At 46.8% G+C, this 1,064,643-nt stretch overlaps 1 protein-coding gene across 1 annotated transcript; it reads left to right on the plus strand.

The window, feature by feature from the left end:
* The first annotated feature begins 228,432 nt into the window (after nucleotides 1–228,432).
* Nucleotides 228,433–919,240, plus strand: dpp6a (dipeptidyl-peptidase 6a). Its single transcript, XM_085987517.1, has 25 exons — nucleotides 228,433–228,547; nucleotides 277,951–278,049; nucleotides 441,031–441,125; nucleotides 495,662–495,736; nucleotides 565,269–565,321; nucleotides 587,591–587,672; nucleotides 646,009–646,129; nucleotides 721,463–721,617; nucleotides 722,868–722,965; nucleotides 731,455–731,578; nucleotides 732,966–733,004; nucleotides 744,327–744,434; nucleotides 747,739–747,830; nucleotides 753,434–753,481; nucleotides 761,730–761,848; nucleotides 813,612–813,659; nucleotides 844,530–844,628; nucleotides 862,319–862,388; nucleotides 870,964–871,158; nucleotides 892,627–892,681; nucleotides 894,527–894,644; nucleotides 901,367–901,425; nucleotides 907,559–907,631; nucleotides 910,905–910,978; nucleotides 914,980–919,240. Exons 3-25 carry the CDS (start codon nucleotides 441,096–441,098, stop codon nucleotides 915,124–915,126), a joined length of 2,082 nt encoding a protein of 693 aa, XP_085843643.1. The 5' UTR covers nucleotides 228,433–228,547; nucleotides 277,951–278,049; nucleotides 441,031–441,095; the 3' UTR covers nucleotides 915,127–919,240.
* The last annotated feature ends 145,403 nt before the right edge of the window (nucleotides 919,241–1,064,643 follow it).

A 1,064,643-nucleotide genomic window follows, 5' to 3' on the forward strand; every position in this document is an offset into this window, starting at 1 on the left:
CCTGTAACCAGGAATGTTGAGCTGCCATACCTGCCCCTCTTTCAGCCACGTCTCTGTAATAGCTATAATATCATAGTCCCAAGTATCTACTTGTGCCCTCAGCTCCTCTGCCTTGTTCGCTATACGCTTTGCATTGAAGTATATACCATTAGCCACTGGCGCTAATTATCGCCTCTGACTGCAAACTTGGCCTCTATCGCCCCTGGAGGTGATTGGAGCGCTAAATCAGGTGCTACACATCTCTCTTAAGGCGCTAACGCTGAGGAGCGAGGCGTTACCTCAGAGCGCTGGCGAAGCTCATGTGATGTCAGTTAGCAACGGAACACAGACATACTGGTGCCAGCCAGTTCTTAAAGGGGAGGGTCGATCTTGCTCTCCATCCACACCCTGCTCATTGCAGCCTTGAATCTTGGCCTGGAGAGACCTGTACATCAATTCTGCTGGAAAGAGGAATGGAGAGGCCCAGGGAAAGAGCTCAGAGTGCAGCCCCCATAGTCTCTTCTAAATCGATGCAAGGAAGCTCAAATCAAAATTAACCTGCAAAGTGCTGCTCAGTACCCAAAACTCCTTCACACAGTGTTGAATCTCTCCAGAAGTCTCTCTCTCAGAATATGTGGTGCAAAAATGTTGCCGACAAAAAAAGGCAGGAAGCGGCCGCCTTTAAATAGCGCTCCCCCAGTCCCTTCCCAACTGCAAAACGTTCCCCTCTACCTGTCGTTGCTAGCAGCAGGTGGAAAGGCAGGGGCCGCCAGTCAATATCTGGTCTGAGGCACTACCGGGGCGTTGTGCGCTCGACTGATGTCACGTTCTGCGAGCGCAGGAGATCGTGGCGGTAGATTTTAGCGCCGCCACAAAATGTCTGGTCAATTTTGTGGGCGGCACAAACATCGCCTCGCCCGGACGCTAGCTGCTTTGTGTCCTGTTAGCGCCCTCTTAGGAAAAATTTAGGGCGATAGCGGGAGGCACTAATCAACCAAATTTTTCCCCCATACTCTTGCGTAGGATACTCTTGTGTGCTCTCTATGTCAGCAATTCATAATGCTAAAAAAAATATAATTAAGCCCTAGAAGAACTAAAGCAATTAATTATAAATAGTGGATTAGAGGATTAGTCATGCTTTTGTAGTGTATTACAGAACAGAAATAGCTACAGTAAGAATTATACGGTAACAGCTGAATGAATCTAATTATTGGTAATTTATGGTTAATACCTGAGGGAATATTGAGCATCATTTACTCATGGTACAAACCATAATGTAAAAGATACACAAACTGGTGAAGAAATCTCTTTTGTTTCCCTAAATTCCCTTAAAATTATTTGATAATTGCCTGAAAGACATTCCCTCCCATTCCTAAAGTGTTGATGTGAAAGTGGTGAGAAGAGAAAAAAAAATTCACAGATAATTAATGTCAGGATTGTGCTTGTTCACATTTTTTTTGTATAGATGGTGCATTCCTCGACTTAGGAAAAATTTGAAGAGGCTGATATTCTCATCATCAACAGCAACAGCTTGCATTTATATGGCGCCTTTAACGTAGTAAAACGTCCCAAGGCGCTGCTTAAGAGCGAAATCAGACAAAAATTGACACTGAACCAAGAAGGAGATATTAGGACAGGTGACCAAAAGCCTAGTCTAAGAGATAGGGTTTCAAGGAACGTCTTAAAGGAGGTGAGGTGGAGAGGTTAAGGGAGGCAATTCCAGAGTTTAAGGCTTAGACAGCTAAAGATACGACGGCCAATAGTGGAGCGAAGGGAGTGGGGGAATGCACAAGAGGCCAAAGTTGGAAGAACACAGAGTTGGAGGAGGGTTGTAGGGCAGGAGGTGGTTACAAAAATAGGGAGAAGTGAACCCGTGGAGGGATTTGAACATGAGGATGAGAATTTTAAAATCGAGGCGTTGCTGGACCGGGAGCCAATGTAGGTCAGCGAGCACAGGGGTGATGGGTGAACGGGAGTTGGTGCGAGTTAGGATAGCGAGCACAGGGGTGATGGGTGAACGGGAGTTGGTGCGAGTTAGGATAGCGAGCACAGGGTGATGGGTGAACGGGAGTTGGTGCGAGTTAGGATAGTGAGCACAGGGGTGATGGGTGAACGGGACTTGGTGCGAGTTAGGATAGCGAGCACAGGGGTGATGGGTGAACGGGAGTTGGTGCGAGTTAGGATAGTGAGCACAGGGGTGATGGGTGAACGGGAGTTGGTGCGAGTTAGGATAGCGAGCACAGGGGTGATGGGTGAACGGGAGTTGGTGCGAGTTAGGATAGCGAGCACAGGGGTGATGGGTGAACGGGAGTTGGTGCGAGTTAGGATAGCGAGCACAGGGGTGATGGGTGAACGGGAGTTGGTGCGAGTTAGGATAGCGAGCACAGGGGTGATGGGTGAACGGGAGTTGGTGCGAGTTAGGATAGCGAGCACAGGGGTGATGGGTGAACGGGAGTTGGTGCGAGTTAGGATAGCGAGCACAGGGGTGATGGGTGAACGGGAGTTGGTGCGAGTTAGGATAGCGAGCACAGGGGTGATGGGTGAACAGGAGTTGGTGCGAGTTAGGATAGCGAGCACAGGGGTGATGGGTGAACGGGAGTTGGTGCGAGTTAGGATAGCGAGCACAGGGGTGATGGGTGAACGGGAGTTGGTGCGAGTTAGGATAGCGAGCACAGGGGTGATGGGTGAACGGGAGTTGGTGCGAGTTAGGATAGCGAGCACAGGGGTGATGGGTGAACGGGAGTTGGTGCGAGTTAGGATAGCGAGCACAGGGGTGATGGGTGAACGGGAGTTGGTGCGAGTTAGGATAGCGAGCACAGGGGTGATGGGTGAACGGGAGTTGGTGCGAGTTAGGATAGCGAGCACAGGGGTGATGGGTGAACAGGACTTGGTGCGAGTTAGGACGCGGGCAGCAGAGCTTTTGTTGAGCTCAAGTTTACGGAGGGTGGAAAATGGGAAACTGGCCTGGAGAGCATTGGAATAGTCGAGTCTGGAGGTAATCTGATGCTAATTCTGTCCCAGGGTTGTATTTTCCTGCATGTGTAAATTCTCAGTCCCAAAATCAGTTCCTGACCTCGCCCCTCCCTATCTCTTTAACCACCTGACTCCTACAATCCTCCGAGATGTCTCCGCTCCTCCACTTCTGGCGTCAGGCTGAATTAAGAAAGTTCAGAGGGGAAGTGAAAAAGGAAATAAGAGGGGCAAAGAGAGTGTATATGAGAATAGATTGGCAGCTAACATAAAAGGGAATCCAAAAGTCTTCTGGAGGCATATAAATAGTAAACGGGTAGTAAGAGGAGGGGTGGGGCCGATTAGGGACCAAAAAGGAGACCTACGCATGGAGGCTGAGGACATGGCTAAGGTACTAAATGAGTACTTTGCATCTGTCTTCACCAAGGAAGAAGATGCTGCCAAAGTCATAGTGAAAGAGGAGGTAGTGGAGATACTGGATGGGATAAAAATTGATAAAGAGGAGGTACTAGAAAGGCTGGCTCTACTTAAAGTAAATATGTCACCAGGACCGGATGGAGTACATCCTTGGATGCTAAGGAAAGTAAAGGTGGAAATTGCAGAGGTACTGGCCATAATCTCCCAATCCTTCTTAGATACGAGGCTGGTGCCAGAGGACTGAAGTATTGCAAAAAAAGGGTGTAAGGATAAACCCAGCAGCTACAGGCCAGGCAGTTTAACGTCGGTAGCGGGAAACCTTTTAGAAACAATAATCCGGGACAAAATTAATAGTCACTTGGATAAGCGTGGATTAATTAAGGAAAGTCAGCATGGATTTGTTAAAGGCAAATTATGTTTAACCAACTTGATTTTTGATGAGGTAACAGAGAGGGTTGATGAGGACAATGCGGTTGACGTGGTGTACATGGACTTCCAAAAGGCATTTGATAAAGTGCCAGCAAATTCGAAGCCCATGGAATAAAAGGGACAGTGGCAGCATGGATACGAAATTGGCTAAGAGACAGAAAACAGAGAGTAGTGGTGAAATTTTGTTCTTGAAACTGGAGGATGGTATACAGTGGGATTCCCCAGGGGTCACTACTAGGACCACTGCTTTTCTTGATATATATGAAGACTTGGACGTGGGTGTACAGGGCACAATTTCAAAATTTGCAGATGATACAAAACTTAGAAGTATAGTGAACAGTGAGGAGGATAGGGATGGACTTCAGGAGGATATAGACAGGCTGGTGGAATGGGTGGACACGTGGTGGATGAAATTTACTGCAGAAAAGTGCGAAGTGATACATTTTGGTGGGAAGAACGAGGAGAGGCAATATAAACTAAAGGGTACAATCCTAACGGGGGTGCATGAACAGAGAGACCTGGGGGTATATGTGCATAACTCGTTGAAGGTGGCAGGGCAGGTTGAGAAAGTGGTTAAAAAAGCATACGGGATCCTGGGCTTCATAAATAGAGGCAGAGAATACAAAAGCAAGGAGGTTATGACGAACCTTTATAAAACAATGATCCAGCTTCAACTGGAGTACTGTGTCCAATTCTGGGCACTGCACTTTAGGAAGGATGTGAAGTCCTTAGAGAGGGTGCAGTAAAGATTTACAAGAATGGTTCCAGGAATGAGGGATATCAGTTATGTGGATAGACTGGAGAAGCTGGGGTTGTTCTCCTTAGAGCAGAGATGGTTGAGAGGAGATTTGATAGAGGTGTTCAAAATCATGAGGGGTCTGGACAGAGTAGATAGAGAGAAACTGTTCCTAAACAGGCTGGGGTTGTTTTCCTTGGAGCAAAGAAGGCTGAGGGGGGACCTGATTGAGGTGTACAAAATGATGAGGGGCATAGATAGGGTAGATAAAGAGGAACTTTTCCCCTTAGTAGGGGGGTCAATAACAAGGGGGCATAGATTCAAGGTAAGGGGCAGGAGGTTTAGAGGGGATTTGAGGAGGAACTTTTTCACCCAGAGGGTGGTTGGAGTCTGGAACTCACTGCCTGAAAGGGTGGTAGAGGCAGGAACCCTCACAACATTCAAGAAGCATTTGGATGAGCACTTGAAATGCCATTGCATACAAGGCTATGGACTAAATGCTGGAAAATGGGATTAGACTGGACAGGGATTGATGGACGGCGCAGACACGATGGGCCGAAGGGCCTCTTTCTGTGCTGTATAACTCTATAACTCTATTGGCGGAAGGGTCAAAAACAGAGGACACAGATTTAAGGTGATTTTCAGAAGAACCAAAGGTCACATGAGGAAATACTTTTTTACGCAGCAAGTGGTTAGGACCTGGAGTGCACTGCCTGAAAGGGTGTTGGAGGCAGGTTCACTTGTGGCTTTCAAAAGGGATTGGATAAGTACCTGAAGGAGAAAAATTTGCCGGGCTACGGGGAAAGGGCGAGGGAGTGGGACTAGCTGAAGTGCTCTTGCAGAGAGCCGGCACGGGCTTGACAGGCCGAATGGCCTTCTTCTCTGCTATAACGATTCTATAATTCTTGCGCATCCCCTAATTTAATCGCTCCACCATTGGCAGCCGTGCCTTCAGCTGCCTGGGCCCCAAAATCTGGAGTTCCCTCCCTACACCTCTCCGCCTCGCAACCACTCCTCTCTCATTCTTTAAGATGCTCCTTAAAGCCTATCTCTTTGTCCTAATAGCTCCTCTTGTGGCTTGGTGTCAAATTCTGTTTGATAACGCTCCTGTGAAGCGCCTTGGGACGTTTTGCTACGTGAAAGGTGCTATATAAATGCAAGTTTTTGTTGTTGTATGAACCAGTGGCAGTACAGATGTTGGTGAGAAGAATAAAACCGAAAACTTTTAGCTGCGATGCCAGTAAATGATGTCAGGCAGATAACTGAGAATAGCTTCTGCCGCAAACAAGACAAATTCTAAATGGTCATTATTGAGTATTCTGCATCGGGCCTAAAGCTCGACATGGGGCATTCCACACAAGACTTTCTAGTCATTGCTTGCCAAAGCTGCTTAGTGTCCTGTTTTGTCACTATTGCAAGTGACTTGGATCCTCTGATTCAGTTTTCTGGGAAAATTAACTCATTATTTTCAAATCTGTTTGGGTCAAGGTTCTTCTCCCTGTTAGCAACCCAGTTTGAGGAAATGGTGCTGCTGCATAATTTAGCCATCCCATCTAGTCGCTGCTTTGATGTGGACACTGTCAACAGAGGCAATCATGCTTATTTGCCACCGCACCCCCCCCGCACCTCTATGGTGACTCTCTAGGTACAGCTGGCTCTAGATAGATGGATAATTCAGACCCAAAACATAAATTTCCTATGTACCCAATCAAGGCCCATTCAGTCTTGCTCAGAATCCAAAGATAATGACAAAGCTCAAAATCCTGCTGCACGTCATCAGTTATCCATCTTTTAATTCTCAGTGCATTAAACATCGGCAATCCGCTGATGGAGAAAGCAGCGTATTACATAGTATTTACAGCACAGAATCAGGTCCATGCCGGATTGTACAAGTCTAAGGGCTAAAAATTCAGTTTGGGGCACCCAGCTCGCCTGGGCGCCAGAATTACCGCTGCGCGCGGAGCCACTTGCGCCAGCGGGATATTCAGTTTCAGCGACCCAAGTGGAAGCCGGCCGCTAAACAAGGGTCTCGGCGCCCCGCTTGGGGCGCTGAAACTGAATTTCGGCGCGCAAAGTGCCGCAGCGCCACCCGCTGCGGCACGGCAGGCTGCGGTACTGCAGGCCTTCCTCCCACTGTTAAGGGGGAGGTGCCTGCAACAGCGCGATCCCCGCTCGCGAGTGCCGGCAAATGAGCCCGGCACCAAGGAGAAGTGCCGGGCTCTCGGGAAACAGCCGGCAATGCCGCGGGGGGGGGTGTAGGGGGTGTAGGAGGCCGGGGACGGAGGTGCGGGCAGGCGGCCGCCGAAAAAGCGGCCGGCCGCACCTCCACCTTAACTCGCCCCACTACCGCCACAGGTAGGCCCCTGTGTACCGGTCGCTGTTTGCGGCCGGCGCGGAGGAGGTGGGCGCGACCAAATATGGACAGTGGGGCGATAGCGGGGCGCTGCGCACACCGATGACGTCATCGGTGGTGGCGCAGCGCTACAGGCTAACGCCGCCATTAGCGCCCCGCTAAATATCGCAGTAGGTGTGGCCAGTGGCGCAAAAGCCCTCTTTGGGCGCAAACTGGTGGCGCAGGCCACTGAATTTCTAGGCCTAACCGTTTTGTGTAAATCTTAGGCTTCTGTGAAAGGGATGCCAAAGTCACACTGGGAGGTTTGTGGTGAGGCTCCAGTCTCAGTAAAACCTTAAACTGCATGTTACATAAGAACATAAGGAATAAGAGCAGGAGTAGATCATATGGCCCCTCGAGCCTGCTCCGCCATTCAATAAGATCATGGCTGACCTTCGACCTCAACTCCACTTTCCCGCCTGATCTCCATATCCCTCGATTCCCCTAGAGTCCAAAAATCTATCTAACTGAGCCTTGATTTTACTCAAAGACTCTGCATTCGCAGCCCTCTGGGGCAGAGAATTCCAAAGATTCACAACCCTCTGAGTGAAGAAATTCCTCCTCATCTCAGTCTTAAAAGGCCGACCCCTTATCCTGAGACTATGCCCCCTAGTTCTAGACACTCCAGCCAGGGGAAACAACCTCTCAGCATCTACCCTGCCAATCCCCTTCAGAATCTTGTATGTTCTGACATTTGACTCAAATGCTACCATATTGGCCAATCAGGAATGTACTCCAGCCATTTCAAAACTGCAACCTATTCTAAACAAAGATTAAAAGCGAAATAAAAACAGAAAATGCTGGAAATGCAGGCAGCGTGGGTGGAGAGAGAAACAGAGTCAACGTTTCAGGTCGATGACCTTTCATCGGGACTTTTTTTTTCCAGTTTTGTCCCTTTCTCTCCTGAAGGCGGTTGCTAATACTGGGCATTGCTCCACAGGCATGTGCTCAAGTGGCCATTCTTCATGTGTAAATCCAAGGTCAGTGAAGGTCAGCAGTGGCATTCAGCTGTGGCATGCGACATAGCTAAGCCTACCCTGCTCCCGTGCACTTTGCATCAGAGGCCACTGGATAGTCATCAGGAGTGGGGAACCCTGGCGGACTTTCTCCTCCTCTGCCCGGGCGGGGAGGGGGAGTGTGGTCACCCACTGCCCCAGCTGAGATCAATTAGCTCAGCATACATACGATAGCAAAATACTGCGGATGCTGGAAATCTGAAATAACAACAGAAAATGCTGGAAATACTCAGCAGGCCAGGCAGCTTCCGTGGAGAGAGAAACAGAGTTAACGTTTCAGGTCTGGGACCCTTCATCAGAACTGGAAAAAGCTGGAGATGTAACAGATATTAAGCAGGTGCAGAGACAGGGGGGTGGTTTAGGAGGGGAAGAAGGAATTGAAAGAAGATACTGGCCCAGAAATTGGTGTCGGGGGCTTCCCGCGCGTGCAAGCCCCCGACCTACACTTACATAGCGCGCCGACAGTTGAAGCCTGACCCTGCGTGGATTTCCGGTCTGTGGCCCGGTTCAGCTCCCGGCGTGCTGTGCTTGCGTGATCCAGTGGCGTAGTTAGTTCGATGAGCCAGCTGGGATCACGTGAGCACTGGGCAACCAATCGGAGGTTGCAAAAGTTCATTCATGAGTTTGATAGTAAGAACTGTCAAACTCATGAAAACTCAGGGCGCCCAAAACAGTACTTAAACTTCAAATAAAAGTTTAAAAAAATCCCACTAAATAAATGAACTATGAATAACTGTAAAAAACTATTTTAAACAATCAAATTTTTGAAAAAAATAATTTTTTAACAAATCGGGTCTAAAAATACACTTACCTTATTGTAAATTCTTTAAAAATAATAAACCTGTGGAAAAAAAATTCTAAATTTTATTAATAGACCACTTACCTTTTAAAACTAAGTACTTAAGTCTGCTTTTTGCACGCGTAAAAACCGGAGTCCTTTACGCACGGGCAACTCTATATAAAAAAAAAGGAATTTCAGCCCGCACACGCTGCCTGAAACGTCACACGCGTTCCGCCTCTTAACCCCTTGCTTCAGAGGACAGGAAATGCCGGTTTTCAGTGCATGCGCTGTGCATCCTGAAAACCGGCACTTCCATCGGGCCCACGCGTGAGTACCCCGTCCGTCCTCACGCGTTGGGACCCGAATTACTGGGCCACTGTGCTTATGTAAGAGGCAGGAAAGATAAAATGTTGCAAACGGGAATGGCAAAATCATACAGCATGAAAAATGGGGGCAGGGGTTATTGTCTGAAATTGTTGAACTCGATGTTAAGTCCGGAAGGCTGTAAAGTGCCTAATCGAAAGATGAGGAGCTATTCCTCGAGCTTACGTTGAGCTTCATTGGAACAGTGCAATAGGCCGAGGACAGAGAGATCAGAGTGGGAGTGAAGTGGAGAATTAAAGTGACAAGCGACCGGAAGCTCAGGGTCACCCTTACGGACTGAACGGAGGTGTTCCGCAAAGCGCTCGCCCAATCTGCGTTTGGTCTCCTCAATGTAGAGGAGACCGCATCGTGAGCAGCGAATACAGTATATTAAATTGCAAGAAGTACAAGTAAATTGCTGTTTCACCTGGAAGGGGTGTTAGCTCAGCACACACCAAGGCTCGGACTGAGAAGCTACCTGGCTGGTTTGACTCCGTGCCCACTATACAGCACGTCTATCCACTGAGCTTTCGGACAGTCCTTGGTGAGGGCTTTTGCTTCTTGCATAAAACAGCTCTAAAATTACAGGGGTTTTCTCGCATGTACTGCCTGCCGGCTATCATTTAATTGCACCTTCCTCTGCATACAATCCTGGCATGATGCCGAAATCACAGTGCCTCTTTAAGTAGGACTCGAACTTAGTAATTTTGATCTCATGCTCTTTGAGCAAATGCACAGCAAGTTTTGCAAGCTTGAATAAATCTCGCTTACCTGCTTGAATACCATTGTCTATTTAAATCCCGGCATTTTTTTTTTATTCATGGGATGTGGGCGTCGCTGGCAAGGCCAGCATTTATTGCCCATCCCTAATTGCCCTTGTGAAGGCGGTGGTTAGCCTCCTTCTTGAACCGCTGCAGTCCGTGCGGTGAAGGTACTCCTACGGTGCTGTTAGGGAGGGAGTTCCAGGATTTTGACCCAGCGACGATGAAGGATCGGCGATATACTTCCAAGTCAGGATGGTGTGTGACTTGGAGGGGAACTTGGAGCTGGTGGTGTTCCCATGCGCCTGCTGCCCTTGTCCTTCTAGGTGGTAGAGGTCGCGGGTTTGGGAGGTGCTGCCGAAGAAGCCTTGGCAAGTTGCTGCAGTGCACCTTGTAGATGGTACACACTGCAGCCACGGTGCGCCGGTGGTGGAGAGATTTTGAATCATTATTATGTCCGCCTCGCACATGATTTGTATTCTGATTCCCCACCCCAATTATGTTTCTGCCTCTAATACCTTTATGCACTGTATGTAATGGAAATGACACCAATCCGCAGATACCTTTTAATCGTGCGTTTGAGAAGGATGTGATTTCTGATATGGGAAGCGTAGAAAGGCAAGTTTAACATTTATCCAGAAGCAGTTACCTCAGGATAGTCAAACCAATCACTGACATTCAAACTGGTAGACCAGGCAGTGAGTACTCGAGCCCCTCAAATGTTCTATCTGCTACTTTCAATAAAAATGTGTAAGTGTCAGAGGATAACTGGTGCTGGAAGACACACTGGGCTGGATTTTCCTAAGCCCCTGGAGTCGGGTTGGAGGCGTGCGGGCGATAAAAATCGGAGATCTGGGGGTCCCGACCCCATCCCGCCTCCATGTCAATTTCATAGGAGTCGGGTTGCCGACAAGTGCTGGAACCCGACTCCCAGAGGCGGGAAGGGATTAAAGGCAATTAAACTGCCTGTTAACAGGTAGTTTTTTGCCTATTCGCGATTTTTATTGCTGGTTTGTGGGCTTCCCGACAGCTCCAAACCACGAAAAGTTTTCGAGGCGGGACGTGGGTCTGAGGTCTTGGAGGGGTCGAGATGCCCAGTGTTCAGGTGAGTGAGGGGTGCAGGAGTGCAAAGGTAAGTGTTTTGCAAGTGTTTAAATAAGTTTAACTTACTTTTACTTACCTTTACAGGAGTCCTGCATTCCGGTGTCGGGAGTCGGCTGCAAGAACCACAGAAGCTCTGATTTAAAAAAAAAATCAGCTTCTTGGTCTCTGCAGCAAAATGATTTTAAAGTTATCCTGAGAAAGGACTGAGGCTGAATTAGCAGTTTTTCAGTGCTTGACAGCTTCAAACAGCTGTTAAACACTGATATTTCATCTGCCAAAAGCTTTTGACAGATGAAATGTCAATCTCTGACGTCACCTGTTGCCGGGTGGCCCTTAATTGGCCTGCTGAGCCCACAGGGCGGGCTCAACAAGGTCAATCAGAGGAAAATCCAGTGGGTTGGCCACATCTCCATGGAGGCGGGACAACAAGCCCGAATGTGGGTTTCCCACCTCCAACCCGCCCCCGTAGCAAAATCCAGCCCACTGTATTTGTAAAATTACTATCATGTGTCCAATGGCACTGCCTGCTGTAAGTCACTGTTTTATAAGGACAGGAATATTGGCCCAGAATTTGCTGGAGTGGGGCATCTCGCAGTGTGCTCTGTTAGTTAGACTTGTCCCTGCACAAGTCCAGCTCCAAAAAGGTTTACCCGCAAAGTTGCTGGAAGGGTGAGCTGATAACGGCGCGGCGAAGTCAACAGGGTATCTGGGACCTTGGTGAATGATGGGACCAACAATGTATCTCCTTCACCAATGTGACTTAAGGATTGAGAAATAAACCGAAGAAGGACTGAACAGGAAGGTGAACTAGAGTGAGTGAACTCAATGTCAAAATCAGGCATAGCAAGAGAATTAAAGAGAGGGAGATAAAGAATTGATTAAGAGAGAGAGAGAGAAAAAGAGACAGAAAGGAAAAGTAAGAAGACAAATTCAAAAATTGTTTGACATTTTTAAAATCCCCAACAACAATGAAAGAATGAAACTTCACACTTTTAATTATCCACTTTGGGCCAGAGAGGTTGATTGACAGTTATTAACAATGATCACGTCGTTAAAGGGTAATTATGCTATTAATTACTGGGCTTAATTTTCTGTGGCGAGTTTAATGGGTGATTAATGTGCAAATGCAGCAAATTTATGAAAATCACGGGGAGGTTAAGTGCGAGAGATGCGGTTTTCGGGAAGCTAACAGAGGAGCGGCATAAACCGACCCGCAACTTGGGAATCGTTCACACGCCATTATTTTTTCAGCAAATTCTGGGCCATTATGCCAACACAAAAAAATGATTCTTCTGCCAAATTATAGGCATGTGAGTCCCTTTCAGGCTGCACTGAATCCGATTGATCTTAAGTAAACAGTGGATTGAGTTCATTCAAAGGTTAATTGTCAGTCAGGCTGGAGATCAAAACTCTGACTTGGTTGGAAAATCGATGAAGACGGGGAAGGCATCTTGACTCTGACATATTTTTGTTTCTACCGAGTGTTGGTGTAGATTTTGAACGGTTGTCTTTTTTCTTCAGACTCTTTCCCCCCCCCCCAGTGTGACGCAGAGATTTACATTCAGCAGTGTGTAACGTCTGAACTGCAGGCATGGGTGATGAAGACAGGGAGACAAATTCTGATCCTCAGCAGTCCCTGCACGGTGACTCACATGCTGGGAGAATGTAGGCATATGTCCCGATTTCAGCTATGTGTTCCTGGTGAGCCAGATTCTGGCAGCAGGTGACACCATGGCGTTACACATAAAAGACTGGTTTAAGCTGCCTAAATCCTGATCAGTAGGTGTGAACCAGAGCTCCGAGTGTTCCTTTCAGATTGAAGCGAAGCACAAACAGAACTCAAGGAACGAAGTGAAATCATAAATAACAACAGAAAACGCTGGAAAAACTCAGCAGGCCCGGCAGCATCCGTGGAGAGAGAAACAGAGTTAACGTTTCAGGTCGATGACCCTTTATCAGAACTGGAAAAAAGCAGGAAAGGGTATAGATTTTAAAGCAAGCTTAGGGACTGGGAAAAGGGGGAGGGGATGAAAGAACAAAAGGGAAGGTCAGTGATAGGATAGAAAGCAGGAGAGATTAAGAGACATTAAGAGATATTGGGGGGAAAATTCAGTTGGTAGCGCCACCCGTTAGCGCCTTAAGAGGGCGCTAAGTGGGGCGCAAAGCAACTAGCGCCCGGGCGCGGCGATATTTGCGCCACTCGCAAAATTAACTAGACATTTTGCGGCGGCGCTAAACACTACCGCCACGATCTCCTGCGCCGGCAGATTGTGACTCAGTCGCGTGCGCAACGCCCTGGTAGCGCCCCGGACTGGATATTGAGTGGCGCCCCCTGCCTTACCCCCTGCCGCTAGCAACGACAGGTTGAGGGGAGCGTTTTGCAGTCGGGAAGGGACTGACCGAGCGCTATTTAAAGGCGACCGCTTCCTGCCTTTTTTTGCTGGTGACATTTTTGCACCACGCATTCTGAGAGAGAGAGAGAGAGAGAGAGAGACTTCTGGAGAGATTCTACACTGTGTGAAGGAGTTTTGCATACTGAGCAGCACTTTGCAGGTTCATTTTGATTTGCCCTTCCTTGTATCGATTTAGAAGAGACTGTGGGGGCTGCACTCTGAGCTCTTTCCCTGGGCCTCTCCATTGTTCTTTCCAGCAGATTTGATGTACAGGTCTCTCCAGGCCAAGATTCAAGGCTGCAATGAGCAGGATGTGGATGGAGACCAAGATCAACCCTCCCCTTTAAGATAAAAACAGAAAATGCTGGAGAAACTCAGCCGGTCAAGCAGCATCTGTGAAGAGAGAAACAGAGTTAACGTTTCAGGTCGATGACCTTTCGTCAGAACTCCCCTTTAAGAATTGGCCGGTGCCAGTGTTCCATTGCTGACTGACATCGCATGAGCTTCGTCAGCGCTGTGTGTTAGCGCTCGCTCCTTGGCCTTTGCGCCTTAAGACAGATGTGAAGCGCCTGATTTAGCGCTCCAATCACCTCCAGGGGCGATAAAAGCCAAGTTTGCTGTCGGAGGCGATAATTAGCACCAGGCGCTAAACTTTGCGCACGGCCGATAATGGCGCCCCAAACAGGGCGATACTGAATTTTTCCCCCATTTAAATGCCAGAGGAGGTGGTGATGGGACAGGTAAAGGAACAAAGGATGGCTCAAGATGAAGTGTGAATTGCGCTGGCAGAATGATGGGAGGGAAGAAAAACGGCCAGACGAAAGTGTGGATTAAAAAAAAATTATTATACTGTATAATATATATGTGATAGGGGCCGAGGATATCATCTGAAATTGTTGAACTCTGTGTTGAGTCCAGAGGGCTGTAGAGTGCCTAATCGAAAGATGAGGTGCTGTTCCTCGAGCTTACACTGAGCTTCCATGGAACAGTGCAGGGCGCCATTGACTGCACGCATGTGGCTTTGCGGGCGCCACAAGAGAATGCCGAGGATTTCCGCAACCGAAAGGGCTTCCATTCCTTAAACGTCCAGTTGGTCTGTGACCACAGACAGTTGATACTCGCTGTCAATGCCCACTTTGCAGGCAGCAGCCACGATGCCTTCATCCTGCGCCAGACTTCTGTGGCAGACCTTTTCCAGGCACCGCATCACCCAGGAGGTTGGCTTCTCAGGGACAAGGGATATCCTCTGTGCACCTGGCTGATGACACCGCTCCGTTCGCCCAGCACCCCTGCTAAGCTACGATACAACGAGAGCCATCAAGCTACCAGGAACATCGTTGAGCACACAATCCGCATGCTCAAGCAACGGTTCCGCTGTCTGGACCATTCTGGAGGAGCCCTGCAGTACTCGCCTGAGCGAGTCTCCCACTTCGTTGTTGTGTGCTGCATGCTGCATAACCTTGCAATCCTCAGGACCCAGCCAATGCCACCAGACATTGGAGCACCACCAGAGGAGGAGGAGGAGGAGGAGGAGGAAGATGAGGAGGATGATCATCAGCAGCACCAAGGCGGGAGGGAGGCACAAAGTGGAAGGGCCGTCTGTCAAAGGCTCATAGCAAGTCGCTTCTAGGCCCCCTCTGAGGGACTGGCTTCTGCCATTCAAACAACCTGAATGAAAGCATCCCGCAACCCCTAAGCTGGTCAAGGCAACAATGATTGCAAAGACCAAACATGTACATTTTGAATGCAGACACTTCTTTATTTCACAAACTCTGTGTGTCTCATTTACACATGACAAAGTAATAGAAAGAAACACATAAAAAAGCAGTCATTCACATAACTGGCTCTCACAACCTGGAGACAATGTCCAAAACAGTAACAAAAATTTGACCACGCATCTCGGCCTTCAATAAAACAATGAAAAACATTTTGCCACACCTACTTTTTGCCCTTCGAGGGTGATCTGCTTCCCTTGCGAAATCCCCCCCTTCCCACCCTGAAGCTCCTTCGTAATGGCACCCCAGTGGCTGGAGCAAGGCTGGGGGAAGGCTGCTGAGTGTCAGAAACTGAGACTGCAGATGCCCTTGAGGGACGGCCTGAACCAGCTCTGGGCCTGGAGGGCCCGGCTGCTGACTGCACCAACTCTGCATGAGCGGCAGCAGTCTGTCCTACAGGTGGTGGCAACTGCAGTGGAGAAGTGCCAGTGGTGGCAGCAGGAATGCTGTCATCTTGAGAGAGGACAGCAACTCCCTGCTCGACCGACACACTGGCACTCCCACGGGGCAGCACTTCAGCATCCGGAGCAATCTGATGGAGCACAGATTGCTGGCCTGCTGCAGCGCGGTGAGAGCCCCGGGGAAATCTGCCCGATCCAGCGAGGGTGGCAGCAGTCAGTGCTCGCGTGGCCTCAATCTGCGTCTGCATGAGACCAGCCACTGACTGCATTGCAGCACTTAGCATTTGCGTGGCAGCCGCCTGTGCTACAGCAAAGTGCTCCACACTCCTTGCCAGTGCTTCAGTGGTTGCAGGCAACCTTACCACTGCAGCCATGAGCTCAGCATGCCTTTGCTCCGCCTGGGCGCTCATTTCAGCAAGGACCCACTCCTCATCTGCGTCCAGTGCAGCAGGACTCGAGGCCATACTCTCCCTCCGGGGAGAAGGCCCCCGAGCTTCCCTACCCCCATCGCATTGCTGCAGCCCGCTGGGTCCTGGAGCTTCACCCTCATCAGACCATTCCCCCCTGCTCCCCTCCAGGGAAGGCGTGTCCCCAGTATGGGCATAGGCTGCCTCGGTAGAAGGTGGTGCTGATGCTCCGGCTTCCTCTTCCTCCTCGCCATCAGCTTCACTCTCACTGGCAGCTTGAGGGCCCGTCTCCTCACCTGGTGAATCATCATCTGAAAGCAGGGAGGTACAAGAGTGGCTTTAGCGTGAGGACAGGGTGGCAGCAAGGGAGGCATGAGTGCAGCGATTTAGTGATTTGGATTGAAAGTGTTAAAGGCTGCTGCTGTGAGGAACAAGTGGAAGGAGAGAGGACAAAAAGGTGATGACCTTACCATTGCTCTCCAGAAAGGGGTCAGCGTCTCCAGTGGCGACGGGACCAATCAGCCAGCTTGCCACAATCCTGTGGACGCGCTCCTCAAGATCGCAGAGGGGTTGAAGCTGAGGCCGCCCACCACCGGTCCATTGCTGCTGACTCCTATTATGAGACAGCTTGGCCTGCAAGAAAAAGGACAGCGTCTGAGTAAATATACAGCCATGGTCTTGCCTGATGTGCCTCCCATAGTTGAATAGCCCTTACTGTATGCAAAGTGTGGAATGTGCATGTTTGTTTGATGAAAGGGCCATAGGTGCTGGATGAGTGTTGGGCATTGGGGTTTTCAAGACCCTCTGGCCATAAAGTGAGGTTGAGATGGAGGGATGAAGAGGTTTTGAAAAAAAGGCACTCACCCTGACGACCCGAGTGAGGTCGTTGAACTTTTTCCTACATTGCACATGGGTCCTAGGCACTGTAGTGTATGTAACGTTCCACCTTTAAGAGAACTATTTTAAGGGTTGCACTACTTTGTCTTGGCTACTGTATACTGTAATACCGGTGGTGACCACACCGGTATATAAGTGCTGTGTAAGGATTGATTGGGCAGATTCGCCCTGACCTTCGAATAGTAAAGTCCTGTTAAAGTTACTCTTGTAGTCTGTGTATTAATTCACCATATAACCCACAGACTTTACAGGCACCATGCTGCTTGAGGAAGCGCTTTGAGCCACCTCCCTCCACACTCTTCTGTACTCACGTGGCAAAGGCCTCCTGCCACTCTCTGGGTACAGAATGGATCTTCTGCGCTCCACCCCACGAACCAGAGCCTCCAAAGCCCGCTCGCAGAAGCGCTGTGCTCGCTCCCTGGCCCTTTCCATAGTGTCTGGCTGCTAGATTTAGCCACAGGTCTGCCCAGGCCGAGATTCAAGGCTCCAGTGAGCAGGGTGTGGCTACAGAGCAAGATCGACCCTCCCCTTTAAGAACTGACTGGCGCCAGTGTGTCTGTGTTCAATCGCTAACTGACAGCACCTGCGCTGCGCCTGACCTCTGAGGTAGCGCCTCGCTCCTCGGGCTTAGCGCCTTAAGAGAGTTGTTTAGCGGCTGATTTAGCGCTCCAATCAGCTCCAGGGGTGATAAAAGCCAAGTTTGCTGTCGGAGGCGATAATTAGCGCCAGGCGCTAAACTTTGCGCACCGCCAGTAATGGCGCCCCATATGGGGCGATACCGAATTTTTCCCCCCAGTGTCAGTAATGGTTCACTAATGTCCTTTAGGGAAGGAAATCTGCCGTCCTTACTCGGTCTGGCCTACATTTGACTCCAGACCCACAGCAATGTGGTTGACTCTTGAGTGCCCTCTGAAATGGCCTCGTAAGCCACTCAGCTGTAACAAACCGCTACGAAAAGCAATAAGCACCACAAGGACTGCAGCGGTTCAAGAAGGCAGCTCACCACCACCTTCTCGAGGGCAATTAGGGATCGGCAATAAATACTGGCCTTGCCAGCGACGCCCACCTCCCATGAATGAATTTTAAAAAATTATCAATGACAGCAGGTTATCCACCTGCTGCAGGAGGGGCAGGACGAGGAAAACAGGCAGATAATTAGGTGAAAAAAATCAGGGTAAGATACTTACTGAAAATAACTCCGAGTGGCTGAAGCCCCGCTTTTGCATGTCCTTGATATGACCTCACCAATGACAGTGAAGGTAACAGGAGATCTGCATTTTTGACAGAACTCCAGACCAAAAACCCTAGCAGCCAGCTTTAGGCAGACATACAGACAGACAACTGTGAAGTGCCATGATATCATCATAATTGCCTGAAGGAAAGTTATACAATTGAAATGTCAATATGGTGTCTATATTTGTACTGCACCAACATAAGTCTCCTACAAAACCATATGTGACAATGTAAGCAGGTTTGCAATAACGATCCTCTCCAGTTAACTCCCAGATTCAGTCTGGAATTAAATTTGACAGTATAAACAGGCACTAATGGAGACAGTGGTGACTACCAACTCAAAGATAGACAGCGGGGACTGAATTACAATGCTGGCTTTGCAGCAGTTGCAGTTCCAATGATGTTCAGGCAGAATGAGACTATCTTCCTCGTGAGGTGGCCTCACACTGTTCACCAAAATTCAGATTGGTTTCAGATAAGCAACTTGAAGCCACAGTCGAACCGCAAATTGTGCATCAATGTGACATGAAAAGCTTGCTTCATCAATGCAGAAATGGCACTTTAACTGATCCATTTAAATTACTGCATTTTAGTAGGTATTGTAGTAATGTTTTACCATTAGTTACTTTAAGATGTCTGGCCTTAGAGACTCTGTGGATTTTCAACATCAGACAGGTTGAACACACGTGCGTTCTGATGCGCCTCAATAACTTCAAGGCTCAAAGTTAACTGGAAAAAACAAGGCTTTTATTAGCAAAGAAAGATGCCTGTGTCTTCACCTAGCGTTCTGCTGCAAGACAAGCCTGGGCTTGTCTTAAGTAGGGCCAGGTATGGGCGGGGCCAACACACCCAATGGGGAGAAAGGGGGCGGTGCACTATATACAATACAAGGTAAAAACACAGGAGCAGGCAATACAATATATGTAGTTAAATACAGAGTCTGATGAATGACATATTTCATCACACATTCACCCCTAAAAAACCAGCAAGGTTCTAGATTAGGGTGACCATATTTTCTAAATTGAATCCGGGGACACACTGGGTGGGAGACGACCAAAGTAGCCAGGAGGGAAAATGTAGGATGCACGGCGTAACGAGGCAAACATTTTTAGTAGCCTATATTTTAACAGTTGCACATATAGACTACAAATGCAATACAAATGTGCATATAATTACTGCGGATGTGACATCACACGATTGAAGCGCATTCAGACACTTGACCTCCCCGCCCCCCCCACCCCACATGACTGTGTTCTCACTTGACCCCCCTCCCCCAGTGACTGAGGTCACACCTGACCCCCCTCCAGTGACTGAGGTCACACCTGACCCCCCTCCAGTGACTGAGGTCACACCTGACCCCTCCCCCAGTGACTGAGGTCACACCTGACCACCCCCCCAGTGACTGAGGTCACATCTGACCCCCCCCCACACCATAGTGTCTAGGATTTGCCGGCCCGCCTTCGCCCGCCCCCCAGTGTCTGTGACCGGGCCCTCCTTCACGGTCTGTCCTTCACCCACCCCAGTTGCCGTGCTCTCAGGCACTTCCGACGCCAACAATCCAGCAGCACGAGGTCAGCCGGAAAATCAGAAACAACAACCACTTCATGCGCAGAAAGATCACAAACCGACAGCTCAGGGGGACATACTCACTGCCCAGGGTGTACACTCACTGCACAGGGGGTACACTCACTGCCCAGGGGGTACACTCACTGCCCAGGGGGACACTCACTGCCCAGGGGGACACTCACTGCCCAGGGGGACACTCACTGCCCAGGGGGACACTCACTGCCCAGGGGGGACACTCACTGCCCAGGGGTACACTCACTGCCCAGGGGTACACTCACTGCCCAGGGGGAACACTCACTGCCCAGGGGGAACACTCACTGCCCAGGGGGAACACTCACTGCCCAGGGGGTGCACTCACTGCCCAGGGGAACACTCACTGCCCAGGGGGTGCACTCACTGCCCATGGGTTACACGCACTGTCCAGGGGGTACACTCACTGCCCAGGGGGTACACTCACTGCCCAGGGGTACACTCACTGCCCAGGGGTACACTCACTGCCCAGGGGGGGACACTCACTGCCCAGGAGGGTACACTCACTGCCCAGGGGGTACACTCACTGCCCAGGGGGTACACTCACTGCCCAGGGGGGACACTCACTGCCCAGGGGGTACACTCACTCCCCAGAGGGTAGACTCACTCCCCAGAGGGTAGACTCACTGCCCAGCGGGTACACTCACTGCCCAGCGGGTACACTCACTGCCCAGGGGGTTACACTCACTGCCCAGGGGGTACACTCACTGCTCAGGGGGCTACCCTCACTGCCCAGGGGTTACACTCACTCCCCAGAGGGTAGACTCACTGCCCAGGGGGTGCACTCACTGCCCAGCGGGTACACTCACTGCCCAGGGGGGTACACTCACTGCCCAGGGTGTACACTCACTGCCCAGGGTGTACACTCACTGCCCAGGGGGTACACTCACTGCCCAGGGGGTACACTCACTGCCCAGGGGGTACACTCACTGCCCAGGGGGTACACTCACTGCCCGAGGGGGTACACTCACTGCCCAGGGGGTACACTCACTGCCCAGGGGGTACAGTCACTACCCAGGGGGTACACTCACTGCCCAGGGGGTACACTCACTGCTCAGGGGGTACATTCACTGCCCAGGGGGGGCACTCACTGCCCAGGGGGACACTCACTGCCCAGGAGTACACTCACTGCCCAGGGGGTACACTCACTGCCCAGGGGGGACACTCACTGCCCAGGGGGACACTCACTGCCCAGGAGTACACTCACTGCCCAGGGGGTACACTCACTGCCCAGGGGGGGCATTCACTGCCCAGGGGGTACACTCACTGCTCAGGGGGTACATTCACTGCCCAGGGGGTACACTCACTGCCCAGGGGGGACACTCACTGCCCAGGGGGACACTCACTGCCCAGGAGTACACTCACTGCCCAGGGGGGACACTCACTGCCCAGGGGGACACTCACTGCCGAGGAGTACACTTCGGGGATGAGCTTTATGAACCAGGGACTCTTGTGGGGACATTGTTTGCCTGGGGACACAGTACCTCACCCGTGGACTGCCCGCAGAAAACAGGGACGTATTCTAGATGATCTTTTCATTTAGAACTTTTTATTTTACAATGCTTTATAAAGTATTTACAGCACAGAAACGTTCAGCCCAACTGGGCTATGCCGGTGTTTATGCTCCACACGAGCCTCCTCCCACCCCTCTTCATCTAAATCTATCAGCATATCCTTCTATTCCTTTCTCCCTCACGTGCTTATCTAGCTTCCACGAAATGGATCTGTGCGATTCATCTCAACTACGCCTTGTGGTAACGAGTTCCACATTCTAACCACTCTCTGGATAAAGAAGTTTCTCCTGTGTTCCCTATTGGATTTATTAGTGACTACCTTATATTTATGGCCCCTAGTTCTGGTCTCCCTTGCTAGTGGAAAAATCTTCTCATGCCTACCCTATCAAACCCTTTCATAATCTTAAAGACCGCCATCATTTGCAGTTTCTGCATTCTATATATATCACAGTAAAATATAAACCCAGACCAAGATTGAGAGTTAAAAGCCATGTTAAGGGTTTTTACACAGGATTACATAGGACATACGGCACAGAAACAGGCCATTCGGCCCAACCAGTCCATGCCGGCATTTATGCTCCACTCGAGCCTCCTCCCGTCTTTCCTCATCTAACTGTTTCAGCATAACCCTCTATTCCCTTCTCCCTCATATGCTTGTCTAGCCTCCCCTTAAATGCATCTATACTATTCGCTTCAACCACTCCCTGTGGCAGCGAGTTCCACATTCTCACCACTCTCTGGGTAAAGAAGTTTCTTCTGAATTCCCTATTTGATTCTTGGTGACTATCTTATATTGATGGCCTCTAGTTTTGCTCTTCCCCACAAGTAGAAACACTCTCTCTGAATCTACTCTATCAAAACCTTTCATAATTTTAAAGACCTCTATTAGGTTTGCTGGGCAAAAATAAATACAGATCTGTCAGTCCTCTTTTGGAAGGAATATATCATTCACCACAGCAGCATTTTGCAAGACCTTTTCTAACACAGTGATGCATTATTCAGTGCTCAAGGTTTTCTGACAGTATGAGACTGTAAGGACATATGGAACAGGAACAGGTCATTCAGCCCATTGTGCTGGTGCCTGCCAACAGACTGTGCAAAAACATGCATGTTCATCAACTGATCTCGTGAGGGTGACAAGCAACTCCTGGTACAGGGATGCAGAAAAACCCAGTGGATCTTCTTCCTGCCCGACAGAGAGAGAAAGGACCAAGATACCAATCTACAGGTGTCGTTCTGGTGGGCCAGGCATTTGTCTGCATGTCCGATGCATGACTTCTGAAAACGATATTCTGCAGATTTTTTTTTTTGAAAGGGAAAAAATTATATATATATATACTGGAAATCTGAACTAAAAATAGAATGTGGTGGAAATACACCAGGGCGAAGGGGAGTGACACTCCCTAGAGGAAAGAACCTGACTCCACTTCAGTTCAGACTCAGTTGGGATCTTCACACCTGAATTTATGCCTCACAAGATTAGTGTTGGCGTAAGGCCCAAACTGCTTTGCACCGATACTGAGCTATTCATGCGAAAGGACCATTAGGCTGTCTTGAGACTTGCCAATTTTTTCCCCTGAGCTCCTCAAGTTTTTGGCCATTTAAGTTAAATTTATTTGCCCAAATCATTTGAATGCAGTTTTCAAACAAGTGATTCATCTTTACTACTACAGTTTCAGAACCTCGACATTAACCTCTGCACGAAACCCTTCAAATGGCTGCTAATTTTATTAATCTTATTTGGATTTGTCATCATTGTTCCTGCAACCTACTCATGTTAGGCCGTAAAGTATTCTAGTTATCACTTGAACCATTGAATTATACAGAGATCAACTGTATTTTTGAAGAGAATTTATCTTTCTCTCCCTCCCCCTTTCCAATTTTCTTCCCTAAGGATCCTGACTCCTGCTGGGGGACAGTTCTGTGGGAGTTGGCTGCCTTATGATGCCTCACCTGTGTGGCGATGCTTCATGGGTCATCCGAAACCGTGAATGTTGGCATGTTGCTCAAACAAGCGAAGGATCAGAGCTGAGCCTGATCTTATTCTACCCCAGCATCTGTAAACGTCTGCTTTCTAAATGAGTTGGTTATCACCATTCACTAGCCATGGGCGCTGAGGCAAGGTGTGGTGTCCCTCTTAGCACCCAGGTTCAAATCAGCTAACTCATCGCAGACCAAACACCCGCCCTGGAAACTTCCCAGTCTGTATTGTTCAGTGTCAGTTCTGCATTGACTTACCAATTAAACCATCTGGGGAGCCAGGTCAGCGGTTTTTATATCAGCCTTTCCTGCCCTCGGGTTTGCAGGTAATGGATTTTAAGACTAAAACTTTGATGCTTCAGCCGAACTGCTCCTCATTAATGTGTGAATGTGTTTTTCAGTCCGGTGCTGTCGTAGATTTTCTCTCACAGTAACATTCTCACCACGCTCCTCCTCATTCTCTCACCCTCGCCGTGTCACTCCTTTTTGGGGGGTGGGGGGAGAGAGGTAAATAGGGTCTCTTTGGGGTCGAGTTGCCTGCAAGGTGACACTCCCGGTGATGGGATACTGTAACTGAGTCAATGCACTGCGGCAGACTTGGCAATATGATACCTAATCCAGGCAAGACCATGGTACTCCAGGGCACTGGAGCACTCTGGACTTGGGTAAGTGGGTGTATGTCTCTACTGGGAGCGTGCACTCCATGTCAGGCATTCAATAACTCTACTTTTATGGATTTCTCCTAAATTTGATTTGGGGACTCTTAAACTGGAAGGATATGCTGATAGGGTGAGATGAAAGGATATACTTGCCATAGAGGGAGTGCAGCAAAGGTTCACCAGACTGATTCCTGGGGTGGCAGGACTCTGGTATGAGGAGAGATTGGGTCGATTAGGCCTGTATTCACTAGAGTTTAGAAGAATGAGAGGGGATCTCATTGAAATGTATAAAATTCTGACAGGGCTAGACAGACTGGATGCAGGGAGGATGTTTCCCCTGGCGGGGGGTCTAGAACGAGGGGTCACAGTCTCAGGATACGGGGTAGGACATTTAGGGCTGAGATGAGGAGAAATTTCTTCACTCAGAGGGCGGTGAACCTGTGGAATTCTCTACCACAGAAGGCTGTGGAGGCCAAGTCACTGAATATATTTAAGAAGGAGATGGATAGATTTCTAGACACAAAGGGCATCAAGGGGTATGGGGAGAGAGCGGGAATATGGTATTGAGATAGAGGATCAGCCATGATCATATTGAATGGCGGATCAGGGCCGAATGGCCGACTCCTGCTCCTATTTTTCTATGTTTCTATGTTTCTAAGTAGGGTGGGAGGAGGCTCATGTGGAGCATAAACACCAGCCTGGACCACTTGGGTGGAATGGCCTGTTTCTGTGTTGTAAAATCTATGTATTTCTATGTAAGAAGTTGCGCAGTGACTTTTGAACCTGGCTTCCAGTGACAAATGGGCCCCTCTTGAGACAGCAAAATAGGCTCTTTATTGAAGCTCGCACATGACGCTATTGGCTTTGGAGTGTTTCCTTGGAATGGGAACCACCGATGGAAGCTGCTCGCTGGCCCTGACAGCAGAAGCTGCTGCATTGGACCAGCAGCAAGCGAGGCACTGAGGCCCACCTGTCACACAGCAGCTGCATTCTGCAGTTTCACACAGGCTGCCTTTTAAAGCCTATCCTGTCAGATTTGGAGGGATGCTGTTCTGTTTTCTTTGAGCTGGACAGGCACATATTATTCTTTCAGATTCTAATTTCACTGATTGGACACCTGCCAATTAGAAATATTTTAAGCCCTGACATGTGCCAAACTGACAGGTTTGGAAGGCTGTCAAATATTATTTCATGAGCGGCGAAACTATAGAGCTGCAAAATGATGGGATGGAACTGCCGTATCAGTCTCAGAAATACATGGATGTCTTTGAGAGATGATGCTGTTAATAGGACGCTTGTGTCCAGTGCAAGGTACATGCTGCTCTAACTTATAGATATTTCGGTGTAAGTGACCATTTCCCATCCTGGATGTGCACCATAAATGATTGGAGTTATCAGGCTAGATTTTCTGCTGTGTTTCTGTCCAGGGGGGCACAGTGGCATAGTGGTTAGCACTGTTGCCTCACAGCGCCAGGGACCCGGGTTCAAATCTGGCCTCGGGCGACTGTCTGTGTGGAGTTTGCACGTTCTCCCTGTGTCTGCGTGGGTTTCCTCTGGGTGCTCCGGTTTCCTCCCACAGTCCAAAGATGTGCGGGTTAGGTTGATTTGGCTATGGTAAATTGACCCTTAGTGTTAGGGGATTACATACGTGGGGTTACGGGGATAGGGTGGGATATGTGTCGGTGCAGGCTCGATGGGCCGAAATGGCCTCTATCTGCACTGTGGGGATTCTGTGATTGTGAGTTTCGGATCGATCAGGGGGTGGGGGTGGGCGTGAAGTCAGCCAGTGAATGTTCCCTTGCGTTGATCGCTGTTACTTCTGGTAATCACCATGAGAATTGAAATCCGAGTGGACGTGTTCAACGTGGGTGGTAGCAATGGAGTGATCGCATATGTCACATTGTCATTGCTGCCATAGCAATGCTGGATGCGAGAAATGCCAGCATGCCCACTGATTTTTATGGCATCCAGGAGAGGATTTAACTTTTAAGGTGTGCATTTGAAGGACGAGGGCAGCAGGCGCGTGGGAACACCGTCACCACCAAGCACCCCCTCCAAGTCACACACCGTCCTGACCTAGACGTATATCACCGGTCCTTCATCGTTGCTGGGTTAAAATACTGGAACTCCCTACCTAGCAACATTGTGGGAGTACCCTCACCACACGGACTGCAGCGGTTCAAGAAGAAAGCCCACCACCACCTTCTCGAGGGCAACTAGGGGTGGGCAATAAATGCCGGCCTTGTTAGCGATGTCCATATCCCGAGGATTCATTTTTTTTAAATTGCGTGCAAAATATTGATTACACTCCTGCAGCCCACATATTACTTCACATTTATAGAAAGACTTGCATTTATATAGCGCATTTCACAACCTCGGGACATCCCAAAGTGCTTTACAGCCAATGAAGTACCTTTTGAAGTGTCGTCACTGTTGTAATGTAGAAACCGCGGCAGCCAATTTGCGCACAGCAAGCTCCCACAAAGAGCAATGAGATAATGACCAGATCATCTGTTTTTCGTGCTATTTGTTGAGGGATAAATTATACCAGGGATAATCCCACTGTTCTTATCTGTGATTGATTGCTTTCTTATTCTTTTGATTCCTATTCATCTGCATGTGCCACCAATCTGCCCAATCCATTAACTTGCTTATGGCCTCCTGCAGTTTGGCTCATTGTTCCTCGCAGTTAGCTCCTGATGTAAAAAAAATAATTTTTTGTCTGTCCATCTGAATTTTATCTTACCCCGAGACCCTGAAGCTTTGTAAGTATATAAGTGCATCTAGTTTAACTTAGGACACCATCTCCAGTTAGGGGCAGGGAAGGCCCTTACCAACTACCTTTGGGCAAATTACAGGAAACTCTTTTTTATCTGGCACAGACGGGACCGGCATGGTGCCGGTTTATCAAAAAGTCCGGATTACAGAGAGTTATAGTTAAAAGGTACGAGAGCTCGTACACAGCAACAAATCCAAGCTTCCCTGTTGCTTAGCAACAGCTGCAAGAAGCCCGACCACAGACCAAGCGTCCCTGTTGCTTAGCAACAAGTGCAGAAACCCCGATTACACAGCCAAGAATCAAGAAACGGCCACTAACATGAAGAAAAACTTAACTGAACCTACTCCTGAATTTTGCCGGTTAACCGAGATTTCCGGTTGTTTGGGTGCCGGTAAATCGAGAGTTTCCTGTAGTTTCCGGCTGCGGTGATTTGAGAAACAAAATTGATCACTGTTTTGCACAATATACCGTGCATTTATTTCCTTCGTCATGCTGTCTTTCTGTTCTTTTGCTGTTCCATATTTTTGGCGGCCAGCTGCAGCTCTTTATCCTGGTTGAAGGTCGTTCAGCCCATCAAGATCACGTCTTCCAGACTGAATACAATCCACTTACCCCCCCCTTAACCATTGGTTCTTGTTTTTTCTGCCCCGTTCCCAGCAGTTATATAAAGCAGAGACTAGGAGAACATCTGCCCAGCCTTACATTCTGTAGTGTTCATCCCTGCTCATTCCCCAGCCTTTCATTTCTACACTCGCAGTAGTTCAGCAGCTATCATTGTTCCACACAGTAGTCACTTATCCGTATCCATAGTTATGCTTATCACTCTCAAATCCCTCGATTGCAACTGTTGGTTCGACACACCTGGCTGGATTAGAAGGAGGTTATTTTTCTCTCCATTGCCTGCAAAAAAATGTTTTTGCTCACAGTGAGAATGAATTCACAACATGACTCCATGCTAACAATGAGATATTCTCTCTTCCCAACAACCTCTAACAATGCAGCAGAAACTGAAGTCAGTAAATAAGGAGAATATGAGTGGGATGGAGTTGGATGGAAGAATCCTGAAATAATAATTAATTACCAGAAATGTGTCTGAAGATTGTACGTCAGTCTCCTTCTTGAGAAAGCTGGTTTTGGTTTATGCAAATCTTCCACTTGTTTGCTTTGGTGCCAAAGCAGAGAAGTGTTCAAACAACCACGGGCTAGTTATGAATTGCAATTATTTATGATAATCAATAACGGCTCAAATTGCAACTTGTGTGGAATAGAGTGACGGTACGGACTGACTATCGGGGGTAATGTTAACCTAATTCGTCAGGCAGGAAACCCACAGGATCGGGAGGAATGCCGGTTTTACATCCACCCAATATTACTCTCCACTGACCTCCAATGGGCGGGGTGTAAATCCAGCATTGCACCTGATCCTGTCAGTTTCCCAACAGGTGAGTTGGTTAAAATTGCCCCGATCATCATGTCTATACATTGATAAATGCTGTGAATGTCTTTCAGTGAGGATTAAAGAAAGAAATAAATGCATTTATATAGCACTTTTCACGACCCCAGGACGTCCCAAAGTGCTTTATAGCCAATGACGTCCTTTCTATTATAATGTAGGAAACGTGACAGCCAATTTACGCACAGCAAGCTCCCACAAACAGCAATGTGATAATAACCAGGTAATCTGTTTTTAAGTGATGTTGATTGAGGGATAAACATTGGCCAGGGCACTGGGGAGAACACTCCTGCTATTCTTCGAAATAGTGCCATGGGATCTTTTATGTCCACCTGAGAGAGCAGACGTCTCATCTGAAAGACGGCACCTCCGACAGTGCAGGACTCCCTCAGCACTGCACTGGAGTGTCAGCCGAGATTTTTGTGCTCAAGTCTCTGGAGTGGGGCTTGAACCCATGACCTTCTGACTCAGAGGTGAGAGTGCAACCAAATGAGCCAAAGCTGCTTATTTAGCTGTTAATGGCCCGGCCTGGAATGGGCTTGCGGAGGCAGCTCACTGGCTTCGGGCCTACAAAGGTCAGGCGACCTGGAGGCCAGCAGAGCGGCAGTAAGGTAGGTCGTGGGGGTGAGGTGGTCCAGAAGGGTTTTGCAGGGGGGGGGGGGGGGGGGGGGATTGGGGGGAGGGGTGGGGGTGGAAAGGGCCAGGGCATCAGTGGCCCAAACTTGATGATCCTCCGGGGCCCCACAAAGATAAGTTTGGAGCGCACCCGTCAGGACTTCAGCTGGGTGTCTGCCAGGTTTGCCTGAGCGGCTCGTCCTGGGCACACGCTCTGCTCAATAAGTGGTTAAAATTGCATTGGGGTCCTATTGACATCATAGGACCCTGCTGTACCTTTGTTCGTGAGGCTCCTGCCTGAGTCAGGTGGGTGCCTCAACGACCAAGGAAACAGCAGCGTTGAAATAACTGCGGGGACGGTAGACGAGTGGTAACCGCTGGAATTCTAGCTCCCTTCCACCTAGTTTACGCTGGAGTTAAAATCCCCCTATAATTGCAACCACTCATGCATCTGACTCCCACCCACAGGAAACTGCAGGTAAACCCCTCTGAACAGAACTGACACTGGTGACAGGTGACTGTGAAGAGAACCAAAACACGTTTCCACGGCCATGAATTTAAAAGTATATTGTGACAGGCAACTTATAGGATGGGAGCCGTTCTGCAGAACTGAGTGAAGATCCCACCCTTTAAAACATCAATCCGACTTTTCATCTTTTTAAATGCTGATTGCAGTGTTGTGCACTTCCATTATTTTATGGATTAAATTCAGGTGTTCAGGGTTTTGCTTGTAATACTTTAATGCTATTACTATCTCTCAAGTACAGACGTTCCTTTTTTAAAAAATTCGTGATGATAGAAATAGAGTGCTGGGTGGGTAGCTGTACAGCATTATTTTTATTCTAATTGTCAGTTGGTTATAGCAATCATTTTCATGTGTGGGGGAAGCAGTGATAGTCCATTGTTACTCACCGAGGCTATACCATCTATTCTAAAACACGAGCCTAACTTTGTATTGTAATTGCTCCCAGGAGCGGAGGGCGCACTGGGCTGATAAACATCAGCTGTGCATTTATATTGCATGTTCCTCTGTCATTTTTGCCCCTTACTTTTATCAGAAAAGCACAAAGGAATATTGTTGTAGACGAAAGATGTCACGCATCTTCCGATTAGGCACTTTACAGTCTCCCGGACTCAATATCGAGTTCAACAATTTCAGATCATAACCTCGGCCCCCATTACATTTTTACTTATTTTTTATCCACACCTTTGTTTTGGCCCTTCCCCCCCTTTTTTTTCTCTCCCACATGGCAGCTGTCTCCCATTCTGCCAGCACATTTCACACCTAATCTAGAGCCGTCTTTTGTCTCCACTAGTCCTATCACCATCTCGTCTCGTTTTGAATACCTCTTAATGTCTCTTCACTTCTCTTTTGTTCTCTCCCAGCCTGGCCTCTTAATCTATTTCATTCCCTGTGCTTTTCCAGTCTTGACAAAGGGTTTGACCCGAAACGTTGACTCTATTTTCTCTCCACGGATGTTGCCTGGCCTGCTGAGTTTTTCCAGCATTTTCTGTTGTTATTTAGAGATGTCACAGTTTGATCGTTTTTCGGTGGTCCAGCCTACAGTCAGGGGCCGAGCTGTGCGATGGGGTGGCAGACTTATTGTCATTATCGACAATTGGCCGTGGCCCCAGTTTCTGATGTCGGCCTTGCTGACAGTAGGAGGCATTGGTCGAAGGCACAACCCTTTGCTCAAGGGCAGAAAAGGAAGATTAGAGGGCCAGTCAATCCCGGGTTCACCCGTCAGCCCTGTGTTCGCTGACCTCCATTGGCTCCTGGTTCGGCAACGCCTCGATTTAAAAATTCTCATCCTTCTGTTCAGATCACTCCCATGGCCTCGCCCCTCCCTATCTCGTAACCTCCTCCAGCCCTACACCCCTCTGAGATCTCTGCTCTCCTCCAATTCTGGCCACTTGCGCATCCCCGATTTTAATCGCTCCACCATTGGCGGTGACGCCGTCAGCTGTCTCTGCCCAAAGCTCTGGTATTCCCTGCCTAAACCTCTCTGCCTCTCTACCTCTCTTTCCTCCTTTAAGACGCTCCTTAATTGCTATCTCTTTGACCAAGCTTTTGGTCACTTGTCCTAATATCTTCTTATGTTTCCTCTGGCTGGGGGGGTCGAGAACGAGGGGTCATTGTCTCAGGATACCGGGTAGGACATTTAGGACTGAGATGAGGAGAAATTTCTTCACTCGGAGGGTGGTGAACCTGTGGAATTCTCTACCACAGAAGGCTGTGGAGGCCAAGTCACTGAATATATTTAAGAAGGAGATAGATAGATTTCTAGACACAAAAGGCATCAAGGGGTATGGGGAGAGAGCGGGAATATGGTATTGAGCTAGAGGATCAGCCATGATCATATTGAATGGCGGAGCAGGCTGGAAGGGCCGAATGGCCTTCTCCTGCCCCTATTTCTCTATGTTTCTATGTGGCTCGATGTCAAATCTTGTTTGATATCATGCCTGTGAAGCACCTTGGGATGTTTTACTATATTAAAGGTGCTATATAAATGCAAGTTGTTGCTATAATTTCATTCCCCTCCCGACAACAGTTCGGCAAACATTTTTAGTCAAGGCCAGGGAGCAGGGTGCTGGCCAGCATTCAGTTTGGGGAACAGCCTGAGGCTGGGAGATGTAAACAAAAGGAGCGGGGGAGAGTGGGGAGAGAAAGCCCGTTCGGGTTAGAAACCGGGTGAGGCTGGGAGACCTAAAGGAAGAAGAGAGTGGGGGGAAAAATTCCATTCAGGTTGGGGAAGAGAAATTTTTAAACAGGAATTCATTGTTGCTCTAACAGTTTTAGAGTCATAGAGTCATAGAGTTTTACAGCACAGAAAGAGGCCCTTCAGCCCATCGTGCCTGCGCCGCCCATCCATCCCTGTCCAGTCTAATCCCATTTTCCAGCATTTGGTCCACAGCCTTGTATGCAATGGCATTTCAAGTGCTCATCCAAATGCTTCTTGAATGTTGTGAGGGTTCCTGCCTCTACCACCCTTTCAGGCATTGAGTTCCACATTCCAACCACCCTCTGGGTGAAGAAGTTCCTCCTCAAATCCCCTCTAAATCTCCTGCCCCTTACCCTGAATCTATGCCCCCTTGTTATTGACCCCCCCTACTAAGGGGAAAAGTTCCTCTTTATCTACCCTATCTATGCCCCTCATCATTTTGTACACCTCAATCAGGTCCCCCCTCAGCCTTCTTTGCTCCAAGGAAAACAACCCCAGCCTGTCCAGCCTCTCTTCATAGCTGAGGCGCTCCATCCCAGGTAACATCCTGGTGAATCTTCTCTGCACCCTCTCCAAAGCAATCACATCCTTCCTATAGTGAGGCGACCAGAACTGCACACAGTACTCCAGCTGTGGCCTCACCAGCGTTTTGTACAGCTCCATCATAACCTCCCTGCTCTTATATTCTATGCCTCGGCTAATGAAGGCAAGTATCCCATATGCCTTTTTAACCACCTTATCTACCTGTTCCGCTGCCTTCAGGGATCTATGTACATGTACACCAAGGTCCCTCTGACCCTCTGTATTTCCTAGGGTCCTACCACTCATTGTGTATTCCCTTGCCTTATTTGTAAGTCCAAAATGCATCACCTCGCACTTTTCAGGGTTAAATTCCATTTGCCACTTTTCCGCCCATCTGACCAACCCGTTTATATCGTCCTGTAGCCTGAGGCTTTCCTCCTCGCAATTTACCACCCCACCAATTTTCGTGTCATCTGCGAACTTACTGATCATACCTTTTACATTCTCATCCAAATCATTTATGTAGATCACAAACAACAAGGGACCCAGCACCGATCCCTGAGGTACCCCACTGGACACAGGCTTCCAGTCACAAAAGCAACCTTCGCCCATCACCCTCTGCCTCCTGCCACTCAGCCAGTTGAGGATCCAACGTGCCAAGGCACCCTGGATCCCATGGGCTCTTACCTTCTTGACCAGTCTCCTATGTGGGACTTTGTCAAAAGCTTTACTGAAGTCCATGTAAACCACATCCACAGCATTTCCCTCATCCACCCCCCTAGTCACCCCCTCGAAAAATTCAATCAGATTTGTCAGACATGATTTACCCTTGACAAAGCCATGCTGACTATCCCCGATTAATCCTTGCCTCTCCAAGTGGAGACTAATTTTGAGCAATAAAATGCTGGCCTCGCCAGCGACGTCCACATCCCATGAACGAATTAAAAGAAAAAGTTTTTCTCGTTGATTTTCATGTGTGTGCACCTATTCATAACCAAAGGAGTTACTGAAAAATATCAGCCATCAAAAATATCCAACAGCAGGGAGCTGCCTCGATGAGATTTGTCCCATGTACCTGTCCTACTGCTTTGCTGCGAGCAGGTGCTGACGGTATTTCTCAGACCCCTTTCCATTCTCGGAGAATGCAGTGGAGCTCGTCTGCATCGCGTCTCCAACAAAGAACAGATTTCTCAGTTCCCATTTGTGTCAGACTATCCTATAAATAGCAGCCTCTTCCCTGTGTCTGTGCTGTGCTCTAATTGTGTTCCACACTGTTCAGCAGTTTCAAGCTTAGGAAAGAAAAAAGTGATAGAAGACCTGTCAGATTCGCAGGAACGCAGCCATGTAGTCCTTAAAGGGTTAAATTGAGCATCGGTGACAAATGTCACAGAACAATGACGTTGTCGCCTAGATTTGTCCAATTGGTGATATTTAACGCTGATGTTAACTCATTCATTTTAAATGTGTTAATGATGGTGTTAAAATAATGCCAATTGGAAAATCCATGGCATCCAAATTAAATGTGTACATTAAAAAAAAAATCATCACAAGGGAAGGTTTCTTCCTTGAACGATGTTTAGAAGAATCATTGTAAGTGGGTTTACAATTTCAGTAAAGCCGGACTGCAAAGGAACAACATGTTGGCACCTCTGCTGGAAAGAAAGCAAGACTTGCATTTATATAGCACCTTTCACAAGCTCCGGATGTCCCAAAGCGCTTTACAGCCAATGAAGTGCTGTTGTAGTGTAGTCACCAATGTAATGTAAGAAATGCGGCAGCCAATTTGCACACAGCAAGAAGTGCCACAAGCAAGAAATCTTCACGATCGTACTTACAATGTAGCAGCGGTGAGAGTTTCGCTGGTCGCTGCGTGTCGCAGCGTCCTAAAGAAAGAAAGAGCTTGCATTTACATAGCGCCTTTCATGACCTCAGGACGTCCCAAAGCGCTTTACAGCCAAATGAAGTCATTTGGAAGTGTTGTCACTGTTGTAAATGCAGGAACTATTACAAATCCTAAATACGTTTGTGAAGGTTTCTTCTGTTCAGTAAAGCCATGGACATTTTTTCCTTAAGTAGTTTGTTCGCCCTTCGACAGCGAAGAAGACAAATATCACCTCGTTTTCTGCAGTGAGTTATTTGATGATTGATGAGACCGATTTTTTTGTTTTACTCGGAATGAGCGTCTACTGAGGATCCCGGATACACCAGATTGGGGGGTGGGGTCTTGATGTTTCAGGCGAGAACTCCTCAGCTGACATGAACATTAGTAGCAAAGAAAATCTTCACTAGTGTGTTCATAATGTAGACCACAAAAACACGGTGGCATAGTGGTTAGCACTGTTGCCTCACAGCGCCAGAGACCCGGGTTCGAATCCGGCCTCGGGCGACTGTCTGTGTGGAGTTTGCACATTCTCCCCGTGTTTGCGTGGGTTTTCTCCGGGTGCTCCGGTTTCCTCCCACAGTCCAAAGATGTGCGGGTTAGGTTGATTGGCTATGATAAATTGACCCTTAGTGTTAGGGGGATTAAATACGTGGGGTTACGGGGATAGGGTGGGATATGTGTTGGTGTAGGGGTTACGGGGATCGGGTGGGATATGTGTCGGTGCAGGCTCGATGGGCCGAAATGGCTTCTATCTGCACTGTGGGGTTTCTGTGATTCTGTGTATTTTCAAAGCACCTTTAACATAAAGAGCTCCCAAAGTGCTTCTCAGCTAGGTATAAGGGAACCTGATCCTGAGCCAGGCAGCAAGAGTTTAGGAGGGATCTCTGAAGAGCTGAGTTTTAGGAAGGGTTTTAAAGGAGAAGCGGTAGGTAGAGAGGGAGGCTGAAGACGATGACTTCAGTCTTCCTGATGTTGAGCTGGAGAAAGTTGTGACAGCACAGAAGGCAAGTGAGCGATCGAGGGAGGTGGTTGGCCAGGTAGAGCTGGGTGCCATCAGCGTACCTGTGAAAGCTGATCACATCTGCGGAATGATCTCACCGGGGGCGGCATATGGATGAGGACGTGTCAAGGATGGACCATGAGGAGGCTCTGGAGGTGACGGTGCGGACGAGGGAAGAGATGCGCTGGTCATGCTCGGGTAAGTAGCAATGGGATCCTGCGGGGACAGTCCTGTGAAGCTAGAGATAGAGGAGCAGAATTGGAGGAGGATGGCATGGTCCACTGTGTCAATGCTGCAGAGAGGCCAAGGAGGCCCAAAGGGATTCTTCGCCCCTCCCCACTCCACCTCACCCCACTCTGTATGGAGTTTTGGCGATCTTGCTGCTAATGAAGATAAGAGGGGACCCTCACCATGAAGATTGAAAAGTGAAGACCAGATAAATCAGGAAGTAGGTGATGCTAAGCTTGCGTTTTAAAAGCCTGAAGACTGTAGAGAGAGACTGCGAGAGGAAAGGAATTTCATAATTTATAGGTCCTGGGAATGAATGACTGCGGAGAAGGTAGTGCGATGAGTGTATTTTAAGGTTGACCTTTCCTTTGAGTCACACCTATTTCTAAGTTGCACCAAAATGGTTTGATTGCATAAAGTAAGCATGGCGATGTGATTTATGCACCAGATTTTACAATGTTTAGTTTAAGGAGTGGATGGGGTGCGGGTGTGGGGTGGGGGGGGGGGTGGTGGTGGGTGAGGGTGTGGAGTGGTTGATGTCATATATTGGGGAATTTTTCCAGAACACATGGTCCATGAACAGCAGTGGGTCACTATGGAAACTGCTGAAATCCCACTGGGACAGGCTCATGAACTGCCTGCTGCAGCATGAACTTTCACAGTGCGAGTTTTAAATATCTTTGAATGAAAGTTTAAAAAATGATTGGTGTGTGTGTGAGTGCAGTTGATGACTTTGTGAAGTAGCCGTGTCACCGATTGTGCCATCGTCACACTTCTGGTAAAGAGCCTCGCAAGAAACTTCCAACAAATGGCAGTGCCCTATAACTGCTTCGACCTAATTTACAACCATGAATATCACTGCTGAAATGTTGGCTATTACCAACCAGTCTGACAAAAGTACAAACAAGCTGCGAACTCTGCCTTGGGTTATTTTTGGCAGTCCTTCGAAATAATACGGAGAGGAAGGACGCCTCTTCTCCTGAGGATGAGGAAGTTGGCTCCCCTCAGATCGTCGTGGTTATTGCCGCTGTTCTCCAGTGTCTCTCGCGGGGTCAGGGGATGGTCGGGGTCAGCCAGCTTGTAGGCCTCAGACCAGACTCTGCGGGGGGCCTTGGGTTGCCAACTCTGGTTAGACATGTTCCTGGAGGTTTGATCACCTGACCTCCAACCGCCCCACTCGGTCAAACTGCCTCTTTCCTCTCCCCGCCCCCCATCTCCAACATTTTTATAACTAATGAACAAAAATGTTCAAAGAAAATTAAAACAAAAAACACTTTTTTTTAAAGCTCCTGTGATTATTCTCCCAGATTGCTCACAGCGGTGTCCAGGACAACCTTGGAGGGGCAGCAACCCGACAGTGACCAGACCAGAGAAGTGCTGGGAATATTACATTTAAGCAGCATAGCATGAAAATGCTAACAACCTATTGAAATCTTTAACTAGATGACCAATTACTTGTGAAAGGAGTGCGGCGGGGTGGGGGTGGGGCGGTGGAATCTGTGGAACACATTGAGGTCAAAGAGCCCTGAACAGGAAATATTCTGAAATTTATGTTAAGAAAAAACTTGCATTTATGTCGCACCTTTCACATCCTCAGAATGCCCTCGAGTGGTTTTTAGCCAGTCGAGTAGTTTTGAAGTGTAGTCGCTATTGTAATACAGGCAAATGTAATGTAATGTAATAACATTCAGTCTTATCCGAGCACACAGTACCTTAAGGCTCAAACAGGAGTTCTCCTCCCTACCCTGCGAAAGCACAACACAATATTCCTCCCATTCAGATTATTTCTTTTTACTGTATGTCAGTAGTACATAAGATCAAAATGTAGTCGAGATCTGTATCCGTGGCTAAAAGTTTACTTAGTTTTAATATTATTTGGCCGAATAAAAAGCATATATTTTTAATTCTAATTTTTCTCTCTTAAGCACACATACATGCAGACATACACACTTAGACATGCATGCAGACACACACGCCGATACAGACAAACACACAAACACACACAGACACACAAACACACACAGACACACACATAGATACACACACAGCCACCCACACACACACAGACACATAAACAGACACACACACATGCACAAACACATAAATACACGCACAGACACCCACACACATGTAGACTCACACAAACAGACACACAGACAAACAGACACACATGTAGACACACACACACACACATAGACACACAGACAAACAGACACACACACACAAACAGACACACACACAGACAAACAGACACACACACACATAGACACACAGACAGACACACACACACATAGACACACAGACAAACAGACACACACACCGACAAACAGACACATCTCATGGACACACACACAGACACACACACAGACACACACACATAGACACACAGACAGAGGGACACACACACATGGACGCACACATACACATAGACAAACAGACACACACACATGGACGCACACACACATAGACAAACAGACATACACACACACACACACACACATAGACACACAAACAGACACACACACATGGATGCACACACACACATAGACAAACAGACACACACACACAGATAGACACACAGACAAACAGACACACACACACACACTGAGCCTCCTGCACTTAAGAAGCTATATTGAGTTTGACATGTGAGCTTCTTCTGCTACATTAATTACCTGGAGCACGGACCTTAGGGAGGTCCCACCTGCCACGGCTCCTTCCATCACTTACACAAAATTGCATCACACGTGAGTGGAGGCAGTGTCTTATGAGTGCCGACAAAGCTCCTTTCTCCCTCCTGCCAGTGCTGGTGCATGCTCAGTGTGACGGGGACAAACCTCAGTCAGTTGTCTCTAAAGCCTTGGCTACCCAGTGTCGGTTGCCAGGCAGTTATCAGTTGCTGTGACGACTGCAGTGGTTGTAGCTCATTCAGGAGCAGAGGATTCTTAACCTTCCGATCTGCATCACCCTGTCCTCACAGAAGACTGGTTTTGCTTCTCTATTTCTTTCTCTCTCTTTGTTTTCTGTCAGTGCTTTCACTGTGTATGGTGTTTTTTTTTAAATGCTCAAGACTGCTGAGAGAACAGGGATTCCTCTTTGCTTAAGCACTCACATCCTGCTACCTCTGCGGTGGGTGCGAGTAGGTGAACATGACTACAGCAAAGGAAGGGACTGCTTCAGGGAAAGGGATCCAGCAACAGGAACAGGTATTTCTGTATTCAGTTCAGACTTTTTTTTTATTTCATTATTAATTTATCCACTGGCATCAGTTTTTATTTCTTGCGCATGTGATGAATGATAACACTCAGCACTGACTGGAGCATGTTTTATCTATCAGCTCAAATAAGCAAATCAATAAGCAAGCTGATGGACCATGGGGTGGCGGGGCGGGGGGGGCGGGGTGGCGAGGGGTGGGGGGGGGGGAGGAAGAGGAGGTTATTTCATTTGTATCATAACGGGAAATATTCTCCATGTCAAGCTTAACCTTTGCTGGTCAGGTACCAGATTTATTAGAGCTGTGAGGAAGGTGACATATTATCAGTGATTTCCGAGCGACTGTGTTTAAACGGTGACAAAGTATCGCCGGGGGTTACCTTAGCAGGGGAGATGGAGATATGTGTTTTTTTGAGAGGCTGAGCAGTCTTTGGATGTCATCTGTGACTTTCTACACAGCCTAGTTGCAGCTTGCATCAATTTTTCATACCAGCTGTGCATCACCAGTCAAGTGAAATGAGCAACTTGTTCCTCTACCCAATTGCACCGTTCCTGCACGGCCACATGTTCTGTCACTGACTCGCCACAAATTCTAACTCTGTGGCTCATCTGTTTCCTTCTCTCGTGTCTTCCTCTCTTCCCTGCTTCCTGCTTGAGGAGAATTTTTTTTTAAATTAACGCAGCGAGTTGTTACGGCGCCAGAAATGCGCTGCCCGAAAGGGCGCAGATTCAGTAGTAACTTTCAAAAGGGGAATTGGATAAATACTTGAAGGGAAACCATTGGCAGGGCTATGGGGAAAGGGCAGGGGGAGCAGGACTAATTGGACAGCTCTTTCAAAGGGCCAGCACAGGCACGATGGGCTGAATGGCCTCCTATGTTGTATCATTTTATGAGTCGTTCCCTTCCTCCTTCATTAATCCCTTCCCTCACTCTGTTCCCCCCCCCCCCCCCCGCTCTCTCCTCCTTCCTTTCCGAACTCAAAACACGCAAAGACATTTTACATTTTGCTCCAAGCTGGTAGGGGCCAAGGAGGCGGGGTGGGGGCGGTGGGCAGGGTCACAGTGAGTTGACTGAGTGTGAAATGAGATGGAAAATTAGGCTTAATGTTGTCCACCTGTCTCTGCCTTAAACAGACGTGTCTAATAACAAAGCAAGGTTTTCAGCAAGAAGTCCTGAAAATAGGTACTCCGTTGCTGAATAAACGGACGTAACAAGTAATCTGTACCAGTCCCAGCAAGAACAAAGCTGCTCTAAAACAGATCGTAGTACACAAGCTTAACACAATGGACGTATCTCTGTGTGAAACTATCAGGAGGGGAAACAAATAAAATTAATTTTGAAGGTTAAAGGGACAGTTCGAATATCATAAAGGTGGGTAACTTGATCTTTGTACACTTATAAAGTGAGTCTCTTACCATATATTTTCATGTGCCATGCCTTCATATATTCAAGACGCTCTGTCTCAGCCTTGTAGGCATAGTAACGTTTAACCTACACTTTCACTATCCGTGGTTCAGTCGGTAGCATTCTCGGCACTGAGTCGGAAGGCGGTGGGCTCAAGCCCCTTTCCAGAGACTTCGAGGCTGACACTTCAGTGCAGTACTGAGGGAGCGCTGCACTGTTGGAGGTGCTGTTTTTCAGATAAGACGTCAAACCGAGGTTCCGTCTACCCTCTCAGACGGACGTAAAAGATCCCTTGGTGTTATTTCGAAGAAGAGCAGGGGAGTTCTCCTCAGTGTCTTGGTAAACTATTGACCTCTCAACCAACATCACTAAAACAGATTATCTGCGAATTATCTCGTTGCTGTTTGTGGGGCTCTTGCTGTGCGCAAATTGGCTGCCACGTTTCCTACATTACAACAGTGATTACACTTCTAAAAGAAGTACTTCATTGGCTGTAAAGCGCTTTGGGACGTCCTGAGGTCGTGAAAGGCGCTATATAAATGTAAGTCTGTTTTTTCTTATTAATAATCTTCCAAAGTGTGGGTAAGGTCAACTCCGCTCCATCTGCAGGTGGTGAAGGTCAGAGTTGAGCTAGCAGAATGAGTTACCCATGAATGACAAGCCCTGAGGTTTAAAACGCCTGTGTAGCTCAGTGACCGTCATACCTGGCTGTTTCCAAGACCACCCCAAAGGTGCTGTAGGTGCTTTCAGGAGATCGTTGATAACAGAAGGGGTAGCAGTGGCCAGCAGGAGGGTCGTGATAGGGAGGGAGCTGCACCGGCTGGGATCGTACAAAGGTCTGGCCAGATTAAGGCTGGTCACTTTTTAGTTATTAAGCTCAAATCATGCGCATGAGAAAGGAAGAGGAGGAAAATTCCTTTTGTAAGCAAAGTCTTCCCTGGTTCGATTTGCAGAAATTGCACATTTCAAAGCTCTGGACTCCTTTAATTTCATTAGTAGGTGGGGTAAATAAAACATTCTCCTATTTCTCCGTCCTGTACTGAAGGTACAAGCTTCTCCCATGAACCGTCTGTACTAGTGAACCATCGACGAGCTTGATACAGAAGGTGCTGGAAATCCTTTGATGAGGTTCTAATGAGATCACGTTTGTTGTTTTCTTTGAGTGCTCCTTCCCTTCTGGAAGTTTTCCCCAAGAGAATCATAGAATAACACAGGAGGTCATTCGGTCCATCGTGCCTGCGCCGGCTCTTTGAAAGTGCGATGCAATGAGTCCCACTCCCCAATCTTTCCCCATAGCCCAGCCAATGTTTCCTTTTCAAGTCTATATCCAATTGCCTTTTGAAAGTTACTCTTGAATCTGCTTCCTCCACCCTTGCAGGCAATGCATTCCAGATCATAACAACTCACAGCGTAAACAAAAAAGAAAAGTTGAACAGCAATCTTCTGCAGGGTCTCTCTGTCAATGCCATTTTTGCAGCTGGATGTTTGGTGATGTGCAGTGGTGGCTCTGGGTAACTCTCTTATCGACCCATTCTCTGTACCTTCTCTGAACCAGGAACCTCTCCTGAATAGGATCTTGTCCACCCATTATATCACCAACAGACAGCGCCCTCATACAGTCTTAGATACACCCAGAGCTGCTTACCCACTCAAGTGTAGTATAGCTGGCTGATGGTTTATTCATTGTTATTGGGCTTTCAAAGAGCTGGCACAGGCACGAGGGGCCGAATGGCCTCCTCCTCTGCTGTAAGATTCTATGGTTCTATCCTTCCAAGCAGAGTTTACGTGGATTACAGTGTCAGCTGTAGCACTCTCGCCTCTGAGTCATGAAGGTTGTGGGTTCAAGTCCCACTCCAGAGACTTGAGCACATAAATCTAGCCTGACATTCCAGTGCAGTGCTGAGGGAGTGCTGCACTGTTGGAGGTGCCGTCTTTCAGATGAGGCGTTAAACTGAGGCCCCGTCTGCGCTCTCAGGTGGACGTAAAAGATCCCATGGCACTATTTTGAAGAAGAGCAGGGGAGTTATCCCCGGTGTCCTGGCCAATATTTATCCCTCAATCAACATAACAAAAACAGATTATCTGGTCATTATCGCATTACTGTTTGTGGGAGCTTGCTGTGCGCAAATTGGCTGCTGCGTTTCCCACAATACAACAGTGACTACACTTCAAAAAAAGTACTTCATTGGCTGTAAAACGCTTTAAGACGTCTGGTGGTCGTGAAAGGTGCTATATAAATGCAAGTCTTTCATTCTATTTGAGTCCTATGAAGGTCAAAGTTCATGCAGCTCCATTACTCTTGTGTATATTGCCTTGTATAACATTAAAAAAATACACTGCTAGTTTTTGCTGCTTACAAGTTACAGTCTTTTCTATAATTAAAGATACAGTAGTATTGAATCCATAGAGCTGATACGCCACTGAGTGAGTTGTCCTTTCTACACCGACTTCAGAATAGTGTTAGCTCAATCTACATGTCATGCTGCTTTGTTTCTTTACTGTTAATGCTCCATCTCACTAACCAGAAATGAGACTGTCGGAGAACGTGCAACGTTCTCGCAGGTAGTTAACAGTAAGATTTTCGTCGTTCGTTCCCTCCCTCACTGGTGGTTGGGTTTGATCGGGCAGGGACAGGGCACAGAGCAGTCTAGCTCCACTCAACTCTGATTTCCAGAAAGACAAAAAAACCCGACTTTGTCTGTTCCTTGAGAAAGACAAAACCCTGTTTGATAACATCTTGGGCGTGAGCCAGGGCTTTTTGCCTGTGACATTGGTTCATTAAATGCAATGGTTCTGAGCTAAGGTCGAGTTCAGTGTGCAATGGCAGAGCAGACTCAAAAATCAGAAATTAGGCCATTTTGTTCAACCTCGGTAATGTATTGTATAGTTGTGAAAATGGCAGGCAACCAATCATACTATTTCCTTTTTAATATTCTTAAAAGATATTTCCTTTGGAGTTCTTCAGCAGCCAATTTGTCGGATACTATGCATAATTAATGTTCAATATTTTTAACAGTGCCACAAGAAATAGTGTTTGCTTGATGCCCGTACCAGGATTCCTTGCGGGCCTGTGTGTGACTGTGGCCTAGAAATTAGGCCCGTTACAGGACCCCGGACTCGGCCCTGCGCAGCCAGCACGTGCCTGAACCGCAAGGCTCGAGGATCGATGGAAACTGGTCCGCGAACCTCGTCAGCCTAATCAGGCGTCCACAGGCAGCTTGCCCGAGCGGAGGGATTAATATCAGGCCTCCTGCCTCGCTGGCAGCAGCCCTCAGGTAAATTCTGCGAGGGGGATTGGAGTGGGGTTGGAGGGGGCGGGGTGTGGAGGGCTGATCGGGATGGAATCGGAGGGAACACTGCAGTTCCTCCTGGTTCCATAGGAAGGGGTTAAAAAAATGTTTTTTAAATTTTTTACACTTACCTGTTGTTGGTGGGGTGGGGGCTGCTGAGGAATCCCTGAGCGGGCAGGCCCGACACCTACCCCGTTCATCAGCGCCAAATTTTGGAAAGGGGTCCTGTAACATGCGTTAGGCCCCTCGTTTACATATATAAGGGGTCCAGCGCCCATTTTAGACATCGGCCTGGGGCACCTAAAAAAATGACTAACGAATTTAGCAGTGGGACCAATGCCTGCTCAGATTGGGTACAGACTGTCCCACTGCTAAATTGGTACCCTTTGCACCCATTCAATGCCCAAAAAACGGGAACAACACATACCAATCTCTACCCATGTGTGTGTCTATCTATAGATATAGTTACTGACATGAATCTTGTCATTCATGTGGAAATGACTTATGAAATGATACTGGGCGCCCTGCTGGTGGCGCTGTCCAGGGAGAGTATAAATACTCGGGCATGGGCCCAGCTTGCTCAGGACATTCTTTAACAGGAACTAGTGAAGGACACAACTAGATCTCCATGTTGTAAAACAGTTGCTTATAGCCTTGTTTAATACTCAGACCAAGTGCCTAGTAGTTTTCTTACATCAGTTACTATATACAGGAAACTTTTTGGTATCCAGCACCGACGGGACCGGCATGTTGCCGGTTGATCAAAAATTCTGGATGACGGAGAGGGTTATCTACCGAGGCTATTTTTAACAAAGAAAAATTGAAAAAATCAAGAAATGTGCAGTATACAGTAATTGGGTACTCGCCTACAGAATGTTGTGTTAAATGGATTGTGGAAGATGCTTGATTAAGTACAGTACTGCCAGTTGAGGGTAATGCAATGCAATGACTACCAGCAGCGTGGGAGACACACAGTACCCCTGTAAAATGGCGGATCAGAAGAGACTACCGGCAGCGCGGGAGAGTCAGACTCCTGTTACAGGGGTGTTGAGGTGTTCCGACTCCCGACAGCGCCAAGAAGCCGAGTAGGGGCAGTTTGGAGAACTACCCCCACTGACTAACTCGGCCACTGTGGGAGACTCGGACTCGGACTCGGCAACATTGCCGGTTATTGAGGTGTTGTTTTCGGAGTGAGAATTTTGCCGGTTAATAGAGAATTCCGGATATTGAGGTGCCGTTTAAACGAGAGTTTCCTGTATGTGTAAGTTGCTTGTGACATTATCCACGGTCAGTTGATCAATGTGTTTGTTTATATATACACACACACACACACACACACACACACACACACACACACACACACACACAAGATGTGGAGTTGAGAGAGCCTTCAGAAATTTGCTCCACAGAGCCACCCTGTGGTCAGATCAGAGCCTAAAACTACAGTGTGGCACAGCAAAAAGTATGGGAAATGTCAACATAGCAATTTAAAATTGGAAAATGTCACCAGCAAAGCACGACCAAAAATCAACAGGAGTAAGGTTTATGGACAGGAAGTGAACTCCCTGCAGAATGATTGTAATTATATATAGATCAATGCACAGAAATGTGTTTGTATCCGTTTATTTCCCATGGCATTGATCGCTATAACAAAGACATTCTGTACGGCTCTCTCTATATTCTTACTGTTTTCTATTCTTCCTGTGCCCCTCTCTTTCTCTTTGCATGGCTTCATCAACTCTTGGACACCAACGCCCCTCCGGAACCTTCTTCCCCTTCACTTTCCTCTGACCCCCCTTCTCCCAATCTCACCCCCTGCCGCGTTTTCACCATCCCCACTGACCTTCCACTCTCTGACCACGAACGATCAGTCCTCAGCAAAGGCCTGAGCATCATCCCCTTACGCCACCACCTCAATGAATTTTGAGCTCGGCACGATGTTGAGCTCTTTTTCCGCCGCCTTCGTCTCCGTGCCCACTTCTTTGGCCAGGAGTCTTCCCCCCGCACGACTGACCCTTTCTCCCGCTTGCAGAATTCCCGTTCTACCTGGACCCCTCCCCCTGGCCTCTTACCCTCTAGATCTTTTCATCGCTAACTGCCGCCGTGACATCGGCCATCTCCATTTCTCTGCTCCCCTCACTCACTCCAACCTACCTCCCTCTGAACTCGCAGCACTCCATTCTCTTAGATCCAACCCTGACATTGTCATTAAACCCGCTGACAAGGGTGGTGCTGTTGTTGTTTGGCGTACTGACCTCTACCTAGCGGAAGCTGAATGCCAACTCTCCGACACCTCCTCCTACCTCCACCTGGACCATGACCCCACTACCAAACATCAAACCACCATTTCCAAGACTGTCACTGACCTCATCTCCTCTGGAGATCTCCCCCTCGCTGCCACCAACCTCGTAGTTCCCCAACCCCGCACAGCCCGCTTCTACCTCCTTCCCAAGATCCACAAACAGGACTGCCCTGGTAGACCCATCGTTTCAGCCTGTTCTTGCCCCACGGAACTCATCTCTTCCTATCTCGACTCTATCTTTTCTCCCCTTGTCCAGTCTCTTCCCATCTACATCCGCGACTCTTCGGACGCCCTCTGCCGCTTTAACAGTTTCCAGTTTCCTGGCCCCAACCGCTTCCTTTTCACCATGGACGTACAATCCCGCTACACCTCCATCCCCCACCAGGATGGCCTGAGGGCGCTCCGCTTCTTCCTTGAACAGAGGCCAGTCCAGTCCCCATCCACCACCACCCTCCTCCGCCTGGCTGAACTTGTTCTCACATTGAACAACTTCTCCTTTAACTCCACTCATTTCCTCCAAATTAAAGGTGTTGCTATGGGTACCCGCATGGGTCCTGGCTATGCCTGCCTTTTCGTGGGCTATGTGGAACAATCTTTGTTCCAGTCCTACTCAGGTCCCCTCCCTCACCTCTTTTTCCGATACATTGATGACTGTATTGGTGCCGTTTCCTGCTCTCGCCCCGAACTAGACAATTTCATTCACTTTGCCTCCAATTTCCACCCTTCCCTCACCTTCACATGGTCCATCTCTGACTCTTCCCTTCCCTTCCTCGACTTCTCCGTCTCAATCTCTGGGGATAGATTATCGACCAATATTCACTACAAGCCCACCGACTCCCACAGCTACCTGGACTACACTTCCTCCCACCCTGCCTCCTGTAAGGACTGTATTCCATTCTCCCAGTTTCTCCACCTCCGCCGTATCTGCTCTGACGATGCCACCTTCCACACCAGTGCTTCCGACATGTCTTCCTTTTCCCGCAACCGAGGATTCCCCTCTACCGTGGTCGACACGGCCCTCGACCGTGTCCGTTCTATCTCCCGCACTTCTGCCCTCACCCCTGCCCCTCCCTCCCGGAACCACGATAGGGTTCCCCTTGTCCTCACCTTTCACCCCACCAGCCTCCACATTCAACGGATCATCCTCCGCCATTTCCGCTACCTCCAAAGTGATCCCACCACCAAACACATCTTCCCCTCCCCTCCCCTTTCAGCATTCCGCAGGGACCGCTCCCTCCGAGACACCCTAGTCCACTCCTCTAACACCCCCAACAGCCCTTCCCCTTCGCCTGGCACCTTCCCGTGCAAGCGCAGGAGATGTAACACCTGCCCCTATACCTCCCCCCTTCCCACTGTCCAGGGCCCCAAACACCCCTTCCAGGTATACTGTATTCGCTGCTCACGATGCGGTCTCCTCTACATTGGGGAGACCAAATGCAGATTGGGTGACCGCTTTGCGGAACACCTCCGTTCAGTCCGTAAGGGTGACCCCGAGCTTCCGGTCGCCTGTCATTTTAATTCACCGCTCCATTCCCACTCGGACCTCACCGTCCTTGGCCTCTTGTATTGTTCCACGGAAGCTCAACGTAAACTCGAGGAACAGCAAATCATCTTCCGATTAGGCACTTTGCAGCCTTCCGGACTCAATATCGAGTTCAACAATTTCAGATCATAACCTCGGCCTCTATTACTTTTTTCCTTTTAATTTTTTCCACCCCTTTGTTTTCGGTCCTCCTTTCTCCACCCCCCCCCTCCTTTCCTTTTGTTTCTCTCTCTCACCTGGCAGCTGTCCTTATCCTGCCAGTACACTTCACACCTAATCTCAGCTGCCTTTTGTCTCCACGGGCCCATTACCATCTCATCTGGCTTCTAATACCTTTTATTGTCTCCTTTTCTTCTTTTGTTCGATCGCAGCTTTGCCTTCGATCTTTTTATTTTCTTTCCAGTTTTGAAGAAGGGTTTCAACCCGAAACGTCAACTCAAATTTCTCTCCACGGATGTTGCCTGTCCTGCTGAGTTTTTCCAGCATTCTCTGTTGTTATTCGGAAATACTTTCCTTTGTTGCTCTGTCTTTCTCGCTCTTTCTGACCTTTCTTCTATCATCTCTCTCTTCTGTACATCTCCCATTCTCTGTGTATGTGTGTCTCTCTATCTGTCTGTATGTCCCTTTCTCTGTCTGTAGGTATGATTCTGTGGCCCTGCACCCCCAGTTGATCAGAGAATGGGGGCTGCAATGTTGTGGCCCTAACTCCGACCCACATTCACTGAGGGTGGGATACAGAAATTACCCCTGATATCTGCTGGGAAATGGGAACGATAGAAATATTTAACAATACTTGATTTTTTTTCCCCCCTTGGGGAAGGAAATTAATATTCCCTTATGTAGGAGTTCAATGGGTAGTACGAGAGGGAGGTTCATGACAGAATAATCGTGCTTGGCCTCGATTCAGAGTGGCCCTGCTGGGCCCTCATTTTTGTGTATTTCTATATTTCTTAAGGCTAAAGGGAATCAAGGGATATGGGGAGAAAGCAGGGACAAGGTACTGAATTTGGATGATCAGCCATGATCGCATTGAATGGCGGAGCAGGCTTGAGGGGCCGAATGGCCTACTCCTGCTCCTATCTTCTATGTTTCTACGTTTCTATGTATCTTATATTCTTCTTCTCTTTCTGAATGTCAGCCAGTCTGTATGCCCATCACATACCTTCTTCATTCGCCTTTGTCATCTTATTATTCATTAACCTTTTTTGAACTTGATTTGCTTCTACTTCTCTTCTCATCTTCTCTTGCCCCGATGACACTCACTCTATATTTTCTTGTAAATTGGCTTCCCTTCATTTGCTGGTTTAAATTCACTCTCCTTATGGTTAAATGATCAGTCCCGGATCTGGGGCTGTGCTCGGTCGGGTGGTTTGGGTTCGGAGGGTGAAGAGGGCCCAGGATCTTCCCGGATGATCACCTTGCGTGGCGAGGTTCACGTCAGACGAGAGGGAAAGAAGCCGGATGGACATGGCCTCAGCGTGTGGGCACACTTAGCGGAAAAAGGGAGGTTTGGGACGGGCCGACCCGAGAGAGCATGGCCACGAGGAGATCATTTGTTTTTGAAAAGTGAAGGACGCAAAAAAAAATTGAATACTAAAAGGTTTTTTTTTAATCTAGAAGAGGGAACTGGAGGGAAATAAATGGGAAATGTAGACATATACTGTAAAAAAAAATCACTGCCTTTTGTGTTCTTGTGGGATTGAGTGTCAGTTCGGGTTGCCAACACTCCAGCATTGCCCTGGAGTCTCCAGGAATTGAAGATTAATCTCCTGGACACTGCTGCCAGCAACCCGGGAGAAAAAAAATCATACCGCTATTTTATTAATTGCTTTGAACACTTTCATTCATTATTGAGAAAAATATTGGAGATGGGGGGGGGGGGAAAGGCTGAGTGGGCAGGGCGGTTGGAGGCAGGAAGTCATGTGATGAAATCTCCAGGACTACGTCCAACCAGAGTTGGCAACACGAGTGTTAGTATGTACTTGAAAGAAAGAAAGACTTACATTTATATAGCGCCTTTCACGACCACCGGACGTCTCAAAGCGCTTTACAGCCAATGAATTACTATTTGAAGCGTAGTCACTGTTGTAATGTGGGAAATGCGGCAGCCAATTTGTGCTCAGCAAGGTCCCCCAAACAGCAATGCGATAATTTACCAGATAATCTGTTTTTGTTATGTTGGGGAATCTTGTTATTTGGGGAAGAGCAAAACTAAAGGCCAGCAATATAAGATAGTCACCAAGAAATCAAATCGGGAATTCAGAAGAAAATTCATTACCTAGAGAGTGTTGAGAATGTGGAACTCGCTACTCTAGGGAGTGGTTGAGGCGAATAGTATAGCTGCATTTGAAGGGAGGCTAGATAAGCATTTGAGGGAGAAGGGAATAGAGGGTTACGCTGATAGGGTCAGATGAGGCATACTGTGCCAGAATCAAAAATCAGCTCTTTATAAGTGAGTTTAACCATTTAGTTATACACAGCACACAGAGGGGATCTTCCCTAGCGATCAGCAATCAGATCACTTGGAGGACTCCGCAATATTGTAATAAGGTTGCTATTGATGTATCAGAGAGAGCTGTGCAATAAAAATTTCATCCTGCGAATAGGTTAGATTGATGACCCAAGACGGGTAAAGCTTTCAGTGAGTTTTACGGAGCACCACAGGTAGGATATAGCTTGCGTTGAGAAATATAAAAGGTATTTCATGGCCACAACATCATGTCTGATGTAAAAACACAGGGGGTAATTTTACAAGCTAGTGCCGCTGGCCTGGACCATCCACAGTGAAAATCAGGCACGCAGTGCCGCGATTGTCCATTCAGAAATGGTTGAGAAATTGTGGACTTTGAATTTTCCAATTTCCACCTTCTGTTGGACGAGGCTCCTCACCGGCAGTGAGGACTCGTGACGCTAACGTCCATACCACACGACTGTTGTATTTCCCAGTAGGATTGAGCAGGCGTCAGTATCGTAGGGTCCACTCAAAGGTGGTCCTCACTCCCGCAATAGTATCGCGGCTACAGGCTACCCCTCGGCATAGTTCTCAGCCATGCGGACCAGAAGGTGCCAGTTTGGGTTTCTGGCCTATGCCGGGCTGGCTGATCTTGCTGGGGAAGCAGATGGAGTTCTACCGTTGGCATCCTTGTCCCTGGGCTGGACAGAGAACTAAAAAAAAAACTCAAATCACTTGGGAGTTCCAGGTCCGGTTCTCTATCCAATGGTTGCTGCACAAGGTGCAGGTTTGTGGCCAAGGTTCGGTGCAGATAGGTGTGTGAGGCCCAACATGGTGACTAGCTGCTGAGGCTCACTGTCTCGGCCCCCATTTGATAACTGATTATGAGAGTAAGGTACTGAAAGGCTGCTGTCACTTCTGGAACTGCATTGCAGCAAGAATCAGAGCCTTTAGCAGAGCAGGGGAGGATAAAAAGATATTCCAGAATATTTATGTTGCATTTGGAACACTTCCCCCTTTTTGTGCATTCATGAATTATGAATAAGTATTTTTTTTTCCTGTATGTACGTGATCTTTTAGGAGATGCTTTAGCTTCAGTAACAATTATTCATGATTAACAGCAGGGAAATTGGCCAGGGAGGAAATGTGAGGGGTAATTATGTGACTTTGTGCTTCTGGAGGTCACTTTCCAGCCAGTTTCCTTGATCATAGAATCATAGAATAGTCCAGCACAGAAATAACAACAGAAAATGCTGGAAAAACTCAGCAGGTCAGGCAACATCCGTGGAGAGAAATTTGAGTTGACGTTTTGGGTTGGACCCTTCTTCAAAACTGGAAAGAAAAGTCCAGCACAGAAGGTGGCCATTCGGCCCATTGAGTCTGCGCCGGCTCTTTCGAAGAGCAATCCAGTTAGTCCCACTACCCCGCTCTTTTTCCATGTCCCGGCAATTTTTTTCTCCTTCGAGTATTTATCCAATTCCCTTCTGAAGGCTACAATTGAATCTGTACCCACCACCCTATCAGGCAGTGTATTCCCAATCCTAACCACTCGTTGTGTAAAAAAGTTTTTCCTCATGTCACGTCTGGTTCTTTTGCCAATCGCCTTAAATCGGTGCCTTCACATTATCGACCCTTCAGCCACTGGAAACAGTTTTTGTAATTTACTCTATCTAAACATTGTTTATAGTCGGGAAATCGTGCACAGAATCGCCGCAAATTTCTGATGTACATCCCCAGCCCACATCCCGTGAGTGCAAAGTTATGTATCACATCTGTGAGGGACCTGAGAAGGAATTATAATTTTTTATTATGCGAGCATCAGAGAGTTGGGGAAGGATCTAATGTGTTACTATGTGTGTGAGGGAGCTGGGAGGAGTTGTGAGGTGTTATTCTAGGTGTGAGGGAGCTGGGGACGAGTTGTGAGGTGTTATTCTGGGTGTGAGGGAGCTGGGAGGAATTGTGATGTATTATTCTGGGTTTGAGGGAGCTGGGAGGAGTTGTGATGTATTATTCTGGGTGTGAGGGAGCTGGGATGAGTTGTGAGGTGTTATTCTGGGTGTGAGGGAGCTGGGAGCAGTTGTGAGGTGTTATTCTGGGTGTGAGGGAGCTGGGAGGAGTTGTGAGGTGTTATTCTGGGTGTGAGGGAGCTGGGGACAGTTGTGATGTGTTATTCTGGGTGTGAGGGAGCTGGGGAGGAGTTGTGAGGTGTTATTCTGGGTGTGAGGGAGCTGGGGGCAGTTGTGATGTGTTATTCTGAGTGTGAGGGAGCTGGGGAGGAGTTGTGAGGTGTTATTCTGGGTGTAAGGGAGCTGGGAGGAGTTGTGAGGTGTTATTCTGGGTGTGAGGGAGCTGGGAGGAGTTGTGAGGTGTTATTCTGGGTGTGAGGGAGCTGGGGAGGAGTTGTGATGTGTTATTCTGGATGTGAGGAAGCTGGGAGGAGTTGTGAGGTGTTATTCTGGGTGTGAGGGAGCTGGGGAGGAGTTGTGAGGTGTTATTCTGGGTGTGAGGGAGCTGGGATGAGTTGTGATGTGTTATTCTGGGTGTGAGGGAGCTGGGAGGAGTTGTGAGGTGTTATTCTGGGTGTGAGGGAGCTGGGAGGAGTTGTGAGGTGTTATTCTGGGTGTGAGGGAGCTGGAAGCAGTTCTGATGTTATTCCGGATGTGAGGGAGCTCGGAGGAGTTGTGAGGTGTTATTCTGGGCGTGAGGGAGCTGGGGGCAGTTGTGATGTGTTATTCTGGGTGTGAGGGAGCTGGGAGAAATTGTGAGGTGTTATTCTGGGTGTGAGGGAGCTGGGAGGAGTTGTGATGTGTTATTCTGGGTGTGAGGGAGCTGGAGGCAGTTGTGAGGTGTTATTCTGGGTGTGAGGGAGCTGGGAGGAGTTGTGATGTGTTATTCTGGGTGTGAGGGAGCTGGGAGGAGTTGTGAGGTGTTATTCTGGGTGTGAGGGAGCTGGAGGCAGTTGTGAGGTGTTATTCTGGGTGTGAGGGAGCTGGGAGGAGTTGTGATGTGTTATTCTGGGTGTGAGGGAGCCAGAGGCAGTTGTGAGGTGTTATTCTGGGAGTGAGGGAGCTGTGGACGAGTTGTGAGGTGTTATTCTGGGTGTGAGGGAGATGGGAGGAGTTGTGAGGTGTTATTCTGGGTGTGAGGGAGCTGGGGAGGGATTGTGAGGTGTTATTCTGGGTGTGACAGAGCTGGAGGCAGTTGTGAGGTGTTATTCTGGGTGTGAGGGAGCTGGGGAGGAGTTGTGATGTGTTATTTCGGGTGTGAGGGAGCTCGGAGGAGTTGTGAGGTGTTATTCTGGGTGTGAGGGAACTGGGGATGAGTTGTGAGGTGTTATTCTGGGCGTGAGGGAGCTGGGACGAGTTGTGATGTGTTATTCTGGGTGTGAGGGAGCTGGGAGGAGTTATGAGGTGTTATTCTGGGTGTGAGGGAGCTGAGATGTGTTGTGAGGTGTTATTCTGGGTGTGAGGGAGCTGGGAGGAATTGTGATATGTTATTCTGGGTGTGAGGGAGCTGGGAGGAGTTGTGAGGTGTTATTCTGGGTGTGAGGGAGCTGGGAGGAGTTGTGATGTGTTATTCTGGGCGTGAGGGAGCTGGGGACGAGTTGTGAGGTGTTATTCTGGGTGTGAGGGAGCTGGGAGGAGATGTGAGGTGTTATTCTGGGTGTGAGGGAGCTGGGGAGGAGTTGTGAGGTCTTATTCTGGGTGTGAGGGAGCTGGGACGAGTTGTGATGTGTTACTCTGGGTGTGAGGGAGCTGGGGAGGAGTTGTGAGGTGTTATTCTGGGTTTGAGGGAGCTGGGGAGGAGTTGTGAGGTGTTATTCTGGGTGTGAGGGAGCTGGGGGAGTTGTGAGGTGTTATTCTGGGTGTGAGGGAGCTGGGAGGAATTGTGAGGTGTTATTCTGCGTGTGAGGGAGCTGGGGAGGAGTTGTGAGGTGTTATTCTGGGTGTGAGGGAGCTGGGACGAGTTGTGATGTGTTACTTTGGGTGTGACGGAGCTGGGGAGGAGTTGTGAGGTCTTATTCTGGGTGTGAGGGAGCTGGGAGGAGTTGTGAGGTGTTATTCTGGATGTGAGGAAGCTGGGAGGAGTTGTGAGGTGTTATTCTGGGTGTGAGGGAGCTGGGAGGAGTTGTGATGTGTTACTCTGGGTGTGAGGGATCTGGGGAGGAGTTGTGATGTGTTACTCTGGGTGTGAGGGATCTGGGGAGGAGTTGTGATGTGTTACTCTGGGTGTGATGGAGCTGGGACGAGTTGTGATGTGTTACTCTGGGTGTGAGGGATCTGGGGAGGAGTTGTGAGGTGTTATTCTGGGTGTGATGGAGCTGGGGAGGAGTTGTGAGGTGTTATTCTGGATGTGAGGAAGCTGGGAGGAGTTGTGAGGTGTTATTCTGGGTGTGAGGGAGCTGGGAGGAGTTGTGATGTGTTACTCTGGGTGTGAGGGATCTGGGGAGGAGTTGTGATGTGTTACTCTGGGTGTGAGGGATCTGGGGAGGAGTTGTGATGTGTTACTCTGGGTGTGATGGAGCTGGGACGAGTTGTGATGTGTTACTCTGGGTGTGAGGGATCTGGGGAGGAGTTGTGAGGTGTTATTCTGGATGTGAGGGAGCTGGGGATGAGTTGTAATGTGTTATTCTGGGTGTGAGGGATCTGAGGGGGGAATTGTGATGTTTTTATATGTGTCAGGCAGCTGAAGAACTCAAGCAGAGCAGCACATTGGGATGGCTTGCAACCAATATCATGTTGAAATTATAAGCTAACTTATACGTGCTGGGTTAATGACTGTGGTTGTCAGAATATTAAGGGAATGGTGCAGGTTAGGACTGCACTCTGACCTATCTGACAGTTGCCATAATTGTAGAGCAAGTCTCAGTCTCGGGATGCTGTTGAGAATCAGTCATGAAGAATGGTAAGTGACGCAAACTTCCTTTTGTTTTATTCTCTCCATTTCAGTCTTTTTTTAAATTATATTTAATTAAGCAGTGAGTGCTGATGATGTCATCTTGGAGTCTGGCCTGGCTGGCGTAAAGGGCTTGATACTGTGAGGGAGCTCGATTAACATCCGCACTTGGAGCTGGATCACCCCTGGGCTACTGGATCTCTGCTGATGATAATATAGTTCCCTCACAGTAAGGCTAAGTGATGCTTTGAAGCCAGTACCTCAAATTAGATCTTCAGCACTCATGGTTTAAACAAAATTACTTAAGACATGAGAAAAACAAAATAGGAACACAGGAACGGGAGGAGGCCATTCAGCCCCTTGAGCCCGTTCTGCCATTCAATGAGATCATGGCTGATCTGCGACCTAACTCCATATACCTGCCTTTGCCCCATATCCCTTGGTTAACAAACAGCTATCAATCTCAGATTGAAAATTAACAATTGATCTAGCATCAATTGCCATTTGCAGAAGAGCGTTCCAAACTTCTACCATCTGGTTCTTTCTGGTTGGGGATTTTTAAAAGATGCCCTGATGGTAAGACTTTGCCCCTGCTTGTTTGTCACATCACATTGTGCGATATTACACATCTGAAATACCATGACCATCTTAACCTGGACATAGATTGTCGTCCCTTCACCATCGCTGGATCAAAATCCTGGAACTTCCCATCTAACAGCACTGTGGGAGCACCTTCACCACACGGACTGCAGTGGTTCAAGAAGGCGGCTCACCACCACCTTCTCAAGGGCAACTAGGGATGGGCAATAACTGCCGGCCTTGCCAGTGACACTCAAATCCTGAGAATGAATATTAAAAAAAAGCCTACAAAATAAACAGAGCATCGCCTCTGTTAAAATGGCAGACAAAGACATTTTGTACTCTAATAGAAAGAAGAAAGACTTGCATTTCTATAGTGCTTTTCCCAACCTCATGACGTCCCAAAGTGCTTTATAGCCAATGAAGTGTAGTCACTGTTGTAATGTAGGCAACACGGCAGCCATTTTGCACACAGCAAGCTCCCACAAACAGCAATTAAATAAATGACCAGATAATTTGTTTTAGGTAGCAAAATACTGTGGATGCTGGAAATCCGAAATAACAGCAGAAAACGCTGGAAAAATTCAGCAGGCCAGGCAACATCCGTGGAGAGAGAAACAGAGTTAACGTTTCAGGTCGAAGACTCTTCGTCAGGACTGACGAAGGCTCTTCGACCCGAAACGTTTACTCTGTTTCTCTCTCCATGGATGTTGCCTGGCTTGCTGAGTTTTTCCAGCATTTTCTGTTGTAATTTGTTTTAGGTGTTGGTTGAGGGATAGATATTTGCCAGAACACTGGGAGATCTCCCCTGCTCTTCTTTGAATCGTGCCGTGGGATCTCCACGTGAGAAGGCAAATGGGTTTTTTGGTGGAACATCTCATTCACAGGACGGCCCCTCCAACAGCACTGCGCTGAAGTGCGTACCAACCTCGATTGTGTGCTCCAGTCTCTGCAGTAGGAGATGAACCCACGACCTTCTGACTCACAAGGTGAGAGGTGCTACCCACTGAGCCAGGTCTGACTCTTGTCACACAGTGCGGTTCAATCCATAAGTCACTGAACTAAACCTTTTGACGCTGTTGAAATTCTGTCCTGCTGTAGTTTTCCTCCTGCTGGGAGGTGCTATTTAACTGTGATTACCAGCTTCTTTGGAGACTGACGAAATAAGCCTTGATACCCCAGTTTCTCGTTTGCACTTCCAGCTTCTCCCACACCATACTGTTTATGCAGTGCCTCTTGGCCAATAAGTGGGTGTTCAGAGCAGGTAAGCTTTAAAAATATGGAGCTTACACTTGTTTTAAAAACTTGGACAGATTCCCAAAGCTGGCGATTTAAACCGGAAAGTCAGATTTAAACAGTAAACAGCCTCCACGGTGGCTCATATTCACAAGATTGCCTCCACCTTCTCCCTTACAGAACCTAAGATCAAAGACATACAAGGCACCACCTACGCTGTGCCCACTAGACGACCAGGGACTGGATGCACACCATGAGATCTTGTACACGAGACCTATAGATGACAGATTTCCACCACTGGATTAGAATGATGATGCGCCATCAATTACTCAAAAGACTGAGGTTGAGCGAGTAACAATCAGGCTTTTATTAACTAAAGAATGAAGGTCTTGTCTCGAGTGGTCGACCCGTCCAGAATACTAAGGGACTGGGAGGTAGTCACTTATATACCTGGAATAGTGGGAGGAGTCAGCCGAGGCATGTCCAGACCTGTACCTAGTGGAATACACATACAGACACAGACCGGTATAACAGTGGTTTACCACAAATGAATACAGTAAAAACTCGAGGAACAGCACCTCATCTTCCGATTAGGCACTTTACAGCCTTCCGGACTCAATATCGAGTTCAACAATTTCAGATCATAACCTCGGCCCCTATTATATTTTTATATTTTTTATCCACACTTTTGGTTTGTGCCTTTTCCTTTTTTTTTCTCTCTCCCACACGGCAGCTGTCTCTCACTCTGCCAGCGCATTTCACACTTCATCTCGAGCCATTGTCTGTTTCTTTACCTGTCCTATTACCATCTCGTCTCACCTTGAATATCTCTTAATGTCTCCTCTTTCATCCCCTCCCCCATTTCCCAGCCCCCAAACTGCCTTTTAATCGGTTTCATTTCCTGCCTTTTTTTCTCAGGACTGACGAAGGGTCTTCGACCCGAAACGTTGACTCTATTTCTCTCTCCACGAATGTTGCCTGGCCTGCTGAGTTTTTCCAGCGTTTTCTGTTGTTATTTCGGATTTCCAGCATCCGCAGTATTTTGCTATCGCATTAAAAATAAAGTTGAGTTCCTTCAATACCACCAGTACACATTAATTAGGAACTTAGGAACAGGACTAGGCCATTCAGCCTCTCAAGCCTGTTCTGCAAAATTGAGAGCCGCTTCTAACCCACTCACAGAGACTGGCATGTATGTGGCCACCTCACCACGCTGGGTTATTAACTATCTTCGAATAATATTTTGGAGAAAACAAATCTTGCAAAACAGTTAACAGAAACGAAATTGACTCTATTACTGCCTGATGACTGTTAACTGGAATAAAGCACAGTTGATTGAATCATGTCGTTAAGTCCATCAGGCCTGTGCTGGACAGAGCTGTCCATTCCCTTGCTCTTCCCCCACACCCTTTTCTACTTCACATATTTATCCACTTCCGGTTTAAAAGCTGTTATGGACTCTATTTCCCATCGCCATTTCTGGTAGGGCAATTCTGCTCCTTTAACAAAGCTCTCTGTAAAAAAAAAAAAAATCTCCACCAGCATTTCGCATCATTCTTCCGGTGTTGATATTAAATTGATGACCTCTAGTTACCCACTCAACAACCAATAGCTTTTCCCGATTAACCTTATCTAGGCCTCTCATTATTTTGAACACCTCTATCAGATCTCCTGGTAATCTTTGTTCTGATGAAAAGAGCCCCAGTTTCTTTATTCTCTCCTCAGAGCGACAGCCTGATCAACATGAATTGAAACATCCACATTTTGGTGAAATTCAGAAACCTACACATTAACCTGAACTGATCTCTTTCGCATCATTTCACTTTTGAAGTGGTAACATTTGGGAATTGTGATGCAAATAAATAAAGAGATTCTGCGATCAGTCGTCACTGGAGGTTTCTTCTTCAGCGCCACAGAACGGTTTTTAGAAATGTCAGTTATCATGAAGAACAAGTCTTGGGAACATTGATACCCACCCATTATAGGTATGGGTGAATACATCAGTGAATCAGAGCCCCAATTTTAACACCGGTTGGGGGGGGAGGAGGGGGGAGGTGTTAGGCGGGTGGGTGGAGGTGTGAGTTAGAAATTCACCTGCAGCTCCAGAAATAAGGCCGGGGCTATTTGAACTCCCGGGCTATCATTTAAATATCACTGGCCAACTCCCCAGCTGTTCCAGGCAGGAAGTCAGCAGGAAGCAGCGTAAAATCGTCAGACCTAGAGGCCTCCCGCCAACGCCAGGTAGGCGGCAGATGCGGCTGCCAGGGACGGCTCGTGAGGGCGGGGGGGGGGGGGCGGGGGCGGGGATCTCGTGATCAGGAATGAAGGGGGCAAATCTGCCGCACGGTTGGTCTAAGCTTTCCTTGTGGGGCCTGCTCCTGCTCCTCCTGGCCCCACAAGGAAAGCAAAACACAAAATATGCCCCTTTGGGCCTCTTCTGGCCTCGATCCTTTTTGAAATGCATTGAGAAAACACAGCGTTGTAGCGGTACCACCGAGTGTCCCTTACTTACCGGTCATAATTCCCTTTAACGATATATAGATACAGTTTGCCGGTACGGGGCGTTTCCCATTTGGGAGCGCGGGCGAACGCGATGACACGGGTAAACACGATGACGCGGGCGAACGCGATGACGCAGGTAAACGCGATGACGCGGGTGAACGCGATGATGTCACGTCGCGGATCACGTGACCACCCAAGCACGGGCAAAAGCGATGACGTCACGTCGCGGATCACGTGACCACCCAAGCACGGGCAAAAGCGATGACGTCACATCGCTAATCACGTGACCGCCCAAGCGCGGGAAAACGCGATGATGTCACGATGCAATCCACGGGACTGCCCAGTCAGTCCTCGTGGTGTCTCCGTCTGGTTAAGACCTACGTAATGGCTCTCCTGTACCGATCTCAGCCAGCTGTTGGAATTCGATTATTCTTGCATTAAAGAACTATTTGATTGTTCTCCTGGAGTCGACCTCGATTATTTGATAGGCATTCGTCCAACACCTACAATTGGTGAACCCGAATACCTACAGCGTCACCCTTGACAATCAGTAGCGGTGGTTGCCAGCAGATTTTTAAATTATCAATGCCCTACACCTGAGCCCATACTCAACAAAAGACACATATGGCCTCAGTAATAATGCTTGCATGTTCTACTGCATAGCAACCGGTAAAGGCTGTGCCAATAATCGGGGGTTCAAAATGGTCACCTTCTTGTTGTTATTCCCTGACCTATCTAGAAGGCTGCTGTAAAAGATTCTTGTATTGTTAGGATATTGCTGGATTGGGAATCCTCATGCTTGAGAGCAGAAATTGGAAAAAAAAGGTTTTCGGAGCTTGTAGTCTCTCAGACCCCTCATGAGATGCTTGGCCGGTGCCTCCCAGTTCTCTTGGGGTGCTTTCAACTTTCGACAAAGAATATAAAATCAGAATATATTTTTAACCAGTAAAGTGGGTTTTCTTTTAAACCCAGCCTTCATATCCATTCTGTAAAATACTATTTGCAATGATGATCAGATTTGATGTAACACTGTTCGACAGAATGTCAAATAAAAGAATGTATGAAGTGAGTGAATAGCTGAAGGTTACTATAGTGGTTGTGTGAAATCAAAGCAAAGGGACACAGCAGGCTGGTGTACAGGGAGTAGATTGTAGTGCTCTCCAACTCTAATACTGCTATTGAAGGCAATTGTAGTTTGATTCTTTGTCTCACTGTGACACTTTCCTGACCCCAAATATTTTGTGATTCTTGGTTGGGGTATTCATTCTATCTTTTACTAATTGTTGCATAGACTAGGCTTGTGTTCCCTTGAGTATATAAGATTAAGGGATGAATTAACTGATGTGTTTAAGATGATTAAAGCATTCGATAGGATAGATAGAGAGAAACTATTTCCTCTGGTGGGGGGAGTCCAGAACAAGTGGGCAAAACCTTAAAATTAGAGCTCGGCCGTTCAAGGGTGGTGTCAGGAAGCACTTCTTCACACAAAGGGTGGCCAGGTCAGCAGAGCAGCTATGGAAAGGCATCTAGAGGTGCAGGCAGTCACCAGAATAACTACCAACCATACTAAAGAAAAATTGATATAGTTATAGGAAATCTGGAACTCTCTCCCCCAAAAAGCTGTTGAGGCTGGGAGTCAATTAAAAATTTCCAAACTGAGATTGATAGATTTTTGGTAGGCACGGGTGTTAAGGGATATGGAGCCAAGGTGGGTCGATGGAGGTAAGATACAGATCAGCCATGATCTAACTGAATGGCGGAACAGGCCCGAGGGACTGAATGGCCTCCTCCTGTTCCTATGTTCCTATTCTTGTGTCGGGCAACCCTTTGTTGTGCTGGTTCTCGGGGAAAGGCTACCAGCACTGATGTAGAAAGATTACTCAGCGCTTGGTTTGAGTATAAAACAAGGCTTTAATCAACTGTTTCAAAACCATGAGATTTCTAGTTACATCACTAGTTCCTGGTTACAGAAACATCCTGAGCAAGCTGGGCCCATGCCCGAGTATTTATACTCCTCGGACGGCGCCACCAGCTGGCCGCCCAGTGTTACTTCATGAGTCATGATAAGATTCATGACAAGCACATTACAGTAACACCTTCTAAAGAAATGCCACTGATTTCCTAGTAATCAATAATCCATTAGTTCCTGATAAATGTGCAGAGTGTGGGCTAGATTCCCACTCATTCATATTCAATAGGTGGAAAGTCTAACTTATATTACAATCATTGATCTTCTTATGTGGACATTATCATACATCAAGGACACACAGTGCACCAGCCATGAATGACCCCACTGACAATTGATGCTGCTGAAACCACTCACAATGGAACAAAAGCATTTCCTTAACATTCATCTTGTGTATTTCTTTTTTTTATAAAGCTAACAATAGACACCCTGCAGTGATCTTAAAATCTGTAATCTCATCCTGGGGGATATAGATAACAGTTAAAAAAAAAAACTGCTCCAGATTTGTCCTCATGATATCTGAACCCCTCGGTTGAGATTACTGCCCAGGAATCGCTGCCTCGTATACATTGCTGTATGTAATATATACCATATATATAAATGGGCAATATTGCACGTTCGATCTCGTGTGTCAACAAACTTCAGGCCCTACCTTCTCCTCTTCCTCGTTGATGCCTTTGTCATCCACTGGGCAGCGTTACTTTCAAACTCAGACAAGATCATGCAGCCGCACTGCGATCGGGTTGCCAACCCTGGTTGGACCTATTTCCTGGAGGTTGCATCACACGACCTCCTGCCTCCAACTGCTCCGTCCAGTCGAACAGCCTTTTTATCTGGTCTCCAACATTTTTTTAGAACTAGTAAAGTGTTCAAAGAAAATGTAAAAAGAAAACCGCACCGTTCTTTTTAACGCCTCTATAATTTATCTCTCGGGTTGCTCGCAGCAGTGTCCAGGAGAGTAATCATTCATTCTTGGAGCCCCCACAACAATCTGCTAGGTTGGCAACCAATGTTCCCTCTTATTTCTTTCCCCCCCTGCACAGGCCCTTTAAATTTGCTTAGAATGGAGCACTGGACGAGCACTGTCCTCCCTCCCGCAATTGTAATATTTTGACGCATCTGTCTATTTATATACAGTAAACTCTTGTTTAAATGGCACTTAATCATCCGGAATACTTGGATAACCGGCAAAATAGATAACTGGTAATCTTGCCGAATCCATCCAACACTCGTTTTGCCGAGTCCGAGGCTCCCGCGGTGGCCGAGTTAGTCAGTGGTTTTTATTTTTGTTTGTGTTAAAAATTGCCTTGGTAGGCAGACCTCTCTGTTATCCAGAATTTTTCATCAACCGGCACCATCCTGGTCCCATAGGTGCTGGATAAGAAAGAGCTTACTGCACTAGAAATGTTTTAATTGCTTCCACAACAACTTACATTTATATAGCGCCTTTAAAACATCCCAAGGCACTTCACAGTATTGCAGTCAGACAATAATTGACACACATACTTTGTTTGTGGTCCAGTGCATTGACACAAAGTTCCGTCGCAACTGTAACAATTTTATTGCGGTTGCTGTGAAGGCTGCGCTCACTCTGCTCGTACACCTGGTCTCCAAAGGATGCAAAACAGGACTAATGCTGCCGAGCTCAGCTCTTCTTGATCAGAAAATATCAACTATTTAACCTCGCACAAAAGAGGTAGCAGTGCTCATTGGCTGCCCAGTAAAGTACAATTTAGATTAAACTCCTTCACCCAGACAGTGGAGTGGGCCTTTGGCGTAGCGGTAGCATCCCCGCCACTGGGCTAGAAGGCATAGGGTTTCGAACCCCGCTCCAGACAGTCCCGGCAAGTGGAGTCGGAGCTCCGGCTCTAAATTCTGGGTTGACATCCAGCGGGATACTTGCGTCCGTGGGTGTGGGTGGCCCCCCCCCCCCTCGTATGGGTTGTGGGAGCCTATAAAACCCTCCCGCCATAGGACTTACCACCCTAATGGCTGGTACGAAGATGGTTACGGTCACGGAAGGAGCGTTAATCGCGGCCAGAAATCCTTCCACCACTTCATACAGTTCCCCAAAGGGAACAGTATGAAGACACGTACAACGACGACCCAGACAGTGCTGAGAATGTGGAACTTGTTGCCACAGGGAGTAGTTGAGGCGAAGAGCATGGATGCATTTAAGGGGCAACTGGATCAACACATGGGAGAAAGGAATAGAAGGAGATGCTGATAGGGTGAGATGAACAGAGATGGGAGGAGGCTCGTGCGGAGCATAAACACCGCACGGACCAGTTGGGCCGATTGGCCTGTTTCTGTGCTGTACAATCTATGTAATTCTGTGTAAGCTGAGGACTCATTCTACAGTTCCTCACGTAGCACATGCTTGATCTTGAGTATGCCATTGTGGGAAGCACAGAATGGAAGCTAAGATTAAAGTTCTTTTCAAATTTGTTCTTGGGATGTGGGTGACACTGACCAGGCAGCAATTATTGCCCATCCCGAGTTGCCCTGAGGACATCGTGTGGGACTGGAGTCACATGACCAGGAATGGGTGGCAGGTGAAGGGCATTCATGAACCCACTGGCTTTTATTACCAGATTATCAAATTCAATTTGATATCCTGCCAAGGTGGGATTTGAACTCTCAACCTCTGGGTTACCAATCCAGTACTGTAACCACACGGTTACATTCCCACATTACAACAGTGACTACATTTCAAAACACCAGGTTATAGTCCAACAGCTTTATTTGAGATCACAAGCTTTCGGAGCGCTGCTCCTTCGTCACCTGACGAAGGAGCAGCGCTCCAAAAGCTTGTGATCTCAAATAAAGCTGTTGGACTATAACCTGGTGTTGTGTGACTTCTCACATTTGTCCACCCCAGTCCAACACCGGCATCTCCACATCATGGCTACATTTCAAAAGTACTTCATTGGCTGTAAAGCGCTTTGGGGCGTGCGGTGGTCGTGAAAAGCGCTATATAAATGCAAGTCTTTCTTTCATGGATCCTATACTGGCTCATTGGTAGCACTCTCGCCCCCTGAAGGTTGTGGGTTCAAGTCCCATTCCAGAGACATGAGCAAAAATCTAGCTGGCACGTCAGTGCAGACCAGAAGGAGTGCTGCACTATTGGAGGTGCCGTCGTTTGAATGAGATGTTAAACGGAGTATGTAAAAGATCCCATGTCACTATTTGATGAAGAGCAGGGGCGTTCTCCTGCCCAATATTTATTCCTCAACCAACTCCTAAAACAGATTACCTGGCCATTTATTTAATTGCTGTGGGACCTTATTGTGTGCAAATTGGCTGCCGCGTTTCCTACATTACAACTGTGCCTACACTTCAAAAGGACTGTAAAGTGCTTTGGGACATCCTGAGGTCATGAAAGGTGCTATATAAATGCAAGTTCTAATCTGTTTAATAATCTAATGTGACTGTAGTGCGCTAACCTGCTTAATAAGCTGTTTTGCGCAGCAGCTTAATTCCTGATAATGCTTCTTTAACAGTCAATGACACTGGGCCAGTACGCCCATTGCCACTGAAGATGAAAGATATTAAAGTCTGAACAAATAATAATGGAGATGCACAACAATAAAAAAAATGCTGGTTAGCAGCTAAGTGTCCTGGAAGTGAAGTGCTCTAAAGGATTAGAAAAAAATAAATGAGGATCAATACACTACTGTTGGGGTTAAGTTCAGCCACTCTTGTTGGTGATGCACACAGGTGCACCAGCCCATTTAACTGCGGAGTGGTAGGAAGTCGCCTCGGTTCTGTCTGAGCTCCTTCAGTGTAGACAGGTACCTGGGATGGCAGGAATGACGTATGAGGAGAGATTGGGTCGATTGGGCTTATATTCACTGGAGTTTGGAAGAATGAGAGGGGATCTCATTGAAACTTATAAAATTCTAACAGGACTAGACAGACTAGACGCAGGAAGGATGTTCCTGATGGCGGGGGAGTCCAGAACCAGGGGTCACAGTCTAAGGATAAGGGGTAAGCCATTTAGGACTGAGATGAGGAGGAATTTCTTCACCCAGAGAGTGATGAACCTATGGAATTCTCTACCACAGAAGGCAGTTGAGGCCAATTCATTAAATATATTCAAGAAGGAGTTAGATATATTCCTTAAGGCTAAAGGGATCAAGGGATATGGGGAGAAAGCAGGGACAGGGTACTGAATTTGGATGATCAGCCATGATCTCATTAAATGGTGGAGCAGGCTCGAGGGGCCAAATGGCCTACTCCTGCTCCTATCTTCTGTGTTTCTATGTATCTCTGGGTGAGTATTCATTGGGCTATCTCACATGCATCCCAGCAAGCAACCAAGAGCAGCACTGACGACGGCTTGGAATGCATGTCTTAAATGCATTTTGGGACTCCAAACTTGTTGCCTTTGTAATGCCTCTTATGGTCTATCTTTTATATGGACATATTAATAAAGAAACTACAACTGGGGATTGCTACATAATTTCTGCCCTCCTTGCGTAAGTGATTTCAACCTGTTCTCAAACATCTTAGATTCCTACATAATAGGTAGACAGTGTGTAACATTCTTAAAACCGTAACAATAATACACTGGACATTACACCCTGAAGTTGCAGGAGATAGGTGGTCATGGAGACCCTTCTTCTTCTTCTTAGGCAGCCCCTCGGAACCGAGGATGACTTGCTTCCACATTAAAAATGAGTTCTCATGTGACTGATGAGTTCAGTGCGGGACCTACAGTCTCTGTCACAGGTGGGGCAGACGATGGTTGAAGGGGCGGGTGGGTGGGGTGCTTGGGTTGACGTGCGCTCCTTGCGCTGCCTGCGCTTGGCTTCCGGTTGCTCCCGGCGAAGAGACTCGAGGTGTTCGGCGCCTTCCCGGATGCTTCTCCTCCACTTTGTGCGGTCTTGGGCCAGGGATTCCCAGGTGTCGGTGGGGATGTTACACTTTTTCAAGGAGGCTTTGAGGGTGTCCTTGAAGCATTTCCTCTGCCCACCTGGGGCTCTCTTGCCGTGCCGGAGCTCCGAGTAGTGCGCTTGTTTTGGGAGTCTCATATTGGCAATGGGGACCCTAGAAAGGAGAGAAAAGCAGAGAAGAATCGCCTCGCACTGTTTCATTCTTCTTGGCTGTTTCAGGCACTGAGCAGAGCTGAAATGTCCTCAGAACGACAAACAAGCAATCAGACCATGCTGAGGTTTCTGCAAAAGTTTACATTTTTCTTGCACGAACTCTTGCAGAGTCTGCTTAATGAAGAGAATGACCTGTCACTGCAGCTCGATTCATATAGCTTGCTTCATTTGTGAACCGCAGCAACATTTCTAAACCATAACACTCAAACACCGACTGTGGCGGAGGTTAATAGCAGTAAGCTATTGACCACTGGGTTATCGGGATTGATTTTCTCTCTTTTGGCTGTAAAGCACTTTAAGACAGCTCTCAGTGTGAAAAGTGTGAGAGAGATGTAAGCAGATGTTCTCGTTGTTGAAGTGACTAGCAACGTGAAATTCCTTTGTACACCAATTTTAGCACACCAGTTAATGCCTTCCTGTATGTGGTATATATTAGCAAAGCCATTAACCTGTTTAAATAAGAAATGTCACAGAGGAGTTTCAATCCCCATGAGTTGTCTGGTGTCATAAACTTTGGGAAGATCGATGCCATTGTCTTTGGCCCCTCCCATTAACTCCTTATCCTTGCCACCGACTACATTGCCCTCCTTGGCCGCTGTGATACTGAACCTGAGCTGGAGCCTTTGACTCCATATTCTCTCCATCCGAACAACTGCTTTCTTCCACCTCTGTAATGTCACCCACGTCCACCCCTACCTTAGCCAATCTGTCGCTGAAACCCTCATCCCACGGACTCAAATGTTCCAATGTTCTCCCCGCCAGCCTCTTATTCGCCATTCTCATAGAGTCATAGAGTTATACAGCACATAAAGAGGCCCTTCGCGTCCGCGCCGGCCATCAATCCTTGTCGAATCTAATCCCATTTTCCAGCATTTGGTCCGTAGCCTTGTATGGCATTTCAAGTGCTCATCCAAATGCTTCTTGAATGTTGTGAAGGTTCCTGCCTCTACCATCCTTTCAGGCAGTGAGTTCCAGATTCCAACCACCCTCTGGGTGAAAAAGTTTTTCCTCAAATCCCCTCTAAACCTCTTGCCCCTTACCTTGAATCTATGCCCCCTTGTTATTGACCCCTCTACTAAGTGAAAAAGTTCCTTTCTATCTACCCTATCTATGCCCCTCATAATTTTGTACACTTCAATCAGGTCCCCCCTCAGCCTTCTCTGCTCCAAGGAAAACAACCCCAGCCTGTCCAGTCTTTCTTCATAGCTGAAGCGCTCCAGCCCAGGTAACGTCCTGGTGAATCTCCTCTGCACCCTCTCTGAAGCAATCACATCCTTCCTATAGTGTGGCAACCAGAACTGCACACAGTATTCCAGCTGTGGCCTAACCAGCGTTTTGTACAGCTCCATCATAACCTCCCTGCTCTTATATTCTATGCCTCGGCTAATGAAGGCAAGTATCCCATGTGCCTTTTTAACCACCTTATCCACCTGTTCTGCTGCCTTCAGGGATCTATGTACATGCACACCAAGGTCCCTCTGATCCTCTGTCTTTCCTAGGGTCCTACCATTCATTGTGTATTCCCTTGCCTTGTTAGTCCCTCCAAAATGCATCACCTCACACTTTTCAGGGTTAAATTCCATTTGCCACTGTTCCGCCCATCTGACCAACCCATCTATATCGTCCTGCAGACTGAGGCTACCCTCCTCGCTATTTACCACCCCACCAATTTTCGTGTCATCTGCGAACTTACTGATCATACCTTTTACATTCACATCCAAATCATTAATGTAGACCACAAACAGCAAGGGACCCAGCAACGATCCCTGCGTTACCCCACTGGACACAGGCTTCCAGTCACAAAAACAACCTTCGACCATCACCCTCTGCCTTCTGCCACTAAGCCAGTTTTGGATCCAATGTGCCAAGGCACCCTGGATCCCATGGGCTCTTACCTTCTTGATCAGTCTCCTATGCGGGACTTTATCGAAAGCCTTACTGAAATCCATGTATACCACATCCACTGCACTACCCTCATCCACACACCTAGTCACCCCCTCGAAAAATTCAATCAAATTGGTCAGACATGATCTTCCCATGACAAAGCCATGCTGACTATCCCTGATTAATCCCTGCCTCTCCAAATGGAGACTAATTCTGTCCCTCAGAATTTTTTCCAATAATTTCCCTACCACTGATGTTAGGCTCACTGGCCTGTAATTCCCTGGTTTATCCCTACTACCCTTCTTGAATAATGGTACTACGTTAGCTGTTCTCCAGTCCTCTGGCACATCCCCTGTGGCCAGAGAGGTTCTGAAAATTTGTGTCAGAGCCCCTGCAATCTCCTCCTTTGCCTCACACAGCAGCCTGGGATACATCTCGTCTGGGCCTGGGGATTTATCCGCTTTTAAGCCTGCTAAAACCGCTAGTACCTCCTCCCTCTCGATGCTAATATGTTCAAGTATATCACAGTCCCCCTGCCTGATTTCTATGTCTACATCGTCCTTCTCCATAGTGAACACAGATGCAAAAAATTCATTTAAAACCCCACACAGTTTGGCTCCACACAGAGATTGCCACTTTGGTCCCTAATGGGCCCTACTCTTGCCCTTAATATACTTATAAAACACCTTAGGATTTTCCTTTATTTTGCTCGCCAGTGTTATTTCATGGTCCCTCCTCGCTCTCCTAATTTCTTTTTTAAGTATCCCCCTGCACTTTTTATACTCCTCTGGGGCTTCCTCTGTCTTTAGTCCCTTGTATCTGCCAAAAGCCCCCCTTTTTTTCCTAATCCAGTCTCGTATATCCCTTGACATCCAAGGTTCCCTGGGCTTGTTGGACCCACCCTTGACCTTTACGGGAACATGTTGCCATTGTACTCTCTCAATTTCCTTTCTGAAAGACTCCCATTGCTCCGATGTGGATTTTCCTACAAGTAGCTGATCCCAGTCCACTTTGGCCAGATCCTGCCTTATCATAGTAAAATCGGCCTTCCCCCAATTTAGAACCTTTATTTCCGGTCCATCTCTGTCCTTTTCCATGACTACCTTAAATCTCACTGAATTATTGTCACTGTCACCAAAGTGCTCACCTACTAACACTTCTACCACTTGCCCGGCCACATTCCCTAGAATTAGGTCCAGTACCGCCACCTCTCTTGTAGGACTTTCTACATGCTGGCTCAAAAAGCCTTCCTGGATGCACTTTAAGAATTCTGCACCCTCTAAGCCTTTCACACTCTGACTATCCCAGTTAATATTGGGGAAGTTGAAATCCCCCACTATTATTACCCTATTATTTGCACACTTCTCTGAGATTTGCCTACATATCTGTTCCTCTATCTCCCCCTGACTGTTTGGGGGCCTATAGTACACTCCCAGCAAAGTGCTTGCCCCCTTTTTGTTTTTAAGTTCTACCCATATGGCCTCATTAGAGGAACCTGTTAATATATCATTCCTCCTTACAGCAGTAATTGACTCCTTAATTAATATTGCGACACCCCCTCCTCTTTTACCCCCCCCCGTCTCACCTGAAGATTCTATACCCCGGAATATTGAGCTGCCAGTCTTGCCCCTCCCTCAACCATGTCTCCGTGATAGCAACAATATCATACTCCCATGTGTTCATCAGCACCTTCAGTTCATCCACCTTATCGCAAGACTCCTTGCATTAAAATAAATGCCATCCAGCCTTGCCCTACTCCCTTGTGCCGCTACATATTTGCTCTGCCTTCCAAACTGACTTGTTTTTTCCTCTATATTTGGCTGTACATCACCCCCTATTATAGCTCCACTCTGTATCCCATCCCCCTGCCAAGTTAGTTTAAACCCCCCCCCCAACAGTGCTAGCAAACCTCCCCGCAAGGATATTTGTCCCGTTCTGGTTCAGGTGCAACCCGTCCGACTTGTACAAGTCCCACCTTCCCCAGAAGCAGGCCCAGTGATCCAGGAAACTAAAACCCTCCCTCCTGCACCAACTCTTTAGCCACGCATTCATCTGCTCTATCCTCCTATTCCTATACTCACTAGCACGTGGCACCGGGAGTAATCCAGAGATTACAACCTTTGAGGTCCTGCTCTTTAATCTGCTACCTAGCTCCCTAAATTCTTGCTGCAGGACCTCATTCCTCTTCCTACCCATGTCGTTGATCCCAATGTGAACCACGACCTCTGACTGTTCACCCTCCCCCTTCAGAATGCCCTGCAGCCGTTCAGTGACATCCTTGACCCTGGCACCAGGGAGGCAACAAACCATCCTGGAGTCATGTCTACGGCCACAGAAACGCCTATCTGTTCCCCTTACGATAGAATCCCCTACCACTATTGCTCTCCCACTCTTTTTCCTCCCTTCCTGAGCAGCAGATGCACCCCCGGTGCCAGGAAGTTGGCTGCTGCTGCCTTCCCCTGGTAAGTCATCCCCCTCAACAGTATCCAAATCGTTATACCTGTTTGAGAGGGGGATGGCCACAGGGGACCCCTGCACTACCTGCCTGCTTCTACTGCTCCGCCTGATGGTCACCCATTTCCCTTCTGCCTGTGCAGCCCTTACCTGCAGTGTGACCAACTCACTAAACATGTTATTCACGACCCTCTCAGCATCGCGAATGCTCCAAAACTCATCTATCCGCAGCTCCAGTGCCTCAATGCAGTCTGCCAGTAGCTGCAGCTGGTTACATTTCTGACACACATGGTCGTCAGGGACACCGGCAGCGTCCATGATTTCCCATATAGCGCAGGAGGAGCATAACACGGGGCTGGGCTGTCCTGACATGACTTACCCTTTAATTAATTGCAATTAAATTAAATGAATGAATCCCACCAATTTCACTACAGCTAAATGATATAATTAAGGGCCCTGGTTTACAAACATTCTCCGTAAACTTCAGCTTGGCTGCCTATATCCTACCAGGCACCAAGTCCTACTCACCCATCACCCCCGTCTGCGCTGATCAGCATTGGCACCTGGTGCCCCAACGCTTCAAATTTAACATTCTCATCGTGTTTAAATCCCTTCATGGCTTTTCCCTTTGCTATCTCTTTAACTTCCTCCAGCCCTAAACCTCCAAGCTCCCCGGACCTCTGACTCTGACCTCTTGTGTACCCACCGCTCCATTTGCCCCACCCTTGGCGGCTGTGCCTTTAGCTGCACTCTGGAATTCCACCTCTACACCTTGCTCTCCTCCCTGAAGACCCTCTTTTTTTATTCGTTTATGGGATGTGGGCATCGCTGGTAAGGCCAGCATTTATTGCCCATCCCTAGTTGCCCTTGAGAAGGTGGTGGTGAGCTGCCTTCTTGAACCGCTGCAGTCCGTGTGGTGAAGCTACTCCCACAGTGCTGTTAGGGAGGGAGTTCCAGGATTTTGACCCAGCGACGATGAAGGATCGGCGATATACTTCTAAGTCAGGATGGTGTGTAACTTGGAGGGGAACTTGGAGGTGGTGGTGTTCCCATGCGCCTGCTGCCCTCTCTAAAGCCCACAGGGTAGAATTTCCATGGTGTTTCCCCACTCTCCCACCATAACCAGCAGAAAATTGGCCACAACTGTTAAAATGGCCATTTTCTGGGTTATCTGCCAATCTCCCGCTGAATTTATGGCTCCAAGTCAGAAGAATCCCCATGGAAATTCCAGATGCTCCTCTTTTGGCTAGCCTCCTTCTTTGGCTCCACATTCATTTTTTGCTGATGAACTGTGACACACTTTGGGACACTTTTCCACATTAAACAACAGCAACAACAACAGTTTGCATTTATATAATGCCTTCAATGTAGTAAAATGCCCCAGAGGTGCTGTATAAATACAATTTGTTGATATCACATGCTCTCCGTCAGTTGTGTAGCTAAAATGGCCAAAGTTTATATTTTACCTTTAAAATCAGTCAATATTTTTTTATTGGCCCCTTTCCAAAAAACCAGTCTGAGCAGTATCAAACCTAGGATCTACAACAGTTTCTGTCCTAATGCCAGCTGACATCACTGACTGGACACTATTCCCATCGATGGCAATTAGTGACCAACATTGAAAATTGTTTTCTCCTGTGACGCTTGAAACAATCAAGATTACGGATTCAGTTAAAGGGCACCATGATGAATATTCAACAGCAGTGTTTGAATCTGGCAATGTCTAGAATGAGGTAAGACTCGGGGGGCGAGAATTGGGAGGTGCAGGTGGCGAACCGTCTGGCCTTGTGGATCGTGAGGCCTGGGAGATTTTAACTTCCGGACTTCGTTCCCATGCCCTGACTCTGACTCCTGCCCGAAGCCGGCGGCAATAACATCACCACTGGTGGGCGCGAGTTGAAATTAGTGGGGGGGATCAGAAACAGTTAAAAAAAACACATATTTAAAAGAGCACTTACCTAGGCCTGAATCTTTGCTATTAGGGCCAAAGGCCACGCGGGCTTTAGTTGGGATGCACCACAGCCATTTAAATTAAGTGTGGGGGAGTGGGGTAAAATCGGCTCTTGCGTCTGTCAAGCCCACGCCTTTGAATGGAATGGGCAGAATATAAGAACATAAGAAATAGGAGCAGGAGTAGGCCAATCGGCCCCTCGAGCCTGCTCCGCCATTCAATAAGATCATGGCTGATCTGATCCTAACCGCCAATCCACTATCACAGAACCATCTCCTGAATCTAACAGAATTAGACACACGAAATAGGAGCAGGATCAGGCTACACGGCCCCTGGGCCCGCTCCGCTACCCACAGGGCCATGACCGATCCGAACCTAGACTCATATCCAAATTCCTGCCCGCTCCCCATAACCCTTAATTCCCTTTACTTCTAGGAAACTGTCTATTTCTGTTTTAAATTTATGTAATGATGTAGCTTCTACAGCTTTTTGGGGCAGCATATTCCATGGACCTACCACCCTCTGAGTGAAGTAGTTCCTCCTCATCTCAGTTTTGAAAGAGCAGCCCCTTATTCTAAGACTATGCCCCCTAGTTCTAGTTTCACCCATCATCGGGAACATCTTCCCCGCATCCACCCGATCCAACCCCTTCACAATCTTATATGTTTCAATAAGATTGCCTCTCATTCTTCTGAACTCCAATGAGTAGAGTCCCAATCTACTCAACCTCTCCTCATATGTCCATCCCCTCATCCCCGGGATTAACCGAGTGAACCTTCTTTGTACTGACTCGAGAGCAAGTATGTCCTTTCTTAAGTATGGACACCAAAACTGTATGCAGTATTCCAGGTGCGGTCTCACCAATACCTTGTACAACTGAAGCAATACCTCCCTATTTTTATATTCTATCCCCCTAGCAATGAAAGCCAACATTCCATTGGCCTTCTTAATCACTTGCTGCACCTGCATACTAACCTTTTGAGTTTCGTGCACCAGGACCCCCAGATCCCTTTGTACTTCAGTACTTTCCATCGTCATGAACTCTCTGCCAACTGATTAAATGTGAGGCAAGTGAATAACTGCAGCAAAAAAAATTCCCATCAGGTTAAAGCTGTGTTGAATTTTTTTTCCTGACCCTCCACCAAAGGTCAGCTCCACCAAGCTGTCAGTCTCGTATTAGAATCTGCATTACCCAATCTTGGCCAGTTGCATTGCACAGATGTCATTCCCCTGGATCCAGCAGAGGTACCATACTGTCCCATGGAATGTAGCCATAGACAATGTAATAGCTATACATAACCCTTCCATCTTGTTCAAAGTAGATCATGCTAATTTACTTGAACGTTAAACACTCAAAGCTGATTGAGGACGGGGTGGCCCAATTGAGGGTATTCTCATGTGACGTATAATAGAATGTTAACCGATCCCCCTCTTTCATGTGTTTCAGTCTGGGCAGGGATTTATGAAAGCTACAAAGAACCAGAAAGACAAGGTGCTGGTTTGAAGAGTAGAGAAAACAAGGATAATTTCAAGACTTTGGGAGCTAGGTTGTGAGCAGAGAGTTACTGAACTGGAATCATAGATTTAAACAGCACAGAGGAGCCGGCTCTTTGAAAAGAGCTGTCCAATTATTCCGATTACCCTGCTCGTTCCCCGTAGCCCTGCAATTTCTTTGCCTTTGCAAGCATATATCCAACTCCCTTTTGAAAGTTACTATTGAATCTGCTTCCACCACCTTTTCAGGCAGCGCATACCAGATCATAACAACTCGCTGCATTAAAAAAAAATTCTCCTCATCTCCCCCTGGCACTTTGCCAATTATCTTAAAATCTGTGACCTCTGTTTACTGACCCACCTGCAGTGGAAGCAGTTACTCCTTATTTACTCTTATTATCAAAACCCCTCATCATTTTGAACACTCATATTAAATCTCTGCTTAACCTTCTCTGCTCCAAGAACAATCCCAACTTCTCCAGTCTCTCCACATAACTGAAGTCCCTCATCCCCGGTACCATCCTAGTAAATCTCTTCTACACTCTTTCCATGGCCTTAACATCCTTTCTGAAGTGTGGTGCTCAGAATTGGACACAATTCTCCAGCTGAGGCCCAACTAGTGATTTATAAAGGTTTACCATAATTTCCTTGCTTTTGTACTCTATGGCCGCGATTGTATCTGAGGAGGCGCGTTGGGGGCGGGACTGCTGGTTTCCGGGTTCTAGTCCCGTCCCCAGCAACGTCTGACGAACAAACGCTATTTTCCCTTGATTGGCCTTGTTAAGCCCCGCCCTGCGGGCTTGCCGGCCAATTAAGGGAAAGCCGGTGTCAGATGATGTCAGCGCATGACGCTTCATCTGCCGGTTTTGTTAAAGTGACAGGCACCATAATTTTTTGACAGATGAATTGTCAGTGTTTGACAGCATTGAGGTGCTGTCAAACACTGACAATCACTGTCCAAAGCTGAGCCCTTGCACCCAGGCTCTCCAATGACTCTCTCCTTAGGAGAAAACAGATGGCAGCTGCATGTGAGATTGCAGAAGCCATCTGTCAATTCTCCCAATCAGATGAGGCTTCACAGAAACATCAACTCTTGTCACCTGCAGATACATCTAAGCAGAATAAAAATATTTCTCGCTACATTCTCTCACCTGTCATACTTACCTGTGCACCATTGCACCTATCACACTACCTCTGCAGCTGTCATTTGCACACTTACACTGCAGCAGACCCACAGCTCGCCTCACTGACCCTGGCGGGGTTTCCCGCCGTCGGGAAGGCCGCATCAGTAGGCTGAAAATGGGGAAAAGCCTCTTAACTACCTGTTAACTGCCTGTTAACAGGCAGTTAATTGGCTTTAAAACCCCTCCCCGCCGCTAGGAGACGGGTCCCTGCGCAAGTCGGGGACCCGCCTCCCGGGAAGATGGTTTGGAGGCGGGTTGGGAGCGGGGTTGGGACCTGCTCCCAATTTTTCCCATTTTCCCAGCAGTCCCGCCTCCAAACCCACTTCCTCAGGGCTGGTAAAATCCAACCCATTGCCTCTGTTCATAAAGCCAAGGATTGCATATGCTTTTTTTTAATCAACCTTATCAACTTGTCCTGCCACCTTAAAAGGTACATGAACCCTCAGTTCTCTCTGTTGCTGCACTGCCTTTACAATGATACAATTTACCAGCCCTTTTAAACTTGTATTTAGTGGTGAGATGAAGATCAAGAGGGCCTATGATCTTTAAATCGTTTGAATGCTGACAGGCAAGGATAACATTGATATAAGCAGAGTATTTAACTTGGAGATTGAATAGCAAAACCAGAGGACATGTGTACAAAGTTAATAAGCCTCGAGGCAGACCAGAGATTAGTAGAATTATTTTTCCCACAGAGTAGCAGTCACATGGAGCAGCCTCGTAGAATTAATACTGTGTTGAACAACACCTTTTTGAAAGAGCTGGGAAAAGATCTGGTGAAGACCAGGCTTCAGGGTTCTAAGCTGTGGCTCAGTGGGTGGCACTCTTGCCTCTGAGTCATGAAGGTTGTGGGTTCAAGTCCCACTCCAGGGACTTGAGGACATAAATCTAGGCTGACCCTCCAGGGCAGTGCTGAGGGAGCGCTGCACTGTCGGAGGTGCCGTCTTTTGGATGAGATGTTAAACCGAGACCCCGTCTGCTCTCTCAGGTGGACGTAAACGATCCAATGACACTATTTCGAAGAAGAGCAGGGAATTATCCCCGGTGTCCTGGCCAATATTTATCCCTCAACCAATATAACAAAAACAGATTATCTGGTAAATTATCGCATTGCTGTTTGGGGGACCTTGCTGAGCGCAAATTGGCTGCCGCGTTTCCCACATTACAACAGTGACTACGTTTCAAAAGTACTTCATTGGCTGTAAAGCGCTTTGAGACGTCTGGTGGTCGTGAAAGGCACTATATAAATGCAAGTCTTTCTTTATATTATATCCAGATAGAGATGATCAAATATTCTGTGATATATCATGAGTTGTGAGCTGTTAGGCTCATGGATATATCGTGGAATGGAAAGCAACCAGTCAAGGGTGAATAATGTAGGTGGTGAGATTAGAAAGATATTCTGGAGCTTCACTTGATTACCTCGGGGAGTCAGTACTGACTTTGCTGAATAATTCACCAGAGACAAACAAGTTGGGTCGATTCCATGAGAGGGCAGATTGTACATGATCTATGGAAAGGATAGCCTTGTTGGGCTGGATGCTCTTTTTTATTTTGTCCAGTGCTTTCTTCTGTTTCAGTGTTCATATTGTTCTAATGTTCTGTGTTTCTTGATCAAGGCTGTTCCCTCAATCAACACCACAGTAACAGACGTTAGTGGGCCCCTAATGTGTGTTAAATGGCCCGCATATTAATGCGCCCACATAATTCGTTTAATGTGAAGTGCTTGCGACACTTCTGTGAAGCAGTTAGGTACGATATAAAGGCAGGCTTCTCTCTGTTTTGTTTAGCCAAATAGTAAGGAATCTACAATTGGAAATGAAAAAAATCCCAGAAACTGTTTCCGCTAACCCTAACCAGAGGACGCAGATTTAAGATAATTGGCAAAAAATCCAGCGAGGGAAAATGAGGAGAAATCTTTTTCCGCAGCAAGTTGGAGCGCACTTCCTGAAAGGGTGGTAGAAGCAGATTTTTTAAAAATTTGTTCATGGGAGGTGGGCGTCGCTGGCAAGGCCGGCATTTATTGCCCATCCCTAATTGCCCTTGAGCCGCCTTCTTGAACCGCAGAGGGCAGTTAATAGTCAGTCACATTGCTGTGTGTCTGGAGTCACATATAGGTCAGACTGGGTAAGGACAGCAGATTTCCTTCCCTAAAGGACATTAGTGAACCAGATGGGTTTTTACGACAATCCATTTCATGTTCATGGTCACCATTACTGACACTAGCTTTTCATTCCAGATTTATTTAATTGAATTTAAATTCCCCAGCTGCCTGTGAACTCATGTCTCCAGATCACTAATCCAGGCCTTTGGATTACTAGTCCAGTAACATAACCACTAAGCTACCATATCCATCGAAAGTTATTCAATAATAACTTTCAAAATGGAATTGGATAAATAACTTAAAAATAAAATAAAATTGCAGAGCTATGGGGAAAGAAGAAGGGGAGTGGGACTGATTGGATAGCTCTTTCAAAGGGCCGGCACAGACATGATGGGCCGAATTGGCAGGGTATTAAACATTAAATGATTACAACTGCCTACAGAAGGTCAAGGTGTTGCAGACAGCTGAATTCTATCTTACACTAATGGCAGACAGTATCCAGCAAGTATCTCACATATTAACAGGGTTTATAAGTGGCAAAGAAGAAGCAAATTGTGAGGCGCATTTAGGGTTGGATATCTCGATTACCATTCCATTGGATCTGGCCAAGTAATGTGGGGTGGGGTGGTGACGTCCCACAACAAATGCCGCAGCACAAATTGCTGCCAAGGTACCACAGCTTTTTGCATAAAATAATCCAGGCGGTGATGAAAATAAAAAAATGGTGTCGTTCAACGGAGCATTGACTCTGCAAGTCTGTTCCCGGTCAAACATGGCTGAGGACAAATCAATTGCCCACCTCAAGACCAACTGCATGGACTCTTTTGTTAGCCTGACAGGATTGACTATGGGCAGACAGAATGACTTGCCTGATGGCTGTTGTGGGCTCATCGCTAAGTGTTTTAATACCATTAGAGGGTGGGAGGTTTACAAGCAAAGTATTTTCATCCTGGCAACCACTATTGGGACTGATTTTTCTCCATCTGCTCCTTTTGGACTTTTAACGGCGAGCTGGTGAAATTGGATGTCACAGTACTTGATATCCCGCTGTGGAGACTGTGGCATGTTTTAATTTTCTGCGGTACACTGTGAGGAGAAAATAGAAAAAAAGCAGGTGGTGGTGAATTTGTGCTCGGTATTTTTGCCAATAAACCTACGGCCACCCAGTAACGTTAATTTGGCTTTTAATTTTGTATCCTCTTTGGTTGTGTTTTAAAAAAAAAAATCCTGGATCCAACACAACAACGACTTAAAATTTACATAGCATTCCTAACAGGAAAGAACCTTTGAGGTGTAAGCCTTTCTCTTACTATTGTTCGGACCTCAAGAATTACGAATAAGCGTAAAAATGACAGACAAGTACGTGATCAATAAAATTGGTCTTTATTCACACTACAGTTCAAAATTCAAGTGTACATCGCAATTTCCATGCACTCGATTTACCCGTACATAAAAGTGCTCCCCAGCAATTTATAGCTAAAAGTACATAAAAGCATCCCTGCAATTTATGCTAATTCCTGGCAATTCATATCCCAAGACAACTGACGTAATAAAACTCACTACACACTTGGTTTGAGCATAAAACAAGGCTTTAATCAACTTGTTTCAGAACGTGGAAGTCTAGTTGTATCCACTAGCTCCTTATCTTTACAAAATGTCCCTGGAAAGCTGGGGCCAACGCCCGAGTATTTATACTCCTTGGACGGCGCCACCAGCTGGCCGTCCAGTGTTATTTCATAGGTAGTTTCTCGATGATGAGATTTATGACAACAACCGTACATAAAAGTACCCTTTAACAATATCTAAACTCTATGTCCGACTTTCATGCATACTCCTTTATCTCTGGGTGATCGGCCCAGAAAAGTCGTAAGTCACAAACATAGACTGGCCAGCTTTCTTTGTTTCTCTTTTTTTCCTTCTTTCCGGCCTCTAGGTTATCTCTTTATAGTGCCTTTCTGCTGGCCTCCCTTGTATATCACCATCTGCCTCCCTCTGATAGGTCAGTTTCACTTCAAACCTTCCCTGATTGGAGTTCCTTCTGCATGACACGTTTATGTTCCTGTGATGTGTGTGGGGGGCGGGACTTCCTTGTCAGTCATGTACCTCCTTCCTGTCCATGTGGCCTTACAAACAAAGGACCGTGCTGACCACCAGGCAAAGGACCCCCTGCTGACTTCCGCCAGTTTGTGTCGTCACAAACAAAGAACACATGCTGACTTCCTACATTTTGAACCATTTCACAATTCATTCTGAACTTCAATCTCCACATGGTAGCAGCGGTTTTATTACAGTTTTTAGAATCTTAGAGGTGGAGAATTGGGCGGGCAGGTAGTAAGGCTCAGAGCGACTGTGTTCAGGAAATCGTGATCTACATCGGGCCGAACTAATGGTCCTTAGAGGGACTGCTTCAGCCCCCATCAAAAAGGTGAGTTAAAAAATAATTACCTGAATGTGGAGCCGAGAGGTGCAGGAGAGTTCCTCCCAGCTCCACTGCAGTGCTGAAGGCCGTAGCCTACCCCCGCTTGCCCCCCAACCCGACTCCCTCCCCATCACCCCCCCTCTCCCAGACACCGCACACCCCCTCCGATCGGCTCCCCCACTCCTTCCTTCTCGGTCACACCCCTACCCCCGTCCCAGACACCACCCCCCCCTCCAATCGGCTCCCCCACTCCTTCCCTCTCAGTCACACCACCCCCCCCACTCCGATCGGCTCCCCCACTCCTTCCCTCCTGATCACCCCCTCTTCCAGACACTGCCCCCCCTCTCCCAGACACCACCCCCCCTCTGATCGGCTCCCCCACTCCTTCCCTCTGGGTCACCGCCCCCCCCCCCCGTCCCAGACACCACCCCCCCTCTCCCAGACACCGTCCCCCCCTCCGATCAGCTCCCCCACTCCTTCCCTCCCCGTCACCCCCCTCTCCCAGACACTGCCCCCCTCCGATCGGCTCCCCCACTCCTTCCCTCTCGGTCACCCCCCACACCCCGTTCCAGACACCACCCCCCCCTCCAATCGGCTCCCCCACTCCTTCCCTCTCAGTCACACCACCCCCCCCCATTCCAGACACCGCCCCCCCCCACTCCGATCGGCTCCCCCACTCCTTCCCTCCTGATCACCCCCTCTTCCAGACACTGCCCCCCCTCTCCCAGACACCACCCCCCCTCTCCCAGACACCGACTCCCCTCCGATCGGCTCCCCCACTCCTTCCCTCCCGGTCACCCCTCCTCCGATCGGCTCCCCCACTCCTTCCCTCCCTGTCACCCCCCCTCTCCCAGACACCACCCCCCCTCTGATCAGCCCCCCCACTCCTTCCCTCCCCATCACCCCTCCCAGACACTGCCCCCCTCCGATCAGCTCCCCCACTCCTTCCCTCCCGGTCACCCACCTTCCCTGTCACCCACCCCCCCCACCACCAATTGCCTTCCCCCCTCCCCGCCCTGCCTTGCAATCGCCTCCCCCTCTCGCCTGCCCCCCTCCTGCTCACTCCCTCCCCGCTCGCCCCCCCTTCCTGATCCCCACCCTGCCTCCTGATCCCCACCCCCTTCCCAATCACAGCCCCCTCCCTCCCGATCACTTCCACCGCCCCCTCCTCCTGGTCGACCCCCTTCCCTCCACATCACCCCCCTCCCCCACCACCGCACCTACCTGAGGGTGAAACCGTCTTGGCTGGCGAGCTGTCTGGGGTCGGCCAGCGGGCGCCTGCAGCTTGCCAGCCTCGTGTAAATGAGGCACAAGGCCCAATATCGGGTGGGCCTCGGGCCAGCCTGTCCCGGTGCAGGGATTGTTCCCTGCACCCATTTCACCGGGCAGGACCACCACCAGCCTATGACTAGGCCCTCGTGTTCTGTGATATGATGGGTTGATCAGTGAGGGTGCTCTAGAAAACTCAACAAAAATGAAGGATGAATTTGCAGAAAATCAACACGCTGCAAATTGCCAGTTAGAGGACATTTTGCCGAACTGAATCTTGTCTGCCGTACAAAAATAGTATCACAGATTTGCCCAAAATAAATCTTCTTCCCTAATTCATTTAAAACTGTTATTAATAATTCAGTAATGTGCGGCACATGGCACTTCGATATTTCAGCATGCTTCTGAGGAATGGTACATGAAACATTAATGGGATGTGTGCCACATGACTCAGTTGGTAAGTGCACTGCCTAGTGTGAGACTAAGCACACAGACCTGAAAGATTCCAGGTTGAAACTTTGTGAAGTAAATGAAGTTGATAAAGAGACCCATATTGTCTGTTTACTTGAGTAGTAATGAAAATAGTCATTGCTTCAGGTTCAATCCCTTTATTTCTTCCTTCAGCGTACAAAGCAATTTACAGGAGGAGTAGATTCACAGATAGGGTACAATAGATGTAAACATGCATCCTCACATTGTACTAAACTTTAAGGCACAATGGGGGTGATTTTCATTCAGAAGTCAGGAAGAAGGCGGGACTACAACTTTTGGGGCTGTAGTCCCGCCTCCATCGAGATGCGGCCAATCCACGTGATTTTAACTTGATTGACCTTGTTGAGCCCGCCCAGCAGGCTCAGCAGGCCAATTAAGGGCCACCCGGCAACAGGTGACGTCACAGACTGAAATTTCATCTGTCAAGACGTTTTGACAGATGAAATATCAGTGTTTCACAGTTGTTTGAAGCTGTCAAACACTGACCGTCTTACTTCTAACCTGAGTCCTTCTATACAGACTCAGTTAGAAATCCCACCGGCACAGAAAGCTGCAGGCTGTCACTTTTGACAGCCTGCGGCCATTCTGCTTTCTGTGCCGGTTAGATGATGGACTCCCGAAACCTAGAGGAAGGAAGGCTAAAAAGGTAAGTACAGGTAATTTAAACTTCTTTACACACTTTAGACACACCAAACACACTTACCTTTGCACTCATGCACCCATCACTCACCTGAACACTGACATCTCGACCCCAAGTCCTTCAACCCGATGGCCCGACGACTCTAACTTGGCGTGGTTTGGAGCCGTTGGGAATCCCACACTTCAAGCTTTAAAATAGGGATTAGGCTAAAAACTGCCTGTTAACTGGCAGTCAATTGGCACTAATCCCTTCCCGCCTCGTGTAGGCGGGTCACAGTGCGGGGCAGGTACCCGCCTCCTTTGAAACTTACATGGAGACGGGTTGGGGGACGGGATGGTGTCGGGACCCCCGAATTCGGGACTTTAACCCCCCCGCACGCCTCCAAGCCCGCCTCCACGGCTCAGTTAAAATCGAGGCCATTATCTCTGGATTATTATGATGGTGCACCATTGTGACTAGCCCTATTCTAATTAGACAGAGACAAGGCTTTGGCTCCCTTTATCTTTGTTTTTAGCTTCCTACAAACTTTCTTTATTCAACAGTTAATTGGAGACCCTGAAACTAATGACTAAGCTAACTGTAAGGAAATACTAATTTAAACACCAAGCTCGTTCATTTGCCTCATAAGCTAATGCTAGGCTAGCCTTAATTTCCCATCAACCTCTCTGCCTCTTCCTTCTCCATGTTCCAACTCTTCAATGATCTCGGTAATGGTGAGAATTGGCCTCAGCGCCCTAGACTTAAGGTGGAGAAAAATCAGACAAGATGCCCGCTCCAGATCAATGTCTAGTCACCCTTCCTGGTGATGACTTGGTCAGGCTCAGCTGTGGTGCGTCCAATGCTTAACCGGCCTGCTGACACTGTCTCAACTCATTGTCTGGATTCACACATGAAAACGGGTCAAAGGGCAACCAGCACTGGCCAGAGCAGAAGTTACCACACGCAAAGAGGCCATTCGGACCAAACGTGGCGACATTTGCCCTTCACAAAAACAAATAGTTTGAATCATATTTAACCGCCCTGTTCCCATATCCCTTCAACCACCTATACAATCTAGTCTTGAATGTTGACACAGATTCTGTCTGAACCACTAACCCTGCAAGTGAACTCCACAGCCTCACAACTCCCTGTGTAAAGACATTTCTCCTGCCCTCCGTTCTAAATCTCTTACATTTAATCTTGTATCTATGGCCCCTCTTGATGGCTCAACTAGTAGAAACAGCCTGCTTCTATCTACCCTGTCCTGTTCTTTCATAACTTGAAACACTGCTATCATATCACACCATAATTCTCATCCTTACATTCAAAAGGGGGGGCACGGTGGCATAGTGGTTAGCACTGTTGCCTCACAGCGCCAGGGACCCGGGTTCAAATCTGGCCTCGGGCGACTGTCTGTGTGGAGTTTGCACATTCTCCCTGTGTCTGCGTGGGTTTCCTCCGGGTGCTCCGGTTTCCTCCCACAGTCCAAAGATGTGCAGGTTAGGTTGATTTGGCTATGATAAATTGACCCTTAGTGTTAGGGGATTAAATACGTGGGGTTACGGAGATAGGGTGGGATATGTGTCGGTGCAGGCTCGATGGGCCGAAATGGCCTCTATCTGCACTGTAGATTCTGTGATTCTGTGATTCTGTGAAATCTCTCCATGGCTTCACCCCTCCCTACCTCTGTAACCTCCTGCAGCCCTACAAACTCCGAGATAGCTGTGCTCCTCCAATTCTGGCCTCTTACGCATTCCCGATTCCCTTCGCTGCACCATTGGCGGCCGTGCCTTCAGCTGATTAAGCCGTAAGCTTTGAAACTCCCTCCCTAAACCTCTCTGCCTCTCTACCTATCTCTCATCCTTTAAGTCACTCCTTAAAACCTACCTCTTTGACCAAGCTTTTGGTCAGCTATCCTGATATCTCTTTATGTGGCTCGGTGTCAAATTATGTTTGATAACGCTCCTGTGAAGCGCCTTGGGACGTTTTACTACGTTAAAGGCGCTATATAAATGCAAGTTGTTGTTGTTCTAACAAAAGGCCCAATATTTTTACGACTTTTTTCACATTTGTATTTCCTCATACCAGGAATAATCCTCGTGAATCTGCATTGCACTCTCTTTAAAATCTCAATATTCCTTCCGATAGTGTGGAGCCCAATACTGCGCACAGTACTCCACAATTGCGGTCTTATTAAAGCTTTTATACAGGCTTATCATTACCTCTTGGCTTTTACATTCTATACCTCTTGTGATAAAACCTATTATTTTGCAGCCTTGACATCCTGAGGTGTTGCCTTTAATGTCCCGTGAACTTGTACCCCTAAATCTCTCTCTTCTTCCACAGCACCGAGCTGACTTCCAATCAGAGTTTAAGTGCTGCAGTAATACTGTTTTTTTTAACCGAAATGCAGCAGTTTCAGGAAAGGATAGAAAGAAAAAAATATGTATTAAAATTCAATCTTAATTGCTGTTTGCTCCGACACCGATATTATGAAGATAATAACAATGGCATTACAACATAACCAGAGCCGTCAACACTAGGGAAATGTTAGGAGTGGCATTGAGGATAATTTAGAGTGACAACAATTGCAAACACATTAAATCGTAGGGAGCGGTGTTCATTAAAGGAATGTGTATCAAAATAGGTGGCATTTTAAATCTAAACGAGTGACTGACATTTTGAACGACTGATGCTCAGCAGACCTGCCGGGACTTACAGAGAATGGACTTCTGAACGATCATTACTTTCATTTACAGAAAGGCAATAGGAGCAAATTCATCCATTTGGGATGCGTACAATTTGGTCAGCATGTGAGGAACAAACTAGTGCTACGCAGTTAGATTTGCGGGGTGTCCTGCAGTCTTGTTTTAACCAATATTCATATTCAAAATCGTTGAGAATTTTATAATTCTTGCGCACTGTACTTTGATATCTGCAGTTAAAACTGAGTTATTGATTATTTTGCCATTAAAGAAAAGTAGTCTTGTATTTTCCCCCACAGGTCTGCTGTGTTTGATTTGGGTGGGATTCTTTTTCCCCACAGGTCTGCTGTGTTTGATTTGGGTGGGATTCTTTTTCCCCACAGGTCTGCTGTGTTTGATTTGGCTGGGATTCGTTTCCCCCACAGGTCTGCTGTGTTTGATTTGGGTGGGATTCTTTTTCCCCACAGGTCTGCTGTGTTTGATTTGGGTGGGATTCTTTTTCCCCACAGGTCTGCTGTGTTTGATTTGGGTGGGCTGTCGGGGGGAGGGTGAACGGCGGAGTTCTGTTTTCCAGGTGGGATGTTGGGAGTGTGGGGTGGGGAGAAGCGGCAGGAAAACCCTGCGTCACGGAGGTTGCCGGCTGATAGTAAGCAAGTGGCTCGGCTGGGCTAGACTGTCCTGTCGGGGGCTGCGGTGGTGAGGGCTGGAGTTGGCGGCAGGGGGGGCCGAGGCCTAATCATTTGCTCGTGGGGCCCAGAGGAGATGCAAAAAAAAACTTACATATATTTATAATATAAAACTGACCTCTTCTGACTCCGATCCTGTTCGTCGCAGGGTTGCCCTGGCAACGGACTCAGGGCCCCTTCCCGCTGAGTTAAAATCGCACCCTCGGGCCCCACTGCAGTCGTCAGGACGCGGTATGCAAACGCTAAAAAGGACCCTGTTTGGGTTTAAGCAGCTGTTGTTTCTGCCCGCACAGGAGAGTCGGTGAAAATCCCCAAAACCTGGTCAACTGCGATGGTGCCAGGTCAGGTAAGTAACTTGGGCCCCTTCTAGTATCCATGATGTGCCTCAATAATTCTGAGACTCGATGTTAGCGAAACAAAACAAGGCTTTTATTAACTTAGAAGGTAACACGCAGTGGAGAGAGGTATCTTCCATCTGGAGGTCTGCAGTACTGGATATGAGGCCAGACTGAGCTTGCTTACATAGGGGCCAGGTATGGGCGGAGCCCTACACACAATACATTACAATATACAATGCAATGGTGAGGAGACGGAACTGAGGTAAGGGAACTGAAACCTGAAACCAACCACAGTCACAGGCAGTGATGAATGGAATATTTCATCACATTCACCCCTTCTATAGATTTAGTCTGCTCGGGGGTTTGATAGTCCTCTGCGACCGACGTGGCTGTAGTGGTGTCGCGGGTGTCGGCTGGGTGTCCCCGGTGGCCTCCTGGGTCTCTGCCGGGGGTGCCGCCAGGGTTGTTGAAGGGGTAGTTGGTGGGGGTGCCGTTGGTCGATGTTCTTCCGGGGGTGATGAAAGAGTAGTGGGTGGGTAAGAGTTGCTGTGATCGTTGTTGTTGCTATTGCCGTGGTTGTTGTCGTTACCGGCTGGGGCGACGTCTTTTATGGACACGGTGTCCTCCCTTCCGTCGGCGTGCCGGACATACGCGTATTGGGGGTTGGCGTGGAGTAGGTGCACTGGCTCCACGAGAGGGTCTGTCTTGTGGCCCCTCACATGCCTTCGCACGAATACCGGACCTGGGGTGGAGAGCCATGACGGCATGGGTACGCCTGAGGTGGATTTTCGGGGAAAGACAAACATTCGTTCATGAGGCGTGGCATTAGTGGCAGTACACAATAGCGACCGTATCGAATGGAGCACATCTGAGAGGACTTCCTGCCAGCGGGAGATAGGGAGGCCCTTGGTCCTTAGAGCTAGAGTGACTGCTTTCCATACTGTCCCGTTCTCTCGCTCCACTTGACCGTTACCCCGGGGGTTGTAGCTGGTGGTACAGCTCGTGGCGATCCCCCTGGACAGCATGTACTGGCGTAGCTCTTCACTCATGAAGGACGCCCCCCTATCCGTATGGATGTAGCTCGGCATACCGAACAGGCAGAACAGGCTGTTGAGGCATTTAATGACCGTGGCGCTGGTCATGTCTGGGCAGGGGAAGGCGAATGGGAAACGGGAGTATTCGTCCACAATTTTCAGGAAGTAAACATTGCGGTCGACTGACAGGAGGGGGCCCTTGAAATCTAAGCTGAGCCGCTCAAAGGGCCGTGTAGCTTTGATTAAGTGGGCTCTATCTGGGCGGTAGAACCGAGGCTTGCACTCAGCGCAAGTGCGGCAGTTCCTGGTCAGAGACCGAACTTCCTCAATCGAGTAGGGTAAGTTACGGGACTTTATGAAGTGGAACAGCCGCGTGACCCCTGGGTGACAGAGGTCGTTGTGGAGGGTCTGTAGCCGATCCCCGGTGGCGCTGGCACACATCCCTCGTGAGAGGGCGTCAGGGGATTCGTTAAGGGCCCCTGGCCGGTAAATGATGTCATACTCGAAGGTGGAGAGCTCGATCCGCCACCTAAGAATCTTATCATTTTTAATCTTCCCCCTCTGTTTATTATTGAACATAAACGCTACCGACCGCTGGTCGGTAAGTAGGGTGAAGCGTTTGCCGGCTAGGTAGTGGCGCCAGTGGCACACTGCCTCCACGATGGCTTGGGCCTCCTTTTCTACGGAGTAGTGTCTGATCTCGGGCCCTTGGAGGGTCCTCGAGAAGAAAGCTACGGGCCGCCCCGCCTGGTTGAGGGTGGCCGCCAAGGCAAAGTCAGACGCATCACTTTCCACTTGAAAGGGAGTGTTCTCGTCCACTGCCTGTAGCGTGGCCCGCTCAATATCCTGCTTAATGCTTTTGAAGGCGGCGTGGGCCTCAGCAGAGAGCGGAAAAGAGGATGCTTTCAAGAGGGGGCGGGCTTTGTCGGAGTAGTTGGGGACCCATTGGGAATAATAAGAAAATAACCCCAGGCACCTTTTCAGGGCTTTGGGAGTGTTGGGCAGGAGCAGCTCCCGTAGGGGGCGCAATCGGTCGGGGTCTGGTCCGATTTCCCCATTCTCCACCACGCTGCCTAGTATGCAGAGACGCGTGGTGTTGAAAACGCACTTGTCCTCGTTGTAGGTGAGGTTGAGTTTTTGTGCGGTTTTCAGGAACCTCTCGAGGTTCGAGTCGTGATCCTGCTGGTTGTGACCGCAGATGGTGACGTTGTCGAGGTAGGGGAAGGTTGCCTGCAAGTGGTGGTCATCGACCATGCGGTCCATCTCCCTCTGGAAGACCGAGACCCCATTCGTCACCCCAAAGGGGACTCTGAGGAATTGGTAGAGGCGTCCGTTCGCCTCGAAGGCGGTGTACGGGCGGTCCTCTGGTCTGATAGGGAGCTGGTGGTACGCTGACTTGAGGTCGATGGTGGAGAACACCCGGTATTGGGCGATTTGGTTCACCATTTCTGATATGCGGGGTAGCGGGTAGGCGTCTAGTTGGGTGTACCTGTTGATCGTTTGGCTATAGTCGATCACCATCCGTTTCTTCTCACTACCCCTTACCACTACCACTTGGGCGCGCCACGGGCTGTTGCTGCGTTCAATAATGCGCTCTTTCAGGAGCCTGTCTACCTCGGTCGCGATAAACCGCCTGTCCTCCCAGCTGTACCTCCTGCTTTTGGTCGCTATTGGCCGGCAGTTAGGGGTAAGGTTCGCGAATAGCGAAGGCGGCTTTACCTTCAGGGTAGCCAGACCGCACACTGTGAGGGGCGGCTGGGACCCACCGTACTTGAGCGTGATGCTTTGGTGGTTGCACTGGAAATCCAGGCCCAAGATCACGCTCGCACATAGATTCTTCATGATTAATACTTTAAAATGATCGTATACAGTTCCGTTAACGGACAATTGTACCGTGCAGTAACCCAGAATGGTCGATGTCTGGGTTTTATCAGCCATAGAGATGGTACCCTGAGTAGGGACCACCTTTAGGGAGAGTTGTTGTGCCAGTTCAGGGTGGATAAAACTCTCCGTGCTTCCACTGTCAATTAAACATTTAACCCGGCACCCGTTTACCTCGATGTCCACCATTGATTTGGATAGCGGGTGCGGCCTGGTCTGGTCCACTGTGACCGATGCCACTGTCGGGCCCTGATCGAGACAAGATGGCGTCCACGCTGTCTGCTCATGAGATGGCGGACCCCACGAGGTCGGGCAAGATGGCGTCCAAGATGGCCGCTCCCACGGCGCACATGCGGCGGTGGCGGGTTTTCCAGCGGGGTTCCCTCTGCACACCTTCCCGAAGTGCCCCTTCTTACCGCACTTAAAGCAGGTGGTGCCTTTCGCCGGGCACAGGTTTCTGGTGTGCTTTGGCTGCCCGCAGAAGTAGCAGTTGGGTCCCCGACGCGTCGCGGCTGTCGTAGGGCTTCTGGGGGGAGAGCGGGGCCCCGACGGTGTCGGGCTGCCGGGCGGGGAAGATGCCTTCCAAGATGGCGGCGCCCTTGGTGCACACGTAGCGGCGTGGACGGCGCGGGCTGAAGAGTAGGCGTCCGAGTTTCTCTGGGCCACATCCAGGGATCGCGCGGTGTCCGCAGCCTGTTTCAGGTCCAATCCCGTTTTTTCCAGCAGTCTCTGCCGGATGTAAGTGGAGCTGAGGCCTGTGATAAAGGCATCGCGAACAAGCTCGTCAGTGTACACTGCGGCTTTTACATCTTGGCACTTGCAGTCTTTGCCAAGCATTTTCAGGGTGCCTAGGAACTCCTCCACCGATTCCCCAGGTCGCTGTGCGCGAGTAGCGAGCAGATGCCTAGCATACACCTCATTCGTAGGCTGCTGGTAATGCGCCTTTAAGATGTCGCAGGCGGCCAGGTACGTGTCGGCGTCTTGGATGAGGGGGTAAACCCGGTGGCTTACCCAATTCCGCAGAATTCCGAGTTTCATACTCGCAGCGTCCGTAGCATCTTTGACGGCTGCGGAATTGTCCAGGAAGAATTCCATACACATAAACCAGTGTCCGAAGCGTGCCGATGCGTCCGAAGCATGCTGGTCCAAATCCAAACGTTCGGGTTTTAGGAGTTGATCCATTGTGTTGAAAAATAAGTTAATAAAATTGATGTGCCTCAATAATTCCGAGACTCGATGTTAGCGAAACAAAACAAGGCTTTTATTAACTTAGAAGGTAACACGCAGTGGAGAGAGGTATCTTCCATCTGGAGGTCTGCAGTACTGGATATGAGGCCAGACTGAGCTTGCTTACATAGGGGCCAGGTATGGGCGGAGCCCTACACACAATACATTACAATATACAATACAATGGTGAGGAGACGGAACTGAGGTAAGGGAACTGAAACCTGAAACCAACCACAGTCACAGGCAGTGATGAATGGAATATTTCATCACATTCCACTTAGAATATTCACTGGCTTTTAAGATTAAAAAAAAACCTTGCCTGCATCAGTTCCCTATTCTGAAACCACTGACACCAAAGAAGAAGAAGAAGAAGAAAAAAGAACTGGCATTTCTATAGCGCCTTTCACCACTTCGGGATGTCTCAGTAGTGCTTTACAGCCAATCAAGTAGTGTTGAAGTGTAGTCACTGTTGTAATGTAGGGAAATGCGGCAGCCAATTTGCGCACAGCAAGCTCCCACAAACAGCCATGACGTAATGATCAGGTATTTTAAAGTGATGTTCGGCTAAGGGATAGATACTGGCCAGGACAGCGAGGGGAACTCCCCTACTCTCCCGAGATCTTTTACATCCACCCAAGAGGTCAGACGGAGCCTCGAATTCGTCTGACAGTTCGTCTGATAGTGCAGCACTCCCTTAGTGCTCATCCATGGGTTGAAGTGAGAAACCCTGAAATTAGGAGGTAAACAGCAGCAAAAGCCCCCATTTTACTTTCCCAGTTAGTTGCATGGCTCAAAGAACCGCAGCTAAAATGAAATGAAGCCTGAGCTGCAGTGTTGCTCCTGCCACGTGTCAGCCGTGGTTCAGTGGGTAGCGCTCTCGCCTCTGTAGTTCATGAAGGTTGTGGGTTCAAATCCCACCTCAGAGACTTGAGCACAAAATGTAGGCCGCCTGAGGGAGTGCTGCACCGTCTAAGGTGGCTTCTTTCAAATGAGTCATTAAACTGAGGCAGCATCTGCCCTTCCAGGTGGACATAAAGGTCCCATGGCACTATTTGAAGAAGAGCAGGGGAGTTCCACTCCCTGTCCCGGCCAATGCTTACCCCTCAGCCAACTTCATTAAAAACAGAAATACTAGACCCATATTTTGTTTCTTAACTTGTCCCATTAGCATCTCCTTTTGCCTTGCACCATCAGCCTGTTTGTCATTTAATCACTCCGGCCTTCCACTCTATCACAGACCTTCCCTTTTGCTCTTTCCTCCCCACCCCCTTTTCCCTGTCTCTGTACTTGCTTAAAAACTGGCAAAGAAAGAAAGTTCTTTCTTTTAAAAACTGGTACATCGCTCACCTTTTCCAGTCCTGACGAAAGGCAACCTGAAACGTTAACTTTGCTTCGCTCTTCACAGATGCTGCCTGACCTGCTGAGTGTTTCCAGCATTTTCTCTTTTTATCAGTAAAAAACAGATTATCTGGTCGTTATCACATTGCTGTTTGTGGGAGCTTGCCGTGCGCAAATTGGCTGCCGCGTTTCCTGCATTACAACAGTGACTACACTTCAAAAGGAAGTACGTCATTGGCTGCGGAGCTGAGGTCACGAAAGGTGCTTTAGAAACGCAATTTCCTTTCTTTCTCGCTGGAGACCACCTTACTGTCCTCACTTACTGGTCCGCAGTTGCTGAAGAGTTGCACGAAGGACAGAAAGTGCAGGGGGAAGCTGTCCGCTTGGTGGGGAAAATATAGAAACAGAAAAATAGGAGCAGGAGTAGGCCATTCGGCTCTTCGAGTCTGCTCCGCCATTCAATATGATCATGGCTGATCCTCTATCTCAATACCATATTCCCGCTTTATCCCCATACCCCTTGACGCCTTTTGCATCTAGAAGTCTATCTATTTCCTTCTTAAATATATCCAGTGACTTGGCCTCCACAGCCTTCTGTGGCAGAGAGTTCCACAGATTCACCACCCTCTGAGTGAAGAAATTTCGCCTCATCTCAGTCCTAAATGTCCCACCCCATATCCTGAGACTGTGACCCCTGGTTCTAGACCCCCCCCCCAGCCAGGGGAACCATCCTCCCTGCATCCAGTCTGTCTAGCCCTGTCAGAATTTTATACATTTCCACGAGATCCCCTCTCATTCTTCTAAACTCTAGTGAATACAGGCCTAGTCGACCCACTCTCTCCTCATACGACAGTCCTGCCATCCCAGGAATCAGTCTGGTGAACCTTTGTTGCACTCCCTCTATGGCAAGTATATCCATTCTTAGGTAAGGAGACCAAAACTGCACACAGTACTCCAGGTGTGGTCTCACCAAGGCCCTGTACAACTGTAGTAAGACATCCTTGCTCCTGTACTCAAATCCTCTTGCAATGAAGGCCAACAATGAAGCAGAAGTATGTCAGCATCGCGAAACTTCAGCCTCCGTCAAACACTTGTCACTTTTTTTTCTCCCCCTGACGATCGGCCCAAAATAAAAATTGCCTGTATTTTAACGCAGCAAATCTACAATTAGGTTTGAAATGTATTCAAACATCTGGCCAGGTAGTCAGAGAGGTTTGTACAGAGAGAAAGCGATATGTCAGGACAATCCTCGAGTAACAGCCGTATCACACAACGAGCTAAGGATTGTGTTTCTGAAGGTCAATCTTCCACAGACTTTTTGATCCAATGCTGCTAATGGAATACTTCGTTCCGTTCCTCTTAAGGCTTTAATAGATGGCTGCTCATGGGATTAGATATAGTACTTTTGCTGCATATTAACTACTTGAAAAATGATAGCTGTTATATAAAACATTATCAGTTTAACATTTCACTAAAATCAGACATGAGTTCAGTCTGTAGCCAAATTCGCCGAGGCCCTAAAGGAGGAATCTACGCTTTTGTGGCATAAAATCAGTAATAAATTCTTTCTCTTAGGTAGTCCCTCGGAACCGAGGATGACTTGCTTCCACACTAAAAATGAGTTCTCAGGTGACTGATGAGTCCAATGCAGGACCTACAGTCTCTGTCACAGGTGGGGCAGACGGTGGTTGAAGGGGTGGGTGGGGTGCTTGGGTTGACGTGCGCTCCTTCCATTGTTTGCGCTTGGCTTCCGCTTGTTCCCGGCGAAGAGACTTGAGGTGTTCGGCGCCTTCCCGGATGCTTCTCCTCCACTTTTGTGCGGTCTTGGCCCAGGTGTCGGTGGGGATGTTACACTTTTTCAAGGGGGCTTTGAGGGTGTCCTTGAAGCATTTCCTCTGCTCACCTGGGGCTCTCTTGCCGTGTCGGAGCTCCGAGTAGAGCGTTTGTTTTGGGAGTCTCGTATCGGGCATGCGGACGATGTGGCCCGTCCATTGAAGGTGATCGAGCGTGGTCAAAGCTTCGATGCTGGGGATGTTGGCCTGAGCAAGAACACTGACGTTGGTGCGCCTATCCTGCCAATGGATTTGCAGGATCTCGCGGAGGCAGTGTTGATGGTACCTCTCCAGTGCTTTGAGGTGCCTGCTGTACATGGCATAAAATCAGTAATAAATTACCCATAAACTGTAGGGCAGAGTGCAATATTGGGCTGGATCTTGCTGGAGCCGGGCATCTCGCGGCGTAACCCGTTAGTTAGACTTTTTTCTGTGCCCTTCAGTTCAAAAAATGCTTGCACCGTAACTTGCTGGGCATGCGAGCTGATAACGGAGGCAACGGGGTATCTGGGACCTCAGTGAACGGTGGGACCAACAGGCTATCTCCTCAACCAATGAGGTATGGAAAGAAATAAAAGAAAGATGGATCAAGAGAGAAAGGAAAAGTAAGAAAAGCATTTTTAAATTGACATTTTAAAAATCTCTAACAACAATTGACTACATGCAGGAATGAGATTGAACACTTTAACTTGTTCCCATTCTGTGCCAGAGCAATTGATTGACATTGCATTAACAATTATCACATTGTTAAAGAGGTACTTGCGTTCTTAATTACCAGACTTAACGTTCTGTTAGCGAGTTTAAATTGCAAATCCAGCAAGTCCTTAAAAGTAACGGGGAGACGAACAACGAGATGCCGTTTGTGCGAGGCGTAAATCAAGCAGCAAGTTCTGGAGATTCGCAACTACCGGCAGATCACTTAATCACCTGAACCTGCTGGCCGATTTCCACTTTAATAACGGCATGCGCCGTTAACAGGCTGTTAGTTTTCCAGCAAATTCCGGCCCAATGCTTTGTTGTTTTTTTTAATTGTTTTTTTTTGTGCTCATCACCTATGGTTGGTGGCACCTGACAATATTATGCAAGGGATTAGACGACCTTTCCACTGTTAGCACACGGCAGCCTGCAATTTACTGCTGGTGAAACAGAGAAACATTTACCTCGGTCATGTGCCATTCCTTTGGCTACTATTTTAGCAGAGTTGCTAACACATTTACCTGCATTTATCGCCTGTATTAAGAAAGCCGATATAGGAACCTCGTACGATAGTAAATGTTTTTTTTTATTCGCTTATGGGAGGTGGGCGTCGCTGGCAAGGTCAGCATTTATTGCCCATCCCCAGTTGCCCTCGAGAAGGTGGTGGTGAGCCGCCTTCTTGAACTGCTGCAGTCCGTGTGGTGAAGGTACTCCCACAGTGCTGTTAGGGAGTTCGTTCCAGGATTTTGACCCAGCGACGCTGAAGGATCGGCGATATACTTCCAAGTCAGGATGGTGTGTGACTTGGAGGGGAACTTGGAGGTGGTGGTGTTCCCATGCGCCTGCTGCCCTTGTCCTTCTAGGTGGAAGAGGTCGCGGGTTTGGGAGGTGCTGCCGAAGAAGCCTTGGCGAGTTGCTGCAGTGCATCTTGTAGATGGTTGCTGATGTCACCAATAGACATTTCTGGGCTAGTTTTCCTGTGATCAGGCACAGCCTAGGAGAAGATAAACAGCATTCGACATAGATTCACCAGGATGCCACCAGAGATGGGAAGCTATAGTTATGACCATAGATTGAAGATACTGGGAGCCGAGAAGGCTAGGAGGTGGTTTGTAAAAATGATAGAGATTTGTTAGATTGAATGGGGAAAGACTATTTCCTCAGGTTGGGGTAGAGACGCTAACTCTGGTTGGACATGTTCCTGGAGGCCTCATCATATGACCTGCCACCTCCAACCGCCCCACCCGGTCAAACAACCTTTTTACGGTATTTTTAAAGCTAATAAATTACATAAGAACATAAGAAATATGAACAGGGGTAGGCCATACGGCCCCTCGGGCCTGCTCCGCCATTCAATAGGATCATGGCTGATCTGAATCTAGACTCACGTCCACTTCCCTGCCCTCTCCCCGTAACCCCTAATTCCCTTATCTGCTAGGAAAATGTCTATATCCATTTTAAATTTATTTAATGTTGCAGCTTCCACAGCTCTCTGGGGTAGCAAATTCCATAGATTTACTACCCTCTGAGTGAAGAAGTTTCTCCTCTTCTCAGTTTTGAAAGGGCAGCCTATTATTCTAAGATTATGCCCCCTAGTTCTAGTCTCACCCATCAGTGGAAACATCCTCACCGCATCCACCCGATCAAGCCCCCTCACAACCTTATACGTTTCGATAAGATCGCCTCTCATTCTTCTGAACTCCAATGAGTAGAGTCCCAACCTACTCAACCTTTCCTCATACGTCAACCCCCTCATCTCTGGAATCAACCGAGTGAACCTTCTCTGAACCGCCTCGAGAGCAAGTATATCTTTTCTTAAATATGGAAACCAAAACTGCACGCAGTATTCCAGGTGTGGCCTCACCAATACCCTGTATAACTGCAGCAAGATTTCCCTGTTTTTATACTCCATCCCCCTTGCAATAAAAGCCAAGATTCCATTGGCCTTCCTGATCACCTGCTGCACCTGCATACTAACTTTTTGTGTTTCATGCACCAGGACCCCCAGATCCCTTTGTACTGTAGCACTTTGCAGTTTCTCTCCATTTAGATAATAACTTGCTCTTTGATTTTTTTCTGCCAAAGTGCATAACCTCACACTTTCCAACATTATATTGCATCTGCCAAATCTCTGCCCACTCACTTAGCCTGTCTATGTCCTTTTGCAGGTTTTTTATGTCCTCCTCACTCACTGCTTTCCCTCCCATCTTTGTATCGTCGGCAAACTTGGATATGTTGCACTCGGTCCCTTCCTCCAAATCGTTAATATAGATTGTAAAGAGTTGGGGTCCCAGCACTGACCCCTGCGGAACACCACTAGTTACTGATTGCCAGCCCGAGAACGAACCATTTATCCCAACTCTTTGTTTTCTGTTAAATAGCCAATCTTCCACCCATGCCAGAATATTACCCCCAATCCCGTGATTTTTTATCTTGATCAGTAATCTTTTGTGTGGAACCTTGTCAAATGCCTTTTGGAAGTCCAAATACACTACATCCACTGGTTCCCCTTTATCCACCCTGTATGTTACATCCTCAAAGAATTCGAGCAAATTTGTCAAACATGACTTCCCCTTCGTAAAACCATGCTGACTCTGTCCTATTAAATTATGTTTATCCAAATGCTCTGTTACTGTTTCCTTAATAATGGACTCCAACATTTTGCCAACCACAGATGTTAGGCTAACTGGTCTATAGTTTCCAGCTTTTTGTCTACTTCCCTTCTTAAATAAGGGTGTTACATTAGCAGTTTTCCAATCTGCCGGGACTTTTCCTGAGTCCAGGGAGTTCTGGAAAATGATCGCCAATGCATCCACAATCCCTACTGCCACTTCTCTCAAGACCCTAGGATGTAGGCCATCAGGCCCGGGGGATTTATCCGCCTTAAGTCCCATTATTTTACTGAGTACCATCTCCTTAGTGATTTTAATCGTGTTTAGCTCCTCCCCCCCCCCATTGCCCCCTGTTTGTCCAGTGTTGGGATATTTTTAGTGTCCTCTACTGTAAAGACTGATACAAAATATTTGTTCAGCGTCTTTGCCATCTCCATGTTCCCCACCACTAGCTTCCCGGTCCCATCCTCTAAGGGACCAACATTCACTTTAGCCACCCTTTTTCTATTGATATAGCTGTAGAAACTCTTGCTATCTGTTTTTATATTGTTTGCTAGTTTACTTTCATAATCTATCTTCCCTTTCTTAATTAATCTTTTAGTTATTGTTTGCTGGCTTTTAAATGCTTCCCAATCTTCTATCCTCCCACTAGATTTGGCTACTTTATATGCCCTTGTTTTCAGTCGGATACTATCCTTTATTACTTTACTAAGCCAAGGATGGCTGTCTTCTTTTACTCCCCTTTTTCCTCAGTGGAATATATTTATCTTGAAAGATGTGAAATATCTCCTTGAATGTAGACCACTGCTCTTGTACCGTCTTACACTTTAACCTGTTTTCCCAGTCCACTTTAGTCAATTCTACTCTCATACCTTCATAGTCTCCTTTATTTAAGCTCAGTACGCTGGTTTGAGATCCAACTCTCTCAGCCTCAAACTGAATTTGGAATTCAACCATGTTATGGTCACTCATTCCAAGGGGATCCTTTACCAGGACGTTTTTTATTAATCCTGTCTCATTACACAGGACCAGATCTAAGATTGCCTGCCCCCTGGTTGGTTCAGTTACATACTGCTCAAGGAACCCATCCCTAATACACTCTATGAACTCTTCCTCAATGCTGCCATGCCCAATTTCATTAGTCCAGTCAATATGAAAGTTAAAATCCCCCATTATTATAGCTGTTCCCTTATTACAAGCCCCAACTATTTCCTGATTTATACTCCGATCAACAGAGTTGCAACTGTTAGGAGGCCTATAGACTACGCCCACTACTGACTTTTTCCCCTTATTATTCCATATCTCCACCCAAACTGTTTCACTATCCTGATCCTTTGACCCAATATAATTTCTGACTATTGCAGTGATTCCATCCTTGATTAACATAGCAACCCCACCTCCTTTTCCTTCCTGTCTGTCCTTCCTAATTGTCAAATACCCTTGTATGTTTAGTTCCCAGTCATGATTATCTTGCAGCCATGTTTCCGTAATGGCCACCAGATCATACCCATGTGTAGTTATTTGCACCGTCAACTCGTCAATTTTGTTACGAATGCTGCGTGCATTCAGATAAAGAACTTTCAAATATGTTTTCTGACAATTTATTCCTACTTTTACCCCTTTTACTACTTTACCTTTACCATTATACATTCTGTCCCTTCCTGACACGCTCTGGTTTTTAATTCCCCCACTGCTACCTTGCTCTATTGCCTTCTCCGCTGTCATTTTTATTTTTCGCTCTCTTAAAACCTCCCCCCCACTAATTAGTTTAAAGCCCTCTCTACAGCCCTAGTTATTCAATTCACCAGGATTCTAGTCCCAGCACTGGCTAAGTGAAGTCCGTCCCAACGGAACAGCTCTCTCCTGTCCCAGTACTGATGCCAGTGTCCCAGGAAGCAAAACCCATTTCTCCCACACCAGTCTTTGAGCCACGCATTTAACTCTAATTTTATTTACCCTAGCCAAATTTGCACGTGGCTCAATAATCCAGAGATTATTACCCTTGTGGTTCTGCTTTTTAATTTGGCCCCTAGCTGCTCAAACTCCCTCAGCAGAACCTCCTTCCTTGTCCTATCTATGTCGTTGGTACCAACATGGACCACGACAACTGGATCCTCCCCCTCCCACTCCAAGTTTCTCTCCAGTCCAGAGGAGATGTCCTTAACCCTGGCACCGGGCAGGCAACACAGCCTTCGGGACTCTCGCTCTCGGCTGCAGAGAATTCTATCTATCCCCCTAACGATACTATCCCCTACCACTACAAATTTTCTTTGAACTCCCCCCACTTGAATGGCCTCCCGCTCCACGGTGCTGTGGCCAGGTTGCTCATCCTCCCCGCAGTCCCTGTTCCCATCCTCACAGGGAGTAAGAGCCTCAAACCTGTTGGACAAGAGCAAGGGCTGCGGCTCCTCCAACACTACCTCCTGGATCCCCGTACCTGCCTCACTTCTAGTCACACCATCCTGGTCACGGACGACATCTGAATTAATTAATCTAATTGGTGTGACTACCTCCTGATACACAGAGTCCAAGTAACTCTCCCCCTCCCTGATGTGTCTCAGTGTTTGAAGCTCGGACTCCAGCTCTTCAACACGGAGCCGGAATTCCTCGAGCAGCCAACACTTACTGCAAATGTGATCACTGTGAGCATCAATGCTGTCCACCAGCTCCCACATATTGCAGCAGCAACACATCACCTGATCCCCCATTCTATGTAATTAATTAAATTTATTAATATTTTTAAATACCCTCTGCTCCGATTCTAGATGATGAATATCGCACCTTAGAAACTATAAACCATAGAGTTTAAGCTTAAAAAAGAGAGAAATACTTACCAACCAATCACTTACCCGCTTTCTGGTGACGTCACACTTGGATTACTTTTTACCTCTCTCCTTCCCTCCGAGTTCCGAGTTCGGAGACTGGTAGGCCTTACTTGGGTCTCTTGGGGCCTTTTATAGCCCCGCTCTGCCACTCGAGTTTCCCGCCGACGCTGTGAGGCCTTACCTGGTCTCTGGGGCCTTTTATAGCCCCGCTCTGCCACTCGAGTTTCCCGCCGACGCTGTGAGGCCTTACCTGGTCTCTGGGGCCTTTTATAGCCCCGCTCTGCCGCTCGAGTTTCCCGCCGACGCTGAAGTGTTCAAAGAAAATGAGAAAAGAAAATGCAATTTTTTTTTTAATGCCCCTGTGATTTTTCTCCCGGGTTGCTCACAGCAGTGTCCAGGAGATTAATCTAACATCCCCACCGACACCTGGGAATCCCTGGCCCAAGACCGCACAAAGTGGAGGAGAAGCATCCGGGAAGGCGCCAAACACCTTGAGTCTCTTCGCCGGGAGCAACCGGAAGCCAAGCGCAGGCAGCGCAAGGAGCACACGTCAACCCAAGCACCCCACCCACCCGCCCCTTCAACCACCGTCTGCCCCACCTGTGACAGAGACTGTAGGTCCCGCATTGGACTCATCAGTCACCTGCGAACTCATTTTTAATGTGGAAGCAATTCATCCTCGGTTCCGAGGGACTGCCTAAGAATCTTTAATTCCTGAAGACTCCAGGAGGGTTGGCAACCCCTAGGTTGGGGAGTCAGTGACGAGGGGGGGTCGTCAATTTAATACGATCAGTAAGAGAGTGAGGAGCGAGGTTAGGAGAAATGTGTTAATATAGAGGGTTGTTGGAGCATGGAGTGCTTTGCCACAGGGAGTGGCTGAGACAGCGACCATGGCATCTTTTAAGAGAAAGTTGGGTAGATATTTGAAGCAAAGATAGATACAGGGCTATGGGGAGAAGGAGAGCACGGAACAGTGCGATTAGTTTAAAAAAAAATAGCTGTAGTAAAGAGACACACTGAGATCAATATGCCTCCTTCTGTGTTCTGTATTTTTCTATGGTTCTACATTAGATGCAGAATTAAATTTGCTTTTCTCTTAACCCAAGCTTCAGAAGAGCAACCCAGTTCTACTTTTCACTCCCGCCACCTTTGTGGCAGTTCTCAGTGAAGGTGCTTTTAGCTTACCTCTTTCTGTTCACGTTACAAGAGAGTGACCTCCACGTGCGGCCCTCTCTCTTCCACATTCGTGCCAGTGTCCAGAGGCCTAGAGGGCTTCACTCTCGCTGAAATGGAGGCCTGATCACTGGGCACTGTAAACGCACCAGAGCAGGTCCCTGCATTTACTTTTCTGCAATGCTGCAGATCCACATTTTCGAGGGCTCTTGAGACCACCACCTACCTCCAGAAGGCGGGCGGACTGACAGCAAGAGAACCATGCAGTTGCCATTGGCTGCACAACCCAGTCTAAAAGCACTTGACACTGCCAATTAATGCTGCTCCGTGGATAGTTTTGGACTTCAGGCTACTAGAAACGTGATTCGCGCTGTCGAAGCATATTCTGCTTCGAACTTCGAGCCTTTAAAGTCAGTATAGATAAAGAGAGAGAGCTGTCATCCCACCTGTCCAAGCTGAACTCAGAGATGTCAATGCCTGATTTTTCTTTTCTTCCCTTGCCCCCCACCCTCAACCGTTAAGAACGGCCGGGCCTCCACATTCCCAGACTCCCTGGGTTTCCCGTCCGCTACAGGGGATCCCCCATTCCTGTTCCTGTCCCCACTTTAAAATCGGGGCCACATGTGATTCCACAATTTTCTCTTTACTGATACTGACTGACCTGCTACTGTGTGTTTCCTGCATTTTCTGCTTTTATAAAAGACCGGGGTAGGCACGAGTCTTAATTTGTACAACATGCTTAAAATACTTGGGGATTAATTACCTATTTTTGCATCTTGCTCTTGCTGGAGATGATTTCTTTGTCACGTTAAGAGGCAGTTATGGGGATAAGCTGCTGGGTAAAAGTATGATGCTTTTCCATTCATTGCCGCTGCTGCATTATGTACAATGGACGGTACATTAGCAAGGCGTTCATGGTGTAGGCTATATTGTGAGATTGCTTGAAGGCCACACGAAAGAAAAACGCGCTTTGGCTCATCAAGAACACACATCTGGAAGTTACCAACCATTTCAATGCTGACTTCCTGAAGGAACATAGGAATGGGAGGAGGCCATTTACCCCCTCGAGCCTGTTCCGCCATTCCATGAGATTATGGCTGATCAGTGATCTAACTCCATATACCCGCCTTTGCCCCATCTCTCTTAATACCTTTGGGTAACAAAAATTTAGCAATCTCAGATTTAAAATTAACGATTGACCCAGCATCAGCTGCTGTTTGCGGAAGAGAATTCCAAATTTCTACAACCCATTGTGTGTCGAAGGGTTTCCTAACTTCACTCCTGAAAGGCCTGGCTCTAATTTTTAGACTATGCCCCCTAGTCCTAGAATCCCTAACCAGCGGAAATAGTTTCTCTCTATCCACCCTATCAGTTCCCCTTAATTTCCTGAAAACTTCGACCAGATCACCCCTTAACCTTCTAAATTCCAGATAATGATGTGTTATGAGGCCATTAGAAGTTCTTTGCTTGGTGGATGCTGATCTGCTCAATACTGTACACGTCAATAGATAACAGAAGCAAGGACCACTTTCTACATGGTCTGAGAACCCTGTGTGCGGAGGGATTACTCTAATGTTAGGGGAGAAGATGTAGATTCTGACATACCTCCTGGGAGGTAGAGGTATTTAAAGGACAGCAGTATGTGGCGAACTAAGTACAACAAAAGCCAGACTTTGGAGTGCACAGTGGTCTTCGAATGTGCATTAGTTTCCCATTAAGCCATGTGTAGCACTCTGCAAAATAGTATATTGCCTGCAGAGGAAGCCTGTGGTGTATTGGACAGAAAGCAATTTACCTGCTGGGCCATGTACTTGTGATAATACCTTTAGTTCCCTTGTCTGTACTTTATGCTATTCATTGGAACCTGAGAAAAGGATGGAGCCAAACATGTAGAGTGAGTCTATCTTACCCCCCATTGAGATTGGGTTCAGCTCCAAAATAGGTAGGAGTAAAATAGCAGTTTTAGCACAACAATAATTTATGTATACGTATATGTATATATTTATATATATATATACATTTATAAATATATTAAAACAAATTAGCAAATGGACTCACCTACACAGTATTCACTACACCAGAAAGCCAGCTCCCTGTTTAAAGTGCTTTGAGATATTTGGATGACATGATAAGCTGTTATATGCATGTAATTATTTCTTCGAGTAGAAGGACTTTGTGGTGCAGCAGCTTAAAATGGTGTTTGCTTACTTCTGGATCCTAGGGTTGAATTTGCTTTTCTCTAGCACCTTGGGGGTGATTTTGCCAATGGGGGCGCGTTGGAGGCAGGACTGCTGCTTGTCAGGTTTTAGTCCCGCCTCCATCGACCTGTGGCCAACCCACGCTATTTTCCCTTGATTGACCTAGTTAAGCCCGCCCAGCGGGCTTAGCAGGCCAATTAAGCGGAAGCCGGTTGCAGAGAACGTCAGCGTATGACGTTTCATTTGTCAAAAATTTTTGACAGATGAATCGTCATCGTTCAACAGCTCTGTGAATGTGTCAAACACTGACATTCTATGTTGTTTGGTGAGTTCTTGTATTCAAGACGCATCAAACCTCTTTGTTTAGCAGAAATTAGATGGTTGTTGCATCAGAGAATGCAGCAGCCATTTGTCATCTCTGCCGGTGAGATGCGAGACTCTCCGCATCCCCAACTGTTGAAGCCTGCAGGAAGAAACAAAGGTAAGTAAACTTTTTCTATCACTTTCCACTCACCTCACATACGTACCTCTCCACACTTGCACCCATCACTTACCTTCACAGTGCACTTTTGCACCCCGCAGACCCCCGCAGACCCTCTGCTCGCCTCGGTGACCCTGGTGGGGTTTCCCGAAGTCGGGAAGCCCGCGTCTCTGGTGGAAAAATAGAGATAATCCTCTTAACTGCCCGATAACTACCAGTTAACAGGCAGTTAAGTGGCTGTAATCCCCTTCCCGCCTCCAGGAGACGGGACCCGGCGCGGGTCGGCTACCCGCCTCCTGGGAAGATGGCACGGAGGCGGGATGGGCAAGGGATGGGTGCCCGCCCCCAGACTCTGCCATTTTCCCGGCAGTCCCGCCTCCAAACCCACCTCCCCAGGGCTGGCAAGATCGCACCCCTTACCTTTAGAATGTCCCAAAGCACTTCACAAGCAATGAATTACTTTGTGAAGTGTGGCATTGTTGTTGTGTAGATAAATGCAACAGCAAGAATTCCGCAAACAGCGAATGAGATGAATGCCCGGTTAATCTGTCTATGGTGGTGCTGGTTGAGGGGGCAATGGTGGCCGGGACTACTGCTCTTCTTCGAGTACTGCCATGGGATCTTTTACTTCCACACGAATGGGCAGACAGGACTTTGGCCTAACATCTTCCAACAATGCAGCTCTACCTCAGCACTGCATGGGGCGTACTGCAATCAAGGGCCTTAACTTCCCCTGGTAGCAGACTGTGTAAAATTCCCTCGTATATGATTTTGAGGCAGTTAGTAATCGATTTATTTTTAACTAGCATCAGACTAGCACGCAGAGGAATTTTAAGCCGACGTGTTCAGGAGTGCACTGCCAGAGGGAATTAAGCTCCGTGGAATCTAATTGGTCAATTAAGGCACCTTCACTCACATGCCTTAAAAAAAAAGAACAACAAATTGAGATCAGAAATGGAAGAATTCGAGGTGTGAAGTGGCCACTTCTTCTCTTGACTGTTCGTAGGAAAGGTGAACATTTGAGGAGATTTCACGTTGGAACAGGAGCTCTCGAACTAAATCAAGAGACTGCAGCTTGTACTTTTAATCAGCTACCTTGCTCCTTTTTCAACAAAAAAAACCCACACTGGAGCATTCAGTATAGCAATCAGAATATGTAAGAGCTGTAGAAATTAAATCTGTCATCTCAGTGCTTCTGCTGGCTTGCAAATGGTGTCTTGAAGTAACAGGAACATCACCAAAATATCTATGCTTAAATGTCAAGTAAAACCCAAATGAATGGAATGGTTAAGTTGGATGACTACCAGAAAAATAAGACTAATTAATCCTAGAAATAGTGTGACATTTTGACCAACTGCAGACAAACTGTCTTATTTATGGGACTACAGGGAGGCAATATAGCAGAGATTTTTATTCATTCATTATGTAACCCTGCATCCACTTTCAGATCAAAGCACATGTGTTACAGGGAGATCACCTGGAAACATCAGTCCCAAGTTCAGAAGCCTTACAGTAAGGTTTTAAACACTTCAATTGAATGACAATAATTTGCCTGTTTTAAAATTAAATAAATTGCATGGTGGAGGAAAGGACTGGTACATATTCAGTCCCTTCCATGTTTACAACAACAAATGTTATTTCTATAACGCCTTTAACCTAGAAAAACGCCTCAGGGCGCTTCCCAGTGAGGGTGATGGACCTTCTTCGATGGCCAGGACTGGGAGTCCCAAATGGTGTGTTTGCCTCCCAGGTGCCATTTGTAAGGGACATAACCGGGTGAGTTGAAAAGAGTTTGGAAAGGGAGGGTTGATCAGCCAGAAGTCGTGGTTCATATCGGGACCAACAATGTAGTAAAAGAGTACAATAGAGGTCATGCAGAGGGAGTTTGAGAAGCTAGAACCAAAGCTAAGCAGCAAGGTCTTGAGGGTAGTAATCTCAGCGCCACGTGTACTATTTGGGAAGAGGAAGATCAGAGGCATAGTCATAGAGTCATAGAGTAATACAGCACGGATAGAGGCCCTTCGGCCCATCGTGTCCGCGCCGGCCATCAAGCCCTGTCTAATCTAATCCCATATTCCAGCATTTGGCCCGTAGCCTTGTATGCTATGGCATTTCAAGTGCACATCCAAATGCTTCTTAAATGTTGTGAGGGTTTCTGCCTCCACAACCCTTTCAGGCAGTGAGTTCCAGACTCCAACCACCCTCTGGGTGAAAAAGTTCTTTCTCAAATCCCCTCTAAACCTCCCGCCCTTTACCTTGAATCTATGCCCCCTAGTTATTGACCCCTCTACTAAGGGAAAAAGCTCCTCAGCATCCATCCTATCTATGCCCCTCATAATTTTGTACACCTCAATCATGTCCCCCCTCAGCCTCCTCTGCTCCAAGGAAAACAAACCCAATCTGCCCAGTCTCTCCTCATAGCCGAAGCGCTCCAGCCCTGGTAACATCCTGGTGAACCTCCTCTGCACCCTCTCTAACGCGATCACATCCTTCCTGTAGTGTGGCGACCAGAACTGCACACAGTATTCCAGCTGTGGCCTAACCAGTGTTTTATACAGCTCCATCATAACCTCCTTGCTCTTATATTCAATGCCTCGGCTAATGAAGGCAAGTATCCCATATGCCTTTTTTACCACCTTATCCACCTGTTCCGCCGCCTTCAGGGATCTGTGTACTTGCACACCCAGATCCCTCTGACCCTCCGTCTTGCCTAGGGTCTTTCCATTCATTGTGTATTCCTTTGCCTTGTTAGTCCCCCCAAAGTGCATCACCTCGCACTTTTCCGGGTTAAATTCCATTTGCCACTGTTCCGCCCATCTGACCAACCCATCTATATCGTCCTGCAGACTGAGGCTACCCTCCTCGCTATTTACCACCCTACCAATTTTTGTATCATCCGCGAACTTACTGATCATACCCTTTACATTCATATCCAAGTCATTAATGTAGACCACAAACAGCAAGGGACCCAGCACCGATCCCTGTGGTACCCCATTGGCCACAGGCTTCCAGTCACAAAAACAACCTTCGACCATCACCCTCTGCCTTCTGCCACTAAGCCAGTTTTGTATCCAATGTGCCAAGGCACCCTGGATTCCATGGGCTCTTACCTTCTTGACCAGTCTCCTGTGCGGGACTTTATCGAAGGCCTTACTGAAATCCATGTATACCACATCCACTGCGTTACCCTCATCCACACACCTAGTCACCCCCTCAAAAAATTCAATCAAATTAGTCAGACATGATCTTCCCTTGACAAAGCCATGTTGACTATCCCTGATTAATCCTTGCCTCTCCAAGTGGAGACAAATTTTGTCCCTCAGGAGTTTTTCCAATAATTTTCCTACCACTGATGTTAGGCTCACTGGCCTGTAGTTCCCCGGTTTTTCCCTACTACCCTTCTTGAATAATGGTACTACATTAGCGGTTCTCCAGTCCTCTGGCACATCCCCTGTGGCCAGAGAGGTCCTGAATATATGTGTTAGAGCCCCCGCAATCTCCTCCTTTGCCTCACACAGCAGCCTGGGATACATTTCATCCGGGCCTGGGGATTTATCCATTTTTAGGCCAGCTAAAACCGCCAATACCTCCTCCCTCTCGATGTTAATATGTTCGAGCATATCACAGTCCCCCTGCCCTATTTCTATGTCTACATCGTCCTTCTCCATAGTGAAAACAGATGCAAAAAACTCATTTAGAACCCTTCCTACATCTTCCAGCTCCACACACAGATTGCCACTTTTGTCCCTAATGGGCCCTATTTTTTCCCTAGTTATCCTCTTACCCTTAATATACTTATAAAACATGAATGTGCAGCTTATGAAATGGCACAAAATGGAAGGTTTCAGGCATCTGGGGTCCTTGTTGCAAATTCTAGAAGAGGCGGAAGCTGTACAGAAGGAGTAGTCTTTACCACAGCTGAAATGGCACCAATGTGAAAAGGATTCATTGACTAGCTGTGATTGATTTAAATTTATACGACCAGGGAGTGGAACAGGCAAAGCAAGATGTTAACTATAAATGAAGCAGGTTTCAAGAATAGCAAAGAGGGGAAAGTAACACAAACCACGTACTCTAAAGAAGTTGGGATGGAGGTAACAAGATCCAAACTCAAAGAGGAATTAAACAAAAAGTCGAATGTCTGAGAAATGGAGTAGAGGCCGGGTCCAGGAAGTGGAGCAGAGGTGGGCCAAGGAAGTGGAGCAGAGGGTGAGTCCAGGAAATTGAGCAGATGTGGGCCACGGCAGTGAAGCAGGGGTTGGCAAGAGAAGAAGGAGGAAAGTTTACTAATAGCAACAAAGAACAAGAGCTAAATGATATGCACAATAATGCAAGCAGCATTAGGAACAAAATTGGGGAACTAGAATCATTGCAATAGAAAAATATGACATGATGCCTTTAACTGAAATTGGGCTTCACCTGGGCACAATGGGAACTAGCAATCCAATTGACAACAAACTTAGGAGAGATAGGCAATGCAAAAAGGGAGAGGGCATTACATTCCTAATTCAGGGAGGTGATTATTCGGGAACTGGAACACCAAAAATATTCCCCCTCATCCATTTTGTTTTTAACCATTTCCTTCCCCTTAACAGCAACCCCTCTTGCACACACGACCTACCCTCTCAGATGGAGATGATTGTGTGTGCCCGGGGAGGATAAGTGGAGGGAAGATAGGAACATAAGAAATAGGAGCAGGAATAGGCCACTTGGCCCCTCGAGCCTGCTCTGCCATTCAATAAGACCATGACTGATCTAGGGCTCAAAGCCACTTCCCTGCCCGCTCCCCATAACCTTTCACTCCCTTATCTTGCAAAAAGTTGTCTATCTCCACCTTAAATGTATTTAATGACCCAGCCTCCACAGCTCTCTGGGGCAGAGAATTCCACAGATTTACAGCTCTCTGAGGAAGAAGTTCCGCCTCATCTCAGTTCTAAAAGGGCGACCCTTTATTCTAAAACTGTGTCCCCAAGTTCTAGATTTCCCCATGAGGGGAAACATCCTCTCTGCATCTACCTTGTCGAGACCCCTCAGTATCTTATATGTTTCGATAAGATCACCTCTCATTCTTCTAAATTCCAATGAGTATAGGCCCAGCCTGCTCAACCTTTCCTCATAAGTCAACCCTCTCATCTCTGGAATTAACCTAGTGAATCGTCTCTGAACTGCCTCCAATGCAAGTATATCCTTCCTTAAATAAGGAGACCAAAACTGTACGCAGTACTCAAGGTGTGGTCTCACCAATACCCTGTACAGTTGTAGCAGGACTTCCCAGCTTTTATACTCCAACCCTTTTTTGAAATAAAGGCCAACATTCCATTTGCCTTTTTGATTACTTGCTGTACCTGCATGCTAACTTTTTATGTTTCATGCACAAGGACCCCCAGGTCCCCTCTGAACTGTAACATTTTGTAATCTCTCTCCATTTAAATAATAATTTGCTTTATTTTTCCTGCCAAAGTGTATAACCTCGCATTTTCCCACATTATACTCCATCTGCCAAATGTTTGCCCACTCACTTAGCCTGTCTATATCCCTTTGCAGGATCTTTGAGTCCTCTGCACAACTTGCTTTCCCACCCATCTTTGTATCATCGGCAAACTTGGCTACATTACACTCGGTCCCTTCGTCTAAGTCATTAATGTAGATTGTAAATAGTTGGGGCCCCAGCACCGATCCCTGTGGCACCCCACTAGTTACCTTTTGCCAACTGGAAAATGACCCATTTATCCCGACTCTCTGCTTTCTGTTAGTTAGCCAAATGATTGCAAATAAAATGGATTTGTGACATTCCAGTGGCTGTTAAACTTTGAAGCTAAATCCTCAAAATTATTTTTTTAATAGTATAGGATCCCACTTTAAAAACCTTTCAATGCAGAAGTGTTGATAGATATATTTCCCTGAAATAAATAGAAGCTACCGCCCTGTGCTTTCATCATTGCAAATCACAGCACGTGTATCAGCCAGATGTTCATGGTTTTAGGTCATAATTAATTTGGAAATAATATCACCATAAGGCACTACTGGATGCATTATTATGTAGATTAAAAGCACGGATTTCTATCCATGGCTTATTCAGCCAGAATAATGGACTTTCCAGAATACTCACGGACATGGGAAAGTTTCTTTATTGATCTGGTTTTGTACCCACTGCCCCCCCAGAGAAGCTGAAACGGGTGTTATTGTGGGGTTGATGCATATAGTGTTAATCTGGCCTACCCTAAATTCCTAATGGTAGAAACAGCTGCACTGTTGAGCCATCTGTTTCTGTATTAACCTTCATCACAGAGGCAGAACGTCAGTGATCACTACAAGTACCAGCAGAGCTGAAAATAGCTTAATTTTAATAAACGACCTAACACAACAGCAGTGAGAAATGCAGTCCTTTCTGGGATAGAATTAAAATTAAACGGCGGGGGGCGGAGAGGGAGGAAATAATTGAACGTTTAGTGACAACAGTGAATATTTCGACAAAATGGCCACCCTATCCCCCTTCCCCGGATCGCCGCCCGCCCCCAACCTTCTCCTCCGGCAAAGAACAACAGAGGAGTAATAATTCGACAACCGTTGTGTAACCTCTGGCACAGTGCCCTGGCAAAGCTTCTGGTGCTAACAATTACATTCCTTATGTAAATGAGCCTTGCAGTAAATTGGGCTTAAGCAGTTTTAACTGACAGCTCCCTGGGACTGCCATATATAGCCGTGTCAAAGTTCTTGCTGTAACCTTGTAGCTGGCTGGCTGCGACCCGGAACGCGGAACAGTTGTAGCCCTTCAGCAGATGCTGCGACTTATTGACTGCTGTTGGTGTGTTTATTGGGGTTGAGGAACAAGATCTATCGCAGCACGTTCAAGGTCATGGGAGATTACAACAGTCAATACTCATTTTAGAATCTATCTCTATCGGCCAAAGTGAAGTTTTGTTCAGAAAAAAAAATACGTGTTTTTCCTTAATTGCGTGCCATGCATGATGGCGTGAAAATTCTATTAGGTGTCGCATTACCAACTTGGCCCGTGAAGTAGTCCACTTAAAAGCTGTGTGATGTTAGTAACAAAATCTTAAATGTCTCTGTATGAAATCGCTTTGCTCATGATTATAGCAAAAGTCTTAATTCATTTATTCTAAGGAACAACAACAATTTGCATTTATATAGCACCTTTAACGTAGTAAAACGACCCAAGGCGCTTCACAGAAACATAATCAGACAAAGAAACCGAGCCAAAAAAGGAGACATTAGGACAGGTGACCAAAAAGCTTGGTCAAAGAGGTAGGTTTTAAGCTGCCTCATAATGGAGGAGACGTGGAGAGGTTTAGGGAGGGAATTCCAGAGCTTCGGACCCAGGCAGCTGAATGCACGGCCGTCGATGGTGGAGCGGAAAAAAATCGGGGAGGTGCAAGAAGCAAGAATTGGAGGGGGCGCAGAGATCTCGGAGGGTTGTAGGACTGGAGGACGTTACAGAGATAGGGAGGGGCGAGGCCATGGAGGGATTTGAACACAGAGATGAGAATTTTTAAATCGAGGTTTTCGGAGACCAGGAGCCATTGTAGGTCGGCGAGCACAGGGGTGATGGTGAATGGGACTTGGTGCGGGATAGGCAGGTTAACGCCTATTTAGAATAGAGTACAGAAGAATTTCATATGGGACACTTTAATGTGTTCATTACTAATGTCACACAGCTGGATTTCAACCAGTGGGCCTACTTTCACATTTGTTTCTCTGTTCTGTTTGGATCTTTTGTTCCTGCGATAACTTTGTATGTCCTTGCATGTTGATCTCATTGATTTGAATTGCAAAGACCTGTCTTACTGATCTATTTACATTAACTCAAGGAAATGATGCATCAGTTAATTCTCAGCCATCAGGCAGTAATTTGGATTCCAAAATGACCAGCTCTCCATAGTAAGTAGCACCATTTGTGATATTGAGCTTTGATAACTCACATCGAAAATGCATTGCTCCCCAAAGGATTCTACCTTGCGAGTAATATTTTATTGTCATGGCTTGCCAATATGTGAAAACTTAGGATACGTAATAATTGTTACATTAGTGTAACCATCAGATCATATTATGCCTTAACTTCACTAAAGAGATGCCATCATTTCAATCCAGCTGACCCAATGCAGCCATCTTTAATCACCAGGACACGTCTTCGCCATTTAAATTAGGCCCCCGCTCCTCTGGGACGAGCAGCCTTCCCGTGGCCTGAGTTCAGGCAAATTAAGATAGGGAGGTGGGGACGTGTCGGGTACACAGCACGAACACCCCACCCCCCACTATCTTAACCCTCAACCCCTGTCTGCAACGTTCCTGTTGGCCAAGGGAGGGGAGAAGGTGGGGTGGTGGGGGGGGGGTGGAGGTGGAAATATCAGGCCTTAAGTTCTCTTAAAAGCCTAGAAAGTGGATGGATATGCATTTCATATTTGCAGAACCTCTTTATACTTTATTCGGGCATCTTGTGTTTCACGCTATTACACTTAAAAATGTTTTAACCAGCTATTGTTTTTCTTAAACCGCTGCAATTTCCATTACCCTACCCTCAAAAGGATACCACGGACTGTGTACAATCCAGAACCTCTTAAGCTATTTGAAAAAATCTTTCTCTGTAATAGTGCCCAGAGAAGAGCACAGATGTACTGTGGAAAATGATATTCATAAATATAGGAAACCTTCCAAGTGCATCTGTCCTGAGAGCATTGCAATGTATCCAGCCCTACAGGCTGGAGTACAGATTAATGGCTCAAAATTCAAATGTACAATCTTCATTCACTTGCAGCCAATAAAATGTACCTCTGCTAATTAATCTAATTTTCCTAGCAAGCGTTTTAGCGGACTAGGCCATATGACGGGTGATGAAGGAGGAGGGGGGTGGTTAAGAATTTAAAAATCTGAAACCCAACCCAACCCGCCTCCTACTTCCTGTTTTAATGGAGGTGGGTAAGGGGCGGGTGCCTAACCTGCTCTCGAGAGGCGGGTCGGTTATTGAAATCTTTTAATGAGGCTTCGTGCCTCAAAAGTAACCACAGTTTTACTTTTAACGCCTGTGGGCCGGTTTTCTCGGGCCTCGGGAAACCCTGCAGCTGAAGGGATGTGAGAAGGGCCGGATCAATCAGCTAAGTGCCTTTACAGCACTGCTTGTGGACCAGGAGGAGCAGAAGTGCTTCCCCCCCCCCCGCCTCACCAAACTTAACTGCTTCCCCTCCGCCCCCCACCCCGTGATCCGCCTCCTCCCTCCACCCTGCGATTGGACACTCCTCCCCACGTTACGATGCCCCCCCCCGCCCTGCCCAGATGCTCTCCATGATCCACTATCTTCTCCCTGGCACCCCCCACCCATGCCCCCCCGATCCCCGATGTCCTGACCCTTCCCCAGCTACGATCTCTTCCTCCCTCGTCTCCGCTCCCTGACTGTGGCCTGGTGCCGCAGGCCTTTCTGCCCGACAGCCAACCAGCCTCTCAATCTGGCCGGCTGCCGGCCGGGAAACGGAGACAAAAAATGTAAATTCGGCAAGACCTCCGGTTTACCTACTTTTCCGGGTATCCCAGCTGCTACCCTCCCACCCCACTCCCTCCCGGCTCTTTGTAAATACCAGGGCCCATGTGTTTGAGAGTGGTCATCTACCAGAGTGCTCTTTCCGTCTGTTGACTGCGTGAGCGCTATTTATTTTCTTATGATGGGCATCACCTTTAACTCATTCAGTATTGCCAGTGGGATATTGGTAAGGCAGGGCAAAAAATTACATATATTAATGATCATTGGATTAAGTTAGATACTAGTTGGATCACTATTTCCATTCTTGCAATAAGATCTGTAAATACTCTCCATTATAGTGTCCTGTCTGAGTTATCAATAGGAACATGGGAAGGAACGCAGGAACAGGAGTAGGTCCTTCAGACTTTCGAGCCTGTTCTGCCATTCAATTAGATCATGACTGATCTGTATCTTAACTCCATCTACCCACCTTGGATTCATAACCCTTAATACCCTTGCCTAACATAATATCAATCTGAGTTTCAAAATATTCAGTTGACTCCCAGCCTGAACAGCTTTTTGGGGGAGAGAGTACCAGATTTCCACCGTCCTTTGTGTGAAGAAGTGCTTCCTGACATCACCCCCTGAATGGCCGAGCTCTATTTTTAAGGTTATGCCCCCTTGTTCTGGACTTTCCCCACCAGAGGAAATAGTTCCCTTCTAGGTACGCTATCAAATATGTCTGTAACTGTTGGCGTTCATAATATCTAACTTGCAAACGTCAAGTCTGATGAATTTGTTGGACGGCTACCATTAAAAACCTATGTTTAAGAATTTCAGAGAGCTCAGCGCCCAATATTACTAATTGTGAAGATTTACTGACTGCAGCGATGGATGGCAGGATAGCAATTGTCACAATAAAGTCATCGCGACAAGTTGTAACACCACAAGATATGCTCTCCCCTTTCATAATAACAGATGCATGTTCAGGCAGGGCCATCAACCTTGGCATGAATGCTCAGTATACCTGCGCGCAGAAATGTAATCTCGGCCTTGTGTGCATTGTGCACGGCTAATGAGGCCGTTTAAATGTCAGAATGAATTTATTCCCCAGTTTGGCAGCAGTTGATGTGAGCACTAGATTTTGCTTATGTATATTCGGGGAGTGGGTGTGGGGGGGGGAGAAAAAAAACCCACAGTTGTTTTGGAATCCATGATTTCGAACCCTGGTCAGTCGCTGAGGAAATGGGAAATGTCCCCCTTTCCAATCAGAGTACTGCGTCTCGGATGTGGATGAGGGACCAAGGGGCTGATTTTCAACTGTCACGCACATCAGGCAATCGGTGGGGTGGGCGAGGGGGGTTTGGGTGGAGGGGTGGAAAGAGAGCTGATAGACAGCTTGCCAATCGGGGTGGGGTGGAGGGGGGCAGGAAATCCAGAAGCTCTTGCGCAGAGTCGAGCCAGGATTTAAACATTATGGCCTAGAAATTTGTCTCGGGCGGTATTGGATCAGCCGCCCGTTATACGAAGCGCGGTTCCATTGACTGCAATGGGAACTGAATATCGGGCGCTGCCCATAACGGGCGGCCGATCCGATTCCGCCCATTTCGCGCCTCCGCCCGAGACGGATTTCTAGGCCTATAAGTTGGGGCGGATAGCCTAGATGCATTTAAGGGGACGCTAGATAGGTACGTGAGGGAGAAAGGAATCGAAGGGTATGCTGACAGGGTGGGAGGAGGCTCGTGTGGAGCACAAACAGAGATCAGTTGGGCCGAATGGCTGCCTCTGACAATGAGCTGTAAATTCTGTTGGCACTTTTCATCCCATTACTGCTCCGCTGCGCAGTTGGGAGGAGATACCGTGGCGGTGGGATGGCCTTGTGCTAACTTTCCATGGGCTTTAACCTCACCAACCTGGCATTGGGAGCACAAAAAAATAGTACCATAGATCGCACCGGCATATCTATTATTAATATTATTATTATGCCTTCTAAATGTAGGGGAATAATGTTTCTAATGCATTTGTTGTGTCTTTTAAACCAAACTCCTTTCCCACGGAATGAGAAAAATGATTTATATACAATACAATTTTCACTCTGGTTTTCAATGTAGTAATTAACTTGGTAAATAAGCTACAGTGTTGGATGCATCAGGACAAAAACTCAGCAAATGCAAAACAAGCATCTTATGTGCAGCATTACCCGAGAGCACACACTAATTTGAATTGTTAACGCACATTAATATTCAGTGTTCTCACTGGAGCAGAGCAGCGAACCGCATCAGACGCAGGACATTTCTAATTAATAAATCCAAGTGGAATCATAGAATGATACAGCAACGCAGGAGGCCATTCGGCCCATCGTGCCTGTACCGGCTCTTTGAAAGAGCTGTCCAATTAATCCCACTTCCCCCCCCCCCCCCCCCCCGTTTCTTTCCCCACAGCCCGGCACATTTTTCCCCTTCAAGGTTTTACCCAATTCCTGTTTGAAAGTCAGCGTTTGAATCTGCTTCCACCTTCCTTTCAGGCAGTGCATTCCAGATTGTTACAACTCGCTGAGTGTTAAAAAAAAACTGCCCCTCATCTCCCCTCTGGTTCTCTCGCCAGTTATCTTATTTTTACCTGATATCAGCTCCAGTATCATGTGGTGCGAATGACGTCGGCAGAGTGCTGACTGGTAGCAAAGTGACGCTGGGTAGAGTTCTTGAGATTGTGATGCATTTTCTCAGCAACAAAACTTTCTCAATGATGTCCTTCTCACGACCTTTATCAGTCGGTGCTGTAGTCGTTATAAGTGCAGACTTGAGATGGCAAAGCTCGGCAATCTTCTAGAACGTATCAGGGAGACATATTTTTAATTATCACTCTTATCCCAGATGAATCTTTTGGTTGCTTTTATCTACAACCGCGGTAATCAAGGAAATAAGAGGAATCGCTATTGCTGAATTAACAAATCTCCCGGCAGCATTTGAGCATGCTTTTTCGAGTAACTATGACAGCAGCAGTAGGAACATAGCCAGAAAAATCAAAAATTACACATTCCAATAAAACAAAACCTGGACGAGCTCCCAGTGCTTCAATTTCTTGTCGACGAATGGGATTCAAAATTATTAGAATTGTGTCAAGGGAATACCGTGGTCAGGTGGGCTAGATGGACCCAAGGTCTTCTCCTGCCCACTGTTACTATAGATTGATTGATTTCATAGAAACATAGAAGATAGGAGCAGGAGTAGGCCATTCGGCCCCTCGAGCCTGCTCCGCCATTCAATGCGATCATGGCTGATCATCCAAATTCAGTACCCTGTCCCTGCTTTCTCCCCATATCCCTTGATCCCTTTAGCCTTAAGAAATATATCCAACTCCTTGAATATATTTAATGAATTGGCCTCTACTGCCTTCTGTGGTAGAGAATTCCACAGGTTCACCACTCTCTGGGTGAAGAAATTCCTCCTCATCTCTGTCCTAAATGGCTTACCCTTTATCCTTAGACTGTGACCCCCTGGTTCTGGACTCCCCCACCATTGGGAACATCCTTCCTGCATCTAGTCTGTCCAGTCCTGTCAGAATTTTATAAGTTTCAATGAGATTTCTCCCCCACCTTCTCCCAACACATACTTAGTCTGCCTTTTGTTGTGCTGGATTCCCCCTTACAAAATCAACCCTGAACTTCTCCAAGGACTTTCTTGGTAGCATGAATGTTTAAAAGGAAGGTCTGGAGTTGAGACAAGGACACACATTTTGTGATTACAGATGGAGTGGAAATGCTGTTGCGGCTCTTCTGGCCATGGTTTGAACACACCAACAACCACAGTAGTGATTCCTTGGGGGAAAAATTCAGTATCGCCCCGTTTGGGGCACCATTATCGGCCGTGCGCCAAGTTTAGCGCCTGGTGCTAATTATCACCTCCGACGGCAAACTTGGCTTTTATCGCCCCTGGAGGTGATTGGAGCGCTAAATCAGGCGCTTCACACCTGTCTTAAGGCGCAAAGGCCGAGGAGCGAGGCGCTACCTCAGAGCGCGGGCGAAGCAAGGAAGGGCAAATCAAAATGAACCTGCAAAGTGCTGCTCAGTACCCAAAACTCCTTCACACAGCATTGAATCTCTCCAGAAGCCTGTCTCTCCCTCTCAGAATGCGTGGTGCAAAAATGTCACCAACAAAAAAAGGCAGGAAGCGGTCGCCTTTAAATAGCGCTCCCCCAGCCCCTTCCAGACTGCAAAATATTCCCCTCAACCTGTCGTTGCTAGCAGCAGGCGGTAAGGCAGGGGGCGCCACTCAATATCCGGTCCGGGATGCTACCGGGGCGTTGCGCACTTGACTGACGTCATGACCTACCGGCGCAAGAGATCATGGCGGTAGTGTTTAGCGCCCCCGCAAAATGTCTAGTTAATTTCGCGAGGGGCGCAAACATCGCCGTGCCCGGGCGCTAGTTCCTTTGCGCCCCATCATCGCCCTCTTAAGGCGCTAACGGGAGGCGCAAACAACTGAATTTTCCCCCCCTTGGAGTATGCATGCCACTGGCATGACTTAGCTACGAGATGGCTCCTTTCAACTTTTTCACCAACATCTCAGTTACATATCAGTGTACACTTGACAATGGGCCTCTTAGGTCTTGGACTATGGGTATTAAATGCAAGACTGGTTGTGCTCCAGCAGGGAAAAGGTTTGCTACATCTTCAATGAGATTGTGCTTACGCCAACAGTGTCCTCACTGAAAGTGAACAATTTCTTTCATAGCATTAACAGGGCGATGAGTGTCCTCACAGATGTTGCAAATCGATTGATGATTGTCATTGAGGCTGCACACCATCAAAATGAGGGGAGTGGGAGGCAGAGTTCATACAGTCATAACCTCCATTCCTTATGACTTTGATGATATGGTCCCAGTTGACAAGTAGCAGTGATCCTGGTTGACAAATTCCTGAGGTAAACTGTGTTGTCTGAAACATAGAAGATAGGAGCAGGAGTAGGCCATTCGGCCCCTCAAGCTTGTTCCACCATTTAATGAGATCATGGCTGATCATCCAAATTCAGTACCCGGTCCCTGCTTTTTCCCCATAACCCTTGATCCCTTTAGCCCTAAGAAATATATCTAACTCCTTCTTGAATATATTTAATGAATTGGCCTCAACTGCCTTCTGTGGCAGAGAATTCCACATGTTCACCACTCTCTGGGTGAAGAAATTCCTCCTCATCTCAGTCCTAAATGGCTTACCCCTTATCCTTAGACTATGACCCCTGGTTCTGGACTCCCCCACCATCGGGAACATCCTTCTTGCATCTAGTCTGTCTAGTCCTGTTAGAATTTTATAAGTTTCAATGAGATCCCCTCTCGTTCTTCTAAACTCTAGCGAATATAAGCCTAATCGACCCAATTTCTCCTCATACGTCATTCCTGCCATCCCAGGTATCAGTCTGGTGAATCTTCGCTGCACTCTCTCCATGGCAAGAACATCCTTCCTCAGATAAGGTGACCAAAACTGCACACAATACTCAAGGTGTGGTCTCACCAAGGCCCTGTACAACTGCAGCAAGACATCCTTGCTCCTGTACTCGAACCCTCTTGCTACGAAGGCCAACATACCATTTGCCTTCTTAACCGCCTGCTGCACCTGCATGCTTACCTTCAGCGACTGGTGCACAAGGACACCCAGGTCTCGTTGCACTTCCCCTTCTCCCAATCTATTGCCATTCAGATAATAATCTGTCTTCCTGTTTTTGCCACCAAAGTGGATAACCTCGCATTTATCCACATTATACTGCATTTGCCATGCATCTACCCAATCACCCAACCTGTCCAAATCATACTGGAGTTTTTCTGCATCCTCCTCACAGCACTCATGCCCACCCAGCTTTGTGTCGTCTGCAAACTTGGAGATATTACATCTAGTTCCCTCGTCTAGATCATTTATATATATTGTGAATATGTTCTATGTTCACAGAAATATGCTAACTTTAGAACAGGGCAGCATGTAAGAGTGCAGCAATATGGAATCAACTGCTGCCTGGTCTCTGTCATCCTGATACAAATCTCCCCTAGTGCTGTCAGGAAGGAGTGACTGCTCAAAGCACCGGTGCTGATCCATATACTGGGAACGGAATGCTCCGTCTGTTTGATGTGGAGTTTAGCCTGTACATGGTAGGAGCAGCGGTACAACTACACTTAAACCAGGAGGGAATTCTACACCTCGACTATCAGTAAACATAACAGCCACCTAGGATTCTTGATCGTTAAGTATGGTTGCTGGTCCAAGGCAATCTTTTCTCAAATTAAAATGTAATTTTCTCTGCAGCAGCCTGAATTCTAGAAAAAGGAGCTTTGGCTTTCGAGAGCGCCTGTGCTTTGTTTTGTTCTTAGCCTGGGTGTATTGGTTAGTCTGAAGGACATAAGAATATAGCAGTATCGGACCTTGTAGAAGGCACGGAGATGTTTGGGCTGCCAGCACCACTCTGTCCACCTCTGCTGTCTCCAACACCTATAACTTATAGATGTTTATAAGGGGAAAGTGAATGTGAGGGTAAACCAGGTCTCTTTGTATATTAAATATTTTTTTTGCTTCCGAACACATCACAGTTCAAACCGCAACTATATAGTAGCATAGGCTGCGATTTTACAAACTTCGGTGGGTCGGTGGCGGGTCCCGACCCCGCTGCTGGCTCCATCCCGCTGTCTGAAATGATTTTCCCCTGATTGGGTTTGTTAAGCCCGTCCAGCGCGTTTGCCAGCCAATTAGAGGAAGCGGGTCTGATGACGTCATTTGATGACACGTCATCAGCCGGTTTCCTTAAAGGGACCATGGCCAACTTTATTTTGACAGTTGTGCTGTCAGTGTTCTACAGCATTGAGGTGCTTCAAACACTGACAAGCACTGCACAGAGGTGCAGGGCTGCACCCAGGCTCTCCCACGACTCCCTCCATATGCTTATGGAAGGAGTTGCAGCACACAGGGAGGTCCTTTTCCCTTCCCATGAGCGGAAGAGACCTCCCCAGGAAATCAACGCAGCCTGGTTGCACATTGTACAGGAGGACACAAGCAGGGATGTGGTCAAGAGGACCTGGCTGTAGTGGCGCAAACCTTTCAACGATCTCAGTAGATCACGAAACGTTACTGCCAAGCCACACTCAACCTCATCCTGCTGTGCCACTCATAAGAACATAAGAAATAGGAGCAGGAGTAGGCCAATTGGCCCCTCAAACCTGCTCCGCCATTCAATAAGATCATGGCTGATCTGATCCTAACCGCCAATCCACTATGACAGGACTATCTCCTGAATCTAACAGAATTAGACACACAAAACAGGAGCAGGATCAGGCTACACGGCCCCTGGGCCTGCTCCGCTACCCACAGGGCCATGACCGATCCGAACCTAGACTCATGTCCAAATTCCTGCCCGCTCCCCGTAACCCTTAATTCCCTTTTCTTCTAGGAAACTGTCTATTTCTGTTTTAAATTTATGTAATGATGTAGCTTCGACAGCTTTTTGGGGCAGCATATTCCATGGACCTACCACCCTCTGAGTGAAGTAGTTCCTCCTCATCTCAGTTTTGAAAGAGCAGCCCCTTATTCTAAGACTATGCCCCCTAGTTCTAGTTTCATCCATCATCTGGAACATCCTCCCTGCATCCACCCGATCCAACCCCTTCACAATCTTATATGTTTCAATAAGATCGCCTCTCATTCTTCTGAACTCCAATGAGTAGAGTCCCAATCTACTCAACCTCCCCTCATATGTCCATCCCCTCATCGTCGGGATTAACCGAGTGAACCTTCTTTGTACTGACTCGAGAGCAAGTATGTCTTTTCTTAAGTATGGACACCAAAACTGTATGCAGTATTCCAGGTGCGGTCTCACCAATACCTTGTACAACTGAAGCAATACCTCCCTATTTTTATATTCTATCCCCCTAGCAATGAAAGCCAACATTCCATTGGCCTTCTTAATCACTTCCTGCACCTGCATACTAACCTTTTGAGTTTCGTGCACCAGGACCCCCAGATCCCTTTGTACTTCAGTACTTTCCAGTTTCTTGCCATTAAGATAATAACTTGCTCTACGATTTTTTCCTGCCAAAGTGCATAACCTCACACTTTCCAGTATTGTATTCCATCTGCCAAATCTCTGCCCACTTACTTAGCCTGTCTATGTCCCGTTGCAGGTTTTTTATGTCCTCCTCACTCACTACTTTCCCTCCCATCTTAGTATCATCTGCAAACTATGATATGTTACACTCGGTCCCCTCCTCCAAATCATTAATATAGATTGTAAAGAGTTGGGGACCCAGCACTGACCCCTGTGGAACACCACTGGTTACTGATTGCCAGTCTGAGAATGAACCATTTATCCCAACTCTCTGCCTTCTGTTAGATAGCCAATCCTCTATCCATGCCAGAATATTACCCCCAATCCCGTGATTTTTTATCTTAAGCAATAATCTTTTGTGTGGCACCTTGTCAAATGCCTTTTGGAAGTCTAAATACACTACGTCCACTGGTTCACCTTTATCCACCCTATATGTTACTTCCTCAAAGAACTCCAGCAAATTTGTCAAACATGACTTCCCCTTCATAAAACCATGCTGACTTTGTCCTATTAAATTATGATTATCCAAATGTCCTGTTACTGTCTCCTTAATAATGGACTCCAAAATTTTACCTACCACAGATGTTAGGCTAACCGGTCTATAGTTTCCAGCCTTCTGTCTACTGCCCTCTTTAAATAAGGGTGTTACATTAGCAGTTTTCCAGTCTGCCGGGACCTTTGCTGAGTCCAGGGAGTTTTGGAAGATTATTACCAATGCATCCACAATCCCTACCGCCACTTCCCTCAAGACCCTAGGATGTAAGCCATCAGGTCCAGGCGATTTATCCGCCTTGAGTCCCATTATTTTACCGAGTACCACTTCCTTAGTGATTTTGATCGTGTTTATCTCCTCCCCCCCTATAGCCCCCTGCTTGTCCAGTGTTGGGATATTCTTGGTGTCCTCTACTGTAAAGACTGATACAAAATATTCATTCAGTGTTTTTGCCATCTCCATATTTCCCACCATTAATTTCCCGGTCTCATCCTCTAAGGGACCAACATTTACTTTAGCCACCCTTTTTCTTTTTATATAACTATAAAAACTCTTACTATCTGTTTTTATATTTTTTGCTAATTTACTTTCATAATCTATCTTCCCTTTCTTAATCAATCTTTTTGTTATTTTTTGCTGTCTTTTAAAGTTTTCCCAATCCTCTATCCTCCCACTAGATTTGGCTACCTTATATGCCCTTATTTTTAGTCGAATACTATCCTTAATTTCTTTACTTAGCCATGGATGGCTGTCTTTTCTTTTACACCCTTTTTTTCTCAGTGGAATATACTTTTTTTGGAAGTTGTAAAATAACTCCTTAAATGTACACCACTGATCATGTATCGTCTTACCCTTTAATCTATTTTCCCAATCCACTTTACTCAATTCCGCTCTCATACCTTCATAGTCTCCTTTATTCAAGCTTAGCATGCTTGTTTGAGATACAACCTCCTCACCCTCTAATTGAATATGGAATTCAACCATGTTATGGTCACTCATTCCAAGGGGATCCTTTACTAGGACATTTTTAATTTATCCTGTCTCGTTACACAGGACCAGATCTAAGGTTGCTTGCCCTCTGGTCGGTTCAGTTACATACTGCTCAAGAAACCCATCCCTAATACACTCAATGAACTCATCCTCAAGGCAGCCCTGCCCAATTTGATTTGTCCAATTAATATGATAGTTAAATTCCCCCATAATTATAGATGTTCCCTTATTACATCATCACATCCCCATCACTCTGCCTTCCCTACCCTACTCCTGCACATCTTTACTCACACCAACTTACCTTGCACCTCCACCTATCCCTCTCTATCTACATTATCACTTCCCCATCTCACTAGCCACCCCTCACACTCACCCTCATCCTAGTCCAATCATACCAACTAACAATACACAAGGGTAGGCACTTGTGTGTTTTATTCAATGTTCATGTAAAGTTTCTGTTAATGTGGTGTCAAACATTGAAACCTTTATTTTCAACACTTTGCGTTCTTGGACAGATTTGTGTGCACCTTTGGAAGTGGCTTAGTGAGTTGCAGTGAATGGTGAGACATAACGGTACCTCCGCAATGGTGATGAGTGTGAAAGGAATGGCTTGGGCATTGTAGGGATACTTTATGGTGTTCATGTGGGGTGGTGCCAACCTGGTGCATCATGTGGCAGCTAGAGTGCACAGCGTCAAGTGCAGCAAATCTGGCCATGGTGAGACCATCCCTGGTGTCCCAGGCAGCAATGTGGTCGGATGCTGATGCCTTGTGTCCTGTGCAGCATCAGGTGATTGCGGAGAAGGTTGGTGTTGTTGTTGGTGCTGCTGGTGTGCCTGGTGCTGCTGGTGTTGGGGCTGATCGTGGTGGGATTCTGAGGACCAAGGTGAGAGAGTATAAAGGGCACCCGTGCTGAAGGAATAGATGGCAGGTGAAGTAAAGGTGACAGAAGCAATCTGTCAATGGTGGGAGAGGTAATGAAGTCAGACTGGATGGAGACTTGTGTAAAGACTTGCAGCAACCTGAATCTGTAGTGGGAATGCAATTTAGAAGTTGTTGGTTAAGGGAACATATCTCAATTGACTGGGAGCTTTGACTTGACATTTGAAGCTGTCAACTCATCAGCTGATTCAATGGCAAGTGACCTCCCGCCTCAGCTTCACAGACGAGGTCTTGGCATAGCGGGAAACTGGTGGATGACCTGTCAAATCTAAAAAGCTGGGGAAAAAAACATTGATAAGTGGCTGTAAACAAGCCACTAATAATTTTCGTTATCTCCCCCGCTGTTGCCTTTCAGGTCTGCTCAGTGCTGACAGTCCCAACAGCGGGGAAAGGCTTGTGGCGGTGGGTTCACCTGCCACCGATCGCTCCCGCTGATGCCCCTGCAAAATCCAGCCTGTAGAATTTCCCGTATCAGGGTGATTTTAACCCTACTCGCGCAACAGAAACCTGGCGGGTGGGCAGTTAAAATCGCCCTGGTTCTTACCTGCCCAAAAGCCACCATGATCAGAACATCTGCAATTTTAACCTGCTTTCCTAAGCAAACAGCAAGGACCTGCACCCGGAGCCAACAGGGTCCTTCTTTACATATGCATGTTGTGGCCCAATGACATCATTGAGACCCGACTGTCATTTTAACTGAGGCCTGAGCGGGGAATCCACCTGGAGTTAATATCGGGGCCAATATGTCTGTGCCAGTTTACTTGGTCCTAATTTCATGCCCTTTCTCCATACACTTTAAATTTTTGCCCCAAATATTTACAATTTCCCTTTAATAAAGCTATTATGAATTCTGCTCCCACCCCTCTTTCTGGTAGGGCATTCAATGTCCTGACAACCTTCTGTGTAAAACATAAAACATCTCCTAACTTCTCCCTTCATTCTTTTTATTATCACCTTGCTTATGCTGCCTCGCGACCTGCTCTTCAACCAGTGGAAGCAGTTTTTCCTCTATTTACCTTAAACAAACCCCTCTTAATTTTGAACATTATGCACATGCGAGTCATAGAGTCATAACGGCACAGAAAGAGGCCATTCGGCCCATCGAGTCCGTGCCAGCTCTCTGTAGAGCAATCCAGTCAGTCCCATTCCCCCGCTCTATCCCTGTAGCCCTGCAAGTTTATTTCCCTCAAGTGCCTATCCAGTCTCCCCTTGAAAACATTGAGTGTCTCCGCTTCCACCACTTCCGTCGGCAGCGAGTTCCAGGTCCTCACCACTCGCTGCGTAAAAAAGTTGTTCCTCACGTCCCCCCCCCCCACCCCCGCCGTATCTCTTGCCCAAAATCTTAAATCTGTGTCCCCTCGTCCTTGTACCATCAACTAGTGGGAACAGCCTTTCCCCGTCTAGCCTATCCGAACCCGTCATGATCTTGTACACCTCTTATCAAACCACCCCTCAACCTCCTTTGCTCTAATGAAAACAAATCCAGCTTCTCCAACCTGTCCTTGTATGCAAAGTATGCAAAACAAGAGCAAATATATGGCTACATGTAGAGACACTTCATTTGGAAATGAAAATCGGACAGGTTCTATAATGGGTGGGTGATTTGCTCTGCCAGTTTACCAGCCAAGTGGTGAAGGTGGTGAAGACCCCATTGTCACTAAGCCCTTTACACACTTTCCTGCAGGTGATGGAAAATGTGCCCCCCAAAGGTTAAGATGGTAGCAGCTCCACCATTTCAACACAAGTTGAATATTTCCTACATTACAACAGTGACTATACTTCAAAAGTACTTAATTGGCTGTAAAGTGCTTTGGGATATCCTGAGGTTGCGAAAGGTACCATATAAATGCAAGCCTTTCTTTCTTTAGATAGCAAGAAATACGGAGGTACGGTGAACAATAACCAGTTTAATCGACACCCTATCTCTTTCACCAGTCTTGGCAAGAAAAGTGACAGATGCAGTCAAGTAGAATCTCCCCCTTCCCCCACCACTCGCCTCCGACCCCCTCAAAAGAAAAACATATTAATCTCAACAATATTTTAATGACCTGCTGGAATCACTAAACATTCCATAGTTGAAAAAAACCTCACTGCTCATCATTTTAAAACGGAGATGAGGAGGAATTTCTTCTCTGAGGGTCGTGAATCTTTGGAATTCTTCACCCCAGAGAGCTGTGGAGGCTGGGTCATTGAATATATTTAAGGTGGAGATAGACCGATTTTTGAACTATAGGGGAGTCAAGGGGTATGCGAAGCGGGCAGGGAAGAGGAGTTGAGGCCAAGATCAGATCAGCCATGATCTTATTGAATGGCGGAGCAGGCTCGAGGGGCCGAATGGCCTACTCCTGCTCCTATTTCTTTTCTTCTTATGTTTTCGTTGGGCCCTCAACCACCTTCAGATTGCAGTCCCTTTCAAGTAACATGTATTGTCCTTGTGTATTTTAAATTGAGCACTCGCGAGCCCCCTGTTGGAAGTCAGCATACTGGAGCAATTACAAGCCAGGGTCTTCTCTTACACTGGAATCTTATACCTTTGAGGGAATGTGCAGGAGTGTCTGAAATAAAAGCAGCCTTTGCGTTACCAAACCAACTTTAGTGTTTATTCAGACATAACATCAAGGAAAGAGAGGGGAAAAAAGCACAAACACTAACAGAGCTCCCAGCAACCCACAGATGTGCAAGTTGGCAAGTTAAGCAATCCTCCTAGTGGAAAGAACACATTAAAAATGGATTTCTACAGTTAGGTTCCAAGAGAATTGTTTGAAGCTAAGGTTCTCCTTTCTTATTTTCTTTCTTTTACTGTCTTTTTAATCTACATGTTTAACTCCTTGTCACACTGTGACGGCAGCAGGCAGCACACACTGAATATGTACATCTCCCAGCCAGGCTCCTTCACAAATATCAAAATGCTCATTGTCGCATCTTCTAAGCCTATCCAGAAACCACGTAAAGGCCCCACCAGACTGAATCTATCCATCCGCGTGTTTCTACTATCCCCTTCCTCCTCCCCGCCGGTGATTTCACTTTCATTTTTGTGAAAGATGAAAACTTTAGGTTGGAAATTAAAATAAAGACTCGTCCTTTGTTTGTAATTGAGAAATGCAGTGGAAGGACCACAGTGTGGGACGCCAACAGGGAAGATATATTGAGAAGCGTTGGCTGGATGATGGCAAGCTTGGTTTGTTCAGAATGCAGTTGGCTGCCTCGGGTGGAGTGCTTAGAGCAGTGAGATTCGAGGGGCCCATTCGCCTATTCTCGTTCTGCACTTTCCCACATTGTTTCCTGCTCAATATTCATGTCACCGTCCTGTGAAGCTCTCCGTTCTTCCACACGGGCGTTACACCAATGCAAGTCGTTTTTGTTAGAGTTTGAAAGTCTCATATTTCGTTTGGGGAGGAGGCGGGGGGGAGGGGGGACATCGAGGGAGCTGAAACGTTGCACAGTTTGCGGAGGGGGGCGGACATCGAGGGAGCTGAAACGTTGCACAGTTTGGGGAGGGGGGACATCGAGGGAGCTGAAACGTTGCACAGTTTGGGGAGGGGGAACATCGAGGGAGCTGAAACATTGCACAGTTTGAGGACGGGGACATCGAGGGAGCTGAAACGTTGCACAGTTTGGGGAGGGGGGACATCGAGGGAGCTGAAACGTTGTACAGCTTGGAGAGGGGGACATCGAGGGAGCTGAAACATTGCACAGTTTGAGGAGGGGGGGAACATCGAGGGAGCTGAAACGTTGCACAGTTTGGGGAGGGGGGACATCGAGGGAGCTGAAACGTTGCACAGTTTGGGGACGGGGGGGAGACATCGAGAGAGCTGAAACGTTGCACAGTTTGGGGAGGGGGGAACATCGAGGGAGCTGAAACGTTGCACAGTTTGGGGAGGAGGGACATCGAGGGAGCTGAAACGGTGCACAGTTTGGGGAGGGGGGACATCGAGGGAGCTGAAACGTTGCACAGTTTGGGGAGGAGGGACATCGAGGGAGCTGAAACGTTGCACAGTTTGGGGAGGGGGGGACATCGAGGGAGTTGAAATGTTGCACAGTTTGGGGAGGGGGACATCGAGGGAGCTGAAACATTGTACAGTTTGGGGAGGGGGACATCGAGGGAGCTGAAACGTTGCACAGTTTGAGGAGGGGAGACATCGAGGGAGCTGAAACGTTGCACAGTTTGGGGAGGAGGGACATCGAGGGAGCTGAAACGTTGCACAGTTTGGGGAGGAGGGACATCGAGGGAGCTGAAACGTTGCACAGTTTGGAGAGGGGGAACATCGAGGGAGCTGAAACGTTGCACAGTTTGGGGAGGGGGGACATCGAGGGAGCTGAAACGTTGCACAGTTTGGGGAGGAGGGACATCGAGGGAGCTGAAACGTTGCACAGTTTGGGGAGGAGGGACATCGAGGGAGCTGAAACGTTGCACAGTTTGGGGAGGGGGAACATCGAGGGAGCTGAAACGTTGCACAGTTTGGAGAGGGGGAACATCGAGGGAGCTGAAACGTTGCCCAGTTTGGGGAGGGGGACATCGAGGGAGCTGAAACGTTGCACAGTTTGGGGAGGGGGAACATCGAGGGAGCTGAAACGTTGCACAGTTTGGGGAGGAGGGACATCGAGGGAGCAGAAACGTTGCACAGTTTGGGGAGGGGGACATCGAGGGAGCTGAAACGTTGCACAGTTTGGGGAGGAGGGACATTGAGGGAGCTGAAACGTTGCACAGTTTGGGGAGGGGGGGACATCGAGGGAGCTGAAACGTTGCACAGTTTGGGGAGGGGGAACATCGACGGAGCTGAAACGTTGCACAGTTTGGCGAGGGGGGACATCGACGGAGCTGAAATGTTGCACAGTTTGGGGAGGGGGGACATCGAGGGAGCTGAAACGGTGCACAGTTTGGGGAGGAGGGACATCGAGGGAGCTGAAACGTTGCACAGTTTGGGGAGGAGGGACATCGAGGGAGCTGAAACGTTGCACAGTTTGGGGAGGGGGAACATCGAGGGAGCTGAAACGTTGCACAGTTTGGAGAGGGGGAACATCGAGGGAGCTGAAACGTTGCCCAGTTTGGGGAGGAGGGACATCGAGGGAGCTGAAACGTTGCACAGTTTGGGGAGGGGGAACATCGAGGGAGCTGAAACGTTGCCCAGTTTGGGGAGGAGGGACATCGAGGGAGCTGAAACGTTGCACAGTTTGGGGAGGGGGAACATCGAGGGAGCTGAAACGTTGCACAGTTTGGGGAGGGGTGACATCGAGGGAGCTGAAACTTTGCACAGGTTGGGGAGGGGGACATCGAGGGAGCTGAAACGTTGCACAGTTTGGGGAGGGGGGGGACATCGAGGGAGCTGAAACGTTGCACATTTTGGGGAGGGGGACATCGAGGGAGCTATAACGTTGCACAGTTTGGGGAGGGGGACATCGAGGGAGCTGAAACGTTGCACAGTTTGGGGAGGAGGGACATCGAGGGAGCTGAAACGTTGCACAGTTTGGGGAGGAGAGACATCGAGGGAGCTGAAACGTTGCACAGTTTGGGGAGGGGGACATCGAGGGAGCTGAAACGTTGCCCAGTTTGGGGAGGAGGGGGGACATCGAGGGAGCTGAAACATTGCACAGTTTGGGGAGGAGAGGGGACATCGAGGGAGCTGAAACGTTGCACAGTTTGGGGAGGAGGGGGACATCGAGGGAGCTGAAACGTTGCACAGTTTGGGGAGTGGGGACATCGAGGGAGCTGAAACGTTGCACAGTTTGGGGAGGGGGACATCGAGGGAGCTGAAACGTTGCACAGTTTGGGGAGGGGGACATCGAGGGAGATGAAACGTTGCACAGTTTGGGGAGGGGGGGACATCGACTGAGCTGAAACGTTGCACAGTTTGGGGAGGGGGACATCGAGGGAGCTGAAACGTTGCACAGTTTGGGGAGGAGGGACATCGAGGGAGCTGAAACGTTGCACAGTTTGGGGAGGGGGGGACATCGAGGGAGTTGAAATGTTGCACAGTTTGGGGAGGGGGACATCGAGGGAGCTGAAACGTTGTACAGTTTGGGGAGGGGGACATCGAGGGAGCTGAAACGTTGCACAGTTTGAGGAGGGGAGACATCGAGGGAGCTGAAACGTTGCACAGTTTGGGGAGGAGGGACATCGAGGGAGCTGAAACGTTGCACAGTTTGGGGAGGAGGGACATCGAGGGAGCTGAAACGTTGCACAGTTTGGAGAGGGGGAACATCGAGGGAGCTGAAACGTTGCACAGTTTGGGGAGGGGGGACATCGAGGGAGCTGAAACGTTGCACAGTTTGGGGAGGAGGGACATCGAGGGAGCTGAAACGTTGCACAGTTTGGGGAGGAGGCACATCGAGGGAGCTGAAACGTTGCACAGTTTGGGGAGGGGGAACATCGAGGGAGCTGAAACGTTGCACAGTTTGGAGAGGGGGAACATCGAGGGAGCTGAAACGTTGCACAGTTTGGGGAGGAGGGACATCGAGGGAGCAGAAACGTTGCACAGTTTGGGGAGGGGGACATCGAGGGAGCTGAAACGTTGCACAGTTTGGGGAGGAGGGACATCGAGGGAGCTGAAACGTTGCACAGTTTGGGGAGGAGGGACATTGAGGGAGCTGAAACGTTGCACAGTTTGGGGAGGGGGGGACATCGAGGGAGCTGAAACGTTGCACAGTTTGGGGAGGGGGAACATCGACGGAGCTGAAACGTTGCACAGTTTGGCGAGGGGGGACATCGACGGAGCTGAAATGTTGCACAGTTTGGGGAGGGGGGACATCGAGGGAGCTGAAACGGTGCACAGTTTGGGGAGGAGGGACATCGAGGGAGCTGAAACGTTGCACAGTTTGGGGAGGGGGAACATCGAGGGAGCTGAAACGTTGCACAGTTTGGAGAGGGGGAACATCGAGGGAGCTGAAACGTTGCCCAGTTTGGGGAGGAGGGACATCGAGGGAGCTGAAACGTTGCACAGTTTGGGGAGGGGGAACATCGAGGGAGCTGAAACGTTGCCCAGTTTGGGGAGGAGGGACATCGAGGGAGCTGAAACGTTGCACAGTTTGGGGAGGGGGAACATCGAGGGAGCTGAAACGTTGCACAGTTTGGGGAGGGGTGACATCGAGGGAGCTGAAACGTTGCACAGTTTGGGGAGGGGGACATCGAGGGAGCTGAAACGTTGCACAGTTTGGGGAGGGGGGGGACATCGAGGGAGCTGAAACGTTGCACAGTTTGGGGAGGGGGGGGACATCGAGGGAGCTGAAACATTGCACAGTTTGGGGAGGGGGACATCGAGGGAGCTGAAACGTTGCACAGTTTGGGGAGGAGGGACATCGAGGGAGCTGAAACGTTGCACAGTTTGGGGAGGAGAGACATCGAGGGAGCTGAAACGTTGCACAGTTTGGGGAGGGGGACATCGAGGGAGCTGAAACGTTGCCCAGTTTGGGGAGGAGGGGGGACATCGAGGGAGCTGAAACATTGCACAGTTTGGGGAGGAGAGGGGACATCGAGGGAGCTGAAACGTTGCACAGTTTGGGGAGGAGGGGGACATCGAGGGAGCTGAAACGTTGCACAGTTTGGGGAGTGGGGACATCGAGGGAGCTGAAACGTTGCACAGTTTGGGGAGGGGGACATCGAGGGAGCTGAAACGTTGCACAGTTTGGGGAGGGGGACATCAAGGGAGATGAAACATTGCACAGTTTGGGGAGGGGGGGACATCGACTGAGCTGAAACGTTGCACAGTTTGGGGAGGGGGGACATCGAGGGAGCTGAAACGTTGCACAGTTTGGGGAGGAGGGACATCGAGGGAGCTGAAACGTTGCACAGTTTGGGGAGGGGGGGACATCGAGGGAGTTGAAATGTTTCACAGTTTGGGGAGGGGGACATCGAGGGAGCTGAAACGTTGTACAGTTTGGGGAGGGGGACATCGAGGGAGCTGAAACGTTGCACAGTTTGAGGAGGGGAGACATCGAGGGAGCTGAAACGTTGCACAGTTTGGGGAGGAGGGACATCGAGGGAGCTGAAACGTTGCACAGTTTGGGGAGGAGGGACATCGAGGGAGCTGAAACGTTGCACAGTTTGGAGAGGGGGAACATCGAGGGAGCTGAAACGTTGCACAGTTTGGGGAGGGGGGACATCGAGGGAGCTGAAACGTTGCACAGTTTGGGGAGGAGGGACATCGAGGGAGCTGAAACGTTGCACAGTTTGGGGAGGAGGGACATCGAGGGAGCTGAAACGTTGCACAGTTTGGGGAGGGGGAACATCGAGGGAGCTGAAACGTTGCACAGTTTGGAGAGGGGGAACATCGAGGGAGCTGAAACGTTGCCCAGTTTGGGGAGGGGGACATCGAGGGAGCTGAAACGTTGCACAGTTTGGGGAGGGGGAACATCGAGGGAGCTGAAACGTTGCACAGTTTGGGGAGGAGGGACATCGAGGGAGCAGAAACGTTGCACAGTTTGGGGAGGGGGACATCGAGGGAGCTGAAACGTTGCACAGTTTGGGGAGGAGGGACATCGAGGGAGCTGAAACGTTGCACAGTTTGGGGAGGAGAGACATCGAGGGAGCAGAAACGTTGCACAGTTTGGGGAGGAGGGACATCGAGGGAGCAGAAACGTTGCACAGTTTGGGGAGGGGGACATTGAGGGAGCTGAAACGTTGCACAGTTTGGGGAGGAGGGACATTGAGGGAGCTGAAACGTTGCACAGTTTGGGGAGGGGGAACATCGACGGAGCTGAAATGTTGCACAGTTTGGGGAGGGGGGACATCGAGGGAGCTGAAACGGTGCACAGTTTGGGGAGGAGGGACATCGAGGGAGCTGAAACGTTGCACAGTTTGGGGAGGAGGGACATCGAGGGAGCTGAAACGTTGCACAGTTTGGGGAGGGGGAACATCGAGGGAGCTGAAACGTTGCACAGTTTGGGGAGGAGGGACATCGAGGGAGCTGAAACGTTGCACAGTTTGGGGAGGGGGAACATCGAGGGAGCTGAAACGTTGCCCAGTTTGGGGAGGAGGGACATCGAGGGAGCTGAAACGTTGCACAGTTTGGGGAGGGGGAACATCGAGGGAGCTGAAACGTTGCACAGTTTGGGGAGGGGTGACATCGAGGGAGCTGAAACGTTGCACAGTTTGGGGAGGGGGACATCGAGGGAGCTGAAACGTTGCACAGTTTGGGGAGGAGGGACATCGAGGGAGCTGAAACGTTGCACAGTTTGGGGAGGAGAGACATCGAGGGAGCAGAAACGTTGCACAGTTTGGGGAGGAGGGACATCGAGGGAGCAGAAACGTTGCACAGTTTGGGGAGGGGGACATTGAGGGAGCTGAAACGTTGCACAGTTTGGGGAGGAGGGACATTGAGGGAGCTGAAACGTTGCACAGTTTGGGGAGGGGGAACATCGACGGAGCTGAAATGTTGCACAGTTTGGGGAGGGGGGACATCGAGGGAGCTGAAACGGTGCACAGTTTGGGGAGGAGGGACATCGAGGGAGCTGAAACGTTGCACAGTTTGGGGAGGAGGGACATCGAGGGAGCTGAAACGTTGCACAGTTTGGGGAGGGGGAACATCGAGGGAGCTGAAACGTTGCACAGTTTGGGGAGGAGGGACATCGAGGGAGCTGAAACGTTGCACAGTTTGGGGAGGGGGAACATCGAGGGAGCTGAAACGTTGCCCAGTTTGGGGAGGAGGGACATCGAGGGAGCTGAAACGTTGCACAGTTTGGGGAGGGGGAACATCGAGGGAGCTGAAACGTTGCACAGTTTGGGGAGGGGTGACATCGAGGGAGCTGAAACGTTGCACAGTTTGGGGAGGGGGACATCGAGGGAGCTGAAACGTTGCACAGTTTGGGGAGGGGGGGGACATCGAGGGAGCTGAAACGTTGCACAGTTTGGGGAGGGGGGGGACATCGAGGGAGCTGAAACATTGCACAGTTTGGGGAGGGGGACATCGAGGGAGCTGAAACGTTGCACAGTTTGGGGAGGGGGACATCGAGGGAGCTGAAACGTTGCACAGTTTGGGGAGGAGGGACATCGAGGGAGCTGAAACGTTGCACAGTTTGGGGAGGAGGGACATCGAGGGAGCTGAAACGTTGCACAGTTTGGGGAGGAGAGACATCGAGGGAGCTGAAACGTTGCACAGTTTGGGGAGGGGGACATCGAGGGAGCTGAAACGTTGCCCAGTTTGGGGAGGAGGGGGGACATCGAGGGAGCTGAAACATTGCACAGTTTGGGGAGGAGAGGGGACATCGAGGGAGCTGAAACGTTGCACAGTTTGGGGAGGAGGGGGACATCGAGGGAGCTGAAACGTTGCACAGTTTGGGGAGTGGGGACATCGAGGGAGCTGAAACGTTGCACAGTTTGGGGAGGGGGACATCGAGGGAGCTGAAACGTTGCACAGTTTGGGGAGGGGGACATCGAGGGAGATGAAACGTTGCACAGTTTGGGGAGGGGGGACATCGACGGAGCTGAAACGTTGCACAGTTTGGGGAGGAGGGGGGACATCGAGGGAGCTGAAACGTTGCACAGTTTGGGGAGGGGGGACATCGAGGGAGCTGAAACGTTGCACCGTTTGGGGAGGGGGGGTCATCGAGGGAGCTGAAACATTGCACAGTTTGGGGAGGGGGCATCGAGGGAGCTATAACGTTGCACAGTTTGGGGAGGGGGACATCGAGGGAGCTATAACGTTGCACAGTTTGGGGAGGGGGACATCGAGGGAGATGAAACGTTGCACAGTTTGGGGAGGGGGGTAACATCGAGGGAGCTGAAACGTTGCACAGTTTGGGGAGGGGGGACATCGAGGGAGCTGAAACGTTGCACAGTTTGGGGAGGGGGACATCGAGGGAGATGAAACGTTGCACAATTTGGGGAGGGGGACATCGAGGGAGATGAAACGTTGCACAGTTTGGGGAGGGGGACATCGAGGGAGCTGAAACGTTACACAGCTTGGGGAAGGGGGACATCGAGGGAGCCGAAACGTTGCACAGTTTGGGGAGGGGGGACATCGAGGGAGCTGAAACTTTGCACAGTTTGGATGGGATCCAAAGCTGAAGGTTTATGAATTACACAGTGAGGACTTGAAGAGATGAAATTCGAAATACATCATTAAACTTATTCAGTTTAGCCTTTGGTCCTTATATATGTGTGCGGAAGTAATAATTCCCCATTATCGAGTGCCTGAGGCAATGTACATCTCACAGACTGATTATTCAAAAACTATGAAACCAACTCCTAAATTAGCTTTCTTTTGTGAGACAATTTTAGGTTTGAAAATCTAACCTTATCAGTGTCATCTTCTGTTTGAAAAAAATTATTCCGTTCTGCTCTGTCAACTTGAGCTCATCCAAAACTCTGCTTCTCGTATCCTAATTCGTACCAAGTCCTGTTCCCCTATCAGCCCTTTGCTCGCTGACCTACATTGGCTCCCGGTACGGCAACGCCTCGATTTTAAAATTCTCATCTTTGTTTTCAAACCCCGCCATGGCCTCGCCCCTCCCTATAAATGTAACCTTCTTCAGCCCCACAACCCTCCAAGATATCTGCGCTCTTCCAATTCTGGCCTTTTGCGCATTCCTGATTTTAATCGCTCCACCATTGGCGGCCGTGCCTTCAGCTGCCGTGGCCCTAAGCTCTGGAATTCCCTCCATAAACCTCTCTACCTCTCTCTCCTCCTTTAAGACGCTCCTTAAAACCTACCTCTTTGACCAAGCTTTTGGTCACCAGTCCTAATATCTCCTTATGTGGCTCGGAGTCAAATTTTGTTTGATAATCGCTCCTGCGAAGCACCTTGGAATGTTTTACTACGTTAAAGGCGCTATCTAAATATAAGTTGTTGTTGCTCATCTGTCATTTTTTGTCTTGACAGTGTTTACTTGTGTGACGACAGACGGACACATTTGCATATCGTTCCCATTTTTGTCAGTCGTGTGACAAGATTCACCTTTGACCCAAGTCGAGTACAGGGTGAACTGGGGCTGAAAGCCGAACTGAATTAGTGAAATAAAGTTGAGTCTTTACAGAGAAATGCGAAATTTTGTTACTCGGACAAATTATGGTGTTTAGGCAGCTAGTGCGTATTCACTGGCAGACTACAGTCACTAACTACCAATCAGCGTTGTCATTAGGCTGCAATTACATCATGTAACATAATCCTGAGCATGCTCCAAAAATACTTATTGGATATTCGGTGGTTGAGATTGTACTGCGTAAAAAAATGTCAGTTCCAATATATTAAACTCTTTTGCTGCTTTAAGAAAATTTCAAATGGCCATTAGTGGAATCAAATAACTGTTACGTCTTGATATTCATAATAAAAGATTCAGTGACTCCATTAGTACAAAATACACAGCCAAATGTGATCATGTGACATGTTACTACCTTCATATGAATACCTGGATGCTACCTTAATGAGTAAGTGTTTTTAAAAAAAATAGCAACAGCCACTTGTATTTATATAGCGCCTTTAACGTAGTAAAACGTCCCTAGGCGCTGCACAGAGTATTAGAAGACAAAAAAATTTGACACCGAGCCACATGAGGAGAAATTAGGGCAGGTGACCAAAAGCTTGGTCAAAAAGGTAGGTTTTAAGGAGCGTTTTGAAGAGGAAAGAGAGGTAGAGAGGCGGAGAGGTTTAGGGAGGGAATTCCAGAGCATTGGGCCTAGGCAACAGAAGGAACGGCCACCAAAGGTTGAGCGATTATAATCAGGGATCCTCAAGAGGGCAGAATTAGAGGAGCGCAGATATCTCAGGGAGTTGTGGGGCCGGAGGAGATTACGGAGACAGGGAGGGGCACTAAGAGGTTTCATAGATATGTGTAGATGAGTTTGTTACTGATACCACACAAAGCAAATTCAATCCACTTGTCTAGTGTAATATTCATTTGTATGTTTACTGCATTCTACAACAACTTGCATTAAAACAGCACCTTTAAAGTAGAAAAATGTCCCAACGCGGTTCACAGAGGGTAATCAAGAGATGGGCAATGAGTATAAAGGAGATATAAGGAGAAGTAGCTGAAAGCTTAGTCAAAGAGGTGGGTTTAAAGAGGGTCTTAAACATTGCAAACAGTCCGGTTCAACCTGAGACAATGGCTGGGGAGAGAGATGGAATTGCTGTTTGTGGCGGGGGCTGAAGACGATGGCTTCGGCCTTCCCAAGTTTAGCTGGAGGAGGTTGTGGCTCATCCAAGACTGGATGTCAGACAAAAGTAGTCTCACAAGACAAAGGTCGTGGAAGGGTCGAGGGGACTATGCAAGGCCAGTCCCCCTGAGCTGGACAGTGGAGGAGAGGCATTGGAGGATGTTGTGGTCAGCAATGTCAAATGTTGCAGAGATATTGAGGAGGAAGAGGAGAGATAATGCACCATGGCCAGAGTCACAGAGGATGTAATTTGCGTCTTTGGTTAGGGCTGTTCCAGTACTGTGGCATGGGTGAAATCTGATTGGAAAAATTCAAAGATGGACCAGTAATTGGGAGGCGACAATAAGTTCAAGAACTTTGGAAAGGAAAGGCAGGTTGGATATTGGGCGGTAGTTTGCAAGGACATAGGGTGGGGTTCTTGAAGAGGGTGATGACAGCAGTGTTGAAACAGCTGGGGACACTACCCGAGTAGAGAAAACCATTTACTATATTAGCCAGCATGGGGGCCAAGAAGGTAAGTTGGGTGGTCAGCAGTTTAGTGGGAATGTGGTCAAGGGAGCAGGAGGTGAGTCTCATGGATGAAATGAGCTTGAAGCAGGCATTTTTTTTTTTATAGCACTCCCAATCCTCTGGATTTCCACTTTTCCTTGCATTTGTGTAAGCCTTTTCTCTTCGTTTAATACTGTCTTTGGGTTTAATACTGTATTTGATTTTGTTTGTTGACCATGATTGCTTAACTGCACAAGTGGAGCTTTTGCCTTTTAGGGGTATGTACTGGTTTTGTACTGTTCCAAATAACTCTTTGAATTGTTTGTCTGTCGGTTTACCCATTAACAGCTCAGCCTAGTTTACTGAAGTCAATTTATTTCTCATCCCTTCAAAATTTACCTTACTTAAATTTAAAATCTTGGATTGTGACTCTTCTCCCTCTCAAACTTAATACCAAATTCAGTCATATTATGGTCACTATTGGCAAGATGCTTCCTTACTATTGGTAACTAGTTCTAGTTTGTTACTCATCCCCTAAATCCAGTGTGGCCTTACCCCTTGTCGGTTCGAATGCATACTGTTCTAGAAAGCTGTCCCCATATACATTCCCGAAATTCATTGGCATTACTACTTGAGCTGCTCTACATCTTCCAGTCTAAGCGAAAATTAAAATCTCACATTATAACCACATTGTTTCTGCTACATGCTTCCCTGATCGCCACATTTATACGTTCCCCCAGCTGCATCACTACTGTTCAGAGGTCATTAGACAACTCCCACCAGAGTCTTGCATCCTTTACTGTTCCTTAGTTCTACCCATAATGTTCCCACTGCCTGTTCACCCTTACTGGTGTCCTTTCTTTCCACTGCTGTGATTGTGTCTTCTAATGGGCACGCAGCCCATGATTGCTCACCATTAAAATGACTGGATTGAAAAGCAGCGCATCAGCAGAAACATCTTAATAACCTATCTCTTCCATTGTACATTGGTTCCTTCCCTTCATTTTCCTTTTTGGCATTTTCCTTCCCCCTTTGTAAAGAAGGTGCCTCTTCCACGTGAGAGACAGCATAGAAATGTATTGTTGTTTGGAGCAAAACACAAGGCAGCAATATACAGTCTATCGTTTTCACCGTGAAATCAATACTGAACCAACCATCAGTGAAGAAGTATGAAATTGTGATGGGCCTGTAGGTAAAGGCCCTGACCTTAAGGAACTAAAACCATATAGAGCCAGTTTTCAGCTTACCCCTTGTTGGTTCGAATGCATACTGTTCTGGAAAGCTGTCCCCATATACATTCCCGAAATTCATTGACTTTACTACTTGAGCTGTTCCACTTCCACCAGTCTAAGTGAAAATTAAAATCTCACATTATAACCACATTGTTGAACTAGCTGAGCTCAGCTGTAACGTCAGAAGAGACGCTATCATTGGCCTCAGGCTCCACGGGCTAGAGCTCCTGATTCTGACTGGTGGCCTGTTACCCATGTGGGGGGGGTGGGCGAGGACAGCATCAGGATCAGCCGTGATATTCCCCACAGTCGAACAGCTGGCACTCTCCAGAGTGGGCTCAAAACACGAAGAATCGTCACTTGGGCAAGGTAGCAGGGTGCAGATGGTGTGCATGCAATTGTGCATGGTGATCTCATTGAAACATACAAGATTCTGAAGGGTAGATGCTGAGAGGGTGTTTCCCCTGGCTGGAGTGTCTAGAACTAGGGGGGGCATAGTCTCAGGATAAGGGGTCGGCCATTTAGGACTGAGATGAGGAGGAATTTCTTCACTCAGAGGGTTGTGAATCTTTGGAATTCTCTGTCCCAGAGGGCTGTGAATACTGAGTCTTTGAGTATATTCAAGGCTGGGATCAATAGATTTTTGGACTCTAGGGGAATCAAGGGATATGGAGATCGGGCGGGAAAGTGGAGTTGTGGTCGAAGATCAGCCATGATCTTATTGAATGGTGGAGCAGGCTCGAGGGGCCGTATGGCCTACTCCTGCTCCTAATTCTTATGTTCTTATGCAACTGTAGATCAGAGAAAGAGGGAGGAAATGTAGGTGTTTAAATACAGAAATGGTGATGCTCTCATGTACTTAAGCTGAATAGCATGCTCAGGAGTGCTTGTTCTCACGGTTTATCATGTTGTCTCAACCCATTAATGTGCTACAACCTCATAACACACTCCAGATTGTGCACTGCATTATATTTATTGCGGTGCAAAATTGAATTAACTGATAAATCTAGTTCTCAGATATTTAGTGGCCAATTATAACTTGCAAAGGCAGGACTAATTAGCCAACCTTCCATTTAACAGTCATTGGTTGCTGAGATATACAGGGGACCGAATGCAGGCTCCATGTCACTGCAATCTGCCAGCATCAAGCATCGCAATTAGTAACTCAACAAAATATGAGCAGTAAAACCTATTAATAAAACTTCAACATAACTGGCTTTTCGGGTAAAAACATTGTTTGGCTTGGAGAATGATGTGATTGCAGTGTACCTCACAGGGCACACAATAGAAAGCCTCTCAATATTTCCACACAAAATGTAATACATATTATTTAGCATAAACAGTAGTGTAGCTTCAAGCTACTGTAGCCCATAATCAGCAGTAATATCTTCAGTCATATTTTTGACTTGAGTTTTGGCATTTTTGCCCCTCTTCCCCCCCACCTAAAATTTTTAGAGGGCTTGACAGAGTAGATGCTGGGAGGATGTTCCCCCTGGCTGGAGAGTATTGAACCAGGGGTCACAGTTTCAGAATAAGGGGTCGGCCATTTAGGACTGAGATGAGGAGAGATTTCTTCATTCAGAGGCTTGTGAATCTTTTGGAATTCTCTACCCCAGAGAGCTGTGGAGGCTCAGTCGTTGAGTATATTCAAGACAGAGAGCGATAGATTTTTGGACATTAAGGGATATGGGGATAGTGCGGGAAGGTGGAGTTGAGGTTGAAGATCAGCCATGATCTTATTGAATGGCGGAGCAGGCTCTAGGGGCTGTAGGGCCATCTCCTGCTCCTACTTCTTATGTTCTTATGAAACAACGCCTTTCCATTATTTACATCCCCTCTCCATTATTTACAATCACCACAGTCCACTCTGAACATGAGTTCAAGTCCAGCTCCATCCAATGCGATGATAATCTCCTCAATCAATGTGAAGTGAGTTTGGGAACTTTCAATCCAGTTTTGAGTCAGTATGACTGACCCTAATTCAGCGCAAATTGGGTATTCTGCCCTTGCAGCGCGTTCCTATGCAAAGCTAGACAGTTAGCTAACAATTTGCTATCTTCCCATAAAAATCACAAGGCTTGACTTTTCTTGTAAACTTTACTGAAAGATTCTTATTGTGAAACTGAAATACAATACAGAAATGGAAGCACACATTAGTATACAAGCACATAACTGATATGTATACACAAATTTAGGTACGCCTGAGCAACACAGTACATTTGGCATGTAACTTACCAAACACGTGGAAACACAGCTTACTGTGAATATACATTTAGCAAACTGAAAGGCATTCTTTTACATTCACTTTAAATTAGCCCTGTACATAGTGCATCAAAATACAGCTACAAGTTAACCAGCTAGACAGAGAGCGAGCACTTCACGGCTAGCTGTGTAAGTTTGCTTACAGAGAAAAGTTACAAACTAAACATTTTCTGCAAAATATAGTGTACACTAATCATCTATAACATTCTCAAGTACTTACAGACAAATAGTGTCCAAGGCCAGAGCGTAACAAGAAAATAACTTCCCAGACCATGTGTCGAGCTGCAGGTCTGTGATATACAGTTTACTTTACCGCACTTCACTGCACTTTACTGCACTTGCTAGGTACCAAATATCCACTAGGTGGCGGCACACAATGGAAATCGACCCAAATTACTCAAACCCCTGCATTAACTGGAAAACTAACATAAATTCCTAAAGGAAGACAGCACATTGGGATTCATTTAGCAATCACACACGAGAGTTGGCGAGTGTGTAAAATGGAGTAATGTCTCACGGGTGCTTTTCGGAGGTTGGAGCTGAGACACTTTGGGGCAGAGTAGAGGGAGCTTGGGTCTGCGTCTTGTCATTGTGCCTGTGTACGTGCACTGGGGGTGTCCAAAATGGAAAATGTTCCATTCCCCGTGCATTAATGTCCCTCACCTCAAAGAGCACAAAGAGTATTGCCCCTGTTCAGCTTGATTAGATGAATGAATCCCAGGTAGAAGCATCTTTGTAGTCACAGAGATATATCATCTGTAGTTGTTCATTAGGAACATTCAGCCCCACAAGCCTGCTCCGCCATTCAGTTAGATCATGACTGATCTGTACCTCAATTGCAATTACCTGCCTTAGCTCCATCTCCCTTGACAACCTTGCCTAACAAAAATCTATCAAATCTCAGCTTTGAAAGCGCCAATTGCTCCAGCATCCAAATCCAAATCCCATACTTCTACTACCCTTTGTGCAAAAAAGATGCCTCCTGATTTACCTCCTAACTGGCCTAGCTCTAATTCTAAGATTATGCTCCCTCGTTTTTGATTCCTCCACCAGAGGAAATAGTTTCTCTGTATCTACCCCCATCCAATCCTTTTAACATTTTAAGCACCTCGAGCAGATCACCCCTCAATCTTCTATACTCAAAGAAATACTTTGCCTGGCAGTTAAAACAAGTTAGGTCCATTGGTGGGAGTATGTTCTTTGTAAGTATGTTGCAAGGGGTAATTTATGTAAAAACTTTTAAATTTTACAGAGAAAAATTGATTGGCTTGATTGGCACCACCTTAAACATTCAATCCCTCCACCGGCGTACCGTGGCTGCAGTGTGTACCATCTACAAGATGCACTGCAGCAACTCACCAAGGCTTCTTCGGCAGCACCTCCCAAACCCGCGACCTCTACCACCTAGAAGGACAAAGGTAGCAGGTGCATGGGAACACCACCTCCTCAAGGTTCCCCTCCAAGTCACACACCATTTGGAAATATATCGTCGAGCCTTCATCGTCGCTGGGTCAAAATCCTGGAACTCCCTCCCTAACAGCACTGTGGGAGTACCTTCACCACACAGACTGCAGCGGTTCAAGAAGGCGGCTCACCACCACCTTCTCGAGGGCAATTAGTGATGGGCAATAAATGCTGGCCTTGCCAGTGAAGCCCACATCCCATGAACAAATTAAAAAAAATAATCAATGTTTTTTGCCATTCATTTTGTTTTCCAAAATTGCCAACATTGCTATGAACCCTGCTGAGGGCGGGGTGGGGGGGGGGGCGGGGGCGGTTGGCGTGGGGAGGGGAATCTTTTAAGATGCTTCTAATGTCTTCTGTTGATTAATTGGTAGACTTGCAAGCGCACCAAACAATTTCTGTATTTTTCACGTGCTGCCTGTAGCCCTCAAACACTCAGGCAAAGTGGATCGATTCGAAACCTCTGTCAAACATTAGCCATACTGTCACAGTGGCATTTCAAATCAATAAAAAGTAATTTTAACTGCTTGTAAACAAACAGCCCATTGCAATTTTGGTCTTTATTGCTTAATAAAATGGGAGCGTGCCTTGCGACATGACATCTTTCCAACCATGGGAGGAAAGCAAGCTTGATTTTGATACACTTCAAGCTTTAATTAGAGCATTGGTTCCCGAGGGTTTTTGTCCCCCATACAAATGGCGATTGATGAATGACCTGGGAGGAATGCTTGTGAAGTGAAGTCACAGTCATAAATTTAACAAAAATGATTCGCTGCGTGATTCGGGGCTGTCTGAGAAAGACTCACTGCCTTCATCAAAATCTAATGTCCCGCTTCATTTCCGCCAACATGTTCTACTTTTTGTAAGACCTGCGGAATTACCCCTCATTCAGTTTTCTGTTCTGGAGAGATTTCTAACTGAGTCTGTGGAGAAGGACTCAAGTTAGAAGTCAGGTTGTCAGTGTTTGACAGCTTCAAAGAGCTGTCAAACGCTGATACTTCATCTGTCGAAAGCTCTTGACAAATGAAATGTCAACCTGTGATGTCACCTGATGCCGGGTGGCCCTTAATTGGCCTGCTGAGCCCACTGGGCGGGCTCAACAAGGTCAATCAAGGGAAAATCGAGTGGGTTGGCCACAACTCGATGGAGGCGGGACTACAACCCCAAAAGTGGGAGTCCCGCCTCCTACTCGCCTCCATTGATAAAATCCAGCCCACCATGTCTGCAAAACTAAGGGGATTTGTTTATCTCTGTTGTCTATCAAAGCAAATTCCGTCCCTTATCAGTGACAACTTTATTTCACTTTGAAAAAAACCTTTTGGGCTGGCAAAGCATTTCAATATATATCAAAATTAAGAATTAAGGGTATGCCTACATTTTCTGTGTCTAATTTAACGATATCATGCATAACACCTGCAGGAATTGAGGAGGACCGTAGGTCTGAGAGAACTGTAGACTTTTGCGGAGCAGTGGGACAGCTGAGCGGAATGGTCTTACTTATCGCTGTCAAAAGCAAAATACTGCGGATGCTGTGAATCTGAAACAAAAACAGTAAATGCTGAAAACACTCAGCAGGTCAGGTAGCATCTGTCGAGAGAGAATCAGAGTTGACGTTTCGGATTGATAAATTAAAGCACTGTAGGAATTGACGAATTCCTAACTAATAACTGAGGTCGACTCAGGAGATCAATCAAACAGGTCTTTAATGTAAAACTAAACGAGTTCAAACAGTTTGATGAGATCGATACAGGAGAACCACGAAACAGGTCTTAACAAGATGGAGCTTCCACGAGGACTGCCTGGGCAGTCACGTGGTTTGCGACATAACGTCATCGCGTTTGCCCAAGTTTTCCCGTGCTCTTAAAGGGTCCATGCCCCGTGCATACAAACACTATATACAAAACGAAGTAATGTCTAACACAATGGTACCGGCTTAGGCTGGTGTTAGAACATCGTTAAAGGGAATTATGTACAGTTGCCCAGAGTCATTCAGTGGCTCCACCACATGCGCCCCCCCAGAATTCGCTTTAACAGACAAAGTCAAACGGCGAGGGGGTCTGATGAGCCTGTCGGAATGACTCCTTTACTCCTGAGGTGGAGGCTGCTGGGTGGCTGGCGGTCTGGCGGGCAGTTGCGCTTGGTCTGCCGGAACGGCGATGGGTGGCCAACCTCGTCTCGGCGGGAGTGCTGTCTCGACGGGGCGGTCGAGGTCCAGATGTGCCGGCTTCAATCGATCGACTGAAATGTGGCCCGGCTTACCACCGACATCTACGGTGAAGGTTTTGTCCCCTGCCTCCAACATGCGGAAGGGACCAGTATATGGGGCCTTGAGTGGATTCCTGTGAGCATCGTGGCGGATAAAGACGTATTCTGCCTTGTGAAGCCTCATTGGAACGTGCAAACTCTGCAGCCCGTGGTGCGAAGTGGGCACCGGCGCGAAACAGCTGGCCGCCTCCCGGTGACTAGTAAGCTGGTCAGACGCGGACCAAGGCTTCGTCAATTCTGGTAGGAATTCTCCTGGGACTCGCAACGGTTGTCCGTACACCAGCTCCGTGGATGAAGATGTTCTTTGGGGGCCGTGCGAAGGCCCAACAGGACCCACGGTAGCCCATCCAGCTGGCCCTCAGAGACCATTCGCCTGTGGGTGGTAGGCTGTGGTGTGGTGTAATTTGACACTGAGTCCTTGGGCCACTGCATTCTAGAGTTCGGAGGAAAACTGTGGTCCCCTGTCTGAAGAAATATCAGCGTGCACTCCGAAACGAGCGACCCAGGTGCAAATGAACGCCCTGGCCACGTCCGCCGAAGTAGTGGACGATAGGGGAACCGCCTCCGGCCATCTGGTGGTGCGGTCAACCATGGTCAGGATGTGTGAAAAACCATGGGAGTGTGGGAGTGGACCCACCAGGTCCACATTGACATGGTCAAACTGTCGCTCCGGCACTGTGAAGGTGGCCAATGGAGCTTTGATGTGACGCTGCACTTTGGCCTTTTGGCAGACCACGCAGGTGATGGTCCAGTCGTGGACATCCTTGTGCATGCTGTACCATATGAATTTTGCTGCAGCGGGTAGTCAAAACTGCCCAACGCATTACCGGCACCCGGCTACCGACCATTGAGAACATCTACCAGAAACGCTGTTTACGGAGGTCACTGACCATCATCAAAGACCCTACCCACCCCAGCCACAGTTTGTTCGCCCCCCTGCCATCTGGGAGACGCTACAGATGCATTCGCACCCGAACGACCAGATTTAGGAACAGCTTCTTTCCCAGGGCTGTCATCCTATTGAACTCTGCAAATAAACTCTAAAGCCTGTACATCTACCAATGCACTTTATTATGTTTATGTTCATGTTACAAGTCAAATGAATGTTAAATGTCTTCAAAATGTACACTCTCGGGAGCTGCAAGCTTACATTTCGTTGTACTGCACTTGTGCACTAACAATGACAATAAAGTTGATTATTATTATTATTCTGGGAGGCCTTCATTCCCGGGTGTGACAACCCATGTATGGCGTCGAACACTTTGCGGTGCCAGCCGGCCGGTACGACAGGGCGAGGGTCCCGTACGGAGACGTCACACAAGAGCGTGGTACCTGCCGCATGGAGCTTGACGTCGGCCAACTGGAGGCCAGTGACGCTGGTTCTGTAGGCTTGGACTTCTGGGTCCGAGGCTTGATCCGCTGCCATGAGGGCATAATCGATGCCTAAATGAACCGTATTGACGGTCGCGCAGGAGAGGCAGTCGGCCACCAGGTTTTCCTTACCGGCCACGTGCTGTATATCCGTGGTGAACTCGGATATATAGGTCAGTTGACGTTGCTGTTGGGCTGACCACGGTTCGGCTGTCTTGGCCATGGCGAAGGTGAGCGGTTTACGGTCCACGAAGGCGGTGAAGGGACGTCCTTCGAGGAGGAAACGAAAATGGTGGATGGCCAGAAAAAGAGCGAGCAACTCCCGGTCGAAAGTGCTATACTCTCTCTCGTTCCGCCATAGTTGACGGTTGAAGAATGCCAACGGCTGCCACGTCCCGTTCACCCACTGCTCTTGCATGGCGCCGATTGTGTAATCTGACACATCGGTGGTGAGGGCGATGGTGGCTTCTGGCAGCGGGTGCACCAGCATAGTCGCATTGGCCAAGGCACTTTTGGTGTCAGCGAACGCCCGGGCCATGTCATCCGTCCAGTCTACACTATCTTTGCCAGTCTTGCCTTTGAGGGCCTCGTACAGGGGCTGCATAAGTAGTGCTGCCTTAAGCACGAAACGGTGGTAAAAGTTTACCATGCCTAGGAATTCCTGCAGGGTCCTAATGGTTTGCGGGTGTGGAAAAGATGTCACCGCCTCTACCTTCGCTTGTAAAGGAACCGCTCCCTCTGAAGTGATGCGATGCCCCAGGAAACCAATTTGTTGCAGGCCAAACTGACACTTGGCCGGGTTGATAATCAGGCCATGTTGGCTGAGACGTCGAAAGAGGGTTCGTAGGTGACAGATGTGTTCTTCTTTATTGGGACTGGCAATGAGAATATCGTCCAGGTAGATGAAGAGGAACTTGAGGTCCCGCAGCACGGAGTCCATCAGGCGTTGGAAAGCCTGGGCAGCGTTCTTCAACCCAAACGGCATTCTTAAAAACTTGAAAAGGCCGAATGGGGTGATGACTGCGGTCTTCTGGACGTCTTGGGGATGAACGGGGACCTGGTGGTAGCCCAGGACGAGGTCGACTTTCGAGAAGACAGTGTTCCCTGCCAAATGGGTGGAGAAATCCTGGATGTGGGGGATCGGGTACCGATCAGGAGTGGTGGCATCGTTTATGCGTCGATAGTCGCCGCATGGCAGCCATCCACCGCCAGGCTTCGGGACGATGTGGAGGGGTGAAGACCAGGGACTATTCAACTGGCGAATAATCCCTAACCGTTCCATGGTCGCGAATTCCGCTTTTGCGACCGCCAGCTTGCCAGGTTCCAGGTGCTGGGCCCGCGCGTAGACCAGGGGGGCCGTTGGTGGTGATGTGGTGTTCCACACCATGTTTCGTGGCTGTGGAGGAGAACGTGGGTCTGGTCAGGTCGGGGAATTCGCCTAGCAGGCGAGCGAACTCATCCGGAGCCGGAAAAGCACAGGCGACGGTGCGCGATGTAGTGTTACTGCGGTAACAAGGGATAGAATGAAAAGTTGCCGCGTTGACCAACCGCCGGTTCCGCACATTGACCAGGAGGCTGTTGGTGCACAGGAAATCCGCGCCGAGAATGGGTTGCGAAACCTTGGCCGTAACAAAGTCCCAGTAAAAGCGTTGACCCCCGAAACACAACTGCACCCGCTGTCTGCCGAAGGTCCGAATTGCTCCGCCATTGGCCGCTTCAAGGGCGAGGCCGCGAATCCCTGTCTGCACATCGAGGGCGAACGTGGGTAATATGCTGCACTGCGCTCCGGTGTCACACAGAAAACGACGACCGGAGAGAGTATCGGGGCGCCCGTTAGACCCGTTCCTCAGTGGTCGCAGTTATATTTTTTTGGGGGGAAGCTACAGGGAGGGCGGCAACGTCTCACTTTCACGCCGAACTGCGCGTGGTAGAAACACAGCCCAGCAGGCTGACGAGCTGGGGCGGCGTCTGTGGGGGATGGGCGCCTCGTGGCGGTGCAGTAGTGCTGAGTAACCACGAAAATTTTGTCCGCCTCTGCCGCGAGTGCTGCGCAGTCCTCAACTTCGGATCTGGCCAGGGCGGCTTGCACCTGCTCCGGTAGCTGGCTGAGGAACATTTCCCGGAATAGGAAGCATTCTGGTTCGGAGCCAAGGAGTGTGAGCATTTGGCTCATTAACTCCGAAGGCTTGGAGTCCCCGAGCCCGGGCATAGCGAGCAATCGACGGGCGCGCTCTGCCTTAGTGAGCCCGAAAACTTGCAGCAACTGCGCCTTGAGGGTTTCATACTTGCGCTCCGCCGGAGGGTTCTCATGGAGGCTGACGATCCGCGAGGCGGTAGAGCCATCGAGGGCGGAGACCACATAGAGATATTTGGTCTGATCCGCAACGATGTCCCTCAGGGCAAATTGGGCCTCGACCTGAATGAACCACGAGGTCGCTTGCTGCTCCCAGAACTGCGGTAGCTTCAGCGAAACGGCGTTGGCCTCCATGCTGTGTCCTTTTTGTGAAAAACGTTCACAAAAGACGGGGTCACCAATGTAGGAATCGTCGAATTCCTAACTAATAACTGAGGTCGACTCAGGAGATCAAATCAAACAGGTCTTTAATGTAAAACTAAACAAGTTCAAACAGTTTGATGAGATCGATACAGGAGAACCACGAAAACAGGTCTTAACAAGATGGAGCTTCCACGAGGACTGCCTGGGCAGTCACGTGGTTTGCGACATGACGTCATCGCGTTTGTCCGCGTTTTCCCGCACTCTTAAAGGGGCCACGCCCCGTGCATACAAACACTATATACAAAACGAAGTAATGTCTAACACAATGGTACCGGCTTAGGCTGGTGTTAGAACATCGTTAAAGGGAATTTTATACAGTTGCCCAGAGTCATTCAGTGGCTCCGCCACAGCACTATATTTAGAGCACATACTCCAAAGATGGGTGGGAAAGCAAGTTGTGCAGAGAACTCAAAGAACCTGCAACGGGATATAGACAGGCTAAGTGAGTGGGCAAACATTTGGCAGATGGAGCATAATGTGGGAAAGTGCGAGGTTATCCACTTTGGCAGGAAAATTAAAAAAGAAAATTATTATTTAAATGGAGAGAGATTACAAAATGCTATAGTTCAGAGGGACCTGGGGGTCCTTGTGCATGAAACACAAAAAGTTAGCATGCAGGTACAGCAAGTAATCAAAAAGGCAAATGGAATGTTGGCCTTTATTTCAAGGGGGTTGGAGTATAAAAGCAGGGAAGTCCTGCTACAACTGTACAGGGTATTGGTGAGACCACACCTTGAGTATTGTGTACAGTTTTGGTCTCCTTATTTAAGGAAGGATATATGTGCATTGTAGGCAGTTCAGAGATGATTCGCGAGGTTAATTCCAGAGATGAGGGGGTTGACTTATGAGGAAAGGTTGAGCAGGCTGGACCTATACTCATTGGAATTTAGAAGAATGAGAGGTGATCTTATCGAAACATATAAGATACTGAGGGGGCTCGACAAGGTAGACGCAGAGGGGATGTTTCCCCTCATGAGGAAATCTAGAACGCGGGGGCACAGTTTTAGAATAAAGGGTCGCCCTTTTAGAACTGAGATGAGGAGAAATTTCTCTCTCAGAGGGTCATAAATCTGTGGAATTCTCTGCCCCAGAGAGCTGTGGAGGCTGGGTCATTAAATACATTTAAGGTGGAGATAGACAGATTTTTGCAAGATAAGGGAGTGAAGGGTTATGGGGAGCAGGCGGGGAAGTGGCTTTGAGCCCAAGATCAGATCTATTGAATGGCGGAGCAGGCTCGAGGAGGCCAAGTGGCCTATTCCTGCTCCTATTTCTTATGTTCTTATGTACTTTTAATAGAATAAGACAGCACAGAAGGAAGCCATTCAGCCCATCGTGCCTGTTCCGACTCTTTGAAGGAGCTGTCCAATTAGTCCCCACGCACTCGCTCTTTCCCTGCAGCCATTTTATGGCTGACTGTTTCATTAAAAATAGCACCTAAAACCTGGGGTAAGGAGAAGGGAAATTAGATCGCTGAGTATATTTCTGACAGGAACGTGATCTGAAACTTATTTGGGAACTGCTTACTGTCGTTTCAAAAGTATGCATATCAAAAGTGATGATTTAAACACGAATGAAAGAGACAGCGTGTTTTATTATTATGTGCACAGCGGGGAAAACAGATAAAGCAAACGTGAGGCTGGAATCAATTATTTTAAAAGATCACGCACCTCGTGTTCATGACCTTTTATCAAAGTACGCATAAGAACGAATGTACATTGTTAAAATACGACTAATAAGCATTTTTGGAGGTGTGACATTTGCGAGCTCTGTTGCTATCCATGCACAGATAAGCATACTGTCTTTTCATCAGGTGTGAAATTGCCTGCGGCGTAATTTAACATTGCTCTGGAGCAGCAATTCTCACAGATAACATGGCTTCGGCTTGTTGTGCAGGATTATCTGGATTTACACAGTTTGCCGACCCCTTAGCTTGTGCGTGGCAAGTTGCTGCTCGCTAAGAACCACTGCAGTGTTCAGCTGTCACATTCACTTTGCCCAGCAAAGTGTTTCAGATAGAGGGATATTAAATAAATCCACTGTTCCAATAGTGCAGACATATAGTTTTGCAATGATGAATGCAGCCTGAGAATGCTTTAATTACCTTTTTTTCCCCGTGTTTTCATTGATCCGTTTATACAACAGGAACATGACCATCTCTTTAGGTTTTGTAAAGTATATAACATAGGAACAGGAGTCGGCCATTCGATTCCCTTGGGCCAGCTCTGCCATTCAATTAGATCATGGCTGATCTGTTCCTCAACTCCATTTCCCCACCTTTGCTCCATATCCCTCGATACCCTTACCGTACAAAAATCGATCTATCTCAGTCTTGAAAGCGCCAGTTGTCCCGGCATCTACAGCCTTTTGCTGGAGAGAGTTCTTCATTTCTACCACCCTTTGTGCGATCAACCTCCCTCAACAATCACCACCACATTTAATGACTGTAGGAAATGCTGACGTACTGTGAAAGTATTAGTGGTCCTTCAGCTGTTTCTTCATGCGTTATAAGAGGGTAGAAATTTATAGAAGCCTATTTTTCTTCTTAATTGAGAAACCTGGGGGAAATACAAGGGCCCATTGGACAATATGTCAGTAGAGTTGAAAGGAATGGGGAAAAGGTGAGATGAATCAAGAAGTAGTGGTTAGGGGATGTCAAGCTTGGATTTATAAAGCCAATTAATTTTAAGAAGAAGGTAAGACTGAGGATTGTAAGACGCTCTGTGCTTTCAGCCACCTAAGTCCCATCCACTAGAATTCTTTTCTTAAACTCCTCTGCCTCTCCACCTCCCTCTCTTCCTTAAAGATCCTCCTTAAAACTCATCTCTTGACCACCTTCCTCATCTCCACTTCTTTGGCTTGCTGTCCCTTTTCCTCACACCTCTGTGAACCACCTGGAGACATTGTACTACATTAAAATATCTGGAGGACTAGAATACAAGGGGGTAGAAGTTATGCTGCAGCTGTACAAAACCCTGGTTAGACCACACCTGAAGTACTGTGAGCAGTTCTGGGCACTACACCTTAGGAAGGATATATTGGCCTTGGAGCGAGTGCAGCGTAGGTTTACCAGAATGATACCTGGACTTCAAGGGTTAAGTTACGAGGAGAGATTACACAAATTAGGGTTGTATTCCCTAGAATTTAGAAGGTTAAGGGGTGATCTGATTGAAGTTTTCAGGATATTAAGAGTAACAGCTAGGGTAGATAGAGAGAAACTATTTCTGCTGGTTGGGGAGTCTAGGACTAGGGGGCATAGTCTAAAAATTAGAGCCAGACCTTTCAGGAGTGTAATTAGGAAACACTTTGACACACAAAGGGTGGTAGAAGATTGGAACTCTCTTCCGCAAATGGCAATTGATGCTAGATCAATTGTTAATTTTAAATCGGAGACTGATGGCTTTTTGTTAACCAAAGGTATTAAGGGATGTGGGGCAAAGGCGGGTATATGGAGTTAGGTGGCAGATCAGCCATGATCTCATTGAATGGGGGAAACAGGCTCAAGGGGCTGAATGGCCTCCTCCTGCTCCTATGTTGCTGTAAAAGTGCTGTATAAATACAAGCTGTTATTGTGCTAATGTTCAGAGCACTTGAGAAGGGGAAGGAGCCTACTAAATAGTCCAAGTGCAAGTCTGGCTCATCGGTTTTTCCCGAAAGCAGATGCTTAGATTCCTGTCAAGTAAGTTGCAGTTATTGTTTAAATACTATATATATTTAACTTGCTTGCTAGACTTTGTGGCCAGCTACAATGGTCCCTGTAACTTGCGGTCTAAGTGCACGCGGCCACATCTCTTACAGCGGCCAGTGAGTGGCCCGCCTGGGACCTCACAGGGGGGAACATTGGTCAGTTACATTGCAAATGGAAGGTATAACCGAGGCTACCAACTCATTTCTTTCCTCTGTGAATGGCAGCTTGAGGAGCTACCACTGTGCATGGGATAGAGGGTGGTTGATAGGCTTGGTTACACCTTCCATTTACAATCAAAATTAATTTGTGTGCTTTGAACAAAATTAAAGTTTGCCCCCCCGCCGCCCCCACCCCCGCCCCTCCAAAAAAAAACAGAGTCATAGAGTTATACAGCACAGAAAGAGGCCCTTCAGCCCATCGTGTCCGCGCCGGCCATCAAGCCCTGTCTAATCTAATCCCATTTTCCAGCATTTGGTCCATAACCATGTATGCTATGGCATTTCAAGTGCTCATCCAAATGCTTCTTGAATGTTGTGAGGGTTCCTGCCTCTACCACCCTTTCAGGCAGTGAGTTCCAGATTCCAACCACCCTCTGGGTGAAAAGGTTTTTCCTCAAATCCCCTCTAAACCTCCTGCCCCCTACCTTGAATCTATGCCCCCTTGTTATTGACCCCTCTACTAAGGGGAAAAGTTCCTTTCTATCCACCCTGTCTATGCCCCTCATAATTTTGTATACCTCAATCAGGTCCCCCCTCAGCCTTCTCTGCTCCAAGGAAAACAACACCAGCCTGTCCAGTCTTTCTTCATAGCTGAAGCGCTCCAGCCCAGGTAACATCCTGGTAAATCTCCTCTGCACCCTCTCCAAAGCAATCACATCCTTCCTATAGTGTGGCGACCAGAACTGCACACAGTACTCCAGCTGTGGCCTTACCAGCGTTTTGTACAGCTCCATCATAACCTCCCTGCTCTTATATTCTATGCCTCAGCTAATGAAGGCAAGTATCCCATATGCCTTTTTAACCACCTTATCCACCTGTTCTGCTGCCTTCAGGGATCTATGTACATGCACACCAAGGTCCCTCTGATCCTCTGTCTTTCCTCGGGTCCTACCATTCATTGTGTATTCCCTTGCCTTGTTAGTCCATCCAAAATGCATCACCTCACACTTTTCAGAGTTAAATTCCATTTGCCACTGTTCCGCCCATCTGACCAACCCATCTATATCGTCCTGTAGCCTGAGGCTTCCCGCCTCGCTATTTACCACCCCACCAATTTTCGTGTCATCTGCGAACTTACTGATCATACCTTTTACATTCACATCCAAATCATTAATGTCAACCACAAACAGCAAGGGACCCAGCACCGATCCCTGCGGTACCCCACTGGACACAGGCTTCCAGTCACAAAAACAACCTTCCACCATCACCCTCTGCCTTCTGCCACTAAGCCAGTTTTGGATCCAATGTGCCAAGGCACCCTGGATCCCATGGGCTCTTACCTTCCTGACCAGTCTCCTATGCGGGACTTTATCAAAAGCCTTACTGAAATCCATGTAAACCACATCCACTGCTCTACCCTCATCCACACACCTCGTCACCCCCTCGAAAAAATTCAATCAAATTGGTCAGACATGATCTTCCCTTGACAAAGCCATGCTGGCTATCCCTAATTAATCCCTGCCTCTCCAAGTGGAGACTAATTCTGTCCCTCAGAATGTTTTCCAATAATTTCCCTACCACTGATATTAGACTCACTGGCCTGTAATTCCCTGGTTTATCCCTACTACCCTTCTTGAATAATGGTACTACGTTAGCTGTTCTCCAGTCCTCTGGCACATCCCCTGTGGCCAGAGAGGTTCTGAAAATTTGTGTCAGAGCCCCTGCAATCTCCTCCTTTGCCTCACATAGTAGCCTGGGATGCATCTCGTCCGGGCCTGCGGATTTATCCACTTTTAAGCCTGCTAAAACCGCTAGTACCTCCTCTCTCTTGATGCTAATATGTTCAAGTATATCACAGTCCCCCTGTCCAATTTCTATGTCCACATCGTCCTTCTCCATAGTGAACACAGATGCAAAAAATTCATTTAAAACCCCACCTACATCCTCTGGCTCTACACACAGTTTGCCACTTTGGTCCCTAATGGGTCCTACTGTTTCCCTAGTTATCCTCTTGCCCTTAATATACTTATAAAACACCTTAGGATTTTCCTTTATTTTGCTCGCCAGTGTTATTTCATGGCCCCTCCTCGCTCTCCTAATTTCTTTTTTAAGTATCCCCCTGCACTTTTTATACTCCTCTAGGGCTTCCTCTGTCTTTAGTCCTTTGTATCTGCCAAAAAAAAAACTTTTTTACCTAATCCATTCTCGTATATCCCTTGACATCCAAGGTTCCCTGGGCTTGTTGGTCCCACCCTTGACCTTTACAGGAACATGTTGCCATTGTACTCTCTCAATCTCCTTTCTGAAAGACTCCCATTGCTCCGATGTGGATTTTCCTTCAAGTAGCTGATCCCAGTCCACATTGGCCAGATCCTGCCTTATCATATTAAAATCGGCCTTCCCCCAATTTAGAACCTTTATTTCCGGTCCATCCTTGTACTTTTCCATGACTCCCTTAACTCTCACCGAATTATGGTCACTGTCACCAAAGTGCTCACCTACTAACACTTCTACCACTTGTCCGGCCACATTCCCTAGAATTAGGTCCAGTACCGCCCCCTCTCTTGTAGGACTTTCTACATGCTGGCTCAAAAAGCTCTCCTGGATGCACTTTAAGAATTCTGCACCCTCTAAGCCTTTCACACTCTGACTAGCCCAGTTAATATTGGGGAAGTTGAAATCCCCCACTATAATTACCCTGTTATTTGCATACTTCTCTGAGATTTGCTGACATATCTGTTCCTCTATCTCTCCCTGGCTGTTTGGGGGCCTATAGTACACTCCCAGCAAAGTGCTAGCCCCCTTTTTGTTTTTAAGTTCTACCAATATGGCCTCATTAGAGGAACCTGTTAATATATCATTCCTCCTTACAGCAGTAATTGTCTCCTTAATTAATATTACGACACCCACTCCTCTTTTACCCCCCCCCTCTGTCTCGCCTGAAGATTCTATACCCCGGAATATTGAGCTGCCAGTCTTGTCCCTCCCTCAACCATGTCTCCGTGATAGCAACAATATCATACTCCCATGTGTTCATCAACAACTTCAGTTCATCCACCTTATTCGTAAGACTCCTTGCATTAAAATAAATGCCATTTAGCCTTGCCCTACTCACTTGTGCCATTACATATTTGCTCTGCCTTCCAGTCTGACTTATTTTTTCCTCTATATTTGGCTGTACATCACCCCCTATTATAGCTCCACTCTGTATCCCATTCCCCTGCCAAGTTAGTTTAAATCCCCCCGAACAGTGCTAGCTAACCTCCCCGCAAGGATATTTGTCCCGTTCTGGTTCAGGTGCAACCTGTCCAACTTGTACAAGACCCACCTTCCCCAGAAGCAGGCCCAGTGATCCAGGAAACTAAAGCTCTCCCTCCTGCACCAACTCTTTAGCCACGCATTCATCTGCTCTATCCTCCTATTCCTATACTCACTAGCACGTGGCACCGGGAGTAATCCAGAGATTACAACCTTTGAGGTCCTGCTCTTCAGTCTGCTACCTAGCTCCCTAAATTCTTGCTGCAGGACCTCATCCCTCTTCCTACCCATGTCATTGGTCCCAATGTGAACCACGACCTCTGACTGTTCACCCTCCCCCTTCAGAATGCCCTGCAGCCGTTCAGTGACATCCTTGACCCTGGCACCAGGGAGGCAACAAACCATCCTGGAGTCACGTCTACGGCCACAGAAACGCCTATCTGTTCCCCTTACGATAGAATCCCCTACCACTATTGCTCTCCCACTCTTTTTTCTCCCTTCCTGAGCAGCAGAAGCACCCCTGGTGCCAGGAAGTTGGCTGCTGCTGCCTTCCTCTGGTAAGTCATCCCCCTCAACAGTATCCAAATCGGTATACCAGTTTGAGAGGGGGATGTCCACAGGGGACCCCTGCACTACCTGCCTGCTTCTACTGCTCCGCCTGATGGTCACCCATTTCCCTTCTGCCTGTGCAGCCCTTACCTGCCGTGTGACCAACTCACTAAACGTGTTACTCACGACCCTCTCAGCATCGTGAATGCTCCAAAACTCATCCATCCACAGCTCCAGCGCCGCAATGTGGTCTACTAGTAGCTGCAGCTGGATACATTTCTGGCACACATGGTCATCAGGGACACAGGCAGCGTCCATGATTTCCCACATAGCGCAGGAGGAGCATAACACGGGGCTGGGCTGTCCTGACATGACTTACCCTTTAATTAATTTAAATTAATTCATTACTACCAATGAAAGATATAGGCCTAGAAATTCAGTATAGCCACGTTTGGGGCGCTACAGCCGGGCGGCCGCTAAAGTTTGCGCCCGGTGCAACTTCGCGCCACCTTCGCCGATATTCAGTGGCATCGCCCCAAGAGGTTGCTGCTGCGCTAAAACAGGCGATGCACGACTATCATTAGGTGCTAAGCCGGCAGCCCAGGGCGAAACCCCCGAGGGCGGGCGCAGCGCAGGTGCGGCGAGCTGCTGATTGACGGCAGACACTCTGGCGCCGGTGAGCTCTTAAAGGGGGAGGGTGGATTTGTTTTTTTGAAAGGCCGAGACTGGTGTATTTGTGTTTTTTGAAAGGCCGAGACTGCTCGATTTGTGTTTTTGTGGGGGGGCTTCTCTCCATTAGTTTGTTATGTGGGAAGGGCACAGAGGTATCAAAGTAATAAATGTTCTTAAATCGCACTGTCCATGCTTTCTTTTGGAAGTCCTGGTTGCCCTGCTCGGCTGAGGGCTTGTGGAGTGGCTACATTCATCTTGTGCCGCCATTCCCTGAGAGGGGGCCTAGAACCGACGTTCAATAAGCCGCCGACGGGCGGCCCTTGCACTTTCTGCCTCCCTCCTGTGCTGGTCCTCCTCCTCCTCCTCCTCCTCTGGTGGTCCTCCAGTGTCTGGTGGCAGTGGCTGAGTCCTGCGGATAGCCAGGTTGTGCAGCATGCAGCACATGACCACGAAATGGGAGACTCGCTCAGGCGAGTACTGTAGGGCTCCTCCGGAACGATCCAGACAGCGGAACCGTTGCTTCAGGACGCCGATTGTTTGCTCAGTGAGGTTCCTGGTCGCTTGATGGCTGTCATTGTATCCCTCTTCAGCAGGGGTGCTGGGCGCACGGAGCGGGGTCATCAACCAGGTGCACAAAGGATAGCCTTTGTCCCCGAGAAGCCATCCTCGTGGGTGAGGCTTGGCCTGGAACATGTCTGCCACAGAAGTCTGGCGCAGGATGACGGCATCGTGGCTGCTGCCTGGAAAGCGGGCATTGACAGCTAGGATGATCTGCCTGTGGTCACACACCAACTGCACGTTGAGCGAATGGTAGCCCTTCCGGTTGCGGTAATCCTCGGCATGCTCTAGAGGTGCCCGCAAAGCCACATGCGTGCAGTCAATGGCGCCCTGCACCATGGGGAAGCCCGCTAATGCTGCAAAGTCCATTGCACGCTGTTGCTGCTTGACAAGGGCCATGGAGAAGGAGATGAACTGACGTCTCCTTCTGAAAAGGGCATTGGTCACCTGGCGGATGCAGCAATGTACGGCAAACTGGGAGATGTTGGAAATGTCCCCAGCAGCGGATTGGAAGGAGCCGGTGGCATAGAAGTTGAGAGACACCGTCACCTTCACTGCCACCGACAGAGACGTCCTGCTCCTCAGCTGTGGCTGCAGATCTCCGCGAAGCAGGTAGCAGATCTCAGTGACCACCGCCCTTCGGAATCGCAGCCTCCGAACACACTGCTCGTCAGACATGTTCAGATATGAGAACTGCTGGCGGTATACCCTGGGTGGGTAAGGCCTCCTTAGCCGACGCCTGTTGCCCCTTCTCCCTCTGGCCATGACTGCCACTCTCTCACGGCGTCTCTGAGCCCTTTGAATGCAATGGAGAAGGCCAACGTTTGCACCCATTGCAGCCCCCATTATATGTTTCCAATCAATGCTATGGCTCTGAAGTTAAAGACAAGTGCAAAGCTGTGGCCTGAAGCCACAAGTACCTGTGCGAGTGTTGAGCCAAACCAGAAAGCTCTCTACCATTGTCTCTCTGCAAAGATCCGTCTCTCACAAAGAAGGAGTGTTGCGAAATGGCTGCCATTTCTACTGCAGGAGGAGTGCCCTTCAATTCGCGCCCCCACAGCGACTGGGAACCGTTCCCCTCTACCAGTCGCTAGGGGCGCCAGGCACGCAATAGGCCGGCGCCACTGAATTTCCGGTTTGGGGCGCACAAAGGGCGTTGCACGATGAAATGACGTCAGGATCTGCGCGCGCAGCTGAGCGCGCGCAAAGGCTTTGCACCGCCGCTAAATCTTTACTGAAGTTGGGGAGAGGCGCAGATCGCGCAGCGCCCGGCCGCTAGCCGCCTAGCGCCCCACATGTCCTCCTCCTAAGGCGCTAGCGGCTGGCGCAAACAACTGAATTTCTAGGCCATACACTAGGGCACTTGTATGGTTTACCAACAGCCCCTGCTACACCAGAAAGACCTTAGCAACTATAAACCAGAGTTAAAGTTTAAAAAAGAGAGAAATACTCACCAACCAATCACTTACCTGCTCCCTGGTGACGTCACACTCTGATTACTTTTTACCTCTCTCCCGGCTGCTGAGTTGGTCGGGCCTCGCTGCTGCTGCCACTTTTAACAGCCGCCAGTCGCTGCTCTCCCCCAGGTCCAGCCGCTGTGGTCGGGCCTCGCTGCTGCCGCCGCTTTTAGCTGCCGTCGGTCGCTGCTCTCCCCCAGGTCCAGCCGCTGTGGTCAGGCCTCACTGCTGCCGCCGCTTTTAACTTCCGCCGGTCGCTGCTCTCCCCCAGGTCCAGCCGCTGTGGTCGGGCCTCGCTGCTGCCGCCACTTTTAACAGCCGCCAGTCGCTGCTCTCCCCCAGGTCCAGCCGCTGTGGTCGGGCCTCGCTGCTGCCGCCGCTTTTAACTTCCGCCGGTCGCTGCTCTCCCCCAGGTCCAGCCGCTGTGGTCGGGCCTCGCTGCTGCCGCCGCTTTTAACTGCCGCCGGTCGCTGCTCTCCCCCAGGTCCAGCTGCTGTGGTCGGGCCTCGCTGCTGCCGCCGCTTTTTACTGCCGCCGGTCGCTGCTCTCCCCCAGGTCCAGCCGCTGTGGTCGGGCCTCGCTGCTGCCGCTGCTTTTAACTGCCACCAGTCGCTGCTCTAATGATACTGGTTTTCAGGTTTTACATAGAAACATAGAAGATAGGAGCAGGAGTAGGCCATTCGGCCCCTCGAGCCTGCTCCGCCATTCAGTGAGATCATGGCTGATCATCCAAATTCAGTTCCCTGTCCCTGCTTTCTCCCCATACCCCTTGATCCCCTTACCCTTAAGAAATATATCTAACTCCGTCTTGAATATATTTAATGAATTGGCCTCAACTGCCTTCTGTGGTAGAGAATTCCACAGGTTCACCACTCTCTGGGTGAAGAAATTCCTCCTCATCTCTGTCCTAAATGGCTTACCCCTTATCCTCAGACTGTGACCCCTGGTTCTGGACTCCCCCGCCATCGGGAACATCCTTCTATTGTGCTCCAGCATTGGCCTTGGGTTTACGAAAAACATTTTGAACCTTTTAAAGTGACACTAATTAAACCATCTACTTTTTCACAAAACACCATTTATTATTCCAATAGGAATATATTTAATTTGTTAATAGGCTATGAATACTAATATTGACCTTCTCATACATTTGATTAGGCACACCATGGGTTAGTGCCCGTACAGGATAAGTGCTTTACAACTCAAAGTAATGCAGATACTGATTTAAATACATTTGCAAATACATTTACATAAACTATTAATTGTATAATGAATAAATTACTACAAATGATTTAGCTACTCAAGTCAAATTAAACAATTCAATGTTTGCTGAGAATTTATTCCTTAGTCTACGTCTGAATATCACTTTTCCAGTAGACTTTGCAGTAAATGCAAAAAAATCGCATTGGGGTAGAAACTATTCATGAGCGTTTGCGCAAAATGGGCCGTATCGAATCGGTCACCCGTTATACTCTCCCACCCGACACTCAGTTCCATTCAGAGAAAGACTTGCATTTATGTAACGCCTTTCATAACCTCAGGGCATCCCAAAGCATCTTACAGCCAATGAAGTACTTTTGAAGTGTAGTCACTGTTGTAATGTCGGAAATGCGTCAGGCAATTTGCGCACAGCAAGGCCCCACAAACAGCAATGTGATAATGACCAGATAATCCGCTTTTTAGTGATGTTGGTCGAGGGACAAATCATAGAATCACGGAAAGTTACAGCACAGAAGGAGGCCATTTCGGCCCATCGTGTCCGCGCCGGCCAACAAAGAGCTATCCAGCCTAATCCTACTTCCCAGCTCTTGGTCCGTAGCCCTGCAGGTTAGAGCAACCCAAGTGCACATCCAAGTACTTTTTAAATGTGGTTAGGGTTCCTGCCTCTACCACCCTTTCAGACAGCGAGTTCCAGACCCCCACAACCCATTGGGTGAAGAAATTTCCCCTCAAATCCCCTCTAAACCTTCCACCAATTACTTTAAATCTGTGCCCCCTGGTTTTTGACCCCTCTGCTAAGGGAAATTGGTCCTTTCTATCCACTTTATCTATGCCCCTCATAATTTTATACACCTCAATAAGGTCTCCCCTCAGCCTCCTCTGTTCCAAGGAAAACAGACCCAGCCTATCCAGTCTTTCCTCATAGCTAAGATCCTCTACTCCCGGCAACATCCTTGTAAATCTCCTCTGTACCCTCTCTAGTGCAATCACATCTTTGCTGTAATGTGGTGACCAGAACTGCACGCAGTATTTTAGCTGAGGCCTAACTAGCGTTTTATACAGTTGAAGCATAACCTCCCTGCTCTTGTATAGAAGCATAGCATAGAAGCATAGAAGATAGGAGCAGGAGTAGGCCATTCGGCCCCTCGAGCCTGCTCCGCCATTCAATGCGATCATGGCTGATCATCCAAATTCAGTACCTGGTCCCTGCTTTCTCCCCATACCTCTTGATCCCTTTAGCCTTAAGAAATATATCCAACTCCTTCTTGAATATATTTAATGAATTGGCCTCTACTGCCTTCTGTGGTAGAGAATTCCACAGGTTCACCACTCTCTGGGTGAAGAAATTCCTCTTCATTTCTGCCCTAAATGGCTTTCCCCTTATCCTTAGACTGTGACCCCTGGTTCTGGACTCCCCGACCATCAGGAACATCCTTCCTGCATCTAGTCTGTCCAGTCCTGTCAGAATTTTATAAGTTTCAATGAGTCTCATTCTTCTAAACTCCAGCGAGTACAAGCCCAATCGACCCAATCTCTCCTCATACGTCATTCCTGCCATACAGGTATCAGCCTGGTGAATCTTCATTGCACTCCCTCCATGGCAAGAACATCCTTCCTCAGATAAGATGACCAAAACTGCACACAATACTCAAGATGTGGTCTCACCAAGGCCCTGTACAACTGGAGCAAGACATCCTTGTTCCTGTACTCAAACCCTCTTGCTATGAAGGCCAACATACCATTTGCCTTCTTAACCGCCTGCTGCACCTGCATGCTTACCTTCAGCGACTGGTGCACAAGGACGCCCAGGTCTCGTTGCACTTCCCCTTCTCCCAATCTGTTGCCATTCAGATAATAATCTGCCTTCCTGTTTTTGACACTAAAGTGGATAACCTCACATTTATCCACGTTATATTGCATCTGCCATGCTTCTGCCCAATCACCCAACCTGGCCAAATCATCCTGGAGTTTCTCGGCATCCTCCTCACAGCACACATGACCACCCAGCGTTGTGTCGTCTGCAAATTTGGAGATATTACATCTAGTTCCCTTGTCTAGATCATTAATATATATTGTGAATAGCTGGGGTCCAAGGACCGATCCCTGCGGTACCCCAGTAGTCACTGCCTGCCACTCGGAAAAAGACCCGTTTATTCCAACTCTTTGCTTTCTGTCTGCCAACCAGTTCTCTATCCAAGTCAATACCTTGCCCCCAATCCCATGTGCTTTAACTTTACACGCTAATCTCTTATGCGAGACCTTATCGAAAGGCTTCTGAAGTCCAAATACACCACATCCACTGGTTCTCCCTTATCTATTTTACCAGTTACAGGAAACTTTGGTTTATCCGGAGGTTGTATGTCCGGAAACCTCGATCTACCGGCAGAAATCAGGAGCCGTTTTGTTAGGTTTTTTTTCTTTTCGTGGCTTTGTTTTCAACAGTCGGGCTCTGGAAAGTCTCTCTGAAGCTGTTGCTAAGCTACTGAGATGCTTCCAAGGTACGGGCCGACTGTTTACATTTCTTTGTTCCCCATTATAAATTCCCCTGATTCTGACTGCAAGGGACCTACGCTTGACTTCACCAATCTTTTTCTCTTCACATATCCATAAAAGCTTTTACAGTCACTTTTTATGTTCCCTGCTAGCATACTCTCATATTCTATTTTCCCCTTCTTAATTAATCCCTTTGTCCTCCTTTGTTGAATCCTAAACTGCTCCCAATCCTCAGGTTTACTGCTTTTTCTGGCCAATTTATTCTATGCCACGGCTAATAAAGGCAAGCATTCCGTATGCCTTCTTAACCATCTTATCTACCTGGCCTGCTACTTTCAGGGATCTGTGGACCAGCACTCCAAGGTCCCTTTGTTCCTCTACACTACTCAGTGTCCTACCATTTAATGTGTATTCCCTTTCCTTGTTAGCTCTCCCCAAATGCATTACCTCACACTTCTCCGGATTGAATTCCATTTGCCACTGTTCTGGCCACATTCCTGCAGTCTACAGCTTCCTTCTTCAGTATCAACCACAGCTGATTTTAGTATTATCTGCAAACATCTTAATCATACCCGCTATATTCAAGTCTAGATCATTGAATTATACCACAAAAAGCAAGGGACCTAGTACTGAGCCCTGCAGAACCCCACTGGAAACAGCCTTCCAGTCACAAAAACACCCATCAACCATTACCCTCTGTTTCCTGTCTCCAAGCCAGTTTTGAACCCAACTTGACATAGATACATAGATACATAGAAGATAGGAGCAGGAGTAGGCCATTCGGCCCTTCGAGCCTGCTCCGCCATTCAATGAGATCATGGCTGATCATCCAAATTCAGTACCCGGTCTCTGCCTTCTCCCCATATCCCTTGATCCCTTTAGCCTTAAGAAATATATCCAACTCTTTCTTGAATATACTTAATGAACTGGCCTCCACCGCCCTCTGTGGCAGAGAATTCCACAGGTTCACCACTCTCTGGGTGAAGAAATTCCTCCTCATTTCAGTCCTAAATGGCTTACCCCTTATCCTTAGACTATGACCCCTGGTTCTGGACTCCCCGGCCATCAGAAACATCCTTCCTGTATCTAGTCTGTCCAGGCCTGACAGAATTTTATAGGTTTCGATGAGATCCCCTCTCAATCTTCTAAACTCCAGTGAGTATAAGCCCAATCGACACAATCTCTCCTTTGCCCTGGATCCCATGGGCTTTTAACTTCGTGACCAGTCTGCTATGTGGAACCTTATCAAAAGCCTTGCTAAAGTCCATATAAACTACATCAAACATACTAACCTCATCTATCCTCCTTGTTACCTCATCAAAAAATTCAATCAAGTTTGTCAGACATGACCTTCCCTTAACAAATCCGTGCTGACTATCCTTGATTAATCCGTGTCTTTCTAAATGAAGATTTATCCTGTCCTTCAGAATTCTTTCCAATAATTTTCCCACCACTGAAGTTAGGCTGACTGGCCTGTAATTACTCGATCTATCCTTTTCTCCCTTTTTAAACAAGGGTACCACATTAGCAGTCCTCCAGTCCTCTGGCACCACACCTGAAGCCAGAGAGGATTGAAAAATGATGGTCAGGGCCTCTGCTATTTCCTCTTTTGCTTCGCTTAACAGCCTGGGATACATTTCATCCGGGCCTGGAGATTTAGGAATTTTAAAGCTGCTAAACACCTTAATACTTCCTCTCTCACTATGTTTATTTCATCTAATATTTCACACTCCTCCCCCCGATAGCAATGTCTGCTTCGCCCCTCACCTTTGTGAAAACAGACGCAAAGTATTCATTAAGAACCCTACCGACGTCTCCCGCCTCCACACACAGATTATCCTCATGATCTCTAATAGGCCCTACCCTTTCTTTAGTTATCCTCTTACTCTTAATATATTTATAAAACATCTTTGGGTTTTCCTTGATTTTACTTGCCAAGAATTTTTCATGCTCTCTCTTTGCTTTCCTAATATCATTTTTAATTGCACACCTGCACTTTCTGTACTCCTCTAAAGATTCTGGAGTATTTAGTCCTCGGTATCTATCATACAGCTCCCTTTTTTTCTTTATCCTACCCTGTATGTCTCTAGACATCCAGGGGGCTCTAGATTTGTGAGTCCCACCTTTTTTCTTTAAGGGCACATATTTGGTCTGAACCCTCCGGATCGCTTCCTTGAATGCCTCCCACTGCTTTGACACTGATTTACCTTCAAGTAGCTGTTTCCAGTCCACTATGGTGAAATCCCCTCTGAGCTTAGCAAAATTTGCTTTTCCCCAATTTAGAATTTTTATTCCTGGTCTATCCTTGTCCTTTTCTATAACTACCTTAAATCTAACAGAATTATGGTCACCAGCACCAAAATGCTCCCCCACTGATACGCCTTCTACCTGCCCAGCTTCATTCCCTAAAACTAAGTCCAGAACCGCCCCCTCCCTTGTTGGGCTTAGAAGATAAGAGAAGGAGTAGGCCATTCAGCTCTTCGAGCCTGCTCCGCCATTCAATGAGATCATGGACGATCATCCAAATTCAGTACCCTGTCCCTGCCTTCTCCCCATATCCCTTGATCCCTTTAGCCTTAAGAAATATATCCAACTCTTTCTTGAATATATTTAATGGACTGGCCTCCACTGCCCTCTGTGGCAGAGAATTCCACAGGTTCACCACTCTCTGGGTGAAGAAATTCCTCCTCATTTCAGTCCTAAATGGCTTACCCCTTATCCTTAGACTATGACCCCTGGTTCTGGACTCCCTGACCATCGGAAACATCCTTCCTGCATCTAGTCTGTCCAGGCCTGACAGAATTTTATAGGTTTCGATGAGATTCCCTCTCGATCTTCTAAACTCCAGTGAGTATAAGCCCAATCGACACAATCTCTCCTCATATGTCATTCCTGCCATCCCAGGTATCAGCCTGGTGAATCTTCGCTGCACTCCTTCCATGGCAAGAACGTCCTTCATCAGGTAAGGCGACCAAAACTGCACACAATACTCAAGGTGCGGTCTCACCAAGGCCCTGTACAACTGTAGCAAGACATCCTTGTTCCTGTACTCGAACCCTCTTGCTACGAAGGCCAACATACCATTTGCCTTCTTAACCGCCTGCTGCACCTGCATGCTTACCTTCAGCGACTGGTGCACAATAACACCCAGGTCTCTTTGCACTTCCCCTTGTCCCAACCTATTGCCATTCAAATAATAATCTGCCTTCCTGTTTTTGCCACCAAAGTGGATAACCTCACATTTATCCACATTATAGTGCATTTGCCATGTTTCTGCCCAATCACCCAACCTGTCCAAATCGTACTGGAGTTTCACGACATCCTCCTCACAGCATACCCTCCCACCCAGCTTTTTGTCGTCTGCAAATTTGGAGATATTACATCCAATTCCCTCGTCCAGATCATTAATATATATTGTGAACAGCTGGGGTCCTAGGACCGATCCTTGCGGTGCCCCACTAGTCACTGCCTGCCACTCGGAAAACGACCCGTTTATTCCAACTCTTTGCTTTCTGTCCGCCAACCAGTTCTCTATCCAAGTCAATACCTTGCCCCCAATCCCATGTGCCTTAATTTGCACGCTAATCTCTTATGTGGGACCTTATCGAAAGCCTTCTGAAAGTCCAAATACACCACATCCACTGGTTCTCCCTTATCTATTTTACCAGTTACATCCTCAAAAAATTCCAGTAGATTAGTCAATCATGATTTACCTTTTGTAAATCGATGTTGACTTTGTCCGATCCTGTCACTGCTTTCCAAGTGCTCTGCTATTACATCTTTTATAATGGACACTAGCATTTTCCCCACTACCGATGTCAGGCTTACCGGTCTATAATTCCCCGCTTTTTCTCTACCACCTTTTTTGAATAGTGGGGTAACATTAGCTACCCTCCAATCCATGGGTACTGTTCCAGAGTCTATCGAGTTCTGAAAGATGACCAGCAATGCATCTACTATTTCTAGGGCCACTTCCTTAAGTACCCTGGGATGTAGATTATCAGGCCCTGGGTATTTATCGGCCTTCAGTCCCATCAATTTTCCTAACACCATTTCCCTACAAATACTGATTTCTTTCAGTTCCACCCTTTCATCAGACCCTATGTTCCCCGGCATCTCTGGGAGGTTATTTGTGTCCTCCTTTGTGAAGACAGAACCAAAATATGTATTTAGTTGGTCTGCCATTTCTTTGTTCCCCATTATAAATTCCCCTGATTCTGACTGCAAGGGACCTACGCTTGACTTCACCAATCTTTTTCTCTTCACATATCTATAAAAGCTTTTACAGTCAGTTTTTATGTTCCCTGCAAGCTTACTCTCATATTCTATTTTCCCTTTCTTAATTAATCCCTTTGTCCTCCTTTGTTGAATCCTAAACTGCTCCCAATCCTCAGGATTATTGCTTTTTCTGGCCAATTTATATGTCCTCTCCTTGGATCTTATGCTATCCCTAATTTCCCTTGTTAGCCACGGTTGAGTCACCTTTTTTGTTTTATTTTTATGCCAAACTGTGATGAACAAATTCTGTAGCTCATCAATTCGGTCTTTGAATGTTTGCCATTGTCTATCCACCGTCAACCCTTTGAGTGCCATTCCCCAATCAATCCTACCCAACTCGCTCTTCAGACCATCGTAGTTTCCTTTATTTAAATTGAGGACCCTAGTCTCTGAGTCAACCACTTCATTCTCCATTTTAATGTAGAATTCGATCATATTATGATCGCTCCGACCCAAGGGGCCTCGTACAACAAGATTGCTAATTAATGCTTTCTCGTTACATAATACCCAGTCTAAGATGGCCTGATCTCTGGTTGGTTCCTCGACATATTGGTCCAGGAAACCATCCCGTAAACACTCCAGGAATTCCTCCTCCACAGTATTGTTACTAATTTGGTTGGCCCAATCTATATGTAGATTAAAGTCACCCATGATGGCTGCTGTGCCCTTATTGCACGCTTCTTTAATTTCGCTTTTAATGCCATCCCCAACCTCCGCCTTATTGTTTGGAGGTCTATATACCACTCCCACTAACGTTTTTTTCCCCTTAGTATTTCTCAATTCTACCCATACAGATTCCACATCATCAGAGCTAATATCCTTCATTACAATTGTGTTAATCCCTTCTTTAACCAGTAATGCTACCCCACCTCCCTTTCGTTTTTGCCTATCTTTCCAGTCTTGGCCATCCTTGAGCCACATTTCCATAATCCCAACCAAATCGTATTCGTTTACCTCTATTTGCGCAGCCAATTCATCCACCTTATTACAAATGCTCCTCGCATTAAGACACAAAGCCTTCAGGCTTGTTTTTTTAACGCTCTTAGACCTATTAGAATTATTATTTACTGTGGCCATGTTTGATTTAAACCGTTGATTTCTCTGACTGCATCTTTTGTTTTTCTCCTGCCTATCTTTTGATTTTATCCTTGTTTCCCTTTCCTCTGTCTCCCTGCTCAGGTTCCCAACCCCCTGCCATTTTAGTTTAAACCCTCCCCCACAGCACTAGCAAACACTCCCCCTAGGACATCGGTTCCAGCCCTGCCCAGGTGCAAACCGTCCGGTTTGAACTGGTCCCACCTCCCCCAGAACCGGTTCCAATGTCCCAGGAAGTTGAATCCCTCCCCCTGGCACCATTCCTCTAACCACGTATTCATCCGAAGTATCCTTCTATTTCTACTCTGACTAGCACGTGGCACTGGTAGCAATCCTGAGATTACTACCTTTGAAGTCCTGTTTTTTAATTTATCTCCTAACTCCCTATATTCTGCTTTTAGGACCTCATCCCGCTTTTTACCGATATCGTTGGTGCCTATATGCAGCATGACAACTGGCTGTTCACCCTCCCCTTCCAAGATTTTCTGCAGCCGCTCAGAGACATCCTTGACCCTTGCACCAGGGAGGCAACACACCATCCTGGAGTCTCGTTTGCGGCCGCAGAAACACCTATCTATTCCCCTTACAATAGAATCCCCTATTACTATAGCTCTACCCCTCTTTTTCCTCCCATTCTGTGCAGGTGCCAGGAAGTTGGCTGCTGCTGCCTTCCTCTGATAAGCCATCCCCCCCAACAGTACCCAAAGTGGTGTATCTGTTGGAGAGGGGGATGGCCACAGGGGACCCCTGCACTACCTGCCTGCGCCTAGTACTCTGCCTGTTGGTCACCCGTTCCCTTTCTTCCTGTCCAACCTCTACCTGCGATGTGTCCAACTTCGTAAACGTGCTATTCACGATGTCCTGAGCATCGTGAACACTCCAGTATGCATCCAATCGCAGCTCCAGTGCCGCAATGCGGTCTGTCAGTAGCTGCAGCTGGATGCACTTCTTGCACGCGTAGTTGTCAGGGACACAGGAAGTGTCCCTGATTTCCCACATATCGCAGGAGGAGCATATCACGTGGCCCGGCTGTCCTGCCATGACTTACCCTTTAATTAATTGAATTTAAATTAAATCAATCAATCCCACAAATTACACTACAGTTCACTGGTTTACCAACAGTCCCCGCTACACCAGAGAGACCTTAGTAACTATAAACCACAGAATTAAAGTTTAAAAAAGAAATACTCACCAACCAATCACTTACCTGCTTCCTGGTGATGTCACACTTTGATTACTTTTTACCTCTCTCCCCCGCTGTGGAATTGGTATGCCTCACCTTGCTGATGCCGCCGGTTTTAAGCTCCGCCGCTGTTCGCTGTTCCCCACACAGGTCTGCTCTGGTCAGGCCTCACCTCGCTGATGCCGCTGGTTTTAAGCTCCGCCGCTGCTCGCTGTTCCCCACACAGGTCCACTCTGGTTGGGCCTCACCTCGCTGATGCCGCCGGTTTTAAGCACCGCCTCTGCTCGCTGTTCCCCACACAGGTCCGCTCTGGTCGGGCCTCACCTCGCTGATGCCGCTGGTTTTAAGCTCCGCCGCTACTCGCTGTTCCCCACACAGGCCCGCTCTGGTCGTGTCTCACCTCACTGATGCCGCCGGTTTTAAGCTCCGCCGCTGCTCGCTGTTCCCCACACAGGTCCGCTCTGGTCGGGCCTCACCTTGCTGATGCCGCCGGTTTTAAGCTCCACCGCTGCTCGCTGTATGATCGAATTCTTCATTAAGATGGAGAATGAAGTAGTTGACTCAGAGACAAGGGTCCTCAATTTAAATAAAGGAAACGACGATGGTCTGAGGAGTGAGTTGGGTAGGATTGATTGGGGAATGGCACTCAAAGGGTTGACGGTGGATAGGCAATGGCAAACATTCAAAGACCGAATGGATGAGCTGCAGAATTTGTTCATCCCAGTTTGGCATAAAAATAAAACAAAAAAGGTGACTCAACCGTGGCTAACAAGGGAAATTAGGGATAGCATAAGATCCAAGGAAAGGACATATAAATTGGGTAGAAAAAGCAATAATCCTGAGGATTGGGAGCAGTTTAGGTGTCAACAAAGGGACAAAGGGATTAATTAAGAAAGGGAAAATAGAATATGAGAGTAAGCTAGCAAGGAACATAAAAACTGACTGTAAAAGCTTTTATAGATATGTGAAGAGAAAAAGATTGGTGAAGTCAAGCGTAGGTCCCTTACAGTCAGAATCAGGGGAATTTATAATGGGAATCAAGGAAATGGCAGACCAACTAAATACATACTTTGGTTCTGTCTTCACAAAGGAGGACACAAATAACCTCCCAGAGATGCCGGGGAACATAGGGTCTAATGAGTGGGAGGAACTGAAAGAAATCAGTATTTGTAGGGAAATGGTGTTAGGAAAATTGATGGGACTGAAGGCGATAAATCCCCAGGGCCTGATGGTCTACATGCCAGGGTATTTAAGGAAGTGGCCCTAGAGATAGTAGAGGAATTGCTGGTCATCTTCCAGAACTCGATAGACTCTGGAACAGTACCCATGGATTGGAGGGTAGCTAATGTTACCCCACTATTCAAAAAAGGTGGTAGAGAAAAAGCGGGGAATTATAGACCAGTAAGCGTGACATCGGTAGTGGGGAAAATGCTAGAGTCTATTGTAAAAGATGTAATAGCAGAGCACTTGGAAAGCAGTGACAGAATCGGACAAAGTCAACATGGATTTACAAAAGGTAAATCATGCTTGACTAATCTACTGGAATTTTTTGAGGATGTAACTGGTAAAATAGGTAAGGGAGAACCAGTGGATGTGGTGTATTTGGACTTTCAGAAGGCTTTCGATAAGGTCCCACATAAGAGATTAGCGTGCAAAATTAAGGCACATGGGATTGGGGGCAAGGTATTGACTTGGATGGAGAACTGGTTGGCGGACAGAAAGCAAAGAGTTGGAATAAACGGGTCATTTTCCGAGTGGCAGGCAGTGACTAGTGGGGTACTGCAAGGATCGGTCCTAGGACCCCAGCTGTTCACAATATATATTAATGATCTGGACGAGGGAATTGGATGTAATACCTCCAAATTTGCAGATGACACAAAGCTGGGTGGGAGGGTAAGCTGTGAGGAGGATGTCGTGAAACTCCAGTACGATTTGGACAGGTTGGGTGATTGGGCAGAAACATGGCAAATGCACTATAATGTGGATAAATGTGAGGTTATCCACTTTGGTGGCAAAAACAGGAAGGCAGATTATTATTTGAATGGCAATAGATTGGGACAAGGGGAAGTGCAAAGAGACCTGGGTGTTATTGTGCACCAGTCGCTGAAGGTAAGCATGCAGGTGCAGCAGGCGGTTCAGAAGGCAAATGGTATGTTGGCCTTCGTAGCAAGAGGGTTCGAGTACAAGAACAAGGATGTCTTGCTGCAGTTGTACAGGACCTTGGTGAGACCACACCTTGAGTATTGTGTGCCGTTTTGGTAACCTTACCTGAGGAAGGACGTTCTTGCCATGGAAGGAGTGCAGCGAAGATTCACCAGGCTGATACCTGGGATGGCAGGAATGACGTACGAGGAGAGATTGTGTCGATTGGGCTTATACTCACTGGAGTTTAGAAGATTGAGAGGGGATCTCATTGAAACCTATAAAATTCTGTCAGGTCTGGACAGACTAGATGCAGAAAGGATGTTTCTGATGGCGGGGGAGTCCAGAACCAGGGGTCATAGTCTAAGGATAAGAGGTAAGCCATTTAGGACTGAAATGAGGAGGAATTTCTTCACCCAGAGAGTGGTGATCCTGTGGAATTCTCTGCCAGAGAGGGCGGTGGAGGCCAGTTCATTAAATATATTCAAGAAAGAGTTGGATATATTTCTTGAGGCTAAAGGGATCAAGGGATATGGGGAGAAGGCAGGGACAGGGTACTGAATTTGGATGACCAGCCATGATCTCATTGAATGGCGGAGCAGGCTCGAGGGGCCGAATGGCCTACTCCTGCTCCTATCTTCTGTGTTTCTATGTTTCACACTAATTTTATCCCAGTTAATATTGGGGTAGTTGATATCCCCTACTATTACTGCCCTTTGTTTTTGCACTTCTCAGAAATTTGTCTACATATTTGTTCTTCTATCTCCCTCTCACTGTTTGGGGGTCTGTAGTACACTCCCTGCAGTTTGATCGCCCAAATATTGGCCGGGACACCAAATATTGACTTCAGTAGAATATCTAGCGGGACGTATAATGGACAGCGATGCGATACTGCCCAAGCCGAGTTTCTACCCTATTGTACATCGTTTTTGTTGCAATAAGAGCACAATGTGGTAACCTGCAGAATGCCACAGTGAATCATGATGCTTCCTATTTTAGACCGACGCACAAGCAACATTTCCTTTATCTTGGGTTTACCTCTGAGAAATATTGACGTTATGGAAACTGCAGAGGTTGGCAGATGCCTCCAAAAAGATTTTCTTCATTCCCGAAGAAGGGATTATAGGCAATCTTAGGTTTGTGTAGCTTTCCTACTAACTCATTACAGATGGCCTAGGAGGACTTAGTGTTGCTAAGAGAAACAAAGTGTTACTGAGATACATTTCACAATGTTGTCGATCTTCATTTAAGGAACACTTTGAAACAGTTACCGTAACATTTAAGCCATTGAAAACCCTTAACTTGCAAAGGGAATGACTTAAATCAATGATGGCTTCAAATGGTGGTCATTTGTTATTGCCTTTGCAGTAGAACCTATGTTGTCCACCTTAATGGAAAGGACAATCTCGGGATGTGGGTGACACTGGCAAGCCCACATTTATTGCCACAACCTACTTGCCCTGAGAACCTGCTAGTGGGCCTTCCTCTTGAAGCAATTATGTTCGAGCTGAGTGGTTTCACTTCACAGAGCATTAATATTCAACTGCGTAGTCCTGTGTAGGTGGCAGTGTTTATTCCCTGAAGGAGATTAGCGAACCATCTGAATTTTCATGATAAAATGGCAGCTTTCATTTTAGCCCACACTTACCAGATTTATTGATTTCAATTTCATAATTTAAAATAGCGGGATTTGAACTCATGATCACAGGGAGGAGGTCCAGCATCTCGTGAAGTGGTGCGCCGATAGCAACCTGGCCCTTAACATCAAGAAAACCAAAGAAATCATTGTGGACTTCAGGAAGTCTAAAGGCGGAAGTCACACCCCCATCCACATCCATGGGGCTGTGGTGGAAAGGGTGGACAGCTTTAAGTTCCTCGGAGTCCACATCACGGATGACCTCTCCTGGTCCCTCAATACCTCCTCTCTGGTGAAGAAGGCCCAGCAGCACCTATTTCCTAAGGAGGCTGAAGGGATGTAACCTGTCACCCCTGATCCTCTCTAACTTTTACCGCTGCACAATAGAGAGCATCCTGACAAACTGTATCACAGTATGGTATGGCAGCTGTAGCTACTATGACCGGAAAGCCCTGCAGCGGGTAGTCAAAACTGCCCAACGCATTACCGGCACCCGGCTACCAACCATAGAGCACATATACCAGAAACGCTGTTTACGGAGGTCACGGACCATCATCAAAGACCCTACCCACCCCAGCCACAGTCTGTTTGCCGTCCTGCCATCTGGGAGATGCTACAGATGCATTCGCACCCGAACGACCAGATTTAGGAACAGCTTCTTTCCCAGGGCTGTCATCCTACTGAACTCCACAAATAAACTCTAAAGCCTGCACATCTGCCAATGCACTTTATTATGGTTATGTTTATGTTAATGTATTACAAGCCAAATGAATGTTGAATGTTTAAATGTCTTAATCTAAATGTACACTCTCGTGAGCCGCAAGCCTACATTTCGTTGTACTGCACTTGTGCACTAACAATGACAATAAAGTTGATTATTATGATCAGTTGCTAGTCCAGGACCATAATTACTATACACAGATGCTAAAGTGCCCAAATTTTGCTCTTAAGTTTAAGGGCAGCAATACCCTAAGGACAGTAATGGAGACAAGAACAGTCTGAATAACATATATTGAATGTAATACAATAAAACATAGAAACATAAAAGATATTGAACTCAATACAAATAACAGATACTGAATTTAATATTTCTTGGACTGTGAAATTCATTTATATCAGCAGGAAGAGATTGGTGTTGGCGCCTGAACAATGAGGTGACTTCTTGTGTAAACTTTTCCTCGGAAGATTTTCATGAAGCCTAATAATTGGGGTGCCACTATACACTGAACCATAGATAGTCCCATACTTTGTCATTGGCAGATCTTGAGAAGGACCAGCCATATTGGAATGAATATGAAAAATGTCACTCAGGAAGAATGAAAGCCTCAATAGTTTTAGTAACTAGCCGTGGCCACCTGGTTCCTAATGTGACAAATTTGCCACGAGGAAGAAATTACTTTTGCATAACCTATTTATTACCCTGTCTTGTACTCCTACATATTAGGTTCAACCTCTACAAAGTATTTGCCAAAAGCTTGTTCTGTCAGTGCAAACAACTTTGCACAATCACCAGGAGACTGGAATCTGACTGAAGGTATTCAGCAACTGGTACATTTAAGTATATGCTAATTAATCTTCAGGGCAGTCTATTGCCTGAAGAGACACTAATGAGAAAATGTAGTTTTTACTAAAGCATAACTTCAGAACAATTCCATTGAAATAACTGCATTGATGAGAGCAAGCTTATGATTGATAAGTGAGATTTCTTTTCTCTCACCTTTTAAAATTTGTAGATACTTGGCCCACATGCTTTGAACATGAAGTCTGAATAAAACATCATCTGGGTGCAACAGTAGAGTTGAGACAAGTTGGAGTTGGACTCCTCCGTGCTCCACAACATTGTGCACAAGCTCTCACGCAGGCTGGCCTAGCATTTCCTGGTAGATGCCAATGAGCCTTGTTCGATAGCCTGGGCCTTCGGAGTCAGCATCTGCGTCCGCTGCAGCAAAACTAGTATGCAACCACGCCCTCCGGCAAGCTGGCACCTGTGGCACCCTGTCCCTCCACCCTGGGCTCCTGCGCACTTGTGCCCAGTGAGTCACCATATGCGGACACCTAACCTAGCCTCTAAATACACGTAGTGCCAGTATCTCTGCTGGTGCTTGCGGGAGTGAGATCGAGTGATGGTGGATCGTCTTGAAGGCTGGCCTCCTCTTCCTCAGCTGCCACAGGAGCTTGCACATTCTCAGCACCAGAAATAACAGAAACCCCTTCAGTAGGAAGAATAGAAAAACAGAATATTTTTTAAATGGTGAGAAACTTTCAAATGTTGGTGTTCAGAGAGATTTGGATGTCCTTGTGCAAGAAACACAGAAAGCTAGCATGCTGGTACAGCAAGCAATAAGGAAGGCAAATGGCATGTTGGCCTTTATTGCGAGGGGATTGGAGTATAAGAGTAAGGAAGTCTTGCTACAACTGTACAGGGCCTTGGTGAGACCACACCTGGAGTACTGCGCACAGTTCTGGTCTCCTTATCTAAGGAAGGATATACTTGCCTTGGAGGCGGTGCAACGAAGGTTCACTAGATTGATTCCTGGGATGAGAGGGTTGTCCTATGAGGAGAGATTGTGTAGAATGGGCCTATACTCTCTGGAGTTTAGAAGAATGAGAGGTGATCTCATTGAAACATACAAGATTCTGAAGGGGATTGACAGGGTAGATGCTGAGAGGTTGTTTCCCCTGGCTGGTGTGTCTAGAACTAAGGGGGCATAGTCTTACGATAAGGGGTCGGCCAGTTAAGACTGAGGTGAGGAGGAATTTCTTCACTCAGAGGGTTGTGAATCTTTGGAATTCTCTGCCCCAGAGGGCTGTGAATGCTGAGTCTTTGAATATATTCAAGGCTGAGATGGATAGATTTTTGGACTCTAGCAGAATCAAGGGATATGTAGGTCAGGCGGGAAAGTGGAGTTGAGGTCGAAGATCAGCCATGATCTTATTGAATGGCGGAGCAGGCTCGAGGGGCCGTATGGCCTACTCTTATTTCTTATGTTCTTATGTTCTAACAGAGAGGGACAAGGGTTAGATTGCAATGTGATGGGAGAGAAGAGAGAGAGAGAGAAGTGGGATGGTGAAAGCATCTGTAGCTTGTCGGGTAGAGTGCGTGGGGTGAGATAGAAGTCAGAAGAGATAAAGAGGGTCAGGTATGAATAAACCGTGAACGATATCTCCTCCAGCATTGCCAGTCGCCAAGGCCTCAACTCTGCCCCTGCCCAGGATAGCAAGCATGCTTTCTTCGAGGGGGGGAGAGGGTGTGCAAATGGGCTGTTCCTCCTGCAATGGCAGCCTGTTACCTACTGTTGTGTGCGATCTTCTCCTACAGGAAAGAAGGGAGTGTGAGAGTCTTGTGCAGTGTTTGGAGAATGTGCCTGTCATGGTGGAAAAGCTGATAGTGTGTGTAAGATGTGAGTTGTGGGTAAGTGAGGGGTGTAATAGTGGTGTGTGTGTGTGTGAGTATGAGGAAAAGGAGGTGATGTGATGCAGTGATTGTAGGAGAGTGAAGCGAAGCGAGGGAGGGGAGTCTTCAGTGCTGTGAATCTTGTAATTAGTGAGGCTATAAGTTGTGGGGGTGTGAGCGGAGTGTAAGAGAGCAGTATGCTTACCTTACCAGCTCTTGTGAGATCATTGAACTTCTTCTGGCATTTCAGCCAAGTCCTGGGTGCTAGGCTCCTGGCATTCACGTATTCTGCAATCTCTTCCCATTGCAGGTGCAGTTGATGCCTGGAAGGCTTTCTGTCCCTCTGAGGGAGGGAGAGGGGGAGGGGGGGAAGGGCAGTGGATGTCCCTCCTGCTGTCCACTGTCTGCACCAGGGTGGCTAAGCCAGAAATCGAGAACCTTGGTGCTCTCTTAACGCTTGCTTCAGCCATATATCTCCTTCCAGACATATTTCCCTGGAGTCTCCAGCCAATATGCATCTCCCCTTTAAGAGGTGCTGGCTGCTTTTAAATGGCGTCATAGACCACTGATATCACACCCCCTCCCCCCTTTGCAGGCATGCAGCCAATGAGTAGCGCGGGTAGCGGTGGCTATACGCCTGCATGATTAAAATGATCAGGCAGCACGAGTATTGCACGTGTAGCAGGCGCGGGCAGGGTACCATCGGATTTTACCGAGAATTTACAGCACAGAAACAGGCCATTCGGCCCAACTGGTCTATGCCACCATTTATGCTCCACACGAGCCTCCTCCCACCCTACTTGATCTCACCCTATCTGCATATCTTTCCATTCATTTCTCCCTCATGTGTTTGTCCAGCTTCCTCTTAAATACATCTATGCTATTCGCCTTAACCACTCCCTGTGGTAGCGAGTTCCACATTCTCACCACTTTCCGAATAAAGAAGTATCTCCTGAATTCCCTATTGGATTTATTAATAACTATCTTATATTTATCACCCCTAGTCCTGGTCTCCCCCACAAGTGGAAATGTCTTCTCTACGTCTACCCTATCAAACCCCTTCATATTTTTATTCAAGGCCATTACCTTCCAGTGTCACAAGGCTGAGGGGAGACTTGATTGAGGTGCATGAAATTATGAGCTGCTTAAATAGAGTGGACAGGAAGGACCTATTTCCCTTAGCAGATGGGTCAATAACCTGGGGACATAGATTTAAAGTAATTGGTAGAAGGATTAGAGGGGTGTTGAGAACTATTTTCACCCAGAGGGTTTAAAAAATTTTTTTTTTAATTCATTGATGGGATGTGGGCGTCGCTGGCTGGCTAGGCCTGCATTTAGTGCCCATCCCTAATTGCCCTTGAGAAGATGGTGGTGAGCCGCCTTCTTGAACCGCTGCAGTCCATATGGTGTAGTTACACCCACAATGCTGTTAGGAAGTGAGTTCCAGGATTTTGGCCCAGCGACAGTGAAGGAACGGCGATACAGGTCCAAGTCAGGATGGTGTGTGGCTTGGAGGGGAACTTGTAGGTGGTGATGTTCCCATGCGTCTGCTGCCCTTGTCCTTCTATGTGGTAGAGGTCGCGGGTTTGGAAGGTGCTGTTGAAGGAGCTTTGGCGAGTTGCTGCAGTGCATCTTGTAGATGGTACACACTGCAGCCACAGTGCGCCGGTGGTGGAGGGAGTGAATGTTGAAGGTGGATGGATGGAGTGCCAACCAAGCAGGCTGCTTTATCCTGAATGGTGTCGAGCTTCTTGAGTGTTGTTGGAGCTGCACTCATCCAGGCAAGTGGAGAGTATTCCATCACACTCCTGACTTGTGCCTTGTAGATGGTGGAAAGGCTTTGGGAAGTCAGGAGGTGAGACACTCGCCGCAGAATTCCCAGCCTCTGGCCTGCTCTTGTAGCCACAGTATTTATATGGCTGGTCCAGTTCAGTTTCTGATCAATGGTAACCCCCAGGATGTTGATAGTGGGGGATTCAGTGATGGTAATGCCATTGAATGTCAAGGGGTGATGGTTAGAGTCTCGCTTGTTGGAGATGGTCATTGCCTGGCACTTGTGTGGTGCAAATGTTACTTGCCACTTGTCAGCCCAAGTCTGAATGTTGTCCAGGTCTTGCTGCACATGGACACGGACTACGTCAGTATCTGACGAGTCTCGAATGGTGCTGAACAGTGTGCAATCATCAGCGAACATCCCCACTTCTGACCTTATGATGGAGGGAAGGTCATTGATGAAACAGCTGAAGATGGTTGGGCCTAGGACACTGCCCTGAGGAACTCCTGCAGTGATGTCATGTGATTGAGTGTAACATATCAAAGTTTGCAGATGATACTAAGATGGGAGGGAAAGTAGTGAGTGAGGAGGACATAAAAAACCTGCAAGGGGACATAGACAGGCTAAGTAAGTGGGCAGAGATTTGGCAGATGGAATACAATACTGGAAAGTGTGAGGTTATGCACTTTGGCAGGAAAAATCGTAGAGCAAGTTATTATCTTAATGGCAAGAAACTGGAAAGTACTGAAGTACAAAGGGATCTGGGGGTCCTGGTGCACGAAACTCAAAAGGTTAGTATGCAGGTGCAGCAAGTGATTAAGAAGGCCAATGGAATGTTGGCTTTCATTGCTAGGGGGATAGAATATAAAAATAGGGAGGTATTGCTTCAGTTGTACAAGGTATTGGTGAGACCGCACCTGGAATATTGCGTACAGTTTTGGTGTCCATACTTAAGAAAGGACATACTTGCTCTCGAGTCAGTACAAAGAAGGTTCACTCGGTTAATCCCGGGGATGAGGGGATGGACATATGAGGTGAGGAGGAACTACTTCGCTCAGAGGGTGGTAGGTCCATGGAATATGCTGCCCCAAAAAGCTGTAGAAGCTACATCATTACATAAATTTAAAACAGAAATAGACAGTTTCCTAGAAGTAAAGGGAATTAAGGGTTACGGGGAGCGGGCAGGAATTTGGACATGAGTCTAGGTTCGGATCGGTCATGGTCCTGTGGGTAGCGGAGCGGGCCCAGGGGCTGTGTAGCCTGATCCTGCTCCTATTTCGTGTGTCTAATTCTGTTAGATTCAGGAGATAGTTCTGTGATAGTGGATTGGCAGTTAGGATCAGATCAGCCATGATCTTATTGAATGGCGGAGCAGGCTCGAGGGGCCGATTGGCCTACTCCTGCTCCTATTTCTTATGTTCTTATGTTCTTATGAATGACCTCCAACAACCACAGCCAACTTTCCTTGTGCTAGGTATGATTCCAACCAATGGAGAGTTTTCCCCTTGATTCCCATTGACTTCAGTTTTGCTAGGGCTCCTTGATGCCACACTCGATCAAATGCTGCCTTGATGTCAAGGGCAGTCACTCTCACCTTACCTCTTGAGTTCAGCTCTTTTGTCCATGTTTGGACAAAGGCTGTAATGAGGTCAGGAGCCGAGTGGCCCTGGCGGAACCCAAACTGGGCGTCAGTTAGCAGGTTATTGCTGAGTAAGTGCCGCTTGATAGCACTGTCGACGACACCTTCCATCACTTTGCTGATGATTGAGAGTAGACTGATGGGACGGTAATTGGCCGGGTCGGATTTGTCCTGCTTTTTGTAGACAGGACATACTTGGGCAATTTTCCACATTGCCGGGTAGATGCCAGTGTTGTAGCTGTACTGGAACAGCTTGGCTAGGGCTCACTGCCCGAAAGGGTGGTAGAGGCAGGAACCCCCATCTTATTTAAAAAGTACTTGGATATGCACTTGAAGTGCTGTAACCTACAAGCCTACGGACCAAGAGCTGGAAAGTGGGATTAGGCTGGATAGCTCTTTTTCGGCCGGCACGGACACGTTAGGCCGAATGGCCTCCTTCTGTACCGTGAACGTCGATGATTTCTATGTCACAAAACACAAGCCTTCTTCAGTACTCACAGAAATTGGTGAAACATTCGCTTATTTTCTTCAACTCATGTTACCTTAACGGGCAGAATCTCCAAGTTTTGAGCATTTCTCGACTTACATTCCAGGATTTAGGGTTGAGGTGGTAGCCTTGCAGTCTTGGAAACACAAAGTTTTCTTTTGATTGGTTTTTCCCCAGACACCTTATTACTGACACCCTTACAACAACTACTTGCATTGATATAGTGCCTTTAATGTAGTAAAAGGTCCCAAGGCACATCACAGAAGCGTTATCAGGCAAAATTTAACACCGAACCAAAGAAGGAGACATGAGGACAAGTGACCAAAAGCTTGGTCAAGTAAGTAGGTTTTAAGCAGTCTCTTATAGGAGGAAAGAGAGGGCGGAGAGGCAAAGCGGTTTGGGGAGGGAATTCCAGAGCATAGGGCCTAGACGGGTGACTGCCCGGCCGCCAATGGTGGGGCATAGAAGAATCTGTTTTCTCGGTAACACTCTTGCCTGCGCATTTTTACAGAAGCTTTGTGGATGGATTTCCATTACCGCGATTCACGCTACAACCATCACTGCCCTTTACCCCACAGGCGACATTGTTCAACTCTTCAGATACAGGCAGGATACACTGAACGATCAAACACCAACAGCTCTTTCCTCTTTCATCCGCTTGCTGCAGAAAATCCCGCCTGATACAATCATTCTCTTAGCAATTATACTGGCACCATTGAGCAGAAGACCTAAACCAACCAATTAAATGCTCCCTGCAGTCACAACCATGGCAACCAGACTACTTGTAATTATTTGCTTGGACATGTCTGTTGCATGTAGCTCATACCCAACAAGGCCCTGCTGTGAACTCTCCATCCCACACCACCACCCCCGCCTCCCCCTAGTTCCACACCACGATGAGGATGATGCTGAGTTGACAGATCTTTTTAGGTATATGTAATGTCAAAATTGAATCCATGGAAGTTGATGCAAGACAAGTCCTTGTGAAGATTGGGACTGTTAAGAAAAATGGGGCTGCTCGCCCTGTTGGTATTCACCCCAGACTACCTAGGGAAATGGGGGCTGCATTATTCCAGCTACTGGCTCACATATTTACCAGTTTGTTGTGATCTGGGAAAGTGTCCATGGACTGGAGATGGTGCCTGTATTTTTAATATAAGGAGCAAGTCAAAACCTAGAAATTATAGAGATCAATAGATTCTTGTTGGGTAAGGGTAGCAAGGGATATGGAGCTAAGGCATTAAATGGAGTTGAGATACAGATCAGCCATGATCTAATTGAATGGTGGTGTGGAGATGCCGGTGTTGGACTGGGGTGGACAAATGTAAGAAGTCACACATCAGGTTATAGTCCAACAGTTTTATTTGAAATCACAAGCTTTTGGAGCACTGCTCCTTCGTCAGGTGAAGTGGAGAAATGCATAAAGACACAGCTTATATAGTCAGAGAATAATGTCAGATGTTTACAGGTAATCTTTCCAACTGCCATTTATCACACCTCGGCAGAGAGATAATCACAGCAATCAAAGGTGTGAATGGTGTCCAAACAGGTCAGTCAGGAAAACATTACATCAAAGAACAATGAGGTGGGGTCACAAGGGGTCAAACGTTGCAGATGCTGGGGTCTGTATGAAAAACAAAAAAACACAAAAAACATTTTTTTTTGCTGGAAATCACAGCAGGTCCAGCCGCATTGTGTAGAGAGAACAAGCCAACGACGACTCAAGTCTGGATGACCCTACGTCAGGTGGGGTTACATGTAGCGTGACATGAACCCAAGATCCCGGTTGAGGCCGTCCTCATGGGTGCGGAACTTGGCTATCAGTTTCTGCTCGACGATTTTGCGTTGTCGTGTGTCTCGAAGGCCGCCTCGGAGAATGCTTACCCGAAGATCGGAGGCTGAATGTCCTTGACTGCTGAAGTGTTCCCCGACTGGGAGGGAACACTCCTGCCTGGCGATTGTTGCGCGGTGTCCGTTCATCCATTGTCGCAGTGTCTGCATGGTCTCGCCGATGTACCATGCTCCGGGGCATCCTTTCCTGTAACGTATGAGGTAGACAATGTTGGCCGAGTCACATGAGTATGTACCATGTACCTGGTGGGTGGTGTCCTCACGTGTGATGATGGTATCTGTGTTGATGATCTGGCATGTCTTGCAGAGGTTGCTGTGGCAGGGTTGTGTGGTGTCGTGGTCGCTGTTCTCCTGAAAGCTGGGTAATTTGCTGCGAACGATGGTCTGTTTGAGGTTAGGCGGCTGTTTGAAGGTGAGTAGTGGAGGTGTGGGGATGGCCTTAGCGAGGTGTTCGTCGTCATCGATGACATGCTGAAGGCTGCGAAGAACATGGCGTAGTTTCTCCGCTCCGGGGAAGTACTGGACGATGAAGGGTACTCTGTTGGTTGTGTCCTGTGTTTGTCTTCTGAGGAGGTCTGTGCGATTTTTCGCTGTGGCCCGTCAGAACTGTCGATCGATGAGTCGAGCGTCATATCCCGTTCTTACGAGGGCGTCTTTCAGCGTCTGTAGGTGTCCATCGCGTTCCTCCTCGTCTGAGCAGATCCTGTGTATTCGCAGGGCTTGTCCATAGGGGATGGCTTCTTTAACGTGGTTAGGATGGAAGCTGGAGAAGTGGAGCACGGTGGAACAGTTTTGAGGGGCTGAATGGCCTACTCCTCTTCCTATGTTCCTATAGGCCAGTTAGTTTGACATCAGCTATAAACAAATTGCCTGAAGGAATTTCCTGCTTTTTTTCCAGTTCTGACGAAGGGTCTTCGACCTGAAACGTTAACTCCGTTTCTCTCTCCACGGATGCTGCCCTGGCCTGCTGAGTTTTTATTGCTTTTTCTGTTGTTATGCCTGAAGGAATTGTTGGGGATACACTCTACTATTATTTGGACAAAGAAGTTTGGGATTCCCAATGTGGCTTTTGGAAACGCGGGTCCTATCTCACCAACTTAGTTGAATTTTGGATGCCTGGTGATGTTAACCTAGTAGATATTGCGTATCTGGATTTTCAAAGTGCCACACAAATGGCTGTTAAGTAAAGTTGAGTACAGTGGCATTGACAATCACATTTTAAACTGCTTAGGCCTCCCTAAGCCTCTCCACCTCTCTTTCTTCCTTTAAGAAGCTCCATAAAACCTACCTCTTTGACCAAGCTTTTGGTCAGCTGTCCTAATATCTCCTTATGTGGCTCGGTGTCAAATTTTGTTTGATACTGGCTCCTGTGAAGCGCGTGTCCCGATGTTAATGGCGCTATATAAATGCAAGTTGTTGCATTGCAAATTGGTGTACCCACGGAAGCAGCAGGTGGTGATTGGTGGTAGCAGCTTTGCGTACGGTTCAGTCACTTGCGAGGAGAGGCGCATCAATACAAAATTTTTTAAAAATCATAAGAGATAGGTTAGACGCTAAGAAGTACCACAGTAGATTGCCCAAATGTGCGATGGGTAGGGATTTACTACAGGCCTTCAAATAGGAGCTGGAGGAATTATGGAAGGAGGGTGGACCTAGCAGTGATTGGTGTATCAGTTCCAGCCATCTCCTGGAGCTTGCTCGATTGCCTTCACCGGTTGGAGAGGAATTTTCCAAAGTTTTTTTTTCTCTAAATCAGTCTAAGGATATTTTTGTCTCTCCCAGACAGTAGGGTGAAGAGGGGCTTGGTGAAGAGGGGTTTGGTGAAGAGGGGTTTGGTGAAGAGGGGTTTGGGGTTGGGTAGACGGCACACATAGGCTGCACCAGTCTTTTATTGTCCCTCTTTTTCATATGACTTAGTTCACCACTTTCACACAGCATACAGCTAGGCACACGTTAGTCTCATTTGCGACCTTTGCCAATATGCGCCAGTGGATTCCAGTGTTCTTAATCCTATAAGCCACAGGACAGATAGAAAGATGTTGGATTCCTATATCGCCCTCCATGACCTCAAGATGTCCCATAGCGTTTCACAGCCAATGAAGTACTTTTGAAGTGCAGTCACTGTTGTAATGTAGCGAAACATGGGAGCCAATTTTCACACAGCAAGGTCCTCCAAACAGCAATGAGATAAATGACCAGATAAGCTGTTTTAGTGATGTTGGTTGAGGGATAAATATTGGGAAGAATGCTGGGAGAACTCTCCTGCTCTTCTTCAAATAGTGTCACAGAATAATTTATGTCCACCTGAGAGGGCAAATGGGGCCTCAGTTTAACATCTCATCCGAAAGACGGCACCTCCAACAGTGCAGCACTCCCTCAGCACTGCACTGGAGTGTCAGCCTAGATTAAGTGCTCAAATCCTGGAGTGGGGTTTGAACCCAAAACCTACTGATTGAGATGAGAGTGCTACCACTGAGCCAAGGCTGAGACTTGGCTACACGAGTGATGGAATAATTGACGATGAACTGGATGGATTATAATTTTCATACTATTATAGCTAATCTATCACCCTTTTGGTTACAGAAGTGACCTCAATGGTGCAATGTGTCCTCAGTATTTGGATTCAGGCTTATAATCGGTTTATAATTGCTTTTGGAGCCCGCAGAAGAACATTTTCCTGCTGGAGTCAATATTTGTACTGGTTCAATTATTGTAGCACACTGAAATCCACTTTGTGTTCATCAGTAAAGTGGCTTGTGACAGGCAAGAGGAAAAGGTTTTTTTTTGTCCCACATCCATTTTATTGCAGTGAATTAAGAACTTACCAAACTTTAAGAACAGGAAAAGGCATTTGGTCCTAACAAGTCTGACCCTTTTTCAACAACCACCGCCCCCCCCACCCAACTTCTCCCCATATACCTTAATTACTTCTAGTTGTCTCTGGATCTATTTATACAGTCCACCTTAATGTTATACCTTGATAAGTAAAACAAACATCTGGACCAAAACATCATCTAAATTTGATCATAGTTTAACTTCTTTGCATGTTTGATTAGGGAATCTGAGTTTGTTAGCAATAGATATTTAACACTTATTGGGTACGTTTATGTTACCGGACTAGTAATCCAGAGGCCTGGACTAGTAATCCAGAGAACGCGAGTTCATGTCCCACCATGGCAGTTTGTGAATTTCAATTCAGTCTGGTAATAAAAAGCTGGTCTCAGTAAAAGTGACCATGAAGCTGTTGGATTGTCATAATAACCCAACTGGTTCACTAAAGTCCTATATAATGTCCTATATGTGACTCCAGTCCCACAGCAACGTGCTTCAACGCTTAACTGCCCTCCGAAGTGGCCCAGCAAACTGCTGCAAAGAAGACGGCCCACCACCACCACCTTCTCGAGGGCAGCTCAGGATGGGCGATAAATTCCGGCCTTGCTAGCGACGCCCACATCCCAAAAACGAATGAACTAAAAAAAATCACCACGATCTGCTGGATGTAAGACAAGATGATACTCCAGTGGAATCAAATATCTTGCTGTAGACAGACAGCAGCGGAAATAATGGGTTGCATTATGTGTCACGAGGCACAGGACACTCTAACTAACAAACTAACTAACTGCAACTCCTGATTAAATCTAATTAAATATTTCTCAGTTTGTACACTGAAGCGTTTTGCAAGCATGGCTTTGCTGCTGCTTTCAAAGTCGTTTCTATATTTTGAAATGGGAATTTAAACTGAATACAACGGCCCGAAGAAGAATGTGGGTGGGCTGAATCTTCATAGATAGGCTAAAATTGTCCACAAAGAAATCTATTCCCACCTGTGTGTCATAAGTTCTGTGGTGAATTTAACTTGGCATTCAAAGTATCAGAGTGGGGAGTGGTGGGAAAAGAGGAGGTTGACAGACCAGACCGCACGCACATCCCACAATTAACCAGGCAGAAAGTAAGTGCTTACCGTCTGCTTTTGGCTATTTTTTGGGGCCATGCTCTGTGTGCATGATTTTTGAGCTGATAGCCTTAAAGAGACAGTTTAATGAATAGCCAGCTGCTTGAAAACACCAAGATACCGGCTCAGCAACTGGTCTCGGATGATCTGCTCTTCCCTGTCCTGACTAGATAAGGACTTTACCAGCTGATATACCTATCAATTCATCCAATGAAAAGAGACGAGTTACGATAGTAACTATAGGTTTTTATTGGCTAAATAACAGAGCCCACCCTCGTGGGTGATCGGGTCCAACAAGGAGGAATACCAGCCAGTCGACCACCTTTATACCTGGGCAAGCAGGCGGAGTCATGGGCGGAGTCAGCTGTGGCCAGCCCAGGTATAACAGCGTGACAAGAGGTGACCTTGTGTAGTGATACAACAGTGTAAACAGTGATAACTATAGTGTAACGATATAAACAGTGATAACCATAGTGTAACGATAGTGAACGATAAAAGTGGTTTACCACATTCACCCCTTGTTTAGATTTGAGTCCGGCGGGGTGAAGTGTACTACCAGTTCGGGTATGTCAGTCTGTCCGGAGGCCTCGTAAGTCTCTCTGATCGGCGCAGCAGCGGCGGCGGTGATGCAGTATCCGATGTTAATGCTGGTGTCTGCGTGGTCGGCGAAGGCTCGTGGGGTTCCGGCATGCCGTCTACCTGGGGTGGATTTGGGGGGGTGGTGGGGGGTAACGGTGGTGTCTCAGGGGTGCCCGAGGGTGCAAAGTCTCGTAAGGAGACTGTGTCCTCCCGCCCGTCTGGGTATGCCACATAGGCGTACTGGGGGTTGGCGTGCAGGAGGTCCACCCTCTCGACAAGGGGGTCCGTTTTATGGGCCCTCACGTGCTTTCGCAGCAAGACGGGCCCCGGAGAAGTCAGCCATGTTGGTAGCGAGGTTCCCGTAGTCGACTTCCTGGGGAAAACAAACATTCGTTCATGGGGGGTGGCGTTAATGGCCGTGCAAAGCAGTGACCGATGGAATGCAGCGCTGCCGGGAGGACTTCCTGCCAGCGAGAGGTTGGCAGGCCCTTAGACTTCAAGGCTAAGAGAACAGCCTTCCAGACAGTCGCGTTCTCTCTTTCCACCTGGCCGTTCCCTCGGGGGTTGTAGCTGGTGGTCCTGCTTGCAGCAATGCCTCTCGCTAGTAGGAACTGGCGAAGTTCCTCGCTCATGAAGGATGAGCCCCGGTCGCTATGTATATAGTTCGGGAGCCCGAACAAGGCGAAGAGGTCGTTCAGGCATTTGATGACCGTGGTACTGGTCATGTCTGGGCAGGGGAAGGCAAAGGGGAAACGGGAGTACTCATCAATGATGTTGAGGAAGTACACATTACGGTCAGAGGACGGGAGGGGCCCCTTAAAATCGATGCTCAAGCGCTCGAAGGGGCGGGTGGCCTTGATCAGGCTTGCTCTGTCCGGCCTAAAGAAATGCGGTTTGCATTCGGCGCAGGTTTGGCAGTTCCTGGTCATGGTCCTGACCTCCTCGATGGAGTAGGGCAGGTTGCGGGCCTTAATGAAGTGGTAAAGTCTGGTGACCCCGGGGTGGCAGAGGTCGTTGTGGAGGGTCTGCAGTCTATCAATTTGCGCGTTGGCGCATGTACTTCGTGATAGAGCATCTGGGGGTTCGTTCAGTTTACCAGGCTGGTACAAGATATCATAATCATAGGTGGAGAGCTCGATTCTCCACCTCAAGATCTTGTCGTTCTTGATTTTGCCCCTCAGCTTGTTATTAAACATAAAAGCGACCGAACGCTGGTCGGTGAGGAGGGTAAATCGTTTGCCTGCCAGGTAATGCCTCCAGCGTCGTACTGCCTCCACGATCGCCTGGGCCTCCTTCTCGACCGAAGAGTGTCGTATCTCAGGGCCCTGGAGGGTCCTTGAGAAGAAGGCCACAGGTCTCCCCGCCTGGTTAAGGGTTGCTGCTAGGGCGAAGTCAGATGCATCGCTCTCCACTTGGAAAGGGATAGACTCATCCACCGCGTGCATCGTGGCCTTAGCAATGTCTCCCTTTATGAGGGAGAAGGCTGCGCACGCTTCTGCCGTCAGGGGGAAGGAGTTGGACTTCATGAGGGGTCTGGCTTTGTCCGCATAATTCGGCACCCATTGGGCATAGTAGGCGAAGAGCCCCAGGGTTCTCTTCAGCGCCTTTGGACAGTGGGGGAGGGGTAACTCCATGAGGGGGCGCATTCTTTCGGGGTCAGGGCCGATGACCCCGTTCTCTACTACGCAGCCGAGGATGGCGAGACACGAGGTGTTAAACACACATTTCTCCTTATTGTAAGTGAGGTTCAGCCGTTCGGCCGTACGGAGGAATTTCTCCAGATTAACATCGTGGTCCTGCCGGTCGCGGCCGCAGATGGTGACGTTATCTAGATAAGGGAACGTGGCCTGCAGCCCGTCCTGGTCAACCATCCGGTCCATCTCCCTTTGGAAGACCGAAACCCCGTTGGTGACGCCGAAGGGAACCCTAAGGAAGTGGTAGAGGCGGCCATTCGCCTCAAAGGCGGTATACTGGCGGTCCTCAGGGCGGATAGGGAGTTGGTGATAGGCCGACTTAAGGTCGATGGTGGAGAATACCCGGTACTGTGCAATCTGATTGACCATATCAGATATGCGGGGAAGGGGGTATGCGTCCAGCTGGGTGTACCGGTTTATGGTTTGGCTGTAGTCGATGACCAGGCGGTTTTTATTGCCGGTCTTAACGACTACGACCTGGGCACGCCAGGGGCTGTTGCTCCTCTCGATGATGCCCTCCTTCAGGAGACGCTGCACCTCAGAGCTAATAAAAGCTCTGTCCCCGGCGCTGTACCGCCTGCTCTTGGTGGCGACGGGTTTACAGTCGCAGGTGAGGTTAGCGAACGGGGAGGGGGGCGGGACCTTGAGGGTGGATAGGCCGCAGGTGGTATGCGGTGGGCGGTTTAAAGGCTGCTGGTTGTCGACTGTGAGTGGGGGGAGGGGTCCACCGTATGCCAAAGTGACACTTTGAAGGTGGGATTGGAAGTCCAGCCCTAGTAGGACGGCAGCGCAGAGCTGGGGCAGGACGAGGAGTTTAAAATTTTTATACTCCGTGCCCCTAACCGACAGGGTCACAACACAGTAGCCGCTGATGTCTGTAGAATGGGACCTCGACGCCATCGAGATCCGGTTGAGCGTTGGCCGGACAGTGAGGGAGTAGTGGCTCACCATGTCTGGATGGATGAAACTCTCCGTGCTTCCGCTGTCGAACAGGCAGGTCATGGCGTGGCCGTTTACTTTGATGTCCATCATGGACTTGGACAGGTGATGCGGGTGAGCTTGGTCCAGTGTGACGGAGGCTAGTGTATGGCTGAGCGAGCTGCTGTAGTCTGCGGGTGAGGCGGTGGTCGGGTCTGGAGACAAGGTGGCGATCGGGTGTGGTGGACAAAATGGCGGCGCCCACGAGGTTGAATAAAATGGCGGAGGAGATGGCCGCCCCCACAACTCACATGAGGCACTGCTGGCGTCGGTGGCCTTGATCAAAGATGGCCGCCCCCACGACTCACACGAGGGGATACTGGCATCTGTGGCCTTGATGAAAGATGGCCGCCCCCACAACTCGCATGAGGCACTGCTGGCGTCTGTGGCTCTCCCCCTGCAGGCCTTAGCAAAGTGGCCTTTCTTGTGGCAATCTGAGCAAGTCGCGTTTCTTGCAGGGCAGCGCGTCCTCGGGTGTTTCGCCTGGCCACAGAAGAAGCAGCCGGCGGCCCGATCGCGGGGCTCCGATGTTGCAGCCGGTACCGGGGGTGGCGGTCCCGATCGGTTCTGGGACGCCGACGTTGAGGTAGGTCCCAGAGGCGGCGGTGCGAGGGGTATTGCGGCCGGGGTCGGGCCGGAGTCCCAGGGTCGCGCAGCACAGTACCTGGAATACGCCTCGAGGTCCCGATGGGCCACTTCCAGAGAGCGAGCGAGGGCTGCAGTTGTATTCAGGTCGAGGTCCTTTGATTCGAGCAGTCTTTGCCGTGAGTAGTCGGACCGAAGGCCTTTCACGAAGGCATCGCGGATATTCCCTTCAGTATTTTCTGCAGCCGTTACAGCTTTAAAGTCACAGTCCCTGCCGAGTGTTTGTAGCGCCCGTAAAAATTCATCTACAGACTCTCCTGGCTGTTGCGAGCGGGATCTTAGGAGATGTCTGGCATACATAGAGTTTACCGGGCTCCGGTACTGCTCTTTCAGCAGGTTGAGGGCGTCCTCGTATGTAGTAAGGTCCTGGATGAGTGCAAATACTTTAGGGCTCACTTGGGCGGTCAGAACTCTTAGTTTGGATCCCGGAGGCACGCCGGATTCTCCCAGGTAGGATTTGAAACAGCTCAGCCAGTGTTTGAAGTCGAGGGCTGAGTTCGCTGCCTGTGGGTTTAGATCCAGGTACAGCGGTCGGAGGGCTCGCAGCCAGGCCGGCTGCTGTGGCTGTTGTAGCTGGCCGTTTGGCTGGTCGTTTGGCTGCTCCAATCCACTCATTTCAAAAGTTAGCCAATAAAATTGATATACCTATCAATTCATCCAATGAAAAGCGACGAGTTAAGATAGTAACTATAGGTTTTTATTGGCTAAATAACAGAGCCCACCCTCGTGGGTGATCGGGTCCAACAAGGAGGAATACCAGCCAGTCGACCACCTTTATACCTGGGCAAGCAGGCGGAGTCATGGGCGGAGTCAGCTGTGGTCTGCCCAGGTATAACAGCGTGACAAGAGGTGACCTTGTGTAGTGATACAACAGTGTAAACAGTGATAACCATAGTGTAACGATATAAACAGTGATAACCATAGTGTAACGATAGTGAACAATAAAAGTGGTTTACCACACCAGCCGATATCTGCGCGGGGATTTATCTTCTCGGATGAAATAAATCTTTAGACTGCTAATTTATCTATCGGGTTATGACTGACTTCACTGAGCACGCAGACAGGGTGGCATCTTAGCACTTCCAGCGATAAGAAAATAAAAATAAAATATGTCCAACAGCACAATTACACTGAATTACATAGAATGTACAGCACAGAAACAGGCCATTTGGCCCAACTGGTCTATACCGATGTTTATGTTCCACATAAGAACATAAGAAATAGGAGCAGGAGTTGGCCATTTGACCCCTCGAGCCTGCTCCGCCATTCAATAAGATCATGGCTGATCTTCTACCTCAACTTCACTTTCCTGCACTATCCCTATATCCCTTGATTCACTTAATATTCAAAAATCTATTGCTCTCTGTCTTGAATATACTCAACGACTGAGCCTCCACAACCCTCTGGGGTAGAGAATTCCAAAGATTCACCACCCTCTGAGTGAAGACATTTCTGAGACTGTGACCCCTGGTTCTAGACTCCCTGCATCTACCCTGTCAAGCCCTGTAAGAATTTTGTATGTTTCAATGAGATCACCTCTCATTCTTCTAAACTCTAGAGAATATAAGCCTAGTCTACTCAATCTCTCCTCATAGGACAATCCCCCCATCCCAGGAATCAGTCTGGTGAACCGTCGTTGCACTCCCTCTATGGCAAGTATATCCTTCCTTAGGTAAGGAGACCAAAACTGTACACAATACTCCAGGTGTGGTCTCACCAGGGCCCTATATAATTGCAGTTAGACATCTTTACTCTTACACTCAAATCCTCTTGTAATAAAGGCCAACATACTAGTTGCTTGCTGAGCCTGCCTATTAACTTTCAGTGATTCGTGTACAAGGACACCCAGGTCCCTCTGAACACCAACATTTCCCAATCTCTCACCATTTAAAAAATACTATGCTTTTCTATTTTTCCTACCAAAGTGGATAACTTCACATTTCTCCACATTATATTCCATTTGCCATGTTCTTGCCCACTCACTTAGCCTGTTTATATCCCCTTGAAGCCTCTTTGCATCCTCCTCACAACTTACATTCCCACCAAGCTTTGTATCATCAGCAAATTTGGATATATTACATTTGGTCCCCTCATCTAAATCATTGATGTAGATTGTGAATAGCTGAGGCCCAAGTACTGATCTTTGCGGTACCCCGCTAGTTACATTCTGACAACCTGAAAATGACACTCTCTGTTTTCTGTCCATTAACCAATCCTCAATCCATGCTCGTATATTACCCCCAATCCCATGAGCCCTAATATTGTTTATAACCTCTTGTGTGGCACCTTATCGAATGTCTTCTGAAAATCCAAATACACCACATCCATTGGTTCCCACTTATCTATTCTGCTAGTTACAACCTCAAAAAACTCTAACAGATTTGTCAAACACGATTTCCCTTTCATAAATCCGTGTCGACTCTGCCCAATCCTATTATTATTTTCTAAGTGCCCTGTTACCACGTCCCTAATAATAGATTCTAGCATTTTCCCTACTACTGATGTCAGGCTAACTGGTCTGTAGTTCCCCATTTTCTCTTTCCCTCCTTTCTTAAACAGTGGGGTTACATTTGCTACTTTCCAATCCACGGGAGCCGTTCTAGAATATGTGGAATTTTGGAAGATGACAACATTGCATCCATTATCTCTATAACCACCTCTTTTAAAACCCTAGGATGTAGGCCATCAGGTCCAGGGGATTTATCGGCTTTCAGTCCCATTAATTTATCCAGTACTATCTTTTTACTAATACTAATATCTTTCAGTTCCTCATTCTCGCTAGACCCTTGGTTCTCCACTATTTTTTTTGCATCTTCTTCCGTGAAGACAGACGCAAAGTGCTTGTTTACTTTCCCTGTCATTTCCTTATTCCCCATTATAATTTCTCCTGTTTCAGCCTGTAAGGGACCCACGTTTACTTTTGCTAATTTTTTCCTTTTTACATGCCTATACAAGCTTTTACAATCTGTTTTTATGTCTCTCACTAGTTTACTCTCATATTCTATTTTCCCTTTATCAATTTCTTGGTCCGCCTTTGCTGAATTTTAAAATCCTCCCAATCCTCAGGCTTACTACTTTTTTTGGCAACATTATAAGCCTCTTCCTTTAATCTAATACTATCTTTAATTTCTGTTCGCCACGGTTGGACCATTTTTCCCGTGGTGTTTTTATTCCTTAAGGGAATGTATATTCGTTGTGAATTATGAATTATTTCTTTAAATGTTTGCCATTGCTTTCCTACTGTCGTATCTTTGAATCTAATTTCCCAACCTACCTTAGCCAACTCGCCTCTCATACCTACGTAGTTTGCTTTGTTCAGGTGAGCCTCCTCCCACCCTACTCCATCCAGCCCTGTCTAATCAGATGGATGCAGATAAGTAAGTGACAACTGCTTCTTCTGACTGAATCTAGTTTTATTTTGATGGACCAAAGCAGATGCCGATCAAAAGGAATCTGAGGCTTCAGATGCTGTAGCTCCAAAACACCTCTCTGTGAGATGTTTGTGTAAGTCAATGCGTACAGCACTTTCTGATTAGAGCTGTCTGAGATAATGACAACTAATCTCAATTGATCTGTATGTTTATGCATCTTGCGTTAGTGATTGGGGAATTGAACACTTTCCATTTCAGGCCTCTATTTATTTATCAAGGACTCCCAGGTCAGGTTGGATGTATCACATTTCTGGATTGAAGTTTAGCTCCTTCAATTTACCCAGATATTTGACCAGTCCCACACTAATCTGCCAGTGGCTTCACTGAGCGAGTTCGCCAATCAGTGCCAATTTGCAGGCAATTTGTGCTCTGCTATGGGCTCATGTCCACCAGGACCTGGATTGAGACTATCCAAAGACATTTCATGTAGGACCCTAAGGAATATCAATTGATGCGTCAAACCAGAATGTGCTGCACCTTATGGATTCACCTGGAATAAATCCTAAGCATTTCTCCAGTCTCCTTAGGAAGTGTTACCTCATTGCTTGATGGGCGTGGTGTCAAGCCACACAGGCCAGGAAGGATCTCGGCTCTGTTAGGGCGGCAGTAGGGACACTGCAAGTGGCTGTAGCACCACTGAACTAGGGAAGGGACAACACGGCCAACTTTCCTGCACCTGATCACTATCCAGTGGTCTGCGACTAAACATAAGAGAACATAAGAAACAGGAGCAGGAGAATTCGCTCTTCAAGCCTGCTCCGCCATTAAATAAGATCATGGCTGATCCAATCTTGGTCTCAACACCACTTTCCCGCTCTCTCCCCATACCCCTTGACTCCCTTGTAGTTCAAATGTCTGTCAATCTCCGCCTTGAATATATTCAATGACTCCGCCTCCACAGCTCTCTAGGGTAGAGAATTCCAAAGATTCACGGCCCTCTGAGAGAAGAAATTCCTCCTCATCTCCGTCTTAAATGGGCGACCCCTTATTCTGAAACTATGCCCCCTCGTTCTAGATACCCCCACGAGGGGAAACATCCTCTCAGCATCCACCCTGTCGAGCCCCCTCAGAATCTTATATGTTTCAATAAGATCACCTCTCATTCTTCTAAACTCCAATGAGTATATCACAGAATCACAGAAACCCCACAGTGCAGATAGAGGCCATTTCGGCCCATCGAGCCTGCACCGACACATATCCCACCTGATCCCTGTAACCCCACGTATTTAATCCCCCTAACACTAAGGGTCAATTTTTATCATAGCCAATCATCCTAACCCGCACATCTTTGGACTGTGGGAGGAAACCAGAGCACCTGGAGAAAACCCACGCAAACACGGGGAGAATGTGCAAACTCCTCACAGACAGTCACCCGAGGCCGGATTCGAACCCGGGTCCCTGGTGCTGTGAGGCAACAGTGCTAACCACTATGCCACCGTGCTGCCCTCTCATGGTTCTAGTATAGGCCCAACCTGCTCAACCTTTCGTCAGAAGGCAACCCCTTCATCCCAGGAATCAACCTAGTGAACCTTCTCTGCACTGCCTCCAATGCAAGTATATCCTTCCTTAAATATGGAGACCATGAAAGTGCGCACGCGCAGACATCGGGTAAAGACCGAATCGGGCTCAGCTGTGAGGCCTCTCGCAGTCAAATGACCTGCTGACGGATATAGTGGAATGCTCATATGAGTCATATCAAAGTTCTAGTCAGATGAGGATGCTCCACCGTGCATATCCAGCAACCAGCTGGCTGAGCCATCCTCCAAAGATGGAGGAGTAGGGAACAAAAGAGCTGCAATCCATTTGGTATTGTGCTAAAGTAAAGCCCTTCCTGCTGTGTGCTTCTAATTGGCTCCCCTCTGATGTAATTGCCCTTAAGCCAGCGATCTGTACGAACGAACTAACTAACTTGCATTCATATAGCGCCTTTCACAACTTCAGGACGTCCCAAAGCGCTTCACAGCCAGTGAAGTACTTTTGAAGTGTAGTCACTGTTGTAACGTGGGGTATACTTAGATTCTTGGCTCGTGTTGGTTGCAAAGCAGTGGAAAGGGTTTTAATAGTGGACAAAGGGCTTGGTTAATGTGGAAGTAGGGCTTTCTGCTCTTGAGAACCTGGTGGGATAATTCGCTAATGGACACGGCGAATGTTGAAAGCTGGCAGATAACACCAGAGGGAGACAGCAGGGTGATCTGAGGGTGTGTGGCATGAGACAGTTAGATTCAATCAGGTACACGATAGCATGCTCCCTGGGAATGAAAAGACTTGCATTTATATAGCGCCTTTCATGACCATTGGATGTCTCAAGGCGCTTTACAGCCAATGAAAAACCTTTGAAGTGTAGTCACTGTTGTAATGTGGGAAACGCGGCAGCCAATTTGCGCACAGCAAGCTCCCACAACCAGCAATATGTGATGATGACCAGATAATCTGTTTTTGTTACGTGGATTGAGGGATAACTATTGGAGAGGAATGCCAGGGATAATTCCCCTGCTTTTCTGTGAAATAGTGCCGTTGGGATCTTTTACATCCACCTGAGAGAGCAGACGGGGCCTCGGTTTAACGTCTTATCTGAAAGACGGCACCTCTGACAGTGCAGCATTCCCTCAGCACTGCACTGGAGTGTCAGCCTGGATTTATGTGCTCAAGCCCCTAGAGTAGGACTTGAACCTACAACCATTCTGTTGTCAGAGGCAAGTGTGCTACCAACTGAGCCATGGCTGACAATGTGGAGAGATATTTCAACCATCCAAGTTATGGGTGGGAGCGGGGTAGGGTGGGCAGGTGAGTGGTCTTATGTTTGTGGGAGTGCATGGAAATTTTCTTTTTTAACTATTGAAACGCCGGGTTTGACTGAACAACTGTATCCCTGCATCAAATGAAATGGATGTTTTTGCATGTGCAGCCGAGAACAAGCGGCCACGATTCAGTGTGTCTAGGTGTGCTTTCACAGTGGCAAGCGGGTTCAGCGGAAACGAAGCAGGTAAGGTACGAACTGATGCAGAGCAGCGCCCCTGTAAACTGCATCGATTTGAGGGGACTGACTGAACACTCAACCGCTGCCAAGTTCAGGCCTTCTTAACCTTTAAATAGCGACTTTATGTTACACAATCAATAATTCAGTTGATCACAGAGAGCTGATGCAAGCAGCCCTGACTTAAAGGACATGACTTTGAAGACAAAAAAATGCTGCAGTCAAAAGGACTTGTGTCTTGTTTACCAGCAAAGGGTTATGCAGTAAACGTGGCCTATAGATTTTCAGCTGGTTCCCCATATAAAATATAGTGCTAACTAGTACAGGACGAGGGGAACGGTAGTAATTACGACAAGATTGACTGCACAAAGAAAGCTTTAAATCATCAAATCCGCAATGTTGTATCAAAATTGTAAACATTTTTTGTTGTTGATTAAAACGATTTAGGACATAAACAATGACTTCTCTTTGGAGAGACCGTCTTCTATTTAACAGCAATAACAACAGAAAATGCTGGAAAAACACAGCAGGCCAGGCAACATCCGTGGAGAGAGAAATAGAGTCAACGTTTCAGGTCTGTTTCTCTCTCCACAGATGTTGCCTGGCCTGCTGAGTTTTTCCAGCATTTTCTGTTGTTATTTCGGATATCCAGCATCCGCAGTATTTTGCTATTGTTCTATTTAACAGCGTTTGTTCTGTGCAGGAGCTTATATTTTCACACATAGGCTGTCAAAACAAACAGTGCTGCTTTTACCCTCACCATACACAGAAACAGATTTCCACCGGGGTTAATTTTTTTATCCAGGGTGAGGAAAACTTTTCAGCTGAAAGGAAATTAAATAATTCCGGCAACGCTTCAAATTTAAAAATTCTCATCCTTGTGTTCAAATCCCTCCATGGCCTCAGCCCTCCCTATCTCCGTAACCTCCGCCAGCCCTACAACTCCCCCATCCCCCTTCCCCCGAGATCCCTGTGCTCCTCCAATACTGGTCTCTTGTGCATCTCTGATTTTAATCGCTCCACCATTGGCGGCCGTGTCTTCATCTGCCGAGGTCCTAAGCTCTGGAATTCCCTCCCTAAACCTCTCCGCCTTCCTATCTCTTTCTCCTCCTTTAAGACGCTCCTTAAATCCTACCTCATTGGCTAAGCTTTTGCTCACCTGTCCTAATAAAGCTTTTGCTCACCTGTCCTAATATCTCTTTATGTGGCTCAGTGTCAAATTTTTTCTGATTACGCTCCTGTGAAGTGCCTTGGGACATTTTACTACGTTGAAGGCACTATATTAATGCAAGGTGTTGTTGTTATTGACTGTGTGATTAAAAAGTTAAATGTCAGTGCACATCAACTAATCTAAATGTGGCTATCCAGTGGATTAGTTAAATTCTTCACTTCGAGTCACTGACACCAATTGTCATTCACGTACTTCCAAGACAAGGTAGGCATGCTTCAGTCGGCTTTGGGAATAGGCGGAGATCCGGCCTGTAGACTGTCGTTGGGTTTTGTAGCTCAGCTACTCCCAGCCTTAACCAGCTGAACTATTGGCATAGCCTTTCTGAGAATTCCAACTGAATCTTGAAATATTTGAAAGCTTACAGCAACAACTTGCATTTATTTAGGTGGTTCACAGGAGCGTTATCAAACAAAATTTGACATTGAGCCACATAAGGAGCTATTAGAACAAGTGACCAAAAGCTTGGTCAAAGAGGTAGGTTTTAAGGAGCATCTTAAAGGAGGAAAGAGAGGTAGCGAGGCGGGGAGATTTAGCGAGGGAATTCCAGAGCTTAGAGGCCTAGGCAGTTGAAGTCACGGCCGCCAATAATGGAGCGATTAAAAGCGGGGATGTGCAAGAGACCAGAATTGGAGGAGCGCAGAGATCTTGGAGGGTTGTAGAGCTAGAGGAGGTTACAGAGATTGGGAAGGGGAGGTCATGGAGGGATTTGAACACAAGGATGAGAATTTTAAAATCGAGGCTGATGTAAGAAAACTACTAGGCACTTGGTCTAAGCGTTAAACAAAGCTTTAATCAGCTGTTTTACAACATGGAGGTCTAGTTGTGTCCTTCACTAGTTCCTGTTAAGAATGTCCTGCGCAAGCTGGGCCCGTGCCCGAGTATTTATACCCTCCCTGGACAGCGCGACCCGTAGGCCGCTCAGTATTATTTCATAAGTCTTTCTTTCATGAATGACTGATTCATGTCAGAGGCATTGCCTTGAAATCTTAGAGGCGTTTGGCGATGTAATGAAGCCATGGTGTAACACACCAGTAATCTAAGATACCCTGAGAGAGCTTCACCAGATGGGAATGTTCATTTTAATCATCATGCTTTCTAATCTATCTTTTAGCAGACAGGAATCCCAGTCACCACCTGCGATGCCCTATATGCAGTGTTCCAAGTCTCACTGATGTTGCATGGATGTGGGGAGGAGGGCTGTGTGGAGACCAAGTGAAGTAATGGAACAAAGACTTGCATTTATGAAGCGCCTTTGATGACTTTAGGACATCTAAAATTGCTTTATAACCAATGAAGTACTTTTCAAGTGTAGTCACTGTTGTAATGTTGGAAACGCAGCAGCCAATTTGCGCACAACAAGCTCCCACATACAACAATGAAATAAATGACCAGATCATCTGTTTTAGGTGTTGGTTGAGTGATAAATGTTGGCCACGACATGGGAGAACTCCCCCGCTTGCGGGAAAATCAGAGAAAGTATCATCATCAGGCCTTCATTTCATTCACCAATGGCCAGTATCAAATCTCCATTGACAGGCACCTGACAGCAGTCCATCCTCCTGATGGTGGCATAAAGAGACCAAGGTGGTGGGGGGAGCATGGAAGCAGAGAAAAGACCAATGAATAAGTGAGGCAAGAATCCAAAATCAAAACTGGTTCACCCAAGAGAAATGAGGGGTTTGAATGAGGAAGAGGAGAACTATGTTAACCATACTTGCCTTAGAGGCAGTGCAACGAAGGTTCACTAGATTGATCCCTGAGGAGAGATTGAGTAGAATGGGCCTATACTCTCTGGAGTTTAGAAGAATGAGAGGTAATCTCATTGAAACATATAAGATACTGAGGGGGGTTGACAGGGTAGACGCTGAGAGGTTGTTTCCCCTGGCTGGAGAGTCTAGAACTTGGAGGGCAAAGTCTCAGGATAAGGGTAGGCCATTTAAGACCGAGATGAGGAGGAATTTCTTCACTCAGAGGGTTGTGAATCTTTGGAATTCTCTGCCCCAGAGGGTTGTGAATGCTGAATCATTGAGCACATTCAAGGCTGAGATCGATAGATTTTTGGACTCTAGGGGAATCAAGGGATATGGAGATGGGGCGGGAAAGTGGAGTTGAGGTCGATGATCAGCCATGATCTTATTGAATGGTGGAGCAGGCTCGAGGGGCCGTATGGCCGACTCCTGCTCTTATTTCTTATGTTCTTATGTTGACAATAGTTGAGAACATGTCCAAAAACAAACCGCGAAGAGCCAAAAAGCGGGTGAGAGGAAGAATAGAAACCTGGTGTGACACGACTTCAGTAACCCCGCTGCCTTCCCTGCTGATGTTCAGCCATTTGAATATTTATGAGCCTCTTCCAAAAGTGCTGAAAGTACGTTTTTATTTCTTCCAGAAGATACGCAGCAAAAATACAACACGAGACGTGGACATGCTTGTTTCTCTATTCTCCGTTTGAGTGAATAATCACTGACCTAGAAAAAGAAAACACTATTCACCCCTCAAGAGTAAATCACCAAAGCAGAGTGCGCAGATATTGCCGTCTAAAGCTAGGAATAGATTGTTCTATAAAAATGAACTAAATATACCAGGAAATACATCTCCTCATACATTTAAAGTGGAAATAAACCCAAATTTAAGTTATCTATTTTTTATTCGTTCACAGGATGTGGGCGTTGCTGGCAAGGCCAGCATTTATTGCCCATGGATAATCATAATTTAATCGGGCAAAGTCAGCATGGTTTTATGAAGGGGAAGTCATGTTTGACAAATTTGCTGGAGTTCTTTGAGGAAGTAACGTATAGGGTGGATAAAGGGGAACCAGTGGACGTAGTGTATTTAGACTTCCAAAAGGCATTTGACAAGGTGCCACACAAAAGATTATTGCTTAAGATAAAAAATCACGGGATTTGGGGGTAATATTCTGGCATGGATAGAGGATTGGCTATCTAACAGAAGGCAGAGAGTTGGGATAAATGGTTCATTCTCAGACTGGCAATCAGTAACTAGTGGTGTTCCACACGGGTCAGTGCTGGGTCCCCAACTCTTTACAATCTATATTAACGATTTGGAGGAGGGGACCGAGTGTAACATATCAAAGTTTGCAGATGATACTAAGATGGGAGGGAAAGTAGTGAGTGAGGAGGACATAAAAAACCTGCAAGGGGACATCGACAGGCTAAGTAAGTGGGCAGAGATTTGGCAGATGGAATACAATACTGGAAAGTGTGAGGTTATGCACTTTGGCAGGAAAAATCGTAGAGCAAGTTATTATCTTAATGGCAAGAAACTGGAAAGTATTGAAGTACAAAGAGATCTGGGGGTCCTGGTGCACGAAACTCAAAAGGTTAGTATGCAGGTGCAGCAAGTGATTAAGAAGGCCAATGGAATGTTGGCTTTCATTGCTAGGGGGATAGAATATAAAAATAGGGAGGTATTGCTTCAGTTGTACAAGGTATTGGTGAGACCGCACCTGGAATACTGTGTACAGTTTTGGTGTCCATACTTAAGAAAGGACATACTTGCTCTCGAGCCAGTACAAAGAAGGTTCACTCGGTTAATCCCGGGGATGAGGGGATGGACATATGAGGAGAGGTTGAGTAGATTGGGACTCATTGGAGTTCAGAAGAATGAGAGGCGATCTTATTGAAACATATAAGATTGTGAAGGGGTTGGATCGGGTGGATGCGGGGAAGATGTTTCCGATGATGGGTGAAACTAGAACTAGGGGGCATAGTCTTAGAATAAGGGGCTGCTCTTTCAAAACTGAGATGAGGAGGAACTACTTCACTCAGAGGGTGGTAGGTCCATGGAATATGCTGCCCCAAAAAGCTGTAGAAGCTACATCATTACATAAATTTAAAACAGAAATAGACAGTTTCCTAGAAGTAAAGGGAATTAAGGGTTACGGGGAGCGGGCAGGAATTTGGACATGAGTCTAGGTTCGGATCGGTCATGGCCCTGTGGGTAGCGGAGCGGGCCCAGGGGCCGTGTAGCCTGATCCTGCTCCTATTTCGTGTGTCTAATTCTGTTAGATTCAGGAGATGGTTCTGTGATAGTGGATTGGCGGTTAGGATCAGATCAGCCATGATCTTATTGAATGGCGGAGCAAGGCTCGAGGGGCCGATTGGCCTACTCCTGCTCCTATTTCTTATGTTCTTATGTTCTTATCCCTAATTGCCCTTTTGAGTGGCTTGTTGGGCCATTTCAGGGGGCAGTTAAGAATCAACCACATTGTTGTGGGTCTGGAGTCACATATAGACCAGACCGGGTAAGGACAGCAGATTTCCTTCCCTAAAGGACATTAGTGAACCAGATGGGTTTTATACAACAATCCTGTAGTTTCATGGTCATCATTACTGATACTAGCTTTTTATTCCAGATTGATTTAATTAACTTAATTTAAATTCCCCAGCTGCCATGGTAGGATTTGAACTTTTGTCTCAGGATTATGAATCCAGGCCTAGCTGGTATTATTAGTCCAGTAACATTACCACTATGCTACTGTCACATCATTGACATTGGTATTGGCCGGCGTACAGGTGTAGGAGCCACAATGACTGATACGTGGAGCAGTCTGAGAGATATATAACATTCGTTTACTCCAATAACATTGCCGGGGGCTGGCTGTGCTCTGAGCAGCCTGTCCCTATCACCGGCAGAGTGTACACCCTTGTTTCACAATGAACCCGTGTCAGTCGCCAGTGACGCGCTATTTTTAGAAGTCAGCAGTGTCAGGGTTCGCCTTCCCTTGGGGGAGTTTGAACGTCAGTCCTGCTCAAGGAGAGGCCGAAGAGGAGACAGGGTAAAGTCAGCCCCGAGAGTAGACGTGAGTTGCAGAGAGACTCTTGACACGTCCAGGAATCTTGCCGGAGTCAGAAAGCCACACTGTCCATCATGGTCACTGCTCCGCAGAACAAAAAAGCCTTATGTAATGAGTTTAGTCCCAAGCAGCTTATCTGAGGCAAAGCAGAGAAGGATGAGTGCAGCAGTATCAGTAATCATGAAGTGTGGAAATATATGTGTGTAGCTGCACAGCATCGAAAAAGTGTAAGGCAACCTGTAAATCTTACTCATGAGGGAAGCGTTCCTATCTCCCCGAGCTGAGAGCATGGGCAGTTTGTTTTACCTCTGGTTCTTTAATTCAATTAGAGGAGATGTTGGGATATATTTCAAACCAGAACAGTTGATTTGCAAGATGAGGGACCACTGCTTACTGCTCCCATTTAGGTGAAAAGCCAAGGCCCTTGGTGCAGAACGCTACCAAGCTTGAAAATGTCAGGTTCCATGTGAACGGTGACGACACCCAGCTCTACCGCACGACCGCCTCTCTCGAACCCTCCACTGCCTCTGATTTGTCACGCTGCTTGTCCGACATCCAGTATTGGATGAGCAGAAATTTCCTCCAATTAAACATGTGCCAGACCGAAATCCTGGAACTCCCCACCTAACAGCACTGTGGGAGTACCTTCACCACACGGACTGCAGCGGTTCAAGAAGGTGGCTCACCACCACCTTCTCAAGGGCAACTAGGGATGGGCAATAAATGCTGGCCTTGCCAGCGACGCCCACATCCCGCGAATGAATTAAAAAAAAAGACTACAGAGAGCTTGGAGGTTTGAGATGAGAGAGGATATCACCTATGATAAGACAAGCTTTTTTCTGTGCTATGCCCTATCTAGGAATTAAAAAGCTATGCTTGAAGATCTCCCTATAGAAACACGAATATGTCAATACAAGTCATTACTTGGTCTGTACATGAGATGGTTCTGTACATAGAGTCAACATCTAAGCTAGCTATTGTTGCTTCAGTCTCTCAATTCAGTGTGATACAGGAATAGTCTGGTCTCATAGAGTCATAGAGTTATGCAGCACAGAAAGAGGCACTTCGGCCCATCGTGTCCGCGCCGACCATCAAGCCCTGTCTATTCTAATCCCATTTTCCAGCACTTGGGCCGTAGCTATGGCGTTTCAAGTGCTCATTTAAATGCTTCTTGAATGTTGTGAGGGTTCCTGCCTCTGCCACCCTTTCAGGCATTGAGTTCCAGATTCCAACCACCCTCTGGGTGAAAAAGCTTTTCCTCAAATCCCCTCTAAACCTCCTGCCCCTTACCTTGAAACTATGCCCCCTGGTTATTGACCCCTCTACTAAGGGGAAAAGTTCCTTTCTATCTACCCTATCTATGCCCCTCATAATTTTGTACACCTCAATCAGGTCCCCCCTCAGCCTTCTCAGCTGTAAGGAAAACAACCCCAGCCTGTCTAGTCTCTCTTCATAGCTGAAGCGCTCCAGCCCAGGTAACATCCTGGTGAATCTCCTCTGCACCCTTTCCAATGCAATCACATCCTTCCGATAGTGTGGCGACCAGAACTGCACACAGTATTCCAGCTGTGGCCTAACTAGCGTTTTGTACAGCTCCATCATAACCTCCCTGCTCTTATATTCTATGCCTCGGCTAATGAAGGCAAGTGTCCCATATGCCTTTTTAACCACCTTATCTACCTGTCCTGCTGCCTTCAGGGATCTATGTACATGCACACCAAGGTCCCTCTGATCCTCTGTCCTTCCTAGGGTCCTACCATTCATTGTGTATTCCCTTGCCTTGTTAGTCCTCCCAAAATGCATCACCTCACACTTTTCGGGGTTAAACTCCATTTGCCACGGTTCTGTCCATCTGACCAACCCATCTATATCGTCTTGTAGCCTGAGGCTTCCCTCCTCGCTATTTACCACTCCACCAATTTTCGTGTCATCTGCAAACTTACTGACCATACCTCCTGCATTCATATCTAAATCATTAATGTCTCAGGACTGTCAATGTTGTTCTCAAATTGAGTAGCCCAGTGGTGAGTTTCCCCTCCCTCCCTACGGTGAGGTTTTGGCTTGAAATCTCCCAGATACGCATGGCTGGGCTGAGATCAAGAACTCAGCTTGTGCAGCATTATCAGAGGCTTCCAAAGTAAAAAAATATCCCATTTGACCATTCTGGTGGTTCAGTGAGCATTAAAGGTCACATGGCATGATTCAAAGTAGAGCCAGGAGTTCTTCCAGTGTCCTTGGCAACGTGCATTTCTCAAGAAAACCAGATTAATTGGCCATTCCTCTCAAGTCGCTGTATTTCAAAGTAATTCATTGTCTGTGAGGCGCTTTGGAATGTTTCTGGGATATGTGATATGGTGTTACAGAAATGCAAGTTTCTCTCTTACCAGTTCATGCACAAAAATACTCACAGTTTACAATTCACCACAGAAAAGAAATATAGAAACTCTTAGCCTTCACCTTGATATTATACTGATAGACCTCTATTACTGGGAACTGAGTTCCTGTCAGCTCAATCTGAGATCCTTTCGAGAGGAACAAGGCTCTTGCAAAGTGCTTTTAATCTAAAGTGTTTCCGCAAAAATACCACAAACAAAAGCTGTTACTGAGAACGCTTCTCCCAAAGAAGGAGCATTCTCCATTTTATTATTCAAAAAGCCATTCCATGGAGACATGAACCCTGGCTGGTGCTGAATGTAGCGGTTATGTTTGAGCTACAGGATGGGGAGGTGTTCCAAAAAAAAGAAAAGAAATAACTTGCATTTATATAGTGCCTTTCACAACCTCAGGATGTCCCAAAGCACTTTACAGCCAATGCAGTACTTTTGAAGTGTAGTCACTGTTGTAATGAAGGAAACGTGGCAATCAATTTGTGCACAGCAAGCTCCCATAAACAGCAATGTGATAATGATCAGATAATCTGTTTTTAGTGATGTTGATTTGAGGGATTAAATATTGGCCGGAACGCAGGGCAATTGGGGTCGGGGGTGGGGGCACGGCAGTGGGTATGGTGCGTGCGAATCCTGAATTGGGCAGCCTTGCCGGGGAGCCCCAGGACATGGAGCGGTGGCCGATCTTAACGGCCCGGCCTAATTCCCATGATTTTCATCGGAGCCCTGCCTGGACCCGGCTAGAGGCACGACGTGGCCAGTGGGCGGGAGTGGGAAATCGCAGGCAGGATTCCGCAACCGGAGACCCGCGAGATTGATTCCCAGGTGTCAGGTAAGTGGTAAGGAAGGGGCGGGGGGGCAGGTGGCGGTGCAAGGGCGATCGGGAAGCCTAGGGGAAGGGAGGCCCAAGGCTTCCTTTGGAGGCCCCGTGAAGCACTCCTGCTCATCTTGGCCAACAAGGAAACCGAGAAAAAAAATGTTTCAACTTTACCTGCCTGGGCCTCTCCTGGCTCACGATCCCCCTTCTGCCAGGTTCGGCCTGACAGGGAAACGGCCATTGTTTCCCTGCTCTGGCCACGGAATACAATTGACATAATCCGGCCTGTTTCTGCATATTTAAAGCAGGACCACGCTGCCTTCTTGCGGGTATCTTGTTCGCTTGTTCAAAAGTGCAGGTTGACATCGGGACATGGCAGGAAGGCAGCAGGATGACGGTGGGTAACACCCTGCCCTTATTTTAACGGCCACCCCACCCCTCCCCCCCACTTTCCCAGCCCTGTTTCTGCCAGGGTCGTTAAAATCGGAGCTGTGGAATAAGCTACCAGGGAAGACAATTGAAGCAAATAACATAAGTGAATGCAAGAGACAAGTCGATTTGTTTCTTGAGAAAGAGGGGATTCTGAGACTATGAGAATTTAGGACTGAGATCAAACCAAACAGATGGGCCTGTTAGGGCGAATTACCCTGTCTGTTTCTAAAATTTGTTGTGAAGGCTGATGTTCACTCCGTTTAATGGCAGGTCTACTAGATATGTCATCCCAACAAGTCTCTTCCAACCAGAAACAGACGTGTTTAGAGTATTAGGGCCCAATTTTAAGCCCCCCCCCTCTACACCTGACAAGAAACGGGGCGTGCAGGGCATTATAATCGGAGCAGCTTCGTACTCGCCACCTCTGCGCCACGCTCGACACCATTTTAACTGGGCCTTTTGAGCAGTGTCATCGGCCCCCACCCCAAGCAGGCGAGGGAGGGCCTCATGAAAAATCCAAAAGTTGGGGCCCTATGAAGCAGTTGGCACCTGACGCCATTTTGACGTTGCATCGTGCGTTTTGTGCTATGCCTCAAGCCCGCCAGCAAAACCTGGCGCCAAGCCAGAGCGGTGCCAGTGTTTTTGAGTGAACATAGACTGTTAACTGTTTGAGGCTGAACCACACTGTTCGTAACTGTTGTGTTTGTACCGCTATACACAACCACATAAAATAATAAAGCAGCAGAGACTGAGAGTAACTTCAAGTGATCTTTACTGGTTAACTGAAACTTCGGCACTGACTATACAAATCGATACGCGTCTGTTATATACGCTCGTAACTAAGGATGTACATCCGCAAAACAAAGTAGTCCCTTCAATGTTGTATACATTACAGTAACCTTGGTGTCAAGTTTGACCCTGAAATGAGCTTCCAACCACATATCCGCAGCATAACTAAGATCGCCTACTTCCAGCTCTGTAACATCTCCCGTCTCCGCCCTTGCCTCAGCTCATCCACTGCTGAACCCTCATCCATGCCTTTGTCACCTCTAGACTTGACTATTCCAACGCACTCCTGGCTGGCCTCCCACATTCCACCCTCCGTAAACTTGAGGTGATCCAAAACTCGGCTGCCTGTGTCCTGACTCGCACCGAGTCCCGTTCGCCCATCACCCCTGTGCTCACTGACCTCCACTGACTCCCGGTTAAGCAATTCCTCGATTTCAAAATTCTCCTGTTTTCAAATCCCTCCATGGCAGTCGTGCTTAGTCCCACACCCCTTGCTTTTTGTATGGAAGAAAAAATTCCAAAAGATGAATGAACCATCTCTTCTCCACCAGAAAACTCTTTACAGAAGGTTAGCCTACATTCTGTAGGATGTTAGTTCGGTCACTTATGGGATGCTTTTAAACGGCGAGGTGGCTGTTGATATAAAGGTGGAAGTGGTGGCCATTTTGCAAAAATCGAGACCATACAGAAAGCAAACTTTTCTGTTTTTGGTGATGTTGAGAGATGAATGGTGATCAGGACACTGGGAAAACTCTGTTCTTCTGCAAGCGGATATTTTTAACGTCCACCTAAACCACCAAAAACACATCCAATTCATAAGACAGCATCTTTGACGGTGCAGCACTCCATCAGAATTGTATTGCAATGGCAGGCTGGTTTAAGGGACTGAATGTTGGAATGGGGCTGGAACCCACGGCTTTGTGACTCGGGCGAGAGCGCGACCACCTGAGCCAAGCTGATACAGTTGTCTTGCCATCAAGACGTGATGCCGCTACATCATGACCAGCCAGCTCTCACAGGTGCAGGAAAATGGGTCTACATTTTATGAGTGGGCATCTAAGGCCTCCTCGGCCTACAGGAAGAGGCGGAGCAGGTCACAATATAAACGAGGGTGAGCAGAGCGCAGAAGTCACAGGTCTCCATTTGAACCTAGGACCTGAACACTAAGGTAAAAAGCACCTAAAATTGCTTTAAAGTTTGAGTGTGAAGTAAAAAAAAATCAATTCAGCTTCAAAGCACCTTTCCTCAACCACTTCTACTTGATCCCAAGTGTAGAAGGAATAAGTTATGAGGAAAGATTAGAGAAGCTCAAGTTCACACTCTAGAGAGAAGACGGGATCTCAGTGAAATACATGAAATACTAAAAGCTACTAGCAGGTAATTCAGAGGATACACTATTTTACAGTGACAGGAATGTTATGCCATGATGCACAGAATGTATTGTATTTAAGAAGGAAAAGAAAGAAGGACTTGCATTTATATAGCACCTTGCATGACGTCAGGACGTCCCAATGCGCTTTCCAGTTAATAAGTACTTTGTGAAGTGTAGTCACTGTTGTAATGTCAGAAACGCAGCAGCCAACTTGCACACAGCAAAGCCCCACAAACAGCAATGAGATAATGCCCAGATAATCTGTATTAGGCAAGTGATTGGACTGTAATTTCTTGTGACACTTTGTCGACATCTCAGTACTTTCATTTTAATCAGCAGCAAATTTTAAAATGTTCTGTGTTTTTAGCTTCCTAAGAGTGAAGACAGCTACTTACCGTTACAACTGGCATGCTCTCTGTTTAATGCCAATTTAATCCGAAGTGTAATATTAATCAGTGTAGCTAAACAGATTGCTTGCTGACTGCACATCCAGCTGTTATAGTGACCTTCTGGGAAAGTTCATTCATTGTTGGACAGGCTAAGAGTGTCAGCTGTGGCTCAGTGGGTAGCACACTCGTGCTTGTGAGTCAGAAGGTTGTGGGGGTCAAGTCCCACTCCAGTTAGTACTTGAACACATAAAATCTAGGCTGATGCTCCAGTGCAGTGCTGAGGGAATGCTGTACTGTCTTTCAGATGAGATGTAAAACTGAGGCCCTGTCTGCTCTCTCAGGTGGGCATAAAAGATCCCATGGCACTATTTCGAAGAAGAGTCGGGGAGTTATCCCTGATGTCCTGGCCAATATTTATCCCTCAAATCAACAGAACAGAAACAGATTATCTGGTCATTATCACATTGCTGTTTGTGGGAGCTTGCTGTGCGCAAATTGGCTGCCGCGTTTCCCACGTGGGAGATCAACTATAATTACAGGAGGGACTTGGTGGAGCCAACATTGCCAAAATTAATGGGACTCACTTTTCCGGCACTCCAGCATTTTACTTATAGTCTCCATCATGTCTTAAAATGTTCTGAAAAGAAAAGGAAAGACTTGCATTTCTATAGCGCCTTTCACAACCTCAAGACGTCCCAAAGCGCTTTGCAGCCAATGAAGCACTTTTTGAAGTGTCGTCACTGTTGTAATGTGGGAAACGCGGCAGCCAATTTGCGCACAGCAAGCTCCCACAAACAGCAATGTGATAATGACCAGACAATCAGTTTTAATGATGTTGACACCATTGCCGACTGAGTCTTGATTGGTAGTTGATGATATTCCTGATTGGTGGTCTCATTCTTACTTGCAACCTGCTCACTGCTCAGTACTGAATCTTTTCACTTTTTTCATGACTATGATATTTAAGCTGATCAGGTGCCAGCGAGACACAGAAATTTGCACATATACAGGAGTGGCGCTACATTTATATCCTATTCTATAATCTGTGATATTATATGCCCTGGCGTCCAAAGCTGCTCCCTGGTGCTGTGAAGTTCCAGAGTAATCACATCCTCGATGGGCTGCTATACCATTGGAAATCCTGCTTCCCCCCCCCACCCGCCCCCCACTTCTGTAGAACTCAAGGTCCTCGCCCCAGTGCTGCCAATCCCATAGGCCCATGTTGCACTGCTCCCAAAGCGGAGTACTGCCACAACTCAGGGTCTTCTCCACTGCCGCAAAACACCAGGATCCTCAATTCATTGCAACCAAACCCCAGGTTCTGACCAAAGTTCTGCCAAATCCAAGGACCACCCCAATTGGTACCAAAGGTCAAGGTAGCTACCAGATACCGACCTCCAACTTGATATACCTTGCCTGTGTTTCCTCCACTTTAAAAAAAAAAAGAAAGCAATCAAATGGAAAGAAATAACAAAACTTACAATGATTATCACTACTCATGGCAAAACGCAGAGTAGTGGAATTCAGTCCCCAAAACAGTGGTAAAATTCCCAGAATACCATGCAGGAAAGATTCAATTTAACTTATTCAATCGCCATAAGTTGTTGTTCTGATACATGATATGTGGCATAGCAGCCCTATTGTTATAAGACCAGACACAATCAAACTCTTTGGGAGTAGGACATTGAGAGGTTTGCTCATATATATGAAAATGGTGTGTCCAGCACGCGTTTAGTCCATGATAGTCAAGGCGTCACACACCAGATGACCTATGTTGTTACAGATACAATGCTCGTGAATTAATCAAAATTAGAGAAAGAAAGTGGGTCCTTTCATAGTGGGCATTTCTGATCTTGAGCAAGCATTTCCAATTTACAGAGTTTCCTCAGCAGACAGTAATTCAATTCTGATTGACCTGATGCTGTACTTAACAAAGGGAAATAACTTTGTGTTCTTAAAGAGACACAGTAGAATGATGCATTGTGCATATGTGGTATTGCACATCTGTCCTTATAGAACAGCGCATCATCCAATTTACCATGACCAATGCTTAACATATATCTGTAAACTTGCATTTTATCTTTTTATCTCTGCCCCTATTCTGCAAAAGTTCATGCAGGGGAATGGGACTAATTGGATAGCTCTTTATGGAAAGAGCCAGCACAGGCATGATGGGATGAGTGGCCGCCTTCTGTGCTGTTAGATTCTATGGCCTAGAAATTGGGTTGGGGTGCCAAAGGGGCGCAAAAGTCGCCTGAGCGCAGGATTTAGCGCAGCGTTCGAGGCTTCAGCGATCGTCAGATATTCAGTTTCATTGCCCCTTGAGGGACACGGGGCGAAGCTCGAGGCGCTCCGCGACCCTCTTAGGGCGCTGAAACTGAATATCGCAGCGCAACGTCCCGCAGCGCCATATGCTGCGACACGGCATGCTGCGGTACTGCAGGCCTTCCTCCTACTGTTAAGGGGGAGGTGCCTGCAACAGCGCGAGCCCCGATCGCGAGTGCCGGCAAAAGAGCCCGGCACCAAGGAGAAGTGCCGGGCTCTCGGGAAACAGCCGGCAATGCCGCGGGGGGCTGGTTAGGAGGCTGGGGATGGAGGTGCTGGCAGGCAGCCGCCGAAAAAGGCGGCCGCCCTGCACCTCCACCTTAACTTGCGCCGCTGCTGGCACAGTAAGGCCCCGTGAACCGGGCGCGGGTAGCGAACGGCGCAACTGCGGCGTTCGCTACCAAATATCGCGAACGGGGCGCGAATGGGGCGCTGTGCACACCGATGACGTCATCGGTGGCGGCGCAGCGCAAAAGGCTAATGCCACCATTATCGCCCCAACTCAATATCGCGGGAGGCGCAGCCAGTGGCGCTACAGCCACTGCCTGCCTCTTTAGGCGCTAACAAGTGGCGCTACTCACCCAATTTCTCCCCCTATGATTTTATGAAACGTCGCACTGCAATTTGTGCCACATTTATATCCATAAAAGGTATAATGAAAAATCAAACACTCCAGCAATGCAAATGCTAGAACCAAAATGTCTACAGTCTCCCAACTGACTGCTGTATGAACTATCAGGGGTACAAATTGGTTATGACCCGTTTTTTTGGGTGCACGACCAGTTACACGCCATCAGTGTGTGTCCAAAGTGGGAAACCCAAGGCTGGCCCAAACTTGGGCCTCCGGCCTCGTTCACGTTTTCTGGGCGAGCTGCCAACTCCCCCTGTGCCTCCACAGGCCGCTCGCCCGTTTTAAAGTGACGAATGTCGGGCGGCTTGCCACTCCGGGGGGCGGCAACCGGGGAAGGGACGATCGCACGTACTGTGGAGTTGGGGCCTCAGTCCTGCTCCTCCTGGCCCCACAACAACGGGTTTTGAACATTTTTTCTTACAAGGAAATTTACCTTTTGTCGGCGGCCGTTGCTTAGGCCGCAGTGGCCGCTGAAGAATCCTGAGCAGAGCAGGCCCAGCTCCTGCTCGGCTCATCACAATCCAGTTTCTGCACAGGGGCATAAAACGGGCGTTAAGCACCTCATTTACGCATGTAAAGGGCCTAATGCCTGTTTTAGGTGGCCACCAGGGGTGACTGAAGTATGGCTTGACCTAATGTCAGGGGTCCTTGAGGTGCAGAGCGTTGGTCCTCAAAATCGGCCCTCGTTGTGCCGGCTGGTAAAATGGGGGCAGTGAAGTCCCAATTTCTACCCCACTAGTGTGGTAGCAGTTAAACTTTGTAGTTTTAAAGAGATATGCATCTACACTTTAACAACAGAACTTCGGGTCCCCACGGGTGAGTATGCGCTGGGTACTCAGCGTAGGGCCAACGAAAGTGCCGGTTTTGTGCATGCACTGCGCATGCGCGGGAAACCGGAACTTCCGTTCCCTTAAAGGAAGGGGTTCACAGGTCGAACGCGTGCGCCGGAGAGGCAGCGCGTACGCCTGGAACCTCCGTCTTTTTTGCAGGTTTCTCCGGGAGGGTAAGTCTCCAGGAGCTACGCTTTTAAAAAGCAGTCGCAAGGCCTGCTTTTAACAAGGTAAGTGGTGAATTAAGTAAAATTAAAACATTTTTTCCACAGGTTTATTATTTTTAAATACTTTAAAGAAAGGTAAGTTTATTTTTAGCCCCGTTAGAAAATGTAATTAATTTTTTCAAAAAAATTAATTATTGTTTAAAATAGTTATTTTATGTAATTTAGAGTTATTTTAAAAATGTGATTAAAAAAAAAATTATTTGAAGTTTTAGTGATGTTTTTGGGCTGAATTGTATTCATAGATTTGACAGGTCTTCCTGTCAAATCTATGAATACAGATTCCCTGCTACCATTGGCTCTCCATGGCCCACGTGATCCCAGGGGACGCTTCGAACTAACTGCGCCCCTGGGATACGCAAGCACTGCGCGCCGGAAGTTGGAGCAGGCCCAGGATCGGAATCCCACGCGGGCCCACAGCACAACGGCTGGCGCGCAAGGTAAGTGCAGGTCGGAGGCTTGCACCCGCGGGAAGCTGGGTGGGCGTGTGTGCTGTGAGGAGGATGCCGAGAAACTCCAATATGATTTGGACAGGTTGGGTGATTGGGCAGAACCATGGCAGATGCAACATAACGTGGATAAATGCGACGTTATCCACTTTGGTGGCAAAAACAGGAAGGCAGATTATTATCTGAATGGCAATAGATTGGGAGAAGGGAAAGTGCAACGAGACCTGGGTGTCCTTGTGCACCAGTCGCTGAAGGTAAGCATGCAGGTGCAGCAGGCGGTTAAGAAGGCAAATGGTATGTTGGCCTTCGTAGCGAGAGGGTTTGAGTACAGGAACAAGGATGTCTTGCTGCAGCTGTACAGGGCCTTGGTGAGACCACATCTTGAGTATTGTGTGCAGTTTTTGTCGCCTTATCTGAGGAAGGATGTTCTTGCCATGGAGGGAGTGCAGCGAAGATTCACCAGACTGATACCTGGGATGGCAGGAATGACGTATGAGGAGAGATTGGGTCGATTGGGCTTATACTCGCTGGAGTTTAGAAGAATGAGAGGGGATCTCATTGAAACTTATAAAATTCTGACAGGACTGGACAGACTAGATGCAGGAAGGATGTTCCCGATGGCGGTGGAGTCCAGAACCAGGGGTCACAGTCTAAGGATGATGGGTAAGCCATTTAGGACAGAAATGAGGAGGAATTTCTTCACCCAGAGAGTGGTGAACCTGTGGAATTCTCTACCACGGAAGGCAGTAGAGGCCAATTCATTAAATATATTCAAGAAGGAGTTAGATATATTTCTTAAGGCTAAAGGGATCAAGTGGTATGGGGAGAAAGCAGGGACCGGGTACTGAATTTGGATGATCAGCCATGATCGCATTGAATGGCGGAGCGGGCTCGAGGGGCCGAATGGCCTACTCCTGCTCCTATCTTCTATATTTCTATGGCTGATCATCGACCTCAACTCCACTATCCCGCCCGATCTCCATATCCCTTGATTCCCCTAGGGTCCAAAAATCTATTGACCCCAGCCTTGAATATACTCAAAGACTCAGCATTCACAGCCCTCTGGGGCAGAGAATTCCAAAGATTCACTCCTGCTCCTATCTTCTATGTTTCTATGTTTCTATAAGCCTCCGACCCGAATTTCTGGGCCATTGTGTTTTACATGTTATAATATTCCTGTCCTTCTAAAACACCACATACTTTAACTTACCTTGAGCGGTGTCATGGGAGAGTTGCTAGTATGTAGCAATGAAGATTGATTCCTGGGATGAGAGGAGAGAGTGTGTAGAATGGGCCTACACTCTGTGGAGTTTAGAAGAATGAGAGGTGATCTCATTGAAACATGTCAGAGCCTGAGAGGGCTTGACAAGGTAGCTGCTGAGCGGATGTTGCCCCTGGCTGGAGACTCTAGAACCAGTCTCAGAATAAGGGGTCGGCCATTTAACACTGAGATGAGGAGAAATTTCTTCACTCAGAGGGTGGTGAATCTTTGGAATTCTCTACCCCAGAGGGCCGTTGAGTATATTCAAGGCTGAGACAAGATAGATTTTTCGGCTCTAAAGGAATCAAGGGATATGGGGATCAGGTGGGAAAGTGGAGATGAGGTAAAAGATCAGCCATGATCTTATTGAATGGGGGAGCAGGCTAAGGGACTGTATAGCCTACTCCTGCTCCTATTTCGTAAGTTCTTATATATATATATAATAAAAATATGGATTCTAGTACACAGTGTTTGTCCTTCACACTTATAGGTGTCAATTCTGTATATGTTAATTTCTGTTTCACACTTATTCTTGAGCGGCTAAAATTACATGTGCATAAAACAGCAACAAATCATGGTATCCAGATGGTCAAAACGGAAAATGTAGTGAACAAAATCTACTTGTAAGGGTGTACGAAATTAACCATCATGAAATCAATCAAGAATGAGCAGGCAGGTAACGACCAATAAAAGGAGTAGTGGAATCAATGAAATTGCTCTAAGTACTGAGCTGAGGACTTACTGCTAGAAATAGTGCTTGTAACATAAAACATTAGATATGACAACGTTGATAAGAACCTTTTTAAACGCGCCTATAAAATAGTATTTTGTGGGTATGAAATGCAATTTAAAATGTTTTCCATTAAAGTCTATGTGAGGAGCCGGTGCCTCACCTTAATGTAGTTTGGTTCTCAGACGTGTCACTGTAGGAGCAAAATAATCAATAAGGCTGCAGTGGCAATTTAGCAGCATCCAATTATGAAAAATGATTCACAGAACTGATGTTGTTTTCATTGCAGAAATTAAAGTCGAGACACGGCCTAATCCAGGCTTGTAAAGTGCTGAGAGGCATGGATAATGTAGATGTAAGCAGGCTATTTAACTAGAACTGTGAACAATGAACTAGAGGAGAAGCAGGTTAAAATTAACAACTCTTGCACAGGACGAGATTAAAAGGAAATATTCTCTTCACAGAGCAGTGGCTGTTTGAATTGATTCCCAACGAAAGCACTGAGTGTTGAGTTGAGCACGTTCCTGAGCCGTTTGGACTGTAGAAACAGCACGCCAAAGAAAGCAACTGGTCAACAATGCCTAATGTAATTTAGCGATGGGGCATTGCTTGACTTAGAAAAGGAATACAGTTATGAAAGAATTTACTAAGGATAGCAGTTTCAGTAGACATAAGTTCGAAATAATTGAATTTGCTTCTGCAGAGAGACGCAATGGAGGGATTTGGTGAGAAGGTGGTTTATGTGGACCAATTATTTTACAATTACAAATAATGCAAGGGTAGAATTAGATTGGATGCTGGGCAGTTCTTCTTTTCCCAGCGAATAGTCGACGTGCCTAACAGGTTGCTGGCTCATGTGGTGAATGCTTATTCGCTGAATCCCTGTTTCTGGCTGAGCCGGAGATCACCTTGTACAAGAGGTAGGTATCCTGTAACATAAAGCAAGGACAATGTGATCCCCTGCAGTAGTTTCAATCATCTAAGGGGGTCGGAGAGGAATATTCCACTTTGTTTTCGCCCCTAATTGGCCCGTGTCAGCCGTGGCTCAGTTGGTAGCACCTTTGTCTTTGAGTCAGAAGGTTGTGGGTTCATAGTCCCATGCCAGAGACTTGAGCACGAAAATCCAGGCTGATACTCCAGTGCAGTGCTGAGGGAGTGCTGCACTGTCAGAGGTGCCGTCTTTGGTGTGAAACGTTAAACCGAGGCCCCGTCTGCTCTCTCAGGTGGACATAAAAGATCCCATGGCACTATTTTGAAGAAGAGCAGGGGAGTTATCCCTCAATCAACATCACTAAAAAAAAAACAGATTATCTGGTCATTATCACATTACTGTTTGTGGGAGCTTGCTGTGCGCAAACTGGCTACGGCGTTTCCCACATTATAACAGTGACTACACTTAAAAAAAAAAAGTACTTCATGGGCTATAAAACAATTTGGACGTCCGGTGGTCGTGAAACGTGCAAGCCTTTCTAATCGATCTGTTTTTTAAAAAAATGTGGATTTTTGCATCTCCCAAGGGATCACATGACTGCGGGTGGATGTGAAGTGTATGGATTGTGATGTATAATGCATCACAACTGTGTGGAGCAGGCTGGATGGACCACTGGTTCTTTTCCTGTCCACCCTTTTTCATATGCTCGTATGTAATGGAATGGAGACGGGACTGAGATCTGTTTCGAAATGGCAAGCTTGTTTTGGTTAATGGCCTATTCCTGTTCCTAAAACTTCATGTTACCACACCGCGTTTCCTTCTTAGCACAATGTTGGTTCCAAAGTATGAACCAGAGCATCAACATTTTATTTCTCCTCAGATAAAGCTTTGTTACCAAAATGGGGCATTCCTTTAGTCCTATTGTCTCCAGGAGGAAGTGTTTTGCAGGGTACTGAACTTGGATGATCAGGCCATGATCGCATTGAATGGCGGAGCAGGCTCGATGGGCCGAATGGCCTACTCCTGCTCCTAACTTCTATGTTTCTATGTTTTAAGCCTTTCTCTCAGTTGATGACCGTGTCTTAAATTATGATGACCTGCATATGATAGAGTAATGATGCGTTGTTTTTCTGCCTCTTCTGCATTGCATGTGGTTACAAAACATAAGGACAATCGTCCTTTAAAAGTTTTCAATAGACACATATGGCTAAAAAATACTATTGTCAGTATTAGTGAGCAAACATCTAATGTGTTTGTATTGTATTTATTTATCCACTTTTTTCAAAGTGATGGTAACCCAACTATGTTAAATAGGTTAAATAAGAACATAACATCAGAACATAAACAGGTCCACTTAATAGCAGACAGGGGAATGTCATCCGAGTATGTTAAATGTTTGTCCGCTAACTGTACCCACAGTAACTACTAGCCCATATCTTTTTTTTAAAAAACTTGCACGTAAACAATGCCATTGCTTGACTACAAAATTTCATTTCACATTTTCTTAATGATTTTGTTAGCCCTAATGGATACCTAAAGTAGCAAATAATCTATTGTTAATAGCAGCATTTATTTTCACTCTAGAAAAATCTAGCTGGTGACCTGCATTGCACTAAACCCAATTGATCCTCGCATTTACAGAAAGGGATGATGCAGCAATTGCTCGCATGTCTTTCTCAAAGTAACACGCAGGCATGAACTCACTCTACTTACAATATATCATTTAATTCTGCTGGAATTGGAGGTTATTGCTAAGATTAAAATAAAATAATAGCTGTGAAATGTCTCAATTTTCAGAGCAAACCTGTCACGTCTCATACATTGAAGTGACTTGAATTTTTATTTTTAACTCAATTTACCAGATACCCAATCTCGTCTTTACAGAGTCCCCCGAGTGCCCTACAATGGATCAAAGGCTCTTTTAATTTCTTTCCTTCACAGTTCTTACCTTTGGTATCGAGTTGAATTTGTCAAGCCTGTGGAAATGGTCAACTAGCCTTCCATTCTAATCAACTCTCAGCTATCCTTTGATGTTACGTTTCTATAAAATAGAATTTCATACTTTCAAAAGGACATTCTTTCCTAAAAGCTCGCAGTGCCTAAAGTGCTGCTGTCATATTGTGAACGTGTTTTCTTGAGACCATGCCACTCCTGCTGTGGCAACTGTTTCAGGTTTATAAAACTGTTTGCCAAAATTATATTGCTACAGTCTGATGCCAGTACTGCTATTATAATCTCTTTTCCTCACAAGATTAAATGGGTTGGGTGAAGTCCAAGGTAGACCAGATTGTGTGTCATCTGTGGAAGGAATAGGTTGCATAATCCTCACTTATTCCATGCCGCCTTATATTTTGAGATGACCTCACTGTAGGTTTTAAGGTTGTCAAGGGAGTTGAGAAAATGTATCCAGGAGTTTTCCATACAAGGCAGTAGAGTTATAGAATAGGTTTGTAGGGAAGCCCACTGAAACACACAGTATTAATGAGTTCAAAAATGATCTAGATGTGTTTTTGGATAGAGAAATAATTGAGGGATACGGTGAATAAAAAGATAGATGGGGTAGGGTAGTGTTTCGAAGGAATGTCCTGCTTGTTGGTAGAGTTTGCGGGGAGGGAGAGGCTGTCAATGTAACCTTCATGAGTTGTTGCAGAGTATATTGTATATACATCAGCCATAATATGCCGATGATGGAGGGGATGGATATTGAGTCCATGGCATGGGCAACAAGCAAGTGAAGTGCTCTGCCCAGGATGGTGCTGAACTTCTTGAGCGTTGTTGAGGCTGCTCCCATCTTGGTGAATGGTAAGTATCCTATCACACTCCTGACTTGAGCCTTGTAGATGGTGGAAAAGCTTTGAGGAGTCAGGAGGTGGGCCAGTCATCGCAGCAAACTCTGTCTCTGCCCTGAAACCCTCAACCATGCTTTTGTCACCTCGACGCTCGGCTATTTCAATAATCTCCATTCTGTCTTTCAGAATTCCCCGAAGCATAAACTGTAACTTGACCAAAACTCAGCTGCCTGAATCCAATCTCTCATCCCCCTCCTCCTCTATCAACCCATCTTTATCAATATCCATTGGCTATGTGTCCCCACAAACATCAAATTTATTCTAATCCACCAGTTGCTCCACAGCCTCATCTTGTTTCACCTTAGCAACTGCCCCAGCTCACGTGCAAGCTGCGCCTTCCACCCTTTTAGTTCTGACTTCCTTTACATCTCCTCCTCCTTCTTTCCACTCCACATTCAGTCCTTTTCCCTGACTGCCTCCGCTTTGTACCCTGTTCACTCCTTCTAAAGCTTCCTCAAAACTTACCCCTTTTACAATGCTTTGATCACTTTCCCCATACTCCTCTCTTCACTGCATGGTGTCCATTTTCACCTCTGTGGAGTATTGTGGGATATTGTATTATATTAAGAATGCTATATAAATGCAGGTTGCTATGTACTCGAACGTACTCCTATTCATAAGGTAACATAGCAAAGTGTTGTAAAGCCTTGTATCCTCATCCATGCCTTTGTTGCCACGAGACTCGACTATTCCAACACTCTCCTGGCCGGCCTCCCATCTTGTACCCTCCGTAAACTTGAGGTGATCCAAAACTCTGCTGCCCGTGTCCTAACTCGTACCAAGTCCCCTTCACCCATCACCCCTGTGCTCACTGACCTACATTGGCTCCCGGTCTGGCAACACCTCGATTTTAAAATTCTCATCCTTGTTTTCAAATGCCTCCACGGCCTTGCCCCTCCCTATCTCTGTAACCTCCTCCAGCCCCACAACCCTTCAAATTCTCTGCACTCCTCCAATTCTGGCCTCTTGCGCATCTCCGATTTTCATCGATCCACCATTGGTGACTGTGCCTTCAGCTGCCTCGGCCCTAACCTCAGGAATTCCCATCCTTAAACCGCTCTGCCTCTCTACCTCTCTCCTGCTTTACTACGCTCCTTAAGACCTACCTCTCCTGGTATCTCCTTACGTGGCTCGGTGTCGAATTTTGTTTGGTAACGCTCCTTGCAACGTTTTACTACATTAAAGGTGCTATATAAATGCAAGCTGTTATTGTATCTTAAAGGGCCCTTGACTTTTCATGGATTGAATGCAGGACTAGATCTAGAGCTAATTCTAAAATGCAGAGCTGGTACAAATGAAAAGAACTCTATGGCCTATTATAGTTCTGCTCATCTCATTAGAGCTTCACTTTATACTTAGTTGACAGAATTCCTGTTCTGATTGGTTGAAGCTTTTCTTGGCTCCACTACCTCAGCAAACCCAGTGTCCTTAGTATTGTAAAGCTTCGCTTCACAGAGGACCACCAGCAGCTGTGTTCTGAGCAGGACAGACTCTATTTATTAGGTCCCTCTCTTGCTGCCATTGATGCGATGGCCTCTCATCCAGAGTATTACTCAATAATCAGACTGGAGTCTAGAACCAGGGGTCGCAGTCTCAGAATAAGGGGTCAGCCATTTAGGACTGAGATGGGGAGAAATTTCATCACTCAGAGGGTGGTGAGTCTTTGGAATTCTCTACCCTAGAGGGCTGTGGATGCTCAGTCGTTGAGTATATTCAAGACAGAGAGCGATAGATTTTCGGACTCTAAGGGAATCGAGGGATATGGGGATAGTGCGGGAAGGTGGAGTTGAGGTAGAAGATCAGCCATGATCATATTGAATGGTGGAGCAGGCTCGAAGGGCTGAATGGCCTACCCCTGCTCCTATTTCTTAGGTTCTTATCACGCACAGCTGTTGAATCGATTATCACCCTGCTTCCTCCGAGTATGATAAAGATGGAACAAGATAGAGTCAAGTAGAAACCTCAGGCCTAGCAAGTTAATAATTTGGTCACTGGTTCGACCGTTGGTTCTATCGATGCATGGCAAAGTATTTGAGCAGACTGGTATCAACCTACGTTGGTGTGGTCTATGGAACGCCGCCGGCATATTCTAGGACTCTGGAATATATTCCCCTCCATTCTCTGATGTTACCAAAAAGTAGTTGGCACATGTACAGAGAGGTGAAACTTTAGGAAACAGAAAAATACACCCACCTGTGTCTTCCTGTGGCCCTGATTTCTCGTTCTTGATTCCTGCTCTTTTGTTGCTGGTTCCTCGCGAGGATAACCAAAAAATTAATCTTCACTGGCAACACATGACTTAGTGTGTGTTGTTCCTAGTCTGTCAACTTCTATCACCCAATTTAGCTAGAGATAATTTAAGGGCCTAAGTCCCTGTCTTCAGTAATTATCGAGAAAAAGTGGTGTTATGTTGGAAGAAAGTGCTAGCAGACTTTTCATCCATGAGGACTTGGAACTCGTTGCCGACGGAAGTGGTGGAAGCGGAGACACTCAATGTTTTCAAGGGGAGACTGGATAGGCACTTGAGGGAAATAAACTTGCAGGGCTACGGGGATAGAGCGGGGGAATGGGGCTGACTGGATTGCTCTGCAGAGAGCCGTCACGGAGACGATGGGCTGAATGGCCTCCTTCGGTGCCGTTTTGACTCTATGCTGCTGTGAGGAATCCTAACCCCCCCATTCATGGATTAATGAACATTAGTAAAAAGTTTTTTTTTAATTAAAAGGGGATTTTTGCTTGCGGAGGTCAACAATGGGGAGCTTGTGTGGCATTTAGTGTGCGTTCAGGATTATACTCCAGCTCAATCCAGGCATTAGTTGGTGTATCAAAGGGTGGGATTTTGAGGTATCACATGACAGAGACAGAATTGAATGTTACAGAGAAGTTTCTACCTAAGAGAATTGGTCGATAGCAGTTCAGTATATCGAAAATGCAACAAGGGAGGAGGGAGTGCACTAAGGATTGTGTCCCAATATTTCAGACTGAAGAAACAGATATTGGTATAATGGTGCTACATGTATCTTCATTGCAACTTTTCTTGTCTTTCTCTAGCTTATCAATACTAATAAGAAAGAAAGAAAGACTTGCATTTCTATCGTGCCTTTTATGACCTCAGGAAGTCCCAAAGCACTTGACAATCGATGAAGTACTTTTTGAAGTGTAGTCACTGTTGTAATGTAGGAAGCGTGTAGTATGGACAGTGCTCCTCTGAGATGTCCTCTCTTGTTCCTCCCAAGCTGCAAATATGCCCTCTTCTATTTAATTCTTCCTCTCTGCATCCTCACTTGGTTGGCCTCCAGGTCGGCCTCCCACGTTCTACCCTCCGTAAACTTGAGCTCATCCAAAACTTGGCTGCCCCGTGTCCAAACTCACAACAAGTCCCGTTCACCCATCACCCCTGTGCTCACTGACCTACACTGGCTCCCAGTCCAGCAACGGCTCGATTTTAAAAATCTCATCCTTGTTTTCAAATCCCTCCATAGCCTCGCCCCTCCCTACCTCTGTAATCTCCTCCAGCCCCACAACCCTCCGAGATCTCTGCGCTCCTCTAATTCTAGTCTCTTGAGCATCCCCAATTTTAATCACTACACCGCTGGTTATCGTGCCTTCAGCTGCCAAAGCTCTAAGCTCTGGAATTCCCTCCCTAACCTCTCCGCCTGTCTAGCTCGCTCTCCTCCTTTAAGACGCTCCTTAAAACCTACCTCCACCTGTCCTAATATCTCCTTATGCGACTTGGTGTCAAATTTTGTTTTATAACGCTCCTGTGAAGCTATGTTAATGGCACTATATAAATACAAGTTGTTGTTGTTGTTGAATCAATACTCATCGTGCAGCCTCCAAACTCATTCCTTTCCTGGGCCTCAAAACCGTGGAACTCATTGCTTCCCTGAGCCTTTTCTTTCACCTACAACCTGTAAGCCTTTAAAACAGAAGCTTAGCATTGTCTAACCACTGCTCTGATTCACCTCGTTATTGTATTATTTTCAGACTGAGCACATCCTCCATTTGGGGCCTTTGCCTTACTTTCTCAATAGTAATTAAAAATAAGATACATAACAATAAAACATGCTTCAATTAGCTTTAATTAGATTGCATGTTAATAGTTTTGTACTAAAATTCCTCCACTCAGTGTAAGTGCAGGAAAAAGATGACTGCAGCCACTTATATGCCTCAGTTTTATTCCTTGTTGTACTTTCATTTACTTCAAAAGCTTAATTGCTCAACAAGAAAAAAAATCCATTTTGATAATGAGCTGAAGGAACGGCCATTTCACACTGTAAGTGCGATGCCCCTGTATTTCAGACACAAGAAACAGACATTTGTGTAATGACAGTATGCACAAGGGGATCATCAACCTATCAGTCAACCAGTGAAAATGGTCTCCAAACCACCATAAATTACCTCGCATGACAACCATTATTGGAGAATAAGGTTAAAGTTCAATTAAGAGGACGATTGACTAGAAACAATGCCATTTCTCTGCAGTGCTTGGGTTAAGTCAGAAACAATTCAGACTGTATTCTTTTTATTTCATTCACAATTTGTTTCTGCTTCCAACAGTGGTTTAAATATATATATAAATATATAGAGATATATATAGATATATCCTAGGTCCTAGGCCCAACCATCTTTAACTGCTTCATCAGTGACCTTCCCGCCAACATAAGGTCAGAAATGGGGATGTTCGCTGATGACTGCACAGTGTTCAGTGTCATTTGCAACTCCTCAGATAATGAAGCAGTCCATGCCCGCATGCAACAAGACCTGGGCGATGTTCGGGCTTAGGCTGATAAGTGGCAGGTAACATTCGCGCCACACAAGTGCCAGGCAATCACTATCTCCAACAAGCGAACGTCTAACCACCGCCCCTTGACATTCAATGCTTTTACCATGGCCGAATCCCCCACCATCAACATTCTGGGGGTCACTATTGACCAGAAACTTAACTGGACCAGCCATATAAATACTGTGGCAACAACAGCAGGTCAGAGACTAGGTATTCTGCGGCAAGTGTCTCACCGCCTGACTCCCCAAAGCCTTTCCACCATCTACAAGGCACAAGTCAGGAGTGTGATGGAATACTCTCCACCTGCCTGAATGAATGCAGCTCCAACAACACTCAAGAAGCTCCACACCATCCAGGACAAAGCAGCCCATTTGATTGGCACCCCATCCACCACCGTAAACATTTACACCCTCCACCACCGGCGTACCGTGGCTGCAGTGTGTACCATCTACAAGATGCACTGCAGCAACTCGCCAAGGCTTCTTCGGCAGCACCTCCCAAACCCGCGACCTCTTCTACCTAGAAGGACAAGGGCAGCAGGAGCATGGGAACACCACCACCTCCAAGTTCCCCTCCAAGTCATACACCATCCTGACTTAGAAGTATATCGTCGATCCTTCATCGTCGCTGGGTCAAAATCCTGGAACTCCCTCCCTAACTGCACTGTGGGAGTACCTTCACCACACGGACTGCAGCGGTTCAATAAGTCAGCTCACCACCACCTTCTCAAGGGCAATTAGGGATGGGCAATAAATGCTGGCCTTGCCAGCGACGCCCACATCCCATAAACAAATAAAAAATATATAGATATATAGGTAGAGATATATGGGTAGATATAGGATGGTATCATTATTTCATGCTAAGTACTGTAATCATTTGCATTGTTTTGTGTCAGTGGGTTTTTAGTAAAAAAAAAATTTGTATCTATTTTTCCATGTCCACTCAATTTGAGTTCCGGGGGATGAGAATTTCCTTGGAGCTGCTCCCGCTCTGCCGGTGTGACTTTGCCGAAAGTGCGGTGAAAATCCCATTTATGCACGTAAAGAGTTTTTCTGCCTTTTGATTGAATTAAAAATGAGAGATGTAAAACAGGCGGATGATTCACACGAAGTCACGGTCTACCCCACAGTGTTTTACTCATCTTATTCTTATGCTGCAGTGTTGTTACCACGCAAGCAATGAACATTTGTTCATAATCCAAGGATGAACTCTTCATTTTTCACATCATTTTGTACTTGGTAAAAGACACTTGTATTGATCGGTTTTAAAACCCGCTAAATACAATACATTGCTTCCACAGTTTTTTGACAGTCTAAGAAACTGTCGAGGTTATTTAACAAATTAGACCTCCCAGTGCAGGTCCTTGCCTGCTATTCAGTCACGTCCCCCCCCCCCCCCCATGATTTCTGGTTCATTAGTTAATAAGCTCAAGTGGAAAAATAAGTAACTCAGGACTACAGCAAATTGGACACTGGCCTTTTCCCACTGGGACCTGGGTTCAAATACATCCCTGCACTGATCGGAAGAACTTCGGGAAGGGCATCGGAGCCCAACCTGCATTTTTAAAGAGGACCCCGCCGGCTAAAGGCTTGTTGCCTGCAATTTAAAATGGCATGTTGGTCAGATCGGGGCGGGAAAGGAGGGGGTAAATCCACCACTCCATTTTAATTACCCCCATGCTTGGTTTCCTCCAGGCAGTGGGAGTTAAAATAGAAGCCAGTGCATCTAGAATGGCAGATTTTCTGACACATCTCCCTTGTGTCCATTGATTCTATTGGTTCCCGTCTGAACTTAACTGGTTTTATTTAATTACATGGTTGACTCTTAACTGTCCTCTGAAGTGGCCAATCAAGCCATTCAGTTGCAACAAACTGTACCACCACTTTCTCAAGGCATGAGTACACCATCACCTCCAAGACTTCTTCGGCAGCACCTCCCAAACCCGCGACCTCTTCCACCTAGAAGGACAAGGGCAGCAGGCACATGGGAACACCACCACCTCCAAGTTCCCCTCCAAGTCACACACCATCCTGACTTAGAAGTATATCGCCGATCCTTCATCGTCGCTGGGTCAAAATCCTGGAACTCCCTCCCTAACAGCACTGTGGGAGCACCTTCACCACATGGACTGCAGCGATTCAACCTTCACCAGGGCAATTAGGGAGGGGCAATATATGCCGGCCCTGACAGCAAACCCGGCCTCCCAGGCTTCCCGACCGCCTCGGAGCCCCCCGCCCCCTGCCCCCACCCCCCGCCCCCAACCCACCTTCCTGCTCAAAATTCCGGCTTAAGTGTCCAAATGCGGTAATGGAGCAGAGGGCTCTAGGGGTACCGATGCAAAAAATCACTAAAAGTAGCAACGCAGGTTAATAAGGCCATGAAAATACAAACCGAGCACTGGGGGTCATTTCTTGAGGGATTGAATTGAAAAGCAGAGAAGTTACGTTAAACTTGTATAGAACCTTGGCTAGACCACACTGCATAATATAAAAAGGATGTAGAGGCACTGGGGAAGCTGCCAAAAAGATTTACTAAAATGATACCAGAACTGAGAGGTTATACCCACCAGGAAAGATTGAACAGGCTGGGGCCCTTTTCTCTAGAAAAGAGAAGTCTGAGGGGTGACCTGATCGAGGCAGTTCAGAGACGATTCACTAGGTTAATTCCAGAGATGAGGGGGTTGACTTATGAGGAAAGGGTGAGCAGGTTGGGCCTATACTCATTGGAATTTAGAAGAATGAGAGGTGATCTTATTGCAACATATAAGATACTGAGGGGGCTCGACAAGGTAGATGCAGAGAGAATGTTTCCCCCTAGTGGGGAAATCTAGAACTCGGGGGCACAGTTTCAGAATAAAGGGTCGCCCTTTTAGAACTGAGATGAGGAGGAATTTCTTCTCTCCGAGGGTCGTAAATCTGTGGAATTCTCTGCCGCAGAGCGCTGTGGAGGCTGGGTCATTAAATACATTTAAAGCGGAGATAGACAGATTTTTGCAAGATAAGGGAGTGAAGGGTTATGGGGACAGTGTGGGAAGTGGCTTTGAGCCCAAGATCAGCCATGATCTTATTGAATGTGGAGAAGGCTCGAGGGGCCAAGTGGCCTATCCCTGCTCCTATTTCTTATGTTCTTATGTTCATATGTTAAGATTCTGAAATGGATTGATAGGGTAAACGTAGAGAAGATGTTTCCATTTGTAGGCGAGACCAGAACTCAGAGCCATAAATATAAAATAGTCACTAATAAATCCAATAAGGAATTCAGGAGAAGCCTCCTTACCCAGAGAGTGGTGAGAATACGGAACTCGCTACCACAGGGAGTAGTTGAGGTGACTAGTATGGTTGCATTTAAGGCAAAGCAAGATTAGCACATGAGGGAGAAAGGAATAGAAGGATATGTTGATGGGGTTAGATGAAGAAGGGTGGGAGGAGGCTCGTGTGGAGCATAAACACCGGTTATGGACCTGTTGGGCAGAATGGCCTGTTTCTGTGTTATAAATACTATTTAATACTATGTAACTGTCAAAAATTAATACTCTACATATAAGAGAATGAGTCACTAATAAACCTAAGATATCAGAGCACTAACCACCCTCTAGTGAGCTTGTGATTCATGTCCTACCTCCCCTTAAGTGGTCTGAGAAATAGTTTTCCATCTGAAGCAGTAATGCATTATGGTTCCCTCTCCCTGAATAAATCATCACTCTTAAAACGATTCAGCACCTGGCTCTGTTTTTTATTTGAAATGCCAAAAGCTTCAGTAAGTAGGGCGTGAGTTAGCACAGCACCACCAGTTGTACAAACGACTACGTTTATCGCACATTCTGTCATTTGGTGCCCAAGTTGTGCAATTTTACATTTTAAAAAACTCAGAGGTAGTGAAAATTATTGTGTCTGAGCCGATATGAGAGATGACAACTGAGTTGCCCTGGCTATTAGTTCCTCCGATCCAATCCCAGATACAAGCAGTGGGCTTGATTTAATGTAAGGGGAGATCTTAAAAGTTTCTCAAGACTCGAATCAGCTGCAACATTCTTTAATGGGATGGAGATGAAGATGCAAAAATAAACAGGGCTTGACAGGGTAGATGCAGGGAGGATGTTTCCCCTGGCTGGGGAGCCTAGAACTAGAGGTCACAGTCTCAGAATAAGGGGTCGAACATTTAGGACTGAGATGAGAAATTTCTTCACTCAGAGGATTATGAATCTTTGGAATTCTCTTCCCTAGAGGGCTGTGGAGGCCCTTGAGTATATTCAAGACAGAGATTGATAGATTTTTGGATATTGAGGGGATCAAGGGATATGGGGACAGTGTGGGAAGTGGAGTTGAGGTAGAAGATCAGCCATAATCTTATTGAATGGCGGAGCAGGCTCGAGGGGCCGTATGGTCTACTCCTGCTCCTATTTCTTATGTTCTTATGTTTTTATGTTCTTAAAATCAGACTTATAATATACTTTTATAGCTTGTAAGGAAGACATATTGTGCATACAGTATATAATAACTGTGCCAAAATGATGGTAAATGTATTACTGGTACAATTTAGAGGTTATTTCACTCATTGTACTTCCCATTAAACTCTACCAGCTAGGTTAACTACAATAGTGTCTTGGGACGCTGGAGACAACTGAGACAGGTGGTGTATTCTGCTGAGTTCAGTGAAGGTCAGGAACAAAGCAGTAGTACAATTAGACCATTTAATTTTGACTGCTAAAATAGGACTGTTTTACATTGAATACTAAGACAGGCTGCAGAGAAATGATTGCTTGAGGTGCAATTTGATAAAGCTGTTCTGAATCACTGGAGCAAGGGACACCTTTGGCAACCTTGGGCAAGGAAAAGGTCATTAATGGTGATTCCTGCATGTGCGCGCGTGTGTGTGTAGATATTGGATGAGGAAAGGATCAGGCTTATCCCCACTTCCTCCACTGTTGAATCCCCTGCCGTTAATCTCCGCCGAGGCTCACACATGAAAAATGGTCATCTGAGTGAGGTGCTAGAGGGCAGCTAGTGCCTGGGAAACCATACGGTAGCATGAGCCAACACCTCCAGTGGAGGAGGAGAAATTAGAGGGCGCGGGAAGGAAAGCTTGAACAGATAAAACGGCACGTTTTGCTGACGCCAGGGGGTTGGAAACGTTGATCTGTTGCAGTGGGGCAGATTCGGGAGCCTGGACTCGGCACTGCGCGATCAGCACGCGCCCGAATCGATAGGCCCGAGTAGCGCAGGAAATTGGTCCTCGGGCTTCATTAACATACTCGATGTGAACTGCCAGCCTCCACGGGTAGCTCTCCCGAGCGAAGAGATCAATGACCCTCTGCCTGCCTCACTGGCTGCGGTCCTTAGCAAAGTCCTGGGATGGTGGGGGAAGGCGGGGATGGGGTGATGGCAACTCCAGGAACATTCCTGCTCATCCTGGCTCCATAGGAACGTGTTTTTTTAATAACTTTTTTTTTTAACTTACCTTTCGTTGGTGACCACGGGGAGCTGCTGAAGAATCCCTAGCAGTTTCCTTCAACAGGTGTCACGCCCCTAATTTATTTAGACATACCTGGGATGGCAGGAATGACGTATGGGGAGAGATTGGGTCGATTGGGCTTATATTCGCTGGAGTTTAGAAGAATGAGAGGGGATCTCATTGAAACGTATAAAATTCTAACAGGACTAAACAGACTAGATGCAGGAAGGATGTTCCCAATGGTGGGGGCGTCCAGAACCAGGGGTCACAGTCTAAAGATAAGGGGTAAGCCATTTAGGACAGAGATGAGGAGGAATTTCTTCACCCAGAGAGTGGTGAACCTGTGGAATTCTCTACCACAAAAGGCAGTTGAGGCCGATTCATTAAATATATTCAAGGAGGAGTTAGATATATTTCTTAAGGCTAAAAGGATCAAGGGATATGGGGAGAAAGCAGGGACAGGGTACTGAATTTGGATGATCAGCCATGATCGCATTAAATGGCGGAGCAGGCTCGAGGGGCCGAATGGCCTACTCCTGCTCCTATCTTCTATGTTTCTATATGCTTAAGGAGACTAACGCGTGTTTTGGCTTCTGCCCGGCGCACCTAAAATAAAAAGAAAGTTCCCCACGAATTTAGTAGTGGGATCAACACCTACGTAACCCGTCCCACTGTTAAATCGGTGTGGTTCCCATCGGTTTTACACCCAAATTAATGTCTACCCCGTTGTCTCTGTGTTTTTAAGTACAGTTGTATATAGAGTGTGCACTTTTTAATCATGTCCTAATCTGGTCCAAATATAAGATGCGTGTAATGAGTCGACTGTTGGTTATTAATTGGTGCCGCTGTTTCCTTCTACAGGAGCTGGTGGGGAGCAACCCTCCACAGAGAAACTGGAAAGGGATAGCAATCGCGCTCCTCGTCATCCTGGTCATCTGCTCGCTGATTGTAACCTCGGTTATCCTCCTTACCCCAGGTAGGCAACGTCATTATTTAATTTCTCTGCAAGGAGCGCAGTTGGAAATCGGAATGTCGGGTCACCTGGACCTTGTTGTTCAAATGAGGTCAGGTGCCCAATTTGGGAGAAGTACGCATGTCATCATTAGGCACCAAGCTACGACTGGATTTTACGCTTGCCAGGTGGTGCCCAGTCCCGGATGCCCCAGGAACCTAAAAGCAAAAAAAACGAACTTGTGGATTTATATAGACGACTTTTTACATACAGTGCAATGATCTACCTTTCAGTGCAGTGACTGTTGTTATGTAGGCAAGTGCAGAAGGCAAATTGCACACATAAACAGCAGAGATAAATGACCGGAAAGAAGAATTGTTCTGGTTGCGATGTGTAAAGAAGAAAAAAATAACTTGCGTTGATGCAGCAGCTTTCACATCCTCAGGACATCCCAGAGCGCTTCCCGGCCAAGGAATCACTTTTTGAAGTGTAGTCACTGTCCTTATGCAGGCAAATACGGCAGATCATTTGCATACAGCAATGTCCCACCCACAGCAGTGAGATAAATGACCAGTTAGTCCGGCTGAGGGACGTCAGGAGGACTCCCCTGCTCTTTTTTGAATAGTGCCATGGGATCCTGAACAAGCAGACAGGGTACTGGTTTCACGTCTCATCTGAAAAGCACTCCCTCAGTCCTTGCACTGACCTGTCCAGCTAAATTATCTGTTCAAGTCCTGGAGCAGGGTCGGAACCCATGATATTCTGCGAGTGTTACTCCTGAGCCAAGCTGATACTTGAATTGCAAACAAAGAAAAAAAAAATGGGGAAAAAAAGAATAGGGGCAGAGGTTATGGTCTGAAATTGTTGAACTCTATGTTGAGTCCAGAAGGCTGCAAATTTCAGACCATAACCTCTGCCCCTATTCTTTTTTTTTCCATTTATTTTTATTTTTTTCTCTCTCCTACATGGCAACTGTCATTCATTCTGCCAGTGCCATTTACACTTCATCTAGAGCCATCTTTTGTTTCTTAACTTTTCCCATTGCCATCTCCTTTTGCCTTGCACCATCTCTTAATGTCTCTTAATCTCTCCTGCCTTCCACCCTATCACAGACCTTCCCCTTTGTTCTTTCCTCCCCTCCCCCCTTTCCCTGCCCTTGCACTTGCTTAAAAACCTGTTCGATCTCCAGCTTTTTCCAGTTCTGACGAAGGGTCGTCGACCTGAAACGTTAACTCTGTTTCTCTCTCCACAGATGCTGCCTGACCTGCTGAGTATTTCCAGCATTTTCTGTTTTTATTTCAGATTTCCAGCATCTGCAGTATTTTGCCTTTTCTCTTATTAATTTGTTCTTGTTTGACTGGCAGGGCTCGAGGACAGCCCCCTCCTCCTCTCCAAATAGTGCTGTGGGATCTTGAACAATCACCAGTACCCACCAGAGCATGCAGATAGGGTCTTGGTTTACCATTTTATCAAAAGAACAGCTCCTTCTGAGAATGCAGGACTCCTGCAGGGATCTCAGCAGTCAGTTTGCGCACAGCAAAGTCCCACAAACAGCAGTGAGATAATGACCAGTTTTATTGATGGTTAATTGTCGGTCAGGGCACCAGGAGGACTCCCAAATAGTGCCGTGGGATCTTTTACGTCCACTTGAGAAGGCAGACAGGGTTTAAACGGGGTCTCCATTTAACGTCTCATCCGAAAGACGGCACCTCCAGCACTCCCTCAGTACTGCACTGAGGTGTCAGCCTGGATTATGTGCTCAAATCTCTGGAGTGGGGCTCGAACCCACAACCTTTAAACTCAGAGGCAAGGGTGCTACCACTGAGCCAAGGCTGACACTTTACACAGATTGCTACCAACTTCTTCTTTCGTACAGTAGTAGCAAAGCAAATCAAATGTCAGTATCTAAGTCAGATATCCAGGCCAAATCTTCCGGTGTAACAGCGTAGATATCTTGTAGGCTGCCTGTGAATTTCCTCTGAGGGCAGTGCTCAATGATGGGCTCCAGGGTCTGATCAGGAGCTCCAGTTGCACGATGGAGCTGCTTTAATCTTCCATCTATGGAGAAGGTGGCAGCATCTACCATGACCGGTTCTGAGGTGGGTGATGGTTGTCCACTGTTTGCGAGGAAGGTTTGATCCTTCAGGTTGTACTGTGGGGTCCTCTATAAGGAATCCATTCCGTATATCACAGTTCTTCCAAGCATTTCGCCATCGATCATCAAGGCTACCAACTAAGTAAAGCTGAAATAACAACCGAAAATGCTGGAAAAACTCAGCAGGCCAGGCAACATCCGTGGAGAGAGAAATAGAGTCAACGTTTCAGGTTGAAACCCTTTGTCAAGACTGAAAAGGCACAGGAAATGAAACAGATTAAAAGGCCAGGCTGGGAGAGAACAAAAGAGAAGTGAAGAGACATTAAGAAGTAAAGCTGACACTCAATGTAGGTTGAGGGGAATGGGAAAGGAGTGTAATGTTTAATCTTTGACATTTCTGCTAGTAAACCCTTACTGTGATATCTGTTTGAAAAAACTTAAAATGTGTTTTTGATGTTCTGAAAGCTCATTCCGATACTGAGGCAGCGTTCTCCGCAACTTCAGACAGCAACATAACACAGATTAGCAATACAATGAAAAAGATGCTCAGTTCACAGCATATTTACACATTCGGCAATATTGAATAATTAATGGATCGTTTTATTGCAGTGTTACCAAAACAAAAAAGACAGGGAAGCCAGTGTGAGGCTCAAATTGCTTTGCATTGAGAATTGGTTTCAGAAGCACTAAAGTGAACAGTGGCTGAGAGAGAGAGAGAGAAACGTGATTTTAGTGCATACAAAAAAATCTTCACACTTGATTTTCAGCAATAGATGGCATCACCATGATCCTGTATCCCCCTTGTCACGCTCCTGCTGTCCAGCTAAAAACATGCAGTCTTTACTAACACATAGTACTGGTAATCATGACCGAATTAAATGACAGCATTCGGATGACCTGCTCCAGATATTTGAAAATATATATAAGGTAAAGCATCAAGGACAACATAAGAGTGACAGATCTTTGGGAAAGTATCTGTTTCAAAATCTTTCCTACCCCTTTAAACCAATCGTCTTTTTTTCTCAATTAAAATTAATTCATCGTTATTACATTAGAGCAGTTTTGCAGCTGTGTGCTGATTGGTTCTCAGTGTTTGCTAAATGTGTGTTTGCATATCGCAAGGAACTCCTACGCATTTGATGGTACCATCTGCATTTTCCTTCTGTCCCTATCTTCCATGCAAATTTTCAGAACTGGTACCATTGATGGCAGATTGGAAAGCAATGGAAATCCAAGAATTATTAACAGCATTTTTTTCCTCAAATAGTAAAAAATGCAATTGGTTATTCAAAACTAGAATTTTTCTTTGTATTTTAGAGACTTTTGCTTTGGTTGAGCTGGGAGTCTGATACATTCAGAAACCAAATCCCAGCTACTGAGAAATTCACACAGGTAGGGTTTCCTTTGGTCTATTACAGAGCGCACATTCCCTCTCACTGTGGACACACCACACTCAACTAAGCCCAGAGAACTTAGGTACAGGCTGGAAAGAGCCAACATTCATGGATCCCACAAGTGTGTCAAGGCCACTGCCTCAGCAAGATACGTGTGGATCAATAAGGTCATCTTAATTTATCCATGAAGAACAACTCTACATTCCTCCCATTGCTGCACCTGATTGTCTCTTAAATAATTCCAGGGTTTTCACTTCCACTACTCTTCCCCTAAGTCCATCCCAAGTGTTGATCATTCTCTGCGTGAAGAGGCACTTCCTGACATCAGTCCTGACGTTAATTTTTAAGTATGAACCTGTATCTCCCCTTGTCTTGCTCCTGCTGTCCAGCTGAAAACGTGCAGTCTTTACGAACACATAGTACTGGTAATCATGTCCAGCCAGGACCACCCTGCTCAGTAAGGCATTGGGCTTGCAAGGTTGTGGCGAGCTGAGTGAGGAAAAAAATGCCTGCAACTGGATCGACCTTATTAAAGGTTGGATCAATGAGCTGGTACTGGCTGCTTATTAACAGTGCCCTGGAGTCCCGTAGACCTTCCTGGCTTAGGTATCAAATTATCTCATCAGTGGAACTCAGAGCAAGTCACCCCTGATTTGGTGCTTTGATTCTGGTTTGCAAGAACAATTTATCTTGGCACCTCCAAAATTTATCTGAGTTAATAGCTTGGTAACGCCATGGCAATGCAACACAAGCACACCGGCAGTTTACAGTGCTTAAAAATACTATTTTATCCCCAGGAGGGACAACTGATTTGGGGAACCATTTGAGTTAATATTTGTCATTTTACCTCCTCCCTTCCCACTCTCCAGGGCCCCAAACACTCCTTCCAGGTGAAACAGCGATTTACTTGTACTTCTTACAATTTAGTATACTGTATTCGCTGCTCACGATGCGGTCTTCTCTACATTGGATAGACCAAATGCAGATTGGGCGACCGCTTTGCGGAACACCTCCGTTCAGTCCGTAAGGGTGACCCCGAGCTTCCGGTCGCCCGTCACTTTAATTCTCTGCTCCATTCATAGAAACATAGAAGATAGGAGCAGGAGTAGGCCATTCGGCCCCTCAAGCCTGCTCCGCCATTCAATGAGATCATGGCTGATCGTCCAAATTCAGTACCCTGTCCCTGCCTTCTCCCCATATCCCTTGATCCCTTTAGCCTTAAGAAATATATCCAACTCCTTCTTGAATATATTTAATGAATTGGCCTCTACTGCTTTCTTTGGTAGAGAATTCCACAGGTTCGCCACTCTCTGGGTGAAGAAATTCCTGCTCATCTCTGTCCTAAATGGCTTACCCCTTATCCTTAGACTGTGACCCCTGGTTCTGGACTCCCCGACCATCGGGAACATCCTTCCAGCATCTAGTCTGTCTAGTCCTGTTAGAATTTTATAAGTTTCGATGAGATCCCCTCTCATTCTTCTAAACTCCAGCAAGTACAAGCCCAATCGACCCAATCTCTCCTCATACGTCATTCCTGCCATCCCAGGTATCAGACTGGTGAATCTTCGCTGCACCCCCTCCATGGCAAGAACATCCCTCCTCAGATAAGGCGACCAAAACTGCACACAATACTCAAGATGTGGTCTCACCAAGGCCCTGTACAACTGCAGCAAGACATCCTTGTTCCTGTACTCAAACCCGCTTTGCCTTCTTAACCGCCTGCTGCACCTGCATGCTTATTTTCAACGACTGGTGCACAAGGATGCCCAGGTCTCGTTGCACTTCCCCTTTTCCCAATCTATTGCCATTCAGATAATAATCTTAATAATCTGCTTTCCTGTTTTTGACACCAAAGTGGATAACCTCGCATTTATCCACATTATATTGCATCTGCCATGCTTCTGCCCAATCACCCAACCTGTCCAAATCATACTGGAGTTTCTCGGTATCCTCCTCACAGCACACACGTCCACCCAGCTTTGTGTCGTCTGCAAACTTGGAGATATTACATCTAGTTCCCTCGTCCAGATCATTAATATATATTGTGAATAGCTGGGGTCCAAGGACCGATCCCTGCAGTACCCCACTAGTCACTGCCTGCCACTCGGAAAAAGACCCGTTTATTCCAACTCTTTGCTTTCTGTCTGCCAACCAGTTCTCTATCCAAGTCAATACCTTGCCCCCAATCCCATGTGCCTTAATTTTACACGCTAATCTCTTATGCGGGACCTTATCGAAAGCTTTTTAAAAATCCAAATACACCACATCCACTGGTTCTCCCTTATCTATTTTACCAGTTACATCCTCAAAAAATTCCAGTAGATTAGTCAAGCATGATTTACCTTTTGTAAATCCATGTTGACTTTGTCCGATCCGGTCACTTTTTTCCAAGTGCTCTGCTATTACATCCTTTATAATGGACTCTAGCATTTTCCCCACTACCGATGTCAGGCTTTCCGGTCTGTAATTCCCCGTTTTCTCTCTACCACCCTTTTTGAACAGTGGGGTAACATTAGCTACCCTCCAATCCATGGGTACTGTTCCAGAGTCTATCGAATTTTGGAAGATGAACCGCAATGCATCTACTATTTCTAGGGCCACTTCCTTAAGTACCCTAGGATATAGATTATCAGGCCCTGGGGATTTATCGGCCCTCAATCCCATCAATTTCCCTAACACCATTTCCCTACAAATACTGATTTCTATCAGTTCCTCCCTGTCATTAGACCCTATGTTCCCCGACATCTTTGGGATGTTATTTGTGTCCTCCTTTTGAAGACAGAACCAAAGTATGTATTTAATTGGTCTGCCATTTCTTTGTTCCCCATTATAAATTCCCCTGATTCTGACTGCAAGGGACCTATGCTTGACTTCACCAATCTTTTTCTCTTCACATATCTATAAAAGCTTTTATAGTCAGTTTTTATGTTCCCTGCAAGCTTACTCTCATACTCTATTTCCCCCCTCTTAATTAATCCCTTTGTCCTCCTTTGTTGAATCCTAAACTGCTCCCAATCCTCAGGTTTACTGCTTTTTCTGGCCAATTTATATGTCTTCTCCTTGGATCTTATGCTATCCCTAATTTCCCTTGTTAGCCACGGTTGCGTCACCTTTTTTGTTTTATTTTTATGCCAAATTGGGATGAACAAATTCTGTAGTTCATCCATACGATCTTTGAATGTTTGCCATTGCCCATCCACTGTCAACCCTTTGAGTGTCATTCCCCAATCAATCCTACCCAACTCGCACCTCATACCATCGTAGTCCCCCTTATTTAAATTCAGGACCCTAGTCTCTGAGTCAACTATTTCACTCTCCATCTTAATGAAGATTCCCACTCAGATCTTTCCGTCCTCAGCCTCTCACACTGTTCCAATGAAGCTCAATGTAAGCTCGAGGAACAGCACCTCATCTTTCAATTAGGCACTTTACAACCTTCTGGACTCAACATCGAGTTCAACAATTTCAGACCATAACCTCGGCCCCTATTTTTTTTCCCCCTTTTCTCTCACATGGCAGCTGTTGATGATTCTGCCATCGCCATTTACACTTCATCTAGAGTTGGCTTTTGTTTCTTAACTTGTCCCATTACCTTCTCTTTTTGCCTCGCACCATCCTCCCTTTTGTCAGTCAATCTCTCCTGCCTTCCAGCCTATCACAGTCCTTCCCTTTGTTCTTTCCTCCCCTCCTCCCTGTCCCTGCCCCCTGCACTTGCTTAAAAGTCTCTCTTCTCTAACCTTTTCCAGTTCTGACGAAGGGTCCTCGACCCGAAACGATAATTCTGTTTCTCTCTCATCGATGCTGCCTGACCTGCTGAGTGTTTCCAGCATTTTCTGCTGTGAGTTATTATTTAATTTACTTCCACCCTAAACCCTGCTGAACTTTGCCCTTTGGGGCATGAGTTACAAACAATTTGTGTTTGCACACTGCAGTCTGAAATCTACAGTTCAGGCCTGAAACCACCGGGAGCTGGGTATTCCACAGTCAGGCCTGGAGGTTCAAACAAGCTGCTGTTGACCCTGTTTTCACAGCATCCTCAGCACAAAGTGGCAGCTGCTGCGCAGTGACACTGACGATGCTGTTTGAACACACCCTGGGTCTGTCACAGGAGATTACCTTGGTTAAAGCCTCCCATTCTCCGATATGTCACCTTGAAAGAAAGAAAGAAAGAATTGCATTTATATAGCGCCTTTCACGACCACCGGATGTCTCAAAGCGCTTTACAGCCAATGAAGTACTTTTTTGGAGTGTAGTCACTGTTGAAATGTGGGAAACGCAGCAGCCAATTTGCGCACAGCAAGCTCCCACAAACAGCAATGTGAAAATGACCAGATAATCTGTTTTTTTGTTATGTTGGTTGAGGGATAAATATTGACCAGGACTCCAAGGATAACTCCCCTGTTCTTCTTCGAAATAGTGCCATGGGATCTTTTACGTCCACCTGAGAGAGCAGACGGGGCCTCGGTTTAACGTCTCATCCGAAAGACGGCACCTCCAACAGTGCGGCACTCCCTCGGCACTGCACTGGAGTGTCAGCCTAGCTTTATGTGCTCAAGTCTCTGGAGTGGGACTTGAACCCACAACCTTCTGACTCAGATAAGAGAGTGTGCTGCCCACTCAGCTGCAGCTGACATTTCAGTGTCATTTCTCTTCCCTCCTTCCAAGGGGTTAATGACCTAGCTGGTTGTTAGAGAGCGGACGGTCACAGGTTTGAGCCTTCACTAGTTGGACAAGGAGTGGCAGACAACCCTTGCACATGGCCTGGTGAGCAGCACAACTCACTACAAAAGCTGAGCGTGCATTACCACCATCCTACTGACCACAGATTGGATAAACACCACACCCAATGATATCATTCATTTATGCTAATAAGCCGTCACACCTCATCACCACTGTGAAGATATTTCCCCAATATACAGAAACACAATAAGGAAGCTTTGACTAAAATATTCTTCCTGTTACAGTCTGTCACTAAGAGATTCATGTATATGGCAGGAATGACGTGTGAGGAGAGATTGGGTCGATTGGGCTTATATTCGCTGGAGTTTAGAAGAATGAGAGGGGATCTCATTGAAACTTATAAAATTCTAACAGGACTAGACAGACTAGATGCAGGAAGGATGTTCCCGATGGCGGGGGAGTCCAGAACCAGGGGTCACAGTCTAAGGATAAGGGGTAAGCCATTTAGGACAGAGATGAGGAGAAATTTCTTCACCCAGAGAATGGTGAACCTGTGGAATTCTCTACCACAAAAGGCAGTTGAGGCCAATTCATTAAATATATTCAAGAAGGAATTAGATATATTTCTTGAGGCTAAAGGGATCAAGGGATATGGGGAGAAAGCAGGGACAGGGTACTGAATTTGGATGATCAGCCATGATCTCATTAAATGGCGCAGCAGGCTCGAGGGGCCGAATGGCCTACTCCTGCTCCTATCTTCTATGTCTATGTTTCTGTTCAGTAGCCCGTTTCACATCTGCATGGAGTGAGTACTAGTGTCTCCGGTCCGTGGGATTCATTCCTGAACCACAGGGTCAACGCAGACGGAAACTGATTCCCAAAGCAAATCATTGGAAAATCCTCATTACGGGAGGTAGAGCTTTTCACAGTGAGGCAGTATCTTAAGCTGCTGTCCACGTGCCAGAGTCTTTTTTTCCCCCCCCCCGTTTCTTTTTGGCAGCACTAAGTAAGGACGCTTGTCTCAAGTTCAGTGTGAACTGTGGCAATTCTTGCGAGTCGATGTCTCGAATAATTTACTCTGTAATTTGAGTTACAAAAGAGGCGAATAAATGGTCCAACAGCTCGGCTGAGGGCTTTTCCACCAATTGCAGTTCACAGTATCATTGTAAGCGGCCCAGATGTTTTGTTGTATCTTGGGCTACTTTACATATATTTGAAGAAACCTTTAAGGCGAAATCTTGGTTATCCCCACACTCGGGGTATGGTAGCATAATGGTTATGTTACTAGACTAGTTATGCAATCTGGTCCTAATGATCTGGAGATATGAGTTCTAATCCCACCATAGCAGTTGGGGAATTTAAGTTCAGTTAATTAAATCAATCTGGTATGAAAAGTTACTATCAGTAATGATGACCATTAAACAACCTGATTGTTGTAAAAAAACATCTGGTTCATTAATGTCCTTTAGGGAAGGAATTGTGTTGTCCTTACCCAGTCTGGCTTACATATGATTCCAGACCCACAGCAATGTGGTTGACTTTTAATGGCCTAGCAAGCCACTCAAGAAGGTGCCTCGCCACCACCTTCTCAAGGGCAATTGGGGATTTTTTTAAAAACTCCATTATCCCCACACTCCATTATCCCCACACTTGACTTCCGCTGATTTGGCCATATACGTCAATATTCTCATTGCTTTGTTGATAGCTGCTTGGTGGAGGTTGGACATGTCTCCCAAGAACATTCTTCAGCCTGCCTCCTTTTTAACTTCCAACCCCTGCCTGCCTTCAATCAACAGTTTTTTAAGAGTGCCGACCTGAGACACAGTGGGGAAAAGACAACATTTCTATTTTAAGAGCTTGCTTAGCTCTTTTTCTGTGTGCTCTTGTCACTTTAAGGTAAGTGATGGAATCCTTGACATCTTTAAAATGAAATTCAAGGACAGGACAACTTTGCTTTGTTCACAATGCAGTTTCTACATGCAGTACATACAACAGTAATTAGTCGATGCTGTTCTTACAACTGTGCCAACAATCTCAACCTTTAGTTGTCATTTTGTGTATTTTTTTTTCTATCTGGTTCTATTATAACCAATGCACCAAAGATTGATTTTTTGTTGCAACTGTAATTTCATTCAAACCATATAATCTGTGTTCCACAACATGATGGTATGACCTTTTTTTCTTTTCATGAGAAAAATCTTCAATCCTACATTTCAATCCAGTAAAAGGCATATATTTCTCAACTACAAGTGAACATATAAGAAAAGCAGGACTAGCAAAACAACATATAAGGCTAGGAACTTCTGTTGGCAGTAATAACGGACAATTATTTAACGTGATCCTATGATATTCCTGTGTCCACTATTTTAGCAAAAATATTAACCCATTTCATTCCTCTGCTAAAGAAGTGGACAGAAGGATATCATACAAACATATTTGTCCACTCTTATAAAGAAAAGAAAGACTTGCATTTATATAGCGTCTTTCACGACCACCGGACGTGAATTAGTAATTACTAGCAATAATAATACAGGAAACTTTCGATTTACCGGCACCTAAATAACCGGAAATCTCGGTTAACCGGCAAAATTCAGCAGTAGGTTCAGGTAAGTTTTACTTCATATTGTACTTGCCTTCCTCGATCTGTTGCTGTGCAAGGGTGTGGCTGCAGCTGTTGCTAAGCTACAGAGACGCTTGGAACTTGTGGCCATTGTTCTGCACCTGTTGCTAAGCAACAGGGTTTGTTGCTTTATACGGAGCTCTCAGCTCTCCGTATCTTTTACTATAGCTCTCGGTTATCCGGAATTTTTGATGAACCGGCACCACGTCGGTCCCGTCAGTGACAGATAAAAAAAAGTTTCCTGTACAACACTACAACAACAATTACTAGCCGATATTCTTTAACATAGAACTCTAACATTTTTTTTTTGTTTACAATATAGTATAATATGGTCTCCATATTATAAAAATGATGTAGAGGTACTGGAGCAGGTACAAAAAAATTTGCAAGGATGATACTAGAACTGAGAGCTTATGCCTATCGGGAATGATTGAACAGGCTGGGGAGAAGGCTGAGGAGTGACCTAATAGAGGTCTTTAAGATTATGGAAGGGTTTGATAGAGTAGATGTAGAGAAGATGTTTTCACTTGTGGGGAGACCAAACTTGGGGTCATAAATATAAGATAGTCACTAAATCCAATTGCAATTCAGGAGAAACTTCTTGACCCAGAGAGTGGTTAGAATGTGGAACTCACTACCACGAGGAGTAGTTGAGGTGAATAGCACAGATGAATTTAAGGGGAAGCTAGATAAACATGTGAGGGAGAAAGGAATAGAAGGTTATGCTGATAGGGTGATGCTGATAAGACGCTACAGACGCATTCGCACCCGTATGACCAGATTTAGGAACAGCTTCTTTCCCAGGGCTGTCATCCTACTGAACTCCACAAATAAACTCTAAAGCCTGCACATCTGCCAATGCACTTTATTATGGTCATATTTATGTTAATATACTACAAGCCAAATGTATGTTGAATGTTTAAATGTCTTAATCCAAATGTACACTCTCGGGAGCCGCAAGCCTACATTTCGTTGTACTGCACTTGTGCACTAACAATGACAATAAAAGTTGATTTGATTTGATTTGAGATGAAGAGGGATGGAGGATCGGGTGAGATGAAGAGGGGTGGGAGGATCGGGTGAGATGAAGAGGAATGGGAGGATCGGGTGAGATGAAGAGGGGTGGGAGGATAGGGTGAGATGAAGAGGAGTGGGAGGATAGGGTGAGATGAAGAGGGATGGGAGGATAGGGTTAGGTGAAGAGGGATGGGAGGATAGGGTGAGATGAAGAGGGGTGGGAGGATAGGGTGAGATGAAGAGGGATGGGAGGATAGGGTGAGATGAAGAGGGATGGGAGGATAGGGTGAGATGAAGAGGGATGGAGGATAGGGTGAGATGAAGAGGGATGGGAGGATAGGGTGAGATGAAGAGGGGTGGGAGGATAGGGTGAGATGAAGAGGGATGGGAGGATAGGGTGAGATGAAGAGGGATGGGAGGATAGGGTGAGATGAAGAGGGATGGGAGGATAGGGTGAGATGAAGAGGGATGGGAGGATAGGGTGAGATGAAGAGGGATGGGAGGATAGGGTGAGATGAAGAGGAGTGGGAGGATAGGGTTAGGTGAAGAGGGATGGGAGGATAGGGTGAGATGAAGAGGGATGGGAGGATAGGGTGAGATGAAGAGGAGTGGGAGGATCGGGTGAGATGAAGAGGGGTGGGAGGATAGGGTGAGATGAAGAGGAGTGGGAGGATAGGGTGAGATGAAGAGGGATGGGAGGATAGGGTGAGATGAAGAGGGATGGGAGGATAGGGTGAGATGAAGAGGGATGGGAGGATAGGGTTAGGTGAAGAGGGATGGGAGGATAGGGTGAGATGAAGAGGGATGGGAGGATAGGGTGAGATGAAGAGGGATGGGAGGATAGGGTGAGATGAAGAGGGGTGGGAGGATAGGGTGAGATGAAGAGGGATGGGAGGATAGGGTGAGATGAAGAGGGATGGGAGGATAGGGTGAGATGAAGAGGGATGGGAGGATAGGGTGAGATGAAGAGGGATGGGAGGATAGGGTGAGATGAAGAGGGATGGGAGGATAGGGTGAGATGAAGAGGGATGGGAGGATAGGGTGAGATGAAGAGGGATGGGAGGATAGGGTGAGATGAAGAGGGATGGGAGGATAGGGTGAGATGAAGAGGAATGGGAGGATCGGGTGAGATGAAGAGGGGTGGGAGGATAGGGAGAGATGAAGAGGGGTGGGAGGATAGGGTGAGATGAAGAGGGATGGGAGGATAGGGTGAGATGAAGAGGGGTGGGAGGATAGGGTGAGATGAAGAGGGATGGGAGGATAGGGTGAGATGAAGAGGGATGGGAGGATAGGGTGAGATGAAGAGGAATGGGAGGATCGGGTGAGATGAAGAGGGATGGGAGGATAGGGTGAGATGAAGAGGGGTGGGAGGATAGGGTGAGATGAAGAGGAATGGGAGGATCGGGTGAGATGAAGAGGGATGGGAGGATAGGGTGAGATGAAGAGGGATGGGAGGATAGGGTGAGATGAAGAGGGGTGGGAGGATGGGGTGAGATGAAAAGGGGTGGGAGGATAGGGTGAGATGAAGAGGGGTGGGGGGTAGGGTGTATTGAAGAGGGATGGGAGGATAGGGTTAGGTGAAGAGGGATGGGAGGATAGGGTGAGATGAAGAGGGATGGGAGGATAGGGTGAGATGAAGAGGGATGGGAGGATAGGGTGAGATGAAGAGGGATGGGAGGGTAGGGTGAGATGAAGAGGGGTGGGAGGATAGGGTGAGATGAAGAGGGGTGGGAGGATAGGGTGAGATGAAGAGGGATGGGAGGATAGGGTGAGATGAAGAGGAGTGCGAGGATAGGGTGAGATGAAGAGGGATGGGAGGATAGGGTGAGATGAAGAGGGGTGGGAGGATAGGGTGAGATGAAGAGGGGTGGGAGGATAGGGTGAGATGAAGAGGGATGGGAGGATAGGGTGAGATGAAGAGGGATGGGAGGATAGGGTGAGATGAAGAGGGATGGGAGGATAGGGTGAGATGAAGAGGGATGGGAGGATAGGGTTAGATGAAGAGGGGTGGGAGGATAGGGTGAGATGAAGAGGGATGGGAGGATAGGGTGAGATGAAGAGGGGTGGGAGGATAGGGTTAGATGAAGAGGGGTGGGAGGATAGGGTTAGATGAAGAGGGATGGGAGGATAGGGTGAGATGAAGAGGAGTGGGAGGATAGGGTTAGATGAAGAGGGGTGGGAGGATACTTGTGTGGAGCATAAACACCGACATGGACCAGTTTGGTCGAATGGCCTGTTTCTATGCTGTACATTCTATGTAATTCTATGTCGAAGCTTTCAAATGTTCCTTCTGAAAGAGTGAGACAGGCACAACATTGATTATAATATGTGTGATATGGTGTAAAAATTCCATCATTGTATACATAATATGAGGTAGAAGGGTAATCTGTCATTTCTTATTATTTGTCTTATTAATAGACATGCATAGAAACTAAATAGCAGAGACAAGCACCAGATGACATTATCGAAAACCAGTGTGAATGTTAAAAGTAATAGGGAAATGCAGAGTATTGTTTAACATTCAATAAGTGTGACTGAGTTCAAATGTGTCAAGAACAGGTTTAAGCGCTTCAGAGTAAACGCAAGGATGGAAATCAAATGATTTTAGATCCACGGAGCCCAGCATAGGAAAAATACAGCTTGTCCAGAGAAATTCCCTCTGAAGCAAGCAATCTCACCAGACAGAACGATATCTACTTGTGATTTTCTCTTGAGTGCTTCCAGTTCGAGTTAAGCCACTACCTCGATGGCATGGTGATTTAATCCAGTCAGTAACTAAGCTGAAAGGTCCCAGGTTTGGTCTAAGGCAGGTGCTGTGTTAGCTACCTGCAACTCGCTTAGTGGTAGAAATGCAGCCTTAAGCTTCAGCATCCCCAGGTTACGGAGGTTGATTAAGGTTCCCACTTCTGATTGCTGAGCCTGGGCCTTGCTTGAAGTGCGCCTGTGTGGATGTAATGTTAGGACAAGAGCTTGTGGATTCAAGTTCTGCTCCTTTGAGCACATAACCCAGGCTGACACTCCAGTGCAATGCTGGCGGAGCGCTGCAATGTTGGAGGTGGCATCTTTTGGATGAGGTGTTAAACCAAGTCTGCTCTCTCAGGTGAACGTGAAAGATCTCACTGCACTATTCGAAGAAGAGCAGGGGAGTTATCCCCGGTGTCCTGGCCAATATTTATCCCTCAACCAACATCACGAAAACAGATTATCTGGTCATTATCACATTGCTGTTTGTGGCACCTTGTTGTGTGAAAATTGGCTGCTGCCTTTCCCACATTATAAGAGTGACTACGCTTCAAAAGTATTTCATTGGCTGTAAAGCACTTTGGGACGTCCTGAAAGAAATACAAGTTCTTTCTTCTTGTCAAGGCTCACACGTGAATGATAACCATTTGGGTAAGGTAGTGGCGGGTGAGCGATGCTTGTGGAACCGTATCCCAGCAAAGACTCAACACCAAAGAGGAGGAGAGGGGAGAAAATTAATGAAGAATACTGGATTTAAGAAAAATAATAACTAAAAGAAAGACTGCGCTGCTTCCCCCAACAACTTGAATGATTCTTTTAAATAGCAAGAAGCAGAGCTGAATGTTATGTGCTTTCTTCTGCAGTGTAGTAAGAGGTTCTTGACCAGCTTCTTAAAGGGTTTATTTCTTTTTTCATAAAATGTTTAAGCTCTTTTCATTTGTTTAGAAACACATGACACAACATAGGAACATAGGAACAGGAGGAGGCCATTGAGCCCCTCGAGCCTGTTCCGCCATTCAGTGCGATCATGGCTGATCTGCGACCTAGCTCCATATACCCGCCTTTGGCCCATATCCCTTAATACCTTTAGTTAACAGAAAGCTATCAATCTCCGATTTAAAATTAACAATTGATCTAGCGTCAATTGCCGTTTGCGGAAGAGAGTTCCAAACTTCTACCCCACCCTTTGTGTGTAGAAGTGTTTCCTCATTTCACTCCTGAAAGGTCTGGCTCTAATTTTTAGACTCTGCCCCCCAGTCCTAGAATCCCCAGCCAGTGGAAATAGTTTCTCTCTGTCTACCCTATCTGTTCCCCTTAATATCCTGAAAACTTGGATCAGATCACCCCTTAACCTTCTAAATTCCAGGGAATACAACCCTGATTTGTGTAACCCCTCCTTGTAACTTAACCCTTGAAGTCCAGATATAATTCTGGTAAATCTACGCTGCACCCCCTCCAAGGCCAATATACCCTTCCGAAGGTGTGGTGCCCAGAACTGCTCCCAGTACTCCAGGTGTGGTCTAACCAGGGCTTTGTACAGCTGCAGCGTAACTTCTACCCCTTGTGTTCTAGTCCTCTAGATATAAAGGCCAGCATTCCATTAGCCTTTGTGATTATGGATTTGACGTGAATTATATAATCGGACTACTTCCAGATGGCCTCACTGTGACTAATAATGCAGAGCTGGTCAGCTTAGTCAAAAATAAAGTTTACCAAACACATGAAAACAGCACTTTGAGAGTGGAGGAAAAATGTAATGAGTCACAAACAGCAGGTTAATCAGGACTGGGGGAGAGAGGAAGGGTGGGAATGGGGTGGGGGCAGGTATGATGGAGGCGGTGTGCCTATTTAATCACGTACACCATAGATACCTAAAGCAGTTCTCTAGCCAGGGGTGCTAAGTTCCTTCTTCTTCTTAGGCAGTCCCTCGGAACCGAGGATACCTTGCTTCCACATTAAAAATGAGTTCACAGGTGACTGATGAGTCCAATGCGGGACCTACAGCCTCTGTCACAGGTGGGGCAGACGGTGGTTGAAGGGGCGGGTGGGTGGGGTGCTTGGGTTGACGTGCGCTCCTTTCGCTGTTTGCGCTTGGCTTCCACTTGCTCCCGGCGAAGAGACTCGAGGTGTTCGGCGCCTTCCCGGATGCTTCTCCTCCACTTTGTGCGGTCTTGGGCCAGGGATTCCTAGGTGTCAGTGGGGATGTTACACTTTTTCAAGGAGGTGTGAGGGTGTCCTTGAAGCGTTTCCTCTGCCCACCTGGGGCTCTCTTGCCGTGCCGGAGCTCCGAGTAGAGCGCTTGTTTTGGGAGTCTCATATCGGGCATGTGGACAATGTGACCCATCCATTGGAGCTGATCGAGCGTGGTCAAAGCTTCGATGCTGGGGATGTTGGCCTGAGCAAGAACACGGACGTTGGTGCGTCTATCCTGCCACTGGATTTGCGGGATCCAGCGTTGGTGGTACCTCTCCAGTGCTTTGAGGTGCCTGCTGTACATGGCAGAGCAGCAGTTCTGTGAAAAAGCCACCAGAGCAAAGGACTGGAACTTGTATGTCCATTGTACCACTTAACATTTGGGAGACAACAACGACAACAACCTGCATTTATATAGCGCCTTTAATGCTGTAAAACATCACAAGGTGCTTCACAGGAGTATTATCAAACAAAATTGAGGACAGATTGAGTAGACTAGGCCTATATTCCCTAGCGTTTAGAAGAATGAGAGGTGATCTCATTGAAACATACAAAATTCTTACAGGGCTTGACAGGGTAGATGCCGGGAGGATGTTTCCCCTGGCTGGGGAGTCTAGAACCAGGGGCCACAGTCTCAGAATAAGGGGTCGGCCATTTAGGACTGAGATGAGGAGAAATTTCTTCACTCAGAGGGTGGTGAATCTTTAGAATTCTTTACCCCAGAGGGCTGTGGATACTCAGTCGTTGAGTATATTCAAGACAGAGATCGATAGATTTTTGAATATTAAGGGAATCAAGGGATATGGGGATAGTTCAGGAAAGTGGAGATGAGGTAGAAGATCAGCCATGATCTTATTGAATGGCGGAGCAGGCTTGAAGGGCCAAATGGCCTACTCCTGCTCCTATTTCTTATGTTCTTAAGTAAAATTTGACACCGAGCCACATAACGAGATATTAGGACAGATGACTATAGAGATAGGTTTTAAGGAGTGTCTTAAAGGAGGAGAGAGAGGCGGAGAGCTGTAGGGAGGGAATTCCAGTACTACAGATTCCCATCTAAGGTAGATTTATCCTTGGTTTTTTACTGCCTCATAGGCACGTCTTGATTAGTACATCTTCCTAAGTAAAAACATATTCTGTAGACAGGAGCAAGGAAGGCCGTATATAATTTACTTTGGAAAATGTATTAATTTTAAATAATTTAATGTTCCACACAAGAAGATTTTCATTGTACTCCATCTCTCTACATGGAGTAGACTTAGATTTTGTGCGATAGTGTAATACGGGAAATAGCGAATCGGCAGCCTGGTTTAAATCTCTCCTGATGTTTATTCCCATTGACTTCAGGCCCACAGGTTTGAGGCCCTGAGAAGGGCTAGTTCAGTATTGAAGACAGTCGGAGGAGCATGAAAGGTCCAGTCACACAGGTTCTGCGGTTTTAATTAAATTAGTTCTTGCTGTGTCGAGAGCAGTCAACAAAGTCTTTGATGTTAATAGGAACTCTACCCATAACTGGAACCCACGCAGAGCTGAGGAAAAACATACGTTTTACTAATACAAAAGCAAAATACCGTGGATGCTGGAAATCTGAAATAAAAACAGAAAATGCTGGAAATACTCAGCAGGTCAGGCAGCATCTGTGGAGAGAAATAGAGTTAACATTTCAGGTCGATGACCCTTCGTCAGAACTGCAGTCTGGCTCATCGACCTGAAACGTTAACTCTGTTTCTCTCTCCACAGATGCTGCCTGACCTGCTGAGTATTTCCAGCATTTTCTGTTTTCATTTCATAATTTTTACTGATAGGCTATAACTGATCTCTCCCGTCAAACCTTTAAGGGCAGTAATGTGAGTATGATCGTTCGCAAACAAATCAGCTATACCATCATGAACCTAAATCCAATTCATGTTCCAATCATATCACCAACCCCAAGGCAAAGCCACAAAACCAGAATATTGATTCAGACATCAGTTTTGCTGGAGACTCAGGGCGCGATTTTGCCAGCCCTAGGGAGGCGGGTTTGGAGGCGGGACTGCTGGGAAAATGGCAGAATCTGGGGGCGGGTACCCATCCCGCACCCAACCCGCCTCCGTGCCATCTTCCCAGGAGGCGGGTAGCCGACCCGCACCGGGTCCCGTCTCCTGGAGGTGCGAAGGGGATTACAGCCACTTAACTGCCTGTTAACAGGTAGTTAACTGGCAGATAAGAGGATTATCCCCATTTTGCCCACACAAGTGCAGGCTTCCCGAAGGCTGCGAACCCCGGCAGGGTCACCGAGGCGAGCAGTGGGTCTGCGGGGGTCGGAGGGGTGCAAAAGTGCGCTGTGAAGGTAAGTGATGGCTGCAAGTGTGGAGAGGTGAGTATGTGAGGTAAGTGGAAAGTGTTAGAAAAAGTTTACTTACCTTTGTTTCTTCCTGCAGGCTTCAAGAGTTGGGGATGCGGAGAGTCTCGCATCTCCGCGGCAGAGATGACAGATGGCTGCTGCATTCTCCAATGCAACAAACATCTAATTTCTGCACACAAAAGAGGTTTGATGAGTTTTGAATACAAGAACTCATCAAACTACAGAGAATGTCAGTGTTTGACAGCTTCACAGAGCTGTCAAACGATGACAAATCATCTGTCAAAAATTTTTGACAGATGAAACGTCATACGCTGATGTTCTCTGTAACCGGCTTCCCCTTAATTGGCCGGCTAAGCCCGCTGGGCGGGCTTAACAAGGTCAATCGAGGGAAAATAGTGTGGGTTGGGCAGAAGTCAATGGAGGCGGGACTAAAACCGAGTGGGAGTCCCGCCTCCAAAAGCTCCCCATTGGCAAAATCCAGCCCTTAGTACATGTATGGATGCCTTCTGCGATGTAGTGCCTAGTCTCTACCAGAACTTGCAACCATTTATAAGCTGCACTCTTCACCTTGACATTGTCTGCAGTACCTGATGGGGAACCCTTTCTAAATTGCACCGCAACCCCCTCCTAAAGTGATCAAAAGAGCAAACAACCGTACTCCGCCAGCCCTCTTTGAAGGGGAATCCTCAAAACCTGCATCACCCACCAGAATTATGTCCACATCAGGTATGACACTGGACTAGCAACCCACTGCCATAACCAAACATCTACTGTACCCTTAAGTTAATGTCCTTCAGGGAAGGGAGCCTGACATCCTGACCTGGCCTAACCTACATATGACTCTGGCTCCACAGTATTGGGTTGCTTTTTAATGTCCTCAGAGCAACAAGAGATAGGCGATAAATACTGACTTGCCAGCATCACCCACATCGTGTGAATAAATGAAAAGGATGCTGGCACAAATGGCCCAGTCTCCTCGGAAGGTCCTATTAAGGAAACAGCAGACAAATATTTGAAGTAGAGGAACATATGGACCTTTTGGGGAGAGAGCAACAACAACAACAACTTATATTTATATAGCGCCTTTAAGGTAGTAAAATGTCCCAAGGCGCTGCACAGGAGTATTTTAAGACAACAAATTTGACACCGAGCCACATAAGGATAAATTAGGGCAAGTGACCAAAAGCTTGGTCAAAGAGGTAGGTTTTAAGGAGCGTCTTAAAGGAAGAAAGAGAGGTAGAGAGGTTTAGGGAGGGAATTCCAGAGCTTAGGGCCCAGGCAACAGAAGGCAACAGAAGGCAAAAGCAGGGCAAGGAATTAGTTTGGATTGTTCCAGAAAAGGATCTGTGCTGGCGCGATGGGCCAAATGGCCTTCATCTGAGCTGGATGGTTCTACAGTTCTGGGAAAAGCAATGTTGGAATGAAAGAATGCAGTAAGTCAAGTGTAGGTCAAGCGCACAGCTCTGTGAAAAGTCAGAACTGCGACCTTATGGTTGAAACTTGCTTCTTCAGTTCTTGTTCCGTCTTCTAGCTTGAGCTCCCGTCGATTACCACACATCTGTGAATCACTTTGTTCAATTCACCCAGTTGGATAATCTGAGTATCTGCGGCATTATTGTCTGGAGTACTAGGCCTAACGAATTTATGTTGTCAGTTTGGCTCAGTTGGTAGCATTCTTACCTTTGAATCAGAAGATTGTAGGTTCAAACCTCATTCCAGGACTATTTGATGAAGAGTGGAAGTTCTTCTGCTGTCCTGGCCACTAAAAAAGCAGATCAGCTGATTATTCTGCTCCTTGTGGGATCTTGCTGCATGCAAAACTAGCTGCCACTTTTGATGACAAAGCGATCCCTACACCATAGAAGTAATTAATTTTATCTGAAGTGTTCGCTCTGTGAAGTCCACAGCATATGCTATGGTACGATATAAAATTTCCTCCTGCCTTTCTTCTGTTGTTGCTTTGGCATTGGAGTATTGAAATCTTAAAGACATGCTCCCCCGTGTGTTTCATTTACACTGTGATACATTCCCTGGAGAGTTTGACTCACCAACGTACCTTAGATGTGTCATTAATTCATCAACTTTTGCAGCAAGTATTGCTGATCAGTTCAGTGAACTAGTTGTTTCTGAAGTGAAGAACTCATTTGAACATAAAACACACCAGAGTTAGAAAACACTGCTGTGGCATCTCACAACAATGGCAGTTTGAGGTATCTGACAGGGAGAAGTAGAAACAGAAGGAAGATCACCCTGAAAGCTTATCTCAAGTGAATATGACTCTAACACCTTCCAAGCGTTTGGAATTTCATAAAGATTGAGGTTTACAGCCCGCTGAAGAGCAAAGGCTGTGACAACGGCAAACTACCCTACAGTAAGACATGGCAAGAAGGCCTCATTAGTAACAGAGGGGGCTGAATAAGCTGCTACTGAAATAGCAATCATATTTAGTTGTCAGAATGTTTGTGTTATCCATCACAGTACTTTGTGCTCTTGCTAGAATTCATGCACCTCAACCTTAATGATAGAATCATAGAATGGTTACAGCATGGAAGAAGGCCGTTCGGCCCATCGAGCCTGTGCCGGCTCTCTGCAAGAGCACTTCAGCTAGTCCCACTCCCCTGCCCTTTCCCCGTAGCCCTGCAAAATGTTTTCCTTCAGGCGCTTATCCAACTCTCTTTTGAAAGCTGTGATTGAGTCTGCTGCCACCATCCTTTCAGGCAGTACATTCCAGATCCTAACCACTTGCTGAGTAAAAAAGTTTTTCCTCCTGTCACCTTTGGTTCTTCTGCCAATCACCTTAAATCTGTGTCCTCTGGTTTTCGACCCTTCCACCAATGGGAACAATCTCTATCTACTCTGTCCAGACCTCTCATGATTTTGAACTCCTCTATCAAATCTCCTCTCAATCTTCTCTGCTCTAAGGAGAACAATCCTAACTTCTTCAGTCTATCCACGTAACTGAAGTCCCTCATCCCTGGAATCATTCTTGTAAATCTTGTCTGCACCCTCTCTAAGGCCTTCACAGCCTTCCTAAAGTGTGGTGCCCAGAATTGGACACAATACTCCAGTTGAGGCCAAACCAGTGTTTTATATAGGTTCATCATAACTTCCACGCTTTTGTACTCTATGGGCAGGATTTTCATTGGGCCATGGAGGTGGGATTGGAGGTGTGTGGGGGGTTAAAATTCCAAAATCGGGGGTCCTGACACTATCCCGCCCCCAACCCGCCTCCATGCCAGTTTCAAAGGAGGCAGATACCCGACCTGTGCTGGGACCCGCCTCCCCGAGGCGGGAAGGGGATTAGTGCCAATTAACTGCCTGTTAACAGGCAGTTTTTAGCCTAATCCCTATTTCTAATGTTGAAGTGTGGGATTCCCGACGGCTCCAAACCACGCCAAGTTAGAGGAGGTGGACCGTCGGGATGAAGGGCTTGGAGGGTTCGAGATGTCCGGTGTTCAGGTGAGTGATGGGTGCATAAGTGCAAAGGTAAGTGTGTTTGGTGTGTGTAATGTGTTTAAAGAAGTTTTACATACCTTTACATACTTTTACAGCCATCCTTCCTTCAGGTCTCGGGAGTCCCTCATCTCACCGGCACAGAAAGCAGAATGGCTGCGAGCTGTCAAAAATTGCAGCATTTAGCTTTCTGTTCCGGGGAGATCTCTAAATCATCCTGACAGGAAGGAATTAACTTGGAGTACAGATTGTCAGTATTTGACAACTTCAAACAGCTGTGCAACGCTGATATTTCATCTGTCAAAAGGTCTTGACAGATGAAATTTCAATCTGTGACGTCACCTGTTGCCGGGTGGCCCTTAATTGGCCTGCTGAGCCCGCTGGGCGGGCTCAACAAGTTCAATCAAATCAAAACCGCGTGGGTTGGCTAGAACTCGATGGAGGCGGGACTACAACCCCGAAAGTTGTAGTCCTGCCTCCTACCCGCCTCCTCAATGAAAATCCAGCCCATACCTCTATTTATGAAGCCCAGGATTCCGTAAGCTTTTTTAACTGCTTTCTCAAGCTGCCCTGCCACCTTCAACAATTTGTGCACATATACCCCTAGGTCTCTCTGTTCATGCACTCCCTTTAGGATTGTACCCTTTAGTTTATATTTCCTCTCTTCATTCTTTCTACCAAAATGTATCACTTCGCACTTTTCTGTGTTAAATTTCATCTGCCACATGTCCTGTCTATGTACTCTTGAAGTTTATCACTATCCTTCTCCCTGTTCACTATACTTCCACGTTTTGTGTCATCTGCAGATTTTGAAATTTTGCCCTGTACACCCACATCCAAGTTATTAATATATATCAAGAAAGGCAGTGGTCCTAGAACCGACCCCTGGGGAACACCACAGTATATCTTCCTCCAGCCCGAAAAACAACTGTTCACCATTACTGTTTCCTGTCACTTAATCAATTTCGTACCCATGCTGCCACTGTCCCTTTTATTCCATGGGCTTCAACATTGCTGGCAAGCCTATTATGTGGCACTTTATCAAACGTCTTTTGGAAGTCCATATACACCACGTCAACCGCATTGCCCTCATGAACCCTCTCTGTTATCTCATCAAAAAACTCGATCAAGTTGGTTAAACACGATTTGCCTTTAACAAATCCATGCTGGCTTTCCTTAATGGATCCACACTTGTCCAAGTGACTGTTAATTTTGTCTGTGATTATTGTTTCTAAAAGCTTCTCCACTACCAAGGTATAACTGACTGGCCTGTAGTTACTGAGTTTATCTTTACACCCTTTTTTCAACAAGGATGTAACATTTGCAATTCTCCAATCCTCTGGCACCACCCCCATTTCTAAGGAGGATTGGAAGATTATGGCCAGTACCTCCGCAATTTCCACCATTACTTCTCTCAGCATCCTAGGATGCATCCCATCTGGTCCTGGTGACTTATCAACTTTAAGTACAGCCCGCCTTTCTCGTACCTCCTCTTTATCAATTTTTATCCCATCCAGTATCTCCTCTACCTCCTCCTTCACTATGTCTGTGGCAGCATCTTCTTCCTTGTTCAGGACAGATGCAAAGTACTCATCTAGCAGCTCAGCCATACCCTCTGCCGCTGCGCGTCGGTCTCCTTTTTGGTCCCTAATCGGCCTCATCCCTCCTCTTACTACCTGTTTACTATTTATATGTCTATAGATGACTTTTGGATTACCTTTTATGTTAACTGTCATTCCATTCTCATACCCTCTCTTTGCCCCTCTTATTTCCTTTTTCACTTCCCCTCTGAACTTTCTATATTCAGCCTGATTCCCCGATGTATTCTCGACTTGACATCTGTCATACGCGCTCTTTTTCTGCTTCATCTTACTCTCTATCTCTTTCGTCATCCAGGGAACTCTGACTTTAGTTGCACTACCTTTCCCCCTAGTGGGAATGTACCTCAACTGTACCCAAACTATTTCCTCTTTAAAGGCAGCCCATTGTTCGATTACAGTTTTGCCTGCCAATCTTTGATTCCAGTTTACCCGGGCCAGATCTGTTTTCATCCCTCTGAAATTGGCCTTCCTCCAATTAAGTATTTTTACTCTAGATTGTTCCCTGTCCTTTTCCATAGCTAATCTAAACCCTATGATACTATGATCACTGTTTCCTAAATGTTCACCTACTGACACTTGCTCCACCTGACCTACCTCATTCCCCAGAACCAGATCCAGCAATTCCTCCTCCCTCGTTGGGCCGGAAACGTACTGATAAAGAAAGTTCTCCGGAACACACTTCAGAAATTCTTCCCACTCTCTGCCCTTTACACTATTACTATCCCAGTCTATATTAGGAGAGTTGAAGTCCCCCATTATTATTAAGCTATAATTCTTGCATCCCTCTGTAACTTCTCTGCAAAATTAATTCTCAAGTTCAAATTAAACTCATCAGATTGACTCAGAGGTGGAGCAACATTTTGAAGTGAGGTCAATGTAAAGAGTTACTGATGAAAAATTACTTTATAGAAATTTAGGCAATTCTGTCTTAAAACCCTTCACTTAAAATCAATAACAGAGCATATATATTGCTACATTAACTGATTGAACTATATTTGCAGACAGAGGACTATGGAATAAATTGAGATCTAAATACTTTATGTGTAAGACAAAATGGAGTGTGGTAAGCTCCCCGATGCCCGTTGGGCAACAATATTAACGCACACATAGCAAAAGGTATAAAAAGAAAAAAAAACTGCACATGTTGGAAACTTGAATAAAAGTATTAAAAAAAAGTACTAGCAATAAACACAGGCAGGTCTTCGTCAGAACCAGGAAATGGAAAATAAGTAAGGCCCTTTTTAGAATGGACAAAAATGGGATTGGGGAGTGTAAGAACATGGGGTTGACATCTTTACAAGAATATTCATCAAGGGCACTGACGTAAGAAAACTACTAGGCACTTGGTCTGAGTATTAAACAAGGCTTTAATCAACTGTTTTTCAACATGGAGATCTAGTTGTGTCCTTCACTAGTTCCTGTTAAAGAATGTCCTGAGCAAGCTGGGCCCATGCCCGAATATTTATACTCTCCCTGGACAGCGCCACCAGCAAGCTGCCCAGTATTATTTCATAAGTCATTTCCACATGAATGACAAGATTCACGTCAGGCACCAGATGAATCCTTAATCTCCTGGCATTAATTCCTCGTCAAAGAACCATCTGAGATGTACCAGTCTATGCCTGGTAGTAAATTTGGCTCCTCAAATTGTCTTACTCCAACCAGTTCAGACTCTATTACTATTCATCCTTCCAACTTCCCAGCAGCAGCCGTACAAGCTACTGAGTAAATGGCAATTATCAAAGCAGAAGTCAGACAACAAAATCATCAACCAGTAACTGTTTATTAACCATAGAATCATAATTAGTAGGGCTAAAATGTTAATATTTAATCATTAGTAGATACGGTATAATTGGCAAAATAAATGCAAAAGGCCGCTCAGTTACGTCACAGTAGTTCAGCATTAACTACATGTTGATTATAAATTCACAGTTGAGGTCACAGTCTGAGATTGATATCAATTTATTTTACAAAAGATGAACAGGTGAATAATGCAATAATATGCTATAAATGTACAGTAAAATCCTTCTATCCAGCTGTTGGAAAAGAAAACAATAAAGGGTTGCAATCAAATGCTCCGCTATAGTTTTGCAGAATATGTTTATACAGGAAACTTTGTGCTATCCGGAGGTGAGCTATCCGGCAATCTGGAGCCACCAGCAAAAATCAGCAGCCGTTTTTTATTCTTTTTGTTTGTTTTTTTTGCTTTGTTTGAACAGTCAAGCTGTGCAAGGTCTGTAGCTATAACAACAGCTTCAGCTACAGAGCTTGCAGGCCACACCCGAGTGTTTAGAAGCTGTTGCTAAGCAACAGTGTTTGTTGTCAAATACGGAGATAAGAATCTCCATATCTCTCAACATTAACTCTGGAGAGTACGGCAGTTTTGAGGCAACGGCAGCAGCTCGGTCCCGTGGGTGCCGGATAGCACAAAGTTCCCTGTATATATATATAATTCTTTTTGCCCAATCTTTACCACTTTGAGAGCTGATGCTGGCTGTTCCGATTTCCTGAGCATTCCAAACTGACTCAAAGGTTCGAAGACCTACAGCTCTAGAAATATTGCTAAACTGTTACTGGGGCTTCCTGGATTTGAAGAACTGTCAACCACATTCAAAAATAACAAACTGTCATTCATAAATCATCCAGTCTGTGTTTAGTCAAAGGTCGCTTGGCCCCACCCTCAAGCTTTGCAGACAACTGAAGTAGCTTGAAATATTTGCGTAGCATTAAGCTTGGTACAAGATGCTAGCTCCAGCTGGCTTTTAAAGTCCTCGGCCCGGATTATGCGGCCAGCGGCCAAGGGACGGTGCTCGCTGTTCACCTTGAAAAAAGCTGCCCACAAAGTTTTAGCGGGCTCCAGAGCGCAGACTTCCTCTTTTCTGATGTGAGTTTGAATTTGCCGCCTTCTACAGGGGATCTGAACAGGGCAGGCAGCTGAGAGACGGATCAACCAATCAGATTGAAGAATTCTCACAGACGGCAAAGCAGGAAGTAAAAAGCAGGGAATATTAATTACATTTAAATCATTGCACAGAAAGCAAAATAAGGATTGGGACGTACACATGGGATTAAGGGAGAAACCTAAATAGGAAAACACAAACTTTAAAATTTTTAAAAACATTTTTATTGGTTTAAAAATCTGCAACATTTAAAATTTCTTCTGTGGGAATGAAACTCCACACTTGTAAAATTAATTTTTCAGCACCAGAGAGGTTGTTCAGCAGTAATTATGACTTAGTATGCCGTTAAAAACTCAGTTACTCCTGATTGGACAAGGCTTAAATTTTTCAAAGATCTTCACAGCGACAATAGTGGGTAATTAGTTTAAGTTCACGCCTTAACAGTGATTTCTGTGTTGATTCCATCAGTGAAGACTGCGACAGCGCAGCCTATGGAGGAGCAGGGTATCACTGACAGAAACCTCTGGATTTCTGCTTTAACTGCGCATGTGCGGATGCCAGAAGTTGCTGTCAGTTTTACCCAGTAATAAGGGCGAGCGCTGACAGCCTCGCCGTTATTACTACCGCAAATTCCGGGCCCTTTTGTTTAAGCCAAAACTAGACAAACAGAATAGTTCATTTTTTTATCGCAGAGGCAATTTTGCCCATCACACACTAGTTGACTGAAAGAGCTAGTCACTTAGCGCCATTCCCCTACCCTTTATCTGTACCTTTCACTTTTTTTTTTCAATTAGCAAGCATCAGGCAAAAATGTGTTAATCACTATCCCACTTGCCAGCTGAAAAATGGTTTAAGCTGACAGTCAGCATGCGTCAGTGCATCACCATTTCGCAAGGAAAGTAAGCTTTTTTCCCACTGGGATTGGAGGTTGTCACTGTAACCTATTTAGATCATTTGGATAGCAGGACAGGAGGCTGTTCGGATCAATCAGATCAGTATCAGGGTGGGACTGGAGTTCAACAAGAACCGATAACTTGGAGGGCAGTGTTGTTGGAGCCAATCAAATTGGTTGGATGGTGGTACTGTAACTAATCAATCAGCTCTTACTTTCTCCCAATTATTAGTTGCATGTAAACTTGAGGCAGAAAAACATTTAATAAGCCGCAGTTGCAGGTCTGTTTATTCAGTGTTTTTGTCTCCAATTAAATTATTTACAACAAATAAAATGGCTAAAAGGATGTTTTGAAGGTATGCCTTCTGTTGTGTTTACGTGAAGGTTGATATTCTTTGAGACTGGTTGAGGTGATAAGGATGTTTTCTGGTGAGAATGCATTAACCGGCTTTATTTGAGCATTCCTGTCACTTGCAGAATTGCCACAATTTGGAAGTAAATTCGGAAGTGAGGTTGGATTGTTGACAAGTTTTACTCACATAGAATAATTATTAGAATTTACAGCACAGGAACAAGCCAACTGGTCTACACCATTGTTCATGTTCCACACAAGCTTCCTCCCACCTTACTTCATCTCACCCTAGCAACATAGGGCTGGATTTTCTCAATGGGGAGCTTTTGGAGGCGAGACTCCCACTTGTCGGGTTTCAATCCCGCCTCCATCAACTTCTGGCCAACCCACGCTATTTTCCCTTGATTAATCTTGTTAAGCCCGCCCGGGCTTAGCAGGAACGTCAACGTATGACGTTTCATCTGTCAATTTGACAGATGAATTGTCATCATTGGACAGCTCTGTGAAGCTGTCAAACACTGGCATTCTCTGTAGTTTGTTGAGCTCTTGAACACAAGAACTCATCAAATCTCTTTTGTGAGCAGAAATTAGATGGATGTTGCATTGGAGAATGCAACGGCCATCTGTCATCTCTGCCGAGGAGGTGCAAGACTCTCTGCAAACCCACCGATTGAAACCTGCAGGAAGAAACAAAGGTAAGTACACTTTTTCTAACACTTTGCACTTACCTCAGATACTCACCTGTCCACACTTGCACCCATCACTTACCTCCACACCACACTTTTGCACCCCTCCAACCCCCGCAGACCCAGCACTCGCCTCGGTGACCCTGGCGGGGTTCGGAGCCTTCGGGAAGCCCGCACTTGGGTGGGCAAAATGGGGATAATCCTATTTTCTGCCTGTTAACTACCTGTTAACAGGCAGACAAGTGGCTGTAATCCCCTTCCCACCTCCAAGGAGACGGGACCCGGTGCGGGACGGCTACCCGCCTCCTGGCAAGATGGCATGGAGGTGGGTTGGGGGGCGGGTTGGGCACCCACCCCCAAATTCTGCCATTTTCCCGGCAGTCCCCCTCCAAACCCGCCTCCCCAGGGCTGGCAAGATCACGCCCATAATCTTCTATTCCTTGCTCCCTCGTGTACTTATCCAGCTTCCCCTTCAAGGCATCTATGCTGTTCGCCTCATCTACTCCTTGTGGTAGCGAGTTCCACATTCAAACCACTCTCTGGGTAAAGAGGTTCCTCCTGAATTCCCTATTGGGTTTATTAGTGACTATCTATTATTTATGATCTTTAAAAAAAATTATACTATGATCTTGACTCAGAATTACATTAGGCTGGAAAAACATACCAGATCAGGTGTCAAGAAACAAAAGTTTCAGGGGAAGGGAGCTGTAATATAAATCCTGTGTCTTCAGCTCTAAGAACTGCCTTTGCATCTGTCACATCTGTAAACCTTTCTTTTGTGTACTTCAATAAAAATGATCTAAGTCATAAGTAATGTTCCCATTCATTTTGTCTTGGATGCGCGGCCCCTTCAAAATACCGCATATGCTCGGTTTTTCTCATTGAAAAGCCGGCGAGCCAGCTGTGTGGGAGGGCCAGAGAGGGATCATTGGTCATAAGGGTAACTGCGGCTTGAGCTATGACATGGAGTGGTTGAAGCGAATATTATAGATGCATTTAAGGGGAGGCTGGACAAGCATATGAGGGAGAAGGGAATAGAGGGTTATGCTGATAGAGTTAGATGAGGAAAGACGGGAGGAGGCTCGAGTGGAGCATAAACGCCGGCATGGACTGGTTGGGCCGAATGGCCTGTTTCTGTGCCGTATATCCTATGTAACCCTGTGCTCCACTGCACTGAAAGATGGGAGGAGGCTCGAGTGGAGTAAATTTTTCCCCTACAAGTATTTATCCAATTCCCTTTCCCTGGTTCTTTTGCCAATTGCCTTAAATCTGTGTCCTCTGGTTACCGATCCTTCAGCCACTGGAGACAGTTTCTCCTAATTTACTCTATCGAAACTCTTTCATGATTTTGAACACCTCTGTTAAATCTCCCTTAACCTTCATTGTTCTGAGGAGAACAATCCCAGCTTTTCTAGTCTCTCCACGTAACTGAACTTCCACGTCCCTGGTACCATTCTAATCAATCTTCTCTGCACCCTCTCTAAGGCATTGCCATCCTTCCTAAGGTATGGTGCTCTGAGCTGGGCACTGTACTCCAACTGGGCCCTAACCAGTCGTTTATAAAGGTTTAGTATCATTTCCTTGTTTTTGTACTCCATGCCTCTGTTTATAAAGCCAAGGGTCCAAATGCTTTTTCTTAACAGCGTTCTCCACTTGTCCTGCCACCTTCAAAGATGTGTATATGAACCCACGGGTTTCTCTGTTCCTGCACCCCCATATAAAATGGTACCATTTAGTTTATATTGCCTCTCCTCATTCTTCCGACCACAGTTCACACTTCTCTGCATTAAATTTCATCTGCCATGTCTCTGCCCCTTTCATCAATCTGTCAATGATGCCTGTTACTATCCTCCTCAGCATTTACAGGAAACTTTGTGCTATCCGGCACCGACGGGACCGAGCTGTTGCCGTCCCATCAAAAACTGCCTGACAAACCAGCGCTAATGTTAAACCATACGGAAGCTTTTGAGCTCCGTATCTAGCAACAAACCCTGTTGCTTAATAGCTCCTAAACAGTCAGCCGTAGCTTGCAAGCATCTCTGTAGCTAAGCAACAGCTTTAGCTAGACCTTGCAGAGCCTGACTGGTGAAAAAAAAGCAACGGAAAAAAAACAAACATACTGAACCGACTCCTGAATTTTGCCGGTGGCTCGAGCATTCCGGACAGTTAACCTCCGGATAAACCAAAGTTTCCTGTACTACATTCCCGAGTTTTGTGCCATCTGCAAACTTTGAAATTATACCCAAGGCAAGGTCATTAATATATATATCAAATAAAGCAGTGGTCCTGATGCCTACCCTGGGGGGGACACCACTGTCTACTTCCCTCCAGCCTGAAGAACAACCGTTCGCCACTACTCTCAGCTGTCTGTAATTTTGTATCCACACTGTCATTGCCCCTTTAATCCCGAGGGCTTCAATTTTTCTAACAAGTCTATTGTGTGATATTTTATCAGATGCCTTTTGAAAGTCCATATACTCAACATCAACCACGTCACCTTCATCAACCCTCTCTGTTGTTTCATCAAAGAACTCAATCAAGTTAGTCAAACGTGATTTTCCTTTAACAAATCGGTGCTGCCTTTTATTTATTAACCCATCTTTATCCAAGTGACAATTACTTTGTCTCGGATTATTGGCTCTAAAAGTAAGTTTCCCCACTTCCGACGTTAGTCTGGCTGGCCTGTACTTGCCAAGTTTATCCCTCTCTCCTTTTTTGAATAGGGATGTAACATTTGCAGTCCTCCCATATCTAAGGAGGATTGGATGATTGTGGCCAGAGTCTCCATTATCTCCACCTTTACTTCCCTCAGCAACCTAGGCTGCACCCCATCTGGACAGGGTGACTTTTCTACTTTGAGGGCTGCCAACCTTTTAAGTACCTCCTCTTTATTTTTAATCCTGTCCAATTTTGCTACTACCTCCTACTTTCTTCTTCTTAGGCAGTCCCTGAGAACCGAGGATGACTTGCTTCCACATTAAAAACGAGTTCTCAGGTGACTGATGAGTCCAATGCGGGACCTACAGTCTCTGTCACAGGTGGGGCAGACGGTGGTTGAAGGGTCGGGTGGGTGGGGTGCTTGGGTTGACGTGTGCTCCTTGCGCTGCAGGCACTTGGCTTCCGCCTGCTCCCGGCGAAGAAACTCGAGGTGTTCGGTGCCTTCCCGGATGCTTCTCCTCCACTTTGTGCGGTCTTGGGCCAGGGATTCCCAGGCGTCAGTGGGGACTTTGCATTTTTTCAAGGAGACTTTGAGGGTGTCCTTGAAGCGTTTCCTCTGCCCAACTGGGGCTCTCTTGCCGTGTCGGAGCTCCGAGTAGAGCGCTTGTTTTGGGAGTCTCGTATCGGGCATGCGGACGATGTGGCCCGTCCATCGGAGCTGATCGAGCGTGGTCAAAGCTTCGATGCTGGGGATGTTGGCCTGAGCAAGAACACTGACGTTGGTGCGCCTATCCTGCCAATGGATTTGCAGGATCTTGTGGAGGCAGCGTTGGTGGTACCTCTCCAGTGCTTAGAGGTGCTTGCTGTACATGGTCCATGTCTCTGAGGCATACAAGAGGGTGCTGCTCTGCAGACCATGAGCTTACCATGACCACTACCTCCTACTTTACTGTGACATTGGCAGCAGTCTCTTCTTTAGTGGAGACAGAGGCAAAGTACTTTAGTACCTCAGCCATGCCCTCTGTCTCCACAAGAAGATCTCCTTTTTGGTCTCTAATCAGCCCCAGCCTTCCTTTGACCACCCTTTTACTATTTATATGTTTATAAAAGACTTTTGGATTCTTTTTGATGTTATCAGTTAATCTATTGTCATACACTCTCTTTGCCCCTCCTATTTCCTTTTTTTTTCTCCTCTGTACTTTCTGTATTCAGCCTGGCTCTCTACTGTATTATGAGCCTGATATTTATCATAAGCCTCTTTTTTCTGTTTCATTTTAATCTCGGTATCTTTAGTTATCCATGGAGCTCTAGCTTTGGATGCCTTTTCTTTCCCTCCATGGGAATGTGTCTAATCTGTACTCAGACTATTTCCTCTTTGAAAGTCTCTGTGGTAAATCCATGTAGTGAGACAAGGAACTCGAAGAGGCGAGGTATTAGGATTAATACGAGTACTTTATTAAACGACTGCGAAACAACCAGGCAGGCCTGCATCCAGGCATTGCACCTTTGCTGACCTTAGCAGGAAGCTAACCCGTGACCTTGACAGGAAGCATTGGCTACAGCACCACCTGGTGGATAACCTTAATCATAACATCCCAGATTACAATAGTCTCCCATTGCTCATTTACTGTTTTACCTGTGAATCTTTGCTTCCAATCCACCTGGGCCAGGTCCCCTTTCAACCCAATGAAATTACCTTTCCTCCAGTTGAGTATTTTCACATTTAATTGTTCCTTGTCTTTTTCCATAACTACTCTAAATCTAATGCTTTTGGAGGGAATTTTTCGGGGGCGGTGGGGGGGGGTGGTCAGCGGGTGCGTTCAGTGGCGGGTCAAGTGGAAAAACATTTTTTTGGCAGCAGGTCGGGACCCCGCTATCAACCCGCCGCCACATGACTTTCCCAGATGTCGAGTCTGTCAGGGCTGAACAGACCCGACACGCAGCGGTGGGGGAGGCAATTCAGGTCATTATGATCTTGTTAACAACCCATTAAAAAGTATTTTGAGCTCACCTTTACATTTTACGGGGTCCACACTGCTCGGGGATCACGTCAGGCAAGCAGGTCGGGAGTTGTATGACCATGGAATCATCTCATTACTTGACAGCTGCAAATGTGCTATAAAAGCTCCCATCTCACAGCTGTTCACTTTCCAAGTTCAGAAGCTGTTGCTTACTGCATTTGGAAGACAGATTGAGCTTTATGCAGGTTGCAAGTGTTTGGAGTAAACTCCCTATCCAGTATCACCACATTGGAACAACCTCTCTCACCATTAGAGTCATAGAGTCATAGAGTTTTACAGCACAGAAAGAGGCCCTTCGGCCCATCGTGTCCGCGCCGCCCATCCATCCCTGTCCTGTCTAATCCCATTTTCCAGCATTTGGTCCATAGCCTTGTATGCAATGGCATTTCAAGTGCTCATCCAAATGCTTCTTGAATGTTGTGAGGGTTCCTGCCTCTACCACCCTTTCAGGCAGTGAGTTCCAGATTCCAACCACCCGATTGACAGATCGCTTCTGTCATCTCTACTTCACCTGCCATCTATTCCATCAGCATCGATGCCCTTGAAATTATCTCACCTTGGTCCTCAGAATCCCACCACAATCAGCCCCAACACCAGCAGCACCAACAACAACACCAACCTTCTCCGCAATCACCTGATGCTGTACAGGGCACAGGGCATCAGCACCCGACCACATTGCTGCCCGGGACACCAGGGATGGCCTCACCATGGCCAGATTTACTGCACTTGATGCTGTGCACTCTAGCTGCCACATGATGCACCAGGTTGGCACCACCCCACACCAGCACCATAAAGCATCCCTACAATGCCCAAGCCATTCCTTTCACACTCATCACCATTGCTGGGGGTACCGTTATGTCTCGCCATTCACTGCAACTCACTAAGCCACTTCCAAAGGTGCACACACATCTGTCCAAGAACGCAAAGTGTTGAAAATAAAGGTTTCAATGTTTGACACTACATTAACAGAAACTTTACATGAACATTGCATAAAACACCCAAGTGCCTACCCATGTGTGCTGTTAGTTGGTATGATTGGCCTAAGATGAGGATGAGTGTGGCTCGTGAGATGGGGAAGTGATAATGTTGATAGAGAGGGATGGGTGGAAGTGCAAGGTAAGTTGGTGTGAGTAAGGATGTGCAGGAGTAGGGTAGGGAAGGTAGAGTGATGGGGATGTGACGAGTGGCACAGCAGGATGAGATTGAGTGTGGCTTTGCAGTATGTTTTGCGATCTACTGAGATCATTAAAAGGTTTGCGCCACTGCAGCCTGGTCCTCCTGATGATATCCCTGCTTGTGCCCTCCTCTATAATGTGCAACCAGGCAGTGTTGATCTCCTGGGGAGGTCTCTTCTGCCCATGGGAAGGGAAGAGAACCTCTCTGTGTGCTGTGACTCCTTCCATAAGCATATGAAGGGAGTCATGGGAAAGCCTGGGTGCAGCCGTGTACCTCTGTGCAGTGCTTGGCAGTGTTTGCAGCACCTCAATGCTGTAGAACATTGACAGCACAACTGTCAAAATAAATTTGCACATGGTCCCTTTAAGGAAACTGGCTGATGACGCGTCATCAAATGACGTCATCAGACCCGCTTCCTTCAATTAGCCGGGAAATGCACTGGGCGGGCTTAATAAGCCCAATCATTCTACAGAGCGGGCTGGAGCCAGCAGTGGGGTCACTGGTCACTGTTCTCCAAATGCTCTCCCACTGAAACATGATCCACTTGCCCCACTTCATTCCCCAGAGCTAGATCCAGCACAGCTTCCTCTCTTGTTGGACTGTAAACACACTAATCAAAAAGGTTCTCTTGCACACATTTCATGAATTCCTCCCCCTCTTTGCCCTTTTCTCTATTATTTTCCCAGTCTGTATTAGGATAATTGAAGTCCCCCATTATCACTACTCTCTAGTTCTTGCATCTTTCTGCAATTTGCCTGCAAATTTGCTCTTCTATTTCCTTCCCACTATTTGGTGGCCTATGTTATACACCCAGCAGTGTAATAGCTCCTCTGTTTTCTTCTTAATTCGAACCAAATACATTCTGTCTTTGAACCCTCAAGTACATCATCCCTTTCCATCTTTGATCAATACAGCCACCCCACTCCTTTTTCTCCTTTCCTATCTTTCCTGAATAATTGTAGCCAGGAATATTAAGCTCCCAATCCCCACCCCCCCCTTGTTTGAGCCAGGTTATTGCCTCTATATCATAATCCCGTGTGGCTACTTGCGCCTGCAGCTCACCAACCTTAGTTACCACGCTCCGTGCACCCATCTTAGTCTGCCTCGTATTTCCACCCCTTTGTCGATCCCTCCTGTTTCTGAACTACTCTTTATTCTAATGCTGCTTGCCTCTCCCAGTGCTCTTTGCACCTTGTTTCTCCTCACTAATGCTTTATCCTGGTGCCCATCCCCCTGCCAATGCCGAGATTGTACGCTGATATTAGCATTTCATGCCGAGCTTGTTCACTGATGTTAGCATTTCATGCAGAGGTTGCACACTGTATTAGAATTTAATGTAAGGTTTTTATGGCAGTAGAATGGTTACATTACTGAACTAATAATTCAGGTGCCTGGACGAATAATCCACAGAACGCAAGTTAAAATCCCGCCATGACAGTTTGAGAATTTGAATTCAGTTTAAAAAATCTGGAAATAAAAAACAGCTGGTAACACCTGACCTGAAGTAAAACCTGACCATGAAGCTGTCGGATTGTTGTAAAAACCCAAATGGTTTATTAATATCCTTTAGGGAAGGAAGCCTGCCGTCCTTACCTGGCCCAACCTGTATGTGACTCCAGTCCCACAATGTGGGTGTCTCTTATGTGCACCCTGAAGTGACCGAATAATCCAGTCAGTTGCATCAACAACAACAACTTGTATTTATATAGTGCCTTTAACGTAGTAAAACGTTCCAAGGCACTGCACAGGAGTATTTTAATACAAAAAATTTGACGCCGAGCCACATAAGGATAAGTTAGGCATGTGACCAAAAGCTTGGTCAAAGAGGTAGGTTTTAAGGAGCGTCTTAAAGGAGGAAAGAGAGGTAGCGAGGCGGAGAGGTTTAGGCAGGGAATTCCAGAGCTTAGGGCCTAGGCAACAGAAGGCACGGCCACCAATGGTTGAGCGATTATAATCAGGGATGGTCAAGAGGAGAGAATTAGAGGAGTGCAGATATCTCAGGGGGTTGTGGGGCTGGAGGAGATTACAGAGATAGGAAGGGGTGAGGTCATGCAGGGATTTGAAAAGAAGGATGAGAATTTTGAAATTGAGGCGCTGCTTAACCTGGTATCAATGTAGGTCAGCGAGCACAGGGGTGATGGGCGAACGGGAATTGGTGCGAGTTAGGACACGGGCAGCCAAGTTTTGGATGACCTCAAGTTTACGTAGGGTGGAATGTGGGAGGCCAGCCAGGAGTGTGTTGGAACAGTCAAGCCTAGAGGTAACAAAGGCATGGATGAGGGTTTCAGCAGCAGATGAGCTGAGGCAAGGGCGGAGACGGGCGATGTTACGGAGGTGGAAATAGGCGGTCTTAGTTATGCTGCGGACATGTGGTCGGAAGCTCATTTCAGGGTCAAATATGACACCAAGTTTGCGAACAGTGCGGTTCAGCCTCAGACAGATGTTAGGGAGAGGGATGGGAGTCAGTGGCTTGGGAATGGAGTTTGTGGCAGGGACACTTTCTCAGGGCAATAGGGATGAGCAATAAATGACAGCCTGGCCAGCGACGCCCACATTCCAAGAATTCATATTTAAAAATTCAATTTTTTTTCTAAAGTAATTAGTTTGTACACTGCTGTTGGAATTTCATCCAGGGTTTGTACATTGCTGTTATAATCCATCCAGTATTTATACACTATTAGCTGAACATCCCAATTTTCAGACATTAGTGCACTGGTTGAAACTAAAAAAGGACTTGTTCTGCAGAAATAAAAAGCAAATTACTGGCAACGGTGGAAATTTGAATCAAAAATAGCAAAAAAACGGCAGGTTAGCATCTGAGGAGAGAATGTGCAGGTGATATTTCAGGGCTGAACCCTTCATTAGAACTGAAAAAAAAATAAGAGAGAGACTAGCAGATTAAATAGCCTCAGGGAAAGTGAGGAAAAAGCATAAAAACAGGCAAACACAGAGAGGAAGTATCGGTGGGATGATTGCTGGTGTGACAGACCATCTCAGTCAACTGGGAGATGGAAACATTAAAGGTATAAAAGACATTAAAGAAAGAAAGGACATGTGCATAGCGAAGGTAGAGGGAGGCCTAAGGCAAGTCGGAGATATTAGGAGAGATGGAAAACATAGAAAACTTTGGGGATCAGAGTTGAGGTTGAAGTAGAAGATTCTGGCAAAGTTTATAAGGTGTCAGCTGTGGCTCAGTGGGTAGCACTCTCACATCTGAGTCAGAAGATTGTGGGTTCAAACCACACGCCAGAGACTTGAGCACAAAATCTAGGCGGTGCTGAGGGAGTGCTGCACTGTCAGAGGTGCCGTCTTTCGGCTGAGACGTTAAACTGTGGCCCCAAGTGGTCATAGACTGGTCTCTCAAGTGGTCATAAAAGCTCCCATGGCACAATTTGAAGAAGAGTAGGGGGAGTTCTTCTCAGTATTCTGGCCAATATTTATCCCTCAACCAACATCACTACAAACAGATTATCTGGTCATTATCTCATTGATGTATGTGGAGCTTGCTGTGCGCAAATTGGCTGTCGTGTTTCTTACATTACACCAGTGACTACACTTTAAAAGCACTTACAGGAAACTCTCTGGTATCTGGGACCGGGATGGTGCCGGTTGATTAAAAATTCCGGATGACGGAGAGGGTTATCTACCGAGGCTATTTTTAACAAACAAAGAGTCAGACTCCTGTTATTGAGGTGTTCGGACTTCTGACAGTGCCAAGAAGCCAAGTTGTGGCAGTTTGGAGAACTACCCACACTGACTAACTCGGCCACTGCGGGAGACTCGGACTTGGACTCGGCAACATTTCCGGTTATTGAGGTGTTTTCGGAGTATGAATTTTGCCGGTTAATTGAGAATTCCGGATATTTAGGTGCCGTTTAAACGAGAGTTTCCTTTAATTTGATGTAAAGCGCTTCAGGACATCCTGAGATCATGAAAGGTGCTATATAAATTCAAGCCTTTCCTTTTTACAGTAGGTCCACCAGCTCCAAAAAGACAGAGAACAGATTAACAAGAATGGTGCAGGTCAAGGCCCGACCATCAGCACTGTGTTCTGTCAGAGGATCTCCCCTCACCCAATCTACAACCTGCTTTCCCCTCATCTCCATCCCATCCCAGATGCCAAACAGGTCCACCCCCACCCCCAACCCACCACCCCCCACCCCCACATCACCAGTATCTCCCTCCGCAAAGGAAATGAAGGATATAGGTAAAGTCTGAGGTTACTGAACTCAGTGCTCAGATCAGAGGGCTATAGGAAGGGTAGCAGAAAGACAGCTTGCGTTAAGCTTCCTTGGAACCATGTAAGAGCCAAAGGACAGACAGTGGGAAGGGGAAGTGGGTATTAAAGTGGCAAGACACAGATACAGATCAGGGTTACACTTGTGGACAGAATGGAGGTGTTCTACTAAGCAGTTACTTAATCTGTATTTGGTCTCCTCAATGTGGACAAGACCATTACGTAAGCAGTGAACACTCTTCAGTAGATTAGAGGAAGTTCACATAAATTGTTGTTATGCACGGCACATTTGGAGCCTTAAACAGTGGAGTGAAGGGAGAAGTGAATGGATAGGTGTTCATTGGCAGAATGCTGATAGAGTTCCATTTTTACCTCTCCTGCCTAAAGGTCTGAATCTTTATTTTTTTAAATTCGTTTTATGGGATGTGGGCGTCGCTGGCAAGGCCAGCATTTATTGCCCATCCCTAATTGCCCTTGAGAAGGTGGTGGTGAGCTGCCTTCTTGAACCACTGCAGTCCGTGTGGTGAAGGTACTCCCACAGTGCTGTTAGGGAGGGCGTTCCAGGATTTTGACTCAGCGACGATGAAGGATCGGTGATATACTTCCAAGTCAGGATGGTATGTGACTTGGAGGTGGTGCTCCCATGCGCCTGCTGCCCTTATCCTTCTAGGTGGAATTTATTGATTTGAAAATAGCGTATCTAGCAAACTGCAGACAGAGCAGATGGTGAGCTTCATATAATATTGTCCCGATAGCATAATATAATTTTCTGGAATTGCTACCATAGCAACACTATATTAATGGTGTCTCATAGGGATAAACAACCTTTCCTGTGTTTCTCCACTGATAATGCTTAAGCAGCTCCAATGCTAAAGGTTACAACTTTTTTTAATGATCGCCATTCCTGTCTTGAGATGCCAAAGAACAGAAATGCAAATTGTATGGATCACACATTGCACAAAAATCATAGCAGAAGATTAAGCTGTTTAACCCTTGGAGAAAGAGCGTAATTTTAGGAGAGAATTCTAATAGCATTTGAGCATTTCAAATACTCAGTATAAACGTTATGGCCCAAAGTCTCGTGGTGGCCCACCACTGCCGCTGTAACCATGGCAACTGGTGTTTCTGCTGGCTAGTACGCTGCGGCCCTGACCCCGTGAGGGAGGGGGGCAATGCCCAGCGGTGGGGAACAGCTTTGCCAATGGTGCCAGCGAAAGGATGAAAGCGCTCACCTGAAACAAAAAATCTGGCCTGCTTCCAAAAAGTTGGTCAACTTTACCACAGTCACTTGCTTCATGGCTGCCTACCGTGAGGGAACCAGCCTTTCAAAGTGTTATGGGCGCCACCTCCATCAGGATGCGGTGCCAGGGTTGCCAACTCTGGTTGGGTGTATTCCTGGAGGGTTCATCGCATGAGCTCCCGCCTCGAACCTCCCTCCCCGCCCCACACTCCCGCCATTGGTCCATCCTCCAGGTGCACCGCATTCCAGCGCCAATTGGAATGGGAACAGACTCTTTGTTACCCAATTGGATTAACCTTGGCTGTTAGAGAAACAGCCTTTTATTTCCCCATCGCCAATATTTTTGTAACTAATAAAGTTTTCAAAGAAAATGAAAAAAAGGAACATCATTTTGTTTACTATCGCGCTAGCTTTTCTCCTGAGTTGCTGGCAGCAGTGCCCTGGAGATTGATCTTCGATTCCTGGAGACGCCTGGACAATCCGGGAGGGTTGGCAAGTGGCAGTCTCATGCGGTCCTCGCCTGCAGGTGTCCATTACATTGGGGGCAATGGAGGTTGAACTGGCCAGGACTCCAGCGGATGGCATCATCCCATCAGTCTTACCTCTTCCAGCGACATCGCTACTGAAGGGAGTAAACATAGAAACATAGAAGATAGGAGCAGGAGTAGGCCATTCGGCCCCTCGAGACTGTTCCGCCATTCAATGAGATCATGGCTGATCATCCAAATTCAGTACCCCGTTCCTGCCTTCTCCCCATATCCCTTGATCCCTTTAGCCTTAAATATAGCCAACTCCTTCTTGAATATATTTAATGAATTGGCCTCTACTGCCTTCTGTGGTAGAGAATGCCACAGGTTCACCACTCTCTGGGTGAAGAAATTCCTCCTCATCTCTGTAATTCCTCCTCACCTCTGTAAAACTAAAAAGCACCTATCCCTGCTGTTGCTGGAAACATTGCAGCATGCCGAACATGTAGGATATACTTGCCACAGAGGGAGTGCAACAGAGGTCCACCAGACTGGTCCCTGGGATGGGGGGATTGTCCTATGAGGAGAGATTGAGTAGTCTCGGCCTATATTCTCTAGAGTTTAGAAGAATGAGAGGCAATCTCATTGAAACATACAAAATTCTTACAGGGCTTACAGGGTAGATGCAGGGAGGATGTTTCCCCTGGCTGGGGAGTCTAGAACCAGGGGTCACAGTCTCAGAATAAGGGGTCGGCCATTTAGGACTGAGATGAGGAGAAATTTCTTCACTCAGAGGGTGGTGAATCTTTGGGATCCTCTACCCCAGAGGGCTGTGGAGGCTCAGTCGTTGAGTGTATTCAAGACAGAGATCGATAGATTTTTGAATATTAAGGGAATCAAGGGATATGGCGATAGTTCAGGAAAGTGGAGATGAGGGAGAAGATCAGCCATGATCTTATTGAATGGCGGTGCAGGCTCGAAGGGCCTAATGGCCTACTCCTGCTCCTATTTCTTATGGAGCAGGAGTAGGCCATCACAGGGTTCTACCTCAACCTCTGACACCCACAAGCATCAGTAGCACTCCAGATCCACAGGAAAGAGAGGTGGAACTTTGAGTCCGTTATTGCAGCAACAACATCTTGCATACCGCCTTAAATGTACCGACATAAGGCAATAATACATGCCGAGCCAAAGAAGGAGGGGTAACCAAAAGGTTGGTCAAAGATGTGGGTTTTAAGGAGGGTCTTCAAGAAGTAAAGGGAATTGCAATGGTTTAGAGAGGGGATTCCAGAGCGTGTTGGCTGAAGGCATGGCTGCCAATGTTGGGGCGAAGGGAGTGACGGATGCTTCAGAGGCCAGGTTCAGATGAACGGAGAGTTTTGTGGAGTTTTAGGACTGGAGGATATTACAGAGATAGGGAGGGACAGGGCCACGGAGGGATTCAAACTTGAGAAAGGGAATTTAACATTTTAGGCTTTGGAGGACCAGGAGCCAAGATAGGTCATCAAGAACTGGCTGATGGGTGTGCAGGATAGGATACAGGCCACAGAGTTCGAACGAGCTAAAGTCTACAGAGGATGGAGGATAGGAGGCCATCCAAGAGAGTATTGGAGAAATCGAGCCTGGAGATGACAAAGGCATGGATACAGATTTCAATGGTAGGTAGCACAGTGGCAGGTGCTGTTATAAAACTGGCAACCTTTGTAATGGAGAGAATATGGCATTGGAACTCAACTTGGAGTCATAGCGCACGATTTTCATTGGGCCGTGGAGGCGGGATTGGAGGCATGTAGGGGGTTAAAATCCCGAAATCGGGGGTCCCGAACCCATCCCGCACCCAACCCGCCTCCATGCCAGTTTCAAAGGAGGCGGGTAGCCGACCCGCACTGGGACCCGCCTCCCCGAGGCGGGAAGGGGATTAGTGCCAATTAACTGCCTGTTAACAGGTAGTTAACAGGCAGTTTTAAGCCTAATCCCTATTTTTAATGTTGAAGTGTGGGATTCCCGACGGCTCCAAACCACGCCAAGTTAGAGGAGGCGGACCGTCGGGATGAAGGGCTTGGAGTGGTCGAGATGTCCGGTGTTCAGGTGAGTGATGGGTGCATGAGTGCAAAGGTAAGTGTGTTTGATGTGTTTAAAGTGTTTAAAGAAGTTCTACTAACCTTTACTTACCTTTACAGCCTTCCTTCCTTCAGGTCTCGGGAGTCCCTCATCTCACCGGCACAGAAAGCAGAATGACTGCGAGCTGTCAAAAATTGCAGCATTCAGCTTTCTGTTCCGAGGAGATCTCTAAATCAGCCTGAGAGGAAGGAATTAACTTAGAGTACAGATTGTCAGTGTTTGACAGCTTCAAACAGTTGTGAAACGCTGATATTTCATCTGTCAAAAGGTCTTGACAGATGAAATATCAATCTGTGATGTCACCTGTTGCTGGGTGGCCCTTAATTGGCCTGCTGAGCCCCCTGGGCGGGCTCAACAAGGTCAATCAAGTCAAAATCGCGTGGGTTGGCTAGAACTCGATGGAGGTGGGACTACAACCCTGAATGTTGTAGTCCCGACTCCTCAATGAAAATAGTCTGGTTTTTTCACAGATTAATGCACCTATGCAAGGTTTTAGTCAGAAATTTTTGCTACATGTATTAATTTGCTCATTTATCTGTATCTCTGCCTTTGGAATAAGCTGGCAATATAGAAGTATTGTAAAACTTTGTGTAAGTAGTTTTATATTGAAGACAACATTGTGTATTTCCCCTTAGTGCCGGAGGCACACCTCTGTATATAACTATTAAGCCTATGTGGACTTTAGCTCCATTCATGTTGCAGAAATGCAGTCACAACACATGAAATGTACCAAAACATGGAGCAGAATTTGGGGGATGATGCACATGTAATAACCAAAGGAGAAAAAAACACAATCCCACGCTTTCTTCACATAAACAAGGAGACTATATTGAAAATTGTGTGAGGAAGGCGAGCAGATGGAAAGTTATCTCCTCCAGATACTCTCAGCAGCAGGCATGCTAAGCTTGATTCAGTCTGCTCTGTTTAGGAAGCTAGCACAGATCAGTACTTACAATTTGACACCTCTGCTCTCATCAGCAACACAACATCTGTGGCAAGAGACTTAGTGAGTTTTACGAATTCATAATAAATCACAAAAAAGAGACCACAAAAGAATTACCCATGGATAACCTACACTAGTGGTTCTCAAGCTTTATTGGAATGATCCTACCAAAAATATTTTCATCGTACTCGCAAGTCACCAGTTATAGATAATTATAGTAGTAGGTCTACGAAGCTTATACTGTTATCATTTTTCTTCATCTTTAACACGGGCGATTTTAACCCTACTTGCTCAGCAGAAACCTGGCGGGTGGGTATTTAAAATCGCCCTGGTTCTTACCTTCCCGAAAGCCGCCATGGTCGCAACGTCTTCAATTTTAACCTGCTCGCTTGAGCAGGCAGCCAGGACAGGTGCCCGGAGCCAACGTGGTCCTTCTTTACACATGCATGTTGCGGCCCAATGACATCATTGAGGCCCGACTGTAATTTTAACTCAGGCCTGAGCAGGGAATCCAGCCGGAGTTAAAATCGGGCCTTTCTCTTTCACTGTTGTTGCTCTCCCAGCCTTCACTTCACTTCTCTTTCTCCTTCATTTGTTTCACTCTCCCTTTCTCTGCCCTCCTTTTGCCTCTTTTTCTGTTTCCTCTCTTTCACTTTTGTTTCTGTCTCTCTCCTTAACCTCACCTCTTTTTCTCTCTCTCCTTTTTTATTCACTTCTACATCCTTCACTTCTGTCTCTCCTTCCTTGCTATTTACGAAGAGAAAGCAATATGCAGAGAATAATAAGGGGTCAATTTTCCCGAAGCTGTCGGGAAGAAGACGGGACTACAACTTTCGGGTTTTTGACCCGCCTACATCGACGTCCGGCCAATCCGCGCGATTTTTCCTTGATTGACCTTGTTGAGCCACGCGGCAACAGGTGACTTCACAGACTGCAATTTCATCTGTCAAGAGTTCTTGACAGATGAAATATCAGTGTTTCACAGCTGTTTCAAGCTGTCAAACACTGACAGTCTGAGTTCTAACATGAGTCCTTCTGCACAGACTCAGTTAGAACTCTCAGCAGCACTCAAAGCTGAAGGCTGTCACTTTTCACAGATCGCAGCCGTTCAGCTTTAAGTGCCGGCTGAGTGATGGACTCCCGACGCCTGCAGGAAGAAAGGCTGTTAAGGTAAGTACAGGTAAGTAAAAGTTCTTTACACACTTTAGACACACCAAACACACTTACCTTTGCACTCATGCATCCATTACTCACCTGAGCGCCGACATCGCGACCCCTCCAACTCCTTCAACCCGACGGCCCGCCTGCTCTAACCTGGCGTGGTTTGGAGCCGTCGGGAAACCCACACGAAACCCCTCAAAATAGGGATTAGGCTAAAATCTGCCTATTAACTACCTGTTAACAGGCAGTTAATTGGCACTAATCCCTTCCTGCCTGGGGTCGGCGGGTCCCATTGCGGGGCGGGGACCCGCCGCCTCGGAAAGCTGCGTGGAGCGGGGTTTTGGGCGGGATGGTGTCGGGATCCCCAAATTCGGGATTTCCCCCCCCCCCGCACATGCCTGAAACCCCGCCTGACGGCTCCACGAAAATCGACCCCTAAATGTCAGCAGATTAAAATAACCGTACAGTTCTTAATTCTCATCTATATATCCCTGCGCTCGCTGACCTACATTGGCTCCCGGCCGGCAGCGCCTCGATTTTAAAATTCTCATCCGTGTGTTCAAATCCCTCCATGGCCTCACCCCTTCCCATCTCTGTAACCTCCTCCATTCCTACAACCCCCCCAAGATCTCTGCGCTCCTCCAATTCTGGCATCTTGCACATCCCCGATTTTAATCGCTCCACCATTGGCACCCGTTCTATCAGCTGTCTAGGCCCTAAGCTCTGGAATTCTCTCCCTAAACCTCTATGCCTTTCTGCATCTCTCTCCTCCTTTAAGACGCTCCTTAAAACCTACCTCTTTGACCAAGCTTTTGTTCATCTGTCCTAATATCTCCTTCTATGGCTCGGTGTCAAACTTTGTTTTATAATGCACCCGTGAAGCGCCTTGGGATGTTTTACTACGTTAAAGGCGCTATATAAATGCAAATTGTTGTTGTTGTATATACACACAAAACTTAAAAACAAAGTATGGACCATGTGAAATAAGTTGCTTAAACCTACATTCGCCATCATATATATATGTAGAAAAATCAAATAAGAAAATCCACTTTGATTAGCACATTAGGCAAGGGACCTACCCCAAGTTCTTATGTTACATTTGCACTACTATTGTAGTGTCATAGAAACATAGAAGATAGGAGCAGGAGTAGGCCATTCGGCCCCTCCAGCCTGCTCCGCCATTCAATGAGATCATGGCTGATCATCCAAATTCAGTACCCTGTTCCTGCTTTCTCTCCATATCCCTTGATCCCTTTAGCCTTAAGAAATATATCCAACTCCTTTTTGAATATATTTAATGAATTGGCCTCTACTGCCTTCTTTGGCAGAGAATTCCACAGGTTCACCACTCTCTGGGTGAAGAAATTCCTCCTCATCTCTGTCCTAAATGGCTTACCCCTTATCCTTAGACTGTGACCCCTGGTTCTGGACTCGCCAACCATCGGGAACATCCTTCCTGCATCTAGTCTGTCTAGTCCTGTTAGAATTTTATAAGTTTCGATGAGGTCCCCTCTCATTCTTCTAAACTCCAGCGAGTACAAGCCCAATCAATCCCAATCTCTCCTCATACGTCATTCCTGCCATCCCAGGTATCAGCCTGGTGAATCTTCGCTGAACTCCTTCCATGGCAAGAACATCCTTCCTCAGATAAGACGACCAAAACTGCACACAATACTCAAGATGTGGTCTCACCAAGGCCCTGTACAACTGCAGCAAGACATCCTTGTTCCTGTACTCAAACCCTCTCGCTACGAAGGCCAACATACCATTTGCCTTCTTAACCGCCTGCTGCACCTGCATGCTTACTTTCAGCGACTGGTGCACAAGGACGCCCAGGTCTCGTTGCACTTCCCCTTCTCCCAATCTATTGCCATTCAGATAATAATCTGCCTTCCTGTTTTTGACACCAAAGTGGATAACCTCGCATTTATCCACGTTATATTGCATCTGCCATGCTTCTGCCCAATCACCCAACCTGTCCAAATGATACTGGAGTTTCTCAGCATCCTCCTCACAGCACACACGCCCACCCAGCTTTGTGTCATCTGCAAACTTGGAGATATTACATCTAGTTCCCTCGTCCAAGGACCGATCCCTGCGGTACCCCACTAGTCACTGCCTGCCACTCAGAAAAAGAGCCGTTTATTCCAACTCTTTGCTTTCTGTCTGCCAACCAGTTCTCTATCCAAGTCAATACCTTGCCCCCAATCCCATGTGCCTTAATTTTACACGCTAATCTCTTATGCGGGACCTTATCGAAAGCCTTTTGAAAATCCAAATACACCACATCCACTGGTTCTCCCTTATCTATTTTACCAGTTACATCCTCAAAAAACTCCAGTAGATTAGTCAAGCACGATTTACCTTTTGTAAATCCATGTTGACTTTGTCTAATCCGGTCACTTTTTTCCAAGTGCTCTGCTATTACATCCTTTATAATGGACTCTAGCATTTTCCCCACTACCGATGTCAGGCTTACCGGTCTGTAATTCCCCGTTTTCTCTCTACCACCCTTTTTGAACAGTGGGGTTACATTAGCTACCCGCCAATCCATGGGTACTGTTCCAGAGTCTATCAAATTTTGGAAGATGATCAGCAATGCATCTACTATTTCTAGGGCCACTTCCTTAAGTACCCTAGGATATAGATTATCAGGCCCTGGGGATTTATCGGCCCTCCATCCCATCAATTTCCCTAACACCATTTCCCTACAAATACTGATTTCTATCAGTTCCTCCCTTTCATCAGACCCTATGTGCCCCGACATCTTTGGGAGGTTATTTGTGTCCTCCTTTGTGAAGACAGAACCAAAGTATGTATTTAATTGGTCTGCTATTTCTTTGTTCCCCATTATAAATTCCCCTGATTCTGACTGCAAGGGACCTATGCTTGACTTCACCAATTTTTTTCTCTTCACATATCCATAAAAGCTTTTACAGTCAGTTTTTATGTTCCCTGAAAGCTTACTCTCATACTCTATTTTCCCCCTCTTAATTAATCCCTTTGTCCTCCTTTGTTGAATCCTAAACTGCTCCCAATCCTCAGGTTTACTGCTTTTTCTGGCCAATTTATATGTCCTCTCCTTGGATCTTATGCTATCCCTAATTTCCCTTGTTAGCCACGGTTGAGTCACCTTTTTTGTTTTATTGTTATGCCAAACTGGGATGAACAAATTCTATAGTTCTGTGTGAGTTCAAAGTGGCTGTTTTACACCAACTCTGTGATGTGTTAGTGTAAATCTGGAGTCAGGGCCCAAAGTGAACTGAGACTCCCTCCTCTAGTGTTGCTGATGGGGGTGAATCACTGTAGGACCTTTCTAAATAGATGTGATGAGTTGGGTTGAATGACCTGCCTCGTCGTATCTATTTTGTGACCTTATGATACAAATAGCCTGCATTTAAGCTGATGAATTGTGATCACATTTCTCTTTGTTAGGAACATAGGTACATAGGAACAGGAGGAGGCCATTCAGCCCCTCGAGCCTGTTCCGCTATTCAATTAGATCATGGCTGATCTGTATCTTAACTCCATCTACCCGCCTTGGTTCCATAACATTTAAAACCTTTGCCTAACAATAATCTATCAATTCCAGTTTTTAAGTATCCAATTGACCCCCAGCGTCAGCGGCTTTTTGCGGGGAGAGAGTTCCAGATTTCCACTACCCTTTGTGTGAAGAAGTGCTTCCTGACATCAACCCTGAACGGCCTTGCTCTAATTTTAAGGTGAGGGCCCCTTGTTCTGGACTCTCCCCACCAGAGGAAATAGCTGCTCCCCATCCACCCTCTCAAATCCTTTAATCGTCTTAAACACTTCAGTGAGATCACCCCTTAACCTTCTATATTCAAGGGTTCCTTAGCCATTTCTACTGACCAACCAATACCATGTGAGATCAGCTAGTGTGATTTAATTATGCTGTATTGCACCACAGTATGCATTTATGTTATTTTCAATATGTCAGAAGGTGTTGATGTAAGCATGAATGTATTCCCCAATACATTAACTTTCAGCATGACCCATCAGTTTGCACTTTCCATATATGACACTTTTTGTCTCATCAACATATGTCAACTCTTTGGGATTTTCTGCAAAGTCTCTGACACAAAGGATGGAATAACCCTCTAATCATGGGAGAGTTCCCCTCGTTGATGTTGAAAATGCCAGCCTGACGCTGGTAAAGGTTGGTACGTAGATGGAAGAATTGACAGCTGACATTCCTGAAGCTGAAACAGTGCCCCTCACCACCACCCCCCTCCCCCACCCCCGTTAGATTTAAAAATTTCAAGACAAGTGACCAAATTTCAGACGTTGCACGATTCTCAACATCTCTCTTTCTCAGACATTTCTTCTCGAGCTGTCATGATAATCTCTGCCACTGGATGTTGTAATTGTAAAGATATCTAATCGGTCTATCTTTTTTCTTGCATCTTTTCACAGTTGAAGATAACAGCCTGGCATTAAAAGCGAAGGTGACCATTGATGACATCTTCAGCGAAGAATTCCAGATTCACGATGTAGAGGCCAAGTGGATTAGCGGTAAGTAGAGTGGTGTGTTTTGGGTGGGGAGGCCTGAGAAAGTGTCCTGGTCAAAATGTACAACAAAGGATATCTAAAATATTTGCCCAATTGGCACTACCCCTTGCACACGCATGGAAGGTACGAATTCATCTGTTCTCTATGTGCAAGGACACCATAAGAGCGTTTGTGAATATTTCCTCCCATTTCTTCTAACCATTTCCTCCAGAGGATAGTGTTTGTGATTTTGCTAGATTTTTCAGACAAAGAAAATCATCACAATGCATTTCTAATATCACCAAGGAATTTTGACCCCGTGAACTTGACATACTTGACATTGCGATGTGCTGATTTCATGCTGTTTTGCCAAAAAAAGGCATTGCTCTGCACTGGATTTATTATCAAGCTGAAGGATCAGGTGATGAGCAGTTTCAGGGCTTAAGATTTTGGAGAGATTGCATATAATACCAGGATAATGTTAAAGAGTAGAGTAAAACTGCCCAATGTAGCATCCAAATACCTCACTGGTCAGTGTTCCTGTGCACCATCATTCTTGTTTTGCTGCTCCTGACCATTACAAGCCCCTGAAGTTTAATTCTTACTATGTCAGTGACACAGATTTTCTATTCTGACTGGCAAATGAAGATTGCTACTGAAAAGAGAGAGGGACTTAACTTGTCACCACCAGATGCTGGCTTGACGAGGTGCAGGTCTTTGCTGCAGAGGACAGTACTTGTGAGAACGTGGCAAGCATTGTCTTACACAGGTTCCTGCCTTACTGCGATTCAAAACCTAATGGCCCAGAAATTAGGTTCGGGGGCTTGCCGCGCGCGCAAGCCCCCGATGTGCACTTACCCGGCGCGCCGACAGCTGAAGCCTGGGCCTGCTTGGAATTCCTGTCACTGGCCCGGTTCAGCTGTCGGCGCGCTGTGCTTGCCTGATCCAGCAGCGTAGTTAGTTCGATGTGCCGGCTGGGATCAGGTGAGCACGGGGCAGCCAATCAGGGGAGGGAAAACTTCATTCATGAGTTTGATAGTAAGAACTGTCAAACTCATGAAAACTACGGGCGCCCAAAACACTACTTAAACTTTAAATAAAATTTTTAAAAACATCCCACTAATTAAATGAACTATAAATAACTTTAAAAAAAACTATTTTAAACAATTATTCAAATTAAAAAAATTTTTTTTTTTAAATCGGGTCTAAAAATACACTTACCTTACTGTAAAGTCCTTAAAAACAATAAAGCTGTGGAAAAAATGTTATAATTTTAAATAATAGACCACTTACCTTAAAGAATCAAGTCCTTACAGCTCCTTTTTACATTCATAAAAAGTTGAGGTCCTTACACACGGGCAAACCTGTAAAAAAGAAGGAAGTTCAACGCGTGCGCGCAGAGTCCTGCGCGCACGCGTTGGACCTCTGAACCCCTTGGAGGAAATGTCGGTTTCCCGCGCATGCGCTGTGCATGCAAGAAACCGGCACTTCCATCGGGTCCACGCGTGAGTACCCCGTCCTTACTCACGCGTTGGGACCCAAAGTACTGGGCCAATGTCTATTAATCCCCGACAGTCCAGAGCTCGGTCAACTGAGCCACTCAGCACTTGCTATCAAAGAAACCCCAAAAAATGAATAAACAAATTGTGATGTTCAGATTATTATTTCTGTTGGTTTAGGAATGATCTGGGATTGTTACATCCCGCCTTGGCCGCTGCTTAGGGACTCAACATGATTTGCTCAAATACATAACCAGTGAGAATGAGTTCAAACGAGTTGTACAGTGAAGGCAGAAAGCACAGAGTAAATGATGAACCTCAACCACTTGCAGCTTCTGTGTGATTTGCCTTACTATAAAGGATACAGCACAAAAAAGTAACTCCTGCACACCCAGTGGGGAACTTGTAAGTAATTTATATTAGCTTCGGTCTTTGATACTCAGAGACTAGAGGGAGCCTTTTTCCAAAGTATATATGTTTATTATACTAATAAAAGAAACTCCAATACAAAAAGTAAAGCAGTTAAATTACAAAGGTTATACTTATTAAACAGTGAATAAGACATTGATATACAACCTGACTAACATCTCAAGGTTCCAAGGTGATCAGACTCGAAGGCCGTGACTTTTTCTATCGATGCGGCTTGCGGGTGGGACAGCTGCCAAATCTGCCCCCAACGACATCAGACGCACAGACGCGATTTTGCGTCAATTGGCTTTATTAAGCCCGCCCTGCAGGCTTGCCGGCCAATTAGGAGGAAGTCGGTGTCAGTTGATGACGTGTAATCTGCCAGTTTTCTTAAAGGGGTCATGCACAATTTTTTTTGACAGCTGATTTTTCAGTGTTTGACAGCATTGAGGTGCTGCAAACTCTGATGATCACTGTACAAAGGTGAGCCCTTGTACCCAGGCTCTCCAGTGACTCCTTCCTTAGGCTAGAACAGATGGCAGCTGCAGGTGAGGTTACAGAAGCGATCTGTCATTGGTGATAGAGGTTCTCCCAATGAGGTGGGACTACACACACAATCCAAAATTTGTCACCTACAGAAAAGTGTAAATGCATTAAAAATTATTTTCCCAACATTTTCTTACCTCTGAAACTCACCAGTGTACCATTGGATCCTTCACACCACTTCTGCAGCTGTCATCAATGCAGAAACATTACAGTAAACCCACAGCACGCCACACTTACCTGGCCTGGTGTCTGGACATCGGGAACCCTGCATTAGACCTGTCAAAATTGCAAAAAACCTCTTAACTACCTGTTAACAGGCAGTTAAGTGCCTATAATCCTCTTCCTGCCACTAAGTACCGGGTCCATGCGCAAATAGGGGGCCCGACACCTGGGAAGATTGTCTGGAGGTGGCTTGACAGCGGGTTTCTGACCCGCTGTCAATCTTTGCGATTTTGCCGGATGTCCCATCTCCAAACCTGCCCCCTGAGTGCCTTTACACTGGAGCGTGTCCAGTTCTGCTCCAAGAACATTCTAAAAGTCTAGGCTTCCCGTCCCCCCCTTCATACACAATTGCTCCCAAAATGGTGCCTGTTCTGAAAAGTGTTTCCCCCTCTCCCCCCCCCGAGTTTCCACTTAAACTCATTTGCATATCGCCAAACTCAAAATCTGCCATGAACCAGCGCAATTGGGCAGTGTTTTAAACTGTAATTTTTTTTAAATGTTGCTTTAAAAAATATTCCTTGATATATTTAAGATTGGTAACTTGGTGCAATTTGATCAATTCAGTTGAAAATGGGTTTATCACAAAGAATAAGCATTTTTAATCACAATGTCAATCCACCACCTTTGAGTAACCCAATTTTAAATGACTTTAAAAAAACATACAAAACTATTTTCTAGTTCGGTTGTGGTACAGTAGTCAGTTCTTTAGTAAATTAAAAAAAGTATCATTCCAAACCTTTTAAAACATACCTATTAGTGTCCCTGCGGCCAAAAGATCCAGTTTAATTTTTGGAGCCTCCTTGAAGGCCCGCAATACCATCACCTGCAAGTTCCCCTCCAACTCACACACCATCATGACTTGGAAATATATCGTCCGTTCCTTCATCATCGTTGGGTCAAAATCCTGGAACTCCCTCCCTAACAGCACTGTGGGAGTACCTTCAGCACATGGACTGCAGCGGTTCAAGAAGGCGGCTCACCACCACCTCCTCAAGAGCAACTACAGACGCCCACATCCCAGGAACAAATTTAAAAAAAATTAATCTCATCATTCCTTCGCTATCAAGTACAGGATGGCTTGCGTCAACCTCAAAGTGTTTCTCCTTTTGCTCCAAATAGGTTTTGCCATTTCCCTTCATGCTGACAGCTAATCTTCCTTCACACACCCTCTTAGAAACATAGAAAAATAGGAGCAGGAGTCGGCCATTCGGCCCTTCGAGCCTGCTCTGCCATTCAATATGATCCTTTATCTCAATACCATATTCCCGCTCTCTCCCCATACCCCTTGAGGTCCCTAGTGTCTCTTAGCCTTCCCGAACTCCCTGTTTACTGTCCGCTTTTAATTTTCTTCTGTATTATTTATTGCATAACTTAAAAAAAAAAAATAATTTCCTCTAACTCACAAAGCTCCAGCCATTGAAACAGCGGGTCTTTTGTTAATAATGGGAGACATTTTTGTCTGCACTGTCTGAGCAGTAATTTGGTGGAACGGATAGTGCCCCCTTATAGAACCCACTCAATTCTAATCCCATTGATTTCAATGGAATGAAAATCAGCCTGGTTCTATAATGGTTGCTTGCCCATGCGGTGAAGATGAAAACCCACCCCAACGTATTTAACCTGCACCTTGTCCACCTCGTACCTCAATATCGCCCACTGTCTGATCTGCCGTTGCTTCCATCCAGTTAATGTGGATTAGGTTCCCTTTCATCCTGTTGAAATTAGGTCTTTGACTCCTCCTTTTTGTTCATCTATTTTTCAATTGTAAATCAGAATCGGGACTCATCAAGAGAGATGGAAACCTTTAAAGTTGGAGCTAAAAATACACAAACCGAAAGGAAAAAAAAGAACTGTCTGCATTCCTGATAGACATTTGGACAAGCCAGAGTAGGTTTGTGAGAGTCAATTTTCTTAGATGTATCAAAGCCGTAGGATAAGTAAGAAGCAGTAAATTGTCACTGTGCTCTGAATGTTGCAGTGCATGTGCTCCTTCACTTTCAATCTTCGCTTTACCTTGTGAATTCAACAGGGCGAAAAGGAAAAGCTTTTCAGGTCCACAACTGCAAAGGGGGAAAGAAATGGATTGGGGTTAGACCATTAGTGCCACAAATGCACTCAATCCTGATTTAAGGTTGAACATCAAAGGTAGCTCTTTTAATGTCTCAGGGAGATGAATTCACTGTCTTTCGCAGTGTGGAGTCATGCAAACAAAGGAGGTGAGGCAGAAATTTCCTCCAGTAACTACGTGTTAGCAAGAATGTAAAGCCATAAATCGCTACCAGAATTGTACAAGGATTCGAAAAGAACCTGTGCACAGTTTTGCTAGAAATAGTGATTAGAAGAAACATTCCAGGTGGACAACCTACAGAGAGAATGAAACCGATAAAAGCAGATTGGGGAAGCAGGTAATTCAAGCCAACACCTGATCAGTATCACATGACAGCAAGGGTCAAGAACTATAGGACCACCCATCCTTTCATGGAGCGACAATGACATTTGTCATGGAAATACAAAGGGCTGGATTTTGCGGGGTGGGTCAGCGGGTGCGATGGCAGGTCAGGTGGGTTGGGACCCTGCTGTGAACCCGTCGTGAGCCATTCCCCGATGTCGGGTCTGTCAGCGCTGAGCAGACCCGACACGCAGCGCCGGTTCACAGCGGGGGACCCAATTCAGGTAATTAGTGGCTTGTTTAGAGCCACTTAAGAATGAATTTCAGCTCACCTTCTGCATTTGACAGCTCGCCCATGGGGTCCACGCTGGTCGTGGACCACGTCTTTCAAGCTGAGGCAGGAGTTCAGTGGCCATTGAATCAGCTGTTGAGTTGACAGCTTCAAATGTACAGTAAAAGCTCCCACCTTACAGAGATATCTTCCCTCAGCCACAAACTCTTTCTCGCTGCATTTCCACAACAGATTCACCATGCTGCAAGTCTTTACACAAGTCTCCATCCAGTCTGACCTCATTACCTCTCTCGCCATTGACAGATCGCTTCTGTCACCTTTACTTCATCTGCCATCTATTCCATTAGCATGGGTGCCCTTGAAACTCTCTCAACTTGGTCCTCAGAATCCCACCATAATCAGCTCCAACACCAGCAGCACCAGGCACACCATCAGCATCAACAACACCACCACCAACCTTCTCCGCAATCACCTGATGCGGCACAGGACACAGGGCATCAGCACTCGAGCACATTGCTGCCCGGAAGGCCAGGGATGGCCTCACCGTGGCCAGATTTACTTCACTTGACGCTGCACACCCTGGCTGCCACATGATGTGCCAGGTTGGCACCACCCCACACCAACACCAAAAAGCATCCCTACAATGCCCAAGCCATTCCTTTCACACTCATCACCATTGCGGGGGTACCGTTATGTCTCACCATTCAATGCAACTCACTAAGCCACTTCCAAAGGTGCACACAGATCTGTCCAAGAACTCAAAGTGTTGAAAATAAAGGTTTCAATGTTTGACACCACATTAACAGAAACTTTACATGAACATTGCATAAAATACCCAAGTGCCTACCCTTTAGTGTTGTTAGTTGGTATGATGGGACTAAGATGAGGGTGAGTGTGAGGGCTGACTAGTGAGATGGGGAAATGATAATATAGCTAGAGAGGGATGGGTGGAGGTGCAAGGTAAGTTGGTGTGAGTAAGGATGTGCAGGAGTAGGGTAGGGAAGGCAGAGTGATGGGAATGTGATGAGTGGCACAGCAGGATGAGGTTGAGTGTGGCTTTGTACAAAACGTTTCGTGATCCATTGAGATCATTGAAACGTATGCGCACTGCACCCAGGTCCTCCTGACCACATTCCTGCTTGTGTCCTCCAGGCTGTGTTGGTCCCCTGGGGAGGTTTCTTCCACCCATGGGAAGGGAAGAGAACCTCCCTGCGTGCTGTGATTCTCTCCATAAGCATATGGAGGAGTCATGGGAGAGCCTGGGTGCAGCCTCTCTGCAATCATTGTCAGTGTTTGCAGCACCTCAATGCTGTAGAACACTGACAGCACAAATGACAAAATAAAGTTGGCCATGGTCCCTTTAAAGAAACCGGCTGATGACGCGTCGTCAAATGACGTCACCAGATCCGCTTCCTCTAATTGGCCGGGAAACGTGCTGGGCGGGCTTAACAAGCCCAGTCAGGGTAGAATCATTTCAGAGGGTGGGCTGGAGACAGCAGCGGGACCCGCCAGCGACATCGCCCGCCACGGACCCACCGAGATCAGCAAAATCGCGGCCATAGAATTTACAGCACAGGAAGTGGCCATTCGGCTGATGTTTATGCTCCCCACGAGCCTCCTCCTATCTTATGTCATCTCACCCTATCAACATATCCTTCTATTCCTTTCTCCCTCATGCTAGCTTCCCCTTAAATGCATCGATGCTATTCACCTCAACCACTCCCTGTGGTAGTGAGTTTCACGTTTTCACCACTCTTTGAGTAAAGAAGTTTCTCTTGAATTACTTATTGAATTTATTAGCGACTATCCTATATTTGAGTATATTGGGCCTATACACTCTGGAGTTTAGAAGAATGAGAGGTGATCTCATTGAAACATGGAAGATTCTGAGGGGGATTGACAGGGTAGATGCTGAGAGGTTGTTTCCCCGGGCTGGAGTGTCTAGAACTAGGGGGCATAGTCTCAGGATAAGGGGTCGGCCATTTAAGACTGAGATGAGGAGGAATTTCTTCACTCAGAGGGTTGTGAATCTTTGTAATTCTCTACCCCAGAGGGCTGTGAATGCTGAGTCTTTGAGTATATTCAAGGCTGAGATAGATAGATTTTTGGACTCTAGGGGAATCAAGGGATATGGGGATCAGGCGGGAAAGTGGAGTTGAGGTTGATGATCAGCCATGATCTTATTGAATGGTGGAGCAGACTCGAGGGGCCGAATGGCCTACTCCTCCTCCTAATTGTTATGTTCTTATTATTGACCCTTAGTTTTGGACTCCCCACAAGTGGAAACACTTGCTCTACATCTACCCTATCGAACGCTTTCATAATATCAAAGACCGTTTTCAAGCCACCTCTCAGTCTGCTCTTTTTTTGTAGTGAAAGGAGCCCCAGCCTGTTCAGTTTTTCCTGATAGTTATAACATCTCAGTTCCGGTATCATCCTTGCTTCGCTATCCTTTTTATACTATGGAGCCCAGAACTGTGCACAGTACTCCAAGTGTGGTCTAACCACAGATAAAACTCTTAGCATACCAGATATAAGGACGAAAGCTTGCATAGTCATCTGGTTGCAGCAGTAAATTATAAGTCTTCACATTAATGCTATGAAAGCTTAGTTGAGATTTACCCTTTCAGACGCTGGAAAGAATCATGCCGGATCTGCCCCCTTTTGGTTTAATCAGAATCTTGAGGGTGTTGTACATTTACCTCATTGCTGTGCTTGAAGGTGGCGTTTCGGAACTGGCAGCGATGAATACATAGAAACATAGGAGCAGGAGTAGGCCATTCGGCCCCTCGAGCCTGCTCCGCCATTCAATGAGATCATGGCTGATCATCCAAATTCAGTACCCTGTTCCTGCCTTCTCTCCATATCCCTTGATCCCTTTAGCCTTAAGAAATATATCTAACTCCTTCTTGAATATATTTAATGAATCGGCCTCTACTGCCTTCTTTGGTAGAGAATTCCACAGGTTCACCACTCTCTGGGTGAAGAAATTCCTCCTCATTTCAGTCCTAAATGGCTTACCCCTTATCCTTTTTTTTTATTCATTGATGGGATGTGGGTGTCGCTGGCTGGCTAGGCCTGCATTTAGTGCCCATCCCTAATTGCCCTTGAGAAGATGGTGGTGAGACGCCTTCTTGAACCGCTGCAGTCCATATGGTGTAGGTACACCCACAATGCTGTTAGGAAGGGAGTTCCAGGATTTTGGCCCAGCGACAGTGAAGGAACGGCGATACAGGTCCAAGTCAGGGTGTTGTGTGGCTTGGAGGGGAACTTGTAGGTGGTGATGTTCCCATGCGTCTGCTGCCCTTGTCCTTCTAAGTGGTAGAGGTCGCGGGTTTGGAAGGTGCTGTTGAAGGAGCTTTGGCGAGTTGCTGCAGTGTATCTTGTAGATGGTACACACTGCAGCCACAGTGTGCCGGTGGTGGAGGGAGGGAATGTTGAAGGTGGTGGATGGAGTGCCAGTCAAGCGGGCTGCTTTATCCTGAATGGTGTCGAGCTTCTTGAGTGTTGTTGGAGCTGCACTCATCCAGGCAAGTGGAGAGTATTCCATCACACTCCTGACTTGTGCCTTGTAGATGGTGGAAAGGCTTTGGGGAGTCAGGAGGTGAGACACTCGCCGCAGAATTCCCAGCCTCTGGCCTGCTCTTGTAGCCACAGTATTTATATGGCTGGTCCAGTTCAGTTTCTGATCAATGGTAACCCCCAGGATGTTGATAGTGGGTGATTAGACTGTGACCCCTGGTTCTGGACTCCCCGACCATCGGGAACATCCTTCCTGCATCTAGTCTGTCCAGTCCTGTCAGAATTTTATGTTTCATTGAGATCCCCTCTCATTCTTCTAAACTCAGACAACACACCTCTACGCGGAAAGTGCTTCCATGCGACCTACACTGGACTTACTGGTACCAGGGTTCATAACGAGTGGGGCATGGGAAGCTATGAGTAGGGCTTGGTGGGGTCTTGCCCAATTAACGTTTGAGAGCCACTTCCCTTACACATCACAACATAAACACGGCACTAAAACAAACGGATAAAAAAAACTGAGTTCTGATCTTTAAAATAACAGTGAGCGGCACCAGCAGGAAGAAGAAGAGGCAGATGAGTGTTCCGAACGAGCGTATCAAGGGTTTCACAATGATGTGATCGCTAGCCACGGCACAGTTATTGCTGCATCCATGGGGAGCTGGGCAGGGAAGTGGCTTTGAGCCCAAGATCAGCCATGATCTTATTGAATGGCGGAGCAGGCTCGAGGAGCCAAGTGGCCTATTCCTGCTCCTATTTCTTATGTTCTTATGTATCATCAAAATGCCATAAAAATGGTATATGGGTTCGAGGTTTTATATAGAGTATAACAGCAAAGTGAGGCATCCCATTATAGAAAGGAGCCATCGAAAAGGTTAAGGAGAATCTAATAGAACCACGGAGGTTCACAACACAGAAGGAGGCCATTTTGTTCATCGTGTCTGTGCTTTCTAGGAACAGGCATGAGCTGAATCATAGAAGCATAGAATGATACTGCACAGAAAGAGGCCATTTGGCCCATCGTGCGTGTGTCGACTTTTTAAAGAGCTGTCCAATTAGTGCTCTTCTCCTGCCCTTTCCCCGCAGCCCTGCAAACTTTTCCCCTACTATTATTTATCCAATTCCCTTTCCCTGGTTCTTTTGCCAATTACCTTAAATCTGTGTCCACTAGAAACCGTTTCTCCTAATTTACTCTGTCAAAACCCTTCATGATTTTGAACACCTCTATCAAATCTCCCCTTAATCTTCTCTGCTCTAAGGAGAACAATACCAGCTTCTCCAGTCTCTCCAGGTAACTGAAATCTTTCATCCCTGGTGCCATTCTCGTAAATCATCTCTGCATCCTCTCCAAGGCCTTGTCATCCTGCCTAAAGTGTGGTGCCCAGAATTGGATACAATACTCTAGCTGGGGCCGAACCAGTGTTTTATAAAGGTTCACCATAAATTCCTTGCTTTTGTACATATGCCTCTATTTATAAGGCTAAGGATCCCATATGCCATTCCAACAGATTTCTCAACTTGTCCTGCCACCGTCAAAGATTTGTGTACGTATATCTCCAGGTTTCCCACACCCCCTTTAGAAACATAGAAGATATGAGCAGCAGTAGGCCACTCAGCCCCTCGAGCCTGCTCCGCCATTCAATGCGATCATGGCTGATCATCCAAATTCAGTACCCTGTCCCTGCTTTCTCCCCATATCCCTTGATCCCCTTAGCCTTAAGAAATATATCTAACTCCTTCTTGAATATATTTAATGAATTGGCTTCAACTGTCTTCTGTGGTAGAGAACTCCACAGGTTCACCACCCTCTGGGTGAAGAAATTCCTCCTCATCTCTGTCCTAAATGGCTTACCCCTTATCCTTAGACTGTGACCCCTGGTTCTGGACTCCCCCGCCATCGGGAGCAGCCTCCTGCATCTAGTCTGTCTAATCCTGTTAGAATTTTATAAGTTTCAATGAGATCCCCTCTCATTCTTCTAAACTCTAGCAAATATAAGCCTAATCGACCCAATCTCTCTTCATACGTCATTCCTGCCATCCCAGGTATCAGTCTGGTGAATCTTCGCTGCACTCCCTCCATGGCAAGAACAGCCTTCCTCAGATAAGGCGACCAAAACTGCACACAATACTAAAGGTGTGGTCTCACCAAGGCCCTGTACAACTGCAGCAAGACATCCTTGCTCCTGTACTCGAATCCTCTCGCTATGAAGGCCAGCATACCATTTGCCTTCTTAACCGCCTGCTGCACCTGCATGCTTACCTTCAGCGACTGGTGCACAAGGACACCCAGGTCTCGTTGCACTTCCCCTTTTCCCAATCTATTGCCGTCCAGATAATAATCTTCCTTCTTGTTTTTGCCACCAGAGTGGATAACCTCACATTTATGCTCCTTATACTGCATCTGCCCAATCACCCAACCTGTCCAAATCGTACTGGAGTTTCTCTGCATCCTCCTCACAGCACACACGTCCACCCAGCTTTGTGTCATCTGCAAACTTGGAGATATTACATCTGGTTCCCTCGTCTAGCTCATTAATATATATTGTGAATAACTGGGGTCCTAGCACCAATCCCTGCGGTACCCCACTAGTCACTGCCTTCCACTCGGAAAAAGATCTGTTTATTCCAAGTCTTTGCTTCCTGTCTGCCAACCAGTTTTCTATCCAAGTCAGTACCTTACCCCCAATCCCATGTGCTTTAACTTTGCACGCTCGTCTCTTATGCGGGACATAGAAACATAGAAACCTTATCGAAAGCCTTCTGAAAGTCTAAATATACCACATCCACTGGTTCTCCCTCATCTATTCTACCAGTTACATCGTCAAAAAATTCCAGTGTATTAGTCAAGCATGATTTACCTTTCGTAAATCCATGTTGACTTTGTCCGATCCTGTCACTGTTTTCCAAGTGCTCTGCTATTACATCTTTTATAATGGACTCTAGCATTTTCCCCACTACCGATGTCAGGCCTACCGGTCTATAATTCCCCGTGTTTTCTCTACCACCTTTTTTAAATAGTGGGGTTACATTAGCTACCCTCCAATCCATGGGAACTGTTCCAGAGTCGATAGAATTTTGCAAGATGACCAGCAATGCATCTATTATTTCTAGGACCACTTCCTTATGTACCCAGGATGTAGATTATCAGGCCCTGGGGATTTATCGGCCTTCATTCCCGTGAATTTCCCTAACATCATTTCCCTACAAATACTGATTTCATTCATTCCTCCCTCTCATTAGACCCTATGTTCCCCGACATCTCTGGGAGTTTATTTGTGTCCTCCTTTGAGAAGGCAGAACCAAAGTATGTATTTAATTGGTCCGCCATGTCTTTGTTCCCCATTATAAATTCCCCTGATTCTGACTGCAAGGGACCTATGCTTGACTTTACCAATCTTTTTCTCTTCTAGAGAGCAAATAATAAAAATGACAACAGAGAAGGTCATAGACTTAGGTAGCAGTGGGGAAATTAAAACCAGAGCATGTCAGGAAGGGGCAGAAGGTATGGAGTAAAAGGTAAAGTAATAAAAAGGCAAAACCAGGAACTAAGTGTCACAAAACATCTTTGAAAGTTCTCCATCTGAATGCACGTAGCATTCGTAACAAAATAGACGAGTTAATGGCACAAATAACTACATATGGGTATGATCTTGTGGCCATTACAGAAACATGGCTGCAGTGTGACAATGCCTGGGAATTAAACATACCAGGTTATTTAACGATCAGGAAGGACAGGCAGGAAGGAAGGGGAGGTGGGGTGGCTATGTTAATAAAGGAAGGAATCACTGTAATACAGAGAAATGATATTGGGTCAAAAGACCAGGATAATGAAACAGTTTGGGTGGAGGTAAGGAATAATAAGGGGAAAAAACACTAGTGGGCGTAGTCTATAGGCCTCCGAACAGTGGCAACTCTGTTGGACGGAGTATCAATCAGGAAATAGTTGAGGCTTGTAATAAGGGAACATCTATAATTGTGGGGGATTTTAACTATCATATTAATTGGACAAATCAAATTGGGTAGGGCTGCCTTGAGGATGAGTTCATTGAGTGTATTAGGGGTGGGTTTCTTGAGCAGTATGTAACTGAACCGACCAGGGGGCAAGCAACCTTAGATCTGGTCCTGTGTAACAAGACAGGATTAATTAAAAATGTCCTAGTAAAGGATCCCCTTGGAATGAGTGACCATAACATGGTTGAATTCCATATTCAATTAGAGGGTGAGAAGGTTGGATCTCAAACAAGCGTGCTAAGCTTGAATAAAGGAGACTATGAAGGTATGAGAGCGGAATTGAGTAGAGTGGATTGGGAAAATAGATTAAAGGGTAAGACAATACATGATCAGTGGTGTACATTTCAGGAGTTATTTTACAACTTCCAAAAAATATATATTCCACTGAGAAGAAAAGGGTGTAAAAGAAAAGACAGCCATCCGTTGCTAAGTAAAGAAATTAAGGATAGTATTCGACTAAATACAAGGGCATATAAGGTAGCCAAATCTAGTGGGAGGATAGAGGATTGGGAAAACTTTAAAAGACAGCAAAAAATAACAAAAAGATTGATTAAGAAAGGGAAGATAGATTATGAAAGTAAATTAGCAAAAAATATAAAAACAGATAGTAAGAGTTTTTATAGTTATATAAAAAGAAAAAGGGTGGCTAAAGTAAATGTTGGTCCCTTAGAGGATGAGACCGGGAAATTAATGGTGGGAAACATGGAGATGGCAAAAACACTGAATGAATATTTTATATCAGTCTTTACAGTAGAAAACACTAAGAATATCCCAACACTGGACAAACAGGGGGCTAAAGGGGGGGGAGGAGCTAAACACGCTCAAAATCACTAAGGAAGTGGTAATCGGTAAAATAATGGGACTCAAGGCGGATAAATCACCTGGACCTGATGGCTTACATCCTAGGGTCTTGAGGAAAGTGGCGGTAGGGATTGTGGATGCATTGGTAATAATTTTCCAAAACTCCCTGGACTCGGCAAAGGTCCCGGCAGACTGGAAAACTGCTAATGTAACACCCTTATTTAAAAAGGGCAGTAGACAGAAGGCTGGAAACTATAGACCAGTTAGCCTAACATCTGTGGTAGGTAAAATTTTGGAGTCCATTATTAAGGAGACAGTAACAGGACATTTGGATAATCATAATTTAATAGGACAAAGTCAGCATGGTTTTATGAAGGGGAAGTCATGTTTGACAAATTTGCTGGAGTTCTTTGAGGAAGTAACATATAGGGTGGATAAAGGGGAACCAGTGGACGTAGTGTATTTAGACTTCCAAAAGGCATTTGACAAGGTGCCACACAAAAGATTATTACTTAAGATAAAAAATCACGGGATTGGGGGTAATATTCTGGCATGGATAGAGGATTGGCTATCTAACAGAAGGCAGAGAGTTGGGATAAATGGTTCATTCTCAGACTGGCAATCAGTAACTAGTGGTGTTCCGCAGGGGTCAGTGCTGGGTCCCCAACTCTTTACAATCTATATTAACAATTTGGAGGAGGGGACCGAGTGTAACATATCAAAGTTTGCAGATGATACTAAGATGGGAGGGAAAGTAGTGAGTGAGGAGGACATAAAAACCCTGCAAGGGGACATAGACAGGCTAAGTAAGTGGGCAGAGATTTGGCAGATGGAATACAATACTGGAAAGTGTGAGGTTATGCACTTTGGCAGGAAAAATCGTAGAGCAAGTTATTATCTTAATGGCAAGAAACTGGAAAGTACTGAAGTACAAAGGGATCTGGGGGTCCTGGTGCACGAAACTCAAAAGGTTAGTATGCAGGTGCAGCAAGTGATTAAGAAGGCCAATGGAATGTTGGCTTTCATTGCTAGGGGGATAGAATATAAAAATAGGGAGGTATTGCTTCAGTTGTACAAGGTATTGGTGAGACCGCACCTGGAATACTGCGTACAGTTTTGGTGTCCATACTTAAGAAAAGACATACTTGCTCTCGAGTCAGTACAAAGAAGGTTCACTCGGTTAATCCCGGGGATGAGGGGATGGACATATGAGGAGAGGTTGAGTAGATTGGGACTCTACTCATTGGAGTTCAGAAGAATGAGGGGCGATCTTATTGAAACATATAAGATTGTGAAGGGGTTGGATCGGGTGGATGCGGGGAGGATGTTCCCGATGATGGATGAAACTAGAACTAGGGGGCATAGTCTTAGAATAAGGGGCTGCTCTTTCAAATCTGAGATGAGGAGGAACTACTTCACTCAGAGGGTGGTAGGTCCATGGAATATGCTGCCCCAAAAAGCTGTAGAAGGTACATCATTACATAAATTTAAAACAGAAATAGACAGTTTCCTAGAAGAAAAGGGAATTAAGGGTTACGGGGAGCGGGCAGGAATTTGGACATGAGTCTCGGTTCGGATCCGTCATGGCCCTGTGGGTAGCGGAGCGGGCCCCGGGGCCATGTTGCCTGATCCTGCTCCTATTTCATGTGTCTAATTCTGTTAGAGTCAGGAGATGGTTCTGTGATAGTGGATTGGTGGTTAGGATCAGACCAGCCATGATCTTATTGAATGGCGGAGCAGGCTCGAGGGGCCGATTGGCCTACTCCTGCTCCTATTTCTTATGTTCTTATGTTCTTATATCTATTTAAAATTGTACCATTTAGTTTATATTGCCTCTCCTCATTCTTCCTACCAAAATGAATCATTTCACACTTGTCTGCATTAAATTTAATCTGCCATGTGTCTGCCTATTTCAAATGTAAGAAGTCACACAACACCAGGTTATAGTCCAACAGTTTTATTTGAAATCTCAAGCTTTTGGAGCGCTGCTCCTTCGTCAAGTGAAGTGGAGAAATGCATAAAGACACAGCTTATATAGTCAGAGAATAATGCCAGATGACTACAGGTAATCTTTCTAACTGCCATTTATCACACCTCGGCAGAGAGATATTTCACCAGTCTGTTTATCCGCTCTTATTTCCTTTTTCAGTTCTCCCCTGCACTTTTTGTATTCAGCTTGATTCTCCACTGAATTAAGAACCTGACATTTATCATAAGCTGCCTTTTTCTGTTTCATTTTAATCTCTGTATCTTTAGTCATCCAGGGAGCTCTGGCTTTGGATGTCCTTCCTTTCCCCCTCGTGGGAATGTGTCTAGTCTGTACCTGAACTATCTCCTCTTTGAAGATCTCTCATTTCTCATTTACTGTTTTACCTGCCAATCTTTGTTTCCAGTCCTCCTGGGCCTGATCCCCCTTCAACTCACTGAAATAACCTCTCCTCCAGTTGAGTATTTTCATGTTTGATTGTTCCTTGCCCTTTTTCATAACTACTCTAAACTTAACGACATTGTGATCACTGATTCCCGAATGGTCTCCCACTGAAACATGCTCCACTTGCCCCACTTCATTCCCCAGAGCTAGATCCAGCACTACTTCCTTCCTTGTTGGGCTGGAAACACACTGATCAAGAAAGTTCTCTTGTACACATTTCGTGAATTCCTCGCCCTCTTAGCCCTTTACACTATTATTTTCCCAGTCTATATTAGGATATTTGAAGTTCCCCATTATCACTACTCTATAGTTCTTGCATCATTCAGCAATTTTCCTGCAAATTTGCTTCTCTGTCTCCTTCCAACTCTTTGGTGGCCTATAGTATGCACCCAGCAGTGTAATAGCTCCTCTATTGTTCCTTAATTCTAACCAAATAGATTCTGTCTTTGAAGCCTCCGGTACATCATCCCTTTCTAGTGCTGTAACAGTATCTTTGATAAATACTGCTCCCCCCCTCCTTTTTCATTCCCTATCTTTCTTGAATACTTCGTAGCCAGGAATATTAAGTGCCCATTCCTCCCCTTGTTTGAGCCAGGTCTCCATTATTGCCACTATGTCATAATCCCAGGTGGCTATTTGTGCCTGCAGCTCAACCTTATTTACCACGCTCTGTGTATTTGCGCATCTTCGTCTGCCTCGCATTTCCCCTCCACCCCTGCTGTTTGATCCCTCTTATTTCTGAACTACTCTTTATTCTGGAGTGTGTCTGCTGAGCCTTGTTTGCCAGGAGCAAGCATGAGCTGAATATTTAAAGAATGTACTGTTGGGTTGCAGGGAGTAAGGCAGGTGGCTGCACTGGCATTGTTGATGATAAATTTGTCTTTTGATCAAAGTATTCATGCAGTTGAAGGCTGGAGGGCATCCAGAGGCGATTCGACACATCTGCGCCCTTGTGCTCCGGGCATTACACTGGTCCTGAAAGCAGCACACACACAAACAAAACAAGAAAAGCACAGTTGGCAAACTGTGTGTAATTTTGAGCTGTGTTGCAAGGGGAAATACTACTGATCTAGCCATTTTGTAGGAAAAACAGAAATACACAGCAGCAAAGAGAAAGGACAAGTTAGCGTTTTGGGTAGATCCATAGAATAGAAAAATAGTAGCAGAAGTAGGCCATTCGGCCCTTCGAGCCTGCTCCACCATTCAATATGATCATGGCTGATCCTCTAGCTCAATGCGATATTCCCGCTCTCTCCCCATACCCCTTGATGCCTTTTGTGTCTAGAAATATATCTATCTCCTTCTTAAATATATTCAGTGACTTGGCCTCCACAGCCTTCTGTGGTAGAGAATTCCACAGGTTCACCGCCCTCTGAGTGAAGAAATTTCTCCTCATCTCAGTCCTAAATCTCCTGCAGACTCTTTGTCAGAACTGAAAACGAGAAGGTAAGCAAACCGTGTGGTAAGGTTGGGAAAATAGAGGGAAAGAAGTGAGGGAGAGAAGCAGCGTGATACCACAGTCACACAGAGGGAGTCCATGGGTAGAATGACCAGCAATGTGCTTATTATGCAACAGTTGCATGATATAAAAGATCATCTCAGTGAGGCAATGGAAAAACTTTTTCCAAAAAAAAATTATTTTCAGGTAGCTAAGAGGGCAAAAATGTGAGAAAATGGGAAAAGTTTGAGAGAAAGAAAATAAAGCCAAAAAAAAAAACAGCTCAGGAGGAAGAGGTCTAAAATGAACGTAGAAATGGTTGGCAAAACACAGTGGGCCCATCATCAATCCTAATAAAGGAGAAAAAAACAGACCAACCCCTATCTTCCCACCATCAGTGCATTCTGATCACACGACAACCTGCGCCCCTTCCCCTGGACATCCACCCATGCACCATGGCTGCAGTGTGCACCATCTACAAGATGCACTGCAGCAACTCGCCAAGGCTTCTTCAACAGCACCTCCCAAACCCATGACCTCTACCACCTAGAAGGACAAGGGCAGCAGTTGCACGGGAACACCACCACCTCCAAGTTCCCCTCCAAGTCACACACCACCCTGACTTGGAAGTATATCGCTGTTCCTTCATCGTCGCTGGGTCAAAATCCTGGAACTCCCTACCTAACAGCACCTTCACCACACGGACTGCAGCGGTTCAAGAAGGCGGCTCACCACCACCTTCTCAGGGGCAATTAGGGATGGGCAATAAATGCTGGCCTCACCAGTGATGCTCACATCCCGAGAATGAATAAATTAAAAAAAAACACTCCAAGTCATTACAGCGTCATTTTGCAAGGACATTATATTCTTAGCTTATTGCTTCTCTATTCCTGAACCATTGTATTCTATAAAGGTAAAAAGATATTTAAAAATACTGCCAGTGCCGAAACACACAGCAGGGGGTGTGAGTGCGGCAGCTCTTTGTCCCTCCTGCTTCCCCCACAGTAAGAGGGGTGAGGTTGAGGATTTACTCTGTGCAGGATTGCAGGACCCATAAAGTGGGACTAACTGGATCCTCTGCGAAAGAGCCGGCGCAGACTCGATGGGACAATTGGCCTCCATTTGTGCTGCACTATTCTATGATTCTATGATAAGTCTCACTCATTTGGAGTAAAACTTACATTTTTGGTTCAAAAATATTAACTATTTTAATGTAAAATAATGAGTTTGTATGAAATCTCTTCTCACGCTTTTATGACATGGGTTAATGCTTTGGTTTAAATAGTGGACAGAGGAGTTTCATATCAAGCTGCTCTGATTGACTAAATTCAATAATTAGCTGTCTTAACTGTCAGTGTGAATTGGCCGTGAGATGTAGAGTAATTGTGCCAGTACTCCGGTGATCTGACTAAATGGGATTTACATACAATATTTCATAATATCTGCAATAATTATACTCTGTTATGCAAACATTGTCTGTGGAGGTGCACATCAGTGTGATCTCTAAACTACGTGTCCCATGCCTTTACCTCTTCCTGCACTATGTGTGGGTCCTGGGGACCACAGTGCTGCCCGAGACAGGTGGGTCTACCTCCCCCCACATGGCGCGGAAGACTTACGGCCAGGGCCTCCTGCCACTTGCCGGGTAGAGCACCGCCCTCCGTCTCTCCACAGCGAGGACCAAGGCCTCCAATGCTTGGTTGCCGAATCTGCGAGCTCTCTCCCTGGGCCGTTGATCTGCCACAATGGCACCTCCTTCAGTGGCTCAGTTCCCGGTTCCTTCTCCTTGGCCTTCTGCTGCTGGGTGAGACAGCTGCAGAACCGGCAGTGCTGAGAATGAGGTTCTGCAGCATCAATGAACCTCCCCTTTAAGAACTGGAAAGAGCCTGTGGCAGTGATGACTAGCGATTAGACTGTACCTGAAATTGGTCAGCGCTTTGAGCCTAATGCCACTGAGCTAGGCCATTAGGGCTTGATTTAGCGCTCCCATCCTTTCTTTGAGCGATGACACTGAATTTTGCATGCAGCGAGATTCGTTAGCGCCTGGCGCTAAATCTCAAACTTTTCAGAAGTTAGCGCCCACTCCTGGGCGATAATGAATTTCTCCCCCATTTTATTTTAGCTGGCAAGTTTATGCCAGTCTAGCTGCCAGGTGCATATCAGGAGCAGGTGACACTAAACACTTTATAAAATGTGAACAACATCAGAAACATAGCGGGAAGGTTTTCCCCTTTCTAGCAATGTTGTGAACAAGTCCTTATGGAATGCTATTGTGTTTTTTGCTGAAAATAACTAACTTAAAAAAATCTTCCTGTTGTGTGTGTTTCTTTCTATATATATCATTTATTTTTAGTCAGAGAAAATACATATTGTGAATTCACTATTATATCCTACCCGCAGGAGAATACATTGACACGTTTAGAGTATTGTGTCCAATTCTGCTCACCACACTTTAGGAAGGACGTGAAAGCTTTGGCGAGGGTACAGAAGAGATTTACGAGAATGGTTCCAGGGATGAGGGAATACAGTTACGTGGCTAGACTGGAGAAGCTGGCGTTGTTCTCATTAGAGCAGAGAAGGCAAAGAGAAGATTTGATAGAGGTGTTTAAAATCATGAAGGGTTTACATGGAGTGAATAAAGAGAAACAGTTTCCAATGGCTGAAGGGTCAATAACCAGAGAGCACAGATTTAAGGTGATTGGCAGAGACGATATGAGGAAAAACTTTTTTACGCACCAAGTGGTTTGGAACGCACTGCCTGAAAGGGTGGTGGATACAGATTCAATAGTAGCCTTCAGAAGGGAGTTGGATAAATACGTGAAGCAGAAAAAATTGCAGGGATATGGTGAACGAGCGGGGGAGTGGGACTAACTGGATTGCTCTTCAGAAGAGCCGGCGCAGACTCGATGGGCTGAACGGCCTCCTTCTGTGCTGTACTGATTCTATGATTCTATGATTTGAGTAGTCCGTATGGTTGAACCACATACATTTAGGATCAGGATAATTTAGTGACGGTCCCTTGGGTTCGGCTAAGTCAGGGAAATATTGAGGTACCTGGCTCGATTGACGGGGGCTTGTCAAGTCATTGCCCTGTCAGGGGCTATAGGGGCTCAATGAAATGGCAGCTTATGATGTTAGTAATACAAAGCAGATAGAAGAGATCCTCCCACTATTGCTAAACACTGAAGCTAGTTTTAAAATATTAATAGGCTTCACAAATGATCTCCCCCAGCACTGTGACAGAAAAAAAAATGAGGTGATTTTTTTTTCTCTGTTGTAATAAACTGCATAAGAAATAAAATCAGTCTTAGCAGTGGCTCCATTAGTCTAGAGTTTCCTCAGCCATACACAATTCCTGACTTGATTAAGTGCCTTAGCTTCATACTTTGCTTACAATCAGTACAGGAGTCATCTATTGTGTCAATTACTCCAGACAAATTCAAGTTATCATGCATGAGGGCTTCAAATATGTGGCACATCAGCTGGAATGTGAAGTTAAGCTCATAGCCATCCAGAATACATAATGCACGCGGGGGTAAATGTTAAACCCACGACAACCTATACAGGACTGGTGGGAATCAATCTCCCACTAATTGACTGCAGATCAATTCATTCCGAATCTGAAGTAACAACATTACAATCACAAATCTTTCCATGTAAGAGTCATGCGTAACTGCACACTGACAGTTCATGCCTGCACTGGTAATGTTTAGTAGCACGAAGTTGACCATAAGCAGAATAAAATTAGCACATATAATGAAAAGAAACATTGGGGTAGAAATATGTCTTCGCCGAGAGGGCGAAACGGGCCATACCGCATGGGTCGCCTGTTATACGCCCCACCCCATATTCAGTTCCGTTGACTTCATGGCGCCAAAGGGGTTCTGTGCTAATACAACTAGCCTGTTTGAAAGCCTGGATTTAGCATGCAATTTTGGTCCTAATTGCTGATTACCATAATTTGAACTTGCCCGGAGGTACTAAACCAGACACCTGCAGGTTTAGCACTCAAGCGCTGTTTAGACGCAATTTTCGTGGCGCAGCATATGTGGGCTCCACGCACCCACTTCCACTGAAGGTGTGGAGCGGGCCGGCTGACACACAGCCAGTTTTGGCAAGGCTCCGGGACCAAGTGAGAGGGCGCACAGGTCTTGGCCACAAGTCTTGGCCACCTTGGAGGCGCTTAGCGCCTGAAGCAGCCGTCGGAAATCGCCCCCATAGACCTGCGCCAATGACAGTTGAAGTGTGGGCATTCTCCTCGTGTGAAATGAGACCTGCTTGGAACTGGATGAAGCATGCCGTGACCTATTTTATAAGACTACTAGCTGGGGGTGCCCGGCGTTGCCAGGGCAATTTTGGGCTGCGTGGTCTCCCTGCCCCTGTCTGTCCCCCCTCTCTCTCCCTCTCCCCCTCTCCCTGTGCTGTCCTCTCCCTCCCTCCCCTCCCCCTCCCTCCCCTCCCTCCCCTGCCCCCCCCTCCCTCCGCCTAGCGCCTGAGGCCCGGTGCCGTTGTGACAGCGGCCGTGCGGGGCCTAGCGCTTGAGGCGCGGCCGGGTTGTCGGGCCGAGACGGACCCGAGCTGAGCTCCCCCGCGGATCGCGCGGGTGACGGCCGGCCGCTGCCGCTCCCCCGACCGCTGTGTGTGTCGGGCCGAGCGGTTGTGAGGCACGGCCCGAGTGAGGCCAACTTACCTGCCGCTCCGGCGGGGCGGGAGCGGGATCGGGAGCCGCAATGTGGGGGTTTCTTTGGCTGGTGGTGTCCCTGTGGGGATGAAAAAAATGGTGGCGAAGTTTAGGGAGACTGGAGCATTAGGTCCCGCCTGTGACGCATCGATTGGTCAACCATCAGGTGAGTGAACTGTAGGATTGGTCAAGCAGCACGTCACTCAACGCTAATGAGAGGTAGGATTGGTCAAGCGCTAAGGAGTGGATTTGAGTATTTTTGAACGTTTTTTGTACACTGTCCAAACAATCTTTGTGTGACGAAAAAGTAAATATGCCTACAAGAGTCCCCTAACGATAAGCTTTCTTTTGATATAACATATGTATAGGTATGCTCTATAACTTTTGATTGTATAGCCGGAGAGACAGAAAGACAGACAGACAGACAGAGAGACAGAGAGACATAGGGGCAGAAATTTGGATCAGGGGCTTGCCGCGCGTGCAAGCCCCCGATCTGCACTTACCCGACGTGCCTGCCGTTCACCTCCAGGGACGCCTGGAATTCCTTTTTGAATGAGAAGAATCCCGGGCAGCGTATGACGTCACGCTGCCCAGGAGTGCAGCCAGCGCGAAGCCTGTAGCGCGCTGTGCAACTGAGACACGCCCCTTGAGGTCTCAGTTTAATAGGACATGCCCCCAATGTTTCTCACAAGCTGCTAAGCATTTTTACATGCAGAGCAGCATTTTAAATAGGTTTTTGGTATTTTTATGAAGCTTTTGGTAACTTTTATAAACTTTTAAAAACGTTTACATTATTTTGAAGAGTCTGAAGTAGTTTTAAACAGAATTAAAGCAATTTAAAGAATTTTAAAAGCCCTGAAAGCATTTTTTTCATTCCATTTATTTAATTAGCAACGTCGTCGTCGTACGTGTCTTCACACTGTTCCCTTTGGGGAACTGTATGAGGTGGTGGAAGGATTTATGGCCATGATTAACGCTCCTTCCGTGACCGTAACCATCTTTGTACCAGCTATTAGGGTGGTTAGTCCTATGGCGGGAGGGTTTTACGGGCTCCCACAACCTATACGAGGGCGGGGGGCCACCCACACCCACGGTTGCAAATATCCCACTGGATGTCAACCCAGAATTTAGAGCCGGAGCTCCGACTCCACTTGCCGGGACTGTCTGGAGCGGGGTTTGAAACCCTACCCCATTTGGCCCAGCGGCGGGGATCCTACCGCTACGCCAAAGGCCCACTCCAATTAGCAAAGTGAAATGGCTGGAATGAGCACAATTCACGGCATTAAAAGAACTCACAATTGAACTGATGATGACCTCAGCAATCTCCTCAATGAGGTGGAGGCGCAGCGCCTGCTCATCATTGGTAATGAGAAGTCCAAGGCGCCGCAAAAAGGACAGATGATAGCTTGGTCTTTCAAGTGGCAGCATAGGGCTCCAGTCACGGGGAGGGAAAAGGCGCAGGAAACGTATGGGTGTCACCTTTTGCGCGGAGTGGGCCTTTTGCGTAGCGGTAAGCATCCCCGCCGCTGGGCCAGAAGGAGTAGGGTTTCGAACCCCGCTCCAGACAGTCCCGGCAAGTGGAGTCGGAGCTCCAGCTATAAATTCTGGGTGGACATCCAGCGGGATACTTGCGTCCGCGGGTGTGGGTGGCCCCCCCCCTCAGATGGGTTGTGGGAGCCCGTAAAACCCTCGCGCCATAGGACTAACCACCCTAATGGCTGGTATGAAGATGGTTATGGTCACGGAAGGAGCGTTAACGTGGCCAGAAATCCTTCCACCACTTCATACAGTTCCCGAAAGGGAACAGTGTGAGGATACGTACGACGATGACCTCTTGCGCAATGCACCTCCTTGGACCCTCAGTCGCAGATGCGAGGGGGCAAATCGTGCAATTGTTAAATTTTTCATTTTATTGACATGTAAAATGTTGTGTTTGCTGTTTTCATTGAAATGTTTATTTGTGACTGAAAGGATATGTAACCTTTTCCTTTAAACAGTGCAGCCTGTAGTCAGTTTGAAAAAAATTAGCAACTTTTATTGGAGCCAAAGTATTTTTACAACAACTATTTGAAAATTAGAACATAGCTAGTTTCCACCTTGAATGTCTTTATTGCACTAAGAAAACAGAAAAAGTCACTTTAAAATGTTAACACATTTTTTTCTGACCTATTCATGTTTACAAATGTTTGAAAAGCAGGAAATAGCTAGTTAACATTTTAAAGTTATAAACTATCTACATCAAAACTGACCCTGACAACTGTTTTATGATGCAATAAAAGTTCACTGCTTCACTTTAAATTGTGTCTGCTCCTTTCTTTGCCTTGCGGGGGGAGGGGGAGGTACAAGGCGCCACTAGCTCGTGAAGGTGTTGGCTACTAGCAGTTCCCGGGCATTTTTCTCGCTCACAGGCCTCCTGCTTACACAGACGTCCTTGCAAGGAAGAAATGGAAAGAGTTGTTAAAGTAATTTTAATGAAGTGACTGGCTAGAAAATCACCCCGGCCTATGGCAGGAGAAACGCGTTATCGTCTTGGTAATACATCATACCCGCCTGATCAATTTCACAGCCCGAGATGATTTTCCAATGGCCCAGTAATTCCGTTCCAAACGCGTGAGTACGGTCGGGGTACTCACGCGTCTGGCCGGAGGAAATGCCGGTTTTCAGCATGCACAGCGCATGCGGGGAAAACCGACATTTCCTGTCCTCTGAACGAAGGGATTCAGAGGCACAGCGTGTGCGACTGCACAGGCAGCGCGTGCGCAGTAAAATTCGCCAGTTTCATTCATGCTTTCAGTGAGGTTAAGTCCTTACAACTTACACATGAAAAAAGCATGCGTACAGTTGCTCCAGAGGCTGCGGAGGAAGATATATTTTATCGTGGAGCTTCTGAAAGGCAATATTTTTGTTTGGGAAAGGGAGGAAAGTTATTTTAAGAAATGCTGAGGTAAGTTTTAAAGTTTATTTTTGTTTTTTTAAATGGGTTTTCAGTACTGTAGGTAGAAGGAGCAATTGTGGCTATGTGAATTGAATTTGCTGTGTTTATTAAATGTGAAAATGACTCCAACATTTTTAAGAAAGAAACTTTTCATCAGTAATATATTCTTTTAAGTAATTATGTATGTATGTCTGTGTATATTCCTTTGCGTATATGTATGTATGTATATATTCCTTTACTTATGTGTATGAATGTATGTCTTTAATTATGACTTTCAGAGAAAGTAACTTATTGGAAAATCATAATTAAATACATACATTCATACACATAAGTAAAGGAATATATACATACATACATATACGTAAAGGAATATATACGGACATACATACATAATTACTTAAAAGAATATATTACTGATGAAAAGTTTCTTTCTTAAAAATGTTGGAAATGTTACATTATTCATTTTAGAACAGTCATTTTCACATTTAATAAACACAGCAAATGCAATTCACACAGCCACAATTGCTCCTTCTACCTACAGTACTGAAAACCCGTTAAAAAAAAAAAATTAAACTTTAAAACTTACCTCAGCATTTCTTAAAATAACTTTCCTCCCTTTCCCAAACAAAAATATTGCCTTTCAGAAGCTCCACGATAAAATATATCTTCCTCCGCAGCCTCTGGAGCAACTGTACACATGCTTTTTTCATGTGTAAGTTGTAAGGACTTAACCTCACTGAAAGCATGAATGAAACCGGTGAATTTTACTGCGCACGCGCTGCCTGTGCAGTCGCACGCGCTGTGCCTCTGAATCCCTTCGTTCAGAGGACAGGAAATGTCGGTTTTCCCCGCATGCACTGTGCATGCTGAAAACCGGCATTTCCTCCGGCCAGACGCGTGAGTACCCCGACCGTACTCACGCGTTTGGAACAGAATTACTGGGCCATACTGTTTTATATATATAGATTCGGCTTGTCTACAGGGACACGTTATCCTGTCAACCTAGGCTGGATTTAAAACCAAGTATGAAAAGGTTAATGGACTTTGTTCTAACTAAACGACAATGCATGATTTCAATGGCTCTGATCTGATCTTGGAGTACAGATGATTTTGTTAACCATTCAAGCTTTGGTCTCGCATTTTATGACATTTCCAAGCACCCTTGATTTGATGCCTGCTTGGCAATTGCTCCCATGTATTTATTGTCCTCTACTTTCATTTATCGACTTCCAAGTAGCTATAAAAATGAGAGTGGATTTGAATATCTGCAGTACTTGTAAAACATGTTGATGCATTTTGTTTAATGGTATCTTCCATACATTTCAGTTATTCCTTTCACACATTACAGTGTACGTTTGTTCCATGTTGATACACTTAGTTGTATTGGCTATGCACTGGTTAGCAAATGGTAATTGCAGCCTGCATTCCAATACAGGCAATTAAACACAGAGAATATTTCAGACGAAAGAACAATAATCCTTGAAGACAGTCTTGAAAATCCCTGACCCGCAGTCTCTGTGTATGTTTCAGGTCAAACTGAGAGATGGAGGGAAGGTGGGGGGAGTGCGGGGGAGGGTGCGGTTCACACCTCCTGAAGGTAGTGACTCATACCAGGGTACAGTTCCCACAGGTTGCCTCACCTAAGTGGTGATTCTTGATGTGTGAGCCTAGCGAGTGAATGTTATCAGGCTGTTTGACCATGCTTGCTTCACAATTGAGTCGGATACCATTCTACCATAATATCTACACAAGCACACTTCCAGCATGGGTGACTGGACAATGATCAAGAATGGGAAATCTGGCTGATTTTCCTTTTCTATTAGTGGTGCCTCCACTGCTGCCCCCACTGTGAGTAACTAATGAGCCCAAATTAGTGATTGGATCTAGGACCTTGTGGTTCTGTATGTCCTAGTACTGCACCATGTGATTCATTGATCTGATGAGCCACGAGGAGTGCCTGGTGGATTTGTTTTTATAAGATAGGTTTCTTCCAGATTATTTTGAATAGAGTAAACAACATTAGTGATTAAGAAAAGGCTGGAAGCGCACTAAAGGTCTGACAGCATCGGAAAAGAGATCAGACGGGTTAACATTTTGGGCAGAGGCCTTTGCATTAGTTCCGTGGAAGGGTTCACGTTAACCTATCCTTTCTCTTCTCAGATGCTGAGGAACCCGCTGTGCATCTCCAGGATCTTCTATTTTAAAAAAATGTCATTGCATGTGTGTGTGTGTGTGTTTCTTTTATCATTGGTAATAAGCACCTCCAAATTACCAACTCTCAGTCAATAGTCCACTCGCACTGCTTGGCATTGTGCAGAAATGGCACTTAGAGCAGTAAAGGAAAAGTGCACAAGCTAAAGGAATGTCGTACCAAGTGTTCATCATATCACAGTATCTTGTACACTTTATTATATATATATATATGTTATTGTGCAATATGATAAATTCCATTTCCAATAAGAATAGAGAATTCAGCAGAAAGCACTACAGGTTAATAATCCTTGAAGCACTAAAGTCATCATTTTAAGGAGATGTGCAATAAAATATGCGGGCAAGCAACAAAACCTCGAACCGTAATGTAGTTTCTCAGCTGGACGTCTGTAGCCTTTAAGACACAGTCATGATTAAATGTGTAAGGGAACGTGTTTTTACACTGATCTTGAGTTTTAAAAAAATCACACGCAGTAAAATTGACAGTGTGCTTATTAAAAATATGCATTACTAGCAACGATTTTCTGTTTTAAATGGAAAATACAGGCTTGAGTAGACAATATATATAAATGATCTAGATGAGGGAACTAGATGTAATATCTCCAAGTTTGCAGACGACACAAAGGAGGATGCAGAGAAACTCCAGTGTGATTTGGACAGGTTGGGTGATTGGGCAGAAGCATGGCAGATGCAGTATAATGTGGATAAATGTGAGGTTATCCACTTCGGTGGCAAAAACAGGAAGACAGATTATTATCTGAACGGCAATAAATTGGGAAAAGAGGAAGTGCAATGAGACCTGGGTGTCCTTGTGCACCAGTCACTGAAGGTAAGCATGCAGGTGCAGCAGGCGGTTAAGAAGGCAAATGGTATGTTGGCCTTCATAACGAGAGGATTCGAGTACAGGAGCAAGGATGTCTTGCTGCAGTTGTACAGGGCCTTGGTGAGACCACACCTCGAGTATTGTGTGCAGTTTTGGTCACCTTATCTGAGGAAGGATGTTCTTGCCATGGTGGGAGTGCAGCAAAGATTCACCAAACTGATACCTGGGATGGCAGGAATGACCTATGAAGAGAGATTGGGTTGACTGGGCTTATATTCGCTAGAGTTTAGAAGAATGAGAGGGGATCTCATTGAAACTTATAAAATTCTAACAGGACTAGACAGACTAGATGCAGGAAGGATGTTCCCGATGGCGGGCAGTCCAGAACCAGGGGTCACAGTCTAAGGATAAGGGGTAAGCCATTTAGGACAGAGATGAGGAGGAATTTCTTCACCCAGAGAGTGGTGAACCTGTGGAATTCTCTACCACAGAAGGCAGTTGAGGCCAACTTATTAAATATATTGAAGAAGAAGTTAGATATATTTCTTAAGGCTAAAGGGATCAAGGGATATGGGGAGAAAGCAGGGACAGGGTACTGAATTTGGATGATCAGCCATGATCTCATTAAATGGTGGAACAGGCTCGAGGGGCCAAATGGCCTACTCCTGCTCCTATCTTCTATGTTTCTATGTTTCTAAATCTGGATTGCAAGAAAAACCCACCTATGACATTGTGAAGTGACAATTTTGTTTAAAATGCGCCAGAAGAACGGTTATGGGATTGATTAAATACTTAGAGTGAGCTGTGAGAATGAGATCCCATGATCCTTCATCTGATAAAGCTTTGGGATAAATAGATAGATTGAATATAAATTGGCTAAATTGCTTGACAGACTGAACATGTCTTTAAAGTTAATAGTGCTCGAGCCTTAATTGGCTTTCACTGTGAATAATTTCTTCATTTTGTTTAGTTTTCGCAGCAACCCTTAAAATAGATCAAAACTGCGAGCCAAAGACACACATAATTATCCATGTTTGTTAAAATTGTTTCTCATGGATCACTCCATCAGATTTTGGAGTCTCAATTGCAATTGGAAAGTGTTAGACATTGAAATTGCTGAGGTGAAGCAGAAGCAGCAGAGGACAGAAATTCAGAGATTTTTGTCCTTTTTTGTATTTCTACAAACAGAACAGAAGCAGAAGAACCTGTTCTGTTTAAAGCTCTAAGCAAAGCAAGCCTTGTTCCAGGTATGGATGCAAGAGCCCGATGCCAGAGGAGAATTGAAAGTAGATGCCATTGACAGCAAGGCAGTATTTGACCATGTATAGCACCAAGGGGCACTAGCAAATTGAGGTCAATGGGAGTCAAGGGGAAAACCCTCCAGAAGCTGGAGCCATACTCGACACAATGGAAGATGGTTGTGGCTTTTGAAGGCCAATCATTGCAGGCCCAGGACATGGCTGCAAGTTTTCCTGAAGGAAGTGTCCTTGGTCCAACCATCTTCAACTGCTCCATCAATGAGGTCAGGAGTGAGGCTGATTCCACAGTGTTCAGCTACATTCCCACCTCCTCCGATAATGAAGCAGCCCACGCTACCTTTTAGCAGGATCTGGGACAACATCTCGGCCTTGGCTGACAAGTGGCAGATAACAGTCACGCTACAGAAGTGCCAGGTAATGACCGTCTCCAAAGAGAAAAGACCTAATCACCTCCTCATGACCTTCAATGAGATCACTATCACCGAGTCCATACCATAAACATCCCGGGGATCACCGTTAACCACAAGCTTATTTCAGATTTCCACTACTTGTGTGTGTGTATCTTTTTCTTTTTATCTCCTTAGTGATGAACACCTCTAAATTGTCAATTCTCAGTCAATAGTCCACGGGCTACGCTGTGCAGAGATGGCAGGACAGGAAAGGAAAAGTACAGCCACAGGCTAAATGAATGTTGCATGAGTGTTCATTATATCACACTATTGTAAACTTGATAGTATTCTTGAGCAATATGATAAATTCTATTCCCAATAAGAATGAAGTCTTTAGTAGATAATCCTTGAAGCATTAAAGCCATCATTTTAAAGAGATGTGCAATAAAATATACGGGCAAGCAACAAAACCTCGAAAATTAATGTTGTTTCTCAGCTGGAAGTCTGTGGAGCCTTTAAGGCACATTTAAGGCTAGGTGATCAAACATAATAACACGGTGGCTACAGATTAGGGTTGCAGGCTGGCTATTCTGTGACAAGTGACTCCTCAAAGCCTCTCCACAGCCTACAAAGCTCAACTCAGGATTGTGATGTGATATTCAACACTCGCCTGGCAACTGTGTCAAAACTCAAGGGGGTTCTACATCATCCAAGACAGACAGGTCTCCTCCATCACTGGCGCACTGTGGCTACAGTATGTACGATCTACAGGATCATAGAATCATAGAAATTTATGGCACAGAAGGAGGCTATTCGGCCCATCATGTCTGTGCTGGCCGAAAAAGAGCTATCAGCCTAATCCCACTTTCCAGCTCATGGTCCTTAGCCCTGTAGGTTTACAGAACCTCAAGTGCATATCCAAGTACTTTTAAACATAGAAACATAGAAGATAGGAGTAGGAGTAGGCCATTCGGCCCCTCGAGCCTGTTCCGCCATTTAATGAGATCATGGCTGATCATCCAAATTCAGTACCCTGTCCCTGCTTTCTCCCCATATCCCTTGATCCCTTTAGCCTTAAGAAATATATCAAACTCCTTCTTGAATATATTTAATAAGTTGGCCTCAACTGCCTTCTGTGGTAGAGAATTCCACAGGTTCACCACTCTCTGGGTGAAGAAATTCCTCCTCATCTCTGTCCTAAATGGCTTACCCCTTATCCTTAGACTGTGATCCCTGGTTCTGGACTGCCCGCCATCGGGAACATCCTTCCTGCATCTAGTCTGACTAGTCCTGTTAGAATTTTATAAGTTTCAATGAGATCCCCTCTCATTCTTCTAAACTCCAGCGAGTATAAGCCCAATCGACCCAATCTCTCCTCATAGGTCATTTCTGCCATCCCAGGTATCAGTTTGGTGAATCTTCGCTGCACTCCCGCCATGGCAACAACATCCTTCCTCAGATAAGGTGACCAAAACTGCACACAATACTCAAGGTGTGGTCTCACCAAGGTCCTGTACAATTGCAGCAAGACATCCTTGCTCCTGTACTCGAATCCTCTCGTTATGAAGGCCAACATACAATTTGCCTTCTTAACCGCCTGCTGCACCTGCATGCTTACCTTCAGCGACTGGTGCACAAGGACACCCAGGTCTCGTTGCACTTCTCCTTTTCCCAATCTATTGCCGTTCAGATAATAATCTGTCTTCCTGTTTTTGCCAGCGAAGTGGATAACCTCGCATTTATCCACATTATACTGCATCTGACATGCATCTGCCCAATCACCCAACCTGTACAAATCATACTGGAGTTTCTCGGCATCCTTCTCACAGCACACACGCCCACCCAGCTTTGTGTCGTCTGCAAACTTGGCCATAAGTACATAAGAACATAAGAAGTAGGAGCAGGAGTAGGCCATACAGCCCCTCGGGCCTGCTCCACCATTCAATAGGATCATGGCTGATCCGAACCTAGACTCACGTCCACTTCCCTGCCCGCTCCCCGTAACCCCTAATTCCCTTATCTGCTAGGAAACTGTCTATCTCCGTTTTAAATTTATTTAATGTCGCAGCTTCCACAGCTCTCTGAGGTAGCAAATTCCATAGATTTACTACCCTCTGAGTGAAGAAGTTTCTCCTCATCTCAGTTTTGAAAGGGCAGCCCCTTATTCTAAGATTATGCCCCCTAGTTCTAGTCTCACCCATCAGTGGAAACATCCTTACCGCATCCACCCGATCAAGCCCCCTCACGATCTTATATGTTTCGATAAGATCGCCTCTCATTCTTCTGAATTCTAATGAGTAGAGGCCCAACCTACTCAACCTTTCCTCATAAGTCAACCCCCTCATCTCCGGAATCAACCGAGTGAACCTCCTCTGAACTGCCTCGAGAGCAAGTATATCCTTTCTTAAATATGGAAACCAAAACTGTACGCAGTATTCCAGGTGTGGCCTCACCAGTACCCTGTATAACTGCAGCAAGACTTCCCTGCTTTTATACTCCAACCCCCTTGCAATAAAAGCCAAGATTCCATTGGCCTTTCTGATCACCTGCTGTACCTGCATACTAACCTTCTGTGTTTCATGCACCAGGACCCCCAGATCCCTTTGTACTGTAGCACTTTGCAGTTTCTTTCCATTTAGATAATAACTTGATTTTTTCTGCCAAAGTGCATAACCTCACACTTTCCAACATTATATTCCATCTGCCAAATTTCTGCCCACTCACTTAGCCTGTCTATGTCCTTTTGCAGGTTTTTTATGTCCTCCTCACTCACTGCTTTCCCTCCCATCTTTGTATCATCGGCAAACTTGGATACGTTGCACTTGGTCCCTTCCTCCAAATCGTTAATATAGATTGTAAAGAATTGGGATCCCAGCACTGACCCTTGTGGAACACCACTAGTGACTGATTGCCAACCCGAGAATGAACCATTTATCCCAACTCTGTTTTCTGTTAGATAGCCAATCTTCCACCCATGCCAGTATATTACCCCCAATCCCGTGATTTTTTATCTTGTGCAGTAATCTTTTGTGTGGCACCTTGTCAAATGCCTTTTGGAAGTCCAAATACACCACATCCACTGGTTCCCCTTTATCCACCCTGTTTGTTACGTCCTCAAAGAATTCAAGCAAATTTGTCAAACATGACTTCCCCTTCATAAAACTATGCTGACTCTGTCCGATTAAATTATGCTTATCCAAATGCCCTGTTACTGCTTCCTTAATGATGGACTCCAACATTTTACCAACCACAGATGTTAGGCTAACTGGTCTATAGTTTCCAGCCTTTTGTCTACTTCCCTTTTTAAATAAGGGCATTACATTAGCGGTTTTCCAATCTGCTAGGACCTTTCCTGAATCCAGGGAGTTTTGGAAAATTACCACTAATGCATCCACAATCCCTACCGCTACTTCTCTCAAGACCCTAGGATGTAAGCCATCAAGTCCAGGGGATTTATCCGCTTTTAGTCCCATTATCTTACCGAGTACCAACTCCTTAGTGATTTTAATCGTGTTTAACTCCTCCCCCCCTATAGCCCCCTGTTTGTCCAGTGTTGGGAAATTTTTAGTGCCCTTTACTGTAAAGACTGATACAAAATATTTGCTCAGCGTTTTTGCCATCTCCATGTTCCCCACCATTAATTTCCCGGTCTCGTCCTCTAAGGGACCAACATTCACTTTAGCCACCCTTTTTCTTTTTATATAACTGTAGAAACTCTTGCTATCTGTTTTTATATTTTTTGCTAGTTTACTTTCATAATCTATCTTCCCTTTCTTAATTAATCTTTTCGTTATTCTTTGCTGGCTTTTAAATGCTTCCCAATCTTCTATCCTCCCACTAGATTTGGCTACTTTATATGCCCTTGTTTGCAGTCGGATACTATCCTTTATTACTTTACTTAGCCACGGATGGCTGTCTTTTCTTTTACGCCCCTTTTTCCTCAGTGGAATATATTTTTCTTGAAAGTTGTGAAATATCTCCTTGAATGTACACCACTGCTCATGTACCGTCTTACACTTTAATCTATTTTCCCAGTCCACTTTAGTCAACTCTGCTCTCATACCTTCATAGTCTCCTTTATTTAAGCTTAGTACGCTGGTTTGAGATCCAACTCTCTCACCCTCCAACTGAATTTGGAATTCAACCATGTTATGGTCACTCATTCCAAGGGCATCCTTTACTAGGACATTTTTTATTAATCCTGTCTCATTACACAGGACCAGATCTAAGATTGCCTGCCCCTGTTTGGTTCCGTAACATAATGCTCAAGGAACCCGTCCCTAATGCACTCTATGAACTCTTCCTCAAGGCTGCCCTGCCCAATTTGATTTGTTCAGTCAATATGAAAGTTAAAATCCCCCATGATTATAGCTGTTCCCTTATTACAAGCCCCAACTATTTCCTGATTAATACTCCGACCAGCAGAGTTGCAACTGTTAGGAGGCCTATAGACTACACCCACTAGTGACTTTTTCCCCTTATTATTCCTTATCTCCACCCAAACTGTTTCACTATCCTGATCCTTTGACCCAATATCATTTCTCACTATTGCAGTGATTCCATCCTTTATTAACATAGCCACCCCACCTCCCTTTCCTTTCTGTCTGTCCTTCCTAATTGTCAAAAACCCCTGGTTGTTTAGTTCCCAGTCATGGTCACCTTGCAGCCATGTTTCTGTAATGGCCACCAGATCATACCCATGTGTAGTTATTTGTACCGTCAACTCGTCTATTTTGTTACGAATGCTGCGTGCATTCAGATAAAGAACTTTTAAATATGTTTTGTGACAATTTATTCCTGCTTTTACCCCCTTTACTACTTTACCTTTATCTTTATACATTCTGTCCCTTCCTGACACGCTCTGGTTTTTAATTCCCCCACTGCTACCTTGCTCTATTGCCCTCTCCGCTGACATTTTTATTTTTTGCTCTCTTGAAACCTCCCCCCCACTAATTAGTTTAAAGCCCTCTCTACCGCACTAGTTATTCGATTCGCCAGGATTCTAGTCCCAGCACTGGCCAAGTGAAGCCCGTCCCAACTGAACAGCTCTCTCCTGTCCCAGTACTGGTGCCAGTGTCCCAAGAAGCAAAACCCATTTCTCCCACACCAGTCTTTGAGCCACGCATTTAACTCTCTGATTTTATTTACCCTAGCCAAATTTGCTCGTGGCTCAGGTAATAATCCAGAGATTATTACCCTAGAGGTTCTGTTTTTTAATTTGGCTGCTAGCTGCTCATACTCCCTCAGCAGAACCTCTTTCCTTGTCCTATCTATGTCGTTGGTACCAACATGGACCACGACAACTGGATCCTCCCCCTCCCACTCCAAGTTTCTCTCCAACCCAGAGGAGATGTCCTTAACCCTGGCACCGGGCAGGCAACACAGCCTTCGGGACTCTCACTCTTGGTTGCAAAGAACCCTATCTATCCCCCTAATGACACTATCCCCTACCACTACAACATTTCTTTTTACTCCCCCTCACTTGAATGGCCCCCTGTTCCACGGTGCTGTGGCCAGGTTGCTCATCCTCCCTGTAGTCCCCGTTCCCGTCCCCACAGGGAGTAAGAGCCTCGAACCTGTTGGACAAGAGCAAGGGCTGCGGCTCCTCCAACACTACCTCCTGGATCCCCGTACCTGCCTCACTCATAGTCACACCCTCCTGTCCCTGACCACGGACTACATCTGAATTAGTTAATCTAATTGGTGTGACTACTTCCTGGAACACAGAGTCCAGGTAACTCTCCCCCTCCCTGATGTGTCGCAGTGTTTGAAGCTCGGACTCCAGCTCATCAACACGGAGCCGGAGTTCCTCGAGCAGCCAACACTTACTGCAAATGTAATCACCGTTAACATCAATGGTGTCCACCAGCTCCCACATATTGCAGCAGTAACACATCACCTGCTCTCCCATTCTATGTAATTAATTAAATTTATTATTATTATTTTTAAATGATATATTTAAGGGCCCTGGTTTACAAACTGTCCCGCTACACCACAGAGACCTTAAAAACTATAAACCACAGAGTTAACATTTAAAAAAAAGAGAGAAATACTCCCAACCAATCACTTACCTGCTTTGTGGTGACGTCACACCTCGATTACTTTTTACTTCTCTCCCTCTGAGATTGGAGATTGGTAAGCCTACCCACGCTCGGGCTTACCTTTTTATACTGCCGCCGCTCGAGTTCTCGCCGCTGCCGCACTGAGGCCTACCCACGCTCGGGCTTACCTTTTTATACTGCCGCCGCTCGAGTTCCCGCCGCTGCCGCACTGAGGCCTACCCACGCTCGGGCTTACCTTTTTATACTGCCGCCGCTCGAGTTCTCGCCGCTGCCGCACTGAGGCCTACCCACGCTCGGGCTTACCTTTTTATACTGCCGCCGCTCGAGTTCCCGCCGCTGCCGCACTGAGGCCTACCCATGCTCGGGCTTACCTTTTTATACTGCCGCCACTTGAGTTCGCGCCGCTGCTGCTCTGAGGCCTACCCACGCTCGGGCTTACCTTTTTATACTGCCGCCACTTGAGATCCCGCCGCTGCCGCTCTGAGGCCTACCCACGCTCGGGCTCACCTTTTATACTCACCACCGCTCGAGTTCCCGCCGCTGCCGCTCTGAGGCCTACCCACGCTCGGGCTCACCTTTTATACTCACCACCGCTCGAGTTCCCGCCGCTGCCGCTCTGAGGCCTACCCACGTTCGGGCTCACCTTTTATACTCACCACCGCTCAAGTTCCCGCCGCTGCTGTTCTGAGGCCTACCCGCGCTCGGGCTCACCTTTTATACTCACCACCGCTCGAGTTCCCGCCGCTGCCATCTACATCTAGTTCCCTCATCTAGATCATTAATATATATTGTGAATAGCTGGGGTCCTAGCACCGATCCCTGCGGTACCACCACTAGTCACTGCCTGCCACTCGGAAAAAGACCCGTTTATTCCAACTCTTTGCTTCCTGTCTGCCAAAATGGGATGAGGGTCTCTGCCTCTACCACCCTTTCAGGCAGTGAGTTCCAGACCCCCACCACCCTCTGGGTGAAAGAAGTTCTCCTCAACTCCCCTCTACTCCTTCTACCAATTACTTTAAATCCATACCCCCTGGTTATTGACTTCTTTGCTAAGGGAAGTTGATCCTCCTATCCACTCTATCTAGGCCCCTCATAATTTTATACACCTCAATTAAATTACTATTGTAACTTACCAAGCTTACATCAACAGCACCTCCCAACACCATGACCTCTTCTACTGAGAAAAAACAAGAGCATGGATATGATGGGAACAGGATCACCTCCAGGTTCTCCTCCAAGTCACACACCATCCTGATTTGAATATATATTGTCATTCCTGGGTGAAAACATCTTGACTCCCCAGAGCCTTTCCACCATCTACATGGCACAAGTAAGGAGTGTGATGGAATACTCTCCACTTGACTGGATGAGTGCAGCTCCAGCAACACTCAAGAAGCTCGACACCATTCAGGACAAAACAGTCTGCTTGATTGGCACCCCATCCACCACCTTAAACATTCAGTCCCTTCACCCCCGGTGCACCGTGCCTGCATTGTGCACCATTTACAAGATGCACTGCAGCAACTCACTAAGGTTTCTTCGACAACACCTCACAACCCGTGAACCTCTACCAACTAGAAGGACAAGGGCAGCAGGCGCATGGGAACACCACCACCTCCAAGTTCCCCTCCAAGTCACACACCATCCTGACTTGGGCATAAATTGCCATTCCTTCATCGCCGCTGGGTCAAAATCCTGGAACTCCCTCCCTAACATCACTAAGGGAGCACCTTGGCCACATAGACTGCAACGGTTCAATAAGAAGGCTCACCACAACCTTCTCAGGGAAACCAGAAATAGACAATAAAAATCCAGCTGTCCCAGCTCATCCCACAAACATATGACAAAGATATAAAATTCCTCTGTTCACTATTTTAACAAAGTTGTTAACCCAGGGTTATGAGCATAGGCGTGGACAGGACCGAAGAAAGACCACTGAGATCTTTGGCCAGTTCCAATGTTTGCAAAATACCATTAGCTAGTTCCTCTCTTTTATACTCCTAAATCACTTCCTTCATCTTTCTGTCTTGTGCAAGAAAGCATTAAACAAGACAAGTACATTTTTACTCATCAACTCCAATTCTTCCATCGGCCAAGTGTAATTCACTCCACTCAACCCGTGTCAGTCCTGAGAAATTATCTGCATGTTTTCCTTATTCTGTCACCTCCAAAAGTACAGTTAAATTCTAGACCATCCATAGCAACTTATAGCCTACATTTACAATACTGCAGCCCAGTTGTTGGCCATAGGATAATAGGGTACATTATATGAACGTGGGCTCCTGGCATGGGTATTAATGGACAGAAAATGTTGTGGGCATACGTGCATGTGTATGAGAATATGTGTGTGTCAGAATATGTGTGTGTGAGAATATGAGTGTGTGTGAGAGAATGGCCCAGAAATTCGGGTCGGAGGCTTCCCATGGGTGCAAGCCTCCGACCTGCAATTACCTAGCGCGCCGGCCGTTGAGCTGTGGGCCCGCGTGGGATTCCGATCCTGGGCCTCCTCCAACTGCCGGCGTGCAGTGCTTGCATATCCCAGGGGCGCAGTTAGTTCGATGCATCCCCTGGGATCACGTGGGCCATGGAGAACCAATGGTAGCAGGGAATGCTTCATTCATAAGTTTGACAGGAAGAGCTGTCAAACCTATAAATACTATAAGCCCCAAAACATCACTAAAACTTCAAATAATTTTTTTTTTAAATCACATTTTAAAAATAACTATAAATTACATGAAATAACTATTTTAAACAATAATTTATATTTGTGAAAAAATTAATTACATTTTCTAATGGGCCTAAAAATAAACTTACCTTTCTTTAAAGTATTTAAAAATAATAAACCCGTGGAAAAAATGTTTTAATTTTAATTAATTCACCACTTACCTTGTTAAAAGCAGGCCCTGTGCCTGCTTTTTACATGTCTAACTTCTGGAGACTTACTTTCCTGGAGAAACCTGGAAAAAAAAATGTAAGTTCGATGCGCACGCGCTGCCTCTCCCGCGCACGCGTTCCACCTCTGAACCCCTTCTTTCAGGGGAACGGAAGTTCCGGTTTCCTGCGCATGCGCAGTGCATGCACGAAACCGGCACTTTCGTTGGGCCTATGCGTGAGTACCCCATGCGTACTCACGCGTTCGGACCCGAATTTCTGGGCCATTGTGTCTGTGTCAGAATGTATGTATGTATGTCTTTGTGTGTGTGAGACTGTGTGAGAATGTATGTATGTGTGTGTCTTTGTGTGTGTGAGACTGTGTATGAGAATGTGTCTGTGTGAGAATGTATGTATGTGTGTCTTTGGGTGTGTGATACTGTGTGTGAGAATCTGTCTGTGTGAGAATGTATGTATGTGTGTGTAGACTTGTGTGGTGGTGCATGTGGCAATCTCTTATTTGGCATAAAATAAAACAAAAAAGGTGACTCAACCGTGGCTAACAAGGGAAATTAGGGATAGCATAAGATCCAAGGAGGGCACATACAAATTGGCCAGAAAAAGCAATAATCCTGAGGATTGGGAGCAGTTTAGGATTCAACAAAGGAGGACAAAAGGATTAATTAAGAAAGGGAAAATAGAATATGAGAGTAAGCTTGCAGGGAACATAAAAACTGACTGTAAAAGCTTTTATAGATATGTAAAGAGAAAAAGATTGGTGAAGTCAAGCGTAGGTCCCTTGCAGTCAGAATCGGGGGAATTTATAATGGGGAGCAAAGAAATGGCAGACCAACTAAATACATATTTTGGTTCTGTCTTCACAAAGGAGGACACAAATAACCTCCCAGAAATACTGCGGAACATAGGGTCTGATGAAAGGGTGGAACTGAAAGAAATCAGTATTTGTAGGGAAATGGTGTTAGGAAAATTGATGGGACTGAAGGCCGATAAATCCCCAGGGCCTGATAATCTACATCCCAGGGTACTTAAGGAAGTGGCCCTGGAAATAGTAGATGCAATGCTGGTCATCTTCCAGAACTCGATAGACTCTGGAACAGTACCCATGGATTGGAGGGTAGCTAATGTTACCCCACTATTCAAAAAAGCTGGCAGAGAAAAAGCGGGGAATTATAGACCGGTAAGCCTGACATCGGTAGTGGGGAAAATGCTAGAATCTATTATAAAAGATGTAATAGCAGAGCACTTGGAAAGCAGTGACAGGATCGGACAAAGTCAACATGGATTTACAAAAGGTAAATCATGCTTGACTAATCTACTGGAATTTTTTGAGGATGTAACTGGTAAAATAGATAAGGGAGAACCAGTGGATGTGGTGTATTTGGACTTTCAGAAGGCTTTCGATAAGGTCCCGCATAAGAGGTTAGCGTGCAAAATTAAGGCACATGGGATTGGGGGCAAGGTATTGACTTGGATAGAGAACTGGTTGGCGGACAGAAAGCAAAGAGTTGGAATAAACGGGTCGTTTTCCAAGTGGCAGGCAGTGACTAGTGGGGTACCGCAAGGATCGGTCCTAGGACCCCAGCTGTTCACAATATATATTAATGATCTGGACGAGGGAATTAGATGTAATATCTCCAAATTTGCAGATGACACAAAGCTGGGTGGGAGGGTATGCTGTGAGGAGGATGTCATGAAACTCCAGTACGATTTGGACAGGTTGGGTGATTGGGCAGAAACATGGCAAATGCACTATAATGTGGATAAATGTGAGGTTATCCACTTTGGTGGCAAAAACAGGAAGGCAGATTATTATTTGAATGGCAATAGATTGGGAGAAGGGGAAGTGCAAAGAGACCTGGGTGTTCTTGTGCACCAGTCGCTGAAGGTAAGCATGCAGGTGCAGCAGGCGGTTAAGAAGGCAAATGGTATGTTGGCCTTCGTAGCAAGAGGGTTCGAGCACAAGAACAAGGATGTCTTGCCGCAGTTGTACAGGGCCTTGGTGAGACCGCACCTTGAGTATTGTGTGCAGTTTTGGTCACCTTACCTGAGGAAGGACGTTCTTGCCATGGAGGGAGTGCAGCGAAGATTCACCAGGCTGATACCTGGGATGGCAGGAATGATGTATGAGGAGAGATTGTGTCGATTGGGCTTATACTCACTGGAGTTTAGAAGATTGAGAGGGGATCTCATCGAAACCTATAAAATTCTGTCAGGTCTGGACAGACTAGATGCAGGAAGGATGTTTCTGATGGCCGGGGAGTCCAGAACCAGGGGTCATAGTCTAAGGATAAGGGGTAAGCCATTTTGGACTGAAATGAGGAGGAATTTCTTCACCCAGAGAGTGGTGAACCTGTGGAATTCTCTGCCACAGAGGGCGGTGGCGGCCAGTTCATTAAATATATTCAAGAAAGAGTTGGATATATTTCTTGAGGCTAAAGGGATCAAGGAATATGGGGAGAAGGCAGGGACAGGGTACTGAATTTGGATGATCAGCCATGATCTCATTGAATAACGGAGCAGACTCGAAGGGCCGAATGGCCTACTCCTGCTCCTATCTCCTATGTTTCTACGTTATGCACTTCCAGTGGTCAAAGCTCCATGCCAGCAGCACGTATCAAGAAATTGTGTGCACTCTCACCACCCCCCCCCGAAAAAAAAATTAATTATCTATCCTTTAAACTCCATGCTATTTATAGAATCATAGAATAGTCCAGCACAGAAGGAGGCCATTCGGCCCATCGAGTCTGTGCCGGCTCTTTCAAAGAGCATTCCAGTTAGTCCCACTCACTTGCTCTTTCCCCGTATCCCTGCAGTTTTTTCTCTTTCAAGTATTTATCCAATTCCCTTTGAAGGCTACTATTGAATCTGCCTCCACCACCCTATCAGGCAGTGCATTCCAAATCCTAACCACTCGTTGCGTAAAAATTATTTTCCTCATGTCGCCTCTGGTTCCTTTGCCAATCACTTTAAATCTGTGTCCTCTAGTTATCGATCCTTCAGCCATTGGAAACAGTTTCTCTTTATTTACTCTATCTAAACCCCTCATTTTGAACACCTCTGTCAAATCTCCTCTTAGCCTTTGCTGCTCCAAGGAGGACAACCCCAGCGTCTCCATTCTATCCACGTAACTGTAATCCCTCATCCCTGGAACCATTCCAGTAAATCTCTTCTGTAACCTCTCCAAAGCCCTGATATCCATCCTAAAGTGTGGTGCCCAGAATTGGACACAATACTCCAGCTGGGGCTGAACTAGTGTTTTATAAAGGTTTAGCATAACTTATGGGCTTTGTACTCTATGGGCTGGATTTTCATTCAGGTGCGGGTTTGTGTCGTGTAATCTGCATTTCGTGTTATCCACATGAATCTAAATGGATGTGGGAGATTGATGCAATTTTAACTTAATTGTCCAATTGATTTCCAACATGCGGGAACCCTTGGCAAATGAGTTTCTCCTGACTGAAAGTTGCCTCCGATGACGTCATCATTGTTGCTGCATTTAAGGTCTACAGCAAGCCTTGCTTCTTCTGCAGACTGCCAAGCTTTTTGACTGTGGGCTGAGAAGGACCTGGAGGCACCATGAGCAGCGGGAGACCAAGATCAGCTCCTCGTTTTGACGAGGTGGCCTTGCAGGCATTAGTAGATGGGGCTGCAGCCAACAGGGAGGTGCTCTTCCCTTCCACAGGGAGGAAGAGGCCTCCCAAGCAGACCAAGGCAGTGTGGATGCAGGTGGCTGAGGAGGTCAATTCCTTGGGAGTCACCCACAGAACTTAGATTCAGTGCCGCAAGAGGTTTCATGACCTTCTCCGCACTGGAAAAGTGAGTATGATTTTCCCATCACCCTCAATCTGATCCCCATTGCCTTTCCTCACCAGCACTCAGCTTCAACAATCTCTTCCTCCACACCCCACTTGACACTGACATGCATGCACCCTTACCCATTCCCTTTCTCTCTATGGTCACATTCACATAACTATTCGACTATGCAGCCCTCACACTCCCTATCACTCTGATGCTTTGCAAACAACTGACAGCACACAGGGAGGGCCCTTGGCCTTGCCACCTCACTCCAGCTTTGTCTCCTTCTAAGTATCGATGCTATGGAATCTCTACACTCACTCCTTCATTGCGCAGATGTCACTCACTACCTCTCGCGAAAGTCGGAGCCGCCTTTGGCACTGCTGCTCAGACATGTTGAGGTAGCTGACCCTGTGTCTGTAGACCCTGTTTGGGGGGTATCTCCTGCGCCGACAGGCTTCCAAGCGCTGTCCCCTTCTGGCCTGTGCAGCTTCAGGTGGGTGAGCAGCAGCCTGGCGCTCCTGTTGCTGCTGCTGCTGCTGTTGGTGCTGCTGTTGTTCCTGGTTCTTCTGGTGCCGCGGCTGGTGCTCGAGCTCATCTAATGCCCAGAAGGGAGGCGGGACAGAGTCGGGACCATTAGACACGACTGAGTTAAAGTTGCTCGGAGTCGGGAACCAGGCGGGGGGAGGGGGGGGTGGTGCGGGGTCCTGACCACCAGTTTTCGCAATTTTAACCCCCCGCACGCCTCCAATCACGCCTCCACGGCCCAATGAAAATCCGGCCCTATGCCTCTGTTTATAAAGCCCATGATCCCATATGCTTTATTAACTGCGTTGTTAACCTGTGCTGCCAACCTCAAAGATTTGTACACAAACACCCCCAGGAAAATTTGTGAAAATTGCTCTGATATCTTCATGTTCCCAACAGCTCAGGAACAGGCACTTGATTGACTCTATCTGTATCTACCCTTAAAACCCTTATCCCTGTTTATAACCAGATATACATCAATCAGTTGTTTAAAGATTGTAATATGCACTGCGTCAACTGTTTTAAGCTGGGAGCTTGTTGTAAATATTTACAAATCTGTAGGAAAACAAATCCTTCTGATCTCAAGGGTTTGATTTTAACTCCCAGACCGGAATGCGACTGTCAATCAACCCCTTTACAAACAGACACACTAAGAGACATCTCCTGCTGCATAAAATCAGGTTATGTAAGTTCAGGTTTTGTAGGAATTCAAGATTACTGCTTATCAACCAACAACAACAACTTGCATTTATATAGTGCCTTTAACGTAGTAAAACGTCCCAAGATGCTCCACAGGAGCATTATCAAATAAAGGTTGACTCCGAGCCACATAAGGAGATATTAGGACAGGTGAAAGAGGTAGGTTTTAAGGAGCATCTTAAAGGGGGAGCGAGAGGGGTAGAGAGGCGCAGAGGTTTATAATGCAATGATACCTGCAAGCTTTTCTTTTAAAAACAAAACCAGGTCTAATGGCCCAGCCATTCAGAATGCTGATTTGCAACGATAACATCCAGCTGTAGGCTTGGGCAATTCAATAAAGATTCAAATAGTTTTACATGTCTACTTGTAGGCACCAGCCTGAATGAAACACAAATTGAGGTCTTATGGAATTTTCAGCCACACGTGTGCATACAGATACTCTTCTGACACAGAAAAGTCTGCAGGAAATGTAAGTTGCTGTTCACACATGCCTTTATAATTAAAACGATATATAGTGTAAAGATAGTAAACAACAAAAGGAAGAAAGATAGAGAGGGGAAAGGGGGAGGTGGAGTAGCTGTACTTATTAGGGATAACATAATGGCAGTAGAAAAAGGTGATACAGCTATCAGCAAAACAGAAATAGAATCCATGTGGATAGAGTTAAAAGATAATAAAGGATCAATCACACTAATAGGGGTTGTCTACAGACCACGCTAATAGTGGAAGGGAGGTGGAGGAAGAAATATGCAAACAAATTGGGGAAATGTGTAAAAAACATAGAATGGGGGATTTTAACTACCCAGATATTAATTGGACAGAAGAGGTAGGTAAAGAAGATAAGCGAATGGAGTTCCTACAATGTGTACAGGACTCCTTTCTAACCCAATATGTAAAAAGCCCAACAAGGGAGGATTCGCTATTGGATCTAGTAATGGGGAATGAACCAGAGCAGATAAGAGAAGTAAAAGTAGGGGAACATCTAGGCAATAGTGATCATAATATAATATGCTTTAAGATAATAATTGAGAAAGGCATAAGTATGACAAAGATCAGGGTAATAGATTGGAGAAAAGCTGATTTTGAGGGGCTGAGAATAGAACTTGGGAAAATAAAATGGACAACAATATTGGCAAACAGTGACATAGAACAGCAATGGGGAACATTTAAAATGGTGTTCTACAGAGTCCAGGAAAAATATATTCTGCTAAAAAACAAGAGCAAGCTAAACACTAATGAGGCACCATGGATGAATAAAGCCATAAGGGAAAAATTGAGGGTAAGGAAAGAGGCATACATTAAGTACACGGACAGCAGGGGAGAGCATGATAAGGGAGAATATGAAGGGATTAGGAGAGAAGTCAAAAAAACAATTAGGAAGGCAAAGAGGAACTAAGAAATTAAATTTTCAAGGAGCATAAAACAACATAGTAAATTATTTTACATGCACATAAATAAAAAAAGGAAGGTCGGGATGGGAATAGGGCCACTAAATGATGGACAGGATAATACCACAGGCAGCGATAGAGAGATGGCAGAGAAATTAAATAATTACTTTGCTTCAGTATTTACCAGGGAAATAGAACAGGTGGAGATGACATCGGATGTTGAGATTAGTAATGAGATAACTGCATTTAAAATAAAATGAGGAGATATATTAAATAAACTAATGAAAGTCAAAGAGGATAAAACCCTTGGTCTGGACGGATTACATCCGTGCATTTTAAAAGAATCTAGGGAAGAGATAGCAGAGGCATCACTACACATACTTAATAATTTGTTAGAAAAAGGTGTAGTGCCAGAGGACTGGTGGATAGCTAATGTAATACCTATATTTAAGAAGGGAGATAGACCATGTCCAGGGAACCATAGACCAGTCAACTTAACATTGGTGGTAGGAAAAATAATGGAATCCCTACTAAAGGAGAAAATGGAAGAACATCTGGAAACCAAAAATATAATAATAAATAGTCAGCATGGATTTCAAAAGGGAAATTTTTTGATGAGGTAACAGAGAGAGTAGACAAGAGTAATGCAGTAGATGTCATTTATCTAGATTTTCAAAAGACCTTCAATAAGGTACCACATAATAGACTAGTGAATAAGGTCAGGGAATGCAGAGTCAGGGGACAAGTAGCAGAATGGATAGCTAGCTGGCTTCAAGACAGAAAGCAGAGAGTAGGAGTAAAGGGTAGCTATTCAGAGTGGCAGAAGGTGGGAAGTGGTGTTCCACAAGGATCAGTGCTGGGACCACTGCTGAGCACAATTTATATTAACAATTTAGACTTTGGAATCAAAAACACAATTTCTAAATTTGTAGACGACACCAAATTGGAGGGGATAGTCAACACTGAGGAGGATTGCACCAAATTACAAGAAGGCATGAATAAACTTGCAGAATGGGCATATAATTGGCAAATGAAATTCAACACAGATAAATGTGAGGTTTACATTTTGGTAAGAAAAATAGGGAGGACACATATTACTTGGAAAATAAGAACCTAAATGGGGTAGAGGAGCAAAGGGATCTCAGAGCACAAATATACAAATCACTAAAAGTATCGACACAGGTTAACAACATCATAAAAAAAGCAAACCAAGCACTAGGGTTTCTTTCCAGAGGGATAGAATTGAAAAGTAGGAAAGTTATGCTAAACTTGTATTGAACCTTGGTTAGACCACACTTGGAGTACTGCGTACAGTTCTGGTCGCCATATTATAAAAAGGATATAGTGCCACTGGAGAGGGTGCAGAGAAGATTTACAAGGATGATACCAGAAATGCGAGGGTACACCTATCAGGAAAGGATGAACAGGCTGGGTCTCTTTTCTCTTGAAAAGGGAATGCTGAGGGGTGACCGATTTGAGGTCTTGATAGAGTAGATACAGAGAGAATGTTTCCACTTGTGGGGAAGAGCAAAACTAGAGGCCATCAATATAAGATAGTCCCCAAGAAATCCAATAGGGAATTCAGAAGAAACTTCTTTATCCAGAGAGTGGTGAGAATGTGGAACTCGTTACCACAGGAAGTGGTTGAAGCGAATAGTCTAGATGCATTTAGGGGAGGGTTAGATAAGCATATGAGGGAGAAGGGAATAGAGGGTTATGCTGAGAGATTTAGATGAGGAAAGATGGGAAGAGGCTCGAGTGAAGCATAAACACCAGCATGAACTGGTTGGGCCGAATGGTCTGTTTCTGTGCTGTATACCCTATGTAATCCTATGTAAACAACATTTAAATTCATCACAATGTTATCACAGTGCAGAAATGTATCATTGATTATGCAGCATCATTCAGCTGTCATAAGGCAGCCCTGAATAGAGTCAGTTTTATTGAGAAATCAGCATCTGCGACCCATGATTTTTCATCCTTTGAAGTCCCTAATTTTAATGGACAAAAAATTGGGTGAGGCAAGGTGTGTGAAACCAAATGCATTTGTAACATTTACCCAATTATGTTGTCTCAATCTCTTTAAAAACATTTTTTTAACTTACATAAACTTGTAAAATGAGTTAGCATGTAGTATAAAGACACATAATAGGGCTTGAATGCTGTGGTAGCCTTCAGTTCTGCTGGGAGGGCTAAGTTCTGTCTGTGGGTCATTGTGTAGTAGATGGAGCTGCTCTGTGGCAACCCGTCTTGTGAAGCGGACGTGGCAATGACAGGCCAACTCTGACTGTCCAGGTACAGTGCAGGACTTGGCGTGGTGATGGATTTAACCAAAATGCCTTGGGATCATTTGTTGGCCCCCTGCATAAGCTCCCCTTCCTCAATTCAATTGTACAATGCGTTCAGCAATAGGAGACTGTACAGCCAAACCAACTAATGCTCAGAGCAAAATACAGGAACGAGTACATTAAAATGAAAAACAAATCTTCCTAAAAAGGTATCGGTAAGAACCTGAATGAATAGGCCAGGTCACTATGGGTGACCCTTACCCAAAGACCTGAAATTCAGCATGGGATGCTTTTTAATGGAATTTAAATATTACATTGAGACTACACATGCCACTAGGGCCGTCTCATTATTTGCCACCAAATTGCCTGTCAGAACTCAGGCGACCTGCTAATTGGTCATGCCCATTTAACTGAACTGCGCCCATTGCCTGAGAGACCACTTGTCGCTGGCAGAACCTCACTAAGTCCCCCCGTGTATAGAGAAGCACACAGCAGAACAAAGGACCAAGATTCATCTAGTTCTCCATCGACACAGTGTCAGCCGTGGCTCAGTGGGTAGCACTTTCGCCTCTGAATCAGTAGGCTGTGGATCCAAGTCCCACTCCAGAGACTTGAACACAAAAAGCTAGGCTAACACTCCAGTGCGGTGCTGAGGGAGTGCTGCACTGTCGGAGGAGCCGTCTTGCGGATGAGACGTTAAACCGAGGCCCCGTCTGCCCTCTCAGATGGATGTAAAAGATCCCATGGCACTATTTTGAAGAAGAGCAGGGGGAGCTCTCGTCAATATTTATCCCTCAGTCAGCATCACTAAAAGAGATTATCTTGTCATTATCACATTGCTGTTTGTGGGAGCTTGCTGTGTGCAAATTGACTGCTGCGTTTCCTACATTACAACAGTGACTACACTTCATAAGCACATCATTGGCTATAAAGCGCTTTGAGACAGCATGGTGGCATAGTGGTTAGCACTGTTGCCTCACAGCGCCAGGGACCCGGGTTCGAATCCGGCCTCGGGTGACTGTCTGTGTGGAGTTTGCACATTCTCCCCGTGTTTGCGTGGGTTTTCTCCGGGTGCTCCGGTTTCCTCCCACAGTCCAAAGATGTGCGGGTTAGGTTGATTGGCCATGATAAAAATTGGCCCTTAGTGTTAGGGGGGATTAAATACGTGGGGTTACTGGGATGGCTGTCGGTGTAGGGACCGGGTGCTAGGGTTTGGATGATCAGCCATGATCTCGTTGAATGGCGGAGCAGGCTCGAAGGGCCGAATGGCCTACTCCTGCTCCTATCTTCTAGGTTTCTATGTTTCTATGAGACGTCCTGAGGTTGTGAAAGGCACTATATAAATGCATGTCTTTCTTTTTCTTTTTACCACCCTGGTACTCTTATGATACAATGACAATGGAGTTGTTGACTAATCATAGCAATCAATCTCTATCAGTTAGTCTACAACAGACCCAGACATGACACGAAACTCCAGTGGTGGAGAGCGTTGGGAACCATAGATCCAAAGTCACATGTTCCTTCCAAGCACGCTACACTTACCACATTTCATATCTCAAATTACTTGTATACTGTTATCTATCTCATTTGCATTTGAATGAATCAATACTAACAGCTTCCACCATCTCCCTAGGGAATCGGTCCCATAGATTGATCACTCGCTCACTGAAATATTGTTTCCGCCGATTCGTTTGGAATTTACCCCCCTTCGAGCGCAGGCTGTGTCCTCTGGTTCTACTGTTCTGTACAAGATGAAATAGCTTGTCATGGTCGACATTATCTAGTCCCTGTAGAATCCTGCAAAAAGCAATCATGTTGTTTACAGCTCCGTTTAGAATGTTGAATTGAGCATCTGAAGAGCTTGGCACAGTGCAGCTGGCCTCAAATTGTGTTGAGGGTGACGATTCCTCATCAGCGATGTTTGTTTGAAAGGAAATTTGAACACTCTGCGGAAGTCCAGTTTACTGGTTCCGTCAGATGGAAGTTGTGAAAAATAATATTCCTACTACAGGAAACTCTCGATTTACTGGCACCTAAATAACCGGAAATCTTTGTTAACCGGCAAAATTCAGGAGTAGGTTCAGGTAAGTTTTACTTCATATTAGTGGCCGTTCCTGGATCTGTGGCCGTGTAACCGGGGTTCCTGCACCTGTTACATAGCAACAGGGATGCCTGGATCTTGTGGTCAGGGTTCCTGCACCTGTTGCATAGCAACAGGGATGCCTGGATCTTGTGGTCGGGGTTCCTACACCTGTTGCATAGCAACAGGGACTCCTGGATCTGTTGCAATGTATGGGGCTCTCGTACCTTTTACAATACCTCTCTGTAATCCGGACTTTTTGATCAACCGGCACCACGCCGGTACCGTTGGTGCCGGATAAAAAAGAGTTTCCTGTATTATGAAAATCTGTTAATGATAAATGTTTAGATATTTATCCTCCACAATTTGTCAGTGTTCTCCCCTTCCCCCACCCATCTCATGGACTATTTTCTTGGTAACTAAGGATAACACAAGATTCTGTGGCATTGCTATTTGCCCCTACATATAACAGGCCGGGATTTGCGGTTGGTATGACGGTGTACTCTCAGAGTACGGCCGTCACACCGCCTTTGAAATGGGCAGCAAGTTGGGGATTTCCACACGCGCTTGATCCCGAACTTGCGATCTGTCAAGTTTCGACTTGACAGAGGATCCGCTCCGACATTGAAATCCTAATTACTGGCACAGAGTTGGGCTAATTGCCCACCAACTGCCCAGCGATTATGGACGAAAATCTTACTGCTGGTGCGAACAGGCACAGGGCAAAATGCAGCATTGGAAAGCTCCCTGAGCCCTAAGGCTGCAGTATCACTTTACAAAGTCTGGCATTGGTAACAGTGGCCCCTGTATCAGAGGACCGATTGAAATTGGATAGTCTTTTGGCGTGTTCCATAACATGACACTGGCGTGGTACAGCTCCTGTCGGCCCCACTTCTGCGTGTGATACTGTACTGGTCACCGGGTATTTTGCCATTTCCATTATGATTGGGGAAGAGGAGGCGGGAGTAGCAGGAAATCTGGCAGGTGATGCCTCTGAAAAAACAATTAAGTTCACTTAATCTTCTTCTTCTCAGGCAGTCCCTCGGAACCGAGGATGACTTGCTTCCACATTAAAAATGAGTTCTCAGGTGACTGATGAGTCCAATGCGGGACCTACAGTCTCTGTCACAGGTGGGGCAGATGGTGGTTGAAGGGGCGGGTGGGTGGGGTGCTTGGGTTGACGTGCGCTCCTTGCGCTGTTTGCGCTTGGCTTCTGCTTCCTCCCGACGAAGAGACTCGAGGTGTTCGGCGCCTTCCCGGATGCTTCTCCTCCACTTTGTGCGGTCTTGGGCCAGGGATTCCCAGGTGTTGGTGGGGATGTTACACTTTTTCAAGGAGGCTTTGAGGGTGTCGTTGAAGCGTTGCCTCTGCCCACCTGGGGCTCTCTTGCTGTGTCAGAGCTCCGAGTAGAGCGCTTGTTTTGGGAGTCTCGTATCGGGCATGCGGACAATGTGACCCGTCCATCAGAGCTGATCGAGCGTGGTCAAAGCTTTGATGCTGGGGATGTTGGCCTGAGCATGAACACTGACGTTGGTGTGCCTATCCTGCCAATGGATTTGCAGGATCTTGCGGAGGCAGAGTTGGTGGTACCTCTCCAGTGCTTTGAGGTACCTGCTGTACATGGTCCAGGTCTCTGAGGCGTACAGCAGGGCGGGCATCACTGCTGCTCTGTAGACCATGAGTTTAGTGCCGGGTTTGAGGTCCTGGTCTTCAAACACTCTCTTCCGAAGGCGACCGAAGGCTGCACTGGCACACTGAAGGTGCTGTTGGACTTCGTCGTCGACGTCTGCCCTTGTTGACAGTAGGCTCCTGAGGTATGGAAAGTGGTCCACATTGCCCAAGGCCTTGTCGTGGATTTTGATAATCGGGGGGCAGTACTGTGTGGCGGGGGCAGGTTCGTAGAGGACCTTTGGCTTACGGATGTTTAGTGTAAGGCCTATGCTCTTGTACGCTTCGGTGAAGGTGTTGACGATGGTTTGGAGTTCGTCCTCTGAGTGAGCGCAGACGCAAGCGCCGCCTGCATACTGTAATTCGACGACAGAGGATGGGACGTCCTTGGATCTGGACTGGAGGCGACGGAGGTTGAACAGTTTCCCGTTTGTTCTGTAAATTAGCTCCACTCCAGCCAGGAGCTTACTGAGGGTGAGATGGAGCATTGCCACAAGGAAGATCGAGAAGAACATTGGTGTGATGACACAGCCTTGCTTGACCCCGGTTCGTACCTGAATTGGGTCTGTGATGGAACCGTTGGTCAGGATCACGGCTTGCATGTCGTCGTGAAGCAGGCGGAGGATGGTGACAAACTTTTGAGGGCAGCCGAATTTGAGGAGGACACTCCATAATCCCTCACGGTTGACAGTGTCGAAGGCATTTGTGAGATCAAAGAAGGCCATGTACAGCGGTTGGTGCTGTTCCCTGCATTTCTCTTGTAATTGACGTGCGGTGAAGATCATGTCCATTGTGCCCCTTAGTGGGCGGAATCCGCATTGCGACTCTGGGAGGAGCTCTTCGGCCACTGGGAGAAGGCGATTGAGGAGGATTCTTGCGATGACTTTCCCTGTGACAGACAGCAGGGAAACTCCTCTGTAATTACCGCAATCGGACTTGTCACCTTTCTTGAAGATGGTCACAATTACGGCATCTCTGAGATCCCCTGGCATGCTCTCCTCCTTCCAGGTAACAGAAATGAGTTCATGAATTCGCACCAGTAGTGCTTCTCCACCATGCTTTAGTGCCTCGGCGGAGTGAGCCAGGAGTCCAATAAAATGAGTTGAAGAATATTTATTCACTGATGCAGATAATAACAACAACTTGCATTTATATAGCACCTTTAACGTAGTCAAGCGTCCCAAGGTGCTGCACAGGAGCGATAATCAAACAGGATTTGACACCGAGTCACGTAAGGAGCTATTAGGACAGGTGACCAAAAGCTTGGTTACAGATGCAGGGCTGCATTTTCCCGGGTCACTCCCGCACGGTGTGGGGGGAACCTGGGAGACGGCGGCGGGAAACCCAGAAGTTTGGGTTTCCCAGTACGCTGTGGAGTTTTAACTCTACAGTGTGTGTGCGACGTGAAGGGCCTGATTGAGAGGGTGGCTTCCAGTCGTGCGGAGAAGGAGGCCGCAGGACCAGGTAAGTGCTGGGCCCAGGATGGTTGGGGGGCGGGGGGGCCAATCCGCCCGGGGGGGGAGGGGCGGCTGGTGAGAGTCCGATCCCTGACCCCAGGGCTGAGTAGCGATCCCTGGGGCAGGGCCAATCCCCGACCACGAGGCCGAGTGGCGATCCCGGGGGTGGGGGCATTCCCCAACCACGGGGCCGAGTGGCGATCCCGGGGGTGGGGGCATTCCAGGCTGGGGAGGGTGGGCCGATACCGGGGTGGGGAGCGGTCCGAACCCCGTCCCTGGGGTGGGCAGGCTGATGGTGGGGGAGCTTAGGGGGCCGGGAGGCAGCACCCCACCCCCCCCGTCCCGCCTGAGTTAAAAATGAAAGTGGGCGTGTTGGGGGTTCACATTTTTTCAACTTTCACCTCCCCCCCACGCCGCCAACCCGCCTGTTCTTACCCCTGAAAATTCCGGCCGCAATTTTTAAGGAGCCTCTTAAAGTAGGAGCGCTAGAGAGGCGGAGAGGTTTAGGGAGGGAATACCAGAGCTAAGAGCCTAGGAACGGCCACCAATGGTGGAGCGATTGAAATTGGGGATGCACTTGTGCCAGAATTGGAGGAGCGCAGAGATCGTGGGAGGTTGCAGGGCTGGAGGAGGTTACAGAGAAGCTGCAATGCCGCACTGAATAGAATTTCAGGACACTGCAAGGCAAGTGTAGTGCCATCGGCACCGGTGCATCATTAAGCAGTAACATTCTGATATACCTATCAATTCGTCCAATAAAAAGCGACGAGTTAGGAACGTAACTAAAGGTTTTTATTGACTAAATAACAGAGCCCACCCTCGTGGGTGATCGGGTCCAACAAGGAGGAATACCAGCCAGTCGACTACCTTTATACCTGGGCAGGTAGGTGGAGCCATGGGCGGAGTCGGAGGTGGTCAGCCCAGGTATAACAGCGCGACAAGAGGCGACCTCGTATCGTGATACAACAGTGATAACGGTGATAACAATACAACAGTGATAACTATAGTGTAACGATAAAAGTGGTTTACCACATTCACCCCTTGTTTAGATTTGAGTCCGGCGGGGTGAAGTGTACTACCAGTTCTGGTATGTCAGTCTGTCCGGAGGCCTCGTAAGCCTCTCCGATCGTCGCAGCGGCGGTGCTGCATTATCCGGTGTTAGTGCTGGTGTCTGCGTGGTCGGCGAAGGCTCGTGGGGTTCCGGCATGCCGTCTACCTGGGCTGGAATTGGGGGGGTGGTGGGGGGGGGTAAAGGTGGTGTCTCCGGAGTGCCCGAGGGTGCGAGGTCTCGTAAGGAGACAGTGTCCTCCCGCCCGTCTGGGTAAGCCACGTAGGCGTACTGGGGGTTGGCGTGCAGGAGGTTCACCCTCTCGACCAGGGGGTCTGTTTTATGGGCCCTCACGTGCTTTCGCAGCAAGACGGGCCCCGGAGAGGTCAGCCAGGTTGGTAGAGTGGTTCCCGTAGTCGACTTCCTGGGGAAAACAAACATTCGTTCATGGGGGGTGGCGTTAACGGCAGTGCAAAGTAGTGACCGGATGGAGTGCAGCGCTGTCGGGAGGACTTCCTGCCAGCGGGAGGTTGGGAGGCCCTTAGACTTTAAGGCTAAGAGGACGGCCTTCCATACCGTCGCGTTCTCTCTTTCCACCTGGCCGTTCCCTCGGGGGTTGTAGCTGGTGGTCCTACTTGCTGCAATACCTCTCGCTAGTAGGAACTGACGGAGTTCCTCGCTCATGAAAGAGGAGCCCCGGTCACTATGTATATAGTTTGGGAACCCGAACAAGGCGAAGAGGTCGTTCAGGCATTTAATGACCGTGGTACTGGTCATGTCTGGGCAGGGGAAGGCAAAGGGGAAACGGGAGTACTCATCAACAATGTTGAGGAAGTACACATTACGGTCAGAGGACGGGAGGGGCCCCTTAAAGTCGATGCTCAGGCGCTCGAAGGGGCGGGTGGCCTTGATCAGGCTTGCTCTGTCCGGCCTAAAGAAGTGCGGTTTGCACTCGGCACAGGTCTGGCAGTTCCTGGTTATGGTCCTGACCTCCTCGATGGAGTAGGGCAGGTTGCGGGCCTTAATGAAGTGGTAAAGTCTGGTGACCCCGGGGTGGCAGAGGTCGTTGTGGAGGGTCTGAAGTCTATCACTTTGCGCGCTGGCGCATGTAATTCGTGACAGAGCATCGGGGGGTTCGTTCAGCTTACCTGGCCGGTACAAGATATCATAATCGTAGGTGGAGAGCTCGATTCTCCACCTCAAGATCTTGTCATTCTTGATTTTGCCCCTCAGCTTGTTATTAAACATAAAAGCGACCGAACGTTGGTCGGTAAGGAGGGTAAATCGTTTGCCTGCCAGGTAGTGCCTCCAGCGTCGTACCGCCTCCACAATCGCCTGGGCCTCCTTCTCGACCGACGAGTGTCGGATCTCAGGGCCCTGTAGGGTCCTTGAGAAGAAGGCCACCGGTCTCCCCTCCTGGTTAAGGGTGGCGGCTAGGGCGAAGTCGGATGCATCGCTCTCGACTTGGAAGGGGATGGACTCATCCACTGCGTGCATAGTGGCCTTGGCAATGTCTCCCTTAATGAGGGAGAAGGCTGCGCACGCTTCCTCCGTAAGGGGGAAGGATGTGGACTTCATGAGGGGTCTGGCTTTGTCCGCATAATTGGGCACCCATTGGGCATAGTAGGCGAAGAGCCCCAGGGTTCTCTTAAGTGCCTTAGGGCAGTGGGGGAGGGGTAGCTCCATGAGGGGGCGCATTCTTTCGGGGTCGGGGCCGATGAGTCCGTTCTCTACTACACAGCCAAGGATGGCAAGGCGCGAGGTGTTAAACACACATTTCTCCTTATTGTAGGTGAGGTTCAGCCGTTGGGCTGTACGGAGGAATTTCTCCAGATTCACGTCGTGGTCCTGCCGGTCGCGGCCGCAGATGGTGACGTTATCTAGGTAGGGGAATGTGGCCTGCAGTCCGTTCTGGTCAACCATCCGGTCCATCTCCCTTTGGAAGACCGAGACCCCGTTGGTGACACCGAAGGGGACCCTAAGGAAGTGGTATAGGTGCCCATTCGCCTCGAAGGCGGTGTACTGGCGGTCCTCGGGGTGGATAGGGAGTTGGTGGTAGGCCGACTTAAGGTCGATGGTCGAGAATACGCGGTATTGTGCAATCTGATTGACCATGTCAGATATGCGGGGAAGGGGGTATGCGTCCAGCTGGGTGTATCTGTTTATGGTCTGGCTGTAGTTGATGACCAGGCGATTTTTATCGCCGGTCTTAACGACCACGACCTGGGCACGCCAGGGGCTGTTGCTCCCCTCGATGATGCCCTCCTTCAGGAGACGCTGCACCTCAGAGCTAATGAAAGCTCTGTCCCCAGCGCTGTACCGCCTGCTCTTGGTAGCGACGGGTTTGCAGTCGGGGGTGAGGTTAGCGAACAGGGAAGGTGGCGGCACCTTGAGGGTGGATAGGCTGCAGGTGTTACGCGGTGGGCGGTTTAACCTTCGCTGGTTGTCGACTGTGAGTGGGGGGAGGGGTCCACCGTATGCTAGGGTTACACTTTGGAGGTGGGATTGGAAGTCCAGCCCTAGTAGGACGGCAGCGCAGAGCTGGGGGAGGACGAGGAGTTTAAAGTTTTTATACTCTGTACCCTTAACCGACAAGGTCACAGCACAGTAGCCGCTAATGTCCGTGGCGTGGGACCTCGATGCCATCGAGATTCGGTTGCGCGTTGGCAGGACAGGGAGGGAGTAGTGGCTCACCGTGTCTGGGTGGATGAAGCTCTCCGTGCTTCCGCTGTCGAACAGGCAGGTCGTGGCGTGGCCGTTTACTTTGATGTCCATCATCGACTTGGACAGGTGGTGTGGGCGGGCTTGATCCAGAGAGACGGAGGCTAGTGTGCAGGTAAGCGAGTCGTTGTCGTCTGCGGGCGAGGCGGTCGTCGGGTCCGGGGGCCCGGTGGCAGTCGGGCGTGGTGGGTAAAATGGCGTCTCCCACGAGGTAGGACAAAATGGCGGAGAAGATGGCTGCCCCCATAACTCACATGAGGCACTATTGGGGTCGGTTGCCTTGATCAAAGGTGGCCGCCCCCATGACTCACGTGTGGGGATACTGGCCTCAGTTGCCGTGAAAGAAGATGGCCGCCCCCACAGTTCGCATGAGGCACTGCTGGCCTCTGAAGATCCGCTCCTGCAGGCCTTAGAGAAGTGGCCTTTCTTCCTGCAGGTTGAGCAGGTAGAGTTCCTGGCTGGGCAGCGCGACCTCGGGTGCTTCTCCTGGCCGCAAAAGAAGCAGCCGGCGGCCCGATCGCGGGTGCCCGATGTCGGAGCCGGTACCGGGGGTGGCGGGCCCGGTCGGGTCCGGGACGCCGACGCTGAGGTAGGTCCCGGGGGCGGCGCTGCGAAGGGTATTGCGGTAGGGGTCGGGCCCGAGTCCCAGGGTCGCGAGCAGTACCTGGAAAACGCCTCCTGGTCCTGATGGGCCACCTCCAGGGAGAGAGCGAGGGCTTCAGCTTTGTCCAGGTCGAGGTCTTTAGCTTCAAGCAGTCTTTGCCGTGAGTAGTCGGACCGTAGGCCTTTCACAAAGGCATCGCGGATATTATCTTCCGTATTTTCAACAGCCGTCACCGCTTTAAAGTCACAGTTCCTGCCGAGTGCTCTTAGCGCCCGTAAAAATTCAGCTACAGACTCTCCTGGCTGTTGCGGGCGGGATCTTAGGAGGTGCCTGGTGTACATGTAATTTACCGGGCTGCGGTACTGCTGTTTCAGTAGGTTGATAGCGGCCTCGTATGTAGTCGTATCCTGGATGAGTGCGTATACTCTCGGGCTCGCTTGGGCGTTCAGAAGTCTTAGTTTGGATCTCTGCGGGGCGCCGGATTCTTCCAGGTAGGATTCGAAGCAGTCCAGCCAGTGTTTGAAGTTGAGGGCTGAGTTTGCTGCCTGTGGGTTTAGATCCAGGTACGGTGGTTTGAGGGCTTGCAGCCAAGCCGGCTGGTGTGGCTGGTGTAGCCCGGTGTCTGAAAGCTGCTGTGGCTGTGCTTCTGGGAGGGCTCCTGGCTGGTCAGTAGTAGACATCTTTAAAATTTAGTCAATAAAATTGATATACCTATCAATTCGTCCAATAAAAAGCGACGAGTTAGGAACGTAACTAAAGGTTTTTATTGACTAAATAACAGAGCCCACCCTCGTGGGTGATCGGGTCCAACAAGGAGGAATACCAGCCAGTCGACTACCTTTATACCTGGGCAGGTAGGTGGAGCCATGGGCGGAGTCGGAGGTGGTCAGCCCAGGTATAACAGCGCGACAAGAGGCGACCTCGTATCGTGATACAACAGTGATAACGGTGATAACAATACAACAGTGATAACTATAGTGTAACGATAAAAGTGGTTTACCACACATTCTACCCATTGTCCATTGAGCCTTCTTCAGGTGGAACTGATAGGAAAGAAAAGCAGAGAAGAAGAGTGCACCTCGGGTTGTTTATCAGGGCAGGAGAAAAGGCTAAAGCGACAAGGGGTATGATGTATGAAATGCAGTGACTAACGAGGTGCTTAAAGGAATGAAGGAGAGACAGAGGAGGTGACAACAGCCGACAGAAGTGGGGATAATGAGCATAAGGAGAAAAGACAATCTGGTCGAGCAAGGGGAGGGAAGTGGGAAAAAGTAGGACGGATAAAGTGACATGTTTGGAAGGGGAGTAAAAAATATAGCAAAAGACTGAAATGATATTATCTTAATGGCAAGAAACTGGAAAGTACTGAAGTACAAAGGGATCTGGGGGTCCTGGTGCACGAAACTCAAAAGGTTAGTATGCAGGTGCAGCAAGTGATTAAGAAGGCCAATGGAATGTTGGCTTTCATTGCTAGGGGGATAGAATATAAAAATAGGGAGGTATTGCTTCAGTTGTACAAGGTATTGGTGAGACCGCACCTGTAATACTGCGTACAGTTTTGGTGTCCATACTTAAGAAAAGACATACTTGCTCTCGAGTCAGTACAAAGAAGGTTCACTCGGTTAATCCCGGGGATGAGGGGATGGACATATGAGGAGAGGTTGAGTAGATTGGGACTCTACTCATTGGAGTTCAGAAGAATGAGAGGCGATCTTATTGAAACATATAAGATTGTGAAGGGGTTGGATCGGGTGGATGCGGGGAAGATGTTCCCGATGATGGGTGAAACTAGAACTAGGGGGCATAGTCTTAGAATAAGGGGCTGCTCTTTCAAAACTGAGATGAGGAGGAACTACTTCACTCAGAGGGTGGTAGGTCCATGGAATATGCTGCCCCAAAAAGCTGTAGAAGCAACATCATTACATAAATTTAAAACAGAAATAGACAGTTTCCTAGAAGTAAAGGGAATTAAGGGTTACGGGGAGCGGGCAGGAATTTGGACATGAGTCTAGGTTCGGATCGGTCATGGCCCTGTGGGTAGCGGAGCGGGCCCAGGGGTCGTGTAGCCTGATCCTGCTCCTATTTCGTGTGTCTAATTCTGTTAGATTCAGGAGATGGTTCTGTGATAGTGGATTGGCAGTTAGGATCAGATCAGCCATGATCTTATTGAATGGCGGAGCAGGCTCGAGGGGCCGATTGGCCTACTCCTGCTCCTATTTCTTATGTTCTTATGTTCTTATGATTCCGTTTGGGATGTTAGACTTGCTATGTGCTATGCTTGATGACAAGTGTCATGAAAATGCTGTTGAAGAACATAGATCAGAAAGATCATTAAAATTGCAGCTGGGGTGGAATGAAATAGCAAATAGAGGTTGTTGTAAATTATCCCGTGTCAAATTTGTTCTCTTGTTAGCTGTTTTATTGTCAACTCATGAGCATAAATATGTTTCGACAGATTTTAGTCAGTTGTATCTGGGTGGAAGCTATGGTGTCATGTGATGTAAGGCTTTCAATCTATCGATGTATCTCTCTGCCCAGGAACGCTGACTGTGTGTCCTCAATAGCTTGTGAAATGCCTCACCACATTTTCAGTGATATTTTCAAGTGTTGTCCCTCATTAGGAAACTGCTGACTTCGGAAACGGCAGAGTTGGAATCTTCCACGTGTCTTATTTGCATATTTGCAAGAAGGGGATTCTCATTTCAATAACTTGAGACAGAATTCTCTCCTTTTAAAATTACGGCTGCAAAGTTAATTTTCCCTCATGGTTGCTTGTATTTCTTTCCAATGTGGCCGTGGTGACTATCAATGGTTGGGACCGTGCAATGTTCACAGATTGGAGTGAGCCACTTTATGTAAAGGATGAAGTTTCCCTGTGTATTTTTCCTGAATACCTGTATGTACAACATCAGCAAGATGTTGTTATGTTATCTTATTAATAAAGTCGAATTGCAGTTCGTCATGCCTAGTTCAGAGTGTCACATCCCACTGATCCACAAGTGCCACTTAATTTTCTCTCTCAACAACAGCAACTTGCATTTATAAAGCACCTTTAACGTCATGAAACACGCCAAGGCGCTTCACAGGAGCGATTATCCGGCAAAATTTGACACCAAGCCACATAAGGAGACATTAGGACAGGTGATCAAAAGCTTGGTCAAGATTTAGGTTTTAAGGAGCGTCTTAAAGGAGGAGAGAGAGGTAGAGAGGCGGAGAGGTTTAGGTAGGGAATTCCAGAGCTTAGGGCCTCGGCTAACAGAAGGCATGGCCACCAATAGTGGAGCGATTAAAATCAGGGATGCTCAAGAAGCCGGAATTGGAGGAGCACAGAGATCTGGGAGGGTAGTAGGGCTAGAGGAGATTAGTGAGGTGGGGAGAGGGAGGCCACGGAGGGATTTGAAAACAGGGATGAGAATTTTAAAATCGAGTTGTTGTCAGACCATAAGCCAACGTAGGTCAGCGAGCACAGGGGTAATGGGTGAACTTGGTGCGAGTTAGGATACGGGCAGCAGGGTTTTGGATGAGCTCAAGTTTACGAAGGGTGCAAGATACATTACAAATATAATTAATAAAAGTTGCAGGACATGCGTATTGCTTAAATGTATTGTTCAAGCAGCCCAGAGTAGAGCCTGTGCATGATTGATGTTTTTGAATGGATACAGTCTGGTTAGATAGGTTATTTGAAATGAATAGGGTAGTTAAGAGGAGAGGTCGTGACAATAAAATCCAAAGATTTAGGTTAGATGCCAAGAAGTCTTTCTTTTCACAGAGTCATTGCCCTCTGGATTAAACTGCTTAGATGTGGAACATAGGAACAGGAGTAGGCCGTTCAGCCCCTTGAACCTGTTCCGCCATTCATTGAGATCATGGCTGATCTGTATCCTAACACCATCCACCCGCCTAGGCTCCATATCCTTTTATACCCTTGGCTAGCAAAAATCTATCAATCCAGATTTAAAATTATTAATTGAACCTTTGGTGGCCGTGCCTTCTGTTGCCTGGGCCCTAAGCTCTAGAATTCCCTGCCTAAACCTGTCCGCCTCGCTACCTCTCTTTCCTCCTTTAAGTCGTTCCTTAAAACCTCTCTCTTCGACCAAGCTTTTGCTCACCCACCCTAATTTATCCTATGTGGCTCGGTGTCAAATGTTTTGTCTTAAAATACTCCTGTGCAGCACCTTGGGACGTTTTACTACTTTAAAGGCGCTATATAAATACAAGTTGTTGTAGCATCCACTGCTTTTTATGGGAGAGAGTTCCACACTTTTACCACCCTTTGCATGAAGAAATGTTTCCTATAAGCCATGATCTCATTGAATAGCAGAACAGGCTCGAAGGGCTGAATGGCCTACTCCTGTTCTTATATGTTCATATAAGCACAGACCGGAGATTAGCCCAGTGACCTTCACCGACCTGTAGGGTTAAGTTTTACACTGGCTATTCAGACGAGCTCATGAAGTAATTTAACAGCCATAAAAGTGCATATTCTGGTACACAGCATGTCCAAACGCACACACATACAACAGAAAGCAGAAAGCACCCAGATGACAACGTGTGTTACAAAGACCTGGTGACCGAAAAACACAAAAACTGCATATTCTATCATGTTCCATTATGAAATAAAATCAGAAAATGCTGGAAAGGAAAGAGAAAGATTGGTCAGTGTCTTGGATGTGCCCTTTTGTTGATTACCCATTTGTATTCCACTGTGGGAAGAATTTTGTTTTATTTCTTAGTTTAAATATAAATCATCACAACTCGGGCAGTTTCACTGTTCCTCATTCTATTTGCACATGCTGGTTGTTACTTCTCGACAGATGTGTCCAGCAGCCAGCTTAGAATCCGGCTCAGCAGGTACGTAGAGTTTCATTCAGGAGCTGTCTCGGCATCAGGTACTTACCTGAACATTAGGGAGTTGACACCATTGCTTTGCCACGTAACTCTAGAAAAAAAAGTTGAGATATACTTTCGTCAGTACACGAAACAAAAGCTTCGTTAGCACTGCTGTTCCATGCAGTGCACTAGCTAATAGGCCAGTTGTGCTATTGCTTTTATATCGGTGTGAAATGCTTTCAGATGTGCACCGATGCAGATATAATAGCATAACCCAAGAGCTGGTGAGCAAATCTGGTGTTATCGTGCAGGGAGTGGCTCCCACACCAAAGGCAAGAGGTGTGAGACCACCTCCATGGCAGTCTCGCACTGTGTGAGCTGGTCTTCACACTGCCGGCGCTACAACTACATCCATACAAAATGCAGTCACCAGGCAAGACCAGCTAAGAACTTTCCAAACTTCCCAGAGCTCGCATATCCCTTGGTACCTGTGGAGCAGCTGAAGAATGCAGCTTAGGAAGAGATGACATTATTGGAGCGTATGATAAATTTAACATGACAAATTCAGTGAATGAATATTTACAGTAAAGCTGTCACGCAAGCAGCTTTATACATGTAAAGCATGAAATTACTTTCACTTGGAAACAGGAGGGTGATGGAATGCATGCCACTAGCCTGCATGGACGCTGTCACAACACTCAAGAAGCTGCCAGCCAGCCAGGATGGAGCAGTTTGCTTGGTCAGTGCCCCCATTACTAGACTCAGTGTACACCCTCTCCACCAATGGCGCACTGCAACTCCAGTATGTACTGTCTCTGCAATCTTCTCCAAATTCCTTGAACATGTTGTTGCCTCCCAAATCTGTGGCCACCTTTGCTGCCACTGCCTGTTTGAATCTCTCCAATCGAGTTTCTGCCCCTGCCACAGCATCGAAATGGCCTTAGCCAAATCATAAATGGCATCCTTGGTGACTCTGGTGCACTTTCCCTGCTCATCCTCCTTGTTCTATCTGCAGACTTTGAGATGATTGACCACAACGTCCTCCTCAAATACCTCTTCTCTGTTGTCCAGCTGAGTGGGACGGCACTCACTTGGCTCCACTCTTACCTATCCAATCATAGCCAAAGCATCTCCAGCAATGGATCCTCTTCCTGCGCCCACATTGTTAACAGCAGGGTACTGAATTTGGATGATCAGCCATAATCGCATTGAATGGCGGAGCAGGCTCGAGGGGCTGAATGGCCTACTCCTGCTCCTACCTTCTATGTTTCTATGTTTCCAGAGTCTCTCAAGGACCTTTCCTGGATCTCACCTCTTCTTCATCCAAAATCTTCCCCTTGGCAACATTATCTGCAGACATGGGGTCAGCTACCAAATGTACGTGTGACGACACCCAGCTCTACATCTCCACTACTTCCCTCAATCCCTCCACGACCTCTGTGTCGCCAGACTACTCGTCTGACGTTCAATCTTAGATGAGCCGCAATTTCCTCCAGCTAAACATGGGGAAGACTGATGTCACTTTCTTCAGCCCCTGCCACCAACTCTGTATTCTTGCCACTGATTCCCTCTGCCTCCACTTCCACTAATCTCAGGTTGAACAGACTGTTTGCAACCTCGGCATCCTATTCAACCCTGAGCTGAGCTTCTGACTTTGTATCCTCTCCATCACGAAGACCATCTACTTCCACCTCCACAACATTGCCTAATGCTGCCGCTACCTCAGCCCATCTACTGTTGAAATCATTATTCACGTCTTTGTCATGCCAGACGCAACTATTGCAATGATCTCCTGGCCAGCCTTCCATCCTCTCCCCCTCTGTAAGCTTAAGCTCACCAAAACTCTGCTGCCCATACCCTATCCTGCACAAAATCCCACTCATCGATCACACCTGTTCTTGCGAATCTACATTGGCTCCTGGTCCCTCAGCACCTCAAATTTAAAACTCTCACCCTTGTGTTTGAATTCCTTAATGACCCCACCTTTCGTCTTTCCCTATCTCTGTAACCTCCTCCATCCTTACAAGCCTCCTCAGGAACTCTCCGTTCCTCTAACTCTGACCCTCTCTTTGTCGCACCATTAGTCGCATTGGCCCAGTGCCCTGTGATTCCCTCCTTAAACCTCTTTGGCCCAGCCTTGGTTTCCCCCTCCTAACATCTTCTTCTTTGGCTCCGTGTCCATTATTTGTTTGATTATGCCTCGGTGAAGCACCTTGAGACATTTTGCTACGGTAAAGGTGCTATATAATGCATGTTGACGCACTGCTTCAACTCACCGAGGTTTCTTTGATAACACCTCCCTCTCCTGCGCCCTCTGCCACTGAAAGGGTCAAGAGCACCGGAACGCCATTCCCTACAAGTTCCCCTCTAAGTCACACGTCATCTTGACTTGGATATGTATCGCTGCTCCTTCATCGTCACTGGTTTAATATCCTGAATTCATTACCTAACACTGGCATCAGCATGGAGAATGTGCCACCACTAGTACTGAAGTGTGACCGAGTGGTGTGCAATCTCATAATACCGGTGAACCCTTTTAGTTTACAACCATATGTTTGCAAATTTACAGGGAAAGTGATTTGCCTTTGGGAACTGAAGCCTTAGCACAAAATGTGCCCTTGTCAAGTTAAATATTCGACATATGGCAATCAAACCAAATCAATGTGAAGGGTAACCAGTTCTTCCTGAACACCAATGACTACATAGCATGCCATTCATTTTTAATAAATATATAATCTCATGTCACTATGATTATTTCTATGGTGCCAAATTTTCTTTCAGGAGCATAATGAATCCAATTAAATATTTTAAGTCACACGGGGAAGTTACTATCCCACAGTATATATCCTTTCTTTTAGTGGAGTTGTTTTCTCCCGATAGCTAAAAGTAACCATTAATAGGCCTCTTCAGTGGATCTTATCTATAAAGAAAAAGGAACACCTGCATTTATATAGCGCCTTTCACAACCTCAGCACATCCCAAAGTGCTTTACGGCCAATGAAGTACTTTTTGAAGTGTAGTCACTGCCGCAGTGTAGGAAACGCGGCAGCCAAATGGAACACAGCAAGGCCCCACATACAGTAATGTGATAATGACCAGATAATCTGTTTCAGGGATAAATATTGGCCAGGAGAGAACTCCCAAGCTTTTCTTCAAAATTGTACCATGGAATCATCATCCGTCCAACTGAGAGGGCAGATGGGGCCTCGGTTTATCGCCTCATCCGAAAGGCGGCATCTCCGACAGTGCAGCACTCCCTCAGTACGACACTGGATTTTTGTGCTCGAGTCTGGAGGGTGTGACTCTGAACTCACAATCTTCTGACTGCGAGGCGAGGCTACCACTGAGCCATGGCTGACACCTTATATAATATCCGGAATGGTGTAGACTCAGGTAATGCTCCTGTGATATAGAAGTACTGGTGGAAGTGTCTACAGCTACATTAGAGTCCACTTGTGGTGCACAGCTTATAATTGTATTTTCAAAAGTTTACATTGATGTTCATATTTTATGAAACCATTTTGATTACACAGTGCTTGAGGGTAAATTGATGCTTTGAGATTTCTCATGTGTGGTTGGGCTGCTCTGGGGGAAGAGCTGTTTAAGGATTAAAGTAATTTGTTTTAAGGAGACTAACCAATCTAGGATTAAAAAAAACAAGGAACACAATTAAGTGGCTATAGTTCAATGCTAAATGACAGGATCATTGAAATTGCAGCACAGACGGAGGCCATTTAGCTCATTGCACCTCTGCTAGCTCTTCAGCAGGAGACACCCTTTCTCGCTATCCTAGAGCATCGTAGATTAGGGAAGCCACGAGTGGACACTGGCTATAATGGAGCGATCATTGAATACTGGTGACATTCTGCAGGTTTTGAAGCAAAATGTGACAAATTTGACCCGGGCAACTATAGACCTATTAACCTAACCTTAGTCACAATAATATAATGGAAATGGTTCGAAGTAGCAGACTGGCGGGGTACCTGAATGATAAACATTTGGAATAACCTCTTAAACAAGTTAGCGGAGGCAAAAGGATCAGGGATGTGAATAAGAAACTGCCAACTGGGATTGAGGAGGCGATGTTGCAACCTGACAAATCTGCTCAACTTCTCTGAGGATGGCACAGCTAAAGTTAAATAGCGTATTTGCCAAGTTGTAGATTATTTGGACTTTGAACAGATTTTGTCAAAAGTTCCACATCAAAGACTTCCAATTAAACTGAAAGCGTAGGAGATCCTTGTTAGAACATGGATTGGATAAGAGGTTGGTTAAAAGATAAGGAACACAGAGCACTCATGAGTGGTATAGTATCATGTGGGCAGAGAACCTGTTGAATGGAGGCCCGCACGAGGGAGTGCTTGGGGGTTTATTGTTTCTATTCCACTTATATTACCGCTTTACTGGAACCAAATGTAAGCTTGTCAGATTTACAGAAGAGGCTAAGATAGGGACAATAGTAAAGACTGAGAACTCAGCTTATGATTTGCAGAATGATTCATGGAATTGAATAGATCGATAGCAAATAAAATTTCATATTTAAAAACTTCATGACATAAATATACATGGTTCTATTCAGGCCTCTGGAGAAAGAGCGGGGACGTGTGATTAGTTTTGGATTGCTCTAGCAAAGATTTGGCATGTGCACGGTGGACTGATGGGTCGAATGGCCTCCTTCTGTGCTGTAAACATCTATGGTTCGATGAGTGGAATAGAATTAGGATAGAACGACTTCGATAGGGACCTGGGATTGACAGTGGATTTGTCATGTTAAATGTTTAAATGATACGATAGATATTCCAAGTCCTCACTTGCAACCGGTACACATCGTTCAGGTGTGTGGTCCACAATTTTCTGATGCATGTTTGTGACAGACAAAGATTTGGAAAATTAGGGTGATCAGAATCATAGAATGGTTACAGCACAGGAGGAGGCCTTTCAGCCCGTCGAGTCCGTGCCGGCTCGCTGCAAGAGCACTTCAGTTAGTCCCACTCCCCTGCCCTTTCTCTGTAACCCTGCAATTTTTTTTCCTTCAGGTACTTAATTAATTCCCTTTTGAAAGCCACGATTGAATCTGCCTCCACCACCCTTTCAGGCAGTGCATTCCAGATCATAACCACTCGCTGCGTAAAAAAGTTTTTCCTCATGTCGCCTTTGGATCTTCTGCCAATCACCTTAAATCTGTGTCCTCTGGTTCTCGACCCTTCCGCCAATGGGAACAGTTTCTCTCTATCTACTCTGATTTTGAACACCGCTATCAAATCTCCTCTCAATCTTCTTTGCTCCAAGGAGAACAACCCCAGCTTCTCCAGTCTATCCACATAACTGAAATCCCTCATCCCTGGAACTATTCTTGTAAATCTTTGCTGCACCCTCTCTAAGGCTTTCACATCCTTCCTAAGTGTGGTGCCCAGAATTTGACACAACACTCCAGTTGTGGACAAACCAGTGTTTTATAAAAGTTCATCATAACTTCCTTGCTTTTGTACTCTATGCCTCTATTTATGAAGTCCAGGATCCTGTATGCTTTTTTAACCTCTTTCTCAACCTGCCCTGCCACCTTCAACGATTTGTGCACATCTACCCACTAGGTCTCTCTGTTCCTGCACCCCCGTTAGAATTATACCCTTTAGTTTATATTGCCTCTCCTCGTTCTTCCCTACCAAAATGTATCACTTTGCACTTTTCTGCGTTAAACTTTGTTAGATTCGAATTTCGGAGTAAAACCAGACGGAGAGACGGAACTGCTGACAAAGTTAAAGTTTATTAGAATACGGCCGGGAGGTCTTGTGCACAAGGGAGAGGAGGGAACCTCCTCAGACTCGCACCGAGCTCTCTAAGGAAATACAGCATACAAGCATTAATATACCTTTCAATAAGCAATGCCCACTAGTTATAAAAGTGGGTGTACGCATACAGACAATGTCACTACAGTTACTCTCTTATTGGTTGGGTGATTAGTCACTCAATGTCGGGAGCCGCCCTGAAGTGTTTTTTGACATTAACACTGATAACAACATTTTGGAATCAGTAAAGACGGAGACCAAGGCCCCGATTTTCGGCTTGTGTGGGAAATGGTCGGGTTTCCCCGAATGTGGGGTTTCTGACACATATAAAAAAGTGTCAGCCAGCTCCACGCAATTTTCCCTCAAGTGGCCAATTAATTCCCAGCATGTGGGAAGCCTTGCTAATTGTCCAATTCGAGTCAGAAATCCCCACAGTATGATGTCATCATCCGTGGTGCTTTCAAGGTCCATAGCAAGCACTGCATCCTCTGAAGGCTTCCAAACGAACCATACAGGATGGCAGAGGAGCCTGCAGCAGCTGTGGCCAGTGCCAGACCCTGAGCTGCCTCCAAATTCGACGAGGCTTCACTGCAGGCATTATTGGATGGGGTTAGGGCCTGCAGGGAGGTCCTCTTCCCTAGGTCAGGGAGGAAGAGGCCTCCCACTGAGACCAATGCTGCATGGATGCAGGTGTCAGCAGATGTCAAGTCGCTGTGAGTCACCAGAAGAACCTTGGCATTACATCTCTAACTCCTTCTTTTACTCCCCCACAGTACCATCCAGAGCCCCCGTCCTCACTGTGGAGGAGGAAGAGGCTGTGCAGCCAGACTCCTCAGAGGAAGCTCCAACCTCTGAGGGCGCAGCGTCAGCAGAAGTAAGCGCACCCAGCACCAGCGCAGACACTCACACCCCGGGGGGACCTTCGGGACATGGAGTAGTGTTGTCACCTGGTGTTTCACAGCTCACAAGTGAGCCTCAGCAGATTCTGGAGACAGGGACAGCAGTGGAGAGTCCTCGTCGGAGGGCGCAGGACTCTGCCAGCTCAGCTCAGCTGCGCTGCATGTCGACCCTCTGCTTCTGGGTCCATCCGCAAGAGAAGAGGTGATGGATCTCCATGCACAGATGCAGGAGTCTCTGGCAGGTTTTGTCTCCAGGGTCGCTGCGAGTGTGGAGCGAATGGAGGAGTCCATAGCGACCATGAGCAGAGCCTTTGTGGACTCATTGGCGCATGAACGCATCACCATGGAAAGGTTGGCAACCTCCATGGAGGAGATAACTCGCCAGGGTACGGAAAACATGGTGAGTGCTCATAAGAGAATGACATCTCTTGAGGAGCGTTGGCCATCTGTTGAACAGAGAAACCAGATCTTCATGGAAGTCTTTCTGAGTAGGACTGCCAGTGCAGAAACAGGTCCCCATGGTCCCCTAAAGCGCAGCAAGGTGCTCTCAAGCCACTTCCAAGCGCTAGCCCCTTCTGGCCTGTGCAGCTTCAGGTGAGTGAGCAGCAGCCTGGTGCTCCTGGTGCTCATCCTGCTGTTCCTGGTTCCGCGGCTGCCGCCTCTGCTGTTGGAGATCCTCTAGTGGCAAGAAGGGAAGGAAAAAAAGGCGTCCCATGCTTCTCGTAGATGCCTCCGCTGAGGAAGCGCTGAGTGAGGGTGGCGAGCGGGGCTTCCCAGGAGATTGCATTGGAGAAGTGTGTGAGGCTCCAACCTTCCACAGCTGTGCCTAAGCCTTGAAGAAGTAGCCCCAAACCTGCAACAACAAGGTCCTTCAACATACAAGTGCTGTCCCTTTAAATCGCAGCTTCTCCGATTGACCTGCAGCTGACAGCAAGCAAGCCGGCAAGCTTCACGCCAGGTCTCAGCAGCGGGGTTCCCCGCAGGCGGGTTTGATGTGGGGAAAGCCCCAAAGTTGCAACGGCCCCGGAATAACTACCTCAACAAGCTGATAATTGGTAATTAGTGTGCCGACGACCAGTCCCGTTAGCGGCGGCCGGGACTGAAGCGGGTCGCAGGGAAACGGCGGTCCGAAAGTCGGACGGGGCGGTGAATCAGGCGGGGGGGGTCCCGACCCGCTTTTTCGCCGATTTTCGGCCCCCGGCCGCATGAAAAGCTGCCTGACGGCAGCCAGAAAATTGACCCCCAAGAGTCTAGTAAAAATGTTGTGGTCCGCTATTTCTACAGTACTTAGTTAAAAAGGGTTAATGATGGTCAAGTGTCCCATCATGCTTTGCAGCTACCTAAATACTACATGTACGTTTTTAATACATATATTTCTTAATAAGTGAAGCTAATCATCCTTTAGATATGATTTCTAGCACTACAGCCCTCCCTGCAGCTTTGGTTAATGTATTTAAAGACTAGAGGATTGAGGCTTTGGTTCACAGGCCTATTTTTGCGATCCAACAACTTCATCTGCTATGTGTCTGCTCATTCCACTTCATTATGGTGAAGTAATTAAAAAGCTTATCGAATCCTGGGATGCATAGCCAGAACAGCACAAATGGGGAGAGGTTGCACAGGGGCTCTACAATGGGTGTCAGCCTTGACTCAGTGACAGCACTCTCACCTCTGAGTCAGAAGGTTGTGGGTTGAAGTCCGACTCCAGAGACTTGAGCCCATAATCCAGGCTGACACTCCAGTGCAGTACTGAGGCAGTGCTGCACGGTCAGAGGTGCTGTCTTTCGGAAGAGAGGTTAAACCAAGGCCCTATTCGAAGACGAGTAGGGGAGTCCTGGTCAATATCTATCCCTCAACCAGCATCACTAAAACAGGTTATCTTGGCATTATCACATTGCTGTTTGTGGAGCTTGCTGTGCGCAAATTACATAGAAACATAGGGGGAGAAATTCGGTGGAGCCGCAAACGGGGCAGCAAGCTCGCCTGGGCGCCGGAATTATCGCAGCGATCGGAGCAGTTGCGACCGCCGGATATTCAGCTTGAACGCCCCAAGAGGGACACGGGGCGAGGCTCGAGGCGCTCCGCGTCCCTCTTAGGCCGCTGAAACTGAATATCGCAGCGCAACGTGCCGCGGTACTGCAGGCCTTCCTCCCATTCTTAAGGGGGAGGGGCCTGCACCAGCGCGATCGGAGATCGCGAGTGCCGGCAAAAGAGCCCGGCACCGAGGAGAAGTGCCGGGCTCTCGGAAAACAGCTGGCACTGCTGCGGGGGGAGATCAGGAGGCCGGGGACGGAGGTGCTGGCAGGCGGCTGCCAAAAAAAACGGCCGCCCCGCACCGCCACCTTAATTTGCGCCACTGCCACCACAGGTAGGCCCCGTGAACCGGGCGCGAGTTGCGAACGGCGCTACAGAGGCGGGCGCTACCGAATATCGAGATCGGGGCGGTAGCGGGGCACTGCGCACACCGATGACATCATCGGTGGCGGCGCAACGCAGCAGGCTAACGTCGCCATTAGCATCCCAGCTAAATATCGCGGGAGGCGTGGCCAGTGGCGCTAAAGCCACTGAGTGCCCTCTTTAGGCGCTAACTGGTGGCGCAGCCCACCGAATTTCTAGGCCATAGAAACATAGAAGATAGGAGCAGGAGTAGGCCATTCGGCCCCTTGAGCCTGCTCCGCCATTTAATGAGATCATGGCTGATCATCCAAATTCAATACCCTGTCCCTGCTTTCTCCCCATATCCCTTGATCCCTTTAGCCTTAAGAAATATATCTAACTCCTTCTTGAATATATTTAATGAATTGGCCTCAACTGCCTTCTGTGGTAGAGAATTCCATAGGTTCACCACTCTCTGGGTGAAGAAATTCCTCCTCATCTCAGTCCTAAATGGCTTACCCCTTATCCTTAAACTGTGACCCCTGGTTCTGGACTCCCCCGCCATCGGGAACATCCTTCCTGCATCTAGTCTGTCTAGTCCTGTTAGAATTTTATAAGTTTCAATGAGATCCCCTCTTATTCTTCTAAACTCCAGCGAATATAAGCCCAATCGACCCAATCTCTCCTCATACGTCATTCCTGCCATCCCAGGTATCAGTCTGGTGAATCTTCGCTGCACTCCCTCCATGGCAAGAACATCCTTCTTCAGATAAGGCGACCAAAACTGCACACAATACTCAAGGTGTGGTCTCACCAAGGCCCTGTACAACTGCAGCAAGACATCCTTGCTCCTGTACTCGAATCCTTTCGCTATGAAGGCCAACATACCATTTGCCTTCTTAACCGCCTGCTGCACCTGCATGCTTACCTTCAGCGACTGGTGCACAAGGACACCCAGGTCTTGTTGCATTTCCCCTTTTCCCAATCTATTGCCGTTCAGATAATAATCTGCATTCCTGTTTTTGCCAGCAAAGTGGATAACCTCGCATTTATCCACATTATACTGCATCTGCCATGCATCTGCCGAATCACCCAACCTGTCCAAATCATACTGGAGTTTCTCGGCATCCTCCTCACAGCACACACGCCCACCCAGCTTTGTGTCGTCTGCAAACTTGGAGATATTACATCTAGCTCCCTCGTCTAGATCATTAATATATATTGTGAATAGCTGGGGCCCTGGCACCGATCCCTGCGGTACTCCACTAGTCACTGCCTGCCACTCGGAGAAAGACCCATTTATTCCAACTCTTTGCTTCCTGTCTGCCAACCAGTTCTCTATCCAAGTCAGTACCTTACCCACAATCCCATGTGCTTTAACTTTACATGCTAACTCTTATGCGGGACCTTATCGAAAGCCTTCTGAAAGCCCAAATACACCACATCCACTGGTTCTCCCTTATCTATTCTACCAGTTACATCCTCAAAAAATTCCAGTAGATTCGTCAAGCACTATTTACCTTTTGTAAATCCATGTTGACTTTGTCCGATCCTGTCACTGTTTTCTAACTGTCTGTAGAATTTTGGAAGATGACCAGCAATGCATCTACTATTTCTAGGGCCACTTCCTTAAGTACCCTAGGATGTAGATTATCAGGCCCTGGGGATTTATCGGCCTTCAACCCCATCAATTTCCCAAACACCATGGGCTAGAAATTCAGTGGCCTGCGCCACCAGTTTGCGTCCAAAGAGGGCTTTTGCGCCACTGTGCAAACCTACTGCGATATTTAGCGGGGCGCTAATGGCGGCATTAGCCAGTAGCGCTGCGCCGCCACCGATGACGTCATCGGTGTGCGCAGCACCCCGCTATCGCCCCGCTGGCCATATTTGGTTGCTGCCGCCTCCCCCGCGCCGGCCGCAAACAGCGACCGGTATACGGGGCCTACCTGTGGCGGTAGTGGGGCGAGTTAAGGTGGAGGTGCGGCCGGCCGCTTTTTCGGCGGCCGCCTGCCCGCACCTCCTTCCCCGGCCTCCTACATTCCCCCCCCCGCGGCATTGCCGGCTGTTTCCAGAGAGCCCGGCACTTCTCCTTGGTGCCGGGCTCATTTGCCAGCACTCGCGAGCGGGGATCGCGCGGTTGCAGGCACCTCCCCCTTAAGAATGAGAGGAAGGCATGCAGTACCGCAGGCTGCCGTGCTGCAGCGGGTGGCGCTGCGGCACTTTACACGCCGATATTCAGTTTCAGCGCCCCAAGAGCGGCGCCGAAACCCTTGTTTAGCGGCCGGCTTCCACTTGGGGCGCTGAAAGTGAATTTCCCGCTGGCGCAGGTGGCTCCGCGCGCAGCGGTAATTCCGGCGCCCAGGCGAGCTGGGCGCCCCTAACTGAATTTCTAGGCCCATTTGCCTACAAATACTGATTTCATTCAGTTCCTCCCTCTCATTAGACCCTATGTTCCCCGACATCTCTGGGAGGTTATTTGTGCCCTCCTTTGTGAAGACAGAACCAAAGTCTGCCATTTCTTTGTTCCCCATCATAAATTCCCCTGATTCTGACTGCAAGGGACCTACGCTTGACTTCACCAATCTTTTTCTCTTCACATATGTATAGAAGCTTTTACAGTCAGTTTTTATTTTCCCTGCCACATTTCCTACATTACAACAATAACTACTTAATTGGCTGTAAGGCACTTTGGGATGTCCTGAGGTCGTGAAAGGCGCTATAGAAATGCAAGTCTGTTTTTTTCTTTCATAATGCATTGGAAAACACACATTGTGTTCAATTCGGTTCACCACACAAAAGCAAACCTCCTTCAGTTTGTCCCACCATTAGTGGTAGAGCTTCAACCCAACCCTTTGGAACTGCCTCCCACTACCCCTCCGGCTCTCTAATCTCTCACCACCATTAAAAGCCTCCTTGAACCCATCTTTTTGATCAAGCTTTCAGTTACCTCTCCTAACTTTTGCATCATGATTTGGCATCCATTCCTTTTTACTTATCCCCTCTAAAACACCTTGGAACATTTTTCCTAAAGGCACTGTATAAATACAAGTTGCTGCTGTCGATAAACATTCGGCATAATCTACCAAATAAGGTAGTGGAAACAAGAAGATTAGAGGTGTTCAAAATGACGTTGCACTCGCGTAGAGTGAATTGAGAGCAAAGAAGCTGACCTCTCGAGTTAAGGGAATGAGCTTTGAAGCTCTGCACGTTCTAACCACTCTCTGGGTGAAGCAGTTTCGCCTGAATTCCTTGTTGCATTTATTAGTGACTATCTTATATATTTGACCCCTAGTTTTGGACTTCCCCACAAGTGAAAGCATCTTCTCTAAGTTTACCCTCTCAAGCCCATTCATAGTCTTAACGACCTCTGTCAAGTCGCCCCTTAGCATCAGGATTGAGGAAGTAAAGCTGGACCACTACTTTCAGATACACCAAGGACAAAAGGACACAGTTTCGGGATTGTGAAGAGCCAGTTTAGGATGGACACCAGAATTGCTGGCTGAGGCTGTGATGGGTTGTGGCCAGGACACTGGGCTTATTTAAAAACCAGCTAGATGCTGTATTGAGAAGACAGTGTGCTTGAAATTCGCAAAGAAAAACTTCAAAAAGGCCAAAGGGCCTTCTTTATCTGAACCAATCTTGTGATTTTTGTCAGCTTTACTACAAGTGTCTCTCAATTAAAATGAAGAAGCTTTAAACCTGTCTTAATAAAAAACAATTTGTCAAATGAAATTGCCATCTCTTATATCTCTTCCCTTTTCTGTGACGATTCCATCTTTAATGAGAATGTGGTTTTACTGCTAGTTCTACTAGTTCTAAATCTCCTCTGGAACGAGTTGCATTGAGTGAGAATGATATTTTCACCAATTTGTAATATTTTAGAAGGAAGAACCTGATTGTTTAAAAATGTTCTATGGAACTATATAAACAACACTGTTCTTCATCTTCAGGTGATTCATCTATTGATCCAAGACACAAATGTTACTCAACAGAGAGGGAAATTAATATTTGCCCACAGGAACAGGGCCCCACTGTCCCTTCACAGCAGATCTGCTTTCAGTTAAGATTTAAATATTCAGGGTTCAGATGGAACGTGCCAGAATTCTAGACAGTTCTTCCGTGGAGGATAATGCAAAGCGAACAACGCACGGATCAATACCTGCAAGAAGCTAAATGAATTCGCTCAGTTCAACAAATAAGCTGACTACCCTGCGAGTCCAACAGTCTGATGTAGGTCAAACCAGAAATATCTTTTCTGTTACAGGTTTTGAGTTGGACCTTGATGTTATCTCACTGTTGAGGTATATGCTCAATTTGTTGAATCAAGACGGAGGATAGTACAAGTACAAATAGTAATAGTGGTTCACACTCAGTCTCCTTCATGCAATCACTGTATAAGGCTTGACTTTTACAGACTCAACTGTTTTGTGGTTGAATCTTATGTGGCCTAGCAAGGCTCTCTCAGTCGTATCATAAGTTTCTCAGGGTAACGAGGAATGGGTGATAAATGTCAGCCTTGCCACAGCTCAAGAATGAATTTATTAAAAAAAAAGGCTGATACGGCAGTTCTACTGATGGTGAAGAACTTGGACTATATAGACCGAGTTTCACAGTCAGACGCTGCTGGTGTGGAGCAGCATAGGTCAGGAAATCGTGGGCCCATACCTGCGCGTTCTGAGACCGCCCAGCTGTGGAACCAGCCCTCGGATGTACTGTGCCAGAGGAGTCTGAAGTATAGGTGGATGGGCTACAGAAGATGAGGTCGCATTGTGGCCGTGGAGAAATTGTGGCTGTGAGATTTTGTCCCATGGAGAGTAGTAATATCTTTCAATTTGGATCTGAACCCAGTAAATGATAAGAATTTGAACTTCCCCTATCAAGATATACTGTGGGAGTGTTTCAGTGACGTTAGTTAATAGAATATTCCAATTAATACTGTGCCATCACATAGTACAATTCTAGGGCCTGGATCTTGGGAGTTCCCAAATGCATTACTGTTTTTATCCCAGGTGAAAGGCCAAGGCAACAGATTACCAAAGTTGAAAGAAGGTTAGATAAATCAATTTCATTATAATTTTTAATTAAATTTTATGGGGGAGAAATTGGGTGAATAGCGCCACCTGTTAGCGCCTAAAGAGGCAGTCAGTGGCTGTAGCGCCACTGGCTGCGTCTCCCGCGATATTCAGTAGGGGCGCTAATGGTGGCGTTAGGCATTTGCGCTGCGCCGCCACCGATGACGTCATGGGTGTGCGCAGCGCCCCATTCGTGCCCCGTTCGCGATATTTGGTAGTGAACGCCGCAGTTGCGCCGTTCGCTACCCGCGCCCGGATCACGGGGCCTTACTGTGCTGGCAGCGGCGCAAGTTAAGGTGGAGGTGCGGGGCGGCCGCTTTTTCGGCGGCCGCCTGCCAGCACCTCCGTCCCCAGCCTCCTAACCACCCCCTCCCCCCACGGCATTGCCGACTGTTTCCCGAGAGCCCGGCACTTCACCTCGGTGCCGGGCTCATTTTCCGGCACTCGCGATCGGGGATCGTGCTGTTGCAGGCACCTCCCCCTTAACAGTGGGAGGAAGGCCTGCAGTACCGCAGCGTGCCGTGCCGCAGCATGTGGCGCTGCGGCACGTTGCGCTGCGATAATCAGTTTCAGCGCCCTAAGAGGGAGGCGGAGCGCCTCGAGCCTCGGCCCGTGTCCCTCGAGCGGCACTGAAACTGAATTTCTGGCGATCGGTATTACTCCGATCGCTGCGCTAAATCCTGCGCTCAGGCGACTTTTGCGCCACTTGGGCGCCCCAACCCAATTTCTAGGCCTATATCTTTTTCCAATTTCCATGTTTTCCATTTTAAATATTTGTATTTTATTTCTTGTTAGTTTTAACTTTGATAGTTAACATTTAATTATATTGAGCAACCTCAGTGAAGAGTGATAGAGCAACATTGCAAAGAGTAGGAGAGAAGACAAGATAATGAGAAAATGGTGGTCAATGGTGCCAGGTTTGGGTTATAAAAGCCTATAGAATGCAAGAAGACGGTAAGTATCCAAGAACATGACAAAAACAGTTTGAATTTCTACATTAACGTAAGAAGATAAGAAATAAGAGCAGGAGTCGGCCATTTAGCCCTTCAAGCTTGCCCCGCCATTCAATAAGATCGTGGCTGATCTTCTACCTCAACTCCACCTTCACGCACTATCCCCATATCCCTTAATTCCCAAATATTTATTGACCTCTGTCTTGAATATAGTCAATGACTGAGCATCCACAGCCCTCTGGGGAAGAGAATTCCAAAGATTCACAACCCTTTGAATGACAAAATTTCTCCTCATCTCAGTCCTCAATGGTCGACCTCTTATTCTGAGACTGTAATCCCATGTTCTAGATTCCCCAGCCAGGGAAACATTTCCTCAGCATTAACCCTGTCAAGCCCCTTAAGAATTTTATATGTTTCAATTAGATCATCTCTCATTCTTCTAAATTCTAGGGAATATAGGCCTAGTCTACTCAATCTCTCCTCATAGGATAATCCCCTCATCCCAGGAACCAGTCTGGTGAACCTTTGTTGCACTCTCTCTAAGGTAAGTAATTCTTTCCTTAGGTAAGGAGACCAGAACTGTACACAGTACTCCAGGTGTGGCCTCACCAATGTCCTGTATAATTGTAGTAAGACTCCATGGGCTAGAATGTGATGTGATGTCCAAAGATGTGCGGGTTAGGTTGATTGGCTATGATAAATTGACCCTTAGTGTTAGGGGGATTAAATACGTGGGGTTACGGGGATAGGGTGGGATATGTGTTGGTGTAGGGGTTACGGGGATCGGGTGGGATATGTGTCGGTGCAGGCTCGATGGGCCGAAATGGCCTCTATCTGCATTGTGTGGTTTCTGTGATTTTTGTGATTTCTGAAATTAGCTATAGCCCCGCCAGCTGGCTTGCGCCCAGAATTTACCGCTGGGCGCGGAGCCACTCGCGCCCATCCGATATTCAGTTTCAGCGCCCCAAGTCGAGGACGGGCGCTGTTCCAGGGTGTGGCCGCCCCCGCTTGGGGCGCTGCAACTGAATATCGGCGCGCTAGTTGCCACAGCGCCACCCGCAGCGGAGCGGCAGGCTGCGGTACTGCAGGCCTTCCTCCCTCTCTTAATGGGGAGGTGCCTGCAACAGCCGGAGCCCCGATCGCGAGTGCCGGCAAAAGAGCCCGGCACAACGGAGAAGTGCCAGGCTCCCGGAAACCAGCCAGCAATGCCGCGGGGGGGGGGGGCAGTGGAGGAGGCCGGGGAAGGAGGTGCGGGCAGGCGGCCACCGAAAAAGCGGCCGGCCGCACCTCCACCTTAAAGCGCCCCACTAAGGCTGCATTACGGACCCGGTCTCTGAACGTTGTTTGCGGCCGCCACGGAAGAGGCGGCCGCAACTAAATATGGGGGTCAGGCCGGTATCGGGGCGGAACCGGGGGACTGCGCACACCGATGACGTCATCGGTGCCGGCGCAGCGCTACCGGCTACCGCCGCCATTCCCGCTGCGCTGAATATCAGCGCAGCCTCCTCTTTTGGCGCAGAAGCCCTCTTTTGGCGGTACCTGGGCGCAAAGCTGGCGGGGCCTTACTGAATTTCTAGGTCCTTTACTTTTATACTCTAATCCCTTTGTAACAAAACCTAACATACCACTTGCTTTCCTAATTGCTTGCTGTAGATGCATGTTAACTTTCTGTGATTCATGTACAAGGACACCCAGGTCCCTCTGAATGCAAACATTTCCCAGTCTCTCACCATTCAAAAAATATTCTGCTTTTTTGTTTTTCCTACCAAAGTGGATAACTTCACACTTCCCCACGTTGTATTCCGTTTGTCATGTTCTTGCCCACTCAGTCAACCTGTCTATATCTCTGCAGCCTCTTTGTGTCCTCCTCACAGCTTACTTTCCCACCTAATTTTGTATCATCAGCAAACTTGGATACATTACTCAGTCTCTTCATCTATGTCATTAATATAGATTGTAAATAGCTGAGGCCCAAGCACTGATCCTTGTGGTACCCCGCTAGTTACAGCCTGCCAACCTGAAAAAGTCCCATTTATTCCTACTCTCTGTTTTCTGTCCATTAACCAATCCTCAATCCATGCTAATGGCTCAGAAATTCGGGTCGGGGGCTTCCCGCGGGTGCAAGCCCCCAACCTACACTTACATATCGTGCTGACATTTGAAGACTGGGCCTGCGTGGATTTCCGGTCTGTGGCCCGGTTCAGCCCCCGGCGCGCTGTGTGTGCGTGATCCAGCGGCGTACTTAGTGCGATGAGCTGGCTGGGATCACGTGAGCTCTGGGCAACCAATGGGAGTTTACAAAAGTCCATTCATGAGTTAGACATAAGACCTGTGAAACTCATGAAAACTCCGGGTGCCCAAAACAGTACTTAAACTTTAAATAAAAGTTAAAAAAAATCCCACTAATTAAATTAACTATTAATAACTTTAAAAAACTATTTTAAACAATTATTCAAATTTCTGCCCAAAGTTTTTTTTCAAGAAATCGGGTCCAAAAACACACTTACCTTACGGTAAATTCTTTAAAAATAATAAACCTGTGGAAAAAAATTTCTAACTTTAATTATTAGACCACTTGCCTTTTAAAACTAAGTCCTTACATCTGCTTTTTACATTCGTAAAAAGTGGAGGCCTTCACGCACGGACAAACCTGTCAAAAAAAACGAAGTTCAACGCGTACGCGCTGCCTGAAACGTTGCACGGGAACCGCCTCTTAACCCCTTGGTTCAGAGGAGAGGAAATGCCGGTTTTCCGCGCATGCGCTGTGCATGCTGAAATCCGGCACTTCCAACGGGCCTACACGTGAGTACCCCGTCCATACTCGCGCGTTGGGACCGGAATTACTGGGCCAATATATTACCCTCAATCTCATGAGTCCTAATTTTGTGTAATAACCTCTTGTGTGGCACCTTATCGAATGCTTTTTGAAAATCCAAATACACTACATCCACTGGTTCCCCCTTATCCATCCTACTAGTTACATCTTCAAAAAACTCTAACAGATTTGTCAAACACGAATCCCCTTTCATAGAACTATGTTGACTCTGCCAAATCATATTACGATTTTCTAAGTGCCCTGTTACCACGTTCCCTGTTTTTCTCTTCCTCCTTTCTTAAAAAGCGGGGTTATGTTTTCTACCTTTCAATCCTTGAGGACTGTTCTAGAATCTAGGAAATTCTGGAAGATTAATACCAGTGCATCCACTATCTCTGCAGCTACCTCTTTTAAAACCCTCGGATGCAGGTAGTCCGGTCCAGGGGATTTGTCGCCATATAGAAACATAGAAACATAGAAGATAGGAGCAGGAGTAGGCCATTCGGCCCCTCGAGCCTGCTCCGTCATTCAATGCGATCATGGCTGATCATCCAAATTCAGTACCCTGTCCCTGCTTTCTCCCCATATCCCTTGATCCCTTTAGCCTTAAGAAATATATCTAACTCCTTCTTGAACATATTTAATGAATTGGCCTCTACTGCCTTCTGTGGTAGAGAATTACACAGGTTCACCACTCTCTGGGTGAAGAAATTCCTCCTCATTTCTGTCCTAAATGGCCTACCCCTTATCCTTAGACTGTGACCCCTGGTTCTGGACTCCCCTACCATCAGGAACATCCTTCCTGCATCTAGTCTGTCCAGTCCTGTATGAATTTTATAAATTTCAATGAGATCCCCTCTCATTCTTCTAAACTCCAGCGAGTACAAGCCCAGTCGACTCAATCTCGCCTCATACGTCATTCCTGCCATCCCAGGTATCAGCCTGGTGAATCTTCGCTGAGCTCCTTCCATGGCAAGAACATCCTTCCTCAGATAAGGCGACCAAAACTGCACACAATACTCAAGATGTGGTCTCACCAAGGCCCTGTACAACTACAGCAAGACATCTTTGTTCCTGTACGCAAACCCTCTCGCTACGAAGGCCAACATACCATTTGCCTTCTTAACCGCCTGCTGCACTTGCATGCTTACCTTCAGCGACTGGTGCACAAGGACACCCAGGTCTCGTTGCACTTCCCCTTCTCCCAATCTATTGCCATTCAGATAATAATCTGCCTTCCTGTTTTTGCCACCAAAGTGGATAACCTCACATTTATCCACGTTATATTGCATCTGCCATGCTTCTGCCCAATCACCCAACTTAGTCCCATTAATTTCTCCAGTACTATGTCTTTACTTATACTGATTTCTTTAAGTTCCTTATTCTCTCTGGATGCTTGGTCCCCCATTATTTCCAGAATGTTTTTTGTGTCCTCTACCATAAAGACAGATACAAAATATTTGTTTAATGTCTCTGCCATTTCCTTATTGCCCATTATAATTTCTCCTGTCTCTGCCTCTAATGGGCCCACGTTTACTTTCACTAATCTAAGAGTGATTAGTTTCAAATACTTTCATACCTTACGATAGTATTTTATTGTAGAAATACAGGAAAATAGTGACTATTCAATTTTTAGCAGAGCATCATTTGTTCCATCATAGCAAGTTGTGAAATGTAATTCAGTAAATTCCTGTAATTTGTGGGCCGACACCAGAGAAAATGACTGGGTCATTGTAAAAAGCCAACTTGTTCATTAATGTCCTTCAGAAACAGGAACCAGCCACCCTTACCTGCTCTAGCCTATATGGTTGACCCTTAATACCCTTAGGACAACTTGGGATGGTCAATAAATGCTGCCTTGTTAGTCTCACCCTGTTCTCGTGAACAAATAAACAAAACAGAAGTCCTTCCGGGCTGGGAACCTGCCAGCTCAATGAGTGCAGCCTCGCCAGGATCGCCCACATCCTGGAAAATAATTTCACGGGATTCCAGCCTCTTTCTCCTCACCTTTGTGTGAGGGGAATGAGCGTTCCCTGCAGGCAGAGGTGAGGAAAGATGAGCCCTCCTGCATCTAAAGCCTCATAAATGTTCCCATGTTGCAGAATCTTAAAAGTCTTGAATGCATCACACTAACTTACGTAAAGGAAGACTTGTGGTACAAATAAAAGGTGTTAATCTCTGGAAAATCTTGGACAATCATAAAGGCCAAAGATTTGCTTTTAATTCTACAGTGGCTCTTGTGAGGTGCATTAGCGGTGAACGAAGGGCAATTTCTATTCCGCTGAAAAGTTGAGTGATTTATATTGTGCATTGGAAAGTACTACATGGTCTCCAAGGAACTGCTGCTCTTTGGAAGTGAGGCCCCCATAGATGGAAAGCACATCAGTCATTATAAAAGCCAAGCTGAAAGGTGTGCGTGAAAGGAACTCAGCTGAAAATGTCCATCTTGCACTTGTGTGACTCAAATGATAAAAGGAAACTGCAACAGTGAGAGAGAGAGAGAGAGAAAGAAAGAGAGAGAGAGCGAAAGCAACTAAAAATGATTGCACACCGAATAAAGGAAGCTGTCTGACAGTAAAAGGATAGGCAGGTCGAGAATGTGAAAGGGATGGTTGGAAGTAAAAGAACTGACTGTTCTTCAGTAAAAGCAGTGAGATAAAAACAAAGGGGTTGACTTTAACTCCACCATCCCATTTTGACCTGCAGGGTTCTGCAGGCGGTTGAGGCGACCACCTAAAGCAAGCAGCGCGCCTCATGAATTTATGCAAATCGGGGTCCTATTACATCAATGGGACTCCACTTGCACTTGAACCCGGGCCTGAGCAGAGAAGCCGACACAGTTTCCCCGCCAGGCTGGAGCAGGCCTGCTACAGACAGAAGAGGCCCTCCAAACTTCAGTGTGAAACTTTCCTTTGTGGGGCCCCACAAGGTGAGTTGCAGCCTCCCCAGCCCCCGGACTTCCCCTCTCCCTCCCATGAGAGCCTCCTGAAACCTCCTCCCAGCTAAATCCCCTCCAGGCTCCCTCCGGGCACCTGACCTCCTTCTGCAGCCCACCACTTTCTGCCCGTATCGGGCGGGCAGCTGATCGGTGGCATGTAGATGAGGCCCGGGAGTTAAAATGCCCCAGGTCTCAAACTTAGGCCTGTGAGTGCATTTCACACCATGCATGCTCAAAGTGTGGTCAGATCAAACTCCTTCATCCACTTCACCCCCAAAATTTTAAAAAGAAATAATACAGTATAAAGGAAGAGAAAAACAAGAAATAGATGTAGGCATATTTATTGTAAGCTCGTTAGCAATGATGAGTGCAGCTCCAACAACACTTAAGAAGCTCGACACTGTAATATATGTGGGTAGAACAAATGAAGGACAGAGACACGATGGGGGTGATTTTCTGAATGAGAAGCTTTTGGAGGCGGGACTCCCACTTGTCGGGTTTCAGTCCCACCTCCATCAGCTTCTGGCCAACCAGCGTGATTTTCCCCTGATTGACCTTGTTAAGCCCGCCCGGCAGGCTTAGCAGGCCAATTACGGGGGAAGCCGGCTGTAGAGCATGTCAACGTATGATGCGTCATCTGTCAAGAATTTTTGAAAGAAGAAATGTCATCATTTGACAGCTCTGTGAAGCTGCCAAACAGTGACAATCTGTATAGTTTGATGAGACCTTGTGTTCAGGACTCATCAAACCTTTCTACTTTGCAGAAATCAGCTGGCTGTTGGATCGGAGGATGCAGCAGCCAGTCTGTGATCTCTACAATGGAGATGTCAGGGACTCCGGCTCCACAGAGGGTGAAGGCTGTAGGAAGAAACAAAGGTAAGTTAACATTTTCTAACACTTTACACTCACCTCACATACTTACCACTCCACATACTCACCTCTACATCGTACTTTCAGACCCTTCCGATCCCTGCAGATCCACTGCTCGCCTCCTACACCCTGGCGGGGTACCCCCAGGTCGGGAAGCCCGCACTTCGGGATGAAAAATGGGGATAATCCTATTTTCTGCCTGTTAACTACCTGTTAACAGTCAGTTAATAGGCTTTAATCCCTTCCCGTCTCCAAGGAGACAGGACCGGGGTGAGACGGCTTCCCGCCTCCTGGCAAGAGGGCATGGAGGCGGGTTGGGGACGGGTTTGCCACCCGCTCCCAAATTCTGTCACTTTCCCGGCAGTCCAGCCTCCATACCTGCCTCCTCAGGGCTGAGAAAATCGCCCCCGATGAGTTGCTAGTCCATTGTTTGCTTTACTAGACCAGAGCGAACTGAGCATGCTCTTACTAAACCATGTGACAAACCATATGATAATGCATTACACTGCTTTCCTCTTAAAAAAAACGTACATATTCCCCTCTCAAATGCAACAAAACTATGGTCCCACCTTTCCCAGCATTACATGTACCACATAACAAAAACTCCTGGCTTTTTTTTCTTTTAAATGAACTACAAATCCAGTTTAATAACAGGTTTGCGGAGCCTTCCTGATCTCCTTACTGAAGGTTTTGGTGTTGAATCAATTTTTGGGCTGTTTTGTTTTGGTTCCGAACTCAAAGAAGTAGGTACCACCACTCTGTTTCCCCAATTGATACAACCTTGCTCACAACAACAACAACAACAACAATAACAACAACAACTTGTATTTATATAGCGCCTGCAACGTAGTAAAACATCCCAAGGCGCTTCACAGGAGTATTATAAGACGAAAAATTTTTTTTACACCCAGCCACATAAGGAGAAATTAGGGCAGATGACCAAAAGCTTGGTCAAAGCGGTTGGTTTTAAGGGGTGTCTTACAGGAGGAAAGAGAGGCGGAGAGGTTTAGGCAGGAAATTCCAGAGCTTAGGGCCCAGGCAACAGAAGGCACGGCCACCAATGGTTGAGCGATTATAATCAGGGTTGCTCAAGAGGGCAGAATTAGAGGAGCACAGATATCTTGGGGGGTTGTGGGGCTGAAGGAGATTACAGAGATAGGGAGGGGCGAGGCCATGGAGGGATTTGAAAACAAGGATGAGAATTTTGAAATCGAGGTGTTGCGTAACCAGTCTTGACAACTGCTTAACAAGGAATTCAGTACGACGGTTATGGAATGGTTTCAACCCTGTGTCCAGACATTGATCAGTCCATCTATTCAAAGTGTTTTCATACACTCTTTTCTGTGTACTGAGTCTTTTTGAGTCTCATCTGCAATCTCAGTTGCATTCACGGAAAATTCTTTGTCAACTTCACCTAGCGTGAAAATAGCACCTTCACTCCCAACACATAAGTCATCATGTGGCAACCTGGACAAGACATGTGTGATTGCGTTTTGCTTTGAAGCGCGATATTCATCCGTGTAGTCATAATGGCCCAGAAATTCGGGTCGGGGGCTTCCCGCGGGTGCAAGCCCCCGACCTACACTTACCTAGCGCGCCGGCAGTTGACCTCTTGGCCTGCGTGGAATTCCTCTCCGAGGCCTGTCCCAGAGGCCGGCGCGCTATGCTGGCGTGTCCCAGGGGCGTAGTTAGTGCGAAGCGTCCCCTGGGATCACGTGAGCAACAGGCAGCCAATCGGAGCAGGGAATGCTCCATTCATAAGTCTTGACAGATAGACCTGTCAAAACGTATAAATGCTGAGGCTGTAAAACTGTACTTTACCTTCAAATAAATTTTTTTTTAAATCACACTTTGTAAATAAACTATAAATGACATTAAATCACTATTTTAAACAAAAATTTAAATTTTTGAAAAAAATAATTTTATAAAAAAACGGGGCTAGAAATAAACTTACCTTGCTTTAAACTATTTAAAAGTAAAAAACCTGTGGAAAAAATGTTTTAATTTTAAATAATTGACCACTTACCTTTGAAAATGAAGTCCTTACGGCTGCTTTTTACAGTTCTAAAATGTACAGACTTACCCGCACGTTAAAACCTGAAAAAAAAAGGAAGTTCAACGCGCACGCGCAGACTCCCGCGCGCACGTGTTCGACCTCTGAACCCCTTGGTTCAGAGGATCGGAAGTGCCGGTTTCCCACGCATGCGTAGTGCATGCAAGATTCCGGCACTTCCATCGGGTCCACGCGTGAGTACTCCATCCATACTCACGCGTTGGGACCCGAATTTCTGGGCCATTGTGACAACAACACTGCCCAACGTTGCATTCTTGATGCGGCCAATGCAGGGATGGCAGATTTGGGCCCCAATATTGCTCGGAGCGGTTTGTGATCGGTTATCAGGGTAAACTTTCTGCCAATCAGGAACTGTTAGAATGTCTTGATTCCGAACACTATGGCGAGTGCTTCCTTTTCAATTTGCGCGTAGTTTCTTTCGCTCTTTGTGAGGGTTCATTAGGCGAACGTGATTGGTTTCTCTTGGCCATCATCCATTACATGACTTATGACAGCTCCCACATCATATCTAGAAGCATCACACGCTAACTTAAGTTAGTGCAGAAGTAGAGCATCGCTAGAGAGACTTCCCTTACAAGCGTCGTAAGCTTCCTGTTGCCCTTTCGTCCACTTCCACTGGACATCCTTTTTGAGGAGCTCGTGCAATGGAGCTAACATGGTCGCTAACTCAGGTAAGAAACGTGTGTAGTACTGGACCATTCCAAGGAAAGATCTTAACTCAGACACGTTCTGTGGCTTTGGAGCATTGAAGACAACATCAACCTTTTCTTTCACTGATTGCAAGCCACTTGCATCAACTTTCAGACCAAGGTACACAACCTCGGGCTGCACAAAAGCACATTTGCTCCTTTTCAATTTGACATTGTGGGAATTCAACCTTTGAAGCACCAAATCTAACACTTCTAGATTTTCTTCCTCACTGCTTCTTGCAATCAGCACATCACCTTGTGCAATTTGGAACTCCTTGCAAAATCTTATCCATCGTAGCCTGGAAGATCTTCCGGGAGGGCTTTATACCATACGGCAGCTTGGTGTATGAGTACAGTCCCTTGTGTGTGTTGATGGTGAGATAGGGTTTGTTGACTCTCTTTTTCAACATTCAGCTGAGCATAAGCGTGCAACAGGTCAAGCTTGGAGAAAACCTTTGACCAGAGAGTGCTGCATACAAATCTTGCGATGTAGATAACGGGTACTGCTCACTGGCAACTGCTTAGTTGATAGTAACTTTGTAGTCACCGCACAAGCGTACAGTTTTGTCTGCCTTGGGCAATTGGGGTAACCCATTCACTTTTGTCAGTTTTTAACAGCACTCCGTTCTCTCTGAGCTTCGCTAGCTCTTCCTCCACCTGACTTTTCAATGCCTAGGGACCAGCCTTGTCTTACAATAGGCAGGCTTCACGTTGGACTTGATGCGGATATGCACATCATACCCAGTGATGCCCTTACAACTGTCAGAGAACATGCTTTTATACTTGTTCAGCATTGTGTCGAGTCGCTACTTTGAAGCATCTATACTGAAGATGTTTTTCCAGTCTAGTTTTAACTTTCTCAACCAGTCTTTGCCCATGAGGGTTGGCCTGTTGTTGTAGCTCGCTACAATAATAGGCAGCTTTACTGACTGGCCATTGTACTGAGCTGTACATTCCATTTGTCCACATGTCTCTAGGATTTCTTCGGAGTAGGTTTTTAACTCTACGGTACTCTTTGTAAGTGGTATTTGATTTAAACTTACTCTCATGTGTCGTTACTCATGATAGAGCAGTCGGCCGCCGTGTTGATACACATGTATTGCTCGTTGGTCAAAAGTTTTATACAGAAGTCTTTCTCACAACTGCTAGCGTTGCCACTAGTGGCATGGATACTGTAGATGCCTAGTTCTTCAACATCAGGTGTGTTCACTTCAATATTGTGAACTCCTCCCTTTTGTTGTCGCTGCTTTGCATTGCCACTAGAATGGTTCTTACTTCCTGCTTCAGATCTAGCTCTGCAAGCTGTTGAAATATGACCTTGCTTCTGGCAGTGAAAACACTTTGCATGTTTATATTGGCAGGACTGTGGTGAGTGTTTTCCATTGCAACGATAAAAATTCACTGAACTGCTCTCACCAACATTCTTTTGACCCAGTCTCACAGCTTTAGGTTTGGTTTGGCGGTGGCTTTGTAACTGCAGACCTCAGCTGCACTAGTCACTTGAGTTGGACGGAGCTCCCTAGCATTCTTAGATGCCATCTCCATGGATAGAGCAATTTTGCATGCAATGTCAAACGTTAGGTTCGGCGTGTTCAGTAACTTGGACTGTGTGCACTCATCCACCAGTCCACACATAAACTTATCTCGCAATGCACCATCCAAAAATGTGCCAAAAATACAATGCAAAGACAGTTTCTTCAGAGCTACAATGTACTCACGGATGGTTTCACTTTGTTTTTGGTTTCTGGTACCAAACTTATAGCTCTCTGCTATTTCTAATGGCTTTGGGTCGAAATGGTCCTCGTGTTTCTCGACAATGTCTTCAAACAATGCACCCTTCGCTTAGAATGATCTAGACGAGGGGACTAGAAGTAATATCGCCAAGTTTGCAGATGACACAAAGCTGGGTGGGCGTGTGTGCTGTGAGGAGGATGCCGAGAAACTCCAGTATGATTTGGACAGGTTGGGTGATTGGGCAGAAGCATGGCAGATGCAGTATAATGTGGATAAATGCGAGGTTATCCACTTTGGTGGCAAAAACAGGAAGACAGATTATTATCTGAACGGCAATAGATTGGGAGAAGGGGAAGTGCAACGAGACTTGGGTGTCCTTGTGCACCAGTCGCTGAAGGTAAGCATGCAGGTGCAGCAGGCGGTTAAGAAGGCAAATGGTATGTTGGCCTTCATAGCGAGAGGGTTCGAGTACAAGAACAAGGATGTCTTGCTGCAGTTGTACAGGGCCTTGGTGAGACCACACCTTGAGTATTGTGTGCAGTTTTGGTCGCCTTATCTGAGGAAGGATGCTCTTGCCATGGAGGGAGTGCAGCGAAGATTCACCAGACTGATACCTGGGATGGCAGGAATGACGTATGAGGAGAGATTGGGTCGATTGGGCTTGTACTCGCTGGAGTTTAGAAGAATGAGAGGGGATCTCATTGAAACTTATAAAATTCTGACAGGACTGGACAGACTGGATGTTCCCGATGGCTGGGGAGTCCAGAACCAGGGATCACAGTCTCAGGATAAGGGGTAAGCCATTTAGGACAGAGATGAGGAGGAATTTCTTCACCCAGAGAGTGGTGAACCTGTGGAATTCTCTACCACAGAAGGCAGTTGAGGCCAATTCATTAAATATATTCAAGAAGGAGTTAGATATATTTCTTAAGGCTAAAGGGATCAAGGATATGGGGAGAAAGCAGGGATAGGGTACTGAATTTGGATGACCAGCCATGATCTCATTGAATGGCGGAGCAGGCTCGAGGGGCTGAATGGCCTACTCCTGCTCCTATCTTCTATGTTTCTATGTTTCCATGGTGCGAGTAGGTTTGTCAACGTTCCGTGGATCTCCAGCCCGATCTCTGCCCCGATCTCTGCTAGAAAAATTGCTTTCTTACGTTCACGAATTACTTTATTTTCAGCTTGAACATTCTCAACTGCACCTTCGGTCTCAATAACGTTATTATAGTAATCTGGGATGTTATGATTAAGGTTATTCACCAGGTGGTGCTGTAGCTAGTGCGGCCACTAGTTAAGGAGGGAAGGTCAGCGTGGGTGGAATGGAAGGATGCAGGCCTGTATGTTTGTTACGCAGTTGTTTAATAAAGTACACGGACTAATTCTAATATCTCGCCTCTTCGAGTTCCTTGTTTCACTACATGGATTTATCACATTTGGCGACGAGGTAAAAAGGACACTGAATAAAGAAGAAAAGTCTGACGGGACTTTTGAAAAACAAACTCACGAGCTAAAGTTAGCTACCAATTGGATGAGAGCATGGCTGCCACGGTAGGAACGGTCTCCGCTTTTGATATTCAAGCACAAACCTGGGAGGAATACTGTGCAGTGTTGGGTTATTTCTTTGAAGCAAATGAAATAAATGATGCCGGAAAAAGGAAAGCTATTCTGCTTAGTTCAGTGGGAAGCCAAACCTACAGTTTGATGAAGAATCTGCTCAGTCCTGAAAAGCCTGGAGACAAATCAATTGTTGAATTAGTGACCTTGCTAAAAGAACATTTCAACCCTAAGCCTAGTGAGATTGTACAGCGGTTCAAGTTTAATTCAAGGAACAGTAAAGAGGAAGAGAGTGTAATGGACTATGTAGCGGTGTTGCGTAAATTAGCACAAGATTGCAATTCTGGGAACAACCTGAAGGAAATGCTGAGAGATAGGCTAGTTTGCGGAATAATGGATGATCGAATGCAGCGTAGATTATTATCCGAGACTGGGCTTACTTATGAAAAAGCATTGGAACTTGCTCAAGCCATAGATACAGCGAACCGAGATGTAAAAGAATTACAGGGTTCAGACAGGGCTAATGCTAAGCAAGTTGCAGATCAGGTTATTGTGCACAAGTTAAACATGCATCAGAAACCACAACGTGAGCATGTGAAGGCATGTTATAGATGCAAGGGCAATCACCTGGCGAGTGAATGCCGGTTTCTGGAGCAAAAGTGCCACAAATGTGGGAAACAAGGACACATAAAACGAGCATGCAGGGCAAAATCACCTGTGGAGGAATCCAAACCAAAAGGCGGAGGAAAGCAAAACCAAGGAAGAGAAGTGAAAAAACATGGAGCACACCACATCAGCGGGGAAGCTGAGGAAGAAGAGGACATGTTCATAATGTATAGCATGTTAGAGAACATTCCAAAAGTGGCTCCTATCACATTGCAACTGACAGTAAATGACTCTAAGGTGAACTTTGAAGTTGATACAGGGTGCGGTGTAACCATAATGAAGAGGGCAGAGTACTCAAAATTGTGGAACTGTGCAAAAGTTCCAGAGTTAAAGTCTTGCTCTCTGCATCTTAAAACATATACAGGTGAACGAGTAGCGACATTAGGTGCAGCTAATGTAACTGTGCAGCACAGGGACACAGTGGAACAGCTACCTGTAGTTATAGTATCGGGTATGGGACCAAACCTGTTAGGTCGAGGCTAGATAAAAGAACTTAAATTAGACTGGGGAGCAGTAAATCAAATAGATGAGGGCAAACAGTTGACTTTGCAAGAAGTGTTGAGTGAACATGAGAATGTGTTCAAGGAGGAACTTGGCACACTTAATGGCCCCCCAGCTAAGATTTATCTAGACAAGGAGGCACCGCCAAGGTTTTTTAAACAATGACCTGTGCCTTATGCCATGGAACCAAAGGTAGAGGGTGAGCTTTATCGTCTATTGAGAGAGAACATACTGGAGCCAGTGAAATGTTCAGAATGGGCAGCTCCCATAGTACCTGTTCTAAAACCGGACAATTCGGTGAGACTCTGTGGAGATTATAAATTGACGGTCAATCGGGTGTCCAAACTAGAGCAGTATCCTATTCCCAAAACAGAGGATCTCTTTGCAAACCTGGCTGGAGGAAAGAAATTCACAAAGTTGGATATGAGTCATGCATACGTGCAGATTACCCTGGATGACGAATCGAAGAAGTATGTTACCATAAATACACACAAGGGCTTGTTTACATATAACCACTTACCGTTTGGTGTCTCATCTAGTCCAGCTATCTTCCAGAGGACAATCGAAGGTGTACTGCAAGGGATTCCACATGTTTCCATCTATCTGGATGACATTCTGGTGATGGGAAGAACCGACCAGGAGCATCTGAGCACTCTGAGAGAGGTACTACAGAGATTGGAGAGGGCAGGGTTACGGCTCAAGAGGAGCAAGTGCACTTTCCTGGGGAATGAGGCAGTGTTCCTGGGACACAGAGTGGACGCCACCGGGCTCCATCCAATCAAGGAGAAGGTACAAGCACTGCAGGACGCCCCTGCTCCTACCAATGTGGCTGAGTTAAAAGCTTACCTGGGACTGCTGAACTATTATAACAGGTTTTTACCAAACTTGTCAGCAGTGTTAGCAAACTACTGCGCAAGGAGACACAGTGGCAGTGGAGAGAGGAGCAGGGGGTTTCATTTGGACAGTCCAAGAAACTGATGCTGTCGTTGGATGTGCTGGTTCACTACAATGAAGAGAAAGACATCATTCTCTCTTGTGACGCTTCACCTTATGGGGTGGGGGCAGTTCTTTCACACCGCATAAAAGATGGAACTGAAAGACCAATAGGGTTTATGTCCTGATCTCTAACACCAGCAGAAAAAAACTATTCCCAGTTAGACAAAGAGGGGTTAGCAGTAATGTTTGGGTTACAGAGGTTCCACAAGTACATATATGGCAGGAAGTTCACCATATGCACCGATCATAAACCTCTTCTCTTTTCAATGAAATGAAAGCAGTTCCACAGATGGTGTCACCCCGGATCCAGAGGTGGGCAGTGACGTTGAGGGCATATGAGTATGTCATCGTCTACAGGGCAGGCAAGTACCATGGGAATGCAAATACCTTGAGCCGTCTTCCACTGCCAGGCCCACCTATCCTTGCAGCTCCAGAGGACAGAGTTTTGATGTTGGAGGACACTGACACTGCCCTTGTGACTGCAGAGCAAGTAAGAACATGGACAGGTAAAGATCCAGTACTGTCTAGAGTTCGAGAATATGTGGTGAGGGGATGGCCACAACATCCGGAAGGGACTGACTTCACACCCTACAGTGTCAGGAAAACAGAGCTGAGTGTGCAGGATGGTTGCGTGTTGTGGGGAGCACGAGTGATTATTCCACAGCCAGCACGACAGTCTATCCTAGAGCAACTACATCAGTGTCATCCTGGGGTCTCGCGTATGAAAGCCTTGGCTAGGAGTTACTTGTGGTGGCCAAAGCTAGATGAGGAGATAGAAAATCTAGTCAAGACATGCAGCACTTGTCAGGTACACAGGAAGGCACCAGCAGGGGCTCCTCTCCATCCCTGGGAGTGGCCGGATAAACCATGGAGAAGATTGCACTTAGATTATGCGGGTCCATTCATGGGGAAGATGTTCCTCATAATCATTGATGCACATTCCAAATGGATGGATGTTTATCCTGTTAATTCTGCTTCCTCCACTACTACTATAGACTGCCTGCGTCAGAGCTTCAGTAATCAAGGGCTACCGGAGATCATGGTAAGTGACAATGCCACTTGTTTTGTGAGTACAGGGACAAACGAGTTCATGAGAAACAATGGCATAGTGCAGGTGACCTCGGCTCCATATCATCCATCCTCAAATGGACTTGCGGAGAGAGCCGTACAAACATTTAAAGAGATGATAAAAAAAAGTGCAGAAGGGAGTTTAGCAGCCAAAGCATCACGGGTTCTGTTCAGCTACAGAATAACACCTCAATCCACCACAGGACTCTCTCCTGCTGAGATGTTATTAGGTCATAGACTACGCTCCACCCTTGACCTCGTCCACCCAGACCTAAAAAGGAAAATGGAAAACAGACAAAACAAACAAAAAGAGAACCATGACAAAAGAACAAAGAGTTTTGGAGAAGGAGATGCGGTCCTTACCAGGAATTTCAGTTATGGACCAAAGTGGATTCCTGGCTTCATAGACTCAATGACAGGTCCAGTATCATACAAGGTCATGTTGGGAGATGGTAGGGTAGTACGCAGACATGTAGATCAGATACTTACCAGACAAGGGGAAATTGAAATTGAGGTTCCAGATGCAATGGCTGAGGACAGGTTTGCAGTTATCCAAGTGCATCTGTGGTGCCACCACCATGGACAGAGACAATTCCACAGGAACCCATTTGTCAAGAGGAAACTATGGTTGCAGAGTCAGATACTCTGAGCACTGCTCATGAGCAGCTGGTGGCTTCACCACAAACAAGCAGGGACTTTACTGTTAGACATTCACAAAGGGCTCACAAGCCACCAGAGAGATTTGTACTGACCTGTTAGATTCATCAAGTATTGAACATAGTGAATGGAGACTTCTTATGTGACTCTTAGGAATGGTTGTTTGTTAAGAAATTCATACTGAAATCTTAAGGGGGGAGGAATATAGTAATCTGGGATGTTATGATTAAGGTTATCCACCAGGTGGTGCTGTAGCTAGTGCGGCCACTAGTTAAGGAGGGAAGGTCAGCATGGGTGGAATGGAAGGATGCAGGCCTGTATGTTTGTTACGCAGTTGTTTAATAAAGTACACGGACTAATTCTAATATCTCACCTCTTCAAGTTCCTTGTTTCACTACATGGATTTATCACAGTTATTCACCTTAAAAAACATCTCCGTTCGCTCAGTGTAAGAACGGAATGGTTCACGAGCTCGGTCCTACAGGCTGAGGTTTCCGATGAATTCTGTAGGCATGGCTATGATTGTCCTGATCCCGTCGAACAGTAACTCAGCACGTTACCTGCGTACCTTCAAACTTTTCCACTCGAAGGTTGAACACCATGTCCTTTCACGATCTTTTGGCTTTGGGATCCTATTCTTGGCGCCAAAAATGTAAATATATGTGGGTAGAACAAATGAAGGACAGAGACAGGATGAGTTGCTAGTCCATGTGCTTCCTTTACTAGGCCAGAGCAAATTGAGCATGCTCATACTAAATCATGTGATAAAGCATGTGATAAGACATTACAGACAGCATCCAGGACAAAGCAGCCCGCTTGATTAGCACCCCTTCCACCACCTTAAACATTTACTCCCTCCACCACCGGCGTACCTTGGCTGCAGTGTGTACCATCTACAAGATGCACTGCAGCATCTCGCCAAGGCTTCTTCGGCAGCACCTCCCAAACCAGCAACCTCTTCCACCTAGAAGGACAGGGGCAGCAGACGCATGGGAACACCATCAACTGCAAGTTCCCCTCCAAGTCACACACCATCCTGACTTGGAAGTATATTGCCAATCCTTCATCGTCGCTGGGTCAAAATCCTGGAACTCCCTCCCTAACAGTACTGTGGGAGTACCTTCACCACACGGACTGCAGCGGTTCAAGAAGGTGGCTCGCCACCACCTTCTCAAGGGCAATTAGTGATGGGCAATAAATGCTGGCCTTGCCAGCGACACCCACATCCCATGAACAAATTTAAAAAAAACGTGTTTAACTGCTAAACTACAAATAAACAAAACACCAAAGGAAACATGCATTTTCTGTTCTTGTTTCAAATAAGCATATGACAAATACAAAAGCAAAAATGACAGTGACTCATTTCAGTTGAATGAAAACTGACACAATTAAAAACAAAGGATAAAGAAAATTAAAATGCATGGTCGCTGGTGGTCATATCAGGGGGTTGTAATCACATTATGTGGTTTTTTAGTAACTGAAACATGAAATCCTTCTCTCTGCTTTTCAGCAAACATTTTAACGTGTTTAAAATAAATCTGTTAAACCCTTTGTTAAAAGAGTGGAGGAAGGAGTTTGATCTTACCAACAGCAACAGCAACAACTTGTATTTATATAGCGCCTTTAACGTAGTAAAACGCCCCAAGGCCCGGTACAGGAGTGTTAAAAGACAAAAAAAAATTGACACCAAAGTTTGACCACATTAACATATTCATTAAAGCATGTCAGGGTAGGTGAAGACTGTTAAAAACTGGTTAGATGGCAAAAATTGACTAAGACTTCAGGAACATAAAAAACAATTGTGACTAAAGGTCATCCGGAGTAAAAAGACAGCCAAATAGCCAGCAGAGTTTTTGGATGTCAGTAAAGGGGGTATGATATTGGACTGCCGGAAAATGGCTGACATCCTGCACTATTTCCTTGTAAGGGTATTGAGTTAATGGCCCAGAAATTCGGGTCGGAGGCTTCCCGCGGGTGCAAGCCCCCGACCTGCACTTATCTAGCGCGCCGGCCGTTGAGCTGTGGGCCCGCGTGGGATTCCGATCCTGGGCCTCCTCCAACTGCCGGCACGCAGTGCTTGCGCATCCCAGGGGCACGTTTAGTTCGATGCGTCCCCTGGGATCACCTGGACCATGGAGAGCCAATGGTAGCAGGGAATGCTTCATTCATAAGTTTGACAGCAAGACCTGTCAAACCTATAAATACTATAAGCCCCAAAACATCACTAAATCTTCAAATAATTTTTTTTTAAATCACGTTTTTAAAATAAACTATAAATTACATGAAATAACTATTTTAAACAATAATTTAAATTTTTGAAAAAATTAATTATATTTTCTAACGGGGCTAAAAATAAACTTACCTTTCTTTAAAGTATTTAAAAATAATAAACCTGTGGAAAAAATGTTTTAATTTTAATTAATTCACCACTTACCTTGTAAAAAGTAGGCCTTGCGCCTGCTTTTTACAAGTGTAACTCCTGGAGACTTACCCTCCCGGGAAAACCTGCAAAAAAAACATAAGTTCGATGTGCACGCGCTGCCTCTCCTGCGCACGCGTTCCACCTCTGAACCCCTTCTTTCAGGGGAATGGAAGTGCCGGTTTCCCGCGCATGCGCAGTGCATGCACGAAACCGGCACTTCCATTGGGTTTACGGGTGAATACCCAATGCGTACACACCCATGGATACCCGAATTTCTGGGCCATTGTTTAAATCCTTTTATACCTTCTTACCTTAGATTATTTCAGCTCTTGTATCTTGGATCAGTCTCGCAGGTGAGTCCTGACTCCCTCAATTCTCTGGGAATTTACAGGTCAGAGGGACCTGGGGGTCCTTGTGCATGAAACACAAAAAGTTAGCATGGAGGTATAGCAAGTAATCAAAACGGCAAATGGAATGTTGGCCTTTATTGCAAGGGGCATGGAGTATAAAAGCAGGGAAGTACTGCTACAACTTTACAGGACGCTGGTGAGACCACACCTGGAGTACTGCGTACAGTTTTGGTCTCCTTATTTAAGGAAGGATATACTTGCATTGGAGGCAGTTCAGAGACAATTCACATGATTAATTCCTGAGATGAGGGGGTTGACTTATGAAGAAAGGTTGAGCAGGTTGGGCCTATACTCATTGGAGTTTAGAAGAATGAGAGGTGATCTTATTGAAACATATAAGATACTGAGGGGGCTCGACAAGGTAGATGCAGAGAGGATGTTTCCCCTCGTGGGGAAATCTAGAACACGGGGGCACAGTTTTAGAATAAAGGATAATAGAGGAATTTCTTCTCTCAGAGGGCCGTAAATCTGTGGAATTCTCTGCCCCAGAGAGCTGTGGAGGCTGGGTCATTAAATACATTTAAGGTGGAGAAAGACAGATTTTTGAACAATAAGGGAGTGAAGGGTTATGGGGAGCGGGCTGGGAAGTGGCTTTGAGCCAAAGATCAGCCATGATCTTATTGAATGGCGGAGCAGGCGCGAGGGGCCTGCTCCTATTTCTTATGTTCTAATTTCTATCCTTCTGTGTGGTCTCGGTAATCTTTTGGCAACATGTCCATGTAAGTAAACAGCAAGCACTGTTTGGTAATTGCTTTCGATCCTGGAGTACCTCATGCTTCTGTAAGATCGCACTTAAACTCATCGGCCTAGAAATTGGCCGGAGGCGCCCAAGCGGCGCAATGTTCGCCTGGGCGCTGGAATTTGCGCCGCGATCGCCGCATTAGCGATCGTCACAAATTCAGTTGAAGTGCCCCTAGAGGGAGACGGGGCGCGGCTCGAGGCGCTCCGCGTCCCTCTTAGGGCGCTGAAAGTGAATTTCGCAGCACGGCACGCTGCGGTACTGCAGGCCTTCCTCCCACTGTTAAGGGGGAGGGGCCTGCAACAGCACGAGTCCCGATCGCGAGTGCCGGCAAAAGAGCCCGGCACCAAGGAGAAGTGCCGGGCTATCGGGAAACAGCCTGCAATGCCGCGGGGCGGGGGGGGGGGTACCAGGAGGCCGGGGATGGAGGTGCTGGCAGGCGGCCGCCGAAAAAGCGGCCGCCCCGCACCTCCACCTTAACTTGCGCCTCTGCCGGCACAGCAAGGCCCCGTGAACCGGGCGCGGGTAGCGAACGGCGCTACAGCGGCGTTCGCTACCAAATATCGCGATCGGGGCGCGAATGGGGCGCTGTGCACACCGATGACGTCATCGGTGGCAGCGCAGCGCAAAAGGCTAACGCCACCATTAGCGCCCCTGCTGAATATCGTGGGAGGCGCAGCCAGTGGCGCTACAGCCACTGACTGCCTCTTTAGGCGCTAACAGGTGGCGCTACTCACCCAATTTTTCCCCCATCGAGTTACTTCGAGTCTACAGCACAGAAACAGGCCATTCGGCCCAACTGGTTTGTGCTGGTGTTTATGCTCCACACGAGCTTCCTCCCGCCCCTCTCCATCAAACCCTATCAGCATATGTTTCTATTCCTTTCTCCGTCAGGTGTTTATTTAGCTTCCCCTCTTCGAAAGTGGTAGAAATCACCCCCAATGTTCCTTCTTTAGTAGTTTCACACTGTCGTAGGTTGCTTCTCTGAGATGTTTGAGAACCAGCTCTTAGGAGATTTTCCAACTGCTTCCTACTTTATGTAAGAGACGACTTCAACCCACAAATGTTCAAAGGTAATATTCAACACATCCCTGATGGCAAATACAGAAAATCGAGGCTTCCTTGCAGAACTCCCAGTGACTGAATGTTCCAGCAGGTCCATCCGCATTGCAAAGAGAAAGGTTGAGTTGATCACTTCTTTCTTTTTATATTGCTGGTAGTACCTAACACATCAGCGGACAACCCACTTCAAACTCTTCAAACATTTATGCCAGGTTTTAAGATCTTAACTTTCATTTTCTACTCTTTTATTGTACGTTTGGGGCCATAAATATAAGAAAGTCACCAATAAATCGAATAAGGAATTTAGGAGAAACTTCTCTACTCATAGAGTGATAAGAACGTGGAACTCGCTACCACATGGAGTGATTGAGGTGAATAGCATTTGAAGGGAAGTTAGATAAGTACATGCGGGAGGAAGGAATCGGATATGCTGATAAGGTTAGATGAAGTAGGGTGGGAGGAGGTTCATGTGGAGCATTAACATATATACATACATAGATCAGCTGTGCCAAATGTGCTGAAAATTCTGTTATGCCATGTACATTAGTTGGTACTGCCAGGGATAACTGTAACAAGGACAAAGATCTCACAAAGTTCATTAGTATCCTGGCCAGCATTTCGACCTCAATGAACACCACCTAAGACAGATTATCTGGCCATTCGTTCACCTGCTGTTAATGGGACCCCACTGTATACAAATCTGCTGCATCATTTGCTTATGTAACAACAGCGGCTCCACTTCAAAAAGTAATTAATTGGCTGTAAAGCAGAACGTCACTTCCTGAGGACAAGGTGCTACAGAAACACAAGCCTCTTCTTTCTTTGTATCTACCCGTAGTGATTCAATTGCCTGGTGTCTTTCAGGAGGGGAATTCTCCACTCTGCGGAGGCTGGTATTATTAGCAAAGAGAACAATGTCATTTTTGATGGCGTCCACCAAATCATTGATGCAGCTGAGAACATAAGAACATACGAAATAGGAGCAGGAGCCGGCCATTTGGCCCTTCGAGCCTGCTCCGCCATTCAATAAGATCATGGCTGATCTTTTACCTCATCTCCACTTTCCTGCACTATCCCCATATCCCTTGATTCCCTTAATATTCAAAAATCTATTGACCTCTGTCTTGAGTATACTCAATGACCGAGCCTCCATAGCCCTTTGGGTAGAGAATTCCAAAGATTCACCACCTTCTGAGTGAAGAAATTTCTCCTCTTCTCAGTCCTAAATGGCCGACCCCTTATTCTGAGACTGTGACCCCTGATTCTAGCCTCGCCAGCCAGGGGAAACATCCTCCCTGCACCTACCCAGCCAAGCTCTGTAAGAATTTTGTATGTTTCAATGAGATCACCTCTCATTCTTCTAAACTCTAGAGAATATAGGCCTAGTCTACTCAATCTCTCCTGATAGGACAATCCCCCCATCCCAGGAACCAGTCTGGTAAACCTTTGTTGCACTCCCACTATGGCAAGTATATCCTTCCTTAGGTAAGGAGACCAAAACTGTACACAGTACTCCAGATGTGGTCTCACCAAGGCCCTATATAATTGCAGTAAGACATCTTTACTCTTATACTCAAATCTCTTGTAATAAAGGCCAGCATACCATTTGCTTTCCTAACTGAGAAAGGTAGTGAGGGTAAACATTCTTTCCTTAGGGATCTTTGCACAGTTTGATAAAAAGACCCATGCTCATTTATCATAACTATGATATCTATTTCCTCTGTGGAGGCCACATGCCTAGTTTTGCAGCTCATTGAGATGCTTCAATGAGGCTGACACCCAATACCCTAAAAATGGCAAAAAAAATATTCAGGTATAATGTTCTAACTTTGCAATTGGCTTCAAGAGAATCACTTCATTTTTGGTCTCTCAGATAGTAAGACTGCTATGTTTTCCAAATACATCTTCTACACCAGTCAATGTCGAATTCGCTACGTTCCTTAGCCTATGAAAAATCGCCATCTTCAGATAGTATCTTATTTTTGGTTTCGCTCTGGATTAGACCCATATTTTTTCTCTCTTCAGTAATTTTATTGTAAAAGTAGACATGAGTAAAAATAGGTGCAATACCCGTGTAAAGTAACTGCGCCGGATTTTGCGGTAGAAATAACGGTGAGGCTAATCATTATTTGTGTGCATATTGGACAGCCACATCCAGCCACCGCAGGTGCACAGTTAAGCACGGAAATCAGGAAACTGCTGTCCAAGTTGCCATGCTCCTCCAGAAGCTGCGCTATCTGGTATCTCACTGAGAGACTCACCATTCAAATATACATTGAACAGTCGATACGGACTAAACTCGTCAGAAAATGTTAGGGCTTGTCCATTCCAGTGTAAGTACCCTTTTAACAGCGTGGTAAGTCTTAATTACTGCCAAACAACCTGTCTGACACTGAAAGTTAGCTTTTTATAAGTATGGAGTCTCATTCCATCAGATTTTAATTATTGTTGGAGATTTAAAAATTGAAATCATTTAAATTCTTTTGTTTACTTTTTCTTTCTGCCCCTTTTATCTCTCTCCCTTAATTCAATCCTGTTTCCCTCACTTTATTTTGCTTTCTGTACCTAATTTGACATTGAATTCACTTTTCTAATAGACACTTCCTGGTTCAGACTCTGCGCTACTCATTAACAATTCTTCAATCTGATTGGTTGAGGAGACATGCAGTTACTTGCCCTGTTTGGATAGTTGGCCGACAGGAACTTGCAGTGCAAAAATCCCGTAAAAAGTGCTAGTGTAGCAAACGGCTGGCCCTGTTCATTTGCGGCTGACCGCAAAATCCGGGAATGCTCTGAAAATTGCTTTTCAGCCAAAATAGTTTTTTAAAAAGTGATGAATAATCAGAAAAATAAGGCCTTTTTAAAGAACAACCATGAAAAACTAATGCACCATGATAAAAAGTTCAACAATGAGTTTTTAACTCCAAGTCAGATTTGGATTTGGGGAGCCAAAGTCAGTGGAAGGGGAAAATCAGGTGGGATGTATAACAGATGGCCAATTCAATAGCACCCATTTTACTCTGTTGCCCAAAGTTAAAATTACCCCAATTAAGTGTTCATATGTAAACTTTGGCAACTGGAATTTCTAAGCTAAACAATCTTGCTTGAATTAATAGGCTTTTTAGACTGTACAATTGGTTATCAACCTCTCAGGAACAAGGATGTCTTACTACAGTTATACAGGGCCTTGGTAAGACCACACCTGGAGTACTGTGTGCAGTTTTGGTCTCCTTACCTAAGAAAGGATATACTTGCCATAGAGGGAGTGCAGCGAAGGTTCACCAGACTGATTCCTGGGATGGCAGGACTGTCGTATGAGGAGAGATTGGGTTGACTAGGCCTGTATTCATTAGAGTTTAGAAGAATGAGAGGGGATCTCATTGAAACGTATAAAATTCTGACAGGGCTTGACAGACTGGATGCAGGGAGGATGTTTCCCCTGGCTGGGGGGTCTAGAATGAGGGGTCACAGTCTCAGGATACGGGGTATTACATTTAGGACTGAGATGAGGAAAAATTTCTTCACTCAGAGGGTGGTGAACCTGTGTAATTCTCTACCACAGAAGGCTGTGGGGGCCAAGTCATTGAATATATTTAAGGAGGAGATAGATAGATTTCTAGACACAAAAGGCATCAAGAGGTATGGGGAGAGAATGGGAATATGGTATTGAGAGAGAGGATCAGCCATGATCATATTGAATGGCGGAGCAGGCTCGAAGGACCGAATGGCCTACTCTTGCTCCTATTTTTCTATGTTCTCGCCACCTGTGCAATCTAGATGGAAATCCAATTTTAGACACTCGCTCCAAGTTGGGTGTAAAAGTGGGTTTGCCAACTTTCTTTGTAGAAGTTTTTTGGATGAGAATTTTTAATCAGCATCCTAATTTGGCCTCACAGCCAGCACATCGAGATTGGCCTGAAGACAGCGATCTGAAAACTTCACTGCGATTCTGAAGAACAGCAGAATCAGTGCCATATTTCAGTGTTTGAGAATTTCGTTTACAACATTAATTATAACTAACGAGTCAAAACCCCTCAAGTTGTTTACACCCACAACAAAGTTAAATGCAATGTATTGTAGCTGAGGTGCAATTAAAAATTGGGTACCTCAGGGAGTTAAATTGACAAGTGCTAATTGACTTAGTTTAATTTCCTAAGATACACCATTCTTAATAACACATCAGTTAGAATACATTGCACTCGCTTTGAAATCATACTTCTTGTATCACAGTGCTATTATAGTATATTAGTTGTAACATAGTGCTGTTGTAGTTTTTAAGTCCTAACACGGTACTACTACAAATATATGAGTCACTATCATATTACTTGAATCGTAATGCAGTTCTATTGAGTATATGATTCATAACACACTGGTGCTGTAGCATTCATACTGTAATGCTGTTGTACTGTATAACTCATATTGTAGTACTGGGCTTTAACTCCAGCTGCTGCAGAGGAATTGCATGTGCTGTATATAAGGTTGTAAAGGTGTCAGCCTTGGCTCAGTGACTGCGCTTTTGCCTCCGAGTCCAGAGACTTGAGCACTTCGGTCCTGTAATGAGGGAGTGCTGCACTGTCGGAGGTGCCGTCTTTCGGATGAGACGTTAAACCACCCACTCAGGTGGGCGTAAAAGATCCAATGGTACTGAGAGCAGGGGAGCTCTCGCAATGTTGTAGCCAATATTGATTCCTCAACCAACATCACTAAAACTGACTATCTGGTCATTTATCTCATTGCTGTTTGTGGGACCTTGCTGTGTGCAAATTAGCAGTTAGGTATCCGTGCATGACAAAAGTGACCACATTTCAAAAGTACTCCAATGGCTGTGCAGTGCTTTGCAATGCCTTGTCTTGAATAATGGTATTCATGGTGGGAAATAAACTGAACATTGTGTTGAGTTGTTGCAGATGATGCCATTTTGCAGAATGGTACCAGGGATGAGGGACTTCAGTCATGTGGAGAAGCTGGGGTTGTTCTCCTTGGAGCAGAGAAGGTTAAGGGGAGATTTAATAGAAGTGATCAAAATCATTAACGCTTTTAATAGAGTTTCCACTGGCAGACGGGTTGGTAACCAGAGACAGATGTAAGCTAATTGGCAAAAGAACCAGAGGCAACATGAGGAAACATATTTTTACGCAGCGAGTTGTGATCTGGAATTCATTGCCTGAAAGGGTGGTGGAAGCAGATTCAATAAACATCTTTGGCAAATAAACACCTTTGTTAAAATAGCAGACAGAGGAACTTCATACTTATGACAAATGTGGACAGCGTGGTTCCACCAGATCTGAAGCTAAATTATAATTATGTAATTAGTGGACAACCAATTTTGGGAGAAAATCTCTATTGAGTAGTTTGAAGTGAGATCGTAAATGTGTGCGCAAAGAAGATGTTTATGATTTCGCTACATGTGGCGAGCAAAGGAAATCTTCATCCATAATAGTGCCTTTATTTAACAAATAAAGAACTGGATAAATAATTGAAGGAACAACATTTACAGGGCTATGGGGAAAAAGCAGGCGAGCAGGATTAATTGGATAGCTCTACCAAAGAGCCGGCACAGGCACGATGGGCCGAATGACCTCTTTCTGTGCTGTATCATTCTATGATTCTATGATATCTGGAGGTTGGGAACGACACTATGTCATTGCAAGTTCTTTCTTACTGCAGTTAAAGGGTTTTGAAATACATTCTCAGCCAGCTGCTGTTTTATAATACTCTTTTATGACATTGTTAAATAAAGGCACCATTATGGATGAAGATTTCCTTTGCTCGCCATATGTAGCGAAATCAGAAACATCTTCTTTGCGCACACATTTACGATCTCACTTCAAACTACTCAACAGAAATTTTCTCCCAAAATTGGTTGTCCATTAATTACATAATTATAATTTAGCTTCAGATCTGGTGGAACCACGCTGTCCACATTTGTCATAAGTATGAAGTCCCTCTGTCTTCTATTTTAACAAAGGTGTTTATTTTGGCTTGCGAGCAGATCCTTTCTGCCTTGCCACAATCAAGGAATGCGTGTGTTAAGGGGAAGCTAGATAAGCACATGGGGGAGAAAGGTGTAGAAGGGTATACTGAGAGGGTTAGATGAAGTGGGGTGGGAGGAGGCTCGTGCGGAGCATAAGCCGCAGCACAGATCAGTTGGGCCGAATGGCCTGTTTCTGCGCTGTAAATTCTGTGTAATTCTACATTATGACTCTGGTTGTCCCATAGTACTTCAAACTTGTGCTCCCAGAACAAAGGCTTTATCTGTAAACCAGCCCAAGTCTCCTAGGAACTGAATGTCATAAATGGGATTGTATGCCCCAGAACTAGTCATTAGCCTTTTGACCATAGAATCGCATGCTGGAGATCATATGGGCCATCCACCGTGTTCTCTTGTTCACTCCAAAATATGGTTGTCACGTTCTGGAATTTTTAACTCTTTTCATCAAAGCATGAATTTGGGAATGAGTTATATTTAAGCGTTGCTCTTTAAAACAAAGCAAATTTGTACAGTTTTAAAAAGCCAGAGGCGGTGGAGAGGGTTGTTATGGTAACGAGCCAACTATCCATATTATTGTCCATAAGGACCGGTAAATTAAGCAATTTGTTAGCTTGTCTTAAACGGCCGAACAGAATAAGCATAGAAAGAAAGTCTTGCATTTCTATAGTGCCTTTTACAACCACTGGACATCTCAAAGTGCTTTACAGCCAATTAAGTACTTTTGAAGTGTAGTCACTGTTGTAATGTGGGAAACACAGCAGTCAATTTGCGCACAGCAAGCTCCCACAAACAGCAATGTGATAATGACCAGATAATCTGTTCCTGTTATGTTGATTGAGGGACAAATATTGGCCAGGTAACTTCCCTGCTCTTCTTTGAAATAGTGCCTTGGGATCTTTTATGTCCACCCGAGGCCTCGGTTTAACGTCTCATCCAAAAGACGGCACCTCCGACAGTGCAGCACTCCCTCAGCACTGGAGTGTCAGCCTAGATTTATATGCTCAAGTATCTGGAGTGGGACTTGAACCCACAACCTTCTGACTCAGTAGGCGAGAGTGCTATCCACTTTTTTTTTATATTATACTTTATTGAACATTAAGAACATTTACAACATCGTGATCATTACATTGTATGATACAAATCAATTCCACCGCCCTGCACAGCCATTCCGCCACCACATTTTAACATCAAAACCTGAAGTTTAATTTGTCACCTGTAACATATATTAATCGATTGTACAGTACTTTAAAAATTGGTTGTAAAATACTGTCCTTAAATTCCTTTCTGAATAAAACATCCACAGAGCCTTATAATGATCTTTTAGTTTATATTTAAAATACTCTTTTAGATTGATTCTCCTCCCCTTAAAAAACAGAGCATTCCTTCTTTGCACAATCACGAATCTAGCCAAACTGAACATTAAATTAATTGCTGCTCCGCTAGACTCGGGCAGACGCTCCTGCAATCCCCAAAATTGAGTCCCACGGGATTCCCATTCTCGCTCTTCGGTCCCCACCCAGCAAAAAAGCTTCACACAACTGTCGAACATAGTACTTAAAGACATTTAACTGCGGACATAACACCAGTAAATGGGGCAGAGTCTCATCCCGTGTCCCACACATTGGGCAAGTTGTCGCCTCCACTCGTCCAATCTTGCACAAGACCATCATGGTAAAAATCCGGTTATGAGCCAATTTGAAATCCAGTTCAATCCATTCTGGGCATTTAAAATTCGCCCACACTCCCTTCCAAATCCTGTTGAAGTCCAGCTGTGGGTATATACTCTGCCAAAACTCCTGACCAGCACGTGTCTTGAATCTCCATTCTCTGAATACCTCATAGAAATCTCGAGTATTAACGTTGTCAAATTGGACTAACTCTCCCCCTTTCTCCAGTACAAAGCTTGGAAAAGCAGGACGCATTTTACTTCCTTTGGAGATTTCCGCATTTATTTCTTCCATCCAATCCTGTGGCATTGCCCTCACAATCTTCTCATACATGATTCCTATTGCTTTTCCTTCTACCTCCTGATCCTCCTCCCACACCATGTCCCTCACTATCGCTTCCGGCAACCAACCTGGAATCACCTCGTATAATACATCTTTCACCGATATAATCCCAGCTTTTATAAAAGCTTGATTAAATAAAACCTCTCTTTCGATGTTGACCCACCTATTCAAAAATAAGGGCTGTTCTAAAAATTCCTCAGCCCCCTTGGGCATAAACTGCACACTTTTTAAAAATTGATCCCAAGTCTCTACAACCCCCTTATAAAACCTAGGGGGAAGCTTAATCGATTTCAAAAACATATTATTGTATTCCATATACAATATCCCCAGCCCTCCTATCCCACTTCGTTTTAAAAAATGCTCAAAACAACTCTTCCAAAAACTTGAATTTGACTTCTGAAGAAATCTCTTCACCCATTTGATTCTAAAGGATTTTTTCTTCAAATCAATATCTGAGAAGTTGAGTCCTCCCTGATTTCTCCGTCCAATGATGGTATTGTAAGCCACCAAGGCTGGTTTCCCTTCCCATAAAAATCTCACACAAGCCTCTCGGATGGACTTTTCTGCCCACTCAGGAATATCCTCCACCGTCAATAAGTACCATAGCTTAGATAGCAGGAGAGCAGACATCACTGTCGCTCTTCCTTGCACTTTCAACCACCTTCTTTCCCATCTTCCCAAAATCTTTTTAATTTTCATAACCTTCGGTTCCCAATTTAATCGATCCACTTCTTCCCTGTCTTTCTTGCACCCCATATGCACCCCCAGAACTTCCAAAACCTCCACCACCTTAAAGGGACATTCCCCCAACCATTCCCCCCTACCCCTCCCTGCAACCAGGCATTGGGACTTACTAGAATTCACTCTGGCACCTGAAGCTCTACAATATTCCTCCACTACCTCCATAGCTTTCCTCACTGACTCCCCATTTCTCAATGTTAAGGTTGTGTCATCTGCATATTGGTGTATCACCGACACCAGCCCGGAACTGGGTACCACAATCCCAACTACACCTTGTTTCTTTCGCATCATGTAACCTAATGGTTCTGCTACCAATGTGTACAGCAGTGGGGACAGGGGACAACCCTGTCTCACTGATCTCTGTATCGGAAAATACTTAGATAAAAAACCATTACATTTAACACAGCTAAATATGTTTGAATAAAAAATCCTTATCCACTGAATGAAATTTTCCTTGAAACCAAATGCTTCCAAAACCTTCAATAAAAACTTACGAGAGACCCTATCAAAGGCTTTCTCTTGATCTATCTTTAATACATAAGCCTCCCTCCCACTCTCTTCCATGAGCTCTATCGCATCTCAGATTGAGACCACAGAGTCTGCGATGTCCCGGCCTATGACTCCATAGGACTGAGAGGGCCAAACTATCTCCGGTAACACCTCCTTCAAACGATTTGCCATAACCCTCGCCAAGATCTTATAATCCACATTTAATAGTGTGATGGGCCTCCAATTCTTCAGATCCCGTCTATCCCCTTTATTTTTATAAGCTAAGCTTATGATACCTCTCCTCATAGATGGGGCCAGGCTTCCCTCAAATTTAATTTCCTTAAAAACTTCTAAGAGCAATGGACTTAAAATCTCGAAAAATTCCTTATAAAATTCTGCACTTAGTCCATCGGACCCTGGGCTTTTCCCCCCCTTCATTCCACTTATTGCTACTTTTATTTCTGCTAATCCTACTTCTTTATCACACATGCTTCTCTCATCCTCCTTTAAACCCTTTTCAATAAAAGCAGTAACCTTCTCCATCTCCAAATTGGAAATGTCTTCTTTTGTATATAGCTCTTGATAAAAGCTGCTAGCTGCCTCCAAAATCTCCTCACTTTCATGAATGATCTTCTCCCCAACCTTCAACTCCTCAATTAACGATAATCTCTGTCGCAGCTTCTCTTGCTCTGGAAAATATCTAGTGCATCTTTCGCCCTCCAATGCATCTCTAGCCTTTGCACAGAGAATGGCCCCCTTGCATTTTTCAGCTTGCAATAATTCCCACTCTTCCTTTAGCACCTGGAACTTAGTCTCAGCTCCCTTATCTCCTCCGTCAACTGCTTTACAGACATCCGTAAACCTTTTGTTTACATTCTCTTCTCGATGCCGGTTAGCTGCCGCCCTCTTTTTCCCATAATGTACCGAAAAAACTTTTACCTCATATTTGAAATTGTCCCACCAAACTCTTCTTTCTTTCAAGAACAAAAGTTCCTTCCGAACATTCTTTATTATATTTATAATCCCTTCTTTATAAACACTTTCCTTCAGGTATTGATTGTTTAAAATCCACATCCCTGAACCGATCTTAACTCTGCTGTTCCTAATTCTAAGAACCAAAGCCGAGTGATCACTAAAAAATACTTTTTTATAATAAATCTCCATCACCTCCGAACTTAACCCTTCCTGCATTAACACAAAATCTATTCGGCTCTGTTTTAAAACATCACCCACCCAACCTGCTCTGGAGAACTCCCTTTTTATTGGGTTCTGGTCCCTCCATAAATCTCTCAAATTTAAATTTGCCATCATTTTTACAATCATCCCTCTGGAGTTATCCTCTTTAAAGGTCATCTGGGCTGAAATGTCCATCCAAGATAAAAATACATTAAAGTCCCCCACTATACAAGGATTTTCCACCTCTGCCGCTTCAGCGAATAACCCCCGAAAAAACTCACGACGCTTGCAATGGTCGTTCGGTGCATAGATATTAAAAAGATCACAATTAAATCCCTCCAAATTTACCCTTAGCCATAAGAATCTCCCCTCAGTGTCCTTGTCCACCAAGGCAACTGTAAAGTCTGTGGGTTGTGCAGTTAATAAATACACAGACTTCAGAAGTAACAAACAAACAGGTCTTTACTATTCGAAGGTCCGGGCGAATCTGCCCCAGCAATCCTGCCACAACACTTATATACTGGTGTGGTCACTATTGGTATTACAGAAGCCAAACAAATAGTGCCACACCTAAAGTAGTTCTCTTAAAGGTGAACGGTTACATACAATAGTTTCCTTAAAGGTAGACGGGTACATACACTACAATCCTCCCTTTTTAGCTTTCAACATACTAAGTCCATAGTGAACATACATTCTAACATATATACAGGTTTATGTAAGACAGTTCATAGATTCAGTCTTTCTGGGGGTTTCCGGATTCTGTCCGGATAACGCCGCAGTGGTGTCGTCATTTCAGGCGGGCTAGGAGGTGCTTCTGGCAAGGTCGATTCGGCTTGAAAAGCCGTGTCAGGTTCAGCTGACTCCATTATTATTAGATCGGAAGTAGGTGTTCTGGGTATCTCAGTCTCGACCTTACCCGGATAAGGTGGTGAAGTCGGTTGCCCATTTGTGGCGGACCCTATGATTTGGTCAACATGGCGCCTTATTATATTGTCTCCAATGTCCACGGTGTACATCAACGGCCCCAGCCGTTTCCCAATAGTTCCAGGCTGCCATTTCTCAGTACGGTAGTCCCGGGCCAAAACTCGTTGACCGATCTGGAAAGATCTAGTGACCCTGTCGTTCATGCCCTGGAATTGCCGGTTCTCTACGTCTCTTCGGACGTTCGGTTTTAGTAAATCCAGCCGGCATCTTAGGCGTCTATTACAGAACATCATTGCGGGAGTTTGATTTGTGACCGCATGTGTTGCATTTCGGTATGCCAACAAAAAGCTATCCACCTTATGTTGTAGACTTATGTTTTCATTACTCATGGCCTTTACGGCCTTCTTGAAGGTCTGGACAAACCTTTCAGCCAATCCATTGGAGGCGGGATGGTATGGGGCTGACGTGTAATGTTTAACCCCATTGCTCTTTAAGAATTTCTTGAATTCTTCGGACACAAATTGTGGTCCATTATCAGAACAGATCTGTTCCGGCAGGCCATTCCGAGCAAACATAGTCCTTAATACGGTAATGGTTTTTTCCGTCGTGGTGGTGGTCATCTTAATTACTTCCGGCCACTTGGAGTGGGCATCCACCGCTATCAGAAACATCGAGTCCATAAATGGACCAGCAAAGTCGATGTGTACTCTTTGCCAAGGCGATGAGGGCCACTCCCATGGATGCAGAGGAGCCTGGGGTGGCGCGTTCTGAACCCTCTGACATCCTAGGCAGTTCTTCGTGATCTCCTCTATGTCTCCATCAATGCCTGGCCACCACACAAACGCTCTTGCTAGATTCTTCATCTTTACTCCACCCAGATGTCCTTCGTGCAGCTCCTCTAGCACTTTCTTTCGGAGTTTGGGTGGAATCACCACTCAAGATCCACACATCAGGGTTCCTCGACACACTGACAGTTGTTCTTTCCTCTGTGCAAATGCTTGCAGTGTTGATTCGCTCTGTGCTGGCCATCCCTCCACCGTTACATCATAGACTCGTGAAAGAGTCGGGTCATTCCTTGTCTCATTCTCAATCATTGAGTTTGTTATCGGTAGACACTCCACCACGGATGAGTGGAACAACTCTACTGGGTCCACTATACTCGCTTCTTCTACCATCGGCAATGGCAAGCGTGACAACCCATCAGCATTTCCATGCTGTTTAGACCCTTTGTACTCAATTTCGTATTGGTGTGCCCCAAGTAACACGGACCACCTTTGTAACCTTTGTGCTGTCATGGTGGAAACGGCCTTATTCGGGTTGAATATGGACACCAACGGCTGGTGGTCTGTCAGCAATGTGAACTTTTTACATTGTAGGTAATGGTTGAATTTCTTCACGCCCCACACAAGACTGAGGGCCTCCCTATCTATTTGGGCGTAATTTCGCTCCGCGGGTGTCAATGATTGGGACGCGAAAGCCACTGGCCTTTCCGAGCCATTTGGTAGCCTGTGCGAGAGTACTGCCCCAATTCCGTACGGGGAAGCATCGCAAGCTAGACGAAGGGGTAATGCTGGGTTGAAATGAGCCAGCACTTCTTCAGAGGTAATCAACTCCTTGCTTCTGCGAAAAGCCTTTTTGCATTCTTCACTCCACTTCCATGGTGTTTCTTTCCGCAACAGGTCATTCAGCGGATGCAGCACCGTGGATAAATTTGGCAGAAACTTGTGATAGTAATTAATCAACCCCAAGAATGATCTTAACTGTGATACGTTTCCTGGAGCGGGGGCCTTCACGACCGCTTCTATCTTTTCAGGTGACTTATGCAGTCCCTCTCGGTCAATAACATGACCGCAGTATGAGATCCGTTTTTGGAAGAACTCACACTTCTTGCGATTAACCCGAAGGCCATACTCCTTCAACCTGGTGAGTACCAGTTTCAAATTCGTGAGGTGTTCTTCCTCATCTTTTCCCGTGATTAAAATGTCATCTAAGTAGCACTGCGTGCTTGGAATTCCTTGTAACACCTGTTCCATGGCCCTCTGCCAAATTGCTGGCGCCGAAGCTACCCCAAAGACCAGTCTATTGTAGCGATACAAGCCTCTGTGAGTGTTGATGGTAAGGTACTGGCGTGACTCTTCCTCGACCTCCATCTGTAGATATGCTTGAGCCAGATCTATTTTCGTGAAATGCTTCCCTCCAGCCAACGAAGCAAAGATATCTTCAATCCACGGAAGCGGGTATTGTACCGTGTGAAGCACCGGATTCACAGTAATCTTGAAATCTCCGCAGATACGGACCTTCCCCGGTTCCCCTGGCTTATTACTTGGTGAGGACTTCATGACGGGAACAATGGGCGTGGCCCACTCACTCCAGTCCACTTTTGACAGAACCCCTGATCGTTCAAGTTCTTCCAGTTCTGCCTCCACAGCTGGTCGTATTGCGTAAGGTACCGATCTGGCCTTAAAAAACTTTGGGCTTGCATTCTCTGCAATCTTAACCTTTGCTTTAATTCCTCGCAGTGTTCCCAGTCCTTGCTGGAATACCTCCTTAGCTTCGTCCAATATTCTGGACAACCGTTCAGGTTTGACATCCTCTTTTTCGGAATCCACCGTCATGGTGTTTAGTGACTGCCAGTCCAACTTTATTTTTCGGATCCACTCCCGCCCCAGAAGTGGTGGTCCTCCCGCAGGCAATACATACAGGTCCAACCGGTGATGATCTTTATCCTTGTATCTCACCTTGACTTCTATCTTTCCGATGGGGACTACTTTGTGCCCCGTGTATGTCTGTAATACTAGTTCCGTATCCCGTAGTGGAATATGCTTGAAAAATTTCTCGTAGTCATGCTTATTCATGACCGTCAACGCCGATCCGGTGTCCACTTCCATTTTTACTTGGACCTTTGCAATCTGTAGCGTTATCCAGATAGTTTGTCGGTCAGCTTCATTGCTCACGTTGTGAATTCTCAGACTGTCCAGTCCTTTGCATTTGGAGTGTGAGACCGACTTCTGTTCCCTCAGCCTCTTCTTAGTCACCTCTTGCACCTTTCCGTACCATTTTTGTGGTGACTCCTTATTGTTGTACGTTGCTCCTGACCGGCATACCTTAGCTATGTGCCCGATCTTGCCACATTTCCTGCATTCTTGGTTTTTAAACCAGCATTGATTCTGGTTGTGTGTTGCCTTCCCACAACAGTAGCATTTTATTGTGCTCGAAGTAATTTGGTCCACCCCTAGTGCTGCCGCCTTTAGCTGCATTTCCGCCGTTCCTTTCGCTGCGGCTTCGTGCGATGCAGCTATGAGGACAGCCCTGTCCAGTGTGAGGTCATTTTCTTCCAGTAGTCGCTTCTGCGTTCCTTCTTTGGACAATCCGCATACGAACTTGTCCCGCAGTGCCTCTGTCAGATTCCCTCCGAACTGGCAGTATTTCGCTAGCCTACGCAGTTCGACCAAGTATTCCGCATTGCTTTCGTCTTTCCTCTGCGTTCTTGCGTAGAATTTGAATCGTTCAACCAGCATCAACGGTGTGGGGTTCAAATGATCCTTCAGCACTGCTACCACATCATCGAAAGTCTGATCTGCCGGTTTAGCTGGTGAGAGAAGATGCTTCAACAACCCGAATGTTTTCGTACCCATCATGTTAAGTAAGGTTAAAGCTTTTTCATCCTTAGCTATTTTGTTAGCCTTACAATATATCTCAATACGTTCTACGTACGTGGCCCAGTCTTCTATCTCCGGATTGAACTCGTTGATGTCCGCCCGCTTAGGCATCTTCCTTTCCTTGGGTACAACACAAGTATTTCTTTAAATATTCTTATTTATTTGTTTATTTCTAAGATGGCGGTTTTCCCGCAAAAATGGCGGTTTCCCGCTCTTTCCTTCTTGCCCCGCCCACTTCAATGGCGGTTTCCCGCTTCTGTCGTCTTCTCCGCCTAATGGCGGCTTCCCGCGTTTCTTCCCAGTGGAAGGGGTACGCTTCCCCCACAGCGGACAGGTTCAGCCGCTGGCTGGCTTCCGCACAGCTCCCCTTACTCGGCTCTGTCTTTTCCTCCCGCCCGCACGGCTCTACCGGCGCTGGGTACACCCCGTTAACGGAGGACAGTTCAGCCGCTGGACTGGCTCTCACGCAGTCTCTCTCTCCGTACCCGGCTCTGTCGCTCTCTCTCCCGCACGTTCGGTTCCACCGGCTCTGGGTACCCCGTTGGTGGAGAACAGCTCAGCCGCTGGACTGGCTCTCGCACAGTCTCTCTCCCCTTGCTCGGCTCTGTCTCTCTCTCCCACCCGCACGGTTCCTGTTCGCCTCCCTGCCCTCTCGCAGACCGGTGTTTCCCTCCCCGGCTGCGGCTGGGTTTCTCTTCCCGCGCCTACTCCCAGTCTCAGCGCTTCGTGGCTGCGGTCGCTGCCCGGCTTTCCCCGCCGATCGCGGTCCGACTGTCTCACGACACCGTTGGACCCGACTTTCTGACCGGCTCCGTTCCCCCTCGACCGTGGTCGAGTGCACAGCCCTTATCCTCCGGATATTCTCTACCTCTTCCCCTACTCACAGTCTCCGCGGCCGCCTTGTTTCCTGCTGATCGGCTCACTCCGCACCGTGGTAAAAGGGTAGTCAGTGCCTGTTGCTGATGAACTTTTGTTGCTAGTCTGCTTCCTTTCTGTTGCTGCCGCCTCGTGTTTTCTCTTTCTGTTGCTGCAGCCTCGTGTTTTTTTTTCCCAGCAGCACGACGAGGGCGGTTGCCTCTCTTCGACGCTCTTCGCTGCTTTGGTAGTCTTGCCGCAGGGTACGATTGGACTCGTCGCCACTGTAAAGTCTGTGGGTTGTGCAGTTAATAAATACACAGACTTCAGAAGTAACAAACAAACAGGTCTTTACTATTCGAAGGTCCGGGCGAATCTGCCCCAGCAATCCTGCCACAACACTTATATACTGGTGTGGTCACTATTGGTATTACAGTATACAGAAGCCAAACAAATAGTGCCACACCTAAAGTAGTTCTCTTAAAGGTGAACGGTTACATACAATAGTTTCCTTAAAGGTAGACGGGTACATACACTACAGCAACGTTCTCTTCTATGGACGGACTCACCAAAACAGCCACCCCTCTACAGTTATTGTGTGCACAACTTGCAAACACCTCTCCCTTCCAAACCTTCTGAACTCTTTCTAGAATATTCTCATCCCAAAAGGTTTCTTGCAGACACAACAGGTCCGTGCCTTTAAAACCCTGCAACAACTGCTGCAATTTCTTCTCACCCCTCAGACCGTTCACATTGATCGAGACCAATGTAATCATGGCTCCAAAGAAGGGAAGTATGCCCAATAATCCCCCCATCATTTAATCTCTGGCTCTTCCCTCCTCTCATGCTCCTTCTCAACTTTTCGGGCAGCTGTTGCTTTTTCCTGCAGCCTCCGGCTCTTTTTCCCCTCCTGTTTGACCCCTCCCTGCTGTTTCAGCCTTTTCCTTGCATTAAGTTTGGGCCCAGGAGCTGCCCTTTCTCCCTCCTTCTGCCCCTCACTAACCTTTCCCTTTCCACATGGTGCCACCCCATCCCCGACTTCCATGTCTCTGTCCCCCTCTAATTCCTCACACTCAAGCTCTTCTGCAACCCCCTGTGCCTGCTCCCCGTCAGATACACAATCCTGCTCCCCGTCAGATACTTCATCTCCCATAGAGAGTCTTCCTGCTATCGCAGTTTCTCCCACTGTGCCGCCCCCTTCGACCACGACTCTACCTCTGACCCTTGCACCTTGTTCCCTCACTCCATGGGACAATGGCGCACCTAAATTGTTCCCTTCTGATGTCTCTATCTCGCCGATCACATTCTGCTGTCCCTTTAAGGCTCCTGCCTTTTTCACCCTCTCCCCGCCCTGCCCCCTCCCGCTCACCAAAATATCCGACTCCCCGCCTCTCCCCGGAGCACTCACTTCCACCACACACCCCGCTCCTGCCTCCTCTCCCCCCGCAGACACCAGACTCCCCAGGAGGAGCCGAACTGCACTAAGGCTCATGTCTGTACTCGACCCTTGCTGCCCGCTGCTGTCTTTGTTCCCCTCCATAGCACTCGCCGTGTTTTCCGCCATCTCCATCTCGATCTCCGCTCCGCCAACCTTTGCCTCTTCCTGTGCTCCTTTTTCCTTCATTTTACCGGCTGTGTCCTCCGACTGCACCGCACCTCCGGCCGTTCCACAGTCCTCTCCTGCTCCTTCTCCCATCTCCTCATCACTCATTTCGCTCCCTTCTGACACACACTCACAGCGGGCGGGGCCTTTACGACACACCCCACAGCTCTCCACCTTGCAGCTCCGCGCGATATGTCCCGACTCACCGCAATTGTAACAATACAAATCAGGACAATTTCTTACGAGATGGTCATGTCCCAGACAATAGTAATACACCTTTACTTGGTTATCATGCAGCACACGAAAGTGCTGTACTCCTTCCAGTGTCTCGAACTTCATACTGTAAGGCAAAGACCTCAGCCCCTCTGGGAACCGCACCTTTACATACCGGGTTCCGTCTGCTACCCGTGTTCCTGGATAGTACCTCCTCTTTATTTCGGAACAGATTTTAATGTCCCACGACTCCAACTTTTTGCTCAGCACTTCGTCCTCGATGTACACAGGCAAGTTCAAAAATGAAACCACCACCTCCTCTGAATATAGCAGAGTCACCTCCAAAAATTTCTCCCCAACTTTCAGACTGAGCAGCATTTTTTCCACCTCCTCACGGCTACTGACCGTCACCTCAAATCCCACATTTGGTTTTGGTCGGCAGGCAAAACAGCTTCCCTCACCACAGTCCTCATGAACCGCCTGGATTATATCCCAGGCTCGAATCTTCTTATCTTCACATTGCACCACCACCGTATTTTCTTTACCAAACCTCCTGAGGTCCCAGCCCAAATCTTTGGACCTTTTTTTTCCCCTTCCCACCACAGTTTCTTCCCTAATAAAATTCCTCTCGGGAATATTGTCCTCTGAGGGGCCCGGCACTCCGGACCCCTCAGCAGCCATCTGGCTGTTTTTTGTGGGCCAAAAAGGCCCTAAAACCTGAAAACAACACCCCAAAACCCTCCACCAACTTTTTACAAAACTTCCTCCAACACCCAGCTGCAATTAGGCAACCAGTCACACCTGGCTCACTCCTAGCCCCTCCCACCTAGAGAGTGCTACCCACTGAGCCACAGCTGACTACGGTGCTGACACCTTCATTCTTGTGAGGCCAATAGGTGGTGTCTGCTGAAAATATTTTGGCACAGGAGGCAGTCGGTTTGGTTCACAGGCCCACTGGCAAATCCTTCAACAGGAAGCAGTTGAATTTAAATAAAGGAAACTACGATGGTATGAGGCACGAGTTGGGTAGGATTGATTGGGGAATGTTACTCAAAGGGTTGATGGTGGATAGGCAATGGCAAACATTTAAAGATCGCATGGGTGAACTACAGAATTTGTTCATCCCCGTTTGGCATAAAAATAAAACAAAAAAGGTGACTGAACCGTGGCTAACAAGGGAAATTAGGGATAGCATAAGATCCAAGGAGAGGACATATAAATTGGCCAGAAAAAGCAGCAAACCTGAGGATTGGGAGCAGTTTAGGATTCAGCAAAGGAGGACAAAGGGATTAATTAAGAGGGGGAAAATAGAGTATGAGAGTAAGCTTTCAGGGAACATAAAAACTAACTGTAAAAGCTTCTATAGATATGTGAAGAGAAAAAGATTGGTGAAGTCAAGCGTAGGTCCCTTACAGTCAGAATCAGGGGAATTTATAATGGGGAACAAAGAAATGGCAAACCAATTAAATACATACTTTGGTTCTGTCTTCACAAAGGAGGACACAAATAACCTCCCAGAGATGTCGGGGAACATAGGGTCTAATGAGAGGGAGGAACTGAATGAAATCAGTATTTGTAGGGAAATGGTGTTAGGGAAATTGACGGTATTGAAGGCCAATAAATCCCCAGGGCCTGATAATCTATATCCTAGGGTACTTAAGGAAGTGGCCCTAGAAATAGTAGATGCATTGCTGGTCATCTTCCAAAATTCTATAGACTCTGGAACAGTTCCCATGGATTGGAGGGTAGCTAATGTTACCCCACTATTCAAAAAAGGTGGTCGAGATAAAACAGGGAATTATAGACCAGTAAGCCTGACATCGGTAGTGGGTAAAATGCTAGAGTCCATTATAAAAGATGTAATAGCAGAGCACTTGGAAAACAGTGACAGGATCGGACAAAGTCAACATGGATTTACAAAAGGTAAATCATGCTTGACTAATCTACTGGAATTTTTTGAGGATGTAACTGGTAGAATAGATAAGGGAGAACCAGTGGATGTGGTGTATTTGGACTTTCAGAAGGCTTTCGATAAGGTCCCGCATAAGAGATTAGCATGTAAAGTTAAGGCACATGGGATTGGGGGCAAGGTACTGACTTGGATAGAGAACTGGTTGGCAGACAGGAAGCAAAGTGTTGGAATTAACGGGTCTTTTTCCGAGTGGCAGGTAGTGACTAGTGGGGTACCACAGGGATCGGTCCTAGGACCCCAGCTATTCACAATATATATTAATGATCTAGATGAGGGAACTAAATGTAATATCTCCAAGTTTGCAGACGATACAAATATGGGTGGGCATGTGTGCTGTGAGGAGGATGCCGAGAATCTCCAGTATGATTTGGACAGGATGGATGATTGGGCAGATGCATGGCAGATGCAGTATAATGTGGATAAATGCAAGGTTATCCACTTTGGTGGCAAAAACAGGAAGGCAGATTATTATCTGAACGGCAATAGATTGGGAGAAAGGGAAGTGCAACGAGACCTGGGTGTCCTTGTGCACCAGTCGCTGAAGGTAAGTATGCAAGTGCAGCAGGCAGTTAAGAAGGCAAATGGTATGTTGGCCTTTGTAGCGAGATGGTTCAAGTACAGGAACAAGGTTGTCTTGCTGCAGTTGTACAGGGCCTTGGTGAGACCACACCTTGAGTATTGTGTGCAGTTTGGTCGCCCTATTTGAGGAAGGATGTTCTTGCCATGGAGGGAGTGCAGAGAAGATTCACCAGACTAATACCTAGGATGGCAGGAATGACATATGAGGAGATTGGGTCGATTGGGCTTATACTCGCTGGAGTTTAGAAGAATGAGAGGGGATCTCATTGAAACTTATAAAATGGCAAGAAACTGGAAAGTACTGAAGTACAAAGGGATCTGGGGGTCCTGGTGCACGAAACTCAAAAGGTTAGTATGCAGGTGCAGCAAGTGATTAAGAAGGTCAATGGAATGTTGGCTTTCATTGCTAGGGGGATAGAATATAAAAATAGGGAGGTATTGCTTCAGTTGTACAAGGTATTGGTGAGACCGCACCTGGAATACTGCATACAGTTTTGGTGTCCATACTTAAGAAAAGACATACTTGCTCTCGAGTCAGTACAAAGAAGGTTCACTCGGTTAATCCCGGGGATGAGGGGATGGACATATGAGGAGAGGTTGAGTAGATTGGGACTCTACTCATTGGAGTTCAGAAGAATGAGAGGCGATCTTATTGAAACATATAAGATTGTGAAGGGGTTGGATCGGGTGGATGCGGGGAGGATGTTCCCGATGATGGGTGAAAGTAGAACTAGGGGGCATAGTCTTAGAATAAGGGGCTGCTCTTTCAAAACTGAGATGAGGAGGAACTACTTCACTCAGAGGGTGGTAGGTCCATGGAATATGCTGCCCCAAAAAGCTGTAGAAGCTACATCATTACATAAATTTAAAACAGAAATAGACAGTTTCCTGGAAGTAAAGGGAATAAAGGGTTATGGGGAGCGGGCAGGAATTTGGACATGAGTCTAGGTTCGGATCGGTCATGGCCCTGTGGGTAGCGGAGCGGGCCCAGGGGCCGTGTAGCCTGATCCTGCTCCTATTTCGTGTGTCTAATTCTGTTAGATTCAGGAAATGGTTCTGTGATAGTAGATTGGTGGTTAGGATCAGATCAGCCATGATCTTATTGAATGGCGGAGCAGGCTCGAGGGGCCGATTGGCCTACTCCTGCTCCTATTTCTTATGTTCTTGTGTTCTAACAGGACTAGACAGACTAGATGCAAGAAGGATGTTCCCAATGGCGGGGGAGTCCAGAACCAGGGGTCATAGTCTAAGGATAAGGGGTAAGCTATTTAGGACAGAGATGAGGAGGAATTTCTTCACCCAGAGAGTGGTGAACCTGTGGAATTCGCTACCACAGAAGGCAGTTGAGGCCAATTCATTAAATATATTCAAGAAGGATTTAGATATATTTCTTAAGGCTAAAGGGATCAAGGGATATGGGAAGAAGGCAGGGACAGGGTACTAAGTTTGGATGATCTGCCTTGATCTCACTGAATGGCGGAGCAGGCTTGAGGGGCTGAATGGCCTACTCCTGCTCCTATCTTCTATGTTTCTATGAAGACACAGTCCTTCTGCTTGCTGGGAACAGAGCGAGTTAGACGACTTGTGTAGTCAGTCAGGTTTGAAACTGGAGACTAGAGCTGAAAGCTAAGGTGCAGGAGATCAGATTTGTAGTTAGACCTTTTCTGGCAAGCAAAGTAAAGGCAAAAAACAGGTAAGTAAGGCCAGGAAAGGCAAAGGGTAGATGGTGCATTGTTCTTTCCCCATTTTTTTGAGGAGAAGACGTGCGATTGAGTGAACAAAGTGGGATTTGCCGTAACTGCTGCTGTATGTTCACTTGCTGTCTGCAGTAAAAAGCAGCTCAACGATTCACATCTGACTAAAGCGTTTCTCAGTCCAACGTCTGAAAGATTGAAGATGCGCATCTGAGAGAACACCCGAAAAGCAGGACAGGCAGGATTGTCCTTTTTGGGGTGGAGTTCCGGCAGAGTGGGGCATCTGTCCACCCCACTGGTCCTGCCCCAATCTCACCCATTGGGATTCCGACTGTTAAATAGGAGCTCACCATTGGACGGGAGGGAAATGCCTAAATAAGTGGGGGAGGGGGGAGATGGGAGGGAAATCTACCAGAAACCTGGGCTCTGCTGCCTCGCCACCATTTGCATTCAGCAGGCGGAGAAGGAACGGCTGGACGGAGTGGAGGAAAATGCAGATTGGGGTTGCTGAGTAAATGGTAGGCCCGGATTTGCCATCACTCTCTGCCTAATTCTACCCAAAATGTATTAGTGGAAGAGAATCCTGGCTGGCATTCAGTTCACATCATAAGGGAGTCGATTTGTTACACCCCGGGCATATTATTGTATAATTCGACATTGAGCGGTTCTGTCAGACTCCTGAATGTAAGACACATAGGCAAGACCAGCACCATTGCACCCAGAGGGATATCTCAACATTTCTAGCAGTGGTCAGTATCAAACTGTCAGTCTATTACATTCAGGCTAAAATTAAGAAAGAAAGAACTAGCATTTATAGAACGACTTTCACAATCTCCAGACTTCCCAAAGCGATTTACAGCCTATTAAAGGACTTTTTGAAGTGTAGACATTGTTGTAATGCAAGAAACGCGGCAGCCAATTTGCATACAGCAAGGTCCCACAAACAGGAACGAGATAATGACCAGATAGTCTGGTTTTTTTTTTAGCAATGTTGGTTGAGGAATAAATATTGGCCAGGAGACAGGGGCGTACTCCCCTGCTCTGTCTTTGAAATAGTGCCACGGGATCTGCTATGTCCTCCTGAGAGGGCAGATGGGGCCTCAGTTTAATCTGTCATCTGAAAGACTGTCCCTCCAACAGTGCAGCACTCATTCAGTACTGCGCACTGGATATTTTGTGCTACAAGTCTCTGGAGTGGGGCTATGAACCCACAACCTTCTGACTCAGAGGCAGGAGTGTTACCACAGAGCCACAGCAGGCACCTTTTAAAAAAAATTCGTTCATGGGATCTGGGCGTCGCTGACAAGACCAGCATTTATTGCCCATCCCTAGTTGCCCTTGAGAAGGTGGCGGTGAGCCGCCTTCCTGAACTGCTGCAGTCCGTGTCACTTCCCTTATCTTTTAAAGCCCAGGAAATTTATTAGTAATTGTAAGGTTTCGTTAGTACTCGTTTACTAGCAGTAATAAATCTTATTAGGTGTCGTAGGGTTTGTTAATTATTAATTAATAAAAATAAATAAATTAAGACTCAATAAAGATGGCAGGGCAGGTGATGTGTTGCGACTGCAGGATGTGGGAGCTCCTGGATGCCAGTGTGATCCAGGACGAATACGTCTGCAGTAAGTGTCTGCGGCTTGAGGAGTTTCGGCTCGGAGTTGATGAGCTGGAGGCTGAGCTGCGGACTCTGTGATGCATCAGGGAGGGGGAAAGTTACCTGGACACTTTATTCCAGGAGGCAGTCACACCCCTTAGGATAGGGTCTTCTGATTTGGTCAGTGGTCAGGGACAGGAGGATGTGACTGTGAGTGAGGCAGGTATGGGGACCCAGGAGGTGGAGGAGCCTCAGCCTTTGCAATTGTCCAACAGGTTTGAGGTTCTTGCAGCCTGTATGGATGAAAGCGTTGGCTGCAGGGTGGATGAGCAAACTGACCATGGCACCGAGGTACAGGAAGCCATTCAAGTGGGGGGAGATAATAGCCATGTAGTAGTAATTGGGGACAGCATAGTCAGGGGGATAGATACAGTTCTCTGCGGCCACGAGCGAGAGTCCAGATGGCTGTGTTGCCTGCCCGGTGCCAGGGTTCAGGACATCTGCTCTGGGCTGGAGAGAAACTTGCAGTGGGAGGGGGAGGAGCCAGTGGTCGTGGTCCATGTAGGTGCCAACGACATAGGTAGAACTAGGAAAGAGGTTCTGCTGAGGGAGTATGAGCAGCTAGGGGCTAAATTAAAAAGCAGAACCTCAAGGGTAATAATGTCTGTATTTATACCTGAGCCACAAGCAAATTGGCACAGGGTAAATAAAATTAGAGAGATGAATGCGTGGCTCAAAGACTGGTGTGGGAGAAATGGGTTTCAATTCCTGGGGCACTGGCGCCAGTACTGGGGAAAGTGGGATCTGTATCTTTGGGACAGTCTTCACCTGAACCATGCTGGGACCAGTGTTCTGGCGAGTCGTATAACTAGGGCGGTAGAGAGGGCTTTAAACTAAATATTGGGATCAAATTTGTGAAGATGTGGTAATTCAACAAGGCAATAGAGAAAGGTATTAATATGGGAAATGATAAACAGACCATGACAGGAAGGGATAGAGAGTACAAATCTAAGAGTAAATCAACAGATAAGGCTAGAGGTTACAAAAATAATAAAAGGACAAAACTAAAGTCTCTGCATCTGAATGCACGTAGCATTCGAAACAAAACAGATGAACTGATAGCGCAAATAGAAATAAATAAATATGATCTGATAGCCATTACAGAAGCATGGCTGCAGGATGACATAGATTGGGACCTGAATATTGAAGGGTACATGACATTTAGGAAGGACAGGAAGGTGGGAAAAGGTGGAGGGGCGGCTCTGTTAATTAATGATGGTATTAGCCAATAGAGAAGGATGACCTAAGTTCAGGAAACCAGGATGTAGAAGCAGTTTAGGTAGAGATGAGAAATAATAAAGGCAAGAAGTCACTTGTTGGAGTGGTGTACAGGCCCCCTAACAGTAACCACATGGTAGGATGGAGTATAAAGGAAGAAATAATGGGAGTTTGTCAGAAGGGTACAGCAATAATCATTGGGGGATTTTAATCAGCATATAGACTGGAAAAATCAGATGAGCAAAGGTAGCATAGATGAGGAGTTCATGGAATGTTTTCAGGATAGTTTCTTACAACAGCATGTTCTGGAGCCAACCAGAGAGCAGGCTATACTAGACCTGGTATTGTGCAACGAGATAAGATGAATTAATGACCTCATAGTGAAGGTGCCCCTAGGTAGCAGCGATCATAATATGATTGAATTTTACATTCAGTTTGAGAGAGAGAAGAGTGGGTCCAAGACTAGTATTTTAAACTTAAATAAGGGCAATTATGAGGGCATGAAAGCAGAGCTAACTAAAGTGAACTGGCAAATTAGGTTGAGGGATAGGTCAATAGAGTTGCAGTGGCAGACATTTAAGGGGCTATTTCAAAATACACAGAATATATACATTCCAACAAGAAAGAAAAATTCCAAGGGGAGGACCCACCATCCGTGGTTAACTAAAAAAGTTAAAGATAGTATTAAACTTAAAGAAAAAGCATATAATTGCGCAAAGATGGGTGGCAGGTCAGAAGATTGGACAGAATATAAAAAACAGCAAAGAATGACTAAAAAATTAATGAGAGAAAAATTAGAGAACGAGAGAAAGCTAGCTAGAAATATAAAAACGGATAGTAAGTTTCTATAGAAAATTTAAAAAGAAAAGAGTTAACAAAGTGAGCGTTGGTCCTATAAAAAGTGAGTCTGGGGAATTAATCATGGAAAATAAGGAGATGGCAGTTGAATTGAACAGGTCTTCACTATAGAGGATACAAGTAACATCTCAGAAATAGCTGTAAATCTGGAAATGGAAGGGAGGGAGGAACTCAAGAAAATTATAATCACCAGGGAAGTGGTACTGAGCAAATTGTTGGAGCTGCGGGCTGACAAGTCCCCGGGTCCTGATGGACTTCATCCGAGGGTCTTAAAAGAAGTGGCTAGTGAGATAGTTGATGCGTTGGTTTTAATTTTCCAAAATTCCCTAGATTCGGGGAAGGTTCCATTAGATTGGAAAATAGCGAATGTAACTCCTTTATTCAAAAAGGGAGGGTGACAGAAAGCAGGAAACTACAGGCCAGTTAGCTTAACATCTGTCATAGGGAAGATGTTAGAAGCTATTATTAAAGATGTTATAGCAGGGCATTTAGAAAAGTTCAAAGTAATCAGGCAGAGTCAACATGGTTTTGTGCAAGGGAAATCATGTTTAACCAATTTATTGGAGTTCTTTGAGGAAGTAACATGTGCTGTGGATGAAGGGGAACCAGTGGATGTACTGTACTTAGATTTCCAGAAGGCATTTGATAAGGTGCCACATCAAAGGTTATTGCGGAAAATAAAAGCTCATGGTGTAGGGGGTAACATATCAGCATGGATAGAAGATTGGCTAGCTAACAGGAAACAGAGTAGGCATAAATGGGTCATTGGCAAGATGTAATGAGTGGTGTGCCACAGGGATCAGTGTTGGGGCCTCAACATTTTACAATTTATATAAATGACTTGGATGAAGGGTCCAAAGGTATGGTTGCTAAATTTGCTGATGACACAAAGATAGGTAGGAAAGTAAATTGTGAAGACATAAGGAGGCTACAAAGGGATAAAGACAAGTTAAGTGAGTGGGCAAAGATCTGGCAAATGGAGTATAATGTGGGGAAATGTGAAGTTGTCCATTTTGGCAGGAAGAATAAAAAAAAAGCATATTATCTAAATGGTGAGAGATTGCAGAGCTCTGAGATGCAGAGGGATCTGGGTGTTCTCGTGCATGAATTACAAAAGGTTACTATGCAGGTACAGCAAGTAATTAGGAAAGCTAATAGAATGTTATCGTTTATTGCGATGGGAATTGAATACAAAAGTAGGGAGGTTATGCTTCAGTTATACAGGGCATTGGTGAGACCACATCTGGAGTACTGTGTACAGTATTGGTCTCCTTATTTAAGGAAGGATGTAAATGCGCTGGAAGCAATTCAGAGAAGGTTTACTAGACTAATACCTGGAATGGGCGGGTTGTCTTATGAGGAAAGATTGGACAGGCTAGGCTTGTATCTGCTGGAGTTTAGAAGAGTAAGAGGTGACTTGATGAAACATATAAGATCCTGATGTGTCTAGACAGGGTGGATGTGGAGAGGATGTTTCCTCTTGTGGGAGAATCTAGAACTACGGGTCACTGTTTAAAAATAAGGGGTCGCCCATTTAAGACAGAGATGAGGAGAAATTTTTTCTCGCAGAGGGTCGTGCGTCTTTGGAACTGTCTTCCTCAGAGGGCAGTGGAAGCAGAGTCTTTGAATATTTTTAAGGCAGAAGTAGGTAGATTCTTGATAAGCAAGGGGGTGAAAGGTTATCGGGGGTAGGCGGGAATGTGGAGTAATCGGATCAGCCATGATCTTATTGAATGGCGGAGCAGGCTCAAAAGCCCGAGTGGCCTACTCCTGCTCCTAATTCATATGTTCGTATGTATGTTCGTGTGGTGAAGGTACTCCCACACTGCTGTTAGGGAGGGAGTTCCAGGATTTTGACCCAGTGACGAAGAAGGATCTGCGATATACTTCTAAGTCAGGATGGTGTATGACTTGGAGGGGAACTTGAAGGTGGTGGTGTTCTCATGTGCCTGCTGCCCTTGTCCTTCTAGTTGGAAGAGGTCGTTGGTTTGGGAGGTGCTGCCAAAGAAGCCTTGGCGAGTTGCTGCAATGCATCTTGTAGACGCTACACACTGCAGCCACGGTACGCCGATGGTGGAGGGAATGAATGTTTAAGGTGGTGGATGGGGTGCCAATCAAACAGGCTGCATTGTCCTGGATGGCGTCGAGCTTCTTGAGTGTTGTTGCAGCTGCACTCATCCAGGCAAGTGGAGAGTATTCCATCACACTCCTTACTTGTGCCTTGTAGATGGTGGAAAGGCTTTGGGGAGTCAGGAGGTGAGACACTCGCCGCGGAATACCTAGCCTCTGACCTGCTCTTGTTGCCACAGTATTTATGTGGCTGACCCAGTTAAGTTCCTGCTCAATGGTGACTCCCAGGATGTTGATGGTGGGAAATTCAGCGATAGAGTAATAAAACTAATCATTTTATTTACAAGTAAGATACTTACCCAGAAGCATATTACAATAAATTCTTGAGTTGCGTAATGCCTGCACTGTTCCAACATCTTCTTTTCAATGACCAGCATATGAGTCTCTGATGAAACATTATGTGGAAAATGATTCTGTAGAGCCTTCTATGGCTGCCTCATAGGGTGGTGCGCAGAATTAAAAGTTTCAGGGCTGCAACCTGATTATGTTCTTGCCTCTTTGTAGTCAGAAAAGCTGCATTTTGAAGATCAAATGGATTCCTTTCAGTCGTAGATTTTTAAAAATTCGTTTATGGGACGTGGGCGACGCTGGCAAGGCCAGCATTTATTGCCCCTCCTTAATTGCCCTTGAGAAGGTGGTGGTGAGCCACCTTCTTGAACCACTGCAGTCCGTGTGGTGAAGGTACTCCCACAGTGTTGTTAGGGAGGGAGTTCCAGGATTTTGACCCAGTGACGATGAAGGAACGGTGATATATTTCCAAGTCAGGATGGTGTGTGACTTGGAGGGGAACTTGGAGGTGGTGGTGTTCCCATGCGCCTGCTGCTCTTGTCCATTGCAGCACAGAAAGAGGTTATTCGGCCCATCATGCTTGTGCAATGCTAGCTCTTCAACGGGAGTTCATTCCTCAACTGAGTATAGAGCACCAACCGGTGGAAACAACCTTTCACTATTTGCGCTCTCAAACTCTTTGAAAACCTCGATTAGATCCCCTTTAACCACACATGTTGCAGTGCAAATAAAGAATGTCTGGCCTCCCTTAAATTAGTTTAAACCCTACTGCATAGTACTGGTTAACCTTCCCGCAAGGACATTGGTCCCAGCCCTGTTGAGGTGCAATCTTTCCACCTTGAACAGGTCCCTCGTGCCTCAGAATGGTCCCAATGCCCCAGGAATCTAAAGCCCTCGCTCGAGCACCACATCTCCAGCCATGTGTTAACCTGTTTTATTCCATTATTCCTGTACTCACTAGCGCGTGGCACTGGCATTAATCCAGAGATTACTAACTTTGATGTCCTGCTTTTTAACTTCCTCCCTAGCTCCTGAAACTCTGACTGCAGGACCTCAACCCTTTTCGATGCTATGTCACTGGTTTCCACATGGACCAAGACTTCTGCCTGTTCCCCGTCCCCCCTCAAAATGTTCTGCACCCTCTCAGTGATTCCTTTACCTTGGTGACAGGGAGGCGGAACACCATGTGGGACTCACATCGGCGGTTGCAGAAATGCCTGTCTATCCCCCTATCGAGTCCTGTATGACCACTGCATTTCTACACTTTGCTGTGCCCCCCTCTTCAGCCATTTGCCCCACAATACCATGGATGTGATCTAGACTGCACAGCCCCAAGGTGTCGTCGCCAATCTTCCCTTTCATTTTTTTTTTGGGTGCGCAGCCCCTTTAAGGTGCTGGGCGGCCCTTTCAATATACCGTGCATGCGCGTTTTTTCCTATTTAGAAGCCGGTGAGCCAGCTGCGCGGCAGCTGCAGAGCGCTGCGGGGCCATGCAGCTTAAAGGGAACATTGGCCGTCACCCTCATTGGTATTCAGTACTGAAAACCGGTTTTGAGAGCGCCACACCCCCCGAGGATTCCTGCGCTGCCTGCCTCTTCCTACGCTGGCCAGATGGCCACCCACTTACTATTCTCCTGAACACGCCGTAGCTGCGGGGTGACCACCTGGAATGTGGGCTCCAGGAAATCCTCTGCCTCCCATACGTCCTGCACTGATTCCAGCCGCTCCTCAAGCGCAGAAACCCTGAGCTCGAGTTTGAGCGACTGGAGGCACTTGCTGCACACATGGTTATCCAGGACACATGAAGCGTCCTGCGGTTCTCACATGGCACAGGACTTGCAGGCCACGGGTCTCAGCTGTCCCATCACTTTGCTTAAAAAAAAATTCCCTTCAGATCTAATTAATAACTCTGAATATTTATATATTTACTGTTGCCCCTTAGTTTGAATTATTTAGCACCTCCTTCACCCGCTGCACCAAATTCCCACTCTGACCAAATTCCAGTTGCCATTCCGTTTAGTAGATTCTCCCAGCATTGTTTTCAGAAACAGCGGGATGCTTGGATGCTCTCGGCATTTTCTCTGGATGGATGAGCTTAGGAAGTGCTTTATATGGCCTTCCACATCTGTATTTATCTTACGATTGCATCTTATATGATGAAAATGAGGCAGAGATTTTCCCCAGACAGAAAGGTTTGCTAAATATTTGTAATTTTTGCAGACACCGTGCCTTAATTGTTGACAGTAATATTTCAGCAGTATGAGATTTATTGGTATTTTTCTTGTTCACTCAAAGATTTGTGAATCTTTAGGATTCTCTACCCCAGAGAGCTGTGGAGGCTCAGTTGTTGAGTATATTCAAGACAGAGGTTGATATATTTTTGGGAACTAAGGGAATCAAGGGATATGGGGATAGTGCAGGAAAATGGAGTTGAGGTAGGAGATCAGCCATGATCTTATTGAATGGCGGAGCAGGCTCAAAGGGCCGAATGGCCAACTCCTGCTCCTGTTTCTTATGTTCTTATATACAGGCCTGGAGATTCTGCTTGGTTGCGCTGTTTTTTCGGTGCAATTTTCCTGAAATCGGCAAAACCAGCGCAAAGGATCGCGGAATTTTAAGCGCAAATTACATTCAGCGCGGCTCGAGTTTCCGCGATCTTTTGCGCTAGTTTTAAAACATTGCGTTAGAAACCAGTGCCGTCCATAAAACTGGCCACTCCTCCAGATCAAATGAATCACCATTGGGGGCTAGTTGCTCTCATGTGCAGGCCTTAGAGGAGGCGCTAAAAATTAAGCTTTTTTTTTAGGCGCCAGGACACTAATAGACACTAATAGTTTTAAACGCTTTCGAATATATATATATATTTTTTTAATTTACCATGAAACTGGCTACTGTAACCCAATATAACGAGCAAATAGTTCGCTAGAGTTTTTTTAAAAGTAATTTTCAGTTAGTTAAAATCGGGTCACTCACAGGTGGTGGACTAGATACTCTGATTAAAATGCTTATTTTTCGTGATAAACCCATTTTCAGCTTTATTAATCAAACTGCATCAAGTTACCACTCTTAAATATATCAAAGAATATATTTTAAAGCAAAATTTAAAAAAAAAATTACGTTCTGAAATGCTGCCCGATTGCGTTGATCCATGGCAGATTTTACTTTCGGCGATATGCGGAAACTGGAGGGAAAAAAAGCACTTCTCAAAACTGGCGCTATTTGCGCCCGGATCACTGATCGCGCCCAAAACTGGTAACTCTACCCCTAATGGAACCCACAGCACAGAAACAAGCTATTAGCTTAACTGGGATATGGCAGTGTTTATACTTTACAGGAGCCTCCTCCCTCTTCCGTATCTCTCTATTCCTTTCTCCCTCACGTATACATCATGCTTCCCCTTAAATGCATCAATGCTATCTGCTACAACCACTCCCTGTGGCAGCAAGTTCCACATTCTCACCACTCTCTATGTAAAGAAGTTCCTACTAAATTTTTTTATTTCATCTGTTAGTGACAATCTTATGTTTATGCCCCTTGTTCGAGACTCACTCACAGGTGGAAACAGTTTCTCCACATTCACCCCATTGAACCCTTTCATAATTTTAAAGACGCCTACTGGGTCTCCTCTTAGTCTTCTCTTTTCCGGAGACAAGAGCCCTAGCCTGCTCAATCTTTCCTGATATTTATAACTTCTCAATTCTGGTAACATCTTTTCTGCACTTTCTCCAATATCCTTTTGGTCATATGGAGATCAGAACTGCACACAGTACTCCAAGTGTGGTGTTACCATGGTTCTGTATAAATTTAACATGACCTCCCTGCTTTTGTATTCGATTCCTCTCGAAATGTACTTTGCACTCTTATGGTCTTATCGACTTATGTTGCTACTTTTAGTGATTTATGTATCTGTATTCTCAGATCTCTTTGCTCCTCTATCCCATTGAGATTCCTACCTTCCAAGGAATGACTGGCCTCCTTATACCACCTACCCAAATGAATCACTTCACTATATTGAATTTAATTTCTCATTGATCCACCTACTCTGTAAGCCTGCAAGTCTTCCTGTTTTGCTGCAGTGCTCCACATTACTAGTAATACCCTCCGCAACTCGGTATCAGCTACACATTTCGACATAATTGTTTCCAAATAATTTCTGTATACGGTGAACAACAATGGTCCCAGCATGGATTCCAGCAGGACACCACTTCCCACTTTCTGCTTGTCTGAGAAACCTCCCTTAATTCCTCCCCTCTGTTTTCTGTTTTGTAGCCATCTTTCAATCCATTTTGCCTCCTGCCCTCTGATCCCCCCCATACACCCTGACCTTCGTCATGAGTCTCTTATGTGGCACCTTATCGAAGGCCTTCTGAAAGTCCATATATACCACATCCACTGCATTGTCCTTGTCTACCCATTCTGTTACTTCTTCAAAAAGTTTAATGAGGTTGGTTAAACATGACCTTTTTAGAAACCAGTGCTGACTATTTTTTATTATCTTCATGTTGTCAATATGATTGTGCTGCAACCTAATAGAAATCATCATCAGTTTGGATCCAGATGATCTGGTGTGAAAACCATCTCCGAAGCTTTCCTTCAGCCCCAGATTATTATTATATACAGGAAACTTTGGTTTATCCGGAGGTTAAAAGTCCGGAAAGCTCTATCTACCGGCAAAATTCAGGAGCCATTTCCTATAAGTTTTTTTTACTTCTCGTTGCTTTTTTTTTCCCGGTCAGGCTCTGCAAGGTCTGTAGCTAAGCAACAGCTTCAGCTAGAGACGCTTTTAAGCTGCAGGCGACTGTTTGAAGCTGTTGCTAAGCAACAGGGTTTGTTGATTCACACGGAGCTGAAAATCTCCGTATGTTTCAACATTAGCGCTGGTTTGTCCGGCAGTTTTGATGGGACGGCAACAGCTCGGTCCCGTCGGTGCCGGATATCACAAAGTTTCCTGTACATCATTAAATTGCCCGCTTGAACAGATACGACAAATTGTTCTTTGTTGCAAAGAAATGGAAAGAGGATTTCACTTAATGCCACAGATTGCCTTGTGAGGGATCTCCTGCTTGCCAGCTGGATGAGTTGCACTATCTAGAACTTTTATAACCAAGAGGTCCAAGGATGGTTGCCATGTGTCCAATTTTAGACTGGTCTGCTTTTTGAAGGGGCTGTCAGAAAATTTTGTACCAGAAGTCTGGTTCGCAAAACCAAAGTCCTGCATTTACTTCTAACGTGAAGACATTGGTCTATTACGGTTTTAAATTAATTTTAATTTAGCAGCAAACAAAAAAAATTAGAAAAGTGCTGTGGGCGATAAGCAATTATACAGCAGCGGTTAGTAATTTAAGGCTGATGTTTAGCACTTGCTTACTACCCATTTCTCATCTGTTGCAAAATTGCTAATGCCGTTAGTTCATGCAAAAAGCTAATTCAACTAACAGATTTGGCAATCAAGAGTGAACCGCCCCTTATTGCCACGGTAGCACATTGATCATTCGATGCATTAATCTCTCAACTGGAACAGATGTTTGCTGGAGAGGGTGCCAAGAGAAAGTCAGAAAGCCTTCATTTAAAGGTGAGCTGCTGCAAATTGTCTTTTCGTGTTCTGGATTTTTATGCACCGTGAGGGCCGCAGTCAGTGTTCTGCTCGCACTGGGTGGAGCAGAGGAGGCCCAGCAAGTGCAGAAAAGGGCTGCCCATGATGTCAGGTGGCCCGGCAAGAAGACCAGCGGCCTAGCGGGTCTCCCACATCAGGTGCAGCTCATGACAATACAGAGTGCCTAAGGAGGCTGATTAGCAGGGATGTAGCTGCAGTGTCACCTTCTGGAAAACTTCCAGATAACATGTAAGTTCAGCAAGGCACTGCCAGTGACTGTCAAAGTCAGTTTTGGCTCTCAATTTTTTTTAGCATCCGTGACTTTCCAGGCTGGTGCTGGGAACATCTGTAGTGTCAGCTACTTTCTTGTCCTCGGACCTGCTCAGGAGGTCACAGATGGGTTATTCAGAAAAGCCAACAATTTCATCACTTTCACTGCCAACTAACAGTAGCAACAGGGAAGGACAGCAACAATGCTACAGAACTGCTGACTTTCCCAGAGTGCAGCGATCATCAGTTGCGTCCATGTTGCAGTTCATCGTGTCTCTATACTGTGCTCTGTACAACCTGAAAGGGATTTTAGTCTCCTTTGGCCTGTGACCACTAGTGCAGAATCGTACAGGTCAATGCCTCCTCTTTGGCAACAACAACAACAACAACAGCTTGTATTTAAATAGCGCCTTCAACGTTGTAAAACGTCCCAAGGCGCTTCACAGGAGTATTATAAGAGGGAAAAAAATATGTTGACACCGAACCACATAAGGAGAACTTAGGGCAGATGTCACGATGCCTTCATTTAAGGCCATACATCTGTGCCACTCTTATTTGCAGGGAAATGCAGAGCAAAAGGACTGCTTCAGCAGACCGAGGCTACCTCATAATATCCAATTGCCAGCTGTGGACAGAAGCAAAGCTTAGATACAACGGCGCTCATGTCTAGACACAAAAGGCATCAAGGGGTATGGGGAGAGAGCGGGAATATGGTATTGAGATAGAGGATCAGCCATGCTCATATTGAATGGCGGAGCAGGCTCGAAGGGCCGAATGGCCTACTCCTGCTCCTATTTTTCTATGTTTCTGTGCAACAATAATTATTATCAAACATACCATTGGGCTCTTGAAGCAGCCAGTCAAGGGGTTGGGGGTTGGGGGAGATCTGCCTTAGAGTACAACTCTCTCTCTCCCTCTTTATAACTTCACCATGAAAGCATGAGAAGATGAAAATGGCAAAGAGGAATTAGCATTAGTATCAGCAATGCAGCAAGTAAGACTGCTGTGCCAGGCACTAATTCCAGACCCTTTCCAAGTAGTACCACCACTATGCTATTTCTTTAAGAGGCAAACTACATCTGCAGAGCAAACCGTGCCTAAGCACCCTTTCCTACAATTTTATGTTCAGTTCTTCAAATACCATCTGTTGCCATTTTACGCTGGGTCCTCCTATATTTATAACCAATGCCCAGTAAGTACTTAGCACAGTGTTCAAATGAAATGTAGGACATGTATTTCTTGTATTGCATCCTCTGTGGCAGCTTGAGTTGGTGCCGTGCTGCTCCTTGTATTTTATTTCAAACGTAAGGCACCTAACCTACCACTTTTTCCATGTGATTCCCTAATGGACGGCGTGACGTAAGAAAACTACTAAGCACTTGGTTTGAGTATTAAACAAGGCTTTAATCAACTGTTTCACAACCATGAGTTCTAGTTACATCACTAGTTCCTAGTTACAAAAATGTCCTGAGCAAGCTGGGCCCACACCCGAGTATTTATACTTTCCCTGGACGGCGCCACCAGCAGGCTGCCCAGTGTTATCGCATGAGTCATTTCCACATGAATGGTAAGATTCATGACATGGAGTAAGTGTGCTGGTTGGTTACAGGTGTTCACTGATGGCCGACTGGGACTATGGTACCTTTAGACTCTGTGGCTGTGCTTTGCAAGGACCCTACAGGTGAGTCAGCCCACAGCCGGAACTGCAATGGCTGACTGGTGTCGCCTACATTCTACCACTTCCTCAGCTGCCTGGTGCAATAGTTACTTCTGCGGGGTGGCAGCTGTCAGTCCCACGAGCTCCAAGCCCAGTGCTTGGCCAGCAACCTTGCCTTCCTTCACTCATTAATGCCAACTCCTACTGCAGTTTAGCTCAGTAAACATCTGTGCTTGCCTTCTCAGTGCTTAACTGTCTCATGGTTGCAGTTCACAGCTGATGAAGAGGATTAGTCCTTCCCCCTTTTTATTAGCTAGGCCACTGTGGAAGATATAGTCCACAGAGTGAAACCAGCAGAATCATGTGTAAACCAGCATATCTGTGATGCTCCTAAAAACATTTAGTAACCCATAGTTAATCCCTGATTGGTGCCCAACACCAATACCTAGGTTCAAAACTCTACCTCCCTTCTGCTCCACCCTTCTCCTGGTTTTTGTCCAATTTTAGAGCTGGAATAGGGTGACAATCTCAGCTGAAAGACTTCAGTTTGAACTCTGACTGAAGTGAGTAATTGTGCCGATCATACCTCATTATTAGTGTGCATTGGCTGAAAAGCACATAATCCATGCAACGCTGGAGCCATGTTTTCTGGAAAAAGGCAGTAATCTGGTCACATGCAAAAAGGATAAGATCAAGGAAGCGAAATAATTAGTGAGAGTCTAAGCTAAATGGTGTTGCGATACAGGATGCAACACAGGAGAGGGAGCTGGATACTGGTGGAGAGCTCTGGGAAATAGCGAACACAGTGGGCTGGATTTTACTTACCGAGACAAGTTGGGGGCGAGACTGCTGCCTTCCAGGTTCTAGTCCCGCCCCCAGCGACATCTGGCGCACAGAAGCTACTTTCTGCTAATTGGCCTTGTTAAGCCTGCCCTGCGGGCTTGCTGGCCAATTAAGGGAAAGCCGGTGTCAAATGACGTCAATTGATGATGCTTCATCTGCCGGTTTTCTTCAAGGCACATGAACCATAAATTTTTGACAGATGATTTGACAGTGTTTGACTTTATTGAGGTGCTGTCAAACACTGACAATCACTGTACAAAGGTGAGTCCTTGCACTCAGGCTCTCCAATGACTATTTCCTTAGAATAAAACAGATGGCAGCTGCAGGTGAGGGTACAGAAGCCATCTGTCACTTCTCCCAATCAGGTGAGGCCACACAAACACTTCAAAGCTTGTCACCTGCAGAAAAATCTAAACACATTAAAAATGACTTTCCCAACATTTCCTTACCTCTGATACTCACCGGTGTCCCATTGGATCCTTCACACCACTTCTGCAGCTGTCATCTGTACACCAACATAACAACAGACCCACAGCACGCCTCACTTACCCTGGTGGGATTCCCCAATGTCAGGAAGCCTACAGCAGAAACAAAATGGGAAAAAGCCTCTTAATTACCTGTTAACTACGTATTAACAGGCAGTTAAGTGGCTATAATTTTCTTCCCGCTGCTAGGAGTCGGGTCCCTGCGCAAATCGGGGACCCAACTCCCGGGAAGATTGGTTGGAGGCGGGTTGGGAGCGGGTTCGGGATCCGCTCCCATTCTTTTTGATTTTCCCAGCAGTCCCACCTCCAAACCCGCCTCTTCAGGGCTGGTAAAATCCAGCCCAGAGTGTGTCAGCAATAGAGGTAGCAAACAAATTTAGAGTGTCTATGTAGGACCTAAGTCCCAGAACATGTTAGTGCAAAGCATTGGTTAGATACCACAGTGGGGACATCCTGGCATTAGAGAGGGTACATCACAGGTTAACTAAGTAAATATCTAAAATATGAGGAGAGGCTATGGAAACCTAGGGCGGGATTTTCTGAATGGGAAGCTTTTGGAGGCGGGACTGCTGCTTACCGGGTTTCAATCCTGCCTCCATCAACTTCTGACCAACCAGCAGGCTCAGCAGGCCAATTAGGGGGAAGTCAGTGACAGAGCACGTCAACATATGATGCGTCATCTGTCAAGAACTTTTGAAAGAAGAAATGTCATCGTTTGACAGCTCTGTGAAGCTGTCAAACACTGACATTCTGTGTAGTTTGTTGAGTCCTTGTGTTCAGGACTCATCAAACCTTTCTACTTTGAAGAAATCAGCTGGCTGTTGGATCGGAGGATGCAACAGCCAGTCTGTGATCTCTACAATGGAGATGTCAGGGACTCCGGCTCCACAGAGGCTGAAGGCTGTAGGTAGAAACAAAGGTAAGTTAACATTTTGTAACACTTTACACTCACCTCACATACTTACCACTCCACACTTGTGCCCATCACTCACCTCTACATCGCACTTTCAGACCCCTCTGACCCCCGCAGACCTCCTACTCACCTCCTACACCCCGGCAGGGTTCTTCGAGGTCAGGAAGCCTGCACCTCAGCACGAAAAATGGGGATAATCCTACTTTCTGCCTGTTAACTACCTGTTAACAGGCAGTTAATAGGCTTGATGCGCCTCAATAACTTCAAGGCTCAAAGTTAACTGGATCAAACAAGGCTTTTATTAGCAAAGAAAGATGCCTGTGTCTTCACCTAGCGTTCTGCTGTTCTGCTGCAAGACAAGCCTGGGCTTGTCTTAAGTAGGGCCAGGTATGGGCGGAGCCGACACACCCAATGGGGAGAAAGGGGGCGGTGCACTATATACAATACAAGGTAAAAACACAGGAGCAGGCAATACAAACACAGGAGCAGGCAATACAATATATGTAGTTAAATACAGAGTCTGATGAATGACATATTTCATCACAAGGCTTTAATCCCTTCCCGTCTCCAAGGAGATGGGACCCGGGCCGGGATGGCTTCCCACCTCCTGGCAAGAGGGCATGGAGGCGGGTTCGGAGCGCGTTTGCCACCCGCCCCCAAATTGTGCAACTTTCCCGGCAGTCCCGCCTCCATACCCGCCTCCTCGGGGCTGAGAAAATCCAGCCCAAAGAATGCTTACATTGGAAAATAGATGGCTCAATTTGTACAATAAGTGGACAGGGACTCAGATTTCCTCTAGAAGAGGGATAAATTTAATGACGTTACTCAGAGGGTGGTAAATAAATGGAACAGACAGCCTGGGGGAGAACGGAGGTAAATAGAGTATGGATACAGTAGCCTAGTGGCTATGGTACTAGAACATCAGTTATAAGCTCAAATCCCACCATGGTAAGCTATGAAATACAGTAAAAATTTAAACTGGTAATTTACTAGCGTTAGAAAATGAGCAAGAAAGCTCTTGGATTGCAGTAAAAACCGAGTTCGTTCATTAATGCCTTGCCGAGAAGGGAACCTGTCACCACCTACATGGTCTGGATCGATAATTGATTGGAGGTGCAGCACTGCTGGGCATCCTGAGCAGCGGGATAAGGTGCTATATAAATGCAGGTTCTTTCTTTCGAGTCGAGAAGGTGATTAACGGGTGCAAGATGGCACTTAAGAACGTAACAACATAAGAAATAGGATCAGGAATAGGCCACTTGGCCCCTCGAGCCTGCTCCGCCATTCAATAAGATCATGGATGATCTTGGGCTCAAAGCCACTTCCCCACCCACTCCCCATAACCCTTCACTCCCTTATCTTGCAGAAATCTGTCTCTCTCCACCTTAAGTGTATTTAATGACCCAGCCTCCACGGCTCTCTGGGGCAGAGAATTCCACATATTTATGACCCTCTGAGAGAAGAAATTCCTCCTCGTCTCAGTTCTAAAATGGCGACCCTTTATTCTAAAACTGTGCCCCCGCGTTCTAGATTTCCCCACGAGGGGAAACATCCTCTCTGCATCTACCTTGTCGAGCCCCCTCAGTATCTTATATGTTTCAATAAGATCACCTCTCATTCTTCTAAATTCCAATGAGTATAGGCCCAGCCTGCTCAACCTTTCCTCATAAGTCAACCCTCTCATCTCTGGAATTAACCTAGTGAATCGACGCTGAACTGCCTCCAATGCAAGTATATCCTTCCTTAAATATGGAGACCAAAACTGTACGCAGTACTCAAGGTGTGGTCTCATCAATACCCTGTACAGTTGTAGCAGGACTTCCCTGCTTTTATACTCCAACCCCTTTGAAATAAAGGCCAACATTCCATTTGCCTTTTTGATTACTTGCTGTACCTGCATGCTAACTTTTTGTGTTTCATGTACAAGGATCCCCAGGTCCCTCTGAACTGCAGCATTTTGTAATCTCTCTCCATTTAAATAATAATTTGCTTTTTTATTTTTCCTGCCAAAGTGTATATCCTCGCACTTTCCGACATTATACTCCATCTGCCAAATGTTTGCCCACTCACTTAGCCTGTCTATATCCCTTCGCAGGTTCTTTGAGTCCTCTGCACAACTTTCTTTCCCACTCATCTTTGTATCATCTGCAAACTTGGCTACATTACACTCGGTCCCTTCATCCAAGTCATTAATGTAGATTGTAAATAGTTGAGGCCCCAGCACCGATCCCTGTAGCACCCCACTAGTTACCGTTTGCCAACCGGAAAAGGCCCCTTTTATCCCAACTCTGCTTTCTGTTAGTTAGCCAATTCTCTATCCATGCTAATATATTACCCCCAACTCCGTGAGCTCTTATCTTGTGCAGTAACGTTTTACGTGGCACCTTATCGAATGCCTTCTGGAAATCCAAATACACCACCTTCACTGGTTCATCTTTGTCCACCCTGCTCGTTACATCCTCAAAGAACTCCAGCAAATTTATTAAACATGATTTCCCTTTCATAAAACCATGCTGACTCTGCTTGACTGCATTATGATTTTCCAATTGCCCTGCTACAGCTTCCTTAATGAAGGACTCCAGCATTTTCCCAACGACAGATGTTAGGCACTTACTGTGGTACTTCTTGAACGTTGGGACCGGCCAGATGATCTCTTCTGGTCCTGTAAGTCGCTCTGTCCCTCGCCATGTTGTGTTCATTTGACTGCTATTATCGCAATGAAACTGATGTTCAAATGTATGTAGAGACAGCTCTGCATGGTTATCTGTGAGGTGGGCCACAGTCAAAAACTCAACATATACACAAGTGAGTGGAAATATAACTGCTTCTAATAAGAACATAAGAAATAAGGGCAGGAGTAGGCCATATGGCCCCTCGAGCCTGCTCCACCATTCAATAAAATCATGGCTGATCTTGAGTCATGACCTTATTGCAGCATAAAAGTTGGCGTATGTACAAAATGGGATTCCTCAATTTTGCACTTGCACCAACTTTGTTGCTAATATTGGCCCAGAAATTCGGGTCTCCACAGGTGAGTACGCACGGGGTACTCACCCGTAAGCCCAATGGAAGTGCCGGTTTCGTGCATGCACTGCGCATGCGCGGAAAACCGGCACTTCCATTCCCCTGAAAGAAGGGGTTGAGAGGTGGAACGCGTGCGCAGGAGAGGCAGCGCGTGCGCATCGAACTTACATTTTTTTCTCCAGGTTTTTCCGAGAGGGTAAGTCTCCAGGAGTTACACTTTTAAAAAGCAGTCGCAAGGCCTGCTTTTTACAAGGTAAGTGGTGAATTAATTAAAATTAAAACATTTTTTCCACAGGTTTATTATTTTTAAATACTTTAAAGAAAGGTAAGTTTATTTTTAGCCCTGTTAGAAAATGTAATTAATTTTTTCAAAAATGTAAATTATTATTTAAAATAGTTATTTCATGTAATTTATAGTTATTTTAAAAATGTGATTTAAAAAAAATTTATTTGAAGATTTAGTGATGTTTTGGGGCTTATAGTATTTATAGGTTTGACAGGTCCTGTCAAACTTATGAATGAAGCATTCCCTGCTACCATTGGCTCTCCATGGCCCACGTGATCCATGGGAACGCATCAAACTAACTGCGCCCCTGGGATACACAAGCACTGCGCGCTGGTAGTTGGAGGAGGCCCAGGATCGGAATCCCATGGGGGCCCACAGCTCAATGGCTGGCGCGCTAGGTAAGTGCAGGTCGGGGGCTTGCACCCGCGGGAAGCCTCCGACCCAAATTTCTGGGCCATTATTTACAAGAGGAATTTGACCCCAAAGGTTACCATGCTGCTATGGCAGGGAATTTGTACAGATGCACAGTTAAGTTCATACAGGTTTGCCTGAATCATCTTGCACACGTTTCCTTGCACACCCGCTTTGAGTCATGTACTGATTCTATTGCTGTTGGTTTGACAAAGGACTGAATCGGCCAGTGTGTGGAGGAAATAAAATGACTCCTGTAGCCAAGAATGAAGGTTGACATTCCAGTAACATACCCTGACATTATACCATTGTGCTGAATATTGATCCAGTCTCTACAGCAATACAGAAAGGAAACAATGAGTACCTGAATCAAATGCAAGAGAATGAAGCCATGCAGGTTAAAACCACCTTCCTCCAAGGCAAGCTAGGATATGGACTTGAAAATCGCACATAAGGAACTTTTGAATGGCTAAAAATTATCACTGACAAAAGCAATTTACAGCTACATCTAACTTAAAAGATTTTTCAATTTTTAAAAGTTTGTTTATTGGCTGTGGGCAGCACTTTCATGGTCATTTTTTGGTACAACTCCACAAATTACCACTTTTATTGAGTTCCATTTTATAACTTGCTATGGTGCAATTTGAAGTGACGAGCGCTAGGCTGCACATCTAGTATTGTAACTACTGGGCTGCTGTAAACTATGATGGAGCAGGATTGACGGTTATGAGGATAATATCGATAGAGTTGAGGAGATTGAAACATTGCTCAACTCTTTCTATATTATCTTCATAAAATTGCTTCTGAGAATGCTGTAAATGTTGTAGCGTATGTACAAAAAATAGTTTAAAGAACACACACACCCATATCCCCTGAGATTCAAACATAGCCACAATTACTCTAATTGACCAGTTATCTTCTTTGGCATGAGAATTCCAGAGACGTGCTACTCAGCAGGAACCATCTCTATCGATATTATTCTTACAACCCTCAATCCCGCTCCATTTCTAGGTCCATTCCATTTCAAAGCTATTTAGATTGATTGTACCATTGTTTCGAACTCCTCGGGCAAGATTCTCTCTGCTCCCTCAAGAGGCGTTTTAAGCTCATTGTAGGTCTGCTCATACTTATTTACCGTTCTCGAATGAATCTGTCAAGTTTCTATAAGCTTTGGTCTGCAGCCAGAATGTGCTATTGGATTCTAGGGCAATATTCTACTGGAGGCCACTGTAGCAGCTGTTGTGCCTGCCCGTCCCTCACCATCTCCGGCACTTCTCTATTCTACAGGATAAGTTGGATCGCAGGAGCAAGGGGGCCTTTAGACGTCTCCTTCTCTCTGCTAAGGGTGTGAACCCGCACAGGACAGTGAAGAGAGTTGGCACCCTCCTGTGGCAGTTCGATATATTCCTTCACTTGTTGCCTTGTTCAGTTGTGGTCACGGTCTGATGCAGAGCATTGCTGAAGTCCTGTTTCCTTGATGCAATTGATACCCTACTGCCTGACCTAATTTACTGATTAACAATCCAACCAATGTCAACTCTGACAAGCTGATGTGACACTGAAATAGTCTCCGGTGGATATATTTGGTTAGCTTCATTTCCACATCAGTTTTAAGTTGGGACAAGAAAAGGACTGATTTAGGTTGTGCTAAAAACATTTAATGGCCCCGATTTTAACTGCGGGCTCGTTTTCGGTGGGTGAGTTTATTTAAGAAAGGAAGGAGGGAGAAACCAAGAAACTACAGACCTGTCAGTTTAACGTCAGTTACATCAGGGACAGAGTGACTGAGCACTTGGACAAAGAGTCAGCATGGATTTGTGAAGGGTAGGTCATGTCTAACTAGTCTACTCAAATGTTTTGAGGAGGTCATTAACATGGTGGCCAGGGGAGAGTCTATGATGTTCTCTATATGGACTTCCCGAAGGCATTTCATAAGGTTCCGCACAAGAGATTATTGGAACTGGAGGTAACCTTGTGACATGGGTCAGGTAGGAGATAGAGAGTAGGGATAAAGGGAATGTACTCTGATTGGCAGGATGTGACATGTTGTGTTCCCCAGGGGGAACTGAGGAACTGGGGCTTCAGCTTGTAACCACATATATTAATGACTTAGATAAAGGACTAAAGAGTTATATATCCAATTTGCAGATGACACTAAGTTAAGAGCCACCATGTAGATGGGAGCAGAAAACTACAAAGAGACATAGACAGATTAAGTGAGTGGGCAAAACTAAGGCAGATGGAACTCAATGTGGGGAAATATGCGAATTGAACCCTTAAACACCTGACTTTGAGAGGTGAGAGTACTGCCAATGAACCAAGGCTGACACCCCTATAGTATTAAATAAAAACAGAAAATGCTGGAAATACTCAGCAGGTTGGGCAGCATCTCTCTCTCCTGACCTGCTGAGTATTTCCAGCATTTTATGTTTCTATTTCCGATTTTCAGCATCCGCAGTATTTTGCTTTTGTACCCCTATTATATTCACGGCTTTCTACTATAGTTGTGGTTGTAGTCATCACATATGATACAGGCTCACCCTTTGTCTGGGATTTTGCTCACCTCGGCGGGTCCGTGGCGGGTGACATCAGTGGTGGGTCCCGACCCTGCTACTGGCTCCATCCTGCTGTCTAAAATTATTTTCCCTTGATTGGGCTTGTTAAGCCCGCCCATCACGTTTCCCAGCCCAATTAGAAGAAGCAGGTCTGGTGACGTCATTCATGACGCGTCATCAGCTGGTTTCCTTAAAGGGACCATGGCCAATGTTATTTTGACAGTTGTGCTGTCAGTGTTCTACAACATTGAGGTGCTGCAAACACTGACAAGCACTGCACAGAGGTGCAGGGCTGCACCCAGGTTCTCCCATGACTCCCTCCATATGCTTATGGAAGGAGTCACAGCACGCAGGGAGGTTCTCTTCCCTGGATGTCATCAGGAGGACCAGGCTGCAGTGGCGCAAACCTTTCAATGATCTCAGTAGATCAGGAAACGTTAGTAGAAAGCCACACTCACCTTCATCCTGCTGTGCCTCTCATCACATCCCCATCACTCTGCCTTCCCTACCCTACTCCTGCACATCCTTAGTCACACCAACTTAACTTGCACGTCCACCCATCCCTCTCTATCTACATTATCACTTCCCCATCTCACTAGCCACCCCTCACACTCACCCTCATCCTAGTGCAATCATATCAACTAACAACACACAAGGGTAGGCACTTGGGTGTTTTATCCAATGTTTATGTAAAGTCTCTGTTAATGTGTTGTCAAACATTGAAACCTTTATTTTCAGCACTTTGCATTCTTGGACAGATTTGTGTGCACCTTTGGAAATGGCTTAGTGAGTTGCAGTGAATGGTGAGACATAACTGTACCCCCTGCAATGGTGATGAGTGTGAAAGGAATGGCTTGGACATTGTAGGGATGCTTTATGGTGTTGGTGTGGGATGGTGCTAACCTGGCGCATCATGTGGCAGCCAGGGTGTACAGTGTCAAGTGAAGTAAATCTGGCCATAGAGAGGCCATCCTTGGCCTCCTGGCCAGCAATGTGCTCGGGTGGTGATGTTGGCATAGATGATGGCTAGAAAGTCATATATCCAAATTTGCCGATGACACAAAGATAGGTGGCATTGTAGGCAGTGTAGATGAAGGCATAAATTTACAAAGGGATATTGATAGATTAAGTGAATGGGCAAAACTGTGGCAAATGAATTTCAATGTAAGCAAATGTGAGACCATCCACTTTGGACCTAAAAAGGATAGAAAGGGGTACTTTTTAAATCGTAAAAAACTTAAAACAGTGGGGGCTAGAAATTCGGAATAGCCCTGTTTGGGGCACTAAATCTTTAAAAGTTGAAAAATTAGTGCCTGCCGCTAATCATTCTCGCCTCCCGCAAAATTCAGTTTTAGCGCTCCAAGAGGGAAGTGGAGCGCTAAACCAAGCGAAAAACACTTCTCTTAGGGCGCTAAAGTGTGTGAGAGGGGCGGGAATGGCAGAGCGCTGAACAATTTTGAGCGCATTGTGAATGCCACTCTTTCATCACAGAGGCTGCTTCCCCCGCTTAAAGGGAAGGGCCATTGATGTTGCACAAGCTAGTTGTCGTCAATCAAGGTGACCTGGGCGACTGCCATTACAGCCCCAAACACTCTCACACAGTGGAGGGCTTGGCCATCTCGCACCAATGAAACATTAAAAACTTTGCGCAGGCACCAGACTGGTGCAAATAATATAGGTTGCGCGAACTGAAAAGCATTCCCTTTAATTACCACTACCGAAGCGGCCAGCTGAGTTCACAACACCTCCTCTTGCTGGCGTTGTCAGCGCGAGGTGATAAAGCAGGAGGCGAGAGTCAATTCTCCATCTGGGGCGATAACGGGGCACTGCGCACTTCATGACATCACGATCTGTGAGGCGCTAGAGGCCTAGGCGGTAAGAGTTAGCGCCAGCGCTAAATTGGCACTGAATTTCACGGGCATCGCTGCATTCTCTGTGCCCGGACGCTAACACCTTAGCGCCCCATTAGCACCCCCCACCAGGCACTAACGGGAGGCGCTAACATATCGAATTTCTCCCCCTGGATGTCCATAGAGACTTGGGGCTTCAGGTACATAGAAAGAAAGAAAGACTTGCATTTCTATAGCGCCTTTCACGACCACCAGACATCTCAAAGTGCTTTACACCCAATGAAGTACTTTTTGAAGTGGAGTCACTGTTGTAATGTTGGAAAGGCGGCAGCCAATTTGTGCACAGCAAGCTCCCACAAACAGCAATGTGACAATGACCAGATAATCTGTTTTTGTTATGTGGATTGAGGGATAACTATTGGCCAGGACGCCGGGGATAACTCCCCTGCTCTTCTTCGAAATAGTGCCGTGGGATCTTTTACGCCCACCTGAGAGAGCAGACGGGGTCTCGGTTTAATGTCTCATCCGAAAGACGGATGAGACATAGATCATTAAAATGTTATCAACAGGTACAGAAAATAATCAAAAAGGCTAATGCAATACTGGTCTTTCTATCTAGAGGACCAGAGCACAAGTAGCTAGAAGTTATGCTGCAGCTGTACAAAGCCCTGGTTAGACCACACCTGGAGTACTGTGAGCAGTTCTGGGCACCACACTTTAGGAAGGATATATTAGCCTTGGAGGGAGTGCAGCAAAGGTTTACCAGAATGATACCAGGACTCCAAGGGTTAAGTTACGAGGAGAGATTACACAAATTAGGGTTGTATTCCCTAGAATTTAGAAGGTTAAGGGGTGATCTGATTGAAGTTTTCAAGATATTAAGGGGAACACATGGGGTGGATAGAGAGAAACTATTTCTGCTGGTTGGGGATGCTAGGACTAGGGGGCATAGTCTAAAAATTAGGGCCAGACCTTTCAGGAGTGAAATTAGGAAACACTTCTGGTAGAAGTTTGCAATTCTCTTCTGCAAATGGCAATTGATGCTAGATCAATTGTTAATTTTAAATCAGAGATTGATAGCTTTTTGTTAACCAAAGGTATTAAGGGATATGGACCGAAGGCGGGTATTTGGAGTTAGGTTGCAGAACAGCCATGATCTCATTGAATGGCGGAACAGGCCCAAGGAGCTGAATGGCCGACTTCGGTTCCTATGTTTCCTCTGTCCTGTGCAGCATCAGGTGATTGTGGAGAAGGTTGGTGTTGTTGGTGCTGCTGGTGTGCCTGGTGCTGCTGACATTGGGGCTGATTGTGGTCAGATTCTGACGACCAAGGTGAGACAGTATAAAGGGCACCCATGTTGATGGAATAGATTGCAGGTGAAGTAGAGATGACAGAAGCAGTCTGTCAATGGTGAGCTAGTTCTTCCAATGAGGTGATACTGGGTGGAGTGTGGAAAGTGGAAAGCCTGCAGAATCTGTGCTGGAAATGGACTGAGAAACAGCTTGTGGCTGAGGAAAGTGATGATCTGTCAGGTGGGAGCTTTTACTGTACTTATGAAGCTGTCAAATAATCAGCTGGAGCAATGGCCACTGAACTCCCGCCTCAGGTTGACAGACGTGGTCCCCGAACAGCGTGGTTCCCGTGGCCATGAAGTTAAAGTGAAAAGGTAAGTTAAAAAAGCCTGTTAATGATCTGTCAACTAGATGTTAATGAGATTAATTGGGTCACCCGCCACTGCTTGTCGGGTTTGCTCAGCGCTGACAGAACCGACATTGGGAATGGCGCGTGGTGGCGGGTTGACAGTGGGGTCCTGTCCTGCTGTCAAAAAAACCCACTTTCCCACCTGACCCGCCACAAATCCCGCCCGCTGAACCCCCCTCGCGAAAATTCCGGCCATTTGTGACTGGTTTGTGTAGTCACATTTTTACAGTGATTGCTGCAGACATGTTTGGAGGTGCTGCGCTTGAGCTGAGGAACTACTTACAGCTTTGTTAATCAAAATGTGACCGAAAGGCTATCACTGGAAGTTGCCGAGAAGGAAGAGTAGTTTTTCAATCTCCGTTATTGGTTGTCTTTGCCCGCGTTTCTCATTACTGTCCGGCCTGCCAGCTTTCCTAAGAAACAAGTCCCCTAGGACAATTGAAGCTTATCTCGAAAAGAGGGACAAGGGAAAACAAACATGACATTTTGAGTGCGAAAAAAAAAAATATCTAGTGTTTCTCACATCACAACTCCACTGCTGTTGCAAAGTCAGAAAATACAATTGTTACCAGCCTTCAAAAAGAGAGTCCATTTCCTCAGGGGTTGAGTGTTATTACTGAAATCCTCCGTTTAGAAAATCCATTACACAATGAAATCAGAGGATTTATGTCTCAAAGTTGCCATTTTCAGCATCATTTACGCCAAATGTCACCCATGTGGAAGGAGCAGGTTTTTGAGAAATGAGATTCCACAATGACCTTGATCAGCTGGCAGTGACAACAATAAATCAGGCCGAAAATTCTCATCTAGCCGTCGGACAGGAGTCATTACCGGCAGAGTTTTAAGCAGCGCCATTTGTCTTTGATTGAAGCACATATCATTAAAAACAATGCCGCCCGGCCGCTGTGGCTAATGGTGTCTTCCGCGGCAGCCACGCCACGGGTTGCATTACTCAAAGCTCTGGCGATTCGCCACTTCGGGGCGATTGAAAATTTAATGAACCCCCTTCCAGAGCGGCCTCGGCACAAGTGGTTTTCTTCGGCAGCTGGGTGGGCCACTGCCCTCTCACCCCGCAGTCCCGGCAGGTCAGAAGAACGACAAGAGGCAAAAGAAGGTCGCCGCTCACAGAAACCTGCTTTCACCTATGTTTTTTTGTGTTGCTGGCAGGGCCTGTATTTATTGCCCTTGAGAAGGCAGTGGTGAGCCTTCATCTTGAACTGCTGCAGTCCGCTTGGCGAAGGTGCTCCCACAATGTTTGTCGCGGTTGGATACAACTGAGTGGCTTGCTAGGCCACTTCCAAGGGCAGTTAAGAATCATGTGGATATTGGGTGAGAAGGTTTGAATCCCTCCCCTGCCCCCCCACCTCCCCCAAACAGACTGCTGACATTTCCTATCTAGGGTTGTGCTTAGAATCATAGAATGATACAGCACAGAAGGAAGCCGTTCAGCCCATCTTGCCTGTGCCGGCACTTTGAACGTGCTATCCAATTAGTCCCACTCCCCTGCTCTTTCCCCATAGCCCTCAGGTATTTATCTTATTCCCTTTTGAAAGTTATTATTGAATCTACTTCCACCATCCTTTCAGGCAGTGCATTCCAGATCATAACACCGCGTGGCGTGAATTCTTTTTTCCTCATGTCGCCTCTGATTCTTTTGCCGATTACCTTAACTCTGTGATCTCTGGTTACTGACACTTCTGCCACTGGAAACAGTTTCTCCTTATTTACTCTATCAGAATTGTTTATGATTTTGAACACCTCAACAAATCTCCCCTTAACCTCCTCTGCTCGAAGGAGAACAACCCCAGTCTTTCATCCCTGGTACCATTCTAGATGCACCCATTTCTAAGGCCTTGACGTCCCGCCTAAAGCATGGAGAATAGGCACCTTGGGTGAGGTACCAGAGGCTGCCTGACACCTGTGTAACTATAGCCCCCAGCATTGGTCAGCAGCTTGAGGAAAGGAAAGAAGAAAATGGGCTGGCAGGAATGACGTATGAGGAGAGATTGGGTCGATTGGACTTATACGCGCTGGAGTTTAGAAGAATGAGAGGGGATCTCATTGAAACTTATAAAATTCTAACAGGACTAGACAGACCAGATGCAGGAAGGATGTTCCCGCTGGCCGGGGAGTCCAGAACCAGGGGTCACAGTCTAAGGATAAGGGGTAAGCCATTTAGGACAGAGATGAGGAGGAATTTCTTCACCCAGAGAAACATAGAAACATAGAAGGTAGGAGCAGGAGTAGGCCATTCGGCCCTTCGAGCCTGCTCCACCATTCAATGAGATCATGGCTGATCATCCAAATTCAGTACCCTGTCCCTGCCTTCTCCCCATATCCCTTGATCCCTTTAGCCTTAAGAAATATATCCAACTCTTTCTTGAATATATTTAATGAACTGGCCTCCACCGCCCTCTGTGGCAGAGAATTCCACAGGTTCACCACTCTCTGGGTGAAGAAATTCCTCCTCATTTCAGTCCTAAATGGCTTACCCCTTATCCTTAGACTATGACCCCTGGTTCTGGACTCCCCGGCCATCAGAAACATCCTTCCTGCATCTAGTCTGTCCAGGCCTGACAGAATTTTATAAGTTTCGATGAGATCCCCTCTCAATCTTCTAAACTCCAGTGAGTATAAGCCCAATCGACACAATCTCTCCTCATACGTCATTCCTGCCATCCCAGGTATCAGCCTGGTGAATCTTCGCTGCACTCCTTCCATGGCAAGAACGTCCTTCCTCAGGTAAGGCGACCAAAACTGCACACAATATTCAAGGTGCGGTCTCACCAAGGCCCTGTACAATTGTAGCAAGACATCCTTGTTCCTGTACTCGAACCCTCTTGCTACGAAGGCCAACATACCATTTGCCTTCTTAACCGCCTGCTGCACCTGCATGCTTACCTTCAGTGACTGGTGCACAAGAACACCCAGGTCTCTTTGCACTTCCCCTTCTCCCAATCTATTGCCATTCAAATAATAATCTGCCTTCCTGTTTTTGCCACCAAAGTGGATAACCTCACATTTATCCACATTATAGTGCATTTGCCATGTTTCTGCCCAATCACCCAACCTGTCCAAACCGTACTGGAGCGTGGTGACCCTGTGGAATTCTCTATCACAGAAGGCAGTAGAGGCCAATTCATTAAATATATTCAAGAAGGAGTTAGATATATTTCTTAAGGCTAAAGGGATCAAGGGATATGGGGAGAGGGCAGGGACAGGGTACTGAATTTGGATGATCAGCCATGATCTCATTGAATGGCGGAGCAGGCTCGAGGAGCCGAATGGCCTACTCCTGCTCCTATCTTCTATGTTTCTATGTTTCTATGTAAAATTAGCCAAAAATATCCTTAGGTAAGTTTTTTACGTAGCGAGTTGTTATGATCCGGAACGCACTGCCTGAAAGGGCGGTGGAAGCAGAATCAACAGTAACTTTCAAAAGGGAATTGGATAAACACTTGAAAAGTGAAAATTTTCAGGGCTATGGGGAAGGAGCAGGGGAGTGGGACTAATTGGATTGCTCTTTCAAAGAGGCACAGGCACGATGGGCCGAATGGCCTCCTTCTGTGCTATATCATTCTATGATTAGATTTCGTTTTTATTTGTAGATTTTACCGCAAATTACTACCCACTGAAAAGCATCTGTTACATATTCACTAATAGGCAGGTTTATAGAAAAAAAATCAGTAAGAGCAAAGTTAGTACCATGCTACAGTAATCATCCTTCGTGAGACAACAGTGCTATAATAAGATCACATAAGCGATTTGTTTTTGAATTATTTATGCTGTAAAGATAAACATTGCTAATAAAGAGGGAAAATTGCTGTTGAGAACAACACAGTGCATGCATATGCATTAGACATCGTAGTTATCCTCAGGTGAGTGAAGAAGAATTGCCTCTGTGCAGGAGTCAATTATACTTCATCAGTGTCTAATTCATATACAGTCGCATGATCTTCTAGCTTGCTAAGCGCATACATAATAACACATATGAGATTCATATTTTAGAAGTGATCTGGTCGCTTATGAAAATGCAGGAAAAAGTTGTTGATAATTCTGTATTCACTTGAATAAACTAGCGCTCAAAAACTGAATAGGCTGGGATTCTTTTCTCTCGAATAGAGAAGGCTGAGGGAGCGACCTAATAGAGGTTTATAAAATTATGAAGGGGTTTGATAGGGTCGACGTAGAGAAGGTGTTTCCACTTGTGGGGGAGACCAGAACTAGGGGCCATGAATATAAGATAGTCACTAATAAATCCATTAAGGAATTAAAGAGAAACTTCTTTACCCAGAGTGGTTAGAATGTGGAATATGCTACTGCAAGGAGTTGTTGAGGCGAATCGCACAGATGCATTTAGCAGATAGGAGCAGGAGTAGGCCATTCGGCCCCTCGAGCCTGCTCCGCCATTTAATGAGATCATGGCTGATCATCCAAATTCAGTACCCTGTCCCTGCTTTCTCCCCATATCCCTTGATCCCTTTAGCCTTAAGAAATATATCTAACTCCTTCTTGAATATATTTAACGAATTGGCCTCAACTGCCTTCTGTGGTAGAGAATTCCACAGGTTCACCACTCTCTGGGTGAAGAAATTCCTTCTCATCTCAGTCCTAAATGGCTTACCCCTTATCCTTAGACTGTGACCCCTGGTTCTGGACTGCCTGCCATTGGAAACATCTTTCCTGCATCTAGACTGTCTAGTCCTGTTAGTTTCAATGAGATCGCCTCTCATTCCTCTAAACTCCAGCGAATATAAACCCAATCGACCCAATCTCTCCTCATACGTCATTCCTGCCATCCCAGGTATCAGTCTGGTGAATCTTCGCTGCACTCCCTCTATGGCAAGAACATCCTTCCTCAGATAAGGCGACCAAAACTGCACACAGTACTCAAGGTGTGGTCTCACCAAGGCCCTGTACAACTGCAGCAAGACATTCTTGCTCCTGTACTCGAATCCTCCCGCGATGAAGGCCAACATACCATTTGCCTTCTTAACCGCCTGCTGCACCTGCATGCTTACCTTCAGCGACTGATGCACAAGGACACCCAGGTCTCGTTGTACTTCCCCTTCTCCCAATCTATTGCCGTTCAGATAATAATTTGCTTCCTGTTTTTGCCACCAAAGTGGATAACCTCGCATTTATCCACATTATACTACATCTGCCATGCTTCTGCCCAATCACCCAACCTGTCCAAATCATACTGGAGTTTCTCTGCATCCTCCTCACAGCACACACGCCCACTCACCCAGGAAGCTAGATAAGTACATGAGGGAGAAAGGAATAGAAGGATATGTTGATAGGGTTAGATGAAGAGGGGTGGGAGGAGACTTGTGTGGAGCATAAACACCGGCACACATCAGTTGAACCAAATGGCTTGTTTCTGTGCTGTAACTTCTATATAATTCAATCCACAGCACCACTCAGAAAGACCTTTGCAACCCCCCTCCACCCCCGCAAAAAAGATGGCTAAGATTGGAAATGGAAGTGTTGCCCTGGTACATTATAGGGCACTGTTCTGAGATCGCGTTTAAAGGAGGTTGCTGGGGCAAACCAGAGGGTGCGCCAACCTGTCTTAAACCTGATGTGGGAGTGCCTGATGCTGGTGGAAAAATTGGAAAGTGTTGCATTCCTCAGTACCCGGATCAGCAAAACTAAATTTCTAAGAAGTGTCAGCTGTGGCTCAGTGGCAGCATGCTTGCTTTTGAATCAGTAGGATTGTGGGTTCAAGTCCCACTCCTGACACTTGAGCACAAAATATAGGCTGACACTTCAGTGCAGTACTGAGGGAGTGCTGCATTGTCTTTCGGATGAGATGTTAAACCAAATCACCCTCTGTGGATGTAAAAGATCCCGTGGCATTATGTTGACGAAGAGCAGGGGAATTCTCTGCAGTGTTCTAGCCAATATTTATCACCTCAACCAACATCAGTAAAAAAAACAGACTATCTGGTCATTATTACATTGCTTTTTGTGGGATCTTGCTGTGTGGAAACTGGCTGCCTGCATTACAACAGTGACTATACTTCAAAAGTACGTCATTGGCTATAAAGTGCTTTGGGATGTTCTGAGGTCGTGAAAGTCACAAGTTCTTTCAAATTTAAAAAATTTACAATCTTAAAAAAACAAATTGGGCCTTTGGGGATCATTTTCTATGGAAGGAACAGGTTTGTGTTAATTATCTTCTGACTTAATATCCTGTGGAAAATGGCAGCCTGGGTATTATGGACAGCATTTGCGCTCGTTCACAGATGTCAGTGGAGATTTAAGACAGCGGTAAATCTTTTAAACTGGTGGAGTTTAAAACATCAATTAAGTCAATGGTTTGGGGGTTGCAATTAACATTAGCCATGCTGTAAATTCTCGACAGTCGCTTGGCATACTCCACTGGAGTTATGTGCCGACCGAGGACTTAATACACACCAGCTGATTCAACGGTCCCAGAGGGCAAACATGACACTTACGCTTTGAGGTGCAGCCGTTGCCCCTTTGGAGGAGACACAAGTTGAGAGAAGAGGGCGGCCGCACAGAACAAGGAGCGAGAGAAGGAAACAATAGGGGAAAAATTCGTCCCCGTCGTGCCTGTTGGTTCATACTATCAGAGAAACCAGTTTGGAGCTGTTGTGCCAGGAATTAAGATTCCAAGCACAAAGGAGGTGAAATTCAACAACGCATAAAAAAGGGCGCAGGCACCGTGATGCCCACGCCCGTTGAAAGGGGCTCAGGCAGCGGGTCAAATTCGTGCTACCTGCTAATGATAATGATTGTAGTGCACAGCCCAGCACTGAACGCATTGCTGACAGGCTGTGCGCTCGGCAGGGGGGCCCAAGTTCTCGATGTTTGCCGGAGGCTAGCTTTGCGCCTCTCACTGGCAGCCTGCACCTCTTAAAGGTGAGCTGCCTTCTGGCGATGAAATTTTTTAAAAGTGCTTCAACACTAACCCAAATGGCTCAACAGGCCAGAGAAAGGGCGCCCAGGGTCTCGGGCGCTGCACTCGAGGCCTTTGTGCAGGGGATGGACACTAGAAGAGAGGTCCTCCACCCACAGGGGGCACCAGGAGGCCATCCAGAAAGAAGGATGAGATCGCCAAAATGGTCACTGCCAGCAGTGCCGCCCCCCCCCCCAGGAGGTGGCTCCAGTGCCTAAAAAAGTTTCATGACCTCAGACGAGTCTTCAAGATCAGTGAATGCATCTTTGAAAGCCGTCTCCTACCAACTGCACCACAAGCCTCAAACACTGCTTAATGCACGACCCTCCTCCCCATCACTCACCTACCCACAATCTGCACCAAACACGAGGCACACCTCACGTTCCTAGCTTCACCTCACCCCCTTGGAGGAGATGGTACTGACCATTCTTGGCAGTGGCATGGCTGAGCCCTTGGCCAGTGGCGGGGCTGAAAGAATACAAGATGCCGGTACCCTCATATGTTATCTTCCTTCTCTCATCCCATTTCCGCCTCATTTCCCCCACCAAATATCTTGAGATATCAAGAAGAGGGAGAGGAGAGTGAAGAAGAAGAAGAAACACCGTTACTTGATTTCACACTCCCAGCCACCAGCTCCTTGAGGTCATCCTGCAAGGCCATCTGCAGTCTCCCCCACTGAAAGTCAGAAGCCTTCCACCAGCCATGCTGCAGCCACTGGCTGTAGCACTGCGGAAGAGCACAAAGATACACAAAGGCACATGCAAGACACTCACTAAGGGAATGCACAAGGGATATTAGTTAATTTTCTGATGTAATATTGGATGCCTATATGGATTGGAAAGTTTACTTTGTGGTGGCTTTTATTTCAGCATTGTGGCCAAGGGGATGCTGTGATGGTCAGTAACAGAGGGAAGGAAAGGTGTGGGACAGATGTTGAAAGGGGAATTTGGGTTGTGTTCACTGGTACCGCAGGCGGATGATTCAATCCTGGATATCCCAGCCGGAAAGGGGCTGCCTGGATTACCTCCTTCCTTCTACTTTCTCCTCTTCTGCTTCTTCCTCTTCCTCTCCTCCTCTTCCTCCCTCTGCGAGCAAGTGATGTTCTCAGAGGCTTTCCTTTAAGAGCCAAAGCCTTGCAAACGTCCAGCAGCACTCCCTGCACTCTCTTCGCACTTTAACAACTTTTTTAATCACTGAAATCACAGAAACCCCACAATGCAGATAGAGGCCATTTCGGCCCATCGAGCCTGCACCGACACATATCCCACCCGATCCCCGTAACCCCTACACCAACACATATCCCACCCTATCCCCGTAACCCCACATATTTAATCCCCCTAACACTAAGGGTCAATTTATCATAGCCAATCATCCTAACCCGCACATCTTTGGACTGTGGGAGGAAACCGGAGCACCCGGAGGAAACCCACGCAAACACGGGGAGAATGTGCAAACTCCACACAGACAGTCACCCGAGGCCAGATTCGAACCCGAAAAAGTGCTGGCTGCCTTGCTTCTGCCCACTTCCAGCGCGGAACGTGGCGGCCGCCATTTTGGGCAGGTTGGCAGTGCTGCCGTTGCCTGCGTTTGCTGCGTCTTACACCAAGCCACTACTCAAATAACATGTAAAGAAACCAGTACAAAAGCAAAATTCTAAACTTACCTCAAAGTTGCGTGTGTCCCTTTTGAGAAGCTCTGGTGGGGGGGTCTGTCGAACAGCTGAACGCACATTCTGCTATGCGTGTTAAAAGGAACGGCGACGTCCAGTACAGCAGGTCGTGCATCAATTCAGTGTTGCGTGCTGATTGACGTCACAATCTGACTAATTACCATATTTGCAGCAAACACAGGCAACGGCAGCACTGCCAACCTGCCCAAAATGGCGGCCGCCACGTTCCGCGCTGGAAGTGGGCAGAAGCAAGGCAGCCAGCATTTTTTCACCGAAACCGGCCTTATCAGCTGGCGCTAAGAGGCCAAAATTCACGTCTGGCCGATATCTTTGGGCGTGCGCTCTCTTCGTAATGCTCATTCTGCGCTGGTTGTTGGCTCTACTCTAATTTCTCAGCCAATACCTCTGAAAAATGCCATCTCCAGGTCGATCAGAGCAGCTGTGTACACAGATAGTCAGCTTCTCCAGGAATGTTGGATCAGTAATGCAGGAAGGTAATTTAAAAGTGTTTTCTGTGACTCCAAACACTCTTCCTGTTGGTGTGAAGATTCAGTAGCTATGACTTTCTCAGCTTTTAGCTCTTTCTAGTCACCCGCCGGTGACGTCTATGGGATTGGGCAAGGTGCCATGTCCAGCTGTGGTTGCGAAGTTATTGGTGTCCTGTTTGTTGCAACGCTGTCATTCCTTTAAGACTTGAGCACAAAACTCTGAGCTGAGGGAGTGCTGCACTGTCGGAGGCACCGTCTTGTGGATGAAACGTTAAACCGAGGCCCCGTCTACCCTCTTAGGCCAACGTAAAAGATCCCATGGCACTATTTCAAAGAAGAGCAGGGAAGTTATTCCCGGTGTCCTGCCCAATATTTATCCCTAAATCAACACCACTAAAACAGATTATCTGGTCATTATCACATTGCTGTTTGTGGAAGCTTGCTGTGCGCAAATTGGCTGCTGCATTTCCTACATTACAACAGTGACTGCACTTCAAAAGTACTTCATTGACTGCAAAGTGCTTTGGGACGTCCGGTGGTCGTGAAAGGCGATTTCTTTCTTTCTTCTTTCTTCCTTCCTTCCTTCCTTCCTTCCTTCCTTTCTTTCTTTCTTTCTTTCTTTCTTTCTTTCTTTCTTTCTTTTGTGTTGAGAAGCAGCAATAATTTCACACCACTGCTAGCTTGCACACTATGGGGATGATTTTGCCAATGGGGGCACGTTGGAGGCGGGGCTGCTGCTTGTCGGGTTTTAGTCCCGCCTCCATCGACTTGTGGACAACCCACGCTATTTTCCCTTGATTGACCAGCGGGCTTAGCAGGCCAATTAAGGGAAAGCCGGTTGCAGAGCACGTCAACGTATGACGTTTCATCTGTCAAATATTTCTGACAGCTGAATTGTCATCATTTGACAGCTCTGTGAAGCTGTCAAACACTGACATTCTCTGTAGTTTGATGAGGTCTTGAATTCAAGACCTCATTAAACTTCTTTCTTTTACAGAAATGAGATGGTTGTTGCATTGGAGAATGCAACAGCCATCTGTCATCTACAACACGGAGGTCCGAGACTCTCCGCATACACACCGACTGAAGCCTGCAGGAAGAAACAAAGGTAAGTACACATTTACTAATACTTTCCACTTACCTCAGATACTCACCTCTCCACTCTTGCACCCATCACGTACCTTCACACCACACTTTTGCACCCCCAACCCCCCGCCAACCCAGTACTCGCCTCGCTGACCTGGCGGGTTTCGAAGTCTTTGAGAAGCCTGCACTTGTGAGGGCAAAATGGGGATAATCCTATTTTCTGCCTGTTAACTACTTGTTAACAGGCAGTTAATAGGCTTTAATCCCTTCCCGCCTCCAAGGAGATGGGACCCGGCGCGGGACGGCTACCCGCCTCCTGGGAAGATGGCATGGAGGCGGGTTGGGCACCCACCCCCAAATTCTGCCATTTTCCTGGCAGTCCCGCCTTCATACCCGCCTCCCCAGGGCTGGCAAAATCGCCCCCAATGTTGTCAGTTTTTCCGTGTGGAGATTTTTTAAGAGAATTGCTGAGAACCAAGAATCTGGACCAAACCACCCGATTCTCTCCCAACCTCTTGCACCAAGCCATGGGCTTCTCCCAGCCCTGTCCTTTTGTGCACGAGGGAGAAAGAGGGTGGCGAGGGAAAGAGAAGCGAGTGCAGGTGACAGAGGGAGACGGTGGAGGTCGAAGAGAATGAGCGATGAGTGATGTAGAGGAGACTGGAGCCTGAGCTGAGGCTGTTCTTTCCTGGTTGAGTTAGAACATTTGCGATGGGATTAGGAAACGAGAAGTCATCATCCAACCGGTTGCGGTATTTTGAAAAGTAATATTGTTCAAGTGGTGTAATTTAATTTATTTATTTAACTGCAACACGGGCTCCAAATTGCTTCAGTAATTCAGAAAGAGCCGTCCAACTTGACAAGACCCACAGTTGCACTAATAGCAAAATTGACTCCAGTTGAGAGAAAATACACGTGCCAAGCTGCATAAAAATTACACCAGAACAATGAATGTTGATTCAATTCGACACAAGTCATTTCCTTTAATAACATAGTGAAGGTTCCTCTCACTTAATAAAGCTAAGAAATAATACATGTTACAAACACTTAGATTTTTCAGAAAAACACAATTATTTTCCAGGTCAGCTACTTATACTTTTTTTTCAAAAAATGTAGGCCCTTTATTCAAATAGATAAGATAATTAACATGACATGATACTGTAAGTTGCTAGATACTTATAAACCATGCCCAGTATTCATGAAACTTGAAACTCAAAGCCACTCAGAAAATGATTCCTATATTAATTAAATCATAAATATGAATTGCACCAATAACTTCAATTACGTGTAAAATTGCAAATAATGAATCTATTAACATAAGTGAGACAAAATATATGAAATATTTGAAGCACATATTAACATGTATCAGAAGTAATTGCACAGTCCAGCTGCTCCTTCCAACAGTCTGATGCCATCACGTTTGCTAGTTACAAATCACAAATGACATCCTAGACTTTACCGTAACCATTAACACGGTCAACCATACCATTCTCCCCCAGTGCCTGTCCTCCCTGCTTCAGCACAATGGAACTGTCTTCACATGATTCAACTCTTACCTATCAGTCATAGCCAGAGCAGCTCGAGCGATGCCTCATAGAAACATAGAAGATAGGAGCAGGAGTAGGCCATTCGGCCCCTCGAGCCTGCTCCGCCATTCAATGCGATCATGGCTGATCATCCAAATTCAGTACCCTGTCCCTGCTTTCTCCCCATACCCCTTGATCCCTTTAGCTTTAAGAAATATATCCAACTCCTTCTTGAATATATTTAATGAATTGGCCTCTACTGCCTTCTGTGGTAGAGAATTCCACAGGTTCACCACAGGTTCTCTGGTTCACAGATTCTAAGATGACGGCCGTGATGGTCCGGTGCTGAGATCGCTCTCCCTGCTTCGGGCGGCCAGCTCTCGCCGCTCGTTCCCGCAACCAGAGCGAAGTGCTCGGCGAGTCGGGCAGAGGCAGCGCAGCGTGGTGAGCTGCAGCAGCAGCAGCCAAGCCGACCCGCTGGAGCACATCGGCCGGCAGCTCCTCGGCAGGAAGGAATTCCGACTGGGAGGAGGGGAGCCGAGCATGGTGGCCAGAGGCCGACCCGCGAAGAGAGAGAAGTAGGCCCCGGGCCGTGGAGCCGGCGACGGTGAAGAGGAGGCCGAATTGGAGCATTCACATCCCGACGATGTGTTCGGCGAGTCGGGCGGAGGAGCACAGCGCAACGAGCAGCAGCAGCAGACTCACGACACGCTGCAGCACGTCGGCCGGCAGCTCCATTTCGGGTAACTCGCAGTCCGGATGGGAGGAGGGGAGCCGGGCATGGTGGCCAGAGCGGGAGAAGCAGGCCACCACACGTGGAGCCAGCAACAGTGAGGAGGAGGCCGCGGTGAAGAGGAGGACGGAGCGGCTGAGGGACATCGTGCTCCCACTGCCACGGGAAGCCATTGTATTGACTCTGAACGCGGCGCTGTATGTATAGCTGACGCGTCCCTATGGGGAACAAGCATTCCATTGTACTTGTTACATATGGCAAATAAATCGAATCTGAATCTGAATCTGAATCTGGGTGAAGACATTCCTCCTCATTTCTGTCCTAAATGGCTTACCCCTTATCCTTAGACTGTGACCCCTGGTTCTGAACTCCCCGACCATCGGGAACATCCTTCCTGCATCTAGTCTGTCCAGTCCTGTCAGAATTTTATAAGCCTCCTCTTCCTACCTCCAGAGCTTCCCATGGTTCTACAACGGGGCCCTTCTGTTCGTCACCTACATATGCCACTTGGCGACATCATCCACAGATACAAGCTTAGCTTCCACGTGTACGCTGATGACTCCCAGCTCTACCTCTCCGCTGCCGCTGTGTTGTCAGACAGCTTATCCGACACCCAGTCTTGAATGAGCCACAATTTCCATCAGTTAAACATTGAGAAGACCGAAGCTATTGTCTTCGCCCCCCCCTCCCCCCACCATCTCAAACTCTGTACCCTTGCCACAGAATTCATCCCCATCTCCATCTACTGTCTCGGGCGGAACTAGACTGTTTGAAACCTCATTGTCATTTTCAAACCCCACACTGAGCATAGAATCATAGAATGATACAGCACAGAAGGAGGTCATTCGGCCCATTGTGCCGGTACTGGCTCTTTGGTAGAGCTATCCAATTAATGTGTTATCACTCCCCATATCCTCTGCATCACAAAGACTGACTACAGGAAACTCTTGTACAGACACCTAAATATCCGGAATTCTCTATTAACCGGCAAAATTCATACTCCGAAAACAACACCTCAATAACCGGAAATGTTGCCGAGTCCGAGTCTCCCGCGGTGGCCGAGTTAGTCAGTGGGGGTAGTTCTCCAAACTGCCACTACTCGGCTTCTTGGCGCTGTCGGAAGTCCGAACACCTCACCTTAAGTAATTAAAGAGTTATAGATTACCCTCAACTGGCAGTACTGTACTTAATCAAGCATCTTCCACCATCCATTTAACACAACATTCTGTAGGTGAGTACCCAATTACTGTATACTGCACATTTCTTGATTTAAAAAATTTTTTTTTGTTAAAAATAGCCTCGGTAGATATCCTTCTCTGTCATCCGGAATTTTTAATCAACCAGCACCATCCCGGTCCCGTCGGTACCGGATACCAAAGAGTTTCCTGTATTTCCATCTCTGTAACATCGCCTGCCTCCATCTCCAGACTATACCATTCCAAGGCTCTCCTGACTGACCTCCCATCCTCCATGCCCTGTAAACTTCAGCTCATCCAAATCCCTGCTGTCTGAATCCCAAGCCACGCCAAATCCCGCTCATCCATCACCCCTGTCCCTGCTAACCTATATTGGCTCCTGGACTTCCCCACACCTCCAATTTAAAATGCTAATCCTTGTCTTTAAATCCCTTCCTGGCATTGCTCCTTTCTATCTCTATAACCTCCTCCTTAGCTTCTGACACCATGGGCCTAATTTTAACTCCGGGCCAGTTTTAGTCGGGTGAGTATTGCTGAGAGGTAGAAACTGATTCGCTGCCCCAGAAATGAGTCCCGGGGTATTTTAACTCCTGAGCCTTATTTAAATCCCGCTGGTTGACTTCCCATCCATTCCGGGCGGAAAGTCGGTAGGAATTTTATTTTTATTCGTTCATGGGATCTGGGCGTCGCTGGCAAGGCCAACATTTATTGCCCATCCCTAGTTGCCCTTGAGAAGGTGGTGGTGAGCCACCTTCTTGAACCGCTGCAGTCCGTGTGGTGAAGGTACTTCCACAGTGCTGTTAGGGAGGGAGTTCCAGGATTTTGACCCAGTGACGGTGAATGATCGGCGATATATTTCCAAGTCAGGATGGTGTGTGACTTGGAAGGGAACATGGAGGTGGTGGTGTTCCCATGCACCTGCTGCCTTTGTCCTTCTAGGTGGTAGAGGTCGCGGGTTTGGGAGGTGCTGCCTAAGAAGTCTTGACGAGTTGCTGCAGTGCATCTTGTAGATGGTACACACTGCAGCCAGGGTACGCCGGCGGTGGAGGGAATGGTAGATAATCACACGGCTGCAGCCTATAGCAGGTAGGTGGCCAAAATAGGAGGAAGGGACAGTCGGGGGGGAGGGTTACAGAACTGGAGGAAGTTACAGAGGTTGGGAAGGGTAAGTCCAAGAAGGGATTTAAACTCACGGATATGAATTTTAATTTTAAATTGGAGGTACTGGGGGACCGGGAGCCAATGTAGATCAGCAAACACAGGGTTGATGAGTAAACGGCACAAGTTGTTAATGCTGTACGATACAGAATTTTTCCAGGTTTTCTCCTCCTCTCCTAAAGACGCTGACTTAGGTTAGGATACAAGCAGGATACAAGCCACAGAGTTTTGGATGAAGTGAAGCTTACGGAGGGTAACGGTTGGGAGGCATTGCAACGAGTCTGGAGGTGAAAAGGGAATTTGTATGAGTTTCAGCAGCAGATGAGCTGAGGTAGGTGCGGAGTCAGACACCATTATGGAGGTGGATTTAGGCGGTCTTTGTGATGGAGAGCACATGGGGCGCAATTTTAATCCCACCCGTTTGTCGGAAATTGGGTAGGCAGGCAGTTAAAATTGTCCAGGTTACTTACCTGCACCGAAGCAGCCGTAAGTTGACCGTTCTCTGGATTATTAGCCACTGTATTACCGCACCCTTTTAGCTAACTGCGCGATAACTTGCAAGGAATGTCTGTACAGGACTGGCCAGGGAGAGAAGGAGAAGCTGCAGCAAATTTTGCCTCTAAACGCCGGGGTTGCCCTTCTCGAATAGAAGCCCCTTCTCAAGAACCCAAATCTGATTTCATGGCCAAAAATAAGGAGGAGCAGTCCGAAAACTGGAGCCCACCGAGAAATGGTACCAACACCTGGGCTGCTGGATCCAGGATAGCAAAAGGTAAATTCAGAACAGAAAACAGAAGGAACTTCTTCATACAAAGGGTGATAAGTGTCTGGAGTGATCCACCAGGCAGGGTAGTACCTTAAATTCCTACATTACAACAGTGACGACACTTCAAAAAGCACTTAATTGGCTGTAAAACGCTTTGGGACATCCAGTGGTCATGAAAGGCGCTATAGAAATGCAAGTCTTTCTTTATTTAGTACAGAGACAGACTTTAGGGGTATCCAAAACACAGTTGGATACTGGGCTGGGAAAGTTGGAAGGTTAAAGGATCAAGCTTCGTTGGGCTAGCTGGCTTTTCCATGTCCTTGAGTTGCCTTGTGTTCATCATAAAACAAGATTAACTCACGTGTGTGGAAATTCAACTGAGGTTTAATTCCAATGATTTTATTTGTAATAAATGAGGGTCAGCATCTCTGAATCCACCATTAGGAGTCTTCCCTTTGATTCATGGATTGTGATGCCTTTCAACGCTTTGTCATTAAATGGTCGCTCACTAGTGCTAGTGATTTTTGCAGTCACCGTACTACCAATCCCCATACTTTAATCTTGTATTCATTTTGCATCTTCTGAGAGCTCCACTGTTTAGTAAAAGTCAGTCAGCATATATTGCTAAAATACTGCATAAATTATACTGCATAAATAGGCTGTTGCTTCTACTAAAATAGCAGACAGAAGAATTTCCTGTGAACATGTTAAGAGCTTTGCAATGTTAGTGTGCAGTCATTTCAAGATCCTAGAGAATTATTTTATCTTTAAAATTTGTTCAAAGCAACTCAGAGGGAAATGCCTGACAACTCTTGTTAGAAATGATTCAAGTCTCAGTTCAGAATGCCTTTTCCCCAGTGTTTTTGAAGAGGTCTTCTTGGGCTGTTTGCGTTTGTCTTTCCAATCTCATGTCTTGCTTTAAAATATCATTTTCAAAACTCTCAGCTGTCAACGTGAGTGCAGGTAAAAGCACGTCCAATCACATCGCAGATTGCCATTACTCCGATGTATGTCTGCGTTGCCATCACGTACAACCATTAACCTCGATTATATAACATTGTACCTCAACTAATCTAGTACCGTTCATGTCTGTTGTACAGGATTGTACCTCATCTATGCACTTTTAACCTCTGTCAAAGGTTGAGATGTTAAACTGAGGCCCCAGTCTGTCATCTCAGGTGAACGTAAAAGATCCCACGGCACTATTTTGAAGAAGAGCAGGAGAGTTCTGCCTGGAGTCCTGGCCAATATTTAACCCTCCACCAACATCACTAAAATCAGATGATCTGGTCATCATCACATTGCTGTTTGTGCGGAAGCTTGCTGTGCACAAATTGGCTGCCGCGTTTCCTACATTACAACAGTGACTGCCCTTCAAAAAGTACTTCATTGGTTGTAAAGCGCTTTGGGATGTTCTGAGGTCATGAAAGGCGCTATAGAAATGCAAGTCTTACGACTGCACAGGACTTAAAAGAGGCGGCAGAGGCGATACTGCCCGTTCTGCGGCCCTGCCGGAGTCCAGTTTGATCCCAATTATGTGTTTCTATTTTTAACGTGACAGCACGGAACGCACCTGGCTCTGCCGATCGCCTCAACCTCTTTCTGTTTGTGCACAGATACTGAACTGCTGTTTCGCACCTGGGATGGAAATCTGGAGAGACTGAACGTCGAAACCGAGGAAATGACACTTTTGATGAAAAACCAGAAGTTTGTAAGCATTTCCTTCACCTTTCCTCTTGAAATCGCGGCGGTCGCTTCAGAAAACCACGGCACAAAGTGGGAGACTGTGCAACAGTTAATGTTGGGATCCGCGGCAAACGAACCATTTTTAAGGTTTCACAGAAGTGCAGTGGGCAGTCGCTAAAAGAGTGAGGCTTTGTTTTCTAACAGTGACGTTTTGATGGATAATTAGTGCATTTTTTTTTTAAAGCGTGCACTGTACCAGTACACCCGAGGCACTCGGTTTTGTTTTGTTTGCACTGATCAAAAAGTTTATGTGTAGGCTGACGTAAGAGAACTACTAGGCACTTGACCGAAGCGTTACACAAAGCTTTAATCAACTGTTTTACAACATGGAGGTCTAGTTGTGTCCTTCGCTAGTTCCTGTTAAGAATGTCCTGCGCAAGCTGGGCCCGTGCCTGAGTATTTATACTCTCCCTGGACAGCGCCACCCGTAGGCCGCTCAGTATTATTTCATAAGTCTTTCTTTCATGAATGACTGATTCATGTCATAGGCGTTCAGCTGCAATCGTTGTGTACTTGACGCGGGCTGATTTCCTGCGTATGGCATTTGTAGCAACCTTGTCAACAGATTTAGAAGTGAAGATCGCTTGTATAGCACCGTTACATGTTCTCAGGGTGTCTCAAAGTGCTTCACATCTGTTGTACAGGCAAGGGCGGCAGCCAAGTTGCGCACGTCAAGCTCCCACAAACAGAAATCAGGCGAATGACCAATTAATAAAAACAGAAAATGCTGGAAACACTCAGCAGGTCAGGCAGCATCTGTGGAGAGAGAGAAACAGAGTCAACGTTTCGGGTCGATGGCCCTTCGTCAGAACTGGAAGAAGTTAGAGATGTAACAGATTTTGAGCAGGTGCAGGGGCAGGGAAACGGCGGGAGGGGAGGAAAGAACAAAAGGGAAGGTCTGTGATAGGGTGGAAGGCAGGAGAGATTAAATGACAAAAGGGGTGATTGTACGAAGCAAAAGGAGATGGTAATGGGACAAGTAAAGAAACAAAAGATGACTCTAGATGAAGTGTAAATGGCAATGGCAGAATGATCGACAGCTGCCATGTGAGAGAGAGAGAAAAACAAGATAGGGGCCGAGGTTATGGTCTGAAATTGTTGAACTCGATGTTGAGTCCAGAAGGCTGTAAAGTGCCTAATCGAAAGATGAGGTGCTGCTCCTCGAGTTTATGTTGAGCTTCATGGGAACAGTGTAAGAGGCTGAGGAACGAGAGGTCAGAGTGGGAGTGGTCTTCATGAATAGAGGTATAGAGTACAAAAGCGTGGAAATTATGATGAACCTGTATAAAATACTGATTCGGCCTCAACTGGACTATTGTGTCCAATTCTGGGCACCGCACTTTAGAAAGGATGTGAAGGCCTTAGAGAGGATGCAGAAAAGAATTACGAGAATGATTCCAGGGATAAGGGACTTCAGTTATGTCAATAGACTGGAGTTGTTCTCCTTAGAGCAGAGAAGGTTGAGAGATTTGATAGAGGTGTTCAAAATCATGAGGGGTCTAGACAGAGTAGATAGAGAGCAACTATTCCCATTGGCGGAAGGGTCGAGAACCAGAGGACACAGATTTAAGGTAATTGGCAGAAGGTCCAAAGGCCACATGGGGAAAAACTTTTTACTCAGCGAGCGGTTAGGATCTGGAATGCACTGCCTGAAATCAGTAGTAGGGAAAATGCTAGAATCTATTATTAAGGACACGGTAACAGGACACTTAGAAAATAATTATATGATTGGGCAGTCAACATGGATTTATGAAAGGGAAATCATGTTTGATGAATCTGTTAGATTTTTTTGTGGTTGTAACTAGCAGAATAGATAACAATAACAACAACAACTTGTATTTATATAGCGCCTTTAACGTAGTAAAATGACCCAAGGCGCTTCACAGGAGCATTTTAAGACAAAAAATTTGACACCGATCCACATAAAAGAGCAGGTGACCAAAAGCTTGGTCAAAGAGGTAGGTTTTAAGGAGCGTCTTAAAAGGAGGAAAGAGAGATAGCGAGGCGGAGAGATTTAGGGAGGGAATTCCAGCGCTTAGGGCCGAGGCAACAGAAGGCTCGGCCACCAAAGGTTGAGCGATTATAATCAGGGATCCTCAAGAGGGCAGAATTAGAGGAGCGCAGATATCTCGGGGAGTTGTGACTCTGAAGGAGATTACAGAGATAGGGAGGGGCGAAGTCAAGGAGGGATTTGAAAACAAGGATGAGAATTTTGAAATCGAGGCACTGCTTAACTGGGAGTCAATGTAGGTCAGCGAGCACAGGGGTGATGAGTGAATGGGTCTTGGTGCAAGTTAAGGCATGGGCAGCCGAGTTTTGGATGACCTCAAATTTACGTAGGGTGGAATGTGGGAGGCCAGCCAGGAGTGCGTTGGAATAGTCAAGTCTAGAGGTAACAAAGGCATGGATGAGGGTTTCAGCAGCGGATGAGCTGAGGCAAGGGTGGAGATGGGCGATGTTATGGAGGGGGAAATAGGCGGTCTTAGTTATGCTGCGGGTATGTGGTCGGAAGCTCATTTCAGGGACAAATATGACACCAAGATTGCGAACAGTGTAGATAAAGGGGAACCAGTGGATGTGGTGTATATGGGTTTTCAGAAGGCATTCGATAAGGTGCCACACAAGAGGTTATTAAACAAAATTGGGGCTCATGGGATTGTGGGTAATATACTAGCTTGGATTGAGGATTGGTTAACGGACAGAAAACAGAGAGTAGGAATAAACAGGTCATTTTCGGGTTGGCCGGCTGTAACTAGTGGGGTACCGCAAGGATCAGTGCTTGGGCCTCAGCTATTCACAATCTACATCAATGATTTGGATGAGGGGACCAAATGTAATATATCCAAATTTGCTGATAATACAAAGCTAGGTGGGAATATAGATTGTGAGGAGGATGTAACGAGGCTTCAAGGGGATATAGACAAGCTAAGTGAGTGGGCAAGAACATGGCAAATGGAATATAATGTGGAGAAATGTGAAGTTATCCACTTTGGTAGGAAAAATTGAAAAGCAGAGTATTTTTAAATGGTGAGAGATTGGGAAATGTTGGTGTTCAGAGGGACCTGGGTGTCCTTGTACACGAATCACTGAAAGTTAACCTGCAGGTACAGCAAGCAATTAGGAAAGCAAATGGTTTGTTAGCCTTTATTACAAGAGGATTTGAGTATAAGAGTAAAGACGTCTTACTGCAATTATATAGGGCCCTGGTGAGACCACACCTGGAGTATTGTGTACAATTTTGGTCTCCTTATCTAAGGAAGGATATACTTACCATAGAGGGAGTGCAACGAAGGTTCACCAGACTGGTTCCTGGGATGGGGGGGATTGTCCTATGAGGAGAGATTGAGTAGACTAGGCCTATATTCTCTAGAGTTTAGAAGAATGAGAGGTGATCTCATTGAAACATACAAAATTCTTACAGGGCTTGACAGGGTAGATGTTTCCCCTGGCTGGGGAGTCTAGAACCAGGGGTCACAGTCTCATAGAAACATAGAAGATAGGAGCAGGAGTAGGCCATTCGAGCCTGCTCCGCCATTCAACGAGATCATGGCTGATCATCCAAACCCTAGCACCCGGTCCCTACACCGACAGCCATCCCACCCAAGCCCTATCCCAGTAACCCCACGTATTTAATCCCCCCCTAACACTAAGGGCCAGTTTTTTATCATAGCCAATCAACCTAACCCGCACATCTTTGGACTGTGGGAGGAAACCGGAGCACCCGGAGGAAACCCCCGCAAACACGGGGAGAATGTGCAAACTCCACACAGGCAGTCACCCGAGGCCGGATTTGAACCCGGGTCCCTGGCGCTGTGAGGCAACAGTGCTAACCACTATGCCACCGTGCTGCCCGTGCTGTCTCAGAATAAGGGGTCGGCCATTTAGGACTGAGATGAGGAGAAATTTCTTCACTCAGAAGGTGGTGAATCTTTGGAATTCTCTACCCCAGAGGGCTGTGGAGGCTCAGTCGTTGAGTATATTCAAGATAGAGAGTGATAGATTTTGGGATATTAAGGGAATCAAGGGCTATGGGGATAGTGCAGGAAAGTGGAGTTGAGGTAGAAGATCAGCCATGATCTTATTGAATGGCGGAGCAGGTTTGAGAGGCCAAATGGCCGACTCCTGCTCCTATTTCTTATGTTCTTAAAGGGTGGTAGAGGGAGACTTAATCACGGCTTTCAAAGGGGAGTTGGATAAATACCTGAAGGAAATGTTTTTGCAGGGCTACGGGGAAAGGGTGGGGGAGTGGAACTCGCTGATGTGCTCTTGCAGAGAGTCGGCATGTGCTCGACGGGCTGAATGGCCTTCTTCCGTGCTGTAACCATTCTATGATTCTATGGCTCTCTGGAGTGCAGAATTAAAGTGACAGGTGACTGGAAGCTTGGGGTCACGCTTACGAACTGAACGGAGGTGTTCCGCAAAGCGGTCACCCAATCTGCCGGAATGACCGGTTAATCTGTCTTGGTGGCATTGTTTGAAGGATTAACCTTGATCAGGGCACTGGGACAGCACCCTGCTTCTCTTCAAATAGAGGCACAGGATCTTTTAAGTCTCTCTGAACAGGCCGACGGGGCCTCTCAGCTTATCGTCTCCTCTGAAAGACGGCACGTCCAACAGTGTGGCCCTCCCTCGCCACAGCCCTGAAGAGTCAGTCTGGAATATGTGCTCAGGTTCCCGGTTTGGTGCTTGACATTTTTGACTCGTGAGGTGAGTCTGTTACCACTGAGCCAAACTGACATGTATGTAAGTTAGGAAAGGGCTCATTTACCATTGTGCTACAAATAACGAACAGAGGAAATCCCCACCTGCCTGGTTCGGTTATTTTTTATTATTAAAGGTTAGCATTTCGAATAGAATCTTACAGCCAGAAGGAGGCCATTCGGCCCATCGTGCCTGTGCCGGCTTTTTGAAAGAGCTCTCCAATTATTTCCACTCCCCGCTGCTCTTTCCCCATAGCCCTGCAATTTTCTCCCCTCAGCTGCTCAGGATAGTTTAACTTTAGACAATCATAAAATTTGGGGTGTTTTATAACCAGTATTTATTTCAAATTATTACTGCATCCCAAACTGCAGTACTAATCAGAGCTTTATGAGTTGGTTAGAGTTTGATGTTCTCAGCTTTCCTGAATTTTGCAAGTTAATTATTACAGAATTGTTACATCTCTTTAATAAGTAGGTGTTAATTATTTATAGCAGTGTTATCAAACTGTCATATTTTATAGGTGGACGATTACAATTTAGTGATAGATTAAGTAAAAGTTGATGGCAGACACTTAAAAAGAAGCGGTAATGTCTATAGATCAATCAGGCGGTACTATCAAAAGCCACTTTTCAAATTTAAACTCAGATTAATCTACTTCACTCTTCACAACATATACATTTTATGGACAATGCAGTAGAGTTTGGTCTGAATTCGAGGATTGCGATAAAATATCACTTGCTCTGTAGGCCTAATGATTCTGATGCTTGTGCAGTCCTCAGGGTGATTTTCATCTCCACTCATCCTTAGCATGGTCCGAGCACCCTGCTGGCACAGCCCCCTCCGCAACCTTGCAGTGGGAAGAGGGGCAGAAATAGGGGCCCAGAGGCAGGCCCCAGCCCACCAGCCTTCTATCTGACTGATGGTGGAGAGCAGGAGCCATGAGGCCCCAAGGCCGGAAGATTGTGTCGTAGAAGGAAAGAAAGACTTGCATTCATAAGACATAAGAAATAGGAGCAGGAGTCGGCCATTTAGCCCTTCGAGCTAGCTCCGCCATTCAGTAAGATCATGGCTGATCTTCTACCTCATCTTGACTTTTTTTAATTTGTTTTTTATGGGATGTGGGCATCGCTGGCAAGGCCAGCATTTATTGCCCATCCCCAATTGCCCTAGTGAAGGTGGCATATAATGTCTTTCACGATCTCAGGATGTCCCAAAGCGCCTTACAGCCAAGAACATAGAATGTATAGCACAGAAATAGGCCGTTCGGCCCAACTGGTCCATGCCGGTGTTTATGCTCCACACGATCCTCCTTCCGTCCCTCTTCATCTCACCCTATCAGCATAGCCTTCTATTCCTTGCTCACATATGTGTTTATCTAACTTCCCCTTAATTAAGTAATTTTGAAGTGTAGTCACTGTTGTAATCATAGAATGATACAGTACAGAAGGAGGCCATTTGGCCCATGCCGGAAATGTAGGAAATGAGGCGGCCAATTTGCTCACAGCAAGGTCCCACAAACAGCAATGTGATAATGACCAGATAACCTGTTTTTAGGGGTTGGTTGAGGGATAAATATTGACCAAGACACCAGGAGAACTCTCCTGCTCTTCTTCGAAATAGTGCCATGGGATCTTTTACATCCAGCTGAGAAGGCAGACAGGGCCTCGGTTTAACGTCTCATCTGAAAGGCACTGCTGACAGTGCAGCACCCCCTCAGCACTGCTGTACCAAATAAATGTACCATCTAACAGGAATTTAAAGGCAAGAAGGTCAAACTAGAGAGACCCAAACTGCGCAAATCTAGGTCCTGCAAAGGGAGTTTCTGGAATTAGAAGATCGATTAGAGAACAGGATCTAAGGGTAGTAATCATAGGATTATTTCCAGTTACACAAGCTACTACAAAATTAGCACCGTAAGGGACTGTCATAGGAACAGGAGTTGGCCATTCAGCCCCTCGAGCCTGTTCCGCTATTCAATGAGATCATGGCTGATCTGTGATCTAATTCGATATACCCGCCTTTGACCCATATCCCTTAATACCTTTGGTTAACAAAAAGCTATCAATCTCAGATTTAAAATTAACAATTGATCTAGCATCAATTGCCGTTTGTGGAAGAGAGTTCCAAACTTCTACCACCCTGTCATGTTTTGTGATGCCATGATCAAAATCATAATCCTCATGAATAGGACCTAGATGACCAGTCCTACTACAGGAAACTTTCTGATATCCGGCACTGATGGGACCGAGCTGGTGCCGTAACATCAAAAGTGCCGGACATACCAGAGTTAATGTTTAAACATACGGAACTGAGAAGCTCCGTGTGAATCAACAAACCCTGTTGCTTAGCAACAGCTTCAAAACAGTCGGCTGCAGCTGCAAGCGTCTGTAGCTGAAGCTGTTGCTACAGCTACAGACCTTGCAGTGCTTGACTGGGAAAAAAAAAGCAACGAGAACTAAAAAAACGGCTCCTGATTTTTGCAGTTAGATCGAGTATCCCGGACATATAACCTCCGGATAAACCAAAGTTTCCTGTATGTGCTTTGCGCAGAAGCTTGCCTGAAAGGGAATAGTTTCCCCAGATAGCTGGATTGGTTTGGTGATGAGAGGTGACCTCTTTGACCAACCTTTCGGCCTAATATTTTGCTATTTGGCTCGCTGTCAAATTTTGTATGAGAACGCTCCTGTGAAGCATCTTGGAATTTTTTTTTACTACTTTATAGGCGCTATATAAATTTTTTAAAATTTGTTTTTATGGGATGTGGGAGTCGCTGGCAAGGCCAGCATTTATTGCCCATCCCTAATTGCCCTCGAGAAGGTGGTGGTGAGCCGCCTTCTTGAACCGCTACAGTCCATGTGGTGAAGGTACTCCCACAGTGCTGTTAGGGAGGGCGTTCCAGGAATTTGACCCAGCGACGATGAAGGATCGGTGATATACTTCTAAGTCAGGATGATGTGTGATTTGGAGGGGAACTTGGAGGTGGTGGTGTTCCCATGCACCTGCTGCCCTTGTCCTTCTGGGTGAAAGAGGTCGCGGGTTTGGGAGGTGCTGCCGAAGAAGCCTTGTAGATGGTACACACTGCAATCACGGTACGCCGGTGGTGGAGGGAGTGAATGTTTAAGGTGGTGGATGGGGTGCCAATCAAGCGGGCTGCTTTGTCCTGGATGGCGTCGAGCTTCTTGAGTGTTGTTGGAGCTGCACTCATCCAGGCAAGTGGAGAGTATTCCATCACACTCCTTACTTGTGCCTTGTAGATGGTGGATAAATGCAAGGCATTGTTGTCGATTCAAATATTGGAAGGGCAAGATTACTGTAGACGTTGGAAATACACTCAATAGGTCAGGCAGCATCTGTCAAGAAAATATGAGTTAGTTGTTTCACGTATAAACCCTTCCTCCGTACTAAAAGATATTACAGATTAACAGCTTTTAAGAAGGAAAAGAACATGGGTAAAACAGCCACACACACAGGGAAATATATCGAATGACCTGTAAAATGTTTAAATAAAAACAGAAAATGCTGGAAATACTCAGCAGGTCAGGCAGCATCTGTCGAGAGAGAAACAGAGTTAACGTTTCAGGTCGATGACCCTTCGTAGGGATGAAGGGTCATCGACCTGAAAGGTTGACTCTGTTTCTCTCTCTACAGATGCTGCCTGACCTGCTGAGTATTTCCAGCATTTTCTGTTTTTATTTCAGATTTCCAGCATCCGCAGTATTTTGCTTTTGTGAAATGCTTAGTTGGGGATCAGGAAATTGTTAAAGGGCAGGAGGCAAAAGGAGGAATAATGACAGAAATCAAAGACCTATACGAGACACCGAGTGTGAGAAAAGTTAAAGTGAATAGCTAAGTGGAATGGGAAGCATGAAAAACTGACAACGTGGAGCAGACTCCAGCGGCCCAGGATTCTGGTGAAAGACCTCCCACCTCCAGAACAATATTCAACGGGGAGGGGTGTGGAGGTCCCAACTCCTAGCACCTTCCTAGGGGTTGGGACCTAGGGTTTTGAAAGTGGTGACTATAGAGATAGTGGATGCATTGGTTGTTATTTTCCAAAATTCCATAGATTCTGGAATGGTTCCCATGGATTGGAAGGTAGCAAATATAACCCCACTATTTAAGAAAGGAAGGAGAGAGAAAACGGGGAACTACAGACCAGTTAGCCTGACATCAGAAGTAGGGAAAATGCTAGAATCTGTTATTAAGGATGTGGTAACAGGGAACTTAGAAAATAATAATAGAATTGGGCAGAGTCAACATGGATTTATGAAAGGGAAATTGTGTTTGACAAATCTGTTAGAGTTTTTTGAGGTTGTAACTAGCAGAATAGATAAGGGGGAACCAGTCGATGTGGTGTATTTGGATTTTCAGAAGGCATTCGATAAGGTGCCACACAAGAGGTTATTAAACAAAATTAGGGCTCATGGGATTGGGGGTAATATACTAGCATGGATTGAGGATTGATTAACGGACAGAAAATAGAGAGTAGGAATAAACGGGTCATTTTCGGGCTGGCAGGCTGTAACTAGTGGGGTACCGCAAGGATCAATGCTTGGGCCTCAGCTATTCATAATCTACATCAATGATTTGGATAAGGGGACCAAATGTAATATATCCAAGTCTGTTGATGATACAAAGCTGAGTGGGAATATAGGTTGTGAGGAGGATGCAAGGAGGCTTCAAGGGGATATAGACAGGCTAAGTGAGTGGGCAAGGACATGGCAAATGGAATATAATGTGGAGAAATGTGAAGTTATCCACTTTGGTAGGAAAAGTCGAAAAGCAGAGTATTTTTTAAATGGTGAGAGATTGGGAAATGCTGGTGTTCAGAGGGACCTGGGTGTCCTTGTACACGAATCACTGAAAGTTAACATGCTGGTACAGCAAGCAATTAGGAAAGCAAATGGCATGTTGGCCTTTGTTACAAGAGGATTTGAGTATAAGAGTAAAGACGTCTTACTGCAATTATATAGGGCCCTGGTGAGACCACACCTGGAGTATTGTGTACAGTTTTGGTCTCCTTACCTAAGGAAGGATATACTTACCATAGAGGGAGTGCAACGAAGGTTCACCAGACTGGTTCCTGGGTTGGGGGTATTGTCGTATGAGGAGAGATTGAGTAGACTAGGCCTATATTCTCTAGAGTTTAGAAGAATGAGAGGTGATTTCATTGAAACATACAAAATTCTTACAGGGCTTGACAGGGTAGATGCAGGGAGGATGTTTCCCCTGGCTGGGGAGTCTAGAACCAGGGGCCACAGTCTCAGAATAAGGGGTCGGCCATTTAGGACTGAGATGAGGAGAAATTTCTTCACTCAGACGGTGGTGAATCTTTGGAATTCTCTACCCCAGAGGGCTGTGGAGGCTCAGTCGTTGAGTATATTCAAGACTGAGATCGATAGAATTTTGAATAATAAGGGAATTAAGGGATATGGGGATAGTGCTGGAAAGTGGAGTTGAGATAGAAGATCAGCCATGATTTTATTGAATGGCGGAGCAGGCGCGAAGGACCAAATGGCCAACTCCTGCTCCTATTTCTTATGTTCTTATGTTCCCACTTAACTCCCCCATCCCCGGAAACACCGGTACTCCCATCCTACATTGGCAGCCCTTATTGCCAGTGAGAAAATGGGAGCTATAGTTAAGGTCTGAAGCTCGACATTAAGGGATGGCAGTTGCTTTGCACAGATCCCAAACAAATGGCCCATTCGTTAGCAATTTATGGTCATTTAGGAGATGACTAGCATCTTGGTGCCATCTCTGCTGGTCTTTGAATGAAGGCTTTGAAAGAATCAACCAACACACCAGAGTTCAGTTTGGAAAGCAGCAGAAAGACTGCAACAGGGTCAGAGGGCAGCAGAAAGGCTGCAACAGGGTCAGAGGGTAGCAGAAAGGCTGCAACAGGGTCAGAGGGCAGCAGAAAGACTGCAACAGGGTCAGAGGGCAGCAGAAAGGCTGCAACAGGGTCAGAGGGCAGCAGAAAGACTGCAACAGGGTCAGAGGGCAGCAGAAAGGCTGCAAAGTTGAGGGACCCCTTACAAAGGAGCTACAGGAAACTTCTTTATTGTATCCAGTTGAGGGGCCAAATCCCTAGCTGACCACTTACATCACATTGTGGAATCTCTTCTAGCGAGGTGACCGCAGATGCACCATTCCAAGCACCAAAGGCCCACTTTCCATGGCCACCCCTCTGACCCTGCAAACCTCAGCAGGGTCAGCCTCCAGCAGACACACCCTGACACCTACGCCAGGAGGGGGATGGAATTGATGTTGAGGGTACAGAGTTCGTGGCGGGGGCAAAAGATGATGGTTTCAGGCTTCCCATTGTTTAGCTGGGGGAAATTGCAGCTCATCCAAGACTGGATATCAGACAAACAGTGGAGTGGTGGAGAGGCAGAGCTGGGTGTCGTTAGCGTATACGTAGAAGTTGACCTCATGACCCCTTGTCGCCAAGGGGCAGCATGTAGATGAGGAACAGGAGCGGGTCAAGGACAGATCCATGAGGGACTCAGGACATCCTAAAGCAATTTACAGCCAATGAAGTAGTTTTGAAGTGTAGTCACTGTTGTTCTGTAGGAAACGTGGCACCAATTTGCGCACAGCAAGCTCCCATAAACAGCAATGAAGTAATGACAAGATCATCTACATAAGAACATAAAAAATAGGAGCAGGAGTAGGCTATTTGGCCCCTCAAGCCTGTTCTGCCATTCAATAAGATCATGGCTGAACTTTTACCTCAACTCCACTTTTCCGCACTATCCCCATATCCCTTGATTCCCTTAGTATCCAACAATCTATCCTTGAATATACTCAACGATTGAGCATCCACAGCTTTCTGGGGTAGAGAATTCTAAAGATTCACAACCCTTTGAGTGAAGATATTTCTCCTCATCTCAGTCCTAAATGGCCGACCCCTTATTCTGAGACAGTGACCCCTAGTTCTAGACTCCCCAGCCAGGAGAAACATCCTCTCAACATCCATCCGCTGTTTTTAGTGATGTTGGTTGAGGGATAAATATTGGCCAGGAGACTGGGGAAGAACTCCTCTGTTCTTCTTTGAAATAGTACTGTGGGATCTTTTATGTCCACCGGAGAAGGCAGACGGGGCTTCGGTTTAATGTCTCAGCCGAAAGACAGCACCTCCGACAGTGCAGCCTTCCCTCAGCACTGCACTGGGAGTTTCAGCCTCGAGTTTGTGCTCAATTTTTGTTTGCTGTTTTAGATTGCCTTTTATTAAAGCCATGGAGAGAGTACAGCGTAAATGCACCAGGCTGATACCACGATTGAGGAACCATAGTTATAGCAAGTGACTTGAGATATTGGGAGCACTTCATACTTGAGACCATACCTTGAATACTAGGTCCACTGGTCAGCAAGAAACGAGAGGCATTCAGATACTGGAGGTAGTGTAGAGAATGGCCACAAGGCTGCTTCCCATTGTCAGGGGTCCGATTGAAGACCCTAGAGGGTTGGGCCTTTCAGTTTAGGAAGGAAACATCCAACAGGTGAGATTTTAGGACAGGTGACCAAAAGCTTGGTCAAAGAGGTAGGTTTCTTAAGGTGCGCCTTAAAGGAGGAGAGAGAGGTAGAGAGGTGCAGCGTTTTAGGGAGGGAATTCCAGAGGTTAGGGCACGGCCACTAATGGTGGAGCGAAGGAAATCGGGGATGCGCAAGAAGCCAGAATTGGAGGAACGCAGCGTTTGTGTAAGGGTGGAGGAGGTTACCGAGATAGGGAGGGGCGAGGCCGTGGAGGGATTTGAAAACAAGGATGAGGATTTTAAATTCAAGGTGTTGCTGGACCTGAACAATGGGCTGAATGGTGTCCTTCTAAGTGTTAATCACTTCTTGCTTGAAGAAAAGCTTCCTGTTTTCAACCCTCAATTTGCCCTTCATTAATTTTGAACTTGTTCTACTTTCGTGGCATCATTTGAATGAATGTTCGGATTGACTTTTTTGGGTACTGTTTAGTATTGTATGCCTGTATAGGGTTTCCTCTCAGGCTGAAGAAAATATTTAATCCTCTGATGATAGATGTTAGCCTTGTGGGATGTTGGATGCCTCATGGCTTTGTTCTGCAGCACCTGCAGAGCTTGAGTGGTTCCCTTGTGTTATTTATGAAAGAAGCAGATGAAGAGCAATTACAACAGTAAAGAGAGTAATCTGAAGCCATTGTGGGTTTATGAAAGACAGATCATGTCTAACAGACGAGATTTAAAACATTTTTGAGGGTGTGAAAGATCTGGTGGGTGTTGGTAATGTGGTGAATGTTACATACATAAACTTTCAAAATGTGTTTGATAAGATGATTCACAAGAGTGCGGGGGCATGCGTTTGATCGAAAGGAAGATATCGTAACTTGGACAATAAATTAGGAAGGTAACTCGCAAAAGGTGGTACATTTGTGGTAGTTATGGAGTATTACAGGGATCGACCCTAGGAGGACTAATGTTCCCAGTATTTAGGAAAGATCTTGATGAGAATATAAAAGTTAAATGTCGAAGTTGGCAGATGATACCAACTCATGTGGTGAACAGGACATTGCAAACTAGTTAGATAAATTACAAATTAAACTAAACGTTGAGAAGTATTAGTAAGCATGCTCACTAAATGAATGATAACAAGGTGAGTCAAGAGAAAAACCGAGGTGTAAAAGATGAAGAAGAGCAGGGGAGGACTCCCTGGTGTCCTGGCCAATGTTTATACCTCAACCAACATCACTAAAACAGATTATCTGTCTATTATCACATCGCTGTTTGTGGGATCTTGCTGTGCGCAAATGAGCAGTCACGTCTCCTACATTACAACAGTGACTACACTTCAAAAAGTACTTCATTAGTTGTGAAGTGCTTTGGGACATCCTGAGGTCGTGAAACATGCTATAGAAATGCAAGTCTTTCTTTATTAAAAGGCCAACAGAATTTTGGATTTTAGAAACAGTAGCATAGTGTACAAGAGTGAAGAAGTAATGATGAATTTACACAAAACATTGGTCCGGTCACAGTCAGAGTACTGTGTGCAATTTTGAGCACCCCATTATAGAAAGGACATTAAAGCTATAGAGAGGGTACAAGGTACATTCACCAGGATGGTTCCAGAGATGGGAAACTATAGTTATGAGAAGAGACTTGAGAACTATTCTCGCTGGAAAAGGGAAGGGTAAGAAGAGATTTAATAGAGCTGTATTCAATTATGAAAAGTTTTGATAGATTAAATGGGGAAAGATTATTTCCTCTGATGAGTGATGAGTGTTCATCAATTTGAAGTTGTCACTAAGAGACTGAGCAGAAAGGTTAGGAGAAATGTATTTGTTGGAGAATGGAATGCTTTGCCACAGGGAGTCATAGAGTCAAAGAGTAATACAGCACGGATAGAGGCCCTTCGGCCCATCGTGTCCGCGCCGGCCATCAAGCCCTGTCTAATCTAATCCCATATTCCAGCATTTGGCCCGTAGCCTTGTATGCTATGGCATTTCAAGTGCACATCCAAATGCTTCTTAAATGTTGTGAGGGTTTCTGCCTCCACAACCCTTTCAGGCAGTGAGTTCCAGACTCCAACCACCCTCTGGGTGAAAAAGTTCTTTCTCAAATCCCCTCTAAACCTCCCGCCCTTTACCTTGAATCTATGCCCCCTAGTTATCGACCCCTCTACTAAGGGAAAAAGCTCCTCAGCATCCATCCTATCTATGCCCCTCATAATTTTGTACACCTCAATCATGTCCCCCCTCAGCCTCCTCAGCTCCAAGGAAAACAAACCCAACCTGCCCAGTCTCTCTTCATAGCTGAAGCGCTCCAGCCCTGGTAACATCCTGGTGAACCTCCTCTGCACCCTCTCTAACGCGATCACATCCTTCCTGTAGTGTGGCGACCAGAACTGCACACAATATTCCAGCTGTGGCCTAACCAGTGTTTTATACAGCTCCATCATAACCTCCTTGCTCTTATATTCAATGCCTCGGCTAATGAAGGCAAGTATCCCATATGCCTTTTTTACCACCTTATCCACCTGTTCCGCCGCCTTCAGGGATCTGTGTACTTGCACACCCAGATCCCTCTGACCCTCCGTCTTGCCTAGGGTCTTTCCATTCATTGTGTATTCCTTTGCCTTGTTAGTCCCCCCAAAGTGCATCACCTCGCACTTTTCCGGGTTAAATTCCATTTGCCACTGTTCCGCCCATCTGACCAACCCATCTATATCGTCCTGCAGACTGAGGCTACCCTCCTCGCTATTTACCACCCTACCAATTTTTGTATCATCCGCGAACTTACTGATCATACCCTTTACATTCATATCCAAGTCATTAATGTAGACCACAAACAGCAAGGGACCCAGCACCGATCCCTGTGGTACCCCACTGGCCACAGGCTTCCAGTCACAAAAACAACCTTCGACCATCACCCTCTGCCTTCTGCCACTAAGCCAGTTTTGTATCCAATGTGCCAAGGCACCCTGGATTCCATGGGCTCTTACCTTCTTGACCAGTCTCCTGTGCGGGACTTTATCGAAGGCCTTACTGAAATCCATGTATACCACATCCACTGCGTTACCCTCATCCACACACCTAGTCACCCCCTCAAAAAATTCAATCAAATTAGTCAGACATGATCTTCCCTTGACAAAGCCATGTTGACTATCCCTGATTAATCCTTGCCTCTCCAAGTGGAGACAAATTTTGTCCCTCAGGATTTTTTCCAATAATTTTCCTACCACTGATGTTAGGCTCACTGGCCTGTAGTTCCCCAGTTTTTCCCTACTACCCTTCTTGAATAATGGTACTACATTAGCGGTTCTCCAGTCCTCTGGCACATCCCCTGTGGCCAGAGAGGTCCTGAATATATGTGTTAGAGCCCCCGCAATCTCCTCCTTTGCCTCACACAGCAGCCTGGGATACATTTCATCCGGGCCTGGGGATTTATCCATTTTTAGGCCAGCTAAAACCGCCAATACCTCCCCCCGCTCGATGTTAATATGTTCGAGCATATCACAGTCCCCCCGCCCTATTTCTATGTCTACATCGTCCTTCTCCATAGTGAAAACAGACGCAAAAAATTCATTCAGAACCCCTCCTACATCTTCCGGCTCCACACACAGATTGCCACTTTTGTCCCTAATGGGCCCTATTTTTTCCCTAGTTATCCTCTTACCCTTAATATACTTATAAAACATCTTCGGATTTTCCTTTATTTTGCTTGCCAGTGTTATTTCATGGCCCCTCCTTGATCTCCTAATTTCTTTTTTAAGTATCCCCCTGCACTTTTTGTACTCCTCTAGGGCTTCCTCCGTCTTTAGCCTTTTGTATCTACCAAAAGCCCTCCTTTTTTTCCTAATCCATTCCCGTATATCCCCTGACATCCAAGGTTCCCTGTGGTTTTTGGAACCACCCTTGACCTTTACGGGAACATGTTGCCATTGTATGATCTCAATCTCCCTTCTGAAAGCCTCCCATTGCTCCGATGCGGATTTTCCTACAAGTAGCTGATCCCAGTCCATTTTGGCCAGATCCTGCCTTATCCTATTAAAATCGGCCTTCCCCCAATTTAGAACCTTTATTTCCGGCCCATCCCTGTCCTTTTCCATGGCCACCTTAAATCTTACCATATTATGGTCACTATCACCAAAGTGCTCACCTACTAGCACTTTTTCCACTTGGCCGGCCACATTCCCTAGAATTAGGTCCAGTACCGCCCCCTCTCTTGTAGGACTTTCTACATGCTGGCTCAAAAAGCTCTCCTGGATGCACTTTAAGAATTCTACACCCTCTGAGCCTTTCACACTCTGACTATCCCAGTTAATATTGGGGAAGTTGAAATCCCCCATTATTATTACCCTATTATTTGCACATTTCTCTGAGATTTGCCTACATATCTGTTCCTCTATCTCCCCCTGACTGTTTGGAGGCCTATAGTACACTCCCAGCAAAGTGCTTGCCCCCTTTTTGTTTTTAAGCTCCACCCATATGGCCTCATTGGAGGACCCTGCTAATATATCATCCCTCCTTACTGCAGTAATTGACTCCTTAATTAATATTGCGACACCCCCTCCTCTTATACCTCCCCCTCTGTCTCGCCTGAAGATTCTGTACCCCGGAATATTGAGCTGCCAGTCTTGCCCTTCCCTCAACCATGTCTCCGTGATAGCAACAATATCATACTCCCATGTGTTTATCAACACCTTCAGTTCATCCACCTTATTCGCAAGACTGCTTGCATTAAAATAGATGCCATCCAGCCTTGCCCTTATATATTTGCCCTGTCTACCAAGCTGACTTGTTTTTTTCTCTATAATTGGCAGCACATCCCCCCCTATTTCAGCTCCCCTCTGTATCCCATCCCCCTGCCAAGTTAGTTTAAACCCCCCCCAACAGTGCTAGCAAACCTCCCCGCATTTTAAGAAAGAATGAAAGAATGAAAGACATGCATTTATATAGCGCCTTTCACAACCTCAAGATGTCCTAAAGTGCTTTACAGCCAATTAATTAGTTTTGAAGTGTAGTCACTGTTGTAATGTAGGAAAAGAGGTAGCCAATTTGCGCACAGCAAGCTCTCACAAACAGCAGTGTGAGAATGACCAGATAATCTGTTTTAGTGACGTTGATTTAGGAATAAATATTGGCCAGGACACCGGGGATAACTCCCCTGCTCTTCTTCAAAATAGTGCCATGGGATCTTTTATGTCCACCTGAGAGAGCAGATAGGGCCTCGGTTTAACGTCTCATCCGAAAGACGGCACCTCCGACAGTGCGGCACTCCCTCAGCACTGCACTGGAGTGTCACCCTAGATTTTTGTGCTCAAGTCTCTGGAGTGGGACTTGAACCCACGACCTTCTGACTCAATGGTGAGGGTGCTACCAACTGAGCCACGTCTGACACTTTAAGGAAAAATTGGAAAAATATTTGAAGCAAAGGCTTTGTTTGGGACACACTTAGGGTTGCAAGAAAATTGGTCGCATTGAGCGCAAGTCCAGGAATCTTGCAAAGAATCAGTGAGACCACACTGACAAAAGGACAGGAGGCAGTAAAGAGGATTCAGAGTAAGGCAATGAAGATGAATTGAGGTTTTAGATCATGTAGGCTGAAATCGCACTATTCAATGTGAGTAACAAATATCGTAATGTGTTTGTACGAGATTCCTTTATCTACTATTTTAACAAATTGCTAACCTGATTGCTTTAACAAGTTGGTGCCTTCTTTAAAATAGCAGAGGGAATTCATGTCAATACTTTAATTTGTTCATTGTTGATATATTGTCTGACTTGTTTTCAACCTGATTGAGTTACAAATAAATGCCGAGGATTTTAAATCTATTCTCATTAGAAAAAAGAAAATGAAGGGAGCTATAGAAACATAGAAACATAGAAGATAGGAGCAGGAGTAGGCCATTCGGCCCCTCTAGCCTGCTCCGCCATTCAATGCGATCATGGCTGATCATCCAAGTTCAGTACCCGGTCCCTGCTTTCTCCCCATACCCCTTGATCCCTTTAGCCTTAAGAAATATATCCAACTCCTTCTTGAATATATTTAATGAATTGGCCTCTACTGCCTTCTGTGGTAGAGAATTCCACAGGTTCACCATTCTCTGGGTGAAGAAATTCCTCCTCATTTCTGTCCTAAAAGGCTTAGACTGTGACCCCTGGTTCTGGATTCCCCGACCATCGGGAACATCCTCCCTGGATCTAGTCTGTCCAGTCCTGCCAGAATTTTATAAGTTTCAATGAGATCCCCTCTCATTCTTCTAAACTCCAGCGAGTACAAGCCCAATCGACCCAATCTCTCCTCATACGTCATTCCTGTCATCTCAGGTATCAGCCTAGTGAATCTTCGCTGAACTCCTTCCATGGCAAAAATATCCTTCCTCAGATAAGGCGACCAAAACTGCACACAATACTCAAGATGTGGTCTCACCAAGGCCCTGTACAACTGCAGCAAGACATCCTTGTTCTTGTACTCAAACCCTCTTGCTATGAAGGCCAACATACCATTTGCCTTCTTAACCGCCTCCTGCACCTGCATGCTTACCTTCAGCGACTGGTGCACAAGGACACCCAGGTCTCGTTGTACTTCCCCGTCTCCCAATCTATTGCCATTCAGATAATAATCTGCCTTCTTGTGTTTGACACCAAAGTAGATAACCTCACATTTATCCACGTTATATTGCATTTGCCATGCTTCTGCCCAATCACCCAACCTGTCCAAATCATTCTGTAGTTTCTTGGCATCCTCCTCACAGCACACACGCCCACCCAGCTTTGTGTCGTCTGCAAATTTGGAGATATTACATCTAGTTCCCTTGTCTAGATCATTAATATATTGTGACTAGCTGGGGTCCAAGGACCGATCCCTGCGGTACCCCACTAGTCACTGCCCACCACTCGGAAAAAGACCTGTTTATTCCAGCTCTTTGCTTTCTGTCTGCCAACCAGTTCTCTATCCAAGTCAATACCTTGCCCCCAATCCCATGTGCCTTAATCTTACACGCTAATCTCTAATGTGGGACCTTATCGAAAGCCTTCTGAAAGTCCAAATACACCACATCCACTGGTTCTCCCTTATCTATTTTACTAGTTACATCCTCAAAAAATTCCAGTAGATTAGTCAAGCACGATTTACCTTTTGTAAATCCATGTTGACTTTGTCCAATCCTGTCACTGTTTTCCAAGTGCTCTGCTATTACATCTTTTATAATGGACTCTAGCATTTTCCCCACTACCGATGTCAGGCTTACTGGTCTGTAATTCCCCGTTTTCTCTCTACCACCTTTTTTGAATAGTGGGGTAACATTAGCTACCCTCCAATCCATGGGTACTGTTCCAGATTCCATCGAATGTTGGAAGATGATCAGCAATGCATCTACTATTTCTAGGGTCAATTCCTTAAGTACCCTAGTATAGTAATCTGGTATGTTATGATTAAGGTTATCCACCAGGTGGTGCTGTAGCCAATGCTGCTGCTAAGGTCAGAGGTTTGCTTCCTGTTAAGGTCAGAGGTCTGCTTCCTGTCAAGGCAGCAAAGGTGAAATGCTTGGATGCAGGCATGACGTTTGTTACTCTGTTTGTTAATAAAGTACTCGTGCTAATTCTACGATATCGCCTCTTCGAGTCCTTGTCTCACTACATGGATTTATCACATTTGGCGACCTAAAAAGGAAAATGGAAAACAGACAAAACAAACAATAAGAGGAAACCATCGTTGCAGAGTCAGATACTCTGAGCACTGCTCAGGAGCAGCTGGTGGCTTCACCACAAACAAGCGGGAACTTTACTGTTAGACGTTCACAAAGGGCTCGCAAGCCACCAGAGAGATTGATACTGAACTGTTAGATTCGTCAAGTATGGAACATGATGAATGGAGACTCCTTATGTGACCCTCAGGAATGGTTGTTGGTTAAGAAATTCACACTGAAATCTTATGGGGGGAGGGATATAGTAATCTGGGATGTTATGATTAAGGTTATCCACCAGGTGGTGCTGTAGCCAATGCTGCTGCTAAGGTCAGAGGTTTGCTTCCTGTTAAGGTCAGAGGTCTGCTTCCTGTCAAGGCAGCAAAGGTGAAATGTCTGGATGCAGGCATGACGTTTGCTACTCTGTTTGTTAATAAAATACTCGTGCTAATTCTACGATATCGCCTCTTCGAGTCCTTTTCTCACTACATGGATTTATCACACCTAGGATGTAGATTATCAGTGTTGTATTTTGAGTTTTGCTTCAATGAAGTTTGTCCCAGTTCCCGGGTGTTACCTGAAGGGGGTGCTGGGGGGCTCGGTTTTACTTTGTCTTTCACTTTCAGTTTCGGGTTCTGCCATGCAGACAATGTGCTGTAATGTCCACCCACTTACTCAGTAAATAGTAAAAGGTTCATTCCGTCTCCTCTATTCATTACTGTTCGGTCAAGATACAATAATCAGGTCCTGGGGATTTATCGGCCTTCAATCAAGTTTTTAAAATGGTAAATGAAACTGATAAGATGGCTGCACCAAATCCTGACCCAGAGGATAAAGTCAGCTGAAAGGGCTGAATGGCCTTTCTTTGTTACTAAATTCATTTGATGTGATGTTATTAAACTATTCATGTGAATTGCATATACTTATTAGTTGCGTATTTCTGTCCCCTTACCCATTCTCTCCTAATGGTATAAAGGTTTTCTCTCTCCTGACTGCCAAGTCCCTGTGTAAAACGAGTTTGGGCAGTCTCAACGTCGTTCTTAATCGATACTCGTTCACAGAATAACATTTCCTGTAACTGCACTAAATTGACAGTCAAAAAGTGACACGAATAATTGAAGTGGGAATTAGGAATGTCACTTGGCTGCAGTGCAGAATGCTATGCAGAGGTTAAAGGTTAATGCATTTGGTTGGGACAGAGTAAAGGGAACTTTCCTTTGTATCTGGTCATCCTACACTTAATATGTGAGTACTGAATATGCATGAATGATAGTAGCTTGTAACGTGAAGGCTACAGCAATGATCTAGTTGGAACTGGATACTATTTTCAGCACATTGATTAAACCGATTTGCATCAAATTCTCCTGTCACAAAGTCATTCATTTGTTTATTTTAATTTGTTAAGAATTTGACACAAAAATCACGGTGTAAAATATAGCACAGGAATCAAACTTTGACAGAAAATATTTACTGTATTTAGTAATATTTCTCCAATGATCAACAGCACTCAAAAGCAATATAGACAGTGAACTTTTTTAATCAGTCATTCCATTAGTATCAAAGGTTAAGTATAGATGAGAGAGGCCATTTGGCACATCTAGCTCATCCATCCGTAGAAACCTTTGTTTTTAGCTTTCCCAACGGTCTGCCATTTTGGTCAGTCACTGTCCTAGAGCACAGCCAACCCCTTCTTTGTGCTCTCCTTGTCATGTTGTGCATAATGCATTGTTTTAGACGCATAGGGCGCGATCTTGCCAGCCCTGGGGAGGCGGGTATGGAGGTGGGACTGCTGGGAAAATGGCAGAATTTGGGGGCGGGTGCCCAACCCGCCCCCAACCCGCCTCCATGCCATCTTCCCAGGAGGCGGGTAGCCGTCCCGCGCCGCGTCCCGTCTCCTTGGAGGCGTGAAGGGATTAAAGCCTATTAACTGCCTGTTAACAGGTAGTTAACAGGCAGAAAATATGATTATCCCCTTTTTGCCCTCACAAGTGCGGGCTTCCCGAAGGTTCCGAAACCCGCCAGCTCAGCGAGGCGAGTAGTGGGTCTGCGGGGGTCGGGGTGGGAGGGTGCAAAAGTGTGGTGTGAAGGTAAGTGATGGGTGCAAGAGTGGAGAGGTGAGTATCTGAAGTAAGTGCAAAGTGTCAGTAAAAGTGTACTTACCTTTGTTTCTTCCTGCAGGCTTCAGTTAGTGAGTATGCGGAGAGTCTCGCACTTCCGCGTTGGAGATGACAGATAGTCGTTGCATTCTCCAATGCAACAACTATCTCATTTCTGCAAAAGAAAGATGTTTGATGAGGTCTTGAATTCAAGACCTCATCAAACTACAGAGAATGTCAGTGTTTGACAGCTTCACAGAGCTGTCAAACGATGACAATTCATCTGTCACAAATTTTTGACAGATGAAACGTCATACATTGACGTTCCCTGCAACCGGCTTTCCCTGGGCGGGCTTAACAAGGTAAATCAAGGGAAAATAGCGTGGGTTGGCCAGAAGTTGATGGAGGCGGGACTACAACCCAACAAGTGGGAGTCCCGCCTCCAAAAGCTCCCCATTGGCAAAATCACCCCCTAATTGTCTGGAAGCACACTGCCTTCTAGGTAGCTCTGCTTTAGAGCTCCCTTGGTCAAATATAGCTACAGTTAAGCCTATATAAATGGACACTCCCCCAAAAAAGGACGCCTGCAAAAAAAAACCAGACATTTATTGAGAGATCCAAATAACCAAATACAAGGTAGAATATCTAAGAGGTGCTCTGAAACCACAGACACTTGCAAATTACAATCTACAGACAGCCTGCAATGCAGCAAGTCCTTTTACAACTTAAAACATGGGGCAAACAGGTTAGTGCGAGGTGGCGGACTTTGTGAAAATGGCGAGCTTTTTACCCAGCATCCATAGCGGCAGAGAAAGCGCTCTGTCACTGGGATGGAATGCTGGGTAGAGAACTTCACATTCTACTGAAAAATGTTTACAGTACATACAATGGCCATTTAAAAAGAAAGGGCCTGCTGATGCCAGTCCCTAAGGTGCCCATAATTTACAGGTTTCATTTTACTACTGCTACTAGACCACCTAATTCCAGAGCGTGAGGCACAGCCTCCAATAGTGGGGTGAAAGAAAGAAAGAAAGACTTGCATTTATATAGTGCCTTTCACAACCACCGGACGTCCCAAAGTGCTTTACAGCCAATGAAGTGCTTTTTTGAAGTGTAGTTACAGTTGTACAGTAATGTAGGAAGGGCAGAATGCACACATTTTGGTCGGACTTAATCACTGTGGTTGCCTGGCAGCATCAATCCTTTTAGGACTTTTATCCTGCATAAGCTTGTCCTGTATTCCCTAGAGTATAGGAGATGAAGGGGTGATCTGGTCAAAGTATTTAAAATGTTAAAAGGATTTGATAGGGTGAAACCATTTCCTCCGGTGGGGGAGTTGTAATCTTGATATTAGAGCTCGGCCATTCAGGAAACACATTTTCACACAAACTTCAGTATAAATTTGGAACTCTCTCCCCCGAAAGGCTGTAGATGCTGCTGGGACAATTGGAGATTTCAGCACCGAGCGAGATAATTTTTTGTACGGTAAGGGGATCAAGGGTTATGGAGCAAAGCCTGGAAAATGGAGTTGAGGTGCAGATCAGCCATGACCTAATTGAATGGCGGAGCAGGCCCGAGGGGCTGAGTGGCCTACTCCTGTCCTATCCCCTGCTATCTTAACTCTTTGGCCTGCTACTGCACCTAAAGAATCATCAGCCTGTACTTCAACTATCCTTTGAGCATCTACTCTTAGCTCCCATCTCTTGGACTGTTACTTTTCTACTCATGATTTGAGTTTTCTGGTCTGCTATCATGACTGCGGACATACTGAGGCCTATGTGGTTTATTATTCTAGTTTGCTTCTTTATATCAAAACTCATCGATTCCTGCTTCTGCCCTGGTGAGTACTGTCTTACTTCTGGACTTGGTACTAACCGTGCACCATTTTTGCTGTATTAGGCCTCATTAGATCCTGCTTGTTAATATGGTATCACTTTCTGTAAACGCGGGACTTCCTAGCTCCTGCTCATTATCTCTCTAGCATTCTCTGCTTTAACAAGACTTACTGACCCGTGTTCATTGGCCCCCCTGCACTCTCTATTAGCTTAACATTCCCTGCTCTCTCTGCTCATTACCTGCCTAACACCCTCCATTAAGGCAGGAATCACTGACCTCTATTGCTACCTGCCACCCACTCTTGGTAAACCACTCACTGGATCCGTAGACTCTTGCCAATCCTCATAACATTTTAGTTCTTTAGACTAATTTTTCCAATGTCCATGCCTCCACAAAAGCTGCCCTTGTAAAACAACAACAATTATATAGCGCATTTATATAGCACCTTTAATGTAGCAAAACTTCCCAAGGTGCTTAACGAGAGCGGTCTCAATAAAAACATTTTTGGCACTGGGCCACAGAAGGAGATATCAGGACAGATGACCAAAAACTTGGTTGAAGAGGTAAGTTTTAAGGAGCATCTTAAAGGAGGAGAGAGGTAGAGAGGGGGAGAGGTTTAGGGAGGGAATTCCAGAGCTTAGGGCCGAGGCAACAGAAGGCACGGCCACCAATGGTGGAGCGATTGAAATCGGGGATGCGTAAGAGGCCAGAAATGGAGGAGCGCAGGGCTGGAGGAAGTTATAGAGATAGGGAGGGCCGAGGCCATGGAGGGATTTGATAACAAGGATAAGGATTCTAATATTGAGGCATTGTCGGACCAGGAGCCATTGTAGGTCAGCAAGCACAGGGGTGATGGGTGAACGAGACTTGGAGCGAATTAAGATACGGGCAGCAGAATTTTGGATGAGCACAAATTTATGGAGAGTAGAGTGGAAGATGGGAGGGCGGCCAGGAGAGCGTTGGAATAGTCAAGTCTAAAGGTAACAAAGAAATGAATGAGGGTTTCAGCAGGAGATGAGCTGAAGTAGGGTCAGAATTGGGCGATGTTACCGAGATGGAAGTAGGCAGTCTTGGTGATGGTGTGGATACGTGGCTGGAAGCTCAACTTGGGGTCAAACACACCACCAAGGTTGCGAACGATCTGACTCAGCTTCAGACAGTGGCCAGGGATGGAATCGGTGGGCAGGGGACCAAAGACAATGGCTTCAGGTTTCCCAATATTTAGTTGGAGGAAATTTCTGCTCATCCAATATTGGATGTCGGACAAGCAGTGTGACAAATCAGAGACAGTGGAGGGGTCCAGGGAGGTGGCGGTGAGATACAGCGGAGTGTCGTCAGCGTATATGTGGAACCTGATGTATTTTCAGATGATATCACCAAGGGGCAGCATATAGATGAGAAATAGGAGGGCACCAAGGATAGATCCTTGGGGGACTCCAGAGGTAACGGTGCGGGAAGAGAAGCCATTGCAGGGGATTCTCTGGCTACAAGTCAATAGATAAGAATGGAACCAAACAAGGGCAGTTCCACCCAGCTGGACAACGGAGGAGAGACCTTGGAGGAGGATGGTGTGGTCAACTGCGTCGAAGGCTGCAGACAGGTTGAGAAGGCTGAGGAGAGATAGTTTATCATGGTCACAGTCAGAAAGAATGTTATTTGTGACTTTGATGAGAGCCATTTCAGTACTGTGGCGGGGCCGGAAACCTGATTGGAGGGATTCAAACATGGAATTGCGGGAAAGATGGGCGCGGATTTGGGAGGCGACAACACGTTCAAGGACTTTGGAGAGGAAAGGGAGGTTGGAGATGGGGTGGTAGTTTGCAAGGACGGAGGGGTCAAGGATGGGTTTTTTGAGGAGAGGGGTGATGACGGCAGATTTGAAGGGGTAACGGTAAAGTAACTTCCCTCCCCCCTCTAGGGCAGTCAGCGAACACTCCCCGATAAATAAATCATTTTTAAACCTCTCTGGAGGATCAGGTAAAACCAACAATAAATTAACGCCCGAGCTCATCCAAGATAACTGCTTCCTGCAATAAATTCATTCATTTTACTTCCTATAAAAGCCAAGATATTTAATCACCCCAAGTCCCTCTGAGCTGAGCAGCAAACAGTATCAATCAATTAATTCCCTTCAGCCACATATAGGTGATCTATAACTCCTACCAATTAAATCCTCTCCGCCCTTCAGCTATGGTCAGTCCAAGCTCATCAAAATATTTACCATACGTTTCTTGGGTTCTGAGCAAAGTTTCCCTCCCCCCAGCCTCCAGTAGATTGTGATCATTTAATTCCTGAAACAACACTGCCAGTAATCACAAAATAAAAATGAGCCCACGCAATTCAGCCTACTGAGTTCATCAGGGAATGCTACCTTTGGCTCCAACTTGCACTAAATAAATACTTGAAATAAATTTATCACCTTCCCATAGTGATAACTGCCTAAAGCAGATTGATTCAATGAGTCGTTGAACTGTATGGACCAGGAAGGTGTCAGTCCCTTTCTGTGCTGAATGAGCTGATCTCAGCCAGAGTCGTGGCAATGTTACTACAACAGGCCTCAGGTGCCTTAGATTTAAGGAGGGGGGAAATTGGTGAGGATTTCCACCCTGGATATTATCCAACACATCCTGCTGAAAGGATTGGGCTGGGCTGCTTTACCCCCCCCGCCCTCCCCCGTGGTTGATGCCCATCAACAAGCTTCAGGCATGAGTAATGGCCAGAAGAGTGCGGCAGCAAAAGGTGACGTGTGCCCGTGGAACCATACTGAGCAAGAACTCAACACTTTCAGGAGGAGAGGGGAGGGGTGAAATTTGTCAAAAAGTGACCTGTCTGCAAGATTGCAAAATAAGTTGATAGGAACATCGGAACGGGAGGAGGCCATTCAGCCCCTCGAGCCTGTTCTGCCATTCAATGAGATCATGGCTGATCTGCGACCTAACTCCATATACCTGCCTTTGCCCCATATCCCTTAATACCTTTGGTTATCAATCTCCGATTTAAAATTAACCATTGATCGAGCATCAATTGTGTTTGCGGAAGAGACTTCCAAACTTCTACCACCCTTTGTGTGCAGAAGTGTTTCCTAATTTCACTCCTGAAAGGTCTGGCTCTAATTTTTAGACTATGCCTCCTAGTCCTAGAATCCCCAGCCAGCGGAAATAGTTTCTCTCTATCTACCCTATTATTTCCCATTAATATCTTGAAAACTTCTATCAGATCACCCTTTAACCTTCTAAATTCCAGGGAATAGAACCCTAATTTGTGTAATCTCTCCTTGTAACTTAACCCTTGATGTCCGGGTATCATTCTGGTAAACCTACGCTGCACTCCCTCCAAGGCCAATATATCCTTCCTAAGGTGTGGTGCCCAGAACTGCTCCCAGTACTCCAGGTGTGGTCTAACCAGGGCTTTGTACAGCTGCAGCATAACTTCTACCCCCTTGTACTCTAGTCCTCCAGATATAAAGGTCAGCATTCCATTAGCCTTTTTGATTATTTTCTGTACCTGCTTATGACATGTTAATGATTTATTGCCATTCGAATTGTATTACTGTGTACCTTCCTCCTGCTTAACGATTCCTCTCCTTCACACTATTTAGATGAACTACTACTGCTCCCTTTTCCCTCAGCTTCCTGCTCAACTCCCTGTTCCTGATACCCTATTCTGTGGTCCATTCCCTATGATCTCTCCTTTGGCCCAGTGTCCCTCCTTTTAACTCCAATTATGTTCCCATTGTGAAGATACTTTCCACAATCACTCCGTTTTCTTTTCGGTCAAATACTTCTGTGCTCATCACTTGGCTTTTCCTCTGCACAAAACTTCTTCATCTTGCACTACTTTTTTTACAAGTCATTTTTCTATGACGTGATTTTCAACTCTGCTCGCTTCCTTTTCTCCATCTCATGTCTCCTCTTAACATTTTCTTGGTGAAGTCTGTGCATTTCTGTGAGCACACTCACCTTTTCTCTCTCTTTCCCCAGAATGATATGGGGGCTAAAAGGGTGAAAATTATGAGGACAGGTTGCATAGACTAGGTTTGTAGACCCTTGGACTGTATATAGAAGATTAAGGGGTGATCTAATTGAGGTGTTTAAGATGATTAAAGAATTTGATCAGGTAGAGTCATAGAGTCATAGAGTCATAGAGTGATACAGCACGGATAGAGGCCCTTCGGCCCATCGTGTCCGCGCCGGCCATCAAGCCCTGTCTAATCTAATCCCATATTCCAGCATTTGGCCCGTAGCCTTGTATGCTATGGCATTTCAAGTGCACATCCAAATGCTTCTTGAATGTTGTGAGGGTTTCTGCCTCCACAACCCTTTCAGGCAGTGAGTTCCAGACTCCAACCACCCTCTGGGTGAAAAAGTTCTTTCTCAAATCCCCTCTAAACCTCCCGCCCTTTACCTTGAATCTATGCCCCCTAGTTATTGACCCCTCTACTAAGGGAAAAAGCTCCTCAGCATCCATCCTATCTATGCCCCTCATAATTTTGTACACCTCAATCATGTCCCCCCTCAGCCTCCTCTGCTCCAAGGAAAACAAACCCAATCTGCCCAGTCTCTCTTCATAGCTGAAGCGCTCCAGCCCTGGTAACATCCTGGTGAACCTCCTCTGCACCCTCTCTAACGCGATCACATCCTTCCTGTAGTGTGGCGACCAGAACTGCACACAGTATTCCAGCTGTGGCCTAACCAGTGTTTTATACAGCTCCATCATAACCTCCTTGCTCTTATATTCAATGCCTCGGCTAATGAAGGCAAGTATCCCATATGCCTTTTTTACCACCTTATCCACCTGTTCCGCCGCCTTCAGGGATCTGTGTACTTGCACACCCAGATCCCTCTGACCCTCCGTCAGATAGGTAGATAGAGAGAAACTATTTCCTCAGGTGGGGGAGTCCAGAACAAGGGGGCATTAGCTTGTAATCAGAGCTCGGCCATACAGGTGTGGTGTCAGGAAGCACTTCTTCACACAAAGGGTTTCGGTGGGAGAGAGTTCCACATTCCCCTCCCGCAAAAAGCTGTTGAGGCTAGATTGACAGATTTTTATTAGGCAAGGGTATAAAGGGTTACGGAACCAAAGCGGGTAGATGGAGTTAAGACACAGATCAGCCAAGACCTAACTAAATGGTGGAAATTGCTTGAGGGGCTGAAGGTTGATGAGGAGTATGTGCAAAATGGGAATGAACATGAGGTATAAGAGCAGGAGAGAGATCTTGGGGTTTTAGTGGACAGGTCATTAAAGCCAGCAGCAGGAAGTTTCCATGTTAAAAAAGCAAACAAAATGTTGGGCTGCATAGCAAGAGGTATAACATATAAATCCAGAGAGAATCATACAATCATAGAGTTATACAGCACAGAAAGAGGCCCTTCACCCCATCGTGTCCGTGCCGGCCATAAAGCCCTGTCTATTCTAATCCCATTTTCCAGCACTTGGTCCGTAGCTTTGTATGCTATGGCATTTCAAGTGCTCATCTAAATGCTTCTTGAATGTTGTGTGGGTTCCTGCCTCTACCACCCTTTCAGGCAGTGAGTTCCAGATTCCAACCACCCTCTGGGTGAAAAAGTTTTTCCTCAAATCGCCTCTAAACCTCCTGCCCCTTACCTTGAATCTATGCCCCATGGTTATTAACCCCTCTACTAAGGGGAAAAGTTCCTTTCTATCTACCCTATCTATGCCCCTCGTAATTTTGTACACTTCAATCAGGTCCCCCCTCAGCCTTCTCTGCTCTAACGAAAATGACCCCAGCCTGTCCAGTCTCTCTTCATAGCTGAAGCACTCCAGCCCAGGTAACATCCTGGTGAATCTCCTCTGCACCCTCTCCAATGCAATCACATCCTGTAGTGTGGCGACCAGAACTGCACACAGTATTCCAGCAGTGGCCTAACTAGCATTTTATACAGCTCCATCATAACCTCCCTGCTCTTATATTCTATGCCTCGGCTAATGAAGGCAAGTATCCCATATGCCTTTTTAACCACCTTATCTACCTGTCCTGCTGCCTTCAGGGATCTATGTACATGCACACCAAGGTCCCTCTGATTCTCTGTCCTTCCTAGGGTCCTACCATTCATTGTGTATTCCCTTGTCTTGTTAGTCCTCCCAAAATGCATGAGCTCGCACTTTTCAGGGTTAAATTCCATTTGCCACTGTGCAGCCCATCTAACCAACCCATCTATATTGTCCTGTAGCCTGAGGCTTCCCTCCTCGCTATTTACCACCGCACCAATTTTTGTGTCATCTGCGAACTTACTGATCAAACCTCCTACATTCATAGCTAAATCATTAATGTACACTACAAATGTAGTGTCCGTGTGTAGATAAAGACACTGAAGACAGGAGTTGGTTCATAGGTATTTACTAAGCAAGTCTGGGGGGGGTTCTAAAGGATATACACAATACACAGGCTTATATAGCCCAAGTGGCAATTACCGGCATTACGCACACCTGGGGCTCTTAAAGGCACATACACCACAATTGCTCTTAAAGGCACATACACCACAATTCCTCCCCTTCTAGCTAACTTGTACATCATATTTTAAGTAATTATTAATTACATGTTATATGCAAAATAATATACATTGCTGTATTAATTAATTATAAGTTAGTCTCTCAGGAGGCTTCCTGACTCGGTCCGGATAACGCCTCGGGGGTGTAGTAGTTTCTGGTGGTGTAGTAGGTTCTTCTGGCAAGGCTGATTCGGCTTGAAGGCCAGTGTCGGGTTCATCGGGTTCCAGTATCACCGGATCGGAGGTAGATATGGGTATCTCTACTTCATCGTTAGATGTATAGCGTGGTGGTGTAGGTTGTCCCTTTTTGGATGACTTGATGATTTGGTCAGCATGGCGCCTTATTATGCTTTCTCCGATGTCCACGGTATACATCAGTGGTCCTAGTCGTGTGCAGATAGTTCCGGGCTGCCATTTCTCGGTACGGTAGTCCCGGGCCAAAACCGGTTGGCCTATCTGGAAGGCCCTAGTTGGCCTTTCATTCATGCCCTGAAACTGCCGGTTCTCCACGTCCCTTCGGATGTTGGGCTTGACCAAATCCAGCCGGCATCTTAGGTTTCTATTGTAGAACATCATGGCGGGAGTTTGGTTTGTAACCATATGTGTTGCATTCCTATATGCAAATAAGAAGTTATCCACCTTGTGCTGAAGTTTTATGTCTTCATTACCCATGGCCTTTATGGCCTTCTTAAAGGTCTGGACAAACCTTTCAGCCAATCCATTGGTGGCGGGATGGTATGGGGCGGACGTGTAGTGCTTTACCCCATTGTTCTTTAAGAACTTTCTGAATTCTTCGGACACAAATTGCGGTCCATTATCAGAACATATCTGTTCCGGCAGCCCATTCCTGGCAAATATGGTCCTTAATACTGTGATGGTTTTTTCCGTGGTGGTGGAGGACATCTTTATTACCTCCGGCCACTTGGAGTGTGCATCAACTGCGATTAAGAACATTGAGTCCATAAATGGACCAGCAAAGTCGATGTGCACCCTTTGCCAGGGAGATGAGGGCCACTCCCATGGATGTAGAGGGGCCTGTGGCGGAGCATTTTGGACCTTCTGGCATCCTAGGCAGCTCTTGGTCATGTCTTCGATGTCTCCATCGATACCTAGCCACCATACAAACGCCCTAGCTAGGTTCTTCATTTTCACTCCACCCAGATGCCCCTCGTGAAGCTCCTTTAGCACTTTATCCTGGAGTTTGGGTGGAATCACCACTCTGGATCCACACATCAAGGTTCCTCGGCACACTGACAGCTGTTCCCTTCTTTGCGAGAATGCTGGCAACAGTGGTTCGCCATGTGCTGGCCATCCCTTCATTGTTAAATCGTAGACCCGTGAGAGAGTAGGGTCATTTCTGGTCTCCCTTTCAATGGCAGAATTTGTCACCGGTAGACATTCCACTATGGTAGAGTGGAATATCTCTACTGGGTCTACTGTAGGTGCCTCTTCTATCGTTGGCAACGGCAGGCGCGATAAACCGTCAGCATTCCCATGCTGTTTTGACCCTTTGTATTCAATGTTGTATTGGTGTGCCCCTAGAAAAAGGGACCACCTCTGTAGTCTTTGTGCCGTCATAATGGGGACACCTTTCTTAGGGTTGAATATGGAGATGAGGGGTTGATGGTCAGTCAGCAAGGTAAATTTTTGTCCGTGTAGGTAATGGTTGAATTTCTTCACTCCCCATACCAGGCTGAGTGCTTCCCTGTCTATCTGGGAATAGTTACGCTCAGCTGAGTTCAATGAGCGTGACGCAAAAGCTATCGGCCGTTCCGAGCCATCAGGGAATCTATGGGACAATACCGCTCCTATGCCGTAAGGGGATGCATCGCACGCCAGTCTGATTGGTAGTGATGGGTTGTAATGAGCCAAAACTTTCTCGGATGTGATTAAGTCTTTACGTTTATGGAAGGCACGTTTACAGTCTTCGTTCCATTTCCAAATCACTCCTGTGTGTAGAAGATCATTAAGAGGGTGTAGAATAGTTGATAAGTTCGGTAAAAATTTATGATAGTAATTTATTAATCCCAGGAATGACCTCAATTGTGAAACATTTTCAGGTGCTGGGGCTTTTATAACTGCTTCAATTTTTTCAGGTGACTTATGCAACCCTTCCTTATTAATTATGTGGCCACAATATGATATCTGATTTTGGAAAAATTCGCACTTGGGGCGATTTGCTCGTAGGCCCCGTTCTTTCAGCCTAGTGAGCACCTGCTCCAAATTGGCAAGGTGCTCGTTGTCGTTTTCTCCTGTTATAAGGATGTCGTCTAGGTAACACTGAGTCCCCGGAATCCCTTGCAGGACTTGCTCCATAGCTCTTTGCCAGATAGCTGGAGCTGATGCTACTCCAAAAACCAGTCGATTGTACTGGTACAGGCCTTTGTGTGTGTTTATTGTGAGATACTTTTTAGAGGTCTCCTCAACCTCCATCTGTAGATATGCCTGTGCCAAGTCAATTTTTGTGAAACGTTTTCCTCCGGATAGTGAGGCGAAAATATCTTCTATCCTCGGAAGAGGACACTGTACCGTGTGAAGGACCGGGTTTACAGTCACCTTAAAGTCCCCACAGATGCGAATTTTTCTCTGTTCCTCAGAGTTATTTTTCAATGCTTTTTTCATGACTGGAACGATGGGTGTTGCCCATTCGCTCCAATCTATTTTGGATAATACGCCTGCCTTTTCCAAATTCTCCAGCTCTGCCTCGACTGCCGGACGTATTGCATATGGCACCGGTCTTGCCTTAAAAAATTTTGGAATTGCTGCATCTTCCGCTTTTATTGAGGCGGTGATGCCTTTCAAGGTTCCTAGTTTCTCTTGAAACACTTCTCTGGCGTTGGCCAAGATGTCTTTTAATCGTTCAGGTATGATGTCATCATTGTTTTTTTCCTTACTGGTCACCGTCAGTGCCTGAATGGAGTGCCAGTCTAAACGTATCTTCCTTATCCATTCACGTCCCAACAACGGTGGACCACCATCTTGTAGAATGTATAAATACAACTTTTGTATTTCTTTGCCGTTGTATACCACAGGCACCTTTATTTTTCCTTTGGGGTATACTTTCTGCCCCGTATATGTTTTTAAGATAATGGATGTGTCTTTTAGAGGTATATGCGAAAATAGCCTCTCGTAATCTCGTCGATTTATTACGGTTAGAGCTGATCCTGTATCTAGCTCCATTTTAACTGGGGACCCTGCTATTATGAGGGTAACCCAAATGGTCTGGTAATCTTCATTGGCAATTACATTATGTAATTTGAGACAGCTTAGTCTCTTGTTCCCGGAGTCGCTATCGCTCTTCTGGTCTTTGGAGCTACTGTCCGTCATCATTTGTACCTTTCTGTGCTTTTCCTTATTGATTCTTTTCCCGTTAGTGGATTTTTTATTTTCAGATTGGCATACACGTGGAATGTGTCCCATCTTTCCGCATCGCCTGCATGCTTTTTCTTTGAACCAGCAATCCCTCTGGTCATGGTTGGATCTGCCGCAGCGACAACATCTCTCGAAACCCCGTGTCATTTCATGGGTGCCGAAGTCCTGTGGCCTTTGCTGTATCTTTGCCGCTCCTATTGCACTGAAAGCCTTGTCCAGTGTTAAATCTTTTCCAGAAGATACCTTTTTTTGTGTTTCTACACTTAGGGGATCGCAGATGAATTTGTCTTGCAGAGAATCTGCCAGTCCTGCCTCGAATTGGCAGTGTAGGGTATCAACAATCTCCTCAAAATTCTTGTCCATCGGTTCGGCTGGAGTGATTAAGTTGCGTAACAGCTTGTATGTTTCTGCGCCCATTAGATCCAGAAGCACTGAAGCTTTTTTTTCATCTTCTATTCCATTTGCGGTGCAAAACACCTCCACTCTTTCTACATATGTGGTCCAATCCTCTATCTTGTTATCAAAAACATCAATATTGCCAAAGTTAGGCTCTGTTTCGTTATCAAAAGCATCAATATTGCCAGACTTAGGCATTTCAAAAAAGATATGGCGCTTCCCGTGCTTTTTTTTTCTCTCTGTAGCAACGATATGGCGCTTCCTGCGCTTTCCCGCCGCTGCTACCGATAACAATGCTGTTTTACTGTGGTTTCCGTTTATTCACTGTTGGAGACTCGTTCCCGACGGATGTCTAAACGCTGACCTGCTTGCCGCGCCGGCCGTCTCCCGAGTGCACCCTCCCAGTCCGTTATTGCTTGCCTCCGATTTCGCTGCCTGTCTCAGCTGTAGAGCCCGCCGCTGGAGCCCCAGCCTGACGCCCAGGAAGGATTAGCGCAGTACCTGCCACCAGCTTGGCCAGCTGGTGAAACCACAGTTTCTATTACTTCCTTGAGTCTTCTGGACGCTGGAGGAATCGATGTCCTTGAGGTGCTGCCGAATTGCAGGTAAGTCCGTTTCCACTTCGTCGCCACTGTAGTGTCCGTGTGTAGATAAAGACACTGAAGACAGGAGTTGGTTCATAGGTATTTACTAAGCAAGTCTGGGGGGGGTTCTAAAGGATATACACAATACACAGGCTTATATAGCCCAAGTGGCAATTACCGGCATTACGCACACCTGGGGCTCTTAAAGGCACATACACCACAATTGCTCTTAAAGGCACATACACCACAACAAACAGCAAAGGACCCAGCACCAATCCCTGCGGTACACCACTGGACACAGGCTTCCAGTCACAAAAACAACCTTTGACCATCACCCTCTGCCTCCTGCCACTAAGCCAATTTTGGATCCAATATGCCAAGTTGCCCTGGGTCCCATGGGCTCTTACCTTCCTGACCAGTCTCCCATGTGGGACTTTGTCAAAAGCCTTACTGAAGTTCATGTAGACCACATCAACTGCACTACCCTCATCCACACACCTAGTCACCCCCTCGAAAAATTCAATCAAATTGGTCAGACATGATCTCCCCCTGACAAAGCCATGCTGACTATCCCTGACTAATCCCTGCCTCTCCAAGTGGAGACTAATTCTGTCCCTCAGAATTTTTTCCAATAATTTCCCCACCACTGATGTTAGGCTCACTGGCCTGTAATTCCCTGGTTTATCCCTACTACCCTTCTTGAATAATGATACTACGTTAGCCGTTCTCCAGTCCTCTGGCACCTCCTCTGTGGCCAGAGAGATTCTGAAAATTTGTGTCAGCGCCCCTGCAATCTCCTCCCTTGCCTCACACAGCAGCCTGGGATACATCTCACCTGGGCCTGGGGATTTATCCACTTTGAAACCCGTTAAAACTGCCCAAGTATATCACAATACCCCTGCCTGATTTCTATGCCTACATCGTCCTTCTCCATAGTGAACACAGATGCAAAATATTCATTTAAAACCTCACCTACATCTTCTGGCTCTACACACAGATTGCCACTTTGGTCCCTAATGGGCCCTACTCTTTCCCTGGTTATCCTCTTGCCCTTAATATACTTATAAAGCGCCTTGGGATTTTTCTTTATTTTGCCCACCAGTATTTTTTCATGCCCCCTCTTCGCTCTCCTAATTTCTTTTTTAAGTACCCCCCTGCACTTTCTATACTCCTCTAGGGCTTCCACTGTTTTTAGTCCTTTGTATCTGCCAAAAGCCTCCCTTTTTTTCCTAATCCCTTCTCGTATATCCATTGACATTCAAGGTTCCCTGGGCTTGTTGGTCCCACCCTTGACCTTTACGGGAACATGTTGCCGTTGTACTCTATTTCCTTTCTGAAAGACTCCCACTGCTCTGATGTAGATTTTCCTACAAGTAGCTGATCCCAGTCCACTTTGGCCAGGTCCTGCCTTATCATATTAAAATCGGCCTTCCCCTAATTTAGAACCTTTATTTCCGGTCCATCTTTGTCCTTTTCCATGACTACCTTAAATCTCACGAATTATGGTCACTGTCACCAAAATGCTCTCCTACTAATACTTCTACCACTTGCCCGGCTACATTCCCTAGAATTAGGTCCAGTACCACCCCCTCTCTTGTAGGACTTTCTACATGCTGGCTCAAAAAGCTCTCCTGGATGCACTTTAAGAATTCCGCACCCTCTAAGCCTTTCACACTTTGACTATCCCAGTTAATATTGGGGAAATTGAAATCTCCTACTATTATTCCCCTACTTTTTCTACACCTCTGAGATTTGCTGATATATCTGTTCCTCTATCTCCCCCTGACTGTTTGCTCCCAGCAAAGTGCTTGCTCCCTTTTTGTTTTTAAGTTCTACCCATATGGCCTCATTAGAGGAACCTGCTAAGATATCATCCCCCTCCTTACAGCAGTAATTGACTCCTTGATTAATATTGTGACACCCCCTCCTCTTTTACACCCCCCTCTGTCTCGGCTGAAGATTCTATACCCCGGAATATTGATCTGCCAGTCCTGCCCCTCCCTCAACCATGTCTCTGTGATAGCAACAATACCATACTCCTATGTGTTCATCAACACCTTCAATTCATCTACCTTACTCGCAAGACTCCTTGCATTAAAATAAATGCCATCCAGCCTTGCCATACTCCCTTGTGCCATTACATATTTGCTCTGCCTTCCAGGCTGACTTGTTTTTTCCTCTATATTTGGCTGTGCATCACCCCCTACTATAGCTCCACTCCGTAACCCATCCCCCTGCCAAGTTAGTTTAAACCCCCCCCCAACAGTACTAGCAAACCTCCCCGCAAGGATGTTGGTCCCGTTCCGGTTCAGGTGCAACCCGCCCGACTTATACAGGTCCCACCTTTCCCAGAAGCAGACCCAGTTATCCAGGAAACTAAAGCCCTCCCTCCTGCACCAACTCTTTAGCCACGCATTCATCTGCTCTATCCTCCTATTCCTATACTCACTAGCACGTGGCACCGGGAGTAATCCAGAGATTACAACCTTTGAGGACCTGCTTTTTAATCTGCTACCTAGCTCCCTAAATTCTTGTTGCAGGACCTCATCCCTGCATTATAAAACTGAATTGGGGCCTGGTGAGGACACATCTGGGGTGCGGTGTGTAGTTTTGGCCTCCCTATTTCTCAACGTTAAACCGAGGCCCCGTCTGCTCTCTCAGGTGGATGTAAAAGATCCCTCGGCACTATTTCAAAGAAGAGCAGGGGTGTTTATCCCCGGTGTCCTGGCCAATAGTTATCCCTCAAGCAACATAACAAAAAAACAGATTATCTGGTCACTGTCACATTGCTGTTTGTGGGAGCTTGCTGTGCACAAATTGGCTGCCGCCTTGCCTACATTACAACAGTGACCACATTTCAAAAAATATCTCATTGGCTGTAAAGCTTTTTGGGACGTCCGGTGGTTGTGAAAGGCACTATATAAATGCAAGTCTTTCTTTCTTTCTTAAAGGGATATTCAGTCATTGGAGGATGTATGGAGACAGGCTACATTGTTTGATCCCAGAACGTAAGGGAATGACGTATGAGAAAAGATTTGCGGCTACCAGTGGTCAAGAGAAGTACTTACATGAGGGTTTCCTGTGTTGTCTAGCCTTTGGCGCAGTTTATTCTACCATCAATTACAACAACGACAACAATTTGCATTTATATAGTGCCTTTAACACAGTAAAAACATCCCAAGGCACTTCACAGGAGTGTTATCAGACAAAATCTGAGCCAAGCCACATAAAGGGATATTAGGACAAGTGGGTCACAGCAGTAGGTTTTAAGGAGCAAATTAAAGGAGGAGACAGAGGTAGAGACATTTAAGGAGGGAATTCCACCAAAGGAGGAACACCGAAAATCGTGAATGCGCAAGAGCCCAGGGGGTAAAAATTGGATAGCGCCCTCTTTGTCAGGGTGCTAATTTTCGCACCCTGAAAAAGTTAGCGCCCCCGCGGCCAATTTTCCCAGCTAGTGCCCCGAGAGGGAGGAGGGGCACTACTGGAAGCGCCCCGCGTCCTTCTTGGGGCGCTGTGAGCCAAAACCGCGGCGCTATGTGCCGCGGTATTGCAGGCCTTCCTCCCCTTATTAAAGGGGAGGGGCCTGGCGGAGCGCATCCCGGTGCCCTGCTGGGCCACCAGGGATCGGGAGTGCCGACAAACGAGCCCGGAACTCAAGAGGAGTGCCGGGCTCACGGAGAGCAGCCGGCACCCAGCGGGGGGGCTTCACAGGGGCTGGAGACAGCAACGGGGGCAGGTGCTGGCAGGTGGCCAGCAACAAAAATGGCCGCCCACCACCACCCCTTTAACTAGCGCCGCCTCGGCCACAGGTAGGCCCCCCTGACCTCGTCGGACATAGTGTCTGGCGGAATGTCGGGGTGCGCCACCCAATATTACAGCCAGGGCGCGAGCGGGGTGCTGCGCACGGCGATGGTGTCATCGCCGGCAGCGCAGTGCCACGCGGTGCTAACGGTTAGCGCCGCTGCTAACCTCCCGCTGAATTTCGCGGGAGGTGTTAGCGGCGCCACGCCCAGGCGCTAGTTGATTTGCGCCCCGTTAGCGCCTTCTTAGGGCGCTAATGGGAGGCGCAAATCAACTGAATTTAGCCCCCCAGAACTTTAGGGGCGCAGAGATCTCGGAGGGTTGTAGGGCTGGAGTAGGTTAGAGAGATAAGGAGCTCGGGCGAGGCCATGGAGGGATTTTAAACACAAGGATGAGAATTTTAAAAGTGAGACGTTGCCGGATCATTACAGTGACAAGGGTTTCTACATTGCCAGTTATTGGGGGTGTCGAGGTACACTTGATTTATAAGGAGCGAGGGCTTCCTTACTGGAGTGGTTATGATGCTGAACAGGTGAAAAATATCAGTTTTAAAAAAAACGTAACGACCCTATTTAAATGTAAGTTCTTCCTTTTCCTATCTTGCCCAAGAAGGGTTAACCAAAAAAAAAGGCATAAGGTCTATTTTAAACTAACTATAGCAATCAATAACACAAACCTCCGAGTAAAGAGAAGCCCTCGAACCTTTAATCACGCAGTAAATCCAGCCCTCCTATGGGGGCAGAAGAATGGGGAATCAATGCTTTCTCAACTCAAAAAACTGTTGCTTGGAGACAATTTTATCGTGAAAAGAAACCTATTATAAGGTTTCATGTGAAACTGTTCATTGCTAGTATATGCAACTTTTCTGCAGCAGGGCAAATAAGTCACATTGCTGTTCCCTTGGGAGAGCTAGGAAGGTATTACTTGTGTTTACACTAGATTATTAGATGAAATCCATTTTAAAATTACCTTGTGACTCAATAGGCACCCAGTCATTGCACAAAAAGGCTGCAATAACAACAAGCACAATTTATTTCATGCTACACCAGGCTAAACTGATCCTTATAAATCTCAGCCTGGAGAAAGTTTCATAAACTCCATCAGTCTACTCTACAGGGAAATGTGGAGCATAATGAGAATTGAAGAAAAATCAGTACAAGCTCAATGCCAGGCGGAATAGAGGGCGGATTGACAGCCGACAAGAAAGGAGAAGTGAGGCAAGACATGCCTCAAGACTAGGATTCAGATTTTGGATGACTGCTCAATTCCTGTGGTCACTTTCCAAGATTCTGATTTTAAATCTAACGATGAAGGTGAAGGAAGACTCAGGGCTCGATTTTCATTGGGCCGTGGAGTTGGATTTGGAGGCGTGCGAGGGGTTAAAATTGCAAAAACTGGCGGGGGGGGGGGGGGGCCCGCCTGGTTCCCGACTCCGAGCAATTTTAACTCAGTCGTGTCTGATGGTCCCGACTCCGTCCAGCATCCAACAGGCGGGACTGGTCGTTAAGGCTCTTAACAACCACTAAATGGCCTCTATAATCCTATTTTGAAAGACCCTTGCAATTTTAACCCTTTTCCCACATGAAACACGCTGGTGGGAAACACGAATGTGAAACCTGGCGGGGGCACTATTGGATTGCTGACTATCAACTGCAGGTCAACCATTAAAGAGGAGATTTGATCAGCCATGGTTTGCAGGTGGCAGGACTTAGTGGTCTCAGGTCTGGGGCAACTTTTAGAAGGCTTAACCACACCTGTGGAAGGTTGGAGCCTCACACCCATCTCCAGTGTGACCTCCTGGGAAACCCCTCTCGCCACCTTCACTCAGCACTTCCTCAATGGAGGCATATACCAGAAGCATGGGAGCCATTTATTTCCTTCCCATCTGGGCATTAGAGGAGCTCGAGCACCAGCTGCGGCAGCAGCAGAACCAGGAACAACAGCAGCACCAGCAACAGCAGCAGCAGCAGGAGTGCCAGGCTGCTGCTCACCCACCTGAAGCTGCACAGGCCAGAAGGGGCCAGTGCCTGGAAGTGGCTGGAGAGCACCTTGCTGCACATCAGGGGGGCCATGGGGACCCGTATCTGCAATGGCAGTCCTACTCAGAAGGACTTCCATGAAGGTCTGGTTTCTCTGTTCAATAGATGCCCATCGCTCCTCTAGAGATATGATTCTATTCTGAACAATGACCATGTTTTGCATACCCTGGCGACTGAGCTCCTCCATGGCCATAGCCATCCTCTCCTCTACCGTAGCCATCCTCTCCTCTATGGTAGCCAGCCTTACCACGGAGGTAGCAATCCTTTCCACGGAGGTAGCCATCCTTTCCGTGGTGATGCGTTCGTGCGCCAATGACTCCACAAAGGCTCTGCTCATGTTCGCTATGGACTCCCCCATTTGCTCCACACTCACAGCGACCCTAGAGACAAAACCTGCCAGAGACTGCTGCATCTGTGCCTGGAGTTCCATCACCTCTGATCTTATGGATGGACCCAGAGGATCGACATGCTGCTGAGCCGAGCTGGCAGAGTCCTGCGCCCTCCGACTAGCACTCTCCACTGCTGTGCCTGTCTCCACAATCTGCTGATGCTCACTTGTGAGCTGTGATACACCAGGTGACAACACTACTCTATGTCCCGAAGGTCCCACTGAGGTGTGAGTGTCTGCGCTGGTGCTGGGTGCGTTGAATTCTGCTGACGCTGCGCCCTCAGAGGTTCCAGCTTCCTCTGAGGAGTCTGGCTGCTCAGCCTCTTCTTCCTGGCTAGGGGGGACGGATGCTTGTGATGGTCCTGTGGGGGAGTAAAGGAAAGAGTCAGAGATGTGATGCAAAGACTACATGCACATAGCTTTTTGCAGATGCTCATAAGTGCATCTGTTACAGCTTCACAATCATTATCAGCGACTCATGAAATGTCAATGAGAGAGATGGGAATCTTTTCTGTCACCAGCTTGCTGTGTTACACCCGTCTGTCCGTCCCCCATGCACGAATCATCCTCTATTCCCATAATTTCCAGGACGGCCTCCTCCCAGGGGGTCAGATGGGCTATTGAGGCTGTCCCTTCCCCTGTCCTGGCTCGCTCTCTTTTCCTGCAATGAGGGAGACAAGTGGAGGTTGAGTGAGAATGAAGGAGTGAGTGCAGAGATTGCATCGCATAGATACTTAGAAGGAGACAAAGATGGAGTGAGGTTGCAAGACCAAGGGCCCTCCCTGTGTGTTGTTAGTTGTGTTCAAAGCATCAGAGTGATAGGGAGTGTGAGGGCTGCATGGTCGAATAGTTATGTGAATGTGAGCATAGAGAGAGAGGGAATGGGTAAGGGTGCATGGATGTCAGTGTCAAGTGGGATGTGGAGGAAGAGATTGCTAAAGCTGAGTGCTGGTGAGGAAAGGCAATTGGGATCAGATTGAAGGTGATGGGAAATTCATACTCACTTTTCCAGTGCGCTGAAGGTCATGAAATCTTTTCCTGCACTGTATCCAGGTTCTGCGGGTGACTCCCAAGGAGTTGACCTCCTCAGCCACCTGCATCCACACTGCCTTGGTCTAAGTGGGAGGCCTCTTGCTCCCTGATGAAGGGAAGAGCACCTCCCTGTTGGCCCTAGCCCCATCCACTAATGCCTGCAGTGTCACCTCGTCAAAGCGAGGAGCTGATCTGGCCCTCCCGCTTGTCATATTTGCTGCAGCTCCCTCATACTGCACAGTCAAGAAGCTTGGCAGTCTGCAGAAGAAGCAAGGCTTGCTGTGGACCTTAAATGCAGCAGCAATGATGACGTCATCGGAGGGGACTTTCAGTCATGAAAAACCCATTTGCAAAGGCTTCCCACACGCTGGAAATCAATTGGCCAATTGAGTTAAAATTGCATCAATCTCCCACATCCATTTAGATTCGTGTGGGAAACACGAAATTCGGATAACATGACACCATCCCGCACCTGAGTTAAAGTCACCCCCTCAGTGTAGCAATCTTGTCCTGGCTTGAGTTCTCTTTTATCATGTGTTTTCATTGAACCAACATTCTCCCCTCCTCTCCAGAAGATGCTGCCTTCTTGCTGGGATGTTGTTTTAAAAGATGCTGGCCTCACGGGAGTGCCTCACCCAAGTGGCCGTTCATATGTGACGTTAGTCATCGAGTGCCAGCGGAGGCATCACAGCCAAGCCCAGTCTTGTCCTCGCCCGATGTCTAACCTTTGCACTTTCTAGCAGAAGTCAAGGGGCAGCAATCAAAAGCCAGAACCCTGGCTGATTTATTTTTCCTTTTCTGGAGCATGGATGGTGAGACACTTCCCACCACTCCAGTTGTGATAACTAAATCATCACAAACTAGGATTGAACCTTGACCTTCCTGATGTGTTATGGCCACTTCTTTAGTGGACAGTTCATCACCAAATAAGCTATTGGAGGAGTAGTGTCTTAAGCACATGTTATAAAAGAAAAAGTCAATATTAGTAGAAACATATTAATATTACACTGATTATCTTTTGAATGTTGTCATCACTGTGCCAATGTGCAGTTTAGACAGCTATGACCTTTTCTATAGCTCCTAACTGAAATGTCAACTGTCCATTAAATATATGGCTGACTCAAGCCTTGCCAATAAGTGATTTGAGTGTGAATGGCATCCATTTGACCAAACTAAGAATTGGCGACCATAGATTACATAGAGACAGGTACTGAAATATCACAGCGGAAGGGACAACTAAGCTGGTTCAGAGGACATGAGAGGAGGAACTGCATCCTGTCCCAGATATCACCGATGCGTCTGACTTCCCCACACGTGAGCTTTACATGTTCTGATAGCTGAGGATACAGCTTTGTGGATCCTGTTTTGTATCAAGCCTTATCACTCTGCTGATTTATTCTCAAAATCTACAGCAATAAGATTAAATTAAGTAACAAGTCAATTGCAGATCCTTGTTCTTTGTAAAGCGATGAAAATCACAAAATTTATAAAAAGGAATCAAAACAGAGGATGAACACAATATTCTGAATGATTACAAGGGAAGACATGAGCTACCTGTCTCTTCTAACAGAGACAACCAAAGTAAAATCAACGACTTTGATATAAATAAGTTGAAAGTTGTAGACAGGCTAAAAGGGCTCAAAAAAAGACTAATCCCCGGGGGTAGATGGTATTTATCCCAGAGTGTGGAAAGAGACTAGGGAAGAGATTTGTGAGGCACCGATAGCCATTATGATAGAAGATTAACACTAGGGAAGTACCAGGAGATTGGAAATACTTCAATGTGGTGTCCATATTCAGAAAAGGTGATAGAACAGAGACAGGTAACAACAAACACATTAGCCTTAGTTCCATTCTGTGTAAAATAATGGGATCAATTATCAGGAGTAACTCTACAATAATAACCTAGTAAACAGAAGCCAACGTGGATTTAGAAGGGAAGGCTCCTGCTTGACCAACCTCTGTGCTTCTTTAAAGAGGTGATATCCCAAATAGCCTGTGGAAACCCCTACGACATCGTGTACTTAGACTTTTGGGATGTGTCAGTCACGGCTCAGTGGGCAGCACTCTCTAGGTGGGAGGGGCTAGGAGTGAGCCAGGTGTTACTGGTTGCCTGATTGCAGCTCGGAGTTGGAGGGAGTTTTGTAAAAAGTTGGTGGTGGGTTTTGGGGTTTTGTTTTCAGGTTTTAGGGCCTTTTTTGGCCCACAAAAACAGGCTGCTGAGGGGTCTGGAGTGCCGGGCCCCTCAGAGGACAATGTTCCCGAGAGGAATTTAATTAGGGAAGAAACTGTGGTGAGAAAGGAAAAAAAAGGGCCCAAAGATTTGTGCCGGGACCTCAGGAGGTTTGGTAAAGAAAACACGGTGGTGGTGCAGTGTGAAGATAAGAAGATTCGAGCTTGGGATATTATCCAGGCGGTTCATGAGGACTGTGGCGAGGGAAGCTGCTTTGCCTGCCGACCTAAGCAGAATGTGGGATTCGAGGTGACGGTCAGTGGCCGTGAGGAGGTGGAAAGGCTGTTACTCAGTCTGAACGTTGGTGAGAAATTCTTGGAGGTGACTCTGCTATATTCAGAGGAGGTGGTGGTTTCATTTTTAAACTTGCCAATTTACATTGAGTACGAAGTGCTAAGCAAGAAGTTGGAGTCGTGGGACATAAAAATCTGTTCTGCAATAAAGAGGAGGTATTATCCGGGAACACGGGTAGCAGATGGAACCCGGTATGTAAAGGTGCGGTTCCCTGAGAGGGTGAGGTCATTGCCGTACAGTATGAAGTTTGAGACACTGGAAGGAGTGCAGTACATTTGTGTGCTCCATGATAACCAAGTAAAGGTGTGCTATTATTGTCTTGGACATGAACATCTCGTAAGAAACTGTCCAGACCTGTATTGTTACAATTGCGGTGAGTCGGGACACATTGCTCGGAGCTGCAAGGCGGAGAGCTGTGGGGTGTGTCGTAAAGGACCCACCCGCTGTGAGTGTGTGGCAGAAGGGAGCGATATGAGTGATGAGGAGATGGGAGAAGGAGCAGGAGATGAGTGTGGAACGGCCGGAGGAGCGGTGCAGTCGGAGGACACAGCCGGTAAAATGAAGGAAAAAGCACAGGAAGAGGCAGAGGATGGCGGAGCGGAGAACGGGATGGAGATGGTGGAAAACACGCCGAGTGCTGTGGAGGGGAACAAAGACAGCAGCCGGCAGCGAGGGTCGAGTGCAGACTCGAGATTTAGTGCAGTTCAGCTCCCCCTGAGGAGTGTGGTGTCTGCGGGGGGAGAGGAGGCGGGAGCGGGGTGTGTGGTGGATGTGGGTGCTCCGGGGAGAGGCGGGGAGTTGGATATCTTGGTGAGCGGGAGGGGGCAGGACGGGGAGAGGGTGCAAGAGGCAGGAGCCTTAAAGGGACAGCAGGATGGGATCGGCGAGATAGAGACGTCAGAAGGGAACAATTTAGGTGCGCCATTGTCCCATGGAGTGAGGGAACAAGGTGCAAGGGTCAGAGGTGGAGACGTGGTCGAAGGGGGCGGCACAGTGGGAGAAACTGCGATAACAGGAAGACTCTCTATGGGAGATGAAGTATCTGACGGGGAGCAGGATTGTGTATCTGACGGGGAGCAGGCACAGGGGGTTGCAGAAGAGCTTGAGTGTGAGGAATTAGAGGGGGACAGAGACATGGAAGTCGGGGGTGGGGTGGCATCATGTGGAAAGGGAAAGGTTAGTGAGGGGCAGAAGGGGGGAGAAAGGGCAGCTCCTGGGCCCAAACTTAATGCAAGGAAGAGGCTGAAACAGCAGGGAGGGGTCAAACAGGAGGTGAAAAAGAGCCGGAGGCTGCAGGAAAAAGCAACAGCTGCCCGAAAAGTTGAGAAGGAGCATGAGAGGAGGGAAGAGCCAGAGATTAAATGATGGGGAGATTATCGGGCATACTTCCCTTCTTTGGAGCCATGATTACATTGGTCTCGATTAATGTGAACGGGCTGAGGGGTGAGAATAAATTGCAGCAGTTGTTGCAGGGTTTTAAATGTTCGGACTTGTTGTGTCTGCAAGAAACTTTTTGGGATGAGGATATTCTAGAAAGAGTTCAGAAAGTTTCGAAGGGAGAGGTGTTTGCAAGTTGTGCAAACAATAACTGTAGAGGGGTGGCTGTTTTGGTCAGTCCGTCCATAAAAGAGAACGTTGCCTTGGTGGACAAGGACACTGAGGGAAGATTTTTACGGCTAAGGGTAAAAATGAAGGGATTTAATTGCGATCTCTTTAATATCTATGCACCGAACGACCATTGCAAGCGTTACGAGTTTTTTCGGGGGTTATTCACTGAAGCGGCAGAGGTGGAAAATCCTTGTATAGTGGGGGATTTTAATGTATTTTTATCTCGGATGGACATTTCAGCCCAGATGACCTTTAAGGATGATAACTCCAGAGGGATGATTGTAAAAATGATGGCAAATTTAAATTTGAGAGACTTATGGAGGGACCGGAACCCCATAAAAAGGGAGTTCTCCAAAGCAGGTTGGGTGGGTGATGTTTTAAAACAGAGCCAAATAGATTTTGTGTTAATGCGGGAAGGGTTAAGTTCGGAGGTGATGGAGATTTATTATAAAAAAGGTATTTTTTAGTGATCACTCGGCTTTGGTTCTTAGAATTAGGAACAGCAGAGTTAAGATCGGTTCAGGGGTGTGGATTTTAAACAATCAATACCTGAAAGAAATTGCTTATAAAGAAGGGATTATAAATATAATAAAGAATGCTCGGAAGGAACCTTTGTTCTTGAAAGAAAGAAGAGTTTGGTGGGACAATTTCAAATATGAGGTAAAAGTTTTTTCGGTACGTTATGGGAAAAAGAGGGCGGCAGCTAACCGGCATCGAGAAGAGAATATAAACAAAAGGTTTACGGGTGTCTGTAAAGCAGTTGACGGAGGGGATAAGGGAGCTGAGACTAAGTTCCGGGTGCTAAAGGAAGAGTGGGAATTATTGCAAGCTGAAAAATGCAAGGGGGCCATTCTCCGTGCAAAGGCTAGAGATGCATTGGAGGGCGAAAGATGCACTAGATATTTTCTAGAGCAGGAGAAGCTGCGACAGAGATTATCATTAATTGAAGAGTTGAAGGTTGGGGAGAAGATCATTCATGAAAGTGGGGAGATTTTAGAGGCGGCTAGCAGCTTTTATCAAGAGTTATATGCAAAAGAAGACATTTCGAATTGGGCGATAGTTTAAAGGAGGATGAGAGAAGCATGTGTGACAAAGAAGTAGGATTAGCGGAAATAAAAGTAGCAATAAGTGGAATGAAAGGGGGGAAAAGCCCAGGGTCCGATGGACTAAGTGCAGAATTTTATAAAGAATTTTTTGAAATTTTAAGTCCATTGCTCTTAAGAGTTTTTAAGGAAATTAAAATTGAGGGAAGTCTGGCCTCATCTATGAGGAGAGGTATCATAAGCTTAGCTTATATAAAAATAAAGGGGATAGATGGGATCTGAAGAATTGGAGGCCCATCACATTATTAAATGTGGATTATAAGACCTTGGCGAGGGTTATGGCAAATCGTTTGAAGGAGGTGTTACCGGAGATAGTTTGGCCCTCTCAGTCCTATGGAGTCATAGGCCGGGACATCGCAGACTCTGTGGTCTCAATCCGAGATGCGATAGAGCTCATGGAAGAGAGTGGGAGGGAGGCTTATGTATTAAAGATAGATCAAGAGAAAGCCTTTGATAGGGTCTCTCATGAGTTTTTATTGAAGGTTTTGGAAGCATTTGGTTTCAAGGAAAATTTCATTCAGTGGATAAGGATTTTTTATTCAAACATATTTAGCTGCGTTAAATATAATGGTTTTTTATCCAAGTATTTTCTGATACGGAGATCAGTGAGTCAGGGTTGTCCCCTGTCCCCATTGTTGTACACATTGGTAGCAGAACCATTAGGTTACATGATGCGAAAGAAACAAGGTGTAGTTGGGATTGTGGTTCCCAGTTCTGGGCTGGTGTCAGTGATACACCGATATGCAGGTGACACAACCTTAACATTGAGAAATGGGGAGTCAGTGAGGAAAGCTATGGAGTTGGGGAGGGATATTGTAGAGCTTCAGGAGCCAGAGTGAATTATAGTAAGTCCCAATGCCTGGTTGCAGGGAGGGGTAGGGGGGAATGGTTCGGGGAACGTCCCTTTAAGGTGGTGGAGGTTTTGGAAGTTCTGGGGGTGCATATGGGGTGCAAGAAAGACAGGGATGAAGTGGATCGATTAAATTGGGAACCGAAGGTTATGAAAATTAAAAAGATTTTGGGAAGATGGGAAAGAAGGTGGTTGAAAGTGCAAGGAAGAGCGACAGTGGTGTCTGCTCTCCTGCTATCTAAGCTATGGTACTTATTGACGGTGGAGGATATTCCTGAGTGGGCGGAAAAGTCCATCCGAGAGGCTTGTGTAAGGTTTTTATGGGAAGGGAAACCAGCTTTGGTGGCATACAATACCATCATTTGATGGAGAAATCAGGGAGGACTCAATTTTCCAGATATTGATTTGAAGAAATCCTTTAGAATCAAATGGGTGAAGAGATTTCTTCAGAAGTCAAATACTGTACAAGTTTTTGGAAGAGTTGTTTTGAGCATTTTTTAAAATGAAGTGGGATAGGAGGGCAGGGGATATTGTATATGGAATACAATAATATGCTTTTGAAATCGATTAAACTTCTCCCTAGGTTTTATAAGGGGGTTGTAGAGACTTGGGCTCAATTTTTAAAGAGTGTGCAGTTTATGCCCAAGGGGGCTGAGGAATTTTTAGAACTGCCCTTATTTTTGAACAGGTGGGTCAACATCGAAGGAGAGGTTTTATTTAATCAAGCTTTTATAAAAACTGTGATTATATCTGTGAAAGATGTATTATACGAGATAATTCCAGGTTGGTTGCCGGAAGCAATAGTGAGGGACATGGTGTGGGAGGAGGATCAGGAGGTAGAAGGAAAAGCAATAGGAATCATGTATGAGAAGATTGTGAGGGCAATGCCACAGGATTGGATGGGAGAAATAAATGCGGAAATCTCCAAAGGAAGTAAAATGCGTCCTGCTTTTCCAAGCTTTGTACTGGAGAAAGGGGGAGAGTTGGCCCAATTTGACAACTGTAATACTCGAGATTTCTATGAGATATTCAGAGAATGGAGATTCAAGACACCTGCTGGTCAGGAGTTTTGGCAGAGTATATACCCACAGCTGGACTTCAACAGGATTTGGAAGGGAGTGTGGGCGAATTTTAAATGCCCAGAATGGATTGAACTGGATTTCAAATTGGCTCATAACCGGATTTTTACCATGACGGTCTTGTGCAAGATTGGACGAGTGGAGGCGTCAACTTGCCCAGTGTGTGGGACACAGGATGAGACTCTGTCCCATTTACTGGTGTTATGTCTGCAGTTAAATTACTTTAAGTACTATGTTCGACAGTTGTGTGAAGCTTTTTTGCTGGGTGGGGACCAAAGAGCGAGAATGGGAATCCCATGGGACTCAATTTTGAGTTGGGGATTGCAGGAGAGTCTGCCAGAGTCTAGCAGAACGGCAATTAATTTAATGTTCAGTTTGGCTAGATTCGCGATTGTGCAAAGAAGGAATGCTCTGTTTTTTAAGGGGAGGAGAATCAATCTAAAAGAGTATTTTAAATATAAGCTAAAAGATCATTATAAGGCTCTGTGGATGTTTTATTCAGAAAGGAATTTAAGGACAGTATTTTACAACCAATTTTTAAAGTACAATCGATTAATATATGTTGCAGGTGACAAATTAAACTTCAGGTTTTGATGTTAAAATGTGGTGGCGGAATGGCTGTGCAGAGCGGTGGAATTGATTTGTATCATACAATGTAATGATCACGATGTTGTAAATGTTCTTAATGTTCAATAAAGTATAATATAAAAAAAAAGTGGGTAGCACTCTTGCCTACTGAGTCAGAAGGTTGTGGGTTCAAGTCCCACTCCAGGTACTTGAGCACAAAATCTAGGCTGACACTCCACTGAGGGAGTGCTGCACTGTCGAAGGTGCCGTCATTCAGATGAGATGATACACCAAGGCCCTGTCTACTTTCTGAGGTGGACATAAAATATCCCACAGAAAAAGAGCAGGGGAGATCTCCCCAGTGTCCTGGCCAATATTTATCCCTCAACCAACATCACTAAAACAGATTATCTGGTGCTTATCACATTGCTGCTTGTGGGACCTTGCTGTGTGCAAATTGGCTCCCGCGTTTCAACAGTGATTACACTTCAAAATTGGTTGTAAAGTGCTTTGCGACGTCCTGAGGTCGTGAAAGGTGCTATATAAATGCAAGTCTTTCTTTTTCAAAGGGCATTTGTGCTAAGATTTTCGGAAGTCAAGGCTAGAATGAAAGGGTGGCTCCTCAGAGACCCAAGCTACTCTGTACAGTTCTAGCTAATAGCACCCCTTTGCCAGCCACAAGTAAAATGAGGGCTGTGCAACTACCAGGATCATTATAGAACATTCACTGCCATCTTGAAGCAGAGCATCAGATGCATCAGTAGATCAGAAGAAGCCTTACAGTACAGCCCTGCCAGGATCTCAAAGATAAATCTGATCGGCTGAATGCTGCAAAACTGCAATACAAATGAGCTTAACCATAGAAAGCCTAGAGGTCACAGCTCAGAAGGAGGCCTGTGCTTTGATATGCACTTTGATATGCACTATAATGTGGATAAATGTGAGGTTATCCACTTTGATGGCAAAAACAGGAAGGCAGATTATTATTTGAATGGTAATAGATTGGGAGAAGGGGAAGTGCAAAGAGACCTGGGTGTTCTTGTACACCAGTCGCTGAAGGTAAGCATGCAGGTGCAGCAGGCGGTTAAGAAGGCAAATGGTATGTTGGCCTTCGTAGCAAGAGGGTTCGAGTACAAGAACAAGGATGTCTTGCTACAGTTGTACAGGGCCTTGGTGAGACCACACCTTGAGTATTGTGTGCAGTTTTGGTCGCCTTACCTGAGGAAGGACGTTCTTGCCATGGAAGGAGTGCAGCGAAGATTCACCAGGCTGATACCTGGGATGGCAGGAATGACATATGAGGAGAGATTGTGTCGATTGGGCTTATACTCACTGGAGTTTAGAAGATTGAGAGGGGATCTCATCGAAACCTATAAAATTCTGTCAGGCCTGGACAGACTAGATGCAGGAAGGATGTTTCTGATGGCCGGGGAGTCCAGAACCAGGGGTCATAGTCTAAGGATAAGGGGTAAGCCATTTAGGGCTGAAATGAGGAGGAATTTCTTCACCCAGGGAGTGGTGAACCTGTGGAATCCTCTGCCACAGAGGGCGGTGGAGGCCAGTTCATTAAGTATATTCAAGAAAGAGTTGGATATATTTCTTAAGGCTAAAGGGATCAAGGGATATGGGGAGAAGGCAGGGACCGGGTACTGAATTTGGATGATCAGCCATGATCTCATTGAATGGCGGAGCAGGCTCGAAGGGCCGAATGGCCTACTCCTGCTCCTATCTTCTATGTAGCTATGTATCTATGTCACATCCCTCTCTTTTCCCTGTATCCTTTTAGATTCTTCCTTTCCAATAGCTTATCCATAGAGGAGGAAGCCAACCCACAGTCGGGGCCAGAGCAAAATGGAGACACTGACCAAGAGGATGTTGTTGCAGAAACACCCGTGCAGTCAGTAAGACTGCTGTAACAAGCACTTATAATGGTCGTGTGCCTGGGCTTCCCTTCAGCTGTGGCTCAGTGGGTAGCACACTCGCCTCTGAGTCAGAAGGTCATGGGTTCAAGTCCCGCTCCAGGGACCTGAGTGCATAAAGCTAGGCTGACATTCCAGTGCAGTGCTGGGGGAGTGCTGCACTGTCGGAGGTGTCGTCTTTCAGATGAGACGTTAAACCGAGGCCCCGTCTCCGCTCTCAGGTGGACGTAAATGATCCCACGGCGCTATTTTCGAAGAAGAGCAGGGGAGTTATCCCCAGTGTCCTGGCCAATATTTATCCCTCAACCAACATAACAAAAACAGATTATCTGGTCATTATCACATTGCTGTTTGTGGGAACTTGCTGTACGCAAATTGGCTGCCGCGTTTCCCACATTACAACAGTGACTGCACTTCAAAAGTACTTCATTGGCTGTAAAGCGCTTTGAGACGTCTGATGGTCGTGAAAGACGCTATATAAATGCAAGTCTTTTTTTTAAAAGAGCACCCCTGTCCACATGTACCTCTGAACAATAATCACCAATACTGTCCTGTGAACTACCTCAGCTATCGTCAGTGCCCTTCTCTGTTCTGCAAGAAACACTCTGCACAAAGTTCAACTACAGTGCAACTATTATATTATTACTCTTTTATTACAAGTTCAGGGTCTGACCTTAGATATTCTCTTGGGTAGATGGGAGCCTGATGTGAATTTGGAATTAATTGCAAACCTGACTGCTCGTTACACTTTGGCTGGAGCTCTCAGCGAGAGCGCTCTGCTGCTGTCAGCAGATTGCACAAAGTGAAGGTTAAACACTTGAGCAGAAAGAAGGTGGGGGGGGGGCCATTTTGAATTTGGGCGATAGTTTAAAATGGGCGGCATCGATTCAACCGCCCGTTGTACACCTCTCCCGACTGGAAATGAAAATGGGGAGAGATATATGACGGGCGGCTGAATCGATATCGTTCATTTTGCACTATCGCCCGAAGTCAAAAGGACCCCCAAGCTGATCTGTGAAGAAGTGACAGGAAAGGGCTTTTCTTATATTTTTATTCTTCCATCCTTCGATCAAGTATTTGTTTATTTGGAGTTCTCCTTATTTACATTTCCTCACTTTTGGTACTATGGGACCTTGGTTTGCATGATGAGATTTCAAAGTGATCAAATATGATTTTCTGATGACACTTGGATTTACTAAACTCCACTCTATCAATAGTCTACACTGTAGGACTACAAGGCATTAGTGTTGAAATGGTGCGCTCACTGTGGCAATAAGTGCCTAAAAGCATTGTCAGAACATTCTTTGATAGAGATGGCCTCCGATTTCATTAATCGGCCCAGAATTGAAGCTGTGTTCAATGCAGAAAATCTGACCTTTTAGCAGTCTGTTTTGTTGCTGTGAGGAATGCCTGTCAGAATCATTGCTGAATGTGAAACTGCCATTCAAGGTAATCATCTGAATTGGATGTGGGTCTTAAAAACTTTATGAAATAGCTGCAAGGTTCTCTGAAGTTTGGGCATTCGTTTTCTACGGAAAAAAGTTACTTCTCTGGGGATTAAAGGTGAAATGAAGTCTTGTCCGGTGTTCAGTGAGTAGCTGAGCCACACAGATCAGAAACTTGCCAGGTCCAATCCCTGTCTGTGCTGTGTTAGCTGATCTGAACCAATGTGCCTGTTCCAATGAACCCCTGGGGTAAGAGGGTTGGCCGGGAATCTCATGCCTGACTGCTGTCAAGTAACCGCTGCTGGAAGTGCACATGTGTTGACGTTAGCTAAGGGACGAGCTCAGTTGTGATGCCCTGCATTTTCGGATAGCCTGTCACACACTGGTTGCAGAGGCTCGCACATGTATAATTGCCACCATGGTGAGGTGTTGGGGCGTCACCAATCCCGTGGAACCCTTGAGAGCGGAAGTTAATGAGGACAGAGAGACAGCAAAGTAAAACAAAATTGTCCCCCAGAATGAAGTAGATGCCATGGAAACGGATACTTCTGGGTTGAAAGTGCATGATCCAGACAGCTCAATGCTCATTGACAGTACGTATGAGGTCAAAAAGGAAACCTAATTGGTCAAGAGGCCATGATGATTTATGAATGGATGACAATGGGCCGTATTTTGCGACTCCTACGGGTGCGTACGAGGTTATGTACGCACCCATAGGGACTGCGCAAGTTCTGGGTTCAGGCATGCAAAGTGCATCAAGAATCCTCTTGACAGATCCTCCGCATCTCCGGGAGATGGGCCTCTGCGGATGGAGAGTTGCGCTATTTGCCCAACTTCCACCCGCTGAATGCCTGTGAAATTCGTACGCCTGGTAAAAGCAGATATAAGGCCTGCTTTTACCAGCATAAGAATTTTAAAAAATAGAAAAATAAAATGTTATCACTCATTTATACATTAAAAACCCTGTCCAATAAGTTAAGTTCATTTTTAGCCCTGTTAAAACAAATTTTAAAAAAATTACATTTTTGTTTAAAATATTTAACTAAATGGCATTTTAATTAATTTTAAATATGTAATTTTTTAAAATTTCATGTGTTGGTGTATTTTTTAAGTGATCCCCATTCATACTTATGACAGTTCCGTACATACGCAACTCCCATAAGTGTGAATGGGGATTCCCTTCTTTTATTGGTTCGCCTGGCCCACGTGATCCCAGGGGTGCTTGTGAACCGCATGCGCCCCTGAGATACGTGGGCCTCTGCCTGCGCGGTCCCAGAGAGGCCCAGGATCGCAAGCCTCCATATCTCCCGGGCCACCAGGTACATTTGTAGATTTTTTTACAGCTCGGAGGCGTCCGCCCGCGGGACGCCTCCGATCGCAAATTTTGGGCCAATATTTGCTTCAGATAACATGCTAAGGATTTAGAAAATGTAATTTTTAGGGTGACCAATTTGAATTGTGTTTACTTAACTGAAGCATTTTTATTTTCACAGCAAGCATTTCAAGTCAGCAGATATGAAGTATCACCAGATATGAAGTATGTACTGATCGCGTACGATGCTGAACAGGTATGTACGGCCTTTGGTTTACTTAATGGTCATTTTACTGAAAGCAACAACCAACTAAATATCTGTTCAATGCAGAATTATACTTTCAATGCTTCAATTTTTTTTCATCGTAAGTTAGTTTTTAAAAATTGGTTTCAAATAGTCTCATTTTTTATGGTATGCAGTGATTATAAAATTGTATCTGGAGCAAGTGACTCACTATTATTTAGATCCAATCTAACCAGAATGTTCACTAACTCCAGGACATTTTGTGAAAAACTTCAGTAATTAGCTGCACATGATGAGCATTGTAATTCCTGCATTGTCCATTAGTCATCAGATAACATGCCCTACACATATGTACATACTTTGTGCAGCAACAATTCTTCTTGGTGTCTAATTTTAACAGGGGCGATTTTCAAGAGGCATTTAGATGTTGTGATTGGAGGGAACAAATCATAGGTTTCTATGGAAACATGCTGGGCCGAATGGCCTTACTTATCTTTATATTTCTTTGTAAGAACATAGAAGGACATTTAAGCCACCAAGTCCGTTCCCTGTTTGATGAGATGAGGAGGAATTTCTTCTCTCAGAGGGTCGTAAATCTGTGGAATTCTCTGCCCCAGAGAACCGTGGAGGCTGGGTCATTAAATACATTTAAGGTGGAGATAGACAGATTTTTGCAAGATAAGGGAGTGAAGGGTTATGGGGAGCGGGCTGGGAAGTGGCTTTGAGCCCAAGATCAGCCATGATCTTATTGAATGGCGGAGCAGGCTCGAGGGGCCAAGTGGCCTATTCCTGCTCCTAGTTCTTATAATTGCCAGTGAAAGTAGAAGCCGGTGATTGAACGTATGGCATATCCTCCTGGTAAAAGAAGGAACTTGCATTTCCATAGATCATCACGTGATTGAACACATGATCGTTCTACCACTAGACTGATTAGGATTGGACACATGGCACTTTCAGTCACTAGGAGACACTAACAAGAACAAGGAGAGCAACATAGAATAAAACACAAGTAAGGGTTGATAAAAATAGAAAATGCTGGAAAAACTCAGCAGGCCAGGCAACATCCGTGGAGAGAGAAATAGAGTCAACATTTCAGGTCTGTGACCCTTCGCCAAGACTGAAGTCAAGACTCTCTCCACGGATGTTGCCTGGCCTGCTGAGTTTTTCCAGCATTTTCTGTTGTTATTTTGGATTTCCAGCATCTGCAGTATTTTGCTATCGTAAGGGTTGATAAATGTTAACTTTGTTTTATTTCGATGGGAATAAGGAATTCTACGTGAGGGTCTAAAACTGCAAAATAAACTGGAATTGAGCTGATGGATGCTCATGTTGCTGACAAGATACACCACTGGTGATATTTAAATTCTGCCCCCTCCTTTCCTGAAAGCACCATCTCATGCTGGGGTTTAGTTTCTCGAGTGCCATCAGATCCTCACCCAGACAGGCATCCCCCATGCACGAGCTTTGGTGATTGCCAGCAAGCTATACAACTGTTGGGAGAGCGTCACAGCTGAACTCAGTTCAGTGTTCAGCCAACAGCAATACATAAACTTCCCAAACAGAGCCACTGGATATGGATCACGAGCAGGAAGCTTGATTGATTTTTCCCTTCCCTAGCTAAGGTATATCGAGGCCAATCATAGCACCCCAATAGCTGCCAGAGCTGAGAGTACCTAACTCAGCACAGTCTACATTCGAACCGAGAACTTTCTGTTCGTTATGCCTCAGTACCTCATGGGACCATTCAATATAAATGAAATGGAAGTCTTAGTCAGTATAAAATACCCCACAACAAATAAACCCCAAGGATATGTGGTATTTACCTCAGAATGCTAAAAGACACAAGGGAGGAAAATTGTTGAGTCACTGGCAACCATTATGAGTTGTTGGATACTGAGGAAGTACCAGTAGATTGGAAACAGGACAATATGTTGCCCATGTTTGAAAAGGCTTATAAAGCAGGCATTAGCAACAATAGACCTAGTAGTCCAATTTCCATTTCAGTGTAAAATAATGGAATTGATTCTGAGGGGTAAACTTGAGGATTGTCTGAACAATAACAACCGAGTAATCATGAATTCAGAACAGGAGGATCATACTTGACCAATCCCCTTGACTTTTTTGAGGAATGGCCATCCCAAGTGGAAAGGCCTATGACACAGTGTACCGAGACTTTCAAAAGACATGTGACAAAGTTCCACACGAAAGGCTACCAGTCAAACGCAGAGCTGTGGAGATTCAGTGTAAACACAGGGAATGCGTAAGAAACTGGCTGTTATGGCAGGGTGGAGGCAACCACTGAGTGCCGTGCCGCGCCGCAGGGCTTGGGGTTGGAATCACCATTTACCATAAATAACCTAGGCTCAGAAACTGAGTGCAAAGTGGCCAAATTTGCTGATGATATCTAACTGGGAGGGGCAGTGGAATCAGAGGCACCAGCTCAGAAATTACAGAATAAGTTGGACAAAGTAGATCAACGGCAGGTGAAATTGAATGCAGACAAGTGCAACAAAGTACTGCACGTCGGGGGGGAAAATAAGCGACATACATACTGCATGAATGGTGTTGAGATAGCTAAGGATGAATCTGAAAGATACCTAAGGGTCTTAGTTGAGTAAATGCTGCTAATGCTACAATGCTAAAATGTCCAACCAATGCCGAGCAGCAATCCACAATGCCAACAGAATGTTGAGCTACAATAGCCCAAACACTTGAATATTAGTTAAAACAAGTCATCAAACTGCACACTTTTCTACTCAGACCACAGCTTAATATTGTAACCAGTTCTGGGCGCCGTGAAACAAAGGAGACAATCAGGTGATAGGGGTAGTGCAGAGAAGACCCGTGAGGCTGATTCCTAGTGTTGGAGGCCTGAATTATGAGGGAAGTCTGCAGAAACCTGGGCTTTTTAGCCTGGAGAAAAGGCATCAGAGAAGTGGTCTAATAGAGGCATGCAAGATAGTTAAGGGCATAGAAATATTACTTCAAAATAAGGTGCAAGAGTTGGACAAGGGGACATAGATTCAAACAAGTAAAAGAAAGAAAGAAAGACTTGCATTTCTATAGCGTCTTTCACAACCACCGGACGTCCCAAAGCGCTTTACAGACAATGAAATACTTTTTGAAGTGGTGTCACTGTTGTAATGTAGGAAACGCGGCAGCTAATTTGCGCACAGCAAGCTCCCACAAACAGCAATGTGATAAGGACAAGATAATCTGTTTTTGTTATATTGATTGAGGGATAAATATTGGCCAGGACAACAGGGATAACTCACCTGCTCTTCTTCGAATAGTGTCATGGCATCTTTTACGTCCACCTGAGAGGGCAGACGGGGCCTCGGTTTAACGTCTCATCCAAAAGACTGCATCTCCGACAGTGCAGCACTCCCTCAGCACTGGGAGTGTCAGCCTAGATTTTTGTGCTCAAGTCTCTGGAGTGGGACTTGAACCTAGTGAGTTAAAAGAAAATTGAAGAATAGGTAGCAAGCTGACTACAAATCAGAAAACAGAGCATAAGGGTTAAAGCTACTTACTCAGACTGGTGGAAGGTCGGAAGTGGTGTTCCATAGGGATCGGTGCTGGGACCACTTCTGTTCACCATTTACATAAACGATTTGGACTCGGGAATCGGAGGTACAATTTCAAAATTTACGGATGACACCAAATTGGGGGGTATAGTTAATACTGAGGATGACTGCGACAAAATATATGAACATACGAACATACGAATTAGGAGCAGGAGTAGGCCACTCGGCCCCTCGAGCCTGCTCCGCCATTCAATAAGATCATGGCTGATCTGATTACTCCACATTCCCGCCTACCCCCGATAACCTTTCACCCCCTTGCTTATCAAGAATCTATCAACCTCTGCCTTAAAAATATTCAAAGACTCTGCTTCCACAGCCCTCTGAGGAAGAGAGTTCCAAAGACTCACGACCCTCTGTGAGAAAAAATTTCTCCTCATCTCTGTCTTAAATGGGCGACCCCTTATTTTTAAACAGTGGCCCCTAGTTCTAGATTCTCCCACAAGAGGAAACATCCTCTCCACATCCACCCTATCAAGACCCCCTCAGGATCTTATATGTTTCAATCGTCACCTCTTACTCTTCTAAACTCCAGCGGATACAAGCCTAGCCTGTCCAACCTTTCCTCATAAGACATCCTGCCCATTCCAGGTATTAGTCTAGTAAACCTTCTCTGAACTGCTTCCAATGCATTTACATCCTTCCTTAAATAAGGAGACCGATATTGTACACAGTACTCCAGATGTGGTCTCACCCATGCCCTGTATAACTGAAGCATAACCTCCCTACTTTTGTATTCAATTCCCCTCGCAATAAACAATAACATTCTATTAGCTTTCTGTGGTGTATGTACCTTTAAGAGGAACTATGTTTTTTTGAAGCCCCTGTGTACTGTAGTACCGGTAGTGACCACTCGGGAATATAAGCCTGTATAGCGTCTTGGAAAGTTAGTTCACCTCCAGACTTTGTTCAGTAAACACTTGTTAAATCAATTCCTGCTTTCCGTGTCTTCATTAACACACGGATACAACAGTGGCATCGAGTTGGAAACGAACTTACCTGCAAGTCGGCAGCACCTCAAGGAGTTCGATTCCTCAGACGAAGGTCGAAGGAAAAAAAAACTGTGGTTTCACCAGCTAAACGAGCTGGTGGCAGGTAGTGCACTGATCCTTCCTGGGCGGCGGGCTGGGGCTCGATCGGGTAGCTCTGCAGTGGGGCCGGGCAGCGAGTCTGAAGGCAGAAGCAAACAGAGACAGAGGGTGGAGCACTCAGGACACGGCCGGCGCTGCAAAGCAGGTCGGCGTTCGGACCAAGCAAAGGGAAGGGAAGGTCCCAGAGAGTCCGACAGGAACGATTCTCCAAGTGACGGAGAAACTGTTTAAAAATATATATGTAAATAAAAACCGCGGAGAACAGCAGCGGCAGCGGTGGGAAAGCGCGGGAGGCGCCATTTTTGATTTTCAGGGAAGAAGGGAAAGCGCGGGAGGCGCCATTTTTGATTTTCAGGATGCCTAAGACTGGCAACATTACTGCTTTCGATAGTGATATAGAGGATTGGACCACATATGTGGAAAGAGTGGAGGTATATTGCAAGGCGAATGAAGTAGCGGATGATAAAAAGGCATCGGTACTTCTAAATCTGATGGGCGCAAGGACATATGGGCTGTTACGAAACTTGATCACTCCAGCCAAACCGATGGACAAGAATTTTAAGGAGATTGTTGATACCCTACAGGAGCACTTAAACCCAACACCGCTGCTGATAGCGGAACGATTCAAATTCTTCAGGAGGAATCAGCACAAGAATGAAAGTAACGCTGATTACCTCACCGAATTACGAAAGCTGCCAAAGCACTGCCAATTCGGGGCAGGACTGGCAGATTCTCTACGAGACAAATTCGTCTGTGGTCTCCTAAGCGAAGGAACACAGAAAAGACTACTTTCTGAGAAAGATTTGACACTGGACAAGGCTTTCAGTGTGGCTGTATCATACGAAGCAGCAGCAAGAGGAGCTGCAGAGATACAGCAAAAGCCACAGGACTTCGGCACCCATGAAATGACACGGGGTTTCGAGAGATGTTATCGCTGCGGCAGATCCACCCATGACCAGAGGGACTGCTCGTTCAAGGACAAAGCATGCAGGCAATGCGGAAAGATGGGACACATTGCACGTGTATGTCGATCTGGAAAAAAATCTGCTGACAGTAAAAAGGTCAATAAGGAAAAGTACAGGAAGGTACAAATGATGACGGACAGTAGCTCCGAAGACCAGAAGAGCGATAGCGACTCCGGAAACAAGAGACTAAGCTGTCTCAAATTACATAATGTAATTGCCAAAGAAGATTACCAGACCATTTGGGTTACCCTCACAATAGCGGGGTCCCCAGTTAAAATGGAGCTAGATACAGGATCAGCTCTGACCGTCATAAGTCGACGGGATTACGAGCGGCTATTTCCGCATATACCTTTGAAAGACACATCCATTATCTTGAAGACATATACGGGGCAGAAAGTATACCCCAGAGGGAAAATAAGGGTGCCTGTTGTATACAACGGCAAGGAAATACAGAAGTTGTATTTATACGTTCTACAAGATGGTGGTCCACCGTTGTTTGGACGTGAATGGATCAGAAAGATACGTTTGGACTGGCACTCCATTCAGGCACTGACGGTGACCAGTAAGAAAAAAAATGATGATGACGTCATACCTGGACGATTAAAAGAAATCTTGGCTAACGCCAAAGAAGTGTTTCAACAGGAACTAGGAACCCTGAAAGGCGCCACCGCCTCAATAAAAGTGGAAGATGCGGCAATTCCCAAGTTTTTTAAGGCAAGGCCGGTGCCATACGCAATTCGTCCAGCAGTCGAGGACAGAGCTGGAGAATTTGGAAAAAGCAGGCGTGTTATCCAAGGTAGATTGGAGCGAGTGGGCAACACCCATCGTCCCGGTCATGAAGAAAACGTTGAATAATGATAAATCTGAAGAACTGAGAAAAATTCGCATCTGTGGGGACTTCAAGGTGACTGTAAACCCGGTTCTTCATACGGTACATAAGATATTTTCACCTCACTATCCGGAGGGAAACGTTTCACCAAAATTGACTTGGCACAGGCATATCTACAGATGGAGGTTGAGGAGACCTCTAAAAAGTATCTCACGATAAACACACATTAAGGCCTGAACCAGTACAATCGGTTGGTTTTCGGAGTAGCATCAGCTCCAGCTATCTGGCAAAGAGCTATGGAGCAAGTACTGCAAGGGATTCCGGGGACTCAATGCTACCTAGACGACATCCTTGTAACAGGAGAAAATGACAACGAGCACCATGCCAATTTGGAGCAGGTGCTCACGAGGCTGAGAGAACGGGGCCTACGAGCAAATCGCCCCAAGTGCGAATTTTTCCAGAAACAAATATCATATTGTGGCCATGTCATTAATGAAGAAGGGTTGCATAAATCACCTGAATAAATTGAAGCGGTCATAAAAGCCCCAGCGCCTGAAAATGTTTCACAATTAAAGTAGTTCCTGGGATTAATAAATTACTATCATAAATTTTTACCGAACTTGTCAACGGTTCTGCACCCTCTTAACGCACTGCTACAAACGGGAGTAATTTGGAAATGGAGCGAAGACTGTAAACGGGCCTTCCATAAATGCAAAGGCTTGATCACGTCCAAGGAAGTGTTGGCTCATTACAACCCATCACTGCCAATCAGACTGGCGGGCGATGCATCCCCTTACGGCGTGGGAGCGGTATTATCGCATAAATTCCCTGATGGCTCGGAGCGGCCGATAGCTTTTGCGTCACGCTCATTGAACTCAGCTGAGCGTAACTATGCCCAGATCGACAGGGAGGCACTCAGACTGGTGTGGGGGGTGAAGAAATTCAACCATTACCTACACGGACAAAAACTTACCTTGTTGACTGACCATCAACCCCTCGTCTCCATATTCAACCCTAAAAAGGGCGTTCCCATTATGACAGCGCAAAGGCTACAGAGGTGGTCCCTTTTCCTAGGGGCACACCAATATGACATAGAATACAAAGGAACAAAACAGCATGGGAATGCTGACGGTTTATCGCGCCTACCGTTGCCAGCAGTAGAAGAGGCACCTACAGTGGACCCAGTGGAGATGTTCCGCTCGACCATAGTGGAATGTCTACCAGTGACAAATTCTACCATTGAAAAGGAAACGAGAAATGACCCGACTCTCTCACGAGTCTACGATTTAACGGTGAAGGGATGGCCAGCACATGGCGAACCACTGTTGCCAGCATTCTCGCAAAGAAGAGAACAGCTGTCAGTGTGCTGAGGAACCTTGATGTGTGGATCCAGAGTGGTGATTCCACCCAAACTCCAGGATAAAGTGCTAAAGGAGCTTCACGAGGGGCATCTGGGTGGAGTGAAAATGAAGAATTTAGCCAGAGCGTTAGTGTGGTGGCCAGGTATCGATGGAGACATCGAAGAAATGACCAAGAGCTGTCTAGGATACCAGAAGGTCCAAAACGCCCCACCACAAGCCCCTCTACATCCATGGGAGTGGCCCTCATCTCCCTGGCAAAGGGTACATATCGACTTTGCTGGTCCATTTATGGACTCAATGTTCTTAATCGCGGTTGATGCACAATCCAAGTGGCCGGAGGTAATAAAGATGTCTTCCACCACCGCGGAAAAAACCATCACAGTATTAAGGACCATATTCGCCAGGAATGGGCTGCCTGAACAGATCTGTTCTGATAATGGACCGCAATTTGTATCCGAAGAATTCAGGAAGTTCTTAAAAAACAATGGGGTTAAGCACTACACTTCCGCCCCATACCATCCCGCCACCAATGGATTAGCTGAAAGGTTTGTCCAGACCTTCAAGAAGGCCATAAAGGCCATGGGTAATGAAGACATAAATCTACAACATAAGGTGGATAACTTCTTGTTTGCGTACAGGAATGCAACACATATGGTTACAAACCAAACCCCCGCCATGATGTTTTTCAATAGAAGACGAAGATGCCGGCTGGATTTGATCAAGCCAAACATCAGAAGGGACGTAGAGAACCGGCAATTTCAAGGCATGAATGAAAGGCCAACTAGAACCTTCCAGATAGGTCAACAAGTTTTGGCCCGGGACTACCGTACCGAGAAATGGCAGCCTGGAACTATTTGCACACGACTAGGACTGCTTATGTATACTGTGGACATTGGAGAAAGCATAATAAGGCGCCATGCTGACCAGATCATAGAGTCATCCGAAAAGGGACAACCTACACCACAACTCTATACGCCTAATGATGAAGCAGAGATACCCATTGTATCTACCTCCGATCCGGTGATACTGGAACCAGATGAACCCGACACTGGCATTCAAGCCGAATCGACCTTGCCGAAAGAACCTACTACACCACCGAAACCTACCACACCACCGAGGCGTTATCCGGACCGAGTCAGGAAGCCTCCAGAGAGACTGAATTTGTAATTGATTAACTTCAGCAAATGTGTAGATTATTGTTCTTGTAAAAATGTTAATTAATGATTACTTAAAATATTATGTACTATTTATCTAAAAGGGGAGGAATTGTGGTGTATGTACCTTTAAGAGGAACTATGTTTTTTTGAAGCCCCTGTGTACTGTAGTACCGGTAGTGACCACTCGGGTATATAAGCCTGTATAGCGTCTTGTATAGTTAGTTCACCTCCAGACTTTGTTCAGTAAACACTTGTTAAATCAACTCCTGCTTTCCATGTCTTCATTAACACACGGATACAACACTTTCCTAATTACTTGCTGTACTTGCATAGTAACCTTTTGCGATTCATGCACTAGGACACCCAGATCCCACTGCATCTCAGAGCTCTGTAATCTGCAATGAAGGCATTAATAAACTTGCAGAATGGGTGTGTAAATGCAAATTAATTTCAATATAGATACATGTGTGATGGTGCATTTTGGTCGGCGGAACAAGCAGGCCACATACCTCTTCGAAAATAAGTGTCTAAATGGGGTAGAAGAGTAAAGGCATCTAGCAGTACACATTTCCAAATCATTAAAAGTAGCAACACAAGTTAACAAAGCCATAAAAATGCAAACAAGCACTAGGGTTTATTTCTAGAGGAATAGAGTTGAACAGCAGAGAAGTTATGGTAAATTTATATACAGCCTAGGTTAGGCCACACTTGGAGTACTGTGTACAGTTCTGGTCTCCAAATTACAAAAAGGATATAGAGGCACTGGTGATTGTGCAAACAACATTTACAAGGTTGATACCAGAATTGAGAGGTTATAACTACCAGGAAAGACTGAATAGGCTGGCTGAGGGGTGACCTAATAGAGGTCTTTAGAATTATGAACGGGTTTAATAGGGTAGATACAGAGAGAAGATGTTTCCACTTTTGGGGAGTCCAAAACTAGGGGCCATAAATATAAGATAGTCACTAATAAATCTAATAAAGAATTCAAGGGTAACCTCTTTACCCAGAGAGTGGTTAGAATGTGGAACTGGCTACCACAAGGAGTAGTTGAGGCAAATAGCATAGATGCTTTTAAGGGGAAGCTGGATAAACACAAAAGGGAGAAAGGAATAGAAGGATATGCTGATGGAGTTAGATAAAGTAAGGTGGGAGGAGGCTCTGTGGAGCATAAACACCGGCACAGACCAGTTGGGTCGAATGTCCTGTTTCTGTGCGGTGAATTATGTGTAATTCTGTGTAACTTAATCCCCACTACAAATTAAGTCTGATGCTCTGAACTGTGTATTGCTATTGTGTGGGACTAAAACTGAACATCGACGCGACAGTGCTGTCAAGAGTGACATTTTCCCATGTTGAACTGGTTATGATCGACTGTCCAAGTACTTACTTCACAGATTCATGCTGCAGTGCCACCTAGTGAAAAGAGAGCAGAACTTGCGATCTGCGGCTGCACAAACTGTCAGGGCTGCAAGGAAAAAGATGTGATGAATCTTATAAAACACCGTTTATGTAACATAGGGAGCCCAGGACCAATGAATCACCACATCTCAAAAATGTAATAAGGTCCCTGAGCAATGGTTGGCTTTGCAGTATATCACTGAGATTGTGGGGAACTCGACATCCACAAGACATGAGCTTTTTTTTTAAAGTACTGTTTACAATACGGAAGGCTTTCCTACAGTGAAGGTTGCGCTACTTTTCAAGTCATTCATTGTCTACCCGTGTAACTATCACAGATGTCACATGTTTCTTCTTTAGATACAAATGTTTAAAGTTTACCCAATTAATCAAAAAACAAAATACGGCAGAGGTGTGTTGCAGATCTGAAATAAAAGGCAGGACGCGCTGGAAACACTCAGCTGGTCAGGCAGCATCTGTGGAGGGAGGAAGGTTGGCTTAACGTTTCGGGTCGATGACCGGTTTCGGCTGAAAGGTCATCGACCTTGAAATGCTAGTGCTGCCGCCTTCTCTCCACAGATGCTACCTGACTTACTGGAGGTTTCCAGCACTGTTTGTTTTTATTAAAGCCCTTACCCATTTCAGTCTGAGTATTATAGCAAAATACTGCAGATGTTGGAAATCCGAAATAACAACAGAAAATGCTGGAAAAACTCAGCAGGTCAGGCAACATCCGTGGAGAGAAATTTGAGTTGACGTTTCGGGTCGAACCCTTCTTCAAAACTGGAAAGAAAAGAAACTAGATCGAAGGCAGGGCTGCGATTGGACAAAAGAATAAAAGAAACAAAAGAAGTAAAAGAGATTAGAAGCTAGACGAGATGGTAATAGGCTGAGATTAGGTGTAAAGTGTACTGGCAGGGCAAGAGATAGCTGCCAGGTGTGAGAGAGAAACAAAAGGAAAGGGGGGGGGGGGGAAAGGAGTGGAAAAATTACAAGAAAAAATGAAATAGGGGCCGAGCTTATGATCTGAAATTGTTGAACTCGATATTGAGTCCGGAAGGCTGCAGACTGCCTAATCGGCATATTGGGTGACCGCTTTGCGGAACACCTCCGTTCAGTCCGTAAGGGTGACCCCGAGCTTCCGGTCGCCTGTCATTTTAATTCACCGCTCCATTCCCACTCGGACCTCACTGTCCTTGGCCTCTTGTATTGTTCCATGGAAGCTCAACGTAAACTCGAGGAACAGCACCTCATCTTCCAGTTTTGAAGAAGGGTTCGACCCGAAACGTCAACTCAAATTTCTCTCCACGGATGTTGCCTGACCTGCTGAGTTTTTCCAGCATTTTCTGTTGTTATTTCAGTCTGAGTATTATTTGTCTGTCAAAAGGCGACAATAAAAACTTGGGTGTCCTGCGGCTGGATTCCTGCCTCACAGAATCACAGAAACCCCACAGTGCAGATAGAGGCCATTTCGGCCCATCGAGCCTGCACCGACACATATCCCACCCGATCCCCGTAACCCCTACACCAACACATATCCCACCCTATCCCCGTAACCCCATGTATTTAATCCCCCTAACACTAAGGGTCAATTTATCATAGCCAATCAACCTAACCCGCACACCTTTGAACTGTGGGAGGAAACCGGAGCACCCGGAGGAAACCCACGCAAACACAGGGAGAATGTGCAAACTCCACACAGACAGTCAAATCATCTCGCCCAGCGGAAATCGGTCAGTCAGCGCTTCCTTCGACTGATGCCTATTCTCGCTGTTCTCAAGAGGTTAATGAGCTGCTTCGTCACCAGCACCTATGAACAGCCCTCAAGTAGAAATGCGCAGTGAGGAAATCGGAATCCACAGGCAACGCGCAATGTCCAAAAAAAACATCCTTCTTGACTGCATGCATGGCAAATGAGATTAAAGACAGAAAATGCTGGACAGACTCAGCTGGTCAGGCAGCATATGTGGAAAGAGAAATGTTAGCACTCATAAGAACATAAATAGGAGCAGGAGTAGGCCATTCGGCCCTTTGAGCCTGCTCCGCCATTCAATGAGATCATGGCTGATCTTCTACCTCAACTCCACTTTCCTGCACTATCCCCATATCCCTTGATGCCCTTACTAGTCAGAAATCTATCGACTTCTGTTTTGAATATACCCAATGACTGAGCCTCCACAGCCCTCTGGGGTAGAGAATTCCAAAGATTCACCACCCTCTGTGTGAAGAAATTTCTTCTCATCTGTCCTGAATGGTCTACCCTTTATCTTGAGGCTGTGGTCCCTGGTTCTAGACTCGCCAACTAAGGGAAACATTCTCCCAGCATTCATCCTATCAAGCCCTGTAATAATTTTGTATGCTTCAATGAGATCCCCTCTCATTCTTCTGAACTCAAGAGAATACAGGCCTAGTTTACTCAATCTCTTCTCATACGACAGTCCCGCCACCCCAGGAATCAATCTCGTGAATCTTTGTTGCACTCCCTCTATGGCAAGTATATCCTTCCTTAGGTAAGGAAACCAAAATTGTACACAGTACTCCAAGTGTGGTCTCACCAAGGCCCTATATAATTGGAGTAAGACTTCTTTACTCCTGTACTCAATCCTTTTGTAATGAAGGCCAGCATACCATTTGCCTTCTTAATGGCTTGCTGCACCTGCACATTCACTTTCAGTGACTCATGTACAAGGACACCCAGGTCCCTTTGAGCATCTGCATTCCCCAATCTTTCACCATTTAGGAAATACTCTGCCTTTCTGTTTTTTCTACCAAAGTGGATAACTTCACATTTATCCACATTATATTCCAGCTGCCATGTTCTCACCCACTCACTGAGCCTGTCGAGATCCCCTTGAAGCCTCTTCACATCTTCTTCACAACTGACACTGCCATCTACCTTTGTATCATCAGCAAATTTGGAAATGTTACATTTAGTCCCCTCATCCAAATCATTGATATAGATTGTGAATAGCTGGGGTCCAAGCCCTGATCCTTGCGGTACCCCACTAGTCACAGCCTGCCATCCTGAAAAAGACCCGTTTATCCCTACTCTTTGTTTTCTGTCTGTTAACCAATTCTCAGTCCATGCTAGTATATTACCCCCAATTCCATGTTCACTAACCTTTTGTGTGGGACCTTATCAAAGTCCTTCTGAAAATCCAGATACACCATATCTACCGGTTCCCACTAGTTACATCTTCAAAGAACTCCAATAGGTTTGTCAAACAGGATTTCCCTTTCATAAATCCATGTTGCCTCTGCCCATTCTTACTAATAGTTTCTAAGTGCCCAGTTATTGCATCCTTTATAATAGATTCCAGCATTTTCCCAACTATTGATGTGAGGCTAACAAGTCTGTAGTTCCCCGTTTTCTCTCTCCCCCCTTTCTTAAATAGCGGGGTTACATTTGCTATCCTCCAATCTGCAGGAACCGTTCCAGAATCTATAGAATTTTGGATGACAACCAATGCGTCCACTATCCCAATGGCCACCTCTTTCAAAACCCTAGGATGTAGGTCATCCGGTCCTTGGGATTTGTCGACTTTTAGTCCCATTAATTTTGCTAGTACTGTTTTTTTTACTAATAATAATTTCTTTAAGTTCCTCATTCTCGTCACACCCTTGGATTTCTCGTATTTCTGGGAGGTTTTTTGTGTCTTCCTCCGTGAAGACAGAAACAAAGTATTCATTTAATTTCTCTGCTATTTCCTCATTCCACATTATAAATTCTCCCATCTCTGACTGTAAAGGACCTACATTTACCTTTGCCAGTCTATTCCTTTTCACATACTTATAGAAGCTTTTACAATCCGTTTTTATATTTTTCACTAGTTTCTGCTCATATTCCATTTTCCCTTTCTTTATCAATTTCTTGGCCCCCCTTTGTTGAATTCTAAAAAGATCCCAATCCTCAGGCTGACCGCTTTTTCTGGATCTTTATAAGCTTCCTCCTTTGACTTAATACTAGCTTTAATTTCTTTTGTTAGCCATGGTTGGATCACTTTTCCTTTTGGGTTTTTATGCCCCAGAGGAATATATGTTTGTTGTACTCAGCCTCCTTCCTCCTCTGGTTCACAACAACACATTTTGAGTAAGCACGAGACCCTGCGTTATGGCGTATATGGAACAGATTTTATTGATACGCAGTACAAGTGTATACAGAAAGTGGCTTTTCGGTTTTTGTATCTTTTGAGCCCTCCAAGGAAATGCTGAAAACCATGCTCCTTTATACACCATATATTTTGGCTACATCAAAGGGACATGTCATAGATAAGACCTCATGTTCGTATCTATTCCCAAATCCTTGGAAAACAGACAATTCATGTAAATATTTGTAGTTGCTTACCCCAAAGCTACTTCCCCTAAACAAGACTTCCTGATCTAACTGTCTTTAAACCCTTTGAAGAAAAACCTTTACCAACTGTTATCTTTCTATACTATAGCTAATGGATTCCTCCTACCTATGTTTATTACCCTGAAGTTACATTTTATTCAGTCATGGCTGACATCATTACTGTCATGTATTTCCTTACACAAGCACTTTTTAAAATTCGTTTATGGGATGTGGGCGTCACTGGAAAGGCCAACATTTAATGCCCATCCCTAGTTGCCCTTGAGAAGGTGGTGGTGAGCCGCCTTCTTGAACTGCTGCAGTCCTTGTGGTGAATGTACTCCCACAGTGCTGTTAGGTAGGGAGTTCCAGGATTTTGACTCGGCGACGACGAAGGATCGGCGATATACTTCTAAGTCAGGATGGTGTGTGACTTGGAGGGGAACTTGGATGTGGTGGTGTCCCCGTGCGCCTGCTGCCCTTGCCCTTCTAGGTGGTAGAGGTCGCTGGTTTGGGAGGTGCTGCCGAAGAAGCTTTGGCGAGTTGCTGCAGTTCATCTTGTAGGTCGTACACACTGCAGCCACGGTACGCCGGTGGTGGAGGGAGTGAATGTTTAAGGTGGTGGATGGGGTGCCAATCAAGCGTGCTGCTTTGTCCTGGATGGTGTTGAGCTTCTTGAGTGTTGTTGCAGCTGCACTCATCCAGGCAAGTTGAGAGTATTCCATCACACTCCTTACTTGTGCCTTGTAGATGGTGGAAAGGCTTTGGGGAGTCAGGAGGTGAGATACTCGCCACAGAATATCTAGCCTCTGACCTGCTCTTGTTACCACAGTATTTATGTGGCTGGTCCAGTTAAGTTTCTTGTCAATGGTGACCCCCAGGATGTTGATGGTGGGGTTTCAGCGATGGTAATACCATTGAATGTCAAGGGGAGGTGGTTAGACTCTCGCTTGTTGGAGATAGTCATTGCCTGGCACTTCTGTGGCACGAATGTTACCTGCCACTTATCAGCCCAAGCCTGAACATTGTCCAGGTCTTGTTGCATGTGGGCATGGACTGCTTCATTATCTGAGGAGTTATGAATGGTGCTGAACACTGTGCAGTCATCAGCGAACATCCCCATTTCTGACCTTATGTTGGAGGGAAGGTCATTGATGAAGCAGCTGAAGATGGTTGGGCCTAGGACACTGCCCTGAGGAACTCCTGCAGCGATGTCCTGGGCCTTTGATGATTGACCTTCAACCACCACAACCATCTTCCTTTGTGCTAGGTATGACTCCAGCCAGTGGAGCGTTTCCCTGATTCCCATTGACTTCAGTCAGAAGACAAGCTATGCAATCCTTTCACAACACTTCAAAGTCATCCTGTTTATATTGGAAAGCCTGTTGCTCCAAGATACAAAGAAGTTCGACTGTTAACCCTTAACTCCCCAAGAAGGGAGATAGAATATGTCCAGAGAACTATAAACCAGTCAGCTTAACATCGTTGATAGGAAAAATAATGGAATCCCTACTAAAGGAAAAAATAGAACATCTAGAAACCAAAAATATAATAATGAATAGTCAGCATGGATTTCAATCGTCTTGTTTGACCAACCTCATCCAATTCTTTGAAGAGGTAACAGAGAGAGTAGGCAAGGGTAATGCAGTAGATGTAATTTATCTAGATTTCCTAAAGGCCTTCGATAAGGTACCACATAATAGAGTAATGAATAAGGTCAGACAATGCAGAGTCATGGGACAAGTAGCAGAATGGATAGCTAGCTGGCTTCAAGACAGAAAGTAGAGAGTGGGGTAATGAGTAACTATTCAGCGTGGCAGAAGGTGGAAAGTGGAGTCCCACAAGGATCAGTGCTGGGACCACTGTTGTTCACAATTTATATTAATGATTTAGACTTTGGAATCAAAAACACAATTTATAACTTTGCAGATGACACCAAATTGTGGTGGATAGTCAATACTGAGGAGGACTGCAACAAATTACAAGAAGACATTAATAAATTTGCAAAATGGGCATATAATTGGCAAATTAATTTCAATGCAGATAAATGTTAGGTATTAAATATTGGTAAGAAAAATAAGGAGGTCACTTATCACTTGGAAAGTAAGAATCTAAATGGGGTAGAAGAGCAAAGGGATCTTGCAGTACAAATCCACAAATCACTAAAAGTAGCGACACAGGTTAATAAGGCCATAAAAAAGCAAACCAGGTACTGGGGTTAATTTCTAGAGGGATAGAATTGAAAAGTAGGGAAGTTATGCTAAACTTGTATTTAACCTTGGTTAGACCACACTTGGAGTACTGTGCACAGTTCTGGTCACCATATTATAAAAAGGATATAGAGGCACTGGAGAGGGTGCAAAAAAGATTTACAAGGATGATACCAGAAACGCGAGGTTATACCTATCAGGAAATGATGAACAGGCTGGGTCTCTTTTTCTCTTGAAAAAAAAAAGGCTGAGAGGTGACCTAATAGAGGACTTTAAAATTATGAAAGGTTTTGATTGAGTAGACACAGAGAGAGTATTTCCACTTGTAGGTAAGAGCAGAACTAGAGGACATCAATATAAGGTAGTCACCAAGAAATCAAGTAGGGAATTCAGAAGAAACTTCTTTACCCAGAGAGTGGTGAGAATGTGGAACTCGCTACCACAGAGAGTGGTTGAAGCAAATAGTATAGATGCATTTAAGGGGAGGCTAGACAAGCATATGAGGGAGAAGGGAATAGAGGGTTAGGCTGATAGATTTAGATGAGGAAAGGCGGGAGGAGACTTGAGTGGAGCATAAACGTTGGCATAGACTGGTTGGGCCGAATGGCCTGTTTCCGTGCTGTATATCCGATGTGATCCTATGTAATGTCCAACATACATCTCTCTAGGATGTCCATCAAGAAACAGATTCAGCGTTTCAGGTTGACGACCTTTCATCAGAACTGGGATGCTGGAAATCTGAAATAAAAACAGCATGTTTTTAGGGCTTTTTTCAGATTTCCAACATCCGCAGTATTTTTTTCCACAGCGGTCGTTTATTTCACAGCAGTGAGATGGATGACCAGTTGACCTGTTTTGATTGGTTGAGGGAGGGATGTAAGCCAGGACAGCGAGAGAACTTCCTGCTTTTGCCTACACAAAAAATAAACTTGTAGAATGGACGTGTCATTGGCAAATGAGCTTCAATATAAATAAGTGCAAGGTGGTACATCTTGGTAGGAAGAATAAGGAAGCCACATACTCCTTGGAAAATAAGGGTCTAAATGGGGTAACGGAGCAGAGGGATCGGGGGTACTGATACAAAAATCACTAAAAGTAGTGACACAGGTTAATAAAGCCATAAATAAAGCAAACAAAGTTAGCATCCAAGTTTGCTGACAACACAAAGCTAGTTGGGAAAGTAAGCTGTGAGGAGGACGCAAAGAGGCTGCAAAGGGATATAGACAGGGTAAGTGAGTGGGCAAGAACATGGCAGATGGAGTATAATGTGGCTGCATAAAACCGCAGGGCTCAGTACTGGGTCCCTTGTTTTTTGTGGTATATATCAATGATTTAGACTTGAATATAGGGGGTATGGTTAAGAAGTTTGCAGATGATACAAAAATTGGCCGTGCGGTAGATAATGAGGAAGAAAGCTGTAGACTGCAGAAAGATATCAATGGACTGGTCAGGTGGGCAGAACAGTGGCAAATGGAATTCAATCCGGACAAGTGCGAGGTAATGCATTTGGGGAGGGATAACAAGGCAAGGGAATAAACAATAAATGGTAGGACACTGATAAGTGCAGAGGAACAGAGGGACCTTGGAGTGCATGTCCACAGATCCCTGAAGGTAGCAGGGCAGGTAGATAAGGTGGTTAAGAAGGCATACGGGATACTTGCCTTTATTCGCCAAGGCATAGAATATAAGAGCAGGGAGGTTATGCTTGAACTGTATAAAACACTAGTTAGGCTGCAGCTAGAATACTGCGTGCAGTTCTGGTCACCACATTACAGGAAAGATGTGATTGCACTAGAGAGGGTGCAGAGGAGATTTACAAGGATGTTGCCTGGACTGGAGAATTTTAGCGATGAGGAAAGATTGAAGAGGCTGGGGTTGTCTTCTTTGGAACAGAGGAGGCTGTGGGGAGACCTAAATGAGGTGTATAAAATTATGAGGGGCCTAGATAGAGTGGATAGGAAGGGACTATTTCCCTTAGCAGAAGGGTCAATAACCAGGGGGCATAGATTTAAAGTAATTGGTCGGAAGTTTAGAGGGGATTTGAGGAGAACTTTTTTCACCCAGAGGGTGGTGGGCGTCTGGAACTCACTGCCTGAAAGGGTGGTAGAGGCAGAAACCCTCATCACATTTAATAAGTACTTGGATATGCACTTGAAGTGCCGTAACCTACAGGGCTACGGACCAAGTGCTGGAAAGTGGGATTAGGCTGGATAGCTCTTTGTCGGTTGGCACGGACAAGATGGGCCGAATGGCCTCCTTCTGTGCTGTAAATTGTGCTGCAACAGAACTCGAGAGCAAGAAAGTAGCTCCACAGATGCCTGAAGGCCGAGGACCAACAACAAACTTGCGACCTAAAGAACAGGTGGTGGGTGGAGAAAGCGCAGGAGATCCAGCAGCTAGCTGGCAACCATGACGTGCGTGGATTCTTTAGCACAGTCAAGACCACCTACGGCCCAAGCACCCAAGGTCCTACCCCACTACAGGCCAAGAATGGAGAGCTACTCATCAAGGACAGAGAGGCAGTCAGTGCCTGCTGGAAGGAGCACTTTGAAGATCTCCTTAACTGAGACTCTGTCTTCGACACGAGTGTCCTCAACTCCATCCCGCAGCATGCTACCCACCACCACCTCAGTACAACCCCAGTCTGGCATGAGGTTGAAAAGACAATCCAACAACTGAAGAACAACAAGGTCTCAGAAGCAGATGGAATCCCTGCTGAGGCGCTAAAACATGGCAGTGAAGCACTACTGGTGAGAATACATGAACTCATTTCTCTTATCTGGAAGGAGGAGAGCATGCCAGGGGATCTCAGAGATGCCGTAATCGTGACCATCTTCAAGAAAGGTGACAAGTCCCATTGCGGTAATTAGAAAGGAGTCTATCTGCTGCCTGTCAGAGGGAAAGTCATCGCAAGAATCCTCCTCAATCGCCTTCTCCCAGTGGCTGAAGAGCTCCTCCCACAGTCACAATGTGGATTCCGCCCACTAGGGCACAATGGACATGATCTTCACCACGTGTCAACTACAAGAAAAATGCAGGGAACAGCACCAACCACTGTACATGGCCTTCTTTGACCTCACAAAGGCCTTCGACACCATCAACCATGAGGGATTATAGAGTGTCCTCCTCAAATTCGGCTGCCCTCAAAAGTTTGTCACCATCCTCCACCTGCTTCACAACGACATGCAAACCGTGATCCTGACCAACGGATCCACCACAGACCCAATTCACATACGGACTGGGGTCAAGCAAGTCTGTGTCATCGCACCAATGCTCTTCTTGATCTTCCTGGCTGCAATGCTCCATCTCACCCTCAGTAAGCTCCCTGCTGGAGTGGAGCTAATTTACAGAACAAATGGGAAACTGTTCAACCTCCGTCGCCTCCATTCCAGATCCAAGGTCGGCCCATCCTCTGTCATCGAATTACAGTATGCAGACGACAGTTGCGTCTGTGCACACTCTGAGGTCCAACTCCAAACCATCGTCAACATCTTCACTGAAGCATACGAGAGCATGGGCCTTACACTAAACATCCGTAAGACAAAGGTCCTCTACCAACTTGCCCCCGCCACACAGTACTGCCCCCCGATTATCAAAATCCATGACGAGGCCTTGGACAATGTGGACCACTTTCTATACCTCGGGAACCTACTGTCAACAAAGGCAGACGTCGATGGCGAAGTCCAACACCGCCTTCAGTGTGCCAGTGCAGCCTTCAGTCACCTGAGGAAGAGAGTGTTTGAAGACCAGGACCTCAAGCCCAGCACCAAGCTCATGGTCTACAGAGCAGTAGTGATACCCGCCCTCCTGTATGCTTCAGAGACATGGACCATGTACAGCAGGCACCTCAAAGCACTGGAGAGGTACCACCAACACTGCCTCCACAAGATCCTGCAAATCCATTGGCAGGATAGGCGCACCAACGTCAGTGTTCTCACTCAGGCCAACATCCCCAGCATCGAAGCTTTGACCACGCTCGATCAGCTCCGATGGATGGGCCACATTGTCCGCATGTCGGATACGAGACTCCCAAAGCAAGCGCTCTACTCGGAGCTCCGACACGGCAAGAGAGCCCCAGGTGGGCAGAGGAAATGCTTCAAGGACACCCTCAAAGCCTCCTTGAAAAAGTGCAACATCCTCACCGACACCTGGGAATCCCTGGCCCAAGAACGCACAAAGTGGAGGAGAAGCATCCGGGAAGGCGCCGAACATCTCGAGTCTCTTCGCCGGAAGCCAAGCGCAAACAGCAGAAGGAGCGCACATCAACCCAAGCACCCCACCCACCCGCCCCTTCAACCACTGTCTGCCCCACCTGTGACAGAGACTGTAGGTCCCACATTGGACTCATCAGTCACCTGAGAACTCATTTTTAGTGTGGAAGCAAATCATCCTCGGTTCCGAGGGACTGCCTAAGAAGAAGAAATTTCTATGATTCTATGATTTGATTCTAACCCTCAGCTACAGCCGGCAAATACTATTCTTCACAATCAAGTAATATTCCAAGCTGCTCCATTGCCAAGTATGCCAATGCTGCCCAAATGACAGAAAGGGTGATTCTGACACCTAAGGATCGGTCGTGCACACCCCGAGGCTTCATTCATTTGAGTGTGTGTGACAGATTCACAAATTTGGCCTTTCATAGTTTGAGTGCAGCTCTCTTCCTTTTTGGCATCGAAACCGTATTTGGCACTTTGGGCAGCTTGGTGCACTTCTGATTGAAGTCAAGCACCAGGCTTGGCAGGAATGTAAGGTTTGGTGAGCGATGAAATTACTTGTTAAAAGTGCACGCCTTTTCAAGTCAGTGCCTTTGTGCAGTGTTTTGAGCAGAAGGCAATGATAATTTATGTGGGCTCCCAGCAGAAACCTGCCACAGACATGCCTTACTATGCTGGGAGCATCAGATTATCTCGCAACAAAACAAGATTCACTAGCAGCTTATGCACTTGATACTGCGCTGCAGCCCCACAGAGCCAAGTAGGATTTGAGCTTGGAGACCGCAATTGTTCACGGGTCTACTTGTGAATGCAAGAGTCTCATTACAAATGGATCCACCCAGGGGTAAAAACACATTACTTTGGCATCGATGTGGTCTTCGGTTAGTCACACTGTTTATAATGGTTGCAGGAACCCAGTAGCCATAAGGTAGCCTCCGTGCAAATCAGTCTCAGATCGGTTTACTTGTTTACGTTCAATTTCCTGCTCCTCTCTCCAGGTTTGTTCCCTCCCGTCTCGAAGGAAATGACTTGTACCAGTGTGACAAGTGAAACTTTGCAGTTGAAATGTTCCCATTATTGCCTCGATATTAACCCCCCCCACCGCCCCCCACGACGGGTGGGACGGTGGCGGTGGGAGGGAGCGATAAAGACTTAAATACGGGGAACACATCCCCACGCTGCCATTCCTACGCCGGCAGGTATCGGGGCGTCTGAGTGTCCCATCGTGGAGAGGTAGGAGACTTCGTTGACATATTTAAATCAGGCTTCCACAGTGCAATCAGGGGTCGGGAAACCCGGCAGTGAAAGGGAGGCGGGTGCTGCCAGCTCCTCAAGATAAGTGCCTTTTCCATCACTCCTTGTGGGCTAGGAGGAGCAGGAGTGCTCACCCTCCGGCCCCTCAAGCAAGCCTCTGGCCTCCCTCCTTCCGATCGCGTCCTCTCTCTGATCCCCGCCCCGCCCCCCCCGCCGCGACCGGCAACCCCGCCCTCCAGCCCCGATGACCTCTCTATCACCCCTCGGCCGCGATCACCAACCTCACGCAGTTTTGCACTCCGCGTCGCCAACCAGGTTGTCCATTTGGCCGGCTGCCGGGCGGGAAGTGGCACAAAAAAGTGATAATGAGGTCCTTGTGGCGACACGCCACCACTGGACATAATCCGCTCACGGCGGCACAGACAGTCTAAGCAGAAGCCCCCAGCCGGGGGCCCTTTCCTCCAGCAACTTGTTTCCCGCAGGGACAGGCTGCCGGGAGCACTTCCTGTCTGGGAAGTATTTAAGTGGATGCGCGGGCTTTTCTAGTTCCTGTTTGTCATGTGGTTGGAATAAAGCAGTTGTGTTTTCAATAGCTCTGGTCTCGACTCCCACGTTTGCCGCGGTATCTCAACACTGGTGACCCCGACGCTCAGGACGAATCCTAAGCTAGCATGGCGGATACAAACGCAGTCACGGTTAAATTACCAGACTTTTGGGAGAACCTCGCCGAAGCCTGGTTCGTTCAAGCTGAGTCCAGATTCCGGCTGAAAGGCATTACAGTCGACGCCACGAAGTACGACTACCTCGTCGCCTCGCTCACCTACGCTACAGTCCCCAAGGTTTGGGCAGCGCTGCAGAATCCACCAACGGAGGGCAAGTACGAACATCTGAAGGCTGCGCTACTTAAAAAATTTCAAACGTCCTCTTACCAGCGCCACTGCCAACTCCTGGACCTCCCCGGCCTTGGTGACGCTTCACCATCAGACCTGCTTTCCCACATGCTGTCCCTCTCAGACGACAAAAATCCCGGCGCCCTTTTTCGCACGCTTTTCATTCGGCAGCTCCCCGCCAGCATCCGCCCGCTCATTGTGGAGTCTGACTCCACGGACCTGAATGATATAGCCGAAAAGGCCGACCGGCTGCTCTCTGCACAGGCCGCTCGCGACGTCGCGCCCGACCTCACGGCAACGACCACGCGGTCTTCCCGGGCCGCTACGCCCGACCGCCCTACCACTCCGGGTCACTGCTACTACCACACCCGTTTTGGCGCTAGGGCTCAACGCTGCACGCCACCGTGTTCCTTCAAGCCCCCCCCCGCACCGGCCCCCGCGATGGCCGCGGGGCAGAAGGAGCCCCTACTGTACGTCACTGACGACAGAACCAACCGCCGATTTCTGTGCGACACAGGGGCTCAGCACAGCATCACCCCCGCCTCCGCCCTCGAGATCCAACGCGGCACACGGGATATCACACTGGCTGCAGCCAACGGCTCTGAAATCCGCACATATGGCACCCGCATGGTCACGCTCGACCTCGCGGGCCGCCGCTACCGCTGGGAGTTCCTCACAGCCAAGGTCCTCTGCCCACTCATCGGCGCCGACTTCCTACGCGCCCACGGCCTCCTTGTCGACATTCCGAGGCACCGCCTCGTCGACATCAACACTATGGCCCCCATCCCCGGCGCCTTTACCCCGGCCCGTTCGGCCGGCCTGACGACCTACTGCCTCGCCAGAGCCACGGACGACTATTCGGCACTCCTAGCTGAGTTTCCCGCCCTCACTAACCTGACCTTTTCGTCCAAAGCCGCCAAGCACGGTGTGGAACACTATATCCCTACCACCGGCCCCCCAGTTTCTGCCCACGCCCGCAGACTCAACCCGGCCAAGCTGGAAATCGCGCGGGCCGAGTTCACCAACATGGAACAACTCGGCATCATCCGCCGCTCCAGCAGCCCTTGGGCCTCGCCCCTCCACATCGCCCCCAAGCCCGGCGGAGGCTGGCGCCCTTGCGGGGACTACCGCCGCCTCAACGACGCCACCACCCCCGATCGATACCCGGTGCCACACATCCAGGACTTCTCGGCCCGACTGGCCGGACGAACCGTCTTTTCCAAAGTCGACCTGGTGTGCGGTTACCACCAAGTCCCCGTACACCCCGCGGACATCCCCAAAACGGCCGTCATCACCCCATTCGGCCTGTTCGAGTTCCTGAGGATGCCCTTTGGCCTCAAGAATGCAGCGCAGGCTTTCCAGCGCCTTATGGACTCAGTCCTCCGGGACCTGAACTTCCTATTCGTCTATCTAGACGACATTCTCGTGGCCAGCTCCTCCAAACAGGAACACCTCGAACACCTTCGCATCCTGTTCGGGCGCCTAGCCCAACACGGGCTCATCCTCAGCCCGGCGAAGTGCCAATTCGGCCTAACCGAGATCGATTTTCTCGGTCACCACATCACCCCTGCTGGGGCCGTCCCCCTGCCCAACAAGGTGCAGGCCGTCCAGCAATTCCCCCACCCCACAACCATCAAGGGCCTCCAGGAGTTCCTCGGGATGGTGAACTTCTACAACAGGTTCATCCCCAGAGCCGCAGCCCTCATGAAGCCCCTATACAACTCCCTCCGAGGAAAATCCGGCAAGATGGACGTAGCCTGGACCACTGACACGGCAGCCGCCTTCGACGCCACCAAAAACGCGCTCGCCGACGCCACTCTGCTCGCGCACCCGAGGGCCGATGCCCGGGTCGCGCTCACCACCGACGCCTCCGACCACGCGGTCGGGGCCGTGTTCGAGCAGTGGGTCAATGGCGCGTGGCAGCCACTTGCCTTCTACAGCCGCCAACTGCGCCCCCCGGAGGTCAAATACTCCACTTTCGACCGCGAGCTTCTCGCACTCCACCTGTCGGTCCGCCATTTCAGGTTCCTCCTGGAAGGCCGCCCCTTCACCGCGTATGTGGACCACAAGCCACTCACATACGCGATGGCCAAGCACACCGAACCCTGGTCCGCTAGGCAGCAACGCCAGCTCGCGGCCGTCTCCGAGTTTACTACGGACATTCAGCACGTCTCCGGTAGAGACAACGTGGTCGCCGACTGCCTTTCCCGTCCCGCCGTCTGTGCGAATCACCTCGCGGTCGACTACGCACAACTAGCAGCGGCCCACCTCACGGACCCAGACCTCCTCTCGGCGGCTACCAGCCTGCCAGGGCTACGCCTAGCCAAGGTCGTGCACGGGCCCGAAGCCACGGCAGTCACGTGCGACGTCTCACTCGGCCAACCCAGGCCGGTCGTCCCTGAGACCTGGCGCCGCCGCGTCTTCGACGCGCTCCATGGGCTCTCTCACCCGGGTTCCCGCGCATCCGTCAAACTCCTCTCCAAGCGCTTCGTCTGGCGCGGCCTCAGCAGAGATGTTCGGACTTGGGCCACCTCCTGCCTCGCCTGCCAACGGGCTAAGGTGCAGCTGCACACCAAAGCACCCCTGGGAGACTTCGAGGTACCCAGCCGCCGTTTCGACCACGTACACGTCGACATCGTCGGTCCCCTGCCGCCATCGCAAGGCCAAACTTATCTCCTCACGATGGTCAACCGCTACACACGCTGGCCTGAGGCAGTGCCGCCGACCTCCACCACCACAGCCGACATTGCCAGGGCGTTCGTTAACACCTGGGTTGCGAGGTTCGGCGTACCGGCCGACATAACCTCCGACAGAGGCGCCCAGTTCACCTCCGAACTCTGGACGGCCACAGCACGCAACCTCGGGGTGACGCTCCACCGCACCACGGCGTACCACCCGCAGGCCAACGGACTTTGTGAACGCTTCCACAGGTCACTCAAGGCCTCACTCCGCGCCGGCCTGCAGGACAGTACCTGGACTGACCGCCTACCGTGGGTGCTACTCGGCCTACGCACCGCGGTCAAGGAAGACCTCCAGTCCTCGGTAGCGGAGTTAGTCTACGGACAACCGCTGCGCGTCCCAGGCGAATTCCTTCCAGAGCCTACCAAGCCTTGGTCGGCCGAACAGCAGCGGCTCGACTCTTTCTCTTCCGCTCAGCAGTTCGCCCCACTTCCGGTCAACCGACACAGCGAACTCGCACCTCACGTCCCGCCAAATTTACAGCAGGCGCGCTTCATCTTCGTGCGACACGACGCGCCGGTACCGCGGGCCCCTGCAACCCCCGTACGACGGTCCGTACGAGGTACTACAAACCGGGGACAAGGTCTTCAAGCTGCGACTCGGCGACAGGGTCGAGACAGTCTCCATCGACCGGCTCAAACCAGCACACACAGAACCAGGGGAACAGGTCCCCGTAGCCCAGCCTCCAACTAGAGGCCGTCCCCCCGGCAAGCCAGCACAGCCGGCGGCGAACCACCCGACCCAACCAACCAGACCGGCGACCACTCAGAGCCGCTGCGGCAGAACCATTAGACCACCGTCACGACTCGTCCACTCCTCCTAAGCGGATTCTGGGGGGAGCTCTGTGGCGACACGCCACCACTGGACATAATCCACTCACGGCGGCACAGACAGTCTAAGCAGAAGCCCCCAGCCGGGGGCCCTTTCCTCCAGCAACTTGTTTCCCACAGGGACAGGCTGCCGGGAGCACTTCCTGTCTGGGAAGTATTTAAGTGGATGTGCGGGCTTTTCTAGTTCCTGTTTGTCATGTGGTTGGAATAAAGCAGTTGTGTTTTCAATAGCTCTGGTCTCGACTCCCACGTTTGCCGCGGTATCTCAACATCCTGATGTTAAGTTCTTCGGCCGTTTTCAGCTTCCCCCCGCACCCTCCCCACAAATAGCGGGGCCAATGTGTTCTGAAGAACAGTTGGGAGTGGTTGAATTTTATGTTCTAAGTCAAATACTTGAAGGGGAAAAATTTGCAGGGCTATGGGGATAGAGCAGGGGAGTGAGACCAAGTGGACAGCTCTTTCAGAGGGCCGGCACGGGCACCAGGGGCCAAATGGCCTCCTCCTGTGCTGTATGATTCTATGATTCGAAGTCAGGAACCAACCCTGCAAAATTGTCCGCGATATCGGGACTACCTGAAGCTGACTTATTACTGAAATGACAAGACCCTGTCTGAAGAGTGAATCAGGACTGTACTGGGGACATTTTATTGATGGATTTTCCCCTGTAGCTAAAACATCATAAACATTACTACCTGTACCCAAAAAAGTAGAGGTTGCAAAAGAAAAGGAAGAGAGAAACAGGTCCATGAATGGTTGCCTCATCGACGTCAGTCTTTATTCGAAGAGCTGGAGCACCTTGGGATGTTTGACTATGTTAAAGGTGCTACGTGAATGCAAGTTTATTGTTGTTGTTGAAGAAGGTGCTCCTGAACACTATTTTTCTGGTCTAACTCAATATTGTCAGGCCCTTTGTACTGTTGGTTGACGTATTGCTTGCCAGATTGGGGGCCTGTTTGTCACGTTGTGGAGGGTAAGACTGGGCCCAACCCCTTAACTTTTGCTGGCAAGGCTCGGATAGAGTTGTTGGCCCTTAAACAACAACAACAACTTGCATTTATATAGTGTCTTTAACGTAGTGAAAGGTCCGAAGGCGCTTCACTGAAGCGGTTATCGGAAAACATTTGACACTGAGCCACATAAGGAGATATTAGGGCAGGTGACTAAAAGCTTTGTCAATGAGATAGCTTTAAAGGAGGAGAGAGAGGTAGAGAGGCGGAGAGGTTTAGGGAGGGAATTCCAGAGCTTAGGGCCCAGGCAGCTGAAGGCACGGCCGCCAATGGTGGAGCGATTAAAATCGGGGATGCTCAAGAGGGCAGAATTAGAGGAGCGCAAAGATCTCGGAGGGTTGTGGGGCTGGAGGAGGTTACAGAGATAGGGAGAGGCGAGGCCATGGAGGGATTTGAAAACACAGATGAGAATTTTAAAACTGAGGCATTGCCAGACCTATGTAATATTAAATAGACGCTATGTAACAAATTGATTGAAGGGGAGGCAGTCCAATAACAATCCCAAGACTTACTTCTGACAAGGTGTGGAGATGCCGGAGTTGGACTGGGGTGGACAAATGTAAGAAATCACACAACACCAGGTTATAGTCCAACAGCTTTATTTGAAATCACAAGCTTTCGGAGCGCTGCTCCTTCTTCAGGTGAAGTGGAGAAATGCATAAAGACACAGCTTATATAGTCAGAGAATCATGTCAGATGTTTACAGGTAACCTTTCCAACTGCCATTTGTCACACCTCAGCAGAGAGATAATCACAGCAGTCAAAGGTGTGAATGGTGTCCAAACAGGTCAGTCAGGGAAACATTACATCAAAGAACAATGAGGTGGGGTCACAAGGGGTCAAATATTGCAGATGCTGGGGTCTGTATGAAAAACAAAAAAGCAGACAAAAAACACAGATGCGGCCGGACCTGCTGTGATTTCCAGCCAAAAAAAATGTTTTTTGTCTGCTTTTTTGTTTTTCATACAGACCCCAGCATCTGCAATATTTGACCCCTTGTGACCCCACCTCATTGTTCTTTGATGTAATGTTTCCCTGACTGACCTGTTTGGACACCATTCACACCTTTGACTGCTGTGATTATCTCTCTGCCGAGGTGTGATAAATGGCAGTTGGAAAGGTTACCTGTAAACATCTGACATGATTCTCTGACTATATAAGCTGTGTCTTTATGCATTTCTCCACTTCACCTGAAGAAGGAGCAGCGCTCCGAAAGCTTGTGATTTCAAATAAAGCTGTTGGACTATAACCTGGTGTTGTGTGATTTCTTACTTCTGACAAAGCCACTGCTGGATAACCTCTGAACAGAAATGGATGTTAAAGGTTACAGGTATTGGCTTTAAGCTAAAGTACATGTCAGGGTCTAAGAATGTAGTCTCGGACTGCCTTGGTCACGTGCTGTTTATGAAGAGGTTGTGACCTGTATGTGAAGCTAGAGGAAGGAATGATGCAAGAGGAATTCCACTATACTGTTGACCATCACGTGGTTTTACAGGAGAAGAACGAGAAGTACAACGTAAGTACATGAAGGAGAAAGGAATAGAAAGTTATGGCGACAGGGTGAGATGAAGTAAGGTGGGAGGAGGCTCATGTGGAGCATAAACACCGGCTTAGCTATGTTGGGCTGAATGGCTGTTTCTGTGCTGTAAATTCTATGTAATTCTATGTAACAATAGGAGCAGGAGTAGGCCATTCGGCCCCTCGAGCCCGCTCCGCCATTTAATGAGATCATGACTGATCATCCAATTTCAGTACCCTGTCCCTGCTTTCTCCCCATATCCCTTGATCCCTTTAGCCTCAAGAAATATATCCAACATATTTAATGAATTGGCCTCAACTGCCTTCTGTGGTAGAGAATTCCACAGGTTCACCACTCTCTGGGTGAAGAAATTCCTCCTCATCTCAGTGCTAAATGGCCTACCCCTTATCCTTAGACTGTGACCCCTGGTTCTGGACTCCCCCACCATCAGTAACATCCTTCCTGCATCTAGTCTGTCTAGCCCTGTTAGAATTTTATAAGTTTCAATGAGATCCCCTCTCATTCTTCTAAACTCTAGCGAATATAAGCCTAATCGACCCAATCCTCATACATCATTCCTGCCATCCCAGGTATCAGTCTGGTGAATCTTCGCTGCACACTCTCCATGGCAAGAACATCCTTCCTCAGATAAGGTGACCAAAAGCTTTGTCAATGAGAGAGGTTTTAAGGAGCATCTTAAAGGAGGAGAGAGAGGTAGAGAGGCGGAGAGGTTTAGGGAGGGAATTCCAGAGCTTAGGGCCCAGGCAGCTGAAGGCACGGCCACCAATGGTGGAGCGATTGAAATCGGGGATGCTCAAGAGGGCAGAATTAGAGGAGCGCAGAGATCTCGGAGGGTTGTGGGGCTGGAGGAGGTTACAGAGATAGGGAGAGGTGAGGCCATGGAGGGATTTGAAAACCAGAATGAGAATTTTAAAATTGAGGCATTGCCAGACCTATGTAATATTAAATGGACGCTATGTAACAAATTGATTAAAGGGGAGGCAGTCCAATAACAATCCCAAGACTTATTTCTGACAAAGCCACTGCTGGATAACCTCTGAACAGAAATGGGCGTTAAAGGTTACAGGTATTGGCTTTAAGCTAAAGTACACACCAGGGTCTAAGAATGTAGTATCGGACTGCCTTGGTCATGTGCTGTTTATGAAGAGGTTGTGACCTGTATGTGAAGCTAGAGGAAGGAATGATGCAAGAGGAATTCCACTATACTGTTGACCATCACGTAGTTTTACAGGAGAAGGAAGAGAAGTACAACGTAAGTACATGAAGGAGAAAGGAATAGAAAGTTATGGCGACAGGGTGAGATGAAGTAAGGTGGGAGGAGGCGCATGTGGAGCATAAACACCGGCTTAGCTATGTTGGGCTGAATGGCCGTTTCTGTGCTGTAAATTCTATGTAACATTGGAACAGGTGTAGGCCATTCAGTTCCTCAAGCTTGTTCCACCATTCAGTTAGATCATGGCCGATCTGGACCACAGCGCCATTTCCTCGCCTTTGATCCATATACCTAACAAAAATCTATCAATCTCAGTCTAGAAAATTTCAATTGACCCAGGATACACAGCCATTTGGAGGAGAGAATTAAAGATTTCTACTACCTCTTGCATGGAAAAAGTGCTTCCTCATTGCACTCCTGAATGGCCGAGCTCTAATTTTAAGATTGTGCCCCCACCTTGTTCAGGAAAAACAGAACTATGCGGATGGCAATTGGGGCAGGTTGAGCAGGACCTTGAAGAGGTTCACGCTATGTCCTGAAACCACACACATTGGGGAAAGGCTGCCAATGGGAGAGTAATATCTCCAGAGCATCATCTCCAGTTGCTCAGACAACCTGGGCCGCAGATCCACCCAGTTTGATCCCTTGGTACCGCCATCGCCAGACTATTCCAATTCATACAGAAACGCCACAGACTCTCTGGGCATCAGAGGGCGTACGAGAAGAAGGAAATGACTTGGAAGCAGGATGGTACAACGCCTGAGCAAAGACAGAGCTGCGGGGAAGAAAAGGTTCCAATTAGGGCTGCCTTCACCTCGTAAGGTGGAAGCATTACACGAGACATCAGGGCCACGGAAAATTCTCCATCTGTGCAGGCAGCGATTCTTATCGAAAGCCAAGAGAAAAGATAACAAAGAATATGTGAAATAACAACAGAAGATGCTGGAAAAACTCAGCAGGCCAGGCATCACCTGGAAGAAAAGGGAATTAAGGGTTACGGGGAGCGTGCAGGAATTTGGACATGAGTCTAGGTTCGGATCAGTCATGGCCCTGTGGGTAGCGGAGCGGGCCCAGGGGCCGTGTAGCCTGATCCTGCTCCTATTTCATGTGTCTAATTCTGTTAGATTCAGGAGATAGTTCTGTGATAGTAGATTGGTGGTTAGGATCAGATCAGCCATGATCTTATTGAATGGCGGAGCAGGCTAGAGGGGCCGATTGGCCTACTCCTGCTCCTATTTCTTATGTTATGTTCTTATGTAGTCGACCCAATCTCTCCTCATACGACAGTCCTGCCATCCCAGGAATCAGTCTGGTGAACCTTCGCTGCACTCTATGGCAAATATATCCTTTCTTAGGTAAGGAGACCAAAACTGCACACAGCACTCCGGGTGTGGTCTCACCAAGGCCCTGTATAACTGTAGTAAGACATCTTTGCTCCTGTATTCAAATCCTCTTGCAATGAAGGCCAACATACCATTTGCCTTCCTAACTGCTTGCTGCAACTGCCTGTTTGCTTTCAGTGACTGGTGTACAAGGACACCCACGTCCCTTTGTACATCAACATTTCCCAGTCTATCAGCATTTAAATAATACTCTGACTTTCTGTTTTTCCTACCAAAGTGGATAACTTCACATTTATCCACGTTATACTGCATCTGCCATGTATTTGCTCACCCACTCAACTTGTCTAAATTGCCTTGAAGCCTCTTTGCATCCTCCTCACAACTCACAATCCCACCTAGTTTCGTGTCGTCAGCAAACTTGAAAATATTACATTTGTATCCCTCATCCAAATCATTGATATCATAATCATAATCATAATCAACTTTATTGTCATTGTTAGTGCACAAGTGCAGTACAACGAAATGTAGGCTTGCGGCTCCCGAGAGTGTACATTTAGATTAAGACATTTAAACATTCAACATACATTTGGCTTGTAATACATTAACATAAACATAACCATAATAAAGTGCATTGGCAGATGTGCAGGCTTTAGAGTTTATTTGTGGAGCTCAGTAGGATGACAGCCCTGGGAAAGAAGCTGTTCCTAAATCTGGTCGTACGGGTGCGAATGCATCTGTAGCGTCTCCCAGATGGCAGGAGGGCGAACAGACTGTGGCTGGGGTGGGTAGGGTCTTTGATGATGGACCGTGACCTCCGTAAACAGCGTTTCTGGTATATCTGCTCTATGGTCGGTAGCCGGGTGCCAGTAATGCGTTGGGCAGTTTTGACTACCCACTGCAGGGCTTTCCGGTCATAGCACTGATCCCTGCGGTACCCCACTAGTCACCACCTGCCACCCCGAAAAAGACCCATTTATTCCTACTCTCTGTTTCCTGTCTGTTAACCAATTTTCAATCCATGCCAGTATATTACCCAGAATCCCACGTGCTTTAATTTTGCACACTAACCTCAAAGGCCTTCTGAAAATCCAAATACACCACGTCCACTGGTTCTCCCTTATCTATTCTATCAGTTGCATCCTCAAAAAACTCCAGTAGGTTTGTCAAACACGATTTCCCTTTCATAAATCCATGTTGACTTTGTCTAATCCTGTTGATATTTTCTAAGTGTCCTGTTATCACATCCTTTATAATAGACTCTAGCATTTTCCCTACTACTAATGTTAGGCTAACTGGTCTGCAGTTCCCTGTTTTCTCTCTCCCTCCTTTTTTTAAATAGTGGGGTTATTTGTACTCATGGGAGCTTGCAAGATCACATTTTGTTGTTCATGTACTTGTGCATTGTACAATGACAATAAAGTTGAATTATTATTATTATTATTATTACATTTGCCACCCACCAATCTGCAGGAACTGTTCCATAATCTATAGAATTTCGGAAGATGACAACCAATGCATCCACTATTTCCATGGCTACCTCTTTTAGTACTCTGGGATGCAGATTATCAGGCCCTGGGGATTGATCAGCTTTCAGTTCCATTCATTTCTCCAGTGTTAAGTCTGTGTGTTCTAGTTATGGTTAATAAGAATCACTGCACACAGACCACAAGAGTAAATTCAACAGGTCTTTACTAGTCGGAGGTCAGGCTGAACTAAAAGATACAAGACGCTATACAGGCTTATATACCCGAGTGGTCACTACCGGTATTACAGTACACAGGGGCTCTTAAAGGTACATACACTACAATTCCTCCCCTTTTAGATAATTAGTACATAACATTTTAAGTAATCATTAATTAACATGTTTACAAGAACAATAATCTACACATTTGCTGCAGTTAATCAATTATAAGTCAGTCTCTCTGGAGGCTTCCTGACTCGGTCCGGATAACGCCTCGGTGGTGTAGTAGTTTTCGGTGGTGTAGTAGGTTCTTTTGGCAAGGTCGATTCGGCTTGAATGCCAGTGTCGGGTTCATCTGGTTCCAGTATCACCGGATCGGAGGTAGATACTATGGGTATCTCTGCTTCATCATTAGGCGTATAGAGTTGTGGTGTAGGTTGTCCCTTTTCGGATGACTCTATGATCTGGTCAGCATGGCGCCTTATTATGCTTTCACCAATGTCCACGGTATACATCAGCGGTCCTAGTCGTGTGCAAATAGTTCCAGGCTGCCATTTCTCGGTACGGTAGTCCCGGGCCAAAACTTGTTGACCTATCTGGAAGGTTCTAGTTGGCCTTTCATTCATGCCTTGAAATTGCCGGTTCTCTACGTCCCTTCTGATGTTTGGCTTGATCAAATCCAGCCGGCATCTTAGTCTTCTATTGAAAAACATCATGGCGGGAGTTTGGTTTGTAACCACATGTGTTGCATTCCTGTACGCAAACAAGAAGTTATCTACCTTATGTTGTAGATTTATGTCTTCATTACCCATGGCCTTTATGGCCTTCTTGAAGGTCTGGACAAACCTTTCAGCTAATCCATTGGTGGCGGGATGGTATGGGGCGGACGTGTAGTGCTTAACCCCATTGTTTTTTAAGAACTTCCTGAATTCTTCGGACACAAATTGCGGTCCATTATCAGAACAGATCTGTTCCGGCAGCCCATTCCTGGCAAATATGGTCCTTAATACTGTGATGGTTTTTTCCGTGGTGGTGGAGGACATCTTTATTACCTCCGGCCACTTGGAGTGTGCATCCACCGCGATTAAGAACATTGAGTCCATAAATGGACCAGCAAAGTCGATATGTACCCTTTGCCATGGAGATGAGGGCCACTCCCATGGATGTAGAGGGGCTTGTGGTGGGGCGTTTTGGACCTTCTGGCATCCTAGACAGCTCTTGGTCATTCCTTCGATGTCTCCATCGATACCTGGCCACCACACAAACGCTCTGGCTAGGTTCTTCATTTTCACTCCACCCAGATGCCCCTCGTGAAGCTCCTTTAGCACTTTATCCTGGAGTTTGGGTGGAATCACCACTCTGGATCCACACATCAAGGTTCCTCGGCACACTGACAGCTGTTCTCTTCTTTGCGAGAATGCTGGCAACAGTGGTTCGCCATGTGCTGGCCATCCCTTCACCGTTAAATCGTAGACTCGTGAGAGAGTCGGGTCATTTCTCGTTTCCTTTTCAATGGTAGAATTTGTTACTGGTAGACATTCCACTATGGTTGAGTGGAACATCTCCACTGGGTCCACTGTAGGCGCCTCTTCTACCGTTGGCAACGGTAGGCGCGATAAACCGTCAGCATTCCCATGCTGTTTTGATCCTTTGTATTCTATGTCATATTGGTGTGCCCCTAGGAAAAGGGACCACCTCTGTAGCCTTTGCGCTGTCATAATGGGAACGCCCTTTTTAGGGTTGAATATGGATACCAACGGCTGGTGGTCTGTCAGCAGTGTAAACTTCTGGCCCTGCAGGTAATGATTAAACTTCTTTACTCCCCACACAAGGCTGAGAGCCTCCCTATCTATCTGAGCATAGTTGCGCTCAGCGGAGGTCAATGACCTGGATGCAAATGCGACTGGCCTTTCCAAGCCATTTGGCAACTTGTGTGAGAGTACTGCTCCAATACCATAAGGAGAAGCATCACAAGCTAAACGAATAGGTAGCGTTGGGTTGAAGTGAGCCAACACTTCCTCTGAGGTGATCAATGCCTTGCTTTTGCGAAAGGCCTTCTTACAGTCCTCGCTCCATTTCCATGGTACTTCTTTCTGCAAAAGAGCATTCAGCGGGTGCAGCACCGTGGATAGATTTGGCAGAAACTTATGGTAATAGTTAATCAACTCTAGGAACGACCTCAACTGTGATACATTTTCCGGAGCGGGAGCCTTCACAACAGCTTCGATCTTGTCAGGTGACTTGTGCAGCCCCTCCTGGTCAATGACATGACCACAGTACGAGATCCGTTTCTGAAAGAACTCACATTTCTGGCGATTAACTCGAAGTCCATATTCCTTCAATCTGGTGAGCACCAGTTTCAAATTTGCAAGGTGTTCCTCATCGTCATCTCCTGTAATCAGGATATCGTCCAAGTAACATTGAGTGCTTGGAATTCCCTGTAATACCTGCTCCATGGCCCTTTGCCAAATTGCTGGAGCTGAAGCCACTCCAAAAACCAGTCTATTATATCGATACAAGCCTCTGTGCGTGTTGATTGTGAGATACTGGCACGACTCTTCCTCAACTTCCATCTGTAAGTACGCTTGCGCCAGGTCTATCTTGGTGAAGTGTTTCCCGCCAGACAATGAAGCAAAGATATCCTCAATCCGCGGAAGCGGATATTGCACCGTGTGAAGCACCGGATTAACTGTGATCTTGAAGTCTCCACAGATGCGGACCTTCCCCGGTTCCCCTGGCTTGTTACTCGATGAACGCTTCATGACGGGAACAATGGGCGTGGCCCACTCACTCCAGTCCACCTTAGACAGTACTCCTGAACGTTCTAGCCCTTCCAGCTCAGCTTCCACAGCAGGTCGTATCGCATAAGGTACCGGTCTGGCTTTGAAAAATTTTGGGTTTGCATGTTCTGCAATCTTGATTTTTGCCTTAATTCCTCTCAGTGTTCCCAGTCCCTGTTGGAACACCTCTTTAGCCTCATCCAATATTCTTGACAATCGTTCAGGTTTGACATCTTTTTTTCCGGAATCTACCGTTATTGCTTTTAGGGAGTGCCAGTCAATATTTATTTTCCTGATCCACTCCCGTCCCAGAAGTGGTGGACCTCCCTCAGGTAGTACATATAAGTCCATTCCTTGGTGTTCTTTGCCCTTGTGTATCACCTTGACTTTTATCTTTCCGATGGGGTATACTCTTTGCCCCGTGTATGTCTGCAATACTATCTCCGTATCCCGTAGGGGAATATGTGTGAATAACCTTTTGTAATCTTATTCATGACCGTCAACGCCGATCCGGTGTCCAATTCCATCTTCACTTGGACTCCTGCTATCTGCAGTGTGACCCAGATAGTTTGTAGGTCAGCTTCCTTACTCACATTATGAATTCTCAGACTACCCAGTTCCTTGCTGTTGGAGTCTGAATCCGAATTCTGTTCATCCGAACTCTTCTCAGCCACCTTATGTACCTTTCTGCACTTTTCCTGCGGTGACTTTTTGTTGCTGGTCTTCTTTCCTGACCGGCATACTTTAGCTATGTGACCAAGCTTGCCACATTTTCTACATTTCTGATTTTTAAACCAGCATTGGTTCTGATCGTGTGTTGTCTTTCCACAACGATAACATTTCGCTGTACCCAAAGCCATTTGATCTACGCTGAGTACCGCTGCCTTCAGCTGCATTTCCGCAGTGCCTCTCGCTGCGGCTTCGTGCGATGCTGCAATAGTGACAGCCTTATCAAGTGTAAGATCATTCTCTTCAAGCAGCCGCTTTTGTGTTCCTTCTTTCGACAATCCACACACGAATTTGTCTCTCAGTGGCTCTGCCAGTCTTTCCCCAAACTGACAGTATTTCGCTAGCTTACGCAGTTCAATTAAATACTCCGCGTTGCTTTCCTCTTTCAGTTGCGTTCTCGCATAAAATTTAAATCGTTCCGCTAACATCAGCGGTGTGGGGTTCAAATGATTTCTCAGGACAGCAACAATATTAGCGAAAGCCTGATCCGTCGGTTTAGCTGGTGATAGAAGATGCTTCAATAGCCCGTATGTCTTCGCACCCATTGAGTTTAGTAAGGTTAGTGCTTTATCTTCATCTGATATTTTTTTTGCCTTACAATAAATCTCTATGCGTGCTACATACGTGGCCCAATCTTCAACATCGGGATCGAAATCGTTGATGTTACCACGCTTAGGCATCCTCGCAATCTTCTTGAGAAACAAAAATAAATTTTTATTTATTTATTTATTTTCAAAATGGCGGTTTCCCGCGCTTGTCTTCTTCCCCCGCCTACGAAAATGGCGGCTTCCCGCGTTTGCCTTTCTCCCCCGCTGGCTGTAATGGCGATTGCCGTATTGCTGCGTTCGCCCTCCCCAGCGGTTCTCAAATCGTGCCTCCCAGCCCCTCTTGCAGTCCGGTCCTTTCCCCCGGCTGCGGCTGAGTTCTCCGCGGTTTTTTCTTTTTTTAATTTTATTTCGCGCCTCGCGGCCTCGGTAGCTGCCCGGCCTTTTTCCCCGGTCGCGGTCGAGCTCTCTCTCGGCGCTGTTGCGTCTTCCAGCCCGCTTGCAGCCCGGTCTTTTACACCGGCTGCGTTTGCATTCACCGTGGCTCCCGTGCCTTACGCTGCCCCAGTCTCAGCGCCTCTGGCCCCGACTTCTGTCCGGCTCTTTTCCCCGGCCGTGGTCGAGTTCTCCGCCCTTATATCCTCCGTTTTTCCCTCCCCTACTTCACTGCCAACGTGGCCGACTTGCTGCTCGTCGCTGATCGGCTTACCCAACACCGTGATAGAAGGGATGATCACTGCCTGTTGCTGATGGAAGGCTTCGTGTCAGGATTCTTCCTTGCTCTTCAGACCCGAGTCTTTTCTCAGCAGGATGATGAGGGCGGATGCCTCTTCTCGACGCCCGTGAAACTGCCTTGGATATATCTCTGCCGTAGGGTAAGATCGTCTTCGTCGCCACTGTTAAGTCTGTGTGTGCTAGTTATGGTTAATAAGAATCACTGCACACAGACCACAAGAGTAAATTCAACAGGTCTTTACTAGTCGGAGGTCAGGCTGAACTAAAAGATGCAAGACGCTATACAGGCTTATATACCCGAGTGGTCACTACCGGTATTACAGTACACAGGGGCTCTTAAAGGTACATACACTACATCCAGCACTATTTTTTTACTAATACTAATTTCCTTTAATTCCTCCTTCTCACTAGACCCTTGGTTCCCGAGCATTTCTGGGAAGTTATTTATGTCCTCTTCCGTGAAGACAGAACCAAAGTATTTGTTTAATTGCTCTGCCATTTCCTTGTTCCCCATTATAAATTCTCCCCTTTCTGACTGTAAGGGACCTACATTTGTCTTCACTAATCTTTTTCTTTTTACATACTTGTAGAAACTTTTAAAGTCCGCTTTATGTTCCTTGCAAGTTTACTCTCATACTCTATTTTTCCCCTCTTAACCAATCTCTTGGTCCTTTTTTGCTGAACTCTAAACTGCTCCCAATCCTCAGGCTTGCTACCTTTTCTGGCAACTTTATATGACTCCTCTTTGGATCTAATACTACCCTTAATTTCTTTTGTTAGCCATGGTTGGGCCGCTTTTCGTTTTTTTTTGCACCAGAAAGGATTGTATAACTGTTGCAATTCATGCATTCGTTCCTTAAATGTTAGCCATTGCCTATCCACCGTCATGCCTTTTAATGAAGCTCCCCAATCTATCATAGCCAACTCACTCCTCATACCTTCGGAGTTTCCTTTGTTTAGATTTAGAACCCTAGTTTCGGATTGGACTACTTCACTTTCTTACCACCCAGCATGGAGTGGAAATATAGAATAATTTAAAAGAAAGAAGCCAAGTTTGCATGTCACCTTTCGTGACCTCAGGACTTCCCAAGCACTTCAAAGCCAGTGAAGTACTTTTGAAGTGTAGGCACTGTTGTAATACAGGGAAACACGACAGCCAATTTGCACACAGCAACGTCCTACATAACAGCATTGAGACAAATGACTGGCTAAACTGCTTTTGGTGGCGTCTGTTGGATAAGTCCTTTACCCATTCAACTGATTCAAAAAGCTAGAGACAGTAATATGTTTGATAATTCATTTATTATTGAGAAGCATTAATCTTAAACACCCTAACCAACCATACAGAGTAGCGCTCATCACTCTTGCATTTAATCACTCGCGTGCATGGATTTAATGAGGACCCATGAAGATGGCTTCTCCAAGCCTGTTCACACTACTGGGTCAGGAAGGTAGAAAGAGGCCTCTTTCTTTTTTCCCAACAGAGTTAAAAACATTTATTTGATGGTTCTTTACCTGCTGGATACAACACTATCTAATGTTTTATGACCAACCAGTAGCTCGAAACAATTGCCAAACAGAGTTGAGAAGCCCCATGCCTTTTCACACCATACTGTTATCCTATCATTGCTTTTCCCTGAACCATACCTTTCTTGAAAACCACCTTTGATGCATGTTCTCATAGCAACATTTGCCTTTTGTATCACAGCAATCTCCTGATCCCATACACTACCTCCTGCTGTGATGAAAAGCCTGTGTTCCAAAATGTTTCAATCTTAATACTTCTTTAAGCTCAATATTTCTCCACCTACCTTATTTATTTATATGTGCCTATCTTTACAGTACAATATCCTTGGTCCTGAAATTCATCCTTCTCAAACATTATCTGCATCATTGAGGGGAAAAGATAGGCTTTTCGAGAACACGATTTAGACCAGTTCTGTTCACATTACTGTTTTGTCTTTGTTAGAAACAAAAGCAATTTAAAAAACATGTCGATACTCTTACTGTGTAGGTTGAAGGATAAATGTTAGCCGTAACAGCAGGAGAGCTGCTTTGCTCTTCTTCAGGACCTTTTACGTCCACCTGAGAGGGGCAGACGGGGCCTCGGTTTAACATCACATCTGAAAGACGGCACCTCCAGCAGTGCAGCACTCCGTCGGTACTGCACTGCGGTGTCAGCCTGGATTATATGCTCAAGTCTCTGGAGTGGAGCTTGAACCCACAATCCTTCTGACTCAGAAGTGAGAGTGCTGCCACTGAGCCGAGATTGACAATTAGATGCTTGGTATGATCAGATCTCCGCCTCCTCATTGCCTTTCCGTATAACTGTGCCATGTGTGAGACAACTATGTTTCCATCAACATATCTTGCATTTGGGCGGATTTCAAGGGCTCCATTTTAATAGCCCTGAGGGGGTGGGTTTAGAGGCAGGTCTGTAGCAAAAATTGAAAAGATGGCTTCAGACACCCAACCTGCCTCCATCTCGCTCCCACCTGATTTTCGTGAGTGTCTGTTCAGCCACTCCTAAACTGACCAGTCTAGACCGGTAGGACAGGTAGTTAAGGCAGTTAACAGCCGGTTAACTGCCTTGCTGATCCTATTTTCATAGTGGTTTCCCATTTCTGTGCTTCTGGCTCCTGTTTCCCGACTTGTCAGAAACGGCAGGTTCAAGGAGACGAGTTGCTGGAAGACATGATTTGTATGCATTGGTGGGGCACTTTAAAAGCGCCCCTGAAACATGGCTGTCATTCAAATGCAACATCTTTTTTGTTGGAGGTTTGGGATAAGATTTTGCACATCTACTGACCTTGTGGCTGTTCAAGCTGACACCCATCTGCAGTGTGGCATGAATGGAATAATTTCAGGCCACTTCGACTGTGCGCTTGCAAGCTTGTTGCCTCAAATGAAATCTCTAGCAAGGGGATGGGAAACATTTATGCCCTCTCATCCTGGTCCTCATAATCGGAGGAGCAGCAGCCGCGTGGCTCAGCGCAGATCTTCCTGGGAAGAGGAAGAGTAGGAGGACGAGGGTCGCCTTGCACACTCTGTTGTGACCAATGCAACATCCCTCCAGTTCACTGCTGCCCGTCAAGCAGGGTATGCACACTGCCATGCCACATTAGCATAGGCTTACTCTTCAACCATAGGTGGCTACCATATGGCTCTGTAACTGCAGGCGACCCTTGTCCAATGTCATACTTCATCTCTGCTATACCCTGTTATTTCCAATCACTTTTACCATCAGCATTATAAAAGCAAGTCGCCCTGAGCCCTCAATGCGCTTTTGCCATTTCCCATAACACATAGGCCACACAATCAACTGTTTGACATAATTTTTCTTTTACATATCACAAAAGGATAATAAACCAGCAACAGTCAGAAAAAAGAGATAAATCACCCAAGTGACTCCCCTTGTGACTATAGGTGCTTAATCTTTCTCTTGTGTGTGCTTCTACGTGGTGCTTCCCCTCTGGCTTCAGCAGATGTAGAGGCACCTTGCTGACTAGAATGCTGCGCCTGCTTAGATGCCTTTAGCGAGCATCCTCTGGGTTTGGGAGCCTAGGAGGGCCCTTCAACAGTCTGCTCTTCCTGCGACTGTGCAGGGGCTGAAACGGCCATCTCAGCTGTCTTCGCAAAGTGGGTCTCTGACTGAGGGCTCCGCAGTGGCATGGTCATGTGAGCGCTTTGAGAGGAGCCCACACTTCCTTCTGTCCTGCCAACAACATAAGAACATAAGACGTAGGAGCAGGAGTAGGTCATTTGGCCCCTCGAACCTGCTCCGCCATTTAATAAGATCATGGCTGATCTGATCTTGGCCTCAACTCCACTTCCCTGCCCGCTTCTCATAACCCTTGACTCCCTTATTGTTCAAAAATCTGTCTACCTCCACCTTAAATATATTCGATGACGCAGCCTCCCCAGCTCTCTGGGGAAGAGAATTCCAAAGATTCACAACGCTCTGAGAGAAGAAATTCCTCATTTCCAATTTAAATGGGTGCCCCCTGTTAAGTCCGTGAATGATTGAGACACGGACCAGCAAGAGTGAAAACAAACAAGTCTTTACTGGTGGAAGTCAATAGTGAAACTAACTAACAGAGGCTCTCTAGCGCCTTTTATACAGGGGTGGTCACTGCCGGTACTGCAGTCTGAGACCAGTTATTGTCTTAAAGGTACATACACAACAATTCCTCCCCTTTTAGATAAACAGTACATAACATTCATTTAACAACTAAATGATAACTAATTACAATCACAATCACGGTTGCTAGATACATTGGTTAAGTTTAAGCAATTATAAGTTCAGTCTTTGAGGAGGCTTCCTGATTCTGTCTGGATAACGCCTCTTTGGGGTATCAGGTTCTTCTGGCAATGTTGCGTCGGGATCAATGTCTTTGTTTGGTTCATCTGCTTCCAATATTACCGGTTCTGCGGTAGCTGCAATTGGAACGTCAATTTCATTACCAGGTGTATCAGATCGTGGTGTGGAGTTGACGTTTTCCAGTGACTCTAGAATCTGGTCAGCATGGCGTCTTACAATGCTCTCCCCAACGTCCACGGTATACATGTGTAGAAGTGCCTTACTTCTTAGCTCTGGGTAATGACTCAATACACTCTTGGATTCGTCAGACGGACAGGCCTTTTATTTCACTTGCAAGGGGAATCAGCACCTCTACTCAAGGGGTGAGGCTACTATTCCAATGATACAGCGTAAGCGTTCCATATTTATACAGTGTAACAAACAAGTTTGATTGACATTCCTTTGTTCCTCTATCAGGATACATTTTAGATTAATCATCAGGTATTAATGACATATTGACAGAAGGATCCTGGACACATAAGTCAACCGTTAATCTATAACAGGGCATGAATCGTGTAACCGGAGGTCCTCTTTAATCTTATACAATGTATTGGGAGGGTAGGTTTGCTTACGGTCGCAAGTTGTCAGGTCACTGGTTACTTCAAAGGAACCCATTGTTTCACTTCTACATTCTCATTAGGTGGGCAGACATCTGTTCTTGGCTGTAATCCAAGTACGTGCAATAGCTCTAGTTACACATCGACTCTTGACCGGTGTCAAGTCTGAAAACTTTTACCCAGCAAGCACCTGAAATTAACCCCTTACAATATGTAGATTTCCTCATTCCCCCCTTTTGTCCTTTCTAAGGACAATCTATTTCGCTAAGTTTAAGAAATTCTACATCAAAGGTCTCACCCTTAATATCCTCATATTCAGACATCATTGGTACTGGAGGAGTTGACGTCAATAAGGAAAGAACTTTTGTACACAATAATTTTAAACAACCAATCAATAAACTAATTAGAATTATAAACATCACAATTGCAATTAAGACTTCCAAAATTTGCTTTCCTAGTGCTCCTCCCCACCCTGAAATCCAATCCCACATGGACCACTGTTCAGGTTGACGTAGTTTTTTACGGCCTCCTTTATGTGGTTTACCAGGTTGGTGATATTTTCTGAGCTATCTGGAATATAGGTGCAACATTCGGTTTTTATGATTGCACATGTGCCCCCTTCTTTTGCCAACAAATAGTCCAGAGCCATGCGGTTTTGTAAGGCAACAGTGCGCATAGCCACCATTTCTGCGTTTACATCACTAAGAGCATCAGCAGTATCATTGGCTATTTGTTCCAACACTGCTGTCATGTTTATAGATTCTCTTGCTAACTTCCCTGTTCCATACCAGGGAAATGCTATAGCAAAGAACCTTTCGGTTTCTGTAATGGCTCGTTTTACTCGTGTCCCAGGGTGGCTATCCAAAGATGAAATATGATGTATATAGGGCACTACATATCCCAAATAACATGACCCAGTCCAACTTTGTGGTAACCAAGGGTATGCTCTATGCCCACAGATGAAATGGGTGTTATTATAGGCTTCAAATTTGTTCCATATCTGGTGCAAATAACTCATGTATACAAAGGTATTAACATGATGATAGTTATGCTTATTTAACAGTCTTCCACCTCTCCCTCCTTGTTTCTTAGCGGTCCTATTAATTTTTCTTTTCTGAGTAATTGATGTTGAAACGAGGGGTTGAGTAAAAGGATTATCATAAAACATTGACTTAGCTGTCAGGGCCAGTCCTCCTCTTGAATTACCATGGCAGATAACCCCTCCATTCGCAGTTCTGTCACTTGGTAATACAGTATCAGGGCATGTGACCCATAGCTTATCAAGCTTCTGTCCACTATCTTCTACTATCTTATTCTGCCTAATCCTAAGACTCAGGGGTTGATACGGGGGTACCTGCATAGTGTGATCCTGAAGCTGAACCTTCATAGTCTCGTTATAGCATATAATATAAAAGAAATCACTGTTTAAAAGTACACATTCTTCTATGCATGGTTTGCCCTTCAGGGGATCTGGGTAAATCAATATGGCAGTTTCAATTATCGTTGACAAAGAGAACAGTCTTGTTAAAGTCCAAATCCAGTTCATCTTGGCAGTGTATCGTCTCCAACTGATGCCTTCTTACAATGGGACGCATGTATCCATGTTGGTCGCTCCTTTACTTTCACAGCGGTGTTTGTGGTCAGGAGTACTTGGAAGGGTCCCTCAAATCTGGGTTGAAGGCTATTCTTTCGCTTGAAGATTTTTATATAGACGTTATCTCCTGGCTCGAAAGTATGGCACTTTCCGGGATCGACCTGGGCTTCCTTTACCTGTTGATGGAAACTAGAAATGCATTTGGTTAATGCAATGCAATAACTCAACATATCTTCCTCCATTTTATGAATGTCCATTTGTTTAGCTGTTAAAGGGGCCGAAAAGGGCAATCTTTGTGGTCTTCCCATGACGATCTCGTGAGGCGACAATCCTGTAGTTCTGTTGGTAGCAGACCGCATTGTCATTAAAGCTATGGGTAACAGATCAACCCATTTAAGTCCAGTTTCTTTACACAGTTTTGCAAGCTTGTTTTTCAGCATCCCGTTATATCTTTCCACTAGTTCAGCCGACTGTGGATGATAACTGCAATGGAGGTGCTGGTTAATCTGTAAGGCTTTGCATAGTTCCTTAATCACTGTTCCCGTAAAATGGGACCCATTGTCACTTGACAGTTTTGCTGGTATCCCAAAGCGAGGCACAATGTCCTTCAATAAACATTTAGCAACAGTAGTGGCGTCACTCTTTCTACAAGGAAACGCTTCAATCCATCTTGAAAACATATCAACAATAACTAATACATATTTAAAGCTCATACACACAGGTAGTTCAATAAAATCCATTTGCAAGTGTACAAAAGGGCCCATGGGGTTTGGGTGGGATGCGGGCTGTACCTTCTTCATTTTCCCTGCATTCATGGTCTGGCAGATAGTACAATTTTTACATATTTGTTTTGCCAACTTTGAGATTCCTGGTGCATACCAGGTCTTGAGGATACAGTCCGCCATCCCCCTTTTGCCCGCATGGGTGAATTTATGAACACATCGGGCAATTGGTGATAGTAATGATTTGGGTGCCACCATGCGGCCGTCATGATGAACCCATAAGCCGTCAGTGTTTTTTAAAACAATGATTAACAACCCATTCCTTTACTTCATCAGAACTGGCCCTATCTTGATGGGTCAGCACATCATCTAAGGACGGGGGCTGCGGTATCTCTGGCTTTTCCCTAACAGGGAAGGCTGAAACTTGTCGTTCAGTACTTGATATAGCTGCTGACTTAGCAGCGCTATCTGCAGCAGCGTTTCCAAGCGCAACCTTGTCCAAATGCCCCGTGTGCGCTTGGCACTTAATAATTGCAATCTGTTTACGTCTCTGAATAGCTAGTAAAAGATTTTGCACTTCTTGTGCATTTTTAATCTGGGTTCCCGAGGAAGTCAGGTAACCGCGAATTTTCCAAATTTGTCATGCTCATGTCTGGTTATTTCTGAATAGTTCAATATCCATTGTCTACAATAGCCAGTCATTCCTAGAAAATGCTTCATTTCTCTTTTAGTTTTTGGCAACGATGTGTTGCAAACGACCTTTATTCTATCCGGCGTTAACTCCCTGTTTTAACAATGATTCCATCACTGGCTCAATTCCTTTTTCTGCTTTCTCTGACAATGGATACTGTGACCTTTTGGGTAATGGTGCAGCTGGATTGATTGTAACTTTATAGGGCTGTGCAGTCTGATAGTTAGGAGGTATTTTAAATTTAAAAACGGCTGATAATCTTGTCCTGTTTTGTCATAGCAGGCCGTGCAGTGCAATTTTGGATGCCATTTCCCTAGTTTCAGGGATTCCTGGTATTGTTTTATGGAGCTTGTAACGAATCCCCATGCTCCTAACAGACTGACAAGTTTGGGACTCAAACTTGGGTCGGCAATTTCCCATGCGTAAAGAACAGGGTGTTTTATTTCTGTTACTGGGTACGCATATGTCTTATCTACTTGGATTTCTACCGTTACTCCTGATGAGGAGCAAATGATTGTAGCATTCATTTTGCACAGCAAGTCTCTTCCACATAAATTCATAGAGACATCTCCTGATAACAGAAAGGAGTGTTCTTCCTCAAATTCTTCTACTTTTACTGTGAGGGGAGTCAATTGATTCAAGCATTGTAGTATTCCAGCCAATCCAGCTATCGGGGTCTTTTTCCCATTAATAGGCATTCCTTCAGAATATCCTTTCCCTAACACCGAAAAGGTTGCTCCTGTATCTACTAAAATGACATAGGTCTCCCAGCTATTTGCATTTTAATTTCAGGTTCGCTGCGTGAATTTAAAGAAACAACGGGCATTTGGTGGTCTGTGGCGCCTGGGGCTGCTGGTGTCAGTCAGTAATTCTGATCTCTATTTCTCCTAAATCCCTGTCCGTTTGTAGGGTAACCTCCTGACTGGTCCGAAAAAGGGTTATGGACAGTGAAATTAGGACCTTTATTCTCTAACGGAGGTCCATTATTGGAGGTTTTGTTCTGACGATTTTTCGCAGGGCATTGGTTTGCCCAATGTCTGGGTTGTCCGCAATTGTAACAATTACCAGATCGTCCATACCCTCTTACTCTACCACGTCTTCCTCTATATTCCCCTCTATTCATCCTTCTATAGTTACCTTGTTATCCTACCATAATAGAGGAGAAAGGTGTTTCTTCAGGGTAATTAATTTTTTTTTTCTTCTGACTCAACAGACATAGAGGCAGTCTTTTTATCTGGCTGTTCTCTATTTCTCCGTTAAACATTCCTCGAGGCAAGTAATTCTTTCTATGTTAAATGAACCATCTGAGGGAAAGGGTCTAGTCTTATTTACAGTCCATTTGGACCAATTTGGTAGGTGATCAATGGATGATTGACCAGTTCTTTAACATAAAGGCTGCTGGCATGCCTTTCTCGGGTGGCTTACTGGTGCTAGCACTCATTTTAGCAGCTTAAATGGTTCACTTAAAACAATCTAAACTCCCGTGACAATCCATGATCTGCGTTGTACGCCCCTACAGATCAGATTAACAAACTATACATACGTATAAAACTCGAGGGTTCTCAACCCTCGTGGAAGGTATTTCTAACTGGGAAAATACTGAATCCACAATAGCTTAGTGGATCATGTAAAAGACATCACTATTTTCTCAATAATACATTCCGCCGCGGGACTCACTTCCCCGGCTTGGGTCTTTTCCAACCCCTTCTGCAGTTTTTTTTTCAGCTTAAATATTTTAGTTAAAACATACAACAATTCCGTAACACTATGATCTGCATGGGACGCCTCTACAGATCAGACATGACTAAACATTAATACATATAACAATAAACAATAAACAATACACTTGTTAAACAATAACCAAAGTGTTACTAAATCCCCAACCTATGCAGCCTTACTGGACAAAGTTGCAAAGTTGATTGATAATAACAAGTAGTTAAATACTCACTCTCATAAACATTAAACATTGACACTGTGTTTCAGACAATCGCCCACTCTTCTCTCCTTTTACCCTATTCCCTTTAGCCAAATCTTTAGCAAAAAGGGCCTTCAATTTGTCCCAACTAACTTCAAGCTGGAACCTTGCTAGTTCAATTTCCAGTAAGTCGCTAGCTCCTTAGTTAATCAAATTCCTGACTTAACCTTCTCTCTCTGGTACCTTTATACAGTCCTTTTCTGCACGATCCTGTTCGCGGGGCATCAGCGCCTCATGGCTGGTCCTCTGTTCCGTTTCTGAAAGGGAAGCAGTCACAACGGCAGTTTAACCTCCGAACCTTGTGAGTCAATTACCCGATGGCAGTACTGTCCAATGGAATAAACAGACTATGCGCAGCTATGCTTCTGGCAGGGAAAGTCCCAAAAATGTGGCAAAACACCACCTTCGGCCGATGGGATTTTCCCAACCGAGCAACGTACTCGGCGTCTGTTAACTCACCAATTGGTACAGCAAGCCATCTCGGTGGAACCTCCAAATTGTAGAAGTGCCTTACTTCTTAGCTCTGGGTAATGACTCAATACACTCTTGGATTCGTCAGACGGACAGGCCTTTTATTTCACTTGCAAGGGGAATCAGCACCTCTACTCAAGGGGTGAGGCTACTATTCCAATGATACAGCGTAAGCGTTCCATATTTATACAGTGTAACAAACAAGTTTGATTGACATTCCTTTGTTCCTCTATCAGGATACATTTTAGATTAATCATCAGGTATTAATGACATATTGACAGAAGGATCCTGGACACATAAGTCAACCGTTAATCTATAACAGGGCATGAATCGTGTAACTGGAGGTCCTCTTTAATCTTATACAATGTATTGGGAGGGTAGGTTTGCTTACGGTCGCAAGTTGTCAGGTCACTGGTTACTTCAAAGGAACCCATTGTTTCACTTCTACATTCTCATTAGGTGGGCAGACATCTGTTCTTGGCTGTAATCCAAGTACGTGCAATAGCTCTAGTTACACATCGACCCTTGACCGGTGTCAAGTCTGAAAACTTTTACCCAGCAAGCACCTGAAATTAACCCCTTACAATATGTAGATTTCCTCACATGAGAGGTCCTTGTCGTGTACAAATCGTTCCTGGCTGCCATTTCTCAGTGCGGTAGTCCCGGGCTAAAACTGGTTGACCTATCTTAAAACTCCTGGTCGGCCTTTCATTCATATTCTGAAACTGCCTGTTCTCCACATCTCTTCGGACATTTGGCTTAACCAAATCCAAGCGGCATCGTAGTCTTCGATTGAAGAACATCATGGCTGGAGTTTGGTTGGTAACCGCATGTGTCGCATTCCGGTAGGCAAACAAGAAGTTGTCCACCTTGTGTTGTAGGGGTATACCTTCATTACACATTGCCTTGATAGCCTTCTTGAATGTTTGGACAAACCTCTCGGCCAATCCATTAGTGGCTGGATGATATGGGGCAGATGTGTAATGCTTAACGCCATTGTTCTTTAAGAACCTCCGGAACTCTTCAGACACAAACTGTGGTCCATTGTCAGAGCAAATCTGTTCAGGCAGCCCATTCCTGGCGAATATGGTTCGCAAAACTGTGATAGTTTTTTCCGTGGTGGTTGAGGACATTTTTATTACCTCTGGCCACTTTGAATGTGCATCCACCGCAATTAAAAACATCGAGTCCATGAAGGGACCAGCAAAATCAATGTGCACCCGTTGCCATGGAGATGAGGGCCACTCCCATGGATGCAGAGGAGCTTGTGGTGGGGCGTTTTGGACCTTCTGGCATCCTGCACAGCTCTTGGTCATCTCTTCGATTTCTCTATCGATTCCCGGCCACCACACAAACGCTCTGGCTAAGTTCTTCATTTTTACCCCACCCAGATGACCCTCATGAAGCTCATTGAGTACTCTATCCGTCAACTTAGGTGGAATTACTACTCTGGATCCACACATCAAGGTTCCTCTGCACACTGACAGCTGTTCTCTTCTCGGCGAGAATGCTGGCAGCAGTGGTTCGCCATGTGCTGGCCATCCCTTCACCGTTAAATCATAGACCCGTGATCGTGTCGGGTCATTCCGTGTTTCCTTTTCTATGTTTGCATTCGTCACAGGGAGACATTCGACTATGGTCGAGTGGAATAACTCCATTGGATCCACTGCAAGGTCTTCTTCTTCCACCGTCGGCAACGGTAGGCGTGACAATCCATCAGCATTTCCATGCGGTTTAGTTCCTTTGTACTCGATGTCATATTGGTGTGCCCCTAGGAAAAGGGACCATCTCTGTAGCCGTTGTGCCGTCATTATCAGTACGCCCTTCTGAGGGTTGAAAATGGAGACAAGAGGTTGATGATCAGTTAGTAGAGTAAATTTTTGACCGTGCAGATAGTGATTGAACTTCTTCACCCCCCACACTAGGCTGAGGGCCTCTCTGTCAATCTGGGCATAGCTACGCTCGGCAGAAGTTAACGAGCGTGACGCAAAAGCTATCGACCCCTCTAAACCATCAAGGAATTTATGTGACAGTACCGCCCCAATGCCGTAGGGAGACGCATCACACGCCAGCCTGATTGGCAGTGCTGGGTTGATTAAGTTCTTACTCTTCTGAAAAGCACGCTTACAATCATCGTTCCATTTCCATGCTACCCCCGTTCGTAGCAGGGCGTTCAGTGGGTGCAGAATTGTCGACAAATTCGGCAAAAACTTATGATAGTAATTCACCAATCCGAGGAATGACCTCAGTTGCGACACATTTTCAGGTGCTGGGGCCTTAACAACCGCTTCAATTTTGTCAGGGGACTTATGTAACCCCTCTTCATCAATCACGTGGCCACAATACGATATCTGTTTCTTAAAAAATTCGCACTTGAGGCGGTTGGTTCGCAGCCCATGTTCCCGTAGTCTAGTGAGCACCAGTTCTAGGTTGTTAAGGTGTTCACTGTCATCTTCACCTGTTACAAGGATGTCGTCCAAGTAACACCAAGTCCCCGGAATCCCTTGCAGGACTTGTTCCATCGCTCTTTGCCATATCGCCGGAGCCGATGCTACTCCGAATACCAATCGATGATACTGGTAAAGACCTTTGTGAGTGTTTATTGTGAGATACTTCCTAGAGGACTCTTCAACCTCCATCTGCAAATATGCTTGTGCTAGGTCAATTTTTGTAAAACACTTCCCTCCAGTCAGTGAGGCGAAGATGTCTTCTATCCTTGGAAGAGGATATTGTACTGTGTGAAGGACAGGGTTCACCGTCAACTTGAAATCCCCACAGATGCGAGTCTTCCTTGGCTCTCCGGACTTATTGCTTAACGTTTTCTTCATGACAGGAACGATGGATGTCGCCCACTCGCTCCAGTCGACCTTAGACAACACGCCCGCCTTCTCCAGATTCTCCAGCTCTGCCTCGACGGCTGGGCGAATTGCATATGGTACCGGTCTTGCTTTGAAAAACTTGGGAACTGCATTCTCTTCTATTTTTATCGAGGCGGTTACATCTTTAAGCGTGCCCAGTTCTTGTTGAAATACCTCTTTGGCGTTAGCTATGATTGTTGACAATCGTCCAGGAGTGACGTCTTCATCTTTTTTACCTTCCACCGTCATTGCATGAATGGAATGCCAATCTAAGTTTATCCCGCGTCATTTCGTGGGTGCCGTATTCCTGTGGTTTTTGTTGAATTTCTGCAGCTCCCCTGGCTGCTGCTTCATACGTTACTGCCACGCTGAAAGCCTTATCTAGCGTCAGCTCTTTCTCTGAGAGTAACTTCTTCTGTGTTCCTTCACTCAGGAGTCCACAGACAAATTTGTCCCGTAGGGTATCTGCCAGTCCTGCTCCGAACTGGCAGTGCTTTGATAAGTTGCGTAGTTCCGTAAGGTACTCAGCATTGCTCTCATCTTTATGCTGAGTTCTCCTGTGGAATTTAAATCTTTCTGCTATATGTAGATTAAAGTCACCCATGATAACTGCTGTGCCCTTATTGCACGCATCTCTAATTTCCCGTTTAATGCCATCCCCAACCTCAGCATTACTGTTTGGGGGTCTGTATACAACTCCCATTAACATTTTCTGCCCTTTGGATTTTTCTCAGCTCGACCCATACAGATTCCACATCATCAGAGCTAATATCCTTCCTTATTATTTTGTTAATCTCCTCTTTAACCAGCAATGCTACACCACCTCCTTTTTCTTTTTGCCTGTCCTTCCTGAATATTGAATACCCCCGGTGTTGATTTACACCCTTGATTTCTCTGACTGCCACTTTTGCTTTTCTCCTTTCTGTCTTTTGCTTCTATCCTTGTTTCCCTTTCCTCTGTCTCCCTGCACAGTTTCCCAACCCCCTGCCATTTTAGTTTAAACCCTCCCCAACTGCACTAGCAAACACTCCCCCTAGGACATCGGTCACTGTCCTGCCCAGGTGCAAACCATCCAGTTTGTACTCGTCCCACCTCCCCCAGAACCAGTTCCAATGTCCCAGGAATTTGAATTCCTCCCCCTTGCACCATTCCTCTAGCCACATATTCATCTGAAATATTCTTTTATTTCTACTCTGACTAGCATGTGGCTCTGGTAGCAACCCTGAGATTACTACCTTTGAGGTCCTATTTTTTAATTTACCTCCTAACTCCCTATATTCAGCTTTTAGGACCTCATCCCCTTTTTTACCTATATTGTTGGTACCTATATGCACCACAACAACTGGCTGTTCACCCTCCCCCTGCAGAATGCCCTGCAGCCGCTCCGAGACAGCCTTGACCCTTGCACCAGGGAGGCAACATACCATCCTGGAGTCTCGTTTGCGGCTGCAGAAACGCCTATCTATTCCCCTTACAATAGAATCCCTTATCACTATAGCTCTCCCGCTCTTTTTCCTCCCGTCCTGTGCTGTTTCTATGTTTCTTTGTAACTAGTGGGGTGTCGCAGGGATCAGTGCTGGGGCCTCAACTATTTACAATCTATATTAATAACTTGGAGGAAGGGACTGAATGTATTGTCGCCAAATTTGCTGATGATACAAAGATAGGTGGGAAAGCAAATTGTGTGGAGGATGCAAAGAATCTCCAAAGGGATATAGATAGGCTAAGTGAGTGGGCAGCAATCTGGCAGGTGGAGTTTAATGTGGGAAAATGTGAGCTAATTATTATTTAAATAGGGTGAGATTACAAAATGCTGAGGTACAGAGGGATCTGGGAGGGAGCAGCGTCACCAGGACTCAGCGCACCAGCACCAGCGCATTGAAACATAGAAGCATAGAAGATAGGAGCAGGAGTAGGCTATTCGGCCCCTCGAGTCTCCCTTATCCTTAGACTGTGACTCCTGGTTCTGGACAACCCCGCCATTGGGAACATCCTTCCTGCATCTAGTCTGTCTAGTCCTGTTAGAATTTTATAAGTTTCCATGAGATCCGCTCTCATGCTTCTAAACTCTAGCGAATTTAAGCCTAATCGACCCAATCTCTCCTCAATCTACTGCCGTTCAGATAATAATCTGCCTTCCTGTTTTTGCCGCCAAAGTGGATAACCTCGCATTTATCCACATTATACTGCATCTGCCATGCATCTGCCCAATCACCCAACCTGTCCAAATCATACTGGAGTTTCCCTGTATTCTCCTCACAGCACACACGCCCACCCAGCTTTGTGTCATCTGTAAACTTGGAGATATTACATCTAGTTCCCTTGTCTAAGGGGTGAGCCATTTAGGACAGAGATGAGGAGGAATTTCTTCACCCAGAGAGTGGTGAACCTGTGGAATTCTCTACCACAGAAGGCAGTTGAGGCCAATTCATTAAATATATTCAAGAAGGAGTTAGATACATTTCTTAAGGCTAAAGGGATCAGGGGATATGGGGAGAAAGCAGGGAAAGGGTATTGAATTTGGATGATCTCATTAAGTGGCGGAACAGACTCGAGGGGCCGAATGGCCTACTCCTGCTCCTATCTTCTATGCTTCTATGTTTCAATGCGCTGGTGTTGGTGCGCTGAGTCCTGGTGACGCTGCTCCCTCAGAGGCCTAAGGTTCCTCTGAGGAGTTGTCCGGCTATTTAACCTGGATTGTGGGGAGGGGGGTGCTCGAGAGTAAAGGCATGATTTAGACATCTGATATTGATGTAGCCGACACATCCTTTTGAGCAGATGATACAAAGTGATTCTCTATGAACATCATATGCCATTGCTTTCTGAGCGGGATGAAACTTTATTATGTCACCAGCTTCCTGTAGTGTGCCCATCTCACCATCGCCCACTTCCAGGTCCTCGCCACTGCCAACAATCTCATTAGCAGCCTCCTCAGCACTGGTCAATGTGGCTAGGGTAGGTGTTCCTCCTCCAGTCATTGCTTTCTCCCTCTTATTGTGGGCTATCTTTTCCTGCAAGCAGGGACACAAGTGGTGTTTCAGCCACAGTGATGAGTGAGGGTCAATAATCCCTACCATAGAAGCTTTTGAGGGAGACGAAGATGGGTTAAGGTGCCAGGAGGAAGCTAGCTCCCTGTGCGTTGTTAGTTGTTGTCACTGCATGACAGTGAGAGTGAGTCTAAAGGGTGAATAGGCAGGATGCTGAAGTGATTCAGTGCATAGACAGAGATGGATAGGTAAGGGTGCAAGGGAAGTAAGGGTAAGGTGGGACGTGAAGGAGCAGGCTTACAACGCAGAATGCTGGTGATGAGAAGAGAAGGGAAGCAGATTCAAGGCAAGTGTGATGGGATACTCACTTTTAATGTTCGCACAAGATCATTAAACCTTTTTCGGCACTGGATCCATGATGGACCTTGCACTGACCTCCTCAGCAATGCGCAGCCAGGCTGCCTTGGTCTCCTGGGGAGACTTCCTCCGGCCATCAGGAGGCAAGAGAATCTCCCTGCGCCCCCTGACAGCATCCACAAGAGCATGGAGGGACTCATCATTAAATCGAGGAGCTGCCTTGCCTCTAGAAGAAGTCATAGCATCAAAATCAATTTCAATGAGTCCAGGAATTCACAAGAGAAAGGCTTAGGCTGAATGGCAGCTTTAGAAGCAGCAGCTATGATGACATCATCAGAGGCAGCCAGCCAACCCGATCGCACTCATTGGACTGGCCAGCGCGTCTCATTGACATCAACAAGCTCATTGAATCAAAATCGGACATCAGCAGCTGATCCCGCCAGAAGCGGCTCCGGAACCCGCCCACCACGTAACCCGACTCCAACCCGCCTCGGGAATTAAAATCGAGCCCTATACTCCCTGCAGATGTTATAATTGGTGATGTCTTGCGGGATAAGAGTATTGCCGATTATGGTGCAAACATCAAAAAAGCTGTGTAAAGATCACTGTGAAGCTATCTGGGATGCCCAGAAGAATACTGTCAAAGGGCAGCATCATTGGAGAGAGCGGTACTACCAAATGATAACAGGAGCCTCAGTGAGAAGTAGGTGATTGAGTATTTCTTGCTAATGAGAAGAGAAGCCAGCAGACTGATGAGAAATCAACTGTGTGCCAAGTTATTGGGTTCCACATATATGCTGATGAAGCCCAGCTAAGGAAGCACACTTGAATCTCAGTATAAATGATGTCTCAACAGGCAAGGAGAAGTTTCTGGTGAAAGCTAATTTCCTTTTCTTGAGCAATGGAGAAGATCACATATCAACCTCAAGGACCAGCGAATGTCAAACAGAGTTCAGAGAGAAGGGGCTAGACCTACGGGTTGATTTTCTAAAGCATGCTACTGATATGGAGCCAGATCAGCTGGCAGCGCATGTCAGGAAATTATATTTAATTGAAGGAAATTTCTGCTCATCCAGTACTGGATGCCAATCAAGCAGCGTGACAAATCAGAGGCTGCAGAGGCGTTGAGGTGAGGTAGAGCTATGCGTCGTCAGCGTATATGTGGAACCTGATGTTGTGTATTCAGATGATGTCGCCGAAGGGGGGGCCAAGGACAGATCCTTGGGGGACTCTGGAAGTAACTGTGTGAGAGTGGGATCAGAAGCCATTGCAGGTGATTCTCTGGCTTTGACTGGATAGATAGGAATGGAACCAGGCAAGGGCAGTCCGACCCAGCTAGACGACGGAGAAGAGACGTTGGAGGAGGATGGTGTGGTCAACCGTGTCAAAGGCTGCACACAAGTCGAGAAGGATGAGGAGTGATAGTTTACCATTGTCACAGTCACACAGGATGTCATTTGTGTCTTTGTTAAGGGCCAATTCAGTGCTATGGCAGGAGCGGAAACCTGATTGGAGAAAGAAAAGAAAGACTTGCATTTATATAGCGCCTTTCACGACCACCGGACCTCTCAAAGCGCTTTACAGCCAATGAAGTACTTTTGGGAAATGGAGTCACTGTTGTAATGTGGGAAATGCAGCAGCCAATTTGCGCACAGCAAGATATCACAACAACAATGTGAAAATGACCAGATAATCTGGTTTTTTTGTTATGTTGGTTGAGGGATAAATATTGGCCAGGACACTGGGGACTCTTCTTCTAAATAGTGCCATGGGATCTTTTATGTCCACCTGAGAGAGCAGATGTTTAAAGTCTCATCTGAAAGACGGCACCTCCGACAGTGCAGCAGTCCCTCAGCACTATACTGGAGTGTCAGCCTAGCTTTACATGCTCCAGCCCCTCAGAGGTGAGTGTGCTACCCACTGAGCCACAGCTGGCACAGGGTTTCAAACATGGAGTTGCGGGAACAATGGGCACAGATTTGGGAGGCGATACCACATTCAAGGACTTTGAAGAGGAAATGGAGGTTGGAGATGGGGCAGTAATTTGCAGGGACAGAGGGGTCAAAGGTGGGCATTTTGAGGAGGGAGGTGCCTGACCGTTAACAATATCAGCTAACATGGGGGCCAGGAAGAGAAGTCGGGTGGTCAGCAGTTCAGTGGGAATAGGATTGAGGGAGCAGGAGATGGATCTCATGGACAGGATGAGCTCGGAGAGAGCATGAGAGGCGATAGAAGAGAAACCAGAGAAAGATGCGAGTTCAGGACTGTTCCCCAGATTGGTGATTTAGCGACGAGGGTCATCGATTTAAAATAGTCACTAAGGAGAATGAGAGACGCTGGGAGAATCTATTTTAGACAGAGGTTGCTGGAGCCTGAAATGCTTTGCCACAGGGAGCTGTTAAGGCAGAGACCATTGCACCTCCTAAGTGAAACGTGGAAAAATATTTGCAGCAGTGGAAATTTACAGGGATTTCGGGAGAGAGCAGGAGAGTGGGATTTGGATTGCATCCGCAAAGAACTAACACAGGCATAATGGGCTGAACAGCCTCCTTCTGTCTTGTAGACTTCTATGGTTTTAAAAACAAAAAAAATTACTGGGAGGACCGTACCATTATTCAAAAAGACAATTTTGGATAAGAAGGTATGTTAAATTATTTTGCCCCTAAGTAATAGTGAGCAGGAAAAGAAGAAAGCTAACTAAAGACATTGCGAACACAGTGAGTGCTTTGTGGGTGAAGTAGCATGTCCAATTAAAATAGTTCCATAAAGAGGAGTTCTTTAGTAACATTATGTTCTGACACAGACACAGTGGAGAAGGAAGAAGGCTGGTTTAATACTTTCTTGTGATTTGGGTTTTTAACACTATAGAAACTCATCCTCTAGCCTGCTGAGGCATTCTGCTTATTCACTATCTTCAGGTAATCGCCACTCTTCAAAGAAACATAAATACCTACAGCACCGAAGGAGGCCATTCGGCCCGTCGTGCCTGTGCTGGCTCTTTGAAAGAGCAGTGGTGCTTAGTCCCACATCCCAGCTTTTTGTCCGTAACCCTGTGAGTTCCTCATCCTCCAGTATCTGTCCAACTCCCTTTTAAAATTGTTTATGGAATCAGCTTCCACCACCTTTTCAGGTCGAGCGTTCCAGATCCCGACAACTCCCTGAGTGAAAACATTTCTCCTCATCTCCTCATCTCCCCTCTCGATCTTTTGCCAATGATTGTGAATCAATGACCTCTGGTTATTGAACCACTCACCAGAGGGAATAGTTTTTCTCCATCTACTCCATCAAAACCCCTCATCATCTTGAAAACCTCCATTAGGTCACCTCTTAACCTGCTCTGTTCCAAGGAGAACAGTCCTAACTTTTCCAACCTCTGCTCACAACTGAAGTCCCTCATCCCTGGAACCATCCTGGTAAAACTCTCTCTGCTCATCTATACGTTTTAGAATTGTGCCATTTATAGTATACTGTCTTTCCATATTAGTCCTCCCAAAGTGCATCACTTCACACTTCTCCACATTGAAATCCATCTTCCATGCTTCTGCCCGTTTCACCATCCTATCTATGTCATCCTGAAGTCTACAGCTGTCCTCATCACTACTACTAAGTTTTGTATCATCTGCAAACTTTATATTGCTGCTTCCTACACCCGAGTCTAGGTCGTTTATAAAAATTGAATGGAGTAATGGACCCGAAACTGACCCTTGGGGAACACCACTGCAAATCACAAAGTTATTACATTTTGAAATATATTATAATTTGTATTATTCTTGGTCAGAACATTATTTTTTACCTGTAGCCATGCAGGAAACATATAAGGAACTTTAAGGCAGAATATATTATTTAATATCTTGAACATTTATTTTTTTTAAATACCTATTTTCTAATAGTCTGCTTATTTGATCTCCTCACCTGCGTATTGTCTTGGCCTCGGTGAAACCACTTCTGTGGTATACAAAACCCGTTAACCATACCCAGCTGACTTCTGTACCAATCTTTTTGCGTACAATAAAAAGGAAACTTAACAGAACGACTGGAGAAATGCTGAGAAGCTGCCCGGAACCGGGTAGTTTCATCGTGGAAAGTAGAAGTGTCTGCTCCCCCTTGAGCTACTAAGATGCAGTTCCAAGCCTGGCAGTCACGTCCAACATCTCAACCACAAGGCTATTCTCATGTGTCAGTCTGGACAACTGTTATCGGCAGCTACGTGACTTTGGGAGACGGCGCATTCCTCTCCTCACCTGACCACCATCAACACACAGTTAATAATGATGGCAATTGTAATATTTCAATTGCTTACTTCTATTTAGTTGAAACTGTTTCGCATATTCAGATTGATTGAATTATGTCGCGCTGTTACCAAAACCATTTAGCGCTGTAATGGGGTGTGAATACTAAGCAGGACATAATGACCAAAAGTATAATTTCCAGCATAAATGTCAATTTGTCAGCGTGTAATAGCAGGAGATGGTTGCAACTGTTCTTATGTAACAGTGAGCATGAAAAGAAGAAAGACAATTAAAGACGTTAACATAACAGTGAGGTTCTCGTGGGTGAAGGAGCATGAGCAATTAAAAGCAAATACATTTCTGATCCATAAGATTAACTACAAAAGACCCTGCAATGAAAGAAAGAAAGACTTGCATTTATATCGCACCTTTCACGACCACCGGACCTCCCAAAGCGCTTTACAGCCAATGAGGTACTTTTTTTTGCAAGTGTAGTCACTGTTGTAATGTAGGAAATGCGACAGCCAATTTGCACACAGCAAGATCCCACAAGCAGCAATGTGATAATGCCCAGATAATATGTTTTTTTTTAGTGATAATTGATTGAGGGATAAATGTTGGCCAGAACTCTGGGGATAACTCCCCGATTCTTCTTAGAAATAGAGCCATGGGATTTTTTACGTCCACCTGAGAGAGCAGACGGGGCCTCAGTTTAACGTCTCATCCGAAAGACGGCACCTCCGGCAGTGCAGCACTCCTTCAGTACCGCACTGGAGTGTCAGCCTAGATTTCTTTGCTCAAGTCTCTGGAGTGGGACTTGGAACCCACAACCCTTCTGACGCAGAGGCGAGCGTGCTACCCACTGAGCCACAGCTACACAGCTAACGTGCCTTGTTCCTTAAACACCACACAACATTGTTTATATTGTTACTGCATTTCTGGCACAGATGAGGAACACTCAATCGAGGGAGCAAGTAGGAACAAAATGGGTTCTTCATTTCACAAGGTCACAAGACAGGTTCACCCCATCCACCCCACCGCCCCACAAATATGCCTTCAGCTACAATACCTTACATTTTCTATGCCAGTAACACATCTCCCATTGGTGAAATATGCTTGGCAAGCACTAGTTCCAGGCCTGGAGTTCACCCACAGTGTTAAAATGGAGCTGACCCAGAAAATTGTACATGGGCAGCTCATGACATGTCAGACGGGTGCGAATCCCACTAGGCACTCCTAGCAGTCAGCTGACATCCGATTGGAACATTTTCAAGCATTGTTATGTTCTTTCCAGGCACTCTACCTGCTGAATAATTTTCAATCTTTTGGGGGAATTTGAGGGTATAATTTCTACCTGTGGTTATAATTGATGTTATGATTACATTGCCAGTGTATCCTTGTGCACATGCGTATATACAAACCTGCATAAAGGCACCACACACAACACTTTACCAGCCAACAATGTACCTTGCAGAGTGTACAGTTCCTTTGCCTATAGACAGACTGGGAAGATTCCATCATTCCCCTTTGAACAGCTTTTTATAGATGGTTCTTGAGAACAAGACTACATATAGAATAATTCACGTGGGGCACTGCTGTAATAAACTCCTTACTCTGGGTGTCACAGTGTCTCAAGTAACTCAGTCAACTCCCACCTTTCCTTTGTGAATGAACTCACAGTAACAACTTATAATTATTGCAAGAGGCAAAAATAAAGTTTCCCTGAAAGTTGATGGTCATTAAAATATCATCTGTGCAGGTTCTCACTCATCGGTAGCTGGGAACATAGGAACAGGAGGAGGCCATTCAGCCCCTCGAGCCTGTTCCGCCATTCAGTGAGATCAAGGCTGATCTGTATCTTAACTCCATCTAACCGCCTCAGATCTGTAACCCTTAATACCACTGGCTAATAAAAATCTAGCAATTTCAGTTTTGAAATTTTCAGTTGACCCCCAGCTTCAACAGCATTTTGTGGGCGAGAGTTCCAGATTTCCACTGCCCTTTGTGCGAAGAGTGCTTCCTGACATCGCTCCTGAACAGCCTAGCTCTAATTTTGAGGTTATGCCCCCTTGTTCTGGACTCCCCCCATCAGAGGAAATGGTTTCTCTCTCTCTACCCTATCAACTCCTTTAACCACCTTAATCACCTCCATTAGATCACCTCTTAATCTTCTATACTCAGGGGAATACAAGCCTAGTCTAGCATAATAACAACAGAAAATGCTGGAAAAACTCAGCAGGCCAGGCAACATCCGTGGAGAGAAATTAGAGTCAACGTTTCGGGTCAAAACCCTTTTTTTATAGACCTAGTCTATGCAGCCTGCCCTCATAATTGAATCCCTTTAGCCCCGATACTGTTGAACACGACAAAGCGAGGCTTTCACTTGCACACGAAGTTTGAACAGAGTGAAAAATCTCTTGTCAACATCCATTCCAGTCAATGAAAAACTCCCTAACTAACATGACGCGCAAAATCCCCCCGTTGATTGCTGTCAGTTCATCAGCGCCAACGTCGGTGGCCTGGCTTTCATCCCTGTCATAACTATTTGCTGTTCCCCCGCCAATTCTTCTTTCCTGCTGGTGCTGACTGGGGGCACAATCCCTACAGGAGAAGACACTGGGCCGTGATCAGGAGCAGACTAATCTTTCCCTTCTCTAGCCTAGCTGCACGAAGGCCAATTGCAGCATCCTCACCATCATCCCAGCTGAGATCAATTCACTCAGCATAGACTGGAGAATGGCGCTGGGACTCTCTTTGTCAATATGGCCCAGGCGCACACTGCCTGAACCATCCCATCATGGGAGCATCTCCGTCACACTTAACAAACCGACAACTATTGAGCAGATTGAGTGCCGTCACCCCTGCCTGTACTTCTAAGTTACAACAAAGATAAATTTCACTCTTTTTTACCCCCCCCCCCCGCCACTAAGTATTTCTTTAAAACCTGCATTCATTTGATATGATTTGCTTGGTTTGCTACTGTCACCTGGAGGTCGATTTAACAACAAGTTTGGTGTCCTGTGAGACAACATTAGTTGTGATCTAAGAGCTAAGATCATGTAACTGGGTGGGCCACGTGAAGGCTGTCACCATCCACCCCGCTGCCCTGAGAGGAAATATTTGCAGGCAGCCTACGAGATATCCATGCTCTTACACCGGGAGCTTTGGCCTGGATATCTGACTTAGATACTGACGTTTGATTTGCTTTGCTACATAAGAACATAAGAAATAGGAGCAGGAACAGGCCATTCGGCCCCTCGAGCCTGCTCCGCCATTCAATAAGATCATGGTTGATCTGATCTTGGCCTCAACTCCACTTTCCTGCCCGCTCCCTATAACCCTTGATTCCCCTGTTTTTCAAAAATCTGTCTATCTCCGTCATGAATATATTCAATGACCCAGCCTCCACAGCTCTCTGGGGTAGAGAATTCCAAAGATTCACGACCCTCTAAGAGAAGAAATTCCTCCTCATCTCCGTTTTAAATGGGCGACCCCTTATTCTGAAACTATACCCCCTCGTTCTAGACTCCCCCACAAGGGGAAACATCCTCCCTGCATCTACCCTGTCAAGCCCCTTCAGAATCTTATATGTTTCAAAAGGGTCGCCTCTCATTCTTCTAAACTCCAATAAGTATAGGCCCATACTACCACACGGAAGAAGAAGAAGAAGATTTGAAAGGAGACCTGCTGGAACCGATGCCCAGTTTTTGAGGTGACCAAGGTGTGCTGAACAGAAGCTATTCTCAAATTAACCATTGATCGCAGCAACCTGGTATCCATGGTAACATCACCCAGCATCTGGCTGTGTGCCGTGCCACATGTTTGCAGAATGATGTTGTGCTGGAAGTGTTTCTAGCAGTAAAATTCAATAGATTGTGACATCCCCTGATTGCTATTTTTATTGATTCTGTCTGGTGTAACATAAGGAGCTCCAGATGGTTGTTTTTTTTTAGCTGATGGTAATTTCTTATCATTTGTGACTTACCATATTGCACTGACAAGTTTAAAAGGAAGCGTCCCCCTCTCCCCCAACCTCTTCCAAGGGTCAAAAAGCCAGTGAAACCAGCAGCGATGTTGGTTGTGTTAGATCACATACAGTGATGCTGTTGGGAATTTGAAATTGAAGTCCTCCGCCTTTATAAGGTGAAGATATTCTCACTTTCATGTGCAGCCTTCGTGAAAAAACTTACTCATTCCAAACTACTTCTTTTACAATTCTTTATCAGGTGGAGAGACTAGAGAAGCTGGGGTTGTTCTCCTTGGAGCAGAGAAGGTTATGGGGAGAGTTAGTAGAGGCGTTCAAAGTTACGAAAGGGTTTTGATAGAGTAAATTAGGGGAAACCGTTTCCAGTGGCAGGAGGGCCGGTAACCCGAGGACACGGATTTAAGATCATTGGCAACAAGGACCAGAGGGGAGATGAGGAGACATTTTTGTTACACACAGGGTTGTTGTGATCTGGAACGTACTGCCTGAAAGGGTGGTGGAAGCAGATTCAGTGGTAACTTTAAGAAGGGAATTGGATATATACTTGAAAAGGAGAAATTTGCAGGGCTATGGGGAAAGAGCAGGGGAGCGGGACTACTTGGATAGGTCTACCAAAGAGCCGGCACAAGCACAGTGTGCCGAATGGCCTCCTTCTGTGCTGTGTGATTCTATGAAAACAAAAGTTTAGACAATCTGTAATTGGGGATGCAAGCGACCTCATTGGATATCATCCACCTGACCAATGGCTGAACTTGAATAAAAAAAATGAATGAATGACTCTCTAGATGGAGTTGTGGCACTGGCTGGGAGATGCTAGGATTGAATCCCAGTCAGTGTTGGGTTAACTGATCTCAGCCAGGGCAGGAGCTGAGGTGCTGCAATTGATCTCTCTGTAACCTTGGGATAGGAAGGAGGAAAAAAGCCAACATAGGGTGCTGCAAACGGTCAGTACGTTGATGGAAAAGGCCGCGGCGTACGGCAGGGAAAGTGTGCACATGTGTATGAGGACAGGGTCAAATTCACCTGCGATTCCCTCCCCATGCTGCTGGAGGGGGGCGCGTGTCAGAAAGTCGCACACATGCGGCCCACGGCCTTCTGTCTATCAGTTCATTTTAATGGACAGAGTATCACGGGCTGCGGGGGTTACCACGGGCTGCGGAGGCGCGATTTCACGATACACCCTCCCGGTGGGAAAGGCACTAGGCCAGAAGTACACAAGAGGAAAATTTACCTTTTCCGGTAATAATTCGCCAACCAGGGCAGAAAGGAACTTAAACCCCTTTATATTTTGCGGTGGGATTTAATGTCCCCCTGCTGGTGTGCTGGTTAGCGGATTAGCGTCAAGCTAATGTGTGCTATTTTTAGCTGGTTGTTAACCCACTTGAAATGAACAGGTTGACAACTGCGCTGAAATAGTTCACCGAAGGAATTTTACACGGATGGGTTAAGCAGAGGACATTGAACCAGTTTTATTTTTTTACCAGAGCTATAACGAGCTACAGGATGGTGTAATTATGGACCAATTATGGTTTTACGCATCACTATTTACAAACCAAATGAAACAATACAGCAATTATTTTACTGGGATGCTGCTGCTCGTTAAGTCATATAATTATTGCGTCTCTCTGGTAACTCAGTAAATAAGTGCGCTCCCAGTTATGGAAAGGAGCCACATGGATCAAGAAGGTCCCTGGTATGATAACTGAATTGCGATTTTTAACCCAGGACAGGGGAACGGGGGTCAAAGCAGGTAGCAATTCATCTGAACCCCCCCCCCCCGGAATGCAAGGCCCGGGAGATTTTACAATGTATTACACAGGCTCGTAATTTCCGATAGGAGGCTTCCTGCGTGCGGATGTCTCCTATCGGAAAAAAATCTACGAACTTACCTGAGGGCTCCCGAGGTCCGGACGCCTCCGATCCCGGGCCTCTCCTCAGTTGAAATGCGCGGGGCCCAATATCCCAGGGGCGCATGTGGTTCACAAGCGTCCTTGGGATCACGTGGGCCAGGCCAGCCAATAGCAGAAGGGAATCTCCCTTCATACTTTTGACAGATAAACCTGTCAAATATATGAACGGAGATCACCCCCAAAACACAGTAAAATAATTTTTTTTTTAAATCACGTTTTTAAAATTACAGTAAATTAAAAAAATTTCAAAACTTTTTTCATCTCTTGTGCTGGTAAAAGCAGGCCTTATGCTTGCTTTTATCAGGTGTAAGATTTCTAAGTGTTTTCTGCAGGCGGAGGTTCTCCAGAAAGCAGAACTCTCCCCCCGCAGAGGCCCTTCTCCAGGGTTGCGTCCGATCTGTCAAGAGCATTCTTGACAGATTGGAAATGCCGGTTTTCAGCGCATGCGCTTCGCATGCCTGAAACCGGCATTTCCAAAGTCCCTACGGGTGTGTGCACAGCCCGTACACGTGGCATTGGAAAATACGGACCATAGTATTTACAGCACAGACATAGGCCATTCTGCCCAACAGGTCCATGCCAGTATTTATGCTCCACACGAGCCTCCTCCCACTCCTCTTCATCTAACCCCATTAACATAGCCCTCTATTCCTTTCTCCCTCCTGTCTCGATCCAGCTTCCCATTCAATGCATCTATGTTATTCATTTCAACAACTCCCTGTGGCAGCAAGTTGCAATTCTAACCACCCTCTGGGTAAAGAATTTTCTCCTGTATTCCCTATTGGACTTATTGAAGACTATCTTATATTGGTGGCCCCTAGTTCTGATCTCCCCCACAAGCGGAAACGTCTTCTTTACGTCTACCCTATCAAACCCTTTCATAATCCTAAAGACCGCTATCAGGTCGCCCCTCAGTCTTTTCTACAGAAAAGAGCCCCAGCCTGTTAAATCTTTCCTGATAGGTATAACCTCTCAGTTCTGGCATCATTCTGGGAAATCTTTTATGCTCCTTCTCCAGTGCCTCTTTATCCTTTTTATCATCTGGAGACCAGAGCAGTTCACAGTAATCCAAGTGTGATCTAACCAGGGTTCTATAAAAGTTCAACAAAACTTGTCTGCCGTTCATTTCTATCGCTCCAGAAATGAACCCCAGTGCTTTGTTTGCTTTTATTATGGCCTTATTAACCTGCATCGCTACTTTTAGTGATTTCTGTATCTGTACCCCGCCCCCAGATCCCTCTGCTCCTCTACCCCATTCAGACACTTATTTTACAAGGAGTATGTGGCCTCCTTATTCTTCTACCAAAATGTACCACCTCACACTGATCTATATTGAAGTTCATTTGCGAATTACACGCCCATTCTGCAAGTTTATTACTGTCTTCCTGTATTTTGTCACAGTCCTCTGTATTAACTACACCCACTAATTAGGTATCGTCCGCAAATTTTGAAATTGTACTTCCAATCCCCAAGTCCAAATCATTTATGTAAATGGTGAACAACAGTGGTCCCAGCACCAATCCCTGTGGAACACCACTTCCCGCCTGTTAACTTCCAGGACTCATTTAAATCCCTGCTCACTGACTCCTGTCCAAGGCCGGTGGGCGAGAGCGGGATAAGCACTCTTTCCTCTAAGAAGGTCATGGGTTCAAGCTCCGCTCCAGAGACTTGGGGTCATAATCTAGGCTGAAACTTCTGTGCCGTACTGAGGAGGCGCTGCACTGTTGGAGGTGCCGTCTTTCAGATTAAACCGAGGCCCCTTCTGCCTTCTCAGGTGAGCATAAAAGATCCCATGGCACTATTTTGAAGAAGCGCAGGGGAGTTCTCCCCGGTGTCCTGGCCAATATTTATCCCTCAACCAGCATCACTAAAACAGGTCATTTACCTCACAGCTGTTTGTGGGACCTTGCTGTGTGCAAACTGGCTGCAGCATGACCCTGCACTGCAACAGTGACTATGCTCCAAAAGTACTTCATTAGCTGTAAAATGCTTTAGGACATCATTAGGACGTGATGGGTGCTATATAAATGCAATTTCTGTCTTTCAGTCTTGAAAAAAGAAGCTCGGATGAATATAATAGCTGGCACTGGCACGATGGGCCTAATGGCCTCCTTGTGTACTGCCTCATTCTATGCTAAGATAGCAAAGAGTATAGAAAGCGTGAATCTGGAAAGTTGCTTTCTATTGTTAAACCATGATAATAGGACAGAGCATTGAGGATCAAAATGGCAAAAGGCAAATGTAGGACAGATCAGGAACTTATTTGCACAGTCACCAATATAAAGAAAGACTTGCATTTATATAGCGCCTTTCACGACCACCAGACATCTCAAAGCACTTTACAGCCAATGAAGTACTTTTGAAGTGTAGTCACTGTTGTAATGTGGGATACGCAGCAGCCAATATGTGCACAGCAAGCTCCCACAGCAATATGATAATGACCAGATAATCTGATTTTAAGGATGTTGATTGAGGAATGAATATTGGTCACTGGGGAAAACTCCCCTGCTCTTTTTCAAATTAGTGCCATGGGATCTTTTACATCCACCCGAGAGAGCAAACGGGGCCTCGCTTTAACATTTCATCCGAAAGACGGCACCTCCAACAGTGCAGCACTCCCTCAGCACTGCACTGGAGTGTCAGCTTAGATTTATGTGCTCAAGTCCCATGAAGTGGAACTTGAACCCACAACCTTCTGACTCAGAGGCGAGTGTGCTACCCACTGGGCCACAGCTGATACAACATGTGGTGTTAACCTTCTGGGTAGAGTTGTTGAAGAAGCAGGTGGGCAGTGTGATGAAGGGACTGTAGGGTCATTCTGGATTGTTGAAGCAGGATGGACTGAATGGCCTTCCTTCTCCATATATGTTTTGTAACCTTGTCGACTCAGTTTGCTCAGTTTGAGTCAGCCCAGGTTGTGGGAGCCTGAGGCTGCACTTGGGAAACTAAAACATTGAGTCAGAAATCTGAACGTCATGAAGTAAATTATACTCAGGTTTTATCCCAAACCTTTTGATTAAAAGTGAGGGCGGGGTGGGGGGGTGGGGAGGTGAGGAGAAACACTGTAATGTTAATTAGTAGGGGCAAAGGCTATCCCTTTGTGAATAGGTCAGTAAAGCATGCATGAAGCTTTGAATTATATAGCAGGTGACGTAAGAAAACTACTAGGCACTTGGTCTAAGCGTTAAACAAAGCTTTAATCAACTGTTTTACAACATGGAGGTCTAGTTGTGTCCTTCACTAGTTCCTGTTAAGAATGTCCTGCGCAAGCTGGGCCCGTGCCCAAGTATTTATACTCTCCCTGGACAGCGCCACCCGTAGGCCGCTCAGTATTATTTCATAAGTCTTTCTTTCATGAATGACTGATTCATGTCAGCAGGTTTCATGTTACTTAATGGCCTGGAATTTGCAGTCAGCAGTGAAGCAAAGGCGCTCGCTGCTGACCCCAGGGAAAGCTGCCCACAGAAATCTCGCGATCTCGTGGCGAGAGGTTTGCCTTTTTCGAGGTTCAAGTAATTTCAGCGCTCTGTAGTGGGAATTCCCTAGTGCGATGCTGCTGTGATGTCAACAAGCTGTCTAAGCAGCCAATCACATTGCAGAATTCTCACAGACAGGAAACCAGGAAATGAGAAGCTTCTTTTATCCAGACTTTTTTTAAATGTTACGGAGAGCGACACAAAGATTGGGACTCTCACGTGAGGATAAGGTAGAACCTGAAATATCATGAACAAACTTTACATTTTTTTTTAAAGATTTTTAAAAATTTTAATTTTTATCACAATGGAGAAAATTGACACTCCACAAATATAAAAATTAGTTTTTCAGGGCCATAATGTTTGTTTAGCAGTCAATGCACTGTTAAAACCCCAGTTACGCCTAATCCAACAAGGCTTAACATTCAGGTCGTCGACCTGAAACGTTAACTCTGTTTCTCTCTCCACAGATGCTGCCTGACCTGCTGAGTGTTTCCAGCATTTTCTGTTTTTATTTCGGATTTAACGGGGTATTTAACAGCGATACTACTGCGGGAAAAGCACAAGTTTTCGTCAGTTTCACTGATTTCACTGATTGTGGGCTGTGGAGGGGGAGGGGGTTGTGGGGGCGGTGGGGAGTTCCACAGCGCAGCCAGTGTCGGAGCAGTGAATGACTGACCACAACTTCAGGATTTCCACGTTTAGATGCGCGTGCACTACGTCCTGAAGTTGCGGTCTGTTTCAGAGGGGTAGTAATGGCGAACGCTGTTAGTTCGCCATTATTACCGACCACAAAATCTGGGCCGATATGTCCTCTTCCTGATTTACCCTTATGCTGTCTGCAGTAATTATTTTATACTGTATACAGAGCATGGAACCAAGAGGCCTGAACCACGTCAATGATTGCACATTGATATATTAATGCGTCTGTTTGATTTTTTTTTCAGACTCATCGTCATTCCTTCACAGCTTACTACACACTGTGCAATTTACACACTTGGTAAGTAATGTATTCTATTAGAAGTGTACTCTGTTCATGTTAACAGCTGATTTTGTACTGTCCAGAGCTGAGCACAATCTCATCTCTGAGCTATTTTCAGTACTGTTGACAGCCTCTATGGCAGGCACGAAATGAGGCACGTGATGTGAAGGTGGCATTGGACACCCCTCCCTTTCACTGAAACAGCGATGAGATCATATTACGGCCAATTGGGATCGAAAAGCAATCTGCGATTTCAATTTCTGTAAATTACCATTCCGTCTCCCTAATGACGTATCAGATTCAAATTGGAGCTTATGTGACCTAAAACAATTGATGACGTTTTGAATAAGATTCGTAACAGAAATAAGGGCAAAAATAAGGGGGAAGGTGGCTGCTTGGGTAGAGAAATGGCAGGGGAACTGGACTTTTTTTTTTGGGTGCGGGGCCCCTTTTGTTTTCCGTTTGTAAAAATGACTTGAACTGCTGGCTTTAAGTGTCAGCTGTGGCTCAATTGCTAGCGCTCTCGCCTCTGCAGTCCGTAGGTCGCGGGTTCAAGTCCCACTCCAGAGACTTACGCACATAATCTAGGCTGACACTTCAGTGCAGTGCTGAGGGAGTGTCGCACTGTCAGAGGTGCCATCTTTCAGATGAGATGTTAAACCGAGGTCCCATCTGTCCTCTTGGGTGGATGTAAAAGATCCCAAGGCACTATTCGGAAGAGGATAGGAGAGTTCTCCCAGTGTTCTGGCCAATATTTATCCCGCAACTAAAACAGATCATCTGGTCATTTATTTCATTGCTGTATCTGGGAGCTTCCTATTCATAAATTGGCTGCTGCATTACAACAGTGACTACACTTCAAAAGTACTTCATTTGGAAAATAACTAGCTAAATAGTTGAACCTGCATCTCTCTTAAGACATATATCGACTTCATCACAAAATAAATGAATTCCAGGCTTGAAGAAACATCCAGATATCCAACTCCCATTAATATACACCCCACAGCTGTACATTTGTCTTCCTCTATGCCTGCTCAGACTGATTGACAGGGACCCCCCCCCCCACCCACCCGCTTCATGAAGAACTGATTCTTAAGGGAGTAGATAAATTGAGCCTTGATAATATGTTCAAGATTACCATAAACTCCAAAATCAGGGGGCACAGGCTCAAGCTTAGAAGAGGCAAGGTGAACAGTCAATTCAATTTTATACAGGGGGTGGTGATGTGTGGAATTGACTACCCAGGGATGTTGTGAGGTAAATCAAGTGAAATAATTTAATTGGAGAGATATTTGAGGGCGTAGCTGATTGAAAGGCCTTCATTCTTGGGACCCCCAGATGGGCTATAAGGTCTTCTCCAGTCCTGCACTTTCCAATGTTCCTAGCCATTCGTTAGAAAGATCACAAGATCACAATCAGCCAATCTTAATTCATCCACCCAGAGAGATTGTAACGTTCCCCTCCCCCCCTGTCATAGCATCTAATCATTTCCAAAATCAGTCCTGGGCTTTTACCTCTACTGTTCTATCTGGAAGTTTATTCCTCATGTTGATTACTCTTGCGTGAAGAGGAATATCCTGGTGTCTGTCCTAAAATAGTATTTTACTAGTGTGAACCTGTATCCACTAGTTCTACTTCTGCAGTTTAATTTAAGGTAACACTGTGAGTTAACCTTTTCTAAACCCTTAACAAGACAGTTGTTGGGGAAGGTTTCTTCTGCCTGTTATATGTAACACAAATCCTGAACAAGTTTATAACCATGTTACACATGCAACGCACAGAACAAATTTTGTGTTTTTTAAAGTCTTCGATACATAGGAATGCATAGAAGTTACAACACGTGTCAGTGTTTACCCCCCACGTGAGAAAATAGTTCACCCTGTTCACATATCTCTTTCACCCCTTTTCCTTCATCCATCTAGCCAATCTAGTCTCGAATGTTGACGTGGTTTAGCCCTCAACCACTAATCCTGGAAGTGAATTCCACAGCCTCATGACTCTCTGTGTGAAGAAGTTTCTCCTGCCCATTTGAGGATGTAACAAACAAGGTGGATAGAGGAGTGTATTTGGATTTCCAGAAGGTATTCGATAAGGTGCCACATAAAAGGTTACTGCACAAGATAAGAGCGCACGGGGTTGGGGGTAATATTTTGGCATGGATAGGGGATTGGCAAACTAATAGAAAATAGAGAGTCGGGATAAATGGATCATTTCCCAGTTGGCAACCAGTAACTAGTGGGGTGCCACAGGGATCAGTGCTGGGGCCTCAACTATTTACAATCTATATTAATGACTTGGATGAAGGGACCGAGTGTACTGTAGCCAAATTTGCTGATGATACAAAGATAGGTGGGTTAGCAGGTTGTGAGGAGGACACAAAGGGCTCGATTTTACCAGGCCCGAGGAGATGGGTTTGGAGGCATGTGAGTTGTCAGAATCACAAAAAATGGCTGCCGGGCCCGATCCCACCTCCATCCCGCCTCCGAGCAATTTTCCCACATTCGTGTTTTCAGACCCCGTTTCCATCCGGATAGGCCCTTAACAACCACTTAATTGCCTCAATAATCCCATTTTGAGAGGCCTTTCTCATTTTTAGACATTCCCCCCATCCCTCACGCCTCCTCTGGAACACGCCAGGTAATCCTGGCGGCCTCACAATTGGATTGCTCACTAACAGCTGCAGCTCCACTATTAAAAAGGAGTTTTCACCAAAGATCATTTGCAGGTGGCAGAACTTTGTTGTCTCAGGTCTCAGGGAGCTTTTAGCGGGCATACTCATTGTTGTGGAAGTTTGGAGCCTGACACCCATCTCCAGTGTGACCTCCTTGGAAACTCCTCTCCCCACCTTGACTGAGCGCTTCCTCAACTGAGGCATATACCAGAAGCATGGTGAATATTTATTTCCTTTCCTCCTGGACATGAGATTCGGACGAAGACCAGCCGCGGCAGCAGCAGACCCATGAGCAACAGCAGCACCAACAGTAGCAGCAACAACAGGAGTGCCAAGCTGCTGCTCACCCACCTGAAGCTGCACAGGCCAGAAGGGCCAGCGCGCGACCACATTGCTGGCCGGGATGCAAGGGACACACTCATCTTGGCCAGATTTGCTTAGCCTGCACAATCAAACACTTTTGCCTCGCACCTTCTTAGCAGACCATCGACACTGGACAAGAACCTGCAGATTCCTATTACCCTGACCACCATACTGACAATTGCAAGGAGCCCTAAGCCCTCAATATGGAAGTCCCATTAGCGAAATGACACAGGCCACAACTTCAACAGTTTGCCATCAAATCTGTTTAGAAACATAGAAGATAGGAGCAGGAGTAGGCCATTCGGCCCCTCGAGCCTGCTCCGCCATTCAATGAGATCATGGCTGATCATCCAAATTCAGTACCCCGTTCCTGCCTTCTCCCCATATCCCTTGATCCCTTTAGCCTGAAGAAATATATCCAACTCCTTCTTGAATATATTTAATGAATTGGCCTCTACTGCCTTCTTTGGCAGAGAATTCCACAGGTTCACCACTCTCTGGGTGAAGAAATTCCTCCTCATCTCTGTCCTAAATGGCTTACCCCTTATCCTTAGACAGTGACCCCTGGTTCTGGACTCCCCGACCATCAGGAACATCCTTCCAGCATCTAGTCTGTCTAGTCCTGTTAGAATTTTATAAGTTTCGATGAGATCCCCTCTCATTCTTCTAAACTCCAGCGAGTACAAGCCCAATCGACCCAATCTCTCCTCATACGTCATTCCTGCCATCCCAGGTATCAGCCTGGTGAATCTTCGCTGCTCTCCTTCCATGGCAAGAACATCCTTCCTCAGATAAGGCGACCAAAACTGCACACAATACTCAAGATGTGGTCTCACCAAGGCCCTGTACAACTGCAGCAAGACATCCTTGTTCCTGTACTCAAACCCTCTCGCTACGAAGGCCAACATACCATTTGCCTTCTTAACCGCCTGCTGCACTTGCATGCTTACTTTCAGCGACTGGTGCACAAGGACGCCCAGGTCTCGTTGCACTTCCCCTTCTCCCAATCTATTGCCATTCAGATAATAATCTGCCTTCCTGTTTTTGACACCAAAGTGGATAACCTCGCATTTATCCATGTTATATTGCATCTGCCATGATTCTGCCCAATCACCCAACCTGTCCAAATCATACTGGAGTTTCTCGGCATCCTCCTCACAGCACACACGCCCACCCAGCTTTGTGTCATCTGCAAACTTGGAGATATTACATCTAGTTCCCTCGTCCAGATCATTAATATATATTGTGAATAGCTGGGGTCCAAGAACCGATCCCTGCAGTACCCCACTAGTCACTGCCTGCCACTCAGAAAAAGAGCCGTTTATTCCAACTCTTTGCTTTCTGTCTGCCAACCAGTTCTCTATCCAAGTCAATACCTTGCCCCCAATCCCATGTGCCTTAATTTTACATGCTAATCTCTTATGCGGGACCTTATCGAAAGCCTTTTGAAAATCCAAATACTCCACATCCCCTGGTTCTCCCTTATCTATTTTACCAGTTACATCCTCAAAAAATTCCAGTAGATTAGTCAAGCACGATTTACCTTTTGTAAATCCATGTTGACTTTGTCCGATCCGGTCACTTTTTTCCAAGTGCTCTGCTATTACATCCTTTACAATGGACTCTAGCATTTTCCCCACTACCGATGTCAGGCTTACCGGTCTGTAATTCCCCGTTTTCTCTCTACCACCTTTTTTGAACAGTGGGGTAACATTAGCTACCCGCCAATCCATGGGTACTGTTCCAGAGTTTAGCGAATTTTGGAAGATGACCAGCAATGCATCTACTATTTCTAGGGCCACTTCCTTAAGTACCCTAGGATGTAGATTATCAGGCCCTGGGGATTTATCGGCCCTCAATCCCATCAATTTCCCTAACACCATTTCTCTACAAATACTGATTTCTATCAGTTCCTCCCTTTCATTAGGCCCTATGTTCCCCGACATCTTTGGGAGGTTATTTGTGTCCTCCTTTGTGAAGACGGAACCAAAGTATGTATTTAGTTGGTCTGCCATTTCTTTGTTCCCCATTATAAATTCCCCTGATTCTGACTGCAAGGGACCCATGCTTGACGTCACCAATCTTTTTCTCTTCACATATCTATAAAAGCTTTTAGTCAGTTTTTATGTTCCTTGCAAGCTTACTCTCATACTCTATTTTCCCCCTCTTAATTAATCCCTTTGTCCTCCTTTGTTGGATCATAAACTGCTCACAATCCTCAAGTTTACTGCTTTTTCTGGCCAATTTATATGTCCTCTCCTTGGATCTTATGCTATCCCTAATTTCCCTTGTTAGCCACGGTTGAGTCACCTTTTTTGTTTTATTTTTATGCCAAACTGGGATGAACAAATTCTGTAGTTCATCCATGCGGTCTTTGAATGTTTGCCATTGCCCATCCACCGTCAACCCTTTGAGTGACATTCCCCAATCAATCCTACCCAACTCGCACCTCATACCATCGTAGTCTCCTTTATTTAAATTCAGGACCCTAGTTGGTTTATGATACCATGACAAGGATTGCTGGTCAAAAAACAATACATCACAGCACCCAAGTGACTACCCTTGTGACTAATTGTGCTTTATCTTCTTCTTTTCGTGCTCCTACGTGGTGCTTCCCTGTGGCTTCAGCAGATGTGGTGGCCTCTTGCTCACTTTCTTGCTGCTCCTGTCTCAACACCTTTGGCGGGTGTCCTCTAGGGTTGCAAACCTGTGAGGGCTGGGCATCAGTCTGCTGCTCCTGCGGCTGTGCAGGGGCTGAGGCACCCATCTCAGTTGGGTGAGGACTCTGGTGGGGCTCTGACCAAGGGCTTTGCAGTGGCATGGTGGTGTGAGCGCTTGGAGAGGAGCCCCCACTTCCTTGTTGTCTGCCACCAACATCCCTCTCATGGGTCAGCCCCACTTCCGAGCTAGCAAGTTGCTTGACATCACCTTGCTGCACTGCAGGGGGGCCATGGGGACTTGTTTCTGCACTGGAAGTCGTACTCCAGAGGACTTCCATGAAGGTCTGGTTTGTATGCTCAATAGCTGACCATTGCTCCTCAAGAGATGCCAGTCTATTCTGAACAATGACCATGTTTTCAAGACCCTGGCGACTAAGCTCCTCCATGGCCGTAGCCATCCACTCCTCTACCATAGCCATCCTCTCCTCTACCATAGCCAGCCTTACCACGGAGGTAGCCATCCTTTCCATGGAGGTTACCATCCTTTCCGCGGTGATGCGTTCATGCACCAATGCCTCCATAAAGGCTCTGCTCATGTTCGTGATGGACTCCTCCATTCGCTCCACACTCGCAGCGACCCTGGAGACAAAACCTGCCAGAGACTCCTGCACCTGTTCCTGGAGTTCCAGCACCGCTCTCCTTCTGGATGGACCCGGAGGCACAGGGTCGACATGCAGCTGAGCCGAGCTGGCAGAGTCCTGCGCCCACCGACCAGGACTCTCCACTGCTGTCCCTGTCTCCACCATCTGCTGATGCTCACTTGTGAGCTGTGATACACCAGGTGATAACATTACTCTATCTCGCGAAGGTCCCACCGAGCTGTGAGTGTCTGCGCTGGTGCTGGGTGCGCTGAATTCTGCTGACGCTGCGCCCTCAGAGGTTGCAGCTTCCTCTGAGGAGTCTGGAGGCACAGACTGTTCCTCCTGGACAGTGAGGATGGAGGCTTTCGATGGTCCTGTGGGGGAGTAAAGGAAAGAGTTAGAAATGTGAGCTCAAGGTTACATGCACATTGAATACTGCAGATGATCATAAGTCAATCTGTTAGAGCATCAGAATCATTATCAGTGACTCATGCAATGTCAATGAGAGAGATGCCAAACTATTCTGTCACCAGCTTGCTGTGATGCGCCCGTCTGTCCATCCCCCACTTGGGAATCCTCCTCGATCCCGGCAATTTCCAGTGCCACCTCCTCCCAGGCGGTGAGCTGGGCTACTGAGGGTGGCCCTCCTTCGGTCATGGCTCTTTTCCTCTTATTGTGGGCTCTCTTTTCCTGCAATGAGGGACACAAGTGGAGTTTGAGTGAGAATGAAGGAGTGAGTGTAGAGAATCCATAGCATAGATGCTTAGAAGGAGACAAAGGGCCCTCCCTGTGTGTTGTAAGTTGTTGTCATTGCATCACAGTGATCGGGAGTGTGAGGGCTGCATGGTCGAATAGTTAAGTGAATGTGACCATAGAGAGAGAGGGAATGGGTAAGGCTGCATGTAAGTGTCAAGTGGGATGTGGAGGAAGAGGTTGGCAAAGAAGAGTGCTGGTGAGGAGAAGCGATGGGGATCAGATTGAGGGTAATGGGAAAGTCATACTCACTTTTCCTGTGCGGAGAAATTTATGAAACCTCTTTCTGCACTGCAGCCAGGCTCTGCGGCTCATTGAGATGGAGTTGACCTCCTGGGCCACTTGCAGCCACACAGCTTTAGTCTGCTGGGGTGGCTTTTTTCTCCCTGAGGGAGGGAAGAGCACCTCCTTATTGGATCTTGCTCCCTCCACCAGAGCTTGGAGGGAGGGCTCGTCGAAGCGTGGAGCACACTTTGGCCTACTGGTGGACATAGTCGATCAGTGAAATGCTTACTACAATGGCCATAAAGTTTGCAGTCTCAAGAAGCAAGGCTGCTTGCAGGCCTTAAATCAAGCAGCATTGATGACGTCATTGGAGGCGACTTTCTGTATGAAAAGACTCATTGGGCCAGGGGCTCCCACACACAGGAAATCAATTGCCCAATTAGGGGAAAATCGCACTTTTCCCCACTTCACTTTGGAGTCGGGGTCCTGACACGAATGCCACCTGACGTGCCCCTGCCCGCCCACAATGGCAAAATCCAGCCCCAAGAGTCTGCAAAGGGATATCGACAGGATAAGTGAGTGGGCAAAAATGTGGCAGATGGAGTATAATGTAGGCAAATGTGAAGTTATCCACTTTGGAAGGAAGGATGAAAAAGCAAATTATTCTTTAAATGGAGTGAGACTACAGAATGCTGTGGTACAGAGGGATCTGGGGGTCCGAGTACATGAAACACAAAAAGTTAGCAGGCAGGTACAGCAAGTAATTAGGAAGGCTAATGGAATGTTGGCCTTTATTGCAAGGGGTATGGAGTATAAAAGTAGGGAAGTTTTGATGCAACTGTACAGGGCGCTGGTGAGACCGCACCTGGAGTACTGCGTACAGTTGTGGTCTCCATATTTAAGGAAGGATATACTTACATTGGAGGCAGTGCAGAGAAGGTTCACTAGGTTGATTCCTGGGATGAAGGGGTTGACGTATGACGAAAGGTTGAGCAGGTTGGGCCTATACTCATTGGAGTTTAGAAGAATGAGAGGTGATCTTATTGAAACATATAAGATTCTGAGGGGGATTGACAGGGTGGATGCTGAGAGGATGTTTCCCCTAGTGGGGGGTATCTAGAACTAGGGGGCATAGTTTCAGAATAAGGGGTTGCCCATTTAAGACGGAGATGAGGAGGAATTTCTTCTCTCAGAGGGCCGTGAATCTTTGAAATTCTCTACCCCAGAGAGCTGTGGAGGCGGAGTCACTGAATATATTCAAGGCGGAGATTGACAGACATTTGAACTACAAGGGAGTCAAGGGTCATGGGGAGAGAGCGGGAAAGTGGTGTTGAGACCAAGATTGGATCAGCCATGATCTTATTGAATGGCGGAGCAGGCTCGAGGGGCCGATTGGCCGACTCCTGCTCCTGTTTCTTATGTTCTTATGTTCTCAGTTCTAAACCTCTTGCATTTAATTGTCTCTCTATGGCTGTCAATGCTGCTCCATGGTCAGTTGATTAGATGTGTGCTTCTCTGAGCTAGCACGGATCATGGTCAGTTTTTCCTTTTTGCGTTCCCCTCCACCACCTCAACCAAATATCCGGTGTCTGCACAGCAGTCCATTCAAAGATCCAGCTGAGACGGCGGGGCATTTGGTCAAGGAAGCCAAATAGAATCATAGAACCATAGAATAAGACAGCACAGAAGGAGGCCATTCTGCCCATCGAGTCTGTGCAGGCTCTTTCGAAGAGCAATCCAGTTAGTCCCGCTCCCCCGCTCTTTCCCCATATCCATGCAATTTTTTTCTTCTTCGTGTATTTATCCAGTTCCCTTTTGAATTTGTTGAATCTGTATCCACCCCCCTATCAGGCAGTGTATTCCAAATCCTAACCACTCATTGCATAAAGAAGTTTTTCCTCATGTCGCCTCTGGTTCTTTTGCCAATCACCTTAAATCTGTGCCCTCTCATTGTTGGCCCTTCAGTCATTGGAAACAGTGTCTCTTTATTTATAAATATGGGTTGAATGGCGCTGACTCTTGTATTCACAAGAGACGTGCACTGGGTGAATCTCTGCGGCTGGGCCCCTCTCATTTCTTTTCAAAGTAAACATGAGCTGAGGTTACCACAGAGCCTACCATGAGGACTCAGTGGCAATCACCAGCCTGTGCACCAGTTAGTTGCTCTCAGCTGGGTCCAGCCTCATGGTCTGCCAAGATTGTCCTAAGCTTTCCCCATGGAGAGGGAAAATCATCCAGAGTGCCTGCTGCTATTACCACTCACCCCGCTGGAAAGTGCTTGTGTGCGGACGTCATGTGATGGCAGGATCAGCCTGAGCTGTAATTTCTCCACACCCCCTTCTAGGACTGAATTGCCATCAATCACTGTGTAGGCGTACTCTCCACTTGCCTGGATGAGTGCGGCTCCAACAACACTCAAGAAGCTAGACACCATCCAGGACAAAGCAGCCCGCTTGATTGGCACCCCATCCACCACCTTCAACATTCACTCCCTCCACCACCGGCACACCGTGGCTGCAGTGTGTACCATCTACAAGATGTACTGCAGCAACTCGCCAAAGCTTCTTCGGCAGCACCTCCCAAACCCGCGACCTCTACCACCTAGAAGGACATGGGCAGCAGGCGCACGGGAACACCACCACATCCAAGTTCCCCTCCAAGTCACACACCATCCTGACTTGGAAGTATATCGCCGTTCCTTCATCGTCGCTGGGTCAAAATCCTGGAACTCCCTCGCTAACAGCACTGTGGGAGTACCTTCACCACATGGACTGCAGCGGTTCAAGAAGGCGGCTCACCACCACCTTCTCAAGGGCAATTAGGGATGGGCAGTAAATGCTGGCCTTGCCAGCAACTCCCAGATCCCAGGAATTAATAAAAAAAAGAAGAGCATTGGAGAGAGGGCTGTCAGCTCCTGTGGAGATATAATCCAGTGCAAGTCACACCTTCAGGAAAAGTGGGGGGGGGGGGTGGGGGGGTGGGGGCAAAAATTAGCAACAAATATATTTTTCAAACATATAAGTCACTGGTAAAGCATTTCTCATAGTCTTTACCCAGTCTGTAAAGACTTGAGTGCGGTGTCACGGGAAATGAAGCAACAATGTGATCCGGCTACTCAGTGTCTCTGCTGCTTTTTTCCCCCTCTGGTTTTTGGACACTTTTCTCCTGAAGGCCCCGAAACTTGCTGGACTACAGATCCACATGCACCAGGCATCAGCCAGTGCCTCACCCAAGCGTCCATTGTTCTTGTGAGAGCCTTGACCCCGAGTGCCGGTGGACTACTCAAACGATTGGGAAGAGGGATCGTCATGGCCAAACCCAGCCCCGTTCTCACTCAATGTCCACACCTACATACTTTCTAATGGAGGACATTGTATAACAATCAGGAGCAGAAACCCTGGCTGATTTTCCCTTTCCAAGCTCTGAGGCCAATTGTGGACCTCCTCACTGATTTCAACTAACGTTCTACAGACCAGGGACTTCCTTGGCCTATATCAGTAAATCATAGAAATTAAAGCAAAAAAAGAAAGAAACAACTTTTCACAACCTCAGGACACCCCAAAGCGCTTTACAGGCAATGAAGAACTTTTTTAAATGACCTTGTAATGCAGGAAACGCGGCAGGCAATTTGTGCACAGCAAGGTCCCACAAACAGCAATTTGGTAATGGCCAGATAATCTGTTTTTAGTGATGTTGGTTGAAGGGTAAATATTGACCAGGACACTGCGGAGAATTCCCCTGCTCTTCTTCGAAATAGTCTCATGGGATCATTTGCATCCACCTGAGAGGGCAGACGGGGCTTCGGTTTATGTCTCATCCGAAAGACAGCACCTCCGACAGTGCAGCACTCCCTCAGCACTGCACCGGGGGGGTCAGCCTGGATTATTTGCTCATTACAGCATAAAAGGTGGCCACTTGGCTTGTCAGGCCTGTGCCAGTGCTACCTCTTCAATTGGAGTTGACCACTCTCATCCTAGTCCATGTCCTTGCCCCAATTTGCTCAGTTCGATACTGCCTTTACCAACTGAGTCCGCAGATTAACTCCTTTTTTACAAGGTAAGGTAACAAAACTATAAAAACAGTTGTCACTGTGCGAACTTGTACCAGTGCCCAGGATGTCGAACTTGTTTAGGCTGGGCCTATACTCATTGGAATTTAGAAGAATGAGAAGTGATCTTATCAAAACATATAAGATACTGAGGGGGCTCGACAGGGTAGATGTAGAGAGGATGTTTCCCCTCGTGGGGAAATCTAGAACTCGGGGGCACAGCCTCAGACTAAAGGGTCGCCCTTTTAGAACTGAGATGAGGAGGAACTTCTTCTCTCAGAGGGTCGTAAATTTGTGGAATTCTCTGCCCCAGAGAGCTGTGGAGGCTGGGTCATTAAATACATTTAAAGTGGAGATAGACAAATTTTTGCAAGATAAGGGAGTGAAGGGTTATGGGGAGCGGGCTGGGGAGCAGCTTTGAGCCCAAGATCAGCCATGGTCTTATTGAATGGCAGAGCAGGCTCGAGGAGCCAAGTGGCCTACTCCTGCTCCTATTTCTTATGTTCTTATGTTTAGAGGTTCTTAGAACAGTCTGGCCTAGAAATTCACTATGGCCCCGCCAGCTGGCTAACGGTCAAAAGTTAGCGCTGGGCGCGGAGCCATGTGCGACCGTCAAATATTCACTTTTTGCGCCCCAAGTCGGAACCGGGCGCTATTCCAGGGTGTGCCCGCCCCCGCTTGAGGCGCTGAAACTGAATTTCAGCGCTCTAAGTGCCGCTGCGCCACCCGATGCGGTGCGGCAGGCTGCGGTACTGCAGGCCTCCTCCTTCTCTTAAGGTGGAGGTGCCTGCAACGGGGAGATCGCCGCTGGATTGTGCCGGCAAATGAGCCCGGCACCATGGAGAAGTGCCGGGCTCGCGGAAAGCAGCCGGCAATGCCGTGGGGGGGGGTGGAGGAGGCCGGGGAAGGAGGTGCGGGCAGGCGGCTGCCGAAAAGGCGGCCGGCCGCACCTCCACCGTTATGCGCCCCACTAAGGCTGCAGTAAGGCCCTGGTCTCCGGATGTTAGTAGCGGCCGCCACGGAGGAGGCGGCGGCAACTGAATATGGGCGTCGGGCTGGCATCGGGGCGGAAACGGGGCACTGCGCACACCGATGACGTCATCGGTGCCGGCGCAGCGCTACTGGCTACCGCCGCCATTACCGCCGATCTCAATATCAGCGCAACCTCCTATACTGGCGCAGAAGCCCTCTTTAGGTGGTAACTGGGCGCAAAGCTTGCAGCGCCTTACTGAATTTCTAGGCCTCTGTTTCTGGGGTTTTTTCTGGCACTGAGGTAACCTGAAGGTTGCTTCAAATGTGGTGTCATCACAGTAAATAGTGATGACGGGATGAACTATTGCAAAGTGGGGCAAGCATGCTGATTTTATTAGTTATTGGTTTGGAGAAGAAATCATTTTATTCAACACAACCACCATCATCTTTCACATAGAAAAATGTCCCAAGGCACTTCACAGAGGCATAATTAGAAACGAATTGACACTGAGCCAAAGAAGGAGATACTACGAGGGGGTGCTTGGTCAAAGACGTGGGTTTTCAGATGGGTCGTAAAGGAAGAGAAGGCGGTTGAGAGGCAGAACAGCTAAGACATGGTAGTCCAGAAAATGTCTCCTAGGCGGCTGAAGGCACATTGGTCAGCAATGATCGAGGGGAGACGGGGGATACACAGGAGACCAGAGGCATAGGAAGGGAGAGTTTAGGGTAGGGGGTTGTAGTGCTGCAAGAGTTTGCAGAGATAGGGAGAAAAGTAACCATGAAGGGATTCAGATAGGAGGATGGGAATTTCAAATTATAGGTGTTGGGCTACAGGGAACCAATGTAGGTCAGAAAGGACAAGGGTGATAGGCGAGCACAGCCCTGGTGTGGGATCGGATGAAGGCAGCAGAGCTTTGGATGAGCTGAAGTTTATGAGAGTTGAAGATGAGAGGCTCGTCAGGATAGCATTGGAATAGTCAAGTCTGGAGATGACAAAGCATGGATTAGGGTTTCAGCAGCAGATGGGCTGAGGCAGGAGTGGAGGTGGGTGCTGTTACAGAGGTGGAAGTAGACATTCTTTGTGATGGAGAGGATACGAGATTAGAAACTCAGTTCATGATGCCAATGTTGTGAAAACTCTGCTTCAGCCTGAGACCGTGGCTGGAAGGGGGATGGAATTGGTGGCAAGGTTATGGAGTTTCTACTGGTAACCGGGGACAATGATTTTGATCTTTGCAATGTTTAACTGGGGGAAGTTGTGGCTCATGCAGCAGTTTTGAGAGTGAGGAGTACAGAACCTGTGAACCATTTATAATGTCAGCCAGCATGGAGATTGGGAAGAGAAGGGCATGAGACTAGATGGCAGAGAAACTGAAGAGAGATGTGGGTTCAGGGCTCGGGCAGGAGGAAGCCTGGTGGAATATTTGGCTTGGTGGGAAAATAAGAACATAAGAAATAGGAGCAGGAGATGGCCATACGACCCCTCAAGCCTGCTCCACCATTCAGTAAGATCATGGCTGATCTTCGACCTCAGCTCCACTTTCCTGCCCTATCCCCATATCCCTTGATTTCCTTAGAGTCAAAAAAATCTATCGATCTCAGCCTTGAATATACTCAACGACTGAGCCTCCACAGCCCTCTGGGGTAGAGAATTCCAAAAATTAACAATTCTCTGAGTGAAGAAATTTTGCCTCATCTCAACCCTAAATGGCCGACCCCTTATCCTGAGACTATGCCCCTCGTTCTAGACTCTGCAGCCAGGGGGAAACAACCTCTCAGCATCTACCCTGTCAAGCCCTCTCTAGAATCTTACAGGTATCAATGAGATTACCTTTCATTCTTCTACACTCCTGAGAGTATCGGCCCATTCTACTCAATCTCTCCTCATATGAAAACTCTCTCATCCCAGGAATCAATTTAGTGAACCTTTGTTGCACCTCCTCTAAGACAAGCATATCCTTCCTTAGGTACGGAGACCAAAGCTGTGCACAGTGTTCCAGGTATGGTCTCACCAAAGCCCTATACAATTGCAGCAAGACTTCCTTACTCTTGCACTCCAATCCCCTTGCAATAAAGGCCAACATACCATTTGCCTTCCTAATTGCTTGCTGTACCTGCATGTTAACTTTCTGTGTTTCGTGTACAAGGACACCCAAATCCCACTGAACACCAACACTTAATTGCTTCTCACCAGTTTAAAAATATTCTGTTTTTCTATTCTTCCTAACAAAGTGACTAACCTCACATTTCCCCACATTATACTCCATCTGCCACCTTCTTGCCCACTCACTTAACCCGTCTATATCCCTTTGCAGACTCTTTGCGTCCTCCTCACAGCATACTGTCCCACCTAGCTTTGTATCGTCAGCAAACTTAGATACATTACACTCGGTCCCTTCACCTCACTCATTAATATAGATTGTAATTAGCTGAGGCTCCAGCACTGATCCTTGAGAAAAGGGAAGGGGAGGAAAGCAGTAGAGGCAGCTGAACAAATGGTCTCAACCTTAGTGACAAAGAAGTCCATGACCTTCTCACATTTGTTGTAGTTGGTTCAGGTGGAGGGGAAGAGTTGAAGGAAACTGTTAATAGTGAAGAAAAGAAACCACAGGGGTTATCTTTGCTCTCACAGGATGATCTGGGAGTAGTGGGCAGTATTGGCAAAGGAGAGTGAGGGCCAATAACACTTGGATGTGGTCCAGTCAGATCTGGTGATGGATGGCTGAACCAGTTGCGTGCCAGATACACTCACGCTTTCAGCCCTTGGGGTCCTGGGAGTAAACGTGGGGTCCATACCAGGGGAATCGACCAGGATGGAAGCGGGTACAGGTTTTTAAAATTTGTTTATGGGATGTGGGTGTCGCTGGCAAGGCCAGCATTTATTGCCCATCCCTAATTGCCCTTGAGAAGGTGGTGGTGAGTTGCCTTCTTGAACCGCTGTAGTCCGTGTGGTGATGATACTCCCACAGTGCTGTTAGGAGGGAGCTCCAGGATTTTGACTCAGTGACACTGAAGGATCGGCGATATATTTCCAAGTCAGGATGGTGTGTGACTTGGAGGGCAACTTGGAGGTGTTGGTGTTCCCATGTGCCTGCTGCCCTTGTCCTTCTAGGTGGAAGAGGTCGCAGGTTTGGCAGGTGCTGCCGAAGAAACCTTGCCGATTTGCTGCAGTGCATCTTGTAGATGGTACACACTGCAGCCACGGTACGCTGGTGGTAGAGGGAGTGAATGTTTAAGGTGGTGGATGGGGTGCTGATCAAGCGGGCTGCCTTGTCCTGGATGGTGTCGAGCTTGTTGAGTGTTGCTGGAGCTGCACTCATCCAGGCAAGTGGAGATAATTCCATCACACTCCTGACTTGTGCCTTGTAGATGGTGGAAAGGCTTTGGGGAGTCAGGAGGTGAGACATTCGCTGCAGAATACCTAGCCTCTGACTTTGCTGAATAAAGGCTTTGCTGGGGGCAAGGACCTTAGAGGTGAAGGTGAGGGAATGGTCAAATAAATCAACAACTGCAGAAGCATTGTGGCAAATGGAAGCCCAAAGGTTAGGTAGTTTGTCTTTGAACGTGCAGTTGTAAGTGGCTGGGGGGTGAATTTATTCCAGGGATGGATGCAGAAGGAAGTATGGTTCTCTGGGGATAAGGGGATGTGCATGGTAAGGGATACAAGGAAATAGTCTGAGATGGTCTTGTCAGCGATTGAGACAATAGGAGCAGTGAGGCCACAGAGATTGGCAAGGTCAAGAGGGTGGCCGAGAATATGCTTAGGAGAGTTTATATGGAGAGAGAGGTTTAGGGAGGACAACAGGATTGAATTCAGAGGGTAGATTGCAGGTGGAGCTGAGGTGGAGATTGAATCATTAAAGATTAGGAGTCGCTCAGTGGAAAAGAGGGAGGATAGCTCAGTGCCAAACTCAAGATGGGGCTTTGTTTGGTAGTAGAGAACGAGTGTTTTAAGGAGAGGTGGGAGGAGTGGAACAAAGTGAGGTGCTCGAAGGATGTGAAGGTGCCAGAAAAGTAGGAGGAGAGACCAAGGCGTGACTTGATGGTAAGGACCACCCTACCACTGCAGTGGTTTGGACAGGACAGGGGGTGGAATGTGTAGACAGGCCGGAAGGCTTTGGTAAGGGGCAAGCTGCTGCCACCCATGAGCCAAGTTTCATTGAAAGCCAGAATTTCAATGCAGTCACTTGCAATAAGGTCATGGATGGCAAGCGCAAGCGTCTTGTGCACAAGTGAACCAACTTTCTGTAGGGAGATACAGAGGGAGCAGTGATTGACCCACTGAACGATTCCAAGGGGACAGTGGTAGGTGGGGTGAGCAGGATGAGAAGGAGCTTGGTGACATTAGCTCCCAGTGGGCCTGCTGGGCGGGACGGTCGACAAGAGAGGAGGATGAGGCGATTGGGGTTGCTGCTCGTAATGAGGCGGTGATGGATGGCTTGATGGGCCCTTTGGAGAAAGCCAAGAGAGGCACAGAGAGTTCCTTTGGGTTTATTCATGAGGGATTGAAGCCTGGAGCTGCAGCAGGAGAGGAGGAACGCAGAGCAGCAGTAATGGGTTGCAATGGGGATAATATTCCTATAATATTCAGGAACTTCGCATTTCAGTGCTTAAAGGGTTAGCTGTGCCCCTGAGAAAGCAAATAGTGAGAAAGACATGCCATCTGCTGGCGATGAAACAGTATTAAACCAACCTACACAATGACTATTAAACCGGAGGGTGAACAGCACTGACTGCTAGTAATGAATGAGACAACAGCTACAGATCATCCTGGCTCAATTGCTAGCACTCCCGGCTCTTGAGTAATAAGGCCGGGGGGTCAAGTGCTAATCCAGGACTTGAGTATGTAATCTAGGTTTCTACTTACTGAAGATGAACTAAAAATAGTGAACATCTGGATTACTTTATGGAAGCGTCCACTTGAGATGTCACCATCATAGGAGGTTCTTGAATTAAACTTAATGACCTGATATCACTTGGAAGGAGGTCCTAGATAGGGTCAAATGTCTTTAAACTAATAAGAAAGAAAAACTTGCATTTATATAGCACCTTTCACAACTCAGGACGTCCCAAAGCGCTTTATAGCCAATAAAGTACTTTTGTAATCTAGTCACTGTTGTAATGCAGGAAACGTGGCAGCTAATTTGTGCATAAGGCCCCACAAACAGCAACATGATAATGACCAAATAATCTGTTTTAGTAATGTTGGTTGAGGGATAAATATTGGCCAGGGCACCAGGGAGAACTCCCCTGCTCTTCTTCGAATAGTGTCATGGGATCTTTTATGGCCCTGAATTTCCGATCGGAGGCTTCCTACAGGCGGATGCCTCCGATCGGAAAAACTCTACGCACTTACCTACTGGCTCCCTAGGTTCCGAGACTTCCGATCCTGGGTCTCTCCTGGTCCGCGCGGGCAGAGGCCCAGGTATCCAGGGGCGCAGGCGGTTCGCAAGCGTCCCTGGGATCACGTGGACCATGGGGAATCAATCAAAGAAGGGAATCGCCCTTCACACTTTTGACAGGTCTGTACACACAGAACTGTCAAAAGTATGAATGGAGATCACTTAAAAAAAGTTAAACATTAAGGGGGAAAAATTTGGTATCGCCCATTTTGTGGCGCTAATTTCAGCCGGGCGCAAAGTTTAGCACCCGACGCTAATTATCGCCTCCGACTGCAAAATTCGTCTCTATTGCCCCTGGAGGTGATTTGAGCGCTAAATCAGGTGCTACACACCTCTCTTAAGGCGCAAACGTCAGGGAGCGAAGCGCTACCTCAGAACGCTACCGAAGCTCAGGCGATGTCAGTAACCATGGAAGCCAGACAGATTGGCACCGTCCAGTTCTTAAAGGGGAGGGGCCATCTTGCTGGCCGGCCACTCCCTGCTCATCGCAGCCTTGAATCTCGGCCTGGAGAGACCTTTAAAGCAATTGTGTTGGAAGCACTAATGGATAGGCCCAGGGAAAGAGCTCGGCGCTTAGGAACCTCAAAAGTGGTGCTGAGGGCCAAAACTCCTTAGGACAGCATTAAAACCAAAAATGTTGCCGACAAGAAAAGGCAGGAAGCGCCCACCTTTAAATAGCGCTCCCCCAGCCCCTTCCCAACTTGAAAACATTCCCCTCTACCCGTCGTTCCTAGCAGCAGGCGCTAAGGCAGGGGGCATGACTCAATATCCGGTCCGGGGCGTTGCACGCTTGATTGACGTCATAATCTGCTGGCGCAGGAGATTGTGGCGGTAGTATTTAGCACCACTGCAAAACGACTGGTCAATTTCGCGAGCGGCGCTAAAATCTCCGCGTTCGGGCGTTAAATTCCTAGTGCCCCGTTAGCGCCCCCTGGAGGCGCAAACGGGAGACGCTAACCAACCGAATTTTTCCACCTAAATAAAAAAAAAATTAAATCACGTATTTAAAATTAGTTAAAATTACATTAAATTAAATATTTAATTTTTTTTTTATTGAAAAAAATAATTGAAGTTTTTTATGGGGCTAAAATTAAACTTGCCTTTTTTAAAAGTATTTTTAAATTATAAATGACTGAAAATTTTTACCAGGCGTAAGATTTTTAAAGGTTTTCAGCGGGCGGAGGTTGCGCAGAAAGTGGAACTCCCTGCCCGCGGAGGCCCATCTCCCGGGTAGGCGGATGATCTGTTAAGAGGATTCTTGACAGATCGCAATTGCCGGGTGCGTACACACCTCGTACACACCCGTGGGGGTCGGAAAATCCGGCCCATAAATATCCATCTAGACGGACAGAGAGGCCTCGGTTTCACATCTCATTTGAAAGCCGGCACCTCCGACAGTGCGGCACTCCCTCAGCCCTGAAATGGAGTGGTCAGCCTAGCTTTTGTGCTCAAGTCTCTGGAGTGGGACTTGAACCCACGACCTTCTGACTCAGAGGCGAGGGTGCTACCCACTGAGGTGGCTGCCACCTTCCCCAAGAATGGATACTATATACCCAAGAATGATAAATGAGAAATAACAACAGAAAATGCTGGAAAAACTCAGCAGGCCAGGCAACATCCGTGGAGAGGAATTAGAGTCGACGTTTCGGGTCGAACCCTTTTTCAAAACTGGAAAGGAAATGAAATAGATCGAAAGGCCAGGCTGGGAGAGAACAAAAGAAGTGAAGAGACATTAAGAGGTATTCAAAACCAGACGAGATGGTGATGGGACTAGTGGAGACAAAGGACGGCTCTAGATTAGGTGTGAAATGTTCTGGCAGAATGAGAGACAGCTGCCATGTGGGAGAGAGAAAAAAAAAGGAAAGGGGGAGTGAAGGGAAAAACCAAAACAAAGGGGTGGATAAAAAATATAAGTAAAAATGTAATAGGGGCCGAGGTTATGATCTAAAATTGTTGAACTCGATATTGAGTCCGGAAGGCTGTAAAGTGCCTAATCGGAAGATGAGGTGCTGTTCCTCGAGTTTACGTTGAGCTTCCGTGGAACAATGCAAGAGGCCAAGGACAGTGAGGTCAATGATAAATGAGATTTGGGTCATCATCTATGAAGTGCAGCAATCAATGAATGCTAGGAGGTTTCACTAGATTGCAAACCAGCCACTTCTACTTCACAAAAAGCTACTACACAGGGCTACATGAATGCTAAATAACAAAAGCAGCAGGCTGTAGACACAGCTACGTAATCCTGTAGCCAATGGATAAGAGCAGAGCTCAGTAGCCCTACCACATCCATTTGAGAATGGTGGTGGACAACTCACAGAAGGAGGCGACTCCCCAGCATTGGGTGTTTGGGAGAGTCCATCAGCCAAAAGTGTCACGTGGACGATCCTACTTGTCCTCCTCCCGAGGTCCCCACCGTCACATTCGCCAGCTGATTTTGGTTAAGAAGCGGCTGAGTGCGCTCGACACAGCAGAGGTTATGGGCCCTGACAACATCCCGGCTAAAGTGCTGAAGACCTGTGCACCAGAGCTAACCGCGAAGCAAGCCAAGCGGTTCCAGCGCAGCGATGACACTAGCACTGACCTGGCAATGGGAAAAAATTGCCCAGGGATATCCTATCCACAAAAAAAACAGGATAAATGTAACCTGCCTAATTACTGCCCTAACAGCCTCCCATTCGTTGATAATGCCATCAAGTGCTATCTAATTATCAATAATCTGCTCACCGGCACTCTGTTCAGGTTCCGCCAGAGTCACTTGGCTCCAGGGCCCTTCAAAGACCACTCAGATATTCACGTGAGCTGAATGCCAGAGGGAGGTGAGCATAGCCTCCCTCAACATCAAGGCAGCGCTCGACTGAGCATGGCAGCAAAGGGCTGTGGCAAAAATGAGTTCAATGGGAGGCCAAATGGAAAACTCGCCTGTGGCTGTAGTTATACCTGACATAAAGGAAGGTAGTTTTGGTTGTCGGATGCCAATCATTGCAGGCCCAGGACACCATTGCAGGAGTTCCCCAGGGAAGCATCATCGTGCTTCGACGATGACCTTCTCTCCTTCATAGCGTCAGGAGTGGGACTGTTCGCTGAGGAGTCCACAACCTATGTTGCCTTTCAGCTGTGCGGCCATGTGGCCATGCAGTGCTCCAGGGACCCCTTAAAGGGGCCGTGCAGGGCCCAAAAAAAATGACAGGGAACATTGCTCACAACTCCTCTCATAAAGAAGCAATCTGTGGCAGGCTACAGCAGAACCTGGATAATGCCCAGGCTTGGGCTGACAAGTGGCCTGTAACAATCACGCTACATAGGCACCAGGCAATGAGCATCTGAAACAAGAGAAAGCCCAGCCACCTCCACCTTCAACAGCTCCAACATCAGTAGGTCTCCCGTCATCAACATCTTGGGGGTCGCCATTGACCAGAAGCTTACCAGCCATATCAACACCATAGCGCACCTCCTGACCTCTCAAAGCCTCTCCACTAACTCAAGTCAGGAGTGTGATGGAATACTCACCACTTGCCTGGATGGGTGCAGCTGCAGCAACACTCGAGAAGCTTGATATCATCCCAGACAGAGCAGTTCGCTTGATCGGTGCCCCTGCCACTGGGCTGAATATACACCCCCTCCATCACTGCCACACTGCGGCTGCAATATGTACAATCTACAAGATGCACTGTAGAAACTCACCAAGGAAACTCCAACAGCACTTCCCTCCCCTGCGATCCCTACCACCGAGACGGACAAGAGCAGCAATGTCCTTGGAATGCCATCACCTCCAAGTCAGACACCACCCTTAGTTGGATATATATTGCTGTTCCTTCATCATCGTTGGATCAATACCCTGGGAATTCCCTGCCTAACACCATTGTGGGAGTACCATCATCACAAGGACTGTAGCTAGGGATGGGCAGTAAACGCGGCCTTGTCACGCTGTAATTACACCCTCCGGCCAGTCGGGGTGGGGGGGGCGGGGTTTAATTACAACGTGACTAGTTTACATAGTCACGTTCCATTGTTAGTGTGGATATAGGAATTTAGAATGGAAATATAAAAATAAGGAGAGAATGCATTAGATCTGTGGACCCTGGCCCAGTTAACCCCTGCCCTCTAACCTCGCTTCACCTGGAGACTTCCCGTGGTCTTGGCACCCCCATGTGCAATGCCATGGGAGATTAACTAGTAAATAATAATTATTGGTTGGGACTGTAATAACATCCAAGACATCATTTATTCTCTGTTCAGAAGTGTTAAATCCTGATGTTCCAATTGGGCTATTTCTTTCAAACTCATTTCGCCAGGTCAACTTCTCATAAGGAACCATAAGCATGACAGAAAATTCATTTTAATCAAAACGTTTTGCTCTTCCTGCCGTGACTCATCAATCACAGCTTCTGTATTCGGGGATTTTTGTAACGGCAGCTTCTGAGTATTCCTTAATCCCTCCGGGGGCATGTGATTGATGCTTGCTGCCACAGTGCAGACTGACTCACTGTTACACAGCTGACGTGCGTAAGTCCTAGAAATCTGACATCTCTGACGTATTTCCTTCTTGAAACAGGGAGCACCTCACCTTGAATCCCCCCGAGGTTAGGGACGCACAGTTGCTGTACGCAGGCTGGGGTGTCCAAGGTCAACAGCTGGTGAGCATTTGGTTTTTTAAATTTATTTATATCTATATATCTTGACGGTCTATTCGAGTCTGCAAGGCCTCCGCTAACCCCGCTGCACTGTATTAAGTTTTAAAAATGTAAATGACTGAGCAAATTGAAAGGTTACGAAGTTTAAAAAATGTTTTATGAGTGTAGACTTTCCTCATATCCTGCTTTGTAATGTTCAATTTGACATTTAGAGGAGAGTTTTGAGGTTACAGTATAGAGCAATGTAAAGGCCGTGCCTGTTTTATAGCCGCAAAGGGCATTGACTGTCCAAAAGATAATAGCTACCTTAATGATTTCAAAATGTAGATCATGCCCTCTCATTTTTCTTTTATATTCACCGTCATTAATTAAGTTCCGACATTTCTGGATGGACCTTGACCCGGTTTCAACGCACGAATATTGCTTCTCTGTCATCGGTTGTAGGCAACGCAGGGCTAACTCTGCCATTTCCTCCAACAATCTAGTCTCCAGCTACACCGCAGGCAGACAGTCGAGGCTGGATTTTTCATCCACTTGGCCACCTATTACCCTGGATGGCCAGCATTATTAGCGTCAGCACTTAAAGCAAATGTCTATTTTAACTAAAAGTAAAATGGTTTGAACACTTTGTCAATTTACCCCATCGTCCCTGACAAAAGAAAACTACTAGGCACTTGGGTCTAAGCGTTAAACAAAGCTTTAATCAACTGTTTTACAACATGGAGGTCTAGTTGTGTCCTTCACTAGTTCCTGTTAAGAATGTCCTGCGCAAGTTGGGCCCGTGCCCGAGTATTTATACTTTCCCTGGACAGCGCCACCCATAGGCCGCTCAGTATTATTTCATAAGTCTTTCTTTCATGAATGACTGATTTATGTCAGTCCCTATTTTTCCACATTCTGTGTCCTATTCTATTTTCTTTCTTGCATAGTATTTACAGCACAGAAACAGGCCATTCGGCCCAGCTAGTCTGTGCTGGTGTTTATGCTCCACAAGAGCCTCCTCCCACCTTACTTCATTTCACCCTATCAGCATATCCTTCTATTCCTTTCTCCCTCATGTACTCAGTGAGAGCTGTGGCGCAGTGGGTAACACACTGGCCTCTGAATCAGAAGGTTGTGGGCTCAAGTCCCACTCCAGTGGAACTTGAGCACATACAGCTAGGCTGCCACTCCACTCCAGGGCAGTACTTGACGGAGTGCTGCATCGTTGGAGGTGCCGTCTTTTGGATGAGATGTTAAACCGAGGTCCTGTCAGGCGGATGTAAAAGATCCCATGGCAGAAGAGCAGGGGCGTTATCCCCGGTGTCCTGGCCAATATTTATACCTCAACCAGCGTAACAAAAACAGATTATCTGGTCATTATCACATTGCTGTTTGTGGGAGCTGCTGCATTTCCAACAGTGACAGTACTTCATTGGCTGTAAAGCGCTTTGAGACATCTGGTGGTCGTGAAAGGCGCTATAGAAATGCAAGTTTTTCTTTTTATCTAGCTTCCCCTTAAATGCGCCTATGCTATTCACCTCAACTACTCCATTTGGGTTTCATATTCTAACTACTCTCTGGGTAACTCTAAGATAAAAGATAATTTTAAAATCTTTTGCTTCCTTTCTTCTTCCTCCTCCTGACTGGCACCATCTATTTTGATGGTGGAGCAGATTTTTAAATAACATTTTTAATTTACTTATAACTAGTATTAAAGGCAACTTATTTAGCTATTCAAGAGCCCAGAGTTGAACAATTTACTTGGTCCTTCATAAACATGATTAGGTCAATCTTTGATACAGTTTTACTCTTCAAAATGTAGAAGAGATTTATTGACAGCCCCTGAGCAAGGTGACAGTTTAAGTGTCTTGGGGTGTTTTTCGACATTAAAGGTAGAATCATAGAATCATTACAGCACAGTAGGAGGCCATTTGGTCTGTCGAGCCCATACTGGCTCTCTGCAAGAGCACTAGTCCCACTCCCCGCCCTTTCCCCGTAGCCCTGCAAATTTTTTCTTTCAGGTACTTATCCAATTCCCTTTTGAAAGCCACGATTGAACCTGCCTCCACCACCCTTTCAGGCAGTGCATTCCAGATCATAACCACTCGCTGCGTAAAAAAGTTTTTCCTCAAGTCACCTTTGGATCTTCTGCCAATCACCTTAAATCTGTGTCCTCTGGTTCTCGACCCTTCCGCCAATGGGAACAGTTTCTCTCTAACTACACTGTCTAAACCCCCTCATGATTTTGAACACCTCTATCAAATCTCCTCTCAAGCTTCTCTGCTCTAAGGAGAACAACCCCAGTTTCTCCAGTCTATCCACGTAACTGAAGTCCCTCATTCCTGGAACCATTCTTGTAAATCTTTTCTGCACCCTCTCTAAGGTCTTCACATCCTTCCTAAAGTGCGGTGCCCAGAATTGGACACAACACTCCAGTTGTGGCCGGACCAGTGTTTTATAAAGGTTCATCATAACTTCCTTGCTTTTGTACTCTATGCCTCTGTTTATGAAGCCCAGGATCCCGTAAGCTTTTTTAACCGCTTTCTCAACCTGCCCTGCCACCTTCAACAATTTGTGCACATATACCCCCAGGTCTCTCTGTTGACGCACCCCCTTTAGAATTGTACCCTTTAGTTTATATTGCCTCTACTCGTTCTTCCTACCAAAATGTATCACTTTGCAATTTTCTGCGTTAAACTTCATCTGCCATGTGTCCGCCCACATGTGCTATATAAATGTAAGTTGTTGTCGGAAAGGAATGAATGTACAGGACCAACAGACCAGTCCGGAAGTCGGAAAGCTATCATACAGCTCTACATGTCTCTCAATCCTCAGTTGCTTTCCTTGCCTAATATTCATCTAGCCCCCGACTGAATTTGCAAACACAAACTGCCTGTACCGCCTACTTGGGTAGTCCATCCCAAACATTCACGACCTTCTGTGCAAAATTATCAAATCTCATCTGATTTGTTCATCTTTCTTGTTCTGAATTCGAGCACGTGTTTCCTTGTTGACTTGGGATTATATCAAACACATTAGCCAGAATTTTCCTTACCTTGGCGGGTCCGTGGCGGGCGATGTCTGTGGCGGGTCGCGGCCCCACTGCTGGCTCTATCCCGCTGTCTAAAATGAACTTACCTTAATGGGGCTTGTTAAGCCCGCCCAGCGCGTTTGCCGGCCAATTAGAGAAAGCGGGTCTGGTGAAGTCATTGATGACGGGTCATCAGCCGGTTTCCTTAAAGGGACCATGGCCAACTTTATTTTGACATTTGTGCTGTCATTGTCCTACAGCATTGAGGTGCTGCAAACACTGACAAGCACTGCACTGAGGTGCACGGCTGCACCCTGGCTCTCCCATGACTCCCTCCATATGCTTATAGAGGGAGTCAGAGCATGCAGGGAGGTCCTCTTCCCTTCCCATGGGCAGAAGAGACCTCCCCAGGAGATCAACACAGCCTGGTTGCACATTGCACAGGAGGGCACAAGCAGGGATGTTGTCAGGAGGACCTGGGTGCAGTGCCGCAAACTTTTCTCAGTAGATCACGAAACGTTAGTACAAAGCCACACTCAACCTCATCCTGCTATGCCTCTCATCACATCCCCATCACTCTGTCTTCCCTTCCCTACCCTACTCCTGCACATCCTTACTCACACCAACTTACCTTGCACCTCCACCCATCCTCCTATCTGCATTATCACATCCCCATCTCACTAACCACCCTTCACACATACCCTCATGCTAGTGCAATCATACTAACTAACAACACACAAGGGTAGGCACTTGGATGTTTTATCCAATGTTTATGTAAAGTTTCTATGATTGTGCTGTCAAACATTGAAATCTTTATTTTCAACACTTTGCCTTCTTGGACAGATTTGTGTGCACCTTTGGAAGTGGCTTAGTGAGTTGCAGTGAATAGTGAGACATAACAGTACCCCCCGCAATGGTGATGAGTGTGAAAGGAATGGCTTGGGCATTGTAGAGATGCTTTATGGGATTGGTATGGGGTGGTGCCAACCTGGCGCATCATGTGGCAGCCAGGGTGTACAGCATAAAGTTAAGTAAATCTGGCCATGATAAGGCCATCCCTGGCCTCCCAGGCAGCAATGTGGTTGGGTGCTGATGCCCTGTGTCCTGTGCAGCATCAGGTGATTGCGGAGAAGGTCGGTGTTGTTGTTGGTGCTGCTGGTGTGCCTGGTGTGCCTGGTGCTGCTGGTGTTGGGGCTGATCATAGAGGAATTCTGAGGACCAAGGTGAGACAGTATAAATGGCACCCATGCTGATGGAATAGATGGCAGGTGAAATACAGATGACAGAAGCAATCTGTCAATGGTGAGAGAGTTAATGAGGTGAGACTGGATGGAGACTTGTGGAAAGACTTGCAGCATGCTGAATCTGTTGTGGAAATGCAGCAAGGAATAGCCTGTGGCTGAGGAAAGTGATCTCTGGGACCTTTTACTGTACATTTGAAGCTGTCAATTAATCAGCTGGAGTGATGACCACTGAACTCCTGCCTCAGGTTGACAGACGTGGCCACCGAACAGCGTGGGTCCCGCGGCCATGAAGTTAAAGTAAAAAGTAAGGTAAAAAAGCCAGTTACGGGTCTGGTAAGTACATTATCAATAGTTTAATTGGGTCGCCCGCCGCTGCCTGTCGTGTCTGCTCAGTGCTGACAGACCCGACATGAGGAAAGGTGTGTTGCGGCAAAAGAACACTTTCTCACCCGACCCACCACCGATCCCGCCCGCTGACACCCTCGAAAATTCTGGTCATTGTTAGGGTTCCGTTTGTCCGTTTAGCATCTTGAATGCTTCAATAACATTCCCCTGAGACTTCTCCTCCTGAGCATAAATGTTCCTCATTTCCATAGCCTCTCCTCATAGCTTAGGTTCATTATCCCGAGTACCATTTAGTTGTCCTTCATGAAGCAAGGCTATGCCTACCTTAGTACAGTGACCAGAATTGTTTTCCATACACCAGATAGTTTAAAAAATGTATTCATGGGATATGGGCATCGCTGGCAAAGCCAGCATTTATTGCCCATCCCTAATTGCCCTTGAGAAGGTGGTGGTTAGCCGCCTTCTTGAACCACTGCAGTCTGTGTGGTGAAGGTACTCCCACAGTGTTGTTAGGGAGGGAGTTCCAGGATTTTGACCCAGTGACGATGAAGGAATGGCGATATATTTCCAAGTCAGGATGGTGTGTGACTTGGAGGGGAACTTGGAGGTGGTGAAGTTCCCATGCAGGTCTAATGCCCTGTACAAGGTCAACATCATTTCTTGGGACATATTTTCTGCCCTCTGACAATGCACCCTCAGATAATTACCACTGTTGTGTATTGTGCTGATGGTTTTAGTACGCAACCCACAGTCTAGTGCAGAAAAGTGAAAGCTAAATTGCGCACAATTCCACAATATGTGGGAAATAGTCACTTGAAAAATCCTGAATAATGAACATCCTAAATATAGGGAAACCCAGTATCAACCAAAAAAAAAATTCAAATTCAAATGTAGGTAAAGTGATTCATATAACTTTTATTAGCTAAAACAGCCTGAAAGATATCAGACAAATGTCTCCTTGTTTCACCAGTATGTCATAAGATTTGGTTGGGATTCATTGTTGATGTCTAGGGTTTAAATATAATGCCTCAATTAACTTGCTTAAAACCATCTTACATAAATCAGCCTGAAATATGTCAATTATTGATCAAGCCAATCCATCAATAGCAGGATGCACAGTATGAAACTGAGTGAAATACAATCATTGGCCCAGAAATTCAGGTCGGAGGCTTCCCGCGGGTGCAAGCCTCCGACCTGCACTTACCTAGCGCGCTGGCCATTGATCTGTGGGCCCACGTGGGATTCCGATCCTGGGCCTGCTCCAACTGCCGGCGCGCAGTGCTTGCGTATCCCAGGGGCGCAGTTAGTTCGATGCATCCTCTGGGATCACGTGGGCCATGGAGAGCCAATGGTAGCAGGGAATGCTTCATTCATAAGTTTGACAGGAAGAGCTGTCAAACCTATAAATACTATAAGCCCCAAAACATCACTAAAACTTCAAATAACTTTTTTTTTAAATCACATTTTTAAAATAACTATAAATTACATGAAATAACTATTTTAAACAATAATTTAAATTTTTGAAAATAATTACATTTTCTAACGGGGCTAAAAATAAACTTACCTTTCTTTAAAGTATTTAAAAATAATAAACCTGTGGAAAAAATGTTTTAATTTTAATTAATTCTCCTCGCGGAGAAACCTGCAAAAAAAATGTAAATTCGATGCGCACGCGCTGCCTCTCCGGCGCACGCGTTCGACTTCTGAACCCCTTCCTTCAAGGGAACGGAAGTTCCGGTTTCCCGCGCATGCGCAGTGCATGCACGAAACCGGCACTTCCATTGGGCCTACCCAGCGCGTACTCACCCGTGGAGACCCGAATTTCTGGGCCATTAACTCTTCCTTTGCCAGAGGCATCAAGAACAGTCAGACACTAACAGTACATTTAACCATATAATTTAGACTACTATTCACACCATCGTAAGATTCGGGGTGAGTGATTATAGTAGAAGCTAATTAATTAATTGTGTGCAGTTTTGGTCGCCTTATCTGAGGACAGATGTTCTTGCCATGGAGGGAGTGCAGCGAAGATTCACCAGGCTGATACCTGGGATGGCAGGAATGACGTATGAGGAGAGATTGGGTCGATTGGGCTTATACTCGCTGGAGTTTAGAAGAATGAGAGGGGATCTCATTGAAACTTATAAAATTCTAACAGGACTAGACAGACTAGATGCAGGAAAGATGTTCCCTATGGCCGGGGAGTCCAGAACCAGGAGAGTGGTGAACCTGTGGAATTCTCTACCACAGAAGGCAGTAGAGGCCAAATCATTAAATATACTCAAGAAGGAGTTAGATATATTTCTTAAGGCGAAAGGGATCAAGGGATATGGGGAGAAGGCAGGGACAGGGTACTGAATTTGGATGATCAGCCATGATCTCATTGAATGGCGGAGCAGGCTCGAGGGGCCGAATGGCCTACTCCTGCTCCTATCTTCTATGTTTCTGTGTTTCTACCACTTACCTTGTTAAAAGCAGGCCTTGCGCTTGCTTTTTAAAAGTGTAACTGCTGGAGACTTACCCTCCCGGAGAAACCTGCAAAAAAGACGTAAGTTCGATGCGCACACGCTGCCTCTCCAGCGTACGCGTTCCACCTCTGAACCCCTTCCTTTAAGGGAACGGAAGTTCCGGTTTCCCGCGCATGCGCAGTGCATGCACGAAACCGGCACTTCCATTGGGCTTATGGGCGAGTACCCCGCGCGTACTCACCCGCGGAGACCCGAATTTCTGGGCCAATGTAACTCTTCCTTTGCCAGAGGCATCAAGAACAGGCTGACACTAACACTACATTTAACCATATAATTTAGACTACTATTCACACCATTGTAAGATTCGGGGTGAGTGATTATAGTAGAAGCAAACGGTACTTTGTATCAATTGACAGAATTTAAATCATAATAAGCACAGTGATAACTTAATTTTAAGCATCACAGTATCTCAGCCCTGGCTGGCTTTTCGCTCAATTACTGTATAACAGAGTAACGGTTAATGTCCACAGATTACAAAACAGAGTTAGCAAGGTTAAATCCACAATTTATATTCAAAGTGGCACCAGTGGGTTCCAGTATTAAAGTTGTCATGAACATAAAATCGTACAAACTCTTGGATAGCAAGCAGATGGTGGCATTGGGCAGTTCAGCCCTAACTCTGTGATTCTTTAGTTTCACCTCTGGGGACGCCTGTAGTTTTCCGCCACTGCATTCACTTCTACATTGCTTGCTGAATTGGTAAAAAGCTGTCGAAAGGACCGGTAAACTCACCTCTGTTTACATCATTGCCTAGAAAGAAGCACTTTAAATAAATTGATCTGACTTGGTGGCATAGTGGTTAGCACTGTTGCCTCACAGCGCCAGGGACCCGGGTTCGAATCCAGCCTCGGGCGACTGTCTGTGTGGAGTTTGCACATTCTCCCCGTGTTTGCGTGGGTTTACTCCGGGTGCTCCGGTTTCCTCCCACAGTCCAAAGATGTGCGGGTTAGGTTGATTGGCTATGATAAATTGACCCTTAGTGTTGGGGGGATTAAATACGTGGGGTTACGGGGATAGGGTGGGATATGTATTGGTGCAGGCTCGATGGGCCGAAATGGCCTCTATCTGCACTGTGTGGTTTCTGTGAAAAAAAAAAATATAAAAGAGAATTTGCGTTTGCATGTCTGCTTTCGATTTGTGCCTTAGGAACATAGGAACAGGAGGAGGCCATTGAGCCCCTCGAGCCTGTTCCCCCATTCAATGAGATCATGGCTGATCTGTGACCTAACTCCATATACCCGCCTTTGGCCCATATCCCTTAATACCTTTGGTTAACAAAAAGCTATCAATCTCCGATTTAAAATTAACAATTGATCTAGCATCAATTGCCATTTGCGGAAGAGAGTTCCAAACTTCTACCACCCTTTGTGTGTCAAAGTGTTTCCTCATTTCACTCCTGAAAGGTCTGGCTCTAATTTTTAGACTCTGCCCCCTAGTCCTGGAATCCCCAACCAGTGGAAATAGTTTCTCTCTGTCTACCCTATCTGTTCCCCTTAATATCTTGAAAACTTTGATCAGACCACCCCTTAACCTTCTAAATTCTAGGGACTACAACCCTAGTTTGTGTAATCTCACCTCGTAACTTAACCCTTGAAGTCCGGGTATCATTCTGGTAAATCTACGCTGCACTCCCTCCAAGGCCAATATATCCTTCCGAAGGTGTGGTGCCCAGAACTGCTCCCAGTGCTCCAGGTGTGGTCTAACCAGGGTTTTGTACAGCTGCAGCATAACTTCTACCCCCTTGTATTCTAGTCCTCCAGATATAAAGGCCAGCATTCCATTAGCTTTTGTGATTATTTTCTGTACCTGTCTTAGCCACCTGTTGTAAAAGCTGGCTGGACCCAGTGAAGCAACAAAGGGCTCTTACAGGTAACATTATAGTATCTAAAAGTATCATAAAATGACAGCAATGACTATTCCCATGCAGGGAAATAGAGCTCCAGCTACTTGACGGTTCCATAAACCTCCTTGGTCCATTGATGCAGAAGTGAACAAGTGACTGTTCAATTGGATAGTCTCAACCCCGTGTATAAGTTTTGTATGATGGATTCGGGTCCAAGTTCAATGTTATTAAGAGAGTTAATGAAGTATTGCGTCTTTTATTGCTTTGTAAACTGGGCAGTTGTAAATTAAGGATTGTAATCTAGTAGAATCTGCTGTGTGGATAGTTTGCTGCTGCTTAATTTTTGTTTTCAATAAACCAAATTCGTAGATGATAGCTTAAGCCACATGATCTGACATGATTTTTTTTTTATTCATTGATGGGATGTGGGCGTCGCTGGCTGGCTAGGCCTGCATTTAGTGCCCATCCCTAATTGCCCTTGAGAAGATGGTGGTGAGCCGCCTTCTTGAACCGCTGCAGTCCATATGGTGTAGGTACACCCACAATGCTGTTAGGAAGTGAGTTCCAGGATTTTGGCCCAGCGACAGTGAAGGAACGGCGATACAGGTCCAAGTCAGGATGGTGTGTGGCTTGGAGGGGAACTTGTAGGTGGTGATGTTCCCATGCGTCTGCTGCCCTTGTCCTTCTAAGTGGTAGAGGTCGCAGGTTTGGAAGGTGCTGTTGAAGGAGCTTTGGCAAGTTGCTGCAGTGCATCTTGTAGATGGTACACACTGCAGCCACAGTGTGCCAGTGGTGGAGGGAGTGAATGTTGAAGGTGGTGGATGGAGTGCCAATCATGCGGGCTGCTTTATCCTGAATGGTGTCGAGCTTCTTGAGTGTTGTTGGAGCTGCACTCATCCAGGCAAGTGGAGAGTATTCCATCACACTCCTGACTTGTGCCTTGTAGATGGTGGAAAGGCTTTGGGGAGTCAGGAGGTGAGACACTCGCCGCAGAATTCCCAGCCTCTGGCCTGCTCTTGTAGCCACAGTATTTATATGGCTGGTCCAGTTCAGTTTCTGATCAATGGTAACCCCCAGGATGTTGATAGTGGGGGATTCAGCGATGGTAATGCCATTGAATGTCAAGGGGAGATGGTTAGAGTCTCGTTTGTTGGAGATGGTCATTGCCTGGCACTTGTGTGGTGCGAATGTTACTTGCCACTTGTCAGCCCAAGTCTGAATGTTGTCCAGGTCTTGCTGCATATGGATACGGACTGCGTCAGTATCTGACGAGTCTCGAATGGTGCTGAACAGTGTGCAATCATCAGCGAACATCCCCACTTCTGACCTTATGATGGAGGGAAGGTCATTGATGAAACAGCTGAAGATGGTTGGGCCTAGGACACTGCCCTGAGGAACTCCTGCAGTGATGTCATGTGATTGAGATGAATGACCTCCAACAACCACAGCCAACTTCCTTTGTGCTAGGTATGATTCCAACCAATGGAGAGTTTTCCCCTTGATACCCATTGACTTCTATCACACGGAGACTACAACTTACGTTCATATACCACCTTCAATGTCAAAATTTCCCAGAGTAATATTAAAAAGAATGGAATGCCGAGACAGGGAGAGAGCTCAGAAGGGATAACCACAGTGTTGGGTGAAAAGATTTCTAAAGGAGGAAAGAGAGTTGGAGGGAGTTAGGAAGGGACTTAAGTAGCCAACTTCCACCACCAGTAGTGAGACACATAGCGGGGCTGATACATGGGAGACCCGAACCTGAAGACTGAATGGTGCGAGGGGACAAGTAAGTCTGGAGGAGGCTGTAGAGTTAGGGTGGAGGGAGTACTCAGAGGAACAGGGAGCAGGTTAAGTTAAAATGACCCCTTTTGTAATTTTCATTTTGGAAACAGTTTTAAGAGTTGGTGTAAGTTAAGCCTTGTGTTGCAGTTTATCTTCCAGTTCATTTTACTTCTGTGTTAATAATTTCTTGTGATTTTTAGCTTCAGGCAGAAATATATATTGGCTCAGAAGTTGCTGGAAAAATAACGGCGAGATGAATGAGCACGCTGTCATTAGTGCGTAAATAACCCAGAGATTTGTGGTGAGGAAGAGATAAGCGTGAGTTCCAAAAGGCCAGAAATTGCTCAATGCCATGAGCCTCGCAAAAATGGGATCTTGCTGTCAACTTCCCCCCTGAGTTTCAAGAAATTGCAAGATTTGCATCATAAATACAAATTAAAGACATCATAGAAAGTTAGGGCTGGTACTTAGTAGCATAAGGACCCTTTTAATGACAAGATTTATATTCCTGCAATGCCACTCAACCTTTGAGGCCCAGAAAGGGAACAATTGAACCTGTGGAGTCTCCTTCCTGCAGGTAGTAAATTGTTCCTAGAGGTTTTTAAAAATTTTAAGTTTAAATTTTTTTTCTTACTTTTCCTTTGTCTCTTTTTTCTCGCTCTCTTAATCCAATCTTTCTTTCCCTCTCTTTATTTCTTTTTCTGTATCTAATTGACTCTAATTCACCCTATTTCCTTTTCCATCTTTCCTGTTTCTTTCTCTATCCTTAAAAATCCTGGGCCAATGTGACAAGCATGGAGTTTTTTTCCTCCTATCTCATGAATGTACAACTTATGATCTGTAACCCAGCCTTACATTGTTAACTCTAAAACAAGCTATTCCCAACCTTCACCTGCTTTAAATGGTAAGTTTCCGCTCAGATAGAATGCAGTTTAGCCGATGGAAGCTATGACCGGCTCGGAACATAAATGAAGAAGGTTGAAACATAGAACTCTTGCGACTGTATTTTGACGTCCAGGTTATATAACGTGCCCTGAGGTAATTTTGGAAGTGGGTTGAATCAAATTAAATCAAATCAAATCAACTTTTATTGTCATTGTTAGTGCACAAGTGCAGTACAACGAAATGTAGGCTTGCGGCTCCCGAGAGTGTACAATTTGGATTAGGACACTTAAACATTTCAACATACATTTGTACATATATATTAGCATAAATATGACCATAAGAAAGTGCATCGGCAGATGTGCAGGCTTTAGTGTTTATTTGTGGAGTTCAGTAGGATGACAGCCCTGGGAAAGAAGCTGTTCCTAAATCTGGTCGTACGGGTGCGAATGCATCTGTAGCGTCTTCCAGATGGTAGGAGGGCGAACAGACTGTGGCTGGGGTGGGTAGGGTCTTTGATGATGGTCCGTGCCCTCCGTAGGCAGCGTTTCTGGTATATATGTTCTATGGTCGGTAGCCGGGTGCCGGTAATGCGTTGGGCAGTTTTGACTACCCGCTGCAGGGCTTTCCGGTCATGGGAGCTACAGCCGCCGTACCATACCATGATACAGTTTGTCAGGATGCTCTCTATAGTGCAGCGGTAGAAGTTAGAGAGGATCGGGGGTGACAGATTACATCCCTTCAGCCTCCTCAAGAAATATAGGCGCTGCTGGGCCTTCTTCACCAGGGAGGAGGTGTTGAGGGACCAGGAGAGGTCTTCCGTGATGTGGACTCCGAGGAACTCTGCTCGGAGTCCACATCACGGAATAAACACTCTGCTAAGATCTGTCTATAAACTGTCAAACCAATTTGTTGAACACTAATTGTTAAGTGAAAAGTAATATAGTTTTACAATAGTTACAGTCTTAAACCGTTCCTCCTCAGAATGATAGAAATTAACTTAACACTTGTGTTCGCTGCGCTTAAACTTCAGTGTGAGCTGGCCCAGGATAATGTCTCTGAATATTACCTTCATTGTAATACAGGAAACCCTTTGGTATCCGGCACCGACGGGACCGGGATGGTGCCGGTTGATTAAAAATTCCGGATGACGGAGAGGGTTATCTACCGAGGCTATTTATAACAAAAAAATGTTTTAAAAATCAAGAAATGTGCAGTATACAGTAATTGGGTACTCACCTACAGAATGTTGTGTTAAATGGATGGTGGAAGATGCTTGATTAAGTACAGTACTGCCAGTTGAGGGTAATCCATAACTCTTTAATTACTTAAAGTGAGGTGTTTGGACTTCCGACAGCGCCAAGAAGCCGAGTAGTGGCAGTTTGGAGAACTACCCCCACTGACTAACTCGGCTACCACGGGAGACTCGGACTCGAACTCAGCAACATTGCCGGTTAATTGAGGTGTTGTTTTCGGAGTATGAATTTTGCCGGTTAATAGAGAATTCCGGATATTTAGGTGCCGTTTAAACGAGAGTTTCCTATAAAAACAGAAAATGCTGGAAATGCTCAGCGGGTCAGGCAGCAATCTGTGGAGAGAGAAACAGAGCCAACGTTTCAAGTCGATGACCTTTCATCAGAATCCCACAGTGCCCACAGTATTTTGCTTTTTGTTTTATCACCTGATGTGTGTTTGTGGCTGATCTTCGACAAGTCTCTCTGGCCCAGTTATGTCTCCCTCTGATAAATCCAGAAACAATATTCAATTGGTGCAAAACAGGCTAAGATATATATATATATTTTTCAATATTTGACCGGAACAAATGAAATGTGAATATGGAGCTCTTCAACTCAAGTAGAGCTGCCAATCAAATATATATTCAAATGATTACTCACCCATCCCCAGGAGGCTTATATTTGAATTGGCTGGCTTAGCCGTACTTTCGATACGTGTCACATCCCTTCTGGGCTATTGAACATCAAAGCAAGCAAGGCCATTTTCTGCATGAGCCTGGTTATCACCTCCATAGGTACCATGACAGAAGGAAAAAAAGCAACAACACGATACACCATAGATAAATAGACTTCATTTCTGTCATAGCTGGCAGGGTGGCATAAGGATAGGGGTTATAAACAGTTGTGCAACATGCAATTATAAAGCGCCTTTACATAGTAAAATGTCTCAAGGCGCGTCACAGGAGTGTTATCAAACAAAATTTGACATCGAGCCACCTGACGGAATATTAGGACAGATGACCAAAAGCTTGGTCAAAGAAACATAGAAACATAGAAGATAGGAGCAGGAGTAGGCCATTCGGCCCCTCGAGCCTGCTCCGCCATTCAATGAGATCATGGCTGATCATCCAAATTCAGTACCCTGTCCCTGCCTTCTCCCCATATCCCTTGATCCCTTTAGCCTTAAGAAATATATCCAACTCTTTCTTGAATATATTTAATGAATTGGCCTCCACTGCCTTCTGTGGCAGAGAATTCCACAGGTTCACCACTCTCTGGGTGAAGAAATTCCTCCTCATTTCAGTCCTAAATGGCTTACCCCTTATCCTTAGACTGTGACCCCTGGTTCTGGACTCCCCGGCCATCATAAACATCCTTCCTGCATCTAGTCTGTCCAGACCTGACAGAATTTTATAGGTTTCGATGAGATCCCCTCTCAATCTTCTAAACTCCAGTGAGTATAAGCCCAATCGACACAATCTCTCCTCATACGTCATTCCTGCCATCCCAGGTATCGCTGCACTCCCTCCATGGCAAGAACGTCCTTCCTCAGGTAAGGTGACCAAAACTGCACACAATACTCAAGGTGCGGTCTCACCAAGGCCCTGTACAACTGTAGCAAGACATCCTTGTTCCTGTACTCGAACCCTCTCGCTACGAAGGCCAACATACCATTTGCCTTCTTAACTGCCTGCTGCACCTGCATGCTTACCTTCAGCGACTGGTACACAATAACACCCAGGTCTCTTTGCACTTCCCCTTCTCTCAATCTATTGCCATTCAAATAATAATCTGCCTTCCTGTTTTTGCCACCAAAGTGGATAACCTCACATTTATCCATATTATAGTGCATTTGCCATGTTTCTGCCTAATCACCCAACCTGTCCAAATCATACTGGAGTTTCACGACATCCTCCTCACAGCTTACCCTCCCACCCAGCTTTGTTGTGGTGTATGTAACCTGTTACACCTTAAGAGAACTTAAGCCTGTTCCACCTTAAGAGATGTACTACTTTCTCTGGCTGCTGTATACGTAATACCGGTGGTGACCACCGGTATATAAGTACCGTGTAGTGATATTGCTGTTAGTATAGCCCTGACCTCCAACTAGTAAAGACCTGTTGAAACGTTATTCTTGTAGTCTGTGTCAGTAATTAATCTTAAATACAACTAGAACACACAGACTTAACAGTGGCGACGAGTCCGATTCTTACCCTGCGGCAGTTTATATCCACGGCGGCTTCGTCCACAGAACGGGCGTCGAAGAGAGGCATCCACCCTCATCACCCTGCTGGAAGACACGTCGCGCGGCAGGCATCGAGAACCCGGAGTGCAGAAGATATCCTGAACTCGAAGCCTCCATCAGCGGCAGTCAGCTATCTTCCTTCTACCTCGGTGGTGGGTAAGCCGGTCAGCGACGCGAGCAGAAAGTCGGCCGCGTTGGCTGTACAGACGGGGAGGGAAGACGGAGGAATAAGCGCGGTGAGATCGATCGCGACCGGAGATAAGGGCCGGGCCGCATTCGGGCCAAAAGGCGCAGCGCGGGGACATCGATCGCGGCTGGTGATAAGGGCCGGGCCGCATTCGGGCCAAAAAGGCGCAGCGTCTGGGGCGACTGAAGGCGCGAGAGCCGCGGTGAAGGCGAACGCAGCCGGTGCTAATAACCGGGCTGCAAGAAGGGCTGCGAGGCGCGACATCGGGGAAGCGCGAATGCCCGAGGGAGCCGCGGTGAAGCGGAGACAGCGTCGGGGGAGTTACTAACCGCTGGGAAAGGGGAGCAGCAGCGGCACGCCAAACGCCATTGCAGCCAGCGGGTGAAGAAGGCGAGCGCGGGAAAGACCGCCAAGCGCGGAAAACCGCCATTTTGTAGGCGGAGGACGAAGACAAGAGTGGGAAGCCGCCATCTTGGAAAAAGGGAAATCACTAAAAAAAAAATTGCAACGATGCCTAAACATGGGAACATTAATACCTTTGATAGCGACATCAAAGATTGGGCCACGTATGTAGAACGCATACAAAATTATTGTAAAGCAAATAAAATCCCAGATGATGAGAAAGCACTAACTTTATTAAACTTAATAGGTGCAAAGACATACGGGCAATTGAAACACCTTTTATCACCAGATGAACCGGCGGAGAAGACGTTCGAGGAGATTGTTACTGTCCTGAGAAATCATCTAAACCCACGCCGCTGATGCTAGCGGAATGATTTAAATTTTACAGCAGAAAGCAGCTGAAAGATGAAAGCAATGCTGAATATTTAATGGAATTGCGTAAGCTAGCAAAGTACTGTCAGTTTGGAACGGGACTAACAGATGCGCTAAGAGATAAATTTATGTGTGGATTATTAAAAGAAGATACACAAAAGCGACTGCTCGAGGAGAATGAGCTGACGCTTGAGAAAGCGGTCACTATGGCAGCATCACACGAAGCCGCAGCGAGAGGCACGGCAGTAATGCAGCTACGGTCACCGGAACTCAGTACAAATCAATTGGTTTTGAGTACTGTAAAATGTTATCATTGTGGAAAGACAACGCACGATCAGAACCAGTGTTGGTTTAAAAACCAAGAATGCAGAACGTGTGGCAGGCTTGGCCACATAGCTAAAGTATGCCTGTCAGGAAAGAAGACCAGCAACAAAAAGTCACCGCAAGGAAAATACATAAAGGTACACAAGGTGACAAAGAACAGTTCGAACGAACAGAAGTCAGATTCAGACGCCAGCAGTAATGAACTGGGTAGCTTAAGAGTACACAACGTTGGTAAGGATGCAGATCTCCAGACAATTTGGGTCACTCTTCAGATAGCAGGAGTCCAAGTAAAGATGGAATTGGACACTGGATCGGCATTGACGGTCATGAATAAGAAAGATTACAAAAGGTTATTCCAACATATTCCCCTACGGGATACGGAGATTATATTGAAAACGTACACGGGACAAAGAGTGTACCCCATCGGAAAGATAGAGGTAAAAGTGGTCCACAAGGGCAAAGAAAGCCAAGTAATGGACTTATATGTGCTACCTGAAGGAAGTCCACCACTACTGGGACGGGAGTGGATTAGGAAAATGAATATGGACTGGCACTCCTTAAAGGCACTAACGGTAGATTCCGGGGAAACAGATGTCAAACCTAAACAATTGTCCAGAATATTGGATGATGCTAAAGAGGTGTTCCAGCAGGGACTGGGAACACTGAGAGGAATTACGGCAAACATCAAGATTGATGAACATGCACACCCAAAATTTTTCAAAGCCAGACCGATACCCTATGCAATACGACCTGCTGTAGAAGCGGAACTGGAAGCGCTAGAACGTTCAGGTGTACTGTCTAAGGTAGATTGGAGTGAGTGGGCTACGCCCATTGTTCCCGTTATGAAACGTCCTTCGAGCAACAAGCCAGGAGAACCAGGGAAGGTTCGCATCTGTGGAGACTTCAAGATCGCCGTTAATCCGGTGCTTCACACAGTGCAGTATCCGCTTCCGCGGATTGAGGATATTTTTGCTTCGTTGTCTGGCGGGAAACACTTCACCAAGATAGACCTGGCGCAGGCGTACTTGCAGATGGAGGTTGAAGAAGAGTCACGCCAGTACCTCACGATCAACACGCATAGAGGTTTGTACCGGTATAATAGGCTGGTTTTTGGAGTGGCATCGGCTCCAGCAATTTGGCAGAGGGCCATGGAGCAGGTATTACAGGGAATTCCAGGCACACAATGTTACCTGGACGATATTCTGATTACAGGAGATGGTGATGAAGAACACCTCGCAAACTTGGAACTGGTGCTCAACAGACTGAAAGTGTATGGACTTCGAGTTAATCGGCAGAAATGTGAGTTCTTCCAGAAGCGGATCTCGTACTGTGGTCATGTCATTGACCAGGAGGGGCTTCATAAGTCTCCTGACAAGATAGAGGCAGTTGTAAAGGCTCCCGCTCCGGATAATGTCTCTCAGTTGAGGTCGTTTCTAGGATTGATTAACTATTACCATAAGTTTCTACCGAATCTATCCACGGTACTGCACCCGCTGAACGCTCTTTTACAGAAGGGGGTACCATGGGAATGGAGCGAAAACTGTAAGAAGGCATTTCGCAAAAGCAAAGAATTGATCACCTCAGAGGAAGTGTTGGCTCACTTCAACCCGACACTGCCTATTTGGTTGGCTTGTGATGCTTCTCCATATGGTATTGGGGCAGTACTCTCACACAAGTTGCCAAATCGCACGGAAAGGCCAGTCGCGTTTGCATCCAGATCATTGACCTCTGCTGAGCGCAACTATGCGCAGATCGATAGGGAGGCTCTCAGTCTTGTATGGGGAGTGAAGAAGTTTAATCATTACCTGCAGGGTCAAAAATTCACACTTCTGACAGACCATCAGCCGTTGGTATCCATTTTTAACCCTAAGAAGGGTGTTTCGGTGATGACAGCAGAGACTCCAGAGATGGTCCCTTTTCCTAGGGGCACATCAATATCAAATAGAATTCAAAGGTACAAAGCAGCATGGCAATGCTGATGGGCTGTCGCGCCTGCCACTACCTGAAGAAGAAGAGACGACGAAAGTTGACCCTGTTGAGTTATTTCATTCGACCATCATCGAGTGTTTACCAGTCACCAATGCAAGTATTGAAAGAGAAACCAGGAACGACCCGACACTGTCCCGAGTCTACGAGGTGACAGTGAAGGGATGGCCAATACATGGTGATCCTCTGTTACCGGCATTCTCGGCAAGGCGAGACCAGCTGTCCGTCTGCCATGGTACTTTGATGTACGGGACAAGAGTGATTATTCCTCCCAAGTTAAGGGAAAGAGTTCTAAAGGAACTGCATGAAGGTCATCTGGGGGGAGTTAAGATGAAAAGTCTTGCTAGGGCTTATGTATGGTGGCCGGGCATTGACCAACAGATAGAGGAGTTGACGAAAAGCTGCGCTGGGTGCCAAAAAGTGCAAAATGCACCTCCGATCGCACAGCTACACCCATGGGAATGGCCTTCAGCCCCATGGCAACGCGTACATATTGACTTTGCTGGCCCATTCATGGACTCCATGTTCCTAATTGCGGTGGACGCACATTCCAAATGGCCAGAAGTGATCAAGATGAATACCACTACTTCAGAAAAGACAATTGCAGTGTTAAGAACAATATTCGCAAGGAACGGATTGCCAGAACAGATATGTTCGGACAACGGACCACAGTTCGTGTCGGAAGAATTCCAAAAATTCTTAAAGAAGAATGGGGTGAAACATTATACCTCTGCCCCATATCATCCGGCGACAAACAGGTTGGCCGAGAGATTTGTCCAAACATTCAAAAAGGCAATAAAGGCCATGAACGATGATCAGAATCCGCTACAACACAAGGTGGACAATTTCCTAATGGCATATTGAAACGCCGCTCATGCAGTGACTAACCAAAGTCCTGCCATGATGTTTTATAACAGGAGGTTGCGGTCCAGGTTGGACTTGTTAAAACCAAATGTGCGGAGGGAAGTGGAAAACAAACAGTTCCGGCATATTAATAACAAGACCACTCGAAGTTTCGACGTAGGACAACCAGTGTTGGCAAGGGACTATGGAAACGAAAAATGGCAGTCCGGAACAATTCGGGCCAGACAAGGACCTCTGATGTACACAGTAGATATTGGTAACAATGTGATAAGGCGTCATGCGGATCAACTGGTAGAATCGAGAGCAAGGGTCGAACCCATGGTTGCGACAGAGACAACTGTGGAAGACGTTAATGAACCTGAAGCATCTACCTCGGCAGGGAATGTACCTGATGATGACATCCAATACATAGGAAACCAACTAGAGGAGTCACCTCAGCAACAAGAATCAGAGACCACTGAAAGGCGTTATCCAACCCGAATCAGAAGGCCTCCTGAGAGACTGAACCTTTGAACTGTTTATACCTGAAGTTATATATGTATATATGTTATTATGTTATGTTAAATGGGGATATGACTGTTAAGCTAAAAAGGGAGGATTGTGGTGTATGTAACCTGTTCCACCTTAAGAGAACTTAAGCCTGTTCCACCTTAAGAGATGTACTACTTTCTCTGGCTGCTGTATACGTAATACCGGTGGTGACCACCGGTATATAAGTACCGTGTAGTGATATTGCTGTTAGTATAGCCCTGACCTCCAACTAGTAAAGACCTGTTGAAACGTTATTCTTGTAGTCTGTGTCAGTAATTAATCTTAAATACAACTAGAACACACAGACTTAACATTTGTGTCGTCTGCAAATTTGGAGATATTACATCCAATTCCCTTGTCCAGATCATTAATATATATTGTGAACAGCTGGGGTCCTAGGACCGATCCTTGCGGTACCCCACTAGTCACTGCCTGCCACTCGGAAAATGACCTGTTTATTCCAACTCTTTGCTTTCTGTCCGTCAACCAGTTCTCTATCCAAGTCAATACCTTGCCCCCAATCCCATGTGCCTTAATTTTGCACGCTAATCTCTTATGTGGGACCTTATCGAAAGCCTTCTGAAAGTCCAAATACACCACATCCACTGGTTCTCCCTTATCCATTTTACCAGTTACATCCTCAAAAAATTCCAGTAGATTAGTCAAGCATGATTTACCTTTTGTAAATCCATGTTGACTTTGTCCGATCCTGTCACTGCTTTCCAAGAGGTAGGTTTTAAGGAGCATCTTAAAGGAGGAAAGAGAGGTAGAGAGGCGGAGAGGTTTAGGGAGGGAATTCCAGAGCTTAGGGCCCAGGCAGCTTAAGGCACAGCCACCAATGGTGGAGCGATTGAAATCGGGGCTGCCCAAGAGGCCAGAAATGGAGGAACGCAGAGATCTCGGGGCGGGGGGTGTGGTTGTAGGGCTGGAGGAGGTTACAGAGATAGGGAGGGGCGAGGCCATGGAGGGATTTGAAACCAAGGAGGAGAATTTTAAAATTGAGGCAGGAAAACTTTCTTGAGATTAGAAGGGTGACGAAAGCTTGGTTGAAAATATGGGATTTCAGAAGGTTTTTAAAGGCAAGGAAAGTAGAGGAGAGGCAGAGGGGTTTAGAGTAGCTGAAGGGGCTCCTGTCAATGGTGAGATTGAGTAGAATGGGCCGATACTCTCTGGAGTTTAGAAGAATGAGAGGTGATCTCATTGAAACGTATAAGTTTCTGAGGGGGATTGACAGGGTAGATGCTGAGAGGCTGTTTCCTGGGGCTGGAGAGTCTAGAACTAGGGGGCATAGTCTCAGGTTAAGGGGTCGGCCATTTAATACTGAGATGAGGAGGAATGTCTTCACTCAGAGGTTTGTGAATCTTTGGAATTCTCTGCCCCAAAGGCCTGTGGCTGCTGAATCTTTGACTATATTCAAGGCTGAGATAGATTTTTGGACTCTAGGGGAATCAATAAGGCGGGAAAGTGGAGTTGAGGTCGAAGATCAGCCATGATCTTATTGAATGACGGAGCAGGCTCGAGGGGACATGTGGCCGACTCCTGCTCCTATTTCTTATGTTCTTGTGTGAGGCAAGGGGTGGGGGCAGCTGATGGGCAGAACTCGAGAAATGACGGGCGCCGGGAGGGATGCAGCCAGGCAATATTGTAGAGGTGGACATAAGCATTTTTGTTATTGGAGAGGATGTGGGTTGGAAACTTAATTCAGGGTCAAACATAATGCAAAGGTTGCAGACACCCAGCCTGAACAGGTGTCCAGTGAATGAGATGGACTCTTGCATTGTTCCATGGAAGCTCAGCGTAATCTCGAGGAACAGCACCTCATCTTTCGATTCGGTATTCTGCAGCCCTCTGGACTCCACATAGAGTTCAACAATTTCAGATCATAACCTCAGCCCCTATCACATATATATATTTTCTTTCTTTTATCCACACATTTGTTTGGCCTTTTTTTCTTCCCTCCCACATGGCAGCGGTCCTTCATTCTGCCAGCGCAATTCACACTTCATCTAGAGCCATCCTTTGTTCCTTAACCTGTCCCATTACCATCTCCTCTCGCCTTGAATATCTCTTAATGTCTCTCAATGTCTCTTAATCTCTCCTGCTTTCTATCCTGTCACTGACCTTCCCTTTTGTTCTTTCATCCCCTCCCCCTTTTCCCAGCCCCTAAACTTGCTTTCCATTTCCTGCTTTTTTCCAGTTCTGACAAAAGGTCATCGACCTGAAATGTTAACTCTGTTTCTCTCTCCACGGATGCTGCCTGACCTGCTGAGTTTTTCCAGCGTTTTCTATTGTTATTTGGATTTCTAGCATCCGCAGTATTTTGCTATTGAATGAGATGGACTTGTTGGCACGGGAATGGAGTTCATAGCAGGAATTTAAAAAAAAATTGCTTTGGTCTTCCCGATGTTGGGTTAGAGGAAGTTGTTGTGAACCATCCATACCTCGATGTTAGACAGACATGGATGGGTCACACGACAGACGTGCGCGCGGAGAATTGCAGACCCACTGCCCGCACTTTTCCCATGCATGCTTGCAGCACGTGAGGTATCTCACTCCGAATTACCCTGTAGTCTACCTTTCCAATTCTTCAGGCAGGATTGAAATGGTTCCGATGTCACTGCCTTTGAATTAAACGAAATAATGGCTTTTAAAACCGGCAATTTTCAAAGCAAATCACAGCCCTTGCAAATGCCGATGAAATCTGTTTGTCAGCTTCATCCAGACTTCTCCGAATCATGTGCTCCTTTGATGTTAATGACAGTCAACAGACACAGGGCTACCTATAATTTACCAGGCACACGATGATAAACAGATCAGTTCAGCTGCACAGTACGCATCAAATAAACGATGACAGAATCCTGATTAACAAGAAACAATTTAATTATTTGTCTCAAACTCAATTACTGTTACTTCTGAGGACCAAGCAATGCAGTGGTTACGGTAAATTTATAGCAGGTGCAGTCAATGCACATCACCATATAAAGGGATAATATGTTGATTGAGGGATAAATATTGGCCAGGACACTGGGGATAACTCCCCTGCTCTTCTTCGAAATAGTGCCGTGGGATCTTTTATATCCACCTGAGAGGCCTGAGAAATGAGGGCCAGCCATGACAATGATTTGGGCCTCTGGTGATCTACATTAGGCGGGTGTTGGGATTGCTCTGCCCACCACCCACCCATCTCTCGACACCTCCACTGCCTCTGATTTGTCACGCTGGTTGCCCGACATCCAGTATTGGATGAGCAGAAAATTTCTCCAATTAAATAGTGGTAAAGGGGAGGTAGAAATTCAAAACTAGGAATGTGCAGGTAGAACTTTGTCACCCAAATAATATTAGAATTGTGGGCTAGAAATTGGATTGTTCTCGAATCCTCATCACCCTGCAAATATTTCCTTTTCAAGTATATATTTACAAAGATGTTACCAGAAGTGAGAGGTTACACCTATCAGGGAAGACTGAATGGGCCGGGGTTGTTCTCTCTAGAAATGAGAAGTCTGAGGGGTGACCCGATGGAGGTCTTTAAGATTATGACAGGGTAGACGTAGAGAAAATGATGCGAAAAATTCATATACTTACCGGCACCTGTTAGTGCCACCGATTCTCCAAAAAAATGGCGGCCGCCGCTCTTGCACCAGCTGGAGGCGGTCCCTGCGGTGACCGCCATATACGTGGGCCCCTTTGCGCTGCAGGTTACCGGCAGCGCCCTGTAAAAAAAAAATGGCGACGTGGTGCGACTTAATGTCATCTACGCGAACTTCGACCCTAGCGCTCAATTCAGCGCTGGGTCCTAAGCACGGCAGGTTACCCTGGCGTACAAGCAGGCTGACAGACGCTGACAGGGGCAATATCTGCAGCTGTTAAAGGGGCACACACATCAATCAGGTAAGTTTGAATGGAAGGGTTTGGCCTTGGTTTTTTGGATTTTATTGAAGTGGTGGCTTGCTGCAATAGATGTGAATTAGTTTTTTTTAAAGTGTTTTGGGAGTGCGGCTGGACGCTTGCAAGGGCTCGGATGGTAAGTGAACTCCTCTGAGAAGACAGAACATGCTGCGAATACTCAGCAGCTCATGCAACATCCGTGGAGTTCACGCCTGGCCAACTGAGTATTTGCAGCATCTTATGCCGTCATTCACAGCATCTGCTTGCAGAGGGAAGAGGCTAATGAGTTGGTGTAGGGGGGAGGGTTTTACTTTCCTGGATCACTGGGCCTGCTTCTGGGGAAGGTGGGACTTGTACAAGTCGGACGGGTTGCACCTGAACCAGAGCGGGACAAATATCCTTGCGGGGAGGTTTGCTAGCACTGTTGGGGGGGGTTTAAACTAACATGGCAGGGGGATGGGATACAGAGGGGAGCTGAAAGAGGGGGTGATGTGCTGCCAATTATAGAGAAAAAAACAAGTCAGCTTGGTAGACAGGGCAAATATACAAGGGCAAGGCTGGATGGCATCTATTTTAATGCAAGGAGTCTTGCAAATAAGGTGGATGAACTGAAGGTGTTGATAAACACATGGGAGTATGATATTGTTGCTATCACGGAGACATGGTTGAGGGAGGGGCAGGACTGGCAGCTCAATATTCCGGGGTACAGAATCTTCAGGCGAGACAGAGGGGGGGGGTATAAGAGGAGGGGGTGTAGCAATATTAATTAAGGAGTCAATTACTGCAGTAAGGAGGGATGACATATTAGCAGGTTCCTCTAATGAGGCCATATGGGTGGAGCTTAAAAACAAGAAGGGGGCAAGCACTTTGCTGGGAGTGTACTATAGGCCTCCAAACAGTCAGGGGGAGATAGAGGAACAGATATGTAGGCAAATCTCAGAGAAATGTGCAAATAATAGGGTAATAATAATGGGGGATTTCAACTTCCCCAATATTAACTGGGATAGTCAGAGTGTGAAAGGCACAGAGGGTGTAGAATTCGTAAAGTGCATCCAGGAGAGCTTTTTGAGCCAGCATGTAGAAGGTCCTACAAGAGAGGGGGCGGTACTGGACCTAATTCTAGGGAATGTGGCCGGCCAAGTGGAAGAAATGCTAGTAGGTGAGCACTTTGGTGACAGTGACCATAATATGGTGAGATTTAAGGTGGTCATGGAAAAGGACAAGGATGGGCCGGAAATAAAGGTTCTAAATTGGGGGAAGGCCGATTTTAATAGGATAAGGCAGGATCTGGCCAAATTGGACTGGGATCAGCTACTGGTAGGAAAATCCGCATCGGAGCAATGGGAGGCTTTCAGAAGGGAGATTGAGATCATACAATGGCAACATGTTCCCGTAAAGGTCAAGGGTGGTTCCAAAAACCACAGGGAACCGTGGATGTCAGGGGATATACGAGAATGGATTAGAAAAAAAAGGAGGGCTTTTGGCAGATACAAAAGGCTAAAGACGGAGGAAGCCCTAGAGGAGTACAAAAAGTGCAGGGGGATACTTAAAAAAGAAATTAGGAGATCAAGGAGGGGCCATGAAATAACACTGGCGAGCAAAATAAAGGAAAATCCTAAGATGTTTTATAAGTATATTAAGGGTAAGAGGATAACTAGGGAAAAAATAGGGCCCATTAGGGACAAAAGTGGCAATCTGTGTGTGGAGCCGGAAGATGTAGGAGGGGTTCTAAATGAATTTTTTGCATCTGTTTTCACTATGGAGAGGGACGATGTAGACATAGAAATAGGGCGGGGGGACTGTGATATGCTCGAACACATTAACATCGAGAGGGAGGAGGTATTGGCGGTTTTAGCAGGCCTAAAAATGGATAAATCCCCAGGCCCGGACGAAATGTATCCCAGGCTGCTGTGTGAGGCAAAGGAAGAGATTGCGAGGGCTCTAACACACATATTCAGAACCTCTCTGGCCACAGGGGATGTGCCAGAGGACTGGAGAACCGCTAATGTAGTTCCATTATTCAAGAAGGGGAGTAGGGAAAAACCGGGGAACCACAGGCCAGTGAGCCTAACATCAGTGGTGGGAAAATTATTGGAAAAAATTCTGAGGGACAAAATCAGTCTCCACTTGGAGAGGCAAGGATTAATCAGGGATAGTCAACATGGCTTTGTCAAGGGAAGATCATGTCTGACTAATTTGATTGAATTTTTTGAGGGGGTGACTAGGTGTGTGGATGAGGGTAACGCAGTGGATGTGGTATACATGGATTTCAGTAAGGCCTTCGATAAAGTCCCGCACAGGAGACTGGTCAAGAAGGTAAGAGCCCATGGAATCCAGTGTGCCTTGGCACGTTGGATACAAAACTGGCTTAGTGGCAGAAGGCAGAGGGTGATGGTCGAAGGTTGTTTTTGTGACTGGAAGCCTGTGGCCAGTGGGGTACCACAGGGATCGGTGCTGGGTCCCTTGCTGTTTGTGGTCTATATTAATGACTTGGATATGAATGTAAAAGGTATGATCAGTAAGTTCGCGGATGATACAAAAATTGGTAGGGTGGTAAATAGCGAGGAGGGTAGTCTCAGTCTGCAGGACGATATAGATGGGTTGGTCAGATGGGCGGAACAGTGGCAAGTGGAATTTAACCCGGAAAAGTGCGAGGTGATGCACTTTGGGGGGACTAACAAGGCAAGGGAATACACAATGAATGGTAAGACCCTAGGCAAGACGGAGGGTCAGAGGGATCTGGGTGTGCAAGTACACAGATCCCTGGAGGCGGCGGAACAGGTGGATAAGGTGGTAAAAAAGGCATATGGGATACTTGCCTTCATTAGCCGAGGCATAGAATATAAGAGCAAGGAGGTTATGATGGAGCTGTATAAAACACTGGTTAGGCCACAGCTGGAATACTGTGTGCAGTTCTGGTCGCCACACTACAGGAAGGATGTGATAGCTTTGGAGAGGGTGCAGAGGAGATTCACCAGGATGCTACCAGGGCTGGAACGCTTCAGCTATGAAGAGAGACTGGGCAGATTGGGTTTGTTTTCCTTGGAGCAGAGGAGGCTGAGGGGGGACATGATTGAGGTGTACAAAATTATGAGGGGCATAGATAGGATGGATACTAAGGAGCTTTTTCCCTTAGTAGAAGGGTCAATAACTAGGGGGCACAGATTCAAGGTAAAGGGCGGGAGGCTTAGAGGGGATTTGAGAAAGAACTTTTTCACCCAGAGGGTGGTTGGAGTCTGGAACTCACTGCCTGGAAGGGTTGTGGAGGCTGGAACCCTCACAACATTCAAGACGCATTTGGATGAGCACTTGAAATGCCATAGCATACAAGGCTACGGACCAAATGCTGGAATATGGGATTAGATTAGACAGGGCGTGATGGCCGGCGCGGACACGACGGGCCGAAGGGCCTCTATCCGTGCTGTATGACTCTATGACTCTATGACTCTATGAAGACACAGAAGAGAAAGACGCAGAAGAGGAGGAAGCTGAAGAGGAGGAATCAGATGGAAGGATGAATCCCAGGCAGCCCTTTTGTGGCCAGGGTATCCGGGATGGAATCATCCGCCTGCGGTCCCACTGGCTGGGCAGGCTACCTCTTCTTGTTGACCCATTGGCTGGGCAGTCTGCATTTCTTGAGTGTGTAAAATGAGGAAGACACAAGGGTGGAGTTGTGCTGATGGGAGGGCGGGAAACCTAGAGGTGCATGCCAGAAGGGGGATAATGTACGAGGATAGCCGCATCTTGTTTCCTTTCAGCCCCGCCACTGGCCAAGGGCTCAGCCATGCCCCCTGCCAAGAATGGCCTGCACCATCTCCTCCAAGAGGGGGTGAGGCGAGGCTAGGAATGGGAGATGTGCCTCGTCATAGATGCATTTAAGGGGATGCTAGATAAACACATCTAGCATCTAGAGAAAGGAATAGAAGGTTATGCTGATAGGATTAGATGAAGTAGGTGGGAAGGGGCTCTTGTAGAGTATAAACACCAGCATGGAACTGTTGGGCAGAACGGAACGGCCTGTTTCTGTGCTGTAAATACTCTGTAATTCAGCCAATTCCCTTTTGAAAGTTGCTGTTGAATCTGCTTCCACCACCCTTACAGGCAGTGCGTTCCAGACCATAACAACTGGCTGCGTAAAAAAAAAATGTCTGCTCATCTCCCCCCTGGTTCTTTTGCCAATGATCTTAAATTCATGAAGTGTGCACGATGTCTGTTTTTGCTTCCAATGTGTAGCACTTTGCACCTTTCTGCATTAAAGCTGGTCTGCCATTGTTCTGCCCACTCACATATCTTGTCCAACTCATTGTGTTATTTGTGAGCTGTCACCTCCGATTCCACTGCCCTTGCTGAAGCGTGACAATGTAACATAACCGCTTGCCTATCTTCCCGGCTGATAAGCAGGGAAAGTGAGTGTACATCATAAAATATTAAACCAGTGCTGGGGTGGGGGGGGGGGAGGGGGAGGTGGAGAAAGAAACCTCAAGGACGGTAGAATTGTAAATGGGAGGCGAGGAGATTTAGTCATTGTAGCGAACCAGCTACCTTGAGGGCAAATGCTGCCGGGAAACGTACTTTGCAACACATACATGGATCACACAGCAGAGCATTATGGTAGATAATTTGATGCGGAATTTCCCCGGGGAGCTGTCCTTTGGACCATAAGCAGGGATCAGCAGGACGACATTTAAACAATTTACTTTTCATAAGCTGAACATTAATGATTGCACAGTGGATGACAGAATGTGACTGTGGCAGCGGCAGGAGAAGGGGATAGAAAACCGACATTCCCAGCAGGCGGCCAGAGTCAGATGGTATCATCAGCATCTGTGTGCTGCATTACAAAGAGTTACCGACACTGTTTAAATTGCAAAGGCCAGGCCACGCGCAACATTGACTCGGATTTTGCGGTCAGTGGCAAACGAACGCTCGCTGTTCATTACACTTACACTTGCCCACCATCCATCTATGGGCTTTTGCACTGCGATTTGCAGTAACTGGAGAGCCGAAACAGCACGATGCCCTCTACAGGGGAGTGTAAGCCTCGCTGTCCTATTCTCAGGCTTGTAGTTCATTTTGACCCGCAAATTACAAGGGAAATAATTAATGAATCACCCAAAGGCTTTTGTTAAATCAGGTCGTTTATTAAAGGAAAAGAATAAGAGAGAAATGGGGGAAAAAAAACGCTTATAGATTTAAATGGCAATACAATGCCCTTCTTAGTCTACCTGGCAATTCAATGCCCTTCTTAGTCTACCTGGCAATACAATGCCCTTCTTAGTCTACCTGGCAATACAATGCCCTTCTTAGTCTACCTGGCAAATCAATGCCCTTCTTAGTCTACCTGGCAATTCAATGCCCTTCTAAGTCTACCTGGCAATTCAATGCCCTTCTTAGTCTACCTGGCAAATCAATGCCCTTCTTAGTCTACCTGGCAATTCAATGCCCTTCTTAGTCTACCTGGCAAATCAATGCCCTTCTTAGTCTACCTGGCAAATCAATGCCCTTCTTAGTCTACCTGGCAATTCAATGCCCTTCTTAGTCTACCTGGCAATTCAATGCCCTTCTTAGTCTACCTGGCAATACAATGCCCTTCTTAGTCTACCTGGCAAATCAATGCCCTTCTTAGTCTACCTGGCAATTCAATGCCCTTCTTAGTCTACCTGGCAATTCAATGCCCTTCTTAGTCTACCTGGCAATACAATGCCCTTCTTAGTCTACCTGGCAATTCAATGCCCTTCTTAGTCTACCTGGCAATTCAATGCCCTTCTTAGTCTACCTGGCAATACAATGCCCTTCTTAGTCTACCTGGCAAATCAATGCCCTTCTTAGTCTACCTGGCAATTCAATGCCCTTCTTAGTCTACCTGGCAATTCAATGCCCTTCTTAGTCTACCTGGCAATACAATGCCCTTCTTAGTCTACCTGGCAATTCAATGCCCTTCTTAGTCTACCTGGCAATTCAATGCCCTTCTTAGTCTACCTGGCAATACAATGCCCTTCTTAGTCTACCTGGCAATTCAATGCCCTTCTTAGTCTACCTGGCAATTCAATGCCCTTCTTAGTCTACCTGGCAATACAATGCCCTTCTTAGTCTACCTGGCAATACAATGCCCTTCTTAGTCTACCTGGCAAATCAATGCCCTTCTTAGTCTACCTGGCAATTCAATGCCCTTCTTAGTCTACCTGGCAATTCAATGCCCTTCTTAGTCTACCTGGCAATACAATGCCCTTCTTAGTCTACCTGGCAATTCAATGCCCTTCTTAGTCTACCTGGCAAATCAATGCCCTTCTTAGTCTACCTGGCAATTCAATGCCCTTCTTAGTCTACCTGGCAATTCAATGCCCTTCTTAGTCTACCTGGCAAATCAATGCCCTTCTTAGTCTACCTGGCAATTCAATGCCCTTCTTAGTCTACCTGGCAAATCAATGCCCTTCTTAGTCTACCTGGCAATTCAATGCCCTTCTTAGTCTACCTGGCAAATCAATGCCCTTCTTAGTCTACCTGGCAATTCAATGCCCTTCTTAGTCTACCTGGCAATTCAATGCCCTTCTTAGTCTACCTGGCAATACAATGCCCTTCTTAGTCTACCTGGCAATTCAATGCCCTTCTTAGTCTACCTGGCAATTCAATGCCCTTCTTAGTCTACCTGGCAATACAATGCCCTTCTTAGTCTACCTGGCAATTCAATGCCCTTCTTAGTCTACCTGGCAATACAATGCCCTTCTTAGTCTACCTGGCAATACAATGCCCTTCTTAGTCTACCTGGCAATACAATGCCCTTCTTAGTCTACCTGGCAATTCAATGCCCTTCTTAGTCTACCTGGCAATTCAATGCCCTTCTTAGTCTACCTGGCAATACAATGCCCTTCTTAGTCTACCTGGCAATTCAATGCCCTTCTTAGTCTACCTGGCAATACAATGCCCTTCTTAGTCTACCTGGCAATACAATGCCCTTCTTAGTCTACCTGGCAAATCAATGCCCTTCTTAGTCTACCTGGCAAATCAATGCCCTTCTTACTCTACTCTTAGCAATAAAGATGCTCCAGCAATACAATGCCCAAATATGTTCTAAGTAAATGGTCATACAATCACCCCAAAATGGCCAGGTCCTGTTGATTGCAGCTCTCTCCTTCCGACGATCGGTCGGGTTCCCTTGTTGACTGCAGCTCTCTGAAGCAGGGGATTATTTGGGCCAAAGGGTGAAAACAGGTGCTAAGTGCGTGCTGTAAGACACGCCTGTTCGAAAGTCTGGATTTAGCACACACTTTTGGTCCTAATTGCTGATTACCATGATTTGAACTTGCCCGGAGGCACTAAACCAGACACCTGCAGGTTTAGCACTCAAGTGCTGATTAGACACAATTTTCATGGAGCAGTATCTGGGGGCTCCTCGCACCCACTTCCACTGAAGGTCTGGAGTGCTCTGGCTGGCACACGGCAGCAGGTTGCAGGATGGGTCATGGACCGAGGGAGAGGGCGCACAGGTTCTCCGACACGAAACTGGAGGTGCTGGTGGAGGAGGTCCAGAGGAGGAGGGATGTCCTCGACCTCCTCGCTCTCCTGTCCCTCGCTCCTGCAGCAGCTGGTGCTACTCTGCCTGGCCTCATGTCCTCCTCCCATTCCTCGTCCAGACCAAGAGGGACCCCTAGCAAAATGCCCATGACCAAGCACTCCCTTTTTCTGGCGATTCCTATAAGGTGGAGTAGCACAGCACTTAATCTTTTTAGGTGAAGTCCTCAGAGAATTTCCAGAATAAATGTTGTTCGAGTGTTGGTGAAGTCTTGACAAAGTGTCCCAGAAAGCCTCCTGATGTGATTCTGAGGTCCTCTTCAAACCTCCAGCAGCAAGTGAACATCAAATGTTGAGTATCCCTTTAAGTAGCGCTCGAAATCCACATCAACGTTGTGTTTACTGCCAAACAGCTGGTCGCTGCTAGAGAGGGCGTTTGGACAAGCGCTAGCCACCAAAATGCCGTGCAGCCTCTTGAATGAGCGCTAGCAGTCATTTTAAGTGGCCAGTCAGGTCCCTTAACAATCCTCTAGGCGGCCGATCCTAATGCAAGCTTCAAATCCTTTACCAAGGTGGCGTCTTGCGCTAAACGCGGGCTAAACCAGCGTTTCAGCTCCAAGACCCCATCTTGGCCACCTCAGAGGATCGTTAGCACCTGGGCGCACTGCCTAAAATCGCCCCGCAGAGTCTAAACCAGGAAGTGTAAGTTAGAATATTCAATGTAAAATCACGTACAGAATGTAAAATAAAGACAGGAAAAGAAAGACAGGATAATTTATACATTGAGATCAGAAGTGGACTTAGCACTGACTCCCTCATTGTACACCATTTACAGCCCTTCCCCAGTCAATGCAGCATACTTTCTCCCTACTCTATTGTTTCCTGGTCCAGCAACCAACTTTCTATCCACGCTGCTGCACTTCCTCTTATAGCGTATGCCTGTTTGTTTTTAACAAGCCTCCTGAGAGACACCTTATCGAACACCACCTGAAAATCCATATACACCACATCTACTGCATTGCCTTCATTGAGACAGCTGGTCACTTCTTCAACACTTTAACAAGGAGCGGAGGAGTGGGGCTAATTGGATAGCTCGTTCAGAGAACCGGCTTGGGCACGATGGGCCGAATGGTTCTATGGGGGGAATTTCCCTGGGGAGGCGGGTATGGAGGCAGGACTGCCGGGAAAATGGCAGAAACTGGGAGCAGGTACCGACCCCACTCCCAACCCGCCTATGTGCCATCTTCCCGGGAGACGGATCCCCGAGTCGCGCAGAGACCCGTCTCCTTGAGGCGGGAAGGGGATTAGAGCCAATTAACTGCCTGTTAACAGGTAGATAACAGGTAGTTTTGAGGCTTTTCCCCATTTTACCTCTGCAATTGCAGGCTTCTTGATAGCTGCGAACCTCGCCAGGGTCAACGAGGCGAGCAGTGGGTCTGCGGGGGTGAGAGGGGTCGAAATGTCAGCTGTAAAGGTGAGTAATGGGTACAAGTGTGGACAGGTAAGTATGAGAGGTGAGTGTAAAGTGTTGGAAAAAGTTTCCCCACCTTTGCTTCTTTCTGCAGGCTTCAAACTTTGAGGATCCGGAGGTGCCTCATCTCAACGGCAGAGATGACAGAATAGCTGCTGCATTCTCAGATGCAGCAGCCATCTGCTTTCTGCTGAGGGGAGAGGTCTTGGTGCGCCTGTGTGCAAGGGCTCATCTTAGAACAGAGATTGTCAGTGTTTGACAGCTACTCAAAGCTGTCAAATGCTGACAATTCATCTGTCAAAATTTTTTCGACAGATGAAACGTCATACGCTGACGTCATCTGTCATCGCTTTCCCTTAATTGGCTGGTAAGCCTGCAGGGGCGGGACTGAAACCCGGAAACCGGAATTCCTGCCTCCAGCATGTCTCCATTGAGAAAATCCAGCCCTATGTTTCTAAGTCCATGCCAGATGTCCTTGATTATCCCATGCATCTCTGCATGCTCACATATTTGATCTCAATGGATTCTAAGGGGGTAATTTTGACTTTGACGGATTGTGAATAATGGGCGTTATCGGATCAGTCGCCCGTTACACATCTCTCCCCATTTTTAATTTCTGTTGAACTCAACGGAAATGAAAATCAGGAGAGAAAATTAGGCGGCTGATCCGATATCGCTCGTTTTACACTATCACCCAAAGTAAGAATTACCCCCCTAAGAGTTTGCCCATAACTGGTGTTAGACTAACTGGTCTGTGGTTACCCAGTTTTTCTTTCTCTTTACCTTGGACAGAGGTGTTACATTGGCTACCCCCACAGTCCCCTGGCACATTTTGCATGTCTAAGGGGAATTAAATAGAATTGTGGTCAGCGTCTCTGCTGTACAAAGATTCACTGGCGCTCAGGGACCCAGCGGAGTTTGCGGAGGAGAGCACCGATTAATCTGATTACGGCACAAAGAGCAGGGTTGTGTTCTCGGTCATCCTCCTGTGTCTCCGATCTCAAGCAAGAAAAAAAATCAGTAGAAGTACAGTAACAGCAACTTCCATCTGACAAAATTCCCATTCTGCAGTCAAAATGTACAGACTATTTCTGAGTTATGGCCTGAATTTTCATTTTGAGGAGTAATTTTTTCAGCGCCTGGGGTTGTCATGACGATTTATTATGTGAGTTCTCTTCTGCAGCAGCTGACTCAGGCCTAGGCAGTCTACCAGCCTGCTGCACTAACATTGCTTCAGCTTGTACCTTCGGTGCATGTTGAGTGCACTCTTACTGACAGCAACCTTCCGCTATTTGATGGCAGCCCTTTTAGGCGTATTGCTTCTGTGTAACTCAGGGGTTTCATATCCTGCGGCAGTGCACGGTTTAACACACTCAAGTAAAATTCCTTTTCGTGCGCTGTTATGATGCACTCATTAACCTGTTCTAAAAGTGTGAGTTGATTACTGTATTAAAATAGCAGAATGGAATTTTGCTTGAATATGACGTCCAGGGTGCTATCAGAGGAAATTAAACAGCAACCATAAGTTCGGTTTCTATAGCTTCTTTACTGTAGAAAAAAGGCCCAAAATGCTTCACAATAAGCATCATCAAGAAAATGGACGCCAAGCCAAAGAAAAAGATATTAGAAAATTAGAAACATAGAAGATAGGGGCAGGAGTAGGCTATTCGGCCCCTCGAGCCTGCTCCGCCATTTAATGAAATCATGGCTGATCATCCAAATTCAGTACCCTGTCCCTGCTTTCTCCCCATATCCCTTGATCCCTTTAGCCTTAAGAAATATATCTAACTCCTTCTTGAATATATTTAATGAATTGGCCTCAACTGCCTTCTGTGGTAGAGAATTCCACCTCACATTATGCACCATTTTGCCTTTTCTTGACTGTGAACCTTTATTTTTTGTTTGAGCGTGCATAGGGCAAATTAAATTTTTGATTGTTATCCCAGTGATTTGAAAAGGAGACAATTAAGTATTCCGCCTGTATAACTGTGAGAGTTAACCAGAGAGGAAACATTCTTCTTCAAGTCCAAGAAATATTCAATATTTATAAGCCAACAACCTTGCTCAAGGTCACCTGTTTCTATATATATATTATTTTGACAGCAGATATTGGGGAAGATGAAAATGCTTGTATGTACACCATTAACACAGGAGGTGCAGCTATCACCTGTCAGTGCTGTATAGAGAACTTTCCCCTCACATATCTTTATACTGACAGCAATTGCCTCAGCCATACTGTTTTTGAAGCCTTTTCTCTTTATTTAGCTTCCAGGTTTCCTAACAATGTTCTGTCCGTACACTAACAGAGCTACTCTGCAACTACTTTTCACACCTCACTCCTCCAAAGGTTTTCCGCAGGCTGAGAAACCCCTTGGAGCTTCTCCTGCGTTACTTCACCGAAGTGCGCCAAAAACCGCGGTTGAGCGGGTAAACTGGATTTTCCTCCGCGCTCCCTGTGAAGCAACAGCGGCAGAGCGGGAGAAACTCAGAGGGATTTTTCCTGGCCACGGTGACAGAATACATAGCTCTAACATTCAAGTAAAATACCGCTTCTCTGTGAAACAAAATGGAGGAGAAATCGATGTTTCAGTCATTTGAACACTTTCAAGAGAAAAAAAATCATAGTCACAGAATCACACAGCACAGAAGGAGGCCATCGTGCCATGTGCCGGCTCTTTGAAAGAGCTATTCAATTAGTCTCACTCTCCTGCTCTTACCCTATAGCCCTGCAAATGTTTCCGTTTCAAGTATTTATCCAATTCCCTTTTTGAAAATGCTTGTGGGCCGAGGGGGAAGTGGGATGTGAGAAGAAGGAGTAGGGATGAACATACCGTTGTTGTCCCCAAGGGGGTCAACGCCGCCGGTGGCCACAGCACCCACCACCTGGCACCCAATAATCTGCAGCACTCTATTCTCCAGCGCAGACAGTGGTTGGGTGTCAGGTTGTCCCCCACCTGTGCGCTCCTGCTCCCTCCTATTGTGAGCCACCTTGGCCTGCAAGAGAAAGTAAAGTGTGTGAGTGAGTGTGGAGCAATGTTTTTTGGGTGATGTGCCTCCCATAGTTGAATAGCTGTCATTGTGTGCAAGGTGTGAGATGTGGGTGTGAGTGTTGGTAGCTAGCAATTGTTGGTGGGTGAGTGCTGGGGGTGTGGTGCTTTGGGCAGTGTGTGCAGACAGATGGTGGTATGTAACATTTGTTGAAGCATTCACTCACCCTGACCATCCGAGTGAGATCATTAAATTTCTTCCTGCACTGTGTGTGGGTGCTGGGGACCACAGTGCCGCCCGAGACGTGCTGTGCTACCTCCCTCCACATGGTGCGGAAGACTTGCAGCGAGGGTCTCCTGCCACTTGCTGGGTAGAGCACTGCCCTCCATCTTTCCACAGCGAACACCAATGCCTCCAATGTTTGATCGCAGAATTTGCGGGCTCTCTCCCTGGGGCGTGGATCTGCCATGAGTACACCTAGTTCAGTCCTCCAGCTCCTTCTCCTTGTCCTGCTGCTGCTTGCTGAGACAGCTGCACAGCCAGCAATGCTGAGAATGCGATTCTGCAGCATCAATGAACCTCCCCTTTAAGAACTGGAAAAAGCCTGTGGCAATCATGACTTGCGATTAGACTGCACCTGATATTGGTCCACCCTTTGAGTGGAACGCCAACGAGCTTGGGCTTAAAGACTTGAATTAGCGCTCCAATCATTTCTTTGAGCAGTGAGAATGAATTTTGCGTGCAGTCTAAAGCAATAGCGCCTGGCACTAATTCTCCAAATTCTTTAATTATACTGCCCATTCCTGGGCTATAATGAATTTCTAGCCCCCTGTCTCTCTAATGGCTGCTCAGAAAGTTCAATATAAAGAGCATCTGTTCCTTGTCAATGCCCAAAGCCACCTGTCATTAATGAACAATCTTACACTGGCCATAAAGATGGTTGGCACATAGTGGATATTCTTGAGACACCTTGGCCCTGAATTTCCTCAGTGCAGTTATGCTATTATTACGCCAGAAGGTTACGGCATTCAAGGGCCAAGGGAGTTACACTCAACTTTCCCGGCTTAAGTTAATTTAAATATTTTTCTTGCAGCTCTGGTGTAAATTGAGTGTATAAACTGTGTAAGTTGCTGACCCCTCCACCCCCCCCAGGAAACTTCCGTGCAAAAACAGTGTAACTCTTTAAAAACAACCTGCAGATGCCAGGCAGCAGCAGGACACTGTCCCACAGCAAGCTAAACAGCCAGTAAGGGGGTTTTGCAGTTTGCACTAAATAACTTGATGGCATCCGTCATCCAGAGCATCAGTCCAGATTGGCATCTTGCCCACTAAGTTGCCAGCTATGCCCACTGGGCACCACGCCAGGGCAACAGGCGAAAGAAGCACAACTGGCCTCTCTGACGAAGACTTCCTAGCCCTCCTATTAAGTAGGGTAAGAGAGATAAACGAGGAATTTATAGGCCTTTAGTCTAATGTCAGTGTGGGGAAGTTACTGGAATCTGTTATTTTGACAGAGTGACTCAGCATTTGGACAAATATCAGCTGATCAGAGAGAGCCAGTTTGGATTTGTAAAGGGTAAGTTATGTCTAACGAGCCTAGTTGAATTTTTTGAGGAGATAACTAATGTGATAGATAAGGGAGTGCCGATGGATGTTATTTATATGGACTTCCAGAAGGCATTATATGGACTTCCAGAAGGCACTTGACATAGTTCCACATAAGAGACTGTTAACAAAAATGAAAAAGCATGGAATTGGCTTGGATAGGGAATTGGTTAGGAGGTTGGAGACAGAGAGTAGGGATATTGGGTGTGGCCAGTGGTGTCCCACAGAAAATCTGGAACTCTCTCCTTCAAAAAGCTGTTGAGGCTAGGGGTCAAATGAAAAATGTCAAAACTGAGATTAATAGATTTTTGTTAGGTAAGGGTTACAGAACCGAGGCGGGTAGATGGAGTTAAGATATAGATCAGGCATGATCTAATTGAATGGCTGCACAGGCTGAATGGGCTACTCCTGTTTCTATGTTCCTCCTCCAAGAGGTACAAGGTAGGAACCTTACACTCGTGGGGCTTTCTTTCACCAACACCTGTCGTACCACCTACACTGAGCTGGCGCTGGCACTGGCACTGACTCCCAGCTCCCTCACACCCAGGACTGATCAACAGTGCAGAAAAGTGTGAAAACACTTCACAAGGGCAGGCAAGGGTAGCAGGTCACCGCACTCTCCTTCTCCTCTCTGCCCACTGCACACTCCGCCCTCTTAAAGCAGCACTCACCCTACGAACACTTCGCCCTACGCTCTGGGTAAGGGTGCCTACAATTCCTCTAACGCACGCCAACTGACTTGCACAACCCCAAAATGCCTTCAGAAAATGCTGGAAATACTCAGCAGGCCAGGCAGCATCCGTGGAGAGAGAAACAGAGCTAACGTTTCCGGTCCGGGACCCTCCATCAGAACTGGAAAAAGCTGGAGATGTAACAGATATTAAGCAGGCACAGAGACGGGGGGAGGCGGGGTGGGAGGGGAGGAAGGAATTGAAGGAACAAGGTTGAAGAGACAAATGGAAATCCCGTCGGAGAGAAGCGCAGAATTTCTTCAAGGTGGGCATTCCTAGAAGAGAGGTGGCAGTGAACCAAACACTAATACGATAGCAAAATACTGCGGATGCTGGAAATCTGAAATAACAACAGAAAATGCTAGAAATACTCAGCAGGCCAGGCAGCATCCATGGAGAGAGAAAAACAGAGTTAACGTCCCAAAATGCCTTCCTCCATCCTAACATCCTCATCCTACATCTCTCACTTACATAGAATTACACATGCCAGCGGCTGCTTGGTTGGCGCCTTCAGTGCCCCGGCTCTGTGCCTCTGACGCCGAAGTGGAAGAAATCAGCTGGTCCATGAAAGAGTGGGGCGCACCGCCCCCCCCCCCGGACAGCTCCCAAATTAATGTTGCACAGATCCCCCGTAGCAGCCTGGAAGGAGGTGGAGGTCTAAAATTGAGGGTCTGCCATCACTTCGATTGCCACAGAGGGAGCAGTTGCTGGCAGTGAATCACAGAATCACAGAATCACAGAAACCCCACAGTGCAGATAGAGGCCATTTCGGCCCATCGAGCCTGCACCGACACATATCCCACCCGATCCCCGTAACCCCTACACCAACACATGTCCCACCCTATCCCTGTAACCCCACGTATTTAATCCCCCTAACACTAAGGGTCAATTTATCATAGCCAATCAACCTAACCCGCACATCTTTGGACTGTGGGAGGAAACCGGAGCACCCGGAGGAAACCCACGCAAACACGGGGAGAATGTGCAAACTCCACACAGACAGTCACCCGAGGCCGGATTCGAACCCGGGTCCCTGGCGCTGTGAGGCAATAGTGCTAACCACTATGCCACCGTGCTGCTGAAGTTGGCAGAGATGCCCAACGGCATCCCCGGAGAGCCGCGGCCTTTGGAGAGGTCCTCTGAAGGCGGTACTCACGTCGGGGCGGGTCGTACCGGGTGAGCTGCTGTCCTCTACCACGCTGCCCGCTTCTCCTTACCTGGACGCGCTGCGGCTGGAACGCTGCTGCCAGTATGATGACATGGCATGGTAGGCCCACGGGGAAAGCCACCCCTCGTCCCTAGTTGGGTCTGAGTGTGGGTTTGGTGGGGGGGGGGGGGCGGTGATGTCGGGTTCCCAAAATTTTCCCGGGAAGAGAGGAAAGCGCTGCCATATAATGAGGCATGGGTGTTAGGGATAAAAAAAATGTGAAGGAAGGGGTTTCAAAAGGTTCCTCGGAAAACTGCAACCATTAGTGAAGTTTGTGCCCTCTTCAGCTTACCAACTCCTCACGTACACTCGTCTGAAGTAGTTGGGGTATCTGTTGCATCGATTTCTGTTTGGCCGTAAACACAGGAAACTTCCGTGTACTTAACAGTGCCGCTCTGCATTGTTAAACCCTGAGGGGCTTTGATAGCTGTAAGATTTGCACTGTTAAAAAGTTTGAGGGAATTTGCTTTCAGTGCAGTAAGAGCATAAATGTACTCAAATGCACTATAACACAAATTTCCTCGATCTTTTCGGCATGATAATGGTGTAACAGCGAGCTATGTGCTGAAGACGATGGGGAAATTAAGGGCCATTACTGGAGCACGGCAAAGCAGCTGTGAAGAACATCTGATTCTTGTTATATATGACCAATTAGCACTCAACATTGCAAGAAGACACAGTAAATACCTCACTTTAGTGAACACCAAGTTCGCTTTTTGTAGTTCGTGGTTAAAGCATAAAATGACCTTTTGCCAACATGTTAAATCTGAAAAAAATTAATCTGCACAGAAATAGCAGCAACAAAGTCTCATGTACCATTTCTCCCTGCATGAAATCATCCACGACTCATTAATTCTCCTTGTTGGCTCCAATGATCTTGTTTTTATCCTTTAACCATGTCAACATCCACCCAAGGTGTCTTTGTAATGTTAAAGGAGAGCTATGGTATAATTTCACCTCCTGAAGGAAACCAACTTTTATCCTCGAGACAATGCATTCTGGACAATGATGGGCTCACTCCCCCTAACGCTCAGTTGGAACATTTTCCACAGAACTGCATCTCCTATCAAGAAGAATATTCCTCTTCCATTTGTCAGGCGAGGCCCTGTGGAAAGATTTTTTGTTGTTGTTGTTTTAATTGAGTACATTTGGAAACCTCAGGCCAAAGGCTTTGCTCAGAATTCATTCAGGATTCAACCTCCCACTTTTTAAAGGCTGAATTTCTTTTGCAAGAGGCCTGTACGTGATTGAGGATAAAAGTGATGAAGGCTGTAGGAAGTAAACAATAAGAGGCTTTGTATTCCCGATACTTTTAGCAGGATTATTGCCATATTTGGATGTGGGCTTCATTTTACTGCCAGAAATGGAGGCCCACTTGGCCATTATTGTCTGCTGGGCCGTGACTGCGAGGTCCACATCTTTGCTCAATAAATCTGTGCTTTCCTCACCTTCTAGTAGCAAACATCATTTTCCAATCAGATGTGCCATTGGCGTTACTATATATAGGAACAGGAGTAGGCCATTCAGCCCTTTGAGCCTATTCTGTCATTCAATTAGGCCATGGCCGATACAATAACAATGCAGTTCCTTAATTGTGCTTAATGCCAATGTTTATTTGGATGGTTTATGTTATCACCAGGTATGAAGTAGTGAATACAAACCAACATTGATTGTTAGGAACTCAACTGTACTTTAACACTGAGCCTGGTTAATTCCCTAAAGTGCCCAGTCTAAAAAGAGAGCCCGAGGTTTAGATAGCGCATAGAGATAGAGTTCCCCATTAAATGATGTATAGAACCTCTTCCATGAATATCGAATGCGACTGCACAGATACCAGGTGCAATTTGTTGCAGAAAGTGAAATGTCATTGCAGGTGAATGAGAATCCTTGGAGAATGTTCAAACACTGAGGGACATTTGCTTCAGTGAGAAGATTAATGAGGAAACTATCAGCTGTTCCATGTTGAATGACGAGATGTTGTCTGCTGAGATTCACTGAAGCTCCAACAGTTGCATCACTTAAAATCTGTGTAATCCTTTGGAGCCTTGCAGTTTTACCTTATGCACCTTATCAGTTTGTCTGAGTCTCCGTATTATAAAAAAAATGATATCGAGCCACTGGGGGAGGTGCAAAAAAAGATTGCCTAGAAATATACCATAGAACCATAGAATGGTTACAGCACGGAAGAAGGCCATTCGGCCCGTCGAGCCCATGCTGGCTCTCTGCAAGAGCATTTCAGCTAGTCCCACTCCCCCACCCTTTCCCCATACTTACCCAACTCCCTTTTGAAAGCCACAATTGAATCTGCCTCCACCACCCTTTCAGGCAGTGCATTCCAGATTCTTACCACTCGCTGAGTAAAAAAGTTTTTCCTCATGTCGCCTTTGGTTCTTCTGCCAACCACCTTAAATCTGTGTCCTCTGGTTCTCGATCTTTCCGCCAATGGGAACAGTTTCCCTCTATCTACTCTGTCCAGACCCCTCATGATTTTGAACACCTCTATCAAATCTCCTCTCAATCTTCTCTGCTCCAAGGAGAACCACCCCAGCTTCTCCAGTCTATCAACGTAACTGAAGTCCCTCATTCCTGGAATCATTCTTGTAAATCTTTTCTGCACCTTCTCTAAGACCCTCACATCCTTCCTAAAGTGCGGTGCCCAGAATTGGACACAATACCCCAGTTGGGACCGAACCAGTGTTTTATACAGGTTCATCATAATATCAACACTTTTGTACTCCATACCTCTATTTATGAAGCCCAGGATCCCGTAAGCCTTTGTAACTGATTTCTCAACCTGCCCTGCCACCTTCAACGATTTGTGCACACATACCCCCAGGTCTCTCTGTTCACGCACCCCCTTCAGGGTTGTACCGTTTAGTTTATATGCCCTCTCCTCATTCTTTCTACCAAAATGTATCACTTTACACTTTTCTGTGTTAAATTTCATCTGCCACATGTCCGGCCATTTCGCCAGCCTGTCTATGTCTTCCTGAAGTCTATCACTCTCCTCCTCACTGTTCACTATACTTCTAAGTTTTATGTCATCTGCAAATTTTGAAACTGTGCCCTGTATACCCACGTCCAAGTCATTAATATATATCAAGAAAAGCAGTGGTCCTAGAACCGCCCCTGGGGAACACCACTTCCTCCAGTCCGAAAAACAACCGTTCACAACTACACTCTGTTTCCTGTCACTTAGTCAATTCCGTATCCATGCTGCCACTGTCCCTTTTATTCCATGGGCTTCAACTTTGCTGGCAAGCCTATTATGTGGCACTTTGTCGAATGCCTTTTGGAAATCCATGTACACCACATCAACCGCATTGCCCTCATCAACCCTCTCTGTTACCTCATCAAAAAACTTCATGAAGTTGGTAAAACATGGTTTGCCTTTAACAAATCCATGCTGGCTTTCCTTAATTAACATAGAAACATAGAAGATAGGAGCAGGAGTAGGCCATTTGGCCCCTCGAGCCTGCTCCGCCATTCAATGAGATCATGGCCGATCATCCAAATTCAGTACCCTGTCCCTGCCTTCTCTCCATATCCCTTGATCCCTTTAGCCTTAAGAAATATATCCAACTCCTTCTTGAATACATTTAATGAATTGGCCTCTACTGCCTTCTTTGGTAGAGAATTCCATAGGTTCATCACTCTCTGGGTGAAGAAATTCCTCCTCATCTCTGTCCTAAATGGCTTACCCCTTATACTTAGACTGTGACCCCTGGTTCTGGACACCCCGACCATCGGGAACATCCTTCCAGCATCTAATCTGTCTAGTCCTGTTAGAATTTTATAAGCTTCAATGAGATCCCCTCTCATTCTTCTAAACTCCAGCGAGTACAAGCCCAATTGATCCAATCTCTCCTCATACGTCATTCCTGCCATCCCAGGTATCAGCCTGGTGAATCTTCGCTGCACTCCTTCCATGGCAAGAACATCCTTCCTCAGATAGGTGACCAAAACTGCATACAATACTCAAGATGTGGTCTCACCAAGGCCCTGTACAACTGCAGCAAGACATCCTTGTTCCTGTACTCAAACCCTCTCGCTACGAAGGCCAACATACCATTTGCCTTCTTAACCGCCTGCTGCACCTGCATGCGTACCTTCAGCGACTGGTGCACAAGGACACCCAGGTCTCGTTGCACTTCCCCTTCTCCCAATCTATTGCCATTCAGATAATAATCTGCCTTCCTGTTTTTGACACCAAAGTGGATAACCTCACATTTATCCACGTTATATTGCATCTGCCATGCTTCTGCCCAATCACCCAACCTGTCCAAATCATACTGGAGTTTCTCGGCATCCTCCTCACTGCACACATGCCCACCCAGCTTTGTGTCATCTGCAAACTTGGAGATATTACATCTAGTTCCCTCGTCCAGATCATTAATATATATTGTGAATAGCTAGGGTCCAAGGACCGATCCCTGCGGTACCCCACTAGTCACTGCCTGCCACTTGGAAAAAGAGCCATTTATTCCAACTCTTTGCTTGCTGTCTGCCAACCAGTTCTCTATCCAAGTCAATACCTTGCCCCCAATCCCATGTGCCTTAACTTTACACGCTAATCTCTTATGCGGGACCTTATCGAAAGCCTTTTGAAAGTCCAAATACACCACATCCACTGGTTCTCCCTTATCTAATTTACCAGTTACATCTTCAAAAAATTCCAGTAGATTAGTCAAGCACGATTTACCTTTTGTAAATCCATGTTGACTTTGTCCGATCCGGTCACTTTTTTCCAAGTGCTCTGCTATTACATCCTTTATAATGGACTCTAGCATTTTCCCGACTTGTCCAATTGACTGTTCATTTTGTCCCTGATTATTGTTTCTAAAAGCTTCCCCACTACTGAGGTTAAACTGACTGGCCAGTCGTTGATCTTTACACCCTTTTTTGAAGAAGGAGCAGGAGTGCATCCCCCCGGCCCGCCAAGCTCCCTCACCATCAGCGCCCCCCATACAACCGCCTCCCCCCTCGGCCCCGGGGATCATAAACCCCCTCCTCTGGATCAGAGCTCCTCCGCCCGTGATTGGACCCACCTGGGTCTCTATCCTCTTCTCCAGCATTCCCTGCCCGATTGAAAGCCAAGCCTGTCCGTCAGGCTGACTTCTGAGCAGGGAACCTGATAGTCACGTCACACGCACGCACGTTAAAACTCCACAACGTGCGGGGAGACCCGGACTTCCGGGTTTTCCACACACTACCGGGCAACCCCCCCACACTCCCGTACCCGGCGGGTCCAAGCGTTAAAATTCCTCCCATTCTGTTTTATAGCTAATGGCCTAGAATGTCGGCTGCACATTGCCCATTTTTCAGGCGTGAAACAGCCTCCTAAGCCTCCAACATGGCAGGCAGCAAGCGCCCGCTCATTTCGAGCCAGAAATGCGCTGCTCGCCACATTGGTCAAGGCCAAATAATTGTCATGTTGCGCCCACGACTGAAACAGGCGTTAGCTCCTTTACATATGCAGATTAGAGGGTCTAACACCTGCTTGAGGCACCCGCTGCAAGATTGGTTTGGCCTGAGGCAGCCGGTGCCATCCGCTGCCTCCTCTCCCTCTCCCCCCTCCCCCCACCCGGCCACTCTTACCTCCTGACCCAGTCGCCCCCTTTCCTCACTCACCTGAGGGCCACTGCTTCGCCTGCGAGCTACCTGTTGCTCTCAGGAGCTCACCGGATCAATGCATTGAGGCCCGAGGCCCAATATTAAAGGCACCTCGGGCCTCACCATTCAGTCACAGGCATTGTTTGAATTTCTAGGCCAATGTGTTCAAGAAAGATTTTTAAAAACAGTTAGTTAAAAAATGTTCGGGAGTTAAGATGCTAACGAGCTCGCTTTGATGTTGCTTCCTCATGGGCCGTAACTAATAAGCAATTCAGACTTGTTTTGGCCATCAAAAGGACACCTCACATCAAATTCTGTTGGGTAATCTTTGATCTCTTCTTTGGCTGTGAGCAGCGAGTGATGTGACACACAAGCAATCGAGGGGCCGTTTTGATAAAGGGTACTGTGCAGCCAAGCAGGTCACGAAACAGAAAACTGTGAGGCCGTGTGAAGGTCAGAATCCAGGGGAGACATTTTGTTTAAATCAAGCAAGACGGCCCATCGATGTGGGCAAGCATGGCGCGTTCTATGTATTATTATGTGAGGATAAATCATACTGATTGAATTGAGTGACTACTGCCCTGTGTGTTCACTTTATTATGAAATAAAGCGGCTTGTTGTCAGTTTGTATCTAGCCTCCTCTCACCAAGTGTTTGCTCGATCCAGCTTTAGAGGGATTGAAGAAGCATATGTGTGAAAGTAATGAAGAGCAGTGGTGTGCTCCCCAGTGTCATGCCCAACATATATCCCTCCACCAACATCACTAAAAACAGATTGTGCTGGAAGCACTCAGCAGGTCAGGCAGCATCTGTGGAGAGAGAAAAACAGAGTTAACTTTCTGACGAAGGGTCACAGACCTGAAACGTTAACTCTGTTTTTCTCTCTCCCCGGATGCTGCCTGACCTGCTGAGTGTTTCCAGCATTTTCTGTTGATATTTCAGATTTCCAGCATCCGCAGTATTTTGCTATACTAATAACAGCTTATCTGGTCATTATTACATTGCTGATTGTGGGACCTTGCTGTGTGCAGAACTGGCTGCCTGGATGAGTGCAGCTCCAACAACACTCAAGAAGCTTGACATCATCCAAGACAAAGCAGCCCTCTTGATTGACACCCCATCCATTACCTTAAACATTCACTCCCTCCACCACCGGCGCACCGTCGCTGCAGTGTGTACCAACTACACGATGCACTTCAGCAACTCGCCAAGGCTGCTACTGCCTAGAAGGACAATGGCAGCAGGCGCATGAGAACACCACCACCTCCAAAATCCCCTGCAAGTCACACACCATCCTGACTTGGAAATATATTGTCGTTCCTTCATTGTCGCTGGGTCAAAGTCCTGGAACTCCCTCCCTAACAGCACTGTGGGAGTACCTACACCACACGGACTGCAGCGGTTCAAGAAGGCGGCTCACCACCACCTTCTCAAGGGCAACTAGGGATGGGCAATAAATGCTGGCCTTGTCAGCGATGCCCACATCCCATAAATGAATTAAAAAAAAGTCTTCCTTTCTTTTATCCAGTCCAGATCACAAGGGATGCTATCATACAAGGAGATATAGGATAGGGACCGTCAACTTCCGGAAAAAGTAAGACACTCAGATCACTTACAGGAGCGACCAACACCTTCGAACCCAATCAGATATCTACAGCAGGACAGAATTACAACGATAGATCATAAGCGTATTTAAACACATAGCTTTGCTTATTTTTTACGATTATGGTGAATCAAAAATGGGTGACATTTTTAAACGAAAATGAGCAAGTATCAGTCCAAATGAGTAAGAGTTCTCAAGTGTGGGAAAAAAGGTGACGTAGGTTTTAGGATATGTTGATGCACAGAGAGCCCTGATTCATTAAAGGGAGTGGAAATCTGGAATTCTCTCCTGTTGAGGCTGGGGGGGTCCATTAAAAATGTCAAAACTGGGATTGATAAGAGTTTTGTTAGGCAAGGGTGTAACGGGTTACGGAACCAAGGCGGGTGGATGGAGTTGAGGTCACAGATCAGCCGTGATCTCATTGAATGGTGGAACAGGCTCGAGAGGCTGAATGGCCTCCTCCTGCTCCTGTGTTCCGATTAACTGGCCATCGTGAGGGGAGAAAATAAGAAGTTTGTTTGTGGGAACTGGGGCAAGGAGACAATAATGAAGCAGCAGTGGGGAAACAGAGCAGTGAGTGGAGCTGTTTGTTGAGTTTCTAACGCATGCTGATATTCTTAAGAGGTCACTGCCAGCTAATTATTGGAGCCATTCTGTATGATAATTTGTGGTAAGCAAACATTATTAAGTGCCAGCTTTCATTCCAAAATTGATTGCACGATAACTGTGGAGTGATTGTATTCACTGTCTGCCTTCAGAATATCCTCACAATCAGGGTCTGTCCTTTCTTTTCAATTAGCCAAGGTAAGGATGTGATTGATAGGCCACTGAGGTACTAATTGATGACTCAGCCGGTCAGGTCACAACGTTCGTCTCGCTGATTGCTTGACTCAAAAGTCAAATACATTCAAAGTTAAGCATGAATGTACAGTTAGCTTCAAGTACTTAATGGAAAAGGGCTTGATATTTCCCTAACTTGGAACCATTTCAGCTAACCACTGTTTGCATCCTGATGCTAATGCAACTGTTGTTTGGATCCAAAGCTGACTCCATGGCCTCGATATTAACCTCCCACACCCCCACGACGGGAGAGGGGTTAAAAAGTGAAATAAGAACATAAGGAATAGGAGCAGGAGTAGGTCATACGGCCCCTCGAGCCTGCTCCGCCATTCAGTAAGATCATGGCTGATCATCGACCTCAACTCCACTTTCCTGCCCGATCCCCATATCCCTTGATTTCCCTAGAGTCTAAAAATCTATCGATCCCAGCCGTGAATATACTCAAAGACTCAGCATCCACAGCCCTTTGAGGTAGAGAATTCCAAAGATTCACAACCCTCTGAGAGAAGAAATTCCTCCTCATCTCAGTCTTAAATAGCTAACCTCTTATTCTGAGACTATGCCCCCTAGTTCTAGATGCTCCAGCCTGGGGAAACAACCTCTCAGCATCTACCCTGTCAATCCCCTTCAGAATCCTCTTTAGAAATGTACCATTTTGTTTATATGTCCTCTCCTCATTCTTTCTACCAAAATGTACCACTTCACACTTTTCTGCGTTGAATTTCATCTGCGGGAACGCGACCCCAACCCGCCGCCACTTCTACAGATATCGGGGTCTCTGAGTGACCCACCGTGGAAAGGCAGGACGCTTATTAACATATTTAAATCAGGCTCCCGCGGCGCAATTGTGAGCCCGATTTAAAATTTACTGCTGCTGCCTGGGTTTCCCAGGGGGGGGGTCAGGAAACTCGGCAGTGAAAGGGAGCGGCTGTCTCCACAAGGTAAGTGGCTGTTTCAGCACTGCTTGTGGACCAGGAGGAGCACGATCCCTCAAGGTAGCCTTCGGCCTCACCCGTCCCTCCCAATTGCCGATCTTCCCCTGTACTGCCAACCCCCCCCCGCCCCGCCCCGTCCCCCGCCCCCTTCCACCCACCCAGTTCCGAAGCTGACAGTCAATCATTGAAAGCCAAAGTTTGAATTTGTTTGTTTGAAATTTAGACGTAATGGCAGCCTTGATTCCATCAGAAAGTCTTTCCCATATTAAAAGGTGTTTCTTTTTTTGTCTCTGGAAAGCTAAGGAATCTGACACAAAGCACAAAGCTAAAAATTGAATATTTATTTATTTGTTCTTGATATGTAGGTGACATTGGGTAGGCGTTATTTATTGGAAATCCCTAGTTGTCCTGAGTCAACCCCATATCGTGGGACTGAAGTTACACGTAGGCCAGACCGGGCAGGAGTGACAGATTGCCTTTCTTGAAGGACAGTAGTGAACTAGTTGGATTGTTACAACAATCCAGGAGCTTTCATGATCATTATTGGAATTTAGGTTGATTACTTATTTCCCACATTACAACAGTGACTCCACTTCAAATAGTACTTCATTGGCTGTAAAGCACCTTGAGATGTCCGGTGGTCGTGAAAGGCGCTATATAAATGCAAGTCTTTCTTTCTTTTTACTTACCCTGATGGGATTTGAACACCTGTTCTGGGTTTTTACTCCAGCACCATGACCAATAGTGTATCATACCCAATAAAAAGCTGTGCATAATTCATATATGTATAAAAAACCTACCCAGTGCATTTTCTGCTACTAGCATGCTTCTTCCTGCAAGTTCAGGAGCTGGCTCAGTCAGCTCCTCCCTTCAAAAACGGCCTTCCAGTCAACCTTATAATTCCCTAATCAATGGAAATTTCCCCCACCAAAGAGCCAATGTTTGAATACACTGACTCCAAGGTGGGGGGGGGCACTGTGTGCTGTGGGGCACAATCACCCTGTGGAATCTCGCCATCAGAGCAATAACAACAGTAGCCTTCCTCACATGCACAATAAAAGATAGTAAGGTTGATTTCAGAATCATGGCCGTGGTAGTACTCTCACTTCTGAGTCCGAAGGTTGTGAGTTCAAGTCCCTCTCCAGAGACTTGAGCGCATAATCCAGGCTGACACTCCAGTGCAGTACTGAGGGAGCGCTGCATTGTCGGAGGTGCCATCTTTTGGATGAGATGTTAAACCAAGGCTCCGTCTGGCCTCTCAGATGGACGTATAAGATCTTAGGGCACTATTTCAAAGAAGAGAAGAGGAGTTCTCCCCAGAGTCCTGGCCAATATTTATCCCTCAACCAACACCTAAAAACAGATTGTCCGATCATTTATCTCATTGCTGTTTGTGGGACTTTGCTGTGCGCAAATTGGCTGCCACATTTTCCTACATTACAACAGTGCCTACACTTCAAAAGTACTTAATTGGCTGTAAAGCACTTTGGGACATCTTGAAGTCATGAAAGGCGCAAAATAACTGCAAGTTCTTTCTTTCTTAGATTAGTAAACTTCACAAATATTCTTTGATAACTTTATTTCTGGATATCTAGATAGCATTTAGTAAGGTTTAACACGTCAGGCTTTTAAATAAGATAAGGGCACTGGGAATGAGTAGTAAGTTAGCTAGGGTTGAAAATGGACTGGAACAGGAGAAAGGCTTTGAGTAGGGAGTTCTACATAGGATTATTTTGGATCCCTTAGATAAAATGGAGGAGAGAACTTTCAATAATATTGTAAACCTTGCTGATGATATCAAGCCAAGTGACCAGCTTAACAGATATTGATAGCACTAAGAACACATAAGAAAGAATGGAATGAAATAAAGCCATTAAGGCCGATCCTATTGCAGACTGTGAACAATCTAGTCCATCATGGACTCTACCCAATTTATTTAATCTCCTGAGGGAAAATGCAGCAATGTTTTCTCCTATCGAGCGTTCCATGCTGCATTATTCAACTGTGCTTGGCTGCTATCCACAGATTACATTTCCATGGTCCCAGCAGCACAAAAACCATTGTATTGAATCATCTCTGTATGTACTTATCCTCATGACCTTCAATCCCACACCTAATCAGATATTTATAAGTAAGGTCATAAGAACGTTAAGAACAGGAGAAGGCCCTGAAACACAACAATCCTGTCTCTCCAGCTGCTTTAATCGTGTTAATAATGACCTCGCCCCTCCCTATCTCTGTAACTTTCTCCAGCCCAACAAACCTCCGCGATCTCTGCGCTCCTCCAATTCTGGCCTCTTGCGCATCCCCGATTTTAGTTGCTCCGCCATTGGCAGCTGTGCCTTCAGCTGCCTAGGCCCCAAGCAGTAGAATTCCCTCCCTAACCCTCACCGCCTCTCTACCTCTCCCTTCTCCTTTTAAGGCACTCCTTAAAACCGACCTTTTTGACCAAGCTTTTGGTCAGTACTATCTCCTTATGTGGCTTGGTGTGAAATTCCTGTGCAGCGCCTTGAGATGATTTACTACATCAAAGGCGCTTTGTAAATGCAAGTTGTTGTTGGCTGCTGTTGCTGGAGGTCTGTTCTACATATTTACTAATCTTATCAGGGTGAGCATCCTTCTAAACTCTCATCTCATTGAGTCTTGCTACCTTAGCACTTGGGCCATCCATTTTTTACTCATTGTTGCATGATTTGCTCTCATCAACATTGTCTTTACCTTTTAGTATTTTAGAAACATAGAAAAATAGGAGCACGGGTAGGCCATTCGGCCCTTCGAGCCTGCTCCGCCATTCAACATGATCATGGCTGATCCTCTATCTCAATACCATATTCCCGCTCTCTCCCCATACCCCTTGATGCCTCTTATAGAAACATATTTTAGATTGAGTTTTATTGCACTCAATGCAAGTTCAACTGTCAGCCATGTCTGAGTGGTAGCACTCTCACCTCTGAGTCAGAAGGTTGTGGGTTCATAGTCCCACTCCAGACACTTAAACACAAAATCTAGGTTGACACTCCAGGACAGTACTGAGGTACAGTACAGTTGGAGGTGTTGGCTTTCAGAAGAAATGTTAAACCGAAGCCCTGTCTGCCCTCTCAGATGGATGTACTAGATCCCATGGCACTATTTGAGGTAGAACAGGGGAGTTCTTCCGGTGTCCTGGCCTTTATTTATTCTTCAACCAACATCTAAAACAGATTATCTGGTCATTTATCACGTTGCTGTTTGTGGGAGCTTGCTGTGCGCAATTTGGCTGCCACATTTCCAACATTACGGCAGCACAGTGGCATAGTGGTTAGCACTGTTGCCTCACAGCGCCAGGGACCCGGGTTCGAATCCGGCCTCGGGCGACTGTCTGTGTGGAGTTTGCACATTCTCCCCGTGTTTGCGTGGGTTTCCTCCGGGTGCTCCGGTTTCCTCCCACAGTCCAAAGATGTGCGGGTTAGGTTGATTGGCTATGATAAATTGACCCTTAGTGTTAGGGGGATTAAATACGTGGGGTTACGGGGATCGGGTGGGATATGTGTTGGTGCAGGCTCGATGGGCCGAAATGGCCTCTATCTGCACTGTGGAGTTTCTGTGATTCTGTGATTACAACAGTGACTACAATTCAAAAGCACTTAATTAGCTGTAAAGCACTTTAGCACGTCCTGAGGTCGTGAAAGGCGCTTTCTTTCTAATTAGTATGAGATGATCTCCTGGAAAGGGGTCCGATACCTCATTTAATAACACGTTGTTGCCTCTTGAATTATACAGGTCATTGCTGCATTGGTGTACATCAAAAATAACAACACGTTGATGCAAAAGTGCACGTTTAGAAATGTGAATATCACCTTCTCTGAATCGTTTATTCCAGTGCAACTCGGTTCAGTCTCTGTGGGGTTCTCTTCAAAGTTTAGAGCCCTAGGTTCTGGCATATCCTCACTGTTCATCTCTGAAACTTCCGTTGGAGTTTTTGGCTTTTTATGCCAGATATTTACATAGATTGAGTGTTATTGGCTTTTCCACAGCAGCCCTTACATTCCCTATTATCCGGAGTGCATCTTTTTTCTGCATAATATCTGGATCATTTTACTTCTATTCATTCATGGGATGTGGGCATCGTTGGCGAGGCCAGCATTTATTGCCCATCCCCAATTGCCCTTGAGCAGGTGGTGGTGAGTCTGCTTCTTGAACCGCTGCAGTCCGTGTGGTGAAGGTGGCTCCCTCAGTCCTGTTAGGTTGGGACTTCCAGGATTTTGACTCAGCGACCAGGAAGGAATGGAGATGCATGTCCAATTCGGGATGGTGTGTGACTCGAAGGGAAACCTAGAGCTGATGGTGTTCCTGTGCGCCTGCTGCACTTGTCCTACCAGGCTAGTGAGGTCGCGGGTTTGGGAGGGGCCGTCGAAGAAGCCGTGGTGAGGAGACCCCTTTCCAGACGACCAGCTCAAACTAATATGAAACATAGAAACATAGAAGATAGGAGCAGGAGTAGGCCATTCGGCCCCTCGAGCCTGTTCCGCCATTTAATGAGATCATGGCTGATCATCCAAATTCAGTACACTGTCCCTGCTTTCTCCCCATATCCCTTGATCCCTTTAGCCTTAAGAAATATATCTAACTCCTTCTTGAATATATTTAATGAATTGGCCTCAACTGCCTTGTGTGGTAGAGAATTCCACAGGTTCACCACTCTCTGGGTGAAGAAATTCCTCCTCATCTCTGTCCTAAATGGCTTACCCCTTATCCTTAGACAGTGACCCCTGGTTCTGGACTCCCCCGCCATCGGGAACAGCCTTCCTGCATCTAGTCTGTCTAGTCCTGTTAGAATTTTATAAGTTTCAATGAGACCCCCTCTCATTCTTCTAAACTCTAGCGAATACAAGCCCAATCAACCCAATCTCTCTTCATACATCATTCCTGCCATCCCAGGTATCAGTCTGGTGAATCTTCACTGCACTCCCTCCATGGCAAGAACATCCTTCCTCAGATAAGGCGACCAAAACTGCACACAATACTCAAGGTGTGGTCTCACCAAGGCTCTGTACAACTGCAGCAAGACATCCTTGCTCCTGTACTCGAATCCTCTCGCTATGAAGGCCAACATACCATTTGCCTTCTTAACCACCTGCTGCACCTGCATGCTTACCTTCAGCAACTGGTGCACAAGGACACCCAGGTCTCATTGCACTTCCCCTTTTCCCAATCTATTGCCGTTCAGATAATAATCTGCCATCCTGTTTTTGCCACCAAAGTGGATAACCTCGCATTTATCCACATTACACTGCATCTGCCATGCATCTGCCCAATCACCCAACCTGTCCAAATCATACTGGAGTTTCTCTGCATCCTCCTCACAGCACACACGCCCACCCAGCTTTGTGTCATCTGCAAACTTGGAGATATTACATCTAGTTCCCTCATCTAGATCATTAATATATATTGTGAATAACTGGGGTCCTAGCACCGATCCCTGCGGTACCCCACTAGTCACTGCCTGCCACTCGGAAAAAGACCCGTTTATTCCAACTCTTTGCTTGCTGTCTGCCAATCAGTTCTCTGTCTAAGTCAGTACCTTACCCCCAATCCCATGTGCTTTAACTTTGCACGCTAGTCTCTTATGCGGGACCTTATTGGAAGCCTTCTGAAAGTCCAAATACACCACATCCACTGGTTCTCCCTTATCTATTCTACCAGTTACATCCTCAAAAAATTCCAGTAGATTATTCAAGCATGATTTACCTTTTGTAAATCCATGTTGACTTTGTCCGATCCTGTCACTGTTTTCCAAGTGCTCTGCTATTGCATCTTTTATAATGGACTCTAGCATTTCCCCCACTACCAATGTCATTCCCCGTTCTCTCTCTACCATCTTTTTTGAATAGTGGAGTTACATTAGCTACCCTCCAATCCATGGGAACTGTTCCAGAATCTATAGAATTTTGGAAGATGATCAGCAATGTATCTACTATTTCTAGGGCTACTTCCTTAAGTACCCTGGGATGTAGATTATCAAGCCCTGGGGATTTATCGGCCTTCAATCCCGTCAATTTCCCTAACACCATTTCCCTACAAATACTGATTTCATTCAGTTCCTCCCTCTCATTAGACCCTATGTTCCCCAACATCTCTGGGAGGTTATTTGTGTCCTCCTTTGTGAAGACAGAACCAAAGTATGTATTTAATTGGTTAGCCATTTCTTTGTTCCCCATTATAAATTCCCGATTCTGACTGCAAGGGACCTACGCATGATGGCATGATAGTATGAGAAGCCTTTACTGACTACTGAAATGTGGCACATGCTGCCATGTGAAACCTCCTCTATTTACAGAAGGTGAACTGAAGTAGCACGTTACTGAGATGAGCCACAGCTGCAGACCAGTACTTGGATTATTTACATAAAATACATGAATGAACAGCATACGGTTTTCACAGTGAGAGCAAACTAATTCCTGTGTTCCTCGGTCATGAAAAGCAAGGAAGGTGCAACTTATTATCTCTCTAAACATGAGCTTACCTTCCCCAGCTTAACCTATTGAAGCTAAGCTGGTTCAGACTTCTAAAATACACATAGCTTCTTGCTGCTGTAAAATCGCCGCCCGCTCTTTCGAAGGCCTTAATTCGTTGCCTGGAGACGTGGCTCAGCGTCATTTGCAAACCTGATAGCCTTAACTATTGTGAACAGCATAGGGTCCACACAGACTCCCACTGGTGAGAGTTCGCTTCCATTTATCATGACCTCCTACATCTGTTGTCGAGCCAGTTAATTTACTGAAACTTCAGTTCAAAGTGGCCTGGACATATTAAATGGTCCAAAGAATGTGGGATGGAATTGAGAGCGGATCAGTGCAAGCTCTGTGTGCACAAACTGGGGGACTTGCTCAGTGTAAATGGTAAGAAAGAGAGTTGCTTGACTTTAATTCTTGATCTAACAACAGAAAATGCTGGTAACACTCAGCAGGTCAGGCAGCATCCGTGGAGAGAGAGAGAAACAGAGTTAATGTTTCAGGTCTGTGACCCTTCGTCAGAAACCTGAAACGTTAACTCTGTTTCCCTCTCCACGGATGATGCCCGGCCTGCTGAGTGTTTCCAACACTTTCTGTTGTTATTTCAGATTTCCAGCATCCGCAGTATTTTGCTATTGTTTTAATTTTTGACCGTTGGCTGAGGTTTATGTCTTTGTGAAGCTGCTAATCCCATTCTGGCATTTAAAGAGAGACCTTGGGGTGGATTTTGAGGCCACTCGCCCAGTGGAGACGAGGCGGTAGCGCTCTGAAAATGCTGGGTAGCCCCGTTCCCGCCGTTCCTGTGGACGTCGCAATCATCCCCCCAGGGCGTAGCGCTGGGCAGCGAAAGCCCACTCCGCCCGACCTCAGCTGGAGGCCGAGCCGGAGAGGAGCTCACGGGTAAGTCTGCGTCGAGGAGATTTGATCAAGCTGTTCAAAAGCACAGGCGCGAGGGGCCGAATGGCCTCCTTCTATGATGTATGATTCAGTGATTCTACTTTAGCGGGTCCGGGAGGAACAGGGAAAATCCTCCTCTGAGCTCAACTGGAGCAGCCTGGCCCGCTGCCGCACCAGATCCACAGCCCCCTCCCACCGACCGGCCTACCTACCTACCTACCGTCTTGGAGTCCAGCTGGGCCATGCGATAATTGCGAAGGCCTGTGGCCCAGTAGCCTGCCCCGGGGCGCTCAATTTCCACATGCCACCCCCCTCCCGGTCTGATGCTGATGAGGCCCGGCCCTCAAAAAGGACCAGGCCCACCGGCAGCATTACCAGCTGGTTGGCGGTCCGCCAGGCGAGTTCTGCTGGTCAGTCGCCCGACGGTTGAAATCTACCCCTGGAGTTGTATTTGATTACAAGTCAAAACAGGTGAATAGCTCTACACTGAAAAACTCGGGCGAGAAGAGATAATACCCTCATTGCCTGCCCTTACAACAACAACCGCTTGCATTTATACAGCGCCTTTAATGTAGTAAAATGGCCCAAGGTGCTTCACAGGGGCGATTATCAAACAAAATTTGACACCGAGCCACAGGAGATATTAGAAAAGCAAAATACCGCAGATGCTGGAAATCTGAAATAAAAACAGAAAATGCGGGAAATACTCAGCAGGTCAGGCAGCATCTATGGAGAGAGAAACAGAGTTAACGTTTTGACCTTTTGTCATCGTTACATTGACTTGGAGCCTCGAGTGTGCATCTCCTGTGGATTTCTGATGAAGGGTCGTCGACCTGAAATGTTAGCTCTCTTTCTCTCTCCACAGATGCTGCCTGACCTGCTGCGTGTTTCCCGCATTTTCTGTTTTTATTTAAGGAGATATTAGGACAGGTGACCAAAAGCTTGGTCAAAGAGGTAGTTTATATTGAGCGTCTTAAAGGACAAGAAAGGTTTAGGGAGGGAACTCCAGAGCTGAGGGCCCAGGCAGCTGATAGCACGGCCACCAATGGTGGAGAGATTAAAATCAGGGATGAGCAAGAGGCCAGGACTGGAGGAGCGCAGATTTCCTGGAGGGTTGTAGGGCTGGAGGAGGTTACAGAGACAGGGAGGGGCGAGGCCATTGAGGACTTTGAAAACAAAGATGAGAATTGTAAAATCAAGCTTTTGCCGGACTGGGAGCCAATGTAGGTCAGCGAGCACAGGGGTGATGGGTGAACGGGAGTTGGTGCGAGTTAGGATAGTGAGCACAGGGGTGATGGGTGAACAGGAGTTGGTGCGAGTTAGGATAGCGAGCACAGGGGTGATGGGTGAACGGGAGTTGGTGCGAGTTAGGATAGCGAGCACAGGGGTGATGGGTGAACGGGAGTTGGTGCGAGTTAGGATAGCGAGCACAGGGGTGATGGGTGAACGGGAGTTGGTGCGAGTTAGGATAGCGAGCACAGGGGTGATGGGTGAACGGGAGTTGGTGCGAGTTAGGATAGCGAGCACAGGGGTGATGGGTGAACAGGAGTTGGTGCGAGTTAAGATAGCGAGCACAGGGGTGATGGGCGAACGGGAGTTGGTGCGAGTTAGGATAGCGAGCACAGGGGTGATGGGTGAACAGGAGTTGGTGCGAGTTAGGATAGCGAGCACAGGGGTGATGGGTAAACGGGAGTTGGTGCGAGTTAGGATAGCGAGCACAGGGGTGATGGGTAAACGGGAGTTGGTGCGAGTTAGGATAGCGAGCACAGGGGTGATGGGTGAACGGGAGTTGGTGCGAGTTAGGATAGCGAGCACAGGGGTGATGGGTGAACAGGAGTTGGTGCGAGTTAAGATAGCGAGCACAGGGGTGATGGGTGAACAGGAGTTGGTGCGAGTTAGGATAGCGAGCACAGGGGTGATGGGTGAACAGGAGTTGGTGTGAGTTAGGATAGCGAGCACAGGGGTGATGGGTGAACAGGAGTTGGTGCGAGTTAGGATAGTGAGCACAGGGGTGATGGGTGAACAGGAGTTGGTGCGAGTTAGGATAGCGAGCACAGGGGTGATGTGTGAACAGGACTTGGTGCGAGTTAGGATAGCGAGCACAGGGGTGATGGGTGAACAGGAGTTGGTGCGAGTTAGGATAGCGAGCACAGGGGTGATGGGTGAACAGGAGTTGGTGCGAGTTAGGATAGCGAGCACAGGGGTGATGGGTGAACGGGAGTTGGTGCGAGTTAGGATAGCGAGCACAGGGGTGATGGGTGAACAGGACTTGGTACGAGTTAGGATAGCGAGCACAGGGGTGATGGGTGAACAGGAGTTGGTGCGAGTTAGGATAGCGAGCACAGGGGTGATGGGTGAACGGGACTTGGTGCGAGTTAGGAGACAGGCAGCAGAGTTTTGGATGAGCTCAAGTTTACGTAGGGTGGAAGATGGGAAGTCGGCCAAGAAAATATTAGAAGAGTCAAAGTTGCCCACAGGCAAACCCTGAATCAAAAACCAGGCAAAAGGGGGAGTGCCCTTATCTGGAGTCTAGGATGTGCATCTCCTGTGGATTCCTGGTTACTTCCTGTCAATGATGGTAATGATTTGACATTTCAAACCTCTCACCACCAAAATGTTCCCACATGAATTATCCATTTCAGTTCTACATGAATCTTGCCCGCCCCCTTTAGCGACAAGAGTCAAGTCTGAGGTAGCTGCTTGGTCCTAGCTGTAGTTGTGGTTGACCCTCATTTTATTCCACCAGCCCTAATCCACCATTTTATTCCTTGTTGACCAGATTTTCATTTTTGAGAACAACATCTTCTATCAGCTGAACGTTAATAGCCGCGCTATACGTCTGGTAGCGACTGGGAAGGAGGGGGTCATTTTCAATGGCCTGAGCGACTGGCTGTATGAAGGTAAGGCACACGTGACTATTTAATGATGTTCTGGTAGTTTACAGTTGGTATTCTATCTGTGCTGCCAGTAAGTTAGAATCTCCTGAAGAATCGACTGGGTGCAATGCTTGTGTTGGAACTGCTGAACTGTGATAACTCACATTGCAAGGTCTTAGATCGAACTGAGTGACTGAGATGCCTTGCCTCTGCTTTGTGCATTCAGGGGGAAGTCTGTGGACATTACATTCAATGTAGCCTGCAAGTCCTTATTGATCTATTTGTTATGTCTCGATTCCCCATTCCCTTACTCACTGGAATAATAGGCAAGACACAGTAATAAATTCAGACCTGGATTTTATTGGCTGTTTGGCGAAGCTGTCAGACTTTATAAATAGTTACAAATCAAGCTCACTGAAAGTGGCACCTGCATTACCAGCTGCATCCTTGCTGTCAGGCGTGGCTCAGTCAGTAGCACTCGCGCATCTGAGTCAGAAGGATTGTGGGTTCAAGTCCCACTCCAAAGACTTGAGCACGTAATCTAGGCTGCCACTTCAATGCAGTACTGAGGGAGTGCTGCACTGCTGGAGGAGCTGTCTTTGGGTGAGATGTTAAACCAACCCCTCTCAGACGGGTCGTAGAAGATCCCATGGCACTATTTGAAGAAGAACTGAGGAGTTCTGCCCCGTGTCCTGGCCAATATTTATCCCTCAACCAACAGCACTACTTTGATGGATAAATATTGGCCAGGTTATAGTGTTGAAGTGCCATGACTCCTCAAAAGCTCATAACCTTTGCGCAGTTTTTTTTACAGGCTGCATTTGCTATTGTTGCTTAGCACCATTAAAAAAAGGAATAACGTAATCACCCAGTCGACATATTCTGGGACCCAGTCAGGCTTGTGACAAAGTTATGAGCTCCCGTTTCTGCAAGTTGAGGCCATGCCAGCGCAAACAGAATTGCCAGTTTAAGACAGGACCAGCTTTTAGCAGATTGTATTTTGGCCAAGGTTGACCCTGAATGTAATAAGGAAAAGTCTCAATGTGGGTCACCCAGTCCTTTTTAGATGACATGCTCCTTATCAGTGCGGGTGGGAAATAAACTGTAAGTACAGTACGACCAAGTTCCCTTCAGTAGGTGACAGACACTATGAGCTGGATTTTCATTGAAGAGTTGGATAGGAGGCAGGACTACAACTTTCAGGGTTGTAGTCCTGCCTCCATCGAGTTCTAGCCAACCCACGTGATTTAGGCCTGATTGACCTTGTTGAGCCCGCCCAGCGACATCAGCAGGAAAATTAAGGGCCACCCGGCAATAAGTGACGTCACAGATTGAAATTTCATCTGTCAAGACCTTTTGACAGATGAAATATCAGCATTTCACAGCTGTTTGAAGCTGTCAAACACTGACAATCTGTACTCTAGGTTAATTCCTTCCTCTCAGGCTGATTTAGAGATCTCCCCGGAACAGAAAGCAGAGGCTGCAGATTTTGACAGCTGGCGGCCATTCTGCTTTCTGTGCCGGTGAGATGAGGGACTCCCGAGACCTGAAGGAAGGAAGGCTGCAAAGGTAAGTAAAGGTTAGTAGAACTTCTTTAAACACTTTACACAGACCAAACACACTTACCTCTGCACTCATGCACCCATCACTCACCTGAACACCGGACATCTCGAACCCTCCAAGCCCTTCAGCCCGACCGCCCGCCTCGCTAACTTGGCGTGGTTTGGAGCCGTCAGGAATCCCACATTTCAACAATGAAAATAGGGATTAGGCTAAAAACTGCCTGTTAACTACTTGTTAACAGGCAGTTAATCGGCACCAATCCCCTTCCCACCTCGGGGAGGCGGGTCCCAGTGCGGGGCGGGTACCCGCCTCCTTTGAAACTGGCATGGAGGTGGGTTGGGGGTGGGATGGGGTCGTGCCCCCCCGATTTCGGGATTTTAAACCCCCACATGCCTCCAATCCCGCCTCCACGGCCCAATGAAAATCCAGCCCTATATGGCAGTGCCTGCGTAACAAATACATGCATAGAGACCAACTGGTAATTGTATTCACAGGGTGCCTATAGAAAAGTGGCAATATGGCGCTTAGCAGCGGTGAGCTGTAGTATGCCAACGAGAAAAGAAAGTAAAGAACTTGGTATTCCAGCCCTGCCATTCAGCGCGTTAAAATCCTGCCACACAAACGGGGAGTGTAGTGATCGCCTTAAACTCCTGACCTGCGATAATATGTACTGAAACCCTTCAGATCAAACTGAGTGCGATAACTCTGCATTGTTCATTCAAGCAAAAGGCTGTTGATGTGGAGTTTAATGCAACCCACGGCAAATAAAAACCAAATGTAATATAATATAAAATATATCTCATTTTGTGGGAATTGCCCACTTCCTGTTGATTAGAGTCTCTGAATCCACTACTGCGGTATGACAAAAAAAAAACCTCAACATTGGTTTCACTAAATCAGAGAGTTCCTTAAATGGAACTTCTTCAAAGGTATCCTGTCAGCTTAGCTCTGTGTAAGACCAAAATGTGTTCTTTTATTAGTTATGGAAAGTGCACCATTGCGAATGTAATCAGGAAAACACTTTCTATTCTATGTGCTGGATTTGTTTGCTGATACTTCCTCAGTGAGCTCACAGGTGTAATGTCTGAATAGCCGCTCAAGTTGCTGTGGCAATAACTGGCTGCTTTTACTTCCAGACTCTCCAGACTATTCCGTCAAAGAATAACAAAAGCGATACAAGAGAGACCTTGGCGTGTAACCACTGCAAGGTGCTTACTCCCACCAGGGTGACATCTAGTGTTCGGTTAGCAGTATTCAGGTGCCACACATATATGTGGTCTCCTCTACATTGGGGAGGCCAAACGCAGATTGGGTGACCGCTTTGCGGAACACCTCCGTTCAGTCCGTAAGGGTGACCCTGAGCCTGCCATTTTAATTCACCGCCCCATTCCCACTCAGACCTCACTGTCCTCGGGCTCTTGCATTGTTCCACGGAAGCTCAGCGTAAGCTCCAGGAACAGCACCTCATCTTCCGATTAGGCACTTTACAACCTTCCGGACTCAATATCGAATTCAACAATTTCAGATCATAACCTCGGCCCTTTTCCCTTTTTTTCTCTCTCCCACATGGCAGCTGTCTCTCACTCTGCCAGCGCATTTCACACTTCATCTAGAGCCGTCTTTTGTCTCTTTACTTGTTCTATTACCATCTCGTCTCGTTTTGAATACCTCTTAATGTCTCTTCACTTCCCTTTTGTTCTTTCATCCCCATTTCCCAGCCCCCAAACTGGCCTTTGAATCTGTTTCATTTCCTGTGTTTTTTCTCAGTTCTGACGACGGGTTTCGACCTGAAACGTTGACTCTGTTTCTCTCTCCACGGATGTTGCCTGGCCTGCTGAGTTTTTCCAGCATTTTCTGTTGTTATATCAGCAGGGAGAGATTGATTGTGTGCGTCAGGTACTCGGCAAACAATAGCTAACCTCAAGCAGCTCAGCCTGTCACGCTCCTTCATTGCTGGAAGGTCCGCCTCGATCAAAGGCCATTACAAAACCCCCGAGAAAGACGGAACCCAGCGTATCCAGGGTCTGCCTTAGTTTGTAGCCCATCCGCCATATTCCCACTGGAAAACAATTTCAAAGCACGTTGGGATATTTCTGAGAGATGTTTAAAGTCCCTATCTGAATGTAAATCTGTTCTTTTTCTTCTTTTCTGTGTGTGCGCCATAATTGTTTTCTTCAGAGTTGTGGTATATTAATAACTTACTGCTTAACCTCATTTGCTTCTGTTTTTCTTTTCTGACTCTCTATTTTCCTCCTCTTGTTTCCATGTTTTTCTTCCTCTTCTCGTGTTTTTCTGCTTCATTCTTTCTGCTATTTCTCTTGCACTTTCCTCTTTTCTTTCATTCTTCCTGCCCTGCTATTTCTCCTGTTTGCCTTTTTTCTCTTCTCCATTTTGTTTTACTGTTTCTTTTCCCCTCCGTCCCAATCCCTGTTGGCCAAACCAGTTGAACACTGCAACAAAATGGCCACCAAGAATTTCAGAACATTTTAATGTCCATTTTCTACTGCCCATGGACACTGAAATCCTGTAGCTGTGATGAGCTTAGAAGTTCTTTATCCGTATCCATTTTCTGACGGGGTATCCTGCAAATTTAGTGATAGGGAGAGAATGATCAGAAAAGACTAATTTGGAATGACTGAGAAAATCTAGTAGATACCTTATGATTCACAAGATAATTACAGATGGGGAAGGCCATTCAGCCCATCTTAGTTCACCCATCCAAAGAGCTCCTAACATTCACCCCTCCCCCCCCCCACTCCACCAATGAAGGATACAATTGATTCAAAAAATATATCATCCATGGCTGAATGGTAGTATTATCGCCTCTGAGTTAGAATATTGTAGGTTGACACTCCAGTGTTGTACTGAGGGAGTGCTGCACTATCAGAGGTGCCATTTTTCGGTTGAGACGTTAAACTGAGGCTCCATCTGCCCTCTCAGGTGGACGTAAAAGATCCCATTGAACAGCAGGGGACTTCTCCCCGGTGTCCTGGCCAATATTTATCCTACAACCAAAATCATTAAAGCAGATTATCTGGCCATTATCTCATTGCTGTCTGTGGGAGCTTGCTGTGCGCAAATTGGCTGCCACATTTTCCTACATTACAGCAGTGTCTACGCTTGAAAAGTGCTTCATTGGCTGTAATGTGCTTTGGGGCGTCCTGAGGTTGTGAAAGGTGCTATATAAATGCAAGTCTTCATAAATGATGCCAGGGTTTTTGCCTCCATTACTCTATCTGGAAGTTTAGTCCGGACACAGAACTAGCACGGGAAACAATTGGCCATTTATTCCGATGCCTACGGGTGTGTACGGGCTGTGTACTCACCCGTAGGGACATCAGGAATGCCGGTTTCAGGCATGCCAAGCGCATGCGCTGAAAACCGGCATTTCCGATCTGTCAAGAATGCTTTTGACAGATCGCACGCCTGCCCTGGAGAAGGCCCTCTGCGGGCGGAGAGTTCCGCTTTCTGCAGCACCTCCGCCCGCAGAAAACACTTAGAAATCTTACACTGGTAAAAGCAGGCGCATAAAGGCCTGCTTTGACCAGCACAAGAGTTGAAAAAAGTTTTTAAAAAAATTAAAAATTTCACTCATTTATCATTTAAAAATACTTTAAAAAAGGTAAGTTTATTTTTAGTCCTGTAAAAAACTTTCATTATTTTGTCAAAAAATTACATTTTTGTTTAAAATATTTAATTTATTGTAATTTCAACTTATTTTTAAAATGTGATGGTTTTTTAAAAATGTATTTAATGTTTTACTGTGTTTTTGGGGTGAGCTCCATTCATATATTTGACAGGCCTATCTGTAAAATGTATAAAGGGAGATTCCCTTCTGTTTGCGAACTGCATGCACCTCTGGGATACATGGGCCCTGTGCATTTCGAGTTTGGAGAGGCCCAGGAATGGAAGTATATGCACCTCGGGAGCCCTCGGGTAAGTTCGTAGATTTTTTCCAGATCGGATGCCTCCGCACACAAGAAGCCTCCGATCGGAAAATACGGGCCATTATAAATCCCCTTGGTCAGAGAGTTGCTGATGATTGTCTGTTATAGAAAATTGAAAATTTACATTATTATTTTTGGTGAACAGAAAGACCCGAATAGAATTATATACAGAACAGAGGTCTGACAGATATGTAAAAAATGTATCAATTAATCAGCAAAGCCAATGTTTTACAGGGATTAAATAAGTCAATTCCTAATTTTATTACTTGTCATTCTTGGATTTTGACTGCATAAATACAAATGTGGAGGCAGTAAATCAGAACGGGTATTTGACTACTGATTTCTCATATCTGTGATGGAAACCCAACATTGGAAATGACAGGAAACTAATCATGCATTAGGATTTGTATGAAATAATCATACCCAGACAGCATGCAGCAAAGAATAAATTAGCATACACCACATTGGATTTACACCTCATATTGAGTGCTGACTGTGAATTCAGACACGAGCCTGTAAAGGACAGGGCAGTAGGGCAGCTTCAGAAGGCCAAGTTCACGAGAAGCTAATGTGGGAGCTAAAGACAAAAAGGAAGATTGTGAAGTGAGATTGTGCTGCGCAAAATTAGACTGCAAACATTTTAATGGCCCAGAAATTCGGGTCTCCACGCGTGAGTACGCATGGGGTACTCACCCGTAAGCCCAATGGTTTCGTGCATGCACTGTGCATGCGCGGGAAACCGGCACTTCCGTTCCCCTGAAAGAAGGGGTTCAGAAGTCGAACGCGTGCGCAGGAGAGGCTGCGCGTGCACATCGAACTTACGTTTTTTTTGCAGGTTTTCCCGGGAAGGTAAGTCTCCAGAAGTTAGACATGTAAAAAGCAGTCGCAAGGCCTGCTTTTAACAAGGTAAGTGGTGAATTAATTAAAATTAAAACATTTTTTCCACAGGTTTATTATTTTTAAATACTTTAAAGAAAGGTAAGTTTATTTTTAGCCCCATTAGAAAATTTAATTAATTTTTTCAAAAATTTAAATTATTGTTTAAAATAGTTATTTAATGTAATTTATAGTTTATTTTAAAAATTTGATTTTTAAAAAATTTATTCGAAGATTTAGTGATGTTTTGGGGCTTATAGTATTTGTAGGTTTGACAGTCCTGTCAAACTTATGAATGAAGCATTCCCTGTTCCGATTGGCTCTCCATGGCCCACATGATCCCAGGGGACGCTTCGAACTAACTGCGCCCCTGGGATACGCAAGCACTGCGCGCCGGCAGTTGGAGGAGGCCCAGGATCGGAATCCCACGCAGGCCCACAGCACAACGGCCGGCGCGGTAGGTAAGTGCAGGCCGGAGGCTTACACCCGCGGGAAGCCCCCGACCCGAATTTCTGGGCCAATGTGTTTGTATGACATACCTTAGGTGGACGTAAAAGATCCCATGGCACTATTTCGAAGAAGAGCAGGTGAGTTCTCCCTGGCCAATATTTATCCCTCAACGAACATCATTAAATAATGGATTATCTGGTCATTATCACATTGCTGTTTGTGGGAGCTTGCTGTGTGCAAATTGGCTGCCAAAGTTCCTACATTACAACAGTGACTACACTTCAAAAGGTACTTCGTTGCCTGTAAAGCGCTTTTGGGACATCCAGAGGTTGTGAAATGTGCTGTATAAGTGCAAACCTCATTCTTTCTTTATCTTAATCTTGAGAACAACAGCACTGGGAAATGTAGACTAGGATTCAGACAGCGGCCGAACCAGAGTGCTTTGAACAACAGGGGTTGGATTACAGATCCCAGTGAACATTTTTCACTGGGGTGACCTATTCAGTCGAGCCAAGCAAGGGCCTTTCTGCTGAGAACGCACTCGGGCTGGGGAGGTGGCCAGTTCTATTGACAAGTGGAGTGGTGAGACCACGAGAGGGGAAAGGAATCAGAGGCAGAGCCGTCCCATCTTACTGAGAATGTAGACTTGAGCCAGGAGCTGGGAGCTATGATGCAGGAGGTCAGTTAGAAGTTGTCTGGAGCAAAAGGGTACTGCCAAAAGTGTCAGCTCGCCAAAGGGGCCGAGCTTGTCATTTATTATTTAATCTCATTTTTCCAGGCGAGAGGTGAAAATTAAATGACGTCAGTAAGGTTTGTTTCCAACTGTTACTCTGTAAGAGGAACATAGGAATGGGAGTAGGCCATTCAGCCCCGCAAGCCTGTTCCGCCATTCAATTAGATCATGACTGGTTTGCAGCTTTACTCCATCTACCCACCTTGGTTCCGTAACCTTTAATACCCTTGCCTAACAAAAATATCTCAATGGAAATTTTAATTCACCTAGCCTCAACGCCTTTTTGCTAATCTGTCTTGAATATTCTCAACGACTCAGCATCCACAACTCTCTGGGGTAGAGAATTCCAAAGACTCACAATCCTTTGAGTGAAGCAATTTCTCCTCATCTCAGTCCTAAATGGCCGACCCCTTATTCTGAGACTGTGACCCCTGGTTCTAGACTCCCTAGTCAGGGGAAACATCCTCCCTGCATCGACCCTGTCAAGCCCCTTAAGAATTTTATATGTTTCAATGATGAGGGGGTTGACGTATGAGGAAAGGTTGAGTAGGTTGGGACTCTACTCATTGGAGTTCAGAAGAATGAGAGGTGATCTTATCGAAACATATAAGATTGTGAGGGGGCTTGATCGGGTGGATGCGGGGAGGATGTTTCCACTGATGGGTGAGACTAGAACTAGGGGGCATAATCTAAGAATAAGGGGCTGCCCTTTCAAAACTGAGATGAGGAGAAACTTCTTCACTCAGAGGGTAGTAAATCTATAGAATTTGCTACCCCAGAGAGCTGTGGAAGCTGCAACATTAAATAAATTTAAAATGGAGATAGACAGTTTCCTAGCAGATAAGGGAATTAGGGGTTACGGGGAGAGGGCAGGGAAGTGGACGTGAGTCTGGATTCGGATCAGCCATGATCCTATTAAATGGCCGAGCAGGCCCAAGGGGCCATATGGCCTACTCCTGCTCCTACTTCTTATGTTCTTATGTTCTTATGTAATGAGACCATCTCTCATTCTTTTAAACTCTAAGGAATATAGGCCTAGTCTACTCAATTTCTCCTCATAGGACAATCCCCCTCACCCCAGGAATCAGTCTAGTGAACCTTCGTTGCACTCCCTCTATGGCAAGTATATCCTTCCTTAGGTAAGGAGATCAAAACTGTGCACAGTACTCCAGGTGTGGCCTCACCAAGGCCCTATATAATTGCAGTAAGACTTCTTTATTCTTATACTCCAATCCCTTTGTAATAAAGACTAACGTACCACTCCTGAACATAAGATGCTTGGGCTGCTTATGGGAGTGACCAGCACTGCTGTGCCCAGGAGAATATCTAAGGCAGGCCTGAAACTTGTAACAGAAACATGCTAAAACCTCCCAAGGTCTTTCAGAACCCTCTGAAAACCTTCTAATTTTGATAGTTGAACTTAGAGACTCGTTAAATTATCGCAAGGAAAATCCCAGTGCAAGTGACCAAAAGATAGAGAAAACTGTCTGCTTCTTGATTTCTGGCAGCATTTTATACCTGCAGTGTTCACCTGTGGTCACCTGGGTAACCATTGAGAATGAACATGCGTTGTCCATCGGATTGCTCGAAGCCGCTCACGCGCGATTGGTGGGCACCGCAGGATATTTACGGGGTTGCAAATAAATCTGGCAATATATATTGGTGTAAATACCAGAAAATAATTTGAGCTTAGGTTGGTCAATTTGAATCTTATTAGGGGCACTCTTCCAAGAGGGGAGTGCTTGAAGATTGATTGGTGATTTGTGGCATAAAAGCCAACGTAAAATAGAGATAACTTTGATCGGGCAGCTCATAACAGTTGCTCAATGTCAGACAAGCTGATTGTCCTTTTGAGGTTCAATCTTGTCTGATGATGCCATTCACCTTGATGTCATTTAAGAGAAGGAGAAGCTTAAGTTAATAAGGGATGGTTCCTCAGGCGTTAGAACTAATCATTGACTGTTCATGATTCTTGATAGTGGGTTGATAGAAAATAATGCTGATCTTGTCAGTGAGATTCAGGGAGAAGGTTCTAGAAGAGATCGTACGGTAGAAAAGTAAGCCCAAGACCGAACACCAGCCCTGACTGAGCTGCTCGCATCTCTGTTGCTGAAGAGGACCAAAGTGATCAATTCAACCACGTGGATTACTTTCAAAGGTGTCACTCAACTAAATAGGCATCTCCGCAACTACAATTGCAATATTTTAATCAGTTTTATAAAAATGACACTCCTCTTCCCTCCTTTTTTCTTCCCAATGTTTGACTCACTAGGAACAGACAGCACAGTGACAACTGAGCGCTCTGAAGGCCCTATGAAGTCATTATCTAACCATCGATCACAATCCGCCTTTGTTCTTGGAATTTGACAGTTCCTCAGCTCAGTTTGGTGCAAGAGTAGCAATTAGCTACACCCAGCTAGACCAAATTATGTGTCTGTCTTACAAGGATTAAACCTTTAATTCAAGTGTTTCAAATCAAATAATACAGATTTTAAGTTGTGGAGTTTCAGTTAAAACCACCAAAATTGTTTAGAAAAGTAAACAACTGTAAATGCTGGAAGTCCGAAACCAAAACAGAAAATGCTGGAAACACACAGCAGGTCTGTTGGCATCTGTACAGAGAATCATCGAATCTTATAGCACACGCCTGTGCAGGCTCCATGAAAGAGCTCTCCAATTAATCCCGCTCCCCTTCTCTTTCCCCTTATCCATACAATTGTTTCCTTTTCAAATATTTATCCAATTCCCTTTTGAAAGTTACTATTGAATCTGCTTCCGCCACCCTTTCAGGTAGTGTATTCCAGATCACTCCCTGCATAAAAAACAGTATTTACTCGATCAAAACCCTTCATGATTTTGAACACCTTTATTAAATCGCCCCTTAACCTTCTAAGGAGAACAATCCCAGCTTCTCTGGTCTCTCCACGTAACTAAAGTCCCTCATACAAGTAAATCTCCTCTACACCCTCTCTAAGGCCCTGACATCCTCCCTAAAGTGTGGAGCCCAGAATTGGATACAAAAACTCGAGCTGGGGTCTAACCAGTGATTTATAAAGGTTTAGCATAACTTCCTTGCTTTTGTACTCTATGGCCCTGATATTTACAGGGAGACGGGGGAGTGAGCGGGGTCGACTTATAGCGTTCGGGAAACCCGTAAGTATGGGAAAATTATTTGATTTTTTTTTCTCTCCATTTCCCGTCCGGCAACAGGCCAAATTGAGAGGCTGGCTGTCTGTCGGGCTGGAAGGCCTGCAGTAGAAGGCTGCAGCTGGGGACTGGAGAGGGGGGATGGATGGAGGGAGGGAGCTATTGGTGGTGTGGTAGTGGTGGTGGTGGCTGAAGTGCCGGTCTTGGGGAGGGAGGCCGATCGCAGCAGGTTAGCTTGGGGGTGCTGGGGGGGAAGCACTCCTCCTCCTGGCCCACAAGCAGTGCTGGAAAAGCAATTACCTGCTGCATCCGACAGTTCTCGCCTCCCTTCAGCTGCCGGGTTTTCTGAGCCCTGGGAAACCCGGCCTGCAGCCATTAAATCCACATGGCTGCTAAAATCTGAGGCCGGCAGCCTCACTGAAACATTATAATTCACGGCCCGCATCTCGAGAACAGGTTACTTGCCCGACCCCCCCAACCCGCCCCAATTAAACCGGAAGTAGGCAGGTTGGGGTCGGGTTTCCCTTTTCTAAGAATTTAAACCCTCTCCGCCCCTCTCCCGCCCGTCCTGGGGGATTAAAATTCTCCCCTATGCCTCTGTTTATAAAACCCAGGAGCCCGTATGCTTTTTTAACAGCCTTATCAACTCGCCCTGCCACCTTCAAAGGTTTGTGTATGTGAACCCCCAGGTCTCTCTGTCCCCGCACCCCCTTTAAAATTGTACCATTTAGTTCATATTGCCTCTCCGCATTCTTCCTAGAAAAATGCACCACTTCTCACTTCTCTGCGTTACATACGAACATACATACGAACATACGAATTAGGAGCAGGAGTAGGCAACTCAGCCCTTCGAGCCTGCTCCACCATTCAATAAGATCATGGCTGGTCCAATTACTCCATATTCCCGCCTGCCCCCGATAACTTTTCACCCGCTTGCTTACCAAGAATCAATCTACCTCTGCCTTAAAAATATTCAAAGACTCTGCTTCCACCGCCCTCTGAGGAAGAGAGCGCCAAAGACTCACGACCCTCTGTGAGAAAAAATTTCTCCTCATCTCGGTCTTAAATGGGCGACCCCTTATTTTTAAACAGCGACCCCTAGTTCTAGATTCTCCCACCAGAGGAACCATCCTCTCCACATCTCCACGTTAAGATACATCTGCCGTGTGTCTGCCCATTTTGACCAGTCTGCCTACAGGGGAGTCAGCATTTTAGGCTGGGCCCATCTCCATCTGCCCAAAGCATCGTGCTATCTGTTCTCTCTGCGTATGCTGACCTGAGCTGCTGCGTGTTCCCAGCATTTTCCATTTTTGCTATAAAATTGTTTAGCTGTCATTGAAATGTCATAGACACTGACTTAGAAGCTGCGTCCCTTCTGCTGTCTGTGCTCCTGCCAACCGCTCTGTGCAGTAATAACGTGGGATGCAAACATCTGTGGTATTATAAATGGTGACGGATGATCCTCTCAACTGCCTTGGACATTTAAGGGGTAATTTTAGATGACTCTACTCATATTATGGTGGAAGTGCGGCTTGGAGATGGGGATGCAAGAGCAAGAGGCCAATTGTTTGACCCGAGCCTCTGTTTACTGGGAGCGGAGCCTTACCTCGGCCACTATTATATTTTTATATATTTTTTATCCACACCTTTGGTTTGTGCCTTTTCCTTTTTCTCTCTCCCACATGGCAGCTGTCTCTCATTCTGCCAGCGCATTTCACACCTCATCTAGAGCCATCTTTTGTCTCTTTACCTGTCCTATTACCATCACCTCTCCCAGGCCTTCCCTTTTGTTCTTTCATCCCCTCCCCCATTTCCCAGCCCCCAAACCTGCTTTTCAATCTGTCTCATTTCCTGCTTTTTTCTCAGTTCTGAAGAAGGGTTTCGACCTGAAACATTAACTCTGTTTCTCTCTCCACGGATGTTAACTGGCCTGCTGAGTTTTTCCAGCAATTTCTGTTGTTATTTCGGAGCCTTACAAAGCTAGCTCTTTAGAAGTCACTCTAGACAGAAATGATTGGTTTCGGAAAGGGGGTCTCCCTTGATACTTGCGATTAACCAACGCTATTACCTTCTTCAAATCACACTTAAACGCTGATGCTTATTCAAGCGCAAATATCCTGAGCTGAGCCCTGATTGAATCTGAGCCTGTTGTTTTGTTCACATCAGCAACTGTAAATGTGCACTTCACTTCTGAAGCTTTTGTACTAAGATTATTAAGGGCGGCAGGTTTCCAACTCAAGATTTAGTGCTGCCTTCACCTTACAACGCAGTAGGACATCGGGGTTGGGGGAAAGATGCTGCCAATAAACTGTTTCACTCTTCGCAGTGCTGTTCTATTTATCACTTGTGAAGTGGTGGGGCATCGCTTCTTGGGAGTCTTGCCAGATATTTTTAGCAACTGCCAGTAATGTTTTGATGTATGGGCGTTCCTGAAGACCTCATAGAGTCATAGGGGTAAAACTTTGGTTGCTTAGGGCGCTAACGGGGTGCAAAGCAACTAGCGCCCGGGCGCGGCGCCGCCCACGCCTGCCGCGAAGTTCAGCGGGAAGTTAGCGGCGGCATTAACCGGTAGCGCCCTGCGGTGCTGTGCCGCCGGCGATGACGTCATCGCCGTGCGCAGGGCCCCGCTCGCGCCCCAGCTGCGATCTTCAGGAGCACCCCCTGACTTACCGCTGGACGCTATGTCCGACAGGCTCAGGGGGGCCTATCTGCAGCCAGGGAGAGGCAATTTAAAGGCGAAGTGCGGGGCGGCCAATTTTGTTGCTGGCCGCCTGCCAACACCTGCCTGTGCTCCCGTCCCCGGCCTCCTGAACCGCCCCCCCCCCCCACCATGGAGCGCCGGCACTCCCGATCCCCGGGGGCCCAGCTGGGCCCCGGGTCGTACTGCGCAAGACCCCTCCCCTTTATGTAGCGCCGCGATATTCAGCCACAGCATCCCAAGAGGAATGCGGGGCACATCCAATAGCGCCCCACTTCCCTCTTGGGGTGCGGCCACCCAATAAGAACATAAGAAGTAGGAGCAGGAGTAGGCCATACGGCCCCTCGGGCCCGCTCCGCCATTCAATAGGATCATGGCTGATCCAAATCTAGACTCACGTCCACTTCCCTGCCCTCTCCCCGTAACCCCTAATTCCCTTATCTGCTAGGAAAATGTCTATCTCCATTTTAAATTTATTTAATGTTGCAGCTTCCACAGCTCTCTGGGGTAGCAAATTCCATAGATTTACTACCCTCTGAGTGAAGAAGTTTCTCCTCATCTCAGTTTTGAAAGGGCAGCCCCTTATTCTTAGATTATGCCCCCTAGTTCTAGTCTCACCCATCAGTGGAAACATCCTCCCCACATCCACCCGATCAAGCCCCCTCACAATCTTATATGTTTCGATAAGATCACCTCTCATTCTTCTCAATTCCAATGAGTAGAGTCCCAACCTACTCAACCTTTCCTCATACGTCAACCCCCTCATCTCCGGAATCAACCGAGTGAACCTTCTCTGAACCGCCTCGAGAGCAAGTATATCTTTTCTTAAATATGGAAACCAAAACTGCACGCAGTATTCCAGGTGTGGCCTCACCAATACCCTGTATAACTGCAGCAAGACTTCCCTGTTTTTATACTCCATCCCCCTTGCAATAAAAGCCAAGATTCCATTGGCCTTCCTGATCACCTGCTGCACCTGCATACTAACTTTTTGTGTTTCATGCACCAGGACCCCCAGATCCCTTTGTACTGTAGCACTTTGCAGTTTCTCTCCATTTAGATAATAACTTGCTCTTTGATTTTTTCTGCCAAAGTGCATAACCTCACACTTTCCAACATTATATTCCATCTGCCAAATCTCTGCCCACTCACTTAGCCTGTCTATGTCCTTTTGCAGGTTTTTTATGTCATCCTCACTCATTGCTTTCCCTCCCATCTTTGTATCGTCGGCAAACTTGGATATGTTGCACTCGGTCCTTTCCTCCAAATCGTTAATATAGATTGTAAAGAGTTGGGGTCCCAGCACTGACCCCTGCGGAATTTCCGGCACGGGGGTGCTAATTTTTCCAGGGGCGAAGTTAGCGCCCCAAACGGGGTGCTACTCAATTCTTAGCCCATAGAGTCATAACAGCACAGAAGGAGGCCATTCGGCCCATCGAGTCCATGTCAGCTCTCTGTAGAGCAATCCAGTCAGCCCCATTCTCCTGCTCTATCCCCGTAGCCCTGCAAGTTTATTTCCCTCACGTGCCTATCCAGTATCCCCTTGAAAGCATCTCCGCTTCCACCACTTCCGTCGGCAGCGAATTCCAGGTCCTCACCACTCGCTTCGTGAAAAAGTTTTTCCTCTCATCCCCCCAGTATCTCTTGCCCAAAACCTTAAATCTGTGTCCCCGAGTCCTTGTACCATCAACTAGTGGGAACAGCAGGTAATAATTACAGGCCATCAACTACAAGAACAGCAGGAGCGACAGTTTGCATTTTGATGTAGAAAAAAATATCCCCAGTTGCTATGCAGAGGGGTAAAATTAAAACGGAACAGACCTCAAGCCAGGATGGGAGACTTAGGAGAGCGGGTGAAAAGCTTGGTCGAAAAGTAATATTACTTTGAGAAGGATTTTAAAGGTGGAGAGAAAAGAAGGGAGGGCGAAAGTGCCAGAACGTGGTGGCAATGTGGCTGTAGGTCTGCCACCAATTATAGGGGCATAAGATTTAAGGTGATTGGCAAAAGAACCAGAGGCGACATGAGGAAAACTTTTTTACACAATGAGTGGTTAGGATTTGGAATGCACTGCCTGATAGGGTGGTGGACACAGATTCAATAGTAGTTTTCAACAGGGAATTGAATAAATACTTGAAGGAGAAAAAATTGCTGGGATATGGGAAAGAGCGGGGGAGTGGGACTAACTGGATTGTTCTTCGAAAGAGCCGGCACAAGAAATCAAGTCTCGGGGTGACAAAAGACTGAGGGAGATAAGGCTTCGAGATCCTGGGAAAGAATGAGATAGTGTAGGAGACAGTGTCTTGATTTTGACTCAGTGAGGATGTTGGGAGGGCAAACATGTAGGTTGATGTATTTCCATCTATGGAGGAACAAGGAGACGGGCAGTCGCTGTTATTATATTTGAGGGAGGAGTGTTGGCCAAGACATTGGGGGAACTCCCTGCTCTTGCTCAAATAGTGCCATAGGACTTTTTAATCCATCTGAGGAAGTGGACAGGGCCTCAGTAATGTGGAAAGTGGTGCCTCCGACAACACTGCACCCTGAGTCTGGACTACGTTGTGCTCCCTTCATTCCCCTTCACTATCAGCGGCACAGATTTCAGCCATCGGAGTCATGAACTCTGGACTTCTCTTTCCATGAGCCCTTCTGCCTACTTCATCTGCGCCCAGCCCCTCAAAAGCATCTTCGAAACCTTTATCTTTCATCTCACCTTTAGTAACCTCCCCTAATTCTCCTGGCAATTCCTGGTCTGTATCTGAGATATTTCATTACTTTAAAGTTGCTATATTATTGCCACTGCAACTTTCACCTCTGAACTCTCTTACTCCAAAGCGCCCCTGGCTGCCCTCCCATCCTCCACACTCCATAAACTTTAGCTCATCAAAAACCCTGCATCGAGTCCTGCTCACCCATCACCCCTATGGTTACTGACCAACATTGGCCCTCAGTATTTTAACGCCCCAAAATTCTTATCTTTCCGTTTAAAGCTCTCCATGGCATCGCTCCTCCCTCGCTCAGTGGTGGCATTCTTGCCTCTGAGTCAGAAGGTTCAAGCCCCACTCCAGACACTTGGGTGCATAATCTAGGCTGACACTTAGGTACAGAGCTGAAGGAATGAAGCATTGTCGGAGGTGCCGTCTTGTAACCGGTTTTTGCGGTGGCCAATTTCCTATGACCCCTGCCGCAATCGCCAATTATTGTAAGTGGTTTCGCTCCGCCCGTAGCGAGCACGCAAACCCCCTTACTACAAGTTCTGGACGATAGGGATTACTGAGGACAGATTGGAACATGGACAGCGTTTTCGGGCTCACCCATACAGTGTTTATTAAGGTTAACAAAAACCACTCAACTCACATACAGTACAAGCAGTGTGAACACAACAGTACAGTTTAAAACAGTACAACCCTGACTTGTCCAACAAGCCCCTCCCGTGCTGACTTACCACGGCCTAAAAACACCCTCCCGTGAACTAAACTATCACAGGACCCTTCCAACGCTAAACCCCCTCTGGTTTAGTAGGAACATACAGGCACCCCCTCACACAACTAAGTGATCTTGTGGGTGTGTAGGCTTGGCAATGCTCGCCTAGATTGCCCTTTTGATCTTGCTTGCAGCTTCCTCCCGTACGTCTCGGCTACCTGGTTCCGTACCAGCCTTGCGGCACGCGAGCCCCAGCCTCAGTCGAAGTCTGTCTCGGTTGGAAGAGCAAGGCTCTGCTCCCCTTGATGTTCCATTGTGTGGAGGGCAGGAGAGAGAGAGCGAGCTATCCAAACTGCTCTCTTTTATACCCCTCCAATACACAGACCGCAGCCTGTGGTATTAATGGACACATGGCCTGGGGGAATGGTTTTCAATCTCTTGAATGGTTTGAATGGTTTTTGATCTCTTTTCGATCTTCCTGCCGATTAACTTAACGAGTTCATCTTGACTAGAACAATGAGTCGTCAGCCTTGTTAATCAAGACTTGGGAGTGGGCCTCTTGGGCCATTGTTCCCAGGACAGTTCGTTTCCATACGAAGGAGTCATCTCCAGCCCCCCAAACAGCCTGTCCAGTTTTTAACAGGGGTTAAAAATCCATGGGGTCTGAGCCGACTGCTTACAGTCTATCGGGTGAAAGGTTAAACCGAGGCAGTCTTCTGCCTGCTCTGATGGACATAAAAAATCCTTTGGAACTATCCGAAGAAGTGTAGGAAGTCACACAACACCAGGTTATAGTCCAACAGTTTTATTTGAAATCACAAGCTTTCGGAGCGCTGCTCCTTCGTCATCTACACATCATATCCGAAGAAGAGCAGGGGAGCTCTCCTAGTGTCCTGGATAGCATTTATCCCTCAGCCTACATCACTAAACCAGCTTAATTGGCCATCTATCGCACTTCTGATTGTGGGACCTTGCTGTGTGCAAGATTGACTGCCATGTTTGCCTACACACCAAAAGTACTTCATTGGTTGTGAAGTGTTTTGGCAAGTTCTACTCTCCTCTAACCCAAACTTTCTGTTCTTCTGATTCCAGTTCCTTTATCCTCACCATTGACAGCCGTAACTTCAGCCACTTACTCTGCAATTCCCTCCCTAAGCCGCTCCACCTCTCCTTTGAGACTCTCATTAAAACAGATCTCTTTGACTTCTTCGATCTGGTCCCTCCTCCTGATCTCTCCTTCCAGTGCCTCTGTGAAGCACCTTGGGACATTTTTCTATGGTTGAGGCACCGTATAAATTCAAGTGGTTGCACACAAGTGCAAGCTGTAACCTTGTCAGTCTCAATTCACATTGCTGAGGCAACGTCTTAAATAATGAATTTGTGCAAGTTCACAACATAAAACAATCTGGAAACATAAATTGGCAATCTTTTCAAAGAAGCTAAAGAAGGATGTTCTTGCCATGGAGGCAGTGCAGCAAAGATTCACCGGGCTGATACCTGGGATGGCAGGAATGACGTATGAGGAGAGATTGGGTCGATTGGGCTTGAATTTTGTTGGAATAAACGGGTCTTTTTCCGAGTGGCAGGCAGTGACTAGTGGGGTACCGCAGGGATCAGTCCTAGGACCCCAGCCATTCACAATATATATTAATGATCTAGACAAGGGAACTAGATGTAATATCTCCAAATTTGCAGACGAAACAAAGCTGGGTGGGCGTGTGTGCTGTGAGGAGGATGCCGAGAAACTCCAGGATGATTTGGACAGGTTGGGTGATTGGGCAGATGCATGGCAGATGCAATATAACGTGGACAAATGCAAGGTTATCCACTTTGGTGGCAAAAACAGGAAGGCAGATTATTATCTGAATGGCAATAGATTGGGAGAAGGGGAAGTGCAACGAGACCTGGGTGTCCTTGTGCACCAGTCGCTGAAGGTAAGCATGCAGGTGCAGCAGGCGGTTAAGAAGGCAAATGGCATGTTGGCCTTCGTAGCGAGAGGGTTTGAGTACAGGAACAAGGATGTCTTGCTGCAGTTGTACAGGGCCTTGGTGAGACCACATCTTGAGTATTGTGTGCAGTTTTGGTCACCTTATCTGAGGAAGGATGTTCTTGCCATGGAAGGAGTTCAGCGAAGAGTCACCAGGCTGATACCTGGGATGGCAGGAATGACGTATGAGGAGAGATTGGGTCGATTGGGCTTGTACTCGCTAGAGTTTAGAAGAATGAGAGAGGATCTCATTGAAACTTATAAAATTCTGACAGGACTGGGCAGACTAGATGCAGGAAGGATGTTCCCGTTGGTCGGGGAGTCCAGAACCAGGGGTCACAGTCTAAGGATAAGGGGTAGGCCATTTAGGACTGAAATGAGGAGGAATTTCTTCACCCAGAGAGTGGTGAACCTGTGGAATTCTCTACCACAGAAGGCAGTAGAGGCCAATACATTAAATATATTCAAGAAGGAGTTGGATATATTTCTTAAGGCTAAAGGGATCAAGGGGTATGGGGAGAAAGCAGGGACCGGGTACTGAATTTGGATGATCAGCCATGATCGCATTGAATGGTGGAGCAGGTTCGAGGGGCCGAATGGCCTACTCCTGCTCCTATCTTCTATGTTTCTATGTTTCTATGTTAATAGAATTAATGACAAGAAAAAAGGCTAATGTAGAAAGGAAGTACAAAAGAGGGAAGGAAGTGTGCAGAAACTTATAAAAAGCTTTGTGAATCAGACCCCCTTCTTTGAGCACAGTGGGGGTGAAATTGACCTTCCGCGATACCGTGAAATGAGCAATAACGAATCGGCAGCCCGTCATACACCGTGCCCGATTTTCTCTTCCGTTGCAGTCAATAAACGTGGTGTTACCAACAATGTCCACATCCCAAAAACTAATCTAAAACTGCACTATATTTTTTCATCCTTCATTTTATTATGTTAAATTGGGGTGTTACAGTACAGAAGCATTTCACAGAAACTGCAAATAAGAATTCTGTAGAAAACAAAGACGCAAAACAGTCTCAAAAATGATGTACTCTATGTACGATCAATTGGGTCTGGAAACATATAATTCATTTGGTGTAATCAGCAGAAAAAAAGCAACTTTGGTCTTGGAGCGACTGCATGGGACACTCGCATACAAATATGTGAGATGTTTTGATCCACAAAGATAATAGAGGAAGGATTGGCTGTAAAACATTCAGCCACAAGTATCTCACAGTGGAATTTTGAAGGCCGTTGTTCTGTGATTCTCAGAGGGAAAGAGAAATGAATTGAACTATTGATTCGCTTGTTTTTGTAGGGTTTTCAATATCAAACAGTACTTAGGTTCTGTAGATAGCAAGGGATTAATTAGAATTACCCATGTCTGCATACAAAATTGGAGCTCTTGTCACCTAAAAGATTCCAGAAATAACGCGCTGGTTTCCGTGCATTCACCGTGTCAGCCAAGCATTCTCTTATCTTCCTTTCTGGCCTCGGGAAAGGGCTTGAAACAGTTGCTTGGTGTAGTGAATGATCTGAAACTTGCTTTCTGAGCAGCTTGCTGTGGAATAGAACTGGAGATATTGGGCTGGATTTTGATACGGGAGGCGTGTAGGAGGCGGGACTACAACTTTTGGGGTTGTAAACCCGCCTCCATCGAGTTCTAGCCAACCCACGCGATTTTCACTTGATTGACCTTGTTGAGCCTGCCCAGCGGGCTCAGCAGGCCAATTAAGGGCCACCCGGCAACAGGTGACATCACAGATTGCCATTTTATCTGTCAAGAGCTTTTGACAGGTGAAATATCAGCGTTTCACAGCTGTTTGAAGCTGTCAAACACTGACAATCTGTACTCCAAGTTAATTCCTTCCTCTCAGGCTGATTTAGAGATCTCTCCAGAACAGAAAGCTGAATGTTGCAACTTTTGACAGCTCGCAGTCATTCTGCTTTCTGTGCCGGTGAGATGAGGGACTCCCGAGACCTGAAGGAAGGAAGGCTGTAAAGGTAATTAAACTTATTTAAACACTTTACACACACCAAACACACTTACTTCTGCACTCATGCACCCACCACTCACCTGAACACTGGACATCTCGAACCCTCCAAGCCCTTCAGCCCGACGATCCGCCTCGCTAACTTGGCGTGGTTTGGAGCCGTCGGGAATCCCACACTTCAGGAATAAAACTAGGGATTAGGCTAAAAACTTTATGTTAACTACCTGTTAACAGGCAGTTAATTGGCACTAATCCCCTTCCCGCCTCGGGGAGGCGGCTCGCAGCACAGGTCGGGTATCCGCCTCCTTTGAAACTGGCATGTGTTGTGTATGTAACCTGTTCCACCTTAAGAGAGCTTAAGCCTGTTCCACCTTAAGAGATGTACTACTTTCTCAGGCTGCTGTAGACGTAATACCGGGGGTGAACACACCGGTATATAAGCACTGTGCAGTAATCTTGTATTCAGTATAGTCCCTACCTCCAACCAGTAAAGACCTGTTTTTATTGTTACTCATTAGTCTGTGTCTTAATTAACTAAATAATTCACAGACTTAACAGCATGGAGGTGGGTTGGGGGCGGGATGGGTTCGTGCCCCCCAATTTCGCAATTTTAACCCCCCACACGCCTCCAATCCCGCCTCCACGGCCCAATGAAAATCCTGCCCAGAGAGTCTCTCTCTGCAGGGAAAGCCTGAAGGATGTTATTTTTTAAATGAACTGGTTGAGCTGGTGAAAAAGAGGTGACGGATAGAAGTCTTGACACAAGGGACTGGCATGTTGAGTTTAGTGATGAACGCATGGTGGCTGGGACAGTCATAAGGGGTCGGCCATTTAAGACCGAGATGAGGAGGAATTTCTTCACTCTGAGGGTTCTGAACCTTTGACATTCTCTGCCCCAGAGGGCTGTGGATGCTCAATCATTGAGAATGTTCAAGGCTGAGATAGAATGATTCTTGGACTCTAGGGGAATCAAGGGATATGGAGATCGGGTGGTAAAGTGGAGTTAAGGTCGAAGATCAGCCATGATCTTATTAAATGGCGGAGCAGGCTCGAGGGGCCGTATGGCCAACTCCTGCTCCTATTTCTTATGTTACTGTATTTGAATTGGTGATGGGAGACTGGGACATGCACTGAGGTTGAGTTGTGAGAATAAAAGTAGGCTTGCCTTGAGGGGAAAATGGGGACAGGAGAATTTAAGAACATAAGAAATAAGAGCAGGAGTAGGCCATACGGCCCCTTGAGCCTGCTCCGCCATTCAATAAGATCATGGCTGATCATCAACCTCAACTCCACTTTCCTGCCCGATCTCCATATCCCTCGATTCCCCTAGAGTTCAAAAATCTATCTATCTCAGCCTTGAATATACTCAAAGACTCAGCATTCACAGCCCTCTGGGGCAGAGAATTCCAAAGATTCACAACCCTCAGAGTGAAGAAATTGCTGCTCATCTCAGTCTTAAATGGCCGACCCCTTATCCTGAGACTATGCCCCCTAATTCTAGACACTCCAGCCGGGGGATACGAGCTCTCAGCATCTACCCTGTCAAACCCCTTCAGAATCTTGTATGTTTCAATGAGATCACCTCTCATTCTTCTAAACTCCAGAGAGCATTGGCCCATTCTATACAATTTCTCATCATAGGAATCAATCTAGTGAACCTTCGTTGCACCGCCTCCAAGGCTTTTTTAGATAAGGAGACCAAAACTGTGCACAGTATTCCAGGTGTGGTCTCACCAAGGCCTTGTACAATTGTAGCAAGACTTCCTTACACTTATACTCCAACCCTCTTGCAATAAAGGCTAACATGCCATTTGCCTTCCTTATTGCTTGCTGAACCTGCATGCTAGCTTTCTGTGTTTCTTGCACGAGGACACCCAAGTCTCTCTGAACACCAACATTTGAAAGTTTCTCACCATTCAAAAAATATTCTGTTTTTCTATTCTTCCTACTAAAGTGAATAACCTCACATTTCCCTGCATTATACTCCATCTGCCACCTTACTGCCCATTCACTTAGTCTATCTATATCCCTTTGCAAACTCTGTGTTCTCCTCACAGCTTACTGCCCCACCTAGCTTTGTATCGTCAGCAAACTTGGATACATTACACTCGGTCCCTTCATCTAGGTCATTAATGTAGATTGTAAATAGCTGAGGCCCCAACTTGTGGCAATATTTTTTGTAATATTATGAGGGTGTGGAATCAATCTGTACCTGCTAGACTTGCATATTGCAATACACAGTGGCACCTGCATGCTGATGATCCATTGATGTGGAAAAGACTTAAAATCTTCAATTGTCTTTTGTAACTGAATTGAATAATATTATTGTGATGAAATTGCTACCCACTTAAAATGACAATTTTAGTATTAAGTTTTAATTTTTTGGTCCATAAAGAACAGTGACTGTAACATGCAGACTGTGGGGACTGTTATGTTCATAAATAAATAGACGTTTTCATTATGAACAGCTAACTTGAGCTAGTCACTTATTCAGCCATGTGGACTAGTGTACAGGCATCCATCTTGACTACTGCCTTGTGGGTAGCCTAGTGCCTCGTGGGTAGCCCACTCTTATATACATGCAGCTCCACCTAGTGTACCATTCTAGAATGACATGTTACTGATCATTACATCCCCCTTTCTTTGAGGTTAAACAAAATCAATATCAATCAATCATAACGACATAAACATCTTCACAACAGTCAATACATTTTCAATATAGTTTTCTTTGTACTCAAAGATTAAGTCTATCAGGCTTTTTTGCTTCACGTGTGGATCTTCTCAGCACAGGTAAGTCTGATGTGTTTTCATGAGGGCCCGTATGTGTGTTTGTGTTAGATTGTTCCGGTGGTGAGTGACAAGATTCAGTTGCGGCATTGTCATCGATTTGCTCTTGTATAGCTTCTTGTGTTTTCAGGAGGGAATGGCGGTTCCTCCTGAGAATCTGCCCTTCCTCAGTTCTAACAGTGTATGACCTTGGTCCTACTTCCTCAAGAACTGTAGCTTTCCTGTTCCATGCATCTGGATCCTCAATCCTGACAACATCATCCCTTGTCAATGGTTTCAGAGTTTTGGATGACTTGTCATAGTGTGATTTCTGTTTCAGCTTTAACAGTTGAAGTCTCTATCTCAGTTCCTTACTCTGCTTTTCTTTTGCACAGCAGGGTAGCGTGGTACGCAACTTGCGACCCATTAGGAGTTCAGCAGGTGAAGAACCAGAGTCTAAAGGTGAGGCTCGGTAGCTCAGCAGGGCGAGATAAGGATCAGACTTGCTTTCTGTTGCTTTCTTCAGTAGCTGTTTGAGAACTTGAACACCTTTCTCTGCCTTACCATTCGACTGAGCATACAGAGGACTGGATGTGATATGTTGAAAGTCATAATGTGCTGCAAACTGTTGCCACTCCTTACAGTTGAAGCACGGACCATTGTCGCTAATGGCAATCCTGGGAATTCCATGTCTGGCGAAGGTGGATTTAACATGCATTATGACACTGCTTGCTGATGTGCTTGAGAGCAGCGCCATCTCAGGATAGTTAGAATAGTAGTCAATCACTATTAGATAGTCTTTACCATTCAAATGAAAAAGGTCCATACCAACCTTTTGCCATGGTGCTGTTGGTATGTCAGCTACTATCATTGGTTCCTTTGCTTGTTTGTTTTGGTGTTTCTGACATGTCTCACATTCGCCTATCATGTTCTCAATGTCCTTATTTATGCCAGGTCAATAAACAGTGTCTCTTGCTCTCCTTTTGCATTTTTCAATTCCGAGGTGTCCCTCATGAATCCTTTTGAGCATGTCTTGATGTAGAGCCTGTGGAATGACTATTCTGTTCTGTTTTAGTAATAGTCCACTTGCGACACTCAAGTCTGACCTTATGTGATAGTACTTTGGACAGGAACCTTTTGGCCAACCATGATGAATGTTCCCTATTACTGTTTGTAACACTGTATCTTTTACTGTTTCTTCTGCTATTTGCTTTGATTTTGTGTCTGACATGGGCAGCACAGCAGTGACCATACTCACATGAACATCCACGTCTTCCTCAGTAGAGCTCACATGACTCATTGTGGGTGCTCGGGATAGTGCATCTGCTAACACTATGGCCCAGTAATTCCGATCCCAACGCGTGAGTACGGACGGGGTACTCACGCGTGGGCCCGTTGGAAGTGCCGGATTTCAGCATGCACAGCGCATGCGTGGAAAACTGGCATTTCCTCTCCTCTGAACCAAGGGGTTAAGAGGCGGTTCCCGTGCGACATTTCAGGCAGCGCGTACGCATTGAACTTCGCTTTTTTTGACAGGTTTGTCCGTGCGTGAAGGCCTCCACTTTTTACGAATGTAAAAAGCAGACGTAAGGACTTAGTTTTATAAGGTAAGTGGTCTAATAATTAAAGTTCGAAATTTTTAAAGAATTTACAGTAAGGTAAGTGTATTTTTGGACCCGATTTCTTGAAAAAAAAATTTTGGCAGAAATTTGAATAATTGTTTAAAATAGTTTTTTAAAGTTATTAATAGTTAATTTAATTATTGGAATGTTTTTCTAACTTTTATTTAAAGTTTAAGTACTGTTTTGGGCGCCCGGAGTTTTCATGAGTTTGACAGGTCTTATGTCTAACTCATGAATGGACTTTTGTAAACTCCCATTGGTTGCCCAGTGCTCACGTGATCCCAGCCGGCTCATCGCACTAAGTACGCCGCTGGATCACGCACGCACAGCGTGCCAGGAGCTGAACCGGGCCACAGACCGGAAATCCACACAGGCCCAGTCTTCAAATGTCAGCACGATATGTAAGTGTAGGTCGGGGGCTTGTACCCGCGGGAAGCCCCCGACCCGAATTTCTGGGCCTATGTGTTTGCCTGGTGTGTAGATCAGTTCAAAGTCATATCTTTGCAGCTTCATCATGAGTCGTTGAATCCTTGGAGACATCTCATTCAGATTTTTTTTTATGATGGCAACCAGAGGGCTGTGGTCTGTCTCAACTGTGAAGGTGGGAAGTCCATATATGTAGCCATGGAACTTTTCTAGTCCAACTACCAAGCCTAGACATTCCTTTTCAATCTGGGCGTATCGACACTCAGAGTCAGTCATAGACCTGGAGGCATAGGCAACAGGCTTCCAATCTTCACCCTCTGCTTGTAGCAAGACCGCACCTAGGCCATCTTTTGATGCATCCATTGACACTTTGATTCTTTTTGTTGGGTCAAAGAAGGTGAGTACAGGTGTGGTTGTCAGCACTGTTTTGAGGTTCATCCACTCTTGTTCATGTCTTTCTGTCTATGCGAACTCATTTGTTTTATGTAGCAGGTCTCGCAGACAGGCTGTCTTGGATGACAAGTTAGGAATGAACTTTCCAATGAAGTTTATCATCCTCATAATGAGTAGCACTCCTTTTTTGTCAGTGGGTTGGGTTATGTTGAGTATGGCGTTTACTTTTTCCATATCTGGCTCTATTCCTTTACCTGATAGATTATCTCCTAGGAAAGTGACTTCCTGGACTCCAAACTGACACTTGGCTTTGTTGAGCTTCAGTCCATTCGGGCGTATGCTGTGTAGCACTTTAGTCAGTCTCTCATTGTGTTCTTTCAGTGTGGAGCCCCAGATGATGATGTCATCAACATAGACCCGAACTCCTTCCAGACCTTCAATTATGTGTTCCATCGCTCTATGAAAGATTTCAGATGCAGATATTATCCCGAAAGGCATTCTGAGGAAACAATACCTGCCAAATGGTGTGTTGAAGGTACAGTATTTGGTGCTCTCTTCATCCAGTTTTAGTTGCCAAAATCCTTGTGAGGCATCGAGCTTTGTGAAGTAGCTGGCACCTGACATTTCACTGGTGATTTCTTCTCGCTTGGGAATCTGGTAGTGTTCACGTTTTATGTTTGCATTTAAGTCCTTTGGATCCATGCATATTCTTAGATCATTGTTCTTTTTCTTTACACATACCATGGAGTTAACCCAGTCTGTTGGCTCTTTGACTTTCCTGATGACTCCTAGTGTGGTCATTCTGTCCAGTTCTTTCTTGAGCCGGTCATGCAGGGGTGCTGGAACTCTCCATGGAGCATGTACCACTGGCTGAGCATCCTCCTTTAGCTGGATCTTGTAAGTGAATGGTAGAACTCCAAATCCTTTGAACACATCCTGGAAATTATTCACTACAGAATCCATTGAGTCATCTGGTCTGCTTATGGCACAGTTTATAGAGTAGACTCTCTTGACCAGTTCTAAGTCCTCACAAGCTTTGTCACCTAGTAGTGAATCAAGTCCTTCAGCTACAACAGAAAACATGAGATGATGCACTTTGTCTTTGACTGTCACTTTAAGTCTGCATACACCTAAACTATCTGTTTTCTGTCCATTATAGTTCTTCAGTAGTACTGACTTTTTCTGTATTTTGGGCTTTTCTTTCATATTGTTAATGTCACTCATACTGATTAAGTTTGCTTTTGCCCCAGTGTCTAGTTTCAATGTAACTAATGCTCCATTTACCTGCAGTGACATTATCCATTTGTCCTCTTTTACTGCATTAACTTTATGTTCAGCATTGTCCATTCCTGAGGGCTGCACATTTTCTGTATCCTTTTCTATATTGTCACACGACACCATTCCTACAAAAAATGTCTCACTTAAATCAGTGTCCTCAATCACATTGACTTGTTGCCCTTTCTTTGTTTTTACTTTTGAAAAGCATTGTTTGGCAAAGTGATTCTTTCCACTACATTTTGTGCACATTTTTTCAAATGCTGGGCATTGTCGTGACTGGTGTTTGAAACCACAGCGTTTACAATTAAAAATTCCTTCCTCCGATTGCTTTGCATTTCTGTTCTGCCCATGCTTCTTCCCCTTGTAGGACACAGCACCGACAGCAGCACAGTCATTCATTACAGTCGCATTATTATTAATTTCACTGAAAGTCTTCATGTGCTTTTGAGCTAGCTCACTGGCATGGCATATTTTCACAGCATCCTCCAATGTTAGCTCGGTTTCTCTCAACAAACGTTCCCTGACCTTTTCATCATGAATACCAAACACAATCTGGTCACGAATCATGGATGATTTCAGTTCAGAGAAATTACATGTCTGTGCTTTCAGTTTCAGATCGGTCATAAAGCTATCAAAAGTCTCATTTTGCTGCTGTGTCCGTGAACGGAACACGTACCTCTCATAGGTCTCGTTCTTTTTGGGAGAACAATGTGTATCAAACTTCTTTAGCACATTGTCCATCTTTTCTCTGTCCTCCTCTTGATCAAATACAAACGTATTAAATACCTCTTTCGCCTGCGCGCCTGCAACCATGAGCAGTAACGCTATTTTCCTTGCGTCTGGCTTCGTACTGAACCCGATGGCAACAATGTAGAGTTCGAATTGTTGTTTGAAAGTCCGCCAATTGCAGTCGACATTCCCCATGAGTTTCAAACCCTCCGGTGGCTTCAAAGTCTCCATGTCGCGTTTCACAATATTCAGCAGATTTTACCACTTCTGGTACCATGTTATGTTCATAAATAAATAGACGGTTTCATTATGAACAGCTAGCTTGAGCTAGTCATTTATTCAGCCATGTGGACTAGTGTACAGGCATCCATCTTGACTACTGCCTTGTGGGTAGCCTAGTGCCTCGTGGGTAGCCCACTCTTATATACATACAGCTCCACCTAGTGTACCATTCTAGAATGACATGTTACTTATCATTACAGGGACTATGAATGTCAGATCACAGTGCATTTTATCTGTTGTCTGCACATTTTTGATGCTCTAATTTATAGTGTTTTTTTAGATGTGCTGAGCCCAGTTCAGCTTTAGGATTACCGGTCGTCGGGGCACAATGGGTTTTTAAATGTTCGGGATGGCTCGCAATCAGAAGATATCGAAAAGGCAGCATTTCGATCAGAAGCACTGAGTTTTATAGAGTGCTATGAATCAATGTGGGAATACAGCACCTCCTTGAGATTGAAAGGTCTGTGAATCAATGATGACCACTACACCTTATCTGTTTGCAGTCATGAATCAATATTGAGGATGAGAGACTTTCTTCCAATTAGAAAGGCTTTGGATCAATAGCGAGGTTGCCATTATCTTCTTTGCATTAGGGATTCCGTGCTGACAGCAGGACTTTCCTTCCATTGGCGACACTTTGAATCAATGTTGATGGTGCAGCAGTTTTGAACAGAGTGTGATCATTTACTGTGATTGAGCTTGATCTTGCCACTGCTGTCTCCGTTTCATCAAGCCGTTTGCAAATAAAGCTCAATACGTTGGCCCCTGATACAGTGAAAAACCTCCAACAGTGAAATGAATCATGTCAAAAAAAAAACCCAGAGGGACTGATTTTGATGCCCTACTCCCTCCACCCCCAATGCTGGGCAGGAGCATCCTAGGCAGAAGATCGTGGAAATTTCCTGCCCGCATCACTAGCCTGGCCCAAGGGCACCTCTGGAAACAGGCACTGCTTTTGACTGGGCCGAGAGTCAGCAAAAGGGAGAGGAAATCCGAGCACAACTGTAGACCTCTCAGGCTTAGAACTGCATATCAGGCCTCTGGGTTTGGGACCATCTGGCTGCTGCTGGCCCAAGAAATTCAGTTATATCAATAGATGGATGCCCATCTCTACTCCATAGCTGACAAACTATTTTGAAAAACTATGTTTTCATTAGCCTGGCAACTTAAGTCCTCCATGGCGGTTGCCACCCTCTCCATGGAGGTACGTTCATGCACCATTGCCTCCACAATGTCAGTGCTGATGTTAGAGTTGGACTCCTCCATTCTCTGCACACTCGCAGTTACCCTGGATGCAAACCCGGTCAGAGACTCCTGCACTTGTTCCTGGAGTTCCCGCACCGCTCTCTTTCTGGATGGCCCCAGGGGCACAGCGTCTGCATGCAGCTGAGCAGAGCCAGGAGAGTCCTGTGGCCTCCGACGAGGACTCTCCACTGCTGTCACTGTCTCCACCATCTGCTGATGCTCACTTGTGAGCTGTGATACACCAGGTGACAACACTACTCTATTTCGCGAAGGCTCCGCCGAGGTGGGCATTTCTGCGCTGGTGCTGGGTGCGCTGAGTCCTGGTGATGCTGCTCCCTCTGAGGCTGCAGGTTCCTCTGAGGAATCGTCTGGCTGTTCCTCCTGGACAGTGGGGAGGGGGGCGCTCGATGGTCCTGTGGGAGTGTAAAGGCATGAGTTAGACAGCTGATTTTGATGTAGCCGACACATCCTTTTGTGCAGATGGTACAAAGCGAATCTCTATGAACATCATATGTCATTGTAGTCAATCATTAAATGTAAATGAGAGGGATGAAACTCTATTCTGTCACCAGCTTTGTCTAGTGTGCCCGTCTCTCCGTCACCCACTTCCAGATCCTCACCACCTCCAACGATTTTGTTCGCAGCCTTCTCAGCACTTGTCAATGTTGTGAGGGATGGTGTGCCTCCTCCTGTCTGTGCTCTCTCCCTCTTATTGTGGGCTATCTTTTCCTGCAAGGAGGGACACAAGTGGAGTTCCAGCGAGGGTGATGGAGTGAGTGTGAAGAACCCATAACATAGAAGCATAGAGGGAGACCAAGATAGAGTGAGGTGCCAAGAGGAAGCTAGCTCCCTGTGCATTGTTAATTGTTGTCAATGCATAACGGTGAGAGCGAGTGTGAGGGGTGCATAGCAGGATGGTGAATCATTCAGAGAGAGAGATGGATAGGTAAGGGTGCAAGGGAAGTAAAGGTAAGGTGGGATGTGGAGGAGCAGGCTTACAATGCAGATTGATGGTGATGAGAAGAGAAGCAGATTGAAGGTAAGTGTGATGGGATACTCACTTTTAATGTTCGCACAAGATCATTAAACCTTTTTCGGCACTGGACCCATGAGCGTGAACATATGGACCCTGCACTGACCTCCTCAGCAATGAGCTGTCAGGCTGCCTTGGTCTCCTGAAGAGGCTTCCTCCAGCCATCAGGAGGGAACAGAATCTCCCTGCACCCTCTTACTCCCTCCACAAGAGCTTGGGGGGAGTCATCAGTGAAGCGTGGAGCTGCCTTAGGTTTCGAAGCACTTATTGTGGCCTTGCCACTTTCGGACACCAGCAGAATCAAGAAACGAAAGGCTGAGGCTGCATGGGGCACTTAAAAACATCCGCACTAATGACGTCATCAGAGGCGACTAACAGACCCGATCCCAGTCATTGGACTGGCCAGCGCGCACCACTCAACTTAAGGGGCGAAGTAAACTATAATCTCAACTGGGGATCGGATGCAGCCGGCAGCGGGTCCGGACCCCGCCCACCAGGCATCCCGACTCCAAGCCACCACCTCCGTTAAAATTGTGGCCCAATTGTAAAAGCAAGGGACTGTTGTTGAATTTATACAAGACATTGGTTAGGTCACAGTTGGAGTTCTGGGCACCCCCTCATAGGAAGGATATTAGAGTCAAGGAAAAGTGTACTGCAAAGTTTCACAGCAATGATACAAGGAATTAGATACCAGGGATTTTCTGGTTATGAAGAAAGGTTCTAATAATTTTGTTTAGTTGCACTGCATCAACTATACGCAGAGGTAGCATTTTTATCCCTGAGACAAAAAGCCGAATTGGCTTTTGAGTCAGCCATGGCACAGTAGGTAGCACACTTGCCTCTGAGTCAGAAGGTTGTGGGTTCAAGTCCTTCACCAGAGACTTAGGCTGGAATTTTCTGAGGTAAGAGTGGGTGGGTTGGAGGCATGGTGGGGAAGTGAAAGTTGAAAAAATGTGAAATTATCAATGGTTTTGAGAGTATAAACAGAGAAAGATTTTTTCCATTGACTGGCAAATCATAACAATTGGGGGGGTGGGGGGTTGTGGGGGATAGTCTACTACTAGAAGAAGGAACAGGGAAGTTAGAAGAACTTCAAACAGAGGGTTGTTAGATGACGGATTGTTTTACCACCAGTGCCTTCAGCATTATGTAAAAGGGAATTGGCTAAGTATTTGACAAGGGAAAGCATAAAAGATAACGGGGAATGGGCAGGGGAGGTAATTAGAGCAGACATTTCAGTTAGATCGAGAGCACAGGCACCAGGGGCGGAATGGCCTGTTTCTGAGCCGTAGTTTCTGTGGACCTTTTCCTTTTTTACGCTTATTAACTGTTCAATTCCTTAGTCCTTTTTAGCTTCAAATCATTTCTGTAGCCTGCTCTCCTCTGTATAATCTCAACAGACTATGCTGTTCACAGGAATATAAATAATTCATAAATTATGGATGAATCCTTTGTTTAGAAAGGGCACGCTACTCCCTAAAGAGAGCAAACACTAGCAAAAGGTTTGATATAATCAGACTGGCACAAGAAAGCTGCAGGGTAATGTAATTCTCTCGTGCACTCGTTTACCCCCAGTATGTCCTCTGTCACTGCAATGTTGTACCATTGCGACTTTGATAAGTGATGGCTGGAGCATTGACACATATATTTTTTGATTTTTCTGACAGTGTGTAAATGATATCTTGGTTGTTTCGAGCTGACGCCATTGTCTTCCACGTGGCAACAGTGTCACTGCAAACCGGCCCGAGCCCGGGCTTCTTAACAATCAATGCACGTTGTTGCTGCAGTCTGGAGCCCCGCCACGTTACAACGCACAGCGAGGCCATTCAGCCCATCGAGCCTCTGTCCCGTTATTCTTGCTGTGAGCCCTCTGAGCATAAACCCGCACTTCCCCTGCTCTCTTCCGATACATTGAGGAGTGGGAATTCGGCGACGGACAGTTTTGGGCGCGAAGGTGGCCGCAACACGGCGCGCCTGAAGCCGGGGAAGCCCCGAGACCGGACTGAAATTGGACCTCGGGGCCTCAACTAAGTGATTTGGCCGAGCCATCACCTTCAGCGCCTCCATCGGGCAGCTCGCCTCTTTTGCAGCAACTAATTTAAAGGTCGCTTAGACTCCTGCTCCTCCGGGCCTAAACGGGAAGGTTTCGAAAAGAGGTTGTTTTTTTTTTAAAGTACCTTAGGTTGGCTTTAGTTTCTTAGGCCACAGCAGCCACGGAAGAACCCTGAGTGAGGCAGGCTGATCGAACACCCATTTCTGTGAGGGGATGTAAAAGGGGGGTTAGGCCCCTCATTGATATATCCAAAGGACCTCATTTTGAGTCGGGCATTTTCCAGGCATCCTTGCGGCTCAGGACATTGGTCTCCATAATTGCGTCTCATTGCGCCTGTTAACTGGCGCAACTAGTTCAATTTCTACCCCTTAATCATCCTCTTTTTCAATTAACTATTTAAAGGTATTTATTGAGTCTGCTTCTGCAGTTGATCGCAGAGAATTGCACTTTCTAATCACCTCCTGATTGAGGACATAAATAGAAGACTTGGCTTTGTATCTGGAGGCATAGATTACAAAAGCAAAGCTTTGAAATTAAATTTTTACAAGACCGTAGGCCATATTGGACTATCGAGCACAGTTTTAGTTTCTAACCTTCTCTTTAATTCTTTTTGTAATCATCCCTTAATTTTTTTTCAGCTCGAGTGAAGGAAGGCTTAACTGCAACTCCCCCTCATAACTGGAACCCCTCGTGCCTGGTAACCTCCCAGTAAATCTACACTGCACCTTTTCTATTGTTTTTATATCCTTTCTATAATGGACTGCCTAAAACGGTGCTCAATAGTCCAGCTGTGCCCTAAGGTCTTGTACAAATTTAATTTTAACGCCTTGCTTTTGTAATCTATGCCTCTCGATGCAAAGCCAAGTCTTCTATTTATGGCCTTATAAACTTAGGCTGCCACCTTTAATAGAATCATAGAATGATACAACACAGAAAGAAGCCCTTCAGCCCATCGTGCCTGTGCCGGGATGCCGCTGTGTACTTACACCCCCCAAGGGCCCTTTGTTCTTCTACCCTATTCAGAATCGTACAATTTAAGGTGCATCCCCTTACGCCTATTCTTACTTCCAGAATGTAGTTTTCTACATCGAACTGTATCTGCTACCTATCTGCCCAACTTGCTAGCATATCTAGAAACTCTGCAGTCATCCACAATCCTTGTCATACCCTCCCGCCCCCAAAATTTGGTGTCACTAGCGCACTTTAACACTGTGTTCCCTTCATGTGAGTCCAGATCATTTACATATATAGTAAATAAGAGCAGCTCCAACATAGACCCAGGAGGCACACCACTTACAACATCTTTCCAGCACAAGGATCTTCCTTTTACCCCTGTCCTTTGCCAAAAACTATCTGTATCCATGTGGCCTAATTCTCCTTAATTCCACATGCCAATATCTTTACTGCAAGTTTCTTATGTGCTACGTTATCCACTACTTTTTGGAAAATCTATATAAACCTCGTGCATTGCACTTTGTTTTTCTATCCTCTCTTGAATGATGTGCCACTTACTATCTAAGGAGCAATAACAGAAAATAGCAACTCCTGGGGAATTAATTTCCTCTGTGTGTTGTGTTTAACAGATTGGCCAGCACAATCATGTTCAATTTGTGTCTGCACTATTTGAACACAGTAGTGGTGCTTTTGCTAATAGTTTTGGTCACGGTTTAGATGAGGCTGATGAACCACCTGAGCTTTGTTCAGGCAGTTTCGTGATGACGTCAAGAATCCCTCGGAGGAATCAGTGGCCTGTAGCTCCAGCATTTATCTTCCTGCAAACAACCAGCTCCGTGTAACCCACGCAGCCACTGTTTACTTTGCTTCAACCAGTCTACTCATCTGGTATTCCTACTCCATCATGACAAAGACCTCAAGCCAGCAGTTAGCAGCTGCTACAGATCATTTGCGGCTTCGCACGATTGCTTTCCTTCTGTGCAAATAACACTGCCCTTGGCACGGATTTGACTTTGTGTTGAATGAAGAGATGACTTGCGTCAGAGCAGAAATGACAGCATTCGGACTCTTGCCTCAGATGTACCTAACCTGAAAAGTTCCATTCAGGTTTCACTCCGGTCCTCCCTCCGTAACTTCGGCAGAATTCCCGGGGAAATGTTGCCAATGTCCGTGACTTCAGCATGTTCTGTAGGACCCCATAGAGCTTCGTGTTGACTTGCCTGCCATCGTGGCGCCATTTCCCCTCCTTTCCGTCATGCTGGACCACTGCTGTCACCTTTCGTTTACTTCTACATGTCGGGCACATGATGTAATATCATCGAATCATGGAATGATGCAGCACAGAAGGAGGCCATTTGACCCATTGGGCTGGATCTTCATTGAGGAGGCGGGTAGGAGGCGGGACTACAACTTTCGGGGTTGTAGTCCCACCTCCATCGAGTTGTAGCCAACCCACGCAATTTTGACTTGATTGACCTTGTTGAGCCCGCCCAGTGGGCTCAGCAGGCCAATTAAGGGCCACCCAGCAACAGGTGATGTCACAGGTTGATATTTCATCTGTCAAGACCTTTTGACAGATGAAATATCAGCGTTTGACAGCTCTTTGAAGCTGTCAAACACTGACAATCTGTACTCCAAGTTAATTCCTTCCTCTCAGGATGATTTAGAGATCTCTCCGGAACAGAAAGCTGAATGCTGCAATTTTCGACAGATTGTGGCCATTCTGCCTTCTGTGCCAGTGAGATGAGGGACTCCCGAGACCTGAAGGAAGGAAGGCTATAAAGGTAAGTAAAACTTCTTTAAACACTTTAAACACACCAAACACACTTACCTCTGCACTCATGCACCCATCACTCACCTGAACACCGGACATCTCGACCCCTCCAAGCCCTTCAGCCCGACGGTCCGCCTCGCTAACTTGGCGTGGTTTGGAGCTGTCGGGAATCCCACACTTCAAGAATGAAAATAGGGATTGGACTAAAAACTGCCTGGTAGTAATTCTCAATATAACACACAGACTTAACAGTGGCGACGAGTACGATCTTACCCTGCGGCAGAGAGACATCCAAGGCAGTTTGACGGACGTTGAGAGGAGGCATCCGCCCTCATCATCCTGCTGAGAAAAGACTCGGGTCTACAGAGCAAAGGAAGAATTCTGACACGAAGCCTTCCATCAGCAACAGGCAGTGATCATCCCTTCTATCACGGTGTGGGTAAGCCGATCAGCGACGAGCAGCAAGTCGGCCACGTTGGCGTGAAGTAGGGGAGGGAAAAACAGAGGATATAAGGGCGGAGAACTCGACCACGGCCGGGGAAAAGAGCCGGACAGAAGTCGGGGCCAGAGGCGCTGAGACTGGGGCAGCGTAAGGCACGGGAGCCGCGGTGAATGCAAACGCAGCCGGTGCGAAAGACCGGGCTGCAAGCGGGCTGGGAGACGCAACAGCGTCGAGAGAGAGCTCGACCGCGACCGGTGAGAAAGGCCGGGCAGCTACCGAGGCCGCGAGGCGCAGCGACCGGGTCAGCGTAAGGCGCGGGAGAAAATAAAAGAAACCGCGGATAACTCAGCCACAGCCGGGGGAAAGGACCAGACTGCAAGAGGGGCTGGGAGGCACGATTTGAAAACCGCTGGGGAGGGCGAACGCAGCAATACGGCAATCGCCATTACAGCCAGCGGGGGAGAAAGGCAAACGCGGGAAGCCGCCATTTTCGTAGGCGGGGGAAGAAGACAAGCGCGGGAAACCGCCATTTTGGAAAAAAAAAGAAAAGAAAAAAAGAAAAAATTTCTTTTTGTTTCTCAAGAAGGTTGCGAAGATGCCTAAGCGTGGTAACATCAACGATTTCGATCCCGATGTTGAAGATTGGGCCACGTATGTAGAACGCATAGAGATATATTGTAAGGCAAATAAAATATCAGATGAAGATAAAGCACTAACCTTACTAAACTCAATGGGTGCGAAGACATACGGGCTATTGAAGCATCTTCTATCACCAGCTAAACCGGCGGATCAGACTTTCGCTAAAATTGTTGCTGTCCTGAAAAATCATTTGAACCCCACACCGCTGATGTTAGCGGAACGATTTAAATTTTATGCGAGAACGCAACTGAAAGAGGAAAGCAACGCGGAGTATGTAATTGAACTGCGTAAGCTAGCGAAATACTGCCAGTTTGGGGAAAGCCTGACAGAGGCACTGAGAGACAAATTCGTGTGTGGATTGTCGAAAGAAGGAACACAAAAGCGGCTGCTTGAAGAGAATGATCTTACATTTGATAAGGCTGTCTCTATTGCAGCATCGCACGAAGCCGCAGCGAGAGGCACTGCGGAAATGCAGCTGAAGGCAGCGGTACTCAGCGTAGATCAAATGGCTTCGGGTACAACGAAATGTTATCGTTGTGGGAAGACAACACACGATCAGAACCAATGCTGGTTTAAAAACCAGGAATGTAGAAAATGTGGCAAGCTTGGTCACATAGCTAAAGTATGCCGGTCAGGAAGGAAGACCAGCAACAAAAAGTCACCGCAGGAAAAGTGCAGAAAGGTACATAAGGTGGCTGAGAAGAGTTCGGATGAACAGAATTCGGATTCAGACTCCAACAGCAAGGAACTGGGTAGTCTGAGAATTCACAATGTGAGTAAGGAAGCTGACCAACAAACTATCTGGGTCACACTGCAGATAGCAGGAGTCCAAATGAAGATGGAATTGGACACCGGATCGGCGTTGACGGTCATGAATAAGCAAGATTACAAAAGGTTATTCAAACATATTCCCCTACGGGATACGAAGATAATATTGCAGACATACACGGGGCAAAGAGTATACCCCATCGGAAAGATAAAAGTCAAGGTGGTACACAAGGGCGAAGAACACCAAGGAATGGACATATATGTACTACCTGAGGGAGGTCCACCACTTCTGGGACGGGAGTGGATCAGGAAAATAAAAATGGACTGGCACTCCCTAAACGCAATAACGGTAGATTCCGGAAAAAAATGTCAAACCTGAACGATTGTCCAGAATATTGGATGAGGCTAAAGAGGTGTTCCAACAGGGACTGGGAACACTGAGAGGAATTAAGGCAAAAATCAAGATTGCAGAACATGCAAACCCCAAATTTTTCAAAGCCAGACCGGTACCTTATGCGATATGACCTGCTGTGGAAGCTGAGCTGGAAGAGCTAGAACGTTCAGGAGTACTGTCTAAGGTGGACTGGAGTGAGTGGGCCACGCCCATTGTTCCCGTCATGAAGCGTTCATCGAGTAACAAGCCAGGGGAACCGGGGAAGGTCTGCATCTGTGGAGACTTCAAGATCACAGTTAATCCGGTGCTTCACACGGTGCAATATCCGCTTCCGCGGATTGAGGATATCTTTGCTTCATTGTCTGGTGGGAAACGCTTCACCAAGATAGACCTGGCGCAAGCGTACTTACAGATGGAAGTTGAGGAAGAGTCGCGCCAGTATCTCACAATCAACACGCACAGAGGCTTGTATCGATATAATAGACTGGTTTTTGGAGTGGCTTCGGCTCCAGCAATTTGGCAGAGGGCCATGGAGCAGGTATTACAGGGAATTCCAAGCACTCAATGTTACTTGGACGATATCCTGATTACAGGAGATGACGATGAGGAACACCTTGCAAATTTGAAACTGGTGCTCACCAGGTTGAAGGAATATGGCCTTCGAGTTAATCGCCAGAAATGTGAGTTCTTTCAGAAACGGATCTCGTACTGTGGTCATGTCATTGACCAGGAGGGGCTGCACAAGTCACCGGACAAGATCGAAGCTGTTGTGAAGGCTCCCGCTCCGGAAAATGTATCCCAGTTGAGGTCGTTCCTAGGGTTGATTAACTATTACCATAAGTTTCTGCCAAATCTGTCCACGGTGCTGCACCCGCTGAATGCTCTTTTGCAGAAAGAAGTACCATGGAAGTGGAGCGAGGACTGTAAGAAGGCCTTTCGCAAAAGCAAGGCATTGATCACCTCAGAGGAAGTGTTGGCTCACTTCAACCCAACACTACCTATTCGTTTAGCTTGTGATGCTTCTCCTTATGGTATTGGAGCAGTACTCTCACACAAGTGGCCAAATGGCTCGGAAAGGCCAGTCGCATTTGCATCCAGATCATTGACCTCCGCTGAGCGCAACTATGCTCAGATAGATAGGGAGGCTCTCAGCCTGGTGTGGGGAGTAAAGAAGTTTAATCATTACCTACAGGGCCAGAAGTTTACACTGCTGACAGACCACCAGCCGTTGGTATCCATATTCAACCCTAAAAAGGGCGTTTCCATTATGACAGCGCAAAGGCTACAAAGGTGGTCCCTTTTCCTAGGGGCACACCAATATGACATAGAATACAAAGGATCAAAACAGCATGGGAATGCTGACGGGTTATTGCGCCTACCGTTGCCAACGGTAGAAGAGGCGCCTACAGTGGACCCAGTGGAGATGTTCCACTCAACCATAGTGGAATGTCTACCAGTAACAAATTCTACCATTGAAAAAGAAACAAGAAATGACCCGACTCTCTCACGAGTCTACGATTTAACGGTGAAGGGATGGCCAGCACATGGCGAACCACTGTTGCCAGCATTCTCGCAAAGAAGAGAACAGCTGTCAGTGTGCCGAGGAACCTTGATGTGTGGATCCAGAGTGGTGATTCCACCCAAACTCCAGAGTAAAGTGCTAAAGGAGCTTCACGAGGGGCATCTGGGTGGAGTGAAAATGAAGAAACTAGCCAGAGCGTTTGTGTGGTGGCCAGGTATCGATGGAAACATAGAAGAAATGACCAAGGACTGTCTAGGATGCCAGAAGGTCCAAAATGCCCCACCACAAGCCCCTCTACATCCATGGGAGTGGCCCTCACCTCCATGGCAAAGGGTACATATCGACTTTGCTGGTCCATTTATGGTCTCAATGTTCTTAATCGCGGTGGATGCACACTCCAAGTGGCCGGAGGTAATAAAGATGTCCTCCACCACCACGGAAAAAACCATCACATTATTAAGGACCATATTTGCCAGGAATGGGCTGCCGGAACAGATCTGTTCTGATAATGGACCGCAATTCGTGTCCGAAGAATTCAGGAAGTTCTTAAAACAATGGGGTTAAGCACTACACGTCCGCCCCATACCATTCCGCCACCAATGGATTAGCTGAAAGGTTTGTCCAGACCTTCAAGAAGGCCATAAAGGCCATGGGTAATGAAGACATAAATCTACAACATAAGGTGGATAACTTCTTGTTGGCGTACAGGAATGCAACACATGCGGTCACAAACCAAACTCCCGCCATGATGTTTTTCAATAGAAGACTAAGATACCGGCTGGATTTGATCAAGCCAAACATCAGAAGGGACGTAGAAAAGCGGCAATTTCAAGGCATGAATGAAAGGCCAACTAGAACCTTCCAGATAGGTCAACAAGTTTTGGCCCGGGACTACCGTACCGAGAAATGGCAGCCTGGAACTATTTGCACACGACTAGGACCGCTGATGTATACCGTGGACATTGGTGAAAGCATAATAAGGCGCCATGTTGACCAGATCATAGAGTCATCCGAAAAGGGACAACCTACTCCACAACTCTATACGCCTAATGATGAAGCAGAGATACCCATAGTATCTACCTCCGGTCCGGTGATACTGGAATCAGATGAACCCGACACTGGCATTCAAGCCGAATCGACCTTGCCAAAAGAACCTACTACACCACCGAAAACTACTACACCACCGAGGCGTTATCCGGACCGAGTCAGGAAGCCTCCAGAGAGACTGAATCTGTGAACTGTTTTTACATGAAGTTGTGTATATATGTTATGATGTTATGTTTAATGGGGAATATATACGGTTAAGCTAAAAAGGGAGGATTGTAGTGTATGTAACCGTTCCACCTTTAAGAGAACTATTTTAAGGGTTGCACTACTTTATCTTGGCTGCTGTATACTGTAATACCGGTGGTGACCACACCGGTATATAAGTGCTGTGTAATGATTTATTGGGCAGTTCCGCCCTGACCTTCGACTAGTAAAGACCTGTTAAAGTTTACTCTTGTGGTCTGTGTAGTAATTCTCAATATAACACACAGACTTAACATTGCCCACCTCACAAGATAGGAAAGAAGCACCGCTATTTTTATAAGAGGTACCATCACTCAGTTGTGCCGAGCTGATACTAACCTGTTGCTGTTCACCAGGAGACTGGATTCTGATTCTGCCATGTTCAGTTGCTGAATTTCCTCCACTGCTCTCCTGACGTGTTGCAATACAGTTCCGCGGGTGCCAACAGCCTTCCAGTACCTCGCCCAAGTGTTCGTTCTTATTATGTGAGCATAAATGTAATTGTCGGCAGGCTATTTAATCGTGGAGCCAAGCACAATCCTATTCTTACCCGACATGGACATATGCCCATTTCCCAACAAACAACAACAACTTGTATTTATATAGCACCTTTACCGTATTAAAACGTCCCAAGGCTTTTCACAGGAGCGGTATCAAACAAAAATTTGGCACCGACTCACATATTAGGACAGGTGACCAAACGTTTGGTCAAAGAGGTAGGTTTTAAGGAGCATCTTAAAGGAGGAGAGAGAGGCGGAGAGGTTTAGGGAGGGAATTCCAGAGCTTAGGGCCTAGGCAGCTGAAGGCACGGCCGTCAATGGTGGAGTGATGAAAATTGGGTATGCGCAAGAGGCCAGAATTGGAGGACCACAGAGATCTCAGAGGGTTGTAGGGCTGGAGGAGGTTACAGAGATAGGAAGAGGCGAGGCCAGGGAGGGATTTGAAGACAAGGATGAGAATTTTAAAATCGGGGCGTTGTCGGACCAGGAGACAGTGTTGGTCAGCGAGCACAGAGGTGATGGGTGAATGGGACTTGGTGTGAGTTAGGATACGGGCAGCAGAGTTTCGGATCAGCTCAAGTTTATGGACTGGAGATCAGGTGAAGAAACTTTGAGTAGGTGAGCTGATCTCAGATGAAGCACTGGTTTGAATGCTAGAAACGGCTTTTGTATCTCTCCTAGCCAAGGGATACCAAGGTCATTTGCAGCATCCCCACCAGTGCCTCCACTGAGATCACCTAATGCAGCTCAAACTAGGGACATACCAGCCTGCAGGGCTCCATATCAAACCAGGTGGTGGATTTAGCCATTACACCATCGGGGGGTGCTAGATAAGTGAGCTTGAAGTTAATCTTGTGCGAAAAGTAAGAGAAAGTCCATCTGGAAGATATAAAATAATCTTTACTTTTAACAGGAGGTGATCACAGGTACTTGATAGGAAGCAAGTATCTGTATAAGTTGCACATTGCATTTAAGAAAAACAGTTGCATGGTAAAGTAGATATACATGTCACCTTTTCCTCTTTGGCTATGTAATGATGTAGAGCAAGGTACAGGTGCACCTCTGGAGTGGATGTGTGGATGCATTATATTCATCTCTATACAACCCCCACCCCCCTCCAGCTCCAAATCCCAGAATGTCTCGACAACAACAACAGCTTGTATTTATATAGCGCCTTTAACGTAGTAAAACGTCCCAAGGTGCTGCACAGCCGTATTTTAAGACAACAAATTTGACACTGAGCCACATAAGGAGAAATTAGGGCAGGTGACCAAAAGCTTGGTCAAAGAGGTAGGTTTTAAGGAGCATCTTAAAGGAGGAAAAAGAGGTGGAGAGGTTTAGGCAGGGAATTTCAGAGCTTAGGGGCCTAGGCAACAGAAGGCACGACCACCAATGGTGGAGCGATTATAATCAGGGATGCTCAAGAGGGCAGAATTAGAGGAGCGCAGGTATCTCGGGGAGGGGGTTGTGGGGCTGAAGGAGATTACAGAGGGGCAAAAATCATTAAACATGGTTGAGGCTTTGACGGAAGATATTGGGCTGGATTTTGCCAGCCCTGGGGAGGCGGGTTTGAAGGCGGGACTGCCGGGAAAATGGCAGAATTTGGGGGCGGGTGCCCAACCCGCACCCAACCCGCCTCCATGCCATCTTGCCAGGAGGCCGGTAGCCGACCCCCACTGGGTCCCGCCTCCTCGAGACGTGAAGGGGATTAATGCCAATTAACTGCCTGTTAACAGATAGTTAGCAGGCAGTTTTTTTGGCTAATCCCTATTTTGAGCCCTGAAGTGTGGGCTTCCCGACGGCTCCAAACCTCGCCAGGGTCAGCGAGGCGAGCCGTCAGTCTGCGGGGGTCGGAGGGGCCGAGATGTCCGGTGTGCAGGTGAGTAATGGGTGCATGTGTGCAGAGGTAAGTGTGTGAGGTGTGTGTAAAGTGTTTTAATAAGTTTTACTCACCTTTACTTCTTCCTGCAGGCTTCCTCCCTTCAGGTCTCGGGAGTCCCTCAGCTCACCGGCACAGAAAGCAGAATGGCCGCTGAACTGTCAAAAGCTGCAGCCTTCTGCTTTCTGCTCAGGAAGGCTTTCTAATTGAGTCTTGAGTAAAGACACAACTTAGAAGACAGATTGTCAGTGTTTGACAGCTTCACAGAGCTGTCAAACGATGACATTTCATCTGTCAAAGGCTCTTGACAGATGAAACGGCACTCGCTGACGTCACCTGTAACTGGCTTTCCCTTAATTGGCCTGCTGAGCCCGCTGGGCGGGCTTAACAAGGTCAATCAAGGGAAAATAGTGTGGGTTGGCCACAAGTCGATGGAGGCGGGACTAAAACCCGACAAGTGGGAGTCCCGCCTCCAAAAGCTCCCCATTGACAAAATCCAGCCCATTATAGCCCCTGAAAGTAGAAGTCAGAATGTGCCTATCTTCCTTTGTTTTAGCGCAGTTTGGAGCAATATTTCTGTCTGTTATACCCCAAGATTGGATGCAGACGAGGCCCACCTGATTTCTGGCCAGTATGCAGCTGGTTGGATTTCCAGGTTAGGTCTGGCGGTGGAAGCTTGATTCGCATTTTAAAATGGAGATTCATGTTATCAAATCTAACTCACAGCTGGAACACTTGGAACACAGGGTTGCTAAGCACTGGGCTTTCAAGTGGGAGTTCATTTAAAGACCACAAACTGAGCAGAATAAATTATTGTAGATTGTGTCAGCTGTGGCTCAGTGGGTAGCACTCTCACTTCTGAGTCAGAAGGTTGTGGGTTCAAGTCCTACTTTCGAGACTTGAGCACAAGAATCCAGGCTGACACTCCAGTGCAGTGCTGAGGGAGTGCTGCACTGTCGGAGGTCCCGTCTTTCGAATGAGATGTTAAACCGAGGCCTCGTCTGCTCTCTCAGACAAAAGATCCCATGGCACTATGGAGAGTTCTCCCTGGTGTGCTGGCCAATATTTATGCCTCAACCAGATTTTCTGATCATTATCACATTGCTGTTTGTGGGAGCTTGCTGTGCGCAAATTGGCTGCCGTGTTTCCCACATTACAACAGCGACTACACTTCAAAAGTACTTCATTAGCTGTAAAGCGCTTTGAGACGTCCTGAGGATGTGAAAGGTGCTATACAAATGCAAGTTCTTTCTTTATTAGCTAAACTGCTTATATTGATACTGAGGCCGCGATTTTGCCAGCACTCAGAGGGCAGGTTCGGAGGCAGGTCAGCTGTTAAATTCAAAATGATTGACGGCGGGTTGTCAACCCGCCACGATCCCGCAGTTTCAAGAGTGACGGGTCTGCGATTTCACAACAGACCCGACACCAAGCAGCGGGTAAGTGATTTAAGGCACTTAACTCCTTGTTAAGTGCTTGTTAACTGCTATTTGGACAACCTTTTCCTATTTTCCAACATTTTATTCGGGCTTCATGACGTCCGGAGATCACACCAGGTTTGTGTGTCTGGCAGACCAACGAGCTGGATACTTCACACCTGCAACTGCAGTATAAAAGTTGAACTCTCACATCCGATCACGTTCAAATGTCAGAGGTGTCTGATTTCAGGATTTGGATGACACATTTGATCTGTCTGGAGGCTGTAAGTGTGTGGTGTTAACTCCATATGCACTGTCACCTCCTTGGAGCAAGCTCTCTCACCTTTGGCAGATTGCTTCTGCCATCTCAACTTCAGTTGCCATCTATTCCAGCAACATCGATGCCCTTGAAAAATTCTCAGCTTGGTCCTCTGAATCCCTCCACGATCAGCCCAAAAACCAACATCACCAGGCACACCAACATCACCAACAACAACACTTACCTTCTGCGCAATCAACTGATGCTGCACAGGACACAGGGCATCAGCACCCGACTACATTGCTGTCCGGGAGGCCAGGGATGGCCTCACCATGGCCAGATTTACTTCACTTGACGCTGTACACCCTGGCTGCCACATGATGCGCCAGGTTGGCACCACCCCACACTAACACCATAAAGCATCCCTACAATGCCCAGTCATTCCTTTCACACTCATCACCATTGCGGAGGGTACCGTTATGTCTCACCATTCACTGCAACTCACTAAGACACTTTCAAAGGTGCACACAAATCTGTCCAAGAATGCAAAGTGTTGAAAATTAAGGTTTCAATGTTTGACACCACAGTAACAGAAACTTTACATGAACATTGCATAAAACATCCAAGTGGCTACCCTTGTGCGTTGTTAGTTGGTATGATTGCACTAGGATGAGGGTGAGTGTGAGGGGTGGCTAGTGAGATGGTGATGTAGATAGAGAGGGATGGATGGAGATGCAAGATAAATTGGTGTGAGTAAGGATGTGCAGGAGTAGGTTAGGGAAGGCAGAGTGATGGGGATGTGATGAGAGACACAGCAGGATGAGGTTGAGTGTGGCTTTGCAGTAACGTTTTGTGATCTACTGAGATCATTGAAAGGTTTGCACCACTGCAGCCTGGTCCTCCTGACCACATCCCTGCTTGTGTCCTCCTGTGCAATGTGCAACCAGGCTGCGTTAATCTCCTGGGGAGGTCTCTTCCGCCCATTGGAAGGGAAGAGAACCTCCCTGCGTGAGCCTGTATGCAGCCGTGCGCCTCTGTGCAGTGCTTGTCAGTGTTTGCAGCATCTCAATGCTGTAGAACACGGACAGCACAACTGTCAAAACCAATGTGGCCGTGGTCCCTTTAAGGAAGCCGGCTGATGATGCGTCATCAAATGCTTCCTGTTAATTGGCTGGGAACCCCGCAGGGTGGGCTTAACAAGGCCAATCTACGGAAAATAATTTTCAGAGAGCGGCTGCAGACGAGAACGGGACCGGAACCCACCAACCAGCTTTCCCGCCGCCATCCCGCCTTCGCAGGGAAAATCCTGCCCTGAGAGTGAGCACCACTGGCCTGTGTAATACACTGTGACCCCCTCTCTCTGTGACTTTACAAAAGGACCACACTACATTATTCAATTGTAACCAGTTCAAGGCCCCAAAACAGTGTGCAAGGCGACAGACTCTGAGCAATTAGACAATGTCACAAGGGCTATATTGAAACATTCTGGGAGGATTTAAATCATTTGATGTCACAGAGGTAGTAAAATTCATCCAGCTGACCTTTGTTGGCTGCCAAGCCTGCTTAATGGATGTTCCTGTGTGCTCCGTCTGACATTTTGTTGAAGAACAAATGCTTCGGCATCACCACAGGAATCCCACAACTTCAAGCACGATTGCTGCTTTCAGCTGCATCCCAGACAGTACAAAAATGTCACAACGTGCGCAGTGCAGCTACCTGAATAAATTACTTATTAGATGGACACAGATATACCAGTGTCACACTAAACCGGCTATGGGGGGGTGGGGGGGTGGGGGGAGGAGGCGGACAGAATTGGAGGAACGCAGAAATATCTCGGAGGGTTGAAGGGCTGGAGGAGGTGACAGAGATGGAGAGGGGCGAGGCCATGGAGGGATTTGAACACAAGAAAGAAAGAATGATATGGATTTTTATAGCAACTTCTCGAGGGCAATTAGGATGGGCAATAAATGCTGGCCTTGCCAGCGATGCCCGTGTCCCAGGAACTAATAAAAAAAACAACCACCAGACGTCCCAAAGCACTTTACAGCCAATGAAGTGCTTTTTGAAGTGTAGTCACTGTTGTAATGTGGGAAACGCAGCAGCCAATTTGCACACGGCAAGCTCCCACAAACAGCAATGTGATAATGACCAAATAATCTGTTTTAGGGCTGTTGATTGAGGGATAAATACTGGCCAGGACACTGGGGATAACTCCCCTGCTCTTCTTCAAAATAGTGCCATGGGATCTTTTACATCCACCTGAGAGAGCAGACGGGGCCTCAGTTTAACGTCTCATCTGAAAGACGGCACCTCCGACAGTGCAGCACTCCCTCAGCACTGGGAGTGTCAGCCTAGATTTTTGTGCTCAAGTCCCTGGAGTGGGACTTGAACCCATAACCTTCTGACTCAGAGGCGAGGTTGCTACCCACTGAGCCTCATATTTAAAATAGAGGCATTGCCAGACCAGGGGCCAATATACATAGAAACATAGAAGATAGGAGCAGGAGTAGGCCATTCGGCCCCTCAAGCCTTTTCCGCCATTTAATGAGATCATGGCTGATCATCCAAATTCAGTACCCTGTCCCTGCTTTCTCCCCATGTAGGTCAGCGAGCACAGGGGAAATGGGTGAACTAATACCAATTGAGAGAAAAATGTTCACCCATTTGTTTTTTGTAACATATGCAGGTGCGGTCACACATTTACAGACTCTTGCACAGTTCTTGAGCTGGAAGGTTGCATTAAAAGTATAACATTGATAGCAGAATCTCAGGCTGTTGATGTTGGCACTTTCATTTTACTAAGGGGACTTCTAATATAATGAGTCTGTCACAAGTATTTATCAGCCTGCCGTTGAAATGGAGCATCCCGTTAATAGTTACAGTCCTCGCGGCGATTAGTTACCACAAGGTCACAAATCAAAATGCACAGTCATGAAGTGGGAAAGAAAAGCAAGCAGCGAGTGCAGTATGAATGGGAACTGTCTACAGCAAATGACACAGGAGAGTGTCTGTGGGATAGCAGTGGAAAACAGCCTTAAATTGTCAGCACAATGGCAAGTGGCGGTGAAAAAAGGGCAAACAGAAATTGGGATGTGCAGCTCAATGAATAAAGTACAACTCCAAGGAAATGAGAAGCTGCTGGTACAAAGAATCGAGGATGCATTGGAACCAAGGCAGGACTGGACTCCTAATCCCAGTCTCAATTGTTTTGGTGGCTGGGCTTCCCTTCAATGGGAGACTCCCCCAGCATCACTTTCTGGGGAGCAGGGAGAAAAATGTGTGCCATAGAAACATAGAAACATAGAAGATAGGAGCAGGAGTAGGCCATTCGGCCCCTTGAGCCTGTTCCGCCATTCAATGAGATCATGGCTGATCATCCAAACTCAGTACCCTGTCCCTGCTTTCTCCCCATATCTCTTGATCTCTTTAGCCTTAAGAAATATATCTAACTCCTTCTTGAATATATTTAATGAATTGGCCTCTACTGCCTTCTGTGGTAGAGAATTCCACAGGTTCACCACTCTCTGGGTGAAGAAATTCCTCCTCATCTCTGTCCTAAATGGCTTACCCCTTATCCTTAGACTGTGACCCCTGGTTCTGGATGCCCCGGCCATCGGGAACATCCTTCCTGCATCGAGTTTGTCTCGCCCTGTTAGAATTTTATAATTTTCAATGAGATCCCCTCTCATTCTTCTAAACTCCAGCGAGTATAAGCCCAATCGACCCAATCTCTCCTCATACGTCATTCCTGCCATCCCAGGTATCAGCCTGGTGAATCTTCGCTGCACTCCCTCCATGGCAAGAACATCCTTCTTGATAAGGAAGAGGTGGGGCCGGGGGGGTGGGGGCGGGCGGTTGTTCCCATCCCATCCTGCTCAGCCCCACTCCCCTAACGCACGAGTCACCGAGACTCCCAACAGGCCCAACCCGTCCTGCCGTCAAACCTGTGGAAAATAGCGCAGCTTCAGTAGGACCACCTCAAGGGGACAAAATCAGAGAAACAAATGACAAGAAAATAACAAGGCAGAAATAGGTCTTAATCCCAGGAAGCAACTGAACTGTGCAGACGTCCCAATTGGCTCCGAATGCCACATTACATCTCATTTTGTTTCTCCTCATTATTCTTTATAATTCCAGGCTGCTGCCGTCTTGGTTTAATATCCCCCTTGTTGCAAGAGATTGTTCCAGTTTGTGCACTGGATGAGACGCCTGATTTGAGTGCTACATATGATGATTGTGATTCGCGTATTTGTGAAATTAAAATTGATGCAGCATGCTAAGTCTATGAGACTGGCTGATTCCCTGAATGCATTTTGCATTAATTTTCAGGGAGATTTATTTACTCTAATAGAAAATTGCTAATATTTTCATTGCATTTTAAAATCCAATCAGCAGCTGGCCATGGCTCTTATGTAATTATTAATCTTGTCAGCCACTTAGAGCATGTTATTGCAGAAATGCAGGAGGTTTTAACGAGCTGTGAAAGCTGGCTTTTATTGGTGGGGGAATCATACATCACGGAAGGAAACCATTCGGCCCATCGTGCCTCATTGGTGTTGGGCCGCTGAGCTGTGGGGCTCATGGAGCCATGGAGCTTTAAAGAATGAATAAGTGTCGAGTGAAGGCGATGAGCTCATGCTGAAAGAGATGATACCAAAGTGTGAGTCAACACATGCCATGCCAGCACGCCTCCTACAGTGGCTTTAAGAGGCACAGTTGCCGGTGGCAGTGAATCATTTGCCTTGACGTAAGAAAACTACTAGGCACTTGGTCTGAGTATTAAACAAGGCTTTAATTGTAAGGGGAATTTGGTTTGGGGTTTATGTCTGGTCAGTCAGTTGTGTGCCTGAGCTGCCCCAGTCCCGTGCGGTTCGAATCGCTTCCCCCTTTTTAGTTCTGAGCACCGGACTTATTTCCAAGCAGCGATATAGACAAACGAGACCAGTGGTTCGGTACAAAGAAAACCAATGTTTATTAAAATAGAGAAACAATTACTATACAGAGAAAATCACTATGGATGCAACACAATTACACTTAGCGGGGGAGGAGAAACGGACACATCGAGGGAAAATGACTAAAATGACAATTTTAGCAATCCCCTTAACTCCCACCCTTTACACCTATCTAGGTTATCTTGTGATGGGCCAGAAAATTGATGCTCACCAGTCTAAGATGTTGGAACGCCTGCTCCGTGCCCCGTTGCCTGCTGATGTCTTTAGGTTTTCACCGCCCCAGAGCAGAGATACCCCAGTAATTCAAACGTAACTGCGGATGTCCTACTTCCCTGGACGGGCTCTTCGTCAACGATCCTCTCGCTGAGTTGATGATACGGCAGGGCACTGGAGGCGAGGCGAGAGAGAGAGAGTAAGAGAGATGGCTTCCCGAGGGACTAGTTATACCCCTCCTGGGAGTCCTTATCTCCCGCCAGATCAGCTTGTTCCTTTGTCTGACCTGGACGTGTTGAAGCTTATACAAAGGAAACCGATCTGGGCCCATCGACCTGGATGGTCGGTTAATCGGTTTTTGAACGTCTCATAAGTGTTTCCCTTTGTCCCACTGGTTTCATGATGGGGCCATTCCAGCTTGAATGCCCCGTTGATCGTTTGCAAACAGTGCTGATGTCCTCTAACAAAGGTCTGAACGCAGCTATTACATATTGATTGACTGTGCAAACGGCCTTGATGGGTTTTAATCAGAGGCCCAAATGCCACTGGTTTGCTTCTCATGCATAAATGCAGAAGGTTTGTCTGCCTTCTAATTTCTGGAAAGTTCCTTCTTTGTCAGCCCAAACTGAAACTTACAGGCCTTGGCCATGAGGTTGAGCGCAGCCATCTTGTTGAGCCCTGGATTTTAAACTCAGTCCAGCCAGGGTTTCTCCAATAAGCCAAAAGTAAATCTTCGGGGGAGACATGAAATTTGCGAATCCTTTCATAATCAACAGTTTTTCAACATGGAGATCTAGTTGTGTCCTTCACTAGTTCCTGTTAAAGAATGTCCTGAGCAAGCTGGGCCCGTGCCCGAGTATTTATCCTCTCCCTGGACAGCGCCACCAGCAGGCCGCCCAGTATTATTTCATAAGTCATTTCCACATGAATGACAAGATTCATGTCATGCCTTACTCTCTATCTTAGTGAGAGTCTGGCGTGTGGTGAGTGAGGGCCTGAAACAAGTTGTGAACAGAAAGAGCAGTGCCTTCATGCTAACACTCTGGTATGGTTTTGCACAGAGGGGAGCCCAATAGTGTGATCAGTGAGGTCACCAGATCTCCAATCACATCTGGTGCTGGCCATTTGTATTTACTCCTCAGCTTTACTTAACAACCAAGGCCTTGAAATGAGGCTGTACTTATATCAATGTAGGAATGGTTAACATGTGAGGAGAACATTTTTTTTGCCTGCTATTTTAATAGGGGCTTTGAAATAAATGAATTAATCCCTACGTTGAAGTAGGAATCAAAGGTACTTCATAGAAACACAATAAATGTTTAGATGTTAATATAGAGACAGCTTCATTACATTGCAGATTGTAAAGTTCCTGCAGCAGCAGATAAAGGATCTAATGAACAAACTTACAAATATGCTGTAAGTGTCATGAGAGGACACCCCAGAGAACCTTATGGAACCCCAAATTGATTATTTTTTAATTGCAGACACTGTTCTTATGTAGGTCAAATTGTGCACAGCAAGGGCCCAAACAGAAAATAAATCGTAGAATCATAGAATAATACAGCACAGAAGGAGGCCATTCGGCCTATCGAGTCCGCGCCAACTCTTTTGAAGAGCAATCCAGTTAGTCTCACTCCCTCACTCTTTCCCCATATCCCTGCAACCTCTTCTCCTTCAAGTATTTATCCAATTCCCCTTTGAAAGCTACTATTGAATCTGTGCCCACCACCCTTTCAGGCAGCGCATCCCAGATCCTAACCACTCGTTGCGCAAAAAAGTTTTTCCTCGTGTCGCCTCTGGTTCTTTTGCCCATCACCTTAAATCTGTGCCCTCTGGTTATCAACGCTTCAGCCATTGGAAACAGTCTCTCTTTATGACTAATCTGTGTGAATTTAAGATGGTTTCCAAGGTGAGCCAGTAATGGGGTTTACAAATCCAGGTCTTCCTGACTTCCAGGAAGAGACCGGCCAAAAAAGGTGACAAGACAGTTTGTTTTGGTTTTTGTTTGCATGCATCATTAGTTGTGTCTGAATACCCTGGCCAGCTAAACATTTGCACTTTACACTGAATTGTGCGACAGTAAATGTTAATCATATTGAGAGGCGATCTCATTGAAACATATAAGATTCTGAGGGGGATTGACAGGGTAGATGCTGAGAGGGTGTTTCCCCTGGCTGGATAAGGTCCTGCATAAGAGATTAGCGTGCAAAATTAAGGCACATGGGATTGGGGGCAAGGTATTGACTTGGATAGAGAACTGGTTGGCGGACAGAAAGCAAAGAGTTGGAATAAACGGGTCATTTTCCGAGTGGCAGGCAGTGACTAGTGGGGTACCGCAAGGATCGGTCCTAGGACCCCAGCTGTTCACAATATATATTAATGATCTGGACGAGGGAATTGGATGTAATATCTCCAAATTTGCAGACGACACAAAGCTGGGTGGGGGGGTATGCTGTGAGGAGGATGTCGTGAAACTCCAGTACGATTTGGACAGGTTGGGTGATTGGGCAGAAACATGGCAAATGCACTATAATGTGGATAAATGTGAGGTTATCCACTTTGGTGGCAAAAACAGGAAGGCAGATTATTATTTGAATGGCAATAGATTGGGAGAAGGGGAAGTGCAAAGAGACCTGGGTGTTCTTGTGCACCAGTCGCTGAAGGTAAGCATGCAGGTGCAGCAGGCGGTTAAGAAGGCAAATGGTATGTGGCCTTCGTAGCAAGAGGGTTCGAGTACAAGAACAAGGATGTCTTGCTGCAGTTGTACAGGGCCTTGGTGAGACCGCACCTTGAGTATTGTGTGCAGCTTTGGTCGCCTTACCTGAGGAAGGACATTCTTGCCATGGAAGGAGTGCAGCGAAGATTCACCAGGCTGATACCTGGGATGGCAGGAATGACGTATGAGGAGAGATTGTGTCGATTGGGCTTATACTCACTGGAGTTTAGAAGATTGAGAGGGGATCTCATCGAAACCTATAACATTCTGTCAGGCCTGGACAGACTAGATGCAGGAAGGATGTTTCTGATGGCCGGGGAGTCCAGAACCAGGGGTCATAGTCTAAGGATAAGGGGTAAGCCATTTAGGACTGAAATGAGGAGGAATTTCTTCACCCAGAGAGTGGTGAACCTGTGGAATTCTCTACCACAGAGGGCGGTGGAGGCCAGTTCATTAAGTATATTCAAGAAAGAGTTGGATATATTTCTTAAGGCTAAAGGGATCAAGGGATATGGGGAGAAGGCAGGGACAGGGTACTGAATTTGGATGATCAGCCATGATCTCATTGAATGGCGGAGGAGGCTCGAAGGGCCGAATAGCCTACTCCTGCTCCTATCTTCTATGTTTCTATGTTTTTATGGAGTGTCTAGAACTATAGGGGGCATAGTCTCAGGATAAGGGCCAGCCATTTAAGACTGAGATGAGGAGGAATTTCTTCACTCAGAGGGTTGTGAATCTTTGGAATTCTCTGCCCCAGAGGGCTGTGAATGCTGAGTCTTTGAGTATATTCAAGGCTGAGATTGATAGATTTTTGGACTCTAGGGGAATCAACGTATATGGAGATCAGGCGGGAAAGTGGAGTTGAGGTCGATGATCAGCCATGATCTTATTGAATGGCGGAGCAGGCTCGAGGGGCCGTATGACCTACTCCTGCTCTTACTTCTTATGTTCTTAAATTATTGGACTGATGGACGGAAACGGGTTGAGCAGGAGGCTCGACAATGTGGTCTTTGTGGACATGTGCCCTCCACGTGGAAACAAGCCTCGAATAACATGCAGACGAACTGCATGATTGACTGCACAATCCGCCCGCGGGGGACGCGCTGAACTAAACAGTCCATCGCTAATTGTAGCCACAATGTCAAGGGCTCATTGGTGGCGTCTTCCTCCTTTCAGGGATTGTAATTATATTTCTTCTGAGTGACTGATGGAGCAGCCGAGAGCTGCTTAATGAAAGCTATTGAATCTTTTATGAAGCTGCTGGGCTGGGAGGTAATTTTTTCTTCTTGCTTTCTCTATTTTAATGCCAGCTTCACCTTACAGGGGGCAGAGCTTGTAGAGAACAGCACAGTAACTCGCCTGGGTTAGCTGCTTGACACACCTCCAGTGTAATTACACTGAACCGTGTATTTAGGTGATGACAATATCAGGAAAAGAGAATTACGAAGCACGTGTTGCAACTAATTCATTCTAATGGAAGAATGAGGTAAGGGTTGAATGGGATGAGTCACAAGTTAAAACCATTCAGTCTTTATTTTATTTATTCTGTCTTTCGGATGAGACGTTAAACCGAGGCCCCGTCTGCACTCTCAGGTGGATGTCAAAGATCCCACGGCACTATTTCGAAGAAGAGCAGGGGAGTTACCCCCGGTGTCCAGGCCAATATTTATCCCTCAACCAACATCACTAAAAGAGATTATTTGATCATTATCTCATTGCTGTTTGTGAGAACTTGCTGTGCGCAATTTGGCTGCCACTTTCCCTTCATTACAATAGTGACTACACTCCAAAAGTACTAAATTGGCTGTAAAATGCTTTGTGACATCTTGAGGTTGTTTTCTTTCATTCTTTCTTTCGTTTCAGCCAATGAAATACATTTAAAGTGTAGTCACTGTTGTAATGTAGGAATTACTTAGCCACATTTGCAATTTGCTTCAAATACAGGTTAGTGCTGTTAAAAAAAAAATGTATAAAAATGTACCAAAATGGTTGACAATTACTGACATCAACTCCTCCATTTGGCTCTTTTCGCTCAAACATACTCCATGGACTCCCCACGACCAAAACAGCAGATGTTCCATCGAACTGGTACCATAACAGAATGTGAAAAATAATACAGGGCACCAGTGTTCTGGATTCTTATCTTGTTCCCTTACGGACGGCACGGAAGCAGAATGAATATCAAGTGTTGAAAGGCTGAGCCACATTCCTTGTACACAGTGACTCAGAAGTGTTGCATGTTTGCTATGAACCACGCATCCCACCTGTATGCAACCGTTCTTCTGTTCTGGTGAGCTCACCAAATGGGGTTTGGACATATTCTGCACCCTTCCTCCTCCCCTTCACTGCTGCTGGTTCAATGCTGTGCCATCAACATTTTCCGTTGGTGCCTGCAGTTGATAACCAGTCACAAGATCACAGGATGCAAAAGACCATTTATAAAATCATAGAATCACAGAACGCTACAGCACAGAAGGAGGCCACTCAGCCCATCGTGCCTGTACCGGCTCTTTGGTAGAGCTATCCAATTAGTCCCACTCCCCCGCTCATTCCCCATAGCCCTGTAAAGTTTTTCCCTTCAAGTATTTATCCATTTCCCTTTTGAAAGTTACTGTTGAATCTGCTTCCACCGCCCTTTCAGGCAGCGCATTCCGATCACAACAACTCGCTGCGTAAAAAAATGTCGCTTCTGGTTCTTTTGCCAGTCACCTCAAATCTGTGTCCTCTGGTTACCGACCCTTCTGCCATGAGAAACAGTTTCTCCTTATTTACTCTATCAAAACTATTCATGATTTTGAACACCGCTATCAAATGTCTTCAACGCAGACTTCACTGTGGGCTCCTTCCCTCATCCCTAGAATCATTCTCTTCTGCATCTCTTCTGCACCCTCTCCAAGGCCTTGATATCCTTCCTGAAGTGTGGTGCCCAGAATTGAATGCAATACTCCAGCTGAGACCTAACCAGTGATTTACAAAGGTTTAGCATAACCACCATCCTTTTGTACTCTATTCCTCTATTAATAAAGGCAAGGATCCTGAATGCTTTTTTAACAGCCATCTCAACTTGACCTGTCTCTTTCAAAGCTTTGTCTACATACACTCCCAGGTCTCTCTGTTCCCGCGCCTCCTTTAAAATTGTACCATTTAGTTCAGATTGCCTCTCCTCATTCTTCCTACCAAAATACATCACTTCACACTTCTCTAAAATAAATTATTTGTAAAAAAAAGTACTAGCAAAATTAATGGGTCTAAAAGTTGCTAAACCCCAAGGACCAGATGACCTACATCCTAGGGTTTTGAAAGAGGTGGCCATTGGGATAGTGGACGCATTGGTTGTCATCTTCCAAAATTCTATAGATTCTGGAATGATTTCTGCAGATTGGAGGATAGCAAATGTAACCCCGCTATTTAAGAAAGGAGGGAGAGAGAAAACGGGAAACTACAGACCTGTTAGCCTCACATCAGTAGTTGGGAAAATGCTGGAATCTATTATAAAGGATGCAATAACTGGGCACTTAGAAACTAATAGTAAGATTGGGCAGAGTCAACATGGATTTATGAAAGAGAAATCCTGTTTGACAAAACTATTGGAGTTCTTTGAGGATGTAACTAGTGGAGGAGACAAAGGGGAACCGGTAGATGTGGTGTATTTGGATTTACAGAAGGCCTTCGATAAGGTCCCACACAAGAGGATGGTGAACAAAATTAGGGCACATGGAATTGGGAGTAATATACTAGCATGGATTGAGAATTGGTTAAAAGACAGAAAACAAATGGGATAAACGGGTCTTTTTTAGGATGGCAGGCTGTGACTAGTGGGGTACCGCGAGGATCGGAGCTTGGGCCCCAGCTATTCACAATCTATATCAATGATTTGGATGAGGGGACTAAATTTACTGATGACACAAAGCTAGGTGGCAGTGTCAGTTGTGAAGAGGATGTGAAGAGGCTTCAGGGGGATCTCGACAGGCTCAGTGAGTGGGTGAGAACATGGCAGATGGAATATAATGTGGATAAATGTGAAGTTATCCACTTTGGTAGAAAAAACAGAAAGGCAGAGTATTTCCTAAATGGTGAAAGACTGGGGAATGCAGATGCTCAAAGGGACCTGGGTGTCCTTGTACATGAGTCACTGAAAGTGAATGTGTAGGTGCAGCAAGCCATTAGGAAGGCAAATGGTATGCTGGCCTTCATTACAAGAGGATTTGAGTACAGGAGTAAAGAAGTCTTACTCCAATTATATAGGGCCTTGGTGAGACCACACCTGGAGTACTGTGTACAATTTTGGTCTTCTTACCTAAGGAAGGATATACTTGCCATAGAGGGAGTGCAATGAAGGTTCACAAGATTGATTCCTGGGATGGCGGGACTGTCGTATGAGAAGAGATTGAGTGAACTAGGCCTGTATTCTTTTGAATTCAGAAGAATGAGAGGGGATCTCATTGAAGCATACAAAATTATTACAGGGCTTGATAGGGTGGATGCTGGGAGAATGTTTCCCTTGGCTGGGGAGTCTAGAACCAGGGGCCACAGCCTCAGGATAAAGGGTAGACCATTCAGGACTGAGATGAGAAGAAATTTCTTTACACAGAGGGTGGTGAATCTTTGGAATTCTGTACCCCAGAGGGCTGTGGAGGCTGAGTTATTGGGTATATTCAAAACAGAAGTCGATAGATTTCTGACGAGTAAAGGCATCAAGGGATATGGCGATAGGGCCGGTGAATGGAATTAAGGCAGAAGATCAGCCATGACCTCATTGAATGGCGGAGCAGGCTTGAGGGGCCAAATGGCCCACTCCTGCTCCTATTTCTTATGCTCTTATGTTCTTATTAAATTTCATCTGCCATGTGTCTGCCCATTTTACCAGTCTGTCTATGTCCTCCTGAAGTCCTCCTCATTGTTTACTACATTTCCAACTTTTGTATCGGCTACAATTTTTGAAATTATGCCCTGTATACCCAAGCCCAGGTCATTAATATTTATCAAAATGAGCAGTGGTCCTAATACCGACCCCTGGGGGGACACCACTGTATACTTCCCTCCAGTCTGAAAAACAACTGTTCACCACTACTCTCTGCTTTCTGTCCCTTATACAGTTTTGAGTCCATGCTGCCGCTGTCCCTTTAATCCCATGGGATTTAATTTTGCTAACAAGTCTATTATGTGGTACTTTGTCAGACGCCTTTTGAAAGTCCATATACACAACATCAACCGCACTACCCTCATCAACCCTGTCTATTGCTGCAGCAAAGAGTCCCCCACCAGAGGAAGGAGCTTTTCTGCATCTACTGTAGTTAATCCTCTTATAATTTTAGAATCATCCTTCAACCTTCTAAACTCAAGAGAATAAAAGCCAACTTTATGCAACCTGCCCTCATAATTTAACCCCTCAAATCCTGGTCTAATTCTGGTGAATCTGCAGGGTACCCTCTCCAAGGCCAATCTATCTTTCCTGAGGTTCGGTGCCCAAAACTGAACGCTGTACTCCAGATGGGGGTCTGACCAAGGCTCTGTTTTTTTCTGAGAGAAGCTCACCTCCTCCTTTCTTCCTCTTACCCTGGTGGACTGCAATGGTAGTGGTGGGGGGGGGGGCGGGGGTGTGGGGAACGGGTACAAAGTGCTGCAGATAGTAATGCTTCTGAAATAGTAAAGCCATGTACAGGCACCTCTACTGGGGAGGGAATGATGGTGACGTGGATCCTCCATTCCGATATTTTTTCACATGGGTTTTGTCCTCCTCTTCCACACGCTCCACATCATGGAATTTCTACTGACAGGGGCAGCACGGTGGCATAGTGGTTAGCACTGTTGCCTCACAGCGCCAGGGACCCGGGTTCGAATCCGGCCTCGGGTGACTGTCTGTGTGGAGTTTGCACATTCTCCCCGTGTTTGCGTGGGTTTCCTCCGGGTGCTCCGGTTTCCTCCCACAGTCCAAAGATGTGCGGGTTAGGTTGATTGGCTATGATAAATTGACCCTTAGTGTTAGGGGGATTAAATACGTGGGGTTACGGGGATAGGGTGGGATATGTGTTGGTGTAGGGGTTACGGAGATCGGGTGGGATATGTGTCGGTGCAGGCTCGATGGGCCGAAATGGCCTCTATCTGCACTGTGGGGTTTCTGTGATTTCTGTGACATCCCTCCTAATTCTTAATGGCCCAGAAATTCGGGTCTCCGCGGGTGAGTACGCACGGGGTACTCACCTGTAAGCCCAATGGAAGTGCCGGTTTCCTGCATGCACTGCGCATGCGTGGGAAACCGGCACTTCCGTTCCCCTGAAAGAAGGGGTTCAGAGTTTGAACGCGTGCGCGGGAGAGGCTGCGCGTGCGCATCGAACTTAGGTTTTTTTTTGCAGGTTTTCCCGGGAGGGTAAGTCTGCAGAGGTTACACATTTAACCTGAAGAAGGAGCAGCGCTCCGAAAGCTTGTGATTTCAAATAAAGCTGTTGGACTATAACCTGGTGTTGTGTGACTTTTTACATTTGTCCACCCCAGTCCAACTCCGGCATCTCCACACCATTTAAAAAGCAGGCATAAGGCCTGGTTTTTACAAGGTAAGTGGTGAATTAATTAAAATTAAAACATTTTTTTCCACAGGTTTATTATTTTTAAATACTTTAAAGCAAGATAAGTTTATTTTTAGCCCCGTTAGAAAATAAAATTATTTTTTCAAAAAATTAAATTATTGTTTAAAATAGTTATTTCATGTAATTTATAGTTTATTTAAAAAATGTGATTTAAAAAAAATTTTAGTTGAGGTTTTAGTGATGTTTTGGGGCCGCAGTATTTATAAGTTTTGACAGCTCTTCTTGTCAAACTTATGAATGGAGCATTCCCTGCTCTGATTGGCTCCCCATGGCCCACGTGATCCCAGGGGACGCATCAAACTAACTGCGCCCCTGGGATACGCAAGCACTGTGTGCCGGCAGCTGGAGCAGGCCCCGGATCGGAATTCCACGGGGGCCCACAGCACAACGGCCGGCGCGTAAGGTAAGTGTGGGTCGGGGGCTTACCCGAAGTGAGTCGCCGCCATCTTGATTCAAAACTTTTCATTTCTTTTTCCCGCTTTCTGCGTCTTTAAAAAAAAAGTTGCTTTTAAAACACATATTGTTTTTTAAAAAAGTTAATTACTTTCTAAATCTTTTATCTAATCTCATTAATTTTCGTACCTTTCCCCGTTTTTGCAGGTAGGCCTCGAAGCCTGAGCGTCTGTTGCCAGCCATGCTGGACCCTAGGCAATTGTTTTGTGGCAAGCTCCTCCCACCCCTTACCCCCCACCCCCCCGCCCCCCGCTGGGCCCGATTCCGAACCAGCGGCCAGCCATCTTGGTAAAGGCTGGCTGGGCTCACTGCAAGGCTCCTCGCGCTTCATTCGGGGGGGGGCGGGGCTCGGGAGGGGAGGGGGAGCGGAGAGTGTTACACCGGCAACCGGGCTCGCCAGCCGCAATCGGCCGTCTCAAGCCGCTGAGGCCTAGGCCCGGTCCCGGAGATCGGGAGGCGGAGAGGGGAGGAGGGTTACCAAGGAAACCGGGCCCGGCCAGCCACAATCGGCCGTCTCAAGCCGCCTCAGGCCCGGCCTCAGGAGGGCGTGGCTCGGGCTGACCGGGGCGCTGCGCTCGGCATGTCAGTGCGTGGGGCGGCACGGAGCTCAGCGGAGCCATCGCCGGCAGAGGGGAGAGGGTCTGCTGGCTCCCCCCTCCTTCCCCCACCTCCCCCACCCCTCCTCTCCCCCTCCCTTCCTCCCCTCCTCTCCCCCTCCCCTCCCCCTCCCCTCCTCCCCTCCTCTCCCCCTCCCCTCCTCTCCCCCTCCCCTCCCCTCCCCTCCCCTCCTTTCCCCCTCCCCCCCTCCCCTCCCCCTCCCCCCCTCCCCCCTCCCCTCCCCTCTCGCCCCCCTCTCACACCCCCTCTCCCCCCTCCCCTCCCCTCCCCTCCTCCTCCCCTTCCCTTCCCCCCTCCCCTCCCCCTCCCCTTCCCTTCCCCCTCCCCTTCCCTTCCCCCTCCCCCATTCCCCTCCCCCATTCCTCTCCCCCCTCCCTCCCCCTCCCCCCTCCCTCCCTTCCCCCTCCCCTTTCCCCCCCTCCCCTTCCCCCTTCCCCTTTCCCCCTCCCCTCCCCTTTCCCCCCTCCCCTCCCCCCTTCCCCCCTCCCCTCCCCCCTTCCCCTCCCCCCTTCCCCCCTCCCCTCCCCCCTTCCCCCCCTCCCCTCCCCTCCCCTCCCCGCTTCCCCCTCCCCTCCCCTTTCCCCCCCGCTTCCCCCCCTTCCTCCCGCCTTCCCCCCAGTCGCTCTCTCTCTTCCCCCCAGTCGCTCTCTCTCTTCTCCCCAGTCGCGCTCTCTCTTCCCCCCAGTCGCTCTCTCTCTCTCTTCCAACAACAACATGCCCTCAAAAATCCCTCGGCACCGCCAGGCAGTTCAGCTAGTATCCTATAAAACTCTTTACCTCCCTTTCTCCTACATTTTTCAGACTTTAAAAACCCAAACTTGGTGTCATTTAACCACTATTTCTTGCAGAATCTCGTCTTTTCACCAGCACATTTCAAACTTGCTGGTCCTGTGTTCTGTGGCTCTTGACGTTTCTCGATTGAAAAAGAAATGCTGTTATTCCTGTGAGTTGTGTGAGCAGAGATAAAAGGCCTAGGCTGTTTATACTCAGAACCAAGAACATAACACCTTTAAATGGCTCTGTGTTTGAAGGACAGTCGTGATATTGATATCTTGGGGCAACTAGGAGGCAATCAGCGGGGAGCCTGATCAACTGCAAAGCCACAGAGGATGTTTTCTGAGGCTGGTTTGGCTTAAATCTAAACATTGAACAGACAATGCTGACACGTCAATGGCCTCCAGAAGCTGTTACAGAAACACTGCGGAGCCATACCCAGAGGCTGCAGAGTGCCTATCGCTTTGTCCAATGTGATCTTTTAAGATCCGTTTACTCAATCCAGATTGTTCTCCGTTTCACCAATTTCTGACTGGCTATTGATCACTACTTTCCATTTGGCTAGACCCACAGCCACATACTGCAAAGCATAAAAGAAACATATTACTGAGAACCGTCTTAATAAATTAACACTACCCTATTGCATTATATTCAACAGTATGGTTTATTGTGATTTGACGATTTAAATATTGAACATTTATCAATAGTACCATTGTGGAGCTACTGTCCTTGATAGAATTCCAACATGTTTACTTCTGAACGTACATCTGTTCTAATTTGTGTAGAAACCCAAAAATCAAATTCAATTAAATTTAAGCAAACTAAATTGTTATAAGTTGTTATGATGATAGTGGGTCCTTAAAACCCACCTCTTGGACCAAGCTTTTGGTCACTCTTCCTAATATCTCCTTTGGCTTCACTTCCGCATTTTTTCCTTCTGCCTCCGTGAAGCCCTTTTAAGACATTTTTCTATGTTAATGGTGCCATCTAAATGTAAGTTGTTGTTGTTGTGTGATCTTAGTAACAATCAGCATATCGGCATGAAATTCTCCCTCTGCATTTAAGTATCAACTTGTCTCATTTGGCACCATTTTCATCTCTGAGTCAGAGAACATAAGAAATAGGAGCAGGAGTTGGCCATTTGGCCCCTTGAGCCTGCTCCGCCATTCAATAAGATCATGGCTGATCTTCTCCCTCATCTCCACTTTCCTGAACTATCGCCATATCCCTTGATTCTCTTAATATTCAAAAATCTATCGATCTCTGTCTTGAATATACTCAACGACTGAGCCTCCACAGCCCGCTGGGGCAGAGAATGCCAAAGATTCACCACACCCAAGTGAAGAAATTTCTCCTCATCTCAGTCCTAAATGGCCGACCTCTTATTCTGAGACTGTGACCCCCTGGTTCTAGACTCCCCAGCCAAGGGAAACATCCTCCCTGCATCTACCCTGTCAAGCCCTATAAGAATTTTGTATGTTTCAACGAGAGGATGGTAAGGCCTAAGGCCTACTACATTGAGCACCTCATCTAGGCTGACGCATTAGCCTGGCACTGAGAGAGATGTCTCTAGTGGGATGTCAAACTGAGGTCCCTTCCGCCAGTTCAGGTGGATGTTAAAGATCCCACAGCACTTTTCAAGTAAGAGCAGAAAGTCCCTCCCAGTGTCGTGGGGTTTTTGATACAGTAAATAATGAGTAACTGTTTCCACTGGCAGGTGGGTCGGTAACCAGAGGACACACTATTAAGATGATTGGTAACAGAACCAGAGAGGAGAATGAGGAGAGATATTTTTACGCAGCGAGTTGTTATGATCTGGAACGCGCTGCCTGAAAGGGCGGTGGAAGCAGATTTAATAGTAACTTTCAAAAGGGAAATTGGATCAATACTTGAAAAGGAAAAAAAAATGCAGGGTTGTGGGGAAAGAGCGGGAGGAGCGGGACTAATTGGATAAACTCTACCAAAGAGCCAAAGGCCCTCATTCTGTGCTGCAACATCCTGCGATTCTATTCCATGAAAAAAAGCAGACTAATCGTTCATCTCATTGCTGTTTTGGGATGGTGCTGGCACAGACTGGGCACTGTGTTTGTCCACATAACAACAATCTTTGCAATTCAAAGTAATTGCATGAGCCACTTAGAGATCTTTTGCCATGATAATGAGCCATCAAAATGCAAGTATTATTTAATTTATTTTAGTCCTAAGTCCCCGGAATGCTCGTGTAAACATAGATTGGGTTTATTTGATTCCAATGTACCGTGTATATATTAATATACAGACTGATACCTGGGATGGCAGGAATGACGTATGAGGAGAGAGTGGGTCGGTTGGGCTTATACTCGCTGGAGTTTAGAAGAATGAGAGGGGAGCTCATTGAAACTTATAAAATTCTAACAGGAATAGACAGACTGGATGCAGGAAGGATGTTCCCGATGGTCGAGGAGTCCAGAACCAGGGGTCACAGTCTAAGGATAAGGGGTAAGCCATTTAGGACAGAGATGAGGAGGAATTTCTTCACCCAGAGAGTGGTGAACCTGTGGAATTCTCTACCACAGAAGGCAGTGGAGGCCAATTCATTAAATATATTCAAGAAGGAGTTGGATATATTTCTTAAGGCTAAAGGGATCAAGGGATATGGGGAGAAGGCAGGGACCGGGTACTGAATTTGGATGATCAGCCATGATCTCATTGAATGGCGGAGCAGGCTGGAGGGGCCGAATGGCCTACTCCTGCTCCTATCTTCTATGTATCTATGTAATATCCGTATTGTTTGGTTTCTAACCATCTTATGTGATTCCTGGTCATAATTCAATTTTATTGCTGATGATTTTACAACCAGTATGACGATGAAATCGCCAAGATCTGAAGTATTTTATTTTTGCTGTAAGACTCCAGAAGGTTTAGTGAAAACTCTACATCAATCTTAAAGCGAGGTAATGCGTGAGATGGTGCAGTCTTTGACTCGCAGATTCTGCAGGCTGTTTTTGCCTATTAATAGGGGAAATAAAAATCAAGCTATGCAATGGGTCCATCTGGTGGTAGAAAGAGGAATAACAGTATACACAAGCCTGGATGAGGCCGAGACTGGGACAACATTTGGTGTTGATGTCTCGGTTGTTATCTTCAAGTTACATCACGTCTACAGCACAAGCACAGGCCATTCGGCCCGACTGGTCTTTTCTCACATTTTCCCTCAACTGCTCCTTGTGGTAGCGAGTCCCATGTTGCTGTGTGCAAATTGGCTGCCGTGTTTACTACATTATAACAGCAACAACAGTATTTACTTGGCTGTGAAGCGCTGTGGGACGTCCTGAGGTCATGAAAGGCGCTCTAGAAATGCAAGCCTTTTTTTCACATTCTAACCACTCACTGGGTAAAGAAGTTTCTCCTGAATTCCCTACCGGATTTATTAATGACTGTCTTGTATTCATGACCTCTAGTTTTGGACTCTCGCACAAGTGGGAACATTTTCTATCCGCCTCCCCTATCAAACCCTTTAATTAGTTTACAGCCTTCCATCAGGTCACCCCCCCTCAGCCTTCTCTTTAGTAGAGATAAGGGCCCCATCCTATTCAGCCTGGTTGTATTGTCAGTGAAGGCTTTTCAGTAACCTGCAGATGCAAAAATCTCTTGTTTTTTTTTTGAAGGGGTGGAAATTATTGATGGGCCTCTTATTCAAAGGGGCGCTTCACCAACAAGCTGCTGCGGAGAGGAGAAGGTCTCCCACGTGATTGGAAAAAAAGTTGGTTAGCTGTACAATGAGATTTTAGCAGGCAGCTCTCGAGGCAATCTGTTTAGAACCTAATCTGGATTAAGGGCCATTGGTGAGCGTTATGAGAGCTGTGATTGATCGGCAAAGAAAGAAAATGAGAAAGCATTGACAACAGTCCTTATCCTGTAGCCCTTTCCCATTCATAGTACCTAATAGCGCTTGTCATCTAATTCCACGGTGACTGTTGGCAGACAGTCATCACTTCTTAATTAGCAATGCCAGCACCACAATACTGTGAAGCGTAAATGTGATATGTATTACCAGCAGTGAACACTGGGTTTAACATGGTGTTGGCAGTGATGTGTGGCTACGCTGATAAAACTATAAATGTTGTACTTTCAGGGGCGCAGGAAGGCCATTTGAACAAGGCCTTAAATATCGTCGATTCTTCAAGATGGCGAACTCATCGAGCTGAAGCAATAAATATTGTACATCTTGGGAGCAAGGGGAGCCATTTTGAAAAGTCAGTGGGTGGGAGATAGTAACTGAGAAGCAAACAAGCAGAGCCTATGGATAATCTCTGGTTTATTAAAATCATATAATTACATTCCAGTACAGGCAATTTAGGCTGTGTTTTCCATATTCAAAAGGTTTCTGATTTATATTGAAGGACTCACTGGTAGTGTGATAGCACAGTCCACGTCTTCAGTGTGTATTACTCAAGGCTATGTCGCCTTTTATTCCAGTCAGAAGTGAATAGATGTCTCACTTTTTAATTAGGAAACCCAGGTGAGGGGCCAAGGCCCATAGTTCAAACAGAACCCTAGAAAGTAAGGATCACAGTTAGATTTTAAAGCCAATAGTTCTACCAGGAAGGGATGACTGTGGGGGGAAGGGCGCAGTTTTGAGGTGTTGAGGGAAGAATGGTGACATAAGAAAACTACAGGAAACTTTGTGCTATCCGGCACCGATGGGACCAAGCTGTTGCCGATCCCTCAAAACTGTCGGACACACCAGCGTTAATGTTGAAGGATACGGAGCTTTTCATCTCCGTATCTGACAACAAACACTGTTGCTTAGCAACAGCTTCTAAACAGTCGGCCCGTACCTTGGAAGTGTCTCTGTAGCTTAGCAACAGCTTCAGAGAGACTTTCCAGAGCCTGACTGTTGAAAAAAAAGCCACGAGAAGAAAAAAAGCCTAACAAAACGGCTCCTGATTTTTGCCGGTGGCTCGAGCTTGCCGGACACTTAGCCTCCGGATAACACAAAGTTTCCTGTACTAGGCACTTGGTCTAAGCATTAAACAAAGCTTTAATCAACTGTTTTACAACATGTAGATCTAGTTGTGTCCTTCACTAGTTCCTGTTAAGAATGTCCTGCCCAAGCTGGGCCCATGCCCGAGTATTTATACTCTCCCTGGACAGCGCCACCCGCAGGCCGCTCAGTATTATTTCATAAGTCTTTCTTTCATGAATGACTGATTCATGTCATTTGGCGTGGTGGCTCTTTATTTTAACACAGAGGGATGGAGAGAGGAGGAAGGACAGGTTGGATGACCTACTGTATCATTTGAAGCTTAGGAAAAGAAAGTTCAGGCATGTAGTAACAATGAGAAGTAAGGAAGGTTACCAGAGAGAGGGTGGAGACTTGGAGATGAGAGAAGGGTCTCCTGTCGGGTGATAGCTCTTTTACTCACTGCTTGATGTTACCCATCCCTCCAGTGCGCAGATGTTTGCTGCCAGTCAGTCAGTTCTGAAAGAAGGGGTAATTTTCACTTACCTCGCCGGGCGAGAATCCCCACGGGTTCGGGTGGAACACCAGTTTTACACCCCGCCCAATATTACTCACCGTTGACTTCAGTGGAGAGTAAAATCAGGGCGGGGTGTAAAACCAGTGTTGCACACGATCCCATCAGTTTCCCCGATGGGCGGCTTGGGTTAAAGTTGGCCCCTTTTCTCACGTCTGCCCTGCTGGGGCTACAGTGATGATCAGCCGCCTCACAGAAACATCAGCCTGCTTCGGAGCAGTTCTGTGAATAACACCAATGTGTAAATTCAAAGCTGAAGAGCTAAAAATAAAATCCACAGAAGATTGTCATGTTATTGAGAATACTGTGCGAGAATCTGCCAGGAGATTAACACCTTTAATATTGGATGTCTTCATTCGGTTAGCTGGCATCGTCATGAGTTTTGATGTCTACTTTTTAATTGGCTTGCTTAATACTTAAAAGGACTGCGTTACTTTTCAAAGCAGCAATTGCTTGGGCTACAGGGCCAATTTTAACTTCCAGCGGTGGTAGAAAGCGGGCGTTAGTGGATTGACAGCTCATTGTACGCCCCGCCTGACTTTACTTTCCAATGACTTCAAAGCAATGGGAAATTGGACGGGGTGTATAGCGGGCGGTCGATTCGCTACTGCCCGTTTACTACATCCGGCAAAAGTTAAAATCAGCCCCTAAGAATTCGACTCACCCCAATTTCTTCAGCAATCTTTGAAGATTTAGAATGCCGGTTGCTCTAAAGCTGAACCTGGGGATTTGTTTAACCCCCCCACTCCCCACTTGCCGCCCTTCCTCTCCTGAAGACATTGCCCAGCTTTGTGGCATATGCCGTAGATCCCAGGATCTCTCCTGTAACTCACCCAGGTGGTCATTCTCCACGTGCGAATCTGGATAAGGAGTATCAGGAGGGATTTGTTCAAGGGAGGCATCGCCACTGAACCCTGTGTCCTCAGGTGATTGGTTCTCTGACACAGCTGACTGGATGGAGACAAATGTGGCGGCCATCTTGTGCACGTCAAGCTCCCACAAACAGCAGTGAGACGAATGACCGGTTAACAAGGTAAAAGAACCAGAGGAAAGACGAGAATTTTATTTAACGCAACTAATATTTATGATCCGAACGGATGGTGGAAGCAAATTCAATAATAACTTTCAAAAGCAAATTGGTTATATACTTGAAAAGGAAAACATTTGCAGGGCTAAGAGGAAAGAGCGGGGGATTGAGACTAACTGGATCACTCTTTCAAAGAGTCAACACAGGCACAAAGGGCCGAATGGCTTCCTTCTGTGTTGTATCCATCTATGATTCTATAATCTGTTTTGGTGATGATGTTGAGGTATAAATGTGACCAGATTATCAGGAGAACTCCCCTGCACTTGTTTGAATACGGCCCTGCCATTTTTTATGTACGTCTCAACAGGCATATGGGGACGTCGGTTTATCATCTCACTCGAAAGGTGGCTCCCTCAGTGCAGCACTATAACGCTCCCACAACAAACTGAAAATGTAACTAACCAGAAATATTCACTAGATTTTAGAAGAATGAGAGGGGATCTCATTGAAACTGTCTGTCAGTTTCTTTTTTTTAGTATAATGACTTATTCCTGTCATTCAGTTTATAATAAATTAGAATAATTTGCAGGGAGTCTAATCAAACACACATTTAAGATGTTCTATGGAAATCTCTCGCTGGCCCGGGGCCCTAACGTGTAGAAAGTGATATCAGGAGATGTGCTAAACCTTCTTCTGATGTTCAGCCTGGTTTCTTCTGTTAAAAGCCTTTGGCATTCCGTGACAAAGTTTAAACTCATCTCGTCGTGGCTGCACGTCTAAAATGTAAATTGCGTGCGGGGGAAACCTAAAATATCATCCTCGCAGGACGAGGAAATGATTGCTGAAAGCAGCCTTTGGTTAGGCCAGCACACAGTGACATGAATCAGTCATTCATGAAAGAAAGACTTATGAAACAATACTGAGCGGCCTGCGGGTGGCGCTGTCCAGGGAGAGTATAAATACTCGGGCACGGGCCCAGCTTGCGCAGGACATTCTTAACAGGAACTAGTGAAGGACACAACTACATCTCCGCAATTTCGCCTTCCTGGGCGGCTTCAAGGCGGGAGAGGGAGGCGGCGGGGGACGACCCCGCTGCTGCGATGATCCTGGCGAAAGAGAAGGTCTTCCCCTAATGGGCCTCGTTAGGCCCGCCCTGCGCGTTTCCCGGCCCAGTTAAAAGGTGCGGGTCTGGTGACGTTACCGGGTGACGTGATTCTTGTCGGTATATTTAAAGGGGCCACGGCCCCATTTGCTGTCACTTGCAATTTCACACAATTCAGCACTAGCAGTGCGTGCAGATCTGACGTATGAGCTCCCAGTGCCAAAGAGCAGCGCCTCGCTTCTCTGATGACTCCGTCCATCATCTTGTGGAGGGAGTGAGAGCATGCAGGGAGGTTCTCTTCCCTATGGACGGTAGGAAGAGGCCTCCCCAGCAGACGAAGGCAGAGTGGCTGCAGATAGCGCAGGAGGTAATGGGGCTGGCAGTGGTGGTTCGCACCTGGGTGCAGTGCCGGAAGAGGTTCAATGATCTTCCAAGATCAGGAAAAGTGAGTATATGTCATTCCTGGGATGGCAGGAATGACGTGTGAGGAGAGATTGGGTCGATTGGGCTTGTATTCGCTAGAGTTTAGAAGAATGAGAGGGAATCTCATTGAAACTTATAAAATTCTAACAGGACTAGATGCAGGAAGGATGTTCCCGATGGCCGGTGAGTCCAGAACCAGGGGTCACAGTCTAAGGATAAGGGGTAAGCCATTTAGGACTGAGATGAGGAGGAATTTCTTCACCCAGAGAGTGGTGAACCTGTGGAATTCTGTACCACAGAAGGCATTTGAGGCCAATTCATTAAATATATTCAAGAAGGAGTTAGATATATTTCTTAAGGCTAAAGGGATCAAGGGATATGGGGAGAAAGCAGGGACAGGGTACTGAATTTGGATGATCAGCCATGATCTCATTAAATGGCGGAGCAGGCTGGAGGGGCCGAATGGCCTACTCCTGCTCCTATCTTCTCTGTTTCTATGTTTCTAAACCACACTTACCTTGATGCTGCTATGGCTGTCATCACATCCCCACCACTCTGCATTGCCAACCCTACTCCTGCACAACATTACTTACCCCAACATCCCTTGGACCTTCATCCATCCCTCTAACTCTATCTACATTATGAGGTCCCCATCTCACTATGCACCCCTCACACTCACCCTCATCGTAATGCAATGACAGCAACCAACAAAGGAGGCAACTTGGCATTGGCAAGCCACACCTTCAAAGTCTCCCTGTAAAGCTCAATGCCATTCCATGCCTTACACTCATTCCATCACTCTCACTCAACCTTCTCTTCTTTCCCTCCTTGCAGAAAAAGATAGCCCACAATAAGAGGGAGAGAATGGGAGGAGGCCCTCAACAAGCCATGGCACATTTGACCACTCCAGAGGAGGCAGCACTGGAGATTGCTGGAGTGGTGGACCTGCCGGAAGTGTGGGACGGAGAGAGGGGCTCATTAGAAGAAGCTGGTGACAGAATTATTTTCCATACACTTGCACGCCTTTCATCAGTCACTCATATGTGGTCTGATCTCAACAGAAAATGAATGCTCATCATGTGGATAATGGTATGTGTCTGCAGTCGACATCTTGTATATGTGACTGATGTCTTTACTCTCCAACAGGTCCATCGAGATCCAGGAGGAACAGCAAGAAGACTCCTCAGAGGAGCCTCCTGCCTCTGAGGGTGCAGCGCCACCTCAGACATTGCAACCCAGCACCAGCGCAGAGACGCACAGCTCGGTGTGTTCATCGCGAGATAGAGTAGTGTTGTCACCTGGTGTGTCACAGATCACAAGTGAGCAAGAGCAGATGGTGGAGACAGGGACAGCAGTGGAGACTCCTCGTCGGAGGGCGCAGGACGCTCCCAGCTCTGCTCGGCTGCATGCAGACGCTGAGCCTCGGGGGCCATCCAGAAGGAGGGCGATCCTGGAGCCGCAGGAACAAGTGCAGGAGGCTCTGACTGGTTTCGCGACTGTGGTGACTACGAGTGTGCAGAGAATGGAGGAGTCCATCTTCAGCATGAGCAACACCGTGGCGCAGTCACTGACAACTATAGCTGCCTCCATGGATAGGATGGCCACCTGCATGGAGGAGACACTGTGCCAGTGTCATGAGAACATGGTTTCACTTCAAAATAGATGGTCATCTATGGTGGTTAATGGGCATCTATGGAGGAGAGAAACCAGAGGCTCATAGATGTCCTTTGTAGGAGGGATGTCAGTATAGACGTGGGCCTTCATGGCCCCTATGAAGTGCAGCAAGGTGCTCTCCAGCTACTTGCTAGCAGGGAAGTGCAGGTGGCCCATGAGAGGGATGATGGTGGGAGGGGACATGGAAGTGGGGGCTCCTCTCCAAGCGCTCAGACTTCCACCCCCTTGCCAACCCCTCAGTCAGAGCCCCAGATGCCTCCCTGGACTGTGATGGCCGAGTCTGCCCCTGCACAGTCGCAGGAGCAGCAGACTTTGGCGGGGCCCTCACAGGCTCCAAAGACCAGATGACAACTGCCAAAGGCGTCTAAGCAGGCGCAGCAGGGAGGTGAGGAGGCTGCCTCTACCTCTGCTGAAGCCACAGGGGTAGCACCACGTAGAAGCACCCGGAAAAGAAAGATCCCGCACAAATAGTCACAAGAGTAGTCACTCGGGTGTCTTTTTCATTATCACTGTCATCTTTATATTATATGAAATAGTTGTAATAAATTATTTATTTGTCACACTTTGCAGTCGTTGCCAAATGTGTGTGCTCAAATGGAAGTGGCAGAGTGAACACTCAGGGTTCATTTGACATCCAGCAATGGTGGTGAGAGTGAAAACAAGGGACTAGTCATTGTTTGACTGCTCTGTGGTGTTGGTGTGGGGTGATGCCAAACTGCGCACACCTGTGGCAACCACATGTCTGAGCTGCATAAAGTTAGTTAAATCTGGCATTGATTAGGGCATCCCTGGAGTGACGGGTAGCAACGTGCTCACGTACTGGTCACAATGGCACCGCCAGCTCCTCCAGGTCTTTGTCATCCTCGTTTTCAACTTCATGGTGCTCCTCCTCGTCCTCCTCCTCCGATGAGGCTGTGCGCTCTGCGCCGTCTTCCTCATTCAGTGCTAATCCTTGCTGCTGCGCTATGTTGTGCAGGGCACAGCAGACCATGACTATTCTGGAGACCCTGGCTGGTGCGGACTGTAGGGCTCCTCCAGATCTGTCGAGGCATCTGAAGCGCATTTTCAGCAAGCCTATTGTTTGTTGTATGACACTTCTCGTCCAGATGTGGCTTTGATTATATCATCCCTCAGCCTCATTTGTTGGCCGCCTCCAAGGTGTAATGAGCCACGTCTTCAGGGGATAGCCCTTGTCACCAAGCAGCCAGCTGGAAAGACTGTTTGGCGGAGCAAAGAGCTGAGGGACGGTGGAGTGGCACAAGATGTAAGAGTCATGGCAGCTGCCAGGGAATCTTGCGCACACACATATGATAATCTTCCTATGGTTGCAGACCAGCTGCACGTTGAGGGAGTGGAAGCCCTTGCGGTTAACAAACACTCCTGGGTGATGAGGGGTGCTCTGATGATCACATGTGTGCAGGCAATGATGCCCTGCACCCATGGGAAGCCAGCCAGAGTGGCAAAGCTGAGCGCCCGCTCATTGACGCTGGCTTCATCAGTGGCAAAATGGATATAATTTGCGGACTTGTGATGCATCTGTGGGTGGCCGACTACGAGATGCCACAAATGTCTGCTGCAGATCCCTGGAAGTAGCCTGAGGTGAAGAAGTTGAGGGCACTGGTGACTTTGACAGCCGCTGGTAAGGGATGTCTGGGCTGCAGGTCTTGCTCCAACAATCTGCAAATGTCGGCGGTGACGACCTGGCGCAATAGCCTGAGCCTCCTTTGGTGCTGCTGCTCCGTCATGTTGAGGAAGCTCATCCTCTGCCTGCAAACCCTGTGCTGGGGGTAAAGACTTCAGCGCGGTGCAGCCCTCTGCCCTGTGCAGCATCAGGTGGTTCAGGAGAGGGTTGCCGTCTTGTTGCTGCTGCTGCTGGTGTGGCTGGTTCTGCTGCTGCTGCGGCTGATCGTCATCAGATTCTGAGGACCAAGGTGAGAGAGCATAAATCGTGCCCATTCTGATGTTAGATATGGTAGCTGAAGTTGAGATGACCGGAGCAATCTATCAAGGGTGAGATATGTTGTTCCAAGGAGGTGACAGTGGCTTGAGAGTTTACTCCAAACACTTCCAAACTGCATAAAGCTGAAAAGTCTCTTCCAAATACTGAAGGCTCCAGCTTCTAAGATTGGAAAGTGAACAGCTGTGAAATGATAGCTTTTATACCACTTTTGCAGCTGTCACCTATTCAGAGCAATGGAGAGTTGTTGAAAACCCGACATACTTACCTGGTGTGATCCCCGAGTGATGTGAACCTCGTGAAAAAGATGGAAAAATGGTTACTAGCTGGTAAAATGCTGCTTAAATACCTTTACACATTCTCTGAGGTATTTCAATTGGCTGACCTGCCACTTAGTGCCGGGTCTACAAAGCGCAGGCAGAGCCGGCACTTGGGAAACTCACAAGGAGGCGGGTTCAGAGCGGGATACCGCCCCGCTGTCAATCTTTCAGACTTTGACAGTGGACCCGCCTCCAAACCCGCCCTCTGAGCGCCGGCAAAATCCAGCCCATAGTGTGGACTAGAATCACACGTAGGGCTGACCATGTGCTGGTGTTCTGCCCTGAAAGGTATTAATGAATCAGTTGGAGTTTTACACCAATGGTCACTTTTATGGTCATTTTTTTTGGTACCGCATTTATTGAATTCAGTTCCACAGTTTTCAACAGTGGAATTATCACTCATGATCTCTGGGATTTTAATCTAACACCATAACCACTACACTATCATACTTGGATATCAGTCATAAATGTGTTAATATATTCGTACAGTATTCCTTTATTCACTAATTTCACAAAGGCTGAAACAGGTTAACGTGTTTGAAGAACTTGAATTAGAACATTGTCGTGTTTTAGGATTTTTTGACCATTTTTCCACAGAAAGGATTTGGAAATGTGTTGCTTTGAATGTTTATTTTTTTTAAAGCAAAATGTATTCTCACAAGTTTTCAAAATGAAAGATACCTAAACAAAAGATGGTAAATATACTAAATTGAAATGGTTTTTGCCAGAGACTAAACAGTAAACAATTGGTTAGCTTATCTGGGCAATCGAAAAACACCAAATAGCCATTGTTTTGGAGTCTGTTGTTCCCTGTCTGTCTGTCAAGAAGATGATAAAAAAGAAAGGGACACCGGCAGAGAGACTTTTTGAAAGAGGAAACCCGGCAAGGGCAGTCAGACTTTTAAACAGAGAGCTGCCAAAGCTTTAGACAGGCTCAGGAAGACCGAAATATTGGAGGAACAGTTAAAAGACTGATTTTGTCAAGTAGGATGACCCACTGATGTGGGGAAGTGCAGTATGTTCATGACTTTGTGTTACTACACGAAGATAAGTTGTACGTATTGATCTACGTGAAGCCAATTACAACTGTTGCTCTGTAGGTTCAGTTGCCATGAAATAAAGCAGCTTAACGAGTCGTAACAACGTTTACCTCAACAAAGCTCACCTTTCAAAAGTATGAAAAAAGAGATAAATACCCAGCTCAAGCCACAAGAAGGTGCTATTGGGCCAGAAATTCGGGTCGGAGGCTTCCCGCGGGTGCAAGCCCCCGACCTGCACTTACCTAGCGCGCCTGCCGTTGTGCTGTGGGCCCGCGTGGGATTCCAATCCTGGGCCTCCTCCAGCTGCCGGCGCGCAGTGCTTGCGTATCCCAGGGGAGCAGTTAGTTCGAAGCGTCCCCTGGGATCATGTGAGCCATGGAGAGCCAATCGTAGCAGGGAATCTCTATTCATAGATTTGACAGGAAGATCTGTCAAATCTATGAATAGAGATCGGCCCCAAAACCTAACTAAAACTTCAAATAAAATTGTTTTTATCACATTTTTAAAATAACTATAAATTACATAAAATAACTATTTTAAACAATAATTAAAATTTTTGAAAAAATTAATTACAGCTTTTAACGGGGCTAAAAATAAACTTACCTTTCTTTGAAGTATTTAAAAATAATAAAACTGTGGAAAAAATATTTTAATTTTACTTAATTCACCACTTACCTTGTTAAAAGCAGGCCTTGCGACTGCTTTTTAAATGCGCAGTTGTTAGAGACTTACCCTCCCAGAGAAACCTGTAAAAAAAACGGAAGTTCCAGGCGTACGCGCTGCCTCTCTGGCGCACGCATTCGACCGGTGAACCCCTTCCTTTAAGGGAACGGAAGTTCCGGTTTCTAGCACATGCGCAGTGCATGCACGAAACCGGCACTTTCGTTGGCCCAGCGCGTAGTCACCTGTGGGGACCCAAATTTCTGGCCCAATGTAATGCCTCCCAAGTCAGGCTATATATACAAGCACGATAGCAACCCGAAACGTCAACTCAAATTTCTCTCCACGGATGTTGCCTGACTTGCTGAGTTTTTCCAGCATTTTCTGTTATATATACAAGCATATATACAACAGCGTGAGTCAACTCCCACAAAAGATACTCAAAACGCTTACCGGTGACAGAGCGGTGATGGACACCGCTGAGCCCAAGAAGATATCAACGATGAACCCGAATTTGTCAGAAGCACATTCTTGACTAACATTGAGCAGTTCAATTTCAACCCCAAAGGTACAATGAGTGTCTGAGACACTGCACCACCCAATCCACTTGCTGTAGTGAAAGAGAAATCAGAAAGAGCTGATCTTCAGTCAGATAGGCACTAACTCAGTTGGCTGCAAAGCACTTTGCAATGTGCTGAAGTCATGAAAGGCGTTATATAAATGCAAATTCTTTCTTTCTTTAAAGCAGCCTGTCAGTGCATCACGAATCTCACAGCTGTTTTTGAGACAGGAAATGTGGTAGAACATTATGTGGACATCTCTCTTAAAATGCTGCCGCTCTGCTTATCTTCACAGAGGAACTTCTGAAAACCAATATTGCTCACTGGTGGTCCCCAGATGGAGCCAGGCTGGCGTATGCGACAATTAATGATTCAAAGGTCCCTCCTATGGAAATCCCGATGTACCTTACCTCCCTGTACCCGACTGGGAAAGTGTACCATTATCCAAAGGTAACTATTAAAGGGGAAAACTCCTTACAAATAATGATGGGGCGGGGTGGGGCTTTCATGTTTGTTCCAAGTAAAATATCTGGATCAAAAAGGAACTGAACAATACACGTCAAATTGTAATGGCAGTTACTTCAGAAACATAGAAACATAGAAGATAGGAGCAGGAGTAGGCCATTCGACCCCTCAAGCCTGCTCCGCCATTTAATGAGATCATGGCTGATCATCCAAATTCAGTATCCTGTCCCTGCTTTCTCCCCATATCCCTTGATCCCTTTAGCCTTAAGAAATATATCTAACTCCTTCTTGAATATATTTAATGAATTGGCCTCAACTGCCTTCTGTGGTAGAGAATTCCACAGGTTCACCACTCTCTGGGTGAAGAAATTCCTCCTCATCTCTGTCCTAAATGGCTTACACCTTATCTTTAGACTGTGACCCCTGGTTCTGGACACCCCCGCCATTGGGAACATCCTTCCTGCATCTAGTCTGTCTAGTCCTGTTAGAATTTTATACGTTTCAATGAGATCCCCTCTCATTCTTCTAAACTCCAGCGATTATAAGCCCAATCGACCCAATCTCTCCTCATACGTCATTCCTGCCATCCCAGGTATCAGTCTGGTGAATCGTCGCTGCGCTCCCTCCATGGCAAGAACATCCTTCCTCAGATAAGGCGACCAAAACTGCACACAATACTCAAGGTGTGGTCTCACCAAGGCCCTGTACAACTGCAGCAAGACATCCTTGCTCCTGTACTCGAATCCTCTCGCTATGAAGGCCAACATACCATTTGCCTTCTTAACCGCCTGCTGCACCTGCGTGCTTACCTTCAGCGACTGGTGCACAAGGACACCCAGGTCTCGTTGCACTTCCCCTTTTCCCAATCTATTGCCATTCAGATAATAATCTGCCTTCCTGTTTTTGCCACCAAAGTGGATAACCTCGCATTTATCCACATTATACTGCATCTGCCATCCATCTGCCCAATCACCCAACCTGTCCAAATCATACTGGAGTTTCTCTGCATCCTCCTCACAGCACACACACCCACCCAGCTTTGTGTTGTTTTATCTGGACTTGTGTCTCTTTTCGCTGTTATGAATTTTCAAAAACTTACTTTCAAATTATCGCATCTAATTGAGGACAACGATTCTGTAGGCTTTTTTTTTAAGACACAGCGCACATTGTTGAAATGATCAAACCTTATCGTCGCTGTTCTAATGTTATATCCATTTTTTACCTTTTAACTGTAGGCTGGCCAAGAGAATCCAACCATCTCACTGTACGTGGTGAATTTAAATGGGCCGGCTCATACTCGCGAGATGACCCCTCCAGAGGACACGAGAATGAAGTAAAACCTCCGACCTTTTTTCTTTCCTTCTGCCTAATCATTTCAGCATGTATGCGTTTTCTTCGATAGTATTTGAAAGAGAACTTTTAAGAATTTTAAATTCTGACACTGGTATCTTGATGTATGAGAGAGGGGAGACTAGCACTGGATTCAGGTCGACCGGCTAGAACACCCTTGATGTAGGGCCAGGTTTAGGAAGACAGACACTTGTGCATTAGCTATAGCCAACCTGACAGAGCTGGAGAGTCTAGGGCCCAGGGGCCAGGAAGGCGGGGGTGGGGGGGAAGGATCTCCTCACCATGGGGGGGGGCGGGGGGAAGAGGAAGGATCTCCTCACCATGGGGGGGGGGGGGAAGAGGAAGGATCTCCTCACCATGGGCGGGGGGGGGGGAAGGATCTCCTCACCATGGGGTGGGGGGAAGAGGAAGGATCTCCTCACCATGGGGTGGGGGGAAGCATCACCTCACCATGGGGGGGGGAAGAGGAAGGATCTCCTCACCATGGGGTGGGGGGAAGCATCACCTCACCATGGGGGGGGGAAGAGGAAGGATCTCCTCACCATGGGGGGGGATGGGGGAAGAGGAAGGATCTCCTCACTATGGGCGGGGGGGGAGGAAGAGGAAGGAGCTCCTCACCATGGCGGGGGGGGGGGGGAAGAGGAAGGATCTCCTCACCATGGGCGGGGGGGGAAGGATCTCCTCACCATGGCGGGGGGGAGAGGAAGGATCTCCTCACCATGGGGGGGGGAAGAGGAAGGATCTCCTCACCATGGGGGGGGGAAGAGGAAGGATCTCCTCACCATGGGGGTGGGGGGGGAAGAGGAAGGATCTCCTCACCATGGGGGTGGGGGGGGAAGAGGAAGGATCTCCTCACCATGGCGGGGGTGGGGGGGGGAAGAGGAAGGATCTCCTCACCATGGGGGTGGGGGGGGAAAGAGGAAGGATCTCCTCACCATGGGGGGGGGGAAAGAGGAAGGATCTCCTCACCATGGGGGGGAAAGAGGAAGGATTTCCTCACCATGGGGGTGGGGGGGGTAAAGAGGAAGGATCTCCTCATCATGGGGGGGGGAGGAAGAGGAAGGATCTCCTCACCATGGGCGGGGGGGGGGGAAGGGTCTCCTCACCATGGCGGGGGGTGGTGGGGAAGAGGAAGGATCTCCTCACCGTAGGGGTGGGGGGGAAAGAGGAAGGATCTCCTCACCATGGGGGGGGGGGAGGAAGAGGAAGGATCTCCTCACCATGGGGGGGGGAGGAAGAGGAAGGATCTCCTCACCATGGGGGGGGAAGAGGAAGGATCTCCTCACCATGGCGGGAGGTGGTGGGGAAGAGGAAGGATCTCCTCACCATGGGGGTGGGGGGGGGAAGAGGAAGGATCTCCTCACCAAGGGGGGTGGGGGAAAGAGGAAGGATCTCCTCACCATGGGGATGGGGGGGGGGAAGAGGAAGGATCTCCTCACCATGGTGGGGTGGGGGGGTAATAGGAAGTATCTCCACACCATGGCGAGTGGGGGAAAGAGGAAGGATCTCCTCACCATGGGGCAGGGGGGAAGAGGAAGGATCTCCTCACATGGGGGTGGGGGGGGAAAGAGGAAGGATCTCCTCACCATGGCAGGGGGGACGAGGAAGGATCTCCTCACCATGGTGGGGGTGGGGGGACAGATTGCTTTTGGACAGAACCCAAATCCGCCAGGTTTCCATTCCATTTAAGGTGACCTCAAATGCCGGCCAGGGGAGATGGGTGCGAGCAGGTCTTCTGCCCACGTTCCTCACATCCTTGTGGTGAAGGTCTTATTGTAGTTTCTAGTAGTGGTTTGTTACAACTGAGTGGCTTGCTAGGCCATTTCAGAGGGCAGTTAAGAGTCAACCACATGGCTGTGGGTCTGGAGTCAGGTAAGGACGGCAGATTTCCTTCCCTAAAGGACATTAGTGAATCAGATGGGTTTTTACGACATTCCAGTAGTTTCATGGTCACCATTACTTGCTTTTTATTCAAGATTTTATTTAATTAAGTGAAGTTAAATTCCGCAGCTGCTGTGGTGGGATTTGAACTCACGCCTCCGGATCATTAGTCTAGGCCTCTGGATTACTAGTCCAGTAACATAAGCACAATGCTACTGTACCCCGTTATAACAACAAAACTAGAACAACTTGCAGTTATATAGCCCCTTTAACATAGGAAAACATCCCAAGGTGCTTCACAGAAGCATCATCAGCCAAAAATTGACACCAAGCCAAAGAAGGAGACATTAGGACAGGTCAAAGAGGTAGGTTTTAAAAACTGTCTTAAAGGAGGAGAGAGAGAGAGAGATAGAAAGGTTTAAGGAGGGAATTCCAGAGTTTAGGATCTAGACAGCTGAAGTCGGAATGCACAGGAGGCCAGAATTGGAAGAACGTGAGTTTTCAGAGGGTTGTCGCCAGGAGGAGGTTACGGAGATAGGGAGGGGGGAGGCCATGGAGGGAATTGAGCATTGTGCCAGCATAAGCACTAGGAGCCATGCAGAATCCGTTCTTAATGATGTGGAAATACTTCATCTTTTAATGGTTGTGGTTCTGTATTAACAAAATGAAGTTAATCAGTGAGGACGATTCACTGCATTTCAGGAACAATAAACTGGAATTAGACTTTTGCAATATAAGATAGTCTCATCAGCATCCCCAATGTATTGTCTCAGCGTCATTTTATTTTCTTCTTGAACGGGCTTTTGACCTTTTCTTCACCTTCATGAAGGTCAAGATATCTTTTTTCAAAAGGGATTTTAATCCACCCCCTCGCCAAGAAACCCGCTCTAAGCTCTTCTGCTTTTAGTCTTTGCGATTTTTACTGCCTCATTGCATGGCCATGTTTGGATTTGTGAGTGTCTTAGGTTGAAACAAAGGATGTTGCTTTCCTCTTATTTTAACGGCTTCAAAAACAGACGAATTTGTCCCGTGTTCCCTCTTTCCAGCAAAATTGTAAAAAACCTCCCTAAAACTGTGGGGTAGATTTCCTTCCTCACTGCCTGGGCGGTAAGGATCACCCGCCACTATTGAACCCGACTGACTTTCATTCCGTTGAAATTCAATAAAGGGCGGGCGATAGGCCAGGCGATGAAGACGGAAATTCACCCCAATATCTTTACGCTGCAAACGTTATTCAGAGCAAGTCTTCCCCGCAAGACGTCCTCCACGTGCCGCATCTCGACGTTGTGACTGAGGTGAGGGATAGGCCAATAAAGCAACAGATTTTCCTTGCGCCTCACCCCGAGCATTGCCAATCCTCCAGGATTGTCCTGGAGTCTCCAGGAACTGAAGATTAATCTCCAGGACACTGCTGCCAGCAACACCCGGGAGAAAAAAAAATCATAGGGGCATTAAAAAAATGTGGGTTTTTAAAAATTTTCTTTGAACACTTTTCTTTATTAGTTTAAATAATATCAGTCATAACAACAAAGGCTGTTTGACTGACAGTCACAAATTATCCAATTGGGTAATGAAGAGTCTTCCAATTGGCGTGGGTAGGCGGTGCGCCATGACTATGGGCGTGATGGGCGATCAGTGGCGAGAGTGTGGGGGTGGGGCGGTTGGAGGCAGGAGCTCATGTGATGACACCTCCAGGAATAGGTCCAACCAGAGTTGGCGACCTACCCTCGCCCAACCCGCCCCCCCGCCCTTCAAAACATGTTTGAAGCTACAGCTTCTGTGGATTCAATCTGAGTGCTGGAACTGAAGAAGGAATTTTATGTCTCGTGCAAACACAGTGGGGTCGATTTTCATTGACCTGTGGAGTCGGGATTGGAGGCGTGCGGGGGGTTAAAGGCTCGAATTCGGGGGTCCCGACACCATTCCCCCCCCCAAACCCGCCTCCATGTATGTTTCAAAGGAGGCGGGTACCCGCCCCGCACTGCGACCCGCCTACCCGAGGCGGGAAGGGTTTAGTGCCAATTAACTGCCTGTTAACAGGTAGTTAACAGGCAGTTTTTAGCCTAATCCCTATTTTAAAGCTTGAAGTGTGGGATTCCCGACGGCTCCAAACCACGCCAAGTTAGAGGAGTCGGGCCGTCGGGTTGATGGACTTGGAGGGGTCGAGATGTCGGTGTTCAGGTGAGTGATGTGTGCATGAGTGCAAAGGTAAGTGTGTTTGGTGTGTCTAAAGTGTGTAAAGAAGTTTAAATTACCTGTACTTACCTTTACAGCCTTCCTTCCTCTAGTTTTCATAGAAACATAGAAGATAGGAGCAGGAGTAGGCCATTCGGCCCCTCGAACCTGCTCCGCCATTCAATGAGATCATGGCTGATTCGGGAGTCCATCATCTAACCGGCACAGAAAGCAGAATGGCTGCGATCTGTCAAAAGTGACAGCCTGCAACTTTCTGTGTTGGTGAGATTTCTAACTGAGTCTGTGTAGAAGGACTCAGGTTAGAAGTAAGACTGTCAGTGTTTGACAGCTTCAAACAGCTGTGAAACACTGATATTTCATCTGTCAAAACGTCTTGACAGATGAAATTTCAGTCTGTGACGTCACCTGTTGCCGGGTGGCCCTTAATTGGCCTACTGAGCCCGTTGGGCGGGCTCAACAAAGTCAATCAAGTTAAAATCGCGTGGATTGGCCGCATCTCGATGGAGGCGGGACTACAACCTCGAAAGTTGTAGTCCCGCCTCCTTCCCGACTTCTGAATGAAAATCACCCCCAGTATGTCCCTAGGGGCATTTCACAAAAAAAAAGCGTTACATTCATCTGTGAGCTGGAGGACAGGATTACTGCCATATGTATCTCCTCACTCTTATGTTCATTAATAACTAGACGTTCTTATTATGAACACAGCTAGCTTCTAGCTAGTCATTTATTCAGTACACGTTCTCTAGGTACAGTATCTGTAGAGATGCAGCATGTGTGCTCCTGTGTGCAGGCTGCCATCTTGACTGTTGCCTTGTGGGTAGCCTAGTGCCTCATGGGTAATGTAGTCTTAATATATATACAGCTGGGTAGTGTAGTCTTATACATACAGCTATATACAGCTCTACGCAGCTCTATGGCTCCACCTAGTGTCCACTATAGAATGACATGTTATTGATCACTACACTCACTACCTGCCTATAGGGGGCAATTCAGAAGAATTGTGATGGATCTGCTGAAAATACTGTCTCATGGTCTGATGCCCCTTGCAGAGGCATCAATGGGAACTGATCCAAGACACGCAGACCTAGGATGGAAGGCAGGAGAGATTAAGAGACAAAAGGGATCAGGTGACACGCAGACCTAGGCCGAGGAGTCGTGCCTCGCTGAGGAGGGTCCAATGCTTTATTGTTACAAGGATAACCAGTAGAAAAGTTATTTACAATTAAGAACAGTAAAGGAAGAGAAAAGGCCATTTGACCTATAATTGAAGGTGCACCTTCAATTGAAAAAAAGACTTGCATTTATACAATGCTTTTCATGTTCTCAACATGTCCCAAATTGCTTTGCATCCAAAGCAATACTTTGAAGTGTAGTCACTTTTGTATGGTAGGCAAAACACAGCAGCTCATTTTCACACAGCAAGATCCCACAAACAGCATAGATAAATGGCCACAACAAAAGCAAAATACTGCGGATGCTGGAAATCTGAAATAAAAACAGAAAATGCTGGAAATACTCAGCAGGTCAGGCAGCATCTGTGGAGAGAGAAACAGAGTTAACGTGTCAGGTCGATGACCTTTCGTCAGAACTGGAAAAAGCTGGAGATGGAACAGGTTTTTAAGCAAGTGTAGGGGGCAGGGAAAGGGGGGAGGGGAGGAAAGAACAAAAGGGAAGGTCTGTGATAGGATGGAAGGCAGGAGAGATTAAGAGACAAAAGGGATGATGGTGCAAGGCAAAAGGAGATGGTAATGGGACAAGTTAAGAAACAAAAGATGACTCTAGGATAATCCCCCCCCCCATCCCAGGAATCTAGTGAACATTCGTTGCACTCCCTCTAAGGCAAGTATAGGTAAGGTGATCAAAACTGTACACTGTAGGATTCTGCTTCTTCAACTGAGAAGCTTAAGGGTTGACCTGTAGGAAAGACACAACAACAGGTAGTCTTAGTTCAACTATTTTACTTGATTAGTCAACAGTAAGCAAGCAATACATACACTTTCTTGGTACAAGTCCAAACGATTGATTAGTTCGGTTGAGCTCTTGTAGATCTTTGTGCGGGGAATCAAGCCACCCAGATGCAGTACAGCTGCTCACAGTCCTTTATATCCCCTGGGCCAGTCATGTGACCGGACTGATATCTATCTGTCCTTTATGTGATGTTGTTCCTGGTCGGCCACTTGGCAATTAGGGTTTTGACCAAGACTCAACATGATGTTCCACTCTTGAATCAAGGTTTCAAATACAATCATATCTTCTTTCAACACATACCCACAGGATTCAGTGTTAGCAAACTCAATCAAGAGCAGTGACTAAATGTAAGAGACATAATCAAGGACACTTTGGAGTTCCATAGCTTTCTTATCGAAGAGCCTATAAATTGAATAGGCCTTTGTGGTTCCTAGGCACTTATCTCAAAGAGGAGCATAAGATCTAATCAACAGCTAAAGCCTCCAAGGACAAGCTTTTCTCATTGTTAGCTGCAACAGTTTCCACTGCCTACTGGGTAGTTTTTTGGTCAAGTAAACCATATATTTAAATGGAGTCCACATCCTTATTACAAATACATGATTGTATACGGTTTCTTCACTCTCTGCACCTCCAGAAAATGGTACAAGTTATACATACACTCCTTCAGTCCACCCTTAAGTGGATATGCTAAGTCATTACACATGAACACTTGGAATGCAATATGTGACAGGCAAACTTTATATAATATTAGTCTTGGTGTTTTGTACATTGCAGTAGTATTGAACATTTGCACTCCACGCCAAAGCCCTTGGTCTTACAGCGCACGAGTTATACATACACTCCTTCAACACAGTACTCTATGTGTGGTCTCACCAAAGCTCCATATAATTACAGAACGAATTCTAGGACGCATAAACACTGGCCTGGACTTGTTGGGCCGACTGACCTGTTTCTGTGCTGTAAAATTCTATGTATGTGATTTGTTTACAGCAAGGTCTCAGAAGCAGCAAATGAGATGAATAGTCATTTAATCTGTTTTGTTTCCCATTGCCGTTGATTGATGATAAATATTGAGCAGGACACTGAGAGAACTCCCTGCTCCTCTTCAAATAGTACCATGGGATCTTTAAACATCACCTGAAACGGGCAACCGTGGCCTCGATTAATGCCTCATCTGAAAGACAGCACCTCCAACAACGCAACACTTCCTAAATTGCTTTTCCTTTCGCCTGGGCTGTGTCAGGCCAGATTAAACGCTTGGGGCTGGATTTTCGTTCAGCAGTCGGGAAGGAGGCGGGACTACAACTTTCGGGTTTTAGTCCCGCCTCCATCGACGTCCGGCCAATCGACGCGATTTTCCCTTGATTGACCTTGTTGAGCCCGCCCAGCGGGCTCAGCAGGCCAATTAAGGGCCACCCGGCAACAGGTGACGTCACAGACTGAAATTTCATCTGTCAAGAGTTCTTGACAGATGAAATATAAGTGTTTCACAGCTGTTTGAAGCTGTCAAACACTGACAGTCTGACTTCTAACCTGAGTCCTTCTACGCAGACTCAGTTAGAACTCTCACCGGCACTGAAAGCTGAAGCCTGTCACTTTTGACATATCACAGCCATTCAGCTTTCAGTTCCGGCTGAGTGATGGACTCCCGACGCCTAGGTAATTTAAACTTCTTTACACACTTTAGACACACCAAACACACTTACCTTTGCACTCATGCACCCATCACTCACCTGAACACCGACATCGCGACCCCTCCAAGTCCTTCAACCCGACGGCCCACTTGCTCTAACCTGGCGTGGTTTGGAGCCATCGGGAATCCCACACGACACCCCTCAAAATAGGGATTAGGCTAAAAGCTGCCTGTTAACTACCTGTTAACAGGCAGTTAATTGGCACTAATCCCTTCCCGCCTCGGGTCGGCGGGTCCCAGTGCGGGGCGGGTACCCGCCTCCCTTGAAACTTACGTGGAGGCGGGTTTTGGGCGGGATGGTGTCGGGACCCCCGAATTCGGGATTTTTGCCCCCCGCACGCCTGAAAGCCCGCCTCACGGCACACTGAAAATCTGACCCTTGATGTGGGCCTCGAACCCTACGACCTTTCTGGGAGTGCTAAATAGGTCAATTTAGTCGGACACAAACATTACAACGCAATAAGTAAACAGTCAGCTTCGCTTAAAGCAGCAAAGTTACTGCGTTATCAGTGCATTCAAAGCATGGTCCAAGGCAATCTGATAATATAATATCATTGAATGGGACCAGTATGAGAATGTTGTTTCAGCGACAGTAAGAATTCAGGCAGCTGAGGGGTGAAGGCTGTTTGATGTAAAGGTGGTCTTTGGAGATAGGCGGGACAAGTGATATAATAGAGCGCAGGTTCTTCATCAGTGTCTTGACTGCAAAAATGGTTTTTCTTTTATCTTTTCAGGGAATATTATGTTACCATGGTGACGTGGGCAAGCAGCACCAAACTGGCAGTGAACTGGCTGAACAGAGCCCAGAACATTTCCATCCTGACTTTATGTGAGGCCACGACGGGCATTTGCACAAAGGTACTGGCACATCCAGTGAGCAATAACTGAGCCCTTAAATCAGGCAAGAAAATAATGACATCACCGATTCTCTGTACAACGTTGGTAAGGCTTCTCTGCTAAGGAGCTGCAAATTGGAACACAAGGCCGCAGCTGCCCTTCTGGTCTGCATGGCTCAGACACACACCTACACAGAACAGGAAAGATCCCAGGTTCAATCCCTGGTTTGTGCTGAGTTAGCCGGTTTCAGGCTGGGTCATGATAGTGGCACTATGATTGGACTCAGCACCCCCTGGGCTAAGGAGGGGTAGGAAATCCCACTCCAGTTACTGTCCACTAGCTCCCGCTGGAAAGTCCCTATGTGTTGATAATGAGCACAGGATCGAGCTTGGTGAGGATTCACACCATGGTGGAATAGAGTACTCACGGGGAGGGAGGGGGGGGCGCGATTTTAAACCCTATTCGTTCAGCAGAAACCAGGCGGATGGGCAGTTAAAAATCGCCCCGGCACTTACCTGTCCGAAAGCTGCCATGATCGCAACATCTGCCATTTTAGCCTGCTCTCCTGAGCAGGCAGCAAGGATACCCGCACGGAGCCAACAGGGTCCTTCTTTACATATCCATGTCGGGGCCCGATGACATCATTGAGACCCGGCTGTAATTTTAACCTGGGCTTGAGCTGGAAATCCACCTGGAGTTAAAATCGGGGCACTGTATGGGAGGCTTACACGTTAGAAGTGACCGCCTGGAAACTGGTTGTCATGGATAATTTTAGTTCGAGCTGTGAGGGGGGAGTGGAAACCAACTCGAGGCCTGGTGTTTTCCCATGGGCTGGGAAGGTTTGGGGGGGTGGGGAGGGAATCAGCACGCGGGTCATTCCAGAATATTCTTCCTGTGGTTATTTGTTAAACGGTTAAAAAGAAAGGAAGAAAGACTTGCATTTACATAGCGCCTTTCACAAACTCAGGAAGACCCACAGCGCTTTACAGCCAATTAAGTACTTTTCAGGTGCAGTCACTGTTGTATTGTGGGAAACGTGGCAGCCAAATTGCGCTCAGCAATTTACCATAAACAGCAATGTGATGAGGACCAGGTAATCTGTTTTTAGTGATGTTGATTGAGGGATAATTATTGGCCAGCACACCGGGGATAACTCCCCTGCTCTTCTTCGAAATAGTGCCGCGGGATCTTTTCCGTCTACCTGAGAGAGCAGGCGGAGCCTCGGTTTAGCGTCTCGTCCGAAAGGCGGCACGTCCGACAGTGCAGCACTCCCTCAGCACTGCACTGGAGCGCCAGCCTAGATTTTTATGCTCAAGTCTGTGGAGTGGGGCTGATTAAATGGCATTGAACTGCCCCTATGTGCTGTACTGACATGGACACCTTACCTCACTGTTATTTACTGTTACAGAAACATGAAGATGAGAGTGAAAGCTGGCTGTCCAGGCAGGTAAGAAATAAAACAACAGAATGGTCTGTTTCCCTCTCTCTACTTTTTTTTATTTTGCCCGCTTGCAGAATTATCTGTCGGAAGTCGCAATTTATTGAACAGAGGCGCCTCGTTAAAACGGAGCTCATTCCATTAAATAACAGGCAATTGCGCCCCCGATGGCTTAGTGGGTAAGTGCACCACCTGGTGTGGTCCAGAGCCACTGACATCAGTAAGCTTCCAGGTTCAGGCTTCTCCTCCCGTTCTGTGCTGTCCGTTAGTCTCACTCTGAGCAGCTCCCGCCCCCCCCCCACCCCGCACCCTTTGGATGGAGAAGAAGAAAAAGTCAGTCAGGATTGTTACTCCTGGTGCTGTTCAATGGCCCCCGCTGAAGGTGCATGTGTGCCAGTGTTTGGGTGAGGCAGGTCTTGGGTCCACTGTAATGTTCTCCTGTCAATACTCACTGGCTATGCCCACCAATGGAAAAAATGGCCAATTGCGGAAAGGGAAAGGAAGGGAACAGGATGAAAGTGAAACGACTGTTAATATATAACAATTGACCGCATCTCTCAAAAATGTCACAAAGCCCTTCATAGACAATTACTTTGAAGTGCAGTGACTTATATAGACAAACACAGCAGCCATTTCAAATTGTAAAATCCCATGAACGGTAGTGAAATGAATGAGTAGTTATTGTGGCGGAAGGAATAGTAAACCTGGACACCAAGAGAACCCTTTAAATAGTATCATGGGCTCTTTATCATCTACCTGACCCATGGGAACGGACATCTTGGAGGTCATTTTAACTACTGGCGATGGTGTTTTAAAGGGTGTTATCGGATCAGCCGCCCGTTATACCCGTGGTGGGAAGGAAAATCGGGCGGGTGGCATAATGGACATGCCATCCGCTATCAGCCGTTTTACACCATCATTAAAGTGACAACCTTCATCGGAAGGGCAGCGCCACCAACAATGCAGCACTCCCTCAGTATGGCGCCGGACTCGCAAGCTCGATTGCACGCCTCAACCTTCTGACGTTGGGGGGTGAGAGTAATATCACTGACGCTACCAAAGGGCAGCTGGCATCCAGGGATCTATAACCCTCCCCCAACCTGAGTCTGCACCGTTCGGAGGGGAAGAGAGGTGATAAAACTGGCAGTGGTTCAGTCTGGAGGTCACGTCAATGACACTGAGCTCACTGTTCGTCACACCCACATCTGGACCTAGCTCAAAAACAAACCCAAAAATCAATAAAGCATCCAGAGTATGAATGGGTTTTCAGATGGTGATTGAGCACTTGGCCTTCTTACTCATGGTTCACTGCACAATCTGAACACTCAATCAGATTATTTACGCGTATTCGCTCCCAATTATCAGTTATTCTGCATTGTAATGAGGCTTTCTGAGCTGAAGGGACAAAGAATGATATTTACAGAAGGGTACCAGATGTTAGAATCAAAGAATCATAGAATCACACAGCACAGAAGGAGGCCATTCAGCCCATCGAGCCTGTGCCGGCTCTTTGAAAGAGCTGTCCAAATAGTTCCACTTCCCTGCTCTTTCCCCATAGCCCTGTCAATTTCTCCCTTCAAGTATTTAACCAATCCCCTTTTGAAAGTTGTTATTGAATCTGCTTCCACCATCCGTTCGGGCAGTGCATTACAGATAAGATGGACCCCTAAGTACCTCAAGTTCAAAAAACATCCATTAAACACTACTCTCTATTTCCTATCCTTTAGCCAACTTCCTATCCATGCTCCCATGTTCCCCTTGCACCTTAAATTTGTTGAAAAATTAATTTGATCAAGAAACCTCATGTATGGCACGTTATTCAATGCCTTTAGAAAATCCATATCCAATATATTTTCCTTCCCTACATTACAACAGTGATTACACTTCAAAAGTACTTCATTGGTTGTGAAGCACTTTGGGACATCTAGAGCACGTTAAAAATGCTATACAATTGCAATTCCACCCATCCTTCCTTCCCTCCCTCCCTCCTTCCTTCCCTCTCTCTTGCCTTCCTTCCTTCCCTGTTATTTTCTGAAAGATCTCTATTACCACATATGACTTGCAGATCCCTACAAGTTGTCTTTAATTACCCATGTCTGTCTAAGTCACAATTAATTTTAAGTTGAATTTTAATAAACTCCACAATCTTACCCACTACTGACGTCAGGCTGACTAGTCTATAGTAGCAGAGGTGTTACATTAACAATCCTCCAGTGTCTATAATTAAAGATTGTGGTCAGAGCCTCTTCTATTTCTTTTCTGACTTTTCTCAGCACTTCATGAGGCATGTCACCGGGACCCTGTGCTTTTGCACTTGGAGTACCGCCAACATTTTTAGTTCTACTTCCTTGTGTATAGCCAGGATCCCTCGAATTATCCGACACCTCAAAGCCAATTCCTGTGGCAAGCCCAACCAAATTCGTCGGCAAGAAATTGCGAATTCCGCAGCGTGTTTCCAACGGAACTACACGCACTTGCGCCTTTAAAGAAAAGTGTCACAGCAGCCATTTCTAGATTTGAAAGAAACAGCGCAAATTTAGAGAACAGCACTTGAAATACAAACTGCCAGCACAAGAAGAGGAGGAGGAGGAGGAGAGACAGAAAGCAGCGGCGGATCGACAGATGAAGGTAGAAATGCAGCTGAATGGGCAACAGAAGTCGGCTAATTCATCACAGAGTGGGGCGTCAAACCTGGAGCCTCCTGGTCTAGACGGCTCAGCCACACATCGGGCAGGATTTTCATTGGGCCGTGGAGGCGGGATTGGAGGCATGCGGGGGGTTAAAATCCCGAAATCGGGGGTCCTGACACCATCCCGCCCCCAACCCAGCTCCATGCCAGTTTCAAAGGAGGCGGGTACCCGCCCTGCACTGGGACCCGCCTCCCCGAGGCGGGAAGGGGATTAGTGCCAGTTAACTGCCTGTTAACAGGTAGTTAACAGGCAGTTTTTAGCCTAATCCCTATTTTTAAGGTTGAAGTGTGGGATTCCCGATGGCTCCAAACCACGGCAAGTTTGCGAGGCGGGCTGTCGGGTTGATGGACTTGGAGGGGTCGAGATGTCGGTGTTCAGGTGAGTGATGTGTGCATGAGTGCAATGGTAAGTGTGTTTGGTGTGTCTAAAGTGTGTAAAGAAGTTTAAATGACCTTTTCATACCTTTACAGCCTTCCTTCCTTTAGGTCTCGGGAGTCCCTCATCTCACCGGCACAGAAAGCAGAATGGCTGCGACATGTCAAAAGTGACAGCCTTCAGCTTACTGTGCAGGAGAGATTTCTAACTGAGTCTGTGGAGAAGGACTCATGTTAGAAGTAAGACTGTCAGGGGGAGAAATTGAGTATAGCCCCGTTTGGGGCACCAGCCTCGCCAGGGTGCTAAAAGTAGCGCCCCGGAAGCATTCGCGGCCGCCCACCGGAAATTGAGTGGTAGCGCCCCAAAGGGAAGCATGGCGCTACTGGAGGCGCCCCGCATCCCTCTTGGGGCGCTGCGACTGAATATCATGGTGCAACGTGCCGCTGCGCCACACACTGCGGCATGTCGCGCTGCGGTATTGCAGGCCTTCCTCCCCTTCTAAAAGGGGAGGGGCCTTGTGCAGCATGATCTGGGGCCCAGCTGGGCTCCCGAGGATCGCGAGTGCAGGCAAAAGAGCCCGGCACCGAGGAGATGTGCCGGGCTCTTGGAATGCAGCCGGCACTCCGCGGGGTGGGGGGGGGGTTCAGGAGGCCAGGGATGGGAGCGCAGTCAGGTGCTGGCAGGTGGCCAACAACCTTTAATTTGCGCCTCCCCGGCCGCAGGTAGGCCCCCTTGAACCGGTCGGACATAGCGTCCAGCGGTAAATCAGGGAGCGCTTCCAAATATCGCGGCCGGGGCGTCAGCGGGGTGCTGCGCACACCGATGACATCATTGGTAGCAGCGCAGCGCTAACGGCTAGCGCCACCACTAGCGTCCCGCGGAATTTAGCGGGAGGCATGGACAGTGCCGCGCCCGGGCGCCAGGTGGCTTTAGACCCACTTTATTACGTCCGTGAATGATTGAGACACGGACAGCAGGAGTTGAACAAAACAAGTCTTTACTGATGGAAGTCAATAGTGAAAGTGAAACAATAGAGGCTCACTAGCGCCTTTTATACAGGGGTGGTCACTGCCGGTACTGCAGTCTGAGACCAGTTATTCTCTTAAAGGTACATACACAACAATTCCTCCCCTTTTAGATAAACTGTACATAACATTCATTTAACAACTAAATGATAACTAATTACAATCACAATTACGGTTGCTAGATACATTGGTTAAGTTTAAGCAATTATAAGTTCAGTCTTTGAGGAGGCTTCCTGATTCTGTCTGGATAATGCCTCTTTGGGATATCAGGTTCTTCTGGCAATGTTGAGTCGGGATCAATGTCGTTGTTTGGTTCATCTGCTTCCAATATTACCGGTTCTGCGGTAGCTGCAATTGGAACGTCGATTTCATTACCAGGTGTATCAGATCGTGGTGTGGAGTTGACGTTTTCCAGTGACTCTAGAATCTGGTCAGCATGGCATCTTACAATGCTCTACCCAACGTCCACGGTATACATGAGAGGTCCTTGCCGTGTACAAATCGTTCCTGGCTGCCATTTCTCAGTGCGGTAGTCCCGGGCCAAAACTGGTTGACCTATCTTAAAACTCCTGGTCGGCCTTTCATTCATATTCTGAAACTGCCTGTTCTCCACATCTCTTCGGACGTTTGGCTTAACCAAATCCAAGCGGCATCGTAGTCTTCGATTGAAGAACATCATGGCTGGAGTTTGGTTGGTAACCGCATGTGTCGCATTCCGGTAGGCAAACAAGAAGTTGTCCACCTTGTGTTGTAGGGGTATATCTTCATTACACATTGCCTTGATAGCCTTCTTGAATGTTTGGACAAACCTCTCGGCCAATCCATTAGTGGCTGGATGATATGGGGCAGATGTGTAATGCTTAACACCATATGTTCTTTAAGAACCTCCGGAACTCTTCAGACACAAACTGTGGTCCATTGTCAGAGCAAATCTGTTCAGGCAGCCCATTCCTGGCGAATATGGTTCGTAAAACTGTGATAGTTTTTTCCGTGGTGGTTGAGGACATTTTTATTACCTCTGGCCACTTTGAATGTGCATCCACCGCAATTAAAAACATCGAGTCCATGAAGGGACCAGCAAAATCAATGTGCACCCTTTGCCATGGAGATGAGGGCCACTCCCATGGATGCAGAGGAGCTTGTGGTGGGGCGTTTTGGACCTTCTGGCATCCTGCACAGCTCTTGGTCATCTCTTCGATTTCTCTATCGATTCCCGGCCACCACACAAACGCTCTGGCTAAGTTCTTCATTTTTACCCCACCCAGATGACCCTCATGAAGCTCATTGAGCACTCTATCCGTCAACTTAGGTGGAATTACTACTCTGGATCCACACATCAAGGTTCCTCTGCACACTGACAGCTGTTCTCTTCTCGGCGAGAATGCTGGCAGCAGTGGTTCGCCATGTGCTGGCCATCCCTTCACCGTTAAATCATAGACCCGTGATAGTGTCGGGTCATTGCGTGTTTCCTTTTCTATGTTTGCATTCATCACAGGGAGACATTCGACTATGGTCGAGTGGAATAACTCCATTGGATCCACTGCAAGGTCTTCTTCTTCCACCATCGGCAATGGTAGGCATGACAATCCATCAGCATTCCCATGCTGTTTAGTTCCTTTGTACTCGATGTCATATTGGTGTGCCCCTAGGAAAAGGGACCACCTCTGCAGCCGTTGTGCTGTCATTATCGGTACGCCCTTCTGAGGGTTGAAAATGGAGACAAGAGGTTAGTAGGGTAAATTTTTGACCGTGCAGGTAGTGATTGAACTTCTTCACCCCCCACACTAGGCTGAGGGCCTCTCTGTAAATCTGGGCGTAGTTACGCTCGGCAGAAGTTAACGAGCGTGACGCAAAAGCTTTCGGCCTCTCTAAACCATCAAGGAATTTATGTGACAGTACCGCCCCAATGCCGTAGGGAGACGCATCACACGCCAGTCTGATCGGCAGTGCTGGGTTGTAGTGAGCCAATACTTCCCTTGAAGTGATTAAGTCCTTACTCTTCTGAAAGACCCGCTTACAATCATCGCTCCATTTCCATGCTACCCCCATTCGTAGCAGGGCGTTCAGTGGGTGCAGAATTGTCGACAAATTCGGCAAAAACTTATGGTAGTAATTCACCAATCCGAGGAATGACCTCAGTTGCGACACATTTTCAGGCGCTGGGGCCTTAACAACCGCTTCAATTTTGTCAGGGGACTTATGTAACCCCTCTTCATCAATCACGTGGCCACAATACGATATCTATTTCTTTAAAAATTCGCACTTGGGGCGGTTGGCTCGCAGCCCATGTTCCCGTAGTCGAGTGAGCACCTGTTCTAGGTTGTTAAGGTGTTCACTGTCATCTTCACCTGTCACAAGGATGTCGTCCAAGTAACACTGAGTCCCCGGAATCCCTTGCAGGACTTGTTCCATCGCTCTTTGCCATATCGCCGGAGCCGATGCTACTCCGAATACCAATCGATGATACTGGTAAAGACCTTTGTGAGTGTTTATCGTGAGATACTTCCTAGAGGACTCTTCAACCTCCATCTGCAAATATGCTTGTGCTAGGTCAATTTTTGTAAAACGCTTCCCTCCAGACAGTGAGGTGAAGATGTCTTCTATCCTTGGAAGAGGATATTGTACTGTGTGAAGGACTGGGTTCACCATCACCTTGAAATCCCGACAGATGCGAATCTTCCTTGGCTCCCCGGACTTATTGCTTAACGTTTTCTTCATGACAGGAACGATGGGTGTCGCCCACTCGCTCCAGTCGACCTTAGACAACACGCCTGCCTTCTCCAGATTCTCCAGCTCTGCCTCGACGGCTGGGCGAATTGCATATGGTACCGGTCTTGCTTTGAAAAACTTGGGAACTGCATTCTCTTCTATTTTTATCGAGGCGGTTACGCCTTTAAGCGTGCCCAGTTCTTGTTGAAATACCTCTTTGGCGTTAGCTAAGATTGTTGACAATCGTCCAGGAGTGACGTCTTCATCTTTTTTACCGTCCACTGTCATTGCATGAATGAAGTGCCAATCTAAGTTTATCTTCCTGATCCATTCCCGTCCCAATAACAGTGGTCCACCATTTGGCAGTATGTAGAGATACAATTTCCGTATTTTCTTGCCGTTGTACTCGACAGGCACCCTTATTTTTCCTCTGGGGTATACTTTTTGCCCCGTATACGTCGTCAAGACGATGGATGTCTCTCTCAAGGGTATGTGTGAAAATAGCCGCTCGTAGTCTCGTCGATTCATGACGGTTAGCGCTGATCCTGTATCCAATTCCATTTTAACTTGGGACCCTGCTATCATGAGGGTGACCCAAATGGTTCGGTGATCCTCTTTTGCGATTACATTGTGAAGTTTGAGACAGCTTAGTCTCCTGTTCCCGGATTCACTATCGCTCATCTGGTCTTCGGAACTACTGTCCGTCATCTTTTGTACTTTCTTGTACGGTTCCTTAGTAGTCTTCTTCCCAGACCTGCAAACTCATGCAATGTGTCCCATCTTCCCGCATTGCCTGCATATTTTGTCTTTGGACCAGCAGTCCTTCTGGTCATGGTTAGTTCTGCCACAGCGATAACATTTTGCAAATCCCCGTGTCATTTCGTGGGTGCCGTATTCCTGTGGCTTTTGTTGAATTTCTGCAGCTCCCCTGGCTGCTGCTTCATACGATACTGCCACGCTGAAAGCCTTATCTAGCGTCAGCTCTTTCTCTGAGAGTAACTTCTTCTGTGTTCCTTCACTCAGGAGTCCACAGACAAATTTGTCCCGTAGGGTATCTGCCAGTCCTGCTCCGAACTGGCAGTGCTTTGATAGCTTGCGTAGTTCCGTAAGGTACTCAGCATTGCTCTCATCTTTATGCTGAGTTCTCCTGTGGAATTTAAATCTTTCTGCTATCAACAGCGGTGCAGGGTTTAGGTGTTCCTGTAGGACAGCAACAATTTCGTTAAAACTCTTCGCCTTCGGTTTGGCTGGAGTAATCAGGTCCCGCAATAGGCCGTACGTTCTAGCGCCCATTAAGTTTAGCAATATCGATGCCTTTTTCTCCTCCGCTATTTCGTTTGCCTCGAAATATACCTCGACTCTTTCCACATACGTGGTCCAGTCCTCTATTGTATTATCAAAAGCAGTGATACAGCCAGTCTTCGGCATCTTGCAAATCTAAAATGGCGCCTCCTGCGCTTTGCCTTCTTCCCCGATTTAACAAAATGGCGCCTCCCGCGCTTTGCCTTCTTCCCCGCTGTTGCTAGCGCTGCTTTCCGCGGTTCCCGTTGCAACCTGCAGCTCCTCGTGGTTTCTTGCGCGTTTAATATTTCTTTTTTTTATTATTTTCCCGTCGTGGAACAACCCTGTGGGACTCTTGCCTCCCTCTTCGCGGGTCTATACGCAGCCCGGCTTCGTAGCACCGGCCGCGCCCTGTGTGCTCCACCCTCTCTCTCTCTTCTTCCGACAACGCTGCTCGGCCCCATTGAAAACCACCCGCTCGAGTTCGCGACCGCCGCAGCCCAGGAAGGATCAGTGCACTACCTGCCACCAGCCCGATTAGCTGAAGCACCGTCGACAGGAACCAGGCCCCGCTTCCGACAGCTTCTCCAGCAATCTTCAACTCTGCTAACACAGGGGCAGATGCCCACGGTCGACGCCCGTTTCTACTGCCTCTTACTTTCTTTTCTTTCTGGCCTCGACCTCTGCTCACTTCGCTGTAGGAATGGATCCCAGGAGGTGGTGCAGACTGTAGGTAGGTTCGTATCTGCTCATCGCCAGTATTACGTCCGTGAATGATTGAGACACGGACAGCAGGAGTTGAACAAAACAAGTCTTTACTGATGGAAGTCAATAGTGAAACTGAAACAACAGAGGCTCACTAGCGCCTTTTATACAGGGGTGGTCACTGCCGGTACTGCAGTCTGAGACCAGTTATTCTCTTAAAGGCTCATACACAACACACTTAGCGCCCTCTTACGGCGCTAACGGGTGGCGCAGCCAACTGAATTTCTCCCCCTCAGTGTTTGACAGCTTCAAAGAGCTTTCAAACACTGATATTTCATCTGTCAAAACCTCTTGACAGATGAAATTTCAGTCTGTGACGTCACCTGTTGCCGGGTGGCCCTTAGTTGGCCTGCTGAGCCCACTGGGCGGACTCAACAAGGTCAATCAAGTTAAAATCGCATGGGTTGGCCACATCTCGATGGAGGCGGGACAACAACCCTAAAAGTTGTAGTCCCGCCCCCATCCCGTCCCCTGAATGAAAATCCAGCCCATCGTCTTAATCAGATGGGCTGAGCTATTCACTAGGGTCAGGGTGAGCAGGCACTCCTGGCGGGCGAGGCGCCACACACCTGGAGCGCACGTTTGGAAAAGTCGCCTCACTATCTTAACCAGCTCAGCCGTCGTGACAGGCCTGCTGTAGCTCTGAGTGACGACCCCTGAACACTTGGCCATAGGCTGGCAAGGTGACATTGACAGGAAATTAAGCAGCAAAGTGAAAGCTGTAGGAAAATGTAAATATTTTAGCAATATAAAATGATTGATTGTACTGAGCATTGTAATATTAGATGAATACAAAAGCTGACTTGACATTTCCAAGGAGACAAAACTGAATGCTTGAGTGTCTTGTTCTGCTCCCATTACGATCACAGTACATTGTCAAGTCTGGTTAAGAAAAAATATGGATCTGACATATTTGAAGTAATAAAAGGGAAGAGAGTAATAAAACATATGAACTCTTTGTAGCCATGAAATGCCTTTACAGCCCCTGAATTTATTTGCAATGCCAGCTCAATGACTATTTTACTCTTTAGTAAAAGTTTATTGAACGTGCCTTTAATAAGCTATCAGTTGGAGCTCTCGGCTAACGCTGGTCTGATTATTAACGCATGCAAATTAGTTTTCAACATAATGTAGCCTGTTAGCAAGTGAGTGTTGAAGATTCTTGATAGTGAATTAGAAATTTCTTTCGTGATAAACTTTTAATACTTTCCAGTTGTTTGCACCGTCGAAAGCTCAGCTGAGAGAGCAGTGGAATGAAGGGCAACAGGGAGGAAAGCAATCTAAAGGTCACCAAATTCAAGTCCAGTTTAAAGGAGTGTGTGTGTGTTTAAGGGTGTGGAGTAATGGAATTAGAGTAGATAGATCCAGTGTGGAGCATGAGTTAACAACATGTTAAAATACTGCAGAGAGGACAGCGCTGTCCAGGATCAGTGGACCATATAGCAGCTTCCGGTGATTAAAATTTGCTTTAAAAAAGAGATAGAGATTTTTTTTTAAAGCATTAAAAAGTCTGTTTTGCATTTCCTTGTGTTCCCACCGATTATTGGGACACCAAAGCAAATGTTGTGAGATTTGTGTCCGTATTAAAGTTGTCTTAGGTACCAAGTTTAATTCGAATCCCCCTCAACCTTAGGTGTGCTTCCTTGTCAGGGTAGGGTTTCCTCCAGAACTGGCAGACTGTCTGACTTTCACCAACTTGGGAGTCTTGAGTGAAGTCGTTGCATTTCCCAGCAGTGGTTTTTAGCGTCAGGATGGCACAATTAAAATGGAACATTTGCGAAGTCTCCCGTCTTTTCATATCATTTACTGCCCCAAAACAAACAAACAAGAAAAATTAAACATTTCATCGATCTCAGGATTTTCCCAATTTCATGAAATCACGCTCTTCCTCCTCCTTGCATGCTCTCTTGTGTCCAAGAGTTGTCACTTGGTCTCCTACTCATTCGTTCCCAGCCCTTTGAAACCGTGGAATTCCTTGCCTCCCTCAGTCCTCCCTTCCTGCTACAATCTTCAAGCTTTTAAAACCCCAAGTTTGGTGTTACCGAATCAACACGACTTGGGCTGCCTTCCCCTACTCTTTTCATCCTTTCTGGTGTCCTGCACTGTTGACCTTTGATCTTCACCTTGGCTTCTCAAAATATTAAAAATTGTAGTTCCCTCCACATCCTGTTCATGCCGTACAAATATTTCCAGTTCGATCCACTGGGATAGATCTTGACTTTGGGTGCTAGTGTAAAACGGGTGATAGCGAGTCGGCAGCCCCTTTTACAAAATCAAAATCTACCCCCATTGTCTGTGTAGCGTCACCATTTAATTCTTAATCTTCATTTAAAAGCTGGCTCTCGACCCCGTTACTTTGAGATATGAATGTAGACCCAGTGAATGCAATAGAATAACACTCTTTTATTGATTCTTGCAATTTTGCTGTCCATTTTGCTTTCGAGTGCATCTCAGTTCTAAAAGGTCAATGTTTTTACCGATCACAGAACGAGGCCCCTTTATTTTCCAAAGATGGAAAGAAGTTCTTTTTCATCCGCCCTGTTCCGCAGGGAGGCAGAGGGAAGTTTTACCACATCGCGATGTCATCTGCTCAAGTAAGTACCTCAGAGGATCAGCTAAATCCTCAGGTTTCATTGCTCAGTATTCAGATAAATTACTCAGTATTCAGATGAAACATTTTACGCTGAAAGATAGGAGCCTAATTTCAGTCATCTGACTCTACGACTGTAGGCAAAATCAAATCTGGAAGGACGGGTCAGGTGGCTTTTATTTGTCCCTGACTGTTCTTGTACATCTTAACACTTTGCTAATATTTGTGCAGTTCACTAATGTCTCAATGTCAGACTTGCAAATATAAACTGGAAATGTAACCATGCAATTAGATATTATTGAACCTGGAAGGACTGGCAGGCATGGGAGCTAATACACCCCCCCCCATGGTCCTCCAATGTCTATGCATGCTACCACATGCACCTACAATGGTTTTCCTTGGAGTATAATTTGAAAGTCCACAACACTCACCTGAACTTCTGCTGCTGTCGCACAAATTTGAATGAGAACAACAACTTGTATTTATATAGCGCCTTTAACGTAGTAAAACGTCCCAAGGCGCTTCACAGGAGTTTATAAGACAAAAATTTGACACCGATCCACATAAGGATAAATTAGGGCAGGTGACCAAAAGCTTGGTCAAAGAGGTAGGTTTTAAGGAGCGTCTTAAAGGAGGAAAGAGAGGTAGCGAGGCGGAGAGGTTTAGGGAGGGAGTTCCAGAGCTTCGGGCCTCAGCAACAGAAGCCACGGCCACCAAAGGTTGAGCGATTATAATCAGGGATGCTCAAGAGGGCAGAATTAGAGGAGCGCAGATATCTCGGTGGAGTGGGGGTTGTGGGGCTGCAGGAGATTACAGAGAGAGGGAGGGGCTAGGCCATGGAGGAATTTGAAAACAAGGATGAGAATTTTGAAAACAAACGGTAGCATAGTGGTTATGTTACTGGACTAGTAATCCAAAGGCCTGGATTAATATATCTGGCGACATGAATTCAAATCCCACCACGGTAGCTGGGGAATTTAAATTCAGTCCCTTAAATAAATCTGGAATAAAAAGCTAGTATCAGTAATGGTGACCATGAAACTATAGCAGGTTGTCGTAAAAACCCATCTGGTTCACTGATGTCCTTTTGGGAAGGAAATCTGCCGTCCTTACCCGGTCTGGCCTATATGTGACTCTAGACCCACAGCAGTGTGGTTGACTCATAACTGCCCTCTGAAATGGTACCAAATTGCTGCAAAGAAGTATCACCACACAGTTCAAGAAGGTGGCTCACCTTCTCAAGGGCAAGTAGGGATGGGCAATAAATGCCAGCCTTGCCAGCGACGCCCACATCCCGTGAACGAACAAATTTAAAAAATGATAGGGATTCAATTGAGCATGAAGACTTTGTTTTAAATTAAAGGGCATCCTAATGAAGCACAATGATGCAGCATGTATGCTCACCCAGTATACAATGTTAGAGTATGAGAGCTTGCTCTGTAGCCCCATCCTAACACTCCCAGAGTTCTCTATCTGAGTCAGTGTAGGGAAATACTGAGCAGAATCCCGGCAAAATCCACACTGGGAGAAATTGGCCTAGTTAATGCACTCATGCAAAATTCCTCTGTGCTCTATTTTAACACATTTATTAACCCATTTACAAAGAAATTAGCAATAGCACGCTTATTATATTGCGCAATGCATTAACCAGTGCGATATGGAACTAGAGGTCACAGTCTCAGAATAAGGGGTCAGCCATTTAGGACTGAGATGAGGAGAAATTTCTTCACTCAAAGGGTTATGAATCTTTGGAATTCTCAGTACAGAGGGCTGTGGAAGCTCAGTCATTGAGTATATTCAAGACTGAGATCAATAGATTTTTTGATACTAAGGGAACCAAGGAATATGGGGATAGTGCAGGAAGGTGGAGGATTGAAGTACAGGTTGAGCGTCCCAAATCCGGAGTTCCGGAATCCGGAATGCTCAGGAATCCGGACTCCGGGACGATTGGTGGCAGGGGTCCGGAATCCGTAAAATGTTCCAGAATCCGGACACCCTGAGGGGGGCTTACCAAAAACCGGAAATAGCGCAACCTGGGCCCAGGCATTTCCGGACTCGGCACGTGTTTCTGATGTCTGAAGTCTGGAAATATCACAACCTGGGCTCGGGCGTTTCCGGACTTCGGACATCAGAAACATGTTCCGAAGTCTGGAAAAATCTGAAAACTGGCTCGGCCTTGGTCCTGAGGTTGCCGGATTTGGGATGCCCAACCTGTATAAGAGTAAAGTCGTCTTACTGCAATTATACAGGGCTTTGGTGTGACCACACCTGGAGTACTGTGTACAATCTTGGTCTGCTTACCTAAGAAAGGATATACTTGCTTTAGAGGGAGTGCAATGAAGAGCCACTAGACTGATTCCTGGGATGGGGGGATTGTCCTTTAAGGAGAGATTGAGGAGACTAGGCCTATATTCCCTAAAGTTTATAAGCATGAGAGGTGACCTCGTTGAAACATATAAGATTCTTAAGATAAGACAGGGTAGATGCAGGGAGGATGTTTCCCCTGGCTGGGGAGTCTAGAACCAGGGGTCACAGTCCCAGAATAAGGGGTCAGCCATTTAGGACTGAGATGAGGGCAAATTCCTTCACTCAAAGGGTTGTGAATCTTTGGAATTTTGGATACTAAGGGAACCAAGGGATATGGGGATTGGGCAGGAAAGTGGAGTTGAGGTCGAAGGTCAGCCATGATCTTATTGAATGGCGGAGCAGGCTCGAAGGGCCGAATAGCCTACTCCTGCTCCTATTTCTTATGTTCTTATACTGGTGGAAAATAATCCTTCCGACGTTATTCTGATGAGTTTACTTCCCTAAACAACCCGCCATTACCCCTCATAAACTATCATATACTTGTTTTCAAATTAATACTTCGCAAAACATTGCGGAGAGTAATGAGACATTCCTTCTGCTTTTCAAAATTTGGCAAAAGTGCTGCTGAGATTTCTCAGAGCAACAGAAAATGCTGCAATGAAGGACATGGGGCGAGATTTCCTGCAGTCACAATGTGTCACCAAACTCCTACACATAGCAGAAAGATTTGCTTTTACTGATTGAAGTGTAAAAATATCCTAAAATAACACATTTATGATTTTGCTGGAAATAGCAATCGGAGGAAATCTGCTCATAGTTATTTTTAGTAGTAAAACCTACTCGCGCCAACTAAAGAATTCATCCATGAAATGTTTAAAAAGAGGAAAGGATTAATAAATGGCGTACGGTCTCCAGTAAAACATTAATAAATGGTGTACACTCTCCAAGTGATGTCAATTCTGACAGTTTTGTAAATATGATTGTCTTTTCTTCTGTTCCAGGTTAACAATAGTAATGATAATTTGCAATCCATCACGTCTGGTAACTGGGATGTGACACAGATTTTAACATATGACGAACTGCATCAAAAAATGTAAGTCTCCAGAAATTATTGAAACAATTGCGAGATAATGGGGGTAATTTTGACTTTTGACTGCAGTAAAAAGGGCCGATGTGAGATTGGCCATCTGTTAGACATCTCTCCATTGACTTCAATGGAACCGAAAATCAGGAGAGATGTATAACGGGCGACTGATCAATATTGGCCACTGTACACTATCCCCCAAAGTTACAAGTACCCCCAAGTAAGATCTTGGCACTTAGAGATTTCGAACTATACTCAGAGCTGAAGTACTCAATCTGTGCTGCCTCTGAGTATCTGGGCAGAATCTGAGTCATGTTTGATACAGCAGAGATCAAAATAAAAGTAGCCAATGATGGGAATCTGAAATGAAAGCAGTAAAGGCTGGATAGCCACAACAAGTGGGTTGGTATCTGAAAGAGAAAGATAGGTTAGCATTTCAATTGGGACTCTATGTTCTCTTTCCATGAGTTTTGGCACCCAAAACATGATCCTGTCTTTTTTTTTTAGATGCTCTTAATCTTTGGGCACTATTCTTTACACTTTCCCTCCCCACTGCGTCCTTCGCACATCCCCCTTCCCACCCCATTCCCCACACCTCCTCTCCCCATCCCATAAGCCCAAACCTCCCCTCCCACTGCACCCTCCACACCACCCTTCTCCACGCTTATAATGTTTCTGTTGGATATTGTAATGCACATCTATGAGTTAAACACACAGTTTATGTAGCACACATTTATCTGTCCACTCAACTTACATCCTAAGATTGTAATAGTCTAGAATGGTAATAGTAGATTCTAGAATTGGAAGGCAGCAAATGTAACCCCACTATTTAAGAAAGGAGGGAGAGAGAAAACGGGGAACTACAGACCAGTTAGCCTGACATCAGAAGTAGGGAAAATGCTAGAATCTATTATTAAGGACATGGTAACAGAGCACTTAGAAAATAATAATAGGATTGGGCAGAGTCAACTTGGATTAATGAAAGGGAAATCATGTTTGACAAATCTGTTTTTTGAGGTTGTAACAAGCACAGTGGATGTGTATTTGGATTTTCAGAAGGCATTCGATAAGGTGCCACACAAGAGGTTATTAAATAAAATTAGGACTCATGGGTTTGGGGGTAATATACTAGCATGGATTGAGGATTGGTTAACGGACAGAACACAAAGAGTAGGAATATACGGGTCATTTTCGGGTTGGCAGACTGTAACTAGTGGGGTACCGCAAGGATCAATGCTTGGGCCTCAGCTATTCACAATCTACATCAATGATTTGGATGAGGGGACCAAATGTAACATATACAAGTTTGCTGATGATAAATGTAAGTTGTGAGGAAAATGCAAAGAGGCTTCAAGAGGATATAGACAAGCTAAGTGACTGGGCAAGAAAATGGCAAATGGAATATAATGTGGAGAAATGGGAAGTTATCCACTTTGGTAGGAAAAATAGAAAAGTGGAGTATTTTTTAAATGGTGAGAGATTTGGAAATGTTGGTGTTCAGAGGGATCTGGGTGTCCTTGTACACCAATCACTGAAAGTTAACCTGCAGGTACAGCAAGCAATCAGGAAAGCAAATGGTATGTTGGCCTTTATTACAAGAGGATTTGAGTATAAGAGTAAAGACATCTTACTGCAACTATATAGGGCCCAGGTGAGACCACACCTGGAGTATTGTGTACAGTTTTGGTCTCCTTATTTAAAGAAGGATATACTTGCCATAGAGAGACTGCAACGAAGGTTCACCAGACTGGTTCCTGGGATGGGGGGATTGTCCTACGAGGAGAGATTGAGTAGACTAGGCCTATATTCTCTAGAGTTTAGAAGAATGAGAGGTGATCTCATTGAAACATACAAAATTCTTACAGGGCTTGACAGGGTAGATGCAGGGAGGATGTTTCCCCTGGCTGGGAAGTCTAGAACCAGGGGTCACAGTCTCAGAATAAGGGGTCGGCCATTTAGGACTGAGATAGGGAGAAATGTCTTCATTTGGGTGTGGTGAATCTTTAGAATTCTCTGTCCCAGAGGGTTGTGGAGGCTCAGTCATTGAGTATCTTCAAGATGGAAATCGATAGATTTTTAGATATTAAGGGAATCAAGGGATATGGGGATAGTGCAGGAAAGTGGAATTGAGGTAGAAGATCAGCCATGATCTTATTGAATGGTGGAGCGGGCTTGAGGGGGCGAATGGCCTACTCCTGCTCCTACTTCTTATGTTCTCTTAATAGTTACAACCGATGCATGTGCTAATTGGATCCTTGTTACAAGGACTCAGTGGCCACAGATAAGAATTAATATTAGATCCTGAACAGAGGGCTAAGAGTATGTAGTACAACCCAACGTTGATGAGGCAGAATTGATTGCCTTCCAAGAACATAAATGCTTTACAATGCAATTCTTTCAAAAACACTTGCAAGGTGTAGAAAACACAGCAGGTTCCCAAACCCTTGGATTTCATGTAGAACTGTTCCCGAGTGTCAGTGTTTGAATCTTAGTTTTAGCTAACCGACAGATGTGGAAACTCTCATGTGTGAAAACCATTAAAATTTCAGTTTCTCTTTCCTGGCTTTTTAATAGCTCCACATTGAAACTGACAATAACATAAAAGTCAACTGTCTTCACGTTTAATCTCTGTAATTATGCCTGTCTGTTCATTATGTTCTTTACTTGGAAAGTTATTTAGGAGTACAGTTATAACACTACTGTCACCTCGATGCAAAGTGTTTTTTGAGGGCTCATCGACATGAGGGTGGCAGTAGAACTTGGCGCTCGGGACATTATCTGACTGCTGGATGTGCTTAATCGGAAGGCAACCTCTGGCTGACAGTTTGACGTGGGTTCGATTTTTGCAAGAGGTCCAGTTTAACCCCAGCCTGGCACAGAGTCACCTTTCAAGTCCCAGTCCAGGGACTTAAGCACAAGATCCAGGCTGACACTCCCGTGCGGTACTGAGGGAGTGCTGCACTGTCGGAGGTGCCGTCTTTTGGATGGGAAGTTAATCCGAGGCCCATAGCTGCCCTCTCGGGGGGACGTAAGAAATCCCATGGCACTACTCTGAAGAACAGCAGGGGGCGATCTCACCGGTGTCCTGGTCAACATTTGTCCCTCAAACAACATCGCTAATAACAGATGATCAGGCCATTATAACATTTCTGTTTGTGGGAGCTTGCTGTGGGTAGATTGGCTGCCGCGTTTCCTACATTACAACAGTGACTACACTTCAAAAGTAGTCCATTGGCTGTAAAGAGCTTTGGGGCATCCTGAGGTCGTGAAAGGCGCTATATCAATGCAAGTTCTTACGGCCGCCTCTCTGTCCAGTTTGATGTGTATTAATTTCAAAGGTTTGCTGTTTCCTCGGTGGTATAAACAGCAATTGGGTTCCCATTGAGTGTTATCCCCGCTGTCTGTAAGTGAAGATGGTCTATGCATACAGCTGGCCCAGTCTGAGCGGCTGCTTCAAAGCTCCTTGGAGCGCTACTATCATCGCTGTGACGTATGGTAATGAGTTCCTCAGTACAGCTTGGCTTTGGCTCGGCGTTGGAGGATCAGGGTACACAATGGCGATCGTCGGCAGTATCGCCATTGCAGCAAATTCCGGGCCAGTAATAATTCTATTCTTCTCTGCATTGAACTGCATCTGACGTCTACTGGCCCAGATAGCTGAAAGATCGAAATCCTTTCTCTTAATTGCCCTGCCTTCGATTCATGGGCCATCTGCAAACTTGGATATTTTGCTTCAGATAGCTTCATTTAAATCAATATATGTATTGAGCACAGCAATGGACCCAGGACTCAGTCCGGGTGTATCCTGCCTATAAACTCTTTCCAGCTTGAAAAACAAGCTAAAATGTTGTATGTTGCCACCATGAGGCTGGAAGCCTGTCCAATGAGGAGAGATGTTGAGAATGACTGCAACGGCCTGAGGTTAAGGGGAGATTTAATAGAGGTGTTCAAAATCATTAAAGGTTTTGATAGAGTAAATAAGGAGAAACTGTTTTCAGTAGCAGAAGAAGAAAGCCACATGTCCAGGTTTGCCGATGACACAAATTGTAAGCAGTGTAGATGGAAGCGTAAAATTACAAAGAGATATTAATAGATTAAGTGAATGGGCAAAACTGTGGCAAATGGATTTCAATGCAGGCAAGTGTGAGGTCATCCACTTTGGACCTAAAAAGGATAGATCAGAGCACTTTCTAAACGGTGAAGAGCTAGAAACGGTCCAAAGAGAATTAGGGGTCCACGTACATAGATCATTAAAATGTCATAGATAGGTACAGAAAATAATCTAAAAGGCTAATGGGATGCTGGCCTTTATATCTAGAGGACTAGAATACAAGGGGGTAGAAGTTATGCTGCAGCCGTACAAAACCCTGGTTAGACCACACCTGGAGTACTGTGAGCAGTTCTGGGCACCACACCTTAGGAAGGATATATTGGCCTTGGAGGGAGTGCAGTGTAGGTTTACCAGAATAATACCTGGGTTACATAATGAGGAAATGTAACTAAGGTTGTGTTCCCTGGAATTTAGAAGGTTAAGGGGTGAGTTGATCAAAGTTTTCAAGATATTAAGGGGAACTGATGGGGTAGATAGAGAGAAACTGTTTCCACTAGTTGGGGATTCTAGGACTAGGGAAATAGACTAAAAGTTAGAGCCAGATCTTTCAGGACTGAAGTTAGGAAACACTTCTACACACAAGGGGGGGTGGTAGAAGTCTGGAACTCTCTTCCGCAACCAGCAATTGACGCTAGGTCAATTGTTAATTTTAAATCTGAGATTGACTGATTTTTGTTAACCAAAGGTATTAAGGGATATGGGGCAAAGGTGGGGACATGGAGTTAGGTCACAGATCAGCCATGATCTTATTGAATGGCGGAACTGGCTCAAGGGGCAAAATGCCCTACTCCTATTCCTATGTTCCACAAGGGTCGGTAAACAGAGGACACAGATTTAAGGTAATTGGCAAAAGAACCAGAGGGGAGATGAGGTGAATATTTTTTTTTATGCAGTGAGTTGTTATGACCTGGAATGCACTGCCTGAAAGGGTGGTGGAAGCAGATTCAATAATAACTTCAAAACGGAATTGGATAAATTCTTGAAGGGGAAACATTTGCAGGGCTGTGGGGAAAGGGCAGGTGAATTGGACGAATTGGATAACACTTTCAAAGAGCTGGCACAGGGACAATGGACCGAATAGCCCCCTTCTGTGTGTATGATTCTATGAGGAGTCGAGATTTTCAGCCCATATGGCTCATATAAAACTAAGAAAGAAAGACTTGCATCTCTATAGCGCCTTTCCTGATCTCAGGACGTCCCAAAGCGGTTTACAGGCAAGTAAGTAGTTTTGAAGTGGAGTCACTGTGGGAATGTAGGAAACGCGGCAGCCAATTTGCACACAGCAAGCTCCCACAAACAGCAATGTGATAATGACAAGAGAATCTGTTTTTATTGATGTTGGTTGAGGGATAAATATTGGCCAGGGAGAACTTGCCTGCTCTTCTTGAAAATAGTGCCATGGGAGCTGAGAGACTAGATTGTATTTAATCTGATCTAAACTGTTGGTTGCATTGATATGGAAAAGGAAACTATTCAGTGAATTTATTCCTTTTATCCGCAGTTACTTTCTGAGCACAGAGGACTCTCCTTTGCGGCGACAATTGTACAGGTAAGTGTTCGTGTCCACGTGTGTGTGCGTGCGTGTTTGTGTGTCCACGTGTGTGTGCGTGTCCACGTGTGTGTGCGTGCATGTGAGATATATATAAGTTTGAGACCCGGGCACTATAGACATCACATTTCAAAGTGTCACATCTTGTCACAGATGAATTAAGAGGCAGAAAGTCATTTCCTGCTTATTTGTCTGGCTTTTACGGAGGAGTTTGGGATTTACAATCAGCTGCGAATCTGCAGAGAAACAACCTTCTTCTTAGGCAGTCCCTCGGAACCGAGGATGACTTGCTTCCACATTAAAAATGAGTTCTCAGGTGACCGATGAGTCCAATGCGGGACCTACAGTCTCTGTCACAGGTGGGGCAGACGATGGTTGAAGGGGCGGGTGGGTGGAGTGCTTGGGTTGAATTGCGCTGCCTGCGCTTGGCTTCCACTTGCTCCCAGCGAAGAGACTCGAGGTGTTCGGCGCCTTCCCGGATGCTTCTCCTCCACTTTGTGCGGTCTTGGGCCAGGGAGGGATTCCCAGGTGTCGGTGGGGATGTTACACTGTTTCAAGGAGGCTTTGAGGGTGTCCTTGAAGCGTTTCCTCTGCCCACCTTGGGCTCTCTTGCCGTGCCGGAGCTCTGAGTAGAGCGCTTGTTTTGGGAGTCTCGTATCGGGCATGCGGACGATGTGACCCGTCCATCAGAGCTGATTGAGTGTGGTCAAAGCTTCGAAGCTGGGGATGTTGGCCTGAGCGAGAACACTGACGTTGGTGCGCCTATCCTGCCAATGGATTTGCAGGATCTTGCGGAGGCAGCGTTGGTGGTACCTCTCCAGTGCTTTGAGGTGCCTGCTGTCCATGTCTCTGAGGCATACAGCAGGGCGGGTATCACTGCTGCTCTCTACACCATGAGCTTAGTGCCGGGTTTGAGGTCCTGGTCTTCAAACACTCTCTTCCTCAGGCGACCGAAGGCTGCACTGGCACACTTAAGGTGGTGTTGGACTTCGCCATCGACGTCTGCCCTTGTTGACAGTAGGCTCCCGAGGTATGGAAAGTGGTCCACGTTGTCCAAGGCCTTGGTAATTTTGATAATCGGGGGGCAGTACTGTGTGGTGGGGGCAGGTTGGTAGAGGACCTTTGTCTTACGGATGTTTAGTGTAAGGCCCATGCTCTCATACGCTTCGGTGAAGGTGTTGACGATGGTTTGGAGTTCGACCTCCGAGTGAGCGCAGACGCAAGCGTCATCTGCATACTGTAATTCAACGACAGAGGATGGGACAACCTTGGATCTGGACTGGAGGCGACGGAGGTTGAACAGTTTCCCGTTTGTTCTGTAAATTAGCTCCACTCCAGTGGGGAGCTTACTGAGGGTGAGATGGAGCATTGCAGCAAGGAAGATCGAAAAGAACACAATGACACAGCCTTGTTTGACCCCGGTTCGTACGTGAATTGGGTCTGTGGTGGAACCGTTGGTCAGGATCACGGCTTGCATGCCGAATTTGAGATTTGAGGAGGACACTCCATAATCCCTCACGGTTGACAGTGTCGAAGGCCTTTGTGAGATCAAAGAAGGCCATGTACAGCGGTTGGTGCTGTTCCCTGCATTTCTCTTGTAATTGACCTGCGGTGAAGACCATGTCCATTGTGCCCCTTAGTGGGCGGAATCCGCATTGCGACTCTGGGAGGAGCTCTTCGGCCACTGGAAGAAGGCGATTGAGGAGGATTCTTGCGATGACTTTCCCTGTGGCAGACAGCAGGGAAACTTGTAGTGTATGTGCCTTTAAGAGCCCCATATGTGCTGTAATGCCGGTAATGGCCACTCGGGCTATATAAGCCTGTATATTGTGTTATATCCGTTAGTACCCCTCCAGACTTAGCTTAATAAACACCTATGAACCAACTCCTGTCTTCAGTGTCTCTATCAACACACGGACACTACAGTGGCGACGAAGTGGAAACGGACTTACCTGCAATTCGGCAGCACCTCAAGGACATCGTTTCCTCGGGCGTCCAGAAGACTCAGGAAAGTGAAAGAAGCTGTGGTTTCACCAGCTGGCCAAGCTGGTGGCAGGTACTGCGCTAATCCTTCCTGGGCGTCAGGCTGGGGCTCCAGCAGCTGGCTCTAAAACTGGGCCAAGCAGCGAAAGCAGAGGCAAGCAGTAACAGATGGGGAGGGAGCACTCGGGAGATGGCCGTGGCTGCAAGCAGGTCAGCGTTCAGACCTACAGAGAGAGTCCGGCGGGAACGAGTCTCCAACTGTAAATAAATAAAAAAAGAACGGAAACCGCGGGAAACAGCATTGTCATCGGCAGCAGCAGCGGGAAAGCGCAGGAAGCACCATATCTTTTCTGCAGAAAAGAAAGAAAAGCGCGGGAAGCGCCATATCTTTTCTAAGATGTTTAATTCTGGCAATATTGAAGCTTTTGATAACGAGATAGAGGATTGGACCACATATGTGGAAAGAGTGGAGGTATATTGCACCGCAAATGGAATAGAAGATGAAAAAAAAGCTTCAGTACTTCTGGATCTAATGGGCGCAAAGACATACAAGCTGTTACAAAACTTAATCACTCCAGCCGAACCGATGGACAAGAATTTTAAGGAGATTGTTGATACCCTACACTGCCAATTCGAGGCAGGACTGGCAGATTCTCTGCGAGACAAATTCGTCTGCGGTCTCCTAAGTGTAGGAACACAAAAAAGGCTATTTTCTGAGAAAGATTTAACACTGAACAAGGCTTTCAGTGCAAGAGGAGCTGCCGAGATACAGCAAAGGCCACAGGACTTCGGCACCCATGAAATGACACGGGGTTTCGAGAGATGTTATCGCAGAGCTGCAGAGATACAGCAAAGGCCACAGGACTTTGGCACCCATGAAATGACACGGGGTTTCGAGAGATGTTATCGCTGCGGCAGATCCACCCATGACCAGAGGGACTGCTGGTTCAAGGACAAAGCATGCAGACAATGCGGAAAGATGGCACACATTATACGTGTGTGCCGATCTAGGAACAAAAAATCCACTAACAGGAAAAGAATCAATAAGGAAAAGCACAGAAAGGTACAAATGATGACGGACAGTAGCTCCGAAGACCAGAAGAGCGATAGCGACTCCGGGAACAAGAGACTAAGCTCTCTCAAATTACATAATGTAATTGCCAAAGAAGATTACCAGACCATTTGGGTTACCCTCACAATAGCAGGGTCCCCAGTTAAAATGGAGCTAGATATAGGATCAGCTCTGACCATCATAAATCGACGGGATTACGAGCAGCTATTTCCGCATATACCTTTAAAAGACACATCCATTATCTTGAAAACATATACGGGGCAGAAAGTATACCCCAAAGGAAAAATAACGGTGCCTGTTGTATACAACGGCAAGGAAATACAGAAGTTGTATTTATACGTTCTACAAGATGGTGGTCCACCGCTGTTGGGACGTGAATGGATCAGGAAAATACGTTTAGACTGGCACTCCATTCAGGCACTGACGGTGACCAGTAAGAAAAAAAATGATGATGATGTCATACCTGAACGATTAAAAGACATCTTGGCTAAAGCCAAGGAAGTGTTTCAAGAGAAACTAGGAACCTTGAAATGCATCACCGCCTCAATAAAAGTGGAAGATGCAGCAATTCCCAAGTTTTTTAAGGCAAGACCGGTGCCATATGCAATTCGTCCAGCAGTCGAGGCAGAGCTGGAGAATTTGGAAAAGGCAGGCGTATTATCTAAAATAGATTGGAGCGAGTGGGCAACACCCATCGTCCCAGTCATGAAGAAAGCATTGAAGAATGATAAATCTGAAGAACAGAGAAAAATTCGCATCTGTGGGGACTTCAAGGTGACTGTAAACCCGGTCCTTCACACGGTACAGTATCCTCTTCCGAGGATAGAAGATATTTTTGCCTCACTATCCGGAGGGAAACGTTTCACCAAAATTGACTTGGCACAGGCATATCTACAGATGGAGGTTGAAGAGGCCTCTAAAAAATATCTCACGATAAATACACACAAAGGTCTGTACCAGTACAATCGACTGGTTTTCGGAGTAGCATCCGCTCCAGCTATCTGGCAAAGAGCTATGGAGCAAGTCCTCCAAGGGATTCCGGGGACTCAATGCTACCTGGACGACATCCTTGTAACAGGAGAAAACGACAACGAGCACCTTGCCAATTTGGAGCAGGTGCTCACTAGGCTGAGAGAACGGGGCCTACGAGCAAATCGCCCCAAGTGCGAATTTTTCCGAAATCAAATATCATATTGTGGCCACATAATAAATAAGGAAGGGTTGCATAAGTCACCTGAAAAAAATTGAAGCAGCCATAAAAGCCCCAGCACCTGAAAATGTTTCACAATTAAGGTCGTTCCTGGGATTAATAAATTACTATCATAAATTTTTACCGAACTTATCAACTCTTCTACACCCTCTTAATGAACTGCTACAAACAGGAGTAATTTGGAAATGGAACGAAGACTTTAAACGTGCCTTCCATAAATGCAAAGACTTAATCACATCCAAAGAAGTTTTGGCTCATTACAACCCATCACTGCCGATCAGACTGGCGTGCGATGCATCCCCTTACGGCATAGGAGCAGTATTATCGCATAAATTCCCTGATGGCTCGGAACGGCCGATAGCTTTTGCGTCACGCTCATTGAACTCAGCTGAGCGTAACTATGCCCAAATCGACAGGGAAGCACTCAGCCTGGTATGGGGAGTGAAGAAATTCAACCATTACCTACACGGACAAAAATTTACCTTGTTGACTGACCATCAACCCCTCATCTCCATATTCAACCCTAAAAAGGGTGTTCCCATTATGACAGCGCAAAGGCTACAGAGGTGGTCCCTTTTTCTAGGGGCACACCAATACAACATAGAATACAAAGGATCAAAACAGCATGGGAATGCTGACGGTTTATCGCACCTACCGTTGCCAACAGTAGAAGAGGCACCTACAGTAGACCCAGTGGAGATGTTCCACTCTACCATAGTGGAATGTCTACCAGTAACAAATTCTGCCATTGAAAGGGAAACGAGAAATGACCCGACTCTCTCATGGGTCTACGATTTAACAGTGAAGGGATGGCCAGCACATGGCGAACCACTGTTGCCAGCATTCTCGCAAAGAAGAGAACAGCTGTCAGTGTGCCGAGGAACCTTGATGTGTGGATCCAGAGTGGTGATTCCACCCAAACCCCAGGATAAAGTGCTAAAGGAGCTTCACGAGGGGCATCTGGGTGGAGTGAAAATGAAGAACCTAGCCAGGGCGTTTGTATGGTGGCCAGGTATCGATGGAGACATCGAAGAAATGACCAAGAGCTGCCTAGGATGCCAGAAGGTCCAAAACGCTCCACCACAAGCCCCTCGACATCCGTGGGAGTGGCCCTCATCTCCCTGGCAAAGGGTACACGTCGACTTTGCTGGTCCATTTATGGACTCAATGTTCTTAATCGCGGTTGATGCACACTCCAAGTGGCTGGAGGTAATAAAGATGTCCTCCACCACCACGGAAAAAACCATCACAGCATTAAGGACCATATTTGCCAGGAATGGGCTGCCGGAACAGATCTGTTCTGATAATGAACCGCAATTTGTGTCCGAAGAATTCAGGAAGTTCTTAAAAAACAATGAGGTTAAGCACTACACGTCCGCCCCATACCATCCCGCCACCAATGGATTGGCTGAAAGGTTTGTCCAGACCTTCAAGAAGGCCATAAAGGCCATGGGTAATGAAGACATAAAACTTCAGCACAAGGTGGATAACTTCTTGTTCGCATACAGGAATGCAACACATATGGTTGCCAACCAAACTCCCGCCATGATGTTCTTCAATAGAAACCTAAGATGCCGGCTGGATTTGGTCAAGCCCAACATCAGATGGGACGTGGAGAACCGGCAGTTTCAAGGCATGAATGAAAGGCCAACTAGAACCTTCCAGATAGGTCAACAAGTTTTGGCCCGGGACTACCGTACTGAGAAATGGCAGCCTGGAACTATCTGCACACGACTAGGACCACTGATGTATACCGTGGACATCAGAGAAAGCATAATAAGGCGCCATGCTGACCAAATCATAGAGTCATCTTAAAAGGGACAACCTACACCACAACTCTATACGCCAAACGATGAAGTAGAGATACCCATATCTACCTCCGATCCGGTGATACTGGAACCCGATGAACCCGACACTGGCATTCAAGCCGAATCAGCCTTGCCAAAATAACCTACTACCCCACCAGAAACGACTACACCACCGAGGCGTTATCCGGACCGAGTCAGGAAGCCTCCAGAGAGACTGACGTATAATTAATTAACTACAGCAATGTGTATATTATTTTTCTTATAACATGTAATTAATAATTACTTAAAATATGATGTACTAGTTAGCTAAAAGGGGAGAAATTGTAGTGTATGTGCCTTTAAGAGCCCCATATGTGCTGTAATGCCGGTAATGGCCACTCGGGCTATATAAGCCTGTATATTGTGTTATATCCGTTAGTACCCCTCCAGACTTTGCTTAATAAACACCTATGAACCAACTCCTGTCTTCAGTGTCTCTATCAACACACGGACACTGCAAAACTCCTCTGTAATTACCGCAATCGGACTTGTCACCTTTCTTGAAGATGGTCACAATTACAGTGTCTCTGAGGTCCCCTGGCATGCTCTCCTCCTTCCAGATAAGAGAAATGAGTTCATGAATTCGCGCCAGTAGTGCTTCTCCACCCTAACTGAGAAACAATACCCTTTAATTGACCTCTGCATGTTTGTGTTTGCTGCTTTGAAGCCTCAACAGTAGCTGCAGAATAAATTATTGTGCGTTACATCATGCAACGCTCCTGCCCTTAGGAACATAGGAACTGCTAGATGAAAAAAAAGACCAAGGTCCACCTAGTTCACCTTCTACCATCCTGGTAGTCGCACGATACAACAATAATGGAGTTGTTGACTAATCGTGGCCGTCAATCTCCATCAATTAGTCTACAATAGGCCCAGGTTGGAGGCGAGGAAAAGCCAGACCAGGTTTCTAGGGGAGGGCGATCGATTGCACCATGGGACAGGCGGTGCCTGAGGATTGCTCCTATGGCGCGGGTGCCCGCCAGACCCAAGCAAATGAGGAGCCTTGCCACTGACCCCACGAATTGCAGCTGGGGCAGCGCTGGCGGGCACCGTCCCAGTGTGACTGCTATGATTGCGGCCCTCACCTCTTCACAGGCCTCAGCCTTTATTTACAGGTAGAGGGCCCTGTTGGCTGACTCAGCACTCCCCGGCCCTCCATAGTGGCTGGAGCTCTTTATCAGATGCGCGTACCTTACAAATAATTGCTCAGTCCATCCTACGCATAGCTCTGCACACGGGGGAGTGACAATTTAAATTATTTACCTCAGCCTAGCTACCCTGGACGTGAAGCTCATCATGTTGATGTGTTGATGCCCAGAGCCACAGTTTGGATTTGTGCCAATGATTGCTCACACAGTGAGTTTCTGATAATCACCCGGCACATCAGAGAGGAGCCCAGCAGAGGCAAGAAACCTCTGCACAAGTCAGAGAGGAAGGGAAAGCAGATCGGAAAGCGCCGAGCTGCTCACCTGTGCCATCTAGTGGCTGACTCAGGATCCTCCAACGTCCATGAGCAGGTTCATTCCCATCCTTATCAAAAGGCTGCTGCATTGTGTAGAAATGAGGAGAGCTAAGAATGAGACACAATACTTTACAAAATGGGCTAAAAACACAATTTTTTTTTTTTGAAAGGTAAATTACTAGCCTGTAAAAGAACTTGTACTGTATTTGAAATGGTTTTTGAAATTCAGCTAATTAGTTTAGGAGCGTTATCAGACAAAATTTGACACCGAGCCACATAAGGATATATTAGAACAGCTCAGTAAAAGAAGTAGGTTTTAAGAAGCGTCTTAAAGGAGGAGAGAGAGGTCGAGAGGAGGAGAGGTTTTGGGAGAGAAATTCCAGAACTTAGGGCCCAGGCAGCTGAAGACACGGTGGAGTGATTGAAATCAGGGATACGCAAGAGGCCAGAATTGGAGGAGCGCAGAGATCTCGGAGGGTTGTAGAGCTGAAGGAGGTTAACATGCACCTGTGTGACTTAAATAGTACCGACATAGCCACCGCTGCCTTTCACAGTTGTTCATTACGTTTGAGCTATTTTGACGTGCACAGACGCTGTATAAATGCAAGTGTTATTAATTGCAAATGATAGTAGCTTTAGCTTCATCTCCTAAAAGACCATCCTTCTTCCTTCAGTGCAGAGACCAGCGGAACTTTTAACCGACGCTGCCTGTCATGTGACCTGATCCCTAACTGTACATACTTCAGTGCTTCATTCAGCCACAATATGCATCACTTCTTGTTGTACTGCAAAGGTAGGTGAATTTGTTTCTTTTTAAACTTGCGTTTAAAAAATTCCTTGCTCACTAAGCTATTTAGAATTCAGCAAGTCCGTTCCCAAATGCTGTCCTGGCGTTAATGAATCTGAATGGTGGGTGTCTCTCCGTTTATAAAACTAGCCCGTCCCGAGTTGCCCTGAGCAGGGCGTGATGGGCCTTCACCTTGAGGTTCGATACAACTGAGTGGTTTTTGCTAGTTAAGAGTCGAGCCCATCGGCCGAGGACTGACCTCACGCAACGGGAGGCAGGTTTCCTTCCCTGAAGGACATCGGTGAACCAGTTGGGATTTGACGGCAATCCGACAGCTTTGTGGTCACTTTTACAGATACCGGATTATCATTTCCAGACTTTTTAAAAAAAACTGGGATTTGCGCATACGTTCTGCATTTTCGTGCAGTTGGATTTTAACGCACTGGGCGAGAAGGCCGTCTCGGGCGGTAGTCGCAAAAAACAGGGCGTTATCGGATCGGCCACACGTCACACGCAAGCACCTAAAAAACAGTTCCATTGCGGTCAATGGAATTCAATGTCAGGCGCTGCGTATAACGGGCGGCCGGTCCGACACTGCCCCATTTTATGCCACTGCCCAATCCGAATTTCTAGCCCACATTCGCGTTAGTAGTCCAGGCCTCTGGATTACTAATCCGGGAACAGAACCACTGCACTGCCGTACCTTTTGAACTAATCTACAGCAAGGTGGAAGTTCAACAAAATTACAGCTTGGGCGGCAATACAAAAACACTCCAAAAACGAAACGCAGGGGCCGGGGGTCTCTGTTTCTGCTGCCCGCAATATTCCGCCCGCTCCCGTTGACGGGCGGAACATCACAGGATGGCGCCCGCAGCCGTGGAAAACCTCGGCCGGGGGGGAGGATTCCTCACCCCGCCCCACCCCCCACCTAGTTGTAGGGAAGTAGTTCATGTCACCTTGCGAACTGCCTCGCTACCAATGGAAACCAGAATGAAAATCTTCCACCGACGGCGGAAAATAAAGAAGGAAAGAATTTGAAATTCAATTGGACTCTTTCGCCTGGGCCATGCGCGTCGAGTTAGAAGTCGTAGTAGAAATGAATGCGGCTTTATGCTGTTGTAAGGATTATCATTTTAATTGGCCGCGGAGCGCTGGCTGCAAAGACAAGGTGGTAAGAAGAATGAAGGCCCGGTCTGCGGATTGGCATACGGTCATGAAATATTCAGTATCCCGACAGGCTTTTCTGAAGGTTGACGGCTGTGTTGTGCAATTCAAGTGCCGCGCTGCTATTTTTGCAACAGCTGGTTACTCCTGGTTTCTCTTTGATGGCACGTCCGTGATCCCCGGGGCTGCTTCCTCGCTGGGCTGCTTCATTAAGATGGCTCTCACGCTGATAGACTTCCCGCACCTCATACCGCTCCGCAGGACACACAGCAACCTTTAAGTGTTCAGCACAGCAAATTGTAAGCAAGCTTCAAGGGAGAAAGAGGAGGGGAGGAAGGGAATACCCACAAGATGAATGGGCAGAAAGGAGAAGAAAAGCTGCAAGGGAAAAGTAATTTGTAAAAAGGAATCTGCAGAGAAGGTTTCAATACACTAAACTTCAAATAATGACGGGTATTGTGTTAATTATGATGATACCAGAACTGAGAGGTTACACCTATCAGGAAAGATCGGGACTGAGGGCTGACCTGATCGAGCTCTTTAAGATTATGAAATGGTTTGATAGGGTAGATGTAGAGAAATTGTTTCCACTTGTGGGGGGAGATCAAAACTAGGGACCATAAATATAAGATAGTCTCTAATAAATCCAACAGGGAATTCAGGAGAAACTTCTTTACCCAGAGAGTGGTTAGAATGTGGAACTCGCTACCACAGGGAGTGGTTGAGGTGAATAACACAGATGCATTTAAGGGGAAGCTATATAAACACATGAGGGAGAAAGGAATAGAAGGATATGCTGATAGGGTGAGATGAAGAGAGGTGGGAGAACTCGAGAGGAGCATAAACAGCAGCATGGATTAAGGTGGGCCGAATGGCCTGTTTCTGTGCTGTACATTCTATGTAAAAACAAATTAAACTTCAAATAATGACAGGTATTAAGTTAATTACATGACATTTTTTCACCCGGTGAAATACAAGTTCAAATTCTAGAAGATTCTGAATGAGGACTGGTGGACTGCAAGATTGTAATCCAAATTAAGGTGTTTAATTGTCATTGTAAACTATAGGAAGAAAGCTTAAGGGGTTTACTGCTAGCTGAGCCATAGATGTTAACCCAAGATCACATGAGGTATGAACCCAGAAATTGTAGGCCTACCCCCTGTAGTTACTATTACTGTCGTTTTAAGGGGTGCGCTCAATGTTTTCTAAAGACTTGAGAGACCTGCGTGGATTGAGAATAAGTGGGCCATGCCTGAAGAATCTTCGATGAAGAAGTTACTAACTTGGGTGACTAATAAAGTTCAGTCAATACAATCAACTTGTATTTTCATAAGTGTAAAAGTTTCACACATGAGGCTTATAAGGATGAGGGTAATGTAATTAATGGCATGTTAACTAACTGGATTAAAACTGCTTTTGCAATAGAAAGCAGGTGATGATTAATGGAAAAGCTCTATCTTAGAGGCAGTCACTATTGGAGTTCTGCATGATCGGCTCTGGGCCCTGGGTTATTCACACTGTCCGATAATGATAAGGTGAACTGAGAGGGTGGATAGAGAGAAACGATTTCCGCTGGTTGGGGATTCTAGGACTAGGGGACATAGTCTAAAAGTTAGAGCCAGACCTTTCAGGAGTGAAGTTAGGAAACACTTCTACACACAAAGGGTGGTAGAAGTTTGGAAATCTCTTCCACAAACAGCAATTGATGCTAGATCAATGGTTAATTTTAAATCGGAGAGTGATTGATTTTTGTTGACCAAAGGTATTAAGGGATATGGGGCAAAGGTGGATATATGAAGTTAGGTCACAGATCAGCTATGATCTCATTGAATGGCAGACTCAATCGTGGCTTTCAAAAGGGAGTTGGATAATACCTGAAGGAAAAAAATTTGCAGGGCTACGGGGAAAGGGCGGGGGAGTGGGACTAGCTGAAGTGCCCTTGCAGAGAGCCGGCACGGGCTCGACGGGCCGAATGGCCTCCTTCTGTGCTGTAACCATTCTATGATTCTAAGGTGACTGATTGAACAACAATCAAGCAATAACACAATAATGAGCTGTCTTAAGAAGTAGTTTCTGCTGTTTTTCTTCATTCATTCCATTGATCGAAGGACATAATTAGCACAGATCTTCAAAGTTCTGATTGTGTATCAAGGAAACTGAACATTGCTCCCCAGTACTTCAATGAACATAAGAGCATAAGAAATAGGAGCATGAGTAGGCCATTCGGCCCCTCGAGCCTGCTCCGCCATTCAATAAGATCATGGCTGATCTGATTCTGGCCTCAACTCCACTTTCCCACCCGCTCCCCATAACCCTTGACTCCCCTGTTACTCAATAATCCGTCTATCTCAGCCTTGAATATATTCAATGACTCCGCTTCCACAGCTCTCTGGGATAGAGAATTCCAAAGATTCACGACCCTCTGAGAGAAGAAATTCCTCCTCATCTCCGCTTTAAATGGGCGACCCCTTATCCTGAAACTATGCCCCCTCGTTCTAGATACCCCCAGTGGGGGAAACACCCTCCCTGCATCTACCCTGTCGTGCCGCCTCAGAATCTTATATGTTTCAATAAGATCACCTCCCATTCTTCTAAACTCCAATGAGTATAGGTCCAACCTGCTCAACCTTTCTTCATAAGACAACCCCTTCATCTCAGGAATCAACCTCGTGAACCTTCTCTGAACTGCCTCCAATGCAAGTATATCCCTCCTTAAATAAGGAGACCAAAACTGTACGCAGTACTCCAGGTGTGGTCTCACCAGCGCCCTGTACAGTTGTAACAGGACTTCCCTACTTTTATACTCCATCCCCCTTGCAATAAAGGCCAACATTCCATTTGCCTTCCTAATTACTTGCTGTACCTGCATGCTAACTTTTTGTGTTTCATGTACGAGGACCCCAGATCCCTCTGTACCTCAGCATTTTGTAGTCTCTCTCCATTTAAATAATAATTTGCTTTTTCATTCTTCCTACCAAAGTGGATAACCTCACATTTTCCCACATTATACTCCATCTGCCACATTTTTGCCCACTTACTTAACCTGTCTATATCCCTTTGCAGACTCTTTGAGCAGGATTTTCATTGGGCCGTGGAGGCGGGATTGGAGGGGTTAAAATCCCGAAATCGGGAGGCACGAACCCATCCCGCCCCCAACCCGCCTCCATGCCAGTTTCAAAGGAGGCAGGTACCCGACCCGCACTGGGACCCGCCTCCCCGAGGCGGGAAGGGGATTAGTGCCAATTAACTGCCTGTTAACAGGCAGTTTTTAGCCTAATCCCTATTTTCATTCTTGAAGTGTGGGATTCCCGACAGCTCCAAACCACGGCAAGTTAGCAAGGCGGGCCGTCGGGATGAAGGGCTTGGAGGGGTCGAGATGTCCGGTGTTCAGGTGAGTGATGGGTGCATGAGTGAAGAGGTAAGTGTGTTTGGTGTGTTTAAAGTGTTTAAAGAAGTTTTACTCACCTTTACAGCCTTCCTTCCTTCAGGTCTCAGGAGTCCCTCATCTCACCGGCACAGAAAGCAGAATGGCTGCAATCTGTCAAAAATTGCAGCATTCAGCTTTCTGTTCCAGAGAGATCTCTAAATCATCCTGAGAGGAAGGAATTAACTTGGAGTACAGATTATCAGTGTTTGACAGCTTCAAACAGCTGTCGAACGCTGATATTTTATCTGTCAAAAGGTCTTGACAGATGAAATATCAATCTGTGATGTCACCTGTTGCTGGGTGGCCCTTAATTGGCCTGCTGAGCCCGCTGGGCAGGCTCAACAAGGTCAATCAAGTCAAAATCGTGTGGGTTGGCTACAACTCGATGGAGGCGGGACTACAACCCCGAAAGTTGTAGTCCCGCCTCCTACACGCCTCCTCAATGAAAATCCAGCCCTTTATGTCCTCCTCACAACTTGCTTTCCCACCTATCTTTGTATCATCAGCAAATTTGGCTACAGTGCACTCGGTCCCTTCATCCAAGTCATTAATATAGATTGGAAATAGTTGAGGCCCAAGCACTGATCCCTGTGGCACCCCACTAATTACCCCCAACACTGTGAGCTCTTACCTTGTGCAGTAACCTTTTACGTGGCACCTTATCGAATGCCTTCTGGAAATCCAAATACACCACATCCACTGGTTCCCCATTACCCACCCTGCTCATTACATCCTCAAAGAACTCTAGTAAATTTGTAAAACACGATTTCCCTTTCATAAAACCATGTTGACTCTGCTTGATTGTATTATGATTTTCTAAATGTCCTGCTGTTAATTCCTTAATAATGGATTCCAGCATCTTCCCAATGACAGATGTTAGGCTAACTGGCCTATATTTTCCTACTTTCTGTCTCCCTGACTTCTATCTATTGATGTCTCTTCAAAGACTATTTCCTGCTGCAATACTTAATCCATACCTCTGTTTAGAAAGGCTTCAGATTTCCAGTGTCTCACTGCACAGAAGTAAAGGTTGTTGTCAATGTATTTCAATTATTGTTTGGATCATGGCGAAGGAGACGTAATAAACAGTGGGGAGGCACGGATGACACAGTGATGCCTGTGATATAATTGTTTTTGGTCTTGTTAAGAATTTGGGCCCAGATGGAGAGTAACCTTAGGTCGGCTCAGAGTTTATTATGCCTCTCAATGTAACAGATAATTACATAGTACGTACAGCACAGAAACAGGCCATTCAGCCCAACTGGTCCATGCCGGTGTTTATGCTCCACACAAGCCTCCTCCCACCCCACTTCATCTAACCCCATCAACATACAGGAAACTTTGTGATATCCGACACCGACGGGACCAAGCTGTTGCCGATCTATCAAAACTGCCGGACATACAAGGTTAATGTTGAAGCATACGGAGGTTTTCATCTCCGTATCTGACAACAAACACTGTAGCTTAGCAACAGCTTCTAAACAGTCGGCTGCAGCTGCAAGCGTCTCTAGCTGAAGCTGTTGCTATAGCTACAGACCTTGCAGTGCCTGACTGGGAAAAAAAAGCAACGAGAACTAAAAAAACTTATAGAAAACGGCTCCTGATTTTTGCCGTTAGATCGAGTATTCCGGACATATAACCTCCGGATAAACCAAAGTTTCCTGTATCCTTCTATTCCTTTCTCCCTCATGTACTTATCTAGCTTCGCCTTAAAGGCAAGTATGCTATTCACCTCAACTATTCCACAGTTCCACATTCTAACCACTCTCTGGATAAAGAATTTCCCCCTGAATTCCCTGTTGGATTTATTAGTGATTATCTTATATTTATGGCCCTTAGTTTTGCACTCCCCCACGAGTGGAAACATCTTCTCTACGTCTACCCTATCAAACCCTTCATTATCTTAAAGACCTCGATCAGGTCACCCCACAATCTCTTTTCTAGAGAAAGAGCCCCAGCCTGTTCAATCGTTCCTGATGGGTATAACCTCTCAGTTCTGGTGTCATCCTTGTAAATCTTTTTTGCACCTCCTCCAGTTAGTATCCAGTTATTCGGAATATAATGGAACCTAAGGGGGTTAAATTTGTCTGGTAGCACACTGGTTAACATATGAGTGTAAAATTCCTTTGTGTGCTATTTTAATGCCGCCATTAACCTATTTAAAATATAATAAATGGGTTGACAACTGTGTTAAAAAAAAGTACAGACAGAGAATTAATGCAAATGCATTAATAAATGGTCTAAAAATAGTTGACAGAGTAAATTAGTCCCCCCGCTGTGCATCTTCATGTATTTTCTAATTTCACATTTCCAATTTTCATGGTTTTAAATCTAAGTTATTTATAATTCTATTGCTAGAATGCGGCGAGGTGCCGCACTGACTTTCAACAGAGTTGTATATGATCATTTAAAGCACAGGAGAGTGAATCTTTTTTGTTTTAGAATTTCCCATATAGGTTTTCAGCCTAATGCGTGCTGTCGCTAGATGCAAAATAATATTGCCTAAAATAATTGTCCTTCAGTTTCTAAACCCTCTCTTCTCCCCTGCACCCCAACACTCCCCTCCCCCCCAAAAAATAGACCCTGAATAATTCAAATAAACTTGAATTCGACGTCAGCCAGTAAAAGCAGCCCGCGTGATCAGCAGCCCCACCACCTTTAACATCCACTCCCTCCACCACCGGCATACCATGGCTGCAGTGTGTACCATCTACGAGATGCACTGCAGCAACCCGCCAAGGCTTCTTCGGCAGCACTTCCCAAACCCGCGACCTCCACCACCTAGAAGGACAAGGGCAGCAGGCGCATGGGACCACCACCACCTCCAAGTTCCCCTCCAACTCTCACACCATCCTGACTTGGACATATATCGCCGATCCTTCATTGTCGCTGGGTCAAAATCCTGGAACTCATAACCTAACAGCACTGTGGGAGTACCGTCACAAGAAGAAAGCTCACCACCACCTTCTCAAGGGCAACTAGGGATGGGCAATAAATGCTGGCCTTGCCAGCGACGCCCAGATCCCGAGCATGAATAAAAAAACACATCAATTCTGTTCTTTCTGAGAATATTTGTGTTAACAATGTCAGAATAGTGCTGGAGTTTTGCAGCCCGTGAGAAACATTTGAGAGCGGAAACCAATTATTGATTGCAGTTTCATTTTCCACAGTGTCAGTGCCATGTTTTATGGAAAAACAATCTCCACACGAAAATAAAAGTGGAGCTATTAATCATGGCCTGACAGAGCTCGTCGCTGATATCATTTAACGTTTTTGATCTTCATGCAAAAAAACCTTGTTATTTGCAACTTTTAAATTACTTACACATTAGTACAAAATAGCAAAGCGGATAGCTTGCATCGATCAATTTGAATGATAAATGTTTTATAGAAACAATCTGCATGTATTAGTTCCAAAAGCATGATCAAAATATTTGCACATAGGAAGCTGCCTCTTCGTACTGTACACAACTGCCCCCAGCAGGAGAACAGCAGCAATACCTCAATACCAACATGCTTCAATATTCAATACCATTTTGAACTCCACGGAAGAAAAACTTGCATTTATATAGCACCTTTCATGACCTCAGGACGTCCCAAAGCGCTTTACAGCCAATGAAGTATTTTTTGAAGAGTAGCCACCGGAAATGCGGCAGCCATTTTGCCCACAGCAAGCTCCCACAAACAGCAATGTGATAATGACCGGATAATCTGTGATAATAATAATAATAATAATCAACTTTATTGTCATTGTTAGTGCACAAGTGCAGTACAACGAAATGTAGGCTTGCGGCTCCCGAGAGTGTACATTTTGATTAAGACATTTAACATTCAACATTCATTTGGCTTGTAATACATAAACATGAACTTAATAAAGTGCATTGGCAGATGTGCAGGCTTTAGAGTTTATTTGTGGAGTTCAGTAGGATGACAGCCCTGGGAAAGAAGCTGTTCCTAAATCTGGTCGTTCGGGTGCGAATGCATCTGTAGCGTCTCCCAGATGGCAGGGGGGCGAACAAACTGTGGCTGGGGTGGGTAGGGTCTTTGATGATGGTCAGTGACCTCCGTAAACAGCGTTTCTGGTAGATGTTCTCTATGGTCGGTTGATTGAAGGATGAATATTGGCCAGGACACCGGGGATAACTCTCCTTCAGAATAGTGCCATGGGATCTTTTACGTCCATCTGAGAGAGCAGACGGGGCTTCGGTTTAAGGTCTTATCCAAAAGACAGCCTCTCCGACAGTGCAGCACTCCCTCAGCACTGCACTGGAGTGTCAGCCTCAGCACTGCACTGGAGTGTCAGCCTAGATTTTGTGCTCAAGTCTGTGGCATGAAACTTGAACCCACAACCTTCTGACTCAGAGGACAGAGTGCTACCAACTGACCCACAGCTGACACAGTGATACACAACCATCATGTAACGCCTATTTTATTTCTGCCGCTCCCTTCAAATTGATTTTAAAGTTATATTCCGAGCGTGTCAACATCCTGTTTGAGGTATGTCGACCATGATCTCAGTGAATAGCGGAACAGGCTCGAGGGGCTAAATGGCCTACTCCTGTTTCTATATTCCTATATCAAAACTTTTATTTTATTCCCGGTTTCCTCACCTCCTCCTGACTTACATCCAACTGAATGAAATGGTGGTGCAAGCAGATTCAACAATAACTTTCAAAAGTGCATTGGACAAATACTTGAAGGGAAAAAATGTACAGGGCTATGGGGAAAGAGCAGGGGGGTGGGACTAATTGGATAGCTCTATCAAAGAGCTGGCAGAGGCACAATGGGATGAGTTGCCTCCGTCTGCTCTGTACCATGCTGTGGCTCAGTGGGTAGCACACTCGTCTCTAAGTCCAGAAGGTTGTGGGTTCAATTTCCCACTGCCAGGGACTTGAGCACATAATTCTAGGCTGACACTCCACTGCAGTGCTGAGGGACTGCTGCACTGTCAGAGATGCCGTCTTTCGGATGAGATGGTAAACCGTCTGCCCTCTCAGGTGGGTGTAAAAGATCCCATGGCACTATTTCGAAGAAGAGCAGGTGAGTTATCCCCGGTGTCCTGGCTAATACTTCTCCCTCAACCAACATAATAAAAACAGATTATTTGGTCATTATCACATTGCTGTTTGTGGGAGCTTGCTGTGCGCAAGTTGGCTGCTGCGTTTCCAACAGTGCTTCATTGGCTGTAAAGCGCTTTGAGAGGTCCGGTGGTTATGAAAGGTGCTATATAAATGCAAGTTTTTCTTTTATGATTCTATGCTGTTACAACGGTGAATTTATTATTAGTTTATACATATTTTTATTAAATTGCCATTCACCTCCAGAGTTTTCTCCCTATGTGTTACTGTGAAGTGGCAATGGCATCTTAAATTAAGCCAGGCACATATGGAGCTGGAATGTGGTTGGAAGCCCTTTAACCGAGGTGAGAATAGAGCCTCGTGTTGCACTGTTATTGAGCTGGAGAGTATCGTGCAGACAGTATTTGTTTCTCCAGCACTGTGTCTCTACACACGCCCTCAGGCACCCGGTACTTCTCGCTCCAGCTCCCATCACTCCACTGTCAGTGGCTGCTCTTTCAGTCATTGCATCCCTGCTATATGGAACTCTCTCCCGAAATCCCTCTGCCCTGTCACCTCCCTCCTTCTTATCAAAAGCCTCCATAAAAACCTCCACTTTGGCTTTTTGTTTTGGTCCGCCCCCCCAAGCATCCTAGGTTTGTATGTTTCTTCTCCCTATTTGGTATCTACCGTTCTTCTGCCTTGTAAAGCACTCTGAAGTATTTCTCCTTACACAGTGAGCTCTTTGGTAATTAAAGTTGATGTATTACTAATAATTCTGCTGCAATGAGGATAAATTATATCTGAGAAAAAATCTATGATAGATACCCTGGTTGGATGTGCTTCAAAAGCTAACTGAGGTGGGGCCTCTTAATGTCCGCCATGCTCTTCAGGTGTAAGTGGGTGATTTATGCGAGGAAACAAATTGATTTCTGTTTTGATCACGGCATCCTTCACACAGTGCTTTGGCCTCACTAGGGAAGAATTTCCTGTTCCTGCTCCTGGATTACCCGAACGAGCAAGCACAGGAAAATCAGGCAGGGTGTCTCTCAAGGAGGGCACCTGATTTTTTTTATTCCACCTGTTAACATCACAGCAATGACAACACTTCAAAAGTACCTCATTGGTTGTAAAGTGTTTTGGAACATCCTGAGATCACGAAAGGTGCTGTATAAATGCAAGTCTTTCCTTTTTTCTTTTTAATTTAAATGAGTGGAATGTCAGGCAGGCTCCCTTACGAGCGTTCATCGCTCCAAGCCCAATGTGTCTGCGCTCGATGCTCTCAAGTGACCCAGTACCTCCCAAGTGCAGAACCAGGAACCTTTTCTCCATTGAGTTCCCATTAGGGGTTTTTGATAGAGTAGACAGGGAGAAACTGTTTCCAGTGGCAGGAGGGTCGGTAAGCAGAGGACGCAGGTTTAAGATAATTGGCAAAAGAACCAGAGGGGAGATGAGGAGAATTGTTTTTACAGAGCGAGATGTTCTGATGCGGAATGCACTGTCTGAACGGGTGGTGGAAGCAGATTCAACAGTAACGTTCAAAAGGTATTTGGATCTCGACTTAAAAAGGAAAGATTTGCAGGGCTCTGGGGAAAGAGCAGGGGAGTGGGGACAATTGGAGAGCTCTTTCAAAGAGCCAGCACAGGCACGATGGGCCGAATGGCCTCCTTCTGTGCTGTATGATTCTATGAATCTATGATTGAATTTGTACATATGGGGGTAGATTTTGACTTTGTGCGATGATATAAAACGGGTGATTGCGAATCGGCAGCCCGTTTAACATCTCCCCCAGTTTTTATTTCCATTGGCTTCAGCCAGCGGCCGTTTTACACGATCGCAGAATCACGATCTACCCCCATGGTCTTATACTGGATTCGCTACTCACAAAGGTGGAATTGCACTGAACTTGCTGTGCATTCAGAAAACGAGTAAAACCATCGAAACATCACTGGGAGGAGGAGCGCTGCGAATGTGAGCTTTCACAAATGAATTGTTTTAAAGAAGTATTTTCACAACGCTAAGCGGCAGGTTGTTGCTGGGGAGAGATGTCTCTTTTGTTCTAAGAAGAAAAGATTTGAGAGCTATGATTGTATTAGGGTGAAAAGATGTGGCCTGCAGAGTATTAAAGTACGTTGCAGGGCATACAGCAGTGATACCCGCCCTGCTGTATGCCTCAGAGACATGGACCATGTACAGCAGGCACCTCAAAGCACTGGAGAGGTACCACCAACACTGCCTCCGCAAGATCCTGCAAATCCATTGGCAGGACAGGTGCACCAACGTCCGTGTTCTCGCTCAGGCCAACATCCCCAGCATCGAAGCTTTGACCACGCTCGATCAGCTCCAATGGACGGGTCACATTGTCCGCATGGCCGATACGAGACTCCCAAAACAAGCGTTCTACTCGGAGCTCCGGCACGGCAAGAAAGCCCCAGGCGGGCAGAGGAAACGCTTCAGGGACACCCTCAAAGCCTCCTTGAAAAAGCGTAACATCCCCACCGACACCTGGGAATCCCTGGCCCAAGACCGCACAAAGTGGAGGAGAAGCATTCGGGAAGGCGCCGAACACCTCGAGTCTCTTCGTCGGGAGCAAGCGCAGGCAGCACAAGGAGCGCACGTCAACCCAAGCACCCCACCCACCCGCCCCTTCAACCACCGTCTGCCCCACCTGTGACAGAGACTGTAGGTCCCACATTGGACTCAGTCACCTGCGAACTCATTTTTAATGTGGAAGCAAGTCATCCTCGGTTCCGAGGGACTGCCTAAGAAGAAGAAAGTACGATGGCTTGTTATAAAGGTGAGCGGGCTGAGGTGGTGAGCGAGCTGGGAAAAGCGGTGAATCATTTATTGCTTTGCTGGTGGAAATTCCCAATTCTGCTGCCTTTTCACTCAGTTGTTCGGATGAAGTGAAAGTTGGACAGTTAATCTTAAATGCCATTCAGATGTTTCTAACCCGTCAAGATTTCCCGGAAGCAATTGTGTCCAAAACAGCAAGATGAAAAACAATTTGACGCTGTAACAGATTTTGAATCACTGACAGCCGGCAAACAGGGAGCTGCCCCTCAGGGTATTGCGTTCGTTCTATCGAACAACCACTTTGTTGTGACCACCAAACCCAATCCCTCTGATAATCAAGTAAATGTTCCTTTGTAAAGGACTATCTACCCCACCACCCACCTCCCCTAAACTATGGAGATGTTAGAAGAAACTAGCTAAATCCTTACCAAAAGGTGTGTGCCTCCTCACACAACCCACTCAGTGGCACTGCCAGTCCCTATGGAGGACCCCTCAGCCCTGGACATCATGCTGAAGCTGGACAGTTGTCTGCTCATGGCACACTGTCAATGGTTTAGGTCACTGTGACACAAGACCCTGTAAAACACACTGATGTCAATCGCTCAGTACATGCCTTTAAGGGGAAGCTAGATAAGTGCATGAGGGAGAAAGGAATAGAAAATTATGCTGATAGAGATGAAGAAGGGTGGGAGGAGGTTCGCTTTGGAGTGTAAACAAGGGTTAAGTTACGAGGAGAGATTACTCAAATTAGGGTTGTATTCCTTAGAATTTAGAAGGTTAAGGGGCAATCTGATCAAGTTTTCAAGATATTAAGGGGAACAGATAGGGTAGATACTGAGAAACTATTTCTGCTTGTTGGGGATTCTAGGACTAGGGAGATCAATTGTTCATTTTAAATTGGAGATCGATAGCTTTTTGTTAACCAAAGGTATTAAGGGATAGGGGCCAAAGGCGATTATATGGAGTTAGGTCGCAGATCATCCATGATCTCATTGAATGGTGGAACAGGCTCGAGGGACTGAATGGCCTCCTCCTGTTCCGATGTTCCTAACATCAGCATAGACCAGTTGGGCTGAGGGGCCTGTTTCTGTGCTGTACATTCTATATAGTAAATTTCACGCACTTGACTTGTACGCTCTGCTGAGAATACTTGTCCGATTGCGCAGAATAAAGCAGCGCAGCCTTAAAAGAGAGACATTGAGGATGGCGGGGATGGAGCTGAGGACATTGCTGCTGAATGTGTTTTGGGCCATTTTCTTTGGACATGGACAGGAGGGTTCCGTAAAGAGGGAGCTCGGGCACAAAGCTAAATGTATCTTGTATCAGTGCTCCAAGCTGCAGTGGTGTCTCTGCTGCTACTCCCTCCTCATTTTCACAGCCTTTTTCCTGCACTGGTAGGATTCTCCTCCTCTTCCTCCACAGTTCGGCCTCTTTACAGAGCAATTTATACAGCATGCAGCACCTGCCAATAGTTTTGGAGATCTAGGGCGGGGAGGCCTGTACCGTAATGAACCATCTGATCTATCCGGTGGCACTTTTAACCTAACTCGTCCTTTGGGAACTGACGGGATCGGGTGCAGCGCTGGTTTTCCCCCCCGCCCCGATTTTACTCTCTAGTCAAGTCAACGGAGAATAAGATCGGACAGGCTGTAAAGCCGCCGTTACACCCGATCCAGTTGGTTTCCCATCCGGCAAGTTGGGTTAATGGCATAAAAATTCGGGTCAGGGGCTTCCCGCGGGTGCAAGCCCCCGACCTGCACTTACCTACCGCACCGGCCGTTGAGCTGTGGGACCCCGTAGAGACCCGAATTTCTGGGCCATTATTACCCGCTTATGTTAATGGTATGTTCAAGAAGGATCCTGGTAGTTACATGGGCCTTCTTGTATCTGCATTCTACTTCTGTCCGTGGTTATTGCAAAGATATTATTGGTTGGCCAGAAGCTTATCTTTTACTCTCAAATAAGGGTGGCACAGATGATTGTCACAAAGCAAATGCTTTATGGGGAACCAGCCATTCTCTTGCAGCGATAAAAACAGAGTTTCAGGTCGATGATCGCTTGTCAGAACATGGGTGGCATGGCAGCGAGTCCAGACAGTATACCTTTCGTGCCATCTGACATCTCTAGTAGCTCTTTCCTGTTCCTGCGCCTGTCCAGCTAAGCCAGTGGGTGGGGGGGCGGGGGCACTGAATGCAATGAGTGCAGCGCAACTTTCTGTTAAAGCTGTTCAGGCTTCCCATTCTGTCAAAAGCAACTGATTACTCTGGACTCCTCACTGCTACACATGATGCCCGAGCTCTTAACACCCGAATTATGAGCGCACAAGCTCAGCATTTCATCTCTTACCCAGTAATTATGCTGTTATTAATCTCTTTAATTGGCCTCATGCCCGTGTCGCACATTTTGGTGCACAGACTCTCCCTCGGATGCTTCACAAGCAAAAATGATGAACTCCTGCAGGATTTCACAGCTGTGCAGCCAAATCAAAGTGCGAGCATTTTTACTCAAGGTCAGACCTGCAATTAGTGAGTTTAATGAAGGAAGAGGTTTTGGAGTATTGCCACAGCACTGAGAATGAATTACACAGCGAACATATCTGCCCAAGAGTGTAGATCTGGTGGCAATATTGCACGGTGTCATTAGGAGGAAAGAGGAGACAGAACAGCTTGGGAGCGTAGAGCGCACAGGCGGGTGTGACTATCCAGGCAATGGGTGTATCACAGTTTCGACTTAGCTACCTGGGGCATGCTGGAGGAACATAGAAATATAGAAAAATAGGAGCAGGAGTAGGCCATTCGGCCCTTCGAGCCTGCTCCGCCATTCAATATGATCATGGCTGATCCTCTAGATCAATACCATATTCCCCACTCTCTCCCCATACTCCTTGACGCCTTTTGTGTCTAGAAATCTATCTACCTCCTTCTTAAATATATTCAGTGACTTGGCCTCCACGGCCTTCTGCGGTAAAGAATTCCACAGGTTCACCACCTTCTGAGTGAAGACATTTCTCCTCATCTCAGTCCTAAATGTCCTACCCCGTATCCTGAGACTGTGACCCCTGGTTCTAGACAACCCCCCAGACAGAGGAAACATCCTCCCTGCATCCAGCCTGTCTAGCCCTGTCCGAATGTTATACGTTTCAATGCATGAGGAGGCTGAGATTCACCAAGTAGGCTGTGACTGAGATGCATCTCCTGAGCATTACCAGCGGCAGTGAAGATCACTACTTCCTTCAGTGGTTTCTGTCATGAGAACCTCGCCGGTTTCCACAGCAGACATAACAGGAATCAGACACTTTTGTTTTAGAAAGAAAGAAAGAATTGCATTTATGTAGCGCCTGCCGCCTTTCCTACATTACAACAGTGACTGAACTTCAAAGGTACTTCATTGGCTGTAAAGCGCTTTGGGAGGTCCTGAAGTCACACAAGGCATTATATCAATAAAGTTTCTTATTATTCATCTAATTTTATGAAGTTACAGGAATGGCGTTGTACGCTTACTCGCCCTCAAGACTAGAGGGAGCGTTATCGGCTCCTGTCTGGCTGCAGCAGCAGAAGCCAATGCCGTCTATGTTCTAATTACACGCTGGCCTGTAAAGGATTGTTTATGGTCATGATAAAATCTTCATGTTTTATTAGTTCTAAAGGCGCTCATGAATAATTCAAACCTTTGCAAATAAAGAGATCTGATGGCTGCTCACACGAGACCTTTGTCGCCAATTATCTGCAGGCCCGGAGCCGGAGCCTGCTCACTGCTCGCCGCTCACAGCTGCTCTCTTGAATGATTTATGAGCGGGTGCGATGAAAGGCGGGCGGCGGCGGACTCTAATTGCCTTTGTGCAGCCGATGAAATTCCAGCCCTGGGTGGGGGAGACTGGTGGGGGTGGAGGAGGGGGGTGGGTGGTGTGGGGGGAGGGTGGGGTGGGTGTGGGGAGGGTGGGGAGGGGTGGGGTGGGTGTGGGGGAGGGTGGGGGTGGGTGTGGGGAGGGTGGGGAGGGGTGGGGTGGGGGAGGGGGGTGGTGGTGTGGGGGAGGGGGGGGTGGGTGTGTGGGGAGGGTGGGGAGGGGGTGGGGTGGGTGTGGGGGAGGGTGGGGTGGGTGTGGGGAGGGTGGGGAGGGGTGGGGTGGGGGAGGGGGTGGTGTGGGGGGAGGGGGGGGTGGGTGTGGGGAGGGTGGGGTGGGTGTGGGGAGGGTGGGGAGGGGGTGGTGTGGGGGAGGGGGGGGTGGGTGTGGGGAGGGTGGGGAAGGGGTGGGGTGGGGTGGGTGTGGGGGAGGGTGGGGAGGGGTGGGGTGGGGGAGGGGGTGGGGTGGGGGAGGGGGGGGTGGGTGTGGGGAGGGGGGGGTGGGTGTGGGGAGGGTGGGGAGGGGTGGGGTGGGGGAGGGGGGTGGTGTGGGGGAGGGGGGGGTGGGGTGTGGGGAGGGTGGGGAGGGGGTGGGGTGGGTGTGGGGGAGGGGGTGGGTGGGTGTGGGGGAGGGTGGGGTGGGTGTAGGGAGGGTGGGGGAGGGGTGGGGTGGGTGTGGGGGAGGGGGGTGGGGTGGGTGTGGGGGGAGGGTGGGGGTGTGTGTGGGGGAGGGGTGGGGTGGGTGTGGAGGAGGGGGGTAGGTGTGGGGGGTGGGGGGAGGGGGTGGGTGGGGGTGGGGGAGGGTGGAGTGGGGGAGGGTGGGGTGGGCGAGGGGGGTGGGGTGGGGGAGGGTGGGGTGGGTGTGGGGAGGGTGGGGGAGGGGGTGGGTGTGGGGGAGGGGGGTGGGGTGGGTGTGGGGAGGGTGGGTGGGGTGGGTGTGGGGGAGGGTGGGGGTGGGTGTGGGTGTGGGGGGAGGAGTGGGGTGGGTGTGGAGGAGGGGGTGGGGGAGGGGGTGGGGGTGGGTGTGGAGGAGGGGGTGGGGTGTGGGGGTTGGGGAGGGGGTGGGTGGGTGGTGGGGGGAGGGGTGGAGTCGGGGAGGGTGGGGTGGGCGAGGGGGTGGTGTGGGTGTGGGGGAGGGTGTGGGGGGAGGGGGGAGGGTGGTGTGAGGTGGGGGAGGGTGTGGGGGAGGGGGAGGGTGGGGTGAGGTGGGGGAGGGTGTGGGGGAGGGTGGGGTGGGGTTGGGGGAGGGGCATGGGGGATGGTGTGGGGAAGGGGGAGGGTGATGGTGTGGGGAGGGTCTGGGGGGGTTGGGGGAGGTGGGGGTTGGGGAGATGGGGGTTGGGGAGATGGGGTTTGGGGGAGATGAGGGGTTGGGGGATGGCGGGGGATTGGGGGAGATGGGGGTTGGGGGAGATGGGGTTTGGGGGTTGGGGGAGATGGGGGTTGGAGGAGATGGGGGTTGGCGGGGATGGGGGATTGGGGAGATGGGGGTTGGGGGAGATGGGAGATGGGAGTTGGGGGGATGGGGGAGATGGGGTTGGGGGAGTGAAATAAAGAATAGATTGGCCTTCCAAAGCTAGGCTTTATTAACTTTAAAATCAGCAGCATATCTTTCCGCATCCAGTCCCAACTAAAGCTAGAAAAGGACTGAATTTAAGGTAGCCACAACACATCATGTGATCATCAACTACCAATGAGATTACAACACATATCCCAAGGCAGTTAACAAACAACGAATCACAATACTTTTACTAATCAAGGAATAATCACCACAGGGAGATGGGGGTTGGGGGAGATGGGGTTTGGGGGAGATGAAGGGTTGGGGGATGGCGGGGGATTGGGGGAGATGGGGGTTGGGGGGATGGCGGGGGATTGGGGGAGATGAGGGGTTTGGGGAGATGGGGGTAGGGGCGGTTGGGGGATGGGGAGATGGGGGTTGGGGGAGATGGGGGTTGGGGGAGATGGGGGGTTGGGGGAGATGGGGGAGATGAGAGGTTGGGGGATGGCGGGGGATTGGGGGAGGTGGGGGTTGGGGGAGATGGGGGTTGGGGAGATGAGGGGTTGGGGGATGGGGATGGGGGGTTCGGGGGATGGGGGTTGGGGGAGATGGGGGTTGGGGGTTGGAGGGGATGGGGGAGATGGGGTTTGGGGAGATGGGGATTGGGGGATGGCGGGGGGTTGGGGGAAATGGGGGTTGGGGGAGATGAGGGGTTGGGGATGGCGGGGGATTGGGGAGATGGGGGTTGGGGAGATGGGAGTTGGGGAGATGAGGGGTTGGGGGGATGGGGGAGATGGGGGTTGGGGGGATGGGGGTTGGAGGAGATGGGGGTTGGGGGGATGGGAGTTGGGGGAGATGGGGGTTGGGGGAGATGGGGGTTGGGGGGATGGGGGAGATGGGGTTGGGGGAGATGGGGGTTTGGGGTAGATGAGGGGTTGGGGGATGGCAGGGGATTGGGGGAGATGGGGGTTGGGGGAGATGAGGGGTTGGGGGATGGCAGGGGATTGGGGGAGATGAGGGGTTTGGGGAGATGGGGGTGGGGGGAGATGGGGTTGGGGGGATGGGGGAGATGGGGGTTGGGGGAGATGGGGGTTGGGGGAGATGAGGGGTTGGGGGATGGCAGGGGATTGGGGGAGATGAGGGGTTGGGGGAGATGGGGTTGGGGGGATGGGGAGATGGGGGTTGGGGAGATGGGGTTTGGGGGAGATGAGGGGTTGAGGGATGGCGGGGGAATGGGGGAGATGGGGGTTGGGGGAGATGGGGGTTGGGGGAGATGAGGGGTTGGGGATGGCGGGGGATTGGGGGAGATGTGGGGTTTGGGGAGATGGGGGTAGGGGGGGTTGGGGGATGGGGGTTGGGGGATGGTGGGGTGTTTGGGGAGATGGGGATTGGGGGATGGCGGGGGGTTGGGGGAAATGGGGGTTGTGGAGATGGGGGTCGGGGGATGGCGGGGGGGTTGGGGGATGGGGGTTGGGAGGAGATGAGGATTGGGGGATGGCGGGGGATTGGGGGAGATGGGGGTTTGGGGAGATGGGGGTAGGGGGGTTGGGGGATGGGGGTTGGGGGATGGCGGGGTGTTTGGGGAGATGGGGATTGGGGGATGGCGGGGGGTTGGGGGAAATGGGGGTTGGGGAGATGGGGGTCGGGGGATGGCGGGAGGGTTGGGGGATCGAGGTTGGGAGGAGATGAGGATTGGGGATGGCGGGGGATTGGGGGAGATGGGGGTTTGGGGAGATGGGGGTAGGGGGGGATGGGGTTGGGGGATGGTGGGGTGTTTGGGGTGATGGGGATTGGGGGATGGCGGGGGGTTGGGGGAAATGGGGGTTGGGGAGATGGGGGTCGGGGGATGGCGGGAGGGTTGGGGGATGGGGGTTGGGAGGAGATGGGGATGGCGGGGGATTGGGGGAGATGGGCGTTGGGGGGGTTGGGGGTTGGCGGGGGGTGTTGGGGATGGGGGTTGGGTGGAGATGGGGATTGGGGGTTGGGGGGAGATGGGGATTGGGGGGGATGGGGGTTGGGGGGGATGGAGGTTGGGGGGAGATGGGGGTTGGGGTGGATGGGGGTTGGGGGTTGGCGGGGGGTGTTGGGGCTGGGGGTTGGGGGGAGATGGGGATTGGGGGTTGGGGGGATATGGGGATTGGGGGGGATGGGGATTGGGGGGAGATGGGGGTTCGGGGGGATGGAGGTTGGGGGGAGATGGGGGTTGGGGGGATGGTGGGGGAGCCTTCTCCAGCACCGTTGGAAATACAAGTTGCCAGCATGGAAATGATACCATGAACCTTCCAATGATAAAGACACAATTTGTATTATCTCAGCACACAAAATATCGCACAGCTGTTGTTAACTCAGCTTGTCACATCAATCCTAATATTGCACCCGCTATACACACTGCCATATTTGATGCTGGAAATCAAAGTTAACTTCTCAGTCAAGATAGATCTGTCCCCTGTGTTTTTTATTTCAGTAATCGCTCTGTGTGTTTTGACAAGCCCCGAGGTTACTGTAAGTGTTTGTGTAAAGTTGGAGACAAGCTATTGGATCCCTGAGCAAAACTTTCCACTGCACGCTTCCAGTTAACGTCTCCTCTTATTTAAAGGTGACACAGTAGAATTTTTTCCTGCTGTAGCATGCTTTATATGAATAATAACATAATGCAAATTTCTGTAGAAAAGGAACCAGTGCCTTAGGCCAGAGCCATTGAGCAGGAAGGTCGCACTGTTTGGTCATAAATATAAGACAGTCACTGATAAATCCAATAGGGAATTCAGCAGGAACCTCTTTACCCAGAGAGTGGTTAGAATGTGGAACTCGCTACCACAAGGAGTGGTTGAAGCGAATAGCACAGATGCCTTTAAGGGGAAGTTAGATCAGCACATGAGGGAGGAAGGAATAGAAGGATATGATGATAGGGTGAGATGAAGAGGGGTGGGAGGAGGCTCGTGTGGAGCATAAACACTGGCATGGACCAGTTGGGCTGAATGGCCTGTTTCTGTGCCTGAAGTTCTATGTATTTCTATTAATGCAATGCGTGCTTACCAGCATTTTCCTAACTAAAAACAAAAATAAAAACGACTTGCATTTATAGAGCAGCTTCCACAACCTCAGGTCATCCCAAAGTGCTTTACAGACAGTGGAGTAATTTTCAAGTGTAGACTTTTCACCGTCTGTCCTAAACAACCGTGAATTCGGCAGAGCAGAGAGATCTGGACCAGCTTCAGGTTCGGGCCTTGTTTCAATGTACCCGTCAAACTAAGGGAGCCAAACAGGCACCTGGTCGGCCCTGGGGTGGGGGGTGGATGGAGTGCTGGGGGGTGGTGGGGGGTACTGGGGGGGTGGGGGCTACTGGGGAGTGGTGGGGGGTACTGGGGAGTGGTGGGGGGTACTGGGGGGTGGTGGGGGGCACTGGGGAGTGGTGGGGGTTTGGTGGGGGGTGGTTGTGGGGTGGGGGTGGTGGGGGTGGTGGGTACTGGGGGGCAGTGGGGCAGGGGGTGGTTGGCCCTGGGGTGGGGGTTGGTGGGGGGGTGTCGGCGGTGGTGCTGGTGGAGCGGGGGATTAGCTGGCCCCGGAGCTGGGGTGAACACGGTCCGGTAACGAACTGCTGTACTTGTGGGTAGCGCTCCTGCTCCCTGTAACCCTGAAAAAATAAAACGTAAACATTTTTTGAGCACCTTAGTCACCAGTAGCCCTGTTAAGGTCTGCTGGTTAGGCCACTCATTGCCTGGTATGAATTGGTGAAGCATGTACGGTGCATCCATCTGGTATACTGCCTTCAGTTTGGGAACCGCACCTCAGGAAGGATTTTTTGTTTAATTCGTTCCTGCGTTGTGTGCGTCGCTGGCAAGGCCAGCATTTATTGCCCATCCCTAACTGCCCTTGAGAAGGTGGTGGTGAGCCGCCTTCTTGAACCGCTGCAGTCCGTGTGGTGAAGGTACTCCCACAGTGCTATTAGGGATGGAGTTCCAGGATTTTGACTCCGTGATGATGAAGGAAAGACGATATATTTCCAAGTCAGGATGGTGTTTAACTTGGAGGGGAACTTGGAGGTGATGGTGTTCCCATGCACCTGCTACCCTTGTTCTTCTAGGTGGTAGAGGCCGCAGGTTTGGGAGCTGCTGCTGAAGAAGCCTTGGCGAGTTGCTGCAGTGCATCTTGTAGATGGCACACACTGCAGCCACGGTGCGCTGGCGATGGAGGGAGTGAATGTTTAAGGTGGTGGATGGGGTGCCAATCAAGCGGGCTGCTTTTTCCTGGATAGTGTCGAGCTGCTTGAGTGTTATTGGAGCTGCACTCATCCAGGCAAGTGGAGAGTATGCCATCACACTCCTTACTTGTAGATGGTCAAAAGGCTTTGGGGAGCCAGAAGGTGAGACACTACCGCAGAATACCCAGCTTCTGACCTGATCTTGTAGCCACACTATTTATGTGGCTGGTCCAGTTAGGTTTCTGATCAATGGTGACCCCAAGGATGTTGATGGTGGGGGATTCGGCGATGGTAATGCTGTTGAATGTCAAGGGGCAGTGGTTAGATTCTCTCTTGTTGGAGATAGTCATTGCCAGGCACTTGTGTGGCGAGAATGTTACTTGCCACTCATCAGCCCAACCCTGAACGTCATCCAGGTCCTGCTGCATTCAAGATGGACTGCTTCATTATCTGAGGAGTTCCGAATGGAACTGAACAATGTGCAATCATCAGCAAACGTCCCAACTTCTGACCTTATGATGGAGGGAAAGTAATTGATGCAGCAGCTGAAGATGTTTGGGCCTAGGACACTTCCCTGAGTAATTCCTGCAGCGATGTCCTGGGGCTGAGATGATTGACCTCCAACAACCACAGCCATCTTCCTTTGTGCTAGGTATGACTCCAGCCAGTGGAGAGTTTTCTCCCTGATTCCCATTGACTTCAATTTTACTAGGGCTCCTTGATGCCACACTCGGTCAAATGCTGCCTTGATGTCAAGGGCAGTCACTCTCACCTCACCTCTGGAATTCAGCTCTTTTGTCCGTGTTTGGACCAAGGCTGTAATGAGGTCGGGAGCTGAGTGGTCTTGGCGGAACCCAAACTGAGCATCAGTGAGCAGGTTATTGGTGAGTAAGTGCTGCTTGATAGCACTGTCAACGACACCTTCCATTACTTTGCTGATGATTGAGAATAGACTGATGGGACTGTAATTGGCCGGATTGGATTTGTCCTGATTTTTCTGGACAGGACATACCTGAGCAGTTTTCCACATTGTCGGGTAGATGCCAGTGTTGTAGCTGTACTGGAACAGCTTAGCTAGAGGCGCAGCTAGTTCTGGAGCACAAATCTTTAGCACGACAGCTGGGATGTTGTCAGGGCCCTTAACCTTTGCTGTACCCAGTGTGCTCAGCCGTTTCTTAATATCACATGGAGTGAATCGAATTGGCTGAAGAATGGCTTCTGTGATGGTGGGGACGTCAGGATCATCCACTCGGCACTTCTGGCTGAAGATGGTTGCAAACGCTTCAGCCTTGTCTTTTGCACTCGTGTGCTGGGCTCCGCCATCATTGAGGATGGAGATATTCATGGAGCCTCCTCCTCCCGTTAGTTGTTTAATTGTTCACCACCATTCACGACTGGATGTGGCAGGACAGCAGAGCTTTGATCTGATACATTGGTTATGGGATCACTTAGCTCTGTCTATAGCATGCTGCTTCCGCTGTTTAGCATGTATGTAGTCCTGTGTTGTAGCTTCCCCAGGTTGGCACCTCATTTTTAGGTACGCCTAGTGCTGCTCCTGGCATGCTCTTCTGTACTCCTCATTGAACCAGGGTTGGTCCCCTGGCTTGATGGTAATGGTAGAGTGAGGGATATGCCAGGCCATGAGGTTACAGATTGTGGTGGAATACAATTCTGCTGCTGCTGATGGCCCACAGCGCCTCAGTTTTGAGCTGCTAGATCTGTTCTGAATCTATCCCATTTATCACGGTGGTAGTGCCACACAAGACAATGGAGGGTGTCCTCAGTGTGAAGACGGGACTTCGTCTCCACAATGACTATGCGGTGGTCACTGCCACCATTGCTGTAATGGACAGATGCATCTGTCGGGTCTGTCCTGCCGGTGGGACAGAGATGGTGATGGAGGAATCTGGGGCATTGACTGAAAGGTATGATTCTGTGAGTATGACTATGTCAGGCTGTTGCTTGACTAGTCTGTGGGACAGCTCTCCCAATTTTGGCACAAGTCCCCAGATGTTAGTGAGGAGGACCTATATAATAGACTTAATGCCTACTTTAGGCGGCCACCATTGTGGTTTGAAGAATGACTCGCTCCAGTTTTGGGTAGGACATCTTTCAGGCATCCTTGGGACGCTGGATGTTGGTCCCACAATATTGTTGTGATGGACGCAACAAGGTCCACTTTCTACCCATGTGTTTTTTCTTGCATGGTGCTGTTGTGCTGTGAATCTTAGCAGCACGCACTTTCCAAAATGCCATAGCACTCATTTGGTGGCCCTGTTACAAATCCTCGGTGCTAATCTTCCAATTTCCAGTTAATCCAAACTAGACCCAAACACACATTGAAACAACTGCCACAAGTAAAGTTGGTCCATATTTTCTTAATGGTGTAAGACGGCTGGCTGGGGCGGGGGGGGAGGGGGTGGGTGGTGCTGTGGAGGAGCAAAGGGATGTTGGCACCCATGTACACAAATCACTAGAAGTTAATGCACAGGGTACATAAAGGCTAATGGAATGTTGGCCTTTATTTCAAAAGTGAGGAAGTGATGCTCCAGTTGTACAGAGCCTTGGTCAGACAAAATCATAGAATCGTAGAATAGTACAGCACACAAGGCAGCCATTCGGCCCATTGAATCGGCACCGGCTCTTTCGAAGAGCAATCCAGTCAGTCCCACTCTCCCACTCTTTCCTCAGATCCCTGCAATTTTTTCAAGCGTTAATCAAATTCCCTTTTGAAGGCTGCTGTTGAATCTGCCTCCACCACCCTATCAGGCAATGCATTCCGAATCTTAACCACTCGTGTAAAAAAGTTTTTCCACATGTCGCCTCTGGTTCTTTTGCCAATCACCTTAAATCTGGGCCCTCTCGTTATCAACCCTTCTGCCATTGGAAACAGTTTCTCTTCATAGAATCTTAGAAGGAGGCCAGTCAGCCTGTCGAGCCCGTGCCGGCTCTCTGCAAAAGCACTTCAGCTAGTTCCACTCCCCTGCCCTTGCCACATAAATCGCTCAACCATTGGTGGCCATGCCTTCTGTTGCCTAAGCCCTAAGCTCTGGAATTCCCTCCCTAAACTTCTCCGCCTCTCTTTCCTCCTTTAAGACGCTCCTTAAAACCTACATCTTTGACCAAGCTTTTGGTCATCTGCCCTAATATCTCTTTATGCGTCTCGGTGTCAAATTTTTTGTCTTATAACACTCCTGTGAAGTGCGTTAAAGGTCTGTATAAATACAAGTTGTTGTTGTTGATAACACTTTTCCTATATAACTCCATATAGCCTTGCCCTTTGACCTCTGCTCATCTCTGCCCCAGCCATGCTGCCATCTTGGCTCCAATCCCCCTTTTCCCTCAAATTAAAGCCGTTTATTCCCACTAATCACACCCTCAAACCTCCCAAAGCTGCTCTTACAGATTCAGGGGGCTCCCTCCCCCTCGATTCCCAGGGCCGCAGGCCTTATCCTGGGCCTTTGACCCACATGCTTTGCCGATTTGCCTCAGTCCGCCTGTCCAGTGCTCTCAGCGCTGTGAGCAACTGGAGTACAACAGTGTTCAGTTTTATGCACCGAGCCTCAGAAAAGATATAACAACAGAAAATGCTGGAAATACTCAGCAGGCCAGGCAGCATCCTTGGAGAGAGAAACAGAGTTAACGTTTCAGGTCTGGGACCCTTCGTCAGAACTGGAAAACGTTAGAGATGTAACAGATATTAAGCAGGTGCAGAGGCAGGGAAAGCGGGGAGGGGAGGAAAGAGCAAAAGGGACAGTCTGTGATTGGGTGCAAGGCCGGAGAGATTAAATGCTGCAAATGGGGATAACAGAATCATCAACAGCTGCCGCCTGAAAAAATGGGGGCAGAGGTTATGGTCTGAAATTGTTGAACTCAATTTTGAGTCCAGAAAGCTGTAAAGTGCCTAATAGAAAGATGAGGAGCTATTCCTCGAGCTTACGTTGAGCTTCATTGGAACAGTGTAAGAGGCCGAGGAGTGAGAGGTCAGAGTGGGAGTGGAGCGGAGAATTAAAGTGACAGGCAACCGGAAGCTCGGGGTCACCCTTACGGACTGAACAGAGGTGTTCCGCAAAGCGGTCGCCCAATCTGCGTTTGGTCTCCCCAATGTAGAGGAGACCGCATCGTGAGCAGCGAATACAGTATATAGGTTGAGTGTCCTGAATCCGGCAACCTCAGGACCGAGGCCGAGCCGGTTTTCGTGTTTTTCCAGACTTCGGAACATGTTTCTGATGTCCGAAGTCCAGAAATATCGCAACCTGGACTCGGACGTTTCCGGACTTCGGACATCAGAAACACGTTCCGAAGTCCGGAAATGCCTGAGCCCGACTGGCGGCAGAAACAGAGTGTCCAGATTCCAGAACATTTCACGGATTCCGGACGACCCTGCCACCAATCGTCCCGGATCCTGGAATATTCCAGATTCCGGAACTCCGGATTTTGGACGCTCAACTTGTACTAAATTGTAAGAAGTACATGTAAATCGCTGTTTCACCTGGAAGGGTGTTTGGGGCCCTGGATATTGGGAAGGGAGGAGGTAAAAGGGCAGGTGTTGCATCTCTTGCGTTTGCACGGGAAGGTACCGTGGGGAGGGGAAGGGCTGGTAGGGGTGTTTGAGGATTGGACCAGAAAAGATATATTGGCCTTGGAAGGGGTGCAGCGCAGATTCAGCAGAATGATACAAGGATTCAATTATGAGGACATGTTGCATAAACGTGGCTTGTATTCCCTTGAGTTTGGAAGGTTGAGGGGTGATCTCATCAAACTGTTTAAAATGATTAAGGTACTCGATAAGGTAGATACAGACAAACTATTTTCTCTCGTGGGGGAATCCAGAACAAGAGGGCATAATCTTAAAATTAGAGCTAGGCCATTGAGGAGTGAAATCAGGAAGTAATTTATTACACAGAGGGTAGTGGAACTCTGGAACTCGCTCCCCCCAAAAGGCTGTAGTTGCTGGCTCAATTGAAGTTTGATGAGCCATGGGATGAGTGGGATGGCTTAGATTTAGGGGGGAGGGGGGAGGGTTTCCATGAATTTAACTTCGGGCAATCAAGGGCTCTAAATAAGTGAACTTGACAGTATCAATGGCTGAAGACAAAAAGGCTCTTTTGCTCACATCCTACTGAGGGCCAGAGCGACCTCTAAATTGGTTAATTCACGTTAGGAAAGCAGGAAGACTCAAATGATTGTGACGGATCGCTTCACCATCGTAACCAGTTTGTGTTAGTGTTGAGGTGAGAAATGGGGCTGGTGCAGTCTGCTGGACAAATTACTTGATTCCTCCGAACCATCAGCCATGGTTTATAGATTTGCTGTTTGCTGTCTTTGCGCTGCCACTGTTGTCTCAGTTAAAATGTCTGACGAGTGTGGGTCTGTAATTAGTGCGGCGGAATTTAAGGGAACTCTCAGCAGTAATTGTTATTCTGCTGGAAGCAAAATTCTACTCATTTGAATAAAGCTGGTTTCTTTTTGTTACAGATGTTTAACCTCAAACAGTTTCATAATTGAAATCATTGTGAGTTATTACCCAGTTAGTGCTTCTCCTAGTATTTTGGCTATCAAGTGGCTCAATCAAGGGGATGCACGAACCTAATGATTTCCCCACATATCTCTGGATTGTGGAACAGAAATTCTCCGTTGCACTTGTCATTCTTATTTCTTTAAAGTTGTGCTTTCTTTGGCTTTTCGATCTAATTGGGTTTCCAGACTCTGGCTGTGATTGCTCGCTGCTTCTAATTGTCTTTTTAATTTGATAATTAGCTGTCCTTGCCAGAACGCAACCACAGTTTTCCACTTTTTCTTTTTTAAAGACCGCCTACTTCCACCTCTGTGACATCGCCCCGTCTCTGCCCTTACCTCAGCTCATCTGCTGCTGAAGCCCTCATCCATGCCTTTGTTCCTTCTAGACTTGACTATTCCAACGCACTCCTGGCTGGCCTCCCACATTCCACCCTACATAAATTTGAGGTCATCCAAAACTCGGCTGCCCGTGTGCTAACTCGCACCAAGTTCCATTCGCCTCTGAAGGGATAATTACAGTCCTAGCCCTTTTGGGCTATCCCAGATCAGGCGTATTCCCCAGACGTTCACCCTCAACTTAAGTTAGAGATAGCCGAATTCCATAAGACGCTTAAATGGGTCTAAAGGTTCAGGCTATCTCACCCTAAAGGAAAGGAATGACTGAAGATGTTACCATCCTCAACTTTTAATAAGTTGAACTAGACTGTAACCTTCCAGATATTATGAGGGTCCGGAATACCCCCCAGAATTCTGCAACTCCTTACAAAAGAGTATACAGAAATTGGGTTCACGAGTTTATACAGATTTACTCTTTGAGACAATTCTAAAAATATATAGTTTTATTTAAGAGCTGACATTCAGTTAACAGCTGTTGAATCAGTCGCAACATTAACAGTTCAAAATACAGATAGCTTACTTTTCTTATTTCTCAGAGATCCTTATTCTCAAATCTTTACTTCGTTACATTTCTACATTTCTTACTTATTTCTAAATCCAGAATATCCACCAAAATCAATTACGTTGACTTCCCGAGACTCATAGTTAAAGATTTACAGAGATGCCTCCGAAGAGTTGAGAAATGCTTTGCCCGTTCAGCGAGTTCTGACTTTCTGTTGACAAGGTCTTTTGGCAGTGGTTTCTTCTTTGAAGTTCTCTGCTGATGTCAGCTAATTGTCTTTATTGATACCTCTTTCGAATGCATTCTATCTTACTGTCAATTCAACTATTGCATGCATAATTATGTCTCTACCTTTAGGTGTTCCACAAACCATCATAAAAACAATGACAGCAATGGTTTCTGTTTGATATCATTCTTATTGAAGATTCTTTCATTCAATTCTTAATATTGGCTTTACTGGTTTTTAGCAGACATTGTGACTCCTTACTGCTCCAAGTTCAATACAAACACAATGTAATTGCTTGGTGTCTCTATTGAAGTTATATCTTCAAAGTGTCCTTGTTGGTATCATATTTACTATGTCTATAAATTAAAGACACTTTGACCAGAGTGGTTTCATGCATTTCTAGCTATCTCAATTGGTTGCATATTTAATCGTGTTTCCTGTCTTCCAAGTTTAACATAAAAACTATTTGACCAGCAGGTGTTTCTTTGCTTGATGTCATCTTTTCAAAGGCACATGGTTCTTTTAATGTTTGTGTTTGTGTTTCTGTTTCACGTGTTAGTTCTTAACACTTTAAACTGGGCATTTTCATTGTGTTGGTTGCAAACCGTAGACCTTTCGGAAGCACCAATGGTTTGCTTCAATCTTTCATTGTTTTAGTATTTTTAATTAATTCCCATTTCAAAGCTTGTTTACAACTTTGTTATCAACTGATCTTTATCTCAGAAGCCTGTATTTCTGTTTACAGCTTATGTCTCCAAGGCTTTAGATTTTTGAACCCAGTATATCCTGTATTAATAATATCAGTATTCTGTTCATATTATGGTGTATCTTTCTGAAACATGGCGTATTCCCTCACACACCCATCATACCCCTATGCTCGCTGACCTACATTGGCTCCCGGTTAAGCAACACCTCGATTTCAAAATTCTCATCCTTGTTTTCAAATCCCTCCATGGCCACACCCCTCCCTATCTCTGTGATCTCCTCCAGCCCCACAACCCCCCCGAGATATCTGCGCTCCTCTAATTCTGCCCTCTTGAACGTCCCTGATTAAAGTCACTCAACCTTTGGTGGCTGAGCCTTTTGTTTCCCACTTTACAACAGTGACTCCACTTCAAAAGTACTTCATTGGCTGTAAAGCGCTTTGAGACGTCTGGTGGTTGTGAAAGGCGCTACAGAAATGCAAGTCTTTCTTTCTTAGGCCCTAAGCTCTGGAATTCCCTGCCTTAACCTCTCCACCTCATTACCTCTCTTTCCCCCTTTAAGACGCTGCTTAAAACCGACGTCTTTGACCAAGCTTTTGGTCACCTGCCTTAATTTATCCTTATGTGGCTCGGTATCAAAATTTTTTTTTGTCTTACAATACTCCTGTGCAGCGCCTTGGGACATTTTACTACATTAAAGGCGCTATATAAATATACGTTGTTGTTGTTGTTATTGTTAAACACTGCTCTTTGGTTAGTCTTTCAACCACATAGCTGGGTCTGTTTGCTCAATCAAGGGGATGCACGAACCGAATGACTTTTCCACATATATCTGGATTGTAGAGCATAATTTTTCCAGTACACTTGTCATTTTTATTTCTTTCACTGGTGGGATTGACTACCCTCTGCAACTCAGTCACAACCATAGGCTGGGATTTTGCCAATCTATCAGCACTTATTATTTTTACACCTTCAACTCGTGCCCAGCCAGGGACGCCAATGTTAGCGGATTTCTTAGTGGTTACCGTCGCAACAAAGGGTTAGAAACATAGAAGATAGGAGCAGGAGTAGGCCATTCAGCCTCTCGAGCCTGCTCCGCCATTTAATGAGATCATGGCTGTTCATCCAAATTCAGTACCCTGTCCCTGCTTTCTCCCCATATCCCTTGATCCCTTTAGCCTTAAGAAATATATCCAACTCCTTGTTGATTATATTTAATGAATTGGCCTCAACTGCCTTCTGTGGTAGAGAATTCCACAGGTTCACCACTCTCTGGGTGAAGAGATTCCTCCTCATCTCAGTCCTAAATGGCTTACCCCTTATCCTTAGACTGTGACCCCTGGTTCTGGACTCCCCCGCCATCGGGAACATCCTTCCTGCATCTAGTCTGTCAGTCCTGTTAGAATTTTATAAGTTTCAATGAGATCCCCTCTCATTCTTCTAAACTCTAGAGAATATAAGCCTAATCGACCCAATCTTTCCTCATACGTCATTCCAGCCATCCCAGGTATCAGTCTGGTGAATCTTCCCTGCACTCTCTCCATGGCAAGAACATCCTTCCTCAGATAAGTTGACCAAAACTGCACACAATACTCAAGGTGTGGTCCCACCAAGGCCCTGTACAACTGCAGCAAATCATCCTTGCTCCTGTACTCGAATCCTCTCGCTATGAAGGCCAACATACCATTTGCCTTCTTAACCGCCTGCTGCACCTGCATGCTTACCTTCAGCGACTGGTACACAAGGACACCCAGGTCTCGTTGCACTTCTCCTTTTTCCAATCTATTGCCGTTCAGATAATAATCTGTCTTCCTGTTTTTGCCACTGAAGTGCATAACCTCGCATTTATCCACATTATACTGCATTTGGCATGCATCTGCCCAATCACCCAACCTGTCCAAATCATACTGGAGTTTCTCGGCATCCTCCTCACAACACACATGCCCACCCAGCTTTGTGTCGTCTGCAAACTTGGAGATATTACATCTAGTTCCCTCGTCTAGATCATTTATATATATTGTGAATAGCTGGGTTCCTAGCACCGATCCCTGTGGTACCCCACTGCCTGCCACTCAGAAAAAGACCTGTTTATTCCAACTCTTTGCTTCCTGTCTGCCAACCAGTTCTATATCCAAGACAATATCTTACCCCCATTCCATGTGCTTTAACTTTGCGGTTGTTAGTACGGCGACAATAACTCCGCTTACGATTCACGCATAAGTGTTTTTTCTAATAACAGGCTTTATTGCATTGACTAATAACAGTATTAGATTTTATATAACTGTTCTACAGTGTTACATTAGATGACAAGATGACACGCAAGTAATACAACCTGGTTCCCAGACCCAAAGTAGGCTGCCTGCGTGGGCTTCAGCCTGCTCGTGACATGTTTATCTGACTAATAGAAGAAATATGTCCCATTCTTATACGATTTGACTACCTTGAGCTACATCTGCCCTCAACATAAAAGTGCAGATCCCACATTTTAAGGGGTTTACCCAGCTTATATCTTTCAGCCTTTGCGTTTGTGCTACAAGCTTTGTTTTTAGTACAGTTTGACGTAAGAAAACTACTAGGCACTTGGTCTAAGCGTTAAACAAAGCTTTAATCAACTGTTTTTCAACATGGAGGCCTAGTTGTGTCCTTCACTAGTTCCTGTTAAAGAATGTCCTGAGCAAGCTGGGCCCATGCCCGAGTATTTATACTCTCCCTGGACAGCGCCACCAGCAAGCCGCCCAGTATTATTTCATAAGTCATTTCCACATGAATGACAAGATTCATGTCACAGTTCATCAAAGAACTCAATCAGGTATGGACTGCATCGGAATAGAGACAAGATTAAGATTTCTCTTTCTCCCATATTGCTATAATAATGCAAACCTAAGCGAAAGGATGCTGGAATAGTTTGACTAACTAAATCATCTTAAAGCATTCTAACAGTATCCAATCCCAAACCAAGTCCCATTCGCCAGCCACCCTTGTTTCCGCTGACCTGCATTGTTTCTGGTCCCCTGATGGCTCAAATTTAAAATCTTCATCCTTGTGTTTAAACCCCTCTTGGCCTCGCTCCTCCCTATCTCTATAACCTCCTTCAGTCCAATAAACGTCCCCCCCAAACCTCTCCCCAACCCAATCTCTCCATTCCTGCTACTCCATTCCTCCCTCCTTTCGACCCACCACTGACAGCCGCCTAGGCCCCAAGCTCTGGAATTCCCTCCCTAAACTTCTCCACCTCCCTCTCCTCTTTTCGATATATCTATTTGCTCCACAAAAGCATGCACAGCGGCATCGAAATTTTAGGCACTGGTTCCTGTGTATCTGCCTGTGGAGCTCTCAAAGTAGCCACCCTCTTTTTATTAGCAAGGACCCAGCCTCCATTTGGCAACTACCTCTGACAGCCCAGCTGATATCAGGAGCTCAAGGGGTGTCGATTCATATGTTTAAGCCTGCCTCCCGTCACTTCATGGCCCAGCCAGTTTACATTCACTGATGTACAGCACCACTATTCGGTCACAGAATCATAGCAACTTACAGCACAAGAAGGAGGCCATTCGGCCCATCGTGCCTGTGCCAACTCTTTGAAAGAGCAGTCGTGCTTAGTCCTACATCCCCACTTTGTGTCCGTAACCCTGCAAGTTCCTCATCCTCCAGTATCTGTCCAACTCCCTTTTAAAATTATTTATGGCATCAGCTTCCACCAGCTTTTCAGGTCGAGCGTTCCAGATCCCGGCAACCCTGAATGAAAAATGTTCTCCTCAGCTCCCCTCTCGATCTTTTGCCAATGATTTTGAATCAATGGCCTCTGGTTATTGACCCACTCACCAGAGGGAATAGCTTTTCTCTCTCTACTCTATCAAAACCTCTCATCATCTTGAAAACCGCTATTAGGTCACCTTCTAACCTTCCCTAACAGTCCTAACTTTTCCAACCTCTCCTTATAACTGAAGTCCCCCATCCCTGGTAACACCCTGGTAAACCTCCTCTGTACCCTTTCTAAGGCCTTTCCATCTTTCCTGAAGTGTGGGGCCCAGAATTGTCCACAATACTCTGGCTGAGGCCTAACCAGTGATTTATGAAGTTCTGGTATGATCTCTTTGCTTTTATATTCTATGCCTCTATTTATAAACCCAAATAACCCATATGCTTTTTAACCACTTTATCAAGTGCCATCTTTAAGGATTTGTGTATATGGACACCTATACTGCTCATCTATACTTTCCAGAATTGTGCCATTTATAGTATACTGTTTTTCCATATTAGTCCTCCCAAAGTGCATCACTTCACACTTCTCCGCATTGAAATCCATCTTCCATGCTTCTGCCCATTTCACCATCCTGTTTATGTCATCCTGAAGTCTGCAACTGTCCTCATCACTATCTACTACTTTGCAACATTTGATATCATCTGCAAACTTTATAATGCTGCTCCCTACACCCGAATCTAGGTTGTTTATAAAAATATGCCTCATTTTTCTCAATAAATAAAAAAAAAGTGAAAAAAATAAATTCTGAATGACTTTGTTCTTTGCTGAATCTGGTCATTCTAATTATTTGTTCATTGAACAACCATTTTGCTCTCCAAAAATAGCGGCCAAAAGACCACTTGGGTCCATCTCTTTCTTCCTTGCTCCCCCTTTCAGTTATTTTTTATTGTAATCTAGGCTCAGGGCTAACGCCCATATTGCAAGCCATCACCAAGGTGAAAATAATAGGATAAAAGACAAGATACATCCATAAAATAGTGGTTGGGCAATTCCAACTTTAGGGTTTAAAAGATGTTGGTGGAAGAGAAGACTGCGTTTCATTGGGGGTTTGAAATCTTGAGGAAGGATGCGCGAGAGGATAAAATGGTGTTCTGATTGAAACACAGTGAGGTTGAGAAACATGTAGAACGAACCAGAGGTCATGAGTTCAAATCCCACCATGGCAATTGATAAAACGGAATTAAAAATTTGGTAACTTGTAAACTGACACTACAACAACAACAACTTGTATTTATATAGTGCCTTTAATATAGTAAAACATCCCAAGGCACTTCACAGAAGTGTTATAATACAAAAAAATTGACACCGAGCCACATAAGGAGAAATTAGGGCAGGTGACCAAAAGCTTGGTCAAAGAGGTAGGTTTTAAGGAATGCCTTAAAGGAGGAAAGAGAGGTGGAGAGGCGGAGAGGTTTAGGCAGGGAATTCCAGAGCTTAGGGCCTCGGCAGCTGAAGGCACGGCCACTGGGGGAAATACCCATGATAGCTTCTGGGTTGTTAAAAAAACCAACTGGTTGTCGAATGCCCTTCAGGGAAGAGAGCTTCCCACACCTGGCTTACAATAGTGCAACACCAGCGAGCTTTGGCTAGGCGGTTTTCTGTGTGATATCTAATTTGCATTTCGAGTCACTCTCCAGCATTTCTAATCCCCATCTACCTCACCTCCTGGCTCACATAACCTTCATATCTTCTCTGGGTCGCCTGCATATATATTGAGCCAAAATTATCTGTGGCGTTTTGTAATTTATTTCCAAAGAACGTCTTGATACCCTGAGATAAAAAAAATGCAGGTTTCATAATTGAGATGCAGAGGTTCAGTTTGTTATTGATTGCTTTTTTCCCTGGCAAAGACTGCGAGGTTTATTGATGGGATGTTGATATAAACCGATTGATTTATTACTTAGAAAATGGAGTATTATAGTTGACTAGTTCAGTGAATAAGATTAAATCTGCGCGTTAATAAAAACAAGATTTATGCAGCAGAGAACCACAAATCCAAAGCTGGGGACTGGTTGGACTCGCCAGTGCTTGCAATCCGTGCATTGTAAAATTGAGAACATGCTTATTGAGCAACAGTTCTTCACCAACCAGCAAAGCAGAAGTGTAATGTCTAAACTTGGCTTGAATTCCCTTGTGTAATAGAAGGTTGAGCAGTAATCTGATTGAGGTGCTTAAAGTGATAAAAGGGTTTGATAGAATAGATACCGAGAAACTATTTCCTCTGGTTGGGGGAATCCAGAACAGTGGCAGGGGGTGCAACCTTAAAATTAGAGCAAGGCCATTCAGGATTGAAGTCGGGAAGCACTTTTTCGCACTCAAAGGGTAGTGGAATCTGGAACCCTCTCCGCAAATTAAATTGAAATTTTCAAGATTGAAATCGATAGATTCTTGTTTGGTAAGGATACCAAGAGATATGGACCAAAGGAAGGTAAATGGAATTGAGGTACGATCAGACATGAACTAATTGAATGGCGGAATAGGCTCAAGGGGCTGAACGGCCTACTCTTGTTCCTATATTCCTATGGATATTTATACTGCACACATCGGGCAAAAGTCCTGCTACAACTGTACAGGGTATTGGTGAGACCACACCTGGAGTACTGCGTACAGTTTTAGTCTCCTTATTTAAGGAAGGATATACTTGCATTGGAGGCAGTTCAGAGAAGATTCACTAGGTTAATTCCAGAGATGAGGGGGTTGTCTTATGAGGAAAGGTTGAGCAGGCTGGGCCTATACTCATTGGAATTTAGAAGAATGAGAGGTGATCTTATTGAAACATATAAGATACTGAGGGGGCTCGACAGGGTAGATGCAGAGAGGAGGTTTCCCCTCGTGGGGAAATCTAGAACGCGGGGGCATAGTTTCAGAATAAAGGGTCGCCCTTTTAGAACTGAGATGATGAGGAAATATCTTCTCTCAGAGGGTCGTAAATCTGTGGAATTCTCTGCCCCAGAGAGCTGTGGAGGCCGGGTCATTAAATACATTTAAAGTGGAGATAGACAGATTTTTGCAAGATAAGGGAGTGAAGGGCGGGGAAGTGGCATTGAGCCCAAGATCAGCCATGATCTTATTGAATGGTGGAGCAGGCTCGAGGGGCCAAGTGGCCTATTCCTGCTCCTATTTCTTATGTTCTTATGGTTCTGTCATGTCAGATACTGCATGGTTTAGGTGTGAGTCTGCACCAATTCCTGTTGTAAACTGGGTAAGTTCTATAGCTACAATAGCAGAAAAGCTGACATTTGAGCGCGGGACAAGATGGTGGAACAAACGGGCGGCAAGTCGGCGGAGCGATTGCTCTGTGCATGGAGGCCCAAGGCCCGAGGCACTCTCCAGGGGTGGTAGGGAGGGGGCCATGCCAAACGGAGGTGGGGGGGGGAGGGGGTGTCTGAGCTTTGGCAGGCAGCGGCCCACAGTAATCTTTGTATTTTCAGGTGAGAAACAGACGGCCGTGAGTTTAATTTGACCCTCCGATGTGTTAAAGATAAAGACAAGGGGCTCCTTTTAAGATGGGAGCAGCTAACTTATAAAACATCCATTCTCTTCTGCATCATCAATCTGTCTAATTGAGAAGTGATAAACAAAAAAACAAATTAATCGCATTCCAGACTGAAATTCTCTTAAACTTTGTATTAAAATGCAATGAGGCAGTTATCTGTCTGAATGGCAAGTGTGGGGGGCGTGGGGGTGGGGGAAACAAATTAAGCAGAATCCAGACTTCCTTCCTTCTGTGACTCCTTTTAACTCATGGATATTTCTAGGGTCCTGACAGGCCTAAGTTAAAAGGAGTATGTACTTTGTACTCGTGTGTCCAGCATCTCAGCAGCCATGACAAACGGTGCACAGTCCATGCAAAACATTGTATACAGATGATTGGGTCCAATAACTAAGTGGTTATGGTACTGGACTGGCAGACCAACATAAGAACATAAGAAATAGGAGCAGGAGTAGGCCAATCGGCCCCTCGAGCCTGCTCTGCCATTCAATAAGATCATGGCTGATCTGATCCTAACCGCCAATCTACTATCACAGAACCATCTCCTGAATCTAACAGAATTAGACACACGAAATAGGAGCAGGATCAGGCTACACGGCCCCTGGGCCCGCTCCGCTACCCACAGGGCCATGACCGATCCGAACCTAGACTCATGTCCAAATTCCTGCCCGCTCCCCATAACTCTTTATTCCCTTTACTTCTAGGAAACTGTCTATTTCTGTTTTAAATTTATGTAATGATGTAGCTTCTACAGCTTTTTGGGGCAGCATATTCCATGGACCTACCACCCTCTGAGTGAAGTAGTTCCTCCTCATCTCAGTTTTGAAAGAGCAGCCCCTTATTCTAAGACTATGCCCCCTAGTTCTAGTTTCACCCATCATCGGGAACATCCTCCCCGCATCCACCCGATCCAACCCCTTCACAATCTTATATGTTTCAATAAAATCGCCTCTCATTCTTCTGAACTCCAATGAGTAGAGTCCCAATCTACTCAACCTCTCCTCATATGTCCATCCCCTCATCCCCGGGATTAACCGAGTGAACCTTCTTTGTACTGACTCGAGAGCAAGTATGTCTTTTCTTAAGTATGGACACCAAAACTGTATGCAGTATTCCAGGTGCAGTCTCACCAATACCTTGTACAACTGAAGCAATACCTCCCTATTTTTATATTCTATCCCCCTAGCAATGAAAACCAACATTCCATTGGCCTTCTTAATCACTTGCTGCACCTGCATACTAACCTTTTGAGTTTCGTGCACCAGGACCCCCAGATCCCTTTGTACTTCAGTACTTTCCAGTTTCTTGCCATTAAGATAATAACTTGCTCTACGATTTTTCCTGCCAAAGTGCATAACCTCACACTTTCCAGTATTGTATTCCATCTGCCAAATCTCTGCCCACTTACTTAGCCTGTCTATGTCCCCTTGCAGGTTTTTTATGTCCTCCTCACTCACTACTTTCCCTCCCATCTTAGTATCATCTGCAAACTTTGATATGTTACACTTGGTCCCCTCCTCCAAATCGTTAATATAGATTGTAAAGAGTTGGGGACCCAGCACTGACCCCTGCGGAGCGCCACTAGTTACTGATTGCCAGTCTGAGAATGAACCATTTATCCCAACTCTCTGCCTTCTGTTAGATAGCCAATCCTCTATCCATGCCAGAATATTACCCCCATGTGATGAAATATATGCCTTCATCAGCCCCTGTGTTTTACCTGCTTTGTATTGTGTGAACCGCCCCCTTTTGTTCCTATTGTGTGTATTGGCTACGCCCCTGTCTTTTGCCATATAAAGGTCTCAAGAGCTGCATGAGTCATTTCTACCAGACGAACCCGATGTGGAAAGACCTGCAATGCTGCAATGTTCTTCGTGATTAAAAGCCTTTAGTTGAATCCTTTAAACTCCTTGTCTTTGAGTTATTGAAGGCACATCAATTTTAATCACTAAAACACCAAGATGGATCGACTCCTGAAACCAGAGCGCTTGGATCTGGACCCCCATGCCTCAGACGCAGCCACACAGTTCGGGCACTGGTTCCAATGCTTCGAATTTTTCATTGCAAACTCATCCACCACCATAGCAGCCGCAACCGCCACCGGAGACGTGAAACTGGGAATCCTGCGAAACTGGGTGAGCCATTGGGTCTCCCCTCTCATCCAAGATGCCACCAGCTACGGGGATGCCTGCACCATTCTGAAGGCCCACTACGTGCGGCCAATAAACGAGGTGTACGCCAGGCATCTTCTGACTACTCGCACGCAGCGGCATGGTGAGTCACTAGAGGACTTTATGCTAAGCCTAAAAGTACTGGGCAGAGACTGTAACTGTAAGGCCGTGTCTGCCATCGTGTACACGGAGGAGCTGATCCGAGACTCCTTTATTGCGGGCCTCAGTTCTAATTACATTCGGCAGAAACTGTTTGAAAAGGAGGAACTGGACTTAAAACAGGCTATGGGTATAGCGCGATCACTGGATATGGCCCAGAGGAACTCTGAATCCTGTTCCTCAGGCCACGCGGCCCACTCCACCTCGTGCGCGCCGTGGGGGCCGCCATCTTGGAAGCCATCTTCACCTCCCAGGTCTCAGGCCAGCCCAGCACCATCGGAGCCCCAGCCTCCACCCAGGAGCCCCACTACTGCCGCGATGCATTGGGGCCCGAAATGCTACTTCTGCGGCCAGGACAAACACTCCAGGCATCTGTGCCCAGTGAAGGGCACCACCTGTTTTAAATGTGGGAAGAAAGGACATTTCAGCAAAGTCTGCAGAGGGAACCCCGCCTCCAACTCCACCACCGCCGCGTGCGCGCCGTGGGGGCGGCCGTCTTGGACGCCATCTTGTCCACCCTCATGGAGTCCACCATCTAGCCCCGACTACACGGACCTACAGGACCCACTGGTGGCCTCGATCACAGTGGATCAATCCAGGCCGCATCCGTTGTCTAAATCGATGATGGACATAGAGGTAAACGGGAACAAGGTTAAATGCTTGATTGACTGCGGGAGCACCGAAAGCTTTATTCATCCTAGCCTGGTAAAATGACTTTCACTAACGATAGTCCCCACACAGGGCAAAATCGCTATGGCTGATAAGACTCATACCTCAAAAATTACAGGTTTCTGCGCGGTTATGTTGTCGGTAAAAGGCACTGATTACAGAGATTTTAAACTATTGATAATGCCAGATCTCTGTGTGAGCGTGATCTTGGGTCTGTACTTCCAGTGCCACCACCAAAGTATCACGCTTACCTACGGTGGGTCCCAGCCGCCCCTCACAGTGTGCGGTCTGGCTACCCTGAAGGTCAAGCCACCCTCTCTGTTCGCCAACCTCGCACCCAACTGTCGACCCATAGCGACCAAGAGTAGGCGGTACAGCTGGGAGGATAGATGGTTCATTGCGTCGGAAGTAGAAAGACTCAAGCGGGAGGGTATCATCGAATGCAGTACCAGCCCGTGGCGCGCCCAGGTAGTAGTAGTTAAGGGTAGCGAAAAGAAGCGGATGGTGATAGATTATAGCCAGACAGTTAATCTATACACCCAGCTAGACGCCTACCCTCTGCCCCGCATAGCGGATATGGTTAACCAAATCGCGCAATACCGGGTGTTTTCCACCATCGACCTAAAATCGGCATACCACCAGCTCCCCATTAGGCCGGAGGACCGTCCATACACCGCCTTCGAGGCGAATGGACACCTCTAGCACTTCCTCAGAGTCCCCTTTGGGGTAACGAACGGGGTCTCGGTCTTCCAGCGGGAGATGGACCGCATGGTCGATGAGAACCAGTTAACAGCCACCTACCCATACCTAGACAATGTCACCATCTGCGGCCACGACCAGCAAGACCACGACTTGAACCTCGCGAGATTTCTGAAAACCGCCCTCAGACTCAATCTCACCTACAACGAGGATAAGTGTGTCTTTAGCACCACGCGCCTCGGTATCCTGGGCTGCGTGGTGGAAAACGGGGAAATCGGTCCGGACCCCGACCGATTGTGCCCCCTACGGGAGCTACCCCTACCAAACACTCCGAAGGCCCTGAAAAGGTGCCTGGGGTTCTTCTCCTATTACGCCCAATGGGTCCCCAATTATTCCGACGAGGCCCGTCCCCTCCTGAAATCAACGTCCTTCCCGCTCACGGCCGAGGCCCATGCCGCCTTCAACAGCATTAAACACATTGAGAAGGCCGCGCTGCGGGCAGTGGACGAAAACATCCCTTTCCAGGTCGAAAGCGATGCGTCCGACTTCGCTTTAGCAGCCACCCTCAACTAGGATGGGCGGCCCGTAGCCTTTTTCTCAAGAACCCTCCAAGGGCCCGAGATCAGGCACTCCTCGGTAGAGAAGGAGGCCCAGGCCATAGTGGAGGCAGTGCGGCACTGGAGGCACTACCTAGCCGGCAAACGCTTCACACTGCTTACCGACCAGCGGTCGGTAGCCTTCATGTTTAACAACAAACAGAGGGGGAAGATCAAGAACGACAAAATTCTCAAGTGGCGGATCGAACTCTCCACGTTTGAGTACGACATAATATATAGGCCGGGGGCCCTCAACGAATCCCCCGATGCCCTATCACGAGGGATGTGTGCCACCATCCAGGGGGACAGGCTACAGGGCCTCCACAATGGCCTCTGCCACCCCACCCGGGGGCCACCCGGCTATTCCACTTTATAAAATCCCATAACCTGCCCTATTCCATCGAGGAGGTCCGGTCTATGACCAGGGACTGCCGCACCTGTGCGGAATGCAAGCCCCGTTTTTTCAGGCCCGACCGAGCCCACCTGATCAAAGCTACACGGCCATTCAAGCGCCTGAGCTTAGATTTCAAGGGACCACTCCCCTCCACCGACTGCAATGTGTACTTTCTCAACATTGTAGACGAGTACTCCCGCTTCCCATTCGCCTACCCCTGCCCAGACATGACCGGTGCCACGGTCATCAAGTGCCTCGGCAACCTGTTTTGCACGTTCGGCATGCCTAACTACATCCACACTGACAGGGGGGCATCGTTCATGAGCGACGAACTGCGCCAATACCTGCTGTCGAAGGGGATAGCCACGAGTCGGACCACTAGTTATAATCCCCGGGGTAATGGGCAAGTGGAGAGGGAGAACGCGACAGTGTGGAAGGTGGTCACCTTAGCACTAAGGTCTAAAGGCCTCCCCACCTCCCGCTGGCAAGAGGTCCTCCCAGACATACTCCACTCGATAAGGTCGCTACTGTGTACTGCTACTAACGCCACTCCTCATGAGAAGATGTTTGTTTTTCCCCGCAAATCAACCTCAGGAGTGTCCCTACCCTCGTGGCTCTCCACCCCAGGGACAGTCCTATTACGAAAGCATGTGAGGGGCCACAAAATGGATCCACTCGTGGAGGCAGTACACCTACTCCACGCAAACCCACAGTACGCGTACGTCAAGCATGCTGACGGGCGTGAGGACACCGTGTCCATAAAGGACCTCGCCTCGGCAGGAAGCGACGACGACCCATCACCACCACCCCCAGAAGAACCTCCACCATCCCCAGAGGTATCCTCACCACCCCCAGGAGTACCTGCAACACCCCCAGCACATGGGTATGCCCAGGAGGGCACCACGGACTCCCGGTCGGAACCCGAGGTACTGTTGCGATGTTCAGGAAGGACTATCACACCCCGGGACAGACTAAATCTGTAGAAGTGGTGAATGTGATGAAATATATGCCTTCATCAGCCCCTGTGTTTTACCTGCTTTGTATTGTGTGAACCGCCCCCTTTTGTTCCTATTGTGTGTATTGGCTACGCCCCTGTCTTTTGCCATATAAAGGTCTCAAGAGCTGTATGAGTCATTTCTACCAGACGAACCCGATGTGGAAAGACCTGCAATGCTGCAATGTTCTTAGTGATTAAAAGCCTTTAGTTGAATCCTTTAAACTCCTTGGCCTAGAAATTCAGTGGTGTTAGCGCCCACTTAGCGCCTAAAGAGGTCTTTAGCGCCGGCGCTGTTGGTAGCCTGGAATTCAGTGTAGCGCAAATGGTGGCGTTAGCCGGTAGCGCTGCGCCGGCACCGATGACGTCATCGGTGTGCGCAGCGCCCCGGTTTCAACGCGATACCGGCCCAACGCCCAAATTCAGTTGCCGCCGCCTCACCCGTAGCGGGCGCAAGGAGCGTTTGTAAAACGGGGCCTTGCAGCTCCGAGAGGCCAGGGCGTAAAGGTGGAGGTGCGGCCGGCCGCTTTCCTGGCGGCCGCTTGGCCGCTCCTTCCTCCCCGGACTCCCACACCACCCCCCCGCGGCATTGGTCTCTGACCCCCGCGAGCCCGGCACTTCTCCGTGGTGCCGGGCTCATTTGCCGGGGGAATCCAGTGGCAATCTCACAGCTGCAGGCAGCTCCTCCTTAAGAGAAGGAGGAGGCCTGCAGTACCCCAGCCTGCCGCACCGCATCGGGTGGCGCAGCGGCAGCTGGACGCCTGAAATTGACTTTCAGCGCCCCAAGCGAGGCGGCCAAACCCTGCAATAGCGCCCGCCTCCGTCTTGGGGCGCTGCAACTGAATTTCAGGCGGGCGCTACGGGAATCCGGGCAAGCGCTAAATTTCGGGCGCTAAAGACCTGGCGCGGCGATAGCGAAATTCTAGGCCCTTGTCTTTGAGTTATTGAAGGCACATCACCCCAATCCCGTGATTTTTTATCTTAAGCAATAATCTTTTGTGTGGCACCTTGTCAAATGCCTTTTGGAAGTCTAAATACACTACGTCCTCTGGTTGCCCTTTATCCACCCTATACGTTACTTCCTCAAAGAACTCCAGCAAATTTGTCAAACATGACTTCCCCTTCATAAAACCATGCTGACTTTGTCCTATTAAATTATGATTATCCAAATGTCCTGTTACTGTCTCCTTAATAATGGACTGCAAAATTTTACCCACCACAGATGTTAGGCTAACCGGTCTATAGTTTCCAACCTTCTGTCTACTGCCCTTTTTAAATAAGGGTGTTACATTAGCAGTTTTCCAGTCTGCCGGGATCTTTGCCGAGTCCAGGGAGTTTTGGAAAATTATTACCAATGCATCCACAATCCCTACCACCACTTCCCTCAAGACCCTAGGATGTAAGCCATCAGGTCCAGGTGATTTATCTGCCTTGAGTCCCATTATTTTACCGAGTACCACTTCCTTAGTGATTTTGATCGTGTTTAGCTCCTCCCCCCCCCTTTAGCCCCCTGTTTGTCCAGTGTTGGGATATTCTTAGTGTCTTCTACTGTAAAGACTGATGTAAAATATTCATTCAGTGTTTTTGCCATCTCCATATTTCCCACCATTAATTTCCCGGTCTCATCCTCTAAGGGACCAACATTTACTTTAGCCACCCTTTTTCTTTTTATATAACTATAAAAACTCTTACTATCTGTTTTTATATTTTTTGCTAATTTACTTTCATAATCTATATTCCCTTTCTTATTCAATCTTTTTGTTATTTTTTGCTGTCTTTTAAAGTTTTCCCAATCCTCTATCCTCCCACTAGATTTGGCTACCTTATATGCCCTTGTTTTTAGTCGAATACTATCCTTAATTTCTTTACTTAGCCACGGATGGCTGTCTTTTCTTTTACACCCTTTTCTTCTCAGTGGAATATATATTTTTTGGAAGTTGTAAAATAACTCCTTAAATGTACACCACTGATCATGTATCGTCTTACCCTTTAATCTATTTTCCCAATCCACTCTACTCAATTCCGCTCTCATACCTTCATAGTCTCCTTTATTCAAGCTTAGCACGCTTGTTTGAGATCCAACCTTCTCACCCTCTAATTGAATATGGAATTCAACCATGTTATGGTCACTCATTCCAAGGGGATCCTTTACTAGGACATTTTTAATTAATCCTGTCTCGTTACACAGGACCAGATCTAAGGTTGCTTGCCCCCTGGTCGGTTCAGTTACATACTGCTCAAGAAACCCATCCCTAATACACTCAATGAACTCATCCTCAAGGCAGCCCTGTCCAATTTGATTTGTCCAATTAATATGATAGTTAAAATCCCCCATAATTATAGATGTTCCCTTATTACAAGCCTCAACTATTTCCTGATTGATACTCCGTCCAACAGAGTTGCAACTGTTCGGAGGCCTATAGACTATGCCCACTAGTGTTTTTTCCCCTTATTATTCCATACCTCCACCCAAACTGTTTCATTATCCTGATCTTTTGACCCAATATCATTTCTCTGTATTACAGTGATTCCTTCCTTTATTAACATAGCCACCCACCTCCCCTTCCTTCCTGCCTGTCCTTCCTGATCGTTAAATAACCTGGTATGTTTAATTCCCAGGCATTGTCACCCTGCAGCCATGTTTCTGTAATGGCCACAAGATCATACCCATATGTAGTTATTTGTGCCATTAACTCGTCTATTTTGTTACGAATGCTACGTGCATTCAGATAGAGAACTTTCAAATATGTTTTGTGACACTTAGTTCCTACTTTTGCCCTTTTTATTACTTTACCTTTTACTCCATACCTTCTGCCCCTTCCTGACACGCTCTGGTTTTTAATTTCCCCACTGCTACCTAAGTCTATGACCTTCTCTGTTGTCATTTTTATTATTTGCTCTCTAGGAACCTCCCCCCCACTAGTTAGTTTAAAGCCCTCTCTACAGCCCTAGTTATATGATCCGCCAGGACTCTAGTCCCAGCACTGGCCAAGTGAAGCCCATCCCAACGGAACAGCTCCCTCCTGCCCCAGTACTGGTGCCAGTGTCCCAGGAAGCAAAACCCATTTCTCCCACACCAGTCTTTGAGCCACGCATTTAACTCTCTAATTTTATTTGTCCTAGCCAAATTCGCTCGTGGCTCATGTAATAATCCAGAGATTATTACCCTTGAGGTTCTGTTTTTTAATTTGACCCCTAGCTGCTCATACTCCTTCAACAGAACCGGCTTCCTAGTCCTATCTACGTCGTTTGTACCAACATGGACCACGACAACTGGATCCACCCACTCCCACTGCAAGTTTCTTTCCAGCCCAGAGGAGATGTCCTTAACCCTGGCAACACAGCCTTCGGGACTCTCGCTCTCGGCTGCAGAGAACTCTATCTATCCCCCTAATAATACTATCCCCTACCACTACAACATTTCTATTTACTCCCCCCTATTGAATGGCCCCCCGTTTCACGGTGCTGTGGCCAGGTTGCTCATCCTCCCTGCAGTCCCTGCTCCTGTCCCCACAGGGAGTAAGAACCTCGAACCTGTTGGTCAAGAGCAAGGGCTGCGGCTCCTCCAGCTCTACCTCCTGGATCCCCGTACCTGCCTCACTCGTAGTCACACCGTCCTGTCCCTGACCATGGGCTACATCTGAATTACTTAACTTCATAGGCGTGACCACCTCCTGATACACAGAGTCCAGGTACTTCTCCCCCTCCCTGATGTGTCGCAGTGTCTGAAGCTCAGACTCCAGCTCATCAACACAGAGCTGGAGTTCCTGTAGCAGCAGACACTTGTCACAGACGTAATCACCGTGAGCCTCAATGGGGTTCACCGGCTCCCACATCTCACAACAGTAACACATCACCTGCTCCATTCTATGTAATTAATTAAATTTTTTATTGTTAGTTATGGACACCGTCTGCCCGATTTTAGATGCTAGTATCCCCTTTAATTAATTGGATTTAAATTAAATCAATCCCTCTAGTTACACCAGTTAAATCATCATCCTGGGGGTCACCATTAACCAGAAACTTAACTGGACCAGCCACATAAATACTGTGGCAACAAGAGCAGGTCAGAGGTTGGGAGTTCAAAAACTCACCATGGCAAGTTGATTTTGGGACTGCGACTCCAGTCTCACATTACCCAGTTTTCTCTTAATGCCCTCTGGGTAAATACTGACTTTCCTGTGTAGCCCACATCCTAAGAACGAATATAATAAATTACACTTGCTGGTGCTTTCTCCGCCCCCCATCTATTACTTTCCATTTGGTGTCATGGCTTCAGGCAGCAGTAAGGTTCTAATATATGACAAGAGCAGCAATTTGAATGTGCTTGAGTGTTCATGGGATGTACAACCTTCAGGGACATCGAAAAACTGCATGTGAATGTGATTATTTGAAATCTTTTCTGTCTGATCTAATTGGACCCATCGCGGAATATTACAAGGTTCCTGTCTTTATAAAGGGGTATGTTGAGACAAACAGCCTCACAGAGTGGGTTGTTGTAAGTTGAAGTACAGTCCTAGTTCTTATCAGCAAAGTATGTATTTGTGCCCTGCCAGAAACTTGCAATTGAGCAATAAAGCATTAACTTTACCAGTGGTTGTGGTGGTTGAAGGTCAATCATCACAGCCCCAGGATATCACTGCAGGAGTTCCTCAGGGCAGTGTCCTAGGCCCAACCATCTTCAGCTGCTTCACCAATGACCTTCCCTCCAACATAAGGTCAGAAATGGGGGTGTTCGCTGATGACTGCACAGTGTTCAGCGCCATTCACAACCCCTCAGATAATGAAGCAGTCCATGCCCGCATGCAACAAGACCTGGACGACCTTCAGGCTTGGGCTGATAAGTGGCAGGTAACATTTGCGCCACAGAAGTGCCAGGCAATGACTATCTCCAACAAGCGAGAGTCTAACCACCGCCCCTTGACATTCAATGGCATTACCATTGCCGAATCCCCCACCATCAACATCCTGGGGGTCACCATTAACCAGAAACTTAACTGGACCAGCCACATAAATACTGTGGCAACAAGAGCAGGTCAGAGACTAGGTATTCTGCAGTGAGTGTCTCACTTCCTGACTCCCCAAAGCCTTTCCACCATCTACAAGGCACAAGTAAGGAGTGTGATGGAATACTCTCCACTTGCCTGGATGAGTGCAGCTCCAACAACACTCAAGAAGCTCGACATCATCCAGGACAAAGCAGCCCGCTTGATTGGCACCCCATCCACCACCTTAAACATTCACTCCCTCCACCACCGGCGTACCGTGGCTGCAGTGTGTACCATCTACAAGATGCACTGCAGCAACTCGCCAAGGCTTCTTCGGCAGCACCTCCCAAACCCGCGACCTCTACCACCTAGAAGGACAAGGGCAGCAGGCACATGGGAACACCACCACCTCCAAGTTCCCCTCCAAGTCACACACCATCCTGACTTAGAAGTATATCGCTGATCCTTCATCGTCGCTGGGTCAAAATCTTGGAACTCCCTCCCTAACAGCACTGTGGGAGTACCTTCACCACTCGGACTGCAGCGGTTCAAGTAGGCGGCTCACCACCACCTTCTCCAGGGCAATTAAGGATGGGCATTAAATGCTGGCTTTGCCAGCAACCCCCACATCCCATAAACGAAAAAAAAAAGTCAGCATCTTTGAAAGGCAATGAGGCTGAAAATGCTCAGTCCTTCTGGCGCACACCTGTCGTAACGCGCTGGAGGGGTTGAAGACCAGATATGCTGGGTACCAGGCTTTTCCTGGACTTTCCAATGGTCTTTATTGTAGGCAGGGCCTCCACCCAGCCCAAACAAGGCCACTAATGTGGATGGGCTGGGACTTCCACCTTGGGATTTCCCTGGTCTAGGTGTAGATTGGAGGAAGATCAGTAGCCGGTACACCCAATGACAGGAGACCCATTGGGCCTGCCAATTGACAGACATGAAGCCCCCCTGGAAGTGATTGGCAATTAAAAAAAAAATGTTTTAGCCCTCTTAGAAAGGGGACCAATGGGAAATTCTGGTACTGTATCCAGTAGAGCCTTGGCAACCTCTCCGGAACTGGTTCAACTCCACCGGCATTACTGGTCTCCATCAGCGGGCATGCCTGAGATGCGCCCCATAATGATGGAGGTGCCCACTGGGCCTACTTAAATGAGGCAAACTCCCACCGATCCCGAATGCTGTGGTGGAGTCAGCGCTAGAAGTCACCTGAGCGTGCAATCGCAGGATAGTTACCAGGATCATAGTCCGAACATTTGCCGCCTCAATGTGATCTTTTACCTGTATTGACATAGGTCGCATTGGGTGAATGCTTTTATATTGATGAATTCTGACCTTGTCGGGCATGGACATTCTCATGCAAGTCATCCTATTATCTAAATTGCTTAAGAAAAGGTTGGCCGAACTTGATATTGTGTTAGGTGCCAAGATTCTTCATACTAATTTCTCCCAACGGTTAAAATCTGTCACTTCCTTCAGCGTTAATGACTGCAGCAGTTTATTTATTTAAAGGGAAACAATCTTCCTGATTAAAAATAAATCTTTCTGCAGGAGAGCTAGGCATCAATGTTGCCATATTGATGTGCTTCAGCACGATTTAGATCATTGCGATGGGTTTGTAAAAAAAATGGAAGAAGGGTCTGTCAAACACTCTTTTCTGAAGTATTTCCCTTTCATGAACAAAGCACAAAAGTGACGCTTTCTAATCTGAGCGGGTGGTGCCCCATGAGGGGCAGGCAGTCTTCCAGCAACCCAATTCCAGCCCGCCTTACCCACCGCCCCCTTAGGCCCCACCTCGGCCCCAGAGAAAGAACTGGAGCATCATCAGACAATTGGGATAACTGGATCACTATTTAAAAAGGGTGGTAGAGAGAAAACAGGGAATTATAGACCGGTAAGCCTGACATCAGTAGTGGGGAAAATGCTAGAGTCCATTATAAAAGATGTAATAGCAGAGCACTTGGAAAACAGTGACAGGATCGGACAAAGTCAACATGGATTTACAAAAGGTAAATCGTGCTTGACTAATCTACTGGAATTTTTTGAGGATATAACTGGTAGAATAGATAAGGGAGAACCAGTGGATGTGGTGTATTTGGACTTTCAAAAGGCTTTCGATAAGGTCCCGCATAAGAGATTAGCGTGTAAAATTAAGGCACATGGGATTGGGGGTAAGGTACTGACTTGGATAGAGAACTGGTTGGCAGACAGGAAGCAAAGAGTTGGAATAAACGGGTCTTTTTCTGAGTGGCAGGCAGTGACTAGTGGGGAACCGCAGGGATCGGTGCTAGGACCCCAGCTATTCACAATATATATAAATGATCTAGACGAGGGAACTAGATGTAATATCTCCAAGTTTGCAGACGACACAAAGCTGGGTGGACATGTGTGCTGTGAGGAGGATGCAGAGAAATTCCAGTATGATTTGGACAGGTTGGGTGATTGGGCAGATGCATGGCAAATGCAGTATAATGTGGATAAATGCGAGGTTATCCACTTTGGTGGCAAAAACAGGAAGACAGATTATTATCTGAACGGCAATGGATTGGGAAAAGGGGAAGTGCAACAAGAGCTGGGTGTCCTTGTGCACCAGTCGCTGAAGGTAAGCTTGCAGGTGCAGCAGGCGGTTAAGAAGGCAAATGGTATGTTGACCTTCATAGCGAGAGCATTTGAGTACAGGAGCATGGATGTCTTGCTGCAGTTATACAGGGCCTTGGTGAGACCACACCTTGAGTATTGTGTGCAGTTTTGGTTGCCTTATCTGAGGAAAGATGTTCTTGCCATGGAGAGAGTGCAGCGAAGGTTCACCAGACTGATACCTGGGATGGCAGGAATGACGTATGAAGAGAGATTGGGTCGATTAGGCTTATATTCGCTAGAGTTTAGAAGAATGAGAGGGGATCTCATTGAAACTTATAAAATTCTAACAGGGCTAGACAGACTAGATGCAGGAAGGCTGTTCCCGATGGCGGGGGAGTCCAGAACCAGGGGTCACGGGGTAAGCCATTTAGGACTGAGATGAGGAGGAATTTCTTCACCCAAAGAGTGGTGAACCTGTGGAATTCTCTGCCACACAGGGCAGTTGAGGCCAATTCATTAAGTATATTCAAGAAGCAGTTGGATATATTTCTTGAGGCTAAAGGGATCAAGGGATATGGGGAGAAAGCAGGGACAGGGTATTGAATTTGGATGATCAGCCAAGATCTCATTAAATGGCGGAGCGGGCTCGAGGGGCCGAATGGCCTACTCCTGCTCCTATCTTCTATGTTTCTGTGTTTCCCATTGCCCACAATGGCTTGGCCGTAGAGTACACATAGAGCTGCCCAAATCTTACTCCAGACCCAGGGATCACATCACCATTCTGAGGCACCAATTAAGCCATGTGATCGTTAGTGTATAAAGGCTCGGTGCGTTTGTAAGATTTTCCGTTGTCCACTATTTTAGCAGCGGCCTTAACTAATGTTCCCGCTAGGGTGCACGGCCGCACAGTAATCTCAAAGGTCCCGCACAGGCCGCTCACCGGCTGTTACATTGTAAGTACCGCGCAGGTGCAGAAATTTAAAGGGACCGTGCGTTAAAAGAAACAGGTCGCGCAAAACAAAGTGCAGCCTACAGGGAACATTGGCCTTAACCCATTTAAAATAAAAGAGTTATCGCCTCTGTCAAAACAGCTGACAAGGAAATTTTTTATATGAAGGTGTCAAATGTTCATATGCTAATGCTCACACAGCATCATTTCAAGGACCGGGAGACTACGCTCTATCCAAACCCACCCACAGCCTGTGTCCAACAAGAGCCACAATCCCCCGCAATGGCTTTAAGTCTCCTTTTACCAAGGGATCACCCTGACTCTATAAACCATTCATACATAGCGCTACCTAAATGTACAGAACAATATTAAATCCTTAACAACAACAGACAATGCTGGCAACACTCACAGGTCAGACGGCATCGAGGAGAGAGAAACAGAGTCAACGTTTCGAGTCGGGGACCTGGAATATGCTAGGAGTGGTATAAAGTCATCATAGAATCTTACAGCACAGAAGGCGGCCATTCGGCCCATCATGCCTGTGCCGGCTAACGGCTAAATCTTAATCTGCTGATGGTATGAAAAGCAATAAGCTAAAAAAAACTTGGCAGAAAACCTATTTGAAGAAATCACAGATAGGAAACATTTCAATTCATAAGGTATCATTCTTCCTAAATGAAGACAGTGAGTGCAATTAGAGACTTTCGCCACACTTATACAAAGACTTCATGACACAAGCAGTTTGTTTTGATTCTTGTTAAGATGTTATTGTTCATATGAACCATAATTTTAATTGTGGGATTTGTTAAGGTTATTGAGACAAACCAGAGGGAACATTTGCCTCATGTTTGACCCAGTACACATTCAAATGAACCAGCCCAGTCTCTCACACTGCCATGCTGAGCAAATCCCAATTGACTCCATGTTTTCTTTCTCTCTTCCCTACGCCTGACCTGTTAACTTTCTTCTTTACCTTCTCAGGCCCAGGAGTCCCGAGAGTCACAGTTCACAGCACCAGTGATAGACACAGTAAGTAGTCAACTTTCACCTTGACCTCATGGGATTGCACTTGACCAATGGAAACTCCTTAGCAATCTACCTCCGTCAAGTCAAACTGCCGACTTTATCTTTGTGGCATCAATCAGCAGCTGTGTCTCCCTCCTTTCTTTGGACACGCCTATGATTGCCTTCCGGCTTGAATGCTTGGCGACTGAGAGCGTGACGGCTCGAATGAATCTGAAGATTTTATCCCTTCGGGTCCTCAATGTTGTCAGCAGCTTCTGGCAGGATTTAGGGCAGTTGGAAATGAGCAGGAATGTATTACTCTAAAGAGCAGTGCTGGCGGAGTATTCGGCAGTAGGTCTTCGTATGATGGGGCGCTTTCAGATTGAGCAGAAAAAAAGAAACTGGTATCAGCTATCAAAAATTCAGAAAGGGTCGGGTCAGGGCAGACCCGAGTGTTATTTCTGTGTTTCTTCAGCTGTTCGTGTCGAGGCTGCGACGTCATTCTTTTCTGCTCATTAAGTGTAGTCCCAACAAATGTTTGAAATTCAGACCTGTTGTTAATTGGAATGTGGCCGTGAATTTAAATTGCCAAATTCAAAGCAAAATTTAACCAGCACAGGAGATGTATGAGAGGCAGAGTGGTACCAAGGCTGGGTTTGTTGAATTACTCACACGATTTGTGTGTATTTTTTATTTTTTCCCTTCTTCCAATTTTCTCTTTCCTTTGCCCTTCTCTCCCCCCTCCCTGAAGGTGCTGAATCGTGCTGTGGTACGGTATCATGCCTACCGGCTGTCCTCCAGATACCTCGCCAAAGTGGCCATCCTTTATGTGTGAGCCAAAGCAGTGAGAGCTGGCAGGGATATGGCACTGTGCATGGGGAGGAGAAGGAGAGGGGGCGGAATCCAAACCCAATTCTGTCCTCATCCAGCATTCGTACACAAGACACTTTCTGGCACAGGTCACTGGGTAGCAGTCAGAATTGGGATCCCTGCCAGATTTTGTCTGCTCCCTACCCTAAAGGCATTGTGGCCCGTTGCCCTGCCTCTACTCCCATCATGGTTAATATCAGCTAATTCAACACAGCCCAGGCATCAAATCTGGTACATTCACAGTCTGTATGCTTGGTACCACACTAGGCAATACCTTCGCCCAAGAAGCTAGACTTTCGTGCTTTTCCGATGTTATTGCGGTCAGCCATGGCTCAGTAGGTAACGCTCTCACCTCTGAGTCATAAGGCTGTTGGTTCATGTCCCACTCCAGAAACTTGAGCACAAAATCTATGCTGATACACCAGTGCTGAGTTTGAGGTGCCGTTTTTCGGATGAGACGTTAAACCGAGGCCCCATCTGCCCCTCTCAGGTGGATGTAAAAGATCCCACGGCACCATTTCGAAGAAGAGCAGGGGTGTTCTCACCGGTGTCCTGGCCAATATTTATCCCTCAATCAACATGACAAAAAAACAGATTATCTGGCCATTATCACATTGCTGTCTGTGGGAGCTTGCTGTGTGCAAATTGGCTGCCGTGTATCCTACATTGTAACAGTGACTGCACTTCAAAAAATACTTCATTGCCTGTGACGACCTGAGGTCATCAAAGACACAAGGTCTTTCTTTGTTGAAGAGGTGCGCATTTGGCTAACAGTTGCAGTGACAGGATGTTGGGATTCAGATCCTATTTCTATATTAACACTTGTGACAATATTAATTAGCACTAGATGGATGCCTTAATTTAAAAATTAAATTATATTCTTGGCACCTAATAAGGAATTGTGAGAAAGCTGTGAGTGTCCCTGTGAAAAGATACATCCAGCTCACCTTAAAATAATTTCAACCGGTTCTATTTATAATTGCTGCTGCTCAAAGATGCAATCATCGTTCCAGCTAATCAATTTGCGCTGATGAGTCAGAATTCCAGCAAGAGTGCCAACGATGCCACCGGGGTACGTTTGCTGGTCCAGTTATGTTACGGGACTAGTAATCCGGAGGCTTGGACTAATCTCTTCTTCTTCCTTCTTCTTAGGCAGTCCCTCGGAACCGAGGATGACTTGCTTCCACATTAAAAATGAGTTCTCAGTTGACTGATGAGTCCAATGCGGGACCTACAGTCTCTGTCACAGGTGGGGCAGACGGTGGTTGAAGGGGCGGGTGGGTGGGGTGCTTGGGTTGACGTGTGCTCCTTGCGCTGCCTGCGCTTGCCTTCCGCTTGCTCCCGGCGAAGAGACTCGAGGTGTTCGGCGCCTTCCCAGATGCTTCTCCTCCACTTTGTGCAGTCTTGGGCCAGGGATTCCCAGGTGTCAGTGGGGATGTTACACTTTTTCAAGGAGGCTTTGAGGGTGTCCTTGAAGCGTTTCCTCTGCCCACCTGGAGCTCTCTTGCCGTGCCGGAGCTCCGAGTAGAGCACTTGTTTTGGGAGTCTCGTATCGGGCATGCGGACAATGTGACCCGTCCATCGGAGCTGATTGAGCATGGTCAAAGCTTCGATGCTGGGGATGTTGGCCTGTGTGAGAACACTGACGTTGGTGCGCCTAGCCTGCCAATGGATTTGCAGGATCTTGCGCAGGCATCGTTGGTGGCACCTCTCCAGTGCTTTGAGGTGCCTGGACTAATAATCCACAGAACATAGCCAGAATTTTCTGAGGTGTCAGCAGGCGGGCTGGATCAGTGGCGGGTCAGGTGGGAAAGTGTTTTTATTTTACAGTGGGTCGGGAACCCGCTGTCAACCCGCCTTTCCCAATGTCGGGTCTGTCAGCGCTGAGCAGACCCGACAAGCAGCGGCGGGCAACCCAATTAAACTCATTATAATGTACTTACATAAACATTGGATAAAACAACCAAGTGCCTACCCTTGTGAATTGTTAGTTGGTATGATTGCACTAGGATGAGGGTGAGTGTGAGGGGTGACTAGTGAGATGGGGATGTGATAATGCAGATAGGAGGATGGGTGGAGGTGCAAGGTAAGTTGGTGTGAGTAAGGATGTGCAGGAGTAGAGTAGGGAAGGCAGAGTGATGGGGGTGTGATGAGTGGCACAGCAGAATGAGGTTGAGTGTGGCTTTGCAGTAACTTTTCATGATCTACTGAGATCATTGAAACTTTTGTGCTACTGCAGCCTGGTCCTCCCGACCACATCCCTGCTTGTGCCCTCCTCTGCAATGTACAGCCAGGCTATTTTGATCTCCTGGGGAGGTCTCTTCCGACCATCAGAAGGGAAGAGAACCTCCCTGCATGCTGTGACTCCCTCCATAAGCATGTGGAGGGAGTCATGGGAGAGCCTGGGTACAGCCCTGCACCTTTGTGCAGTGCTTGTCAGTGTTTGCAGCACCTCAATGCTGTAGAACACTGACAGCACAAACGTCAAAAGAAAGTTGGCCGTGGTCCCTTTAAGGAATAACAACAGAAAAAGCTGGAAAAACTCAGCAGGCCAGGCAACATCCGTGGAGAGAGAAACAGAGTTAACGTTTCAGGTCGAAACCCTTCTTCTGAAGAAGGGTCATCGACCTGAAACGTTAACTCTGTTTCTCTCTCCACGGATGTTGCTTGGCCTGCTGGCTGAGTATTTTGCTATCGTCCCTTTAAGGAAACCGGTTGATAACGCGTCATCAAATGACATCACCAGACCCGCTTCCTCTAATTGGACCAGGAAGCGCCCAGGGCGGGCTTAACAAGCCCTCTCAACATAAATTCATTCTCAGACAGCAGCGGGCCCGTGACCTGCCACCGACATCACCCGCCACGGACCCGCCGAGGTGAGCAAAATCCCGGCCTATGAGTTCAAATCCCGCCACGGCAGTCTGAGAATTTGAATTCAGTTTTAAAAATCTGGAAATGAATATCTGGTAGCACTAATAGTGACCACGAGACTGTCGTAAAGCCCCAACTGGTTCACTAATGTCCTTCAGGGAAGGAAAACCATTGTCCTTGCTCAGTCTGGCCTATGTGTGAGTCCAGTCCCACTCTTAACTGTCCTCTGAAATGGCCTGTCAAGCCGCTATCAGTGGTTCAGAAAGAAAGCCCACCACCTGTTCAAGGTAATAAATGTCAACCTTGACCACATGCCGAGAAATCATTTTTAAAAACTAAGCAAGTTGTTAAATTGTCTAAGACTTTATGCCTCTGCTCTGTTTCTATGAAAAATGCAATAAAACATTAATTGGAACAATAATTTCAGTGGCCTTTGGGTTGAAATCGCACTGTGCAATATTACTACTTAATACCTTCGTACGAAGGTCCTCTGCTACATTAACCTTTGTTACAATAGAGGAGTTTCATAGGGCTGTGTGAAAATATTCATTATTATTATTGCAGTATTATTGCTTGCACAATTTCATCCATTTATTTTCAATGGGAGCTGAACAATCTATTCATGAAAGCATCTGGGTTAGCGAAAACATCTTTCTTTATACTTGCTGTTAGGGTTTGAGAGCGGAGGCTGCATTTATTGCCCATCCCAAGTTGCCCCGAGACGGAGATTGTTAGATCCGTGATTCTGAGAGTATGCTGTTATTCAATAAACACACGGATGCTGTAACTTAACAATAAACAGGTATTTACTGGAGGAGGGTAGTCTCAAGACTGGGGGTACAGAGGCACGCGCAAGGCTTATATACAGGTGTGGTCACTGCCGGTACCTCCCCTTTTAGATTAGTAGTACCCCTAATATTCAAATAACAATTAACACTTTAACATGTACATTAAACAACAATAGTCCATTTATAGATTCAGCCTTTGGGGCGGCTTCCTGACCCTTTCGGGATAGCGCCTTTCCTGAGGTTCTTGTTCTTGGTGCAGAGGCGATTCTGACCCCTTTTCCTTCTCATAAATCTTTGAAACTCTTCGGACACAAACTGTGGTCCATTATCAGAGCAAATCTGCTCTGGCAAACCGTTACTGGCAAATATGGTCCGTAGGACTGCAATCGTTTTCTCTGTAGTGGTTGAGGACATTTTTATCGCCTCAGGCCACTTCGAATGAGCATCCACTGCTATTAAGAACATTGAGTCCATGAATGGACCAGCGAAATCAATATGCACCCGTTGCCATGGAGAGGAGGGCCACTCCCATGGGTGTAGAGGGGCATCTGGTGGTGCATTTTGGACCTTCTGGCATCCTAAGCAGCTCTTAGTTAGGTCTTCAATTTGTTGATCGATTCCTGGCCACCACACATAAGCCCTAGCAAGGCTTTTCATTTTCACTCCCCCCAGATGATCTTCATGTAGCTCATTTAGCACTCTCTCCCTTAACTTGAGTGGAATCACCACTCTGGATCCACACATCACTGTCCCCTGGCATACTGACAGCTGTTCTCTTCTGGATGAGAATGCTGGCAACAGTGAGTCGCCATGTGTTGGCTATCCCCTCACCGTTAAATCATATACCCGAGACAGCATCGGATCATTGCGGGTCTCCTTCTCTATATCCGCGTTCGTTACTGGCAATCGTTCAATTATTGACGAATAAAATATCTCGATAGGGTCCACTGCTGGTGCTTCCTCCACAGTAGGCAGTGGCAGGCGCGATAGCCCATCAGCGTTCCCATGCTGTTTCGTGCCTTTATATTCTATTTCATATTGATTCGCCCCTAGAAACAGGGACCATCTTTGTAACCGTTGTGCAGTCATCACTGGAACGCCCTTCTTAGGATTAAAGATGGAGACAAGTGGTTGGTGGTCAGTCAGCAAGGTGAACTTCTACCCATGCAGATAGTGGTTGAATTTTTGTACTCCCCATACTAGGCTGAGGGCCTCCCTGTCAATCTGGGCGTAGTTGCGCTCGGCTGAGGTTAGTGACCGAGACGCAAAGGCTACTGGCCTCTCCAACCCGTCTGGGAATTTGTGCGACAGCACCGCTCCAATACCATAGGGTGATGCATCACATGCCAAACGAATTGGTAGCGTTGGGTTGAAATGGGCCAACACCTCTTTTGATGTGATCAATTCTTTACACTTCTGGAAAGCTCGTCTACGTTCGTCATCCCACTTCCATGGTACCCCTGTTTGCAGTAGGGTGTTCAGTGGGTGTAATACCGTGGCCAAATTTGGTAAGAACTTGTGGTAGTAGTTTACCAGCCCGAGGAACGACCTCAGTTGTGACACATTTTCCGGTGCTGGAGCCTTGACTACTGCCTCAATCTTTTCAGGGGACTTATGTAACCTCTCTTCATCGATGACATGGCCACAATACGAGATCTGTTTCTGGAAAAACTCGCACTTGTGGCGATTAGCTCGTAGCCCATACTCCTTTAATCTGGTGAGCACCTTCTCCAAGTTGGCGAGGTGATCTCTGTCATTTTCGCCCATGACCAAGATGTCGTCCAAATAACACTGGGTCCCTGGAATCCCTTGCAGGACTTGATCCATTGCCCTTTGCCAGATAGCCGGAGCCGAGGCTACCCCGAACACCAGCCGGTTGTATTGATAGAGACCTTTATGAGTGTTAATCGTAAGGTATTGTTTCGAAGCTTCTTCTACCTCCATTTGCAAGTACGCCTGGGCTAGATCAATTTTGGTGAAGCGTTTACCTCCAGATAGCGAGGCGAAAATATCCTCAATTCGTGGAAGCGGATATTGTACCGTGTGAAGGACTGGGTTCACTGTCACCTTAAAATCCCCACAGATGCGGACCTTCTTTGGTTCCCCAGGCGTATTACTCAACGACCTCTTCATTACAGGAATGATGGGTGTAGCCCACTCGCTCCAGTCCACTTTGGACAGTACTCCTGAACGTTCCAACCCTTCCAGCTCTGCTTCGACAGCTGGTCTGATCACATAAGGCACTGGTCTGGCCTTAAAAAACTTTGGGCTTGCATTTTCCTCTATTTTAATTGTTGCTGTTATGCCTTTTAGTGTTCCTAGTCCCTCCTGGAACACTTCTTTTGCATCAGTTAGCATTTTTGACAGTCGTCCAGGTGTGACGTCGTCATCCTTTTTGGCCTCAACCTTCAGTGCCTGTATGGAATGCCAATCTAATTGTATCTTCCGGATCCATTCACGTCCTAGCAGTGGTGGTCCTCCATCTGGCAATACATATATATCCATTTTAGGTATTTCCTGGCCTTTATATATCACTTTCACCCTTATTTTTCCTTTGGGTAGACTTTTTGCCCCGTATACGTCTTCAAGACAATCTCTGTAGCTTTCAAGGGTATATGTGAAAATAGCCGCTTGTAGTCCCTTTGGTTTATGACTGTTAGGGCTGATCCTGTGTCCAATTCCATTTTCACTTGGACTCCGTCTATCTTGAGTGTAACCCAGATAGTCTGGTGATCCTCCATTTTGGTTACCTTATGTAGTTTCAGACAACCCAGCTCCTTGCTTCCGGAGTCTGTGTCACTTTTCTGTTCGTCTGAACCACTGTCCATCACCTGGTGTACCTTTTTGTACTTCTGTGGAGATTCCTTACTGTTGGTTTTCTTCCCTGACCTGCAGACTCTTGCTATGTGTCCTGCTTTTCCACACTGTCTGCACACTTGGTCCTTGAACCAACAATCCTTCTGGTCATGTGTTGTTCTGCCGCAGCGATAGCACTTCCCTGTTCCATAGGACATTTCATTGGTGCCATATTCTTGCGGTCTCCGTTGTATCTCTGCAGCTCCCCTTGCGGCTGCTTCGTGTGATACTGCCATACTGAAAGCCTTGTCCAGCGTAAGATCCTTTTCTGATAGAAGCCGTTTCTGGGTTCCTTCACTTTGTAGCCCACGCACAAACTTGTCCCTTAACGTATCTGCTAGTCCCGCTCCAAACTGGCAGTGTTTCGATAGCTTGCGCAGTTCCGTTAGGTACTCAGCATTGCTTTCGTCTTTGTGTTGGTTCCTTTTATGGAACTTAAATCGTTCTGCTATCAGCAGCGGTGTGGGGTTTAAGTGGTCCTGTAGGATTTCTACTATGCTTTCGAAATTCTTGTTCACCGGCTTCTCTGGGGTTATTAGATTTCGCAGTAACCCATAAGTTTTTGCACCCATGGAATTTAACAAAACCAGTGCTTTACTAGCATCTGGCACTTCATTCGCCCTGCAGTACACCTCAATACGTTCCATATATGTTGCCCAATCTTTGACTTCATTGTCGAACGTAGAGATACTGCCACTCTTCGGCATCCCTGGGTGTGATTTAACTGTCAAAAATGGCGTCTCCCGCGCTTCCCCTTCTTCTCCGCTGGCACAAAATGGCGTCTCCCGCGCTTTCCTTCCTTCCCGCGCTCACCCTTCTTCTCCGCTGCGGCTTCTAAAAATGGCGTCTCCCGCGCTCTTCCTTCTTCTCCGCGGCTCAATGGTGTCTCCCGCGCTCTCCCTTCTTCTCCCCGCGGACACTGTTCAGCCCTTGAGCCCTGGCTGTGCTCTGCGCATTCTTTTTTTTTTTTTCTCGACGCCGCTCGGTCCTGAACCCGGCTGTTGCTTTACCCTCTCTCTCTCCATTTTTTTTTCTCTCGACGCCGCTCGGTTTTCAACCCCCGGCTGCGCCCTGTGCGCTTCACCCTCTGTCTTACCCCGTCGACGCTGCTCGGCTTTCTCTCCGCCGTCGGTCGGCTCCAGCCGCCGCTGTCCGGGAAGGGTCTGCTCTGGACCTGTCGTCAGTCTCTTGCTGATTGTCGTGGCTGGGGAACCAAGCCCGGCTCTCCACAGCCTCCCCTGCGATGTTCACTCTCTGCCGGACGAGTGGGCGGTTGCTTGTGGTCGACGCCCGTGTTCCTGGCCTCGACTTTTTTTTGTTTTTTTTGTTACACCGCCCTCCCGGAGCGAATCCTCGAAGGTAATGCAGAGTTGTAGGTAGATTCGAATCGACACTCGTCGCCACTGTTAGATCCGTGATTCTGAGAGTATGCTGTTTTTCAATAACCACACGGATGCTGTAACTTAACAATAAACAGGTATTTACTGGAGGAGGGTAGTCTCAAGACTGGGGGTACAGAGGCATGCGCAAGGTTTATATACAGGTGTGGTCACTGCCGGTACTACAGTATACAGGAGCTGTAAAAGTAGTTCTGTCTTAAAGGCACATACACTACAGAGATGGGCCTTTTTCTAAGTTGTACTTTGTAGGGATTGTTTTTTCAATTAAGCGCAGGTCAGATCAGGTAAGGATACAAACTTCCCTTCCCGGATAGAGTTTAAGGCACGCCGGCTGCTTTTATGGTCTTTTCTGTTTTCAGTTTTCTTGGCCTCTGCTTACAAGATTCATGGAATTAAATTTTACAACTAGTCATGGTGGGATTTGAACTCACGACCTCTAGGTTGCGAGTATCACGGCCAGTACACTACCAGGAAATTTTTGAACTCACTGAATATGCTTACGGGATGATTTTAACTCGGGTATCAAGGGTGGGGCTGCGGGTGCCGAAGCGGGTGGTGAACTGTTAGCTTGGGTTAAAAACACACAGGCCTTATTTACCTGCCCTGACAGTGACCCCGCCCACCAGCGGTGACGTGATTCTCGTTGGCTTCAGGCTGGAGTCAAAATTGGCCGGGGGGGCGTGGGAGGAGGAGGTGGGGGTGGTCAGGCTGCCACTGGGGACCTATGGAAATGGCCCACGGCAAGGCAAGTGTGGATTGGAGGGTACATAGCAGTCCCTTGAGCCTGTTCCGCCATTCAATTTGATCAAGGCTGATCTGTATCTTAACTCCATCTACCCGCCTTGGTGGAGGCAGACTCAATCATGGCATTAAAAGGGAGTTGGATAAGTACCTGAGGGGAAAAAATTTGCAGGGCTACGGGGAAAGGGAGAGGGAGTGGGACTAGCTGAAGTGCTCTTGCAGAGAGCCGGCATGGGCCCGATGGGCCGAATGGCCTCCTTCTGTGCTGTAACCACCCTATGATTCTATAATTGTTAGATTCTTTGATCTTTGCTGTAACATTTCTTATTGCTGTGGTGAAGTTAAATCGACCATAAGGTTGTTAACATTCAACTGTTAGTCAACCTCTTGATGGTGGAGTATACAGAACAGACTTTATTGATATCTAGTATAGGTGATCGGCCCAACTGGGCACACAGAGAGTGGCTTTCGGTTTCTAGTTCTATCTTTTGAGCCCTCTGAAGAACTGTTGAAAACCATGCTCCTTTATATACCATATTATTATTGCCTGCATCAAAGGTACATGTCACAGATAATAGCTCATGACGTATTTATTCCTAAATCCCTTGAAAACAGTCTATTCATGTAAACAGTTGTCGTTGTTTACACCAAAGCTACTTCCCTCAACCAAGACTTCCTGACTTAACGGTTCTCGAATCCTTTGAAGAGTAGGCTTTATTAACTGTTATCTTTCTATACTACAGGAAACTTTGGTTTATCCGGAGGTTATATGTCCGGAATACTCGATCTAACGGCAAAAATCAGGAGCCGTTTTCTATAAGTTTTTTTTAGTTCTCGTTGCTTTTTTTTTCCCAGTCAGGCACTGCAAGGCCTGTAGCTATAGCAATAGCTTCAGCTAGAGACGTTTGCAGCTGCAGCCGACTGTTTTGAAACTGTAAGCAACAGGGTTTGTTGATTCACACGGAGCTTTTCAGTTCTGTATGTTTCAACATTAACACTGGTATGTCCGGCACTTTTGATGGTACGGCACCAGCTCGGTCCCGTCAGTGCCGGATATCAGAAAGTTTCCTGTATAGTTAATGGGGGAAAAATTAAGTCACGCCCCCTTTGGGGCGCTAACTTCACGGGGGTGCTACTTTTAGTGCCCCGAAAAAATAAGCGCCCCCGCGGCCAAAATTGATCGGTAGCACCCCAAGAGGGAAGAGGGGTGCTACTGGAAGCGCCCCGCCTCCCTCTTGGGGCGTTGCGAGGTAATATCACGGCGCTACGTGGCGCTGCGGCATGTCGCGCCGCGGTACTGCAGGCCTTCCTCCCCTTCTTAAAGGGGAGGAGCACAGTGTGACCTGGGGCCCAGCTGGGCCACCAGGGATCGGAGTGCCAGCAAAAGAGCCCGGCACTCCACGTGGGGGTGGGGGGGGGGGCGGGGTTGAAGAGGACACCAGGGACAGCAATGGGGGCAGGTGCTGGTAGGCGGCCAGCAGCAAAAATGGCCGCCTGGCACCTCGCCTTTAATTAGGTAGGCCCCCCTGACCCTGTCGGACAGAGCGTCCGGTGGTAAGTCAGGGGGCGCTACCGAAGATCGCGAGTGGGGTGCTGCGTATGTCGATGATGTCATGGCCAATGGCGCAGAGCCACGGGGCGCCAACGGTTACCATTGCCGTTAACTTCCCGCTGAATTTGGCAGGAGGCGTTGGCGGCGCCGCACCGGGGCGCTAACGGGAGGCGCAAAGCAACCGAATTTTTCCCCCAATGGATCTCTCCACCTATGTTTGTCACACTAGCCACCAAAGTTATAATTTAATCACCCATGGTTGATGTCATTCCTGTCACTTATTTCCTTGTGCAGGAATTTCTCGTGTATGACACTTAGACACTAAAAGCAGAAGACAAGCCGTGCTTTCCTCTCATGACACTTCAAAGCCATCCTGCTTATCTTGGAAAGTCAGTTGCTGTAAGATACAAGGAAGTTCGATTATTAACCCTTAACTCCCCAAGATGTCCAACATGCAACTCTCCAGGATGTCCAACAAAGGTCGAAGGAAAGTTTTATTTTAATCTTGGCAGACAGTAACAAACTAGAAGTTCTGAATAAATAATTAGAGCGTCAGCGGGAATTTCAGCGGCAGCAGCGGGGCTATAAAAGGCTCCAGAGACCAGGTAAGGCCTCAGAGCGTCGGTGGAAATTTCAGCGGCAGCAGTGGGGCTATAAAAGGCTCCAGAGACCAGGTAAGGCCTCAGAGCGTCGGTGGAAATTTCAGCGGCAGCAGTGGGGCTATAAAAGGCTCCAGAGACCAGGTAAGGCCTCAGAGCGTCGGTGGAAATTTCAGCGGCAGCAGTGGGGCTATAAAAGGCTCCAGAGACCAGGTAAGGCCTCAGAGCGTCGGTGGAAATTTCAGCGGCAGCAGTGGGGCTATAAAAGGCTCCAGAGACCAGGTAAGGCCTCAGAGCGTCGGCGGGAATTTCAGCGGCAGCAGTGGGGCTATAAAAGGCTCCAGAGACCAGGTAAGGCCTCAGAGCGTCGGCGGGAATTTCAGCGGCAGCAGCGGGGCTATAAAAGGCTCCAGAGACCCAGATAGGTTTACCAGTCTCCGAACTCAGAACCCAGAGGGAAGGAGAGAAGTAAAAAGAAATCGAAGTGTGACGTCACCAGAAAGCAGGTAAGTGATTGGTTGGTGAGTATTTCTCTCTTTAAACTTAAACTCTGTGGTTTATAGTTTCTAAGGTGTGATATTCATCATCTAGAATCGGGGCAGAGGGTATTTAAAAGTAATATTAATAAATTTAATTAATTACATAGAATGGGAGAGCAGGTGATGCGTTACTGCTGCAATATGTGGGAGCTGGTGGACATCATTGATGCTCACGGTGATCACATTTGCAGTAAATGTTGGCTACTCGAGGAATTCCGGCTCCGTGTTGATGAGCTGGAGTCCAAGCTTCAAACACTGAGACACATCAGGGAGGGAGAGAGTTACCTGGACTCTATGTTCCAGGAAGTAGTCACACCAATTAGATTAACTAATTCAGATGCAGTCCGTGGTCAGGGACAGGAGGATATGACTATGAGTGAGGCAGGTACAGGGATCCAGGAGGTAGTGTTGGAGGAGCCGCAGCCCTTGCTCTTGTCCAACAGGTTCGAGGCTCTTACTCCCTGTGAGGACAGGAGCAGGGACTGCAGGGAGGATGAGCAACCTGGCCACAGCACCGTGGAACGGGGGGCCATTCAAGTGGGGGGAGTAAAAAGAAATGTTGTAGTGGTAGGGGATAGTAACATAAGGGGGATAGATAGGGTTCTTTGCAGCCGAGAGCGAGAGTCCCGAAGGTTGTGTTGCCTGCCTGGTGCCAGGGTTAAGGACATCTCCTCTGGGCTGGAGAGAAACTTCGAGTGGGAGGGGGAGGATCCAGTTGTCGTGGTCCACGTTGGTACCAACGACATAGATAGGACAAGGAAAGAGGTTCTGCTGAGGGAGTATGAGCAGCTAGGTGCCAAATTAAAAAGCAGAACCACAAGGGTAATAATCTCTGGATTACTACCTGAGCCATGAGCAAATTTGGCTACGGTAAATAAAATCAGAGAGTTAAATGCGTGGCTCAAAGACTGGTGTGGGAGAAATGGGTTTTTCTTCTTGGGACACTGGCACAATACTGGGACAGGAGAGAGCTGTTCCGTTGGGACGGACTTCACTTAGCCAGTGCTGGGACTAGAATCCTGGCGAATCAAATAACTAGGGCTGTAAAGAGGGCTTTAAACTAATTAGTGGGGGGGAGGTTTCAAGAGAGCGAAAAATAAAAATATCAGCGGAGAAGGCAATAGAGCAAAGTAGCAGTGGGGAAATTAAAAACGAGAGCGTGTCAGGAAGGGACAGGATATATAAAGATAAAGGTAAAGTAGTAAAGGGGGTAAAAGCAGGAATAAATTGTCACAAAACATATTTAAAAGTTCTTTATCTGAATGCACGCAGCATTCGTAACAAAATAGACGAGTTGACGGTACAAATAACTACACATGTGTTGTGTATGTAATAGGTATGTTACTTTAAACCTATGGCCAGGGCAGCACTACTTTGTAGGGCGTAGCGATACCGTAGTACCACTCCTGGCCATAGGGGTATAAATAGTACTGTGGGTACTGATCTCCCCTCAGTTTCCCGCCTGTTGGTATTAAGTAAAGACCTACGTTGAATCTTCCAAGCTGTCTCGTCATTATTGCACTGGCGACGAGTAAGGTTCGAACTCACCAGTACACGGTGCAACAAAGGAACGGTCGCAGTACGGAGAGAGAAGGAGAGAGGCTTCTTACTAGCCAGCCTGCAAAGTCCAGCGTCGGCCGAAGGAGGCCGCCCAGCACTCCGGGTTCGGGAGGAGCGGCAGCAACGTAGCGAGAGAGAGAGGTTTCCAGCGGAGGCTGCGGCAGCTGAGAGAAGAGGCTGAACGGGCGCTCCAGCCACGGGGCAAAAGTCCACCCAGGGCCAGGTAAACTGAAATCCTTCCCGCGGAACGGGAGCTGCAAGGGCCAGAACGGGCAGGCGATCTGGGGAACAAACGGAGCCACAAGGACTAGCGGGCCACGAGAGGGGAAGGTCGTTGTTAATAGCGGCGGTGGCAATAACGGGAGCTGCAAGGGCCAAAAATAACAACGCTGGAGAGAGGTCGTTGACAGCAGAGGGAGAAAAGGCGGGAAAAACGCCATCTAGTGGAGAAAGCGGGAAAAGTTTTTTTTTTCTCTTCCAAACTTTAAAATGGCTAAAGAAGGTTGTTTGTCAGCATTTGTTGAGGACACAGAAGAGTGGGATGCCTATATCGAAAGGCATGAACTTTATTGCATAGTAAACAAGGTGGAAGATGACCGAAAGGTAGCAACCTTATTACATTTTATGGGGGCAAAAACATACGGTCTGCTGAGGTGACCATGACTGGGAACTAAGCATCCAGGGGTATTTGACTATTAGGAAGGACAGAAAGGAAGGAAAGGGAGGTGGGGTGGCTATGTTAATAAAGGATGGAATCACTGCAATAGTGAGAAATGATATTGGGTCAAAGGATCAGGATAGTGAAACAGTTTGGGTGGAGATAAGGAATAATAAGGGGAAAAAGTCACTAGTGGGCATAGTCTATAGGCCTCCTAACAGTTGCAACTCTATTGGTCGGAGTATAAATCAGGAAATAGTTGGGGCTTGTAATAAGGGAACAGCTATAATCATGGGCAATTTTTACTTTCATATTGGCTGGACAGATCAAATTGGGCAGGGCAGCCTTGAGGAAGAGTTCATAGAGTGCATTAGGGACGGGTTCCTTGAGCAGTATGTTATTGAACCAACCAGGGGGCAGGCAATCTTAGATCTGGTCCTGTGTAATGAGACAGGATTAATAAAAAATGTCCTAGTAAAGGATCCCCTTGGCATGAGTGACCATAACATGGTTGAATTCCAAATTCAGTTGGAGGGTGAGAGAGTTGGATCTCAAACCAGCGTACTAAGCTTAAATAAAGGAGACTATGAAGGTATGAGAGCAGAGTTGACTAAAGTGGACTGGGAAAATAGATTAAGGTGTAAGACAGTACAGGAGCAGTGGTGTACATTCAAGGAGATATTTCACAACTTTCAAGAAAAATATATTCCACTGAGGAAAAAGGGGCGTAAAAGAAAAGACAGCCATCCGTGGCTAAGTAAAGTAATAAAGGATAGTATCCGACTGAAAACAAGGGCATATAAAGTAGCCAAATCTAGTGGGAGGATAGAAGATTGGGAAGCATTTAAAAGCCAGCAAAGAATAACTAAAAGATTAATTAAGAAAGGGAAGATAGATTATGAAAGTAAACTAGCAAAAAATATAAAAACAGATAGCAAGAGTTTCTACAGTTATATAAAAAGAAAAAGGGTGGCTAAAGTGAATGTTGGTCCCTTGGAGGACGAGACTGGGAAATTAGTAGTGGGGAACATGGAGATGGCAAATACGCTGAACAAATATTTTGTATCAATCTTTACAGTAGAGGACACTGAAAATATCCCAACAGTGGACAAACAGGGGGCTTTAGTGGGGGAGGAGCTAAACACGATTAAAATCACTAAGGAGATGGTACTCGGTAAGATAATGGGACTTAAGGCGGATAACTCCCCTGGACCTGATGGCTTACATCCTAGGGTCTTGAGAGAAGTAGCGGTAGGGATTGCGGATGCACTGGTGGTAATTTTCCAAAACTCCCTGGATTCAGGAAAGGTCCCAGCAGATTGGAAAACTGCTAATGCAGCGCCCTTATTTAAAAAGGGAGGTAGACAAAAGGCTGGAAACTATAGACCAGTTAGCCTAATATCTGTGGTTGGTAAAATGTTGGAGTCCATTATTAAGGAAGCAGTAACAGGACATTTGGATAAGCATAATTTAATCGGAAAGAGTCAGCATGGTTTTATGAAGGGGAAGTCATGTTTGACAAATTTGCTCGAATTCTTTGAGGACGTAACAAACAGGGTGGATAAAGGGGAACCAGTGGATGTGGTGTATTTGGACTTCCAAAAGGCATTTGACAAGGTGCCACACAAAAGATTACTGCACAAGATAAAAAATCACGGGATTGGGGGTAATATACTGGCATGGGTTGAAGATTGGCTATCTAACAGAAAACAGAGAGTTGGGATAAATGGTTCATTCTCGGATTGGCAATCAGTAACTAGTGGTGTTCCGCAGGGGTCAGTGCTGGGACCCCAACTCTTTACAATCTATATTAACGATTTGGAGGAGGGGACCAAGTGCAACATATCCAAGTTTGCCGACGATACAAAGATGGGAGGGAAAGCAGTGAGTGAGGAGGACATAAAAAACCTGCAAAAGGACATAGACAGGCTAAGTGAGTGGGCAGAAATTTGGCAGATGGAATATAATGTTGGAAAGTGTGAGGTTATGCACTTTGGCAGAAAAAATCAAAGGGCAAGTTATTATCTAAATGGAAAGAAACTGCAAAGTGCTACAGTACAAAGGGATCTGGGGGTCCTGGTGCATGAAACACAGAAGGTTAGTATGCAGGTACAGCAGGTGATCAGGAAGGCCAATGGAATCTTGGCTTTTATTACAAGGGGGATGGAGTATAAAAGCAGGGAAGTCTTGCCTCAGTTATACAGGGTGTTGGTGAGGCCACACCTGGAATACTGCGTACAGTTTTGGTTTCCATATTTAAGAAAATATATACTTGCTCTCGAGGCAGTTCAGAGAAGGTTCACTCGGTTGATTCCGGAGATGAGGGGGTTGACTTATGAGGAAAGGTTGAGTAGGTTGGGCCTCTACTCATTGGAATTCAGAAGAATGAGAGGCGATCTTATCGAAACATATAAGATTGTGAGGGGGCTTGATCGGGTGGATGCGGGGAGGATGTTTCCACTGATGGGTGAGACTAGAACTAGGGGGCATAATATTAGAATAAGGGGCTGCCGTTTCAAAACTGAGATGAGGAGAAACTTCTTCACTCAGAGGGTAGTAAATCTATGGAATTTGCTTCCTCAGAGAGCTGTGGAAGCTGCGACATTAAATAAATTTAAAACTGAGACAGATAGTTTCCTAGCTGATAAGGGAATTAAGGGTTATGGAGAGCGGGCAGGGAAGTGGACGTGAGTCTAGATTCGGATCAGCCATGATCCTATTGAATGGCGGAGCAGGCCCGAGGGGCCGTATGGCCTACTCCTGCTCCTACTTCTTATGTTCTTATGTTCAACCCAAACCAACCAGGCTGCATTCTCTGTATTGTGGCACAAATGGAGTTACTATATGATTGAAGTGGGAATAAATTGTCTCTCATTTGTAATCAAGCAAATTAGCAATGCTATTTGGTAATAGCTGTTGAAGCAGTCAAATTTCAAATTACAGTAACGCAGTGGAGAAAATGTTAAACCAAAAGTTAATGAGCTGACTGAGCATCTGCAGAACACAAGCAATTTCCTAATAGATGCAAGAATAAATTAAAGCTGTGCACTTGATGAAAATAAGGGTTCACTCGCAAGGAATATTTATTATTATACCCATGTGGGCAAAACATAATTTGTTATTTTCTTTGGTTAGGAATTGAGTGGAGTGCCATGGAGTGCAGTCAATGTGTCGAACGGGTATATACATAGAGGGCAGTCAGTATGTACAGGGGTTATAGACATATAGTGCAGTCAGTGTTGTAAGATAGTACATTGTAATATTGCCACACAGTACTGCCCCCCCCCCGATTATCAAAATCTAAATCCATGACAAGGCCTTGGACAACATGGACCACTTTCCATACCTCGGGAGCCTACTGTCAACAAGGGCAAACGTCGACGACGAAGTCCAACACCGTCTTCAGTCTGCCAGTGCAGCCTTCGGTCGTCTGAGGAAGAGAGTGTTTGAAGACCAGGACCTCAAGCCTGGCACCAAGCTCATGGCCTACAGAGCAGCAGTGATACCCGCCCTGCTGTATGCCTCAGAGACATGGACCATGTACAGTAGGCACCTCAAAGCACTGGAGAGGTACCACCAACGCTGCCTCCGCAAGATCCTGCAAATCCATTGGCAGGATAGGCGCACCAATGTCCGTGTTCTTTCTCAGGCCAATATCCCCAGCATCGAAGCTTTGACCATGCTCAATCAGCTCCGATGGACGGGTCACACTGTCTGCATGCTCAATACGAGTCTCCCAAAACAAGCGCTCTACTCGGAGCTCCGGCACGGCAAGAGAGCCCCAGGTGGGCAGAGGAAACGCTTCAAGGACACCCTCGAAGCCTCCTTGAAAAAGAGTAACATCCCCATTGACACCTGGGAATCCCTGGCCCAAGACCGCACAAAGTGGAGGAGAAGCATCCGGGAAGGCGCCGAACACCTCGAGTCTCTTCGCCAGGAGCAAGCGGAAGCCAAGCGTAAACAGCGGAAGGAGCTCACGTCAACCCAAGCACCCCACCCACCCGCCCCTTCAACCACCGTCTGCCCCACCTGTGACAGAGACTGTAGGTCCCGCATTGGACTCATCAGTCATTTTTAATGTGGAAGTAAGTCATCCTCAGTTCCGAGGGATTGCCTAAGAAGGGAAGAAGAAGATAAGGAAAAGCCAATTTGCACACAGCAAGCTCCTTCAAACAGCAATGTGGTAATGACCAAATAATCTGTTTTAGGTGTTGGTTGAGGGATATATATTGGCCAGGACACCGGGGAGAACTCCCCTGTTCTTCAGAATTGTGCCACGGGATCCTTTGCGTCCAACTGAGTGGGTAGGCGGGGCTTCAGTTTAACGTTTCATCCGAAAGACGGCACCTCTGACAGTGCAGCACTCCCTCAGTACTACAGTAGGAGATAGTGCTACTCACTGAGCCACGACTGCCACCATAAACCATTGGATGGAGCGGTGGTCTCCAGTAGCTCTGCCTCCAGTTGCCATACACAATAATAATAATAATAATCAACATTGTTAGTACAACGAAATGTAGGCTTGCGGCTCCCGAGAGTGTACATTTAGATTAAGACATTTAACATTCAACATTCATTTGGCTTGTAATACATAAACATAAACATAATAAAGTGCATTGGCAGATGTGCAGGCTTTAGAGTTTATTTGTAGAGTTCAGTAGGATGACAGCCCTGGGAAAGAAGCTGTTCCTAAATCTGGTCGTTCGGGTGTGAATGCATCTGTAGCGTCTCCCAGATGGCAGGGGGGCGAACAAACTGTGGCTGGGGTGGGTAGGGTCTTTGATGATGGTCAGTGACCTCCGTAAACAGCGTTTCTGGTAGATGTTCTCTATGGTCGGTAGCCGGGTGCCGGTAATGCGTTGGGCAGTTTTGACTACCCGCTGCAGGGCTTTCCGGTCATAGGAGCTACAGCTGCCATACCACACTGTGATACAGTTCGTCAGGATGCTCTCTATTGTGCAGCGGTAAAAGATGACACAAAGCTGGGTGGGCGTGGATGCAGAGAAACTCCAGTACGACTTGGACAGGTTGTGCGATTGGGCAGATGCATGGCAGATGCAGTATAATGTGGATAAATGCGAGGTTATCCATTTTGGTGGCAAAAACAGGAAGGCAGATTATTATCTGAATGGCAATAGATTGGGAAAAGGGGAAGTGCAACGGGACCTGGGTGTCCTTGTGCACCAGTCGCTGAAGGTAAGCGTGCAGGTGCAACAGGCAGTTAAGAAGGAAAATGGTATGCTGGCCTTAATAGCGAGAGGATTCGAGTACAGGAGCAAGGATGTCTTGCTGCAGTTGTACAGGGCCTTGGTGAGACCACACCTTGAGTATTGTGTGCAGTTTTGGTCGCCTTATCTGAGGAAGGATGTTCTTGCCATGGAGGGAGTGCAGCGAAGATTCACCAGGCTAGTACCTGGGATGGCAGGAATTACGTATGAAGAGTGATTGGGTCGATTAGGCTTATATTTGCGAAAGTTTAGAAGAATGAGAGGGGATCTCATTGAAACTTTTAAATTCTAACAGGACTAGACAGATGAGATGCAGGAAGGATGTTCCCGATGGCGGGGGAGTCCAGAACCAGGGGTCACAATCTAAGGATAAGGGGTAAGCCATTTAGGACTGAGATGAAGAGGAATTTCTTCACCCAGAGGGTGGTGAACCTGTGGAATTCTCTACCACAGAAGACAGTTGAGGCTAATTCATTAATATATTCAAGAAGGAGTTAGATATATTTCTTAAGGCTAAGGGAATCAAGGGATATGGGGAGAAAGCAGAGACAGGGTACTGAATTTGGATGATCAGCCACGATTGCATTGAATGGCGGAGCAGGCTCGAGGGGCCAAATGGCCTACTCCTGCTCCTATCTTCTATGTTTCTATACCCTCCCTTTGCACCACCCCCCCGCCCCCCCAACCCCACTATCCCAGGCCTGCAGTCGTGGTTGAAATGGCAGTCCCAGGGAACGGCAGGAATGGGGCGGACGTGATAGGAATCCCGTCCAGCATTTGCATAGTGGTGGGTGGGGAAAGAACAGTCAGTGGCAGTCCCAGCAATGGGAGAAGAATTCGGGCCAGGGCAGCGAGGTGGCACTGAGCCTTCCTGCCCCTCCCACCCCCTCTTTTCGCCAGCCTGATTTCGGGAGAGATTGGCAGAAGAAAATCCAGGAGCAGTTAGGAGCAAGAATAATCGATGATTTATAACCTTCAGACTAGAAAAGGATTTCTATCCATTGTTTGTAGTCCTCAAAAAGAATTCCTAATTTATTATATTCAGTATGTCCTTGCTCATCAATGCGCTGGAGCATTTCCCTTCACCGTTATTTTAATAGAGAAAACAATTCAACCTTTTAAACATTTATCTTTTTCTTTATAAATTTTTGAACGGAATAAAGCATCAAAATTTAATATAAACGAAGCCTTGAACGTGCAAAGAAATGTTGTCTCCTTGAATCAAATTATCTCCATGAACACAGACTTGGTCTGGAATTCTATCATTGCCCTTGTACATTATGCCCAATTACAATTTTTTCCTCTCTCGATGTTTACCTAAAATGAACATTTTACTTCGCACTAATGCATGAACTTTTCTCATTGAATAAATGTCACAGATTACATCTGTGAAACATTTCTCTCAAATGGCTCCACTCAATTATTGTACAGAATTCATGACATTTTATTGAAGGTCACAGAACCACTTGACATCTTATTCTTATTCTTAACGCTACGTTTCCAGTGAGACAGATGTTCCCCCTTCTACCAAACGTGCAGCTGCTCCTGTCCAGTCGTAAGCAACCAGTATTCTCTGTAGTGTATGTACCTTTAAGGGGAGAACTACTTTTTGCAGCTCCTGTATACTGTAGTACCGGCAGTGACCACACCTGTATATAAACCCTGAGTAGGGATCTGTACTTAGTTTCAGAGTGACTCTCATCCAGTAAACACCTGTTGATTGTTCCTCTGCAGTCTCTGTCTATTGATTGAAGGACACACTACCTAAATCTACACGGATTTAACATTGGCGACGAGTCGATTCGAACCTACCTGCAACTCTGCAGAAGTACGCCGATTCCAGGGGCACGGGCATCGACCATCCGGCGGAGACTCCAGCGAGACGGGCTGGCAGCAGGTACGGCGCAGACCCTTCCCGGACGGCGGCGGCTGAAGCCGACCGACGGCACAGGGGAAGGCCGAGCAGCGTCGACGGTGTAAAAGAGAGGGTAAAGCGCAGCCGGGGTTGAAGACCGAGCGGCGTCGAGGGAAAAAAAAGAGAGAGGGTAGAGCGCACGGGGCGCAGCCGGGGTTCAGGACCGAGCGGCGTCAACGAGAGAGGCGCGCAGGACAACGCGCAGAGTGCGGCCGGTGTTCAAGGGCTGAGCAGCATCCGCGGGGGAAGAAAGGAAACGCGGGAGACGCCATTTGAGCCACAGCGGAGAAGAAGGGAGAGCGCGGGAGACGCCATTTTTGAGCCGCAGCGGAGAAGAAGGGAGAGCGCGGGAGACGCCATTTTGAGCCAAAGCGGAGAAGAAGGGAGAGCGCGGGAGACACCATTTTTAGCCAGTCTAACCACACCCAGGGATGCCGAAGAGTGGCAGTGTCACAGCGTTCGACAATGAAGTCGAAGATTGGGCGACATATGTAGAAAGCATAGAAGTGTACTGCAAGGCGAATGAAGTGCCAGATGCCAGGAAAGCACTGGTATTGTTGAATTCCATGGGTGCAAAAACGTACGGCTTACTGCGAAACCTAGTAACCCCAGAGAAGCCAGTGGAAAAGGATTTTGAAAGCATAGTGGCAATCCTACAGGACCACTTAAACCCCACACCGCTGCTGATAGCAGAAAGATTTAAGTTTCACAAAAGGAACCAGCATAAAGACGAAAGTAATGCTGAGTATTTAACGGAACTGCGCAAGCTATCGAAACACTGCCAGTTTGGAACGGGACTAGCAGATACTTTAAGGGACAAGTTTGTGTGTGGGCTTCAAAGTGAAGGAACACAGAAACGGCTTCTATCAGAAAAGGATCTTATGCTGGACAAGGCTTTCAGCATGGCAGTATCACACGAAGCAGCTGCACGGGGCGCTGCAGAGATACAATGGAGACCGCAAGAATATGGCACAAATGAAATGTCATATGGAGCAGTGAAGTGTTATCGCTGCGGCAGAACAACACACGACCATAAGGATTGTTGGTTCAAGGACCAAGTGTGCAGACAGTGTGGAAAAGTAGGACACATAGCAAGAGTCTGCAGGTCGGGAAAGAAAACCAGCAGCAAGAAATCTCCACAGGAGAAGTACAAGAAGGTACATAAGGTGACGGAGAGTAGTTCAGACGAACAGAAAAGTGATACAGACTCCGGAAGCAAGGAGCTGGGTTGTCTGAAACTACATAATGTAATCAAAATGGAGGATCACCAAACTATCTGGTTCACGCTCAAGATAGACGGAGTCCAAGTGAAAATGGAATTGGGCACAGGATCAGCCCTAACAGTCATAAACCGAACGGACTACAAGCGGCTATTCTCACATATACCCTTGAGAGATACAGAGATTGTCTTGAAGACGTACACGGGGCAAAAAGTCTACCCCAAAGGAAAAATAAGGGTGAACGTGATACACAACGGCAAGGAAACACCAAAAATGGACCTATATATATTGCCAGATGGAGGACCACCACTACTAGGACGTGAATGGATCCGGAAGATACAGCTAGATTGGCATTCCATAACAGCACTGACTGTAGATGCCAAAAAGGATGACGACGTCACACCTGGACGACTGTCAAAAATGCTAACTGACGCATAAGAAGTGTTCCAGCAGGGACTCGGAACACTAAAAGGCATAACAGCGACGATCAAAATCGAGGAAAATGCAAGCCCAAAGTTTTTTAAGGCCAGACCGGTGCCTTATGCGATCCGCCCAGCCGTCGAAGCAGAGCTGGAAGGGTTGGAATGTTCTGGAGTACTGTCCAAAGTGGACTGGAGCGAGTGGGCTACACCCATCGTTCCTGTAATGAAGAGGTCGTTGAGTAATACGCCTGGGGAACCAAAGAAGGTTCGCATCTGTGGGGACTTTAAGGTGACAGTGAACCCAGTCCTTCACACGGTACAATATCCGCTTCCGCGGATTGAAGATATTTTCGCCTCGCTATCTGGAGGAAAACGCTTCACTAAGATTGATCTGGCCCAGGCGTACTTGCAAATGGAGGTAGAAGAAGCCTCGAAACAGTACCTTACGATCAACACTCATAAAGGTCTCTACCAATACAACCGGCTGGTGTTCGGGGTAGCATCAGCTCCGGCTATTTGGCAAAGGGCAATGGATCAAGTCCTGCAAGGGATTCCAGGGACCCAGTGTTATTTGGACGACATCCTGGTCACGGGCGAAAATGACAGTGATCACCTCGCCAACCTGGAGTAGGTGCTCACTAGATTGAAGGAATATGGGCTCCGAGCTAATCGCCACGAATGCGAGTTTTTCCAGAAACAGATCTCGTATTGTGGCCACGTTATTGATGAAGAGGGGTTACATAAATCCCCTGAAAAGATTGAGGCAGTAGTCAAGGCTCCAGCACCGCAAAATGTGTCACAACTGAGGTCGTTCCTCGGGCTGGTGAACTACTACCATAAGTTCTTGCCGAATTTGTCTACAGTACTACACCCACTGAACACCCTACTGCAAACGGGGGTACCATGGAAGTGGAATGATGAATGTAAACGAGCTTTCCAGAAGTGCAAAGAATTGATCACATCAAAAGAGGTGTTGGCTCATTTCAACCCAGCACTACCAATTCGGTTGGCGTGTGATGCATCACCCTATGGTATTGGAGCAGTGCTGTCGCACAAATTCCCGGACGGCTTGGAGAGGCCAGTAGCCTTTGCGTCTCGGTCACTAACCTCAGCCGAGTGTAACTACGCCCAGATTGACAGGGAGGCCCTCAGCCTAGTGTGGGGAGTGAAAAAGTTCAACCACTATCTGCACGGGCAGAAGTTCACCTTGCTGACTGACCACCAACCACTTGTCTCCATCTTTAATCCAAAGAAGGGCATTCCGGTGATGTCTGCGCAACGGCTACAAAGATGGTCCCTTTTTCTAGGGGCGAACCAATATGAAATAGAGTATAGGGGCACGAAACAGCATGGAAACGCTGATGGGCTATCACGCCTGCCACTGCCTACTGCGGAGGAAGCACCAGCAGTGGACCCTGTCGAAACATTTTATTCGACTAAAGTTGAACGCTTGCCAGTAACTAACGCGGATATAGAGAGGGAGACCCGAAATGACCCGACATTGTCTCGGGTATATGATTTGACGGTGAAGGGATGGCCAACACATGGCGACTCACTGTTGCCAGCATTCTCATCCAGAAGAGAACAGCTGTCAGTATGCCAGGGGACCTTGATGTGTGGATCCCGAGTGGTAATTCCACCCAAGTTAAGGGAGAGAGTGCTCAATGAGCTTCACGAAGGCCATCTGGGAGGGGTGAAAATGAAAAGCCTTGCTAGGGCTTATGTGTGGTGGCCGGGGATCGATCAGCAAATCGAGGACCTGACAAAGAGCTGCTCAGGATGCCAGAAGGTCCAAAATGCACCACCACATGCACCTCTACACCCATGGGAGTGGCCCTCCTCTCCATGGCAACGGGTGCATATTGATTTTGCTGGTCCATTCATGGACTCAATGTTCAATAGCCGTGGATGCGCACTCGAAATGGCCTGAGGTGATCAAAATGTCCTCCACCACCATGGAGAAAACGATTGCAGTCCTACGGACCATGTTTGCCAGTACGGCTTGCCAGAGCAGATTTGATCTGATAACGGACCACAGTTTGTGTCCGAAGAGTTTCGGAAATTTATGAGAAGGAATGGGGTAAGGCATTACACATCCGCCCCGTATCATCCAGCCACAAATGGATTGGCTAAGAGGTTCGTACAAACCTTTAAAAAGGCAGTAAGGGCCATGTGCGATGACGACATTCCACTGCAGCATAAGGTGGACAATTTCCTGTTAGCCTACAGAAATGCGACACATGCAGTTACCAACCAGACCCCGGCCATGATGTTCTTTAACCGAAGGTTGAGATCTCGTCTGGATTTGCTCAGACCAAATGTACGAAGAAATGTTGAGAATAAGCAATTCCAGCACATCAATGAGAAGCCGACAAGGAGCTTCAATATAGGGCAACCAGTCTTGGCCCGCGACTACCGAACAGAGAAATGGCAACCAGGAACGATATGCACACGGCAGGGGCCACTAATGTACACAGTGGATGTTGGGGAGAACATTGTGAGATGCCATGTCGACCAGATCCTCGCGTCACAGGAACGAGTCAACCCCATGTCTCGCGTACCTGGTGATGAACCCGACATACAGATAGCATCTACCCCAGAAACAGTAGCATCGGAAGCTGATGAACCAACCGACGACAGGGGGGGCAGAATCGCCTCCGCACCAAGAGCAAGACACTCAGGAAAGGCGCTATCCAGAAAGGATCAGGAAGCCTCCCCAAAGACTGAATTCATAAATGGACTATTTTCAGTTAATGTTGCATGTTAAAAGTGTTAGCTGTTAAATGAATGTTATGGTACTGTTAATCTAAAAGGGGAGGAATTGTAGTGTATGTACCTTTAAGGGGGGAACTACTTTTTGCAGCTCCTGTATACTGTAGTACCGGCAGTGACCACACCTGTATATAAACCCTGAGTCGGGATCTGTACTTTTAGTTTTAGAGTAACCCTCATCCAGTAAACACCTGTTGATTGTTCCTCTGCAGTCTCTGTCTATTGATTGAAGGACACACTACCTAAATCGACACGGATTTAACATTCTCCACTACAAAACATTCCCGTGGTCCATGGTCCCATGCAAACCATTGTCGTGAGCCCATGCAAACAACAACTTGCATTTATGTAGCACCTTCAACGTGCTAAAACGTCCCAAGGCGCTTCAGAGAAGCGTAATCAGACAAAAAATTGTCACCGAGCCAAAGAAGGAGACATTAGGACAGGTGACCAGAGTCTTGGTCAAAGGGGTAGTTCTTGAGAAGTGTCTTAAAGGATGGGAGAGAGAGGTGGAGAGGCGGAGAGATTTAAGGAGAGAATTTCACAGCTTGGGGCCAAGACAGCAGAAGGCACGGCTGCCAATGGTGGGGCAACGGAAGTCAAGAGGCCAGAATTGGAGGAGCGCAGAGTTCTTGGTGGGTCGTAGGGCTGGAGCAGGTTACAGAGATAGGGAGGGATGAGGCCACGGAGGGATTTGAACACAATTCAAGGCATTGTTAGACTGGGAGCCAATGTAGGTCCGGGTGATGGGTGAGAGGAATTTGGTGTGTGTTAGGATGCGAGCAGCACCATTTCAATGGAACCATAGCTCATTTTTCTGATGCTCACTTAGCATGTTAGATTGACTTTCCTCACAGTATTACCTCAGCTCTTGCAACAAGCAATGAATTTCCCCTATTACATGGAAGCAGCCATGATCCAATCTTCTTGACACGTGCCGGATTCTAGACTACATTGCACCATGTATGTTGTTAACCATGGGAAGCACCTTTGTGGTAGCATATCGCGCTTTGCAGCAACTGAATCCACGCTTTGCTTCCCTGGAAGAAATGCAGCTATTTCTGGCACTCCTGCACCCATACCGACATGCCAATGGTGCCACTGGGAGTTGGGTTAGGTGGGGGAATACCCATGGGAATGGGATCGGATCAGGTCAAATTGGGCTGCCAGAGAGTCAGGTTGGGCCTACCAACCAGAATGTGGTCAGGGCTACTAGCAACAGTCAAGTTAATAAGGAGGCTGTGGCCAAAAAAATCTTTAAACAATGCCACTATTTGCTGCTGCATTGTGTGTGTTTGTCTTCTATCCTCCCCCACCTCAAGTTAAAAATATTCACAACACATCTGGATTAGACTGTGACAAGACCCCCTACAGGGCTCCCTAATCCTCTCCGCCTCTCTACCTCTCTCTTGTCCTTTAAGACGCTCCTTAAAACCTACCTCTTTGACCAAGCTTTTGGTCATCTGTCCTAATATCTCATTGACGTAAGAAAACTACTAGGCACTTGGTCTAAGCGTTAAACAAAGCTTTAATCAACTGTTTTACAACATGGAGGTCTAGTTGTGCCCTTCACTAGTTCCTGTTAAAGAATGTTCCAAGCAAGCTGGGCCCGTGCCCGAGTATTTATACTCTCCCTGGACAGCGCCACCAGTAGGCCGCCCAGTATTATATCATAAGTCATTTCCACATGAATGACAAGATTCATGTCACTCCTTATGTGGCTCGGTGTCAAATTTTGTTCGATAACGCTCCTGTGAAGTGACTTGGGATGTTTTACTGCGTTAAAGGCACTATATAAATGCAAGTTGTTGTTGTTATATGCACAAGCTCAGAAGGGGGACAGTTTAGATTCAACTACTTGAAGCAAAGGGCGGTGAGTGTATGGATTGGAGGCAATAGTGTGGACTGTAGAGTTGTTTTTCCAGCTCTGTACTGCGCAATGTTCCCCTTTATTCATGAAAACAAAATATACCTAAATGACGTGATGGAACCAAATATATATATCTTTACAATAGCAAAATACTGCGGATGCTGGAAATCTAAAATAACAACAGAAAATGCTGATAACACTCAGCAGGTCAGGCAGCATCCGTGGAGAGAAAAACAGAGTCAACGTTTCACAACTGTGACCATTCGTCAGAACATGAACACTCTCGACCTCTCTCTTCAGCAGCACCGACGCACTCTATCTCAAAGCTGTCCTGGTCCACAGTTCCATTTCATCCTTCGCTTCAACAAAAATCTTTTTTTCTTGTCAAAATATATATCTTTATTTTGGTCCTGAAATGCTATTATCACAGCCCTCAAAGGAAAAAGGGTTATTACCAGAGAACTGAAAAAAAAATTCATTCCGTTGCACTGAAAGTTTTTACTGTTCAGGTAGATTGCTTCCACAATTCCATTTCTGTTTTCCCTCTAAGCAAGAGCCCCAGGGCTAGAAACCCTTTACTGGGCTGTTGACTGAAGTAGCTATAATCTCCTTTCTGTCGGAAGAGTGACAAAGTAATCTCTCTTTCTTCGGATAATGTATTTATCAGCCATTGGAGGCAAAACAATTGTTTTAGTTCTGTCTTAAAATGGGTGTTCACTTAAAAAAAAATAGGGAGTAGAGAACTGGAGGACACAGAGCTCTGACCACACGATGGAATGGTACACATCGTAAGCACTAAACTTTAAAGAAACATTTTTATTTCATTCTTTTTACTGTGCGTTTCATGTATATAATAATGTTATGCGGAAAGCGCATTCCACAATAGCAATTTCCATTGATTTAGCGCCTTTAACGTTAAAAAAAGACCCAAAATTCCTCACAGATAGACATATAGAAAGTAGATGCTGAGCCAGGAAAGAGACGGGTTTGAGAAGGTTTTTTGAAGGAGGAGCGAAAGGAGTAGAGGGTTTAGGGAGGAAAATCCAGAGAGCAGAATTTAAGTGGGTGAAGGGTCTTCCGCCTATGATTGGGCAAAGGGAGAAGGGACGCATAGGAAGCAGAGGGTTCAGGGTGGATATAAAGCTGAAGGAGATAGGGTGGGGCAAGGCTTTGGAGAGATTTAAAAACCGGGATAAGGACCAGAGGAAAACATTGATGATCTCAGCTAACATGGGGGCCAGCAAAGAGATTTGGGTGGTCAACTGTGGAGTGGAAAGGGGATCAAGGGAGCAGGAGATGAGTCTCATGGCTGAGGTAAGCTTGGAGAGGACAGAGGGGAAGATGAGCGAGAGGCTGCAGAGAGATGGGGGTGCAGGACTAGTGGGGGTGTCGAACTTGGGCGGGCTGGGTTTGGGGAAGGGGATGGGTCTAATGCAACAGAGGCACTGCACAGATGGCTTCAATCTTGCTGATGAAGAAATCCATGATTTGCTCGGACTTGGTGTTTGAAGTGAGGATGTTGGTTATTGAATAAAGGAGCCCACAGTTGGTGGTCGAACTTTAAATAACTTGGAAGGGGTGTTGATCCTGGAGTAGTGGGGCATTCAAGAAATGTAGAGTGAGGCATGGCAGAGCTTGATGTGGTCCAGCCATATCTGGCGATGGACGGCTAAGTCAATTGTGCATAAGATATGCGCAAGTTTACATTCTCAAGTGTTCGTGCTTATGCTGCTGGATGTAATTTGCTTCTGTCATCTTCAGCCCCATACTCCCACGGAGGTAGGATCCCAATGCTGATAAAAGCACAGAGGAATAGGTTGCACCCGTCATTTAAAATATGACAGAAGATGTTCCTTATCCAACTCCACCCTCCTCGCCCAATGATCAGTGTTCAACCGGAAGATCCTGAGGGGGGTGTTGAACCTCTCAACAATGGCCCTACCTTGCAGGACCCCAAAGACCCTCCTGGTTGGCAGGAATTGAGGGTGAGGCCACAGTGCCACGATTTCCGGGCGCCCTTGCCTTTAGGTGCCTAGCTAAGTCAGTAGGTAGCAGCCGTGGAAAGTGCTCCATTCCCCAGCCCCAACACCCCTCACCCTGATAAGTGCGACCAAAAAATGGATTGAAGATGAAGCGGATGGATTAGCACCTCCGTTACAACAGCACTCTACGAGGAATGTCATAGGAATGTGTTGAACATCTGGACAATAACATTGCATAGTGTGATTACACCCCAAAAGCACAATACCAGCTGGATTAGACAAAGAGCTATCTTAATAGGGGGAGAAATTCGGTATAGCCCCGTTTGGGGCGCTTAAACTTTAAAAGTTGAAAATTTAGTGCCAGGCGCTAATCATTCTCGCCTCCTGCGAAATTCAGTTTTAGCGCTCCAAGAGGGAAGTGGAACGCTAAACCAAGCAAAAAACACTTCTCTTAGGGCGCTAAAGTCTGAGAGTGGGGCGGGAGTGGCAGAGCGCTGAACAATTTTGAGCGTATTGTAAACGGCACTCTTTCATCACAGAGGCTGCTTCCCCCGCTTAAAGGGAAGGGCCATTGATGTTGCACAAGCTAATTGTCGTCAATCAAGGTGACCTGGGCGACTGCCATTACAGCCCCAAACACTCTCACACAGCGGAGGGCTTGGACATCTCACACCAATGAAACATTAAAAACTTTGCGCAGGCACCAGACTGGTGCAAATAATATAGGTTGCGCGAGCTGAAAAGCATTCCCTTTAATGGCCGCTCCCGAAGCGGCCAGCCGAGTTCACAGCGGCTCCTCTTGCTGGCGTTGTCGGCGCAAGGCGATAAAGTAAGGGGCGAGAGTCAATTCTCCATCTGGGGTGATAACGGGGCGCTGCGCACTTTCTGACATCACAATCTACGAGGCACTAGAGACCCAGGCGGTAAGAGTTAAAGCGGCACTGAATTTCACGGCCATTGCTGCATTCGCCGCGCCAGGCGCTAACGGAAGCGTTAACAGACTGAATTTTGCGGCCTTAAGATCTAACTCTCCCTTTTTTCTCCCCTTTAGAATATTTTGTGTTGGAGCAAAACGACAAGGTGCAGAACGCTACTGAGAGCAAGCAAATGCCCAAAATAGATTTCAGGGAAGTTCTGATAAAGGATTACAGTGAGTATCTGCACATTTAGGTCATTGTCAATAGGAATAGTTCTGACTGCCAATATAGTATTAGTCCTGGAGTTATCTATTTTGTAAGGGTTTGTGTTGGATTTTACGTGCTTAAGGTCTCTGCCACTGGAAGTAAGATGAACATTGTCCAATAAAATATTGATGTGGTTTAACTATTCTAGCTTGTTATCAATCAAGTGTACTCAGAGATTATGAGGTTGTGGCCTTTACTCAACTTGCAATACACTGCCTGTGGGTCCATTAATAATTTAAGTGTGTCTTGTTGGCTATTTATGCTCAGACACATATATATACAAAGAAACAACCTTATATGTTTGCAAGTTAAATAATCCTTCTGTTGCCTTTTAGTTATTGATCTCCAGCATTGTGCTTTGCAGCTCATTTCTGACAAGCCTACATGCATTCAGAGTCAGGGAATGTACGGCAAATAGCCGGCAGCTTGCTGTTGCTTAGTACTGCTATGGCTTTATTGATCGGTACATTTTTCATAGACCAGAGCAATTCTGTGGAGGGCCAGCCATTAGTACCTGAGTGCAGCTGAACTGTAACTGTAAGATATCCTAGTGGTGCAGAAAACTCCTGTAAGTTCCTGATCTCAGTCTGGTCATCTCAGGAGAGAGATGGAAATGGGGGGGGGGGGGAAATCAGAAAATGAGTCAACAATAGTTTCTGTCATGCCCTTGCCAGAGCAGGGCTCGCGTGGCAGAGGCCTGAGAAATAGTGCATGGTATAGAGACTCTAGGAATGGTACATGGTAAAGAGGGCCATAGGCAGAGGCATGTGCATGGTATAGAGGGCCATAAGCAGAGGCATGTAGAATGGTGCATGGTATAGAGAGCCATTGGAAGAGGCCTGAGGAACAGTGCATGGTATAGAGAACCATAGGCAAAGACCTGAGGAATGGTGCATGATATACAGAGCCATAGGAAGAGGCCTGAGGAACGGTGCATGGTATAGAGAACCATAGGCAGAGACCTGAGGAATGGTGCATGATATAGAGAGCCACAGGCAGAGGCCTGAGGAACGTTGCATGGTATAGAGGCCCTAGGAATGGTGCATGACACAGATAGGAATTGAGCAGAGGTTTAACCGAGGGCAGCGACAGACATAAAAAAAAATCGTAAAAGAGTGACATTTTGAAATGAAGTATTTCAGGTTAAGTGAATTATTTACAGTCCATATTTTATTCACATATCGGAACTATTAGTTTATGAAGAATTCATAGGAAAATCTGAATAATAATTCTCTGGTGCACAGTTTCTTGCAGCCTTTCAAATTCAGTGGAAAAATAGTTCCTACTTAAAGTGTTACAGACGGGTTTCATTTTAATTAACTAGAATTGGACAGGCTGTTGGAAACTGAAGTTGTACAATAGATAGTGCCTAGAAGGACAAGGGCAGCGGGCGCATGGGAACACCACCACCTCCAAGTTCCCCTCCAAGTCACACATCATCCTGACTTGGAGATATATTGCCGATCCTTCATCGTCGCTGGGTCAAAATCCTGGAACTCCCTCCCTAACAGCACTGTGGGAGTACCTTCACCACATGGAATGCAGCGGTTCAAGAAGGCGGCTCACCACCACCTTCTCAAGGGCAACTAGGGATGGGCAATAAATGCTGGCCTTACCAGCGACATCCGCTTCCCGTGAAAGAGTTTTAAAAAAAGATTAAAAACAGACCACGTTAAGCACAGCAGAGAATTTGAGTTGCGAGCATAAAGGGTGATTCTGCAATGTGGTGCTGCCAGTGGGCGCTCACCAAGAGTGCATTCAGGAAATCCTGGGCCTCCAGCGGATGACTTCCTGTCGCTGGGCTGAGCGCCCTGATTTTCCAACAAGTGCTCCCTGCAAGTGCGGCTCCCTGCTAGGAGTGCCACCATTCAAAATCACCCCAATTCTTCTTCTTAGGCAGTCCCTTGGAACCGAGGATGACTCGCTTCCACACTAAAAATGAGTTCTCAGGTGACTGGTGAGTCCAATGTGGGACCTACAGTCTCTGTCACAGGTGGGGCAGATGGTGGTTGAAGGGGCGGGTGGGTGGGGTGCTTGGGTTGATGTGCGCTCCTTCCGCTGTTTGCGCTTGGCTTCCACTTGTTCCCGGTGAAGAGACTCGAGGTGTTCAGCGCCTTCCCGGATGCTTCTCCTCCACTTTGTGCGGTCTTGGGCCAGGGATTCCCAGGTGTTGGTGGGGATGTTGCACTTTTTGAAGGAGGCTTTGAGGGTGTCCTTGAAGCATTTCCTCTGCCCACCTGGGGCTCTCTTGCTGTGTCAGAGCGCCGAGTAGAGCGCTTGTTTTGGGAGTCTCGTATCAGGCATGCGGACGATGTAGCCCGTCCATCGGAGCTGATCGAGCGTGGTCAAAGCTTCGGTGCTGGGGGTGTTGGCCTGAGCAAGAACACTGACGTTGGTGCGCCTATCCTGCCAATGGATTTGCAGGATCTTGCGGAGGCAGCATTGGTGGTACCTCTCCAGTGCTTTGAGGTGCCTGCTGTACATGGTCCATGTCTCTGAAGCATACAGGAGGGCGGGTATCACTACTGCCCTGTAGACCATGAGCTTAGTGCCGGGTTTGAGGTCCTGGTCTTCAAACACTCTCTTCCTCAGGCGACTGAAGGATGCACTGGCACACTGAAGGCGGTGTTGGACTTCGTCATCGACGTCTGCCCTTGCTCACAGTAGGCTCCCGAGGTATGGAAAGTGGTCCACGTTGTCCAAGGCCTCATCAATAGTGCAACCTTAAAATAAAAATATTCAACAGGAGTGAAGAGCTGAAATGGTTTAAAAATTTTCATTGATTTTGTTATGTAGTAGTTTTTATTTGTTTTTCTTTTAAATCAAATATTCCACCCAGATTTGATCTGTGACCACATTCAATGTAAAGACAGTGGAGGTAAATCTTGGCTTTGTGCGCTAATGATAGCGAGTCGGCAGCCCATTTTACATCTCTCTCTATTTTTATTTCCATTGACTACACTATCGCACAAAGTCACAATCTACCCCAGACACTTTGGGCTCGATTTTGTCAATGGGGAGCTTTTGGAGGCGGGACTCCCACTTTTTTGGTTGTAGTCCCGCCTCCCTCGACTTGTGGCCAACCCACGCTATTTTCCCTTGATTGACCTTATTAAGCCCGCCCAGTGGGCTCAGCAGGCCAATTAAGGGACACCTGGTTACTGGTGACGTCAGCGATTGACATTTTATCTGTGTTGCCTCCCTGGTGCAAGGGTCAAGGATGTCTCGGAGAAGCTGCAGAAAATTTTGGAAAGGGAGGGTGAACAGCCAGTTGTCGTGATGCATATAGGTACCAACGATATAGGTAAAGAACGGGATGAGGTCCTAAAAGCAGAATATAGGGAGTTAGGAGGTAAATTTAAAAATAGGACCTCAAAGGTAGTAATCTCAGGATTGCTACCAGTGTCACGTGCTAGTCAGAGTAGAAATAGAAGGATACTTCAAATGAATACGTGGCTAGAGGAATGGTGCAAGGGGGAGAGATTCAAATTCCTAAGACATTGGAACCAGTTCTGGGGGAGGTGGGACCAGTACAAACCGGACGGTCTGTACCTGGGCAGGACCGGGACCGATGGCCCTGGGGGAGTGTTTGCTAGTGCTGTGGGGGAGGGTTTAAACTAAAATGGCAGGGGGTTGGGAACCTGAGCAGGGAGACAAAGGAAAGGGAAACAAGGATAGAAGCAAAAGACAGGAAGGAGAAAAACAAAGGTGGCAATCAGAGAAATCATGGCCTAGAAATTCAGTGGGCTTTGCGCCCAGTTACCGCCCAAAGAGGGCTTCTGCGCCAGTCTGCAAACTTCGGGCGAACTTCATTGACGCGCTAATTGCGGCGGTAGCCGTTAGCGCTGCGCCGCCACCGATGACGTCATCGGTGTGCGCAGCGCCCCGGTTCCGCCCCGACACCGGCCCGATCCCCATCTTCAGTAGCGGCCGCCTCTTCCGTGGCGGCCGCTAATAACATTCGGAGACCGGGTCCGTACAGCAGCCTTAGTGGGGCGCTTTAAGGTGGAGGTGCGGCCGGCCGCTTTTTCGGCGGCCGCCTGCCCGCACCTCCTTCCCCGGCCTCCTCCACCCCCCCCCCCCCCGCGGCATTGCCGGCTGGTTTCCGGGAGCCCGGCACTTCTCCGTTGTGCCGGGCTCTTTTGCCGGCACTCGCGATCGGGGCTCCGGCTGCTGCAGGCACCTCCCCCTTAAGAGAGGGAGGAAGGCCTGCAGTACCGCAGCCTGCCACTCCGCTGCGGGTGGCGCTGCGGCCACTAGCGCGCCGATATTCAGTTTCAGCGCCCCAAGTGGGGGCGGCCACACCCTTGAACAGCGGCCGTCCTCAACTTTGGGCGCTGAAACTGAATATCGGCTGGGCGCGAGTGGCTCCGCGCCCAGCGGTAAATTCTGGCCGCCAGCGAGCTGGCGGGGCTATAGCTAATTTCTAGGCCCAAGGGTTTAAAACAAACATGGCCACAGTAAATAATAATTCTAAAAGGTCTAAGAGCGTTAAAAAAACAAGCCTAAAGGCTTTGGCCTAGAAATTTGGTGGCGCCCCATTTGGCGCTGGAATTACTGCTGCGATCGGAGCCGTTGCGCCCGCCGGAAATTCAGTTTGAGTGCCCCAAGAGGGACACGGGGCGCTGCTCAAGGCGCCCCGCGTCCCTCTTAGAGCGCTGAAACTGAATATCGCAGCGCTACATGCCGCAGCGCCACATGCTGCGGCATGCCGCGCTGCGGTGCTGCAGGCCTTCCTCCCCTTCTTAAGGGGGAGGGGCCTGCACCAGCGCGATGACCGATCGTGAGTGCTGGCAAAAGAGCCCGGCACCAAGGAGAAGTGCCGGGATCTCGGGACACAGCCGGCACTGCCCGGGGGGGAACAGGAGGCCAGGGACGGAGGTGCTGGCAGGCGGCCACCGAAAAAAATGGCCACCCCGCACCTCCACCTTAATTTGCGCCACTACCGCCAGAGGTAGGCCCCGTGAACCGGGCGCGATTTGCGACCGGCGTTACAGAGGCGGGCGCGACCAAATATCGCGATCGGGGTGGTAGCGGGTCGCTGCGCACACCGATGACGTCATCGGTGGCGGCGCAGCACTACAGGCTAACACTGCCATTAGTACCCCGCTAAATATCGCGGGAGGCGTGGCCAGTGGCGCTAAAGCCACTGAGTGCCCTCTTTAGGCATTAACTGGTGGCGCAGCCCACCGAATTTCTAGGCCTTTGTGTCTTATTGCAAGGAGCATTCGTAATAAGGTGGATGAATTAGCAGCGCAAATAGTGGTAAATGAATATGATATGATTGGAATTACGGAAACATGGCTCCAAGGGGACCAAGGCTGGGCACTCAACATCCAGGGGTATTCAATATTCAGGAAAGATAGGCAAGAAGGAAAAGGAGGTGGGGTAGCATTGCTGGTTAAAGAGGGGATTAACACAATTGTAAGGAAAGATATTAGCTCTGATGATGTGGAATCTGTATGGGTAGAACTGAGAAATACCAAGGGGCAGAAAATGTTAATGGGAGTGGTGTATAGACCCCCAAACAGTAATGCAGAGGTTGGGGATGGCATTAAAAGGGAAATTAGAGAAGCGTGCAATAAGGGCACAGCAGTCATCATGGGTGACTTTAATCTACATATAGATTGGGCTAACCAAATTAGTAACAATACTGTGGAGGAGGAATTCCTGGAGTGTGTATGGGATGGTTTCCTGGAGCCAATATGTCGAGGAACCAACTAGGGATCAGGCCATCTTAGACTGGGTATTAGGCAATGAGAAAGGATTAATTAGCAATCTTGTTGTGCGAGACCCCTTGGGTCGGAGTGATCATAATATGATCGAATTCTTCATTAAGATGGAGAGTGAAGTAGTTGACTCAGAGACTAGGGTCCTGAATTTAAATAAAGGAAACTACGATGGTATGAGGCGCAAGTTGGCTAGGATGGATTGGGGAGAGTTACTTAAAGGGTTGACGGTGGATAGGCAATGGCAAACATTTAAAGATCGCATGGATTAACTACAGAATTTGTTCATCCCTGTTTGGCATAAAAATAAAAAAAAGGTGGCTCAACCGTGGCTAACAAGGGAAATTAGTAATAGCATAAGATCCAAGGAGAGGACATGTAAATTGGCCAGAAAAAGCAGCAAACCTGAGGATTGGGAGCAGTTAGGATTCAGCAAAGGAGGACAAAGGGATTAATTAAGAGGGGGAAAATAGAATGAGAGTAAGCTTGCAGGGAACATAAAAACTGACTGTAAAAGCTTCTATAGATATGTGAAGAGAAAAAGATTGGTGAAGTCAAGCGTAGGTCCCTTACAGTCAGAATCAGTGGAATTTATAATGGGGAACAAAGAAATGGCAGGCCAATTAAATACATACTTTGGTTCTGTCTTCACAAAGGAGGACACAAATAACCTCCCAGAGATGTTGGGGAATTTAAGGTCTAATGAGAGGGAGGAACTGAATGAAATCAGTATTTGTAGGGAAATGGTGTTAGGGAAATTGACGGATTGAAGGCCGATAAATCCCCAGGGCCTGATAATCTACATCCTAGGGTACTTAAGGAAGTGGCCTTAGAAATAATAGATGCATTGCTGGTCATCTTCCAAAATTCTATAGACTCTGGAACAGTTCCCATGGATTGGAGGGTAGCTAATGTTACCCCACTATTCAAAAAAGGTGGTAGAGAGAAAACTGGGAATTATAGACCGGTAAATCTGACATTGGTAGTGGGGAAAATGCTAGAGTCCATTATAAAAGATGTAATAGCAGAGCACTTGGAAAACAGTGACAGGATCAGACAAAGTCAACATGGATTTACAAAAGGTAAATCATGCTTCACTAATCTACTGGAATTTTTTGAGGATGTAACTGGTAGAATAGATAAGGGAGAACCAGTGGATGTGGTGTATTTGCACTTTCAGAAGGCTTTCGATAAGGTCCCGCGTAAGAGATTAACGTGTAATGTTAAAGCACATGGAATTGGGGGTAAGGTACTGACTTGGATCGAGAACTGGTTGGCAGACAGGAAGCAAAGAGTTAGAATAAACGGGTCTTTTTCCGAGTGGCAGGCAGTGACTAGTGGGGTACCGCAGGGATCAGTACTAGGACCCCAGCTATTCACAATATATATTAATGATCTAGACGAGGGAACTAGATGTAATATCTCCAAGTTTGCAGACGACACAAAGCTGGGTGGGTGTGTGTGCTGTGAGGAGGATGCCGAGAAACTCCAGTATGATTTGGACAGGTTGGCTGATTGGGCAGATGCATGGCAGATGCAGTATAATGTGCATAAATGCGAGGTTATCCACTTTGGTGGCAAAAACAGGAAGGCAGATTATTATCTGAACGGCAATAGATTGGGAGAAGGGGAAATGCAACGAGACCTGGGTGTCCTTGTGCACCAGTCGCTGAAGGTAAGCATGCAGGTGCAGCAGGCGGTTAAGAAGGCAAATGGTATGTTGGCCTTCATAGCGAGAGGATTCGAGTACAGGAGCAAGGATGTCTTGCTGCAGTTGTACAGGGCCTTGGTGAGACCACACCTTGAGTATTTTGTGCAGTTTTGGTCGCCTTATCTGAGAAAGGATGTTCTTGCCATGGAGGGAGTGCAGCGAAGATTCACCAGACTGATACCTGGGATGGCAGGAATGACATATGAGGAGAGATTGGGTCGATTGGGTTTATATTCGCTGGAGTTTTGAAGAATGAGAGGGGATCTCATTGAAACTTATAAAATTCTAACAGGACTAGACAGACTAGATGCAGGAAGGATGTTCCCGATGGTGGGGGAGTCCAGAACCAGGGGCCACAGTCTAAGGATAAGGGGTAAGCCATTTAGGACAGAGATGAGGAGGAATTTCTTCACCCAGAGAGTGGTGAACCTGTGGAATTCGCTACCACAAAAGGCATTTGAGGCCAATTCATTAAATATATTCAAGAAGGAGTTAGATATATTTCTTAAGGCTAAAGGGATATGGGGAGAAAGCAGGGTCAGGGTACTGAATTTGGATGATCAGCCATGATCTCATTAAATGGCGGAGCAAGCTCGAGGGGCCAAATGGCCTACTCCTGCTCCTATCTTCTATGTTTCTATTGTGTACAGTTTTGGTCTCCTTACCTAAGGAAGGATGAGAGCAGTGAAAGTATGGCCAGAGGGGGCAGTATCGGAGCTTCAGGATTGCTTCGAACGCACTGATTGGGGCATGTTTGCCCATAATGACATCGAGGAATACGCATCCACAGTGCAATTCTACATCAACAGCTGCGTCGAGGTCGTCACGACCCATAAAAATATCAGGACATACCCCAACCAGAAATCCTGGATGAACGGAGAAGTCCGCTCACTGTTGAAAGCACGCGACGCAGCATTTAAATCTGGCGACGCGGTGGCTTACAGTGCAGCTAGGACCAACCTAAAAAAGGGTATCAGGACTGCCAAAAGGAAACAGACACTGCGGATAGAGGATCACTTCCACAACAACTCGGACCCCCGGCGCATGTGGCAAGGCATCCAGTCCATCACTGACTACAAGGGCAAAAACACCAGCCCCCCGGTTAGCGATGCCTCCCTTCTGGAGGAGCTTAACAACTTCTACGCTCACTTCGACAGGGACAACAGGGAGCCGGCTACCAAAGCCTTGCCACCCCCGGAAGACCAGGTGCTCACTCTGTCGACCTCCGACGTAAGGGGTGTTCTACGCGGAGTGAACACACGAAAAGCTGCTGGACCGGATAGCATCCCTGGACGGGTACTCAAGGAATGTGCTGATCAGCTGGCTGATGTCTTCACCGCCATCTTCAATTTGTCATTGGCCCAGGCAGTAGTCCCTACATGCTTCAAGACCGCTACCATTATTCCTGTGCCAAAACAAATGGCTGTGACGTGCCTCAGCGACTATTGACCTGTCGCACTCACACCCATCATAATGAAGTGTTTCGAGAGACTGGTCTTAGCCCACATCAAAGCCAGTGTTCCCGCCTCTCTTGACCAACACCAGTTTGCCTATCGTGCAAACAGATCAACGGAGGATGCAATCACAACTGCTCTACATTCGGCACTGAATCACCTAGATGGTAAGGAGACCTACATCAGAATGCTGTTCATAGACTACAGCTCAGCATTCAACACTATCGTCCCCAACAAGCTGGCCACCAAACTCCAAACTCGTGGCCTGAACACTTCCCTCTGCAACTGGACCCTGGACTTCCTAACAAACAGACCCCAGTCTGTCAAATTAGGTAACCACACCTCCCCCCCGCTGACCCTGAACACAGGGGCCAGCCCCCTCCTCTACTGCCTCTTCACCCACGACTGTGTGGCTGTTCATGGTTCCAACACCATCATCAAGTTTGCGGATGACACCACGGTAGTAGGCCAGATCACCAACAACGATGAGTCAGCCTACAGGGAGGAGGTCCAGCATCTCGTGAAGTGGTGAGCCGATAACAACCTGGCCCTTAACATCAAGAAAACCAAAGAAATCATTGTGGACTTCAGGAAGTCCAAAGGCGGAAGTCACACCCCCATCCACATCAATGGGGCTGTGGTGGAAAGGGTGGACAGCTTTAAGTTCCTCGGAGTCCACATCATGGAAGACCTCTCCTGGTCACTCAATACCTCCTCTCTGGTGAAGAAGGCCCAGCAGCGCCTATATTTCCTAAGGAGGCTGAAGGGATGTAACCTGTCACCCCTGATCCTCTCTAACTTTTACCGCTGCACTATAGAGAGCATCCTGACAAACTGTATCACAGTATGGTATGGCAGCTGTAGCTACTATGACCGGAAAGCCCTGCAGCGGGTAGTCAAAACTGCCCAACGCATTACCGGCACCCGGCTACCGACCATAGAGCACATATACCAGAAACGCTGTCTACGGAGGTCATGGTCCATCATCAAAGACCCTACCCACCCCAGCCACAGTCTGTTCGCCCTCCTGCCATCTGGGAGACGCTACAGATGCATTCGCACCTGTACGACCAGATTTAGGAACAGCTTCTTTCCCAGGGCTGTCATCCTACTGAACTCCACAAACAAACTCTAAAGCCTGCACATCTGCCAATGCACTTTATTATGGTTATGTTATGTTAATGTACTGCAAGCCAAATGTATGTTGAATGATTAAATGTCTTAATCCAAATGTACACTCTCGGGAGCCGCAAGCCTACATTTCGTTGTACTGCACTTGTGCACTAACAATGACAATAAAAGTTGATTTGATTTGATTTGATTTGCCATAGAGGGAGTGCAACGAAGGTTCACCAGACTGGTTCTTGGGTTGGGGGGGGGTTGGGGGGTGGTGTGGCGGGGTGTTGTTCTATGAGGAGAGATTGAGTAGACTAGTCCTATATTCTCTAGAGCTTAGAAGAATGAGAGGTGATCTCATTGAAACATGCAAAATTCTTACAGGGCTTGACAGGGTAGATGCAGGGAAGATGTTTCCCCTGGCTGGGGAGTCTAGAACCAGGGGTCACAGTTTCAGAATAAGAGGTTGGCCATTTAGGACTGAGATGAGGAGAAATTTCTTCACTCAGAGGGTGGTGAATCTTTGGAATTCTCTACCCCAGAGGGCTGTGGAGGCTCAGTCGTTGAGCATATTCAAGACAGAGATCGATAGATTTTTGAATATTAAGGGAATCAAGGGATATGGGGATAGCGCAGGAAAGTCGAGATGAGGTAGAAGAGCAGCCATGATCTTATTGAATGGCGGAGCAGGCTCGATGGGCCAAAATGGCCTACTCCTGCTCCTATTTCTTATGTTCTTATGTAACAGGCTCAAGGGGCTGAATGGCCTACTCCTGTTCTTATGTTCCTATATAATTAAGGGAGTCTATCTTTGCATTTGGCTGTGCTTGATGGGTGCATTGTACGGGGAGAGTCCCATCCCCAGTACTAGCATCTCTCCCTCATCTGTGTTTTTTAAACAAATGCTTTTCTCTGACAAGACGCTGAGAAAGTGAATATAATATTGCAGACGACGGACTGTATATTGTTCTGTGGGTTTTGTTGTCTGTCAATTCTTTTTCTCCTGTAGTCTGTCTCTTTCAGTTCCGGGGAATTGGGAAAAAAAATTTAAACCAAGGAACTACATTTACTGTTCACTGATACCAAGTCAAGTATTCACGTCAAAAGTTTTACATTATTGTACAATTTAATTCATTTTGTTTAGGCGTGAAATGATTTTTGTATTAAATTGCAATTTAGTCGCTTTCCTTCAATTGTAAACTGCTTTCATATTAAATTTCAATTAATTTCATTGCAAAGCAATAAAGGAAATCGACTTTTTAACACGTTAGTTGATTGGCACAGCTAAATTGTGTACCTGGGATTAAAAACTATTAATACTAACCAAACTTTCACTTAGAAATGCATGAAGATCCTGTGCAAATGTAAAATGAATTTGATATGCAGTGTTTGCAGTTTAGTATTAAATAATATTGATTGTGGATAAGCACTCAGATGGTCCTTTGGCACATATGCTAGGCTTATTATGGCGGTGAAATAAAGAATAGATTTGCCTTCCAAAGCTAGGCTTTATTAACTTTAAAATCTGCAGCACATCTTTCCACATCCAGTCCCAACCAAAGCTGGAAAAGAACTGAATTTAAGGTGGCCACCACACATCATGTGACATCAACTACCAATGAGATTACAACATATATCCCAAGGCAGTTAACAAACAACCAATCACAATACTTTTACTAAACAAGGAATAATCACCACATTCACCCCTCCTTTTAAAATATACTCCAACCTAAATAACCTTTACAATTTATAATTAATTATTTACAACTAAAACTATGCACAAGAGTAAAACTGTTTACATGACACAATACTAAGTGAACAACAACAAATAATAACATTGCACATAAGTATTAAGTATCTCTCAACTAAAACAATATAATATAATATTTCAACAATTTTAAAACATTACTATCAATTTAAAAGTCCATTTTCAATCGGTCGACCGGATATCTTGTTCGTGTCGACCTTCTTAACCTTGGTGAAATTCCTTGCCCTCCCACACCAGAAGGCACAGAAGTATCTTCAGCAGGAAGGCTATCCATATCCCGATTTTCAACGGTTTCCGGATTAGAAATCCCATCAGAAGGTAAACTGGGACGGTCATAAACATCCATCAAGGGCTGACCAATAGAAGTATAATTATCTGCAATCGGATTGGAGACATTCGTAGTATCTGTAACAGCATCCACATTATCTAAATCATGACTATTGTTAATATCCTCAGAAGAGGGCTGGCCCCCACAAGGAGCCAAGTCTTTAATTGAAACGGTACTTTCTTTCCCATCTTGGAATCGAATATGAGCATATTGGGAATTTGCCTCCAACAGCTCCACCTCCTCCACTAAAGGATCATATTTTGACAATCTAACATGGCGTCGAAGCAGCACAGGTCCCTGCATAGTAAGCCATGAAGGTACCGAATATCCCGTAGTAGATCTCCGCGGATAGTTAAAGAGCCTTTCATGGGGGGTCACATTAGTAGCCGTTGAAAGCAATGATCTAATGGAATGCAGGGCATCAGGCAGTACCATTTCCCACTGTGTATTCTTAAGGTTCCGGGATGTCAAAGCCAACATAACTGCCTTCCAGATCACCCCATTGTATCGTTCGCACTGTCCATTACCCTGGGGATTATACGGGGTAGTTCTGCTAGTAGAAATTCCCCGACTCTGGAGGTATTCCTTCAACTGGGAAGACATAAAAGAACTTCCCTGATCCGAATGGATATACGCAGGCATCCCAAAGATGACAAAAAATTGAGTCAGACATTTGATAACTGTAGCAGCTGATACATCTGCGCAAGGAAAAGCAAAAGGGAACCTTGAAAACTCATCCACAACAGTAAAAATATATCGGTTTTGAGTAGTTGAAGGAAGAGGCCCCTTAAAATCGACGTTCAAGCGTTCAAAAGGAGAAGTAGCCTTTATAAGATGAGCTCGTTGAGGCTTAAAGAAATTCGGTTTACACCGAGCGCAGATAGAACATGATGAAGTCATCCACTTGACGTCTTCAACTGAAAAGGGCAAATTCTTCCTGCGTACGAAGTGTATCATCCTCGTAACCCCAGGATGACATAAGGCATTGTGAAGATTAATAAGCGTATCTCCGTGAATCACAGAACAATAAGCCCTCGACAGTGCATCAGCAGCAACATTATCCTTCCCCGGACGATAAACTATGTCAAAATGGTAACATGCCAACTCAATCCTCCATCTCATTATTTTATCATTTTTGATCTTTCCAAAATGTTTAACATCAAACATAAAGGACACAGGTTTTTGATCAGTTACCAATGTGAAATGTCGCCCCGATAAATAATGTCTCCATTTACGCAATGCTTCTACTATTGCGTATGCCTCTTTCTCTATTGAAGAATGTCTTTTTTCACTATTGTTCAAAGTACGTGAGAAAAAGGCCACAGGTCTTCCATTTTGGTTCAGAGTAGCCCCAATTGCAAAATCAGAAGCATCCGTCTCGATCACAAAAGGAACCTGCTCATCAATATAATGCACAACTGCTCCTAAAATATCCTTTTTAAAATTCTCAAAACATGTCCTGGCCTCCCATGATAGAGGATATGTCGTAACCCGAATAAGAGGCCAGATCTTCCGTGAAAAATTTGCAATCCAATTAGAATAATAAGAAAACAGTCCAACAACTCGTTGCAAAGCCTTAGAATTAGTAGGACAAGGTAAATCAATCAATCGTCGCAGACGTTCTGGATCTGGTTTAATCTTGTTTCCCGAGATAATATACCCCAATAGATTTACCTCAGTAGTCGAAAAGATACATTTCTCTTTATTAAAAGTTAAACCAACTTTTTCCGCAGCTTGAAGGAATCTTTTTAAATTAGAATCATGCTCCACCCTTAATTTGCCACACACTGTGATGTCATCTAAGTATGAAAAGGTGTCAGAGAGGGAGTTATCACTTATAAAAGCATCCATTGCCCGTTGAAAACAAGCAACACCATTAGTAACACCAAATGGTATTCGGCAAAACTGATACAGCTTTCCACCAGCCTCAAAGGCCGTATATGGTTGATCCTTCTTAACAATAGGAATCTGATGATAAGCACTCTTTAAGTCAATAGTGCTAAAAACCTTATACTGAGATACTTTATTGATAAGCTCGTCAATCTTAGGCAAAGGGTACGCATCTAATTGAGTATACCTATTAATAGTTTGGGAATAGTCTATCACCATTCGTTTCTTGTGTCTCTCGTTAGTCGTGACAACTACCTGTGCTCGCCAAGGCAAACAACTAGGTTCAATGATTCCTTCCAATAAGAGACGTTGAACTTCAGAATTAATAAATTCTCTATCCTGACTACTATATCTTCTTGACTTGGTAGCAATTGGCTTACAATCCAGCATCAAATTGGAAAAAAGTGATAATGGAGAAATGGATAAAGAGGTTAATCCACAAATAGATAAAGGTGGCTTAGTCCCTCCAAATGAAAGACTAAGAGACTCGTGTAACTGAACCACATCATGTCCAATCAAAATATCCGCACAGAGATTAGGCAAAACAGATAGGCGTATATCAGTATACGTATTACCTAGAAGAATCATTTTCACAAAGCAACAACCAGCTATTTGTGAAGTAAGGGTCGTCTGAGCCATGCACACCTGATACGTAACAGGCGAAATTTTCAAATGCTTCTCCTTCGCAAACTGAAGACTTATAAAACTCTCAGTACTGCCCGTATCTATAAGGGCCTTCACTTCCAACCCATTAACTTGAGCCGTAACTATAGCTTTGTTTAGGCCATGAGCAAATGCAGCAGAAATTGATGCAATAAACACCCTATCTAAAGGCTGAATAGTCACAGAGGAGGAGGTGGTAGAGGAGGGCCCTCCCACACCAGGAGAGGAGGAGGTAATTGAACCTGATGATTTGCACACGCGTGCATAATGACCTCTCTTGCCGCATTTACTACACACAGCCTCCCGAGCAGGACACTTCAGACGAGGGTGCCGGATATTCCCACAAAAATAACACTTCTGAATCCTAGAGGCAACAGCCGCTGAAGTAGAAACTGTTTCAGAATCTAGTAAACCACTCCCATTAAGTCCACATAATTCCTTTTCATCCGAAACTGCCGAAACCATAGTCGCAGGCCGGTTAAAAAGAGCATAAGAATCCGAACCTCTCTGAGCCACATCCAATGTAGAAGCTTGCTCAAAAGCACTTTTAAGATCCAAAGTCTTATTTTCTAACAACCGCTGACGAATTGATCTAGACAGTAATCCATTAATAAAAGCATCCCGTACCGATTCTTCCTTATATTCTTCAGCCGTCACGGCCTTATAATTACAGTTAACACTAAGGCACCGAAGTGCTTGTAAATAAGTATCCAAAGATTCTCCCACCTGCTGCCTACGGGCAGATAGAAGGTGATGTGCAAATACCTCATTCTTTGGTTTAACAAAAATCTTTTCCAATGTAGAAATAGCCACTTCATAAGTTTTACAGTCCAAAATATATTTATATACACCCGGAGCAATGTAGTTGATCAGCATATTCAGCTTATTTAGAGACTCTTGATCCAACACGCCCAAAAAGTTTTTAAATGTACAATACCAATGTTTCCATTTATCATCCACTCCAGCAGAATTGGGGTCAGCCTTGAATCGTTCTGGTTGAAGATATCGCTCCATTCTAACATTAAGTTAATAAATTGAAATAAAGAATAGATTTGCCTTCCAAAGCTAGACTTTATTAACTTTAAAATCTGCAGCACATCTTTCCACATCCAGTCCCAACCAAAGCTGGAAAAGAACTGAATTTAAGGTGGCCACCACACATCATGTGACATCAACTACCAATGAGATTACAACATATATCCCAAGGCCGTTAACAAACAACCAATCACAATACCTTTACTAAACAAGGAATAATCACCACAGGCGGCCAACTTCCCTTCAAAATAGGCAGCTGCCCCCACAATGTGGCTGGGCCACCTCATCGATGCTGGATCATCACCGTGTCCTGTGTCGATACCTCTTTAGAGAGTAGTCGAAGCCATATGTATCAACATTTTATTAATTAACTAAACATGTTAAACTTACATGAGTTGCAGGAGTCAGTGCTGAGCTCCACGGGTTATTTCTGGGTCGATTGTGGACTAATTGATAGAGATTGATTGCTATGATTAGTCAACAACTCCATTATCATTGTATCGTGTAATTACCAGGGAGGTAGAAGGCGAACTAGATGAACCTTGGTCATTTTTCTTCCAGCAATTCCTATGTTACTAAAAGGTAAACCCAGAACATTATTTCAAACTAAACCATGACAACTGGGCAACAGAACTCAAGTTCAAACTAACAAAAAGCAAACTTAGGACTGATGTCAGGATCTTCTTTTTCACACAGAGTAATCAACACAGAGAGTAGAGGTTCATCTAAAGTAGTGGAGGCAAAAATCCTGAAATCATTTAAGAAACAACTGGATGCTTATCGGGGAACTAAATGGTTGAGCTACGACAGGCCAAATGGCCTTTGTCATAAGTAACTATCTTGTGATTTGATTCAATGGGGTGAAATGGGTCTTGATGGTAGTGCAAAGCGGGTGAGAGCGAATCGGCAGCCTGTTATACATCCCACCCTATTTTCTTTGCAACGGAAGGCAATGGATAAAGGGAATCGTGAGAAGTGCAAATTTGGTTGCCGATTCACTATTGCCTGTTTTGCGCAACCGCCCAAGGCAAATTCATGCCCCAATGTGCTTTATGTCCTCTTTGTTAATTATTGTGAACAAAGTTTAAATAATGGTTTGCCAAGTAGTTACTTCTTGACGATGGTTGTCCCTTAACGGTGACTGGTGTGCGTAGTGTACACACAATATTGGCAGACACAGAGTATGATTGGTAAAAAAGTGTCTTACCCAGTCAACTTAAAATTAAAATAGTCTGTCACGATGGTGCATGTCATGAATCTTACCATTCATGTAGAAATGACTCATGAGATAACACTGGGTGGCCAGCTGGTGGCGCCGTCCAAGGAAAGTATAAATACTCGGGCGTGGGCCCAGCTTGCTCAGGACGTTTTTGTAACCAGGAACTAGTGATGTAACTAGAAACTCATGGTTGTGAAACAGTTGATTAAAGCCTTGTTTTATACTCAAAACAAGTGATTAGTAGTTTTCTTACGTCAGTGCATTTTTCTTAAATAACAACAGAACATGCTGGAAACACTCAGCAGGTCAGGCAGCATCGAGGAGAGAGAAACAGAGTCAACGTTTCGGGTCGAGGACCCGTCGTCAGAACTGGAAAAGGTTAGAGAAGTAACAGATTTTTAAGATGGGGCAGTGGCAGGGACAGGGAGGAGGGGAGGAAAGAACAAAGGGAGGGACTGCGATAGGCTGGAAGGCAGGAGAGATTGACTGACCAAAGGGATGATGGTGCGAGGCAAAAAGAGAAGGTAATGGGACAAGTTAAGAAACAAAAGATGACTCTAGATGACTGCATTTTTCTTCCTTGCCTTATTCCCTGATTAACGTCACAGGAATATTTGAATCACCAAGAGGTGTGCATCGGGCCTGTGTTTTTCCAGCTGTAACAGTCCCTGTGGAAATGTTTTATTCCCTGGTTGTTATGGGCATTGTTAATGTTAATGCAACTGCATCTTCATGTTTTTCAGCACTGAAAATGCAAATGATCAAGCCAGCAGGGTTCTCAGAGATGTCCCAATATCCTTTGTTACTTATTGTGTGAGTATTATTTTAGGCTTATGGTTGGAGTGGGGCTCAGTGATATAGCCATTTCTATTCCCCTGGTCAGAACACTCGGTACTCATATATTGAGACTATCTAAACTTCAGTTACATAAGAATTAGGTGCAGGAGTAGACCATGAGGCCCCTCGAGCCTGCTCCACCATTCAATAAGATCATGGCTGATCATCGACCTTAACTCCACTTTCCCGCCCTATCCCTTGGTTCGCTGTCCAAAATAGTATCTTTGTTCCCACAAAGGCTAATTATTGAGGTATCCGCCTTGGCTCAGTGGAAGCACTCTGAGTCAGAAAGTCATGGGTTCAAGCCTCACTCCCAAGATTTGAGCACCTAACATAAATTGACACCTCAGTGTAGTACTGAGGGAGTGCTGCACTGTCGGAGGTACTGTCTTTTTAATGAGATAAGAGTATAAGAACATAAGAATTGGAGCAGGAGTAGGCCAATCGGCCCCTCGAGCCTGCTCCACCATTCAATAAGATCATGGCTGATCTGATCCTAACCTCAAATCTTCTATCACTCTCCATTCCACTCGAACCCATGTGATCTCCCGGGAGAGGCGAAAAACCAGATAAAAAACCCAATGGCCAATTTGGGAGAAAAAAATCTGGGAAATTCCTCTCCAACCCATCTAGGCAATCGAAACTCGTCCAGGAGATCACTCTGTCCCTGTATTTTCTACAGTACTTACCTTCTGTAAAGGCGATCTCCACCCCAGCCAGGAACAGGAATAAAACCATCTCCTGAAATCTAACACAGAATTAGAACACAAGAAGTAGGAGCAGAACCAGGCTACACGGCCCCTGGGCCCGCTCCACTACCCACAGGGCCATGACCATTCCGAACCTAGACTCATGTCCAATTTCCTGCCCGCTCCCCGTAACCCTTAATTCCCTTTACTTCTAGGAAACTATCTATTTCTGCTTTAAATTTATTTAATGATGTAGCTTCCACAGCTTTCTGGGGCAGCAAATTCCACAAACCTACCACCCTCTGAGTGAAGAAGTTTCTCCTTATCTCAGTTTTGAAAGAGCAGCCCCTTATTCTGAGATTATGCCCCCTAGTTCTAGTTTCACCCATCATTGGGAACATCCTCACCGCATCCACCCGATCAAGCCCCTTCACAATCTTATATGTTTCAATAAGATCGCCTTTCATTCTTCTGAACTCCAATGAGTAGAGTCCCAATCTACTCAACCTCTACTCATACGACCACCCCCTCATCCCCGGGATTAACCGAGTGAACCTTCTTTGTACTGACTCGAGTGCAAGTATCTCTTTTCTTAAGTATGGACACCTAAACTGTACGCAGTATTCCAGGTGCGGTCTCACCAATACCTTGTACAACTGCAGCAATACCTCCCTGTTTTTATATTCTATCCCCCTAGCAATAAAAGCCAACATTCCATTGGCCTTCTTGATCACTTGCTGCACCTGCATACTAACTTTTTGAGTTTCATGCACCAGGACCCCAGATCCCTTTGTACTACAGTACTTTCCAGTTTCTTGCCATTAAGATAATAACTTGCTCTATGATTTTTCCTGCCAAAGTGCATAACCTCACACTTTCCAGTATTGTATTCCATCTGCCAAATCTCTGCCCACTTACTTAGCCTGTCTATCTCCCTTTGCAGGTTTTTTATGTCCTCCTCACTCACTACTTTCCCTCCCATCTTTGTATCATCTGCAAACTTTGACATGTTACACTCGGTCCCCTCCTCCAAATCGTTAATATAGATTGTAAAGAGTTGGGGACCCAGCACTGACCCCTGCGGAACACCACTAGTTACTGATTGCCAGTCTGAGAACGAACCATTTATCCCAACTCTCTGCTTTCTGTTAGAGAGCCAATCCTCCACCCACGCCAGAATATTACCCCCAAGCCCGTGATTTTTTATCTTGAGCAATAATCTTTTGTGTGGCACCTTGTCAAATGCCTTTTGGAAGTCTAAATGCACTACATCCACTGGTTCCCCTTTATCCACCCTGTATGTTACTTCCTCAAAGAACTCAAGCAAATTTGTCAAACATGACTTCCCCTTCATGAAACCATGCTGAGTTTGTCCAATTAAATTATGTTTATCCAAATGTCCCGTTACTGTCTCCTTAATAATGGACTCTAACATTTTACCAACCACAGATGTTAGGCTAACAGGTCTATAGTTTCCAGCCTTCTGCCTACTACCCTTTTTAAATAAGGGTGTTACATTAGCACTTTTCCAATCTGCCGGGACCTTTGCTGAGTCCAGGGGGTTTTGGAAAATTATTACCAATGCATCCACAATCCCTAACGCCACTTCCCTCAAGACCCTAGGATGTAAGCCATCAGGTCCAGGGGATTCATCCGCCTTGAGTCCCATTATTTTACCAAGTACCACTTCCTTAGTGATTTTAATCGTATTTAGCTCCTCCTCCCCTCGAGCCCCCTGTTTGTCCAGTGTTGGGATATTCTTAGTGTCCTCTACCGTAAAGACTGATACAAAATATTTGTTCAGCATTTTTGCCATCTCCATGTTTCCCACCATTAATTTCCCGGTCTCATCCTCTAAGGGACCAACATTTACTTTAGCCACCCTTTTTCTTTTTATATAACTATAGAAACTTTTGCTATCTGTTTTTATATTTTTTGCTAATTTACTTTCATAATCTATCTTCCCTTTCTTAATCAATCTTTCAGTTATTTTTTGCTGTCTTTTAAAGACTTCCCAATCTTCTATCCTCCCACTAGATTTGGCTACCTTATATGCCCTTGTTTTTAGTCGGATACTATCCTTAATTACTTTACTTAGCCACGGATGGCTATCTTTTCTTTTACACCCTTTTTTCCTCAGTGGAATATATATTTTTTGGAAGTTGTAAAATAACTCCTTAAATGTACACCACTGATCATGTACTGTCTTACCCTTTAATCTATTTTCCCAGTCTACTCTAATCAATTCTGCTCTCATACCTTCATAGTCTCCTTTATTCAAGCTCAGCACGCTTGTTTGAGATCCAACCTTCTCACCCTCTAATTGAATATGGAATTCAACCATGTTATGGTCACTCATTCCAATGGGATCCTTTACTAGGACATTTTTAATTAATCCTGTCTCACTACACAGGACCAAATCTAAGGTTGCTTGCCCCCTGGTCGGTTCAGTTACATACTGCTCAAGAAACCCATCCCTAATACACTCAATGAACTCATCCTCAAGGCTGCTCTGCCGAATTTGATTTGTCCAGTTAATATGATAGTTAAAATCCCCCATAATTATAGCTGTTCCCTTATTACAAGCCTCAACTATTTCCTGATTAATACTCCATCCAACAGAGTTGCAACTGTTCGGAGGCCTATAGACTACGCCCACTAGTGTTTTTTTCCCCTTATTATTCCTTATCTCCACCCAAACTGTTTCACTATCCTGCTCCTTTGACCCAATATCATTTCTCTGTATTACAGTGATTCCTTCTTTTATTAACATAGCCACCCCACCTCCCCTCCCTTCCTGCCTGTCCTTCCTGATTGTTAAATAACCTGGTATGTTTAATTCCCAGGCATTGTCACCCTGCAGCCATGTTTCTGTAATGGCTACAAGATCATACCCATATGTAGGTATTTGTGCCGTTAACTCATTCATTTTGTTACAAATGCTACGTGCATTCAGATAAAGAACTTTCAAATATGTTTTGTGACACTTAGTTCCTGTTTCTTCCCCTTTTACTACTTTACCTTTTACTCCATACCTTCTGTCCCTTCCTGACACGTTCTGTTTTTTTATTCCCCCACTGTTACCTAAGTCTATGACCTTCTCCGTTGTCATTTCTATTATTTGCTCTCTAGAAACCTCCCCCCCACTAATTAGTTTAAAGCCCTCTCTACAGCCCTAGTTATATGATTCGCCAGGACTCTAGTCCCAGCACTGGCCAAGTGGAGTCCGTCTCAACGGAACAGCTCCTTCCTGTCCCAGTACTGGTGTCAGTGTCCCAAGAAGCAAAACCCATTTCTCCCACACCAGTCTTTCAGCCACGCATTTAACTCTTTAATTTTATTTATCCTAGCCAAATTCGCTCGTGGCTCAGGTAATAACCCAGAGATTATTACCCTTGAGGTTCTGTTTTTTAATTTGACCCCTAGCTGCTCATACTCCTTTAACAGAACCACCTTCCTTGTCCTATCTACGTTGTTTGTACCAACATGGACTACGACAACTGGATCCTCCCCCTCCCACTCCCAAGTTTCTTTCCAGCCCAGAAGAGATGTCCTTCACCGGGCAGGCAACACAGCCTTCGGGACTCCCGCTCTTGACTGCAGAGAACCCTACCTATCCCCCTAATGATACTATCCCCTACCACTACAACATTTCTTTTTACTCCCTCCACATGAATGGCCCCCTGTACCACAGTGCTGTGGCCAGGTTGCTCATCCTCCCTGCAGTCCCCACTCCCGCCCTCACAGGGAGTAAGAACCTCGATCCTGCTTGACAAGAGCAAGGGCTGCGGCTCCTTCAACACTTCCTCCTGGATCCCTGTACCTGCCGCACTTGTAGTCACACCATCCTGTCCCTGACCACGGACTACATCTGCATTAATTAATTTCATAGGTGTGACCACCTCCTGAAACATAGAGTCCAGGAACTTCTCCCCCTCCCTGATGTGTCACAGTGTCTGAAGCTCGGTCTCAAGCTCTTTAACATGGAGCTTGAGTTCCTCTAGCAGCAAACACTTATCGCAAATGTAATCACCGTGAGCCTCAATGGGGTCCACCGGCTCTCACATTTCGCAACAGTGACACATCACCTGTTCACCCATATCTATGTAATTAATTAAATTTCTTATTAGTTATGAAGACCCTCTGCCCCGATACAGATAATATTACACCACTATTCAATCGGACTTACCAACTTAAAGGTATAAAAGAGAAGGAAGAAAACCAACCAACCAGCTGATCGCCAACCTCCTCCTTGAATACTGTCTGTGGGGCCTGTTTGGTTGACTCGGCTCGCTGCTCTGCCTCCGCAGTGCTGTCTGAGCCTGGGAGTGGGGAACAAAACAGAGCAAAAAACACACCCTCACCTCCCACTTGCCCGAACTCTCCACTTACCAAACTCTCGCAGCACTCAATGCCACAGCACTCTGTGCAGAGCACTAGTCCCGCCCCTTTTATACCTGGATTCTACTTCTGGTTTAAACTCCCCAGGAGTCTAATATACACTTAAAAAATTAAACTCACTTCAAATAATTAACTTTTTAACACACTAAAATTCACAAAATACACTTAAATGAATTTTCTCCCAGTTACCAAACGCTCGCAGCACTCAATGAACCCTGTCTGCCCTCTTGGGTGGATTTAAGAAATACCATGCCACTATTTTGAAGAAGAGCAGCAGAGTTCTCCCCGGTTTCCTAGCCAATATTTGGTCATTTAACTCATTGCTGTTTGAAGGACCTCGCTGACCACAATTTGACTGTCATACTTTCCTACAATTCACTAGTGACTAAACTTCAAAAGTACTTCATTGGCTGTATAGCATTTTGGAAGGTCCTGAGGTTGTGAAAGGCGCTCTATAAATGCAAGTCTTTCTTTCTTTCCATGATTAGGACATGTGATCTGGCACCATGGTAACTCTCAATTTTGCATAACAAGAATCAGACCTGATGAAAATGCCAGTCTCCCAATTAAAGCAAATTAAGTACTTTCTCATGACCCGAGTGTGCTTGTCCCATGCCATTAACTAATCTAGGCTTTCTGAGAACTATCTGATACCCAAATATCTTATCATTATTATAAAGAAAGACTTGCATTTGTATAGCGCCCTTCACAACTTCGGGACGTCTCAAAGCGTTTTACAGCCAATACTTTTGAAGTGTAGTCCCTGTTGTAATGTGGGAAACGCGGCAGCCAATTTGCGCACAGCAAGCTCCCGCAAACAGCAATGTGATAATGACCACAGCTACTCTGCAATAAAAGTTGCATTCGACACTCCTGGTTTCCCCAGGTTCAGATGTAGTGCAAGATCCAGTCATCAGAAGCAGTTTATCATTAGACATTTGGGCCTGGAATTTCTGCGGGAGTTCTCCCAATCTCCCACCATCACTTCATTGGCAGATACGGTGGAACCCCCAGAGAAATGGCGTAAATGACTAAATAACAACAGCAACAACTTGCATTTATAGATCACCTTTAACATAGCGAGCGTCCCAAGGTGGTTCACAGGAGCAGTTATCAAATAAAATTTGACACTGAGCCACATCAGGAGATATCAGGACAAGTGACAAAAAGCTTGGTCAAAGTCTTAGGTTTTTAGGAGCGACTTAAAGGAGAAGCGACAGGTAGAGCGGCGGCGCAGCTTATGGAGGGAATTGCAGTGCTTAGGGCCCAGGCAGCTGAAGACCCAGCCGCCAATGGCGGAGCAACGAAATCGGGGGATGTGCCAGAAATGGAGCAATGCAGAGATCTCGGGCTGAATGAGGTTACAGAGATAGGGAGGGGCGAGGCCATGGAGAGGCTTTAAATCGAGGCATTTATGCTGCTTCACCATGGTTTCCTCTGATCTTCCACCAAAGTTGCGGTGGGATATTGGGAGAATCCCGCTGAAATTCCACCCCCCCGCCGAAGCTCACTGCAGGCAACTCACCGTGATACAGCTCCTGGCCTGGTATCTCTTTGTATTCGACAGGGATCCCATGCATGGGTGTTTAGAAGCTTGAGTGTTTTATATACCTTGGTCTGAACCCCAAGATTAGATTTCAGCTTTAAAATCTATCCCTGATATATATATCTGTTTATTAAAAAAATTAGTTATAATATAAATTAGATAGATTTCTTTCAGAAAATAACATTTTTGGATAGAGTATGAGTCATTTGAGACATGACATGTGGTAAGTGTAAAGAAAGAAAGAAAGAAGGAAAGAAAGAAAGACTCTCATTTATATAGTGCCTTTCACAACCACTGGACGTCTCAAAGCGCTTTACAGCCAATGAAGTACTTTTTGAAGTGGAGTTGCTGTTGTAATGTGGGAAACGCGGCAGCCAATTTGCGCACAGCAAGGTCCCACAAACAGCACTGTGATAATGACCAGATAATCTGTTTTTCTTATGTTGGTTGAGGGATAAATATTGGCTAGGACACCGGGGAGAACTCCCCCTGCTCTTCTTCGAAATAGTTCCATGGGATCTTTATCGTCCACCTGAGAGATCAGACGGGGACTCGGTTTAATGTCTCATCCGAAAGACGGCACCTCCGACAGTAATGGTATTGGTTGAGAGGAATGCTGGACAGGGCACTTCGTAACTGACATCTCAAGATAATGAACATTATTGAAGGTTTATCTATAAAAATAATCTGCAGTTAATTCTGTGTCCAGCATATATCACTTCTACTTATCAGATTTGGTTCAAAATTGTACAAGATTCTTTCAGCATGGGAACACCACCACCTCCAGGTTCCCCTCCAAGTCACACACCATCCTGACTTGGGTGTATATTGCCGATCCTTCATTGTCGCTGGGTCAAAATCCTGGAACTCCCTCCCTAACAGCACTGTGGGAGTATCTTCACCACACAGACTGCAGCCGTTCAAGGCGGCGGCTCACCAGCACCTTCTCAAGGGCGAAAAATGCCGGCCTTGCCAGCGATGCCCACATCCCGAGAATGAATAACAATAAAATTTACACATAACTGGTTTGAATTCTATTACAGTGGACTGTGCTCGGTCATAAATTATAAAAGATTTATCATTGAGGCTATGAATTGGTGTTGAAAATTAAAATAGTACGGTGATAAATAATGCTTAGAGCCTCCTAAATGTAACAATATGTACCTTAAACAGGTTACTGACTGCATTGAAAGAGTACGCACAGCAACCTAGCGCAAACGCATTAACTAGAGTGCAAAACAACACTCAGAGGAAATTAAGCCCTATGGTGCATTACTTCAGCATTTAATTCTACGTATTTATAACATTCAACAGTTTTAAGGACATAAGACGTTACACAAGGAGAATCGTTAGCCGCTCTTATGCTGAAGCTAGCTTTTTTCTAAAGTTTGGATTCCGGGAGATCGCCATCCAGGCGACAGTTTGCGGCATTCATAGCGCTACACGTAGCTCCCTCATCCCAAAGGCAGGTTCATGAACCTAGGCTTTCATGGGCCTATGAGTTTGTTGCTGAGGTAGGGGACCGGATTTAACAGTGTAAAGCACTGGAAACCAGCTCAGCAGCATTGATCTCGCAGAATCTGAATTAAAACAACGGCAGTGTGACAGTGACTAGATCTCTGTCTCTGTTGTTACTCAGTATTATCTCAGAATCGTACAGCACTGAAGGAGGCCATTCAGCCCACCGTGCCTGTGCTGGCCCTTTGAAAGAGCTATCCGATTTGTTCCACTCCCCTTGCACTTTCCCTATAGCCCCGCAAATTTTTCCTCGTCACGTATATATCCAATTCCCTTTCGAAAGTTGATATTGAATCTGCTTCCACCGCCCTTTCAGGCAGTGCGTTCCAGATCATAACAACTTGCTGTGTAACAATTCCCCTCAATTGATGAATGAATCTGTGTTTTTTGCTTACAGTGGTGACAGTCCTGGTAGCCAGATTGTCACCGAGCAGTTCCAAGTAGACTGGGCAACTGTACTTGTTAGTTCGTTCAACATCATTGTGGTTAAATTCGATGGCCGCGGCAGTGGTTTCCAAGGCACTAAACTCTTGTATGAAATAAAGGGAAACCTGGGGACCGTGGAAGAAAAGGATCAGACAGATGCTTTGAAGTAAGTACCTTTTTGATGATAGCACATCGTAGACCTATCTCCGATGTGTTTTGAGCAAATAACTATTAGCAGAAAAAGTCCTGTTGTGTCGTCCTTTTATGTAACCTCGTCAAATGCTCATTAATTTTGTTATTATCACCTGAGGCGGTTTCAAGTGTGTCCACGAGAACCCAAATGCAAAGAGCTTGAAGCCAGAATGCAAAATACAAATATTAATATTCATAAGACTTGCACTTGGTAATTATCACTTCCAGTTTCAATGCTGTTAATGAAGTTGTTGCCTGTGGGAAGCTATATTCAGGAGGTAAATTGATCTGCTAGTCATAAACACAATTAAAAGCAAGGACTGTGAGTATCTGAAGGTTCAGATAGCAGGATATTTGCTCATCATGCCCTAATACCTATTTGCAGGGCTGTGTTTGTCGAAAGGGGTTGCAAATGTATGTAAATAAGTAACAACAGTAAATAATCTTGCAAAGTCTTCATTGCGGATGCACTGGTCTGGCCTCCAACGCTTAGCTCCGCAATTATCTTATGCAACGGTATTCATATAGGCACACAAGAAATTTTCAAAACCGGAAAAGCCTATGTAGCCCTCCAACTTATTTAAACGAGAAGCGAAAAACTGCAAACGCCGAAAATCGAAAAAAAAACCCAGAAAATGCTGGAAAGACTGAGCAGATCAGTCAGCTTCTGTGGAGAGAACAGGTGGGTTAACATTTCAGGTGTTACCCTGTATGAGAACAATTGTGATGAAGGGTTATACCTAAAACGTTAACTTGCAGGTTCTCCTTAAAACTTGTCACTGGATATCCTGCTATTTCTCTGTTATGGATGCTACTGTATGTACATCACATGTAAGGGCGGGGTCTAGATGTTAGTTACCCCTAGTGGAGTCACATTGGGTCAAAAATCAATTGTGTACCACATTTGCTACTACAGCAACTTGCATTTAAGTCATTAATATATATGGTGAAAAGTTAAGGCCCCAGCACAGATACTTGAGGAACACCACTTGTCACATCCTGCCAAGCAGAGTACATTTCCTTTATCCCTATTCTCTGTCTCCTAGCTCCCAAACGACCCGTGTCACAAGGTTACCTCCAGTTCGTGTGCTCTTATTTTTGTTAATAATTTCTTGTGCGGAACCTTCTCAAATGCCTTCTGGAAATCCATATAGAAAATATCCATAGTCTCTCCCCTGTCCACCATTGATCTCCTCAAAAATTCAACTAGATTAATCAGACATGACCCACTCTTCACAAACCCATGCTGAATCTCTTTGATCAACTGATACTTGTCCAAGTGCTCAGTCACTCTGGGCTGGATTTTGTCATTGGGGGCGGGCTGGGGGCGTGTCAGGTGGTCGTCGTGTCAGGATCCCGCCTCCGATGTGAGGCGGGACAAAAGTGTGATTTTGCCCTAATTGGGCACTTGATTTCCAGCGTGTGGGAACCCCTGGCCCAATGAGTCTTTTCATACTGAAACTCGCCTCCGATGATGTCATCTATGCAGCTGGATTTAAGGCCTGCAAGCAGCCTTGGTTCTTTTTCAGCCTTTCAACTTACTCATCATACTTCTGAGGGATTCCTACTGCTACTATGTCCAGCACCAGACCAAAGTGTGCACCCAGATTCGATGAGGCCTCCCTCCAAGCTCTGGTGGAGGGAGCAAGAGTAAACAGGGAAGTGCTCTTTCCTTCCTCAGGGAGGAAAAAGCCTCTACAACAGACCAAAGCTGTGTGGCTGCAAGTGGCACAGGAGGTGAATGCGATTTCAATGTGCAGCAGAACCTGGCTGCAGTGCCGAAAGAGGTTTCATGACCTTCTTCACACAGGAAAAGTGAGTATTCCATCCCCATGACCCTCAATCTGATCCCCATCGCCTCTCATCACCAGCACTCTGCTTTGTCAACCTCCTCCTCCACATCCCACTTCACCCTTACATCTCCGCATCCTTACCCATTCCCTCTCTCTGTATGTTCACATTCATTTAACTATTTGATGATGCAGCCCTCACAGTCCCTATCACTGTGATGCTATGACAACAACTTACAACACACAGGGAGGGTTCTTGGTCTTGGCACCTCACTCCATCTTTGTGTCCTTCTAAGCATCTATGCTATGGATTCTCTACACTCACTCCTTCATTCTCACTCAAACTCCACTTGTGTCCCTCATTGCAGGAAAAGAGAGCCCACAATAAGAGGGAGAGGGCGAGGACAGGAGGAGGGCCACCCTCAATAGCCCAGCTTACCAGTGCAGAGGAGGCGGCCCTGGAGATTGTGGGAGTGGAGGAGGATGCGCAAGTGGGGGATGGACAGACAGGCGCATCAGTGCAAGCTGGTGACAATAGTTTTTCATCTCTCTCATTGACATTGCATGAGTGACTGATATTGATTCTGATGCTCTAACAGATTGACTTATGATCATCTGCACAATTCAATGTGCATGCAATGTTTGTAGGGGGTGGTGTGTGCGCAGTCAGCTTTGCCCCTGACTGGGTTTTGAGCGGTTCGAATCGCTCCCACACCCCTGGGTTCTAGACACCGGACTTAGGCACAGGCGGCGATACAGTATTGGAGTAGACAACTGGTTTGGTGCAAGAAAACCGTATTTTTATTAAAAGGCACAATAAAATTACAACACTGAAAATTACTGGAATAGTTACAGGCTTACAAGAGTACACTTAATTAGGAATGGGAAACACACGGCACATCGAGGGAAAAATCACAGTAATAATCCCCCTACCCTTGTCCCACCCCCAATGTCTAACTAAATTGTGCTGTGAGGGGCCAGGGATTATGCTCACCAATAAGGGTTTCTGGACAGGTCGAATCCTGTCGATCAAGCCGGTTGCGGTTTTGGGGTTCGCTCTTTGTGTCCTTTGGGGCCTGCCATCGTCACATGGTCCCAGGGCGCGGTGGTGGAGTTGTCTGTGTAAAGTACCCTCTTTTCCTCCATTAGAGATAGGGAGTAAAGTCTTTGTTGGGTACTTTACCTTGTAGAGTGGCAAAAACTTCAGGTTTTGTTCTTCTGGTGGTGATCTGGTCGTCAAAGTTTTGTTGCGGTTGGGGTTCGGTTGGCGGTCTTCGGTATTAGCTCGGTCGCGGTGGCCTGGATCACTACCTGTGCAGTGGTAATGATCCGAAGGTATGGTTTACCCGGAGGGCTGCGAGGTGCTTGTTGCTGATCCAGGAGGGGACTAAACCCTGTTTTAAATCCTCCAGGTTACTGCGGCCCTTGCCTAGCAACCATGCCCCGTACAGTACGCACACCTCGTTCTGTGCAGCCTGATCTGAAGCATTCCTGTCCTCTCTTATAAGGGCATTTACAGTTTTTGCGTGCTTCTCCAGCTCAGCAATGATCTCTTTTAAATGGACCATCATAGCCTGGTCCTCGTGTAACTCTGAGCCTACTACGGTATTTTCATCCATTAAGATTTTTCGCAATTGTGTTTTTAAACCGTTTATCTGTGTCTGCAATTCTGTGTCATCAAGGCTGTTTATGACAGAGGATCCCTGTTATATGCAGTGAAAACATTATTCCCGGTTCCCCTTCTTTGTCTCCCTGTATTGCTAAATTATTCAGTGTGTGTAGTGTAGAGTTCTGTCTTGTCTACATTGGCAAAATCGAACTCGTAGAATTTCCTAAACATTTCCTTTAACAGGGCCTGGTATAGCTGTTCTGTCTCTTTGGGGCACCACTCAGGTAAGTGTACCTCGGTAAGGTTTAGAATCACGGAAGCTACTGAGTAGTGTACCCCCTGGTATAGCACCTTTTCCATCGGCACTAGTACCAGCCCATTCCCTGGTCCCTTGGTGGTGGCAGGGCACCCCTCTCTGTGTGTCCTTGCTGCCTGAGTCGTGGGCAGGGGTTTTCAGGGGCGGGTCACAAGTTCAGTGGCATTTACTGGGATCGGGGAATGTGGGACCGCGCACGCATGCAGGCTGGAATCCCACTCCACCCACTCCCCGGCATCTTGCCATTGCCAGCGGAAAATGATGGGTATGTCTGTGGGGCAGACCATCTCTGACCCCCACATACAGACATAAATCCCCTGATCTGGTTCCCACCACTTGTCGCAGAACACACTCAATCCCCCGTGAGTCCCTGTAATCGTCCGATGGGTATTGTTCCCCAATCGTTCCCAATCGACTGCGGGGTTCCCTATATCCTTGCTCAGCTTTCTGAGCCACCACCACCTATCCAAAGGAATCTGTCCCTTGCATGTCAAACATACACGTTTTCCCACGGTGACACTGACCCATGTAGCAACGATCTGTACCCTGGGGCACAGGAGGGAGGCCTCCCCGTACGTGAACCTGGTCTGGCTGGAGTACTGGGTCAAATTGGACCCCAGCCACCCTGGCCACCTTCCCTCGTGGAAGTAGATAGCGAGCTCCTCCACACCCCGTTCGCCACCCCCTGCGGAAACGATTGGCGCTCTCTCTCCTGAACACCCAAAGATGTGGGAGTTCGCCACGTCTCCTCGGTCACTGATGCTCACCCCTAGCAGGGCGAACAGGAGCAGAACCTTCCTCATCTCAAAATCCCTTCTGTAAAGAGACACGAGCATATAGCCAGATCCCAAGAAGATTCTCTGGCTTGGGTAAAACATAGTTGATGGGCCTTCAATAACCACAAAACTAGAAGTTATAGACTTAAACAAGTTGGCTTTTAATCACTAAGATCAGAGCTAACATCTCAACACGCTGACTGGTTCACAGGAATGAGTCATACAGATCCTGGGATCTTTATGTAAGAGAAGTCAGGGGCGGAGCCAAGAGCCAAGACTTGGAACCTCCCAGGTTAGTCGGGAAAGAGGAAGTGAAACTATACACAGTGGGGGAGGGTAATATACATGAGTGCAAAACGAATACAGGATCAAGACAAACAGATTTCATTACATTCACCCCTTCTATAGATTTAGTCCATCGGGATGATGTTTCTTAAAAGTTGGTATAAGTGAGTCTGTCAGGAGGTTTTGCAGTTCTCAGTGATCGGTGCAAAGCCGGTTGGGGTGCCTCTAGGGGAGTGGATTCTGGTTCCTCCGCTGTCCGGGCCTCCGCAGTGTCTTCCAGGTTATCTGCCGTGTCCTCCAGGTTAAAGTTGGGTATTGATACCTCTGGGCGTCCTGTCTCTTTGTAGTGTAGGTCTTCATCGGGTAGTCTCCCATCGTTCTCTCCGCTCCCCGAGGGAGCGAGGTCTTTTATGGAAACAGTGTCCTCTCGCCCGTCAGAGTATTCGATATAGGCGTACTGAGGGTTTGCATGGAGGAGTTGTACCTTTTCCACAAGGGGGTCCGTTTTATGGCCTCTCATGTGCTTCCACAATAGTACTGTCCCCGGAGACGTCAGCCACACGGGTAGAGATATGCCCGAGGTGGATTTCCGGGGGAAAACGAACATCTTTTCGTGAGGGGTAGCGTTAGTAGCAGTACATAACAGAGACCTTATGGAGTGGAGCACGTCTGGGAGGACTTCCTGCCAGCGGGAGGTCGGAAGGCCTTTTGACTTTAAGGCTAACGTGACAGCCTTCCAAACAGTAGCATTCTCCCTTTCCACTTGCCCATTACCCCGGGGGTTGAAGCTAATGGTTCTGCTAGTGGCTATCCCCTTCGAGAGCAAGAACTGGCGCAGCTCGTCACTCATGAATGACGTCCCCCTATCGCTGTGTATGTAGTTCGGCATGCCAAACATGCAGAATAGATTACAGAGACACTTGATGACCGTGGCACTGGTCATGTCTGGGCAGGGAATGGCGAAGGGGAAGCGGGAATATTCATCAATGATATTGAGGAAGCATACGTTACGGTCAGCAGAGGGAAGGGGTCCCTTGAAGTCCAGACTTAGGCGCTCGAATGGCTGTGTGGCTTTGATAAGGTGTGCACGGTCAGGCCTGTAGAAATGAGGCTTGCATTCCGCACAGATGCGGCAGGCTCTGGTCATTGCCCTGACCTCCTCGATGGAGTGGGGCAGATTGCGGGACTTTATAAAATGGTATAGTCGGGTGACCCCTGGGTGACAGAGGTCATTGTGGAGACCCTGTAATTTGTCCGTATGAATGCTGGCACACATTCCCCGCGATAGGGCGTCTGGGGGTTCATTAAGGGCTCCCGGCCTGTACATAATATCATAGTCGAACGTGGATAGTTCGATCCTCCACCTGAGTATTTTGTCATTCTTGATTTTCCCCCTTTGTTTGTTATTAAACATGAAAGCCACCGACCGCTGGTCGGTGAGCAGGGTGAAACGTTTGCCGGCTAGGTAGTGTCTCCAGTGCCGCACTGCCTCCACTATAGCCTGTGCCTCCTTCTCGACAGAAGAGTGCCTGATTTCAGGTCCCTGAAGGGTTCGGGAGAAGAAGGCCACAGGTCTCCCAGCCTGATTGAGGGTCGCAGCTAAGGCAAAGTCTGACGCATCGCTTTTGACTTGAAAGGGAATGCATTCGTCCACTGCACACACTGCAGCCCTTTCAATATCCTGTTTAATACTGGTGAAAGCCTCCCGAGCTTCAGCTGATAGTGGGAAGGACGTCGATTTAATGAGGGGTCGGGCCTTATCAGAGTAATTGGGCACCCATTGGGCATAATATGAAAAAAATCCCAGGCACCTTCTTAAAGCTTTGGGATTGTGTGGCAGGGGCAGTTCCTTTAGGGGGCGTAATCGGTCAGGGTCTGGTCCAATTACCCCCTCTTCCACCACACAGCCGAGGATACAGAGACGGGTTGTGTTGAAGACACATTTGTCTTCATTGTAGGTTAGATTCAGCTTTAGGGCAGTTTTTAAAAATCTCGCAAGATTTAGATCGTGGTCTTGCTGGTTGTGCCCGCAGATAGTGACATTGTTCAGATAGGGGTAGGTAGCTTGTAGTTTATTCTCGTCAACCATGCGGTCCATCTCACGTTGGAAGACCGAGACCCCATTTGTTACTCCGAAGGGCACTCTGAGAAAATGGTAGAGGCGCCCGTTCGCCTCGAAGGCGGTGTATGGGCGGTCCTCCGTTCTAATGGGGAGCTGGTGATACGCGGATTTGAGGTCGATAGTCGAGAAGACTCGGTATTGTGCAATCTGGTTGACCATTTCTGATATGCGGGGTAAAGGGTAGGCGTCCAGCTGGGTATAAGTATTAACAGTCTGGCTGTAGTCAATTACCATCCGTTTCTTTTCGCTATTTTTAACTATGACTACTTGGGCACGCCACGGGCTGGTACTGCATTCAATAGTGCCTTCCCGCAGGAGTCTGTCCACTTCCGCCTTGATAAAGTGTCTGTCTTCCAGACTGTACCGTCTACTTTTGGTCGCTATGGGCCTACAGTTCGGAGCGAGATTAGCGAATAAAGAGGGCGGGCTGATTTTTAAGGTTGATAGGCCACAGACTGTGAGTGGCGGCTGGGACCCGCCATATGCTAGCGTGACACTTTCGTGGTGGCACTGGAAGTCCAGGCCCAAGATTACATTAACACAGAGTTCTGGCATCACGAGGAGTTTAAAATCCTTGTAGTCCGTGCCTTTTACAGTCAGTGTTACCACACAGTAGCCCAAAATGTCCGAAGTGTGGGGCTTAGCAGCCATAGCAATTCTGCTCCGTGTAGGGGTTACCGTTAATGAGTGCCGCCGTACCAGGCTAGGGTGGCTAAAACTCTCGGTACTCCCACAGTCAATTAAACATTTCGTTAAATTCCCGTTTACCTGTATGTCCATCATGGATTTTGTCAACGGGTGTGGCCTGGATTGATCCACCGTGATCGAAGCCACTGTTGGGCCCTGGGCGGCCGTTGAGTCGGGAAAAGATGGCGGATCCCAAGATGGCGGCCCGCACGGCACGCACGAGGCGGTGACGGAGTTGGAAATCAGATTCCCCCTGCAGACTTTGCTAAAATGCCCCTTTTTCTTACATTTGAAGCATGTAGCGTCCTTCGCTGGGCATCGTTGTCTGGGGTGCTTGGCCTGGCCGCAGAAGTAGTATTTCGGGCCTCGAGACATTGCCACTGTAGTAGGACTCCTGGGTGAACTTCTGTGTGGGGACTCCGGCGGTGTAGAGCTGGTCTGAGACCTGGATGGGGAAGATGGCTGATTCCAAGATGGCGGCCCCCTCGGCGCGCACGAGGCGGCGAGGGCCGCATGGCCGGAAGAATAAGAGTCAGAGTTTTTCTGGGCCACGTCCAGCGATCGCGCAGTGGCCACTGCCTTTTTTAAGTCCAGGACCTCCTTCTCCAGCAGTCTCTGCCGGATATAATTCGATTTGAGGCCCGTGATGAAGGAATCGCGGACCAATTCGTCAGAGTACGCGTTGGCCGTCACAGCCTTGCAGTTACAGTCCCGGACCAGGTCCTTTAGGCCCTGTAAGAAATCGTCCATTGATTCCTCTGGTCGCTGCCTGCGTGTAGCCAGCAGATATCTGGCGTACACTTCGTTTACCGGCCTCTGGTATTGGGCCTTCAGGGTAGTGATGGCCTCCGTGTAAGAGGTGGCGTCCCGGATGAACGAATAAATCCGATGACTTACGCGAGTAGTCAGTAGACTCAGTTTATCTACCTCGCTAGCGGATGAGGCCCCCGCGAAGAGTTCGAAGCATTTGAGCCAGTGTCCAAATTGATTTGATGCTTCAGCAGAATGTGGATCCAAGTCCAGACACTCTGGTTTTAGGAGTCAATCCATCCTAGTATTCTTTAGTGATTAAAATTGATGGGCCTTCAATAACCACAAAACTAGAAGTTATAGACTTAAACAAGTTGGCTTTTAATCACTAAGATCAGAGCTAACATCGCAACGCGCCGACTGGTTCACAGGAATGAGTCATACAGATCCTGGGATCTTTATGTAAGAGAAGTCAGGGGCGGAGCCAAGACCTGGAACCTCCCAGGTTAGTCGGGAAAGAGGAAGTGAAACTATACACAGTGGGGGAGGGTAATATACATGAGTGCAAAACGAATACAGGATCAAGACAAACAGATTTCATTACAATAGTCGAGTCTTGCGACCTCGACTCAATACAAACATTCTTTAACAATAATACTTAAACTACCAATCACTTCGTATAAACTTAAACTAACACCCAAACTTAACAATAACTAAAATTACATTACAGAAACTATGCACATCCGCCGCCCGTCTCCGGGCGGCCAGCCTAATCCCTGTTCGGGCTGCAGCACACTACTCCCTTCGGTGTGGCTGCTCGGTCCTGTTCCTTTGGTCCCTCGCAGCCTGTGGCTGCTGGCTGGGGACCTCTGCCCTCAGACCGATCCCTGACTCGAGAGGCTGCCCTTTTAAACTGGGGAGCCGGTGACCACGGTTTCCTTGGCTGTGGCGTTCATGGGGACCTTCTGGGGACTTTGGCGGGTGGAGCTTTTCTGGCTGGTGGTTCTTTAACACGAGCTACTGCCCCTTCCGGTGCGGTCTGTAGGCTTTCCACTACTGCTGGCTGGGGATTTTCATCCTCAGGCTTTACCTCTCCTAAACCTGTGCTAGGGGCAGGTAACTCTTCACAGCCTGGTGCTGCAGGCTGAGGGTCCTCGCCCTCAGGTCCCACCTCATCCAAGCCTGGGTCAGGGGCAGGGTCTTCGCCCTCACATCCCACCTCATCTAAGTCCCAGAGGAGCGGGGAAGTGTCCCAAACGGTGGGTGGGATAGCCCCTCCCCTAAAACAAGCCACTGCACCTGCCTGTGCAGTCTGTGAGTTTGCTCCTGCTGCAGGCTGAGGATTTCTATCCTCAGACCTTGCCCCAACTGGCTATTCTCTTTTCTCGGGCTTAAACAATTTGCATTGATTAACAAAGCTAGCAGCCTGCCAGTAACCCTGTTTTAAAGTTTCGTCCGCTGCCTCGAACGAGCCTTCTATGGACTCCCCATTCTTTCTCCTTACCGGGGCGGCCTTAAAGACGGGATCTTGGGCTTGGACCTGCTTTAGGTCCGCCAAAGCTACCCCGTGTGCCTCCCTTGTCCCGGATTGCGGCTACCGAACCTGTCCGATAGGGGTCCCAAGATTCCCCTTCCCTAGCCCTCTGCTTGGCCACCTCGTTGGTCCTTTGGTTACCCTCCCACGTGGTATGGAGGGAGCCTAAATCTATTTCCTCAGCCTGCTCGTTCCCTGTGAATCCCATTAGGCTAAATGGGACCTTGTTAGACCTGGGTGGATTGGTTGGGTCTTCCGAATGGACCACTGTGCTGGAAGCTCCAGTGTCCACTGAATATCTCCCCTGCACCGTCTCCACCCGCATCTTAACACAGGGCCTGCTCCCCTCGTCGTTTTCAAGGGGACACAGGTCGACAGGCTGCGCTGGTTCTAGTCAGGGCCGTGGGTTGGATGGGGCGGATGGGGTCAGAGCACCGGTAGTGGCTGCTACCCTCCCTGGGCCCGTCAATAGGGTCTTCATCGTATCCAAAAATGACTCAACAGTGGTGGGAGGGATTCCTAAGTCTGTCTTTTGGGCTGGGGCTGAGGAATTCTTTCCCTTGTTATCCTTCCAATGGTTTTTGCACTCCTTCCGCCAGTGACCATCCTTCCCAAGCCTTTGCTGCCGGGCCGGGCACATCGGCCCCGGCTCCAGCCTCTCTTGCGGGGGTTGTTCCACCTCCGCTTCTACCCCTAACTCCACCTCCCTTGCTGCCAAACCTCACTAAAACCTGGCGCTACAGGTGGTGGTCATGGAACCTCCTGTTCCTCAGCTTTGTGCTGGAAGGGTTATTCCCTTCCTGATGCCACTCCTTTCTACCCTGTCCGGGTTTTACTTCATGCACCTTCCCCTTAGTTGGGTGTGCATCGGTTCCCCTACCATTCCTGTAGGCTAGGGTCAATTGTCTGATCACCGTCAGTTCGGTAGTCAGGGGATTCTTAGGGTCAAACCAGACTTCCGCCTTGGCCCTGACCTGTGGCAAGCTGTTTGCCACCAGGCAACGGAGCCAGTGGGCCAGCTGATCCCGGTCCAAGTAAGCCCGGTTAGGTGCCCATGTACAGGCACTCCTACACACCGGCCACAGCCTGTCTGGGAAAGCCTGCGGGGTTTCCCCTGCGAGCTGCACTGTCTTCTCCACTCGGGAGAAAGGACTTCCCTCATTCATCCCCATGGCCTCAAGAACTTCCTCCTCGAGTTCCCCATAATCGCACTGTCCCTTCTTACACTGGTCAGAAAGGGACTGGAGGAGCTTACCCTCCAGGGAGAACAGCAGCATTTTGGCCTGTTCGGCATCATCGCACTCGTTGATGCTGGCTGCCTGTTCCACTTCCCTGAAGTGGACCGAGGGGGCCCCCTTTTCTGTGAGCTTTGGTATGTGGCTTACCATAGCTCTAAGCTGTTGGGTGCCGTAGGGAACTACAAACCGGTTTTGGAGGGGTCCCTCTTCCCCGTCACGAGCGGGTGGGCCAAACCTTTGCTGCCGGGCCGGGCACATCGGCCCCGGCTCCAGCCTCTCTTGCGGGGGTTGTTCCACCTCCGCTTTTAGCCCTAACTCCACCCCCCTTGCTGCCAGACCTCGCTGAAACCTGGCGCTATGGGTGGTGGTCATGGGACCTCCTGTTCCTCAACCAGGTCGTCCCTTGGCACTACCCGTGGTGTCTGAACCGTTCTCCCCAGGTTCCCTGTAAAGTCGACCTGGGCTGCCTTCGGGCTTATGAGGCACACCAAGCCCTTTGCCCTCCTTAGGGCCAGGCTCAGATTCTCTTTCTGTTCCTTGCAGGGGCCATGATCTACATCTTCAAACCCCTGCTCGCTCGCTAACTTATAGGCTGCCTTTATGTCTTTTACTTTCTCCTCCTGCTCTCTTACTTGTCTCGCTAGGCGGGCATTCTTCTCCCGCAACCTCAGCTCATTGCTCTTGGCCTCAGTGACCTGGCACTGTAGATATTCCAGCCTGGCCTTATGCTCCCCATTAACTGTACCCTTTCCTGGTTTAGGGCCTGCAATGCTACCAGCAACTTCTCCCCTGCTAGAGTCCTGTCTTGGACTTCCAGGGCTGACTCCTGTATCTCGGCTGCCTGTGCTTCAACGAGCCTGTCCAGAAGCTGGATCTGTTTCTTGAAGTACATCAGCCAGATTGCCTTTTCTATGGATTTCCTATGATCCTTCCCTTCTGTCCATTTAGCTGCAGCATCTACCGGACGCCCAGCTCTTAACAGATTAGTGATCCACTTCTTAGTGATATTCACTTTACTGAATACATAATTAGAAATCCTCTCTTCCATTACGGTTTGCTCTTCCGAATCAGTGGCTACTGTATCGCACCCCTGTTGCCGGAGTCCTGCCGCGGTCGCCATTTCTGTAGGGGTGACGTGTGCGCAGTCAGCTTTGCCCCTGACTGGGTTTTGAGCGGTTTGAATTGCTCCCACACCCCTGGGTTCTAGACACCGGATTAGGTGCAGGCAGTGATACAGAATTGGAGTAGACAACTGGTTTGGTGCAAGAAAACCATATTTTTATTAAAAGGCACAATAAAATTACAACACTGAAAATTACTGGAATAGTTACAGGCTTACAAGAGTACACTTAATTAGGAATAGGGAACACACAGCACATTGAGGGAAAAATCACAGTAATAATCCCCCTACCCTTGTCCCACCCCCAATATCTGACTAAATTGTGCTGTGAGGGGCCAGGGATTATGCTCACCAATAAGGGTTTCTGGACAGGTCGAATCCTGTCGATCAAGCCGGTTGCGGTTTTGGGGTTCGCTCTTTGTGTCCTTTGGGGCCTGCCGTCGTCACGTGGTCCCAGGGTGCGGTGGTGGAGTCATCTGTGTAAAGTACCCTCTGTTCCTCCATTAGAGATAGGGAGTAAAGTCTTTGTTGGGTACTTTACCTTGTAGAGTGGAAAAAACTTTGGGTTTTGTTCTTCTGGTGATGATCTGGTCATCAAAGTTTTGTTGCGGTTGGGGTTCGGTTGGCGGTCTTCGGTATTAGCTCGGTCGCGGTGGCCTGGATCACTACCTGTGCAGTGGTAATGATCTGAAGATATGGTTTACCCGGCCTTTTGTTACCGCGGTGCTCGTGGTCGTTCTGCTTCTTTGAGTTTCGTGTATCTCTGGGCCTGAGCGTGTGCCACCCAATGCTTCCTTGCGTTTCAAGTGAACCTGGGCCTGAGCGTGTGCCTGCTCGTCCCCCAGCGCTTCTCCACACTGCCCTTCTCTGCTTTTCGTTGGCCCGCCTTTGTCTGCTCCAGCCCGCTTGCTGCACCCGTCTGCCTGCTTGCTGCCCTGGTTACTGCACACGTCTGCCTGCTTGCTGCCCTGGTTACTACACACGTCTGCCTGCTTCGTTAGTCTGCTCGCCTGCTTGCTTTGGTTACCGGTGAGCCTACAGTTATACTCTTTTGGAGGTTGTTATCTGCGTGCCAAATCAGGGTTAGTCCGATTTTTGGCGGGCTCGTTAAAGTGATTATAGTCGTTCACCTTAACTGCTTTTTGGGTGGTTGCCCCGTTTCCTGGGACTAGGGACAGGGTCACTGGCGAAGGCTTGAAAGCTAAGCAGAGCCAGGCCTGGTTAGTACCTGGAGGGGTGACCATCAGGGAAGACCATGTGCAGAAGGTCACGGAAGGAGCCCCGAGGAGGGGCGGTTGGTGAGAAGGTCACGGAAGGAGCCCCGGGAGGGGCGGCTGGTGAGCAGGCCCGGGCGTTGGGCTGAAGATTGTCAGACAGGAGGAATGGTGGAAATGGAATGGCGGCGCGCACAGACGCAGCGGCTTTGCTTCTCCCAGGACGGTGCTATTTACGTTTAATGTTAATGTTATTTGTACTGGACTCATGGGAGCTTGCAAGATCACATTTTGTTGTTCATGTACTTGTGCATTGTACAATGACAATAAAGTTGAATTATTATTATTATTATAAATGATCTTTATTGTCTCGGTGTTTGTTATTCATAAAGTTTAATCGGTGTCTTCCTGGCTTGGTAGCTACTTCGAACTGTTACCGATTATTTATGCAAAGGTTTGATGGGTTCAAGATTAAGTTTTTCCTGAGTTGATTAAGAATGCGTATTCTGCATTGCCTACTTGTCTGGCTTTCAGAAATAACAAGTCTTTCTCAGGCCCAGGCATGTCAGGTTTTTCAAAAGCACTTTTGAATTTGACCTGCCGTTTTTGTAGAGCCCTGCTTTCCAATCTTGCAGGCTTCTGCCACGAGGTCCAGAAGCCATTTTCTTTAGGGTACCCTTATTAATAACTTTGTCCTTCAGGGTCCCTTTATTACTGACTTTGGGGAATGTGGGAATTTTGAGAACCCTACAATGTTTATCACACATGTCTAACTCTTTCCTTTACTCCCTCACAGGACCATCGACAGCCCCCCTCCCCACTGTCCAGGAGGAACAGCCTGAGTGCCCAGACTCCTCAGAGGAAGCTGTAACCAGAATTCAGTGCACCCTACACCAGCGCAGACACTCACACCGCGGTGGGACCTTCGCGAGATAGAGTAGTGTTGTCACCTGATGTATCATAGCTCACAAGTGAGCATCAGCAGATGGTGGAGACAGGGACAGCAGTGGAGAGTCCTCATCGGAGGGCGCAGGACTCTGCCAGCTTGGCTCCGCTGCATGTCGACCCTGTGCCTCCGGGTCCATCCAGAAGGAGAGCGGTGCTGGAACTCCAGGAACAGGTGCAGGACTCGCTGGCAGGTTTTGTCTCCAGGGTCACTGAGTGTGGAGTGAATGGAGAAGTCCATCGCTAACATGAGCAGGGCCTTTCTGGAGGCGTTGGCGCATGAACGCGTCACTACAGAAAGGATGGCAACCTCAGTGGAAAGGATGGCTACCTCCATGGTAAGGCTGGCTACAGTAAAACATGGTCATTGTTCAGAATAGAATGACATCTCTTTAGGAGTGATGGTCAACTATTGAGCAGAGAAACCAAACCTTCATGGAAGTCCTCTGGAGTAGGACTTCCAGTGCAGAAAGGGGTCCTCCTGCCCCCCCTGCAGTGCAGCAAGGTGCTGTCAAGCCACTTGCTAGCTCTGAAGTGGGGCTGACCCATGAGAGGGATGTTGGTGGCAGAGAACCAGGAAGTGGGGGCTCCTCTCCAAGTGCTCACATGACCATGCCACTGCAGAGCCCTCGGTCAGAGTCCCACCATAGTCGTCACCCAACTGAGTTCGGCGTCTCAACCCCTGCACAGCCGCAGGAGCAGCAGACTGTGCCCGCACAGGCTCGCAACCCCAGAGGACGCCCGCCAAAGGTGTCGAGCAGGAGCAGCAAGAAAGTGAGCAAGGGGCCTCCACATCTGCTGAAGGCACAGGGGAAGCACCACGTAGGGGCATGCGTAAGAAGGAGATAAAGCACAAGTAGTCACAAGGGTAGTCACTTGGGTGTTATGTTGTGTTTATTTTTTAAATGCCATCTGTTGATTGTTGTGATAAAAAATTCTGATGGCAAACTATTGAAGTTGTGGCCTGTTTCATTTTGCTGCACTTCGAAACTGAGGGTTTAGGGCAACTTGGAATTGTCAGTATGGTGGTCAAAGTGATAGGAATCCACAAGTTCTTGGCCATTGTCGATGCTCTGGTAAGAAGGTGCGAGGCAAAAGTGTTTGATTGGCCAGGCTAAGCAAACCTGGCCAAGATGAGTGCGTCCCTTGCACCCGGGCAGCACTGTGCTCGCGTGCTGCTGCCGCTGGTTGATGCGCCTCCACAAGCTGTTCGTTGTCGCTCTCCTCCTCCTCCTCATCTGAGGAGGCTATGCGATGAGCCACTTTTTCCTCAGGCGTCTGCAAGCCACGATGCTGTGCCACGACGATTCTGGAGACCCTGGCTGCTGAGTACTGTAGGGCTCCACCTGATCTATCAAGGCATCTGAAGCGCATCTTCAGCAAGCCGATGGTTTGCTCGATTATGGATCTGGTAGAAATGTAGCTGGAGTTGTAGCGCTCCTCAGCTTCATTGGATGGGCTTCTCAACAGCGTCATGACACACGCCACAACTACAGCAGTAGCCATCAGATTTTTTATTTACATTATTCATCTGATGGCTTTTCCACATAAAACATCAAATTTAACCCAACTGACTACCCTTGTGACTATTTGTGCAGTATCTTCCTCTTATGCGTGCTCCTATGTGGTGCTTCCCCTGTGGCTTCAGCAGATGTGGAGGCCCCTTGCTCACTGTCCTGCTGCTCTTGTCTCGACACCTTTGGCAGGCGTCCTCTGGAGTGGTGAACCTGTGAGGGCTCGTCAACAGCCTGCTGCTCCTGCGGCTGTGCAGGGGTTGAGATGCCGATCTCAGTTGGGTGTGGACTCTGGTGGGGCTCTGACTGAGGGCTTTGCAGTGGCATGGAAGTGTGAGCGCTTGGAGAGGAGCTCCCACTTCCTTGATGTCTGCCACCAACTTCCCTCTCATGGGTCAGATCCCCCTCAGCGCTTGCAAGTGGCTTGAGAGCACCTTGTTGCACATCAGGGGGGGCCATGGGGACCCGTATTTGCACTGGCAGTCCTACTCAGAAGGACTACCATGAAGGTATGTAGCATTCGTAACAAAATGAATGAGTTAACGGCACAAATAACGACATATGGGTATGATCTTGTGGCCATTACAGAAACATGGCTGCAGGGTGACCATGACTGGGAATTAAACATACCAGGTTATTTAACAATCAGGAAGGACAGGCAGGAAGGCAGAGGAGGTGGGGTGGCTATATGTTAATAAAGGAAGGAATCACTATAATACAGAGAAATGATATTGGGTCAAAGGAGCAGGATAGTGAAACAGTTTGGGTGGAGATAAGGAATAATAAGGGGAAAAAAACACTAGTGGGTGTAGTCTATAGGCCTCCGAACAGTTGCAACTCTGTTGGATGGAGTATTAATCAGGAAATAGTTGAGGCTTGTAATAAGGGAACAGCTATAATTATGGGGGATTTTAATTATCATATTAACTGGACAAATCAAATTGGGCAGAGCAGCCTTGAGGATGAGTTCATTGAGTGTATTAGGGATGGGTTTTTTGAGCAGTATGTAACTGAACCAACCAGGGGGCAAGCAACCTTAGATTTGGTCCTGTGTAATGAGACAGGATTAATTAAAAATGTCCTAGTAAAGGATCCCCTTGGAATGAGTGACCATAACATGGTTGAATTCCATATTCAATTAGAGGGTGAGAAGGTTGGATCTCAAACAAGCGTGCTGAGCTTGAATAAAGGAGACTATGAAGGTATGAGAGCGGAATTGATTAGAGTGGACTGGGATAATAGATTAAAGGGTAAGACAGTACATGATCAGTGGTGTACATTTAAGGAGTTATTTTACAACTTCCAAAAAATATATATTCCACTGAGGAAAAAAGGGTGTAAAAGAAAAGATAGCCATCCGTGGCTAAGTAAAGTAATTAAGGATAGTATCCGACTAAAAACAAGGGCATATAAGGTAGCCAAATCTAGTGGGAGGATGGAAGATTGGGAAGTCTTTAAAAGACAGCAAAAAATAACAAAAAGATTGATTAAGAAAGGGAAGATAGATTATGAAAGTAAATTAGCAAAAAATATAAAAACAGACAGAAAAAGTTTCTATAGTTATATAAAAAGAAAAAGGGTGGCTAAAGTAAATGTTGGTCCCTTAGAGGATGAGACCGGGAAATTAATGGTGGGAAACATGGAGATGGCAAAAACACTGAACAATTATTTTGTATCAGTCTTTACAGTAGAGGACACTAAGAATATCCCAACACTGGACAAACAGGGGGCTCTAGGTGGGGAGGAACTAAATGTGATTAAAATCAATAAGGAAGTGGTACTTGGTAAAATAATGGGAATCAAGGCGGATAAATCCCCTGGACCTGATGGCTTGCATCCTAGGGTCTTGAGGGAAGTGGCGGTAGGGATTGTGGATGCATTGGTAATAATTTTCCAAAACTCACTGGACTCAGCAAAGGTCCCGGCAGATTGGAAAACTGCTAATGTAACACCCTTATTTAAAAAGGGTAGTAGGCAGAAGGCTGGAAACTATAGACCTGTTAGCCTAACATCTGTGGTTGGTAAAATGTTAGAGTCCATTATTAAGGAGACAGTAACAGGGCATTTGGATAAACATAATTTAATAGGACAAACTCAGCATGTTTTAATGAAGGGGAAGTCATGTTTGACAAATTTGCTTGAGTTTTTTGAGGAAGTAACATACAGGGTGGATAAAGGGGAACCAGTGGACATAGTGTATTTAGACTTCCAAAAGGCATTTGACAAGGTGCCACACAAGATTATTGCTCAAAATAAAAAATCACGGGATTGGGGGTAATATTCTGGCGTGGGTGGAGAATTGGCTCTCTAACAGAAAGCAGAGAGTTGGGATAAATGGTTCATTCTCAGATTGGCAACCAGTAACTAGTGGTGTTCCGCAGGGGTCAGTGCTGGGTCCCCAACTCTTTACAATCTATATTAACGTTTTGGAGGAGGGGACCAAGTGTAACATATCAAAGTTTGCAGATGATACAAAGATGGGACGGAAAGTAGTGAGTGAGGAGGACATAAAAAACCTGCAAAGGGACATAGACAGGCTAAGTAAGTGGGCAGAGATTTGGCAGATGGAATACAATACTGGAAAGTGTGAGGTTATGCACTTTGGCAGGAAAAATCATAGAGCAAGTTATTATCTTAATGGCAAGAAACTGGAAAGTACTGTAGTACAAAGGGATCTGGGGGTCCTGGTGCAAGAAACTCAAAAAGTTAGTATGCAGGTGCAGCAAGTGATCAAGAAGGCCAATGGAATGTTGGCTTTTATTGCTAGGGGGATGGAATATAAAAACAGGGAGGTATTGCTGCAGTTGTACAAGGTATTGGTGAGACCGCACCTGAAATACTGCATACAGTTTTGGTGTCCATACTTAAGAAAAGACATACTTGCTCTCGAGTCAGTACAAAGAAGGTTCACTCGGTTAATCCCGGGGATGAGGGGGTGGTCATACGAGGAAAGGTTGAGTAGATTGGGACTCTACTCATTGGAGTTCAGAAGAATGAGAGGCGATCTTATTGAAACATATAAGATTGTGAAGGGGCTTGATCGGGTGGGTGCGGTGAGGATGTTCCCAATGAAGGGTGAAACTAGAACTAGGGGGCATAATCTTAAAATAAGGGGCTGCTCTTTCAAAACTGAGATGAGGAGAAACTTCTTCACTCAGAGGGTGGTGGGTTTGTGGAATTTGCTGCCCGAGAAGGCTGTGGAAGCTACATCATTAAATAAATTTAAAACAGAAATAGATAGTTTCCTAGAAGTAAAGGGAATTAAGGGTTACGGGGAGCAGGCAGGAAATTGGACATGAGTCTAGGTTCGGAATGGTCATGGCCCTGTGGTTAGTGGAGTGGGCCCAGGGGCCGTGTAGCCTGGTTCTGCTCCTACTGTGTTCTAATTCTGTGTTAGATTTCAGGAGATGGTTTTATTCCTGTTCCTGGCTGGGGTGGAGATCGGCTTTACAGAAGGTAAGTACTGTAGAAAATATAGGGACAGAGTGATCTCCTGGAAGAATTTCGATCGCCTAGATGGGTCGGAGAGGAATTTCCCAGATTTTTTTCTCCCAAATTGGCCATTGGGTCTTTATCTGGTTTTTTGCCTCTCCCGAGAGATCACATGGGTTCGGGTGGATGCAGAATGATAGAAGATTTGAGGTTAGGATCAGATCAGCCATGATCTTATTGAATGGTGGAGCAGGCTCGAGGGGCCGATTGGCCTACTCCTATTTCTTATGTTCTTATGTAAGGTCTGGTTTCTGTGTTCAATAGATGACCATCGCTCCTCCAGAGATGTCATTCTATTCTGAACACTCACCATGTTTTCTGCACTCTGGCAACTTATCACCTCCATGGAGGTTGCCATCCTTTCCACGGTGATGCGTTCATGCACCAATGACTCCACAAAGGCTCTGCCTATGTTCGCTATGGACTCCAGGGTCGCTGCAAGTGTGGAGCGAATGGAGGAGACAAAACCTGCCAGATACTCCTGCACCTGTTCCTGGAGTTCCAGTACCGCTGATCTTATGGATGGATCCAGAGGCAGAGGGTCGACATGCAGCGGAGCTGAGCTGGCAGAGTCCTGCACCCTCCAACTAAGACTCTCTACTGCTGTCCCTGTCTCCACAATCTGCTGATGCTCACTTGTGAGCTGTGATACACCAGGTGACAACACTACTCTATGTCCCGAAGGTCCCACCAAGATGTGAGTGTCTGCGCTGGTGCTGGGTGTGCTTAATTCTGCTGACGCTGCGTCCTCAGAGGTTGCAGCTTCCTCTGACGAGTCTTGATGTTCAGGCTCTTCCTCCTGGCTAGTGGGGACGGATGCTTGCGATGGTCCTGTGGGGGAGTAAAGGGAAGAGTCAGAGATGTGATGCCAAGGTTACATGCACATTGCATATTGCAGATGATCATATGTCCATCTGTTAGAGCTTCAGAATCATTATCAGCGACTCATGCAATGTCAATGAGAGAGATGGAAAACTATTCTGTCACCAGCTTGCTGTGATGCACCCCTCTGTCCGTCCCCCACTTGCACCTCATCCTCCAGTCCTACGATCTCCAGGACCGCCTCCTCCCAGGGGGTGAGGTGGGCTACTGAGGGTGGCCCTCCTCCTGTCCTCGCTCTTTCTCGCTTATTGTGAGCTCTCTTTTCCTGCAATGAGGGAGACAAGTGGAGGTTGAGTGAGAACGAAGGAGTGAGTGTAGAGATTCCATAGCATACTTAGAAGGAGACAAAAATAGAGTGAGGTGGCAAGACCAAGGGCCCTCCCTGTGTGTTGTCAGTTGTTTTCATAGCATCACAGTGATAGGGAGTGTGAGGGCTGCACAGTAGAATAGTTATGTGAATGTGAGCATAGAGAGAGAAGGAATGTGTAAGGGTGCATGGATGTCAGTGTCAAGTGGGATGTGGAAGAAGAGATTGCTAAAGCTGAGTGCTAGTGAGGAAAGGCAATGGGGATCAGATTGAGGGTGATGGGAATTTCATACTCACTTTTCCAGTGCGCTGAAGGTCATGAAATCTTTTCCTGCACTGTATCCAGGTTCTGCGGGTTACCGATAAGGAGTTGACCTCCTCTGCCACTTGCAGCCACACAGCCTTGGTCTGCTGGGGAGGCTTCTTCCTCCCTGATGAAGGGAAGAGTACCTCTTTATGAGCTCTTGCTCCCTCCACTAAAGCCTGCAGGGCAACATCGTCAAATCTTGGAGCAGACCTAGGTCTTTCACTGGCCATTCTGTCTCCAGGTCCCTGTAGCAGCAAAGGCCAAAAGGTTGGCAGTCTGCAGAAGAAGCAAAGCTTGTTGCAGACCTTGAATGCAGCAGCAGCAATGATGATGTCATCGGAAGCGACTTTCAGACTGAAAAAACTCATTGGCCATGGGTTCCCACATGCCGGATCTCAATTGGCCAATTAAGTTAAATTCGCATCAATCTTCCACATCGATTTAGATTCGTGTGGATAACAAGAAATGCGGATTACACGACCCCAGCCCGCCCCTGAATTAAAATCCAGCCCCTTAGGTTTCCCAATTTGATCTGTTGTGTGCTTTCATTTCAGGATCCTCTTGAAGGAACCGTACATTGACACAACCAGAGTTGGTGTATTTGGACAGGTAATATTATACTCAGCAAAAAAGGTTTTAAATTATATATATTTTTTTAAATTCTGACAGCCGCTGACGGTTGCAATCAGCATGATCAGCACCCACCGTCCACCGCCCACCCTGCCTTCCACCACCCACCCCACCTTCCACCGCCCACCCCGCCTTCCACCGCCCACCCCGCCGTCCACCGCCCAGCCCGCGTCCCACCACCCACCCCACCGTCCCGCGGCTGCAGGGCAGGTGGCCCGAAATTTGCGGTGCAGGAGGGCGGGCTGCCTGTGGAGGAGGTGCGACAGGCGCTGGCAGCTGACCCAGATTATTTAGGTGAGACCTGAGGCCCAATTTTCAGCCAGCCTCGTGCCTCCCGGTTCAGGCGCACGTGTGTTGCAGCAGCGTCATCGTCATTGTGCCAAAAACCATGGCGTCGAGGCATTTCTACCCCTGTGCCTTCAGAAGAGATGAGGAGACTATGTAATCCATGGTCAAAAGACAGATCAAATGCTGCAGAATGAAGCGGGTTCAGTTGGGATCAGAGGGCTGTCCTATGAGGAGTGATTGAGTAGAATGGGCCTATACTCTCTGGAGTTTAGAAGAATGAGAGGTGATCTCATTGAAACATATAAAATTCTTACAGGGCTTGACAGGGTAGATGCTGAGAGGTTGTTTCCCCTGGCTGGAGAGTCTAGAACTAGGGGTCATATTCTCAGGATAAGGGGTCGGCCATTTAGGACTGAGATGAGGAGAAATTTCTTCACTCAGAGGGTGGTGAATCTTTGGAATTCTCTACCCCAGAGGGCTGTGGATGCTCAGTCGTTGAGTATATTCAAGACAGAGATCGATAGATTTTTGGGCTCTAAGGGAATCAAGGGATATGGGGATTGGGCAGGAAAGTGGAGTTGAGGTCGAAGATTAGCCATGACCTTATTGATGGCGGAGCAGGCTCAAGAGGCCGTATGGCCTACTCCTGCTCCTATTTCTTATGTTCTTAAGGTAAGCATGCAGGTGCAGCAGGCGGTTAAGAAGGCAAATGGTATGTTGGCCTTCGTAGCGAGAGGGTTGGAGTACAGGAACATGGATGTCTTGCTGCAGTTGTACAGGGCCTTGGTGAGACCACATCTTGAGTATTGTGTGCAGTTTTGGTCGCCTTATCTGAGGAAGGATGTTCTTGCCATGGAAGGAGTGCAGCGAAGATTCACCAGGCTGAATACTGGGATGGCAGGAATGACATATGAGGAGAGATTGGGTCAATTGGGCTTGCACTCGCTGGAGTTTAGAAGAATGAGGGGATCTCATTGAAACTTATAAAATTCTAACAGGACTGGACAGACTAGATGCAGGAAGGATGTCCTCGATGGTCGGGGAGTCCAGAACCAGGGGTCACAGTCTAAGGATAAGGGGTAAGCCATTTAGGACAGAGATGAGGAAGAATTTCTTCACCCAGAGAGTGGTGAACCTGTGGAATTCTCTACCACAGAAGGCAGTAGAGGCCAATTCATTAAATATATTCAAGAAGGAGTTGGATATATTTCTTAAGGCTAAAGGGATCAAGGGATAAGAGGAGAAGGCAGGGACAGGGTACTGAATTTGGATGATCAGCCATGATCGCATTGAATGGCAGAGCAGGCTCGAGGGGCCGAATGGCCTACTCCTGCTCCTATCTCCTATGTTTATAAATGTCTTCAGATAATAGCGTAAAAATGTAATTCGAATTCCAATAATATGTTCAAGAGCAGAATTAACTGAAATTTATGAGAATTATAATTTTGTCTTATTGATGTACAGATCGTGCACTTATACTGAAGGTATTAATTGCCGTCATGTGAAAGATTAACTTCTCCTGTCTGCTCTCTCCAGGCTTATGGTGGTTATCTGAGTATGATGCTGCTTACCACAGAAAACGAATTAGACAAAAAAAATGCCTTATTCAAGTGCGGAATTGCAGTTTCGCCAATCACAGACTTTAAACTGTACGGTAAGCATCAGCTTGCAAAATTCCCTGCCTCAGCCCATCTGAAACTCTCACCCCTTTGTCGCCTGCTATCTCGACTATGCCAATGCTCTCTTGGTCAACCTCCTATAACGACGACAGCAGCAACTTGCATTTATAGAGCGCCTTTAACATAGTAAAACTTCCCAAGGCACTTCACAGGAGTGTTATCAAACAAAATTTGACACTGAGCCACGTTAGGGGATACATGGGCTGATAAGAGGTAGGTTTTAAGGCACATCTGAAAGAAGGAAAGAGAGGTAGAGAGGTGGAGGGATTTAGGGAGGGAATTCCAGAGCTTAGGGCCCAGGCAACAGAAAGCAGAGTCACCCAAAGATAGAGCGATTAAAAATCGGGGATGCTCAAGAGGCCAGAATCAGAGGCGCGTAGATATGTCGGAGGGTTGTGGGGCTGGAGGAGATTATATTAACTTCAAATCATCCAAAACTCTGCAGCCCTTATCTTATCCCACACGAAGGCTGTGATTTTGCCAGCGCTCAGCGGACCCGATTGATGGCGGATCAGCTGTGAAATTTAAAATGATTGACAGCGGGTCGGGAACCCGCTGTTAAAACGCGCACACCTGCATTTCCCAATGTCGGGTCTGCCAGCGCTGAGCAGACCCGAGAGGCAGCGGCGGGGGAGGCAATTGAAATCATTAGTGGCTTGTTTACAGCCACTTATCAATGCTTTTTTCCCCAGCTTTTTGATTTTGACAGGCCATCCCACTGTGCCTAGGCCTCGTCTGTGAAGCTGAGGCGGGAGGTCAGTGGCCATTGAATCAGTTGATGAGTTGACAGCTTCAAATGACAAGTCAAAACTCCCAGCTGATTGATAAATGTTCCCTTAACCACTAGCTTCTCTAAACTGCATTTACACTACAGATTCAGGACACTGCAAGTCTTTACACAAGTCTCCATCCAGTCTGATCTCATTACCTCTCCCACCATTGACAGATCACTTCAGTCATCTCTACTTCACATGCCATCTATTCCATCAGAATGGGTGCACTTTATACTCTCTCACCTTGGTTCTCAGAATCTCACCACGATCAGCCCCAACACCAGCAGCACCAGCAACCACACCAACCTTCTCCGCAATCAACTGATGCTGCACTGGACACAGGGCATCAGCATCCGACCACATTGCTGCCCGGGAGGCCAGGGATGGCCTCACCATGGCCACATTTACTTCACTTGACGCTGCACACCCTGGCTGCCACATGATGCACCAGGTTGGCACCACCCCACACCAACACCATAAAGCATCTCTACAATGCCCAAGCCATTTCTTTCACACTCATCACCATTGCAGGGGGTACAGTTATGTCTCACCATTCACTGCAACTCACTAAGCCACTTCCAAAGGTGCACACAAATCTGTCCAAGAACGCAAAGTGTTGAAAATAAAGATTTCAATGTTTGACAGTACATAACAGAAACTTCACATGAACATTGGCTAAAACACACAAGTGCCTACCCTTGTGTGTTGTTAGTTGGTATGATTGGACTAGGATGAGGGTGAGTATGAGGGGTGGCTGGTGAGATGGGGAAGTGATAATGTAGATAAAGAGGGATGGGTGGAGGTGCAAGGTAAGTTGATGTGAGTAAGGATGTGCAGGAGTAGGGTAGGGAAGGCAGAGTGATGGGGTGTGATGAGAGACACAGCAGGATGAGGTTGAGTGTGGCTTTGCAGTAACGTTTCATGATCTACTGAGATCATTGAAAGGCTTGCGCCACTGCAGCCTGGTCCTCCTGATGACATCCCTGCTTCTGCCCTCCTGTGCAATGTGCAACCAGGCTGCGTTGGTCTCCTGGGGAGGTCTCTTCCGCCCGTTGGAAGGGAAGAGAACCTCCCTGCATGTGAGAGCCTGGGTGCAGCCATGCAGTGCTTGTCAGTGTTTGCAGCATCTCAATGCTATAGAACACTGACCACACAAATATCAAAGTAAATTTGCGCACGGTCCCTTTAAGGAAACCAGCTGATGACGCGTCATCAAATGAGGTCATCAGACCCACTTCCTTCAATTGGCCAGGAAATGCGCTGGACGGGTTTAATAAGCCCAATCAGGGGAAAGTCATGTCAGAGGCCGAGATGGAACAAAGCAGCGGATACGGCCCGCCACCGACGTCGCCCACCACGGATCCGCCGAGGTAGGGAAAATCGCAGCCTATGTCCCGCTCGTCCATTACTCCTGTCTTCACTGACCTACATTGGCTCCCAGTGCCCCAACACCTCAGATTTAAAATTCACCGCTTTATGTTTAAATCCCTCCATCACCTCATCCCTCCCTACCTCTGTAATCTTCTCCAGCCCAACAAACCCGCATGATTTCTGTTCCTCTGACTGACCTCTAACATACTCCCCTCCCTTCACCCCACCATTGGCAGTTGTGATTTCAGCCATCTGGGCCCCACACTTAATTGGAATTCCCTCCCTAAGCCCCTCCACCTTTCCACTTCCCTCTCCTCCTTTAAGACCTTCCTTAAAACCCATTCCTTGACCAAGCTTTTAGTCATCCCTCCTAATCTTTCCTTTTTTGGCTCAGTGAACTGTTTTTCCTTACACCTCTGTGAAGTGCCATGGGATATTTTTCATGTTTGTCGCAAGTTGTTGTTGTTGATTATTATTCATTTACCTGGTTAATGTTAAATAAATGTGTCTGTTGGTTTATACCCTGGGCTGTGGTCTGATTAAGTGTACATTCTATCCCCTAAGGCAAGGAAATTAAATAGCGGACAATAATTCCAGTTTGCTAGAACAGAGTGGCAAAGACTGTCCAAAACATAAGAACATAAGAATTAGGAGCAGGAATAGGCCATACGGCCCCTCGAGCCGGGTCCACCATCAATAAGGTCATGGCTGATCTTTGACCTCAACTCCAATTTCCTGCCCGATCCCCATATCCCTTAATTTCCCTAGAGTCCAAAAATCTATTTAACTCAACCGTGAATATACTCAACGATTCAGCATCCACAGCCCTTTGGGGTAGAGAATACCAAAGATTCACAAACCTCTGAGTGAATAAATTCCATCTCAGTCTTAAATGGCCGACCCCTTATCCTGAGACTATGCCCCTAGTTCTGGACTCTCCAGCCAGGGGAAACAACCTCTCAGCACCTCTACCCTGTCAATCCCCCTCAGATTCTTATATGTTTCAATCAGACTATTTGACCCCTGGGTCTCACGAGATTTCCCTAAATATTGGGCCGGTGAAAGTATGTTCTGGTCCCTAGAGGATGAGGTCCACTTAGAGGGCTGGCTTTTGATGCTGATTTATGAGAACATGCTGGAGAAAATTGGACTAGTCAGCCTGAAAATAAGAATTAATGTAAGAAGTCACACAACACCAGGTTATAGTCCAACAGCTTTATTTGAAATCACAAGCTTTCGGAGCGCTGCTCCTTCGTCAGGTGAAGTGGAGAAATGCATAAAGACACAGCTTATATAGTCAGAGAATCATGTCAGATGTTTACAGGTAATGTTTCCAACTGCCATTTATCACACCTCAGCAGAGAGATAATCACAGCAGTCAAAGGTGTGAATGGTGTCCAAACAGGTCAGTCAGGAAAACATTACATCAAAGAACAATGAGGTGGGGTCACAAGGGGTCAAATATTGCAGATGCTGGGGTCTGTATGAAAAACAAAAAAAGACAAAAAACATTTTTTTTGCTGGAAATCACAGCAGGTCCGGCCGCATCTGTGTAGAGAGAACAAGCCAATATCGACTCGAGTCTGGATGACCCTGCGTCAGGTGGGGTTACATGTAGCGTGACATGAACCCAAGATCTCGGTTGAGGCCGTCCTCATGTTTGCGGAACTTGGCTATCAGTTTCTGCTCGATGATTTTGCGTTGTCGTGTGTCTCGAAGGCCGCCTTGGAGAATGCTTACCCGAAGATCGGAGGCTGAATTTCCTTGACTGCTGAAGTGTTCCCTGACTGGGAGAGAACACTCCTGCCTGGTGATTGTTGCGCGGTGTCCGTTCATCCGTTGTCGCAGTGTCTGCATGGTCTCGCCGATGTACCATGCTCCGGGGCATCCTTTCCTGCAACGTATGAGGTAGACAACGTTGGCCGAGTCACATGAGTATGTACCATGTACCTGGTGGGTGGTGTCCTCACGTGTGATGATGGTATCTGTGTTGATGATCTGGCATGTCTTGCAGAGATTGCTGTGGCAGGGTTGTGTGGTGTCGTGGTCGCTGTTCTCCTGAAAGCTGGGTAATTTGCTGCGAACGATGGTCTGTTTGAGGTTAGGCGGCTGTTTGAAAGCGAGTAGTGGAGGCGTGGGGATGGCCTTAGCGAGGCATTCGTCATCATCAATGACATGTTGAAGGCTGCGAAGAACATGGCGTAGTTTCTCCACTCCGGGGAAGTACTGGATGACGAAGGGTACTCTGTTGGTTGTGTCCCGTGTTTGTCTTCTGAGGAGGTCTATGCGATTTTTCGCTGTGGCCCGTCGGAACTGTCGATCGACGAGTCGAGCGTCATATCCTGTTCTTACAAGGGCGTCTTTCAGTGTCTGTAGGTGTCCATCGCGTTCCTCCTCGTCTGAGCAGATGCTGTGTATTCGCAGGGCTTGTCCATAGGGGATGGCTTCTTTAACGTGGTTGGGGTGGAAGCTGGAGAAGTGAAGCATCGTGAGGTTGTCCGTGGGCTTGCGGTAGAGTGAAGTGCTGAGGTGTCCGTCTTTGATGGAGATTCGTGTGTCCAGGAATGAAACCGATTCTGAGGAGTAGTCCATGGTGAGTTTGATGGTGGGATGGAACTTGTTGATGTTGTCGTGTAGTCTTTTCAGTGATTCTTCGCCGTGGGTCCATAGGAAGAAAATGTCGTCAATGTATCTGGTGTATAGCGTTGGTTGGAGATCCTGTGCAGCGAAGAAGTCTTGCTCGAACTTGTGCATGAAGATGTTTGCGTATTGGGGTGCGAATTTGGTCCCCATGGCTGTTCCGTGTGTTTGGGTAAAGAACTGGTTGTCGAAGGTGAAGACATTGTGGTCAAGGATGAAGCGGATGAGTTGTAGGATGGCGTCTGGAGATTGGCTGTTGTTGGTGTTGAGCACTGAGGCTGTCGCAGCGATGCCGTCATCGTGGGGGATACTGGTGTAGAGTGCCGAGACGTCCATCGTGGCGAGGAGTGTTCCTGGTTCAACTGGTCCGTGGGTGCTGAGTTTCTGTAAGAAGTCTGTAGTGTCGCGACAGAAGCTGGGGGTTCCCTGTACGATGGGTTTCAGGATGCCCTCGACATATCCAGAGAGGTTCTCACACAGGGTTCCGTTGCCTGATGCGATAGGACGTCCGGGTCTGTTGGCTTTGTGTATCTTTGGGAGGCAGTACGTGGGATGAGAGCATGTAGGATGCTTTGAAGGTCTGGATCGAAGGTCTTGATCAGTCTGTTGAGTTGGCGGGTGTGTTCTTTGGTCGGATCTGCGGGTAACTGTCTGTAGTGTTCCTGGTTCCACACCATGAAAATAAGAAGGAATCCAACAGGTGATTTTATAGAGATATATAAGATAGATAATGCAATGGAATTAAATTGTGAGACTAGAACAGGGGGCGCAGGTTCAAACTTGTAAAAAGGTAAATTTAGAATTGATATCAGAGTTTTTTACACAAACCATGATCAACATGTAGAATAAACTTCCACCGAGATTAACAAAGGCAAAAACACTGGAATCATTGAAGAAACAATTGGATGCTGGAATGGGTGGACTTTAAAAGCTGTCTGGATGGATGAATTTAGATCGGCCGAATGGCCTTCCTCATGCATAATTATCTTGTGATCTTACGAGTGAGAAGCTCTGCCTGACTTCTCTTCTTACTTCCAATTTCCTGATGTGTCCCCTGCATTTGGCCCCTTCACCATGCTGAGCTACTTGCCTGGATCCGCTTTGTCAGTTCCATTCATAATCTCAAACTTCTATTAGATCACCTCAAAAAGTCTTACTGCCCAAGAAAACAAGCCTACACATATTTGTAAAAAGGAAATCGCAGTATTATCCTAGAGTCTGAATTTTCCATCCTTACGGTGCTCCAGGGAATTCTGTGCTTCCTGGATCAGCCAATTTTAAAGTTTGACGCTCACTCGCCATGACGCTAAAGCGGGCCCTAATATTGCATCATGATCAGGAGCGTGAACCCTGGCTGAGTTTTTCACTTCCTATCACAGGGGCCCTCGAGGCCAATTGGAGCAGCCTTACCACTAATCCGGCACAGACACGATGGGCCGAATGACCTCCTTCTGTGCCGTACATTCCTATGATTCTCTAACCCCACTGAGCTCAGCTCAACTCAAGACTGGTCAGGGACTGAAGCTGGAACCTGCCTAGCCATCAGGGAAGCAGTGTTCCTGCCTTTAACTCCATCCCATCCTGTGTCATTTGGAAACAAATCAGGCGAGAAATTGCTGCTTGTGGTATTAGCGCCCAAACACGTAACATAATTGAATGACTTTCTTCTGTCTGCTATTTTGACCGAGGTTAAACCGACTGAAAATACGAGCGTATGAAAAATGACGGACAGGAAAAGTGTTACTGGTCCATCCTGCCTGTCCCGCACAGTCGTGATGCCTTGTGATGACTCAAAATAAATGTGCCCTTCTTTCCGATGCTTGCAGACAAATATTGTGGGATATTATGGTCGCTGTGTTTTTAACGGTGCTGCATTTCTTTGCGCATCTGACCTGCCGTCTCTTTCCTCGCAGCATCTGCATTCTCCGAACGATATTTGGGCATGGTCAGCAGAGCGGATAGACCTTATGGGGTAAGTGCAAAAAACAACTCAGAGTTTCTGGATTATCCGAATCAGTCTTGTTAAACACTGCAGGGGAGATTTTCCGCTATTTAAGTGAAAGGACGGAAACTGGATGGGTTCCTTTACAGGGGTGCGCTCCGCTTTACCCAGTTTTTCGGTCAATCAGTGCACCCGGGCACAGACCCAGGATAATCTACCCTTGTGTATGAGCTTGATAAGCAAACAGGTAGCTTTGAGACAGTCCTCCTACATGCGTCCAAATGCTGAAGAACGCACAATTATTTCTGAGTAATATCGAGGTTCCGGCCCCACGCTATATCTTTGCTTTCTTTTCTTCTTGGTTTTTCAGTCCCCAAAGAGGTAGGAAATGTTTCATGAAGTAAAAAGAGCATTCTGTTTGTTAATAAATCTACATACTTCTGTGACATACCTTTAATTAAGAAGATTGGGCCTGTAGCTTTAATCAACCTTGCTTGCATATTTATGTCTGTGACATACTGTGGTATCACTGCATTCCTAAGGGGGTCAGTGAGGTTAATTGAATGTGAGTGAGGCAAACACAGTACCTGCTAGCGATCATAAATGTTGCATTAAGTATATTACTTTGTTTGAATTATAAGTAGCAGAGGCACACAGTAATTTTTCCAACTTTTATGTATAATTCATCGCTTGCAGTTCGAAAGATTTTTTCCCTGACTTTTACAGCTTTATACAAATTGTAATTTTTATACATCGTCGTAAGTCCTCCCTCCAGACATTTTGTTCTAACAGACATTTTGTTCTAAAGGAACACCCAATGGCCTTGAAAGTATGCTGTTCCCTATTGGCGTACAAATTTACGACGTGTTCCTGTAAAATTCCTTTGCCCGCTATGTTATCAGAGTTGTTAATCTGCTTGTTTTGAGCAGGTTAGTGCCTGCATTAAAATAGTAGACAATAGTAGGAATTGCAAATTAATTCACCATTTGTAAGAACCAGTCTGGGGCCTTCAAAGAGAATCGTCAAATTACTTAGTCCCCATATCTGGTATGAAGAGGAGAAGAAGAGTAACTATGAGTATAAAAAGTTAATTATAAAATATAGTTTAGTATTTGCGATTGCAAACATTTATTATTTTCCTTAATTCAAGGAGTTAGCATAATCTAATATCTACTGTAAATACAGGTGTTTTACTATTACGTATTTGCTTATTCCTCTATTAGAATCTTACAGCACAGAAGGAGGCCATTCGGCCCATCGTGCCTGTGCCAGCTCTTTGAAAGAGCTATCCAATTAGTCCCACTCCACTGCTCTTTCCCCATAGCCCTGCAATTTTTTCCTTTTCAAGTATATATCCAATTCCTTTTGAAAATTATTATTGAATCTGCTTTCATCACCCTTTCAGATCATAACAACTCACTTCATAAAAACATTTCTCATTGATCTCATTGAATGGCGGAGCAGGCTCGAGGGGCCGAATGGCCTACTCCTGCTCCTATCTTCTGTGTTTCTATTTCCCCTCATCTCCCCATTGGATCTTTTTGCCAATTATCTTAAATCTGTGTCCTCTGGTTACCGACCCTCCTGCCAGTGGAAACAGCTTCTCCCTATCCACTCCTTCAAAACCCTTCATCATTTTGAACACCTCTATTAAATCTCTCCTTAACCTTCTCTGCTCCAAGGAGAATAAGCCCAGCTTCCCTAGTTGCTTCACATAACAGAATTCAGTCAGCCCTGGTATCATTCTAGTAAACCTCTGCAAGGCTTTGACATCCTTCCTAAAGTGTGGTGCCCAGAATTGGAAGCAATACTCCAACTGAGGCCTAACCAGTGATTTATAAAGGTTTAGCCTAACTTCCTTGCTTTTGTACTGTGTGCCTCTAGTTATAAAACCAAGGATCCCATCTGCCTTTTTAACAGCCTTATCAACTTGTCCTGCCACCTTCAAAGATTTGTGTGTGTAAACCCCCACGTCTCTCTGTTCCTGCACCCCCTTTAAAATGGTACTTGGAGTGAGTCTGTTGCACATTGGGAACACAGTGCTGCATTGTAAGGTCCATTGAGGTAACATATGTTTCATGGTGGACCGCAGTGTTTCCATTCTGTGCAAGGATAGCTCTACTGGTTCGACAGCTGCTCAAGGTACCTTGGTACAGCCTCCAAAGTTTGCAGCAATCTCTGATGCTCGGAAAGCATGTTCCTTTTAAAAGCAGACCCCTTGAGGTCCAGCTCCCTAACCTCATCGGCTAAGCATGGAAGCGAGCTGGCCCTGCAGACAGCAAGTTGCTATCCATCCTTCCTCTGTCTGCTCCTGCTCACTCATGTTGGGCTGGATTTTCATTGAGGAGGCAGGTAGGAGGCGGGACTACAACTTTCGGGGTTGTAGTCCCGCCTCCATCGAGTTCTAGCCAACCCACACGATTTTCACTTGATTGACTTTGTTGAGCCCGCCCAGTGGGCTCAGCAGGCCAATTAAGGGCCACCCGGCAACAGGTGACGTCACAGATTGATATTTCATCTGTCAAGACCTTTTGACAGATGAAATATCAGCGTTTCACAGCTGTTTGAAGCTGTCAAATACTGACAATCTGTACTCCAGGTTAATTCCTTCCTCTCAGGATGATTTAGAGATCTCGCCGGAACAGAAAGCTGAATGCTGCAATTTTTGACAGATCGCAGCCATTCTGCTTTCTGTGCCGGTGAGATGAGGGACTCCCGAGACCTGAAGGAAGGAAGGATGTAAAGGTAAGTAAAACTTCTTTAAACACACCAAACACACTTACCTCTTCACTCATGCACCCATCACTCACCTGAACACTGACATCTCGAACCCTCCAAGCCCTTAATCCCGACAGCCCGCCTCGCTAACTTGGCGTGTTAACAGGCATTTAATTGGCACTAATCCCCTTCCCGCCTCGGGGACGCGGGTCCCAGTGCGGGTCGGGTACCCGCCTCCTTTGAAACTGGCATGGAGGTGGGTTGGGGGCGGGATGGGTTCATGCCCCCCGATTTCGGGATTTTAACTCCCCACACGCCTCCAATCCCGCCTTCACGGCCCAATGAAAATCCTGCCTGTTCTGTGTATCACCCTTGTGCACTCTTTTCAGCCTTAATCTCAAAAGCCCCTCAGGGTGGATTTACCTCAGGCGCTGCGTGAGTGCTGCTGGATGTGGTGAGTTGTTGTTTGGCTAGTAGGAAAATGCATCATGCAGATACAGTCGATGAAATTATGGAAAAAAGCAATTAAGGATGTAAGAGGAAGGGATATTTACAGGAAGAGGTTACAGGTGTGAAGTGTACCTGTTGCATTAAGGGCATTAATGGGAAGCATTTAAAATACATGAAACACAGAGTTAGCATGCAGGTACAGCAAGTAATTCGGAAGGCAAATGGAATGGTGGCCTTTATTGCTAGGGGGATGGAGTATAAAAGTAGGGAAGTCTTGCTACAACTGTACAGTGCATTGGTGAGACCACACCTGGAGTACTGCGTACAGTTTTGGTCACCTTATTTAAGGAGGCATTGGAGGGTGTTCAGCGAAGGTTCACTCGGTTGATTCCCGAGATGAAAGGGTTGTCTTATGAAAAAAGGTTGAGCAGGTTGGGCCTATACTCATTGGAGTTTAGAAGAATGAAAGGAGATCTTATTGAAACATGTAAAATTCTGAGGGGGCTTGACAGGGTAGATGCTGAGAGGATGTTTCCCCTCGTAGGGGAATCTAGATCTAGGGGGCATAGTTTCAGGATAAGGGATCGCCCATTTAAGACGGAGATGAGGAGGAATTTTTTCTCTCAGAGGGCCGTGAATCTTTGGAATTCTCTACCCCAGAGAGCTGTGGAGGCGGAGTCAGTGAATATATTCAAGGCTGAGATAGACAGATTTTTGAGCTACAGGGGAGTCAAGGGTTATGGGAAAGTGGAGTTGAGGCCAAGATCAGATCAGCCATGATCTTACTGAATGGCGGAGCAGGCTCGAGGGGCCGAATGGCCTGCTCCTATTTCGTATGTTCTTATGTACTGTAAGACTGTGCCAGGGGATTCCCATGTGTGCTTAGGATGCAGCATTAATATAAGACTTTGGTAGGGTCTCCTACCTTGGCACACCTAACGAGGGCATTCAATGTTATAGCACTAAAGCCAGGTACACTAAATTGTGCAACAGACATTCACATTTGCTGCAGAACTGTCTGAAAGAGGACCTCCCTCCTCCGGCACACTTACTTCAGTAAGATCTTTACATTGGACAATCAGAGCACCCTGTTGCTGGAGAGAGCCATTTTCCTATACTTAATGATTCTCCTTTGCTATCAGAAAAAAAAATTCCTTTACCTGATAAACGGGTCTTTTTCAGGATGGCAGGCTGTGACTAGTGGGGTACCGCAAGGATCGGTGCTTGGACCCCAGCTATTCACAATCTATGTCAATGATTTGGATGAGGGGACTAAATGTAACATTTCCTAATTTGCTGATGATACAAAGCTAGGTGGCAGTGTCAGTTGCGAAGAGGATGTGAAGAGGCTTCAAGGGGATCTCGACAGGCTCAGTGAGTGGGCGAGAACATGGCAGATGGAATATAATGTGGATAAATGTGAAGTTATCCACTTTGGTAGAAAAAACAGAAAGGCAGTGTATTTCCTAAATGGTGAAAGATTGGGGAATGCAGATGCTCAAAGGGACCTGGGTGTCCTTGTACACGAGTCACTGAAAGTGAATGTGCAGGTGCAGCAAGCCATTAGGAAGGTAAATGTTATGCTGGCCTTCATTACAAGAGGATTGAGTACAGGAATAAAGAAGTCTTACTCCAATTATATAAGGCCTTGGTGAGACCACACCTAGAGTACTGTGTACAATTTTGGTCTCCTTACCTAAGGAAAGATATACTTGCCATAGAGGGAGTACAACAAAGGTTCACGAGATTGATTCCTGGGATGGCGGGACTGTTGCATGAGAAGACATTGAGTAAACTGGGCCTTTATTCTTTTGAATTCAGAAAAATGAGAGGGGATCTCATTGAAGCATACAAAATTATTACAGGGCTTGATAGGGTGGATGCTGGGAGAATGTTTCCCTTGGCTGGGGAGTCTAGACCCAGGGGCCACAGCCTCGGGATAAAGGGTAGGCCATTCAGGACTGAGATGAGAAGAAATTTCTTCACACAGAGGGTGGTGAATCTTTGGAATTCTCTACCCCAGAGGGCTGTGGAGGCTCAGTCATTGGGTATATTCAAAACAGAAGTCGATAGATTTCTGATTAGTCAGGGCATCAAGGGATATGGCGATAGGGCCGGTGAATGGAATTAAGGCAGAAGGTCAGCCATGATCTCATTGAATGGCGGAGCTGGCTCGAAGGGCTGAATGGCCGACTCCTGCTCCTATTGCTTATGTGCTTATTTCTTATGCTGCAGGCCTTTAAAGCACTTCAAAATTATCCATTGATGGATAATGAACAGTCGGGACTGTTCTCCTTGGAACAGAGAAGGTTAAGAGGTGACCCAGAGAAGGTTAAGAGGTGACCCAGAGAAGGTTAAGAGGTGACCCAACAGAGGTTTTCAAGATGATGTGAGGTTTTGATAGTGTAGATAGAGAGAAACCGATTCCCCCAGCCGAGTGGGTCAGTAACCAGAGGTCATTGATTCAAAATCATTGGCAAAAGATCGAGAGGGGAGATGAGGAGAAATGTTTTCACTGAATTGTCGGGATCTGGAACGCTCGACTGAAAAGGCGGTGGAAGCTGATTCCATAAATAATTTTAAAAGGGCGCTGGACGGGTACTGGAGGATAAGGAACTTCCAGGGTTACGGACATAAAGCGGGGATGTGGGACTAAGCACCACTGCTCTTTCAAAAAGCCGGCACAGGCACGACGGGCTGAATGGCCTCCTTCTGTGCTGTTAGTTTCTATGATTCTATGGTGAAGCATTTTGGGACATCCTGAAGATGTGATAAGTTGCTCTACAAATCCAAATTTGTTCTTTTTTTACATTCCGCAGTGTAAAGGGGACAGTAATTGGGTGGATGCTTTTCAGAGTGTGCACTTGATACATTTTTGTTGCTTTGGCTAGAACAAGTAGGCTACAGATTTAAAACTGTATTGTTGTTACGATTATTAATTATACATGAGCTGTGTAAACTGACGTCAACAAGGTACTTTTTCCTTAATGTGTAGATATCCGAATTCACGTATCGAGTGTTTCGACTGCGAGAGGAGGAATTGTTGCTAATCCATGGGACGGCAGACGGTAAGAGCATGAACAAGTGAATTCCATAGCCCTTCCGTTTAAATTCACCAGGACATCAGCTCCCCACACCTTCCCCGCCTCCCCGTACATATCGGGGCCCAAGGAGTCCAGCAGCCAAGAGATGGATTCCCAATGCTTATGCTGTTAAATCCAGTTCCTATAGATCGCGCAGTTGACTTCAATTTTACCTGAGTCTGCAAGCTTGGCGCTAGTCTACGAAAAACAGATTAAACAGCATACAGGCTGGTGGCCAGCTCTCTGATGTCTGGCTGCGAGAATCCTAATTAAAAGGTCCTTAAGAGCATCGCCCAAGAGACCTGCTGGCCTAAGTGCAGTTTTATAGCAGATTGGTGCCAATACATTAACTAAGCCTATTGACAACATTTCTGTTACATTCCAATGGCACATCAGCAACAGAAAACTCAATTTGTAAAGAGTTGAGCAGGGAATATCAATTGGTGCACAGCAGATTAAAAACAAACACTCATTTAAGAACATGAGAAACAGGAGCAGGAGCAGGCCAAACGGCCCCTCGAGCCTGCTCCGCCATTCGATGAGATCAAGGCTGATCTTCTACCTCAACTCCACTTTCCCGCCCCATCCTCATTTAAGGCACTCGGGATATGATAACTCAAAGTGCTCCGAATTCACCCTGAAAAATTGCCCTTCTGGTGATGTTGGAACTTCATGAATTGTGAGCGTTGCGAGCATTAAGCGTGACTGCTCTCTGAAAGAGCAATCCAATTAGTCCCTCTCCCCTGCTCTTTCCCCACAGCCCTACAATTGTTTTCCTTTTTAACTAGAGATTCAATTCCCTTTTGGAAGTTACTACTGAATCTGCCTTCACCCATCGTGCCTGTGCCGGCTCTTTGGAACAGCTTTCCACTTAGCTCCGCTCAGCTGCTCTTTCCCCAGAGCTTTTTCCAAGTACATATCCAATTCCTTTGGAGCCAAGCTACCGGGTCGTGTGGGGGTGGAGAATTGGGGCTGCGGCATTACAGCCCTGTTGACGGCCTACACTCCCTGTGAACGTGGCTCCCTGCTGGGAGCACACCATTGCGGGATGTTGGTATTAAAATTTAACCAGCATTCAGGTGCCGATGTGGTTCCGCTCATGTGTTGAATCTTGTTTGAGCAGCGCTCCATTTCCCGAAGCAAGATTGGTTTCAGAGTCTCCTCCATCATAGCTTTGGTGTGCTGGCTTCATGCACAACGGTCCCTGAACCCTAAATATTAAATCTCACTGTGCACTCGAACTCGGTGTGTGGCCTATTTCTAAGGAAGCAGACTCCACTTGTCCTGGGAATCTTCTCAATCGATCTCAAGGTCACGTTTACTCAGTTGACGGTTCTTTTATTGGGCCAGAAATTCGTGTCGGGGGCTTCCCGCGGGTGCAAGCCCCCGACCTACACTTACCTAGCGTGCCGGCAGTTGAAGCCTGGGCCTGTGTGGATTTCCTGTCTGTGGCCCGGTCCAGCTCCCGGCGCGCTGTGCTTGCGTGACCCAGCGGCGTACTTAATGCGATGCGTCGGCTGGGATCACGTGAGCACTGGGCAACCAATCGGAGGATGCAAAAGTTCATTCATGAGTTTGACAGTAAGAACTGTCAAACTCATGAAAACTCCGGGTGCCCAAAACAGTACTTAAACTTGAAATCAATTTTTTTTTTAAATCACACTATTTAAATGAACTATAAATAACTTTAAATAACTATTTTAAACAATAATTTAAATTTTTGAAAAAAATAATTTTATAAAAAAATCGGGGCTGAAAATACACTTACCTTACTGTAAAGTCTTTAAAAATAATAAACCTGTGGAAAAAACTTCTAATTTTAATTAATAGACCACTTACCTTTTAAAATTAAGTCCTTACGTCTGCTTTTTTAAAGTGTAAAAAGTGGAGGCCTTCACGCACGGGCAAATCTGGAAAAAAAAAAGGAAGTTCAACGCGCACGCGCAGACTCCTGCGCGCACGCGTTCGACCTCTGAACCCCTTGGTTCAGAGGATCGGAAATGCCGGTTTCCCGCGCATGCGCTGTGCATGCAGAAAACCGGCAATTCCATCGGTCCCACGCATGAGTACACGGTGCTTACTCGCGCGTTGGGACACTAATTTCTGGGCCAATATATGAGATAATCGAAGTCAATTAGAAGTGAGCATTTTAAAACCATGCGCAGAAGTGTTAGAAGGTGTACGACCCACTTGACAGGCTGACACCCAAACGCAGTTGATAATTATCTCATTACATCTCGAATATTTGTTAAGAAAAGCAAAAATGTCATCCATACAAAAACCAATTGCAGAGGTTTCAGTCACATGAAGATAAGCACTTTGATGTATCACTCTGCATTTTGCTGCCCTTTATGTTACCAGAAGTCATAGAATGCTAGTGTTAAGGAGCAGTTCATTAAATGACAAATTCGCACTGAACCCAAGTCAGAAATAAGAATGTTATATTCCTTTTTCAGGATGAGGGAAAGTTTACGTTTTAAAAAGAGCGCACTGGAAATGTACAACTGGAAATATGCAATAGGTTGCCCAGCTTTGAAAAGAGAAAAGGTTCTGGGCACCGCACCTCAGGAAGGATACATTGGCCTCGGAGAGGCTGCAGCGCGGATTCACCAGAATGATAGCGAGGCCAAAAGGGTTAAATAATGAGCACAAGTTGCATAGACTAGGCTTGTATTTCGTTGAGTGTAGAAGATTAAGGAGCGAGCCAATTGAGGTGTTTAAGATGATTAAAGGAGTTGATAGCGTCGCTAGAGAGAAACTATTTCCTCTGGTGGAGTGGGGGAGGGAGTCCAGAACAAGGGGGCATAACCTTAAAATTAGAGCCAGGCCGTTCGGGGACGATGTCTGGAAGCACTTCATCACACAAACAGTAGTGGAAATCTGGAACGCTCTCCCTCAAAAAGCTGCGGCTGGGGATCAATTGAAACTTTCAAGACTGAGAGCGATAGATGTTTGTTAGGGAAGGGTATTAAGGGATATGCAACCAAGGCGGGAAATTTGGAGACAAGATACAGCTCAGCCATGATCTAATTGAATGGTGGAACAGGCTCGAGGGGCTGAATGGCCGCCTCCTGCGCCTATGTTCCTAACAGTCAGTTAACGTTTTAGTTGTAGACCTTCCTCTGTATTTGTTTGTTCTCTTTTCAAATGCGGATATCACTGCTGTTTATTTTCCCTATTTGTTTACTTTATTTCAGCTTTCCAGCATTTACAATTTGTTTTTCCTTCATACCTCATCGCTGTCTCTTTCTCTTTCAGAAACTGTCCATTTCCAGCACACGGCAGACCTTATAACCCACTTAATCAGCGCAAAGGCTAACTATTCTTTGCAGGTATTTTTTATCTTTGCATGATTTACAGAGTCGCTGCTTTGTATTAAAAGGGGCGCGGTCCCTTCTCAAACTGCTGTGGTGGGACTTGAGCTCTCGTTCTACTGGATTATTAATCCAGGCCTCTGGATTATTAGTCCAGTAACATAACCACTGCATACAGTTACGTGGACAAACTGGAGAAGCTGGGGTTGTTCTCCTTGGAGCAGAGAAGGCTAAGAGGAGATTTGACAGAGGTGTTCAAAATCATGAAGGGTTTAAAGAGAGTAAATAAAGAGAAACTGTATCCAATGGCTGAATCGATAAGCAGAGGGCACGGATTTAAGGTGATTGGCAAAAGAATCAGAGGCGACATGAGGAAAAAAAATTTACTTAACGAGTGGTTAGGATTGGGAATGCGCTGCCTGATAGAGTGGTGGATACAGATTCAATAGTAGCCTTCAAAAGGGAATTGGATAAATACTTGAAGGAGAAAAAAATGGCAGGGGTATGGGGAAAGAGCGGGGGAGTGGGACTAACTGGATTGCTCTTCGAAAGAGCCAGCGCAGACTCGATGGGCTGAATGGCCTCCTTCTGTGCTGGACTATTCTATGAGTCTATGATACCCTACCCATAAAGTTGTGAATTTTCTTGCTGCCATGCAGACTCTTCAACAGGATCTCCCTCCGTGCCAGGCCACTTGAGTGGCATCAGTTGCGGTGAACATCCTCATGAGTGCTGGAGTGCTGCGTGGAGCAGGGCTGTAAATGGGCCTAAGAGCCACCTGACCTAGGCCCGGTGTGGCACTCCGGAGTCAGCACCTTTGGAACAGTTCTCAGCTGATTTGAAGTCTCACGCACCCAATAGAGCCACTCCAGGATGCTCTCTATAGTTGATGTCACTGGCAAGACCTAGCACAGAAGCAGAACCAACTCTACAAGGAGGGGGCGGTGTGGGGGGGGGGGAAATTTCACTTTGGGTGATGCTGTCAAATGGGCGATATCGATTCAGCCGCTCGTTATACCTCTCTCCCCATTTCCACTGACTTCAATAGAAATGAAACTAGGCTAAGATGTGTAACGGGCGGCAGAATCAATGTCGCCCATTTGACACTATCGCTCAGTCAAAATGATCCCCAACATCCTGAAGAAAAACATCAAAGAAGTTTATGGTGGGTGTACTATTTCCTTTTATTCAGTGGCAGCTGGTAGCACACTCGCCTCTGAGTCAGAAGGTTGTGAGTTCCAAGTCCCACTCCAGGGACTTGAGCACATAAAGCTAGGCTGACACTCCAGTGCAGTGCTGAGGGAGTGCTGCACTGTCGGCGGTGCCGTCCTTCGGATGAGACGTTAAACCGAGGCCCCGTCTGCTCACTCAGGTGGACGTAAAAGATCCCATGGCACTATTTCGAAGAAGAGCAGGGGAGTTATCCCCGGTGTCCTGGCCAATATTTATCCCTCAATCAATGTAACAAAAAACAGATTATCTGGTCATTATCTCCTTGCTGTTTGTGGGAGCTTGCTGAGCGCAAATTGGCTGCCGCGTTTCCCACATTACAACAGTGATTACACTTCAAAAGTACTTCATTGGCGGTAAAGCGCTTTGAGACATCCGGTGGTCATGAAAGGCGCTATAGAAATGCAAGTCTTTCTATTAAAACACTGTAATCTCCCACTGAACTTTCCTTCCTTTTTTAATGAAATCACATTTTAACATCTTCAAATCTGAAGATGGACCTGGATGAACATGTGGTCCGTACTGCAGCTCATTTCCACTCCCAAATCAATTACGGCTCTGGAAATTGCGGTGATCCCATCAGGAACAGGCTGGAAAGGCCGGAAACTATGCTGGGTCCTAGCCTGGCACCAACCTGGAGTGCCAGCCTAGCTTTATGTGCTCAAGTCCCTGGAGTCGGGACTTGTACCCACAACCTTCTGACTCAGAGGCGAGGGTGCTACCAACTGAGCCACAGCTGACACTGAAAAAAATATTGTCGATCACCAGAAAAGGGCCACGAAAGCTGCTGGATTGTTGTAAAAACCCAACTGGTTTGCTAATGTCCTTCGGGAAAGGGAAACTGCTGCCCCCTACCTCTTCTGGCATACGTGCGCATCCCATCCCACACTACATGGTTGATTCTTAATGCCCTCAGGGCAGGTATTGACAGGCAAAACATTACTGCCTTGCCAGTGTTGCCCATGATCCAAAGGAAAACAAGCAGCATCCGCTCCCCATTAAGGTATTAACACATTTGCCTTCCTCCTTCCCTCGCTGTAGACATTTCCACCAATATAAGATTTGTAGTAAAGAACATAAGGGTTACTGAATCAATCCTATGCTCCCAGTGTACCAGGGGAGCATGAAACATAGAAAGGACAACACTGTAGACCTCATTCTTCACCAGCACCCCCTTTGACTGCAGCTCCCCGGTGGGAGTGCAGATACAAGAATTTGCCCTATAATTTGAATTCCCACTGTTGATCAGTGGCAGCTAGTGGTGTTGCAATGGGATAAATGAATAAGATACATGTTTGCTCGTACAATATATTGATAAAACTAGCGGTCTAATACAGGGCATAAAACAGGAGGGAATCCATTTGAAAGAAATGATACAGGAACTTTATCACTGATGTTACCTCCAGATTCGACTATTCCAATGCTCTCTTGGCCGGCCTCCCACCTACCACCCTCTGTAAACCACCCTCATCCAAAACTATGCGGCCTGTATCCTAACTCACACCAAGTCCCACTCACCCTGAGTCTTTGGAACTCTTCTTCAGAGAGCGGTGGAAGCAGAGTCTTTGAATATTTTTAAGGCAGAGGTAGATAGATTCTTGATAAGTAAGGGGGTGAAAGGTTATCGGGGGTAGGCGGGAATGTGGAGTAATCAGATCAGCCATGATCTTATTGAATGGCGGAGCAGGCTCAAGGGGCCGAGTGGCCTACTCCTGCTCCTAGTTCGTATGTTCACCCCTCATCTCTGTGTTTGCTGACCTACATTTGTTCCCAGTCCGGCAAAGCTTGGATTTTAAAATTCTCATCCTTGTGTTCAAATCCCTCCATGGCCTCGCCTCGCCCCTCCCTATCTCTGTAACCTTCTCCACCCCTACAACACTCTGAGATCTCCTCCAATTCTGGCCTCTTGCACAGCCCGATTTCCTTTGCTTGACCGCTGGCGGCTGTGCCTTCAGCTGCCTCGGCCCTAGCCTTAGGAATTCCCTTCTAAACTTCTCCACCTCTGTACCTCTCTCTAATCCTTTAAGTCACTTCTTAAAATCTACCACTTTGACCAATGGGGCGGTTTTGTGGTCAGCGGTGAACGAACGGAGCTGACCGTTCATTACACTTACAGTTAGAATAGTTAATTCAATGCCAAATCATGTACAGAAAGCGAAGTAGAGAGGGAAAGAAAGATGGGATTAAGATATATAAAATAGACAAAAAGAAAGTTTAAAAAAATAATTTTTAAAACTCCAACAATTAAGATCTGAAGGAATGCGACTCCACACTTGTAAAAGTTCATTTTCAGTGCCAGAGAGGTTGTTTGGGAATAACTAAGACTTATCACAGCATTCAAAATTCAAGCCTAACTTTTTCTGGTATGTTTAGCGGGTACCTGTATCTATCATGTAAGTACCGCAACGTCACGCACTGCATGTGTTTCTATGCAGAGCCTCTCGGCGAGATACTGGAGGAGCAGAGCAACTCGGACAGCAACTTCCTGATTTCCCACGTTCATAACTGCGCACGTGCAGTGGCCGGAAGTTGCTGTCCAGTTTACTCTTTAATTAACGGTGAGCGCCGACAGCCTCGCCGTTGCTTTGACCGCAGTATCTCTTCACGTGGCTCGGTGTCAAATTTTGTCGGGTAACGCTCCCGCGAAGCGCCTCGGGTCATTTCACTGCATTAAAAGGCGCTACATAAATGCCAGTGGTGGTGGTTGTTGTTGATGATGGCAGAGCGGGCCATCTTTTTACCGGAGTACATCTCTCTGCTGCTTACACGCGGAACTCTCTCTTTTACAGATATACCCCGATGAGGGTCACTTCATGGAAAAAGTCGCAGTTAAGCAGCACCTGCTCAAGTCTATTGTCAGGTTCTTTGAAAAATGCTTCAATCCCCCTGACAAGATCCCAGTAAAAACAGAAGTGGAGGAGGAAGAGGATGATTAAGTTTTTTTTTTGAACGGCGTGCCAAGCACAAACATCTCTTTTATAAAACACAACTGATTTTGTTTCCCAGAACAGTGTTATGTTAGCATGTTACAAAGACTGAGAGCAGTAACGGTCTGCTTCACTGATGTCGCTGCTTCCTCGCCGGAAGAATCTCCAGCATGAAAATTTAAAAATCGAAGCGGTTGGCTGTTTCCGGTGTAATTGACATCCCCCCCCTCCCCCCTCCCCCCCGAAAAAGTGGCGTCAATTTCTGTAATCTCTCATGTGATGGGGCGTTACAAAAAATACACTTAATGGATGACTGAGGAGAGCATCAGCAGGCGCAGAGGTCAAATAGATCAAGAAGGTTTGCCCACATGTTCGACGAATGCTTTGTCAGGGTCACCTAGATATCAACAACAACAACAGCAAGAAGAAGAAACCAGTACAACAGCAAACCTTCAAGTTATTTTAGGGCTTGAGGTGGAAACCAAACTGCATCAGCAGTTTTATAGCACAACAGATACAAGAACAACAACAACAAAATACTTTGACTTGCAGTGGAACCTCCATTATTTGTATTTCAATTGTCCACCTTCCCCATTCAGCCACTTGGATTTTCATGGGACAAAGCTGTAAATGAGACATCACCTCATCGCTCAGTGTGCCCCTCCTGCCTGGTTATAAGTCAACCACGGAGCCCAAGAAAGATTCAATTCACTATTTTATATGTATTGTACTTGTCTCCATTCCTGTCTCCGAGGTATTGGCTGGACCATGGGGAGTTGCAAATTATCCATCAGTTACCTGAATTCCACTAGGCGGGGCCACCTCTATTATGGCAGATAATGAAGGTTCTGCTTGTAATTCTAAAGCTTGGAACCATTTGGTGTTCCCCAATGTGGGGCTGCATTGTCCGAATAAGCTAAACTGCCATTCCTCTTTGTTTGAACACAATTTTTCTGCTTTTTCCCTCTGTTCTGTTTGTGTACGCATTCATTTTCATCGACTTGCAAAACTTCGGTTCAACCCATCCCAGCGGTAACATTGAAACCCAACTCCAGTGCTCACAGTTGCCGTATCCTTTGCTGTTACGTTAATGAATGTATATCCTACTTGCCGACAATAATGTTACAGGTTTCCAAATGTCCTTCTGTATTTCTGCGTCTGTCTTATAAGGTTCATCTGTGCATGGCAATACACCTCTCCATCTCCGAAACTATTACGAAGTGCTTGCTTTAAGTGTACAGTTGCAGTGTCGCTATTTTCCGGCAATGCGAATTGTGTGTTTTTTTTAAATACCCATGCTCATTTTCTTCTGTACAGCTTAATGTAGCAACAGGGTTGCCTTCTCCACCTCCCTCACACTTTTCACTGAATCGGAGTTGGTGTTCGGTTTCTTTAATCCTCTGAGTGCTGATGATCTGACCTATAAGTCACATTGCAGCAGTTTTTGCAAGTTTTCGTCATTCGAAAGCTCTGCTGACCCCGCGAAGATCGGAGAGCTGCACCTCGCAGAAACTGTTTCCATCGTCCGATTCCCCCAAATGATCTTCGGTTGTAAAATACAATTTAATTATTAACCATTAAGTGACCGAGGAAGATGCACAAGAATAACCAAACTAGTTAAGTTTTTGTACATGTTCTTAAAGAAAAATGAAAAAGATCTATAAAACGTCCTCACATATTTTACATACCAGCTGCAATGTAGTCCTTGCATAATGAATATTTTGTGATGTGTGAAAAATATTACCCGTCGCATGTTTTAGTTACTCTGAAAATAAACGAGTGGTGGGGGAGAGGCTGAAAAATCTTGTCATTCATGGTACAAAACGGGTTGATTTAGTACTCAGAGGATTAACAGTGTGGACACTTCCTTTGGAAATCATCTCTAATTTATGGATTTTTTAAGTGTTTTGTTCACAGATTTAGTAAATGGCTAATTTTGCAACTTTGCACTCCCGCCTGGGACCCAGAATATTACCTCTTTACACTAAGCTTTCCCATTTTAAGGATAAAAGGAACTCCCTCAGTACTGCTCCTGCAACAGTGCAGTGCTCCCTCAGTACTGCTCCTGCGACAGTGCAGCGCTCCCTCAGTACTGCCCCTCCGACAGTGCGGCGCTCCCTCAGTACTGCTCCTGCGACAGTGCAGCGCTCCCTCAGTACTGCCCCTCCGACAGTGCGGCGCTCCCTCAGTACTGCTCCTGCAACAGTGCAGTGCTCCCTCAGTACTGCTCCTGCGACAGCGCAGCGCTCCCTCAGTACTGCCCCTCCGACAGTGCGGCGCTCCCTCAGTACTGCTCCTGCGACAGTGCAGCGCTCCCTCAGTACTGCCCCTCCGACAGTGCGGCGCTCCCTCAGTACTGCTCCTGCAACAGTGCAGCGCTCCCTCAGTACTGCCCCTCCGACAGTGCACCGCTCCCTCAGTACTGCTCCTGCGACAGTGCAGCGCTTCCTCAGTACTGCCCTTACGACAGTGCTGCGCTCCCTCAGTACTGCCCCTCCGACAGTGCTGCGCTCCCTCAGTACTGCCCCTCCGACAGTGCGGCGCTCCCTCAGTACTGCTCCTGCGACAGTGCAGCGCTCCCTCAGTACTGCCCCTCTGACAGTGCAGCGCTCCCTCAGTACTACCCCTCCGAAAGTGCGGCGCTCCCTCAGTACTGCGCTCCCTCAGTACTGCCCATCCAACAGTGCACCGCTCCCTCAGTACTGCCCATCCAACAGTGCACCGCTCCCTCAGTACTGCCCATCCAACAGTGCACCGCTCCCTCAGTACCAATCACAAAATCAGGTTGGACAAGGAAGACATTTAGGGGGCAAAATTCGGGGCGGTAACCGAATTATCGCCGGAGATTTAGCGCCCGGCTATCTCGGGCATCCACTTCCTCTCGGGGCGCAATGCCTGGAGCGCTATGCGGCCGCTCTGTGTAGCACTGATGCGTTTCAGCTCGCCTCCCCTTCCTTAAAGGGGAGGGACACTGCAAGCTCTGCAGGGCCTCCGATGGCCCACACTAGCCCACCAGGGCGGCGTGGTGGCATGACTGCAGCCCGGCACCAAGATGCGGTGCTGAGCTGCGCGATGGCGGCCACGGACCACACCAAGGACCGACACGGAGGGCCGACCTGGAGGTTGGCCAAAAAAAGTTAAATGGTGGCGCGGATCGTGGCCGCACCTCACTTTAATTAGCGCCCCGCGAGCGGAGGTCGGCTCGGCTCGCGACCCGCAAGGCTGGTGCTGACACCGCCTGCGGCAGTTTCGTGGGGTGTAGCAGAATTTCTGCCGCGAGACGGTAAGGGGTCATGGTGGGGCGCTAAGGGGTCGCGCCGCATGGCGATGACATCATCACCGGCGGCGTAGCAGCCCGGGGGGCTATCGACTAGCGCTTCAGTAGCGCCCCGCCGAATTTCTCGGGAGGTGCTATTAGCGCCCCACCGGGCAATAAGCCCTTTGCTCCCCGTTAGCACCCCCCCCCCCCCCCCCGGAGGTGCTAATGGAAGGCGCATAAGAGCCGAATTTCGCAGCCTATCTCATCCGGAATAACAACCCTATGGCTTCCCCTTACAGCCTCTAGCTGTTTCTTAAATTAGTCTTGGCCTCAAGTACTCTTCCCAACAACCTATTGCAGCTTTTGAGCACTTTGTTTGTGAAGAAACCCGTTTGATTGCTTGTTTGTGAAGAAACCCGTTTGATTGCTAATGGTTAACCCGATCACAACTGTATTTTAGGAACATTTACTTTCACTATTCTTTAAACCTGTAAACATTAGAGTTTTCATATGTGACATAATATTCACCGACAGTTTCACCACTGTGGTGAAGACAGGAGCTTGGGACCTAAAAAAGGGATTAAAGGAAATGCCAAGCAGTCAAAGTACTAACACCTTACCATCGGACTACCAATCCTGTACTACAACTTCAGCAACATTCATGTTAGAAAACCATATTATAAAATCTCGCTGTCAAAGTATCAATAACTATACTATAGATGCATTTATATCATTGCTTTAAACATCTCATTTTTATTATTGCTGTGTATGTAAAACTGTCTCATGGTACTCATTGAGTTGAAGGTATTATCATTTCCTACCAAACTTATTAAATAAACAGTATTAAATTCTGAGATCCCTCAATTTACGGGACTGGTCTGGATTTATTTCTGAAAACAGAAGTTTTAAGTAGCAGGTAAGGGTTTGAGAGAATCATTCAGCCAGATCTGGCTCTCCAGGATAAGTTTCAACAGCTAAGGCCTTTAGCAAACTGCAAAAGCAGTACTCTTGGCATGTAATGCTGACAGTATAGGGGAGAATTGTATATTTTCACCTCCTTCATAGTGATTACAAGTGAAGAACCGCTGTCACGTCGACCCAGATTTTGCGGTCAGCGGTGAACGAACGGTGCTGACCGCTCATTACACTTACACTTGCCTGCAGACGTTCTAGGGAGTTTTGCACTGCAACTCGCGGTGATTAGAAATCCATTTCAGCACCGCGCCCTCTACAGGGGACCTGCGACCCTGTGTGAACAGGGCACCTGCGACCCTGTGTGAACAGGGCAAGCAAAGGTTGGTCTCCTTAACCAATCAGATTGAAGAATTCTTAATGAAGCGCGCAGAGTCTTAACCAGGAAGTGCAAGTAAGAATACTTAATTCAGTGTCAAATCATGTATGGAAAGCGAACTAAAGAGAGGGAAGGAAAGAGGGGATTAAGAGAGAGATAAAAGAAACAGAAAGAAAAAAATTATATTTTTAAATTTTTTTTAAATCTCCAACAGTAATTAAAAGCTGAAGGAATGAGACTCCACACTTCTAAAAGTTAATTTTCAGTGCCAGAGAGGTTGCTTGGTAATAATTAAGATTTAACTTTTTTTGGTGTGTTTAGTGGGTATATATCACGCAAGTACAGCAGCTTCACCCCCTTCCATGTGTTTGAATGCCAAGTCTCTGCAAGATACCGGTACAGCTCAGCTTCTGGAGGAGCAGGGCAACTCGGACAGCCACTTCCTGATTGCCATGTTTTACTGCACATGTGCAGTCGCTGGAAGTTGCTGTCCGCTGTACTCTTTAATAATGGTGAGTGATGATAATAGCCTCGACGTTATTTATACCGCAAAATCCAGGCCATCGATAAAGCGGGAGGGAAAAGGAAATGGAGATTTTAACTGCCTTTCAATCAGCAGTAATCTCACCACCTCCCACGCCATGTATTTGACAAGTTGGACTGGGCAACGATTGGAAATGCCAGTAGAATTCCTGAGGCATTGCCCATGGGTACTCCAGGTATGGTTATTGCTGTTTACCACAGGTCTGATGCGGCCTCATTGCCCAAGTAGTTTGTCCAATGCCGAGAATTAACTGAAGAAATATTATGCTTGACTGACACAGGATAAAAATGTTACAAGCAATGCTCCCATTAAGCTGCACGGCCACACAGCACTCTGGAGGTCCCATGCAGGCTGCCCATGGACTTTTCAATGTAAATAATGAAAAATCGAATGGGCCATGCAGCCGGTTAGAGGGGCCGCGCATCCAAAAAAGCATTAGCGAGAACATTGGTTATAAACCTTACTTGTAACACTATTTACATACAGGAAACTTTTTTTATCCGGCACCGACGAGACCAGCGTGGTGCCGGTTGATCAAGAAGTCCGGATTACAGAGAGGTATACTTACCAAGGTACGAGAGCCCCGTACACGGCCACAGGTGCAGGAGTCCCAGTTACACGGCCACAGATCCAGGAGTCCCTGTTGCACGGCCACAGGTGCAGGAACCCCGGTTACACGGCCACAGATCCCGGAACCCCGGTTACACGGCCACTAATATACAGTAAAACTTACCTGAACCTACTCCTGAATTTTGCCGGTTAAGAGAGATTTCCGGATATTTAGGTGCCAGTTAAAAGAGAGTTTCCTGTACTACTTTACAAACGTTCTTTCTTCTCTCCAAAGCCTCTTATTCCCAAATGTTCGATTGTGAAATATTTGTTTCCTATATTGTAGGTTTACAGTGTTGCTTAAGCCGCACATAATTTATTTGTTTATTTTTCCCTCCTCCTTCTTAAAAACTTTTTATTTACTTACATGGTCATAAAAGATATTTTCTCTCTCCTTAACTTCCCACAGTAGACTTCTAGTTATTGTCAAAACTGTCTTGAGTGTAGTTCTGCCCAAGGAGATTTTCCCCACCTATTGATCCACAAACGGCTAATGCTTGACCAGGGGTTAAGTCACTGTGGTTGGAGTCTGTCCGACTGATTTGAGTCCACCCATAATGTTCAAGGTAAACATCAAAGAACCTCATAAATACCTTTCACGGCATTAGCCTTGACTCTGTCTTAGCATTCTCGTTCATGAGTCAGAAGGACTTGAGCACAAAGCTAGGCTGACACTCCAGTGTGGTGCTGAGGGAGTGCTGCACTGTCAGAGGTGCCGTCTTTCAGACGAGACATTAAACCGAGGCCCCATCTGCACTGTCAGGTGGATGTAAAAGATCCCACGGCATTATTTCAAAGAAGAGCAGGGGTGTTATCCCCGATGTCCCGGCCAATATTTATCTCTCAACCAACATCACAAAAAAAAATTATCTGGTAATTATCACATTGCTGTTTGTGAGATCTTGCTGTACACAAATTGGCTGCTGTGTTTCCTACATTACAACAGTGACTACACTTCAAAAGTACTTCATTGGCTGTAAAGTGCTTTGAGATGTCTTGAGGTCATGAAAGGCGCTATTTAAATGCAAGTCTTTCATTTTTTCTTTTTAGTTTTCACATTCATTGGCGGGACAATAAATTTGGCCTTTCCAGTATCGCCCACATACTTTTAACGTGGCTGTTGGGTGAGGGGGGATTGTTTCCAATCTATAGACTCATTTGAGGTTTGTGCTTGTGTGCTCAGATTCTAGGTTATGTAGCTTGCTTATATTCAACCATCCACATCCCTCAACATTTTACAGACTTGGATCACGTCACCTCTCCATTTTCATTTCTCCAGTGAATACAAGTTAAAGTTCTGTGACTGCCCTTCATAACATTGAGCCCGAAACCCTGGGATTATCTTTATTTGTACCATTCTGTTGTGACAAAGACAGGTATCTCGTCTAACTGTTGCAAGATAAATTATTTTGCTTGGCGCCAGTTAATTACAAATATGGGATATAATGTTCAAGAACAAGGAAAGTCAAGGATGAGATAGGGCCATCCAGCCCTTCGAAGTCTATAATTTATCTAAATTCTTTATTATAGTAAAGCCACTGGGACTGGAGGAGGTGTGGGCTGCTGTTGGGATGGGGATCCCCTCTCTGTACATGGCCAGCGAGGTGGTCCGCACCCCTGGGGTCCACCTGCCTTTCTTCTGCCACATTTTGTGGCCACAGGAACCTTCCTCTATCTTTGCCTGATTTTCCAGCCTTACCTCCCATCTGCTATTCTGTTGAATCCAGAAGAAATGTAAATTGTTATAATAGTCTATTTCTACACTTGTCCCATTATCACCTCCTTTTGCCATGTACCATCATCACTTTTGTTATTTAATCGCTCCTGTCTCTATCATCTCAGCTAGCAGATTATTCAAAACAATTAGCATTCATTCAGTAGTTCTCTCAATAATCGGTTGTCAATTTACTTTTCCCATTTTAAATTAATGACCTCTGATTTTACTTAATTGACATAATGTTCGAGGTTTACATTATCTATACTATTTAATATTTTATGTAACGCAATAAGGTTCCACCTTAATCAATTTCTTTCCAGACTGTAAAATTTGAGAGTCTCCCATCTTTTTTCCTGGTTCATCCTCGTTGTGCTTGGATTCAGTCTTATTTTGGTCTTCTCTGCAAGTGTATCGTGTTTTTATAGCCTGCTGCCCAGAACTGAGCAGAGCAGAGTAAATTCAGTGATCCCATACTCCCCGTCACTGAGCCACACTTGGAGAGAGCACAGGGTGGAGCTGTAGGGAAACAGTATTGTAGCTCTAACTCTGACCCATGCTCCCTTCAAGGCTGGTTCAATGCTGGAAGTACAGGGTCAACAGATATTCCAAGTGTGGTCTAACTAACCTTATCAAGCCCCACCATAATATCTGAAGACTTGTATTCTTCTGGCTACATAGCCCAGCATTCCATTTGCCTTTTCATTGATCTGTCACGTTGTTCAGACATTGTAAGTGATGATATTACCATTACTTTTAGATCCCATTTTAAGTTTCCCTCCATCAATCCAATTCCATTCATTGCTATAATTATGATGCACATTTTTTGCAACCAATGTCCACACTTATCAGTGTTAAATTCAATTCATCATTTCTCTTTTCAGTTGTACAGCCAATATAAATCCTTTTTTAAAACCATTAGCTGCATCCTCTATCTCCACATTTACTCTCCTCAGCAAGTTCACAATACAGGTCATTTAAAAGCACTGACTTTTTACCACCCCAAGACAACAATAACACAACTTGTATTTATATAGCGCCTTTAACAAAAACATCCCAAGGTGCTTCACAGGAGCGATTATCAAACTAAATTTGACACCGAGCCACCTCAGGAGATATTAGGGCAGATGACCAAAAGCTTGGTCAAAGAGATAATGTGAGAAATTTGGTACCTTAGCGCCTCCCGTTAGCGCCTCGGGGGGGGCGCTATCAGGGCGCTACTGGCTTTGTGACCGGGCATGGCGAAAGTACCAACGCCCACGAAATTGACGTGGAGGTTTGTGATGGCGGTAACCACTAGCGCCACAATCTCCTGCGCCCGGAGATCGTGACGTCACAGCCATGCACATTGCCCCGGTAGCGACCTGGACCCGAACTTCGGTTCCGCCTCCTGCAGCGTCGCCGGGTGACAACACCGACAGCTGCAGGAGGCGTTATTCGGGAGGCCGGGAGCTTCGGGGGCGGAAGTTAAAAGGGATGTTGGCGCAGGTAGGAGAAACATTTTAACAACGTTGCAATTGATTTTTTCGATTGCTCCTGGACCACAATCCATCAGACGGGCTCTCTGCTGGCGGGCACGGGGCTGATCGGGCCAGATCGTGGCCGCCGTCGGGGACCAGCTAACTGGTCCCAATGCAGAGCCGGCAGCGATGGCCTTTCCCTTTAAGGGAGGGAAGGAGCCTCGGATCGCGGCAGCGCTGCTCGGGACATTGTGCAGCACTGCACCATTACTGCCCGCCTGCGTCCTTTAGCGCACCAGGAAGGAAGTGGAGTGCTTGATTTAGCGCTCCACTTCATTCCTGGAGAACAAACACCGAATTTTGCAAAAGCTGGGAATCAGCGCCCCAAACGGGACGATAATGAATTTCTCCCCCGTAGGTTTTAAGGAGCATCTTAAAAGGAGCAAAGAGAGGCGGAGAGGTTTAGGCAGGGAATTCCAGCGCTTAAGGCCCAGCCAGCTGATAGCACAGCCGCCACTGAGTAATTAAAATTGGGATACTCAAGAGGCCAGAATTGGAGGAGCACAGATATTTCGGAGGGTTATAGGGCTGGAGGAGGTTACAGAGATAGGGAGGGGTGAGGCCATGGAGGGATTTGAAGACAAGGATGAGAATTTTAAAATCGAGGCGTTACTTAACCAGGAGCCAATGTAGGTCAGTGAACACAGGGCGAAGGGGACTTGGTGCGAGTTAGGACATGGGCAGCCGAGTTTTGGATCATCTCAAGTTTACGTAGGGTAGAATGTGGGAGGACAGCCAGGAGTGCATTGGAATAGTCAAGTCTAGAGGTAACAAAGGCATGGATGAGGGTTTCAGCAGCGGATGAGCTGAGGCAAGGGCAGAGACCGGCGATGTTACGGAGTTGGAAGTAGGCAGTCTTAGTAATGGTGCAGATATGTGGTCGGAAGCTCATCTCGGGGTCAAACATGACACCCAGTTCCCGAACAGTCCGGTTCAGCCTCAGACAGATGCCAGGGAGAGGGATGGAATCGGTGGCAAGGTTCCCTCGAAGCTGCATGGTGCGTGGATGCGCAGTGTCTAAGGTCTCGCGCAGGCCACTCACCGGCTTTTGCATTGGAGAAACCGCACATGCGCAAAATTTGAATGGACCGTGCAGCAATTTAAAGGGACTGCGAATGAAAAAACAAATGAGAGGGAACATTGTTCAGTGGCTAAGACTAACATTATACCTTTCACAAGTTCTATTTTGCACTCCATCAACTCACCAAGGTTTCTTCGGCAGCACCTCCCAAACCCGCGATCTCTACCACCTAGAAGGACAAGGGCAGCAGGTGCATGGGAACACCATCACTTCCAAGTTTCCCTGCAAGTCACACACCATCCTGACTTGGAAGTATATCGCCGATCCTTCATCGTCACTGGGTCAAAATCCTGGAACTCCCTCCCTAACAGCACTGTGGAAGCACCTTCACCACACGGACCGCAGCGGGTCAAGAAAGCAGCTCACCACCACCTTCTCAAGGGCAATTAGGGATGGGCAATAAATGCTGGCCTTGCCAGTGACACCCTCATCCCAGGAATGAATAAAAAATATATATTTTACCTGTTTTAAACTAACTCCTTATCCAGTCCCATGTTCCATTTTGGATTCTTGTTGCTTTTCATTTAATTAGAAGTCTTACATTGTGAGCTTTCTGGAAACCTGCTGAACTTCTACATAATCTATCTCACAGAGAATTCTACAGAGATTCCATTGTTTTGCCTGTTATTCACGTTCGTTCATGGAATGCATTTGCTTGGGTCAGATCTACCGCCCTTTTAAATCCAGGCACTTTGTTAGCTTCCGGTCATGGTATTAATCAGTGCACAGTGCAATTCTCAGATACACGAGAGCTGAGATTCCACAGGGATACTATCTCTCTCCCATCAAAACTCAGGCAGGAGACCGGCTGAACTCCTAGGGAAACAGGTTGGGGTGAAATTGGACACGGACGATATATAAAACAGGTGCTCTCCCATCAGTCACCTGTTATAGGCTCCGTCTGATATTCAGCTCCATTGGGCCGGATTTTCCGATCAGAGGCTTCCTGCGTGCGGATGCCTCCGATCGAGAAAAATCTACGCACTCACCTGTTGGCTCCGTAGGTCCCGAGGCTTGCGATCCTGGGCCTCTCCACTACGAAATGCGCACCTGGGATCACATGGGCCATGGGGAACCAATCAAAGGGAATCCCCCTTCACACTTTTGACAGGTCTCTACGCACGGATCTGTCAAAAGTATGAATGGGGATCACTTAAAAAACAGTGAAACATTAAATACATTTTTTAAAAACCACGTATTTAAAATTAGTTAAAATTACATTGAATTAAATATTTTAAACAAAAATTCAATTTTTTGTAAAGAATAATTAAAGTTTTTTACTTACCTTTTTTAAAAGTATTTTTAAATTATAAAAGTGAAGACATTTTTTGAAATTTTTTTTTAAAACTCTTATGCTGGTAAAAGCAGTCCTTATGCATGCTTTTACCAGGCGTAGGATTTTTAAAGGTTTTCAGCGGGCGGAGGTTGTGCAGAAAGCGGAACTCCCTGCCGGCGGAGGCCCATCTCCCGGGTAGGCGGAGGATCTGTCAAGAGGATTCTGGACAGATGGGAACTGCCGGGTTTTAGTGCATGTGCTTCGCATGCCTGAAACCGGCACTTGCGAGGCCCCGACGGGCGCGTACGCACCTCGTACCCACCCGTGGGGGTCGGAATATCCGGCCCATTGACTTTAATGGAACTCAATATCGGGCCTGTCGGTTGCCGGCCAGCCAGCCAATGCGATTCCTTTGTGTCCCTGCCCGTATCAAATTTCACCGCCCCCGCCCCCACCCCTGTACTTTAGATGTCTTTACCTTATCTCTGCCGCACTAACTTCAGAATCCTCGAGGATATTGGGTGTTCAACAAAAAAATGATATACAGCGGTATGTTATCTTCACGGATGAATGCTTCTGAGAAGTATTCATTTTAACACTTCAACACATTTGGCACTTCAGCTCTCGAACTGACATTTGACTGGTATGATGCTGGGGAAAAAAGTAATTTAATCTGTTGCATCAAATTGCTGTCTGTGTGCCTCCCCTTCTATTTGTAAACTTTGTACTGCTTGTTTCTTTTATTAACAAAAAGCAAAAGAAACTGCAGATGCTGAAAATCTGGAACAGACAGCAGAAAATACTGGGAGCACTCAGAAGATCATAGAATCATACAGCGTAGAGGAAGGCCATTCAGCCCATTGTGCCTATGCTGGCTCTTTGAGAAAGCTCTCCGATTAATCCCACTCCGCCAGCTCTTTCCCCACAGACCTGCAAATGTTTTCTTTTTCAAGTATTTATCCAACTCCCTTTTGAAAGTTATTGAATCTGCTTCCACCGCCCTTTCAGGCAGTGCGTTCCGGATCATAACAACTCGCTGCATAAAAAAAAAAAATTCTCCTCATCTCCCCTCTGGTTCTTTTGCTAATTATCTTAAATCTGCGTCCTCTGGTTACCGACCCTTCTGCCACGGGAAACAGTTTATTCTTATTTACTCTATCAAAACCTGTGGGAAAGATGAGATGAATTAACCTTTCACACCTCAAACATTAACTTGTCTGTTCTCTCCTGATGAGTGTTCCCGTCACCTTTTTAGTTTTCCTTATTCCCATTAAGTTGGCCTAATTGTCCATCTGTGCACGGTTTGTTTAGTTTACATTAAAGATACCAATAAAGATTATAAAAGGTTTCCTTTAATTCATGCAAACTGGGTAGTGGTATTACATTGGCACTGCTTGATGCTAAACTCAGATCAACATGATTCACATCCATTTACTAAGCAATGAATCCCCTCCTTGAAAGTTTAATTATCCACAATTGTCACAGGAATGAAATTCCTCCTGTTAATAACTTTAACAATCCAAAGGGGGAATTTTGCCAGTCTGATGAAAGTACCTGCATTTATATAGCATCTTTCCCAGCCTCAGGACATTCCAAAGCATTTCACAGCCAATGAAGTACTTTTGAAATGTAGTCACTGTTGGGAAGCATGACAGCCAATTTGCGCACAGTAAGATCCCACAAACAGGGCTAAGATAAATGACCTGATAAAGGGCTTTAATGATTTTTGGTTGAAGGATAAATGTTGGCCAGGACACCAGCAGAACTCCCCTGCTCTTCATCAGGGGCACGAGTGCTACCACTGATCCCAGGCTGACCCTTCAAATCTGGAAAAGCATTAACCAGTGAGGAATTGGCAATTACCAGTCTGTAATAATGGCCCAGAAATTAGGTTCGGGGGCTTGCCGCGCGTGCACTTCCCCGGCACGCCGACAGCTGAAGCCTGGGCCTGCTTGGAATTCCTGTCACTGGCCCGGTTCAGATGTCGGCGCGCTGTGCTTGCCTGATCCAGCGGCGTAGTTAGTTCGATGTGCCGGCTGGGATCAGGTGAGCACTGGGCAGCCAATCAGGGGAGGGAAAACTTCATTCATGAGTTTGATAGCAAGAACTGTCAAACTCATGAAAACTACGGGCGCCCAAAACACTACTTAAACTTTAAATAAATTTTTTTTAAACATCCCACTAATTAAATGAACTATAAATAACTTTAAAAAACTATTTTAAACAATTAATCAAACTTTTGAAAAAAATAATTTTTTAAGAAATCGGGTCTAAAAATAAACTTACCTTACTGTAAAGTCCTTAAAAACAATAAAGCTGTGGAAAAAATGTTATAATTTTAAATAATAGACCACTTACCTTAAAGAATCAAGTCCTTACATCTTTTTTCATTTTTAAAAAGTTGAGGCCTTTACACACGGGCAAACCTGTCAAAAAGAAGGAAGTTCAACGCGTGCGCCTCTGAACCCCTTGGAGGAAATGCCGGTTTCCCGCGCATGCGCTGTGCATGCTGAAATGCGGCACTTCCAACGGGCCCACGCGTGAGTACCCCGTCCGTACTCACGCGTTGGGACCGGAATTACTGGCCCATTATGTGTACAACCAAGGACGTCTCACATAAAATAACTCCCCTCTAGGAATACGACTGAGAATTACATTTTGCTGCCAATTCGATTATGAAAGGAAATCCAACGTTCCCATTTCGGTGACTATTTGTTCATTTTGTGTTTCATCCTCATCAGTCCGCCCTCCCAAAAGGGCTGGCAGCCCTGGCTCCCAGTGTTAGCACTGACTGTGATGGGTTTGTCATTTACACAGGTAATTGCCACAGCTCTTGACCGAAGCCCATGCATTCAAATGCAACAATACCCTTCTGCAGTCCTCACACAGAGCGAGTCTCGCAATACCATAATAACCAGATAATCAGTGTTATTCCCCCCCCCCCCCCCAAACTTTATCCAGCTCTCAGGAAATTGATTTACACCTTACAGCCTCTGAAGCAAAATGAGTTTGAAAAGTTAAACATCTGAGTAAAGGCTTTAATGGTGACAAAACAGTCAGGTTACACCTACAAATTCCCAGTTCCAGTGATGGACGAAGGCCAGGGAAATTATATTGAAGTTAAGCAGCAATTCAACAGAAGAGTAGAGTCCATTAGAATCTGAATGTAAGTTTGTCCCAAAGATTTCTTTTGTCCCCGGTGCATGTTGTCCGCTCTTTTCAAACTACGATTACTGTGAAATTAAGTAGTTTGAAATAAAGCAGTTCTAATTTCGAAAAGAGGGATCGGGGCAATTCTCACCTTGATCAGCAGCACCACGCAATATAAATTCAACAAATTACTTCCTGTGTTGTACTGCTGCCATCCGCGCTGCTCGTTATGAGAACAAATTGAAGTTCTAAGCAGACTCGCAAAGCATTCAGAGTAGCAATTTATTCAGTAATTTGTCACAAAACAAGGTCTTTTTTAATGAAAACATGCGCCGTGGATTTGCTTGAAAAATATTCTGTCCCCAGGCTACATTAAAATGGTAGTTAAATATTGGAATATCAAGGGCAGGATTTTCATTGGGCCGTGGAGGCGGGATTGGAGGCGTGTGGGGGGTTAAAATCCCGAAATGCGGGGGGCACGAATCCATCCCCCCCAACCCACCTCCATGTCAGTTTCAAAGGAGGTGGGTACCCGCCCCGCACTGGGACCCGCCTCCCCAAGGCAGGAAGGGGATTAGTGCCAATTAACTGCTTGTTAACAGGTAGTTAACAGGCAGTTTTTAGCCTAATCCCTATTTTCATTCTTGAAGTGTGGGATTCCCGACAGCTCCAAACCACGCCAAGTTAACGAGGCGGACCGTCGGGATGAAGGGCTTGGAGGGTTCGAGATGTCCGGTGTTCAGGTGAGTGATGCGTGCATGAGTGCAGAGGTAAGTGTGTTTGGTGTGTTTAAAGTGTTTAAAGAAGTTGTATTTACCTTTACAGCCTTCCTTCCTTCAGGTCTCAGGAGTCCCTCATCTCATCAGCACAGAATGGCCGCGATCTGTCAAAAATTGCAGCATTCAGCTTTCTGTTCTGGAGAGAGCTCTAAATCATCCTGAGAGGAAGGAATTAACTTGGAGTACAGATTGTCAGTGTTTGACAGCTTCAAACAGCTGTGAAACGCTGATATTTCATCTGTCAAAAGGTCTTGACAGATGAAATATCAATCTGTGACATCACCTGTTGCTGGGTGGCCCTTAATTGGCCTGCTGAACCCGCTGGGCGGGCTCAACAAGGTCAATCAAGTCAAAATCGCGTGGGTTGGCTACAACTTGATGGAGGTGGGACTACAACCCCGAAAGTTGTAGTCCCGCCTCCTACCCGCCTCCTCAATGAATATCCAGCCCGATATGTTTTTTTTCCCTTCACTTTTTAGCTGTCAGCTGTGGTTCAGTTGGTAGCATTCTTACCTCTGAGCCAGAAAGTGGTGGGTTCAAGTGTCACTCCAGTGACTTGTGGCACCTCTAACCCCCTCGAGATAAAGGCCAACATTTCATTAGCCTTTTAGATTACTTTTTGTACCTGTGCGCTAGCTTTTAGTCATTTGTGTACATGGACACCTAAATCCCTTTCCTACTCCACAGTTCCTAGTCTATCACCATTAAGAAAATATTCTGATTTATCTCTCTCAGATCTAAAGTGGATGATCTTGTATTTGCCCACATTGAACTCCATTTGCCACAACTTTACCCATTCACTTAGTCTGCCAATGTCCCTTTGTAACTTTCTCCTCTCATCCACACAACTTACTGTGCCTCCTAACCTAGTGTCATCTGCAAACTTGGATATACAACTCTCCATACCTTCATCCGTATCATCAATAACAATGGTGAAAAGCTGCAAAGGATGAGATCAAATAAGCCAAAGGACCTTCTTCATCCAACTAGCAGTTGGATGTGATGTATTTGGATTTTCAAAAAGCATTCGATAAGGTGCCACACAAGAGGTTATTACACAAAATTAGGGCTCATGGGATTGGGGGTAATATACTAGCATAGATTGAGGATTGGTTAATGGACAGAAAACAGAGAGTAGGAATAAACGGGTCATTTTCGGATTGGCAGTCTGTAACTAGTGGGGTACCGCAAGGATCAATGCTTGGGCCTCAGCTATTCACAATCTACATCAATGATTTAGATGAGGGGACCAAATGTAATATATCCAAGTTTGCTGATGATACAAAACTGGGTGGGAATGTAAGTTGTGAGGAGGATGCAAGGAGGCTTCAAGGGGATATAAACAGGCTAAGTGAGTGGGCAAGAACATGGCAAATGGAATATAATGTGGAGAAATGTGAAGTTATCCACTTTGGTAGGAAAAATAGAAAAACAGAATATTTTTTAAATGGTGAGAGATTGGGAAATGTTGGGGCTGGATTTTCATTGAGGAGTCGGGTTGGAGGCGGGACTACAACTTTCGGGGTTGTAGTCCTGCCTCCATCGAGTTCTAGCCAAACCACGCGATTTTGACTTGATTGACCTTGTCGAGCCCGCCCAGCGGGCTCAGCAGGCCAATCAAGGGCCAGCTGGCAACAGGTGACATCACAGAATGAAATTTCATCTGTCAAGACCTTTTGACAGATGAAATATCAGCGTTTCACAGCTGTTTGAAGCTGTCAAACACTGACAATCTGTACTCCAGGTTAATTCCTTCCTCTCAGGATGATTTAGAGATCTCCCCGGAACAGAAAGCTGAACGCTGCAATTTTTGACAGCTCGCAGCCATTCTGCTTTCTGTGCCGGTGAGATGAGAGACTCCTGAGACCTGAAGGAAGGAAGGCTGTAAAAGTAAGTAAAGGTATGTAAAACTTCTTTAAACACTTTACACACACCAAACACACTTAACTTTACACTCATTCACCCATCACTCACCTGAACACCGGACATCTCGACCCCCTCCAAGCCCTTCATCCCGACGGTCCGCCTCCTCTAACTTAGCATGGTTTGGAGCCATCGGGAATCCCACACTTCAACCTTAAAAATAGGGATTAGGCTAAAAACTGCCTGTTAACAGGCAGTTACCTGGCACTAATCCCCTTCCCGCCTTGAGGAGGCGGGTCCCAGTGCGGGGCGGGTACCTGCCTCCTTTGAAACTAGCATGGAGGCGGGTTGGGGGCGGGATGGTGTCAGGACCCCCAATTTCGGGATTTTAACCCCCCACACGCCTCCAATCCCACCTCCACGGCCCAATGAAAATCCTGCCCTTGGTGTTCAGAGGAACCTGGCTGGCCTTGTGCACCAATCACTGAAAGTGAACATGTAGGTACAGCAAGCAATTAGGAAAGCAAATGGTATGTTGGCCTTTATTACAAAAGGATTGGAGTATAAGAGTAAAGAAGTCCTACTGCAATTATACGGGGCCTTGGTGAGACCACACCGGGAGTATTGTACACAATTTTGGTCTCCTTTCCTAAGATAGGATATACTTGCCTTAGAGGGAATGCATGAAGATTCACTGGACTGAGTCCTAGGATGGGGAGATTGTTCTATGAGAGCTTGAGTAGACTAGGCCTATATTCCTTAAAGTTTAGAAGCATGAGAGGTGATCTCATTAAAATGTATAAAATTCTTAAAGGGCTTGACAGGGTAGATGCAGGGAGGATGTTTCCCCTGGCTGGGGAGTCTAGAACCAGGGGTCACAGTCTCAGAATAAGGGGTTGGCCATTTAGGACTGAGATGAGGGGAAATTCCTTCACTCAGAGGGTTGTGAATCTTTGGAATTCTCTACCCCAGAGGGCTGTGGATGCTCAGTCGTTGAGTATATTCAAGACAGAGATCGATAGATTTTTGGATACTAAAGGAACCAAGGGATATGGGGATAGTGCGGGCAGGTGGGATCTTATTGAATGGCAGAGCAGGCTTGAAGAGCCAAATGCCCTACTTCTGCTCCTATTTCTTATGTTCTTATGTTAATCTAGCTTGTTTTTATTAGCATTGTGTCTACGCATACACAGGCTTGCTTTTATATAGTGCCTTTCACAACTTCAGGATGCTCCAAAGCGTCAGTACCTAGAGTGTGACCAACTGAGCCGCTGCTAACACAAAGTGATGGAATGTCTTGGAGCTCCAATAGCATCTGGATATGGAGCTCATGCTCATGATTCCCAGATAGACAGGTTACGCAGCCCTCCCTACCTTGTCCAAGTGGCTATTTTTCATGTGTGAGCTTTGGCAGTGAGTGCTGGCAGGCTATTCCATTACACGTGCACTTTCCAGCAGAGGTTACTAGACAGTGATCAGGACGGTGAGCCCTGGTGGATCTTTCCACTTCTTTAACCCAGGGATATGAAGGCTACCATTAACACCTCCCAGCTGAGATCAACTAACTCAGTGCAGGCCAGGGATCCAACCTAGGACCTTCCTGACGCCAGACCCTTTAAGTTATTTTTATTCTCGGTTATTAAAATCCCCGATTTTAATCACTCCACCATTGGCGGCCGTGCCTTCAGCTGCTCTGGAATGCCCTCCCTATACCTCTCCGCCTTTCTCTCCTCCTTTAAGACATTCCTTAAAACCTACCTCTTTGACCAAGCTTTCGGTCATGTGCCGTAATATCTCCTTATGTGGCTGGGTGTCAAATAGTGTTCGATAAGGCTCCTGTGAAGCGACTTGGATTTAATGTTTTACTACATTAAAGGTGCTATATAAATGCAAGATGCTGTTGTTGTTTGTTTTTATTGTATTGACTGGCTTTCTTTCCAATTTGGACACTTTGGGCTCGAATTTCCAAGCCCCGTGGAGGTGGGTTTGGAGGTGGGAATGGTGGGAAAATTGCAGAATCGGGGGGCAGGAACCCATCCCACCCCGCCCCCGTGCCAATGTCCCAGGAGGCGGGTACCTGACCTGTGCTGGGAGCCGCCTCCCCGAGGCGGGAAGGGGATTAGTGCCAATTAACTGCCTGTTAACAGGTAGTTTTTTGCCTAATCCTTATTTTTAGCCCTAAAGTGTGGGATTCCTGACGGCTCCGAACCACGCCAAGTTAGCGAGGCGGACCGTCGGTCTGAAGGGGTTGGCGGGGTCGAGATGTCCATTGTGCAGGTGAGTGATGGGTCCATGTGTGCAGAGGTAAGTGTGTGAGGTTAAGTGTAAAGTGTTTTAATAAGTTTTACTTACCTTTACTTTCTCCTGCAGGCTTCCTTCCTTCAGTTCTCGGGAGTCCCTCAGCTCACCGGCACAGAAAGCAGAATGGCCGCTGAACTGTCAAAAGCTGCAGCCTCTGCTTTCTGGTCTGGAGAGATCTCTAACTGAGTCTGAGTAGAAGGACTCAGGTTAGAAGACAGATTGTCAGAGTTTGACAGCTTCACAGAGCTGTCAAACGCTGGTTTTTCATCTGTCAAAAGCTCTTGACAGATGAAATGTCAATCGCTGATGTCACCAGTAACCAGGTGTTCCTTAATTGGCCTGCTGAGCCTGCTGGGCGGGCTTAACAAGGTCAATCAAGGGAAAATAGCGTGGGTTGGCCACAAGTCGATGGAGGCAGGACTACAACCCAAAAAGTGGGAGTCCCGCCTCCATTACGTCCCCATTGACAAAATCAATCCCTTTGGATCTTTCCATAAAACACCAGCTCTCTATTGAACTCTTATGGGTAAATTTTGTCCTTACTGTTTCCACCACAAAACTTTGCAAGCTTGAAGCACCTATCAGGAGTTCAGGCATATACACGCTCCCGTGGAGATATGTCTGTTAATTTTCACGGATGGAAAAGGCACAAGACCATTTCCCAGTGTCCACTCCCAGGACATAAAGCTCAGTGCCAGATGGAAATTTTAACACGATCTAATCGTGCTCCTCAGTGAAACAGTACCAGGGGAGGAAAATCGTCCAACAGATGGGTGTGAAGGCCTGACTCCACAAAGTCGTATCTTTACTATGGGCTCCCAGCAGTAAGTAGCTCCATAACTGTCCTTGGCTGCCACTCCACCCTCCGCGGTGGGAAAATCCAAAGCCCAGACATCACTGAGTGATCCGGTTTCAGATAATCCTGATTGAGATTCAGGGCTGAAAAGGCCGTTTATCAGCATAGAACATTACCGAGCGTGCAGCCGCCTGGATCCTAACCCTGAGGCAGTGCCCCAGGGATGCAGGACTCCAGGCCAAGCTCTTGGCAATTGGGTGAGGAAGGTGGGTGGGCACAGGGCTGATGAGGCTTTCGGGGGGCTGCAATGTGATGGCTGATGCGGCCCTTGAGCAAGTTATTTCTTGGGATGGCGGACCTCAGCCAAAAGCTGGCGAGTGCCAGTGGTGAAAGACTGAACAAATATTCGTGTCACGCCATGAATGGTGTATGAGCAGATCCGCGCTGGCGAGGGGCCCACTGGGAGTTAACAGGGGAGAAATTGATCCACATTGTGGCCATTATCTGGGCTGAAAATCGGGGCAAAAAGAACCAGTTTTGGGGCGCAACGTCCGGCGCCCAATCCGGGTGCTGCAGTATTGGTAAAGGCCATTTACCAGGCACCCCTGGCGGTCACCTGGAACAGGCATTAGTATATGTTAATGAGCAACCTAACACCTGTTTACGGACCCCGCCGGTAAATTGGACAGCGCTGAATGAAACAGGTGCCAGGCCTGCTCCGCCCAGGTTTTCTCGCTCTACCTGCGGCCTGACCAGCAGTCCTTCAAGGAACCAAAAAGTAGTTTTTTTTTAACAACAGGCACCGATAGCTCGCCCCAATTATTAAAATGAGGTCCAATTTCAGGGGTGTTTCAGGCCTCCAGCGTCTGCTCCGTTCTCCGCCGGAACGCGTGCCGAGACCAATTTCTAGCCCAGTGTGTTTTAAGCAGCCTCGATTCAAAGGAAAAGGTGTTAGTCTAACTGATAGAACCCATTGTTCATGCTGACCATGCATATGCGCCGAAAAATATTACACGGCATGAAGTATTTCTCCGAGATCCTGATCCAGATTTGTCCGAACATGGAGGCAAACTGTAAAATCTCAGGGGGGAAGGGAACAGGTGTTGTCAGAGGACAGAAGCCTGCGAGTGTTCATTTATCCCCAGTGCACAATTATGGCAGTTGTGTCTACAGGGTATCGCACATGGAAATGTTTGCCAGATCGAATGAATCAAGCTAATGTATAATACATAGAGCAGGTACAGCAGCAGGAACTTCTGCCCTGAGGAGACAGAATTCTGCTTCAATGATGCTGTGCACGTAGATATACTGCACCAAGAGAGAGAGAAATCTTAAATTGGTTTTATATATTATGATTATATAAAATAAAGTGTCAATTTTGGGCTTGTTTTCACTCCTGATAGTAACTTTAAATTCTGTCCAAGTATTGTGACGAAGGAATCAGGGTATCGACCTGTGTGTGTGTACCGACCCTGCCCCATATTTGGTGCTTTTCAGATGGACGCAAAAGATCCCATTGCACTATTTCGAAGAAGAGCAGGGGGCGTTCTCCCTGGTGTCCTGGCCAATATTTATCCCTCCACCAACGTCACAAAAAAAACCAGATTATCTGGTCATTGGCCCAGAACTTGGTGTCGGGGGCTTGCCGCGCGTGCAAGCCCCCGATGTGCACTTACCCGGCGCGCCGACATCTGAAACCTGGCCCGCAGTAGATTTCCTGTCAGTGGCCAGGTTCTGATGTCGGCGCGCTGTGCTAACCTGACCCAGTGGCGTAGTTAGTGCGATGTGCCGGCTGGGATCAGGTGAGCACTGTTCAGCCAATCAGGGGAGGGGAAACTTCATTCATAAGTTTGAGAGTAAGAACTGTCAAACTCATGAGAAGTACTGCACCCCAAAACACTACTTAAACTTTAAATAAATTTTTTTAAAACATCCCAATCATTAAATTAAGTATAAATAAGTTTTAAAAAATAATTTAAACAATAATTCTTTTTTTTTTGAAAAAAATAAATTTTTAATAAAAAGGGTCTAAAACTAAACTTACCTTATTGTAGATTCTTTAAAATAATAAACCTGTGGGAAAAAAATTCTAAATTGCACTAAAACACCACTTACCTGTAAAAATAAATACTTACGTGTGCTTTTTACAAGCGTAAAGACTGGAGGCCTTTACACATGCGCAAATCCCCCAAAACAGAGGAAATCCAAGACGCACGCGCTGCCCCCTACAGCGCACGCGCTAGGCTCTTCACCTCTTGGGTTAGAGGAGAGGAAATGCCGGTTTTCAGCGCATGCGCTGTGCATGCTGAAAACCGGCATTTCCTCCGGCCAGATGCGTGAGTACCCCTTCCGTACTCACGCGTTTGGGGAGGAATTACTGCCCCATTATCACATCATTGTTTTGTGTTTGTAAATATATAAGGAGGGGAGGGAAAAATTAGTGGATTACCTTTACACAACACACCAGTCACTTATTACATAGAATTACGTAGAATATGCAGCTCAGAAACAGGCCATTTGGCTCAACCAGTCCATGCCGGCCTTTATGTTCCACTCGAGCCATCCTTCCTCATCTAACTCTATCAGCATAAGCCCCTCCCTCATATGCTATTTAGCCTCCCCTTAAATGCATCTATACTATTCGCCTCAACTACTCCCTGTGGCAGCGAGTTCCACATTCTCACCATTCTCTGGGCAAAGAAGTTTCTTCTGAATTCCCGATTTGATTCTTGGTGACTATCTTATATTGATGGCCTTTAGTTATGCTCTTCCCCACAAGTGGAAACACTTGCTGTGTCTACTCTATCAAAACCTTTCATAATTTTAAAGACCTCTATTAGTTCACCCCTCAGCCTTCTCCCAGCCTATTCATCGTTTCCCGATCGGTATAACCTCACAGTTCTGGTATCATCCTTGTAAACCTTTTTTGTGCCTTCTCCAGTGCCTCTACATCCTTTCTATAATATGGCGACCAGAACTGTACACAATACTATATAAAACTACAGAACATAAAAAGAACACAAACCAGTCAGATGTTTGATCAGATGTAATTCAGTTCCCCTCCAAGTCACACACCATACTGACTTGGAAATATATCGCCATTCCTTCATCATCACTGGATCAAAAATCCTGGAATTCCCTCCCTAACAGCACTGTGGGAGTACCTTCACCACACGGACTGCAGCGGTTCAAGAAGGCAGCTCACCACCACCTTCTCAAGAGTCTAACCACCACCCCTTGACATTCAATGGCATTACCATCACCAAATCCCCCTCCATCAACATCCTAGGAGTCACCATTGACCAGAAACTTCACTGGACCAGCCACATAAATACCGTGGCAAAAAGAGCAGGTCAGAGGCTGGGTATTCTGCGGCGAGTGTCTCACCTCCTGACTCCCCAAAGCCTTTCCACCATCTACAAGGCACAAGTAAGGAGTGTGATGGAATACTCTCCACTTGCCTGGATGAGTGCAGCTCCAACAACACTCAAGAAGCTCAACACCATCCAAGACAAAGCAGCCTGCTTGATTGGCACCCCATCTACCACCTTAAACATTCACTCCCTCCGCCACCGGCGTACCACGGCTGCAGTGTGTACCATCTACAAGATGCACTGCAGCAACTCACCAAGGCTTCTTCGGCAGCACCTCCCAAACCCGCGACCTCTACCACCTAGAAGGACAAGGGCAGCAGGCGCATGGGAACACCACCACCTCCAAGTTCCCCTCCAAGTCACACACCATCCTGACTTGGAAGTATATCGCCGATCCTTCATCGTCGCTGGGTCAAAATCCTGGAACTCCCTACTTAACAGCGCTGTGGGAGTACCTTCACCACACGGACTGCAGCGGTTCAAGAAGGCTCACCACCACCTTCTCAAGGGCAATTATGGATGGGCAACAAATGCTGGCCTTGACAGCAACACCCAGATCCCATGAATGAATTTTTAAAAATCATAAATATCTGGAGTTTCATGTTGTATATTTTGAACGGGCAGTCGTTAACATTATTAATTTTATTCAAAGTTTTAATCTGCATTCGAAGACTCTTCCAGTATTTATTGACTGTGTAACTCAAATCATCCTTTGGTTATTCAGCTTTAACAGTTCACTGCTAAATCCAGTGAACCAATGGAAAAACTGTCTGAAGTGCACTTAAGCCTCAGTGCTCGGGATATCTGCTTCTGCTTCTTCACACTCCCAGCGGCTCGTTTATGGGATAGACTGCCATCTAGTGGTGAATAGTGACTCCGCTGAAGCATTGCAAAGGGAACTTAGACAGGCCGCTGTAGAATTTCATCGGGCCAGAAATTAGGATCGGGGGCTTGCCGTGCGTGCAAGCCCCCGATGTGCACTCACCCGGCGCGCTGACATCTGAAGCCTGGGCCTGCTCGGAATTCCTGTCACTGGCCCGGTTCAGATGTCGGCACGATGTGCTTGCCTGATCCAGCGGCGTAGTTAGTGCGATGTGCCGGCTGGGATCAGGTGAGCACTGTGCAGCCAATCAGGGGAGGGGAAACTTCATTCATGAGTTTGATAGTAAGAACTGTCAAACTCATGAAAAGTACGGGCGCCCAAAAGACTAGTTTAACTTTAAATAAAATTTTAAAAAACATCCCAATAATTAAATTACTATAAATAACTTTAAAAAAACTACTTTAAACAATTAATAAAATTTTTGAAAAAAATAATTTTTTAAGAAATCGGGTCTAAAAATAAACTTACCTTACTGTAAAGTCCTTAAAAACAATGAAGCTGTGGAAAAAATGTAATAATTTTAAATAATAGACCAGTTACCTTCAGGAATCCAGTCCTTACGCCTCCTTTTTATATGTGTAAAAAGTTCAGGCCCTTGCACACGGGCAAACCTGTCAAAAAGAAGGAAGTTCAACATGCGCGCGCAGAGTCCTGCGCAGAGTCCTGCGCGCACGCGTTGGACCTCTGAACCCCTTGGAGGAAATGCCGGTTTCCCGCGCATGCGCTGTGCATGCTGAAATCCGGCACTTCCAACGGGCCCACGCGTGAGTACCCCGTCCGTACTCACGCGTTGGGACCGGAATCACTGGCCCAACTTCACTGGCTGGGCCATAATCTGGCTGAGCTGGCGGGTCGCCCGACGCGGAACCCATCCGATTTTCACTCCGTTGATTTTCCGCTCACTCGCAAAACCCACTGAATAGTATGTGGATGAAATTTTTAAAAATCTGATTAAGCAAAGAAAACCCACAACAGGTCTGTCAGCATCTAAAAAGCTGACAGGTTAATGCTTCGCCTCCGGTCAGAACAGACGTCCCGTCCTGAGGTCAATTCTGACCAAGGCTGTCCGCACAAAATCTTCGCCTGTCATTATTTCATTTCGGATGCTGTTGGATCTGAAGTCTATTCCTGTTTCATTGCAGCTGTCACCAATCATTTAGCGAACAAATCATAATGTAACACGATTTGCTGCTGGCTGGAATTGATATTAAAGAGCCCTGCTCCTTCTAAGTTCAGTATTTGTTTTATTTCAATGGAGTACGGGGAAACTCACCTTCTCTGTAGTCACTTCCGAAACAAACTACTTTAACTTAATCAGCCCTTCCAAATTTGCCACCAGCAGCCTGCAAAACAGCATCACGATCTTGTGACAAAAGGTTCCTAATTATCTTTCCAGCATATTTAATGGTTGTTCTCAGCAAGTAGAACTCATGAAGGCTGAAAATTGCTTTTTTTTTTGGTTTGGTTTGATGAAATTAGGAAAGTTATTTTGCGCGGGGGTGGGGGGGAGAGATACGGGAGACACGCACTGTGTATGAAATGGCAACTGTTTGAAGCCTGAAGAAGTGAAGCCTGAAGAAGTGAGTTTGCAGACTTGTCCCGTGAGTGGAAAACTTTGCGCTTCCAATGGCTCAATGGGGACCTCGACATAGAGGCCAGGATGTCCAAGGTTCGATCCCCAGTCTCTTCAGGATTCACTGAGCTCGGCAGGAGACAGTGATGGGGTCTCTACCACTGACCTCAGCCCCCCTGGGCTGGGGAGGGCAAAATCAGTCAGTGGTTCCAGTGTCAGCTGTAGCGCTCTTGCCCGAGTCAGTCGGTTATGGGTTCAAGTCCCACTCCAGTGGACTTGAGCACATAAGCCATGCTGACACTTTCAGTGCAGCACTGAGGGAGTGCGGCATTGCTGGAGGTGCCGTCTTTTTGGATGAGATGTTTAAACTGAGGCCAGGTCTGTCCTCTCAGGTGGGTGTAAAAAGATCCCACGGCACTCTCTCGAAGAAGAGCAGCAAAATTCTGGCTAAATTTTATCCCTCAACCAACAACAAATAAACAGATCTCATTGCTCTTTGTGGGAGCTTGTTGTGCCCAAATTGGCTGCCGCGTTTCCTACATTACAACAGTGACTGCACTTCAATAAGTACTTCATTGGCTGTAAAGCACTTTGGGCTGTCCTGAGGTTGGTTGTGAAATGGCGATATATACATGCGAGCTCCTCTTTCTTTCTGATGGCTTTTCAGCAACTTCTGCTAGAAAGTGTGGAAATTGACATGGGCGGATTGGAGTCATCTGTAATTCGCCCTGGTGACAGTAAGGAGGAATATGTGGAGTATTTGGCACTCCAGCAGTGAGATTTGTGCACCCCGGGCACATATCAGGAATTCGGGTGAGTACTCACATGATATTCTGGCCATTAAGAAAAGCTCCAACTCCAATTCAGTTATGTATTGATCCCAAGGACTTAAACAAAGCAAGGAATACCCAACAGTTACAGACAACAACAACTTGCATTTATATAGCGTCTTTAATGTAGTAAAACGTCCCAAGGTGCTTCACAGGAGCGTTATCAAACAGAATTTGACACTGAGCCACATAAGGGGATATTAGGGCAGAAGACCGAAAGCTTGGTCAAAGAGGTTGGTTTTAAGGAGCGTCTTAAAGGAGGAGAGAGAGGTAGAGAGGTGGAGAGGTTTAGGGAGGGAATTCCAGAGCTTAGGGCCTAGACAGCTGAAGGCACGGCTGCCAATGGTGGAGCGCTTAAAATCGGGGATGCGCAAGAGGCCAGAATTGGGGGAGCGCAAAGATCTCGGAGACTAGAGGGCTGGAGGAGTTTAAGAGATAGGGAGGGGCAAGGCCATTGAGGGATTTGGAAGCAAGAATGAGAATTTTTAAATCGTGGTATTACATAAAAACTGGCTGACGTGCCAGTCTTCTTCATCCTTGATACAAAATGAAGATACTGGCAAGAAGCTCTTGGTGAGAAAGGCAGTAAGTTAACTACATTTAATAGTCCATTTGGATGATAGAGGTTCACACTCCTGTCATTATAACACAAGGAGTATTCCAGCCAAAAGTCCATGAAATCCTAGATGGATTCAGCGATAATCGGTGATATTTTTGTTGTACGGAGTTTACACAACAAAACTGCACGGCACTACTTCAGAGAAAAAAAAACGGAGGCCCGTTAAGGACAAAATGCAAGTCACAGTTACTGAAGTTAGAACCATAGAATCGTTACAGCACAGTAGGAGGCCATTCGGCCCATCAAGCCCGTGCCAGCTCTCTGCAAGACCACTTCAGCTAGTCCCACTCCCCCGCTCTTTCCCTGTAGCCCTGCAAATTTTTTTCTTTCAGGTACTTATCTAACTCCCTTTTGAAAGCCATGATTGAATCTGCCTCCACCACCCTTTTAGGCAGTGCATTCCAGAACATGACCACTCGCTGCGTAAAAAAGTTTTTCCTCATGTCGCCTTTGGATATTCTACCAATCACCTTAAATCTGTGTCCTCTGGTTCTCGACCCTTCCGCCAATGGGAACAGTTTCTCTCTACTCTGTCTAGACCCCTCATGATTTGAACACCTCTATCAAATCTCCTTTGCTCTGAGGAGAACAACCCCAGTTTCTCCAGTCTACCCATGTAACTGAAGTCCCTCATCCCTGGAACCATTCTTGTAAATCTTTTCTGCACCCTCTCTAAAGCCTTCACTCTCTAAAGTTGTGTATTTTGGACACTCAATGGCTGGTAACGGCCTTGAATCATATCCTAAATAGGTTGGAGTTGTTTGAAATATAACACCCTCAAGGACAAAGCAGAAGCTAGGGACAACCATGGGGTATGTTAAACTAGCTCAGGAAATCTGCTCCAAGGCTAACGCAGGTGGCAGAATCACTACATAATTCAAAATGAAGAAAGATAGGGGGTTAGGTTTTCAATGTGCCACCTGGGTATAATACTGGTGCTCCAAATCGGCCGCACATTATAGAAACCGCCCAAATTTCACTTCTATTGCCTTCAAAGGAGAATAAAATAGGACGGTTTCTAGAGCTTGCAACTGACCCACTGCACCAGCTGTAAGTTGAGCATCTAACCCGTGCTTTTCAAATAGGAAGAAACAAAGAAACCGATTGCAAAATCTTCAGGGCCAGCACTGCGAAACAAATAGGTCGCACTACAGGTTGACACATTGCAGGTCGGGTAAGGTTGCTGTGATCCTCTAACTCTGGCTCACACCTCGCGTGCACTGACCCAAGCACAAAAGAATTATGCACAAATCGAGATGGAGGTGTGAACAGGTGCAAAAAATTCCATCAAGAAGTACAGACGTAGAGTCAACCCTCCCCCAACATCCCCATCTCCCTCTATCCTTCTCATCCCCTGACTCCTAGCCGCAGTCTCCCTCTCACCCCGAACCCCATGCCCCGTCCTCTGATTCCCAAGTACCCCAAGTACCCCGCCTCCCCTCCCCCAATTCCCAGGGCCCCCTCCTCTGATTCCCGAGCCCTCCCTCATTCCGGAGCCCCCCCCCCACCCCCGACTCCTGAGCCCCCTCCTCTGATTCCTGAGCCCTACCTCATTCCGGAGCCCCCCAATTCCTGTGCCCCCTCCTCCGATTCCCAAGTACCCCGCCTCCCCTCCCCCAATTCCCAGGGCCCCCTCCTCTGATTCCCGAGCCCTCCCTCATTCCGGAGACCCCCCCCACCCCCGACTCCTGAGCCCCCTCCTCTGATTCCCGAGCCCTACCTCATCCCGGAGCCCCCCAATTCCTGAGCCCCCTCCTCCGGTTCCTGAGCCCCCACACACCTTCCTCCCCCACAATTCCTAAGCCCCCCATCAGATTCCCAAGCTCTTCCATCCACCCCTCTGATTCCCGAGCCATTATCTGCTGCACCACCACAGCCTCAAACCCCTACTAAGTAGGAGTCCCAGCCATGGAGCCTTGTTTGACTACAGTACTGGAAACAGATAAATTGGGGGAAAACCTGACCAAAGAGCTGAGGTACCAAAGGGAGGGGTGAAAAAATTAAGTTCAGCAATCTAATGGAGGGTGGGGAGATGAGGGAAGAGCGAAGAGATAATAAACCATGGAGCTGGAAGTGATGCTAGAAATGCTGCAGTGGTGTTTCTAACTCAATAGCCAGAGTCAACTGAGTCAAGCTGACTCAATGCTGATAACTTTTCAATGGTTGGAGCATTGGTTTTCAAACTGCATTCCCCAAACTCAAGAGGGGTCATCAAGGAAGCAGATCTCCCAATTTTGAGTTGTTGACTTACATTATCGCTGTTGCTGTAATCTAATGAAACCAGGCTTTTCTTCAATGTGGAACTGGTTTTCCTTTGGGTAGCTGACACCACCTTTCAGAAGATAGGACAAGGATGTGCACATGTGTCATCATTTTCAAGGGGACCCCAGGAATGTATTAATATTTGTGGGAAGTCCTTCACATAGCAAAAGAAATGACAAACACCAGATTACTAGAGCTGTGCAGTTTAGTTACTTAAATATTCAGTTCAAGTTAAAGTGTGATGGCTGCCTCCTGTCATTGGTTGTGGAACATGATCCTCAGATCTGATTGGTTCTTGCTGGCCACATGACTGGCATAATCACATGGCTAGCACAGACCAATCACAAAGCAGTTGAAACTCTACTGATGCAAAAAGTATTATATAAATATAATAACTCAATCTGTCTTTGTATTATTAAACATACATTTCAATAAGGTGTATTCAAAAATAATGTATCCTCAGTTTCATAGCCTTGGGTCTCCATAGCGATGCTGTTGTATTATTGGCAAATGAAGTTCAACACAGATAAATGTGAGGTTGTAGCGGTTCGTGTAGATCGCCACTAAATAAGAGAGTTTGACTTCGCCGAACTATTAACAAGTTGTTTATTTACAGGAACAGACTAATTACATCAGGTAAGATGGCAGGTAAGATGGCTGACTGTAGGAGCACTGTAGTATAGGTCTTGTCCCAGCGGGGACTCCACGAGGACTGAGTTCGCAGTCCTGTGGAGAGCATGATGATGTCATCGCGTTTGTGTTGTGACGTCATCACGTTGTTCGCGTTTCCCGTGCTTAGGGTGTCACGTGATGCGCGTCGTCACGTTTGCCCGTGCTTGGGGCAGTCACGTGACTGCATTGTTGCGTCGCTGGCCGTCAAGGCCGAGGTTGAGGTCGAGGTTGCGAGCCTGGGCTGTGCCGGTGCTTGCCGCGGGAGCGGAAGATCGCGTCGCTCCCGTCGGCTGGCCGTTGAGGCCGAAGACGCAAGGCCGGGCTGTGCCAGTCCTAGAAGGCCGAGTCAGGCCGGCAGCCGCCGCACGCACGTCACGTCGTACGTGACGTGACGTCAGCGCGCTAGGACGCGTCTTAAAGGGGCAATGGCCCCAACAGGTAAGTTAAAAGGGCAACGGCCCCAAAAGGTAAGTTAAACATACAGTAAGGTAAGTTAAAGAGAATTATGTGTCTTTTGTAAGGTGCAACCGGTGGTACCGCCACATGGGCCCCCCCAGAATTCGCTTTAATGAAAGTCCAAGGATGAGATGGTCTGACGCTGGTGGTCTTGGCGGTCGTGCTGTCTCGGCTTGGCGAGCGAGTTCCGAAGATGCTGCTCGTGAGGGGATCCGTACGCGCGTCGTGGCGAATAAAGTGTATCCATCAGGCGAAGGACTGTGGCGACGTGCGAAACAGCAGGCTTTGTCAGAGTGACGGGCAGGTTGGGCGGACGCGGGCGATGACTCTGTTGATGTTGGAACAAGTCCTCGTGTTTCGTGGGGGTGAGTCCTCGTGGTATCCCCGCAGGGCGCGCTCCGATTTTGTGGGCCTGAACATGCTGTACCCCGCTCTTGGAGAGATTTATACTTGCTGTTGCTGTGGACGTAGAGGCGGACGATCCGTGTGGCGGTAGGAAAGACGAGTACGGGGACCATGAGCAAGTGCGTGGTCGGCGCCGCATCATGTTCTCGTCGAACGGGGCTTCTACCGATATAAAGCACGAGGGAGACTGTGGCTCCCTGGATGGCAGTAGCAACAGCGAAACGGCTGATGCTTCCATAGCGTGCTTCGTTTGTGAAAGACGTTCACAAAACCCACCGATTGTAGCGTTGGTGGTCGACGGTTGCCGTTGGTCGTGCTCTACCTCTGTAAAATCATTCGTGAAAAACGGGCTCACCTCCAAGCTGCGCTTCCTTTGCGAATACGTTCGCAAAGATGGGGTCGCCTTTGGAGGAATCGGTGTTAGGCGGTTGCTGTTCCGTGGTTGTTCGTCGGTTGTGCGTCGGTCGTCTTGTGGAAAGACGAGGTTCAGGCGCGTGTTGCTACCGTGAAAATCATTCACGGATACGGGTTCACCAATTGTAGTGTTGGAATTGATGAGCTCCCGTACTCACGTCGTTGGGTCACCAATGTAGCAGTTCGTGTAGATCGCCACTAAATAAGAGAGTTTGACTTCGATGAACTATTAACAAGTTCGCAGTCCTATGGAGAGCGTGATGATGTCATCGCGTTTGCGTTGTGACGTCATCACGTTGTTTGCGTTTCCCGCGCTTAGGGCGTCACGTGATGCGCGTCGTCACGTTTGCCCGCGCTTGGGGCAGTCACGTGACTGCGTTGTTGCGTCGCTGGCCGTTGAGGCCGAGGTCTCGAGCCCGGGCTGTGCCGGTGCTTGCCGCGGGAGCGGAAGATCACGTCACTCCTGTCGGCTGGCCGTTGAGGCTGAAGACGCTAGGCCGGGCTGTGCCGGCGGCCGTCCTAGAAGGCCGAGTCGGGCCGGCAGCCGCTACACGCACGTCACGTTGTACGTGACGTGACGTCAGTGCACTAGGGCACGTCTTAAAGGGGCAATGGCCCCAACAGGTAAGTTAAAAGGGCAACGGCCCCAAAAGGTAAGTTAAACATACAGTAAGGTAAGTTAAAGGGAATTATGTGTCTTTATGTAAGGTACAACCGGTGGTACCGCCACAAGGTATTACATTTTGGTAGGAAGAATAGGGAGGTCACTTATTACTTGGAAGGTGCGAGTCTAGGTGGGATAGAGGAACAAAGGGATCTCGGAGTACAAATACACAAATCACTAAAAGTTGCGACACAGGTTAGCAAGGCCATTAAAAATGCAAACCAAGCACTAGGGTTTATTTCTAGAGGGATAGAATTGAAAAGTAGGGAAGTTATGCTAAACCTGTATCGAACCTTGGTTAGACCACACTTAGAGTACTGCGTACAGTTCTGGTTGCCATATTATAAAAAGGATATAGAGGCATTGGAGAGGGTGCAGAGAAGATTTACAAGGATAATACGAGAAATGCGAGGGTATACATATCAGGAAAAGATGAACAGGCTGGGTCTCTTTTCTCTTGAAAAGAGAAGGCTGAGGGGTGACCTAATAGAGGTGTTTAAAATTATGAAATATTTTGGGGAAGAGCATAACCAGAGGCCATCAATATAAGATAGTCACCAAGAAATCCAATATTCAGAAGAAACTTCTTTACCCAGAGAGTGGTGAGAATGTGGAACTCGCTACCATAGGGAGTAGTTGAAGCGAATAGTATAGATGCATTTAATGGGATGCTGGACAAGCATATGAGGGAGAAGGGAATAGAGGGTTATACTGATAGATTTAGATGAAGAAAGATGGGAGGAGGCTCGAGTGGAGCATAAACGCTGGCATGGACTGGTTGGGCCGAATGGCCTGTTTCTGCGCTGTATATCTGATGTAATCCTATATAAACTGAACTACTGTCACTTTTTGTTTTCCCTGCAATTACATTGTTAGTTTAATTTTGCATTATATGTAACAGATGGTTTCTTGTCACCCTTATATTAATCTTCATTGTCACATCGTCACAAGGGGTTGTTGGAGATCTTTGCTGCCTTTTTTGGTGTTAGGATTCCCTCTGCTGGAGAAGAAGTGTATTTATGTTGTATTTCTATTTCTCATCTACATGCTGCCCCTCGGCGATATCATCCGAAAACACATCAGGCTCCACATGTACGCTGACGACACTCCGCTCTATCTCACCACCACCTCTCTGGACCCCGCCTATGCTAATAGAAGACTTTTGGATTCCCTTTTATGTTAGCTGCCAATCTATTCTCGTACTCTCTCTTTGCCCCTCTTATTTTCTTTTTCACTTCCCCTCTGAACTTTCTGTATTCAGCCCGATTCTCACTTGCATTCTCAACCTGACATCTGTCATATGTGCTCTTTTTCTGCTTCATCTTACTCTCTATCTCTTTTGTCATCCAGGGAGCTCTGATTTTGGTTACCCTTTCCACCTAGTGGGAATGTACCTGGACTGTACCCAAACCATCTCCTCTTTAACAACAGCCCATTGATCAATTACAGTTTTGCCTGACAATCTTTGATTCCAATTTACCCAGGCCAGATCAGTTCTCAACCCTTCCTCCAATTAATTATTTTTACTCTAGATTGCTCCCTGTCCTTTTCCATAGCTAATCTAATCACTGAACGGCTGCAGGGCATTCTGAAGGGGGAGGGAGAACAATCAGAGGTCGTGGTTCACATTGGTACCAATGACATGAGTAGAAAGAGGGATGAGGTCCTGCAACAAGAATTTAGGGAGCTAGGTAGCAGATTAAAAAGCAGGACCTCAAAGGTTGTAATCTCTGGATTACTCCCGGTGCCACGTGCTAGTGAGTATAGGAATAGGAGGATAGAGCAGATGAATGCGTGGCTGAAGAGTTGGTGCAGGAGGGAGGGCTTTAGTTTCCTGGATCACTGGGTCTGCTTCTGGGGAAGGTGGGACCTGTACAAGTCAGATAGGTTGCACCTGAACCGGAACGGGACCAACATCCTTGCGGGTGGGTTGGCTAGTACTGTTGGGTGGTGGGGGTGGGGGGGTTTAAGCTAACTTGGCAGGGGGATGGGATACGGAGTGGAGCTATAATAGGGGGCAATGCACAGCCAAATATAGAGGAAAAAACAAGTCAGCCTGGAAGACAGAGCAAATATGTAATGGCACAAAGGAGTATGGCAAGGCTGGATGGCATTTATTTTAATGCAAGGAGTCTTGCGAGTAAGGCAGATGAATTGAAGGTATTGATGAACACATAGGAGTATGATATTGTTGCTATTACGGAGACATGGTTGAGGGAGGGGCAGGACTGGCAGCTCAATATTCCGGGGTATAGAATCTTCAGCCGAGACAGAGGAGGGTGTAAAAGAGGATGGGGTGTCGCAATATTAATCAAGGAGTCAATTACTGCAGTAAGGAGGGATGATATCTTAGCAGGTTCCTCTAATGAGGCCATATGGGTAGAACTTAAAAACAAAAAGGGGGCAAGCACTTTGCTGGGAGTAAACTATAGGCCCCCAAACAGTCAGGGGGAGATAGAGGAATAGATATGTAAGCAAGTCTCAGAGAAGTGTAGAAAGAATAGGGTAATAATAGTAGGGGATTTCAACTTCCACAATATTAACTGGGATAGTCAGCGTGTGAAAGGCTTAGAGGGTGCGGAATTCTTAAAGTGCATCCAAGAGTGCTTTTTGAGCCAGCATGTAGAAAGTCCTACAAGAGAGGGGGTGGTACTGGACCTAATTCTAGGGAATGTAGCCGGGCAAGTGGTAGAAGTGTTAGTAGGAGAGCATTTTGGTGATAGTGACCATAATTCGGTGAGATTTAAGGTAGTCATGGAAAAGGACAAAGATGGATCGGAAATAAAGATTCTAAATTGGGGGAAGGCCGATTTTAATATGATAAGGCAGGATCTGGCCAAAGTGGACTGGGATCAGCTACTTGTAGGAAAATCCACATCAGAGCAGTGGGAGTCTTTCCGAAAGGAAATAGAAAGAGTACAATGCCAACATGTTCCCATAAAAGTCAAGGGTGGGACCAACAAACCCAGGGAGCCCTGGATGTCAAGGGATATACGAGAATGGATTAGGAAAAAAAGGGAGGCTTTTGGCAGATACAGAAGACTAAAAACAGTGGAAGCCCTAGAGGAGTATAGAAAGTGCAGGGGGGTACTTAAAAAAGAAATTAGGAGAGCGAAGAGGGGGCATGAAATAACACTGGCGGGCAAAATAAAGGAAAATCCCAAGGTGTTTTATAAGTATATTAAGGGCAAGAGGATATCCAGGGAAAGAGTAGGGCCCATTAGGGACCAAAGTGGCAATCTCTGTGTAGAGCCAGAAGATGTAGGTGGGGTTTTAAATGAACATTTTGCATCTGTGTTCAATATGGAGAAGGACGACGTAGGCATAGAAATCAGGCAGGGGGATTGTGATATACTTGAACAAATTAGTATTGAGAGGGAGGAGGTACTAATGGTTTTAGCGGGCTTAAAAGTGGATAAATCCCCAGGCCCAGACGAGATGTATACCAGGCTGTTGTGTGAGGCAAGGGGGGAGATTGCAGGGGCTCTGACACAAATTTTCAGAACCTCTCTGGCCACAGGGGAGGTGCCAGAGGACTGGAGAACAGCTAATGTAGTACCATTATTCAAGAAGGGTAGTAGGGATAAACCAGGGAATTACAGACCAGTGAGCCTAATATCAGTGGTAGGGAAATTATTGGAAAGAATTCTGAGGGACAGAATTAGTCTCCACTTGGAGAGGCACGGATTAATCAAGAATAGTCAGCATGGCTTTGTCAGGGGAGATCATGTCTAATCAATTTGATTGAATTTTTCGAGGGGGTGACTAGGTGTGTGGATGAGGGTAGTGCAGTTGATGTGGTCTACATGGACTTCAGTAAGGCTTTTGACAAAGGCCTGCATGGGAGACTGGTCAAGAAGGGAAGAGCCCATGGGATCCAGGGCAATTTGGCACATTGGATCCAAAATTGGCTTAGTGGCAGGAGGGTGATGGTCGGAGGTTGTTTTTGTGACTGGAAGCCTATGTCGAGTGGTGTACTGCAGGGATCGGTGCTGGGTCCTTTGCTGTTTGTAGTGTACATTAATGATTTAGATATGAATGTAGGAGGTATGATCAGTAAGTTCGCAGATGACACGAAAATTGGTGGGGTGGTAAATAGCGAGGAGGGAAGCCTCAGGCTACAGGATGATATAGACGGGCTGGTCAGATGGGCATAACAGTGGCAAATGGAATTTAACCTTGAAAAGTGTGAGGTGATGCATTTTGGGAGGACTAACAAGGCAAGGGAATACACAATAAATGGTAGGACCCTAGGAAGGACAGAGGATCAGAGGGACCTTGGTGTGCACGTACATAGATCCCTGAAGGCAGCAGGACAGGTAGATAAGGTGGTTAAAAAGGCATATGGGACACTTGCCTTCATTAGCCAAGGCATAGAATATAAGAGCAGGGAAGTTATGCTGGAGCTGTACAAAACATTAGTTAGGCCACAGCTGGAATACTGTGTGCCATTTTGGTCGCCACACTATAGGAAGGATGTGATTGCATTGGAGAGGGTGCAGAGGAGATTCTCCAGGATGTTACCTGGGCTGGAGCGCTTCAGCTACGAAGAGGGACTGGGCAGGCTGGGGTTGTTTTCCTTAGAGCAGAGATGGCTGAGGGGGGACCTGCTTGAGGTGTACAAAATTATGAGGGGCATAGATAGGGTAGATAGAAAGGAACTTTTCCCCTTAGTAGAGGGCTCAATAACCAGGGGGCATAGTTTCAAGGTAAGGGGCAGGAGGATTCGAGGAGATTTGAGGAAAAACTTTTTCACCCAGAGGGTGGTTGGAATCTGGAACACACTGCCTGAAAGGGTGGTAGAGGCAGGAACCCTCACAACATTCAAGAAGCATTTAGATGAGCACTTGAAACACCATAGCATACAAGGCTACGGACCGAGTGCTGGAAAATGGGATTAGAATAGACAGGGCTTGATGGCCGGCGCAGACACGATGGGCTGAAGGGCCTCTTTCTGTGCTGTATAACTCTATGACTCTATGCCATCTGTCATACATGCTCTTTTTCTGCTTCATCTTACTCTCTATCTCTTTTGTCATCCAGGGAGCTCTGACTTTGATTACCCTACTTTTCCACCTAGTGGGAATGTACCTGGACTGTACCCGAACCATCACCTCTTTAACAACAGCCCATTGTTCAATTACAGTTTTGCCTGACAATCTATGATTCCAATTTACCCAGGTCAGATCAGTTCTCAACCCTTCCTCCAATTAATTATTTTTACTCTAGATTGCTCCCCGTCCTTTTCCATAGCTAATCTAAACCTTATGATGCTATGATCACTATTCCCTAAATGTTCCCCTACTGACACTTGCTTTACTTGACCCACCTCATTCCCCAGAACCAGCAATGCCTCCTTCCTCGTAGTGCTGGAAATGTACTGATCAAGAAAGTTCTCCTGATCACACTCCAGAAATTCTCCTCTCCTCTGCCCTTTACACTATTACTATCCCAGCCTATATTAGGATAGTTGAAGTCCCCCATTATCACTACACTATTGTTCTTGCACCTCTCTGTAAGTTCCCTGCAAACTTGCTCCTCTATATCCTTCCCACTAGTTGGCGGCCTATAGAATAGTAGTGTAATGGCACCTCTATTATTTCTTAATTCTAACCAATTAGATTCTGCCTTTGACCCCTCCAGGACATCCTCTCTCTCCAGCACTGTAACATTCTCCTTAACCAACACTGCCACCCTGCCTCCTTTCTTTCCTTCCCTTATATTTAGGAATATTTAATACCCAATCCTGTCTTTTTTTGAGCCAGCTCTCTGTTATCGCCACAGCATCATATTCCCATGTGGCTATTTGCGCCTGCAGCTCACCAACCTTATTTACCACGCTTCGTGCGTTTACACACATGCACTGTAAACCTATCTTAGACCTTCTTTTATTCTCTCTTAATCTGACCCCACCTAGTACCTTACTATTTTTTAGCTAGTGCTATCTGTCTCTCCCAATCCTTTGTGCCCTTTGTTTCTCCTTTCTAATGATACATCCTGGTGCCTATCCCCCAGCCAAATTAGTTTAAACCCTCCCCAACAGCACCAGCAACCCCCCCCCCCCCGCCCCCTGCTGCGAGGATAGGAGATTCACTCTAATGTTGAATGTTAACATCATTTCTGCCTGAACCATTAACCCTGCAAGTGAACTCCACAGCCTCACAACTCTCTGTGTGAAGAGGTTCCTCCTGCCCTTTGTGGCCCCTCATTCTTGGCCCCCTCAACGACTGGAAACAATCTGCTTCTATCTACACTGTCCCATCCTTTCATCATTTTAAACACTTCTATCACATCACCCCATCATCTGCATTGTTCTAATGAAAAGTGACCCAATTTTTCGAGCCTTTCTTCATATTTGTATTTCCAGATGCCGAGCAGCATCCGAGTGAATCTGCAGTGTACCCTCTCAAAAACTTCAACATCCTTCCTATAGTGTGGAGCCCAATATTGCCTTTGGTACTCTAACTGAGGTCTTATTGAGGTATTCATAGAATCATAGAAACGTACAGCACAGAAGGAGACCATTCGGTCCGTCGAGCCTGTGCCGGCTCTTTGGAAGAGCAGTCGTGCTTAGTCCCACCCCCACCCCCCACTGCTTTTTGTCCGTAACCCTGTGAGTTCCTCATCTTCAAGAACCCGTCCAACTCCATTTTAAAATGATTGATGGACTCAGCTTCCTCCACTTGTTCAGGCAGAGCCTATTATACAGGACAACACACATGTGAGAGGAAGAAGGGGAATAGTTGAACTCAAATGCACATATACATTTGGGACAATAGCAAAACACTGCGGATGCTGGAAATCTGAAACAGCAACAGAAAATGTTGGAAACACTCAGCAGTTCAGGCAACATCGAGGAGAGAGAAACAGAGTTAACGTTTCAGGTCGATGAGCCAGACTCCAGTTCTGACGAAGGGTCATCGACCTGAAACGTTAACTCTGTTTCTCTCTCCACAGATGCTGTCTGGCCTGCTGAGTGTTTCCATCATTTTCTGTTTTTATTTCAGATTTTATTTGTTTGATTTATGAAAGCTGCAATCATCTTTTAAGGTCATTTTATGAAAAAAAAATTTGCACTGAATTTTTCTCGATCTTTATTGGGCAATGAGCCTATTGAAGTGACTGAAGCAATGCTCACGCTGACACTGCACGTCAAGAAGCATCATTGACCCCCTTACAACATTCAGCGTGGCTCATTTAATGACACTGTTGTTCAAGTTCAAATAGTTGTAGGTTCAAGTCCCCCCCACCCCCATCCCCCAGGCCCCCATCCCCCCAGGCCCCCAGGCCCCCAGGCCCCCATCCCCCCAGGCCAGGGCACTACTGTGGGAGTGGGCCATTATCAGAAGTGCCTTCCTGACTGAGGCCATGAACGTTATGACATTACTTGACGACCAAACATGGAAACCTCCCAGCCAACATTCCTCACTCAACCAACACCATGCAAACAAACACCATCCGGCACAGAGGCGATGGGCTGAATGGCCTCCTTGTGTGCCGTAAATTTCGATGATTCTATGAAAAGGTTGCTGGAAATCTGAAACAAAAAGCAGAAAACGCTGGCAGCACTCAGCAGGTCAGGCTGTATCCGTGGAGAGAACAGACACAGCTTGTGCTGCCAGGACAGCTGTCAGAGATGTCATAAGACGTTCCATCATGGTGGGTTCCACTGCGGTGCTGATGGAGCTGACCACTCGGCCCATGTTGGAGAGAATGGCCTCCATGCTCTAGGCAACACCGTGAGACAAGTTGGAGCTGGACTCCTCCATGCTCTGCAACATTATGTGCAAGCTCTCTGGCATTTCTTGGTGTAGTCCCACCAACCTTAACCAGTAGCCTGGGCCCTCGAAGTCTGCGTCTTAGTCCTCTGTAGCAGAACTAGTATGATACCTTGCCTTCCGGTGAGCTGGCACCTGTGGCGTCCTATTCCCATGCCCTAGCTTCTGCACTCTTGTGCTCAATTAGTCACCACATGTGAGAAACCTCCTCTAACCCAGCCTCTAAAGTCCACATGGTGTAAGTATCTGAGCTGGTGCTTGCGAGAGTTAGATCAACTAATGGTGCGTCTTCAGGAATGCTGGGCTCCTCTTCCTCCACTGGCTGAGGAGGCATCAACATTCTCAGCAGCTGAAATGAGAGAGAGAGACAAGGATTAGCTTGTAGTGTGGGGGAGAGCAGAGAGAGAGAAGTGGGTGGTGAAAGCATCTGCAGCTTGTCGTGCAGAGTGTGTGGGGTGAGGGAAGAGTCAGAAGAGACAAAGAGGATTAGGCATGAAGAATCCCTACGCCACCTCTCCTCCAGCATTGCCAGTGGTCACGGCTTCCATCCTGGCCCTTCCCATGATGACCAGCATACTCTCTTCGCGGGGAGAGAGGGTGTGCAGGCGGGATCTTCCTCTTCCAGTGGCTGCCTGTTACCTGCTGTTGTGTGCGACCTCCTCCTGCAAGAAAGAAATGAGTATGGTAGTGAGAGTTGTTGTGTATGTACCTTTAAGAGAATAACTGGTCTCAGACTGCAGTACCGGCAGTGACCACCCCTGTATAAAAGGCGCTATTGAGCCTCTGTGTTTTTAGTTTCACTATTGACTTCCACCAGTAAAGACTTACTTTGTTCACTCCTGCTGTCCGTGTCTCAATTATTCACGGACGTAACAAGAGTCTTAGGAGAATGTGGCTGACATGGTGGATCAGCTGATAGTCTATGTGTGAGATGTGAGTTGAGGGTAAGTGAGGGGTGTAATAGTGGTGAGTGCATGAGCATGAAGAGAAGGAAGTTTAGTGAAGTGTGATGCTGTGATTGTAGGAGAGTAAAGGGCAGTGAGGGAGGGGAGAGCTGTGAGTGTTGTCATTAATGAGGCTGTGAGTGATGCAGTTGTTATCAGAAAGTATGAAAACAATCTTCTTACCTTAATAACTCTAGGTAGATCATTGAATTTTTTTCCAGTGTTCTCTTGGTGCAAAGCTCCGGGTATTGACGTACTCAGCAATTTCTTCCCACCATCTCCTCAGTAGATACCTGGAGGGCTTCCTGCCCCCTGGGGGGAAGAGGAGGTCCCTCCTCCTCTCCGCTGTCTGCACCAAGGCCTGCGGTGCAGCATTGGAGAACCTTGGTGCCCGCTCGCTCTCTCCTTCAGCCATTTGTTACTCCAGTTCTCTTTGGGTCTCTGCAGCCTTGAAGAGGTGCTGGCTGCCTTTTTTAAGTATTGCCATGGACACTTGATATCAGCCCCCCGATAGGCACGCAGCCAGTGCATAGCGCTGGCTGCACCTCTGGATGATTAAAATGATCAGGCAACACAAATATTACGTGCTGCCTGCATTGACCATTAACTAGCACGGACTGTTTGGCTCTGCCCCTGTGCGTCTGATTACGGCCGTGATCCGATTTCTAGGCCAAGGTTCTTAAAGTCAGTAGTTGGATACTCCACTCGATGCCTTGGCCTTTTATTTGGTGTATGAATGCTGCTTGCTGTCACGTTAACTCAAGTTCCTTCTTCACGTTTTTTTGCTTTGTTACTGAACTAGTAATTCAGAGGCCTGGTCCAATAATCCTGAAAATATATGAGTTCAAATCCCACTATGGAAATTTGAGAATTTTGAATTCAGTTTAAAAAGAAATCTGGAAATGTAATAAAACAGTATCAGCAACAGTGAGCATGAAGTTGTCGGATTGTCGAAAAAAAACAATTGGTTCACTAATGTCCTTTATGGAAGGAAAACTAACATCCTCACCTGGTTTGGCCTGTATGTGACTCGTATTTAAATGATAATCATAGAATCATAGAATAGCATAGCTGACTCCTTCGGAGAAATCCAGCTAATCCCACTCTCCACTCTTACCCCATATCGCTGCAAATTTTTCTCCTTCAAGTATTTATCCAATTCCCTTTTGAAAGCTACCACTGAATTTGTATCCACCACCCTATCAGGTAGTGCATTCCAAATCCTAACCACCCGTTGCCTAAAAATGTTTTTCCTCATGTCACCTCTGGTTCTTTTGCTAATCACCTTAAATCTGTGCCCTCTCGTTATTGACCCTTCAAACACAGTTTCTCTTTATTTACTAAATCTAAATCCTTCATGATTTTGAACACCTCTATCAAATCTCCTCTTAGCCTTCTCTGCTCCAAGGAGAGCATCCCCAGCTTGTCTAGTCTATCCATGTAACTGTGTTCCCTCATCCCTGGAACCATTCTAGTAAATCTCTTCTGACAATGTCTGTATTGAGATGTGCAATAAACTGGGTCCAGTTTACCTCTCAGTCCTACACCAGCATGGTTGAACATAAGAATATAAGAAATAGGAGCAAGAGTTGGCCATTCGGCCCCTCGAGCCTGCTCCGCCATTCAATAAGATCATGGCTGATCATCCACCTCAACTCCACCTTCCTGCACTATCCCCATATCCCTTGATTCCCTTATTATCCAAAAATCTATCGATCTCTGTCTTGAATATACTCAACGACTGAGCCTCCACAGCCCTCTGGGGTAGAGAATTCCAAAGATTCACCACCCTCTGAGTGAAGAAATTTCTCCTCATCTCAGTCCTAAATGGCCGACCCCTTATTCTGAGACTGTGACCCCTGGTTCTAGACTCTCCAGCTAGGGGGAACATCCTCCCTGCATCTACCCTGTCAAGCCCTGTAAGAATTTTGTATGTTTCAATGAGATCACCTCTCATTCTTCTAAACTCCAGAGAATATAAGCCTAGTCTACTCAATCTCTCCTCATAGGACAATCCCCCCATCCCAGGAATCAGTCTGGTGAACCTTCGTTGCACTCCCTCTATGGCAAGTGTATCCTTCCTTAGGTAAGGAGACCAAAACTGTACACAATACTCCAGGTGTGGTCTCACCAGGGCCCTATATAATTGTAGTAAGACATCTTTATTATTCTTATACACAAATCCTCTTGTAATAAAGGCCAACATACCATTTGCTTTCTTAATTGCTTGCGGTACCTACATGGTAACTTTCAGTGATTCGTGTACAAGGACACCCAGGTCCCTCTGACACTAACATTTCCCAATTTCTCACCATTTAAAAAAATATTTTGATTTTCTATTTTTCCTATCAAAGTGGATAACTTCACATTTCTCCACATTATATTCCATTTCCCATGTTCTTGCCCATTCACTTAGCCTGTCTATATCCCCTTGAAGCCTTTTTGCATCCTCCTCACAGCTTACATTCCCACCTAGCTTTGAATCATTAGTAAACTTGAATATATTACATTTGGTTCCCTCAACCAAATCATTGATATAGATTGTGAATAGCTGAGGCCCAAGCACTGATCCTTGCGGTACCACATTAGTTACAGCCTGCCAACCTGAAAATTACCTCTTTCTTCCTGCTCTCTGTGTTCTGTCCGTTAACCAATCCTCAATCCATGCTAGTATATTGCCCCCAATCCCATGAGCCCTAATTTTGTTTAATAACCTCTTGTGTGGCACCTTATCGAATATCTTCTCGAGCCTTGACATTTCTCTTGCTGCCTAACTGCTTGACTCTTAACTGCCCTCTGAAGTGGTCTAGCAAGCCATTCTGTTGAATCAAACCTAGCCAACTGAGGATGGGCAATAAATTATGGCCTTTGCCAGCGATGCCTACATCTCAAGAATGAACTAAAAACTTAATTCACTGAAGCATGGTAAAAGATTCACATTCAATTGAAACAGTAAGTGTTGTTCAAGTGCTTCAAGGCTAACGTCATTCTGTGAGTACCTCGCAGCGGTCCTGGCTGAAAGCACACAAGTATTTGTTTTATTTATCATCCTTGAAGCATCTTCCCTCACTTACCGCTCCGTGCACCTTAATTGTTTTTCCTCAAACAATTGTCCTCGACTAATAAACGCTGTCTGCTGGTTTAAAGGCCTCTTTGTCTCCTCTTGTCTCAATCCGACACACTGCTGAGAGGTCACAGCTCAGTACAGACATTGTCGCTTAGACATGAGTCATAATGAATCAAAGTTGACAACATTTAGGGGGCGATTTTGTGAATGGGGGCGCGTTGGAAGCGGGACTGCTGCTTGTCGGGTTTTAGTCCCGCCTCCATCGACTTGTGGCCAACCCACGCTATTTTCCCTTGATTGACCTTGTTAAGCCCGCCCAGCGGGCTTAGCAGGCCAATTAAGGGAAAGCCGGTTGCAGAGCACGTCAACGTATGACGTTTCATCTGTCAAAAATTATTGACAGATGAATTGTCATCGTTTGACAGCTCTGTGAAGCTGTCAAACAGTGATATTCTCTGCAGTTTGATGAGGTCTTGCATTCAGGACCTCATCAACCTTCTTTCTTTTACAGAAATTAGATGGTTGTTGCATCTGAGAATGCAATAGCCATCTCTCATCTGCAACACGGAGGTCCGAGACTCTCCGCATACAAACCGACTGAAGCCTGCAGGAAGAAACAAAGGTAAGTACACTTTTACTAACACTTTGTACTTACCTCAGATACTCACCTCCACACTATTGCACCCATCACTTACCTTCACACCACACTTTTGCACCCCCCCGACCCCCGCAGACCCACTATTCACCTCGCTGAGCTGGCGGGTTTTGGAGCCTTCGGGAAGCCTGCACTTGTGAGGGCAAAAAGGGGATAATCATATTTTCTGCCTGTTAACTACCTGTTAACAGGCAGTTAATAGGCTTTAATCCCCTCCCGCCTCTGAGGAGATGGGACCCGGCGCAGGACAGCTACCCGCCTCCTGGGAAGATGGCACGGAGGCATGGAGCATTTTCCCGGCAGTCCCGCCTCCATAACCGCCTCCCCAGGGCTGGCAAAATCACCTCCTTAGTTGAATATTTTTGAGTAATGAATTAGGCTGTGGGTGATGCAGCCGTTAGCAGAAAGTATGAAACCAATCTTCTTACCTTAAAATTGAATATTTTGTAATTCCCTCCCTAAACCTCTCCGCCTCTCTATCTGTCTCTCCTCCTTTAAGACGCTCCTGAAAACCTACCTCTTTGACCAACTTTTGGTCACCTGTCCTAATATCTCCTTATGTGGCTCGGTGTCAAATGTTGTCTGATAACGCTCCTGTGAACCGTCTTGGGACATTTTGCTACGTTAAAGGCGCTATATAAATGCAAGTAGTTGTTGAAGACAAAAAAGTAGAATTTTATTACAATTAACTTATAAAAGTGTGGGGAAAATAAAACAAGCATTATTTAATGATACATTGTGGCGGTACCACTGAGTTAATCTAGCTAACTGTATATAATTCTCTTTAACGATGTTCTAACACCAGCCTAAACTTGTACCATTGTGTTGGGCATTACTGGGTTTTGTATATAGAGTTTGCATGTACGGGGCGTGGCCCCTTTAAGAGCGCGGGAAAACGCGGGCAAACACAATGACGTCACGTCACAAATCACGTGACTACCCAAGCGTGGGAAAACGCGGGCAAACGCGATGACATCACGACGCAAACCACGGGGCTGCACAGGCAGCCCTCGTGGCATCTTCGTTGAGTAAAGACCTGTTTCATGGTTCTCCTGTGTCGATCTCAGCAAGTTGTTTGAATTAGTTAATTCCAGCATTAAAGACCTGTTTACTTGTTCTCCTGAGGCAATCTCCGTTATTCGTCGATCTCAGTTTTTCATAGGAACACGTCAATACCTACATTGGTGACCCTGTTTTTGTGAACATTTTTCATGAAAAGAGCACAGCATGGAAACAAACGCCGTTTCGCTAAAGCTACCGCAGTTCTGGGAGCAGCAACCGCCCTCGTGCTTTATTCTGGTAGAAGACCCGTTCGCCCTGCGCAACATCGATGCGGATCAACCCTCGTACCTTTAGGTGGTCTCCGCACTCGACAGCTCTACCGCCTCTCGGATCGTCAGCCTCTTCGAACACCCCCCAACGGAACAGCAAGTATGAAACCCTCAAAGCGCGGTTACTGCAGGTTTTCGGGCTCACAGGATCGGAGCGTGCCCCGGCGGAGATGCCACGAGGACTCATCCCCCGCCGACGCCGCACCAGCCCATCAGCCTGCTGGTCTGTGTTTTCTACCACGCACATTTCGGCACGAAGGCGCAGCGTTGCCGCCCTCCCTACAGTTTTTCCCAATAAAACCAAACAACAACTGACACTGCAACCACCGAGGAACGGGTCTACGGGCATCCCGCGGCCGCGATCGGCCACACGGGACAATTGCTGTTCATCCCTGATCACTGATCAATGCAGCAACTGTTAACTCTCTTCTGTGTTACCGCAGTAATACTACGTCGCGCACCGTCTCCTGTGCGTTCCCGACTTCTGATGAGTGCGCTCGCCTGCTCGGCGAGTTTCCCACCCTGACAAGACCCACCTTCATTTCCTCCAAGATCACCCGTTTCAGCGTTCCCACAGATCATTGACAAAGCCATGGTCCACGTCTGCCCAGCTTGCCAGTCACCAAGAGGTGGCCAGATGTTTCGCACCGGTGCCCGCTTCAAACCACGGGCTGCAGAGGCCACACGTTTCTGCGGTCCTTCACAAGGCTGAATATGCTTATATTCGCCATGACGCACATAGGGATCTGCTCCAGACCCCATTTACCGGACCACATTTTGGTCGACCGCTTGGGGCCAGCACCTTTGGACCTCGCCCGCCACGTCGAGACAGCACAACCGCGGAAACGGGGTCGGACACCCATCGTCGTTAAGGCAGCCCAAGTGCGACCGCCCACCAGACCGCCGGCCGCCCAGCAGCCTCCGCCTCGAGACTACAGGAGTCGTTCGGACAGGCTCGTCAGACCACCTCACCGTTTGACTTTGTCCGTTAAAGCAAATTCTGGGGGGGCGCATGTGGCGGTACCACTGAGTTAATCTAGCTAACTGTATATAATTCTCTTTAACGATGTTCTAACACCAGCCTAAACCTGTACCATTGTGTTGGGCATTACCGGGTTTTGTATATAGAGTTTGCATGTACGGGGCGTGGCCCCTTTAAGAGCGCTGGAAAATGCGGGCAAACGCGATGACATCACGTCGCAAATCACATGACTACCCAAGCGTGGGAAAACGCGGGCAAACGCGATGACGTCATGACGCAAACCACGGGGCTGTACAGGCAGTCCTCGTGGCATCTCCGTTGAGTAAAGACCTGTTTCATGGCTCTCCTGTGTTGATCTCAGCAAGTTGTTTGAATTCGATAATTCCAGCATTAAAGACCTGTTTACTTGTTCTCCTGAGGCAATCTCCATTATTCGTCGATCTCAATTTTTCGTAGGAACACATCAATACCTACAACATATTATTTATGCCTTCAGAGGAAGAACGTTTAAAAGGTTTATAGCATGAGCTAAGAGGAACGTTTTTACTCGGTTATTTCTCTCGTGATCAGTGCCAAGTGTAATGATATCAGCAAATAGTGATGGTATTTGCCTGTTTGATTATTTATGCCTTACCAGCATATTTGCCTGATTTCTTATTTATGCCTGGCCAGCAAAGGGCATGTGAGAGACAAGCAGTTTAGTTTTGGGTTTTCGCTTTAGAGGGATCTCTAAGATGGTGTCTCCTGAATGCTGTTAACTGAGTTGAACAGACTTTAGATTAAAAGACATTGGCCTAGAAATTGAGTTGGCGCCGCGCCAGGGCTTTAGCGCCTGAAATTTAGCGCCGGCGCTAAGTCCCCCTGCGCGCGCCAAAAATTCAGTAGCGCCGCGCCCAGACGGCTGCCGGCGCTACTGGCGGGCGTGAGCGCCTCCCAATGGGCGCTGACTGCCGCATTGCGGCGCTAATCCGGCGCTGCGGGACCCGATGCGGTGCGGCAGGCTGGGGAAGTGCAGGCCTCCTCCTTCAGTTAAGGAGGAGCTGCCTGCACCCGCCCGCTGTCCGTTCAAACATTGAAAAAAATGAGCCCGGCACCTCGGACAAGTGCCGGGCTTGCAGGCCAGACGCATCTGTTCCGCGGGGGGGGGGTGGAGGAGTCCGGGGAGGGAGGTGCGGGCAGGCGGCCGGCGGGAAAGCGGCCGGCCGGCGGGAAAGCGGCCGGCCGCCGCGCGACCTTAATGCGCCGGCGCTAACTCGGGGAAGACTCCGTTGAAAAAATCTTAGTTGCGGCTGCCACGGGCGAGGCGGCCGCAACTCAATTTCGGCGCTGGGGCCCGTCACCACGGCAACCGGGACGCTGCGCACACCGATGACGTCATCGGTGCCGGCGCAGCGCTACCGGTCTACCGCCGATTCTAGGGCCCCAGGGAATTTCTAAACTGGCCATAACTCCGGCGCTAGGCCCTCTAGCGCCTCAAATGCGGCGCTAAGGCTACTCAATTTCTAGGCCATTCTCTTTCATAAATGTCTCGTCATTGAACCCACATACAAATCGATACATGGTGTCAGAAGTGATTGAAAGAGATGAAGAGGAAAAATCTGAAGTTAAATCAGCTCGCCACATATTAGCAAGCCAAAAGAGAACATCGTTACTTACCATTGGAGAATAGCTAACGAAGTGAAAAAATGGTAGGATTACACCCACCGGCGAAGCTTCAGTTGACAGGTAATGTGGCTGAAAATTGGAGGAGGTTCAAACAACGTTTGGAGTTGTATTTAGCGGCAATCGGAGCTGATGAGAAAAGTGATAAAATGAAAGCGTCAGTGTTCTTACATGTCGTGGGTGATGAAGCGCTGGAGGTGTATAATAACTTCACATTCGCTGCTGAGGGAGACAAAATGAAGCTGGATAAAATAATGGAACAGTTTGAGGCCTACTGCATACCTAAACGTAACGTGACGTTTGAGAGGCACAGATTTTTCACATGTGTACAGAAAACGGGAGAGAACATTGATCAGTATGTGACTGAACTGAGAAACCAAAGCAAAACATGTGAATTTGGGGGACTGACAGACTCGCTGATAAAAGACAGACTGGTGTGTGGTATTCCAGATAATGGTCTAAGGGAAAGACTGCTAAGAGAGCAAAATCTAGACCTGGGAAAAACCATAGCACTATGTAGGGCTACAGAGACTGTGAAGTCGCAGGCAAAGGAGCTGTTCAGTGACAGTAGCTGCAACGTGGATGCAGTGAGAAAGAACGGACACAAACCGTTTAACAAAAAGAGCGCCAGTGTGAAAAAAGAGGCGTGGCCAGCGAACAAAAATGAAAGGGACAATTGAAAGTCATGTAGTCGATGCGGTACACAGCATACACCAAAAAAGTGTCCAGCATATGGTAAAAAATGCAATAGTTGCAACAAAAACAACCATTATGCCCGTTGCTGCAAGAACCAAGCGCAACAAAGCAAGGTCCATGCAGTAGATGAAAGCGAGATAGAGGAGTTCTATGTAGATGTTGTGTCTGAAAATAAAAAAGAAAAAAGAGACTGGATGTTGACACTAAAAGTGAATGACATACATATTCCATTTAAATTGGATGCTGAAGGCTTTGTGTCTTAATGCGAGGAGCATTCATAATAAGGTGGATGAATTAGCTGCGCAAATAGAGGTAAACGAATATGATATGATTGGGATTACGGAAACATGGCTCCAGGGTGGCCAAGGCTGGGAACTCAACATCCAGGGGTATTCAATATTCAGGAAAGATAGGCAAAAAGGAAAAGCAGGTGGGGTAGCATTGCTGGTTAAAGAGGGGATTAACACAATTGAAAGGAAGGATATTAGCTCTGATAATGTGGAATCTGTATGGGTAGAACTGAGAAATACCAAGGGGCAGAAAACAGTGGGAGTGGTATATAGACCTCAAACAGTAATGCGGAGGTCGGGGATGGCATTAAACGGGAAATTAGAGAAGCGTGCAATAAGGGCATGGCAGTTATCATGGGTGACTTTAATCTACATATAGATTGGGCTAACCAAATTAGCAACAATACTGTGGAGGAGGAATTCCTGGAGTGTATACGGGATGGTTTCCTGGACCAATATGTCGAGGAACCAACTAGAGATCAGGTCATCTTAGACTGGGTATTATGTAATGAGAAAGGATTAATTAGCAATCTTGTTGTGCGAGGCCCCTTGGGTCAGAGCGATCATAATATGATAGAATTCTTCATTAAGATGGAGAATGAAATAGTTGACTCAGAGACTAGGGTCCTGAATTTAAATAAAGGAGACTACGATGGTATGAGGTGCGAGTTGGGTAGGATTGATTGGGGAATGTCACTTGAAGGCTTGACGGTGGATGGGCAATGGCAAACATTCAAAGATTGCATGGATGAACTACAGAATTTGTTCATCCCAGTTTGGCATAAAAATAAAACAAAAAAGGTGACTCAACCGTGGCTAACAAGGGAAATTAGGGATAGCATAAGATCCAAGGAGAGGACATATAAATTGGCCAGAAAAAGCAGTAAACCTGAGGATTGGGAGCAGTTTAGGATTCAACAAAGGAGGACAAAGGGATTAATTAAGAGGGGGAAAATAGAGTATGAGAGTAAGCTTGCGGGGAACATAAAAACTGACTGTAATAGCTTTTATAGATATGTGAAGAGAAAAAGATTGGTGAAGTCAAGCGTAGGTCCCTTGCAGTCAGAATCAGGGGAATTTATAATGGGGAACAAAGAAATGACAGACCAATTAAATACATACTTTGGTTCTGTCTTCACAAAGGAGGACACAAATAACCTTCTAAAGATGTCAGGGAACATAGGGTCTAATGAAAGGGAGGAACTGAAAGAAATCAGTATTTGTAGGGAAATAGTGTTAGGGAAATTGATGGGATGGAGGGCCAATAAATCCCCAGGGCCTGATAATCTACATCCTAGGGTACTTAAGGAAGTGGCCCTAGAAATAGTAGATGCATTGCTGGTCATCTTCCAAAATTGAATAGACTCTGGAACAGTACCCATGGATTGGCGGGTAGCTAATGTTACCCCACTGTTCAAAAAGTGTGGTAGAGAGAAAAAGGGGAATTACAGACCGGTAAGCCTGACATCGGTAGTGGGGAAAATGCTAGAGTCCATTATAAAGGATGTAATAGCAGAGTCAAAGTCAACATGGATTTACAAAAGGTAAATCGTGCTTGACTAATCTACTGTAATGTTTTGAGGATGTAACTGGTAAAATAGATAAGGGAGAACCAGTGGATGTGGTGTATTTGGATTTTCAAAAGGCTTTCGATAAGGTCCCGCATAAGAGATTAGCGTGTAAAATTAAGGCACATGGGATTGGGGGCAAGGTATTGACTTGGATAGAGAATTGGTTGGCAGACAGAAAGCAAAGTGTTGGAATAAACAGCTCTTTTTCCGAGTGGCAAGCAGTGACTAGTGGGGTACCGCAGGGATCGGTCCTTGGACCCCAGCTATTCACAATATATATTCATGATCTGGACGAGGGAACTAGATGTAATATCTCCAAGTTTGCAGATGACACAAAGCTGGGTGGGCATGTGAGCTGTGAGGAGGATGCCGAGAAACTCCAGTATGATTTGGACAGGTTGGGTGATTGGGCAGAAGCATGGCAGATGCAATATGGCATAGTGGTTATCACTGTTGCCTCACAGCGCCAGGGACCCGGGTTCGAATCCGGCCTCGGGTGACTGTCTGTGTAGAGTTTGCACATTCTCCCCGTGTTTGCGTGGGTTTCCTCCGGGTGCTCCGGTTTCCTCCCACAGTCCAAAGATGTGCAGGTTAGGTTGATTGGCTATGATAAATTGACCCTTAGTGTTAGGGGGATTAAATACGTGGGGATAGGGTGGGATAAGGTGTAGGGGTTACGGGGATCGGGTGGGATATGTGTCGGTGCAGGCTCGATGGGCCGAAATGGCCTCTATCTGCACTGTGGGGTTTCTGTGATTCTGTGATAACGTGGATAAATGCGAGGTTATCCACTTTGGTGGCAAAAACAGGAAGGCAGATTATTATCTGAATGGCAATAGATTGGGAGAAGGGGAAGTGCAACGAGACCTGGGCATCCTTGTGCACCAGTCGCTGAACGTAAGCATGCAGGTGCAGCAGGCGGTTAAGAAGGCAAATGGTATGTTGGCCTTCGTAGTGAGAGGGTTTGAGTACAGGAACAAGGATGTCTTGCTGCAGTTGTACAGGGCCTTGGTGAGACCACATCTTGAGTATTGTGTGCAGTTTTGGTCGCCTTATCTGAGGAAGGATGTTCTTGCCATGTGTTAGATCCGTGTATCTTAATGTTGTGTCCTTCAATAATCAGACAAAAGACTGCAGGGAACGATCAACAGGTGTTTACTGAATGAGGGTTCAAACTGCAACTGACTATACAGATCACTACTCAAGGTTTATATACAGGTGTGGTCACTGCCGGTACTACAGGATACAGGAGCTGTAAAAAGTAGTTCTCCCCCTTAAAGGTACATACATTACAATTCCTCCCCTTTTAGATTAACAGTACCATAACACTCATTTAACAATTAAGTATCAAACTAATTACAATTAACACTTTTAACATGTAACATTAACTGAAAATAGTCTATTTATAAATTCAGTCTTTGGGGAGGCTTCCTGATTCTTTCTGGATAACGCCTTTCCTGAGTGTCTCGCTCTTGGTGCGGAGGTGATTCTAACACCCTGTCGTCAGTTGATTCATCAGCTTCCAATGCTATTGTTTCTGAGGTAGATGCGACCTGTACGTCGGGTTCCTCACCAGGTACGTATGGCCGAGACATGGGGTTGACTCGTTCCTGTGACTCTAGGACCTGGTCAGCATGGCGTCTCACAATGTTCTCCCCAACATCCACTGTGTACATTAGTGGCCCCTGCCGTGTGCATATCGTTCCTGGTTGCCATTTCTCTGTTCAGTAGTCGCGGGCCAAGACTGGTTGCCCTACATTGAAGCTCCTTGTCGGCTTCTCATTGATGTGCTGGAATTGCTTATTCTCAACATCTCTTCGTGCATTTGGTCTGAGCAAATCCAGACGAGATCTCAACTTTCAGTTAAAGAACATCATGGCCGGGGCCTGGTTGGTGACTGCATGTGTCGCATTTCTGTAGGCTAACAGGAAATTGTCCACCTTAAGCTGCAGTGGAATGTCGTCATCGCACATGGCCTTTACTGCTTTTTTAAAGGTTTGTACGAACCTCTCAGTCAATCCATTTGTGGCTGGATGATACGGGGCGGATGTGTAATGCCTTACCCCACTCCTTTTCATAAATCTTCGAAACTCTTCGGACACAAACTATGGTCCGTTATCAGAGCAAATCTGCTCTGGCAAGCCGTTCCTGGCAAAAATGGTCCATAGGACTGCAATAATTTTCTCCGTGGTGCTGGAGGACATTTTGATCACCTCAGGCCATTTCGAGTGCGCGTCCACGGCTATTAAAAACATTCCATGAATGGACCAGCAAAATCAATATGCACCCGTTGCCATGGAGATGAAGGCCACTCCCATGGGTGTAGAGGGGCATGTGGTGGTGCATTTTGGACCTTCTGGCATCCTGAGCAGCTCTTTGTCAGGTCCTTGATTTGCTGATCGATCCCCGGCCACCACACATAAGCCCTAGCAAGGCTTTTCATTTTCACCCCTCCCAGATGACCTTCGTGAAGCTCATTGAGCACTCTCTCCCTTAACTTGGGTGGAATTACCACTCGGGATCCACACATCAAGGTCCCCTGGCATACTGACAGCTGTTCTCTTCTGGATGAGAATGCTGGCAACAGTGAGTCGCCATGTGCTGGCCAGCCCTTCACCGTCAAATCATATACCCGAGACAGTGTCGGGTCATTTCGGGTCTCCTTCTCTATACCAGCGTTAGTTACTGGCAAGCATTCAATTATGGTCGAGTGAAATATTTTGACAGGATCCACTGCTGGTGCTTCCTCCGCAGTAGGCAGTGGCAGGCGTGATAGCCCATCAGCGTTTCCATGCTGTTTCGTGCCCTTATACTCGATTTCATATTGGTGCGCCCCAAGAAAAAGGGGCCATCTTTGTAGCCGTTGCACAGTCATCACCAGAACGCCCTTCTTTGGATTAAAGATGGAGACAAGTGGTTGGTGGTCAGTCAGCAAGGTGAACTTCTGCCCGTGCAGATAGTGATTGAACTTTTTCACTCCCCACACTAGGCTGAGGGCCTCCCTGTCAATCTGGGCGTAGTTACGCTCGGCTGAGGTTAGTGACCGAGACGCAAAGGCTACTGGCCTCTCCGAGCCGTCCGGGAATTTGTGCGACAGCACCGCTCCAATGCCATAGGGTGATGCATCACACGCCAACCGAATTGGTAGTGCTGGGTTGAAATGAGCCAACAGCTCTTTTGATGTGATCAATGCTTTGCTCTTCTGGAAAGCTCGTTTACATTCGTCACTCCACTTCCATGGTACCCCCGTTTGCAGTAGGATGTTCAGTGGGTGTAGTACGGTAGACAAATTCGGCAAGAACTTATGGTAGTAGTTCACCAGCCCGAGGATGACCTCAGTTGTGACACATTTTCCGGTGCTGGAGCCTTGACTACTGCCTCAAACTTTTCAGGGGACTTATGTAACCCCTCTTTATCAATAACGTGGCCACAATACGAGATCTGCTTCTGGGAAAACTCGCATTTGTGGCGATTAGCTCGGAGCCCATATTCCTTCAATCTAGTGAGCACCTGCTCCAGGTTGGCAAGGTGATCACTGTCATTTTCGCCCGTGACCAGGATGTCGTCCAAATAACACTGGGTCCCTGGAATCCCTTGCAGGACTTGTTCCATTGCCCTTTGCCAAATAGCTGGAGCTGATGCTACCCCGAACACCAGCCGGTTGTATTGGTAGAGACCTTTATGAGTGTTGATCGTGAGGTACTGGTTCGAGGCTTCTTCTACCTCCATTTGCAGGTACGCCTGGGCCAGATCAATCTTAGTGAAGCGTTTCCCTCCAGATAGCGAGGCGAAAATATCTTCAATCTGCGGAAGCGGATATTGTACAGTGTGAAGGACTGGGTTTGCTGTCACCTTAAAGTCCCCACAGATGCGAACCTTCTTTTGTTCCCCAGGCGTATTACTCAACGACCTCTTCATTACAGGAACGATGGGTGTAGTCCACTCGCTCCAGTCCACTTTGGACAGTACTCCTGAACGTTCCAAACCTTCCAGCTCTGCTTCGACGGCTGGGCGGATCGCATAAGGTACCGGTCTGGCCTTAAAAAACTTTGGGCTTGCATTTTCCTCTCTTTTGATCGTCGCTGTTATGCCTTTTAGTGTTCCGAGTCCCTGCTGGAACACTTCTTGTGCGTCAGTTAGCATTTTTGACAGTCGTCCAGGTGTGACGTCGTCATCCTTTTTGGCATCTACAGTCAGTGCTTGTATGGAATGCCAATCTAGCTGTATCTTCCGGATCCATTCGCGTCCTAGTAGTGGTGGTCCTCCATCTGGCAATACATATAGGTCCATTTTTGGTGTTTCCTTGCCGTTATATATAACGTTCACCCTTATTTTTCCTTTGGGGTAGACTTTTTGCCCCGTGTATGTCTTCAAGACAATCTTTGTATCTCTCAAGGGTATATGTGAGAATAGCCGCTTGTAGTCCCTTCGGTTTATGACTGTTAGGGCTGATCCTGTGTCCAATTCCATTTTCACTTGGACTCCTGCTATCTTGAGCGTGACCCAGATAGTTTGGTGATCCTCCGCTTTGATCTCTTTATGTAGTTTCAGACAACCCAGCTCCTTGCTTCTGGAGTCTGTATCACTCTTCTGTTCGTCTGAACTACTCTCCGTCACCTTATGTACCTTCTTGTACTTCTCCTGTGGAGATTTCTTGCTGCTGGTTTTCTTTCCCGACCTGCAGACTCTTGCTATGTGTTCTACTTTTCCACACTGTCTGCACACTTTGTCCTTGAACCAGCAATCATTATGGTCGTGTGTTGTTCTGCCGCAGCGATAGCACTTCACTGTTCCGTATGATATTTCATTTGTGCCATATTCTTGTGGTCTCCGTTGTATCTCTACAGCGCCCCGTGCGGCTGCTTCGTGTGATACTGCAATGCTGAAAGCCTTGTCCAGCGTAAGATCCTTTTCTGATAGAAGCCGTTTCTGGGTTCCTTCACTTTGAAGCCCACACACAAACTTGTACCTTAAAGTATCTGCTAGTCCCGTTCCAAACTGGCAGTGTTTCGATAGCTTGCGCAGTTCCGTTACTTTCATCTTTATGCTGGTTCCTTTTGTAAAACTTAAATCTTTCTGCTATCAGCAGCGGTTTGGGGTTTAAGCGGTCCTGTAGGATTGAAACTATGTTTTCAAAATCCTTTTCTACTGGCTTCTCTGGGGTTACTAGGTTTCGTAGTAAGCCATACGTTTTTGCACCCATTGAATTCAACAATACCAGCGCTTTCTTGTCATCTGGCACTTCATTCGCCTTGCAGTATACTTCTATGCGTTCGACATATGTCGTCCAATCTTCGACTTCATTGTCGAACGCTGTGATACTGCCACTCTTCGGCATTTTGGGTGTGGTTAGACTGGCTTAAAATGGCGTCTCCCGCGCTTTCCTTTCTTCCCCGCTGCTACTTAAAATGGCGTCTCCCCCGCTTTCCTTTCTTTCCCACTGCGGCTTAAAATGGCGTCTCCCGCGCTGCTGCCAATGCCGCTCTCTGCGGTCCTCGTGGCAATGGCAGTGCCTCGCGTTTTCCTGCGCATCTCTCCCCCGTTGACACTGCTCGGCCCTTGAACACCGGCTGCGCTCTGCTCTTTCTCACCTCTCTCCCCCGTTGACGCTGCTCGGCCCTTGAACACTGGCTGCGCTCTGCTCTCTCTTGCCTCTCTCCCCCGTTGACGCCGCTCGGTCCTGAACACCAGCTGCGCCTTGTGCGCTCTGCCCTCTCTCTCTCTCCCCCGTCGACGCTGCTCAGCCTTTTTCTGTGCCGCTCGGTCGGCTCTAGCCACCGCTGTCCGGGAAGGGTCTGCGCAGTACCTGGATGTTCCCGATGGTCGGGGAGTCCAGGACCAGGGATCACAGTCTAAGGATAAGGGGTAAGCCATTTAGGACAGAAATGAGGAGGAACTTCTTCACCCAGAGAGTGGTGAACCTGTGGAATTCTCTACCACAGAAGGCAGTAGAGGCCAATTCATTAAATATATTCAAGAAGGAGTTGGATGTATTTCTTAAGGCTAAGGGGATCAAGGGATCTGGAGAGAAGGCAGGAACAGGGTACTGAATTTGGATGATCAGCCATGATCTCAATGAATGGCGGAGCAGGCTCGAGGGGCCGAATGGCCTACTCCTGCTCCTATCTTCTATGTTTCTATGTTGCTATGTTACTGGAGTTTCTCGGCATCCTCCTCACAGCACACACGCCCGCCCAGCTTTGTGTCGTCTGCAAACTTGGATACATTACATCTAGCGCCCTTGTCTAGATCATTTATATATATTGTGAATAGCTGGGGTCCTAGCACCGATGCCTGCGGTACCCCACTAGTCACTGCCTGCCACTCGGAAAAAGACCCGTTTATTCCAACTCTTTGCTTCCTGTCTGCCTACCAGTTTTCTATCCAAGACAGTACCTTACCCCCAATCGCGTGTGCTTTAACTTTGCACGCTAATCTCTTATGCGGGACCTTTTCGAAAGCCTTCTGAAGGTCCAAATATACCACATCCACTGGTTCTCCCTTATCTATTCTACCAGTTACATCCTCAAAAAGTTCTAGTAGATTAGTCAACCATGATGTAGCGTCTGATGGTCGATGTCGCAACCTCCATTGCAGCACAAGCAGCAGCCACCGAACGTCTGAGTGCTGCTGTGGAAGCTCAGACTGCTGCCATGCAAGGTCAGACTGCTGCCATCATGGCTGTGAATTACAGTATTCAAAGGGGCTTGCAGGGTGTCACAGCATTCCAGCAATCTGTCCTCAACAGATTACTAGGATTACTGAGGCACCGCCCCAGGGGAGTGACAATGGCCCCATCTCTCAGGATGACAGCATTCGTCCTCCTAACCCTACCACTCAGCCGATGCTCTTGCCTGATACCTGTTAGTCAGCCAGCGTAGACTGCTGCCGCCCATGCTGAGATGGTGCAGTCCGTAGCTGGGCCTTCTAGGCCCAGAGCCGCTGGAGGTTGTCCTCCAAGGCAATCTCCTCCAATGAACGTCAGCAGCCTTCCAGCAGTTATGCTGCAGCAAGTAGGATAACACTGCGTAGGAGCACTAGGGCGGGCAAAGGCACTTCAGTAAGGCTTCAGTAAGGCATTTGACAAAGTCCCACATGGGAGACTGGTCAAGAAGGTAAGAGCCTATAGGATCCAGGGCAATTTGGCACATTGGATCCAAAATTGGTTTAGTGGCAGGAGGCAGAGTGTGATGGTCGAAGGTTGTTTTTGTGACTGGAAGCCGGTGTCCAGTGGTGTACCGCAGGGATCGGTGCTAGCTCCTTTGCTGTTTGTAGTGTACATTAATGATTTAGATATGAATGTAGGAGGTATGATCAGTAAGTTCGCAGATGACACGAAAATTGGTGGAGTGGTAAATAGCGAGGAGGGAAGCCTCAGGCTACACGACGATATAGATGGGTTGGTTAGATGGGCTGAACAGTGGCAAATGGAATTTAACCCTGAAAAGTGTGAGGTGATGCATTTTGGGAGGACTAACAAGGCAAGGGAATACACAATGAATGGTAGGACCCTAGGAAGGACAGAGGATCAGAGAGACATTGGTGTGCATGTACATAGATCCCTGAAGGCAGCAGGACAGGTAGATAAGATGGTTAAAAAGGCAGATGGGATACTTGCCTTCATTAGCCGAGGCATAGAATATAAGAGCAGGGAGGCTATGATGGAACTGTACAAAATGCTAGTTAGGCCACAGCTGGAATACTGTGTGCAGTTCTGATCGCCACACTATAGGAAGGATGTGATTGCATTGGAGAGGGTGCAGAGGAGATTCACCAGGATGTTACCTGGGCTGGAGCACTTCAGCTATGAAGAGAGACTGGACAGGCTGGGGTTGTTTTCCTTAGAACAGAGAAGGCTGAGGGGGGACTTGATTGAGGGGCATAGATAGGGTAGCTAGAAAGGAACTTTTCCCCTTAGTAGAGGGGGCCAATTACAAGGGGGCATAGTTTCAAGGTAAGGGGCAGGAGGTTTAGAGGGGGTTTGAGGAAAAACTTTTTCACCCAGAGGGTGGTTGGAATCTGGAACTCACTGCCTGAAAGGTTGGTAGAGGCAGGAACCCTCACAATATTCAAGAAGCATTTAGATGAGCATTTGAAATGCCATAGCAGACAAGGCTACGGACTAAGTACTGGAAAATGGGATTAGAATAGACAGGGCTTGATGGCTGATGTGGACACGATGGGCCGAAAGGCATCTTTCTGTGCTGTATAACTATGACTCTATGACTATGAGTCTGTGGCACACTGAAGGCAGGCACTAAGGGAATGCACAAGGATGATTACTTGACTTACATTGTCGCACTATGGCATGATTACATTTATAAATTTGGTTTGGAATGCTTATTTTGTGGTGGCTTTTAGTTTTGCATGGTGTCCATGCGGACGCTGCATTGTCATTGACAGAGTTACGGTAAGGTGTGGGACTGTTGGTGGATGGGGAATTGGGGTTGCAGTCACTGGAATCGCACTCGGATGAGCACTTCAAGGACAGCCCGGGCAGATAGGGGCTGTCTAAGTTGCCTCCTGTCTTCCGCTTCTTCTTCCTTCTCCTCTTCCTCCTTGTCCTCCTCCTCCTTCTCCTCCTCATGCTCCTGCTCCTCAGCTGCTCGCCGTATGGCTCATGGTAAGAGCTGTGCCCTCGTGATGGTGAGGTTGTGCAGCATGCAGCAGACCACGACGAATCTTGACGAGTACTGCAGGGCTCCTCCAGGGCAGACCAGGTTGTGGAACCGTTGTTTCAGCATGCCAGTGGTCTGCTCTATCACATTTCGTGTGGCAGCGTGGCTTTCATTGTATGCCTGCTGCGCACGTGTGCGTGGGCTGTGCACCGGAGTCATCAGCCACATGGCCAGCGGAAAGCCCTTGTCGCCCAGTAGCCACCCTTTGGTTTGCCATGGTGGCTGAAATGCAGCTGGCACAGCGGACTGCCGCAAAATGACTGCTGCCAGGATACCGGGCATTGACCTGCATGATTCGCTGTCTGTGGTCGCACACCAGCTGCACGTTGAGGGAGGGGAATCCCTTTCAGTTTCAGTATCTTCTTCTTAGGCAGCCCCTCGGAACCGAGTATGACTTGCTTCCACATTAAAAATGAGTTCTCAGGCGACTGATGAGTCCAATGCGGGACCTACAGTCTCTGTCACAGGTGGGGCAGACGGTGGTTGAAGGAGCGGGGTGGGTGGGGTGCTTGGGTTGGCGTGTGCTCCTTGCACTGCCTGCGCTTGGCTTCCGCTAGCTCCCGGCGAAGAGAATCGAGATGTTCGGCACCTTCCCGGATGCTTCTCCTCCACTTTGTACGGTCTTGGGCCAGGGATTCCCAGGTGTCAGTGGGGATGTTGCACCTTTTCATGGAGGCTTTGAGGGTGTCCTTGAAGTGTTTCCTCTGCCCACCTGGGGCTCTCTTGCCATGCCGGAGCTCTGAGTAGAGCGCTTGTTTTGGGAGTCTCGTATCGGGCATGTGGACGATGTGACCCATCCATCGGAGCTGATCAAGCGTGGTCAAAGCTTCGATGCTGGGGATGTTGGCCTGAGCGAGAACACTGACATTGGTGCACCTATCCTGCCAATGGATTTGCAGGATCTTGCGGAGGCAGTGTTGGTGGTACCTCTCCAGTGCTTTGAGATGTCTGCTGTACATGGTCCATGTCTCTGAAGTATACAGGAGGGTGGGTATCACTACTGCTCTGTAGACTATGAGCTTGGTGCTGGGTTTGAGGTCCTGGTCTTCAAACACTCTCTTCCTCAGGCGACCGAAGGCTGCACTGGCACACTGAAGGCGGTGTTGGACTTCATCATCGACGTCTGCCCTTGTTCCCAAGGTATGGAAAGTGGTCCACGTTGTCCCAGGCCTTGTCATGGATTTTGATAATCGGGAGGCAGTACTGTGTGGCGGGGGCAGGTTGGTAGAGGACCTTTGTCTTACGGATGTTTAGTGTAAGGCCCATGCTCTCATACGCTTCGGTGAAGGTGTTGACGATGGTTTGGAGTTCGACCTCCGAGTGAGCGCAGACGCAAGCATCGTCTGCATACTGTAATTCAATGACAGAGGATGGGACGACCTTGGATCTGGGCTGGAGGCGACGGAGGTTGAATAGTTTCCTGTTTGTTCTGTAAATTAGTTCCACTCCAGCGGGGAGCTTACGGAGGGTGAGATGGAGCATTGCAGCCAGGAAGATCGAGAAGAGCGTTGGTGCAGAGTTGACATGCAGCACCTGCAACGTGATGTGAGTGCAGTCAATGGCACCCTGCACCATGAGCAAGCCTACAATTCTAGCGAAGCCGTGTGCTCACTCCTCCTGCTTCTCTCTGGCCAGAGAGAATGAAAGGTCGTCAGCTTTCTTTGCACAGAGAGCTTCAGTGACATCCCTAATGCAACAGTGGACGGCAAACTGCAAGATACTGCAAATATCTCCAGCTCCAGCCTGGGCAGAGCCAGACGCATAAAAGTTCATCACCACGGTCACCTTCACAGCCACTGGCAATGTGGTCCTTGCCCTGATCGGAGGTTGCAGTTGTGAGTGAAGCAGGTGGCAGAGTTCAGTGAGGACGTCCTTATTGAAGCACAGAGGCCTCACACATTGATCCTCGTTGTGGTTCAGGTAGGAGAATTGGTCCCTGAACACCCTGGGCGGATATGGCCTCCTGCTGAGAGCCCTTCTCCCCCTCCTCCTCCTCCTCCCTCTTCCAGCAGCTTGTCCTGCTCTGCGTGGCCTCTGTTCATGCTCCGAGTCATGCTGTATTCCAAGGGGAATGCCTACTAACACACCCATGTCTGGCAGCAAATGGTTTGTGCAGAAGCCTTGAAGTCAGGAAAAAGTCCTTCAGCCCCTGCCACACCAACCCCTGCAGACTTTAGCAACTTGAAATCAACTCTAGAAAGTTCCAAACACTTGTAGAAACGTAGCAAAAGCCAGAAGAAATCAACCAGCAACTAACCTGTAAGTAGTTGATGATCCCTTTAAATAGCACTGGTAGGGTGTCCTTCCTGCTGTTGAACGCGTGTTCAGCTGTTTAAGAGAGGGCGTTAGCTTGATCTCCAAAATGGCACCATGCGCGTCAAATCAACGTTGCATGCTGATTGGCGCCATGATCTGTCGACTCTGCATATTTCCGGCTGACGTTCTCTGTGCCCACGCTAATGCCCTCACCAATATGGTGAGCGGCATGAGTGTGTGTGCACCGTGGGCACCATTTTGGTGCCTAAACAGCACTCCTTGCACTGATAAACCGACGCTACCAATCCAAATTTTGTGCTCTACATATCCGAAGGCTGTAAACTACAAAGTAAGGATTTGAAGATCCACAGGGACTGCATCCGACTTAAGTTCTGGAATACGCCCGCCCCAGGAACCTCCAGCAGTGGCCCCTCCGGAAGATGCCGTAATCAAGGGGGTAGGGGGGGCTTTCATCTAAATATCTCTGACGGGCACCTGTGCCCTTAGGGGCACATCTCGGGCACCCGGGTGTGGGGTAAGCTTCAAAATGGGACAAGAGGTTGCCCGCTCCATGGGGGTGGAGGGTGTCAGCACCTCCGCCCACCCCAAAATGTGCCATCTTTACCTTATCCCTCTTATAAAGGGGGTGATAATAAAAACCTCTAACAATTTAAAATCTTAAGGGGCCCAGGCCACAATCCAGCCCTGGACTTCAGGTGGGCTCCACATTCACCGATCAGCAGGTTTATACGCTCTCTCCTCCAGCCTCTGTTGTGGTTGACTTACGTTTGGGGCTGGGAAGAGGCTTCACCCCAGACAAGGCCTGTGGAAGCTGGTAGTGTAGGCTGGGACCTGATATATCCAGCCATTCAGCTGCACTCCTACTGAACGTAGAAGGGGAATGCGCCGGAAGGGCCACGGAATTTTGGCTCCCTCCTTAAAAGTAAAGGTTAAACGGCAGATTTCCCCGGTTACAGAATTTCCAACTTGTTTCCTCGAATCCAGAAATAACGAAAAGAAGGGCCAAATGTTGAGGAAAACTTGGCAAATTCCATTATTATTTTATGCCCAAGGCCATGAGTTAGTTTTAAACTGGTAGTAGGTGGAATAGTTCATCTTCGCACTGCTTATGTTACTGTTGTTGTTAAAAAGAAATGAATACAACTGTGAAGAACGGTGCAGCGACATGCAGCATAATAGGATGGATAAAGCAGATGTGGTTTTTGTTTGCATTTTTGTCACCTTGTCCTACTCTCGCAATCCAAATTAACATAATTCTTCGGATTTACATTCCCCATTCCCTGAATGATCTTAACCTCAAGAAGGTCAACTCTCAAACACCTTGGGGTAGAAACTCCACCTCGCTTTGCCCTTTTTATTGGCATAAAACGGACGCAACAATGCCAAATTTAGCAGTGGGATGTCCTGCGCCCGATTCATTCTTGAGCCCGGGCCACTGCTAAATTGGGCAGGGTGTTTTTTCGGTGGCAGTGTTGGCGCCCGAATCGAGCGCAGGCTTTGCTTCCATACTGAAGTGAGGCTCTTTCCTTTTTTTTATTCGTTCATGGGATGTGGGCGTCGCTGGCAATGCCAGCATTTATTACCCATCCCTAGTTGGTGTGTCCGTGTGGTGAAGATACTCCCACAGTGCTGTTAGGGAGGGAGTTCCAGGATTTTGACCCAGTGACGATGAAGGATCGGCGATATTCTTCTAAGTCAGGATGGTGTGTGACTTGGAGGGGAACCTGGAGGTGGTGGTGTTCCCATGCGCCTGCTGCCTTTGTCCTTCTAGGTGGAAGAAGTCGCGGGTTTGGGAGTTGTTGCCGAAGAAGCCTTGGCGAGTTGCTGCAGTGTATCTTGTAGATGGTACTGCAGCCACGGTATGCCGGTGGTGGTGGGAGTGAATGTTTAAGGTGGTGGATGGGGTGCCAATCACGCGGGCTGCTTTGTCATGGATGGTGTCGAGCTTCTTGAGTGTTGTTGGAGCTGCACTCATCCAGGCAAGTGGAGAGTATTCCATCACACTCCTGACTTGTGCTTTGTAGATGGTGGAAAGGCTTTGGGGAGTCAGGAGGTGAGACACTCCCGCAGAATACCCAGCCTCTGACCTGCTCTTGCAGCCACAGTATTTATGTGGCTGGTCCAGTTAAGTTTCTGGTTAATGGTGACTCCCCAGGATGTTGATGGTGGGGGATTCGGCGATAGTAATGCCATTGAATATCAAGGGGAGGTGGTTAGACTCTCGCTTGTTGGAGATAGTCATTGCCTGGCACTTCTGTGGCGTGAATGTTACCTGCCACTTATCAGCCCAAGCCTGAACGTCGTCCAGTGCTTGTTGTATGTGGGCATGGACTGCTTCATTATCTGTGGAGTTGCAAATGGCGCTGAACACTGTGCAGTCATCAGCGAACATCAGCATTTCTGACCTAATGTTGGAGAGAAGGTCATTGATGAAGCAGCTGAAGATGGTTGGGCCTAGGACACTGCCCTGAGGAACTCCTGCAGCGATGTCCTGGGGCTGTGATGATTGACCTTCAACCACCACAACCATCTTCCTTTGTGCTAGATATGACTCCAGCCAGTGGAGTGATTTCCCCCTGATTCCCATTGACTTCAGTTTTACTAGGGCTCCTTGATGCCAGACTCGGTCAAATGCTGCCTTGATGTCAAGAGCAGTCACTCTCACCTCACCTCTGGAATTCAGCTCCTTTATCCATGTTTGGACCAAGGCTGTAATGAGGTCGGGAGCCGACTGGTCTTGGCGGAACCCAAACTGGGCATCAGTGAGCAGGTTATTGATGAGTAAGTGCCACTTGATAGTGTTAGAATAAAATTTTGTTGGACAAGATTGCTGGACAAGATTTTGCTGGAAAAGACACAAACAACAAATTCGCTGACTGGGACTAATTGAATCACTGCACAGTGAGACATGCCACACTTATGCATGGCTGGAACAAAGTTCATCTCGTGTCCTGACTGGGACTAATTGAATCACTGAGGACTAACAAGGTTCACTGGTATCCTATCATCGAACTAATCACTTGTATCCTATTATCGAACTAATCACATTCCGCCAGGGAACAAGACGGAATGAAGACCTGAAGAGGCAGAATTGGCAACACAAGTGTGTAAACTCCTGACTGGAGGAAAATAACGGTATGCGCTAATAAACGAATTGATTGGATGAATGTAAATAATCTAAAACCAACTTCTTGGAATTGTATATAAGCTCGGCACGTACCACAATCGGGGGGAAGGTGCTCTCGCAGACCGCATGGTTGCAGACGCTTCTCCCAGAGCTCTGTCATTTAATAAAGTTGTCTCTCTTACTCAAAGTCTAGTTTCCAAGGAATCATTTTTCCTACAACAAATTGGCGCTGCGAGCAGGGTGCCACGGAGCTGAACAGTTGTTCGAATCAGTGACCAGGGTGAGTAGTCAGATTTTTGACCGCCCATAAATCAGAGACACTCGACAAGGCGACTGAACGGCGAAGCGGCACCAAAACGAATCTGGGACACAGACTGAGTGGGTAAGAGACACTACTTGATTTGTATGTGTGTATTTGTATTTGTGTAATAGTAACTAAGTAACTAAGAAAAACCTCGGATCAGGAGGACACTTGTCTCAGACGCCTAGCCTCAGGCCGGTTGTTAAGAGGGCAAATGCCCCACGCGAAGGCCAGGACCATGAAGTAGGTGCCGAGACGCCAAGGTGTTCTAAAGTCATGATACTAGTCGAGTATGGTTAACATTTTTCTGCATTATATCATGTTGCTAAGTGAACTAGGAGATTATTAGTGTCGGTGTTGTAGGACCCTGATCAGGTAAACAGACACCGGGGAGGGGTAGAAACCCCGTCCAACAAGCAAGCGTTACACGTCCGGGCAGTTTTGAGAGAAAGACAAACCCGGACCTCTGAGAACGCTGGCATAGAGTGCGACAAGAAGCTCGGGTATTCTCGGAAGGAAAGAATAGGGGGGCTCTATAAGGAACAGATCTCCAGACACGAAGGAACGATCGGTGAAGCAGCGGCGATGTCAGGTGAGGAAGTTAAGAGGGGACCTTCGGGCTCCCTCACATATTCTTATATGACAAACCGACAGTCGTTAATTAAGAAGATGCAGAAAGACGGGTGGGATGTGTCACAGACTTTAGAACTCCAGAGAAGCTGGTTGACTAAACAGACAAAGGATAAAACCAAGAAGGCAGGAGTGTTATTAATACACCAACTAGCAGGACTCATTGAACAAGTAAACGTAATAAAGAAAGTTGCACAAGACAAAGTACAGATGGTTACGGAACTAGAGACAAAGGCGAAATGTCAAGCAAAGATGATAAAGGAATTAGAGTGTAAGGTATACGAGGGGGGGCGAATGGGGACTTGTCCAGACACCACCTCCCTTTCCCCATATTACAGTGCAGAACCAACAGCCCCTGCAGGCGAGGGGGACGTTGAAATAGTCGAGATGGCTCCTGTGAGTCGGGGCGGGACATTGGCTAATCCCACCGCCAGTACCCAATAAAGGCGGAGGCCAGGAAGGCAGTCGTGGACATAGTGAAGGGGCTAGTAGAAGGGGGTATCCTGAGGGAAACCACGAGCACTACTAATTCCCCCACATGGCCAGTAGAGAAACCTGATGGGAGCTATAGGTTGACTATAGACTACACGGCCCTCAACAAGGTCACTCCTAAATAACACCCCATCGTTGCCAGTCCCTCAACAATTTTGAATAGGCTATCCCCTGAACAGAAGATATTCACCGTTTTAGACATAGCTAACGGATTCTGGGCACTCCCATTAGATCCGGAATCACAAGAGAAATTTGCATTCACAGTAGGGGATAAACAATATACGTGGACCCGATTGCCACAGGGATTCCATAATAGCCCAGCTATTTTTCACCGCGTCATGAGTGATATCCTAAAACAGATAGAAGTACCTAAAGGAAGCACTATTTTGCAGTACGTCGACGACATACTAATAGCCTCGGAAACGAAGGCAGACCATCTGGCAACCCTATATTTAGTACTAAGGGCCCTAGAGACGGCTGGCCTCAAGGTAAAAAAAGCACAGATAGGAAAAACTCAGGTCCTATACCTGGGACATCTAATCTCCCAAGGACTTAAAGAAATGCCACAGCACAGGAAACATGCTGTCCAGGGCATGCCGAGACCCGTAACAGTACGCGGAGTTAGGAAGGTACTGGGGCTCTTTAATTACAGTAGAAATTTTATCCCGGGGTTCGCTAAATTAGCAGAACCTATACAAAGATTAGTGAAAGGGGGTAAACCCGCGTTGGAACCGGTAGATTGGGGACCGGAACAAGAGGAAGCTTATACTCAACTAAAGTCTGAGCTTGTATCAGCCCCAGGGCTAGGACTGCCAGATATAAGTAAGGACTTCCACATACATTGCAACAATGAAGAAGGGTTTTACACAGCAGTAGTTACACAGGATCATGGGGATAAAAGAAGGCCCGTCGCCTACTATTCCACAGCGGAGGGACCGGTAGTCACAGGGCTCTCCCGGTGCATAGCTGCATTGGATTGTGCGGCTTGGGCAGTAAAGGTTAGTGAGCCGATAGTAATGACAGGAAACATTATATTGCACACTAAACACACTCTGGTAGAGATGCTGAATACCGGGAAATTAAGATCCGTCTCGAACATGAGACGTGCCAAGTGGGAGGCCGTCCTCCTCCCTCTGAGTAAAGCAGTAACCATTGTTAGAGACATGGGGGAGAACCCGGCAGAAGGAATACTGGGAACTGGGGAGCCCCACAACTGTGGGGACGTAGATATGAACCTGGAAGAAGATAGGATAAAAGACACCCCTTTAGCGACAGCGGAAGAGACGTTGTACGTAGATGGTTCACGCAAGTATATAGATGGGCCGCCCCGAACGGGGTGGGCGGTGGTTAATGGCGAATTAAAAACCGTAGAGTCAGGACGGATTGATGGAGGCCTATCGGCCCAAGTGGCAGAGCTAGTGGCTCTCACCAGGGCACTAGAGTTGTCAGAGAATAAAATCGTGAACATTTACACAGATAGTAGGTATGCCTTTGGGGTGGTCCACGATTATATGACTGCATGGGGTAGGAGGGGATTCATTACTACGGGAGGCAATCCCATAAAACACCAGCTGAGGATAGAAGCCCTCCTAGAAGCTAGCGACAAACCCCAACAGGTAGCAGTAATTAAGATTAAGGCACATGAGAGAGAACCGGACCGGACTAGCCCGGGCTGGTTAAATCACCAGGGGAACCAGGCTGCAGACCAAGCAGCACAAAGGGCGCTAGAGCAAGAAAGGATCGAAGAAGTACCAATAGCCGCTGTGAGCAGCTCCGAGGACGAGATAAGTATTGATGAACTCCATGAGGACACCCCTGACGTCGAAAAAGGTACGTGGGAAGAACAAGGCGCAAAGCGGGGAAGCGATAATGTCTGGCGAAAGGACAACAGGGTAATGGCCCCCAAGTGCATTCAAAATACGCTATTAGAACTCCACCATGGGCTTGTACACTCAGGGAGAGAAGCGATGATGGGAAGCCTCAGCAAAGAATGGTGGTGGAAGGGGATGGGAAGAGATATCGCGAGATACTGCCATCGATGTATCACCTGTGCGCAGTATAACCCCGGGCGACCCATAAAGGTCAAAATGGGACATCAACCAAGGCCGCGAGGGCCCTGGGAGCACATACAAATAGACTTCACAGGTCCCCTTCCACCGTCACACGGCAAAACCTACTGCCTCGTGGTCATAGACCAATTCACCCGCTGGGTAGAGGCTTTCCCCACGCGAAATTGCACCGCTTTGACGGTTGCCAGAGTCTTAGCTGAAGAAGTAATCCCCAGGTGGGGAATACCAATTCAAATGGACTCTGATCAAGGTACCCACTTTACCGGGAGTGTCATAAAAACGGTATGCCAATTAATGGGAATTAAACAAAAATTCCACATCCCATACCACCCTCAAAGTTCAGGCATGGTGGAACGAATGAACCGAACCCTTAAAAATGCATTGGCAAAGGCAATGCAGACGTCGGGGAAAACCTGGACTGAAGTATTGCCCATTATCCTAATGAAGCTGCGAGCCACTGAAAACCGAACGACAGGCTTGACCCCTTATGAATTAATGACAGGAAGGGCGATGCAATTGCCAGAAGGCATCATAACAGGTGGGGCCGATGTAGGCCCTTTAAAAGATAGACTAAAACGATACGTTCTGGAACTTAGCACTCAATTAAAGGAGATGCGAAAGAATGTCCGCGATAATCAGGAGGACAAGGATCGGGCACAAGAGCTCACAATGACGGCTTATGTTCCCTCAGCGGGTAGTAAAGTCATGGTGAAAACTCTGCCCAGCAAACCAGGGTTCGCCCCAAAATGGAGTGGGCCATATGAAATCATAATCAGTGGGGATACCTGTGCCTGTCTAGACATAAGGGGTAAAGGAGTATGGAAGCATTGGACACAATTGAAAGTATATAAAGACAATACCCTTTGTCATAAAATTCCTGTAAAAACTGGACTGTAGTGATATATTAATCATGTTTAGAGTATTATGGGTAATGGCGTTATTTTATATTGCCACGGGAAGCGCGGTACCCCATTTATGTAAAGAGAGAGGATTGCATGTAAATACCTTTCTGTATATGTCATATGTCTATGCGAAAAAAAATGGGCCAAAGCTCCTGCTGGGTGTGCGCCCATGTGCCCACCCATACGGGGGGAGGAGTCCCATTAAGGCCTATCCCCTTTAAGGTAGAGGAGATGGTAGGGTGGTTATTATACTCTAATACCACCTAGAATAAGGAGGATACCATACAAACCCAAAATAGCTTGAATCCAGGTCAGCTGGAACATGAGTGGAAACAGGCAGGGTATAACCCCATGAACTTTAAAGGATGGTTTCATCCCCAGTACGATAATCGAAGGTATCCAGAAGAGCTATTAGTCAGCACAGGGGGAAAACTAAACAATGCAGAGGGGGAAGTCTGCTTGGTAAACTATGACGAGACAGGGTTAGTGGTTGGATGGAGTAAGTGCAAATATAATTACACTTTAACCAAAACCAGTACTAAACCACCAGGTGCCCTAGAATGGCCCTACGTGGGAACGTTTAATTTATCCGAAGTGCTAAACCGGACTAGCAATCTACCCTGGAGGGGAATACCTGGGATCATGTACCAACTTTGGAACAAATTTGAGGCCTATAATAATACCTATTTCACTGTGATTTGCAGATATAAGGCTGGGTCATGCTATATAGGATACGTAGTACCATACATCCATCATTTATCCTCCCTAACCCACCACTACGGGTACCAGTCATTATGGCAACCAGCCAAACGTGTTAAGAGAGCTATTACGGTAACCGAAAGATTCTGGGCTATAGCATTCCCCTGGTACGGAACAGGAAAAATAGCAAGGGAATCCATAAACATGGCAGCAGTGCTCGAACAAATAGCCAACGATACGGCTGAGTCCCTGAGAGAAATGAGTGCCAAAATGGTGGCGATCCGGACCACCGCCTTACAGAATAGGATAGCCCTAGATTATCTGTTGGCGGCGCAAGGAGGCACCTGTGCCCTGATCGGGACAGACTGCTGTACATATGTCCCAGATAGCTCCGAGAATATCACGAGCCTAGCAAATCATATCCAAGAAGAAATAAAGAAGCTCCATCAACCCACAAGCACAGGGTGGCTTGATTGGTTGCTAGGGAAAACCGGGTGGGGAGCGTGGATGATGCAAGGAATAATAATAATAGTTGTAATTTGTATGTTGATGTGTTGTGCGCTGAGCCTTATAAAGTTGTGTTGCCAAGCTGCTATGAAAACCGTGATGCCGATCGCCTCTATCGAGGAGGAACACACCAACCTGCTACCAAGGGAAGAAGAACACCAATACGACGCTGTCGAAGGAACAACCGAACCCCCGGACATAAGCCAGTGGCTGTAAGCACTGACGAAAGGGGGACCGAGGATGGTCATCTGGGAGCAAATGAATCATGCTCCAGGACCAAGAGGAGGGATTGTTCGAATAAAATTTTGTTGGACAAGATTGCTGGACAAGATTTTGCTGGAAAAGACACAAACAACAAATTCGCTGACTGGGACTAATTGAATCACTGCACAGTGAGACATGCCACGCTTACGCATGGCTGGAACAAAGTTCATCTCGTGTCCTGACTGGGACTAATTGAATCACTGAGGACTAACAAGGTTCACTGGTATCCTATCATCGAACTAATCACTTGTATCCTATTATCGAACTAATCACATTCCGCCAGGGAACAAGACGGAACGAAGACCTGAAGAGGCAGAATTGGCAACACAAGTGTGTAAACTCCTGACTGGAGGAAAATAACGATATGCGCTAATAAACGAATTGATTGGATGAATGTAAATGATCTAAAACCAACTTCTTGGAATTGTATATAAGCTCGGCACGTACTACAATCGGGGAGAAGGTGCTCTCGCAGACCGCGTGGTTGCAGACGCTTCTCCCAGAGCTCTGTCATTTAATAAAGTTGTCTCTCTTACTCAAAGTCTAGTTTCCGAGGAATCATTTTTCCTACAACAATAGCACTGTCGATGACACCTTCCATCACTTTGTTGATGATTCAGAGTAGACTGATGGGGCGGTAATTGGCCGGGTTGGATTTGTCCTGCTTTTTTTGGACAGGACATACCTGGGCAGTTTTCCACATTGTCGGATAGATGTCAGTGTTGTAGCTGTACTGGAACAGCTTGGCTAGAGGCGCGGCTAGTTCTGGAGCACAAGTCTTCAGCACGATAGCCGGGATGTTGTCGGGGCCCATAGTCTTTGCTGTATCCAGTGCGCTCAGCTGTTTCTTGATATCACGTGGAGTGAATCAAATTGGCTGAAGAATGGCTTCTGTGATGGTGGGGACCTCAGGCGTAGGCCGATATGAATCATCCACTTAGCACTTCTGGCTGAAGTTGGTTGCAAACGCTTCAGCCTTGCCTTTTGCACTCACATGCTGGGCTCCACCATCATTGAGCATAGGGATATTCTTGGAGCCTCCTCCTCCTGTTAGTTGTTTAATGGTCCACCATCATTCACGACTGGATGTGGCAGGACTGCAGAGCTTTGATCTGATCCGTTGATTGTGGGATCGCTTTGCCCTGCCTATAGCATGCTGCTTCTGCTTTTTAGCATGCATGGAGTCCTGTGTTGTAGCTTCACCAGGTTGGCACCTCATTTTTAGGTATGCCTGGCGCTGCTCCTGGCATACTCTTTTACAGTCCTTGTTGAACCAGGGTTGGTCCCCTGGCTTGGTGGTAATGGTAGAGTGAGGGATATGCCAGGCCATGAGGTTACAGATTGTGGTGGAATACAATTCTGCTGCTGCTGATGGCCCACAGCGCCTCCTGGATGCCCAGTTTTGAGCTGCTAGATCTGTTCTGAATCTATCCCATTTAGCACGGTGGTAGTGCCACACAACACGATGGAGGGTGTTCTCAGTGTGAAGACGGGACTTCGTCTTCACAAGGACTGTTCAGTGGTCACTGCTGCCAATGCTGTCATGGACAGATGCATCTGCGACAGGTAGATTGGTGAGGACGAGGTCAAGTAGGTTTTTCCCTCGTGTTGGCTCTCTCACCACCTGTCGCAGGCCCAGACTGGCAGCTATGTCCTTCAGGACTCAGCCAGTAGTGGTGCTACCGAGCCACTCTTGGTGATGGACATTGACGTCCCCCACCCAGAGTACATTCTGTGCCCTTGCTACTCTCAGTGCTTCTTCGAGGCGGTGTTCAACATGGAGGAGTACTCGTTCATCAGCTGAGGGAGGGCAGTAGGTGGTAATCAGCAGGAGGTTTCCTTGCCCATGCTTGACCTGAAGCCATGAGATTTCATGGGGTCCATAGTCAATGTTGAGGACTCCCAGGGCCACTCCTTCCTGACTCTATACCACTGTGATACTACCCCTGGTGGGTCTGTCCTGCCGGTGGGACAGGACATACCCAGGGATGGTGATGGAGGAGTTCAGGACATTGGCTGAAAGGTATGATTCTGTGAGTATGACTATGTCAGGTTGTTGCTTGACTAGTCTGTGGGACAGCTCTCCTAATTTTGGCACAAGTCCCCAGATGTTGGAGAGGAGGACTTTGCAGGGTTGACTGGGCTGGGTGAGCCGTTGCCATGTCTGTAGCCAGTGCAGCGGTCGATGCCAGGTGGTCCGTCCACTTTCTTTCTTATTATTTTGTTTCGTTGCGGTTAGTTACAACTGAGTGACTTGCTGGGCCATTTCAGAGGGCAGCTAAGAGTCTGTGGGTCTGGAGTCACATATAGGCCAGACCAGGTAAAGACAGCAGATTTCCTTCCCTAAAGGACATTAGTGAACCAGATGGGTTTTTACGACAATCCGATAGTTTCCTGGTCAACATTACTGATACTAGCAATTATTCCAGATTTATTTAATTAACTGAATTTAAATTCCCCAGCTGCCGTGGTGGGATGTGAACTCACGTCTCTGGATCACTAGTCCAGGCCTTCTGGATTAACTAGCCCAGTGACATTACCACTACGCTACCGTTCCCTATACCATTCACCTATATCCGGACCCGCTTGCAGAATTGGTTAAATGTAGTCCGAACCTCTCTTGTCGCAAACTCCGACCGCTTTTTCAGGATCTACAACGGCCGAACCGCCCATCCATAAAGGGACCTCTGGGTGCTGCGGAAGAAGCTAGCAGGTAAATTTTTATTAAGTTACCTTAAAGTGGAGCCAAGAGGAGTGGGAGTGCTCCTCCTGCCGCCACAGTAACACTGCAGCCGCTGCCGGCCCACGTTCACAAAACCCCTGCCCCAGATCGCCTCCACTACACACCTCCTGGACTCACCTGTGGGCCAGGGCTGGCCGAAACTGGTAAGGTCCCAACCAGCAGGCTGTGATGGAATGCCCACCAGAATTGAGATGATGCGGCCCGAGGACCAATTTAGGACGGTGCTCGGGCCCCTCCACTTTGGCGTGCCTCAACAGCGCTGTACAAATCGCACCTCCCACAAATAACCTCCCAGAGATGTCGGGGAACATAGGGTCTGATGAAAGGGAGGAACTGAAAGAAATCAATATTTGTAAGGAAATGGTGTTAGGGAAATTGATGGGATTGAAGACCAATAAATCCCCAGGGCCTGATAATCTACATCCTAGGGTACTTAAGGAAGTGGCCCTAGAAATAGTAGATGCATTGCTGATCATCTTCCAACATTCGATGGAATCTGGAACAGTACCCATGGATTGGAGGGTAGCTAATGTAACTCCACTATTCAAAAAAGGTGGTAGAGAGATAACGGGCAATTATAGACTGGTAAGCCTGACATCGGTAGTGGGGAAAATGCTAGAGTCCATTATAAAAGATGTAATAGCAGAGCACTTGGAAAGCAGTGACAGGATCGGACAAAGTCAACATGGATTTACAAAAGGTAAATCGTGCTTGACTAATCTACTGGGATTTTCTGAGGATGTAACTGGTAAAATAGATAAGGGAGAACCAGTGGATGTGGTGTATTTGGACTTTCAGAAGGCTTTCGATAAGGTCCCGCATAAGAGATTAGCGTGTAAAGTTAAGGCACATGGGATTGGGGGCAAGGTATTGACTTGGATAGAGAACTGGTTGGCAGACAGAAAGCAGAGAGTTGGAATAAATCGGTCTTTTTCTGAGTGGCAGGCAGTGACTGGTGGGGTACCGCAGGGATCGGTCATTGGACCCCAGCTATTCACAATATATATTAATGATCTAGAAAAGGGAACTAGATATATCTCCAAATTTGCAGACGACACAAAGCTGGGTGGGCGTGTGTGCTGTGAGGAGGATGCCGAGAAGCTCCAGGATGATTTGGATAGGTTGGGTGATTGGGCAGAAGCATGGCAGATGCAATATAACATGGATAAATGTGAGGTTATCCACTTTGGTGGCAAAAACAGGAAGGCAGATTATTATCTGAATGGCAATAGGTTGGGAGAAGGGGAAGTGCAACGAGACCTGGGTGTCCTTGTGCACCAGTCGCTGAAGGTAAACATAGAAACATAGAAACTAGGAGCAGGAGTAGGCCATTCGGCCCTTCGAGCCTGCTCCGCCATTCAACAAGATCATGGCTGATCATCCAAACCCTAGCACCCGGTCCCTACACCGACAGCCATCCCACCCAAGCCCTATCCCCGTAACCCCATAACCCCACATATTAAATCCCCCCTAACACTAAGGGCCAATTTTTATCATGGCCAATCAACCTAACCCGCACATCTTTGGACTGCAGGTGCAGCAGGCGGTTAAGAAGGCAAATGGTATGTTGGCCTTCGTAGCGAGAGGGTTCGAGTACAGGAACAAGGATGTCTTGCTGCAGTTGTACAGGGCCTTGGTGAGACCACATTTTGAGTATTGTGTGCAGTTTTGGTCGCCTTATCTGAGGAAGGATGTTCTTGCCATGGAAGGAGTTCAGCGAAAATTCACAAGGCTGATACCTGGGATGGCAGGAATGACGTATGAGGAGAGATTGGGTCGATTGGGCTTAAACTCACTGGAGTTTAGAAGAATGAGAGGGGACCTCATTGAAACTTATATAATTCTGACAGGACTGTAAAGACTAGATGCAGAAAGGATGTTCCCGATGGTTGGGGAGTCCAGAACCAGGGGTCACAGTCTAAGGATAAGGGGTAAGCCATTTAGGACAGAAATGAGGAGGAATTTCTTCACCCAGAGAGTGGTGAACCTGTGGAATTCTCTACCACAGAAGGCAGTAGAGGCCAATTCATTAAATATATTCAAGAAGGAGTTGGATATATTTCTCAAGGCTAAAGGGATCAAGGGGTATGGGGAGAAAGCAGGGACAGGGTACTGAATTTGGATGATCAGCCATGATCGCATTGAATGGCGGAGCAGGCTTGAGGGGCCAAATGGCCGACTCCTGCTCCTATCTGCTATGTTTCTATGTTTCACCCGGTTTTGGATGTCAATGAATTTAGGCTCCCTTATATCCAGGCTGAGAAGCTCAAGCTTCTCCAGGCTATCTCATTACTCAGGCGCCTGGCATTAGGGATCAGCATTGTGGCTCTTCTCTACACTGGCTCCAATGCCTGAATACCTCCCTTGCGTCTCAGTAACAAGCACTGAATACAGTGTCAAGGTGTGGTTTGACAAGAGTGCTGCACAGTTTGACTACAGACTTCCTCTGGCTTGTAGTCTTCTGTCTTAGCAATGTGGTTCAACATTCTGTTGGCTTTGCAGATTGCTACTCTGCATTAGTTGGACATGTTTAACATTGAGTAGTCTGGGATGCCGAGGTCTCCGCCAACTTCATCCTTATTTATTTCAACACCATCCAAAGCGTATGGGTGCCACACCAGATGTGGTCATGTAATGGTTATGTTACTGGACCAGTAAACCAGAGAATTATGAGTTCAAATCACGCCACAGCAGTTTATGGAAGTTGAATTGAGTTTTTAAAAAGAAATCGGGAATGAAAAGCCGGTCTCAGTAAAAGTGACCATGAAGCTGTCGGATTAGCATCATAGCCCAACTGGTTCACTGATGTCCTTCAAGGAAGGAAACCTGCCGTCCTTACCCCCCTGGGCTCTATGTGACTCCAGCCTCACACCAACCTGGTTGACTCTTAATTGCCTGCTGAATTGGCATAACAAGCCACTCTGTTGTAGCAACTAGCGATGGGCATCAAATACTAGACTTGCCCACATCCCAAGAATGAGTAAATAAAAACCCGCATACACAGAAACATAAAAACATTGAAGATAGGAGCAGGAGTAGGCCATTCGGTCCCTCGAGCCTGCTCTGCCATTCAATGCGATCATGGCTGATCATCCAAATTCAGTACCCGGTCCCTGCTTTCTCCCCATACCCCTTGATCCATTTAGCCTTAAGAAATATATTCAACTCCTTCTTGAATATATTTAATGAATTGGCCTCTACTGCCTTCTGTGGTAGAGAATTCCATAGGTTCACCACTCTCTGGGTGAAGAAATTCCTCCTCATTTCTGTCCTAAATGGCTTACCCCTTATCCTTAGACTGTGACCCCTGGTCCTGGACTCCCCGACCATCGGGAACATCCTTCCTGCATCTAGTCTGTCCAGTCCTGTCAGAATTTTATAAGTTTCAGTGAGATCCCCTCTCATTCTTCTAAACTCCAGTGAGTATAAGCCCAATCGACCCAATCTCTCCTCATATGTCATTCCTGCCATCCCAGGTATCAGCCTGGTGAATCTTCGCTGAACTCCCTCCATGGCAAGAACATCCTTCCTCAGATAAGGTGACCAAAACTGCACACAATACTCAAGATGTGGTCTCACCAAGGCCCTGTACAACTGCAGCAAGACGTCCTTGTTCCTGTACTCAAACCCTCTCGCTACGAAGGCCAACATACCATTTGCCTTCTTAACCGCCTGCTGCACCTGCATGCTTAACTTCAGCGACTGGTGTACAAGGACACCCGGGTCTCATTGCACTTCCCCTTCTCCCAATCTATTGCCATTCAGATAATAATCTGCCTTCTTGTTTTTGCCACCTGTGGTGATTATTCTTGTTTCGTAAGAAGCGTTGTAATTGGTTGCCTGTTTCCTGCCTTGAGATATATGCTGTAAACTCATTGGTAGTTGATGTCATGTGATTTGTGGTGGCCATCTTAAATTCAGTTCTCTACAGCCTTGGTTGGGACTGGGTGTTGAAGATGTGCTGCTGGGTTTTTAAGGTTAATGAAGCCTAGATTTAGAAAGGCAAATCTACTCTTTATTTCAATTTATTAACCTTTTGTTAGAATGGAGCGATATCTTCAACCGGAACGATTTAATGCTGACCCTAATTCTGCAGGAGTGGATGATAAATGGAAACACTGGTATCGTACATTTAAAAACTTTTTGGGTGTGTTGGATCAAGAGTCTCTAAATAAGTTGAATATACTGATCAACTACATTGCTCCGGATGTGTATAAGTATATCTTGGACTGTGAAACTTACGAATTGGCTATTGCTACATTGGAAAAGATTTTTGTTAAACCAAAGAATGAGGTATTTGCACGCCACCTTCTATCTGCCCGTAGGCAGCAGGTGGGAGAATCTTTGGATGCTTATTTACAAGCACTTCGGCGCCTTGGTGCTAACTGTAATTGTAAGGCCGTGTCGGCAGAAGAATATAAGGAAGAATCGGTACGGGATGCTTTTATTAATGGATTACTGTCTAGATCAATTCGTCAGCGGTTATTAGAAAATAAGACTTTGGATCTCAAAAGTGCTTTTGAGCAAGCCTCTACATTGGATTTGGCTCAGAGAAGTTTGGATTCTTACGCTCTTTTTAATCGGCCTGCGACTCTGGTTTCGGCAGTTCTGGATGAAAAGGAATTATGTGGACTTAATAGGAGTGGTTTACCAGATTCTGAAACAGTTTCTACTTCGGCTGCTGTTGCCTCTAGGATTCAGAAGTGTTATTTTTGTGGGAACGCCCGGCACCCTCGTCTGAAGTGTCCTGCTCGGGAGGCTGTGTGTAGTAAATGCGGCAAGAGAGGTCATTATGCACGTGTTTGTAAATCAATTGCCTCCTCTGCGACTATTCAGCCTTTAGATAGGGCGTTTATTGCATCAGTTTCTGCTGCATTTGCTCATGGCCTAAACAAAGCTATAGTTACGGCCCAAGTTAATGGGTTAGAAGTGAAGGCCCTTATAAATACGGGCAGTACCGAGAGTTTTATAAGTCTTCAGTTTGTGAAGGAGAAGCGTTTGAAAATTTCGCCTGTTACTTATCAGGTGTGTATGGCTCAGACGACTCTCACCTCACAAGTAGCTGGTCGTTGCCTTGTGAAATTAATTCTTCTAGGTAATACGTATACTGATATACGCCTATCTGTTTTGCCTAATCTCTGTGCGGATATTTTGATTGGTCATGATGTGCTTCAATTACACGAGTCTCTCAGTCTTTCTTTGGGAGGAACTAAGCCACCTTTATCTATTTGTGGATTAACTTCTTTATCCATTTCTCCATTATCACTTTTTTCCAATTTGATGCCGGATTGTAAGCCAATTGCTACCAAGTCAAGAAGGTATAGCAGTCAGGATGAAGAATTTATTAATTCTGAAGTTCAACATCTTTTATTGGAAGGAATCATTGAACCTAGTTGTTCGCCCTGGCGGGCACAAGTAGTTGTCACCACTAACGAGAGACATAAGAAACGAATGGTGATAGACTACTCTCAAACTATTAATAGGTATACTCAATTAGATGCGTACCCTTTGCCTAAGATTGATGAGCTTATCAACAAAGTATCTCAGTATAAGGTTTTTAGCACTATTGACCTAAAGAGTGCTTATCATCAGATTCCTATCATTAAGAGGGATCAACCATATACGGCCTTTGAGGCTGGCGGAAAGCTGTATCAGTTTTGCCGAGTACCATTTGGTGTTACTAATGGTGTTGCCTGTTTTCAACAGGCAATGGATGCCTTTATAAGTGATAACTCTCTCTCTGACACCTTTTCATATTTAGATGACATCACGGTGTGTGGCAAATCAAGGGTGGAGCATGATTCTAATTTAGAAAGATTCCTTCAAGCTACGGAAAAAGTTGGTTTAACTTTCAATAAAGAGAAGTGTATCTTTTCGACCACTGAGGTAAATCTACTGGGGTATATTATCTCGGGAAACAAGATTAAACCAGATCCAGAACGCCTGCGACCATTGATTGATTTACCTTGTCCTACTAATTCTAAGGCTTTGCAACGAGTTGTTGGACTGTTTTCTTATTATTCTAATTGGATTGCAAACTTTTCACAGAAGATCCGGCCCCTTATTCGGGTTACAACATATCCTCTATCATGGGAGGCCAGGACGTGTTTTGATAATTTCAAAAAGGATATCCTTGGAGCAGTTGTGCATTCTATTGATGAGCAGGTTCCCTTTGTGATTGAGACGGACACTTCCGATTTTGCAATTGGGGCTACTCTGAACCAAAATGGAAGACCTGTGGCCTTTTTCTCACGTACTTTGAACAATAGTGAGAAAAGACAATCCTCAATAGAGAAAGAGGCGTATGCAATAGTAGAAGCACTGCGTAAATGGAGACATTATTTATCGGGGCGACATTTTATGTTGGTAACTGACCAAAAATCTGTGTCCTTTATGTTTGATGTCAAACATTTTGGAAAGATCAAGAATGATAAAATAATGAGGTGGAGGATTGAGTTGGCATGTTACCATTTTGATATCGTTTACCGTCCGGGGAAGGATAATGTTGCTGCTGATGCGCTGTCGAGGGCTTATTGTTCTGTGATTCACGGAGATACGCTTATTAATCTTCATAATGCTTTGTGCCATCCTGGTGTTGCGAGGATGATACACTTCATACGCAGTAAGAATTTGCCCTTTTCAGTTGAAGACGTCAAGCGGATGACTTCATCATGTTCTATCTGTGCTCGGTGTAAACCGAATTTCTTTAAGCCTCAACGAGCTCATCTTATAAAGGCTACTTCTCCTTTTGAATTTGTGAGCGTTGATTTTAAGGGGCCTCTTCCTTCAACGACTCAGAATCGATATATATTTACTGTTGTGGATGAGTTTTCAAGGTTCCCTTTTGCTTTTCCTTGCGCAGATGTATCAGCTACTACAGTTATCAAATGTCTGACTCAACTTTTTGTCATCTTTGGGATGCCTGCGTATATCCATTCGGATCAGGGAAGTTCTTTTATGTCTTCCCAGTTGAAGGAATACCTCCAGAGTCAGGGAATCTCTACTAGTAGAACTACCCCGTATAATCCCCAGGGTAATGGACAGTGTGAACGATATAATGGGGTGATCTGGAAGGCAGTTATGTTGGCTTTGACATCCCGGAACCTTAAGAATACACAGTGGGAAATGGTATTGCCTGATGCCCTGCATTCCATTAGATCATTGCTTTCAACGGCTACTAATGTGACCCCCCATGAAAGGCTCTTTAACTATCCGCGGAGATCTACTACGGGATGTTCGGTACCTTCATGGCTTACTATGCAGGGACCTGTGCTGCTTCGACGCCATGTTAGATTGTCAAAATATGATCCTTTAGTGGAGGAGGTGGAGCTGTTGGAGGCAAATTCCCAATATGCTCATATTCGATTCCAAGATGGGAAAGAAAGTACTGTTTCAATTAAAGACTTGGCTCCTTGTGGTGGCCAGCCCTCTTCTGAGGATATTAACAATAGTCATGATTCAGATAATGTGGATGTCATCACAGATACTACGAATACTTCCTATCCTATTGCAGATAATTATAATTCTATTAGTCAGCCCTCGATGGATGTTCATGACCGTCCAAGTTTACCTTCTGATGGGATTTCCAATCCGGAAACCGTTGATAATCAGGATATGGATAGCCTTCCTGCAGAAGATACTTCCGTGTCTCCTGGTGTGGGAGGGCAAGGAATTTCACCAAGGTTAAGAAGGTCGACACGAACAAGATATCTGGTCGACCGATTGAAAATGGACTTTTAAAATAATTTGATAGTAATGTTTTAAAATTGTTGAAATATTATATTTGTATTATTTTAGTTATAAATAATTAATTGTAAATTGTAAAGGCTACCTAGGTTGGAGTATGTTTTAAAAGGAGGGGTGAATGTGGTGATTACTCTTGTTTCGTAAGAAGCGTTGTAATTGGTTGCCTGTTTCCTGCCTTGAGATATATGCTGTAAACTCATTGGTAGTTGATGTCATGTGATTTGTGGTGGCCATCTTAAATTCAGTTCTCTACAGCCTTGGTTGGGACTGGGTGTTGAAGATGTGCTGCTGGGTTTTTAAGGTTAATAAAGCCTAGATTTAGAAAGGCAAATCTACTCTTTATTTCACCACCAAAGTGGATAACCTCACATTTATCCACGTTATATTGCATCTGCCATGCTTCTGCCCAATCACCCAACCTGTCCAAATCATCCTGGAGTTTCTTGGCATCCTCCTGACAGCACACACGCCCACCCAGCTTTGTGTCGTCTGCAAATTTGGAGATATTACATCCAGTTCCCTCATCCAGATCATTAATGGCCCAGAAATTAGGTTCGGGGGCTTGTCGCGCGTGCAAGCCCCCGATGTGCACTTACCCAGCGTGCCTGCCGTTCTGCTCCCGGGACGCTTGCAATTCCTGTTTTCAGTTGATTACTCCCGGGCAGCATCTGACGTCACGCCGCCCAGGAGTGCAGCCAGCGCGAAGCCTCGAGCGCGGAGTCTAAGTTAGACACGCCCCTTGAGGTCTCCTTAACATAGGCCACGCCCCCAATTTTTAACACAAGCTGCAAAGCAATTTTACATGCAGAGCAGCATTTTAAATAAATTTTTTGTATTTTTATTAATCTTTAGGTAACTTTTATAAAGTTTTAAATACTTTTACATTATTTTGAAGAATGTAAAGTAGTTTTAAACAGAATTAAAGCGTAGTTATTTTGATGAGCCGGCTGGGATCACGTGGGCACTGGGCAACCAATGGGAGGTTGCAAAAGTTCATTCATGAGTTTGATAGTAAGAACTGTCAAACTCATGAAAACTCAGGGTGCCCAAAACAGCACTTAAACTACAAATAAATGTTGAAAAAAAATCCCACTAAATAAATGAACTATGAATAACTGTAAAAAAAAACTATTTTAAACAATTAATCAAATTAAAATTTTTTTTTTTAACAAATTGGGTCTAAAAATACACTTACCTTACTGTAAACTCTTTAAAAATAATAAACCTGTGGAAAAAAAATTCTAAATTGTATTAATAGACCACTTACCTGTAAAACTAAGTACTTACGTCTGGTTTTTTCAAGCGTAAAAACCGGAGGCCTTTACGCACGGGCAACTCTTTACAAAAAAACGAATTTCAGCGCGCACGCGCTGCCTGATATGTCGCACGCATTCTGCCTCTTAACCCCTTGGTTTAGAGGACAGGAAATGCCGGTTTTCAGCGCATGCGCTGTGCATCCTGAAAACCGGCACTTCCATCCGGCCCACGCGTGAGTACCCCGTCCGCCCTCACGCGTTGGGACCGGAATTACTGGCCCAATATATATTGTGAATAGCTGGGGTCCAAGGACCGATCCCTGCGGTACCCCACGAGTCACTGCCTGCCACTTGGAAAAAGAGCCGTTTATTCCAACTCTTTGCTTCCTGTCTGCCAACCAGTTCTCTATCCAAGTTAATACCTTGCCCCCAATCCCATGTGCCTTAACTTTACACGCTAATCTCTTAAGCGGGACCTTATCAAAAGCCTTCTGAAAGTCGAAATACACCACATCCACTGGTTCTCCCTTATCTATTTTACCAGTTACATCCTCAAAAAATTCCAGTAGATTAGTCAAGCACGATTTACCTTTTGTAAATCCATGTTGACTTTGTCTGTTCCTGTCACTGTTTTCCAAGTGCTCTGCTATTACATCTTTTATAATGGACTCTAGCATTTTCCCCACTACCGATGTCAGGCTTACCGGTCTGTAATTCCCCGTTTTCTCTCTACCACCTTTTTTGAATAGTGGGGTAACATTAGCTACCCTCCAATCCATGGGTACTGTTCCAGATTCCATCGAATATTGGAAGATGATCAGCAATGCATCTACTATTTCTAGGGCCACTTCCTTAAGTACCCTAGGATGTAGATTATCAGGCCCTGGGGATTTATCGGCCTTCAATCCCAACAATTTCCCTAGCACCATTTCCCTACAAATACTGATTTCTTTCAGTTCCTCCCTTTCATCAGACCCTATGTTCCCCGACATCTCTGCGGGATTATTTGTGTCCTCCTTTGTGAAGACAGAACCGAAATATGCATATTTTCCCTTCCTGAAGAAGCTGTGGCTTTTGTGTACTCAAGGACACCAACGTGCAGTTTGTACCTCTCCATCTTATTCGAAGTGAAACTTCCCACGCGAAAGATACATGAACGTTCAAATGATGGAACATCACCCTTCTGATGCCTCACTTCTTTATGCAGTATGGTTGGAAAGTTTAGGTGGTGAGGCTGCCATTAAATCTGGAACTCTCTCCCCCAAAAAGCTGTTGAGGGTAGGTCAATTGAAAATATCCAAACTGAGATTGATAGATGTTTGTTTGGCAAGGGTATTACGGGTTGCGGAACAAAGGCGGGTAGCTGGAGTTAAGATACGGATCAGGCATGATCTAATTGAATGGCGGAACAGGCTCGAGGGGCTGAATGGCCTGCAACTGCTCCCATGTTCCTACCTTTGGACCGCAGTTTGATTTCAAACGTCACACACTTGTACACCACGTTGAAGCTGATATGCCTATCAATTAGTCCAATAAAAGGCGACGAGTTAAGAACGTAACTGAAGGTTTTTATTGGCTAAATAACAGAGCCCACCCTCGTGGGTGATCCGATCCAACAGGGAGGAATACTAGCCAGTCAGCTACCTTTATACCTGGGCAGGTAATGGGCGGAGTCGGAGGTGGTCAGCCCAGGTATAACAGTGCGACAAGAGGCGACCTCGTGTAGTGATGTGACAGTGAGAACAGTGAGAACAATATACAGTGATAACTATAACAGTGGTTTACCACATTCACCCCTTGTTTAGATTAGAGTCCGGCGGGGTGAAGTGTATTACCAGCTCTGGTATGTCAGTCTGTCCGGAGGCTTCGTTAGCCTCTCCGATCGTCGCAGCGGCGGTGTTACATTATCCGGTGTTAAAGCTGGTGTCTGCGTAGTCGGCAAAGGCTCGTGGGGTTCCGGCATGCCGTCTACCTCGGCTGGACTCGGGGGGTTGGGAGGGGGGGGTGAGGGTGCGAGGTCTCGTAAGGAGACAGTGTCCTCCCGTCCGTCTGGGTAAGCCACATAGGCGTACTGGGGGTTGGCGTGCAGGAGGTTCACCTTCTCGACCAGGGGGTCCGTTTTATGGGCCCTCACGTGCTTTCGCAGCAGGACGGGTCCCGGAGAGGTCAGCCAGGTTGGTAGGGTGGTTCCCGTAGTCGACTTCCTGGGGAAGACAAACATTCGGGCATGGGGGGTGGTGTTAATGGCAGTGCAAAGTAGTGACCGGATGGAGTGCAGCGCAATCGGGAGGACCTCTTGCCAGCGGGAGGTTGGGAGGCCCTTAGACTTTAAGGCTAAGAGGGTGGCCTTCCATACCGTCGCGTTCTCTCTTTCCACCTGGCCGTTCCCTCGGGGGTTGTAGCTGGTGGTCCTGCTTGCTGCAATACCCCTCTCCAATAGGAACTGACGGAGTTCCTCGCTCATGAAGGAGGCGCCCCGGTCACTATGTATATAGTTCGGGAACCCGAACAAGGCGAAGAGTTTGTTCAGGCATTTAATGACCGTGTTACTGGTCATGTCTGGGCAGGGGAAGGCAAAGGGGAAACGGGAGTACTCATCAACGATGTTGAGGAAGTACACATTACGTTCGGATGACGGTAGGGGCCCCTTGAAGTCGATGCTCAGACGCTCGAAGGGGCGGGTGGCCTTGATCAGGCTTGCTCTGTCCGGCTTATAGAAGTGCGGTTTGCACTCAGCACAGATCTGGCAGTTCCTGGTCATGGTCCTGACCTCCTCGATGGAGTATGGCAGGTTGCGGGCCTTAATGAAATGGTAGAGTCTGGTGACTCCGGGGTGGCAGAGGTCATTGTGGAGGGTCTGAAGTCTATCACTTTGCGCGCTGGCGCATGTAATGCGTGAAAGAGCATCAGGGGGGTCGTTCAGTTTACCGGGCCGGTACAAGATCTCATAATCATAGGTGGAAAGCTCGATTCTCCACCTCAAGATTTTGTCGTTCTTGATCTTGCCCCTCAGCTTGTTATTAAACATGAAGGCAACCGAGCGTTGGTCGGTGCGGAGGGTAAATCGTTTGCCTGCCAAGTAGTGCCTCCAGCGCCGTACTGCCTCCACAATTGCCTGGGCTTCCTTCTCGACCGACGAGTGTCGGGTCTCGGGGCCCTGTAGGGTCCTTGAGAAGAAGGCTACCGGCCTACCCTTCTGGTTAAGGGTAGCGGCTAGGGCGAAGTCGGATGCATCGCTCTCCACTTGGAAGGGGATTGACTCATCCACTGCGTGCATTGTGGCCTTGGCTATGTCTCCCTTAATGAGGGAGAAGGCCGCGCACGCCTCTTCCGTGAGGGGGAAGGATGTGGTTTTCAGGAGGGGTCTGGCTTTGTCCGCATAATTGGGTACCCATTGGGCATAGTAGGCGAAAAGCCCCAGGGTTCTCCTAAGTGCTTTTGGACAGTGGGGGAGGGGTAGCTCCATGAGGGGGCGCATTCTTTCGGGGTCGGGGCCGATGACTCCGTTCTCTACTACACAGCCAAGGATGGCAAGGCGCGCTGTGTTAAACACGCATTTCTCCTTATTGTAGGTGAGGTTCAGCCGTTGGGCCGTACGGAGGAATTTCTCCAGATTCACGTCGTGGTCCTGCCGGTCGCGGCCGCAGATGGTGACGTTATCTAGGTAGGGGAATGTGGCCTGCAGTCCGTTCTGGTCAACCATCCGGTCCATCTCCCTTTGGAAGACCGAGACCCCGTTGGTGACACCGAAGGGGACCCTAAGGAAGTGGTATAGGCGCCCATTCGCCTCGAAGGCGGTGTACTGGCGGTCCTCGGGGTGGATAGGGAGTTGGTGGTAGGCCGACTTAAGGTCGATGGTCGAGAATACGCGGTATTGTGCAATCTGATTGACCATGTCAGATATGCGGGGAAGGGGGTATGCGTCCAGCTGGGTGTATCTGTTTATGGTCTGGCTGTAGTCGATGACCAGGCGATTTTTATCGCCGGTCTTAACGACCACGACCTGGGCACGCCAGGGGCTGTTGCTCCCCTCGATGATGCCCTCCTTCAGGAGACGCTGCACCTCAGAGCTAATGAAAGCTCTGTCCCCAGCGCTGTACCGCCTGCTCTTGGTAGCGACGGGTTTGCAGTCGGGGGTGAGGTTAGCGAACAGGGAAGGTGGCGGCACCTTGAGGGTGGATAGGCTGCAGGTGTTACGCGGTGGGCGGTTTAACCTTCGCTGGTTGTCGACTGTGAGTGGGGAGAGGGGTCCACCGTATGCTAGGGTTACACTTTGGAGGTGGGATTGGAAGTCCAGCCCTAGTAGGACGGCAGCGCAGAGCTGGGGGAGGACGAGGAGTTTAAAGTTTTTATACTCTGTACCCTTAACCGACAAGGTCACAGCACAGTAGCCGCTAATGTCCGTGGCGTGGGACCTCGATGCCATCGAGATTCGGTTGCGCGTTGGCAGGACAGGGAGGGAGTAGTGGCTCACCGTGTCTGGGTGGATGAAGCTCTCCGTGCTTCCGCTGTCGAACAGGCAGGTCGTGGCGTGGCCGTTTACTTTGATGTCCATCATCGACTTGGACAGGTGGTGTGGGCGGGCTTGATCCAGAGTGACGGAGGCTAGCGTGTAGGTAAGCGAGTCGTTGTCGTCTGCGGGCGAGGCGGTCGTCGGGTCCGGGGGCCCGGTGGCAGTCGGGCGTGGTGTGTAAAATGGCGTCTCCCACGAGGTAGGACAAAATGGCGGAGAAGATGGCTGCCCCCATAACTCACATGAGGCACTATTGGGGTCGGTTGCCTTGATCAAAGATGGCCGCCCCCATGACTCACGTGTGGGGATACTGGCCTCAGTTGCCGTGAAAGAAGATGGCCGCCCCCACAGTTCGCATGAGGCACTGCTGGCCTCTGAAGGTCCGCTCCTGCAGGCCTTAGAGAAGTGGCCTTTCTTCCTGCAGGTTGTGCAGGTAGAGTTCCTGGCTGGGCAGCGCGACCTCGGGTGCTTCTCCTGGCCGCAAAAGAAGCAGCCGGCGGCCCGATCGCGGGTGCCCGATGTCGGAGCCGGTACCGGGGGTGGCGGGCCCGGTCGGGTCCGGGACGCCGACGCTGAGGTAGGTCCCGGGGGCGGCGCTGCGAAGGGTATTGCGGTAGGGGTCGGGCCCGAGTCCCAGGGTCGCGAGCAGTACCTGGAAAACGCCTCCTGGTCCTGATGGGCCACCTCCAGGGAGAGAGCGAAGGCTTCAGCTTTGTCCAGGTCGAGGTCTTTAGCTTCAAGCAGTCTTTGCCGTGAGTAGTCGGACCGTAGGCCTTTCACAAAGGCATCGCGGATATTATCTTCCGTATTTTCAACAGCCGTCGCCGCTTTAAAGTCACAGTTCCTGCCGAGTGCTCTTAGCGCCCGTAAAAATTCAGCTACAGACTCTCCTGGCTGTTGCGGGCGGGATCTTAGGAGGTGCCTGGTGTACATGTAATTTACCGGGCTGCGGTACTGCTGTTTCAGTAGGTTGATAGCGGCCTCGTACGTAGTCGTGTCCTGTATGAGTGCGTATACTCTCGGGCTCGCTTGGGCGTTCAGAAGTCTTAGTTTGGATCTCTGCGGGGCGCCGGATTCTTCCAGGTAGGATTCGAAGCAGTCCAGCCAGTGTTTGAAGTTGAGGGCTGCGTTTGGTGCCTGTGGGTTTAGATCCAGGTATGGTGGTTTCAAGGCTTGCAGCCAAGCCGGCTGGTGTGGCCCGTTGTCTGGAGGCTGCTGTTGCTGTGCTGCTGGGTGAGCTCCTTGCTGTTGCTGTTCATTATCAGACATCTTTAAAATTTAGCCAATAAAATTGATATGCCTATCAATTAGTCCAATAAAAGGCGACGAGTTAAGAACGTAACTGAAGGTTTTTATTGGCTAAATAACAGAGCCCACCCTCGTGGGTGATCCGATCCAACAGGGAGGAATACTAGCCAGTCAGCTACCTTTATACCTGGGCAGGTAATGGGCGGAGTCGGAGGTGGTCAGCCCAGGTATAACAGTGCGACAAGAGGCGACCTCGTGTAGTGATGTGACAGTGAGAACAGTGAGAACAATATACAGTGATAACTATAACAGTGGTTTACCACAGAAGCATTAAATCAGTTGGAAAAGGACTTAAATCAATGAGCTCCAAAAATAAATCAGTGGCGCTGCGCAGTGATGGGTTGACTTGGCCTCTGAATAAATTCACTGCTGAATCTTGGACACCGCATTGAACATAACACTTGGAATGCAGCCTGTCACATCACGGAGTGTAAGAAAGAAGCAGAGCTCACCAAACTCAATTTGCCCAAAGCTAGGGTTAGATTAATCATTAAAAAAAAATAAACTCCTGGGATTTGAAAATAAGTCTAATTTGTTGTTGCGTGTTTATCCGTTCGTAACAGAGATAATATAATTTGCTTCAGAAGCAGAGTGCTTTACCCACCTGAAGGCTAGGTCTAATAATAATTGTGGATTGTAGAGGCACATTTTCCACAGTGAAGAATGGGGCGTGACAAGTTATAAATGTTGCAGCTGAACAGTTGCAGTCACTGGAAGAAAATCATTTCTCTTTATTATATTAAAAGACAGCTGAACTTTAATTTGATTCCTGAGTAATTTGAAGGGCACAGACCACTGATATTAGCGCGGCTCCAGCTCAGTGGTGCAGGTGGTGAGGGAAGCTGTGCCGAGCAACCGCAGGCTTTTTAAAACCATGGGCTGAACTTTCGCCCCTTCCATCTGCCGGAAGCAGGGCGTTAGCAGTCCTGCACCTCTGGGGTCGGCCAAAATAACTCGACGCTTACCTTTGGCGGGCCTCTTCAGTTCTCTTGCCTGTGGTACTGATCGGAGTGTGCAGGGCACAGGCTCTGACCAGTTCTGACCAACAAAGGCAATCATAGGACTCCAATTTCCATTTTAAAAGGGGCCTATCACCTGAAACGGGCAGGCACTTTGGGCACCAGGCAGTAGGCCCCTTTCAAAATGGCACTGGCCGCATTGCTGGGGCGGAAAGGCTACCGACCACATTTTGAGGCCGTTACCGCCATTAACGCCAGACAAAGGCAGTAAAAATTGACCTCTCAAAGTTTTCTTTCAGACAAGCCTTTGTATTTAAATACGTAGAAATAGATTGAAGTTACACTCCAGTGCAGTGCTGAGGGAGTGCCGCACTGTCGGAGGTGCCGTCTTTCAGATGAGACATTAAACCGAGGCCCCAGCTGCTCTCTCAAGTGGACGTAAAAGATCCCATGGCACTATTTTGAAGAAGAGCAGGGGAGTTATCCCCGGTGTCCTGGCCAATATTTGTCTCTCAACCAACATCACAAGAAACAGACTACCTGGTCATTATCACATTGCTGTTTGTGGGAGCTTGCTGTGCGCAAATTGGCTGCCGTGTTTTCCACGTTACAATAGTGACTACACTTCAAAAGTACTTCATTGGCTGTAAAGCGCTTTAAGACGTCCGGTGGTCGTGAAAGGCACTATATAAATGCAAGTCTTTCTTTCTTTCTTTTTACTCATCCATGTCAGTGTTTACTCTTCATGTGAGCAAATAATTCCAATCTCATTTACCCACCCTGTTGCTATATCCCTTCAACCCCTTTTCCTTATTCCACCTATCCAATCTGATCTAAACTAAGTTGACATAGTTTATGCCTCAACCTCTCACATTTAGCCTTGTATCTGTGGCCCCTCATTCTTGAACCCCCCTCAACTATTGGAAACAGCCGGCTGCTATCTGCAGCTGATAAGTGTGTAGCTGCAACTGTTCGCTGCATTGGCCGACACACCAGAGAGCTTCCGCAATATGCCAGACATTGCGGAGGAGTTCACTTCCAAATTGTGTGGGGTGAGAGGCGACGCTCAGCTCTGTGCATGCTGCAGCCAGGCCCTCAGTAATAGAGCCTGTGGCGACAGCTCTGACAGTCCCGATGGAAGTTCCGACTGCCACTATTCAGGTTCTGGCCTCCACAGGCTCCCAGAGTTTGCACGAAAGCATGGATCTGGGCTTCAGCAGCGCTGCCACACTCCTCCTACTGTCTGCTCTCCCGTGCGAGTGCCGGGGTGCAGCCCCATGTGAGCGGCAGTACACCACAGGGGAGGCACATGCTGCCCTCTCCAAGGATGCTTCCCTGCCCATCCCTCCCCAACCAAATGTTCCCGTAAAGCCAGCTGGGGCGGACTGCCCCGACAATAGCCAGGATGCTGCGGGTTTTCAGCCACTTCCTCGCGGGTCCAACCTTCTCGAAGTCACTGGCCATGGACATTTGACGTGCCCTCATGGAGCTGCAGCAGCCTCTCACCTCCCCATGCTCAGGCCAGCGGGTTTGCACCTTGGAGGAGTGCCAGAGCAGGTAGGAGAGCACTGAAGAGAGAAGTATGGGCTTGCAGCAGGGTGATCCTTAGTTTCTGGATTTGATTATGTTCACTATCAGGAACACTTTTAACAGAATTATTGGTGTGCAGAGTTTCTTTGGTGACCATTTTTTGACCAGGCAGTGTGATAGAATCATAGAAATATACGACACAGAATGAGGCCATTCGGCCCATCGTCTCAATCGAAAAAGAGCTATCCAGCCAAATCCCACTTTCCAGCTCTTGGTCTGTAGCCTTGTAGGTTGCGGCACTTCAAGTGCATATCCAAGTACTTTTTAAGTGTGTGGAGGGTTTCTGCCTCTACCACCCTTTCAGGCAGTGAGTTCCAGACCCCCACCACCCTCTGGGTGAAAAAATTCTCCTCAACTCCCCTCTACTCCTTCTACCAATTACTTTAAATCTATGCCCCCTGGTTATTGACCTCTCTGCCAAGGGAAATAGGTCCTTCCAATCCAGTCTATCTAGGCCCCTCATCATTTTAAACACCTCAATTAAGCCTCCCCTCAGCCTCCTCTGTTCCAAAGAAAACAACCCCAGCCTATCCAACCTTTCCTCATAGCTAAAATTCTCTAGACCTGGCAAAATCCTCGTAAATCCTCCACTGTACCCTCTCTAGTGCAATCATATCTTTCCTGTAATGTGGTGACCAGTGTAATGATCAGTAACATGTCATTCTAGAATGGTACACTAGGTGGAGCTGTATGTTTAGTCGTGGGCTACCCACAAGGCAGTAGTCAAGATGGATGCCTGTATACTAGTCCACATGGCTGAATAAATGACTAGCACAAGCAACGGAAGCAACATGCGATAGACAGAGCTAAGCGATCTCACAACCATCGGATCAAATCAAAGCTCTGCAGTCCTGCCACATCCAGTCGTGAGTGGTGGTAGACAATTAAACAGTTAACAGGAGGAGGAGGCTCCAAAAATATCCCCATCCTCAATGATGGTGGAGCCCAGCACGTGAGTGCAAAAGACAAGGCTGAAGCATTTGCAACTATCTTCAGCCAGAAGTGCCGAGTGGATGATCCATCTCGGCCTCCTCCTGAGGTCCCCAGCATCACAGATGCCAGTCTTCAGCGCATTCAATTCACTCCACGTGATGTCAAGAAACGGCTGAAGACACTGGATACTGCAAAGGCTATGGGCCCTGACAACATTCCGGCAATAGTACTGAAGACTTGTGCTCCAGAACTAGCTGTGCCCCTAGCCAAGCTGTTCCAGTACAGTTACAACACTGGCATCTACCTGGCAATGTGGAAAATTGCCCAAGTATGTCCTGTCTACAAAAAGCAGGACAAATCCGACCCGGCCAATTACCGTCCCATCAGTCTACTCTCAATCATCAGCAAAGTGATGGAAGGTGGCGTCGACAGTGCTATCAAGCGACCCGGCCAATTACCGTCCCATCAGTCTACTCTCAATCATCAGCAAAGTGATGGAAGGTGTCATCGACAGTGCTATCAAGCGGCACCTACTCAGCAATAACCTGCTAACTGACGCCCAGTTTGGGTTCTGCCAGGGCCACTCAGCTCCTGACCTCATTACAGCCTTGGTCCAAACATGGGCAAAAGAGCTGAACTCAAGAGGTAAGGTGAGAGTGACTACCCTTGACATCAAGGCAGCATTTGATCGAGTGTGGCATCAAGAAGCCCTGGCAAAACTGAAGTCAATGGGAATCAAGGGGAAAACTCTCCATTGGTTGGAATCATACCTAGCACAAAGGAAGTTGGCTGTGGTTGTTGGAGGTCATTCATCTCAATCACATGACGTCACTGCAGGAGTTCCTCAGGGCAGTGTCCTAGGCCCAACCATCTTCAGCTGTTTCATCAATGACCTTCCCTCCATCATAAGGGGCAGCACGGTGGCATAGTGGTTAGCACTGTTGCCTCACAGCGCCAGGGACCCGGGTTCGAATCCGGCCTCGGGCGACTGTCTGTGTGGAGTTTGCACATTCTCCCCGTGTTTGCGTGGGTTTCCTCCGGGTGCTCCGGTTTCCTCCCACAGTCCAAAGATGTGCGGGTTAGGTTGATTGGCTATGATAAATTGACCCTTAGTGTTAGGGGGATTAAATACGTGGGGTTACGGGGATAGGGTGGGATATGTGTTGGTGTAGGGGTTACGGGGATCGGGTGGGATATGTGTCGGTGCAGGCTCGATGGGCCGAAATGGCCTCTATCTGCACTGTGGGGTTTCTGTGATTTCTGTGATAAGGTCAGAAGTGGGGATGTTCACTGATGATTGCACACTGTTCAGCACCATTCGAGACTCGTCAGATACTGACGCAGTCCGTGTCCATATGCAGCAAGACCTGGACAACATTCAGACTTGGGCTGACAAGTGGCAAGTAACCTTCGCACCACACAAGTGCCAGGCAATGACCATCTCCAGCAAGTGAGACTCTAACCATCTCCCCTTGACATTCAATGGCATTACCATCACTGAATCCCCCACTATCAACATCCTGGGGGTTACCATTGATCAGAAACTGAACTGGACCAGCCATTTAAATACTGTGGCTACAAGAGCAGGCCAGAGGCTGGGAATTCTGCGGCAAGTGTCTCACCTCCTGACTCCCCAAAGCCTTTCCACCATCTACAAGGCACAAGTCAGGAGTGTGATGGAATACTCTCCACTTGCCTGGATGAGTGCAGCTCCAACAACACTCAAGAAGCTCGACACCATTCAGGATAAAGCAGCCCACTTGATTGGCACTCCATCCACCACCTTCAACATTCACTCCCTCCACCACCGGCGCACTGTGGCTGCAGTGTGTACCATCTACAAGATGCACTGCAGCAACTCGCCAAAGCTCCTTCAACAGCACCTTCCAAACCCGCGACCTCTACCACTTAGAAGGACAAGGGCAGCAGATGCATGGAAACATCACCACCTACAAGCTCCCCTCCAAGCCACACACCATCCTGACTTGGACCTGTATTGCCGTTCCTTCACTGTTGCTGGGCCAAAATCCTGGAACTCCCTTCCTAACAGCATTGTGGGTGTACCTACACCATGTGGACTGCAGCGGTTCAAGAAGGTGGCTCACCACCATCTTCTCAAGGGCAATTAGGGATGGGCACTAAATGTAGGCCTAGCCAGCGACGCCCACATCCCATCAATGAATAAATTTTTTTTTTTAAATAATGAAAACGTCTATTTATTTTTGAACATAACATGGTACCAGGATTGGTAATATCTGCTGAATATTGTGAAATGTGACATGGAGAATTTGAAGCCACCGGAGGGTTTGAAACTCACGGGGAATGTCGACTGCAATTGGCGGACTTTCAAACAACAATTCGAACTCTACCTTGCTGCCATCGGGTTCGGTACGAAGCCAGACACAAGGAAAATAGCGTTACTGCTCACGGTTGCAGCCCGCAGGCGATAGGGGTATTTAATACGTTTGTATTTGATCAAGAGGAGAACAGAGAAAAAATGGACGATGTGCTAAAGAAGTTTGATACACATTGTTCTCCCAAAAAGAACGAGACCTATGAGAGGTACGCGTTCCTTTCACAGACACAGCAGCAAAATGAGACTTTTGATAGCTTTGTGACCGATCTGAAACTGAAAGCACAGACATGTAATTTCTCTGAACTGAAATCATCCATGATTCGTGACCAGATTGTGTTTGGTATTCATGATAAAAAGGTCAGGGAACGTTTGTTGAGAGAAACTGAACTAACATTGGAGAAAGCTGTGAAAATATTCCATGCCAGTGAGCTAGCTCAACAGCACGCAAAGACTTTCAGTGAAATTAATAATAATGCGACTGTAGTAAGTGATAGTGCTGCTGTCGGTGCTGTGTCCTACAAGGGGAAGAAACGTGGGCAGAACAGAAATGCAAAGCAATCGGAGGATGGAATTTTTAATTGTAAACGCTGTGGTTACCAGCACCAGTCAAGACAATGCCCAGCGTTTGGGGAAAATGTGCACAAAATGTAATGGAAAGAATCACTTTGCCAAACAATGCTTTTCAAAAGTAAAAACAAAGAAAGGGCAACAAGTCAATGTGATTGAGGACACTGATTTAAGTGAGACATTTTTTGTAGGAATGGTGTCATGTGACAATATCGAAAAGGATACAGAAAATGTGCAGCCCTCAGGAATGGACAATGCTGAACATAAAGTTAATGCAGTAAAAGAGGACAAATGGATGATGCCACTGCAGGTAAATGGAGCATTAGTTACATTGAAACTAGACACTGGGGCAAAAGCAAACTTAATCAGTATGAGTGACATTAAAAATATGAAAGAAAAGCCCAAAATACAGAAAAAGTCAGTACTACTGAAGAACTATAATGGACAGAAAATACATAGCTTAGGTGTATGCAGACTTAAAGTGACAGTCAAAGACAAAGTGCATCATCTCATGTTTTCTGTTGTAGCTGAAGGACTTGATTCACTATTAGGTGACAAAGCTTGTGAGGACTTAGAACTGGTCAAGAGAGTCTACCATATAAACTGTGCCATAAGCAGACCAGATGACTCAATGGATTCTGTAGTGAGTAATTTCCAGGATGTGTTCAAAGGATTTGGAGTTCTACCATTCACTTACAAGATCCAGCTAAAGGAGGATGCTTAGCCAGTGGTACATGCTCCACGGAGAGTTCCAGCACCCCTGCGTGACCGGCTCAAGAAAGAACTGGACAGAATGACCACACTAGGAGTCATCAGGAAAGTCGAAGAGCCAACAGACTGGGTTAACTCCATGGTATGTGTAAAGAAAAAGAACAATGATCTAAGAGTATGCATGGATCCAAAGGACTTAAAGGCAAACATAAAACGTGAACACTACCAGATTCCCAAGTGAGAAGAAGTCTCCAGTGAAATGTCAGGTGCCAGATACTTCACAAAGCTCGATGCCTCACAAGGATTTTGGCAACTAAAACTGGATGAAGAGAGCACCAAATACTGTAGCTTCAACACACCATTTGGCAGGTATTGTTTCCTCAGAATGCCTTTCGGGATAATATCTGCATCTGAAATCTTTCATAGAGCGATGGAACACATAATTGAAGATCTGGAAGGAGTTCGGGTCTATGTTGATGACGTCATCATCTGGGGCTCCACACTGAAAGAACACAATGAGAGACTGACTAAAGTGCTACTGAGCATACGCTGGAATGGACTGAAGCTCAACAAAGCCAAGTGTCAGTTTGACATCCAGGAAGTCACTTTCCTAGGAGATAATCTATCTGGTAAGGGAATAGAGCCAGATATGGAAAAAGTAAATGCCATACTCAACATGCCCCGACCCACTGTCAAAAAAGGAGTGCTACGCATCATGGGGATGATAAACTTCATTGGAAAGTTCATTCCTAACTTGTCAGCCAAGACAGCCTGTCTGCGAGACCTGCTACATAAAACAAATGAGTTCGCATGGACAGAAAGACATGAACAAGAGTGGATGAACCTCAAAACAGCGCTGACAACCACACCTGTACTCACCTTCTTTGACCCAACAAAGAGAATCAAAGTGTCAACGGATGCATCAAAAGATGGCCTAGGCGCGGTCTTGCTACAAGCAGAGGGTGAAGATTGGAAGCCTGTTGCCTATGCCTCCAGGTCTATGACTGACTCTGAGTGTCGATACGCCCAGATTGAAAAGGAATGTCTAGGCTTGGTAGTTGGACTAGAAAAGTTCCATGGCTACATATATGGACTTCCCACCTTCACAGTTGAGACAGACCACTGCCCACTGGTTGCCATCATTAAAAAAATCTGAATGAGATGTCTCCAAGGATTCAACGACTCATGATGAAGCTGCAAAGATAGGACTTTGAACTGATCTACACACCAGGCAAACACATAGTGTTAGCAGATGCACTATCCCGAGCACCCACAATGAGTCATGTGAGCTCTACTGAGGAAGACGTGGATGTTCGTGTGAGTATGGTCACTGCTGCGCTGCCCGTGTCAGACACAAAATCAAAGCGAATAGCAGAAGAAACAGTAAAAGATACAGTGTTACAAACAGTAATAGAGAACATTCATCATGGTTGGCCAAAAGGTTCTTGTCCAAAGTACTTTCACATCAGGTCAGAGTTGAGTGTCGCAAGTGGACTATTACTAAAACAGAACAGAATAGTCATTCCACAGGCTCTACGTCAAGACATGCTCAAAAGGATTCATGAGGGACACCTCGGAATTGAAAAATGCAAAAGGAGAGCAAGAGACACTGTTTATTGGCCTGGCATAAATAAGGACATTGAGAACATGATAGGCATATGTGAGATAAGTCAGAAACACCAAAACAAACAAGCAAAGGAACCAATGATAGTAGCTGACTTACCAACAGCACCATGGCAAAAGGTTGGTATGGATCTCTTTCATTTAAATGGTAAAGACTATCTAATAGTGATTGACTACTATTCTAACTATCCTGAGATGGCGCTGCTCTCAAGCACATCAGCAAGCAATGTCATAATGCATGTTAAATCCATCTTCACCAGACATGGAATTCCCAGGATTGCCGTTAGTGACAATGGTCCGTGCTTCAACTGTAAGGAGCGGCAACAGTTTGCAGCACATTATGACTTTCAACACATCACATCCAGTCCTCTGTATGCTCAGTCAAATGGTAAGGCAGAGAAAGGTGTTCAAGTTCTCAAACAGCTACTGAAGAAAGCAACAGAAAGCAAGTCTGATCCTCATCTCGCCCTGCTGAGCTACTGAGCCTCCCCTTTAGACTGTGGTTCTTCACCTGCTGAACTCCTTATGGGTCACAAGTTGCGCACCACACTACCCTGCTGTGCAAAAGAAAAGCAGAGTAAGGAACTGAGACAAAGACTTCAACTGTTAAAGCTGAAACAGAAATCACACTATGACAAGTCATCCAAAACTCTGAAACCATTGACAAGGGATGATGTTGTCAGAATTGAGGATCCAGATGCATGGAACAGGAAAGCTACAGTTCTTGAGGAAGTAGGACCAAGGTCATACACTGTTAGAACTGAGGGAGGACAGATTCTCAGGAGGAACCGCCGTTCCCTCCTGAAAACACAAGAAACTATCCAAGAGCAAATCGATGACAATGCCGCAACTGAATCTCGTCACTCACCACCAGAACAATCTAACACAAACACTCATACAGGCTCTCATGAAAACACATCAGACTTACCTGTGCTTAGAAGATCCACACGTGAAGTAAAAAAGCCTGATAGACTTAATCTTTGAGTACAAAGAAAACTATAATAAAAGAATGAAAAGCTTAGAGTTCATAAAGTAAAGCTTTGAAAATGTGTTGACTGTTGTGAAGATGTTTATGTCGTTATGATTGATTGATATTGATTGATATTGATTTTGTTTAACCTCTAAGGAAGGGGGATGTAATGATCAGTAACATGTCATTCTAGAATGGTACACTAGGTGGAGCTGTATGTTTAGTAGTGGGCTACCCACAAGGCAGTAGTCAAGATGGATGCCTGTATACTAGTCCACATGGCTGAATAAATGACTAGCACAAGCTAGCTGTTCATAATGAAAACATCTATTTATTTATGAACATAACAACCAGAACTTAATGTAGCACTCTAGCTGTGATGTGCTGTGACAGAAAGACCCATGATGGTGCTTGGATTGAGTGCAGTCCTGAAGATAGTGGAAGGGCTGGGATTCAGAGTGGGAAGGATTGTTGGTACAATGGCATTGGGCTGATTTAGCGAATGCTCCTGGATGACCTGCTGTTGAGGAGCTCTTGCAGCTAGCAGGATAGGTGGGCCTTGCTCTTCTTCGTCATCTTCTATATCTTCCTGTTCTTCATGCTCCTCCACCTAGAGTCATAGGGTAGGATTTTCATTGAGCCGTGGTGGCGGGATTGGAGGCGTGTGGGGAGTTAAAATCACAAAAACTGGCGTGCGGGACACCCCCCGCCTGGTTCCCGATTCTGAGCAATTTTAACTCGGGCGTGTCTGATGGTCCCGACTCCGTCCCGCATCCAACAGGCGGGATAGGTCATTAAGGCCCTTAACAACCACTAAATGGCCTCTACAATCCCCTATTTTAAAAGGCCCTTGCGAAGTTAACTCTTTTCCCACGTGAAACACGCCTGGTGGGAAACACAAATGTGAAACCTGGCGGGAGCACTATTGGATTGCTGACTATCAACTGCAGGTCAACCATTAAAGAGGAGATTTGATCAGCCATCATTTGCAGGTGGCAGGACTTAGTGGTCTCAGGTCTGGGGCAACTTTTAGAAGGCTTAACCACACCTGTGGAAGGTTGGAGCCTTACACTCATCTCCAGTGTGACCTCCTGGGAAACCCCTCTCGCCACCTTCATTCAGCGCTTCCTCAATGGAGGCATATACCAGAAGCATGGGAGCCATTTATTTCCTGCCCATCTGGGCATTAGAGGAGCTCGAGCACCAGCCACAGCAGCAGCAGAACCAGGAACAACAGCAGCACCAGCAACAGCAGCAGCAGCTGGAGCGCCAGGCTGCTGCTCACCCACCTGAGGCTGCACAGGCCAGAAGGGGCCAGCGCCTGGAAGCCCGTAGGTGTAGGAGATAACCCCCAAACAGGGTCTACAGACGCAGGGTCACCTATCTCAACATGTCTGAGCAGCAGTGCCAAAGGCGGCTCCGACTTTCGCGAGAGGTAGTGAATGACATCTGCGCAATGCTACAGCAAGACCTGCTGCCCAGCGGACCAGGTGGACAAGCATTACCAGTAGCCGTCAAAGTCACCACCGCACTCAAGTTTTTTGCCTCAGGCTCATTCCAGGGATCAACAGTAGACATCAGCGGCATCTCCCAGGCGGCCGCACACACTTGCATCATGCAGGTAACCGATGCCCTCTTTGCCCTCACGCCCAATCACATCCATTTCACCAGGGATCGAGCAAGTGTCATGGTGTGAGCGGTTGGATTAGCTAATCTGGCAGGCTTTCCAAGGGTGCAGGGCGTCGTTGACTGCACACATGTGGCCGTTAAGGCACCCCATCACAATCCAGGTATTTTTGTCAACCGCAAGGGATCCACTCCCTTAATGTTCAGCTGGTGTGTGACCACAAGAAGGAACTTTTGCATGTTTGTGCCATGTACCCTGGCAGTTGCCATGACTCCTTCATACTGCGCCAGTCTAGTGTGCCTCCGCTATTCAGTCCGCCAGACCAACTTAACGAATGGCTACTTGGAGACAAGGGCTATCCCCTGAGGACGTGGCTAATGACGCCGTTGAGGAGGCCATCCAACGAAGCTGAGGAGCGCTACAACTCCAGCCACATGTCCACCAGAGCCATAATCAAGGAAACCATCGGTTTGCTGAAGATGCTCTTCAGATGCCGGGATAGATCAGGTGGAGCCCTGCAGTACTCAGCAGCCAGGGTCTTCAGAATCGTCATGGTTTGCTGTGCATTTCACAACATGGCAGTGTCGTGGCTTGCAGATTCCTGAGGACCAAGTGGCTCCTCACATATCCTCCTCAGATGAGGAGGAGGAGGATGAGGAGGAGGGCGAAAATGAACATCCTGCAGAGGCCCATCAACCAGCGGCAGCATTACGCGAGAACATTGCTGCCCGGGATGCAAGGAATGCACTCATCCTGGCCAGATTTGCTTAGCCTAGTCAAACAAACACTTTTGCCTCGCAGCTTCTTACCAGAGTATTGACAATGGCCAAGAACCAGAGGATTCCGAGCACTCTGACCACCATACTGACAGTTGCAAGTATGCCTAAGCCCTCAATGTGGAAGTCCCAACAGCGAAATGACAGACGATACAACTGCAACATTTGCCATCAGAAATTTTATGTACATTAACGAAGTGATGGCATTTTTGCAGTAAACACAAAATTGCACCAAGTGACTACCCTTGTGACTATTTGTGCAGAATTTTCCTCTTATGCGTGCTCCTACGTGGTGCCTCCCCTGTGGCTTCAGCAGATGTGGAGGCCCCTTGCTCACTTTGCTGCTGCTCCTGTCGCGACACCTTTGGCGGGCGTCCTCTCGGGTGGCGAGCCTGTGAGGGCTCGTCAACAGTCTGCTGCTCCTGCGGCTGTGCAGTGGTTAAGACGCCTATCTCACTTGGGTGTGGACTCCGGTGGGGCTCTGACCGAGGGCTCTGCAGTGGCATGGAAGTGTGAGCGCTTGGAGAGGAGCCTCCACTTCCTTGAGGTCTGCCACCAACCTCCCTCTCATGGGTCAGGTCCCCCTCAGCGCCTGCAAGTGGCTGGAGAGCACCTTGCTGCATATCAGGGGGGCCATGGGGACCCGTATCTGCAATGGCAGTCCTACTCAGTAGGACTTCCATGAAGGTCTGGTTTCTCTGTTCAATAGATGCCCATCGCTCCTCAAGAGATGTCATTCTATTCTGAACAATGACCATGTTTTCCATACCCTGGCGACTAAGCTCCTCCATGGCCGTAGCCATCCTCTCCTCTACCGTAGCCATCCTCTCCTCTACTGTAGCCATCCTTTCCATGGAGGTTGCCATCCTTTCCGTGGTGATGCGTTCATGTGCCAATGACTCCACAAAGGCTCTGGCCATGGTCGCTATGGACTCCTCCATTCGCTCCACACTCGCAGCGACCCTAGAGACAAAACCTGCCAGAGACTCCTGCATCTGTTCCTGGAGTTCCATCACCGCTGATCTCACAGATGGACCCAGAGGCAGAGGGTCGACATGCTGCTGAGCCGAGCTGGCAGAGTCCTGCACCCTCCGACTAGGACTCTCCACTGCTGTCCCTGTCTTCACAATCTGCTGATGCTCACTTGTGAGCTGTGATACACCAGCTGACAACACTACTCTATGTCTCGAAGGTCCCACCGAGGTGTGAGTGTCTGCGCTGGTGCTGGGTGCGCAGATTTCTGGTGACACTGCGCCCTCAGAGGTTGCAGCTTCCTCTGAGGAGTCTGGCTGCTCAGCCTCTTCTTCCTGGCTAGGGGGGACGGATGCTTGTGATGGTCCTGTGGGGGAGTAAAGGAAAGAGTCAGAAATGTGATGCCAAGGCTACATGCACATTGCTTTTTGCAGATGCTCATAAGTCCATCTGTTAGAGCTTCACAATCATTATCAGTGACTCATGAAATGTCAAAGAGAGAGATGGGAAACTTTCTGTCACCAGTTTCTGTGTTGCACCCGTCTGTCCGTCCCCCACATGCGCATCATCCTCCAGTCCCATTATTTTGAGTGCCGCCTCCTCCCAGAGGGTCAGGTGGACTATAGAGGCTGTCCCTCCTCCTGTCCTCGCTCGCTCTCTTTTGTTGTGAGCTCTCTTTCCCTACAATGAGGGAGACAAGTGGAGGTTGAGTGAGAATGAAGGAGTGAGTGTAGAGATTGCATAGCATACATACTTAGGAGACAAAGATGGAGTGAGGTGGCAAGACCAAGGGCCCTCCCTGTGTGTTGTCAGTTGTTTTCATAGCATCAGAGTGATAGGGAGTGTGAGGGCTGCATAGTCGAATAGTTACATGAATGTGAGCATAGAGAGAGAGGGAATGGGTAAGGGTGCATGGATGTCAATGTCAAGTGGGATGTGGAGGAAGAGATTGCTAAAGCTGAGTGCTGGTGAGGAAAGGCAATGGGGGTCAGATTGAGGGTGATAGGAAATTCATACTCACTTTTCCAGTGCGCTGAAGGTCATGGAATCTTTTCCGGCACTGAATCCAGGTTCACCGTGTGACTCCCAAGGAGTTGACCTCCTCTGCCACCTGCATCGACACTGCCTTAGTCTGCTTGGGAGGCCTCTTCCTCCCTGAGGAAGGGAAGAGCACCTCCCTGTTGGTCCTAGCCCCATCCACCAATGCCTGCAGGGCCACCTCGTTGAAACGAGGAGCTGATCTGGGCCTCCCGCTTGTCATCTTTCTTGCAGGTCCCTCTGACACCAAATGGAGAAAGCTTGGAAGCCTGCAGAAGAAGCAAGGCTTGCTGTGGACCTTAAGTGCAGCAGCAATGATGACGTCATCGGAGGGGACTTTCAGTCATGAAAAACCCATTTGCAAAGGCTTCCCACATGTTGGAAATCAATTGGCCACTTCAGTTAAAATTGCATCAATCGCCCGCATCCATTTAGATTCGTGTGGGAAACACAAAATTCGGATAACACGACACCATCCCACACCTGAGTTAAAATCCTGCCCATAGAGTCAGAGTCATAGTCATAACGGCACAGAAGGAGGCCATTCGGCCCATCAAGTCCGTGCCAGCTCTCTCTAGAGCAATCCAGTCAATCCCATTCCCCCACTCTATCCCCGTATCCCTGCAAGTTTATTTCCCTCAAGTGCCTATCCAGTCTCCCCTTGAAAACATTGAGTGTCTCCGCTTCCACCGCTTCCGTCGGCAGTGAGTTCCAGGTCATCACCACTCGCTGTGTAAAAAGGTTTTCCCTCACATCCCCCCTGTATCTCTTGCTCAAATCCTTAAATCTGTGTCCCCTAGTCCTTGTACCATCAACTAGTGGACCTCTATGTCTTCCTCTGCAGGTGGCTCGATGGGTTCTCACTAAAAGAACTTGACTTGAATGTACACGTACTGGTGCTCTTCTGAAACATATTGTACACTGTATCTCCTTTATGTACAGGTTTTGAGATAGTATACACTGTCAATTAAATGGCAATTTTTCACAAAAAACATCGCATTGATGGATTTGTATTATAAATCGAATTGCATTGATGCTTTTGGAAAAAAAAACACATTGGTTGCCTAAGTGATTTATGGAGATCAATATAGTCTTGACAGTTAAGTTATGATTGGCATTGGCAACGTTGTGGAGAGTGCAACATGTGACGGCCAATCTGGATACTCTCTGGGGATGTGCTACAGATACTCTGCCAGACTATCCAGGCAGCGGAAGCGTTGTTTCAGTATGCCAATGGATTGCTCTCTCAGGGCTCTGGTGGAGGTATGACTCTGATTGTATCTCTCCGTCTGTACGTAGGTTCCTGATCTCAGCCGTGTCTGTGGTTAGGGTACTACAGTGGGCACAGCTTCCTGGGGTAGGAAGGGGGAGGGTAAGAATCAGCCCAGATTGCTACCAGTAATTATCCCAGCATTTCCTCACCACCACTAGAAAGTGCATGTGTGCAGACGTCAGTTGAGAAGAGGATCGTGGCTGAATAGCCTGCTGACAGTCCCTGAGAAATGGAGGGAAATGTCACACTCCTCTGTTGCAGTATCAGTGGGCAAAGAGAGGCAAAGGTGGAGAAAAGTCTTTGGCACAGAGAGAAGGCCAACCAAACTGGCCCAGGTCCAGTGGAAAGGGTTTTGTCTTGGCTCTGAGTGCCACCTCCAGCAATCCCACACAGCAACTAACTGTGGAGAAAGAAGCTCAACGACCTGACCAGGTTACCCAAGGTAAGAAGAATCAGTTTGCGGTCGACGTGCCACAGCAATATTCAGAGGTAGAACACTCGGGAGTTCAGAGACATGAACAAGTTCAAAAACAATAGTAAGCCCCAGCAACCTACTTAAAGTGGCAGGCAAGATAACCAGATCTTGGGATCTATAGCCAGAGGAATAAAGCACAAGTTAGAAGACGTGGCAATGGGGGTAATTTTAACCCCCAAAAGCGGGTGGGTTGGGGTCAGGTGAGATGTTAAAATTTAATAAATCTCAAATCTGACACCAACCCACCCACTTCCGGGTTTAAGGGAGGCAGGACAGGGGGGCGGGCAGCCAACATGCACCTATTTAAATATTATAATGAGGCTGGGAGCCTCACGTTCAACCTGCTTTACAGGTTTAACCTCAGCCAGCCGGGAGGCGAGGGCAGCTTCGGGGAGAAGGTAAGTGCCCTTACAGCACTGCTTGTGGGCCAGGAGAAGCAGGAGTGCTCCCCCCCAGGCCCGCCAAGCTTTCCTCATTCCCTGGAATAGGACACACTCCCCCACCATCAGACCCCCTCCAGGATCGGGGATCGGACCTCCCCCCATGCTCCCACTAGCAGCTGCAGGCTCGTTGCCTGCTCCCGAGCGCTCCCCGCCTAACTGGGAGTCAAGCCTGCCGATCAGGCTGACTTCCGGGCGGGATCCTGTTCAAAACAAAAATGGCACGCTGTGGAATCAAAACCAGTCTTTCAGGTTTCCCGACCGAAACTCCTCCCTCCGCTTACCGAACCTGCCCCTGTCAATATTGGGGTCAGCGGGTCTGTAGAAAGCCTGGTAAAGGCACACCTGCAGTACTGTGTACAGTTGTGGTGACTGTACCACAGCAAAGATATATATATGTGCATTGAAGGCAATGCAGAATAGAGAGAGATGATGATTGATGATGAAGGAGAACAACAACAACTTATTTAAAAACTGCTGATGCCGGAAATCTGAAATAAAAACAGAAAATACTGGAAATACTCAGCGGGTCAGGCAGCCTCTGTGGAGAGAGAAACAGAGTTAACGTTTCAGGTCGATGACCTGTCATCAGAACTGGAATAAGGTTTAACAGTTTAGAAGCAAGTACAGAGTTAGGGAACAGGGTGGGTGGGGAGAGGGATAACAACGGGGAAGGTCTGTGATAGGGTGGACTATCAACTTATATAGCGCCTTTAATATAGAAAAACATTCCAAGGCACTTCACAGATGCCTAATCTCAGGCTGATGTCAGGAAGTTCTTCTTTACACGTGAATGATCCACTCTTAGAATGGACCAATATCGGGGGCAGTCTAATTGCAAGTAATGATTGCCACAGGCTTTTTTCACTACTTACAGGGAGGTTCATTGATGCTGCAGCACCTCATTCTCAGTATTGTTGGGTGTGCAGCTGCCCCAACAAGCATAAGAAGGACAAGGAGAAGGAGCACTTATTTACAAATCCTGATGGTAGATTGCCGCCCCAGGGAGAGAGCTCAGAGGTACTCGGATGAAGCTTTGGAAGCATTGATTTTCACGGTGGAGAGAAGGCGGGCGGTCCTGTACCAACTGGCAGGAGGCCCTCGCCACAAGTCTGCCGGACTATGTGGAGGGAGGTGGCACACCACGTCACAGGCAGCACTGTGATCCCCAGGTCCCACACCCAGCGCAGGAAGAAGTTCAACGACCTCACATGGGTGGACAGGGTGAGTGAATGCTTCAACAAATGCTACATGCCACCATCTGTACCACAAGCCTCACACACTGCTCAATGCACTACACCCCCGGCGCTCACCCACCAACAATCTCTACCCATCAACGCTCACACCCACATCTCATACCTTGCACACAATGACAGCTATTCAACTATGGCAGGCACTTCACCCAAACACATTGCTCCACACTCACTCACACACTTTCCTTTCTCTTGCAGGCCAAAGTGGCTCACAACCGGCGTGAGCAGGAGCGGACAGGCGGGGGCCAAGTCACCATTGAAGAGCTGAGCCAGCTGGAGAGTAGAGTGCTGGAGATCATTGGGCGCCAGGTCGTTGGCACTGTGGCCACCGGCGACATTGACCCCCTTGAGGACAACAACAGTATGTTCATTCCTACTCTTTCTCACATCTCACTTCCCCCTCAGCCCACAATCTTTTCTCACTTTCAAGCTACTCATGCTGTATGCACGCCTTTCTCCCTTCCTGCGCCCCCTGCCCTCACCATAGCCCAACTGTTGAGCCTTTCTACTTTCAGATAATCAGCAAGCGCCTGAGCAGCCTGTCCCTGAGGGCACCGTAGAGAGCGAGGCGGGAGAAGAGGAGGAGGAAGAACACACTGCATCACTGCATGTCTCACTCACAGACACCAGCTCAGATACTGGCTCTACACATTCTTTAGAGGCTAGTGTAGTAGCGGGATCTGCACAGGGTGAGGAACTGGGCATGAGCGGGCTGCAGCAAGGCCAGGGGGAAAGGGTAGCTCGGGGGCCAGCTCCCCGGAGGGCGAGTTCTGATGCACAGGACTCAGATGAGCACCTCGATGGGGAGGCCATCAGAAGAAGGGCGATGGGCATGCACACGGAGATGATAGGTGCAATGGCAAGGGTGACTGAGAGCCTGTCAGCAATGGTAAGGCACGTGGAGGAGTCCGGCTCCAACATTGCAGCTCTGCGCATAGCATGGAGCCCAACATTTCCAGTCTGGAGGTGATGGTACACTCCCAGAGAGACCGTGGTGACCCAGAGGTGATGGTGAGCATGCTGGGCGATGTCATAGCTTCCACTGCAGCACAAGCTGAAGCGACCCAACGTCTTAGTGCTGCAGCGGAAGCTCAGCCTGCTCTCATGCAGTCTCAGCTTGATGCCACGCAAGCTCTGACTGCTGCCACCGTGGCTGGGTCTACCACCATCGGCCAGGGCTTTCACGGCGTTACAGCAGGCCAGCAACTGTGCTCCAACAGATTGCTAGGAATGCTGAGGTGCTGCCTCAGGGGAGTGGCAGTGGGTCAGTGGAGCAGGAACCTGCTATCCTCACTCAGGATGACAACATTCCTACTCCCACCACTGCCACTCCACCATTGCCCTTGCAGCTGCCTGTGAGCCAGCCAGCCCAGAATGCTGCCACACATGCCGAGGCGGTACAGTCTGCAGCCGGGCCTTCTAGGTCCACAGGGGTCAAGGTCGTCCTGCAAGGCCATTTGAAGTGTCCCGCATGGAAACTCAGCAGCCTTCCACCAGTTGTGCTGCAACCACTGGGGATGCACTGCGTAGGAGCACTAGAGTAGGAAAAGGTACAGGCACGACAGTCACTAAGGGATTGCACAAGGGTGATTAGTTATTAGTATTTGTGTAATATGTGTGATATGTGTATAGATACATTTATTAATTATGTTTGGAATCTTTTGGAGGATGTTGATATGGTGTGAGACAGGGATTGTATGATGGGGATGTGGTGAGCAACGGGGATCTGGGGTTTCAATCATGTGAATCGGACTCTGATGAGCCAGTCACAGACAGCCCGTCCAGAAGGCCAATCATCTCGCTGCCTCCGCCCTCCTCTTGGTCCTCATCTTCTGATGCGCCTCAATAACTTCAAGGCTCAAAGTTAACTGGATAAAACAAGGCTTTTATTAGCAAAGAAAGATGCCTGTGTCTTCACCTAGCATTCTGCTGTTCTGCTGCAAGACAAGCCTGGGCTTGTCTTAAGTAGGGCCAGGTATGGGCGGAGCCGACACACCCAATGGGGAGAAAGGGGGCGGTGCACTATATACAATACAAGGTAAGAACACAGGAGCAGGCAATACAAACACAGGAGCAGGCAATACAATATATGTAGTAAAATACAGAGTCTGATGAATGACATATTTCATCACATCTTCCTCGTCCTCAAGCTTGTCCCAGCTTTCTGCAGGAAACCTCAGCTAGTCCCACTCCCCCGCCCTTTCCCCGTAGCCCTGCAATTTCTTTTCTTTCAGGTACTTATCCAATTCCCTTTTGAACGCCGTGATTGAATCTGCCTCCACCACCCTTTCAGTCAGTGCATTCCAGATCCTAATCACTCACTGCATAACATTTTTTTTCCCTCATGTCGCCTTTAATTCTTTTGCCAATCACCTTAAATCTGTGTCCTCTGGTTCTCGACCCCTCTGCCAATGAGAACAGTTTCTCTCTATCTACTCTGTCCAGACCCCTCATGATTTTGAACACTTCTATCAAATCTCCTCTCAATCTTCTCTGCTCTAAGGAGAACAACTCCAGCTTCTCCAGGCTATCCACATAACTGATGTCTGTTATCCCTGAAATCATTCTCGTAAATCTTTTCTGCACCCTCTCTAAGGCCTTCACTCCTTCCTAAAGTGCAGTGCCCAGAATTGGACACAATACTCCAAGTGAGGCCGAACCAGTGTTTTATAAAGGTTCATCATAATTTCCACACTTTTGTACTCTATACCTCTATTTATGAAGCCCAGGATCCCGTAAGCTTTTTTAACTGCTTTCTCAACCTGCCCTGCCACCTTCAACGATTTGTGCACATATACCCCTAGGTCTCTCTGTTGACGCACCCCCTTTAGGATTGTACCCTTTAGTTTATAATTCCTCTTCTCAGTCTTTCTACCAAAATATATCACTTCGCATATTTCTGCATTAAATTTCATCTGCCACATGTCCGCCCATTCCACCCGCCTGTCTATGTACTCTTGAAGTCTATCACTATCCTCCTCACTGTTCACTATACTTCCAAGTTTTGTGTCATCTGCAAATTTTGAAATTGTGCCCTGCACTTCTAAGTCCAAGTCATTAATATATATCAAGAAAAGCAGTGGTCCTAGTACCGACCCCTGGGGAACACCACTGTATACCTTCCTCCAGTCCGAAAAACAGCCATTCACCACTACTCTCTGTTTCCTGTCACTTAACCAATTTCGTATCCATGCTGCCACTGTCCCTTTTATTCCATGGGCTTCAACTTTGCTGCCTGAGCCAGCTCTTTGCTGGCATTATGTGGCACTTTGTCAAATGCCTTTTGAAGGGAAAAAATTTGCAGGGCTACGGGGAAAGAGATGTGGAGTGGGATTAATTGGATAGCTCCAGCAAAGAGCTGGCACAGGCACGATGGGCCGAATGGCCTCCTTCTGCGCTGTATCATTCTATGATTCCAGGACTCTAAGATGTATTTAAGGGGAAGTGCATGAGGGAGAATGGAATAGAAGTAAATGTTGATGGGGTTAGATAAAGTAGGGTGGGTGGAGGCTCGTGTGGAGCATAAACGCTGGCACAGACCAGTTGGGCCGAATGGCCTGTCTCTGTGTTGTACTTTCTATGTAATTAAGATCATGGTGCATGAAATACTCACAATCTGCTACTTCAATTTTGATTTTAAAGAGATGGTTAAAAAAAGTACCAGAGAGAGGCATTGGATGGCAGCAGCGAGCTTCCTGTCAGGAGGAATCTTTGCGATTTGTGCAGCAATAGGCATGAGCGTGACGAAAATATTGGGGGCACTTTTGATTTAAGGGCTAATATATAACTCGGAAGCCACTTTGAGATCTCTTTGATGGAGCCGGTTTAGTTAATTACTTAACCGAGTGCTGAGGGGGTCGGAACCGCCAGATCTTTTGAAATAGGTGGCGTCACAAAAGCAGGAAGTCATTCCCAGTAGTCTCAAACTTAGTGCCAGGTTTTCCAACAGTCTGTTGAAAGTAAGAACTTCAAAACTAGCTGCTGAAGATCAGAATCACAGAATCACAGAAACCCCACAGTGCAGATAGAGGCCATTTCGGCCCATCGAGCCTGCACCGACACATATCCCACCCGATCCCCGTAACCCCTACACATATCCCACCCTATCCCTGTAACCCCACATATTTAATCCCCGCTAACACTAAGCGTCAATTTATCACAGCCAATCAACCTAACCCGCACATCTTTGGACTGTGGGAGGAAACCGGAGCACCCGGAGAAAACCCACGCAAACACGGGGAGAATGTGCAAACTCCACACAGACAGTCGCCCGAGGCCGGATTCGAACCCGGGTCTCTGGTGCTGTGAGGCAACAGTGCTAACCACTATGCCACCGTGCTGCCCCGGTGAAAGATGAAAGAAAATAAGGATCAAGCAACACTTCATTAAGAGCTCAGTGTCACATTGGAAATTAATAGCTCTTTGGAGTTAACAAGGGAACATTAAAAGATCTTCAGTGGCAATTAAATAACATCAAGCAGAAAGCCATGAAACTTTTGGCGCAGCTATGCAAATTGTTAGGAACAGGTTAAGGTCATCAGATTCAACAAGCCAGTCCATCTTTATCTGAAGCAAATCTCTACAGAATTGGAATTCCTCTCCGCCCCACCCTCAGGTGATCAAAAGCAGTCCAGGTGATCTCATTGACCGCTTACTTTTTATATGATGCGATCCCTCCCTCAGCCAAGGACCGGCCCAGCTTCCTCTTGAAGCCCAGGGAGTCAGCACCCACTGGGCAGCCGGCAGCGCACTCCCAAATGGTGCAGGTGCCCTGCTGCTGACATTATGGGCCCTGAATTTGCGGTCGGAGGCTCCCCGCGGGGAAATGCCTCCGATCCGCAAATAAAATCCGCGCCTACCTGGTGGTGCAGAGGCTCGCGGTCCCGGGCCTCTCCGGGTACCCATGGGCAGAGGCCCACGTATCCCGGCGGCGCAGGCCGTTCGCGAGCGTCCCTGAGATCACGTGGGCCGGACCAAGGAATGACAGAAGGGAATCCCCATTCGTGCTTATCAGGATTCCGTATGTACGGAAACCCCATAAGTATGAATGGGAATACCCAAAATAATACATCTACACTTCAAATAAATTTTTGAAAAATCGCATATTTAAAATTAATTAAAACATAAATTTAATTTTTTGAAAAATAAATACATGTTTTAATGGGGCTAAAAATAAACTTACCTTATTTAACGAGTTTTTAATTATTGATAAAATTTTATTTTTGTTTTTTTAAAACTCTTATGCAGGTAAAAGCAGGCCTCACACCTGCTTTTACCAGGCGTAAGAATTTCACGGGCATTTGCCGGGCAGGATAGCCCAACTCTCCGCCCACGGATGCCCTTTTCCCAGGGGTGCGGAGGATCTGTCAAGAGAATTCTTGACAGATCGCAAGTTCTGGGTTTTAGCACATGAGCAGCGCATGCCTAAACCCGGAACCTGCGCGGCCCTTACGGGCGTGTATGCATCTCGTATGCACCCGTAGGGGCCGCAGATTACGGCCCAATGTGTCAGCCGTGGTTTAGTGGGTAGCACCCTCGCTTCGGAGTCAGAAGGTTGTGGGTTCAAGTCCCACTCCAAAGACTTGAGCACAAAAATCTAGGCGAACACTCTAGTGCAGTGCTGAGGGAGTGCTGCACTGTCGGAGGTGCCGTATTTCGGATGAGACATTAAACCGAGGCCCCGTCTGCTCTCTCAGGTGGATGTAAAAGATCCCACGGCACAATATCAAAGAAGAGCAGGAGAGTTATTCCCCCAGTGTCCTGGCCAATATTTATCCCTCAATCAACATCACTAAAACAGATTATCTGGTCATTATCACAGTGCTGTTTGTGGGGGCTTGCTGTGCGCAAATTGGCTGTTGCGTTTCCAACCTTGCAACAGTGACTACACTTCAAAAGTACGTCTGTAAAGCACTTTGGGATGTCCTGAGGTCTTGAAAGACACTTAATAATTTAAATTGAAGTCTTTCTTTCTTTATTATTTATGGCCCTCACGGACTCTCAGTCCATCAAGCTTGACCCACACACAGAGAAGGATAAGGGGAGATTTTACAGAGGTGTTGAAAAGGTGAAGCTGTTTCTACTGGCAGGTGGGTTGGTAACCAGAGGACACAGATTTGTGATAATTGGCAACAGAACCAGAGGGGAGATGAGATGAATATTTTTTTTATGCAGCGAGTTTTTATGATCTCTGGAATGCACTGCTTGAAAGGGTGGTGGAAGCAGATTCATTGAAACTTACAAAATTCTAACAGGACTAGACAGACTAGATGCAGGAAGGATGTTCCCGATGGTCGGGGAGTCCAGAACCAGGGGTCACAGTCTAAGGATAAGGGGTAAGCCATTTAGGACAGAGATGAGGAGGAATTTCTTCACCCAGAGAGTGGTGAACCTGTGGAATTCGCTACCACAGAAGGCAGTTGAGGCCAATTCATTAAATATATTCAAGAAGGAGTTGGATATATTTCTTAAGGCTAAAGGGATCAAGGGATATGGGGAGAAGGCAGGGACAGGGAACTGAATTTGGATAATCAGCCATGATCTCATTGAATGGCGGAGCAGGCTCGAGGGGCCGAATGGCCTACTCCTGCTCCTATCTGCTATGTTTCTATTTTTCAATGGGCATTCGATAAATATTTAAAAAGGAAAACTTTGCAGGACTGCGGGGAAACATCAGGGGAGTGGTTCTAATTGGACCGCTCTTTCAAAGAGCCGGCACAGGCAGGGTGAATGGCCTCCTTCTGTGCTGAAAGATTTTATGATTTTATATATTTCGGTGTACTGTTGTCTATTTCTGTATATATCCAAGTATTTCTGACTCCTGTGTCTTTCTTTCTCTTCAATGCCTGTTTTTCATTCTAATTCTATCCATGGTTCGGATGTATACAGCGGGTTTCTACAGCAGGATAAAAATCTGTGAACTTCTGCAACACCAGCAGGGTTAATAAAGATGAGAGAGAGAGAACTGGCAAGAAGCGAGAATAGGAGAAAAGGAGGAGAGAGAAAAAGTGAAAGTAAAGTTTTTACTCTTTGAAGGAGTGTGATAGGGTCAACGTAGAGAAGATGTTTCCACTTGGGGGGAGCCCAAATCATAAATATAAGATAGTCACTAATAAATCCAATGGGGAATTCAAGAGAAACTTCTTTACCCAGAGTGGTGAGAAATAACAACAGAAAATGGTGGAAACACTCAGCAGGTCAGGCAGCATCTGTGGAGAGAGAAACAGAGTTAACGTTTCAGGTCGATGACCCTTCGTCAGAACTGGAAAAAGCTGGAGATGGAACAGGTTTTTAAGCAAGTGTAGGGGCAGGGAGAGGGGGGAGGGGAGGAAAGAACAAAAGGGAAGGTCTGTGATAGGATGGAAGGCAGGAGAGATTAAGAGACAAAAGGGATGATGGTGCAAGGCCAAAAGAGATGGTAATGGGACAAGTTAAGAAACAAAAGATGGCTCTAGATGAAGTGTAAATGGCACTGGCAGAATGAAAGACAGCTGCCATGTGAGAGAGAGAAGAATATGATAGGGGCAGAGGTTATTGTCTGAAATTGTTGAACTCTATGTTGAGTCCAGAAGGCTGTAAAGTGCCTAATCGAAAGATGAGGTGCTGTTCCTCGAGCTTACGTTGAGCTTCGTTGGAACAGTGCAAGAGGCCGAGGACGGAGAGGTCAGAGTGGGAGTGGAGCGGAGAATTAAAGTGGCAGGCGACCGGAAGCTCGGGGTCACCCTTACGGACTGAACAGAGGTGTTCCGCAAAGCGGTCACATGGTTAGAATGTGGAGCTCGCTATCACGTGTGGTAGTTGAGGTGAATAGCATTGGTACATTTAAGGGGAAGCTCAGTAAACACATAAGGCTCGTGTGAAGCATAAGCACCAGCATGGGCCGAATGGCCCCTTTCTGTGCTGCAAATTCTATGTAATTTAATGCTACTGTTAATAGCACGATTAATGAAAGCATATTATTCACTTAACGGGGATTTTTTTTTATTTGTTTAAGGGATGTGTGCGTCGCTGGCAAGGCCAGCATTTATTGCCCATCCCCAATTGCCCTTGAGAAGGTGGTGGTGAGCCACCTTCTTGAACCGCTGCAGTCCGTGTGGTTAAGATACTTCCACAGTGCTGTTAGGTAGGGAGTTCCAGGATTTTGACCCAGCAGGAACGGCGATGTACTTCTAAGTGAGGATGGTGTGTGACTTGGAGGGGAACTTGGAGGTGGTGGTGTTCCCATGCGCCTGCTGCCCTCGTCCTTCTAGGTGGAAGAAGTCGCGTGTTTGGGAGGTGCTGCCGAAGAAGCCTTGGCAAGTTGCTGCAGTGCATCTTGTAGATGGTACACACTGCAGCCACGGTACGCCGGTGGTGGAGGGAGTGAATGTTTAAGGTGGTGGACGGGATGCCAATCAAGAGGGCTGCTTTGTCCTGGATGGTGTCGAGTTTCTTGAGTGTTGTTGGAGCTGCCCTCATCCAGGCAAGTGGAGAGTATTCCATCACACTCCTTACTTGTGCCTTGTAGATGGTGGAAAGCCTTTGGGGAGTCAGGAGGTGAGACACTCGCCGCAGTATACCTAGCCTCTGACCTGCTCTTGTTGCCACAGTATTTATGTGGCTGGTCCAGTTAAGTTTCTGGTTAATGGTGACCCCCAGGATGTTGATGGTGGGGGATTCGGCGATGTTAATACCGTTGACTGTCAAGGGGAGGTGGTTAGACTCTCGGTTGTTGGAAATAGTCATTGCCTGGCTCTTCTGTGGTGCAAATGTTACCTGCCACTTATCAGCCCAAGCCTGAACATTGTTCAGGTCTTGTTGCATGCGGGCATGGATTGCTTCATTATCTGAGGAGTTGGGAATGGCGCTGAGCACAGTGCAGTCATCAGCGAACATCCCCATTTCTGACCTTATGTTGGAGGGAAGGTCATTGATGAAGGAGCTGAAGATGGTTGGGCCTAGGACACTGCCCTGAGGAACTCCTGCAGCGAAGTCCTGATGCTCAGCCATTTAGAAACATAGAAGATAATAGCAGGAGTAGGATTGACTGTAAAATAACTTGAAAGAAAGTTTATATATTTGGTGTTACCTTCAATTCTTGCTTTTTCCAGTCTGCTAACAGTACAGATAGGGTTGTAGAATAGATTATTAACAATACTGCACCACACTCAATGGTCATAGAATGCATGCAGGAGAAATTCACTGTCTATTATGGTATGTGCAATTATTGCTGGTCATGTGTATAAAAAAAAGCTCTAAACGACCGTTACCAGAAGTCCATCTGAAGGAATACATGCTTCCTTGTGCAAGCTGCATATTCTTGGCATTTGCACCTTATCAGGGCATATGCTTCATGGGGAATTAAATTGATTTAATTCTTAAATGAGTGCATGCATAAATACAAGAGCTTGCATCACAACAACTCTTGGCAAAGAACCGCACTCGGCAAAACATTTCTCCTGTAAGTAAAATCAGGATGAAAGAGCAGGCACGGAAAAGCTCCATACTATTTTTTTTTGCATTCCAGGCAGAACTCATTAGCAGCAGCATAAATAGAAATTGTATTTTAGTAATTGCAATTTCATTATTGTAATAGTCTCATTGCATAAAATCAGTTTGAAACACCAGTGTGCAATTCTTTGAATTATAAATGAAATTCATTGTAATGAGAAATAAATATGGATTGTACTTCATGTAATGTCATTTTTGTAAGATTTGCATTCAATTTCCAAAAAATGAAAGCAATCACAATTTTCAATTTTTAAAAAATACAATTTGGAGATTATATAGAATTACATAAAATTTTACAGCACAGACACAGGCCACACAAGCCTCCTCCCACCTTAGTTCATCTCACCCTATCAACATATCCTTCGATTGCATTCTCCCTCATGCATAAATCACAGACATAAAACATATTTTAATAACTTTACAATATTAAATCAGAAGAACGTTTCAGCAAGAAACACAGGGAACAGAGAGAAATGGCTAAAACCCTCATCATAGAATGATACAGCACAGGAGGAGGCCATTCGGCCCATCGTGCTTGTGCCGGCTCTTTGAAAGGGCTATCCAATTAGTCCCATTCGCCTGCTCTTTCCCCATAGCCCTGCAGAGTTTTTCCCCTTCAAGTATTTATCCAATTCCCTTTTGAAAGTCATCATTGAATCTGCTTCCACCGCCCTTTCAGGCAGTGCATTCCAGATCATAGCGCGAAAAAAATCTTCTCATCTCGCCTCTGGTTCTTTTGCCAATTACTTTAAATCTGTGTCCTCTGGTTACGGACCCTTCTGCCATTGGAAACTGTTTCTCCTTATTTACTCTATCAAAACCCTTCATGATTTTGAACACCTCTATTAAATCTCCCCTTAACCTTCTCTGCTCTAAGGAGAACAGTCCCAGCTTCTCTAGTCTCTTCCCCCCCACCCCCGCTGATGTCCAACTCCCCCTGATGTCCGACACCCCCTGATGTCCGACCCCCCCTAAACCCCGTGTCCAACCCCCCCCTGATGTCCAACTCTCTCCCCGGACATCTGACAGTCCCCAATGTCTGACACCCCCCTCGGATGTCTGAATCTCTCCCCCGCCGATGCCTAACCCTGGCTGTGGCCTGGTACTCCAGGCCTACCCACCCAACGGCCTGCCAGCCTTACAATCTAGCTGGCTGCGGCCGGGAAACGGATTCAAAATATTTTAAAGAGATCCTGCCGTTAAATTTGGCAGGACCTCTGGGAAACCCGCACTTCCGGATTTCCTGGTTGCTAAACCTCCCTCTCCCCCATTCCCTCCCCATTAGTATCGGGGCCAAGCTCACTTACAAAGAGACACAGAGGCGCAGGATTGGATTCAGGCAGAAGGAAGATGGTTCCAGGTCTGTGATCAGTGAACAACAAAGTGAAGCGACGGATGATAAATCTATTCTCAGACTAAAGGGGGATATGATCAGGTTTTGAAAATACACAAGGGAATGGATAAAGTAAATGTAGAGAAGGATTTTATGCAAAAACCAGGGGAACCAGGAAGGAAAGTATTGATCAATACTTTATGTAGCAACATTGTAAATGTGTTCATAACGATTTCACCATGACAGTATCATAAATCCTCTGAACTCAGTTGCAATTTTGTATGAAATAATGATCGGAGAAATCACACACAGACAACAGAGCAGTTTAAAATTGATCCCATCATCACTTCCTTCAGCAGTTTGCATTTTATAATGGTGTATTGGTATTAAAATGCCTTAACCCCCCACAGTGATTAACATTTGTTCTTAGTGATAAGAAAAAACCCAGAGTGATGGAAAGTAATAGCTAGATGAATTTCAGGATGCCTACCCTTTCTGACTTGGTTCTTAATAACCTTGACAGGAACTATTGACTCTCCGCAGCAATTATCTGTGGCAAAAATGCATTGCCAGCAGAATTACTAACTAAATTCCGATTCTGCCGCTGGTGACAAATCCAATTGACCCTTAATGGAGACAGAAAAATCCCGGCATCAACAGAGTCAGTAATAAAAAGTAAAGCTTTTGTTTAATAACGGAACCGATAAAGTCAGTAACAGAAACAACACAGAAATTAGGCGCAAGCGGCAAAGGAGAAGTGGAGGAGAAGTATCCGGGAAGGCGTCGAACACCTCAAGTCTCTTCGCCGGGAGCAAGCGGAAGCCAAGCGCAAACAGCGGAAGGAGCGCACATCAACCCAAACACCCCACCCACCCGCCCCTTCAACCACCGTCTGCCCCACCTGTGAGAGACTGTAGGTCCCGCATTGGACTCATCAGTCACCTGCAAACTCATTTTTAATGCGGAAGCAAGTCATCCTCGGTTCCGAGGGACTGCCTAAGTAGCAAGTAAGTATTGCTGGAGGCAAAATTGGAAACCAAAGGTCCAATTGTTTGAATGAATCTTTGAAATAGGAATACCCATAGATGTTTCTGGAAAAACAAAAACAGATCTTCAAAGGGAAAATAATGAGGAGAAAGAGCATGGCCACGATGATATTTGGAAAGAAAATTACTCTGATTTACTGCCACAAAGGTTATGATGGAAACAGCACTTCATTTTGAAAATCCCAGATAAGTTACTGCAATCTAGCTCGTTTCCAAGGCAACAGTAAAAACGCTCAAGACAAATCTAAAGGTAACGGCGAAAGTACGCTCATGAGCTGAGCAGCAGGTCCTTTACAAAAATAAACTAAAATAAACTGTTTCTCTGCCACGAGTATTAATTCCCCCTCTCCCACCCTCCCTGTTGTGTATGTAATAGGTATGTTACTTTAAACCTATGGCCAGGGCAGCACTACTTTGTAGGGCGTAGCGATACCATAGTACCACTCCTGGCCATAGGGGTATAAATAGTACTGTGGGTACTGATCTCCCCTCAGTTTCCCGCCTGTTGGTATTAAGTAAAGACCTACGTTGAATCTTCCAAGCTGTCTCGTCATTATTGCATTAAGTATAGACACATACTTTATACTCCCCTCCCCCAATTCAATCAGTGAGCTCTTGATGGCCTTAGTAAAAACATAGAAAAATCGGAGCAGGAGTAGGCCATTCGGCCCTTCGAGCCTGCTCCACCATTCAATATGATCATGGCTGATCCTCTAGCTCAATACCATATTCCCGCTCTCTCCCCATACCCCTTGATGCCTTTTGTGTCTAGAAATCTATCTATCTCCTTCTGGGCAGTAGACAGAAGGCTGGAAACTATAGACCGGTTAGCCTAACATCTGTGGTAGGTAAAATTTTGGAGTCCATTATTAAGGAGACAGTAACAGGACATTTGGATAATCATAATTTAATAAGACAAAGTCAGCATGGTTTTATGAAGGGGAAGTCATGTTTGACAAATTTGCTGGAGTTATTTGAGGAAGTAACATATAGGGTGGATAAAGGTGAACCAGTGGACGTAGTGTATTTAGACTTCCAAAAGGCATTTGACAAGGTGCCACACAAAAGATTATTGCTTAAGATAAACAATCACGGGATTGGGGGTAATATTCTGGCATGGATAGAGGATTGGCTATCTAACAGAAGGCAGAGAGTTGGGATAAACGGTTCATTCTCAGACTGGCAATCAGTAACCAGTGGTGTTCCGCAGGAGTCAGTGCTGGGTCCCCAACTCTTTACAATCTATATTAACGATTTGGAGGAGGGGACCGAGTGTAACATATCAAAGTTTGCAGATGATACTAAGATGGGAGGGAAAGTAGTGAGTGAGGAGGACATTAAAAACCTGCAAGGGGACATAGACAGGCTAAGTAAGTGGGCAGAGATTTGGCAGATGGAATACAATACTGGAAAGTGTGAGGTTATGCACTTTGGCAGGAAAAATCGTAGAGCAAGTTATTATCTTAATGGCAAGAAACTGGAAAGTACTGAAGTACAAAGGGATCTGGGGGTCCTGGTGCACGAAACTCAAAAGGTTAGTATGCAGGTGCAGCAAGTGATTAAGAAGGCCAATGGAATGTTGGCTTTCATTGCTAGGGGGATAGAATATAAAAATAGGGAGGTATTGCTTCAGTTGTACAAGGTATTGGTGAGACCACACCTGGAATACTGCATACAGTTTTGGTGTCCATACTTAAGAAAAGACATACTTGCTCTCGAGTCAGTACAAAGAAGGTTCACTCGGTTAATCCCGGGGATGAGGGGATGGACATATGAGGAGAGGTTGAGTAGATTGGGACCCTACTCATTGGAGTTCAGAAGAATGAGAGGCGATCTTATTGAAACATATAAGATTGTGAAGGGGTTGGATTGGGTGGATGCAGGGAGGATGTTCCAGATGATGGGTGAAACTAGAACTAGGGGGCATAGTCTTAGAATAAGGGGCTGCTCTTTCAAAACTGAGATGAGGAGGAACTACTTCACTCAGAGGGTGGTAGGTCCATGGAATATGCTGCCCCAAAAAGCTGTCGAAGCTACATCATTACATAAATTTAAAACAGAAATAGACAGTTTCCTAGAAGAAAAGGGAATTAAGGGTTACGGGGAGCGGGCAGGAATTTGGACATGAGTCTAGGTTCGGATCGGTCATGGCCCTGTGGGTAGCGGAGCGGGCCCAGGGGCCGTGTTGCCTGATCCTGCTCCTGTTTCGTGTGTCTAATTCTGTTAGATTCAGGAGATAGTCCTGTCATAGTGGATTGGCGGTTAGGATCAGATCAGCCATGATCTTATTGAATGGCAGAGCAGGCTCGAGGGGCCAATTGGCCTACTCCTGCTCCTATTTCTTATGTTCTTATGTAAATATATTCATTGACTTGGCCTCCACAGCCTTCTGTGGTAGAGAATTCCACAGGTTCACCGCCCTCTGAGTGAAGAAATTTCTCCTCATCTCAGTCCTAAATGTCCTACCATGAATCCTGAGACTGTGACCCCTCGTTCTAGACCCCCCCCACCCAGCCAGGGGAAGCATCCTCCCTGTATCCAGTCTGTCTAGCCCTGTCAGAATTTTATACATTTCAATGAACCATGGGCGGAATTTTCGGGCCCATATGGCATATGCACCTGATGAAAATGGCGGATGGGGGCGGGGTTAATGCCCTGAAATTGCCGTGTAAGAACCTAAGGTCCTGTTGCCGCCATCGATGGGAGGAAAGAAGGAAGGAAGGTGTAATGTATTTTCACATGGTTTGTCACATGGTTTAATATGAGAATACTCAGTTCGCTCTGGCCTAATAAAGCAAGCACATAGACTAGCAACTCATCGTGTCTCTGTCATTCATTTGCTCTACCCACATATATAACAGAAGGAAGGAAGGAAGGAAAAGTAATTATAGAAAGACTTGCATTTATATAGCGCTTTTCACAACCTCAGGACCCAAAGCGCTTTACAGCCAATGAAGTACTTTTGAAGTGTAGTCACTGTTGCAATGTAGGGAGAGACAGCAGCCAATTTGCATACAGCAAGGTTCCACAAACAGCAATGAGATAAATGACCAGATCATCTTTTTTAGTGATGTTGGTTGAGGGATAAATTAACACGAGGATAATCACCCTGCTTTTCTTTGAATAGTGCCATGCAATGTTCCCTCTTATTTATTTATTTTTTCAGTGCACGGGCCCTTTAACTGGCTGCTCAGCCCATTCAAATTTTCGCGCATGTGCGGTTTTCCCCGTATAAAAGCCAGCGTGCGGCCTGCGTGGGACCTCCAGACCGCTGCGCGGCCACACAGCTTAAGAGGAACATTGGTGTCATGGGACCTTCCCACCTGAGAGGGGAGATGGGGCATCGGTTTAACATCAGATCTGAAAGGCAGCACACCTGACAGTGCTGCACTCCTTCAGTACTGCACTGAAGTCTCAGCCTAGATTTTGTGCTCAAGTCTTTGGAGTGGGGCTTGAACCCACAACCTTCTGACCTAGAGGTGAGAGCACTACCGCTGAACCAAGAGAGGAAATCTTCCCTTGTTTATCGTTTAACTATACACATGGGAGCTCTGACTCTATTTCACTAAGAGTACAACAGTATTCTGATTGTATAAAATACAGCACAAAATAAAGTAGCCTGCCTAGCTTCAAGAAGTCGCATGTTCTACATAACTCCAGAGTAAAAATGAAACCAAAATCAATTACTTGGATCAGGTTACCAGAAAAGGTAGTTAATTCTTGGTCAATTGATATCATTATTAAGAAAATGGGTAGAGACATTAACAGATCTGGTTGATTCGTATGAGGGTACGGAGATCTTGGGTGGGGTGAGGGGGATTCCATGAGGCAGACTGTGGAAAGAGAGGACTTTACAAATGGCCTTGTCTCATTTCAAGCTTTTCTTGTTTTTAAAAAGAAGGGTTTTGTACTTCATGTCAATTATTAAAGTGGCTGCCAAGATGCTCTCACACTCAGAGAGAAGATTTTATACTTTTACACAGTAATTGCTGTAACACAAATCTGATCCCCAGCCAATACCCCATGTACCAAAGCTGAAACACACTGTTTCTAGCTGTATCCCCAGAGACCACCATGGCCAAAAAGGGCAGCAATCCCTCATTAAATCTAATGCTGTCAGAAAAGAAATCCATTCACCTCATGAATAAAAATATCAATGATTTGGGCTTGAATGTAGGAAGTATGATCAAGAAGTTTGCAGATGATACAAAAATTGGCCGTGTGGTTGATAGTGAGGAAGAAAGCTGTAGACTGCAGGAAGCTATCAATGGAGTGGTCAGGTGGGCAGAACAGTGGCAAATGGAATTCAACCCGGAGAAGTGTGACGTAAAGCATTTGGGGCGAGCTAACAAGGCAACAACATAAGAAATAGGATCGGGAGTAGGCCATTCAGCCCTTCGAGCCTGCTCCATCATTCAATGAGATCATGGCTGATCTTCTGCCTCAACTCCATTCACCAGCCCTATTGCCATATCCCTTGATGCCCTTACTAGTCAGAGATCTATCAACTTCTGTTTTGAATATACCTAATGACTGAGCCTCCACAGCCCTCTGGGGTGGAGAATTCCAAAGATTCGCCACCCTCTGGGAGAAGAAATTTCTTCTCATCTCGGTCCTGAATGGCCTACCCTTTATCCTGAGGCTGTGGCCCCTGGTTCTAGACTCCCCAGCTAAGGGAAACATTCTCCCAGCATCCACCCTATCAAGCCCTGTAATAATTTTGTATGCTTCAATGAGATCCCCTCCCATTCTTCTGAATTCAAGAGAATACAGGCCCAGTTTACTCAATCTCTTCTCATACGACAGTCCCGCCATCCCAGGAATCAATCTCGTGAACCTTTGTTGCACTCCCTCTATGGCAAGTATATCCTTCCTTAGGTAAGGAGACCAAAATTGTACACAGTACTCCAGGTGTGGTCTCACCAAGGCCCTATATAATTGGAGTAAAACTTCTTTACTCCTGTACTCAAATCCTCTTGTAATGAAGGCCAGCATACCATTTGCCTTCCTAATGGCTTGCTGCACCTGCACATTCACTTTCAGTGACTCATGTACAAGGACACCGAGGTCCTTTGAGCATCTGCATTCCCCAATCTTTCACCATTTAGGCAATACTCTGCCTTTCTGCCAAAGTGGATAACTTCACATTTATCCACATTATATTCCATCTGCCATGTTCTCGCCCACTCACTGAGCCTGTCGAGATCCCCCTGAAGCCTCTTCACATCCTCTTCACAACTGACACTGCCACCTAGCTTTGTATCATCAGCAAATTTGGAAATGTCACATTTAGTCCCCTCATCCAAATCATTGATATAGATTGTGAATAGCTGGGGCCCAAGTACCGATCCTTGCGGTACCCCACTAGTCACAGCCTGCCATCCTGAAAAAGACCCGTTTATCCCTACTCTTTGTTTTCTGTCTGTTAACCAATTCTCAATCTATGCTAGTATATTACCCCCAATTCCATGTGCCCTAATTTTGTTCACCAACCTCTTGTGTGGGACCTTATCGAAGGCCTTCTGTAAATCCAAATACACAACATCTACTGGTTCCCCTTTGTCTACTCCACTAGTTACATCCTCAAAGAACTCCAATAGGTTTGTCAAACAGGATTTCCCTTTCATAAATCCATGTTGACTCTGCCCAATCTTACTATTAGTTTCTAAGTGCCCAGTTATTGCATCCTTTATAAAAAGATTCCAGCATTTTCCCAACTACTGATGTGAGGCTAACAGGTCTGTAGTTTCCCGTTTTCTCTCTTCCCCCCTTTCTTAAATAGCGGGGTTACATTTGCTATCCTCCAATCTGCAGGAACCGTTCCAGAATCTATAGAAGTTTGGAAGATGACAACCAATGCGTCCACTATCCCAATGGCCACCTCTTTCAAAACCCTAGGATGTAGGGCATACACAATAAATGGTAGGACACTGAGAAGTGCAGTGGATCAGAGGGACCTTGGAGTGCATGTCTACAGATGCCTGAAGGTAGCAGGACAGGTAGATAAGGTGGTTAAGAAGGCATATGGGATACTTGCCTTTATTAGCCGAGGCATAGAATATAAGAGCAGTGAGGTTATGCTTGAACTGTATAAAACATTAATTAGGCCGCAGCTAGAATACTGCGTGCAGTTCTGGTCACCATATTACAGGATGTGATTGCACTAGAAGGGGTGCAGAGGAGATTTACGAGGATGTTGCCTGGACTGTGGAATTTTAGCTATGAGGGGAGATTGGACAGGTTAGTGTTGTTTTCTTTGGAACGGAGGAGGCTGAGGGGAGACCTAATTGAGGTGTATAAAATTATGAGGGGCCTAGATAGTGTGGTTAGGAAGGACCTAGTTCCCTTAGCAGAAGGGTCAATAACCAGGGGGCATAGATTTAAAGTAATTGGTCAGAAGTTTAGAGGGGATTTGAGGAGAAATTTTTTCACCCAGAGGGTGGTGGGAGTCTGGAACTCACTGCCTGAAAGGGTGGTAGAGGTAGAAACCCTCATCACATTTAAAAAGTACTTGGATATGCACTTGAAGTGACGTAACCTACAAGACTACAGACCAAGTGCTGGAAAGTGGGATTAGGCTGGATAGCTCTTTGTCGGCCGGCACGGACAGGATGGGCCGAATGGCCTCCTTCTGTGCTGTAAATCTCTATGATTCTATGATAAAACCCCGTGGTTCCTTTCAAAAATAGCCTTTTGGAATTCTGACACAAATCGCCAATGAAAGAGAATAAACAATCAATGTGTTGACCATATTGCAACACACTGCTGTCTTTAGTGTTCCCACTTGTGTTTGTGTCAGCCTGCTGCGTCGAGCTATCGTTCAATAGCCCAGTGTGCGTCAATGAAAATACAAATCATCATATGCACGAGATAAAAGATTTCAACAAAACTCAACTTTGGGCCTCCTGGAAGTGTTGATACGCAAGGCCCAGTTGTCTGAATTATTGACACTTTGTTCCTTTTTAACATAAAACATGTCTGGTGCTTTTTTTTGATATACAGTCTAGACAGTTTTAAAATAATATATATAATCCCCATAGATTTTATACAAGTGTTACCACAGTTTTCATTTCCCTTAACAACATCTCCATCAATGTAAAAGCAGGAAAGCACACCTGATAGGACACCACGTCCATACCATCGCCCGTCTCCGCCCCTGCCTCAGCCCATCTGCTGCTGAAATTCTCATCCATGCTTTAGTTAACTCCAGACATGACTATTCCAACGCTCTCCTGGCCAGCCTCCCATCTTCTACCCTCATAAACTTAAGCTCATCCAAATCTCTGCTCCCCCTATCCTAACTCGCATCAATTTCTGTTCACCCAACACCCCTGTGCTCGCCGACCTACATTGGCTTCCGGTCCACCAACGCCTCAATTTTAAAATTCTCATCCTCGTGTTCAAATTCTCCAGGACCTCACCCCGTCCTGTTTCCCATCTCTGTATCCTCTTCCAGCCCTACAACCCTCTGAGAACTCTGCATTCCTCCAATTCTGGCCTCCTGTGCACCCCTACTCCCTTCGCCCCACCGTTAGCAGCCGTGCCTTCAGCCATCTAGACCCTAACCTCTGGAATTCCCACTCTACACCTCTCCGCCTCTCCTCCTGTAAGACGCTCCAAGTTTTTAGTCACCTGTCCTACTGTCTCCTTCTTTGGCTCGGTGTCAATTTTTGTCTGACTGCACTCTTGCGAAGTGCCTTGGGACATTTTACTGAATTAAAGGCATTATATGTTATTGCAGGAAATGTAGGCTGCATTTATTTTTGGAGTTACGAATGGGGATCTGTATTTTACAGCTGTCCCAGCATTCCACTGGTGGTTTATTACACTGGCTCATGCAATTCTACTGTGAGAACACAGATGAGGTCGATTCCTTAGAGAATAAACTTATCACTTACCATTTAGGAGAACGGCTGTTCCTGTGTATCAGAGATTACACTGTTAATAATGCAGAGTAATACGGCACTAGCCACCAGTGGCCTACTGGGTAAATAAACTTCACGGTATATTACTGAGTCGTGCTGATGATAAGGTCCCAGGATCCAAGCCCCGTCTACGTTGAGTCAGCTGAACTTATCTGGGGCAGCAGTGTTGGTGCTGCAGTTGACCTCAGTCCCCTTAAGGTGAGGGAGGTGGAAAATCAGCCAGCGCTCTTGCTCTTGATTGCTTTCTAGTGATGTCTGCTGGTAAGTGAGCACTGGGATGTTGGATGAGTGCAGCATTGGGCTTGGTTGTAATTCCCTCGAAGGTTTAATTACATTTTTAAGAGAAGAACTGTTCCCGAGCATGATTCAGTGCCGTCGGGTCATTGCGTTACCGCTGGTTAGGCCTCAGATAGTCCTAGTTTTCCTGAATGCAGCTGGTCCGGAACCCTAATTTTGCACAGGGGGCCTCAAACAGGCATAAGGCCTCTTGCTTGCATATGCCATTTAATTTCTAGTCCTAGGTCGCTCTGCACCGCTGAGCAATGGGCTGGGTGGCAGCTTTAGCGGAGGTATGGTAGTAGACCTCAAGCTTGTTTTGTTAGTTGGGGACAGTATGTGCCTCAAGGAGAGAAACAATAAGTAAATAATGCACAACTCTTGCTGTAGAACACCGCTTTCTTTTACAGTGGAATTAAAGAGTGGTGGTCTAATATGGGACTGGTTGAGATGATCACACCCTGCTTGTGACTAGGCTGCTATGGCAAAGTAGAAAGTCTTTAACGATAGCAAAATACTGCAGATGCTGGAAACCCGAAATAACAACAGAAAATGCTGGAAAAACTCAGCAGGCCAGGCAACATCCGTGGAGAGAAAACAGAATCAACGTTTCGGGTGAAAACTCTTTATCAAGTCTTGATAAAGGGTTTTCACCCGAAACATTGACTCTATTTTCTCTCCACGGATGTTGCCTGGCCTGCTGAGTTTTTCCAGCATTTTCTGTTGTTATTTAGAAAGTCTTTAAGGTTGCAGTTGTAAGGTCATTTTACCATTGGTGTAAAGTGGGTTGCTCTTTACATTGAGGGAGTAATGTGGAAGTAACTACAGGGTCATCGGATGAGGCCTGGAGCCAGTGAGGGGCGCGCTTAGGACTGTGAAACCCGTGCAATCACAGGGGGAGCCCCCGAGCCAGTGAGGGGTGGAGTTAGGACCGTGCAACCCTTGGTTAGGGTGGTGCATGGGATAGGCAACCTTTAAGAAGGAAAGTGGTGAGATTTTAGAGGAATCTACTGGCCTCCCCTGATGACTCAGTGAGTTTATCTGTTGTGCAGCCTGAGCCACACAAACCACACAGACATTTCTTCACTACTCGGAGCCATTGGGACCAATTTTCGATGCCGGAACTGGCAAGAGACAGGGTTGGGTAAGAAGAGTGCCCACCCATGTTCATGGGTGCTGAATCTGCGGGTTTAGCCTAATTTCCATGTTGTGGTCTAGCTGAAGGTACGAGGCCTTCCACAGAATGGTAGCTTACCCATCAATGGGTGGGACATCATGTGATGCTGCAAGTCTTAAAGACATAAAAAGAAAGAATTGCACTTATACAGTGCCTTTCACAACCTCAGGATGTCCCAAAGTGTTTTACAGCCATTGAAGTACTTTTGAAGTGCAGTCACAGTTGTAACATGGGAAACGGGGCTGCCAATTTACACATAGCAAGATCCCACAAACAGCAATGAGATATTGACCAGATAATGTTTTTTTGTGATGTTGGTTGAGGGATAAATATTGGCCAGGACACCGGGGAGATCTCCCCTACCCTACTTTCAATAGTGAAAAAGGATCTTTTACGTCCACCCGAGAGGGCAGATGGGGGTCTCAGTTTAATGTCTCATCTGAACAACAGCACCTCCAACAGTGCAGCACTCCCTCAGTACGGCACTGGAGTGTAAGCCCAGATTTTGTGCTCAAGTCTCTGGAGTGGGTCTTAAACCTACAACCTTCTGACTCAACGGTATCACTAAGTCAAGGCTGACACCCTAAAGGCCTGCAGCAGTTCAATGGGCATTGGGCAGGAGTTGGGAAAGTTCAAGAAGCAGAATTGTGACTGTAACCATGTCTATGAGTAGTCCTGGGAGCAATGGGTCCTCTCGCTTTTAAATTGGAGCAAGTACGGCAGAGGAGGGGGGGTTCTCTTCCCTCTGGATGGTCACCTTGTCTTATGCCAAGTGGGTCAAGACGCCTGGCAGGAAGTGGCAACACACGTCAATGCTAAGATCATTTCTCCAAGGACCCGGCTGTAGTGCTGAAAAAACGTTCTTGCTCTCACCAGGTGTGCCAAGGTAAAAAAACTCACTTAAACCTCACATTAATGTAATGTACCAACTATGAAGGGCACGGCCATTATCCTCGCACCCGCTCAGTCTCATATTACTGTAAGCTGCCAGAGATTTACTTGAATTTATTTTACATTGAAGGTTTTGTTACTAAAAGAGGAAATCCTTGGGGTAGCACAAAGAAGGTGGGGATGCCACTTGGATTGTTCTGCCTGGAGATGGAAGACCTTGAGCTTCTCACAGAGCACGCTGCTGGAATGATTCATTTAACCCCTATCCCGCCGCCACCCAACCCCTCTATTGAATACTCTTCAGGACGTTGAGCTCCTGAAAATGATCAAACCTCATAATTGCATCCCCACAGTCACAGTGTCATTGACTGATAAGGTCAGGAATCCCCAACGTTACAAGAGATGTTGAAAGGGTTCAGTTATTATGAGACCCACTCCAGGGATTCCTGTCTATTTTTTGCCTTCAGACTACACGTGAGATTTTTAATTACAAACCGATTGCTGGGCAGCACTTTACACTGGGGTTTTCTAATACAGATAAAGGTGACCACTTTATTAAACACCTCCGTTCTGTCTGCAAATGTAACCCTGAGCTCCCTGTGGCTCGCCCCTTCAATTCCCCGTCTCACTCCCACGCTGATCTCTCTGTCTTTGGCCTTCTACAGGGCTTTAAACTAATGAAGGGGCGGGGGGAAGGACTCAGGAAAAAGTAAATTTAAAAGCAGCAAGAGAAATGTCAAGGCTCTAGAGCAGAGCAAAGTTTTGGGTAAAAATAAGCAGAGTGGGTCACGAAGAGACAGAGAGAGTAACAAAGGTAATAAGGCATCAGTGACTAAGGTGGCATCAGGGAAAAATAGAAAAAAGTCAAAGTTAAAGGCACTATATCTGAATGCACGAAGCATTCGCAACAAAATAGATGAATTAATAGCACAGAAATTAATAGGTTGGATTTAATAGTTTGGGTGGAGCTAAGAAGCAGCAATGGGGCAGAAAACATTGGTGGGAGCTGTTTATAGGTCCCCAAACAGTAGTTGTAATGTAGGGCAGAGTATAATCAGGAAGTTAGAGGTGCATGTAACAAGGGTAATACAGTAATCATGGAGGACTTTAATCTACATATAGACTGGATACTTTTTTTGAGTGATCCCCATTCCATACTTTGGACAGGTCTATGCGGAGAGAGCTGTCAAAAGTGTGAAGGGGGATTCCCTTCTTTGATGTGGGCCATGGGGAACCAGTGATCTTAGGGACACTTGTGAATTGCCTGCGCCCCTGGGACACCTGGGCTTCTGCACGCGCGCACCAGGAGAGGCCCAGGAGCGGAAGTCATAGAGTCATAGAGTTTTTCAGCACAGAAAGAGGCCCTTCGGCCCATCGTGTCTGCGCCGCCCATCCCTCCCTGTCCAGTCTAATCCCATTTTCCAGCATTTGGTCCATAGCCTTGTATGCAATGGCATTTCAAGTGCTCATCCAAATGCTTCTTGAATGTTGTGAGGGTTCCTGCCTCTACCACCCTTTCAGGCAGTGAGTTCCAGCTTCCAACCACCCTCTGGGTGAAAAAGTTCCTCCTCAAATCCCCCCTAAATCTCCTGCCCCTTACCCTGAATCTGTGCCCCCTTGTTATTGACCCCCCTACTAAGGGGAAAAGTTCCTCTTTATCTACCCTATCTATGCCCCTCATCATTTTGTACACCTCAATCAGGTCCCCCCTCAGCCTTCTTTGCTCCAAGGAAAACAACCCCAGCCTGTCCAGTCTCTCTTCATAGCTGAGGCGCTCCATCCCAGGTAACATCCTGGTGAATCTTCTCTGCACCCTCTCCAAAGCAATCACATCCTTCCTATAGTGAGGCGACCAGAACTGCACACAGTACTCCAGCTGTGGCCTCACCAGCGTTTTGTACAGTTCCATCATAACCTCCCTGCTCTTATATTCTATGCCTCTGCTAATGAAGGCAAGTATCCCATAAGCCTTTTTAACCACCTTATCTACCTGTTCCGCTGCCTTCAGGGAATTATGTACATGTACACCAAGGTCCCTCTGACCCTCTGTACTTCCTAGGGTCCTACCACTCATTGTGTATTCCCTTGCCTTATTTGTCCGTCCAAAATGCATCACCTCGCACTTTTCCGGGTTAAATTCCATTTGCCACTTTTCCGCCCATCTGACCAACCCGTTAATATTGTCCTGCAGCCTGAGGCTTTCCTCCTCGCAATTCACCACCCCACCAATTTTCGTGTCATCCGCGAACTTACTGATCATACCCTTTACATTCTCATCCAAATCATTAATGTAGATCACAAACAGCAAGGGACCCAGCACCGATCCCTGAGGTACCCCACTGGACACAGGCTTCCAGTCACAAAAGCAACCTTCGACCATCACCCTCTGCCTCCTGCCACTCAGCCAGTTTAGGATCCAACGCGCCAAGGCCCCCTGGATCCCATGGGCTCTTACCTTCTTGACCAGTCTCCTATGCGGGACCTTGTCAAAAGCTTTACTGAAGTCCATGTAAACCACATCCACAGCATTTCCCTCATCCACACACCTCGTCACCCCCTCGAAAAATTCAATCAGATTGGTCAGACATGATTTACCCTTGACAAAGCCATGCTGACTATCCCCGATTAATCCTTGCCTCTCCAAGTGGAGACTAATTTTGTCCCTCAGAATTTTTTCCAATAATTTCCCTACCACAGATGTTAGGCTCACTGGCCTGTAATTCCCTGGTTTATCCCTGCTACCCTTCTTGAATAATGGTACTACATTAGCTGTTCTCCAGTCCTCTGGTACATCCCCTGTGGCCAGAGAGGTTCTGAAAATTTGTGTCAGAGCCCCTGCAATCTCCTCCTTTGCCTCACACAACAGCCTGGGATACATCTCGTCCGGGCCTGGGGATTTATCCACTTTTTGGCCTGCTAAAACCGCTAGTACCTCCTCCCTCTCGATGCTAATATGTTCAAGTATGTCACAGTCCCCTTGCCCGACTTCTATATCTACATCGTCTTTCTCCATAGTGAACACTGAGGCAAAAAATTCATTTAAAACCCCACCTACTTCATCTGGCTCTACACACAGCTTGCCACTTTGGTCCCTAATGGGCCCTACCCTTTCCCTGGTTATCCTCTTGCCCTTAATATACTTATAAAACATCTTAGGATTTTCCTTTATTTTGCTCGCCAGTGTTATTTCATGGCCCCTCCTTGCCCTCCTAATTTCCTTTTTAAGTATGCCCCTGCACCTCCTATACTCCTCTAGGGCTTCCACCGTCTTTTGTCTTTTGTAACTGCCAAAAGCCCCCCTTTTTTTCCTAATGCATTTTTGTATATCCTTTGTCATCCAAGGTTCCCTTTGCTTGTTGGTCCCACCCTTGACCTTTACAGGAACATGTTGGTGTTGTACTCTCTCTATTTCCCTTCTGAAAGCCTCCCACTGTTTTGATGTGGATTTTCCTATAAGTAGCTGCTCCCAGTCCACTTTTGCCAGATCCTGTCTTATCTTATTAAAATCGGCCTTCCCCCAATTTAGAACCCTGATTTCCGGGCCGTCTTTGTCTTTTTCCATGACCACCTTAAATCTCACCGAATTGTGGTCACTATCGCCAAAATGCTCTCCTACAGACACTTCCACCACCTGCCCGGCTACATTCCCTAGAATTAGGTCCAGTACCGCCCCCTCTCTTGTAGGACTTTCTACATGTTGGCTCAAAAAGCTTTCCTGGATGCACTTTAAGAATTCTGCTCCCTCCAAGCCTTTCACCCTCTGACTATCCCAATTTATATTGGGGAAGTTGAAATCCCCCACTATTACTACCCTATTATTTTCACACTTTTCTGATATCTGCCTGCATATCTGTTCCTCTATCTCCCCCTGACTGTTTGGGGGCCTATAGTACACTCCCAGCAAGGTGCTTGACCCCTTTTTGTTTTTAAGTTCTACCCATATGGCCTCATTAGAGGAACCCGCTAATATATCATCCCTCCTTACAGCAGTAATAGACTCCTTAATTAATATTGCAACACCTCCTCCCCTTTTACACCCCCCTCTGTCTCGCCTGAAGATTCTATACCCCGGAATATTTAGCTGCCAGTCCTGACCCTCCCTCAACCATGTCTCCGTGATAGCAACAATATCGTACTCCCATGTGTTCAACAACAACTTCAGTTCATCCACCTTATTTGCAAGACGCCTTGCATTAAAATAAATGCCTTCCAGCCCTGCCATATTCCCTTTTGCCTTCACATCTTTGCTCTGCCTTCCCTGCTGACTTGTTTTTTCCTCCTTATTTGGCTGTACATCACCCCCTACTATAGCTCCACTCTGTATCCCATCCCCCTGCCGAATTAGTTTAAACCCCCCCCAGCAGTGCTAGCAAACCTCCCCGCAAGGATATTGGTTCCCCTCTGGTTCAGGTGTAAACCGTCCGACTTGTACAAGTCCCACCTTTCCCAGAAGCAGACCCAGTGATCCAGGAAACTAAAGCCCTCCCTCCTGCACCATCCCTTTAGCCACGCATTCATCTGTTCTATCCTCCTATTCCTATACTCACTAGCACGTGGCACCGGGAGTAATCCAGAGATTACAACCTTTGAGGTCCTGCTCCTTAATCTTGCCCCTAGCTCCCTAAATTCTTGCTGCAGGACCTCATCCCTCTTTTTACCTATGTCGTTGGTACCAATGTGGACCACGACCTCTGGCTGTTCACCCTCCCCCTCCAGAATGCCCTGCAGCCGCTCAGTGACATCCTTGACCCTGGCACCAGGGAGGCAACAAACCATCCTGGATTCACGTCTACGGCCACAGAAACGCCTATCTGTTCCCCTTACTATAGAATCCCCTACGACTATTGCTCTCCCACTCTTTTTCCTCCCCTCCTGGGCAGCAGGAGCGCCCCCAGTGCCAGGAAGCTGGCTGCTGCTGCCTTCCCCTGGTGAGTCATTCCCCCCAACAGTATCCAAAACGGTATACTTGTTTGAGAGGGGAATGGTCACAGGGGTTTCCTGCACTACCTGCCTACTTCTATTGCTCCGCCTGGTGGTCACCCATTTCCTTTCTTCCTGTGCAGCCCTTCCCTGCGGTGTGACCAACTCACTAAACGTGCTATCCACGAACTTCTCAGCCTCGTGAATGCTCCACAACCCATCCACCCGCAGCTCCAGCTCCTCAATGCGGTCTGCTAATAGCTGCAGATGGATGCATTTCCTGCACACGTAGTCACCAGGGGCAGTGCCCCTGAATTCCCACATGGAGCAGGAGGAGCACATCACGGGGCTGGGCTCTCCTGGCATGACTTTCCCCTTAATTAATTTAAATTATTTTACTATCACCAATTAAAGATATCTCTAAGGCTCTTGTATAGTCTACCAACAGTACCTGCTACACCAGAAAAGACCCTAGTAACGATAAACTACAGAGTTAAGGTTTAAAAAAGAGAAATACTCACCAACCAATCACTTACCTGCTCCCTGGTGACGTCACACACTGACTATTTTTTACCTCTCTCCCCGCTGCGGAGTTGGTATGCCTCGCTGGTCGTGGGTTTTTATACCCGGCTGCTCCTCCGCTGCTCCGAGTGCTCTCGGGCCTCGCTGGTCGTGGGTTTTTATACCCAGCTGCTCCTCCTCTGCTCCCGCTGCTCCGAGTGCTCTCGGGCCTCGCTGGTCGTGGGTTTTTATACCCGGCTGCTCCTCCTCTGCTCCCGCTGCTCCGAGTGCTCGCGGGCCTCGCTGGTCGTGGGTTTTTATACCCAGCTGCTCCTCCTCTGCTCCCGCTGCTCCGAGTGCTCTCGGGCCTCGCTGATCGTGGGTTTTTATACCCAGCTGCTCCTCCTCTGCTCCCGCTGCTCCGAGTGCTCTCGGGCCTCGCTGGTCGTGGGTTTTTATACCCAGCTGCTCCTCCTCTGCTCCCGCTGCTCCGAGTGCTCTCGGGCCTCGCTGGTCGTGGGTTTTTATACCCAGCTGCTCCTCCTCTGCTCCCGCTGCTCCGAGTGCTCTCGGGCCTCGCTGGTCGTGGGTTTTTATACCCAGCTGCTCCTCCTCTGCTCCCGCTGCTCCGAGTGCTCTCGGGCCTCGCTGGTCGTGGGTTTTTATACCCAGCTGCTCCTCCTCTGCTCCCGCTGCTCCGAGTGTCGGGGCCTACGAAGCCAGCAGGTAAGTTCGGAGAATTTTCCAGATCGGGGGCATCCGCACGCAGGAAGCCTCCGATCAGAAAATCCGGCCCATTGTCTTTCTATAGTGGCATGCCCCACTTCATAGGTAATGATTTCCACAATTGAACCAGCACCAAACACCATTGTGGGAGCACCGTCACCACAAGGACTGCAGCGGTTCAAGAAGGCGGCCCACCACCACCTTCGCAGGGCACTAGAGATGGGCAATAAATGCCACCTTGGCAGTGTCCCTCACATCCCGGAGAACAAGTTAAAGAAATGTAGTTGGAAATTTGAAGAGCGTGGTGTAAGCTGCTCCAGTTGGAACTTCCCTATTCATTGCGGCATTGTATTGCAGGGTCGCCAGCCAAGCTGGTGAATCAGCCTCGGGTAACTGAGTCTGCCTTGCCGGGTTGACTCGGTTCCAGTCTCCCATTGCCAAGCATGCCATCCAAGAATCAACTAGACCTCCAAACAGACCCCACTTATCACCTCCCCAAGCAGGATATTCACTAGTTGGTCATTAGACAACTGGGGACTACAGATAGCAGGAACTCTTGGCTTGGTAAGCAGTAAAGCCCTCCATAAAACGTGTTAGTCCACTGTCACCATCCTCCTGACTAAAGCAGACACATACCCTAGGAACAGGAATAGACCATTCAGCCTGTCAAACCTGTTCCGCCATTCAATTCAATCATGGCTGATCTGTATCTTAACTCCATTTACCCGCCTTGGTTCCATAACCCTTAATGTCCTTAGCTAACAGAAATCTATCAATATCAGTTTTGAAATTTTCAATTGACCCCCAGCTTTTTGAGGGTGAGATCTCCAGATTTCCACTACTGTTTGTGTGAAGAAGTGCTTCCTGACATCACCCCTGAACGGCCTAGCTCTAATTATAAGGTTATGCCTCCCTGTTTTGGACATTCCCACCAGAGGAAATGTTTTTCTCTCTATCTACCCTATCGAATCCTTTAATCATCTTAAACACCTCATTAAGTTTACCCCTTAATCTTCTACACTCGAGGGAATACAAGCCTAGTCGATGCAACCTGTCCTCATAATTGAACCCTTTTCGCCCCAGTATCATTCTAGTGAATCTGTGCTGCACCCCCTCCAAGGCCAATATATATCCTTCATGAGGTTCAGCACCAAACTGCTCATTTCTTTGCAACTTCTACACGCACCAATACCTGGATATAAGAGTGTGTGTTCTCAGAGTCTTCAGATAGCATCTTCCAGCAGTTCCTGTTCCAAGTCTCAAAGCTGCTTCTTCAGTTATGTGGCTGACATCTGCCGTCAGCATGGTGAAGGGACTGAACACACAAAGAAAGAAAGACTTGCATTTATATAGAGCCTTTCACGACCACCAGATGTCTCAAAGTGCTTTACAGCCAATGAAGTACTTTTTGGAGTGTAGTCACTGTTGTAATGTGGGAAACGCAGCAGCCAATTTCCATACAGCAAGCTCCCACAAACAGCAATGTGATAATGACCAGATAATCTGTTTTTGTTATGTGGACTGAGGGATAAATATTGGCCAGGACACCGGGGATAACTCCCATGCTGCTCTTCGAAATTGTGCCCGTGGGATCTTTTACATCCACCGGAGAGCAGACGGGGCCTCGGTTTAACGTCTCATCCAAAAAACGGCACCTCCGACAGTGCAGCACTCCCTCAGCACTGCACTGGAGTACTAACAGCTCGTGATGCGCCAGCCACCTTGGTGCTCTAGGCATTCAAATCCAGTGCGGTGTACCGGGGCACTCATCACCAATTGCTTAATGCAGGCCTCACTTAAAGGGGTTTTGGCAAAGTAACATGCCTTTAGGGAAGGCTGGTTAATCCTTTAGAGCTCAGGGAAAGTTCCGAGTAGGCTGGTGTCTTTTGTTCCCACAACAAGTTCCCATTCTGGCCACAAATCCACCTCACAGCTTTGTCAAAGATCTCGCGTATGGGTTAAGATAAGCACTTCCAGTGCATGCCTATGGGCTCTGACCCATGAATGAAAGCTGATAAATAAGGGGGTGTAAGAGGTCAGAAGTCCCACAACAGGGACTTGAGCACAAAAATCTCAGCTGGCACTCCCAGTGTAGTACTGAGGGAGTGCTGCACTGTCTGAGGTGCCGGCTTTCGGCTGAGACATTAAACAGAGTCCCTCTCTGCCTGCTCAGGTGGATGTAAAAGATCCCACTGCACTATTTCGAAAAAGAGCAGGGGAGTTATCCCCGGTGTCCTGGCCAATATTTATCCCTCAACCAACACCTAAAGGGAACAGGTTATCTGGTCATTATCACATTGCGGTTTGCGGGACCTTGCTGTGCACAAATTGGTTGCCACATTTCCTGCACCACAACAGTGCTTACCGTAACCCCCTTCAAAAGTACTTCATTGCCTATAAAGTGCTTTGGGACATCCTGAGGACGTGAAAGGCGCTCTATAAATGCAAGTCTTCCTTTTTCCTAAACCCAAAAACCAGCAGAAATATTTTTAAAGCTGTATAAGCAAACAGTTAGGTATTTCCAGATTATTTGTGTACCTCTTTATTAAGCTACAATGGTGTGGAGATGCCGGAGTTGGACTGGGGTGGACAAATGTAAGAAGTCACACAACACCAGGTTATAGTCCAACAGCTTTATTTGAAATGATTCTGACATGATTCTCTGACTATATAAGCTGTGTCTTTATGCATTTCTCCACTTCACCTGAAGAAGGAGCAGCGCTCCGAAAGCTTGTGATTTCAAATAAAGCTGTTGGACTATAACCTGGTGTTGTGTGACTTCTTACATTAAGCTACAATGGTCATGGGATTCCTACATTTCTCCTTTTATATACATCCCTCAGAATGTTTCTCCAAAAAAAAAATCAATTTTTCTTCGATGGTACGCCGCAAGGGAGCTTATTAATTCTACTGGTACATCGGGGGTCAGCATTTCACCTGCAAGTGCTGTCTGTTCCATTACTAAAGAGCCTTTCTGTCTGGCAGCGGTTCGAACAGAGGCTTTCAGCCTAGCATTGTAATCTTTGGCCCCTTTCCAAGTGTCATTAGAGAAGTGGCAGGTCAGTGCAAATCAAAGCCTGTCAGCCGGGGCCATTTCCTTGAATTGGCCTAAAGCTGAAGGGGAACAATCAGGTTGGAAAAAAATAACACTTCTTTCCAGTGGAATCAAAGGCCAAGTCGAAACCAAAAAACACTGTCATTTTCAAAAGTATTGTTTTTTTTTTAAATTCCAGAAGAAGACACTTTTGCAGCTTAACGAAAAGAAAGATAACGTTTGACAAAATACATTTCGAGGAACACTCTGGGATCATTTTCTAACTGTGGGCGATGGCACCAAATCCCCATTACACACCCCGCACGATTTTCCTTTCCACGGAAGCAGATGGAAGGGAAATCTGGGCGTGGTGTATAATAGGCGGCCATATCCATATCACCCACTTTACACCATCACCTCGTGTGGGGCCTGGGCTTCCCAATCCGCGCTACCGTCTCTGCAACATGTTATCCTTTCAACAGCAGCTGGGGAATTTAAATTCAGTTAATTAAGTAAATCTGGAACAAAAAGCTAGTATCAGCAATGGTGACCATGAACCTACTGGATTGTCGTTAAAAACCCATCTGGTTCACGAATGTCCTCTAGGGAAGGAAATCTGCTGTCCTTACACCGGTCTGGCCTATATGTGGCTCCAGACCCACAGCAATGGGGTTGACTCCTAACTGCCCCTCTGAAATGTCCTAAGCAAGCCACTCAGTTGTGCTCACCACCACTTTCTCAAGGTCAATTAGGGATGGGCAATAAATGTTGGCTTTGCCAGCGACTCCCACATCCCGTGAATGGAAAAAAAACCCCCACTGAATGTGATTCTTGATCCACAGATGCTGGCGGCCTTCTGCTTCCTTCGTCCTGAGGCCTTTCGTCATGTCTGAGCCTCGAGACCAAAGTCTATACTTTCTGACTGAGGTCGATCCGATACCGACGGTAACTCAATGGTTATTGCTGGTTCCGTCATAATGCCGATCAGAAATTCTAGGCCTCAGTGGCAGCAGGCTGCTGAACCATGGGGAGGCATCACAACTGGGCAGCAGGGGCGGAGTCTGAGAACTCGGCATTGGCCGGGCAGGGGATGGTAGGGTTGCCAACTCTGGTTGGACATATTCCTGGAGGTGGCATCACATGACCTCCTGCCTTCAACCGCCCTGCCCCCCCCCCCACACTCTCGCCATCGGTCGCCAACCCGCCCATACGCGCGGTGCACTGCCTACCCACACCCAGTGGAAAGCGAATAGACTCATTACCCAATTGGATGATTTTTGACCATCAGTCAAACAACCTTTTTTCCCTCATGTCCGATATTTTTATAACTAAGTGTCCGAAGAATTTTTTTTGAAAAGCGCAACTTTTTAATGCCCCTAGGATTTTTCTCCCGGGTTGGTGGCAGCAGCTTCCTAGAGAGTAGTCTTTAATTCCTGGAGATTCCTCTTTAATTCCTGGAGACTCCAGGGAAATCCTCAAGGGTTGGCAACCATGCCGGGCTTTGGGGGGGGGGGGGCGGGGAAAGAGAGGGAGGGAAGGGGGGCTTGGCAGCAAATCAAAATCATGCAGTTATCAAGAGTTGTCTCAATAACAAATAAATCTCATTTCAGCGACCATGCAACTATGAACTGATTAAGGGAGACCCTTTCTGTCAAATTCAAAGAGGAGCTAAGCCTGGGAGCTGGTCACAGTCACGCTAAATGCTGTGTCGGTGGGAAGAAGGTGGTCATGGATGGAAGTGAGAAAAAGTTCTGACTCCAGGAAGAACACCAAAGTAAGGTGTGTGAGGTCTGGAAAGCTGTACAGTGTACCCTGTAATCTTCTCCAATAATCTCCCGTGGGATACCTTGTGTCCAAGGCTTCCTGAAAGTCCATTTACATCTACGTCCACTGCATTTCCCCCACCCACCATATCACCTCCTCATTGGCACAGGAGGAGGCCATTCAGCCCCTCAAACCTGATTCGCCATTCAGTTAGATCATGGCTGATCTGTACCTCAATTCTGTTTTCCCACCTTTGGTCCATATCCCTTGATGCCTTTACTTCATAAAAATCTCCGGAGTCTTTAAAATTTCAATTGGCCCAGCTTTGGAGGGAGAGTTTTCCACATTTCCATTACCCTTTGTGTGAAAAGTGTTTCCTGATTTCACTCCTCAATGGCCTAGCTCTAAAATTAAGATCCTCAAAGAACTCAATCAGGTTTGTCAAGCATGATCTTCCTTTCTGAAATCAGTGTTGGCTGCTTCTAATTATTTTCTCTCCATCTATATTATATTAGTAATTTCATCTTTAATTAAAGAATCCAAAATTTCCCCTACCACAGATGTTAAACTAACTGGCCTTTAATTACTTGGGTTAGCTCTGTATTTTTGAAAATGGATATTACATTGGCCATGTCTCCAGTCCTCTGGCACATATCACCCTGAATAGAAACCGGAAATAGAAGCCCTGATTTTAACCCAATGCACCTGGTGCGAACAGGGTGGGTTTGGTTTGGACGGTCGTTTTAAACCCCAACCAATTTTACGCCACATTGGAGCATATAAATCAGGCAGGGTGTAAACTAGACATCCAAAAATGCTAAATGTTAGGGCCTGTGTTATTTGTTCCCCCAATCCCTCAGAATCCTGAACTAACTTATAGAATCTTACAGCACAGAAGGAGTCCATTCAGCCCATCGTGCCTGTGTCAGCTCTTTGGTAGAGCTATCCAATTAGTCCCATTGTAATTTCCCCTTCAATTCCCTTTTGAATGTTACTATTGAATCTGCTTCCACCATCTTTTCAGCCAGTGCATTCTAGATCATCATAACTCACTGCGTAAATGTTGTTTTCATCATGTTGCCTCTGGTTCTTTTTGTTGTGTCCGTGTATAATAAGACACAGACTGCAGGAGAACGGTACAACAGGTGTTTACTCAACGTGGCTCACAGTGGAACTGTTCTGTACAGATTACGACTCAGTGCTATATACAGGTGTGGTCACTCCCGGTACTGCAATATACATGAGCTGTAAAAGATAGTTCCCCCCTTAAAAGGTATATACACATCACAATTCCTCCCCTTTTAGATTAACAGTACCATAACACTCATTTAACAATTAAATATCAAACTAATTACAATTAACACTTTTAACATGCAACATTAGCTGAAAATAGTCTATTTATAAATTCAGTCTTTGGGGAGGCTTCCTGATCCTTTCTGGATAGCGCCTTTCCCGAGTGTCTTGCTCTTGGTGCGGAGGCGATTCTGGCCCCGTCGTCGGTTGGTTCATCAGCTTCTGATGCTACTGTTTCTGGGGTAGATGCAACCTGTACGTCGGGTTCATTACCAGGTACGTATGGGCGAGGCATGGGGTTGACTTGTTCCTGTAACTCTAGGATCTGGTCAGCATGGCGTCTCACGATGCTCTCCCCAACGTCCACTGTGTACATTAGTGGGCCCTGCCGTGTGCATATCGTTCCTGGCTGCCATTTTTCTGTTCGGTAGTCGCGGGCCAAGACTGGTTGCCCTACATTGAAGCTCCTTGTTGGCTTCTCATGGATGTGCTGGAATTGCTTACTCTCAACATCTCTTCGTACGTTTGGTCTGAGCAAATCCAGGCGAGATCTTAACCTTCGGTTAAAGAACATCATGGCTGGGGCCTGGTTGGTGACTGCATGTGTCGCATTCCGATAGGCGAACAGGAAATTGTCCACCTTGTGCTGCAGTGGAATGTTGTCATTGTACATAGCCTTTATTGCCTTCTTAAAGGTTTGTACGAACCTCTCAGCCAATCCATTTGTGACTGGATGATACGGGGCGGATGTGTAATGCCTTACCCCATTCTTTTTCAAGAACCTCCGGAACTCTTCGGACACAAACTGTGGTCCGTTGTCGGAGCAAATCTGTTCTGGCAAGCCATTCCTGGCAAAAATGGTCCATAGGACTGCAATAGTTTTCTCCGTGGTGGTGAAGGACATTTTGATGACCTCAGGCCATTTCGAGTGCGCATCCACGGCTATTAAAAACATTGAGTCCATGAATGGACCAGCAAAATCAATATGCACCCATTGCCATGGAGATGAGGGCCACTCCCATGGGTGTAGAGGGGCCTGTGGTGGTGCATTTTGGACTTTCTGGCATCCTGAGCAACTCTTGGTCAGGTCCTCGATTTGTTTATCGATTCCCGGCCACCACACATAAGCCCTGGCTAGGCTTTTCATTTTTACTCCTCCCAGATGACCCTCATGAAGCTCATTGAGCACTCTATCCCTTAACTTGGGTGGAATTACCACTCGGGATCCACACATCAAGGTCCCCCGGCACACTGACAGCTGTTCTCTCCTTGTTGAGAATGCTGGCAACAGTGAGTCGCCATGTGCTGGCCATCCCTTCACCGTCAAATCATATACCCGAGACAGTGTCGGGTCATTTCGGGTTTCCTTTTCGATACAAGCGTTAGTTACCGGTAGGTATTCAACTATAGTCGAATGGAATATTTCGACAGGATCCACTGCTGGTGCTTCCTCCGCTGTAGGCAGTGGCAGGCGTGATAGCCCATCAGCATTTCCATGCTGTTTCGTGCCCTTATATTCAATCTCATAGTGGTGCGCCCCTAGAAAAAGTGACCATCTTTGTAGTCGTTGCGCAGTCATCACTGGAACGCCCTTCTTCAGATTAAAAATGGAGACAAGAAGCTGGTGATCAGTCAGCAAGGTGAATTTCTGCCCGTGCAGATAGTGATTGAACTTTTTCACTCCCCGCACTAGGCTGAGGGCCTCACTGTCAATCTGGGCGTAGTTACGCTCGCCTGAGGTTAGTGATCGTGACGCAAAGGCTATTGGCCTCCGAGCCGTCTGAGAATTTGTGCGACAGCACCGCTCCAATGCCGTAGGGTGACGCATCACATGCCAACCGAATTGGTAATGCTGGGCTGTAATGGGCCAATACCTCTTTCGATGTGATTAGTGTTTTGCTCTTCTGGAAAGCTCGTCGACATTCGTCACTCCACTTCCATGGCACCCCAGTTTGCAGTAGGGTGTTCAGTGGGTGTAGTATTGTAGACAAATTTGGCAAGAACTTATGGTAGTAGTTTACCAGCCCGAGGAACGACCTCAGTTGTGACACATTTTCCGGTGCTGGAGCCTTGACTACTGCCTCAATCTTCTCTGGGGACTTATGTAACCCCTCTATCAATAACGTGGCCACAATACGAGGTCTGATTTCTAAAAAAACTCGCATTTGGGGCGGTTAGCTCGGAGCCCATATTCCTGCAATCTAGTGAGCACCTGCTCCAGGTTGGCAAGGTGACCACTGTCATTTTCGCCCGTGACCAGGATGTCGTCCAAATAACACTGGGTCCCTGGGATCCCTTGCAGGACTTGTTCCATTGCCCTCTGCCAAATAGCCGGAGCTGATGCTACCCCGAATACCAGCCGGTTGTATTGGTAGAGACCTTTATGGGTGTTGATTGTGAGGTATTTTTTTGATGCTTCTTCTACCTCCATTTGCAGATACGCCTGGGCCAGATCAATCTTCGTGAAGCGTTTCCCTCCAGATAGCGAGGCGAAAATATCTTCAATCCGCGGAAGTGGATGTTGTACGGTGTGAAGGACCGGGTTCACTGTTACCTTAAAGTCCCCACAGATGCGAACCTTCCTTGGTTCCCCAGGCGTGCTGCTCAACGACTTTTTCATCACAGGGACGATGGGTGTAGCCCACTCGCTCCAGTCTACCTTGGACAGTACACCTGAACGTTCCAGACTCTCCAGCTCTGCTTCGATGGCTGGGCGGATCGCATAAGGTGGCCTTAAAACATTTTGGGCTTGCGTTTTCTTCAATTTTAATCGTCGCTGTCATGCCTTTTAGTATTCCGAGTCCTTGCTGGAACACTTCTTTCGCATCAGTTAGGATCTTTGACAGTCACCCAGGTGTGACGTCGTCATCCTTTTGTCAGCCACAGTCAGTGCTTGTATGGAATGCCAATCCAGTTGTATTTTCCGGATCCATTCACATCCCAGTAATGGTGGTCCTCCATCTTGCAATACGTACAGGTCTAGTTTTGGTGTTTCCTTACTGTTATATATAACGGCCACCCTTCTTTTTCCTTTGGGGTAACTTTTTGCCCCGTGTACGTCTTCAAAATAATTTTTGTGTCTCTCAAGGGTATGTGTGAGAATAGCCGCTCGTAGTCCCATCGGTTTATGACTGTTAGGGCTGATCCTGTGTCCAATTCCATCTTTACCTGGACTCCTGCTATCTTGAGAGTGACCCAAATGGTTCGGTGATCCTTCGTTGTGATCACATTATGTAGTTTCAGACAACTCAGTTCCATGCTTTCGGAGTCGTTATCACTCTTTTGTTCGTCTGAACTATTCTCCATCATCTTATGTACCTTCTTGTACTTTTCTTTGGTAGGTTTCTTATTGCTGGTTTTCTTTCCCGACCTGCAGACTTGTGCTATGTGTCCTACTTTTCCACACTGTCTGCACACTTTGTCTTTGAACCAGCAATCATTCTGGTCGTGTGTTGTTCTGCCGCAGCGATAGCACTTCTCTGTTCTATATGACATTTCGTTTGTGCCATATTCTTGCGGTCTCTGTTGTATCTCTGCAGCGCCCCGTGCTGCTGCTTCATATGATACCGCAATGCTGAAAGCCTTTTCCAGCGTAAGGTCCTTTTCAGATAAAAGCCGTTTCTGGGTTCCTTCACTTTGAAGCCCACACACAAACTTGTCCCTTAAGGTATCTGCCAGTCCCGCTCCAAACTGGCAGTGTTTCGATAGTTTGCGCAGTTCTGTTAAATAATCAGCATTGCTTTCATCCTTATGCTGATTCCGTTTGTGAAACTTGAATCTTTCTGCTATCAGCAGCGGTGTGGGGTTTAAATGTTCCTGTAGTATCGTTACTATGTCTTCAAAACTCTTTTCCATTGGCTTCGTTGGGGTTACTAGATTTCGTAATAAACCATACGCCTTTGCACCCATTAAATTTAACAATACCGACGCTTTCTTGTCATCTGACACCTCATTTGCCTTGCAGTATACCTCTATTCGTTCGACATATGTAGTCCAATCTTCGACTTCATTGTCAAATGCGGTGATACTGCCACTCTTTGGCTTTTTGGGTGTGGTTTAAAATGGCGTCTCCCAATGGCATCTCCCGCGCTATCCTTCCTCCCCCACTGCTCCCGGCGGTTCTCGTTGCAATGGCGGTGCCCTGTAGGTTTCGCGCGCTTCTCCTGCGCTGCTGCCAACGCCACTCTCGGCGGTCCTCGTGGCAATGGCGGCGCCTCGCGGGTTTCTGCGCGTCTCTCTCTCGCTCTCTTCGACGCAGCTCGGCCCCTGAACACCGGCTGCGCCCTGTGCGCTCTGCCCTCTATCTCTCTCTCTCTCTCCCCCGTCGACGCTGCTTGGCCCTTTTCTGTGCCGCTCGGTCGGGCTCTAGCCCGCCGCCGTCCGGGAAGGGTCTGCGCACTACCTGTTGCCAGCCCGTTTCGCTGGACCACCTTGACTGGAAAGCCAAGCCTGGCTCTCGACAGCCACCCCCGCAATTCTCGAGTCCCTGCTGGATGACTGGGCGGTTGCCCGTGGTCGACGCCCGAGTCTCTGGCCTTGACCTCCAATCCACTGATCTCCAGGAACGAATCCCCGGGAGGTGATGCAGAGTTGCAGGTAGGTTCGAACTTGCCTTGTCGCCAATGTTGTGTCCGTGTATAATAAGACACAGACTGCAGGAGAACGGTACAACAGGTGTTTACTCAACGTGGCTCACACTGCAACTGATCTGTACAGATTACTACTCAGTGCTATATACAGGTGTGGTCACTGCTGGTACTGCAGTATACATGAGCTGTAAAAGATAGTTCCCCCCTTAAAGGTATATACATTACACTTTTGCCAATCACCTTAAATCTGTGCCCTTTTTTGGTTACCGTCCCTTCTGTCACTGGAAACAGTTTCTGCTTATTTACTTTATTTGAATTTATCATAACCAATTCAGGATTGGCATCCTCCCCAGTATTTTTCTTTTGTAAACATGAAATAAAGTATTTAAGTGTCCTTGCCAATTTCCGCTTATCCACTCCTAATTCTTTATCCTCCCCTCGCTGGGGTCCCATCTCACATGACAATATTTTTTTTTTTTTTTTTTTTTTTATAACTGATACTGATTTTTCAGTAAGAGTGACCATGAAGCTGTTGGATTGTTGTAATAATCCAATTGGTTCACCAATGTCCTATAGGGAAGGAAACCTGCCATTCTTACCCGGGCTGGCCTACAGATGATTCCAGTCCCACACCAACATGGCTGACTCTTAACTGCCCTCTGAAGTGGCCCAGCCAGCCGCTCAGTTGCATCAAACCACTACCAGCAGTCCAGGAAGAAGGCCCATCACTACCTTCTCAGGGCAACTAGAGATGGGCAATAAATGCCAGCCTTGCCAGCGACGCCCACATTCCTAGGAAGAATTTTAAAAATTGTACAATACCGTATTAATCGAGATCCTCTTCTCATACAGCCTTTTTGCTTCCTTTATCCCTTTCTTAACCGCTTTCCATATTTTTTGCATGTTCTCTCTTATTTTAATATTTAGCATACTCATAGGCCCTCTCCTTCAATTTTAGTTTGTTTCTAATCTATTTATCCATGGTATTCTGAAATTTGGGAATCATCTTTTTTTTACTCTCTCCCCATAAGCTAAACCACAGTTTCCCACTACTTGTCCAGCTAGGGCCATTTGGCCTGTTAGGGTTTTGTCTTGCACAATTATCTGGAGAAATGTGGGAAGAATCCAAATCCCTGCTCCCTCCCCACTACTTCCTCTGGTGGGAGAGTCCAGAAAAGGGGCATAACCTTAAAATTAGAGAGAGACCATTAAGAGATGATGTCAGGAATAGGGTTGCCAACTGATACCTGGGATGGCAAGAATGACGTATGAGGAGAGATTGGGTCGATTGGGCTTATACTCGCTGGAGTTTAGAAGAATGAGAGGGGATCTCATTGAAACTTATAAAATTCTGACAGGACTGGACAGACTAGATGCAGGAAGGATGTTCCCGATGGTGGGGGAGTCCAGAACCAGGGGTCACAGTCTAAGGGTAAGGGGTAGGCCATTTAGGACAGAGATGAGGAGGAATTTCTTCACCCAGAGAGTGGTGAACCTGTGGAATTCTCTACCACAAAAGGCAGTAGAGGCCAATACATTAAATATATTCAAGAAGGAGTTGGATATATTTCTTAAGGCTAAAGGGATCAAGGGGTACGGGGAGAAGGCAGGGACCGGGTACTGAATTTGGATGATGAGCCATGATCGCATTGAATGGCGGAGCAGGCTCGAGGGGCCGAATGGCCTACTCCTGCTATCTTCTATGTTTCTATGTAACTCTGGTTTGACATGTTCCTGGAGATCTGATCATGTGACATTTGATCACATGACAACTCATGTGATTCTTAATCACGACATTTGATCATGTGACATTTGCCCACTGTTGGCAAATATCATTGCACTTACCTTAGTTGAGTGGCTCAGTATCAACAAGCCCCGAATAAATTTTTACTTTTCGTTTTATAGCGAGATGAATAACATCATTTATAAATAGAAAGACAGACTTGCAATTATATAGCGCCTTTCACGACCATGGGATGTCCCAAAGCGCTTTACAGCCAACAAGAACTTTTTTTTTGGAGTGTAGTCCCTGTTGTAATGTAGGAAACGCAGCAGCCAATTCTGTGCACAGCAAACTCTCACAAACAGCAATGTGATCAGGACCAGATAATCTGTTTTAGTGATGTTGATTGAGGGATAAATATTGGCCAGGACACCAGGGATAACTCCCCTGCTCTTCTTCGAAATAGTGCCATAGGATCTTTAACATCCACTTGAGAGACCAGAAGGGGCCTCGGTTTAACGTCTCATCCGAAAGACGGCACCTCCGACAGTGCAGCACTCCCTCAGCACTGCACTGGAGTGTCAGCCTGGATTTCTGTGCTCAAGTCTCTGGAGTGGCAATCAAAGAAAGAACACAAAAGAATAGGGTTAAGGATAAGTAATGTTTAAATACAAATTGCTTCTGTGATGTTTCTACAGTACCAACCGCAATGAGAAATAACCAAGTAAATACCAACAAAATCATCGACAAGTAATTTCTCTCTCCCCCTCCCCAGTTTGTTTCCCTCTCCCCCTCCCTCAGTTTACGTTTCTCTCGCTCCCTCTCTCCCCAGTGTGTGTTTCTCCCTCCCTCCCCTACTTTGTGTTGTTCTCTTCCTCCCCCAGTTGCTCTGTCAGGACTCATGGAGTTTCCAGGTGATTTTCATTGGCCCCGATATCATCATCTTCACAACCGGCAATGAAGCGGTGTGTTTCCGAATAACGGGGTGTGGGGGGCCACCAGGGTTCAGGCAACACTTTTTGGTCGCAAGCTATGACAGCCAGGGTACTGCATGTGCACAAACCGCCTATACAAGGACCGTTTCTCCTGAGTCACCAGCAACAGCGCTTGAGAGACCAGTCGCCCATTCCAGTAGACTCCCACCCAAAGTAGGTTGGGAACTCAGTCAGGAAGCACTGCTTCACACAAAGGGTGGTGGAAATCTGGAACTCTCTCCCTCAAAAAGCTGTTGAGACTGGGGGGGGGGGGGGGGGGGTGGGGGTTAATTGAAAATTTCAAAACAGATTGATAGATTTTTGTTAGGCAAGGGGATTAAGTGTTACAGAACCAAGGCGGGTACATGGAGTTAAGATACAGATCAGCCATGATCTAATTGAATGGCAGAACAGGCTCGAGAGGCTGAATGACCTCCTCCTGTTCCTATGTTACTAATGTGAGGCTCATTATTAAATAGAATATCATTGTCTATTTGGGACAGAGGATCAGAATCAGAGCTGAAAGTTACTGTAAATGAGCCAAGAGAGAAGAAATGAGATTAAAGAAGCGATGTTACTACTAGAACTGAATACTGGATCAGTTGGAGACCTTTACATCCTATCTCATTAAACCGAGCAGTCTGGTACATATGGCATTGGATTTTGCTAAAGTCACAAAGTAGCAGATGAAACTTGGAATAAAAGTTATTTAGGATAATGCGGATGGAATTTTTAAAAATATATTTGTTCATGGGATGTGGGCGTCGCTGGCAAGGCTAGCATTTATTGCCCATCCCTAGTTGCCCTTGAATAGAACACTGTCTGTTAGTATATTGCATAGTACCTGCCCAGACTGCAAACAGCTCAGTAACAAGGATAGTGGTTGCAGCACGACACAGACACTCGGGCCTCGATATTTACAGGGAGGCGGGGGAGAAGGTCGTAACGGCCGGGAAACTCGGAAATGCGGGTAACGCAGAAGTCCTGTCGAATTTAACGGCAGGACCTCATTTAAACTGTTTTTCTCTGTTTCCCAGCTGGCAGCCGGGCAGATTGAGGGGCTGGCGGGCGGGAAGGAATGTGCTGCAAGACGGCAGCCGGGGAGCAGAGAGGAGGGAGATTGTGGGTCGGGATTGTGGAGGTTGGCGGATTGCAGGGAGGGAAGCGGGTTTGCTCGGGGGAGGAAGCACTCCTGCTTCTCCTGGCACACAAGCTGTACTGGAAAAGCATTTACCCGATCGAGCTGGCCCTTCTCGTCTCCCTTCAGCTGCCGGTTTCCCCAAGCCCTGAGAAACCCAGCCCACAGGCGCTAAAAGTAAAACTGTGGTTAAATTTGAGGCACACTGCCTCATTAAAAGATTTAAATAACTGACCCACTGCTTGAGAGCAGATTAGTCACCCACCCTTAAACCACCTCCATTAAAACCAGAAGTAGGTGTGCTGGAGACGGGTTGGGGGGTCATTTCAGATTTTTGAAAT

The sequence above is a fragment of the Somniosus microcephalus genome, chromosome 5 (genome assembly GCF_052327205.1).
Source record: "Somniosus microcephalus isolate GS21.2 chromosome 5, FLI_Smic_1.0, whole genome shotgun sequence".
NCBI classification, from domain to species: domain Eukaryota; kingdom Metazoa; phylum Chordata; class Chondrichthyes; order Squaliformes; family Somniosidae; genus Somniosus; species Somniosus microcephalus.

Coding starts and splice junctions, on each gene's coding strand:
- dpp6a (XM_085987517.1), top strand. CDS start 441,096: ATGACACTTTTGATGAAAAACCAGAAGTTT. Junction 587,673..646,008: donor GTGTCCAAGGTCAACAGCTG/GTGAGCATTTGG, acceptor CTTGTTGACCAG/ATTTTCATTTTTGAGAACAA. Junction 722,966..731,454: donor CCAGAGGACACGAGAATGAA/GTAAAACCTCCG, acceptor TTATCTTTTCAG/GGAATATTATGTTACCATGG.